This window comes from Panthera leo, chromosome C2, assembly GCF_018350215.1.
Source record: "Panthera leo isolate Ple1 chromosome C2, P.leo_Ple1_pat1.1, whole genome shotgun sequence".
In the NCBI taxonomy this organism is placed as follows: domain Eukaryota; kingdom Metazoa; phylum Chordata; class Mammalia; order Carnivora; family Felidae; genus Panthera; species Panthera leo.
The window spans coordinates 148,924,398-150,077,830 of record NC_056687.1 but is presented as its reverse complement, the minus strand read 5'-3'; the positions used below and the strand labels follow the sequence as shown (position 1 = coordinate 150,077,830).

Here is a 1,153,433-nt window from a genome sequence, read left to right as displayed (position 1 = left end):
AGGACAGATGAAAATGGCATCAACCAGCTTCCGAGTCTCTGGCATCATTCTCTGTGCTCTCATCAACCGGCAATTAAGCACCCCTCCTCTGTCTCCAGCCTCCGTTCGCTCCCCGCTTCTGCACTGTCTGTGAGCCAGCCTTCAGCCTGCCGGGCAGCACCTCCCTCCTGAATTTTATCTCAGACGGGGCTGTGTTTCCAAACCGCTCACTTCTGTGGGCCCTTTGGCTTGAACCTGTTCTGACCTTCTGGGGGAGGGTTTTGCCGAGCAATGGCCAGGTGCCAGCCTGCCCCAGGAACCCTCACGCAACCATGCTGCTGCAGAGGCACAGAGACTGTGGCCGGGTGCCAGCCCACCCCAGAAAAATTTCGTGCAATTGTGTAGCAGCAGCGGTTCAGGGACTGTGGTAAATTGCAACACACATCTGGTGCCAGGCTTCACCGCACTCCAGCGTCCTTGTTCCAACACCGGCAAACATGGCTGTTCTCCAGGGTCCACTGGGACCTTTGCCTGTGGGGCGGCTGCATGCCTCTACCAAAAGTCCTCCTGGCAGGGGAGCCGCCTCTCCCTTTGTGGCCTGAGGACCTCTGGGACCTTGCCGTCTACTCCTGGGGATTCACCCTTCCCACCAGAGCTCCACCAGGTATTGGGCTGTGGTGTTTCAGACTCTGTGCTCTCTTGTTGATAGAGTCGTAATGGTATTAAAACCTTCTCCTTTCTCCTTTCTCCTTTCTCCTTTCTCCTTTCTCCTTTCTCCTTTCTCCTTTCTCCCTTTCTTGTTCAGTCCCTTATAGGTGTTTCCACTCTTTCTCTCTCTCCAGCTGCTTTCGCAGGGAGCACTTGTCCTGTATTGTCCCCCTGTCTCTGTCCTATCTCCGAAGACAAAAATAGCTCCCTGCCCTCCGTGGTTTCTCTCTCCCCCAGTTCACCTCTCCATGCTGCGAACCTGCTGAGTTCTGTGGCTCAAGTTATACAGATTGTTGTCTTAGTCCTCAGATCAATTTTCTAGCTGCGCAAAATGGTTTGGTGCTGATCTAGCTGCATTTCAGGGACGAGAGGGGCAGAGAACTTCCATGCTGTTCTGTCATCTTGGCCCCCTCAAAAACTGATATTCTCTTTTTTCTTTTCTAATATAGGCATGTAAAACTATTTCATTTTAAGCACCACTTTCGCTGCATCCCATACATTTTCATATGTTGTGTTTTTATTTTCATTCAGATCAAAAGACTTCCTAATTTCTTCTTTAACCCATGGGTTATTTAGAAAAGTGTTCATTAATTTTAAAATATTTTTGCTTTTCCAAAATTCCGTCTTATTGTTGATTTCTAATTTAACTCCACTATGGTTGGGGAACAAACTCAGTATGATTTAAATGACATTAAATCCATTAAGACTTATTTTGTGACCAGCCATATGGTCCTTCATGGAGAATGTTTAAACAAGTGTGATTTATGCTTTTGTTGAGTGGACTGTTGGATAGACGTCTTTAGATCAACTTGGTTCATAGTGTTGTTCAGTTCTTGTATGTCTTGGCTAATTTTTTGTGTGTTTTTTTGTCAATTATTGAGACTGGAATATTGAAGTTTCCAGTGGTTATGGTTGAATTGTATCTTTTTCTTTCAGTTCTGTCAGTTTTAGTTTTGGGACTCTGTTATTAGGTACATATATATTTATAATTGTTATGTCTCTGCTGAATTAAGCTTTTTATGATGATAAAATATCTTTTTGTCACAAGTAACTTTTTTTTTTTGTCTAGAAGTCTATTCTGTCTGACATTCTAGAGCTACTTCAACTCTGTTCTTCTTTTATGTCATATAAATATTTTTTAGTGTACTGTTTACATTTCTTTGTTTTTTTAAACTATATATTTTGGAATTATTTTCTTCGTGGTTTATAATTAACATCTTCAAACAGCGTGGCCTATGCTTGTGCCTGCAGGAGTCCCTCCTAGGACACATGTCACACTCCATATCTTTCATCCCAAGGGAAAACCCCTCCAGAACCATCTATCTCCAGCTCCCTTGGGGGTTTGCTCAGGGAATTTGGGGCACATAGGTCCCAGACTCACTACCTGGGCCTGGGAAAATCACCCCTTGCTTGCAGTGTGCCTCAATTTATTCTAGGGCTCTGGGGTTGCTGTGTTAGTGTTATATTTGTTTTTTTCTTAATTTAATTTTTTCCAGTTTTGAGAAAAAATTGACATATATCACTTTATAAGTTTAAGGCATACAGCATGATGACTTTATATACATTGTGAAATGATGTTTTACACTAAGAAAAGGGTAGTTAATCCCCCTTTCCCAAAAAAGTTGTCTTGTAAAATGTCCCCCAGTGTTGATTTGCATGGTTACTTCCCCAGGGTATTAACCTTTTCCTTCCTTCTCTGTATTTCCTGTATCCTGGAAGTTTGTCTAGAGGTTTGATCAGGTTCTGGTAACATTTCTGGCAAAAACATTTCATGGTTGGGCACCTGGGTTCAGCATGCGACTCTTGAGCCCCATGTATGGTGTGGAGTTTACTTAAAACAACAACAACAAAAACAAAAACAAAACACTTCAGGGTGTTGTTATTATGTTTCATACTGTGTTCCAGGAGGCACTTAATGTCAAGATGATGCTAAGTTTGATCATTTGGTTAGGGTGGTGACTGTCAGATCTTTTTTATTGTAAAGGTACATTTTTCTCTTTGAAGTTACTTTGTAATTTATGGCATGATTCTTTAGCATCATGCTAATTTCTTACTCTCCAACAACTTTTGTTCTAATGGTTTTAGTGTCCATTAATGACTTTTGCCTGAATTGATCACTGGGGATTGCAAGAGAGTTCTTTTCCAATTCTATCATTTCGTCTGCATTTATTTTCTGGCATTCTCCGGTAAAGATCTTTTTATCTCCTTCCACTTTATCACTGTGGACTCACATCTTTAAAAAAGTATTACTCAGTGTGTTACAATCAATTTCAGTCCTTCTTCTTCTTATTAAATTGTCCCCCATTTGGCCACGGGGAGCCCTTTCAGCCTGGCTCCTGTGTCCTGTGGCCATGCCCCCCTTAGTCTTTGAACATTTTTGTGCTTTCTGGCCCAACATGATGTCCATGCTTACTTCCCAGCCCCAGCCTGGAAATCAACTATTTTCCAAGTAGTCTTAGTGTTGGGAATGGTATCTAGAAACCAAGAACTGGGAATTAGATGTTTTGTGTTATCTTGAACATGGATTGTGCAAAGTTGGCATTTGATATGTTTAGTCTAGTTCATGGGTGTGGGGTTGTTGGACTTTTATCTGGCTTTCAGACTTTCTCTTTGTGTGGAAACCCAAACTGATTGATGAGTAGATCTCTATGATCTTGGTGCTGAAAGATGGTGATCAAGAGGCATTGACTATTGGTTCTCATTTGAACTTACAGCCATCATGATGTTTTGTTGCTGTTACTGTTGTTTTTGGTATGAGAAAAGAGTAAACAGTCTCTGAGTAGCTGACATGTCTAATTCATACAATTCTCTTATTCCAAATGACTGACAGAGTGCCTCACGTGTTGAAGGCTTTCAATAAATAATTTTTGAATAAATAAATTACTAAAGCATCATTGTATAAATAGTTATTGCCTTCATCATAATTCAAGCTGTAGCTTAATGTCATCAGGAGACTAAGCAGTAAATATACAGAGATTCATGAGCTATAAATTATAAAACAGGCTTCACTACGTATTACAATACAGATAAATGATATCTACAGAGACTACTTTGTTTATAAATTGAACAAATGGGAATATTTCCATAATTATAGGATTACTTTAAGGACACAGAGCAAAAATTATCTTAAAACATTAAGGAAATATATATTGGTAGATAAATGTCATTAACAAAGGGAAAACGAATAATGTGAGAAGCAACCAGTTTATTCTTATCAGTGAGAAAAGGGGCAAAGTTAGGCATTGTTTTTTCTTTTTAATTTTATTTTAATCCAAGTTAGTTAACATACAGTATAGTATTGGTTTCAGGAGTAGAACCCAGTGATTCATCACTTACACATAATACCCAGTGCTCATCCCAATAAGTACTTTTCTTAATGCCCATCACGCACCTAGCCCATCCTCCCACCCACCTGCAACAACTCTCAGTTTTTTCTCTGTATTTAAGAGTCCCTTATGGTTTACCTCCCTCTCTGTTTTTATCTTATTTTTCCTTCTCGTCTGCTATGTTCATCTGTAAAATTGGGCACTGTTTACAACTTTATTTTACCTGCACTCAGAGGTATTGTCATGTGAGTACGACATTAGCTCTAGAAATAAAGGGCAAAAAAACAAAGATGATTTGAGTCATTTCAGTTCATCCAGCTGGACACATACAGACCAGAAAATAGTCTCATTTTGTTGTTGTCAGGATCACCTGAGAGGTCGTCTGACTTTTCTGGTATGCCAGTATCTAGAGAGGGGATTGAGTCCTGCTCAAATCTCCATTCTAATCTTTATTCTACTTGAAAAAAGATCCACAGAGATTCACCAATTATTAACAGTTTCCATATGTGGTTTATTATTCTCTCTCTCTCTCTCTCTCTCTCTCTCCCTCGATAGACATATGTGCACCCACAGTATTTTTTTTTCCTGAACCATTTGAGGGTAAGTTGCAGACATCATGTCCCTTCACCCCTAAATACTTCCATGAATATATCCAAGAGCAAGAACATATTCTTTTTTAAAAAAAAAAATTTTTTTTAACACTTATTCATTTTTGAAAGGCAGAGAGAGACAGAGCGTGAATGGGGGAGGGGCAGAGAGAGAGGGAGACACAGAAACAGAAGCAGGCTCCAGGCTCTGAGCTGTCAGCACAGAGCCCGACGCAGGGCTCGAACTCACGGACCATGAGATAATGACCTGAGCTGAAGTTGGCCGCTTAACCGACTGAGCGACCCAGGCGCCCCAAGAACGTTTTCTTAATGTAACCTCAACATAGTTGCCAAATTCAGGAAACCAAACATAGAGCCAATACTATTTTCTAACTTATTGTCTGCATTCCAATCTCACCAATTATTTCATTAGAGTTGTTTACAGATATTTTTATTTCTAGTCCAGGATCATACATTGCATTTGGTTTTCATATCGCCCTAGGGTTTTAAAATTTGGAACAATTCCTCAGCTTTTCTTTGTCTTTCATGACTTTGGCATTAACAGCTTGGCTTTCTCTGAAGTTTTCTCATTATTAGATTCAGATTATGCATTTTGGCCAGAATATCCCAGAAGTGATATTGTGTCCTTCTCACTGCACCTTATCATGAGGCATATAATGCGGGTTGATTTCATTTTTGATGAAACAAACATCAATCATTTGTTAAGGTGATTTCCATTGGATTTTTCCACTGTTAAAGTAGACTATTTTTCCTGTTGTAGTTGATCAGTACTTTTGTGGGAGATATTTTGGACTTATGTAAATATCCTGCTCCTTATCAAACTTGTACCTATTCTTGCTTGAATCATCACCCTGATTTTTAAATATAGATGCTATATACCTGTGTGTATAATCTGTGGAGCATAAGACAGGACTTTAATCAAGTTTTATAATTCTACTAAATTATCCTTGGGAGGTGAAATGGCTACAGAATGCCATTTCTGAAGCAAACTTCAGACTATTTATTCAGTAGACTGACAAGCCAATCAGGTGAAAGCTGCCAGATATTGCTAAAACAGAGCTGTAAACAACACTAGGGGAGGAAAGAATCAATTCTAGCTGAGACCGAAACCTCTTAAGCCCTCACGTGGCGATTTTCCTGCTGCTCAGAGCCAGGGACACCTTGACGAGGATGACCCTCCAGATGACCCGCCATTATTCTTGGGACAGGCAGGACCCTTTATCCCTCTGTTGATTTACTGAATGGTTATTTAAAAATATGCTTAGTTTCCAAGGCTGAGGTTCTTTCCTAGGGAGAAGTTTCATTTCTTCATGAAGAATCTTTAGACCTGTAAGGGATGTATGTTGATCACACCCACATTTGTATCCCTCCAGTGCCTGGCATCGAAGGGCAGAGAGGTCCCTCACTCACCGGGACAGCTAGGCTTGGGTTTTCTTTGGCTCACTGCATACAGAGCATTTACTCTTCTCTAATGAGAACGTTTGTTTTATTATTCATTGGTCATGTGTGGTATGGCTCTTTGATATACATCATATGCAAAAATGGTGATTCAGAAAGAAGATCCCAAATTGGGTGATTTGTCAGTGACAAAGTCCTGCTGGTTTTTTCTAAGTATCTGTGGCTCGAGGTTGGAATTATTCTCACAGCTAAATAACAGGACAGTTATTTTCATTCATTTCTTCACTGGCAAGGAGAATTAATGCCTGTGGGCTTGCACAAAGATTTACATACAAGGGGAGTCTCCATAGCATTAGTCATATAAAGAAAACTGAAGACCAGAATAAATGTTCCTCAGGCTAAAAAAATAGCTATTATGATGGCAAGAGATGAAACCTAGTTTTTTATTGAAATATAATTTGTATGCAATGAAATGCACATATCTTAAGCATTTGCTGAGTTTTGGCAATTGTATACATCTGTATTCCATCGCTAATCCAAGACCAAGAACATTTCAGTCATCCCAGAAAGTTCCCTCCTGTCCCTGCCCAGTGAATACCCAGAGGCAGCCACTATTCTGATTTTTATCACAACTTTTCCCTGCAAAGTATCCATTATTCTAACCTGTGTCTCAAAATGTTCATTTTGTCTGTTTTTGATCTTTATACAAATGGCATCATATAGCATATATTCTTTTGTGGTCTAGCTTCTTTTCTTTTTTTCTCTTTTCTTTTCTCTTCTTTCTTTCTATTGATAGAGAGAGGAGGGCACAAGTGAGTGAGGGCAGAGAGAGAGAGAGAGAGAGAGAGAGAGAGAGAGAAGCAGGGCTTGAGCTCACCCTAAGTGAGGCTCCAGGTGACCTGATGTGGGACTTGAACTCATGAACTATGTGATCATGTGTGGTCTAGTTTCTTGACTTAACATTGTCTGTGAGATTCATCCATCTAGTGGTAATTGTTTTTAATTGCTGTGTAGTATTTCCCAATGTTATTTTGAAGCAAATTCAAGATATCATATGATTCCATTCATAAATATCTCAGTTGGTAACTCTAAAAGGCAAGTAGTTTCAAAGGACCCTACATTATCATGTGTAAAAGAAATGGGCAAACATTCTCTGACATAATTTCTGATTCTCTGTCTGGCAGGAATGTTGAGGGTTTAGTCCAGGCTAGATCTGGAATATGGGGGGTTGGGAGCTTGCCTATGGCAGAGGGGTATGGAGTGGGAGGAAAGCATTTATGAACCCCTGGTGGGGTGCTGGGGAAGGGAAGGTCACACAGAAAAAGGGAGGAGGAGGATGATATAATCCTGTGGTCAGTTTGGGTCAGGAATGCTATGGGGCTGAGAGCTTGGTAAATGTATAGGGGGTAAATGAGTGATGACATCTGTGACCTTGGACAGCAAGACACCTGTTCTCTATTCCTTCTGTCTTTTATTTTTTGGATTTCCAGCTGCCAAACCATATACCATAAGAAGCATTTATTACCGCATGCCCCCCCCCCAAAAGAAGGATTTATTCCCTTTAAGTGTGTTTTTGTTAAATATAGCTTTATTATTTATGTTATAGCTTGCCTTAGGACACACTATCTCTCAACCCCAAATACCTTTGTTCCCCCTTTGTTTAAAATCAGTCTCATTCACACACCCACCCCCTCTTTTTTGTTGGAATTTAATTCGACTAGAAGAGATTGGTCTCTTCTCCCAGGTTATCGTGACTCTGCCCACATTCTGTCTTTTCTTGTTCATTAAAACAGGTTCTTGCCCATTTTAATTTTCTATTCCAAAAATGGTGTGTATCAGCCCAATCCAACATGCAAATCAGTAACAGCACATTTCATGTTCTTGATATATTTCCCCATGCTTGCCTCTGTTTCTGCTGCCCTCCTGCTGTTTTCCTGCCCGTGTGTTCTTTTATTCTGTTGATAGCTTTCATTTTGGCCTACCCTTCGCATCTGGCCCTGCAAGCTGGGCTGTGGTTCTGCACTGCGGTTGGACTGTTCAGCGATTGGACTCTTTCCAGCCCCCGCCAAATGCTGTCTCTTTCTGTAGCAGGAGGATGAGCTTAGGATGTCTTTTACGGTGCCTTGGCTGATATATTTTGCTTTGAGTGCAAAAGCCCATGCCAACTTGCAATGCTGTCTGTGCTCTGTATTTAATAATAATAATAACGATAGAAAAAGCCACATAATTTTCGGGCCATCTTTGAGCAGAGCCCTCTCCGGTGGCCATTATTTTGCAATAATATTCAAAAAGGTTTATCGATTATATTGCAAAATGTCTTCGTGAATTTTCTGTTCTCCTAACATTTTTTTCCACTTGCTATCATGTATCATTTTTCCCTCAGTAGAAGTGAAAATTTAAAACTGAGAATTGCAGCTGATGACCAGGGTTAGTGTTCTTCAAGCTAAAAAACAAAAACAAAAATACTATTTTATGTTGGTAAGAGACTAAATCTAGCTTTTATTGAAATATAATTAGTGCCCAATAAAATGCAGATATCCTAAGCATTTGATTAGTTTTGACAGTTACCTACTACCACCACCAAAACAAGATCGTGAACATTTCCGTCTGCTGGATTACTCCTGTCTGTCCCCTTCCGGTCAATTCCTGGCGCCCAGATGTAGCCACTGTCCCGATTTCTGTCACCATAGATTAGTTTTGCCTGTTGTTGACCATTGTGTAAATGCATTATGTGTCCTTTTGTGTCTCTCTTTTTCGTTTCTTTACTTAGCGTGTCTCTGCAATTCATTCATATTGTGTGTTATCTATAGCCCGTTCTCTTTAATGGCTGAATAGTAGTCTGTCGTATATTTACACAATGTTTTTCCATTCTCCTGTTGATGGGTCGTTGGGTGGTTGGGACTATTTTGGACAAAGTTGCTCTGAACATTCGTGAACGAGTCTTTGCAAGAGTGTGGTAGGCTCTAAGCTGGCTCTCAGTGATCCCTACCTCCCGGCATTCGCACTCTTACACAGGCTCCACCCCTCGGGTGTGGGCAGAACCTATGACTTGCTTCTAACCCGTAGAATGTGGCAAAGGGGATGGGATGCTGCTTCTGTGATTACCTTTCAAAAGATCGTATCTTCCATCTGGCTGGCAGACTCGATTGACTTTCTTGCTGGCTTTGATGAAGTATGTGCTCTATGAGGAGGCCCGCACGGCAGAGAACTGAGGGCAGCCTCTGGCCAATAACCAGCAAGAAAATTGAGGTCCTCGGCCGGGGGCCTGCAAGAAAGGAACTGCATCCTGCCGGCAACCACATGAACTCGCAAGTGGGTCTTTCCCCAGTCAAGCCTTACATGAGACCCCGGCCCTTGGAAGACACCTTGATGATAGTTTTGTGCTAGATGTTGAAGCAGAGGACCCAGCTGTGGCTGGACTCCTGACCCACAGAAACTGTGAGATAGTAACTCAGTGCTGTTTGAGCTGCTAAGTTGGTGCTAGGATTACACAGCAATAGATAGCTAACAGAGTGGGCTTATGTCCTTATTTCTCTCGGTTACATATCTGTAAGTGGAAGGCCTAGATCACATGGTGGGTGTACATTGAAACATTGAACTTGTGAAGAAACTGCACGCTGTTTTCAAGCGGTTGTGTCTCTGACACTCTCACGAGCTGGTGTGAGTCCTGCCTACTCCACAGCCTTGGCCACATTTTGTGTCACTGGCCTTGACTTTGCATTCTAGTGGGCTTGCAATTACACCTTCGTGTGGTTCGAGTTTGTATTAGTTGATGACCAGTGACAAATAAACCTGTTTTAACCAGTTGAGCCCCACATTCAAATTTTGTTCTTCTTGCAAGAGAAATGCATCTTGTTTGTCGACTCCATTTGTTGTTGTTATCTGAGATACACAGAGGAAAAGACAGGGTTCCTATCTTCAGGAAACTCATAATGAAAACATCAACATATAATTATGCATAAAATGTAATGGGGAATAGTGGATGTGAGGTATCTATCTGGTACAGGTAGAAAAATGAGTAATTCGGTATACTTGTTGCTGGGGAGGCAACCTGAACCAACATGTTCTAAGGCAGGTGCTCATACATTTCATTTTAAGATAAGCAGTTGGGCTTACAGACTGGTATCAGTTGAGATGGGCTCGGCTGTGCTGTAGAAACAAGCAGCCCACCATATTTCAGTGGCTTAAAATAATAAAGCCTTCTTTCTCTTAAAAAAAAAAAAATGTATTCATTGGGGCGCCTGGATGGCTCAGTAGGTTCAACGTCTGACTTCGGCTCAGGTCATGGTCTCGCGATTCATGAGTTCCAGCCCCACGCTGGGCTCTGTGCTGGCAGCTCAGAGCCTGGATCCTGCTGGGGATTCTGTGTCTCCCTCTCTCCCCTCCCCTGCTCACACTCTGTCTCTGTTTCTCTCTCAAAACTAAATAAACATTAAAAAAAAATTTTTTTAAAAACTTAAAAAAAATATCTACTCATTTTTTTTTATATGAAATTTGTTGTCAAATTCGTTTCCATACAACACCCAGGGCTCATCCCAACAGGTGCCCTCCTCAATGCCCATCATCCCCTTCCCACCCCCCCACCCCCCATCAACCCTCAGTTTGTTCTCAGTATTTAAGAGTCTCTTATGGTTTGGCTCCCTCCCTCTCTAACTTTTTTTTTTTCCTTCCCCTCCCCCATGGACTTTCTGTAAGTTTCTCAGGATCCACATAAGAGTGAAAACATATGGTATCTGTCTTTCTCTGTATGATTTATTTCACTTAGCATAACACTCTCCAGTTCCATCCACATTGCTACAAAAGGCCATATTTCATTCTTTCTCATTGCCACGTAGTATTCCATTGTGTATGTAAATCACAATTTCTTTATCCACTCATCAGTTGATGGACATTTAGGCTCTTTCCATAATTTGGCTATTGTTGAAAGTGCTGTTATAAACATTGGGGTACAAGTGCCCCCATACATCAGCACTCCTGTATCCCTTGGGTAAATTCCTAGCAGTGCTATTGCTGGGTCATAGGGTAGACCTATTTTTAATTTTTTGAGGAACCTTCACACTCTTTTCCAGAGTGGCTTGCATTCCAGTTTGCCTTCCCACCAGCAGTGCAGGAGGGTTCCCGTTTCTCCACATCCCCTCCAGCATCTGTAGTCTCCTAATTTGTTCATTTTAGCCACTCTGACCGGCGTGAGGTGGTATCTCAGTGTGGTTTTGATTTTATTTCCCTGATGAGGAGTGACACTGAGCATCGTTTCATGTGTCAGTTGGCCATCTGGATGTCTTCTTTAGAGAAGGGTCTATTCATGTCTTCTGCCCATTTCTGCACTGGATTATTTGGTTTTCAGGTGTGGAGTTTGGTGAGCTCTTTAGAGATTTTTGGATACTAGCCCTTTGATATGTCATTTGCAAATATCTTTTCCCAATCCGTCGGTTGCCTTTTAGTTTTGTTGATTGTTTCCTTGGCAGTGCAGAAGCTTTTTATCTTCATGAGGTCCCAATAGTTCATTTTTGCTTTAATTCCCTTGCCTTTGGGGATGTGTCAAGTAAGAAATTGCTGCGGCTGAGGTCAGAGAGGTTTTTTCCTGCTTTCTCCTCTAGGGTTTTGATGGTTTCCTGTCACTCATTTTTGAAAGAGAGAGCACGAGCAAGGGAGGGGCAGAGAAAGAGGGGGACAGAGGATCCAAAAGGGGCTCTGCGCTGACAGTGGTGGAGCCCGATGAGGGGCTCAAACCACGAACTGTGAGGTCATGACCTGAGCCAAAGTCAGATGCTGAACCGACGGAGCCACCCAGCCACCCAATAAAGGCTTATTTCTTGTTCATATGCACGTCCGTGGCGGGTTGCTCTGTGGCTCTGCTCTGCACCCTGGTTGTTTTCATTACAGAACTCTGGGTGACAAAGTGCCCGCCACCTGGGGTGTTGCCTGTCACCGAAAGCTCGACAAAGCTAGAACAAGTTCATTTTGTAACACATTCACACTTCTCTGTTTTTTTCGGACGAAGGAATGACTGGGAGGGCAGGGATGTATAATCTCATTATCCACAGGTTAAATTACCGGAAAGAGACAAATCTGGATTTAGGCCAGATCTTATGATTCTAGAGCTAACGCTCCTCCCCACCCCACCATGGTGTCCCAAGTGATCCTTGAAATACTATTGTTTCAGTTACTTACCTGCTCCATGGTTTTTTACTCTATTTCTGAGCCTTAAATAGTCCCTTATTTGTATCTCATCAGTATGGGTCAGATATCTCATGTAAGAAGAATTTATTTAGCCTGCCTGTTTATTTATATACAGATGAGTGTTTTCAATTTCCTCCTTCCCAGTTCAGAAAGCTCTGTTGGTAATGAATTTTCATTAAAGTAGTACAAGATTGGAAAATAAAATAAGCTTCAACACATTTTCCAAAATAATCAACACAAACCCGATGTGAGAACCAAACAATTATTACCTTCAGAATCAGCTCCAGATTATTAAAATGCAATTAGGTTTGGAAAAGTAACCCAGCAGGGGGCCATGTTTATATTTTCTCATTTTCACAATAAATTTTCTCAGTGTATAGGGGATGCCCCCCTCCGCACTCTCTTCCTAATATCTGAACAATACCCAGGACTCCAGGGTAAAATAATTGGTTTCTTCCTCTGTTGACTCCAAAGATACCAATCAGATAACGATCAGATACTCAATCAGATATGGTCAGGTGTGGCCTGTAGAAGTGTTGTATGTGGTTCACCTTATGTATAACTTAAAAAAATTAACCACCAATACTTAAACATCTCTTTAAAAAATCTTTTTTAAAGTGTATTTATTTTTGAGAGAGAGAGACAGAGAATGAGAGGGCTCCAGGGGAGGGGCAGAGAGAGAGGAAGACACAGAATCCAAAGCAGGCTCCAGGCTCTGAGCTGTCAGCACAGAGCCCGACACAGGGCTTGAACCCACGAACCATGAGATCATGACCTGAGTCGAAGCTGGACTCTCAACTGAACTGAGCCACCCAGGCGCCCCAATACTTAAACATCTTGCATACAAATTTGGATTTGCAGCTTCTGGAAAACTAGAAGAGCTGGCAGACCCCAGGCCCCACTCCCCTGTGGCAGCACGTGGCTGGGTGGTGGGTCCCCCTTTGGGAGGGCCATGTGTCAGATCCCTACTGTCCCCAGAGGCGGGCTTTGAGTTTCCTAACTGAGGGCAAAGAGGAACCGGGCCGTTTCTCAACATGTCTTTCTCCTGGATTCTCCTCATCTTTCCAGCCCCAGCTGTCAGAAGCCTCTGGATGCACGAGCTGCTTGGTAGGGAAGCTTCCCTAAGAGTTGCCTGCAGGGCTAAGAGCCAGACGCCAGAGCAGTGGGTAGCAGTGACTTCAGCTCAGGGCGGTGCCCACATTCCCTTCGTCCCTGTCATGGACTTCAGGCGGCGCCTGGCTTCCTCCTGACTTGTGCCCTGGCTTGCCTTCCTGCTTCTGTGCTTGTCACAGGGACAGTCCACCTCTTGTTGGGTCCCACGAGATGCACAGGCTCTCAGAGCTGGCTGTGCCTTTCCCTTCCCTGAGAGGGCTGTTCCGGATTCCCGCTCACCTGCAGCTCCCCGATGGCAGCCTCAGCCCACAGCCTGGCCACTTCCTCCGGCCCTGTTCACTGCTCAGGCTCTCGAGTGGGCGTGGCGCTGTTTGAAGTTCTCACTGGCTTGAATTTGGTTCTTTGTTTGCACAGAGTAAGTCTGGAACAGGGTCTTTGGCTCAGGAAGCTGGAAGATGAATTGACCAATGGAACAGAATAGAGAGTCAAGAAACTGACCCATGCATATACAGTCACCTGATTGATGACAAAGGTAACTCTGCAGTGTAGTGGGGACAGGATGGTCTATTTATTTATTTATTTACTTTTTTTTTTTTGAAAACTTATTTATTTATTTTGAGAGAGAGCATGCACAAGCTGGGGGAGGGGCAGAGAGAGAGAGAGAGAGAGAGAGAGAGAGGCAGAGAATCCCAAGCAGGCTCCATACTGTCAGCACGGAGCCTGACGTAGGGCTCGAACCCACGAACTGTGAGATCATGACCTGAGCTGAAATCAAGAGTTGGCAGCTCAACTGTGAGTCACCCCCGTGCCCCAGGGATGGTCTTTTTAATAAAACTGTTGGGTCAACTACATATGAATCTGGGGGGAAAAACGTCTCTCTTTACCTCTACCTCACACGTACACAACAATCCAGGTGGCTTTCAGAAGGTCTCTGAGAGAATACAGAGGAGAACACCCTTGTGACCTAGAGTCACATTTGTTTATTTAGTTCATTTGTTCTTAGTCATGCAACACAAAGCAGGATTGGGAGCACACTGTATACTGGACTCTGCTGGGCAGCAGGGATGCGAGAGTGAAAAGACCGAGTCCCTGCCCTCAAAGAACACAGTTTAGTCAGGGGGAGGAGAAAAGGCACAACGACAAAGTGTGACGAGAGCCGTAGCAGAGGGAGCCCAGAGCTGGGGGCCCCAGGTCAGCCCAGGGTGGGAGGAGAGCGAGCTGTCTGGAGTAGGGGAGGGGGTGTGTGAAGGAGGAGGTCGCCAGGGGGGCGGGGGTGGGGGGAAGAGCACGCCATGCAGAGAAACCAGCATCTACAGAGGCAGGGAACCGTATGGCACGAGGACTGCTATCCATTTCTTCGAAGAGCGGAGAAATTCTCTCGGCTTATCTGCCGGATTCTTGCAGAGAAATATCACTTGTTTGTTTGGCACATTCACCACGACGCGATGCAACATCCACGATGGGTCCGATCGTAGCTGTACAGATGGGGAACAGGTGGACCTGGCGCCCTCGGGTCGCTTGTTCAAGTCTAGTGCTCCCCTAGACGCCACCTAGAGCTCCAGCGAGGCTGGAGGAATTAGAACTCAGGTCTTTGGACGCCTAGTCCTGTATTCTTTCCGCTAGGCCAAGTGGTTGTCAGTTCAGCCCCGGCCAAGCCTTTGGGACGGCAGAGAGCCTTGTAGGTTTTGAGAACAAGAGGAAAGATGCTCCAAGCTGTCTTGGGTCAGGTTTATAATTAGGCAATCCGTGCCTTCTGGCTGCCTGGCATAGTTAAATCGAAGGGACTGGCACACAGCAGGTTGTACGGACAGGGTCACAGAGGACGAGGGCCACAAGTGCGCTGAGTGCATAGTGCCCCTTTTACGCTAAATGGCCAAACGTGAGAAGGTGGCTTTGGAAGGAAATGCTCACTTGGACGCCATGCCCAACACCGGCCACTAGGTGGCGCTCGGATGCAGGCGTAAACTGGAGGGTTTTGCAGCTTAGGGTAGGTGAATGTGCGGGTGTCTGTAACACAAACCAGAAGGAGGCCGGGAGACGGACACACACACAGGGTGACAACGTCCCCTTGCCGGCTTGCCAAAATCTGCCTTAGTTCATTCGCAAACCCCGGGCTGAATGTCCCTGCAGACCTCACGAGGTCTGTATACCCTGAAACCGGCGGGGGGCCGGCAGTAGGCGCAGTGGGCTCTCATCCTTGCCCTGTCTGGGCTCACCGAACCGCGAACAGCTGGACTCGTGTGTACGACACGTGCTTGGGTGCAAATCAGCAAGGACTATCCTTCTGGATTTTCTGATGGCGAAATTCCGAACGGCCCCAATCAGACCCATTCCGTGGCGTTCTGTTTTGTTATCCATTGGGAAATCTGTGTGGATGACAAGCGAGCCTCTTGAACACTTTGAGACCCCAGTTTTCTCACGTGTGATGTGGGGATAATCACGGCTTGTAGCTCCTAGGGCCGCTGTGAGCATCATATGAAAGAACCAAGAGAGCTTTGCAAACTGTAAAGTGCTCTATATGCTTACTGTAGTTCTCTACTCCTAGCACCGTATTTTTGTTTGCTATTTTCTCCTCTTCCTGCTCCTGGCTAGCATTTGTCACGTGCCAGGCAAGGCTCAAAGTGCTTCATCATTCGAACATCTCCCTGTGCCCCGTAAGGCAGTGCTTCTGTATCCCCGCCAGGCTAGTCAGTGGCAGAGGGGAACTTCAAACCCAGGCTATGGCTTCAAAACTTACCCCCTCACCACGGCCCCAGGTGGCCTGTCTTGATCAAAGACACATTGCTGCAATGGAAAACCATGTGCGTTATTTTCCATATTTTCATTTATTACCAGCTGGAGGCTTAAAAGTGCTTTCCCTGTGGTTCTCACCTCTGCTAGACACACCTGCAGCCTTGGGGCTCCTCTTTGGGCTTGGCTGTCCTTCACTCCCCATCTACTCCTCCCTCCTGGGATGTACTGGAAGAAGGGAGGAGGGCTGAGGGGAAAACTGGAGAAGCAGGATGGGGGTGCTCTGTTCTCTGGGTCCAGCAGGGGCCCTGAGGAGAGATCGGGTCAGAGAGGTGTGTGGGCCCCTTTAGAAGAGTCCGGAAAAGGAAGGAATGCCCAAGGGTGCACCACAGGGTCGTAAGTGCAGAGAACCAAATGCTCCCCAGAGCACCGGGCTGCTCCCTGTGACAGCAGGGAGCAGGCAGGCCAGGGGGCTGGGCTGTCCTGAGCCGTGGGGGCAGAGGTCCTGTCACACTAGATTAAACATGAATCACTTGGGGGCTCCTTGCCGCGCCTGGCCTCTTCTAAAGGTCGCCGATCCCAAGCGTCTGGCATTACGATTTGTACTGGCAGCCAAGCAAGTCGTCTCTGGTTAGGGGTCATCTCAGAGTGATTTTACACACTCAGTCCCCGTTTAAGGGGGTCACAGCCCAAGACGGCTACAACAGGGGACGAAATGCAGGGCCGTCAGGACACTCCTTGCTCTGCAAACCCGCCCTGAGCCCTGCCTGGGGTGTGGGAATTCGGGAGCCTCCCTCCAGCCTCTTGGCAGTTGTACCATCCTGGTCACTCCCAGCCTGAGGTCACAGGATGTGAAGACCCCCAGTTTGGCCCTGCGGGCTCACAGGCCCTTCCTTCTTGCTGGTCTGGTCTGGAAATACTATTCCATTTTCCCCGAGACAGGAATTGTGGCAATGGTGGCCACAGCACACAGGGCCACGGAAGGGGCACTGGGTATCTAACACTGATACTGAAGCAAGCAGGTGCATTCACTGGGCAAAGCACTCTGCCTCTTGGGACCTGTGATTTTTCATGTGTAGCAAGGGTCAAAGTCTCCACCTTGCAGGGTTAAAGATTGAATGAGACAGTTGTGTGTAACGCTGAGGCCCTGGCCAGCTCAGTCTTTCCAGCTGTGATCTGGCACGTCACAGTGGACCGTTCTCCTGCCACCCTGGGCCAGAGGGACAGAAAGCCTCCACCCACCGGCTGGCTGGCAGAGGCCCGGCCGAGCCCATGGACCCAGCCTTGGCTGGCGTCCCGGGAGCGCTGCAGCTCACGGCCTGCAGGGGGCAGCAGCGGGACGCGAAGGGGAGGCCAGCCCTCTCCCTGGCGGGCCAGCTGGCTTTCCCTGCAGTCTGGGATAGAAAGTTCTCCTTTGCATCAGTGAATGCAGCTTGGGTCGATTTGTTTTTAAATGGGTGATGTCTGAGATTCCTTTATGAAAGCGCTTCACATCTGGCATTCAAAGAAAATCATCAGTCTAGACTCTCCGGCCTGATAGGAGCTTGTATGAAATTTGGGCCCATCTTTCCAGTAAAAGTGCCTCCCTGCTCCAAGGCTTTGAGCCGCCCTCTCTCCCTCCTTCTCTTCTTGTGACCTTTTATCTCAGCGGGAGCCCTGACTAGAAAGAGGGTTCTGGAAATGTGGTGTGTTTCTCATTAAGTTTCTGCTGCATAAAAGTCACGTGATACAAGGCTCTTTTTTTTTCCCCCCTTTCCCTTCTTTCTTTACCCTGTGTATCTACAATAACTCCTACTGCTTAGGTTTTATTTAATTTGAGATGATTGAAGACCAAAATCTTGTTGATAGGAAGATGCTAAAAAATCTTGTTTCTAGGGTGCCAGTGGTATGTTTGGTTCACTTTTCCTTGGTGTTGAGATGGGCGAACAGAATCCCAAATAGGATCAGTTCTCTGCGAGACTCCAAATGCTCCCCTTTTCCTCCTGTTTCCAGATCTGAAATTTTCTTTCTTTAAAACTCGAAGCTTTGACTTGGAGATGTTAAGGTAGGAGGCTGCCGAGTGGGCCCTGAGGAACCCCTGGGGGTCTGCAGGGAATCTCGCGGCTCTGGGAAGGTCATTGCTGTGATCCGGCCGCTCCCGTCCCCGCATCTGCTGAGATGCTCTCATCTGAGCTCAGTGGTCTGTGGCAATGAAGGTGAGACAGAGGGGGAGACAGGGAGGAAGAGAGAGAAGAGACCACAGATCCTGGTAACTGCCAAGTCTCTGTTACCTTCCCCCGGAATTCGTGAGGCTCCAACCCTACCCTGTCCCTGTGAAATGTAAAGTGATGGGTCAGAGTTGGTGCAGCTGGTGTCTCAAAATAGGTCCGTGGCTTCCTGCCTAACGCAAAGGCCTGGGAGAGGGGGAAGCCAGGGACATGGGGGCAGGTGAGCATTCCAGTCAGGGTGGTGTGAATCCAGAGTTTCTCCTCACCCCTTGCTGTTCAGTGCTCGGCCAGTGGGACCTAGTCTTGGCAATGAGAGGGCCTGGCTTTCTTCTTCCTTTGAAGAACAAAGGGAGCCCGTGGCTCAGCATCACCGTCGTGGCCTTGTAGTGGTCCAGAGACTGGTCCAGGGACCCCGTGCCTCACGGGGCTGGCGCAGAGGCTGATCTACAGGCGGGAATGCTGTCGCCTGCCTCTGCTCCTGGCTTTCTGCCGGCATATGCCCTTCCCTTCTCCTCCTGGGGGTCATGTTACCCTCTATTCCCAACATTCACAGAAACCTTTGGGATTCAGCCCGGCCATGCGAGCCTCAGTTCTGAAAATGGAAAGGAAATGAGGAGTGGGGCATCTCTGCCACTAACTTCTTGTGGGATTGGGGCAAGTCCTTGGACAGCCCTCTGTGTCTGTCCTCATCTTTTTTTTTTTTTTTTTAATTTTTTAACGTTTGTTTTTGAGAGACAGAGACAGACCATAAGTGGGGGAGGGGCAGAGAGCGAGGGAGACACAGAATCCGAAGCAGGCTCCAGCCTCCGAGCTGTCAGCACAGAGCCCGATGAGGGGCTCGAACCCACGAACCGTGAGATCATGACCTGAGCGGAACTCAGATGCTTAACTGACAGAGCCACCCATGCACTCCTGTCCTCATCTTTGCAAACCGGGCTTGGATCTGAGGTTTGCTAAACTCCCAGCTCACAGAGCCGGTGGCAGCAACCAGCCCCTCAGTGGTCTGTTTTCTAAATAAAGTTTTATTGGCACACAGCCACACCTATTATTTACGTCCTGTCTGTGGCTGCTTTTGCACTGACACAGCAGAAGTGAGTAGTTGTGGGATCGCATCGCTTGTGAAGCCGAAGGTATTTACTATCTAGCCCTTTGCAGGAAAAATGTGCCAGCCTCTGGTCTGCGGCTTCAATATGATTTCATTTTCCCTGGAGTGAGGCAGCGCCGTTTCCAGAGCCATCGTGATTGTATTTCACGGTGACGGGTCACTTGAATGAGGCAGAGGCGACCGTTCCGCACCCCAGCCAGACAGCAGGTGAGGGAACCTGTATTAGTCAGCCTGGGATACCATAACAAAATGCCATAGATTGGCTGATTTAAACAACAGGTAAACAGCAGGTATTTATTTTCTCACGGGTCTGGAGGCTGAAAGTCCATGATCAAGATGCTGGCAAATTCAGTTTTATTCTGAGGCCTCCTCACCTGGCTTGCTGCTACCTTGCTGTGTCCTCACATGGCCTTTCCTCAGTGCACGGAGGGCGGACAGAGAGGGGGTGAGCTCTCTGGTGTCTCTTTTAATAAGGACACTAATCCCATTGGATCAGGGCTCCACTCATATGACCTCGTTTAAGGCTGATTACCTCTTCAGAGGCTCTGTCTCAAATACATTGGGGTTGGGATTCAACATAAGAATTTTTAAACATTTTTTTAAAATTTATTTTTATTTATTATGAGAGGGAGAGAGAAAGCATGAGCGCGGGAGGGGCAGAGAGAGAAGGAGAGAGAGAGAGAATCCCAAGCAGGCTCTGCACTGTCAGCACAGAGCCCGATGTGGGGCCCGAACCCACCGAACCATGAGATAGATCGTGACCTGAGCTGAAACCAAGAGTTGGGTACTTGACCGACTGAGTCACCCACGTGACCCTCAATGTAGGAATTTGGTGGTGTGGGGTGGGGGTGGGGGGGGGCACAATTCAGTCCATGACAAGATTCCAATCATCTTCTCAGGGGACTTTCTAATTATGCCAACCTGACAGATGAGGAGACTAAGGCCACGGGGAGGTTAGATGCTCATTCTGTGTCTTAGGTCAGGTCCCCCAGGACAAACCGGGGAGGACGACTGTGTGCAAGGGATGCTCTGAAGACGAGCCCCGCGGGGCACAGTGGTCAGGGCATCAGGGAGTCCACGAGGGGCAGGGCAGAGCTCAGGTGCAGCCCCCCAGGGGTGGCTTCCTCCTGGCCCCAGAGGGCAGCTGGGAGCCTGAGACACCGCACCTGTCAGCACTGGCTACGGGCTGCCTTGGGGCAATGTCAAGTCCCAGGCATTTCCAGTCTCTGCAGGTGTGGGCAAAGCAGCTCTGGTCACCTGAAGGCAGTCCTCCAGAAGCAAGATCACACAGAAGCCAGGGAGGGCCGCACAGCAAGCGTAAAAGCGATCACAGGGCACCTTGGCCAGGCATTGGCTGTGTGGCCTCATCCCAGAAGGGCAAATCTGAGTCAATAACAAAATGTATATCCAAGAGTACACGCGAACGATCTGGTAAAACAAAATTGGCACATCTGCCAGAACGTTCTATGCTTGGAAGAACTGAGAAGGTGACCGAACCTCGTGTGTGCTGACATTCCCAGACAGGGCACCCCAGTAGTCGCTCGGTTAGTTTTGAGGGCCACTTGCAGGGGGGCTGAGTGGGAGCTGGGCAAGGGGCCAGAGTGAGTGACAACAACCTGAGGTCAGGCTTTGAAGAGAGCCAGCCCTGTCCCGGGCCTCTCCTGGCAACCAGGACATCTGCCCTTGGCCGACAGTCTAGGCAGGCTTGGGGTCTGACCGTTTGCCCCAACGAAGGACTTTTCTGAGTCTGAGTTTCAAAGACGATCTTCACCACATGGGGGGTGGCCGTTCCCCAGGGGTGTTGAGGTAGAGGGCGCTGAAATGGTGGGGGAGGGTGGGTTGGAAACACAGGACTCATGCAGCACGAGTGGGATTTTGCTTCTGTCTTGATTTTTCACACGTCTCAGAACAAATAGAATGGTGGCCGATTTCACATGTTTTTGTCAGTTTTGTCACATCGCCTACTTTTTCCACCCCCCCCCCCCCAACCGCCCTTTGGGAGAATTGAACTGAGAAACTATTAGAAATAATGAGAGTTCAGTAAGGCAGCCAGTCACAAAATAAATGTACAAAAATCAATAGCTTTCCTATTTCCAACAGTAACCGCTTAGAAAAAATAATGGAAAAGAAAGATCTCGTTCACAATAGAAACAAAAGGTATTTATCACCTTGAAGCAAACTGATAGAAGACATATGGGCTGCCCTCTCCCCCCTCCGTCCCAGGCATCCCTCTGGGTTGCGGGGGGGGGGAGACTTGTGATGACTGTAGTTTGGATTCCGGGCCCCCACCCTTCAGACTCTGCCATGGGAGGGCTGGGGGCCGGAGTTTCCCCGACTCTCTGGGTGGGAGGCACACTGAAGACATAAGCTCATGACGGCTGCCCTGGGCAGCTGCCAAGGGGCCGCTGCGCCTGCTGACTCTGGAAGCCTTCAGGGCTGACCACGTCTGCCACTCCGTGGTGTCTCAGTGGCCGTGTCAGTGTGGGTGCAGGTCGTAAACGTTATCGCTGGTGAGAGTTCCTCCCGTAACCAAGGATGGCGTCACGTCTGGGATGGGGTTAGGTCAAGGACGGAATCCAGGACTACTCCATCCCAGGAACTTTCTAGGATAACCTTCTGTCTTGGGTGGAAGTAACACATATATTAGTCAGGATGTTTTTCCTTTGCAAACGGCAGGAAGCCTCGCTTAACCTCCCCCCCGACCCTGGTAACCCCAGCAAAAAAAGAAAATGAAAAGATACAAGAGAACTGTATCCCATTCGTTGCCCCTTGGTGCAGTGCACAGGTTTGCAGACTGCCAGCCCCCTGTGGCTGCCTCCGGGGTGGGGGCTGCTTTGTTTATCCTCGGGACAGATTGGAAGGGAAAGGTTATCAACTCCTCAAGGGAGTAGCCTGACATGGCCCTAGGCAGGACAGGTGGGTCAATACCCCAGCCCCCTTGCCCCTTGGGCAGGATGACTCTGAAACGTATGCTCCACAAAGTGTCTGGGAGTTCCTGAGTCGGACTGAGCCCAGGTTGGCCTTTAGCTGCTATCTGCTCAATAACGTGCCTTCTCTCCCCTGTCTTCTTTCCCCATTCCCCTGCTGGTGTTTTCTGGGCTTGCTTCTCAGATAAATTTTTATTGCAGATGAATGCTTATTTCAGGGTCTTCTTTAGGGGGAGCCTCCATTGAAAGAGGAAGGGGGGGCACTGTAGATATTCATTTAGCCTCATAGAACTGGAGTCCAGACATGGATTTGGCTTCGGGTAAAGTTAGACCCAGTAGACTCATACAATATCATTAGGACGTGGTCTCTCTCTTCCCATCACTCGGCTAGACTTTCTCCCCAGGCAGAATTTCTCAACACAGTGGCTCCCAACACATGTAGGCTAATATTCTCCCACCTGAACTACCTGAGCAGAAAGAAGAGAACTTATTTTTGTGAATCGTTCCAAGAAAGTCATAGAATGGCAAACCACTGGCCTGACTTGCCTACTCTCTGAGTCATCACTGAGGCCAGGTGGATGGAAGGGTCTGATTGACCAATCCTGAGTCACATGCCTGTGGTTTCCTTCAGGTTCTCTTCTGTGCCCCCCTTCCTATGTCTCCCACCCACTCCACTGCCTACACTGGAGAGACCAGGAGCAGAGACAAGGGCTTTGAGTTTCAGCAGTAGGTAAGGCAGACCCTTGCCTTTGTGCATGTGCTGGTGTCTGTTTATTTGTAAGAAGCAAGGAGCCTTGATTTATCTGCACTTCTAGAATCTGATCACCTGCTAACCATCAGATTGTATTGGTGAACATTTTCAGAGAATCTCTGGGTAGGCCAGACCACTCTTCCTCAAAGTTAGGAGATAAAAAGAAAATGAACACCCAGCTAAAGTACCACATGTCTACTTTTGATACTAATGACTTCTGCAAAGAAACGGATTTTTTTTTAATGTTTGTTTATTTTTGAGAGAGGGAGGGAGGGAGAGAGACAGAGAGAGAGAGAGAGAGAGAGAGAGAGAGAGGCAGAGTATGAACGGGGGAGGGGCAGAGAGTGAGGGAGACACAGAATCCAAAGCAGGCTCCAGGCTCTGAGCTGTCAGCACAGAGCCTGACGCGGGGCTCTAACTCACGAACTGAGAGATCGTGACCTGAGCCGAAGTTGGACGTTTAACCCACTGAGCTATCCAGATGCCCCAGGAAACTGATCTTTGACACGAAAAAAGAAGAGGGGAAAGGAACTAATATCTGGAGGTGGTTACTATGCAGCAGGCATCATCTGCACGGCTGTGATTCACTTCACATCAAAGCTGTGGTGTTCATCTTGCCGGTGGGCGCACTGAAGCCAGATGATGTTAAGTCAGGTGCGGAAAAAGCAAAACAAGGACGCTGAGTCAGCCCCATTACATTCCTGGGCCGCGTTCTAGAAGCCTTCCCTCAGAGAATGGTTTTGGGAGAGAGAGCTCTGCTGGCTCTGTGGGTAAGATGGACTCTCTTTGCACTGGTCTACAACGTCCTATGATGTTGGAAAGCAGAAACTTTAACCAAGTGGGGCCTGGTCGTACACGGTGTAAGAATTAGAAGCAATCCAGCAGTGCTTGTGAAGTCATAGGGAGCTTGGTAGCAAACAGTGAGCGGTTTGCTCCGATCCAGGCTGGAGAAACCTGTCTATGTCGTCCACAAGACAGGCAAGAGAAGCTGAAAACAGCTCAGCTCGGAAAGCAAGGAAACTGCCTGCAGCTGTTAGGACTTTCTCTGCACAGTTACTGGCGCACAGTGGGTGCGCGGCACATGTTTGGTGGTGGTCTTTTTTTTCTTTTAAGTTTGTTTATTTATTTTGAGAGAGAGAGAGAGAGAGAGCGAGCTCACGTGCAAGCAGGGGAGGGGCAGAGAGAGGGAGAGAGAGAATCCCAAGCAGGGTCCGCACTGTCAGCACAGAGCCTGATGTGGGGTTTGATCTCATAAACCGTGAGATCATGACCTGAGCCCAAATCAAGAGTCGTTCGCTTAACCAACTGAGCCACTCAGGCGCCCTGCCTTTTTTTTTTTTTTTTTTTTAACACTCTACCCGCTACTTTCCAAATGGCTTTCCATGATGACAGATAAATCATTTCTGATGGTTGCATAATACTTCCTGATCATTTAATTTATTTAACATTCTATTGAATTGACTGTTCAAAATCGTTGTTATTTAATTCCTTATTTTTGAATCGTCGGGTAGTTTTCCATTTTCTGGGGATATTAATGCTGTGAATGAATATTCTTGCACTTGCATTTTTGTAAATTTTTCAGATTAATTTCCCTAAGATATATGCAGAAAATAATTGCTTGGTTAAATAGCATGCACATTTTAAGGGTTGTCTACTTATTTATTTTTTGGATGCATGAAGCCAAACATATATCCATCTGTAATGAGGAAAAAAGCAATTTATTTGTAAAATTAAGCAAACAGGATTTGCCCTCGATACAGTCTTGGGCCAGACCGATCTGTCATATCTTGGCCCAAATTAGCACTCCAAAGCTAATTAAGTAATTTTTGTGAGCCACTGGATGAGATTTGAGCATCCTTTCCTTGCTTTCTGTTTCCATCACCCTGTTCTGTGAGTCTCTGGAGAGGATAAGCATTTTGTCTTTGGGGCTGTGATACCGTGTCTCCTGTAGCGAATATTCCACGTGGCTTCCTCTGCACCCCCCATAACCTCATTAGTGCCTCACACAGGATCCAGTTTCCAAAAATACTTGTGGAATTAAGTGTTGGCAAGAGTGTGGGAAACCCAGACTTGTGCACACTGTTGGTGGGAGTATCAGTTGGTACAGCCACTTTGAAGGCGAGTCGGCGGCACCTATTAAAATGTAAAATGGGCCTCCCGGGTGATTCAGCAATTACACTTCTCCACGTCTCCTCGAGAAAAACTTTTACACCTGTGCAGATGTTTACTGCAGCACTGATCCTGGCAGTGAAAACCTGGAATCAACTCAAATGTCTGTCAATAGGGCAATGATTAAAATGGAAAAGATTCTGTTCTGTGCGGTAGTAAAGGAGAATGAAATAGACAAGAGGCTAAAACGGCCCGGTAAATCCACTTCAGTCCGGCAGGTATATCTCCTTCTCTTTGCACAGTATTTTTGTCTTAGATAATCTCCAACTATTTCAGTAGGTTGGTTCTTGTTATTTGTTGTTTCTTCATGTTCTACATCATAAACATTGTGTCTTTATGTTCTATAAAGTCTCTGTGAACACTGAATTAGCAAATACTGAACTATTACTCACAGTGAAAAGAGGTTCCTGCGAACCTCTGGCCACATGTCATCAACCAATAGATACATAACCTTGTTTTACATGTGTTTTTGTTTAAAGACACTTTATTTAATATGCACTGTTGATTCACTGACATTGAACTCACGGCCCATAGCACTATACCTCAAGCCTGGATGAGGCTGTTCTAACAGTTGTATTTTCTCCATGAGGCACATCACAGCCTTTTTGCCCTTGGGAACACTGGATTGTTTTTCAGCACTTAACCATTTTAAACAGTGAGATTAACAACAACAACAGCAAAATCACAAAAATGTGACATTAAATAGACCACAGAAAGAATATGTGCTTACAGTAGGAGAACTGAAACAAGAAGGCAGAGCACACCCTTGTCCATCCTGACCCGGGAAGGTGCACGTCAGGGTGGCTCAAATTTTTTGCCGCTCTGTCCATGCCCATGAGTGACCGCAAAAAAGCTGAGAGTGTTGGTCTGGGGGTTACACATAAATTTTAGTGAGGAGGGGAATCCACAAATATAGAAACAGTGGATCATTAGGACTGACAGTATATACCTCTAAAACATAAGGACTCTTAAAAACATAACGTCCATTACCATTATTACCCATAAGTTCTTGAATATTATTGAACATCTAGTCAATGTTTGCATTCTTCCAATTGTCTTATTTAAAAAAAATGAACCCATGAATTTAAACATATTTGATGTTTTAATTTACCGCAATGATTACTAGCATTAATTTTATTATTATTTTTAAAGATTATTATTTTCAATTTTTAAAAAATATTTATTTTTGAGAGAGAGAGAGACAGAATGCAAGCAGGGGAGGGACAGGGAGAGAGGGAGATACGGAATCCAAAGCAAGGTTCCAGGCTCTGAGCTGTCAGCACAGAGCCTGACACGAGGCTCAAACCCACGAACCATGAGATCATGACCTGGGCCAAGGTCGGGTGCTTAACCGACTGAGCCACCCAGGCACCCCAAGATTATCATTATTATTATTGATGCTCAGATTGCCCCATCTTTGGCCAGTGGGAACTTTGGCAAGTTGAGATAACACCATCAGTCTTTGATAATTTTCTTGTTTTCTGATACAGTTGGTTGTTTCAGGCTCTTCATTTATTTCCTGAGCAGACCTGAGATTAGCTATTTCTCTAAGCAGATTTGGTCCCTTTTAGTGAGAAATGCTATCTAGAAATTGCAATATGAGCTCTAAGAGAACTCATTGCTATTGGCCTTGGCAATGGAACTAGGAAGTATGGGTAGTGTCTGTCTATCTATCTATCTATCCTCAATATCATCTACCTTTTCTTTCTTCCACCACCAATATTATTGAACAGTTATTTTTTGTAGTTGTTGTTTTTACAATTCTGTTTGTGCTTAGTAAATATTCCACTCAGAGTGTACAAACTGCTGTAGCTTCCAGTTTATTTTTAAATATTTATTTATTTTTGGGAGAGAACCGGCAGGGGAGGGGCAGAGAGAGGGAGACACAAAATCCAAAGCAGGCTCCAGGCTCCGAGCTGACAGCACAGAGCCCGATGCGGGGCTCGACCCCATGAACAGTGAGATCATGACCTGAGCTGAAGTTGGATGCTTGACCGACTGAGCCACCCAGGTGCCCCACTTCTGTGTTGCTTTGCCACCGCAATGGATGCACTGTTAGGTTCACTTATTTCCTTTTATTTTTTTCATATTTGGGGATTAATATTTTAAAATGTAATTGTGTCTTAAAATTATTTATAAAAATACATAGCATTAAAGATATATCTAAGAACCAAAATATATTCAAATAAGTCTAGCTTCTATTTCTGCCTCACCTACCCTATACTTTCCTTTCCCCTATAAAAACCCGTTTAAAATGTTTGTATGGCTTACTCTTCCATTGAAAAATTGAATCAATATGTATATATATTTTTGTATATATCTCCTCCTTTTTTACAGAAATAGAATATGGGGGCACGTAGGTGGCTCAGTCAAGTAAGCATCCGACTCTTGATCTCAGCTCAGGTCATGATCTCACGGTTTGTGACATCGAGCCCTATGTCAGTCTTTGTGCTGACAGCTCAGAGCCTGCTTGGGATTCTCTCTCTCTCAGAATAAATAAGTAAACATTAAAAAAAGAAATAGAATAAGATGCGCATTTTTCCGCACCTTGTTTTTTTTAAAAATCATTTTAGCAGTGTAACTTGAACTTACTCCATAGTAGAAGATGGAGATATTTCTCATTCCTTATTCTAGTTATAGACTATTCTGTCATATGGATGTATCATGATTTATTCAACCAGTCCCTGATTGTGGCATTTGGTTGTTTTCTGCCTTAGCTATTATAAGTGGTGCCACAATTAGCGGCCTCATGCATACATCTCTTTTGTAGTTTTGGCAGTATATGTTTGGGATAAATTCCGGAGAAGTATGATTATTGGATCAAAGGGTAAATGGATATGTAATTTTACTAAATATCTCCAAATTCTCCTCCATAGGGGTTAGAGCGCTTTGCTTTCCTTCTAGCAATATATGAAAGTGCCTGTTTTCCCAAAGCTTCCCCAACAGAGTATACTGTTGAACTTCCAGATTTTTGCTAATCTTTTGGATAGAAAGAGAAATTGCATCTCAGTTGAGGTTTAATTTGCATTTTTGTTACTCTTGCCCGGTTTTTTGAGGAAAAGAAAATGTATTGAAAACATATAAGATAATACGTTTCACACAAACACCTGAGTCTCCATCTCTCTTGAAACATTAATGCAATAGCACTGAATAGACATTTCCGCGTGGCATGACTGATTGAACTGAGTACCAGCTGTCCTCTTCGGATGGGCATTTATGTTCCAGTTTAATAGAGATTCCACTTTGCCTCTTTGCAGGACTATATTCCCTGCCTTTCCCTGTCAACATTTGAATTTGTCAGCCCATTCTTTGACTTGGAGAGTCAGTGTATCAGTTAGCTATTGCCACAGAAATGCTGCGTAACAATCACAAAATGGCGGTGACACATGACGCTGAGCATTTATTGCGATTGCTATTGTGCGGTGGTTGGCAAGTAGGCTCTACAATGTTAGCTGGGCTCATTCACGTGTCTGGGGTTTGGTTAGCTATCAGCTGATCTAGATACAGTTACAGAGCCATTGGAAAATGTGATCTGATATACATACAACTTAGTATGCATTGGATGGCATGCTTCTTGTCCAGCATGTCTAGCTCATGGCATAAGCCCTCACCTGAACAACAGGTTCAGGGTTGGGGCCTGTGTCCTACTGACACCCATACATCCTATTGTTCCTCTAATAGGACCTTTCTAATGCCGATTTCTTCCCCCTTCCCTCTACCACGTTTCCTGCACTCTAGTTTTGGGCATAGGCTCAGTATCAGTAAGGGTAGGTCCTTCAGCTCTGTCAAAGATGAGAATGTACTCTGGTTCTTCCTGAACGATGTGGTGGAAGTGAGAAATGTAAGTAACAATGTTGGCCTTAATAGAGAAAAGACTGAGCTTTCCAGGAGAAGGGGGAGTTCTGGGAAGTCACATATAGACTCGAATTGCAACTCTTCCCTGGGTCCCCAGCCTGCTGGCCTAACCCTGCAGATTTTGGACTTGCCAAGCCTCCACAATTGTGTGAACCAATTCCTTAAAGTCTCTCTCTCTCTCTCCCTCTCTCTCCCTCTCTCTCTCTCTCTCTCTCTCTGTTTACATACATACCTGTGACACACACACACACACACACACACACACACACACACACATTCTGTTGGTTCTGTTTCTATGGAGAACCCTGATACGGAATGTTGGCAGGGGAAGGGTTTCCAACCTGGGTTGTTGCTTGTTTTCTTCTAAACTAACAAAATTAAATATATCTCACCACTGTGAAAATTTATTTCCTTCAATGTTATAAAAAAAGATGACTATTGCCTACATACACAAAATTCTGACTTTACTCCTTGTCGATCATAACTTTATTCTTAGGGTTCAATTCCCTTCTGATCCTAAGTTGCACCATAAAGATTTCTGGTATTAATTGACATTGAAGGGTCCCAGCTCCAGATAAGTGTTCTGTAAGCTCTAGGTTTTTCTCCTGCAATGGTGGGTTATAGGGGTGGTGAAGGGGTAGAAGGACCAGGGTGAAAAGAAGTCTGCTCACCTGCCACAACCTTTAGAGAGTGTTTGTGGTTATGCACCCCTGCCCCCCCTCCTCCCCCCAAAGATTTAGACCTTCCCTCAGCACCACGTATTCTGGGAAACTGTTCTGGGCTCTGGGACTGGTTTGTTTCAGGCCAAACCTAGGAATGGGGATGATGTAGACACAAGAATATTTTGAGCCATTTTGTCTCATTTAATCTAGCAGAATTTACACTCAGTTTGGGACTCAGAAGTGGAAGATTCTGTGTGTCCTAGAGATGCCAAGTTTTGTACAAATGGCATCACTGACATATAGATCTTGACTCGCCCTTGAGGATCCCTGAGAGCCTGGAAGAAAGATGTCAGTAGCCAGACTTGGAAAAGGAGAGGAAGTGAGAGGGGAGATCAGCCTGCTGGTGTGTCAGGCAATCTAAACTCTGGTGTTTTCACAGCAGTCGAGGCTGGGATTTTCGTCTTCCTATCACATTATTTTACAAATATTCCATGGAGTGTTTGTTCTAAATATCCTTTGATTTGGCAGAGACACCTCTGCATCATGAGGAACTGGCAGCTGGAAGAACTGAAGGAACCCTGCAGCGGGGGGCTGATTTCTTCAATGCTCATAAATTCTGCATGCTGTGGAAACAACAAAATGCATAACAAACACACACTCTGAGAATCTTCTTAGGAACCCTTTTCAGTCTGTGCTTCCGCAGAGAACAGGGGCATCATCTGAAAGGTAAATAATCACCTGGTGTCCTAAACCCACAATGGGTGAATGAGAGACTGATGGGCTTGACTCTCCACATTTGGGTCTCACTCCCTGGATTCCACCGGCAAAAGCCAAGTGTGCAGGGGGGTGAATGGCGGCAGGAGAGAGAAGGAAGAAGAAAGTGGTAATGCCAGTCTCCCAGTGGAGCCGCTGCTCTTCTTTGGGAAAAGAAGCCGGCACAAGGAAGGTGACAGCCAAAGTGAGCCGCCGTGACACAGAGGCGTCTGAGCCGGCCCCTCCTTGGTTCGAGTCCGAGCCACGTGACTAGAGGTAGGTCATCTCATGCCTTGACCCTTAGTTTCCATAGTGTACGATGACAGCAATAACTACCTCAGAGTTGTGGGCAGGTCAAGATCGTGTATATGAAGAATATGGCACATACTAAGTCTTCATAAATGCTAGCTGTCGTTGCTTTTGTTTTTACCGTACGTATGGTTGCGGCACCAAGGAAAGCTGACGGGCAGCCACTTCTGCCTTCCATGAGGGTCCCTGAGTCAGTGGCAGGGTGGGGCTGAGAGCTGAATTGGTCCATGGTTCAGTCTAACTAAAGGGTCAGCTTCTTGAGGCACCTGGGTCGCTTAGTCGGTTAAGTGTCTGACTTCAGCTCAGGTCATGATCCCCCAGTTTGTCAGTTCAAGCCCCGCATCAGGCTCTGAGTGCAGAGCCTGCTTGGAATTCTCTCTCTCTCTCTCTCTCTCTCTCTCCCTCTCCCTCTCCCTCTCCCTCTCCCTCTCTCCACCCCTACCCCACAAAATAAATAAATAAATTTAAATAATAAATCTCTCAAAATAAATAAATAAACTTTAAAAAAATAATAAAGGGCCAGATTCTTGATAAACCATTGCCTGAATGATTGGAGAAACCAAACCTGCCCTGGGGACAGGTATGTATTTTCTTCTTTGACCCCTGGCCACCTTGCTCAGGAGAGGCAGCTGATCGCAGGACAGGCTTGTTTATCTGACCTCTGCTTATCTGGGCCATGGGTTTATCTGGACAGAGTCCTCACCTGGCTGTCTTCTGTCTTGTGTCACTCCTGCACTCCCTTCAGGACAGAGCACCGCACCCCTGGAGACGCTGCGTCTCCGTTTAGAGAGACTTCTCCGGCCTTCTTACGTCACATTTCTCTTAGGTTATTCAAGTGTGTGTGTGTGTGTGTGTGTGTGTGTGTGTGTGTTCCCTAAATCAGATTAATAGGAGGTCTGAAAAGTAAAAAATGAATCAAAGACAGTAATCACTTCACAAAGAGTCTCTTCTCTGTCTCTGTCTCTTTCTCTTTAATCTCTCTGTTGTTTTGATAAACTTGGTGCTGATTCCAGCTATGGCATCATGGAAAATCTTGGCCTTTCCATACTATCTGTGAGGTTTATATCAGGGCCATCTTTCCTCATAAGGTGGAGTTATGTTCAAGAAGTGAGCTACCCAATATGAGACAGCAACCTGGCATACCAGCAAAGCTAACATATTTGGGTACAGGTGGCCTGAGTTTGTGTCCTGGGCCTGGGATCTGGACTAAATTACTTACCTGCTCTGAGCCTTAGTTTCCTCATATGAGTTAGGTGATCTTGGTTTTCTTACTTTTTGTATATGCCTCAGTTTATTGTAATATTTGTGTTCTGGTTGAAATTAGAATTGTGATATGTTTTCAAAGTTTTTTTTAATGTTTATTTCTGAGAGAGAGAGAGAGAGAGAGAGAGAGAGAGAGGGAGGGACAGAGAGAGAGAGAGAGGGAGACACAGAATCTAAGCAAGCTCCAGGCAGCTGTCAGTACAGAGCCCAATGTGGGACTCGAACCCAAGAACTGCAAGATCATGACCTGAGCTGAGGTTGGACGCTTAACTGATTGAGCCACCCAGGTCCCCCAGAATTGTGATATATTTTGAAGGTGAGTAAGAACTGACCATCCACATTGAAATGTTAGGTGATTATTTATAACTGTGCCTTGGAACGTTCTGGGTCATGTCAGGGTGTTAAGAAAAAGGCCAAAATCTCATAAGGTTTTATATTGGGCAAGATTGAGAGGAACTGAAGACTTTAGATAAGGAAAGATAAATGAATGTTCCTTACCTTTGGTATCAAGAATCAGAGCATTGAAAGAATAAAGATCCCATGCTATGGGGAGCATACAGCATGGCAATAGGTCATTCCTGACAGTCCCCGAAATACCCATCTGACCGAGACCTGCTCTCTATGTTTGCCCTGCTCAAAAAGGGCAACACTGGGGGGAGCCTGGTTGGCTCTTGATCTAGGGGGTGTGAGTTCAAGCCCCATGTGGCATCTAGAGATTACCTAAATAAATGAAACTTTAAAAAAAGAGCAACAGTGGGGGCTACTGATGGCCAGGTACCTAGGATCAGTCTGCTGAGAGCTAAAGTGTCATCCAACCAGGCCGCCGTCCCTGTACCAGAGGTGACCTGAGGCTGGGGAGAGCCTGCTGTTGGAGAAGTCCTGTGTTGGGCGGTAGGATTGTGGGGCGACGGAGAGAGTTTCACAGCATTCCCTGTTGGATGGTGTCTCCCAATGACCACTTCTGCATTAAGACCCTATTGGATGGGCTGTTACTGAGAATGAAAGGGTGCTGGACATGAACTCTGAAGGGCTTGGGTTGAATCTATGGCAAAATGTACTGGATGAGAATTCTGAGTTTGGTGAATGCCAGTGACCCTCAAAGAGTCCGAGTTTCCCCATAGAACTCAGCATGTGTGATGAAGCTAAATTCAGAGAAGAAAAAAAAAAGCAGAGGATCTTGGATTCCAGGTGGCGTATTAAAAGCCTTCTTGGGGTGCCTAGGTGGCTCAGTCAGTTAGGCGTCCGAGTTTGGCTCAGGTCATGATCTCATGGTTCCTGAGTTCAAGCCTTGCATCTGGCTCTCTGCTGACAGCTTAGAGCCTGGAGCCTGCTTCGGATTCTGTGTCTCCTTCTCTCTCTCTCCCCTCCCCTGCTTATGCTCTGTCTCTCTCAAAAATAAACATTAAAAAAAAATTTTAAAGCCTTCTTAAAGAAGGCTTCATTGCCTTGTTGTTATGTGGGGGCTTCTGACCCTAGAGGAGGTACCCTAGTACTCCCAGGTATAGCTCCTTAACCCGGGGGTCCTTGGAGGATATATGTCAAAAGGGGCCCCAAATAAATACAAGAGAAGGACTTTGTAAACAATGCCCTTTATGCAAGTTTAAGCTGTTGTAACAATTATCATTACATTGATCTTCAATGGAGTGTTTTTGTTTGTCTCAAATGGACAGAAACTACCCTCTGACAGGTGCATGCAAGTTCTTATCACTGTTCTAAGAGGAAAATTCTCCCAGGAATGTACTGTATGGAACCTTTCCTGATGATGCCATTTTCCTCTAAGTGTTTACTGGTAAAGCCCCCAGAGCAATATTATCCCCAAGACACCTTAATTTGGATAATATCCAATCTCTTATTCCCTTTAGAAAGGCAAACAATCTTGGTGGTTTGCCTGCTGCATGGTGTGTGTCACACTTTATCATCTTTACTGAGCACTGTGAGTTTAGAACAAGATGAGATTTCTGTTCTAGCAAAACGGGAGATTACAAAATCTAAAACCCTTCCATTACAAACCACTAACGATGCTAGATAGAACATTAGAAACATAATTTTACTTTATTTTAAAGTTTATTTATTTTGAGAGAGAGTGAGTGAGTGCTGAAGGGGCAGAGAGAGAGAGAGAGGGAGAGAGAGAGTCCCAAGCAGGCTCCACACCATCATCAAGGAGCCCAATGTGGGGCTCGAACCCACCAACCCTGAGATCGTGACATGAGACAAAATTAAGAGTTGGACGCTCAACTGACTGAGCCACCCAGGTGCCCTGAAACATGATTTTAAATGCAAGATGACCTTGCAAGAAAATGAAGGAAGTCATTAGACACTAGGGACGAAGAGGTAGAGGGAATTCAGGAAAGTGAGTGAGCACTGATGTTTCTGGCCGTCTGGAGGCACCTTTAACCACAGACATGAACAGAAGCAAGACACTCCTCTTTCTACTCCATGTGAAGCTATGATCCACAAAGGTCTACCCTCTTAGTAAAAACATAAACCAGGAAAAACCCTCCTTGCAAAGGAATAATGCAAGGAAACTTGTCTGTCCCAGGTGAGTCTTGATTCCGAGTGGAGGGGAAAAGTATCCTCTGTGAATCTGTGGACCTGGGCTGGCCCTTGGGTGGGGTTGGTGCTTGAACGCCATTATTTGCAAGGTTGAAATAAACAACCTGAGCGTTTCTTTTCTTTTGAGATAGAGAGGGTGCAGGTGAGTGAGGGGCAGAAAGAGAGGGAGAGAGAAAATCCCACGAGGGGCAAGAGGGAGAGAGAGAGGAGAAGCAGGGCTCACCTGAAGTGGGGCTTGAACTCACACACCATGAGGTCATGACCTGAGCTGAAGTCCAATACTTAACCAACTGAGCTACCCAGGCGCCCCCGAGCTGAGAATTTTTAATTTAACGTAGGCTCAACACCTGAAAAAGCAAATGGAGATCCTCTCCAGGCTCAAATAATGCCCCCTGATGGAATTCCTGTGATTCTGGACTCACAATAAAAAAAAAAAAAATATATATATATATATGAAATTTACTGAGAAAGTCAGTAGAAACACCTGTATGGGAAAAACTCTTCTTCTGTTTCTCTGTACTCTTAGTGCCCCCAATACTTCACTTCTGGTCACCAAAGCTGTGAGGTTTTCCCCCATACCAAGCAACTCTCCAACACCAGTGGGGTGTCCTACAATTTAACTCAATTTGGACACTATCCACCCGGAGATAACGTCAGAGCCCACAGGTTAAGGAATCAGTCCCACAAGACTGCTCCCTGACCGAGACACTTCAGACGCCAACCACAAACCCAGGCTGTTACTTGTGCTTCTGACCAACCAACTATAAATTAGAGCTTCCTGTAACCCCCTTCTTGGGTTCAATAATTTGCTGGGGTGGCTCACGGAACTCAGGAAGACAGTGGGCTTCCTAGGTCACTGGTTCATTTATTGAAAAGGATAGAACTCAGGAACAGCCAGATGGGAGAGATGCATAGGGCAGAGCCTGGGGAAAGCTTCTTTCCAGTTCCATACCATTCTCCTGGCACCCCCACTTACTCTCCAACCCAGAAGCCCTCCTACCCTTTCTGTGAGGGGTTTTATTTTATTTTAATGTGTATTTATTTTTGACAGAGAGAGAGAGAACATGAGCAGGGGAGGGGCAGAGAGAGAGAGAGGGAGACCTAGAAATCAAAGCAGGCTCCAGGCTCCAAGCTGTCAGCACAGGGCCCCACGCGGGGCTTGAACCCATGGCCTACGAGATCATGACCTGAGCCAAAGTCTGACGCTTAACCGACTGAGCCACCCAGGTGCCCTTCAGCTCAGTTCTGCTCCTTAGACAGCCTTTGAATGCATATATCTATCACATACAACATTTGCTAAGCTGTCAACCACTCAAAGTGTGGTCCTTAGACCAGCACCACTGGCATGGTCCAAGTTTGTAAGGCAGATGGTTTCTCGGGCCCCACCCCAGACCTGCTAAAACAGAATCTGCATTGTAACAAGTTTTTCCCCAGATAATTTGCATGCATATTACAGTGTGAGAAACAATGATCTAAGCACATGAATTAATTTATTTAATCCTTAAAACAACTCTTTGATTCAGATCCTGACTCCAAAGCCCTCACTCCTTCTTGGAGTCCCAATAGCCAGCAAAAGATCTGGCTTGGGGTGTTGGTCCTGAATAAACATCCATTTTGCTTTCTTTCCCATCTGGAAGATGAGGAGATTGCTGCTGAGGGCAAAATAAGATCTGGGGAGGGTCTACCTTCCAGAGGGTTCATGGGAAGTTGAACCCTGAGTCCCCAGGCTTTATTGAATTCAGATTTATGGTGGAACAGAGTACGTATTTGGAGTTCCTAACCCCCAAACCCTGCAACCACCTGTAGTCCTGGTTTATTTACTCAGTTCTTGCAGAGGAAGGATTAAGAGTTAAAATAAAGAAATCACCAAGGTTCGGTGACCCAGTCCTTTTGATAGGCGGTTGTGTTTGTGACTGTAAAAGTAGGCACGGGCGCCCTGGATGCGGGGTACAGCCTTGAGAGCCAACGGCCAGGGAAGAGCCAGCATCATTTGCAAACTGGTGAATGGATCGCTCTGCCTGTGTTTCAGAAAGTCCTTGCTCCACTTGTGGGTGCCTCAGCACTTGCCCAGAGGGAATCATTAATCAGCTGGATCGCCTTAATTAAAGCTCTCCAATATTTCATTGGCGATTAATACCTATTTGCAAACAGCTGAAGTTTCAACCGTTCGATGCAATAAGCTCAAAACTCCGAGTCTGATGGAAATTCCATCAGCCCCTCCGGGGAAGAACAGTGCATAGGATGACTTGGAAAGCCTTCGGGGGACTTGATGTGCACGGAATAATTATTGCTACTAAATACCATCACTGTCGTCCTACTGCCGTTACTTGATGTTAGCAACTACTGCTGCTGTGCCCCAGGCACTGTGCAAACGTCCTTTCCTGCATTATCTCATTTAATCTTTGCAACCAACCTATGGGTTGGTCGGGGTAGGACTTCCTACCCCAATTTCACAGATGAGACAGTTGAAATTTCAAAAGGTTAAGTAACACGCCCAGTAGCAAAACTTGTGAATCATGTCATAGCTGGGATCTGAATACACTTTTAGTTCATGGCCTAAACCACTGCCTCCCAAGATTCTTGGGTTTTCTTATGCTTCTCTCACCTTTGGGGTTCCATGACATTCCCGTAGAGTCCTTCCCCACCCTTCAATTGGCAAAGGAATTACATCTATTGGAATGTTTCCTGCAGGGAATATCTGAGTATGTCTCTATGTGGCTTAAACTATCAGGAAATATGTCACCTCGCACTCCTGTGCAACGGTCCAGAGGAAGGTGGGCATCGGAGAGGAAGATGGGTCTCATGACAGTGGCTCTGGCACTCAGTGTGGGTGGGACCAAGAAAGCTGTCCCCAGACATGACACTTGAGCGGAACCTGAGGGTGAATGGGAATGAGCCAGGGGGAGGTGGTTAGAGACAGTGGGGACAGTCAGGGAGAAGATGATTAGTGCCGTCGAACTGGACCGCCTTCAGCCTGGTGGAGTGTGACCCTGGGCACAGGAGGGCAAGGAGAGGTGGCTGGTGGCAGATCACACAGGGTCTTGAATTCATCTGGAGTCCAAGCCCTTGGTGGTGGCATGGAAACCCACAATTACATTAGCTGCCTTGTAGACAGGCAGACTAGAGCATCAGGATAAGTAGGAGGCGTTTGTGGTAATTCAGGAAGCATTGGAGAGGGGGTGGGGGAAACAGAAATGAACACCCTCGGGTGTGATTCAGGAAATCTGATCGACAGGACTTGGTGATCGATGCCCAGAGGGATCCGAGGATGCCATCAGATCTCTGGCTTGAGTGAGGGCTTGGGGTCTTTCGGACAGATGGGACGGTAGGAGGAAGAGCCCACGAAAGGACCTCGCGCACCCAACGGGGGTCTAATGGCTCCAGAAGCCACTCAGGAAAATGCCCAAGGAGGCTTTCATGAAAATACGCATTTGAGGCTGGAGCACCCCTGCCGATCTGCATCTCTGCACTCCTCTCTGCGTCCTAGGTGAGGACGGCTTGGCAAGCAGGACAAAGCAAAACCGCACACACGTGCGCCAAGTGGACGGGTCCACAGATGCTGATAATTGGTATTCTATCAACCAACACGGTCAGCAGGGGGGCTTTTGTCTGTTTTTGTGGCATTTGCTTGGGGTGACTCAGAGCGATTTGAATGTCTCTGCCGCTTACAGATGTGGCCGCTTGGTAATGCATTCTTTTGTCTTGTCCAAATATTAATAAAAATACTTTGCATAGAGCTGTAGGCGCCCTTCTGGAAGGTCTAAGGGCTTTGAACAGGCTCTGGCTGAGGAAGAATTGATCTCTGCAGGGGAGGAAGCTATATCCCTGTGTCGCACATCAAGTCCCTCAGCTGAGGATTTCAGAGCTGTTGATGGTGAGGGGACTGCTTTTTCAGAGGTTATAGCATCTCCTGGGGCGGCTCAGCTGTGGTATCAGGACTGGGAGCCTCTGACTCCCAGGGAAGCTGAGCCTAGAAAGATCAAATGACACCCACCTAAAGTGGAGCTGGGCTTAACCCCAAGAAGCTTGGCTTCTTCCCACCTTCCTCACCTAGTGAGGGTTTCACCCCTCACCACTTCTGATTTTGGACAAGGGGGTCCTGGATGAAGAAGCGGAAAGAAATGAAGAGGGTGAGGTACAGACGCCAGGGAAGATGTGCACTTTTGCTCACCTCTTTTATGTTTAAAACAGCCCCCAGAGGCAGATGCTCTCATTCTCGCTTAGAGACAAGAGCTGGATGCCAAGAGAAGCTAAGGCCTTGCCCAAGACCACACATTGAGAGCTAGAGCTGTGACCTCACCCCAGGGCTGTCTGATCTTCCCTTCTATTTTTTTTGTTTTAAGTTTATTTATTTATTTCTCCGGGGGTGGGGGTGGAAAGTGTGAGTGGGGGAGGGGCAGAGAGTGACAAAGAGAATCCCAAGCAGGCTGTGTGCTGCCTGCAACTGGGACATTCGAACCCGCAAACCGTGAGCTCATGACCTGGTCTGAAGCCAGACCCTTAACCGACTCAGCCACCCAGGCGAACCGTCTGATCTTCCTCTCCTAATAAGATACAAAGAAGAGAGAGGCGAAGATCCACAGGGATCTGGAGTGACACTAGAGTTCTGCCTTGGGTAGAATGCACACAGCACCGCCGAGTTCTACCCGAACCCCAGGGAATCAGCAAGGCTCTGCCGAACTAATGGAAGCCATGAAAATGAATGACAGAGACAGGCCCAAAAGTGCCTCCAGGGACTAATAAAAGGCCAGGTCTCACCAGACGATCCGGAAAGTCAGAATCTTAAAAGTAATGTGCACTAGTCGTGCCCGTGGATTGCATACGTGTTTGGCACATACAACCTCGTTTAGTGAGCACTGTTATCCCATTTTATAGACAAGGGAACTGAAGTGTAGAGGTTAAGTAATTGGTCAAGATCATGCCGCTAGGAAAATGGGAGATCCAGGTCTAACTCAGGACCGGGCAGTCTGATCTAAAAGCCCAGCCTCTTGACCACCGTGTACTGTCACCTTCTGACAGCAGCTGGCTCGAAACCTTGCCTGTGTGGAGCATGCAATGTACCCCCATAGACATCAGGGAGGAAGTGATGCTGGCCGGTGCAGCTGTCCCTTAACAACTTGGAGAATAAACCGAGCAAAGGAATAAGGAGAATTAAGGCTGGGCTGATCATCACTCATAGGTGATATTATTATTAACTAAAAATACCCCAAGACATACAACTGACCAACTATTTACAGTAATAGAAGATTACAGTACGAGGGTCGTATTTTAAAATAGCAAAATCAATAGTTTTTCTATGTTAGCAATGATCACCTATAAATCTTTCTTTGAAAATCTTAATTCAAAACAGGAATACAAATGTAAAAGTCTTAGCGGACAAGAGATCTACAGAAACAATATGTAGACAGACAACAACATTCTTAGGGAGACACGCAAAAGAAGGCATGAATAATTTAAGAGGTGCACCTTCCCCGAGAGCGGGAAGACCCCTCACTTATGGGTGTCGATCATTCCCATATTAATTGTTGAGGTGCAATTCTATTAATTCTATGTCAATGCTTTGTGAAATCAAGATAATACATACACGTGGGATGACAGTCATCCCCAAATTAAGGGTTCCGTGCATTCCTCTTAACTTTACCTCTAAAGCTAGGTCTTTTAATTGAGGTGACACATGTTCTTGGTTGAAAAATCAAATTGTGCAAAAAGATTTATAAAGAGAAACAACCATTTCTTGCTTCATCCTTCCCAGCCTGGGCCCCACTCTTCGGAGACAGCCCTTGTAAACACATTTAGCTCTTTCTTTGGAAAGTTGCCTCTGTATTTTTCAGTAGGTTTTGCTGCAATTTATAGACTGATCAATTTTGGACACTAATTCTTGACCTCCTGCCATGACAGATGAAGACTTAATTCCCCTCCACAGCTTCTCCATCTCTCCCCAATGGCCCGGGATAATAATGTCGCTGTTTTTTTTCTCTGTGTTACATTTGTCACTTTTGGAGATCTGCTTGGACCTTATTTCTTTTTAGGCCAATAATAGCGACTTCCTCCTCTTCATCTCGTAAGGCGAGGTTTACATCCCTGCAGATCTCCTATCCCTTTCCACTCCATCGTCTGTACTCAAATGTCCACATTGTCAAGGCGGAGGATGTTTATATTGTGTTCTTTTATCCCGAAGTCTCCCGGTTTGGTTTTAGGTAAATTTTAGAAGTGGGAAGTCATTAACAGCGATTGCGTTGTCATGGCTACGTAAACAGGGCTCAGGCCAGAGCTAAACGGTGTGTTGTGGGGATGGTACCTTCCCCGCACAGGTTTGTTTTCATTTTCCCTGGGGTCAAAAAAGATCTTTCCTTTGATTTTTCCATTGTCTGCTTTCATTGCCTCCTGCACTTCAAATTCTCACGGAAAGCAGATCTCCCAAATCTTGCCCCAGGCCCCAGCCTTCCATCCTGTTCCTGTTGGGCTGGGGTGCCCATCTCTGCACGCCTTCTGCCCCACACCCTCTCCGTGGGCCCTCCTGTCTCCTGGGCACCATGTCTTATTGGGGGAGGTGGGGGCTCACATCCTATTGAATTCCTAAGGAAGGACAGATGGGAGCTAATTTTGCTCATTTCCACAACTAAAAATGACTTTATTTACCCTAAGTCCTAATGGCGTTAACTCTCATTGGTAATCCTTGTCTGAATCATTTACTTCAGTCTGGGCTGCAAACTGGTAGACTTTCCAGTTTTCTTCATTCCTGCCACATCCATTAGTTGGCATTCTTGTATAAAGGAGATTTTTATTTTTGTTCACCAACTAGTTGTAAACTGTTAGTCCTAAAAAGCAGAGAATTGCTTAGTTCTTCCCTCTCTCTCTCTTCTTAGAGATTTCATTTATTTATTTATTTTGAGAGAGAGAGAGAGATAGTGTGCAAGCAGGGGTGGGGGGCAGAGAGACAGGGAGAGAGAGAATCCCAAGCAAGCCCAGTTCAGGGCTTCACCTCACGAACAGGTCATGAGATGGTGACCTGTGCTGAAATCAAGAGTCGGACACACCTAACCAACTGAGCCACCCAGGCGCCCCACCTCTCTCTTTTTTAATGTCCATTGAATGCATCTGTGAGACAGAAAGCAAAAAAATGGGGTTGCCTTTCTATGGGATTGATCCATAAGTGATCCACTCTGATTTCTGGATTTCTTCCTGTTTGGGAATCAGAAGGACGGGGGAGTCCCGCACCAAATGGATTCAAGTCCCAATCCTTTGCCTCAGGACAGGTAGAGAAAGAGGATAAATCTTAACTCCTGGGAAAGCGCCTTGGCCTCTCCTATGGCACCGTGCAAAGAATATACCAGGCACCCGCTCGACCCACTGTAATTCCGGCGTTTTAAAATTTCATGCTCCAGATGTTTTTAGAATAATTGCTGCGCCTAGTGAAGCCTTGCCTGCCTTAGCAAAGGGGGCCTTCTCCCCGCTCTCCCAGCAAGCCCTGCCCTCTCAGGGGGGCATGTGGAAAGGAAAAAAATCCCAAATGACTCTCCAGTCCTATTTGCTTAATCTGTTGTGTTACAGTGAATACCCCTGGGTTTGGAGTTCATTGGAGCTTTGCCACAAAAGGAGAAAAGGAGGACATTTAAAATGTTTTGTAATCCTCTTGTCTCTTGGAGCAAAGATTGTAATTTCTGGTTCAAAGGAACTCTAGCACAGACAATCTGCCTTGTTTTGTTTGTCCCAGGGGAAAAAAACCACAACGCAACCCCCCCCCCCCCCCCCCGCCCCCACCGCGCCCCTTCCCCGTTCCTTTCCTGCCCTGTGTGCGCCTATCTACACATTCACCTACTCCTCCTTGGCTGTAGATTTCGCTCCCTTCTCAGCACAGGTGTGGGCTCTCCACTGCTGTTCTGGAGTTTGCGCTGGGCCCCGGGGGCTGTGGAGATGGGACACAGATGGTGTGGCCACATTCCGCCGTGGAGCGCCTTTTCCACGCACTCCTGGGACAGTTTCTGGAGGCAAGTCCTAACGGCTCACAAAGTTTCCCAATCAGGAAAATGGCAAGTCAGAACCGAGCAGAAGTCCTGTTTACGAAGTGTCCTGCACAGTGTGGGCATGGAACAGGTAGTGGATAAAGGTCCCCTCCACACCGGCCCTGCCCCGGACCAGGTAAACCTCTCCTAGATCTGCGGTCTATGCCTCCACGTGTAAATGGGACTCATACTGGAAGCCTTTCCTGCTTATCTTAGGGAACGAGGTCACCAGAAAGGCAGAGCTCGTGATTCACATGACTTTCAATTACTTTGCCATTTTTTTCTTTCAAAACGACTATATATATATATGTATATATATATATGTATATATATATATACACGCATATATATATTTGTATATACATATATATGTGTGTGTATATATATGCATTTTCCTTAATACTTGAATATGGCAAAAAAAAAAAAAAATCAAACACGAAAGAGAAAATTCAAATCCTCCCATCCCGTGTTGGGAACTTCTGTTAATGGCTGGGTGTACAGGTACTCAGACTTGTTAAACAACAAAATTCAACTGCGTAAAGTTTAAAGATCTTATTGGCTTTATTCAATGATTCATGAATCGGCAGCATCCAATCTAGCAGACAGAAAGCAGCTCCGAGGAGCTGTGCAAAACGAAAGCCTTTTATAGGCAAAAGGGAGCAGGAACAAGGAAGTTATACTAGGCAGAAAGGCAGGTCGGTTATTGCGAGGTCGCTTGCCTTTAGGGAGGGCAAGGGTCTGTCGCTGATCAGGTGACTCCTGCTTGACTGGGTTAAGATCCCATTTCTGGGAGACCCAAACTGTAATTAAGTGATGTCTTGCTTTGGGTGACATGAGGCTTAGCAGAAGGGATTTCATTTTGGGCCTGTTGGTCTTGTTTTGAACAGACCTAGAAAGTGAATATTAAAATATGTGAATAACTTCAAGTTTATGACATAAATGGAATCTCTTTGATTCTGTTCTCTCTCTGGCAACACACCTTATTTGTTTTCCCTCCTGTCTGGGTAACCCTGCATCAGTAGCATCTGCCAGAGCCTGCCCATCTTTGCGTGGACTTCTGGGGTCTGGAATTTTGGCTCCTCTTTCCTACTCCCGGCTGGTCTAAGGACCTCACATCACACACCTGCTGCGACTCCCCGTGGGGCTTCTGCCGACATCTTTCCCTCCACGCTTTCCCAGGAAGGAGGACTGGGGACTGGTGTATCTGTGTTTTAGCACCTTTTTCTCTCCATGAGCGCAAACTGCAGTGACATTCTGAGACAGTACGTGCCCCAGTGCAGGCGGGGGGCCCCCAAAGCACCAAGGCGCTGATCTGTGTTTTTGGATCCCCGCTCTTGATGAAGCACTTCCTCCCTTGTTTCTCAGAGAAGGCCAGTCTGTGAAGCTTTGAACCAGGTCCCTGTTCCTCTGCACCAGCCTCATTTTCTTTTCTTCCTGCTTTCACTTGCGATGGGAATATAGCGGAGGTGTTGCTAGGTGCCCCGACCTGATACTTACAATATCACTTAAATGGTGTAATCGTCACTATGCTCGCCGCCCAGGTCCGGGTCCTGGCCCCTCCGGCGCCCAGGTGCTTTCTCTTCCGGCCTCCTTTCCCTCTGCCCGCATTGTAGAAGCTCTCGTGGGCCACCGGTACCAGGAATCACTTAGCCCGGGGGCCACTGCATTTCCTACCCCGGACATCGCTTCCTCGACACCCCGCCCTCCCCACAACCTTTTCCAAAGAAGTCCGTCGCCCTGGAGGAACCAGCCTCTTGCCTCCAGCTTCTTGGTTCTTCCCGACTCCATTTTCCGGCATCCCCACCTCGGCCTGGGCCCGGATCCGGGCCCCGGAGTTCCCAGCGGCAACCGCCCCCCCTGCAGCCGTGACACAGTCCAGAAGGGGTTAAACTCAGGCGAGCACCAGCTCCAGCAGTTAATCCGGGATTCTCGGCACTGATCTCCGTGCCTGTCATTTGCATTTCTCTCCTTTGTGCAGGCTTTTCTTCCTCCCTTTCCCCGGGCCGGGCGCCCACATTAGCATAGCGCACTCGGCGCGCCGGCTGCGGGGCCCCCGCTGTGCGCCAGCCTGTGCAATCTGCAGGCGCCATCAATTTTTCAGCGCTTTGCTCATTTCTCATTACAGTCAGGCCCATGCGGCTCCCCACTCAACACCCTCCTCGGCCGTCCTGCCGGAGCCAGGCTCTGTCACGTCCCTCCCCGGCCCTCCCGAGCATGCACTTGCTTGTTGAGGCTCCCACCATAATTAATCACAGTATTAATCCTGGCCAAGCCTGTCTTCCTGAATAATTATGTCAACACGCTTGGGTGCCTGGGCCCGGCAGAAATGTTACCAACCTTGAGCACCGGACGATATCCTTGCAGCCGGGACGGCCGCGGCGGGGGTGGGGGGCTCCTTGCCTCCCCCTGCCACACGCTCACATGCACACGGGCCCGCTTGCACACACATGTGCACGCACACACTCACAAAGCTAAAGGCACCAGGGAGGAGTAGAAATGGTGGAGCTCACGGCAAACAGCTTTTCTTTTCAAACAAGGAAACATGGCCACACAATGAAGTTATCTTTAGGTAGCAAAGTGGGTGGTTGTCATAGCGATGCGTGCATTATTAAGAGAGTGTTGTTCATCCCGGCAGCTAATCTTATAATGAGGCTGGCTCATTATCACGGTGTGGCAAAGTTGGCTTTTGCTCTCTTTTCTGCTGCGGGCCTAGGGTCCGGCGGGTCCCCAGCTCCAAGCTGGATCCTGACTCCCAGCATGCAGCTTTTATTTCGTTACCCCATCCTCCTTCCCTGCTTTTCCCAGGGTGGGGGAGGGGGGGCGGATGCAGGAAGCTGGGGCTGGGCAGGGCTCCAGGTGCCTTTGCCTACTACGTGTCCCATAGTTGGTCCCTCTACAGTTTGTGACACACATCACAGCACCTGAGAACTGTGTTGGCCCGGGTATCTGGGGCCTGTGTGAATTAAAATTCTAGATGGGCTTGCACACAATCGGTTCCTCTACTTTTCTTCTACACCTGCTTCTCAGACTTCCCCTGTCCCGGGAAACCAATCTAATGGACCACATAATGCATCATGGCCACCATTTAATGGGGATTTCTTTATTTCCTAGCGGTCATTGCAATTTTACGAAGCCCCAGGATTTATTAAAAGTCCACTATCACCTCAAGTTTGGGTGTCTGGGACTCTCACTTTATGACCAGATATCCAGTTTATTTCAAATAGTTTTGGAGGTCGTTTGCCGTTGCCTTCTCTGGCAGTGTCTGTCTGGGTGTTTTGTAGATGGCTACAAAGGTCTATTGGGTTCAAGTTTATTTTCATGCTGCTTGTGATTTTCATCCTCCCCTTTCCTTTTCAATTAAGCTGCATCTGACTTTGCTCACCGTTCGGATTAGGGGGGGCATCCTCTACAAAGGGAGAGGAGACAGCAAAGTCACCTCCTGCCAAGAGTGCCATCGAGGGAGATGGTCGCCTTGGACTTGAGAGGTGAGCCAGGGAAAGGCCGTGGCTCGTACCTTCCTTTATTATCAAGTGTCACGCCACAGCGAGCACAGGTGCTGCCCTCCGAGGGACAGCCCTCAGTGGTGCACAGACATCCCCCGCACTGTCTCCAGCCCAGCAGATCCTCCGGGGGCTCCGCAGCCTGTGCCGTAGTGGGTGATGCGCTAGCATTTGTTGGCAGGTTTTCTCAGGGCACAGTCCACCGACATGAGAATCACCTGGGGACTGATTAGAAATGCACATTCTAGAATCTCCTGGCCAGTTGGAGCGGCCTTTTCAATAAGTTCTTCAGGTAGATATGGTGCACATAGAATACTTCTCATGAGCCTGTTTGTTAAATTTAATTCCCCCCCTTTTAAAAGTAATATAGAGATAGGGTGAGGCTGGTTCAAACAATGAAAAGGAGGAATAGTCCCTGGTCCCCAGGCTCCCTCTACAGGGACTCCTACATTTTTGTTTTTTTATGTTTCTTTCCAGAGATATTCTTGCATACATATGTGTATAAATCCCTTTAAGACCCACAAATGGTGGCATCCTAAATACACCGTTCTGTCATCTGCTTTCTTCACGATGCAATATATCTTGGCTATGGTTTCCTATCAACATATTGAAATCTTCCTCGTTTTTTAAAATGGCTGCGGAGTACATTTCGTATGGGATATAGAACGTTTTATGGGTTTTGGATAAAGCTGGTGTCTGCTCCTAATCAGGCACCTTTCTTTCCTCAGGCTTTAAGAATTCTGTCCCAGAGATCTGCAACAGCTCCTGGGAACGGGGAGACAGTTGATTTCTCGTAAGCCCTACTTCTGACCATAGAGGATCCTGTATCTTGGTTTGGGTTCCCCAAGGCAGACCCTCATTCCAGGATTCCTGTGTGGGTGGTTTATCTGGGGGGTGATCACAGGGGACGTCGGTGGGAGAAAGGGTGTATTTATACACTAACTTCTGGCAGCCACTGGTGACTGACCGGTTGTTTGTGGGAAGGCGGTGTGGGGGGGGGGGGGTTGTTAAATTCCCCTGCGCTTCTGGGCTGCCTCACTGGCAGATCTCAGGCAGAGATGCTAGAAGTTAGGCAGGTGTGTGCTGAAATAGGAAGGGCAAGGGGATGTGATTGGGGTACCAATAGTAGGTTGCTACCCAACTGGAGGTCAGAATTTCTAGACTAATCTTCATACTCAAAAACTGCAATTGAGGGGTGCCTGGGTGGCTCAGTTGGTTAAGGGTCCGACTTTGGCTCAGGTCGTGATCTCACAGTTTGTGGGTTCAAGCCTTATGTTGGGCTCTGTGCTGACAGCTCAGACCCTGGAGCCTGCTTCAGATTCTGTGTGTGTGTCTCTCTCTCTCTCGCTCTCACTTGCACTCTGCCCCTCCCCCGTTCATGCTTTGTCTCTCTCTCTCTCTCTCTCTCTCAAAAATAAATAAAACATTCACAAAAATTTTTTTAAAAAGTGCAATTGACATGGATGTGGTACCCGAAAAAGAGAATCTATTCCTAGTTCTGTTCCTACTGGTTGGTGACCTTGACTGAGTTCAGTCATTCAAGCTTTTGGAGCTTTACTTTCCCCATCTGGAAAATGGGGTTGGTAGTACCTACCTCTCAGGATAGCTTTGTGGATTGAATCGGATTTCTAGTTTTGGAAAAAGGGCTTCAGAGCTCTGCATGTGGGTGACTACTGTTATGGCCTAACATCTGACCCTCGGGGAAGGAACCCAGTTTGCCTCCTTCACAGCCTGCCTGAGATCACCGAATCACCCCCAGTCCCTGAAGTCACTCATGTTATTCTCTACAAATGCCAAAGTCAAATTCAGACCCACCCACGTGGCACCAAGATGGCAGCAAGAATAGGAACAAACTGGTTCCCAGGCAAATCCTCTCCATCGGGAGAGAAGCAAACCCTTTGATCCCATAGTAGCAAGACTACCTTGTTGGTTTTGCAAAAACAGCCTGGAATTTAGAGTCAGAAAGATTCTTAAGGTTGCATAGTTCATTGGCTTCGAGCATATGTAGCCTCTGAAACCCTTTCTGTAAAGAGAATGATGCTCAAAAGCTTTGTCAAATGAAAGCAGAGTGCTCTGCCAGTGGGATTTGGTGGGGGACCCAGGCCGTCCCTTGGGATCAGGTCATACCCACATCCTCCTTTGCTCACCTCCGACAGCCCCAGGCTCCCGTAGACTCAGCAGGGGCTGTTTATAAACAACTGGTCTGGTACATCCCTTTTCAATGAGGAAAGGAAGAGATGGGGCCCCTTGTTGTCCTGTGTTGGGGCTTCTTTTTTTTAAAAAATTTTTTTTAACATTTATTTATTTTTGAGACAGAGAGAGACAGAGCATGAACAGGAGAGGGGCAGAGAGAGAGGGAGATACAGAATCTGAAACAGGCTCCAGGCTCTGGGCGGTCAGCACAGAGCCCGACGTGGGGCTCGAACTCACGGACCGTGAGATCGTGACCTGAGCTGAAGTCGGACGCTTAACCGACCGAGCCACCCAGGCGCCCCGTGTTGGGGCTTCTTTAAATGGTCCAGGGAACCTGACTGAGGCACCCTGGGCTGTAAGACCCCAATCGTGGAGAAGATGGAAATGGCAGAGACCTCCATCCCTATGCTCTGATTCTGTGCTTTACGGATACATTCTCGAGTCCCTTTTCCTCCAGCCCCCTTTGATCCCACCTTGAAGCTCCCAACCTGGTCTCTGGTGCATCTTCAACTCATTTGCTGTCAAGCTCAGCACATTCCTTCCCCTGTTACCCTTTGCTCTCAAGCTTATAAACCTGAGATTCCTGCCTCCCCCTGCCCCCAGGGACTGGGCCCACCTCCTTGCCACCAAGCCTTCTGCTTAGGGGAGGGGGATGGGATGCCCAGAGAGATGAGCTGACTTGCCTAGAGTGGCCAAGTTAGCCCCTGGTGCACAGTGATTTTGATCCCGTGTGATTCCCAGTAGTTGCAAGGCCACTGTTTTCAGGCATCTTCTGGTTGGCCTTCTTCTTACCCAAATTAGCCCCCTCTAGGAGGGCTTGGCCCCTTTCCCAGAGTCAACTGAATGGCAAGGGGAAAAACAAAGTCTTAGCTACTGATGGGCACATCTCTTTCACCAGGGGAGGAAGAAAATGGCAGAGGGATTGCGTGTTGCCATATGGGTTGGCAAGAATAGCTCTGATATTTCTATTGTAATCATGCTTTCTGGCAAGCAGCACCCCCGTCCCCCCCGCCAAGCCTCCGTCGCCTCTTCTGTAGAATTGGGATTGTGATACCTTCTTCCTTGGCTTGCTGTGAAGACTACAGAGAATGGCATGTGGGAAAGGGCTTTGGAAAGAGGAAGGCCTTCCAAAATGGAAGAAATTTCTTTATTATTGTACCTTTCTGATGGCTGTGGAGGTGTAATTTCCATAAGGCTGAACATCAACCTCAGAGGGAGCCTGGCATGGAGGGCGGAACGTGCCTGCAGGGAATCTCACCCTGCCAAGAGGGAGCCATGCCCTCCAGATGCCCGTGACCAATGGGGACAGGAGTCAGCATAAATGCCCCAGTCTTTCACTTTTCCAGTGGGATGATTCTGAGGCACATCTTTCGTATCCCAGAGGGTCCCCAGCATGATTGAACCCCAGTACTGCTCACGAGTGCACCCTTCATTGGCTTTTCTCCTTTCCCCGTGTTGCCTTCCCATTTTCCTCTCACCCTTACTTTCTGGGGCTCCCCTCCCAAATAAACTACCCATACCCTGGTCTCTGTTTCAGGGATTGGTTTCGAGGGACCCCAATCTAAAACATGCAGCACTGGGCAGCAGTAGGAAGAGGGCTAGCAGATGTCAAGGATCAGAGAAGGTGAAGGCCTCCCATTGCTGGGAAGCTGATAAGAGGCAGGGAATAGAGGTCCTTGCTGATCGGCCCGGGGAAGGAGGCAGGGCCCTTGGAAGGTTGCCTGTGCTCTGTTGGCATGACCCCAAATGGAGCCTAAGGCTTCCAGCCCTGGGCTAATTTGTCCTCAGAGAGTTCTCTGCCCAAACCCAGCTGGGTTGGGGACAGAGCACACAGGTGTTCTGTGCCAGGGCAAAGGCTTGACGTCTCAATTCCGTGCATACCCCACTGAGCATTTGGGGCAGAATCTGCTGGGAATATGTACCCCAAAGCAGCGTGACAAAACTAAACAACAAAAGCATACCAACAGGGGCGGGGGAGCAGGAAACTTAGGAATGAACTTACTATGTGAACTTGGATACATTGAACTTTTCTGGGTCCCTGTTTCCCATCTGTAAAATCAAAGGAGGGAGGGGACTGAAAGATCTCCATGCGTTGTCCCAACCCTGAAATTCCTATCTGACTTTTCTTCACTGACCCTAGAACTAGATATACTTGGCGGGGATAAGTCAAGGCAGATTGGGGGTTAGCTCACGGCTCGTCCACACCATCTCTGGAGCATTACATTTTTACAGTTTCCCACCAGACCTGAGCCCCCTGCAAGGCTCTTCTACTATGGGGGGTCCTGTCCTGGACTCCTCCCCATCAAAGTCCTGTACCCCTCCATTAAGCTGGGATGCCACATCATGGAGCACTCTCAAACTGGACTTTGTTCCTTAACTTCTCTCTCCTACTCCACTTTGGAGGTTTATAGGTTTCTGGCCCTAAGTCAGGCTCAAGTTGGGGAAGGGGGAGAAACTTTAAAGTTTTGCCATTGAGCTGGACTGGACTTTCTTAACACTTAAATGTAAGATAAGGTACGGGCAAGGCCACACTCCCTCTGGAGGTTCTGGGGGAGCCCCTTCCTGGCATCTTCCAGCTTCAAGTGGCTCCAGGAGTTCCTAGACTTGCGGCCACATCCCTCCCGTCTCTGCCTCCATTTCCACATGGTCTTTTCCTCTGTGTCTTCACATGTCTTTCTTCTCTGTATCTGGGTCTCCTCCTCTTCTGACTCTTACAAGGAGACCTGCCACTGGACTTAGGGCTCACGTGGGTAACCCTGGATGATCTCATCTGGCTATTCCTAACTTGCTTACAGCTGCAAAGACCCTTTTTTATTATAATTTTTTAATGTCTATTGATTTTTGAGAGATAGAGAGAGACAAAGTGCAAACAGGGGAGGGGAGAGAGAGAGGGAGACACAGAATCCGAAGCAGGCTCCAGGCTCTGAGCTGTCAGCACAGAGCCCGATGTGGGGCTCGAACCCACGAACTGTGAGATCATGACCTGAAATTGGAAGCTCAACTGACTGAGCCACCCAGGCACCCCCGCGAAGACCCTTTTTTAAAATAAGCTCACAGTGACAGGTTTCAGGTGGATGTATCTTTTGAGGAGACGCCATTCAACCCATGACTTCTGGGATTTCTTGATGTCCCTGAATGTAAATGGTGGTGCTCCTGTGCTTGAGCATGCCTGTGGAGAGACAGGCTCTCTAGGACCCTGGTTCTCTTATTCCCCCGGCCACTTGGGATTGAGAATGACAGCGTGAGAGACAGTGGGAGAATGAACGGGAGCCAGTGGAGGGCAAGACCTAGCAATGGTGCCCAGTCTACAACCCTGGCTCTGACCAAGCATCTCCCCCTCTCTGCGGGGAGTGAAAGAACTAGGAGGGCAGTGAGTGGAGGAGAGACCTCCTCTCGTGGAGAGCAGGAGGCGGAGGGGTAGCGACGGTCCCAAGAAGGGCGTTTTAGCCCAACATAAGACTTTCATCGCTGGGCCTGGCCAGTGTTTTCATCTTTCCGGTCCAGGCCATCTGAAACAGATTACCTCAAAGGGCCGTCACTCCAGGTGGGCACAAAGAGCATCGCCTGGAGCAGAGGGACCCTGTTCCAAGGACCTGGTCATTGAGAGGGTAGAGGGGAATGAGCATGAAAGCTGAGTTAGTCTGAGAGATTTTTCATCCTGAGGAGCCTCAAGAGAAGAGACAAAGGGAGGGCCAACTTGGTGGGGACATTCCCTCAGCAGAGGGCACCCAAGTATTCCTGGAAGCCCTGGGGACTGTAACACCGGGAGCAGCAGCCCTTAGGGACTCTGTTACTATAGCATTGGCCGTGGCTTACCCCAGGGTTCCAAATCGAGGCTGGCAATTATACCATAAGAGCCTGGCTCGTGATGCTCTTTACAAGCGGTGATCTTTCCTCAGCCCCCAAACCAGAGTGAGGGAAAGGTTCTGAAAGGAGGAGAGTTTGAGCTGTACTTAAAAGCAGCAGCCACAAGCCACCCACCAGCCTTAACTGGGCTGCAAGGTCAGGGCACTGGAAGTGGCAGAGGCAATGTTTCCTCTTGACCAGGGAGCCTGCTTTCCAAGGCAGTCGAAGGCATGGGCCTCAGGTAGTCAGTGATTCTGTGAATTTGGAAACCATTTTCAGTAGGAACTGTGCCTCAGTTTCTCTCGAGAAGGGACGGAATTGTTATCTTCTTGGTCTGGACACGAGCGTGAAGAGTGAATGTGTTCGGGGACCAGTTGTGTGCTCCCCTGGGCTCGGGGACAGCTGCCACCGGAGCCAAAGGTACCCTTCCCACCACAGTGCCCACCCCCGAGGGACAGGAGATGGTTCTGGGGCAAGTAGCCGTCATCACAGTCATTTTACAGAAAGGCTGCTGGTTGTGGGGCGCCTGCGTGGCTCAGTTGGTTAAGTGTCCGACTCTTGACTTTGGCTCGGGTTATGATCTCACGGTTCGGGAGTTCAGCCCTGTATCGGGTGCTGTGCTGACCCCGTGGAGCCTGCTTGGGCTTCTCTCTCGCTCCTTCTCTCTCTGCCCCTCCCATGCTCTTTCTCTTTCTCTCAGTAAATAAATAAATAGATAGATATTTTTTTTAAAAAAAGGACTGTAGTTGGTTACCCCCGAAGTCAGAGTACGAACAGGATGGGCCCCTTGTCATAGTACAGATACCCCAACATCAGGAAATGAAGAAGCCAACCCAGGATGGTAGTGGACATGGGAAAGATCTGGAGGAAATGAGGGGGGTTTCCTCCAACCACTTGGTGAAGAAACGCGGGGGTTCCCTACCAGGACTGCACTGTACTATGGATTATTTGTCATGTGTCTCACAAATGTGGAAGAATGATATTGAAAAAAATGTCAGCTGAGGTTTATAGTGTCAGTTACCTCCTTTTTGCCACAGTGGTTCCCTCCTCCCCCACTTCCCATCTTTCAAGGAGCTAGGATACCATCCTGAGAGAACTCCCCAGAGCCCTCGAGCCCTCAGGGGATGGAGGGGACTCGGCATAGACAGAACACTCAGGGAACACAGCACAAGGGAGAGCAGAGTGTTGAGAGAGGGCTTCTCCCAGGCTTGGGGAAGAAGGGAGCCAGAGGGAAAGAGATGAGAGCACAGGTTCTGATGGTCCTAGAAAGAGGGATGGTCGTTCTGGTGCCTCAGGGGAGCACCTGGGAAGCAGCCAAAGCCAACACGGGCAGATGAGACCCAAGAATGCATGCTATGTTCTGTTTCTTGGGTAGAGCCCTGGGGAGGTGGGAATGGCTATGGGAATGGCTATGGGACAGTCCAGCAGAGGGATTCTGTCACCCCCACATGGTGTGGCATAGAAATAGGGAAGAGAAAAGCTGGGCCTGAGGCAGCCAGATGATGGGAACACGGGACAACTGAGCAGCCATCTGTGCAGCCTGGTGGCCAGGGATGGTAAGACGGGGATGGCTTAGCTGATTCCGAAGGGGCAGGTGACTTACAGATTCCTTGTTCCATCCCACTCTGCCCTTGCTATGCCGTGGCCCTGTGGAAGTTCCCAGGAACTCGGGCTTGTTGCATGTTAGTTTGAGTTCCCCGAGAGCAGAGCCTGAGACAAGGATTCATGTGCAAGTAGTTTATTTGGAAGGAGATCCCGGGAAGCAGAGGTGAGTGAGTGGGAGGAATGAGTCAGGGCAGGAGGAGCAGCCGATAAAGGGGGCATCAATGATCAGGTTGTGCCGCAAGCAGCTGGGGCTCTGTGTCTCAGGGGACCCTCTGAAGAACAGGCCTCAAAATTGTCTTCCCAGACGACTATTAAAAAACAAAATGTAACCGAGTAAATTTACAGATCTGACTTTATTCATTGATCCATGAATCGGGTGGCATCCCATCTAGCAACGGGGTGGGGGGGGGGGTCCAAGGAATTGTACAAAATGGAAGATTTTTATAGGAAGGAGGGTGGGGCAAGAAAGTTATTAGCAAAAGAGAAAGATTTTTCCGGGCAAGGTCACTTTCCCTTAGGGGGAAGGGCAGGGGATCTGATCCTACAGATCACCTCATCTTCCTTTGGGGGATGGAGAGGGCCCGTGTGACAGAGGACCTCATTGGCGCCAGTCAGAAAATTCCTGAGTGGTTAGGACTTAAATCTCTGGGGGAGGTTGGGACTGTAATTAGATTAGGGATTAAGCCCTGGTTTCATGACTTGGCCTAAGTGACGCCATTTTGGGCCCGTGGTTTTCTTTTAACAGGGCGAAGAGGCTTGTTACCTCCCCGCTGAGGCAGCAGAGAAGAGAGGCACGGTGGCCCGTGCCTGACTTGGGTACTGTCAGTGTGCATGGACTTATGTGGAGCTGTCCCCAACGACTGCCCAGGGGGACATGGTGCAGAGCATCCGAGAGCCTGCTGCACGACCCTGGGAAGGACAGGGCAAGAAGTTGGCTTGAGTTTAAGTTACCTCCCTGCTGCTGGAATGAGCTCGAAAGAGAAACTAAGTTGAATAATAGAGAACTAAAGAAAGTTATATTTGTTAGACACCTGTGTTTGTAGACTGAGATTCTATATCTGCTTTATGTAAAATATTAAGGTTAACTTATGTTAGTCTATATGATGGGAAGAATATAAATTCTGGAGTCAGACTAGCACTGGATTTGAATTCGGGTCCTGTCACTGAGTTGCTGGGTGACTGCGGGTTAATCACATCATCTCTCTGACCTCCCCGCCTGCATGTGTCAAACCACTTGCCCTAAAGAGTTGTTGAGGGATTTGCAATGATTCATGCGAAAGCCCCATCGTGGGTTTTCAGTATGCATTTTTTGGCTAAACTTTAATTTTCTTTATGTGGTGCTGATCTGCTTATTCTTTAAAAAAATTTTTTAATGTTTACTTATTTTAGAGAAAGAGAGAGAGAGACAGAGACAGAGTGCCAGCAGGGGAGGGGTGGAGAGAGGGGGAGACACAGAATCCAAAGCACGGTCCAGGCTCTGAGCTGTCAGCACAGAGCCCCATGTGGGGCTCGAACCCACAAACCGTGACATCATGACCTGAGCCGAAGTGGGACTGGTCCTCTTATCCTTAACAGCTTCCTTTGTTATTCAAAAAGTTCTTAGCAAAGATGTTTCTCCTGGGTACGGTTCTAAACGGACTTAAAGGAGGGTGAACCCAGATGTCACAGTTCTCCTGGGGTCTGGCACCGTCACACCTGGTAAGGGGGTCACTCGGAAGGTGGCCGTCTCCTGCCTCTTTCTGTCCAAGCACGGCACATGTTGGGCGAGGGCTTGTTTTCCAAACTGACCCTTGAGGATTAAGCATTTGACTTGGTCTTGTTTGGGGGCTGGAAGCAGCAAGTAAAGGAATTCCCTTCCTTTCTCCTTCCCAAAATCTCTGCCCACACGCTACTGAACCTGAATGTTCTTCAGCTGATTACCGCGAGTGGTGAGAAATGCGTCTGCGTTTGCAAAAGCCAGATAGACTGCAGTTGGGTAGAGCTGCGATCAAGGTCTGATAAACGTGTCGAGGTGGCGGCACTGTCTGGTGCACAGCCCTCCTTAAAACCTGGCCGACTCAGTGGAAAGCTTCCCGCAGGCAAAACGTGTGCCATGCTTGGAGGGGCAGCTCTCCACAAGGAAACCTAGGTGTGGGTGCTGGAGCAGACAGGCCCGCCCAGCGTGGTGGCCTTTGCTGCAGCGGTCGGGTGGCACTGGGTTTGGGGCCACCTAGATGGACATCACGGTACCTGGGCACACACAGAACTCCCGGCAGCCCCTTCTCCCTCACAACGGAAGCCTCGGGCATGCCACGGAAAGTCCTGGAAGCTCAGCTCCAGAGTCCGGCGAGGCATGACTTCTGACCTCTCTCTGGGCGCATTTGATCTCATCTGGTGTCCTCAAATTTCCTTTCCGGCCAGGGTCTGTGTCTCTGATCAGTTCTCTGGTAGGATATCAATTGGGCGTTCACATTTTCTGCTCACCCCTGGATGCCTCCTCTTAACTGGACGACTGAGGCTTCTTGCTTTGAGAGGAGAGTTTGTCCTCTTCCATGAATCGCCATGTGTATCAGTCAGGTTTTCTTGCATGATAAACAACACGCACGCATCTGTTGTTTTTGCATATCGATCTGTGGGGCAGTGAAGGTGGCTCTGTTTCAGACTGTGGGTCACCGTGGGATTCCTCGCTCTGGTACCAGAAGGAGCATGCCCTTCTCATAGCAGATGGCTGAGACTCAGGAGGCCAAGCCAGATGAAGCAAGTGCTTTGAAAGTCTCTCTGCTCACTTCACATCCATCCACATGCTACTGGGCAAAGCAGGTCCATGGCCAAGTCCACGGTGGGTGGGATGGAGATGTACATCCTGCCTCTTCCAATGGAGGGCAGTGCAGAGTCACATGCAAAGGGTGTGGATGTCAGTGCTAAGCCGGGGGTGGGGGGGGGGGGGGGGGGGTGGGGGGGTGGGGGGGGTGGGGGGGGTGGGGTGGGGGGGGTGGAGTAGCGAAGAGCTGGAAAGAGGAATCCAGTGCCCCGTGCTTTGGGTAGCTTTGGGAGATCCGGGAGAACCGAACATCTGACGGCCAAGGAGGTGCTAAGTCATCTCTCTGTGAATTACCAAAATGTGCCCCTTGTGGGCGGATGAGTTATCAAAGTCGCTTTGGGATAATGCAGCCCCCGGTCTGGGTGCTTGGCTTGGCAAGTGGAAGACAGTGTGGAATTCAGCCCCCACCCGCTCCCCGGGCGGGCACTTTGGTGCAGGGTCAAGCTGCAGGTCTAGGTGCTGCGACCCTGCACCCTCTCAAGGAGTGACTCACAAGGCCTGGGAGTGCATTTTGTTACCACCAGCTCCAAGCTCTTCAGGTGGGAGCCGTCTGGGGTAGTTTCTTGGTTTTGACCATCCAGGTCAAAAAGCTGGATTTGTCTGGACTCTACCTTCAGGAAAGAAGTATATATTTTTTCCTTCCCAGAAGCAGCCTTGCCAGCCAACCACACAGGCCAGAGTCAACGTGAAAGAAATGAGATGATTATGGAACGTTCCTGATTGCAGAGCAGCACATGTGTCTTTGAAGAAAGAGCTGCTTCTTTCCCCTCACAGTGTGACGTCAGAGGAAACGCCACGTCTCTCTGGACAGCAAGCAATGACAAGTTCTGACGATGTGGGCCCGTGAGCGCGGGGGTCTACCCCGACTAGTTCCGAAATGCAGATGGAATGGGTGTGTGCCCCATCGGCGTCCGCTGGTTTTCACGGTGGCCTGGTGTGTGAGCGTGTCACCCTCATCTTCATGCTTCCTCATTATCAGAAACAGAACCAATGGATCAGAATTCCAGAGTCTCTGTCAAGTCTCATGGCTTCACTTTGAGTTTGGAGGCAGGGCCCGGACCCCGGTGGATGGAATCGTTGTCTCTACACCCATCACTCTGCCTTCTGTCCTCACCCTTGCCACGGCCTCGCTGTGGGTGGAGTGTAACCCCTTGACTCTGGGTTCTGCCATGTGACATCCTTGGGCCAGTGACACATGGATGGAAGTGAGGGGTTGCCAGTCCCAAGCTCAAGTCTTGAGAGCCCTTGGATTTTCTGCTTTTTCCCTGTGTGTCAGAGAAGACCTTCTAGGTTTCTGGGCCCTGAGGTTTATACTTGGGGGGCAGAGATGAGCCAAGCCTCAGCGAGGGCCAAGATAAGCTACGCCCAAAGCTTGAGACGGGGCCTGAACCAACCAGCGTCCGGCTGACGTGCAGACCCACAGACCTGCAGGTGCATGGGTGACACGAGTGACGACTACTAAGATTTGGGGTGGTTTATTGTATAGCATGACTGCAGCAACCGTTAACCGATACACTTATTTCCTGATGGAAAGCCACAGTATGTTGACCTTGGACACCAGTCATGGCTGGGACACAGGAAGCACCCAAGCAGAGAGGCCACTCTTGCTCTGACTTGAGGGCTGGGATCTGCATGAAGGAGAAAGTGTGTGACTCAATTAAGATACAATTAAGATCCTCCTCCATGGTCTCCCTTTTATCTACTGTCCTCATTATCCTGCTTCCTTTTCTTCTCACCGTGGGACTGGTGCTGTTGTTGCATGCTGATGAGTTTGTCTGTGGCCCAACTTCTGAACTAGAGATATCTGGGTAATTAATTTGGATTTAAGCTCCTCTAGCCAGCCCTTGATAGGCCCACAACTGAGTGCTTTGGAATGCCTTGATTTCTCCCGGGCATTTTGGGGGGACTTAGAGGTCAAGAGTCATTTGGTACCTATCTATCTAAAGTCAGTCTCAAAGTGAGTTTTGAAAAGTGTATGAAAATGTACAGTTGTTTCAAGTGACTTAGCTTACTCCTGGGAGCTCCACTCCTCCCCCCGCAAGTGCTATGAAGTTTTCTCACATTTCGCCTCTACAATTTGGTTAGAGCAATTCTCCTTCATGAAAGTATGGGCTATTTGCTAGGCCTGAGGCCTGGCTGGAGCTCAGACAGGATATGGGCATCATGACACAAGGCCCCCCTTGAAATAAGGTGATGAGAAGATAGAAATAAAACTCCAACAGAAAATGGGGAATTAACTCAGGAAGTAACAACCCTAGTTTCACACGTCATTGTTTCTGGATGCACCATGCACTTTCCAGTTTTTCATGTTTCTTTGTCTTCTCTCTACCTCCACTGAATTCTCTAAGGTCTAGTCTTTCTAGATATCATCAGGGTTAAATGAACCACTTGTGCCCTGAAATTCTGTGGTGCTAACTACAATGGCTTTCAAAATTTTTGCTGTGTCTCACAGCAAGAAATAAATTTTGCATTAGTCCCTAACACACGCTCACACATAGGCACACACTTTTATAAAAAATTAAGAACATTTTTTTAATGTTCATTTATTGTTGAGAGACAGCGCGAGTGGGGGAGGGGCAGAGAGGGAGACACAAAATCCGAAGCAGGCTCCAAGCTCTGAGCTGTCAGCACAGAGCCCGACACGGGGCTTGAACCCACAAAACACAAGATCATGACCTGAGCCAAAGTTGGACGCCCAACGAACTGAGCCACCCAGGTGCCCCTATAAAAGTCTAATTTAATGTATCACTCTTTGTCTTAGTTGGGTTTGCCCCAGAATAGGCCCTGGAATAAGGATTCATGTGCAAGTGGTTTATTTGGGAGGCAATGTCAGGAAAGACCCGTAGGGGAATGGGGAAGTGAGCCAGGGAAGGAAGGAAGGCATTCAAAAGTACGTTATCAACAGATGCGTAACTTCAGTGGGAAACTCTGGAAACAGTTTTTGTGGGGGTTAGCCTTCAGGTCGGCTCGAGTGATCCTCACCTCCTGGTATTTGTGCCTTTATGTAATTCCCTCCCACACTGAACTATGCGTGTGGCCTGTGTGTCCAGTAGAATATGGCAGAAGTGATGCTATACCATGGAGAGCAGCCTCTGAGAGGGCCCCAATTCTCTCTACCTGCTGGTATTCGTGACCTCGCACAATCCACCCCCTTGAGTGTAGGCCATTTATAACCACATAAGAAGTGACTCAGTTCTAACCATAGAATATGACAAAAGTGATGGATGTCATTTCTGAGATTAGGTCAGAAAAAGATTCTGGCTTCTGCCTGGCTTATGTTCTCTTGCTCTTTCCTTCACTAGCTCTGAGAAAAAAGAAAACAGCCCCCATGTTGTGAGCTATGCTATGGAGAGGCCCACGTGGGGAAGAGGCTGGTGAGGAATTCTGAGTCAGAGGCACCAAGGGGCACCCAGCTAAGGTGTGCCAGATTCCTGACCAATAGGCATGGTGAGTTAATACATTTCTGAAAACTGCTAAGTCTCGGGGTAATTTGTCAGACAGCCATAGACAATTAACACAGTATCTGACTTTTAAGGTTGGGTCATAAAAGACTTTGCTGTTCTCACTTCGGTCTCTCATTCTCTTGGATTCCAGCCACAGATCACGAAGAAGTGTAAGTGGTGGCAGTCTAAGGCCTGCCAGCAGCCATCGATGTCAAGGAGCCAGCTTGGAAACAGACCATTCAGCCCCAGTCAGGCCTTCGACTGATTGCAACCCCGGCTGACATCTTGACTGCAAAATCATGAGCAACTTGGAGCCAGAAGCACCGATTCAAGCTTCCTCTGAATTCCTGACCAGCAGCAATTGTGAGGTAATACGTATTTGTTGTTGTTTAAGCTGCTAGGTCTGGGGGGTAAGTTGTTAGACAGCGATTGATAACTAATACAGTGTAGGACAAGTGACTCAGAGTTATTCTATCCAAATGAAGGAGCTGGGGTATTTATACATGGAAACCCACCTGTCAGTGGGTGAGGGCTGCTTCTGGGGGTGTCAATTCCCCAGCTCTTGTTTGTGAGCAGAGAGGGCTTCAGCGGCCAGAGAAAGGCTGTGGGCAAAGAGATGCAGATTCTGGCAGTCGGAAGTCAGGCCTGTGTGAACCCACAGGTAAAGATGAGGGTATGCGGATAGGGGTGTTTGCAGGGCCTCGTAACTCTCAGACGCCATTTAAATCTCATCTCCATGACCTCCCTCCTTCTAGGTAGCTTGGAGCATCTATCCCTCAGAGTCTAGCTCTTCCAGAATGGCCTCTCTGGTCAAAGGAAGAGGAAAAGGACAAGCCTCTCTTTACATAATTGTGCCCACCTCTGGTGCTCCCTTTGGTGGATGCTGGCGTTTCTTGGGCCAACACTGACCTGTCGTCGCTACTCTTTGTGACATGAGTCCAAAGGCTAGGCTTTCTTGCAGGGTGTGCGTCAGGGTCTTTGAAGGGCCCCGTGGGAAGTCCCTGATGGAGGCCGCCCTTTCCCAGCCCCTACTCGACTTTCACTGTAAGGTCTACCATACAGCCTCCTGCTCCTGCCTCCCTGTGCCTAGCGGGCAGCCCACCTGAGCCGAGTATAGGAAAAACAAGTCAAGTCCAGCCACGTTCTTGACCTTTAGGGGACTCATGTCATCAGCCTCACCAAATACTGAGGTACGGGCTATTCCAGGCTGTCCCCTTCTGCCCTGTGCCTCCCTGGGGCCAAACTCCCCATCTTGCAGGAATCCCAGATCTTTACCACTGACTCTCGAAGCCTTCTCACTTGGCTTTGAGATGGGAACAGCGTTCACACCCACCGGGAGGAAGCGTACTTCTTAGATCCAGCACCACCTTCCAGTTGGTGGCTCTGCTGTGAGTCTGGCTTCGGTTCCGGGATGGCAGGCAAAGTGTCGCCTAGTAACCTGTAATGCAAATGAAACACCTCACAGTGACAGGCGGTGGGTACTCCGCAGGCATTCGTTTCCTCCTTCTCAGTGTCAGTGATGGAACACGCACCAACCAGTGTGGCTGTTCTGAGGACGTGGGGTTTAATGCAAAACGGGCTCCCTGACACGGGGAAAGAAGAGTGTGCGTGCGTTCTTAGGGCAGGGCCTTGAGTCAAGTGAGTATTCTCTGAAAGAATGAAAGACGGGGCTGACACAGGAGTTTTTCCAACAGAAAGCAAATGCATAGAGATGCAGAGGTCCAGCATCAGTCTCCGGTGCGTGTGGGGGACTCAGCCTAGTGGCCTCAGCCTGGTCTTCAGTGGTCAACCCCCGCAAGCCAGGGAGTTCCTCTTCTGGAGCACTAGGTGTCTGCCACCTGACTTCTCTCTTTTCTGTGAAATGTGGTCAGACCCAAGATCCTCACCATCGGCCCTCCCTTTCAGAGGCTACCTGGGCTCCCTCCCTTCCCTTTCCTCCTTCCTTTCTTGTTCCATCCATATATTTTGGTATCTACTACAAAGGTCAGAAAAACAAATCAATGAAGAGAAGGACCCAATAATCCTGAGAACTGACTCAGGCATGGGAGGTGGGGAGCAAAGCCGCTCAATAAAATGAAAGAGAATTTAAAAATTCCCTGAACAAGGCACAGCATGGGGTCCCGATCAAAGGGCCAGGCAGCTTCGGCTTTGTGTGTGCAGAGGCTGGATGCTCTGGGGCTGAGGGAGAGGCAGCCCCCCTCCCTGCCTCCCTTTCAACACACACACACACACACACACACACACACACACACACACACGCACACACACGCACACACACTCCTTGGACCACCACCTGACTGCTGAAGAAAGATCTGATGACAGATTTCCAGAGTCTGGGAGGCAGACAGGAGAAGGCATTGGCAGGTCACTTATATCCTTGTAGTGACCCCATTTTCCCAAGCTGTCACAAGATCCCGATCTGCAGGAGAGAGTTTAAGTGCCCTTTGAGGACCAGACAAGCATAAGGATAGGGACGAGGTGAGGGATGTTACAAGTCCTACTTGGCTTTTTCTGAAACAACCTTGGGAAAAGGTGAGAATGTAAGAACCCACCAGTCTGCAAAGAGACGAATCAGGTTTTATCAGCCCTTTCCTTGTGAATGGCAGCTCTTCCGTGAGGTCCTTCCCGGCACCTCCCACCATCCCCCCAGTCCCTGGGGCTGACTGAGCACTCCCCTTGAAGCACCCACTGTCCCCCAGTAGTCTTCCACCAGAACACCTGAGATACAATATCGTTCTTCATCATTAGTCTGTCTCATTCTGTTCTATGAGGCCAGCTCAGGGGCAGACTGTCTGCGCTCAAATCAAGCCAGCACTGCTTATTGGCTGCGTGACCGCAGGCAAGTGACGTAACTTCCGTTTCCTCAAGTGGAAAATGGGTACAAAGCATGTATTTCTTCTTTTGCACAATGGCCCTTCAAATATTGAAGGGCGGGCTTTTCTCCTCCCAGGTTAATAGGCTCTGCTATTTTCACAATTCTTTATAGAACATCGTTTCCAAAGATCCAAAAATGTTTTGAGCGAGAACAGCATCGTGGGAAGAAGGATAGAAACTCTCCACTTTGGGGACCTCGCTGAGATGTATATGTTCTGCCATGTTTGCTCTCAAGCGACTCATTGGTTTATACTATGCTGATTGTACACAGATGTAGAAAACGTGAAGGCCGCCATGTACACGCAGGTGGGGAAGGCATCGCGCATGCATGTGTGTGTGTGAGTGCACGTGTGTGTGCACCTGATTATTTTCCCGCCTGTTTCCAGAGTTTTAAGGTGGTTTGCAGATTAAAACAGAATAAAAGATGAGGCAGTTAATAATAAAACAAAATCAATATTATGGGAAGGATCCAGCAGCGGATACTTTGAGATTTCTAAGTGAGCAGATTAACCGTGTGCCGGAAATTTGGCGGTTTCTTAAAGGTTGAGGCTCTAAGACCAACCCTTCTGGTCACCTTGTTTTTGTTTTGGCAAAAATGGTTTCATTTCAGGACTATTTCTTGCTTGCAGGTAGAAAAATGGCAGGTGGATCCAGAGGGATAAGTAGGTTTGGGAATTGGCGGCCAAGAGCATGTTGGTTTGTGACTTTTTTTTTTTCACTTACCTTTTCTTTGTCTTTTTCTTACTTATGTCGCAATAAAGCCAAAAATAAATCCTGTATTTGTAAGCCACTTTCCACATTATTCCTCTAATGATTCTGTGTGTGGCCTAAAATCATTCTTCCCCTAAACTGAAGCCCCAGAGAGTTAAGAGTCACATGTCCGTTGTGTGGACATATCACGGTTTATTTATCCATTCTCTTCGTGATGGACCTCCCGGCTGTTTCCACTTGGGGCTTTTATAAACAAAGCCATTGTGAACATTCTTGCAAAGGTCGTTTTGTGGTTTCATGTTTTCATTTCTCTTGAGTAAATACCTAGAGGTAGAATTTCTGGGTCATAGAAGAGAAGAGGTGTATGTTCAAGTTTATTAGAAAGCCAACCAGTTCTCCATAGTGATTTTTACCAGTGCCCTCTCCTACAAGCGGTATCCAAGAGTTCCAGATTCTACATATCCTCACCAACACTTGGTATGGTCAGTCTTTATTTTTAGCTGGTCCTTTGAAGGTGTAGAGGGATCTCATTGTTTGTCTTTGTATTTCCTTGATGGCTAATGACTTTGAACATCTTTTGGTGTGTGATTTGGCCATTTGAATATATGTCTCAGCACGAAAGGAGTGAGTTACTGCTACTCACAATAATGGACTAATTTGAAACACGTTATCGTGAGTTAAAGAAGCCAGACACAAAAGAGAACATACTATATGATTCCATTTTTATGAAAGAACAGACAAAACTGATCTATGTGATAGAGGTCTTAGTAGTGATTGCCAAAGAAGCTAGAGTTGGGGATGTTGATTGGAAAGGGGCAGGAGAGAAGTCTCTGTGGGTAATGGAAGTATTGTTTATCTTGATCTGGGTAAAGATGACATAGGATTTCTTTTCTCTGTCTCTTTGCCAGAACACCTCTATGTGTGCTCACCTAGGGCCACTGGCTAGCAAACCCCAATTCCAGCCTGAAAGGGGACTGGAGAAAAGAGTCTGCAAACCACTGAGCCACAGTCTGTCTCCTCCCAAGTAGTTAGCTTTTGCTTCCTCATACAACTAATCAGAGCCACTTAGTCCTGATGTTCATTTTGTGCACTGCACAGAAGTACCTCACAGAGGCAATGAACAGGCAATGAAAGGTGTGGGCTCTGGTGGCACCAGCCCAGAGCAGGTGCCTTTTCTTAATCACCCTCCAAGAGGGGATCATTTTCGTAATATTGTGGAGAGTTCTCCTTCAAGCTAACAGTGGCCTTGTGGCTAACATTGGGTCATGAAAAGCTGTTCATGATGAAAGCCTGCCTTGGTACTTGTTGAAATAGCAGCTTCTGATCATTTTGGTGACCAGACAGAATCCTAAAGATAGAAGCCCAACATGGGAGCATTTTTATGTTCATTCATTCATTTTTACTCCCTTTTACTCCCTTTCTTCCTTCCTTCCATCCATCCATCCACCCATCCTCCATCCAACCAATATTTTCTGTATACATTGGCTAGTGAATGCCATGTACTGGGAATTGTACTAGTTTCTGGAGATGAATTTTATTTTCTTTTAAGGTGGATACGCAATGGCATTTTTTTAACACTCCTGTCTCTGACTCCTCCTTTGAAACATCTCTGGCCAGGGTGTGAAAAATATCTTTGATTTTCTCGCTGAAGAGCACAGCTCTGCCTTTGGGTATCATATACAAACTGGAGACAGCTCTACAAAACAGTGTTTTCTCAGCTTGGCCATTAGTTCCTCTCTGTCTGTGGTTAAGGGGTCTTGCCTGTGTGGGCTCACTTGTGCCGCTGCCCTGTGTGGTCTATGGCACCAGAAAACTACTGGAGGATTTGGTGTAAAGTGTAGCCTATTCTTCTGATTTAGATTTAATTATAGGATAATCTTGCATTCTGAAACAGGAAAAAAAAAATGGGCGAGGTACTGTAATAATCAAAGTAATAATCCATTACATTTGCATAGTACTTGGCCTGCTTCCAAACCATTTTCACATGAAATATCTCTAACACCCAAAAATGGGAAGGTAGGAAATAGTTATTGTTATTATCCTTTTTTATTGCAGTAGAAAACATATAACGTGAAGTATACGCTCTTCACAAAATTTGAAGTATACAGACCACTATTGTTAACTCTTGGTACAATGTTGTACAGAAGGGCTCTAAAACTTTTTTGTCCTGCATAACTGGAACTCTGTGTCCATTGAACAGCCCTCTGATTTGCATCTCCTTGGCCCTGGCAACCACCATTCTACTCTCTGTTTCTACGACTTCGACTACTTTAGATACATCATATAATTGGAAACATGCAGTACATGTCCTTTTGTAACTGGATTAATTCACTTCGCATAACGTCTTTGAGGTTCATCGGTGTTGTAGCATGTGACAAGATTTCCTTCTTGTTTATGGATGAGTAATATTCCAATGTATGTATACACCACATTTTTCTTGTCCATTCATCCACTGATGGACATTTAGGTTGTTTCCACCTCTTGGCTATTGTAAATAATGCTGCAGTGAACATAGGAGTGCAAATATCTTCTCAAGATCTGGGTTTCAATTCTCTTGGATAAATACACAGAAGTGAGATTGTTGATCATATAGTAGTTCTAATTCCATTTTTTGAGGAACTTCCATACTGTTTTCCCTAGTGGTCACATCATTTAGGAGGTAGATATTGATGCACGTAGGAAACTCCCACTGGATTGACCAGCTAGACGTGTTACCCCATCACGTGCTAATCAGGGCTGAGTACTCATTTCTGACCTTCATGGAGTCTCAACAGATAAGGAATGTCAGTCAGTCATCTTAGAATTAGTCAGTTAGTCCCAGCACTCTCTTGAGATGGGGACATTCCTATTAACCCTTAGCATCCTGGTTCACCAGCACTTCTGGCTCTTTGGCCTGGGAGCTGGAAATCTAGAGAAGTTGGAGGCAGCTGGTGGCCCTCTTCCATAAGACATGGGGAGCAGACCAGGGTGACGAGGAATAAAAGTCCCAGTGAGATAAAGTGACTCACTTAATGCTTCTTGCTAAATTGATGGCAAGGCCAAGAATAAAATTTTAGTTATGATCAGATGGTGCAAATTTCTCTCACAGCAACTGTCCTCATGTTGCATTGTGGGATTTTTGTTTCAGAATAAAGATTTCAGTCATTTCTTACTAATATTTTTATTATTTATCATCTGGCAATGGATTTTCAGAAATGAGATGATGTCATGTGAGTCAAAGAGGACCAGGCTTGAGGAGAAATGGCCCTGATTCCTGGCTAGATATGTGTTGTTAATACCAGTTTGGCTTGGGGCAGGTGTTAGCAATGAAGGGTCTTGGCTGTAGGTGGAAAGTGGGAGTATGGGGGATTTACTGACGATTTCCCGCCACTTATACTGGGATTGCTCTTGGACACCTGGGTGGGCTGGAGCTGATGGGAACAGAATAGAGCTGGTGGTGTTTGGATTTAAAAACCAAGTTGATGTTTCCTACAACCGGAAGGAACCCTTGAACTGGGGCAGTGATAGAAACTGAGAATTTGCTGGAACACAAGAGGCGAATTGACAAGTGGCTGCCTGGAATAAAGGCAGACTTGAAGAAGACATTTGAAAGACCCTAAGACCCACATGGAAGAGAGAATCAGACTCAATTCTGAAGGACCCAACACAATGATTTATGTGTTGTAGGCCCTCAACATATATTAGTTCCCTGAAAGATGTTGGGTAGTAAAAATCAAATGAAGCCAAGTAACCACAGGGAAATCCTAGACCATTTGTACAGGGAGTAGAAGAATCTTTGCAATAAAGTGTCTAATGACTTGTTATAAAAAGTTGTGGACACCTTGGTTGAAGTAGAGGTGAGGGGCCCAGAGTTCTTCTCTGCATTGCTGTTTGGTATCTGATTTTCTCTTCAGTGAGCCCATGACTTACCTTCTTGAGACCTCAATGGTTCTATGTCACACAAGTTGAAAACTGGTAGATCAAATTACTTCTAAGGCCAATTCTCTTCTGAGAGTCAGTGATTTTTATTGTTAGCAAATTTATCTATAAATTATACCTTATTTTGTCATCCCTAAGTTCCCCTTGGTTTATTTTCACACCTATGATTTAGCTGTATATAGATAGATACTGGATTTGGATATCAGGGATTGTGGGGGCAGTTCCACGGCCTTTTCTAGTGGAAGGGTGTCCTTGGTCAGCAACTTGACTAAGAACTATTCCCAAGAAGGTCTAGAGATGGATGCAGACCAATGTTTTTTCCCTCAAAGGTTTCTGAACAGGGGCGCCTGGGTGGCTCAGTCGGTTGGGCGTCCGACTTGGGCTCAGGGTCATGATCTCGCGGTTTGTGGCTTCGAGCCCCGCGTCGGGCTCTGTGCTGATGGCTCAGAGCCTGGAGCCTAATTTGGATTCTGTGTCTCCCTCTCTCTCTGCCCCTCCCCCACTCAAGCTCTGTCTCTGTCTCTCTCAAAAATAAATAAACATTTAAAAAAATTTTTTTTTAAAAAAGGTCTCTGAACAGAGCTATGGTGGATGGTGAACATGGCCACGATTATTCCCTTCCCTGTAGTTATGTCCCTTTACAATGTGACCTTGCAGCTCCTCTCAGGAAGATGTAGTCTGTTTCCTTACTCTCTGAGTCCGAGAGGGTCATGTAGCTTAATTTGACCTAGAGAATGTGGTAGAAGGGACATTGTGCCTGCCCAGAGCATAACCAGCCATCCCGTGACATATTCAGACTAGCAAGATAGAGGATGGAGGCCATGTTGAGTAGAGATAGGTCATCTTGGCTGAGACCATCCTAGATCAGTTGGTTCCCAGATGGCCTGGCAGCTGACTGTGGAGGCATGAGTGAGTTGAGGTCCGAAGAGCCAGCCATCTGAGCCTGGCTCAAATTGTCAACCCACAGACTCAGGAGCTAAATACGTTGTTGTTTTAAGTCACTAAGTTTTGGGGGATTCGTCACATGGCAAAAGTTACCACATAAAACCCACAGAATGTACACCACCAAGAGTGAACCCTAAAGTAAGACGAGGACTTTGGGTGGTTATGATGCGTCAGCGTAGGTTGTGTGGGGGCAGGCTGTGTGTGGGGACCCTGTACCTCCCTCTCAGTTTTACTGTGAACCTAAAACGGCCTATGAAAATAAAATCTTTAAAAAAAAAAGTTAACGGATATAGTCCATTATGGAAATGACCAATAGACTCTCCAGAATCTTAGTGCAGTGGCCACGGAGGCCCGGCATGACCCTTTATGGCAGAGAAAAATGCTGTGTGTTCCACAGATCACTTAATCTTTATGACAATCCTGTTATCATTTCCACTTTAAAAACCAGAAACCTTTGGCAAAGAGAGCTTAAATGCTTCTCCGAGGGTCATACAGGTGTGAGCATTGTAGCCAGATGCAAATGCCGGTATCATTTATTCATGACGCCAGTTTGCTGGCTGTGGTTCACTCTCTCTGTGCGCCGTAAGGTCGGTCCTGTGGCTTTGAGTCTCTCCTCCTCAGTCAGAACGTCACTCCCCACCCCCCCCCCCCGCCCCGCCCTCTGACCAGTAGTGCCACACTGGGCTGAGGGCTGAGGGCTGAGGGCTGGGGTGGGGGACACAAGGAAGCCTGGCCCTGCCCTCTCCCCCTCCAACCTTCTTCCCTGGACTTGCTCGCATGGCTCAGAGCCTCTCTCAGTTCTGAACGTCAGCGATCTGTTATCACACATCATCAGCATCGGGTCTCCCTGGGACAGAGCGCTTGTTGGAATCCTCCAGAAGCCCACTTATCAAGCATCCCACACCAGAGAGATCCCGACTCTCCAGAAACAAGCCCCTTTCTGTCAGCCTGAGATGGAATTAACCTCCCGAAGGACCCCGTGCAGCCTTTATGAACCAATCACAATTGGCTCCACATTGAGAGTCCACGGGCTTTATTTTATTTTTCCTCCAAATCTCGTGGCTGTTGCATTAGGCACCAACTCCACAAGTTGCTTAGAAACTGCTTTGCGTCGGTGGGCTCATCCAGGTCCCCATGTGCAGGCAGAGTGATAAGCGCCACTATTTATTTTTTTTAAACACAGACATATAATTAAGGAAACTGTTCTGAGGTCTGCGAAGTCCCACTGGCAATGAACAGCCAACGAGAAAGGCCTGAAGGTGGAACAGAGCTGGGGATTTCAATGAGAAAACGAATAAATACGACCCCCATTCACTCCTGTCTCTGTGAACTTAGGGTCAGAGCCAATTTTAGGCGACTCACTTTTCTTCCCCCCAACTTGGTTCTTCTCAGGCCCTGCCCGATCCTTCAGAGCTAAAGATGTTTCTCAAGGGGGAGACACTTCCAACTCCACGTCTTAGTATTCTGAATAAGAGAAAGGAAGAGACAAGGCCGCAGATGGTGGGGGACATCTGCTGTGCGGTCAGCCCAGCCTCCATGTCTTCTGCTAACAGCACTTTGATTTTGCACTGGGGTGTCGCCTCTCCCGTATTCAAGGTCACAGAGTTTGTGGGGGCGACTCCCCCAGCGCCAGGGAGCAGACACACGACTCAGGCCCTGCCAGGGGGAACGATTTAGGGCTGGACACACGACCCAGGAGGCTCAGCTTTGGGACTTGGTTGGAACTCTGGGAAAGGTGACATTTTTTCCTGCTGGAATTGTAATTCTGGAAGGGCAGATGCCTGGTTCTGCTGGTGGCCATCTTTGTCACCATGTGGGCAAAAACCTGCTGAGAATGAAGTCGAAATAGAATAAAGGCAAGGGAGGGAGATCAAATTGTTGAAGCTACCAGATCCAGTCTGGTTTTCAGTGAAATGAGCCCATAGGTTCTTTTCTCCTTTGGTTTTGTTTTGGCTAATTTGACTTGGGCTTTTTGTAGCCAGAATAGTCCTGGAAGGCAGGTTAATCCCAAACTCCTTTTTTTAAAACTCTGCCTCCCACCTTCAGGCCAGGGCCAGGGCAGAAGGACTTTGCTCTGCGGTGGTCCCGTCAAGGTCTAGGTGCCTGCGGGTGCAGGTGTTTTTCATCCACGGGGAGAGGGGTTGGTGGGAAAGTTGGCACGTGCTCCACAGCACGGTGACAGGGACAGAAGTCTGTGACTCTGGAGTCAGTAGAAATGAGTATTGCAGCGCACCGATGTGGTGGCTGAAATGAAACATCAGCACGGGCTCTTCACCCCGGGAACTTGGGTTTAGAGCAGGGGTGACAGGATGCATGTATGGGCAAAGCTAAAAGTCCAAGGGCAGGCCCTGATGGGGGATCTGGTCGGTCAGAGGTGTGGGGGCTCATGGAGGGCCGTGAGGCTGGTAGAGAGGCAGGCTTCTTAAAGTGCTGGGTCAGGAAGTTAGAGTGGTCAGTGGAGGAGAAGGCAGAGGGATATGTCAGCAACCCTGTGACAGAACCGGTTCACATTTTTGAGACTAGAGACTGCCCAGGCCTTTCAAGCCAAGCCTCCACGTCTGGGTAGAGGGTCCTTCTATTGTCCTCCTGTCCCCTCTTTCCATATTGCTTCCTCTTCTGCTTCCCTTTCTCTGTCCCCGGAACTCTCAAGGGGCAAGGGACAGTGGGAGGGTGTGGTCACAGGGAATCACTTCTGTCTTCTCTTGCACCCCTGGGAGGCCAGCACAGGCTTTGAATTGCACTGGGGCGGAAGTACATTAGACTAAAGGAAGAACCAAGCAGGACTCCTAGAAGGGTTCCATCAGTTGCCAAGGCAACATGCTGACTCTTTCCCTGGAGGAATTTTAAAATAGGTCACACATTCCTTTTTATGGGAGGTTGGGAGTCCTGCCAGGAATGATGATGGGACCTGCAAAGGACTCAGCATGAGAGGTCAGAATCTGTGAAAGCCCAGATTTCATTTATAGAAATCTGTACAGAAGGACAACTCTCTCATTGGCTGGGCTGCTCCCATGGGCCACCCGTTTGCAAGGCCCCGGGCAGCAGATGTGGTGGTCCAAGGGATGAAGGGGCCTGTGTGGTTGTGGTCTCTGACTCGCTATCTGTGGGGGAATAAGCACCTGAGTGTCACCTGGGTGCATCCATCCGTCCTTCACAGCAGGTGCAGGTGCTGCCTCTCGGTGACTTTCCTTCCAGTGCTGAAACAGGGTCCCCCCTAAGCATCGCTACCTTCTGGTACTGGCTCGTTTGGGCTTTGGATCCAGGTTTGACTCCCTGGTCTGCCTTTTACTAAGCAGAAGGTGCAATCGGTCTACTGAAACTTTTGGAACCTTGGTTCTTAATCCGTGAAAGTTGAAGAGCAGGTCACCCACCTGGGAAGGGGAGCCCCGGGCAGGGCGGGAGAAGAAATAGCGCTGAGAAATGGCCCAGCCCTGTCTCTGGCACAGAGAAGACAGGTAGACTTTATCAGCTTCCTTTTTAAGTTGAGTGTTTTCATCTCTTTTAGGGGGAATTCCTGAAGTTTGGGTGGTCACACCTCTTGAGAACCTGGCCCCCACTGGGATGGTCCTTCAGGCAGAGATGCCGTTTTTTTGAAGCTCCTTCTTATGCAAATCTCACCTCATGCTCTCTCATGGCTTCCTTTATTCTCCTTTCTAATTTATACTTATGTATTTATTATCTTTTGATGATCTGCAGAGAGAACGGGAGGGCAGGGACCTTGTCTGCTGCATTCTCCACTGTGTCCCCAGCGCTTGGCACATGGTAGAGGTTCGGTAAATGTTTGTCGAGTGAACAAATGAATGATCAGAAACCCTGCATGGTAGTGGCACGTGTCTTTGCTTAATAAGACACGGGGGAAATGAGACCTTGCTATCTAATAAATGTAATTTCTCTAGGAGGAAAAATCTTTGCAAGCACAAGCCCACGTGATGTATATAAATAATTAAAACAGGCCCTTGGTGGTAAAAAAGTAATTCCTGGAGTTACATGGTCCGGATGAATTTTGCCTTTGTATGCTCTAGTTTAACGCGGCAGCTTTCAGAATCCGCATCTGTTGCTTTCACCTGCTGTATCCTGTGGACGAGATCACGTCTGTGTTGCTTTAGGCCCTTGGCAGAGGTATTTCAGCTCAAAATCGATCCCTAATTGTTGCCCCTTGGATACTTGTCCATGTGTCTCTCTCTTCCTTCCTACAAGGCTGGGGGAAGGTTAGGGCCTCGCACTATTCTTCTTGTGCTTCCTTTGGGGCTACATCACAGCCTCAGTGTGTGTACGTGTGTGCGCACAGGCATGCACATGTGTGCACATATGGACACACAAGTATAAGCACGTGTGAAGGCCCTGGGCAGACAGGGTTAGGAGGGTGATCTCCCGGGGAATAAATAAAGAAGCCGTGCCCGTGGAAATGAATGCTAGAATTGGAGTCAGGTGGGTCAAGAAGAGAACGCACTATTGGTCATTGAAAGGTCCTCTTGCCATAGATGATAACTGAACAGAGAAAGCGTACAAGGGAACAAGGAAACGTTGATGAGAGAATCAGTGATGGGTATTGGGAAAAGATAGTGATTCTGATCCCTGTGCTGGGCCATGTGGAGGCTCAGGGTAACTGAGGTCTTCAACCGGTTCCTGTGGCCCCCTTTTCATCATTCCAGTGGGAGCTAAGGTTCTTCATCTCCACAAACCACAAACCACATCACAGTATTCTTTAGGACTAACACACGGGTTCCTTCGAAGGGTTTGCTAGATGAATGATCCCTAGTAATCCTTCCAGAATTCCTTCAGTAATGGGGATAGAGGTGGTGTCAGAGACGGGTAACTGTCTACTCTCCCCTTCCATGGCAAATGGTGAGATGGAAAGAGGTTGCCCAGCTAGCGACTGCGTTCCTAGCCTGCCTTGTATTTGGCTGTAGTCACGTGAGTTGTTCTCACCAATGGAATATGAGAGGAAGTGCGGTGTGTCAGTTTTGGGCCAAGGCTTTTAATAAAAGGAGCATATGAGCATATGTGTCCTCCTGCACCTGTTCCCCTTCTGCCAGCCAGATATATGTGATATCGAGGCCCTAAAGAATGAGAGGGGTGGACACTAGATGGAAGGTTCCTGGTGGAGGGGAGTCGCCTGCCGACTCGAACCCCTTCCCAGGTACGTGAGCAAGGAGTCAACTTTTACCGTGTCAGACCATTATATGTTCGGATCTATTTCTCAAGGAGCTTGGTCTACTCTGAATGATACGGAGTACTCCAAGTATGAGCCCATGGAGTGGCAGGGTAGAGAAGACATTCCCAAGTCTGTGTATACATATTACAACACACACTCGTTCATGCCCAGACTCAGCAGCCTAGTCTCCATAGAGGTGCAAATGATCTTTAGTTGGGCTCAAGATGGTCGTACTTTTTTATTGTCAAAACTTTTTAAAGTTTATTTATTTATTTTGAGAGAGAGAGTGCGAGTGGGGGACGGGCAGGGGAGAGAGAGAGAGAGAGAGAGAGAGAGAATCCCAAGTAGTCTCCACCCTGTTAGCATGAGCCCTATGCGGAGCTCAATCTCATGAGCTGTGAGATCATGACCTGAGCTGAAATCAAGAGCTGGATGCTTAACCAGCTGAGTCACTTAGATGCCCCTGGTCATCCTTTTTGCACAATTTAAGAAGCAAATGTTATGAAAAGATACATAGAACTCACTCTCATCTCTGCCCCCTCCACACTATTTACTGTCCTCCCGTAACATGCAAAGGGATTGCAATCTTTATTAGCTTCTTGTGTGTTCTTTTAGAGTTCATTTAAATGTATCTAAACAAATTTATTGAATATATAAATATATAAATGTATGATTGTATATGTACATCATTTCTTACACAAAAAATAGCATACTAAGATGCTTTTCTGAATTTTATATTATTTAACAATAAATCTTAGACCCCTTTCTATATCAGTACATGGAAAACTTCACTCTTTTTCACAACTATGTAGTATTCCATTAAAAGGCTTTACCATAATTAATTTAACCAGTTCCCTCTTGATGGATGCTTGAGTTGTTTCCACTCTTGTTACAGATGGTGTGGCAAAGAATAATCTTTTCACGAGTGCAGGAATATCAGTAGAACACATTTCTAGAAGGGAGATCATCGAGTCAAGAGGTAAATGTATTTACAATGTGCATGGGTATTTGTTCCTCTCTTTTGAATCTGGTTTCTGGGAGGGTATAGGGCACATTCAGGCTGGCACTGGGCTTTCATTTCTCAAGTCTCCTGCCATCAGCCAAAGCATTCATTTGAGCTGAGAGAGTGTGACCAGACCCTGGTCTTGGTGTAGTATCTTAGAACATGCCAATGTAGGAGCTACGGTCCTTCCAAATTCCTCGAGTCTCTGCCAGCCATAGGTGGTGTATCTGTGCTCTGTTCTCTTGTAACCCATCAGAGCTATGGGTTTTGAGCTATAGTCTGCCATCTGTCAAATGGAGAATAGAGGCTGTCTGGCTGCCACAGGTTGGTGGTGACACACAAGTGATGTATATGACAGAGCTGAAATTGTGTGGTTCAGAGCTGGGGCTCTGGACTCATTATTTGTGTTGGATTCCTGGCTCCCTCTTTTCTTAACTTCGTAACCTCGGGCAGGTGTTTAAGTCCTCGAAAAGACCTGAGTTTCCTCTGCTCTAAAATGGAAAAGATAAAAACAGAATTATTGTGAGGATTCTAGAAGATTAGCTAAAACATTGAGCACAGTAGATGGCACACAGTAATCAATATGTGTTAAAGGATCTCGATGAGCAGCAAGCCTGATTTGCTCTTTCAATTACCAGCTCTTACAATTCTCTTCATGCAAATTGTAGTTAAATGATGTTTATAGGCCACCAGAAAGTTCCTAGTTCTTGTCACATCTACCCCTCTGATCAGCTCTTTGATAACAGACTGATCTAGGACAGTCTTGGTATATGTCAACTGAAGGCTTTTGGTTTGAGAGTCATCAGCTCAAACATGAAATAAACTTTTAATCCAAAAGAATGATAAATTCATAAGCAAATATCCCCTTCCTCTTTTAAGCTGCTTTTCAATTTGGCCAAACCAAGTGAAATACATGCTGTTAGTGCAGCACGAAGGAAGCTTAAGGGCAAAACAGTTTTTAACACATATGTTGACTTAGACACATGGGCCTTGTAGATTGGTATCCACGATGGGTGATCTGGTGCAATTATGGTTCTAAGGGCCATGTGGTTTTTCACAGAGTAGGCATAACCTTAGGTTCTAATTGAAGATCATCTTTTTGTCCTCAGAATTTAACTTTTAAGTGTGCTTGAAGCACAGGAGGTGCTCAATAAATATTTATTGAATGAATGAATGAATGAATGAATGAATGAATGAATATGCCAATGGAGAAATACTGTTAATAAGAAATAAAATGAAGGAATACACCCATGTATTTGGAGAGTATCAGCCTTCATTCTGTTGAGTGTACTTCATGCGTTATTATTTACTCTGCCACGAGTTGATTTTATTCAATAACCAGTATTTATTGTGTGAAGGCCTAGTGCAAGGGGCCGGTGGGTATACACGATCACCAACTCTCTGTGTTACTTAATTGATTTTAAATTAGAGGATCTTTTAGCCTGGCAGGAATTGAGATGTCATGGTTGTCTGACTCTGTAGCAACTTTGCTCCAGAATCTGTGCTGCCTTGAGGAAATGCATATTTTGCATTTTTGCATATTTTTTTGCATATTTGCAAAATATTTTTGCCTATTTTCTACCTATTATGATCCAGGTATGAAAATCATCACCAAAAGGCTGTCTGGGTGGCTCAGTCAGTTGAGCGTCTGGATCTTGATTTCAGCTCAGGTCATGATCTCACAATTCTTGAGTTTGAGCCCCACGTTGGGCTCTGCACCGACAGCGCAGAGCCTGCTTGGAATTCTCGCTCTCTCCCTCTCTCTCTGCTTCTCCCGCTCCTTTCTCTCAAAATAAATTAAAAAAACTTAAAAAAAAAAGAAAATCATCACCAAATAGGAATAGGAGTGAAACACAGGAAGTCCAACTAGTAATTCAGGCATTGAGTCTGAGCTCAAACATCTTACTGCCCTCAGACATCCTTCATCACTGTGAGGAGGGAGATAGAAAGGGAATGGACCAGCCTGGTGCTCCAGGGACTTACCCAGTTCCAGTGGCCTCTGCCCTGACCCTAAGCCTTAGCCCCACTTCCTGCTATTACGTTGTCAACAGTTAAATGCAACCCAGCTCAGTTCTTTTAAAGGCAGTGACCCACTCACCTTTTGAGAGAAGACATTACTGTGTTCTTAGCTGCCAACTGACTTCTGCCCTTGGCCACCCAGCAGGACCTGGCAAATTGGATCCGAGCACACATGATATGGTGTGACCTTCAGCAAATATGCCCTGAAGTGAACACCCTACCTTTATGTTTATAACGATTATGTTTTCTCTTTAAATGCAATGTGTTAGCTTATATTCTTTTATTTTTATTACTGGTTTGTTCTTACTGTCCTTAGGCTAGAAAGCACGCAAAACCAAATTTGTTGATTTGTAAAAACTCTGTTTTGGGGTAAAGATGACTAATTAAAGACCACCCCACTCCTCGATGCTTTCAGTAGTGGGCATTTTTCCTTAATAGCAGAGAAAGGAACAGGTGGAAAGCTGTGGTGAATTCTACCGATACCCACACGCAGAGAGGTCTCTGCTGCAAAGGGAAGTGAACAGCCATCTTCCATTGAGCATTGACTGTGCCAGCCACATGTGCTATGTTCTTTACCTCTCATATAAGCTTAGTTCTTACAAAATCCTGTGAGGGAGTCAATCTCTCATTTTTATGGATGAGGAAACCAAGACTCAGAGACACTGATGCATAACAGATCACCTAGCTGTGAGTGGTGAAGAGATGTTGATTCCTTCATGGGCTCCATCATCAGAGGCAGATACTGAAAACTCTGGGCCAGATCTGACTTGCTTGGTGTATGGTGCTTACAAATAATCGAAGTTAATTTACTACACTTAAAATCCAGGAAACTTCCTATAATCTAGACTTTGGGTTTCTCCTGAAGAACATCACTTGTATAGTGCTATTGGCTGAGTAGTGGCTCCTCTCTCCGGTGGGGAGAACCCTTCCTGGTCACCACAATCCCCATCTGGTCCATTTTATGAATTTATATCCTCTGCCTAGCCTTTCAGCCATTTGAGTCTGATACCTTTGATACAGATTTCTCTGTGAGTAATGGTAAGGTGTGTGGTAGGGGAGAGAAGTGGAGGAGAAGGTAGGGGTGTGAGGGATGAAGGGTGATGTGGCAGAGGACAGAGTGTAGAATATTCTGAAACCAGCTCAACATTTCCAAGCTGGGTTAGCCATTTGGATGTTGGACAGTGTGGGGTCAAATGAAAGGGCTGCACTAATTGAACTCTGAATTTCCATCTTCTATTGAGGTTTTATCTCACCTGCAAAAGCATATTCTTTCTTTGTCATGAGTGGATTTGTCATAATTGCTATGGAGAAGTGACTTCATTGCCAAGGTCACCGTTGAGCAGTAATCTTGGGCTGATGCTGACCAGCACCAATAAATTCACAATTCCAGGCTTTCTGCGGTATTCTACATAAATGGTGCCCTCTGGAGCTGTGCCACATGGCAGCCAGACCGGTGGCATGTGCCACTGTTCTAGATGGATAAGATAGTTAAGAGTCTTCCTTGGGGGCTGTTAAGTGTAGTACAATGATGTAGACTAGGAAAAGATATGTAGATAACTACAAAATGAGTTAGTCATTTATGGAGTTGCTGGAATAGCATCCATGAAAAAGTGTGTAAAGCAAGAATTGGTGTTTCAGATTTAGAAAGGAAGAGATTGAAAGCTGTCACATTGCTTCTCACTCTGGATAGTTGTCGTGAAAGAGGCCTATGCTTATGAGCTGACTCATGGTGAAAGGAAGCTGCTAGATGGGCTGATGTCAGAAATAGGAATGAAGGAAAAGAGGAAAGGCAATATTTTCAGGGAAAGAGACTTTTTCTAAGAATTTTTCCTTTCGTATTAAAAAAAAAAAGCTTTGGTGGAGCATTTCTTTTGGCATGAAGACAATTATTCCAAAAAACCAGATTGCTACCTCATCTTTAATGCCCCCGACTGATTTAAAAGTCTACACACTAGGGGGACATGCAAATCAAGACTACAATGAGATATCACCTCATACCCATCAGAATGGCACTAAAATCAAAAAGAGAAGTAACAAGTGTTGGCGAGGACGTGGAGGAAAAGGAAGCCATTCGGCACTGTTGGTGGGAATGCAAACTGGTGCAGCCACTGTGGGAAACAGTATGGGGGTTCCTCAAAAAGTTAAAAATAGAACCACCCCCATGATCCAGCAATTGCACTGCTGTGCATTTACCCAAAGAATACAAGAATACTAATTCAGAGGGATACATGCACCCCAATGTTCATAGCAGCATTATTTACAATAGCCAAGATATGGAAGCAGCCAAAGTCCATTGATTGATGAATAGATAAAGATGTCACACACACACACACACACACACACACACACACACACACACACACGGGAATATTATTCAACCATAAAAACGAATGAAATTTTGCCATTTGTAACAACATGGAAGAAGATAGAGGGTATAATGCTAAGTGAAATAAGCCAGTCAGAGAAAGACAAATACTGTGTAAGTTCACTCATATGTGGAATTTGAGAAACAAAACAAACAAAGAAAAAAAAGAGAAACTCTTAACTATAGAAAACAAACTGGTGGTTACTCGATAGGAGGTGAGGGAGGAGAATGGGTGAAATATGTGATGGGGATTAAAGACCGCTTACGATGAGCATTGAGTAATGTACAGAATTGTTGAGTCACTATATTGTACACCTAAAACTAATGTAACACTATATGTTAACAATATTGGAATTACAATAAAAATCTTAATAAGATATCTACACACTAGGAAGATTTTCATGTAATATTTACATGTATTTTGCGCTAGTCAAATTTTTCTTTTCCACCAGCTCAGGTAAAAACGACCTCCTCCTCTCCCTTTTTTTTTTAAAAAAAATTAATATATATCCAATTTCAAGTGTAAAAGAGAGCAACGTCAAGGACTTTATGAAGAAACAGGAAGCATTCAGCTTTCAGCCAATTTAATCAGTGTCTTAGGGCCCAGTTGACTCGTTGGGCCACCTTCAAAAATAAACAGACTGCTTAGGATATGGCACTGGAATGGGGGTTTTTAGATACTCAGACCCTGGGACGCTTGTGCGGGCTGTTGAATAGGCCCCCTTTAGGATTCTGCCAGACAGGTTTCTTCTGAAACATGACAGCAAGACACTCTATAACACACTCTTCCTTTCTCGTGGGTTCCTGATTATGCCATCTTCTGCTATAAAAGAATTAGCCTATCTTTTGCTCCATACACCAAGTTAAAAAGCACAGTCATGGAGAAGGATAATGAATCCCAAAGAAAACTCGAGTTTTATAGTTATCAGTGTCCCATCCTGTCCCCTCAGAATTTACCTCTGTAAGACAAAGGCTGCTGCTGTGACATCTGTAAATCTCTGCCCAACAGATTTTTATATGGCCCTGGGAGCACAAGCCTGTGGCAAGGCAAGCCAGAAGATCGGTGTCCCAGAAGCAGAACTCAACCAATCATTGTTAGTAGGTGGTGGATAAACACCCCAGATTCTCATGCCTTAGGAAAGACAACTCTGATGTTTGTGTCCTACACTAACTCCTGGAGGTCCCTCTAAAAACCCAAGCTGTAGCTGTCCCAGCAGGAACTTGTTGGATAACAAGTTGGCTGCCTTCCCTTCCTTGCCTCATTTTCCCACTCTGCTGGTGTTCCCCAGATCACCTCCAGAATCAACCATTTGTGTTAGAATCTTTGTGTCACGGGGTGCCTGGGTGACTCAGTCAGTTAAGCATTTGACTTCGGCTCAGGTCATGATCTTGCGGTTTTTGAGTTCAAACCCTGTGTCTGGCTCATTCTGTGTCTCCCTCTCTCTGCCCCTCCCCGACTCGCACTCTGTCTCTCACTCTCTCTCTCCCTCCCTCAAAAATAACTAACCATTAAAAAAATCAGAAAAAAGTGAAGAAGAATCTTCGTGACAGGACCTGATTTTGGGAACTCCAAACTAATACATATGTTAAAATGATGGAGAGGAAGCCCCAGAAAAGCAGGGCCAGATGACCACCATAGCTGTGAAAGAGAGACCAAAGTTTAAAGGGGCAACCACTGAACCCAGTGAGTTTAGGACTCTTCTAAGTTCTTTCTTTTTTCTCAGTTGCTCTGCTGAAAATGAGGCCTTCTATGTTTATTAGAAATTAGGAAGGCTGGGGCACCTGGGTGGCTCCGTTGGTTAGATGTCCGACTCTTGATTTCGGCTCAGGTCATGATCTCCTTGTTCATAGGATTGAGCCCTGCATTGCGGATTGGGATTCTCTGTCTCCCTTTCTCTCTGCCCCTCCCCCACTCTCATGCACGTGCACTCTCTCTCTCTCAAAACTAAATAAACATTAAAAAAAAAGATATTAGGAAGACCATAGTAAAATTGTTGACGTGTGATGTAGAGTACCTAACAGAGTGCCTGGCACATCATACATGCAGATAGTAGCTTCGAATTCATGAACATGGTCATGTCAGACATGTTTGTCAACAACCCCCCTCAGTCATTTCGTCGTACGTCGCTGTGACTTCTGTTCTCCACGTCCACCACTCATCTTGGGCTGTCTGGTTGATTTTCTTTCCGGTCCAGGTGTGTGTTTTATATTCACCCACATTGACCCTTTTCTTGTTCGATTTCCCTGTTTCTAGTTCCTGGAGTTCTGTTGGCCCCCAGTTCTTTCATCTCAGTCCTGCTGCTCTGCCCAGCTTCACACCCCCCACATTTTCCCTCAGGGCCTTCTCCCTGTCCTCATCCAAGGCACTGGTACAGCTCTTAACCAGGAGTGAAATTAAGAATCGGGGCCGGAAATCGCGTGGCCGGTGCCACCACTCCCCTTTATCTTGGGAGTTGCTGGATAGCAAGGAGAGAGAGTGGCTCAAAGTAGCATAAGAAAAGGAAGATTTCTTGTAAGCACTCCGAGACATTGCACGTACTCTTAGTTCACTCTGCCATCTGGATCCTCATGATTTCCGATTTCTGCTACAGCGAATGCTGCATCTGCCAGCCCGTGCAGACTTGGAGCTCTGCTCACTCACTGAGGCTCACAGTGAACGGTCATGGCTGCCCTCAAGGACTTCCCTAGACCCCGAGACCACTTGGATTTCCAGCTCGGCTCCATATGTTCGCATGCCTCTCAGACTGACCCGTTTTGGTGCAAGTATCCACATCTGTTTCAACCATCTGTGGCCAAAGGCAAAATCACATTGTATGATGAACTGCCCCTTAAAGATTCTGAGTGGGACAGTTTCTTCTTGTTGAAGTATGAAAGGGAAGAAAATGATTGCACGTACATCTTGAGTCCCTCCAAAGGCCGAAAATACCTCTAGAGTCAGGAGGGCATTCATGGGGTTGACTCTGGAGACAGCAGCATTTCAAGGCCTCACAACCTTCTAGGTAGGCGGGCTATGTGGTTTCCATAGAAGACATCTGAGTCAATACGAATGTCTATTGGGAGCCTACTTTTATTAGGAAGGCATTTATTTATTCATTACTGAGGAAACCCAACAATTTCCTATAGTTCCATTCTGATTTTAATTAGAATATTAATCAGCTATGCTCTGCACAGTTTTGGCTAAAAATCCACAATGCAATATACTAAAATTCCTAGGAACAGAGCCAATTTAATTTGTATTAGATATTTTGCCCCAGGTTAGCATTAGGAACTTATTATTGCATGTCTCGTGCAGCTATTATTATTATAAATGTGCGTATTGTGCAAATTAAAATCATATTTTATTCAGGGAAAAACCTCTCTGTTTGCTTGATTCCTAGTGACTGTGTTTCTGTTCCTGAGAGAATTCAGTACTTGTGACATCTCTCATGGTAGGTCTAGCAAGGAAATGCCTTTGGGATGTTCAGCCACTTACCACTTCTGGAAGGACATAGTTTACCCACCGCTTCAATGGCTGCACTGAGGACACAGAGGAGGACCAGATGATGGCAAGCACTGTGTCTTTGTTCAAGGAGCTTTCAGCATTTGTCATAATGTATGACAAATATAATGGGGAAGTACAGGATGCTATGATATACTCTGTGGGGGGCCTTAGCCTTGTTGAGGGAGTCAGGAAAGACCCTCCAAGAGGCTAGGATGTGCAATCCAATTACTTAACCTGACAATTAAGCAGAAGTTGGGAGGATGGGGTAGGGTATGAGAAGAGTGAACCGAAGTTCAGTGTGGCTGTATTATAGAGGGTGCAGTGAGGATTGGCAAGACCAGAACTGGAGAACTAGAGTGGGGTCAGGTAATGGAGAATGTTGAAGCCACGGCATGGAATTTACCATAAGGAGCAATGGGAAGTCAATGAGGCCCTTAGTAGAGAAGTAGTATGAGGAGGTCTGCATTTTAGTAGAATCCCTCTAGCTAAGAAGTGGAGCATGGGTTGGAAAGAAATAACAGTAGAAGCCAAGACATTAGTTAGGAAATCATTTCCATCATGCAGACAAAAGAAGATCGTGTCCTGGTCTATGGGAGTATCTGTGGAAATGGAGTGAAGTGGATGGATCATTCGGGAGGTGAAATTGGTAGGTGGTGACGATGACTTAGATAGGCAAGTGAGAAGAGTGATGGACCAAGGCAGAATTCCAGGTTTGCTTGAAACATCTTGGTGGATGATGGTGACAGTTACTGAGATGAGAAATATGGAAGGAAAAACATTTTTATTTTGGGGGGGCAGGTGCTGGGGAGAGGAAAGGTGATGAGTTCAAATTTGAACATGTTGAGTTTGAAGGCCTGGAAGATCCATAGGTGGTGCTGTCTTGGAGGTGAGTGGATACACGGGGCTGCTTTTCAGGAAAAGAGACCTGGAGGGAGATAAAGACTGAGAAATCTCAACACAGGGATGGTCTTTGAAGCTATGGATTTTGTTGGCGTATTCCAGGAAAGCATATCCCTTGAGAAAAGACGATGCAAGACCGAGCCTTGAGCAACAACCTGAGGGCAGGGAAAAGAAGAGCATGCAAAGGAGACTGAGAAGAAGGGTGAAGAGTGGGAGAGCTGAACTCAGTCCCATATGGCTACAACCTCAGAGTACAGTAGCCAAAGGTCTTAGCCCCCATTCACCCCTGCATACTTACATTCAACTTCTTGTCCTTCTCTCTTTTTGAGCTTACATCTATTTTCATAATGAAAAGAAACATATCCAGTATCAATAAATGTTCAGTGTAGTGAGTGGGTTTCCACTTGAACTCTTTGTCATTTTGCTTAGAAATCTTCATCTAGAGATATATAATCATTGCTTTTCTGTGCTCACTGTTTTCACCGTCACGTAAATGTTCATATTTATTTGGTAGCTGCATTAAAGTAGCTGTTCTCAGATGAGGTCCCTGGTACAAAATCAATAACCTCACCTGATGTGATAAGCAGAATTCCAAGACGGCCCCTACATTCCTGACTCCCCGGTGTACATGCTCTCTGTAATTCCCTCCCTTTGAGTGTGACTGGCACTTCTAAATATAATGAGATATCCCTTCCACGATTATGTTAATAAGAAAAAGGGATTTTTCAGATATAATTATGGTATCTAGTCAGTCAACTTTGAGTTGATCAGAAGGGAGATTATTTGGGTGGGCCCGACATAATCAATTAAGTCCTTTGGAGCATCTGGGTGGCTCAGTCTGTTAAGTGTCTGACTCTTGATTTCGGCTCAGGTCATGATCTCACGGTTCATGGGTTCGAGCCCCGTGTTGAGCTCTGTGCTGATGGTGTGGAGCCGCTTAGGATTCTGTCTCCCTCTCTCTGCCCACTCTCTCTCTCTCTCTCTCTCTCTCTCTCAAAATAAATAAACTTAAAAAAAATTAAGTCCTTAGAATTGAATTTTTCCTCAGGAAGGAAACCTCTGACAAAACAAATTCAACGCACAAAAGAAATTTCTCTTGTTGGCCTTGAAATGAAGAGAATTGTGGGAAGGGCCATGGCGAGGCTACGTGGCAAAGGACCTGAAGGTGACTTCCAGTCCCCGGATAACAGCCAGCAAGACAAGGGGCCCTTGACTCTACACCCACAAGGAGGTGTATTCTGCTGTCACCCACCACATGAGCTTGGAAGACGACTCTGAGTTCCAGAATGGAATGCAGTCCACTGACACCTTCATACCACTGTGCCAACGGCCAATGCCGTTGCGGGCTGTCCTTGCAGGTTGGGGCCCATAAGTCATGCCCCAGTGGGTTCTGGATGCAGAGAGTTCCCTGCCTTGCTCAGCCTCTGCTGTGCACATCTCCTTACTGTCCTCTCCCCCTACAGTCCCTGCCTGGATCCCTGGTGATCCCCCGTCACCAGCACAAGTGTAGCCAAGGTCCTAGTTTCCACCAAGAAGTCTGAAAAAAGAATCAAGTGGCCTCTGGTCATTCAGTACAGGCATGGGCCCTGAGGAAAATTAGCCGCAGCCATGAACAAAACCCACTGGAAGGAGGGAGGGACAGTGTAATTCATTTAACCCCTCCTGGCCTCAGTTCCCCCATGGAAAATGAGGGAACAAGAATGGTCCTTGATTTGGTGGGGGCTCACACCTGACTCTGTCCTTCCAGCTGTGACCCTTGGGCCAGCCCCTTCCCTGCTCTGAGCCTCACACCCCTCACCAGGTTCTGAGCGGTAAGGAAGGAGATGTAAACAAAAGGGCACGTGGAAGTTGCGGGCAAAGAGCCCTGTGGAGGTGGGTGGCTGTTCTTCCAGAATCTAATTTTATTTGACTCCCGTGGTTTCTCCAGCCACCGTGACATTTTGGCAACACGGCGGTTCAGGAGTGGGGCTCTGGGGCCAGACGGCTGTGTTGAATCCTGGCTCCGCTAATCCCCAGCAGGGGGATCTCAGCCAGTAGCTCAACCTGCATGCTCCCCGCTGTCCTCACCCGTAAGTGGGTCGGTAATAGAACCATCTCAGCGGTCACGATGAGGAGTCAGTGAGTTAGTACACGTAAAGGCTTCAGACTATTCCCAGTGATAATCCCTGCCCTCAGAAGATGCTACTCTTGTGGGGCGCAGGTGGGAATAATGACCAGGGAGGCATCTAGGGTGCAGGGAATAAGCTGTTTCCTGATCTGGGATGTAGCTTTACAGGTGTATTCTCTATATAAAAGCTCATCGACCCGTGTGTGGAAGATACGTGCACTTTCTCTATATCATGCCTCCAGAAAGGTGTTTTTTGTTTGTTTGTTTTAATTAGTGCTTGGGAATGAGCAAAATTCCTAGGAAAACTCCAGGCTTTCACAGGCTGTGGAACTGATGTGGTATAAGGCAGATCAAAAGGCTTGTAAAGGGCTTCCTAGGTTACAGGAACCCAGCTTGTCTGGGTTATAGGTTGAATAAATAGAGAATTACACTAAGGTATTGATGTGATGTGAAGACAGGACAAGGGTGGCAAGTAGGAAGTCCCAGAGAAGTTGGGAGACATCTAGAAGCTCAGGAGGTGGTGAGACCTCTTAGGCTCTGTGGTAGGGGTGGGGTCCCCTCCCCCACCCTTGGGTACCCTTTGTGACTAGTCACTCTGTGATGCAGGCGTGGAACACTCTAGAACAGAGCACACATCTCACTGCCCATTGCCTAAGACAGCAGTGTGCTTCAGGTGATGAAAAACTATCTCCTTTTTCTGGGGACAGTGAGACATGGGGCTTCAATTCCATTTTTTATTTTTAGGGTATGGTTGGGCTCCACCCCCTATCATTCTTCTTCCTAGAGGGCAGCCAATTGCTACCTGTCTTCAGAATAATGGAGACATTGGAAAGGTAAGGGAGTCAAGGCCCAGATCTATCGAGATCGACTTTTGATTTTCCTGCTCCTGTCTCCAAGTTTGCAGATAAATTCTGTTGGCACCAAGGGACATCTGACATGAGAACACTTAAGAGAGAATAAAACTATCATGTAGGAATGGTTTAGAATGCTGACTGAGGTTTCCAACTCATAGACCATCTTTCTTGGTCTGATTGAAGATTTTCTTGATAAAATTCCAAAAGCAGTGATTCAGTGACCATGGAATGGATTAAGGGAGCTCAGGACACATGATGAATAGTGTGCTCTAGGTTTTGCTCATCAGCTGCCTTCCTATCTTTGGTATCCCTGGAATAAGTGTTTCCTTTGTATTAGGGACAATCTCAAGAGCAATGTTGAGCTTCTGAAAGCCTCTGGAGAGATGTCAGAGCCCCCTCTCTATTAAGGGGCAGAATTCTGATGGAGCACCAAGCAATTGTAGGCCTGAGACTTTGTGCCCCTCTTCATCTGAGGATCACCAACTCAAATATCAATTGAGAGTCATGTTAAAAAAACTTTTCTTTGAGTTTTTCAAAAAGGAAAAAGAAGAATCCACTTTAAAGGTGAATGTCTTATTCCAGACAATATGATGCATTTCTCCCTCTGCTTTCTACTAAATACAGCTGCAAACTCTGGACACTGTAAACATATGAAGGCTCTGAAAGATATAGAGAAGGTTGTGGGTCAGCTGGAGACCTCATGAGTCGAGGAACAATGTGGCTGTAAGTTCTCTGGATTTTCTTTGCCTCATTATGTTCCAGATTGGCTGTAACCCTGTCCACTTGTCCAGAAGCTGGCAACTCAAAATGCCAATGGACACAGACAAAAATAGGCCCATGAAAAGCCTTCTCTATCTAGCCAAAGGACTAAAAGGTATGGTCTGGAAGGATGGAAAATGTTTTGATAGTTACCCTGAATCAGTTAAACAAAACATGCCTCTTCCTCACCCCCAGCAACCTAGCTTCTACCCTCATCCGGTTCTCCCACCACTCTTATTCAACATAGTGCTCAAGTCCTAGCCAGTGCATTAGGGCAAGAAAAGGAAATAAAAGGCATAAAGCTTAGAAAAGAACTCTCTTTTTGTAGATGACATGCTGGCTTATGTAGAAAATTCCCATAAATCTACATAAAAATTTCTAGAACGAATTCATGAGCCAAGTAAGGCCACAGGTAGATCAACATATAAAAGTAAATTGCATTTCTTTAAAAAAAATTTTTTTTAAATGTTTATTTATTTTTGAGAGAGAGAGAGAGAGATTGAGTTGTGGAAGGGGCAGAGAGAGAGGAAGACACAGAATCTGAAGCAGGCTCTGAGCTGTCAGCACAGAGCCCGACGCGGGCCTCAAACCCACGAACTGTGAGATCATGACCTGAGCCGAAGTCAGACACCCAACCAACTGAGCCACCCAGATGCCCCTTAAAGTAAATTGTATTTCTATATGTTGGCAATGAATGCACGGAAACTGCAGTAACATGCCATTTATGGTTACTTAAAAAAGGAAATCTTTAGGTATAAATCTAACAGAACTTGTAAAGACCCGATGCTGAAAGGTACAAAATGCTAATAAAAGAAATTGAAGATTTAAATAAATGGAGAGACATTTCATGCTCATGGATTGACAAAGTCAACATAGAAAAGATGTCACTTCTCCCCAAATTAATCTATAGGCCAACACAATTCCTATTAAAATCCCAGCAAGATTTATTTGTAGAAACAAGCAAACTTATTCTAAAATTTAAATAGAAAGGCAAAGGAACAAGAGTAGCTAAAAGAATTTTTAAAAAGAAGTGAGAAAAATCAGTCCACCTGATTTTAAAATGTACTATATGGCTATAATAATTATGGCAAGTGTTACTGGCACAGTTATGTAGAAATACAGATCAATAGAACAAAGTAGAAAACCTAGGAATAAACCACACTGAGTTTTGATAAAGATGCAAAAGTACCTCATGGAGGAAGGACCATCTTATTTATTTATTTATTTATTTATTTATTTATTTATAATTTTTTAACGTCTCCTTTTGACAGACAAAGAGAGACAGAGCGCGAGCAGGGGAGGGGCAGAGAGAGAGGGACACACAGAATCTAAAGCAGGCTCCAGGCTCTGAGCTGTCAGCACAGAGCCCAATGCAGGACTGCAGGGCTCCAACCCACCAACTGTGAGATCGTGACCTGAGCAGAAATTGGACACTTAACAGACTGAGCCACCCAGGTGTGCCCCAGGACCATCTTTTTAAACAAATGGTGTTGGAACATTTGCATATTCATAAGTCAAAACAAAAACAAAAACAAAAAAATCCCCAAACCAAACCTCAACCTAAACCTCACAACTTATATAAAATTTAACTTAAAATGGGTCATAGATTTAAATATAAAACATAAAGTTATAAAATTTTTAAGGACTCCTGGGTGGCTCAATGGGTTAAGCATTGGACTTTGGCTCAGGTCATGATCTCGTGGTTTGTGAGTTCGAACCCCCATCGGGCTGTCTGCACAGGGCCACTTTGGGTCCTCTGTGCCCCTTTCTCTGCCCCTTCTCCGCTTGTTCTCTCTCAAAATAAACATTTGGGGGAAAAAATCATAAAAATTTTAGAAGAATACATAGCAAAAATATTTGGGACCTATAGCTTCATAAAGAATTCTTAGACACAATATCTAAATCCATACAAGGAAAAAATGATAAATTGGACTCCATTGGGGCACCTGGGTGGCTCAGTCAGTTAGGCGTCCAACTCTTGATTTCAACTCAGGTCGTGATCTGATGGTTTGTGAGCTCAAGCCCTGCGTCAGGCTCGGTCAGAGTGGAGCCTGCTTGGGATTCTCTCTGCCTTTGCCCTGCTCACACTCTCTCTCGACTAAACAGGTGAACATTAAAAAAAATTGGACCCTCTCAAAATTTAAACTTTTGCTTTGTGAAAGACCTTGTTAAGAAGAAGAAAACACAAGCTACATGGAGAAAATATTTGCAAGCCACATAGATGTCAAGGGACACGTATCTAGAATATATAAAGAAATCTCAAAATTCAACAACTATCCAATTAGAAAATGGGCAAAGTCATGAAGTCAAAAGCCATGATCTCACTGAGAAGGATATACAGATGGCAAATAAGCACACGAAAGCATGTTGCATACCATTGGTCACTAGGAAAACACAAATAAGGGCCATGATGAGATATCACTATACGACAATTTGAACAGCCAAAATTAAAAACAAAATGCTATACCAAATGCTGGCAGGGATGCAGAGAAACCGGTTCTCACAAATTGCTGGTGGGAACGCAAAATGGTATTGCCACTCTGGAAAACGGTTTGACAATTTCTTAAAAAGGAAACATACACTTCTGGAATGACCCAAGAATCACACTCCTAGACATTTACTCCAGGGAAATTAAACTTAGGTCCATACAAAAACCAGAACATGAATGTTCTTAGCAGCTTTATTTGCAATAACCCCCAAAGAGGAAGAAACCAAAGTGTCTTTCAATGAGTGAAAGGTTCGGCAGGTCCATCCATACCATGGAATGAACACAATAAAAAGGAACAAACTATTGATACACCCAACTTGGATGGATCTCAAGGGCATTATGCTGAATGAAAACTGCCAGTCAAAGGGTCACATACTCTGTGATTCCGTTTATGTATGTCATTCTTGAAATGACAAAATTATAGATACGGAAACGGACTAGTGGTTGCCAGGGGTTAGGGATGATGAGTGGGAGGAAGTGTGTTAGGCAGGGTTAGTAGGAGGGAGATCTTTGCGGTCATAGAATAATTCAGTACCTTGATGGTCGTGGTAGTTCAAAAATCGAAACAAGTGGTAGAAAGGCATAGAACTGTATTCACACATTGTACCAATGTCAGTTTCCTGATTTTGGTAACGTACCATGTTATCTAACAAATAACCCCTAGGGGAAACTGGGGGAAGGGTTCATAGTGCCTCTATTTTCGCAACTTTCTATGAATCTATTATTATTTTAAAATAAAGGGTTAAGGGGTGCCTGAGTGGCTCAGTTGGTTAAGGGTCCGGCTCTTGATTTCGGCTCAGGCCATGATCTCATGGTTCTTGAGTTCAAGCCCCACATCTGGCTTTTTGCTCTCAGTGCAGAGCCAGCTTGGGATTTTCTCTCCCTCTGCCCCTCCTCTGCTCTCTCTCAAGAAATAAATAAACTATAAGCAAAATTAGAATTAACAGTTAAAAAATTAAACAGTAAAATGCCTTGTAAGTTTACATTGATACTGTCCTCAAATTTAGGATTACAGAGTAGATCTTGCTGACCTGACATAAAATGTCGCCTTCCCCTGCGCGGAAAAACATTCTCAGTGACGCCACCGTGACTGCCTGTTTTTTTTTTTTGTTTTTTTTTTTTTAACCCATCTAATAAAACCTGTTGGGTAATAATGTCAATGCTTCCTTGACAATGTAGTTACTGAAAGCAGGAATTTTGCAGTTATTTCTTTCTTTAAAGATAGACCCTGCTAGACATGTTCAGGCAATTACTTTAGAGTCATTTGGAATATTTTTTTCTTGGGATTGTTACCGAGGTGTATATATGTTCATTTGTTGTTTTGATTTTAAGGATTGCACTTTAAAATTTTAATTTCATTTTGAAATTATGTTAATTATTTGCGTGGTTCAAGTCAAGTCCTCAAAACTAGCTGTATTAAGAGAAGACTGAATTTTATTCCTTTTATTCTCCTCTGCTTATAGGTAACCATTGAAAAGGCTGTGTGTGGGCGTCTGGTTGGCTCAGTTGGTTAAGCTTCAGACTCTTGATTTCAGCTCAGGTCATGATCTCACGGTTCGTGGGTTCGAGCCCCACATTGGGCTCAGTGCAGAGCCTGCCTGGGATTCTCTGTCTCTACCCCTACCCTGCTTGCACTCTTTCTCTCTCAAAAATACATAAACTTTAAAAAATTTGTGTGGCTCATCCATCCATTTAAAAATATGCATTTGCATATATATGCATATTTTTATATCCACCACTTTTTAGGAGCCATGCAAACATCACCACATTAAAATTTTTTCTTAACTATTTATCCTAGCAACTACTTCCTTATACTATCTTTTGACAGGTGTATAACACTCCACTGTGTGGATATATTATATTTTACTCAACCACTTTTCTATTGATGGGCACTTACATTTTTTCCAATTTTCTGTTAATATATATGACACAGCAATAAAACCTCAGATGCACATATCTTTTCTTATTTTTGCCAGTGTATATTTTGGATAGATTTCTAGAAATGAGATTGCTGGATCAAACAATAATTTTTATAGATAACAGATAGCTTTTGATTTGCTAGAAAACAACAACAAAATGAAACACTCAGTGGAATGCAGAATGTCAATTCTGTGAGGATAACCATGAATTTTGCAGCGAGTTTTTTTCACTGCAGCGGGAGGCTCCATCACAGGAGTGGTCGCTGAGGAGATTTGGAAGGTGAGCCTTCTGCTTGTCCCACCCGCCCCTGCGTGGCCTTTGGGCAATGAGCTGAATCAGAAATGCGGGCAAATATCCGTGGTGGTGCCCAGAAGGGTACCAAGTTATTCCTGGGACTTCTCTGCCCTCCAGCCTGGAGAAGCCCAGGTACTACCTTTTGTGGCCACCATTATCCATTCCTTGACATAACGGGTCTCCCCTGTGTCACAGGCATCAGGATCATTCAATCCACCACCCTAGGAAAGCTGGATTATTGGCAAAGTTGAGAAAACTGAGATTCAGAAAAGACAGGTCTCTTTCTCAAAATGAGAAAGCTAATCAGCCGTGGGAGCTGGGTTCAAATCTTCGTTGGTAGAAATTCTGGAAGATACAGTAAAGATGTTTCTCTGATCTTTTTCTTTCCCCCAAATTATCCAAAATCAACAAGGAGAACAAGAAAAATGATGACACATTTGAAGCCCTGAATCACAAAACACCAAGTCAGAGAGAGGAGGGAAGAAAGGTTCACAGCTTAGTTGACAGGATGAAGCTTAAAACTGGTTGCCAGGTGTGCGAACGCGTGACTGTGAATAGGGGTGTGCGTGTGCGAGGGTGTGTACACACGCTTCGTTTGCTTGTGTCTGTCACGCAAAATGCAGGAAGGGCTCAGATATGGGGGTGACGCAGGAACTTTCCAATGCTGGGTGAGGTGCAGCATGGGAGACAGTGAATGGTTGTTTGAAAGCCGGTATAAGAAGCAGGTAGATATTAGAGTCTCATTCCATTTATGCAGGAGGCTTAGAATTTAATCTTTGGAGAAACTGACCCAGAGGACAGGATGCTGGACTGGGGAAGAGAGCTATGTCTTGATTTGCCTTAATAGGAAGTCAATAGGAGGCACCTAAAATTGATCAATCTGGAGATAAGAGCAAACGCATACCATTTGGAGACACGGTGGGTAAAGCCTGGAACAAAATAATCCAAAGTATTAAAAATGATTGCTGAGACAAAAGGGAAGAAATGGTGACTAGATAAAACGAGAATGCTCAAACGTTGGTGATCGCTGAAACTGGTGGGATGACAACCGCATGGAGATGTAGCAACCTCTCTGCTTTTGAGTATTTTTGAAAATTTCTGTAATTAAAAAGTAAAAATCAAGGGCCGCTGCTGTAGCTGTGCCGCTACTCTGATTATTAAAACACCACTTGACTTTTGAAGCCGTTTGCCAGGACTTAACCCTGATAGGAAGATAGCAACCAACCTGGTTTGTCCGCTCGCTCCCAAGCTCTCAAAACAATGAAGCAACACAGCTTGAGGTCACGGCAGAGCCCTGGTGTCTGGGGCAGCCTTGGAGGGCTGTGGGCAAGTTGTCCAGCCTCCCTGGGCTTCAGGTTCCCAATCTGTAAAATGAGGCGTCTGGACCAACTCCAAAGTCTGTAGTATCAGGATTTAGCAGGGCTGGTCTAGACTATGGGAACCGAACGGGACAAGGTGGGCAGCAGGGGAGTGTTTTAAAAATTCTCTGAGAAAATGAGGGTTAAAAAAAGAAAGCGAAGATTTGCTGCTGTCAAAGAATCTTAAATTAAGGATTGCTTCCACTCGTACTTATTTTCTTCTCCAGTGCTTTGTAATCCTCTCCAGCCAATTTAGAAAATGCCCCTCTATGTTCTGGGAGGATTATATTTCAATAGGAGCAACATTTGATTATATGGAGGAGCTTAGCAGGGACCGGTGAACCCCAGCATTGACAGTGACTAATGAAGGCAGGGCCAACAGTGTGTGAATGGGGACGGGAGCTGTGTGGCTGTACTTGCACCCTTAGTTAAATCGAAGGGTCCAATTTGGTCTGCTGAACAAACATTTATGGAGGTTTATTGAACACAAAATTAATTTAGGAGACATTAATCTAAAGCGAATGCGACTGACAGCCGCAGTGGCAGTGTTTAATGGAAGACAGAGTAAAAAAATGAGCCCTTCTTTTTGCTCAGAAAATACGAGCATCCCCGGGGCTTTCACAGACTCGAATCTCTTCTTTTGAACGGCACAGCCTCCAAATAGACCAAGCCAACAAAACAGAATCCTCAAGAACCCATAATCTAAGAGAGAAATGTCCTGAAGTCATGTTGGCTTCCGGATGAGGTGTCCTCTGTCCATTGGCACATCTTCTCCTCCTGCTTTTTGTTTTCTTTGTATGTGTGTTTGGCCTGGGTTTATGTTACATTAGACTGTAACCTGGCTTCTCACAGTGTGGTGCCCAGGCCAGCACTGTCAGCACTTCCTCGGAGCTTGTTGGAAACCCAGACACTCAGGTGCTGCCCCCGACCTGCTGAATTTGCATCTGCGTTTTAACCAGATTCCCAGGCAATTTGTAAGTACATTAGAATTGAGAAGCTCTGTTTCAGAAAATTCCCTCTTTCATGAGGGCAACATGAGAACAGACTAACCTTAGTCATCCAGAAAACTCTTCCCCTCCAAATGATAAAACTAAAGACCAGTGCAGAAAATTTGAAAACAAACAAACAAACAAAAACAAAAACAAAGATGTACAAAGGCAAAAAGTCATCTGCCATCTTGTGAAGCCAATATGACCACCAACGAACATTTTGGAATGTGTTCTATGGATATGGTGTATATTTTGAAATACAAAAGGCAGTCCCTCATTCATTCCTTAAGTCATTGAACAAACTCTATGGAACACCTAGTAGGCACTGGGTGCTGGGGATACAGTGATGAATGAGACTGATACAGTTAGGGTTAGGGTTAGGGTTAGGGTTAGGGTTAGGGTTAGGGTTAGGGTTAGGGTTATTAACATGAAACCACGGGAGCCTTAACTAATACCACACCAGGGATGGTAACCTGCTGTCTCCACTTACCCAGCCTCTGCCTTTTTGTCTCCCATGTCTGTGTGTCTGACCCTCAGCTCCAGAGAAACATTCTCCCCCCGATCTGCCCTCATTGGCCTTCCCTTATCCAGAAACTTCCCCTCTAATCTCCCTTCTCTTCCGGTCTTGTTAATTATAAGATTACTGACATTTACTAAGTGCTTACAAAATATTAGGCATTGTACTAAGTACTCTGCGTGAATTATCTTTTATCCTGGCGACAATCCTATCGGGTAGCTGCTATGATTATCATCCCCAATTTATGGTTCAGGACGTTGCCCTGGGTCACCGAGGTACTGAGTGGTGGTCAAACTCCAGGGCTATCGTTGAGTGGATACGTAGATTCATGCTAGAGTGTTAATGGGTAGTAACTAGCACGTGTCTCATCTGAGCATTTAATAGGGAACTTCCAGAGAGCAGACAAGATACCTTACCCAAAGGAATGAATCTCTAAGTGTAACATTTTAGGAAGAGGGGAAGATCAAGAGGGGTGGACAGACGTTAGAAGACGATCTTCCATGTATACCTTATTTCAGATCATTGAGTTTTTTAGTGATGTTGTGGCTTTGTTAGAGCTAATGGGAAAACACCAAAAAGAAGTTCCAGTTAGTGACTCTAAAAGCCCTTTTAGAAATTCGACCTACAACCTCGTCTATTTTAAATTCCCAGCAAGGCAAATGTACATGAGCCTGAAGTCTCCTCAGTCTTTAAGGCTCAACCAAAACTTAACGCTCTTGAAGTCTTTCCTGCGTTTCCCAGGCTGAGCTGACCCTTCCCTCCTTGCTGTAACATGATCTTTCTACCACCTAGTTATAGAACCTGGTCTCTCCAAGCTTTGGTCTCCTCATCTATAAGATGGGAATCATCACAGGGTCTACGTCACAGGACTGTGGCAAAAGGCTGCAGGAGGCCTGTTTACAGTTCAGTGGCCAGCCAGCATGTGGTAAATACTTAATGATGGTATTTATTGTTCTTTTCATAGTGCAGCTTTTTGTGCGTCTCTATCTCCTTTTTGACTTCCAAAGAGCAAGCACTGAATCTTACTCATTTTTTATACCTCAAGGAGCAGAGATAGACCCAGAATTGGGGTGCAGTGAGTACAAGTACTAGCAGAAAAGGAAAAGAATATTATATCAGGCAAGAAATGAAGAGCAGGATTTCATTTATGGTGATGCCTCATGCTCTGGAGCATAGATGTGGGAGAGGACCCGTGGTGTTTATGGACTGTTGAATAAATGTTTTGCATGTTTCCAAAGCATTGAAGAGAAATCCTGATGAAATATTTGGTGATCTTGCCTCTCCCTTTATATTGGTGGCTAAAGTGAATGATTTGAAATATTCTTCAGGGTCAGGTTTTGTAGTTACAGGTTTCAAGAGAACTTGTCATTGATTTAGGGGACATGCAAGCTGATAAGTGAATTGGAAAATGCCTAGAAAAAAAGGTTAAAGGGGGGTTCCTGGGTGGCTCAGTCGGTTGAGGGACCAACTTCGGTTCAGGTCATGATCTCACGGTTCATGGGTTCGAGCCCCGTGTAGGGCTCTGTGCTGACAGCTCAGAGCCTGGAGCCTGCTTTGGATTCTCTGTGTCCCTCTCTCTCTCTGCCCCTTCCATGCTCATGTTCTGTCTCTCTCTTTTTCTCAATAATAAATAAATGTTAAAAAAAATTAAAAAGAAAAGAAAAAAAGGTTAAAGAATCCAGTATTAGTTGATATTAGAAGAGAAAACCTTTCCAGTAACTCCACTACTGGGTATGTACCCAAAGAAAACAGAGCCACAAATTTGAAAAGATACCTGCACCCCAATGTTTATTGCAGCATTATTTACAATAGCCACTATATGAAAGCGACCCAAATGTCCACTGGTTAATGGATAAGGAAGTGGTATATAGATACAATGGAATGTACTGATTGCTCAGTCATAAGAATGAGATCTCGACATTTGTGACAACATGGGCAGATCTAGAGGGTATTGGGCTAAGTGAAATAAGTCCGACAGAGAAAGACAAATACCACATCATTCTACGTGTATGTAGAATCTAGAAAACACACCAAAAACCAGAGTCTTAAGTACAGAGAACAAACTGGTGGTTGCCAGAGAGGAGATGGATGGGGGGATGTGCAAAATTAGATGAAGGGGATTAAGAGGTACAAGCTTCCAGTTATAAAATAAATCAATCATGGGGATGAAAAGTACAGCATAGAGAACATAGTCAATAATATTGTAATAGCTCTGTGTGGTGATGGATGATGACTACACTTATCATGGTGAGTACAGAGTAATGTACAGAATTGTCAAGTCAGCATGTTATATGCCTGAAACAAATGTAACACTGTATGTCAATTATACTTCAATAATCAAAAAACAGACAAAAAGGAAAGTAAAAGAAATAGAGGAACAAAAAAGACTGAAGATGTATGGAAAGCAAATAGATGGCAGTCGTAAATCCAACTATATCAGTAATAACATTAAATATATATGGATTAAAAATCCAATCGAAAGTCAGAGATTTCCGGATTGAAAAAAGAAACAAAATCCAACTATGTTCTGTCTACAGGAGACACATTTTAGATTCGGAGATGCAAACAGATTGAAAAGAAAAGGATGAGAAAAGGTATAGCATGCAAACAGAAACCACAAAGAAGCTGGAATTTTAGCTATATTAATATCAGACAGATAGACTTTTACTTGTGTCACTAGAGTTAAAGGAAAAAAACTCTTTAGAATAAACTGATAACATTACTAAGATGCTAGGAAAATTGTGTATGTGTGTGTGTGCGTGTGTCTGTGTGTGTGGTGTATGTGTCTATATACATAAAGAATAGAGTTTTATGTCTCAAGTCATGTTTACATTGATTTGGGCATAGATTCCTTTTAATTCCAATAGTAGTAGTAGACAAAGTGAGAGAACGTTGGGGTAGTTGGGAGCTTTAGATCTACTCTAAGGGCTTTGTATTTGATATAAGGGATTTATAAGCAGGGGTCTTTTGAGACTATCCTAAGCTGTTACCTGCTTCCTAGGTATTGAGAAAGGTCTAGGGAGTAGCTTTTATCTGACTTTTTTGTTTTTAATATAAGAGCTCTTTTGCTATAACAAAAAAATCCTGGCTAATGAATTTCTTGGGGAATTTTATGCAGATAAAATATGAACAGAACACAACTACAAATTAATTCCACAAATGTCTTAGGTTATTATTAGCAGAGGAAGGTCTGTGTTTCTCGAAGGACTAATAATGGCCTAGGACAATTTTAAACCTCAAGATTAAATATTAGTAACACTATAATTATAATGTTAAATTTCTCTGAAAGGCTCAAGAACAATTCTCTCCCATCTTCTGGTTGCACTCTCTGGCTTCTTCTGACCGACAGCAGAGCTTGGAATGGGGAACTCTGTAGATGGTCACTTTGATATGGCATCTGAAGCTTTGGAAGGCTGGGGTCATGCCCATTCCTCCAGCTTCCTGTTCAAGAACAAAGTATTCTTGGCTTTCAGCTAAGCTGCAAACTTAAGTCTTGTTTCTCTTCAATTTATTTTTCCTCTCAGCACAACATTATGTTCTTTGTTGGCTGCAACCGTGAATGGCCAATGGGACATGAAGTACATTCAGAGTATCCTACCTGGGCCAGCTCCACCATGGCTGTCCCACTTGTCAGTCTAACCGAGGTTCTCCCTCAATGCTCAGAAGCCACTATTTCATGGCCCTAGGCCTCCCAAAGGGGAGATGGGAGGGAACCTCAGGCCAAGTCAACTGCAGAAAACGCATGGGTCCCTGATCATTGCTCTTGCAGAAGACTGTCCACTTGGCTTTCGTGTTTGGATTTCTGGTAGAATAAGAGAACAAAAGTCAATCATCAATTCATGCATGGAGCAGCAAATGGTGAGCTCCTATTTTGCTCTAGACTTCGATCCAGCTGTCAGTGATACAAATGTGCAGAGAGCCTTAATCCCTTCTGAGAAGGAGCCGAAGGTTGACATGTGAAAACAGACATGTAAAAATACATCTGGAACAATGTTATGATAATAGATGTATGTGACAGGAAAGCTCCCCAGTCTCCTCTATAAATGGAAAAGTGCCTTAGGCAAGTGGCCACACCATAGTTAGCCCACAAGTGTGCTCTCTGGGCTTTGGTTCCTGTTTTGGTCTAGTCTGAAAAGTAACGCCTTAATCATTTGTCTGTCATCATTCATTCATCATCCACTCACCGATTCATTCAACAAACATTAAATACCCACCAAGGGCCACACACCTTGAGTTTCTGTTTCCAGAGACCCCCTTAGCAGACAATGAGAAAGACCCTTAGTACCTAGTGTGACAAGTGCACTGTCAGCGGTGAGTTATATAGAAAGGCCTAGTGGTATAATCATTAAAGATTTCATGGGAGGTGATTAATCTACTGGGGCTATTGGGTGGAGTCCAGAACTCTGGACTTGTCCTTTGTTTAATGATGCTATTGGGTGAGAGGGTAGGCAGAGAGGGCAGTTTGAATGACTCTCAGTTGAATAACTTACCTAACATTCTCTGGTACAGAATGTATGGTTACAGAATTTTAAAACTGGTGCTTTTAATAAACTGTATGATATCATGGGAATTTTTTTTATTAGTTGTAGGGTTTTTTCAAAAAGGTTTTTATTTAAGTTCTAGCTAATTAATATACCGCGTTATATTGGTTTCAAGTGTGCAATGTGGTGATTCAACCCTTGCATACAATGTCCGGCACTCATCACAAGTGCACTCCTTAGTCGCCAACCCCTATTTCATTCATCCCTCCAGGCCCTCCTCTTTGGTGACCATCAGTTTGTTCTCTATAGGTAAGAGTCTGTTTCTTGCTCTCACTTTTTTCTCCCTTTGCTTCTTTGTTTTGTTTCTTAAATTCCTCACATGAGCCAAATTGTATGGTCTTTACCTTTCTCTGACTGACTTCTATTGTTTAGCATAATACTCTCCAGTTCCATCCGTGTCATTGCCAATGGTGAGATTCCATTCCTTTTTATGGCCAAGTAATATCCCATTGTATATACGACATCTTTATATGTTCATCCATTGATGGACACTTGGGCAGCTTCCATAATTTGACTCTTGAAGATAATGCTACTATAAACATTGGAGTACATGTCTCCCTTTGAATTAGTATTTTTGATTTCTTTGGGTAAGTAACTATTAGTGTGACTTCTGGATTGTATGGTAGCTCTATTTTTAACTTTTTGAGAAACTTCCATACTGTTTTCCAGAGTGGCTGCACCAGTTTGCATTCCCACCAACAGTGCACAAGGGTTCCTCTTCCTCCACACCCTTCCTAACACCTGTTGTTTCTTATGTTCTTGATTTTAGCCATTCTGAGAGGTGTGAGGTGATACCTCATTATAGTTTGGATTTACATTTCCCTGATGATAAGTGATGTTGAGCATTTTTTCATGTGTCCATTCTTTGGAAAAATGTCTATTCATGTCTTCTGCCCATTTTTAAATTGGATGATTTGTTTTGGGGGTGTTGAGTTGTATAAGTTCTTTACATATTTTGGATATTAACCTTTTATCGGATATGTCATTTGCAAACATCTGCTCCCATTTTCTAGGTTGCCTGTTAGTTTTGTTGATTATTTACTTCACTGTGCAGAAACTTTTTTATTTTGATGTAGTCCCAATAGTTAATTTTTGTTTTTGTTTCCCTTGCCACAGAATACATATTTAGAAAGGAGCTGATACAGCCAATGTCAAAGAAATTGCCCTCTGAGTTCTCTTCTAGGAGTTTTATGGCTTCAGGTCTCACATTTAGGTCTTTAATCCATTTTGAATTTATTTTTGTGTATGGTGTAAGTGACCCAATTTCTTTCTTTTGCATGTTGCTGTCCATTTTTCTCAATACCATTTGTTGAAGAGACAGTCTTTTTCCCGTTGGATATTCTTTCCTGCTCTGTTGATGATTAATCAACCATATAATTGTGGGTTCATTTCTTGGCTCTGTATTCTGTTCTATTGATCTATGTGTCTATTTTTGTGCCAGTACCATACTGTTTTGATTATTACAGTTTGTTATATAACTTGGAGCCTGGAAATGTGATGCCTGCAGGCTTGCTTTTTTTTTTTTTTTTTTTTTTTTGATATGAAATTTATTGTCAAATTGGTTTTCCTACACCACCCAGTGCTCATCCTAACAGGTGCCCTCCTCAATGCTCATCACCCACTTTCCCCTCCCTCCCACCCCCTATCAACCCTCAGTTTATTCTGTTTTTAAGAGTGTCTTATGGTTTGCCTCCTTCCCTCTCTCTAACTTTTTTTTCCCCCTTTCCCTCCCCCATGGTCTTCTGTTAAGTTTCTCAGGATCCACATAAGAGTGAAAACATATGGTATCTGTCTTTCTCTGTGTGACTTATTTCACTTAGCGTAACACTCTCCAGTTCCATCCACGTTGCTACAAATGGCCAGATTTCATTCTTTCTCATTGCCAAGTAGTATTCCATTTTTATATACAAACCACATCTTCTTTATCCATTCATCAACTGATGGACATTTAGGCTCTTTCCATAATTTGGCTATTGTTGAAAGTGCTGCTATAAACATTGGGGTACAAGTGCCCCTATGCCTCAGCACTCCTGTATCCCTTGGGTAAATTCCTAGCAGTGCTATTGCTGGGTCATAGGGTAGATCTATTTTTAATTTTTGGAGGAAACTCCACACTGTCTTCCAGAGTGGCTGCACCAGTTTGCATTCCTACCAACAGTGCAAGAGGGTTCCCATTTCTCCACATCCTCGCCAGCATCTATAATCTCCTGATTTGTTCATTTTAGCCACTCTGACTGGCATGAGGTGGTATCTCAGTGTGGTTTTGATTTGTATTTCCCTGATGAGGAGTGACGTTGAGCATCTTTTCATGTGCCTGTTGGCCATCTGGATGTCTTCTTTAGAGAAGTGTCTATTCATGTCTTCTGCCCATTTCTTCACTGGAGTATTTGTTTTTTGGGTGTGGAGTTTGGTGAGTTCTTTATAGATTTTGAATACTAACCCTTTGTTTGGTATGTCATCTGCAAATATCTTTTCCCATTCCATTGGTTGCCTTTTAGTTCTGTTGATTGTTTCCCTTGCTTGCTTTTCTTTTTTAAGATTGTTTTGGCTATCTGAGGTCTTTTGTGGTTCCATACAAATTTTAGGAGTTTGTTTTAGCTCTGTGAAAAATACTGTTGGTATTTTGACTGGGATTGCATTAAATGTGTAGATTGCTTTGGGTAGTAATCACATATCTAACAATATTTGCCTTTCCAGTCCATGATCATGGAATGTCTTTCCATTATTTGTGTCATTTTCAATTTCTTTCTTTAGTGTTTTATTGTTTTCAGAGTACAGGTCTTTCATCTCATTGGTTAGGTTTATTCCTGGGTATCTTATGGTTTTTGGTGCAATTGTAAATGGGATTTCTTCCTTAATTTCTCTTCCTGTTGCTTCATTATTGGTGTATAGGAATGCAATAAATTTCTGTGCCTTGATTTTGTATTCTGGGACTTTACTGAATTTGTTTATCAGTTCTAGCAGTTTTTTGGATTTTCTATATGTAGTATCATGTCACCCATAAATAGTGAAAGTTTACTTCTTCCTTCCCATTTTGGATGCCTTTTAGTTTTTTGTTTTTTGATGTTGTGGCTAGGACTTCCAGTACTATGTTAAATAGCAATTGTGAGAATGGACGTGCCTGTCTTGTCCCTGTGAAGGAAAAACTCTCAGTTTTTCCCCCTTTTAGGATATCAGCTGTGGGTTTTTCATATATAGCCTTTGTTATGTTGAGGTATATTCCCTCTCAACCTACTTTGAGGGTTTTTATTATGAATGGATGTGTATTTTGTCAAATGCTTTTTCTGCATCTATTGAAATGGTCGTATGGTTCTTAGCCTTTCTTTTATTATTGTGATATATCACATTGATTGATTTGTGAATATTGAACTACACTTGCAACCCAGGAATAAATTCCACTTGATTGTGGTGAATGATTATTCTAATGTATTGTTGGATTCGGTTTGCTAGTATTTTGTTGAGGTTTTCACATCAGAGATATTGGCCTGTAGTCCTCTTTTTAAATGGTGTCTTTATCTGGTTTTGGTATCAGGGTGAGGCTGGTCTCATAGAATGAATTTGGAAGTTTTTTTTTTTCTTTTTTCTTTTTATTCATTTTTCTTTCTTATTTATTTTTATTTATTTATTTTTAAATGTTTATTTAATTTTGAGAGAGAGAGAGACAGAGTGCAAGTGGGGGAGGGCAGAGAGAGAGGGAGACACAGAATCTGAAGCAGGCTCCAAGCTCTGAGCTGGGACTTGAACTCATGGGACTTGAACTCATGAACTGTGAGATCATGACCTGAGCTGAAGTCGGACACTCGACTGACTGAGCCACCCAGGCACCCTATTTTTTTGTAAATAATAATTTTTTTGATAAAAAATAGCTATTCACTCTTCTTTAAATGTTTGGTAGAATTCCCCTGTGAAGCCATCTGGTCCCAGACTTTTGTTGGGAGTTTTTGATAACTGCCTCATTGTTTTTGCTGGTTATGGGTCTGTTCAAGTTTTCTATTTCTTCCTGTTTTGGTTTTGGTAATTAAATATTTCTAGGAATTTATCTATTTCTTCCAGGTTGTCCAATTTGTTGACATATAGTTTTTCATAACATTCTCTTATAATTATATTTCTGTGGTGTTAGTTGTTATTTCTCTTCTCTCCTTTGTGATTTTGTTAGGTCCTTTCTCTCTCTCTCTTTTTGATAAGTCTGGCTAGAACTTTATCAATTATCTTTTCCTTCTGATAAATCTGGCTACAAGTTTATCAAGTTTATTAATTTTTTCAAAGAACCAGCTCCTGGTTTCATCAATCTGTTCTATTAGATTTTTTGTTTGTTTGTTTTTTGTTTTTGTTTTGTTTTGTTTTTAGTTCTATAACATTTATTTCTGCTCTAATCTTTATTATTTCTTTCCTTCTGCTGGCTTTAGGCTATTTTTGCTTTTCTTTTTCTAGCTCTTAGGTGTAAGGTTAGATTGTTTATTTGAGATTTTTCTTGCTTCTTGAGGTAGGCCTGTATTACTATACACTTACTCTCAGGACTGCTTTTGTTCTCAAAGGTTTTTTGTTGTTGTTGTTGTTGTTGTTGTTGTTGTTTGTTTGGGTTTTTTTGCTATATCGCAAAGGACGATTGTGTTTTCATTTTCATTTGTTTCCATGTATTTTTAAATTTCTTCTTTGATTTCCTGGTTGACCCATTCATTGTTTAGTGGTATATTATTTAACCTCCATGTATTTGTGGTCTTTCTAAAATTTTTCTTGTGGTTGACTTCTAGTTTCATAGCGTTATGGTCAGAAAAGGTGCATGTATAACTTCAATCTTCTTGTATTTGTTGCGGCATGTTTTGTGGCCTAACATGTGACATATTCTGGAGAATATTCCATGTGCACTTGAAACTAAGGTGTATTCTGCTGTTTTAGGATGGAATGCTCTGAATTTACCTGTTAGGTCCATCTGATCCAGCGTGTCATTCAAGGCCACTGTTTCCTTGTTGATTTTCTGTTTAGATGATTTGTCTATTGATGTAAGTGGACGGTTGTAGGGGTTTTTTAGGTAGCCGAACCTGTATACTTTTGGATATTTTTATCTGCAGTTATCTTGTGAATCTTGGGGCATTGTTTAAACAAAGACCTGCCTTTGTCCATGACATTCCACGATTACAGATATGACTCACTGGAATACACCTTCAGAAAGGGTATATTGGCTTCTGCCTTGAGCCCAATGAGAGACTAGGAAAGGAATGATTCACTAAAGGGGCTGGGGGAATTAGCTTTGGAGCCTCTCTGACCTGGTTTTTATTCTCAGATCTACCCCTTAAACTTGGGCATGTTTCTCAACTTTCATTTTCTTTATTTGTAAAACAGAATGACATCTATCTCATAGGTTTGTATTTGAGAATTAAAGCAATGCAGATGACACTGGGTTCTGACCAGTGCAGACTCTGAGCTGTGGCTTCATGTGAAAGTGATTTATGAGGAAGTGGACTTAGGAAAAATATTTTGTTTTTATGTGAGAAAAGCAGTCCATGCATTTATTTTCTTCATTGATTTGAAAGTCCACCCTTTAAACAAATGCCTTCTATATTGTTCCGTTGGTCAGGGTATTCGTTTTTCAATATTTAATAACTATAGATGTGCTATAGATTTATAGCACATTTAATATGATAAAATGAGTTCCCCTTAATATCCTTCTTTTTTGAATATTTTGACTATTCTTATACATTTCAAACTTGAAAATTTATCCAGAAATTTTGATTGACAGTGGCTTAATTTATAGATTTAGGAAGAAGTGACTTCGTTACATTTTTAATCTTTCTATACAAGAACATGGCATTCCTCTCCATAAGTTCCTGTGTTCTTTTCGATCCTTTAGTATAATTTTATGGTTTTAATCTTACAGGCAAGGTACATGTTTGTTGGATTTACTCAGATGAATCTTTTAGTAATGTGAGTGGGATCTGTTTGTATGTGTGTTTAGAGAGTTTTAATTATTTTGTTACACTTTATCCACTGGTTCTAGCCTTCCCTGTTAGAGAATTGGTCTTCAAAGTCGGTTGTGATTATCAGTGGGGAAACATGAGGACATTCCAGGCAGTACTAGAGTATGGTGAGTTTATGGGAGTCATTTTCTGAAATTTCAACTGCTATAGGTAGGTCTTATTAAAAGCTGACCTTCTCAAAGAGAGAGTGAGCTCTGTTTTTGCACTAATTTTTTTTAATTTTTTTTTTTTTAACATTTATTCAGTTTTGAAAGGCAGAGAGAGACAGAGCACAAATGGAGAAGGGGCAGAGAGAGAGGGAGACACAGAAACAGAAGCAGCCTCCAGGTTCTGAGCTATCAGCACAGAGCCTGACGCGGGGCTTGAACTCATGGACCACGAGATCATGACCTGAGCCGAAGTCGGCCACTTAACTGACTGAGCCACCCAGGCGCCCCTGCACTAATTTTTTTGAGTGCATTAGATTTTTATTCTTGGTGTATAAGAAACCTACTGGTATTCTGCATTTATTTTGTAACTGATCACTTTATTGAATTTGCTGGTTATTTCTGATAGTTTTCCAGTTGATTTTATTTGGGTTTTTGAGGAATGTCATGACAATATCTGCAAATATGGGAAACTTGCCCTGTCATTTAGAATATCAATGTACTTATTTTACTTTTTACTTTTCTAAGTTATTTTATTGTCAATATGTTTACGGTTGACTCTGGAACAGCAGAAGTTTGAATGACACATGTCCACTTACGAACAGATTTATTCTGAAAAATACAGTGCAGTCCCAAAAACGTATTTTCTCTTAAGATTTTCTTTTCTTTTCTTTTTTTTAAAAAATATTTATTTTGAGAGAGAGAGAGAGACAGAGTGAGAGCAGGGGAGGGGCAGAGAGAGAGGGAGACACAGAATCCGAAGAAGGCTCCAGGCTCTGAGCTGTCAGCACAGAGCCCGATGCAGGACTTGAACTACAGACTGCGAGATCATGACCTGGGCCGAAGTCGAATGCTTAACTGACTGAGCCACCCAGGCATCCTGAGATTTTCTTTAAAAAAAAAAAATGTTTATTTACTTTTGAGAGAGAGAGAGAGAGAGGGAATAAGCGGGGGAGGGGCAGAGAGAGAGACACACAGAATCCTTAGCAGGCTTCAGGCTCTGAGCTGTCAGCACAGAGCCCAACGCAGGGCTGGAACCCATGAACTGTGAGATCATGACCTGAGCCAAAGTCAGATGCTTAACTGAGAGCCACCCAGGTATCCCTAAGATTTTCTTAATCATATTTTCTTTTCTCTAGATTACCTTAAGAATATAGTATGTGATACATATTTAAAATATGTGTTAATCAACTGTTTGTTATAAGTAAGGCTTCTGCTCAACAGTAAGCTATTAGTCGTTAAGTTTTGGAGGGGTTAAAGTTATATGTGAATTTTCAATGCATAGAGTGTGAGCACTCCTAACCCCTGTGATGTTTGAAAGGTCGACTGTATACTGTTTGCAACTTTAATTGGAATATTTATGTTTTGCCATTAAGCAGAATATCAGCTGTTAGTTTTGTATATGTATATACTATTAATTTTATTGAGTTTCTAAAAAAATCGGGGTCTTATGCTTTTTGGAAATCTCTTGTGATCATCACATGATCTCTCCCTTTCATTCACTGTGGATCAAATATATTGAAGAAATATATTACTAAGATTTCCTAATTTTTAACTGTGCCTACCTTCCTGGAATAAATGCCACTGAACTAATTTTAAAATACCTTTAGATTCTATTGCTACTATATTTAGACATTTCATGTATATTTACAAATATTAGAGTGTTTTTTAAAAAATGTTAAGATTTATTTATTTATTTATTTATTTATTTATTTAGAGAGAACGAGCATGAGCAAGGGAGGGGCAGAAAGAGGGAGAGAGAGAGAGAGAGAGAGAGAGTCCCAAGCAGGCTCCAGGCTGTTGACACCGAGCCTGATGCAGGGCTCAAACTCACAAACCACAAGATCACGACCTGAGTTGAAATCGGGAATTGAATGCTTAACTGTCTGAGCCACGCAGGTGCCCCTGGAGTGGTTTTTAAAACAATTATCATGGATAAGATCTGGTATCGGCTCTATGTCAGTGTCTTTAAAAGAATGGAGATGTTTGCCTTCTTTTCTTATTCTCTGATATGTCCTAAATAGCATGTGATGAGTTTTGGTTTTGAAATAGCTCATCCTCAAAAACAATTTAAAACTGGCACTTTTTGATAAGTAGTCTCTGTTTCCCTAATTTTGATTTGGGGAGATAGGAGAAGATGAATTATTTTCAGCTTCCCTTATCAAATGGAGTTGTCAATGATCACTTCAGCCATTAACTGAACCTGGAATTGGCTTTTCTGAGGAGCGATTTCCTTTTTTTATGAGAGAACCCTCAGAGTGTCTATGGCCCTGCGAGCTGCCTCCAGGGGTTTGGGGTATGGGAACTGGGTGGACTGACTTCAGGGCTTGTCGTTTTCTTCACCATGTCAAGACTTCATTGAGAAAAGAAAGCAAAGCAGTAAGGAGGGCTGTGTTCTTAAATCCTGTCCCTGCTTTGCCCTTCCTGGCCTCCCCCCCACCCCCGCCCCGTTAGGAATTCTGTCGTGGGGTATGTCAAATATATATTAGCCCAGATGCCTTCCAATGCCTCCAAAACATCTCCTAATGAAAGTCTCAGAGGGGCGCCTGGGTGGCGCAGTCGGTTAAGCGTCCGACTTCAGCCAGGTCACGATCTCGCGGTCCGTGAGTTCGAGCCCCGCGTCAGGCTCTGGGCTGATGGCTCAGAGCCTGGAGCCTGTTTCCGATTCTGTGTCTCCCTCTCTCTGCCCCTCCCCCGTTCATGCTCTGTCTGTCTCTCTCTGTCCCCAAAAAAATAAATAAAAAACGTTGAAAAAAAAAAAAAAAAAAAAAAAGAAAGTCTCAGAGGCCCCACCTCACCTTGTCCTCCAAATGTCCTATCTTGGACATTTGTCTCCTTGTCCTCCAAATGTCCTATCCTTCTTTCTTCTCCATTCAGTGCTGGCACCTCGACACAACTTCCCAAGTTAAGAGTTGGAGTTTTGTCCATTATTATTCCTCCTCTCTTACCCATCCCATTTGATTTGTCCACAAGATCTCTGAAATCCATCGTTCTTTCCCTTTTTTTACCCATCGTTGTTGCCTCACTTGCCATTGTTACATCCGGGCTTCATTATCACGTGGGCTCTCTCGTGAGTCTCTGACTCTCCTCTTGCCCCTGGTATAATTCCACTCCCCCAAATCTCCTTCCACACTTCTGCCAGAGTAGCCTTTTCAAAAATGATTTTGATTTTTATCAAAGTGCTATACATGGTTAAAAATATCAAACACAAGATTACAGTCACTGCTTTGCATGTTTTTTAATCAAAAAAAGCTTTGAAAATTGAGTTTCGGGGGGTACCCTAGCACCAAAGCTCATTCTGGTGGCAAAACCTGACCTAAACTTAAAATCCTTTTGCAAAATTATTGTGTTAATTATGGGATGCTGTCCCTAATTATGTGCACATAATTGTGTGCTTATGATATAGTAAGTGAATATTATCTTTTAAAGATAGGAAAATATCTGAATTCTGAAATACATCTGTCTTTAAGGATTCAAGGTGGAGTGTGGGACCCTGCCTCAATCTTCTGAGGCAACTTTTTTTTAAATTATTTTTTTTAACATTTATTTATTTTTGAGAGACAGAGAGAGACAGAGCATGAGCAGGGGAGGGGCAGAGAGAGAGGGAGACACAGAATCTGAAGCAGGCTCCAGGCTCCGAGCTGGCAGCACAGAGCCTGATGCAGGACTTGAACCAACCACGAGCTGTCAGATCATGACCTGAGCCCAAGTCAGTGCTCAACCGACTGGGCCATTCAGGCGCCCCCCTCCCCTCCCCCCCTCCCGCCCCCCCAGCCCTCCCAGGCAACTCTTTAACCTCCTTTAGCTTTTAGTTTTTTTTTTTTAAGATTTTTTATTTATGTTTTAGAGACAGAGACCGAGCACGAGAAGGGGGTTGCTCAGAGAGACAGAATCTGAGTGGAAGTCGGAAGCCTAACCTCCTGGGGGGCTCAGTCAGGCTCAGGTCATGATCTCGTGGTTCCTGGGTTCGAGCCCTGCCCTGTGCTCAGTGCTAACAGTTCAGGGCCTGCTTCGGATTCTGTGTCACTGTCTCTCTCTGCCCCTCCCTCATTTGCGCTCTTTCTCAAACATAAAAATTAAAAAAAAAAAAAAAAAAAAAAATTCCAACATTGCCATCCAGCCTGAGGAAGACCCAGAAACTTCAGGACCACGTGAGCCATGGCTGCGTGGGCCATCACCCGAAGCACCCAGGGGGCTGGGGAAATGCTGGTGGCATGCATCACCACAGGATCAACTTCGGCAAATATCACCCAGGTTACTTTGGAAAAGTTGGAACGAGGCATCACCTCCTCAAGAGGAAGCAGAGCTTCTGCCCAACTGTCAACCTCAATAAACTGTGGACCCTGGTCAGTGAGCAGACATGGGCAAATGGTACCAGAACCGAGACTGGAGTCTCTCCCATCGTTGATGTGCTGTGATCTGGCTACTGCCAAATTTTGGGAAAGGAAAAGCTCCCCAAATAGCCTGTCATCGTGAAGGCCAAATTCTTCAGTAGAAGAGCTGAGAAGATTAAGGGTGTATGGGGGTCTATGTCTTGGTAGTTTGAAGCCACATGGAAGGAGGTCCATTAAAAGCTAGCAAGTACTTTAAAAAATATGTTTATATTCATGTTTTAAGCTTCTTGATTTATCAGTTTTGGATATTTTTGCACAATGACTTTCTATTATAATTTAGGAAGATTTGACTTACATGTTTCCCATCTGTCTTAATCTGCTAGGGCCACCATAACGAAGCACCACAGACTGGGAGGCTTGAACAACAGAAATTTATTTCCTCACAGTTCTGGAGGCTGGTAGTCCAAGATCATGGCATCAGTAAAGTTGGTTCCTCCTGATGCCTCTCTTCTGGGTTGGTAGACGCCCATTTTCTTCTGGTGTCTTCAAATGGTCTTCCCTTTGTACCCATCTGTGTCTTAATGTCCTTTTTTTTTTTAATAAAGACATATCATATTGGATTTAAAATTCTATCTCCAAATATAGTCACATTCTGAAGTACTGGGGATTAGGGCTTTGATATATGAATTTTGGATACCATTCAGCTTGTAACACCAACTACACCTATTTATTTATATGTTTGTAAACTTTGGGTTTATTCAATAGTCAGTTTGCATTCTTCATCATTAGCTTTCTACAAATACTGTTTATAACAGGGTACAGGAAGACACTATAATGATATTTCCTTTTTATTTATTTCTTCTTGGTGTTAATAATTGTTTCCTTTTTCAACTGATTACCTGTGTCCTGATCCTTAAATTTTTTTCTCAAATGCTTCATCAGATGAATCAGTGTATTAACATGATTTTTTAGGTAGTTAGAAGTGTATTTTAAAAAGCCCCAAACACTATTCTACGAGTTTACTTCTCCTGAAATGGTCACTCTTTAAGCCTACTATGTAGCTGTCATTCCTCCTTTGGGTTCTTTCTTTCTTGGGCTCCATGTTTTCCTTTCTCTTCATTTTCTTCCTTATTTTTTCTGGAACATGTCAGCAGTAGCTTTCTAAGAAAAGGCAGGAGATAAAAAGTTTTAGGTTTCCTGAATGCATTAAAATATATTTTAAACTCACACATGATTGACAGTTTGTGGGCATAGAATTCCAGGCTGGGAATAATTATTTGTTAGATGTTTGAAGGCATAGACCATAGACCAATCGTGTCTATGAGATTTCAATGTGGCTTTTGTATGTACCTAACTAAATTTTTTCTGGAAGCTTTGGAGTCTTTGCTTTGTTCTTGAGGTTCTGAAATTTTACAGATACACTTTTACTGAGTCTTTTCACTTGTCATTCTAGGTCATTGCAATTTTGAGGATTTCCTTATCTCATTGAAAATTTTTTCCTGTTTTCTGTGTTCTCTTTCTGTAACTTCTATCATTCAGATGTTGGAACTTCTGGTTTGTATGATTCTCTGATTTTTTTTTTTCTTTCCTATTGTCCATCTCCTATCTTCAGAGAGATTTTCCCTCTGACTTACAAAAATTGGTTGAAATGTGTGTCACCTTTAACGGTTTTGAGTAGCTTTTAAGGAGTCCAAGCTTCTTGGGGTACCTCGTGGCTCGGTTGATTGAGTATCCCAACTCTTGATTTGGGCTCAGGTCATGATTTCAGGGTCATAGGATGAAGCCCTATGTTGGGCTCTGTGCTGAGTGTGGAACCTGCTTAAGATTCTCTCTCCTGTCTTTCCCTCTGACCTTCTCCCCTGCTCATACTCTCCCTCTAAAAAAAAAAGTCCAAGCTTCCTTGATGATCAATGCTTGCCTGTACCTCTTCCCTTGTAGTTTGCACCCTTCGTTTGTTTTTCTGTGATCTTCTTTGAATGTCTCTCTCTATGCTTATCACATTGTATTGTTCTACTCAGTTATCTCTTTGTTTTTTTTAAGGGAGCCTCCTGAGGATTGGGTTTGGCTTCTGTGTGACTCTTCATCCCCAATGTAGGACCTGATACATTATAGGAGTTTAATAATGTTTGTTGAATAAATGGAAACAAAGCTATTATTCCTTCTCCTGTGCCCCTCCCCCCCTTTTAGGCGGGTCACCACAATGGAGGGTCTTGAGATGAAGATTGGTGTGTAGGTGGTTTGCTAAGGAAATGCTTCCAGTAGAATTTACTGAGGGAATGGGGAAGAAGGACAGGGATGGGAGAGGCAAGGATGTAATTTTAGGCAGAGTCAGAAACCTAAGCCTGATCTTCTAGGGAAAGTCTGGAGTATAAATCAGCCCTCAGAATTTGTCTTTGTTGAGGCAAGTGAGTTGGGTTTCACAACGTATCACCATCAGTCATTGGCTCTAGGGTAGGGCAGCCAACCCCTCTAGTTGGTCCAGGACTATCTTGGTTTTAGCAGTAAAAGTCTCATGTTCCGGAACCCCTCAGCCTGGGGCAAACCAGGACAGTTAGCAACAGGAACTTCTAGCTCTCTGTGCACTGGGGCAAAGTGGCTCCAGGAGCTGAAGGGAAGTCCTTGGAAAAGAAACTGTTGCATCCATTAGGTGTGGTGGGTGGAATAATGACCCCCAAAGAATTCCACATCCTAATCCCCAGAACCCGTGAATACTTTATCTTAGATAACAAAAGAGACTTTGCAGATATGACTAAAATAAGGATCTTGAGATGGAGAGATTATCCTGTATTATCCTGGGGTCCCAATGTCATCACCAGGATTCTTATAACTGAAAGAGGGAGGCGGGAGAGTCAGAGATGTGACGGCAGATGCCGAGTTCAGAATGATGCCACTGCTGGCTTTACACATGGAGGGGCCATGAGCCAATGAATGAAGGAAGCCTCTAGAAACCAGAAAAGGCAAGAAATGGGTTCTCCTCTAGAGCCTCTGGAAGAAATAGAGGCTTAAAATACTGATTTTAATCCCATGAGACCTATTTTGGCCTTCTGACTTCTAGAACTGCTAAGGAGGTAAATACATACTGTTTTAAACCACCAAATTTGTGGGACTTTGTTGCAAAACTTCTTGCAAATTTGTGGCAAATGAATTCAAAGGTAAAGGTGCATTGAAGCTGGGGGAGGGGAACATAGAAATGGTAAAAACATCTGAGGCGGATCCTGGTGGTGCCTCCACAATTTCTGCTCCGTCCCAATCAGGAAAGTAAATTAGATAGCTAAAACTTCAAATCAGTAGTCAACAAATTAGTTGACTATCAAATTAGGGAAGTGTTGCATAGTGATCAAGCCATGGGATCTGGAGTTTGATGCCCCCTGGTTAAATCCTGGCTTTGGGCACTTTTAAGCTCCGTAATTATGGCATGTTACATAAGCCTTTTGGATCCTTCAGTGCCTCATCTGTAAAATGGGAGGAAAAACCCCAAGAGCTATTCTAAGGACTAGAGGAATATGTACGTAAAGCACCTGGCATGCAGTAAAATCTCAATGGAGCCATGACTGGCAGCCGAGGGGTATCTTCTCTCTCTCTATTCAACTGCTATATTCTAAAGACAGCAAAGGGGAGAATCAAACTTGGTGAATATTAGGGGTTAAAATCCCTTTACTTGTCCAGAGGGTACAGTACACAGGGTTTTGTGTTTATAATCTTGTAACATGTACATATGAGACTTTCCTTGTCATCACAGTGGGAATTACATAATAAGGAGTCCGAGGGCAGAACATTTGTTTCAGTATTTAAAATTACTTAGAAGAGAGTTGTTGAATAGTGTATGGTGGCTCCTCTGTAGGTCTATGTTTTGGCACTTTTTAAATCTGTGGTTTATTTAAAGGATGGCTTTCACCTTCACTGGAGTTTGCTCTCCTCTGGAGATCTTTGTTTAGCCCAGCAAAGTCACCCATTATGGTTGTGCCTGTCTCTCTTCCCAAGGTTATCTGGGGCGTATTTCCCAAGCCTTTTGATATGCTAAGCAGCCATAACTGGGGAGAGTTTCATAAACAACCATTAAGCTGCTATTAGAAGTGTCAGGACTGGTAGAACTAGTAATTCGGTAATAATTTGTGAAGTTTAACTGTAACTATGCAGCCATTTAGTGTTTCAGATAGCTTCATCTGGATCTAGGAATGGGCCCTACAGACCCTTTCTGCTATCCAGGTAGGCAATTGCCTGGGGTCTTTTATTCACCTCTGTTAGGAAATAGCAGCTAAAAATTAAATCAGCTCCAGGCGCCTGGACTCAGTCGGTTATGTGTCCGACTTTGGCTCGGGTCAAGATCTCATGGTTCATGAGTTCCAGCCCCGCATCAGGCTCTGTGCTGACAGCTCAGGGCCTGGAGCCTGCTTTGGATTCTGTGTCTCCCTCTCTCTCTCTGCTCCTCCCCTGCTTGTGCTCACTCTTTCTCTCTCAAAAATAAATAAATGTTAAGAACAAAACAAAACAAAACTCCTCAAATCAGCTCATTTGGAGACCTTGAAACAGCTCTTCAAGGAAGCCAGAGCAATTGACGCATCCTGGGGGGGTAGGAGCCATCTAGAACTGGTATATGATCTGCTCTCTCCTGCCTTTCTCCCAGGTCACACAACTCAGGGCTAGCACTTTCTTCTGCATTCCAGGGCTGTCGCTGATTTGGGCTGAATCTCTTTTAACCTTGGTGCTCCCCTCCAACCACCCAGCCTCTCCCCTCCACCCCCGTGAATGGTGGCAGAGAAGGGGTGAAAGCCAGCGGAGGAGAGGAGGTCCTTGGCTGAGCTGTAGCCCAGGGTGCTGGCCTGTGCCCCGTGAGGAAGGGACTGGGTGTGGCAGAGCTTGCTTTGTTCTGAGGCCCTGCCAGCTCCTGGAAACTCAGGCAACCCTCCCTGAGGAGGACCAGTTCAAAGGACAACACAAGACATCAAATCAAGCTTATAGGGTTACTTTAAGCCAAAGGGAAAGTAGCTAACTGGAGAATAGAGGCAGGCAACAGCGGAAAGTCAACCGCTGCCTCCTTGTTTTTCAGCCACTCAGCCCTCCAACCACTATTTCCCCACTTCTATCCAGCGGCTCTGGAGCCTGGGCCTCCCCCTCGCCCTGTTCGCCATTTGAACTGCCCTGTCTGGGCCTTGCCTTAGGCGGGGCCTCTCAGGGATAGAGCCGTGTTTGTCTCCACTGTGTGTTGAACTTGGCAGGTGCAGGCGCACCTCATTCCAAGTCAAACTACCACCTTTCAAAAGAGAAGTCCAGGCCTGGAAGCCACGGCTTGGGGCGGGCCCTGTGCACCACCACCAATGGCTGGAAGTGAATGCTGTCCTTCTCTATCACCCATGCCAGGCCTGCCTCTGGTAATGACAGAGAAGGGAAAAAACAGGCAGTCGGGGCTGGAGGTAATAGGAATTCGGCCGGAGGGCTGTGGGCTGTGGGAATGAGGGCAGCTTCTCGGCTGGAGGTTCAATCAGCCCTGGAGAGTCAACTGTTGCTTTGGACAAATGAGCATTGGCCATGTTGAGGCCACCCGGGTGCATACCTGAGCGTGCAGAGCTAGCTCAAGAATGAGGTCCTGGTTTTCAAGAACCAGCCTCCTTCCAGAAAAGATCTGGAAAGACCTAGTACGTTCGGGAAGTTTCTCTCCCCGTTCCCGGCTGTCATGGAATCTATTGCTCCCACAGAGAATGTCTACCCTCCAAGGACCAGGAAGGGCCACCTGCAGATCAGAGGGGCAGAGAGACCTCCAGCCTCCGTGTCTCATTTGAGAATTGTTGCTGGAGAGTGAGATCCCTCGTCCACCTCATCAGTGTCCGTGAACTCCCTGATAGTTCCGAGTGGCTGTCTAGGTGCCATTGTCTGTTAGCTACGTGACCTGAGCTAGAGACGCAGCCTCAGCATACCATGGTTTTCTATTAGATGGAGATAATCGTCTACCCACTGAGTGCGGTGATGATTACAGAACATGTGGAAAAGTGCATACTTGGCTGCTATTCTCTCAGGCCTTGGGCAGATGTCGCAGTGTTTCTACAGATAGCTTCTCACTTAGCTTCGTAATAGCTCTGGGAGGTGGGGAGGGCGGCGGTGGGGTGAGAGTCATTCCACTGTCTTTGAAAGTTTGAAGGGCTTTGCCATTTGAATGATGGCCTTGGGAGCCCCGCGTCTGGCACCGAGTAAATGATCCCTGCACTTTGTCTGCCCGTGTTGGTTTTTCTTTCTTCTCTTTTCTGGTTGGTGACTTTGTTACCAAACAAAGAACTTCAAAGCGAGTAGACAACGTTGAACATTTTCCAAGATCCTGGAGGGGCCTGGTTGGGGATTTCTCGTTCAGGAAAATGCACATCGTCTTAACCAAGTCTGTCCAGTGGGAACTTCATGTGAGTCACTCATGGAATTTTATATTGTCTTAGAGCCACATTGGAACAGTTTTTAAAAGGTGAAATTAATTTTAGCGATACATATTTTTAACCCCTGTGTATTACATATATTACCACTTCAACACATAATCTAAAGATGATTAATGAAATACTTTCTATTCTTCAGACCCTGTCTTTGAAGCCCAGTGTGTATTTTACACTAACAGCACATCTTCATCCACTGCTAAAAACTCATTGGAAGCTCCTGATCCGTATTTCAATTTCAGAATGCGAGTTGGCCAGAATAGCTTTATACTCGTCATTTCAAGCATACGTAAGGAGTGCCTGCGTGGCTCCGTCGGTGAAGCATCCGACTTCAGCTCGGGTCTTGGAACTCACAGCTCGTGGGTTCGAGCCCCGCATTGGGCTCTGTGCTAACAGCTCGGAGCCTGGAGTCTGCTTCGGATTCTGTGTCTCCCTCTGTCTCTGCCCCTCCCCTGCTCGTCGTGCTCTGTCTCTCTCTCTCTCAAAATAAATAAACGTTAAAAAAAAAATTAAAAGTTTTCCAGTAATGGAATTGAGTACCAGGTTTTATTTATTTATTTTTTTGAGCCACAGATATCATATTTTTATTGGTGGGAAACTAGAGAGACTTCTTTTTTTTTTTTTCAATATATGAAGTCTATTGTCAAATTGGTTTCCATACAACACCCAGGGCTCATCCCAAAAGGTGCCCTCCTCAATACCCATCACCCACCCTCCCCTCCCTCCCACCCCCCATCAACCCTCAGCTTGTTCTCAGTTTTTAACAGTCTCTTATGCTTTGGCTCTCTCCCACTCTAACCTCTTTTTTTTTTTTTTTCCCCTCCCCCATGGGTTTCTGTTAAGTTTCTCAGGATCCACAGAGTACCAGGTTTTAAATACAAATTTAAATTAATTAAAATGAAATAAAATGTAAACTTCATTTCCTCGTTCACACTAAGCAATATTTCAAGTGCTCAATAGCCACGCAGAGCTTGTAGCTGTCACATAGGACAGTCCAAGAGAGGTTTCTGCTAGGACACTTTCTTGTTCACTTGTTATTTCCAGACTTAGAATTTTCTTTCTTTGCCTTCTTTTTTTTTTAATATTTTATTTTCAAGTCATTTCTACACCCAGCATGGGGCTTTGAGCTCACAACCCCAAGATCAAGAGTCACATGCTCTACTGACTAAGCCAGCCGGGTGCTCCCATATTTACAATTTTCCTCACTAACTCTCTTTGCAGTGATGTTTTAAGTGAGTACCTTGTTTTGTACTATTTTACAAGTATTTTAAACTATACAATACACTCTGTCTACCCATTGAACAGGCCGCATTGCAGGACACTGCAAACGATCGAATGGTTCTGCCGGTGACCTCCTCGCATTATGAAGGAATCTAACCACAGAGCCCCCGTGACACAGGGCTCTCCGAGGGAGGGCCCCAGTGTCAATCCACAGAGTCGGTAGTTTAAAATCATAATTTCTGCCCTTTTTTGTGTGTGTGGGGGGACAAAAATAAACAAAGATGAAAGATTTAACATTCTCTTCCAACACCCTTATGGATCACTTTTATGCATCATGCTTGGAACACCAGGCTCTGTGGACTCAGTGTTTCCCTAAGCTCCAATATAAGCTCTCGTCCTTGACTTTCAGGCAATGGGTGATGTTTATTCCAGGTCTTCTCCCTTCTGACTTCCCCTCCCTCTCCCAGAGTTCCTTGATCCTGTTTATTTTTTTTTTTTTTAGCATATATATTTACATCCATTCAAAGACTTGATTAAATATTACTTGGCCATCCAAATCAAAACCCCAAAACAACAGAGCATCTCCCACAGAAGTCCCAAAGAATTGGCCGAATCTTTAGAAGTCGACCTAATTTTGTTTTGGGGGGCTAAACTGTGCACTGGCTTTTCCCTCTTACTCAACTCTGGCTAAATATTTTGGCACGCTGCAATGGGACGACATCATGGAAACTTGTACTTACATTTCCAGGATTTTCAGTGCTAGGATTTTCTCCAACCTCATTATGTTCAGACGTAGAAGCGCCCTCCTATTTGTACGTGGATTATGTTTTGTTTGTTTGAGATTTCAGAGTCTAGGCTGTGTCTTTGCTTAGCCTAAGCCTCATCTTGACCGCGTTCTGGACGGTCCATTTCTTCTCCCGTTTTTCTAAGTATCCCTCCTTGCTCCTGCCACCTTTATTCTTCTTTATGCAACTCTTGTGTTACTTCAGTCATCTGAGGTGGAATTTTTGGAGTCCTTGGCTTTTTGTGGACACGAGTTTGACTCTTATGACCCGTGCAGGAGGAGTTGCATATTTGGTGCTTTTCGTCTCTCCTGCTTTCCTTGAGGAGGCTCCAGATAAAATTCTCTGAGGGAATGGAAGCATTTTTGGCAAACTGTGGGGACTTTCTTCCTCTCTTTTGTCTTGAATTGTATAAACAAAATATTCCAGAGCCCTGAAATGTTGTTTTCCACAAGAGCCTCACAAAGGATACATTCTACTGGAGGACGTCTAGAACGTTCCTATCCAAGTTCACCCGGGCTTCCAGCGTATAGGTGACCTGCGTATGGCTGTGTCGGGGCCTGCTCGGGGGTCGAGGCCCCTCTTGCTAGTTATCGTGGTCTCTAGAACATGTTTCCAGTTTCTTTGATCAGTTTTTTCCTCAAGAAATCCTGACATCGTTTTATAAGCCAGGAGGTAATTCATTATAGCTTTCCCATCTCAGTTCTTCAATTTCACATGTAACTATTTCTTTAGCATGAGCTCCAGCCCTTGTCTTCTCAGGGAAGAACCCCCAGCTGGGAGTGGCCGGGCCCCACTTGGCTCGTTTGGAAAGTCTCCCCTATAAACACTGGTGCGGGGTTGAGATTTGTACACATCTGTATGTATAAAGACGCGCTCTGGCTTGGCAGGTGACTCTGGGTTTCCTGTGACCTTCACCCGTCCTTCAGGAGTCCTGTTGCCAAGGGGTGGGACACTAACTGAACAGAAAGGTGGCAGTGAGGCCGGGGCCAGGGAGTGGAGCACCTGCGTTTCCATCAGCCATCCATCAACCTCCCAACTGCTTTGTGAATGGTTTTTATTAATGGTGTTAGTATTTTGAAACAGCTAGCTCTTTATTTTCAAATCAAGGCTGCTACTGATTTTTTGTTACTATTTTTCTAGCGTCTTGAATGCTTAGTTCACTCTTTTTTTTTTTTTTTTTTACTTTTGCACGTGTCCGTTTAAGAAATCTTCACTTACCCAAGATCGTAAATGTCATATGGAAAAGATAAATTGCTATGTTCCCTCTAGAATATTTATCATTGTTGCTTTCCTATTTGGGTCTGTGAACCATCTTAAAACACTTTTTAGTGCAATGTGAGTTAGGGGTTTTGTGGTTCACCAACTTATCCAGCAACATTTATTGGAAGGTAATTCTTTTCCCACTGAATGGAATGAATCACTCGATCATATGTGTGTAAGCCTGTTGCGAGACCCCTTCCCAGACAGTCTATTTTTAAATCTTTGTTCCAATACCTCGTTGTAACTTCACAATAGTGCTCCATATATGTTATTATACATTTTCCAGGTTCATTCTTTTTCAAAATTGCTTTGGCTATTCTTACTCCTTTGCATTTCCACATATGTTTAGGATCAGCATGTCAGTTTCTGTGGTGGGCGGAAAAATTGCCCCCAGGAGATATCTATGTCTCAATCTCTGTGATTAAGATCCAATGATTATTACTTTATCTGGAAAAAATTAAGGATCTTGAGATGGGGAAGTGATCCTGGATTATCCAGGTGGGTCCTAAATGCAGTCACATGTTTCCATATATGAGAGAGGCAGCGAGATTTGACTGCACAAAGGAAACGTGATGTGAAGAGGGATTTCAAGGGGGTAGCCTTCAAGATTGGTGTGGTGTGGCCACGAGCCAAGGAACACCGGTAGCCACCAGAAGCTGAGAAGCAAGGAACAGATTCTCCCCTTGAGCCTCTAACGGGAGAGAGATCCTGCCAACACCTTGGTTTGGGCCCAGTGATCCCGATTTCAGACTTCTGGCCTCTAGAACTGGGAGAGATTACCTTTTCGTTGTTTCAAGCCACCAGCTTTGTGGCGATTTGTTACAGCAGCCTTAGGAAACATCATTTCCGAAGAAAAACCTGCCAGAAGTTTGTTGAGATGGTATTGAATCTGCGGATCGCTTTGGGATTAAACTGACATTTTAACAGTATTGATTTTTTCCCCTTCAAGAACAAGGGATATATATTAACATAGGTCTTTATTGATTTCTGAAGAGTTTATTGTTTTGCCTGTGAGTGCTTGGTTAAGGGACAGCACTGGCTGGCTCAGGGAGAGGTTGGCACTATGTCCTTTTGCCCCTTGCCTTATTGCCATCTGTGTCCGGGTAACTTTGTGTGCATAGGTAGGGAGCAGACCAGAAGGAAAGAAGAACATGTAGGTTGTATTTCCACTTAAGAGGATGCACAGAAGGGTGAGGTCCTCTAAGGAGCAAGTAGTGAAAGTGTGGAAGGAAACAGGGATGCTCTCTCTGGGAGCTCCTGGATCCTTCTTACTGGTGGCATTGGGAGATCACCCGGATAGTTTTATTTATTTGTTTGTTTTTTGATTTATTTTTATTTTTATTTTTTTAATATGAAATTTATTGTCAAATTGGTTTCCATACAGCACCCAGGGCTCATCCCAACAGGTGCCCTCCTCAGTGCCCGTCACCCACCCTCCCCTCCCTCCCGCCCCCCATCCGCCCTCAGTTGCTTCTCAGTTTTTAAGAGGATAGTTTCAAAAAGTACCTGTACCCAGGCACGTGTAGAGTTTCTCATTTAATTAACGTGGCACGGAACTCAGGTCATTCAACTCTGAAGCTAGGGTTGAGGACCGGTGTGCCTCAACCCTATGCAAAGATTATCACAATGTATAGAAGACTCCTACAAATCAACCTATTACTACATTGAAGAAAAATGGAGGCTGGATGTAATGGGAAATTCAAAGAAATATGGTTAATAAAAATTGGGAGTCTCGACTTGGCCAGTGCACTGTGTGAGCTCTGAATCCACACTGCTCTACTGGTGAAGCCGGGGCTGGAATTCTGTGAACTGCGTTCCTCTACTAGCTGGCTCCCTGTTAGCTTCTGCCAGAAGCACTGGAAGGAGGAGGGTGGGGAGGGATCTTTTCTTTCTTTTACATCTCTTGTTTCTCCCAGTGGCATCCGAGGAACAGCACAGTTGGTTCCTTTTCCCAGATTCTTTCCTCCCTGAGCCAACCTCGTTGCACACCTTAGTCCCCCCCGGCATCCGGGCAAGGGTTTCTTCTCTGTGCTTACAGTCCATCGCTTGGAGGCCCTTTCTCCAAGCTCCTGAGATGTCCACACCACCTATGCAATGAGCCTTGCTCTGTAGTCTATGCCCTGTCCGTGTGACCTCCTTGCCCTTTGTGTCCCCAGCCTTGGGCCCGCAGTTGCTACTTTTGTCTTTCCTCTGACTTTTTCGGGCTTCCAATATGTTTACCCAATTATTTATGTCAAATTCTGTTAAGAGTGTTGTTTCTCTTTTCCCAAACGGACGATGACTAATACGACATCTAACGTGTGAAAAGGAAAAAAAAAAAAAATCTGTGTATCTACGTATCCATACCCTGACACTTATTCAGTTGGCAAAAATGGACAAGGTCTATAGTATTCATTCTTGGTGCTAATGTAGGAGGAAGGAAATTGAAAAAATAAGTATTTTATTTCACTTTTAATGTTTATTTATTCTGAGAGAGAGAGAGAGAGAGAGCGAGTGGGGAGGGGCAGAGAGAGAGGGAGAGGGAGAATCCCAAGCAGGCTCCACACGGTCGGTGCAGAGCCTGACAATGTGGGACTCGATCTCACAAACCATGGTATCATGACCTGAGCCGGGATCAAGAGTTAGACACTTAACTGACTGAGCCACCCAGGTGCCCTCAAAATATGTATTTTAAAACATAGGACAACTTTGCAGGTAAAATTGAAGAAACCATTGTAGATATATAATACTTTGGGCACAGAACTATGAGACCTTAGAAGCCAAGCTGAGGCAAAGGACCTGTCAATGGGATTGTCTTGAGGCTGACACTGTGGCTCTTTCTTTGAGCTTTAAGGGACCAGAAATCTGCTCTTTAAGGATATCTCTCAGTTATAGGAGACCTTAGACCATCCTGATCCATTTCACTTTGGGGAGTTTCCCAATTCACTGTCTCTGTGGTGGTCTACTGGTTTGGGCCAGGACGTGGGGACCCTTCAAACTTGACTATTTCCCTGAAATCTTCAACCCCTTAATAAGGGATTCCTAAAAGAATTTCCAGCATTCTTTTCTTAAGATGGAAACTTACCTTAGAGAAGATGCTCTATTTCTTTGGTGAGCTTCTTCCATTCGGACCTCTCTTCCCTCAGGACATTCTATTCCCTCTATTCTCTGCCTTGGGGGCCTTGCTATTCTGTGGCCAGAGGCTCAGGAAACAATTTGCCCTCATCTATTGGTAGGATGACCATCTCATCAGGGTTTGCCTCGGACTTTCCTGATCGTAGCACAGGAAGGCCAGTGTCCCGGGGAACCCCTCCCTCCTAGGCAAGCCGGGATGGTTTGGGCACCCCATCCCTTGGCTCATTTCCTGCCATCACTCCACCTATAAGTCAGTTCTGGGCTACATCCACAGCCTCACTGTGCCACATTGCTTCCATGTTGGGTGCGAGGGGCTGAAAGGTCTGTCTGCCATCTTCATCGGTCTGAGGGCCCAGTGTGAGCCCATCCGTGGTCACTATCAAAGAGGGATCTCAAGGTCCTCTGGACTTCCACACTCACTCACAGGTGCTAGGGCAGAGAGAGGACTCTTAAGCATGATGACTTTGTTTCCCTGGACTTCTTGGTAATCTTGACTGTGGAGCCCCACCCTGGAACACGGGTGCCTGGGGAGGGAAAAGTAAACAGGAGAGGCCAGGCTCGGCATCTCTCAGCTTAAATGCTTTAATGGATTCAAGGATCTTGAGAGGAGAACCTGGCCTCTGCCACAAAAAAACTTAAAATATGAGCATCTAAGACCTACTAAGCTCCTGAATGAGGAAGATGATAATCTAAGAGGTATTTAGGTTATGTGAAATGTGCCCAGTGGTTTCCAAGCCATATGGAACTTCCATATGGAACTTCCTGGGAGGGGCAATGCAATGTAGACTAGGCAGTCATCCAAGAACCACTCACAACTGACTCAGAAAGGACCCTGGCTGGCTGGCTCCGTCTTCCTGCCCAGTGTGCCTTTCAGACATTTTCTAGTTTTCTGGTCTCTCTTGGAACCTTTAATAAGCCATTTCCTGGTGGACTCACCAAATGGCTCTCAGCCTCCTCCTCAGTCAGCCCCTGGCTCCTCAGAAAGAAGATGGCCATCCAGCACCTGAGGCCGGAAGCTCACTGCTACCTCTGGCAATGCGCCCTGAGGTGTGTGCTGTGTTCCAGAGAGTTCCAAGCCTATGTCACAGAGCCATGGAACGGTCACAAAGGATTCCTGAGGGTGGGGGAGAAGAATCCACAGCCACACCCCTGCCATCCAGCCTAAGAGGTCCCACTGCCTTCCTGGCTGTCTGGATGCCACCCCCTTCTCTGCTTCCTATGTGCCAGCCCTGGCCTATCTTCACATCCCATCTATTCCTTAGTGCAGTTTTCTACTTATCCTACCTCTAACCCAGACATTACCTGGGTAGCAGTGGCTGGTATCTCCCTAGGACATGTGGCTTAGACCCCAGCAATTCCACAGACTTTGAAAGTCTGGAGTTTTCCTAGGAATTTTGCTCATTCCCAAGCATTAATGAAAACAAGACGCCTTCTTGAGCTGTGATACAGAGAAAGTGCGTGTATCTTCTGCACACGGGTTGACGAGCTTTTATATACAGAATACACCTGTGAAACTAGCACCCAAATCAGGAAACAGCCTATTCCCTGCACCCTAGATGCCTCCCTGGTCATTATTCCCGCCTGCGCCCCACAAGAGTAGCATCTTCTGAGGGCAGGGATTATCACTGGGAACAGTCTGAAGCCTTTACGTGTACTAACTCACTGACTCCTCATCGTGACCGCTGAGATGGTTCTATTACCGACCCACTTACGGGTGAGGACAGCGGGGAGCATGCAGGTTGAGCTACTGGCTGAGATCCCCCTGCTGGGGATTAGCGGAGCCAGGATTCAACACAGCCGTCTGGCCCCAGAGCCCCACTCCTGAACCGCCGTGTTGCCAAAATGTCACGGTGGCTGGAGAAACCACGGGAGTCAAATAAAATTAGATTCTGGAAGAACAGCCACCCACCTCCACAGGGCTCTTTGCCCGTAACTTCCACGTGCCCTTTGGTTTACATCTCCCTCCTTGCTGCTCAGAACCTGGTGAGGGGTGTGAGGCTCAGAGCAGGGAAGGGGCTGGCCCAAGGGTCACAGCTGGAAGGACAGAGTCAGGTTTGAGCCCCCACCAAATCAAGGACCATTCTTGTTCCCTCATTTTCCATGGGGGAACTGAGGCCAGGAGGGGTTAAATAGACTACATTGCCCCTCCTTCCAATTGTTTTTTTCATGGCTGGGGCTAATTTATCCTCAGTCAGGGCCCATGTCTGGATAGATCTATCAGGAGCCACTCGACTCATTTTTTTTTTTTTTTTTTTTTTTTGAAAGAGCGAGTGAGCAGGGGAGGGGCAGAAAGAGAGGGAGAGAGAGAATCTTAAGCAGGTTCCACAGCCACTGCAGAGCCCCATGTGGGGCTTCACCTCACGACTGTGAGATCACGACCTGAGCAGAAATCGAGAATTGGATGCTTAACCGACTGAGCCACCCAGGCACTCCCACTTGGCTCTTTGCGGACTCTTTGGTGGAACCTGGGACCTTGGCTGCACTTGTGCCGGTGACAGGTTGCCAGGGACCCTGACGGGTGTTATAGGAGGAGGAGAGGCCAATAAGGAGATGCATACTTCATAGGATGAGCAGGGCCGTGGCCTCTGTGCATTTGGGGTCTGCTAGGGAATAACCTGTGAGCTCCTGACCTGCAGGGACAGCCCCCAACAGCCTCGGCCAATGGCACAATGCTGTCCACTTTGTTCTTAGGTCTTGGGGTTGCCACGGGTACTCCTGAGTTTGAATCCCACCTGGTTGTGCACCCTGGATGGGTTGCTTAATTAAGCCATCAGTTCTGACTTTTGTCATTTGCCATCAGGGTTGATAGTAACACTGATCACACCAAACCACTGGGTGCATTTAGTAGAATAATATATTATTTATCTTACCTATGGCATATAATAGGTATGAGGACATTTTTGTTTCTCTTCCCTGTGACCTCTTTCCGCTCAACCCCGTTTACCTTCACGCGGGCTCTCCTTCTGGGCGTGAGGGCCACACTCACTGTCCCCCCCGGCTGTCTTCTCGCCATTTAAGTTCCGGTGGAATCATCCCATGGTCAGAGGCCTCCCCACTCCCTGAAGATGCACCCCTCCCAGCCGCCCTCCCTCCAGCCCCGTCCCGTCCTCTGCGCGTTCCTTGGTACCGGATATTGGTTTCCTTGTTGCCACATTTACTGTCCGTTGCCCCCCACCAAAACGTCAGCTATTTGAAGGCAGGGACGCGTCCTGCTTCTTCTCATCACTGATGTCCACGGCCTGAGACAGCACCTGGGACAGAGTTATCATTCTGTCTCCTGAACTTGCGTTTCCGGACGCCAGTCATCTGGGCTTTATCCTCACGAGGCTTGCCTTGTTTGTGTCACATCTGCACTAGGACTTAGTATTTTTCTTTAAACTGTCGCGCGTTCTAAACTGAGTACCTACGTTAGCCGAATCCCAAACAAATGAAGTTCTGGAATTTACATGTGAAGTTTTCTAAACGTGCATTAAAATAAACACGTACTGTTTTACTTTTTCTTAAAGTTTATTTATTTTGAGAGAGAGAGAGCATGGGGGAGAGGCAGAGAGAGGAGGAGGGAGGGAATCCCAAGGCAGCTTCACACTGTGGGCTGGGAGCCCGATGTGGGACTGGATCTCACAAACTGGGAGATCATGACCTGAGCTGAAATCAGGAGTCGGATGCTTAAGCGACTGAGCCGCCCAGGAGCCCCACATAATTATTTTACTTTTTAATCCTTGCTTCCTGAAAATCACGGTGTTCGCCTCCAGTGCGCACACACTTTTGGAAACACTGCGCCCCCCTTGCCCCCCACCCCCCAGCTTGCCCTCGGCCATTCCTCACACACCCCTCCCAGCCTGGCTGCTGTTCTCCACTCCCCTCCGGGCCCAGAGCTGGAGTTCAAGTTCATCACTGGGAACTGAAGTCCTGGGGCACTTGAGTGTTGGAATAGCTACCCTCTTTCCCTGTGGAACGCGTGGCCCTCCGGCCCCCTATGGGGCTGTCTGACTCTCCCCAAAGGCCAGGCCGACGTGTACAGCCCGGACCAGCTCGCCGACAGCACGACCATCCCCGGAGACCAGCTAGTCGGGCCGGAACCTTGGCGATCACAATTAATTTTCTTCTCAATTTGGCAGTAGCCTCGGGTCCTCCTCCACCAGCCGTGGCAGAAACATGAATTCCGGCCAAGCCAGTTGCTCAGAGGCTACTTTCAGCCTTAGCTGAGTCAGATGGAGGAAAGGAGGAGGTGGAAAATCCCCCCAACCTCAGCCGCCCTGCCTCCAGCTTCGGGCTCCTGGAAAATCCCCCGGGTCTGCCAGGCCGGCTTGGACCACTTGGCCAGCCGCTGGGATGTCTCCGCAAACAGGAGGTGTCATGATTTGGCGCGTGTCACTCCACCTTCCCTGTCTTCTCCTCGCGTTGTTTTCATCTCCTTTTTCTGAATATGAGGCATGGTTTCACCACTCAAGGGGCATTCTCCTTCATTCTCCTTGAGTCTGTTTCCTCTCCCTTCCTCCCTCCCTCCCTTCCTTTCCCACCCACGACCACCAGCCCAATGCACTCCCTTTACTCCTTTCAAGAGACGGCTTGCTGGAGACCTTCCCGTGGTTACTCAGCCACAGCCCTTCATTCCTCGCCCACCTACCTCTTTCCCTCTGAGCCTTTTGCACCTGCATCGTCCTTTCCCATCACCTCGGTAGCTCGCTGTTAATCATCCTTCAAGCCTCCTCTTACACATCACTTCCTCCTGAAGCCTTCCCGTCACAGGTTAGATGAAATGTATCTCCTATCTGCCCCCACAGCGTCTTGTGCCCCCTCTATTAAAACCACAGCGTTGCACAGGGACAGTATGTGCCAAGGGTGGCTTCCCTGGTGGTGGCAGGGGGCCTCATCTCCTTATAAGCACCCCTAGCCCACCCTCCAAACAATCAGAGAGCCCAAGTAAGAAATCTCAGAGCCCCTGCTGGAGCCCCTCTGGACCTTAACTTGGTGAGGGAGAAGCCCTGTCCCTGCTCATTACTGGGTCCTTGATGCTCAGCATAGGGCTGTGAAAAGTGCTCAACAAATATTCACGGAATCGGTGACTGCATGAATTGATTTTCTAGAGTGATTGAAACTAGCTGGGGTTTTATGACTCTAGCCGAATCATAGATACCAAGAGGAAAGAGCAAATATACTGGATACCCTGGTATAGCGGACAAAGTTTGAGCAGAAACAGGTCCTCACATAACCAGTTCATTCCCAGGTCAGGCTCTGGGCCAATGCCCTTCCCTCTTTCAGTAAAATATACTGGAGGGGGGCAGAGAGGAAGAGAAGGAGGGAGGGAAGGGGAAGGGAGGGGAGGGGGAGGCACAGAGGGAGAAGGAGCTGGGTTCCTGGGGAGGGAGTAGAGAGAGGAAGAGAGAATTTCATGCCTCTGCCCGCCTGGGTTTTACCTCTCAATCCCACTCTCCATCACCAGCAGTATGATAGTTGTAGACCTTTGCTTTCTTGGTGTCTGTCCCAGGTAGCTTTGGAGAAGGACTTTTTACTTCCAGAAGAGGCAAGCCCGAAGGTAGGAATAATGGCATGGAAATGTATAGTATAATTAAAAAAATAATTTTGAAAATGGCATCATAAAATCAGGATTTCTTTCCCGTTTGAAGGTTTAGAAAATCTAAAGAAAAGCAGAAGTAAAAATATTGCATATCATCATTTAAGCGACGTTGAGAGAAAAGTTCTCTCCTTAAATATGAGTAACGAGGAGAAAGAATTAAAGTAAAGGAATTAAGTATCTAACTTGGTTTGAAAAAAAAAAAAAAACAACAAAATAAACTAAGAAAAGTGGGAGGAAGAGATAATGCCAGAGGAGAGATTATGGATTATGAGGTAGAAAGTTACAAAATGAATTAAATGCATCCAAATTCTGATTCTCTGAGAACACTAATGAAAGAGTCAATGCATTAGCTATCTTCATCTAGAAAAAAGAGAGAGAGAGTGCAATAACACACAAAATTTTAAAAAAATGCTAAAGGAAAAATAAAAGTTATAGAGGAAATGAAAGAATCACGAGAGAGTGCTTTATTCAACTCTTTGTAGAGGTATCTGAACACTTAGATAAAATGGATTATGTTCTAGTACCCTTTACCAAAATTGACTTTGGAAGATAGAAAATCTTTTTTTTTTTTTATATAATTTTTTTTTTAACGTTTATTTATTTTTGAGACAGAGAGAGACAGAGCATGAACGGGGGAGGGTCAGAGAGAGGGAGACACAGAATCCGAAACAGAATCCAGGCTCCGAGCTGTCAGCACAGAGCCCGACGCGGGGCTCGAACTCACGGACCGCGAGATCGTGACCTGAGCCGAAGTCGGCCGCTTAACCGACTAAGCCACCCAGGCTCCCCAGGAGGATAGAAAATCTTAATACACTAGGTACTGTAAAATGGAGAAAGTTGTCAAAGAGCAGCCCAGGTTTGGATGGTTTCAAAAGAAATTCTCCTAAATCTTTCAAGAATAAATCATTCTACTGTCAACAAGTACCCTCCTTAATGCCCATCACCCATTTAGCCCATCCCCCCACCCCCAAACCCCTCCAGCAACGCTCAGTTGGTTCTCTTATTTAAGTCTCTTATGGTTTGTCCCCCTTCCTGTTTTAATATTATTTTTGCTTCCCTTCCCTTATGTTCATCTGGTTTGTATCGTAAATTCCTCGTGTGAGTGAAGTCATACGATATTTGTCTTTCTCTGGCTAATTTCACTTAGCATAATACCCTCCAGTTCCATCCATGTAGTTGCAAATGGCAAGATTTTATTCTTTTTGATTGCTGAGTAATATTCCATTATACATATTTATCTTCTTTATCCATTCATCAGGCGATGGACATTTGGGCTCTTTCTTTTTTTTTAATTTAAAAATCAAAGATGTTACATGAGAAAGTCAGAACTTCATTAAATCTCCTAACATGCATTCTGTTGCTTAATATCTTCAATTGAGATCTGTGACATCATAATGGTTTCGGGATTTAGGGCTTCTTGAAGGTGTTAGCTGGGTCTTCATTCAGTGAGAAGTTGGGTAGCTCTGCAGACTGGCTCTGTTGCATGGGGTTCCTGGGTTCTGCAGGTTGACATGGTTTAGAGACTGAGTGAGCCTAAGACTCAGTGTGTGAAACAGAAAGAGAGCTCCTCAAGGGGGCCCCTAGAGGCCACATCACCCCCCCCCCCCACCACTCCCTGCCCCCCCACAAGGAATAGCCAGAGCATTCATCAACCCACCATCAGAGAGGTTTGGATTGTCATGGAGCTCAGTGAAAAGTGTCCCTTGCCTCTTGGGGGGGGATCCTACAGGGACTGGTATTTATGCAATAGCAAAGGTTTCTTGTTTCTCAGATGTTTAAAATGGTAATATTTTTATTAAAAAATTTTTTTTAACGTTTTATTTATTTTTGAGACAGGGAGAGACAGAGCATGAACAGGGGAGGGTCAGAGAGAGGGAGACACAGAATCTGAAACAGGCTCCAGGCTCTGAGCTGTCAGCACAGAGCCCGACGTGGGGCTCGAACTCACGGACCGTGAGATCGTGACCTGAGCCGAAGTCGGCTGCTTAACTGACTGAGCCACCCAGGCGCCCCAAAAATGGTAATATTTTTAGATGCAAAGGGTGAAGTTGACCTTGAGATGGAGGAGGAGAGTTACCATGTTGGGGATGAGCATCATAGTGAATCATAGCAGTCACCGTGAGCTCAGTGATGGCCTAGAGCAGAATCAATAAGAAGTTTGCACCCATTTTGAACATTTCCCCTGACATTCCTACCCGTGTATGTGATAGATATCAGTGCACATTGACAGAGAGACAGAAAGGGAGAGAGTGGGGAGAGAGTGAGGCTCGCTTTATTTTTCAGAGAAGATCAATAATTAAGCATCAATACTTTCGACAACGAACCTGCTAGTTACCGGGTTCTGATTTGCAACAATAGCTGCTTCTTAACTAAGGTGATCGCCCTTGTGCTGGGCTGACTCCTCGCTCACAAAAGAGTTGGCCGGACAGAACACAGGTCGACTTAAAAATCTGGGGGGAGGCGGGGCTCATACTGTGTCATGTTCCCTCGGACAACTGGTCTTGTCCTGAATTCGATCATCGGCATTCCCACCCATCTGCTAGTGCTTTGAGGACAGTGTCCAATCCAGTTTCTACCTACAAGCGCACGATGCATTTACGGAGAAATAAGGCAAGTAAGGTCCTGGAGATTCTGCTTTTCTGGAATGTCTGTGCTGTTACGCCAGCTGTGTGGAACTCTAGCCCTGAGACACAGCACCGAAAACCCAGAGAAGCAGACGGGAGCGTAGCACTCAGCCCCAACCTCCCCTCCAGTCTAGAATTTTCATCATCCCTTCTCCAAGCATTGGTAGCCCGCTTCTCCTTAATCTCTTCTGGGGATGCAGTTTGTCACTGCAAAACCACAACCCCCCATTTTCTTTTTTCTTATAAGAGGCCCTCTTTCAGTGAAACGTCGCCCACTTTATCATTTAAAAAAACCTGTCAACTTTATAATTGAAAAGCGACATCGGGCCCGTTGCTTTGTTTTCTATTTCTCTGATATAGAGGCATTGAATGCTTTTATCATATGCTTATAATGGCCATTTATAGTCATTCTTTTGTGATTTAATTCTACACTTCTTTGCTCATTTTTTTCCCCCTACAGGTGTGACAGTGTTTTTAAAACTAACTTCTGAGAACTTTTTATGACTTGTGGCACCTGGGTAGCTCAGTCAGCTCAGGTCATTATCTCATGGTATGTAGGTTCGAACCCCACATCCGGCTCTGTCCTGACAACTCTGAGCCTGCTTCGGATCCTCTGTCACCCTTTCTCTTTGCTCCTCCCCCCGCCCCCCACACTCTGTGTGTGTGTGTGTCTCTCTCTCTCTCAAATATAAAATAAGCTTTAAAAATCGTTAAATATAAATACAGAGGGGCGCCTGGGTGGCTCAGTCGGTTAAGCGACCGACTTCGGCTCAGGTCACGATCTCGCGGTCTGTAAGTTCGAGCCCCGCGTCGGGCTCTGTGCTGACAGCTTGGAGCCTGGAGCCTGTTTCAGATTCCATGTCTCCCTCTTTCTCTCTCCTCCCCTGCTCATGCTCTGTCTCTCTCTTCTCAAAAATAAATAAACGTTAAAAAAATTTTTTTTTAAATAAAAAAAAATAAAGAACTTTTTATGACTTAAAATAATATTTATATTTTTATATTTATTTTTATATTTCTTTCCCAATTTATAATTTATCTTTTTGTTATTGTTGGTTTTAATGAATATTTTAAATTTTATGCAGTTGTGTCCCTCTAAAATATTTTGTTGTTTTTATTTGCAGGGACTCCTCTGTTCTGAAAAAATTTAAATATCTCTTATATTTTAATATATATTTTTACATTCTTTAAAAGATATTTAGTATGTATTTAACTCATCTGAAATTTTGTTCATTGTGAAGCCTGGACTGGAACTAATATTTATTCCCCTCTCAAAATTGGCCATTTTCGGGGCACCTGGCTGGCTCAGTCCATGGAGGTTGTGACTCTCGATCTCAGGGTTGTGGGTTCAAGCCCCATGTTGAGTGTAGAGATTATGTAGAAAAAAATGCGCAATTTCCCCTGACACCATTTGTTCAATAATCCATTTCTCCCTTTTGGTTTGCAACCGTCGTAATATGCAAAATTCCCAAGCACACTGGGCCCAGTTTTCTTGGAACAGCTTTTATTCTTATAAATTTCTTCCTAGTATTGAACTAGAAATTTGTTGCTCATTTGCTTCTTGAGCCTTCTGTCCCTGTAGCCCCCCACCACCCCCCCCCCAAATATGTTGGCTCTCATTGTCATTCTGTTCAAAATGTTGAGTAGCTCTGTGGAGGGCTGGCTCACCATTAGGGCACCTGCTAGGGCCAACTCTTGGCTTTTGTCTTCTTAGTGGAAGGAGCCGACCTGGAGGCCTCCAGGTCACCGTGTGGCTGGATTAGAAAGCTACCTTGGTACCTCTGAGGGCAGCTTTCACAGAAGGCCAGGTGTAGGGAAAGCCACCTCAGCTGTCAAGGAAGAAGCGTTTTTTCAAAATGTGTTGTTTTTTAAAGGCTTACAAACAAATCAGCTTTACCCCTTGGGAGTTGGATGGGTGGGTGGGGAAGGAGAAGAAATCAGGACAGTAGTTCCGAATCTTGAAGGGGATTAGCCACCCCAGAGCATGCCACTTTGGCATCGGAATTACTTTGAGTTCAAAGCTTTTGATTTCCTATAATCTCTTATCTGCCACGCTGAGCCTCTTCACAAAACCCATTTGTCATCAATACCCGCCCCCACCCCCCACAACCTTGTGAGCAGCTGGTACCACAACCAAGAAGTCATTGTCACCAAACTGTCATATTCCCATCTGTTCTAAGGGTCCGTTTCCCTTTCCAAAAAGTTGTTTGTTTTTCCGTGTCTTTTCTGTCCCCCCACCTCTTCTAAGAAGTCTTTTGTTCTCTCAAGATGCCCCTCTGGCCCTCATCTCCTATTGAGATGGTATGTAAGCCCCACATTCTGTGAGTCACATTTTTTCTCTGAACTCCCATGTGCATACGTGAATAAAAATGTCTTGCTAATCCGTCTTTTGTCGGTTTAATTTGCGGGTCCCCAGGTACAGAACATAAGAGGGTAGGGAAAAAGGCTTTTTTCTTTACGATAGTCTATAAGGTAGTAGGTGCTGGAATGAGTCCTGCCTGGGCACTCTTGAGGCCAGCTGACTCATTTCTACCTGCGGGAGAGACTATTCCTGGGCACGAGTGTCTGAGGATTGGTCTCTGTCTCAGCTTCAACAGCCAAAGTCCGTGGCAGTGAGAAAGAAATAGCTGTTGTCATGGGACCCAGATTCCAGTTCCGTCACCCGGCATTGGTCCAAGTTGTTTCCTTTGTGACTGAGTAACCCCCTGGGATTCTTGGATAATCCAGTTTGGATGAGTGGAAAACCTCAAGAGGGATACACTGAACCGACTCTAAATAAGGTTTATGTATACTCAAGTAATTAGTTAGAAAAAGCAAAGAGATTGGCATATATTTGTGAAGTGGTTCAAACCAGTTAAACCAGATAGCTACCAGCTATCCTTCCCAAATCTTGTTGGCTTCAGACTGAATTTTTCTATTAGTATAGCATTATCTTTAAAATGACGTCACTTCCTGGCACCCTTATCACCCTTATCTCGTTCCCTGCCAATGTGCCAATGTTGTCATTAAAGTATGATGTCTGGAATTTAACAGGCAATCCAATAGTTATCAGGTTGGCGATCACTCCTGCTCTGTATATGTTGTGTACGCAGTATAGGTTGGATATTTTCTGTCTGTCTCTTCATATCTGTTCTCCAACTTCTCCAACCTAGGCAGCACCTGGGATCCCTGCAGGCACGTGGCTGGCATGGGTGTGCCGATGGCTCCTTGCCCTCTGGCCAATGCAGGACACCAGTGAGAAATCCAGAGGTCCAGAGCAGAGTGAGGTCGAGGTGCTTATTCCCCTGGTTCCCTCCCCTGGCCCTCTACTCAAGACCATACCTCCTTTTAGGCATGATTCTTGAACAACTCCTCCCTCCTGGTTCCCTTCGCTTGAGCTGGGGATCTCCAGATGGCAACAGGTCCTACTCTTGTACCGTTGTTGGTCTGTTTAACCTTACCTCCACTTTGTGAATTGTTCCTTTATTAAACACTCCCTAATCATTCCATTGGACGGTATCATCTACTTCCTAGGAATATACATTTCACGAAACATTCCACGTGTTTCCCATGCACATTATATTTGAGAGTCATTGAGAAGTGTTGGGGAGGCTGAAAGGAATTCCCTCCAGCATTTTACATGACAGAGACAGTTATACATGTGTTATGAGACCCACCTCTTGCCCCCTTGTGAGAGGGCAGATCTGTGTGCCTTGTTGTCCTGATATCATTGTCCGGCTAGATATCTACACAGCCATCGATGAATAACTCCAGAGTGGATCACTTTACATGGGTAGGTCCCACCTGGAAATCAGAGGCTAGGTAAGGAGGAGGCTGAAACTTTGATAAGCCAGGGCTGGTGGAGTTAAGGAATCAGGAGTGGAGCAGTCTCGACAGAAGTGGTTACCTGACCTGTCTCTCTGCGGGGGCCTGGGGGCAGCAGTATCCCAGAGAGGAGCTGGCTGCCAGGGTCTCAGGGGTGACCAGTGGGCATGGAAGAGCCCGTGGCTGGCTGGACAACCGGGGACACTCGCCTTTTCAGAACATATACTACAAGACGTTACCCGGGAGGTTGGGGGGAAGGGGACATTTATTTATAGTTGCTTTCCCATTGCTTTGTTTTGCTTAAAGCAAAATTCTACTCCCAGTAAACTCAGAGCAAGCAGTCATAACTGTTGCCGGGGTTGGGGCAGAGGGCTACCCACTGGGCCCTCCACATTCACTCTCCTTCCTTCAGTTCATTCTCCCAGGGGCAGCCTTTTAAAGTCATCCTTTAAAATGCACGTCAGACCCCAAGCCCTCACTCCCCCCTTCCCTAATAAAGGTCAGGGCTGGTTTTCTCATGCGTTTAGGGGAAGCTCACAGAGATACGTGCCCAGAGTCCCCCTTCTAATATGTGCTTGTTTATCGGTTTATCTCCTTCACCTTCTGATTGGATGACCTAATCAGATGAGCAGATGAGAACAGCCGAGCTTCCGTGAACATGGTCAGTGTGATGCACATAAAGAATTGACCTCCTGGTGGTTCAATCCAACCCGGCCTGCGGAAGAGGCAGGACTGAACTGAGCAGGTGTGTACGTCTCAGGACGGCACTACTCAGTGGAAACATGATACAGGCTATTTATTTATTTATTTATTTATTGCAGATGGGGGGAGGGGCGGGAGAGAGAGAGAGAGAGAAAGAATCTTAAGCAGACTCCATACTCCGTGTGAGGCCAGACTTGGGGCCACACCCAATGACGCTGGGATCATGACCTGAGCTGAAATTGAGTCCCTCGCTCCACCGACCGAGCCGTCCAGGCACCCCAAGCCTGTTACATACATTTAAATTTTAAATGACAACAACCGAAACCATTTTACCATTGGGACCGTGGCCCACACAATTTTAAGAATGCTAGTAATACAGAACATGTAATAATATCAAATAAAGTTGTGTTCAGTGGAAAATAGTCTTATCTTGCTTCAGGTGTCCAGTTTTCATTTTAATTAAAATTAAATAATATTAAGAGTCAAGTTCTGTAGCAGGAGGACCATTTAAGCACTCACCGGCCACAGGAGGCTCCTAGCCGCAATCCTGTGCAATGCAGTCTTGAGGCTGCAAGGGTGGCCCTCACCCAAGCCGTGGAGGAGGCCACCTGGTCTCTGCTGTTCCTCGTCTCCCTTCAGGGGCTCTCGACACTACCCCCTCCCTCCTTTGACCCTGTGCACCCTCACTGTTGTCCCTCTTCAGTCCCCACTCCTTCCGGTTTTGCCCAAGCTCTCCTGGATGCCCTCCCCATCCCTCGCTTAGAATGTTAGGGGATGGATTAAAGGCATTTGCAGGGCAGTGTGAAGGAGGCTTCCGATGCAAATCTCCTTTTCCAAATTATCCTCCTCTAATTCCTGGGAGCAGGTGGGAGCCAATCATAATGAATTCTGCGGCAGAGCTTCACTTAATCCTGGAGTATAATATTCAAGGACTCAGCTTGGTGAGCACAAAGCTTCCCTACCCTTGCCGCAGCCGCTCCCTCACCCCTGCCAGCCGGGGCCTCAGTCAGTGCAGCTCCTGTTAGCAAATAATAAAATAGCCACCGAATGTGCAGAACGGATGATGCCGGGCCCCGTATTCCTGATGCCCGGAATCCCACAATACTCCTGCACGGGAGCTGTCAGTAGCCCCTTCCCATGGGCTCAGGGGGTCAGCCAGGATGGGAATGGGGGTCTGTCTGACCCCTAGACATGGGCTGCGTAGACGCTAGCCCCATCTCCCGGCCCTTTGCTTCCTGAAGTTGAGGGAAGATATCTGAGTGGCAAAATGGTGTAAAAAGAGGCTGCCTCATGATCTCCTGCAATGGTTTCCGTCCCCTACAATGGTGTGTTTTGTTTTGATAGCATGCCTCTCCTTTCATATGAGATATAATAAAACACGTATATCCTGATGGATTTCGACAGCTGCAAACACCCAATGTGACTACCACGCCAGTCAAGTGATGGCACGTTCTCATCACCCAGAAAGTGCCCTCCTGTCTCCTTCTCAGAGAAGGGCCCCCTGCAGGGGCAATGACTGTTGTCACCTCATCATTGCAGATCGGTTTGGCCTTTTCTTGAACTCTCTGAAAAATGAAACCACCTAGGATGTACTCTATGTCTGCCCTCTGCTTAGCACTGTGTCTGTGAGACCCTTCCTTGTTGTTGTCTGTATTGGTCCCGTATTCATTTTCATTGCCGAGTGGTGTTTCATCAGAAGACATACCTCGGTTTGTTTGATTTTCATTCTCCTGGCGATGGGCATTCGGGTAATTTCCAGTGTTTCTCTCTTACAACCCAAACCGCTCTGTCTTTTCGGGGACACATGCAGTCGTCTCGCTAGGGTACATGTCTGGGAGTGGAATGGCTGGTCCATAGGGTACGTGTGTGTTTAACCGTATTAGAAGCCATCGTACAGTTCCCCAAAGTAGCTGTATTGTGCCTACAGCAGCTTCTCACAAGTATTCTGGTTCCTGACCAGGCAGTCCACCTGGTCAACCAGCTCGTGGGAGCCTGAAGAGGTTGTCTGTGTATAACCTCCCTCTGGACGTGGGTCAACAGAACGCAAGAAGAGAGTCATTGTCTAATGGGGTCCGGCACGTCTGGAGCCAGGGGCCCTCCACCGTGCCCTTTCGGTCTCTGGGGTTGACCTTCTCCCAAATTGGCCTTATCCACATGGCTGAGCTATGGCTACTGACAGCCTGGGTCCTCTCCTGACAACTTGGCAAGCATTTGATATCTTCCAACCCAAAGATAAAAAATGCTGAAAATTAAAGCCACCTCAAATGCCATTTTTAACTTCTCAGATGGCCAATAATCTAAAAGTTTGATAGTGCTCTCTATTGATATGGCCACGGGGAAATGGGCAGTTTCGTATATCACAAGTGAGAGTAAAAACTGGCACAGCTTCTGTAGAGGGAGATTAGCCCACATACATCACAACAACCCCATCTCTAGGAACTTGTCACACTTATATTCTCAGACACGTAAAGCAATACATGTGCGAGGTTAGTCATTGCCATGTTGTTTGAAATAGCTAAGATAGGAAATAACCTAGGTGTCCAACCAAAGGGCATTAATTAAACAAAGTATGGTACATATATTCAATAGAATACCCTGCAGTTGTATTATTAAAAAATTACAGGCAAGAAAGCACCCCACATACTGGTATGGAAAGATCTCCACCAACATACAATTTGAAGAGGATAAAATCCAGGAGCAGAAAATGTGTCCTTTACACCCCCGCTTGTGTAACAAATGAAGGGTTGTGTAATAAAATGGTATTTGTTCATATATGCACTCAAAGAAGTACATGGTTATGGGAGGAGAATTAAGAAACAAGACTTTTTACTTGATACCTTATGCTTTTCTAGACTCTTTGATATTTGAACTATATAAATGTATTACCTAGTTAGGATATTAAATACTTTGACTTGTGGTTGTCACTGAAAATTCTAGCACCTAGTGAATGAAGGCAGTAGCCACTATGGGCCAGTGAAAGTTCCAAGGGCTACTGAACATAAGTTGTTTTAAGGGAATGATTTTCTTTCTTTCCTTCCTTCTTTCTTTCTTTCTTTCTTTCTTTCTTTCTTTCTTTCTTTCTCTTTCTTTCTTTCCTTTTTTTTTAACTTCATTTATTGAGAGAGAGAGGGAGAGAGAATATGCGTGCGAGTGGGGGAGGGGCAGAGAGAGAGGGAGACAGAGAGAGAATCTCAAGCAGGCTCTGCACTGTCAGCACAGAGCCTGATGCGGTGCTTGAACTCAGGAGCCATGAGATCACGACCTGAGCCGACACCGAGAGGCAGATTCTTGACTGACCGAGCCACACAGGCGCCTCTAAGGGAATGGTTTTCTTGATCCTTAATTTCCACACACACTTTTCGAGTTTTATTTGCATGAGAATATGTCTCATGTGTTACAAAATGTGTCCTCAATTTAATATATTTGTTTTGCCGAATAAAAAATGTGTACTTTATTCTTATGAAAAAAAAGGAAAAAGGCATAGCCTTCACCCCATCTGACTATGGTACATTGCCACCGAGTCTGAAAACCTCAAGGACTGGGGCATCTGAGTGACTCAGTTGGTTAAGCATCTGACTCTTTATTTTGGCTCAGGTCATGATCTCAGGGCAGGGGTGGGGGTCGTGAGATTGAGCCCTGTGTCGGGCTCTGTGCTGACAGCACGGAGCCTGCATGGGATTCTCTTTCTTCCTCTCTCTCTGCCCCTCCTCTGCTTATGTTTTCTCTCTCTCTTTCAAAATAAATAAATAAACTTAACAAAAGGAAAAGAAACCCTCAAGGGGAATGGGGAAGGATAGGGGAGGATTCCTTTATTGCTTAATCAGGATCCTGTTACCTCCTGGACTCTCATATTTCCTCATCGTATACATTTTACGTTCAGGGGAAAGAGGGTCTTGTGTTGGCCATGTGAGGATGCTCTGAAAATAGACATCCGGTAGTCTGTGTGGTGGGAGTCAAGATCATTGACCTTCTTGAAGGTGAGTCCAATGACAGCGAAGCAGAGAGACGGTCGGTCAGAAACACCGAATGCTAAAGAAGAAAGAACTCAGCTTTTAAACATGTATTTAACTATAAGCAATACTTTCCCACCACACTAAGTACTAATCCCGGGTCAAGTCTTCAGCTGAGAGAAAGAACACCACAGCATGGCCCCAGCATGTAGCTTTAGCGACTCTGACTCATTTAAATGTAGCCCGAAAGCCTCTCCAAGACATTCATAATTCTCAAGATATCTCAAATAAAACCCACAGCTAAAATTTTTAGATGATTTGTTTTGGATACCCTAGTCAGGAGGGCAATTTAAAATCCTTTTTATGAAATCGTATCATGAAATCATCCAGTGATAGCTAATGCTTATTTTATTTTACCGTATAAAATATTTAAACTTTTTACCTCCTATTAACAAGAATAATGTTATTCTAGCTTCCTGGCTGATTAATTTTCAACTGAATGTACCTTTCTCTTTCATTAAATGCATATGACAAGTTAGATCACATTTTATCTCATTAGGAGATACATTTCCAACTGTATTTAACTTTTTATCTTTAAAAATGATGAAAATTATAAAACTTTTTTGTAGTTTTTGTTGTTGTTGTTTTTAAAGTAGGCTTCACGCCCAGCCCAGAGCCCAACACAGGGCTTGAACTCAGGACCCTGAGATGAAGACCTGAGCTGAGATCAAGAGTTGGATGCTTAACCTACTGAGCCATGCAGGGGCCCCAACCTTTTTATAGTTTTGATCAGTTGTGTGATAATTCAATCCAGAACCATTTTTTTTTTAAACATAGAGAGACATACGGTCACAGGAATAAAATATTTTTTAATGTATTGAAAATATTTTAATACTTATATTTAACATTTTATATTAAATATCTTATTTATATTTAATATATTTTTTGAATTTATATATTCAATGTATTTTTATGTATGGTAGGGTAATCAATAAAAGGTTTTCAATTTTTAAACTATGCTAAATTATGTCAAAGATTTGTGAAGTAAGTAGATAAGAAATGTGAATTCAAGGAGAAAACTGATAGATGTAAAATTTCTCAACACTGAAGAAGAGCTTATTCATATATTTTAGCTTGGGTAGTTTGAGCGTGAAATTATTATGAGTTCCAGAATCCCTTTAATATTTTAAAAGACTGATAGGTTTATGTTTAAATGTCAATATTTGTAGTAAAAAGAAAATTATATCAAAACTTTTACATGAGAATCTAAAAATATGCTATGGGGTGCATTGCTTTTCTTTAAAAAATTTTTTTAAGTTTATTTATTTATTTTGAGAGAGAGAGAGAGAGTGAGCAGGGGAGGGGCAGAGAAAGAGGAAGAGAGAGAATCCCAAGCAGGCTTTGCATCATCAGCATGGAGCCTGACGTGGGGCTCGAACCCACAAACTGAGATCACGACCTGAGCCGAAACCCAGAGTCAGGCACTTGACTGACTGAGCCACCCAGGCACCCCTCAAACTTCATTTTGAGACGTGCATGCAAGCAAAACTTTGAAGACCTCTGAGCTAAGGAAAAGCCATAGTTACAAAGACAGAAGGTGCTGTTTCTCCTTCCTGATACCCCCCTCCACTTGCCCAGTCCATAGCCAACTTGACCTGGAACTCTGTGTCTGAGCAGCCTTCAGCTGGCCTTGCCCTCAGAACTTTCCCTTCGGCCATTGTCTGCTGAAAATAAAAATAAAAAATAAGAAACAACAAATGCGTCAGTTAGCTCTCGCGACAATTCTATTGTGTAAAAAACAACCAGGAAAACCTCAGTGGCCTACAACAATAAATAATTCTCTCAGTCCACGAATCTCTGGATTGGCTGGGCGGTTCTGCTAATCTTGCCCACGCTCTGTTGGGACCAGCTGGGCTCACTCGTGCATCTGCAGTCACTGGGACGGCTTGTCTTTCCTCCACGTGAAAGCTTATCCTCCAGGAGGCTGGTTTGGGTTTGTTTTCATGGCAACTGGGCAAGGTCCTAAGAGGGAGAGAGACCATTCGTACTATCTGAAGGCCTCACTCAGCACCCACACTCCGTCACTTCCATTGTGTCTTATTGACCAAAGCCAGTTACAAGCTGGCCCAGATTCCTCAGGAGGGAACGTTGTTTCCAGCTCTTGACGGGGGGAGAGGAGCTTCGGGGTCACACTGCAAAGGGTAGGGACATGACAAGAGGCAGGGAGTTGGGGCCAGTTTTGCAATGAACCTCTCGCAAATAATAACAGCTTTTATGGCTTAGGTCCTTGTCATGGGCCAGGTGCTGTGATTAGACGTTTCAAATGGGTGAGTGCATTTGTTCCCCAAAAGCGTGGAGAATCTCCCTGTCCTGATATTTTTTCCCCTGCTCCTCTCATAGGTATCTTGAAAACTTGTTTTCTTATAGGAACCCTGAAAAACACTTCTCCCCCTCATGAGGCAGAGACAAAGACTTAAGGAAGCTATGGACCACGGCGACCAACAGAAAAGTTAGGATACGTGCCACAGAATAGGGTTCTCTGCTCCCCCACACCAGTAAGGCTGGGGGGGCTGGTGGGCAGGGGAGGAGAAGGCAGACTAGGGAGGGAGGTATGAGCTGTGAATGCTCCGAGTGAGGGTAGAAGGACAAGGGATGGGATGGAGAGGAGCTGTAGCCGCTTCCCCTGAAATGTTCACTCCCACTGCTCTGTAGCTGGGACACAACCCACCAGAGCCCCTTGAAACCCATGTAAACTATGGTGTGGAGTTTGAACTAGTTTCACGGAATGTGCGGGAAAGGTAAACCTTATGCCTTGACCAAGATAGAAAGAATGGAACCGTGTAGTAATGTCCTTATGAGCCAGGACAGCTGTGGACAGACTGTCCTTGCATGGCTGGCTGCTGTTCTTTGAGCACATATTATGGGTCTGGTACTGTGCTAAGTGCTTTACCTGTGCTGTCTCATTTAAGCTCACAACTCAAGGCAGGGGAAATTTAGGCTGTAGGATGGCCAGTGGTCTCAGTCAGCTCAAAAGGCTTTCTCCTTGATGTTTGGAGAGAGGAAGGGGAGAAGAAGGAAGAGAAGGGGAGGTGGAGAAGGAAGGAGAGGGGGAGAGAGGGCGTCTTCGTTGCCAACAAACAAAAATCTTTCCCTTAGTTCTGATTGGTCCACCCCAGGTTATGTGCCCCTGGCTTGTCCAATAACTGTGTACCAAGGGAATGCTGGGTGCCAGTTAGCTTGGGCCTGGGCTGCTGAGTCCATCCTGGCAAGGATATGAGTTATTATTATTGGCTGAGACTAATCAGAGTCTCCGTCTGGAGTAGGCCTCCAGTTTTCAAACCACAGTGGCACTACGCAATGGCGTAAGGGTAGAATGGAATTCGGGAGGTCATCTACCGTGTCCACTATGGATGTGCTATTGTCACCCTCACACTGCAGAAGAAACTGAAGCTTAGGGAACAGGAGGGTAGTGACACAGAACCCTCTGTAGCCAGCAGACAGGTGGGTTCAAGCCCCGGTCCTTCTGATACTGACGGGGAACCTGGGCACCTCATTTCGCATCTCTGGTCTCCTGTCCCTCCCCTGCCTTCAGGTGTTTAATCTCTATAGTTCTTTCTGGTGTTTACGTTTTGGATTTAGACTCTACGACCTATTTGAGCTCACAAGGCCAGTAAGCAGAAGTGCCCTGAACCGGAATTTGGTCAAATGGCCACACCCAGCTCAAGGGGCCTGGGAAATGTAGCCTCCAGCTGTATGGTTAAACTCTGGGGGTGATTTTGTTCTAAAAGGAAGAGTGGATGTTGAGACACAATACTTTGACACAGCTCTTCTTTGAATAACATACGCCATCGTAGCACATCTGAATAGTTCAAATATTATCCCATTTTATTTACTTATTCTTGTGTTTCTCAAAAGGGCAACTAACAATTTTGTATTCCCAGATGCAACATGTGGAGGAATAATATTTTGAAATTTTAATTGAAGTTTCTTCTTTCTTGCTAATTTATTCTAATCTACAGTCCTTCCTCTGCTAAAATTAGACCGTGAGGCTGAGCCTTATCTCCTCAGGAGCGGACTGAAATGTGGAGATAGAAATGAGCCAGTGTTCAGCTTTGGGTTTTGAAACAGACTTTTGAAGCTCATGGCAGAGGCAGTAACTCTGAGAGATAAGACTTTTTAAATTCTAGACTGCTTGAATACCAGATGCCCCAAGTTTATTCCCTAAACAATAGTTTCTGAAGGAGTGCAAGATGACGGGAGAGCTTATTTTCCAACCCAGAAGGAAATAAGATCTGGAGGAGAGGTGAAGAGGGGAGAGTCAGAGAGCTGGAGAGAAGGGAACACTGGAAAAGGTCTGGGCTGGGATCTGAGCAGGGCTTTCCATCTCTTCCCGCAGCCAGGGTTGATCTCTGGTCTGGAGAGGACAGTGGGCAGCCAGGATTAGCAGACAGGGTGGTGGGGCCCGATCACTCAGCCGGCCTCCCAGTTTCACTGCCTTGTGATTTGGATAATTTCACGTCGGGCTCTGTGCTGACAGCTCAGAGCCTGGAACCTGCTTCCGATTCTGTGTCTCCCTCTCTCTCTGCCCCTGCCCCACTCACGCTCTCTCTCTCTCAAAAATAAATAAACATTAAAAAAAAAATCTCTTGTTCTTATTAACATCTGAGGGGAGAGGGATCTGTATAGAGTTTCATTTTGTCTCCAATGTTTCAATCTCTAACTACAGCATTTCTTCCATATATTGGTTTCAGTTACATATGATTCAGACGTTTCACACTTGAGAGTTTAAATATTCTATTGAGTAAATATTACCGTAAATGTGTAACACTCTTTAAGTACATAAATTACATTAGGTAATGAGGATGCAAAGATCCTTACAAACTCTGGGAGCATTGCACGGGATCGAAAATCTGTAAATAGTGTTGGATGATGCACCTTGTAGAAGTTGTAAACTTCATTTCAAAAAGGTTAAGTAAGGAAACATTCAGAGATGTATCCAATTCACAGCATACCTGTCACCTGCCAGTGTCAACATTTCCAAGTTGACCGGCATGGTGTCCGTCCACCTATGGATACCGGCAGGTGCGTCGGTTTGAGGGATTATCAGGCAACCGTACCCCAATAAAATTTGGTTGAAACACGTTTTGGGAGAAGATTTCCACGAGCCCAGAACCAACCTGGACAGTTTGGAAAGGACTGGCTTCACGCTGCCTCGAAATAGCGATTGTCCTTGAGTCCAGTTCCACTCGACTGGGAGCCAGAGACATGGCTTCTGGTACAATCCCAGGGTCTCACGTGCAGTGGTTGGGCCTCTCCCTCTTGGTAGTGACGTCCTCCCTTTCCTCTGTGCTCCACACACTCAACGTGCACACACAAACACACAACCGATGCTCCAGCAGGAAGCTCGGCTTTCCCCCTAATCACCTGCTCTGGTTGCCATGGCAACCCTTGTGGCCAAGTCCCCAGCTGAACAAGTTTTCCGAGACGCCAGAATATTTTCCCGCACTGCTCTCACTGGAGGGGCCGAGGCTGAATGGGGTGAAGACGGCTCAAAGAGTGACCTGTGGTGAGGGCAGTTGGAAAAGTCTCCTCAAAGACACCGGACCAACTCCAGGTAGAGCCACAGTGGGAGACCGGCCACGTATTTGGAGTGGCTCACCAGGCAAAGGTCGGATGGTATGCAGAAACTCCCCTCTGGACCCTGCAGGATGCGGGGCTCCAGGAGGCAGGAATGCCTCTGTGGAAGGCCTCAGCTGCTGGTACCCAAGAGCCCTGCACACATGGGCTCCCTCTCTACTCTATGGTGGCAGGGCTTGAGCTGGACACAAAACCTCCATCTCTCGCTTCTCGAAACATCCAACCAGAACAACCTCTAATCAAATTCGTGGTCAAAAATAGACCAGCGTTTCTTACTATCATGCTTCTTGCTGTCTGTTGCCGCTGTGGATAGAAACCAACGGGCAGCTCAGTTCCTACCACATTCCTTCTGTGAACCAGGCCCTGAGTGTGGGGACTGGGCACGGGGTCTAGAACAAGGTGACGGTAAAGGAGCTCACCTGAGAGGGTATGCTCGCGACGGCCTCCTGATGCCAGTGCAAGGGCCGGAAGTCTTTAAGGGACAAATGGTCAACATCCTCTAAGAAGGTGCAGGTTGGCACGGTAAGGAAAGTTCTTGAAGCTTCACGAAGTCTTTACCTTTAACAGTATCACACTGGAAACAGGTGATATGTTTGCAAGGCTAGGGGAGATCTTTTTGTGTCTGATGGAGAAACTGTATGAAGCTTGAGTGATATCTGAGGAAAACGTATACCTTTTATTAGAAAACTAAAAAAGATTTACAATTGGGGCGCCTGGGTGGCTCGGTAGGTTAAGCATCCGACTCTTGATTTCAACTCAGGTCATGATCTCACAGTCTGTGGGATCGAGCCCTGCACTGGACTCTGGGCTCACAGTGCAGAGCCTGTTTGGGATGCTCTCTCTCTGCCTCTCTCTCTGCCCCTCCCCCACTTGCTCTCTCTTAGATTTACAATAAAGGAACTAAGATTTCTACTCAAAAAGTTTGGGAAAAAATAGCAAGGTATACCCAAAGGTTTTAAGAAATAAGATTTAAATCATAAGGTAGAGCATGTACATATAATCCCATTGTTGTAAAAAAAAAACCAACATAGCATACATAGAAATATCTGTACAGATAGCTACCGATATATTAAAATCCATATCTATGGCATTATTTCTCAACTTTTTAAACACAACTCCCGTCCAGAGTCTCTTTAGACATTTCCCCCCAAATTTTGTTCCCTAACAAAAAAACTTTTGGGTTTATTTATTTGTTTTCAGAGAGAGAGAGCACAAGTGGTGGAGGAGAGGAGAGAGAGAGAGAGAGAGAGAGAGAGAGAGAGAGAGAGAGAGAGAATCCCAAGCAGGCTCCACACGGTCTGCACAGAACCTGATGCAGGGCTCAAACTCAAGAACTGCGAGATCATGACCTGAGCGGAAGACGGAGGCTTAGCTGACTGAGCCACCCAGATGCCCCGGTTCCCTAACAAAATTTTAGTACTACAGATATATTGTATACCTATTTATGTATGGTACGCATGTTTGTGCTTTATAAAAGAGTAGGCTTTTCTCTCCTTTAGGGCTGGTTTTTGTCCTCTTCGGGTCCTCGTATCTTACCCATTGGGAATGGATGGTTTATAGACAGCAGAAAAAAATGCAGATGTTTGTGTTTCTTTCATATTTTCCTTTACTTCTCCCCTTTATGTCTTGCTGTTCTCCTCCTTCTTCCTTTTCTCCTCCTCAGTGACATGCATTCCTTGTGTCATTTAAAATATCGTAGCGATTTTTTAAAAAATCAAGATGGGTGATAAACGTTACTGGACACTTCCAGACCAGACCCCTTCTTTAGGTATTAAAAGTTAATACAGGTTAAAGGCTCAGAGCATCCTGGAATCAAATGGCTTGAATTGCAATCAAGACAGCATCTCACATTTGTGACCGGGTGCGTGTTGCTTACTTTCTCGAAGCTTCAGCTTACTCATTTTCAAAACAGTGACACCTGCAATGTATCCCCCCCCCCCCCCCCAAAGTGGCTGGGATTAAATCGTCATCCACACCAAACTGGTGGGTGCATTAGCATTTCCATGGCAGGAAATGCACGTAGCTGACCCCCCTTCGCCTCCCCCCTTCCCGATAAAATGCCTTAACCCGAGGAAGCTGCTGGAAGGGAGAGAACTTTTGACACTACAGCAAAAAGGAGGCTTGCCTCCTCCCTTGGGCATCAAACCTCGAGGGCGTTTATTTGCCTACCCTCTTCCATCCTTCCTCAGCCTTAATTAAAAAACCTAATTTCTCTATTACCATAACAATGAATGAAACAACTGATTTGTTTCGCCAAATTAATTCTCCTTTGGGGAACCTGGGAGAACATTATTTATCGGAGCCACAGACAGAGATTTAAAAATGGAAACATCTTTCCAATACGTAAGCCGAATTCAGAAAATGATGGGGCTAATATTCCAACCTTTGAAGGCATCTTGGAGATTTGTTCACTGCAGTGTCCCCAGCATCCAGGACAATGCTGGCGGACAGAAGATACTCAAGAATGACTTGGCGAATGGGTGAGTGGAATCAATGTCACCAAGATCTCACTCTTGACGAGTTTTAGCTGCCGCTTACATGAAGTATATACAAGCAGGTGCAAGAATTTAATTTGTTTTGACATTCGATGGAATGTTTTGTCTATTTCTTCATGTTGGCCATTAAGAAAAGAACAGATTTACTTTTTCTTGTACAGTCAAAACGCACAAACTCCTCTCACACCATTCTCTTTGCCAGTGATGAAAGGTTTCCTGAGAATGAAAACACGAGATTATTTCCAACGTAGGCTCCAAAGTCGCATTTTCTAAACAAATAGGATGGTGTCATTGGAGACGACGGCACCTTAGGGTATTAACCTGTACGAGATGGTGAACTTTTTACACGTTAATGTAAATCCTTGGATAGTTTAGAGGACTCCCTCATACCTTCTTTCTCGAATTTATTTTTTTTTAAGAATCAAGAAAATTTGCCCGACCTCAAAATTGTATATCCAAAGAGGAAAGGGTTAGAAATACCTTTTCCAAGATACTTGTAATATATTACAATGTCATTTTCACTTATTTTGCATATCTTTGTATTTATTTAGGAATTTTTAAAACTATATTTATTGAATTTTTTAAATGTTTTAATGTTTATTATTCATTTTTCAGAGAGAGAGAGAGAGAGAGTGCAAGCAGGGGAGGGTTAAAGAGAGAGGGAGATGCAGAATCTGAGATGTCAGCACAGAGCCCGACACGGGGCTCGAATTCACAAACTGTGAGATCACGACCTGAGTCGAAGTCGGACGTTTAACCGTATGAGCCATCCAGGTGCCCCAAAATATATTTATTTATGTTGAGAGAGAGAGAGAGGGGGAGAGGGAGACAGAATGCACACAAGTGGGGGAGGGGCAGAGAGAAGGAGAGAGAATTCGCACCATCAGCTGGAGGTGGGGCTTGAACTCACGAACCGTGAGATCATGAACTGAGCCGACATCAAGAGTCAGATGCTTAACGGACTGAGCCACCCAGGCACCCCTTATTTTGTATATCTTAAGGTTTATTCTGAAGAATTCCTGAGTGGAAATAAAATGCAATTACGTATCATCCATTAACTAAAGTTTGCATCATGGGAACCAGCACCTACCCAATCTCTGTTATTAGCCAAGACCCGCAGAGCAGGAGACGGGGTAGGGACCGGGGTGGGAAAAAGAGCCCCAATGCCTGCCTTACTGTGCGTCATCTCTGCTGGGTAAGATTCAGTCATTCTTATATTTTTGTGACTAGATCTTTCTGAGCTGAAAATTTGCTGCCACGGGCTGTGGGCCTCAGCTTCAGCACTCCTAGGGTGTGATTTAGGAACTATTTCCAATCCTAATGGGATAATTTAGTATCCAGTCCCCAAACCATGTGGTCGGCATTCTGCGTGGAAGAATTATAGACTTTCAGAGCTAGGAGGTAAACAAAACCCAGACAAAAAAAAACAAAAAACAAAACAACACTCGAGAGGTACTGTGGTCCAGGGGCATCGAACCTTTTTCGAGCAACAGAACTTGCTCCGGTGCAAGTTTCTCTGGAAGTTCCGGCAGGTAATGTGGGTGCCCTTCTCCAGGTCCCCTTTCCATGCCTCAGGTGCACCTATGCTTGCATTGGCCGGTGCTGCCCCTGGACTGGCAGAGCCTGCTTTGCCCACGCTGGTGGAAAAGCAGGAGATTTATACCCTTCTGGAGTGGCCCTTACCAGTGGTTCCTCAGTCCAGGAAGATGAGAGCCTAGCTCCCTGGCCGCAGGGAGGCTCTGAGAGGTTACCTGACACTCCAGAGCTCGCTGTGGGGTCAAGGGGAGGCCCCTCTTCGAGTCCCACCTTTCCTTGGCTTTCCCCGCTGCCGGGTCTGGCTTCTCCAACTTCCTTAGGAGTTTCCCCTGGGAGCGTTTCCTTAATAAATCACTAGCACGCACGACTTTTCACCTCAGGACGTCTTCTGGGGAACCCCAGCCTGCGACAGAAGCCTGACGTCCACGAGTACGGGACGGAGGTTTACAGACCATTATTGGGCCAAACGTTTTGGGCTTTCTTCTTTCTCGATGTTTCGGTTTCTCAGAAAATTAAGGCCAGGGTGGTGGAAGGGAGCGTGGCGGGGGGGGGGGGGGGGGGACACTTGGTATGAGCAAGACTTCAGGTAGACTTAGAAGCCGATGGAAAACTTGGCTATTTCAGAACGTGTTTTGCTGGCAGCAGGTGCCGCCCGTTCTGAAGCCACCTCATTTCTGCCGCCCCGAAGGTCGTCTGTAGCTTCAGCTGACAGTTTCCGAACATCCCCCATGCCTTCCTCCCTCGAGCCCCTGCGCCTGTCTCTCTGCTTCTGGACTTTTCCGGCCACGGATGTTCCCGGCCGGCACACACAAAGGGCAGACGTGCTGGAGAGTTCATCCTCCCAAGAGCAAGCCTCAACCCAGGGCAGTTGGGAGTCAGTGACCGAATATCTCAGTCCCATCACCTCTCGCCGGGTCGGTTGTGACGTCTAAGTTCGGCACCGTCTCTCAGAGGGGTCTTGGCAGGATTGAGATCCAGATGCCTGCGGTCGTAACCTGTTCATTTATTTGCCCGACCGTGTTTACGGTTTCTTCCCCTCTTGCCTCCTTCCCTTACCGCCCCCCCCCCCCTTTACTATATTTCCTTGAATTATCTGCCAAATAAGCTACCGTTACCCAGGTCTTCAGCTCGGGGCTGGCTTTTGGTGGAAGCCAAAGCAAGACATTCAGTTTGGAGTAGACCCAGCCAGAGTCTGAAGTCAAGGTCCAGTCTCGAGGAAAGGCAGTTGCCAAGAGCCAGGGCTGTGAATGTGTCTGATGGGGATAGAGGTGGCCCAACCCTGAGCTCAATTCTGGCCTGGTGATGGGAGTACCTCAGGAAACAAAGGCAAAAAAGTGAGCTGTGGACTGGGAAGTCAAGGTTTTGGTCAGCGTAAGGTTACAGTTTGTAGACCTCAGGGCAGCAAGACTAAGTCCTGATGCCTTCAGCTGGCGCTCCGTGGTTTCTCGCACATCCCCGCCTTGATCAGGGCTCACCCTGGAGCCGGTGACGAGACCTCCCTGCCCTGTGCTGAGCAGAGCTGGGAACGGGTAGCACCCGGCACCCCTGGATGTTAGCTTTTCAAAAGGGCTGTCAGCTGGATAGATGGCTTCTCCAGAACAATGGCGCTAGGGTTGTGGGTTTGAGTCAAGAACAGAAGATGTGAGGAGGAGTCATAAAGATGCTGAGACACCTTCACCTGTGGAATTTGACTTTGTGACCCTATTGAGGGCAGATCATTCCTCTGTGCGTTTTATTTTATTTTTTTTAATAGGTCAATATTAAAATATTTAATTACCAGTGAGACACAGGCACTGCCCAGTCAAAACAGCCCTTGTGTGAGGGACCAGAAGACCCTCCTCTTAAGCACCAGTTCTGCTAAGGGTAGAGTGGGGTGAGTTTCCAAAGCAAGGTCATCCTCGCTTATGGGCAGGAGAAGAATTTAGGTGGGATAAAGGTTTCCAGGTACACAGGAAGTTGCCCCCTCCCCTTCCTATAAATTACGGGCATGATCGCAGGAACATGCCCCAAGTATCTGGAGTTGCCCTGTTTCTGAATCTCTCTCCTCGGACCCTCGGAGCATGGCAGGGGGAGGAGAAGGTCTAGCTTGGAATCTCCGGCATTGGCGTGCACACGCTGTGAGAGCCAGGGTCCTCACAGTTCTCCAGGCCTCGGTCTTCTCATCTGACGTGCGTGTGTGTGTGTGTGTGTGTGTGTAAGAGAGAGACAGAGACCGAGAGAGGTGGTGGTGGGACCCTCGTGCTCGAGCAATACTTACTGCCATCATTGCGCAGCATTATTTTCTTTTCTTACATTGTTTCCCTTAATCCTAACAGCCCTATGTGGTGAATGTTATTTCCATTTTATAGATATAAAATCCGAAGCTCAGCTAGAAAGAGATAGAAATGGGGTTTGAGCCTAGATCAGTCTGATGTCGGATTCTGAGCACTTGACCCACCAAAGCACACAGATCCACACTGTTCCAGTGATTCTCTGTGGATCCAAGTCCTCATGTAAGGTATCTGCCTCTCTTGAAGGATAACCAGAGCGCCAAAATATAAACTAACGTGACAGAGCCGTAAAGGGCGAACGACTGTATTTCCGAAGGATTCTCCAGTGTATCAAGTACCTCCCAGTATAGCAGGAGGCTGCCCTTGGGTACCAAGTTTGTCCAGAATTTGATGTGCAGTTCTGTTTCCATGGGATTTTATTTACACCTCCCCTATTACTCATTGAAAGCAACGAGGATGATTTATATTTTTGGATCTCCTCTGAGAAGCGTAGAATCCTTCACCATCTCTCCCACATCTCAAATCTTCCACACAGGGATTATAATCCCTCTTTCACAGGTGGGATAAGGAGAGGCACAGAGAGAGGAGTGGATCAGACCAAGGGCACTGAATGGGGGCAAATCTGGGCCTGGATTATACAGGCCCTGCACACCCGTGGCCTCTTGGTGGTGCCTCCACTAAGCTAAGGCTGGAGGAGGGCGACACTTCCCTTGAAAAATTCCTGCAGCCTCTGCATAGCTAGTGTGGAACAGCTGTCGGGTCTGAGTAAGCACCCCAAAGAGTGATTTTTCTGGTGCCCAAAGGGCAATTGTTTATTACACATTTCCGTGCAGCATTTTACCTACTCACATTTCCACGGAGCAGTATTTTCCATGCCTGTAGGAGAAATGGAGAGTCTAGGGACCCGCTGTCCTCTCATGCCTGGAGGAGGTTCCACAGGGGTTGTGCCCTCTTGGGTGGACAGTCACTTCCCAGAGCAATTCTTTGGAGGCCAACGTGGGGGTGGAGAGGTAGGGCATGATCCGTTTTCTGGTGCCCTGGCTTCATTCAAAGATGTCAAACCCTGAAGAGATTCTGGCTTGCTTCTGTCAATGTCTCTTGTTCTGATGGGCCCCAGGTTAGGCAGTGGCTGGCAGTAGGAGGTGGTGTTTCCTGAGAAAGGCAGTGTGGACGGGGCGTGGAGACTCAGAAACAGAAGGATTTTGAACAAGGTAGCAACAAGGAATGGGCTACTTTGTCTTCATTTCCAAGCCTAAAAATGCCACAGGCATTAAAGAGAGGAGGGTAGATCTCAGAAACCAACACAGAAACTGGAAGAAAAACCCTGGGACTGTGAAGGACCCCAGTAGGGTCTAGGCTGGGGTGACAGTGGCAGGGAAGGGGCCACAAGTGGCTTTCCAGAAGTGCCTTGAGAGGATGATTGCCCTCTGGGTCATATTTCACAGGGCAGGAGGAAGTCCCATCAGAGGAGGTCCAGATGGCAGAGGGAAGTGCAGATGGCACCGTGGGCAGGTGGTTTGGCTGTGTTCCTCCCCCAGCCCAACCCTAAGGGAAAAGCTTACCTCGGGGGTGAGCCTGGAGTGCTACCTAAAAGCTCTGCCCTGAGAGGTGCTCCTGGAGGAGCACAGTGGGAGCCCTTCATCTCCAACCAAGTGGACGTACTGGCTATGTCAGCCAACAATCCCAAGGGGTTGGGGTGAGCACTCTCGGGGGAAAATTATAAGACCTCTGAGAAGCACATTTGTTGGGTAAGAAACCCAACAAATGGTGCAACTTGTGCAGGAGGAGCAAAGCTAATGGAACAAATGGAACAAGAATTTAAAATAGGCATAACAAATATCCTCTGGGAGACCGGGAAGTAGGAATAAACATTTATGAAGAAAACTAATTAGAGATAATAGGCGTGAAAAATAGAATTGTTAAATGGGCGCACCCAATGGGTGGGTTGAGGGAAATTGTGGGTTCGGCTACAGAATGAGTCATGAGAGGGACATTTGGGTTACCCCTCTGACAGAAGGTGTCAGAGAGGGAGAGGGAGTTGGAAAGGACGAGAGGAAACAATGTGGAGGTCAGAGTTACAAGGGTCGATGTTAGTTTCTAAGACTACCACAAAGAGAGAAATGAGTAAATGAAGGGGAGAAAATAAGTCTTTGAGGAATGAATGACTGAGAATTTTCCAGATTTAATGGAAGAATTGAGCCCGAAAGATTGGATGGGCACATGGTGTGCCAAACAGGGTACATTTCATGCACACACATATTGAGACACATTATAATGAAATTTAAATACATCAAACACAGAGAAAAGTTTCCAGAGATAGAAAACAGATGTCTACAAATGAGTCTATTTCCAATAGACATCAAACCTCTCACCTGCCACGTGGGACGCAGAAGAATATAGAGCAACGTTTGTGGAGTGGGAGGAGAAAATATCTTCACCCCCAGAATTTTGTATACATCTAAATTACCATTCTAAAGCTTCTAAAGACGTTCTCTGAGATACACAGGCTCAGATGCATGCTATGTAGAGACACTTGAGATGGGAGTCTCCTGGCAGAGGCAACGAGGTGTGGGGACAGGAAGGTTGAACAAATAGCTGAGTCCAATTTATTGTCGCCTGCATAGATGACAAGTTAAAATGTGTATCCGTGACCTTGTAGAACTACAATGTGAGGCCACAGCAGCATTGCGGGGGTATTGATGGCGGGTGGAGAAAAGGGAGAGTGGAGGGAGGTCAAGGGGATGTGGGAGGGGGTCAAGGTCTGCCTTATTCAGATGGAAGGCACACACGTGGACGCGGACCTTCTGTTTTAGCACCCACGAGTTGCCGCCTTGCTCGGTGGCCACTCCCCACTCCCCGACCCCTCCCAAAGACACCTGAAGCAGAGTAGGCTTTCCTAACAAACATCAACCAGAACGACAGAGCATCCCTTCTCCTCAACAACAGCAGGAACAACCATTCTCAGTCTTGCCCTTTAAATAAGAAAAGCTTGGGGACAAATCCATCTCAGGAGGACCTAGGGCTGGGAAAATGCCACCTGACCAGGGGGACCAAGTTGCTCCTAGGTGAGAGCAGGACCTCCCCGACTTGTCACCTGCCTCACTTCCCAGGATGTGCGGAGCTAAGCTGTCTGTCCCGGCGCCATCCCTCCTTTGGCTTCCTCTTTCTGTGTTGTTATTTTCTCTCTCTGCCCTCTCCATCCTTCCCCTCTTCCTCCACTTCCCCAGCCTTTCTCTTGTATTTACTACTGGACCTTGCTGGGAGAAGCTGATCTTTGACGCCATTTTTGAAGGCTTTTCGTATGAGGCCAAGCTATATTGGTGTCTAGGTCTGCCTATGGTAAAGTCGTTAGGAGCTGGGTTCTGGAGCCCCCCATGCGCTACGTGTGTGAGCCCCAAGTGGGCACTCTGGGCTGCAGGTTCCTCATCTGTAAATGAGAGGCTACTCATGATTCTTTCCCCCGGGGTTGTTGTGGGGGACCGAGATCATCAAGGAAAGGGCTTCACGCAGTACCTGAAGTGTTCAATAAATGTTAGTGTTTTGGTCAATACTATATCCTTTTTCTGCCGTGTCTTTTATTTCTCCCCGGAATGACACAATAATCGCAAAATTATGACCATGTGTTACAGACAAGTGGCCACCTGAATGACTTGCTGTTGGAACTTTCTCTGAAAGATAGAAAGTGATCTGGTCCATATTTTTGAGAAATATATATACATACATATACAAAAACATATGCACACACACACACACATATATGTATGGAGATAGATAGACGATAGGTAGATGTATATAGAGAGATACAGAATGAGATAGAGACACAAAGAGAGATTACGAGCTCCATGATGGTTGGGTGTGGTGGGTACTTTGGCTTAGAGCCATCAACAGATTCAGTTCACAGCTGGAGTCGTTGCCATGCTTGAACCACCCAGAGACTATCTGGTTTTTGGGGGGAGTTTGTGGGTGCTCTGCAGGGACCTCCTTTCCAGCAGCTCGAAGCCTGACCCCTCTCGTTAGTATGATGTTGGCTTCAGGCCCCTTCCTTCCACTTCTCAAAACAAGCCCCCCCCCCCTTATTTAAGTTGATTTATTTATTTAGAGAACGCTCACAAGCAGGGGAGAGGCAGAGACAGGGAGAAAGAGAATCCCAAGCAGGCTCCACACTGTCAGCGTAGAGCCTGATGTGGGGCTCGAACCCATGAACCTCGAGATCATGATCTGAGCTGAAACCAAGAGCCAGGCGCTTAACCGAGTCACCCAGGCGCCCCGAAATATCCCCTTCCTTATTCCATGAACAGAAAGGACTTTGAGCTTGAAGAAGGAACATTAAACTGCCTGAGGTAATTTCCCCCTAGCTTCCCAGGGCTGGGGACCCAGTGCCCCTCCGCAGTGCCCCTCCTGCACTGCCCGCATGGGCCTCCTGGCAGGTGCCCAGATCTGGCCCCAGCTTCTTAGGCTCACCTCCTCCACTGCATACCATCCCCTCGTGGCTCTCCAGGGTGTCAAAGCTGATCCTGGGCTGGCCCGGTGTGAACACCTTGGCCTTTGGGAGAGGATCCCACAGAGGCAGGGCTGCAGGGATGAGCACAGATGCAAGTTAAAAGGTGAGGGGGAAGGCGAGTGGACTTTGAAGGGAAGGGACGGCCTGCCCAACAAATGTTCTCTCTCCACCTGCCAAGTGGAATTTGCTCAAACATATGGAGGCTACAGCTGGCTGCACAGCAGGCATCTTGGCCAGAAAATCCTGGAGACTGGGGCCAGACCCGCCTCCAAATTGTACCAGCGTGGCCACTGTATCTCTGCTTGAAGGTGCCACAGCCATTTCAAAAGCAAACCCGTGCCAGCCTGCGCCGCTCCAGCCCAGAGGACGCCTGCTGGCCGCTGACTGTTAGCTGTCCCTCGGGCAGGGTCTTCTGGAGCAGAGATCCCAGCTCTTCTTGAGAGGAGGGCCATAACCAGAATATCCGGTGTGATTTTTTGGACTAAGCCTCATGTTCCAATACCCAGAATAGTGCCTGGCAGGTAGCAAGTACCCAGTAGATTTAGTTGAATGAATCGGGAGGGCTTTTCAGAAACCTGGGTGTTGCTTCTGCTGTCGGCAAGCCTTTTCTGCATAGGGGTCTGAGAGAATTAATGTTTGCATTTCCGTGGGCACTCGTGGCTGTGGTTCACCCCTCCCCCAGCTGCTGTCAGTGGCTGATACAGCTCACAGCAGCCCTTTGGGGAAGAAACCTCGGAGCCCACCTTGCCCAGCAGGTGTGGATGTGCCCATTCAAAGCAGCCCGTAGAGACCGGCTTGCTGAGGGGTACAGTTCCCTGAGCTTCCTCAAAGGGGGCAACTCTGTCATAGGGTTTCTGCTCCGGAGCTCCCATTACTTTCAGGCGAAGGCTAAACTTACCTGAGACCAGATAGGTTTGCCACTGCCTTTCCTCGTGCTGTTTCCCTGCCTCCCCTGGACTGAATCCCTTCTCAGGCTCTGCTTCTAGGGAAACGCAGCTAATACATCCTCCAAGAGACTTCTGCTTCCACTCTGAGCTCAGAATTGTTGAGTTTGGAAGGGACCTTAGACCTCAAACTCCTTTATTTGGGAGACAAGGAAATCAAGGCTCAGAGTCAGGGAAGGACATAGGGCTAGGCTAGGAGTAAGGCCACACTGTTTTATTTGGCAACTGCCTGAGATGTTGGAATAGAAGGTTCTTGCTCTGTCCCATGAATCTATATGCTATGGTGTGTGTGTGGGGGGGGGGGGGGAATCTCCTCATCCCCTGATCTAACCTCATTTACTCCTCACCCCAGGATTTCCAGGGCTGGGGTTCCCAATATCTATACAGCTAGAGGGACTCTGTTCACAGGAAGGAGAAAGGCCATTGCTGCTGCTTTCCCAGCCATGAGGAAGAGATCAGGCCCACCTCTGGGTGACTGTCCTGGGCTCCCATGCTTGGAAATGGGGGCCACCTTGGAGCACTCCACCTTCTTTCTTTTTCTTCATCATTAACATCTATCTTCAAAGTATTTCCATTTACAAGCATGTTCATAGTGGCTTCCTTTCAAATGGGATGCTCTTGGTGGCCACAATCTGGCTGAGGTACCAAGGGCCCTGAAAGCTTCTAGGAGAGGCCCTGAAGGGGTTTGTTATGGTTGGATCGTATCCCCTGAAAAAAACGTTGAATTCCGAACCCCGGTACCTGTGAAGGTGATCTTCTTTAGGCCTAGGGTCTTTGCAAATGCACTTATATGCAAATTAAGGTAAGGACATGTTAGATGGGCACAGGCCCTTAGTCCACTATGAACAGGGTCCTTACAAGAAAGGAGAAGACAGACACGCAAGGAGAACACCGTGTGACGACAGAGGCAAAGGCTGGGATGATGCCCTGCAAAGCAGAGGAAGCCAGGGACTGATGGCCACCACCAGGAGCTGGAAGGGGCAGTGAAGGAGTCTGTCCGGTCTCAGGGAGCGTGGCTGGGCTGACACCTTGATTTCAGACTTGTACCCTCCAGAACTTTGGGAGAATTGGTTTCTACTGTTTTGAGTACCCCATTTGTGACACTTTGTCATGGCAACACCGGGAAATTAATACGGGACTATTTCTGGAAACCCAGACTACCATGTACCCTTCATGCTTTGGGGACCCAAATGCCTGAACAGGAACCAGCAGGGGAAAAGTAGTTAACTGGTGTCCCCACTTTGATCCTCCCCTGTCCCGATGGGGGTCCAGATTCCAACAATGGGAACCCAAGAAAGAATGAGTTCTTGCTTCTCCTCATGGAAGTGTCATGAGATTGTGAGGGGGAAAGGCTGTGGGGGAAAAGCAGGGAGCAGAGCTCTGCCTGGGAATGGGGCTGCCTGAGTTCCAATGTGGGTCCTATCCCCCAGGGATCGGATCGAACACTCCAGTCTACCTTGTTTTCTCTGGGACACAGCTGAGTTTGGGGATGGACTCAGCACCCGGTACCACATCTTTCCCAAGCCCAAGAAGGCCCAGCTCATATTTTCCAGTTCGGGTCTTAAAGCACTTCTGCCTTGGTCAGGCTCGACAGGTCCCAAGAGTGTTGAGTTTAGATTTTGGGCAGCCATCTTTCCCTCCCTGCAATCTGCTTCTGCCCCAGAAGCTCCCTTCAGACCTTCTGTCCATCCAGTCTGTGTTTGTGCCTCAATGGAAGACCCCCACAGGGACACCACAATGCCCACCAGGGTCCCTCATCTTGGCCTTCTTGTCTTTTGTTTTTAAAAAAAAAAAAAATCTCATGAGGAAGCTGTTGGTTCATTAGCTTGTTCCATGAATTTTATATAAAGACTTATGGGGAAATTTCCCTTATCATGCTTATTAAAAATGTTTTTCAATTCTTCCAAAATTACATTTTAGAAATTAACTCACTACAGGGGTGTTTGGGTGGCTTAGTCAGTTAAGCATCCAACTCTTGATTCTGGCTCAGGTCATGATCTCACGGTTCTTGAGATTGAGCCCTGGGTTGAGCTCTGACAGCACAGAGCCAGCTTGGGATTCTTTCTCTCCCCCTCTCTCTGTCCCTCCCCATCCCCCAAAATAAATAAATAAATATTTAAAAGATGAACTCACTACAACTAATGAATATGTATATACATACACATATACTATACATATATATAGATATATACACACATGTAACCGTTTCTACCTGTATGTCTCTCCAGTCTTTCCTTTCCTGATAACCTCACTTTCTCATCCTCAAATTAGCTATTGGAGACAGCTGAGGACTTCTGAGTATCCAATCTGCCTGCTCATCTCAATTTACCAAACCTCAGCTTTTAGGTATCACATTGCTTCCTAGCTAAAAGATTACATTTCCCAGCTTATTTTGCAACAGCAAGTGATCATGTTTCTAGATTCTGGTCAATGAGATATAAGTGGAATTGTCCTGTGAAGCATCTCAGAGGCCTCCTTTAAAAGCAAGCTTTTCTTTCCCCCTTTCCTTCCTCCTTCCTGCTCCCCTGAATGTGGCTGGAGCTCCCGCATTCATCTCGGACCACGAAGACAAGGGCCATATCATGGGACAGTGGAGGAGTGATCCAGAAGAAGCCTCTGCCTCTGGTGACTTTGTAGAGCTGTCATATTGGACTGCCTACCTCCAGGCTTCTTTTACACATGGGACGAATGAGCTTCTATCTTAAGTCACTTTGTTCCCTAGTCTCTGTTACTTGCAACGAAACCTAATTCTATCTGATTAGAAATATTGGCAAACTTGGTGTTTCTTTCCACATACTTCTCCAGGCCATACAAACACTTACAAATACATAAGTTTGTATGTGATTTTTAGTGCATCTTTTGTTTAAAAATGGAGTCGATAAATGTCTGTTGTTAGCTTTTCTTACTTGATAATATATTGTAGATATTTAAGTTTTGCTTATAGTGGTCCAAAAATAAAATAAAATAAAAACTAGAAACAATTTATAAAGGTTATTGACTTTGGTTGGTGGACACTCCTCCCAGCCCCAAGGCAATTGGGCTGGAAGAAAAGATAAGTAGAGATTTGATTACATTGGACCACTTCCATCAGGAAAGAGCTAGCATTTTGTCCTGACTGGTATAGACGTTTATTCTGGATACAAATTTACCTTCCTTGCGTTCAATGCTTCTGCCAAAACTACTACCCAGGGACTTACAGAATATCTTAATCCACCGTCATGGCATTCCATATAGCGTTGCTTCAGACCAAGGAAGCTCACTCCACAGCGAAAGCAGTGCAGCAATTGGTTCATGCTAATGGAATTCACTGGTCTTACCACCATCATGAGGCAGTTGGTTTGATAGAATGACGGGATGGCCCTTTGGAGACTCAGTTACAGTGACAGCGAGGTGACCGTACCTTGTGGGGCGGGAGCAAGGTTTTCCGGAAGGCTGCGTATACTCTGAATCGGCATCCGATATGTGGTGCTGTTTCTCCCATAGCCAGGATTCACGGGTCCAGGAATCAAGGGTTGGAAATGGAAATGGTACCACTCACCGTTATCCCTAGTGACATACCAGCAAAATTTTGCTTTCTGTTCCCATGACTTTATGCTGGCCTGGAGGTCTTAGCTCCTAAGGGAGGAATGGTGCCACCAGGAGACACGATGATTCCACTGAGCTGGAATTTGAGACTGCCACCTGGCCCCTTTGGGGTCCACATGCCCCTGAATCACGAGGCAAAGAAGGGAGTTCCTGTGTTGACTGGGGTGCTTGATCCGGACTACCAAGGAGAGATTGGAATGTTTTTCTACCATGCAGGAAGGAAGAGTACGTCTGGGATACAGGGGATCTCTCGGGGCATCTCTTGGTATCACCATGCCCTATGATTAAGGTCAATGGAAAACTCTAACAACCCAATCCAGACAGGACTCTTCAGAAATGAAGGATCGGGTCACCTCACCAGGTAAAGAAGCAGGACCAGCTGAGGCGCTGGCTGAAGGCGACGGAAATACAGAATGGATAGTTAGAAGAGGGTAGTTATAAATACCCAGCCGTGGCCGTGTGACCAGTTATGGAAACGAGGCTGTGATTGTCCTCAGTATTTCCTCCTTGTTTTAGGAATGTTTTTGTGTGTATATATACACATATATTAAGCAAATATCTTTGTTTTCTTTCCTCCCTTATTTTCTTATTATGTAACATAAGATACATTGTGTTTATATCACAGTATTTAAGTATTGCTAATTTTACATCATAGTATTTCAGGTACAGGATACCAAGGAGGAGGGTAACCTGCACTCCAGGAGTTTACCTCCGCTTCCAGGGAAAGGGTTAGTGTGTTTTTGGTTGTATGCGGAATGGTTGTATCATGTTAGATGGAATCACAAGCTTCTTATTGCCTTTATTCAGATACTAAGTATGGTTTAGAGAGACATGTATAATGCCCAATAGTGGTAGACTTGTGATGGTTAATTTTATGTATCAGTTTGACTGGCCTAAGAGATGCCCAGATGGCTGGGGATACATTACTTATGAATGTGTCTGTGAAGGTGTTTCTGGAAGAGAGTAGCATCTGACTCAGTAGACTGAGTGGACAGATTGGCTCTCACCAATGTGGGCAGCATCACCCAATCCACTGTGGGTCTGAAAGAACAAAAAGGCAGAGGAGGGGCAAATTCCTTTCTCTTTCTTGAGCTGGGACCTCCATCTTCTCCTGCCCTTGGACATCACAACACCTGGTTCTTGGGCCTTCAGACTTTGGGACTTACACCATTGGCTCCCCCGGTTGTCAGACCTTCAGACCCAGACTGAATTGTACCACGGGCTTTCCTCGTTGTCCAGCTTGCAGATGGCAGGTTGTAGGGCTTGTTGGTTTCCATAACTGCATGGGCAAATTCCTATAATAATTCTCTTCTATCTATCTATCTATCTATCTATCTATCTATCTATCAATCATCTATCTATCTATCTATCTATCTATCATCTATCTCTCTATCATCTATCATCTATCTATCATCTATCTATCGATTATCTATCATCTATCTATCTATTTATCATCTATCTATCATCTATCTATCTATCTATCTATCATCTACCTATCTATCATCTATCTCTCTATCATCTATCATCTATCTATCATCTATCTATCTATCTATCTATCTATCTATCTATCTATCTATCATCTATCTATCTATCATCTACCTATCTATCTATCATCTATCTATCTATCATCTATCTATCTATCTATCATCTACCTATCTATCATCTATCTCTCTATCATCTATCAATCATCTATCTATCTATCTATCTATCATCTATCTATCTATCATCTACCTATCTATCATCTATCTCTCTATCATCTATCATCTATCTATCGATTATCTATCTATCTATCTATCTATCTATCTATCTATCTCTCTATCCTATTGGTTCTATTTCTCTGGAGAATCTTGACTGCTACAAAGACCTCTTCTTGACCCTTTCATTGAAAAGTTGAAGCTTTTGATCAGGCCCTGGAAAAATAAGCAAAGGCTGGAAAGACAAAAGAAACATGTGTAATCATCCCTGCTACACATTTCTAAATTAAAAAAAATTATTTTTAGGAAGACCTATGTGTTTGGCCCCTGAAGAAAAGAACTTAATTGACAGATCTGCTCAAATGGAGGAAAATAAAGTATTGACGTGGAAGAAAGGCTGGTAGGCTGTTACCAATACTTGACAAGTTGGGTTGAAGTTTACTAGGGATCTAGTGTTAGCAGTTGCTAATATGGCATGTGACTCAGAGTAAACCGCTTTCCCTGTGGGCCTTAATTTGCACCCCAGATCAGATGAGGTCTCCTGGGATCCCTTTGGCTCAAAGACTGCTGTGCTGTGAGTAAGTGGGACCCATCTCAGGATGGAAGGCGTCCAGGCAAAGTTCCCAGGTCTGTGCACCAAGCCACCACTGCTTTCCTTTGGGTTGCTCTGCAGTGCAGGTGACTCCACAGACCTCGAGGCAAATCCCTAGCTGCCTCGAGGCCAGGCTCACAGAGAAAGTGTTGAAGGGCAGGTTGAAAGGATCGACATGGGGCAAGAAGCATCCTTCTTCTATCAGTCATCTGCTTGGGTGGTATTTGTGGCACAAAGCAATATAATGCAAAACAAAACAAAGCCCAGGCGGGTAAGTGCTCCTGGTTCCATGTGGTGTGAGATCCATCAGGGTGTGGTGGGTCCTCAGAGGAAATGCTTAGAATGCATGTACTGCCGTAGGAGAGATGGGGCCAGGCCATCAAGGGCTATGGCAGAAGCAGCTTTCAGTTGAGGGAGACAGGAGGAGAGAGCAGGTAGCAGGCTCATTATTAGGGTTCTTTCTTGCATGTGAATTGACTGGATGATGCAATCAGAGAAAACAAGTCACTAAAAGGATATTGGGCAGCTTGTGGTATCCCCAGGATGTCTAGAGAACGAGGTTTGGGGGTTGGAAGTGCACAGAGGGAGCTGCACTGCCCGAACCACAGCCAGTGTTATACCACAGATGCAGACTGGAGGAGACACCCCTGCTCAGTTGACTGCTGGACTCTGGATGCTGTGGTTACAGTGCCCCCATCAGCAGCAGGAAGAGTTCCCCTCTGTCCCTGCTTCTTTGAGTCACTAACTTCCAAGTGAAAGTTTGGGGGAGGTGGGAGGTGTGATTGACCTAGTTCCAAGCCTAGACCACCTGTTTTACCTGCATGGTGTCTTTGACTTCTACGATGGGAGGCAAGATTGATGGAGAAGACCCTAAACAGGAAAATGAGGCTGGAATACTGAGCAACCAAAAACAAGAGGGAGGAACATATCCCTGAATTGGAAAAATTAGTTTCACATGAACATATCAGATCTTTACCAGGCTTAGAGAAAAAAGACTGAAGGTCAAGTTACAAGATGGGAAAGTGGTTTTGAGGGTCCTTAAGTGTCCACATATTAGTTGCTCCTTAATTAGGATTTGAAGGAAATTAGAACTTGGATAAAAAGTAGGATCGAACCTGGTATCCATGAGTACTGCATGGGATTGGCTTGATTCATATTTGAAGAAGGAAATGTAGCCTGGGTGCCTTCCCCCACTCTTGCTTGAAAGGAAATGGACCAGGGTGACCTGGCTCTAACTTCGGTCATCATAAGACTCAGGAGACCCAAGACTGCTTGGTAGCAGATCAGGTGTCAGGCAAGGAGCTTTCAGCTGGTGGCAGCCAACATGAGCCTATAAACAATAGGCAATTTTATGAGAAGTGGGATTCCCATTTATTCCTCTTCCTTAACCTTGGGACTATGTGAGAATGACTTTGGGGGGCACCCTGCTCAGATCTCTTAGCAAGAGGAATCACACCCACGTATGTGCCTGTCTGAGTGCACACACATGCAGCCTCCCCTGGAATAAGGCAACTCTTCCTTGAGACCAAGGAAACAAAAATGGCGGCTGGGTCATGGGTGGCCAACCTAAGCCTCCTACTTACTCTCTGGACTCTTGAGGAAAAAGAAGAAGAGCTTCAGCAGAGGAAGCACCTGGCTGTGCCTGGGAGGGCCTACAGGGTCTTTAGAAAGGGGCCTGCCTAAGAGTGAACCTTGAAGGAAGGGAGGACATTGCTGATTGAGGGAGCAGGAGAGATAGTCCTTGCAGGGGGATGGGCATGGAAAAGTCCTTCAGTGCCCTGCTTTCCTCTTGCAAAGATGTCCAGTGAAGGTCTGAGCCTTCTAGTGATTCACTGAAATATTTTTTCAGGTCTTGCTACTGCTTGGGTCTTCAACCCCATGACTTGAAGCCAGGTCAAACAGTAACAGGTATTTAGGACAGCAAGAGATTTCATACCCAGGGACGCAAGGGGAACCTTGATGATAGAAGAGGTTGCTATGAGAGTTTCCTGAGCTACTCTGGGTTTCCAGGAGTCAAGCATGGTGACGATGTGGCCCTCTCAGAGATCGGGGCTGTACCAAGTAAATGTTTCACAGGCAGTGGTTGAGCATGGTGACTTACATCTAGTTGTCAAGTTACAGGGCTTTTCAGGATAGAGAATCGGGGAATTTTTAAGAGGTGGAGTCTTGGAAACCTTCCAGCTGGAGGCCCAGGGAGGGTGAAAGATTTGAGGTCACACAGCTATGAGTGCAAGAGCAGCTTGGCACTAACAATTTTTTGTGCCGCTACGTTTTAGTACTCCTTCTATCTAACTCAGGGAATTGTGAACACACCCAGAATCTTCGTCCTGGAAATTCCTCCTACTTGGAGCAGGAGATCCCTTAATGGACTGGCATCCTCACTCGTGACCATTGGACTGCTCCTCACTGGACCAGCTTGGTCAAATACACTGATTAGGCTCACCGGGGACCAGGGGGATCTTATCATCCCCAAACCACTGGGATGGAGAATGGGGAAGTGTCCATTTCCATGGAGAACTGGGTAGCTGATTCTGCTAAAAGGGCATCTGGCTTCCTGGAAGACACAAAAGCCGTAGACGTCCGCTCTGCTAGTCTATCTCAATCTCAGTGCTTCCTCTGCACCGGGTGCAGGTAACTTGAACTTCCCTGACACTGGAAAGCCCAGGCTCTGCTTCATAGCTCCCTGGGGAATCCCAGGCTTGCCTTTTATGCTCGGGTGCCCAGAAGGTTCAACCACCAGGCAGCGTCATCGCCAGGCTGCCGAGGGAAAGGGAGGGGAGCGGGGGAGCAACGGAGTCTACCGTAATACATCCTTCTACCCCAAATCAAAAGGGTAAACAGCTTATTGTTTTAACTGCACAACTCATTAAAAGAAAATGCATAGTTTTACAGTCATCTCTGATTGAGGTGAAGTCCTTATTAAGGCTTGACATGCCTGCCAAGGATGCGAAGGGAAGGCAGTGAGCTGGTGCCTGCGGACCAGGGGCCTGAAGGACCCACCCAGGATGCCCACCCTAGAGAGCCTGAGGGCTTGGGAGTGCATGCCTGGCGCTCTGGGGACAGCACTTGCTCGGGCAAAGGTGGCCTCCTCCGGGAAGGGTGGGCAGGGGCAACAGATCTAAATGCCCGTGCTTTCTCGGAGCTTTCTCAGGGCTCAATGTTTTCACAGGCTGTGGTTGAGTGAGGGGACTTGGATCCGGTGGTCAGAGAATCCAGGGATTTTGAGACAGGTAGAGCCTTGGAAATCTTCCAGCTGGGGGCCCAGAGAAGGTGAGAGATCTGTTCGAGGTCACACTGCTATGAATATAAAAGCAGCTCGGGCACTGACCCTTTTTTTTTTTTTTTATGCCACTATGTTGTAATACTCTTTCCATCTAACTCAGGGGACTATGATTTTACCGCAGAGGTACACCGTTCCTATGGGCGGTGCGGCTGGCCCTCTGGGTGCCCCGGCGCTCTGTTCCCCTACAACCTCATGGCTTCTTAGAGCAGGTGCCCATTACTCCTAGCCGGCAAGCCTTCTCTGGCTGCAGGGCCTGCCGGCTGGTACACAAGGTACCCGGCCGTTAACTGCCCCACGAGCGGCCTTCGGCAACAAGGGATGGGAATTGGTAAACACCCCAACTCGTCACCCCTGGCTCTTCGTTGTCACTCTCAGAGTATCGTGCCAGGACCGGCAGCACTGGCATCACCAGGGGACTTGATGGGACTGCAGATTCTCAGGCCCTGCCCACTTCAGACCTACTAAATCAGAAACTCCGAGCTGAGGGCCCAGCGATGTGTTTCAACAAGCCCCCTAGGTGATTCTGAAAGGCACCCAAGTCTGACAATCTATTCTACGGTCTCCTGGATCTTTCTCCCTCAGAGCCTCGGGAGGCTGCTTAATAACGTGCCTTGCTTGGTCGCCCCTCCCTTCTCTGCCTCACTCCCCACCCCCTACTGATGATCTCTGAGATGGGCTCCAAATGATGAGCTGCCCACACTTGAATTCTTGCTCCCTGCTTCCCTCAGAGCCCAGCAAAGACACTGGCACAAAGAGCCCTCGACACGTCTGATGTGTCTTCTGTCTTTCGTACGACCACAGTTGGCTCTGCAGGCAGCGTGGGGGGCTGCAAAGCCCTTAATAAATCCCGTCCCACATACCGACATGTAAACTGGCTGGTTCCCACACCAGCTCGTGGCTGCTCTTTCCACTTCCCCGTTCTAATCACGTGGAGGAGTAGCGTTGGCTATCATGCAGCACGAACTATAAACTCCACATTTGCTGGGGCGCCCGGGTAGCTCGGTTGGTTGAGAGTCGGACTTCGGCTCAGGTCACGATCTGTGTGCGGACGGCTCAGAGCCTGGAGCCTGCTTCAGATTCTGTGTCTCCCTCTCTGTCTTTGCCTCTCTCCAGCTCATACTCTGTCTGTCTGTCTGTCTCTCTCTCTCAAAAATAAACATTAAACTCCGCATTTGCAGCCCAGCAGGCCGCACTCTTTCTTAAAATACACCTCGCTGGAATCTCCCCCTCTTTTTCCTTTGTAGGCAAGCATTCGTGGCGGAACACCCGCTCACGTTGCTGTCAGCATGGTGGATGAGAACGCAGCTTTCTGGAAGGCTAGGATTGGTCCCGCCAGACTGGGGACGTGGGGAGGGTTTCTGCTGCAGCGGACTTAGCAGGTCCGAGTGGGAATCAAACTGCTAATTGCCTTGACTTGCTGAGCGCCAGGATGGGGTGTCGGTATCGTCCTACAGTGTTGCTGATTGTTACTACAGCCTCGTACGCTGCTGACTAGCCTCCCTATAAGGGGGGTGTAGAGGGGCTTCCAGGCCTCTAACCCTGCCATTTGTGACGGCTTGCGATGGGCCACCTCTGCGCTCACGTGTGTTCCTTCCGGTGCCGTCCAGCCTGTGGTCTCACAGTGAGGAGAACGAAACGAAGCAGATATTAACCGTGTTGCCAGTGGCTACTGTAGAGCAAGGTGGGTCCTTTTATTTTTTTCAAGCCAATAAATATAAGAAATAAACTGATGCTAATTGCTTCCAGATATGATTCGTAGAACAGACGATTCTTTCTCCGAATGTGAGTATTTTATCACTGTGGCTTTTTGTCGACAGCTTCATCGAGGTACATTTTGCATAACAATTCACCCATTTCGACTGTACAGTTCGATGCTTTTTAGGAAATTTCGAGTCGTGCCACCATCACCGTGACACAGCATCTGTACCCAACCGCTCCCCCACCAAAGATCTCTTATGTTAATTTGCAGTTCATCTCTGTTCCCACCCCAGCCCCAGGGAACCACTAGCTCACTTTCTTTCTCCATAAATTAGAATCTTGGCTGTTTTGCAGTGTTTCTCAGCCTCTGTGTTCTCATTTGTCCAGCCAGAGATTAGACAGGAGGCAACCCGGGGTGACGGAAAGTGGGTGGCCCAGGAGTCCAGTGAGGATCTGTACGTGGGGCTGCCGGTGTCTCCTCTTGGGGCTTGGTTTCTTCCTTGATAAAGCGAGCATCCCGAAACCAGCTTCGCCAAGTTGCTAGAGGTACGTGACGTGAAAACGCACTGGGAGCTAGCAAGGTGGCATTATCCTGACTCACAGAGGACGAAACCGAAGCTTAGCGGGCAAGGTGACGTTCTGGAACCACTCAGCTAGAAAGTGGTGGAGACGGGGTTTACGCTCAGTCTTTCTGGTCCCGAGGCTCAGGTGTTTTCTAGTATGCCTTATTTGTCCCCCAAAATGAGGAGCACGCAGGTACATTTTCAAGTCCTTGAGCTGCACAGAATAACACAATCCTCCACTGAGCCTACATATAATCGACTTTCACTGTGAACCAAGGGAAGAGCGGCTTCTTAAAAAATATGAGCTTAGTTGACACACACGTTACATTAGTTTCAGGAGTACAACTTAGGGATTTGACAAGTCTATATGCTGTGCTGTGCTCACCACGAGTGAGCCAGCATCTGTCACCATAGAGCACTATGACGGTGTCATTGACTCTATTCCCTATGCTGTGCCTTTTAATTTTTTAATGTTTATTTATTTTTGAAGGAGAGAGAGACAGAGCATAAGCGGGGGAGGGGCAGAGAGAGAAGGAGACAGAATCCGAAGCAGGCTCCAGGCTCAGAGCCATCAGCACAGAGCCCGACGCGGGGCTGAGCTCACAAACTGGAGATCATGACCTGAGCCGAGGTTGGACGCTCAACCGACTAAGCCACCCAGGTGCCCCTCTATACGCTGTGCCTTTTATTCCCATGACTTCTTCTCTCCATCACTGGAAGCCTGTACCTCCCACTCCTCTCCACCCATTTTGCCCATCCCCCTGCCCCTTCCCTTTCTTTGTTCTCTGTATTTGTAGGAGACTAGAAGCTTTTGCTGCCGGCCCCTACTGGAGATGCACACACCCAGCTAACAAGAACTTTGAATTTCTTCTAGATTCACACTTATGCTGTCTGTGGCTTGTCCGAGTTCCCACATGGCAGTTGGGGCCCAGGCAGCTCAGGTACCTCTCGTCCTGCAGGCTCCGTCCTGTCACTCAGCAATCCCATTTCAGACTGGTTCACAGCAAGTGTTCTTACTCAAGGAGGGTCATTGTTTGGCTCTCCAGCTCTGTCAGCCAAACGCTGGGGCTCATCCTCCCGCAAGCACAGGGCCACTCCCATGAGAGGCAGCCCACATTCTACAGCTCTGACCTCGGTGACCAGACTCTCAAGCCATTCCGCCATTAGTCATTTGCCGAAGAGTCAACCAAAAGGTTTTGTCCCAGGAAACAAAGAAGCCACAGCTCAAGTGATGTCTGGGACGTGAAATCTCCCAGATCGCTGCTCAGCTTAGTACATTTACCAAAATAATTACCTGGAAAAGAGTAAAAAGCCCGAGACGCAGAGCCTCCCTGAAATTCTGAACTTGCCCCTAAGGAGTAAGGTTAAGAGGGACTTAGGGACTTACTGGACACGACACTCGAGGCTGCTGTTGGCCTTGTGTGGGTCATGGCCTCCACTCTGAGACTCGGTTTACTCCTTTGCAAAACAAGTTTGATCAGTTGAGGGGGGTTTTAAAGTTATTTTCGACAGCACTCTCTCTCCGCCCCCTAGCCCACACATGTCTAGCTCTGTTTTCATTCACTTTATATATTGGAGGTTTATGTAAGATTTTATTAAAAGAAGAATTCCGCCGCTAAAAAGAATGGAAAAAGCCTGGGTTTGTTGCCTCCAGCCCTAACAAATAATTTAAGGCTCGGTAAAAGATTGCTTTCAAAATGGAGCTCTATCCCTGTGATTGACGTAAAGTAGTACTTGGCCAACAAGCATTCTCCGGCTTTCTTTACAGACAGCACTTTAGGAATTCACCAATGGGCGAGCCTTCAGAAGTCTTACTTGGAACAACAGATAAAGTAACAAATGCTATGCATGTCTGCCCGGCACCTGGCCGCCTTCACAATTGAGTATTTGCTCTGGTCCTAGCAGCCTACGTGTAGATTACTGACGGAGGGCTCAGTAACCTGAAGATCTCAAGAGAGCCCGGGGAAGAGACACGGCCCAAAAGAGTGGAAGGTGCTTCGGTAAAGCCACACTAACATTTTGGCCAAAGATCTGTTTCATCCTGCAGACCCAACTTTATATACTTTCAAAGGGTATGGAAAGGGCCCCCTTACTGACCCTCCTGGGGTTGTGAGCCTGCGTGTGAGTGTGCTTGGTGTGTGTGTGTGTGTGTGTGTGTGACAGAGACAGACAGGTCTTGGGAAGGAGGAAGAGAGAAAGGTACAGATAAAGGCACATGGAAAGAAAAATATTCACAGAAGTAAAGTTACACTGAAACAGACATACACAGACAGGCAGAAACCAAATTGGCAGACAGAAAAATAAATGTCAATTGAAGAAAAAGAGAAACAGAAAGACACAGAGAAACAGAACGAGATGTGGTCAGCCCGCAAATATTTGTTGACTGTAGTTTAAACAGGAGTTTAGAGAATTAAGACACATTACCAATCATGACCTCTGGGGTGTATTTAGATGCTGATTTAAGGAATTAATGTTAGCTTTTATGAGTGTGTTAGTGGGATCGTGATTATGGGTTTCACAGAGTCCTTACCATTTAGAGGCATCTGAAATATTGACGGGTGAGGTCTGATCTTGCTTCAAAATAATACGGGGGAGCAGTGGGTGCGAGGTCTGTGATTGTTGAAGCTGGGGGACGGGCACATGGGGGTTCCTTATATGATTCTGCTGCCTTTGTGTGCGAGTGAGATTTTACACAATATGAAGTTAAAAACTATTTGTTGAATGTCTAGAATGGGTCAGGCATTGCGTGGGACTGGGAGAATAAGACAGACGAGACAGAGAAGGATAGAGACAAAGACAGAGAGAGGGGAGAGAGAGAGAGAGGGAGAGAGGGAGAGGGAGAGAGAATGCTCAAGGCGTGCATCAAAAGCAGGTTTCATCCCTGCACCCCAGCACTCCTTGGGCATCCCAGGCTGGGTTAAAACCCAGATGACTTGGATGGTAGTCTCCCTACCACCAGCCAATGCAGGTCTTTAGCTCCTGCAAAGCCTCCTGTACTGTGGTTCTGGGAGTCTTCTGGGAGCCCAAGTCCACTCAGCCACCACATGGTGTCCCCAGGCTCCCAGCCTCTGGTGCTGGCCTTTGGCTTCTAATGCTGCCTCTGGGAGGCATCTCTGTCCTTCCGTCTCTCCGGGAACTGGGGTTTCTCTGGCCACCACTCCTGCGTGCATCCAGTGGGTAGTCTGATGCATTGTGGGCACCTCCATCCTTCCCTCCCGTGGGTCACCGCTGCCTGTCCCGGGCGCTGCCATGCCTGCTGGACATCTCCACCTTCTAGTCTGTGCTTCCGTCCCACACCGGAACCGGCCAGCCTAGACAAAGAAAATGCTAGAGCCTCCACGTGACCAAATGCACCGTGGAGGAGAGGAGGGTGTCTCTCACTAACTCACACGGTACCAAGGGGTGCTGGACCCGGGCTGCTCTGGCTCCAACACCTCCTAACTCTTCAGTCAACATCCCTTTCCCCTTCCACGGACGGTGTCCTGTCTTCCAGGACAGACCTGAGTCCACGGGACCGGGTGGGACAAATCCCGGGGAACGTCACCACGCTGTGCTCAGCGTAGCCCCCTTCTAACAACCGAGGGCAAGCCGACTGCCTTTCAGATGGCTCCAGTTTCTGTGTCCTCTAGAAGTCTTTCCCCTAATTCCCACCCCCAAATGTCTTGAGCCAGACAGAGATGGAGCTTGGCGGAAAGCGGGTCCCTCCTGCACGCACTTATCCGAGGGGGAACACTGCAGGCTCTGTGCTGTGATCACATTGCCGGGCATGGCTCTTCCTTAGCCCCATCCTCTCTCTAGCGTCTCCCTCTGCATTCAAACTCAAGGGGACCCTATAAGCCTGCTGGACGCTGAAGTCCACCCGGACTTAGTTCTCGGAGTCCTAAGAGAGGTAAAAACTTCCAGCAATGAACGAGTGATTCCTAAAACCATTCTCTGAGTGCAAGGATGTGTGCAAAGGGTGCTGGGATGCCTGGGGATGGTTTCACCTTAAGGTGGGATTCCTTCCTCCTTCCTCTGTTATTGAGGACAGAAGCAAGCTGGCAATGACTCGATAGCATTTGGTGCTGAGCCCTTCACTGGTGAGGTCTCGTTATGTAAGTGTTCCCTTCCCACGTCTACCTTGTCCCCTGATTCCTACAAGCAATACCTCTCCTGGAAAGCAGGCACACCGGCCGGCTGCACTTCTCCAGGGGGGCAATGTGCATTCCAAACCTTCTCTGCGCATCTGGCCCAAGAGACCTGACTCAGGGGTGGATGGAAACTGACTAAAAACTGGTGGATTACCCTAAAAAAGAAGAAAGGGGGCATAGAAGGAAAACGTACCCAACTTCTGCTAGATTTAGCAAGTGTTTATTGCATATCTAGTGTATGTGAAGCATCATGATAGGCGTTTTCATGTCCTAGGAGACGAATGGTCTTATTTTAATCATAACTATTATTATTATTATTATTATAACAGCAGCTAGCATTTCCTGAGCATGTACTATGTGCTTTCACACACACTATCTCATGTAGTTTTCACAATAATCCAGACAGGTAGATACTTTGGTTGCCCCATTTTACCCAAGGAAAGCCCCAGATCCCACCTGCATTGATGATACCTTATCGTTCCAGCCCTTCTGACTCAGGGGTTGAGCTAGGGAGTGCTTGGTTATTGTGGCTCAAAGGCTCTGGACGCTGTGTAGCTTGGGGAAAACTGCTAAGAGGCTCTGATGCTACTTTGACTTCCTAAGGCAACCTCTGACTCTGAAGGCAAAGAGGAACAGGCAGCGGGAGGCTTTCCCTGTTGTAGGTACAGCACGTGGTGCTCTCTGAGATGCCGAGACCCACAGCCAGGTAGACGCCTCTGCCTCATCCTCGTTGCTTAAGCAACCTGGGATCCCATCACTCCGTTCAGCCAGATGGTTTCTGATCATCCCAAACAGGGCTTATGTCACTCAGCCGTTGAGCCGAGAGTCCCCACCGTTAGCCTCAGGTGCGGAGCGGACGTGTAGGAGATGACCCCTGACCCTGCCATTTGTCTCACCCCAGCTGGGACAGTTGAGGCTTACCTGTGTATTCTACTCCACCCCAAATTCAGTCAGAGCCCCACTGCCTGTCAAATCTCTCCTCCTCTGAACAGATTTTCCAGATGCACGGATGTGGCTTCCAGCCTAGCGATCCCTTCCAGACCTAGTAGTCTGAACGTCTACTGACTTCCCCACCTCATCTCATTGCTCCTGTCCAGTCAACCAGGGAGAAGTGCAGGGTGTTAATAGAGACTTTGGAGTTCTCCTAAAGCGTGGCTACTGGAACTATGCTCTATGGATCAGGAGCTCCACAACCTGCTGAATCGGGGCTTACTTTTTTTTACAAGGTCCCAGGTGGGTCTTCTATGTGAGAGTTTGAGAGGGAATGCTAAACAGCGATTCTCAAACTTGGCGGCCCACTGGAACCACCACGCAGAGTTTTAAAAAAACACCAATGCCCGGCCCCACCTCCCAGTAGATGCTGATTTCCTAGGTCTGGGGGCCGTGGGGTAAGGGATTGTTAGGAGGTGCCCAGGTGACCCCAGTGGCTGAGAACCACTGCTTAGGGCATTGGCTCATTGCACTTTACACAACATTGATGGGATCCAGAGGAGTGGCCTACTAGCAAGGGCTCCATCACTCAGGGCACAGGCTGCACACTCCCAGGACTCAGACTCTGGGCGGCCCCTCCTCCTGGCTCCCCAGCAGGACGAGGCCGAGACCACCCCCTCCAGCAACTAACCCAGGGGGCTTCTTTCACTTTGTATCATGGGAAGGTGGGAGGTGGGGACCAGGAATTTCCCGCTGGGGTGCTTCCATTGTCCCGTGGTTAGGTGGCCACAGTCCTGGTCAGAAAGGAGGAGTTAACCGGTTAGTTCATCTAGAGGTCAAACGCCTGGCAGCGTCAGCGCCTTTCCTGAGGGACAGAAAAGTTCAGGCCGCTGCCTGCCTCACTCTAGCAGGAAAAACAGAAGTTTCGGTGGGAGGAGCAGGAGAAGCAGGGCCCCGATCGCCCTCCTGGCTTGCGGGCTCTGTGCAAGCTGCCCCGGGACTAGCGGCTGCAGCAGCGGCTGGTGAATTGCAGCTGAGCGCGGAGCCCCGCCCCTTGCAGCCCTCTCCAGAGAATTCGCCGCTGCTGCCCGGCCCCAGCTCTTGGCGGTTTCCTCCGCGTAGCTATTTTGGGAACAGGATGTTTGGGTGGAAGAGGGGGAGCCAAGGGCCTGGAGGCGACGGGTCAGAGGAGCCGGCCGGCCGATGGATGGCCGGGCGGGGTGACACAGAGCAGAGGCAGCCTCCCCTGGCCTCGCTGGGGCACAAAGGCGTGGTCACATGGCCAGCGGGACTGCCACTTGAAAGAGCTGCGATTGTCCAAGCCTCAGGTTTCAGGGAACCAGACGCAGGAAGGAGTTTTTGTTTTGCTTTAAAGCAACAGGGGCTAAGGCCAACTACATTTTCAGCTGCGGGAGATGGTGGTGGGGGGGGGGGGGGGTCTGCGCGTGCACATGAGCCCAACGGGGCATCTCCAAGTTTGTTTTTCTGACACATTGGAAACCACACGGTTCAGAGAAAATGCGTCTCACCTGCTGGGGCCTGCTTTTTTGTGATTTGCCAAGGGAAAAACACAGCCTGGACCACGGGGGATTGTGCACAGTTCAAAGGGAGGATGGACTTCCAATTAGACGAGGCGCTTCCCTGATTACACAGTTGTCACTGACCCTTCCAAAGGCCACCAGTGCATCCCCTCGGGTTCCCAGTTCCCAGACAGGGCTGCATCTGTGTGCTCGGCTGCTGACTGTCCCACTCTCAAGGCACCTGTGGGGAGGGGATGCAAGAAGGAGGGTTGAAGCTTGGGGTCGAGGATCCTTCTCGGATATGCTCTGTCAGGAGGCAGCTTCGCTCAAGAGGAAAGGTCTTTGGCCTCTTGGAGATGGGCCATGTGAGTCCCCAGGTGGCTACCTACTACTGTTTCTCTGCAGTGAGGATGTGAGTTTCCTCCTTTTGGAGATCTTCTAAGACACCGAGGCGGGAGGGGGTAAAGGATGGTGGAGGGGCTGACCACAGGGAGGGGACATCATAGGTGCTCACTGTATGCGGATTCTCCCTCACCACTTTGTCCTTGGAGGCTTCGTGGGTGGCTCAACTGTTCCTTCAGCTATAATTTGAGGCCATATCGTCTTCCTTTGCTTTAGGAGACAGCAGACAGCTGCCTCCTCCACTGAGAACATTCTGGATATAGAATTTCAGTCATGACAGCCCTCCAGACACCAAGTACGGCAAAAGAATTCCTTTTCTTTTCCCTCCATGGGATAAACCCCGGGTCCACTGGGCAGTAGAAGACTTCATCCGGTTCGTTGCAATGATACCAGTCATGTCTAGGGTCGACTCGGCATCTGTAGTTTGCAGTTTGGTCACAGTGCTGTCCAAAATGATTCTGGGGGGCTTCTTGCCCCTTCTGGTTCTGACTAAACCCACCCCCCCACCGGGAGTGGGTGGTGGGCCGGGTGTCTATGGCGACTGCCCTGTGTTCAGAGGGAGCAGCCATCTTGTTCTCTCCTGCCTTGGGTGTCTGCCTGGAGGGTGTGGCCAGCTGTTCTGTGCAGGTGGACAGGAGACAGCAGCCCTGCTGAGCCGTGTTGCTCATGTGATTCAAACTCTGGGTGTGGCCAGAGGGTCGTCTGGTCTCCAGAAAGCTCCCTTAGAACCAAACCAGCCGTGCCTGGCTTTGGCCCTCATCCTACAAGCCACAGGGGTGTATGTCTCCTTGAATTACCTCCTCCACGGGGAACATGCTAGCTCTTTCCACTGGAGGATATGGACCCATTGAAATCTTCTTCATACCACATCATGTCTGGGGAAAGTGCTGCCTGTCTCCTTCATCTCCACTACAACAACTCCCTTCCACTCTGCTGGCTCCAGCTAGCTAGCTGAGTGAGATCACCACCGTTGGAAACCTCCAGAAGAGAAACAATAGCCTTTCTCTTTTTCCCTCAGCTCTCCACAAACCTCACGGAGAATCCTCTCCTGTATCTTGTTCTTTACTCCGATGGCGATGATGATGATGATAGTGATGAGTGTGTGTATATACACAGTGGGATGCATGGCTTCTCATTCTGGATCTTTAAACTCTGCTGCCCTCTATTCAGGCACAAGGAGAACCTGAATTTGTCCCCTGGCACCTCTTTGCATCAGTATATCCAGTCCCAAACTGGGAGTCATGTTCTTCGGCAACTTTGGGGTCAGGGGTTTTGCTCCCGGTGCTGGGGGTATCTCTGCAACAATGGATGGTCTTGATTTTAGTTTCCAGTTGGTGGAGAGTCCCAACAAATAGTTATGGGAGGGGGGAGTCAAAACACATTTCCTCAATACTTCACATGAAAACCGGCCACAGTTACGTAATTTTGGAGTTACCTGGTTTCAGCTCACCTTGCAAGTTGTCCACTAGCCACTGGCAGTCAGTCATCTCACGGTGCGACCTTGGGCACCGCACTTCAAGTCGCTGAGTCTCGATTTCCCAAGGCTGGATCATCTCGAAGGCCCCTTCCAGCTCTGAAGTTCTAATGCGAATGTGTTTGGGATTCTGGACAAGCCGCCCTGTGCTGCGCCTTGACATCCATGTGAAATACAGAGAGTTCTCCTCGGACTCCAATTTCTCTAGCGATGGAGACGAGGCCTGGTATAGATTCAGCATAACCCACGGATAATCCAAAACCCCACGTTAGCCTTTGGTTTTGATCTCACGTATTAGAACAGCGGACAAGCTGCAAAATTGACCAATTCGAATTCTACCTGTCCCTTCCCCTTCTATCCTCTCAAAGACATGCTAATTTGATCTGTAATGTGGCCAAAGGGCAGACAGTAGAAGGGAGGAGAAGCCAGAGGCATGAAAAATCCCCAAACTGGATCATCCACCCCCTGGATAATGGGCAGTTGCCTGAACAGAATGCTCAATGAGCGCTCGTCCCTTTTTAAGCCGGCCCCTGTCCCCATGCCGAGATAGCTGTAATCTCCATGGCAAAATGCATTAAACTGTTGAGCTCCTTAGACAGATTCCACCATTCCTCACTCAATTCACAGGCAGGCTAGAGTTTTTGAAATTAGAAACTGGTATATTGCCATTCAGAAGTAGCAGAATTTAAAACACCTTACCAAAATTCTAGCCTGGGGGCCCAAGGACTTTCTGCTATCCAGACCAGTAAAAGCACACAGCAACCTGCATAAATGTTCATGCTTGCCTTCATAATGATAAATGTCTTTGAATGAATACCTTTTCACCCATGAATTTAGCTGACTTGTAAATATTACTGAAATCCCACTTGACTTCCACTGGTCTCTCTCTATATCATGATCTTTCTTTAAAAAGGGGACAGACCCTAACCACAATCTAGGTTGCTAACCACGATCTCTATGTATCTCAGTTCACATCTTTGAGAAGAAACTCTGATTGGATCAACCTAGGGATACACTGCCTTTGGGTCAGATGAGGTTGTGTTCATCGCTTGATTTACCCAGAGTCCCCACCTGGGAGAGGCTGCTCCATGTTCCTTAAAACCCTGACCACAGGTGCTTGGACTAGAAGTGGACATGGGGGCTGGTCAGTGCTTGCAAGCATCTTGGGCTCTATGGTAAGAGCCTGGACCAGTCATGCAGCAAGACTGTTCCCCACTATGGACCCTACGGTCTGCATGAGTCTCTGAAGGTCCCTCAAGCTCTCATGCTTTATGTCTTTCCTAAGCCTAAAGACTCCCACAGTGTTGCAGACCAGAGTCCAGCAGGGATGAGGACTCGCCAGGACAGAGTGCTTGCCCTTGGGGCAGGCCGGGGACCACGAAGTCCTATACCAGGACTGAGATGGGAGAGAGAGCTGGGAGTCCACAGAAATGCAGAAAAATCAGGGGCCAGGACTCTGTTGACCATGATCCCCAGGAAGGGAGGACAATCAAACCTCAAGGCTAAAACTGGTGTCACAAGGCATCCTGGTGGGGTTGGACAGCTGGATGCTTCTGGCATAGGGAGTCGAGTGGCCCCATCTCTACCCTCTGATTTACCTTGGGGCAGGAGAATTTCCAGTGAGGAAGACTCAAACCTTGCCCACAGTGGGAGTTATGCTCCTCATTTCATTTAACCTCCTGGTGCATCCAGCCCCCAGCTGCTATGGGTGTTGGCCACTACCGGCTCATAGTTCTTCCCTTCTCCAGAGGATTGCCCTGGACTGAACCTGAGGTTCTACATCTCACCCTCCAGAGGTAGCCCATGACTAACTGATACAGGGGTCCAAAAGGCAGGCTCCTGCCTTTAAAGTGGAACCAACTTTATGTTGCAATTAATCCTCCAGACTTTCAATGGGATCAGGCTGAGGCTTGTCTCCAGCAGGGACCACATCCAAGCTGGGTTTCTTCCTCCACCTGTTGCCTTCGTTCTCCTTCTCCCAAGACGCTCCTTCAAGAAATTGTGTCCCTTTGAATTCCTGTTTTGGGCTCAGCTTCTAGGGATACCCACCTAAGGGACATTCTGTTGAGTAACAGTTGGGAAGGGCCCACATTTTAGACATTCAATGAGGACTACCTTTTTTGCATCTGTTTCCTTCATGACTTTGGGATCTTTCATGCTGACAGGTAGGGCCCAACATGGATTTATTAAGACTCTTAGGGAATAATGTAACCACTGCTCTACAAGATTAATTCATTTGGAGTAGAGAGATAGTTTTCTTTGGGCTCAAGGGAGGTTTTCATCCATTATGCACTGATAAATGTTTGCACTTTAACAATCGAGTTGGGAAAACAGAAGCTATTTGTGTTATTTTGAATGGTTTCCCAAACACACAAATTAATAAAATTTTTTGAAGACCTACCACATTTCTATCCTTTATTGTTGTTTTCCTCTTAGCCCTTCTCCCCTCCCTCTTACCCTTCTTCCTCCTCTTTTTCTTCCACTCCCTCACATGCACTGTCACCTTCTTGCTGTGATGTTCATCTCAAGCATTCAGCTCCTCGAGTGACTCCAACGTGTATATCTTCTCAAAGGAGCTCTGGATTCAGTTCTTGTCCTTCAAACAATGATCTCAGGCATGGATCTGGGGGGTAATTTCTTATGGATAATAACTAAAATCTTTGAATTTGTGATTGACTTTTTGTTCCAAATTAGAATGGGTCCCCTTGTTATTCCTAAAACATCAGGGATCCTTACTGTGCATTCTGATGTGCTTTTCTCAAGAGCAGGGTTACAGCTAGAAGACTATGGGTTTCTTTTGTAATTAGTATAAAGAACAATAAAAGTTATAGTTTTATAATTATCCTAAGGCTGCAGAGGGCAAATCTCTTCCTTGTGGTCTTCAGGTGTTATGGATGAGGTCAGTTTCTAGGTTTGAGTGAAGGAAGTCAAGGAAGTTAAAATCAGATAGTTTTTTTTTGACTATTTATTTTTGAGAGAGACAGAGACAGCATGAGCAGGTGAGAGGCAGAGAGAGAGGGAGACACAGAATCCGAAGCAGGATCCAGGCTCTGAGCTGTCAGCACAAAGCCTGACGTGGGACTTGAACCCACAAACCATGGGATCATGACCTGAGCTGAAGTTGGACACTTAACCGACTGAGCCACCCAGGCACCCTAAGTCAGATAGTTTGAAGATTATTATTTATTAAAAAAAATTCTGCTTGGGGGAGAGGGGAAAGTGGGTGATGGGCATTGTGGAGGGCACTTGTTGGTATGAGCACTGGGTGTTGTATGGAAACCAGTTTGACAACAGATTATATTAATAAAATAAAATAAAATAAAAATTAATATCAATAAAAAATTCTGCTGAGAGAGGAACACCACTACCAGAGGTTCAAAAAAAAAGTATAAAACTACCAAATGACATTGACATTGGAAACTGGGGGTTTTGTCCCCCTATGACTCCAATCAGCATGATCATGTGCCTTGTAGTGGCAGAGAGCATGGATGGTTGGGTTTATTCAAGACAGGGGCTGGAGGATCAGGTAGATCAGAAGCATATTGAGGATGCTGTCAAGAGCATGCAATGAGCAATGAACCTCGGGTCTAGGCTGCACAGAGAAAGAAGGAAGTCAGGTCATGCCTGGGGTGAGAAAGAAAGGAGGGGCGGGGGTGAAGGTTTCAATACCAAAAAAGAACAGGTGTAATTCCAAGTGACTTCAAAACCTTGGAGGACAGATGTTGAAGTCAGAAATGGGTATGATCAAGTTTAAAACTCCTCAAGTCCTAAGCATGGACAGGGATTATGTTGTTAACTTGGATGTAAGTAAAGGTTGCTGAAATTATGGTTTGGAAACCCTATCAGTTAGCTTTGCTGTGTATCAAATGACCTCAAAACTTAGTGGCTTAAAACAACAATCAAAATATAGTAGAGCTGGGTATAATAGTGTCTCCTAGAAAGTACTGTGGGGGCAGGCAAGGCTTGGCTATTCAAACCACTGTTGCACGAACACTTCTAGCAATGTGGAAGGCCAAACACTACTTTCCAAAGGAAGCACTCCATTATGAGACAGCTTTAGATGCTAGAAAATCTTTCCTTAGGCCAAACTGAAACCTGCCTTCCTGCCATTTCCACCCATAGGTCCCGTTCTGTGCCCTGGGCTGGAGACAGTAGCAAACCTGTGTCCATGACACAATCAAGAAGACTGTGCTAAGGTGAGCAATCTTTTTCATCTTCTGGCTTACATCCCTTCACGTGCTTGAAGATCCTGATTGGATCTCTTCTCTGCCTTGCCACATGACCAACTGCACAAGTCCCCATTGTTCTAAGTTCCTGACTCAGTTAATGAAGTTAATTCTCCTCTGAGAGTAGAGGCAGAGAGTCACCAACCAGGAAGATGGAATTGATTTTAAATCCTCTGAGGGGTACCTGCAAAAGAGAGATTGTGGTAATTAGACAGGTTATCTAAGCATCCCTAAAGCCTAGAACAGCTAATTGGAGCAAAAGTCAATTTCCTGAGTCTAATTTATACACTTAATGTCATTTTTGTTTCACTACCACTTTATAAACACAGAACTAGTCAAAATAAAGATACAGCCTCGAGAGGTGAAAATAACTTATCAAGGGAATTTTTGACTACATCATTTTATTGAAACCTTTTAACAACCCTGCAAGGTAGACGGGATCGTTTCCATATTTAGGTGAGCAAATTGAGCCTCAGAGAGGTTAAGTGGTCAATCTCCCTTTACCAAGCCAGGCCAGCCTTTTTCTGGGCAAGTTGGAATATAGTCCCCACCTGCCACTTGTGGATGGGGATACAGGTAAAGACATGGGTCCGGGACATGGGTCCGGTTGGATGTGCATGTTTCTGGTTGACATGAGCTAGGCAAGAGCAGGATCCCAGAGGCCAGGAAGGGGGGTGCTTTGCGATCCCGTTCTGCTGAAGAGGCAGTGGTGCCTCCTGCCCTCAACACTTGCTGCAAGGCCCTGTAGGCAAAGACCACTGTATAACTGAATGGGGAGAGAGGAACGCAGGCCTGGAGTGATGGGGGCTCCTAAAACAGCGCAGCATTAAACACTGCTGGCTCCTGAGAAGACAGACTGCAGGAGAATTTGAATTATTGAAGACTGAGCAGGTTTTCAGCACTACTCCCTCCCTCTGCTGAGACTGCATGCCTCCCCTCCCCCAGCCTCTCACCTCTTTCTCTCCAAGCTGTACGACTCTGTGCTGGTTCCTGTTCATGCCGCTGCTGGGCTGGGAGCTGGGAAGGAATGTTCCCTTCTGTCTCTCTTTCTGCGAAAGGCACAAAGAGAAGGCTTTAGTTCTCCTCCTCGGGGACCTAATGCATGGATAGTGGTTCCACCTGTGCTCACCTGTGAGCCCTAGAAAGACAGGTGGGCAGAGCAGGAGGGGCCTGACCTGGCCCTGGATCAGTCTTCACTACGTTGTTTCCTGAAAAACTGTGCAGGTGCCCAGGCTCAGACAGTGGAGCCTCCCCCAGTGACTCATAAAGGCACAGGTAGCTGTGTCCACGGGCTTCCAGAATCTTGTGCTCCAATTTCAGAAGAGCTGGGCTATTATCCCGGGTCTGCAGGTAACTCACTTGTACTTTGAGAATTCGTTATCAAAACCAAGTGTCTGGACTCCACCATCTCTAAGGGTTTTCTTTTCTTTTCTTTTCTTTTCTTTTCTTTTCTTTTCTTTTCTTTTCTCTTCTTTTCCTTTTCTTTTCTTTTTTTCTTTTCTTTTCTTTTCTTTTCATCTCTGAACGTTTGTAAAGACAAGATTTAAATTAAAAATATGTTTTTCAGGTGGGAGGGAAATTGTCCATCTAGTAACGTGTAACTGAAACCCCCTTTCTGTGGCAAAGTCATTCATGTATCCTGCATTTCACATGGACCATGCAGAGTAAATGATGGCAATAGTTCCTGATTCAGAATGGTTGTTTGGGTCTTGGAATATCTGTGATAAGCAAAATAATGGCCCCCAAAGATATTCATGTCCTAATTCTCCGAATCTGCAAATACGATACCTTACGTGGCAAAGAGACTTTTGCAGATGTGATTAAGTTAAGGGTCTTGAGATGTAAAGATTGTCCTGGATTATCTGGATGGGCCCAATGTAACTACAAGGGTCCTTATGAAAACGAGGCAAGATCTTCAGAGAGAGAGAGAGAGAGAGATTTGAATATGTTTTGCTGATGGAAGAAGGGGCCCTGAGCCAAGGAATTCAGGCAACCTCTACAAGCTGGAAAAGGCAAGCAAATCGATTCCTTCCCTAGAGCCTCCAAAAGGAACATAGTCCTGCCAACAGTTTGTGTTTCGTTCAGTTCGATCTCAGACTTACAAAACTATAAGATAATAAATTTGCGTTGTTCTAAGCCAGTAAGTTTATGGCGATTTGTTACACCAGCAACAGGAAACTAACAGGGTCGACAACTGTTCAAGCTTGCTTGGTGTGCACCAAGGCCGATGTGAGGAGATGCCACATGTAGGGCCATATCTTTGATTGGGTTTCCCAGAAGCAGACGCTGAAACTGATTTGAATGCAAGTCATTGATTTGGAAATGTAGGAAAGCGGAGAAGTACAACAGGGAGACAAATAAAGTTTTTCTTTCTGAGCAAGTTACTGCTGCGGGCAGTCAAGGCTGAGTCTGTCTTGAGATCTTTGGAGAACGGTGTGGAGCCCTCAGAGATGTTCTATATGAGGAGCAGGGAAGCTGGGGTCTGTTGGTGGTCGATGGCTGTACTCGGGGGTTCCAAGAACTTCCAGTCTGTTGTCACATGGACTGATCAAAGTCCTCAGGGAGAGAGTTGCAGGCTCCCAGTAAGACGCCATCGATGTGTGGGGCAATGGTGAGTGCTGAGGCAATATGGTGGCCCCACAGGGTCTGCTAGGGGTGATTTAATGGGAGGTCTGCCAAAAAGACAGGCTGCCCCCATTCTGCAGATTCACGTGAGTCCTCTCAGAATTAATGCGGGCGGTGCCTTGGAGTGTGGTTATCTGCAGGGTTGGAGACTCAGCATTTTTGTTTCTGCTTTCACTGGTGGGCCTAAGGAATAAGTGGAGGGGGTGGAATGTGGACAGGTGGCTGCATATCAGCAAGGAGAAGGTTGTTTCTCCTGGACCGTGGCCTTTGATGGCAAGGTGGAGGGCTCCTGGCTAGGGACGGAAGGCAGTTCATGAAGAAAAGAAGGAAGGTTTCATGACAGCTTGCTTCCCTGATGAAGAGGGAACTTGATGAATCTTGACAGAGGGAGGGAAGAATAAAATCAAAGTCCCCAAACATTTTAACATGAAAAGGGAACAGCAGTCTCAAAGCACACTCGGGTCTGGTAAATAACTCATCTGAAATATACGCAGAAGGGTGCCACATTCAACAGAATCACACTGCAGGAGAGGGTGACCCAGAAACTCACGGATCCAAGTGGAGAAGCCAAGCCCCACGGAGAATATTCCGGTGAGGCTAGAAGCTGGGAAGTATGGTCTGTTTCGTGTCAGGGGTTTTAGTGATGGGGCTGGGCTGGAGTGTCAGCTCCCCAGATTTCTACAGCAGGACCCATTCTACTGAAAAACACATTCCTAATGTGCCCTGCTCACAACGTCAGCTCCTAGCAAGGCAGGGAAGGCTGCGAAGGGAGAAAAATTATTCTCGAATGGGCCTGACCACCACCGACAAACTAACTGGCAAAATGGAAGAGATAAAAGCTTTGTATAAGTGACTGTTGTAACTTGGGATTCATCAGTGAGGTGTTGGGGATGCTAAGAAAATGGATTCTAGACAAAAAACCAAACTGAACATTTATTGAATGCCTTCTATGTTCTAATCACTGTGCAAGCATATTCTCCTATTTGGTTTAACCTGCAGAAAGGCTGGTGGTTTACCAACAGACTCTGCCTAGAGCCGGGGTTTGGTTAACATTGCTTTGAATGGCCCTGATGTAGACCGCATAAAGCCAGGAGGCACACAGAAGGAATTCTGATAAATATTCAAGATTATTATGAGGAGTCAGACTTCACAGACAACCCGGTATCCACGCCCAGGTTGAGGGGCTCACTGAGAGAGTCTCTGGGAGCTTTGCAGTGGGGGCCGGCTAATCACAAACGTCGCAAGAGCTGGCAGCGTGTTGTGGCTGCTGGTGAGGGCCTGGTGGCCCGACTGTCGGCTCTGATCAACCCCACTCACATTCCGGGCAGGACCTGCCTGCCTGGTGGTGAGGGGGTGCCCGGGGCGCCCCACTGCAGGACCCCCTCCAGCTCCTGAAGCCTAGCACGTGGGTCCTCACTGCTGGGCTCCCTTCCCACCGTCACACTGTCTTCACTGCCCTTTCCTGTGCGATGTGACCCTCTCTGTTAACGTCGTTCATGAGTTTCTCATAGCTTTTTGTCCACCGAGGGCTCCTCTTCTTATTTTCGACAGTGTTTCTATAGATCCGTAATGTATTCTTACATTTTCCAGCATTTCTAGCTGAACACGATTTACGAAGGCTCTGTCTGAGAGCCATGGAAAGCAGAAACATTACGTCGTTTCCTTTTTAATTCCCCCTCAGAAAGCACAAAGAGCTGTTTTTGTTTGTTGCCCACGTGACAGCCATTTCCCTTTTCCCACACACCCACGCGGTTGCCTCCCCTGGTCAAAGACCAAAAAGGCAGTTACGATATTACTTCATCCAACACTTTTTTAGACTTGTGGCAACGTTTTCTTCCTGAAATCCCAGAACAAGCCTTGGAGTATCTCCCAGAACAATAATTGCTTATAAGGTAACCAGTGAAATTATAATAGCTGCAGGCTGTGAAAAATAATAATTTATTTGGTGATTACATAACGTTTCTATTTTTTTTTTTTTTTTCCACCATAGATTACTAGAGCCACAACGTTGCCATTATTTTCCGGCACACTTAATTTGAGCTTTCAAAATTCCTTCTGCTCGCCTCCTTACTCTTTTTTTTTCTTTTTGTCTTTGCAAGAAAAATATAAGAAAAGGGGAATTAAAGTGAGTCTTTTTATCTCATCTTATTATCAAGACTCTGTTCTACAAATTGAACATGAAATAATATCCAAATGTGGCTTAAAGTTAGAAGGACTAGTAAGATTCCCAGAGTCCAATTTATCCTTTGATGTAAATCTCAGGAGATTTTTTCAAAAGACAAAGCAAACTTGGAGAGCCAGATTCATCAGAATCAGCCATAAAAGACCTGTAAGAAAATCTGGATAATGCAGAGGAGGATCCAAACTCTTATTGAGTATACGAGGCTTTGAGAAAGTCGTAGAGTAGTGAGTCCCCAGGTTGTTTTCATTGGACTTAAGTTCTCCGTCACCCTCACCCTTCCTTTCCAGGCTTAATTCCTATTATTTTATTTCGTTCCCACTTTTCCTCATATGGTTCCTTTTTCTCTCCTTCCATACATGCTCGCTCATGTGCGTGCACACACACGCATACAATTCAGAGACCAGTCCTGAAAATTAGGACCATCTCTGCATCATGAGTATTAATATTCTGAGACTGTCATAATCTTGTTTCTTTCAGGGATCAGTGAAGTTCACCAGGTTCCCCAAGATAGTTTCTTTTTTTTAAAATTTATTTATTTATATTTTGAGAGTGAGAGAGAGCATAAGTGGGGAAGGGGTGGAGAGAGAGGGAGGGAGAGAATCCCAAGCAGGCTCCATATGGCTAGCATGGAGTCTGACACGGACTTAAACCCACGAACCATAAGATCATGACCTGAGCTGAAATTACGAGTTGGAGGCTTAAGCGACTGAGCCATACAGGTGCCCCAAAGGATCCCCAAGGTATTTTCATAGTTGGTGGTGAAGGCCAGAGTTGCCCATTAAGATGTTAAAATACAGGGTGCCCAGTTAAAATTGAATTTCAGATAAACAATGAATATGGATACCTTATCCTTAAGAAATTTTGTTATTTGTCTGAAATTCAATTTCAGCTGAGCATCCTGTATTTTCATCTTGTTAAATTTGGCAACCCTAATGAAGGTGGTACACCAGCCAGAGTCTTGTCAGAAAAAAGATGACATACTTAAATGGGAGGAATTTGAAACGAGTTTCAGAAAGATGTTATTTACAAAGGTGTGGACAGTCCCAGGAGACCACAAAGGATGATGGGGGAGGGGGAATCTGAAGTCAGAAAGAGTGGAGGACAGTTACCACCCATAAAGGAGCAAGGAGAGGGAGTGATTTCAGGACCCAGAGACAGGGAAGTTCTATGGGGAGGGCTGCCTGATGAACAACGACCGTCGTGCGAGAGGCTGAACCCAACTGGCGTCCTGGAGGAGAGAGAATCTGTCAATGTGGCTCACAGAGATCGGCTTCTTGGGGCTGGTGTAGAAAAGGAGGGCATTGGGTCTAAAGGGTCAAATGGAGACTATCCAGCACAGGACATCTTTGTGCCTCTGGGCCTCTGGGTGACGTGGACCTAGTACCGAATAGGCCACAGCACTCGGGGGTGCAAACACTTCACTGTCCAATGCCTACCTGGGAGGGTCTGTCTGCCCCGGCGCCAGCCTCAGTGTGTGAGCGTAGGCAGTTCAGGTACCGGCTCTAGAGAGACTCAAACGTCCCCTCTGTGGGTCTGTTTCTCTTGGGCTTATGTTTCCCTTCTCCCCAGCTGTGGGCCTGAGAGAAAGCTCAAGGAAACTTCTTGGCCTGTGTATTAGTCAGGGTTCTCCAGAGAAACAGAAACAATAGAATCTATCTATCTATCTATCATCTATCAATCATCTATCATCTATCTATCTATCTATCTATCATCTATCAATCATCTATCATCTATCTATCTATCTATCTATCTATCATCTATCAATCATCTATCATCTATCTATCTATCATCTATCAATCATCTATCTATCTATCATCTATCAATCATCTATCATCTATCTATCTATCTATCTATCATCTACCTATCTATCATCTATCAATCATCTGTCATCTATCTATCTATTATCTATCATCTATCAATCATCTATCATCTATCTATCATCTATCAATCATCTATCTATTATCTATCTATCATCTATCAATCATCTATCATCTATCTATCTATCATCTATCAATCATCTATCATCTATCTATCTATCTATCATCTATCAATCATCTATCGTCTATCAATCATCTATCAATCATCTGTCATCTATCTATTATCTATCTATCATCTATCAATCATCTATCTATCATCTATCAATCATCTATCATCTATCTATCTATCTATCAATCATCTATCATCTATCAATCATCTATCAATCATCAATCATCTATCTATCTATCTATCTATTATCTATCATCTATCAATCATCTATCATCTATCTATCTATCTATCTATCTATCATCTATGAGATGAAAGCACATGTTTACACCGTGTTCCTAAGGAGTGAATAATGAAAGCCACGCTGCCAGTCTCATGTTTTGCCATGAGAGCTTCCTCCGATATTTCCATGGCTAATTATTGGTTTACCTCATGACTAAGTGGGATCAATTAATACCATTTTCAAAACATGGTACTACCCCTGAATCCTAGATGGCAAGCTGTCTCCATAAAGTACTGGAGAAGCCCAAGGTTGCCAGAATTTCAAATGAAGAACTCCAAAGGTAGATTCTTGGGTTTGATTGTGTTTTTGCTGTAATATCATTAATAACCAGCTGTTGAGAAGCCTAGCAACGTCATGTTTTACAGAAGTTTTAGTTCCCGAACAAGATCAACAAGAGATTCACTGACTTCATTGAAAGTAACGCCTAAGTGTCTCAGGTGAATTCTTCTATTTTCAGTCTCCATAGAGTCTTACCTCACCCAGAGGTCTGAGTGTTGGGATAATGCTCATGTTACTAGTTCAAGGACATCTTGTTTGATTAGATGTTCAATCAATCTCTTATTCAAAGCAAGAGCTCCACTTATAGGTTTCAAGGGAATTGGGAAAATCGTTATTGAAGGCTCTAAGCGGAGTTCTGGCATGTTAGATTTGCGTTCTAGAAAGGTCTTTCTGACTGTGGTGTGGAAAAAGGGTTGGGGGGCATAAAGATTAGCAGCAAGGAGACCAGCTTGAGGGGCTGCTGCAATCCTCCACAGAATAGAAGGGTCCAGACAGGGCCAGCGATGGTAGGGTTGCTGAAAAGCCGTGTGTCTGGCCTCATGGATCTCCAATTACAGGGAACATAACTGGCCATGGGCCCTGCTGCAGGGTTCAGAGATCCATGCTTTTGTTGACCCATGTTTCCCATGGATTGCTCTCCACCAACTGTTGAGGGCAGCAGTGATACAAATGCAGGACTCTTCCTGGAGACCCTGAATGCCTCTGATGGCTGATTGTGGCTCAGGAACTCCCCAATGGCTTTGTGGAAACTTCCTTACCCTACAGAAGAGTGTGGGGGACTCTCTGATGGGGAGAGTCTCTGATGTCGGAATGTCCTCTCTTTGCCTTCCCTTACATCTAAAGTGGGTAAGTGTCGCTGTTCCCGGCTTCTTCCTTTCCTGAGGTGTGAGGCGTGTCATGGCAAGGGGTTTTTTTGTTTGTTTGTTTGTTTGTTTAATGTTTTCATTTATTTTTGAGAGAGAGAGAGACAGAGCATGAGCTGGTGAGAGGGAGAGGGAGACACAGAATCCCAAGCAGGCTCCAGGCTCCGAGCTGTCAGCACAGAGCCCCACGCGGGGATCAAACTCACAAACTGTGAGATCATGACCCAAGCCGAAGTCGGACGCTTAACCAACTGAGCCACCCAGACGCCCCGGGAAAGCACAGGGTTTCAAGTTGTGGGTCAGGCACTTAACCTCCAGCTTTGCTGTTGAGAGAGGCAGCTTTGGTGGCTCTGGAGAGGACAGCATGGGGGCAAACTTTGCTATATGAGCTGGGACATGTTCTTTTTCTTTCTTTTTTTTTTTTAAGTTTCTTTATTTACTCGGGGGGGGGCATGAGTGGGGGAGGGGCCGAGAGAGAGGGAGAGACTCCCAAGCAGACTCCGCTGTCAGTGCAGACCCTGACGTGGGGTCGGATCCCATGAACCGTGAGATCATGACCTGAGTCAAAATCAAGAGTCCGACTCTTAACGGACTGAGCCACCCAGGCGCCCCTTACGTACTTTTAAAACATTATCTCCCTGTCGGCTTTGACCGTAGACATTGTTATTCCCATTTTAAAGCCGAGGAAAGAGATTCGCAGAGGCTCAGTAACTCAGCAGCGAGTGGCAGAATTGGGCTGGCCACCTTGGCTGGCATCCAAAGACCACACTATTCATGCTATGTTGCCAGGGTCTTAAATGCTTGTCATTCCTCAAACTCCCGCGGGCTGACTGGTGCCGTAGTCCACCTCGAGGGGCCCCAAAGCCACCATGTTGTCCCCTTCCTGCTAATTGCCCCCCTCCCCACCCATCTCTTGCACCTGTGGTTGTCATTCCAGGCTGGCCTTCCCCTGCCGCATTCCGTGCACTAGATCTCTCCCTCCCCATCGGTACCTCCCGTGGCCCTAGAACCTTGCTAAACGGATACATTAGTGCTTCCAAAGGTGCTCGGTACTCCGAAGATTGCCTTTCCAGGACAGCGTTCCCCCTCAGGCTGTTGACGCCTTAAACCCAGCATGTGAGACCTTTGAGTGCAAGGCAGGCTGGAGGGGAGATAAACGGGGAACACAGAGATCCTTTGGTCCCCACCCTGAAGCGGATCTCAGACACTGCTACTTAGGCAAGAGCATCCGTTTCTTATTAGAGAGAGAGAGAGGAGTTGCTGGAAATGTGACACAAACCTGTTTGTGCTAAGCTCACTCCTGGGGGGATCTGTTAATAGAATCATAAATCTGTGAAGCCCCGGAGCCTGTCATTTCTCTGATCAGGCAACTGAAGCCCAGTGAGGTTAGTCACAATGACATATCCAAAGTGGCAGAGCCGAGGCCAGGAGGAAGGCACAACCCCAGGGCAGGGCCACTCGTGCATGGGCTCCCTCCCCCCCTTCTCTGGCTCGTGTGCACACACGTCCTTGTTGCTTTACCAAAGCCGGAGGGCTAAATCACAGCCACAGCTCGGAGAGGTCAGTTTCTGGGGAAGGCAGGTGCTGAGGTCACAGAGCTGCCTGGTGAATCACTCTGGAAGGTCACCTCAAACACATTCTCCCGTGGTCAGCTCCACGGGGTGCGACATTTGTCAACAGCCGCAGAGAAGCCTGGACAAGCCTTTCTGCATGATGAAACCCCTGTGAAGAGTTGTGACCGTGCTAACCAACCTTTGAGGATCTCTCTGTACTGTGGGTTTCTGCAGGAGATGCAAAGGCCCTTTAGCAACACCGTATAACCCCCAAAGTTGGGGGAATGAAACATGGACCTAAGTAGGGGAAAATGAACCTCTCCACGAAAGCACCATTACTTAGGAAATTAGAAATGACCAGAACTCAGGGCGCCTGGGTGCTCAGTTCACGATCTCACAGTTCGTGAGTTCGAGCCCGGCGTGGGGCTCTGGGCTGACAGCTCAGAGCCTGGAGCCTGCTTCAGATTCTGTGTCTCCCTCTCTCTCTCTGCCCCTCCCCTGCTCATGCTCTGTCTCTGTCTCAAAAATAAATAAAACATTAAAAAAAAAAAAAAAAGAAGTGGCCAGAATTGACTCAAAAAGTAGAAAACTTGGGGGTGCCTGAATGGCTCAGTCGGTCAAGCATCCGACTTCGGCTCAGGTCACGATCTCATGATTGGGTTTCTGGGTTCGAGCCCTGTGTTGGGCTCTGTGCTTCAGATTCTGTGTCTCCCTCTCTCTCTGCCCCTCCCCCACTCACGCTTTCTGTCTCTCAAAAATGAATAAACGTTAAAAACATTGTTTTTCAAGTAGAAAACGTATACAGATCAATAATTATAAAAGTCTCTGAGAAATTATCCAAGAATTGCTTGAAAGAAAACCTACCATTTCCTGATAGGAAATGATTAAATAATTAAAAAAAAAAAAAAACTTTCACCAAATACACAATTCCTTTGCTATGTAAATTATTCTAGAACTTAAAAATGTGAAAAGACCCTCTGATTCACTTCACAAGGCAAGCACAGCCCCGATACTAACCTATGACAATTGCCATTCAAAAAAGGAAATCGTAGACCAATCTCCTTTATCACACAGATAGAACAATTCTAAACAAAGAGGTTACTACTCAAAAGTATCATGAAAAGAATACACATCAAGGGTTCCGGGACTGTAAGAATGCTTTGAAATCAGGTAAACTATATGTAGAATTCATCACATGGGCAGACCACAGAGCATTCATGGAGTTGACATTTATTTCTGACGTTTAAATGGGAGTAGAATGATATTTACCTGAGGCGCTGGTTAGTCCCAGATTTTGCTACCAGATCTTCCTTTCTCCTCCCTTTCCTATCCTGGGTCCTTCCGTCACTCTACAGACTGTACCTCCTGGACTCCTGGGGACTCTGCTTTCGGATTGTGTTTAGTCATTGGGTGTCCACGGAAGACTGGACGACAGAGAGGAAAAGAGAGGTTAGAGTAATATTCTCTGCATTCCTGTCCACCTCCCTGTGGTTCTGGGAGTGGCTGTATTGCCCCCAACCCCAGTGATATTTTCCTCTGCCCTGTCACATTAGGCCTAGAGTAAGTAATGTATGCTGGTTCCCAGGTACCTGATCATCTGTCTTCGGTGGTTCCTTCAACCCAGCCTATACCTCCACGCTGAGTTTCCTCATTCGCTTCCATTCAGTTCATTTTTCAGTGTCCCATCTTCTTGTCACCAGGATCTTGACCAACACGTGTAGCAGAGTGGATAAAATTTATGACAAACCAATAAGCAGCAGCACGTTTATTAGTGTGATTCCATTATTTGATCACGTAATAACGTGGGAAAAAAACTGAATTGTCCTCTTAGATACTTTTGGGGTCAGTGAGAAAACTGAAGTTGAAAGGGCAAATTCGAGAAATTAGTAATTGCAAATTCGAGAAATTAGTAATAATAACGAACATGTAATATTATTACTTCAATAATAAAGTACAGCATTTCAAAATTCAGGGAAGACGGCCAAAGCTGATATCATAGGAAACATAAAGCTGTAGACATATATATTAGAAACTGTAAGTGAAAACATTTTTAAATAGCCATTCAGGAACTGAGGGGAAAAAAAGCAAAGGTAACAAATGGAAAGCAGAAATTAATAAATTACAAAGCAGGAGAAGGAATCAATACATTTAAAAATCTGTTTCTTTGACAAAACCACTTATATTAGAAATAAATATGGGGCGCCTGGGTGGCTCAGTCGGTTGAGCGTCCGGCTTCGGCTCAGGTCACGATCTCGTAGTCTGTGGGTTCGAGCCCTGCGTCGGGCTCTGTGCTGACAGCTTAGAGCCTGGGGCCTGCTTCGGGTTCTGTCTCCCTTTCTCTCTGCCCCTCCCCTGTTCACACTCTGTCTCTCTCAAAAATAAATAAACATTAAAAGAAAAAAAAGAAAGGAAGAAAGCTATTCTATTCCTGAAGCCAAGACTACACTGTATGTTGACTGAATTGAAAATTAATCAATCAATTGATTAATTTAAAAGATAAATAAATAAAGTTAAAAATTAGAAAGGAGAATTTAACAAGGGGTACAGAGGGTATTAAAAAGTTTCAGGGAACGGTTGGCAAATGTAGGTGCCAATCATTGAAACCCAGAAGAAATGATTCATTAGTAAGTGTAGAAATTACCAAAATTTACTCTAGAACAGATAAGAATTCTAAACAGACCAATAATCAGAGAGGAAATTGAGACTGCCATATCCCCTAATCACCAGGCCCAGGTGGTTCCTCAGGTAGATACATTCAAATGTTCAGGAAAGAGAAAACCAACGCTTAAATTGTCTCTGAGCACAGCAAGAGAAGTGCTTTCACGGGAGGCCAGAATAACATGGGTCCTGGAATCAGAGACAGCACAAGGAAGACACCCAAGTTCGTTTATGAATGTCGACGGCAAACGTTGTAATAAAAATTAGCAACCAGTACGGAGCAGTAATTAGCAAAATTATGGCTTTTTACAATTTATTTAAATCCAAGTTAGCTAACATACGGTGTAATAACGGTTTCAGGAATAGAACTGAGTGATTCATCACTTGCACGTAATACCCGGTGCTCATCCCAACAAGTGCCCTCCTTAATGCCCATTGCCCGCTTAGCCCATCCCCCCACCCAGCTTCCCTCCAGCCATCCTCAGTTTGGGTTAAATAATGGATGGGGGAGGGGAGGCAGGGACCCAGAAAAATCAACAGAAAAACTGTTAGCGATAATAAGAAAATTCAGTAGAGTGGTTAGAAAATATATAGTCATTAGCCTTTCTATTCACAAACCATGACTGATAATATTTAAAAGAAAAAAAGGCTCGTTCAAAAGAACAGCACAGATGATGAGATATCTTAGTGGTAAAAATTCCGCAGAACACTAGGGTTCAGGTCGTCCGGTTTGGTGCCCTCGCACAGAGCGTCACACAGAAAAGCAACATCTTTTTCCCCCTCGCTCATCTGCAGACTGAGTGATCCACCCCCCCTGGTTTGCCAGGGACTTTTGTAGTTTCACAAGCCACCCTTCCCTAAAACCCTTCCCTGATTTTGGAAATGGGTGCAAAGGTTGGAGGAAAAATACAAAATCCATACGGCAGCCCCCCAAACGGAGACTGACGGCAGCACCCTATTTAGTGTCAGGGAGATACACCCTGGGGACGCCTGGGTGGCTCAGTTAGTTAAGCGTTGCACTTGGGCTCAGGTCGTGGTCTTGTGGTTCATGAGTCCGAGCCCCACATCGGGCTCTCTGCTGTTAGCACAGAGCCCGCTTCAGATCCTCTGTGTCGTCCCCCCCTCTCTCTGCCCCTCCCCTGCTTGTGCTCTCTCTCTCTCCAAAATAAATAAATATTTAAAAAAAAAGGATACACCTTTCCATAGTTGCTCTTGGTAGTTTCTCCCGACTGCTGGTGTTGACAGCCATGATTTGCTGTTTCATTTGATTTATTGTTGCATTTCTCCCAGGGGAAGGGACTTCAGTGTGCAATTCAGGTGCACTGCAGGTGTAAGCATTCAGTTTGTCTTTAATTTGCCTGTGGGTTAACTCTCTGGGATTGGATTGTGATAGAGCTAGGTTTCTTTTAAACAACTTTATGGAGATATAATTTACCTACCATAAAATTGACCTGTTTAAAGTGTGCAATTCAGTGCTTTTTGGTATATTTATAGAATTGTGCAGCCATCGCCACAATCTAATTTGGGAACACTATCATCACGCCAGAGAAAACCCTTACTCATTAGCGGTCACTCTTCCCCCCCACCCCCCTGCACCATAGGCAACCGTGCATCTACTTCTTGTCTCCATGAATTTGCCTGTTTTGAGACTTCACATAAACACGATCGCACACTGTGTGACTTTCGCGATTGCCTTCGTTCACTTCGCATGCTGTTTTCAGAGTTCATCCATTTTCTAGCGTTTATCGATACTTCTTGTACTGAATAATATATCCCATTGTATGGACATACCACATTTTATTTCACCGTTCGTTAGTTGATGGACATTTGAGTTGTTTCCACTTTTTGGTTGTTGTGAATAACGTTGCCCTGAATGCTGCTATTTGGGTGCAAGTTTTTGTGTGGACGTGTATTTTCATTTCTCTTGGGTATACACCTATGAGGGGAATTACTGGGATTTTTACCTCTGGCTGGGAATGCCAGAATGTTTTTTGAAGTAGCTGTAACATTTTACGTCCCCATCAGTAAGTATGGGGGCTTCAATTTCTCCCCATCCTTGCCAACACGTGTTATTTGTTGACTTTTTGATTATAGCTGTCCCAGTGGATGAGGTGGTATCTAACTGTGTTTTGATTTGCATTTCCCTGATGGCTATGAAGCTGAGCGTCTTTTCGTGGGTTTATTCCCCATTTGTATATCTTTGCAGAAATGTCTATCTAGATCCTTTTCCTATTGTACAGTTGGCGTATTTGTCTTTTTGTTGCTGAATTGTAAACGTTCTTTATCTGTTTGGGATACAAATATCTTATCATATGTATGACTTGCAAATATTTTTTCTCAGTCCGTGGGTTGTCTTTTTTTATTTTCTCGATGGCATCCTTTGAACAAAGTTTTTAATATTGACGAAATCTGATGTATCTTTTGTTTTGTTGCTTTGCGATTTTGGTGTCATACTTACTAAACCATGGTCTAACTCAGGTCTTGAAGATTTCCTCCTAATTTTTCTTAGGAGAGCTTTATAGTTTAACTCTTATATTTAGGTCTATGATACATTTTGAGTTAATTTGGTGTATTGTGTAAGATAGAAGCTCCAATTTCATGTTTTGCGAGTGGATTCCAGTTGTCCCAGCACCATTTGTTGAAAAGACTATTCTTTCCCCGTTGAATTGTCTTGGCACTCATATTTGAAATCCATTGACTATAAACATAAGGTTTATTTATAGACCCTCAATTCTATTCCGTTGATTTATATGTCTATTCTTATACCAGTACCAGTATGTCTTAATTACTATAGCTTTGTGGTAAGCTCTGAAATCTAAGTGTGTGAGGTCTGCAACTTGGTTCTTTCTGCTCAAGATTGTTTCAGTTGTTATGAATCCATTGCATATAAATCCATTACATATAAACTTTAGGATTTTCTCGTCAATTCCTGCAAATAAGTCATCCGATATTTTGATAGGGATTACATTAAATCTGCAGATCGATTTGGGGAGTATTGCCATGGTAGCAATAGTAAGTCTTTTGACCCATGAATATGGGTGCATTTACATCTTTAATGTCTTTCGACAATGTTTTACAGCTTTCAGTGGACAAACTTTGCACTTGTTTTATTAAATTTAAACCAAAGTATTTTATTCATTTTGATGCTACTACAAATAAAATTGTACTCTTTTTAAAAAAAATTTTAGGGGCGCCTGGGTGGCTCAGTCGGTTAAGCATCCGACTTTGCCTTGGGTCATGATCTCACGGTTGGTGGGTTCGAGCCCCATGTCAGGCTCTGTGCTGACAGCTCAGAGCCTGGAGCTTGCTTCAGATTCTGTGTCTCCCCCTCTCTCTTCCCTTCCCCCCACTTGTGCTCTCTCTCTCTCTCTCTCCTTCAAAGAGTAAATAAACATTAAAAAATTTTTTTTAATAAAAAAATTTTAATGTTTATTTATTTTTGAGAGAGAGAGAGAGAGAGAGAGAGAGAGATACAGAGCGCAAGCAGGGGAAGGGACCCACGAACCCTGAGATCATGACCTGAGCCGAAACCAAAGCCAGACGCTTAACTCACTAAGCCCCCAGGTGTCCCCAAATAAAATTGTATTCTCAATTTCTTAATTTCGTTTTCAGATTTTTTTTATTGCAAGTGTATACCAATACAATTGATTTTTGTACATTGATCTTGTATCCTGCCACCTTGTTAAACTTATTTATTAGTACTAGTAATGTTTCTTTTTTTTAAATGGATTCCTTCCAATTTTCTAAATACAACATGATGTCATCTACAAATGGAAATGGCTTATTCCTTTCAAATCTAGATGCTATTTATTTCATTATTTTGCCTAATTGCCCAGCCGGTACTTCCAGTGTGATGTTGAATTGCAGCAGGAAGAGTGGACATCCTTGCCTTGTTCCTGATCTTAAGGGGAGATCATTCAGTCTTTTACCGTTACATATAATGTTAGTTGTGAGGTTTTATTTTTTTAATTAAAAAAATTTTTTGTAATGCTTGTTTATTTTTGAGAGAGCGAGCGCGCGGTGGGGTGGGGGGGAGGGGTGCAGAGAGGAAAAGGGAGACACAGAACCCGAAGCAGGTTCCACAGAGCCTGTTTCAGCCCAGAGCCCGATGCGGGGCTCGAACTCACAAACTGCGAGATCATGACCTGATCTGAAGTCGGACGCTTCACCGACTGAGCCAGTTTGTGGTTTGCTGAGTGCTTTAAAAAAAAAATTTTTTTTTTAAATTTTTAAATCACGAAGTGGTATTGGATTTTGTCAAATGCTTTTTTCTGTATTTATTGAAATTATCATACGGTTTTTGTTCTTCGTTCTGTTAGTGTATGCTTAATTGATTACATAGTTTGCTTTTTGGATATTAAAACAACTTTGTATTCCTGAGGTAAATTCCACTTGGTCACATTTACATGCTGCTGGATTCTGTTCTGCTAATTTTTTGAGAAGGTTTCATGTATTTTTATGAAGGATATTGGTCTGTAGGTCTATTTTCTTATGGAGTCTTTGCTTGGTTTTGGGGTTGATGGAATACTGTCCCATAGCATGACTTGGGAAGTATTCTCTCCTCTTATTTTTTTTTTTGGAAGAGTTTGTGAAACATTGGTATTAATTCTTTTTCAAATATTTGGTAGAATCCACCAGTAAAACAACCTGGATCTGGGCCTTTTTTGTGGAAAAATTTTAAATTCGTAATACGGTCTCTTTACTTAATATACATCTACTCAGATTTCATGTTTCTACTTGAGTCAGTTTTGGTAGTTTGTGTCTTTCTAGGAATTTGTCCAATGTTGCAAGCTTTGGTTAATCTACAGAGTTACGAAAGTTTTGATTTTAACTTTTTTTTTTTTTTTTTGCCATTGGTGTAATCATTTTCTGAGGATCAGATTTACTATGGAAGTCCTTACTCAGGCAGCCTGGAAGTCTCACTTTAATTTTTAACATTGTGAGTAGTATGTATGGCTATGTTTTCTAAGAGTTCAGACAATAAAATGGGGACAATTACAGTATAAATGCCAGTATAACTCAGACATCATCTGAAAAGAAGGATAGTTGACCGTGTAGTTTTAATGATAGATGTATAGACACATCTATCTGGATTAGGGAGGTAAAAAAAAAAATCTAAACATAGCATACTACCCAATATGTAGAAAGAATTTTGGACTGGGGCTTGGTGGAGAAGGGGATGTGAAAACACAAACGGAGACTGAATCTCCCAAGTATGGGATAAGACGGACAAGTGCTTCGAAACTCATCCAGTGTTTCTTCATCTCCAAACAATGCAATAAAGCCTCCTTGAAAAAGACACCTGCTGAATTGACTTGGGCATCCCACACAAACCAAAATGCATTATCATGCTGCTCCCTTGAGTGCTTGAGGAAATTGAATGAAGTTTCATTTCTTGGTTTGGAGACTGCAGTGAACATGCCCTCTAGGTGAACCAAAGGGGCATTTTTTAAACTGAAGCATAGCTGACCCACAATACCACGTTCGTTTGGGTGTATGACAGTGATTCGAGAGCTCTATACATTATGTTATGCTCACAAGTATAACTACCGTCTGTCACCATACAACGCTCTTACAGTACCCTTGACTGTATTCCTTATGCTGTACCTTGACTTATTCATTCTATACCTGGAAGTCTGTTCCTCCCACAACCCCTCACCCATTTTGCCCATCCCACGGGCAGACCGAGCCTACAGAGCAGAGAACTGAAATGAGATCCATTAAGAAAGGAGGCACTTCAAGAAATGTCAGTAGTTACACTCTTGCTTAATTATACAAAACTCTCAGATGGATCCCACAAAGAAAACCAAGCTATATGCTATCTTTGAGAAATGTATGTAAAAAAACCATGTACAAGAAAGAGGTTGAAATTAAAAGAATGCGCACATCTATGCCGTCCAAGTGCAAATGAAAAAATCAGGGTTCACATCGCTGAGCTCAGAAAACATATGATTGTAGATTAAAATACACTAAAAAGGACCAATAAGATAATTTAATCATGCAAGACACAGTCAAGATAAGATATATACAGTATCTAGGTATGTGTTTGTCTATCTGTCCTCTCCACAGTGGAAAAAATTTAGTGTCTCCTAGTCTTTGAAGGATTAGACAAATCATTCATTGTGATAGAGAGGACTTGAATAATAAATCGACAAAGTTTATTTAAAAAGTATCCAAGAAGGCCTCCTGGGTGACTCAGTTGGTTAAGCGTCTGACTTCGGCTCAAGTCATGATCTCCCAGTTCATGGGTTTGAGCCCCACGTCGGGCTCTGTGCTGACAGCTGGGAGCCTAGAGCCCACTTTGAGTTCTGTGTCTCTCCCTCTCTCTGCCCCTCCCCTGCCTCTTCTCACATTCTCTCTCTCTCGCTCAGAAATAAATAAACATTATAAAAATTAAAAAGTATCCAGGGAACTTTGTGTTCTTTCAATAGAAAAGATATATTGTTTTTTATTACCTGTAAAGAACACATACACACACACACACACACACACACACACACGCAATATTCCATACTCTTTGTTCACAATATCATGAAAGTTGAAAACAAAAACAAAAAAACCTTTAACACTTGGGAATTAAAACAAATGCTTTCCTAAATAACTCTCAAGTTGGAGAGAAAACCAAGTGTAATTATATAACGTTACAACACTTGTGGACTGGGTCCTGAAGCTTTGCCGAATGGGAAATCAATAGCCTTAAATTCTGTCATTAATAAACAGAATTAAAATAAACAAGTTCCTGATTCCATTCAATAAGTTATATAAAGAACATCAAATGGACAAAAGAAATTAATGATGATAAAATGCAGAAATTAATTAGTAAGCAGAAAAGCAGAACTGATAAATACCTCTGAAAGCTGCTTCTTAAAAAAAAGAAAAACAATAACATAGAAAATATTCCGACCACAAAGGCTGAAGACAGAAAACACAAATTCATGAAGTTACAAATTAATAAAGACGTGCCCCAAATGGTGTTTGACACAATGATTCTAAAGCTGGCTAGGACGACCTGTGGTTCTAAATTTGCTTGGCGATCTAGTTCATTCATCTTACTGCAGGATTCTTTTTTCCAGCATGTAAATATATCATAGTGTGTTTGTATGTTCTTCTATTGGTAGACATGTTGGTTGCTTTCTGTTTTTTGGCTACGACAAGTAACACTACAATGAACAGTGTCGTATGCAGACCTTACGCATATACGTGAGAGTTCTGCTAAAGCAGTAATTCTAAGAGTGTGGTCTCGGGAACAGCAGCAACAGTATCATGTAAGAAATAGTTAGCAGTGCAAATTCTCAGGTCCTGCTCCAGACCTACTACATCAGGAACTCTAAGGTTGGGTCCCAGCAATTGGTGTTCTAAGAAGCCTGTCAGCTGATTCTGATGGATGATCTAGTTTGGGAAGCACAGCTTTAGAAGCAGAATCCCTGGGTTGTAGTGTAAGTGCATTTTTTTCTTTTATTTTGGAAAGAGAGCGTGAGAGGGGAGGGGCAGAGGGAGAGAGAGGGAGAGGGAGAGAGAGAGAATCCCAAGCAGGCTCTACACCCGGCACAGAGTCCGAGGTGGGGCTTGATCCCACGACCCCGGGATTGTGACCTGAGCTAAAAATCAAGAGTGGGACGCTTAACTGACTGAGCCAGACACCCTGGTAAGCACACCTTTCTAAAAAAATATATAGGATATGACCAATATGCTCTCCTAAGGGTTCTGCCAATTTATACTTTCTTTATTGGTGTGAAAAATTTTCGCTGTATATAGTCTTGCAATCACTTGGTATTATAAACCTTTTTAAATGTCAAACGGATAAACATTTGTCAATGTCAAATGTCAAACGTGAAATAGTCCTTGTTTTAGTGTGCATTTCTTTAGTAACTAGTGAAGTTAAGCACTTTATCCTCGGCTTCTTGACCATTCAGTTTTCTTCTTCTGTGAATTGCTTGCTCATATCGTTTGTTTTCCTGTTGTGTAGACGATCTGTTTCTAAATGACAGGCGGAAGTTCTTTCCACATGTCAGGCATGTGTACTGTAAGTATCTTTTCCCTGTCTGTAGCTTATCTCTTCACTTAAATTATAGTGATTGTAATTGTATCATACAAAAGTTTACCTTTTATGCGGTAATAAAATTTATTGCCCTTTTTTCCCATTTTCCCCCTAGCTTGTGTTCATGTGGTATTTTTGGGGGGTGGGGGTCGAATCTTGTAGAATATAGCCTCCTTGACTATAAAGGTCTTTTTTCCTACTTTTCTCATAAGATGGGGACAACCCGAGCAAAGGTTAATAAACACTTACTATGAATATACTGTCTACTTCTGACTGAGATCTTGGCCATAATCCACTGGCCTCCTTGTGTGCTTCTCCACGAAGCAAGAAAAGTTCTCTTCTTTTTGTATGTTTATGTTCCATTCTATCTCTGCTGTCCCCACTTTGCTTCTAGTCCCACCTTTCCACGTCCAGGTGGAGGCTGCAAATCCCAGACGCTAACTGCGTATGTGATGGCTGAAGTGATGGTGGTGGTGAGAAGTCCATTGTGGAAATGATGTGATCAGCCCTGAGAGGTGTAATCCCCACCAGAGAACCACCATTGGCCATATGGAGAACAGAAAGTGGTAGAATTCCACACAGAGCATTGTAGTTTCTCATGTGGTATGTTATTTAGAACACAGGTAACAAGTTGGATAGGGCAGTGCGTGACAGATTCCCTAAAATTGGAAAATGCGATGGCTGGTGTTGATATGAACTTGTCCTTCAGACAGAGATTTGGAAAGACCTTTCAGAGAAATCAAAGAGGTCTATTCAGCCCCATCTAGTTTGGATCTACTCTGAGGATAAGAGAGCAGAATACCGATTTGTGGGCTTTTGGAAAAAATACTGAAGAATGAGAGAATGGGATTGTATCTAGAATGTTCAGAGGAGGAGCTCCCCTCCGAAAACGATCTATTATAGGATCCAGAAGAAAAAAGAAGAAGAAATTACTTAGCATACTTAATGGAGTGCTAAGTACAGAGTCTAGAACTCAGTAGCATAAAGTTATAAAGAGAACAGTCTAAGGTGGTAAAGCCACTGGAAGAGAAAAAAAGAAACAAAATAAAAGGGAAATGGACGTTAAGGTTCGCATGAAAGCCAAAATCTAAGTACCACTATATCTACAAGATAAATACAGACATAAATACAAAGATTATTCAATATCCTTAAGAATGTATAGAAATCCGGGGCGCTTGGGTGGCTCAGTCAGTTGGGTGTCTGACTTCGGCTGAGGTCATGATCTCACAGCTTGTAGGTTCAAGCTCCACGTCGGGCTCCATGCTGACAGCTCAGAGCCTGGAGCCTGCTTCGGATTCTGTGTCTCCCTCTCTCTCTGTCCCTCCCCCACTCGCACTCTGTTTCTCTCTCTTTCTCTCTCTCAAAAATAAACATTAAAAAAAAAAGAATGTAGGGGCGCCTGGGTGGCTCAGTCGGTTAAGCGTCCGACTTCGGCTCAGGTCACGATCTCGCGGTCCGCGGGTTCGAGCCCCGCGTCGGGCTCTGGGCTGATGGCTCAGAGCCTGGAGCCTGCTTCCGATTCTGTGTCTCCCTCTCTCTCTGCCCCTCCCCCGTTCATGCTGTGTCTCTCTCTGTCTGAAAAATAAATAAATGTTAAAAAAAAAAATTAAAAAAAAAAAAGAATGTATAAAAATCCTATAACAGGTCATGCAGAACAACAGCAACGAAAAACCCAGCAGATCTCATTTTTTTAGTGCTCAGGGTCAGAAAATTCTGGAGCACCAGGTGTAAGGCTTTGAAAAAAAGTGATCCCTGAATTTCATACCCGCGCAAAGTGCGTCTCGTGTGCAAAAGCACGTGACTTGACGAGATAAAGGGATCCTTCCAAATAGATCTAATCCAAGTATTCTTCTTGTAGAAACTATTATTTCAACTCAACAAGATGAAAAAGTGAGAGCTCCGCGTAAAACTAGAGGAAGCTAAATAATTGATGGGCACAAATTATAAAACTGAATGTCAATGGAGCTTTTGCAGAATGAAAAGGCAAGTGCCGTGCAGAGTAAGCACTCCTGGCAAGAGGGTGTGAGGCTTAGAGACCACGGACATTTTCTTTTTACTTCTTTGAGAGAAGTACATCTAACATTTTCAAAAGCATATGGTACAAATAACTTTAAAAAGATTGCCGTCCCGATTTATGCAAAACCTTCCCAATTCTGTAAGATGAAGGTGAATAGACCTAATAGAAAATTTCTCAAAAATGAAAAGATGAGTCAGAAAAGGAAGATTAGGAATATAATTAAAAATGCAAAATAAGAGGCACCTGGGTGGCTCAGTTGGTTGAGCGTCTGACTCTTGGCTTTGGCTCAGGTCGTGGTCTCACAGTTATGAGTTCGAGCCCCACATCGGGCTCTGTGCTGACAGGGCAGAGCCTGCTTGGGATTCTCTCTCTTCCTCTCTCTCTGCCCCTCCCCTGCACTCTCTCTCTCTCCTCTCTCGAAATAAATAAATCAACTTTAAAAAATGCAAAACAAAAAACCAAATTGATATTTTTATTTTAACCTACCCAAACGAAAAGAGCTAAAAAAAGAAAACGATACTATCTAGCCTTAGCAAGGGTAAGAGGAAACGTACAAGGCTTACGCAATGTTTATAGAAATGTAAATTGGAATGATTTTCCTGGAGGGCAATTTGGGGACAGACGTCCAATGCCTTACAAGTATGCATACTCTTTGACTCAATAATTCCACTTCTAGGAATTATTCCTTGTGCTTTGCCTTCATGGCACTTGCCTCTTTTAAAAATCAATTGTTAATTATATATTTATTTGTGTGATTATATGATTAGCGGTTAGTTGCATAAAAGCAGAGATTAGTCTGTTTGTGCTTATTACACCCTAGCACTCAGCATATCCTTGAAAGAATGAGCAAGAAAACATTTTTTTTGAGAAAATACACACATACATGCACATGTTGTAAAACAACTTTCAGCGGATTAGGGCCCAGGCAGCGTCACGCGGGAGCTGGCTCACCCCAGTTACTCTGAATCTTGATTGTAGTGATAGTTGCACAACGGTAGACGTGTGTTACAATTCACGAAACTGTTAATTTCATGGCGTGTCAAGTTTTGTAAGTTTACTTATTTATTTTGAGAGAGAGAGAAAGTGTGAGTCGGCGAGGGGCAGAGAGTAAGAATCCCAAGCAGGCTCCGGAGTGTCAAAGCTTTTTAAAAAAATAATAAAGAAGAGAAAAGGTATTATATACTTAAAATTCATCAGTTATTTTACTACATTTTATTATTTTTGCTGTTCTTGCAGTTATGTCTATTGTAGCTTATGGCGAAAATACTCTAGAAGCGTGTGTTCATGCGTATCTCTCCCCAACTCCGAGTGGAGCGATATCACCATGGTATCTTGAAACGGGCTGCCATGGGGCAAGGACATCACAGAAATTGACAAATGCAACAAATCAGGGTTTTTCTCCTTGGAGAGCGGTCGTTAAAAGCTTACCAGCTCACCCCTCGTTAGGAGCCCAGGCTTTCTAAGCAGATGTTCCTTGAGTATTTGGAGCTTGGACCCTGCTTGACAGGAAGGGGACGGGAGGGCAGGTGGGCAGAGCAGCTCCACCTGCTTCTCTGTTTGTACCCGTGAATATATGAGGGGAGGAGAGTTGCTGTCGGGGGAGATGTGACAGAGGCCTGGCGTCTTCCCTTTTCAGGCAAAGGTATTAAAATCTGTTGAGGACGGGGATCACTCTGCGGAGGCCACCTGCTATGAGAGAGTGCAATACCCCTGCGTGAGCACGGCTAACTCACCCTTTCCCAGCTGTTGAGTGTTGGCTGCTAAGGTCTCACAGCTGTCCCCTTCTTCAGAGGATTGCCCTGGGCTGACCAGAAGTTGCCTTGCCTAGAAGGTTATGCTCCCCACTCCTTCCCTGGGGTCAGCCCATAGCCGGTAGGCATCTGGCATGAGGTATAAAAGGCTGGACCCCTTTACCCCCAAGTGGGATAACTCAGTGGTACTATCCCTGCTCCAGAACTCCCTGTGGGATCAGGCAGAGACGGACCCGGCCGAGGCCACACCCTTGCTTAGCCCCTCCCCTGCCAGCTGCTGCTTCCTTCCCTTCTCCTAAGAGTGCTCCTCCATGAATCAATTGGCCAAGAACCCCCGATTTCAGGCTCCGTTTCTGGTTATCCTGACCTCAGATAGAGGCAGAGAGAGATTTTATCGGGAGGGCAGGTGACGACTTGCTCAGAGTCAGGGCATGTGTTGGCTTCTAGGTCTGCTCTGGTAATCCCAACATGGTCATTCTGGTGGGGCCTTGCTCTCAGGAAGCAGCCGTGTGAAGGAACCTAAGATCTGAAATTTGAAAGACCAGGTCACTTCCATCGCGGAGTACCCTTAATCTGAACAAAACCCTGAGGTGGGAGCATGCTTCCCACCCTGGAAAACTGGGCAGAGACCCAGAAGGTAGGCTCAGCAGGACTAGGATATCTGTGGGTTCCCTGGCATCAGTCAGCAGTGACAATATGCCTCAGGATTTATGGGGACTAGTGGAGGTCGGGTACAGAGACACCCAGAACTGGTGGCCAAGTTGGGATCTTGTCTCTGGACAGTGTCGGACTGTTAACAAGCCGTGGATGGGGCCCCCGGCATCACCAGGAGGCGAGGAGACAATACTGGGAGGAAGCTACAATAGTGTTGATGTGTGCACATTAAAAAAAAAAAAGAAAAAGAAAAAGAAAAAAGACTTCCATGCTTGCATGGGGGCCCAGTGGAGTTTCTGCTTCATGGAGTGAGAGGCACCAGGAATGAAGGAGGAGCCCTAAGGAGTTTTGCACCCGCTCATCAACAAATATTATCAAGCCAAGCGCATGTCAGGCGCTATTCCACATTATCGTCCGTTATGTTCCTTGGCCAGAGGCTCTGTGACAGCAGGTAGCCTGCAGCAGGTTTCCTGGGGAGCCTTCTTAGAAATAGCATCAGTAGAGGAGTTAAGGAGGCAGGAGTGGACAGAGGGAGGTGAACCGTGATGCAGCCAGTTCCACGGGGGCTCTGTAATTAGAATGGACCTTTGGAGTCATTCCAAGCTGGGGCAAGGGGGTTGGGCCTCAGTACCCCCCAAGCCTACAAGTCACTGGGGTGGGCTACTCTGTGGAGGAGACGTAACCTTGGAAGAGGCACCCCTTTGGCTGAAGGTTATTCCTGAAGAAGGGCTGATCTGTGAGCCAGCACTCCAGCTCCCAGCAGATTGGCTAATGAGAACCTTGGCCTTGAACTTGTGGTTTGGGCAGCAGACCGTGTCATTCACCGCATAGATCCCAGGGATGCAACAATGATCAAAAGAGACAAAATCCCCACTTCACGGAGATTATATTCCAATGACGGGAGACAGATCATAAATAAACAAGATGAACATGAATTTTTTTTTTTTTTTTATCACAGTGATCATCTCTGGGTCGTTGAGTTCATGAGTGATTTTAGTTTTTTTTTTTACTCTTGCTTATGTGCATTTCCCAAGCATTCGGTAATAAGCATGTATTACTTGGACAATTAAAAGACAAAAATTATTTAAAACATCTTTTGGAAGGATGTGTGGGTGAGAATAGTCAAGATTAATTTTGATTATGTAGACTCATTGGGGGATCTTGTCCTATCAAGATACTTAGTAGATGGTTAGATGCAGGACAGGACAGGCAGAACTATGAAGTTAAACAGCGATTGCATGAAAGGACCATGCCCCATGTGGCGGTTTGGTCTGTGATGTAGGTGGCATCATAGCAGAGTGTTTAAGATTCGGGAGCCAGAAAGTCGGGATCACTGGCTGTCTCCCTGCTCAACCTCTATGAGGTTCGGTTCCCAGATCCGCAGAGTGTGGTGAGGTGCACGGCAACTGACGTAGTAGGCTAGCTTGTGAGGAAGGATCTAGCACAAGTCTGAGTGGATAACAAGTACTGATAAATGGTAGCGGGGATGATTATTAATAAAATCACTAATATTCACTCTCAGTGGATCAGAGATACGTCAAAAAGGGAAAGTACATTCCAGGTGAATTACAGAATTACAGGTAAAAAATGTATCCGTGCATTTCCAATGAGTTTCATAATTTTGAAAACCCCCCACATTTATATTTAAACGCCCCCACATAAAAAATGCTAAGATTATAGCGTTACATGCCATTGAACACCAACCAAAAAAAGGTAAGAAATGGAATTTGGGTATCATTAGAAGTCTCCTCACGAAGGCCAGACTTTTCCCTTGCAGAATCACTTTGCTTCCCTTCATTCTGATAGAAGCAGGGGCTTTGCCTCTTGTTTGGAAATTCCTTCGAAATATCTGTTTAGAATTCTGCAGTTGCAGCCTGCTATTTCCCTCCGCCCCTGCCTCCTATTTTATAGCACCCAGAGCTTTCCTAATAGGCACCATATCCAGAGACATCATCTGACCTCCTCCGTCTGAGATCTAATAACTCGGAGAGTTTTACACCGCGATCCGAGGAAATATTTTACCGAGCAATTTACCAAGTTTCACAGAACCATTTTCCCAAACACTGACAGTGCTTTGTGAAGGAGAAGTAAGAGAACTCTAGAAAATTGCAGGGATGAACCAAACGTCCAGTGACTTCGCAGGTGGATCATTACCAGACCCTCGTGAAATCTTGTTTATCTTGTTAAAGATAAATTAGTTAGACCCGGGCAAAATGGTTTTGATAAAATAACTGTGTTTGGCATATGTCTGCTCTGACCTTGAAAAGCACTTCAAGTTATTCCTCTGTTTTCGTTTTCCGGTTTTCACTAGTTCCTCATGAACAAAAGAACATTAAAAAATACTTTCATGTATCACCATTGTTTTATTGATTATTATTCATCACTCTTTGGTTGTGTGAGTCGTATGTTAATGGAGAAATATGAAAATACGGAAAAGCAAAAAGGGGGGAAATCAATATGGATCTCATGGAACAGATATAACCATGACTAATATTTTAGGATATTTCTTCCATCTTGTTTGCCATGTACACAGATGCAACACAATTGGGATAACGCAGGGGCACTCGGGTGGCTCAGTTAAAACACGCGACTTTGGCTCAGGTCATGATCTCGCAGTTCGTGAGTTCGAGCCCTGCATCGGGCTGTCTGCTGTCAGCACAGAGCCCACTTTGGAACCTATCTCCCTCTCCCTCTGCTCCTCCTCCCACCTCAAAAATAAATAAACATTAAAAACGAAACAAAACAATTGGGATAACACTGCCCTTAAAAAGGCAATGTGCCTTTTTAAAATTTAAGATTCTACAGTAAACTTATTTCCTTAAATGATATTCAAGAACCTGGTTTCTAGAAACGAAGTGGACCCTTACATTGAATTATTGTGATTTATCCAAGCCATTCCTCACATTTGGACATGTAGGTGGTTTTCAATTTATTACTATTATGAGTAACTTCCTTGTATGTCTCCATCAATACATCTCTTAATTGTTGAATTTCTTATCATTTTCCCAAGGTAATTCCTAGCAATGGAATGACTGGTCGGAAGGCATGCATATTTTTAAGGTTTTTCATGTTAATTTCATCTCTCTGCACCTCGGTTTCCATATTGTAAGATGGGATAGTAATAATAATACCAACCTCACGTGATTGTCGAGAGCATCAAGTGAGGTAATTCATTGCAAGTTTAGAGTAAACTAGGAAGTAGTGTGCTGAGTTTATTATCATTAATCATTCCATTCCATCCCATTCCAATCCACACCAGTTGGTTCCCAGGCAGGCTAATTAGCCGCATCCTATCTCAAGCTTGCCGAACACAAAGGCAGAACATTAATAAGTTTCTGGGTAGCCAGCGGCTGCTGGGACGCAAAGCAGGCGTTTTATTCCCTTGGGAAGTTGCCAACGCTTTCGCTCAATTCCCCTCCGTGTATTCTATGCGACGGTGATGTTACGGGCTGGAACAGAGCAGCTCGCCTGTTTTCTGCCCTCCCAAACCCAAAAATTCAATCCAGCTCTGAGAAGTCTGCCAAGGCTTCCCTGCCCCACGGAATCAGGAAGAGTTATGAATAAATATGGTGTTTTGTTGTTTTTAATGGAGGCTTCAACTTCCCGAGTACTCTCAGAACACCTGTTTACGGGCACAGGCACACATGTACACGCACCGTACGCGTCCTTAACAAGATTGACATCCGTGTTGGGGAGAGGGTCTCAGGGCCAAGGCCAGCTCACCCGGGCTCAGTCCCAGGGGCAGCGGAGTCTACACGGGGGAGGTAAGGAAACAAAGCCAACAGCCGCTAGCAGAGTCCTTCTGAAGGCTATCTTGGGGATCGGAGCTCTCTGACCATAAACGGTCTAAGGGACAATTGGCTTCAAGTCACACAATGAAGCAAACTGGAAAAGAAATTCAGGCCAGTTAAATAAAGTCGAAGCGACTGGTGTGCTGGGGGCCAGCAATGGCTCACAAGGAGAATCTCGTTTCATCTCTGATTTGCATACGGAGAAGATTGATTTTCTACGGCTAATCCAAATTTATGACACATCAGGTGATATTTAAAGGACTCAATGGAGCATTTAATAGCCAAACATTTTTCCTGATTAGTACCCACTTGACCTGGTGACCCGGAGATGAACGCTGATCACCCTGCCCCCCTCCCCTCTTTCCAATGGCGGTGAGTAGAAGCGCAGCAGGAGAGCAGCAGATAAACAGACCAGCCCGTAGTGGGAAGAGCCAGCTCTTTAGACACCCGCCACTCTCGGGGGGGGGGCGGGGGGGGGCAGGGGGCGGGGGGCCAGCTGGCGGGTTTGTCTCTTTTTCAAAATTGCACACGTCAGGGACTTGATGGCTTTCATGCCCCTGGTCGTATTTATGCAGAATACATCTGCAGAGCATTCACTCATTATATGCCATCATCTTTCTTATACCTAATCTTAATAATCTCAATAGATAAGAGATTCTTCATCTCAATCGGCGGATGAGGAAACTAAGTCCCGGGGAAGTTAGGTAATTTGCCCAATCCCCTAGCTAGTGAGTGGTGGGGCCAGGATTAAAACTTGATTCGGGTGACCCCGAAGCTTCAACTCCTTCCAGCTTAAACCCTGCTCACCAAAGACTCATGGATGGTTGCCTTGGGTGGTAGCTGCGTCCGAGCAGAAACTCTCAGGGGTCTGGGTCAAGGCACGGGGGAGAGAATAGCCAGAGCCAGGCCAGAGTCTCTGCATGAACCGGGCAAGGGATGTTGGGAATGTTTGATCGTGACTTTTGTTCCTTCACAACATCCATCTGGGGAGCTGGGAAGGGGGTCACAGAGCCCGTGTCAATCACCCGGCATGAATAGCTGCATTGCTGTATCATTTGTGAGCCCATCAGCAGGGGGCCTCCCCAGGAATAAACCTGCCCACCCCTCAGGTTTCCTATCAGCAAAGGTGATTTGTCCCACCAAGATGGTGGCGGACTAGTTTGTTCTCGGGGAAACCTACGTGGCCCTTGTTAAAGATTTCGGGAGTGCATTCTTTATCTCTTGACGCATAGGAAACCACCCACACAATTTGGTGGTTTAATACAATAACCATTTTTCACTCATAATTCTGTAGGTCAACACGTTGGGCCGGGCTCAGTGAGGCAGTTGTATGGAGGTCTCTCAGAGGACACCCACATGATTGCTGTATCTGGCAGCTCGACGAGGACTAGGTGATCTCGTGTGACTCATTCACACGTCTGGCTACTGGTTATAGCTCTTGGCTGAGCCTCCCTCTCTACAGTTTTTTTCATCCTCCATCCAGCTGGCCGGGGCCCCTTCACACAGGGTCCTCGGGGTTCCAAGAAGGGGAAGGGAGAAGCTGCAAGGCCAACTCAAGGCCCAGACTTGGACCTCCAATGTCATCACTGCTATTGCAATCACTGTTAGTGTTCAAAGCAGGACACGAAGTGTCCAGATTCAAAGGGGTAGAAAAAGACTCTGCTTCTCTTTTTTTTTAAATAATTATTTCTTTTTCTTTTCTCTTCTTTTTACTTATGTTGAGAGAGAGAGCACGCACGCACATGAACATTGGGGAGGGGCAGAGAGAGAGAGGGGGAGAGAGAATCCCAAGCAGGCTCCGCGCCGTCAGCGCAGAGCCCGAGGTGGGGCTTGAATTCACAAACCGCGAGATCATGAGCTGAGCCGAAATCAAGAGTCCCACACTTAACCGCCTGAGCCACCCAGGCGCCCCCAAAGGCTTTGCCTCTCGATGGAGGAGCAAGGGGAGCTTGTGAACAGACGAGGGAGGAATCTGTGACCAGCTTTTACAGTCTGTCACAGTGAGAAATAGTCCCGCCCAAACAAGGGAGGAGCTCTGTCCGAGCGTTCTTCACACCATGGTATACGCATAAATCATCTGCAGGGCTTGTGACGATGCAGGTTTGATTCAGTAGGTCTAGGCGTGGGGCCCGAGTGTCGGTATTTCTAACAAATTCTCAAATGATGCTGGTGCCACTGGCTTGCACACTATGCTTGGAGCAGCGAGGTTCTAATCAACGATACAGCCCAGCTCTTTTTCCTGCCAAGCTGGGTTCGTGCTGGCCTGGCTGATACTGTACAGGCTCTTCCAAGAGTGGAGAGCCTCCCAGAGTCCCCCTCTGCCCCGCCTGTGCCTGGAGTCTGGAATACACAGTCAGTGCATGTGTCCATGTCCGTGGCTATATTTTCCATGCATGAATTTTATGATCCCGTTAGGAAAGATCACCCAATCTTAACATGAAAATGTTCACTCTAATTTCAAAAAATGCCATCGGTCTCTTTGATAGGATTTTTAAGAAGATTCTGAATAGTTTCATAGTTCAAGTATTATTAGAGTAGATTGGGGAGGCCAGCTGGATAATTCTCAGAACAGGTAAAGCTTGTCTGACTACATTCAGTGCCAATTTTCTTGCACGATAACCCCTCCTGGACAGGGCTGTTCATACCACTGTCTCAGTCAGGGTCCCCAAGTTCAGGGACAGAAGCTTGAGTAACAAAACCTGAGCTAAAGCCTAGGACTCTGGTCACTAGGAGCCCACACAGAGTATATATTCTCTTTTTGACATGAACAGACGATGTGATCTGTAACAAAAGCAAACGTTTTGAGCTCGTGCCTATGTTCTGGCTGATGTGGACGCAATCAGCCATTTATAAAAGAGTGATCAGTCATTGTGTTTGTTATTTTGCTTGTTTTCTTTTGTTTCTTTTTATTTTTTTTTAAAGATTTTTAACACGTTCTTTATTTATTTTGAGAGAGAGAGCACACATGTACATGCATGAGTGGGGGAGGGGGAGAGAGAGAGACAGAGAGAGAGAGAGAGAGAACCCCAAGCAAGGTCTGCACTGTCAGCACAGAGCCCATCGCCAGGCTCAAACTCACAAACCGTGAGATCATGACCTGAGCTGATATCAAGAGTCAGACACTTAACCCACTGAGCTACCCAGGTGCCCCAATTTTGTATTGTTCCTTGATGTCACCAAAGCCATTTTATTTTTGTCCTCCCATATGCTGGTCACCTGGGAGAAACTGAGGCAACGCATACAATTCTTCTCTGGATAGTGAGGGGCTACAAAATGAAAAAAGTGGTCAGAAACATGGACACAGATGATAGGCCGCTAATGTGCTTTTTTTCCTTCCTGGATAGCGAATAAAAGTCTAATCAAAGTCAGGCATCATGTCAACACCTAGAGGCAGTTGTTTATTTTCTGATGGTCGCCTAGGTTCCTTTCAAAGTGGAGGGTTGAAAGTACGATACAAAGGGGAGGAATAGATCCGGTTATAAATTAATGGAATACGAGTGTTGAAAGGGATATAAGGAGGACAATTACCGTGACCATTTTTGAAACAGACCCATTATATAGGTAGATATAGATATTTACTGAACACACATGGAGATAAAAGTTCCAACAGCACTTAAAGGTGTGACAATATTTCTATGATTTACCCGGCCCCCTCCATCATAATCCTATGCTCCAGAGGCAACCACTTTGAACTAATTCTTTGGGTAGTTTCTTCCATATTCCTGAGTTAGCTATTATACATCATTGGGCATCACAAGTTGAGTGGCCAAACCTAAATCCTAAATATCCACAACTTTCCCTCCTGCTTAGGTGGCCTAGGTCAGCTAAAAGAGTTAGTCCCCATTCAAATTCTATAGTTTCCAAAATTTTTCTTTTTTTGTTTTATTAAAAAAATTTTGTTTGATGTTTATTTATTTTTAAGAGAGACAGAGCACAAGGAGGGAAGGGGCAGAGAAAGAGGGAGGCAGAGAATCCAAAGCAGGCTCCAGGCTCCAAGCTGTCGGCACAGAGCCCCACGTGGGGCTCGAACTCACAAACTGCAAGATGACCTGAGCCGAAGTCAGATGTTTAACTGACTGAGCCACCCAGGGGCCCCTCAAAAATTTTCTTTAAAAAAAAAAATTTTTTTTTTAATGTTTATTTCTTTTGGAGAGAGAAAGAGAAAAAGCATGAGTGGGGCAGGGGCAGAGAGAGACAGAGACGCAGAATCCGAAGCAGGCTCCAGGCTCTGAGCTGTCAGCACAGAGCCCGACGTGGGGCTCGAACTCACAGACTGCACGATCGTGACCTGAGCTGAAGTCATACGCCCAACTGACTGAGCCACCCAGGCGTTCCCCAAAATTTTTCTGTCATATTTTACTTTTTGTTTTCATAGACTGTGTCTTTCAAAAAGCCCCTTTACTGCTTTTCATTAGGGTTTTGAGACCAAGAAGAAAATGTATTCATGTGGTTAATCTACTATCTCAACTTGGAAGTCCCATAATATTTCTATTGACTTATCAATTTTAAAAAATATTTGTTGACTCTCTACCTGAAAGGCAAGAATATTAGTTCATTTATATTATCTCTTCTACTCCCTTCTATTACTTTAGTTTTGGGTTGCTTATATTTATATTTTTATTTTATCTATTTTTGTCTGACTCTAGTAGAAGGGATACAACAATAACAAAATAGACAAAGTGTCTGTATTTCCAGGGTTTATGTTCTAGAGGGGCAAACTGAGTTTAAATGGTTTGTACATACATATGCATATAATTATTACAAGTATAAAATAATTATGTATAAAACTTTATACGTATAGATATATAAAATTTATGAACTCATTCTTGCTCCTTTTTATAGATACACGTTCTGTTTTAATGGATGCAGTAGCCACTCAGCTTTCTCTAGGGAGAAATTACATTTTCTCTACAGTTCTCTCCTTCAAAAGTTATTTCGGCCAGGGTTCCCTGTTCGTATTGGCCCAAATCCTTTGTTCTGCTTGTTTACTTCGACAGCTAGTGAATCTTAGTTATTCCATCTTATATATGAAAGAGTAACTATGGCAATGGCATATGACCCTTTTGAAGGTCCATTTTCTTTTTTTTTTTTTTTAATGTTTTGGTTTTATTTTTGAGAGAGCGAGCATGAGCGGGCGAGGGGCAGAAGGAGAGGGGGACAGAGGATCCGAAGTGCGCCCCTTGCTGACCGCAGGCAGCCAGACGTGGGGCTCAAACTCAGGAACTGTGAGATCACGACCTGAACCAAAGTTGGAAGCTCGACCGACTAAGCCACCGGGTGCCCCAGAAGGTCCATTTCCTTCATAGGCTGCCTATAGGCGCCGTATACGTGGACCAGACGGATGGACCCGCCAGCTTCGTTTTCGGAGGCCCGGCGGGTCCAACTGAGCACTTGGTGACCCTCAAAAGTCAGGACAGAAAGACTCCAGCCCAAAGCCATAGCCCCTTCATTAGGTGTCCAGGCGCGCTTTTCGTTTCTTTGGAATTCCTCTCCTAGGGTCAAACCCTGATAACCCTAGGGCCAGGAGTCATTGCAGTTTGGAGGCCTTTGCGGTTCCCACGCTTTTCACCCACCAACCAGAAGCCAGCATTTCCCCAAGCTCCTCCCCCTGGGTCCTCTGATCAGGACGCCCCCTGCTCTGGTTTATTCTTTCAAATCATCCCACCCTGCCCAGAGGTTCAGCAAGGTCTCTGGTCTTCTGCACCATTTTTCCTCCTTTATGAGCGTATGGTCTTCTGACCACTTTTCTGTCATTTAGTGGTAAATGTGTGAGGTCACTCTGCCATCTTGAACCAGCCAAAACAATCTGTATTTTAAGAGACTCCCCAGATAATTGAAAAAGGACAGCGAGGGTTGACAGTCACGGTTTGTGAAGCTCACAGGTCCTCTGGGCATCAGGGAAACTCTTGTTAATCTTTCTTTCAGCCCTTTAAGAAAACCTTATATTAGTGATGAAAGAACACACGGACCTAGTCACGGAGCGAGGCAATCCTAGTGTGGATTTCAAGACGTCATTGAATAGACAACAGGTGCTATCATGACACAATGGGTCTCAGGCTATGGTTCCTGACTGGCGAGTTGTGTACAATCTCGTGAGGGGCGTTGGTGCAGTATGACCGGGAGGAGAAAAGGTCCCACAAATGCTTCAGAGGGAAGCGTCCCTCCTGACTGGCTTGACTGTGGAAGCCATGAAGAACGTAGCGTCTCAGCCAGGCTCCCAGGCCAGGCTTATTAGTTAGAGGAATATTATGGTCGTGGAACAGGAAGCAAAACTCAAACTAGCTTAAACAACCAAGGTGATTTATTGACCCAAGTAACACAAGTCCCGAGTCAGGGCTGCCCTCAAGGTTGATGGATCAGGTGGCTCAGTCTTCCCACTAAGCAAATCCCTCTTCTCCCCACCTGCCTTCCACGGTGTTGTCGTTGTTCTAAGGCTGGCTGGTTGATGGCTGACAGCGGCAGATAGTGCCTTCACTTCCCCTTTTGCATCCAATTAGAGAGAGAGTGCTTCTGTCCCAACTTCTGCCCAGGAAAGAGACCTCAATTCCCTCTGAGGGAATGGCTTAGGTCGCATGTCCAATCCCGGACCAATGACCGAAGTCAAAGGAGATAGTGTCCCAGTTGGTCCGAACCAACCAGATCCCACCCCTCGTGCTGGCTGGGGCGGGGTCAGTTCCTGGAGAGAGAGAGCAGACAACTAAATAAAACTTAGGGCACTGAGGGATTACCTGACAGAGCAAGGATGCTGGAGAAGTAATCGGCAATAACCACCGCTGTAGAAAATGGCACGTTAGACGGGGCGTCAGTGGGAACGGAGACTGAGGAACAAGAGACTGAGACGTGTGTTTGGTTTTGGAGACTGGGAAGTATCCGAATGTGACTGCATAAAGAGGGAAGCAGCCCTTGCACCTGCCTCTGGGTCCTTGATTTTCTTTTCCACAAGGAAATAGGGATCTTCACGTTGAGGTCTTTGTATCCCCAAAGGTCCACTGGACACACTACAGGGCGGTCTAGAAACCTCATGCAATGATGTACAAAGTATTGGATGTATTGGATGTACTGGACATATTTGCCCATTTTTCTGGGGCGAGACACCTGAACGTTACTCAGATTTATAAAATGGCACATGATTCTGCACGAGTTAACATCATAAGCCCAAGTAAGAGCACCCATGCCTGGGAACAGTGCAGAAGGCTGGAAGTCTGTGCCCTTCATGCTGATCTTTATGATTTACCCTCATCACTGCCCAGCTGTATCCTAGACCCACGTGCACGCCTCGTTCTTCCTACTTCTGCAAATTTCCATGGAGTTGACCATTAGCTCACTTTCAAATCACTTTTAAACCAACAAAGAAAGGACAGATTGTTAATAAACCTGAAATATTTTGAAAAGAAAAGCCTTGTAATTTCTACATGAAAATAGATTCCATATGGTGTAAGGGAATAAATGTAAAAAATTTCACCAAGCCTATACCAGAAGACGTTACACTTGAATAACAACATAATTTTAAAGTATTAAAGGAATTCCTTAACGTAAGCTCAAGGGCAGTTATCTTAAAAGAAAATTACATAGGGATTAAAACCTCTGGACATCAAAAAGTAACAGAAAAGATTAAAGGCAAATAAACTAAGAACAAAATATATGAAACATGTGTGACCAAGAATTAATATAATTAATCTATAAAAAAAAACCTCGTAAATCAAGAACAAAAGATGAATTTTCCAAAAGACAAATGGGCCACGGACATGAGCAGTTAGCGTACAAACGATAAATTACAAAATGCTAATGCAAATGCGAGAAACTTTCATTTTACTTATAATAGAAGTAGTAAAATGAAGACAATGAGATTTTTCTTTAAGCTGTAACGATCAGTAAGAAAAAGCTATAAAGGGATGGAAACCTGGTACACCAGCCGATGGAGTTCGAATTAGCACCACATATTTAGAGAGTGACTTAATTGCTTTTAGTTGCTAACACAAGTCCTAAAAATGTGTGTGTGTCGATTTAGCAATTTCACCTTTGGAAACTTGGTCTAATAAAATAGTCACTCATGTAGGTAAAGATGTGGGTTCAAGGATGTTTATTACAACGCTTGTAATAGAACTGGAAACACTCTACTGTTTTACAATAGGATATCGGCTGAAGAAATTATGGCCCATGTTTACAATGGAACACCATGACTATTATGTATAACTTTGAAACCTATGTCTCTGGACATGGAAATATGCCAAGAGTATATTAATAAGTGAAGAATGTGGATTATGAAATGAAAAGTACCATGCTCTTGCTCTTACAATATATGTAAATGTACAGAGAGGTACAGAAACTGATTATCCGAGCAGCACCATCTAATAGAAATATAATGGAAGCCCCATATGTAATTTTACATCTTCTAGAGGCCACATTGCAAAAGATAGAAAGAAACGAATACAACTGATAATGTTTTATTTAACCCAGTATATTCACAATAGTTTAATTTCAACATGTAATCAACTTGAAAATTATTGAGATATTTTACAACTTTGTGGGTGTGTGTTAAATCTTTAAAATCTAATGTGTATTTCCCCTTACAACGCGTCTCCATTCAGGCTCGCCCCATTTCATGTGCTCACTAGCCAAGAGGGAATAGTGCCTACCGACGTAGACAGCACAAGTCTAGAATCATATTCGCCAAGCTTTTAATAGAAGTTGAAACAATTAGTGCCCTGTGCGCTCTTTATGTTTTTGTGTCTTCTGGAATATATGACTTTTTTTCATAGAAGAAATAACTCAAAGAAATGTTTTTATTTACTCAGAGAAAGGAGTCCAAAGAGTCATTTGAATATCGGATCAGGCAGACGGTGGAAAATAGCATGGAGTGTCCTCAAAAAATTAAAGGTAAAACTATCCTACGATCCAGGAATTCCACTACTGATTATTTGCCCAAAAAATACAAACACACTAGCTGAAAAGGATACATGCACGGCTATGTTTATTGCGGCATTACTTACATTAGCCATGATATGGAAGCAGTGTCCCTCGATAGATGACTGGGGAAAGAAGATGTGATATATATGATGGAATATTATTCAGCCATAAAAAGAATGGGATCTTGCCATTTGCAACAGCATAGATGGCTCTAGAGAGTATAATACCAAGAGAAATCAGAGAAAGACCAATACCATCCGATTTCACCCATATGTGGAATTTAAGAAACAAAACAAACAAAGAGAAAAGAGAGAAACAATAAAACAGCCTCTTAAATATAAAGAACAAGCTGATGATCACCAGCGTGGAGGTGGGTGGGGGATGGGTGAGAGAGAGCCCACTTCTCATCATGAGCGCTGAATAATGTATAGAAGTGTTGAATCACTATATTGCATCCCTGGAACTAATAGAACACGGTATGCTAATTATACTGAAATTTGAAAAAATAATAAGTTGAAGAAGCAGAAGGGAGAATCAAACACACTGACCACATACGCCTAGAAAATGGAACAGAATTTCTGAGCTCTCCATACACACGCTCCCAGGAACCCAGCGCACGAGGGTGCTTACTTGTTTTAAACAACACTGGAATTTCATTCAAGTAAAAATACTGATTAACAAAAAATAGCTATCTGGGGCTTTGGAAATCAGATAATTCCCTTTTAAAGATATTTCTGGAAATTCTATGGAGGTGTAATAAAACACACACACACACACACATATACACGAAACACTTATAGCTTTTCTTGCTGTGGATGTTGGCATTAAATGAAGAGTGTTTAGGGCAACATACCCTTCAATCAAGCCAGATTGATGGGTGGAAATGTTCCAGTAAGGATAACATAAAAATAGAATTGTTATTTAATCACAATTTAAATTGTTGGAATATTTCCACATCAGGCAGAACTTAAAGGAACAAATAGAAATAACTTAGTCGGGGCGCCTGGGTGGCTCAGTTGGTGGTTAAGCGTCCAACTTTGGCTCAAGTCATGACCCGTGGTTCATGAGTTCGAGCCCCGCATCAGGCTCTGTGCTGACCACTCCAAGCCTGGAGCCTGCTTTGGGTTCTGTGTCTCCTTCTCTCTCTGCCTCTCCCCTGCTCGCGCGCGCTCTCTCTCTCTCTCTCTCAAGTAAATAAACATTTAAAAAAAAAAAAAAAAGAAAGAGCTTAGTCTTATCATTAGGACACACATGTAACAGACATAGGGATGCACCCAAGGAGCCACAGGAAGAAAAAGGTAAGTTGCCCAACTAATATCATTCTTGTAAGTGAGCGTGTTTTGCCACGTTTGAACCTAACCATTAATTTTATTTAACTCTACTGCCAACCTGTACGTTCATGTCTTATTTGCTGGGGCTTCCTCAAGAACTCCCGTGGCACCTGCTACATGGTAGGTGCTTTTTACTACTTTGCTTAATAGCACTGTTTAGTGAGTGTCTATTACGTGCCAGACCCTGTTCTGCTTGTGGTCCGTCACAGAACAAGAGGCAAAAGCCCCCTAGCCTCATGAAGTTTCCATTCTTTTAAAAAAATTATTTTTTTTAACATTTATTCATTTTTGAGAGACAGAGACAGAGGGCGAGCATGGGAGGAGCAGAGAGAGAGGGGGACACAGAATGTGAAGCAGGCTCCAGGCTCTGAGCTGTCAGCACAGAGCCCGATGCAAGGCTCAAACCCACGAGCTCAGATCATGATCTGAGCCGAAGTTGGACGCTTAACCAACTGAGCCTCCCAGGCACCCCGACGTTTCCATTCTAATGAAGGGAAACAGATCATAAACAGTACACATACAAATGAGTAAATTTTATAATATTGTACATGGTGATAAATGCAGTGAAAAAAAACCAGAGGAGGGTACAAACCCACATTCACGACAGCACTATTCACAGTAACCTCCAGCTTGCATCAACCCAAGTGTCCATCGATGAATGGATAAACAAAATACGTTACATACGGACAGCCTTAAAAGGGAAAGAAATTCTAACGCGTGGTACCATGTGGATAAGTCTTGAAGAGATTAAGTTAACTGAAATGAAATAGTCATCAAAAGACACACACTGTGTAATTCCACTTATTTGAGGTATCTAAAATAGTCAAAGTCATAGAGACAGAAATAAAACGGTGGCTGACGGGGGTTGGGGGGTATGGGATGTTGTTGTTTAATGGGTACAGAATTTCAGTTTTGCAAGATGCAAAAGTTCTGGAGGCTGGTTGCACGATAAAAAATAATAAAAAAAAACTAGAGGAAGATAAAGTGGCTTAGGAGTGCTGAGGGCAAGGGTTCGGGGGTGCTCTCGATGTCCATGATGTGATTAGAATAGGTGTTTTAGCCTGAATGTTTGTGCTCACCCATTCACCTGTGGAAATCCCAACCCCCAGTGTGACAGCAGTAGAGGGTGGAGACTTTGGGAGATCGTGCGGGCGGAGCCACCACGATGGGATTTTAAGAAAGGAAGAGACACGAGATCTCTCTGCACCATGTTGAGGACAGCAAGATAGCCATCCGCAAACCAGGAAGGGGGCTCTCACCAGACACTGGGCCTGTCGACACCTTGATCTCGGACTTCCCAGCCTGCAGAACTACGGGAAATAAATGTTTGTTGTCTAAGCTGCCCGGTGGATAGTAATTTGTTCCAGCAGCCCAAACAGACTGAAACAATAGACTCGTCCTCACTGAGAAAGTAACGTTAGGGTAAGGATTGGAAGGAAGGAAGGGACTGGCCATCTGCATATCTGGAGGAAACTTGCATTCCAGGCAGAGAAAACAGCCAACACCAAGGAACAGGCCCGGCGTGTGTGAATAGCAATAAAGAGGCCAATGCAAGGGGAGTGGCGTAAGGGGGAAAGAGAGGGTGATGGGGACATTTGGGATGGTAGCCTGATCACTAAGGCCTTGGGCACCATTCTAGGACTCTGACTTTTGTCTGGGAGGGGAACCACTGAGGGTCCCGAACAGAGGAGTGATGTGACTTGGCACAGGCTTTGAGGAGATCACTCTCACTGTATGGAAACAGGGAGATCATTAGACGGTCCGAAGGTGTTGCCACAATAAAAAAAAAAATGAATGAAGAAACAAATGAATAAGTGGGAAAATTAAGATCTTTTCAAGCAGTGACATACTATCCCATAGTGACGAATTATCTTTACTCAAAGCAAATTCTGGCCTTTGCTCTTGGCTTCTGGAAGCTGATCTTTAGTTCCCTAGAATGTCGTGCCTGATAGGAATGTCTTTGTTTGCCTATGAGCTTTGACCACTGACACTCTCATAGCGTGATTCACGGCGGAGGCTCTGGAACATGCCATATCACTTCTGAACTCTGGAAGAACTGGAAGGCAAAGGTTTTAGGTTGACCCTTGGGAGGGGCGGGGAGCTAAAGCTCAGCCTCAGTGTGTGGGCAGTGTGTGACGGGGGGCCAGCGAAAGCTCTGGATCCTGACGCTGGGTTGGCAGGACTCCTATGAGCGCTGTCACATGTCATAGCCAGGAAGAGGAATGCAGTACAGGACTCCATGAGAGAAGACCACGAAAGCTTTATGTTTGCCCCCCTTCCCCACCCCGATCTTGCCTTGTGTGTCCCCTCCTTCAGCTGGTTCAGATTTAAACCCTTTTACTGTAATAAAACTTTAATTGCAAATATAGTACTTTCCTGAGCTCCATGAATAATTCTAGAAAAATTATCAAACAGGAGGGAGGCTATGAAAAGCTCCAAATCTGTCACCTAGTCAGAAGTGAGGGTGGCCCTGAGGACCCCTAGACTTGCAGCTGGTGTCTGAATCTTGGGCTGATAGGGTAGGTGTGTAGAGAACGGTGCCCTTGGCCTTGAGTTTGGCAACCAATTGCAATTACGTATTTCATTTACGGTCTCTATTCAAAGATATCGCACACATTCTTTTATGGATTGTTACTTCCTGGACCAGAAGTTTGCAGACACTAGCCCATGGGCCAGATCTGGCCCCCTGCTTATGTTTGTAAATAAAGTTTTATTGGAACACAGCCATGCTCGTTCCATTACATATCCTCCTTGGCTGCTTTCCTACTGTTACAGCCGAGTTGAGTAGCTGCAACAGAAACTGTATGGGCTGCAAAGCCTAAAATATTTACTCTCTAGCAAACTGTCTCGAACAGAAAAAGTTTGCCAGTTTCTGATCTGGACCTGAACTTGACCTGGGAATCGGGAGTATGGGCTCAGAGGGTCACTAAACGTGGGCTAATTATTATTACCTTTCACAGGACAACAGTTGGGCAGGACATACAGGACAAGGAAAGTGAATCGCAGTAATGAATTCAGCAAACGAAGTGCAAATTACCAGATAGGCGTGGCATTATTACGTGATAAATGTGAAATGATAAGCTTCCAGGTTGGCCCCCTAACCTCTTTGTCATCAAAATATATTCTATAGAGCAATTTTTATTTTGTCCCCATGACACATATTTCCAATTTTAGGCTAAGCAAGGGTGGTAATTTACATTAAAAACTCTACAGGGGCGCCTGGGTGGCTCAGTCGGTTGAGCGTCCGACTTCGGCTCAGGTCACGATCTCACGGTTTGTGAGTTCAAGCCCCGCGTCGGGCTCTGTGCTGACAGCTCGGAGCCTGGAGCCTGCTTTGGATTGTGTGTCTCCCCCTCTCTCTTCCCCTCCCCCACTCATGCTCTGTCTCTCTCTGTCTCAGAAATAAATAAACATTAAAAAAAATTAAAAAAACAACTCTACAAACCCATCACTTCTCAGCCTTTTGGCTAAGATCAAGTATAAAAACTACAAACCTTTCCAACCACTGAGATAATAGATGTTCAACTCTTAAAAAAAAAAAGCCAACTGGCATCATTCTGTCCAGAGATTAGATCAAATTCCATTCCGAATCTTGCAGAAAGTGAAATGCTGCCCTGAGATGTCTACAAGACCCCAGAGGCCACATTTGTGGGGCCGCCCCTCACACAGAGCTGCACCTCTGCGATGCTGGCTCTGTTCTCAGCATTTCCTCCCACCTGTGCCTGCTGTCACCACCCTGCCTCACTGAGTCGTCTTCGACACTCAGCCACATGTCAACACTTGCACACGTTCTCTTCCGGTGTTTCGGAACTTGCCGAACCTTGGGAGAGACAGGACAACATGGCAGTCCGCACTGGGAACTCAGAGTGAATGCTGTAGAACCCTGGTTCCCAAACTGTGTGCCAAGGCACCCTGGGGTGCTGCAGCCAACTCACAGCAGTGCTGGAAGATATTTTACGTTTTCGAAGGAAACAAAGGGACATTCAGTCGGGCACTGCACACGTTACTAACTCAAAGTAGTTCACTGTTTCAACAGCAGATTGCGCTACCCTCCTTTCAATGACACCTTTGTGACTCGTCGATGTTTGAGGTTACTGATGTTAGAAGCACGTCTAGAGAGAAACTCAACATGGAACAGGAAATGAGGGCGGAGGCATCTAATCCGATTCCAAAGTTGAGAGGTTCGCACCGCCCAAGATGCACGCATCTGATTGGTAAATCATTGTGATTACTTAACAATAAAATAAAATAAGTTTTCATTTAACTTTTCTTGCAAACTGCCGCTAAGTTGTTAGGCCATATTAAGCTGTTTGAGCTTACCACTTGATAAAAGAACCATTAGGTGGGGCGCCTGGGTGGCTCAGTCGGTTAAGCGTCCGACTTCAGCTCAGGACACGATCTCGCGGTCCGCGAGTTTGAGCCCCGCGTCGGGCTCTGGGCTGATGGCTCAGAGCCTGGAGCCTGCTTCCGATTCTGTGTCTCCCTCTCTCTCTGCCCCTCCCCCGTTCATGCTCTGTCTCTCTCTGTCTCAAAAATAAATAAACGTTAAAAAAAATTTTTTTTTAAAAGAACCATTAGGTAATTCGTTTGACCTAGGGGCCGCGGTGAAAAAAATCACAAACACTAAGGGTGCTATGAGCTGAGAAAGTTTTGGAACGGTTGTTGTAGAAGTTAAACCGTTGAAGAAAGTCAACGGGCCATTTCTTCCATCGTAGATGCCAGCTCCTGGCCAAGGGGTTCATCATTTCTCTCTCTCTCTCTCTCTCTCTCTCTATCTCTTTTAATTTATATTCAAGTTAGTTAATTTACCGTGTAGTTTTAGCTTCAGGAGTAGAACCCAGTGATTCATCTCTTACATACGACACCCAGTGCTCATCCCGAAAAGTGCCCTTAATGCCCATCACCCATTTAACCCATCCCGCCACCCGCCTCCCCTCCAGCAGCCCTTCTGTGCTGGGTCCCTATTTCTCAGCTCCCAATTGCCTCCAGTACAGAACACTTGAGTCCCCAGTGCTGACTTACCCCTCGTGTTCCCTTCCAACCTCCAGCAGCTTATCAAGGTATTTTCCACACAAAGACAGTTCCTCCCTCCACCCCCAAACAAATTCTTTTACTAGAAAATAAAAAAAATATTGGGGGGAGGGGTCTTCTAATATATACTGTTGTGATACCAGAGAAGAGGGTGTGCATGTCGAGAGCCCCGGGCACTCAGCAGGAGGGAGAAAGAAAGGTCAACTCAGAAGCAAGACTGGTGATGAAAAGGAGAGAAAGAGGTCCAAGAGAAGGTTGCCTGCCTCACAACGGCGCCCTGATCACACGCTGTGTTAGCAAACGTGTTTAAATGTGCCCAGCGACCTAACACAGAGCATGGAACACTTCCCTTCTCGTCCCTATCGCTACAAAGTTTAAATTTTGTCTACACTCAGAAGGCAGGCTTGTATAGCATGTCAGTTTCCTCCTGCAAGTAAATAACCCTGGTAAGCGGTGGGGGCCAAACCTGGTCATTTTATCCAGCAGCTATGTCTGTTTCCTCAAACGGTTTCTGCAAAATTAATGAAAGTTTTCTTAGCCATGTCATCCGTGGGCTTCGTTGGAGCACACACACCAGCCTCTCGCTTTAACCTTTATTCCGTTCTTATTTAAAAGAATGTTGTCCAGCTTTGCCAGTTTTGGGGCGGGGTGGCATGGAAAGAACAGAATCTTTCGCAAGAGCAGGTCTGACCTGCCGTTTAGGAAGGCTTTGCCTGCGCTGTTTGCTCTGAAGTCCGAGTACCGTGTTCCCTCTGCCTCCTCCATACCCATCACTGTCCAACGGCTGACAGAATGATGGACACACAAAATCATTCTTTCCCGGAGCAGAAATCTCTCGCCCCAAGGGGTTTTGGGTAGTTCCTCTGACACATCTTTGGCCATCAGTCTCCTTTAAAATGGGATCCATATTCCGCTCTGCATTGCAAGAACCACCTGTTCCCGTGTTTCTTTGCATTAATTTGCATTAATCCCCATGGCAAACAGGACCTCTGCATTGCTGACAACACTCTGAGGGGGCCGTTTCCGGGGCATAGATGTGATAAGTGAGGAGGAACATGGCATTCTTGAGGCTTTGGTTGGGAATGCCTGCTTAGAATTATTTCTTGTTCATCCATGCTAAGGAGCAAACATCTCCTGAAATTTCAGGTGGACAGTCCGTGTTTCATTTTCTCTGTACACAGAGAGATCTCAATCTAATCTCAACCGCGTCATTCCAAAAAAAAGAAAAATGACTCCTACTGTTCCAAGCACTGGACTAAGGGCTTAGAGTCGCTGGTCTCCATATGTGACTGCCATCAATTACTTCCCATGCCGCACGCACCCACTGTTTCTCACTTGAAGAGATGGAGTGCATTTCTGCTTCCTTTGAATCTGGGCTTGGCCCTTTGGTCTGCTCTGACCATCACAAGGTCGTGATAATGACACTGTGCCAGTTCTAGGCCTAACCTTTCGGAGGTCTGGGGGCTTCTGCTTCTTTTCTTTCTTGGGAGCCAACTGCCAAATGAGAAGTGCAACTATGCGGACACTTCCATGCTGGGAGGTGACCCAAGTGTCTGGATGGAGAGGCCACGGAGCCACACAGAGGGAGAGCGAGCACCGCTTGGACGGCCTCCAGCCATTCCCGCCGTGCCGAGTGAGGTGCGAGACGTGTGCGCGAAGAAGCCATCTTGGATGTTCCAGCCCAGAAGAACCACCAGCCGAGCACAGCCTCTAGGCAGAGTTGTGAGATCACAAACCGTCGTTGTAGGTCCCTAAGTTTTGGGTTGATGTGTTGGGTTGATTAACTATCCTTAATAAGTATTATTTCATTTAATGAACATAACCACCAACTTGGTGAGGTACAATCTGCCCAGCCCCCCCAAGAACCCCCCCACCCCATTTCACAAGGGAGGAAACTGAGGCTTGGAGAGCTACATGATCTGTCTGATGTCACACAGCTAACTGTGACATGGCTGAACCGGCACATGGTCCCAGGCCTGCCTGATTCCCAAAGCTCGGGGTGTCCTCTGTTCAAAAGAAATCTGTTAAAATGCTTGGATTAGCAGATGCTCATAGCTCCTGACTACCCTTCCCTTCATGTTTCCCTAAAAGAAACCCCCGTGTCAGACTTTTCACAAAGATGGACTGTGGCCATGTGAAGCACGTCTGGGAATGACAGCTGCTGACAGGGACGGAGAGGACAAGGGGACAGCTGGGGAAGGAGGTAGCGTTTGTCGAACAGCTACCATGTGCTTCTTGGGCATGATGGACTGACAGAATCCTCAGGCAAGCCGGCAAGTATGCATAACCACGTCTGCTTTACAGATGAGAAAACTGAGCACAGAAGTTGAGGAACTTGCCCAAAGCAACCTGCAAGCAAATCGCGAAGACAGCATTTGACCGCAAGCCTGTCCAGCTCCCAAGTCTGCAGTCTTTCTGATCTAATGAAAACCAAAGACCTGGCCCTATGTGCACAACTCTGAGATTTTTAACGTTGGAGGTGTGGGCATTTCCAGTTTTTACGTTTTACTTTGCAGTACCCTCATTTTGCTAAAGCCAAAAGGCAACCCGGGGACAGAAACAGAGGAAAAGAATGACACGTTTCAAAGAAAGACCCGCGAGAACTAACTGAAATGCAAACCTATTCAGGACAGCGAAACAAAATCGGGAAAACGCCTGGTGTGGGTGGAGGTGGCGGGAGGCCCAATGCGCAGGACCCATCCTAGCAGCCGGGTCTGGAGGCCTCCCTGCAAAACTCCTTCGGCAGGGCTACCAGTTGTTACGGTGGTTTCTAAGGAACTTTAGAATGTTTTGGGGAGTCACCCCTTTGTAAAAGTCACCCCTCTACCCGTCACGGCCCCTTTAAACGATAGCAGCAAAGATTCCAGCAAAGAACTTGTGGCCCCGTGGAATCGCCTGTAGTTCCTGTCCCTGCGTCCTGGGACAGTCTGCCTGCCCTTGTGAAGGTGTGGGCGTGCGTGCATGTGCGCGTGCGCACACACACACACACACACACACCGGTGCACACACCCTCACTCACGCACACATGCTCACTCGCACCTGGTGGACCTCACAGCACACTGACTCTATCAGCAAACCAAGCACTGTCCTAGTTTCCCTTGGGTCCCCTAGTTACTTAAGAGTCAACATGGATAGCGCTCTCTTTTTCAGAACAGAGGCTCTGGGGACCAGCCGAGTGCTGTCTGTGTTCCATGCAGTCTTCCCGGTCTGTCCCTGCATTCCTTTTTCCCCTGCCTGTGTCCCCAGCACGGAAGGGACACAGGCATCTTTGGAATTCTCCCCCTTCCTCAGACCCACGGCAGGTGCAGAGGCTCTGGAGGTCTGTGCTGCTCGCCGGCTTGCCTTGGGAGGGAAGGCAGGACTGGCTACTTCTGGGCATCCCCCTCTCCGGCCTCTGGTCTCCTCTCACTACAACCAGGAGTTCTACAGCAGAGCTCTTAAGGGATCCTCCTTCCTCTGACCTACCGGTACCAGAGAGTCTTTTCCGGTCCGCAGACTGCCATGCTGGGGAGGACCATTCTGTCCTTCGAGCTCTGAAAGCCTCAGCCCTGTCATGTCCGTGTGGGGGGCTCTCGTCAGGGTCCTCCCGGGAGGACTGATGCATGGGTGGGTCTGTGAGCACCTGTGGACTTTGCCCCCCGCCCCATACACAGGACCCTCTGGTTAGAAACACGCATGTGGGTCTGGCTTAGTAATTAGATATGTGACTGGTCCCCTCCTTTTTTTTTTTTTTTTTGCTGCCAAGTAATTGCAGCCCCTGGTTCACCCCAAGAATAACTCTCTTATTAAAAAGTAGAAGAGAGGAGAGGAAAGCCTTATTAATCCACCCACATGCGCTGGTAGAGCTCCTGGTGAAGTAGGCGAATTAACAGTCCCATTTTGTAATTCTGCTTAAAGCAAAGTAGCAAGAGGCAGCCCTGTTGCCACCCCTCTCCCCACCTCATAAATGCTTCTGGTGGCTTTGGACAACTGGAGCTTATGAGAGCCTGAGTGACAACATTTTCGTAGCTGTGGAGTCATCTGCTATACCATGGATCTTGGGCTCCAGGCTCTGTGACCATGTATGATACTGTATCTTACTTCCTCCTCTATCCAGAGCCGTAAGATGGTGTTTCTTGTCCTCTCCACAGCTGCCTGAAAATGATCCGTGAAACTGTCTGAAGAGACTCTTCCGTCATCGCTGCAAGGCAGGGCTCAGGCTACGTACGGCTGAGCAGGCACGTGTTCTCAAATAAGAAAGGTTATGTAGGAAAGAGAGAGGACAGATCAAAGATCGGGACAGTGACTTGGTCAAGTCATGAAATCCTTCCGAGCCTCAGTGTTCTCATCTGGAAAATGGGAATAAGAACACATGCATTTGCTGCACAGAGTTATTTTAAGGCTTAAACAAGGTGGAGGTCTCGATCGGGTAAGCTCAGAGTTAATCGCTTGAAGATCCTACGATCTTTCCCAAGGCCTAGGTTGATTTTATTTTCTTCATCTGTAAGGGGAGGAAATGCACACCTAGGGAGGTTCATAAAATTGCCAGGCCTGGGTTTATGACAGGCAGAGCAGGGGTGGGGGCACCTGGGAGCTCTGGCTGCTTTGGGGTGGTCCCCACGCAGCATCTTGGTGGTTCCATTTCTGTTAAGGAGGAAGACGCGTGGGTGTGGGTTTCTCCTCTCTGCAGTTCAAAGTCATTCTTCCTTTATGGCAACACATAATAGGCATTTGCTGAATTGATTTGATGAGACTCTAAACAGAGCAACACAAAATAAAATGGCCTTGGGAAAAGACGAGTGAAGTGACCAAGTTTTCGATGAAGACCAAGCAAATAGATGGGTTTCATAAGAAGTCCATGCATCACCGAGAGCAGAACTGCCTCAGTCGTAAGTATATGGGAGTCAAGGCTCCTAGAGTTGGAAGGTCTTTACAGATTCTCTTTCTTCAACTCTCGTCTCACAGGTAAGGAAAATAAGAGGAAGGGATTTGGCCAGAGTGACCCAGAAGACGAAAGGTGTTGCCAGGTCCTTCCTAATCACTATATTTCCAGTAAACCCAGGACCATAAGTGCATCAAAAAAGTGGCCAAAGTTCCAGACCCGTATTTGCAGTTCTTAATCCAGAATACCAAGCTATGGTGGGTTCATCAAGGCTCAGTCAGAGCCCCTTATCCAACCAGATCCCAGAGGCTGGCAGGGAGGAATGTTGAGACCTCTTAGGCACTAGAAATATATCACAAGGCTGACCATGACCCAGAAAGGCCCCCCAAAGATGCAACATGGAACCTGGATGGGACGTAAGAGGACGGTGTCCAGGCAGAGGATGGATGAATAGTTGTTGTTGTGTTGTGTTGTGTTGTTGTGTTGGCAGGAGGCTGAATGGGAGAAATAGGGGGAGACAGGAAGGTGTCAGAAAAGTGGCACAGGGTGGGTAAGAACAAGAAAGTTCCTGCACGAACTGAGGCAGGTGGGAGAAAGAACGCCAGGGCCAAACTTCTAGAACTGGAGTGTAACACATCTGCCTGGCTCCAAAAAGACAAAAACAAAGAAGAACAAAACAAAAAAATCCAAAGGGATGCCCAGGCACAAGGAATGGATGTAAAAGCAGCACAAGTCTAGTGTGGACGGAACGGAACAGCTGGCCTGGCGCCCCATTAACTATCTTAGGATCCAGAAAGAGGATTGTCTAGAGGTGGTAGTCGTAGTTCCAATTATGTTGGAAAGGCTACAGGGGGGAGAAGGCAGACGGGTCCCGTTCTGCAAACTGTACCCAGAACCCACTTCACCCAGAGGGAAAGGAAAGGAAACCAAAGGCAGAGGAGTTGATGCATAAAGGTTTCTAAAACATTTATTTCCAAAACACACTTTAAAAAAAAAAAGTTGAGAACTAGTGGCAATAAGATCTAAGGGCTGGGGTCCTTTTTTACTGAGCTGACATTTCTCAGTCCTACAGTGGACAACAAGGAAGGGAGGGCAGAGCTCTCTCCACAGAGCCCTGGGTCGTATCTGGAGGAAAACCAAAGCCTCGAGGTCTCCTCCCACTTCTGGTCTTCAGCATATTTTTGGAAATATATGGTACGGTTAACGTCCCATTCTCATAAAGATTTGAGCCTTGAAATCTCTGACTTTATTCACAGCTGGACCTGGGCCTATTGACCATTGCTTAAGTGATTCCATGCCTGGGGGAGCCTAAGTTGGGGCTTTCATGTTCAAAGGACACGGTCCATTGAAGACTTGGAATATGGACTTGCTCTGATGTTCTTAGTCTTTGGTTCTCATAGCCAAAATAAGGCTGATTTCAAAAAGGTGACTGTTATTATCTTCCTCTCTTCCCCCAGTTTCCATATTATCAACTGTTCAAGGGCAGAGGAGGATAATGCTACATAGGAGCGGAGGAGTGGCCGTGCCGGCAGAGTTTAACTCTTGGGCTCTCAGTGTTTCTTTCCAGTCGGCAAACATCTCCACGACACCCTTCTGTTATGAAAAGCACACCATGTCAGATGAGCCTTTCAGCTGCACTTTGAGGGTTGGACTTGAGATAAAAGAAGAAAGATTTTGAAATCTGTATTCAGCCAGCATTGTCTGAAATTCCAAATCGGCACAAATTTAAAGGAGGGTCCCCATTCTTTCCTTTCATTGGGAGCATAATGGGAATGTTAACTGTTGTCCCAGCTCAAGCCATCAAGACGGGCTGGTTTAGTTCAGCCCAGGAACAGGCTCCAACACTCAGGGGCGTCGAGCTGGGCGGGGGCGGGGTGTACCCCATGGTTGGGTCACGTGGTGCTGCAGCGTAGGGGGAGGGCACACACAGGAGCAATGGGCAAGCAACAGGTGAGAGCACTGCTTGTTGGCTTGTGATGAGACCACGCACGGGTCTGGGTGGGTGTTAGGAAAATACACTTGGTGCTGGGCCAGCCCGGGAGGTCCTGGGGAGGCATACCTGGCAGAGACTTGCGGTTCCCTCCCAGGGGAAGGGGGCAGTGCTTCCTGTGGGAGAAAATGTGATAGAGGTATGTGACTGGAGACACATTAAATACCCATCAGGAGCTAAATATCGCGTAGGCGTGTGGCATGTAGAGCTTTTCGTGTAGACGCACGAGCTCATTCATGGTTCCCTAATTTGCAGAGGTGGAAACTGGCAGCTCAGAGAGTTAAAGGGCTGTGAGAGCTGTTTTTCCTCCCCGTCCCAGCCTCGAGGGCCTAGAGCTCTGGGCTGGGGTGGCCAACCGGAAGCGTTTATAGGACCCTGCCTTGCTCTGGGGCACAGCACACACTGGCCGGCCTTTATCCCCCAGACCAAGAACTGCTGCTTTAACTGGGACAGAGAGTGACAGCTTCCCATCAGCACCAAGCACCATGCACTGTGGGAAGAGCTGGCCTAAGCTAACCTGCTCCACTGGACGGCAAGACGCTTGCTTCCAGGCTCCTGAGGGGAACTCACCTTGTGTCTCTCTCCCGCTTGACTTGGCTCAAAGAGATGTAACCATATGGGGGCACCTGGGTGGCTCAGTCGGTTAAGTGTCCGACTTCGGCTCAGATCATGATCTCATGGTTTATGAGTTCGAGCCCCGCGTCGGGCTCTGTGCTGACAGCGCGGAGCCTGGAGCCTGCTTCCGATTCTGTCTTCCTCTCTTTCTGCCCTTCCCTTGCTCATGCTCTCTCTCTCTCTCTCTCTCAAACATAATAAACACTAAAAAAAAAGAGAGAGAAAGAAATGTAACCATAGCCATGGAAGCCCAGAAAACAGAACCCATGCCGAGCAGTTCAATCGAGGGATTTTTAAAAGGGAACCTGGTTATAGAGGTTTTGGAAGAGCTGAAAAAGAGACAGAGGGGCAAATTGAAGATCAGAAAGATGTGACCACTCTTAGAGCTAGAGGGACAAAGGGCAGAGATAGTGGCACCAGAACATAAGAGCCAGGCCTGCCTAGGTGGAGCCGAACCTTGGAATTGGAAACATGGGGGTAGCGGCCCCTGGGATCTGGAAGCACTGGGAAGGGTGAGCACACCTGCTCTCAGTTTCCCATGGGCTCTTCCCATTGGTGAACCTCACAGGAAGCCAGTGGACAAGGAAGCCTGGGAAACGTAATTTTTAGGGGGCTGATGCCACATAGAGCAGAACAGAAGTGCAGAGACTAGATCTAAGGCCAAATGGGCAAATGACCAATATACTATAGGACGAGACTACAAGTAACACACATATTCACCTATGGTGAGTTACATGTCACCTACCCATCTGCCCTCCATAAGCCACTAGGGAAGCCATCAGCAGAGAGAGAAGGGAAAAGCCTCTGGGCTATTTCTTTTCTTCCTTCTTAATACATGTGTCAGCTTTGGATCCTTCTCTGTGGCCCCTGTTGGTTGATCCCGGGCTGGTCACTTCCGATAGCCTGATTGTTGGTATATTAATTGCAGAGAATTTCGTGGTCTCTTTTTCTCAAACGTCTCACTCTAGGATTTGCAGTAGAATATCTTCCTTGACTCTGTATCCACATTTCCTGTTGTCTTTACTCTTATTTGGTGCTGCACTATTCAGGGCAAATGTTGGAGTGGGGACTCGCCTCTAATTTTCTAAAGAGGATTGCAAACAGCTCAGGAATGCCACCTGGTCTCTGCATTATTATAGACCAATAGATTGATACATGTCCCAGTCTTTAGTGGGAAGGGGACATCCTCTATCTAATCTTGGTGCTGGTGGGAGACGTGTCCCCTTCCTCACTCATTGCTTTTACACATGCTCTGGGTCATTATCTGTGACTCTTATCACCCTCCCCCCACCCTGCCAGCCACTCAACTGTTGTGTTCGCTATTTTTGCCCTTTCATGTGTGGGTTGTAGGAGCAGAAATGAGTGGATTAATCACCATGTTTGCGCCTCAAGCCCCTCTTACGCCAGCTGGCAAAGCAATTCATGCCTCACCTTTCAGCTGACCTGTCTTCCTATATATGGAGACAGATACAGAGTCCTATTTTCCTATGTGCTCACCGTAAGACAGAGCCCAGGAGATCACCCCATTTCCTGGGCCCCAAGGACAGTTATGCATCTGACTCAGTAGCTGCCTTGCTGTGAGGCTCTCTGAGGTCATGCCTTGCATCCAGAGATGTGAATGTCTGTGCCAAGTTCTCCGACAAAGGTCCTTTAGGGACATCAAATATTTCACATGAGCCTCCTGGATTGCTTGCTTGGTTGACTTATTCATTCGTTCAACACATATTTACTGAGCATCTACAGTGGACCTGGCCCTAGGGATGTGTTGATGGATGCAGGTGAATAAAGGGCAGAGAATGCTGTAGCTTGATTGATCTGCCCTACAACACTAGCAAGATCAATAAATATGTTCATTCTCTCTTTCAAAAACATCCCGAGAGAGGACTGGGGGCTAGGCACACACTTAGTGATTAACATGGCAGGTGATATTATTTGCCTGGGTCTATTCCTGTTCTCTGCGTGGTGCAGCTTTTCCTCCCACTCCCCACTGACTCCGAGGCTGGACGTGGGATTCGCCCTGGCTGCTGCAATGTAAGCAGAGGGGACAGGGAGCCAGTTTGGAGCCGAGGCCTTATAGGAGGCATCGTGCACCGTTTCTTCGCCATCTTGGAGTTTCTATCCTTTGCCACAGGAAGAACCTTCTCCACAAAGCGGTTGGGCCTGCAGGCAGGGTCCTGAGATAACAGTATAGGCAACGTGAAGCCTGGAGCCGGAAGCCAAGCCCGCCTGAGTTGCACCTGACCTACAGACTCATGAGTAACAGATAAATGCGTATTGCCGAAGTCCGCTGAGAGTTTGGGATTGTTTCTTACACAACAACATTGCGATACAAACCTAGCTCTTAAGGCAAACTCTCCAAGTACAGCAGCCCCTACTTCTGGCCGGTCCCGGCTCCCTGGAGCTCCTGGCTGCAAGGGTTTCAAAGGAAATAGCACAGCGCCTGGCATACACAGTAAGTGCTTTGTAAACGGTGGCTGTAACATCATCATTCGTATTTTTTGAATGTTTGGTTTTATTTTGCAGAGAGAGAGAGAGAGAGTATGCATATGCATGTGCAAGTGGGCCAAGGCCAGTGAGGGAGGGGCACAGAGGATCCGAAGCGGGCTCCGTGCTGACAGCAGAGAGCCCGATGCAGGGCTCCAACTCACCAACTGTGAGATCATGACCGGAGCTGAAGTTGGACCCTTCACCGACTGAGTCACCCAGACTCCCCTCATCATCATTAGTATTAATACAACTAGGAGATTTATCCAGTGAGCCCTTTTCAATGGCAATGCTATTCATCCTCCGCAGTAGGTTCTAGAATAATCTACGGCCATGTTTTTATGAAGCCAGAGCTCCCATGATGCCTAAGTCAACTAGGCTCAGATCATAATTGCTCTCTAAGCTGACAACATTTTAACTTGAATTTCCTTTAATATAGCAAGTGAAGACTGTGTGAATTTCAGGTGCTAAAATCCATTACCAAATCACTCGGTCTGAGATCTGTGGGCCAAGGGAATACACTACCACAGTCCCTACACGTCATTAAAGAGCTGGTGTTCTCAAGAACATCAGGTGAGAAGAGTAATTTAATGAGAGTAATAAGAGGCCTCCAAATGAAACTTCAAGTTTGGAGAATTAGGTCATCCTAAATGGAACTCAGAAACCTAAGCCTAAAAATAGACTAATTCCATGCGGGGTAAGAGACAGAGGCAGAAAATGGGAACAGAGACCCTTGCACAAAGCCAGTATACTCAAATGCCCTGGTCTTATTAAACAATTTTCTGGTTAATTTTATATGTCAATGTGGTTGGGCCACAGGGCCCAGATATTTGGTCAAATATTATTCTGGATATTTCTGTGAAAGGTGTTCTTTTTGTTTTGTTTTTTGGTGAGAATAACTATTAAATCAGTGGAGATTGAGTAGCAAGCAGATTTTCTTCCATAATCTGGGTGGGCCTCATCCAATCAGTTGAAGGCCTTAATTTAAAGACAAAGATTGAGGGGCACCTGGGTGGCTTAGTCGGTTGAGTATCTGACTCTTGATTTTTGGCTCAGGTCATGATCCCAGGGCCGTGGGGTTTAGCTATGTGGCGGGCTCCATTCTGAGTGTGGAGCTTGTTTGGGATTTTCTCTCTCTCCCTCTGACCCTCTACCCCACGTACACTTGCTCTCTCTAAAAAAAATCAAAAACAAAACAAATGAACGAGGATTAACCCTCCTCAAGCAAGAGGGAATTCTGCCAGAAGACCACCTTTGAACTCAAACTGCAACTCTTTCCTGGGTCTCCAGCCTGCTGGGCTACCCTGAAGATTTTGGATTTACCAAGTCTCCATAATCATATGAGCCAATTCCTAAACTCTCTGTCTCTCTCTCTCTCTCTGTCTCTCTCTCTCTCTCTCTCTCTCATATGTACTTATAGATACATAGATGTGTATCTATATGCCCATTCTGGCAATTCCGTTTCTCTGGAGAATGCTGATACAAACAGTGAACTAAGGCAAGTCTATTCACCATCAAAGAAAAGTGACTAACAAGTTTGAATCTCTTTGAACCTTCCTCGCAGTGGAAAAGATTCTTCTTTGGGAATTTGCATCCAAGGGTTGCCTCATATAGGTTCTAGGTTCAAACCTATCCTAGCACACTCCAAACCTAGACATTAAGAAAGAGCAATCCTTGGGAGGCCACATCTTTGGGGCAACTGGAAAGAAACAAAAGTAAAATCCTTTGGGAGAGATTCCTCCCACTCAACCTGTCCACACAGGACACCCACAGATAGATCCCACCCCACATAAGCTTGCAAAACAAAATCCCATGAGCTGGGGTCAAGAGAGTCAACCAACAGAAGTCTTAGACTCCTAGGAACTTCAATGATAAAAGTATCGAATTCAGGATATAAAATAAATATATTTACAAGGATTAAATAGAAACGGTATAATATAGAGGTTAGCTTACTGTAAAATTCTGGGCAAATTACTTAATCTTTAGGTCTCAGTTTCCTTATCTGTCAGTGGTTCCCTGAAGTCTGCGTTTTTACCAGATCCTTAAGGGTTCGGATGAATGCTCTATGTCGAGCCCCACTGCCCCCGGTGATACTGGGTTAGGAACATCACAGGACAGAGATATTCTTCTGTCTTCAGGATGGACAGTCATCCTTTCTATTGGCCATCCCCCACTTCTCTCTCTGTACACAGGCGGTAACGCTTTCCCCCGATCAGAACAGCAATAGATACTCTGCATTGGTGCTTTTACAGCACGTTCGTTCAATCCCAACTGGAGTGACGTCATTAGGTTTGGCTGACAACCTTGCTTCCCAACCATCACTGCTTGAGGATAGGCAAAGGAGGTGAGCCACTGGATGAAGGGCCTAAGAGCCAAGTTACGGGAAGAGTATCAGTTATCTCAGGAAGAGCAGGGACCTGACTAAATTATGTTGCCCGGGGAGGGTGCCAGAAGCTACAGGAAGGGGACCAACTGAGGTACAAGATGGAGGACGGCATGCTAGGAACAGAATGGTCGTTACTGAAAATCTCTCTACAGTAAGACTTACCCTGCAATGAGTACGGGGAAAAAGTGGAGGAGGGCATGCTGAGGTGGCTCAGATTAGAAATAACCTGGTGAATTTTTTCCTGAGGGAGATGGTGGGAAAACTATCCTCAAATATGCAAAGTTCAAGAAAAGGCGGTTCACTTCGTGGGAGTGGGGATGAAGAGCACTTTCTTAGAAGCTGGGTCTGATGATGGACTCCCCAGGGATTATAGCAGCAAAGTCAAGGATGAGCCTGAGGAAGATAGACACAGCCACAGAGAGGTGTGGGTCAGGGAGCCAGGGAGGGAAAGATTTTCCCACAGCTTCATTTTATACCTGCATGATGTTGTTTGAGCCTTACGGCACACACAGGGATGGCCCAGAGGTGGACCAAACACAGAATAGTGAGGAAATCACGCCCTTGGAAACAAAGCACAAAGGAGGTGAGCAATTCACCCCGGGGGCCAGGCTAATGCACACACCCAGAGAAGCCAGAGTCCCTCCCACAGCGGTGGGTGGTGTATCTGCTGAATGAAAGGAAATCTGTCCTAGGGACACTGGGATGCACAAAGAGATCACTGGCGGGAGAAAATGTAGCAAGAACTGATCATTCAACCTGGTTATCCTTGTTGACAAAGGTTCCTCCTCCCTTTCCCTTGTCCCATTAGAGGGACACAATCCACTTCGGAAGGGGAGGGCACTTCGCGGCCACCAGGACGGAATGTGATCGTCTCCCCACTAGCTGGCAGGGTTTGAAAGCAAGCCGTCCCTGCCTCAAGGACAGGAGAACCAGTTTTTTGGTTGCTCAATGTTTGAGTTCTGGGTTTTAATGAGCCAAAGTTAATTGTGAAAGAAAAGAAAACAAGGCTTTTGTACAAAGAAACGGGAGTGTGTAGGTCAGAACCCAAAGGAAGCCTGTGGGAATAGGGAGCAACCAAGGGTCCTGGATGGGGCCCAGTAGCTCAGAATAGGCCCTTTGAACATCCTGAGGTGGGGTGGGAGGGAACTCAAGACCTGTAGCTTGTGACAGCGGCTCATGATGCCCTCTTTGTGGGACACTTCATGGAGTTAGTCTGAAAATCCCCAGACACTCATCTTACACCAGAAGAAGACACCTCATTAGCTATTCTAGAGTATGAGTAGCACGGCCATGACACCAGGGGAGACAATCTGTTCTTTCATAGCCCGTTGCTGACAACATCTGCTTCCAGCCTAGCAGGCACAGGCTTGCCTGGAGGAGTGCATCCAGACAAACCACAGACATTAAACTCACTTGTAACTTTACCTTTTTTAAAGGAAACAGCCCAGGAAAATAACACCCCGCCCCGTCAAACAGCAAGAAGCCGAGTAGAGTCCATTCGCAGGCAAACCACCTCAGGCTCCTTGCACTTGCTGCTTCCTGTGCCTAGAATGCAATACTCCGTCTCTCATTTCATCCCACTGTCTGCTGAAGCATCACCTCCTCCAAGAGACCTTCCATGGCCACCCTAGCTGAAACCACATCACCCTCAACTCTTTCTAACTCTACTTTTCTCCATAGCATATATTATTTCTGGCCTCATTCTGGACATCTGTTTATTTTCCGTTTCTACTAAGACGTGAGCTTCAAGAGGGCAGAGAATTTGTCTGCTTCATTCACTTTTGTATCCTCTTTATCTAGAACAATGCCAGGCACACGGTAGGCACAGTTGGGTGGATGAATGAACCATCAAGATAGAAAAATTAGTACTTCAGCTAAAACAGAGATGTATTTCAAAGGAGTTCTACTTCCAGTCAGTTAGATATCATCCCAGCCCACTATGACCCTTTGAGAGCTAAAGAAAACTAGCTTTCCTTACTGAACCCGTCTTCTATTAGAAAAGAAAAGTGGTCTGGGAGCCTGAATTACCTGTTGGACTGCTCCATCAATTGATTTCCGAGTCATTAATTTATCTTGGTGTAGTGGTAAGAGCTCAAGAACACCAGTCAGCTAATGCCTGTCACTGATCCACAGCAGAAAAGATACAGTCTGTCTTGTCACTTCTGTTCTTTATCGTTTTCCTTCCCTAATTTAAAACTAATTTTATTTCCTCTCAATTTAAAGAAATACAAGGAAGCATAAAATAAACTCAATGCAAAAGAGGACAGTGAAAAGCAAATGTGCTCTTGACCTCAAAGACCCTTGGTCTCCCTCATCAGAGATGCATTCATTGGTATCTCGTTGTGGTTGCAAATGTACACAGCCCTCACTACAATGAAATTAATCAGCTTTTCGTATATTTATGGCCATTTAGACACGTTGTTCCCTAAGTGATCTGTTTAAGTCCCTTGCCTATTTTTTCATTGCATTGTATACTTTTTTCTTTCTTTCTTTTTTTTCTTGTTAATGTTTTTAAATTTATTTTTGGGACAGAGAGAGACAGTGCATGAGCAGGGGAGGGGCAGAGAGAGGGAGACACAGAATCCAAAGCAGGCTCCAGGCTCCGAGCTGTCAGCACAGAGCCCAACGCGGGGCTCGAACCCACAGACTGTGAGATCATGACCTGAGCCGAAGTCGGACGCCGAACTGACTGAGCCACCCAGGCAGCCCTGTATACTTTTTTCTTATTGATTTGTAGTCTTTATATTCAAGATACAAGTTCTCTGTCAGTTATATGACTTCCAAATATTTTCTCCCACTCAGTGGCTTGCATTTTCATGCTCTTTTCATGCTTAAAGGTAATTTCAGGCTCTTAAAGGTGACTTTTGTTAAACAGAAATTCTTAATTTCGAGTCTGGTTTAGTAATCTTTCTTAACGTCCAGTCAGTGTTTCTTATGGTCTCGTTTAACCTAAGAAATGTGCAAAGGTTGCAAGAGAGGGGTTGGTCGGAGAGCCAGGGAGGCAAAGACTTTCTCACAACTTGATTTGGAGTTTTAAAATTTGACTATGGGGGTGCCTGGCTTAGGTCATGATCTCATGACTTGTGAGTTCAAGCCCTGCTTCAGGCTCTGTGCTGACAGCTCAGAGCCTGGAGCCTGCTTCGGATTCTGTGTCTCCCTGTCTCTCCGCCCCTCCCCCACTCACACTCTGTCTCCTTCAAAAATAAACATTAAAAAAAATTAAAAAGAAAAAAATAAAATTTGACTAGGAAGATAAGGATATATGCATCAAATTGTCACCATAAACAGTGCCATAAATGGAACCATTACCTCTAAAGGTGTCCTCCTTCCTTTTTTTCCATAAGAACACTTAACCTAAGATCTACCTTATTAACTAGTTTCTATTTCATTAATTACTATGTGTTTCCGTATTATTTCCTTCCTCTAAGATAATGAAGATATTTTCTAATCTTATCTTCTAAAGAATTTGCTGTTTTGCCTTTCACATTTAAAATCCACTTGGAATTGATTTTTGTGGATAGTATGAAGTAGGGATTCAGCATAACTGTATCTCTATATCTCAATATCTCTATCTCTATCTCTATCCATATCTGTACATCTATATCACTATCTCATTGTCCCAGCACCATTTACTGAAAAGTCTTTATTCTAATTCTCTGCAATGCCACCTTTGTCATAAATCAAGTATCTCTACCCCTATATATTTGTTTCTTGGCTCTCTTCTGTATCATTGGTGCATTCGTCTAGACTTTTACCTTAGTTAACCGTATCTCAGTTACTGGAACTTTAAAACAGTGATTCTTGTCTGGTAGAGCAAATCATCATGCTTTATGTTTCTTCTTCAAGAGTGTCTCGGTTTCTCTCAATTTTTACAGAAAGAAAACCCTATTCATAGTTTGTTTGGGGTATCAATTCAACAAGAATAGATGACTTTTACATAGAGTCTGCTAATCTATAAACATGGTATGCTTTTCCTGTACTGATGTGTGTGTGTGTGTGTGTGTGTGTGTGTGTGTCTGTGTGTGTATGCATCTCGTATGCATTGCACGTGTACCCTATACATTGCAGAATTGAAAGAATAACTGAAGAACCAGGTTTCAAAAATGGTAGAAGCTAGGGTACTCCAGGGATCTCTGAGGCAGGAAGTTTTGTAGTTTTTATATCACTCTCTTCAGAACTCAAATTCCAGGGAGTGATCATCTGATTTACGTCAGGTGCCCACCTCTTGGCCAGGGGCAGGTAGGGCAGACTGGTTCCTCAAAAACAAATATTTTATCAGAAGATTTGGGACTGGATGCTGAGCAGACAAAAATAACACGTATCCACTACTGATACAGATAGAGAAATATAGCAGGAGAGACACCAGAGCATGGAAGCAGAAGAGAAAAAAAAAAAGGAAAATGGAAAGAAATGAAAACAGAAGGGGTGGGGTACTTTGGATTAGTGTGAGCCATCTGAAATGGGAGAATAGGCCAATAATCAAAAATAAATAAATAAATAAATAAATAACTGAACTCCTCCTCAGGGATTCAGTATAACTTCTACGGGTTTTTATGAGTCCCTTTGTTCATTAAAAAAAAGGGTTTTTTTTAAATGCTATTTTATGACTGTGCTGGTATAAAGACAAATACCATCCAGGCTGGATTTATTTTTACATATTCATTATGATTATGTCCATTCTTTCTTCTGATCTTAAAAGAAACTAAAATTAAAATATTTTCATGGGCCCCAGATGTTGTGCCTAACGAAGGAGTCAGCTCGGCCTCTGCTCTTTTCTCCCCCTTTTCCTTGCTGCAGCCTGCTTTGGCACAAGCTGCAGGCTGCTTTGGCCTTTACCATTTCCATGCCTGTTGGCCCATCTATTCAGGGCTAGCACCTGGGGCACTTTGCCTGAAGCTGGAATTGTCAGGGATTTCCTTATCTAGCAGCTCTAAAATAGTATGTAATGGGAGATGGTGTGTAAATACCCTAGTTCCTCACTTCTCAGGCCAGAAACTCAGAGGCCCACGTTCTTCATTGACTCCCAGAGGACACAAGCAGGATTAACCTCTAGCCTCCCAAAGTGTAACTTTTTTGACAATGGACCTTTTATTGGCTGTCTTTCCTTCCCTTTCAATTCTTCACTCTCCCACGCATGTTTCCTGGGATCCTCTCTTGAATAAACCATTTACACTCAAATTCTTTTTTTTTTTTTTTAATGTGTATCTTTGAGAAGGGGGAGGGGGCAGTGAGACAGAGAGAGAGAGGGGATCTGAAGCAAGCTCTTCGCTGACAGCAGAGAGCCTGATGTATATCTTGAAAACACGAACCATGCGATCGTGACCTGAGCTGAAGTCAGATGTTCCACTGACTGAGCCACCCAGGGTCCCTTACACTCAAATTCTTGCCTCAGGGTCTGCTGCTGGGAGAACCCAAACTGAAGACCTACTCTTTGGGTTACCTTGTATCTTGGGACAAAGCTCTCAAATGTGCCACCTTGCAACCAAATGGGAGGGCTTGGTCCTTCACTCTGTAGAGGGGAGGAGAACAAAGGCCCACCAATTATTTTCTTACAGAGATGTTAGCTGGGAGGGGTAGGCTCTCTTGTTTTAATTTCATACGAAAACTTCAGCAATGGCCAACAACAACAACAAAATGGACTATTTAATTCAATCAAAGCCTGGTGGGATCTTTCTCCTTGATGTTTTGGCTGGCTGAATCACTTGGTTTACACAGACCAACACCAGAGGGGCAAAGCACTTTGATAATATAAAAGGTTATGGAAAGACTAATTTATATGAATCATCTGAGTTAGGTTTTCATTTGCTTTAATGTGGTGGACTTGGCCGTGGGGAGAGCAGGCCTCATGACTACTCCTCAGAATGAAATTTTAAAGGAACGCATAGTTTTGGAGAGCCATGTTTCTGTAACGCATCCCGAATTCTTACAAGGAGGTTTAGCTGGCAACACGTCCACGTGAAGAGCCGTTATTTACATTATGATCCACGGCAGAGTGCTTGGGAAACTCTGGAAGAAAAGAATTGAGAGGAATTATGCAAGTTTTCATGGCATATTTATGGGTGGAACTTGGGAACAAACGTGCTTTATTCTTTCTTTAAAATAGCTCTTACGGTTTTACCCACATTAATGTGTCTGCAGTACTCTTCTCCACCGTCCTCAAGGGGTCAGGTCACACACAACATAATGATTAACAGCATGATTTTCAAATTCAGAAAGATCTGGGCTGAAATCTTAGGTCTACCGCTTACGTGTGACCTCAGGCTAGGTACTTAACCTTAACAGCTGGGATTTGTTGAATGGGGATAATTATTCCTGGGTTCACAAACCCATGAACTTAGTGTTAGTAGAAAAGATCATGCACAACAGTGCTTAGCATGTACAAAATACATTACATACTAACTATTGTCCTTAGCCGATGTTCCCTTCACTTGAGTGTTTCCCTGCCCTTTGGTAAGTAACTTTTCTAGATCATTCACAATGTCCTCACAACTACAAAGCTGCTCTCACTCAAGGCCAGGTCAGTTCTCCGTGTGGACTCACCTTCTCACCTTTGTGAAGGGCAAGGTGGTTTGGAGAGAGAATGAGCAGAGGCCTGAAGTACAGGGAGGCAGGAAAAGTAAACTTCACTCGGGGCCAGGGAGGGTATAACTGACCTGCAACGATACTCAAAGCAATGAGGGAACACAAGGCAAAGACAGGGATAGACGGTGTTCAGGGTTATCCAAAATCCAAGAGTGGGATGACCATAATAGGTGAACTTGGGCATCTTACACAGTCAACCCAGATGACCCAGGAGCTAAAGGTAATAATCACAGAAGTAGTAACCCATTCTGTTGATCCTTCGTCTTCCAGCTTGCAGTGTATTTTCATTCATTCCTTGTAGAGAGCTCCCTGGAGGCTGCTCTGTGTCTCATTTACCAGCAGCCTTGTCTGTTTCCCGGGCAGAGACACTAGGGCAGAGCAAGCAGTTGGGAGCGAGGAGACCGGGGAGGGGGCCTCCGCTGTGGCCCTCCCATTTGTGAGCTGAGTTGCAAGGGCAAGCACACAGCCAACTGAATCTCCAAAGATTTACCCGTAAAGTAAGAACATAATAATGTCTACCACAGGGCTGTTGGGAGAACCAGATGAGGCCAGTTATGTGAGATGCTTTATGAACTTGACAGCACCGGCTACATAATAACGTGATTCAATTTGCGGCACTTAATCCGGGGCTTTGTACCTGTAACAAGGTGTTAATATTGAAGTTTCCACAGAGAGGAGGAGACACAATGGTGTGAAATTCCAAAGCCGGATCCCTCCTGTAAAATTTACAAAGAAAATTGTCAAGAACCAGTTTCATGGCTCCTGAATCTTCTCTCAGCCACTCAACTATACTCTGCACACAAAACATGCAAAAACGGTAGCGAGAGAGGAGAGGGAGAGAGAATTTTGCAGCGGGGTGTGTGTTATTTATGTACTTATTTATTGAGAAAGCACTTGCTCTGCCAAGGGGTTCCTCGTCCCATCTAGGGGAAATGGTAGAGTGCTACTTTGGCCTCAGATTTAGGGAGACGTGGCCATGGGACGCCTCAGAAACCTGTGACACGGGTAAAGCTGTACGAGAAGCGTGGAAGGAGAGATCAGTATCTTCCTTCCTGGCTGCAACAGACAAAGCGGTCCGTGGCCGCAAGGTTGAGGGGATCGAGCTGGATGCAGAGGGGAGCAGGGTGGGGTTTATTCATCTCTACGGAGACCCCAGGAGCTGACGGGAAGGCTGGACCTCTAGGGGCCGTGGAAAGAGCCCGAGCAACTCCTGGGACAGAGAGACCTCTGTCTGGATGGAGGGAAGGCCCAGTGAAGAGCCAGCAGGGAACACCCAAGGAGCCCACACAAGCTCCCCGAGAAAAGCCGCTCCAAACATCTGCCGGAGTAAGAGAGGACAGATCGGGGTCTGCTCTCAGTCAAGCAGGACTTTTTCCTGCCCCTCTTCCCCTCTATTCTCCCTGCTGACCATCCTGGGGCATCAGGAATTGGACGTCCGATGGCTTTATACTGGGAATACGCTCTCGCCGCGACACTGCCTAACTGGAGAACCCTGCTGCAGAGCCCGTGACCTTGGTGAAAGATGTCCCGGGGGAAGTTTCGCCTTTCCCCCTGCCTCTTGGCAGGCAACCCCAAACAACTCTTGCTGTGGGGTCCCAATCAGGACTGGCTGCATCAGGTGTGGGGCCAAAGACAAGATGAAAAGGCAGAGTTCATTGTTTACGAATTATTGAGAAATTTGAGGCACCAAGAGTAGGGCATTAAACCACCAAGCCTGAGGACCTTCCCAGTGGGAAGCCCGGTGTAACTGCATGAGGGGAACACACATAATCTTGGCCCTGACCCGAATTTATGCCCTCCGTTAGTAAGCACTAATGGAGGGTTCTGGAGTCCGGCCACCATTCAGGGAGACCTTCCTTAGGCTGCACCCTCAGACTGACTTGAACAAGCCTCAGTCTGCCAGCCTCCTCTTCCTTCTCCAGGTGGGAAACTGAGGCACAGAGGATGATTAGTGTTAGCTGGAGCTCTAGGAGAGCCCATAGACCCAGGAAAGTCTCCTCCCAGCAATGTGGCTGGGGACTCCGGGTGAAAAGAATTCTCTGACAGGACCCAGCCTCTGTGTAAGCCCAGGGATGACTGAGATGTTCACCTTCAGTCACAAGAGCTGCAGGGTGGCTCTCAGCCCACGATAGCATGGGGGGTCTTAAGCCGTGTTGGATTTTGTGGGACTGGTGTTGAAGTCATGGCCAGACTCTTCTAGGAGGCAGCCATATTCCCCCACAAGCTGAGCCTCTCCCAAGAGGCTGAAAAAACCAAGTTAAAAAATATATATAAAGGGGACCTGGGTGGCTCGGTTGGTTCAATGTTGGACTCTTGATTTCAGCTCGGGTCGTGATCTCACAGTCGTGAGAATGAGCCCTGCATAGGGCTCTGCACTGGGCAGGGAGCCTGCTTCAGATTCTCTCTCTCTCTCTCTCTCTCTCTCTTTTTCTCCCTCTGCCCCTCCCCGACTCCCTCCCTCCAAAAAAAAAAAAAAAAGTAAAATAATTAGGAGAAGGAAGTGTGAGCCACACCAAGGGGTCTCCTGCAGGGTTCCTGCCCCTTTAACTACATGGGCTCACCGGCGGCAGCCAGCTCAAGGGAGATGGTGAGACTGGTAATGCCATCTGGGCAGCTCCCAAGCAGAAGGTTCTGGTGGCCATGCTTCTTCCTAGACTCACTTGCACTCCTGCACCGTCTGGGAAATACGGCTTTGGAGGCAAACAATCCCACTACAGTGTGGAAGACCGCCCAGCCACCACGCGCCCAAACGGATGCGTGTAGCAGTCTAACATGCGCCTTTCCCCCTGGTTAACAAGCTCCGAGGGCACGGGCCACACCCATCCGGTTCCTTGTGTGCCTCAGTGAATGAAGCGGGCTTCAACGTATTTGTCGAATACCTGAATGGGCTGAGAAGAGAAAGGTGGGTGAAAGCTTTCACAGCGGGCTTGAGTCAGGCCTCCTTGTAAGGTCTGGCCACATCTCGCTTTGTCTTACGTTCCCTGCCCCACAGGCAGAGCCTGAGAAGGTGGCCAACTGCCTGTGGCTTACTGACAGAATGCTCCCAGGGGAAGGGAGGGAGGGAGGGGAGCCAGAGGGAGCAAGAGACAGAGCAAGGATGGGGTCTCAGCTGGAGACTGCTGGGGCTTGGACTGACCCCCTGGGCCGGGCTGGCCTTTCGTGCCCCCATTCCAGTCAGTCATGGGCTGCCTGCTGCCCCTGGATGGGGTGGGGGGTGGGGGGAAGGAGGTATAAGCCTCCCCAGGGCGATTCTCTGGAGAAGCAGCTGTGACCCCTTCACAGCCGACACTCATAGCAGCTGAAGGATCGGGGCACCCACCGGTCCCCATTTGACCACCCAACTCTCAGCCCCTCCCCCAGCAGGCACGCCTGAGCAGGTGGGCTCCCAGATTTAAATTCTCAGGATATGAGGAAGCTAGGCTTTGGTCGGCAAGCCTAAGCTATGTTCACGGCCTTAGGGGTATCTGGTGCTTTCCCAGTGATCACAAAAGGGATGCTTTGTTTTCCCTTTGGCTGCCAGTGCTCTTGAACACAGAAGACTCTGTCCAGGACCCTGGAGGGGAGATGCAGGGAGTTGGAGGAGGACCAAAACCTTGCCCTCGCTCTGTGCTAGACGCTGCCTGCGTGGAAAGCGAGAGGGGTTCATAGAGAGAGCAAAGTGACTCATCGCCACAGCGGAGAGTTGCCAGTAACGGGCATCAGCTCCCACAGCCCCTGCTAAAAACCGTCGCCTGGCTTTGAGTGACACTGGATGAAAATCCGGACTCTGAGCCCTATGTGCGAACCTTGCCTCACCTGGTCCCTGCGCACCTCTCTGGGCTCCCCGCCTCCTGTTCGCCCTCTTTCGTGTTCTGGCACCGTGGCATCTCCTCGGTTCCACAGGCAGGCAGATCTCACTGCTGCCTCGGGCTCTCCTGCTTCCTCTGGCCCCCACCCGGGGCGCTTTCTCCCGCATCATCTGCCTAGAGAAGCCAGTGTTGGTCACTCCGTCCAATGAGGTCTACACCTCTAACCCACTCCACCCTGAGCCCCCATCGCCTGGTGTTTCTCTTCTTTTGTCACCTGCTTTTTACATTCTCCCCCCCCCCCCCCCCCTTTGCAAATGCCAGCTCCACGAGAACACAGATCTTGACTAAGTCACTCGTGGCTGTAACTCCTGCGACCGCACATAGGAAAGTCAGGGAAGGGAGCTCTTTGAGAGTGAAGGGGGAAGAATCACGTATATTCGGTAGAAGTCGAGTTTGATGTTCTAGTAAAATATGTGGATGGAAATGCCCGGGAGACAGCTGGAGATGCCTGGCCAGACCCAAGGGAGAGTCTGAGCCTGGGATATATATGTTGGAGTCCTTCCCATAGAGCTAATAGCTGAAGTCCTGGGTGTGGATGAGAAACTAAGAACAGAGCCGTAGGCAACACCTACTTTCTGAATATTTGTTTTATCACTGCCCAGAAGGTTCTTCCACCTGCCATTAAACACCTCTCTCTCAAAACTAAAATTGCGGCTTAAGAATTCCTTTCCCCTTTTCCCGTGTTTATAGTTCCTGCCCTGTCGCGAACGTGGACCAGCAAGCACAGCCCTTCTGGAAGCAGCCCTCCCCCTCCTGGCAGCTGACAGGAGGCTCTCGGGCCAGGCCGGAGCTCCGCATATGGAAGTTCAATTACTGTCAACGGGAGGCCCATCTGCGGGGCGAGGGCAGAACGCACAGTGGAGATTGGTACACCAGATAGTAGCCTGGATCAAAGAGGAACCCAGAGTTTGTGAAGCCCTTTCATCCTCCCTGATGAAAGGTGATACACGAAGGCAAAATTATCATGATTATTTCATTGGGTTCCAATTGGAGATGGGCTGTACGGCTCACTAGCACGGACAATAGCTCGCAGGCTGCATGGACACTTCTATGATATGCACAGACGGGCTGTACACAATCAAATGTGTGTGTGTGTGTGTGTGTGTGTGTGTTCATCAATAACATCACCTGAGCACTCTATTGTCAAAGAAGCCCTAAAAAGAATCACAGACTTGAACTCACGGAGTCCTACAGATACTGACATACCATGAAATATACATATTTGGTAAATGTGTATAAAAAAGCCGTGAAGCAGGGGGTAAAGGAAACAGTAAGGACACTTGGATTTGTCAGCGTCTCTCCAGAGAGAGCCCTGAGGATATACCATTCTTAGAATAAAGCTTTCATTTCACAGTGCATCAGTGGGAAAATTAACAAGCTCCCTTCGTCCTGTTCCATAATGCATTCTCTTTGTTTTAGATATTGAGCTGAGCTGGTGACTTAAAGCCATGCAAAATAGCTTTTAAATACAGATCTGGGCCTGGCAGTTTTGCCTTGCCAGTGACGGAAGGCCAACTCGTCCCATCATTAGGGAGATGGACATCATGTCACTTTGTCATTCAAATTCCATTTCGATTTAACTTCACGTCCCTCACTGGTGTTGGCTGTGGCACTGCAGAGGATGTGGCTTCTGGGTTGAACACTTTCCTGCCATTCGAGACCGGTGCTGTGGCTGGATTTAGATAGAGGTCCTTAGCTTGGAGTGAGGATAAGACACAGTATACGTGGGGTGGGGGAGGGGAGACTTTCTTAGGCCCCGTGTTTACCTGACCTTGCACGTAGCTTCTTCTTCCTCAGGGAGAAGCCGACTGCTGTTTTGGCAGTTCTTCATGCCGAGGGAAAGCGAAAGGCCACAGGAAGGTGACAGCTGAGGCAAGGCTAGAACAGCAGGTCCCCAGGGTGGGTCATTCACTGGGCTGACAATCCAGTTGATGCTTGCTTGGGTTGGGGCCTCGCGCTAATCTGGGTGCTGACATCCTGGTGACAGGAGCAGAGGGAAAGCGAGCCGGAGAGCAGACATGGGAAACCTTGAAATGACTCCCCTAAATGACGGTTGACTTGTTTTGTGGCATCAGACCCCCGAGGCACAGGAATGCTGAAGTGTCAGCTAGGCAGGCTGGGTACGCTTCTATTCAGGACATGGAGGCAAACAGCGTCCTACAGAATCAGCCCAGTGGCTTCATCATACAGGGTTTTGTCCAGCTGGGTCCGGATGTCCGTGAGTCTAGGTTCCATCTTCCCTGCTCACGTTTTTACTCCGGCAGAAATGGAGGGCTTTCCTCCCTGCAGCCGAGCAGAAGACGTGCAACTCACAAGCAGGCCCTCTCAAAGGACATCGCAGGTTCTTGAAGAGAGCGTAGCAGGTCTAAGTGGATCAGATGCCATGACTCAACAGCTTCTCCTTGATTCTTTAATCTCACATCTTTAATCTCACATCCACCTGTTGCACATTTGCACACTCAGTTCGAGGCGCTGAGCATGATTCGTAAGTGTGAGCGATGTTTTAAAGATCGATCAAAATCATACCCGGAAAATTCTGTTCTGGACCAGGCCACTGCAAAGCCCCATGAAGGCCAAGAACCCTCAAGAAGAAAGGGCCACCTCTAAGTTAGTTGGAGTTGGAGAAGAGACAGAAGAATACTCTAGACCTTGGGCCAAGGAGCATGGGAGTGAGGTTTACCTCCATTTCCAGCAACTGCCACACACATAGTCCCTTTCAAAAATGCCAGTGGCCTCGAAGAAGAGACAGCTGCCTCCCCAGTCCCTCTCATTCATCACCTGCTTGTTGCCCTAGGACTGATAAGACAAATCCAGATCAAATTCCCTAGCAGCTGGGAGAGCTCTGAGACAGGGAAAGGGAACTTGGCAGGAGTCCAAGAGGGTAGCAAAGATCAAATTGTGTATTACATTTTCCAGGAACTAAAACCTTGCTCCCTCTGCAAACCTAGGGGAGGCACCTCAAATCAGTTAGCACCAAATGGGCTTTCTTGGAAGAAAACAATGCCTTCAGCTTCCACAAGAGGAATTAAGACAACAGAGAACTGATAGGCCAGTCTATTCTCACTGGGCCAGATAGTAGGAAAATAAAGTCAAAGGGCGGAGACGAACATTGTAGCAGAGGTGAAGGGCAAATGGGAGAAGCTTTGAGCAATACCGGACTGAGCGAGAGGCATAGGTTCTTGTTCTCTCTCTCTCTCTTTCCCTGTCTCTCTCTCTCTCTCTCCCTCTCTTCTTCTTTCTCTCTCCATCCCTCCCTCATTTTGAAAATGCACTCAAACCCCTCCGGGATTTAGGTTATTGTTTAATGTAGTGATCTCTTCAAGTTCAGATCCCTCCGGCTTAAAACTTTTAGAATTTCTTAAAACCAAAGTCTTCACAAGGCATTCCATCTGATGTCTAACTCTTTTGACTCATTTATCTTAGTGACACCTCAAGTTTGGGCTACAAAATAGCCCAGAGGTGTTGCTAAAGCTTTAACTTTTTTTCACTCAAACATACCAGTTTTTGGAGGAAGCTGCATCCAGACGTGAGGTCTCAAAATATCAGTGACCCGACGAATTCTGGGAGGAACTGCTCTGTGTCTTATTTGTCATTATACGAGTCCTTGCCGGTGTTAAAAAAAAATCATAGGATTATATACACCAAAAAAGGTAAATTTTACTGTTGGTAAATTTTAAAAATATGAACACAAAAATTGCCAGTGATGTCCCAGTATTAAATCAAGCAAACTTCCTAATCAGATGAGCTCTCTTCATTCATCCAAAAAGCAAAAAAAAAAAAAAGATAGTTGGTATGGTAGAGTGATCACATCCACGATCCTAGTTCCCCGCCCCTTCTTGTAGCCATGACCTCTGATGACCTCCTACTGTCTGTGCATCCAGCCATGTGACTTGCTTTATCCAATGGGATATTAGTGGGCGAGACACAAGCAGATGCTTGAAAGAGCACTTACATGTTTCCATGTGCATTTCTGTTCTTGTCTTCTGTCACCACCGAGACAACGTGCCCCAGCTGGTCTGCTGGAGGATGGGACACAAACGTGGGAGCAGAGTTGAATCATCAGCCATCCCAGCCAAGATGGCCAATAGTCAGACGATTACCAGATACGTGAGTGAGTTCTGAGACCAGAACTGCTTGGCCAATTCAGCCTAAACCGCCAGCACACAGACCCATAAACTAAGTAGATGTTTACTATTTTGGACTTTGAGACCGTCTGTTATGCAGCATTATTGTGACCACAGATAAGTGATACAAAAGTAAGGAATTAAGAACCATAGGAAAAAGCCATTTGAACCAAGGAATGAGTTAAGCTTGGAGAGGTGGGAAACTATAGGATCTGGGCACACATTCCTGAAATGCCCTTTTATTTATTTGTTTGTTTGTTTACAGAAAGGCCACCTGAATAATGCTGTACAGGGAGATGAAGGCAAGATCGGAGTGGAACCAGTCTGGGGATGTGTCACCTTGTGATCAGTTCCTGATAGTGAGGGTGTCTCCAGATCTTTGAATTCGAATCCATGGATTCAACCATACACAGCCTCAGATGAATGTAACCAAGTGATTGTAAAGGAAAAACAGAGCAGTGTTGTCATAGTCTTTCATGAATGCATGTATGTATTTTGTATATATATTATGCTTCTTTGCCTCCTTCCTGTCTGAAATCTCCACCAGACTCTAAGGTCTATGAGGATAGAGATCAATTCTGTCTTGTTCACCACTGTATGCCCCATGCCTAGCATGGTGCAAGGCATACGGTAATGGTTTAATAATCATTTACTGAATAAGTGAGATCTGGAAACAAGGCAGAGGAAGAGCAAGACAGAGCCCAGTTAAGGGAATCATCCTTCGGCCCCCACCTTGGGCGCCCCAGATGTAGTATGTGGGCCAGTGGGCAATTTCCCGTCACATTTACAGCCACTGTCTTTATGTGGCTCAGGGATGGGTCTGGGTCAGGTAGTCACGTTAGGGCTGCAGGAGACAGTGACACATGTCCTCTAAAGCTGCAAAGAGCTAAAAATATTAGTCTTCAAAGGCTAATTCACTCAGAAAGCATTACCTGAAACCCTCTGTGTATACAGCTCTAAGACATTACGGTTGGTTTTTCCCCTCCTCTAACCCAACTGTCCGGCCCAACATCTTGCCATCCAGACTCTAGCTAACAGCTGATAGAGAGAAGCTTCCCAGAAACTGCCCAGAATGTCCATTGCTGGGATTCTTGTTGTCTTATTTCTACGCCAGCTTCTAGGCTGCTAGCCCTTGTCCTTAGCTGCCATTTTGGCCTCTGCTCCTCCTCCTTGTGACCATGCTAAGAAGCTCCACCCTGAACTTGGTTACTCCCCGAGGGTGTCTTTGGCCTGGCTTCGGGGTCACACCGGCCTGGAGCTGCCAGTATTGTCCACCAAGGCTCAGAAGGCTTGGCTATGCTCTGGTGGATGCCGAAGACACCCAACTCCGCTCCTGCCAGCCCATGAACTCCAGAGGCTCTGGCTTGCCCTGCTACTGCTTTCCTTCTTGTCCCTTCCCTCTGTGGCCCTTCATGGTTCTGCCTTCTCTATCCTTTCTTCATTTAAAAAAATAAAAGTGGAAATTAATGGGAAACCTAAAGCTTTCCAACATATAGTGCTTTTGTTTTATTTGCTTGTTTTTTAAATGACATACTTTAAATTTTTTTAATGTTGATTTATTTTTGAGAGAGAGAGAGAGACAGACAAGAGAGACAGAGTCTGAGCAGCGGAGGGGCAGAGAGAGGGAGACAGGATCTGAAGCCAGCTCTGAACTGTCAGTACAGAGCCCGATGCGGGGCTCAAACCCACAAACTGTGAGATTGTGACCTGAGCCGAAGTTGGACGCTCACCCAACTGAGTCGCCCAGGCGCCCCATATTTGTTTGTTTGTTTTTACACACTTATCTGGAGGTAGGAGTAGCTTTGAAGTCTGGATTTTTCTCCCTGCGTTGATCCAAAACGCTGGGTTTGAAAGAACTGGGAGAAAACAAGACAGTACAAGTGACCTAGACTTAATTAAATGGAAATAATTAAACATCAGGCATTGGCAAAGCCCCACTTTGTGGTCAGAGGACAGTTGCCAGAACCAGAGGGGCATTCGATAGCGGGAGACCTAAAGTGACCACAGGGGAAAGGGCTTCGAGTCGTCAGAATCCTTTTGGCAACCAACAGCCCGGAGGATGTCCCCTAGCCTGCCCATCATCAAGGAGGTCCCACCCTCTCGCCCTGCCCCACCTCTGCAGGGCTGAGCACCGGCACTTGGTAGGAGGCCTTCAAAGCCACTTTTGCAAGAAGCAGTACCACAGAGTCTTTATATTTCAGGAGAAACGAGCTCCTGTTCCATGCAATCACGCATAGGTACCAAAATAACAGGACAGCAGAAATAGAACCGCTGAATTGTAAGCAAGACAGAAAGTCTCCATACTTTGAATACTGGACGTTGAAAAGCTTCCGCATTGAGCACGTCAGCTCAGACACTAGAAAATGGTCGATCCGATGTGGGTTTGTTTGGACCAATGGGGGAGGAAGGTCTTCACGGACTATTGAAGGAAGCGAGGAGAACACGGAACCAGGAGAGTATGAGAAGAAGGGTCCAGCTGGCACTTACCCTTAGCCTCCTCTCTGAAAAAGATGCAGCCATTTCTTAGGAAGGAGGGGTGGGAAGGAGCCACCAGACTTGCAGGGGGAGTTGAGCCTGTATATATGTTATGATTTGCCTCCGTGTATTTATCCAGTTTTAACTAGGGCGCGATTAGTTTAATAGGTGCATTTTAGTTTATTGTTTAATATGTGCTGTTTAAATAGAACTTCCTGGACGAGATGCTTTAGTGAGTCCCAATTAGCAGCTCCCGCTGTAGGCAGTTCAAGCACAGGGCGGGCAGTTCAGGGAGGTACTTTGGAAGTGGACGGGGTCTCCCAGCAGTCTTGGTACTACCTCAAGGTAGCAACTTTCTAGACCACTTCTGGGTATGGGCAGCTCGCTCAGAGTACTAACTATCACCAAGGGGATTGGTCCCCCCAAAATGCTCACCCCGTGTTCCAGGAAATTTGACCTTCTGTCGCAAAGGGTGCTAAGAAGGGGGCCCCGTGCCAGGGTGAGAGAGGCCTGAGTGCCAGGCATTTGCCTGAGGGGCAAGGTCTCTGGAGGCCACTGCACATTCCATAGGGCAGAGTCAGAGCCCTGGCTTGGGGAGGGGTCTGCAGGCCACGGCCTTTGCTAGAACTTGGACGCCCCACCCCCCATTCAGCTTGTGCCTTCCCCTCCCCCCATCTCTGAGTCACCAGGCATCTAGAAAAGCTCTCTCCTTGTTTTATCTGGCAGAACCTTGGGGACAATAATTGGACTGGGTTCAACTGGCCAGGAAACCAAAGCCCACAGAAAAATGCCTCATGACTCCTGCCAACCTCTGCTCCGTGCCAGTCCCGGTGCCGGACAAACAGCCCTGCCAGCGTTTGGATTTGAGAGGGGAAGTACATTCCGTATGTGGAAGCCACATAATAGAAGTTATGTACTTTTCGGGGACTGAACCGGCCAGCGCCACTGCGGCTCCCATTATGTGGCTCATGAAAGGGTTTCACCTCCTGGACTGGAAGGGAGTTGGTCTGTCTGCAACAAAGGCGTTTGCCTCTGTGGCTTTCTGAAAAAGAATGTGTGTGCTTGTCAAAACAGAACTTTCCTCCGTACTTGGAAGAGTAGGCCCGTCTGCCTGCCAGAAAGGAGCAAGGCCTCAGTCTGGTTAAAAAGGGAGAAAAATTCCACTGAGCAGGCCCGTTAGCCCCGGCCAGGACGGCCTGCCTCTCTCACAAAGACGTTTGTTCAGGGTGCATTGCCCCCTTCCCCAGCAATTTCCCGCCAGTGCAGTTGGATGCAGTCTGGAAGGGGGGGGGGGAGCTGACGAAGTCACTGGGGTGCATGTTTTCCTATCCTGGAAAGGTAAATAAAACTTTTCTCTGGGGCGGACGGGAGCCCCGAGGCTCACGGAATTGTGAGTGACGTGTCGGTAAACACTCTCACTTTGCTTTTCCAATCATCTTTTTCCTCTGAACTAGGCTGCTGTTTCCCCTGTGATAGTGCAAAAACAGAGACACAGAGATAACTTGCCCCCGGACCTGGAGGAGGGCTCTGAAAACCCGCTTGGGGATTAATCAACTGGTTATGATAGTGTGGCTCTCCTCCAGAAGTTTGCTCTGGAGTCGACCTCCCAATGCAGACCTGAGAAGGGGCTCAACCAAAGCAAAGTTCAGGGTCCAGATTGGGTTCGGCTCTACGAGTCCAATAAACACCACTGGTCTCTTCTGCAAGGATAATCTAACTTGGGTGTGATTGGCACATACTTCCTTCCAGTGCCCGACGGACCCATTCCCTGGAATGGCTCCAGATTCTCAAGGAAATCTTCATGAAAACTCAAAAGTTCGCTCGGAAGAGGGACCCCTCTCCCCTGTAAATGGATCATGTCTCCATAAGACAGATCTGCACAGTAGGCTCCTTGAGGCGATAGGTGGATTCGAAGCCCCTGATCGTGAAAACTGCATCATTTAATCTGAGCGGTGGGGTAACTTTCCCTAACAAATGAAAATTGCCTCCTTGGTTCCAAGGTAGGAAAGAAAGAATACAGGCAGAGCCTGGGTTAATCTCACGTTTGCCTTGTTCTCTGTGGTTGCAGAAGCAATTACGTTTTGAGACACCACAGCCCTCGAGTATCTGCCTGAATTTCTGGAGACACCACCAGAAGGCTTTGCAGCATGAAGGACATTTTTAGCTCCGGTTCCTAAAACCCTAGTTGTGAGCTCCAGGACGATAATAAAATATCACCGCAGAGCGTAGCTGTTGCTAATTTATGCAAGCTTGTTTAGATGACGCCGGGAATTTTTGTTAACTGATGCGTGCAAACTTACACATTGCTTATTGAAAACCCATAGCTCACATCTGTGGATGTGGTTGCTTTGTTATTAAGAACGTGCCTGACCCCCTGGGGCTCCGAGGATGAGTGTGTAACACAAGCACCTGGTTCGATGCCAGGCACTGTTCCATGCCAAGCAGAACTTCACCACGGTTCGAGAGGTTAAAAATCACCAGCCGGGTATAATGATAAGTGTGGACCACCAGTGAAACTTCAGAAGTAGTTTCCCTATTATTATTTCTAGGGATAATACACTGTGGATATACCTGCTGATCTCCAAGGGGTTCATCTGCTGGGTGTGTTCCAGGGTTCCTCGTGACTCTGGGCTAATACCTAAAGTCAACGGTAAGAAGTTACAAATGCTGTCCAATTGAGATTCAAGAAAAGTATACTAAGTTTAAGAGAAACGACACCGTGTATTTAATGAGGATGTGCGCTAGGAAGTTGCCATAAGCATGATGCGTCTCTTTATATGATACAATTGGAAGCACACAATATTCCCTAAGAAGTATTCTTGCCAGAAAGAATGAACCCGGGCTTTAATCAAGGATCTGGAGGTAACCACCGTGCACAGGAAGTTCGGGAGATAGAGGAATACACTAAACAACATTATGAGAAGGAAGGAAGCCAAGTCCAGGAGATGGGAAATTCTATAGGACAAAGGACTTGATTCCTTCAACATGGAAATGACTTTGAAAACATGGGACAGGAGAAACTGTTACAGATTAATGGAAACTTAGGAAATGTATGGAAAACAACAATGTGTGGACCCAGTTTGGACCCTGTTATCCAACCAGTTGTGAAAGTTTTTTTGAGATATTCTGGAAAATGTGAACAAAGGTTATTAGATAATCTGGGCTGGTGATAATACACTATGGATATGTTAAAAAACAAAAGTTCTTATTTGTATGTGTGTGTGTGTGTGTGTGTGTGTGTAGCTGAGATTTACTTTGAAACACCTTAGCAAAAAAAAAAAAAAACAAAAACAGATATAGATATGTAGACGAAACAAGATGAGCAAAATGTTGCTGAATGTTGATGCCCAGGTAATGCATCCCTAGGATTTCAGTATGCTATTCTCTCTGCTTTGATGGACAAGAAAAATTTCCAGAATATGGGGGCACCTGGGTGGCTCAGCCACTTAAGTGGCCAACCTTGGCTCAGATCATGATCTCACTCTTTGTGAGTTTGAGCCCTGCATCAGGCTCTGCACTGACAATGCACGGTCTGCTTGGGAGTCCCCCCAGCCACCTTCCAGGATATATCCGTGGAAAATATGGCAGCCACATGGTGCCGTGAGGAGGAGAGGGTGAGCAGTCTTCAGAGGATCTGGGGACTTCGGCCACAGACAGATGCTTGGGAGTGCTGGTCAGGTTGCCCCTCACAGTGGCCTTTCTGATTTGTCAGCCAGCAACCAGACCAAGGGCCCTGGTCTATGCTGCCTGGCACTCTGGCTTAGGGGGCCGATACTGGACTTCGATCACTGGCCCTGGGACCACATAATGTGGAACAGCCTCCGGGAGGTATATGCCACACGCATGCGGGACACTGTCGTTGGAAAAGTATTTGCATTGGCTCCTGGGAACAACCATTTGAAATCTCTTAACGCCGTGCCCCGTTCCCTCGCTGCCTTCTTTCCTGTCACCGACACGGACCCAGGCAACCCCATCCTTCACTTTGCCGCTCTTCCAAGGACCCGGGATCACCTGCATGCCCGCTAATTATTCTGTCTCCCTCCCTTCCTCCGCCCTTGTTTTGTTTGAAGAACTCCAAAGGATTGTCCGGGCTAATTGCAAAGGCTGTTTGAATGAGAACAAGTCTCTGGTGAAAGAAAAGCCACAGTTAGAGAATGCTGTGTTCAGAAGCAATCTCGTTTCTGGAAAGTATGCACGGTAACTCTTAACTGCTTATCAAACAGCTCCAAATGTAGGTCTCACCTTTTGAATTGCTGGCTTGTAAATGGGCCTCCCTGGCATCCCGGGTCTCTGCAGAGGTGCTTGAGGGGCCAGTGCCGGCCCTGAAAGAGGGATAAGATAGAAAAGGACATTTGAGCGTGCACGGTCCCACAGCCCACTTTTGCCTCAGAGAACTCCCCTTTCTTCTGCTTTGTCTAAGACTTAAAAAAAACTTCCCTGTCTAAAAAAGTAACTAAATAAAAAGAAAGCTGAAAACCAACGGCTTTAATAAGTAAATATTCCAGCTGATTATTGATTTACATATAGTCTTTGCTAAAGGGCTTGGGAAATGATTTCCTAAGATGTCTGAACACTCTACCTGCAATTTTGTTTCATCTGTTTGTTTTGCTGACAAACCTTTCTTTCACAGGAAGACAAACCAGCCCAGTCCCATGGGATTTTGTACAAATTTGCATAACGGGGGGATCCAAAGGTAATTGCATTCTCTATAGCTAATCTTTTTCCCAAGTGGAAGTTCAACGTTACCAATCAGCCAACATCCTATTTGTGGCTTGCTGCACCTGCCTAGATCCCATATCGACATTGAGAAGCCACCTGAACATGGCAGGGGCCGTGGGGGAAATAGTCTCTCACTGATCATGAAGCCTGACCCTTTTCCTGCCGGAAAACCAGACTGATAAATCCAGGTAGACTCAGATGTGCCCCTCTTCACCTTCCGACTCCCATAATTCCCACAGTGAAAGGCCAAGCGATGTTTGATGGTGACAGGAAAAGCGGCCACGCCATCGATCATGAAATCCCGGGGCGGCAGTTGAGAGTCAATCACTGCCTTCTTGTCACCATTTCCGATAAAAACAACGGCAAAGTTACTGCCTCATAACTACAAAGTACCTTCGTGTTTCAGAGCAGACACACAAATGGTGGGTGCCTCTAGCTCTTCCAAATCCCAGAGGAATGCATGGAACAGAGGCGAGGGAACAAGTCAGAGAGCAGAGAATGACATCGTGACAACTGTTGTGTCCCCAATAAGGAGTCAGACAACCGTATTCCCTGGCCGGCTGTGGGGGCATTCCACTTTATGCCAACGAATATTTGTGGAGCACACACTCCAAACGAAGCCCTATGATCACACCAAAGGGGCCACGAGGACGGTGAGAGGTGTCTTGTCCTCAAGCAGCTTGCGATCTGGTGACACAGCAAGGTTGTATTCGATGAGCCAGAAAGCGTAACGCGCAAGGGGTTAATGTCATGAGAGGACACAGCACAGGCAGCAAGGTCAAGGGGCTGGGAATGGCATACCACCCCGAGGCCTGGACTACAGGGTTCAACCAACCACCGTACCCTTGCACTTGACATGGACCATACTGCAGGGATGCCCCTCCTGACGCTGCACCCCTTTCCACGTAAGCAGCACATACGCAGGACGGAGGTCTCTCTGTGGTTACCGTGAGGACCCAGAGAGACTCCCTAGGAGCCGGATTATTGGCAGGAAGTGCAGACAAGGTGAATGCTGTGTATACAAAGGAAGGAGGGACAGTGGTCTACTTGGCCTGATTTCAAGACCAGAGTACTCTTAATTCCAAAATATCTCTCCAGTTTGCCTCTTTTGAAATACGACATTTGTCCTGTAACCAAGACCTTTGTGAGGAATAGCACACTGGTTTGATAACGGGCCGATGGCCCATTGACACGCACAGATGTTCAGAACTGGCAGGTTTGACAGAAGGAACGTCTTACCCAGTCACCCCACCCCTCTTGTTCCTCAACCTAGTTAGAAACTTCAGGTCCCTGATTTCTCCACTTTCTTGCTCTAAATCATCTTTTCCCTCGGGTCCCTCCCCATCCAACTAAAGAGGGGGGTGCTCACTCCAGGGAAAGTTATTATAAAGTTATAGAGAGGTCTTATTGAGTTCAACGATTGGAAACTAATCCAGGCCTGTGGGGATTGAAATCTCAGGAGTCAGGGCCACTCCAGCTCTCTCCATATCTTAGGTACTATTTTCTCACTGCGGCTTCTTTCTACCTACCTATTTCTTCTCAGTCTGCAGATCAACTTCTTTTACCATCCCCTTAACTTGTTCATGGCCCCCAAAGGGCCACTCTAGCCCCAGGTCTATTGGGATCCCCGCATTCAAACACAAACGACATCCACATACCCACGTGTTTTGCTTCAAATTCCCAAAGTAGAGGTTCTGATGACTCAACTCGCACACCACGGCTTGATGGTTGGCCTGTAGTCAGGGGTCAGTGGGGTCAGGTGCCCACCCTTGCCTCCCACCGACAGCCCAATGGGGGAGGTAAGACCGCATGAGCCAGTGCATAAAACAATACATACTTGCCATGTTTCAGTCTGCTAGGGCCAGGTGGCTTAAACAGAAATCGATTTTCTTGCGGTTCTGGAAGCTGGAGATCTGAGATCTAAGTGTTGACAGTTGGAGTTTCTTCTGAGGCCTCTTTCCTTGGTTTGCAGATGGCCACCTTCTTGCTTTGTCCTAACACGGTCAACCCTCCGTCTGTGTTGTCTGTGTCCTAATCTTCTCACGGGACATCTGCCATGTTAAATTAGGGCCCACCCTAACGACCCCATTTGAACTTAGTTCCCTCTTTAAAGGCCCTGTCTCCAAATACAGTCACATTCTGAGTCATACTGAGGGTTAGGGCTTCAGCCTATATGAATTGGGGGCCCACGTGGACCCATAACAACCAATGTGCCCACCAGAGGGGATGTGGGAGGGAAGAGAATGACTGATTTCTGTCATACCATGGTCTGTCACATTCTTGTCAGAATTGTCAGCTCCTGTGTCATTGTCTTTTCATCACACACCTGGGGGAAAAAAAACCCCAGCTTTATATCAGCCTCCGGGTCTCAGCCTATACTTAATGCTGAAGAGCACTTTTAAAGAAAACCACCCCTACCGTGCAAACCGGTGCCACAGCAAGTTCTCCGTCATCAGAGGGGCCCAGAGAGACCTCTGTGTGCCCTGAAACAGCCCTTTCCTCTTTTTTTTTTTTTTTTTTACAGCCCCTGTTTCAATCTCTTTCTACTCTCCTCAGACTTCTTCCCTCTTGGCAAGTATTCTTACTTGCTTCTCCCTACAGAAGATGGAATGCATCTGAGAGGGATTCCTTTGACTTCCTGTTACTGACACTACAAACATGCCTACATCTGCTTCTGTCTTCTCTCTCCTTCTAGTCAAAAGGAAGGAACCCCTCTCCTGCCTGCGACTGGTCCCAACCCCTGGGTTCTGGGTCTCTTCCCTTCCAGTCTCTGGGGTCTCCTCCTTCATTTACCCCTTCTCCATTCCACTGGTCCATTTCCATCAGTATTTGTACATAATCAAATTTCTTTCCTGTGAAAAAACCCTCCCGCAACCCATGTGCTCTCCAGCTAATCCTCAGGAGAAACATTTAAAAAGGCTTGACTATGAACGCTTTCTGCTTCCTCACCTCCCATTTGTTCCTTAGCTCCATCAGTGTGGCTTCTGTTCCCATCACTTTGGTAAATGTGCATCACTTCCCCTTGCCACGCCCTACCGTGCTCCTTAACTGAAGCTCACCAGTCTAAATATCACTTCTGGGAAGCCATCTCTGCCTTTAAGACTGGGTTATATACCTTTTATCTATGTTCTCATAACATTTGACTTTTCCTCTTATCATGAAACTCATCATGATGACTTCCAATGATCCATTTACTGCCTGATTATAAGTTCCTTGAACAGAAGGGCGATTTTTTGCTCACTAAGGCATCCTACTGCCTATGTCAGTTTCCAGAACAAACAAAAAAAAAGATGTTCAAGGTTATAGAGCTAATGATGGGGAGTGCCGTGACTCAAAGCGGAGTCAATGCCAAACCCTGTCTAGAATAGTCTCTGCATCTGATTATCAAAGAGATTTCTCTAGACCAGGGCTTCTCAAACTTCAATGTGGAATGCTCATCACCAGAGCATCTTGTTAAAGGTGAATTCTGATTCAGCAGGTGTAGGGTGGGGTCCAAGATCTGCATTTCTAACAAGTTTCCAGGTGATGCTGCTACTGTAGGTTCATGGGTCCTACCTAAAAGCAAGGGTCTAGCTGACATAAAAACAAAATACTTTTGTAGACTATATCAGAGAAAGAGAGTCTCCCTCACTCCGTGTAAGCTCAGATCCCAAACGCAATGGGGGAGGGACTGAGAAGGGGTTCCTCTGCCTTCTGTTCTCTTCTTTGTCTAGCCCCAGAGCACCTGCTCCCTGACAGCCAATGAGAAATGAAGTCAATGATTCCTTCCTGTGCAGTTATACATTTTAACTCACCCTGCAATTCTTGACTGCATTTCTTGCTCTAGGAAAGGTTCCAATTTGACAGGGGAGGATGAGATAAACCCTGAGTTATCAAATTGTATTTCCTGGATCTGTCCAAACAAATTCCCTCAAACCCTGCTGAGGAAATGGTTCTGCTGTTTCCCCAGTAATCTGGGTAGAGTTGATGTCATTCAAAACCCGGAGATAAGCCAGGGCTGTTCCCTTCTGTTTCTTTAAGGTGCCTCACCCAAAGGAACTCCACGCTTTAGAGATGCTTTCTCTGTAAGAAATTGAAGAGACAGTGCCTGTGAGCCAACCAAGCAAGGGATTGCCACTCCACAGCTGGGGACGGCAGTTGGAGGTCACAGAGGGATACAGTGTGCTGAGTGTCTAGGACACCGACCGCTGGTCACTTCTACTGAGCACCCATAGCTTTCTATCGCTTATTGAATTAGCATAAGTTCTTTTCAACTTTGTATGCACCATTACCTTACTTTACCATACCTACTCAACTTTCTTAATATTGCTTTAGTTTATCTATCTACGTCCAAGCAATATACAAAAAAGAGCACCGATGAGTTGAAAATTAAAAAAAACAAAAACAAACAAACACCCAAACACGTAGATAAAATGATGCAAATGGGAGCAACCAAAAAGTCATTATAACAATAGGAAATAAACAAAAGCTAAGACTCTAGGACCTTAGGAGACTTACGTTGCCAAATATATTATCAATTTTTTCTATTCCAAAGTTGTCTAGGAAAATCTAAACCATAGCCAGCTGTCTTGCAAAAATCTAAATTTGTACTCATGCTCAGAAAAGAGACAGGAAGAAATGCGAGGCTTAAACCCTCCCCTCTATCAAGAAAACCTTCCATGTGTGCTCTCCTGACGAAGGTGGGGTCAATGGCGATGTGTTTGTCACATGTGCTTGCTTTCCTTCCCAGCTAAGTTGTACATTTCTACACAAGGGTATCTGTCTCTCTTCTGAATACAAATGTCTTATTAAAACTTCAAATATTACCATCCCCCGTAGATCACCTTAGACTCCCATCTCAAGGAGCTCCACTGAGCCTTATGTATAAACTGTTGCAAAAAAAACAATCCACAATTACTTCCCTCTTCGTATCCACGTCCGTGTGCAATGTGACTTAGCTGCTCCTTCAGTCAAGAACTGGAAAAGTTCCCTACTCTTAAAAGCTGAGCTGGCCATGTGACTTTCTTTGACTAATCCAATGTGGCAGAAGTAATATGTGGGAGTTTCAAACCTAGATCCCAAGAGATCTTAGGGGCTTCCGCTTGCTCCCTGGGGTCCCCTGGCTTCTGCCATGGGAACAAGCCCAGGCTCGCCAACAGGAGAATGAGGGACAGCATGGGGCGGAGTGGGCTCAGTTATCCCAGCATAGTTTCCAGACATACAAGAGAGCACAGCCAAAGGAGCAAAGTCAGTTCCAAGCAATCCACCAGCTGACCGCAGGAACCCGAGTGAGCCCAGCCCAGATCACCCAAGTGTGGCCAAGATGAGAAGAAAAGCCCAGTTGAGGTTCACAGATATTTTGATAAAATTTCCGTGTTTCTATTTACCAAATCAGATTAACTCGTGGAACTAAAACGAAACAGATGCTGCCATTCCAGAAAGAGTTCCTGGATTGGTAAATAACATTAAATCACAAGTGTCCGTTTGAGAACCTTCATGAATGTCTGGCCAGGACTGGATGGCTCGCCTCCCTACCTCCCCACCCCTTCCGTGATAAGCCGTGTGCCTCACAGAGAGCTGAGCACACAGTAGGCCTTCAGCACAAGCAGGATGTCCTTCCTAGTCCCTGGGGGACAAATAAAGGTAGGAAAATTTCCATTTTTCTGGCCCAGTAAGCCAAGAGTTCTCAACTTTGTTTTGCTGCTCTAACACCTTGAGTGACACACACTCCCAAAGGGAAGCTCACTGCAGAACTGGGCAGGGCCCTTCTTCCCGAGGTGGGAGGTGGCGCTTATCAGAATAATAGTGTGCGTGTGCTGTTTGAGAAAGCTTTCCAGGGGCACTTGAGTGGCTCCGTCGGTTAAGGTGTCCAACTTTTGATTTGGGCCCCGGTGGTGATCTCCCGATTCACAGGACTGAGCTCTGCGTCAGGCTCTGCGCTGACAAGCAGCGAAACCTGCTTGGGATTCTCTCTCCCCCGTCTCTCTCTGCCCCTCCCTAGCTCATGCTCTCTTTCTCTCTCAAAATAAGTAAATAAACATTAAAAAAAAAAAAAAAAAAGCCTTCCAAGTAATTCCGATCTGCCCTTCTCCAGCTACACGGAGATTCACCAGGCCTAATATATCTCAGAGTGAACAATAATCTGTTTTCAAACCCTCCTTATTAAACGACAAGCTTCTAGTCCTCTGCTGTTCAATATGGCCTCTAGGCATATGGCTGCTCAAATTTAAATTAATTATAATTAAGTAACATCCAAAATTCAGTTCTCCGGTAACACATTTTAAGTGTTCCATGGCCACTGGTGAACGGGACAAGGCAGAGGACATTGCCATCACAGACCTGCCACGGGACAGCACTATTCTAGTCGGCCCATGAGCTCCCCATAGGCTCCTGCAACCTACCTGTCCCACCGTAAGACATCTCGTTGTCCAATCCTCAGTTTACCTGCTCTCTTTCCGTTTCCGTTCTACCTTTTCCACTGCTTGCCCTTCGTGCGCCTTCTCCCCTTCAGTTCATAGGACCCACCCTGAACACCTTCCCCCAGGTCCTGGATGTCCGTCGCTTCAGTATTTTTCTTTCTCCGGGAGCACATTGAAAACCCACATTTACATTTAAATGAAGGTCCTTCTTCAACCAGACAGAGGTATGCCTGGAAATAAATCCATACTTTTCAGGCAGGGGAGTTATCTTCATTCTTGTAATATAACTTGTCTGGACTCCATTGGAAATTATTACAAATCCGCCCTTCCCTGTGCCTTCAGGAACGGAGTGCCGATTTGGTCTGTCGGCTAGGAATCCAGGTTGCAAACCCTTGCTGAGGGCTGGCTCCACTCTTTCTTTGGCTGTGCTGTCTCTAAAATAACTGATAGCAGTTTAAAGCGTAGCAATAAGTCTTGCCGCTATAATTGGACATCGAGCAGAAAAAGACCTTGAGCTATAATGGGAGGTATGTTTGCTAAAGGCGGTCCATCTTTCTGTCTTTCAGGCATCTGCTCCTGCTGGCGATTTCCAATCTAAGAAGGATCATCTTGACCTCTTCCTACCTTTGGGTAACCTAGTTCATCTCTAAATAGGCAGCACAAAGCTGTCAATTCGGAATGCAGACCTTATTAATCTTGGAGGACTGGGGAGTGGGTGGGGGAGAGAAATTAATGATCTTGGAAATAAGAAGAACGAATGAGTATGTGTGCTGATGTTGGGTTCCTCGGGAAGCAGATCCTGAAACAAGGGTTTTAATACAAACAGTCTATAGGAGGTGATCCCAGGAAGCACCAGTATGGGGTGAGCAGGCGAGAGAGAATGGAAGGAAGCTAGTGTAGGAAGTATTGATTACATCTATAATCACACCAGGGTCCTCCAGGAAACAGTGTAGACCACGCTTTGGTGTCACTGAGATGGGGCTTTTATCTTCCAATTCCCAATTTGTCGATGGATGCTCCTGGGGACATTAACTACCTCCAGTGCCCATGAACAAGTCAAACACAATCCTGCGGTGAGAGCCCTGAGAACAATCGCAATTGCAGGGACTATCAACATGTATGGGAACAGTAACATCAAAGGGCTATGCACGGGGCACCAAGAGCTCTGCCAGACCCCTCTTCTTACTAGACGGTAGTTTCATCCATTTTCTTAAGCAAGCAGGAGGTTTGTTTTTACATCCCTGGGACCACTTAAAAAAATCATCCCCAGTCACGATGCACGGTGGGAACCGTATCGTGTCATTCCCTCCCCTAGAATATTAACGTCAACCCCGACTCTGAGAAGTTATAGTGGGTACAGGGGATTTGCTGCATTGGCTGCTCGGCTTGCTTTTTTCCATCCCGTATGCCTGTGATGGAAGGGTCTGTGGATCATAGAGACGGGCCTGTCTTCTGGCTGCAGAGGTGGACACACGGTCAGGGCCAGCCCTATCATAGCCCTCATACGGTGAATAAATGTTGAAGGGGCCCGCATGGGCCTCCAGCAGGGTCAATCAGAATGCTTTAGTGAGACTTCATATATCGATGCTGGGAGAGCAAACTTCTCAAGGGCCATGTAAGCCTCGAGCTGCCAAGGATCACCTTTCCATCCACAGGGAGAACATCTGGAAAATGAAGCCATACAGAGGAAAGTAGCACCAAGGAATTGGTAGACAGAGACTGAATTATGGAGAAAACGTGAATCCCTGCATCCAGCTTTGGCTGAATTCAGTCCACTCCTGACTTCCAAAACACGCGAGCCAACCAAGGCCGCTGTTCGCTGGGCTTCACTCACTTCATTGAAAGAATCCTGTCCAAACAATCTGTTCAAGAGTATTATGCTTTTTGTCTTTTTTTGAGGGCGGACTCTTCATCCATTAGACCATACAGAGAGAAGATCAGCCACTGCATTCACCATTGGGATACCATGGACACCTTTGTGTGCCCTGCCTTTGCTCCAAGGACCATTGAGGAAGGTTAACTTTGCCTAAGATTTACTTGTGTCGTGGACAATATAAATTGTATAACTGATCAGGTTCCCTCCTCCCACTGGCTGCTAGAAAGACCTGAGGGAAACGTGTTGTTTTTCATTCCCTTCATTGCCTAATTTCGTCACATCTTTTCGTTCATCTACGATGAGCTAATCCTTGCATTTAACAGTGACCCGGCTTACTGAGCTTCTGGGTTTTCCTGCCTTGGAGCTTCTCCAAAGCCACCAGAGCTTACTCAGGCCACACAAGCACAGCTCAGAGGGTTGGGGAGATTGACATCCCCAGGATAGACCCCCTATCAAAAGAGGTTGGCGATTGGTATAAAAATGCACCTCTTTTGAGGTGTATTCTACACAGTTCCATAGGGACCCCCCCCAGAACGACTGCTCAGGTGCCCACAGAAATTTTACTTGCTTTAAGAACTCACCACTTATTGGCTTGTCTTCTTCTCATCTCACTCTCCCCATTTCCTTATGTTACTTCCTGGAATCACCTTGCAAAAAACCGTAAGCACCCAAGTCCTGGTCTAGGGTTTGGTTTTTGGTAGAGCCCAAACCGAAAGAGAAATTAAATAAACACAAACAAATAAATGAGTAAACAACACCCCCCCAAATTAAGGAAACCCCATTGTAGGAAACGCCAAATGAAGCAGCATTGTGCAAAAAATAGAGCAAAGTCAATACGTTTGGTTGAAAATGGCATCGACAGTGTCTGAGGAGGTCCCCCAGCCAAGCTCAGGGATCATATTCCCTCCGTGGGGAGGGCTGTGATGAGGTCCTGGAGGGAAACCAAGCAATCACAAGGCGCAGTTGGACACATCGCGGCCTGCTGGTTGCAGAATAAAAGCAAAACCACCGAGGGGAGGATCTCCTTCTAGACTGCAGGCTGGCAGACACATTTATATGTACATACCATGCCATTATGCTAAAAAGAGTTACATTCAAATAAATGGAGCCCAAACAAATGCAAAACTTGAAACTTGAAAGAAAAATAAATTAGCTAATTATTCCACATCAAACTAACCATTTGGTACAAATGACTGGCAGGATGTAACATTCTCCCTCCTTTTTCTGTGAACAAAATTTCCACAGCTCTTGTTCCCAACTGTGTAATGTACTTCCTGTTGTGATTTGTGAGCTGTTCACACCAACCTGATGTTTCGCGTCAGTTAAAACTTCCCCTGACGCCAGGCAGGAGCGATTATGCCCTCTGGGATTGGATGGGATGGATGCCCAGTGGCCTGGGAGTGGGACTCCCCTGTTCTGAGACCCAAGTCCCTTCTCCCTTGTTTAGTCATATGGGACTTTGAGCTTCAGAAAATTCAGCCAACACCCTGAGGCCTACTCACCCTGGCACATTGGTGCTCAGGGGCGAAGGCTCTGCTCCTTCAGAAGTGCATAAAGTGGCTGTTGACAGGAGCAGGTCCTGAGAAGGACCAAGCCCAGAATTCTCCAGGATACACAGCCAGGGCAACTTTCCACATGAAGAAAACACAAATTAAATGTAGCCAATGGAGTCTGGCTCCACATCAGTCTCTTTACAAAACAATAAAATAATAACAGAAGGGAAACTGTGGCTGAGGGAAAGAGGAAGGAGATTGTGGGGAACAACCGTGGGCTTCCAGAAGGAACGCTCTGGCTAGTGGAGACCTGGGCTCTGTCCAGGCCGACGTATCTTCGCCTGTCACGACTCGGCTTTGCACCAGCTTCTTGGGGTCCTGAGGAGACCCCGCAGGCCCCAACATGTGGCGTTAGCTGAATCCAGGGTCACCAACGGGTCACGGTTCTTTGACTGTGGCCCCGGAAGGTCCCGGAATTGCCCCTCCCTGTCTCCAGGAAGCATGGAAGAGGCCTGGGTGACCACAGGCCCACAAGGAAGGGCCTCACGGGTGGCTCCGTCTGGCGAGCATCCCCCTGGATTCCCTTGGGGACAGTCTGACTCAGCAAGCTCCCAGGAGAGCCTTGCCTCGAAGAGGGCCAAAGCGAGGATTGTAAAAATAGAGCCAAGAGGCTGTGATTACAGAGGAACCGTTTCGATCCATCAAAGACCCAGGCTTTTAATGCCTCACATTGAGGCTCAGGCTTGTGTGGAAGGAGAACGGACCTGGCCTTTGTTCCTGCCCTCAGCTGCAGCCAGGCCAGTATCCCAGGAGGAGAACTCCAGCTGACTCCCAGTCTCTGGAGTGACAGCCATCTCTCTGGCTAAGGTGGTAATACACACTCTTAGCCAGGTTCAGGGGCTGGGGAGGGGTCTCAGCTCCAGGAGGGTCAGGGTGGCAGGCTCAAGGGCTGGAAAACACCCCCAACAGAGACACTTGCTAGGCCTTAAGAATCTGGAGCAGCTTGAAGGCAGGGCAGGGTAACAGGGAGGCCATCTGTGGGGTCATCCTGGTTCTGGGCAACGAGTCATGGTCGGGCTTGAGGTGCGTGGCCCCCCACGGAAGAAAGCCACACAGGGCTATTGGTTCACCTGGAAACAGGAAAGGGAGGTGTCAAAACCCCAGGGGTTACTGCTCGTCATGCTCTGTGACCTTAGGAAAGCTGGTCACCATTCCGGGCCCCTGAGATTCCTCACCTCCTGGCAAAGCTCAGTGAATGCTCCCGAAGAAAAGAAATGGCAATGGGACCACGTGACTGCCAGAGTGCAAAGGCTCAGGGAGCCTTCTGGTACCCCAAAGAGGCAGGACAGCTGGCATGAAGTGCAGGTGGCAGGAAGGCATGGCGACTCTTGCCACACACACACACACACACACACACACGCACGCACGCACACACACGCCTACCCTGCAGAAGCTCCCAGCCAGCAAAGGTCAACCCCGACCACAGTGCTCAGAGAGGGAGGAGCCCGCGCTGACGTGGGGCTAGCCCATGGGGAGGCTACACGGCCCAGCACTCCCAGGATCGGTTTCTCTCTCAGCAAACACTTGCCACCATTGCTTGTGGGCACTGGGTCTGCTCTCCTCTAGGACAACCAAGAAAGGAATCGGAGGAGGGACCATCCTGCCCAGGAAAGAATGGCCCATTTCCCTTTCCCTCCGGGGCAGCAGAGCTTGGTGCTTAAGAGCTTGGGTGCTGGGTTCAGGCCACAGCAGATTCAAGGTCGGGCTCTGAGATACTTTTCTTCCACCTCTTTGAGGCTTGTTGCCTGGTTTGTAGAATAAGAGGGATCAAAGGTAACAACCTCAGAGCTGTTAGTGGATGATGCAGGTATCTTGTTGGTCGTAGTCTAGCAAATAGCAATGGCTCAATAAACACTGGTTATTGTAACTACTGAGCTCTGAGCCAGTGTTGCCCAACACGTGAAAGAGGCTCCCTAAGTGAATCCTGGCGAAGGTGTCACCCTCCAGGGAGCTGGTGCCCTGAGGCCTTGACGAGGGGAAAAGAAAGGGGCTTATGCATGAAAATGCTCTGGCTTGACCTCCCACCAGTCACCTGGCTTCCATTGCGTCAGTCCCAGACTGACCAACCACATCGGCTCAGGGGAATGAAGAGATGGCCCTCCAGGACTGGAAAGGTCTCTGGCTGCAGATGGAAGAGGAAGGAAGGGGATTCTGAAGCCTTCAGAAGCCCATCTTTGAGGAATCATGACACCATCAAGGCTACGGGGTTGGAAACTTATATTCACATTTCGGTTCTGTCATTTCTATCTTGTGTAACCTTGAGAAATGGAGATACGCACCCCTAACTTGGGAATAACTGTAGGGATTAAATGAGATCATATATGTATAGCTCCCAAGAAATGTTTCTTTTTAATTCCCTTATTTTATTTTTTTTAAGTTTATTTATTTTTTATTTATTTTTAAATTTTTTAATGTTTTTTTTTTTAATTTATTTTTGAGACAGAGAGAGACAGAGCATGAGCAGGGGAGGGGCAGAGAGAGAGGGAGACACAGAATCCGAAGCAGGCTCCAGGCTCCGAGCTGGCAGCACAAAGTGGACGTGGGGCTCGAACTCACGGGCTGTGAGATCATGACCTGAGCTGAAGTCGGACGCTCAACCGACTGAGCCATCCAGATGCCCCAATTTTTTATTTTTTTTTAAGTTTATTAATTTTGAGGCAGAGAGAGAGAAAGAGAGAGAGAGAGCGAGCCTAGGGGAGGGGCAGAGACAGAAGGGGAGAGAGAGAATCCCAAGCAGGCTCTGCACCATCAGCCCAGAGCCTGAATGCAGGGCTCAAACCCACCAACCGTGAGATCATGACCTGAGTCAAAATGAAGAGTGGGCGCTTAACCGACTGAGCCCCCCAGGAGCCCTTTTTTTGTTGTTGTTTTTAGTAATTCTGTTTTTAGTAATTTCTACCCTCAACGTGGAACTCGAACTCACAACCCTGAGATCGAGAGTCGCATGCCCTTCTGATGGGAGCCAGCCTGGTGCCCCTCTAGGAGGTGTTTAATAAGTGTTAGCTTCCTGTTGTTTGAAGGACAGCTCCATGGAATCTCTGTCTCATCCTCTGTGGTGTCTTCATTTCACTCTGCACAGAATCAACTGCCAAGCTTCTAAAGCAAAGATCCCATTACCTTCTGGGTCAAGCTGTGCTCCACCCAAAATTGTGTGTGCATATGTGCATGCACACACACACACACACACACACACACACACGGCCCTTTTAAAAGGAAATTTACTTCTCTAGTCAGAGAAAGACAAATGCCATATGATTTCACTCATATGTGGAGTTTAAGAAACACGACCAATGAACACAGGGGAAGGGAATGAAATATAAGATAACAACAGAGAGGGAGCCAAGCCATAAGAGACCCTGAAAGACAGAGAACAAACTGAGGGCTGCTGGAGGGGAGGTGGGTGGGGGGAGGGGCTGAATGGGGGATGGGCATGAAGGGGGGGGCACTTGTCGGGATGAGCGCTGGGCGTTGTAGGTCAGAGATGAATCACTAAATGCTCCTCCTGAAACCAGAACCACACTGCGTATTCACTAACTTGAACTTAAATCAATAAATGATGTGCCCTAAAAAATAAAATTAAAAAGAATAAAAAATAAAAAGGTACAGTTACTCCTCAGACCCAATCACCTTCCAGCAGGAATGAAGGTCCCCGCCACCGTGATGGGAGCTGTGAATTCAACCCCAGTGTCCCCCTTGTCCTCTCCTCCCCCCCCAGGTACCTGAGCCCTTCAACTGCGTCCAGAGGCTTCCTGCCCAGCACGTGGACGGCAAAAGGATAAGTCACTCCTGGGGAGGCTGAAACTCTGCAGATGTCCCAGTCGGGCCCCACAGAAAACACCTAGGGCCACCGCCAGAGTCACAGGTTACCCCTGTGGGCTAGAAGATCAGCCTCAAACCCCAGGGATGACAGTTATTTGAACTTCTTGGCTCACACGTGGGACTCCGCGTGCCCGTCGCAAAAATCCACCCCGAGCTCCCATTTTGGGGAAAACCCGGCCCCAGCCTCTCAGATCAATACGCAGACAGCCCTGCTCGAGTCAGCCCCCTGTACACCCATCTGTCACTCACTCAACAAACAACTCGGGGAGCAGCTGCTCCTGCCGGACACCGGGCAAGGAGGCCCTGTCAGTCCTGTCCTGTCTCCTCTCCATCCCAGGGTTACTGCCCAGGCCCAGAACATCACTGTCTATCCGTGCACGGCAACAGCCTCCTAACACAGCACCTACTAATCCGCTGTCCCTCCAGGAACAGCCCATGTGACTGCTGGTCCGGTGCTGCTTCAGCCACGTGGCCGGGGTCCCCGTTCACACATGCTGCGTTTCAGTGAAACTAGCTTCCTGTGGTTCCCCATTTTCTCTGCCCAGAATGACCATCTGGCTTCCTTACCCTTCCCCCACCTGCCTGAGGAACTAGGATTTCCCGAAAGATTTACCTCAAGACTCTTCTCGCTTGGGAGCCCCCCCGCCCCGAAAACCCTGCCAGAATGAGTCATGCTGTCCTGCAGGCCGTTTGTTGTCCCTTGATCACGGTACCGGGTCAACAAATCCTGTCCGCCTTTGTTTCCCCACCTGACTCTGAGCTCCTCGAGGCCAGAAACTCTGCCTTAGTCGTCTTTGTGGACACGGTCCCTGGCAGTGAGGAAGGTTTGTGTCCTCCCCAAACCCATATGTTGATTCCTAACTTCCAGCGTGGTGGTATTTGGAGGAGGTAATTAGATCGTGAGGGCAGAGTCCTCATGAATGGGATTAGAGCCCTTATAAGAGACCCCAGAAAACTCTGGCACCCTTCCACCATGGGAGGACACGGTGGAAAGACAGCCATCCGTGAGCACGAAGCGGGCTCTCACCAGATACTGCGTCCTCAGGTGCCTTCACCTTAGACTTCCCAGTCACCAGGTCCGTGAGAAAGTAAATTTCTGTTGTTTATAAGCCACTCAGTCTATGATATTCTGTGACAGTAGCCTGAAGGGACTAACACAGGCTTAATAGAGTTTTATGGAATGTATTGTTTATCTAATGTTAGAAAACAAATCACTCCAAAACTTAGGGGCCTAAAACAATACCATCATGTATTAGGTCTCACGGTTCCTGTGGACCAGGAGTTTGGGAGTTGCTTAGCGGAGTGGTTCCGACTTGGGAATTTCTTCAGAAGTTTCCAGCCTCGATTGCGTCATCTGAAGGCTTGACTGGGGCCGGAGGATCCACTTCTAAGATGATTCGCTCACGGGGCGCCTGGATGGCTCAGCTGGTTAAGTGTCCGACTTCGGCTCAGGTCATGATCTCACGGTTCATAAGTTCGAGCCCCACGTGGGGTTCTCTGCTGACGGCTCACAGCCTGGAGCCTGCTTCAGATTCTGTGTCTCCCTCTCTCTCTCCCTCTCTCTGCCCCTCCCCTACTCATGCGCGCGCACTCTCTCTCTCTCTCTCTCAAACATAAATAAACATTAAAAAAAAATCTAACATGATTCACTCACGTGGCTTCCAACTGGGGACCATGCTGATGGGGACGGGGTCTTAGTTCATTTCCATGAGGTAGGGTTGTCAGATAAATACAAGACGGTGCATTAAATTTAAATTTCAGATAAACAAAAATTTTAGTATAGTTATGTACCAAATTATATCTATATCTATTTAACCTTTCTTTCTTTCTTTCTTTCTTCCTTCCTTCCTTTCTTTCTTTCTTTCTTTCTTTCTTTCTTTCTTTCTTTCATGAGAGTCATTACACTTGCACACAAGCAGGGGAGAAGCAGAGAGAGACTCCCAAGCAGCTTCCGTGCGACTCCTTGCAGGACCGCCCAGGAACCCTCACAACATGGGGGCCAGCTTCCCCTGGAGTGAGTGCTCCCAAAACAGAAACTGCAATACCTTTTGTGACCTAGCTTCAAAAGTCACATGCTGTACTTTCCCCATAGTCTTCTGGTCACATTGACCAGCCTTGAATCGGTAAGAGAGTAGCACACAGGGGCATGAACACCAGGAAATAAGACCCAGTGGAGCCATCTTGGAGGTTGGCTTTCATATGGAGCAGATTCTCCAATGGCTGAATTCAATTCCTAACATCTCTACTTATTTTCGGGATGTCGGTTGAAACATCCAGTTCCCCCATCTTTAAGGTGGAAGCATAGCCAGTCCTGCTGGGTGTTTTTCTTAGAACAGATCCTTAAAGATGTGAACCAGCCACTCTTAAATGCCTGCTTTAGTGGAAGGAGGCTGAAGACCGAGTAATCCCACAACCAAGTGGAGAATCTAAAAACCCTCAGCTTTTTATATTGGACTTGTAAACCTAAATGCATGCAACTTCCTTCTCAGCTCCTCTACCCCATGAATCCTTCCCTTATTCCAGACTCTTCCTTCTCCTGTCAGAAGCCACCATCACTCACCAAAGGAGAGCTGACTGTATTGAGATGTATTTCTACGTATTCAGACAATAGGATGTTCCTCGTCAGCTTCCAGAAAATATGATAATCCAGAATTGACTTTACCTCTGCAGCACATTTAAACTGAAGACTCATCTTTGATCCCACCTCAAGGCATTCAGACCTGCCATTACCTCTACCTGGAAAGTCTCCATGACACCCACTCCCCAAGAGTCTAGCTACCTCTTCTCATTATTCAGGGATCTGCTCAAATATCACCTCCTCTGATAGACCTGTCCTGACCAGCCTATGTAATATCAACCACCACTCTCCTACCCTGGTCAATTTCTATCCCTTTAACTTTCTTTGTTTTCTTCATATCACTTGCCATTCTATGGAATCTCACTTTTCACTGTTTATGTGTGTATGTCTGTTTCTTCCACTTAGAATGTAAGCTCCAAGAGGACAGGAGCTTTGGACCCAACAAATTGAACGGTTTCTGGTACATATGAGACAATATATATTTGCATAATGAATGAATGAATGAATGAATCCTAGCACATATGTTTTATACTAGACTTTTTTTCCTTCAAGTTCATTCATTAATTCACTCATTCATTGAACAAATATATATTGTGTGACAGGTTCTATTTTATTTACAGAGTAATCAGAATAGACAAGGTCATATTCGTAATCCTTTTCAAAATGAGTCTCTCACTATAGACTTAATCACTGCTATTTTGGGCATGTAATTTGCTGTGAGATATCACCCTGAAAATTCCTGGAAACGCTCCTGTCTAGCTGAGTGGACTTATCGGGAACTACCTTGATTCTCTCAGCATCTCACAACCACATCCTTGGTTTGATATTACCGTGATATTGTGTGTTAATTTGATCACCTTTTCCTCACTCCAGAGACTAGGGATGAGAAAGTTTTCATTTTTCAAATCAAGCATGGCTATATTCCCTCTAAAGTTGGCCTGCAAACCAGCCAGTTCTCTTCATGCGTTCATTTCTTCTTGTGGTATATTAGCATATATGGCGAGTAAGAGCCAGCTGACACTTTCAGTATTCTGCCTGGAGATCCTTTGGACATGTTCAAAATTCCATTTGGTACATTTTCTGTCTCCCACACGAGCACAGGCAACTGGCTGTTGGCTGATCAGGATGACCTTGGCTGACTCGACTTGCTTCTCTACCAACGACCCTTCAATCCCCAGCAGGCTAGCCAAGGCGTGTTCTCATGGCAATCAGAGACCAAAACAAAAACAAAACCAGGAATTTTTTAAATCACTTTTTTATACGGCTCGAAGCAATGGTTTGTCAATCCCTCTCGTAACTGTGTAGATGGGCTGGAAGCAGCTGGGCAGTTCTCACCTGGGCCCTCTCATGAAGTTGTGTCACATGATGGCTGGAGTTGAAGTCATCTGAACACTTGGCTGGGCTTCTATCCAAGGCGGCTTATTCACTCACATGCTCTGAGACTCGGCCAGGACAACTGGAAGAATGGGGTCCGCTCAGCCTCTTTCCATATGGCTAGGTTAAGCTTCACATAACAGTCTTAGAATAGCTGGAGTTCTTACACAGTAGCTGGCTTCTCCTGGAGTTCGCATTCTAAGAGCTATGTGTTGCTTTAAAAGCTTTCAAAATGACTTACACCTTTACTTCTCCACTGCATTTCTCATGTGGCAAGACACTGGCCATGAGTGGAGCGATGGGCTCGCCTGGCCATCTAAAGCAAAGGAGCAAGTCTACCCACTGGTGGGTAGCAATTATAGGGTAACCACTTAGGTGCCTCAGGGCATTGGAGTCGTCTCAGAATTGAGTGTGTCTTCTTTATTGATGAGCGTGGGGTTCTGAAGTTGGGGCCTCCTATTTTCAGAGTTTCTGGGACATTTGACTGGCATTCTCATATGACATTGGAACATTTGACACCTTCTGCCTTCCTCTGATGTCAAAACAAATCCACTTGCCTTCTATCTTATCAAAATGACCCAGTATTTCCGTCTTAGCTGGAGTTTCCCTGAAAGGAGAGCCTGCGATGAGAACTTGGGAACACTTATTTGAGAGGTGACCCGAAGAAGCAGAAGGGAGAGAGTGGGGACAGTGAGACTGGCGAGGAGGAAAAGCCAAGAAAGGGGCATGGAGTCACCACTGTGTGCAACTGTGCTCAGTTCCACTGGGACCTCCAGAGAGTCATAAGAAGTGTCTCCTAGAACTGTCCATCCAAAAGATGGATGTTCATCCAGCCAGGCATTTATCCACAAGCGTCCCCCTGCTTGGGGGGTGCCCCTGCAGGGCTAACCATGCACTCAAGTGCAGGCAGAGAGAGCCAGCTGGCCTGGGAGAAGCCTTGGGGGCAGAAAGCAGAAGGACCAATACTGTGTCAAGATGCTGTCCGCTCAAGCCAGTCTGAGCTTGCACAGAACTGTCTTCGGTCCTCTACCTTGAGTTACGCACACTGTTTTTGGGAAGGCATTTATAGCTGTATCACATTCTTCTCAGAGAAGGGTACGCGATGAACAAGGAAAGCCAAAGGAATGGCTCCACGTGCTCCCGGGAATGAGATTAAAACTCGCTCGCTCAGGGGTGTCTTTGTTACCTGAATCCCAGCTGGCATCTGGGGATCCTCTTCGCACCTGGAGGTCTGGGGGAAATTACTTCGAAACTGTCTTCCCATCTCCTCCAGGCCTATTCCACCAGCCGAAAGAGCCTACAACACTCTCCCAATGTTCTCCCACAGTTCTGCCAATTCTTGGGAACTTCTGTTCTCCCAGGTCAACTGCCTCACAGGCTCCAGCTTTGTGGGATGTTTTCTAACACGTCAATCCCAATGAGAAACTCGAGCTGGTGTTTCATTCCAGCAACAAACAATGGTTCGCAACCAGCATGTGTGGATTTGGTGAATTTGGGCATCCACACATGCCCTCGTGTGGATTTGGTGAATCCAGCCCCCTAAAGGCTGAGGAGAGCAGATCTCAAGAAGGGGGTCTCACCCCACTTCACACAGAATTCAAACACCTCCCTGCCTCCTTCTCTCTCCGCCTTCTATCTTTTATCATCACGAGTAACTTTAAGCACGGTCTGGGAATTTCAGAAACTTTCTGCTTCCGTTATGCTATTGTACTTCTCAGCAAACTCGTCTCCCAAACACTGCAGTTCGAGGGGCTTTCAAAAATGCTTCCCTGCGTCCTTTTGACAGTTTTGTTTTGTCCTGTTTTATTTATTCATTTTTATTTTTTAATTTTTTGAGACCGAGAGTGTGTGTGCCAGCAGGGGAGGGGCAGAGGGAAAGTCTTAAGCGGACTCTAGGCTCAGCGTGGAGCCCCCCGTGAGGCTTGATGTCACAACCATGAGATCATCACCTGTGCCAAAATCAAGAGTCCTACACTTAACCGACTGAGCCCCCCAGGCTTTTTAAAAACAAAGATAGTTCCCTAATTAAGAGAAGTTTGGTGCCTGCTACTAAGATAATATTGCCCTATTCATTTCATTAGTGATGGTCACCGATGCATTACTAGAAATTCTGAGCCACGCTCCCCACTTCCTTACTGGTTTATTTGCCAGCGCTCCCTCCAGGTACCCCCTTTGCCTCGCCATGGTAGGCCATCCACACCACTCACACCTTGGGTGTGACCTAGAGGCTGTGGAACGAGCAGAAGTAACGGAAACCATTAATCAATTAATTATGAGAATTTACTGGAAGAATGCTAAGGTGGCTTATGGACTCCCAGAAACCAGGGAAGCCCCTAGCTCCAGGAAGGCTGGGATTAGAGCTTCCCATAGCAGCATCAGCCTAGAGTTTCAGACCTATTTTTTTAAGTGTCTACCATTGATGTGACTCTGCTTGAAAGACCGCCAATCCATTTTTGTGTATGTTCCAGATTTCAGATTCCCAGGACAGAGATTCTGATTGGCTCAGCGTGGGTAAAACATCTACTTGTGGATCTATGAACGGTAGTTAAGGGCAGAAGAAAGTGAGGCTTGTGGTAGAGACAGGGCCCATTTCCACAGGTGGGATCAGGGAGGCGACCAGGAGAGGGTGAGACTATTGAACTAGGAAGCCCCCCTGCCCCAACCCTGCCAGAAGGTCTGATGTAGCCATTCATCGATAGTCTTTATTGCACTCAATTCGGTGGGTCCTCAGTTCTGATATCACCACCTTGGGGAGCCCAGACCTCAAGCCACTTGATAGTGATGGAATCGATTTAAAAAAAAATTTTTTTTTTGATGTTTATTTAATTTTGAGAGACACAGCATGAACAGGGGAGGAGCAGAGAGAGTGGGAGACACAGAATCTGAAACAAGCTCCAGGCTTCAAGCTGTCAGCACAGAGCCCGATGTGGGGCTTGCATACGCAAGCTGTGAGATCGTGACTTGAGCCAAAGTTGGATGCTTAACCAACTGAGCCACCCAGGCGCCCCATGGAATTGATTTTTTAAACAGAGCGTAAGCTGTGGACTCTGGGGAAGTCCTACGCTTTAAGGCTTTGAGGCCTGCGAAATACATTCCAACTTTTTCCACCACTGACAGGTAGGCCATGATATAACTTTTGGGGTTGTATTTCATGGCTCTTGTCATCTTTATCCTGTCTGTACTGCGAGGCCTGCTGCCCTCCACTTCTAAAACATGATCCTTCTATCTGTTGCTTTTCTGGTTTTTCCTGACTCTTCTTCCTCCTGTAGGCAGGGCCCCGCTCATATTATCCACCGTTCTGCTCTTTTCCCAGGGCCAGACAGACATTTATAAGGAAGTCTGGGAATTAAAACCAGTTAGCTTAAGCTCTGTAGGTATGACTTTTGCTGTATAGTTTTAATTATTTCCAAACAGAGCCTAGAAGTCTATTTCTTTAGAATTTTGCATTGTCATGGATTCTTTTGAGATTAAGCATCAGATTGTATGGTTAAGTTTCGTTGTTTAAATAAAACAAATTGGGGCGCCTGGGTGGCTCAGTCGGTTAAGCGTTCGACTTCGGCTCAGGTCAAGATCTCGCGGTCCGCGGGTTCGAGCCCCGCGTTGGGCTCTGGGCTGACGGCTCAGAGCCTGGAGCCTGCTTCCGATTCTGTGTCTCCCTCTCTCTCTGCCCCTCCCCCGTTCATGCTGTGTCTCTGTCTGAAAAATAAATAAACGTTAAAAAAAATTGTTAAATAAAACAAATTATTTCTGCTTTTAGTGGTTAAAAAAAGTAGAATAGAAAAACATGGAGATTCTCAGTCGATCCAACTGGTGATACTAGTCTTGCTTTGGGATCGTGACACTTCTGTTACCCACTGCAGAGTACCCCAGTTGCTGGCTGAACATGATGGTGTGTGATTAATAACTGTTGGTGGCATTTTTCAATTATTTTCTGTGCGGTAAGTACTCCGTTGACCCCTCTGCGTAGTGTATTAGCCTTCTTGGGCTGCCATAACTAATGGCCACAAACTTGGTGGTTTCAAACAATGAAATTCTATTCTCTTACAGTTCTGGAGGCCAGACATCCAAAATCAAGGTGTTGGCAGGGCCCCGATGCCACCAAAGGGTCTAGGGGAGGACCCATCCTTGACTGTTCCATCTTCTGATGGCTCCTGGCGTTCCTTTGCTGGTGGCAGCTTAACGCCAACCTCTGACCCCATCTTCACATAGGCTTCTTTCTGTCTCTCTGCCCTCTCCTCTTCTTAAAAGGTTATCAGTCATTGGATTCAGGGTCCACCTTAATCCAGTATGAGCTCATCCAGAGTGTTAACTAATAGATTTATATAGACCTTATTTCCAAATAAGATCACATTCTCAGGTTTTGAATGGACATGAATTTGGGAGGGGACAGTATTCGACCCACTACACAAAGGGTTTATTACATAACACTGTTTCCATATCATCACTGGGAAAGCTGAGATCTGGGAGGGAAAGCCACTTACCCTGTCACTCAACTGCCCACTGGCAGAGCTAAGTTGTCGTCTCAGACATGTCTGAGGCCAGTTCCATGCTTTTTCTGCTACACCATGCTGCTTCTAGAAAACCAGTCTGCAAATTTGAGCCTGGAAAGTAATGGAGCCAATGGTTGTCCAACAATTGGCCCCCACATCATATGACTGGAGGCAAAAGGGCAGAGGGGTCTGTGAGAATTTGGTTTTCATTTTAGGTATGGTGTTAAGATCTAAGAGGATGATGAGCTCATCACTGTTTCAAAAGTGGAAGCAGTCATTTCGTGTACTGCAATTCTGTCCAACCACAACGCAAGTATTCAACCGTCACACAACGGTAGGAATGTCAGGGACTACCCTTCTCTGGGCTCCCAGTTGTAAGTGGCCAAATGACCTCAAGAAGGTCACTTTTCCAGGTCTCTGTAACAGAAGGGCCTAGCATTGGACAATGCCTTCACTGCAGGTGTTTCCCAAGCCGTATCCAACAGATTTGTATAGTCACAGGAAGGTGTTCTTGCCCATATATGTTAATGTTTGCCGGAGTGTGGGCAGGGTAGTACAAAGAATGTACATTGACTTTTCACCTCGAAGTTAATAGTTAACTTTGTCTCCTTGTTTGACTGTGTTGCTTGTTAGCTTTGATCAGGAAAAAAAAAATCCTGAAACACGGGATGGAACTGTTTGAACATTTACCTTTCTTCACCTTTACTTGGTACAGTTTATTTTTGTCAAGTTGGGTCAAGATAGCTTTTCAAAAATGTATTTCAAAAATACAATATACCACTACGCTATTTACCATATAAATCTTGGAACAGATGTTAACTTTTCAAAATAGGAGAATTTTTTTTTTATAAGCTCGTGCTGTTTTTAAAGGTTAGAGACATCTATTGCAGCGATCTAGAAAAATCATTCTTTGTGGGTGGCTCAGTCAAGGCCTGTGGCAGCTCTGTGTGTGTGTGAACATCATGAATTTGGGGGTCACACAGCCCTAGGTTCAAATTCAAGTTCTGTGACCCACTAGCCATATGACCTGGGGAGAGTCACATAACCTCTGGATCTTGGTCCCCTCCCAGACTGCACCTTGAAATAATCCCTCTGTAAAATTATTGTGACTTTTTGAAAGTAACATATGTAAGAATCTTGCCTGTAGTAGGAGGTTAATAAATGTCACTCACCCTCTTCTTTCCCTAAGTCAGCTGTTCTGTTGGGTCAAGATCTGCCATTTTGAAAATGTGGTTAGGACCTTACAATTAGATTCTCTTCTCTTCCAAGTTTTCTAGTGAAATGGAAAAGGCTGATCTATTTTTCTCATTCTAATTAGGCCTTAGGGCAATATTCTGGAGGAAACCCAAACAGCTTGGAATGCTCCTTCCCCTTTCAGGGAAGTGTCTACGTCCAAATCTGTAAGTTCAATGTGCCATTTTGTCTCACCAATGGATTTTACCTATTGTGCCCCCAAAATGAAAGGAACACGGTAGGCCCAGCAGCGGGCTCACTTGATAAATCATTGTTGGAACTAGAGGGAGTTTTGCTGCTGAAGTGACAAGGGACCAGAGCCTGCTTTGGTGCCCAGCCCAGATAACATGTGGCCGAGACTCAGAATTGTTTACTGTTCAGTGCTGTGGCACATTTCCTGCTGGCCCTGCAAAGAAGTGGCAGATGCCCATGATCATGAACCGGGACTTGGTCTGCCAGGGGAGCTTGTGTAGAAGAAACTAGACTATGGAGGAAATGGGGATGAGGAGGAGTGGCTAAGTTTGCTGTGTGCAAAATCCTAGACAATGATGCCAGCGGCAGGGGAATGGGTCAGATCGCTTTGCCGGGCCCAACACCGAACAAGTAATAATCTCAGTGGGCTTCTCTCCTTTGTCAACCTTCCTCTGTGCCCCTAGCTGGAAGAATGAGGAGAAATGAGAAACCACTCCTGTCTTTGACATCCCCATTAAGTGCAGGAGAACGCCTGGTAACCATTCAGTGACTTTCAAAAGGAACATATGTAAAAATCTGGCCTGTAGTAGGTCAATAAACGTCACTCACTCTCTTCCTTCCTTAAGTCAGCTGTTCTGTTGGGTCAAGATCTGCCATTTTGAAAATGTGGTTAGGACCTTACAATTAGATTCTCTTCTCTTCCAAGTTTACTAGTGAAATGGAAAACAAGGCAGAGCAGTGGCCCTTCCTGCCCCTGGAAGGAGGATCACAGTTCAGAGCAGGGCCCCTGGAACCCAGCAGCCTGGGTTCAAATCCTGCCTGAGCCACTCCCTGTTGTGTTACCTTGGGCAAGTTACCTGACCTCACTGAGCCTCAGTGGCCTCATCTGATGATTACAGCACTTAACCTGGTGGGGTTTTTAGAGGATTAAAAGAATATTTTTTAAGCGGTTGGCACATCGCAGCACTTTGTTGCTAAATTGCATATAATCCTTAAGGAATCCTTTTCCATATGGGCTGGGGCACCTCCTTTTTCAATCTGAAAATTAAGGCACTGAATATATAAGCCGAGCTTTCCTGATTTATAAGCATACATTCATGAAAAGTCTAACAGAATGTGGCAACATTAAACATGTTTGTATTTAACAGGCCACCTTTTACAGAGAGCACCCAAGTGTTTGATATTAGCACAGTATCTGTTTTTGCCACTGATTCTTTCTAGCAAAGGCTTAAGGGGCTCTTTCTGTCCTGGGGAGAGCTGGAAGCAGCCCCACATCTTCAGTAAACCTCCTTCGTTGTCAGACTAGCGTAAGAAGGAACCGTGTGTGATGAATCTTGGGAACGAAATCGAAAGACTTCGTGAAGCAGAGAGAGCCAGCGGGGGCAGAAACAAGTGCTTTCCCAGGCTAGCTCTCTCCGTGTTAAGTCTGCTGTTTTCATTCTACTCATCCCCGATTCCCCACCATCAATGCAACATGCCCGGAGCGTGTATATGTGTGTGTGTACGAGCGTGCACATATGCTCTCTCTCTCTCTCTCTCTCTCTCTCTCTCTCTCTCTCTCTCTCACACACACACACACACACACGTGCATGCACCTGAGCACAGGCTTGTCTGGATTATTCTCCTAAGCTCTCCTGGCTCTGATGAAATGACACTGCTTCTGACTGGCTCTAAACAGGCCCCAGGAATACCATCCACCCAGGCCCAGAGGTCTGGGAACCAGCTGCGTCTCCCACACGCCGATGGTCTGCTGCCTGTCTTTCTTCTGACCTTTTCAGCACATCCTTGTTTCCAGCCCAATGCCCTCCTCTCTGACTTGGAGACACAACTTGGCCATCAGGCTCCATGGGACACAACCTGCCGTGCCCCCCTGGCATAATACTGGGAACCCGACCAAATCCGTTCCGGCCACTGGGACCTCACCCGGTGGAGACAGCCAGGTCTTGAGCACCTGTTCGGGTGAAGGGGTGTCAGTCACTATGTCCTTCTGCAGGTGCAGCCTCTTCTAATCCTCATCCTACCATTTTTCTCTGACCTACTTTGTATACGGCGCTTCTCCTACTCTGAGGAAGCATCCCGGCGGCATGTAGTGATGAGCAAATGGACCTTGACTCAAAGGCTCTTCTAGTTGTAACTTTTGGGGGGATTTGTGCACCTGGGACTTGGTTTCTCCCTCCCATATTTTAAGCATCCTGTGAAACTGCAGAGGTGGAAACCCTGTAAATTTCTAAGGGAAACTATCATTCCTCGCCCTTTCTGCTCTCAGACCTGCTCTCTTTCCACCCTCGTCCCTCACACCACCCTCTCCGTATTAGAAAGGGTATTTTCATTAATTGTCAGTTTCTTTGGCCACCTACTTCTGGCTACTGATTCCGGGTGATAGATACACATACACAATTAAAGACAGAGAACGTGGGGCGCCTGGGTGGCTCAGTCGGTTGAGCGTCCGACTTCGGCTCAGGTCACGTGAGCTCAGGTCTGCGAGTTCGAGCCCCGCGTCCGTCGGGCTCTGTGACAGCTCGGAGCCTGGAGCCTGCTTCGGATTCTGTGTCTCCTTCTCTCTCTCTGCCCCTCCCCTGCTCATGCTCTGTCTCTCTCTCTCTCTCTATCAAAAATTAAAATAAACAAAAAGAAATGAAAGACAGAGAACGTGAGGACTATCCGTTCCTCAAGAGCATGCATGACTGTCCCCAGCCCAGTGCCTGGTTGAATGAATGAATGAACAAATGAATACATGGCATGATGTGTTTGCTACTTAAGATGGAAAGATGCCTCATGCTCTCCGGACCAAAGGCTCCCTCTGGTAATGTGACTGCATGAAGATTAGCCCCACAGTGAAGACTAAAAGAGGTGACCACGGAAGTATCCCCGCTTCCGCACTGCTCATTCTGAACTCTCTGCCCCCACCCCAGCCAGGACCCTTCCCAGAGTTCACCATCAGAGCACCCACGTGCTCCCGTCAGAGCAGACCTGCAACACCTCTCTCTCTCTCCCGCCCGCCATCATTGAATCTCGCTCATCCCACACACCCAAATTTCTCTCTCTTGACTTCAACCACTGATCATCTCTTGCCTTGTTTACCGTAGAATTTTATTTTATTTTAAAAATGCTTATTTATTTTGAGATTGAGAAAGAGAGAGAGAGAGAGAGAGAGAGAGAGCAGGAGCAGGGGAGGGGCAGAGAGAGAGAGAGAGAGAGACGATCTCAAGCAGACTCTGTGCTTCCAGCACAGAGTCTGACTCAGGGCTCAATCCCATGAACCGTGAGGTCACGACCTGAGCCAAAATCTAGAGTCGGATGCTTAAGTGACTCAACCGCACAGGCGCTTCATCTTACAAAATTTTAGACCTCCTACTCTGCTCAGGCAGAGTAATCATTTTATAGTGAAAATCAGGTCATGTCATGTCCTTGCTTAAAATCCTTCAGCAAGTTTGCACCGCACTTAGAGCAAAATAGAATTCAAGATAAAATTTTGAGAATAAAATCAAAACTCCTTAGCACAACCTAGATGTTAGAACGATGCTAGCTGCTGGGACAAATGGAACAAAAGACATGTAGCGGTTGAAACACAATCAAAGGTCAATTCTCAGACACATAGGAGTTCAGGGTGAGTGCGCCTAGGCGGCCGGCAGCCGTCCTCTAGGATTTAGGGGCCAGACTTCCTTCTATATTACAATCCCACAGGTTTGGAGGGCCTCATTGACATCTGCTTCCAGCTGGAAGACTGGGAAAGGAAGGGTCTGGAGAAGGTAGACCTACTTCTTAAAGGTTTTAGCCTAGAAATGGCACATATCACCTTGATTTTCTAGCCCAAAGTGGCCTCTAGCCACATCTAAGTGCAAGGGGAGGGGTCCTGACTTGCCAAACACTTCTCAGAAACAACTCCGTTCTCTGGGAGGGGTAGCATGATTTTTGGTGGAAGCTGGTCATCTATGCAACATTTAACACCCAAGGCCAGCTGTGATCTGGCCTGCTTTTACTGCTTTGCTTGAGGCCACCGACATACCCTCACTCAGGGTGGCCGCTCTTCTCGTTCCTTACTGGAGCCCACTCTCCAGCTCCCTCAAAGCGGCCATGACACCCTTTCTTCAATCTTGAGTGAACCAAGCTCTTCCTGCTTCAGGGTCTTCACATATCCTGCTCTACTCCAGAGTTCTCCTCTTCCTCCTTCCCCACCATTGTGGTTTTTCTGGGCTATCTCTAACAATTCCTTCAGATTCAACTTAAATATATCTTCTTCAGAGAGGCTTTCCTGACCTCCACATACAAACTCATATCTGTCTAGTATGCTTTCTCATGGGGCCATGTTCTTTTTCTTCCTAATACACGTGTAACTAAAAATTCCTTATGTGTAGCTTTGTTGATGCCTAATTTCTCCTCTTAGACTCCATGAGGGCCGGGACCCAGCAGGTTTGCTCATCACCAGGGTTACTCTTGGCTTATACTCAGGGCCAGTTCAGCACCATAAATATTTGCTGAATAAATGGATGTATGGATGATGAATGAATGCCTTGTTAATGTCAGGAGACAAGGTAATCTTGCATTTATTTAACATTTGTTATATGTCATCGCCTGGCTAACACCTTTACACACGTTATCTGATTTTATCCTCAGTTTAACTTTTTAAGATAAATATTTTTATTTTCACTTTCTCTGTGAGGAATCTGAAGTTCCTAATTCTTAAGCATTTCACCACAGTTTGAATAGCCAGCACATGGCGAAGGCAACAGCCATACCCATTTGTACCTGCTCCCAAAGCACAGGGCTCACTAGGGTTTCACAGGGAGTGTTCTGCAAGAGAATTTGACCAGCAGGAAGTCTGGATCGAGCAAACTGCTCGAGGGCCAGAGTTTCCAGCCTGCTGCCTGCGTTTTCCTTTACGCTTTCTTTCTTTCTGTGTAGGCAGGTGTGTGGGGCATGTTTTCTCTTTTTTTCTTCATTTAAATAGGTTTTGGTAAAGCTTAAGTATTTCTCTATTCCCCTCCACTTCACTCACCAAAATTCTCCCCTCCGTATTTTTCATGTTCCAAGAAATACAAATTCTTGTAGGACCTTTTGCTATGAAATGTGTCCAATCAGAAGGGCAAGTGATCATGTACAGGTTTAGCCACTGAGGCCTGGGGGCTGCAAGGTCAAGCAAATCCAACTCTCCATCCGATTTCCCCAAGGCTCTGGCTGACGGGCAGAAAAATATTACCAAACCCAAAAAGGACCTGTGGCATAAAAGCAACGTAAATGGCTTCGAGAAAAAGTAATTTCACACTTGCACTGAGATCCGTCTTTGGAAATCTCTGTAAGGTCCTCTCCCAGGACCTCCCAGGTCCCTCCTTACCTCCCCGGACCCCCATCCAATTACAGGATTCATTTTGAGGCTAAAAGAGAAGGGCCAGGGGAGAGGAGGGGGGAGGGGAGAGGGTTCAATACGGAAATGCCATGGTCAGACCAGGCCACATCCTGTCCCTGTTAGGATGACCAATTGTTCTGGTTCGTCTGGGACTGATTTTAGTGCTAAAATCAGCAAAGTCCTGGACAAATGGTGACAAGTTGGTCACCCTCGTCCCCACTGACAACCCTGAGAGGTATGTGCTCATACTCCTGTGGCTAGTATTTTCTAACTCCCAACCACTAAAAGTTAAGACACACAGGTAACATATGTCAAGCAATTTTTTAGATGCATCATTCTATATTTTCGAACAAGAAAAATATAGTCTAATTTTACTGGTGCTTTAGAAAGATACACTGGAATAATTTGCAACCCAGAAATTGCTCAAAATTAAATATTAAAATAAAAACCAACATTCATCAAGTTAAACCCAGGATCTGTACATTTCTCTGTATGTGTTACATTTTAATACAAATTTTGTTTAAAAAAACAACAAAATTTCTGATTTTAGGAGATTCCCATTACTGTTTCACAAATAGCAACTGCCATGAATTCATAGGTTAGTGATCAGCAAGGAGTTTAAATTTTTAATTTGAATTCAGGTTATCTGTTTACATATAATTATACAATGTAAGAAAATGCAAGGAAACTTGTCATTTGAAAAATGATGGCATTTGGCAATAAAATAATTGAATACTTTAAATTTTAATGTTATACATTGCGATATTATCTTATAAAGCAAAAACTTCTATAATCTATTCAAATTCGAGTCAATGTATAAATGTCTACTCTCTTCTTTTGTTAACCTTTTTGAATCAAGGCCTTCATTTTAATGGAAAAGTGAGTATCAATCTGTAAAATAATAATATGAATTACATTTTATAAAGAAGCATTGATTGAAGGACCGAAAAGGAAAAAAGAAAAGAAAAGAATATAAGTGAGTCCCAGACTTAACGCACCTGGATGTTCTCAGTTGGCCCATGTGATGGGACTGTACTTAGAGACTTTCTGCTTTATTAAAAATGTCAGAAAAGGTAGTGTTGATTTATTTAGATCCTGGATAAATACAATTGGCTGACCTAAACGATTTTGCATATGTTGGTTCTAAGTAGGAAAGTTCAAGAAAACCCAGGAAAGAAAACACGTGGTTTATTTAGCATTATGATGTCTATATGCACGGCTTCATCGTGGATGGGAGAGAAGAGAGGGTATCTATGTTCTTTACCTTTTAACCCAAAGTGACCTCACGTGTTAGGGAACACAGCCGGGCTTGTGTGCTGTTCCTCTCTGGGGGAGGGCGGCGGAGCAAGAACAAAATGAGAGGGGACTCTCGAGGGGTATCGTCAATTGCAGCGAGCAAGGGGCTACTCGCTTGATGGTTCCAATGAGCTGTGACTTTGATTAAAAGAAAAGAAAATGGGGGCGCCTGGGTGGCTCCGCCGGTTAAGCGTCTGACTTCGGCTCAGGTCATGATCTCAAGGTTCCTTGGTTCGAGCCCCACATGGGGCTCTGTGCTGACGGCTCAGAGCCCGGAGCCTGCTTCAGATTCTGTGTCTCCCTCTCTCTCTGCCCCATCCCCACTGATGCTCTGTCTCTCTCTGTCTTAAAAATAAATAAAACATTAAAAATTTTTTTTAAAGAAAACATTTAAAACTGTGTATATGTGTGTATACATATGTATATATGTGTATGTATGTATGTATGTATGTATTTATTTATGCATCTGGGGCAGGGCTCAAAATGCCACACGATGTCCAACGAACAGAGACAAGAAGGGGTGCCCAGCAGGGAGTTGGTGAAGCATGCGACTCTTGATCTTGGAATGGGGAGTTTGAGCCCCATGTTGGGTGTAGAGATTACTCAAAAAAATAAAAAAATAAAAATATTTTTCAAAAATTTTAATGGAGACAAGAATAGAGATTGTAGACATTTCTTTCTAAGTGTCTACAAAACATAATGACTTCATTTACTCAGAGCTAGCTGTGAATCTATGAAAATAGAACATGAAATTTTAAAAAGCAAGAAATCAGCAAGATACTTATTTAGATGACCATCTGTCGTTCACATGCTGTCCCAGGTGTGAGGTTTATGTCCTTTTTTCTTCTTTATTTTATTTTTTTGAGTTTATTGATTTATTTTGGGAGAGAGCATGCTCAAGCAGGGAAGGGGCAGAGAGAGGGAGACAGAGCACCCGACTGGAGGCCCAGTCTCACAACTCTGAGATCACCACCTGAGCCAATGAGTGTTTTGTAGACACTTATCTGACAAGAGACAGATATTGGGGCACCTGGGTGGCTCAGTCGGTTGAGCGTCCGACTTCGGCTCAGGTCACGATCTCACGGTTCGCGAGTTTGAGCCCCGTGTCGGGCTCTGTGCTGACAGCTCAGAGCCTGGAGCCTCCTTCGGATTCTGTGTCTCCCTCTCTCTCTCTGCCCCTCCCCAGCTTGTACTCGGTCTTTCTCTCTCGCTCAAAAAGGAAGAAAATAAATTAAAAAAAAAAAGAAAAAAAAGAAAATGGGGCACTAAGACCCAGATCATGCTAGAATGTACACGTTTTTCCTTCTTATTCTCTCATGTATATCTCCTTCAGCCACTTCTCTTCAGGATGGCTGTTTTCTGTAAAGGGGACATATCTGTTGGAACATACACCTGTCTGGGGAGATCTTTGTCAGATAATATGGTTCATATTATGTGTCTGCTTGACCAGGCTGTGGGCCCAGGTGTTTAGTCAAACACCAGTCTAGATGTTGCTGTGATGGTATTTTCTAGATGTGATTAACATTAACAATCATTGTATTTTGAGTAAAGATTACCATTTAAATCAGTAGGCTTTGAGTAAAGCAGATTACCCTCCATAATGTGGGTAGGCCTTATCCAGTTAGTTGAAGGCCTTATGAGTAAAGACTGAGGTGTCCTGAGAAAAAAGGCATTCTGCTTAAGACTGCACAATATATAAATGCTGCCTGTTTCCAGTCTTTGGATTCAAGACTGCAACATTAACTCTTGCCTGAATTTCCAGACTGCCAGCCCGTCCTACAAACTTTGGACTTGCTAGGCCCCCATAATTACGTGAGACAATTCCCTAAAACAAATCTCTCCTCTCTTCTTCCCTTCCACCCCATGTATATATTCTGTTGGTTCTATTTCTCTGGAGAACCCGAATTAAAACAACATTCTTTCTGAAAAGTAGGCCTGGAAAGTCACAACCAACCTCTGTCACAAAAGGAGCCTAGACCTATCAAGCTGGCCAGAGTGAAGGCTTCTAACCTGTCTGGAAGGTCCTGGTGCAAATTCTAGCAAGTGGAGGAGGACGGCCGAGGGTCAGATCAGCTTTCTGAAGGTCCCTGTTTACCAGTTGGTTCTGCTGTAATTCAGTAGATCCTTTCCTAAGCACCCACACAATGGTTGCTTCTGTTGGGTGGGGGAGGGGGGCCCAGGCAAGAGTTTCAGCCACTCCACGGTAAAGTTCTATTTATCTGCAGGAATTGTGATCATGAGGATAAGTTGTAATAACTCTACTTGTTTGTCTGAAAATTGTCCCTGGGCAGGGGTGGATCACATCTACTTTTGGGGCTCAGGGGTTCAGGTCCTTCTCCGCTAGAAATTCCATTAGCTTAGGGCACAAAGCCACACCAACAAAGCAGCTTCTTCCTGAGTGTAGGCTCCAGAAAGCTGCTAGTTCATCCTTACCTGGCCAGTTTAACCAAAGATCTGTCACCTAAAGCAAATCTTGTTTCCTAAGCAACTCCCTCATACTCAATTAGCATCACAAAGCGCATCCTCCAGGGAAAAGGCTCTTACTTCAGGATGGGTCATCCTGGGGGCCACTTCTGGTTTAGGTTCTTCAGCAAAGAGCTATGGAGTAGCTGCGGAGATTTGAGCCCTCTCATCCTTTTGACTTTTAGTCAGGTCAGCAGCTGGAATTGAGGTTTGCAATGGTATGCCAACCTCAAGAATGCATGGTGTATTCCCTTAGAGAAGACAATTTAAAGCCAGAGACCCAACTGGATGCTCCTCTTGGTATCTGCCAAAGGTCTAAGGATTGCATTTTACAGATAATGGCTGGACACACAGGAGTGGACACACACGGGGCACACTTCACACGCGAGGAGTTGATGGTTTCTGGTGGCCCCATATGCCACCCATAGGGGAATGTGGATATATGCCAGAATTCATTTATTAGTCCACGAATGGGTATTGAGTGCTCATGATGTGCCCAACATGTCTCTGGGAGCTGGAATTTGATGCTTGGTTTCCCAGAAATCATAGCAAATGGTCTGGGTCCATCATCTCTCTCTTTTTTATATTATATACAATTTATTGTCAAATTGGCTTCCATACAACACCCAGTGCTCATCCCAACAGGTGCCCTCCTCAATGCCCATTACCCACTTTCCCCTCCCCCCCAACCCCCAGTCACCCTCAGTTTATTCTCAGTATTTAAGAGTCTCTTATGGTTTCCCTCTTTCCCTCTCTGTAACTTTTTCCCCCCCTTCTGCTCTGCCCTGGTCTTCTGTTAAGTTTCCCAGGATCCACATATGAGTGAAAACATACGGTACCTGTCTTTCTCTGCCTGACTTATTTCACTTAGCATAACACCCTCCAGTTCCATCCACGTTGCTACAAATGGCCGGATTTCATTCTTTCTCGTTGCCAAGTAGTATTCCATTGGATATATAAACCACATCTTCTTTATCCATTCATCAGTCTCTGGCCACAGGGGAGAGGTACACGGGACCTGAGCTTGGCCCTGGTACATGAGCATACTTGCAGCTACAGAGGGATAGAATATTCTTGATCGACCACGTTCCAGAAGATCTGTACCATGGGCCAGAAGCCAAATGTCTGATCACCCCCCTCGGTGTAAATTCCCCCAACTTCCTCTCCCACAACCTGCCTGATGAGGAATTTGAAAAGATGAAATAGCAAAGACAAAGGCGTGCCACCACCGGCCTTGAGAGGCCAAAGAGGCCACAACAGGCCCTGAGAGTTTTCACACTGGTTTTTTACCGTGAGATATAGTTTAATCAATGACTGGATTAAACAGTCCAGGAAAAAAAGGAGGGCACAACTGAGTGTAAGAAGGTTATTTTTGAGGGTGTGGAGAGGGTGGGAAGCCAATGGGATGGGTGAAGCGCTTGTGGCTAGTAACTGTGGGGTCCTGAGGTGGCGAAGGGAGACTGTCCAGCCCAATGGCTAATGAACCAACATCATCACAAAAGAAGGGGGCATCGTTGAGTTCTTGTGTCCAGGCACCATGCTAGGCACTGGGAAATGCATTCCCTATTTAACCCCCAGATAACATGATTGAGTCATGGGGTGAAGAGTCAGATCTGAGGGGCTCCTGGGTGGCTCAGTCAGTTGGGTGTCTGACTTCGGCTCAGGTCATGATCTCATGGTTTGTGAGTTCAAGCCCTGCATCGGGATCTGTGCTGACAGCTCGGAGGCTGGAGCCTTCTTCAGATTCTGTGTCTCCCTCTCTCTCTCTGCCCCTCCCCTGCTCACACACTCTCTCTCTCTCTCTCAAAAATAAATAAACATTTAAAAAAAAAAAAAAAAAAAAAAGAGAGATATCCAAACTCTTGGGGCTCCAGAAACGAAACCAGTGTTGTTTCCATGGGGGGGCAGGAACAAATATTCTTACCAAGCTATTTGGAAATAAAAGGAGCTTCAGAACAAAATATGGGGGGAGGGGGAGGGCACTATTAACCAAATAGGCTCCCCCCCGCCGTGTCCCCAGCCTAACCACTGGCCCGAGTTCTGGATTCTGGGCCCCAGTTCTGCCTCCAACAAATCAGACAACCTTCTGTATCCTGTCTCCCTGACGCTCTGTGAGATTTTGAACCCCCACCTACCTGCCTGCCTAAAGGAACGCTTGTTTCCAGAGGTTCAGCTCTGTTGACACAGAGTGAATGGGAATGAATTCCTCTTCCCTTCCCAGTGTGAAGTTTCTAAAATTATCCCGCTGTCATAGAACAAAATTAGGCAAAGCCCAAGTGAGCCATTAAATTAACACCCCATGAACTTAACTCTCCTTGCTTGATTCATAAGACAAGTTTACAATTTTAAACACCGTTCTTACCGAGGAAAAATGAACGGAGGGTTTGTCTGGAACTTTCTAGACTGCTTCCCGGGGCCACCCAACTGATTCTCCTACTGTGATGTTGTTAACACGTTGCCCTGTTCACTGACCCTCGTGCCAGCTCAGTCATTTGCGGTGGAGGTAAAGGTCACTTTCTGTAGCTGGAATCCCACAGTTACGTGTATGAGAATTTGGTAAACTGGTGAGAACTAGGTCGCCCCTGGCACCAGGTCTTTGAAGCAGTAAAAAAAGCTAGAACTCAAATTCAGAGAAAGAGAGAGAGAGCACTCACCTGCTCCCAGAGGCCACTAGCCTTGGGAGTTTACAACTTGTGTTAAGTGATCAGAATCCTATCCCTTGACCCACAGACTCGTTCTCGGGCGGGGGCTGCTGGTACTGAGCTCACCAGGTGACAACTCGTGAGCTAGACTGGCAGTGAGGAGGGAGCTCTGCTCCCGATCTGCTGTTTATCTAGTGTGTGGGATAGGGAAAGCCACTCCTGGTTTAAAAACTGGCAAACGTTGGGGCACCCGGGTGGCTCAGTTGGCTAAGTGCTGACTTCGGCTCGGGTCATGATCTCACGGTTCATGGGTTTGAGCCCCTCATCGGGCTCTGTTCTGACAGCTCAGGGCCTGGAGCTTGCTTCCGGTTCTGTGTCTCCCTCTCTCTCTCTCTGCCGCCCCCCCCTCGTGCTCTGCGTCTCTCAAAAATAAATAAACGTTACAAAACATCTTAAAAACCATCAACTGTTTCCCATTATTCTTCAGTGGGAGCCTGGCGTCCTATCTGGCTTAGCCAGACCTTGCTTGGCCCCACCTGCCACTGCCCTGCTCTATGCTGAGCACCTGACCGTGACCCTCAGAGCCCTCCCTGGCTCTGCTCTGTGCCACAGGTGCCCCCCACGCGAACCACGGGTCCTAGGACTTCTCCCCTCCCTCTTCCTCTTTGGGACATGTCTCTGGCCTTGGCTGCATTTTATTCGTGGGTCCAGCTCACATCTGGGCTCTGGCAACACCACCACTGTCTTCTTTGCTCCCCCCGGCCCAGGGTGGGAGCAGCTGCCCACTGCTGCGGATCTCAGGGTGGCCCCACTGTCCCCCAGGTGCCCTTTCAGCTTTTCTCTTACTTCTGATACCCTGCACCAACTTCCTGGCGTGGGCTCTGTCTTCCCGTCTGCTCCCTTCTCGTGCACTGGCTTTCTGTCTGTTACATAAACGGGCCATGCCATTTGCTCTTTCTCCCGTCCCCTGCAAAGATGCAAAACGCCCCTGCACTTGTCACAAGACATCGTCCCTTTCTGGGGCCTGGCCAGCCCGGAACAGCAGCCTCTGTTTTGGATTCCTAGACAGTGGTTCCTTTGCAAAGCAGGCCAGGCGCTGGAGCTGGGGCCCCAGTTGTATGCAGCTAACTCACTTCTACCTTCCCGAATTCTGAAAAAGCCCAGACGCACCAGCGCTGGCACAAAAGGTCACTGCTCATTTTAATCAAACCGCGTTGCTCTGCATGGCTGGGCTGTGGCCTTCAGTCGAGATTTCCTGCGTGGCAGATTTTCTCTCCTCTCGGAGAACAGTGATATTTGCTGCAAGCATCTAATAGAGCTTGAAATTACCGTGGCAAGTTGTTTACTCTTCTCCAGAGTGGCACTAGGCTCTGTGCAGTGTTTATCCAGCACCGTCGTTGTTTTTATTAAGTAAGCCCTTGCACATCCGAAGTGTGCCATAGGCTCTGTAAATATTTTATTAGCCTTTGTAATTAGTCGTTACGTCGCCCAGCCCTGCTGGGAAGTGGGTCAGTGTGACAGTCCCCATTTTACCACGGAGGTGAAAGACACCTTTCCCGGAGACGGGAAAAGGGCCTTGAGTCTGAGGCCGAGGGAACAGCTCCTCCTTCCAATGAAGGGCAGGGAGTTTGCTTGCTGGTGTTGATAGGGATCTGATAGTCCAAACAGGGAGCAGTGAAAATAACCGTCCATAACCCCCAACATGGTTGGTGATTCCTCTATAGGACCGTGCTGAGAACTGAATGAGAAAATGCGAGAAAAGCTGAGCAAACACAGCTGTGTCGGCAAGAGAGAGGCACTCAGTGACACCAGTTCCCGTTCCACCACTCCCGCCCCCACCTCTGCCCCTGCTCGGTACCACACTGGGGCTTCATGGATGCACCCCCCGAGTGTGGGAAGGGGAGGGACAAAAATGGCCACAGCGTATGAGGGGTGTGTTTCCAAATGAGATCTATGAACTCTCTTATTGGAGAGAGTCTGTTTTCTTGGAGGTGAAGTAGATGTTGATATTTGTTGGTTGGTTGGTTGGTTTAGAGAGAGAGAGAGGGTGCAAGTGGGTGAGGGGCAGAGAGAGAGAGAGAGAGAGAGAGAATCCCAGGAGGCAGAGAGGGAGAAGGGTGAACGAGAGAGAGAGGCAGGGGTCAAACTCACGAACCGTGAGATCATGACCTGAGCCGAAGTCAAGATGCTTAACGACTGAGCCACCCAGGCTCCCAAATGTTGATTGTTAAACATGCTTTCCAGGGTGGAAAGGATTTCGTACAGAGCTATTAGATGAACTTATTGGTTGTGATATTTAAATACTCCTTGGTATATACCAAATAAGGAAAGAGGTGCAATCAAATCTACCCCCAGAGTGATTTTGTCAAGCCCTCCTTAATTTCTGGGTGTTTTTGTTCTGCGCATTAAGAAAAAGGTTTTTTTAATTTAAAGAATTTATTTATTTTTAATGTTTATTATTTATTTTTGAAAGAGAGAGCACGAGCCAGGGAGGGACAGAGAGGGAGACCCAGAATCCGAAGCAGGCTCCAGGCTCCAAGCTGTCAGCACAGAGCCTGATGTGGGCTCGCATTCACGGACCATGAGATCATGACCTGAGCCGAAGTCGGACGCTTAACTGACTGAGCCCCCCAGGGGCCCCTGTTCTGTGTATTTTGCTGTCATGTTTTTCATTGCACAAAGGTCCATGTCTGTTTTCATCTTCCTCAAGGATTGTATCTATTATGAGAAAAACGTAATCTTTTTCTTCACTCGATGGTTCAGGCCTTGAATTATCTTTGCATTGAAATACCTCCTTTCTTGTTTTTTAATTATTCACATTTTCCTGGTGTAGCGTTGAGTATTAAAATCAACATTTCTTCATTAGTGTTTACTTTTAGAGGTGTCTCTTAGAAACTGCATGTAGATGAAAATTTCATTTTGAACCAACCTGAGGTTCTATTTATTTGATTTTATTTTTTTCAATTTGAGGGTCTATTTTTTAAAGGGAGATTTCAGCCCATTTATTGACTTAAGTGACAGATTTATTTTTAGTTCTTCTCTTCTTTTTTTAAACGTTTATTTATTTATTTTGAGACAGAGAGAGAGAGAGAGAGAGAGAGACAATGCGAGCAGGTGAAGGGCAGAGAGAGAGAGACAGAAAGAAAATCCCAAGCAGGCTCTGCACTGTCAGTGCAGAGCCCCATGTGGGGCTCAAACCCACGAACCCTGAGATCGTGACCTGGGCCGACACCAAGAGTCAGATGCTCAACCAACTGAGCCACCCAGGCGCCCCTAAAAACTTTTCAATAAAGGCCAAAGTAAATGAACATGAATCAAATAATCAGATTTTAAAAATAGATCTAAACGGAAAATGATAATGTAACAAAGAATTACAAAGTATAAATGTAGGATTTCGAAACCAAAGGTAAATACCTGAAGGGGAAAGCTGATGGGGTGACATTTATAATTATGGGCAGTCTCAGCAAAGTTCAAAGTTGAAGGAGGAAGGAAATAGCAAGTAAAAAAATAAAGTTTCCTTCACCATGAGAGTGAAGGGGGCTGAGCTGGCAAAGTGTTTTATGGGGACAGAATGACCATTATTTAATTTCATATACCAGTGGAAGACAGAGGGTTAGATATACTAATATTTACCCCTAATACTAATATTTCATAATGGAGAAGCGTGGTAACAGCTGTAAGTGGATGGCGGAGAGGGAGTATAGGAAGAAACCCCCAAAACTCGGCCAGGCCACATAGTAGGAAAAAATAGATAAATCGGGACCCACGATTATAACGAACAGAAAACATTTAGAAAACTGTTCTGTGATTCTGTGTCTCCCCCTCTCTGCCTCTCCCCTTCTCACACTCTGTCTCTCCCTCAAAAATCAATAAACATTAAAAAAAATTTTTTTTAACGTTTTTAATCAGTTTCGTTCTAACCTGGGTTTGCCAGAAAGCAAAGCCTAAGACCAAACAAGACAAACCGGGGATTTGCTCCAGGGGACGGGGAGTGATAGGAGGTGAAACAGGGAAGGAGGGAGAGCCGGTTCAAGGATTCACTGTTGCTGGTCATGACTGCGGGTGACTGGTTGCTCTATCGGGGGACAGCCTGGACAGCTGCGTGAACGTGTCCTAGCACTGTCTGTCCATTCCCGAGAAAGAGGGAGGGATGCCTCTGTCAGCTCAGGATTCTCCCCCTAAACCAGTTGGTCAAAGAGATGACTCAGGGGGTGTCGACTCGACTCTATTTCCAGGTGGAACGTACATCAGAAGGGAGGTGGCTCTTGCCTGGGTCTCCGGGAGAAGCCCAAGGGCAGGAAGTAAGAAGCATACGTGGGCCGGAGGCCAGATACTGTCAGGCTGCACCTGCAGGAGGCTGGCCAGATGCTGCACTGCAGCCGAGATTTGAGGAACCGGCAGGTGAGGCCAGGACAAGCTGAGGCATAAAGGGCTTTCGGCGTAAGCACAGTACCTGCAAATCATCACACAATCACGTCGTACCAGAAGATTTAGAAGAATTACCCTCCCACCCCCAACCCTTCCTCAAGCCTGCTCCCTTAGAAGCAATTTCTTTTTGCCTCCTTGAACTGTTCACTTCTGATATTAACCTGCAGGGTTTTTTTTTTTTTTAATGTTTATTTTTGAGAGAGAGAGAGAGAGAGACGGAGACAGAGAGTGTGAGCCAGTGCGGGAGGGGGGAGGAGAGCAGAGAGAGAGGGAGACACAGAATCTGAAGCAGCCTCCAGGCTCTGAGCTGTGAGCTCAGAGCCCAACGTGGGGCTCAAACTCACTAACTCTGACATCACGACCTGAGCCGGTGTTTGAGCCACCCAGTCGCCCCTAACCTGCAGCTTTCTAAATACTTTCATATCCCTAGTTTCTTATTCACTAGCTTTTAGAACTTATCCATTAACATCCTGTTCAACTGAGTCAAAATGTTGTCATAATGCCACCCAACACCCTCTCCCCTGCTCTCATCCTCCCAAAAACGTCTACAGAATTGTTTCTTGTTCGTTCACTAACGGTCAATGTTTACATGACTGTGGTTATGGAAATAATGTTCCTTGTGGTGGCAAGTAGAAGATTATATATTTTTTTCCTGTACAATTTGTTTTCGTTTTTCTGAAATTAACAGTTGCCTGGTTTTTACGTACCTGTATCTCACCCACACGTGGCATCTGATCGACCATATGCCAAGCAGTGTTTTCTTCCGGAGTACTCCTTCGTATCAGATCAGCTTGGGGTAAACAGTTCCCTTCATTCTCTTTGTCTCTCTCTTCCAGAGGCCCTGTTCTTCTCTAATCTGACTTCCTGGACCTTCTGCAAAGTCCTCAGCCAGAGATTTCCTTTTGTGTTATATATAATATATATTATGTTATATATATGATATATGTGTGTAATATATGCATGACATCCTCTTTATCCATTCATCTTTTGAAGGACATTTGGGTTGCTTCCATAGTTTGGCTATCGTAAATAATGCTGCAAAAACATGGGGGTGCATACATCCTTTTGAATTAGTGTTTCATATTCTTTGGGTAAATACTCAGTAGTGCGATTACTGGATCCTATGGTAGGTCCATTTTTAACTTTTTGAGGAAACATCATACAGTCTTTCTCAGCGTCTGCACCAGTTTGCATTTCCACCAACAGCGGAAGAGGGTTCCTTTCTCTCCACATCCTCTGTAACACTTGTGTTTTCAATTTTAGCCATTCTGACAGGTGTGAGGTGGTACCTCATTGTGGTTTTGATTTGCATTTTCCTGATGATGAGTGATACTGAACATCTCTTCATGTACCAGTTTGCCATCTGGATGGCTTTTTTGGAGAAATGTCTGTTCATGTCTTCTGCCCATTTTTTAATTGGATTATTTGTTGCTATTTAGTGTTGAGTTGTATAAATTCTTTATATATTTTGGATGCTAACCCTTTATCAGATGTATCATCTGCAAATATCTTCTTCTATTCGGTAGGTTGTATTTTAGCTTTGTTGATTGTTTCCTTTGCCGTGCAGAAGCTTTTTATTTCGATGCAGTCCCAGTAGTTCATCTTTGCCTTTGTTTTTCCTGCCTTAGGAAACATATCTAGAAAAATACTGCTATGGCCAAAGTCAGAGATGTTACTCCCTGTGCTTTCTTCTATAATTTTTATTGTTTCACATTTAGGTGCTTAATCCATTATGAGTTTATTTTTGTGTATGGTGAAAGAAAGTGGTCTAGTTTTATGCTTTTGCATGTAGTTGTCCAGTTTTCCCAACACCATTTGTAGAAGGGACTGTCTTTTTCCCATTACATATTCTTGCCTCCTTCGTCAAAGATTAATTAACCATACAAGTGTGGGTTTATTTCTGGACACTCTGTTCTGTTCCATTGATCTATGTGTATTTTTGTGCCAGTACCACACTGTTTTGACTATTTTAGCTTTGTAATATAACTTGAAGTCTGCAATTGTAATGCCTCCAGCTTTGTTTTTCTTTTTCAAGATTTCTTTGGCTATTTGAGGTCTTTTGAGGTTTCATACAAATTTTAGGATTCTTTGTTCTGGTTCTGTGAAAAATGCTGGTGGTTATTTTGATAGGGATTGCATTAATTCTGTAGATTGTTTTGAGTCATACAGACATTTTAATAATATTTGTTTTTCTAATCCATGAGCATAGAATGTCTTTGCATTTGTTCGTGTCGTCTTCAAATTCTTTCATCAACGTTTTATAGTTTTCAGAGTTCAATTTTTCACCTCCTTGGTTGAGTTCAACCCTAGATATCTTATCGTTTTCGGTGCAATTGTAAATGGGATTGTTTTCTTAATTTCTCTTTCTGCTGCTTCATCTTTAATGTATAGAAATGCAGTTGATTTCTGTATATTGATTTTATATCCTACGACTTCACTGAATTCATTTTACCAGATCTAGTAGTTTTTTAGTAGAATCGTCAGGGTTTTTGTATATATAGTATCATGCCATCTGCAAACTGAAAATTTTATTTCTTCCTTACTTTTTTGGATGCCTTTTACTCCTTTATGTTATCTGTTTGCTATGGCTAGGACTTCCAGTACTGGGTTGAATAAAAGTTGTGAGAATGGACATCCTTTAACAGACGTTTTAAATTTGAGTTCAAGGTTTTCATTTATAATTAGCCAAATTCTAACAGGACAAATACCAAAGACACCAAACACAAACTATTCCTTCTAACGAAAAAGATCAATACAAGGATTTTTATTCTCGGAAGTCTTTCCATCCTTAATTCTAAATCTTATTGTGGCTTAAAGATGCCTACCCACTAAAAGTCCAGCTTTGCTCCCAGGTTACCAAGGTTATTTCCTGTTAGAGATTTCTCCGGGACTTGAAACCTGGAGCTTCAGAAACCAGAACAATCCCTTTCTCCACCCATGCTGTCATACCGAGCCCCTCTTTAGTAGATTGAACCCTATGAAAACAGCATTTTTATAGCATCCCAGATATGTGTGTATCAGTTCCGCCTCGTGGAGACATTTATATCATGGTTGCAAAACACAGGGAAGCAATATTCTCATAGTCCTTTATGCTTAATTCTCCAGGCCACACATTTCTTGTATATATCAAAAATGACATTGGAGTGATTGTAAGCTATCTTCAGGAAGTCATTTTTAGGATGTCATTCTACCCTCCTCTCCCCTTGACCCAGGGTCAAACAGGACCTTCTAAATTTGGTAGGCGTTCAATTCTGTATTCTTTATTGGTACACTGAACAAATCAGTAATACCCATATGATAGCAGCGTGAGTAACGAGACCCAATAGCAATACATTCTATCCCACGTACCTTCGCGTTAACTTGTCAGTCTGGGGGTACTTATCCTCTCCAGTCTTTCTCTTGGGGAGTCCGTGCTTGACCGCCAGCCTCCTGAGGAAGGCTCTGGGGGAGGTTCTTGCAGGCAGGCTGCAAACTTTCACTGAATCCCTCTAGTGAAGCTTCAGGCATTATCTCCCACACTCCGCTGTGTCTGCTGTCCTCTGCACTGTAAGTCTTTCCAAGTCAAGCTCCCCGGGCTTCCTCCTGACACTGGGATGGAAGAGAGTACTGTTCAGGTGCAGATGGCTCTAACCAGTCTGCCTGGTTCCAGCTCCCAGTGCTGCCCCACCCTTTGCTGTCCCTGGTGCCTTTGAGTCCAGTTCTGCGGAGCGACTTGGCTCTACCTTGCCCCGCCCACCTTTTGATTGCCCAACATCCACTGAAACCTCTCGTCTGCCGCTGTTTCTTCTACTGTCTTTTGGACCTTGTGGGGTTTTTCCTTTTTAAAATTCACTTACAATCCTTTGAATGGGGTCACAGGAGAGAGAAGTATAAATGCGTGGTCAACTTTAACTGCCAGTCCATCCATTTAGATTTTACTCGATGCATTAGAAGTGAGAAGCCCGCTGCTATTTCTAGTCCCCTGCAGATCTTGGATCTCGTTTGATTTTCATCTGGGTTGCATTCTCCTGTCATGAATTCTCCTTAGATAGGACACCTGGGTAGTGTACTCTCTGAGACGTTGAGTGTTTCAAGGTGTATTTCTTTTGCCCTGACTTAGTAATGCTATCTTGCATGTGTCCAGCTTTTGCATTAGTGTCCCTGTCGCTCAATGGGGTTCCTTTGGGAGGTAGAACTATAGCTGTGATTCCCAGGGCTACAGATGAGAAGTCTGTTTCTAATCTGATTCTCTTTCTTTTTTTCTCTTTTTTTTAAATATGAAATTTATTGTCAGATTTGTTTCCATACAACACCCAGTGCTCATCCCAACAGATGCCCTCCTCAATGCCCATCACCCACCCTTCCCTCCCTCCCACCCCCCATCAACCCTCAGTTGATTCTCAGTTTTTAAGAGTCTCTTATGGTCTGGCTATCTCCCTCTCTTTTTTTTTTCCTTCCCCTCCCCCATGGTCTTCTGTTAAGTTTCTCAGGATCCACATAAGAGTGAAAACATATGTATCTGTCTTTCTCTCTATGACTTACTTCACTTAGCATAACACTCTCCAGTTCCATCCACGATGCTACAAAAGGCCAGATTTCATTCTTTCTCATTGCCAAGTAGTATTCCATTGTGTATATAAACCCAATTTCCTTATCCATTCATCAAATTATGGAAAGAGCCTAAATGCCCATCAACTAATGAATGATTCTCTTTCTTTTTTAAGGAAGTGTGGAAGATCCATTGTCCTTAGGATGGATACATTTAGGCACGTAGGGCTGGTTTTTGTTATTGTTTATACCGGTTTTGATATAAATTCTTACTAATTTTGCTTTTCATTAAGTGTTTAAAATCTGAAGATCGAGTCAACTCAGAGATGTTTTCTTCTATTATTTTCCTAATTATCATTATTCTCCTTCCACGTCGCTTCACATCTCCTCTTATGGAAATGTTAGATTTCCTGTACTCCCCCCCCCCCCCCCCCGGTGCCTTATGTTTTTCTTCCATCACTTCATTTCCCTGGTATTACTGCTCAGTGTGGTAAGATTATGTCTTCCTTTGGATCTTCAAAACCGGTGTCAGGCAATTCTCAGGGCTGGTGGTGTATTACGGGTCTCCATAACCAGACTGAGTGGCTTACATAACAGACACTTATTTTCTCACAGTTCTGGAGGTTAGAAGTCCAAGATTAAAGTGCCGGCAGAGTTGGTTTCTGGAGAGCCCTCTCTCCTCAGCTTGCCGATGCCACCTTTGACTCAGTAGGAACCACCTGTTGGTGACGGTCGACTTGGTGTCCCTCCCTTGAGTTCTGGAGCCCTCTAGGCTTGGGCATCACATATTTGCCACCCTTGCACGCGAGTCCCGTAAGCGGCCATCCAAGGTCAGGCTGAAGGCCCGCGGGAGGTGCAACACCACACGGTCACTTCAGCGGTTCAACGGGAAAAGAGCAAACAAAATCTCAGCGGTTTGCAACCATGCGGGGAAACATCTCTCTGTTCTCTGATTTCTAGCAGTACCAGCAGGTAGGCAAAAGTCACAACACATCTCAAAGCCTAGGAACACCTGAGCTCACTGGTGTAGCACCCCCACCCACCCACCCAGGGGCCCCGGGACGCACAAGCCTCCATGCCCACCATTAAGGGGCATAGACTCTCTTGGGAGAGTTGGTAGATGTGCTGGCCGGAGAGTGGTAACAACTCAAGTCCAGCGTGGCTCCTGCCCACTCCCCTAACGGAAGGTCTCCTCCTTCAGGGACAAGGGCCCACCGTCGTGGCCCATGTCGAAAGCTCTGTTCCCTTGCTCGTCGTCCGCCCTCTCGTCCCCACATATGCAGCGTCATCTGTCACTTCTATAGTAAACCTTGAAGAGCTATGAGAACCACATTTCCAGTCGCTAGCAAATGAGAAGGATTTTCTCCCTTCCTAGAGGACAGGGAGGGCTCCGCCATTGAACACTCCACTGAGGTGAAAGGAAATAGATTGCTTGATGACGTCTAGCATAGACTCTGAATCGTTGGAATATAGATGCACATTCTTAGTAAGAAGGGGGTAGAAAAGAAACGTGGAACTTTCCGTATTAGAAATATTAAGGATGCATAACCTGATGGAGTTGCCATACGCCTAACCTCCTCTCGTGATGTCTTGTCCAATGGCCCTGTGGCCGGGAGACCACAGCCCCGGAGAACTCACCACATAGCTGCAGGGCCTCTAGTCCCACGTAGTCAAAACTCACAGCTGTGGAATGGCGCGCAGAGGGACGGGCTTACCCGGGTGCACAAGGCACACCACGCACCGCTGTGTGAGTGAGTGTGGCAGCTGGGGGTTTAAATTGCTCTATGTGTCTATGGGTATCTTCCTAAAGAACTGTGGAAGCCCTTGAGAGTGGATACGTTGTTGCTCCTGCCAGGTGTCCCCCAAGATGCCCTGCATGATTTGGCGACCAGTAAATATTTTCCGAAATGAGTAAAAGTCAATAGAAAGGGAGCAGAAATAATGTGATGTTGTATAGCTGAAAAGTAAGGAGAGAGCATAAGGCCAAATTCTTACAATCCTAAAGATTGCGGGGGGGAACTAGAAAGGATCGTTACGGGTAAGGTCATCTTTTTAAAAAAAATTTATCTATTTATCCTGAGAGAGAGAGAGAGAACACAAGTAGGAGAGGGGCAGAGAGAGAGGGAGACAGAGAATCCCAAGCAGGCTCCACACTGCCATTACAGAGCCTGGCACGGAGCTCGAACTCAGGAAGCTATGAGATCATGACTTGAGCCGAAGCCAAGAGCCGGCCGCTTAACCGCCCCAGCCACCCCTCATCTTTCTCACATGAATCTTCAGCTACAGCACGCTGTGAGGAGTGATGGTCCATGCTGGACGTGAATATGGTGACCTTCTCCAGATTGCTCAGACGTAGGAGCCTGGACTTGAAATCCCTGACACACATCCAGAATGGTCCAAGCGTGACCAAATAAACCCAAAAGACTAGAGGAGCCTTTGTGTGAACGGAACGCTGTACAAAGAGGCACCGATAAACGCAGCCAAGTAAAACGTTTGCGTATCTCACGTTGTGGGATTCTGATCAGAAAACACTCGGGAAACTGCGATGCGGTCCCCACTCGACAGCGTTAAAGTGACGGTTGTCCCCACTTCGTTATATTCTGCTGGGACAGATGCAAACTCCTCAAGAGCAGTAGTTGGAAAAGCAGAGAGAGAGGTGCCGGCATGAGTAGGGAGGCGGGTCCCCATGTGAGATGCTGCTGGTGGGAACAGCGCCTGCGACAGAAGTAGGGTTGTCCCACTTTCATGTTCACTGTCATTCCTTGGTCCCCACAACACTCTGGAATCTGGAAACAAACCAGTGCCCAGGCCCCATCCTGACAAAGTCTGGGTTGGGGACTGGACAGCGATGGGTTTCAACCTTCCTGGGTAAATGCAGGCAAATGTAACGTGTGGTCAAGGTCGAGAACCACTAGTTGATGAGTTGTCATAATTGACCCACTGCCAGATTACAGGTCTGAGGACATTCAAGGAGCCTCCAAGGAAATAGGGGAATGAGATAGACAACAGCAAGTACTGTGGGATATGAGATCAGGGATACCTGGGCAAATGTGAGAAATGGTCTTGTGAGGTTCAAAAATGCCCTTTGGGGTTAGAGATGGGGTAAATCCCACTATTCCTACTTACAAAGAAGAGCTGTCCAGAATTCTGCTCTGCTGTCCCTTCAGGGCCCTCTCTCCCACCCCCAATCTAGCCCTACGAGCCAACACTGCAGAGAATCATATCCATGAGGTGGAAGCCATGTTTGGGAAGTGCTTTCGAGACACAAAGGTGCGGGGTGGGGGGGGGGGGGGCGTCTGGGGGGCTCAGTCGGTTGAGCGCCTGACTTCGGCTCAGGTCATGATCTCACGGTTGGTGGGTTCGAGCCCCGCGTCGGGCTCTGTGCGGAAGGCTCGGAGCCTGGAGCCTGCTTCGGATTCTGTGTCTCCCCCTCTCTTTGCCCCTCCCCCACTCCTGCTCTTTCTCTGTCTCAAAAATAAAATAAACATTAAAAAAAAAAACAACCAGGGGCGCCTGGGTGGCGCAGTCGGTTAAGCATCCGGCTTCAGCTCAGGTCACCATCTCACGGATCTCTCGGTCCATGAGTTTGAGCCCCGCGTCAGGCTCTGGGCTGATGGCTCAGAGCCTGGAGCCTGCTTCCGATTCTGTGTCTCCTTCTCTCTCTGCCCCTCCCCCCTTCATGCTCTGTCTCTCTCTGTCTCAAAAATAAATAAAAACGTTAAAAAAAAAAAAAAAAAAAAAAAAAAAAAACCTTAAAAAAAACCCACAGAGGTAAGGGAAGAGATAAATGATAAGAGAGGCAGTAGCTATCCAGGCTCCAGAACTGAAATCCAAGGTCAGAACTATTGCTTTCCCGGGGGGCAGAAAACCCAGGCAAAAATTAAGCTCCTAACTGGAGACAACTTTCCTGATTTCTCCTGATCTGAACACAGAGATTGAAAGAGCTTCCCAGGCCAACATTTTAAATAAATGAAAAAATAAATGAAAAGAGATCCATACCAATATGTGTTCTGTCAGTTTTATTGAGTTGCCCTGATGATGGAAAAAAAGTCTAACAAGCTCCTCCACACAAAATACAGGCCGTTCGATCCCCTCTTCATTTCAGGGCTCATCCGTAATGCTCAACAGCTCGTTCACACCGAACTTGCTGCCCCAGACACAGCATCTGTTTGCACACCTCTGTACCCCTGGGAATTCAGCTGCCTCAGCGTAGGGCCTCTCCCACCCCTCTTCTGAAATTCTCTTGGGTTCATTCATCCTTCAAGGCTCGGCTCAGACTGTATCCTCAGCCGCTCCCTCCCCATTCCGGATACTGGAGTGAGTCTCCTGCTGGCCTTGCTCCCCCACCACACCCCAATTCTGATTAGAGTTGTCTCCTGCCTCCTTGCTAGATGGGAGTCCCTCTGAAGGGCCAGAAGCACTGCCCGCCCCATACATATGCCCCCTCGCTCCCACCCGACCAAGCCTTGCTTGCTCCTTAGTTTGGCTTTTGACTCCCTTTGCGTCAGGTTTCTAGAGTAGGCCTCGGCTCCATTCTCCAGAGGACAATGAACTGTGGGTCATCCGTCGGTGAAATTGTGCCGGAAGTCACCGCCTGGACGGCCCGAGTGAATGGCTGCCCCATCTGGTGGGTGACTCCAACCTCCAACAGAGCCAGCCATCTAGGACCCATTTCTCTCAGGAAGGGACTCTCGCAAGAACTCTGTTGACTCCAGAGCTTTGGGCCTGCCTGAGCCCTCACGGCCACGATTTAGATTCGGTAACGGAGCACTGAGGCAAGTGTTACCATCCCCACTCTACAAGTGAGGAACCTGCAACTCAAGGAAGTGAAGTGCCCCACCCTGAGTCACATAGTCCCTTAGCACCCTCATTAGGATTGGCACTCAGAATCTGGGTCTCCACCATGCCAGGATGCTTCCAAGATGGACAAAAGGAAGCAGAAGGAGGGGTAGAGGTTTGCCCCATTCCCACACTTGTCTGTGGTGGCTCCTTGTTTCCAAAACACATAGACCACGATCTGTCCCCTCCCCTCCAGTTCATCACTGCACTGTTTACTCATGGGTAGAACACTGGTTGAGAGACATTGTCAGGCCTTGGACCAGCCGACTCAAGGACGAAAATTTAGAACTTGTTGCGATCCTCAACTTCAGAAGTTAAGACTGTCTAATCTGAGATTTAGCTTTTGACCTCTAACAAGGAGAGCAAATAAGCAAACCCAGACAACACAAGCATCGCACAGAATCACGGCAGCCCAGTCGGGCGTTTTAGCAATTAGAGGTACTTGTCCATAAAGCACTTAAAAATCCATTTAGACTGTCCAAGTCGGTTTAAACTCTTTAATCTTGGATAAAGTAAACAAGACTGTTTTTAAGTTGGGGTTTGTTTTTTTTTTTTCCTCTATTTTAAAACAAGAATATTGGGACAGAAAAAAAAATAAGACATTCAAGGCCAGACCTCTGTGCCTCGGTAATGTATAACAGCTGCAGAGGCCGGTCAGACATTCTGGTGGTATTTTCAGCCTGCCAACACCAGTTCACCCTTCTGTAGACGGAAAACAACACATCTCCTTGAAGTACACTTTTCTTTTCACTAGAGGCTTGGAAATTCCTTAAGGGCGGGCCCAAACCTTACTGGGCACCCCACTGGACCTGTAGCTCAGCCCGCGGGGTCTCAGCAAATGCTTGCTCACAGACTGACCACTGGAAGTATCAGGCGATGCCCCCTCCGCCGTTGTTGGTTGTCGGCAATGAACACATCTCACCACAGCCCGCAGGCACCCCACTCTCCAATCAGACCAGCTCGCTTCCAATTTTGCCAAGCTTTGAACCACTCCGTGACCTTTGCTTGGCACACGTTGGTTCCCACCCGGAGCACATTTCCATCCTGTATCCCCACCGCGTCTCCCAGCTGAAGGGACACCTCCAAGGGGCTTTTCCTGATCTCCGTGGCACTTGCCCGGTTTATGTTTCTGCTCCCGCTCTCTTGGCAGGAAGTTCCGGAAGGCATGGGCCGCTACATACTTCTCTGTGTTTGTTTGCTTCACGTCCGTTTTCCGTACCCAACCCCATGAAGGACAACAAGCGCTTTATTCCCTCCTGCATCCCAATGCCTAGCTCAGGGCCTGCCGGCACGGGGACTGAGTCGAGCTGATTAACACGGACATCAAGAGCACCAGGTACACAATTCTCGGTTTATTCTCCCTTTCAGTTAAAGGTCTTAAAGTATAGTGTGCCCTTTAACCAGCACGGCTCAGCCAACCGATGACTCACCTAAAGCCACACGACTCCAAGTTTACAGGCTGTGACTCTCCAAGGTGTAGCTTGCAGGGGCCTAAGGAGAAACACGATGCAGCTTATCTGAACCAGGTGCACCTAGGAGAGAATTCCCCCGAGTACAGGAGGTGGACTGCGGCCAGAGGCTGGAAAGCGGGGCTTATTCCCACTGGGAGACATTGTTCAATGAAGCAGCAGCCACACCCTCACTTTTTTCAATTCTTGTTCTCCTGGACATTGTTCCACTACACAAGGAATTGCCTAAACAGGAGGGTTCCGCAGGGGCCAGCCAGCCCGCCCCTGTGTGTGCAGACAGGTGTGGCTCCCTGAGCCAGTGGTAGGCTGAACTTCGGACCCCGCTGGAGACCAAACACTTCAAAGCCACTTGGAGTCTTAGGAACACAAACAAAGCATTTAATCTCGGGTCTCTGACACTTTCCCAAGGCGCCACACTCCATTGAGGTGGCAAACGTAGCACTCAGGCTCAGAATACCAGCCCCTTTAGATTTCTTTGAGCGTCGATTTCCTTTACGTTTGGGTGATCTCTCTGGCTCTCTCTCTCTCTCTCTTTTTTAACTTTTTATGCAATCCTTATGCATTTGTAGTCAGTTGCAAAGATAGTGCTGGAAGGTGCTGTGTACCCTTCACCCATTTTCTCCAAAGGCTACATTCTTATGTAATTGTAGGACATATCAAAACTGGGAAACTGACATGGGCACTTGTAGATTTCTGTAGCCACCACCAATCAAGATACAGAACTGTTACATCTTTGCAAAGATCTCCCTCCTACTACCCAGTATAATCATTCCCACCCTTCCCCCCCCGCCCCCCCCCCCCATTCTTTACGCCTGGAAACCACTCATCCGTTTTCCATCTCTATAATTCTGTCATTAGGGAATAATATATAAATGGAGTCATACAGTATGTAATATTGAGGTTGGCTTTTTTTTCATTCCGCATAATGCTCTTGAGATTTGTCCTGGTTGCCGTGTGTATTAATATTTTATCCCTTTTTATTGATGATGGGCTTGTTGTGGTTGTTTACCACAGTTAACTTTTCCTTGTTGAGGGGCATTTTGGTTGCTTCTGGTTTTTGACGACTGCAAATAAATAGCTATGCTGTGAACCGTCCTGTAGAGGATTTTGTTAGACATAAGCTATCATTTCTCCGGCAGTATAATCTCTAGTAGGTGTATGTTTAGTTTTTTTAAGACACTTTCAAACTCTTTTCCCGAGTGACCATTTTATAGAAGCCATGTGGGCAATCCAGCGTCTCCACATCTTTGCCAGCACCTGGTGTTGTCGGCTTTTTTTGTTTGTTTGTTTTACCTATTTCAACTTCTATGCAGTGATAAAACCTCATGTTCTCAATATGCATTTCTCTAACGATTAGTGATGTTGAATATCTTTTTGTGTGCTTTTTTTTTTTTTTTTTTTGAGAGAGAGAGGGTGCAAGTGAGTGAGGAGCAGAGAGAGGAGAGAGAGAGGGGAGAGAGAGGGAGAGAGAGAGAAGCGGTGCTGGTGCTCACCTGAAGTGGTGAGGGGCTCGAGATCGCCCGATGAGGGGCTCAAATTCACCAACCGTGAGATCATGACCTCAGCCAAAGTCAGATGCTTTAACCGACTGAGACACCCAGGCACCCCTTTGCATGCTTGTTTGCCACTGCATCTCCTCTTTGATGAGATGCCTGTGTCTTTTGCCCATTTGAAATAGGATTTATTTTATACGTGGCATGTTGATGTGTTGACATGCAAGAATTCTTTCTTCATCTTTTCTAGAATGTGAGTCCTATGTCAGCTATGTGGTTGCAAATATTTTCTCCCGGTTGGTAGCTGGTCTTTTTATCCTCTCAATGGAATATTTTGTAATATTTTGATTTTGATAAAGTCTAATTTACTGATTTTTTTTTCTTTTCTAGATCATGCGGCTGGTGTCGTGTCTGAGAACTCTTCACCAAGACCTGGGTCCTAAAGATTTTTTCCTGTATTATCTTCTATGAGTTTACGGCTTTAGGTTTTATTTGCATTTAAATCTATAATTGACTTTCAGTTAATTTTTGCCTAAAGTGTAAGGTTTAAGTCAAGGTTCATTTTTGTTGTTGTTTTTTGTTTGTTTGTTTGTCTGTGGATACCCAATGGTTACAGCACTATTTGCTGGGAAGGCTGTCTTTCCTCCATTGAATTGCTTTTGCCCCTTTGTCCAAAATCAGTTGCTCCTACTTGTGTGGGGTTCTTTCTAGCCTCTCTGTTTTGTTCTGTTCATCAGTCTATCCTTTCACTAATGCCACACAGTCTTAAATACTATACCTATATGACAAGTGTTGAAATTGGATGCGGTAATTCATCCCACTTTTTTCTTCTTTTTCAAAATTGTTTTAGCTGTCTCGTCCCTTCACCTTTCCATATAAAAGCTTAGAATAATTTTGTCAATATCTAGAAAAAAAGTCTCACTGGGATTTGGGAGTTAAACCTACATACCGATTAGGGAGAATTGGCATCTTTATTATGCTGAACCTCTCAATTAATGAACACAGTATGTCTTTTCATTTACTTGGATCTTCTTGAATATCTTCCTGGTGTTTGGTACTTTTTCAGCAAACCAGTCCTATGTATGTTTTGTTAGATTTACACCTAAGTATTCCCCTTTTCTTTTGAGCAACTTAAATAGCATTGTATTTTTAATTTCAGTTTCTATGTGTTCCTTACTAGTATACAAAAATACAATTGATTTTTGTATATTCTTATATCCTGTAACCTTACTGAACTCATGACTTCTGGAAGTTGTTTTTTGTTTTTTTGTGGTTTTTTAGTATTTATTTATTTATTTATTTATTTAGAGATTGAGAGAGAAAAAGCACAAACTGGGGAGGGGCAGAGAGAGAAGGAGAGAGAGAATCCCAAGCAGGCTCTGCATCAGAAGCACAGAGCCCGTTGGGAGGTTCAAGCTCACCAACAGTGGGCTCATGACCTGAGCCGAAACCAAGAGTCAGTTGATCAACTGACTGAGCCACCCAGATGCCCCAATTCTAGGAGTTTTCTTATAAATTCTGTGAGACTTTCAATGTGCATAATCCTATTCTCTGCAGATAGGGACAGTTTTACTTCCTTTCTCATTTCTGTGCCTTTTATTTCCTTTTCTTGACCGTTGTGCATGGTTAGAGCTTCTGGTATAGTGGTGAGAGTGAATATCCTTGTCTTATGCCTGATCTGAGAGGAGAAGCGTTCAGAATTTCATGATTAAGCATGATCTTAGCTTAGTAGTTTTAGTAGATATTCTTGATGAAGTTGAGGAAGTTCACTATTCGTTTTCTGAGAGTTTTTTATCACAATAGATGTTTAATTTTATCAAATGCCTTTTCTACATCAATTGATATGACCATGTGCTTCTTCAACTTTTTAATATGGTGGATTATATTGACTGATTTTCTGATATTAAGTTAGCCTGTCACCTCTGGAATAAACCTCACCTGGTCATGGTGTGTAATTCCATTTCTGTATTGTTGAATTCTATCCGCTACCATTTTGTTTAGAATTTTTGCATATATATTCATAAGGGATATTGGTCTGTATTTTTCTTCTTTTGGTATTGCCTTTCTTGTGGTTGCAGGTAGTGTTGGCTTTATGAATTGACGCTGGAAGAGAGTATTTCTATTTTCTGGAAGAGACTGTATAGACTCAGTGTTAATTCTTCTTGAGACATTTTGTGGAATTGTCCATTGAATCCACTTGGGCCTGGAGATTTCTTTTGGGGGCATTTTTAACGTATGAACAATTTTCATAATTGTTATGGACTATCCTAATAATCTATTTCATACTGAGTCTGTACTTTTTAAGGAAATGGTCCATTTCATCTAAGTTGTCAAATTTATTTGTATAGATGCGTTCACCATATCCCTTTGTCATTCTTTCATATCTCCAAGCTCTGTAGTGATGCCCCCAGTTTATTCCTGAAGTTAGTAATTTGTGTCTTCTCATTTTTTTTCTTTGTCATTCTTGTTAGAGGTTTGATCAATTTTATCGATCTTTTCAAAGAACCAGGGTTTTTTAAAATTGACTTTATTATTTTTCTGCTTTCAATTTCATTGATATCTGCTCTTACCTTTCTTTTTCCTTCTTTCTGCTACTTTTGGGTTTATTTTTCTCTTTTTCATTTCTTGTGATGGGGGTTGTAAATTATTGATTTGAGACTTTTTCTCTTATTTAATGTAAACATTTAGTGCTATGAATTTCCCTCTCAGCACAGCTTTAGCTGCAAATTTTAATACGTTGTATTTTCATTTGCATTCAGTTTAATGTATTTTAAAATTTCTCTCAATATTTCCTCTTTGATCCTAAACTGAAGTCTGGATCCATTGAGGCCAGAAAATATATTCTGTATTATTTCTAGTTTTAGAAGTTTGTTGAGGTTTACTTTTCATCCTTGTGACTTCTTTATTTTATAACTTTACAAAGTTTTTACCTTTTTTTTTTTTAAGTAGGCTTCACACCCAGCACACAGTCCAACGTGGGGCTTGAACTCACGACCCTGAGATCAAGACCTTAGCTGAGATCGAGAGTCAGACACTTAACCGACTGAGACACTCAGGCAGCCCAGAAGTTTGTACCTCTTAACCCCCTTCACCTATTTCACCCATCCCTCCACCCACCCCCTACCTTCTGGCAGCTACCAGTTTATTCTCTGTATTTCCAAGTCTGTTTCTGTTTTTTGTTTGCTTGTTTTGTTTTATAGATGCCACATACAAGTGAAATCTTATGGTATTTGTCTTTCTCTGCCTGACTTATTATTTCACTTAGCAAATACTAAGTCATCCCAAATGGCATGATCTCATGTTTGTTACATGGCCTGCAATATGATCTCTGTTGGTATAGGTTCCCTGAGCATAAAATGTGCATTCTGCTGTTGTTGGGTGAAGTGTTTTATACAGATCAATTAAATCCACTTGGTTGATGGCGCTGTTGAATTCTTCTATAGTCTACCTGATTTTATTTTTTTATCTTTATTTTTTTTTTAATTTATTTATTTTGAGAGACAGAGAGAGAGAGAGAGCACGCGAGATCCTGAGCAGGGGAGGGGCAGAGAGTGGCAGGGAGGGGGGAGGGGAGACAGACTCCCAAGCAGTCTCCACGCTGTCAACACAGAGCCTGATGCGGGGCTCAAATCCACGAACCATGAGATCGTGACCTGAGCCGAAATCGAGAGTCAGATGCTGAACTGCCCCAGGTGCCCCTATTTTTGCTGATTTTATGTGTGGTTTTGCTATCATTGTTGAGAGAGGGGTGTTCAAGTCTCCCACTAAAACTGTAGATTTGTCTATTTCCCCTTTCAATTCCATCAGTTTTTGTTTCACACATTTGGTAGTTCAGTTGTTGGCTGCATACACATTTCAAATGGGCATGCGTTCTTGGGAGATTGATTTATCATTCTGTAATGTCCTTCTTTATCTCTAATAATGATCTTTGCTTCGCATCTACTTTTTCTGATCTTTATATAACCACTCCTGATTTCTTTTGATTAATGTTTGTCTGGCATAGCTTTTCCCATCCTTTCAACAGACCTATCCCATCATATTTGAAGCGAGTTTCTTGAAGCGTATTAATTCAATAATTTTAAAAAAGCTACTCCACCAAATTCTGTCTTTTAACTGGTGGATACGTTCATTTACATTTAGTGTAACTATTAACATGCTAGGGCTTAAGTCTATCATTTTACTTTTTTGTTTTCTGTGTATTCTGTTTTCCTGTCGTTCTGTTTCATTTTTCTTGCCATCTTGAGGGATAATCGAGCGTTTCTTTAGAATTCCATTTTGACTTTTCTGTAATGTTTTTGAGCATATCTCTCTGCATACCTTTTTGGGCAATTGCTGTACGTATTACATTATGTGTCCGTAACTGTCACAGTCTGCTGATGTTAACTTTTTGCCAGTTCAAGTGAAGTGTATAAAATGTACTCCCCACTTTATATCTCTTTACCCTTTCTGATTTGTAATACAATTTCCTCAAATATTCCACCTCCATCCTTTGAGAACTACATTAGATGATGTTGTCATTTCTGCTTCAACCATCAAACATAATTTAGAAAAGTTAAGAGGAAAAGGAAAGCCTCTTTACTGACTTTTTTTATTATGTTATTCCTTCTCTCATGACATTCCAAGATTCCTTCTTTTATGGTTCTCTTTCTTTTCTTTTTTTTTTTTTTAATTTTTTTTTTCAACGTTTTTTATTTATTTTTGGGACAGAGAGAGAGAGAGCATGAACGGGGGAGGGGCAGAGAGAGAGGGAGACACAGAATCAGAAACAGGCTCCAGGCTCTGAGCCATCAGCCCAGAGCCTGACGCGGGGCTCGAACTCACGGACCGCGAGATCGTGACCTGGCTGAAGTCGGACGCTCAACCGACTGTGCCACCCAGGCGCCCCGGTTCTCTTTCTTTTTATGGAACTACATTTAGCCATTCTGGTAAAGTAGGTCCTCTGGTGACCAGTTCTCTCAGTTTTCCCTCATCTGAGAAGGTCTTGATTCCCCTTCATTGCTACAGGATATTTTCTCAGAATATAAAATTCAGTGGTTGCAGTCCTTTTTTTCTCAGCACCTGAAAAATACCTCGCCGCTTCCTTATGACCTCCACGGTTTCTGATGAGAAAGCCACTGTCATTTGGATTGTTTTCCCTACAGGTAACACCTCATTTGTCTCTGAATTCTTTCAAGATTTCTTTGTCTTGAGTTTTCGGAAATTGTGGCACAGATTTCTTTGGGTTTATCCTATTGGAGATTTGCCCAGCTTCTTGATATATAGGTTTATGTCTTTTGCTAAAGTTGGGAAATTTTCAGCTATTTTTTTTTTCCAAATATTTTTCCAGCTCCACTCCCATTCTCCCCTCCTTCTCGGGCTCCGATACCCCAAATTCTAGGTTTTTTGGTTGTTGTTGTTTTGTTTTGCTTTTTGTTTTGTTATAATCCTGGGGCTCTGTTCATTTTTAACCGGACTCCTCGGGATTTTCTGTATGTAAGATCATGTCCTTTGCAAATAAAACGGTTTTACCTCTTTCCTTTTATTTCTCATCCGTGTCTCATTGTCCTGACTGGAAGCTCCGGTACAGTATTGAATAGCAGTGGTAAGAACATTCTTGTCTCATTCTTGATTTTAGGAGGAAAGCATTCAATCTTTCACCATTAAGTGTGTTAGTTGTGGGCTTTTCATAGATGCCCTTTACCAGGTTGAGAAAGTTCCCTTCTATCCTTAGTTTGTTGAGTGTTTTTGTCATGAAGGGGTGTTGAATTCCTTCAGCCACTTTTTCTGCATTTGCTGAGATGATCACGCGGATTTTGTTCTTTATCAGTTTATTTTGTCCTCTGTGGTTCAGAGTCTTAATTTCTATTGTTTTACCTTTAGGGTTATTGATTCTTTTCTCTGTCCTCTCCATTCTGCCATTGAGCTTTTATTCTGGCTATTGTATATTTTAGTTCCAAAATTTTCATTTGGCTCTTTTTTATATCTTCTACTTGTTAGTTAGGTTTTTCTAAAGTTTAATTTGTTCAGGTAGGTTCATAGTTACTCATTTTAATGGGTTTATATCGGCTGGTTTTGAATTTTTGTCAGATAATTCCAATGTGTCATCTCGGTGTTGGTGTTGATATTTGTATTTGGTCCTTGGGCATAATCGTTGTGTATTGATGTCTTTTGTCATTCAAGTCGAAATCTTCTTGTTCTTGGTATGACTGCTGATTTTCAATTGAAACCTGGACATCTGGGGTACTATGAGATTCGAGATCTTTTTTAAATTTTACATTGTTAGAAGGATTCTTCTCACATTGCTCCCAAGGGAGACATCACTTCCTTACGGGGGGTGGGAGTCAACACAGGAGGAGGGAGGAAGCTTTTTTTGTGCTCCTGGGTGGGAATAGGAGTTCAGTCTCCCCCACTGGGTCTCTGCTGTTATTATCCTGGCTGAAGGGACAAGGGAGGCACTTGGTTACTGTTCCCGGTCATCTCCCAATGAGCTGGGTGAACTCATTACTGCTGAGCAGTGGCAGAAGTCCTGACTTTCCACCTGGTTTTCTCTGACACCCCCCAGTGAGGAGGGGAAGGGGTACCTCATTATCGCCTGGAGGTGCAAGTCCGTACCTCAGAGATGAAAGTCCCAACTCCCTACCTTTTGTGACACCACTCTGTCGGGGGGGACGTGCCTTGTCACAGCCTGTTGAGGTGGAAATCTAGATTCTCCACTTGGCCTTTGCTAGAACGAGTGGAGTAGGACTACAGTGCTCTCTGTGATGTTTGGCTGGAGGAGAGCAGTGGTCGCCTAAAGGTCTTCTGTCTTTAAGACTGCCCCTTTCCCGGTCCTTTGGCTAGAGAGAGCAGGCTTTTCCTGGGGCTTCCATTGGCATATCTGAGTTGCTGGCTTCCTTTGGTCTTCGTCTGGGATCTACGGGGCCCAAAGAACACCCAGGGAAACATCAGCTTGTCATTCCTGGGGTCCTGAGGTCCTCAGCCAAGGTCTACCTTTCAGAGTCTCCTTAATTTTTTTTTAAATTTTTTACGTTGTATTTTATTTTTGAGAGAGAGAGACAAAGTGTAAGTGGGGGAGGGCAGAGAGACAGACAGACAGATAGACACAGAATCGGAGGCCGGCTCCAGGCTCCAAGCTGTCAGCACAGAGCCCGACGCTGGGCTCGAACTCATGAACCGTGACACCCTTCCTTACGTTTCTTTTCTATGTAATGTCCAGAGGTTTTAGCTGGATTTAGCGGGAGAGATAACAGAGAGTACGTCTGTTCCATCTTTCCAGAAACCTCCTCCCATTGGATTTTAAAAACTGACATTGGCAGCCATCCTGGAACCCCCTTGTAAGTTGCTTCATGGTGCTGGAGCATGCGTGCATGATCAGTGCCTTGGGACGGGGATTCCAAGGGTCTAGGTTATAATGGGACACCGTGAACAAGCCCCAAGAGCTCCATTTACATCCTATCACACGCTTCAAGTGAGTTTAATAAATTGTCTGGCGGGGGGGGGGGGGGTCTGAAAAATTAGACCACATTTACTAATAATTTAGGCTGGGTTAGTTATTGGAAGTTATCGCAGTTGTACAGTTGGTGAACAAAGGTGATGAATCAGAAGTAAAATCAAATTTCAACTCCATTTATCTAACAAACTTGAATATAAAATGCCCCCAGGGGCGCCTGGGTGGCTCAGTCGGTTAAGTGTCCGACTTTGGCTTAGGTCATGATCTCGCGGTCTGTGAGTTCGAGCCCCGCATCGGGCTCTGTGCTGACAGCTCAGAGCCGGGAGCCTGCTTCACATTCTGTGTCTCTGTCCCTCTGCCCCTCCCCTGCTCACACTCTGTCTCTCTCTCTCTCTCTCTCTCAAAAATAAATAAATGTTAAAAAATGCCCCCAAATTAACGGGCTCTCAGGTGACTGGGAAGAGGAGTGAGCTCAGGAAGTCACCACGAAATCACCATATCTTTTTTAGGGGTTTGAGTCAACTGGCTCACACTCCCTTTGTAATCTTTGTGGGCTGACTAAGTCTCGGTTTCTTATAATCTCCAGGAGAAAGCAAACAAACAAGGAAAACCGAAACCTCATCCAGACTCCCTCTGTACGAGATCCAGCGGCTTCCTGAATAATTCTACAGGTGGAGAATTACAGACGTCACCTCTCAATCTCAACTGTTGCCAGCTTTGTCTTACTGCCTTCTGACTGTCCGCTCACTGCTCCTGCTGACTATTGTGTTTCCTTGGCATGGCTTTGCCCAGACGCTGACGTATCTGCTTTTTCCCCTCTAGTTTCCGAAGACACTGCTAATGCAGTGCTCCGTGGGTGATGGGATCCACTGAAGGTTTGAGAGTAACAAAGGGGAATGACTGCACAAGACAAAAAAAAACAAAAACAAAACACACAGTTGAAAACTGACCATCCCTGCCTTGGGCGTATCTTAACCGCTGGCACTCTAACTTCTGACTTGAGCTCACTGGGGAAACATTTTAAATCTCTTAATATTAAGCGATCCAAGCCGAGAAATTTCTCTTGTTGTCTTGACAAGAGCCAGGGAGCTTATTCATGACCAGTGAGCCGTCGGAGCATTTCCTTAAAGAAAAGAATTGTTTTCTCCCTGAGACAAATATGGCCTTCTCCAATGCAAAATTGATGGAAGTGGGCTTTTTAACAGCATGTATTCCAATATTTTTAGATGATCATGATTTTAACCCAAAGGCAAGTCATATGGCCTGGCAAGTCCCCGCCCCTTCCCCCCCCCCCTCCCCCCATGCATGAATATATCCACATGAAAAACCTTTCAAAGTTTTAAAACCAGGTCAGATCATACTGCATGCATAACAGAGCCTCAGCTCTCCTGTCTATAAAACTAGACGCTGTCATGTACCTTCAGGGCTATTGTGTTGTTAAGTGTCTCGTGAAACACGTGAATAACATAGAAATGTAACCTGGTCTCCGGCACACCAAGCACACTTTCCATGTGAGCTGGCCCTTTGATGAGCAGAGTAAAATTAAAAGAAATATTTGGATGGGAGTTACCACACCTCACCAAATACATGAGTCTGACTCCATCTGCGATGTATTTACTTTCTACAACAGAAAGAATTTCCATAGGGTATATGAAGATCAAAAGTAATTCAGAGGATAAAAGGAATCTTAAGAATGCCTCGTCCCCAAACCTTTCTCCTCCATACATCACTCCATCATTACCTCAGTCCAATATCTTGAGATTAAAGACGAGGAAAAGTAATCGTCTATTAACTTTTATTTCCAATTTTTTGAGGTTTAAATTTCAGTTATTTTCTTCATGGGCTTTTATGAATGTAAAAATATTTATAAGAGTTTTTAGGTTCACATACAACCTCCCTATCCCAATCTTTTCCCAGCCATTCATCCTTCTAGAACTGTGGGGTTTTAAAACATGTGGCCATTATGACTGAGGAAACAATATCCAGCAGCTTTCCCCTGGGTGAAACTACAATTTCTTGTCATGTGGTAAACTGAGTCCCCTGACCAATCCCCATACCAGGTCCTCTGAGCTTTCTATATCAATAAGTCCCTTTCACAGCCTACCTTGAAAACAGCCATTTCCTGTGGGTCAGAGGCGTTTCAAAGCCAGTGTTGGGACTCTCCTCCTCTCTGGTTTAGGTGTAAGTGACAATTCTGAAAGGTAAGAGATGGCATTCAGATCCTCAAGTTGTTAATAGCACTTCTCTCTTAGCTTGGGTTCCCCCAGAAGCAGAGCCTGAGACAGGACTCGTTCGTTTGGGAGGAGATCCCAGGAAGCAGGGGTAAAGGGAAAGGAAGTGAGCAAGCCCAGGAAGGAGGAAAAGTCACCCTCTGTGTATTATCGAGGTTGCTGGGCAACAGGGTCTCAATTCTAGAACCTCCGGCAAGTGTACAGAATTTCTTCCAGAACGTTCTGTCCAAAGGATGAGCTTTTTGTCTACTGGCTCTCATTCTCCCCTTGACGGTGGCTCCTGGGTGTGACCTTCCCACACTTCCGGGGTGTGCTTGTGGGAGAGCTGGGTGGGCTCCCAGCTTCAGAGATGAACTTACTGAACTTACCACCAGAGCCACAGCTGAAATCATAGGGGAGCTGAGGGGATGTGTCACAGGTACCAAAACCATTGTGTAAAAACATATTGTCCCTTCTGTACCTGCTGTTCCCCACTGTGCCCACGGGGGTGCTCCCCCACCAGGGCATCCAAAGGATCCCAACAACACTGAGGCGGAAAGGCACTGCTATCAGCTTCCCCCGAGGGGTGTGGGGACCCTAAGGACGGCCCTCCTCTGTCTTTCCTCCAACCTATACTTTTGTCCACACTCCCTCCTGCAGGGAACCGAAGAGTGGTGCAACCTCAGTGGGCCCCAAGGGTAGATGAAGGCTGCTGCCTAAGGGAACGTTTCACTTGACCGTGAAAGAGGGTGGCAAAGGATCGTCTGACCCTGCCCGGGATGTCTCCCCATGCGCGCCTCCCCTGGACTGCTCACACCTGGCCCTGTGCCCAGGACGATCTCCAGGCTGAGAGCTACGCCCTGTGCTGCCCCTTACCAGTGAACTTGTCCCGTCTGCTCTCATGTGTCTACGGGTCCGTCCCCCGTGTGCACCTGGAGCTTGTGGCCCAGCACATATGTCTTCATATCTCTCGTCCAGCCCCAGCGCAGCACCTGGGACACATGGGTTCTCTGCAAACATTTGCGGAGGAAAAGGGAGGGAGGAGGCAAGTCGGTTGCCGGGAGAGAAAATGATTTGCTTATATCGCACTTGCCAAAGAGGAGTCATCTGACATGTGGGGAGTTCCCAGAACTGACCATTTAAGAGCACCACTCGGATGAAATCCGTGGCAAAATGCAGTACTTACTGAGGCACTTGCTTTTGCCTCTATTATTTCTGAAGAGAGAGATGCTCCAAGAGCAGTGTGACTGATACTAACCAGGTGACTTGGCTGTGGCCTCCCGTGAGTCAGGCCTGCCAGACAGCCGAGGCCAGAGGTGAACAGGAAAGAGGCTGAGAAAAGCCAGAGAAACGGAGTCAACACAGACGTGGAGGAGGCTTCTGGAGGCTTCTACAACCCTCTCAGGCCAAAGGGCGCTCACAGCCGCAGACCCCCAGACACTCACGCTCAAGTGCATGCAGCTGACATCGCTTCGGCTTGAAACTCTCCTCGGGTAGCAGTCAAGATCCGGTCATAAAGGCCCTGGGGTTAGGACCACTTCGAGGGGCTTTTTCTTATTTATTTGTTGGGTTGAAAAAAAAAAAAAAAAAAACAAACCCAAACCCGAGATGTGAGTACTGACACTCTCCTAAACTGTGAATTTTCCCTCCCTCCTCTCTTCCCAGCACCCTCTCTCCCTACCCTGACATCCTGACCATCCTAAGATTTGCTCAGTACGCAGAAGAGACACCGGTTAACATCACTCTGTGAATCGAGAGCATAAACGAAAAGTTGCCCGCTTCTCCTTGAAAAGCACAAGACCCCACAGACGCGGGGCATCTTTGAACAGAAGCAGCCACAACCCCCACAACCCCTCACAGTCCCTAGCAGCGCCCTGGGCTTGTCTGGTCTAGTCCCTGGGGTGTTTACCATCCAAAGCGGGCAAAGCAGAAACGTAAGAGACTCTACACACATTGCTAAGCGTTGTGCACAGGACAGCACGCATTAATTACACTTTACAGGGTGCAAAGCACCTTCCCCGCGTTCCCCATAATCTAACAACAATCCTGAAATTATTATCAGTCCTTAAAGATGCAGAAACTGAGGCGCGGAGGGGTTGACCGACTCGCCCGACTTCAATCAAGCCGGGTAGATCCCGGGGCTGAACTCGGGCCGTCTGGGCCTAAACCACACTGTTTCCAAGCCCCCGCGGCAAACTCCTACCAGCTGGTCACCGCCAGCCTCCCCGGCCCTACCTCTGCCCCCCCGGGCGGAGATGGTCACCCCCCGCCCCCCAGTCCCAGCACGTGGATGACTACAGCAGATAACGGGCAACTTGGAGAAAAAACTAACTGCGCCCCAAAAGAGAGCTCGGTGCCGAGAGCTCTGTTTAACTGACATCTGCAAGAAAGAGAGAGAACGTTTCAGGTGAATGTTTAGACAGAACTTCGAAAGAGTGGAGTATTGCTCAGGGGTTGTTGAACACACAGGGCTGTACCTGGGCAAAGACAATCCACGGGGGAGATGAGGGCTCTTCTAGAGCTGGGAGGAGACAAGGAGAGGAGGTCAAGGATCTAGAAGGGGCAGGTGGGGGCGGGGCAGAAAATGGCCTGCGTGCCCGTGTGCCCCACGGGGCACTCTGCCCTCACACCCACCCGACTCCGCCCTTGCCTTTCCAGCCCTCAGTCCTCGTGGACAGTGTTCCGTGCCTAGGCACCTTTCTAAGACAAAAAGATGTCCCAGCTCAGGGCTCTGGTGCCAGCTGTGTTGGATGGCCCCTGCTCACCAAGACGTTTGTGGGACAGGGGCGGCTAGGGTTGCTCTAAGGCACCCCGCCCCGGGGTAGGCAGCGTGAAGGCGTGCTGGGGTCCTCAGGCAGCGGGCTGTACCAAGATTCGGGGCCAGTCAGCAGCACGAGAAGGGGAGCCTCAGGATGGGGCTGGGACACCGAGCCTGCCCAGGGTTTTAAACCTTATGCAAATGCCAGCAACTCTGAAATGTGTTCTTTCCAGCCCAGACCCCACTTGCTAGCTCTGAGCCATTCGTGGGTATCACACACTTGGACGTGTCCTTGAAATCTCAAGCTTGTTTGTGATGGAACTGGTAACCCGTCCCTCTCATGGGTTGCTCAAGCCAGCCTCCCGACATTGTCCCCGTGTCTCCTCCTCGCTCCATTTAGCCCATCACCTTGTGTGCTATCATGTCCCCAGATCCATCCACATCTTTTCGTCTCCGAGGCTGGCTCCCTGGTCCAAGTCCCCACCGCCTCCTACCAAATCATCAAATTCACACCCTCAGTGGCCTTCCCACTGAATCTCTGTCATCACAGACCAGCCAGAATGGCTTTGCAGGAGCATGAACCAGATCATCATTCCTGGGCTCAAAACCCTCCGGTGGCTTCAAAACTGAATCTGAACTCTCATGGTACCAGCTTGGCCTCAGAGCCCTCTTCCCCCGCCCCCCCCCCCCACTTCCCCCACTCCCTGTTCACTCGGATCCTCTGAGGAGGCAAATCCAGTCTCCCTTTAGGGTCTTGACAGCATGGTGTTCCTTCCGCCCAGAATTCCTCCCTCTTGCCCACCTTTGCAATGGCTGCCTCCTTCTTATACAGTCAATGGCAGAGTAAGTGTCACCTGAGACCTCCCAGAGCCCTTTCCGGACTCTCCATGAAAAGAAAGTCCTTCCTGTTATTCTCTCTCAGCATCCAGTCGCTTTCTTTCCTAGCAAGTATCATGACCTGCTGTTATGTACAGATGTGGTTTTACTTCTTTGATGCTTAGTCGTTTTGCTGGACTCTAAGCTTCGTGAGGACAGACATCCTGTCTATTCTGTTTTCTCCTGTGTCTTGAGAGCCCAGCCCTGTGTGGCTGGTGCATTAAAATGTGGTCATAAAGAGAGGCTGGATGAATGAATAAATACGTTTTAAAATGGAGCAGGCTAATTTGTTCTCTCACGAGAGTTTCTAGTCTTCTCCTTCCCTTCTACCTCTGACTGTCCCCCATCCACCATGCGGTCTGAGCGTGCAATTTAATGCCACATCAGGATATGCATGAGTCGTCCAGCAAATCCCTCCCCTGGGCCATGAGCCCTCTTCCGTCCTTTCCTCCTTTATTAATGTAGTAGATGAACCCATATGGAACAATCATAGTCTATGACATAATAATAATGATGTTTATGGAGCTTTTGCAGTTTGTTGGGCACGGTCCTTTATTTTCTCATTTAGTCCTCTGGACAAACCCAGGGTGCAGTTACTAGCATTTGCGTATTTTACAAAGAAGAAAATCAAGGCTGGATGAGTTAGTGACTTTCCCTAGCTCAGATGGTAGTCTGGACGGCTGTTGGATGCCATAACCATTAAGCAACACCGCCTCCCAAGGGTTCCCTGGTATTCAGTGCATTTGAGATTCAACCCATTCGTTACGTCCCCATGTATGAACCAAGCACTGTGCCCAGTGTTTCTATCCACGTTCATATTTGGCTCCTACAAGAACCTAGCGAGGTAGGTCTTTATTATTCTCATTTTTGCAGAAGGACGGCCGAGATCCCAGGAGTTGAAGCACCTTTACGTGGTTCATTGTGGAAGAGGCAGGATTGGATGTAGCGCCCTCCCTCCAAGGCCGCCGTTCCTTCCATTCCTGCAGTGCTTTGCTGCTCGGACCAAAGAGAAAGGAGCAGAGAGAACCAGGCCTGGGAGACGCCCATGCTCTGATCAGGGGGGTGTGGCCGGAGGGACAAGCCACCCCCTGGGCAGCCCCTGTAGTTCTTCCACCAGCAGAGAGGCTCTGGAAAGTCACGGGACAGGGGAGAGGTTGGGCTTTCGAGTGAGACTGATGTCCATTTAATTCGCAGCTCTGCCCTTCATAAGCTAGGTGGCCTTGTGCCATGCACTCCACTCTCTGAGCCTCTGGTACCACAAAGGGGGTTCTAGTATCAACCTCATGGAGCTTTTTGTGGGGATTAAATAAGACCACAGAAAGAAAGCCCTTAACACAGGGGTCAGTACATGGTAGGTCCCTGCTGGTGGGCTTGGTATTTCCAACTTCCTGCCCACTGGGTTCTCAGACCTCAGGGAGGAGGCACTATAATCGGGCTGTTCTGCTGTGGAAATGCCTCACAGCCTCGTGCCTCTCTCTCTCTTTGTTTTCCTTCCATTGTCTCTCCCTTCCTCTCCCACCCACAATTTGAAGCCGCCTGTTCTGTCTGCAGGAAATGTGTTAAACGAAACACTGTTTGTGTTCGCGTCTCCGTCCACGGGCTTTTCTGGCATGTTCCTCCGTTCTGGTCCTTGGGGAGCGTCTGAAATGTGATCAGGTAGACCCACGGACAGTCTGACAGGCATGACGCACACAATTACTAGAAGAGAAATGTTATTCACAGAAAGAACAGGAGAGTAATGTATTCAAATGGCCGTGGATTTTAGAGACCGGGTCTGGGTCCACATCCCAGCAACATTATTGACTTGTGAGCTTGGCGATGTGGCTCCTGTCTCCAGTGGTCAGTGTCCTTGTGCATAAAGTTTTCAGAATCTGATCAGAATAAGGAGAGGCAGGGTTTTGAAACATCTGGACAATGTCAGGCACTTTGTAGATGCTTCATAAATGAGAATGTCACATGATGCTTGGCATCTAAAACACCTGGTCACAGGACCAATCTAACCAACTTACCTGTGTTTACAAATAAAGTTTTATTGAGACACAGCCACGCCCATTCATTTACATATTATCTACAGCTGTTTTTTTTCCCTACAACTGCAATTCACTGTTAACTCCTTCCTCTTCTTCTAGAAACTAGAGGGCTGCTGTGGACTCCAGGGTATGAAGTACAAGGGCTACGGGGTCCTCCCAGTAGCTGCCCATTTAGTGTATCCGTTGGGATTAAATTCAGCTCCGTGAACAGAGAACCAAAATAAAAATGGCTTAAACGTGATAGAAGCTGACTTGCCTTTCATACAAAAATCTGCAGGTGGGCAAATCTAGGGCTGTTCTTGCCTCTAAAGCACTCAAGGACTCTGGTTCTTTCACCTTGCCACATTTTGTTCAGGATGAAGCCTTCATCTTCACAGACCAAGATGGTGGCTGAAGTTCCGGCCATCACATTCTCATTCCCGGTGCCTGGATAGAGAAAGGGATGAAGACAAAGGAGCTGTATGAACCAATTCTTGTCAAGGATGGCTCCCAACAGCTGCCACCTGACACATCTACCAATAACTCACCAGTCACATGGGCACACTTAGTTGTAGGGCAGGCTGGGACATGGCACATGAATCCAAGTGGCCAGATGCCTGGATGAAAATGGGGGAGGGGGTTTCTACTTACAAAGGAAGATGGAGAGTGCACATCTTGAGGGAAAACCAGTGGGTGTGTATCTCAGTGGTTTAGGCCACCGGGACATTCGTTCTTTAATCACGGAGAAATCCAGAGGCGGGTGGTCCAAGGCTAGCACCCACGCTTCCCCTCTGCCCTTATTTCCTCCGGCCGTGGTCTTCTGGTGGCAAGATAGATGCTTCGGCTTCGAGCAGCAGATCCCCACACCTGCTCCAAAAGTAGGACTGAGGACGTGGTGGCGGAGAGCTTCCTTTAAGTACTGCTCTTTTTTGTGTTCCCGCAGAAGTCCCTAGAAGCTTCTCCTTCCGTCTCCTTTGCCAGCCCTGGCTCCCCTGCCCAGCCCCAGCCCAGCAAAAGAGAATGGGATTGCCAAGACTGGCTTACGTGACCTGCTGCCTGAACAAAATTAGGGTTCTGTTAGCAAGGAAGAAAAGGAAAACAACCTGTGAGTGGAACGCAAGAGAAAAATCCACTCACTATTAACGGAGAGGGGCAGGCATAGTCGTCGTTTCCCCCAGGCTCGAGGAACAGGAGACTCAGATTCTTCTTCCTGGATAAAAGGCAAGGAGTGAACAGAACTGGGATCACATTCTCAGGTTTCTTGTGACTGCTATTTATTATCAATGTGTTTCGTATCATTACAAAACCTGGAATTAGAGGTACGGTCTGCTCCACAAATCTTTAGGCTTGAACTCTCAGTTCGGTACTCCGCACGGTGCTGTCTCCACAATGTTCAGAGCTATTTTCAGGTGGATGTTCTCGATCAAAAAAAAAAAAAAAAAAAAAAAAGCAGCTTCCTAAAAATAATTTTGCAGCGGCAATCCTACAACTCCTGGAAATGATGCCCCTTCATCTCGCTGATAGGGTCTGCAATCTGATGGCAGAGCCAGCAGCCATAACTTCACTGTCGGTGATAATGAGATGAAATCCCTTCCCACTGAAGACAGTCCTCATCTTCCAGCACAGCCCAACAGCACTCTGCAACTCTATCCAGCAAGCCTGATGTTGGAGAAGAGCGATGGGCGGCTCACATCTGGATTCACAACGCAGAGCTGGAAGGCTTAACGTAATAGGCAACTTGCCTCACTCAGATTTCATCCAGAGCTTTCCCCTAGAGGCGAGAAGAAGTCAAGTGGTGTTCCTGGGGTGTCTGCCATGTGGTAGGTGGTTTACATATATTCTTTATCAAAGCCCTTTTTCGTAAATTAAGATGGTCTTACTCCTGTCTGAAACCCCCTTACAGGCCCAACATGGATGGGATTCTGGGTTGGCTGAGTTTGGGGTTGGAGGCTGGAGGTCTTAGACTCTGAATTCAGATATCCGGAATTAGAAAGAACCAAAGGCAGGGTCTGGAGTCTGCTTCGGATTCTCTGTCTCCCCCTCTCTCTGCCCCTCCCCAGCAGTCTCTCCTCCTCTCTGTCTCTCAAAGATAAATAAAAACATTCAAAAAAGTTTCAAGAAAGAACCAAACGATGTACACAAGACAGATTCCCCAGCAGACGCCAAGGGTCCAAGTCTAATAACCCAACGATAGTGCAGAGAAAGAGGAGGAAAGGTTGTAAGAAGTCATGGAAAGATATGAGGGGTTTCCATAAATAAAGTTCAAGGGCACATACGGTGTACGAGTAGTGTTCAGGTTTTCAAATGTTGAATGATAGTGTTGAACAACAATGACAAGTGGGAGAAACGTCTTTCGGTTGTGATGTATGATCTTTTTTGTATGTTGCTAGATTCATTTTGATAGTTTTCTTTCGAGGGTTTTGCTAGTATGTCCATGAGGGATATTGGTTGGTAATTCTCTTTTCTTGAAAGTTTTTTTGGTCTCATTTTGGTTTTAGAGTATGCCTGGCTTCATCGAGTCTGTTGCAAAGTATTCCATTTTTTGCAGTTTTCTGAAAGAGGTTGTATAGAATTGGCACTGTTTCTTCCTTACATGTGAGGTAGATTCACTAATGAAAATCCATCTGGGTTAGGAGTTTTCTTTGGGGAATGTTTTCGACTATAAATTTAATTTCTTTAATATTTTTAAGGCTATTAAGATGATGTATTTCTTCCTGAGCAAGCTTTGGTTGTTTTATCCTTTGTCCCTTTCATATAAATTCTCAAATCTATTGGCATAAAGTTGATTATAATATTTATTTATTGCCCTTTAATAACTGTAGAATCTGAGGTGATGGTACATCCCTCATTCATACTCTTGGTAATTTAAACTAATGTCATTTAATTGATCTTCTCTATTTTTTTATGTGTTCTATTTCATAGCTTCTACCCCTGATCCATTATATTCAGTCCTATTTTCTTTTTTTATCCTATTTTCTTTTTGAGAGACAACCTGACTTTTTACTTATGATACCATTCTGATACAGACTATACTCCACATATGTTTTGTGTCTTGCCAGAATCCCAGACCCGATGTTTCCGGCACGTTTAAATTCTCGTATAACCCAAACCCCAGCAAGACTGAATTCTCTCTTCTGTATCCCTGATGGCTATTTGTTCAGACTATTCTTGAGTATCTGCAATGATAGAGAGCTTGCATACTCAAAGGTGCCATTTTCACTTGAGACAACTCTGGTTAACAAAACACGCTCTCTTATTTTGAGGGGAAAAGGATTTTCTCCCCTATGCGCCCCCCACCCCCAATCAATCTTAATGTAAGCTCTAAAATGACAACATCTCCAGTGCTTGAAATTAGAGGACTGCCAGTTGTATGGAGTTAGACCGTTGAATTAGGATTCCAGCTCCAACACTGGACCTACCACTCCGAGCCTCAGTTAACTCACCTGTAAATTAAGGATAATGAGAGCACTCACTTCAGAGGATCATGTGGAGATCACGTAAAATCATTCACACAGGATGCTTAGCACAACGCAATGACTGACACAGAGCGGGCACTCCAAAAAGTTAGCTCTTACTAAGTATCAAAGAGAAGGCATTTTGCATTGTACGATCTTCCTCCCCTTCTGAAGAGCTAAGCCCTTCTGGGTTCTGAAGGAGCCAGCGAATGGCTCCTTGATTTGGGGTGGGGTACTCTGGAAGCTTCCCTCAGGCCAAATGCTTGCTGGGAAGTGTCAAACACTGCGTTAATATTATTAAGATGGGAAGAGCAGGTGCCCTGAGGTGCCAAGGGGTTCAACTATGCCACGCTGGCACTGGAGCTTACAGCCAACCCAGCCATGCTCAGCGCGTCCGTCGCAAGCTCCCGTGATATTCGTAGCGGTGACGTAGCGGATGTCATCATACTTTTGTAGAACTCCACAGGTGTAACAAGAGTTGCATCTAAGCTGCTACTTCATCCCCATTGGGGCCTGGTGAGATTGGAATTAGCATTCCCATTTTACAAATGAGAAAACCAGAGTTCAGAAGAACGAAGGAACTTGACCAGGGTCCTCAAGGACAGAGTAGTTACCATCTATGGAATGGCAGTTCTGTGCTAGGTATTTTACCAGCTGATTTCGTATTTCGTACCAGCTGAGTTCAGAAGAACGAAGGAACTTGACCAGGGTCCTCAAGGACAGAGTAGTTACCATCTATGGAATGGCAGTTCTGTGCTAGGTATTTTACCAGCTGATTTCGTATTTCGTACCAGCTGAGTTCAGAAGAACGAAGGAACTTGACCAGGGTCCTCAAGGACAGAGTAGTTACCATCTATGGAATGGCAGTTCTGTGCTAGGTATTTTACCAGCTGATTTTCGTTATCTCATTTTATCAAAAAAATCCAACTTATCCATGAGTAGGTACTCATTTTTATTTCTTGTTCTTAAACGCTTATTTATTTATTTTGAGAGAGTGGCAGAGAGCAATTGCACGCGTGCACAAGGGGAGGGACGGGGAGAGAATCCCAAGCAGGCTCTGTGCTGTCAGCCTGAGCCTGATGCAGGGCTCGATCTCACAACCGTGAGATCATAAACCTGAGCCAACATCAGGAGTTGGAAGCTTAACCGACAGAGCCCCCCAGGTGCCCTGCTACTCATTTTTAAATAAAGAAACTGCGGTTCAGAAAGGTTAAGAAACTTCTCCGAAGTCACACAGCTCTAATAAATCCATTAGCAGCAAACTCCGTGTGCTTTTTACATTCCCCACATGGCCAAGGAGAATTACACAGAACGTTCTGAACAGCTTCAGGGGGAATGGAGACGACAAATGGTCACCTTGGCTTGGACCACATTTTCTCCCAGGGGTGTTATAAATCTTGCTCATGAAAGAGGTTCTCTCCTGCTCCTAATTTGGTTCCTCAGCATGGAGGAGTCACATTCCTCGAGGGGGAAAAGCTAAATTAATGAGTGTATCTGGGGATCCATCTGCAGAATTAGAAGCCAGTTCTCACCAGCCCTTTGGGTGTTCCTCAACAACACAGAACACCTTGGGAAAAACCACTCCTCCTGTTACCAAAAAATGGAAAATAACAGTTGAGACTCAGACCGTGCTCCTTCTACAGCGGTTACAAAGGTTTTGAACCTTGGCTGGGATATACAAGAGCGCTACTGGGGTCAGAATTAGCCAAGTTCCAAACGGTCAGCTTGATGGCTGGCTTAGAGATCGAGCCTTGGCGATCCCTTGTGTTTTCAAAGCAAAACACCCCTACCTCACACCATTCATAAACTCGACCACAAAAGAGGAGGAAGAAGTGGGACCTCATTCCACGGAGTATGGTGGTGGCATTGGCCACGGCCCCGGGAGCTAGTGTAGATGGGTGGTTCTCATCCAGGGGCGTTTTTTTTCTCCCGGGGAATATTTGGCTGAATGTCCGAGACGTTTTTGCTGTCACAACTTGAGGGGAGATGGGGGTGCTATTGGCATATGGTGGGTAGAGAACCAGGGATACTGCTAAACCTTGTAGAGTGCGTAGGACAGTCCCCCAAAACAAAGATTTATCTGTCTCAAAGAAGAGAAACCTGGAATCAGTGAGGAGGGACTCCCAACAGCTAACAGCCTCAATAGTATCTGTACAGGTCTTCATAAAGCTGGACGGGGACAGTCTTTAACAGGTCTTCTGAGAGCAAGGTGCCAAGGAGAGATCCCCCCCCCCCACCCCCGATGCTGGTGTTCATAGCCCAACTCACTCATTCCCTGTGTAAGAGAGTCTACACAGAACCGAGTCATGAGATTGCTTTCTGGCAGGAAGCCAAAGCGGAGGGAGGAGGTAAGGTGGCAGGAAAAGCCAGAACTGCATGAGGCAGGCACACCTGTTTTAGTTGGATTCCCCAGAAGTAGATCCTGAGATAAAAACCTGGCAAAGGAGTTGGGGGGGGTGCAAGAGCCAGGAGGGCAGGAAGCCAAGCAGAGGTTCCCACCAGAGACACTTTCAGACGGACGGCGGGCAACTCCGGGGTTTGAGTTTTGCTCTGGAGTACAAGTTACACCTGCAAGCAGGAAATGGCTTCGAATCCTCCTGCACCCATCAGTCATTGGCTATGGGCCGTGGCGGAGAAGGAAGCTCGCTCTCCAGAACTCTCTGCCTTTGCTATGGATGCACGTGGGGGGCTGCAGCAGCCCAAGGGCGTCCTCAGGAAATCGCTGCAGGCACTGGCTGTGGGCAGTGGGATCACAGAGAAGACACAGAAGTGGGAGAAGCCCACAGGGAGGGGTAGAAAAGGATCTGAGGATATCTGGGCCGAGCGCCTCACCTTTGGCTCTTTACTCCACCCTCCCTGGGGACAAACGTGATGGAGCTTTGCGATTGCGTTTGTTACATCCCCAGCCCTCAACTTACGCTCTGGTCTGGTCTGTGGGTTCCCCTGATCTCCACCGGAGTGCATTCAAGGGTGTCACCCCACCGTCGGGGGATCCGAGTCAGACCCGCAAACCTGTGCTCGGTGAAAACCCATCGAGGCCTCGTCAGTGTTGCTGCAAATGCTGGAGGGCCTCCTGCCGCTGGGGTTTGCTTCAAGTATCTCACCCTTCCGCCACTCAGGAGGAGATACGAGCTCCTTCACCCCTTTGCGTGAAAACCCAAGGGCGCCCGGGGTTCGGCAGGGGTTTGGGCTGACCCAACTGACCTTGCTTGGAGCACAGAGAGAGGGTAACAGTGCAGAGTGTGGCCCACTGGCAGCCTGCCGGTTCCTTCCTTTCTCCCTCTCCCCTGTGTCCGAGGATCACGAAGAACGCTCTGCAGGGTTGTGCACAACAGTTTAGTGAGCACCTTCGAGGCCTAAGCTGGCCCTGGGACTCCCCACAGCACCCCGGTGGCTCATCCATACATCTCTTCCACATAAATGTGATGCTGCTGCTCACAGGAACTACGGGAATAACGAGGCTTCCTTTCGCTGCCTTGTGTTTTGAACAGATGATTCTATTTGTGTGTCGCACCCCGGTGAATTTTTGTACTTTCATTTATATGTGTATTTCTTTGTTTGTTTCTTACTGACATTGTAATTTCTCTGCCTTTGTCTTAGATACGTTACTTAGGAGTAATCCCCACTTAGATCCAATCTGGGAATCTTTGCTTTTATTTGCTTCGAAGATCGGCGCGGTTGGTCTTGTCTCTTTCACTGTAGTTTCCGCAACCTGCTTGGGATTTTTATGCCTCTCTGTTTCCCATCTTTTGCCAAATGGCTTATTTGTTCTTTTCTTACTCAGGTGAGTGGAATGTTGTGAATTCTGTTTTTCCCGGGATAACGGTTACCCTTACGTTTCAAGAAATAGTCGATCCTGTCTTCTTTTTGTTGTTTGTCGTTCCAAGTTTTTATTTGAATTCAAGTTAGTTAATTTGGTATTTACCCAAAGGATACAAAAATGCAGTCTCAAAGGGTACATGCACCCCAATGTTTATAACAGCATTATCAACAAATAGCCAAACTATGGGGAGAGCCCAAATGTCCATTGACTGATGAATAAAGAAAATGTGGTGTATATATATATATATATATATATATATATATATATATATAATGGAATATTACTCAGCCATAAAAAGAATGAAATCTTGCCATTTGCCATGACGTGGTTGGAGCTAGAATGTATTATGCCAAGTGAAACAAGTCAATCACAGAAAGACAAACACCATATGATTTCATTCATATCTGGAATTTGAAAAACAAAACAGATAAATTCAAGTTAGCTAACATATAAGACAGTATTGTTTTCAAGAGTAGAACTAGTGACCCATCACTGACATATAACACCCAGTGCTCATCCCAAGGGCCTTCCTAATGCCCATCCCCCATTTAGCCCATCCCCCCACCAATCTCCCCTCAGGCAACCCTCAGTTCTCTATAGTTAAGAGCTTCAAAAATAAAATAAGATGAAAACAGAGAGGGCGGTAAACCATAAGATCCTATATTGTTTTATCAGTGTCCAGAATGAGACAGGATTAATTGGCCCTCTCCACAGTGGATGGTTTAGTACGCTTTTATTTTTTTCCCACCTATGCCCATGTCCGACTTCCCAGGGTTTTTGTTTTTTGGGGTCTTTTTTTGGTATAACCTTGGTTTTTAAATCCAAGTTAATATTATTGTTTAACTGTCCATCTTTTTCTGTTCATAGGTATTTTTACATTAGCATTGTTTCCTTACATAATTAAAAATTTAAAATTATTTAATGAGATATTTACATTAAAAAAATCTTTTTTAATGTTTATTTTATTTTAGAGAGAGAGACGGAGCATGAACAGGGGAGGGGCAGAGAGAGAGGGAGACACAGAATCCAAAGCAGGCTCCAGGCTCCGAGCTGTCAGCACAGACCCCGACATGGGGCTGGAACTCACAAACCATGAGATCGTGGCCTGAGCGGAAGTCGGTGCTTAACCGACTGAGCCACCCAGGGGCCCCATGATATTTACATTTTTAATCAATTACTTAGAGAATAATTTCACTTTACACTCTATCATTGCCCACCCCACTTCTTTCCTATTGTGTTTTCCTCATACCAGGGTTCCGTATTGTGATTTGTTGCTAAGATCACTGGACTACTTTTCTGGGAAAACAAAATTAAGAAGAGAGATGAGTTGTTGCATTTCCCCCGGAGACCTTGTTATCTGGGTCTTCCCTATTTTACTTGCCCCAAATTTGTTCAATTGCCATCTATAACATGGCCCCATTTCCTTCCGATCTTGAGAGTTGCAGAAAAAAAGTGAGCAGCACATTTGATCATTTTGTTTGTTTTATTTACACGGTTACTTGTAAGACCTTTCCCCTTATTCTTAAATTTAAAAATTTTTTTCCAGGGTATTTCTAAGTGTCTATTCTTTCTCTATATTAATTTCTCTGATACTTGGTAAGCCCTTTTAATCTGAAGATTTTAGTCTTTTCCGCTCTGGGAAATAGCTTTTATAATACCTCTGAATCAATTTTTCATGACTCTTATCTTTTGCTCATGATCTCAATCTTTTTACATTTATAGGAAATCTTTTTACATTTCTGAATAATCAGATAATTTATCAAACCATCCTTCAAAATCAATGAGTGTCTTTTCTGCCTTATCCACTGTGCTACTCATGCTGTCCAGGATGGTTTTCTAAATTAGGGAATTCATGTTTTCATCAGAAAGCAATCTATCCTGATTTCGAATTTCTCCCTTTTCATCAGTGCTGTGTCGTCTTGAATCTCGCTGAGAATACAAATTGGGGGGATTTGTCTCCTGTTCCCAGGTTGCTCCCAAGGTCATGACTTGCCCGGAAGCCACTCTCTGCAGCCTCTGCGGGAGGTGCTTGTGTTAATCAGGACTGCCATTGTCCACCGGAGACGGGGAGAACCCGCTGGGGAGAGAACAAGACCGTGCAAAGATTCCCTGCGAACTGAAAGCTTCTCCTCACACGTCAGTAACCCCAGTTTTCTGGAGCCCAGCAGTGCTTTCTTAGGACCACAGACAACTTTAGGCAGCCCCATTTAATTAACTGTGCTGACCGTGCCACACGCGGGCTGGTGGTGAACACCATCGCCATTCACTCCCTATGATGGTTCTAGTACAATTCATTCATTCATTCATTCATTCATTCATTCAACAAATATCTCTTGAGCACCTCTCTGTACCGAATCTGGTTCTACACATTGCAGATATGATGGCTCAGTTTGTCCTACCCCCATCACGTTTTTATTATGGTGGGGAGACTTGATATACTATCGAGGAATCACAAGTGCTATGAGGAAAAGCAAGTAAATCCAGGGTAGGAGACTAGAGGAAAAAAAAAAAAAAGCGCTATTTTCGTAAAAATGGTCTGCAAAGATCTTTCTTAAGGTCACTTGAGCAGACAACGGAATGGGGGGGGGGGTGAGCCAAGAGGATGTGTGGAGGAAAAGCAGTCCAAGTAGAGGGGAGAGCAAGGAGAAAGGCCCTGAGACAGGAAGGTGCTGGACTTCCTAAGGAAAAACAGAGACCAGTGTGGTTAAGGTTGCATGAGGGAGCAGCGCGGGGCAGGGACAAGTCCTGGGGCTAGCATCTTGTGCTGTGCTTGCTTTGTCAGACAGCCCTGTGTGCATCTGGGCCATACCTGGGCTTCTTATGGGAAGGCTGTACCATTCGAGATGCCAGGCCAACTCAGGGACCTAGCTTTTAGCAAACTGCCTCCCAGCAGCCCAACTCCAGCACGTGGGGCTGAGCCACAAGCCTAATACTTGCTGTGATGAGTTCTCAGGCCACCAAAGGGCCCCCTGCCTCCACTTCTCACTCATACCCATCGTGTTGGGCCAGCTTCCCACCTTCTCTCGTCCGCAAGCCTGGGGCTAAGCTCCAGTCTTCTTGGCCTGAGGCCTGAAGCTGCTGAGGGCCCACGGTACCCTCATTTCAGAGGGGAACCAGATGTCCCACTGTGGCGTTAGCAAAGCTACATCAATCTGGTTAGTGGACTCCTCCCCAAGTGGGCTCAGCCCTCTCCCTCTGAGAGGACCACCTACTGCCTCTGCTGGTTGGAACCCTCCTAACATTCGCCAAAGGCTGGTTGCCCTAGAAGCCTCTGCCCTAGAGTCCTGGACCTTCACCTCCGCCCTCATTCTTCCCATGCTTCCCTAGCCTTCTCCGTCCCCTACAAGCCTGTGTTTCTGAGGTCTCCGTATGCCCCACCCCAAGCCCGTCTGAACTTTTACAAGTGGGTACTAACCACCCTCACCCTGCTCTATATCCAAGCTGGGTGAGGTAAAGGGATGAAATCACATCCAGATTTTTAGAAGCAAAGAAACTTATCATTAAGGAAAAACAAAAGGTTATTTTTCAAAGGAGAGCTCGTGAGATGGAACAACCATCTGCTTCCCTCTGTCCCGGCTAGCCCACCCTTTCTGAAGGGTCTGAGTCTTTCTGAAAGTTTTGGTTTATGTAATACGGTCATCATACACACTGTTAAATTTTAGAGATCTAAATATTTGCTTGGGGGTACTGTTAACAATAACTTACATCCTTTCTCACACTAAATTGATATAACTTGACACATATATATATATCCATTAATATAAATAGATATAAATAGATATATATTGATTTGTATCAACATAAATTTATATCAAGAAATTCTTGCCTTGCACTCATTTTGCAGAAATCTATGTGGATGTCTCATTGGAATTTTTTGACCAGTCATGCTAGTTGTTAGGATGTATTCCAAATTACCTCGCAGTTATTATCAGATGGGCAATACTTGGGTGAGTTATAGGGTCCGCATATCACACACACAAAAATGCTTTCTTGGGACGCCTGGATGCCTCAGTCGGTTAAGCGTCTAGCTTCGGTTCAGGTCATGATCTCACAGTTCATTGGTTTGAGCCCCATGCTGTGCTCTGTGCTGACAGCTCAGAGTCTGTGTCTCCCTCTCTCTCTGCCCCTCCCCTGCTCACACTCTGTCTCTCTCTCTCACTCAAAAATAAATAAACATTTAAAAAAATTGTTTTAATCGTCTTCTATATCTTTCTGGAGAAAATATGTAGTTTCTACAGCTTATGAATAAACTGAATTGTAGAGACAAGTTTAATTACTTGCCACCCACAGACACCTATAAAGGCACTTGTCAATCAACACAGTCTATACTGTCTGGCTGCATCGTTAATGTAGTCTGTGTCTTGGAGAAAATAGCCCAGTGTAATACGGGACCGGCATGGCAAGTGACTCAATGACATTTGATCTAACATAAGCCAGTTGACGTCTACTGTGCCCTACGCTCTGATATTGCCAATAGTAATAATGCAGTACCCTTGCAGAGACTCAGAGTGTCTTCAAGGACAGTCTTGACCTTGTATCACCTTCCAGACAGTCTTCATAAGGAGTCCAGTTGGCTTGAACTGGTTCAACAATGGTTGCTATCCGTGAAAGAAAAAGATCTGAATCAAGCATCACCAGCTAGGCTCGAAACCTGTCTTTGGAGCCGGCCCACTGTGGATGACGAAAACTTAATCTTTGATGTTGTGAACAGCAGCTGCTTTGACCAGTTAGCTTTAGAAGATGAATTGACCCAGGATGTTCTAAAATTCACAACATACGCAGTCATTTCTCAAAACTCTTTCTTGGTAGTAGAAGGGGCACAAATTATTAATACCCAACTTAAACAGCAGTGGTTCACAGGCTACAGATTCCATCTGTGTAATTTAAATCTCTGGGCAGTGACTGATGGTGCTTGGGAAAAGGGCCTCTTCGGTAAGCCCACAAGTTCAGCTGTCCTAGTCTAATTTAAAGAAGGGCTGTGAGAAACTCTCCTACGGCATGTGTTTCTGTCCCACAGAGGACAATGTGAGCAAAGCAGGGGTCCTCCCCACAGTAATAATTTACATTTCAGTGACACAAGCCTATACCTCATGCAAAATCTACCCACCGTCTGCTCCTCCCACATGCGCTCATAAGCAGTCGTCCATTCCTTCTCTGGTCCCTTCCTTGGTGCTCACCAAATCAGAAAGCCGCCTAAGGGTGGTGCCCCCCACTGCCTCTCTTCCAGAGATGATGTTGCTGGGTCATATGGTATTTAACTTTTTCTTAAGTTTATATATTTATTTTGAGAGAGAGAGAGAGGAAGAGAGAGTGAGTGTGAGCAGGTGAGGAGCAGAGAGAAGGGGAGAGTGAGAATCCCAAGCCGACTTCACGCTGCCAGCACTGAGCCTGAAGCTTCTTGTTTGTTTGCATATGAATGTCCAACTGTTGAAAAGATTACCTTTACTCCAGTAAATTGCCTTGGCGATTTCGGTGAAAACCAATCGAGCATATATGTGGATCTATTTCTAGAGTTTCTATTCTGTCCCATTGATCTCTGTGTCTATCCTTTTACAAATAACATACTCTTTTTATCACTGTAGCTTTATAAAATTCTTGAAATCCAATAGCGTGAGTTCTCCAAACTTGTTTTTTTTTCAAAAATTGGTTTGGTTTTTCGACGTACATGTTAGAATCAGTTTGTCAGTGTCTAAAAAAATTCCTGGTGGGATTTTGGTTGGAATTACACTGAATCTATAAGTCAACGTGAAGATAATTGACACCTAAACTATATTCAGTCTTCCAATTCACAAACATGATATTACTATTTACTTAGGTCTTCTTTTATTTCTTTCATTAGCGTTTTGCACTTTGCAACACACTCATTCAGACTATATTTTATAAAATTTGTACCTACGTATTTCATACTTTTGGGTGCTTTTGACATGATACTTTTTTAAATTGCAAATTTCAATTCTTCATTGCTAGCCTATGGGAATAGCATTGATTTTTTTTAATGAGCTTTGTATTCTATAAAACTGCTAAGCTCACTATTTCCAGTAGTTTTTTGTAGATTATTTGGGGTATTTTATGTAGACAATCATGCCATCTGTCAGTGGAGAGAGTTTATCATTGTTATCATTTCTCCTTTCCAATAGAGATGCAATGGCTAGGATCTCCAATACAATAGTGAACGGGAGTGGTGAGAGAAGATATGTTTGTCTTGTTTCGATCTTAGGGGAAAATATTCAGTCTTTTCTAGTGAGTATACATTAGCTGAGAGGTTGGTTTTTTTTTTTTTTTTTTTTGCAGATGTCTTTGATCAGGTTGAGGTAATTCCTAGATTGCTGAGAGCTCTTGCCTGTGAATCAATACTGAATTTTGTTAAATGCTTGTCTTGCATCCATAGAGATTATCACATGGTAATGCTTCTTTAGTGTTTTGGCATGGTAAATTACAAAGATGGATTTTTAAATGTTGAACCAAACTTGCATTCCTAGGAAAAGGCTTGTTAGACATAATGTCTTATCATTTTATATATTCCTGGGTTTATTTTACTTGTATTTTGCCAAGGATTTTTGCATCTATGTTCATGAGGGATATTGGTCCCTAATGTTATTTTCTTATAAAATTTTTGTCCAGTTTGGTATCAGAATAATACTGGACTCCTAAAATAAATTGGGAAGTATTCCTTCTTCTTTTATGTTCTCTAAGCATTTGTGTATAGTTGATGTTATTTCTTCCTTAAATGTTTGTCGAATTCACCAGTGAGACATCTAGGCCTGGAGTTTTCTTTTTTGGGAGGCTTTTACTAATTCAATTTTTTAATAAAGTATTTTACAAATAAGGTAAAGGGCTATTTAGGTTATCTATTTCTTCTCGAGTGATATTTGGCAGTTTGTGTCTTTCAAAGAATTTGTTTATTTCATCAAAGTTGTCGAATTTATCGGCAGAAAGCTATTCATAGTATTCTCCTTACCCTTTGAATGTTTGTGGAGTCTTTAGCGATATCACCTCTTCTTTTCCTGATATTTGTAGTTTACATCTTCTGGATTTTTCTTGGTTAGTCTGGTTAAATGTTTATCAATGTTATTAAGCCTTTCAAAGAGCCAGATTTTTAGTTTCATTGACTTTTTTCTTTTGTTTTTCTGTTCTTAATTTCATTGATTTCTGTTTTGTCTTTACTACTTCTTTCCTTCTGCTTGTTTTGGATTTAGTTTGCTCTACTTTTTCAAGTTTCTCCAAGTGGAAACTTAGAACCTCACCGTCTTTGGCTCATCCTTCCTGTGTTTGAAGACATAACGAGTCCTCTGTCCTATTGTAGCCGTCAAGTGTTGCTTTCTCAGCCTCATTGTGTCTAAGCTGCTGGTATGGGCATAGGTTCTACCTATCGGACATATGCACTCAAGTCTTCAGAAGAGGGAAATAGGAAGAAACGGGTCAACATGAGATCCTTCTTTTGACAAGGTTTGTTGTGAAAGTGTTAGCTCTACAGGAGTTTCAGAGGCAGAGTTGCTGGTGTCCAGGGTCTAACATCACTGGTGCCAGTTGCAGAGTCTGGATCAAGGATGGGAAGCAGGGATATCTTAGCCAGAATGGCCCCCATAGTGTGATCTGGTGTTGTTCCAGCCCTGCATCCTACAATTTTATCTCTAGCCCTCCTAGAACTGCCACGAATTTCTTTCCTGCTTAAACTCTCTGGATTGAATTCTGTTGCCAACTAAGATCCACTACTGATGGGTCCATCTTTAAAATTTTTCCAATTCTATGTATGTCAAATGATAGCCCTTCTTTATTGTTTAATTATGACTGGAGTCTAGAGTGTTTTGATACATATTTGGCTATTTATATATCTGTGTCTGAAGCACCATTCATATCTCTTGTCTATTTTTCTATCGTAACAGCTTGTCTTATTGATTTGTAACACCCACACTCCATTCTAATAATCTCTTTGTATTAAATATATTGCGAATGTTTCTTCTGCATATAACTTTCCATCTAACTTTGTTTATGGTATTTTTTTTTATTGTTGCTCACACTTTTTTTCATTTTTATGAGATAAGATTTCTTAATTTTCCAGTTTTGTGACTTTTGGGGGTTTATTTGTTGTTTAACAGGAAGCCCACATCCAAACATTTAAAAAAAAAAAAAATGAACTATCCTAAGGTGCCTGGGTGGCTCAGTCAGTTAAGCATCTGACTTTAGCTCAGGTCATGGTCTCACAGTTGGTGAATTCGAGCCCCCTATCGGGCTCTGTGCTGACAGCTCAGAGCCTGGAGCCTGTTTCAGATTCTCTCTCTCTCTCTCTCTCTCTCTCTTTCCCCACCTGCTTGCACTCTCTCTCTCTCAAAAATAAATAAACATGAAAAAATAAAAAATAAAACAAAAATAAAATGACCTCTCCTGTGTTTTATCCTCATACCCTTATACTTTTATTGTTAACTTCTTAATGCTCTTTGAATATATTCCTGCGCACGGTATGGTGTAGAAGTGTATCACTTCTTTTTAACACCTTTTATTGAATGGTCCAATCACTTCTCCACTCTTCCGCAAATCCTATTGCAGAAAGATTCCAATACGAGTGTACATGGCACACAGCGAGCCCCTGAATGTGGAATATTCGCAAATTCTTCTGAAAATACACTCTCTATATAAACATTAAATATATGAATATGTAGCTAACACTGTGTGATTATTTCTTCATCTATTTCTCATCCTATTCCAGATAGGATTATGCATAGAGTTGTGCCATTCTTCCAGCGTTAGAAGCAACCAGTGGAATGTACCAGATGGACTGACTTTGCACTATCTTCATCTCCTTGGCAGAACTCTTGGGCATCAGACATTCTCAGAGGCCCTGCAGCGGTGGGACTTGAATTGGGCAGGCTCTCGCTACAAGAGTTTTCTGCTTGGGTTCCTAGCGTATTCAGTATATGCGTGGAGCACGCACACAGAAAGAGTCAAAAATGTGTCCTTGGCTGTCATTGGGTAAAGCAAGTAGGAGGAGAAGGAGGGGTGAGCAATTTTTTCTTTTCATTTCGCCACATAGAGCTTTAAGGGGGGAAAAAATGTCTCAGAGCATGTCACACTAATCCAGGAGGCAAAAAAAGGACAGCATGGTACTGGGCAGAGCCCCTCCCGGCTAAAGCGTGAAGAATGGTGAAGGAATGCTTTTCCAGCCTGGGGCCAGCTGCACCTGCTATATTTGGGGTCAGTCTCCTTGAGGCAATGCCTCTGCAGGAGTCACCCAGGGAATTCCTGGGAATTTCCACCCACTTCCTCCCCTCGAAAAGACAGCAAGTGGCTTTTCACTCTGACAGCATTTATGTTTGCATTTGGGTTTAGGATAAATTGTCAACTCGGGCAGGCTTCTTGGAGAATCCACGACAACCAACGTCTCTTTAGGAATGCAAATGAAATGTTCCTCTGTGTGCTTTTTTGTATGTATGCTATTTTCTTTGTTTATCATATCTTTAAAAAATACGATGCTGAATTTTTCAAAAAATATTTATTTATAGAGGTAATCTCGACACCCAACATGGGGCTCAAACCCATGACCCTGAGATCAGCTCTTCTAACTGAGCTATCCAGGCGCCCGTATGTTGAATATTTGAGGGCAATGTTTTCAGTACTAATTAAAGGCACACAGGAAAGGCAGAAATAGCCATGCAGACAAATGTATGTGAGAGACGAGACTGGCAGTTCTTTGGTGAGAGTGTGCCCTGTAGAGCTCAAAGGGTGGGGGGATGCCTTCAGTTTCACCTACGGGGGAGGATTGGGGGGTCAGGAAGATGTCTCTGCGGGTGATTTGGTCGTGGTTCTCACTTCCTCTCCCAGGGAAGGTGCTCAACTTCCATTTCCTGCCTTTCCTGTTAAATACCACCATTTGTCCCAAGACTCACAAGCACTCTTCCGTAGCCCTCTGGGACATCTGAACCAGCCTCCAGAGCTCCTACTCTCCTACACCTACTAGACAAAAGAGAGAGGTGGCTCTGCAAGAAGGAGGTGGTTCTGACCTTCCCTCACCCCTTTAAGGACCTTTGGCAACTATGGAGGAGCTCAAGCTATGGCCAGAGGCTGACCAGGAGCTGGGCAAGAGGGTCAGTAATATAGGTGGAAGGGAGGGACCCAGGAGGCTGCTATTGGGTAATCTCACCGGGTTAAATCTCACTGCATTAAAGACCACTCAGATGGCTGATTGCAAAACAAATCATAAGTGAGCGTGCAATCAAACCAGTGTGCTAGAAACTCTGTTAATTCCCTCAACACTCCCATGCAGCTTGCATTTTCATCCCCATTTTACAGATGGTGAAACAGGCGCAGAGAAGGTCGGTGGCCAGTCAGTTCTGAATTCAAACCCCTGTCTCCTCTCCACGAGCCCCTCCCACTCTACTGCCCTTGGCGATCCAGGGTTATATTTTAAACCAGAGGTTCTCAGCCGTCCCTCTGCCCCCACATTGTCCACATTCCAAGGCTTCCCCATCAGTAACTTCCCAGATTTCCCAAAGGGATTTTTTGCCAGGGAGGCAGAGAGGAGGCTGTATCTCCACCCCTGACCCTCTGCAGGGCAACCCATCCGATTCAGAGGACAAAGTGTGCCTGTTTTGAAAGAAGCTCCCCAGAAATTCTAAAACCACCCTCCAGGCCACTTGAGAATCACTGATTCAATTAAACTAACTAAACTTGGCCTTCGATAGAGGCCAAGGTCACATAATTTTCTTCCTGCCCACATAACTGCCGTTTCCATCCCCAGGGACGAGTTTGGATTAACATTTGATGCTCCCCTGTTAGCCTTTATTCCTTGTTTCTTTTTAATGTGGGAGCTTATCAAAGAATTACATTCTCCATCTAGAACACTCACATCCAGAACCGGTGTGGAGGTACGGATAGTGGGATCACAGCAGGTGCGGGCTCCAGGGCTGCCTGGGAACAGAGCGGAGAATTCAGGGACAGGAAAAGGGATGGGGACCAAGAGCTGGGGCAGCAGGAGAACAGGAAGGACCCAGCAGCATCCAGATGTGTCCCAGCCACATCCTCCCAGCCTCCCTGGAGGACTCCTTCTGCCGGCCGATGCCCGCACTGCTGATGGCTGCCTGTGTTTGTCAGCCGGAGGGGGGCATTCTCTGGCCGCAGGCACCTGTTGTGTCCACATACTGGTCAGGCTGGAAGCACTGGGGAGTGAAATGCCTCAGAAAGTCTCTCAGCCGTAGGGGGATGGGCGCTAGTGAGCAGACATTGTGGTTTCCTCTAACACCGGTGAGAAATTTTGAGATCTGTTCTTCGCTGGTTCTCGGAGACCCAGCGGGATCGAGTCCCAGGTGCCCATAGAGGTGCCATGCTCACAGACACCCCTCGAATTGTCTTCCTTTCCTCCACTTGCGCCCACGCCCTCTCTCAGGGTCTGCTGTGAAGACACCCAAACGAAGACAGATGCTTGATTTGCAATCAAGCTCTTTCTCCGGCTGCCTGACCACACACCAGTTGCCTGGAGGACCACCTCCATCACACCCGCACCGGACTCCGCATTTGAGTGTGAAACGTGCTCCTCCTCCCTCCTTTGCTTTCAGCTAATGGCACGGGGACTCTCTTCTTAAGATATCACCTCCCCTGGCCTCAGGGATTAATTCCAGTGGCCCAAGTGAGAGGAAATGAAAGCCAAGATCAAGCCTTCCGCTCACGTACTGGGGGAGAAAGAAAAAAACCTGTCCTTTTCCAGCCCCGAGAAATGGTTGTCCCTTGTGAGTGTCAAGGCGAAGAATGGAGATGAGACTGTGCTGTCAGGGCCCCACCATTATCCATGGGGCTTCTTCCCTGCGGGGCACAGCAGCTGGAAGGGACTGGGAATTACTAACTGCCTCTGAGCAGCTAGCCACCAGTGACTGGTGGGAGTCGTGACCCCAGCTTCCCCAGCCCTGGAGCAGGGAGCCCGGATGCTCTCGCTTCCATGGTTTCCCGGAGCTTCTGGGAGGCCTCGAGCTCCGGGCACAGAGACTTCCCAGCAGCCTTCCCTCCCTGACTCACTTCCCGACACCCCCACTGGTTCTTCCTGCATTTCCCAAATCGTAGTCCGATCCTTGCCTCCAGGTCCAGTTTGGGGGAACCCAGATTAAAAAGTGACAGCTCCAAGGACAAAAAAAAAAAAAAAAAGAGAAAAGGGGAAACCTATTCTCAGTCATCGTTTGAACCCGAGATGGAGCAACGCCTGAGGCAACATGTGGCTTATTTATTTTATTTTATATATAATGAACACCTCCCAACGGCCACCTACCCTGTCGTTCTAGACGCTGGGCCCACGGCCCCAGCCTGAGGTTCTCCAGCGCCCTCTCCCCGCCCTCCCCCATCTCCAAACACAGCCCAGACCGGGCCTCTTGCTGGTTGCCGAAACCTTCCAGTCCTTTTCTTATGCTCAAGGGATCCCCGCCACCCTGGCTCACCTACGCCTTTCTCTGTTTAACCTCACGCGCCCCCCCACCCCCACCCCCATCTTGCAAGGCCCAGTTCTGAAGCCTCTTTCTCTCTTTCCTGTGGGAACAAAGCACCCCCCATTTCCGGCAGGATACTGTTCCCCCTCCGTGGCACTTTCTCTGTCCCTCTCAGGCCTGCAAATACGAAGAAAACATTTGCTATTTAAATTACCACCTGTCTCAGAGGCCCCGAGATGGGGTGCTTTTGTTTTGTTTCCTGGTCTGCACACGGGTTCCCCAGGTGTGTTTTCTTTGTGCAAGTTTTTCAAATAGTAGGCTCCAATGTGTGCACTCTGCATGGAGGTAGTCTGCCAAGGAAAGAGTTTATTTAAGGATAAAGTATCAACTGGGTCTAAAGTCCTCGTGGCAAAGAGAGTTCTTTTTTTTTTTTTTTTTTTTTTTTTTTTTTCTGAGCACTGTGATGCATTTGGTTGTTCACCTTTGGAGTTCAGAGGTGGGTAAACAGGTCACCCTAAAAGAGGAAGAGAAACATTGGCGTTTCCCTGAGTGGCAAAGGGGTGTGGGGCAGAGGGACAGGGCTGGGGGCGGGGGCAGCTGTGTTCCCGCAACGCCTCCGCGACTCTCTGACTCGCTACGTGCGATCCAAGCTCACAAAACGCACCAGGAGGGTCTTTTTCTGGACTGCGGTGAAGTGGCTCAGTCCCACGTGTCCACTGGCACAGAATGAAATGTTGTTAGCACACTTGATTCAGGAGCTGGCAGTAAAGAGCCTCAGGAGAGGCTGAACTCTAGAATTGGCATTCATCCCTGAGAGGACATGAGACTTTATGGAGCCAAGAAATTGGGTGTTGAAGCAAGTTCAGTTTCTACCAAAGGGGCTTGGACATGATACAGTTTGTTCAGTGTGTTTTTCTCCTTTATTGGTCTGTAATTTTCTTCAGGCTGAAGGCAGCGATTGGACAGATAGACCGGTATGTGGATAGATGGATGGATGATTGGATGGATGGATGGATGGATGGGTGGGTAAATAGGATGGATGGATGGATGGATGGATGGATGGATGGATGGATAGATGGATGGGTGGGTGGGTAAATAGGATGGATGGATGGATGGATGGATGATTGGATGGATGGATGGATGGATGGATGGATAGATGGATGGATGGGTGGATAAACAGGATGGATGGATGGATGGATAGGACGGATGGATGGATGGGTGGGTGGATAAATAGGATGGATGGATGGATAGGACGGATGGATGGATGGATGGATGGATGAATAGGATGGATGGATGGATGGATGGATGAAAAGATGGATGGACAGATGGATGGATGGATGGATGGATGGATAGGATGGATGGATGGGTGGGTGGGTAAATAGGATGGATGGATGGATGGATGGATGGATAGATGGATGGGTGGGTAAATAGGATGGATGGATGGATGGATGGATGGATGGATGGATGGATGAATAGATGGATGGACAGATGGATGGATGGATGGATGGATAGGATGGATGGATGGATGAATGAATAGATGGTGGATGGATGGATAGATGAATGGATAGATGATAGATAGATAGATGTTATTCTTGTAGCTGCTCTCTTTCCTCAGCATAAAGAAAGTGCTCGATACATTTCTTTTTGCATGAATTAATGGAAAATGGAAAGAGATGAGGGACTTGGGGTTTCTTGGATAACCAAGGATTCTGTAGGAGGAGCCTAACAGCACATAAAGAACATAAATTTTCTAGTTGAAGAACCGGGTGGGAATCTCAATTTTACCACTTACTAGTTGCGCAACGTTGGGCAAGTCACAACCTCTTTGAACTGGAGCCTCATCACAAACAAAATAACTGCACGAGGGAAAAAGGACTTTTGTAAACTGTAAAGTGCTTTTCAGACTTCTATGTTGGGAGGGTCATTTTCAGGACCTGCGTTCTAAGACCGCAGAACTTACCCAAATGGTGTGACTTCTCTGCCCCCAGATGCCTCCCCCCCGACGTGTTCCTGGCCCGTACCTTGATAGCTGTGACAGTCGTTTAGACTAGAGAAATGCAAATGCTCATTGATTTAAATTCACCCAGAGCTCTAAGTGATTCCTGACAGACTCTCATTCGGAAAGAGCAGGGTTTTTTGGTAGGAGGATCCAGGGAATTTCAGTGGGTGGGGAGGGGACACAAGAGAAGGGACCGGGACCTGTGGTGGCTTTATCTCAAACCCCATCAGGAAAAGACAGTGATACCCCCCCCCCCTTGCTGTATCGTCACTGCTGTGAGCTTTCGTCACTTACGTTCTCGCCTTGTTAAAGGGGACACATGTTCTAGGAACTCTGGAAAGGCGTAAAGCAGGTGTGGAACGTGGCTTCTCGGAAGCTCCCTCTTCAAGCACCTCACGGTGAGGACGTGATGTTTGCCAGATGCACCCTCTCAGCATCCCTGCAGGGCTCTACCCCAGAGCGGCCCATTACAGTTTTCCTGTAGATCAGGCCTTCTGTCTGGTCTTAGGGTCAAGGATCCCCTGGCCGTCTTGTCCAAACGCAGATTCTACTTCAGATGATGCCGAGGCTGCGGGCCATGGCCCACACTTTGAGGAGCCGGGCTACATAAATCCTTGCTAAAGGAATGAACAAATGAATAATAAATCAATTTATTAAATTTCTGTTATATATATCATCGCCTCCAGCACTTTCATCTGCTAAGAGACTCTTACCTGTCTGCCCCTCCCAGGAAATTGCAGCCTGTTATTTACAGCCAGCTGTCTGACAGGAAGCCAGGGTCTATCTTCAGCCTACGGGGCCCCATCTCTGCTTTGAGCAGCCGCTGTCTGCCCTCACCCCCCGCCCCCCCACCCTCAGCCTGTGCCCTGTAACTCACCAGGTAGCACTTGATGTGAAGATGAAAGGACCAGCACACCTGGGTGTCGGCCCCGCTCTTCAAGCCCCGCTTCCTCCACATCAATCACTACAACCCTCTCATGGATCCAGATTAAAAGCTGGGCTCCCAAGTTCTTGCCGTAACAAATTCTGGTTCACGGCTGACCCCAAGGCCAGCTCCATCCAGCCCAAGAAGAGGTGGGTGGGGCCAGCCAGATGGTCACTTCCCTCGCTCAACCTCCGGTGACCAACTCGGTGTCCAGGTGACCGCCCTTCTCTTCCCGACCGCCCCCTCCCCGGGTGCTGGGTTGGCAATAGCTGGGAACTGGAGGTGGAGGCCCCTGCACATCTTCAGGGTGTGCCTAACAGCACGCAGCCTGCCAGGTGATCAGTCTGCTGACAGTGCATCATCTCTGTCCCCGCCATTCATGACTATTAGGCTCAGCAACGGTTGTGGTCCTTTCTGGACACCCAACCCCATTCCGAGCTCCCCTGGTGGAGCAGTAATTGCGAAAGGTGGGAAAGTAGTAGGCGTGGACTTATGGGCATTGGCATCGCGGAGGTCTCTAACGGCTTTTTTTTTCTTGCTTTTTTAGGAGAAGCTCTGAGGGAGATGAAAAGCCATAAAGCAGTGTTGTGGCACCCACACAAGGAAGAATGGAAGTCTTTCAAACTATGGAAGACTTATCTGAACTGTGGTTAAATCACTTGAGTGTTGATAAAAGAATTATTGAGGAAGATGGGGTTTCCTGGAATTCTTAACAACTTGCCTCCCTTTACAGACGCTTAAAACTGGAAGGAATGAGCAAGCCAGATTCTCTCACTTCAATGAAGAGGAAATGGAAGTCCAGCAAATGAAAGGAACTTGCCCCAAATAAAACAAATTGGTGTATTTTCGCCTAGTTTATTTCCAAAAGCAGAGCCTGGGACCAGGGCTTGCGTGCCTGTTGCACACTTTGGGAAATGATCCTAAGGAGCAGGAGAGGAGCGCTGGGAAAGGCAAAGTGGAGAAGAAGACGAAGCCAGCTTCTGTCCCTGATGGACTAAGGTTTCCCCATGGGACATCCTGGACGGTGGGTATCAGAATGGCTGAGCAGGTGCCCCAGGCTGACCCAGGGCAGACGGGAGAGATGCACAGTGCCACTGACGTGAGACGCTTCAGTGTCTTTCCACCACCCCTGGCCGTCCCTGACCGATGGGATGGCCGTGACCACTGCGTGTGTGCAAAGGGTGAAAGGCAGTTTCAAATATGGAATTCAAATTCACAAGTATTAACGCTTGCTGTGAAATATTGCCTTTCAAATAAAACTGCCAGAATTCCAGACTACTGAAAGATAAGGTATTCATTTAACAATAAATACGAAAATCAGAATGGACTGTATCACTGGTAACTCACCCAGTATGTCAGTGTCTATTCACTTCTGTTCACTTCCTGGGCATGCTGACCTTGGTTAACACTTCAGGTTCTAGAACAGATCAAACCTTTCTCATCCCTTGCATTGATTCACTCCGAGTAGGGGGCTAAGAGCCCAAGTGAGCTATAGCAGAGTCAAATGGGGATCCTTGAACTGGCTCTGCTCACAGCCCCCTTCATGGGCATAAAGGACAATTTCATCTATCACCTCAAGAAAATCCAAAGAGAATAAATGAGGATAAAAAGACTGTCTTTGAGAAGACACACGCCCTTCCCTCAAACAGCCACACTGTTATAGCTTCATGAAATTCTTTTTTTTTTTAATCTTCATGAAATTCTTAAACACTTTCAGAATTTGTCATCTTCAATTAATAGATGTATAATAGGAATGTCTGCAAGCTTTTTAGCACTGGTGGTAGCTTTTTGCTTCACAGCTGATGGAGACTAGGTTTTTGCCAACCAGAGGACACAGCTGATCACACCAATGTTCTTTTTTCTTTTTCTTTTTTTTTTTTTTTTTTTTTTTTTTGTGGTCTCCAGACCTAAAAAAACCCCCAACAAACAGTGTAAACCATTCCATCCTCGGCAGGTTTTGACTATGAGAAAATTTCTTTCTGTTACTGATCCCAACCCTCTGGCTTCTGCCTCTTGGGGCCACACAGAAAAAGTCTGGTCCTTCCCCCCTGTGGCAGTCATTTTCACATCTGAAGACGAACACCACACTCTTCGTCATCCTACAGGCTTATCTTCTGACAAAACAACAGACTTTGGTACGTACCCCTCCTCAAAAGTGAACACTAGGGTTGTTTCAAAGAAACATGAGGTTTAATGGAGGTGATCTTAAATACATTATAAATATGAATTCCTACATCCTTATTCCACCTCCCTCCTCCAGGGCCAGTGGAGACTTGGGATGTCATATGTTGACATTTTATGATAAGGTGTTTGATGACTTGTGGTCCTTTAAGGTACAGTTTTGAGTAATGCAGTTAATCCTAAACTATCATTAAAACAGCATGTTAGCTTCTGTGATAATGCAAAGTGACCTGGTCAGTTGTGGTAGCATAAAATCCTGAATGCAAGAAAAAAAAAAAAAAGAAAGAGCGTTTACTACCACAACCATGCAAGGGATCTGTATCAAAAACCCTTCTCTTTCTTCTGGAATTGCCAAATCTACTTATTTATGTACTTACCTGGGCCTTGCCCAATTACTAGAAAAAGTTTTGTAATCACACAAATATATACATGATTTCAAATAATGTCAGTGACTTGTAGGGATAAAGGGAAAAATTAGAATAAGTCAGAGGGTGGGTCAGTCCATACAATAAGAGTCAAAGGTTATATGCAAATTGCTCAAATTTGGATCCTAACACCTTGAGGTGAAAGGAAAGGGAATTGTAGTCATTCATTGGAAAATGTCACAGGTAGGAGTCCCTGGGTGGCTCAGTTGGTTAAGGGTCTGACTTCCGCTCAGGTCATGATCTCATGGTTCTTGGGTTCAAGCCCTATATCAGGCTTGTGAAGACTCCTGGAGTCTGGACCCTGCTTTGGATTCTGTGTGTCTCTGTCTGCCCCTCCCCTGCTCATGCTGTCTCTTTCTTTCTCTCTCAAGAATAAGTGAACATTAGAAAAAAAAATTGTTTTAAAGGAAAGAAAATGTCACAGTCATCCCTGAGAAAAAAATACCAAGCCAAGGGATAAGAAATTTCACATCGCGACCCAAGCTTGGCAACTTAGAAGCCTCCCAAGTCAGAGCACTATTTTCTGAAGCAAACTATTCTTATTTTCTAGGCTCATGATGCTTCTATAGAGTTATAAAGCATGAGAAGCAAAATTGCATATTGCTTAGGAATATATACACATTTAGAGTATAAAGACATAAAGACATGTGTGGAAATAACAATTACTAAATTAAAAAGGACAATAACATCCAGAGGGAGAGAGAGGGAGGGACTTCATGGAGACTTCAACTATATCAATAGTATTTTATTTCTTGTGTTGGATTATGGATATGCGGAAGTTTGTTATGTTATTCTTTGTACTTTTCTCTAGTTCTAAAATATTTCACCGTCTGTATTTTATTCTGTTATGGAGGCAAAATGAGGCAGTACGATCATTAAGGGGGCTATTAAAGTTGTACAGAGGAGGGAGGACTAAAATGAACACAGTGTATTTATAAAGGAAGTGGAAAATTTTGAGATATGGATTTTTAAACTGCATGTGGGGTGTGAGGGAAAGAGAGCTGAGATTAACCAAATTTGGGGCATCATAAACTGCATAAAGGGTGGTGACACATAGTAGTCTGGGGATGATCGAGAAGGGATAGTTGGGACTAGGACGAGGGAGGATGTAATAACCATTAGCTCTCTCCGAACGCATGAAGTTTGAGATGTTTGATAGGCAAACAAGTGAAGATGTTGAGTAGATGGTTGAACATACGAGTCTAAAACTCAGAAGAAAGATCTGGTCCGCTAATTAAAATTTAAGTCATCAACACATACATGTTTTTTTATACACCTGAGACTGTAGGAGACCACCCATAGAGTCTGGATAAAGAAGAGGGCCAAGGAAAGAGCTCTGGGCATTATAGCATTTCAAGATCTGAAACAGAAGCAGCAGCCAACTAAAGAGTCTGAGAAAGTGTGGGCAGTGGGGCAAGGTCAAAGAAGAAGAAGAAGAAGAAGAAGAAGAAGAAGAAGACGACGAAGAATGTGTTATCTCAGGATCATGTGCAGTAGTGTTTCAAAGACGGGAGGAGTCAATTGGATCAGTTGCCACTGAGAAGTCAGATGAGGACAGAAAATTGACCTTCAGCTTTGTCAGAGTATAGGTCAAAGGCAACCTTAGGAAAAGCCCTGTCCGTGTGGATTGAACGTGGCTGGAGGGAAAATGGGAGCCAAGGAATTTGAAAGGCTTGCTTGTGCTCAAATATTTTGATGAATTTAGCTATGACTAGGAACAAGGAAATGGGAAAGCCGGGAGGCCAGGGTGCTGGATCAAGAGGATTCCATTTAAGGTGGGAGATGTTAAGGTATATATATGTGGGATGACCTAGTTGAAAGGGGGAAAGTCGGAAAAGTTCAGATTAAGAGGTGAGAGCCTGAAGGATAAAAGAGAAGTAAAATAGCTGTTTGAGAGGTAGAAGGGTAAATGTATTGGGGAAGAGTAGTAGGAGTGTCTGAAAGCGTTGAGTGCCCATGTGAGATTAAGGTCACAAATTTGAAGTTATTTAATGTCATTTTCCTCAGTACTATTCAGCTTCTTGGGCACATAGAGTGAACAGAAAACCAGGGTTTAACTGGGTTGTTGTTCCAGGAGTAATTATGAAGGGAGAGAGGAGCAAAGGGTGTTTATAAGGAGACCATTATACTGTGTTGTCTGCATAACTTAAAGCAGGTAGGGAGGGAAATAGACAGTGAAGGATGGTGATAAAGATACAGTCAAAGATTCGGAAGTTTCAATAAAGTCGGATATCTCCTGCCATGAGAGAACCAGAGCGATGAGACAGAAGGAAAGACAATGATGGTCAGATAGTGGGATATTTAAAATGGAGAATTGGGTCCTGATTCATTTATTATGGTTGACAAAGTCTAGACTAGAAAATGACCATGTGAGTGAGGCCTGAGAGGCAGTGAAAAAAGAAGGGTAACAAAAAAAATCAACAAAATTCACAGCTACCTAAAAAGGCATTGATTATTTAACAAAGAAGTATAAAGATGAAGATTAAAGGTAAAATGCCAAATGACCTCAACATGGGAAGTTACTACAGCAGAGGGTAGGGAGGGAGAAGGTGGGGAGAGTAGAAAACTGTAAATATGCAAGGTTATGTTTTATTTGGAGAGGGGATATAATAAAAACTTATTAACTCTAAGTATGGATAGAAAAATGTGTGCATGCACAGTAAAACCTTGGACTGTGAGTAATTTGTTCTGCGAATGTTCCGTAAGATAAGCAGACATTTCTAGTAAATTTTAACTTGATAAACGAGTGATGTCTTGCGATACAAGTAATATGTGATGGCAAATGTTACATGATCACAACTGAGCCAATGGTTCTTGAAATTCTCTTTCACATACAAGTGGTTTGTATTACAAGCATGTTTCTGGAACAAATTATGCTTGCAAACCAAGGTTTTACTATATTTACTTAAAAATTAAAGGTAACTGCTAGAGGACAAGAAACAGTATCCAAATTCCTTTTTTTTTTTTTTTTTTTTTTTTTAGTTTATTTATTTATTTTGAGAGAGAGCACACGCCAGGGAGGGGCAGAGAGAGGAGGAGAGAGAAAATCTCAAGTGGGCTCCAAGCTGTCAGCACAGAGCCTGACATGGGGCTCGATCCCACGAACTATGAGATCATGACCTGAGTTGAAACCAAGAGTCAGACACTTAACCAACTGAGCCACCAGGCACCCCTTAATTCTCAAATCTTTAAAAGGGAAAGGGATTAAAGAAAATGCAATCAATTCACTAAAAAGCAACAGGGGTGGGGGGAAAGAACATAAAATATGGTAAATATAAAAGCAAAATGAGATGGCAGGAATAACTTTGCATTTGCATAAATAATTGCAATAAATGCAAATGGTGGAGGTGGGGGAGGGAAGACTTCTGAAATACCTGAGGGACAGGTCTAGAAAATCCTTGACCAAAAAGAAATGATAAAATGGAACCAAATTGTAATAAACCACCCTTTCGAGATTCTGGAGATTCAAAGCATACAACAAATCAGCTGTGCTTCTAAAAACAGAAGGAATCTAAGACATTTTAGTTTGCGGCAGCTTCCATATCCCCCAAGCCCACCCAGCTCTGCCGCATAGAGGTTCTGTCTCAGTGGGGCATGTCATGAGACTGGCAGCTCCCTGTTGGAAGGAATTGACATTATTTGGAGCAGAAAGCAAAGACTTCCATGCCCAGGATGTTGTTAACATTAAAAGGAAATATAAGGGAATATTATGAACACTTTTATGCTAACAAATTAGACAGCATAGATGAAATGGAAAAGTTCCTAGAAGGTAAAAATAATTACATTAATAAAATGACTCAAGAAGTATAAAGAAAGAATGAAAGAAACAAACAAACAGAAAGAAATGAATAGCTTTAAAGTACTAAAGACTTTGAATTAGTAATTGAAAATTTTCCATCAAGTTAAGGGACAGCCCAGATGGCTTCAATGGTGAATTCTACCCAACATTTAAAGAAGAATGAATACAAATCCTTCAAAAGCTCTTACAGGAAATAAAGGAGGAGAAAAAAAAAACTTTCTAATTCATTCTATCAGGCCAAGAGTACCCTGATACCAAAGACAATATCCTTTACGAATATATATGTAAAAAATTCCCAGGAAATTATTAACAAAATGAATCCAGCAACATATAAAAAAAATTACATAGCATGACCAAATGGGATTTATCCAATAATTCAAGGTTGGTTTGACGACCGCCCCCCCAAAACAATTAATGTAATACAGCATATCAATAGAACAAAAGACCAAAACTATCTGAACACTTCAACAGATGCAGGAAAACATTTGACAAAATCCAGCACCCATGAATGATAAAACTCTCAGCAAACTCAGAATAGAAAAAAACTTCCTCAACCTGATGAAGGGCATCTATGAAAAACCTACAGCCAATACCATACGTAATGATGAAAGACTATATCCTTTCCCCCTAAGATTGGGAAAAAAGCAAGGATGTCTGCTTTCACCACATTTATTCAACCTTGTACTGTAGGTTTTATCTAGTGCAATCAGATAAGAAAAAATGAAATGAAAAGCATCTATTTTCTATTAGAAAAGAGAAGTGAAACTGTTTTTACTCATAGATAACATAATCTTACACATAGAAAATCAAAATACTAGAACTAATAAACAAGTTCAGCAACTAGTAACAGCTATAGCAATGATTACATACTACATACTAGCGACGAATGATCCAAAAATAAGATTAAGAAAACAATTTCATGTGCAATAACATCAAAAAGCATTACAAACTTAGAAATAAAGTTAGCCAAAGAAGTACAAGATTTGTGCATGGAAAATTACAAAACATTGTTCAGAGAACCTAAAAAAATCTAACTAAATAAATATTTATGTTTTATTCATGGACTGAAAGACTCACACATGATGGTAAGTCTCCCCAAATTAACTTATAGATTCAATGCAATACCTGTCAAAATTTTAGATGGATTTTTTTTTCCAGAGATTGTCAAGGGGCACCTGGGTGGCTCAGTTGGTTAAGCGTCCAACTTTGACTCAGGTAATCATCTCATGGTTCGTGAATTCAGGCTCTATCCTGACAGCTTAGAGTCGAGCCTGTTTCAGATTCTGTGTCTCCCTCTTTCTCTGCTCCTTCCGCACTTGCACTCTGTCTCTCTCTCTCTCAAAAATAAATAAACATTAAAAAGTTAAAAAAAAAAGAAATTGTCAAGATGATCCTAAAATTTATATGAAAACGCAAATTACTCAGAACAACTAAAGAAGTCTTGAAAAAGAAGAATAAATTTGAAGGGATTTCAAGCCCTAATTAAAAAAAAATTTTTTTTAATGTTTATTTATTTTTGACAGAGAGAGACAGAGCATGAGCAGGGGAGGGGCAGAAAGAGAGGGAGACACAGAATCCGAAGCAGGCTCCAGGCTCCGAGCTGTCAGCACAGAGCCCGATGAGGGGCTTAAACTCACAGACCTTGAGATCATGACCTGAGCCGAGGTCAGATGCTCAACCAACTGAGCCAGCCAGGCGCCCCTCTAATCTTAAAACTTACTATAAAGCTATAGTAACTAAGACGGTATAGTACAAACATAAAGGCAGACATAAACAGAATTAAGCATACAAGAATAAATCCTGACATTTATGGTCAATTGATATTTGAATAATGTGTCAAAGTGATGAATAGTTTTTTAAACATATGACTCTGGGACAATTGGACATCCATATGCAAAAAAATTATTTTAGACCCTAATCCCAAACCTTAAACAAAAATTAACACTACAGAAGTCATTGACCTAAATGTAAGAGCTAAAACTATAAAACTTTCAGAAAAAGCCTAGGAAAAAATATTTGTGACTTTAGGTTAAGCAAAGATTACTTAGATAAGACACCAAAAGAACTATCCATTTCTTTAAATTTTAAATTAGACTCCATCAACATGAAAAATGTTTGCACTTCAAAGGCACCATTAAAAAAAAAAAAAAAACGAAGACAAGCCATAGATTGGGAGATGTTGCCAAATCATATATCTGATAAAAGACTTTTATCCAGAACACTAAAGAACACTTACAACTCAATAGTAAAAGACAGACAACTCAATTTTAATTATTTCAACAATATTGTATAGTTTAAAATTTCATCTTAACGTCATTTTAAATGGAGTTGTTTTCTTAATTTTATTTTTGGATTGTTCATTTCAAGTATATAAGAATACAATCCATTTTTAAAATCTTGAGCTTGCACCTGCAACCTTGTTCAACTTGTTTATTTCTTCTAATAGTTTCCGCTCCCCCACCCCCGCCCCCAGTGGATTCCTTAGGATTCTACATACAAGATCAAGTCATCTGCAAAGAAAGGCAGTTTTACTTCCTATCTAGATGCCTTCCCTGCTCCCCCATATTCTTGCCTAATTGCCCACCAAAAGCTCTAGTACTATGTTGAATATAAGGGGCAAGACATCCTTGTCTTGTTCTTGATCCTAGAGGAAAAGCTTTCAGTCCTTCACCACTAGGTATTGTTAGTTGTGGGTTTTTCACAGATGCCCTTTATCAGCTTGAGAAAGTTCCCTTCTATTCCTACGTTGGCAATTTTTATTGTTGCTGTTACAAAAGTGTATTGAATTTTATCAAATACTGTTTCCACATCTGTTGAGATGATTATGTGGCTTATGTCCTACATTCTGTCTATATGGTGTGTTACATTAATAGATTTTTGCATGTTGAACCTATCTTGCATTCCCAGGATAAATCCTACTTAGTCATGGTGTATAATTCCTTTGATATGTTGCTGGAGTCAATTTGCTAGTATTTTATTGAGGATTTTTGTGTCTGTATTCCTAAGAGATATTGATGTATAGTTTTATTTTTCTTGTGATGTTTTTGTCTGCTTTGGGTATCTGGGGAATACTGACCTAACAGAAGGAGTTAGAAAGTGTTCAATCCAATTTGAAAATGGGCAAAATACTTAATTATTGCCATCTTACTACAGGTAGTTATACACCAATAAACTGATTACAAGAAATGGATAAATTCATAGAAATGTACAACTTAGCAAGACTGAATCATGAAGAAATAGAAAATCCAAACAGACCAATAACAAGTGAAGAGATTGAATTGGTAATCAAAACCTTCACAATGCGGAAAAGCCCAGAACCAGATGACTTCCCTGGTGAATTTCTACCAAATATTTAAAGAATTAATGCCAATCCTTCTCAAACTCTCCCAAAAAAAAAAAAATTGAAAAGGAGGGAACCCTCTCGAATTCATTTTATAAGACCGGTATTACCCTGAATCCAAACCCGAAGGAAGACACTACAAGGAAAGAAAACTACAGACCAATATCCCTGATGAGTATAGGTGCAAAAATTCTCAACACAATGTTAGCAAACCAAATCCAAAGTGCGTTACAAGTATCATACGCCATGATTAAGTGGCATTTATTCCTGAGATGCTGTGGAGCATCACCTCCCAGGGGCCTGGACTGTTGCTGCCTCCGTCCCGGTGCCAGCCCGGCCTTCCTATGTTGCAGATATTTTTCAATCAATATACCTGTAATACCGTAAGTGCATTTCCTCTCCTTATGATTTCCTTAAAAACATCTTCTTTTTATAGCTTACTTTATTGTAAGACTACAGTATGGGGGTGCCTGGGTGGCTTAGTCGGTTAAGCATCCGACTTTGGCTCTGATCATGATCTCATGGTTTATGAGTTTGAGCCCCCGTGTCAGGTTCCGTGCTGACAGCTCGGAGCCCGGAGCCTGCTTCGGATTCTGTGTCTCCCTCTCTCTCTGCTCCTCCCCTGCTTGCACGCTGTCTGTCTTTCTCTCAAAAATAAACATTAAAAATTAAAAAAAAAAAATAATGCAGTGTGTAATAACAAATATACAAAATATGTGTTAATGTTGTTATCAGTAAGATTTCTGGTCAGCCATAAACTCCTAGTAGTTAAGTTTTGGGGTAGTCAGGTTATACATGGATTTTCAACTGCATGGGGCTTGGTGCCCATAACCCCCACCTTGGTCAACAGTCACCTGTAAGCAGAACTTCATCACACTTCTGCACAGCAAAAGACATGATGAACAAAATGAAAAGGCAACTTGTGGAATGGGAAAAATATTTGCAAGTGATGTATCTGGCAAAGAGTTCATGTCCAAAATATATAAAGAACTTACACAACTGAATAGCAAAACACCCAAACAATCCTTAAAAACAGGCAAAGGACTTGAACAGACATTTCCCCAAAGAAGATACACGAATGGCCGACAAGTACAAGACAAGAGATAACACGTGTGGGCAAGGATGTAGAATATAGGGAATCCTGGTGCACTGTCGGTGGGGATGTAAGTTGCACAGCCAGTATGGAAAATAGTATGAAGTGTCCTCAAAAGAATTAAAAATAGAGCCACCATATGATCCAACAATCCCACCACTGGGTATATATCCACAAGAAATGAAAACAATCTCAAAGAGATATCTGCACCCTCACATTCACTGCAGCATTATTCACAACAGCCAAGGCATGGGAACGACCTAAGTGTCAATGGAGGCATAGATAAAGAAGATGCAATATATAATAGAATAGTACTCGGCCGTGAGAAAGAAGGAAGTCCTGCCATTTGCAACGACTGGGATGAAACTTGAGGGCATGATGCTCAGTGAGATGAATTATATGGAGAAAGATGAATACCGTATCATCTCATTTGTATGTGGAAGCTAAAACAGTCAAACCCATAGAAACACAAAGCAGAATGATAATTACCATGGATGGGAGGTGGGGGAAATGGGGAGAGATTGGCCAAAGGGTACAAACTTGCAGCTGTAAAATTAACAAGTTCTGGGGATCTAATGTACAGCATGGTGATTATGGCTAATAATACTGTACTATAGACTTGAAAGTTGCTAAGAGACTAGATCTTAAATATTCTCATCATAAAAAATGTAATTATGTGACATGATGGCGGGGTTAGCTGATGCTATGATGGTAATCATTTTGCAATATATAAGTGTATCAAGTATGTAAGTGTATCGAATCAAATCATAATATCAAATGAAATCATACACCTTGAATTTATACAATACTATGGCAATATATCTCAGTAAAGTTTAAGGAGGGGTGGGAAAGAAGGGAAGATTTGTTTCTCTCTCTCATTAAATAACCAAGACCTTAAAGACAGGGACTTTGAATACCATAATAATAATAAACTTGATGAGAAAGAGAAAGAGAGAATAGCATTCTTCTCAAACCAACATGAAATTTCCACAAAACTTACCATCTATTAAGCCACTCACACAAATACACACACACCACAAATAAAATCTATAAAACAATTTCCCTGAAGCAGAAATCATACAGGCTATATTCTCAGACCACTGCCATAAATTTAAAAGCCAGCCTCAGGGGCGCCTGGATGGCTCAGTTGGTTAGGCGGCCGACTTCGGCTCAGGTCATGATCTCGCGGTCTGTGAGTTCGAGCCCCACGTCGGGCTCTGTGCTGACAGCTCGGAGCCTGGAGTCTGTTTCAGATTCTGTGTCTGCCTCTCTCTGACACTCCCCCATTCATGCTCTGTCTCTCTCTGTCTCAAAAATAAATAAACGTTAAAAAAAAATAAAAAAAAATAAAAGCCAGCCTCAAAAGGATAGCCAAAAAGAGTCTACTGCTTAGGAATATTAAAATATTTCTAAACATAAGAAAAACAAATACCATATGATTTCACTCATATGTGGAATTTAAGAAACAAAATAAACAAGCAAATGGGAAAAAAAGACAGCAAGACAAAGCAAGAGACAAACTCTTAGCTACAGAGAACAAACTGACGGTTACCAGAGGGGAAGGGTGTGTGGGATGGTTTAAATGGGTGGTTGGGATTAAGGAAGGCACTTGTGATGAGCACTGGGTGTTTTATGGAAGTGTTGAATCACTATATTGTACACCAGAAGCTAGTATTACACTGCATGTTACCTGGGATTTAAATAAAAACTTAATATGTTTTTCAAATATAAGTTTTGGATACAAAAGAAAAATAGAAATTATTGCTATTTAAGAGTGAACAGAAATGAGAATGCAATACATTGAAAGCAATTCTCAAGGGAAAAGGTTCAACTTTAAATGCACATATTAGAAAGCTAAACATCTTTAAACGAATTAAACATACTACTAGAAAAATTACACAAAAGCTCTACAGAATCGTTCTAAAGATGTGTAGGGGAATTTAATAGCGATGAAAGAAGAAACGAATAGGCTACAAAACCAAAGAGAAAATAGTCAATAAGAATTAAACTCACCCTTTGAAAAGACCAACAAACAGATAAACCTCTGGCAAATCTGATCAAGAAAAAATACAGACACAAACAATATTAATGACAAAAAGGGGTGTGGGTCAAAGAGAAGATTGTTATAAATTTTAAAAGACTAAATAGAAATAGAAAGCATAATTATCGGCAGATGTGAACACTTAAATGTAATAGATGATTTCCTGGGGCAAAAAATAAATTTTCAGAACTTACTAAAGAAGACACAAAACCTGAGTAGACCAATATCAATTGGAAAAGAAATGGAAAGGTAATTGAATAACTTCCCTAGAGCAAGCAGCAAGTGGAGATGGTTTAAAAGCCAGTTACGCCATACCTGAGAAATGCTTGCACCCTCTGTTCTCGCAATTCCATTTCTAGGGATGCCCCCCAAAGAAATACTCACATATGCTCAAAGAGTTGTGCACAAAAGTATTTCTTGCTTTGGGGTTCATACCAGCCAAAGAAGTGGAAGCAATCTACATTTCCCAACATATTCCATATGACAGAATACTACACGGCCTTTAAAAAATGAATTTGACCTCCATACTTGATCTCCGAGCAAAAAGATCTCCAAAGCAAACCGGTCAGTGAGAAAAACAAATTTAAAAACGTTGGGTTTGGCATGATCCCATAAGGTAGCAATAGGAAAGTAGATCCACCAATATATGTCCATTTTTGTAGGAATGTAAACAGATAGAGAGGGGTCAGGAGGATGCCAACAATGGCTGCCTTTGCAAGGGTGGGTAAGGGCACCATGGCATGAAGAGGCAATGTTGCTCTTGTATGACTACTTTCCAAGGCGAATATATTCGGGTTTTGCCTGTGTCCATAAAAACATAACTATAAAAACACAATGAGGCGTTCAAGTGGAGGACAGAGGTTTCTCACAAGACAACCTTTTACGTATTTATTTATTTTGAAAGACAGAGAGAGAGTGCAAGCTGGGGAGGGGTAAAGAGAGAGGGAGAGAGAATCCCAAGCTCTCAGGGCAGAGCTCAACATGGAGCTGGACCTCAAGAACCGTGAGATCATGACCCGAGCCCAAATCAGGACTTGGATATTTAACTGACTGAGCCATCCAGGCACCCCGCAAGACAACCTTTAAGACCCCTTGCAGATGTAAAATTCCATCACTAACCCCTGTCGTGGAGCCATTCAGACCAGACCCTTACAAAGCAACAGCTGTTTGCCTTTGCCATTCTGTGCCCTGGCTGGGCCAGAGCAAATTCCTACTTCTCATGGGGTGCCCTTCAGAGCTAGAGGGCATTGGAAACTCTGAATAGGTTCTCTCCAAAGACACTTTTCTTCCCTCTCTTATAGTTCCCACTTGGCCCCTAAACTCCATAAGTTGAGCACCCCTGTGGTAAGACTCAGCAGCTGTCTTATAAAATGTTAAGTTCCTTTTGGACGGAAAAAACAAAACCCTGCTTGTTGTTTTGCCCAGAATGGGAGTCAAGGGGCTGTGTATCTGTCCCTGCAAGAAAATGAGGAGCTTTGCAGGCACACCCATAGCTGCCCGTGGGCTCCACTCAGCTCGGAACTCACTGGTGACACCCGTCCACTCATCCATCCTCCCCAGTCCTCTTGTTGGGTGACCTATGATCTAGAAACCTGGCCCCATTCTCTGTTGTTTTGCGTGTTTATTTATCACCCCCACATCCTTGTCTGTTGAGCTGTGCATGAAGGTCAGGAGCAGGAACACTACTCACCCACTCCTGCCCATAACCCAGTTTTACTGCTAAGCAAACTCTTCCCAAACCTAGGGGCTTAAAACAAGGGTCATGCTTGGCTGGGCAGTTATGCTGGTCTCAGCTGGACTCCCTCATGGTCCTGCAGACAATCCGTCTTACCTGTGGTTCTGCTTTGCAGGATGGGCTTGCGATCAGCTGGGTGGCAGGGATGGCTGGGACACGTGTCTTTCAACCTGCAGCTGGCTAGCCCGGGCATGTTCACGTGGCGGGGGCATCTGTACAAAATGGTTAACAGGCCATTTCCAGGCATTAAATTCTCAAGGAAGAGAAAGAAGAAACCCCACCCTATAATTACCGTCCTGTGCAATGTCTCCAGACAAGCTTATGGTTCTTAGAGGTTGTCACATGTACCATGGATTCCTAGCTCCTCGGAATCATCTAGCCCAACTCCCCTTTTCCTCTTTGTCGCCAATGAAGGAACTCACCCCTGAAAGGGGAAGGGTCTTGTCCAAAGGGACACAGATTTCCCGAGGGGCTTACTGATCTTGCTCAGACAGATCCTCTGCAATATGGTACACAGATTTTGGATGTTCTGACTCACCTCTATTCCCAGGCCCCAATAACTATCTGGAATTCTGTCCCTTTGGGAGACCAGGAGAGCATGGAGAAACCAGAAAATGACTTCCATCCAAGCCCAGTTAATAACAGCACAGCATGTCCTGCCGGTCAGAGACAGATGCTCTCAGTTATTCACATGTGACCAGGATCCTCCTTCCTAAGAGAGTTCAACATCAGGGGTCCTTTGAAAGAGATGGAAGAAATAGAACCAAAAACTTGAGCTGTCAAATATAGAGGCCGCCTACAAATACTGGCTACTAACATTCAGGCCTACCTTCATGGATGCTGACCTTGACTCCTCAGCTAAATCCAAAGACCTGCAGGTTTTGAGATAACTAGTGTGGCAAAACACACAAATGCCCATCGAATGTATCACTGCATCCCTTTCTTCTTTCCAGACACCATTCCCATGATTCTCAATAGTGCCTGAGCCCCTTCTCAGAAGGTAGGCAGAGGGAAAGGCACAGAAGAATGCCCTTTGCTGGTATCTCTGGTCTTAAGCCCAAAGTGTCACTTACAATTGGGTTTTGGAATTGTATGATCTACCTCTGACTCCAAGAATTGATCGTTCATTTAAAGGATGGGTATGGAGAAAAAAAATTTTTTGAGTTACACCCTAGCCATGCCAATCCCTGCACTGGCACTGGCATCACAAAAATAAAGGGGCAAAATCTTTGACCTCTGGAAACTCATCGTCTAGTAGAGAGTACAGATAGATATTCTAGTATTTGTAATGCAACAAGATAACTTCTATAATGAAGTATGCCAAAGTAGGAGCAATGGGGAGAAGGACCAATCATGAAGGAGGAAAGAGAGACTAGGGGTAAAGATCCAGAGGTGAGAATGAATCAACAAATGAAAAGGCAACCTACGGAATGGTAGAAAATATTTGCAAACCTTATAAGGAGTTAATATCCAAAATATATGAGAAACTCCTAAAACTCAATAGCAAAAACATAAATAGTCTGATTAAAAAATGAGCAGAGGACCCAAACAGACATTTTTCCAAAGGAGACCTACAGAGAGCCAACAGACACATGAAAAGATGCTCAACATCACTCATCATGAGGGAAATACAAGTCCAAACCGCAATGAGATGTCACCCCACACCTGTTCGGATGGCTAACACGTGTGGTAAAAGACGAGCTAGAAAGTGTTGGTGAGGATGTGGAGAAAAGAGAATCCTGCTCTCTTTACACTGTTGGTGAGGACGTAAACTGATGCAGCCACTCTAGAAAACAGTATGGAATTTCCTCAAATGTTAGAAATAGAAATACCATATGATCCAGCTATCCCACTTCTAAGTAATTATCCAAAGGAATTGAAATCAGGAGCCCCAGAAAATACCTGCATGCCTATATTCTTTGAAGAATTATGCACAATAGCCAAGATAGGGAAACAACTTCAATGTCCACCAGCAGATAAATAGATAAAGAAAATCATGTATATACACACAACGGAATAGTACTCAGCCCAGAGAAAGGAAGAAATCTTGCCATTTGCAACAGCACAGTTGGGCGCACAGAGCACCACACTAAATGAAGTAAGTCAAATGCAGAAGACAAATACTGTATAATCTCACTTACATGTGGCATCTAAAATAGTCAAACTCACAGAACCAGAAAGTAGAATGGTGATGACCAGGGGCCGGAGGTAGAGGAGATGGGAAGACATTGGTCAAAGGGTACAAAGTCTCAGTTATGCAAGATGAGTAAGTTCTGGAGATCTCACATACAGTATGGTGTCTATAGGTAACAACACTGTATGGTATACTCAAAATTTGCTAACAGAATAGGCCCAAAGTGTTCTCATCCGTGTGTGTGTGTGTGTGTGTGTGTGTGTGTGTGTGTGTCTCTCTCACACACACACACACACAGTAACTATGTGAGGTGTTGATGGATATGTTAATTCGCTTGACTGTAATGCATTTAGCAACCTACAATTATCACGTTGTACACCTTAAATATATGTAATTCTTTTAAGTTAAAAAAAATGGCTCAGAGGTGAGGGAGAGCTTGGCTGATTCCTTGGGGGACACTTGGCTCGGCATTGTTGGGGCAACCTCGATGAAGACAGAAGGGAAGAAAAACAGACGTGGGAGAAGCCTGGCACAAACAATAAATGTGATTTGGTGGCTGGAAGAGAAAGGAAGGAGTCAGAACTCTCAAAGACGTGTTTGCTTGGGTCTCAGGGCAGGTGATGGTGTCGCTGGCCAAGTTAGGGAGCGCAAGAGGAGGAGCAGGGGCTGGGATGGGTTTGGATGGAGGCAGCAAGTGGGTAGGTCCCATCCAATGCTGAGTGTGGCCCCTGTGGGGTGGGGAGGGGAACAAGCTCTGGTCATATGGTGCGGGGCAGCAGGGGGAAAAGGCCTGGGCTGCAGAGAGGGACCTTTAGAGAAGCTGAGACAGAGAATGCTGGAAAGAAGGCCTGAAGGAAAAAAAGGAGGAGCAGAGAATGGAGCCCTGGGGAACACAGTTTACAGGGTCAGAGGAAATGGGAGCTGGAAAGGGAGGAGTCAGGGGGAGCGGCCCTCAGTGTCATCTGCCACTAAGAAACTGGGGCGATAAAGCATGAAAGCGGGCACTGTACTGGCCTCATGGAGGTCACTGGTGACGTCAGTCGGAGCTTTGACAGTAGACAGGGCTCAGTTCCAGTGTCGTAGGAATGAGAGAGAGGTCAGAGTGTGCAGGCAGCTGGTGCAGATGGCACTTTGAACATAATGAGAGAGCGCAACGGCTTCAGGTGGCAGAGAATACAGCGTCTAGGAAGGGTGATGCTGTAAATAAAGGAGACTATATTTAAATGTCATCTGGAAAGTGGGATAATAATAGCGCCCTCATAGGCCTATTATAAGGATTAAACTAGAGCATGCATGTAAGGTGGTTAGCAAAGTGCCTGGAACTTAGTAAGTATCCGGTAAATAGTCACTATAATATTAACATTATTAATAGTGACAATAATGGCAGTAGAATGCAAAACACCATGGGGAAGCAGGTTGAAGACGCACACAGAGAATGAGCTATTGATAGCTTGTGGTGGCAGGCAGAGAAAAGATCCAGAATGCAGGCGAATGGGTTAATTTTCGTACGGCAAAGGGATTCATTCATTCAACACGCAACAAGCACCTACTATGTGTTAGGCACTCTGCCAAGTATTGGGAACATAAAGAAGAAAAGGAAGACACTATTTCTGTCCCCCCTCCCTCCCCCCAGAGCTCACAGTCTAGAAGGCAAGATGAACAGTGACTCAATCGCTCCAGTATGGGGTAATGGAGTGAAAATCAGAGCTGTGCAGAAACCCCAGAAGGGACCCTCACCTCGTGTTGGCCGGCAGGGGTGGGAGGATCCAAGAAAGACTTCCTGGAGGAAATGATGTCTAGTCTTGGCCTTGGTTTCTGCAGACAGAAGATAGAAACCAGGCTGGTAGAAGTGGGAGAAGGAGGAGACCAGCTGCAGGAAATTGGGCAGGGAGTGGAAGAGTTCACACCAGGGTTCTTCCTTCTGTGCCAGCATAGTCTACCCAAGGCTTGAGAATGGGTTTGGAACAGCTGCAAAAGGAGGGCATAAGGAACCGGGGATGTCACAGAGATGCTGAGTGGTGCTGAGGGCACAGGTTAACAGAGCTGTGCAATTGTCCCCTGGCAGCATTCATAGGCTCGACAAAAATCCTCCCCTTAATCAAACTCTAGTCAAGCTCCTCTAAGCCTGCTTCTCAACCTTCAACCTTGGCCTCCATCCTTGTTGCGTTGGCACAGCCCAGTTTTGGTAAGAAGTCTGCTAAGTCAGTTTAGAGAGAATCCCCACCCCTGGTATCTGATCAAATTCCTCCTCTCCCACCATACCACCCGTGACACCTGATTGCCCTGGCCTGCCTTCAGCAAGAATCCTGTTAGGTCAGTTTTGCAAGAATTCTCCCTACCCTTGATGCCTTCTCTAGTAGAATTTTTCATGCATCAACCCTCCCAAACTGCTCCTCGCTGTGAATTCTCACGAGTTCTTGCTTTGTTCAGAACTGAACCCGGTTCTATACTGAGGCCTCTTTTCCTCTATTACAATAGTTCCTGAACAAAGTCTGTTTTTCCTGCTTTAACCTCAGTCTGGCCCAGTTCTCTTTAACAGGCCAGACAGGTGTAGAAAGGGTGGATGTGGTTTTTAGAGTATGGAGCAGGCTGAGGACAGGGGAACTAGCCAAAGAGAGATGATGCCCTCTGAAATTAGGGGAGCCTAGAGAGGACACATAGAAAAAAAGGCACAAGGAGTCCAAGAGTGGATGTGGTAGTAATTGGGGATCAGGAAGCCTGGGTGGACAAGAGGCTGAACTCAGAGAGGGAGACACAGAGTGGCCAGGAGCTCCAGGTTGGTAAAGTCCAGCAGGTGCCATCCATGGAGGAGAGGGGGCGGTCTGAGCAGATCAATGAGATATGGGGTGCCAGGATGATCACCCTGGAAGAATTAGGATGATGGCCGGAATGGGTAATTGTCCCATCTCTGTCACCTTGATCAATGTAGGGGTAGGACCAGGGTTGGGGCTGAGAGCTCTGGGGCTATTAGCTTAGGCATGGCCTGCCTGACTATAAGGGCACCCCATTCTGGATTTACAACCATTCCCTCCCATTGCTCTCATAAGTACTTGGGAGAGTTGGTGCCCCGGCTTTCTTTTTCTTTTTTTTTTTTTTTTAATTTAAAAATACAGTCTATGAGTATGAAGAGTGACCTATTTTCTCCCATCTGCAAATTATATTCTGATGTTCACCCTGGGGCTGTTCCTTTGTTGCCAAGTAGGCAAGACCAGCAAGTACAAATTTACCACTTGATTAAGGCACCATGATTTGCTTTTAAATATTATTATTCGATGACTTCAAACCCTCAGACCTAGAGGTTTTCATTCAACCTCATCAACGAGACAAGTAAAAGGCAATTACAAAATAGTGTGTGAAATGATGTAGTAGGAGTCTGCAGGAACACCCTGGAGGGGCCTAGGCCAGTCTTGAGGTGGTCAGGAAAGGCTTTTTGTGCCCCAAGGTAATACCTGCCCTACCCCTGCCCCTCCCCACCTGGCCCAACCAGAAGTAAACACAAGACGTTAACCATGTAAAAGCCAAGCAGAAGCTGAGAGTGGAGGGCAAGCTATTTTCTATTATGCTCTTTGGAACAGTGGGGATAGGGAAAGGACACGGCCTTAATCTGGATTCGTCGAAGAAACTATTAATCAAGGTTTGAAAGACACATCCCTAAGGGGACGCTGTTCCTCCCTCTCAGAAAAAGGATCCCAGGCACCATCTCTCTTTAACTTGGGCCCACTTGGCTCCTCAGTCTCCTGGCCCCATGTTTCCAAGACAACAAAGTCCCAGATAAGTCAAACACTGCCGGTGAGTTGGACTTTCCAGAAATAAACCAACACAGAAGAGAGAGGTGGCTAAGGGCCCAAGCAGACAGTTGTCTGGATCCAAAAAGGTCATTGGTGGATGAGCCCCACTGTACATGTGAAAAAGCTGACTGAAGATTAGCCAAAGACAAGAGGCATCTTCCTGGGAAAGAACAGAGGCCTATGGGAGAGACTGTCAGGATGAGGAGAACTTGAGAGAAGGATTCAGGCACAGGCAATTAATTAAGGACTTGCTCACAGTTGAGACTGGTATGGGAGGGAGAGAAGCAGTACAGAGAAGGGGAGAAAGTCAAGCAAGGTTGTGATTTCAGGTGAAGCCCTTCCAAGGGCAGCTTCTACCTGGTCCCAGAGGTAAGCTCTCTCCTATCACATCTCACAATTGGCCTTCCCTCAGGTAAGGTAGCTGGGCTCTCCTGTTCCTTTGCCAGCCAGTCATTGGTCATGGGCTGGCTGCCCTTGGAGGTGTAAACTCTCTAACACCCCAAGATCTTCATCAGCAAATGGGGTCCCAGAGCTGGAGGGCCATTCACTGGAGAAGAGCAGAAGTTAATAGTTGTTGTAAGCAAAAATTCACCAAAGCCAAGGAAAGACACAGATACGGTAAAAGGGACCTGCATGGATCTGGGCAGAGTACAATACCCACTCCGGTTACTAATATCTGTGAAGGTGAAGGAATGATCAAAAGAAACACCCTGGACTTGAATGCCCTTTTCCTTCGTGGAACTTCAGAGTTCTGAGGAATTTTTAAGGGGCCACCGCAACTGGGAGGAGAGGGAGGGTGGGGCTGCACATGCCAGGATCTCCAAGGAGAGTAGCTCATCCTTCCTTCCTCTTCCATATACAATGCCATTTAAAGAAAGGCTTCTACTAAACAGAAATCTGAAAATCGTCCAACAATGGCTCTTCAACCCTTCCATGTGCAAAGAGAACAGAGTAAATCAAGATGATAATTAAGCATGGCGCCCATGGAAGAAGTCATCCACCCTATACTGGGATAGCAGTAATCTTAGCCTTTGCTGTATACCCTCCCTCCTGCCCTCTGTGCACCCTACCAAACTGAAAACCCTAAGCTCTCAACAGCTCTGGCTACACTGTCACAGAATTCTGTGGAAAACCCTAAGAATCAATATGCATAAAACAGACTTTACCTTTCAGTGTATAGCAATGAGATGGTGCCCAGATATAAACCAAGGACAGAACTAAAAGAAGGGAGCTTTGGCAGTGGGTAAATAAAGCTCTTGGAAATGAAAAATGCAACCCCCTAGATACAAAGAAGAGGCCCAGAGGGAGATTTGTGGTCCCAGAGAAGTCTTGCTCTCCATCTGGTTAAACAGGTTCCTGAAAAATAGCTTTAATTTCATTCCAAGAGAAGAAAGATACAAACTAAAAGAGTTGCTGGGGGAAAGAAGTGCCTGGATTCCTAACTTAGCAATCCTTCAGCAAATATTATGTGCCAAGCAGCCTACTGGATCACCTGCCCTTGTGGAAAGGTGGAGGAGGGGAGAGGTAGGAAGAAAGACCATAATTAACAGAAGCCAAGCAGGACCCCAGGAGAAATAAAACCTGGGAACCCAAAGGAGAAGGTGTTTCATGCAGGCCACTGAAATCCCACAGTGTCCAAAATTGCCACTTAAATGTTACCAACCATTGAAGCTACTACCTGCTTTAGAGAGAAAGACACCATCAGCTCTCAAGTGACATAGCTAGTTATGGAGAAACTTTGCAGAGGCATAAACTGGCTGGCCACTTTCATTTGAGTTAGTGGCCAAAGTCATAAAATTGAGAGGTTTTACATAAAAGTCCCAACTTCTGTTTTTGTTTCTCTGAAAATTGAATTTGACAATGCTGTGCCCAAGATCCTGAAAGGTAATGGTGGGTGGTAGCTGGGTGGTGCTGTTTAGATGGGGACACTTTCACATTTCTTTATGGGACGTGTCCTCATGGCATGAAGAACAGGACGTGCATACCTATATAGACATCATGATGCAGATGGACAGGAAAGCCATCGCTGCTATTGATGATCCCGTTTCTTTGCTTGTGCCACCTCTGTCCCCTTCAGGACTCCATTTCTTTGCACCAGGTCCTGGTCCTGTAATCATACACTTAACTGAATACAAGTCGGACCTGATTGCATTAGTCAGATTGTATCAATCGTGTCCTGATTGATGGGTGTGCCAGGTCCTCACTCAACTAGGAGGTGCAAGTGAACAGGGTCTAAGAATGTCCATTTCTGGGGAGGTGATTTTGTTAATCCCACTTGCTGAGCGTGGCTCTAAATTCTTGGCCCATGGTACCTCCTTTAATCCTCACGACAGCCCTGTGAGGTAGGTCACATTGCCAACTACATTTTATGGATGAAGGAGCCAAGGATCTCAAGTTGTAGGATCAAGGTGTGAACTATTGGGGTTTTGTTATATTTGGGAATCAATAGACTCAACACAAACTAGGATTTGAAAAAAAAGGGGGGGTTGACATTCCTATGTGTTCATTCCACTATGTCGCACTCTAGGACACAACAGGTGTTACATCTAGGAGGATGGAAAAGTGTTCATGGTCTGAGCTGGAAAGCTGAAGTCAGGAAAAGGGAAGCCTAGGCTGGGAGTAGCCCAGCTCAGGGGAAAAAAAATGGTGTGAGCGTGTTTCCCAGACCAAAACATAAGTGGGTCCAGGTTTTCGGGAGTCTGTTTGCAAGGGCAGGCCACTTGGGAAATGAGAATCAGGATCAGAAAACTGGCTTTATGATTGTCAGGGGGCCGAGATCCAGGCCACGTGGTCAGATAATCACAAAAGATAATATTTATTGAGTTGGCAGGCAGGGTGCTGAATAGTCCGCATGTGCTAACTCATTTCATGTCAACAGCTGTATGAAACAGGTACTATTATTATCCTCATCATATAGATGAGGAAACTGAGGTACAAAGAGAGGTTCAGAAACCTGTCTGGCATCACAGTTAGAAACTGGTGGAGCCTAGATTGAAGTTCATCAGTTGTTTTCAGAGTCTGTAATCATAAACCCTACATTCGCCACCTCAGATGGCCAAAGGCCATCAATGCAAAGAGGACAAGGGTTTAGGTGAAGGGATCTCCCGAGGACACATCAGCAGGTGTCAGGAGGCAAAGTCTGGACAAACAAGGTCAGGGGCCCAACACAGGGAGGCCAACCTCAGTGGTGAAAATCTAATATCAAACTCAGATGTCTTGGGGGCGTGGGAAAATACAGGTTCTCCCATATTGCAGGGGATCATATAGGGCCCACTGAGCAGGGAATTTGCCTGAATCTATGAGTTAATAATGGATATCCTTAGAGTCAGAAGTCCTCTTCTCCATATTTACCCAGAGAAGTCCTCATCAGGTTCCTGCTGTGGATGGAGTGCTGTTCAAGGATGGTGATTGCCACACTATTCATAACAGCAAAGAGGGGACCAACCTTAGTGTCCATCAAGAGGGGAACAGTTAAATCAATTGTAAATCAACTCATACTGGGGAACACTTTCCAACAAAAAGCATACGTATCCCTCATGAAAAGATTCTAAGACCAATGAGGCCGCTGTGGGGCTACTGTACTCTTGGAGCTCCCTTCAAGAGAGGACTTGCCAGTGGTTACAAGGAGTGCAACGAGCTGATGGCCTCCAGCAGCAAAGTTTTGGGGATTTGCTGCAGCATTTGAGTCAAGGCCATGATTTTCCTGGGTGCCCCCTAGCCAATGACAGAGCATGGTGGGGTTCTGAGGCCTAGCCACTCCTGCCAAGTGAGGAGCTCCTCTAGGAGGCAGTCTCTGAGCTCCCTGAAAGCTGGCCAAGACCCTGTGAGATCCACATCTCTGTCCTGTCCCTGCCCCCGCTTGGCCCCCGTATCTTTCCCAGGTATTACCCTCAATTAATCTCCTACACTTCTAACTGCTTCTGTGTCTGCCTCCGAGAAAACCCCAAAGTGACATACTCATTGATGGATGAAAACAGCAAATTGCAGGACAATGCGTGCACTGAGATATCATTTATGTAAGTAAATAAACACATACATATCTACATGAATAAAATATTTTTTTAAAGACAGAGAAAGAGAAAAAGAAAAATCAAGAAAGGAAGGAGGGAAACTCTCACACACAAAAACATATTTTTCTAAGCATTCATGTATATGGATAGATATGCATTGGAAAGTTCTAGAAAACGTCCACTCAAATGGCATCAGTAGTTATTGCTTGGGGTGGAGGGAGGAAGTTTGGAAGTAATCTGTGAACAGGACTTCAGATTATGGATATTGCTGTAATTTTCGTTTTATAAGGAGAGCACATTCAGATATTACTTATGTAATTAAAAATTTTTAAGACATATGCCAGCCATTGGGAACCCAGGTCCCTTGGATCGAGATAGAGTTTTCTTAAAGGGTATCCCCAGCCTCTCAGTTGGAATCAAAGCCTTTAGAGCGGGGCCCATGACTACACAGTAATGTTCCCTTCCGCAGGGGTCAGCCACCCCTGCCCTGCTCCCATTCCCTGCCTCTGTTGGAATAGCTAATGGCCCAGTGATACATCGGAAAGGTGTCCAGAAAGATCTATGGAGTGTTTTAAATTGCATGAGACTTTCCTGGCCTCCCTGGCTGCACTGTACAGAGATGCCATAACTCCCCAGTACAGCTTCTCCGAGAATTGCACTTGTAAATCTTCCCCCCTACCTCATGTGGCATGGAGTGCGTCAGAGAATGATCCTGGGCGATGCTAAATCTAATCAGCAGCATAGATGGTTCATGCAGGAGGAGACCACATTTGTTACTTATCCGCCAGAACTATCTCTTTCACCTTTAAGCTGTCAGAGTCGTCTTTCTCTCTCTTTTGCTCTTCCCCTTCCTGCCTCCCCTTCCCCCCCTTTTCTCCTTCTTTCCCCAGAGCCCTTACCAGGGTTGAAGGAGCAGCTGGGAAGGGAAGAGTCCCAGCCTGGAGACTGTGCCCTGGGCACAGGCTGGAAGCGTCCTTCTTGGATTGCTGGCCTGCGTCCTCTCCTCGGCCTCACTGACACTGACAGGCTGGTGACGGGTCAGAGGTCTGCAATCTGAACGTGGTGTGAATGGTTTTCACAGCATGCCTGGAGGAAGAGAGAGCAAGCTGGCTGGGTCAAGCTATTACCGTTTAGGAAATTACTATTATTTTTATTTTTAGACACCAATAAAAATGACATCTGGGACCAGGGCAGATGAATGTTCCATTTATAGAGAACCAGAAGCCTGAGTTATGGCTGGGGGTGCCCAGCCGGGGCGTGGTAGGGTGGAAAATGGGTTAGGCAGAAGTTTGAGAGGTCCCAACTCCCAGTGCCTGACCAAAGGGTGTGTTAAGTAGAGTACCATCTCCCAGGTGTCGAGTTCTACTGTGCCCCTGAATCTATATTCACCAAATGTTCACTGTAGCTTTTTGAAGAGGGCACTGTCACCACCACTCCACTTATGAGAAGAAAAAATAAGGAGCACCTGGGTGGTGCAGTCAGTTAAGCATCCAACTCTTGATCTTGACTCAGGTCATGATGTCGTGGTTCATGAGTTTGAGCCCTGAGTCAGGCTCTGCACTGACAGCGTGGAGCCTGCTTGGGGTTCTCTCTCCCTCACCCTCTGCCCCTCCCCAGCTCGTGTGCATGCTCTCTCAAAATAAATAAATAAACTTAAAAAAAAAAAAAAAAGGTAACACACCTAAGGTCACACAGCCGATGGGTGTCAAGGCTGGGTTTGGTGTCTGGTTCAGTTGAAATGATCATGCTTTCCTTCTACCAGCCCTCGATGCCATCACAGGCCATCACACCAGCCAGATCGTCAAGGGGAGCCTATCCTGGAAAATGAGCAGGGGAGGGAATGGGACACTTGCTGGGCTAATGTCAATCCTTGTAAACATATCCATCATGAACCTTAGGAATGAGATGTTGACACTGAGGTGACCGAATGCTGATGTCCCACCCACCCCCCTGCCCCCCCGTGTGCTGAAGGGAAGCTAGATTCCTGCTCTATCACCTTTTTTTTTTTTTTTTAACTTAACTAATGTTTAGATTTACCTGATGTTCCTTTTCTGTCCCAGGATCCCATCTGGGATACCACATTATATTGAGTTGCCTTGTCTCTTAAGTTCCCCTTGGCCCTGACAGTTTCTCAGACTCTCCTTGATATTTTTTTTAAGAGAGAGAGAGAGATAGAGGACACACAAGCAGGGGAGAAGGCCAGAGGGAGGGAGGGAGAGAGAGAGAGAGAGAGAGAGAGAGAGAGAGAGAGAGTCTCAAGCAGGCTCCACACTCAGCACAGAGCCTGATGTGGGGCTTGATCCCACAACCCTGAGATCATGACCTGACCTGAAATCAAGAGTCAGACACTCAGGTGACTGAGCCACCCAGATGCCCCCAGACTCTTCCTGTTTTTGATGACTTTGACGTTTCTTAAGTCTATTTTGCAGACTCTCCCGCAGCCTCACCACTTGGTACCTACAAAATCCTACCGTGAGGCAGGATTCGTGCAACTTCCACAGGCATCTATGAACTTTACAACCAGAGAATAACTGAGATGTTAGGACGAAGGCCTTTAAAATTCATTCATTCACTCACTCACTTATTCATTCATTCTACAATCACTGAGCCCTCCATATATGCAAAGAAAGCACTGGAGGAGGCACAGAGGAGGGTTCCAGAGAAGCTAGAGATGAGCAAGATTTGAATGCCAGAAGCACGCAACTCTCCAGCCAGTAGTCCTGCCAGCCGGCTCCCTCTGGCTTGCAACTCTCATCTGTGGAGGAAGGGTGGCAGCCGACCAGTGTTTCTCAGAGTAACAAATAGGGCCTCCTGCATTACAGATCCAGAGGTTCTTGTTAAAAATGAAAGTTCTCAACCTCACTTCAGATTCACTGAATCAAATGCTCCGGTCAGGAATCCACTTGGAGGAAGAAAAAAAAAAAGAAGAAGAAGAAGAAGAAGACCGTAGTTGATTCTGAGGCTCAGACAAATTTGAGGATGCCATGAAACATAACACTGAATGGTCTACCTGCCCTGATGGGATATGTACAAGCCCAAGTGGATAGAGTGCAGACAGATGAAAGTAGGTAGGTGACATTACACACGGGCATTGCACTGGGTTGCAGAAGAAACAGAGCAGACAAGGAGGGATGGGGATCCAGGGAAAGAGTCTGATCTAGATGGTTCTGCGTGGTGTCAGGGGACAGAACAAGCACTATACCTGGTCTTGGGGTTGGCTAGAACCATGTAGGCATAGAATGGAGAATCTGGAATCCAAGGTCACTTGTAGATGTCAACATATAGGGAATCTATAAGGCAGAGGCATAGAAGAAAATGAAGGAAAGCTGAGTTTGGTTCTAAACATGTTGTGTTAAAGGCCTTGATGAAATATATAAGCAGACACGGCCTCTAGGCAGTTGGGGGTCCTGACCTGGCATTCGTGTGGGTGGGAGGTGCCCTAGACACTCATGGGCTTTAGTATCATCACAGAGCTGGGTTTGAGCTGCCTACTCTCATCACCCTCCAACCGAGTGGACTTCAGCCAGGTCAATGGATTCCTCTCAACTTCAAAGTGGGTGCAGCATTGACCTTTAAGGGTTATGTTGAGGATTTAATGAGATACCCTATGTAAAGTCCCCAGAGCGCTCTTGGAAAGATCAATATGAATTCACATTCAGGATCAAAGTTAACACTGAAACTGTGAGCCAGACCGTGAAGGAAAGAGTATGTGGTAAGAAGAAGAGATCAAGGCCTGAGTCTTGGGGAAAACAACAGTTAGGGGACAGCAGAAGGAGCAAAAGCTGAAACAAAAGCGAGATCCTTCAGGTCCGAGGAAAGACAACAGCATCCTGCAAACGGAGGTAGCACTGACCTGGGGACTTTGGCAGTCAGGTTCCCCACACCAGGGTGCGAGTCCTTGCTGTTCCCTTTACTAGCTGGGAACAGAGACTTGCCAAAACTGTTTCCTCGAATGTAAATCTGGGGTGACAGTACTCACCATGTCTGCCTATGGTGAGAAACAGTCAAGATGCTCCACGTAAATCTTTCACATCCCAGAGGAGGAGCTTCCAGAATGCTAATCAGCATCATAATTATTATACAGGCAAGGCCAGCAAATGTTTTGAAGAAGAGCAGTAAATGGTGCCCAATGCCGCCGTGAGATTAAGAAAAATGGGGACTTGAAGGAAAAAAATCCTGGATTTGTGATTTCCCTGAGCAGAGACAGGTAGAAGCCAGTTGGCAGGGCTTCAGGAATAGGCTCGAGATAATTAGGACAGTTGATATGGACTGCTGTCTGAGGGCGGCCTGACCTTTCACAAATCATGGCACACGCAGACAATTATTATACTTACACAACGCACTGAGACAAACCATTGAGGTCGCTCAAATTCACAGAAGACCTGTGCTATCCCCTGTCCAGCTGCCCCAAGGGCTGAGGAGATTAACATGCCAGCTTTCTGGCACCAAACTATCAAGGCACCAAAGCATACCAGGTGGGCACCTGTCCCCACTGGCTGAGAAAGCCAAGAAGACAGCAACAAGAGACTTACAATGATTACTGAAATCATTTTTCCATGACCCACTTGCTTTAAACAGGGGTCAGCAAATTTCTTCTATAACTGGCCGGCAATTGTAGGCTTGTGGGCAATGCAGTCTCTGTTACAACTGTTCAGCGTGGCTACGTAAGCACGTAAGTAGTCATAGACATACACAAATGAATGAGCATGGTTGTGTTTCAAGAAAACTTTATTTACAGAAACAGACAGTGGGCTGGATTTGACATGCAGGTGATAGTTACCAACCTCTGAGTTTGAGCTTCAAAATCTGGCAATATGCTTGCACCAGAATCACCAAACGCACAAGGCTGACAAAAACGAAAAGAACTGACATTACCAAATGTTGGTGAAAGTGTGGAGAAACTGGAACTTTCACATATCGCGAATGGGGTTATAAAGGAGTATAGTCACTTTGGAAAGCATTGACAGTCTCCACTACAGCTAAATCTGCACACCCTACAAGCTAGCAATTCCACTTTTGGATATAAACCCAAGTAAAACAAATGTGTATACCCACCCAAACACACGTATAAGGATGTTTATAGTGGCTTTATTCATAATAGCCACAAGCTGGAAAATGCTCAAATGTCCAACAACAGTAAAATGAATAAATAAATTCTGATACATTCGGTACGATGGAATACTATACAGGAATGGGAAAGAATACACTCTGCTACCTGCAACTATCTGGGTGCATCTCACAGCCATAATATTGAACGAGAGGAGCTGTAGTATTCCATGAATGCAAAGTTCTCGAACGGGCAAAGGCAGTCTATAGTGATAAAAATGAAAAGTGATTGCGTTTGCAGGAAGATATGGATGAGGATTCCTTCCTCTAGGTGGGAGTCACAAGTGTGTGTATATACAAAGATTCGTCAAAGTGTGCATTTAAGATTTCTGTACTTTATGTTACACCCCAATTTAAAAAAATTTAGTGAGTAACACCAAAAAAAAATGCAGAAAATTCGGAATCCAATATGTCTCTCTCCTGGGGGGCCAACAATAGCATATTTCCCCTACAGAGCCCATAGGACTGAGCCAGTCTTTGGGCACACCACACTTCCAGCCTTGATAAAATTGGGAGTTTTTAGTAAGTTTTTTTTTCCCTTACCATGCTGGACATGGATATTTCACTGGCTTGGGTCAATGAAATAGCTTCTGGGTGGTGACTGAATTGGAGGCAGAGGGGAGGTGGGGGTTTAATAAAGGGAGGGTGGGGTTAGGTGACAACAGATGACAATGAACAAGATTTATAGGAAAAACAGCTATGCTCCCACTCACTCAATGAAAGATCCCATCTCCTTCAGCCCACGATTCCTTCTGAAGGCCACTCTGTGATATGACGTTTTCTGCCAAGATGGGAGATACAGTAGTCACACAGCATGGAACATACCACCTAATGTTTAGGTGTTTTGTAGATATCAGCCCTCAGAAGACCAGGGATCTTAGGAAACCGTTACCATACTCACTGGGCTATTAAATCATCTGGCAGTGTTCTGGTAAGTCTGGCAAGTTCTGGTAAATCTGTGCATCAACATCTAATCTTGTCCACATGCATACATTGGGAAGAACCAGCTTTTTCTTGAGTTTCCAACAACACAGGGTCCTGTGTTCCTACCTAGTTACCAGGTAACTAGGTAGGAACAAAGTTCAAACAGTGTTATTGCCAACATCCATTTGGGCCAGCCCCTTAAATTCGGTTCTCTTTCCAACCTTTGGCCCTCTTCACCCTCAAAATGAACACCTCGCGCTCTCGTCACTATCTTCTCAGAAGCTGGTGACTGAATGAGTTTTCAGAGAGATGTGGAGGGGGTGTGGGGGACACAGGAAGAGAAGCCAACATCCATGGAGCCCTACTAGTTTCTAGATGCCATGCCAGATGATTTTATAGATCTGTGCTATACAATACAGTAGCCACTAGCCACACGTAACTACTTTCATGTCTAATTTTAATTAATTAAAATTATTTCAAATTGAAAATTTATTTCTTCAGTGGCTCTGGTCACATTTCAGATGCTGAACAGCCATGTGGCTAGTGGCTACTGTATTGAAAAGTGTAGATATAGAACGTTTCCACCATCACAGAAATTTTCACTGGACATCCCTGTATAGACTCTTTTCCCCTTAATCCTTGCTACAGTTCCTTGAAACGTTTATCAATTAGAATGTGTTGGACTGCCTGTAACAGAAAACCTAGTCTCGAAATGACTTCAAATATAAATAACAATCTTAAAATAAATAATAAATTTATTTCTACTCAGAGACAAGAAGAAGGGTGTTTCTAGGCACACCCCAATGAATCAATGAGGTTGTCAGTACCCAGGGTCCTTCTGTCTCAATGCTTTGCCATTCTCACTACTGTCTTCACATCAAGCCTAATCCCTCATCAGGCTACAAGATGGCAACCAGTGGCCTTTGGGGAAAATGTCCTTCTTTGCTCACACACACCAAGAGGAAGGTAGAATGCCTCTCCTCCAATCTGATTGGACCAGGAGGAACCATGTACCCTTCCCCGGACCAATAGCATATGCCAGGGAGGGACTGCATTATACTGCTCGGGATAAATCAAGATTCCTCTGTGGCGTTAGAGGTGGGGAATCCTGAACAAAATCGGGGTTCTGTCGGAAAGGAGGAGGAAGGGAAATGGATAATGAAAAAAATAACCAATATTAAATTCTACAGTGATTATTGCCATGCCCATTCACAAACAAGGAAACTGAGGCTCAAAGGCATTAAGCGAATCGCTCAAGGTCACAGAACACACATGCAATAGGACTGAGAGGACCAGTCTAGGGTCTGTGCCACTGCCAGCATACCACCTGCCACACAACACTGGATATATTTTGTCATTCAGGAGTACAGTGCCACTCGAGGGGTTATCACCTCACTTTTGATTAGTAGCGGCGTGATGATTAGCTAATAAGGCAAAGCAGTAACGAACTTGCTCTGATCATCTTTCTGTGTTAGCAACTTCTGGTTATCTGTTGAACAGGACACATTATGCTGCTTGCCTCTCCCAACCTTTCCTTTTATGTTAAATATATGATTTTTATCCTCAGAAGGGGGATTATCTCAGAGCAGAATTGGCAAGGTTAAACACTATCTATAAAACACATTCAGCTGTGCCATGAAATGAATTACATAATATATCAGTCATCTACCTGGCTTTCAAAAACCTGCAAATGCATTTCTGTTCAGTATGGGTGAGTATTTTATATTTTGCCTCCCTTCCCATGAAGGTAAAAATGACCTTGGTTCTTAGGAAGTGAAGATATATTGAACGGGTTAGGATCAACACAGTTCCATTTCATTTAGTCTCCACTAAAATTGCGAGGAGTGAAAATGGAGCTGGAATTTATTTTACTATATATTGCCTCATTTGAACTTCAGTAAGGCATTAGCTTCTAAGGAAAACCCTCCCCCTTCCATAATCTCTTATTGATGGCATGTTAAGGAAATTGCCTTGACTTTATTGATTCTGAGCTATGAGGTACAATGTACCCAGTGGTGTGTTAAGCTGAGAAAAGTATGCAGGGCTGGCTACCGCTGCAGAGATGGACCTAGCTGACAGCCGGCACCCATGGCCATTCTCCCCAAAGAGCAGATTAACAAGATGCTGCCTGCGTTGGAGCCTTCCCGCCATGACCTTGCTTTAAAAGAACGAGGCCTGGAAGGAGAGAAACGGAGTATCCAGCTTTCTGGAGGTGGGGGGAGGTGGCAGGAACTAGGTGGCCCTGAAGGTGCCAGGATGCTCAACTTTTGGGAATCTCGGAGTTTTGAACTCTAAAGTGGTCTTGGCAGGGTGAAACGAGTTGCTGGTTTGGAGGGCAGCAGCATCCCCTTCCTACGTTTGTTTGAGAAACTACCGTGATTGGACCACTTTGGGTGAGGGAGAGGCACGTGGAGAAGAGTCTAGAAGCAGACCGTGAAAGAGCTGACATGCTGTGCACTAAGAAGCTCCCAGAAGTGTGTGGGGCTGGGAGAGAATCGGGCGAGCAGGCAGAGATGGGAAATGGAGACAGGAAGAGGAAGTTGAGGGGCTGGATGAAGATAGGGTCGTTACAGTCGGGAATATCCAGTGTCATTTTAAGTCGTTTGTAATAAAAAAACCATCCGCCGCTACCAAACTTTGATCAAGTCTGCCCCTCACACAAGTAGTGGTTCGGGGTAGAATAGACCAGAGAGCAGGCCTGGGCCGAGGAGGAAGGTCAGCAGGGCGCAGAGGGAGGAAGCAGCTCTGGAAGGCAGATCGGGTCGAAACAGATCAGAAGGGACCATCTGCATCCCAGCCCGGAACCTCACAGGGATCTCAGAGCCCAGCCCAGCGATGGACACAGAGAAGACTGCCAAGTGTCCCAGGCCATCCCAGCTGCTGAATGAGCTTGTTCACCTCTGATGGCCCCCAAGCCGTAGCTAAAAACCTTCCCACCCTAACAGAAGGGCAGTGTCCCTTCTTTTCTGACTATGATACTAAGTTTATTTTCTTACCAGTGGGGTCAGAGAATAGTATGGGCAAAAAAAAAAAGAGACCTTTTTTCTTTTTTAATTCATATTAACTGACTTACATGGCTGTACTCTGGATATTGTGCTAACCACGGCTTTCCTTTTTTCCCCATCTTAACAAAAGGTGCAGGTAGGTTAGAATGGTGGTGGGAGTGGGAGGCAATGATCAGGGTCAGGGAGAAGAGGTTAGGAGGACAGCAGAAACCCCATCCTACCGCGTAAGTGGTCAACAAACACATGTGGAATGAATTTCACCCCCAAGATGGCACTAGACATTATACAGGTCACGGGCCAATAGCTCAGATGCCTCCAGACGGAAATGAGTGAGGCCGCCAGCGTGATGCGTAATGAGGGGCCGCTGCTCCCCGAAAGGCTAGGGGCCTTTCTAAGAGCACTAGCCTCTTCTCAGCTCCAGACGATTATTGCCAAGCAGGTGTGAGGGTCCCCTGTGGCTGGATCTTCTGCTATTTTTTTCCCCCAAGAAAAGCCAGAAACATGGATTTTCCTATAAAAATACCCATTTGGGAACACCGGAAACCAGTTCAAACCATTTCAAACGCTACACCAGTCAATACAAATGCATCTGCAGGCTGGACCTAACAAGGTCCCCGTGTGAGATGTAGAACAGTGGTTCCCAAACAGGAGTAGGCATCACAGTCGGCCACAGACCATAGTAAAACAGGTTTTAGTGGGCTCCACCCCCAGAGTCTCTGAGCCAGCGGTGATGGGGTGGAGGCCAGACAGATGCCTGTCTAACAACTTCCCAGAGATGCTGACACAGCTGGCCCTGGACGACACTTGGAAATCCACTGCGGCTGTTGACCACCGGGATCTCCAGCCTCTTTCTGCCCCGCATCAGACTGCTGACAGCGGTGAAAGGGGTCTGCCCTCTCCTCCAGCGTCTCCTGCGAATAAAGTTCTGTGTGTGCCTGCTCTCTGTTTAAAGCCTGCCTTTGGGGCACGTTTTTAAAATAGAAGCACAAGGCTCTAATTCTTGGGCCCTTTCATTTTCTGATAATATTTTCCTGGCAAGGTCTGGGCCCCAAGCATCGCGTTGTCTTCGGCGAGTCCCAAACCAGAAGATTCTCTCCTGGAGAATCAGGTGCCCCGGTGCTCAACTGCATTTGATCATGTTAATATTAGAAAAAAAAAAATCCAATATAAATCCCCTTGGTGTCAGGGGTTCTGCAAGGTTGCTCTAATTGCCTGAAGCTTAAAATGCATTTTTAGCCTCTTCTGCCTTCAGAGTCAGTTCTGACAAGGCCAGGGGAGAGGTCTACACCCTTGGGGTTCTCATTAGGGCTGGAGGGCACACAGTTCTGGTAACTAAGGGGGGTCAGAAGAGGAAGCACATGTTTATTGTTCCAACAGGACTATGCTCACCCAGGATTTCCTCTGTGACTTGCGTCCTTTCAAACGCAGAATCACAGAGCTGGCCAGGCCTTCTCCCTTAACACAGGCCCCGACTATAAAGCAGCAGACTTTCCAATTTCCACAGAGAATGGTGCAGAGATTGCTAAAGCCCATGTCTGTAGGGTGGCCCAAAAAGCTAGAAGTACAGGGATCTGGTGGTCCTAAAAGACTCATCGCTAGGACCCCCGGGTGAGCACTCACACATCCCTGCCATGACAACAGATTCAAGAACTTAATCCCAAAAGTCCGCAGTGCTTCCTCTCACCCCAAACGCCTGCCTGCCCTGGCCTTGAAATCTCCCAACACTTCCTCCCCGACCAGCTATAAAGCTAGCAGGCAAGTCTTAAGGTAACCATTCCTACCGCTGTCCGGCATCTGGGAAAGGATGTCACAGGGCAAGTGAGCTCCGGCATCCATAAGCAAGACGGTCACAAGGGCAGGACTCCGAGTCTCCGTGGGTTCCGCCGGGGAAGATTCCAGCTCGGACATCTCCTCTGGCTAGAGGGGAGCGAGGTTCTGGGCCGGGACCTTCCAGGTGAAATCTAGCCTGGGAAGCTTGCCAAGATCCTGCTCTCGGAAGCCTGCCACCGGAGCTTCCCAAATCAGTCATCTCCCACCGTCCTCCAGTGTCTCTGGGCTGGGGTCTTTATCCCCTTTGACGGGGGTTCCGGGGCTGTGTCTCTGCCATTGTTTACTGCCCTGAGTGCCCCCTGCTGTAGCTCACACCCACCTCCCCCCATCTGAAATCAGGAATCCTGGGCTCGGTAGACCCATGAAGCATCCGGAGCCCCATCTGTAAAATGTGTGTGGGGATAACCGCAGACCAAGTTGGACCGTGGCTTCAAAGTTCTTGGCAACCGTGAGCACCTACGCATCAGGGACTCTCTCTTCATCTGGTTTCGCCCAAGAGCTCTGGTTCCCTTCAGAGTATGCAGCAAAAGGGAGGCATGGCTCCCTCCAGCAAGGATGTGCCCAGGGAAGAATTAGAAGGGAGAAAATGTAATTTGGATAAAAGAACCTGGGTGAGGGTGAAAACATACATTCTTGAAGGGAATCAGCTCTGAGTGCGAGAATCAGTTTGGAGGCAACGTCCCCACCCCCAACCTCACCCCCTGTCCCTGCTCCCTTGGGCCTTCTCGGAGCCCACACAGCTTTACCGGTACGGACTGCCCAAGGGCAGGGCCACAGAGAAGCCCAGCTCCAAAGGCTCCCGCCGTGTCCTAGTTATACCGAGGCCTCACTGGAAGGCACCAGCAAAAAGTCAAAGAGAGAATATAAAGAGGCACTGACAGTGGCCCGAGGGAAAAAGCACACGAGCACACACCCAGATGCCAGTCCTGGCCTTACTCTGACCAGCTACGTGTATTCGGCCAGTGAATTCTCTCTGAGCCTCAGTGTGTTCATCTGTCAAGTTGGGATAAATCACCCATCACACGCTGTCTTTGTGAGGGCAGCAGGATCCGCCTGCATGAACTTCTGCCTTAGACGAAGTTCCCCAGAGGCAGAGGCAGAGCCTGAGACAGGGATTTGGATACATGTGGTTTATTAGAGGAATGCCTTCAGGAGCCGAGGAACAAGGGAAACAGGATGGGATAGGGGATTTTTACTAAGCAAAGAGGGGGTCCTAGTCTTGGCTTTATCCCATGGGGAGTTCTGGAGCATTAATTGCACCACAGACTTGGCCCCTCCTAGAGGCCATGGGCAAGGGGCCTTTGTACCTTCATCAGTCAATCATTGTCCACAGGCTTTCCATAAGTAGAGAGGGAAGAGAAGCATACTAGGGTCGCCTTCTGGGAGAGTCAGCTCCCATTCTGCTGAGGGCAATCCTCTGCAGAAGGCAGCTGTGAGCTCCTTGGAAACAGTATGGATAGCTGGGCATGGGCACGCCCTTGGTGAAGGAGATTCAGGTAGGGCACCAGCAGCCTCCACCATAGCTACTTTACTTCTTTTTAGTGCTTCCAGCAATAAGCCACCTTGCACAGATGGCTCAGAGGCACACCTGCCTCATCCTGAATTTGATGTCATCCTGAGCCACATCACGGCAAGACTCTAACGGGTGCCCCGTCTCTACTGGCTCACAACAGTGCCACGTGTGTACCTGGCCCCCTCTCCTGACCTCACAGGACGACAAACGGGCAGCGGGCAGGGTTGCTCTGCCAGGGACAGTGGTGGCTTCGCATGGGGCAGCCACACCCCTGCCTTCCCACGCTTCCTCTCGAGTGGCTCTTCTCGAAAGGCCGAGACCGTGGGACAGAGCCTTGCTTCCCAAAGCGTGGCAGGCGGAGCTGTAGCTTGGGCATTCATTGCCTGGGCACTTCTTTGGAATGCAGACCCCGGAGCCCTGCCCCAGAGCTGTTGACCTAGAGCCCAGTCTGGCAAGCCCCCCAGGTGACCCCTGTGCACACGGAAACACGAGATCGCTGGGGTAGATGCTTCCCTTCTCTCTCCTCCCACTGCCCCCTCTGCTCACCTCCGCCGGAATGCTTAGCACCTTTGCTACAATTTTCACACTTGACTTTTTATGTCCAAAAAAACCAGTGGGAGGATGAAGTCAACAAGGAATCTGGAGACCTACATACTGGGGGTGGAAACCAGCTTCGTCACTGGCTAGCAAGGTGGCCTTAGGCAAGTCGCTCACCACTCTTGAGCCTTTATTTCTCCCCAGGTAAAAATGGAGAGGATGATGTCGACCTCACAAGGCTGTTGCGAGCCAAAGGAGCGAAAGCATCTAACTCTGTCCCAAGCACACAGTAGGCATGACGAGACGTCCCCCAGGCCTGGCTTAGCGCTTCTCACGTGGTGATATTAAGGAAATTTAATTGAAGCGAACTGAGTTGAAGCAGGCTGGCTTTCAGCCTCCAACGAAACACAATGTCTGCAAGGGGGGTGGAGGTGGGGAGGGTTTCACCCCTTTGATCCCCCTGCTTGCTTTCGGTTCTCTTGCCCTTGATGGTTTTTACATCGTGCCTTCAGCTGTTGACACGCGGAAGTATGTGTCCCAGCCTTGCAGTACTCAAGAGGATGGATGGAGATTCACGGGGACAGAGAACAGGGCAAGAGGCCAGGTGGCCTTAACATTTGGAGCTCACAGGCCGACCTCCTGACTTCAAAGCAAATGTAGCAAACTGATGGCTACGCCAAATTCAACCCTGGCTTCTCTTTTGTTTGGCCGATAGAGGTTTTAACTTTTTGTTAACTACTTGAAGACGTTTAAAAATCAAAAGAATTTAGGGGAAAAAAAACTCATCTGGCTCCCTGGCTTTTCTTCTAAGACGTCCTGGCATCACTCCACCCCCACTGCCTGGCAACCCCTGGCTGGAGCTGACAGCACCTGCTGTTTTTGTCAGAGCCTCCCCTCTGTGACTTTGTCACAGTCCACACCTTACCCTCTTGTCACCTGTCACCACACATGTTCCCTGTTTGGCCTCAACCCACCTGTCCTTCTGGCCCCTCCTTGACCGACACTTGGAAAAAGCAGAAGACCCCAGGGAATTTGAGGAAGACTTTGGCCTTCTATAATCCATGGAATGAGGCTTTGGATGAATTGTGTCATCCTTTTAAGCATCAGAGAGGCCCTCACGAACCAACATTTTATGTCTCTCACTCTCTGAGCACTTAGGGTACGCCAAGCTTTTTGTAGGACTCTCATATTTTATCCTTACGATGGTTCTGTGAGCTGTGTCCCATTTTATGGATGAGAAGAGAAATGCCACGAGAGGTAAATATGTGGCCCCCAATCACACAGAACCAGGACTTAAGTCTGGATCTGGAAGACCCCAGGGTCCCTAAGGTTTTGAACACAGCCTTAGCTTCATATATGTGCATATACAGGGTTGTAAGAAGATAAAACCCCATGAAATAAGAAAAAAAAAAAAAAAGAACCAACTAATTCCACCATCGATTATTTATAAGCTTTGAAATCAGTTGAAAAGAAAGGGAAAAATCAATCAGTAACAAGTGTTGGTGGATGCCTACTCTTGCACATGCCCTTTAATGTGCAATCAACTCTCTCTCGAGCACTCTCTTCTTGACCTGTATGCTGAGGTAAGAACAGGCCCCTTCTAGGGTCTTCCGCATATCTGTCAGCGAGCCAAGAGTTGACTGGGGCCTTGAGCTGCCCGAACCTTCACTCGGGTCTTGCTGCTGGTGACCAGCTTCCCCCCACCTAGTCCTACGTGCCCCCCCCCCCCCGGTCACCCAACTCAGATGCCACCTTGTCATTCTCTTGATTGATCCAGAATTCCTCCCCTAACTCCCCCCGCCTAGAATATTCCAGGATTGTGGAGTAACAGGGACCAACTAGGCCCCAAATCGTCTCTTCAGTCATAATCTTATTGCAGCATCACCCTCAGATTGTGGAGCCTCTTAAAGAAACACTTCTCAGCTTTCCATCTGCTGTGGGGTCTTGCTGCCTTCACACCCTGACAGAATGTTAACGGTGGAAAGGTTCTATTTCTGCATTCATATAGACCCATCTCCTCCCACGGGGATTCCTTCTTCAGTACCCCTGACAGAATGATGCTGCAGCCCAGCCTTACACTTTTGGAAATATGAAACACATTACCTCAGGGGGGCATTCTGTTCTCTATTTCAGAGCTCCGAGTTCTATAAGCCCTCTGTAAGCCTCCCTGAAATCCACCTGATTCTTATATCATTCATCCCTCAGCAAACCTGTGTTAGCACAGATTCATTTTGTATGACATGATTTTTTTTAAGCCTATGTGTTTATTTTGAGAGCGAGAGAGCACGCCAGCGGAGGAGGGCAGAGAGAGGGGGAGAGAGAGAATCCCAAGCAAGGTCCACACTGTGAGCACAGAGCTCGATGCAGGACTCAGTCTCACAAACCGTGAGATCATGGGCTGAGCTGAAATCAAGAGTTGGATGCTCAACCGACTGAGGCACCCAGGTGCCCCTGTATGACGTAATTTTACAAGTGACAGAAAGCCCAATAAAATTGACCTACCTTGAAAAAGGCCTTTTAAAAAACAGTTTCGTGTGAGGCTTATCCTGGAGTTTAGAAATGCCACAAAGGACCTGGTGGTGCTCCCATTCCAATTTGTCTGCCATGTCGTTACCCCATGTCCCCTCAAGCAATCCCGGTAGCTCCTGGGTTATCCTTCGCATTAGCAAAATGGTTGGTGTGGTTCCAGGCCTCTTATCTGATCTTCTAGAAAAACCAGAAGCAACTCTTTTGTTAGCTTTCTCAAAGCCTTAAGACTCACTCCTATTGGCTCAAATTGAGTCATGTATGGATGTTAACTAGATTTATTGTGGTGATCATTTCACAATGTACGCAAATATTGAATCACTATGTTATATACCTGAAACTAATATAATGTTATATGTCATGTCAGTTATACCTGAATAAAAAAAAAATTTAATTGAGACATCTATCCATCTCCTGGGCCAATCACAGCAGCCAGAGGGATGACATATGGAGCTGGGGTGGGAAAGGGCTATTGTCTATCCCACCCAAACCAAAAAACCTGAAATGAGGGAGGAGCCAATTCTCTAAAAGAAAGTATGGATGCTGTTAGCAGGAGAGGGGGTAATGGATCTTGGGGAGGAAGCCACAAGTGTCTCCCACAAGCCTCTGCTTTGTGACAGCCACCATGTTGTTTATTAAGGATAGCAAGTTGAATAAAACCCAATCCCTGCCTAAAGAAGCTAATAGCTTGGTGGGGTCCCTCATTGTGACTTACAGAATACTCACCAGGGCCGCATTCTGGAGTGGGGGCCACATATCCTCCTTTTATGAGGCACCTTCTGGGCATTTGAAGACACCTTGCCCACGTCTTCAAAATCTTCCCCGAGTTAAACAGCCCCACTTTGTCCGGTTGTAAACCCTCTGGCTGGGTGTGCAAGACTCAGATCATGACAGTCCCCTCCTGTTGGTGACGTGAACACAGGGTGCAGAATTGGACCTGAGCTCTGGATGTGATGGAACTGCCTTAGCTGGAACCCCCCACCCCTTGCAGCAGTAGATTCTGAAAATATGACTAGAGCGCATGGAGTTTACTTGGGAGGTGGTCCCAAGAGATATCAGTGGGAATGTAGGGGAGACAGCCAATGCAGAGTGGCCAGTGAGCCAGTTATCACCTTGGGCAACCAAAAAACCCAACCCTCCCAGGGAATTCTGGAAAACTACACAAGGCATGCTGTCATCGGCCCCTCAACAACAGAGACTGGAAAGTTATCCCCCAACTCCCATTTGTCATTGGTCAAGGCCTCTCCGAGGGTCCTCTTCGAAAGTGTCAAGGTCTTGAAAAACAAGACTGAGAAACTGTCACAGATTGGAGAAAACAAGACTGAGAAACTGTCACAGATTGGAGAAAACTAAGGACACAGGACATCTAGATTCTAGATAGTATTCTAGATTAGATCTTGAAGAGAAAAAGAGCCTTAGTGGAAAAATGGTAAAATTTGAATGAAGTGGAGAGTTTAATGAATAAGATTGTATGGATGCTGATTGGTTTCTTAGCTTTGATAAATCTGCCATGGTTATATAGGATGTTAACATCCAGGGAAGTTTCTGTGAACGGTATAGTGGAACTCTTTGCACTCTCTTTGCAGCTTTTCTGTAAGTCTAGACTTATTTCAAAATAAAAAGTTTTAAAAACTTTTTCCAGTGCAATAGAGATCTACAATAGCATTTGTAATGACCGCCTCACATTTCATTGTATACAAATGCCAAATTTTACTGAATCAATACCTAGTTTCCCGCTCCCCCCCTCCATTTTTCTGCTTTAACCACATTGAAATAATTCCCTTAAATTCATTTTTGTGCTCTTGCCTTAGGATACATTTCAAAAGGTAGAATCTCTGGGTGCATTTTAAATGGCCTTTTCCAGTGTCTGAGGGTTCCGGCACCATTATTTCCAGAAGAACTTCTGTCCAGTGCAGTTCCTTGGACCACACCCTGACACACTGAACTCAGATCTCAAGGAGTATAGGCCTAGGAATCTGCATTTTCACAAACAGCCCAGTGACATTTGAGAAGGTTGGTCTGGTCTTGGCTTGAAATAAGGAAAGAAAGAACTTACACGGAGTTGTAGGTCCCTCGGTTGGCCCACACCCTCTACAAGGCCTGAACCGACACCCCATATGTCAACTTAGTTTTTTTGTAGCTAAAGAGGCTACCACCCCAAGGGTGATGACCCCACTCAATCAGTAATTCGTTTTGGGGTGCAGACAGCAGAATATTCTGGAGGAAACATGGTCTTGCAGCCAGGGAGGTGGAGCTTTGTTCTTTTCTAATCTAAGAGCAGAGCTAAGTGTGAGAACAAGGGAGAAGCTGAACAGCCCTCACCTCAGACTGCCTCTTGCCTCTGCAAACCCAGGAGCTGTGAATGGACATCACCTCCTCCATCTTGCCTTGAAGAGAGGAGAGCAATATTTCCCCTGCCAGAAAAGCTGTCTTTCTTGCTTTCTAGGGTGACCAATTCATCCTGATTTGCCAGGACGTTTCCAGTTTTCAAACTGAAAGTCCAACGTCCTGGGAAACCCCTCAGTCCTGACAAACTTGAATGGTTAGTCATCCCAAGTGGCCTAGAGAGAACCCTGGGCCCTAACTCAGACACCTCCCTCCCCAACCATGTGGCCAGAACAAGTTCCAGACTCTGAGGTGTTAGAGGAGGAATCCAAGATGCCCCCTGAGCTCTTGATCTGACTTCTCTTCCATAACACCTCTCTTCCTGCTCCCAGCCCCTTTTTCCACCTGGGAAGCCTGCCTCAGCCCCCACCCCCCACCTCCAGCTGCCTTCTAGGTACCAGCCAACTCTTATTCAAATATCAGAATTCAGTGCCACTATCACCTTCTCCAGGTAACCCTCCTGCCTCTCCATAGGCTGGTTGAGATGACAATACCCCATGTTCCCTGTGTCAGGGCACTCAATCCCTCACCAGGACAGTCAGTTTGACATGAAGGTTACAGACGGGCCCCATGCCCACTTAGCAGCCATGTGACTGTGGGCAAGTAACCTAACCTCCTTAAGCCTTCTTTTCTCCATCTGTAAAATGGGTTTAATAATGCTGCCTGCCTCATCAAGGGAGTATTGAATTAGATTAAGTGAGAAAAAGTTCATATAATTCACCACATAGTAGATGTTCACTCAGTATTCTTTGGATGAATGAATGCGTGACTACAAAGTTGAAAAATTCAACTCCGAACCAAAAGCTAGCCATCTAGGTAATGATTCGTTCTTCTTCTCCTTATCCCATCTACTACCCTATCTCTATATTCGCAACATCCTTTGCCATAGGTATTCTTAATCTTCCTAGTGCTGTGGGGCCCTCTGGCAGCCCTGTCCCATAGACCCCTTCTCAGAATAATGTGTATTTTTTAAATTAAAATTTAGTTAACATGCACTGTGATATTGGTTTCAGGAATAGAAATCAGTGATTCATCTCTTACATAAAACACCCAGTGCTCATCACAACAAGGGTCCTCCTTAACGCCCATCACCCATCTAAACCATCCCCACCCTCCTCCCTCCATCAACCCATAGTTTGTCCTCTGTTGTTAAGAGTCTATTCTCTTCTCTTCTCTTTCTCCCCCCATTCCCATGTGTTCGACTGTTTTGTTTCTTAAATTCCACATATGAGTGAAATCATATGGTGTTTGTCTTTCTCGGATTGACTTATTTCACATAGCGTAAGATATTGTAGCTCCATCCACATCATGGCAAATGGCAAGATTTCATTGTTTTGGACGGTTGAGTAATATTCCATTGTATATGTAAATACCACATCTTCTTAAACCATTCATGAGTCAATGGACGTTTGGGCTCTCTCCATAGTTAGGCTATTGTTGATTATGCTGCTATAAACATTTAGGTGTATGTGCCCCTTCAAATCTGTATTTTTATATCCTCTGGCTAAATACTTAACAGTGCCATTGCTGGATCGTAGGATAGTTCTATTTTTAACTTTTTGCGAAACATCCGTACATTTCCTCGAATGGGTGCACCACTTTGCATTCCCTCCAACAGTGCAAGAGGACTCCCCTTTCTCCACATCCTTACTGACACCTGTTGTTTCTTGTGTTGTTTATTTTAGCCATTCTGACAGGTGTGAGGTGATCAGAATAATGTTTTTAAGTAAATTCAGTAAAATAATAGAGGGGCGCCAGGGTGACTCAGTCCGTTGAGCATCTGACTCTTGGTATTGGCAAAGGTCACAATCTCATGGTTTGTGAGATCTAGCCCTGCGTCTGGCTCTGCACTGGCAGAGCTTGGGATTCTCTCTCTCTCCCTCTCTCTCTCTCTCTCTCTCTGCCCCTCCCATGCTCTGTCTCTCTCAAAATAAATAAATAAACTTAAAACATGTTTTTTTAAAAAAATAAACAAAATAAAAGAAAATAATAGATTATAAAGAAATCTAATGATATTGAAATCATTATTTAAATATAAAATATAATTTGCGACGCAGCAATGGATAGCTTCCACATTAACGCATTCAATAAAGACTAGCAGCAGATCTAATAACGACTATTAACTTAATGATATCTTAAGATAACCTCAAAAACACTAATGGGATAGACAAACATTGATTTTTCTTGGTGACGGTCCTAATACTATACTTCACTGCCTATGTTTATAATTGACAGAAATGCCAAACTTTGCCTAAAGTTAGTAGAAATAAAGACGTAATGGTATAAGCTAGCCAAGTTCCCAGTCCCACTGACTTCTACCCTTGAGCCTTCTAGGGGAGATGTCTGCGGAGCCCAGGTTAAGCACCCCTGCTGTCCGTGCCAGCAAAATTTGGGACACAACCCTGACAGCTGCTTCCCTCCGGCCTGGGGTACAGTTGGATGTTGGGGGAATGTCCCACGTTCCCCCTGCTCCTAGAACACGGGATTGTTCTCATTCTAGCCTTCGGGTACATTTCTTAATACATTAGGATCATTGCCATCCAGGCATCTCCCGGGCTCAAGGGGGAATGTCCGTGGGGATGGTCTGTCACATGGTCTTTCCATGGCTAGAGTGGCCACCAGAGGCCACAGCCAATGGCGGCTCTGTGTTCCCAGAAAGATTCCTCTGCAAAATTCACGGTGGAGGGATGTAGCCAGTGCCCCATTCTGGTGGGTTCTGCTGTCCCAGGGCCACCAGTCAGAGCAGACTCCTGTGCTGTGGGGCCTAAGGCTCACACAACTCAGGGACCTCTCTTTCGGAAATAACACAAAATTACTAATACATAATTAGGCATAACAACGAACACCTAGAATGAGAAAAGAAATGACAACAAATTAAAAATATTGAAAAGCTGACAACACAAACATCACAAAATCCGGAGAAACAGCATATTATTTTTATTACATAACTGCTTGACTTCCTTCTAAACTGTTTTTCCCCTGTGTTTATCTGTCTGCATTCTCTTTGATTGCTTCATGACACGACAACAGTTTTATAATATTTTCTACAGAGCCAATAGAAAGATAATTAAGTTTTTTCTCTAGCATGGTTGATCAGTTCTTTTTTAATTATGGACTATAGTTTATGAAGTTTCTTATAGCTTCACAATCCATTACTGTTAAGGTTATAGACATTTTCAAGGTTATTGTCAAACTTGGGGAATCTTCTCCAAGCTGGGAAGTTCCCAGGACGTTTCAGGTTTCCTTATGCAGTGGCTCATCTTTATGCTTTGAGTTGGAGATGCCCATTAAAGAATCTGTCAACCACACCACCACCACAGCGCCCTACCGGGAGGCTGATGCCCTCACATCTGACCCAAGAACTTGGTGAGGTCTTGGTGAGGTGCTGCAGAGAACTGAGTCCTTCACTTACATATCCTGCAAGTGGGAGGAATTTCCCCAGCCTACATTTCAAATCTTCTTTTTCCTCTGCCTTCCGTGTGGTTCTGGGCTGCGTACCATGGTCAGTGTATCACATCATGTGACCGTCTGCAGCCCTGCACCTTTGAGACCCAGTGCCCGGTGAGTCAGCTCTGTGGGTGGTAAGAGAATTCTTGGAAGTCGTTCCCACATGGAATCATCCAGTGTGACTTAAGCTAAACCCCAAGTGACCGTGAACCATGTCCCTCCACACCCAGCTGAATGAGCGACCAACTCATCTGTCCCCGGGCCGGATTCTCAAGTTGCCTTTGGCTGCCTCCGCTGCACCCAACCCCAGGGCAGTGTGACAGAGTGAAAAGAGGTCGGAGTGGAAAGAGGTGTGTTTTGATGGACTGTGGTTAAATAACCTTGCCTTTGCAAATTTTACAAAAACATGTTTTGCTGGAAATACTTTGTGAGGCCCTCCCAGGGCCTGGTAAGGGACCTGTGTACGTAAAACAACCTTAATACACGTAAGGCTTACGGTTCTTCAGCCTACAGAGATCAGCCCTGCTTCCAACTGCAGGTAACAGAAAACCCAGGTCAAAGCAGCCCCCCAAACAAGGACTTCCTGATGCATGTACCGGAAGTCAGAAGTGGGCAGTTTGAGGGCTTGAGCCAGCAGTTCCCCAGGGACCCAAGCGCTCTCTGTCTTTCCTCTCTGCCCTCTACAGAGTCAGATTCCTCTTATACCTGCATTCTCTCTGTTATTTAGACGGCTGTCAGAGGCCACTGGCCATCTGCCTCTTCCAAGAATGTTTTTGGAACCTCCAGCCACTCTCCCCTTGAGTCTTACTGGCCCAAAATGGGGTGCCCACTGGCCCTAAGCCAATCACAGGCCAGGCCATTGGAATGACTTTCTGCCCACTTGAGTCTGCCTTGGAGCTGAGGTCAAGGCCCCAACCTCATTGCTGCCTCTCCGTGAGGGTAGAGGAGCCAGTCTGTTGCAGTCCCCCAGGGGTCAGAGGTCAGCCCTGGTCCGTGGTCTACTGGGAACACAGAGTCATTTTCAACATTGTTTCTGTAGAAAGATGCCTTCAGACCTCCAAGCCATCCATTCATTCTTTCGTTTATTCAATAGGTTTGCAAAGGTGCCTACCGGGACCAGGCCTGGGCTAGAACATGGGGATTTGGAAGGGACTCCCACACTGTCCTCATGCTCCGGTGCTCGGGCCCGTTGATGAGAAATGGAAGGGAGCAGACAACAAAAACAAACGATAAGATGACCTTAAAGACAGGAGGAGCCAGGACAGTCCTGGAGGCAGGACCTGACGGTCAGGTTCATCCTCAAGGGGGAACGGAAGGGAGGGACTGGTGCAGAGGGAATGACCCAAGGGTGCAGAGGCCCCAGCCAGGGGAGGGGCAGGTGTCTCTAAGTGGCTGGAGAACAGGAAGCCCTGGGCCAGGACTGCCTCGGCTCTGCTGGCAGGCATTGGATGCCTCTCCAGGTCCTCATGCCGGCTTCCGGCCTGAGCTGCACCCCGAGGCGGTAATGCAGGCTGCTGAGAGAGAGCGACGTGGTTCAATTCCGGTTTAGAAAAGACTGCTTTTTTAAGTAGGCGTGGAGCAGTGAGGGAGGGATGCCAGCAGCAGTTGAACAGAAATTATTCCAAATCCTTGTCGCTGGCTCGCATGCGTTCCCTCTGAAACAGCCCCGGACGCCCACATAGAGCTTTACCAGCGACTCCCGAGAAGGCCCAGAAGGCACCACAACCGGCTTGTGTCCCAGTTTGGGGCCATTGTCAGTCGTCTCAGACTGCTTGTGTGTGTGCATGCTCATGTGAGTTCATGTGTGTGCTCATGTGTGTGTGTGTTCATGCGTATTTGTGTTCGTGTGCACATTATGTACGTGTGTGCATGTGTGCAATATGTGTGTATATATGTGTTTGTGTGTGCTCGTGTATGTGTTGTGTGTTCATGTGTGTTTGTGTGTTTGTGTGCACATGTTATATACGTCTGTGTACATGTGTGTATATGTGTTTGTGTGTTTGTGTATGTGTTTGTGTGTTCGCGTGCACATGTTATGTATATGTGTGTATATGTGTTTGTGTATGTGTGTGTGTTCGTGTATGTGTTTTGTGTTCGTGTGCACATGTTATGTATATGTGTGTATATGTGTTTGTGTATGTGTGTGTGTTCGTGTATGTTTTTGTGTTTGTGTGTACATGTTATGTATATGTGTGTATATGTGTTTGTGTATATGTGTGTGTATTCATGTATGTATTTGTGTGTTCATGCGCACATGTTATTTATATATGTGTATATGTGTTTGTGTATGTGTGTGTGTTCGTGTATGTTTTTGTGTTTGTGTGCACATGTTATGTATATGTGTGTATATGTGTTTGTGTATATATGTGTGTGTTCATGTATATGTTTGCGTGTTTGTGTGCACATTATGTATATGCATGTATATGTGTTTGTGTATATGTGTGTGTGTTTGTGTATGTGTTTGTGTGTTCGTGTGCACGTTATTTATATGTGTGTATATGTGTTTGTGTGTTTGTGTATGTGTTTGTGTGTTCGCGTGCACATGTTATGTATATGTGTGTATATGTGTTTGTGTATGTGTGTGTGTTCGTGTATGTGTTTTGTGTTTGTGTGCACATGTTATGTATATGTGTGTATATGTGTTTGTGTATGTGTGTGTGTTCGTGTATGTGTTTGTGTGTTCGCGTGCACATGTTATGTATATGTGTGTATATGTGTTTGTGTATGTGTGTGTGTTCGTGTATGTGTTTTGTGTTCGTGTGCACATGTTATGTATATGTGTGTATATGTGTTTGTGTATATGTGTGTGTATTCGTGTATGTATTTGTGTGTTCGTGCGCACATGTTATTTATATGTGTGTATATGTGTTTGTGTATGTGTGTGTGTTCGTGTATGTGTTTGTGTGTTTGTGTGCACGTTATTTATATGTGTGTATATGTGTTTGTGTGTTTGTGTATGTGTTTGTATGTTCGCGTGCACGTGTTATGTATATGTGTGTATATGTGTTTGTGTATGTGTGTGTTCGTGTATGTGTTTTGTGTTTGTGTGCACATGTTATGTATATGTGTGTATATGTGTTTGTGTATATATGTGTGTGTTCGTGTATATGTTTGCGTGTTTGTGTGCACATTAGGTATATGCGTGTATATGTGTTTGTGTATATGTGTGTGTTCGTGTATGTGTTTGCGTGTTTGTGCGCACATGTTATATACATCTGTGTACACGTGTGTATATGTGTTTGTGTATGTGTGTTTGTGTGCTCATGTATGTGTTTGTGTGTTTGTGTGCACATGTTATTTATATGTGTATATATGTGTTTGTGTATGTGTGTGTGTTCGTGTATGTGTTTGTGTGTTCGTGCGCACGTTTATATGTGTGTATATGTGTTTGTGTATGTGTTTGTGTGTTTGCGTGCACATGTTATTTATATGTGTGTATATGTGTTTGTGTATGTGTGTGTGTGTTCGTGTATGTGTTTGTGTGTTCGTGTGCACATGTTATGTATATGTGTGTATATGTGTTTGTGTATATATGTGTGTATTCATGTATATGTTTGCGTGTTCGTGTGCACATTATGTATATGCATGTTTATGTGTTTGTGTATATGTGTGTGTTCGTGTGTTTGCGTGTTCGTGCACACACGTTATTTATATGTGTATATGTGTTTGTGTATATGTGTGTCTGTTTGTGTGCACGTTATTTATATGTGTGTGTATGTGTTTGTGTATGTGTGTTCGTGTATGTGTTTGTATGTTCGTGTACACATGTTATGTATATGTGTATATGTGTTTGTGTATGTGTGTGTTCATGTATGTGTTTGTGTGTTCGTGCGCACATGTTATTTATATGTGTGTATATGTGTTTGTGTATATGTTTGCGTGTTTGTGTGCACATTACGTATATGTGTGTATATGTGTTTGTGTATATGTGTGTGTGTTCGTGTACGTGTTTGTGTGTTCGTGTGCACATGTTATGTATATGGGTGTATGTGTGTTTGTGTGTGCTCACATATGTATGTGTGCTTGTGTGTGTGTTGGGAGTGGGGGCTGGTCGGCCACGAGTTTTCCCCCTCTCCTCCACTTGATGCTCACTTTGCAGACATCCAGAGTCACGGATGAAAGAGAAACCTGAGCTCAGTCTCCGAGAAACCCCTCTTGCCTTGAAAAGCCTGAAACAGAGAAGGGGGTACGCCTTCTGAGGCGCCTTCAGAGAAGCCAAAAGCCTGAAACGGAGGCGGAGAGACCCGTTCTGCGCTGTCAGGAGATGATCTTGGGCACAGGTTCTATGTTCCCAGGTTCTCCATCTCCTCCCGTGGAAAATGGGGGAGAGAATTCCCAGTTCTGCCTACTTCCCGGGATGCTATCACGGAACGGACGGCATACATTTGGGGAACCTGGAGTTAAGAGTTCCTTCTAGGATCACCTGCGTGGAACGGTGTTACCACACCGGGCCGTCAGCTGGTAAAGACTTAGTAGTCTGGCGAGCAGTGCTCCCAGGTTCAGACTGGAATGGCACACACCTTCCCCACACTCTGGGGCAAGACAAGAGGTCCCCAAGCATCACAGACATATTTGGAGGAAATGGAGACTTAGCAGGATCGGACTTTGGAAGATTAAGAGTAACTTCCAAACAGAAAAACATATTCTTATCTTCAGGTAATTGCTGGAGTGAAGAACAGGAAGCGGAGGGCACAGGCAATGCCCACGTCACTCTGAGGACCACAAAACAGGACGATGAGGCGATTGCCAAGTTTATTGGGGGAACATATGCAAACAGACCCAGATCAACCTTAGGTAAGTAATCAATCAGTAAACATTTACTGCATACTTAACTATACGCCGAGACGAATACTATTCCACCAGCGGGTTTCCCACTATGGTTGAATTTAAACAGCATGAATAATGCCATTTTAACCATTTTTACGCATACAGTTCCGTGGCATTAAATACATTCACACTGTTGTGCAGCCATCACCACCATCCATCTCCAGATACCTTTTCATCCTCCCCAGCTGAAACTCCGTCCCCATTAAACATGAATTCCATATATAAGAGGACCTATAATAGTCAAATTCACCAGTTCCTTTAAGTAGATGCCATTTTTTTACATTTCACTTCTTTTTAAAATTTAATTTAATTCAATTTAATTTTTAATGTTTATTTTAGAGAGAGAGAGAGAGAGAGACGAAGTGTAAGAAAGGGAGAGGCAGAGAGAGAGTGAGACACAGAATCTGAAGCAGGCTCCAGGCTCTGAGCTGTCAGCACAGAGCCCGACGCGGGGCTCGAACTCACGGACCGGGAGATCATGACCTGAGCCAAAGTCGGACGCTTAACTGACTGAGCCACCCAGGCGCCCCATCACTTCTTTCACTTCTTTTTTTTAAAGTTTATTTATTTATTTATTTTGAGTGAGAGAGAGAGAGAGAGAGAGAGAGAGAGGATGATTGGGGGAGGGGCAAGGGGGACAGGAGGGACAGAGGATCCAGAGCGGGCTCTGTGCTGGTCAGCCCAGAGCCCGATGTGAGGCTCAAACCCATGAACCATGAGATCATGACCTGAGCCAAAGTCAAGACGCTTCATCGACTGGCAGCCCACATGTCACTTCTTAAATAATAGGGACATGGGTACAGAATTGACCCTGGGATTCACTGATTCACTCAGGTATTCAGTCGAGCTAGCATGCCTAAGTGGGAACCACGGAATAGTTGCCCTCTGTCGCTTGATATGAACCATAGAGAGACAGGAAAAACATAAAAACGCCTCAGTAACTTCTGAGCCGCATTTTTCAGAGGGCTGTGGGAGAGCTGGCAACAAGGAGAAAGGATGTATTTTTGAAAGGATAAAGCCCCCTTATTATAGCATTACACAAAATTCCTGCTGCTACAGTTTCCTTCAGGAAAACTCCAGGCGCGGCCAGTACCGGTGTGTGTAAAACAATGAAGACATTCTGAAGCTCTGTTTTCAAAGCCAAGAACAGGCTTCAGGAGTGCAAGGAAATGTCACCGCAAAAGTCTGGGGAGATGGAAGCACCCTGCAGACCACGGTGATTCAGCTTTTCTCTGCACTGTTGTTCCATGGCACGGCCTGTCTTGCTCTCCCTGAGTGTGGAAGGGGCAGCCTTGCAAGGGGAGAGCCTTTTGCTGGTCACTTCTTCAGCTCCAAGGGCTGCTTGACTCTATGTAACTGACAGCATTAAGAGTCAGGAATGTATATTACACGTTTCCAGTGTGTGTGTGTGTGTGTGTGTGTGTGTGTGTGTGTGTGTGTGTGCGCGCGCGCGCGCGGGTGAAGCAGAGAAGCCCACGCCCGTCCTCCAGTGTTCTCCCAAGGAAGGTGGAGCTTTGTGGGTTGCCCAGCTTAAAGCTTTCTCCACCTCTGCACTGCTCACATTTGGGGCCAGATAATTCTTTCTTGTGGGGGGCTGTCGTGTGTCATGGAGAAAGTTCAACACCCTCCCTGGTCTCTACTCACGAGAGCCTAGTAGCACTGACCCCCGGCCACACGGGTTGTAGTTACGACCACCCAAACTGCCTCCAATCATTGCAAGATGCCCTCTGGGAATAGGTTTGCCAGATTTAGAAAATTAAAAATTAAAAAGATGCCTAGTTACATTTGAATTTCAGATAAGCAAGGAATCAGTGTATTATATTTGAGATATACTTATACCAAGAAAATATTCATTTTGGGGGGTAAAATCACCCCCAGTTGAGAACCAGTGATCTAGGGTAACCAAGCATCCCAGTTTGCCCAGAACTATCCTGGTGTTAGTGCTAAAAGTCCAGCATCCCAAGTGTACTGGGACGGTTGGCCATTCTAGAAAGATCTACCCTTAATCCTTCATGCTGGGTTTAGCTTTTGGGCTCCCCACTGGCCCCCCACAGCTCTTGGGAGGTGCTGGCACTTTCAATGGATGGAGAGGCTTCATTGCAAGATTGATGGATAGGGCCCTCCATGGGAACTACTAAATGGTCCTATTTTTTGCTGAATTGATTTGCAAACACAACCAAAACATTACCAATAATGGCTTGAGTCAGCCTTCAAAGTGGCCTATTGATTTCGAAGGCCTCAGAGTAGATTATTCTTCCTAGAAAAAAACATCCATATCCCAGATATTTCAACTTAAATAATCCAATAACCAGAGCTAATGGGACTTCCCTACCAACAATGAGACTATAAGTATGCTTTGGTCTTCCTATAAATCCTCAAGATGGATTTTTTTTTTTTTTTGTGGGTTGTTGTTGCCTTAATTCAGAATTGTATTGAACTGGTCTCCCCCTGCATTCTGGGCTGTTACTAGGCAACAGAGGTGGGGTTTTTTTCCCCTGTCATTTTATATTGGGCAGAACAGCAAAGTGAGGTGGAATGGGGGGTGGGGGTTCCAGAAGCTTCTTCTGTACTAATGCTGCTATTGCTGCCCATGGTGTTAGTCCATCACAGACCCTGTACCCAACTCTTGACATTTTTTTTCCCCATAGAACTTGATTCTCGGCAACATGAAAAGGAAATCTATCTTGGGCTTCTTGAGCCCATCAAGTTCCCAGTCACTTAATGGCCACCTTAAGCCTGTATTAGTTGGTAGCATAGGGGGTTAAAAATAAAATGTTCTCCAAGAACTTGGAAGTGAGGCCTTTCCCTAGGAATTGACATGCAGCGGCTGTGACAAGTTTGATAAATGTGCTGCTGAGATGTCTGGGGACACTACTCAACTCCCTTAGGGCATCTGGACCTTATCACAGAGAAATGCTAGAGCCTGCCCACACCTGCTCTGTGTGCCACTGTGCACAGCTCTTTCCACTGGTAGCTTGAAATCAGCCTTGGTGGGTATATATTTATACCATGGAGCTTGGCAAATACTATAAATCAAGGTGCTTTTTTTCTCCAGAGAGAAAGCAGTTACTAGCCCACCACTGAGCAGAAGTATAATTGATAGGGAGAGGTCTGGCCAGTTGAGTTTGACCATATCTGGAAAAGGACTGTATAAACAGCCTGGCATTTTGAAACAGGAGCCCTGAGACTTGGCCATTCTCTTATCATAGCTAGACAGAGAGACAAGCCCCAGCCCTTGCAGACGTGTGACCCCATCCGGGTATCAGGGGTAGATTGATCTCTGCTGTCCGTTGATCTGCTTCAGGCTCCCTCAGGGGTCTTCCGAATATAACGTGGCTTCCCAAATTTTGGATTACAATGCTGGTCAGTTCTATTTCTCATTATGCGTGAGTAAATCAACATTCCAGGCTTCCATAGCCACCTTGGGAGCATGACTGTGGTAGTTGCTGGCTCAGGTATTGGAAGGAGTCGCACCCCAGGGTTGAGCCTCAGCTCTAATTTCCAGCAGCGTGATCTGGAGGACGTTGCTGTTCGTGTCCTCACCTTCGTCCTTCTCCCTGATCGAGACCCAGCTCAGCCCTCCCCATCTCCTACTTTTACCTACTCTAGCATGCACTGATCGTGTCTTTCTCTAAACCATTTATTTTGCTTTATTTCGAGTCTTGCCTCCACCAACTAAATTTTATGATGCTTGAAGACAAGGACGGTACTTTATGTGACTCCTTTATTCCCAGGAAGACCTGTCCCTGTGCAGCCCATGTGGCAGGTGCCTGATACAAGCTCGTCGAGAGTTAATTCGTTAATACAGATCCTGGGGGATGTTCCAGGTGGAGTGCAAGGTGTGTTTCACACCAACCTATCAAAAGTGTCAAGGCCCCCCACTGTCCTCTGTGCGCTCTTCCCTTATTTCTCATCTTAGAGGGTGCTTTTGTCTCAAGGACATGACATCACCTATATCGGTGAGGACGCTTTGGGGGACAAAGAACAGAGGGCTACAACTCACAGTTGGCATCAACAATACACAAGAGAGGCAATATAACCTGAGGGTGGATAGGGTTCGATATAGCCAGGTGGTACTGTCCTTGGAGACCTAGGAACTTTCCATTCTACCGCTCACCCATCCTTCGATGCTGGCCTGTCCTATGGATGATGGCAAGATGACACATCAACACCAGGCACTCATGGCAAAGTCCACAGGAAGAAGTAACCATCTCTCTCTGAGTCTCCTTCTTAGGACAGCGTAAGCCTTCCTGGCCCTCCCCCCTCCTCCACTGCACACGGGCTTTCCCTCATGTCTCACTGGCCACATACCAGTGTGGACACATACCCTTCCCTTAACCGATCACTGGGCTCGAACGACCCCACCACCAAGCATCATTACCGCTCTTCCAGGCTCTGCTGGAGGAATAACTTCTCCCTCTTCTGTAAATCTGATAAAGTAGTACAAAAATTCCTCTAGACGTTTAGGGGAAAGAATGGCAGCGGAGGCGGTCAGTTCCCTGCCAGTATTTTTTGGACTTCATTATTACAGCATGCAACAACCACCTTCAAACCCAAGTGTTTGTATCTCTGAGCTCGAGGCCTCTATCCTGAAGGCTTATGGGAAGGCTGCCCTGTCCTCAAGAGCAGGCCAGAAGTACCAGGGCATCATCATCCCGGACCCCCAGAAGTCCTCGTCCCATGGTTCTCAGGAGCTGGTATATAAACACCTCAGCTCCCTCACACCTGGGGTGGGGTTGGGGAGTAGGGGGAGGGTGAGTGGATAACTCTCAGGTGTGCGTTCTACACCGTTTCCCAGATTTTCCCCCATGTTTAAGCTCCAGGCACCCCCTGGCTCACTTCTCCACCTCCCTACCTCGCCAGAGTCCCCTCGCCTCCCAGAAGCCTTATCTTAGGGCTGCTTCTGGAAGAACATAGGCTACGACTTCCAGTTAAACTTACAGCCCTGTCTCCCCCTTGTAGCCCAGACATGAGGGGACTAAACAGTCTGGAAGAGAGACACCAAGTTTGTGTCCCAAACATCCTCTCTGCCCACTCCACGCGGAAGTGCCCAGTGCTTAGTAGACGCTTCACGTGCACTGGCTCCTTCTCCTTCCTGTCCCCAGAACCACATTCCCAGTCCAAGCAGAACTGGAAACAGAGCAAGGTGACCTCTCATGTGTAGTTCAGACTTTGAATTTCCCTTTGATTACCTTATTGTCATGTAATTGAGGGGAGCTGCTCTCTTACAAACGGAGGGGGTAAAGTTCAGAGGTGGGGCAAAGAGGGACAAGAGAAGACAAAGACCCCAAAATATGATCTACAAAAGGTCCTGGTCTTTCTGAGGGGGTTTCAGCCATTGAACCATGCTGCACTCATGGGTGTAGATTACAGAAGGCAAGATTTTTCTATCTTTTTAAGGGAGGGGGTTGTCACTGTGTCCTTAAGAAGTCGTGACACTGTAATTCTACCAAAGAATTGAGTGATGTTTATCACGGGCTGCAGCTAACCCTGTTTCCTGCATGGTCACCTCTCCCAGGTCATAGCCTTAGCTGGGACAATCCTGACAAGGGCCTCGGTCCCTTGTCCTAAACCTTTGGGCCAAGCATGATTCAAAATGTAGAGTGTATTTTAGAAAGGTGGTTTGGTGCACAAACCACATCTTACACAACACCCTCAGGGGGCTTTGGGACATCTCCTGGTCAATGGCATTAATATTTTTGCAGCGGCATGTATATATATATTCACACCAAGTGAGATCAATAAGGTCTATAAATAGCCTCCCCTTATAGTGCAGGTCAGATATTTCTGGCAAATGAGATAAGTCAGATCAGATTTTGCTGCTATTTAGATTACAACTAACTTTTGGTTTGCAGCACTTTTCTGGATCTTGGGATTGTGGATAAGGGATTAAGAAACAATAGAGGCAGGTTTTCATACCAATATATTACCATTTCAAAAAGTAAGTGAATTCTGGCTCTTATCCTAGGTGAGACCTCACCAGTACCCATTTGTGAGAGCCCAGGAAGGGCTAGAGAAGGCCCCAGGCCCCCAGTGACCACTTAGGTTATATATCATAGAGTTAAGGAGAAGAAGATCCCCTGTGAAGCTAGAAACTCCTGGAACCCAAGGAGCCAGACAGCCAGAAGGTGGGCAAGGCAGTCTCCAAAAAGCCGTATTAAGTGTCACATTTTAGGGACAGGTATGGGGACAGCGTAAGTCAAGGCTTAGGCTGGCAAGAAGGCAGGAGGATGAGGACCAGACACTCCTGCCAGGACCAGACACTGGCATAGGCACTGGAGGCCGGTCAGCTGCCTTGGACCGATAAACAATGGCTGAGCTAGACTCACCTCCAGAAGGATTCAGTGAAAAGGTGCACTCATTGCCTGGACACAGAGACTCTAGTCCTCCCCCATGTGAAAAGATTAGGTCATCAGATGAGTGAGGGAAGGTCAGGCATCAGGGGATGGCAGAGCGGTTTCTTTTCTCTGAACCACTTAGTGGCATATCTGGAAGGTGTTTTGCCCATGCTACAATCTATTATCCATCAATTATTAAAAATCTAAGTGACTGTGGTCTCTAGCAGTCTTCTCTTCCCAGAAGGCTATAATTCAGAAGGAGGACAACTTGAGTTTGATGGTTTCACATCTAGGACTCAAACCTTAGCTCTCAAATCTTTGTTAGGATCCTGAACAGCAGGGCACACGGGGAAAGCTTCTATAATGGAACGGAGATACGGATAAGGTTAACAGGCAGGCGGGGCCACGTCATCTGCCCATCCTCAAACCCATTTACATGGGGGTCAAGAACCTCCGGGCAAAAGGACTGGAACAATGTCAGTAATCAGAGTTCTGACACATAAACAAGGCATGTTTTGTGAACTGAAAGTTAGTCCCTTGAGGACATACCCACAGGGCCCAGAGAAGCACCAGGCACGTACCTTCACAAATAATAACAGCAAACACACACACAACCTTACAGGGCCAGGCATTATTCCCGGCGTTTTACATAAAGTAGCTCATGTAATCATAACAACATCACGGGGAAGCATAGCTTATGTTTTGGGTCCCACGTCATGGCCCCTCATCTCATCCTTATTTCAATCCAGCTGCGATGGGACCTTCCTCCCTGGACAGGGTCCCCAGACATACCCCCATGGCTTGCTTCTTGACCTCACAGCTGATGCTGCAGAAGCCAACTCAGTCCTCTGAAGGGCAGAGGGCAGCGTAGGCAACCCCTGGGGCCTGGCCCCCACTCCAGGCGGCTCTCTATCATGCAGAGCTGGGAGCTGTGGATAAATGCTCCTGTCCCCTTCCTTCGCGAGGACAATCCTGGGGGTCTCTGCACACTTCTTAGAGGTTCAAGCGCAACTGGGATCTCAGTGCAGCAGAAGTGACCTTCCTTCCCTCCGGTGCTGGTATGTCCTTCCTTCCCTCTCCCTGCCCTCTCACTTCTGCTTCTTGGGGTCACTTTCCAAATATCCAACCTGAACTCAAGTCCTTGTCCCAACTCTGCTTGCCAGAGACCCAAGACAGACAGATACTATTATTATATAGATCTTTATATTTTACAGATAACCAGGCACCAGTGAATATTTGTTATTGACTGAGTAAATTAATGAATGTGAGGTTAGGGTGGGAGAATGGTTTGGCCCAAATATTAAAAAGGAAAAATCACACACACATGCACACACACACACCCAAATATCAAAAAGGAAGGTGGGGTTGTCAGTGGGGGGCAGCAGAGGGAAGATGTCATACCAGCTGGTTTGTGCCCTTGGGGCTGAGGGTGTCCTCACATTGCTGTGCAGACAGCTGTGCTGATCCCAAGGCAGAAGTGAGTGTGGCTTGTTGAAGCAACTGAACCGGCCTTCTACTGAAATCGGAGGCTCCTGGGCACCAAGTAGCCTTGCCGAACTTGCCCCATCACAGATGCAGCCAAGAGGAGCTCATCCTCTTCTGCCCTCACAGGCACCCCCACGGCTGAGAGTTCCAGTGTCCATAGTGAGCTGCAGAGATCTGCTCCTGAAGTCATCACCTGGGTGAGAGCCAGCAGTCCCAGAGGGTCTCGGGCTTGATGGACAGTTATGGCAGACTAGAGGGACGTGTAGCAGCAGGTGGCTCAGTCTGGAAGGCGGAGGAAGAGTTGGGAGGACCCCCAGTGCCGCCAAGTGGGGCTGAGGAAGAGGGTCTGCCCACCAGCACCAGATAGAGCTGGAGTTTCTCAGCAAGGCCGGCTGTCCCCCCCACAGCAAGCCTAGCCTGGGGCAGAGGATGGTGACAATACAGTGGCCACCAAAAACCTGCTCTGGCTCAGAAGCCCACATAAGCTCTTCTTGGAGACTCCCAGAAGTACTTTGAGATGGGGCTTACAAAAGACGGGAGTTCCCATGAACAATTAACGTGGCATAATTTGTCCCTATGAATGGTGAGGCTTAGAGACAGCTGGTTCCAATGCTCTAGTTTAGAGAAATATTTCTAGAGCTCCTCACCCAGCCTCCGTCATGGAAGTGTGACCACGGTTTCTTTTTTTTTCAACGTTTTTTTTTTTTTTTTTTTTTTTTTTTTTTTATTTATTTTTGGGACAGAGAGAGACAGAGCATGAACGGGGGAGGGGCAGAGAGAGAGGGAGACACAGAATCGGAAACAGGCTCCAGGCTCCGAGCCATCAGCCCAGAGCCTGACGCGGGGCTCGAACCCACGGACCGCGAGATCGTGACCTGGCTGAAGTCGGACGCTTAACCGACTGCGCCACCCAGGCGCCCCTGACCACGGTTTCTTAGACAGGACGTCTAAGCTAGAATCTCAGCGTGGACACCTACTAGCTGTGTGCCTAGGACGTGTCTATATTACATTTGCCTTTTTGGTGAAATGGGTACAATATTAGTAATTGCCAGGGGATCTGTCAGGAGGATTAAATGAGATTCTGTCTTTACAACACATGGAGTAATTGCTCAAAACCCATTAAAGAACATTATTACCACCAGTACCTCGACCCTGCCCACAACTTCCCAATTCTCAACTAAGGCTACTACTGTGAATATTGATCATTTTATTTGGCCACCCAAGTATCTGAATCCCATTATATTTGGAGAGCTCCCCACTCTATGAGCCTTCATGGTCTTTGGCATCAACCTGCCATCGTAGATGCTGACGATAGCAGAAACTGGCACTCCCAGCATCCTCTGCAGCCAGAGCACAGGCCATCTCCAGGACCCATCAACACTGTGCCCATGTCAGATTTTGACACAGAAGCCGGAAGAAGGGCTGGTGGAGTTCTTTCTCTCCCTCTGCTGCAGGTTCGAGTTTTGGGCACAGAGGTGGTAGCAACGTCATGGAGGGTTCAATGGCCACAAGAGTAAAAGTTTCTCCAGACCCCTCTGCCACGTGACTTTGAGTGTTACTCCAGGCTGCTATCCTCCAGCTCCATCATCTGCCTCTCTACTGATTCTCTAGGTGCCCAGCATCCTTTCCCTCATACTCTCTTCTGCCTCAATCAGCAGAGGTTGGTTTCCAATGCCTGTAACTAAGAGCAATGACTGGTATGACCACATTGCAATGGAACCAAGCCACAGCCTGGAGCTCACAGGGCCTCTCCCTCTGAATGTCTCCTAGAGCCACCCTGCAGTCCTGTATTTCTAAATCTGAGGCCAGTGCAAGCCATGACTCATGAGGTCCTCATGGCTTCATGCCTGCATTACTGTGATGCCTCCCTCTAGTCCAGGCTCCGTGGTAGTCAAAGCAACACTGGCAGAATACACATCAGATCTGCTACCCCCTCCTTCACTGATAACTCAGTCTTCAAAGCACCAGGGGCATGCAATACATCTATGCTATGTTCTGACGGCTTCTCAGCTGCATCTCCTTTCCCCACCCAGCTTCTGTCACCAACTCATAAACACCCACTGTACAGACACACCATGTCCCATTACTTGTAGCTCACAAGACATGCCAAGCACTAGGGTCTACTGATCCTTTGTCCACTGAGACTTAGTTCAGAGGTCACACCCTCCAAGGAACCGCCCCTTCCTCACAAGGATTAGGTTTTAGAGCCCCCTGGGCATGCATCTATTGTTAAATATTTCTAACTCCTTGATAATGGCCTATGTCTTTGTAAGCCTACACTGTGATTCCCTGATGACAAGGATGTGTCTTTTATATCTATTTCCTCAGCAACTAGAGAGGGGTTAGAGTTTGGTCAATGTCTGCTGAATTACTGAAGGAGCAGTTGTTGTGTTGATCCCCTTCCTCCCTCGGGTCCCGTCAGTCCTCTGTTTAGACCTCTTTCTGAGTCTTTAGGCTGTTCTGCAGTACCCAGTGGTTACTGGTGAGCACGTCTTGTCCATCTCGGGCATTACAGCCTAGGATCATGTACCCAGTGTTTGTGAATTTGGTCTAATCTGAGTCAACAAAGTGAGGTGAGATCCTGTGTAAGCTCATGCTTACCACACAGCAGAGTTGTTGAAAGCCTATACAACCCCCTTTAGAGATTCTCCTACTCCTTTTCTTCCCCAGGGTAAGTGGACCCTATCAGCCCCTACCCACAAAGTCTCCTCAAGTACACGAGCCTGGGACTATCTGACCATCTTCAGAGTAAGAGAGAGTGGGACCAAACCACTGGAATGGCCAAGAGAGGCCAAGTGTATGACGGGCTGGATGGGACAGGTAGAGACAGGTGGCCTTGGACCAGAGACCCAGAGCTCTCGACCCTCTCCCAAACTGATAGGATCTAGGCTACTCAGCTTTTATTATTTATTATTTATTATTTATTTATTACTTATTTATTATCTATTTGTTATTACCTTCTTAGAGACATATCCAGCTTTGCCATCCCGAAGGAAATTAGGTAAAGAAGATACCAAAGAACTCCACATAGCAACCTACAAGTGATATGCGTATAGAAGGGGTGTAGGTATGTGTAGACTCATTGATGTCTGTTCTCCAGGGACTGTGTTTTAAAGGAACTTAGGACAAAACTACCTACTCCTCTCATTACCCCTCCTCCCCACCCATTGTATCTTGAGTCACCTAGAGTACAGCCTGGGAGGTTCCTGAAACATTGTTCCCAGGCTCCAATTTATTTCGCCCCAAAAGCTGTTCTATTTTCTATCCCCTACTGTCTCCCCTTTTCCTTCTAGCCTCTTACGTAGGCAGTGAAGTATGGCCGACTTGGGTCCCCCACATCACTTCCCTCAACTTCAACTTATTCATCTGCAAAATGGGACCAATAATACCTATTTTGAAAAGTTGGTAATGAGAGAACCATGCTAGTACTCTAAAAGACATCCCATAAATGTCGGTACTATTCTTTTTTTTTTAATTTTTAATAGTTATTTATTTTTGAGAGAGAGAGGGACAGAGTGTGAGTGGGGGAGGGCGGGGAGACAAGGAGACACAGAATCCAAAGCAGGCTCCAGGCCCCAAGCTGTCAGCGCAGAGCCCGACGCAGGGCTTGAACTCACAGACCGCAAGATCATGACCTGAGCCGAAGTCGGACGCTTAATCGACTGAGCCACCCAGGTGCCCCATATTGGTCCTATTCTTGACTCTCACCCTGGCATCCCAGCAGCCTAAGGCTCACGGTATTCACAGCCACACCTGGCTGTAGCCTAGGAAGAGGCAGCTCTGTACATAAGAGAGGAGGGAGGGAGGAGCCAGTGGACTGGTGAGGATGCCAGGGATGAGAAATAATTGAGCTGTTTCACAGCAGTAGCTGATGCCCCCAGGCGTGGAGGAATGGTCTCTGGGCTACACCTGTCATAAAGCATCAGGAAACATCCAACAGTCAATTCCTTAGTCTCTGAGTGTTTAAATCATGGACACAATCAATACTGAGTTCCGAATGTTGCAGCAGTCCTTCATCCTGAGGTTACTGGGGGACCACAAACAAAACAGGTTGCCAGCTAACTCCTGCAGATGGGCCACGCTATTTACTCCTCGAGTCGTCCAGCTGCATTCTGGGTGTCAAGGGCCAAAACTATGCACCCGCTAGTGACCTCTCCATCTCCATAATGATTTTGCATAACAGGGTAGCAGAGTCTAACAGAGCCACGTGACTCCATGCACACGCGGAACCGGATTTCCACCTTCTGAGGTCGGACTCCCTAGGAGCGGAACCTGCCAGCTCCCTAGATACGCCCGTACCCTCAATAATGCTGTCCGTTTCTAAAATGCTTATTATTTGTGAAGGTTTGGGCATGCAACATCTCCTCTAAATCCTACAGAATTATCACATGAGGTGGGTAGAACAAGAATGCTTTTCCTCATTTGAAAAAGTTAGAGAACAAGTCTTAGAGCCAGTGGCATTTAGCTAGTCACCCTCAGGGCTGCGGCCCCGGCCCCGGGCTCAGTAAGACTCTAAGACCAGGTCTCTCCATTCTCTCGGCTCATAGTCAGTGCTTCAAATTTCCACCACTAGGTCTCTTCCTCTCTTGAACACTTAAATAGTCCTGCTTCTCTAATAACATGCACATAGAGTTCTCAGAGCATGCAGTCCACTTGCTTATCAGCCCCACCACCTAGACTAAGACCTTATCTTGCTCATCTTTATAGCTCCAGGTATCTAGCATCGTCCTGCTTTCCACATGAACTCCATCACCTACAAGCAATGGTAAATGCAGCTGGAGAATGAACCAAAACAGGCCCTATGTGGCCTTGAACGCCAGAGGAAACTACATGTAATCCTAGACTGGAGATACAGTAGTGCTTACGGCTGTAGCATAATCCGATTTGCGTAACAGAATCAGCATGGGTCTCTGCGGAACACCGCAGGAAGGGGTCTCCCATCACTATTTTAAAACATGACAATACCTTAAGTATGAGAGAGTTTTCACTGAGGAAACTGTATTATTGTAGAGGAGCTTGCAGCAGGGGGAGGGGGCTAGATCCAGAATTCTCCAATTTGAATTCATGACCATCCATGAATGATCATTCTCCCATCCCCTCCAACCACACGTAGCCTGCTTTCTGTTTTGCACTCCAGTCATTTCAAGCTACTGACAGTTCCTGAGAAGGCCATGCCTATTCCAGATAACCACACTTTTGTCCATGCTGTGTTCTCTGCCTGCAATGCCTTCCATTCTCGTCTCCTTGGGAAATCCCTATCCGGTGTATTAGAGCAAATTCTAGGCCTCTTTCTGTCACTCAGTCCACTCCCTAACCAACCGCTGATGAGGCTGCATCAGTTTTGAGGACATTTCTTGGGACTAAAGGTCAAGCTTTTGGTGTAACCCAGGAAGGCCAAAGCGCTAAGCCTTAGAAGCCCAGAATGACCAGCTGCTTCACGTCTCCAGAGTTTAATTGGAGATTGTTTAGCACAGGGGGGAAAAAAAAAAGAAAAGATGAAATGGAGGGTTTTGCAAGTTTCTCCGGAAGTTAGACTATGAGACAGATACCCAGGTAACTCATGTCTCCTCAGTCCTTATTCCCTCAGGTGGGAGCTGGGCACCTTCTTGAGAGGCAGAGAAAGAGATTGTGCCAAGCCACACTTGCATCAGCCGTGTCGGAGAGCAGCCGGTGCTCTGTATCCTTGCCAACCTTTGTGGTTTGGGGATTTTGTGTGAGTGTTTTGCTTGCTCCTTGGACACCTTATCACTTCTACATCTCCATCCCTGGAGCATGTATGGACTGTCAGCCCTGCAGGAACTTTGGGAACTGCAGCTTTCTCCATTATGTTACACTTCAGTGGTGGTTTAGTGTCTTAGCACCCTCTGTAGGCTGGCATTCTTGCCCAATGTGCCCAATGGGCCACTCCTTCCTTATCTAGCTCTAGAAAACACTCATAGATGTAGCCAGATTACATTCCTATTGGGATAGCTCTAATTCTCTCCTTTCCTCTGCATCTCAAGAAAGCATACCAGTGCAAGTAACAGTGGGGTTTTCATAGGAATTATATCTGTCCTACTTTTTTAGTAAAGAATTTATAAGCTTCACTTAATAATTACCAGTAGCCACTTTCTTGGCCACACCCCACTGACACCACAGGTTTGCCAATAACCCGCTGTGTGATTCTAAACAATTTCCTTCCCCTAGCACCACACTCAGATCTGGGCAAGTAAGCGGAGCCCCTACTCCAATCCCTGTGTCTCAGAACCCAAATCCCCTCCCTTGCTTTGGAATATCTTCCTCAAAGCATTCCTACAAACACTTAGGTACCTGGAACCAGCCAGGGACAACACTACTATTTCAGCAGGGTATCCTGAGCCCAGACTGGGATCCATGCAGGCCCCAATCCCCATTTCTCCCTTTCAGAATGCTCTCTGACCTTCTAGCCCATGGATAGTGGTGACTAAATGCCATGAAGAGCTTCAGGACTCATGCTTATGAGGTTGTCCTAGGGTGACCTGACAAAAAGACTGCCCCTACTGGCTGACGTGGTATTTCTGTTAAGGGACTGCACAAGATTGGGCTGCCAGAATGGTGCTGATAATGCTGATTTGAGGTGACTCTCACTCACATAAAACACAGGATGAGGTCAGGGTTCTGGACTTACAATAGTTCACCATCAACTCTTAGCGCTGGGTCTCGTGCAGGTACCTCTGGGTTAGCTTTCACTCAGTGGTGTTCTGACCACAGTGCCATCACCCGTCTATAGCTCCTGATGGCCGCAGGGATATTTTACCCTGTAAACCCTCTGCTGTGGGCATGCAGGGCAGTCACCACCCCCAACCCCCGCAGGCTCTGCTGCCTCTAGAGTTGGCTGCACCCATGTCTTCCAAGAGTTTTCAAGACGATTACTCCACAAAGGCAACGGGCCTGTTGGATCAACCTCCCCTCTTCCCATAAATCAATGTAGTGACATGGTGTCTTTTCAGGTCAATGTTAAGTGATGCTGAACAACAGATGGTTTTGTGCTATTGGCTCCATGCATGGGCCTTAGCCTGTCTTCCAGTATGGAAAGCAGGGGTGTAATCAACATTGGTAGCAATCACAGTTTAGACATGCAGTGATTATAGCCTAAAAAAATTCAGTAGAATATATGGTTGGAAGACACGTTGTTCTACATTTACACTACAAAATTCTAAATAGTACATTTAACATGACCAAAAAATGAAGCATCGTTCATATTTTCCAGAATATTCTAGGTAAGCCTTGCATTTGTGGTTGTAATGGTCAGCTTTTCGTGTCCTCTTGAGTAGCCTATAGTCCCACATTATTCAAACAAATACTAATCTAAGTAGATATGATAAACATCTATAAACACTTTACAGATGTTACATGATGTTACACTTCATGTAAAGAAGATTATCCTGGAAATGGTCCTCATCCAATCAGTTGAAAGGCATTAAAAGCAGAACTGAGGCTTTCCCAAAAAAGAGGAAATCCTGCCTGTGAAGAGCAGTGTTAGCTCATGCCTGAGGCTACCTTCCCAACAGCCTGCCCTACGGATTTCGGACTTGCCCAGCCAGCTCTCACAATTGCATAAGCCAATTCCTTACAATACATTTCGTAATATATACATATCCTACTGATTCTGTTTCTCCGGCTGACCCTGACTGATACAGTGGTCATCATCCATGAAGCACAGTAACAATCTTGGAGAAAGTCACTGAAGCCATTATTCACAAGTGGCACAGAACATGATACAGCACCATGAGTAATGGTAAGTCCGGCATTAAATAGATGGCATTAGGGAACTGCAGAGGCAAGAGGATCTATTTTGTTTCAATACCAAGATGTTCCAAGGAGCCATGGCCCTATGAGTGTTGCTATCTTTTTCTCAGAGTGGGAGATATGAAATTACCCAGGTGTATTTCACGGTAAAGAACATGAAGAGATGGTTGATGGACCTAAAAAGGGAGACACAACGCCTAGAGTCCACAAAGAATATTCGCATGCACTGATAGGACAATAAACAATTCATACATGCCCCTTCTTTACTCATTATTCTAAATCTTCACTGATAAATTACTATGCCTTACATGGGCCCATGAATTTTATAATACGCTTGTTAGAAAGTTATTATTTTCTAATTATAATTTTATTATTATCATCATCATTATTATATCTATTACATTATTTTAAGACCATAATTTCTTATTATTGTTTCAAATTGTTTATACTGACAGAGACCCTGCAAAAACTATTTTCCCACCATTCACACGCTCTAAGAGTGATCACGCCTTCTCCTCCTGCACCTGTTTCCCCATTGGTAATGAGGGATTTGCCTGGTTCTTCTTCAGAGTTCCTTCCAGCTCTAATATTCTGATTCGTTTCCCAAGGAATTCAAAGCACCTTTCATCTAGAGTTAGGACAAATTTCAGCCTTTGGGCTGTGGTGTGGGGTTTTAAATTTGGCTTAAAGAAAATTCTTTCTTCACTTGTCCACTCAGAGCCTCTTGCTCCATTCAGAGAGAGGACTCCCCTGCTCCATTCTCAGACCAAGGACATCCTCCTTGGGACATCTCCCACCTGGACTCCCGCAGCAGATGAGTAGTCCGAGCCAAGTGGGGGTTGTGTTAGAGCACCAGTCCCCATCTTCACTCCCTCATACAATGGCACTTAGCCAGGAGGCCTCACAAGCCAATTCTGATGGTTTTCCTCTGTTGACTGGACACAGTCGTACCACCTAGACTTGGCCTTAAAGCAGTGCAAACCACTGCTTCAAGCATTTCCACTCATGGTGCTCTGACTCCTTAGGCATGGATGAGTCTGTACTGAAAGGGATGCTGGGATAGGAGTTAGGGGCCCAAGTCTCGCTCTCCCAGTTACATGAAACTGAGAAGACTCTCTCTGGACTTCAGTTTCTTTATCTAGAAAATGGAGGAGTTAGATTAAGGCACTAAGATTGCAGAGCGCCTGAGTGGCTCAGTCGGTTAAGCATCTGACATCAGCTCAGGTCATGATCTCTTGGTTCGTGGGTTCGAGCCCTGAGTCGGGCTCTGCACTGACAGTTCAGATCCTGGAACCTGCTTCAGGTTCTGTGTCTCCCTCTCTCTCTGCCCACCCCCCCAACTCATGTTCTGTCTGTCTCTCAAAAATAAAATAAACATTAAAAAAATTTTTAAAGCACTAAGGTTGCTTTCAGTTCTCCCACACTGCGTTTTCTTTTAATATGTAATAGGAATTTGAAGGGAAAGTACAAATAATAATATAACACTCATCATACTCCTTCCACTCGATGTGTGTGTGTATGTGTGTGTATGGGTATGTATGTATATATCTGTACATACCCATACACACACACATTCATATGTCTGCATGTGTGCATATGTCACATTTAACTTGTGTAGGTGATATATTTATTCTCCATTTTTTAAAAAAATGAAGAAATCAAATATTACACATGCCTTTGACACTTGGAGGGATGTCCGAATTAGCAGCCCTAAAATGGCAGCCCTTGGTCCTGGTTGGTTCACAGTTATGTTTGGTTTGGCCAACAATGTTTTTAAAAATGTGAATGCTGATGTCTTCCGATGGGACATGCTTTCCTTGGTTTCATTATAGCTCTGTCCCCCACCAACTCCCTATTCACCACACTCACTCACATTTACATATCCCACCAGGCCATCAAAGGCATTTGAGTTTGTGAACATCAATTGATTATGCTTACCTGAGAACAGAAATAACAGGAGTGTTTCCTGTCCTGTCCCACTTCACTTCCGCTATTATCTCCCAAGAGATATTACACGTGCAGCTAGGCCACTAAGAAGTCTGTTCTTTCTGCTGTGAATTAATTGTATCCTGATACAACACAGGAAGAACTTGGGCTTGGAATGAACAGGCATGGGCCCGGATTTCAGCTCCACCCTTGGCTTCTTTATCCAGAGCTTTCAATTCCTCATTTGCCTGCCAGAGATTTTGTGGCGTTCAGCAAAAGCATCTGGCACAGAAGCGCACACAGCAGGAGCTCAATAAATGCTAATTCCCTCTCTCATCCTGTTGCAGAGTCAGCATGAAACTCTCTCCAATTGCTTCTCCAGGGACAAGGTCTCTTGGGCCTACCCAAGCCGGGTTGTGGCGTGCATCTCCTCATTAAGAGATGTGAAGAGTCTGGAAATCGAAAAGCTAGAGGAGAGGACAGAGTGGGGCTGCCTGTTTTGTTTCTTTTGCAATTGCACGTGACCATAGGGAACAGCATCATGAACAGGGCAAATGTGACAGTGGCATAGGTCAAACGCACCTGCCCTTCCCCAAATGCCTAAGGCAGCACAGCTTCTGACAGCTCCTTTTTTTTCTAATCACGGCCAAGATTGCTCAAAAAAAAAAGAAATCACATAGGAAAGAAAGCCAAAGGAATGTTGCTCCCTGTCCCTAGAAGCCACATATATCTATTTTTGGTTCCCAGTAAAGCCCAGTACACTGTAATTAGCATAATAACATGCTCTCCTCCATAAAGACAGATGACACAGTTGACCCCGGTCCCCATCTGGGCACAGGACGTGTGCTGTGGGTTGTTTTGTCAGCTGCGGCCTTGGATTATTTGTCAGTACCCTCTCATCTAGTTTGGGCTGGAACCAGGCATTTGCAGGAAGATGGGGTCAACTCAGCCTCTGAGGGAAGAACGGGCAGATGTGGAGTGTAGGGACATTGGGGGTGAGATTAGTATGGAATGTGGCTCCGGGAGTCACTTCTATAAAGATCAACTGGTTCCCAGCCCCTTTGGGAATCAAACCCTTCACCCTGACCTCACCTGAGGCTCAGTGCACTCAGTGCAGGTCCCTTCCCTGACCACTTCCAGTCTTCAGAGTTGACTTGCCCTTGGGGATACCTTCCAATACCCTCCAAAGTCCAGCCTCCTGGTAAGGTGTCGAATGTATACTCTCAAGCCAGCCTCCCCGAATACAGCAAAACCCAATTACCCGTAAGTATGCAGCCATGGAACACTGTACATTGTCTATGGAAAGAAAAGTGAGGACACATGAAGAAGAAACAACGTCAGGTTGGCTCAGGTAGAAAGCTTTCTGAATCCTCTGCCTTACAGATAGCACTGTCCAGCTCCCTGCAAATGTCCCTTTTTTCTCTCCCTGCCGTCATTATTGTCTCTCTGGTTCCAGTCTGCTCCTCTCCCAATCTGGACTGGGTTCCTCCCGCAGATGACCCAAACTTTCTAACGTTACATCTACATGTTACAATTCTCTTGGTCCCTGCCTACCCTTGAGTCATTAGTCCAAATGCCCATATGTCATTTTGCTGCCCCTGGGGAAAGTACAAAGAAATCTCTCACCGAGCTCCATTGTCTTTGTTTGTACAATGTGGCCATCTCGTAGGCCCCTTCCAGTCCAGAAATCCTAACCCCAAGAATAGCTTGTTCAACTGTGAGCAACCTGATATAAGCCTATCAACATTGGATATACGTGTGTGTGTGTGTGTGTGTGTGGTATATAGACACGTAAAACAGGTATGTATAGATACGTAACAGCCAACTTTTATAAAAGCCATCACAGCCTACAATTATAAAGACCTTAGTCATGCAGATTGTAGCATTCAATCTTTATAATAAACCTAATATAGGTAGGGTAGGTGTTGCTGCTCACATCCAGATTTGCTGACTCTGCAGCAGTACTATCTCTGTGACCCCTCACTGCATTCCTGGTAAGCGGAGGGGCTGAGAATGCTCAGAAAGAACTGGTAAATGGGGCACTCTTGCCCCGAGGTCTCCGAGCCAGGAAAACACTCTGACACTCAGTGGCTGTGTACTATTTCTTTTTTCTTTTTTTTAATGTTTATTCATTTTTGAGAGAGAGAGATACAGAGTGTGAGCAGGGGAGGGGCAGAGAGAGAAGGAGACATAGAATCTGAAGCAGGCTCCAGGCTCTGAGCTGTCAGCACAGAGCCCGGCACGGGGCTCGAACTCATGGACCGTGAGTTCATGACCTGAGCCAAAGTCGGACGCTTAAACGACTGAGACACCCACGCGCCCCACTGGCTGTGTACTCTTGATCAAGTTACCTAACTTCTCTGAGCCTCCATTCTACCCTGGAGGGGATTCATGTATCACAGTATAGCTATGAAGATTAAATGAGGTTGTCCGTGAAAGTGCTTAGCATAGATCTGGCCCGTGGAAACCAATAAATAATATTATTATTTGGATTAATATTGATATTAACGTGTAAACGATCCCCAAAATGTTTCTTACACATATGTTCAGAGTTGTTTTAATTTTTAAAATCCAGTAGTAATACATCATTCCTAATGAAAAGCATGAATCCAAAGTGAGGTTAGATGAGCAAGTTCCAAGAGGACATTTGAGAAACCTGATGGAAAGAAAGGCTCCACCTCTTGTAAAATTCTGTGGTCTTCCAGACTGTAGTAATGCCCATGATTCATGCATAAACCAACGCAGAGCAAATCATGTGTCGATAAACAGAGCTGCCCACAAAGAAGAGCTGACAGGTCTCTTTAAAGGATCACCAATCCCATAAAAGGCCATAAATAAGAACGAACAATAGCAAGAACCTTGGCTTTCAACGCAAGACACATTTCCTGCATGGGGCCGGCACTAAACGCTTAAGGATCCAGCTGGAAACAGCATCAGGCAGAAGCAGGGTCTGCAGCCAGGTCAATGCCAGCTACCTTCCATGCTGAGAGACCAGCTCCCTCGCGGTCAGGAAGTTTGGAGTGAATTCTCTTCCACATCCCGGACAACCAGCTGCTCCCAGGCATGGCTCCTAGGGAAAACCTCTCCTGAGCCCTCGAGTGAGTAAAGAATGTGTCCTCTCATGAGGGGGTCGACTAAAAAGTTTCCAAAGTCAAACACAATGGAACCCACCTCTCGAACCAGCCCACAGAAGAGCTTTACTCCACCGTGATTGTTTTGTATGTGACTATTGAACATGCATCCTGAAGCCTTTGGGAGCCTTCTGTCTGAGACAGCTGGTCCTTCTGAACCGATTCCATCTTTTAGATGTAAATGGGAGTGGAGGTTTAAGCATCTTAGGAAGAAATCCAGGGAGAGACAGAATGGATGCAGGTGATGAGCTCTAGCCCAAGACTTGGGAGCCCTGCATTCTGGCTCTGTCTCTGGCCCAAGTGATCTCTGTGACCCGTGGCTGGGGGTTCCAAGCAAAGCGGACTCTCCACCTGTAGATGGGCTCAGAGGAAACGCAAGCTTCCAAGGTGGGGAGAGCAAGAGACCCCAAAGCCCTTGATGCAGTACTTATATTCTCACGAATGTTAATACCACATGTACAGCCTGTCTCACTGTTTGGGGTTCCACATGTGGATAAAAGAGGTTGTCCCTCCATATAAAGTTCCAAGTCTTCTTGAATCCGAGGGGCTACCAGCCATCCTGTTTCTCCAGCCTAGCTCTGGTCTTAGGCCAATTCTCTACTCACTTAAAAAAAAAAAAAAATTCAGCCCTTGTCACTGAATGCCCTGATGTTCCGCCCTGGGACAGGGAGTAGGATCTGTCTGTGGCACCGCCCAGTGGAAGCCATCCACCATGGGACACGTGGGTGAAGTCTGGGAAGACACACAAAGGACATTTAGCATGCCTAGTGCCTCCTGCCCAGATCTCCGACAAGTCTAACTATTTCTGAAGTAGGGCCTTATACTTGGGGTGACCAAATGGGTTATCATCCAAACAAGGACATTTCTGAGAGGAAAGGAGTGCTATTAATAAGTACATCTGGGGGCGCCTGGGTGGCTCAGTCGGTTAAGCGGCCGACTTCGGCTCAGGTCATGATCTCATGGTCCGTGGGTTCGAGCCCCGCGTCGGGCTCTGTGCTGACAGCTCAGAGCCTGGAGCCTGTTTCGGATTCTGTGTCTCCCTCTCTCTGACCCGCCCCCATTCATGCTCTGTCTCTCTCTGTCTCAAAAATAAATAAACGTTAAAAAAAAATTAAAAAAGAAAAAGTACATCTGGACCACAGGAGTGCCTGGGACTGCCCCCAGGTAAACTAGGATGTGTGATCTCCATACTCAAACATATGTATGAAAGAGAGTCGATAATGATCTTATCATTAGCCCAGGATGTGAGCAGATGGCCCAGTTTGGCCACACATGGGGTCAGTTTGGATTGCCACTTTGACTCAGGGGCACTCCTGGCCTTGAATCGGTGGGAGTCAGGGATGCTAAGTGTCCTGCAATGTCCAAAATAGTCCCAGAAAACAAGGAATTTTCTGGCCCCCAATGCCAATTACTACTGAGAGATAGTGACTGATACGGTGGGATACTAATAATCATAAATAATGATATAAAACTTGGGATGGCCAATCTCAAACACCCCCCAGGGCCAGTCAGGGATAGAAGCGTACATACCCCTTCCTAAGACATTCAGATTCAGCTCTTTGGAAGATACTCTCAAACCAGACGCTCCCATGGTAACAGGTTGTCATCCCTTACTGAAGGTTTACTGATCGAAAAAGATGCTTATGCTGTATTAAGTGAAAACAAGAGGCCACTAATCAGTGTGATCCCGTTTTACATATATCCATGTATGCATGCATGTACACACAAGCATACATGTATTGTCTCTTTATATGTGTATGCACACATGTAATTGGAGATATACATATATGTATATATGCATGTGAATCCGTGTACGTGTGTGTGTGTGGGCACAAAAGTTCTGGAAGACTAGGCAATGAGATGGGGTGGCAAAAAGAGATGACCCAAAGCTTAAGTGTTTTCTCCTTTAAAGTTTTCTAGGGCTGGGGCCCCTGGGTGGCTCAGTCAGTCAAGCGTCCAACTCTTGATTTCAGCTCAAGTCGTGATCTCATGGTTCACCGGATCTAGCCCCACATGGGGCTCTGTGCTGACAGTGAAGAGCCTGCTTAGGAGTCTCTCTCCCTCTCTCTGCCCCCTGCCTCTCTCTTTTTTAACTCTCTCTCTCTCAAATTAAAAAAAAAAAAAAACCTTAAAAAAATTAAGTTTTCTAGGGTTATGGGGAAGTAGGAAGCTTTTTAGCAGATATTAGCAACTGCTTAAGACAGAAGGCTCCTGGGAAAAGTCTGTGAAAAGAAACAGCAGCTACAACCTTAGGGTCTGGGCCTCTGATTGTCATCACATTTCAAATGAGTCTTGCTAACCCTCAAACAAACCTCTCATGGACATAAATCCACATCCCTGGGCCCAGCCTGTGGAACCACAGGAATTGGAACAGGGCTGAGGGGTGGAGGGCAGACTGGGAGCAGGGGGGCGGGGGGTGGGGGGAGCAGGAGGGAACTGGCTGCAAATGAGCAAACCATTCCCACTCCCATGTTCTGTGAGGAAAACACGTGCCCTGGCCACCGACGCAATCGTTTCTGGGCTCTAAAAACAGGAAGAAATTCACTAAACACTACATCCCTAGCACAAAGAGCAGAGAAGTTTTGCCAAGAGTACAGCCCTGTCCTGACCAGGGAGTCAGCTAAGTTGTTAAAGGCAGGACCACGATTTCTGAGGCAAAGGGGAAACCCCCCCTGCCCCCGGGGCCTCCTCTGATGGCTCTGAGATAACCGTAAATTAGGCCTGCGACAGAGCACCGGGACTGTCGCCTCATTCATGTGGGGGAAGACTTCTTTTCCAAGCTGTTATGCCAGGCCCCACCCCTGCACGATTCCCTCCACTCTTGCCATCCAATCCTACGATGCGATAGGCCCCGCACATGTACCCGTTCATTTCGTCCTAACAGTGACCCTAGGAGGCAAGCATTACTGTCCCCCTTTTACTGATGCAGAAACTGAGGCTCCAGTAGTTTAGGTCCCACAGCTAGTCAGTACCAGGTTTCAAGTGCAGACTTGTCGGTGCTACAGTCTTTATGTTCTCGTGCCTGCCCATCACGGCACACCTCTAGGGAGCAGCCGCAGGAGCTGACATAGTTTTTTTGCGGGTGGTGTAGCCCTTGCTACTGGCTTTCCTTGGGGATCATGTCCAAAGATGCAAAGGGTTCTGAAACCGGACCTTTGCGGACAGGATGTAGACTGACTGATTGATTGATCGGCTGTGCCACGGACCTAGACATCAGCCAGAAATCTTCCCCTATAACTCCTAGGAGGGTCAAGTGTAAAAAAATCACGGCATTTGTTTGCAGTGAGTGTGGGGAAGGGGACCCACACCGCTTTCTCTGACTCTCAGATCCCCTCCAACTTTGTTAAATGATGTATTATTTATTCCTGCACCGCAAACAACCCCAAACTAAGTGGCTAAAACCATACCGTTAATCCAGATCACGATACGGCGTCCTGGCAGAGGTTCTGGGCTCTGCTGGTGGGTCCTTCTGTTCTTGGCTTGGCTCCCTCATGCACCTGCAGTCAGGCGCACGTCAGCCGTCAGTTGGCTTTGCCGACATCCTCCGTCTCACATTTCTGAGGCCTGCCCGGACAGCTGGGCTGACACAGGCCCTCTGCTGCACTTGGCCTGTCATCATCCAACAGGCTGGCCTGGACTTGCTCACGTGGCAGTACGGGTTGTCAAGGCAGAAAAGCCCACAAAGCCTTTGGAGTCCTAAGCTCGGAACCGGAACAGTGTCACTTTTCTGCCACTTCCTATTGGCTAAAGGAAGTCGTAAGGCCGACTCAGACTTACGTAGAGAAATAGACTTCGCCTCCTGACGGGAAGGCCTGCAAAGTCATATTGCAAAGAGGCCTAGTCAGAGGGAGAGCAATAATTTATCACAACAAAAATATGCCACAGCTGGTTTAACATAAGTCCTATTAAGTGTCAGTTTCATCCTTCCCCAAAATGGTCCTTGCTCTTGTCCCACCTTCTTCAATTCAGTTTACTCTGAAGAACCCCCACTAGGTAGATGTCGACACCCATTTTTTACCCCATTTTCTGCACCTTTTATCTAATAGGACCTTCAATTCTTCTAGAAACTTTTGCCTAAGGAGATAGACCCCTACATACACACCCAACTAATGAGGGTGGAACAGCCCATTGCCTCTTCTTTGGGGGGACCTAACCTCAGTTGGATCCCAATCCATTTCCCCACGCACCCATTCTTTTAAAAAAGTATTTTTTGGGTATCCGTGATATGTCTATCATGTTCTAGCATCTAGCAATATAAGGAAAGAGCTAGAGCCAGTTCTTGCCCTCATGGTGTTCAGAGTGGGATAAATAGACACAACGAGCTGGGGATTGAGTTAGCTGATCCATGACATATGGCAATCACTCAGGAAATGTTAGGTATTATTCTTTAAATGTTTATTGATTTTGAGAGAGAGGAAAGACAGAGAGAGAGCACAAGCAGGAGAGGGGAAGAGAGAGAGAGAGAGAGAGAGAGAGAGAGAGAGAGAATTCCAAGCAGGGTTCACAGTGTTAGCACAGAGCCCAGTGCAGGGCTCAAAGTCACAAGCTGTGAGATCATGACCTGAGCTGAGATCTAGAGTCAGCAACCTAACTCACTGAGCCACCCAGATGCCCCAAATGTTAGGTATTACTAATTCAGGAGGTGTTATAAGGATTACCTGAAATATATAAATACAAGGCTTAGCTCAATGTCTAGGACATGAGAGCATTGGTAACTGTTTGCTATTGTTAATTAAAGTCATTGATTATCTCCCAAACTACCAAGTCAGTTGGACATTTTTTTCCAGCCTTCATCTTACTGCAATGCATTGGAAACTTTTGGTCACTCCCATAATCTTGAGTGTCCTGTTCTCTAGGTATCCATTGACACTGAGGTCCCCACACGGCACGGACAGGATTTCTGCCCGAGAAGACCCACTTCACAGCCCCTGTGTTTATTAACCCCCATGCTGGGTGTTGATAACACGAACAGCCTCTGCAGGGTAGGGGACCAAAAGCCACACCATGGAAGACATAGACCTATTTGGGGATATTTGGGGGGTGAGGAATGGGACCATAGGACTGTGTCCTCAGAGTGACAAAGTGTGGAAGACACAGAGAGAAGGGAAGTGGGCAGAGCTCTTCCAGCTGTAGCCATCCACGGGGCTATGGAGGGCGTGGAAGCCCAGTCCCTCCAGCAAAACTTAGGCTCACAGGTGCCTGGAGTATTGGGGCATGGCTCCTTCCCTCCTGCCAAAAATGTTGACCTGGCCTCCAGAGTGGTCTTCAAGGGAAACTTTGCTGCTTCCCCCAAGGGCCAGGCAACCCCAGCTCCTTAAAGAGAGTAAGGAGGTGTGTGTGGGCTCTCAGGAAGTGTTCACCCAGTGCACCAATTTATCTTCATTGTGATTCGGCAGTTATTTACTGCATTCCCACGGGGGCAGCACCAGCTGGAGCCAAACTTGGTAATCGTTTCCTGACTTATCCTCAGCCATTGTGTATTACATTCCAGCTGATGCTACATACACCGATATAAATTGTTCACCAATAAACACGTCTCTTAAGAGCCTTATTTATCTTTGGGAAGCTTCATGAAATAATCATACAGATTCATCATGCCATATTCTGTCCTTAGACTTTATAGGAGATTCCCCATTAACTTTAATGTGGAAGGTTGTTAGGTGTCTGTTTCCCCCTCCCTTGGCATAGATCAAGGTTAGTGCATGGCCAATAAAAGACATATTTTTCAAAAGACCTACTGGATCATTCCTACCCACCTCCTCAGTGACTGCAAGAGTGCCTCGTCCCAGGATGATTTCTCATGCTTTGCCTTCTTCACAACAGAACAACTTCCCCTGTGCGTTTTTGACTTCAGCCCTCACTTCCCAGTACCCATTGGTCTCATGCTGGGAAAGTCTTCCCGCCTAAAAATGCCAGCATTCTTTCCTCTCCTTCACTCGGTGTCTCTCTCCTCACTGTTCCCAGTGTAAATCTATTCACACTATTCCCACCAACATCGTGGCCAGCCTTCCGTAGGCGTTCCCAGCAGCTCCTGGATGGCCCTCTGCCCTTGGTCTTCCTCTATTTTACACTCATCTAAAGGGTCTGATTCTTCAGGCTTCATTCATCAGCTGAAATATGTCACTTTCAGCTTTCTGATTTTTCCATTGGTTGATTGGTTTGTTTCGGACTTGGCTCTTATATCAGTTAGGGTAAAGGTTAAGCTGCCATATTGAAAATACCTCCAAGAAACTATGACTTTGAAAAGACTGTGTTCTCGCTCTCTCACATAACAGCACTGGGGGAAGTAGGGGGCAGCAGCTCTGCTCTTCATGGGTCACCACAGAATTTCAGTTTTCTCTATCCTATGACTCCACGGTTCTTGGTTCCATGGTCAAAGCCAAGTCATTAGCACATTTGGCATCCGTGTTTGAGTTTATGAGCTCAAAAGAGGAAAAATGTCCTCTTTTGTGTGTGTGGGGGGGGGACCACCTGGAATTGACACTCCCACTCACCTGGCCTTGGCCCCCACTTGGTCCCAGAGATGCATCTAGGTGCTTCATGCCCAACGTCAGTTCTGCTACCGTGTATGCGAAAGGAAGAGAATGGATTTTTGTGGACCTCTAGCACTCTCCCCGCAGTTGTGCTTAGTTGACTGACTTAGGACTGGACTGCACAAAATCAAGCATAGTTAAAAGGAAATCTTTCCTGAGAATAAAATTTGTGTAGGAGAAAGAAATAAAAACCAAAGAGCTAAGTGGTAGACTGCCACCATGCCTCAAATCTTCCTAAACTAAAACATTTTCTGTCAAGTTAATATAAGAAAAGGCCTTAACAGAAAGAGGTTATCCTTGGCTTCTTTCCCACACACGGCATATCTAAGATCCGGTGGCAAACATTATGGGTTTTTCCTTGACTGTGTATTCAGACTCTAACCATTTCTTCACCTCCCCTACCAATCAAAACAACCATCAGCTCTCTCCTGCATTATTTCAATAGTCTGCTAAGGATTAGAATTCTTCCCTCCTTCAGTTCTATGACCAACACAGCAGCCAGAGTGATCCTTTAAAACATGAATCAGAACATGTCAATTCTTAGCTCAAAATCCGCCAGTGACATCCATCTCAAATCAGGAGTAAAAGCCAAAATGCCTATAGTAACCTACAAGGCCTACATCTGACCTTATCTCCTACCAGTCTCCCCCTTGTGCCCCATCTTATCACTTACCACCCTTCTATTCCCCACTCCCTCCAAATCTGCTTCAGTTGCACTGGCCTCCTTGCCGTTTCTAAGATACGCCAACCACACCTGGCCTCAGGACTTTGCACCGGCTGTTCCCTCTGTCTGAAATGCTCTTCCCCCCAAAACCCATATGGCTCCCTCCCTCATCTCCTCCAGGTCAAATGCCACCTTCTCAGTGAGGTCTTCCCCGACTAACCCACACAAAATGGCAACCCCATATCCAGTTGTTGTGCTGATAAACGTTTAAAAACCAGCTGCCCCTGAATTGTAGCATTTTATGTGTGTGATGTAAATACTTCCATGAGCAATTTCCAGCTGCAAACATGAGGTCACTGGACACAGGCTGGGAGGCACACACAGAGCTGGTGCAAGGTAGCTGGAGGGCACCATTGCCCACATTTCCCTAGCATTCTCTATCCCTTTTCCCCATTTGGTTTTTTGTCTCTTCCGCATGATAAATTATTCGTCCAGTCACTTGCTTATTAATAGTGTGTATGTGCCCCGGTAAAACTTGAGCTGGATGAAAGCCGAGACTCTACCTTCACTGTCACACCTCAACCATCCAGAATATCTTAGACACTCAGTAACATTTGTGGCAACAAATAAATAAATGAATGGAATGGTGAGTCCCTAATCGAAACAACCGGAGGAGTTGGCCAGACAGAGAACGTACACACCTACAAGAACCTGGAAGACAATCAAACCTGGCAGGAGCCAGGGGCAGGCAGGGAGATTCTCCCTGGATTTAAGGAATCAGTGAAAGCGGGGGCGTCTGGGTGGCTCCGTTGGTTAAGCATCTGACTCTTGATCTCAGCTCAGGTCTTGATCTCAGGGTTGTGAGTTCAAGCCCCGATACTGAGCTCTGCACTGATCTTGAAGCCTACTTGAAAAAAAAAGAATCAGTGAGAACAGATTCAGGATTAACTTGGGGGCTAAAGGGATGTGGTAGAAGGTTAAGGCCAGCAGGGTAGGACAGATGAGTAGATCTTCCTAGACAAAAGGGTCAGACACAGGGAAGATAGGAAGAACTTAAGAAATGCAATTAAAGCAGACATGGGATACAATGTCTCAGCTATGAAAATTAATAATACAAATTTTAATGGCAACAGGCAATGTGAGAGGAGTTGAAAAGAAAGCGGTGGCATCATATACAGCTGAAAACATCGCAAATCGGTTCACTCCTTTTGGAGGATAATATGTATTAAGAAGAAGAAGAAATGTCATACCTCTCAATCCAGGAAGCCCATTACTTACATTTTATCCAAAGGAAGAACTTAAGAGAAAAACCCAGCTGTCAATACAAAGATATTCTCACAACAGTCACCATCATAGCCAAAGTCAAAAATGATCTAAATGTTTATTAATTGGGAATGACTAAATAAATGATGGCCCAGTAACTCAGCAGTATATTTGTCATCAAGTTCTATGGAATAATCATGAAATCATATAGCAACACTAATGATGCTTATGACATAATGTTAAGTGAAGCCCGGACTACATGTGGTAGACTGTTGGTTGCAAAAACTGGAACTATCTTCGCAACATGGCTAAGTCTGAAGGAAAAACGTTGCAAAAGCAATGATGTTGGTGGAAAGGGGATTTTGTTTCTTGTTCTAAAGTTGGTTTTATGGAATTACTAAAGTTTTAATATTAGTAAGCTTTTGATAGAGACTGTTATTATTATGATTATGATTATTATTATAGAGAGAGAGAACATGTGTGTGAGCCAGGGAGGGGCAGAGGGGGAGAGAGAGAGAGAGAGAGAGAGAGAGAGTCTTAAAGCAGGCTTCACGCCCAGCGCAGAGCCCCATAAGGGGCTCGATCTCATGACCCTGAGATCATGACCTGAGCGGAAATCAAGAGGCAGACTGAGCCACCCAGGCACCCCAATAGATAGTTATTTTTACACAAAAGTGGAGGGCTGAAGTGTGGAGAAAAGGCACCCCTTTCCTTGGTGGCGAGCCCTCTGCCCAGAGTGCCACCCAGCCTGGCCACAGTGAGCACTCCGTCTGTCCTACCTACCAGGTCCGGGGCCGAAAATCTCTGTGACACGGGGTTTGAACAGACTCTTGGGGCTTCAGCAGTCAGAGCACATTTCCTGCCTATCACCAAGGAGAACAACTTGAGACAAGGAACTTCATGGGGACACTTCCTGCCTCCCAGGCTAAGCAGTGAGCAGCAGCCCCAGGCTCCCTGGCCAAGGAAGACCCAGCCTTCCTTAGTTAACAGCTGAGGAACCTTCTGCCCTGGAGCCTCTTCTGCCCGAGGGGAGCTGGGGGCTTCTAGCAATTATTCAATTAAGTCTCTGAGCCGCCAGTTCCTTGCTCTCAGAGCCACCCGAGTGCAAGAGTCAAAGGGGCATAATTTTGTTTTCCTTTTGCAACGTGTCTTTGTTAATAGCTCACTTTTCCCGACTCCTCCACGCTGCACGATGGGAGCCACATAATCTCGCAGAGACAATCCTTGTCCGGCTCAGATTATCTATTCCCCTGACTCTGGGCAAAGCTACATTTTAAATCCCCCATAAAAAACAGTTGTCAGCCTTAGCCTGAATCTTCTCCAGAGAAAAACAGTCTTCACCCTCCCGTGATGATGCTCATTTGAAAGGCAAAGCAGTGTCCCGCAGCTCGGCCGTCTGAAAGCACCACTCATCTAACCTCTCCTACGGCACCGTGCGTCTAACCACTCAAATTTCCTTGCTCCTTGTCAACCGAAGCAGAAAGTAGCTGCACATCAGAATTACCAGCACCGGCAGCACGGCACCCACCGGGCCCTTACCTTGTGCAAGGCACAGCTCTAAACGTCATTCACTTGAATCTTCACGAGTTGATGTCGTAGCTACTGTTATTATCCCCATTGTTAGAGATGAGGAAACGGAGACACAGCAAAGCTAAGTAACTTGGCCAAGGTCACACAGAAAGTGGCAGGACCAGACTTCGAGCTACTTTGGTTTGGATCCAGGACCCGCCCACCTCCACAGCGTTCCCTGCCTTCCCGTACATATAACACTGACACTAAAGAAGAAAGCACAGGGGCGCCTTGGGTGGCTCAGTTGGTTAAGCATCGGGCTCTTGATTTTGGCTCAGGTCATGATCTTAACGGTCTTTGGATGAAGCCCCGCTTCGCTTCGGGCTCCACGCTGGGTGTGGAGCCTGCTTGGGGTTCTCTCTCTCCCTCTCTCTCTCTCTGCCTCTCCCCACCACACACTCTCTCTTTCTCAAAATAAATAAATAAACAAACATTTTTTTTGTTGTTGTTTTTAAACGAGAAGTACAGCATCTGCAACAGAAAGGCTTCCAAAATTCAGTTTGCCTTCTAAAATATGTCTGAGTTGCTGGGAATTCACTTAAACCCAACCATAAACTTACACTGATGACCAGCCTCAGGGGAGGCTGGAAAGCTTCCAGCAGCAAAAGCCCAAACGAGCAAGGGTTTTTTTTTTTTTTCAAAAGTAAGCATCAAATCCAGCCCCGTGCTCTGGGAAGAAAGTGGTGGGTCTCAAAGTAAAAAAGAAGTTTGATTGTAAGCCTTAATCTTCTCTAAAAATAATAATAAAGTCTTAATTAAAAAAAAGAAGAAGAGAAAAATAAGATAAAAACAGAGAGGGAGGCAAACCATAAGAGACTTAAATACGGAGAACAAACCGAGGGTTGCTAGAGGGGAGATGGGTGGGGGGAAAGGGCTAAATGGGGGATGGGCATTAATGGGCACGAAGGAGGGCATTTTCGGGATGAGCACTGGGTGTTATATGTTAAGTGATGAATCACTGGGCTCTACTCCTGAAGCCAAGACTGCACTGTATGTTAACTAACTTGAATTTGAATAAAAAAAGAAGGTTGACAAAAATCCTGGGATACTCCTGGGCCTAGGTAACCCTGCCTTGGGGCGCTGTGACAGGACAGAACACAGCGGAGAAGGAATATTCCCCAGGCAGGGAGGCCACCTTCAACCCAGGGCTGGGAGCCGGGCGGTGGCCTGGCAGCAACAGATCGGACAGCTGGAATAGGGTCCTTTGGTTCCGCAGTGGGGAGGGGAGTATGAAATGATGGGAGCACAACCTGGATCTCACTGTCACGTCATTTGTACCCACAAGCCGATAAGGAAGGAAGATGACCCCGTTCTAATCCTAAAAAGCAAAGCTAATCACAAAACTTCCGGTTCAAAGCCCTCTGCTTTTTCCCCCAATAGCCTACAGGACAGAGCTCTCCTCTTGCACGTGGCGTACAAGACCCTTTGCTGTCTATCCCACCGCTGCCTCCCTCCACAGCGTTGGCTCCTGGATTGCAACACACCCCCCCAGGGCCATGGTGCTCCGTTCTCCCTCTGACACCCCATGGCTTGTCCACCTCTGCCCCTGTGCCCTTCTGCGCCCTCCCCAGGAAGCCCGCCTTTCCCTTCCCCTTCCCTACTATTGACTTTACGACACCTGCCGAGCTGCTGCAACCCCACAACTCACCTCTCCTTAGCCCCCTCCTGCCTCCTGCTCCCCAGTTAGTCCTCCTTAACTTTGGGTGCGAAACGCACGGTGTTCGGCTTTCTTTAAACACTTACCGCGTGGTATTGTAATTGTCGCCTGCCCTCCCTGTCTCCCTTGCTCTGCCACCGTCAACCAGAAGACAGCCACACCCCTCTCACCTTTATCTCTCCCACCCATTCCTATCTGCTTCTTATGAGGCTCCTGAGCCAAACTCTGCTAATAAATGGAGGGGCTTCTCAAGTCAGTGGGCACGGCGATCCTGTGTCCAAATCAACAAGAGAAGTCTTTTAGCAGTCTAGATAGCAATAGATTCTTGTTGGAAGGCAAGGCCTGGAGGGTTGTGTGCTAAGTGACTCAAGGACGGGGGACCAGGGAAACCAACCTCTGTGATGGTGCCGGGATGCAGTGCACACCCTGTGACTCTCAGTGGAAGCCAGGCTCTCCACGGGCCCTGGCGTCTTGGGTCCCTGCGTGCAAGAGTGGGTATGCACGTGCCATGCCTTCCCCACGAGACCATAACTGTCAGAATTTCCAACTGTTCGTGGGAAAACTCTTTTGTAACATGAAGACCGTTTTTGTTTTGTTTTGTTTTGTTTTGTCTTGTCTTGTCTTGTTTCATTCAAAAGACTGGGAGAATCGGAACATACTAACTGGCCGGTTGTCTCCTCTCGCCATGCCCCCATCCTTGCCTGGGTCACTGCCACCCTTCCGCTGTCCCTCCCTCCCAGGCTCCCAGAGCACCTCCCCCTGCTCCTCCTCCCTGTCTGCTGCCAGGATCATTTACTAGGCCGGGTGGTTCAAGCTCCTTGGCCACATGATAAAGGACAGTGTGCACAGCATGAGCAGTTTCTATGAGGCAGGTCACTTTACCGAGGCATCTGTCACTGTGTCACCCAACACACCGCTTTCTGAGCACCTGCTCCAAAAAATGTCTCTGGCTATTCATATTCCTAAAAGGCTCCTCTTGTGGATGGACTTTAGGGTAGAGACGGGATGACCTGGCCTTCTGGCTGAAGAATCCTCTCCACATTTTAACAGGGTTTGACACTGAAGCCTCAAAAATGGAGATAGGATTTGGCTTTTTCCATCTGCCCCCGAAGATTGGCCAGTGTCAAAGGAATCCATCCTTGGCCAAGGAGGCAGGCCTTCTGAGGAATGCTGATTGCCAAGGATGTAGTAGGACTGCCTGACGATGTAGTAGGACTGCCTGACGATGAGGGCTGGGGGCCCGCCTGTGGGAAGACTGAGCTCAGGTCTACACTGTCAGGCACCGAGAACCTCCAGCCACTACAACTCAGACTCCAGCACAGCTCAAGGTGCTTCCTGCACAAGTCCCACTTGGGAGAGAGAAAAAGTTGGGGCAGATACAGAGCTTTCCCCCTTCCCTGGTCTGGCTGTAGGACACCACTCACCTCAGGAACCAGCTGCATGCTGGTCCACAGATGGGCATGGTCCAGGGCATCAGAGCACGCCCAGGGCTGCGCGCCTTTGACCGTGGTCCTCAGATCCACTGATACTGAGTCCAGACTATACTACCTTCCCAGGGTTCCTGTAATCACCTGGGCTGTCTGTGGACACCTGGGGTTTGAGCAGACCCTCCAAGATCTGGTCTGCTCCCTGGAGTGGAACACAGAGCCAAGGATGCTTCCCTACCATTACCCACAGCCATGCCCAGTTCCACGCCTGACTCTTTTCTAATTTCTAGAAGTCAGTTGCTCCTGCACAGAATTCCCTGGAATAAAACCTGGCTGTAATCTAGTACTCTGGTGTAGGAAGGGAGTTAGCTCTCTGTTGTACCCCAGGATCCAGCCAGGCATAGAGCTGCGTGCTAAACTGAGCTTCTTCTGGGAGGGCTCCAGAGCCATCTGCCAACAGCTGTGGCTGGGGAGAGGGGGGTGCCTGGCAGAAGGTGTCAGCAGGGGCAATGAAAAGCAACTGGGTAAGGCGATAGGGAGACAGCCAGGGCACGAGGGAAGCAAGACAGCCCGGGAGATGGCTGGGGCCCTGCTAAGCAAGCCTGGAGTCAGGAGCCGAGCCCCTGGCTCCGAATCCGCTTCTGAGAACAGATAGCATTATCTGGGACAGGGGAAGGGGCAGACGAGGGCAAGGATGATGCTGAGCTCCTCTGTAAGGCCAGGGCACGGGCAGGGTCCCTGAGCTTCTAGAATGAAAGAATGACCAGAGGTGGGGACTGGGCAGGAGCTTCTTAATTCCCTCTAGCCCAAGGACAGAATTGGCCTGGAAACCTCCTGGGCCTACAGATGATTGACAAAGGTCCTCCACCAAAAAAAAAAAAAAAAAAAAAAAAAGACAAGGGTTTCACATGGTATCAGCTAGGAGGGGAAAGTGTGCATGGGACAGAGGGACATTCCTTCCTGTGCCCACATAAGTCCCCTGAGACCAAACCAGCCATGAGGTGTTTGAGTTCTCAAGGGCACCTTCATGGGAAGGGGCCCTCTTATCCTCAGGAAGAGGGACAGCACCTCAGAGACCCTCCTTAACAACCTTCTGGCTTTGGGGCGCATGGATGGCTCCGTCGGTTGAGCGTCCGACTTCGGCTCAGGTCATGATCTCAAGGTCTGTGAGTTCAAGCCCCTCATCGGGCTCTGCACTGACAGCTCGGAGCCTGGAGCCTGCTTCGGGTTCTGTGTCTCCCCCTCTCTCTGCCCGTCCCCTGCTAGAGCTTTGTCTCTCTCTCAAAAAGAAAATTAAAAAAAAAATTACAATAAAACACCTTCTGGTTTTTTAAGGGCTAAAATTGCCTGAGACCCTCAGGACTGCAGGACAAATAGCACCCCAAGTGTGAAATTATACAGACTGGATTATAAAGGAGAAAGGCTTTCTTGTTTTCAAGGTTGTAGAACTTCTACACCCAAAGGAACTCTGCCTTCCAAAGCATCACTCTGGAAAACCATAAGCATCTTATGCCTTGTGGATGCCATTGCTGGAGGTGTTTTGAAACACCTCCTGCTGTGACCTTCTGAGACCATTTACAAGGCATCAAAGAGAAGCAGTATCATCACCATAAAACCACGCCTTGTTTTTGTCCAAGAATGATATTACCTAGTATATTAGTCAAGACCTTTAAATGACTAGGATCAGAAATCTAACTCCAACTAGCTTTCTTCTGTTTTTTTTTCTACTTTTATAAGCTTTATAGTTTTACATTTCATATTTAAGTTTGTGATCCATTTTTCAGTTAATTTTTGTACAAAGTGTGAGACTTACGTTAAGGGGTGTGTGTGTGTGTGTGTGTGTGTTGTTTGTTTGTTTGTTGCCTATGGATGTCCAATTTCGCCAACACAATTTGTTGTAAAGGCTATCTATCCTCCATGGGATCATTTTTGCACCTCTATCAAAAATCAGTTAGGCATGTTTGTGTGGGTCCCTTTTGGATTCTCTGTTCTGTTCCACTGATCTTTGTGTCTATCGCTCCGCTATTCCCATGCAGGCTTGATTGGTATAGCTACTTGATAAATCTTGAAATTTGGTAGACTTATGCCTAACACGTTATTCTTCTTTTTTGAAAATTATTTTAGCTAACTTATTTGCCTTTCCATAAAAATTTTAGAATAATCTTCTATGTCTAAAAATCTAATCCTCCTGGGATTTTTATTGGAAACATGTTAAAATCATAGATTAATTTGTAGAGAATTGACAGTTATTGTGTTGAGACTTCCAATCCATGAACCTGGTATGTCTTTCCATTTATTTAGATTCACTTTGATTTATTTCATTAGTGTTTTATAGTTTTCAGCATATAAGTCCTGTACACGTTTTGTTAGATGTACACTTAAGTATTTCATTTTTTTAATGAGTGATCATAAATGATACTGTATTTTTAATTTAAATAGTATACAAAAATATAGCTGTTTTTCCATATGTTCATCTCGTATCCTATTTCTTAACTCACTGACGACTTTTAGGACATTTTTGTTGTTGTTCGATTCCTTGGGATTTTCTATATAGATAATTAGGTCATCTGCAAATAGGAGCGGCTTTATTTCTTCCTTATCAACATGTATGCCTTTTATTTCCTTTACTTGTTTTATTGTGCTGACTAGCATTCTAGCACAGTGTTGTTTGAGAGTGGTAAAACAGACATCTTGCCTTGCTTCTGAGCTTAGGGATAAAGCATTCAGACTTTCACCAATAAGTATAAGGTTAGTTGGAGAGTTCTTGTAGATACTCCTTACCAAATTGAGAAGGTTTTTGCATCTGTACACATGAGCTATATTGGTCTGTATCTCTATAATTGGTCTATAATGTTTTCATTTTGTATCAGGATAATACTAGCTTCATAGAATGAATTGAGAAATGTTTCCTCCTTTTCTATTTTCTGGAAGAAATTTGTGTAGAATTGATTTAAATTCTGAGTAGAATTCTCCAGTGAGACCATCTGGGCCTGGAGATTTCTTTTGGGGAAGTTTTCAAATTAGAAATTCAATAGTTAAAAGGCTGTACAAAATTATCTATTTCATATTGAGTGAGGTGTGATCGTTTGTCTTTTTCAACAAGGCAATCCATTTCCCCCAAGTTGTCAAATTTATACATGGAACATTGCTTACAGTGTTCCCTTATTATCTTTTTCATGCCTTTGGGGTTCGTAGATAGCTCCCCGTTCACTCCTGATATCAGTAATTGGTATCTCTTCTCTTTTTCCTTTTGTCAGTCTTGCTAGAGGTTTATCAACTTTATTGATTTTTTTTCAAAGGCCCATCTCTTTGTTTCATTGATTTTCTCTATTGTTTCTATTTTCAATTTTCATCGATTTCTGCTCTTATCTTTATTATTTCCTTCCTGCTGTTGGCATTGGATTTATTTTGCTCTTCCTTTTCAAGATTCTTACAGTGGGAGCTGTATTATTGACTTGAGACTTTTCCACTTTTCCAGCATATCTACATAGTGCTACACATTTCCTGTTAGCACTGCTGTAGCTGTGTCCCACAGTTGTGAAATATTGTATTTTCATTTTCATTCAGTCGAATGTATGATTTTATTTCCCCGGATACTTCCTTTTTAACCCATGGATTATTTTCAAATGTGTTGTTTAGTTTTCAAGTATTTGGAGATCTTTCAGTTGTCTTTCTGTTACCGATTTCTAATTTGATTTCACTGTGGTTAGAGAACACACTATGAAGGACTTCTATCATCTTCAATTTGTTGAGGTTTGTTTTACTGGCCCAGGATATAGTCTATCTTTGTATGTATGCCATGGGTACTTGAAAAGAATGTGTATTCTGTTGTTTGGGTGAAGTGTTCCATAAATGTCTATTAGATTCTCTTGGCTGACTGTGTTATCATCTCTTGATTATCTTTTGTTTGGTTGGTTGGTTGAGATTTGCCTGGTTCTTGGTATTATAAGTGATCTTCTATTGAAACCGGGACATACTCATTTTAGAAGTCTGATTCTTATTTAAGCCTTCTGTTACAGCTGGCTTAGGGGAGAGGGGGCCTCGTGACTGGCCTGGGGGAATGAAAGTCCTGGCTGCGTAAATGGCCTTCTCAGACTTCACGCCTATGGGGGCTTGTTACAGCCTTGGGAGGGTGGAGGTTTAGGCTCCCAACTGGCCTTTACTGGCATGCGTAGAGGTGAGCCACACTTTTTTGTGTGGTGTTTGGATGAAGCAGAGCAGTCATTGTCTAAAAGTGTTCTGTCTTGTTAGTCTGCCTCTTTTCTGGTCCTTTGGACCAAAAGAACAGGCTTTTGTTGGAGCTTTTTATTTTTTAAGTTTACTTACTTATTTTGAATGAGAGAGAGAGAGAGAAAGAGAGAGGGAGAAAGAGAGAGAGGCAGAGGGGCAGAGAGAGAGGGAAAGGGAGAACCCCAAGCAGGCTCCATGCTGTCATCACAGAGCCTGATGTGGGGCTCAAACCAACGAAACATGAGATCATGACTTGAACCGAAATCAAGAGTTGGATGCCTAACCAACTGAGCCACCCAGGGTACCCCTGTTGGAACTTCTTAAATCTGTACCCATTGGTGTTTGGGGACCGCTGGCTTCTTCAGCTCCAAGTTTGGTGTAGAGTTAATGTGTCGTTCCTTTGGTCCTAAAGTTCCCAGCCGCTTTTCTCCAACTTTGAGAATCCTTATGTTTGTTTCACCTATACTGTCCAGAGTTTTTAGTTGAACGTAGAAGTAGATGAAACAGAAGTATGTCCAGTCCATCTCCCCAGAAACAGAATTCTAATGGAATTCTATCTTTTCCTATGCATTTGAAACTTGAGAATTTTCTGTACGCAAAAAAGTTTTGCTTTTTAAAACTTGGCATTATGCTGTAAATATGACTTTCATGGATATGGAATATTCCATGACACTGATATTATGCAATTTCTTAGCCACTTCCTTTTTAACCATCTGAATTGTTTCCAATATTTTATTGTGGCATTACTTTAGCTCTTGTCTTAATGAATGTGTGACTTGTTTCCAAGGGCCATCTAGTGTAAGCACCACTAGAATTAACATTTTTGTGCATACAGGATTATTTCTTTATTTGGGGGTGGCTTTTTTGGGGATAAATACCTAGAAATGAGGTTACTGAGCTAAAAAGAGAAGAATATTGTACACAGTGTATTTTTACTTTAAAAGCATTTTTTTAATGTTTATTTTTGAGAGAGAGAAAGAGAGAGAGAGAGAGAGAGGAGGGGCAGAGAGAGAGAGAGAGACAGAATCTGAAGCAAGCTCCAGGCTGAGCTGTCAGCACAGATCCCAACATGGGGCTTGAACTCATGAACTGCAAGATCATGACCTGAGCCGGAGACAGATGTTTAACTGACTGAGCCACCCAGGTGCCCCATAGCATATTTTCAAAGCACAGCTTAGAATGCATTTATAAGAAACATCTGTAAAGACTTGCCTGTAGTATTTGGGTTCAAAAGGACCCAAGTGTCTTCACTCCCATTTCGGTGTGAGGCTGAGAAGATCATCAGCTTAACTTAAGAAGACAGACGTGACCATCCTGATCAGGAATCAGTTACTAGTGTTTGTGTCTTGGGTACGTCACCTCCAAGGAATGATCAACGAACCCTTTACTACCCACTACCATGATTATTAGCTTCATTAGGATGTATATTTTAACAACAAGTTGTTTTAGAGCATTTGCATGCGCTATGGTTAAAGTTTTTATAGCAGCCACGAGTCACTACAACATTAGGGCTACATGTATACGGTTCAGATCAGTAGCCACTTGCCATGCGTAGCCCCCTAAATTCAAATCAGTTAAAGTTAAAAGTTCAACAACAACAAAAAATTCGAGTTCTCATTCGCAGTCACCACTCTTCGGGGCTCAGTAGCCACATGTGGCCCCTGGCTATTATGTTGAACTGTGCGGATTACAGAAATGTCCTGTAATTACAGAAAGTTCTATTAGATCGTGCTGGCTAAGCACTTCTTCTTCAGACCGAGTTGTCACAGAGGACCTTTGTTTCATATTGCCGTTCTCCAAAACAATTCAGATTTAGAATGAAGTATGTCTTCCTACTTACTGAAGGCACCAAGGAGCATCCCACCGAAAGAGGCCGGCAGTAATAATAATCATGAACAGCAGCTAAGGATTTACGAGGTCCCAGGCACTCGGCTACACACCGTTACTTCCCCACAACCCCAAGGCGTGGGTCCTATTTTGAACTATTTTAAATAATGAGAAATTCTGGTGAAAAAAAAAAATGTTCTCCCGTTCATTAAAAGCAATTTGTTGGGAAGAAATGCTTTAATATGCTGCTCAGGGTAGAGGGTGAGACTCCAAGATTGTGCCCAAGGAATAAAAGGGCGCTGATCAAATTACTCTGTGATAATTTGTTTTTCTCCGGGGAAAGCTGGCAGAGGACAGAAAAACGTAGTGCCAGGAGGGGAGAAGCATGAAGAGCACAAGAAGCTCCTAAAACTCTTTGAAAACCCTCCTGTGATGCGGGAAGGACCCTCACAGGCAGGCCTGGGGGCAGCTGTGCAAGGAGAAAGGCAAGGCGGTGTGGTCTGGTGTCTCCCAGAAAGTCAGAAAGACGTCCGCTTAATGCTGGACTTGACCTCTTGCTGGCTAGGAGAGCTTGCTCAAGCCTCAGGGGGCTGGTCTGCAGCCTGAGCCGGTGCCCCCTAAGATGGGCACGTGCTTGAAGCCTGCACTGAAGAGACTCAGGTGCTTTTCCAGGGCCACGTCCCAGGTTACCCCCCGGCTGCACGCCTTTGTGGCCTGACTGAGATGAGCCACCAAGAAGGCCAACGGGCACACAGCCGTCCAGCACTGACCAGGGGCTTGCCTGTGCTCTTCCAAGAAAGAAAGGGTGGCTTCCCCCAAATCTCAGAGGGCTGGGGCTGGTGGCTCACCAGGGCTGCTGGGAGGGGGGACAGGATGAAGTCAGCCCTTTGGCTGCTCCCAGGACCTTGCCCCCAGCACCCCCGCACAGAGGAGATTCTTGGTGCCTCCAGGAAGCAGCAAAGTGCATCCTTGCAATTCGGGACACCGCAGAGTGGGAGCCCCAGCACTCCCTGAGATACGGGGCTGTAAACCTGTCACAGTAAATAGTCAGGAATTAATACACCAACTCCCCAACCCTGGCAGTGCAATTTGCCATCTAAATTGTTACCTACCGCAGGACGGTACATAAACAAAAGAGCAGGCTGCGGAGACTTCTCAGCAGCCCTGTGCTCATGGGGAACTACGTTCTTCCCCAAGAAGAGGGAGGAGAAGTCGTCAAGGAAGGGAGTAGGCATTTCACAAATTCCTGCTGGGAGCCAAGCAGGGGGCTAGGCGCCCAGCAGCACGGCCTCTTTTTATCTTTACAACCGCCCTATGAGAAAGGAATTACCATTCCCCATTCCCGTGGTGCCAATGAGGAACGGGAAGGTCAGAATCATTGGCTCAAGGTCACGAAGCTGGTGAGTTAAGGAGCTGCCTTCAGCCTCGGTGGTGGTGCTGGCCCAAGCTGCATTCTGCACCGGACTGGCTCTTCCAACAGCTCCTGGGGGAGGGAGCCAACACAGGGCATGCGGGCAGCCAGCCCCCAGAACATTCCTTTTGCCCTCTCTGTGCACTCCCGCCCCAGGGGCTGTGTCCCTCTGCTGCTAACAGCCACCCTGGCCTCTCCCTCAGGAGGACTGTCCAAGGGCTCCCGCGGCACTCTACTCACATGAGCAAAACGCTGGCGGTGCCTAGAAGTTTCTGAACGCCCAGGTGGCCCTTAGTTAACGACTGACTGTTTAGGGGCTATGAAAGCCTCGAGTCAGGACAGCCCCGAAGGTGGAATGTGCTCCAGAGCATCTGGTGGGACCCTGTGGAGGCTGAGACCCTGCCTGAGCTCGCAGCATGGCTTGGCTTCCACCCTGCCCCGCTCCCCCATCCCTTCACCATTTCCTTTGGTTTCCCACGGATCCCTGTCTCAGGGCTTGCTTCCAAGAACCCCCCTAAGACCGCGCATTTCCTCACTGAAGGCAGCCAACTTGCGTCTGGGACACAGCTGACTGAATGACTGGTCTCTTGTCCTCTGTTAATAAATTACTGGGAGCCAATGCCTCTCTTCCCACGTCCACCAGAACGCCTGGCACATAAGTCTTTGCCCTGTTGATGAGTACGGACTGATAAAACGTGTGTGTGTTCGGATACACAGTGAGTCAAGATTTCAACCCAAATCCCAAAGTGCAGACTTGTAAAGTCTCGCTCAAAAAAGCTGTCCACTCTCCCCAAAGAGCTCTCAAGCTGGTTGGTACAAACCAGTCGTATTTCTTGTACGACTGGTATTTCTTCGACAAACCAGACGTATTTCTTGTACGATGATTTCTTCAATCATCCACTCCACCCTTCCCACCTTAACTAGAAGAAGATTCCTTCTTTGGGCCTTCTTTACCTTCCCCTCCCAACCCTCCCAGGCCTTGCCCAGACTGAAGAGGTCAGTTCTGCTTTTAACTGAGAGAGCACAGCCCTCTGCTCAGTCCCACCCCTGCTGTGGCACCTGTTGCCGAGTCGCACACAGGGCCACTGTTGAAAACCGGTCCTGCAAATGGGATGGATGCTGCTGCGCTGAGGTCAGAGCCAAAGGGCAGAGCCATGCGGGCTGCAGGCCCGCTCACCGGTGCTATTCCCACCCACAGCCACGTGACACGAGAGGCAAGCCTCCAAGCGGCCTGCTGGGGCTCCAGGGTTGCAGTCTTCTAGATCTGGTTCACGTGCTCAGCGGGGTCCACAGGTACAGTCAGAGGAACGTCCAGCTCCTGGCTCTCCTCCCCACCTGACCCTCCCCTCCCCCCATTCCTCAAATGCACACACGCCAGCTCTAGACTCTGCCGGTGAACCTGGGTCACCAACCCGGACCTCCCTTCCTCCTTGGCAACCTCACCACGTGCTCTCTTGATGTCCTCTGCTCAGAGTGCCTCGGTCAGGATGACCCAGTGCACCAGGGAGGTCCTGACGTCTCTGAACGTCAGCAGCTTAGGGGACACTGGTCACTTCCCCTCTGTTCTCTGCTGGCCCAGCTCCAAACCTTCTTACCTGTCCTCCCAGGAGGCCGGTTAGGGGCTGAAGTGTGTCGTCCTCAAAATTCACATGCTGAAATCCTAACCCCCAGTACCTCAGGATGTGACCGTATCTGGAGATGGGGTCTTTAGGGTAAGATGAGGTCACTGAGTGGCTCCTGCCCCAGTATGACTGGCATACTCATGAGACGATTAGAACACAGGCTCGCACAGAAGAAAGACCACGTGAAGACACAGGGGGAAGGCAACCCTCTACAAGCCAAGGAGAGGGGGGCACCTGGGTGGCTTAGTCGGTTAAGCAGCAGGCTCTCGGCTTTGGCTCGGTCATGATCTCATGGTGCATGAGATCAAGCCCCACGTCAGGCTCTGTGCTGCCCGTGCAGAGCCTGCTTGGGATTCTTTCTCTCTCCCTCTCTCTCTCTGCCTACCCCCCATCCCCCCACTTTTCTCTAAATTAATTAATCAACCAATTAATTGGAGCTAAGGAGAGAGCCCTAGGAGGAAGGCAACCCTGCCAACACCTTCATCCCGGACTTTTGGCCTCTAGAACCACGAGGAAATACATTCTACTGTTTAAGCTGCCCAGCCTGTGGTATTTTGCGGCGGCGAAAGAACAGAAAGCTGCTTGCAAACTTCCCCACCATCTTCCCGCCTGCCAGCTCCGCCTCCCAAGGGGTATCGGGCAGAGCCAGCCTCGCTCCCCTAGGACAGCTAGGACAGCGGAGGGAGACCTCTGTATCTTACACTTGTGCGACAAAGAGGAACCCTCCTGGAGTTGACGGTGGCCTCTTGGCGTCTCCCAGCCAGAGAAGGGGCCGGCAGCGTCTTTCACTACCATGTTTCGTCACCATAATCAAAGCTACTCAGCTACCCCCACCAGCAACCCATGCCCCAGCTTGGGTGGAAGAGCTCTTGCTCCTGCCCTGTGCCGTGAAGCAGGCGTCGGTCCTCCCCAGGCCGTCGCTCGGTGACGGCACTGCTGACTTGTCTGTGTCACGCTCCAGAATTGGAGAGGGAAGCTACAGAATGTTATTTTTCGAAAAATGTTAGCTGCCTGGAAGGAAGTCACTGCTCTCACACAAGGAAAAGCAACGTGAATATAATCTCCCTTGCGTGTAGAGCCACCTTGAACGCCTGAGGGACTTCCCCAGAGAGATCCAAAGCCACACCGGACCCCAGAGATGGGAGTCACTGCTAATTTGGGTCCCTGGGTCACAGAGAAATGGAAGGAGGCGGCACAGGAAGAGGGAGGCTGGAATTTTCTTTCCGCTCACAGGGCTGCAGTATACTTTACATTTCCCAAAGGCCATAATTATTTCCCGGAGAAGAAATTCAAATGACCCAGATAGTTAATTCAGTGAGATTGGCCCAAAAAGTATTTACCTAAAAGGCAGTTTTGTCAAAAAGAACATCACAACATAGGCAGGGTCTGCTCTCGTTGCCTGAAAAATGCAGGCGCCAGATCCAAGGCTGAAGCCTAATATAATTAGAGAGGGCAGGAGGTTTGGGAGTTTGGGAGGCAGAGAGAGAGAAGGAGGCTTGCAGAGTAGGAGGGAGGGAGGGAGGGAGAGAGAGAGAGCGGGAGAGAGAAAAAGAAGAGGGGATTCTCATGAGCCATCCAATGCAATGACCAGGGTGGGGCTGTCCATGAACCCCTGGATCCCAGGAATTCCCTGTTCATGGAAAAAGGCGGAAGTGCAGGAGCAGCTTATCTTTGGCCACCCCCATCTTCCTTTCCACGTTCATCTCTGACTGGCTAGGACCAGCTTTCCCCTCTTCCAGGGCCCCGGGTTCTCCCCACCCCCATGACAGAGACTCCGCACCACAATCACCGCCCTCTGCTTCTCCCAATCCAAACACCCACTCGCTTAGCACAGGGAGCTCAGCCCTGAGTGGAGAGGGAACTCGCTAGTGGAATGAATCCACACCAACCGCCACTGTGTGCCCAGCACCTTGCCCAAGGCCTTTGACCAGGTGAAGCCATCAATGGACAAAGAAGAAAGCATTCTGCAAGAGCATGATGATGTCAGCGTAAGGTACCTCATTTGCTATAATAAAAGTAAATATCCCTTAAACAGTTATATGTGCCAGAGACTGTGCTAAACCCTGTGTTATAAATTATTTTACATAATCCATAAAAACAATAAGCACTATCTCTATTTTGCAGATAAGGAAATTAGGAAGAGAGCCAGGGCTGACTCCAAGAAGCCATGCCCTTGGTCACCATATTACTAAGCCTCTCCATGTAGGAAAATGTTGTAACAGACTCTCACGGTCCCTCTCTCCACCCTCTTTTCCCTGTCCAAAGAACCACCCCCAGGTAGCTACCAGTAGGGTGGCCTTCAACCCCTGACCTCATGATATGTCTCCAAGACAGCCAGAGTTGAGTGATATGGGGCTAGAAAGGGTGTCCTTACAGAGAGGGACCCCACCATGTGCGTAGCTATGGTATGGTTTGCACTGTTGAGTAGGAGATTTACCCACTTACTAACCCTGACCTTTCCCCACACTGCACTCTCCCCAAATCTGACTGGTGAGGTTGAAAGAAGCAACCAGAAGTTCTTTCCTCTTGGGGCTCTGGTTGTCTACAGGAAACTTGCATTCTTCCTTGCTCCCCGGTGTGAGGTCAGGCCCCAACATGGGGACAACTGGAATGTGCTGGGAGGTCAGTCTGTCCTACTGGGGGTTCATTATTTTGAGATCCACAGCGGCCACGATGCTCTCTGCCATCGGCCTGGCTAGCGAGGAAGTTGATACTTCATTGTCAACCCAGGGGTTCCTGCATCTGCCTCAGCGGCTCGGCTGTTCGGGTGAGAAGAGACATACTGTTTATTGGGCCCCTTCAAATCTCAACGTGAGACGTTGCTCCCTACAGAGAATGGGCTGAGCTGAGCTAAGGGTGGGCCTCAAAGAGTTAGACCAGTTTTAGGTGCTTAGCAAGGGTTAGTCACTCTGTCTGGCCAATGAGGTTTCAATGACTCAGGGCAAAATGAAAAAACACGTCCTAGTGATCCATCATTTGAGACCTTCTATCTCCATGCATAGGAAAGTGTGTATAAGTGTTTACCCAAATGGGAACCTATGGCAGGTCGGTAGGAGGTAGAGTCTGTTTAAATGACATTTAAAGGAGTCTGCTCCTAGGGACCAACATTTTGGCAAGCCGAAGAATAGATCTGGGTCTGCCAGCATCATCTTTTCCACACAAAACCAGTCCTACCCCTTCTATGGGGACCCTGAGAGTCAGGGACCGCACAGGACAGAAGCTTCACTCTCTGTGTGAACCTGGGCATGTCCGCCCCTCAGCCTCAGTTTCCTCCTCTGCAAGGTGGAAACAGCAGGACCACCCTTACCGGGTATTTGCAAGGGCCAATGGATAACAAGCAAACATTTTGCGGATGTTTACGTGCTTCGTGTGAAGGGGTAACACTTACGTGGGACTGAAGATGGGCAGGGTGGGGGGCAAAAAGACTGGTGGGAGTAAGGAAGGGGGCCGGAGTCCACGAGGGGACCCATCTGAGGAGTAAAGGCAGTTAGCGGGGCTCGGAGGAGAGCCCACGGGCAAAACAACAACGGCTCCACGGCCTCCTCCGGATTCCGACAGCCAAGTCACCGGGAGGAGGACCGGCGCCCGCCTGCGGATTGAGTCTGCGCCTTCCCACACATCCAAGCATCAACGCGTGGCTCGGGGGTCAGCAGGGACCCCCCGGTTTCCCGTGTGTCCGCCTGGCTTCTCGGTCACAACATAAGCTCCTTGCGCCACACAGGGCGCCTCTCTGTGCCCTGCAGACCCGGGCACAGGGCTGGTCCGGGGCAGACCCTCAATAAATATCTGCGGATGGTCTGCCAGGAACGAAGCCTGACTTAGGCCAGCTGCCTCACACACCTTCGGCCACCCCTCAGCCTGCGGCCGCCTTTCACACCTTGACACTGCGGAGGGACTGCGACTTCCACCAGCTGTGGATGCAAGAAGCTTTTCCTTGGTACTCTCAGGGGAGGAAAAGCCACGGTGGAGCTCCAGAAAGCTGCAGGGCCGGCCTCAAGAGGCCCCGTAGAAACATCCCCCGCTTGGCCTTTCTGGTGACACAGGGAAAGGTCGGGGCAAAGCTGGCTTTCCTTGCCGGTGGGGCACCGTCACCTGGGGTGTTCACAGCAGGGCCCGCGGGAGAAAGAGCGGATGCGAGGGCAGGAAATCCCAGCAGAGCCCTCACACTCTGCAGTGACGCGAGGGCCTGGCCACGCCCGGCCACCCTGCAGCTCTAGCGGGGAAACAGCTTCCTTTTGTGGTCTGACCCTGGCTGGCCGCCAGGGCTTCAACAAGAGCCTTGTGATGTGCACTTTTGAAATGTGTTGGTGGCGCGGAATGGCATGTCTAACTCGTGTTTAATGCCCGTCAGCGTTTACGTCTCTTTCCCACGCCCACGGATGCAGGCTGGCTGGTGAGGGGGCTGTGGTGTCCAGCCATCTCAGTGCCTGGCCGTGTGGCCGGGGCTCTCTCAGGACACGCTTCCTTTTGTCCTCAGCCTGCCCTCCGTCAGGCCAAGGATGTGGCTCCCTTGGCGGAGGACAAAGAGAAGGCCAACGGGAACTGTCCCTAATGTCAGCCGCTGGACGTGCGTTATGTTTTCCGCGAGGTGTCGCGTGTGGCCCCTGGTTTGCAGCTGGGGAAACTGAGGCTCAGAGACGTTAAATCTTTTGCTGAGGGTAACACAGCTAGACCGTGTGCAGCAGACGCGACACCTCACCCTGTCTCCTCCGGGATTCAGAGTCCTCCTTCGTACCCCCAGCCCCTCTCCCAGGAGGATCATTCTCCCCTGGATCATTCCTTAAGGACAGGGCAACGGCAGCCACATCCCGCATTGCTACTGCCTACACCCACCTCACAGATGACCACCGACAACCAGGATTTGCGAAGGGCCAAGAGAGGGCCAGGTCAGCTCACTCCAAGCACATGGCTTGCTCCAAGAACATTCGATTTGATTTGCGTTGCTCATTCCCACAGTATGCCTATCAAAGTTCAGAAGTTGCTGTGCTCATTGTTTTTTCCACGATTTTCTCGTTTCTCTGTTGTTTCTTCATTAAGGCGGCTTCTGCCTGAGAGGGCTTGTAGAGGCACACTTGGGCTCCAGCGAGTTCCTGGGTGGTCTCCGGGAAACCCGGACAAGAATCACGTGCTGCTTTGTGCTGTGGAGACACAGCCCTTTACATTCCCACAGCCCACAGGAGCTGGGGAGAAGCTGCTGTCACCACACAGCCCCTGTCCTGAGAGGGCCAACTCGGAAAGCTCCAGACCAGTAGCAAGCCGCAGGAGATGGGGAAGGAAAGAAAGACGAGACACGGGGAGTCACTGAGTGGGTCACCTCTGGGGGCACCTGGGGCTCTCTGGGAAACTGTAGGACATGACTCAGAGTTTGTGCTAAGGAAGGTGGGGTATGTACCGGCCAGCTGTTGGTTTAGGCCCACCCCAGACAAGCCAACACCGGGGCCAGAGTCCTCAGGCAGAGAAAGACACCGCATCAGAGGCCGATAGCGGGCACGGGAATGGTGGGCATCACAGGATATGGGCGGGGTGTCCCTCATCGTGGTGTGGTGTCAGATACCATCATTGTAAGACAGAACTCGTTCCCTCTCTCCCCTCTTCCTCCTTATGGGCTGTGATTTGGGAGATCCTACAGCAAGGACTCTAGCTCACTTGGTCCATCTGCGTGCACACCTTCTCGTGCGTCTCAGGCAGCGAAGGAGGATCTGGGGGTCACTTCCCAGTTTGGGGGAGTCTGATGGGATGCAGACAAGGTCCTGGGGCTTGGCGTCAATCCAAGGCAAACGTTCCAGAGAGGACAGAGGGCAGACCCAGAGGTCCCTGAATGCACCAGGCACAGAAGCTAAGGCATCGGATGACCGTAAAACAAAATCAATCATGGCTCCTCTTAATTTTTTTTTTTTTTTTTTTTTTTTTTTTTTTTGAGAGAGAGCACAAGAGAGTGCAAGCAGGGGAAGGGGCAGGTGGAGAAGAGAGAATCTTAAGCAGGCCCCTCGCTCAGCAAGAAGCTCAACTCAGAGCTTGATCCACAGCCCTGGGATCACGACCGGAGCCAAAATCAAGAGTCTGACGCTCAGCTGACTGAGCCACCCGGGCGCCCCAATCTTGGCTCCTCTTGTAAACTCAGAGAAGGGCTGGGCATAGGAAGAATGGATCATTTGCAGCCTGGGGGACGATGCTGTGTCCCCTTCCTTCTCATTATCCAGCAAGGAACTCACTGCTTCCTTTCCCTGCCGTGGTGGATCCCCCTCCTTTCTTCTGTCTCTGCTTCTCTGCTTCCTCCTGTGGGCTCCTGTCCCCATTTGGCTTTCTCTCTCTCTCTCTCTCTCTCTCTCTCTCTCTCTCTCATTCCCTCCCTCCCCCTCAGTACCACTGGGTCTCCAAGGTGCTCATCAACTCCTGTCAGACGTCTCTCTTCATTCTCTCCGCACCTCTCCCCTTCTCCCTGGCCTCCCCCAGAGCTCCTTCCCGTCCTCCGTAGACACTTGCAGGCCCCTCTGGGCAGGTTTGGAGTTTCGGTGACAGGGGGCTGCACAGATCACCAGGGATGGGCACAGGGTGTGCGTATCCCCATGGCGTGCTGCCTGTGCAGACGGAGGCTTGACAGCCTCGTCCATTGCCAAGGACTGCTCCCAGCATCAGCCACCAGCGGCCCTCCATTCACCCGCCTCCTCTTAGCCGCGATCAACATTTCAAAAGCAAACGCACAAGGCCTAGTGTGGGTTCCTATAATTCACCCAAGGGTTGCGCCTGCCTGCCTGCCTGCCTGCTTCGAGACAAGCCGCATTCTTCCCTCTGAGTGAGCTATTTTTAAGAAGGCTACCCCCCCCTCGTTTCCAGTTCCCATTTCAGCCCAAGCGCTGAATTAGATTCTTTCTTCATTTTGTAGGCTCCCCCTCTCTGTTATTATATAAAACCATTTCAGCCCTTAAGGAGTTGGCATCTGACATCTACAGCTTCTGAATCCCCAGAACAGAGAAGGGAAGGAATAAACAGAAGGGAGGGAAAGAAATGTTCTGTTTCTGCTCCAGGAACATGAATCGGCAGAGAGTTAAATACAACAAAGTATTTGGTGTTAATCTTTAATATTCTCAGGAACTTCAATCCCAGAGCTGCCATTCTCCAAGTGACTCTGGCGCCTCTCTCAAGATATCACACCTTCTATTATGCTCTAAAAAAAGTACCCACCGGAGGGGAGTTCTTAGTGATTAAACTGGAGGGAAAAAAAAAGAAAAAGAAAAAAAAAGCCAAGGTGCTCGTTGCTATTTACAGGGAAATGACTGAAAAGGATGAGCCATGAATTCCTCTGCCATCGGTCTTGCCTGTTTTAAGCAGACCCTGCCTGAGCTCATCCTGTGATGTGATCTCTACCTTCCTTGTCTCCGAGTCAGGGAGGGGCGTTTGACAGATATCAAGGGCCTCAGGCGGCATCAGGAAGTGGAGGCGGGGAGAGGTAGGGTGCCCCCGCCCTGGCTGACTGTGCCCTACCTCAGATGAGGCGAGTCAGGACGTCAGCACAGATGACAAGACTCTTCCTGTGTGGCCCTGCTATCCCAACGTAGACTCCCCCCAGGCAGAGCCAGGACTCCCGTGGGGGCAGTTTAGCTGGGAGGGGATCCCTGGAAACACTTGTAGGGAAGTCAGAGGTGAGACGGGAGGGCAGATAGCCAATATGACCGTGATAGCAAGCAAGTGACTACTGGGGGCACCTGGGGCTTAATCCCCGCCCCCCCCCGGACAACTCCGGGAGACGGCATAGATCACGCATCTCAGAGTTGCTACACCTGGAGGTGAGGGTTTGTCTACCTGCTCCTGCCAGTCCTTGGTCGCAGGTTACAGGAAGGAGGGTGTTACTTCTCCGGTACTTTGAGCTCGTGCACCGGCTGCAGAGGACGTCGCCAGCAAAGAGACACAGGTGCTGATGGCTGGAAGGACATCGCAACGGTAAGCTAGACGGCGAGCACCCACGGCAAGTATCAGTGACCCGTATCGTTCAAGTTTGGGGCTGTAGCTTCAAAATAAAGAGTGGGAATTGAAATCTAGCAGATAAACATTGCCTTCAGCCTGCCACACCTCTTCTCATTGGGTGCCTCCTGGGTTTCCAGGCCACGAGTGACACTGGGTTGAGGAATCTTTGCCCCACCATCACAGTCATAAATGTTTCTCCCAGGGGAAACATTTCTCCTCATTGTACAGGAAGAGTTGCCTGGACATGAAGTCCCGTCCTAACCCCAGATTGCCTGCAGGACTTTCTGGAGCTGAAGAATTCTTTCTCCTTTCCTCTGGCACCTGTGGATCTACAGTTGTGTCCAAGCAAAGCGGAGCAGTAAGGAGGAAGGCGATGATGAGTCCCTCCCTCCCTGCCTCCCCATCAGTGCTCCCCTCTCATCAGAGACTCTTCCCAAAGCACATGGCTTTTGGAGAAACACTTACTGTTACATGGTTTATCTGCTGACACCCTCCCTCCCTGCTGGTTCCATGTGAACCAGGCCTGAGCGTCTCTCAGAACCGCCAGCAGCAGGATCTAGGTGACAGATCATCAATAAGCTTTTCTTCAATGAAAGACTAAACGAGTATCCTCATTGAAAATTCTTTGAAGAAGAATACGATCGAGTCTAAACCCCCTCGTATAATTAATTATTCAAGGCCTTTTACAATTTTCTACCCTGATTTCCTACCCGGGTTTCATGCCCTGTCATTCCTCTACGTGGGCTATTGACCATTTGGCCAAAAGGTCACCATTCTTCACTCTGTTGTGCTTTGCATGTGCTCTTTCCTCTGCCTGGAATACTCTTCCCCCTTCCTCTTCCTGTTAAAGGGCTGCCCGTAACCCTTAAGGACCCACCTTCAATGTCCCCTCCTCCACGAAGTCCTCTCCAACTCCTCTAAGAGGTGGAAGATGATCAAATAGGCAGATCCAGCATGTATTCAGGGCACTAGCAACAGAGACAACCAATAGCTCTTTTTAATCAATTTCAATACTTCTAAAAAGCCAAGTCAGCTAAGTAGATAATATGCAAAATACTCTGATCTGGTTTGGCCTTCCTTCTGTGTTTTATTTTTGGTTTTTGTTTTGTTTTGTTTTGACTAATCAAGCTTGGAGGAAGTCGCCATCAACCTTTTGGAGCTTGGGCCGCTAGAGATCTTAGTATTGCCTGTACTTACAGGCATTAAAATCATTCATTCATTCATTCATTCATTCACTCATTTGGCACACTGCAATGCCTGTGGCCTGGGAGATGCCAGTCACACACTCTGGGAGAAGTAACCAGCACGTTACAAATCATTCAGACACTGTGAGGCTCCTGGCCACTTGCAAGGGTCTGCCCTGGCAAAATAATAATGACAGCAGTGGATTGTAACATAAACTACATATTCAAGAGTCTACACTCATATAAATAAACATGTGAATAAATACTTAAATGGCAGAGAAGGGACAGCTCTTTCTCACACTAGAATTCTAATTAATAAATGCCCAAGGGGGGATGGAAATGGAAAATCATCATTTAGCAACTACCACGTTGATACTGGCGGTAGGCAAGATTCAAACGCTAATACTAAAGTTAGTGGACAACTGTGTGCCTGAGAAACAGGGCATTTGCATAGTCTCAAAGTGTCTCCTTACAAGGAATACTTTAATTACAAAGGGAAGAAGAGCAACTTTGTAGGGGAGACACCTGGCAGACATCACCTTAACCGAGTGATCAAAGTTCATATCACCAATGATAAGACAAGGTGACATCATGCGCCTCCTGATACGATGCACTAAGGAGGGCACAACATCACTTCTGTGCTCTTGCTGCCAAAAATGCATAATTTCAATCTAATCATGAGAAGATACCAGACAAACCCCATTCTACAAAATAACTGGCTAGCATTCTTCACAAGTGCAACACTCATGAAAGGCAAAGAAAGACTGAGGAAGTATCCCAGATTAGAAGAGGCTTAGGAGACAGGACAGCTAAATATGGGCAGACGGTGCAGGTTCCCGAATTGAAAAAGGATATTAGCGGGGCTATTGGTAAAATATGAATAAAGCCTATAGATTGGTTAATAGAGCTACATCAGTGTTAATTCCTTGGCTTTGATCACTGTACTAGGTGACGTGAGATGCTAACACTAAGGGAAGCTAAGTGAAAAATAGAATCTCTGTGTACTATTTTGGCAACTTTTTTCTAAGTCTGAAATTATTTCAAAACAATGTCAAAAATATATGGGGAAAAAATCCTGCTCTATTTCCTCACCTCATCTTATCACAGCACCTAGGGGATTGTTTTGGAATATCTGTTTTATTTATTTCCATCCCCACAAGCCTGTAAGCCTCTCCAGGGACTGTCTAATTCATTCCAAGATCCCTGTGGTGCCAGTGCTCCAAGATTTCATATCATCCCCTCCTGCAACACCCACTCCATGTACCACAGGGACCATTGTTTGGAGGTACAAAGGGAACTGTAGAAAAATTCTGGACTTACACGGTGCTGCTTAAATATCACCAGGCCTTTTATGAAGAGAAAAGGCAACGCGTAAATAGTGTGATAGGTAGATTGTTTCTACTCTTCTCCTATCCATGTCCCTTGGTACTGAAACTTTTCAGATCCTATTTCCTGCCCTGAATCATGGTCGGCCTCGTACTTGCTCTGACCAACAGGCAGCAGAAGAGACACTGAGCTAGTTTTGAGCCAAGCCAAAAGAGGCCTTGCATGTCTCTGCTCATTGTCCTGGGACCCTGCCCACTCACCAGGTGAAGAAGCCCAACCTAGCTGCTGGAAGATGACAGGTCCCGTGGTACAGAAACAAGCCAATAGCCAGCCAACCACCAGACATGTGAGTGTAGCAATATTTGAGCAGTGGGCTTGCCAGCTGACCACAGACTCATGAGTGAGCCTAACTCAACCAGAAGAACCACCCAACCGAGCCTCACCCAGATTCCTGACTCACAGCACCGTGAGCTAAACAAATGGTTGTTGTTTCAAACCACCAAGTCTTGGCATTGTTTATTACACAGCACTGGATAACTGATACAGGTAACAGTATATACATGATTTATCTCCACATCCTATATCCTCACAGCTCTAAGTTTGGGGACTGGTAGTATTACCCTCTCTTTGCCTCAGATAGGCAAATGCAAAGACATGGATCCTCGTTTTAAACAAAGCAAGCCCCAGCTGAAATAATACCAGAGAGATCTCCTCTCCCAAGAAAGATAATTTGGATGCCTCCCTCCCTCCCCCTCAAAAAAGGAATCCTTGCAAAGGAGTCTTACTGGGTGAGGAAGTAAAGCACAGGCAAGGTCAGCTAGGCAACTTCTCAGTGCACTGGGGGCTGCTGGGGTAAGGAAAGCAGAGGGGCTGGTGGTGGAGGGAGGTGCTTAAATAACCTGCCTCCACAAACTTTGTCCACACCTCTCCCTGAGGGACAACCAGTGTAGTCTCTGGAGGCTTGGGTGGCAGGGTAAAAGCCTCCCTGGGCTGCAGCAGAGAATTGCATCCCAAAGGGCTTTCAGAGAGAAGAGGAGGGGGACACGGGCTGCCAAAGGGCCAGCAAGGGTGAGGCAGGAGGGTAAGGCAGGAGTCCAGGAAGAGTACTTCCAGGACTGCTGGAAGTAGGCATGGCAGGCTGGGCAGGCACCAGCCATGGGGTCCCCATAACTGGTGGGGACCCCCAGAAGCTGGGAACGGGTGGGCAAGACTCCCAGGAGATGGGATAAGTAGCTAAAATTCCACATTAAACGCCAGCAGGAGTGCTTTGGTTGAACACCGCACCAACCATCTCATGTGCCTGGGGCCCAGCATGGCAGAGTGCAAGGACAAGGCTGGGGGGAGTGGGTAAGCACAGTGCAAGGCGGGGAGGGGGGAGGTTTGAGTTTCTGGTTAGAGTCAGGGTGTGTATATTCATAGACACGTTGACTGTTGTGTGCTATAACCGTGCTATCAAATGAGAGGCTTGGTCACTGCTTCTGTCAAGATAACTTTCGAGGCCCAAGATAGAGCGTCTCTTGCCTGGGGTGCCATATCAGCAAGCCAAAACTCAGAGACCCCATGTCCCTGCAAATGCTCTGCTTGACCAGAAATGCAGTCTGTCCAGTCAGCCGATCCCCAAACGCCAAGCCAACTCTGGGCCTTCTCACCCCAAACAAGGTTGACCACGTGGCCTCAGCCCATCAGATATTTTCTATTTTTCTCTTCCTTGTTCTTTATTCTTTATCCTATGCAAGTGTCCTGCCCTCCGCCTCATTTTGCAGTTCTCTGAGACTGTCCACCTCATGAAGTGTTAGATAAAGCTTGTATCCCCTAAATCGTCTTTCTTTAATCATTTTTTAACACTTCAAAGGTCTCCCCTATCCTGGACACGATGGGAGAAAAGCTGGATATTTACTCCTTCCTGTCTCCTTGGTCAGGATTCAGCACTGGTCACTGAATGGAACACCCTGTCTTTACCTGCTGGGACACAGGCATACTTCCCAAGGTGACAGCTTGTCTTCGCTTTGGGGAAGTGGCTTCTTGCCCTCAGCACAAAGGAAATGACTTCCAGTGTCCCTTTTCCAGCTCTGCCCCTCACAGCATGCGGACCCTGAGTTTTTCCCAAGAACCGGCAGTCAGAGCTGAGGACAACACAGCCCAGCTGTACAGATCACAAGAAAACAGTGCTCATCAAATGTCAGACTGTCCCAGTATTCGAACTGAGGAACCACTGGTGATGTGTTCTGCTGGTAGGAAGGTGCAGGAATAGAGGGGAGAAAGAAGGAGCAAAATAGTCAAAAGATATGTGTTAGTCAGATGGGTTTTTTTTTTTTTTTGAAAGCTTTTTATTTTGGGGAGAGAGAGCATGAGTGGGGGGAAGGGTAGAGAGAGAGGGGGACAGAGGATCTGGAGCAGCTCTGTGCTGACAGCAGAGAGCCCAACGCGGGGCTCAAACTAAAAAACCATGAGATTATGACCTGAGTTGAAGTCCGATGCGCAACTGACTGGGTCACGTGGGTGGCCCGCCCCTACCCCTTACCTGAGACTCCTTCCTGTACCATCCCGGGCCTCCCCTGTGCTGCCCACCAGAATGCCACAGGCTACACTTGGCTCAAAGCTAAGCTTGGATGGAGTCCAGCACAGCTCAACTCTTTCTGTTTTCCCCTTCAAGATGTAAGACAGTTATTAAAATAACTAGCTGTTAACTCCCATGATTAACCTTGAAGGGCCAATAAAGTATAACCCTGTGATCAATTATACAATGATGACCTCCCACCCCTGCCCCTGAGCTGTCCTACTCTTTGAGGCCACTGTGAAGGGCCCAGCATGAGCTGGAAGGTCAAGGGCTGCAGCTCTTGGGAGGCCCATATGCTTTCAGGGGCTTGCCAGTGGACAGTTGGGCATGAGGGGTGCCAAGGCTGATCCCTGACAGAAGGCAAAAATGCTCTCGGATGGCTCCAATCTGTGCCAAGCTTCATCATCACTTGGAATAAGGCCTTTCTTCACATGGGCCAGGCCTCACATGTCTGTGGGAGAAGCTGTCACCTGTACCTGCCCACACGAGAACATATCTTGTCTTTGATCAGAAATACCCATGCAGCAGAACCAAAGCTGACACTTATTCCCTCCTACAAGGCAGGACCAAACTTTTCCCAGGGAGACAGAGTTTTCTCAAGCCACCATTTATAATGTAAGTCCACCCAAGAAGCTCAGAAGCATCACCTAGTAATTATATCAGAAGTGTGTTCCCCAAGAAGCAGCCCCTGAGACAAGGATTCAAATGCAAGTCATTTATTTTGGAATAAAAGAGACTGAGGAAGTTAGGAAATAAATGGTGCCGTATCGACTAGCTGGCTACGGGTCACTAGAGTTTAACCCCCTGGGAAAACTGGGAGCTCGCGTAGATTATCCACAAATTAGCTGGGGCACTTTTACACTAACTTCTGCAGTCTAGAGCTAAAGATGAGCCAGTTGGAGATGGAGGGAGGAGAAAGGGGGGTGTTAATTCCCAGCATGTCCGACCTTTCATGTGGATCCATCACACAGACTTTGGTGGCCAGATGAAGCCTTCAAGAAAGGAAACAGCCTCTGGCAGGTGGGAATCAGGCCAGCAGGCCCTGGAGTACAGGAGTACAGCTGGGATTCCCTGCGTCCACACGGACCCCTTGATGTGAACAGGACAACAGCAATGATTATAGATAACACTGGTATATCGCCCAAGAGTCAGAACCTACACAGGCAGGTGACGATGGAGTCCACCATTTCCTCGTGAGGAAATAGAGGCTCTGGGAGGTCCTGTGACTTGTCTACAACCACATGGTTGGTGAACTGCTCACACTCTCTGACCCCAAACTCCAAATGTTTGCTACTTGACCATATGGGCAGAATGAGGAAACCAGGAACAAAAGGCTGGGCCCTCAGATGGACAGGGAAACCTTTGAGGACAGATATCAACCACCATTTATTGAGCAGTTATTATCTGCTTGGTCTTGTTCTCAGTGTTTTACATGAATTTTCTCATCTCTTCTTCACAGGAACCTCATGAGGTTGAGACCACTATTTCGCCCACCTACAGATGAGGAAACGGAGGCACAGAAAGGTTAAGAAATTGGCCCACACCATGCAGCTAGGAAGGGACAGACCTGGAGTGCCAACCTAGACAATCTGGCTCCAGAGTCTCTATCTGTAAGAGCTGTGCCTTGAAGGTTACTGAGCTCTCCTTGGCCAATGCATAATTCCTACAATTTTTTGACATCAGCAAAGAGGCCAAGGCTGGGTGAGGAAGAAGCCAGGAACTCCTAAACCATCTAGCTGTGCACCTCCGCAGAGGCAGCAAGGCACATGGGCAGATCCGGCTCTGGAGTCTACAGCCCTAAATTGAATTCTGAGCTCTCCATTCGGGCATCTCAGTAAGACTTTGAGGGGCAGCCATGTGCCAAACACTGTACTAGGCTCCAGGGTCACAAAGGTGAGAATCATGAGAACATCCAACTGATTCTATATCCAGACAAATAGTCAATCAAGGATGAGAGTAGAATGAAGACATGGTCACATACGAGAACTCGAAAGAATGATCGGCTATGTATCCTTTCTTAGGAAGCTCCTGGAGGATGTGTTTTGGCAAAATGAAAACAAAAACCCAAAAAGAGAAGGAACAGCAGGTTAATCAGAGCAGAGAGTGACAGGACATGCCAGGGTAAATGATCTTTACCGTCCTAGAAACCAATTAGTACAGAGTGGGGGACACAGGGAGGACAGCGGCAGTGTGGACTTGGGAGGGGAATGACAGGTTATTTGATGGATTTGTGAGAAACATTGATGAGTCTGACAGATCTGTAGATGTACTGGGCACAGATTGGGGGTGGAGGAATTGCCTTGGATAGAGAGACAATCAAGCAAAGGGAAAAAAATGGAACACTTTTTCAAACATTGAAACGTGACCATATCACCCTACTTGATCCATCAATGGGTGATCGATAGCCTTAATGTAAACGAGGATTTGATTAACCAAAAGTTGCGATAGAGAGATGGAGGGGGAGGGTCAGGACAAGTAGTGGTAGGATATTAAGTTCTCAACTGTCATAAGAGAAGTTAATAAACAGCATACAAACTTACATGTCAAGATATAGTATAATATGTGGTCAAATATACAAAAGGATATAGTATAATATGTGGTCAAGATATAGTATAATATGTGGTCAAATATACAAAAGGAAGTCAAAAGGCACAAACTTCCAGTTACAAGAAAAATAAGTCCCGGGGATGTCATGTATAGCCTCGTGCCTATACAGCCCTACTGTGTTGTATATTTGAAGGTTGCTAAGAAAATAGATCTTAAAAGTTTTCATCACAAAACATTTCGTTAACTCTGTACGGTGATGGGTGTTAACTAGACTTGGTGTGCTAATCATGTCCTCAATACATACATATATCAAATCATTGTTCTACACCTAAAACGAATGTTGTATGTCAATTATATCTTAGTTTTAAAAAGGAAAAACTAAAATTTTTACAAAATAAATAGTACACTAACTTAATACAAATAATATATATATATTATTTATAATTATATATATATATTATTTATTATATATATATATATATATATATATAATTTGTGGGGGGCAAACAAGAGGTAGAAACCTTTGGGTATTTGGTGTCCTGGAAGGGCAGGGGGGCCAAGGAGGGAATTTCTGTTTTATATTTTAGAGAGAGAGAGAGAACACTAGCAGAGGTGGGGGGCAGAGGGCCAGAGAGAGAGAGAGAGAGAGAGAGAGAGAGAGAGAATCTTAAGCAGGCTCCATGCTCAGTGCGAAGCCCGATGCCAGGCTCCATCCCGTGACGCTGGGATCATGGCCTGGGCTAAAATCAAGTTTGACACTCAACTCATGAGTCATGAGCCCACAGTTTGTGAGATACAGCCCCACATCGAGCTCTGCAATAACAGAGTGGAGCCTGCTTGGGATTCTCTCTCTCCCCTCTCTCTCTGTCCCTACCCCACTTGTGCACTCTCTCTCTCTCTCTCAAAATAAATAAACTTAAAAAAAAATTTTTTTTTTAAGGAAACTAGTCTAAAAGGTAGCTAAGTGGACTAGTCAGGCCAGAGCACCCATAGCCACGTTCGACTTTGGCCAGGAAAAGCTAGTTTTGCCTAAAGACAGAGAAGGCAGAATTAGGAATTGGCATTATGAAGAATAGTGGCTCCTCCTTGGGGACAAGGTGCAGCCCCCTACCAGCTCACCCATGGCACTTCCAGGACTCCCCAGAGCCCTCCTCCCCTAAGATGTGCTGTGGCTGACGGGGACCCATGGCTAGCTTGGGACGTGTCCATGTTGATGGGAGCACGTCTCCCAAATCGGCCCAGGCCAAGAGGAAGAGATTATTTCAGAGGTGTTGATGCTTCTGTCAAACCTGATTAAAGGAGAAAAACCTCCCCCAAAGTTATTTAAAAGACAAACACAATATTCTCACCCCTGGGAAAATGCAAATAATCGTTCCAGGTCGAGAGATGTCGCTCTCCAGTATTTTCATACGTGATAAAGATGGGATGTTTTCTTCGATGAAATGGGGCAGATTCTATGGAAGCAAAGAGGCCCTTAAAACGGCTTCTTTCTCTTCTCAGGTATTTAGGTTACCATCGGGACCCCAGGTCGACAAACCTCGTATCCGTGACTCAGCCTCCCCCTGCTCTGACCCGGTGTGCAGACAAGCCTACGGTCCATCTTACAGGCCTCCCTGACTTCCCAGGGCAAATGTTGCCATGAAAACTGTAATTCTCACCTCAGGAACTCAGCACCTTGTACCACGAGACCAACGCTCACAGCGGAAAAGGCTGATCCAAAACAGCTTTGCAGCAGCTGGAGCCAACGAAGGGTGAAGTGAATTCAGAAAGGCCCAGAGCTGAAGGCCCCCTCGCTCCCGATTTTGGAAATAGCAGCCCTGCCCCTCGGTTTTTCCTTTCCTTTTGCTTGGCTGAATTTCAGAACTAGAGTAAAATCTGCATGTGCCTCGGCCAAGTATTACCCTTAATCATGCCTCTGCTACAACACATAGTGATACTTGGTAGGACTGTATTGCCGTACAAATCCCTCTCATGCACATCAACTCACTTGACCCTTGAAACTGCCCCGTGAATTTGGCAGGGCGTTTTACAGAAAATTGAGGTGCAGAGAATCTGAATGTCTTTCCTGAGAACACCCAGCTAATAGTGATCAGGAGAGAGTCATGTTATTTCTAGCCAGCTTTTTTCTACAAAGGGAATGACGATGGCAACAGTAAATGCATATAATAAAATAGTGCAATACGGAACAGAAACAGGAAAGCATAGGATTTAGAACAGGAAATAAGGGCTGAGAAGAAAAAGGTCTCAACAAACTCCTGCACCGTTGGTATACTTCAAGATATCCTGGCAGGCTAAGTGAAAAAGGAAACAAGATCAGCCACATAGTTTTAATTGTAAATCGTGTGCCAAAACTAAGATCCAGAATTACAGAGAAGGCTTAGATTCGTTTCGCATCCCAAGAAATATGCTATTCAAATCAGCACCGAGGTCCATCAGCTAAGGGCTTCCCCCCTTGAAATATACAATCCTGTCACTGATTAGCACAAGTTCTGAGAACCGTGGCAAGGCTCCAAATAAAAATCTCCCTATTCAGGGGCACCTGGGTGGCTCAGTCAGTTAAGCATCCGATTCTTGATTTCAGCTCAGGTCACGATCTCACGGTTTGTGAGATCGAGGCCCACTTATCTGCAGATAAGAAATGATCCCTCCACCTGGGACTCCTAAAACAAGCCAACAGGGAATAATTTCGGTTGTACCCGAGGAGATCCTCACAAAATGTAGTAACACTTAACTGTTCACACCTTCCCAGCATCTCTCCTTTCTCCCTGCTAATAGAACGCAGTTTTTCTTCCAGGGTCCTGATAGGTCAAAAAGCCCTACCGCCCCGTTGGGCCAAGAGATAGGAGTAGGCTCGATGAGATTACTGAGATTCTTCTGGAAATTGGAATTTTAAGTGGAGAGACACAGAACTGAGACATCTGATGGAAAGACCCCAAACAAGATAGCTCCCCAGTGTTGTGTTTGACTAAGATTTTCATGGCTCTCCTTGTTTCCCTAGCCTGCTTGCTCAGCTTTTTCTGTGATTCTGTCAACTACCCAACATCCTTCCAGTAAATTAGTTTTTAACTAAACTAATAAATACTAGTTTCTGTTGCTTACTATAAAGAAACCTAACAGATCCCTAGAGAAACGGTGCAGGCGAGTAGGCAAACCTTTTTTTGACATCTCTTAACTACAGGCCAATGCAATATAAACAGGCAATGTTTATCAGAAACACCCACAGGCTTCCAAACGACTCAGAAATGCATTTTTAAAAAACCGCCTGGTGATGCTGATGCCAATACATGATTAATAATCCCTCCTCCGATGGATGAGAGCAAAAAACCTGAGCTCTCATCCTGGACACATTCTGCGTGAGACCGGGGGCCAGCCTTTAACCTCTTAGCCTTTGTTTCTCTATAAAGTGAAGGGGATGGTAACTGTGAGCAAGAAAGTGGGTGGGGGTAATTCTGGAGAAATACCCCCCTAAAGTGAGGGGCCAACCCTCACCCTAGTAAATTGTGACCATTAGGGAAAGAAGGTCTGGGCTTGCCAGACCTTTCCGCTTTCCGAGAGAAGTCGGAATTCAGGATCATTTGCCATAGATGGACGGTCATCACAAAAAAGTATCTACAAGGAAAACAACACTACGAAATTCCATCTGGAAATGTTGCCTGTGTCAGGCTCTAAGCCGAAGGCCTACGGCCTCTTTACTGCAAAGGGAGATTAGAAAGAGAGAGCAAAGTTTGCCAATGTCTGATAAAGACTCTTTCCTTCACATAACAGGGGGAGCGTTGATGAGGACGTAACTATCATAAGGTGATTCAGTGTTATTCAGTACTGGATCTGTGGACCCCACGTACAACTGTCCACCACCTTGGCCACTCACTCAGGAGCCTTTGAACCTCCCTTCATGCCCAAGCTGGATTCCACACTCCTTGATGAGATTTTTCTGCTGCTTCTGACACAGCCAACGTGGAAGACATGTTTAGGCCGTCTACCCTGGAAGTCATCTTGAGCCAGTATTTTCTTTTTTCTTTTTTTTTCTTAATATTTATTTATTTTTGAGAGAGAGACAGACAGACAGGGCGCGAGTGGGGAAGGGGCAGAGAGAGAGGGAGACACAGAATCCAAAGCAGGCTCCAGGCTCTGAGCTGCCAGCACAGAGCCTGATGCAGAGCTTGAATTCATGAACCGTGAGATCATGACCTGAGCCGACGTCAGACGTTCAACTGACTGAGCCACCCAGGTGCCCTGAGCACCTACAGAATTTTCTACATCATTCCTCACTCTCCATCTCTGTATTTCTTCTGCTTCCTTATGGATCCCTCCACACATCCCATGCAGGGCCCAGTATCTTCGTATTTGCCCCAAAGAGGGGAGAAGCAAAGTGCCCAGCCATGACTGCAGAGACCAGGGCGGGTCCTGTCATCTCCTCATGGGACAGATGGGCTACTCAAAGGGACCAAGTGACTTGCCTGAGATCATACAGTACACAATCAGCAGACCTAAGGAGCATTCTCTCACTGATTTCATCCAATATGCTTTGAGGACCTCTATTATATTCTAAGCACTGTTCTCAGGGTTAGAGATAGAGACAGAGCAAAGTCTCTGCCCTCCACAGACAAAGAGATACTCTCTGGAGGTGAAAAATGCTACGATATAAGCCCAGCGGGGGTGGAGGTGGAGAGTGCTAGGACAGTGTTTTGGACCAGGTAGAGAAAGGGCCTCTCCGAGGGGCTGATATTTGAGCACAGGGCCAGAATAAAGAGTGCGATGCAGACACCTGTGGGAAGAGCATTCTGGGTTGAAGGGAAAAAGCCCCAAGAAATAAACACACTTGGTGTATTTGAAAAGCAGCAAGAAGGCCAGTGTGGCTGGAGCAGAGTAAGTGAGGGGACAAGACTAGGGATGAAAACAAGCCAGGTCATGGGGTGCTATTAGGGACTTTCTCTAAGAAGCTGTTGAGTAGAAGAATAGCACGATTAGGGTGGCTTTCAGGGATATTAGAAACCATCTTCTAGGCCCCGGCTCAGTGGTATTTACAGAAGTCTAAACTGCCTCCTTTTCCACCAGGGTCACTAAGCACAGCTGCACAAGTTGTGCACTGCCCAACTACAGTTCACATAAGCTATTATAATACCCCTGAGTTGTGAAGTATAATGACTACATCGCCTCATACCCATGCCTAATCTCTTCCTGGTATGTGTAAACAAAGCTAACAACTTCTGACTCCAGTCCTCACTTTCCTTACTAGGTTGTGACAAGGTTGGTCTGGGGGTTGAAAGGCGCATTGATGGAGGACCACCAGCATTTCCACCAGAATGAACCGGAAGTGGATTCTGATCTACAAATCTCCTCACTCATTATCTTCTTCCCAAAGCCTGTAATTTCAGAAGCCAGAGGACAAGGCATGAGCCAGAATGGCCTCTACCAGTGACAAATCTGACTCCTTGGCTCCTTGGACTGGGCAGAGAAACAATGAGCCTGCAATTCTCCTCCCCTCACCTCCCGGCCTCTGGCATAGGTCTTGCCTTTAACAAGCGTGAGAGAGTAAGAGAGCTTCTTTTTTGTTACACTTTCCTTTCCTTACTTCTTATTGTTTTGCTTACACACCCACCCCCCCCCCACCCCCCGCAAACACACACACATACTGGAGATGAGTCAGGTCAAGTGAGTCATCTTCCTTGGTCCCCAAAACCTCACTTTGCATCTCTCTCATACCCACCCACTCCTTCCAGAACCCCACGGGCCTACTCTCCGATCAGATCTTTGAGTACACTATAGACAGCAATTGAAAACTTAGCTCACTTTACATCAACCCAGGAGACAGGCAGACAGACAGCGGCTTGAGCAGGTGGCTTGTGCAGATTGGTTGTCCAGCACAGCTAACAGCACCTCGTTTGGGGGGGATGTTTGTCTTCACATCATTGGGGTTTGGGCCTGAGATTGGCATAAAGTGCCAGCACCTCGCAGAAAGCCAATAAAACTCCCGAACGGGGAAGTGTCATTTTCACGGGCCCATTTTTAGAAGGCAAGCAGTTAATCAGACATAGCTGCTAATTAGGTGAGCTGTGGAAGGAACAACACATAAACATCTTGCTGGAAGACTCAGCAGAGAGAAACATACAAGGAATACAATAGCTCACTCCCCAGTCCTTTCTGCAGGAGGTAAACACTAGACCAGGGCCCATCCTACCTGCAAATTACAACATCCCTGAGATTAGCTGGCAGTTTTGCCACCACCTTTCACCCACGGAAAGCTGCCCTGAGAATGTTCTTCTTAGCACATGGGGGCAGGTGTGCACATCTCGGCTCCCCGTTATGTCCTCTGGGAGAATCCCCTTACAATTGGAGTCTTTAGTCCAATTCCTGTTATAGGTTATCTACTGCTGTGAAACAAACATCCAAAAACAGAATGGCTTAAAGCAATTTGTTATGATCTCTTATGAGTCTGGGTTAGCTGGGCTCAGTCGGGCAGCTCTCACTTGGTGTCCATCATGGAGTGAGAGTCAGATGGCAGCTGAAGCTGTCTGAAGGCTCAACTGGGCTGGACGTCCGAGATATCTCCCTCGTGGCTGGTGGCCAACAGTGGCTACAGGTTGGAAGCTCAACCTCTCCGTGTGGCTTGGGTTTTCACAGCATGGTGGCTGGCGTCCAAGAGGAAGCAAGAGACCCAGGTGGCAGCTGCTTGGCTCCTTCTGACCTGGCCTCAGCACTCTCAAAACATCCTTCTGCTGCTTTCCACCAGACGAGCAGCTCGCCACGTCCTGCCCAGATTCAGGGAAGGAATATTAGAAGCCACCTCTTCATGCAAGGAGCGACACGCATGCGCGGTGAAGGAAGGAACGGGTGGAGGCCATTTTCGGAGACGACACGGTTCCCCCAAAGCAGACCTTGAGTGGATGATTCGTGTGCAGGCGACTGAAGGAAGACATGTTCCCGGGGAGAAATGGTAAGAGATTAGGGAAGCATGCCAGGGGACAGGAAGAAGCCAAGCAGGGGTGGTTTGGGGCAAAGCTCTAGCCTCACCCTGAATGCAGAGATGAGTGCTGGAGTTTACGCCTGAAAGTTTGATCCAACTTGAGAGAAGGAACGGAGCCTTTCATATTTCTACACCCGTGAGTAACTGGCTGGTGCCTACAGGGAGACACAGGGGGTGTGAACACCCAGACACTTCCCTCTCTGGACATGGCACAAAGTGGCTCCAGTAGCCTGAGGGCAGTCCTCTGAAGAGGCACCTGAGCTGCCGGGAAAAGTGAGGAACACAGATGTTGGGGAAGGGGTGCACGGAACTGTAAAAGAGGCTCAAAGGGGCCTGAGCAGAGGACCAGATCTGTCTGCTATAACTGACTCAGTTTGGGGAGAAGACGGGGAAGTAAGGATTTGTCGTTAGAACATCCGCATGCACCATTTTGCCCTCAGCTCTTCCACGAGGTGGGGCCTGAAATCCCCATTTATACAGAGAAAAGTCACACTCAGATGGATTGGGTAACGTACCCACAGAGCAGGACCTGAGCCCAGAACCATACGGCCCTGAAGGCCGTGCTCTGTCCTTAAACCACACTAAAGTCACAGAAGAGCAGGGAACGTCAGCTAACAGCTGCCTCTCACCACAATAGGCACGGATGGCCTCGGGGTAAAAAGCCCGGGTTTCCCTCCGGCATCTGACAAAACCACACCATTTGCAGAACGCTCCGCACCACCACCACGGTAGACGTGGCAAAGTTCTCTGCCATTTAAGTCCTGTTATTCTCAGAGAGGTGCTGAGCGGTTTGTCCTCCATTTAAGGCAGTGGTTCTCAACGTGGGTGGGAGCGGGGTTGCTCCTCAGGGGACATTTAGCAATGTCTAGAGACATTTTTGTCACAGGGATGGGAGGTGGGGACGTTGCTATAGGCATCTAACAAGTAGAGGCCAGGGACGCTGCTGAAAATCCTACAATGCGCAGGACAGCCCGCTCTAATAATTATCCAACCCGAAATGTCAACAGTGCTGAGCTTGAGAAATCTCGATTTAAAGGGATAAGAGTCAGGGTTGCTAGGTGCCTCCGTAGGTTGAGCATCCAACTCTTGATTTCAGCTCAGGTCACGATCCCAGAGTCGTGGGATCGAGCCCCACAGCAGGCTCCCTGCTGAGCATGGAGCCTGCTTAAGATTCTCTCTCTCTCTCTCTCTCTCTCTCTCTCTCTCTCCCTCCGCCCCTCTCCCTAGTTTGTGTGCTCTCTCTCTCTAGAATAAATAAAATGAAAAAATAATTTTTTAAGAAAATAAAGGAATAAGAGTCTCCAACCAAGCTGAATGCCCAAGAGAATGGAGGCTGGAGGACTAGGGACTCTGCCTACTTTCATGTGACCCAAAGGCCAATTAACAGTGAAAACTGAATTTTAGGTGACTTTCGGTCTCTATGAACCTGGCTACTTTAGATATCCCATATAAGTGGAATCATGCAGCATCTGTCCTTTTGTTGACTATTTCACTTAGAATAATGTCCCCAATGTTTACCTATGTTGTAGTATGTGTCATAATTTCCCCCACTTTATTCCATTGTCTGTATCTATCACATTTTGTTTATCCATTCATCTATCAATTGGCAGTTGGGTTTATTTTCTATCTTTTGACTATTGTGAATCATGCCGCTATGAACATGGTGTACAAATATCTCTTTGAGTTCCTGCTTTCAATTCCTTTGAGTCTGTACTCAGAAGTGAAATTGCTGCATCATAGGGTAGCTCTATTTTTAATTTTCTGAGGAAACCCCAGACTGTTTTCCACAATGGCTGTACCAGTTTGCATTCCCGCCAACAGCGTACAAGGATTCCAAATTCTCAACATCTTCACCAACACTTGTCATTTCCCATTGTTGTTATTGTTGTTGTTTTTTAAACTCGCCATCCTAATGGGTTTAAGGTGGTATCTCATTATGGCTATGCATTTATTTTTAACCAATCTGCCATTGTTGAAAGTATTTTTGGACTTCAGCCTTTAGAAATGCATTCCAGTGAAGCTTAGAGCAACAAAAGAAAAAAAAAAAAAAAAACTGATTACTTCAGAGTCATATACCTTATTTATAATCCAAAACAGCCTTTCTCACTTTGAAACACTACCAGAATTTGCCAGACTTATCTCTGAGCAGATCTGGGTCATGTCTACACATCAAATCCACTCTCAAAGAACCAAAGTTTACAAGATATTATCTTTAAAACCCAGCTTTATAATGGATTTAGGTTACGGTTGAGAATAAGATTATGCCCAAGGTTAAAGTAAGACTTGAAATATTCACTGTTCAATTCGGTCATAAACAATGTGCTCAATAGCCAGCATCTGACTTAAGCTAAGCTTTGGGTAACCTTGATATTAAATAGATATTTGTATTCTGATACCATTTGTGTTTCTAGTATTGAGTCGCCAAATGTGGCATGCCCTTTACTGGCTGATGAGAATATAAAAATAAACCCAACAGTCCTTGCCAGAAGGCACACAATCTAGTAAAAGAGACAGACATGTGGGCAGATGATTACAATCAAGGGGCGATATTCACAGTATTTTACAACCAATGGGGCACAGACCTCTGACAAATCGGAGCGGAGCAGGGACCTGCCTGGCCAGGAATTAACCCTGTAGATGCTAGATTATGGGACCATCCAGAGGTCTCAGGAAAAGCTAAGAGCTGGCATGGGGTTGGGGACATGGGGTCCTTAGTTCCGTGTTTGGACACCTGAAGAGAGTACCACCACTGGTACAGTGCGGTGTGGTTGGTGTAAGCCAGGTGTGGGCCCAGAAGAGGGGGTTATTAGCTGGGCAGATGCTTGGGCACCCTGCCATGTCCCTTTATCCCATCTATGACTTCAACCACAGCTACACTGGCTAATTCCAGAAGCTGACAGTGTTCTACCTCAAGCACCACTGTCTTTCCATTTTTTGCCCCAGAGCTGTCAACATGCTGTAGCTCAACCCAGAAGGGGAGGGCACCACACTCCCTGAGTCAATCCTCAACCAGCAGTGGGGGAGGGAGGAATCATGCTAGAGAGATACCTTCCTCCTCTCCTTTAGTGAATGGTTCTGGGAGGCCTTTTGGCCTTCTCCACAGTCCTGGGAGCAAGACCTTCATAAAGCATTTGTATATCAGCTTCTCCTCCTCCCTGCCCCTCATTCTTGCTTCCAGGAGTCACTCCCTGAGCCCTCATCTCAGGCTTTGCTTTTGGGTGAACACAAACCAAGACAGGAGGAATTAGGAAAGTTACCACCAAGAAGACAAAGTTCAAGCTGCACGTTGCTTCAGAATAAATTAGGGCACAGAGACCTCAGAAACCAAAGTAATCTTGGAGTAACTGACCTGATCTGTGGTGAAGGCATTTGGAAACACAAGGCCCAGCTCCTTTTAAAGGCCTCTCCCATTTAGACTAACTAGTGTTGACTTTCCCTAAACCTGTGTCAGCCCCCAGGTAGATGTGGGTAATGGGCAGAAAAATTGGGTGAGCACGTAGAGTTCTAGGACATTGTTTACAAACTGTTTCAACATCTTTTTATGTATTTTCTTAAATTTTTGTTGTCCTATAAACATATTCTCATTTCATCTTTTCCCTTCTCTCTTATCTATGTCACTCATCTTTTCAGTTATCTCTTTGCCCCTATTCCTGATATTTTTGCTTGCTCGTCCTTCTTAGGACCAACTTTATCACCAATTCGAAGCCCTTTGATTTCTCCTTCCCTACTGTCTCTCACACCCACCCGTACCTTCTCTTCTTCCCACACTGTCACCCTCAGTGGAAACCCCATTACCACATGCCTCAGTGATTGCCAGCAGTCTCCTGCCCCTTGCCACCACACTCCATCCCCAGCTTAGCTCCAGGAATATCATCTACCTGACACAAGATGGGATTATAACTGACATGTGGACAGGGAACCCAGAAATGCCAAATCCTACCTTCTCCCAGGGAGCTTCTAAGATAAGTTTACCACTGTACGAAAGGAGCAAGTGAGTAACAAGGTGTTGTTTTGTTATTTGCAGACTTAAAATCCTAATGTAGGACTTTTTAGAAAACAAAAGACTGGAGAGCATGTCTGAATACCAAGGACAAGGAAGATGTCCACCCCTCAGCTCAAGACAAAACTCCACAGCCTGGCACCCAAGACTGAGGGCAGGATGGTGTCCACATTCACATGACTGAAGATTAGAGAAATGTGTCCCGTTACTCTTCCAGATGCCAGAAAACAAGAGGAAGAGAGCTTTCTTCCAAACAGGATGTTGGAGAGAATAATGAGGAGGAAGAAGATGACCATAAAATGCATCTGTATGCTTGGGTTAAAAAGGGATTTGTGAAACAAGTAGACAATGATCTGAGGTGAAATGGGCTGGCACCAAAAAGACACGACCACAGTGACAAAGACAATTAAAAAATAGGTAATTTAGTTGAACATCAGTGGCATCTCTAAAGAAAAATGGAAGGTTTAAGTCCAGTCCATGCGGTTTGGATCACAGAAGCTTAACGTGGTCTGTACAGACCTCGAAAGAAAATCATCTATCAAGTTGTCACCAAGCAAGGACTGCACAGACACTAAACAAGGTACCCTGGGAAGTCAAACTTCTCCCTATATTATCATCATATGGTGGTGCCGGGAAGGGAACACACAGGTCTAGTTTGAACCTAGAAGTGGGACTATCCAGAGTGGCACGGCTACTCAGTGGAGTCAAGAGGAAGCAAGGAAATCACTGTCCACCCATCCAGGTAGGCTGGCATTTCCCCCTCCGGGAAGGAATGAAAATGGGTGAAAGATGAGGCCACGAGTATATTTCTCCCTTTAGAAGCCTTCCTGTGCTTTTTGCTTTTGCTAAGCATCAGGCTCAGTTGTTGGGTCTATTGTCAGTCAAACCTGAACTATCTGACTCGGGGGAGAAAATCCACAGAATGTCAGGGATACCTCTTCCTTCATTCTTGTGGCCCTTCTTCTAATATTTTTACCCATAAGCAGTGCCTCATTTGCATTGCCCTCAGAAATTTCTGAAATGGGTCAAGAAAGGCCACTCGTTTAACTCCAAAGTCTACTACCTAAGAATTTGCCCCATTCTGTATCCCAGCTACATCATCCAACCTGGCTCCTCAAAGAAGGTCATGCAAGGCGCTCAGCCCCAAACCGGCAAGGTAAGAATGAAATTAAGACCATTATGAAGTTTCCACGCAAAAGTTCTATTTCCAACAATGCCATCACCCTTCTGGTGTTGTCTCAGAGACAGTAGAGTCCTAAAATCAAATCTCCCCCACTTTACCACTTAAAAAAATCAAAGTAGCACAACATCCTTTGCAGAGTTTTGTTGTTTCATGTAGCCCTAATCTGAGAGATGGCTCTTCCGAACCTGGATGGAATCTTCAGGAGCTACAGTGTGGGCTTGCTCCTTGCTTGGAATGGTGTAGCCCTTCCAATGTCTTCCAGGTAAGATTTATCCAATGCTAAGTCTCCCAGGGGTCCCACTTTCTGAAATTCCAAACTCATGGGTCACATCAGAATATCTCAGTCCCAATCTCACCCCATAAAATATCACCATTCACTCCAAACGCTTATCATGTAAACACTACTTTCTTTATCCCTAAGAGAAGGCTGGGGGGAGGAATGGTGCGGAGAAGTACGGCTTTAATCACATTACTTCTACTCAAAACCTGAAATGGTTCACCGATGTTTAGACAATGAAGCACTACTATATGCTTCTCCTAGTATTCAAGGTTTTCCCATATCTAGCCAAAACTGGGCCTCCCACATCCGCATGCTCTATCTGCTGTTTTCCCCTTCTCTCTCTCTCTCTTCCTTCCTGCCTCCTTTCCTCCTTCCTCCCTCCTCTCTAGACTCAACTCATTAATTAAGTTCCATTCAGATTCCATCTTTTCTATGAGACTTCCCTGGCCATCTACACACAGTGCTATCTCCTCCCCATCCCTCCCCTGCCCCCACCGCCACACCCACCCATCCCTGAACTCAGGGACCATCACTTGTGCTCTTCATGTGCCACTGAACACTCCTGTCCTTGGCTACCCAGTGACAAGGCAAAGACCAAAACTGTTCCCTCTGTATACAAAAGGTGATCACATCCTGCGCAGAAATTGGTTTTAATGGTCAGAAAAATCTCACTCTACAAGGACCTGATTTTATATCACTTAGTGTTCTATCCAAAGAATAGAAGCTATTCTAGCCAGGTTATGCAGGAATGAATTATTATAGGGTACTCACAGCTTACAAGATCACTGGAAGTACTCAACAAACAGGTTGAGCTTTCCCAAATGACTCTCAAAACCACAGAAATAACTGGGCCACCGAAAGAGCTACTGCATCTCTCACAGTCAGGAAGCTATTGGCTACATCATCAGTCTCACAATCAAGAGACCACCACACCTGCCATGATCCACACCACTGGAAGCATGCCCCACCTGCCCCCTGCCTTTTGACACCCTCAAAGACAGTGACTGGACCCCGAGACCAATACATATGGCTCCGTAAGTGTGCCTGACAACAGAAAGAGCATAAGCTAGTCAACTGCTCACTTCAGCCCCCATACGTTCATGTAAGTGCGTCTGACAGGCAAAGTCTAAATCCTACCTAGAACTTGACCTGTGAGGGAGTCTGGGAAATATAGTTCTTAGCTTTCCAGCCTCTACAAGAAGAGAAGGCCCTAGAAAAAGGGTGAAATGGCTGCTGAGGGTCAACCCATCATATCTGCCAGAAATTGATAGATATGCTAACCTTGCCTCTGATCTGCCCCTCAAATTCACACACGGTTGAATTGTCTGCAGTCCCTGATATTTTTTAATTCATTTTGGCGACCACCACTCCCCCAACTGTGTCAAACTCTGAATAGTCTATAATCTGCATATGAACATTTCAGTACACTAAGGCAATAGTTCTCAAATTTTAATGGGAAAATTATTACAGACCCCCCAGTGTTTGTCAGAATTATTTTTATTACAACGTTATTTAAAATGTAGAAACATGAAAACAGTTACAAAATCCTCATGGTTACAAAATCTAAAAAAAAAATAACTATAAAAACCAATTTGCAAATTAAACACAAGCAAAACTCTAAAATGAATGAAATGGAAACTAACCACATTTCTTTAGCATGATTAATGATGTTGTTTTGTTCAAAGTAAATCACCAACCCTTGGACCCAACAGTGGGAAAATTCATTTGCACATCTCACATTTCACATGTTAATGGCTTGATTCTTTTGATTTTGAGCAGGATGGCCCATTGTTTCAGTCACTGTCAGTATCAATACCATTATTTTTCCGTTTTAACAATGAACTCATTTTCAACCACTGATTTTTAATGGGCCAATCAATTTAATGGTGCATTCCCAAACAGAGTGCTGAAAATTTTAAAGCACCATTTAATGAAAACTTCTTCAGTGCACAATTACTAATACCCTTATTGTTAATGAACTGTTGAAGGTTGGTTTGTACAAAGAGGTGGCCCGTATAGCACAGCCCTGTGCCGTGAGCATGGTACTAATGGCCACAGTGCAGGCTCTTGGGGCTGGTGCACTCAGTGCTACCCGGGATGGGGAAATGACTCATTCCCCCCACCTCCTTTCTTCGTAGGAACTACTATGAGTCCTGGCTCCTATAGTTTGTTTGAGCTTTACCAACAGGCTCATAAACATAAATGTAAACAGGGACAGTATTTGGTTATGATAGTTCCCATAACAAAAGGAACACCTACCTTCAAATCTGTGAGAACAAGACAGGAAATCCAATAGGGAAAAATGTGCAAAAAATGTGAACAGTCAATTCAAGGAAGTGGAAGGTGAATGGCCGCCAAGCATGAGAATTGATGTTCCCACTGACACAATGAACTGAATCAGTGATTCGGCTTACTTAACTGTTTAACAGTCTAATTAACTGAATTAAAATAATTAGGAGATACCACTTTATATCCGTGAAATTGGCAAAATTAAAAAGTCAGGCAGTACCAATATTGTGAGCATAATGGGCAAATATCTGGGGGAAGGAACATTTATGCCTTCAAGGTGGAGAAGAAGACCAAGTGCAGCCGTACTGGAAAGCAATCTAACGTGACTTCAGTCTGCTTATAGCCTGTGACCCAGAAATCCCACTCAGGTGCACATCCAAGAAGAGCTCACACCCAGGTCTGCGAAGAAATGTATGTGAGGATTTTTTTTTTTTTTGCAACACATTTTTTTTTTTCCAGCAGGGGTTTGGTGATAAGGGAGGCATACATCATTGGGGGAAAGGATAAGCAAAATATAATGTCAACTCAATATGGAACACACAGAAGCAATAGACATAATGAACTAGAGGTTCATACAGTAACATAGATAAATCTTAGAGAGCTTTGTGTTGGTTACAAGAGTTAGAATAAGATCTCTATTATAAACCAAAACATGTGCATACACAAATGCTATGTATTTTTCAAAGATATATATCTATTCCAAGCTACATACCAAATACATCAGAATGGGTGCCCACAGGGAGAAAGGATATAGGATAAGTATGTGAACAAACATGTGACAGATCTTGAAAATAGAATCAAAGGGATTTGGTGATGGATTGGAAATGAAGGTGAGAAAAAAGTAGGTATTAAAATAAACAGCAACATCCTGATAATATAGAAATTCAGCCTACGTGATGCTGATAGAAAAGGAGAATATTGGAGAAGGACATTATGGGAAAAAGGGAGTGAAAACTAAGTATTCAGTTGTGATTGAGGGCCCAAGGTCATCCATGTAGAAATGTGGAGACGAATTTGGCTAAGTGGGTCAGGACCTCAGAAGTGAAGTCTGGTCTAGTTTATTACTTAATTAACAAGCTAACCTGATATAACATAACAAAGCTGCAAATACAGATGTTCAATAAAATAAAATCTTAGTGTGGTATTACTCTGCTCCATGAGGTAATTCAGGGGCTCAGGCTCTTCCATCCACCCCCGAAGTGTGTCTTCACTGGGACTGACAAAGCTAGGTTACTGCTGTCTGTATCACATCCTGTGGGAAGGAGAGAAGAGGGGAGGTCCAAGGCAAGCGGCTTGTTTTCAAAGTGGAATTAACCAAAAGTTGCCACCACTTCTGCTCGCCACCAATTGGCTCAAACTTGGCCACACCTCAAAGTTGGCCACAGCTAGCCACAAGAAAGGCAGAGAATGTTGGGTCTAGCAAGGAAGCCCAGGGCCTGGTTGCAAGTGAATTAATACGGAAGAAAGGAGAACAGATCTGGGAGCGACTAGTGGCCTTCCCAAGCCAGCAATTACAGTCATGAGTGGACAGGTGGAAGGAAAGCCAAGGAAGCCAATAAGATAGTATAAGATGGCGGTGCAGATAACTAAGGAAACAGGGAGACCAAAATTAAGGGAAGTCTACATTTAATGATGGATGCAGTAGGAGGATCCCAAGAAGTAGACTGAAAACCAATGGAGATGTAGCACAGCAGTGTGTCACAGAAACCAAAAACTGACCCCAGGAAACAACCCCCCATAGCAAGAGCAAGAGTTTATGTATAAACATCCCATCTTCTTCCCTCCACCCAGGAACAGTCTCTCAAGGACCCCTGTGGACTGAACCCCAGCATGCCCACAGAGGAGACCTGCTTGCTAATTCACACGGATCTACTTCCTTTCCTTCCCTGTCTCACTTCCCTAAACCTATACAGCTTCCTGAGACTCCTTTGGGGGGGTACCCAAACTCCACCAAGGCCTCAAAATGCACTCTGCAAGTGTTATTGTGATGCTGCTTTTATGATTCCACACTTGTTCAGAGCAGGCTAGGGCTGGAGCCCTCCCTGAGGGCCCCAGCTGCAGACTAAAGAATTTATAACAAAGCTCATAAGCCTGTATCTCTGGGCCACATCATCCACACTCCTACCAGCTACGACTATGACAGATCAGACTGCTCCCTAAATTTAATGCCCTGCTGAGCTACAACAACAACAACAACCAAAGAAAGGGGGGGTTGGCCAAGTGACCCCACCAGACACTTCACTCCCAAGAAAATAAATAAACTCTCTATCTCCGATGGCAACGTGGGAGATATTTTATTTTCACACATTTGCTCTGCACCTTCCAGGCTGGGCTCATGAATCCTCAGTTTTTATCTTGGCGCTATATTAAATGGGAATTCAACTGAATGATAGTGGTCACGTCTCACAGGAGGCTCAGCCCACACTGGGACAGAGCAGTTGGCAATGATGGGCAAACGGCCCACAAGGCAGGGAAGCAACTCTCTCAGGGGCCCTAGGGACAGTGCTTCTTGTCCCTGGTACAAGTCCTCCTCAGCACCTTCTTGCCTCAATTGCTCTCCGTGGAAAGTGGAGCCCCACAGGGAACCTGGCCTTTTACTCATCACTCTGCCCAGCACTTAGAGGAAGCTCTGTGCATTGCAGCTGCCTTCCTGGGGACAAACAGCTCTGAGAGAAGAGACTGCTTTGAGGTTGAACTTTAGATTTCAGATGTTGCCTAAATCTAGATTTGAAAGTTTGGTTTAACATTTTAAGGCTGTGTCTGTGTTCTAGAAAGATAAAGCAGGGCAGAGAGAATGACGAAGGGCTAAAGAATAAAGCCTCCTCCATCCTACTCCCCCTTTGTGCCGAGAAAACTTATAATGATTCTTAACCTTTTTTGGGTCAAGTACTCCTGAGACACTGATGAACACACTGGAGATTGCCCCCAGGAACATACACATGCACCCAAATACCAGAGATGCTGCCTTCCCTTCCCCTGGCCCTCAGAAGAAGGACTTCTGCTAAATAAGGAGGAAGAAAAAGATTGAAAATAAGAAAGAACAGCAAGAAGAACAAAGAGAGGCAAAAGCAGGAGATATGCTTGGACGGTACTTTATAGATTAAAATCACCTTCACATATGTTAACTCGTGAAAGGTACAGAACGATACCGTGGAAGGCATACAAGGGACCCCTAATCCCACGTGGGAGTCAAATGACTCCAAGGCATCTTGGAAGAGGTGCTTCCAAGGGAGACCCCTGAAAGAGGAGTAGGAATCCACCAACAGGGAGGGGAAGAAGAGGGTTCAAGGCCAAGAGGAAAGCAAAGGTCTACAGGTAAGAGAAAGTGTGGGTGTGCATGGTAGGTAATCCTCCATCTAAGAATTGTTAGACCACATCTCTTCTGTACTCATACCCTCCAAAGGCTTTCCCTCTCACTCTGAGTAAAATCCTAAGCCTTACAATGGCCTAGAGAGTTCTGCATCACCTGCTCCCATCCCCCCAACCCCAGGGGCCTCTTGGATTTCACTTTCTATTTGCTTCCACCAAGGCAACCACACTGACTTTGCTGTTGTACCCCAAATGCATTAGCCCCACTAAATGCTCAGGACCTTTGCACCTCCCGTGCCCTCAAGCCTAGGAAGCTCTTCCCCCAACTATCTGCAGGGTTGTCTCCCTCACCTCTGCCCTTGCTTTACTCAGATACCTCTTCTCAGTGAGGTCTTCTCTGACAACCTTCTCCAAAATTATAATTCCACACTCCTCTTCTCAGCTTTTTCTCCTTATCATTTATCACCATCTGACATTTACTTTACTTGTTTATTCTTTATCTTTCCCCATCGGACTATATGGAGAGGACAGATACCTTTGTCTCTTTTGTTCACTATGATTAGAAAGTTGCCTGGACATAGTAAATGCTCAACAAATAGTTGTTCTAAAAATGAATGAATGTAGAAACCCTTAGCAGGGACAGTCTTGAGAGCCAAAGTTCTCCATCGTAAGAACTAGAGGAAAAAAATTCTGAGTTCTCAAAACGTATGAGCCCTGAAATAGAGGGAGTAAATTTATGCCATAGGTTAGAAGGAAATAGCTTTCTTATGCCCAAATGGAGAGAATTCAGAGCTAGTGGTAGGAGAATGAGAGGAGACAAAACCATAGCTAGCTGCTACCTGACCCCTGGTTGAAATGCTGAGAATGGGGGGGTGGGGGGTAGGTAATGGATTCCTCAAATAGGAAGAGGGCACTCGAGGGGCAGGTGGGACTGACTTTTGGCCTTCTAAGTATAACCCAGGGTGGCTGGAAGAGTTCTGCAGAAAATCCAAGTGCCCCAAGAGAGAGGCAATGATGATTCAGGCACTTGGGACCTACACCTGGGAGTGAGGCTAGGGGGTGAGGAACGGGTGTGCATCTGGAGCTCCTGGGGCTGGGGGCAGTCTTCAGAAGGGCTGAGAGGGCCAGTGGATTGGTGAGGTCCATGTGGACACATGAATGGTATGTGGCCCGGTCAACCAGTAGCCACAGCAGGACCAAGGACATGACCCACAGACAATGTTCATGCCAACGGAGTAGCAAGGACGTGAATCTCCCTTGACACCTGGAAACGTAAATCACCCCGGAGAGAGGGGAGTTGCCAAGTAGTAACCAAAACACTGAGTATTAACCAGTGCTATTCATAGAGACAGGAAGTGAAATGGCGGTTATCAGACACTGGGGGCAGGGAGAGTTATTTGATGGGTATAGAGGTTCTGTTTGGGATAATGAAAAAGTTCTAAAGACGGGTAATATTGATGGCTGTACAATGATGGGAACAGCGTAATGCCACTGCACACTTAAAACTGATTAAAATGGTACATTTTATGTTATGTATATTTTGTCACAGTAAAAAAAGTATTTAAAAAAGGCAGCATTAGTCAAGTTACCTTGAATTGGCAGGATTACTTTTTTCTACTCCTGAGCGGAAAAGGAGCCATGTAATCATTTGAGTTCAGTTACAGAAAAATAAAGTTTCATTGCTCTCACAGCTGAGCTCGGCGACTATGTAAATGCCCATCCCCTATGTATTTTTGCGGAAGTGTAAGTGGTCCATGCCACTGGGGTGTAATAAGGCCATGGGAGAGGCAGGAAGAGGGAAGAGGGAGACACAGCCGGGGAGATATCAGTGGCCAGATGACAAAGTCCTTGTAAGTTATGTTAAGGAGTTGGAGAGAATGAGGGAGCCATCGAAGGGGTTTAAAACAGCAGAATGACATGATCAGCTTTATATTCTAGGAAGAGTATACTCATTTGGCTGCCATGTGAACAAGGGGTTGCTGGAAAGGGTGGAGGGTAAAAATAAGGGTAGCAGGACAGACAGGAAGCAATTCCAAGCAAGCGATGAACTAGGGTCGTGACCATGGACTTGGAGAGCTGGGTGTGGGTTAGGGGCCATTTGGGTATCAGTGACTGGGGCAAGGCAGGGTAGGAGGGAAAAAGAAGCATCAGTGTTGAGACCCAGGCCCTTCTTGGTCAACAGAGGGGAGGATGGTCACTGGGATAAGCAAAAGAGGAGAAGAAAAGCAAATTTGGTTGGGGGCAAGGGTGCTTCCTTCTGCCTATTGGCAGTCAGATATATTTATGAAAGACTCGGCCCTTCTAGCCATAAAACCATGACCAGCTGGCCTGGAAGCAACTTCAAAGAGCACGGAGACCAATATCTTCATGTCACCTGAGCTAAGCCTTGAAAGGGGAGCACATTTCCATCCACACGGAATCAAGTTGCAGCGATCGGGATGAGCCAGGTTGTGGAGGGAATGATCTACATCAAGACTCTAGAATTTTATCCTAGCAGTGCTGTGCTGGATGGACTGGTGGGGAAAGACTGAAGAAAAGAGGCAGGGAATTTCAGATTGCGGTAAGAATGATTTTCCTTTAAGCCTCAGGAGCCAGACGAACCTGAATCTCTCAGCATGGCTTTCAGCTGGCACCTCACCACTATGGAACCCGGCTACCGCTTGCAAATGAGGAGCTCTTGACATTGATCTCGGGGCTTAAATGAAATAGCATCTCAGTGCCTGGCACACAGTAGCTGCTTCATAAATACTTGTTTCTTTGTGTTTTCCCCAGTCAGTCCCACTGCCCAGTTACCCACCTTTCAAAGATGCTCATATTGAACGAGTAACACTATCATGGTTTTCCCAGCTCATTACGAAAGCCAACCCTCTCCAGTCACCCAGAACCTCTCCTCGCCCCATGATTTCCTCCTCGGGCTGGTCTATCCCAGAAGCGTATAAATGCATGCGGCTGGAGACAACGACGGGATTGTCAGACTGGACGTTTCGGGTGGACATGTAGGAGCCTGCGTGGTTCTGCCTCCCATCCCATTTTATGAGAACACATTGGCTCAGATCTGTTGGAAAGCCTCTTCTCACGTATTAATTATGCCCCCACTAATTACACAGAAGGATTCAGGCAGCATTATGGGAAGGGATGGGCACTGAGCAACCCAGGAGAGAGATGATGAGCTTGGCTTTTGCTTTGCACTTGAGTCCAGTCTGAATTTCAGAACAATTTTGACTGCCTTTCCTTCATTCTCTGTGTACAAGGAGCAGGATTGTAGCCCCTGATCTGGTGGGCCAGCAGAGCTGCATGGGGCTGGATGTGAAGGGGAATATAAAGGGGCCATGTATGTTCCCTGACTCCGGTACCCCACCAACTGTAGGATGCCACACCCCCTATTTAATAATAGGCTCCAGAAAGAGCCAGGGGGAGGGACACTCCCACACTCGATGTCCACCTGCCACTGCAGGAGCACTACAGTGTAAAAGAAAAGTGGGTATCTGAACAACGAGAAAATGTGCTGTCTATTTTGCAAGCACAAGAAGACAAGGGCTGGAGGGTTTGGGTCCAGGATGAGGACCCATTCTGCTTTCTGTCCCCCCAAAACATACCCCTGTGGAGCCAGCAGCCTCCTGCACCTCCAGGAGATCCATCAGGCCCAAGTTCCAGAGAGGCCACCCCACCTCCTAGGAGGCCATCAGCCCCCGTGATCAGCAACAGAGCCTTCTCCGGACTGGTCAGCGACCACCGACAGCCAAGGAAAGGTCTTTGGGCCACCAGACAGTCTGTGAAAAGTGGAAATCCAGGGCCACCCAAGGACAATCCACCCCCCCCCCCCACTGTCCCCTTGAGGTTTGGCAACTGCAACCACCTCCCCTGATTCCTGTCTGCTACCCTGGACCAGATACTCCCGGGGGGGAAGGAATCTGTAAAAACTATGTGACCCAAAAATATGCGGTATTTATTTACAAGGTGGTGCTAGTGAATAGCTCATTTATCCTGAGGGGGAAAAAAAATGGTCCAAATGAGTGCCTTCAGGCTATGAGAAACAGTCTAATGGAATCTTTTAATATGTGAATATCTTTAATGATCGAAATAGCACATGTTCATTGCAGAAAAACGAAAACTAAGAACGCTTCTACATAAACGCACGCACATGTCCACAAAAGCACACATACAAGAACATTCTTTGCGATATTATTTGCGATGGTCAATGACTAGAAAGTGCTTAAATGTCCAACGAGGTGGAAAGGGTTGCGTAAAGTCCAACCTTGCAGGATGAAAGGCACAGCACAGGGAATACAGTCAGTGGTATTGTAACAGTGCTGTATGGTGACAGACAGAAGCTACGCTTGTGGTGGGCACAGCATAAAGTATAGAGTTCTTGAATCACTATGCTGTAAACCTGAAACGAATGTAACGTTGCGTGCCCACTCCACTTCGATAAAAGAGAAACGCACATCCTTGCAGCATGGAAAGAGGTTAATGATAGAGTCAAGTGAAAGATGAAGGCAGAGACCAATAGACAAGGTATAACTCCATGGATGGAAGAGTTACTTTAAAAGTTTTTATGCATTTACAGAGAAAAGGTCCTGGAAAGATACCCACCCATGGATATGGGTTATTTCCAAGGCGATAGGAAAGGGTGAAAGGAGCAGAAGTCTGGTTTTACAGCTTAGATACATCTGAATTCTGCAAGTTTGGAAGTATTGCTTTCCTAACTCAGAATTGAGAAATGAGAGAATTCACATTACCAATAAATAAATAAAAACCATACAAAACCCTGGAGATAACCCTGCCAGGGGGGGTGTCTACTCTTGCAGGTTTTGTTACGCAAATAAGACTGTACTCATAGCTGAAATTTGTCTCTAAATAATATATCGTGCACATCTTTCCAAGTCAACAAGCAAACATTACAGTTTTAAGGACCATCTCCTATTCCATTGCATGGATGTACTATATTTACTTAAACAATCTCGTGTTGGTAGACATTTAGATTGTTTCTCATTTTCTTTCATTCTTTTTCAAACAAAAACAATGCAGTAATGAACATCCTTATTGCTGGATTTTTGCTTGTAATCATGATCATTTCCTTAGAACTAAGTCCTAGAAGTAAAACTGTTGGGTGAAAGGTCGTGTATATTTTAAGATTCTTAACACATATTGTCAACGTGCCTTGCAAAGAGGTCGCAAGGTCTCTAATCCCTTATCCACAAAGCCCTGAAAACTGAGAACACTTTACAAGTTTAACATCTCAATTCATTTGTTGTCAGACCCTGACCTGAATGGACACAAGGCTATTTACAGTCTTTATTTATCCCACTGAGTATGAATATTTGTACATTTCAGGCAGACACATAAATGTGTGTATTGCCCTGATTCCTACAGGGGGTGTTATATAATATACAGTTTATACATCATATTGTTTTTCAAAAATCTGAGAAATTCAACATCCCAACACGTTTCTGGCCCCATGGGTTTCCAGTAAAGGACGGTGGACCAGTGCTAACTCATGCTGCCCCAAGCAAAGTATGAGAGTGCCGTTTTCATAAGAGCTTTCACCTTTGCTAATTGAATTTTGAAAATCCTAAATTAGGTGGGGCACTTTTCTCCAGTTATCTGGCCATTTGAATGCCCCCTGGAATAGCCTATCAGCTGCCGTCTGAGCGCCTTGGTCCTGGCTCCCCTTGGTGAGGCCATGGGTCTCTGGGCTCTGACGCTTTCCTGCTGTCGATCATGTCTTCACATCCCCGTCAGGGACCACTGGCCCAAACTCTCACATCAGCACTTCCTCCACTGTCTGTGGGAGCTTCTCGCCCTCTGCTTCCTCCTCTCTGGTTCCCACTTCCCACAGTGGGGGGACACCATTCTTTTCTAACCCATCCAGGTACTGGATGGAGAGAAGGAGGAGCGGGGTCCCACAGAGACACAGGACCCCTGGTAATACTCGTACTTTAGGAAATCTTCTTGTTTCCAGGAGGCCTGGGACTCTGATGGGGGTGCTGGGTCAGTGTAGATTCTAGGGAAGACTCACACCAACCATAACCCACACCTCTGCCCTGGAGGCCAACCCACCCTGCCAGAGCCACCCTCCGTGTAGGCTTTTTTCTACCACTGTCATTTACAGCAGTCAAAACGACCATGAAATTATAGATATAGCCGCTCAGGGAGACTGACCCTAGCAGTCTGGCCCCAGTGCACCACTTGGAATCACTGGGGTCAAGAAGGCTGCAGGAAACCCAGGCTGACTCAAGGGAGCCAGCACCTAGCGGGGGAGATACCCAGGGGTGAGATATACCAACAGGAACATAACACTGATGTCCAGGGACGATGCACCATCACAGCTGCCCCAGGTATCTGGAAGTTGGTGGCTATGCCTGACTCACAGATGCGACTTTGAAGCAGAGGGTCAGCCCTGGCTGATGCACATAATTTCCTCCCTTCAGCCCAGGCCCGGGGCATGTCACAGAAACACGCAAAGGCTAGGCGAAGGGATCAGGAACACAACTGGGGAGGCTACAATCAGAAATGCATCTCAGAGAGTGCTGCTAGGGCCTGGGGAGGGGATGTCTGAATCCCAATAAAGCATGACCCTGAGACCGCACAAGAACAGCTGCAGCCAGTGTAGACAGTAACAACCAAAAGAAGGGTCCAGATGCAGAGCCTTTAAGAGCACATATGTGACAACTCACATCCTCAAGACAAACAGTGTTTCGGTAACAGTATCTGAATGTCCAAGACCACTTGAGCAGGCTTTGGGAAGGGGGCCTACAGGATATGCAGATATTTCCACACACAAGATATTCCCATGGCTCTTAATCTGGGATATTAACAGGGCTCACACATTGGTTCTAGCATTTTAGTAAGTTACTCAAATTTTCTGTGCCTAATTTTTTCTCATCTGTACAGTAGGGATTGTCATCAGGGTCAAAAGAGGTCATATCTGTAAAGCACATGGAATCGTACCTGGTACGTAAACATGGACTAATATTGTTTTATTTTGATTCTGAGTATTATTAGTATTATACAAGAAGAGCCAAAGGTCTTTGTCATGAGCCTGGACAGCGTGTTGTGGAAAGCAGGAGATAAGAGAACAATAAACAAAGAAGGCGCCATTATCAAGGGTCGAGTTCTGAGTCCTGAACCACAGGGAATCCTTAATTTCATCCGGTTAATAAAACGTATGTGAGAAGACACAGTGGAAATGGTCGAATCCCAAGACAATGCAAAAGGACTGAGAGGACAGCAACTGAGAGGACTTCAAGGAAAACTGCTCGAACCCTGGTGGCCGGGCGGTGAGCCCTCAAGCTGCAGATAGAGCCCCTGTACAGTCCTGGGGACATGCAGGGAAAGGGGCAAGCCACCAAGAGGGGGATGAGCATATGCAAAATGAGTGGGTTCAGAAAGAGAATTTCCTCTCCACAGCTGCAAAAGTTAAGGACACTTAGAGAAAGTCAGAAAACTGCAGGAGATTAAAAGAAGGGTTTTGCCCCCGTGCACTGAAATAGTCTCCAGTGGCTGAAGCCTGTCCCCAAGAGAAACATGGAAGCCGAGATAAAATGGATTCGGTACATCAGTGGAATGTCACAAGTCTCCATGAGCTTTGGCTCTCATGGCCAACCCAGAGCCCCACCCAGAATTGGGCTGGGTTGGGAAGGTGGATTCTGTGGGAGAAGCTTCCCCCCAGGATAGAGAGGCAGTGAGGCTGGAACATAGTAGAGGGGGCTCAGGGAAGAGGGAGGTGGTGGTGGGAGAAGTGCAGGGGTGTCAAATGAACAAACACCCGCGTGGTCATTTTCAGGTGTTCACGCTCCACTCTAGGCAGCAGGGCCGGGCTCTGTGTGGACATCCTAGCCCTGCATCCATGTTGCATGAAACCCACAGAGGCAGAGAAAAGCTGTCTGCGGCCCCCTTGCCATTTCTAAAAGCTGAGGGACTTGACTTGTTACTTGACAGACGTCAGTTACGTCTACCCTTGGTGAATTAGGTAAGAAACAGAACACCACAAAAGGGAGGAGACTCTGATTCTGAACAGATACCAAAACTAGCTTCAGCCTAGCACTTTTGGGGAAAGAAAGACCTTCTTGGAGTTAAGGGCATATCATCAAAGAGTTGGGAAGGATTATTTCGGGATAATAAGATCCTTTCGGGCATTTCTAAACTGGAATTCTAAAATAAGGTGGCAAGAGGGAGAGAAGTACAAAACATGACCATTTATTTTGTGTGTGTATTTATACATGTATATATATAACAAAAATTCATATATATATATATATACATATACATATATTTATCATGCATGTTTCATATGTATATATTTATATATGTACACACATATGCAAATACCAAAAAGGGAATATTTACTGACCATTAATGCAATTTATCACTATATATGTGAACAAAATATGTAAACGAAAGAGAGGGCGCAAATATACCCAAAATGTCAATGATGAGATTCTGCGTGGGAGGATTACAGCCCATCATTTTCAATTTTGGGTTTTTCTCTGTTTTTCAAATTTCCAATGTTTTGGGGTTTGGTGTGGTTTCTTAGAGAAGGTGTTAGACCGCCATGCCCTGTGTCCCAGGGAACTCGTTGAGCCTCGTACAAATGTGGCCAGTTTGTCCCCAGCAGCTTCACAAGAGGCATATATGGAAGGGTACAGTAGCTAAGCCCCAAAAAGTCCAGCTATATCTTTTTCCACTCTGCGCACAAAACAAAAACGAATTTTTCCACGGCAACCTACAACCTCCTCCCTTAGACACAGAGGCCACTGTCAGCTTTTAAATAGCAGCGTCATGTCTCGTTCCTCTTCATATTTACAACTTGAGAAAAAAAAAAAAAAGAACAGTACAGAAAAGACATTCTAAATTGTTATGACTGACGTGTCAGTTCAAACTGACTGTGGTTATCTGGGTGGTGAGAGCAAATAGGATTATTATTCTATTTCTTTATACTACTGCTATAATATGAATTAAAAAAAATTTTTTTTACACTTTTATTTATTTTTGAGAGAGAGAATACAAGCGGAGGAAGGGCAGAGAGAGAATGAGACGCAGAATCCGAAGCAGGCTCCAGGCTCCGAGCCCTCAGCACAGAGTCTGATGTGGGGCTCGAACTCACGAGCTGTGAGATCATGACCTGAGCTGAAGTCGGACGCTCAACCAACTGAACCAGCCAGGTGCCTCTGAATTTTTGAAAATAATAAGATATGAAGGTTACATTGCCATACCCCTCAAATAAATGGTTTGAAGAAGAAAAGGTAAAATCTCTTTGCCTCTCCATGCCCTCAGGAGAAAATTAAGTCTCTTGACATAACTCATAAGGCCCCACATGATCTTGTCCCTAACTATTTAGTGACATTTGAAGCATTTGGTTGAACTATATGAAGTTATTGCTTTTCTTAGTCAAGAATGGTCAAGTACTGGCAACTTTATATGGTTGAACCTACCCAAGGCCCTCTTCCACAACTGTGTGCTGCTCCATTGGCCTGCAAGCCCCAACCCCTTCTCAATCCCTGTCCTTCCCCTCCCTACCCCTACCCCCACTGTCTCTCCTTGCTCACCTCTACCCTTTGAAGCCTTTCAGCCTCTTGTCACTTCTTTCAAGCAGCCTTGGATATGGGATTACGGCCCCCTCCTAGGGGATTCCCAGACATCCCATCTGTATTCATTCATTCAACAAATCATTATTAAGCACCAAGTGAATATATATATGCTTATATATGTATACACACACATAAATACCAAAGAGTGAATATTTGCTGACCATTAACCCAATATGATTTATCACTATATACATATACATGTTTGTGAACACAATATATAAAGAATACATATCGCAATCTAGCCAAAATCTAAACAGTGGGGGTACAGTAATGAAAAAGGGAAAGTCAGTGACCCCTAGTCATACTATATGATAGTCTGCTCTGGTTCTTACTTCTAATCTCCACTGAACCGTGCCCCCCTTCTAGGTCACACTCTTTGTCTAGTGCCCCATTACACGGCCACAGCTCCACGTACCGGTCATGAGATTCACATGCTCGTCAGAATGAAAAATAAGCGAATGCTCCAATTTCATCCAAGTATCTGTGACTTACTTTCTCTCCTGTTCCAGTTTTTTAAAGGTTATTACTCACAATTTATCTTATGACAAAAGGAAACAGCTGATTAAAGAAGCCCTCTTTTGTTCTGGATTTCCTGGCCAAGTTGAGCAAGTCCTGTTTGCTTTGACCGCCTCTGGAGTGCTTGCTGGATGAGGTCAGGGAAGGGAAGGGAAGGAGAACACCGCCCGCCTGTTGTTGGAGTGGCAGGAAGCCAGCTGCAAGCTCCCACTGTATGGTGAGGGGCAGGGGGGATGGAAGGGGTAGCAGGATAGTGACCAGCCTGGACAAACCCCGACCCGAGGAGAAATGTGTACTGAACCCCTATGCCAGCCTCAGGATCTGACCAGCAAAAGCAGCCCATATGTATTCGGGTCACAGAACTCGAGGGCACCCAGGGACAAATAGGGAAACCAAGCCACCAAGCAGATGCAGCACTTGCCAAGATCACAGAGCCAGGCAGCAGCAAAGCTGAGAGTCAGACTGTGGCTTGCTACCCCGGAGTCCTTGCATTTTCCTGGAGAGGCAGTGGTGGGCTGGGGGGAGGGGCCGTCTAAAAGTCCTAGCTCCTGGCTTCCACTCAGCTATGAGGACTTTGGGTAATTAACCTGCCCACAGTTGTTTACTGAGCATCTATTATGTTCTAGCACCTGTCTAGGTAGGCAGTAGTGGGGGCGGGAAGTTCCCACCCTTGAAAATCCCCACAACGAGAGTGATGTGATCTGTGGTACCCATAAAGTTGTGCAACTCACCTGGGTGAATCAGAGGTTGTGGCTCGGGAAACCTTTGGAGGGGGAGGTGGCCTCTTCAGTCTGCCCCTCCCAGGGGCATAGACTCTGCTCCCTGAGTCCTGCCTCCTCAAGGTGGAAACTTTTACTTGTCTGAAGCAGGCAGGAATTCTGAGAACCAAGATGATGCAGGGAAGGGAATTGGAATCTACAGTGGGCCAGGCCCTATGCAAGGCATTTACACTCTACGACTTTTGATCCTCAAAACGATCCTTTACAAACTAAGACACTGAAGCATCAAAGAAAAGATCAAGAAGACTGAGTTCTGGAGTATTTGCTGCAAAGTCCCCAGCACTGTATTCCTTCCTCCAAGGCACTTGGAGTCCAATATTATATTGGACAGCACAGATCTTGCAGAACTTTTCTATCATCGCCAACAATTCTACTAAATAATGCTGGACGAAACCATGAGAGCTCATAAAAGCACTTTCCACTACCTTACATCTTCCACTCTCACTCCTTCCAAAAGTGACCAAGGAGCAGGGGACATTGTAGGTACTCAATAAATATTTGTTGAATGAATGAGAGAGGTGTGGCCGGAAGAACAAGAAGGAGGTGGCTATAGAGGTGAAAATAGAACTGATTTATCTGAGAAACTTAACAGAAGACCATGGGGGAGGGGAAGGGGAAAAAAAAAGAGAGGGATAGAGCCAAACCATAAGAGACTCTTAAAAACTGAGAATAAACTGAGGGTTGATGGGGGGGGTGGGAGGGAGGAGAGGGTGGGTGATGGGTATTGAGGAGGGCACCTGTTGGGATGAGCACTGGGTGTTGTATGGAAACCAATTTGACAATAAATTTCATTTTAAAAAATAAATAAAATAAAACAAAACAAAGTAAAAAAATAAATGCACTCTCTTACGTTAAAAAAACAAAAAAAAACAAATAAATAATAAATAAATAAATAAATGTTTCTATACAAAATTAAAAAAAAAAAAAAGAAATGTTCACTACCTGGTTGAGGGCGTGTACAGAACGAAAGGTTCTTTCTCCATCACCCATCCCCATCCATGAAAACACAGAAATGAATGGCAATACAAATTATTAGAGCAATAAAATACATATCTACCTGTTATCTTCTCAAATGATTCATGTCTGACTGTGTGCACTCACAGTAAAGCATTTCAGCTGGACCAAACAGTGGTTAACTCCGATGGGGGCAAGAGTGCCTTTTCAAAGTGAAATTTTTTAGCCCCATTCAGGCCAGAATTTGAGAGCTAGGACACTGGAGTTCCTGTAACCCACTTCCTTTGTGGTGCAGATGGGGAAACTGAGGCCCAGGCAAGCAGCTGGCCCATGATCACACAGCTAGGTTGAGGCAGACCCGTTGTGCCCATTTGCCACCTGGAATTCAGGCCAGAATGAGACACATGCTCCTTGTCAGAGTAGATGGACCAAGGAGCAGGAAGCTCAGGTGGCCAGAGAACGAAGATTGAAATCAAGCTGATGAAGAAGCTCGGGGCAAAATAAAACAACAGATTCAGAACAACCCCCGAGCAGTAGGGTTGAGTAGATGCACATTAAGAAGGAGAAAAAAATTAGGAAATATCCAAGTCTGGCAGCACCGAATGTTGGGGAGGATGAAGGAAGCGGGCAGTCTTGTGCACCGTCCGTGGGACTGCATATCTGTGGGGCCCTTCAGAGGACAAGTTAGCGTTGTCTCATAGAATTTAAAATGTGCATCCCTATGACTCAGAAATCCCAACACTTCTCTAGAGAAACAGTCCCACGTGTGCACACAGGGACATACACAAGATTGTTAGTGGCAGCGTCGCCCACAATCAGGAGAAATTAGAAACAAACTAAATGTCTAACCATGGGGAGGGGTACGTAAAACGCCATCTATCCACTCTATGGAATACCACTAAGAAATTAAATAGAGCCTAGAAGACCCACCCAGGGCCACCACATCACACACCGTATCTTTGTATGAATTAGAGAAAGATAGCCCCCTCTGGGTAAACCAGTTAGAAAAAAGCAACCCTCCCTTTGGGCTAAGTTAGCACAGATGGGCTGAGTTTCAGCCTCCCTCATGCCCCCCCTGTTCTGTGACCAGAGAGGTGGCTTCTGAGTTCAGTCCTACCAAACTGAAGGACCATGTCAAATGGAAAAATAAGTCGCAGTATAGTCTATAAAATATTATGTCTTTAATATATTTAAACACGCATTCTTTATATGTTCTGTAGAGATATAAATATATGATGTGCATGTTAACAAACAGAAAAAAGACAAGAGGGGTATACATCTTCCTGCAATGGCTGTTACCTCTCTGGGGAGGGGGGCACTGTGGGTCAAAGTGGCCTTTAATCTTATCCAAAGGGTTTTGATTTAATTTTTCACAAGGAGGACTCATTTCTCTATCATCTGTAGAATTATTTTTAAAATTAAAAGCTGAGAATCAGGAAGTTGGGCCTTTGGGGCAGAAGGAGGGATTTGTGTCATCCTAGGTTACACCCACCACCACTACCGCCAACACCAGATTTAAAGGCACCCTGTACCGTGTGGGCCAAAAACCCACACAAGTCCATTCCAGACCTCTGTTTTGATCTCATTTTCTGGGGTAGAAAGTGACAAGAGATCTCAGATGCGATGAAAGACCTTTTTAAAATCAGAGAACAGTAAGCCTAGTGAGACCCCCCCCCCCCGCCCCGGGTATGCCTGCAGATAACCTTGGTGACTTCAACCCCAAGAACCCCAGCTCTGTCTCCAGGCTGGAAAACAAGAGAAATGGGGGAAGGGAGTGGAGCTTCTCATCTCCCCATCCTCTCCCAGAGGCAGCATTTCCCCAAAGCAAGGAACACCCGTATGTCCCAGTGGAAAGTGATGAGAAAGCCAACACACCAACTTAAGCAAGATCAAAGGAACCATCCAGGGACTTTGGGGGGCTTTATCACAGTGAAAATGTGAGGGAAGTTGACCGGACTTGAAATTGTTTTTTAATGGTTTGATTTCACGGTCTTCTTGTTACTTAAGTACCATTCATCTTCCTCCAAATCTCTAGCGGGAACTTCATATGGCTTGGCAGCTCAATTTCCTCTCGGCCCACTGGATGAGACAAAGGTCCAGCGGTCACTTATCTAGGGAAAGCACACTGGGGGCCCCGAGAACCTCCAGCACCAGATCTCAGTATCCCCCTCTTTGCAAGATTTACAGCCGTCCTGGGAATGGATTTATACCTCAAAACGCTGGCTACTCTTGTCCCGCCTATTCAGAAGCAACCTTTCTATTGATCGTCCCTGCTTTGGGTACTGTTTAATGACCTCTCAGACAATTGGCCGCTCAGACAAGGAGACTTCACTGAAATGACAATGATGTCTGATGTGAATGTGCGACTCCAAAGGAACAAATAGTCCCACACCTATTTCCCCCATTTCCTGTGCCGATCTTTCTTCCCTTTGCCTAGACCACCCACTAGTGGTACCCGCCAACTAGCTAGTACCTGCTCTGTGCTACCAGCTGGCATTTCTATGTTAGACACTCTCTGCTCAGAGAGCAGCCCCAGTGATACTTCCCAAGGCCCACTCCACACAAGAGAGATTGGCTCTCACAGCAGGGGTAGCATTTCTCTTCCAATGACTGACAGAGGAGGAAAAATCTGGAATGAAAGGGCAGCAAACAGAATGCTGAAAAACCAGAAGTCTAAGTCAGCATCTAAAAGCTGTGGCTGAGGACGGAGGAAATGCTGGCTCCAAACTGATGCTCTATGCGCTTGTCAGCATAATCTCGCTGCTATTAAATCTGATGTGTAGACACATCTCACAGTCGAGCTGCAGCCCAGCCACAGTTGTAGCTCTTGCCCTGATGCCTCCATCTCCGCCGCTTGCAGGGTGCAGTCCAGCCCCCTTTGTCCACGTTCCTGCTGCTTCGGGGACCGTGACTGCCCTTAGACGGTTCTCCCAACGCTGGCCTTTGGGAATTGTTTGGGAAGTGACCTCAGGAAACAACTGAAGCGAAGTGAGGAAGTGAGGCAGGGAAGGAAAGAAAGTTCATAAAGAATGTGTTATCAGGCCGACCGCTGTGGATGAGAGAGACCCGGACGCCTTGGAGACTTGAAGCAAACAGCATGAAGCACACCTCCAAGTCGTCCCACCTGAGGGGCAAAGAAGTTGGGGTCTCTTTCCTCCAACGCCCACCCACCATTGGCTGAGGGCTGCTCCTTTAGGCACCTGCTCACCGGCACTTCCGGCCTGCCTAGCGCACTTCCGGCCTGCCTAGCGCACTTCCGGGAGAAAGCCTCAGGCCAAGGGCTGTATGTGCAGGAAGCAGCTGGTACCAGATCCCGGACAGTGGACTGAGGGACATGGGCCGCGCCCCTGCAGACACTGCTACTCCTCTTAATCCCCATTTGGCTTGGCGGACTCAGTTATCTTTCAAGATCCAGGAGAAATGTGACCTCTTCTGAGATATCACCTCCTTCCTCACTGTCTCTCCACAGAGTAGAAATGAATAGCTTTCTCTCCCAAGTCCCATTAGCACTTTACACACCCTTCAATTAAGCCAGCGACCACGTTTTCTTCTGTTTTGTTGGACTATTCTTCTTCCCAAACGGTGCAATATCAATGAAGAGATCAAGTTTGAACCATCCAGGTACCCTATAGTACATTCACTCGTTTATATTTTGTATTTAGTAAGCACCTACTCTGTGGCAAACACTGTTCCATGTACTGGGGACACAGAAGTAAAAAAAAAAAAAAAAAAAATACCAGGCCCCTGTTTTCCTAATTTTAACAGTTGTGTGTGTGTGTGTGTGTCAAAAGATGACAAATAAAAACAAACAAACATATAATATGTCAGTGGTGATAGATGTAATGAAGAAAGATAGAGCCAGGTATGGAATAGAAACTAATGTGTTGAGAGTAGTCTTCTACATGGGATGTAAAGGTCTACTCTATTAAATAGCATTTGAACGTGGATGTCGGATAGTGAGGGAGTGATCCATAAGGATGTTTGGAGAAAAGTAATCTCGGAAAAAAAAAAAATCAAATGTTCAAAGGCTCTGTGGTCAAAGCATGCTGAGTGTGTTCAGAAAACAGCGGGAAGCGCGTAGTATACACCCAGCTCATGATTGATTTAACAGTGAGATTCACCCACAATCCCTTCTGAGTTGGCCAAGCCACCCCTCATCCCGTGCACATCTCTAGCACTGCGTTTACCATATGATACTACAATTATTTGCAAAGTTGTCAAGGGTAAGGACGGTGTCTTTTGATCATTTTTGTGTCCCTGGTGCCACTCAGTACTTGATCTGTTGTCTGTGCTCAGTATTGTTCCTTAAACTAAAGTCATCATTATTCTCCATCTCAAACTTGGGAAAACACAGATCCAATCACAGAAAGGTTTCATTCAAAGGGCGCATTTGCTTGCAAATTAAAATGCATATGGATATTGGGGAATAGCTTCAGATTTTTTTTTTTACGTTTTAATTTCTCATTTCTTCAACATGTACTCTGTTGAGGTTCACCAGCAACATATCCTCTACCCATCCTGAGCTTGACGATTTCTTTTTTTTAAAAATTACATACAGCACTGTGTACGTTTAAGGTATACAGCTTGATGGCTTGGTTTACATATGTCATGAAACGATTACAGCAATACGTGTAGTTAATGTCCGTCATCTCAAATAGAATATTCAGAATTATTAATGGGAGAAGCCATTCTTGGGTGAAACTAGGCCCTCTTTGGGGGAGTTACAACCCTAAGATGTATAGCTTTCCCCCCCAAAGGCACAAATGGTTGAAGGTATTTTACAGACTGACCAGAGTGATTTTTTGGTGCTTAAAAAACAATGATGTATTACAACCTTCATGGATGAACACGGCCTTCAGTCCTCTAGAAACCACCAATGATGTATGTCTCTTCCTAGGGAAAAGGCAGCAGAGGCTCAGGTGTTGACTCAGATATGGGTCTGAGTGATTGCATGTTAAAGTACTAATAGATGACAGCATGTTCCATTAAAAATGTGTCATGAGCCTTCCCATTAGTAAGGACATTGGGGTCACAAGGACATCAGTGCCTCATCTGTCCAGCACTCTGTACCTTTCCTATGGGAAGTTTACCTTTCCTATCTCAAACATACAATTGGAGGGAGGGGGACTTGGTTACAGGCTCAGTGGCCCCAAGAGGGAGGTACTATTAATATTCCCATTCTATGAATGAATAACCTGAAGTTCAGCAAGATGAAGTTTGTGCCCAGATTCACCCAGCTAGAAAATAATAGGGCCAGGGTTCAGACCCAGTTCTTTGTGATTCTAAGATCCCTGTTCTTCATTGGAAATGACAGGGAACAAAACAGCAGTAGAGTAGAGGTGCTGCAGACAGGGACGGGAAGCTGCCATTGAGGCCACATTGTCCCCGTAAGCTTAGGCCCCAGAGCTCAGCCAAGAGATGAGGTAAAGGAACCAAGCATTTCCATAGGGTGGAGCCGGCTAAAGGAGCTTCAAGGACCCCAGATGGACTTTTAAGAATTAGAATTTCTCATAAAGTATCTAACCTAGGGGGTCAAGGTGTCATCTACATATTTTCCCATCCCAAGACCAATCACTGGTGTCAGGAGCTGAAGCACTATGATTGACCCCATCGAGTCAAGAATGTGATTTCCTAGGAATGGCAGCCTTTACTAAAACCTCACGCAGCTTTAGGCGTCATTCCCTGAGGAGAATGGGGATATAGCAAGGACATAACTTACGGTCACTGCTGGAACCTGGGCAGCTACACCAGAAGTATCTACATCAGCTCCAAGATATGTCCCCATCACCAGTCCAACTCCCATACCTCTTGGTAGGAACAATCTACTAAACTTACTCATTTTGAGAAGGAAAGCAGGGATGTCATCTTTGTTACAGGGAATAGGAACGGAAACAAGACTGATATTTCCTGCTTACTGGACTCAGGATACATCTCTAATCCACATAGCAAGGTCAATAGTAGTGCCCCGCCTTGCAGATGAGGAAAATGAGGTTTCAGAGAAGCAAAAGTGATTGCCTTGGGTCACATAGGTAGTAAATGGAGATAGCAGGCATCTTTTCATACTGGTAGCAGTTTACAGGTGAGGATATGTCTTCCAACCTATGGAATCTCTCTCCAAGAATACTTGTACACTGGCCTCAAGGTAAGGTACAAATCCTATTCAGCATTTTTCAGGCTTCTCCTCCAGCCCACCTAGGGATATCTGCATAGACTGTATGCAGTCTATATCCATAGCCATAGCCTGTCTGAAATCCAAACCCAGCAGAAAAAATGACCCAAGCCATTGAGTGATGTACTCTTCTTTGTGTCTTTTGGTTTAGAGGTGGAAAGACCCTTTACAAATGATTGTAACATACTCTGACCGGGCCTCCTTGTCTACATGGAATTGACAACTGGGACCCTTGGTGCTAATAACCTCCACATTTGAAAAAGATGGCATCTCCTGCCGGGCTTACTAAGAGGGAGCAGCAGTGTCCGTTCTGCTATCAATCCCCAACCCTGTCCCTGGATGGTACTTCTAAAGACAGCAGTGAGGAGAAGAAAGGAAGTGGAGATGAGTGGAGGGTTCTGTGTGGCTTTTCGGTGAGCACAGGGTTCCTGGCAAGAGTCAATTCCATACCTCTCCATTAATGATGGGGAGATAAGAGGGATTTCTCCTCTTCACACCATGGGCAGAAAGGATCAGGAAAATCACTCATGGATGTTTGGGACATCTACAAGAAGAGAAGATTTCATGTCCCTCCGGCTTTCTCTAGTGCTGGCAACAGTCAGGGAGGAACATGTTTGGAGAGTGGCTGGGAAATTTGTAAATGTCTCCTGAAGGTGAAGGACATATGTGGACATCCTCTTCTTACCTGGAGAAAAAACTCATAAAGGTGCCCAGGAAGAAATAGAGAGAGGCACCTCCACCTCGACAGAAGGAACGCAGAGGTAGAGGGGGAGGCAGGAAGTGTGGGGCTGCCCAGCTGTGCCCCAGCCAAGAGAGGAGACACCGCCTCAGAAAGGGTGCTGGAAACTGAACTGCCTGTGGGGAGACACGGCCACCTCTAACAAATCTTTAACAATAGGAAGACGTGGAACAAAACTGCCCCAGGAAAACTGTGTACACAGTGATGGCCACATCCAAAATGACCTCAAGTTTCAAACAGAACCAGATCGAACCAGAGAGAAATCAAGACCACTTCACCACATAAGAGTCATGTAAGTTGATCCCTTCTTCCCATCCCTCCCCCACTGCCTCAGTGTAGACAAGCTAGAAACAAGAGGGAGGGGGAATAAGGGAAAGGAAGACCGTGTTTTTCCCGTATACATGTCCTCTGAGTCACAAGTCTAGACAGCAGCGGCAGAGGAGAAATCATGGCATTGGACAGAAGATTGGTGCTTCTAATGGGACCTGGCTATGTTCAATCATTGGAGGTGGCCAGAAAGTTATGAAATCTGCCAAGCACAATTAAAAATCAAAAAAAAAAGGCATATATTGCAAAAAACAGCAATGAGTAGGAAAAAAATCTTGTGTTTATATCTGTACCACACTGAAAGTTCTCAGTGAACCACCTACATTTAGCTTCTCTTAACTGACATATTTTCCCTAATCCTGTTGAGCCATTCAGAGCTCATTTTTATGTGCCCTCTTAGGGGTGAGAAATAAGACCAGAGCTCTCTCTTTCTCTTTTCTTTGCTTATATCTGCTTGGCTTATGTTCTCCTACAGCAGACATGCTTTCTCTGGGCGACTAGGAACAAGGCCACCATTCTCCAACTTCAAGCTCCTTCCTGATCCATAATCCCAGGGACAGGGCCCTTCTCCAACACCAACTGAAAAATCTGAGAGGGACCCTGATTGGCCTTACTTGGGTCACATGACTCCCGGGAAGGGATCAGAGTCTTGTGACTGCCCACCCCCACCCATCATGCTTGAAGTTGGGGGCGCACAGCTCCCCAGTGCAAGGAAGGAGCATGTTGGAACAGACAAAATACTACTGATGGGCCATGTAACACAAACATGACTCTTCAGGAAGTAGGGGCTCTTTCAGTCTTCTGACATCTTGGAATTCTTGTCTCTCTAGACATTTCTGAAAGATAGTTTAATTCATGAGGGGTTTTTAAAAACTCTTTTTAACAGACTCAAGTAATTATGAAAGAGAATAAAAATGAATGATAGCAATTTCCATATTTCAGTTTCCTCTTCCTTAAAAGTTATAAAGGCCCATTTGTAAGGAAAAAAAAAAAAAAAAAGAAAGAAAGAAAAATCTCTTTGACAATCCCTTTTCTTTGGACAACAACCAGGGCTTAGAAAAAACTTTTCAATGGGATATAGTCTATTTATTCATATTTTGAGATATTTGGAAAAAAACAGAAGCAATATCCAAATATCTAAGCAGGACATTAAAAAGAATCAATTGCTCTTCAATCCACCCCCCATCCCCAGAAACCCCCAGTTTGGTCTTTAGTTCAAGGTACCAAAGATTAACTACTAGAACTTCAGGAAGGTGTTAAAGATGCACAGAATAGCATATGGCTAAATATTTCTCTTGCTGTTTTGCAAGACTGATCACAAAAACTATGTCCTCTCTGACTAGCCACCCACCCAAACCTAAGTGTAACTGACCATGCCCCCTTTTATGTTCCTACTATTATTCTGAAGTCTATTTTTTTTGTAATGTTTATTTATATTTGAGAGAGAAAGAGAGAGAGAGAGACAGAATGTGAATGGGGAAGGGGCAGAGAGAGAGGGAGACACAGAATCGGAAGCAGGCTCCAGGGTCTGGGTTGTCAGCACAGAGCCCAAAGCATGGCTCGAACCCACAAACTGTGAGATCATGCCCTGAGCTGAAGTCTGATGCTTAACTGACTAAGCCACCCAGGCACCCCTGTTCTGAAGTCTATTAATCATACCCAGAAGGATATAATGTTGGAGGTAATGGTGGCCATGTTTGTTTATCTGTCTCCCTCCTCCAGGCTGTGGATTTCTTAAGGGTAGCGTTCATGTCCGATTCACCTTTGTATTCTCAACACACATCTGAGAGTATGGGACAAGTGGCAATCTCTGGGATGAGTGGATGGATGGATGGATGGATGGATAATGTCAAGAGTGTAGGTGTTCCACGAGTGTGAAAGCCCAAAGATTTGCTAGTGATCCAGGCCAGGGAAAGTCTCTATCTAGACCTGTACTGTCTGGTTTTGGTAGCCACTCTTTGTGGTTTTTTAAATTTAAATGGATTAAAGGTAGACAAAGTTAGAAAATTCATTTCCTCAGTCATATTAGCCATGTTTCAAGTGCTCGCCAGCCACATGTGGCTAGTGATTACTGTATGGATGGCACAGATTATAGAGCATTTCCATCACTGTAAGACATTCTATTGGGCAGTTTAATAGAGGCCAAAAGCACAAGCTTCCTGAACCAAGAGGATGTTAGTAATCAAAGTAAGGCAAATAAGAAGCAGAAAGGACCAAACACCAGAGGGCAAGGTCAGCCAGCAGAGATCAGTATTCCTACAGAAACTTCTGGGGGACAAAAGAAGTAACAGTTTTGGGGATCGAACTTTAGTTCCTGCAGGGCTGGCTGCCTTTCCCCAGGCAAGAACAAAGTCCAGCCAGTAGAAGGAGGTAAACAGGAATAGCTAGCTGAAGTGAGGAGTATAGCAGCTGAGAACAAGCACAGACTCACCCTACACATTCCCTTTTCCAGGGGAACCCTCACAATTTTGGATCCAAATTTGTCAAGGGAGAAGCAGAGATAAAGAAAAGCAAAGCCACTTAAGCTATTCTTTCTGGCAAGCCCTTAATCTTTTTTTCTCTCCCTTTATGAAACCTCTGATCAGGATGAAGCCCAGAATAAAGATCTCGAAGGATTTCAACTTGAACCTCCAACCCAGAATACTCCTGTGTATACATGTCCCAGAATTCAACCATTCTGGATGAGGCACAGTGAGTTTGTCCTATTATCTTTGCTTACCCAGACCCTGGCACAATATATCTGACCCAGGTATTCAGAAAATGTTGTTAAATTACTTAATTAATTGGTCCCCTTTCAGTGATATAAGGAAACAGTCTAGTTGCCCAGGAAAATGTTCATCCGTGACATGTGGGCAAAAAGGGGAAAGATACATCATTTAAGCCAGTGGCTACTGCAGAACAACAACAAAAGTCTTGGTCCCAACATTGGGTTGAGCTCTGCCAGTAACTAACCATGCTCCTTGGGCCTCAGTTCCCTTATCTGTAAAACGGAGGGACTTGTCCTGATGTGCTTCATGGCCTGCCCAGCTTGGTGACAACTGACCATTGCTTCTTTGATCTAGAACACATGTGTTTGCTTTTCCTAAAAGTGCATGAAAAATATTTCTGCTTTCCTTTTGGTGGGGATAAGGGCTTTTATTAAAGGATTTAATGAATCCCTCTCCCTCCTCAAAGGTGAATTTTGGAGCATCCCCAGTCCAGCCAGGGCCAGCTTAAGTGACCTGTAATTAAGTTGTAAATCTGTTCATGATTAAGCAAATGTTTGTTAGAGACCACAGGGTGGGGAGAAGTCTTCCCTAACCACAAAGAAAAACTGGAAGCCTGCCTGGGTGATGTATTTCTGGAGGGAGAAGGGAGAAGAATGTGGAACTCTGAGAATGGGCTAATGCGGGAGGTCATAGAATTACAGGCAAGACATTTAAAAAAAAAGAAAAAGAAAAGAAAAACCAAGGAAACAGCCACCTCTGGTAGGTGAGCAAAAAAATGGGGCAGGGAATAATATGTAAAACTACTTACGTGCCTTGTACATGACACATTTATTTTGTTTTTGAAAAAAGACAATAACAAAAACATATGCTAGTGAGTTCAAGATCATCAGGTTCGCTTTACAGATGAGGAACCTAAGGTCAGGAGGGGTCTGCTTTGATTCATCCACATTGCTGAGAGCCTACCGTGTGCCAGGCACAGGTTACATGGTAGTGAACATGTCACACATTTTCTCAGCCTTCATGAAACTTAGTCCAGTGCGCTCTCAGATACTGAAAAAAATGATTACCCCAATAATTATGTACAGTTGACCCTTGAACGACACAGGGGTTAGGGGCACCAACCTTCTGCACGGTCAAAAATCTGCGTATAATTTTTGACTCCCCCCAAAACTAACCTGTTGACAGGAAGCCTTACTGATAACATAAATAGTTGATTAACACAGATTTTGTGTGTTATATGTATCACATACTGTATGCCTACCAGGAAGTAAGCTAGAGGAAAAAGTTATTAAGAAGATCCTAAGACAGAGAAAGTACATTTACAGGACTATATTGTAAAAAAAAAAAAAAAAAAAAAAAATCCACATACAAATGGACCCATGCAGTTCAAACCCATGTTATTCAAGGGTCAGCTGTAGTTATAATGAGGTGACATTGTAGAAAAGGAAAAGTCTAGGGTGTTCTCTAGGGTACAGGCTAACAGCAGGTATACTATCTAACTGGACGCGGGCATCTGAGAAAGGCTCTTGGGAAATAAGTGGGGACCCGAAGGGTATAGGAGAGGGGCCAGGTGAGGAGAGGAGGGGTGAGAGGAGAGACTCCCAGCTGAGTGGTCTCAGAAAGCTCCCCCTAATCGCCCAGACAGTTCCGGGAACCTTGGTAGCACCTTACAGCATTGTTCTCTTTCCAGCCCTCTGCACGTTGGCAGTTACATACTTACTTTGGGGATTTGTAGATGAATGTCTTCCGTCTGCTGTTAAGCACCTCTACAGCACAGATTTTGGTCACTACAGTATGCTGAGCACCAAAGCCAGGACTAGGACAGAGAAGATGCCCAATAACCATTTACTGAGTGAGTAAATGAAGAAAGCTAGCACACATGGGAAATGTGCTAATTCAAGAGAAATGGGGTACCAGTTGATAATAACACCCTGACCTTTGGTTTGTATAGGGTCTTTAGTGCATTGCCTGACACGTAGAGTTTATGCTTTAAATGGCAGCTATTAAAAAATAACTGTAAGATAATTGTAAGTAACCTAGAGCTATATGAATACTTGAAGCTCGTGAACTATCACTACCAAACTTTGGAAATCTCCATCCCCCCTTCTCAGTTTTGATCTGTATCATCTGGATGATTATTCGCTTAATATTTTTCTTTAAATCAACCCAGTGGATTCCTTTGGTAAATTAAATGGGGGAAAATGATCACTTTCTTATTTATTTATTTATTTATTTAACGTTTATTTATTTTTGAGACAGAGAGAGACAAAGCATGAACGGGGGAGGGTCAGAGAGAGGGAGACACAGAATCTGAAACAGGCTCCAGGCTCTGAGCTGTCAGCACAGAACCCGACGCGGGGCTCGAACTCATGGACCGCGAGATCATGACCTGGGCTGAAGTCGGCCGCTTAACCGACTGAGCCACCCAGGCGCCCCGATCACTTTTTTAAAATATCAGAGAACTCCAATAAACACGCGGAAACAAAAACTGGTTTGACTAAATTCAGATGTTAATGTCTGAGTAATGTTCTTCGCCTGAGGTCTGCTCTCCCTGTGTTTAAAAGAGAAGAAATGCTTAAGAGGCTTCTTCATGCGGAAGGAAACTAATTCCAGACAGAAGGAAGGAAGTACAGGAAGAAAGGTAGTGCACCTAAAAAATATAAAAAACTACGGGCTGTTTAGACCAAGAGTAATAGCAACATATGACATGTGTGGAAGTAAAATATATGACAATGAGAGCAAAAAGGCAGGGGAGAGATACATGGTTCAAACTGTTGTTGGGGCACCCGGGTGACTCATTCGGCTAAGCATCTGACTTTTGATTTCGGCTCAGGTCATGATCCCGCGGTTCATGGGTCCGAGCCCCACATCAGGCTCTGTGCTGGCAGTGTGGAGCCTGCTTGGGATTCTCCCTCTCTCTCTCTCTCTCTCTCTCTCTTCCTCCCCCTTTCAAAAAAAAAAAAAAAACTGTCATAAGGGTCTTTCATTGTTCAGGATGGGGTAAAAGTACTGATTTAAGATAGACTGCAATAAATTAAAGATGCCTTTTGTAATGTCTAGAGTAACAATCAAAAGAATGATACTATGAAGCATAGTAGAAAAGCTAGTCCTTTGAGATAAAATGGGAGAAAAAAAGAAAAATAGCAAAGGCATATTATTGAGATAAGAAAGAGGCTAGCACCAACCTGAGATTTTGGTAGGGTTGAAAGAAACAAGTTTTGTGCTCTTGATTCAACATTTTCTTTCTTTCTTTTTTTTAAGTCAATTTTCTTTTGAGAGAGAGCACACCTGAGCAAGGCAGCGGGAGAGAGAGAGAGAGAGAGAGTGAGTGAGAGAGAGAATCCCAAGCAGCCTCTGTGCTGTCAGCACAGAGCCTGACGTAGGGCTCCCTCCATCTCGTAAACTGTGAGATCATGACCTGAGCAGAAATCAAGAGTCAGATGCCTAACTGAGTCACCCAGGTGCCCCTGGTTCAATATTTTCTAACACTGCATCTGTGATCCACCCGAAATCCCATCCTTTGTCCCCAGTGAGCAGAATACCAGGGTTCAAAATCTGGCTCACCCAATGCATGTGATAAGGAGGCTATCCCATGATGAAGAATGATGTTTAGAGTCATGTGTTCACATCCTCTTTGCTTCTCTCATGGCACAAATATATTAAACAGCCAGAGACCACTTCTAACCAGAAACCCTCCTTCCGAACCGTAATTTCCAAGTAAGCGTGATTTTGCCCAGCCAGATGTATTTGGCGATGTCTGGAGACATTTTTTTGTTGTCACAACTCGAGGCACCGCTACTGTGGCCTCTGGAGGCCAGGGATGTTGCTAAATCCTACAACGCACAGGACATCCCCGAACGACAAACGATTATCAGACCCCAAGATGTCCATAATACCCAGGCTGAGAAACTCTGCTTTAGGGCAAAATTAATCACAACACCAAACCTGAGGCTTGAGTTGAAGCCACGAGGAAAGGAGTTAGCAACACGGATAGCCCCTGCCCTCCGTTCCACACCAGAAGAAAACATTTCAGCCCCACTTCCGCAGGCTAGAATCAGATGCCTCCTTAACACTGAGGCTCTTCTCAAGAGACTTTGGTCACTGGGTCTAGAACACAGAAAAAGCTCTAATATCACATAGGCCAAGTCCTGGGAATTAGGAGAAGCCTATTCCTGACATCAAACCGCCGAGGGTCAGCACTGTGGAACTCGAAAATGCGGTCAAGAGATGCTCTTTTGACAGGGTGCGTCCACAAGATCTATGATAAGTAAATAAACAGCATCCCTAACTACAGGGGACCCAGGGGTCAATTTGGGGCTTCAGGCAGGTTCTCAGGGTGACTGAGTCGCTTTATCCGTCTTTGCTTTACTTGGTTCTGTGGGGCACGGCCTGGTGTGTTTCTTTCTTTCCTTGGCAGCTATGGCTTGCGCCTTTCATCACTCACCTGTGAAGCGCCACCGGGCACCGGTGCCACTCTCGCGTCCTCCTCTGCCGGAGTGGAGGCTCCGGGAGCCAACGCGCGTCCTCAAACCTCTGGGATTAGGCCCTCCTGTTTCCTGCTGACAGCTAGGCCTTTGCAGAGCCTCAGAGGCAAGAAAGCAAAGGTCCCCAGAGTCCCAGTGCTCCCTGGCAGGCATCCCCAGGGATCCAGGGTAGATGGAGAATTCTCCCAGGGGCAGGCTTTTCCTCCCACTCGGTGGTGGCGCGTGCAGCCTGACGCAAGGCCGGGGGACCAGAGGGGAGGGCTAACCCTCCTCTGGGACTGCGTGTCTCCCCAGCCTCTGGCCCTGCAGGGAGTCTCCCTATTGCTTCCCCTCCAAGTTCTCCAGAGGCGGCGGCCTCGGGAGGTGTAGCCTGCACGCCTTGGGGTAGACGGCGGCGGCTGCGTGCGGCTGCGCGGAGGTCGCGCTGATTGGCTACTCGGCTGGGGGCGGGGCTGACCCTAAAGCTGTTGCTGTGCTTCTGGTCAGTTTCACCCACCGAGCTCCGGGCCTGCATCTGCGGGGAGCCCCCTGGACCTCCCCCAATGACCCGGAACGCAACAAGTCTGCACGCTCATCTTTCCCCAAAGCTGCCCTGCATCCCGCCCCAGGCAATGCGTCCAGGCTGGAAACTTGACAGCCGGGTTCCACCCTCCCCCGGCCCTGCACCCACCCACCCACTCGCCACACCCCGCTAAGTCTACCCCTTGCTCTCGCTCGCTCGTGTCCGTTCTCTCCTCACTCCCCTCTCTCTATTCCCACTGCCCCGTCTTTGTCTACATGGGTCATCTCTCACTTGAGTGACGTGGGGAGTCCCCACCTGATGTCCCTCACGTCCTACCTCCTACCTGCATGCATGGCCTTCTGTGGACACTTGTGGGGGTGCAGCATCTTCCCTCGTAGCTTTTTGCAGAACCGTAATTCTGACCCTACCACCGCCTTGCTTAAAATACTTGGAAGGCTTGCTCTAGTTTCCAGAAAACTCTAAATTCCTTTGTGCCGGACAGAAGTCCTATTGGAATCTGGCCCCTTTTCTTCTCTTGAGCTCATCTCTGGCCGGTCGAACCCCAGGGAGTGATAAGTAGACAAGTCAATCACAGAAAGCGTACAATTTTCTGGCCTCAGGGCTTGCCCATTTTAAAGGTCATCCAGGCAGAGGCAGCCATCCAGACCACGGAGGCCAGAGTTGAAGGCTCTGATTCAGACTCTACAGAGCAACAGCATCCACTGCTGGCCCCAAGCCCCTGGTCCTGCTCCTGTGCCCCTCAAGAGAGCATCTTTCTCTATTCCGGACTCCCGTCAGGCCATGCGCCTCCAATCACAGCCAAGGGCCAGGTAATGATCGATGTTCACTGAGCTCCTACTGTGTGTTCCAGGTACCATGCTGAGTCCGCCACCTGCCCGTCTCATTAATCTTCACAGCATTCCTGTGAGGCGCTACAATTATTACCCCCATTTTGCGGATGACCAACTTGAGACCCAGAGGTCAAGTCGTTTGCCCAAGATCCCACAGATGGAAAGTGGCAGAGCCGGGGTGCATGACCGTAGGCACGCCCCACACCACTTAGGCTGTACTGTTTTTGAGGAAGCCGGGGTGGCTTCAGAGTCCAGAATGGGGAGGGCACTCTACAGCACATTGTTTATTTTTGTGTGTGGTTCCTCCAGCATGAGCTGGCACCTCTTCTGAAAGTATGTTTTTGCCACCTTTGAGAATTTCTGCATCCTTCTTAATAGGAAGGATTCAGAAGTACCCTGGTGGTGAGTTGCCGCTTGGCCAACCAATCCTGGAAGAACTTTTCTTGGCCAACTTTGGGGGGAAAGAGCAGGAAGCTCTACGTGGCCACTCTGATCCCAGGGGCTGTAGGCAGGGAATCTCAGTTCAGGAGGCGACGTCCCACCCCAAAAGGCCCCGGAATGAGTTTGATGATGAACTTAGACTCACAGTAAGGGCCCCACTAGGGATGGGAGAGAGGGTGCTCAGGTTATCTCAGAAATGATAGCTGAGTCATGTGGGTTCTGTGTCTCCCCTCCAATGTGGAGAAAGCCTTGCCACCTCCCGCGGGTCACAGGAGGTGAGACCACAGCCCCAAAGATGCCAGACAGGGAGGGCCTCAGGCAGAATTGCATAAGAAGAGTCGTATCAGACGTGAAGACCTGTACTTGGGAGTAGGGATGAGACTTCCCAGATGTGATGGATTCCTTAAAAAGTGAAGGCTCAACCTGCCTTTCTCATCCTTGTGGCTGTTTTTCATCTATTCTGTTTTGGTTTCAAGGTCCGTGAACACAGACAGCACAGGTTATTCAGGAACTAGCTCATGTGGCAGCTTCCTTCCAAGAGGTAACACGGAATTCGACGCGGGTTACCCACGCTTCCCGCGCAGTACACGGGAACCACGCTTGAGAGGGATCTGGAGGTAACTGCATGGAGGGACGTCCGCTGGGTGCCTATGTACTCCTGCCGTTCAGGAGACCACTGCTCCCTTAAGATTTATGACTTTATTTTATGCTTTCTGCCAAAATTCCAAGATGCTGTAGTGACTAATGGGAAGCAAGGAAAGGGAAGGAATACTTCAGGTAGTGGGAATACCAGAGATGATGGTTTCATGTTTTTTTTAAATGTTTATTTTTCAGAGAGAGAGACAGATAGATAGAGTGTGAGCGGGGGAGGGACAGAGAGAGAGGGACACACAGAACCCGAAGCAGGCTCCAGGCTCTGAGCTGTCAGCACAGAGCCCGGCACAGGGCTTGACCTCACGAACCACGAGATCACGACCTGAGACAAAGTCGGACGCTTAACCAACCAAGCCACCCAGAGATGAAAGTGTACAAGTTAGCAAATGTTTACTGAGCACCTATTACACACCGCTGGCTGATTCCAGATACACAGAGTTCAGGGCCACGCCACCCCTTAAGACACTCTGAAGGATCCTGCAATGCCCAGACTCTCTGGGAGAATGAAGGCCTGTGGTCAATTCTTCCAGCCATGGGACAGAGAATGGCACCTCAGAGGGGGCCCAGTTCATGCCAACCCTCCCCAACCAGCTGTACAAGCTCTGAAAAAGAGTCCACGAACGGACCCAGGGCAGAGGTACAGAGGTACAAAGTTTCTCAGTGCTAAATCCTGTACGTCCTCAAGCCCCCGGCGCAGTGACACTCCCATCAGACGTGAATCTGGCCCTGCTGATGTCTGCCCAACCTCACCTCTCTGACACCAATGCATTCTCGCCCCAGACCGTCTAGAGCCTCTTGCAAAACAGCCAGGAAGCCCAACCTTGAGGAGCATGGTGTCCACAGCAGCCCCTCTGCCCATTTCTGTACTCCAAACACTTGAAATAAATGTAGTCGGTACAAAGGTACAAAACGGATGAAAGTTGTTTTCAAATGCTGATTTCATGCCCCTCCCGAAGGCGCTCTTTTGTTCTTCTATTTAATTTTTACATCAGATTGGTGAGAAAAAACGCTAGGGCTGATTCATCAAAGGAAGCTGATAATTACTAACTGTACATTTTATTTTGTTCATGATTTTGTTAACACCTGATTCCAAAAAAAAATATTCCTTCTGAACAGGCTGGAAGCTGGCATAAAAATTATTAGCAATGAAGAGATCTTTTTGCATAGAAATAGATTTAATACCTGCCAGCTGCAGTAAGTGTGTGGGACTTGCTTTGTGGCAGCCAGCAAAATCTGGCAGGCACCTTTCCGTCTGCCTCCAGGTAAGCGAACACCTTGTTAACCTAAGGGCTGGTTTGGGGTCATATTTTGCCTTGCAGAAACGTACCCATCTTGTCCTGGTTGTGATTCCAGGTGGGCGGATAATAGCAGATCACCAGGGAGGTGGGGTCAAAAACTGGACCCAGGGCAGCCCCTAAAAGGGCAAGAAGGGAGGGGTAGGATCTCCTAAGAATCGGTTGGGGTTGCACCCTGGGAGACCCCAGAATCACCGAGAGAAGCAGAAAATGTGTGCATCCATCATATATGGAGAGTAAAGCCTTGGATTGAGAGTAACTTGTTCTGTGAGTGTTCCACGAGACGAGCAAACATTTCTAATAAATTTTAACTTGAGAAACGAGCAATGTCTTGCAATACGAGTAGTAGGTGACGCCGAATGTCACGTGATCAAGACTGAGCCAATGGTTCTTGAAATTTGCTTGGATATACAAGTGCTTTGGCTTACAAGCATGTTTCCGGAACGAATCACACTCGCAAAACAAGGTTTTACTGTACTTCCTATGTGCACAGTCCTCAGCAAAAGTCAGATGTATGTAAGTAGAGGGTATTGGATGATCCCGGCGTCTTTAAATCCCTTTCTTATTTTGAGGGCAATTCCCTGGTTTATGACCCCATGCCTCCTCAAGATAGAAGCTGGGATTTCTCTGCCTCCACTGCTCTTGCCCCTAAGGTACGGGCAGCAGATTTGGGCTTCACCGATCTGACACACCCCCACGAGACTCTGACTGGGAGGCTAGGGCCCTGAGGGATGTGGGGGCACACAGAGTCCATGCTGCTGAATAGAGCAGCAGAGTCTGCAGCTTCCGGCGACAGAGGTCCCAAGTAGCTCTCAAGCACCAGGGCCAGGGGCACAGACATGCTATCTGTGCTGAGGGGTATATTCTGTTCGTGATAGAATCTGGCCGTGGTTATCGTGGGCCTTTAGGTTTGTTCCTCTAGACCTCTCAGAGATTCTGTGAGTTACCTGATGCTCTTGAACAAATTCTTTTCCTGCTTAAACTGGCTAGAATGACTTTCTGACATTTGCAAGTGGGAGCCCAGACTGTGACCATAGCTCTATAAGCTGCCAATGACAGAAGCCCACAGGAAATTTGCTGGGTTGCCAAATTGAAATAATTCAGGAGAATGTAGCTTCAGGTATTGTTGGATCCAGGGACCATGGTCAGCTACACAATTTGCAGGGCTCAGCACAAAACGAAAGTACAGGGACCTTTTTCAAAACTTATTGAGAATTTCAAGATAACAATGATGACAATGTAAGAGCATTCAACTACATACAGGGTCCCTCTAAGCCCAGAGCCCTATGGGACAGCACAGACTGCATGCCCATAGCGCTGGCCCTGCCACAGGGGCTCAAACAATGTCACCAGGCCCCTGGTGTCTTTCTCCTTTAGCTCTTGGTTCCAAGTCCCACCTGATCCCATGCCTCCACTCACACTCCAACGTTCTGGAGCGAAAGACCTGTCCGGATTCACACAAACAGCCAATTGAGACTCTGAGGCCAGTTGTACCCACAGCATGCCAGGGCGTGCCTACCGCAAGTACACTGATTAGCCTGGAGGTTGACAGGCTTAGGTCAGGCCCCCAGAAGCAGCTTCTGAGAAAAGAATTGCCGTGCGGGTGATTTGTAAAGGAAGTGATGCAGGGGAATCCTGGAAAGAAACAGGGAAGTAGAACAGCTAAGCCAAGCGCGTGATCGCAGGCAGGGGATTTCACCTGATCCCATGAGGAACTCTGGAGTATAAGCTGCATCTCACAGTTATCTTGGCCTGAGACAAGGAAGCTGGCATTTCAACAATCCCCATCTGTATCCCTTAGCCATTGATGAAAGCTGCTCCCTATGTACACAGGCACCTAAATTCCCAAGTGCTCCTGGCTCTCTGTGCAGGTAGACAATCTGTGCCCCCGTAGACCGAGGACAGTCTTTAAAAAGAAATGCAGATGTTACCTCTTCGAGATGAACACCAGAGTGTGGAGGGACGGGTCCCCAAACGGTACAGCCTTTCTGAGATGTGGGCAGAGCATAGACCCTGGTTCTGTGACATCCTAGCATACCGGCTCTCCCCGCAGCAGCTCTCATAAAATGCTGGAGAACAAGAACCTGTAGTTCCACTGGGAACGTTCTTGTGCAGCCAATGAATCAGGAAGCACGAGGTGACAGGCGCGTAGCGACGGTAAGGTGGTATCTATGGCAAAGCTTTTATTTACCTACCATTTTAAAAATTAATCTTAGGCTATCTAAGCATATAAAACAAAGCTCGTGTTCCCTGTTTGGAACCGAGTGAATTGCATGACAATGTTTGCACGAGCTGTAGGAGCTGCTGAGTCTGTCACAGGAACAAACTTTGTACAAGGTCTGCTCATATCTTTTGACGCCTGCACTTAGTCATGGGTGACGACATGTTGCTCTTGAGAGATGCATATCATTAGCTTCATTAAGGATAGGATCCTAGAAGACTAGGTCAATTATTAACAGTAAGATATATGAAGACATGTTCATTACAGTTCTGTTGAAGTATAATTCACGCACCGTACAATTTCCCTAGTGAGACTGCACATTTCATTGTTTTTTGGGATAGTCAACAAAGCAGTGCACCCATCCCGACAGTCCATTTTAGGAGATTTTCATCACTCCAAAAAGACACCCCACACCCATTAGCAATCATTCCTGATCCCCACCTCAAGCCCCTAGTGCTAAGCAAAAGAGTAGACGGGTGGACCATCCCTCTTGTTCCTAATCTCAGGAACCATCCAGAAAGTCCTATGGGAAAGAATTAGCTCTGGAAAGTCCCCCAGTATCTACACATGCTTGGGGGTCAAGAGTTTAGAGTGCCTTTCTGATCCCCAGGCTCAGCGACTGGCAAATCAAGAAAGAAAAGGAGAGGCCATACCAATTCAATCGAGCCAAGCTAATGAATCTGGCCCGGTGTCACAGTCCAAGAGAAATGTGAGCGTTTGCCTACGCAGCTATCCTGAGGGCAGCAGTGGCCTCGGGCACACGAGGCAGAGGTGTGGCCTATTTCCTTCCTGAACACCAAGGCGATGTCAGGTCACTCCTTACACGGGCCCTGTTTCTCCAAATTCAAGAGTGCGGAAAACAGAGCATTCCCTACATGGGAAGCTGGCGATGCTGGTTGAACCAATTTATACACCTTCTGTAAAAAAAAGCCACCTTACCTTTCAGGAGAAGAGAAAGGCAAGGGAACACCCAGCTAAGCATGTTAGAAAATCCTTTAGAAATACATTGACAACACTACTAAGAGATTTCTGTCTGACCAAACATTTTTTTTTATTCTTCCACCTGAGGTTTCGAAAAAATCATCTACAAGACCCAAGGTCATTAAATCAATTAAACATATATGCCTGCGTAACTTTGCCGTATAAAAATCTTGGCTACAGTGTGGTGTTATTGAGTTAGGTACATTAAGTAAACACTCATTTGAAGACCTTTTCCACTGGAACGTGAGAATAAGTCAGTGAAAAGAATACATTTTCTGAACATCACATCGGCCCCATTAGGAGAGCTCTGTGATCACATTATTATGTGCTTTGTCTTCAAACAGAGACTTCCCTGTCTTTTTCACCCATAAGCAGAAAAAGTCCTTTCCATGCTCATTATCAGGCTCCCAGAGCCCGTTCTCTCTGATGTGCCTCCCTCCCTCACTTTGGAGCTCTACTTCCTTGAGATCTGTCATTGTCACCTTTATTATAATGGAGTCTTACAATCCCACAGCTAGTGACACTCAGGGGAGGAGTATTCTGATGAGGAGGGTGGGGGTGCCCGGGGAAGATGTCTGTGATGGAAGTTTCCACAGAGGCTACACTGAAAACTCGCAGAGAGAATGGAGGACTGGTAGGGAGATGGGCCTTTCACTACCCAGTTCCCCTCCCCTGGTCTCCTACAAGAAAAGTCAAAAAGGCCCAGAGTATCCACGAAAGGGGATCTTGTGTTATCCTAGTTGCATTATTCTCTCCCCAGGTAAACAAGCAGAATCGTACACAGTTGAGTAAACAGGTCGAGGTGATGTATTTTCTTTGTATCATACGTGAGCAAAGGGAGCTTAACACACCCATGGGAGGAAGGAATGAAAGCTGGTTTCCTTTTCTCACATTCCAGAGAGTGTCTGACTCAATGGTAGGACAGTTAACCAGACCAATAGGACATGATGAGTTTCTTTCATTCTAAGAAGAGAATGTGCCTCCATGGGTGTTACTCAACCAAAAGAAGGTCCAGGAGATCAGGGTGTATGATTCACCCACATTTGGAGGGTAGAATTAGCCTGCAATATCAAAAAAGGCATCAGAAGTGCAAGAGCAATATTTTTAGAAATACACCTAAGAAACGGCCAAACAGGTAGGGCAGCAATAAATCAGAAAAGGTTTAATTCTTCCGGTTTGTCTGCTTTGGCCAAAACAACAGAATTCAATCAAGTTCATGTGCAGATATGATTTGCATGACTTGTTTAGCATTCTACAGATGAATACAGATCAGGTCTATTCATCTATCTATCTGTCCATCTGGGGTTTTTTTGTTTGTTTTTTGTGTTGTTTTTGTTGTTGTTGTTTGTTTGTTTTGTTTTGTTTGTATTTTTCTCCCTAAGAGCGAACTGCCAAGACAAACTAATTTTAAATGTACACCACAATGTACTGAGTTGCAGAAGGATCCTGCAGATTTAGAAAACTGTTAGTGGCCCTCTCAATCTTTTTCATTATTTTTTTGAACTTGCAATTAAAATCATGCTGCAATCTTAGGAGAGATGGGATCCAATGGCATATGAAAATGGCACATGAGTTGCTCTGCAATTTTGAACAGAACTAAAGAAAAACTGCGGAGTTGTGGGAAAGGAAGAAAATATGTGCTTTTTGCAGACATAAAATACGGGCTCAGGAAAATGAAAGATACAGGAAGGCTATTCCAGACAGAGAAATACTGCAGCGGGAAACTCTTCTGCTAATAAGGGTAGTAAAGGCCAAGTGAAGAGGAAAGACAAGAGACCCATAATCATCTGCAAGAGGAAATAGGTTGGGGCAGTGAAATATGACACTTTGCTCAAAGTAACCCAAGGGCAGTTTCAGAGCAGTAGGTGATCCCGGGAGAGATCAGAGTGCAGAAAAGCACAACAAAGGTAAAAGTTGATGAACGTTCACTAGGATAAATTCCAAATGGATTAAAGATATAATTAAAACTAAAACAACGTGTAAGTGTTATTAGAAAACATGGAATTCTTCCTCTATAATTTAAGATGGAGGAAAGCATTTTACCATGACCAAAGATTCAGTAGACACAAAATAAAGAGTGATTAATTTGTCTACATAAAAATAAAAACTTCTGAATGGCAAAAGAAGAAGAAGAAGAAGAAGAAGAAGAAGAAGAAGAAGAAGAAGAAGAGAAGGAAGAGGAAGAGAGAAGAAAAAAAAAAACACCAAACATTTTACAAACCCCATAAAGACAAACAACAAACTGCAAAAACTATTCACACCACAGACAAAGAACTAACCTTCCTATCGATTTTATAGAAATTGAAGAGACCAATAGGCAAAAGATATGACCATCAGTTCATAGAAGTAGAAATAAAAACAGCTCAGATGTATGAAAATATGATCAACTTCATGTACAAGAGAAAAATGCAAATTCACATTACACTGAGATATCATTTCTAAAATTCCAAATGTTTGATGACCAGTTGTGAGATGGGGTTTTCCCAGAGAGAGATTTTGAGACAAATAGTTTAATGTAAGTAGTTTACTTGGGAGGTGATTGCAGGAAATGTCAGCAGGGAAGTGAGGAGAAGGGAAAGAAGATAGGATAGGGTGTGTTATTAGGCCAATTACCGGGATGGGTATCTGGACCTCAGCTGGGAAACTGTGGGAGACAGTGCAGAACGCACTTCAGAGCTATCCCCTCAATAAGTGACAAAGCTGGGGTGTTTCTCCACCAACTGCCTGGCCACCATTTTTGATGGTGGCTTGTGGGGAATGAACTCTCAGGCATTTCTGCCTTGTCTCCCACACTCACACGGGGGCCAAGCTGGCTTCCTGAAGCCAGAAAAAAGCCCTGGGGCAGAGAGTTGCAGCTGTAGAATAGAGGTGACGGTCTAGAAGGCACGGATGGGGCACAGTAGCATCCTCCTCCTTTGATGCTGCTGCTAGGGAACAGGCACTCTTGTACGTTGCTGGTGAGAATGGAAATTGTTACAACACCTATGGTAACTGACAGTGCCAGTGAGTTGTTGGCCGCCTGGCAATACCTAATACTGATTCTTGTCTCTTGGTGCATGTACCCTTTGACTCAGCAGTCCCACTTCCGGGAATTTATCCTACAGCTAAGACTTGCACATGAAGCGAATAACATACATAGAAGATTATTCATGCGGCACTATTTGCAATGACAAACTCTTGGAAACCACTTAATGTCCATCAGTGGGAAGGGGCTAGTTAACTAAATTAAGGTGCCATGGAATGCCACACAGCTATAAAAACAAATGAGGCAGGTGGCTCTGTTGGTTAAGCATCTGAGTCTTGATCTCAGCCAGGTCTTGATCTCAGGGTTGTTGAGTTCAAGTCCCGTGTTGGGCTCCACGCTGGGCATGAAGCCTACTTAAAAAAAAAAAAAAAAAAAAAATGAGGCAGTACTCTGAGTACTGATGTGGTGAGATTTCCAAGATAGGTTGGGAAGTAGCAAAAGTAAAGGGCAAGAAGATTATACTCTCTTTTCTGTAAGAAGGGAGGTGAAGGGTAAGTAAGCCAAACTCATATTGATTTATATATGCACAGAGAAACTGGCTGGATACAGAAGAAATTAATAACAATGCAAAGGTGAGGGTTGTGGTGGTGGTAACTGGTGAATAGGGTGAAATAGAGATAAAACTGTGAATACATTATTTCATTTGAAAATTAAATTAGAAGTGCCTCTGGATGTGGGTATCTGGGGGATATGGAATTATGTGGCACTTTTTCATCCTATGTTCTATATTTCTGATTTCTTTCCATGTTCTATACGGTGTGTGCATTACTTGGCAATATGAAAAAATAGCAGAGATATAATGACTATGTACAAACTAGGGAGATGGACAAAGGTCAAAAATACAATGGAAAAATTTATTGGACTAGGTAAAGAAAAGTTGACTGGCTGTGGCTAAAGGAGGAAAACAATTTACTGGAAGGGTGTGGGATATTTCATAGAATCACCAGGAAGGTAGAAGCAACAGATTCAAAATAAAAGCAGAACCATCAGAGGAACAGACTGTGGCCATGCCCCCACTGGACTGGGTTCCCTCTGCCATCCTTAGGGGAACAGGAAGTCAGACCAGAGGTTTCAACTGAGGCACCAAGATATGACAGCTTGTAGATGTCAGAGCAAGGCATGAGGCAGGTCACCAGGCAGAAATGCCAAAGCAGATGGCCCAGAACTGGACACAGTGAGGACGTCAAAGGGAGGAGAGACTGAGATCAGAGGCAGACTCTTGAAGAGGACCCTAAGGTTGTGGAGTCCCACTATGCCCAAGAGAGTGATAGAGCATTCTGGTGGGAGAGCTGTCAACAAACCCACAAAAACGCCCATAACAGTGTCACCTTGAAACACTGGCCAGACCCGGACAACAAAAGCCAGTTCATGACAGTAACCTGTCTATGAGGAGATGCCACATTCCTCTTAGCCCTAACACCAGAAGGGTCAAAATAAGCAGCTAGGCTGTGGGGAGGACGTGATGGGGAGAGGAACAAGTCAACCTATTCTCTTCATAGTCCTACCTGGGATAGGGAGGATAATTTTTACCTTCCACTGAAGGTAGAAGTATGGACAAACTGAGATTGTGTTTTGCAAGTTAGTGACCGTAGGACTCTGCTGCCTGGAGAAGTCCTAGAAGGTCATGGGCATTCATTTCATGTGCCGTTGAGTGATAATGGCAAAACCACTCCCAAGGAAGAGACTTAAGGGGGTGTTGGGTGGGGTGGACAGCAATAGAATTGCTTATAGGAGTGCCTGCCCCTGCAGTGACAGTAGTGTAGAAAACAGTAAATCTTCTGTAGCTACATTCACCTGCTCCCATTTCAAAGTCCCAAGCAGAAGTATCTGATTGGCTGAGACCTTGTGCACATGCTCCAGCTGCCATGTTGCTCAGAATACTCTACCCAATGAATTGGACAAATTTAGGAAAGGTGGATGGGGTTGATATACGTGCACTCTAATGGGAGGTTCTGCATTCACTTTTGATGGGTATTACACCCTGCTAAGTGCCAGAGGAGGAGGGAGGACGGGATTCCAAGAAGAGTAAAAGAGACCCTTCCCTCAGTGGAGTCCCACTACATTATAGCAACTACGACACAAAAGTATCTCCCTTTCATCTAGAACCTTACGGTTTAAGAAGCGCTTTAATGTGTGTTGCATTTGTTCTTGACAACACAATGAGAAAACTCTCTAAGGCCCAATGTGGTGGTGCCTGGCAAGTGGTAAGTATTCGGTAAATGTTTGTTAAATGAATGAGCAAAGGAATGAGTTGGGCAAGGAAGAGTTAAATCCAGTGGTAAAAGTACAGGCTTTGCAGTTGGTCAGTCTAGTTCAGCCCCGTCCAATGGAACTTACCATGGATGTGGCTCTTTCTGCTGTGCAATATGGTAGCCAGATACGCTTACTGAGCGCTCGAAATGTGCCAATGAGACCGGGGAATTGAATGTTAATTGTCTTTAATTATAATTTAGTTCAACGTCAATTAAAATGGCCACAGGCATCTAATGGCTACTGTACCAGACAACACGGGTCTAGAGTTCTAATTCCAGTTCTGTTTATCTCGCTTGTAATCTGAGCAAACTCTTTAGTTTCCCTAAATCACAGTTTCTCCAAATGTGAAACCGGGAAAAGAGTGGTCCCCTACTTAACCATTCGTGATGGTTAAAAGAAGTCTTATATGTGAAAAGGTGAAGTTCACTAGGCTGCAAAAGGCAAAGCTTCATAGCCGGCAGCAACTCAACAAATGGAAGCCACCATTTAGATTCCTGACTGCCACCGCAGAGGAGATGCCAAGACTCAGGGGGATTAGGGAGCTTTGTTCAGGTTACATGGCAAATTCGCCGCAGACTAGGGTTTGCGTCTCCTGTTTTCCCTACCACGGTGGCTTCCTCACTACCAGCTTAAACGAGAGCCCCAAAACCCGTTTGGGCAGTAAGAATTGTCTGTGTGTTCAAAAATGTCTTCCCTATAGGTTTGTGATTAGTATTCACATTCACGTCGATCCCGCCGGGATTAATAAAACAGAAATTTGTTTGAAAGCATTACTGACTTTATAGGAGTGTCTTGTCATTGTGCAGAGTCTCAATCAACACATACTAAAAGTACAGCTATTATCATGTGAGCTACATCAGGATCTTTGGACATGGAAAAGGCATCCTCATCCTCTTTGTTGCAAAGGTTAACACCTTGTTAAAACAAGAGTTAAAGAATGGAAAGATACAGGAGACGCGCACACAAAAGAGTTAAGTATCAAGAGAAAAGGGTGATGCAAGAGATTCCGTCAACCAGTATATATTCCCGGTACTTGTGCTAGAAACATGAATGGCAGTTTTTACCAAAGAGGGTTTATTTAAAGTCAGTTAATAGAAAAGATCAATGAGTAATTCCCTAAAGGACTCTGCAATCATCAGCAACTATAATAAATAAAGCTCTGAGTTTAGTTTTCAAAAATGAATTGCACCCATTCAAGTGGGGTGAAATAATGCTTTAAAGCCGATTATGGGAAAGATTTCAGACTTTTAATGACTGGTCCTGAGTGGATGAATATAACCCAGAAGGTGCACATGAGGACCCATTGGGATGAAAAAATAAAATACTTCAACTTCTATATTTACTTTCTTTCTTAAAAAAAAAAAAAAAAGAAGCCAAGTTTCACTGATATTTCATGCAAGCATTGAGAGCAGTACATATGTATAATTTAAATAAATACACATCTAGAGGGTGCATACTCTAAATTATTTTACTAAGAAGACTACACAATGCAAAATCTTTCAAAATGTTTGTTTTAGAAGACAATCAGCTCAGGATCACGCTAGTTAATCAATACTGATGATCAATTACTGATGGGTAAAAACAAGTCAAAAACCGAATCTTAGCTATATTAGTTAGCTTTTCCTATGTAACAAAATACCCCAAAACGAGTTGGCTTTCAGCAACAACCATTTTTTTATTGTTCTGAACCTGCAGAGTCTCACTTGCACTGCAATCTAAGAATACGGGTTCCAAAAACTAAGAGTCCTGTGAGGAAGGGCTGGAAGACCAGGGATTATTATGCTGTGAAAAATGAACATGAATAGGAAAGAGAAATATGTGTGTTAGACATTTACTATCTTGGTTTCTTATGGCTTAGATTTGAATACAACTTATAGTGGAAAGAAAAATATTTTGAATGGACAACTGGTTGAAGCAACAGAAATTAAAGCATTTTTTTTCCTTTTCCCTAATTGATTTCAAGATGACGATTTTATAGAACTACATGATTTCAGAGAGTTACATTTGTGTGAACGACACAGTCAGCTGACATCAAAATAACTGGAAAATCCTGGAGGAGATGTATACATTACACACTTGTCGACTTTTCTCATTTGTACCAAGAAATTGGCCATTTCCTGCTCCTCATTTTTAAAGAGGACCAATGGTCTTTGTTTCTTTTTCTTTCCCCCTACCAACTCAAATTCTCCAATTGTAAATTCAAAATACGAGCAGATTTGAAGATGGATTATGAAGAATGAAGCCTTGGTATAAACAAAAGAAAGATGGAGTAAAACGCACGTCCGTCACCGCATGAGAAATGGTATGACAAATGTGCGGTACCTCTGCATCAGATGTTAGTGACAAGTACCACTTGTCCACCCGAAAGAAATATAGGAAATAAAATCCATTTTGAAGAAAACTTGTGCATGTGTACAGTCCCTTCTGGGTACAGCTGAAACAGTGTTCTGTTAGAATAATTTCGTATCTTATCCTAGAACTAAAATGTCTGCAAGGTTAAATCAAAATGCTGTAGAATGCTATGCGATATTTAAGAAATAATCTCATTTGTAATAGGATTTAGAATTGAAATTTAACACAATACATTTTAATAACCAATAACCTTGGGTATTTAGACCACGATAAAATGTATACTTTTAACAAACAACGAACCGAGGCTACAGTGAAAACAAGAATGTCATTTTATTCAGTGGCATAACTGGAAGAAAAGTCAGAAAGGACTATAGCCTTACTCAAAGAGAATTTTTTTAGTCAGGTAGTTAAAAAAAAAAAAAAATCAATCTCTCTGTTCCTCCACTTTTCGAGGCCCAAAGTTATTTTTTGCTGAGTGGTGCAAAACAGAAAATGGACATTTGCTTCTGGCATTGTGACCTTCTCCAGGCCCCTGTCCGAGCTGCCCCGATGCAGTGTATTTCTGGCATATACTTGTGATATAATCTGCCACCATTCTCCATAAATGTTCAACTTGACAGCAAGTGAGAGGGAAAAAAAAGGGTCTCTTTTGCATCAGTGAAGAGTGTTACACTACTACAAACACATTTCTCTCTTTTAAAAGATATATGATTTTTTAGAAAGATTAATTCGGATGGGCAACTCCTCAACACAGTTATTTTTCTTCTGGCTATACACATTAATCCATCTAATTTTTGTTTTAAAACCAATAGGGCTCTTAAATATTATAAACGATCTCTAATTCTTAAAAAGAAATGTATAGCCGGTCCATACGTTTTCCAACTAAGACACAGCATAAAACCTCCATCTCTGTACATAGACACTAATACACGTACACACCCGATCCAACTCCACACTTATCCACTGATGACTAAACCATCTGAGATGGCTTGATGGGGGACAGGGGGGGAAGAGGCTGGAGAGGATTTTATTTTTTACAATAGGCATGCAAAATATTTACTGAACAAGACATTTTGCTCTGTCTTTTGCTTTAGTGTGTGGGGGGAATCATAATTGTATTTAGACTTTATATGGCATGGGTTACTCAGTTCACAGCAGAGGCACCTGCAGCAAATTAATTTGTTGTAGCACATTAATTATCTCATAGCTTCTATTTAGGCTGCAGCTGTTGCTATTATGTTAATAATATTTTTTATCACCACTGTATACAACAGGTTATGGAAATAATAGAAATATCTCTCTTTTTGGCTTCCCCCCCTGTCGTTTCCATTTTTCTATGTCAGAAGGAAAGACTGAAAGAAATTTAGGCAAATTAAGCCCCAAAGCGCACTATAATTTTCTATTTCTGAACCGATTTGTAAGAGAATGGGTAACTGAAATTAGCAAAGAATCACCCCACACAAAGATGGCGCGTGCAGAATTTGTGAAAGCGAAAAAGAAGACGAAGGAGAAGCAAAAGAGGGACGGAACACTGCAGTGCTGGGGTGGTGAGTGTTTGGATGGGGGCGGGGAAAATGCTGCAGTTTTCATGAAATAATAAGGTGGGGGAAAAGAGGCATACAAAGAGTAGGTTTTTCATTGTTTGTAAAATATAAACACAGATGAATTCTGTCTTTGGTTTGTTCATGCTTTTCACTCTGCACAGCAGGGATGTTCTTAAGAAGTTGCCCTCTGCGAAATTTCACTAAATGGGAACCGTGGACCCTGCATGATGGGATTATAATCACACCAGCCACTCCTTTTACATAATTTTTTGTTTAAGATCCAGTAAGACTCCCTGTTTTTAATATATATAAAGCAATAGACACGTATGTGTCGATAAACTGAGAGTTTGCGTCCCCAATAGCCCAGTGCAGGCTAAAACAAAAAAAAAAAACGGTGATATCACATCTACAAATCTCAATGGATTCAAAAACAATATGAAAATTTTTAGCTGACAAGAACATGTCTGCTGCCTGCAGTCCCTGCAATAGCTCACCATGTTGCCTACTAACCGAAAGATCAAAAATTATCGATTTCATGGCGCTGCGTGCTCTGGAAAGAAAAGCTACTTTAAAATTTGCATTGTTTAAGAAATGAGTTAAAAGAAAAGAATCATTTTTTCCTGAACACTTTGGAATGTGAAAATGGCTTATTTTAATCTTATCCATGATTTACTATAATTCTATTATTTTTAGCAGCTGGAGTCCAGAAATGATTTTTTTCGATGAATTTAGGATTTTGCCGCAGTATACATCTGCAGTCCCAGAATCCTCTGGTAAGTTAATCCTTCTTGCGATGGGAAACGCCTTTAACCTTCTTGTGAATGAAATATCTGCAACCGTTTTGAAATTTTTAATACAGAAGTGTGTGTGTGTGTGTGTGTGTGTGTGTGTGTGTGTCTGTGTCTGTCTATGTTGGGGGGGGGGGGGTATGTCTCCAAAGCGTGATTTCTTTGCAGCGCAGCGGTAGGTATTTGTCTTAATTCTTAGAAACATACACCTTTGTGTTCTTTGAATATCACGGATGATATCTCCATTGCTTTTCCTTCACACTTTCTATGGTAGCCATTAAATGTATGTACTTCCTTAGTATGGCAAGGACTGTTGTGTCAAACCAAGGAAGGCCTCGAGAACGCTAACTCCAAGCAGGAACCGTGTTCCTGGCATCACTGAAGCCGCCATGATCGTAGCTACCACTGCTGCTGCCACGGCCACCACCATGGCCACCGCCTCCCACCACCTTCACAGCCCCCTCCCTCATCCCGCAGCGCACCAGATGCAAGCTTTCCACGGTGGCTCTCCGCCGAATTTGCCCAGTGGGTTCCTAGATTACTTCTGTGTGCGAGAATAGCCAACCATGTAGCCTGACAAGAGGTATTTACAACTACTTAGCCTGTTCAGCTGGAAAGAAATCAAAAGATAACACTGAACCCTGAGATGATGTATTGCGAATCAAAAGTCCCAATCCATAAATAGCGCACTTGATGAGCTGCTAAATGAAAACCTGATCTGATTATTGCCCAACGTTTTCACGTTGTTCAGAAAGAAATATTTTTAACACACCTTCTTAGAGAATTGGGACTGTTTATAAATGCAGGGAATATTATTTAGTCTTACCTTTCTGCTGGGAGAGGTTTCTTCTCAAGGAGGTTCGGATATAGAGTCCAGAGGAGACCACACCCTCGTTACACAGTTCTTATTTTCTACGGTTTCTGCTTACTTGTAAGTAGGACTGATTAACAGCTATAATTATACATTAATTTAAGGGACCTAATCAAAAGAAGCCGACCACTCATTTCCCTCTCTCTAAAGGAAACTCATTGTCATAGTGCTCAATAAATGTTTAATTAATGGATTTGATAGTTAACTATCCAAAAAGTGAATGGGCCTTCTTTACAGTGCTGCCTTGATTAATGTTTCTGTTGGAAGTGCACAAACACGCGGGGAATTTCTTTCTTTGCCTAAGGTGATTCAGAATCATGTGTTTTAGTGAAGGGATGCTTTCCATTCAGAATCCATGTAATCACCGCTTGATGTGCCAATGGTCTAATATCATGACAAGTAATACTTCCTCTGTTAAACCAGCTGGAGACACTTGGTTTCTAGGCACAGAGCCTGAAATTTGGAACCATTTGTCTTTTGCAGCTTTTTTTTTTTTTTTTTTTCTGTTTAATGCAGTCTTTTGCATTAAAATGGATTAATTCATGTCAAACCCAAATGGCTGGCTCTAGAAGAAGGTGTAAAAAGATAACCAAATGTTTTTTTATGAAACATATTGCCCAAGGCCCATTTTGAAAAATCATTTTTACAAAAGCACTTATCTCACCAACTCATCAGGTATTTTGATGCTTGTATTTCTTATTGGTTTAATGGTAGCATTTGTCTTTATTGCAGAGAAGTTATTCATCTCATATGTTTGGTGAGACAAGTGGAACAATTTCTGTTTTTTGAGAGAAGAAAATAAAAATTCTGAGCAATCTGTTAAATTCAACTAATATTTTTAAATGCTAGTCACACAGTAATTCTTCAGTACACTTAAATTTGATAGGAAACACAGTTTACTGCATTGTTGCAAATTTTACATTTCCTTTAATGACATGGTGTTTACCTAAAATATTAGCAGGGATTTAAAAATCTTAATTCCAAATTTGGATTAAGATATCTAAATTATAGAAAATGTTTCAATTATTTTTGTATCTGAATAAAGAAATACAAACATAGAAGAGTTTTTATCCTTTAGAGGTTCTAATGGTGCAAATATCTCTAAACCAGTTTTAACAGAATGCCTTATTGAGGAAAAAAACAAAACAAAACCAGTCCCCCTCCACAGGGAATATACAAAAAGGAAACATCCATGAAAAATTGCTCAAATATTGATTAATCAGTCATCTGATTTTAAATGTATGACTCTAATCGAATCAACTGTATATTCTTTAATAGTTTTTATGAGGATTAAAATTGGGGGTCAGTGCCTGGAAACGCTATTTACACTCTGAGTTTACATGAGAAACACTGCTTTGATGAAATACCTTTTTTAGTTTAATTTGTTCGAATTCTGACTGGCCGAGTTAATCACCACCATCGGCTATATTTAATTCTATAGAATTACTTGCGCAGATAAAAATGAGAAAGTAATTCTAGACAATGGATCTCACCGAACATCGTCTCAGTGTGTGTACTTTTTCCACTGGTATGGTCATAGCAGTTAAACGTTACCGCTGTATGTAGTAAAATACCTTTAAGACGGGGGGGAAAAAAGAATTATTTAAAGAACATGTTGGCCCTGAGCATTAGCTTGCCTAAAACTACATATCCTACTCCATGAGTGAATAAGTAGGTTTCCTGCCCATACCTATGTATAAAGACCTATTGTTTGCATTCATTAATTACAGGGGTAAAAGACCCAAGACAACTTTCACTGTTGCTTTTTGCACTCTCCATTGTTTTGGAGGAAAAATAAGCATAAAATAATAGACCAGAGAAACTGAATCAATCATGATTGTTTCAGCTTTGATAAACAAATGCCTATCTTGCTGGGTGACAATCGAGACATTTCCAAGGGAAAGGACGACCCAATTTTAGCCTGCTGATACGAATTAGAAAATGTTTTTGAGGAATCGAAAATTAGTTTTCAAAAATCACAAGCTGCCTAATTGATTACTCCTTCCATAAACATTACTTGATTTCTCAAAAAAGTAATACCTTAGAAATGTATTTCCTCCAAAGAAACATGCTCACAAATAAATCTATCGATAGTAGTACTGTGGAACCAGATAAAAATGGAATCCATCAGAATTAACCTAATTGACAGGGTTCTAGAGCTAATCCATTTCCATCAGTCATTTGTTCACAGCGCTTACTCCTAAAGACTTGTTGAATTGCGGACTGGGCGCCCATCCTGAGTTCACAGCCTTCGGGAGGAGGGATCGCAGGCGGCCCGGCCCGGTGTTTCACTTCCAAATTCAGGCTGAGCAACCGGTCGGGACGCGGGATCCGCGACCCGGACAGTGGGGGGGGGGGGGGGGGGCTTTGGGGCGATGTGCGGCTCGCAGACGAGCCGAGTCCTGCGGGGAGAATGAGGCCCAGACCGCAAAGACCACGGAAGCCCTAAACCGCTGGAGTTCCTCGACTCGACAGCGGGGCGGCTGCGGCGGCGGCCGGCAGCTCCGGGAGCTGGCGGGCCGCGACCTCAGGGCCCGCGCCGCCACCCGCCCCCCACCCCCCCCCGAGGGCCGGAGCCCAGAGGCCGCCTTCCGCGGGCAGCGGGAAGCTTGCGGCAAGCCCGCGTCGGCTCTCCCGGTCGGGGCCCGAGCGGGGGCGGGGGCGCCGGGCTCCGGACGGTAGAGGCTCCGGGTGCCGCCCTCCCTCCATCCCCGGGCCTCCCCGCCTCGGACCACAGCGCCCTAGCGAGCCGCCCCCCAGGCCCGCACCGCGGGCCAGCCTCGGGTCCCTCTCCGGGGAGCGGCCGGGGAGTGCGCGGGCGCCCCGCCCCGGCCCCGGGCGGTCGGACGACGGCGGGCGCCGGGCGGCGCGGGGACTACTTTCCGCCGCTCTCTCGCGCCCCGCCCCTTGTCCTCGCGCGGCGGAACGCTCCGCGCTGCGCCGGTGGCGGCAGGATACAGCGGCCACTGCGCGACTTATAAGAGCTCCTTGTGCGGCGCCATTTTAAGCCTCTCGGTCTGTGGCAGCCGCGCTAGCCCGGCCCTAGGAACGGAGAGCGAGGGGAGGCGGAGACGGAGGAAGGTCCGAGGAGCAGCTCCGGTCCCCGCCGAGCCGCAACAGCAGGCCGAGGACGGTCGGACTCCAGCGGCGGGAGGAGCCTGTTCCCCTGAGGTGCTTGGGCGCTCCTTTCCTTACCCTTCCGGGGCTGCTCCCGCTCCGTCTTCGGAGCCAAACTTCGTCGCGGGCGCGCGGTCCCGGCGGCGGCTGGGAACCGGGCCCGGCGCGGCGCGGAGGCCCGGGGTGGGGAGCGGGGGGCGCGGGCTGGGGGCGCCGAGGAGGCGGCGGGGGCGGGCCGCGCCCGGGGGGCGGAGGGCGGCGGCCGGGCCCGGGTTCCGGTAGCGCTGCTCCTCGGGGGGCCCCCGGGGCGCCGCTGGAGGGGAGGGGGCGACGCGAGGGCGCGTCCGGGAGCTCGATGGCCGGCGGGGGCGGGCGGGGGGGAGGCTGTGGTTTCCGTCCGGGGCTCCGGCCGCGGCCGAGTTTGGGGGAGGGACCCTGCGCCTCGGGATGCTCCGGGCCGGGGTGGGGGGCGGGGTGGGGACGGAGGGTGGGGGTGCTCCGCCTTCCCAGCCCCAGCGGGGAGTTGGGGTACGGGTGCTGGGCCTGGGACGCCACCCTGGGTCCCATCTGCCGGGCCGATAGGGCCAGGAGACTTTCTGTTCAGATTCCCTCTTTCCGTTTCTCGAGAACGAATTAAGAGGATCCTTAAAGAGAATTGTTAGTATTTTTTTTTTTTTTTTTTTTTTTAATGCCCTGCTTCTGTGAGTTTGGCACTGGTTCTTGTTTAGATCCGAGCAACTTTAAACCTTAGAGGAACCAACCTACTAGTGCAGGCGGTGCGATGCGTCAGTAGGGCTTGCACAAATAAACCCATGTCCTGCACCTACATTTTCTTGTACCGTGCAGGTGAGTGGAAACGGCGTGCAATGTGCTGAGGGTCTTGGATTTACGGCGGTGGGTGTGAGACCCTTGTAAAAATAGGGGCGGGGGCCAGGGCGACTGGCTTTTACCGTTTCTTATCAAGCGAGCCGCGGGATTCAGCTTCTGACTGCTTGGAGGAGGATCTTGGTAGAAATGATGTGTTCAAATACTTTTATGGCAGCTAAACGTGATTTTTGGAGCACGTTTTCTTTTCAGCGGAGGGAATTTTTCCCTCGCTACAAAATTGGCCAAATGAAATTCAGAGTGTTGCAACTGCTTTCAGTGTTTTGTCTCGGGAGAGGATTTTGAACAGAGACTTTCTCGAAGTTGTCGAAGCCAGCTTCTGAATCCGCGAAACTTGAAAGCTTTGGCAGTTGGGTGTAGTTGTTGCCTTGGTTTTCTGTTCCCTTTCGGAGGGAGCATTGTCTCCATACTTTGTATCTTCCAGACATCTGTGGTCTCCCCTCCCCCCTGAGTTTGTGAGTGGTGAATGAAGAGAGACTGGCCTGCTGGTATGCAGAGGTCGGCAAAAGGAAATCGAGGAGTGGTTTTAGTGAAATGAGAGCTTTGTGTCGTGAATAGTGGTGGCTTAGACTAGACATCAACTTGAAGAGACGGCTATCCTTTGATAAAGTCTAGGCTGCTGTTTCTCAGATCGTTGGAGTTATAAAGCATTCTGTGTGGAATTTAGGAAGCCATTTCATTACTGTGAGTTGCTGAACATTCAGTACCTTCAGATATTCTTCATGTGAACTTGTCTTCGTCCTACCAAATAGTCGACATGCCTTGAAATGTATTTACATAATGCTACTGTTAAGTATCCCGCTTAGATTAGTGACCTAAACTACTTTGGAGGCTTTGTTTTGGCTCTAAACAGGCTGCTGCAGTATTTATTTTACATTCGCAGTTAAACCCACAGAAATCTCTGGATTTAAAAAAAAAGTACCATTATGGTTACTTGAGAATATCATTTCACAAAATTTGCTCAATTTGCACCAGTATTCATTACTTTGACCTAGTCTTTGTTCTGAAGGCCATGTACAAGGACAAGGCCCTAAAGTGATTGCAACAGTAACTTGAAAAACTTGCAGAAGACTGTTCTGTAGGATTAAAGGAATGCTGAGACTATTCAAGTCTGAAGTCCTTGAGGGGGAAATGAAATGCACTAGGAAGTTTAGTATAGCATGCAACTTAGAGTCCTTGTGGAGCCCTAGGCTTGAGATTCTTCTCCCAGAGGTTGGGGAACAGTCGTTTTAAAGAGTTTCCAGGGAAAATGAAGTTTTAAGAATAAGGTGGTTAATGAAAAAGTAAAACCACTGTTTTTTACCACTGTGCAAGTGTCAAGAAGCATTCAAAAGTTTTCTTTTTTTGAACCAATTGTTGTTATCTGACTACTGTCTTTGCCAAGAGTATTATGTAGAGTGTAGAGTAAGTATTACACTTCTCAAACTGAATTGAGCTTCCTATTATTACTAGTCAGGCCTAGAGTAAAAATTCTTCATATAAATAAAGTCTTGTGTGCTTGTTTTCAGAGAGATACTTCCCAAAGGGAAGGGAAGACATGAATGAAGTAGGCCAATTTCTCTAAGGGTATTTGAAGGTGTAGCACTTAGGAAAACTGTCTGCAGATACCCGTCTTTATTGTTTGGAGGGTGGGAAGAAGAGCGTAAATATTGAAACTGGGGAGGTGGGTAATTCAGAAGTTTGAGTATCTTTTTTATAGTTTTAACAAGCGGTGAAATTAAAACTCCAGAAATGGACTAAGTATATTTAGCCAAGTGAAACTTTTGTGTTATTGAAATGAAAGAATGTATCTGTTCAGTTACAACAAGATTTTGTTTCTCTTTCATGGTTTACTAGTTGCTGATAATCAGGAATTGCAGATGAGTAGGTGGTGAATTTTAAGTTTGTACTTAGAGCTTGGTGGGAAGTGTGCTTGATCGCTAACCCAGGAGGGAAGGGGTGAATGCCTTTTAGAGTAGGACACACTTTTTCAGTACCCGCAACTGTTGTGTAGTGCATATAGACTTGTGACATTGTTTTTGAAAACATGAGTTGTATTAACTTTGTTTTCTTGTAACTCTCTTTTTGTTGGGAATGTGATCTCTTCTGTTGAAATAGCTTGACTGAAAACATTTTTATACCATAAAAGTAAATAGTAAACAAAGACTAGGGACTGCTTCTGAGGATTCCAGAGCATGTAGCTACTGCCTCCAGTACCCTAATATAGAGGATACTGATTTGCAGAATCAGTTCTCATTTTTCAACAGACCATTGTTAATGTGATGCTGTTCTAATTGTGTGATTAGATAACTGGCTAATAGGCTAAAATAAGTATATACTTCTCAGGTTCCACAAAGGGAAAATGTGTGATTTATGTTGCTTGAAAATGAGTAGGAATTAACTCAATGGCTTTTCATCATTTAAACTCAGGAGAAGGTTATTTCTTCTGTTGACTTAAGAATGCTGCTTTTGTGTTTCATGCAAGACTGAGCTTGACTCAATTGGAAACCTAGACCCATCTGTTGAGGCTTGAACCCTGCTGTCCTTAAAAGTATGTATAAAACCTACTTTCTCTGAAGAAAAAGATGCTCTTAACAGAGAAAAGTAAGTTAAATTAGGAACCCTGTTTTAGAGTTTAACTGCCTTTTTAAAATTTAATTGTGGACATCTCTTAAGAGACATTCCCACCCCCAGAGTCTCCCTCAAACCTGATGCTGCAGCAGAGTGAGAGTAGTGTTAGGGCATGTTTTCATTGCATACTTTGGTCATGTTGAGTGCCCTCCAGTGGATATAATGTAATGCTTCTGATTTTTTTTCTTTTCTTTTTTTTTTTTTTACCCCCAGCAAGTTTGTATGGAATCTATTTTTGGATAATTCTGATGAGAAAGCATCAATCGGGAAACCTTTTGAATTCTAGAATAATTTATTCATATTAATATTTCTGATTAAAAGACTGGCTTGAGAAAATGTCATTTCAACCAATATTTATAGGAGAAAGATCAAAGTTAAAATAGGGATCACGTATTTAAGTCACTTTAAGTAGGTTAAGTATATCGTAATGGTAAAACCAAAAACTGATAATTTGGGGGTAAAAGATCAGGTGTTTAGCCATCTTAATGAGTTACAGAAACTAAAATGGTCAGCAAAAGTTAATTGAATCACTCAATTTGTCTAAATCCATTACATGATAAAACATGAGTAAGTGCTCAACTCACTTATATTATTAAGGAATATGTCTGTGTTAGGATCTAGATAAAAACAAAGCTAGCTGAGTCAGTGTATGTGAACTCTGGACCATAGTTACTATAGGCTCTCATTGTGTAGAGTTGTGGGTGGTGATACACTAATTTTTTGCCCTTTAAGTTTTTCAGTAAAAACCTTTCTCCATGCTCCTGTATTAAAGTTCTTATGTTTCTGTTAGTAACACTTTTTTTTATGAATATACTTGTTTCAAATAGGATTATTAGTAACAAGAATAAAGTGTATTCTCAATTACCTTTTGGAAGTCAGATGTTAATTTTACGGAAAACTCATCGGTTTAGAAAAAATTTTAGATGTCTTTTTCATAATGGGTGGTTGAAATGAAATTGAAAAGTTGACGTAGGGAAGGGAAATGACAGTATTTTTGCTCTTGGAATTCAGCATAATGTGGAAACGTTAATGATTTTTTGACTGTTTGGGAAATGTATTATAGTTAGGAGTTTTTTTTTTTCTTTAAGCACGGCAAGAATGCCTCAATTGTTTTATGTAAGTGGTTATTCCAGAATGGATTGTATTCCTTCATAAAGAATCATTTTTGGAATTAGATGTCCAAGTTACTTCTTAGTATTTGCAGCATTTATTGATGTCCAAGTTACTTCTTAGTATTTGCAGCATTTATTATCTCTAAGGTCAAATAGCTTCTGTCCCAATTTTCCAAGATTTTTATAAGAGATGAGAGTAGATTTGAAAGTTCCTTTAAAAATCATGTACATACAGTTTACTGAAAAAGTCTACCTATTAGGGACTTAATTTATCTCTTGAAATTGGCTGACCTACAACATGTTGGCATTCAAGATAAGTGACTAAAGTAAGATTGCTTTCAAAAGCCATATAGGTTTGGTCTTCTGTTATAGTGGGAATGGCCTCTCAGTGTTTCTAGGACCAGACAGCATGGGGTGTCTGAGACCGTGGACTGCAAGAAATTGGAGAGTACAAGTTCCATCTAAGCAGCCAGTCTTCGGTTCCAGCCATTGTGTTGGTATCATCTGATTGTTTTTTTCTGAGAGAAGAAAGATCAGATTAATGTGTATCCTTTGATTTGCACATGTTGGTGAATGAAATTCATGTTTAAAGACACTGTTCAGGACAAATAAAATACACCTATTAGCAGGATACTGCTAGTTTGTAACATCTGCAGTACTTCCATTTAGAGTACAGTTTTTAATGATTCTAAAATGAAGATAATATGAATCTGTGGGTTTGTATAACTTAGGAAATAGATTGTTAAACTATTAGGGTTCTGTTTTGGCACTTGGAAAATGCCTTCTATCAATTGATTATACACAGGAACTTAACATTTTCATGTGATTGTGAAATCTGGAAGACTCAATTAAGTTTAGGAATTATAAGATGGTTTGGGTCAAGGAAAAGGAAAAATAACAACTTGATCATCTTAATTATAGCTTTTTAAAGTATTTTTAAAAGAGATCTCAAAACTTAATCTGTGAAGGTATTAAAAATGCTGGAGATACTGTGACTGCATGTGCATAATCATGTCAGCCTAAAATTTTATTAATGCCTTTAAATCATGTTCTCCTGGTTTTTATCTGAAGTCTACACTTTTTTTAAAAAATTTAATTTTTTTAATGTTTATTTATTTTTGACAGATAGAGACAGAGCATGAGTGGGGGAGGAGCAGAGAGAGAGGGAGACACAGAATCCAAAGCAGGCTCCAGACTCTGAGCTGTCAGCACAGAGCCCAACGCGGGGCTCGAACCCACGAACCGTGAGGTCATGACCCGAGCCAAAGTTGGACGCTTACAACAGAGCCACCCAGGCGCCCCTAAAAAAAAATTTTAATGTTTATTTTTGAGGCCGAAAGCATGAGTGGGGGAGGGGCAGAGAGAGAGGGAGACACAGAATCTGAAGCCAACTCCAGGCCCGATGTGGGGCCGAACCCACGAACTAAATCTTGAGATCATGACCTGAGCTGAAATTGGATGGTGAACCAACTGAGCCACCCAAGTACCCCTGAAGTCTACACTTTTAAGATAAACTATTATCAGACCAAATCCAAAACTTAACAACCAAGTTTAGATAATTAAAAATATATTGAACGTAAGTTTTATTTAAATTAATGGCATTCTATTATTTGGTCAGAATAAATTTATAAAGGCAGTTAGATTTTGGTTAAATCTTTTTTTGCTAGGGTAAAAATTTTCATTTCCGGAGTTGGAAAAGTTGGCAAACTACATGTTTAATTACATGTTTAACCTGCAGACTACATGTTTAAATGACAAGCAAGCTATGTCTGGACTGAAAGTGCAATGCATAGGACAACATTGGTTATAAAAAGCAGTATCTGAGAATAGTGCTACAAATGTATTTGATATGATATGGTATAGAATACAAACTAAACTGATCAGTGGACTTTTACAAAACATTGGTCTCAGAGGTACTAACTCCCTGGCTATCCTCCTATCCCTGTGTAACTTTACCAAGCCACTGTAAAGTTTCCCTTACAATATTCCAGAAATTTCCGGCCTTTGATTTCTTTTGAACTTGTTGGAAAGGCTCCCCCTCATGCCCAGCAGTTTGAATAGTGTGAACAGCTGGATGATGCTGGGGTGAAAACGCTCCATAGCACTTCCCGTTTTCTCTCCTGTTTTTTCCCTCTCTTAATTTCTTCACTAATGTTCCCACAGTTTTACTTGTGATTTCGTCATTCACATGTTGTTATGCTGGTAGTTTCCTTTCAAGATTCGTTACAGGTATGTTAAACAACTAGTTTAAAAAATTGGGCAGGGGGAGAGATTTTTAACCTGTCTACGTTCTTTCAAGTTCATAAATCCTTGTGGCATACAAACCATATCTGTGATTAATAAGTCTTATCTTAAATGCTGGTAGTTGATTTGACTTGGAAGTAAAAGATGTGCAAAGGCCGAAGGGCTAGTTTAATAAGCTTCTTTTATTAAAGGGGTTTTATGATAGCTTAAATAATTGTGATAGGTGTATGTATATATACCCATTTTATTATACATTGTCCATATAAAAATGACTGCAGAATTTCTTGGAAATACAATTTGAAGGTGATCTTAAATGATTGTAGTAATTTGCACCGAGGGGTGGTTGTTGTAAACTACTCTATTTTTTAAGTATAATTAAGTGGTTTGGGGGTAAGAGTGTAGGGAGCAAGTCTTTGAAGTTTTCCACATGCTAGATGAGTGCCGTATGTGTAAAGCAGGAACCAGAGTTTCTTAGAAATATTTTTCAGTCTAACTGTGGAGGTTTCCAAGTCGAGTTCCATTCCACTGTGTAGAAAGTGCTGGCTGAGACAACTAAATTATTTTCTGAGCTACTGAAAGAATGCAGTGGTGTCAGACCTATATCTCCCTAATAGTTCATAGATGCAGAAGTGGACACCAAATGTTACAGGACACCTAGTATGCGTGGACATAGAACTCTTTAGATAGCTTAGTAAGTTTAGTCTGTTTTCTTGCATTTTGCTTGATTTTAAAGTTTGGTTTTTTAGGCTCAGCTAATTGGATTTTTTTTTGTAAGAATACGTACTGATCTGCTTGAAGAATACCCTGACTATATGCTAAAGGACTTCGCGTTTCTCCCTTTGCCATTATATCCCAGATACTATGTTTCTCTAGAAAGCTCCAAGACAGGAAGACTATTTAACCTTCTCTGCTTTTCAGATGAGTCCCCTCTCGTCCATCAGAAGCTAAGCAGGAACTCCTTCAACACCCTGCCAGTCTGCATCGAGTGTCCATCTTTAAAATGGAGGAGGGACACCTGGGTGGCTCAGTTGGTTAAGCGTCTTGACTTCTGATTTCGGCTCAGGTCATGATCTCACACTTCACAGAGAGATCAAGTCCTGAGTTGGGCTCTGCTCTGAGAGCCTCCTTGGGATTCTCTCCCTCTCTGTGCCTCTTCCCCGCTTTCATGTGTGCTTTCTCTCAAAATAAATAAATAAACTTAAAAAAATAAAATAAAATGGAGGAAATAGTATATTCTGGTCAGAGGCCAGTCCTGACCCATGTGGTTTCAAGGACTTTGTTCTTTTAGTTCTACCTAACTCTTCTGTATTGGCCTTATCCCTTCCTCCAGATTCTAATCCCGTTACTTTTTAAGTCTCCATCTCCCACCTTTTATCACTCACTGTACCTTATGGAACTCCTAGAATTCCTTTTATTTTCAGTGTATTCTGGGAATGTTCCCTTCTCTCTCTTACTCCAACTGTAACCTAGTCTGTCCCCTGATAATGCTACTTCCTTGCAGCTCTCTCAGTGGTAAATGTTTTCCCTTTTTGCACACATTTTACTACTAAACTGAGAGGCAGAGAAAGTGTCTTTGTTTTTCATTCACTTCTTAACCGTTATTTTCCAGAACTTCGATCTTTGACTCTCATGCCATCAAATTATACTACCCGCTACCCCTCTTTATTTCAGTCATCTACTGACTTCCTGGGGAGGTGTTGGGATATTTGAGAAGAGAAGAAAAAGTAAGGAGGGTCATCTCCCTCCTTCCTTGAACACTTTATTAGCTTGGCTCAGTGTCCTCTTTTATTTCTGTCATAATTCTTGGAGATATCAGTGTCCGTGTAGAGCAGTGCTACTCAAAATGTCGTCTGGTCAGAACTGTTTGTTACTAGTGAGGATTATGATAAGGGGTTTGTGCCAGAATATAAATCACCTCTGTCACTAAATTCACTGTTTAGTCCAGCTGACTTTTTTTGCAGCAAGTCTTCTTTGATAAAGGAAGCAGCATGTTGATTTATAATCTGGCACAGGCTCCTCATGGTGTCGTGGTCTGGCTCTTTGAGGAACGCTGGTATAAAAGATGTTCTGGCCTATTCCTTTCTTTCTTTTCCTCCAGTGATCTCATTTTTCACTCTAATTCAACCACATGGTCCCATTGTCATATCCTAGAATGCTTCGTCTTATACTAATTACTACCCCCTCCCCAATCTCATTTCTTTTTTTTTTTTTTTTTTTAAGTTTATTCTGAGAGAGAGCAGGGGAGGGGCAGAGAGAGAGAGAGAGAGAGAGAGAGAGAGAATCCCAAGCAGGCTTAGTGCTACCAGCACAGATCTGGATGTGGGGCCAAACTCTCTGAACCGTGAGATCATGACCTGAGCTAAAATCAAGAGTCAAGACACTTAACTGACTGGGCCAGGTGCCCCTCTCCAGTCTCATTTCAAGTGCCCCACTGCCTTACTCCTCTAGGAAATACTTGAATTCCAGCAGCCCTTCAGCCCCACCAGAACCTATAATCTGTATCCATCTAACCTTTTTAGGGTCCCTCACCCTCACTTACACCCACCTGAGATTTCGTATTGAATCATAATCACTTTCTTATATACACTTTCAACAACTTTGTCTCTCCCTGGCTTCATCCCCAGTGGTCCCCAGTCTGTTAGTTCGCTCTCTTTTATGATTGCATCTTTCTTTTCCTCTAACATTCCAACACCTTCTCCCCTATTCTTCCTCATCTAATACCCTTGCTTTCTATCTCACTAAGCATATTGAATGATTTAAAAAATTCCTGCATGCTCCCGTATCTGTGACTGTGCGCTTTACCTTCTCCATCACTGGATGAACCGTAGTGTTCCAAGACAACGAGTTCATTTGTATACTAGATCTCGTTCCCTTCTTGGTCTCAAGAATATTATTACTCTTGTCAGTCTCCCTTCTCCTGCATCATTGGTTTTTCCTTCTGTGCTGGCTCTTCCCATGAGCACACAAACATGATATTGCTTATCTCATTTTAAAACAATTTTTTCTTCCTGTCTCCCCTTTTACCCATCACCCACACAAAATAGCTTGAAACAATTGCTTTTATTCACTCTCCCTTTCTTTTGAACCCATACCAGGAAATCACCATGTTATAAATTAACAGTCCTCATCTCATTTAATCTATGAGTAGCATTTGGCACAGTTGCTTGAAACACTTTTTTCTTTGGCTTCTAGGCTACGATGTCTGCTAGCAGGTTTTCTTCCTGCCTTGCTGGTGGTTCCTTCTTAGTCTCCTTTGGGTTTTCTGTTCTCTCTCTGATCTCTTTATTGATGTGACTGAGAGTTTAGTCTTAAGACTTATTTTTTGTTGTTTAAATACACTCTCTAGTCTCATAGCTTTAAACAGATGGCATTTAATCTGTTTGCTTCTGACTTCCAAATTTATATCCCTAGCTTGGGTTTCTCTCCTAAATTTTAGATTCTAATACCCAGCTATTTTGAAAAAAAATTTTGGGGTGTCTAAGAAGTATCACAGACTTCACTTTTCTAGAAATGAGCTCTCAATTTCCCCTAATGGCTGCTTCTCTTAGTTGTTTCTGAATGGAACTGTATCTTTCCAGTTAACTCAGGCTTTTCTTTTTTTTTAAATTTTTTTAATATGTATATATATATATTTGAGAAAGCATGCACGCACAAGCAGGGGAGGGGCAGAAAGAGGGAGATACAGAATCCGAAGCAGGCAGGTTCCAGGCTCTGAGCTGTCAGCACAGATCCTGATGTGGGGCTCAAACTCACAAACTGAGATCATGACCTGAGCTATAGTTGGATGCTCAACCGACTGAGCCACCCAGGCGACCCCCGCCCCCCACTTCTTTAAAAAAGATTTTTTAATGTTTATTTTTATTTTTGAGAGAGAGAGAGAGCGCCAGGTACTCAGACTTCTAATCATATTGTTCTTTTTCGTTTTTTGGTGTTTGTTTATTTTGAGAGAGAGACAGAGACAGAGAACTGCCAGCAGGCTCCATGCCGTCAAAGCAGAGTGCAACACAGGGCTCGAACCCATGAATGGTGAGGTCATGATGTGAGCGGAAATCAGGAGTCGCACGCCTAACTGACTGAGCCTCCCAGGCAGCCCTAACCATATTGTTCTTGACTCCTGTTTCTCTAACACTCAGTATGGAAACCCTGTCTGTAAATCCTGTCTTTTCTCCCTTTAACAATATCCAAAATCTAACCATTTCTTACCATAGCAGTACCGTTGTAATCATTTGCCTGGGTTACTGCAAAGGCTTCCTAACTGGTCTCCCTACTTACACCTTTGTTCTTCTAAAATATATCTTCAACACAGCAGCCAGAGGTAACCCTTACAAAGCAGTAGATATGTAACTTTTCTGTTCAGAAACCTCCAGGTGCTTACCATCTCATTCAGTAAAAGCACAAATCCCTCTGTGTCTATACTCTCTTTATCACTTACTACTTTTGTCTTCTTTATCTGTGCAGGCTGTTATGTTTTTCCTCCAACTGGTCAAGCATGATCCCATATCATGGCTCACTTCCTGATCTCCTTCAGGCTTTTTCTTGCTATGCTGTGTAAAATCACAGTCCTTCCCCATCTTCCTATCTCCTTTCTTGCTTTATGTTTCTCCATAGCCCTTGTCACTCTCTAACATAATATTTTGGTTTTTTTGATTGTTTGTTTTCTTTTTTCTTAGCCTACTAGAATGTAAACTCCAGAAAGACAGGGATTTTTGTCTGTGTCCTTCACTGCTTTCTTCCTCCCAGTGCCTAGAGTCATACTACATAATAGATGATCAGTAAATATGTGTTGAGTGAATCTTATCATCTCATTTAGATCATTCCCAGTAGCATACAGGTATATTCCAGACATTTGCAGAGATGGTTCCTTCTTGTCATTTATGGCTCATGTTTAGATACCACTTCTACATTGAGGTCTTTTCTGTTCGCTCATTTTAATTTTCTCATATTCTATTCTTTTATTTGGTTTGGGCACTTAATTATACTCTGAAATAACATTGTTTGCTTGTTTGTTCTTTCTTCCTCTCCTGATCTTGTCCTGATTTTATATCTCTGGTACTCAGAAGAATGTCTAGAAGTTACTGGTGCACAGGAAAGGTGTGTTGGCTGCGTGAATATTCTAGAAATGACACCCTTTGTTTTCCTCCGGCTAATGCCCCATTTATTTCTCTGCTCTATTTCATGGTGTGTCCATACCCTATGGACATGTCTGCACTTTTCATCTCCCATTCCAGTTCATGCTCTGCTTTCATTATTCCAGCGAATATGCTCTGCTGAGGTCCTATTGGACCTTCATGTTGACCAACCATGTGGATACTTTTTAGCTTTAGTCTTGCCGGACCACCTAGCATTTGGTATTATGTATGTATTTCTTTCTTCCTTCTGTAACACCTTCCTTCTACTCACCAGTAGAATTTTCTGTGGTGGTGGAAATGGTCTACATCTATGTTGCCCGGTGTGGTAGCCACCAGCTACATGTGGCTCTAGAGCATTTGAATATGGCAATATGAAAAACTAAATTTTTTATGAAAGTAAATGTAAATGTAAATAACCGCATGTAACAAGTGGCTACCATATTGGACAGTGCAGTTCTAGAAACATTCTCCTCTTTTTTCCTACATTGCACTAAACTTAGTATCACAACTTAATTGCTCAACCCAAATATGTAGGACTCTTCTTTTTTTTTTTTTAATTTTTTTTTTTTTTTAACGTTTATTTTTGAGACAGAGAGAGACAGAGCATGAACAGGGGAGGGTCAGAGAGAGAGGGAGACACAGAATCTGAAACAGGTTCCAGGCTCCGAGCTGTCAGCACAGAGCCCGACGCGGGGCTCGAACTCACCGCGAGATGGTGACCTGAGCTGAAGTCGGCCGCCCAACCGACTGAGCCACCCAGGCGCCCCTGTAGGACTCTTCTTTAATTCCACTTATCCTACTTTAATTCCTCTCATTTATTAGAACTAGTCCATCAACAGTCTGTTGTTTCTACCTCCAAAGTATTTCTCCAGTGTAGCTATTTTTGTGCTTAGTGCTACGATCTGAGCTTAAGCTGCCACCATCTATTACCTGGACTATTTGCTATGGTTTCTTTACAGGTTCCCTTTTTTATTTCTTGTTCTCTTTCAGTTGTTTTCCCATATAACCAAAACCAGCTTTAAAAACTCCATGAGATCTTGTTATTAACCAGCTTATGACCTTTCGTGGACTTTCAGTGGCACTTAGGAAAAAGAAATGCATTCCTTAACCGAAGGCTAGACAGCCCTACACAGTCTGGCTATTTTCAGCCTCATCTCATTGCATCCACTCTTTCCCACTATAATTGAACCACTCTGGTCTCAAGGTTTAGTTCTTAAAGTGATCGGGTCTTCATGACTCTGGGCTTCTGTACATGTTATTTCTTGTTTCTGGAATGTTTCTGCTCTGTTCCTTACATGCTGGCTCTTTTGCATCCTTCTTCAAGTCTCAGCTTGAAAATTACCTTCAAGAAGGCTTTGTCCACTCTAAAACCTTCCATTTGTCCTTGTGTCATTCTACTCCCTTCTTCCACTTGTGACTTAGTTATATACACTTCTCACTCTTTGTAATTGTTCATTCACTTATTGTCTCCCTTCCGGTCAAGGATGCAAGGACCATATCTGCTTTAATTGCCACTGTATACCCAGAATCTATTACACGTCCTCGCGAGTAGCAGTTACATAAAAATTTGTTGAATAAATTTGTTGAATAAATCTTTTTTTTTAATACGAAATTTTTTGTCAAATTGGTTTCCATATAACACCCAGTGCTCATCCCAACAGGTGCCCTCCTCAATGCCCATCACCCACCCTTCTCTCCCTCCCACCACCCATCAACCCTCAGTTCTCAGTTTTTAAGAGTCTCTTATGTTTTGGCTCCCTCCCTCTCTAACTTTTTTTTTTTTTTTTTTTTTTTTTTTCCTTCCCCTCACCCATGGTCTTCTGTTAAGTTTCTCAGGATCCACATAAGAGTAAAAACATGTGGTATCTGTCTTTCTCTGTATGACTTATTTCACTTAGCATAACACTCTCCATTTCCATCCACGTTGCTACAAAAGGCCATATTTCATTTCTCATTGCCACGTAGTATTTCATTGTGCATATAAACCACAATTTCTTTATCCATTCATCAGTTGATGGACATTAAGTCTCTTTCCATAATTTGGCTATTGTTGAGAGTGCTGCTATAAACATTGGGGTACAAGTGCCCCTATGCATCCAGCACTCAATAAATGAAATCTATGCATACGTTGTATTCACGCCCTTGGTATTGCTATGTCCTTGAACTGTTGAGTAAATGAAGGAATTGTGGGAAAACTTGTGAAACAAAATGTTGATTAACAAATTGGCAAATTGAGAAAACAAAAAACAATATGCCAATGAGACATTGATATATACCTCCAGGTTATGACTCATTTACTGGTGTATTTTTGGACTTCGAACAGATTTAGAGCTATTATTCCTTGAAGGTTTTTTGTATTGAGATAATGAAAGTAGTCACATTTTGAAAATAAAAGCTTTCTAGCTCACTCTACCTTTTGTAATATTCTGCTATTCTTTCTAAATATAAGAGAGCCTCATGATTATGAAACTTTTTACTATGGTAAAGCTGTCAAAGGCAGCAAAAATGTCCTTCTGTTTGAGAGAGTAACATAAACTTAACATGTATGGTGGGGTCTTGAAGGTTGCTAAAAGATTAAGTAATTAGAATCTGTAGTGTCTTAATGAATAGATGCTTCTTTAAGAGCTGGTCCTGGGGTTACTCTGTGGAGTCACATTTGTTTTAATTTAATTTGAGTTACTGACTAATGTTATATATATAAAACATTATACATATAACATTGTTATGCATGTAACAGCATGTTATATATAATAGAATTGGATCATATTATTTGTCTATAGCTGTAACCCTTCTTTGGGGGTATCAGTGTCAGCAACATGTATGACGCTTTAAACAAATTAAAAATTGCAATGCCAGGGTTCTATCCCAGTTCTACTGGGATAGAGAACCATGGGGATGGAGCAGAGTCCTCTTGTTTTTTAAATTTCCAGGTAAGAACCATTGGAAGGATCTGGTAGTCAGTTTAAAGGGTCCTTCAAACAAAGTTGGAGATCTTTATAGTAAAAAAAGATTTTTAAAGGTATGCATATATTGAGGCTTAATTCTGGTTTAGTCCATACCCAGTCTTAATGGCCTGAATTGGTTTTCCCAAATAAATGGTCTTGTTGTGGCTTTCATATGTCATTTGGTCCAGTTTTGTTTTTTACACAACCTGTTTCTGAAGATACAGGCAAAAACTGTGTGTGACCTCTCAAGTAACCTGTTAACTCACTTAAAAACCCTTTCTGTTATGGGTCTTCACATTTAGGTTTAATGTACTTAATTAAAATGTAAACTCACTTGCCTTTGGTTTGTTGCCAGTGAAAGTAGGTAATAAATAAATGAGGGGATGGTCAACTTCTGTCCTCCACCTGTTTCTGTATGGCCTGAGAACTAAGAATACGTTTTATATTTTTTAATGACTGATTAAAAAGTCAAGGATAAGATCTCTTGACATGTGAAATTATGGGAAATAGCAAATTTGCAATTTCCAGGAGTAAAGTTTTATTGAAGTACAGCCATGCTTGTTCATGTGTATATTGTCTGTGGTTGCTTTCACACTACAAGAGAATTGAGTAGCTGTGACAAAGTTTTTTATTTTAATTTTTATTGTTGTTGACACACAGTGTTGTATTAATTTCATGTGTACCACGTAGTGATTTCACTGCTCATCGTGATAAACAGTTGCCACTTATCACTGTACAACGCTATTACAATATTATTGACTGTGTTCCCAATGTCATACTTTTCATCTCTGTGACGTATTTGTCTTATGACTGGGAGTTTGTACCTCTGAATCCCCTTCACCTATTTCACCCATTCCCCCACCTCTTCACTGTGGCAACCACTAGTTCTCTGTATTTATGAGTCTTTCTGGCTTTTTGTTCTTATTTTTTTTTTTAGATTCCACATACAAGTGCAATCATATGGTATTTATTTTTCTTTATCTGACTTCGCTTAACATAATAATACCCTCTAGGGCCATCCATGTTGTCATGAATGGCAAGATTCCTTTTTTTTTTTTTTTTTTTTGTGGCTGAGTGGTATCCCATTGTGTATATGTATACCACGTCTTCTTTATCCATTCATCTGTGGATGAACATTTAGGTTGCTTCCGTATCTTGGCTATTATAAATAATGCTGCAGTAAACATGGGGTGCATATATCTTTTCCAATTAGTGTTTTTGGTTTTTTTTGGGTACACACCTAGTTGTGGAGTTACTGGATCATATAGTATTTCTATTTTTCATTTTTTGAGGAACCTCCATACTGTTTTTCTACAGTGGTTCCACCAATTTCCACTCTCACTGACAGTGCACAAGGATTTTCTTTTCTTCACATCCTTGCTAGCTCTTGTTACTTCTTGTCATTTTGATATTAGCCATTCTGAGTTGTGTGAGGTGATATCACATTGTGGTTTTGATTTGCATTTCCCTGATGATTAGTGGTGTTGAGCATCTTTTCATGTGTCTTTTGGCCATCTATAGGTCTTCTTTTGAAAAATGTTTATTCAGGTCCTCTGTCCAGTTTTAATTGGATTGTTTGGGTGTTTTGGTGTTGAGTTGTATAAGATGCTAACCCTTTATCAGTATATCATTTGCAGGTAGGTACCTTCTTCCATTCATTATGTTGCCTTTTCATTTTGTTGATGGTTTCCTTTGCTGTGCAAAGCTTTTTATTTTGGTGTACTCCCATCTTATGGCCCACAAAGCCTAAAGTAATTACTGTCTGGCCCTTTACAGAACAAGTTTGTTGACCTCTGTTTCAGATGAGATATGTTCTTTCATAAATGAATATTTCATGTTTCTAAAGGAATTTAAGAAGTCTCCTAGGTTATACATAATTGTTTGTTGGCTATCTAAGCCTTTGTATTACATTTTATTCTACTGTCTAGTTTTTGAACATCTTTCTTATTGGCACATTTAGTCTGCCAAATACCTAAAAGCTTATTACATGCTAAGCACTTTGGATACAGTGTGAAACTAAAGGGCCCCAGCCCTCACAGGGTTCACACATTGAACTTTTTTTCTTATTTTTTAAAGGTCTGTGTGCTGGTATGGTGGAAAAGGGAGACTCCTACAAGTGAAAAAGAGGAAGGTTATTGCTGAGGGCTAGAAAGCATTGCATTAAATAAATTACTCCTAGAAGTCATTGACTTCCTGCCATTAATTCTTCCTATAGTCAGAGCCTAGAGATCAACATGTAGAAACTCTCTCGAAATAACTCTTCCATCTCCTTGGCATGATATACTCGTGTGTTTGATTGCATTTTCTTGTCAGCAGTAGTGCTGTCTGGCTAGGCACATAGTCAAAGTATGAAGTATATAGTGATTCACATCTTAGATTGATCTTTTTCTGTAGTCACTGTTCAAAGAATATAGTTCTTTTTGTTAACCTTTCTCTTGAATTGATCTGTAACATTGTTAAATACTAATTGTCTTTAACTTTGGGGTGCGAGTGGGATATGTGATTTGATTAAAAGGGCACATGACTCTGAGCTTAAATGTAAGACCTGGATTTCAATTTTAACGGAGCAACTATACTCATATTAATGGCTGCTAGTCAGACTTTTAATCTAATAATTTGGGGAATGTTGTCTACTTACAAGGTTGCTGGGAAAATTCAATGAAATAACATTAGGCTCAGAACTAAAGTTACTAAGCATTTAATGATGGTACATTGTTAAATACATGAAGGGCAAAATTAGATGTTTACCTGATATTACGAGGCTGCATCCTCAAATTATGCTGTAAAATGTATTATTTAAAATAAGTCCACTAAACTTGGCACATTATGTTGTGATGCAGTTGATTCTTAGAATAGTACCACTTTAGTAGAACAAGAAATGAATGAAAATCTCTATGAAATTACTAAAAAATAGGAAAACTATTGATATAATTAAATAAAACGTTATTTGTCTAAGTATTTAAAAACTGCAGTGAGTTTGATCTCCTTGCGTTTGGAAAACATTATTATCCAAAGAATATGTCCTTTTTTTTTTTTTAAAGCAATTTGTTCTTGCCTTGAGGTACTAAATGGTTGCTGAGAAGTTACCATCTTTCCTTTGCAGAAAGTCTATTTTATGGGCCACTTAGCTTTTATGCTTAGAAACATTTCCTTAATGCTGTGTATCACTGGTTAACACACATTGGGGCTAAATGATTTATTTTCTTGGAGACGTATAATTATTTTAAAGCTTATTTATTTTGAAAGAGAGAGAGTACGTGTGCGCGCACGTGCACGGGAGCAGAGGAGGGACAGAGAGGGAGGGAGGGAGGGAGAGTCCGTGAAGAGCCTGATTCAGGGCTCCATCTCACAAAATCCATGAGCTGAAATAGGACGCTCAACCGGCTGAGTCACCCAGGCACTGTGGAAAAGTATCATTTCTAATACTAATGTATTTAAAAAAATTTTTTTAATGTTTATTTTTGAGAGAGAGACAGTATGAGCGGGGAAGACAGAGAGAGAGAGAGAGAGAGAGAGAGAGAGAGAGAATCTGAAGCAGGCTCCAGGCTCTGAGCCCATGCGGGACTCAAACTCACAAGCTGTGAGATCATGACCTATGTGGAAGTCAGATGCTTAACTGACTGAGCTACCCAGGTGCCCCAGATACGAATGTATTTTTTACATGCATTTAATTCTGGGAATGTATGCAAAAATGTCGTAAAATGTGCAAATGCTTTGCATATTAGATATGTGGGGGTTTTTTCTGTGTCTTTTTTCATTCATTTTAAAGGCTACATAGTTATCCACTACTGCATTTCACCTGGATGATTTACCACTTACAGTAGCTTCCTTATTGGTGTCCCTGCTTTTCTTTTGGCCTCTCACCATCTTTTTTTCCATACACACACTTAGAATGAACTCTGAAAAGACTACATCATAGTACATGTGTACCTCTAGTGGCTTCCTAGTGCACTTTGGATTTTATTCTATATCCTTGTTGATCTGGTCCTTTCTCTTTTCATAGTTCCCTGATTTCTTGTTACACTGGTGACTTTTTAGTACCTTTACCAAACAGCTCATACCTTCCTTTCCACTTTTTTTCTGCATGAAGTGTTCTGCCCCATCTTAAGCTGGCTGGTTCCTCCTCCTCTGCTCAAAGGTTCCTGTCATCCCATGCTTACCTAGAATAGCCCTTCTCCACCATTCACTCTCTTCTCACCTTGTTTATTTCTTTCACAGAAGTTCTCTTTAAATTGTTTTGTTTTTATTGCTTAACTTTCTAGTAGCAGAATCCAAGCTTTACTGGATGTACGAGCTTGAGTCTCAGACTCTGGTATTCACTCTTACTGCAATGCCAGTAACATGAAAGGTGTTACATGTTTGTTCGGCGAGTGTATAAATTATTGTTCATTCATTGCCTTGTTGAGCATTTGGGTAATTTCCAGTTTTTTTCTATGAATGCTTCATTGTGCAGACCTCTTGGCATTCTTCTGTGAATATTGCTACAAATTATGTTTCTATTATAAAAATGGAATTTTAAAGTCAGAGGGTATTTACACATATTTAATGGGTAGTGCCAACCTACCCTCCAAAAAGTTTCTGGTAGTTTAACTACAGTTGATTCTTGAATAATGTGGGGATTAGGGGCACCAGTTCCCATGTAGTCCAAAGTCTGCATAAAACTTTGACTCCTCCAAAACTTAATGGCTAGTAGCCTACTGTTGATAGAGAAAAAAGCCTTAGCAATAGCATAAACAGGATTAAAACATTTTTGTGTGTGTGTTGTATGTATTAAGTACTGTATCCTTACCATAAAGTAAGCTAGAGAAAAGAAAATGTTAAAATCATAAGGGAAAATACATTTGTTATAGTACTGTACTATAAAAAAACAAAACCAAATGTATACAAGAAACAAGTGTTGACCAGGATGTGGAGAAAAAGGAACCCTCTTACACTGTTGGTGGGAATGCAAATTGGTGCAGCCACTGTGGGAAACAGTATGGAGGTTTCTCAAAAAATTTGAAGTAGAATTACCCTGTGATCCAGTAATTCCACTACTGGATCTGTACCCAAAGAATACAGAAACACTAATTTGAAAAGATACATGCACCCTTACGTTTATTGCAGCATTATTTACAATACCTAAAGTATGGAAGCAGCCTAAGTGTCCATCGATAGATGAATGGATAAAGAAGAGATAGTGGGTTGTGCGTATGTATCTATACCTATACCTATACCTATACATCTATATTTATGTCAGATCCATAAGGATATAGAATAAAATCCAAAGTGCACTAGGAAGCCACTATAGGTGCATGTACTATGATTTAGGCTTTTCAGAGTTCACTCTAGTGTGTGTTTGGAAAAAAAAAGATGGTGAGGGGGCCAAAAGTATACACACACACACACACACACACACACACACACACACACAGTGGAATATTATTTAACCATAACAAGGAATGAAGTCTTGCCATTTGCAACAACATGAACAGAGCTAGACAGCATGATGTTAAGTGAAATAAATCTGTCGAAGACAAGTAACATATGATTCCACTCATATGGAATTTAAAAAGCAAAACATGAGCAAAGGAAAAAAGAGAGGCAAAACAAGAAACACTCTTAACTGAGAACAAACTGAGGGTTGAATGGGAGGTGGGGGAGAGGAGAAAGTGGGTGATGGGCATTGAGGAGGGCACTTGTTGGGATCAGCACTGGGTGTTGTATGGAAACCAATTTGACAATAAATTATATTAAAACAAGAAAAAGAAACAGACTCAACTATAAAGAACAAACTGATGGCTACCAAAGGGAGGTGCGTGCGTGGGGTTGAAATTAGGGATGGGGATTAAAGAGTATACTTAATCATGATGAAAAAAAAATCACGTACAAGTGCAGCCGCGCATTTCGAATCCTTGTTCAAGGGTCAACTGTATCGTCTTAGCAGTCGATATTATTAATCTTTTAAATCTGCTGGGCTGATATGCAAAAAATAAATGAGTTTAAATTCTTTTGTGTGTATTTATTGCTTACTTTGTATTTTTCCTTTGAAATGATGGTTTCTGCCCTTTCCCTGATGTTTTTTTTATTGATTTGTCTTTAGTTCTCTGTGTACCAAGGATATTAGCTAGCCTTAACTAAGAGAAAACCAACAATATCTTTATATAGTACAAAACGATTTTCCAGCCAAGAAAAAAATAATTACATTTAATCTTGTATGTACTTTGTTTTTATTGTTGCTTTTATGCATGAGATCTTTTTGTGATTATGATTTTCTAACCTATTTGTACATAGGAAAGTAGTTTGTACATAATGGTCACTTTTTATTAACAATTCAGTTTAACCGTGAACTGTTTTCTGTGCAGTATTATCACTGTGTAACTTAAAAGAGTTGTAAAAGTGTCTCTAGAATGTTAACAAAGAATGTCCTCGGTTTAAAAGGATTTCGCTAATCATCATTTTATGAACTTAAGAGGAACAGGATTTTCAGTTTCAAGATGTAGTGGAAACAGATCCTCCCACATAGCTGCAGTCTCTAGCCTCTGAAATAGATTTGTGGCCTGTTGAGCTACTGTGACTGCTGCCTCTTCAAGGAGACGGGAGTATTTTATCCTCACTTTTGGTACTTGAGTTGTAAGGTTTAGCTGGTTTGACAGAAGTGTACATGAAATATTTGTGTCTTTTATGGATAGTTCCATTTTAATTGTTTGAAAAGGTACAAAGATTTTCTTATATTTTAAAATCACATTTGGGGTTTAAATTACTTTACCTGAGATGCTGATATAGAACTATTTCCTTATTTTCGGTCAATTATTCTTGCTACGCACAGTATAGAGAATAATGTAACAAACAGCCATGCACTCATGGGTGGCCTAGATATTAAGAGGTGTATGTAATTTTGCTGTATTTATTTTATCTTAAAAAAATGCCAAAGAGATGAAGCCATCTTTAATACCCTTCTTTCTTGATTCCCTTTGTGCCCAGGTGTTTAGAAGCTGGCATGTAATCTTTGTACTTTTACCACATAAACAGTATTAAACATTTTGTTTAACTTAGCTAGCATAAAATTATATTTGGAAATTATAAAAACGTGCCTGTGTAGATAGATAAAGCCTGTTTATTGTGTACTTTGAAATAACTGTGTTTTAAAATATCAGTGTTTTCAGTTGCTTAGAGTACTGTAGGCTGAAGAAAAATCATCTGCTTTTTGTAGTGACTTGATCTTAGAGTGAATAAAGTAAAAGTTTGTTTTAAAACATTCTTTTTTTTTTTCTCTGGAGTATCAAGACTATTTTAGGATTATGTTACTGACCAGAGATGATGTATGAAGGTACTCATTGGTGACAGTAAGGATATATCATAAGTGTAAAGGATATTACCATTATCACATTATTTTAAGTAGTGAAATCATATTCTCAGACACACATGATAGGCCTAAATATGCTGTATCAGTGATTATTCAAGGAACTTCTTATATATAACATATACATGTACCCTATGAAAATATAAAAGGACTACCTCTAGAATCTGGCAAGGGGCACATGAGTGGCTCAGTTGACTGAGCATCTAACTCTTGATTTTGGTTCAGGTCATAGTCTTGTGGTTTGTGAGTTTGAGGCCTGCATTGGACTCTGTGCTGACAGTGTGGAGCATGCTTGGGATTCTCTATCTCTCTCTCTCTCTCTCTCTGTCTCTCTCTGTCTCTCTCTGTCTCTCTCTCTCTCTCTCTCTCTCTCAAAATTAAAAAAAAATTTTTAAAGAATCTGGCAAGCCAAGAAGGCTGTACACGTGGCAAAAAAAGGTTTTTTTTGAGTATTTAATCTCAGAATTTCGAGAAACTTACAGGGTGGGGTAATGTGTATATTACATGGGAGGACATAGCTGCTACAGGATGTCCTGAGGTAACAGTTGATGCTGCTCCACCGGTAGGCTGGCCTGGCCTCTCATACGGGGCCTTCTCTGAAAATTGTATCAGTTTGTGCTCCATCAGTCTTTTGGAGCTGTGTATCAGAGGCCCTAAAAGTTTTTACCCTTTTAGCAGTCCTCATGTGGAAGGGAAGTGGAAGAAGCTAAAGAGAATTATTTATATGCAAACGTGTTTGTTCAGCATTGTTTGAGCAGCAAACTAAATGGGGGAGGACAAACTATTCAAGAATGGGAGATTTGGCTAATTATAGTACAGATATATGATACAAATGAAAACACTTTTAGGCATCTACAATAAAGAATAAGGAGTTGATTTCTATATATACATGCATATGTATACATACACAGTGTCTACAGTAAGGAATAAGAAATTGATTTATATGTGTGTGTGTGTGTGTGTGTGTGTGTGTGTGTATACCTTTTTAAAGTTTATGGGGGGCAGGAGGAAGGGGAAGAGAGGGAGAGAGAATCTCACACAGATTCTGCTCTGTCAACACAGAGCCCGGTGCGTGGGGCTCGATCCCATGAACCGTGAGATAATGACCTGAGCTGAAATCAAGAATCAGATGCTTAACTGACTGAGCCACCCACACGCTTCTGATATTTATATTTTTATAATAAAAGCATACTTAATAGTAAATTTAATAAAATACTGAATATACCAAAATGTCATTAATTGTGGGAACGACAAAGAAAAATATTTTACACTAAGCATATATTACTTTATAGGTAGGGTAGAAGATAGAGAAGACCATAAAATGAAGGAAGGAAAGCAATCATTTGGGAAGTGTCCTAATTTTTCCCAGTTCATATTTCTTCCAATAGCCATTTTACACCTATGTATTTAAAGTAATAGCAAGGGCATCAATATTAGGAATTTTGGAGGAGCAAAAGTGTCACTAGGTATTTATATTTTATTGACCAGTGTAGGAAGACTCCTCTCAGAATATACACAGACACAGCTGAGGAGTAAAAGTAGAAAAGTAACTAGATTGAGTTGTGATTTAAAACTGTTAGTGATAAGGGGCGCCTGGGTGGCTCAGTGGGTTAAGTGTCCAACTTCAGCTCTGGTCATGATCTCAACCGCTTGTGGGTTCAAGCCCTGCGCCGGGCTGTGTGCTGACAGCTCAGAGCCTGGAACCTGCTTCAGATTCTGTGTCTCCCTCTCTCGGCCCCTCTCCTGCTCACGCTCTCTTTCTGTCAAAAATAAATAAATGTTAAAAAAAAAAAAAACAAAAAAACAAACAAACTAGTGATAAATGAAAAGTGCCTAAACAGAAGATTTGAGGAGAGTATAAATTTTGTGAATGGCAAGATATTAGTAGTGACAAGAAAAATGCGTATGTATGTGCTTTTGGATTTACAAAACACATTTTACTTAGAAATGGTTTTAATCCTTGAGGATTTTTTTTAATAAGTTTATCATGCTCCTGAAATAGAGTTGGGTTTTCTTACTTTAAAACAGAGTAAGTGACTGGTTTTTGTTCTTTTAGTACAGGTTATTGGAAAGTGAATTGTTAGCATGAATGGCCAGTATAAAACTGGTTTTATAATAGATCTGCTTTATTTTTATATAGCAAAGTTACTCCTAGTTAGTAATACTCAAATTTTATGAACTCTAGGGTAATTAAGATAATTTGTCCTAATAGGAACTGGAGAAGTAAACTTCGGCGTGAGACCTAGATCATGTCCAGAATTCTCACATCGACTTTGACAGAAGGCCATTAAAGTGCACAGGGTGAAGTAGAGGCTCCAGTTCACTCATTGTGAACTGGAGTAGCAGCCAGTAAGGCTAATCTTCTATAGTAATGTTTTGGTGTGCAAGAAAATATCCTTACTTTTCATAGCCACCTGATGAACTACTACTAGTAATAATAATGTATATAGTTTACTTTAAAATTATTCTGTGGGTGGGCACAAATACTGCCTGATGTTAACAGTCGTTAAGTATAGGTAATGTGGGTGTTCATCATACGGTTGTGTCTACTTGCCTGCATATTTGGAAATTTTCCTAAGAAAAAAGAAAAACCTAGAATGCTTAAGTAGTCCTATTAAAAAAGTTGAAGGAAAAATTACTCATAGTAACACTTTGGATAAGATATGGATCAGAATGAACTTTTCACCTAGATAGAAATTATTGTATATAAAGAGTGTGTATTTTTTTCTAAATCTTTACAGATTTTAAATCAGAAGTAGCAAGATAAATTTTGAGGTATTCTTTACAAATTATATAACTGGAAAGAATATATGTTTAACAAAAAGAAAAAATAAAAGGGTGCATGCGTCCATTACCTCACTAAACTGGATAAATTGGCGATCCTGGCAACCCTCTTTCTTTGTCAAGGTACCACTCGGTGGGGATGAAGCTGGCAGGACGCAGAGCATCCTAATGTATTCTGTAGTTTGTGATCACTGCATTTGGGACTTCTAGTACTTCGTAACTTGTTAGCATTATCCTCCCTTTATCTTGAGTTGGTATTAATGGGCTTTTCCCCATTTTTGTTTCTCCTAATTCTTTTTGAAATGCCTATTAGTTGGCGCTCTGATCCCCTAGATGATCATCTTGTTTCTTCTATTTTGTATTTTGAATATCTTTCTCCTTTATGTTCTAGGAGTTTTTCTCAACTTTGGTTACCTAGTGAGCTTTTAATTTACTATCTCCAATCTTTATGAGGGTAGTAAATTGAAACATTCTGTTTCCTTCTCCCCACCCTTACCCCTATTTTAAAATCCTGTGTTTCTCTGGAGTCCGCGTTTTTTCTGTTACTTCTTTCTTGAACTTTTTCCTTTGCTCTTGAAGGCTTTCCAGATGTGTTTGGTAAGCTTTGGTTGATTGGGAGCTTTAGGATTGGACCCCTAATGATTGACAGGGTGTAGTGGAGGGAGCCAATCCTTGGGCTGAAAGTTCTGTCCAGAGGAAGAATGAGGAAGGCTTTCCTTTTGGGCAGGACTCTGGCCTAGATCTCTTTGGACAGTATATTCAGTTTCTTTAGTGAATAGTTCTCATAGTTTTGGTAAATTTGGATTCGTCTGCAGTGTAATGTAGGAGGCGAGTTGATATATACTGTTGCTTATGTAGATCCCCATTTTCATTCCTGTTTTTTACTTCTCAACCTGCTGGATTGATACTTGGCCTCCTTTACGACGTAGGATTGTAGACTCACTGTTACGTATGCTGCATAAATTTTAAAGTATATAAAAATAATAGTATTGAGGAATCCTCAACATACAAATAGATATTGTAAGTTTGGAGTATGAACTTGCTTTGTCCATAAAATCATTATAAATTGTGGTCAAACTACAGGTCATCCCATATAAACAGATTTTACACAATAACATGGCTAAATATTTTGCCTTTGCATCAACAACAAGGAAACAATACTGTAAATATTTTTTTCCTTGAAGCCATGTACACTTGAACGTTGAACAACACCGACCCCCTACACAGTCAAAAATCTGTGAATAACTTTTGACTTGCCAAAAACTTAACTACTGGTAGTAGCTTTTTGTTGGACCAGAAGCCTTACCAGTAACTATACAGCTGATTTACACATATTTTGTATGTGTATTATAGTGACTAGTTGGTTTCTGAGCCGTGTGGCATTGGCCAAAGGAAGAGCCCAATGTAGAACTTGTTTTAAGTTGCCTTTCCCGGAAATAAACTGGAAACTGGAGTGGAGAACTCAGTTTCCAGAGAGATGGGAAAATGTAAGCTAAAACACAGCATCAGTGAACAGAAACCTTGGGTATTTCTCAGTGTGGTCTGTAGATCGCTTGTGCATCCTAGAATATTCATTAAAAATTCAGGTTTCTATGCCCCACTCTAGTCCTATTGAATCAAAACATTGAACACACATAATCCTGCTTAGTATCTTAAAAGATTTCGTATTGACAGGAATCACCTTCATTTTCTGTCCTTCATTTTGCCTTGTACAAAGATTGTCAGTTGTTTCTACCGTGAAACTAAAACAGTTGTATCCACAGCTCTTGTCATCTTTACGTGTCAAGTGACCTTTGTGGTTATAAAAATCTAGTACTGGAAGAGCAATTTTAGGAATAATTAACACATGCTTCCTTTACATAGAGCAAATAGGACTTTAGACTGTAGTTTCCAACTTTCAATTAAACATATTTAAACTCTGTTTTACGGTGATAGAATACACAGTTCACACGTAAATATTTTAGTCCATATCTTTACGTGTTGGTAAACCATTATGTCAATTTGTAGTGCAAGATAAACTTGTTTAGGGGAATACTGTGTAATAAAGGAAGTTTTGTTATTAGGAATATCTAGTGGCCATGAGCCTTCAAACGGTTCTCATTTGCAATTCGTTTCCTATGTGATTCAGTGTTTTCCTGAATGTTACACAGTAAAGCCAAAATACAAAGATGCTAAGATTTTTATGTATATGATTAAGTTTTTCATACTGATAAAACATTACTCCAGTGAGTAATACTTCTGTTTATAATACATCATTGCTATAAATTTGAACTAGAAAAAATATACTAAAAAGATTCTTTTTGTGTTGCAAACTTTCATTTGAAAAGTAATTTTACTTCTTAGTAAAAGATCTACAATCCAGTGTTCTGATCCATTTGCTTTATAAAGGTATTTTATATGGCATTGTATTGTATCAGTAAAGAAAAACCATTTAATGAAAATTTGGTCTTTTTTAAAACCACTGTCCAAAAAGACCTATGAGTTTTTCAGCGAAAGAAGTTAAAAAGGGAGAACGCTTTTGGGAACTCAAGGAGGAATTGATTTTGAATACTTTTTTTTCCCCCACCTTGGCTTTCACTATAAATTTTCTTCATCCGCATCAATAATTGTGCTTTTTGACATCCTGAATAACTATAATTTGTATTCCTACTTAAAAAGAGGTGCTTGTTAAAGAGGAGTTTTTACTTGGAGTTTTCAACAATGATGGAGCTGTGGTTGAGGTGTATAGAGGAGACCGTGGGGTTTGGGTTTCACGATCACATGGTAAAAGGGGTTGCGGCTATTTATGGATGTGGTCCGTAATATTTATCAGCCCATCGTAGTGGCTTAAAAATGTTAAAAACAAGCAAATTTTAAATCCTAATGACTTGATTAACTCTTTTAGGGTATCTGAAGCACACCATACACCGGTTTTGAAAATCCTGTGTGGGCAATGGCTACCCAAGGTTTGTATCACAAGTCTTTAGTTACTGATTTGGGGCTCTGCTTCATTGCCATTAACCCAGTCTGGCTCAGATCCCCCTGCTTTACTCTCTCCCTGCTTACTTGTCAGGCTACCTTTTGCTCCATTTTCTGCTCACTCCTCCTAATGGCTTGGTGAAATAGCAAACAAGCCACCAGCAGGAATCTAGTCTGGATGACTGCTTCTGGAGCCTGGATGCAGTACCATTCTTCCACTAATTCAGTGAGTAACTGTTAGGTGGTTCCCTAAGAGTGTAGATATTTCCTCACTGAGCTAATCCTGGCTATCATTGTTATTCTTGGCTGTCTTCCACATTTGACTGTTTCTAACAATATTTCAGTGGGATGTATCCCAGATCTTTTAATGAAGATAACATTTCCTTGGCAGTAATGCGAATGCTGTTGGATTTTTCTAGCTGATCTGATGGAACTGGACATGGCCATGGAGCCAGACAGAAAAGCAGCTGTCAGTCACTGGCAGCAACAGTCTTACCTGGACTCTGGAATCCATTCTGGCGCCACCACCACAGCCCCTTCTCTGAGTGGTAAAGGCAATCCTGAGGAAGAGGATGTGGATACCACCCAAGTCCTGTACGAGTGGGAACAGGGGTTTTCTCAGTCCTTCACTCAAGAACAAGTGGCTGGTAAGGGTGTTACATTACTGCCTTACTGAAAGTCAGAATGCAGTTTTGAGAATTCTTCTTACAGACGTTGGTGTGTAACAGTTTAAGTGGTGTCAAGAAAGGGGGGTGGTGGCAGTGTTACCTTTAGGTAACGTTTCGGTAATACATTTGGTGTAGCACGTGTTCAGCACAATGCTGAATTGGGAATAACGGGTGTTGAATTTACCTTTTCCAGATATCGATGGTCAGTATGCGATGACGCGAGCTCAGAGAGTGCGAGCTGCTATGTTCCCTGAGACTTTAGACGAGGGCATGCAGATCCCATCCACACAATTCGATGCTGCTCACCCTACTAACGTCCAGCGTTTGGCTGAACCATCACAGATGCTGAAACACGCAGTTGTAAATTTGATTAACTATCAAGATGATGCCGAACTTGCCACACGTGCAATCCCCGAACTGACAAAACTGCTAAACGATGAGGACCAGGTCAGTAATGACAAGGCTGGCTCGCGATCTGCTTTGAAGGAAACTCTCCAGGAAGGAGCCTCAAAATAGCCATCCAGTATCAGTATTGAAAACCAATGACGTCTCTTAATTCCCGTACGTTATAGGTGGTGGTTAATAAGGCTGCAGTTATGGTCCATCAGCTTTCGAAAAAGGAAGCTTCCAGACACGCCATCATGCGTTCTCCTCAGATGGTGTCTGCCATCGTACGCACCATGCAGAATACGAACGACGTGGAGACAGCTCGCTGTACTGCTGGCACCTTGCACAATCTTTCTCATCATCGTGAGGGCTTGCTGGCCATCTTTAAGTCTGGGGGCATTCCCGCCCTGGTGAAGATGCTTGGGTAAGAAAACATGGTCAGAAGGCTCACAGCTAAGAAGGAGAAGAGTGCCATCACTGCATTTCTGATGTGGCTTTTTTCTTCTTCCCAGGTCACCAGTGGATTCTGTATTATTTTATGCCATTACAACTCTCCACAACCTTTTATTGCATCAAGAAGGAGCTAAAATGGCAGTGCGTTTAGCTGGTGGGCTGCAGAAAATGGTTGCCTTGCTCAACAAAACAAATGTTAAATTCTTGGCTATTACGACAGACTGCCTTCAGATTTTAGCTTACGGCAACCAAGAAAGCAAGGTAAAAGAATTTTTCTGAATGTGGTTGTCATGGAGCATTGGGAACCCCAATGTCATGTCCTTCTGTGGACTCTAGCAAATTCTTTGTATGCCTCACCCTTTGTGTGTATCCTTAAAAAAAGTTGGACATCTTTTTTTCTATAAACGTTTGTATGTATCAAGCTAGGTGTTGGGGATATAGTGGGCAAACTCCTCTCAGAACTTTCATTCTTAGGTGGGAGATAGGCACTGAAATGATATAATTACTATTTAAGAGGAGCAATGAGAGCATATATGTGAACCAAACCCTGTTTTGAAAGTTCAGGGAGACCTGTTGGAGGAAGTGATAGGTTGTGTTCAGGTCTTAAGGGTGAGGAGAGATCGACTAGGTGAAGATTAGAGGAAATGGCACCTTTGAAAGCCCTACAGAGGGAGAAAAGTGATGAGTTTGGGAAATTCAAGAGATACAAAGAATAAAGAAGGGGTACCCAAGTGGCTCAGTTGGTTAAGCGTCTGAGTCTAGATTTCATCTCAGGTCATGATCTCCTAGTTCGTGAGATTGAGCCCCGAGTTGGGCTCTGTGCTGACAGCGCGGGGCCTGCTTGGGATTGTCTCTCTCTCTCTGCCCATCTCCCAGTTGAATGTGCTCGCTCTCTTCTCTGTCCCTTAAAATAAATAAACTTAGAAACAATAGTAAAGAAGAGGAAAGGTTTGAGTTGAGATTATTGAGCTCAGCAGGGCAGGTCCTGCAGGACCTTGTAGAATATGTTAAAAGAGTAATGACTAAATGCAGTCAGTTTTAGCAAGGTATGAGCTGATGAGATTTGTGTTTAGAAAATCAGGATAGTTTGGAGGTGGGAATACGGAGGGAAGTAAAGGGCAAGAAGGAATGCTTATTTGATGAGACCTCATTTTAAGGTGAAAACAGCCAAGAGCCAAAAGATTAGGAGTTTTAAGTGCCCATTCTGGTTCACATTTTTAACAACTCCGCTTTGATACAACAATAATATCTGGGCATTACTGTCGCACACCAGCGTGGTTTCTGTTGTTTTGTTTTGTTCTGATCAGTGTGGGAGGAAGAAAATTGGGGCAGAGTTGATCTATTCTTGGGAGTATTGGGATACCTGAATTTGAGTGGAATCCTGTAGAAGGAGGGGGTAAATGGGGCCCCAGTGTGGGGATCTGGATAATGGGGTCTGGGAATACATTTAGATCAGTGGCAAAGCTGGCTGACATGCTTGTATAATAAAAATACGTTGGTTGTTTTCTTGGGCATATGATGACAATTTTGTGATTAACAGTATATACATGTCTTTCTAGCTGATCATTCTGGCTAGTGGTGGACCTCAAGCTTTAGTAAATATAATGAGGACCTACACTTACGAGAAACTACTGTGGACCACAAGCCGAGTACTGAAGGTGCTGTCTGTCTGCTCTAGTAATAAACCAGCTATTGTAGAAGCCGGTAAGCATTCTCAGTCTCGTGTGCAACATCTGGCAGTTCTAATTTGATTACTTGTTTTAGGAAAAGGGTGATACAACTTGATCTTAATGGTTTTGGAAATGGGCTGAAACTAGACGGTTCTGTTGCTTAACACCTGCACGGGTGCTGGTTAAGCCTAGGCCAGTTTAGGCAGAGTTGTTATTACCCATCGAAAATGATGGCTAATACTCGGTAGTTTCTGTTGTGCGTGTTGGTAGCAAAGGAGAGGAATTGGTGGACCAGCCACAGCCTTTTGTTTTTTTATCATGAGGATACAGTTACTCTGCAACTACCCAGCATCAGTTCTTTCTGTAACTCACTTAGCAGTATCTACCTGGACTCTCAAACCAAGTTTCATATCAAAACTGGAAGGGGGAAAATATGAAAGCATTTAATAGAAGAAAATACCTGGAATGAAGTGTAGGGTTAGTAACACCTCTTTTATTTGTTGAGAGTAGTTTTATTTGAGAATTTGTGGGAGAAAGGGGCATTATGGTTGCCCAGGATAGCTGGCTGGCACTGAGACAGACAGGTGTGGCTGGATTCATCTAGAATAAGGGGATGAAATTCTGGCCCAGCTGTTCCAGAAATATGAGTACTTGAGGAAAATGCAGAGTTTTGGACTTAATCAGAATCCTTGGAGTGGAATGACAAGGTCATTATTTTTAAAAGTTAGCCAGGTTATTCTGATGTCCATTTGTGCGTTCTGAAAACATTCAGCACCTATGTCTTAAGCACTGGAATAAGCACGTGGTATATACTGGATAACTAAGCAGATATGGTCCCTATATTTATTCTTCCATTCTGTTGAGGGTGACAAAAATATGCAAAAAATGGGGGCATTAACAGCTTAGAATGAGTATCAGAGAAGAAAGGAACAGTAAGTAGTGATCAGAATTAAAGGGGAGAGAGGAGCTTCTCTGAGAAAGGGATGTAAAATGAGATTGCAGGACGAGAAGGTACCTATTAGCCATATGAGAAGTGGGGATTAGATGTTTTCCGGGCAGAGAAAAGAACCCTATGCTATGTCCTGATGGTAAGAAAGAGATTGTTGAGTTCTAAGTGCTAAAGAGGAAGTGTAACTTGAATTTAATGAATAACGGATGAGTAGCCCAGGACCCAGGATGAGGTTGATGGGCTAGGCAAGGACCATGTATTGCAAGACATTTCTAGGCCCCTGTCACATGTATGTTTATTCATGGTTTGTTTTTTTCCTAGCTTTAGAACCACAGATGTAGAATAGGTCAGTTTGCAGTGCTAGGTGGGATCCAGATTCTAAAGGGTTCCTTAAGGTTATGCTAAAGAATTTGGCCTTTGTCTTAGAGATAATGAGAAGTTATTAGTGGTTGTTAAGCAGTGGCATCGCATCACAGTGAGGTGTTTGGATTATTAACAATGTATGACAGTTTGAGCAAAAGCAAGCAGTTCAGGCCACCGAGCTGTGTTACAAACTTCTGTTTTGGTATGAAAAATAGAAAGGGTGACTGTTTTGAGGCTTCTGATAGCGCCCATAAAATGTAATAACTTGGGGGCTAAAGGGCAACCGGAAGTGATTTGTGGTGGGGAGAACATCCTAAATGGAGCTACCAGAATGAATTGGTTAATTTTTGGAACAAGGTAATTTAAGAAGCTGAGATAGAGTGACTAAAAGGCCAGTAGGTAGCTGGATTATGTATGGCACAGAGATGCAGGGGGAGACGGGGCTAGAGATTTGGGAGTTGACCTCTCAGTGTAGGGGGGGGAGAGGGGACATGCCTTAAAGTCATCTGCGTGGACTCTTAGCTGAGACCTGCCGAATGAGCAGGTCTACGTGTTTTTGAAGTCTACGGGGTATTCTGATGAGACATTTGGGGTCAAATCCACCCTGTTCGTGTGAATAGTAAAGGGAGGGAATGAAATCTGTGAAGGAGAGAAGGTAGAGGAGGGGGGTCTAGGCATGGAGCAGATCTTGAGCATCAGCCGTGTGCAGGTCTCTGTTAGTAGCTGGAGCTGCTAGGAGGAAGCAGCCAGATAGGGATGATGCTTGTCTCCTAGGGGAGGTAGACTTAATTTTTGAGAGAGACACGAAAAGAGCATGCGACTCTTGATCTCCAGGTCATGAGTTCAGGCCCCACACTGGGTGTGGAGCCTACCTAAAATGAAAAATAAAACAGACCTGAAGAGATGAACAAGGAGACAAGGGAAAGTAGCTCACTACATTCGGAAGGGATTTCAGTAGGAGAGAGATGGGTGAAGTTAAGCCAGTGAGTGAGGAATTGAGCGTCCGTTTACCCTCCACCGCCCGTACAAATGCTCTTCCTTAGGGTCCTGAATGGCAGAAGGTTATGAACCGTTGGGTCACACGGTTTGGAGTCAGTCATTTTCATACGGTTCCTGGTAATAAACTGGAGTTCCAGTACCTTTTAGGATTGGTCCTCCTCCATATTTTTGCGCAGATGTCACCTTCACGCTGAGGTGACCTAATTACCCTACTTGAAATTGTAGGGCACCCCCCCCCCCACACTTGTGGGGTTCTCTTCCTGATAGCACTTGGCACCGTCTGACACACGGTGTAGTTTCAGCTTATTAATTGTATATTTGTTTATATTGTCTGCCTCCAGCTAGACCATGAATGAGCTCTATGAGGGAAGGGGCCATGCAATATTTTGCTCATTGGTCCAGCTCCAGCTCACAATGGTCTGATTTTATTTAGGTGGATATTTTTGAGATGATTGAATGGACGAAAGTAAAATTACGTAAGGAGGAGAGTGGAGACGGAGAAGGCTTTTTCCACATTGGGTATTTGACAGAAGTTACACTAGTTGAGGTGAATGGGAGAAGAAGGGGAAACTGAGCACCATCCTAGCAAATGAAAATAAAGGACTTAGAGGGGATAAGTTTTGGCAGTGAAGAGGCACACCCTCTAAGACTAGAAAAGACACTTAGTGCTGATAGGAATTGCCAGCTAATGGCCATTGCCTTAGATCTTTTTTCATATTCTAGGTGGCATGCAAGCTTTAGGGCTTCACCTGACAGATCCAAGTCAACGTCTCGTTCAGAACTGTCTTTGGACTCTTAGGAATCTATCAGATGCTGCGACTAAACAGGTAAATTTTGAATATGCCAGTGCCTTGGTGATAGAATTAAGATGAATATGTACTGAGCATTTGTTTTTATGTCCATAGGAAGGGATGGAAGGTCTTCTTGGGACCCTTGTTCAGCTTCTGGGCTCAGATGATATAAATGTGGTCACCTGTGCAGCTGGAATTCTTTCTAATCTCACTTGCAATAATTATAAGAATAAGATGATGGTCTGCCAAGTGGGTGGTATAGAGGCACTTGTGCGTACTGTCCTTCGTGCTGGTGACAGGGAGGACATCACCGAGCCTGCCATCTGTGCTCTTCGTCATCTGACCAGTCGACACCAGGAAGCAGAGATGGCCCAGAATGCTGTTCGTCTTCACTATGGACTACCGGTTGTGGTTAAACTCCTGCACCCACCATCCCATTGGCCTCTGATAAAGGTAAACTGTCTGTCACAATAGTAGGTTGCAGAATTGGACATGAACCACCTCTAGCTATTGGATGGTTGTCTAGGCATAAGGGGTTAACAAGTACGAATCCTGTTCCTTAGTAAATAGGAAGTGTGGCCGGAGTGGGCTTCCGAAGTGTTTGTGAAGTCTGTGCTACTTTCAGGTGATACCGATAGATTTAGTGTGGTGGGAATTTTAGGCTAAGAAGATGATTTTATTGAGTTACATGCCCGCTCTTTATTCTTCTTATCTACAGGCCACCGTTGGATTGATTCGAAATCTTGCCCTTTGTCCAGCAAATCACGCACCTCTCCGTGAACAGGGTGCCATTCCGCGACTAGTTCAGTTGCTGGTTCGTGCCCATCAAGATACCCAGCGCCGCACATCTATGGGCGGAACGCAGCAGCAGTTTGTGGTAGGTAAATCTTAGTAGTGACACCCGGCTATTTAAAAGGAATGCATAAATTCATGGGATCCTGAACTTCTTTGGTCATTGGTTCCCTTGATCTTCTAGCCTGAGGGGCTGTTTGCTAATGATTTAAAAAAACTGTGACCTGTCCCTGGCTGCAGAGAAGATCAGGAATAATGTGGCCCCTAGTGCTGTTGCCTTTGACCTCTCCTTGCATCGGCAGTCTTCCAAAGAGAGCAGGGTGTGGTGTGCTGCTGTGGGGTCAGGTGCTTCTTGCAGTGTTTTCGTTTAATGCATACAAAGGGTCACCTTCTTAGGAAGTAGCAGAACCATAGTTTGAATCCAGGTCCATCTGATTTCAGAGCCTCTTCTTCCCCATTATAACATGCGTTTTGCCTGTAAACATTTAACATACCTTTTACTGTCTCTTCCAGGGATGGTTTAAACTGTTTTCACAGACCTAAGAATACTAAGAAATTTCAAGAAGTAGTAGTAGCATTTACCCATAAGCTCAACCTAAAGCTTTCCATGTCAGGTTTGCAGTCTTTAAAAACTAGCTTTGTTACAAGTATCTGAAGACACTGTAGAATTTATTCCTCAGAATTTAAGATTCAAGCCTTCAAAGAGCTTTCTCTTATTTAATTAGGTCACTTTAGAAAACAAGAGCCTACCGGCACAGATTTTGGGAATCTCTTATTGGTAGTTATTATGTGTATGCACTCATTACTGGGCTTCGGCTTTCTCCATTCATTACTTTTGGTATTGGCCTGTCTCCATGAGGTGGCTTAAAAGAATGCAAAAGGTACCTTTTATTTTACATCTTTTCTCTAGGAAGAAAGGAGTATCTTGTGTTTTTATAAAAATCAAGTTGTTTATAAAAGCCGAATTCTAACCTTTTTTAAAACTCAGAAACAGGGAAACAGTACTTAACATTTTGCAAAAGCTAACTTCCTTCTTCTGTAAGACTACCAGTCAGATAGTCTTAGAGGTGGTGAGGAGTGGATTTTCCACTTGACAGCTCAATAGAATTTTAGCAGTTGGTGATAAAACTTTGCTAGGTTTTCATGAAATACACATAGATATACAAAAATAGAGGGAGCATGTGGAAGAAAAGCATTTGTCAGTCTGCACATTACTTTCCCATCTTTGTGTATCTTTATGTGTTCCCTTTACCTAAAGTTGGTGTCTTGACGGTCGGAGTCCATCGAAGCTGTAATTCCTGTGTGTTGTATGTGTTTGCGGGGAGGGGTACAACTTGGAATTAGTGCCATCAGGAACCCCCTCCCCCCCAGTGACGTTCAGCTTCTTGGAATCCTCCTTCATTCCTAGACTAATTGCAAATTCTGGGGAACTTTGGGTGTATACTGTGAATAATCAGCTTAGGAATTGTGACTCAGAACAGAAAGCCTTTGAAGTTTATAAACTTTAGAGATGAGAATGCCCTATTTGTTAACCATGTTTCTTTTGGTAGGAGGGAGTCCGTATGGAAGAAATTGTTGAAGGTTGTACCGGAGCCCTTCATATCCTAGCTCGGGATGTTCACAACCGAATCGTAATCAGAGGACTAAATACCATTCCATTGTTTGTGCAGGTATGTTGGTTTTATGTGAGGCAGTCTAGATTTTATGTGTCCATAAAATTTCGGAAAATTAGGGACCAAGTTAGGGGCAGTTTTTCCTCTACTGTCTCCAGTTACAAAATGACAACGCTCTGTTCGTGCCCCTTGCCAGAGCATGACAATTGGAATCTCAGTGTGTCGTGTCCTTTCGGTTGAGTGCATTTTATTTTATTAAAAGTCCCTTTGTTTTTCTTGGGTAGTAGGGGAAACACTGGGACTAGAGCCTGAAGAAGAGAGAGACTTCATACTCCACTTCAGGGCTGCTGAGGTTTGGAGGGAGGAGAGCCGGTCACGGTTGCCAGAGCACAGGCGTCCAGCTACCTCCTGGATCGCCCAATCCAGGAGTTTGGAGAAGAGAGTTTGAGGCTGAAATTGCTCTAGAAAACCAGTGCTCCGGAGCATCAACCAGCTGCCTGAGGACAGGAAGTTAGAGAATAGGATTTAACACCAATAGCGCAAAGGCCATCTTCTCTCTGAATCGGGAATACTCGCGCCCCGGTGGGGTGCCTGCCGTGTTTTTTCTTTAGATTTAATTCGGATTTGTTTGTGCTTTTCTCCCCAGCTGCTTTATTCTCCCATTGAAAATATCCAAAGAGTAGCCGCAGGGGTCCTCTGTGAACTTGCTCAGGACAAGGAGGCTGCGGAAGCCATTGAAGCGGAGGGAGCCACGGCTCCTCTGACAGAGCTCCTTCACTCCAGAAACGAAGGTGTGGGTAAGTCGAAACGGAACCAGAACCTTTAGCCGGTGCACACCAGAAAGCCTCAGCTTTTCCTCAGGGGCCTTTTTTCCTCTCCCAGCAACATACGCAGCTGCTGTTTTGTTCCGAATGTCTGAGGACAAGCCCCAGGACTACAAGAAGCGGCTTTCGGTGGAGCTGACCAGTTCTCTCTTCAGAACGGAGCCAATGGCTTGGAATGAGGTAGGCCGTGTGGACGCGTTTCTTCGGTAGCGTGTGGCTTCCCCTCCAAATACTTGTACACGTTTATTTGCCTTGACTGTGTCCTTGGCTTGGATATTCGTTCTCTCCGCTGCCTTAGCAGCTGCTGTGAGGAAGAACCACAGCTTGAAACGGCCTGTTCAGAACAAACAAGTCACACTGCTTATTAACATTAGAATTCGTGAGGGAGACGGATGAAAAAGTTATCGGCTAAAGTATCTTTTTCAAAAGGGAATTTTTTCCTTTTAAGGAAAGAGGAACCCTCTTAAATACTGTAGTTGGAGGTTAATTTATTGATTCTCTTTCTGTGAATTTGTCTTCAGCATTCGGCCTCATTACAGAGGTGTTCTTAAAACATTAGAACCACCCTGGAAGTTCATTCAGTGATGTTACATAGTTGTACAGTGGATTATAAGAATGGAAAGAGAGCCTATAGATTGTTAGGTTACAAAAAAAAAGAAAAGAGAAGAAAAAAGCAGATTGCCAAACAGTGAGTAATTTGTCAGTTGGGCTTTTAATGGGCAGTCTTAACGTGTTCCAACTTGAGCTCTGAACTTCCCCAAGCCTGTTCCTCTCATAGTCTCCTTCCAGCTGTTCAAGCTAAAAATCTTCTTTCATGTAGAATATTCTGTTTGTCAGCAACTCCTGTTGGGGGCAGACACTTTGACGATTGTGTTTACGGTTATATTTGCTTGAAAGAATAAATTAGTGACTGTTTTTAATGCTGTGTGCAATGACAAAACATGCTGCTTTAGGTGTCGGTAGTTAATCTTTGAGGGTAGAGTTTCAAGTATTTCTGTGCGTTCTTCGTTCCTTCTATAATGTGAAAATAAGTGTGTTCTCAAAATATTAGTATACCTAAGTTCAGAATTTTCATTTTGCTTCCTTGCCTTGTACCTGTTTATCTAGACTGCTGATCTTGGACTTGATATTGGTGCCCAGGGAGAGCCCCTTGGATATCGTCAGGATGGTATGTGTCTCTTATTTCCCGATTGACTCCAGGTCAAGTTAAGGTTCAAGTTAAGCTTTATCAGAAAAGCTGGTTTGCTCATCTGGGAAACCAGCGTTGGCAGGAAAGTAGTGGCAGCAGTTAAAGGCACTTCTGAAATTCCAGAGTCGGCAGCGGTATCTTTCTCGGAGCCTGGGGAATTTTGAGCCCCACAACGAGCAGACGACATTAACAAATAGCCTGTACTGCAGACGCCCAGTACTAGTGACACATATCACAGGTTGCCTTTGTACGTGCTTTTTTGGTCAGAGAATCTATACATCCATACAGCCCACCCAGGAAGCGAGAGTAGAGGGAACTTTGGCCCCAGGTTCAGATCTGGGGTGGGTCTACATCATTCTAGTATGGGGGTTTTCCAAAAAACTCATTCAGATCTGGGTAACGGAGATGGAGTGTGGCAGACACCGCGAGTAAATACAGCTCTTCACCTTGTATTTATTATCTCATCTGGCTTTTCCCAATTATTAGACCACTAAAGCTCGTAGGCATCTTCTGTTGACAGATCGGTACTGTCAACCCTTAATGTAAAAGTTTCACTGGAAACAACAGCTTGAGTTTTCACAGTACTTCTGTTTCACTGGACTTTTCACCAGGTAGATTACATCCGCCAGACCTCCTGGCTTTTGCTTTCATCTCTTGCCTGTGACTTCTTGATACTGGGCGGTCACATGCGCAGTAGTAGACTGCTGGCTGTCCCCCTCAGGGGTTTTATGTCTCCGCCTAGGCAAACACGGAATGTTCCGTGGTAAGCTGATGGTGTGGTTAGAACTTGCTGGTCTGCCTCTGGTGGAAACAGACTTTATAGCCCCGTGGGTGGCCTGGCACTGAGTAATTACTTGGTTGGAGAAGCTGAAGAGGCTAGAAAGGCCTGCTTTCTGACCAGCTCGCGGACATCGAAGGCCCAGGCTTCAGTGTTAACGTTAATGTCTGTCTCCTCTTTCTCTGTGTCCCTTGCCCCTTTTGTTGCCACCCCCCACCCCGCCTCCTGTAGATCCCAGCTACCGTTCCTTTCACTCTGGTGGATATGGCCAGGATGCCTTGGGTATGGACCCCATGATGGAGCATGAGATGGGTGGCCACCACCCTGGTGCTGACTATCCAGTTGATGGGCTGCCAGATCTGGGGCACGCCCAGGACCTCATGGATGGGCTGCCTCCAGGCGACAGCAATCAGCTGGCCTGGTTTGATACTGACCTGTAAATCATCCTTTAGGTAAGAAGTTAAAAAAAGCCAGTTTGGGTAAAATACTTTTACTCTGCCTACAGAACTTCAGAGAGACTTGGTTGGTAGGGTGGGAGTGGTTTAGGCCTATTTGTAAATCTGCCACAGAAACAGATACGTACTTTGAAAGGAGATGTCTTGGAACATTTGAATGTTCTCAGATTTCTGGTTGTTAAGTGGTCATGTGTGGAAGTTATTAACTTTAATGTTTTTTGCCACAGCTTTGCAACTTAATACTCAAATGAGTAACATTTGCTGTTTTAAACATTAATAGCAGCCTTTCTCTCTTTATACAGCTGTATTGTCTGAACTTGCATTGTGATTGGCCTGTAGAGTTGCTGAGAGGGCTCGAGGGGTGGGCTGGTATCTCAGAAAGTGCCTGACACACTAACCAAGCTGAGTTTCCTATGGGAACAATTGAAGTAAACTTTTTGTTCTGGTCCTTTTTGGTCGAGGAGTAACAATACAAATGGATTTTGGGAGTGACTCAAGAAGTGAAGAATGCACAAGAATGGATCACAAGATATGGAATTTATCAAACTCTAGCCTTGCTTGTTAAATTTTTTTTTTTTTAAATATCTGTAATGGTACTGACTTTGCTTGCTTTGAAGTAGCTCTTTAATTTTTTTTTGCAGTAACTGTTAGTTTTTTAAGTCTCTCGTAGTGTTAAGTTATAGTGAATACTGCTACAGCAATTTCTAATTTTTAAGAATTGAGTAATGGTGTAGAACACTAATTCATAATCACTCTAATTGTAATCTGAATAAAGTGTAACATTGTGTAGCCTTTTTGTATAAAATAGACAAATAGAAATGGTCCAATTAGTTTCCTTTTTAATATGCTTAAAATAAGCAGGTGGATCTATTTCATGTTTTTGATCAAAAACTTTATTTGGGATATGTATGGGTAGGGTAAATCAGTAAGAGGTGTTATTTGGAACCTTGTTTTGGACAGTTTACCATTTGCCTTTTATCCCAAAGTTGTTGTAACCTGCTGTGATACAATGCTTCAAGAGAAAATGCGGTTATAAAAATGGTTCAGAATTAAACTTTTAATTCATTCGACTGTGTCAGCCTTTTTTTCCTCGTCATTGAATGGTTTGTGAGGATATTTAGTAGCTTATTCAGCTTCATCCTGAGGAGAACACACATGGTGAAATAATTTTAAGTTTTAGTGAAATAGAGCGCCTTACCTCCAGATGGGATCATGTGCCAGGTTGCTTTGGTCCTGGGTTAAACTGCACCAGAAACCTCCGTTCAGAGGCATGTGATGTAGTCTGGGCTACACACAACAAAACTGAACGCCAGATAAGCTAGGCTTCCCCCACTCCAGTTACCATCAAATGGTTCCTTCCCATGAAGGTAATGAATTAACTACCTGGATTTGGATTTCAAGCACCTTCACGGCATTGTGACTCATGGGGAGAGGGGAATTCCTTCAACTCCACTTTGAACTGAAAAATGAAGGTGGTTTAAGTGTTGATGTTTATCTAAACATAATCGGAGAGACCAGAATGAGCCTTCTTTCAGCTGTCTGCCAGGGAATCCTGTCATCCTGGCGGTAGGTCTGACGAGCTTAGTTCATCCTTCAGGGCGGAGCCTGTAGACCTGTAAAGACTTGTGTTTTGGTCTTTAAAAAGAGTGAAAGTGTTTTGTGCTCAGGGAGAGCTGTTTCTGAGTTACCGCGCGTTTTTATTTAAGATCATGGCTGGTAGATAAACATTTCACTTCCTCTTTGTTGAAGTTCTGTGAAAGCCACTGTGGTCTAAAACGCGATTGGGATTGGAGAGGAAATCCCATACCTGGTGAGGTGGTTGGTTTCAGGTTCCTTCCGGTTCGTGACAGAATCGGGCCAGTATTGCTAGCAGCTTAACATAAGGTACCACAGCAGGGGGTTTCACTTACAGAAATTCTTAAAATCAGAAAACGTTTTCAGAGCTTTGACTGACATCATTACGGTTTTGAAGTTGTGCTTAAAAAATGTGAAGTTAATCTGATTCAGCCACGTGGTTCTGCAATGTATTTAGAAGTACAAAGGGCCAAAAACAGCCAAGACACAGGTGAAGAGTGAGAGGGAAGACTCGCTGTGTCCGCGGTCACGGCCTAAGTGTAAGGGTGGAGACAGGGATCACGAGCTGGCACAGAGGCAGACAGAATACGGGACAAGTGTGATAGGTAGACCACGAACCGTACTTCAGAGGTAGCGCCGGAGGTCCGTGTGAAAAGGAGGGACTGATAGCCATTTGGAAGAATCGAAAATACGGGGGTGGGAGATGCATGACCGACAAAATGCCAAGATTTTAGAGACGAGTAGGATCAGTATTGATGAGGTTTCTGTCGCCCCGCGCCATCGTGGCTTGGCAGAGCGCTGCGTGGCAGGCAGCCGTGTGTCCCGTGGTCGCTTGTTCACACACGAGAACGGCCTCGCTGCAGCCTCACGGCAGTAGGTGTGCGTTGCCAGCACGATCGCGAGAAGCAAGTCACAGATGCTGCGCGGCTTCGTTGGCGGAACGAAAGGGCAGACTGTTCCGAGGAAGTCACGCGTGGATGGATGGTAAAAACAAGAGCAAGGAAGTGATTGGATTACTGCAAAAATCAGAATAGCGGTTACCTGGGGGACAGGGATGCCTCAGACACGTGGTCCCATTGCGGTGACCGCCACTAAGCTGAAGAAGGAAGCTCTTCCACGTCGGAGATGTCCTAGGTTCTCATCTGGTTATCTGAGTTCTTGACAGTGAAAGGTCTTACAAATATGCTCTTCAATTTTTGTTTTGATTTCTGCAATAAAAACGGAAGGTCTGAACTGTGCTGTTTGGTTTATAAAGTGGATCGCGCCCTGTAGCTGGCCGTTGTCCCCACGGGTGGGAATTGAACTGCCTTCCCTCGCCTGGAGGGGATTACGAAGGTGTGGGGCGGGGCTGAGAAGCCATGTCTGGCTTTTCCTCCTCTTCCTCCTCCATCGGTGGCCTGGCCGCGGGGAGTCCTCGCCCCTCCCTCCCGCCCCCAGCACCACCTGTGCAGCCAGGGGCCCGAAGTGGCATTTAAGGGACCAGTCCTCCTTCCAGGCCTCGTCGGGACTCCACACCGCCCCGGTCCTCCTCCTGGGCCGTGGCTTCTTGCTGCTTGTCCCTGCACTTCCCCCTCCTCAGCCCCCCGGAAGCCTGAGACTTTTGGGGCCTCCTAAACTTTGGTCCCCGGCCCTCTTCCCTGCCACTCCTTCCTGAAGCTTCTGCCTCAGCCCCTGCACACACATATACACACACACATATATACGTACACACATGTACGTACATACGTACATGGATCTTGCCACCGTACTTTGCTGTCGGCAGGGGAGGGAGAAGAGGAATCCTGATTTGTGCTGAGACCGGAGAGGCCCAGTTCCTCTCTCACCCCAGAGCCCCCGGTTTCTGAGCGGCGTCACAGGGACGGAGCCTGTCTGCAGTCACAGAATTGACCCGAGAACCTCATGGGGCGACCCGAAAAGCCTCACGGTAACGTGGGAAACACGAGCTAGGAGATGAGGCGAGTGTGCAGACCGGTGCGAGGAGATTCTATTGCTGCGTCCTCGAGAACCCCCGAGGACTGTTCCTCTCTGGACCCCAGTGGCCAGAGCACGCCCTTCGCAGAGGGACGGCCCCCGGCACCTACTCTCAGGCCGAAAGTTAAGGCAGGGTCTCGAAGCCCCGGCCCTGCCGGTAACGGAGGGAAAGTCAGCCCCTTCCCCGTGCAACCTGGTCCCCCTCCCCTCCCTAATTTGTTGCTCGCTGGCCGGCCGTTCACCTCTGCAACTGCGGTGACACCACCTGCCCCTGAGGGGGCTCAAGTGGCGGTTGTAGCCACTTCGAAAGCAGAAGCACGAAGGCAGCGGGAAGGAGGACCAGTAGGTGCCCGCGTCCGGGCCCCTTGCCGTTGCAGGAACCCCGAGAGCTCTGATGGGCCCGCAGCCAGGGGCCTTCTCTTCCCTTAGAACTGGAGCCAGCCTGCCGAGCCGAATGTGAGCGTGGGGGCCTCGCACGGGGAGGGCAGGGAGGGACGAGGCCTCCTGCCCGCCCAGCCGAGCCTGTTCGCGTCCCCTACGCCCGAGCTCGGTGGGACCAGGGCCGCTGCTTTCCAGTTGGCACCTTGATGAGGATGATAGGATCCCCCCGATTCCAGGGTGGCGGCCTCCCATCGGTGTGAAGCCCGGCGTGGGCTCGCTCTAGTGCCCCGGCACCCCGGGCCGAGTGCCCTCGGCAGAGCGGGAGCCCCGCTCTCCTGAAAAACGCAATGCCGAGAGGCTCCGGGCCAACGACGCTCCACAAACCATTCTGGAACGTTACAACTTTGTTTTACCTTAAACAGCAAAGACTCCTCCCTGCTCAACTAGAAAGGGTAAAGAAGAATCTTCCGGTGCCCCGAATTAACCTTCTGGGAAGACTCCAGGCACACAACTCCAGGGCCGTTCCCCCGAGAACCGAACCAAGGGACAGAACAGATTTATTTCCTGGCAAAATAGGGAGACCTGCGCCCGTTCCCTGGACCCGGCAGGCCAGGCCGCTGGAGACAAGGCCGGGCCTCTGGCTGCACCGCGGGCTGCTCCCCCGCCCAGGAGCACAGGCAAAACGAGCGGGGCCAGGGCCACGTGGGCACACAGCCTGAAGTTGGGCACATCGCCTGGGGCCGCCTCCCCACGGGCAGTAAGTAGGCTGGGAGAGATGGAGGGCGACCGCCTGCTCCTGGGGTGCTCTTGCACCCCAAGTACTCACAGCTCTAGCTCTGGGTTACCCCAGTGGGGGGCACGGAGGCTGTGCAGTCAGGGTCCTGAATTAAACCAGACCCTGGGGCCTCGGACAAGTGGACCGGCTCCCCCGAGCCTGTTTTCTCTCAGTTACGAGATGAAGCCGAGGCGGCCACCTTTGTAGGTGGTGGTGGCGATTCAACAAGGTAACAGACATACGCTTTTGATGGAAGTTGGGTCCCAAGCTGTCGTTTTCACTACCAAGCCAAGTGGAAGCTTGGCCAACCACCCAGATCACTGTGGCAAAGCGCGGCCGTTGGCGACCGCGTGGCCAGCTTCCCGTGATGCGGTAGATGGGGCCGCCTGTGTGCCCACGTGGCTACCATTTGTGCTTGTCCCGCCCATTCGGCCTGCGTGCTGGTTGCCGTCTGGGACAGACTCCCTCCCGTCTGGGCTCGGGACAGTGTCTAGTAGTGAAGCGAATCCCCTCTAAGAAGCACAGACATGGAAGCTGGGGGCGGGGGGGGCGGTGGGGAGCAGCTATTGGTCTCGTCTAGACTCGCCCTTTCATTTTGCAGCTGGGGAAGCAGGCCCCAGAGAGGCCAAGGGAGGGCCTCGACTTGCTCACCTGCTTCGGGCTGCCCAGGACCCACCCCGACCTTCCGGTCCAGACCCAAGAGGAAGCCTTCCTCAGTACCACAGCCCCAGCAGCTTTCTGCACTGTCCACCAAACATTTTCACGGGCTGGATTCTCACCTAGGAGCTTTAAGGGCCTCTGTGTGGGAACATAGGAAGCTGGAAAGGTTCCAAGGATAACGCGGGGGGAGCGGGGGGGGGGGTAATCAGTAGGAGTTGGAATCAAAATAGAATCATCCCCCCTGTCATGACATCCAGACGGGCAGACCTTCAAAGAGGCCAGGGTTCCTCGAGTTTTTTGCACCCTCTACGCAAACTTTCACTGCCTGCCCGTTGGCGGAGCCTTGCCCGGTCCTCCCCAGGATTCTGTAAAAGCGGGAGGATGACAAGAGGCTAAAACTAGCTTCCAAAAAGGCCTGCTCTGGAGCTGTGGCTGGGAGAACCTTCATGCCTAGTCCTGTCTTTTAAATCTTCTCCGGAGGAGAGAGATGCTCACAGGTGCCGGAGGCTGAGGACCATGGCTTCTCATCTACTTGAGGAGCGTGGGCTGTAGAGGAGGCCTGTCCAGGCCGCACAGAGGGGAAAGAACAATCTCGAATAGCTAGCAAACCCGGGGTTCCCAGACGCATCCCACTAGAATGGAGGAACCGCTCCGTTCTGAGAGGGTGTCCGAGGGCCCAGAGTCCACGAGAACACCTCGGCCGCAAGGGTAGGGTTCGGCTGACTTTATTAGGTCCAAAGAGAGCCACGGGTGGCGGTGGGGCCAGCGTGTGTAGCCGAGGGCTGGTGCTAAGTGCCTTCTCGCCTGGTGTCCAACAGCTGGAGGATTTCCAGGGCCAACGAAGCCACCACACTGTCAGCAGACGAACTGTGGGAAAAACCAAGGTGGAAACACTTAGCCGTCTCCGGGGGAAAAGAGCCCCTCTTCCAAAGGGGCTGGCCTCTCTCGTACCTGAGTATCTGCTGGACCAGCTACTTCGTAAAACTGCCCTCGTGCATCATTTTGAGCGGAAACAGGAAAGTCCGTCTCCGGGGCCTCAGCCCACGGTCCCAGAGGGGCTCGGAACTGGCCGCGCCGACACCCCTAAGCCAGGCCCGAGCGCCCGGCCCCGCCATCCTTACCCCTTAGGCCGCGTGCGCGGACACGGAGCCTTGGGGGCGAGTCAGACGGCAGCCCGACCCTGCCTAGCCCGGATCCTGCAACGGGCCTGCCCACGGCCGGCCTGCAGCTGACTCGCGCGCCCGGGCCCAGATCCCAGACCCGCTCCAGACGCTGGTTCTCCCTGCTCCTTTTCGCCACTTCCTGGCCGATCAGCCGGGAGGCTTTGGGTTTCTCACCCTCATCCGTGTGGATGTGCCGTTCAGAGCTTAAAATGGCAAGTCTGTTGAATGAGACACATTTAAACCTGCGCCTTAACAACGGTTAGGGAGGAAAAGAATGACCTGTAGCACCGCCCTGAAGGATAAAACTAGTTCGTGGCAGACCCTCGCCTACACAGAAATAGGGCTGTTGCCAAGTAACCGGGGGCGGGCGTGCTGCATGAGCGGTGGGTCGCCGCGGCCGGGGCCGTGGTCAGGGGACGGTGCCACGCGTTCCTGCTCCGCGCATCAAAGGTCCCAAGGGATGGCAAGAATGCGTTTGAACTCAGCCTGATCCCGGCTGAGTCAAGGCCAGTCTGGCAGAGTCCTGCCGTCCACCCTGCCCACCAGAGCAGCCCAGGGGGGACCCGGGGACTGGCAAGGAGGGGACACCGACCTCTGACAGAGCCACGTCAGGACCGGGAACACGGCCATCCACTCGTTCTCGGTCAACATGAGAAGGCCTTTTCTGGTTGGCCATCTGGACGAAGCCCAAATAAGACGCCTTCGTGGCAGCAACCTCCCTAACCCAAGATCGAGGTCTGCCTGGTGTAGACATTTCAGTTGCCGGAGTGCCGGGAGGGGGGGGGGGGGTTGGGTACAGAAGAGGCGACTCGCTTCGTGGTGCACTGAGCCGTGTTTTGACACATTTGGTCCAAATTTGGGTCCAGCTCTGAGGCCGTGCTGGCCTTGGCCTAAAGGCACGGAGTCCCCTGCTGGATGAGGAGTCCCGCAGAGGCAGGCACTGGAGAGACGGGCTCTCGGGGGCTCTCCGCTCAACTCCTGTCCACCCGGTGGCTCTCCCGGGCCCTCCGTGGCACACGTCTGTTCGGAGTGGCTTCCTGACACACGAGGCCAGGTCCCCGGGGACACATGCCACGTGCTCCTCACCGCAGTCTTGCAGGAGGCCTGCGGCCCAGCCCGGGGAGTCACTGTCCACGTCTCACGCCACAGGGTCCCAGCAGGGCGAGGAGGCTCCCCACCCCCGGCCGAGCTAGCCGGTCCTTCCCCCTCACCTCACAGAAACCACGCACAGCCTCCCTCTTTGGCTTAAACCCGAGAGCAGGACCCGGGTAGTCTAGGAGACGGCGTCCCTTGTCCACAGACCGCCTCTCAGCAACACCCCAGCCGTGCATTTTTCTTCAAATTAACACCGAGCCCGGAACACCAGGAAGCAGAATTCAGAGAACCCTGTGGTTGTGAAAACCAACCACCGGGGGACGCCGGCACCCGTTCCCCGTCTCACGTGCCTAGTGAAGGCCGGGTGCCCCCTAGGAGGTGGATCCCTCTCCCCAGGCCCGGGAGAGCGGCTGAAGCTCAGGGGACTGTGGCCCCCCGCAACCTCAGGCCACCTCCCTCAGCTCTGGGGACGAGGGCCGGACCCCACGCCAGGCTCTGGCACGGTCACGCGCAGTGAGCGGGTAACACAGGCCCGATGAAGGATGGATGCCTGGGGGCAGCTTTCCTCTTATTCCCATGTCGTTCTTCTTTGGTCAGTTGGCATCAACAGCTCAGATCAGAGGAACGACTCGTAAGCACGCCCCTTCCTCCGCCCCCACCTCTCAAGTTCAGGGTGTGTGTGTGCGTGTGTGTGTGTGTGTGTGTGTGTGTGTGGTGTCATTGTGGGATGAACCCTCCCTGTGGCCCTTACTCTACCACTCTTACAGGTGGAGGAGGCCACCTGTGCACAAGGGGTGACTGCCTTCCTCGCGAGGTTCATCCCATCCCCCTGGGCGTCCCTTCCCAGCTCTCTTCCCTATAGATGGGAATATTCCCTCCCCCCGGCAGGGCTAAGACATTCTCCTTTCCTCCCTCCCCCTGCTGATTTCCCCACCCCCCCCCCACCTGCCAGTGGGGGATACCCGGGGGGGGGGGTGCAGGGGCACGGCAGCCCCTCCCACACTGGCAATGACAGGCTGGAAGGTATGGGCCCTGGTCCTCGGTCTACTTACCCGCCAGCGGCAGCCTGCCCCTCCAGAGCCCGCAGGAGGCTGCCTGCGTCCTTGAGGTTCTCCAGATGCTTCTCATTGGATGTGACCTTCGAGGGAGGGAGAAGAAAGTGGTTGGCCGGCCCATCCCTGCCTCAGGCCCCACTGGATAGGCACCCTGAGCCTCAGGCTACTGGTGGCATCAGGGAGCAGGCCCTGAGTCCCCACCCCCCAGGGCACTGCTGAGCGGGGCACTAGAGGCAGACAGTTGTGGCACCTGGGGGTGAGCATGACAGAGCCTGTCGGGGCTGGAGACATGCCGGGTCGGGGTAGGGTGCCTTCCATTGGGTCCCTCAGGAGTGTTTGTGTTCTGGAAGCCTGAACTTCCCAGTTAGAGTAAGTGATGACGAAGGAACTTTTCCAGTCGTCAGGGCCAGGACTCCTTGGGACCTTGAGTCCAACACGACCTTGTTCATATGGACAGAAGAATCACAATTCTGGTTGCCTGGAGACCTGGGGGGCCTGCGGGGGGAAGGACTAATAACCAAACCTGGGTACACACCCCTTCCCAAGTACCCTAAGGAATGGGCCCTTGCTCATTGCCACGGTCCTGGGAAGAACAGGAAAAACATGTGGGGATCTCTGACTCTCTGGTGCCTAGGAGCCGAATCATACACAACCTAGGCTTCCAGAGACTTCCTCTGAAAGCCCTCCAGAAGAGTGCATGTCCTCAACAGAAGAAGAGGCTTCAGGAATGAACCTCGATCCTAGTATTAGACTTGCTCCTCTTAATTCAACGTTCGTGTCCTATTGTTGTTTAAAAATATTTTATAAACACCTGCATGGTGCTTTACCTTTCAGAAGGCTCTCCCGTCTCCCGTCCACTCTCTCATCTATTCTTTTTATTTATTCACCTTGCAACGCAAGCACACGGCATGCTTTATAGATGAGGTAATGGAGGCTGGGCGAGGTACACCTGGAGCCTGATCCTAATCCCGCCATGAAGCTGGAACCAGGCTGGCCTCCGCTGCCCCCCGCTGCTCAAGTGCTCCTGTCTTTCCACTTGATCACAGTGACCAGGGCCAGATGATCCTCTCCCCAGTTCGCAAGAAGAGGTCAAACATTTCTTAATCACTCATGGTGACAGGAAGGTCGCGGGGGTAATTAGACCTTAACACGGACTCCAAATTACGTGTGCATGAATTTGCACCTCCACGGAGATCCGTTCCCACCCGCTGGGTATGCCAGCTACCAGCAGCCAGCTCAGTTGCATCAGGTGTGGTTTCTGCAGAGGTTTGCATCTTAAAAGAGCCGCATGTAAATTTGTTCTGAAATTACACCCACCTTGATGCGTTCAAAGGCTGCTATTTGAAAACGTCAGCTGTAGTTCAATTCTGTCTGAAGTAAGCATAAACTTGTACTAAAGGGGTCTTCAGTGAGGCTTCCCACCTGGTTTTTCTCAAAGTTGCCACATACAGCTCAGTTGAACTATATCCAGAATCGCTGCCTTATCTGTACTGTGGGCCCGTGTGCAGAGGCCCCACAAGCTGCAAAGAAATTACAAGACTACCTCTGCACACGAGGCTCACAAGGTGAGTTAGAAGGTGCAAATAGAAAACTACAGTGAGAATTAGGTGATCAAAGGAAAAGATCAAAATAGCATCATGTGCAGCCGACATAAATGTAGCCATAAACAAATCCAAAAGAATTAACTGAAAACTATGTGATTGGGCCACTTCATTGAACTCTTTCTTACTAACAACATCAGTTGTCCTGTATATAAAGCTGAGTTAATTAGAAAATAAGGGTTTTCAATAATATCAATCGGAGGTTCTAGTTCTGGCTGGGTAAGATGGGAAAAACACATGCCACCCTTTCTCTCCCTCTACATGTAATTATAAAGCCCAAACTATAAAACGCACAGCACAGTGATTTGGGACACTGAAAAGTAAATAGCAGCAGGCAGATTGGGGAAAGGCACTGGACTCAAAACACCACTCAGCTGGTGGTGAGTTTACCACTTCTTTCCCTCCAGTACAGCCTGGATTGAAGTCAGCAAACCCAAACCATGGAAGTGAGCACTGTGGGTCAGAAGAGAGAGCTCTGGGGCAAGCCAGGCTTGAGAAGTGGGAAAGGAAACTCCCAGACGCTCACAGAGAGCAGATGAAACCTTCCAGGTTCTTTTCCTTTCCTTTCCCTCAGTTCTCTTGTCCCAGGTCCCAGGAAACTCTGCAGTGGCAGTGGCAGCAGCAACAACAGCCAGAGACAGGAGCCCCAGGCGGCCCCTCTCCCCCTAAACGTGACAGTTGTGGAAGTGAGCAGTTTATGGCCAGAGAATGGGAGATGCAAGGAACCAGAAAAGTACTGGGGAGATAATGAATCAGGAAGACCTCAAGAAACAAATCCCATCAAATTGTCTATAAACTCCTAGGCTCACCCTCAACCTGTGCATGCATGGAACTGATCCAAATGGCATACCAAAAACTTAAGGAACTGAGCTAATAAACCGCTGTCCAGATCCCAGACTGACTCCTAAAGGGCAGACACATAAGATAGGTCCAAAGAGCATTGCAAATGCTTTGAAACTAACCTGGCATTGAAATTACTATTCCAGCCTTCAACCTGATCCTAATCACCATTCTGTATAGAGTTCCAACTAGATACAGCGTCTCATAATATTTAAAATAGCCAAGATAAAATCCAAAATTGTTCAGCATACAAATAACCATGAAAATCTCAACTCACATGAGAAAAGACAACAAAAGACAATAAGTAACAAGATGACACAGATATTGGAATTATCTGACAAAGACTTAAAAGTGTTATAAAAATGCTGAAACAAGTAATCACTAATGCTCTTGAAACAAATATTAAAGTAGAATGTAACACTCTTAAAACAAGTATTAAAGTAAAGCAGTATTGGAATAGGATGTAAAAAAATTAGAAGATATAAAAAATAAGCAAATGAAAATCTAGAAAAATAGAACCCAAAATTTTCAAAAGCCATACCAAATGGATTCATTAGCATAATGGAAAGAGGCAGTGAATTTGAAGACAGATCAATAGAAATGGTCCAATCTGAGCAACGAGACAGAAAAACATTTGAAAACACAAATGGACAGAGTCTCAGGAATCTGTGGGATAATAACAAAAGGTGTGTAGCACTGGAGTTCTGGAATAAGAGGGCAGAGCATGAAGGGATGAAAATTATTTGAAGAAATTGTAGCTAAAACTGTTCCAAGTGTGACGAAACACCTAAATCTACAGATTCAAAAAAGTGAAAGACTCTCAAACAAGATAACTCCAAAGAATCCTCATCCAAAAACATCCACAGTCAACTTGGTTGAAGACAAAGAACTGTGAACTCAGGCAGAAAATAATACATTACTTATAGGAGAACACTGATTTGAATTATGGTGGACTTCTCATCACACTGAGATCAGAAGAGAGTGACACAACATTTTTAAAGTGCTAAAAAAGAAAAGAAGTATCAAACTAGAATTCTATGTCTAGCAAGAATATCATTCAGGAATTAAGGTGAAACAAAGATATTCTCCAATGAAGGAAAAATAATAGAAGCAGAATTTCTTTAAAAGAATCACTAAAGGAAACTCTTCAGGGGTGCATGGCTGGCTCATTAGGAAGAGCATGTGACTCTTGATCTCAGAGTCATGAGTTTGAGCCCCACGTGGGAGGTAGAGATTACTTAAAAACAAATAAATAAATAAACTTAAAAAAAGGGTGGTGGTGTTGGGGGGTGGGGGGTGGAACTCTTCAGAGAGAAAGGAAATAACACCAGAAGGAAACTTGGAACCTTAGGAAAAAAAGGAAGAGCAACAGAAATGGTAAATATCTGAGAAAAGTAAAACACACTATTCCTTTATTTAAAATACACTTGGTGGCAGAAAAGCAAAACATACAATATTATCTGATAGGGTTTTCAACATATGTAGATATAAGAAAATTGGAACATAAAGGGGGAAGGGTAGAGGAATCTATAATGTGGTAATGTTTGTATATTATAATTGAAGTGGTAAAATACTGATTATAAATAGATTATGAAAAGTAAAGTCTTTCATAGTCCCAAAAGCAACAACTAAAAAAACTTAGTAAAAAATACAACAGACAAACTGTACTACTAAAAAATGTTCAATAGCTTAAAAGAAGTTAGGAAGAAAAAAAAAACAAGAAAATGAAAACAGAAGGGATAAGTATAAATCAAGTAAAAAGGTAGACTGTATCCTATCATATCAAGAATTACATTAAATGTAAATGATCCAAATGCAGCAAATAAGAATTTTTGTACAATGACCAAAAAAAAAAAAAAAAAAAAAAAAAAGACCCAACACAATACTATTTACAAGAATCTTAACTCAAATAGAGAGAGATAGGTTGGTTAAAAGTAAAAGGAGGAAAATCATGCAAATATGAATCAAAACAAAGCTAGAGTAGCTATATTAATATCAGACAAAGAAGACTTCAGAATGAAAAAAAATTACCAAAGATAAAAAGGTTTTGTCATCAAAAAGATAGAACAACAAGTGTGTACCCATTTAGCAATAGAAAATAAACATACACAAAGCAGGGGTACTGAGGTGGCTCATTCAGTTAAGCATCTGACTCTTAATTTCGGCTCAGAGCATGAGCTCATGGTTCATGAGTTTGAGCCCCACATTGAGCTTTGTGATGACAGCATGCAGAGCCTGCTTGACATTCTCTCTCTGCTCTCTCTCTGCCCCTCCCCCAACTCACACTTGCACATGTGCTTTCTCCCTCGCTCAAAATAAATAAACTTAAAAAAATACACAAAGCAAAAACTGATACAACTGAAAGGAAAAACAAACAAATGTGCAACTGTAGTTGGAGGTTTCAAAACTACTCTCATAGTAATAGAATGAGTAGGTAAAAATCAGCAAGGACATAAAAGAGTTGAACCACATCATCAACTAACTAGATCTCATTGGCATTTGTGGAGCACTAAACCCATCAATAACAGAATATATATATTTTCCCCAAGAAATCAGGAACGCTTGCTAATGTATATAATATTCTGGACCATAAAACAAATCTTAACTAATATAAAAGAACTGAAACCATATATATTATATTTGTAATCATAAACTATAAGTCAATAAAGGTAACAGGGATATCTCACATCCCTTGGAAATTAAACACCTTACTCCTAAATCATCCAAAGATCAAAGAGGACATCCCAGGGAAAATCAGAAAATATTTTAACTTAAAAATTGACTATACAATATATCAAAATCTGTGGAATTCTGCTAGAGCAGTGCTTAAAGATAAATTTATGGTACTAAATACATTAAAAAAGAAGAAAAGTTTAAGTGAATAATCCAAGCTTTCATGTTAAGAAACCAGAAGAAGAGTAAGACAAACCAAAACTCAAAGAGGGAAGAAAAAAGGAGCAGAAATCAAAGGTAATGTGGTAGATGTAAATCCAAATGTTATCAATACCTACCTTAAGTGTGCATTTAACAAACGCACTACAAGTAAAAGACTAAGATTTTGAGACTAGATATAAACAAAATAAAATACAACACAACTACATGCTGCTTACAAGAAACATTTCTTTTTTCCCCCTTTTAAATGTTTATTTATTTACTTTGAGAGAGAGAGAGAGTGTGTGCACAAGCAGGGGAGGGGCACAGAGAGAGGGAGAGAGAGAATCCCAAGCAGACTCTGCACTGTCAGTGCAGAGCCTGACACAGGCCTTGATCCCATGAACTCTGGGATCATAATCTGGGCTGAAATCAGGAGCCGGATGTTTAACTGACTGAGCTACCCAGGTGCCCCCAAACATACCTTTTTAAATATAAGGGCACAGACCAAATGAAGGTTAAAGAATGAAAACAGATGCCACATAAACAGTAACCAGACAAAGCTGGGGTAGCTACTATCAGACAAGGTAGACTGGAAGCCAATAATTGTAACTAGAGGTAAAGAGTTATTTATTTATAGAGGTAAAGAGTTATGTATTTATAGAAAGATCAATTGACCAGTAATATATACCAAGACTAAATTTTTTTTTAAATTTTTTAATGTTATTTTTGAGACAGACAGGGACAGAGGTGAGCGGAAGAGGGGCTGAGAGAGAGGGAGACCAGAATCCGAAGCAGGCTCCAGGCTCTGAGCTGTTAGCACAGAGCCCAACACTGGGCTTGAACTCATAAATCATAAGATCATAACCTGAGCTGAAGTTGGAAGCCCAACTGACTGAGCCACCCAAGTGCCCCTACCAAGTCTAAATTCTAAACGTACTTAATAACAGTCTAAAAATAAATTTAAAAAAAATGATGAAACCAAAGGGAGAATTAGACACCAAAATTATGGTGGGATTACTTTTCAATCTCTCCCAGTAACATGCATACAAACATCAGAAGGACACAGAAGTTTTACACAAGATTAGCAAACCTGACCTAATTGACGTATGTAGAAAATTCATCTAACAACTTCAGAATATATATTCTTTTCAAGGGTACATGGGAAGTTTTCAAGATATGTCATATGTTGAGTTATAAAACAAGTTCTGACAAATTCCAAAGATATTAATCCAACAAAATATATCAGGATCTGTATGCTAAAAACTACACAATGCTGATGAAAGAAAAAACACCTAAACAAATGGATATACTATGTTCATGAATTGGAAGACTCAATGAAGATATTAATTCTCCCCAAATTTAGGTTTAATGCATTTCCTATCAAAATCCCAGAAGGATTTTACGTAGATATAGAACAGCGGATCCTAATTTGTATGGGAGGGCAAAGGAACTAGAATAGCTAAAACAATTCTGAAAAAAGAATAAAGTTGGAGGAACCACACTATACAGTTTTAAGATTTACTATATAGCTACGGTAACCATGACGGTACGGTATTGGCAGATATACAGATCAATCAAATAGAATTGTTAGCCCACACACAGTCACACACAAATACTATCAACATTTTGACAAATGTGACAAGGTAATTGAATGGGGGGAAGACAGCCTTTTGAACAAACAGTGCTACGACAAAGGATGTCCATATGCAAAAAAACAAAAACAAAAAACAAAAAAAACCCAAACATGAACCTGGACACGTATCTTACTCCTTAAATAAAACATAACTCAAAGTGAATCGTGGATCTGAATGTGTAAAATCTAAAACTATAAAACTTCTAGAAGACAATGTAAGAGAGAATCTATGTGACCTTAGCTTTGTTGATGAATTTTTAGATACAATACGAAACCACAACCCCTGAAAGAAAAAAACCGACAAATTGGATTTTACCAATATTAAAAACTTGGCTCTTCGTAAAACATCGATAAGAGAGTAAGATTGGCACAGACTGGGAGAAACAAATGCAAATCACGTATCTGATAAATGGCGTTTATCTAGAACACATAAAGAACTCTTAAAATTCAACAGGAGAACAACCAACGCAATTTTTTAAATGGGCAGACAATCTGAACAGACACTTGACCAAAGAAAGTATTATGGGTGGCAAATGAGCACGTGAAGAGATACTCAATACCATTTTTCATCAGAGAAATACAAACTAAAAGTGCAATGCCATGCCGCTACGTACCTATTAGAATGGCTAAAATTCCTAAAACTAACAATGGCAAACGCTGGCCGGGAAGCAGAGTAGCAGAAACTCTCATTCGTTGCTGGTTGGAATGCAAAATTCCAGCACTTCAGAGGACAGTGAGCCGCTTTCTTATAAAATTAAACACAGTCTTACCATATGGCTCAGCAACTGCACTCTTAGGTACTCACCCAAGTACACTGAAAACTTACGTTCGCACACGAGCCTGTCGGCAAAGGTCTATAGCAGCTTTATTCACAGTCACTGAAAAGCGAAAGGAACGAAGATGTCCTTCCACAGGGAAATGAAAAAACAGGGAACGCATTCATGCATTATTTGGTGTATAGGTCTGACTGGGCTTTCAAAATGACAGATCAGTAAAGTCTGGATGATTTTTGAAAAGATACGAGTTTTAATTTACCTTGCTGAATTATTTTGTCCTGTGATACCAATTTTCTATAATTAGTCAAGCTGGTAAATTAGGACTTCCAGTAGCTTTGAAATGATCCTTAGGAGTGAATCACTCCTTTCTCCCAGAGTGTGGACTCCTCCAGGCCACTGAAGGTTATAAATTAAGATGGGAACCAACCTTATTTTAGAAACATTCCCCTGTGCCTACCAATGTGGCCTTGGACCTTCTATTTTCTCGGTACTTAAAACTTTGTTGAGAACCAAATTATGGGTCTGCTCAAAAGCCATCCTACCTATCCTCTTCTGTGCTATCAAAACACAGAACGTTTCGTGCACACCGAAAAATCTCAATGACGTAGAAGTGACACTTGTCCATTACGGCAGTGAGTTTCTGGTTCAGCAACTGTTGGAGAACTTCTCATGTCCGTGAGTAGAGAAGTCAAGAAAGGGCAGGGACTCTTTAATAAATCATGTAAGAGGAGCCTGGCAAAGGGTGTAAACACAATACTTCTTCCTGCAATCACTATTTTCATTACTAGCACTCAGTGAGTTCCCAGAAGCCAAAACAAACAAACTCAATTTTATTTTCTAATAACGTACTACAGCAGAGGTTCCTGGACCTCTAAGAGTCTATGAGTGGATTTCATTATTTCAGAACGCCCCTTTCCTGCGAACAGAGTCATGCCTGCCTCACATTCCTCCTCTTTATAATAAAAATGCATCGGCTGAATACGAGTGCCTGTCATTATCTCACACTGAGACATCCGACTGGTAGCTGTGCGGCTAAAGTCAATCAAAATGAAAATAGGAATTATACTAAGTATGTGCAGTGCGCATGGTAGACAGGATCATTCAAAACAGGGGGTGTTTAAGAAAAAGGCCAGAAAAAAGTTGGAAGTTTGAACTTAGAATTAAGATCCACCTGGGAGGACTATCCCTCCACTTCTGTTTGATTGAGGATATATAAAAAACTGATAATGTACTTCGGGCAAATACACGACTTATTCAACTGGCTACGGTCACTTGAACACGGCGTGTGTCAATCAGCACTCACGCATCACTGGGAATAACCAAAACACCGAAAGGAGACACGTGCGTCCTACAGAATCAACCTTCACGTTCCCCAGCAGGCTCACGAACTGTAAGGTAGTGGCTTTACACACACCGTAAAGGACAGAACTGGGGTTGGCTCCTTTCTGGAATTCAGCTTCCCAAAGGCAAACTGACAAAAAAATGTCCCACTGTCCCCCATAGTGGCAGGACACTGAATTTGGCCAGCCCCCTCGGTTTGCAGGTGAGGCTGTGACGAGAGGACAGCGGCTGGCCCAGGGTCACGGTGGCCTCTGAGGGGCAAAGCCAGGCCTGGCGCCCGCATTCTTTATCCAAGGTCATAACAAATGTGTGAATAAGAACTTTGATTTTCGATCGCTGTGGTGTACCGTGATTTCATGCTCATAAACGTGACTCACAGCATCGTCCTCGTGAAGCTCATAAAACGCTCCAGGACCAGCTTCTCTATTAGAAACGGTTTCGGGAATCGGGACTTAACGTGGCTGCAGCCGAGTCAGGCATGGGCAGACCGTGGGGGTTGTTTATGAGGGTACAATGACATACGCCTGTGTCTTCGGTGATCCTCAATGCGTGTGGCGAAGCGAAGCCAAGTTAGCTTTAGTTTTCTAACCAGAGAGGCCTCCGGACAGGCCCAGGCAACACTGAGAAACTAGAAAAAAACCTGGAGATGAAACAGGCAACAGTGAGCCAGGCCAGGTGCTCCCCGGTGCTTGTTATTACAGACACACACTTCACACAGGGGAGGACTGTCTTAATTCTGTGGCCTTCAGATCTCACCAACACAAGTCGAAACAGGCAGGGAGCTATGACAACTCTACTTCAAAGAGTTGAAATTTCAAAAATAAACCCGTACACAGAGCCCCTTTATTTAGTTCTCTTAACATATGCTTTGTCTTCTCTCGGCTGAGGTTTTTAGGTTACTTCAAAGCCGTTCTTACCAAACGCATATGGAGACAGGCTCTCTCCACTTGTTATCAGACGCCAGGATGGAATCCGGGGAAGAACTTCCGGAAGGTGTAATGGGGTCTGGCAGTTCCTCCCCCAGGCTCTATCTGGCGTTGCAGTGCTCGTTGGGGGCCTCTCCAGAAACTTCTTGAGCTGCCGCCAGGGTCTGGCCTCCCACATTCACATTACAGCAAGACTGTATTAACACACGACATGGTGCATCCGGGCCCCTGTGCTCATTATGCCTTCCCATGATGCTGAGCGCATCTGGGGTAAAATGGAGTAATTCTCGCGCAGCTTTCCGTAGCCTCATGGCCTCCATGCCTTCCCTGGAGTCCACTTAAAAACTTTATGTTCCTCAGTGAAAGCAAGGGAGGTCCCTTCTGACCAGGACTAATAAGCAGGGCGATGACTGGAAGGAAATCCGGAGGTATCCCTGATTCCTGTGAGCGGATCTGCTGGTCACGGAGGGGTGAGGGGTTCCAGCTAGAACCTACTCTGGGGCGTCTTCGGGGAAGAGACAGGACTTACCGATGAGGCAGCCCTAGTCACCAAGACTTGCTCATCTAGATTTGGCCCAGACTCCCACGAACTCAGGCTCTCTGGAGAGGGACAGAGATGCTATACTAAGCCTGGATGGTCCCGGGGCACACGCAGACTGACCGCAATGGAGGCATTCTTCTATGCTCTTCCGGAAGCACCAGTTGGCTTTGATTTGCGGTTGAGCGGCACTGAGGCCCGGAGAAATGGTGGCAGCTGGAACATATTGATTCCTCAAGTTGAAGAAGTCCGGGCGAGAAGAAGAAGAAAATGGCTCTTATTCAAGAGCACCCACGAGTTTCCACGTTGAGGACGTAAGAACTGGGGCGGCGAGGGACTGTGCCCAGGGCATTAGCAGGTGTGCACGGGCAAGGCTAACAAAACCTAGGTTTCAGGTAGGAACTGATGGGGTTCACCTCGGTCTATAAGACTATTTGCGCTAAAAGGCCTAGGAGTACAAAGGCCCTGGAATTTGGGTCAGGAAAGGAAACGAACACGTGTGTGGTACTACATTCACGAACAGAATTAAGTGCTTTCAACACATGACTTTCTTTCGGACAGCCTTGCAAAATAAATCTTAGCATGCTCACTTCCCAGAAGAGGAAATGGAGGCTGGCAGGGCTTCCGTGACTTGCCGCAGGTCACCTGGCCAGCAAGCACTGGCACGGAGATAGGACCCCGTCTACCCAAGTTCAAGACCCCGGCTCTTTCCGAGAGACTGCTGCATCCTCACATCTGCTGAACACCCAGCACAGCTGCTGGCTGACTGGATAACGAAAGCAAGTGACGGACTGGCGAAGTGTGGTGTCACCTCGAGCGCCTCCACCTACAATGCTGGTGATCTGGTGTAAAGGCTTGCCCGGTCCGTGCTGCTATGCACGCGGCCCCTTGCAAATCACACAGCACCCTCTGCTCCCCGCCATTGTTGTCGTTGACTCTCATCACTTTCACTGGGAGCGGGGAACCACACACTCTCTCTTGTAGACCGAACTGGGCTTCCAGGTGTAGACCGAAGGACTCTGCGGGTCACATGTACTGTCCGCTAAACGGTTCCCGATGTGGCGACCGCCACTCGTTTGGCGATTTCTCTCAGTGCCTGGCTACCAGAAGGCTTTACGCATCCCTCCTTGCATCCGGGGTGGGACGTCTGTCCTTGCTGCTGATGGGAAGTGAGTTACGAGTTTTCTGGGTTGCCATTGTGGACTAGTATTTCCTAGTCTCTTCACAATAACCATACGAGGAAGGTCTTCTATGATCCTCTGGTTAGAGATGAAGCGACAGCGGGATCCCCCACTACTGGCCAGCAGTGGAGCTGGGATGGAGACCAGGTCCGGCTGACTCTCTCCAATGCCCCCCTTGCCCTAATCGCCATGCTGTCCTCTGCCTTCTCCCCCGTCAGGGTCTGGCTGCAGAAGCACTCAACACAGAGACAGGGCCGGTGTCGGAGTGGGGAGGGTAGGAGCGGACGTTACCCATGAGTAATGAGAAGGCTGACATTCCGGAGTGGGGGGAGTCAGGCCGAGCCTGCAGGAGCCGGGGTCCCTGGAGGAAAGGCTGGGCCTGCAGCGTTTGCGGCCACAGCCTCTAGAGCGAGGGTCAAAGCTCACTCTTTCAACTGGTATTTCCACATTTGGAAGGGGAAGCTGACTTTAGTGAGAACACACCAGTGTGGGAGGATTTTCTTTTTTCTCTTGACCTTTCTTTCCTCCTCCTGGGGTCTGTATGCTTCCCAGTCTAGCCCGACACCTCCGTTCTCCTCTCCTGCCCAAAACTGCTGCCTGTACGTCTGGGCACCTGCTAAATCCAGGGGCCGTGGAAGTGATATGCTCAGGATTTGAATGTTTTTCCTTTTCATCCCATAAGACATGATTATTTTCTAGAAGAAAATTATCCATATCTGCCTCCTTCATTTCAGGCCAGCCAGTTCTCTCATCTCTCTGCAGGGCAGTAAAAATGCCCTTATTGCTTAAAACTGTCCGTAATTATATCAGTTTCTGGCCATTAAATCTAGTAAGTTTAAAATGTTGAATATAATATAGCTGGTTTGGGAAATCTTTTAGGCCTGATCCAACTGACTAGTTACAACAGCCAGGTCCTAAATATGTTAGGAAAAAGCAGTTTTAACTGGCAAAGAATGATGATTGTGGACCTTGTGTGCATATAAGGATAAACTAGAGGGTGGCCCAAAGAAAGTTCCGGTGAAATATAGGATCAGACCGTGCCATTCTCCCCAGAGGGCCTGATCCAAGTGCTGAGAAGGGCAAACATGAGGGAAAGGACTTCCAAGGCAGGGGTATGGGGGTGCCAACTATGGGATGTGGCTGCAATCATTGCCTCACAAGAGAAGATACTCAAGGTAGCAGCCATCATGTGATTAGGTAAGCGTGAGAACTTGGGTCACAGGAAGTGAGGAGTTGTATGGGTAGTCGGAATTTGACCTTGACCCAAGAAAGTTCCGGCTCATCCTTAGGAACGCTATATGGTCATACTTAGGTGTCTATTTGACACTGGGATCCCTAATTTGTGGTGTGGGGCGCAGGTGGGAAAGCAGCAGATAGGAGAAGTGGCTTAATAGTATCAATTTCCAGCTCTTTCTCTGACCCTCCTATCGAATGGGGAGACAAAGTAGGGTCATGTCGGTGTCAGGTCAACAAAGCTTCCTTCTTTCCTCAGTTCCTCACTCCCCTAAGTAAGGACCCTGTCAGCCACTATGCCACTGGGCTGTGATTCAGCCATCATAAATAAGAACAGTCGGGAAAATGCTTGCAGTGTAGAGTAAAAAACAAAATCTAAACACATGTGGAACATGAGTACAAGTATATAAAATGGGTATGGGTACCTTCTAAGCCTGAAGCCTCCAGTGTGATAAGAAAATTACACACCTAACCCTCGCTCCCAAGGCCCTCAGTTTAGTGACAGGTGGGCAGAAAAGAAGCCACAACGGTACACGGAGGGCACGTGAAAAGCCCTTTTGGCGATCGTAAAGGGTCCTACAAACCCTTTCTTTATGCTCGAGATGAAAGGGTGTACTGAGCACCTACTATGTGCCAGACTCTGTTTGGACTCAGGGAATACAGCGTGTGCAGGGGTGTGAGCGCAGAGCTGTGGCTGTGAGAAACACAACGAGAAAGTAAACGTGTACTTTGCGATAGCAGTCGGGGAAAGTAGCACAGGAGGAGAGGGGAAACGGTGTGCGGCTGGGTGGCCGGGACAGTCCCCCGGTGGGCGCAATGATGAGCGTGCCAGCCATGAGGACAGCCTGGGAACCCGCATTCTGCAGAGGGGCAAGGACAGCAGCCACGGTCCCGAGGTGGGGACGACGCCGTGGCGCCTGGTGGCCTGAAGAAGCAGGGAGCCAGCTGGGAGGGACTGCAAAAAGGGTCCAGGTGGTGGTGACGGGGACCGGGGCACCGTATCCAAGAGCTCGCCTGCCGGCCCGGGATCCCCAAGCACGCTGACTTGATCCCTCCTGACCTTCCCTCCCACTGAGCCTTCGGTTAAGCAAAGACGAGACGCTGCCTGGACCTTAGTCCTCCGTGGCAGAGACGGAGGCGTGAGACAGCAGGTGACCAGGGGGATGAATGTGCCAAACGAGTCAACCCTTTACGGTGGGCCAAGCGTCTACACAGTCCCTTTGGAGGGAACGCGAGAAAAGTCTGCATCCTAGACTTCGTGACGTGGAAACGGAACCCTTGAGATTTCTATCCGGAAAAGGTGGACGTAGTATACATTTGAAACGGGTGACATGATCACACAGGAATTGTGAGTGGAGGGGAGATAAACTCACCCACAATTACTAGTAATTTTTTTAAACAGACTTATTAGATGAGCATTTTGTTTCTGGGTGACGAAACTGTTAGCTAAGCGAACAAAGTCTTCGACAGACCCCTGCGATACATGTCATGACGGGAGGGAAAAGTCAGTTGCTTACGGCCACCACGAATTCTGCTTATGACAACATGCTCCACGAGCAGAAGCACCTTAGCTGTTGTGAAGCCACTGAATTTGCAAGTACAAGGGGGAGGCAACGTGGGGGTGGGGCCTATCAACCTGCCCCCACAGACCCTCAGGGAAACATGACTTCAAAGGCATCAGGTTGGGATCTGTAAGTCTGGATAGAGGGCCTCAGGGAAGAGGGACATGCGAGGTTCAGGTGGCCCTGGCCGGGCCTGCAGGCCGAGCCAGCACCCCAGAATCCTCCAGTCTGGGCTGGGCCCTGGGCCTCCAGTCAGGAAGGCAGGTGAGGGGCCACTTTAGGGCTGGTGGGCAGACCCGCAGCCACAGGCACCACAGCCACCAACAGCGTGGATGCAGGGGGTGGCCTGCATGCTTTCCTGGGGTTCAGAGGCAGGTGGCTTCCACGAGGCTCGCTATCACCTCAGCAGCGTCTTCCACATGTGTCAGAAGGAGGCTGGACACGGGCAGGCAGAGCTGATGGGGATACCTGAGCCAAGGGTCCACTCATTTCTTTTCCTGCCTTGCACTGTCCTCCAAACTTCACCTTGTACTTCCGGGACTCTCTAAGGGAACATCGGGGCTGGCTGAGATTTCCTCAGATTGCTAAAATTTGGAAGAAAATGAAATGGAAAGAAAAATTAGAGCACATGTGGTTTACATGATTAAAGCCGTCAGGCACCTTTTAGTCAAAATTCAGGCCAGACAGCTGAAAATTCCCACGGTGGCTGTTGTTTTTGTTGAGGGACTTAATCAAATGCTGAAAGACTCCATTTGGGAGCATTTTAATAACGACCATTTTGAGAAAATGAGTAGCCCCTGTGAGCGTCTCATCCTCCCTCCCTCAGGCAGACCACAGCACGAGGACATTCTTTGTGAGGCCTTGAGAAAAGCTGCCTCCAGAAGCAGGGAGGGGAGCTGTAAAGTCTTTGGATCCCACCTCAGACGCAGGTCGGCTGTCAGCTGACCCTGAAGCATCCATCACGCCCAGCTAGGTGGTGACAAGGAGCGTGGTGTGTGGTGGGGGTGGGTGGGCTTGGAAAACTCCCACGAGAGGCCTGCTCTGCTCCGGGGCAAACCTGGTGACCCACACAGCACTAAGCAGAATTGGGATCTACAGGAAACAACTTCCTGGACCAGGGTCAAACTGGCCGTGGGATAGGATTAACTGAAGCAAAGTCTCAGAGGCTTTGAGAACAACGTCAAAGAGCCTGGATCTTCCTCTGCAAAAGGCTTTGATGGGCTGAGTTGACCCACCTCCACAAGCCTCTACCCCTCATTCTTCGTGGGTACTTCGTGGGGCCAGGGCCGGGGAGGGGGCTGGTGTTGGTGACTAGACAGGGGTTGGAATCAAGGGAATTGGGGCCACCATGTGGCAATCACTCATGGCCTCCTTCTGGGCCACTGGGGGCACTTTAATAGGGAAGCCAGAGCTTTGGTTTAAGTCAGCCTCTAATGGGTGGCTCAGAGTCTCTAGAAAAGCATCAGGTTGGCTGCTCACACATCTTTGTAGGCCAGAACGGGACACCAAGAGGGCCTTGCAGAGCCGAGGTCCCAGAGCTGTGAGACCCACAGGGACACTCCCTCTGAACCCAGGCCAGGCACCATGGGGGAAATTCCCAGAAATAGGTGGTTTGGCCACAAACAGGCTAGACCATTTTCTTCACCCTGTCCTCAACGGCTCCCAGTACAAGGGCAAGCCTCTTGGAAGCCTAAGAACATTATCCAAGAGGAAAAGCTTTTTAGGGCTTTCAGATGAGGTGGCACAGACAGGACTTCCACGAACTTTAGGAGCCCCAGCTCAAATGCCAAAGTATCCGCAGAAGGTTTTCACTGAACAGAGGCAGGAAAATGGATGGAGAAAAGGATTTCCCGGGCCGGGACAAGGAGCTCTCCTACTCCTCCTTCTAACGGAAGTGTCGCCACTGTACCTTCCCTCAAACAGCTTCCTCTTAATAATCCCTTAGTCCCTCAAAACCAAAAAACACTCTGCTCGGGACTGACACAGAACCAAGCCAATGCTAACGGGATGGTAGGGCTGCCTGACATCTTTTAGGTAGAGAAGGTGGCTGTGTGTGTGCGTGTGTGTGTGTGTATGAGTAAATGTGCTGGGAGGGGGCGTTTTAAGGCTTTAAAACACTTTCCTTAGATACACTCGCTTATCCTGAAATGAGGAACCCAGTGGATGGCAAAGAGGGGGAAATCCTACATACACTGTAACTTCCGCAGGATTTTGGGTCTTAACCTGACAACACCTGTAGTGAATATTCCTTCGTGTGCGTTACCCCAACCGACCTCTGAGTGAGCGGGGTCCTGTTGCTGTTCTCGTCTCCCAGAGGAGGAAACTGCCGCCTCAAGAGCCAAAGTGGCCAACCAAGGTCTTCTCGACTGAGAACATCTGGGCTCGGTCATCAAGCGCCACGCTCCAAGTCGGGAGGAGCGTGAGCTGTGATGTCTGTGAGATCCAGATGGCCTGCCAAACAGGCCTCAAGGTGTGAGGGGGCTTGATCTGCCGGCTTCGTGACAGCCTCTTGCCCCATATTGGTGCTTCTCAAATGGGGGTGGTTTGTTCCCCAGAGGACATTTGGCCGTGTCTGGAGACGGTTTTGGTTGTCACAACTGGGGATTCCTGGAGGTGCTACTGGCTTCTGGCATCTAGTGGGTAGAGGCCAGGGATGCTACTACACGTCCTACATGCCCAGGACAGCCCCACGATAAAGAATGATGAGTCCAATGTCAATAGCGCTGAGGTTGACAATCCCTGGGTTCGACACCAGATCCTTGCTCAGGCAGGTTGGGTCACCTTCTCGTGCAATACTAGGACGTGTGAGGAAGTCTAGAAGGCTAGCTCCCCTGCCCTGTTTTGTTTTCTCCTATGGGAGGCTGCCTTGGACTAGCTTTTGTTCGATACGCAATACCCTTCCTTGTGTGGTATGTGGGTCTGTGACCATCATGGGATGTATCCCACCCATCTAGGGGCCTTCTGAGCTTCCCCAGGCTGAGGTGTCCTGGAGCAGCCTTGCAGGCTCCCACATTCTGCCGTCCCACAGGAGGCCCCAGAAAGTAAAGGCTTTGCATATCCAGACCAAACTGGCATTCAATTGTCAGCTGGTTCTTTTTTCCCCATAGGACCCACTTGAGTGAACATTTCAAGCAAGCTTTATTCACTCCTCTGAAATTAGTTCTGTATGAATTTTAGAACAGATCAGCACTCTGGAAAAAATGAAAGTGGGATGAGCACGACATCCTTATTTTGTATTTAGAATATAATTACTCCTTCATCATTCCAAGATATTCCTTGGAAATGGGTAATTTCATCCCCCTCCATTAGCTTCACTAATAATTTCAATGCAAATCCATGAAAAGAATGAAGGCCACAGCCTGCAATATTACCTATTACCCAACATGTCCTTTTATACAAAATCCTAGAAACAGACATCGGGCCTAGGATAGATAAATGAGTTCTAGGAATTGATGGTCAAATGCAGTCTTTTCAGCATATGGATGAGGTGGCTTCTGGAGAATGTAACGTGATCTGAAAGCTCCCTTAATTACAGACATTAGGAGGCTTCAATCCATTTCACCCCATGACAAAAAGGCACCATGATTCAGTTGCTACCTTGATGCGATGCCTTGGTTCATGATAATGAAACGTTGAGTTGAGATCATAGGAATTCTGGCACTATTTTAATGAAACGCAACTTTATGAAAAACAAATTCTTATGCAGATTATCTACTTAATGGACCTTCATGGGGTTCCTTTAAATAGTATAATCTCCATGTCTCTTAAAGTTACTCAAATGATAATACATTTCATTTTACAGGTTCCTATAAAATTAAATTACTTAATAAAAGAGAAGTGTACAATAAAGTATTTGAACATAACCGCAGTTGCAAGGGTACTGGGGAAAAGTCCTTGACTCTGGCAGCTCACTTTTTTTTCCACCCTCCATACTTTTTGATGACTCAACCTTTAGTTTGAAGGTACAATGAAAATACTATTTATTACTATGAACTGTTATGTGTGAAAATTACAGACTGTTTTCTGTTTAAGATAGAATGTATATATTAGAACAAACACACATACACACATCACGTAAACATCCCAGGACAATGGCAGACAAGGCTGTTAGTCCAAGGTGGAGAACAAGAGGATCATCACTCAGAGAAAAAAATGATCCGTAATATACAATAAAAACTACCTGCTCGAATAGGGGGCCCGGAGTTCAGAGATAAGAGGTATGGATGAACACAGTCAGACAGGGGAGGATACAGATGCCTAACCAAGAAAGGGTCTGAGGGCCAGGCCTAGACATCCAGGGAAAGTACTCACTCCACCCAGCTGGGGGGCCATGACCTTGTAACAGGTTCCATGTGCATATCCGTCTGCCCAGGAAGACTCAAAGATTTGCTCTGCACTGCTGTAGGGTCTCCGTCTCAGAGTTAGGAAGCGCAAACAAAGATCTTAAGTCCCTTTCCCTTCCTCTAGATCTGGTTTTTTCTGTTTGTTTTGTTTTTAGCTTTTGTTGTTTTTTCTCCGAGTGTATGGAGTTGGGGCGGACTCAATACGACTCCAAAGTTCAACCTCTGCCTTTCATTCTTGGATCCAAGGTAGTTGTGAGGCAGCCTTATATTAGCAGCTGGTCCTGCTAACATGTACCGAATGCCGTGTGCCAGGTACTGTTTGAAGCACTTAGAGAGGAATTAGCTCATCTGAGCTCCTAAGAGTTAAACGTTGTTAATGTTCCCATTTCACATATGAAGAGACCGGGGCACAGAAAGGGTACATTCCTAAGGAAGCTATTAAAAAGCTCAAATAGAGACAATGAAATTCAAATCCATAAAATGACAAAACCTGAGAAAAAGTGCATTTTTGTCTTCTATTCACTTTTTTGTATTAGGACAAGTGGCAAAGATTACTACAGTAACTCTTCTTTTTCTAAACATGACATCTTCCTAAATTATTTCTTTTTAACCATCTGTGTCACGTAGTTTTTAGCTAGTTGATACAGGGCTTCTAAAATTAGGTCTTTTACGTTTTTCTATGTCCTTTTTCTATTTCCTTCTCACTTTCATTATGTCTTCATGTATTAATTTTTAACAGTTTTATCAAGGTTTCATTGACGTGATAAAGGACACAAACAGAAGTTAAATGGTACGTATGCTAAATGGTACTAAATGGTACGTATGCGTACAATTGTACACATCCATGAAACCAACACTATAATCCAGATGGTGAACATATTCACCATCCCCAAAGTCTCCTGACACCTATTTGTAATCTCTCCCTTCTTCTCTCTGCTCCCACCTCCATTTCCAGGCAACCATTGATCTGCCTTCTGTCACTATTTTGCATTTCATAAAATTTTATGTAGGTGGAATCAGACAGTATATAGTCTCTGGCTAGCTACTTTCACTCGATACAATTATGTTGAGACTCATCCATGCTGTAGAATGTATCAAGAATTCATTCCTTGTTATAGCTGAGAAGTACTCCATTGTACAGATGGACATACCAGTTTGTTAATCTGATCACTTAATGATTGGCATTTGGGCTGTCTCCAGCTTTGGGGTATTACAAATGGAACTATCGTGAACTTTCATACGCTGCTGATGGGAATGTCATTGCCACTTCTGATGACCTTCATTTCTTTGTGTTGATACAGCTTTCAATCTGGTGTCCTCTTCCTTCCAACTGAAGGGCTTCTTGTAGTGTGGGTCTGCTGTTAATGAATTCTTTCCACTTCCACATATAAGAACATTTTTTTTTTTTTTTGTCTTCAGTTTTGAAAGATACTTTTGCTGGATATAGAATTTGAAGCTGACAATGTCTCCATTCACTACTTCAAAGGTGTCGTTTCACTGTCTCCTCTCTTGCATCGTTTCTAAAGAGAAATGGGCTGTCATCTTCATTTTTGTTTCTCCGTATGTAATGTTTCTTTTTCCCCTGGCTACCTGAGGACTTTTCTCTTTATCACTGGTTTTGAGCAATTTGACTGTAATGTGCCTTTCGTTTTCACGTTTCTTGTGTTTGGGGTTCACGGAACATATTGGATCTGTGGGTTTATAACTTTCACCAAATTTAGAAAAATTCCAACTACTGTTTCTTCAAATATGTTTGCTGGCCTCCTCTCTTCCAGGATCTCTAATGACATATATGTTAAGCTACTTGAAGTTATCCAAAAGTTCCTTGATGCTCTTTATCTTTTTATTATTCTGTGTCCCATTTTGGATAGTGCCCATAATTATGTATTCAAGCTTCGTTTTTCTTCTGCAAGGTCTGATCCACTGTAGATTTCTTTCCATGTGTATTTCATCTCTAAGAGCTCTATTTAGGTCTTCTTAAAAGATATATATTCATGTCTCTGCTAAAGGTTTTAAGTGTATGGAATATGGTTATGATAACTTTTAACGTCCTTATCTGCTAATTCTAACATCTGTGTCAGTTCCGGATTTGTTTTGATGGATTGTGTTTTTCTGCTTCTTTGTATACCTTGTAATCTTTGACGCCAGATATGATGCAATTTGCCCTGATGCTTGATATTTTTGTATCCTCATAAACATTCTTGGTTTTTGTTTCGGGATGCAGTTGAATTACCAGAAACATTTTTATGATTTTGGGTCTTTCCTTTTTGATGTGTTAGGAGGGTCTGGAGCCCTGCTCAATTTGGGGCTAACTGTCCCCTGCTACTGAGGCAAGCAAGACCTTTCTGTGTATTCTACCCTATGCCTCGTGAATTATGAAATTTTCCAGTTAGGCTGGTGGGAACACTATTCCTGGCTCTTTATGAGCACCAGGCTCTGTTCCCTTTAATCCCTTTGGATAGATCTTTCCCTGGCCTCACAGGTATTGATCAGTACTCTGTGGAGTATTCAAGGGGAACCAGCTGTGGGTGTCTGAGGTTCCTCTGCATGCACACCTGACCTCTCCTCTCTGAGGCTGTGTCCTGAGAACTCCAGCTGCCTTGGTCTCTCTGGACTCACTGCCCCTCCCATAGGCCGTAGCCTCCAAACTCTCAAGCTGGGGCAACCACGAGATTCATCTCCCTGTGAACTATCTCTCAGGGACCACTATTTTTCACTGCTTGATGGCCAGTGTCTTAAAAACCTTTGTTTTATAAGTAAATAATATATATTTATAAAATTATTTTAATATTTTCTTGTTTGGTTGTTATTTTTGTTTCAGGTTGGAGGGTAAATCTGTGCCCTCTTACTCCATTTTGCCCTGAAGTGAAGTTCTCATGTATTAAGTGTAATGCTTTCATGTTCAAAGTTTATCCAACCTTTTCTCTATTCTTGGGTACCTGGGATGTTTCTAGCTTTTCCCTTTTTGTGCACACGCATGAGTCTGCAGTATACTTTAAGATTGTACAGCTACACAGATAGCCAACGATACACTGATATTTAGTCACAGTGGTGGTATTTTTCCTTAGAAAGCAGAGATTAATTGTATTAAGAAGAATAAAAGGCCTAGGTACTGACTCATGGATTTAAAGATGGGTGGCAACCACAGAACCTCAAGTTCTTATTTGTAAGAATATCTGGGCACCGATATAGCCCAATTCGTTATAGGCCTTGGCAAAGAAACATGCCTATAACTGTATTGAGCCAGAAGACAAATTCTGCCAGGCTTGATTCATGGTAGGTTCCCGAAACCTCAACAGGCAGGGCCATCCATTGCGTCCTAAGGCGCTGTGCTCCAGTCCGCTGGCGTTTCTCTGCATCGTGTATCTCACAGCCTCATGTGCCTAGGATTTCTATCTACGTGGTGGCAGGGAAGGCAAAGGGTGAGGGGAAACGATGCCACCATCATAGCTACCCAACTCTGGCAACCCGGATGCGGTGCCCGATGCACTGATAGGTGTATGAGAACACCAGAGATGCCTGTGCCCTGTACCACCCACAGGCTAAGCGGTCCATAGTCCAACGGGGCCAAAGCAGAGTGAGCCGGGTTGTCCCACAGCCCTCGTGAAAAAGACACAGACAATCAATCACCGTAAGGCCTGTGGTCTTAGTGAACGTCCCCGAAGATCCAACTCATCTATTACTTCCTATAAAGAATAGTAGGCCAGTGATGAGACAGAGCAGAGCTACTGATACGTATTTGCTATTTGGGCTTTGAAGATCATGAGGCTGGTGATTCCCTGTCACAGAGGAGACCTGGGAAGTCCTCCTCTTCACTCCCTGCCCAGTTAGAATCAACGTGCTGGTTGCAAAGGACAATTTAACAGCACTTTGTTAGGGGTTACAATAAAGCATCGGTATGGGTTTTGCTTTTGAAAGTATTTGTCTTATTTGACCTGATATTTAGGTGATTTTGAAGCAAACCATTAAGTGCACAGAAACAAAACATTAGATCAAAAGATCAAACTTAAAAAGAATGCCTTCAAGATCAAAGCCTCTTGTTCATCCCCTTGCTCCAGGAGTGTCTAGCAGAGGGAGAAAACATTTCTTTTGAGAAATATTCTTTTCAAAGAAAGATTAGAATCCAACTTCCAGAGAATGGCCAAAGGGTGGAGAGATGATAAAGGGTGGGGAAAAATCAGTAACGGCATTCAGAGCAAACCTCTCAGCTACCAGTCCAGACAAGCTGGTGCATCCACGGGATGTCTGAATACTCATGAGGGAACAACCCAGCTGCTGGTGAACTTGCCCAGAACCTTTCCAACCATCCACAGGGGCCAGGGGCCAGGGGCCAGGGGCTAGGGTGATGGCACGTATCCAGGAAATGAGGCTCTCTGATCAAGACTGACCCAGCTGCTGCTGCCACCGGCCTCCCACGCAGAGCAGGTGGCCGTGAACTGTCCTCACCGCACATGGGTTTTGCCATAGTGTTTTACGGAGGGGACGTCAATGCAGAAGGGACTGAGAACCAGTTCCTTTCCCAGCCTAGTTCTAGGATTCCACAATGACACAATATGTACCGGATGGGACTACTATTGATCTACAAGGGCCTGGCTTATTGTCCTAGGGGAGAAAATGAGCTGGAGGAGGTGTGTCCATGAATGACAGACACCTGTCTAGTGGCTGACCTCAAAATGTGTGGGTTCAATTCATTGACTAGGCTAATTCTCTCATTTCCCTGTAGTTGCCAGACGACAAGATGTGTAGAACAGGCTTGGCATCCTTAACCCAACTGCAACTTAACAAAAGACTCCTTTCCCAGAGCTCTGAGGATTCCTGTTCTGGTCACCCAGACCCTCCAGGCTGCTCTCCAGGGCAGGCCCTTCATTTGAGATCTAATCTGTGTCCTTGATTTGCCCCAAGACTCAACGTTTTGGACTGTCCCTTGCTTCTTTGGACCACCCCAGTCAAAGCCCCAGCCCTTGGACCCTCGGCTGAGATGGGAGGTCAGAGGATAACAACAGGTGACAGAAAAAGAATAAAGGCTCAAGACAGACTCACTGAGAGGCAGCCCTCAGAGCTGATCAGCCCTCCTGATCTTCATTCATTCTTTCCATGGTATATGACAGAAGTGTGACTGCAGAAGATCACAGTCTGCATGGAAACCAATTCAAGTGGAATCAAGAGGTAAACCATATGCTGGGAAAAGAGCTGTAACAAGGATCACAGAGGGCTCGCTTCCCTAGTAAAGAGCTACAAACCAGTAAGTATAAGATCAACTGAACAACAACAACAAAAAACCCTAAAGGGCAAAGCAGGAAAATCGAGCTCACAAGAAAAGAAACTCACGTGGTTTGTGGCCAGGAAATTGCACTTAATCCCACTTACAGTAAGTAAAACACAAATGACAGACACAGCAAAATATCATTTCCACCTCCTGATTGGCAAAGACGAAACCACCAAGGAGGGAGTGTGAAAGCTGCAGTCTGTAGTAGGGCGCCTGGGTGGCTCAGCGGGTTAAGCACCCGACTCTTCATTTCGGCTCAGGTCACAATCTCATGGTTTGTGAGTTCGAGCCCCACCTCGGGGTCGGCACCGACAGTGCTGAGCCTGCTTGGGATTCTCCCTCTTTCTCTGCCCTTCCCCTGCTTGTGCTCTCCCTCTCTCAAAAGAAATAAAACAGGAAGGAAGGAAGGAAGGAAGGAAGGAAGGAAGGAAGGAAGCTGCCATTTGTGTAAAGGGGGAGAGGGAGAGTGGCCGTCGAACCCTTTCTTGTATATGCACAAGGCACCCGTGGACGGATACACAGAAAATGATAGAGCTGGACGCCTCCTGAGAAGAGAATCTGGTGGCTAGAGAAAGGGGTTGGGGGAGAGCTTTTTCCCTCTATATTCCTTTATTGACTGAAATTTGAACGGGCCATTGCTTTAGAGCTGCACTCATTTTGTCAATATCGAGGGAAAGAAGGTCCTTTCTGGAACCTCGTTCTGGTGCGTGTGCTGCTGTGGCATGCTGAACGAGAGGCTCCGTATCTTCAGAGATTGATAATATACTAATTTCCATTAAAAAGACAATAGATTGGGGGCGCCTGCGTGGCTCTGTCGGTTAAGTGTCCGACTTCGGCTCAGGTCATGATCTCACGTTTCTTGAGTTGGGGACCCACATCGGGCTCTGTGCCGACAGCTCAGAGCCTGGAGTCTGCTTTGGTTTCTGTATCTCCCTTTCTCTCTGCCTCTCTCTCTCTCTCTCAAAAATGTATATACATTAAAAAAAATTTTTTAAAGACAATAGATTGGTGAATGATGGTCTGTGAAGGTCTTTCATATATCATGCTCTTGAATCCTTGTAATAAGCCTCTGAGGTGGGCATTATTTTTATCTCTGTTTTTCCGGGGGTTGGTGGGGGGGGGGCATGGGGAGTGAGACCCAGGCTCCTTTCTTGAGCCACAGAGTCAAGTTCCAGAGCCTGGATTTGGCACGTAGTTATTCTGGTGGTCACCCAAGGCTGCATTTTTGGATCTGCCCAACCCAAAGCTCAGAGGCTATGAAGCTGCCAGAAGCCGTGTGGGAAAGCAGACAAGGGAGTAAGGGCAGCTGGAAGGCTGAGGCTGTGACAAGTGTTAGAGGGTCCACCTGGGTGCAATCCCGAGGCCTGTCCAGACCTTCAGGAGGAGGAGGCAGGGCACATGGGAGAGGGAAGGAGAGAATCTTCTCCAGGGCCCAGGCAATACCTCAGGCTGTGGCCATAGCCCTGCCTAGGAGGGAAGGGAGCTAGGGCTGGGCAAAGAAAGACGGTTCCACGTATATGCTCAGGAGTGGCACAGGAGTACAGATTTGGGCCAGGCTTCCCGCCAAAACTGCAGAACGCCTCCTTTCTCTTCCATGCTCGGGCCTTCTCACACCCAGGGCCTTCTCTCTCCGCTCCATCCCTCCCTGCCTCTTGCCTTCAGTCTCTGTACAAAACCTTCCCCCTGGGAGTGACAGTTATCCCGGAGGCAGAGACCTCCTTGCTCCCCAGGGACACCCATCATCTCCCCAGCTGGGCTTCTCCAGGGCCCCGAGGCCCAGTCTGTGTCTTTCTCCATGGTAGGACACTGCAGATCTGTCTTATAACTGCTCTTTGTGCAAACCACTGGAGAGAGTCCATGCAGGAGGCATGAGAGCTCCCTGCTGGCGCCCCGGGCACATCAGAGGGCCTGGTGCAATTCTAAGAGCTCAAGGCAGACCCGGTCAAAGTCTCCATGATCAATGGCAAGGTCAGGGTGGGGACTGAATCTTGGGGCCATGCAGAGGGTGCACAAGAGCCAAGGTGAGGCAGGCCGCCGAGCAAAGGAGGCTGGAGGTCGAGGAAGGCTGAGCAAAGGGCCAGGGACGGATGTGTTTCTTCTAACAAGCAGGAGGAGAGAAAGTTGCTCCCGTTTAACTCAGTGGAAGGAAGGACAAGAGGACCGAGCAGCAGAGAGTGGGATACGGTTTCCTGCTGGCTCAAGAACTGAAACGATGTGAGGAGAAAAACAAGGCAGCTTCCTCTTTCTGCCCTTGGGATAGGCGTTTCGGCTGTGAGTGGAATAGGATGCTTATCTTTAGATTGATTTTTCTTGGTCCAAATTTCAAAAGCAAAGTCAGATCAAACGGGGGCCCTGTGGGGTGAAATCTGGTTGTGTAATTTCGCTCTGCAGAGGACAGGACACAGAGCTGGGACGGACGGAGGGCACATTTTAGCTTCTCCTTTCACCCCTGAGACACGGAAACTCTCCGGGGGGTTTGAGCACTCTTCAAATGCTGTCTAACTAGAGATTCGGGCCTGTGGAAGCATCACTCTTCTCTGGACAAAATTGAGGGAAGAGCCTCAAACCCGCCTAGGATGACAACATTCGCCAGAGTCCAAATACAGGAACTAGAGTCATTCTGGAAAGTACTGCACTGAGTCTGAAGTTACGTCTGTTCATAAGGTGTAGCCTGGTGAATCTTATTATTGGCCAGGGATGCACATTTGAAGACAGGGTCTACATAGCTGGTTTTCTTAAACCAGAGTTGAAACTTCTTTTGGAACTGATCCCATGAGGCTGTGTGTAAATACAAGGTGACTGGGTTAAATGTCTTCACAGTTGCTTCCAGATCTCTTAAGTCTAAGGTGTGTGTGAGCAGACCCAAAGGGAAACAGTGATTTCTTTGATGAGGAGAATTATCCCAAGATTCAGTTTGCTTCTATCTATCGTTTGTATGTAAGTTTTGCGGGAAAACCAAACTTCAATAATTTCACAAACAGAACATGAAATCTCCGTGGCCATAAACCTTCCATCTCCCACTTTTTGCTTCGTAACTGAATCCCAGGTATGCACTTCTCCGCATGGCTTGCCTAGGGAAGCTGGACCCACCCGAGCCCCAGAGGTTGTGTCCAACCAGCCTGAGCTCATCCCAGCCGAGGCACTGACCCTAAGCTGGTCAAGGAGACTTTAGAGAAAGTCTGTGGGGAGCTTCTTTGGAAGGTCCCTTCTCCAAGACCTCGGCAGAGCCCAGAGAAGCTCTGGAGGGCCTGTCTTGGTGTGATATCTCGAACTGCCACCAGTGGCCTGCTACAGTCCAACCAAGCAGCTCATGTGACAAGGAGGGCAATTCGAGAGTGAGGGGCAGGGAGAGCCTTGGGCCCTCCTGTATCTCTGACTCCCTTCTAGAAGGTGTAACATGCTTACTCTCTGCTTAAACCAGTCGGACTCAGAGTTTTTGTAATTTACTGGTGACATAAGAGAGTAACTACCCCATGCTCCTACCAATGCTTCAAGGGACCTTATTATGCCCCCAAAGTATAAGCAGCCAAAGAGCTGCCAAACCCACTCATGGACATGCCCGCTGGCTGTTTACTCAGACAAGAAACCCTTCTGGAAGTAATCTGAATGGCCAGTTTCCAGCCTAGTCTTGAAAGGTGATGGTCAAAGATGGAGAACCTTCGGGTCCCTCCGGTTTCCATTCACAGCAAGGCAGGCACTCCCATCTGACCGTCAGGGTCCATAGCACCAAGCACACTGGGTGTGGAGGGGGCTCCGTGTCTGAGAGTGCTGCTGGGGGAACATCTGAAGCAGGTGGGCAACTCCTGAGGCTTTCCAGCTTTTTCTATTATAGCTGTATGTCCCATACATTACTTTTTTTTTTAGTTAACCTTCTTAAGTTGTCTTAGTATTGCTGTTGTTGTGGCAATTATATACCACGGCCTTAAAATGTTTCTAATTCTGGAATATCGTGCCATCATCTGAGGGCAGCGACCATTTCAAAATCATGGCTACTACTTACTGAGTTTATAGTTTCAGGTATTAGAGGGAGAAGGCCCAGTGCGCGAAAATGACTGAAATAAATGCTGAAATAGCCCCAAGGGTGACTCTAGCCTCTGAATTTTTGATTAGATTTTACAGTCACCTGGCCCCCAACGCCCACTAAAAACAATCATAAATACTCTCACAAAACTCCCTCAGAGATTCAGCGTTACTGAAAACACCCACAAAATACAAAGTGAGCTTAATATGATTTTGGTGCCTGAACCCACACATTTTATGTTGACAAAAGGCCAAGGCTGAGGGGAACTTTCACAGGACGAAATCGTGAGCGGTACCCTCTGACATCCCGCAGAACCTCAGGCTGATGAAGGCTGCGGAGTCCAAGGTCATCAGAGCAGGAGGAATCCTGGGGCATATTCACCCCACCTCTCCTCGTTGTACAGAAGAAACAAGAGCGCAGGGCTAGAGAGAAGCCCCAGGAAGGGGAGAGTGAGTTGGTCTCACCAGAGCTGCCCCTCATCATCTCCATTAGAGCAACCTTATTTTGGTCTAAGATCTGGTAAGGTCCCCGCCCTATGACATCACAGAGATAGCGATGATGACGACAGCTAAGTTCACTGAAGATTTACTATGTGCCATCACTCTGCAGGGATTCGCTCATTTAATCATACAAAGACTGGACGAGGAAGGTGCTGTTACTACCTCCATTTAACAGATGGGGAAACTGAGACAGAGGTTAAGTGCCTTTCACCCAGCTGGAGAGCGGAAGAGCTAGGATCTAAACCCTCCCCGTCTGGCTTCGGAGGCTTTTCTCTTACTCTTACTGCTTCCCTTCCGGGCTTCTGTCATCTTCAGCGGGCTTCCACTCCTCAGTGAGCCCTCTCTAGCTCTGCGGTGGTATTAGTGATCAGCGGGTTTGCACTGGGAAGGAGTGGAGGGAGACCCAAGTAACTGGACTGAGTTTTATTCCTGAGGTGCCAGATCCCTGGGGGCAGCATGACAAAGCATATTCCAGGTGCTTCCCGGAATTATTCGCACTCTCCAGGCCATGAGTCCCCCACGGACAAGGGCTGTGGCACACGTATGCTGATTATCGTCTCTCGATACTAAGGACCATTGCTACCCTTCTAAGCTCCTGCCTGTAGGAAGGAACCCTGGAAACGACAATTCCCAGACTCCTTTGCCAGCGGGTGCCACCTGAGATTCTGCTGGTGAGATCAGTCACGTGAACTAGGGCAGGCAGGCAAAGAGAGGTCAATATTCACCGGAGGCCCTGAAGACAGCAGCCTGGGGATTTGCACACGGCAGGTGTGAGGTAGGCTTCTCGGTGGAGGTGATATTCTACCCGCACCTCAAAGGATTAGATGCAGTTTACAAAGCGGACTGAAGGCAGAATGACTCCCTGTAGAGAGGGCTTGGTGGGAACCAAGGCATGAAGGACGCGGTGGGTCCAGGACCCAGGGACGGGAGCGGCGTCGGTGTCACTGGAGGGCGCGGAGATGCGGTGGGAGAGCGTATGGGGCCAGCTGTGATGGGATTTGTGGGTCATGCTAAGGAGCTCGTACTTTATGCTGTCAGTAGAAAAAATCATGAGAGTTTTTATAGGAATGGAAGTGATCAGATTTGTTTTGTAATGATAATGTGACTTCAGGACAATATGAATAGTGACAGTGATGTGACAAGTCCCCCTCCCCCGCCCCTTCATCCAAACACATGGAAATGCTGGGCAGCACACAACCCAAATGACAAGGAAACACATAACTCAGTCTGAGAGAAAGGGAAGGGATCCCTAGAGAGCAGTGGGAAGCGGGGCAGGAAGCCAAAGCCTCTGGGGATCTTGACCAGGGTGGCCCTCAGGGGGACAGGCTGCGGCGCCAGCCCGGTGCATGCTGGAGGCCACAGGCCCCACACTTGCCACACCAGAGCCGAGCTTCCCGGCTGAGGCCGGGGGTCAGGCAGGCCCGTCCTGTCTGTGGTGCAGGCCTGGGAAACTGTCCACCAGCTGGGGACCGTGTCGGGAGGCTGCCATGTCTCAGAGCCGCTGATAGAGAAAGAATTATCACTGAGACGTCAGAGGTCTTTGGTGAGGGGTGACGTTTGTGCTGAGGCCTAAACTAGAAAGAGGAGCCTGAGGAAGAGCAGAGGACGGTGAGCAGAGGGAACCCCAAGCCCGAGGACCACACACCAAGGGGCCTGAGTGAGGGGCTCCGTCTCTGTGGCGGGAAGTTGGTGGGGGAGGAGGAGGGGCCAGGCCACCTAGGACATTTCAGACCTCTGCAAACAGAGCCCCAGGTGCTGTGATGGGCCACTCCTGGGCCAGGAATGTGCCCCCTCAGAGCCCATCCATCCTTTAAAAAAGTTTTTTAATGTTTATTTTGAGAGAGAGAGTGTGTGAGGGGGGGAGGGACAGAGAGAGAGGGCGTCACAGAACCCAAAGCAAGATCCGGGCCCTGAGCTGTCAGCACAGAGCCTGACATGGGACTCGAACCCATGAACTGGGAAATCATGACCTGAGCTGAAGTCGGACGCTTAACTGACTGAGCCACCCAGGCGTCCCCCCATCCATCCTTTAGGGACCAAAAGTCTCCTGAAATTTCTCTCCCTCCCATGGCCTCTATGAGTGCCTGCTGTGCTTACGGTCAGCACTTATTTGCTGTTTAATTTTCCTGCATAGAAGCTCTGTGATCCTGAATTCCTTCTGGAACCCTAACTCCTGCCTCTCTTCAATCACCGATGCCTGGCATCTGCCTGGTGTGAGGGGCGGGGGATGGGGGAGAGGGGGAGCCTTCCTGCTACAAACACTGAAAACAGAACAGAAGGAGAGCCTCAGCCTTTTGATTCCGAGACTGATGCCACACCGTACGAAGGGCCACAGGAAGGTTTTCAGCATACCACAGTGGTGAAGTAGGAGCCACAAGGATGTGGACATTGAACGCCGTTTAAAGGACTGGCAGACCTTTCTTCTTCGGAACACAGACCCAATCCGAGGGGTCTCAGCCCCAGAGCTTTGGAACACAGAGATTTCCAGGCCCCTCTAGACCCAGTAAGTCAGAATCCCCGGGGGCGAGGGGTGAGCACTCTTCAAGTTCCACAGGCGGAGAGCCACTGAAATCAACTGAAGCCAAAGAAAAATTCACACTATTGACAGATTGATTTCTGTTCTCTCCAATGGGCCACAGTGACACTTGCCAAAGCAAACTGCCTTGCTGAGCTCCAGCCTCTCTCGCCGTAAGAGGCTAAGGACGATGAGATCGTCAAGAGCCCTTGGATGGGCTAGTACAATATCACACTGCAGAAGCGCGTACCCGTCGGCTCAGTATCCCAGGTGACAGAGGAAATGAATGATGTCCTCCTGCCTGGCGACGTTACGCCCACACTTTTCGCCCCTATAGGTCACAGGCCTAACACAAATCGACACGTTCGCAGTCGACAACTGACTAGGCAGCACTTGGCCTTATGAGTTGACAGTAGGTGAAAAATTGTGTACCTCCTGGCGATGCTACATCTATCATTTGATTCTGCTAATGAATGGGAGACTCAGGCACCCAAATAATACCATAGACCACGTTTAGCAACTGACATTCAGTTTCAGATGCAAGGGAGGGAAAATAATATTTGGCTTACAAGGCTAAGGCATAAACTCAAGCCAGAAAGCTACCAGAAAACTTTGAAAAATTGCCTTTTGGGGTTCCTGATGGATACATTATTGCAGGTTTTCTGTCGGTAAGGAGAGATAATATTGAGACCCTATGGACAAAAGTATGGGCCTTTTCTAAGAGTTTATGGCTCACTATTCAATCCCACACTGGCCAGTCCCCAAAGTGAGTTGTCATTTCCACACTATGCCATTAAACATCCCTGTGCACTCATGTTTTTTTTCTGTTTTTAAAAGAAACAAATTAACCAGAATTGGTACTGTTTAAAGGTATTTAGACCTTCCTGTTCTCAGGTTTTTTCCTTTAAATCAAAAAACAAGATTCTGATCTAAAAATAAGTAAGGGTCCCAACTACCATAATTACGTCTTCTGTTTTTGAAGATTGAATCCTTTAAGAGTTAAGTTCACCTCCTCTAAACTGTGTATCAGAAGGGTGATAACCCTGAAAAGGTGGTAAACATTTGTGCAGGTTGGGGGGCCTCCAATCAGGGAAGGTCAAACAGAAGAGACCGTCAAAATACTTAAGAATCGGCATGGTGTGGGACCGAGCAGCCAGAATGGGCACCTGACCAATCCCAGGTGGTACCCACTGGGGCATTCGGGATGGATCTCAGCCTGGGGTAAAATAGCAGGTCTAGGTATTCAGGAATACCTGAACTCTTTAGAACATCGCTAAGGAACCTCAACGATTCGGTGAGAACAATTCAGTGAGTTGGGAGGGTAGAACGTTTGCAAAAATGGCTGCAGTTATTCTCTGCTTAGTATTCGCACCTTTGACCATGTGACCTTGCAGTTCCTCCTATCAGGAAGTGGACTCTTTTCCCACTTTTAAATCTGGGCTGGTCTTGGGACTTGGGGTGGCCAACAGGATGCGATGGAAGTGATGTACCAGTCCCAAGCCTAGGATTCACGGGGCTCTGCACACTTCCATTCTCCCTCTTGGACCCAGCCTGGGCTAGCTGGGTTCTCCCTTGAGAACCAGCCTGGGCTAGCCTGCTGGAGAACGAGAGGCCACATGGGGCAGAAATGGCCCAGCCACGATCCCAGGCACCTGAGACGGCCCAGCAGACTTGCATAGCCTCCTACCTGACCTGCAGCTGACCAAGGATGCATGAGATAGCCCAGTCAAGACCAGTAAAAGAATGGCCAGAAACTCCCAGCTTCAGTGGCTGAACAGAATCATGAGCCATTAAAGTGGCTCTTGTCTTAAGTCAGTAAATTTCAGAGTGGTCAGTGTAGCAATATTTAATTGATATAAATAGAGGTCTTTGAGACATTTGGATGGGGAGATTATGTTCTGTGGTCCTTGGCTCAAGAGCAGTAATTTAGAAACCTAGTGAACATACTATTTTTGTGTTGCTTTACTTCCAATCATAATAGCCCATATATTTTTCCACATTGCTAATTTGTATTACAATAATTTCTAATGACCACAAAATATTCCACCGAAGGAGTAAAGTATAATTTACCTGATCGTGCCCATGTTGGTGGATTTTTAGATTGACTACAATTTCTGAACTATAAATAATTTTGTACATACAACATATCCCATGTTTCTGATGATTTCTTTACGATAAACTTAGGCACAAAATTACTGAGTCAAGGTTATTTGTAATACTATGGTTCTTGAAACACGACAGCAGATACTTTCGATAGGGGCTAAATGTTCACTGACACCAGAGGGGATGGACATGGGTTTCATCACACACTTGCCAGCACTGGATTTATTTTGGGGAGGCACAAATTTAGTGGATGAAAAATTGAAAAATGAGAGTTGTGCTCACATTTCTTTGGATGAAAGCCTGGGGCAATCATGGAGCCATCTAATGGATATACCACTAGATGAATGAGGCTGGCATAAAATTTTGAAAATGTAGAGAACGAAGGAAGAGGTAAATGTTGCTCAGATATTTATTTCTGGAACATTTACAGCAGCTCTAAATTGTGAAAACTGGTAGGTATTTATCTGATTTTCTAAAGAAAACGAGCTTTCAGAGGAGGAAACTTGATTACTACAGATAACCGCATTTGACTATGTGTCACTTACCTCTAAATGTGTGTCTATAACAGGCATTATTTAACACAATCATATCGAGGGATTAATACTAAATTGACAACAAATAAACTCTACAGGATTTCACAGTAAGTTTTCACTGATTTCTGGATTATTCTCTGGTTGCAGAAGACTTCCCAGATAATACGTGCATGCCTGGGACAAGCTTTATCTTAATCAAGGCCTAACGATGCACGCACACAGCCCCACGTCGGCCTGGAGAGGTTCCTGTACCCCTCCATAAACCACTCAGGTGTAGTGAGAAGCACCACGTAGGTTCAGCCAGGAGAACCCACAGTGACACCCTCCCGGTAATGATACAAGTGATGTGTAGCTAACAGCAGTTAAAGCATTAAAGTTTATAAAACAGTTAATTTTCTCTCCTTAGGAAACAAGTTCGAGACTGACTCAAGGTTACCATCTAGAAACATTATGCTCACTTTCTTGCATTCTGGTAGGCTTTGCATAGCAAATGAAAGTGTAGAGTTATATAGCTAATGCCAGCAACTGGGCCTAATGTTCAGCATATCACATCCATGCAATAGCAAGGAAATTCCAGAAGCTTCTGAGCCCTTGTGCAAGCCTAGCCAAGACTAGGTCAATCCCAAGACTTGAAGGAAAAGTCAGATTATGCCTGTGGGACATCTACTTGTATATCTAGTAAGCATCTCAAATCAACATACCCTAAATTGAACAGAACAATTCAACACCAATCTTGTCCTCAAAATCGACTTTTCCTAGTTATTCTTGGTTCCCTTATCTCTCTCATGCCCCATATCCAATATGTCAGGAATATCTGTTAGGTCTGTCTCCACAGTGATCTAAAATGTGACCTCTTCTCACCACCTACACTGCGACCACCCTGGGCCAAGTCACAGTTATCTTTGTCCCTGGTATTGCAGTAAGGGACCTGACTTCACCTTCCACTGTTTCCACCCTCCCTCCAGTCTCTCCATACTGGCCCTGTCACTATTCCTTGAATCTGCTACACCTGGCTGTTCTTAAAGTAAGTTAGGAACATTCCTACCGCAGGGCCTTTGCACCTGCTCTTTCCTCTGCCTGGAACGTTCTTGTCCTAAACACTTACAGGGATCATTCCCCACCTCCTTCAAGTCTTTACACAAATGTCACCTCTCAACTGCAGCCAGAATCCTTCATACCTTGTCTGCCTATTCCTTTGTTAATTTACCCCAGGCACTTATTACTTTCTGACATACTAGATCATTCCCTTATTAACTGTCTATGCCCTCCACCCAAGAATGAAAAGTCCATGAGGACAGAGATTTATGTCTGTTTCACCTCACTGACTTATCCCCAGATCTAGGGACAAAGTCTGATACACAGTAGGTAAGTGTTTGTTGATTTTTTTTTCTCCTCTTCATTGTAGAATTTGAGATCAGAGATAAGAAAGAGTACAATTATGAAATCCGAAACTCCAGAAAAGGTCATAAAAAATAAGACAAAATGTTACTAACATTGCTGCAACCCAGTGCTTTGCACAGGCTGGCGTTCCTGCCTCAGTTAGACCATAGGGAAGCTTCGAAGCACCAGGATACTTTAAACAAACATCAGTCCCCAGGAAGGTTCATGAGCTCAGATCCCACAATACACACTGAACACTTTCTGAACCTAATAAACTTAAACCTTGATTTATATATATATATGTCTGATCTAGAATAATCAGGACCCGAAGTCCTGAATCCAGATTGAGAAGGAGGGTCACGAAAGGGTGTCTGGTGTGACAGAATTCCTCAAACTCAGGGACTTAACCAAGACTGTGCAGCCGCATGGATGGAATAGACCCAGAAAGGGTCAGAGAAGGCTACTGTATTTCACTCCAAAATGAAAAGGTATGATTTCTGAATCATTTATTGCCTGGGGATCATCCACACTGCCTGCTGCCTTCATTAGTCAAGACTGAGGGCTGAGTAAGATGGGAAGAAATCAATACCCTGTAGAGGTGGTGCCACTGAGGCAAAGAATATTATATTAACCACTTTTTTTCTCTTTTAACCAGCTGGCATTTTATTTCATGTTTAAATGAAATGCTATTCAATCTTTTAAGATGAGGGGAAATGTTCATTTCAATGTAACAATGTTGAATACAATGGACTGAGTCTTCCCAGGACTCAAGATAACTTCTAATTAGCTCTAAGTTATACACCAGGAATGGATGTAACGAGTGAGCGAGCGCTAACTTATTTAATGGTATACAGCCAGCTGAAAAGATTTCAACCAATCTTGATTTACTTAACTTTCCATTAGTTAACAGCTTAAGCACTGGGTGGGAATGGTTGGTCAGTCACTGTTTTCTACAGAAACAGGCTATGTTTACAGTGTTGCAACAGAATACATTTGAGTAAATGCATCTTTATTTTAAGTATCTATTAATACAAATGAAGAAACACGAGAAAACACACACACACACAAAGTAAGAATTTGGCTGGCATTGAATGCATATTGTCACAGATGTCATTGTTAAAAGATTTCACAGCCTGGGTGGCTCAGTCAGTTAAGCATCTGACTTCAGCTCAGGTCATGATCTCACGGTTCGAGACTTCGAGCCCCTGAGTCGGGCTCTGTGCTGACAGCTCAGAGCCTGGAGCCTGCTTCGGATTCTGTGTCTTGCTCTCTCTCTCTGCCTCTACCTGGTCACCTCTACTTGGGTGACGAAAGTGGGCATTTCGTTCCTCACAGGAAACTACAGTAAAACCTTGGACTGCGAGTAACGTGTTCTGCGAGTGTTCCGCAAGACGAGCACACATTTCTAATAAATTTAACTGGAAAAACGAGCGATGTCTTGCAATACCAGTATTACGTGATGCCGAACGTCACGTGATCACAACTGAGCCAATGGTTCTTGAAATTTGCTTGGAAATAGAAGTGCTTTGGTTTACAAGCATGTTTCCGGAACAAATTATGCTCACAAACCAAGGTTTTACTTGTACTTTTGTAAATCTAAGCACTGTCAAGAATGTCTGACTAATGGAGACTTATCCATAGTTAAAAGGTTCCGCTACCAGTTTTCGATGTGCTTGACTTTTCTCTCAGAGATAAATGGAGTTGTCTTCAACTCATTGCTGAGTGGGAACAAAGCAGTATTTGAATCAAGACTTACTGAAATTGTTTAAGCAAGTCAGTAAATAGAGCTTCTCATATGTCTGGGATCCAGAAGGAGAGAGGATGCGGATGACGGGGAGCCTAACGCCACCATCTTGGCTCTTATACGCCTGGTGGCCTTCGGAAGGCAGAACACAAAAGGACGGAAGGCTGACGGGAACAGAGCCGTGAAAGATTATTCTTTGGACACTCAAGTCTGTGATCAAGAGAGGCAGTCTTATGAAAACTCAGCATGCTGTTAGAAGCCATTTCTTTCAACTATTTTCAAAGTACTTGAAATATTTAGAATATTGCCCAGTTGCAGCCATGGTTTATTTACTCCCAATTATTCTCTCTCCAAAAAGTTCAGATTCCAAGTTGGAAAACGGTCCTTATTTAAAGTGAACAGATCGTTTTAAAATGAGAGAAAATGATAAAAAGCTCTGATTCCAAATAAAAAATTCACAGCGAATGTCTGTCGGGGGGAGTATGGGTAATTACAAACATTTCCAAGTGATCTATGTTAGCAGAGAAGTTATCTTTGGCTCCATATCTGTCAAATTTAGATACACAAGTATGGTTAAATATTTAAAAATTGAAATAATTTATTCCCTGACTAGTGGGATGTGGACACAAGAACATTTTCACAATATTAAAGAATAGGCAAAGTTTTTCTTAAAATTAAATATATTACAACAGTCTGCAGCAAAAGAACGTTAGACAGAATCATGTGTTTCTGTCAGGATGAAATCAGTATCACATTCAAAATTCATAAAACATCAAACATTCAAATACAAATGAACAGATATTATAATTGTTATTTAGCCATTATGATTTTTTAAAATTATAGCGCTGCCTCTGATAATAATTATTTGGCTCTGTCTTCTTCCCAGGGTTTGGAGGAAATGAATTTCCTCTTCTTGAGGTGCATCTACAGAGCTGCCAGCTCGGGAACCTACGCTGATATTTCACTCTGTCTAAATCAAGATGACATCACTGAAGGGGTCATAGCAAGAAGTAACTCTAGGGAGGCTATTAACAATTTAGCATTTGTAGTTCAGGCTGGAATGTTAATTCCACTTCCCAAAGAAAGCGAGAGAAATGGTATTCATTAAAATTAAGATCTTGTGACTGCAAAAATGTGCTACCACATTTCTATTAGAGTACATTCAGAATAACATGCAAATGTCTCTGCAAAGCCAAGGAGGTTAGTGGAGCCTCAGCATGATTGACTTCTCCCGAATTTACTTCTTCACACAGTAAAACACAGACAACTGACTTCTGATTATTCAACAAACGTAAGTGAGCCTGCATACATGTCTAGCAGTGTTCTCCGAGATAAGGGGTTTTCTAGGCCAGGCAATGTGATCTTTAAGAACGCAGCTGTAGGGGCGCCTGGGTGGCTCAGTCAGTTAAAGCATCCGACTTCAGCTCAGGTCATGATCTCACAGTTCGTGGGTTGGAGCCCCGCTTCAGGCTCTATGCTGACAGCTCAGCCTGGGGCCTGCTTCAGATTCTGTGTGTGTTCTCTCTCTGCTCCCCCCTCTCTAGTGTTCTGTCTCTCTCAAATTGTAAATCTGTCTTCTGCACTGTCATTCTCTTCTGGCCTGCTTGAGTCTATAACTCAGGGTAGTCTGGGCTAGCACCCCCTGTGGATATGCCTGCGCTCTAAGGTAAGCTGTGCCGGGAAGGGCAGCCGCCTGCAGACGTGCCCAGGATGAAGTCTGGGAGACACGTGGTCCAGCACACAGTCAGAGGCATTCAAAGATCCCCTGGGAAAGGACTGGAGAGCCCATAGTCAGGCCAAATGAGTGTTCCCGCTTATATATGGATACTAAAAGAAGGGACACATTTGAAGGTCTGGAAAGTGGGGGCAGGGAAGGTACTCAGCATCGTGCACACAATGGTAAGCCATCTGCCAGGACCTGCCTTCTTCAAGAGAACAGACTTACTGGCTCAGTAGAATCAGAAACTTAACACAGATAAATGGAACTTGGGCTCTTGCTTTTTAATAGCAAGGTGCAGAGATCAACCCTGAACCATCTAAGCAGAGAAAGATACGGGGGGCTCACAACTTTGAGGGGAGCTAAAAAATTGAGGCTGAACTTCCAGGGACAAAGCCCACACCAATCACTGCCTCTGCTACAAGGTACTCCAGCTTGCCACAGGGCCACTTCTGACTGGGAAGGCCATCAGAATGCAGTCATGACGGGCAGAAGCCCTGCTTCTGCTCCCACGTGCCAGGAAGTCAATCGGCAAAGGGGGATCCCATCACTTCTTCAGAGAACAAACTCACCATCCTTTGCTTATACCACTAGCTCCTGGGTCAACATATGCAATGAAGGGGTCTGACAGGAAGAGCTGAAATCACCTGCCTGTGGCTCAGCTGCAAGGGAGCCCAGAATAGCTAGTACGTAGTATTATCATTAGAGACAGTCTTTGTTTCCTGCCAAGAGCTGTAAGGCAGAAAACATTCCCATTTTATGGAGAGAGGTGCACACACTGGGCCGTCAAAATGACAGCCAGGCCTGGAGGGGGAAGATTTACACTCTGGGAAAGGAAACTCAAACGCTTTCTAAAGGTGACTGCTTTGTTGTCTTTTAAATGAAGATATATCAATATTGTTTCTGATGGATAACAATGCATTGTGAGACACTTCCATTTCCAACCATATAAGGTTAAGGCCTGGATAGGCTAGAAATTCTCACACTATAAGAGCCTACATAAGCTGATAAAAAAATAACACACATTCCCTAAAATATATAGCCGAGCCTGCGAGGAAATCAGGAAAATCCCAAGCAGGAGAACACACGGAAGAAATTAAAACCTGGGGCTATGTTTGCTGATGTGGCTGCCTCAGAACATGCTCATTTTGGTACCCCAAAACTTGAGTTTCCACTTCCTTTCTCATTTATCCAAGGTCTCACTTTCTGTTCTTATGTGCTGTGGAAACTCAGTCTAAATACTAATGTCATTGTGAACCACTATAAAAAAACTCTTGGCCTGTGGTCTACACTTCGAGCAGCATTGCTTTTAGACTTTGTTAAATCAATTGTATCTGCTAACTTTTCAAAGATAATTGCTAAATAAAAGAGAAAGAACATATCCCTTTCAAACCAGCAGAATATGAAAAAAGGTATGTATTTATTTATATTACTATCAATTTCTCAGAAGCCACAAAAAAACAGAAGAGGAATAACTCAGGAATACACAAAATGGTAGAAAACACTAACTCCACATAGGATCACAATAAACACAAATGGAAAAAACGGACCAGTTAAAAGGCGGAGACTGTCAGATCAGATAAAAACGATAACAAAATCGAACTTGATGCTATTTACATGAAACTTACCTAAAGCATAAAAACAGAGAATGGCTAAGAATAAAAAGATGGAAAATGAAATAACGAGTATGACAATTTATGTTTCAACTTGGCTAGGCCATAGTACCCAGATATTTTACCAAACATTATACCAGATGTTTCTGAGAAAGCATTTTTTGGAGGACATGAACATTTAAATCAGTAGACTTTGAGCAAAGTAGCTTACCATCCATAATGCAGGTGGGCCTCATCCAATCAGTTGAAGGCCTCAATAGAAATAGGCTGACCCTCCCCCTCCAACTCCCCAGAAGGGAAATCTGCCAGAAGACTGTCTTTGGATTTGAACTGCAACTTTGCCCTGGATCTCCAGCCCGCCACCAACTTTGCAGATTTTGGGCTCACCAAACCTTCAACAATTATGTGATCCAATTCCTTAAAATCAATCTTTCTCCATATGCATATATATGGAAATCTGGCATAACTCCCTCTCCATACACACATGTGCATGCACGTGCGCGCGTGTGCACACACACACACACACACACACACACACACACACACACACTGTTGGTTCTGTTTCTCCAGAGAACCCTGACTAATACAACAAGCAAAAGTAAGGTAAAACAGATCTAACAGATCTTAAGGCAAAAAACACTATTTAGAAATGAAGATGAAGAAGGCCTGCATACAGTGATAAAAGATGAGTTCTCTAGAAGTTTGCCAGGAAACTAACAATTCTGATGTTGTATACACACAAATACCACAACCCTAAAATATACAAGGTAGAAATTAGCAAATTATTAGGAAATACTGAAATCTATAATCGTAGTCAGAGATGTTAACACATCTCTCATTGATTAGTCTATCAAGCAGCCCAAAACATCAGGAAGATCACAAAGATAGGAATGTAACACAACTGGTAAGATTAACATAATGGCTATACATGGAATCCTGTACTTTAAAATTAAAGTACACATTTTTTTCCAAATGTGAAAAATTGCAAAAACTGATCACATATTATGATACAATAGTCTCAATGAATAGCTAAGAATTGGTATCATAATAGACGGTGTTTTCTGACCTATGATGCAATTAAAATTAAAAAAATGTTTTTTTAAAAAACCTCATCAACTTAAAATATCGAAAACATACTTCTAACGACACGAGAGTGGACAAATGGAGCACAGAATATATTTAAGGGAGCTTAGAACCTATTTAGAACTGAAAAGAATAAAAGAGCTACATATTGAAATTTCTACTTTTTAACTGAAGGGCCACTGCAAGGATAAAGTCTTGAGTTCTTTTATTAGAAAATAAAAGAAATGTTATATTATTATTATTATTATTATTATTATTATTATTATCAATGGTTATTCATTTTTGAGAGAGAAAGGGGAGGGGCAGAGAAGGAGACACAGAATCTGAAGCAGGCTCCAGGCTCTGAGCTGTCAGCACAGAACCCGATGTGGGACTCAAACTCACAAACCCTAAGATCATGACCTAAGCCTAAGTCAGACGCTTAACCAACTGGGCCACCCAAGGTGCCCCAAATAAATTTTAAAGTTATAAAGGCACGAGAATGATTATCATGCTAGCGAGGAGCGGTTACAGTTAGGAGGACAGCAGAATGTCGTAGGGGAGGGAAACACAAGCAAGGGCTGCCAAGGGACTGGCAATTCTGTGTCCTCAACTGCAGCACAGTTACCCAGCTATCTGCATTATAATTGTCCTTTAAATTACGCAAATGGTTTACATAGCCTCCTGTAGGAAAGATGTCTTACAATGAAAGAGAACTGAGAAATCAATGGAGTCAAAACAAAACAAAATCCAGCTCTGTGCTCTTTATAAGAGACACTTTGAAAGCAAAAGACATAGAAAGGTTGAAAGGAAAAATATGGAAAAAGATCAACCAGGAAAGTCATACTCAAAGAAATCAGGCATAACTATATTAATCTAAAAAATAGACCTTAAGGGCACCTGGTGGCTTAATCGGTTAAGAATCCAACTCTTGGTATCAGCTCAAGTCATGATCTCACAGTTCAGGACTGAGCTGCGTGTCAGACTCTGTGCTGAGAGTGTGGGGCCTGCTTGGGATTCTCTCCACCTCTCTCTCTGTTCCTCTCCCCTTCAAAGTAAACAAATAAAATTTTTAAAAAATATAAAAATAAGAAATGAAAAATAGACCTTAAGATAAAAACCATTATTAGGGATAGAGAAAATTACTACATAATATTAAAAGTTTCAAATCACTGGGGCATCTGGGAGGCTCAGCTGGTTAAGCATCCGACTTCAGCTCAGGTCACAATCTCACGGTCCATGAGTTCGAGCCCTGCATCCGGCTCTCTGCTGACAGCTCAGAGCCTGGAACCTGACTGGGATTCTGTGTCTCCCTCTCTCTCTGCTCCTCCCCCACTCACAGTCTGTCTGTCTGTCTGTCTCTCTCTCTCAAAAATAAACATCAAAAATTTTTTAAAAATAAATAAAAAATAAGAAGTGATAAAATATTAGGCCATAAAGCAAGTACTCAAAACATTTTAAGGACTAGAATCTATAGAGGTCATGTTTCCTGACCATAGCGCCATTCAATTAGAAGTCAATTGCAACAAAACAACCAATACATTTGGCAATCTAAAACCACACTTCTAAATAACTCATGATCCAAAGAGCGGATGATGAAATTGTTTTCAAAAGTTAGATATGAGTGATAATAAAAAACACTATATATCAAAAACTTGTGGAATGGAGTGCAAATGGCCCTGTGTGTGTGTGTGTGTGTTGGGGGGGGGGGTACTTATAGCCCTAAATGCTTGTATTAGAAAAGAAGAAAGGCTAAAAAGTAATAAGCTAATCATGCAAGTTAATTAGAAAAAGCAGAATAAATCTAAAGGAAATAGAACTAATTATAGGAACAAAGGTAAAGCGAACAGGAACAAACACTCAAAAAAATCAACTAAGATGAACATAGAGGAAGGGAAAGAAAAATAAGATAAAAACAGAAGCAAACCATAAGAGACACTTAAATACAGAGAACAAACTGAGGGTTGCTAGAGAGGTGGGGGGGGGTGGAGGATGGGCTAAACAGGTGACAGGCACAAGGAGGACACTTGTTGGAATGAGCACTGGGTGTTATATGTAAGTGATGAATCACTGGGCTCTACTCCTGAAACCAATACCACACTGTATGTTAACTAACCTGGATTTAAATAAATAAATTTAACACGAAAAAAATCAACCAAGCCAAGGGATGGTTCTTGAAGACCAAGAGTAGACAAACCTCTAGAAAGGTTGCTCAAGAAGAGGGCACCTAAAACACCATTAGGAACAAAAACAGGGACATAAACACAGAGGCAACAAAGATGGAAAGCGAGGGGGCGCTTAGCGGCTATGTGTCCCACGGGCAGATTATTTAACCTTTACTATGCTGCATTATCACCATCTGTAAATTAGGGTTATCTAACGGGCCAATCTCATTTAATTGTTGGGAAAATTAAGCTGCTTAATGTAATATACCTAGATGAGTCCTTGGCAATAAACATTTAGTGCTCACTGAATGTTGGCTATTGCTCCTATTGTCGGTGCATTATTACTTGTTTTTCTCCTTAGCCAGTTGGACTATTTTATCAGTATTTTATCAGATCGCCTTTCGGTTTTGCTGATCTTCTCATTTATTGCATTGTTTTCTACTTCATTAATTTCTACTCTTATATCTAGCATTTCTTCCTTCTGCTTTCTTGGGGTTTAATCTGTTATTCTTTCACAAGCTTCTTTGAGTTGAACAATCAACCTATTTAGTTTCAACCTTCCTTGCTTTTAAAATTTGTTTTTAATGTTAAAAATTGCCCTCTAAAGTACTAACGAGCTGCCTAAGTTAAACTATGTAATTTTATTGCTTCAAGCCTATAGTGGTTTTAAAACATCCCCAGGGGTTCTTTGACAATCCTCCAATCAAAAGATGGAGTCTAATTTCCTGCTTCCCTCAGCCTAATGACTTGAACTGGAGCAGAGAAAAGTGATGCTGAGTGGCTTCTGAAGCTGGGTCATAAAAGGCAGTATAGCTTCTGGAAGGCTCTCTAGAGATGGTCATCCTTAGAACAAGCCACCATGTTCTGGGAAGCCCAGGCTACATGAAGAAGCCATGTAAAGAGATAACATCAATTGCCAGACGTAAGACTAAAGTCTCCAGATGATTCTAGCTCCCAGCCTTTGAGATGTGCCTGCTGATGCCCCACAGTGCAGAAGAGCTGAAACAGGCTGACTTTGACTTAGTCCAAGCCAAACTATAGATCTATCAGCAAATAAATTTTTTTTAGGCCATTAAGTTTCAGTGTGGTCTGTTTTATGGCAATAGATAACCAGAAAAGTTCTGAATATTTTCAGTTTTAACATCATCAAATTCTTCTAGAGCCATGAATTATTTAAGAGTGTATGTATGCCAGAGTTCCCAAACAAATAATGGTAGTGGTGGTGATGGTGATAGTGATGGGATGGCTTATTATTCATTTCTAATTTAATGTGACTACGGTTAGAGATGTGATCTGAGTGTATAATTTATCTTAAATGTGTTAAGAAGCATTGTGAGAATCTATAAGGGTAATTGTTCCATGTGTCTTTGTAAAGAATATATCTTTGTTCAGTGCAGGCTTTCCTATATATATGTATATGTGTGCCTATGTAAACACACAAAAACACCTAACGGACATTATATATGAGTCTCCTTCAGATGAGTGGTTTTCAAACTTTTTATTCTCAGAACCCTTTACATTAGTAAAAAGTTGAAGACCTTGGAGATTTTTTTGTTTATGTGGGGAGTATTTATCAATATTTGCTGCATTAGAAACCAAAACTGAGATATTTAAAAATTAATTCATTTAAAAATAATAATAAAACCATGCATATTAGCAAATGTTTTTCCTTAAAAAATATTTCTCCCTAAGCAAGAAACTTTAGGAGTAAGAGTGTAATTGTCTTACATTTTTGCAAATTCTCAAATGTCTGATTATTAAAAGATAGCTGGATTCTCATATTTGCTTCTGCAGTCAATCTACTGGGATATATTGTTTTGGTTGAAATTTCAGCCTTATGCAGATATGTAATTGGAAATGGAGAAATATAATAGTCTTTTTGTATGATTGTGAATATTCTTTTGTGATGCTACACCAAAATTCAACAAGTGGAAGTTTCTTAAGGATTAACTGAGACACAGAATGGAAAACCATATCATTAAACTTTCCATGCCCTTATTACATGGAAATCCATTGGTTTATCTTGCACTTAGAATAGGTCTTTTACATTACAGAAGTTTGTAATCTCATATGTTTTTGTCATCTCAAAAGTATTGGTCTACTGAGTTATAAAGATCTGCCCAAATGTTGACACATTTCGTTATCTAATACAAAAAACTATATTTGTTAATATCACCACTGATCTCGCCAGGGAAGCCTTTACATATTGGGACACTGTCAAACTCTCAGTGGTGGTTACGCATTCCTAAAATTCTAATATTTGCTTGAAAACTCGGGAGTATGGCAACAACTGCTGTCAGTTGTGTTTCTTAAAGCGGTAGACTTTATATCTTGAGAAAATGCTTGCCAAATGCTTGAATTCAGCCAGTAGTTGTTCTTTTGCGTAAAAATGGTTTTAGACTTCTGGAATGGCATCGTGAGGAGCTCCACAGACTCACGTCTCAGCAAAACAAGCATAACTGGTAGAAATTATTATTACTTTTAAGATTTTTTATTTTTGTTTGAGAGAGAGCACGAGCAGTGGGGAGGGGCAGAGAGACAGAATCTCAAGCAGGCTCCATGCGCAGCATGGAGCCCGATGTGGGGTGCAATTCCACGACCCTGGGAACATTACCTGAGCTGAAATCAAGAGTTGGATGTGCAACCGACTGAGCCATCCAGGCACCCCCAAATTATTTTTTTAATGGTGTCTAAAATTGTCTTAAGGCCATACGGCAAATGGAGGAATTTTTACTCAAGAAAATCCACTAACATGCTCAGTAAGAACCATGAAAGTCTGTGGCACGTCAGCCACTATCCTCTCCATTCCTTCCTCTTTCCAACTCAGTACAGTGGAAACTCCACTCTAGGCTGGTGTAGCCAAGAATAATGGGCTCCCTTTCCTGCCAGTTCCCAGTTAAGGGCTCTGATACACCCCTAGGAGGGGCAAGACACCAACATTTCCCATTTTGCCCAACTATGTGGTGTAGAAACGAAATTCCATGCAAGTACGTCTGAGAAATCGGAGGCGTCCTTCCTTCACCCAGTTCCCATTCGGAGAGTAGATGTTCCCTGACAGGTGTGGCACACTGGGAACAGTGGCGCCCTGACGGCCCCTGCCCCAGTTTGCTCATAGGGCAGAGGTTCCATGCTGGAAGAGGTAAGGTGAGAAGGCCAGAGGCTGCCAACGCTATCCTACTCCACTCATAAAGCAGGGATGTCGCTCTGAGAGAAACTGCCCACGGTCCCCTCCCCAGCTCCAGGGTTGTGGCTCAGGGATATTGCCCAGGGCAGAGGCAAGCCATAAGAACAAAGAACTCCAAACTTTCCCCAAAGGAACTGACTTTATTTGGAACAGAGTATGAGGAAGTTCAAGCTTAAGGATGCTCTTAAGGGCAAAGACAAAGAAGCTTTTGGTGGTAAGCAAATAAGGGAAGGCTAGCAGTCTCGTAGCTGCAAGCTATACTGTAGGCCAGCTTCTTTATCAGAGAGAACTGAAAAAAGAGCCCAAAAGAGAGCCCTCCTGGGGTCAGAAGAAACCTTGAAGACTGGCCTCAAAAAATTCTCCTGCAAAGGACCTAAACTTATTTGGATCAGACTGCAGAGCGATTTTTGCCCTACAGCATTCCTAAAAACAAATACAGCAATCAGTGATTAATAGAAGCTCACGACAGACAACTTAACAGAGAGTTCAGGGAAAGGGGCAGAGAGCCTGGTAAAACCATGATCATCCCAGGGCGACTGTGCACACCCTCAAGGATAAACTCCTGAGAAAGTGTCATGAAAGGCTCTATGCTGTGGGGAGGGTGGAAAGAAATAGACTCCACCTATAATAGCATTACCAGTCATGGAACAAATAAACAAAGAACAATAACGAGCTCTGGGAGGAGGGGAACCAGTAACCAGAACTGCCACAATATATTATCTAAATTGTCTAGTTTCTGAGCCAGAAAAGACCCCAAATAGCCAAGCAACCTTGAAAAAGAAAACCAAAGTAGGAGGCACCACAATCCCGGACTTCAAGCTATATACTACAAAGCTGTAATCATCAAGACACTATGGTTCTGGCACAAAAAAAGGCACATAGATCAATGGAACAGAATAGAGAACCCAGAAATGGAACCACATAACTAATCTTTGACAAAGCAGGAAAGAATAGCCAATATCCAGCAAATGGTGCTGGGAAAACTGGACAGCGACACGCAGAAGAATGAACCTGGACCATTTTCTTACACCATACACAAAAAATAAACTCGAAATGGATGAAAGACCTAAACATACGACAGGAAGCCCTCAAAATCCTCGAGGAGAAAGCAGGCAAAAACCTCTCTGACCTCGGCTGCAACAAGTTCTTACTCGATACGTCTCTAGAGGCAAGGGAAACAAAAACAAAAATGAACTATGGGGACCTCATCAAGATAAAAAAAATTCTACACAGAGAAGGAAACAATCAGCAAAGCTAAGGCAACTGAAGGAATGGGAGAAGATATTTCCAAATGACATATCAGATAAAGGGTTAGTATCCAAAATCTATAAAGAACTTATCAAATGCAACACCTAGAAATCCAGTAAAGAAATAGGCAAAAGACAAATAGACACTTTTCCAAAGAAGACATCCAGATGGCCAACTGACACATGAAAAGATGCTCAACATCACTCATCAGCAGGGAAATACAGATCGAAACCACGAGATACCACCTCACACCTGTCAGAATGGCTTAAATTAACAACTCAGGCAACAACAGATGTTGGCGAGGATGCGGAGAAAGAGGATCTCTTTTGCACTGCTGGTGGGAATGCAAGCTGGTGCAGCCACTCTGCAAAACAGTATGGAGGTTCCTCAAAAAACTAAAAATAGAGCTACCCTACCACCCAGCAACTGCAATCCTAGGTATTTATCCAAGGAATACAGGTGTGCTGTTTCAAAGGGGCACACGCACCCCAATGTTTATAGCAGTGCTATTGACAATAGCCAAAGTAGCAATGTCCATTGACAGATGAATGGATAAAGAAGATGTGGTATATATACACGATGGAGTATTAGTCAGCAATCAAAACGAATGAAATCTTGCCATTGCAACTACATGGATGGAACTAGAGAGTATTATGGGAAGCAAAATTAGTCCAAGAAAGACAAATATGATATGACTTCACTCATATGTGGAATTTAAGATCCAAAACAGATGAGCCGAAGGGAATTTATTATTTTTAAATCATGTAAAAACAGGGAGGGGGACAAAACAGAAGAGCCTCTTAAATACAGAGAACAAACTGAGGGTTGCTGGAGGGGTTGTGGGTGGGGGATGGGCAAAACGGGTAAGGGGCATTAAGGAAGACACTTGTTGGGATGAGCACTGGATGTTCTACGTTGGGGATGAATGACTGCAATCTACTCCTGAAATCATTATTGCACCAAATGCTAACTAATTACTGGATGTAAATTAAAAAACTAAAAAATTAAAAATAAATAAAAATAAAATGCCTAGTTTCCAAAAAGAAGTTATGAATATAAAATAGCACCCATACAGGAAAAAAAAAAAAAAGCAAGCAACAACTGTGATAGGACTCAGATGTTGGATTTAACAGATGTGAATTTCTAGGCAGTTTTCTTAATGGAAATCATGTTTGAAGAAGTACGATGACAATTTTCATCAGAGAATACTGATAAAGAGAAAAATTTTTTAAAAATGAATTCTGATGTTGGAAAGTATAATAAATGAAATGGTAAGTTCACTCGAGACTCCCAATAGTAGATATGAAGAGTCAGAAAAACCCCCACCATATTTAAGATTTATCAGTAGAGATTATGCAATCTGAAGAACAGAGAGACAACGATGATGAAGAAAAATGAAGAGAGCCTTAGAGAAACGTGAGACACCATTAAGTGTATCAGCACGTGTATAATGGGAGTACCAGGAGGGGAAAGACAGGAGCAGAAAAATACATTCAAAGAAATAATAGCTGTGAAGTTTCCAAATTTGATGGAAACCAATCTACGCACCCAAGAAGCTCTCCCACTTAACACTGACAAAGTAGAATTCTTCTCTGAAATTGTTTCTCACCTCAGCTGGTGGTCATCAACCCACCAACAACCCAGGCAAAATCTAGTGGTCCTATTTCCTGGTTCCCTCACACCCTGCATCCAACACAAGAGCTAGTCCTGAAGGCACTACCTTGAAAGCACAACTCAAGTCCTATTATAGCAGTCCATCGTCACCATCATCTGTATCTGTATTTAGTACAGTAACCTCCTAATGAGTACGCTGCTTCAACTCTTGCTTACTCTAATCCTCTGTTCCCACAGCAGCCGTAATTCAGAATCGTTTCATGTCCTGATTAAGACTCTCCAAGCGTTGCCTATTGCAATTAAAATACAAACCGTGCCAAACTAACACCTATTCTAGTGTCCGGTCACCTCTCCTTCATCTGTCCCCTCTCACCCTATGTGTTTTGGCCTCACTGGCCTATCTATTCCTTGAACAAACCAAGTTCATTCACCATAAGTGCACCTGGTGGTCTATAGGTCCAGAATAATCTCCCCTACATGACCAGCTCCTACTCAGCATTCAGGCCTTGGCTATCAGAGAGGGCCTCCCTGACCATGCCTTCCCCAGTTTCTCTCGACTGAAAAATGGGCCAGGGTGCCTGGGTGGCTCAGTCAGTTAAGTGTCCAACTGTTGGTTTCAGCTCAGGTCATGATCTCGTAGTTTGTGAAATGGAGCCCCCATCAGGCTCTGCTTGGGATTCTGTCTCTCCCTCTCTCTCCCCACCCCTCATCCGTTCACACTCTGTCTCTCAAAATAAATAAACATCTTTTTTTTTTTTAATGGGCCAAGTATTGAAGAAACATCTGCCAAAGAAGATATCCAAATGGCCAATAAGCACATGAAAAGATGTATAGTATCATTAGCCATCAGGAAAATGCAAATCAAAGCCACACTGAGATATCACTTCACATCCACTAGGATGGCTTTACCCGAAAAGACAAATATTAGCAAGTGACGACAATGATAAGGATGTGGAGAAACCAGAATTCTCAGACACCACTGATGAGGATATAAAATGATGCAGCCATTTTGGAAGAGACTGCGGGAATTCCTCAAACGATTAAACACAGATTTACCGCGCGACCCGGCAATCCCATACCCAAGAGAAACAAAACCTTAAGCCTACATGAAAATTTGTATGTGAAGGTTCCTGGCAGTAGTATTTATAATAGCAAAAGGTAGAGAAAACTCCAGTGACCACCAACGGATGAATGGATACACATAATGTGGTATACCCATACAACGGAATATTATTGGGCAGATAAAAGGGATGAAATACTGACACGTACCACAACACAGATGAACTTCGAAAGCACTCTACTAGGTGAAAAAAGTCAGAACGAGGTGCTGAAGGTAGGAACCTTTCTGATCCAGTCCACCGCGTACTATCAGCATCTTGCGTCTTGCACGTAATTGGCACTCAAATCTTTGTTAAGTAAATGAGTTAATACGTTGGAATATCTTTTGTTCTTAGCCCATGTATTTCCCTATGCAGTTTTCTACATTAATATTGTATCAGTCATTCTCTGAAAACATTAATTCTCTCCTTAAACATTTTCATTTTTGAATGACTAAATATTTTCATGTAAAATCGACAGTTACATCTCTTTTCTCAGCCATTCAAATTCATTTCTTCTGATTTTGAAACACTGCCAATTTACTTCTTAATAACTTTTTAGTCCCCGCACAGCCGATTATTTATAAAGGTAAAATATCCAACATAAGGATTTGTGAAGCTTCTATGACAGAACAGAACACAGCCCAGATCCAGCCTGTCAGCCCCCTTCCTGCACACATAGATTTACCAAAACACAACCATTTTTTTTCTCGGTCAAATATACATCCCATCAATTTTAATATAGGGGGAACCTTACCATAAATGGCTGATGCTGACCAGAATTGTAATTCTGATGGAGAAATTTACCGGAATACTCTACAGAGCTCTGACTTATTCCGCAACGCTGCCTAAACCACAAACCAGGGCTCTGGCACCCTCCAGAATAACTTCCTGTGATTACAGACAGGAAAGATTTACTTTCAGGTCCCCAGGTTGGGAAAGTTGCTGCCAACCGCTTTTGATACCTGTTTACTGTTAACTCACAGGTGCTGCAGGGAATCTATCACCTGACCTCCTTCCTCCTGTGGATGCAGTTTTATTGACCCTTTAACTAATGGGTGTATCCGACGCTGTTGTCCCAGGGCTTAAGGGAAAATATTAATGAGTTTAAAGGAAAAAAATTGCTCTCAACCCTTTATCTTACCTCTCGAGAAAACCCTAATGGGGCAAATATAGGTTAAAAAAAAAAAACAAGACAGAAAAAAATCTCCTTGTTTTAGTTCTTCCATTTCATGACTGGTAAATAATAATTGGTGGAATTTTCTCTGGCACAGAGAATGGAGACGATACTTTTAGAATACAGGTCTCAAGTAGAATTTCACTTTGTAGAACAAGTTTGGTATTCTAATTTAAGAAGTCCACACAGGTTTGAACTGGGTGTGTTAGGCTAGTTGTTAAAGAATGGTTGCTTGTGTATTTTAATAAAAATGGGTATTTGGGTTTGGTTTTAAATCCAGTAAGCAGGCATAGTTTAAAACTTTAGTTTCTTAAATATAAACGTAATAGTACTTACAGGCAAACAAGAGAGGTGGAAGAAATGCTACACACAAAGCTTTTGTTCTGGATCATAGCTAACACTATCCTTAAACAATTTATCCAGAGTCTTCTACGTAGTAAGGGTACTATGCAGAGCGTTGGTAGGAAGAGAAAAGTCCAGGGCTTGTAGCGTGCCCTGAGGGAAATCCTGATGTACAGGGTCAGCCAGTCACTCGAGACACCTGAGAGTGACAGCAGCAGACAATCAGCAGTGTCCTCTGTGAGGGGAGAGCAGATCTAGAACAGCAACTTGGACACCATGTGTCCAATCATGACTTACAGAGAAAACGGGTGGCATTTGGAATGAAGTGGTCTTAACCAGTGATGTCACCGTAACTGGCAGAAGATGACAGATCCATTAAAAACATTTACTCCCAGCGTGTTAATTTCGTCCTAAACAGAACAATGGAGGAGTCTGTACCACTGATTGTCTGATGGTGGAGTTTGAGGCATAAAGGATTATGTCTGAAAAGGTATCATTAGCTGTGACAGGTCTGTGAACATGAGTTAAGGTATTTCTTGCATCCTTTCTAGGATGGGGTTCTCATTTGACTTAAGTGCAATAGAAAAGCTAGTACGAGATGGCCCCGGAGATGACTTTAAATGGCTGTGCGGAGACTGGGGTAGCCTTGAGGAAGGCCCTGCCGGCTGTGTTTCTCTCTTTGGTCTGAGGGCATCTCCTCTGCGGAGGGGGTGCTGTGGGCTAGTGCAAGGAAGGGTTCATGACTGCAATTTATTCCGCCAACCAGATGGTCTCCATCATAAGAACTGCAGGCCACCTCATTTCCACGGAGATCTCAATGGCTCGAAAGACCTAACAGCAATTTTTGTGCCACACGTGCACGGTTACCCTAACTCATCAGAATGAGCAAGGTGTTTAACTGTTGTCAGTTTTGGGAGAGGCCAGATCAAAAGGGAGAACCTGCAGGTCTGGCTCTCTCAAAATCTAGGTTCTAGAAAATAAGAAGAAGTCTTTGCATGTATCGTTTTATTAGCCTAAATACATCCTGGTACATGGTCAAAATAAGTACATCTCCAATCTCCCATGGCAAATGCCATCATATCACCATATTTATTTTTTAAATTATTTTTTTTCAGTTTACTTATTTTTGAGAGGGAAAGAGAGCACGAGTGGGGCAGGGCAGAGACAGAGGGAGACACAGAATCTGAAGTAGGCTCCACGCTCTGAGCTGTCACCACAGAGCCCAATGTGGTGCTGGAACTCATGAACCATGAGATCATGACCTGAGCTGAAGTCGGATACTTAACCGACTAAGCCACCCAGGTGCCCCACCATATTTATTTTTTAAACATCTACCATTTATTGGTGTTTCCCATGTACCTGATGCCCTTCAAACCTTTTATATGTATTACATCATATAAGCCTCCCAAGAACTACATGAAATAGGCATTGCCACTTTGCCCAATTAATAGATCTGGAAACTGAAGATAGGTTAGATAACTCTCTTAAAATCACGGAATCGGGAACTGAAAGGGCTGGAGTCGTTGAATAATACACGTAGAGCCCAAGCTTTCATGCACCGAATCCATAGTGGTTTCTCTGTCTAGACAGATACAAAAGTTTCTCATAACTTAATACAACTCAGAAGTGATATAAATATGCTATATTTTAAACGTTCATGGGTTAAAACAAATATAAACTTGTATTTTCCTTAAATCACTGAACACACTGCACATGACTAGAGAATCTGCTACTTGAATTGTGAGTCCAGATGCTGCTTACTGGTTACGTGACACGTTTGAGTGGTTTGAGCCTTTGTCTCCCCAACTATAGAAGCATGGATTTCTTGAGGGGGATTCAGGGTAATGTACGTAAAGCATCCATCTCATTGTGGACATGGGACAAAAAGCAGCCATTATTATTATGAGATAATCTAGGGGAAAGTCCTGTGTAAACCAAGCTATAGGAATCCAGAGGGTATCACTATCACTACCTTTGTAAGGATGATGAACGTGTTAATACAAGGCAGCCGAGAGAATCCCAGCACGTTCTCCAAGAACAAGGAGAGTGGCTGGGTCCCCGGCAACCTCACACACATAGTATAAATTCCTCCAGTGTCTGTGGGACCAAGGGAACCATCCACTAACCTTGCCCACTCCCGCAAACCAGGCTGAGCACTGGGCACAACTTCTGCCTGCCTCTGCCCTGGACAAGAATCCTTCTCAATCGTGAACGTGCTCCTGAATCGATCCTGAGACGTCCAGCCTTTAAATAAGCCATGGAGGCTGCTTTGGAACAAGTTTTAAGCTCAGTAATTTAATGCAATTATAGCTTACTGCCATTTTTTAAAGCCTGGAAACTGTCCATGGGTCTTAATTGCCAGACCTTTCTGGTTCTTACTTTTCTCCCTTTATAATACAGCAAACTGGGACCCTGGGAAGGTGCTTTCTCCCAAGATCTCACATTTCCATTACTACTTCAGGGGGCACCTTTAAAAGAAGAGGAGAGGTGTTAATGAGGGTGGTAATGGTCTCTAAAAAACCGTTTCTAGTCTCCAGTGCCCTTTAGAAAGTCAGCATTAGTGTGAAAAGAGCTAGGGGTATAAAAAATTCAACAACTCCTAGGGATAGAAGCTTTGCTTCCTGCAGCCAGTGACACCCCTACTCCACAAAGACTGGACTGGTGTTGCAGGGAAATTTTCCATTGCTGTCCCTTTGCTCAAAGTCCTGTATTTGGATTGTTGCGGCTGTTATTTCTTAAAGTAATGTACCTGCCCCAACTGGACCCACTGAAAGGTAGTACCCCCGAGTGCTAGCCATAGAGCACCTGCATGGGAACCATCTCAAACTGGATGAAAAGCAGATTCCAGAGCCCCACCCCAGACCTAATGAACTTACGGTAGTTGGCAGGGATCAAGAATCTGCCTCTCTGCAAAGCTCCAAAGTTTGAGAACATAAACACCAAAGTTTGAGAACAACCGGAAAAAGAAATGATGGACGCCTACTTCCGGCCAAATGATCCAAAATGCTCAGCAGGTACTGCTTACTAGACTACGTCACAAACACATGAAATCTGTACTCAGGATCTGTGCTTGACTCAACGTTAAAGGAACCGAAATAAATGTGTGCCAGAGACTTATTGGGTGACATTTCGAAAATGAAGGTGAAAAGAACACACTGTAGGAGGTTATCTTTATGACCAGGGATTAGAGGAAGCCTTCTCGAGCCAAGCTCTCAAGGTACAAACCAAAGACAAACAGCTGATATTTTTCTGGTCAGCGAAGGACAGGACAGGCAAAGTCAACAAACATGCCAGGCGTGGAGATACTATTTGGCATCTTTCGATCCACATATAAATACCTAGACTATCGACAAATCAGCCAGGAATACCAACAGGAGAATGGGCAAAGGATATGAACAGAAAATTCACAGAAGCGCTTGTGTGCAGAGAAACGCAAAACGAATTCACAGGGAAACATGACCTTGCACCCACCAGAGTGGATATGAGTGCCTGGAAAACAGAAAGGTAGATTACACTGAACGTTGACAAGGATACACAGGAGCCAAGGACCCTCCGGAACCATTGTGGGGGATTAACCCCGCACAGCCACTCTGTCAAAACAATCTGCAAGGACTTATTGAAATAAAGTTATGCCCACGTATGGTCTATGTTCTAGATGCAAAGAACTACGCGTACATAAAGTAACATGAACGGGGCTTTCAAGTACAGTGTTGGGTGAAAAAAGAAATGTTAAAAAAAGAGAGAGAACATGATCACATTTCACAAGAACAGTATCACTTGTGTAAAGTAAACACACACACCAAACATAAAAGAGCTCTCTGTGCATGAGTGGAGAGTAGAGAGGGAGAAGACAAACAACGACAAATAGCTTAGCTTATAGTTGAATTAAAACAGCAAAAAACAGTGGGCACGGTGCATCTATCTAGAGAAAGAAACTTTAACTTCAGCCACAAGACAAAAAACGAACACTTTCCTTAAGTAGGATTTACAGGATCGACTAAAAACCGTAGTGGTCTCACACTGCCGTATTACAGGAGATGAAGTCTTCCCCGGCAAGCCAGGAGCTCACCTCTGAGAAGCCCGCGCCCAGGCACGTGACTCTGCCGATGGCCCAGGGGGGCCAGGCTGGTGGCGAGGACGCCTGTGAGGTTGCTGGGAGGGCCCCTCTCCTCCCCCAGTCCCATCCCACTTGCAGACGGTGTGTCAAAGGCGGAGGGGTACCCCGGCCTGGGCTCGGGGTACTGAGATTGCGGGTCCTCTGCAGCACGAAGAAGGCAGCCCGCTCTCTGCCTTTCAACTCAGGGGACAGGTTCTGAGACTCTCTGGTGAGCCCGCCCTGTGTTAGGGCCGCAAGGAGGCGCAAAGAAGATGCAGGCCTGGCCCCTGGGAAGGAGTCTTCAGGCTAGTGTCACTATACTCCCTATCATTCAATAGTCCTTAATCAATCCTCCGCTGAATACGACAGCTACGCTGAACGAAGGGACGGGTGAGTATCTGTGCCATGTATGAGATCCTGTATTAAAGTCAATGCATTTATCGAGGGCCTGCTCCATGCAAGAGCTATACAAAGGCATGTAAGAAAACATCCCTGCCTTAATTTGGCAGGGAGAGTAGACAGGAAAAGGTTAATAGGAACTCAAGAATCACAGAAGACAGGCTCAGGAACGCTATTAGGTACAGAGGATTAAGAGCCCGTTAGGGGAGTGTCCACTCCTTCAGCAGACAGAGGGCTGACAGAGACAGGGGGAAACTGGGAAAGTGGAAAGAACAATGGGGGAAGACACAACCAAAAGCCAAGGTTGAAGGCGAAGGGCCCCTCTCTCTCTGGGACTCTCCCTGCCAGTATTTTTCTCTTTCTCTCCTGGAGGGCCATATAAAGGCATTTTCCTCTTTCATCTTGTACATTATGATCCTAGGAGGGGTCTCCTCGGCTTCTCTTGTTTTCCAACTACCATCGCATGGCAAACGACGCGTGTTTCACTCTTGCGTGGAGAAGTCTTGTACCAAAATATTAGGTTGGAAAAAAAAAAATTAGCACCACAAGAGGAAAAACAAATGATCACCTTTCCAAAGGAGATAATTACCCAGCCAAATGAGATCATCTGCACTGGGAGGGACCAGTCGGGCTTGTTGGGGTGGGAGAATGCCCCTCATTTCTTCCTGGCACAACCTACAATTGTCTGATGGTTTGGGTGATACGCTTTTCATTCAAGTACGGCTTCACACTGTTCTCTCAGTCCCCGGTGACCATGAGATGAGTGCGATGGCGATATTTTCCCGAGAAGCCCCAAGGTAAATCCCTCTTTTCAAAAAGTGACAGTATCAGTTAGGTCACTCAGAAAAGTGAGGACGTCTGAAAGTCCGGGAGGTGGGGGTGTCCCGGGGACCTTGAAGAATTAAGACGAAGTACAAGTTAGACAGACTAGGGGCTGAGCCAACTTTTCAAAAAATACTTATATTTAAATATAAATTATTAATTGGTTTCCTAGAAGAAAGAGAAGAGTTAAACTCTAACTAAATATAAGGAAGAAATCAGATTTTACATTATTATGCAAAGCAGACACTTTCAATGCAAATACTTATCCATTCAGTAAGTTCTAGAATTTATGTTATTGTCTTGGTTGAAAATGGTTTTCAGGACACAGAAATTGCATGTGAGAAGCCCCTGGCACTAAAAGAGCTGTTTTTAATGAAAGAATGGATTTTATAATATGTATGTATATAAAAAATGGATATTAGGGGCTCTCGGGTGGCTCAGTCAGTTGGGTGTCTGACTTCAGCTCAGGTCATGATCTCGGGGTTCGTGAGTTCGAGTCCCGCATCGGGCTCTGTGCTGACAGCTCAGAGCCTGGAGTGTGCTTCAGATTCCGTGTCTCCCTCTGTCTCTGCCCTTCTCCTGCTTGCACTCTGCCTCTCTCTCTCTCAAAAATAAGTAAACATTAAAAAAAATTTTTTAATGGACAATATATATTGTATGTATACATAACTCTGTATATACATGTACACATGTGTATATGCATATATCTGTATAAACATAAAGTAATGCATTTATATATGTAATAAAATAAAGCCAGGTCTTAGTCATGGCCCAGTGAAAATCAGTGGACAGATGACTGAGCTCCGCCCCCCGCCCCTCCCCTCCCCCCCCCCCCCCCCAAGAGTACAGCATGGGCTCCCTGAGGACAGACTGCTCTGATCTGTTCTCCCATTCTCTCTGCAGGCTGCCAATCCCCAGCCTTCTGACCGTGAGAAGTACCAGTCCCCTTCACAAATCAACATGGACAACTCTTCAAATTCGATTCTCGGGTACAAGTTCACCGCTAATTCCTGCAAGAATTTCATTATTAACTGAAGCATAATTTAGAATCTGTGACTGAAATGCCTGCCTGCTACAATCCCCAGCTTTCCTCTTCAACTAGATTACCCTACGGTTGTTGGGAAATGTATTAAGCGCAAGCTAAATAAAGTTACATTTACATGCTTGGATATACACAAGACTACACATGTAGTAGAATGGTATTATATGCTATCTCCCGTTTGAAAAGGGGAAAAAGAAAAACATTAGGTCAATGGCAGACGGAATGCAATAGAAGCTTACAGTCAATAGGATACATGCTTGGGGGCTTTGGAATAAAAGGAAAAGCTCACACAAAATGTGTATTTTGATGGTCATATGCAAAGTCTGTTTTCCAGATGTTTTGAGCTGTTTGTAATGAAGTTTCTCTTCTCTCTCCCTAAGTCATGTTACCCTGATTGGTGAGAATGGACAGTTTAACTATGTCAAGGCCTATTAGAAATGGTCCTCTTTGACAGTGTCTGGTGCTTTGGGAGGGACATAGAAAACGGGGGTGCCATTCACCAGACTATCAACCAGAGGGACCACTGACCCAGAGGCCAGCCCCTTCTCAGCCCATCAAGAGCAGGGTCCCTAGAACATGGTGGCAAATACTTTATGTAAGGGCTCTGAATTGAATGCAGTCTCTTGACCAAGTAGTTTAGGAGTAGTTCTATAAAACAGGTCAGTGGGGCGCCTGGGTGGCTCAGTCGCTTGAGCGTCCAACTTCAACTCAGGTCATGATCTCATGGTTTATGAGTTCAAGACCTGCGTCAGCCTCTGTGCTGACAGCTCAGAGCCTGAAGCCTGCTTCAGATTCCGTGTCTCCTCTTTCTCTGCCCCTCCCCTGCTCATGCACGCTCTCTCAAAAATAAATAAACATTAAAAAACAAATAAAAATAATCAGCAAAACTAAAAGGCAACCAACAGAATTGGAGAAGATATTTGCAGACGACATATCAGATAAAGGGTTAGTATCCAAAATCTATAAAGAACTTATCAAACTCAACACCCAAAAAACAAATAATCCAGTGAAGAAATGGGCAAAAGACATGAATAGACACTTCTCCAGAGAAGACATCCAGATGGCCAACTGACAATGAAAAAATGCTCAACATCACTCATCATCAGGGAAATACAAATCAAAACCACAATGAGATACCACCCCACACCTGTCAGAATGGCTCAGAAGAACAACTCAGGCAACAATAGATGTTGCCAACAATGTGGAGAAAGAGATCTCTTTGCACTGCTGGTGGGAATGCAAACTGGTGCAGCCACTCTGGAAAACAGTATGGAGCTTCCTCAAAAAACTAAAAACAGAACTACCCTACAACCCAGCAATTGCACTACTAGGCATTTGTCCAAGGGATACAGGTGTGCTGTTTCAAAGGGACACATGCACCCCTATGTTTATAGCAGCACTATCCACAATAGCCAAAGTATGGAAAGAGCCCAAATGTCCATCGATGGATGAATGGATAAAGAACATGTGGTGTGTGTGTGTATACACACACACACACACGCATACACACACACACACACACACACACACACACACACACACACACAATGGAGTATTACTCAGCAATCAAAAAGAATGAAATCTTGCCATTTGCAACTATGTGGATGGAACTAGAGGGTATTATGTGAAGTGAAATCAGAGAAAGACAAATATCATATGACTTCACTCATATGAGGACTTTAAGACACAAAACAGATGAACATAAGGGAAGGGAAGAAAAATAATATAAAAATAGGGAGGGGGACAAAACATAAGAGACTCTTAAATATGGAGAACAAACAGCGGGTTACTGGAGGGGTTGTGGGAGGGGGGATGGGCTAAATGGGTAAGGAGCACTAAGGAATCTACTCCTGAAATCATTGTTGGACGATTTGCTAACTTGGATATAAATTTAAAAAATTAAAATCAATCAGTTAGTTAGTTAATTAAAAAAAGCAGGTCCCTGTTTGATAACATTGCATTTATATGTTAGGATCTCCGTCTTGGTGTTTCCAACCTCTGGATAAGGTAGACCGGCACACTGCTTCGGGATGAGTTATTTAATTTAGTTTTTGGTGAAATGAGGGGGAAAAAAAGAGGTCTGGAAACAAACAAAGAAGAGGGCTTCTAGGAGGGAAAGAATAGGGATGATCCAGCGGTCGCCGCATTTACCCTCCCATTTTTAGCAATGTTTAAGAAGGTATCTTGATGGACAAAGGCCACACAACACTTTGTTCGGAAGCAAACTGCGCCAAATCCCTGGTCTCTTTAACTTAGCTCATTATATCAAGTGTGCTTTCTAGTCAGGCCCAAAAATCGCCTCAATGACCATTTATAATCCGCTTTCCCTTTACACATTTTTCTCACGTTTCTTTGTCGAGTCTGTACTTCCCTTCACGGCCATTTGCTGTTGCAGCGGCACCAGGCCACTGGCTACCCGTCTCCTCTGTCGTCGCTGTAACCCACACCCCTCCGGGACTCACTAAGAGAAGCTGCTTCACAATTCCCAATTATGAACGTAATTAACACCTTTTCATTCTAGAACAGGCCAGTAGTCACCTTGCAAGTGCGGCAATTATGGAAATAAGACGTCCAGATGTGTCGGAATTTCACAACTCCACACCCGTGAAGAGCCAGAGAAGGCCTGGAGGTTTCAGACCCACTGAAGTATGCAATGATGCCAATTAGGAAGATAACTTGTGTTTACGCGGCGCCGTCCTGCCCCACCAGCCCAAAGCAGCGTATCCAGGCCTACAATTACCAGTCACATATAAAGAGTGACAATATTGGGAACACAAGAGAATCTTTTCAGAAAGGAACATGGGCAGAGGAAACCTCAAGGGCACGTTGGCCTTTCTTTTCCTGTGGAACCGGCCCTCCCAGTGAATCACAGGTGATGGGGCAGAAATGGAGCTGAGGCATCTCCCTTCTTCAAGTCTTTCAGCAAGAGGGACGACGCTGACAAGAGATGGAGGCTGGGCATGTCTGAGCCTGAGGCTGGCAAGGACAGTGGGTGTGCCAGATGGTAGAACCCTGGAGGGTCCTGGATAGTTTGGGATGCTCACCCTAGGAAGACATACCTGAACGGGATACACGTGCAATTCTGAAGCACCTGCTCGTGACTATGATGGGCGGGACGAGGCTCCACGGCAGCAGGTGTGAAAAGATGGTGTTTGCACACTTTGAGTCCACAGAGGGATATGGCTTCGAGAAATGGCCATGTGACCAGCGGTGCCATTGACCGAAAGCCTGTGTTAGGATCAGCGGGAGAGCCGGCCGGCTCCGTCCTCCCCTGCCAGACCACAGACAGAGGAGCACATCCACTTCTGCCCGATGCATTTACGGACAAAAGAGACCAGAAAGCTGGAGGGTCTCACAAGCGGGACGTAGCAGATGGAAGACCCTCAGAGAGTAGAGATGTGACTGCAATAAACAGATGCTTCTGGATTGGCCTTATTTTATTGCCAGAGAGCAACATGAGATTCCCTTGGTGGAAGCTGGAGGGCCGAAGTTCCATAGAAGGCATACAGGTAAATCCAAGATAAAGTCGTGAAAGGCACTGAGCTTCCCGATATGGGATTTGCTCGAACACAAACGGGACCATCCCTCACAGTTGTCAGGTGGAGGGACTGGTGCCCTGGGCACACAGGTGAGGGTGAGGCCTGTGTCTGAGACTCAGCCAAGGACAGCAGGCCCTGCAGAGAAGCAAATATACGGTGCTAACAATTGCAAGACCATGGCCAAGTTCTTCCGTGGGGTCAGACACACAATCCTCCTCGGTTCCCTGTTCCTTTATTTTACCGCTCAAGAAAACCTGTTTTAATTAACATGGAGTGAAATGGACTTTTCTGTGGTTTGTCCTACGAATTCTGGCATGAAAATTACATGTTCACCCCTGCCACCATCCCGATCCAGAACGGTTCCATCGCCAGAGATGATCCCCCTCTGCTGTCCTCTTTCCCAAACCCTGGTAACCCGTGATCTCTCTCTGCTGTCCCTACAGGGAGGGTGTTCTGAGAGTGTCAGGTAAATGGAATCATACTGTATGTAACTTCCTGACACTGGCCTCTTTCATTCAGCACAATGTTTCTGAGATCCACCCAAGCTGCTGTGTATCAACAGTCCAAATTTCTTTTTTTTTTTTTAATTTTTTTAATGCTTATTTATTTTTGAGAGAGACAGATAGAGGGTGAGAGGGGGAGGGGCAGAGAGAGAGGGAGACACAGAATCCAAAGCAGGCTCCAGGCTCCGAGCTGTCAGCACACAGCCCGGCACGGGGCCTCACCTCACGAACCACCAGACCATGACCCGAGCCGTAGTCGGAGGCTCAGCCGACTGAGCCACTCAGGTGCCCCGCAACAGTCCAAATTTTTAAACAGAGGGTAAGGAGGGACTTCAATGGGCTACGATGGCTCCTTTGAAATCTCTGTTTCTTCAGATGTTCTAAACTTTTTTGGCTCTATCTGGGAAGCAGTGAATCCAGTTTAAGGAAATCATAGGAGTTAGTGCCTTTAGTGATCTTTTTCTTTCCACTGGTGTTTAAACGAAATATGAAGTCTAAAAAAAAAAAACCAAAGTCCATGCTCACTATAAAAAACCCAATGCTAGGCATGAACACATACAAGCATGGCTAAGAAAATGGAATCTTCCCTCTATAGCTCTCACCTTTCCAGGGATACACTATTAATGGTCTGATGCCTATTCCTTATAGACTTGTTTCTAAACTTAGTCGTATCTATTCAGTATTCACAAAAATGGGATATTATTATAAACACAGTTGTGTAACCTGGTACCATAAACATCTTCTCCCATCAATACGATATGGTTCTACCACAACATTTTTAAGAACTGCATAGTATTCTATTATACAGATGGACCAACATTTACATAATAACATTTAGATGATGGATGAACATTTAGATTATTTCCAAGTTTTCACTAACATAATATACCAATAAGTGCCTTTATTTATATATATGTTAGGGTTTTGAACCATTTGGATGAAAAAATAGAGCTCTTCACAAAAAAAGGGTATTCACTGTAAGAGCATATTAGATTTGACAGATGGTATTGCATTAGGGAACAAAAATATAGAAACATACTGGATTATTAAAATATAAGCACCAGAATTCAAGTTCCCTAATTTGTGTGAGCATGAAGATGTTTCAGATTAATATCACATTAACTGGCCCTACCTCCACAGGCCCCGTGTTTCCTCTTTGGACAGTTAAATGTGTTTCTCCCCTGAAGCTAAGAGCTGTTTCCTGCCACAGATTTCACAATCCTGCTGTCGCTGAGCTTTCTGGACTCAGTGTACTGGAGTCAATGTCAGAGATCAGAACTGGCCAGTACGAGGACGTTCTGCATCTCTAATCCCTACATGCCTGTTTCCCCCTTGTTCCATTCAATCAACTTCTGCCAGCTTCTCTCTACCCCAAAGCATCTTGATTTTGCTTTCCGAGGGAAACTGACCCTATACTGACTTCTTTTTATGAGTTTTATAAATTATCTGATGATTGGAGCACATTTGGACATTTCCCAAGGCTGGCCACTGCTCACAAGCTATCCTGATTGCTCAGGCAATGCTTACCTAGGCAGTTCTCACAGGCAAAACCACTAAGGTTCGGTGTAACTCTTCTCCTACTGTTCTATACACCCATCCAGGAATGAGGCTTCAGAGACCAGAGCTGGGCAGGGACAAGCAACGATTCTGTTAAGAGGCAGGTGATTATCAAGGTAAAGAGTGCGGAGTGAGAGGCCCAGAGCCAAGCCACAGACTAAGACGTCTGTTCACCCCCAAGTCACCTAAAAGCTCCAAAGAACCCTCTGCCCCCAGAATTCCATGGCTTAAAGGACTTTTATGCCCACAATTTCCCTTCAGCAGTTCCGGTCCACCCATGGCCATGGAAGGAGTCTGGGGTTCTGGACTTTTGCTAAGCCCTGCTGTTATGCTCACAGTGGCTACAGAGGTCAGAAAGAAAGGAGGAGTGAGGAGGCTAAAGGGATACCAGGAGGAGTGGCCCATCTCTGCCAGTCTGGGAGTGGGGGGGATGGGGGCCGAGGGGGCAGTGTCCCTGAGCTCTGGAGCCCAGCACCTGCCATGTCAGTTTCCCAAAGACTAAAGGGTCTACTCATGTAACATGCGTACACACACACACACACACACACACACACACACACCTCCCACAAAAACACTGAACCAGCCTCAGGTCCCTGCTCTTGGGCTATCACCCTTTCAGGCACAGCAGCCATTTGGGTGAAAGAAGGGAGTTACCCTCAGACTGCCTGAGGTATCGGTTAGCTCTGCCGGTCAGGCCTACAACCATTCATTAAGGGTAAAAGACCCAGTTAGTTCCAAATGCATCAGGCAGGGCTGTCTCCCTGGGGGTGGGCAGCTGCTTTGGGCCAACAATTGAGGAAGTGGCAGGGCAATGATGCACGTAAGGGACTCGTCAAGAGAGCAGCACCATTTGGGCAAATCAATTCAAACTGGGCATGTGTCCCCAGATTCTTGACAGCTAATCTACTCTAATTATCGAAAGAAAATGGAGTGTTCTTGGGTTAATAATGTCTGCAATTATAGAATAAAACCTGATCCTTAAAAAAAAAATAGTAAAAACATGAAGGAAAATGTCTACCTAAGGTTATTCTTAGGCTTTTTGTCTTCTGTCCACATCTCCAACCCCAGGGTAACAAAAGTGTCACAAAGTCATTGAGGATCCCTCAGTTTCTCCTTTTTCTATATTTACCTACACATTTTCTTAAGCATTTTACAGATTCAAAGTAAAAATGAACATTTTCTCTGCATTCCACCTTCCTCTTCACTCACAACATTGGTGCCAAATTTGCAACTTCGGAAGTTGTTGGAGACAAATTTCTTAACACTTTGTTTTCCCCATTTGGATTTAATGAGAGTTCCCCAATAATTGCACTCATCTCTGTTTGACTCTCAATAACTTCAGATTGTTCCTTAGTGCCTTATAAGGGATAACTGATCAATAAATACTCAGTAATACAGAATGAGTAGACATATGATTAAAGAAGAAAATGCACCAAAATTATAGCCAACAATTTATCTGGGATTACGGTATAGTTTTTCTTTCCTCTTAAATGTCTTTCCAAGTTTTCTATCAGTTAAAATAAATAGCTTTTAAAAATAAAATAAAATAAAATAAAACATAAAGATGTACCTACATTTCCATTTCAAAGCTGATCTATCCCAAAAGCCATCCATTACAAACCCGAGCTGGGGCCATATCAACATTTGTCAATTCCAATCAATCGTTCACATGATTTAAAAAAAAAATTCTCGAAGATAGTCAAGTCCCAGCAAGAATTAACTTGATTGCATCACGGATAATGACACCAGTGGTACAAAAGGACAGTATTTAGAACATCCCATCTTCCCAATGACAGTCTTGGTTGGAAGCCAGGACTAAGCCTGCACTACGCTGCTTGGATGGCCAGATGGTATGGCAGGCAAGAGAGTTTAAGATCCTTTCTTTAACAAGGTTGGCACCAACCTTTAACTTTATAATCAATCTTTAAACATACTTTCTAGTCATCTCATCTGGAATTTCTGAAACATTTTTCAAGCACAGCGTTGTGCACGGAGATCCAGGAGGCAGGTGGATAACACACTTCTGAAAAACTTAAGCACAGCCGTGACAAATCCAGGCAACGTGAGAAAGAATCTTTCTAGAAGGTTCCATTTCAGACATCAGAGAGATGTCATCGCCCTCTGTCACTGCTGCAGTCTGGAAGGGCCTGTGTGGAGGAGGGGGCCCCTCAGCTCCCCCTGATATTAAGTTAGCTTAAGACCATCCAGAGATATTTTGGATCGATTCACTGAATGGAATCATACAGACAAATGTAAGCTGGATAATTTCAAACTGCAAACTGATCTCCAGTGGGATCCACAGAAGTTGATGCTACAACAGCAAAGCCCGACGGTACACACGGCCTCAACAGACACTCATTCGCAGAGGGGAATCGGTGCTCCGTGGTTCCTGCTCATTTCTGTGACCGTGAGACTCTCCACATCCTTTTCAATGGGGATGCACCAAAAATCCCAGAAAATTTGGTGCAGAGAAGTTAGATACACAATCCGAACGGGGGGGCTCTATGTGGGGCATGTGCTTGGGGAAAGAGCTGAACTCAGTAGGTGTTGCCACCAGCCTTGGCCTGCGTTCCTCTTTCTTTGTCTTGGTGTCTGGGATTTTTTTTTTCTTCTAATTCTGAAATCTTTCCTATCTTACCTAAGGGTAACTGAGAATAGTGCCGTCTTATGATGATCTTTATTTTGGTCTAAAACGGTTCTTGCAGCTCCCTTCTGTCATCCATGCAGGGTTAGATATGAGCTGTTTCACTTTCCATCTGTTTGCTACACAGGACACGGAGACAGGGTTGGGATGCTGGCTATTCAGGACAGGAACGGTGTGAAATAAACCAGGATTGGCAAACCTTGTGGCTCCTGAGTAGGCAGCATTAAGGATTCCGGCTCCTGGGCACCATGACTGAAGACTGTGATTCGGCCGTTCTGGGGCCTTCAGGACTCCGTAGCAGCTGGGCCACGGACCGGCACTTGGAAATTCCTGATCAAAATGGAATGCTTCGTGCTGTGTTACTAATGCTTCCAGGCCTGGCTTTCTCATTTTAGTGACCAGGGGCTATTTATTATAAGATGTTACGATCTTGAGAGGAGAATACAAGTTCGCAGGACAGGACAACTATGGAAAAACCCCACACGCGCTGGCAAAACTGAGGGTAGGGAAAGGTCACGTTTGCAAAATTGCTTCTTCCCCTCTCCTCCTTTATTAGAAGCGTGTTGCCATGGTGATGTGAAGAGGGCTGAACATGGAGGTCCGTGAAAGGCGCTGCAAATTGGAGAAGGCTTAACCTATAGGAACCGTTGCTAAAATTATTTTTGTGAATGGAGTCGAGAGGCCGCCCCATCTACTCTCACGCGGAGGCCTGTTGAATCTCTTGAGGTTCCTTCCACTGGCCACTTGGCTCTTTGTTTCCCTCTGTCGTGCTGAGGGGGTCCCAAGCCTTGGCACCACAGAAAGAGCGTCTCATCTGATATCCTGCGTTCCTTCCAGCTGTACATTTCTGGACCTCTACAATGACTTCGGGGCATTTTTTAGGGGTTCTTTTTCTGTTTAGGGCATGAAAATGTAGAAATATAAACTCATATATAGAGAGATATATTTTTCAAATCAGTGCACCTGCTCTAAGCGTCTTTAGAGGTTTCCTGCTTGTCCATGAAGACACAGAACAGTGAGCCGTGGGGAGCAACCCGGATACAGCTCTGAAGGTGCTTGTCGCTCAGCCCTCCTCCGCTGCCACCCCTCCACTTCCACGCACGCTCCACGGAAGTCCCCTTGTGTGGCCACGTATCATCTAAACAAAGAACCAATTCTGGGTCTTTGAAGTTTACTGCCTAAAGATAGATATCTGCGATGTATGTATTAATAACGAGAATGGATTTGAAGGTTTACGGAAAAGAATTAACTACATATAGTAGAAAAAAAAAAGAAAGAAAAGAAAAAGTTTCATGTTTAATTAACTTTTGTTTTAACTCATCCTTTGAAGGGGGTGCAAATAAAGAAGACTCAGACAGGGGCGCCTGGGTGGCTCAGTCGGTTAAGCGTCTGACTTCAGCTCAGGTCACGATCTCGCCGTCCGTGAGTTCGAGCCCCGCATCGGGCTCTGGGCTGATGGCTCAGAACCTGGAGCCTGCTTCTGATTCTGTGTCTCCCTCTCTCTCTGCCCCTCCCCCGTTCATGCTCTGTCTCTCTCTGTCTCAAAAATAAATAAACGTTAAAAAAAAAAATTAAAAAAAAAAAAAAAAGAAGACTCAGACAAAGAGGGAAGGAAAAACCGAACAGGAAAAAACGACCGGGACTCTGGAATGTCATGGCTAGAGGGGAAAGGGACAGTCAACATGATGGCTCATTTCCATGGGACCAAGAAGTTAAGGCAGGATGAAAAAATGTTTTTGAAGTTTACTTATTTATTTAGAGAAAGAGAGTCGGGGAGGGGCAGAGAGAGAGAGAGAGAGAGAGAGAGAGAGAGAATCCCAAGCAGGCTCCATGCTGTCAGCACAGAACCGGATGCGGGGCTTGAACCCACAAAGCTGTAAGTTCTTCACCTGAGCTGAAATCAAGAGTCAGACGCTTAACTGACTAAGTCACCCAGGTGCCCCCAGGGTGAAAAGTTCTAACGTAGAAGGTGAAAGAAAGGGCAACAAAGGTAAACTGATATTTATATGAAACTGGTTATACAAGTGAGAGAAACAAAACCTGGACAATTCTAAATGGATTTTTAAAAGGTGCTTTTTTTTTAAATGATAGCACCCGATTATTTCTTCATAATAATGTTCTTATGCAAGACAAGTAGAGCGGATAATTAAATCACGAAACAACAGTATTACATAGAGTCATTAAGAGTGGAGTTTTAAGTTAGCTTAATTTGAGTCAGGAGCTAAGGCACAGGTCTTTAACGCTGGTTAACTTCACAGGAAGACGACCTGTGTGTAAAGAATCACATTTCCCAACTGGGGACTGAAAACCTGGTGTCAAAAGTAATCAGCAACTTTGAATATTTATCAAAATCCATATTTTCATGTATTTAATGGATCCCTAACAAGTAAGGTAAGAATATCTTCATCTTTGCATCATCAAGTTTAATGAGATTGGAAATTATTAAAATAGGTCTTGGTGGTAGCTGATGCTTCTTGGGAACACCCTAAAAATGTAAGAGATCGTAAGACAAAATGAAAGTCTTTTGCCCTTTGCAAAAAAAAAAAAAAAAATCACACCGCTAATGACGCAAAGGCATAAGAAAACTGGGGCCTGTGCTGAATGTAAGCAAAGAACTATTTTGTTGAAGAGCGCTGTGCATAATGTTAACCTACACCATGGAATTGGCTACTGCAAGACGGGTGTGTCCCAAAGGCATAACACTTAAGGGAGTCGGGCGTCAGAAGTGCGAGGGCACAAAGAATGTAGTGGCCTTTGAGCCTCACGGACTCTGTCATCTGAAATCATTTCTTATTTTAGATATTTAAAAACGGCCCATCCCAAGGCTCTAAGGAAATATGCAAAGGGTGGAAAGGAACACATCGACATGAGGTCACCCAATACATGCTTGTAAACAAATACTTCATCGGAAAACAGGAAACACAGCGAACCTCTTCCAGAACACGGCTTGCTGGCAGAGAGGGATGCCCGAGGGGCTGGGGGGCGGGGCCGGAAGCACCAGCTACGTCAGCTGACTGCGTATAGCACCCGATTCACGCAGAACACGAGCGCAGCTTCCACCCAGACTCTCTCGGCTCCTCCCGGAGACCAGGCGGACTGTTCGCGGGAAAACCACCACGGTATCGAAATTGCCGCTGGAGGAAAACACTCTCTGCACAAGACAGAACAACCGGCAAGAGCTCTAGGAAAACGGAATGCACCGAAGGCTCCTCCATATGAAGTCCAAAGCCAGGAAAGGATGGTGTGGTCGAACTTCAGCCCCTTCTGAAACTTCCTCCAATGTTACTGGGGTCCAGCTTAGGAAAGCGAGTGGTGAGAGGGGCGTGCCTTGGACTTCTGTCCCGCGTACCTTGTGCACTCGCGCGGACATTCACTTCTCCTCCCCAGCTTTCGAGATCAAGGAGTCAATGCAGGAGAGAACTTGCTGGGAGAGGCAGGCGCCGGGCTGACTCAAAGGTGCAGGAGAAATTTCAGGGCAGTCGACATCCACTCCCCTTTACAAACGCCCACGGTCAATCCCTCCTTTGACGGCTCCGCTAACCCCCTCAGGTAGGTCTCCAGCACCGGCACTTACAGAGCCCGGCACTGGCTGGTACCCGGCAGGACTAGGCTCCGGGAGGCAGGAGAGGCCATCCACCCCGGCGTCCGCACATGGGATGCACTGCACCGGAAGCCATGGGTTGCAGCCGCACTGCCAGTAACTGCCGGTAGCGCCGTGGAGCTGTCTGAACCAACCTGGAGCTCTGCTTCCTCATTCTGGGAACAGGGAAAGGGCTGCACTGTGGCTCCAAACCAACATACTGAGGAGGCCGATGATATGAACTTTGTACGAGGAGTGCTCTGCAAACCAATATACTAAGGGCGCTGATGATATTAACTCTGTATGATATTAACTTTGTACGAGGAGTGCTCTGCAAACCAACATACTAAGAGCGCTGATGATATTAGTTCTGTACAAAGAGTGCTCTGCAAACCAATATACTAAGAGCACCGATGATATGAACTTTGTACAAGGAGTGCTCTGCAAACCAATATACCATGGGCATTGATGATATTAGCTCTATACAAAGAGTGCTCTGCAAACCAACATACTGAGGACGCCAATGATATGAACTTTGTACAAGGAGTGCTCTGCAAACCAACATACTAAGAGCGCTGCTGATATTAGCTCTGTACAAAGAGTGCTCTGCAAACCAGTACACTAAGGACACCGATGATCTTAACTCTGTATGATATTAACTCTGTACGAGGAGTGCTCTGCAAACCAAACTACTAAGGACGTCAATATGAATTCTGTATGAGGAGTGCTCTGCAAACCAACATACTGAGGACGCCGATGATGTGAACTTTGTATGAGGAGTGCTCTGCAAACCAACATACTGAGGATGCTGATGATATGAACTTTGTACGAGGAGTGCTCTGCAAACCAACATACTAAGAGCGCTGATGATATTAGCTCTGTACAAAGAGTGCTCTGCAAACCAATATACTAAGGGCACCAATGATATGAACTTTGTACAAGGAGTGCTCTACAAACCAATATACCAAGGGCACCGATGATATGAACTTTGTACAAGGAGTGCTCTGCAAACCAATATACCATGGGCACTGATGATATTAGCTCTATACAAAGCGTGCTCTGCAAACCAACATACTAAGGATGCCGATGATATGAACTTTGCATGAGGAGTGCTCTGCAAACCAACATACTGAGGACCCCGATGATATGAACTTTGTACGAGGAGTGCTCTGCAAACCAATATACTAAGGGCACCGATGATATGAACTTTGTACAAGGAGTGCTCTGCAAACCAATATACCATGGGCATTGATATTAGCTCTATACAAAGAGTGCTCTGCAAACCAACATACTGAGGACGCCAATGATATGAACTTTGTACGAGGAGTGCTCTGCAAACCAACATACTAAGAGCGCTGCTGATATTAGCTCTGTACAAAGAGTGCTCTGCAAACCAATATACTAAGGGCACCGATGATATGAACTTTGTACAAGGAGTGCTCTGCAAACCAATATACCATGGGCACTGATGATATTAGCTCTATACAAAGAGTGCTCTGCAAACCAACATACTGAGGACGCCGATGATATGAACTCTGAACGAGGAGTGCTCTGCAGCCCATGCTCGTCAAATCTCTTACTGCACCATCACACCATCTTTCTACCTGTTTCTCAGTCCTGTTTTCTTGATGGGGAAACTGAGGCTTAGAGAGAATGCATGTACATCATGAGTCAACTGCAAATCCACATCTTACTCAAAACCCCGATGAGGACTCCATTTTTATTTCGAATTTTACATTTCTGGGCTCTGAAAGTGCTACTATACGGTATATCTTTCTCATGTTTATTTAAAAATAGACAGAGGCACCTGAATGGCTCGGGCATGAAGTGCCTGGCTCTGGATTTTGGCTCAGGTCATGATCTCACGGTTCCTGGGACGGAGCCCTGTCTTGGGCTCTGCACTTAACAGCTCATGGAGCCTGCTTAGGATTCATTCTCTCTCTCTGTCCCCCTCTCTCTCTCAAAACAAACAAACAACCTTAAAAAAGACCATTTTGGTAAAATAAAATGGATGCGGTTTTGACAGGCTCCTTGCATGGCTGGGGGCGGGAAGGAGTTCAGGAGCAGGAGTCACCGCCATCCCCCTCGGTCACTGCTGCAGGCTGGCCTGTGTGGAGGAGGGGGCTCCTCAGCTCCCCCGTCCCGCAAAGTGGGATGAGGGAAGGGCTGACCACCTGTGGGGCAGGTCACCACTAACTGCCCTCTGCCAGATGGGGACAAAGCGCACGCACACACACGCACACACACAGTATCCCGGGGTCCTACGACCCACAGTTCACCATCGTCATCGCCACCAACCGAACCTGCTTGACACTTTACAGCTTACAACGCACCCTTTCCGTGGAGAGCTGAGATGCTGCGTCCTCATTTCGAAAGGTGGGATTTTCAAAGCCACGCAGCGGCCGAATCAGCCTCAACCACAGACAGTTCCTCTCCCGCTGCGTGGGCCCTGGGCTCAGCCCTCTGGGTCTGCCCTCCTGATAGGGGTCCCAGAATCTCGGGCAGCTCTGCGATGAGGGCACAGAGAGCGCCCTGGGGAGAGTGCGTGAGCACCTCCTGGAAGCCGGAGGGGAAGATGATGGGCTAATCAAGTTCTCCGAGCCCCACGCTCTCTCTTCTCTCAAAGGCAGAGAGCTTTCTCAAACGGAGCAAAGCAATTTCTTTGCCAAGAGAGCTTTCATGTTCACCTTCAGAACAGCATTTCTGCTCTGCAGAGAGCCAAAAAGAGGAACACCTTCCCTGAAAGAAAATAAATAAGGAGAGAGAAAGTATCTAGGGCCCCAATTTTCCCCCAATAGGATCTGAGTGCCTGGCACCTGGGATGCAGTTTCCCCCACCTCTCCCCCCACCCTCGGCCCCCCAAACAATGACACAGGTGTGGGGAGGCTGCTGCAGAGGCCGACAACGTGGTGCGCTCCCTCTCTAGCACCCCCAGGAGAGCCCCGGGTGCTGGAGAAGAAATGCCACCCCTTAGTTTCTGGGTTACGTGGGGGCCTTAGGAGCCGGCCTTGCCCGTGAGTAGCTCTCTTGATGGGAACACGTTCCACAGACTGCCCACCCCCCTCCTAAGACTCTGCAGACTGCCACTAAAATGCCAGTGTGATCAGACAGAATAAAAACCATTATGAGGGGCGCCTGGGGGGCTCCATCGGTTGAGCGTCCGACTTCGGCTTGGGTCGTGATCTCACAGTTCGTGGGTTCGAGCCCCGCGTCGGGCTCCGTGCTGCCAGCTCGGAGCCTGGAGCCTGCTTCGGATTCTGGGTCTCCTCCTCTCTCTGCCCCTCCCCTGCTTGTGCTCTCTGTCTCTCGATAATAAATAAACGTTAAAAAAATTTTAAAAAACCATTATGAAAAAAATCCCAGTCGCCTGGACGTAATGTACCAGGAAGCCATCGAGTGCCCGAGGGGGACTCCAGGGAAGAGACACCATGTACTTTGGGAAAAGAGCAGCGAGGTAGGGGTGCCCTCCGTGAGCAGGGACCCGGGGTAAGGTTCCGGTGGACACAGCCAGTCCTCTGCCCAGTGCCCTCAGGGCTCTGTGCGCCCATCCACGGGCCTGCCCCAGCGGCTCCCATCAGGGGTCTGCCTTCTACCTTTCCCGGGGAGCCGCAAGTGCCTCGGGGTGGCTTGGGCCCATCTCTGAGTCGGAGGGCACGTATGAAAGCCCAGTCCCCTGGTCTCAGGTGGGGACAAATGCTGAGGTGAAACTTATGTCCAGGGGCCCCATGGAATCAGAATGAAGGCAGCCTCCATGGGACTCTGCCTGAGGTGCCACTCTTGTTGGGCTTTCGCCCCTTCCACGCCCCACACCTCCACCACCCTCCTTACGAGCTTCCCCTGGGAGCACTTCCTCAATAAACTACTGGTACCCAAATCCTCCCCTCCAGGTGGGCTTCCCCAGGACCTCCCCACCCCTCACCACCAGGGAATGGGGCTCCCCTGATGAGGCAGGGGCGAGACAGTTCTACATCCACTCTTCAATTTTCACTTCCGGCCTCCTGTAGAACAAAGCCGGGAATTATAGCTTAGAATCTAGAATTGTCCGTGCAGCTGGAGGAAAACGGCCCTTTCTGACACAGCAGCTTTGCTTACTTGTGGATTTAATCAAATTCATGGCTAAGGACTCATCTGGTGCCGTTGCCTAACACGTGTGGGCAGAAGGGCTGGAAACGGCTGCTCTTTTTCTCCACAGTGATTAGTATTATTTGCATAAATCTGCAGAGGCACTTACCACAAAGAAATAGAGTATCCACCTAAGCGGCGCATGAAAATCAGCATAATATCAACCAAAAGAGGAGATGAGAAAGGAAAGTGTCGCCAGAAATTCTAGCTTATCCATCTTCATTCTTCCCCTTTAACACTGTTTATATCACATTTGCATAATTAAATCGCTGGGAGCTTGTGTTTCAATTTGGATGCAAAGTGTGTATTATTTCGACTGTGTAAAAAAAATATTTGAAGTCTGATTGAGTTTTTGATGCTCACTCTACAAATTACCAAAGATAGAGAAATAGTTTGGTTTTTCCATTCCCTTCCCCCCCGCCCTGCCCCAACCTATTTGACCATGAGGAGTGTAGATATTACTAGAAGGTTATGGGTAGAAAAGTAAGGCCAAACTAGCACACACAGATTTGGGCCTTGAAGGGGCCGTGGGGCGTAGGGGACGCGCCCCGGTCAGCCCGCCCGCGTCCCAGGGTCTTACTTTGGCTTTGCCACCAGTTTGCTGTGTGATGTTGGGTGGGGGCCATTTCTCTCTTTCTCGTTCAGTTCGAGAAATATCTATTGATGTCTCCTCTGGGCCAGTAAGGGACTGACTAGATCTACACCGTCCAATACGGTAGTGACTAGCCTCATGGGGCTATTTAAATATAAAACTAAATTAATTAAAATTACATAAAATTAACATTCAGTTCCACAGCTCCACTAGACACGTTTGAAGAGCTCAGCAGCCACCTACAACGACGGCTGCTCTATTGGACAGATCTACAACATTTCCAAGTGGAGAAAGTTCCATTGGACAGTGCTGAGCTAGATGGTCTCTAAGGGTCTTCGTCTCTAATGTGCTATGATTAAAATGATACAAAAATGGGCCCAAGTTCACACTGGGCTTTGCAGCGCAAAGCTGAAGCTTCTGCCATTTGATGGGTGTTCCCCGGGAGGCCTTTACAGACTGGGTGGGGCTGAGGGGCAATCACAGGGGACAGAGGGACAGGTTTCTCCAAATTAGGGCCTCCCAGGAGGAGACAGCCATATGCACAAACAGTTCACTGGCGTGGGGGCTAAGAATGGTTCCCAATCTGAGTACAGGATCGGCCGCCTCAAATTTCCAAACGGAAGCCCGTCTGTTAGGTCATCCCACTGCTGGGAGTGGCCCAGGCCGCCGTCATAACTGCTGTGCCGTCTAGATCACGTTCTTTAGCACGTGAGTTAATTCTCTCACCAGTGCTGTAGTTACACCATCAAGGTGTTAACACAGGCAGGGCTATGTTTCAGCGTAGACAGCAAGAGAAGAACAGGAAGACTGAAATGGGGTTTACCTTATATGGCCGGCCCCTGGGATGGTGTGAGAGTTTATGTTATTTTTCAACAAATATTCACTTGGGTTTTGCCATGTGGCTTGAGTCGGCCTCACAGGGTAGAGATGTGTCCCATCTCCTTGATCTTGGGCCTGAGCATGTGACTTGATTTGGCCAACGGGGCGTCAGTGGATGAGACACAGGCAGAAGCCTGGAATGTAGTCGCATGATCGGTTTGGACTTCTGTGCTTCACTAGCATGAAAGGACCCACTTCTGGCTGGTTCACTGGCCTTGAGGAGTGGAGCTGAGCTGGATCCACCCTGTGGGCGGGCCGAGCCTACCTGAGCCTAGCCTAGATCGGTGGAACCCAGATAACCAGCAATCACATGATCAAGAAATAAATGCTTATTGGTGCAACACGACAAAGCTCAGGGTGGTTGGTTATGTTACTGTTATGTTATTACGTTATCGTGTTATGTTATTGTGGCAACAGCTGACTGTGACCCATGATGCGAGAAGGGAGGGCCAGGCCTGGTGTGGGGAAAGGACATGGTCTGAGGCTGTGATTTTGGGAAGTAACTGAGCTCTCCTGAGGAGCTGGTCTGGCAGCACCATATTAAGCACGGTGAAGACAGACCAGGTAAGTTATGACAACCACAGACCCACATGGACCGGCAGAAGCCTGCTCAGACCAGAACAGCAACTCAAAAAGGGAAACATGGATGTTGAAACCATCTCTGTCACTGGATTATAACTTTGCTTTCTTTATTTAAATGTTTGTTTATTTTGAGAGAGAAAGAGGGAGAAAGAAGGGGAGGGTTAGAGAGGGGGGAGAGAGAGAGAATCCCAAGCAGGCTGTCAATGCAGAGCCCAAGGCAGGGCTTGATCTCACGAATCGTGAGATCATGACCTGAGCTGAAATCAAGAGTGGGACTCCTAACTGACTGAGCCACCCAGGCGCCCCCAGAGCTTTGGTTTCATGAAAGACATACGTGCCCCAGCAACCCTCGTCAGGCATATTATTTGCCTCTGTTGTAAATCTGTTGTAACTGTAAGGGAAAGGGGAAGCTGAAACTAACCTCCTTCCTCAAAATCTTCGTTTTGTGATCACCAGAGACCCCTGGGCACAAAAGCACCGGCTTGTCGCAGTGTCTACTGTAGGACAGACCCACAAAGCCACACGGGAGTGGCAGCCATGAGCTGGGACAGACGACACCACAGCCATCCTGCAGGCTCTGTGGGAGGAAACACTGCTAAGTGGCCCCACATGTCACTGTCCCGCGAAGGATGAGGTTTGTCTCTCAGAGGATCAACACGGGTAACTAGACGAATGGCGGCAAGGTACTTGAGGGTTTGCTTATGCTCTCTTAGAAATGAAACAGACCCTGAAACCTCTGTAGAACTGTCTCCCACAGCAGAACGTTCCCTGAACTGTTCCTAAACAAATTTTGCCATATTAAAAGCCAAACAAGCACAAAATTGTAGCTGATGTGCTTCACTGGGGTGATTTGGGGGGAAAACAAGTTTGAATACGGTTTGTGCTAAGATGATGGTTTCATAAAGTTTCTCTCCCCCCCCCCCCCCCCCCCCCCCCGTTTGAGGGCTGGGTCAGCGGTGAGTACGGAAACGTATGGGGAGCGCGCATTAATGAGCTGAGTCAGGCCGAGGATCAAATTTCCCTACTTGAGCTGTCGTGCAAGGGGACAGGCTAATGCGCCCAGTCATATCCGAAATGCACAGCCACGGGCTCCTTCACGGCCATGGGCAAGCGTGCACGAGAGACAGGAAGAGGCCTGCCCGCCAAGCCGCTAGACTTGTGCTACAATCTAATGCTTCCATGCCGCGTCTCTGTGGAGCCCGAGGTTTCTACTAGACTTCCCTTGTCTACGTTGCAATCAAAGCTGATTTAGGGGCTCCTAATAATTAGGATGTCGCTACTGTTATTAGAGCTAACGTCATACAAGAAATACGCAAGCAGCCACTGCCTAATAAAGAGCCAAATGAACAAAAAAGTAAACCACCGAAGGGCTGTGGTCTTGTTTTAATGTGAATCCTCACAGGTTCCCATGGCATTGTAATCGTGTAGAACAATGAATAAGCCTGTGTCACCGTGGAAGCTTCTCCTACAGCCTAACGCTCATTAGCTTTTTCTTTCCCAGCCCAGCCAGTGAGGAGACTACTGGGGACAGAATGGGAGTGGGGAGCCACAGCAGGGCTGGTGTGCTCTTCTCTGGGCTTTTACACAGCTCACAGGAAGGACAGCTACTCACCTGGACAGCACTTGGGGCATCTGATATTAGCCTTTGGTGTTTAAACACTTTAAAAAAAGATAACACCTGTTGATGCCCGAGTTCGTGAAGTTCGTATAGATTTGCCTGTAGTGTTCTTTCCTCTCACAGCATCACAGCACTGTTGGGAGCTGGGCCGGCTCTGGGGAGAAGGCGAACCTTCTGGCCTCCAGCAACTCATCAGAACCACGCTAAAGCTGGAAGCCCCTCCACGTTCTGGCAAGAGGCAGGGCCCGTAGGAATCAAGGGGCAGTTTCCCTCCACGCTTCCCCGTGATTTGGGGCATGTAAGCCCAGAGATCATCAGTGTCCCTACACAAAGCACAGATTTTTAAAAAAATTTTTTTCAATGTTTATTCATTTTTGAATAAAGGACAGAGAGAGACAGAGCACAAGCAGGGGTGGGGCAGAGAGAGAGGGGGAGACACAATCTGAAGCAGGCTCCAGGCTTTGAGCTGTCAGCACAGAGCCCGGCGCAGGGCTCGAACCCATGAACCGCGAGATTATGACCTGAGCCGAAGTCAGATGCTTAACCAACTGAGCCCCCCAGGCGCCCCGACAAAGCACAGGTCTTTATCCAGGTCCCTCAAGAGGAAGCAAGGAGGGTCCTGTGGGCACCTGGGACTGCACATGGCAACCTTGATGGCCAGCCTTCTACCCAGGGCCATCTCCTCACCCGACCTCCTGGGCCCACTAGCCTGAGATCTGTAAGGTCTCATTCATGCTCAGGAACTACCCTGTGGGGTCCGGGATGCTTGTGTGCACCACTGTCATATGCCCTCTCACGCCGCATTTGTAATAATTTAGCACAAGTCTCTCTTCCCCATGAGGCTTCGAGCTCCTTGTGGGCAAGGGGACTTTACCCAAACTTTACTTCCAGTGCCTGGCTCAATCCCCTGCAGGATTTCAGTTCTTTCTCCTCCTCCTCCTTTCCCCTGTCCTTCCTCCCTCTGGATGGTTGGATGTCCTCTATGTGTGCTCTATGCACTCTGCCATAGACCGTGCAGTCTACACGGAGGAACTAAACAGAACAATGCCATGAAATGCTACAATGGGGTAGGCATAAGATGTTACCCCACGCTAGTCGGAAAAGGCTGTCAGCTGAGACCTACAGAGAGAGCAGGGATGTGCCGTGGGAAGGAGGGGAGGACAGGAGGTGGGGCAGGGACGGAACGTGGCTCCAGGTGGAGGGGACAGCTGGAAGGCAAGCAAAAGCACGGCCAGTGAGGGTAACTGTTGGTGGCCACAGTGGCCGCGGTGAGAGCACAAAGAGAAGCTATGGAGACTCGCCCACGGGCTTAAGCCAGGCAGTCTGGTGCCTTCCCCAGAGGCTCTTTCCTGCCACCTCCTACATGACCCGCTGCTCTCTAGCAGACACATCATGACAGGATTTCATTGTACCTGCCTCTCCAAAGTTCCCAGTGTCGTATTCATGCCTCACAAGGCATGCTAGGCTTCTTTGTAAAGAGCACGAACCCTACCCTTTTCCTGCGTATTGAGGTCCTTGGTTCTCTTTCTCTGCACAAGGTGAGCTCAGCAAACACTGGCTCTTTTCTTTCTTTTTTTTATTCGAGAGAGAGAGAAAAAGAGAGAGAGAGTGCGCACGCAAGCAGGGGAGAGGGGCAGTGGGAGAGAGAGGGAATCTTAAGCAGGCTCCACGCTCGGCATGCAGCCCGACACGGGGCTAGATCCCACGACCCTGGGATCGTGACCTGAGCCAAAACCAAGAGTCGGACGCTCAAATCGACTGAGCCACCCAGGTGCCCCTGGATGTTCATTTTCATGGTTGGTGACTTTCCGTAACAACTACAAGATGAATAAGAAGTATTCTTTCGTGTGTGCTGTGGAAAATAAATCTGAAGTAAAATAATTGAAAAACACGCCAGCAAGTAGAGCTCCTATATCCTTGAGTTCTCTTGCTCTAAAATAACTCATTTAAAAAACCATTTGCCAAGTAGTTTTAAGTATACATCATTGAACATGACAAAAGAATGCGAGCCAATCATCTGGATTTGAGGGCTCTGTCACATACAGACTCCTTGCTTTTTCTGATGAGCTTCCAACTTTTCTAATGGCTTAAAAATAACCTATAATACATGAGTCATTACTCAGGATTTATCTTCAAAGAACTCCAATTACAGAATTCAGTCACTAGAATCCCCCCTTTTAAACACAGGAACAAGTATTCAGGGAAAAAAAAAATCACAGAGTTCACAAGTAAAGATTTCCATTTTTTTTCTGAACAGAACAGGCATTAAATACAAATGCCATCATTGCGGCTCTGGGTTCAAAGGCACAGTGCATCGGCTTTAAGGTTCATCCCAGTAGGAGACTCAGTCCAAAGTCACACACGTGCTAAGTAGGACTGTCATGTGTATATACTGCTTTCAAGTGTTTAGTATGCAAGATGTCCTTTCGTTTTTGGGTGGATCATAAAATAAAGAACTCTTATTTTGACCATTTCCAGTATAGGGTTCCTAGTCCACAAACAGCTCAAAACACCGGAGGGAACACGCAAGATGGCTACTTCCCCAACTCTGAAAAATCAAGAGACGGCCAAGCTCCTTCCAGACCAGGCTCTGACTGATCTTGCCAACTCCATTGCTCCCCCCTCCTCTCTTTCGTGCATTTAACACTCCGTTTGAGATTGACTTTCTTTCTCTACACGTGGCTCTTCCTTTCCTGCCTCCGTACTCTTGCTCATGCCATTCCTGCCTCCGGAATTCTCTTTCTTCCACATCTGTATATCCAAATCATACACACGGATCACACGTGTGTCAAACTCATCTCAGATGCGACCTTATCTAAGAACCTTGCCCCGGTATGCAGAAAAAAGGAGACGTTCACCCCAGTGGAATCACTGAACCACATATTGCTGGTTTGTGCCATCGACTCTAGGCTCATTAAGGGCAAAGTAAACTCCAGGTGACCCCTAGTGCATAGCTTGATTTACAACAGCCATCAATACCTGCTCCCTACGTGAGCAGTAAGGTATGAGGAAGCCATCAACAGGCGTATTTGCTGATTTAACGATAAGTTAAAGTAAATGGATGGGAGTACTGAATCTTAACCCCACTGAACCCCACTGAATCTTAACCGGCATCCCTACGTTTATTGCAGCATTATTTACAATAGCCAAATAAGGAAGCACCCAGTGTCCATTCCACTGAGAGATGAATGGATAAAGAAGGTGGACTTTTATGGACTATTACTCAGCCATATACAAGCCATTTGCAAGAACATGGACGGATCTAGAGAATATACTGCTAAGCAAAATAAGTAAAGTCAGAGAAGGACAAATACTATATGATGTCACTCATATGAGAATTTAAGAAACAACACAAATGACAAAGGAAAGAAAAAAAAGAGAGAGACAAACCAAGAAACAGCCTCTTATCTTCCGAGAACAAACGAATGGTTACCAGAGGGGAGATGGGGTGGCAGGATGGGTGAAACCGGTGGCGGGGATTAAGGGGGTGCACGTGTGATGAGCACCAGGTGTGTGGGATTGTGGACTCACTAAATGGTACACCTGAAACCAATATTACTGTATGTTAACTATACTGGATTTAAAATGAAGAACTTATCGAGCCCCGCGTCGGGCTCTGTGCTGACTGCTCAGAGCCTGGAGCCTGTTTCGGATTCTGTGTCTCCCTCTCTCTGACCCTCCCCCATTCATGCTCTGTCTCTCTCTGTCTCAAAAATAAATAAATGTTAAAATGAAGAACTTACCGAGCCCCGCGTCGGGCTCTGTGCTGACAGCTCAGAGCCTGGAGCCTGTTTCGGATTCTGTGTCTCCCTCTCTCTCTGACCCTCCCCCATTCATGCTCTGTCTCTGTGTCAAAAATAAATAAACGTTAAAAAAAATAAAAAAATAAAAAAAAAAATAAAATAAAATGAAGAACTTAAGGGGCACTTGGGTGGCTCAGGTGGTTAAGCGTCCAGCTCTTGATTTCGGCTCAGGTCATGAGCTCACAGTTTGTGAGTTTGAGACCTGAGTCGAGCTCTGTGCTGACAGAGTGGAGCCTGCTCGGGATTCTCTCTCTGTCTCCCTGCCCTTCCCCCACTCGTGCGTGCACGTGCATGCTTCCTCAAAATAAATTCAAAAACTTAAAAAAAAAAATAAAGAGCTTCATAAGAAAAGTAAATGCATGGAGGAAAAGTGGGGGAAAAAAGGTCTCAGATGTGAAGAAAGCTTTGGCACAGCAGTAGTGTTCACAACTGAGCATTTCGGGGTCCCTACACAAGGTGAAAAGCTGCCCATTGAGTGTGTGAGCCAAATGCCAGAGGGTTTGCGCAGGTGCCTTACTTACACTGTTTTATTTATTTCTCAAAGTAATTCTAGAATTGTTTTATGATCAACAAAAAATATCAATGAAAAATAAATTATCAATTGTATTATTATCCCTGCTTTCCAGAGTAGGAACGGAGTAGGGTGGGGGGGTCAAAGAGGCTAAGTGAGCTCAGAGAGGCCCAAACAGCTAAAATTCCTTCCGTCTCTATGTCCCATTTTTTATGCTGCCGCAAGAACACGATAAATCTAAGAGAAAGAACTAGAACTGCACACACACTCCAAGCCCCAGGAAAACCCGGCGAAATGTACATGTGAAATCCTTTTGGAGCGCTGGTAGTTCTACAGTTTTTTGAAAAATCAAAAGAAGTCAACAGTCGCACGGGCACAACGCGTCGTACTTCTCAGAGAGCATCCACGTCCACATCCACGAATCTGCTCACCTGTTAGATTCTGCATACTCCCGATCAGTAAGGCATGGACAGGCAGGGTGCACCTGTGCTTTGCCAGACAGCCCCAGAGTCCTGAGTTCTCCACTTCCACAAGATTCCAGAGAAGCGAATGCCTTCTGCAAGCCTACCCAGGACCAAGAGACCTGAGGAAGTGAAAACCTCACGAAGGTGTGATCCGAGGGGTTCATACTTCCTCGAATCGCTCTCCGACACAGGTCCCATCAGAGACTGGGTGGTGGAAATCCGGTCAAGGGCTGCAGTCCAGCACATCTAGAAGCCCAGAGGGTCTCCAGGGCTAAGACCATAGTAACGGTCACATGAGATGGGAAGGCTGAGCCCCTACTGAATCCACGCACCCTTGTACCCAACGTATCATTTCTAGAGCGGAGTCTTCCCGTAATGACCAAAATCCCCCTCCTTCCCTCCCTCCATATGTAGCATACCTCCTAGAAGGCAGCCACGGACCCTTGCGATTTGACCAGGGGCCAAAGAGGCACCTCCTGCACAATGTATGCTCGCCAACAGCAGATCTCTGGGGTTATCCCAAGGAAGCGTGATTATCTAGGTTCGCTGTTGACAGTTCACCACCAAGTGCATTCCACGCGGGGTGACCCGAGCCAGACTCCTCCACCTCTGGCCCCTGCATCTGAGTCCTGCTCAGAGCCCAGCATGGAACTGCCCCGCTCAGCAACACCCAGCATTTCATGGGCGTACGGATGAGAGGGACAGGTAGGTGTAGTAACTGTAGCAATGCTAATACAATTACTACTGATAGTAATAAGCAGCAGCAGAGGCTTCTCAAGTCCCGCCCCTCCTGTAGAACTGACTCTAGGAAAGGCCAGGTCAGGCTTCAGAAGGGCAAAACTGGAATCTTTTCCATCCTCACCCTATTCATCAAACATAAACATAAAACTGATGTTCCCATGAAGCCCTGGGCACACATATAAGGCACGTAGGTTTCTCCTCGGCAGGTGTCTCACTATGGAACGTGGCGCCCAGGGTTCCTCCTTCCCACTTTCAATGCAATAGCATCATTTTTATGTCATTTTCTCCCCTCTGTAAAGTGAAGGAAATATCGCCATGGCACCACTGTTAAGGCCACACATGCCTTTGTGAAACGTAAGACGTAGATTATTGTGTCCGTCTTGCCATTATTAATATGGGCATAAATCCCTTTGGTATTTTGTGGGTATATTTCCAGGCACCTGGTAGACATTTTATAATTTAACAGTACATTATGATAAACATGATTTGTGGAAGTCATTTCTTAACAAACACAGAGCTTTTCCTATCCATCATATTTAGCATTCCCATATTTAACCTAGGAAGATAATAAAAGTGTAAGTTGAAGGAATCATTTTTTACTGTTCTCACTCGGCTGTCTCTGTCTCCCCTACGGAGAGGCAACATGTTCTTGATCTTTTGTTTTTGGTTGTTTTTCTAGGGTTTTGTTCCAAGCCATGGGCCTGAGGAATGAAACTTATAGAGCCCTTCTCCAGAAAAATATGCATGAGTAGAAACAAAGTTTTCTTATAACTAATTATAGGTCATTGGAGGTTTATTTCCTTAACATAAACACAATATGGAAATAATCTTTTACAAAGAATGATGTATCTTTCACTTTTTTATGTGCTTATTGAGCATATAAGCCAACAAGTGATCCCGCTTAAGAACAAACTTCAGGGGCACTTGGGTGGCTCAGCTGGTTGAGCATCGACTCTTGATTTCGGCTCAGGTCACAATCCCAGGGTTAGGATCGAGCTCTGCATCAGGCACATCGAGACTGGAGCCTGCCTAAGATATTCATATTCTCTCTCTCTCTCTCTCTCTCTCTCCTTTACTCCCTCCCTCTCTCCCACTCCCCGCCCCCCACTCCTCCCCAGCTCGCTTGTGTGCTCTCTCTCACAAAAATAAAAAAAAAAAATTAAAAATTATATCACAAAAAAGAACAAACTTCAATTTAAAGGCTTTCTATGTTATTTAGCTTCAGTAAGGAGCTAAAACTCCGGCAGTGGTGTTTGACAGCCAGGTGTGCAGGTGTGGGGGTCTTTTAACAGTATAGCCAAAGCTAAGCTTGCATCAACTAACTCCAGAATTGTCTTGTCTTCTTTGTGACGGATTCATGGTTCTTCACTAAGTCTTTCAAGAAGTATCCTTGTGTTTGGCAAGGTCCGCCTCGCTGGGGCTGCCTCAGTCATCACAGAAAAGAGGCAGAAATCCAGATTTCCATTCTAAAGTCGGGGCGGGAAGAGCCTTCAGGGGTGTTGGCTGGTGTTGCCAGATGTGTGCCGATTTCCCCTTGCAGAGAAGTCAGTGAGGCTTTGGCCTTCCGGGGCCACTCAGCCACAGGGGCCTCTTCCTCTAGCACCCTGGCAAGACATCTGCCTGCACCCTTCTCTTTCCGAACGGAAGTTCAGCCAGAGGCGCTCAGGATTTCTCAGGAGCTGTAGGACCCGGTCATGAACGACCTTCTTCATTCGGGTGGCCCAAATCAAAACACAACTTCCGCAAGTGTTCCATGATCCACTCCTCCCTTTCGGCTCTTCTCAGATGCATTTCGCCCCACACAGGAGCACTGGGGACTGCCAACGGGCCAAGCCGCCCGAGTCGTCCTCTGGAAAGCCGGCAAACTCTGGGCGGTATATGGGCACTTTACACCCCACGTCGCCATTAGACCAAAGCCTTCAGAAGCTGGTGAGTCAAGACCTCGGCTCTGCCAAAAGACAGCTTAGCTCGGTGGGAAATACTTTTGCAGGATTGCCGGGGGAAGGCCTGGTCTCAGGGTATGAGGAGGTACAGACTGATTCCCTTCTTTCTTCACAAAAGGGAGTCAAACCAGGAGCTCTTTGGCTGAAACAACACGTATCTGATGGACAAAGCTACGGCCTAGTTTCTGGAAATACGCCAGGAACTTCACCCAGTTTCAGCTGATGAAAAGTGGCGTAAGTGCCAATGCCTCCAGGATGTATTTGGAAACAGTTAGAAATGAGAAGCACTAGGCATTCTAGCGTACTATCTGACAGGGCAGCGCTCCATCCTTTCTCTTCTTACTCCAGCTACAAGCTGCACCTGTGCCCCTGCCCCCAGCGCCTCACCCCTCGCCACTGTTACAAGAGTAAGGGTGGCTTAGACATAAAGCTTTCCCTTTGAGACAAACCCAGGTTTCTGCCTTTTCAAATACATCTTCCCTACCACCAGGTCCGTCTCCACACTGGACAGGCACTCCTTTCAGTGCGTTGTGTCCAGTATCAGTCACCCAAGTGACTGCTTGGGTCATTCCCATCCACGGTGTAAAGGACCTGACGTTCTCTCCTTTCCGGGTCACCTTCTAGGATGTGCATTCTCAACGGGGTGATACTGATCCCAAAGAGGTGGGGGCGGGACTAACTCTTGGATATTACAGTGATTTGTGGCTCTCCCAAGGACCACCAGATAGAAAGTCTGTGGTGTTAAAATTTTATAGGGAGAGGTAATTAGAAAAACAGATCTTAAAAGGTTCCCTTGGGTGCATAATCATGATAATGATAATAATAATAATAAAGATGGACAAACACTGCTCCAGTGTATTTGAAGAAGGCGGTTGCCGTGTCTCTGGACTGTTATGCTATCTGGCTGTGGTCCTGCATTCTTTACTTGGCTGCAGGCATCTCTGCAAGGCTCCTGGTTACCACCTAGATTTGAGGACCAGTGACTCCTTCCCCATACATGCTCTAATTATCATTGTGGCCACCGAGGGATGGTGAGGGTCACACCCCACACTGCTCCCCCCTTCCTTTATCTTTCAAGGCACCACTGACTCGGCTGTATTTGGAAGGGTTTAGACTGTTTCAGAAGGGCTCTGCCATTTAAAAAAGAAGACTTAAAACTCTATATCAAGTTTTGGTGTTCCTCTAGAGGGCTTCACCAGTCCCGCTGCTGGGGTCCCTTTTAACCACTGCTTTCCCTGCCACCTCCATATTTCCGGGGCCCCTCTGTTTCAAGTATAAGCTCATTCTCCCCATGCCCTCGTCCCAGGGTCAGGACCCTCTGACCACCAAGAAGAAGTCCAAAATAGTTAACACCCTAGTAACTTCCCCTTCCCCGGCAGAAGAGCTTAGCAACTCTTGGTTTAACCTCCTCCTGTAGACTAGGCTCCCAGCCACATCTCTGCAGAGCCCAAAACCCAAACAGGAAGCACGGAGGCATGGAGGAAGGCAGATGACTCAAGGGACCTAACCTAAGGTACTAGTTAACAGGGAAATGTGTGAGTCTTTGAGGTCACACAAGGGCAACTCACAAGAAAGTAGGGCATATGCATTTTCAAATCTCGAGAACAATAGATCAATAGCATCTTCCACCCACTGGGTGTCAGAATGGTGCTCATGGAACTAGGAATCTGCCTCCTGCCCTGCTTTCTCAAGCTTTTAACTCTGCTGGACTTGTTTTCAATGCCAGCAGTATATGGCAACCTTCCTCTTTGGGCTTAGGAATCAAAGAAACAACCTGACTTTGACCTCTCCCAGGGATACTGCCTCCTGCTTACTCTGTGAAATTCTCAGCTTGGTGTTCATTGCTCCTGGGTCTTCCTCTCTTAGAGCCCTCTCTGGACATCAAGTTCCCACTGATTAGGACACGCTGGGCTTTCTCCACTAAGCAATGACCTACCTCATTGAGTACAGAGCAGATTATGTTCACTCAAAGGGCTGGGGAAATAGGCACACATTTGTACTGATGTATTGGATGAACAATTTGGTGTAACTGGACAGACGAGAAGTCAATAAGAACGAAAGCAAAACAAGGAGAGGCTGTGTTACAACTTTCCAACTTCCTTCCTTCCATAGGTTAACCTACTACATTAGTTAAAAGGATGCTAGATGAAATAACAGTCCCCCACCACTCCCTCCACCGAAATCTCAGGGGCCTAGAAGTTTACCTTTGTCTCCTTTGACAGTTCAGCACAAGCTTCAAAGGGGCCCTATTACCTGCTGCCTCAGACACACATGCTCCTTCTATCTTGTGGCTCCACTGTCCAGCTGGCAGATGGGCAAGGAGAGAGCGGAAAAGGAACTTCTGCCTGAGGAACCTCAACCCAGAAGCTCACATACATGTGTTCCTGCACCTGGCTAGAACCTGACTGTAAGGGATGCTGGGGTATGCAGTCCAGTGTGGGCACCATGCTCGTGGTCCCTCCTTCTCCCATTAGTCCATGGTGGCTGAGCAGAGGCCGCGCTGGAATCGTGATTTCATAGGGAGGGCCTTATGCGACCATGAGGACTCCTCTCCTTTCACTAAAAGGCTTGAGTGACTTGGCAGGGGCTTCTCATTTCCTGAGCATTACTGGCCACCATTTTCATAAATTGCATCCATTATGAATCAAGCTTCTTTGGCTTGTTCAGAGATTTCCACAGAGAATGGTTTTCAACTCTCAGTTTATCTCATCCATAGACCACATTTACAGGTAGTTTTCATTTCTGTGGAAGTTTCTGATTTCACCTTCTAATTACAAACACGGTGTGAAAACATGCCTCTTGCACATTAGGAGTGGGAGCTCTCTGAGGTCAAGATACAATACAGTAAGTATTCTTTATTGTACTTTCTGCTTTTAAGTTAGGAACCGGGCAAAAGTTTGACAGAGGCCAGCTTATACAAGGGTCTTAGAAGCTCAGGAAATGAGGGCCCTACTCTGAGGTATATCTGCCAGCCCACCAAAGCAACTGTGTTCACTAAAGAACTATAAGTTCTTTTCCAAATCCACTTTCATTACAGGCACACGTAATTGTCGACAAGAACTACTGTGCAGTCTTCTCCAGGTAAACACTTGCCCTCTATTTTACCGCGGAAATCCAGAATGGCCTGCTGACCCCACTTTTACCTTGTGGATCCCCCTTCCCCAGCGATCGGGGTCACTGTCTTTCCCTTCCCCCAGTACCTGTATCAAGACACTGAGGTGTTCCTAGTGTGTTCTTCATTCTTGAAGGAATCGCTCTCAGCTTTCTACCACGTTGAAAAGCAGCTAGAAAACTCTTATTTTCCAACCAACTGTGCTCAGGGCAAAAACCTCACCTTTCCAAGAGCGCCTTCCTATTAACGAGAGCTTGTTCCCCCAAAGAGAGATCTCCAGTGGTGGAATTTTAGAAACCGATGATGACTTTCAGCGAGGACAGAGATACTCGGAGGTGGAAAGGCATTCCTAGTACTCTACAATCACGTCGAGAAATGGTGGCTTTTGGTCTACCCACATCTAAGACTCACCCTGGGAGGAGGGATTCAATGCTATAGGTTGAATCCCAACCTCTAAAGCCAATGCCCTTGGGCTCAGCAAAAGCTCTGCAGAACCTAACTTCTGCTTACAGCTCATTACTGCACCCATCCTGGACTCAGTGATGTGTTTTAGCGTCGTCGTCTCTATGGATACAATTTTAATGGAGATTTGGGGGTAGAAAGTCTTCAGGGAAGTATTCATAATCAATCAGCACTTCCTTATTGTAAGAGAGCTGATTGTCAAGATTGTTGTTTGGGAAAAATATTGTCGGAGGTCTCAAATCAAACTGTATAATCAGCACTTGTGTTTTATGCAAATGGAAGACATAGTCTTATGCTGCATCAGAGACGCTAATCATCCCGGCACCATCGCTCAGAGAAAGCATCTGCCATCTGAAATTTAGAACAATAATTCACAGTCCATGGAACAGCGCGTCACCACAGATTAGACTTGTTATAAATTTATAATGATTTCATATAAAAACATTACACTTTAATAGTTTCAAGAAATGACAGGGTAGGGCTGGTATAAATGTTTAACTAGCACTGCCTCATATTCACACTTTGTTTATTTCATTACTGGGTATGCTAAAATGAAACAGCGAGCTTAAAAATGTCATCAAATTCAAAACAGAAGACTTAGGGACAGATACTCTATGCAAACCAGATTGCTAGCCCCAAGGATATCCCACAGCCACTTTTAGATAAACACTTGGATATTTCACTTGGCAATCAAGTAATTTTCCTTCACAGGTAATTTCAATTGTTTATCATTCTTACCTTGGTGAGATAAAAAATAGGTCATGGCCCTCATCACTGAATGTCTGTTCATATTTGAAGGCCACGATGGAGGGGCCCCATCCCCCTGTGTTCTACGTGCCCAAATGCTCACTGGCTCTACTGTGACTTTCCATGTTTTTCCATAAAGGAAAGAGCATCACTCAAAGAATATCAGGTCCTATGAATAGGAGATTGAGATGTGACAGTCACTGGGATGTGTCAGACACACAGACGAGGCCTGAAGCTGCCTGGCAGGAACACATTTGATTTGTTATCGTCAGATGTGTATCATCTAGTGTCCTGTCTCTTGCTTGTTCTTTTTTCTCTGAATTTTCAGTGATTCTGACCATTCTTTTCTGATATGATCACTCACAGAGGTCTGAGGATATGGTGGTATTCTAAATCATAACATCAGAAACTATACCCTTTCAAACCCCACTATTTATTGATTGTAGATTAACCAGACTCACAACTCCCTGCCATTCAAGCCTGTGCGAAAGGGCAGCTGTGGGACAGTGTATGTCGTAGGATTCCCTTTCTCTGGGATTGTTCATTTCCTCAATCATTTCTGTAACGCTTGAATTGTTAGGACTAAATGTCATATATTACCTGTACAATCAGAAAATAAAAATAAAGATTTAATTTCGCTACCTAAGGGGGGGGCGGGCGGGGAAAACATTCCTTGGGTCTAGGTGGTCCACAAGGAAGACAGGATCGGGGTGGAAGGTAAGGTGAAAGCAGGCAAAGCCTGTGAGAGCCAGGGGCCTGGGGAGCAGGTTCGAGCAGCAGGGGCAAGTCCTGGGTAGGAGCCACAGACGAGGGAGCAGGAGCTAAGAGAAGGGGGCAGCTGGGAAGTGGGGTGCAAGGTAGAATGAGGCCTAACAGTTCAGACAGCAGGTGGAAAATGCCCCCTCCCCATCCTTGGGGAGGCGCAATGCTGAGGGATGAGCTGAGAAGACTCAGCAAAGCAGGGAGAGAAAAGACAGGAACGGCAAAAGGTCTGATGGTGAGTAGCAAGCAGGGATCTGAGGTGCAAGCGACCAACAGAATCTAAGCCCCTCCTACTTCTCAGGCATTCTCTGCAACCATGGGGACGGGGTGCCAGACCCTAGGGAATAGAGATTCCTTTATTTGGAGGTTAGAGGAAATGGTGACCCCCAAAGCCTGAAATATGTGAGGACGTTTGGGAAAACCTCTGATCTGCCTAGGAACCTACAGAGCAGATGGTGAAATTTCTCGTTTTATTGGCCACGGTTTCCCAGTGTAGAGCAGAAACTTAGACCTACACCTGAAATGGAAAGCTTCCTCCCCGTGAACGCGATCTTGGAAGGAAAAAGCAGCAGCTTGCAGCCATCTCCGAGAATGTGTCGGTGCTGTGGGGGGCACATCCTGCCCCCCGAGTGCTGGAGCACTGAGCTGGCAGGGAGGCCATAGCAGCCCGGGTGCGTGGGAGCCAGTGAGATGAAATTACTGACTGCATTTGGTCCACTTCCCTCACTGCCAGCTCCTCTGGGTGGGACAGTAAGATCCCATAGCTACATAAGCGGGGCAGAGAGCTCCTGAGACGAGAGACTGGCCTGTGTTTGCTCATCACTCTGCCCAAGGCCCGGCACCGAGCCTGGCACAAAGTAGGGCTCAGCACGTCTCCTGTAGGCAGACACAAATCGGGAATAGATCTGCTGCCTGGCCAGCCAACACTTCACCTACTCTCCCTTCGGCTGTCTCCCCAACAGGAGACAAGGGTTTGACGAATGACACTTGATTCAGACTACTGTGGCAGGTGTCACGGCAGATCCAAAGATAAACAAAAACAACGGCGCTGACACAAAGACAGTACCTGCCACGGGTTGGGCACCGTTCTGCTTTTGCAGAGGTAACTCGTCTGATCCTCCCGATAACCCCGTACTAGGAGAGAACTATTAGAATTCCATTTTACAGAGGAGGGCCCTGGGGCACAGACAGGTTGAGTAACCTAAGGTCACAGTTCTGGTAAGGAGAGCCGGGTTTTAATCCCAGCTCTTCGGGCTCCAGAGCCGATGCTCTGTTCACCATTATGCACAGAGCATCTTGCATGTTTTCTAGCCACAGAGCACTTGTGGGCAAACACACGCTGCAGGAGTGCGCTCTACAGGACAGCTCGGGACTTCAGTCCATCCAGTGGGGAGCAGGCCCCAAAACCATTCATGTATTTAAACAAATCATATATGCCCAGTACAAGTCCAGGTGCTGTGGAGACAGAAATGATGCTAAGAGCGGACAAATTCCTTGTCCTCACAAGTGTTTGTACCCTAGTGAGGAAGAGGTATGATAGAAAATAAGTCAACAGGCAAAACACCACAACGAGGAGTGTGATGAAGAGGAAGGAAGCCGGTCAGTAGGCAGAGGCAGGGAAAGGGAGCCTCGTTCAGGGAGGCTCGCAAGGAAGGCCTCTCTGTCCTAGCCACACTTGAGTAAAGACCTGAAAGAAGGGGGTGGAGCTTTGTGGGCGTGGGGAGGAATCTCCTAGAAAGAGGGTACAGCACAGACACAGGATTTGAGGTCCAAACATGCCCGGAAAGTCTGAGGAGGGGGACGTGTGTCTGGACTGACGTAAGCGAGAAGAAAAGCAGTAGGACAGATGATGAGATGGGCTGGGGTGGAGGCCCCCTTGCTACAGCCTTGTGGATTTTGCTCTGAGGAGGACAGCAATGATCTCACTTCAGGTCTAAAGGGATTACCCTGGCTGCCATGTTGAGAACAGACTGTGAGGCAGGGTGGGGACCGGGAAGTCTGAGGAAGGATGGTCAGCCAAGTGCTGGTATGGAGCAGGCCGGATGGCATCAGACTACAGCTCAGGGGCTTGAAGGAGCAAATACGGAGGTGCCAGGAGAGGCACCCTGAGGAGCATATGTAGGTGGAACAGGACAATGTGGCGCCCTGGGAGTCCAGGGAGGAGAGAGTGTCGCAGAGGTGAGAGCCACCGCTGTGCCACTTGGTGAGGTCAGATGAAAGGCAGGCTGGGGACGGACGGGTCACCAGGTGCTTCAAAAGGACAACTGATGGGAGTGAAAGCCTCACCAGCTGGGTCCCAAGGGGTTTTGTTGGGAAAGGGAACAGAGAAATGGGGCAGCTAGGCAGGAATGCAGGTCAAGAGAAGGTGTTTTCTCCTTTGTAAATGTGGGTGATGTAACAGCATGCTGTGCTCTGAAAGGAAGGACCCAGCTAAGGGGACCGTGACGATGTAGGGGAGAGAAAGGAGAAATGTCAGAGCAACATCCTCAAGCAAGAGGGAAGACATGGGTCTGGGGCAGGAGCAGAGGGCCTGGCCCCCCAAGGAAGCAGAGGGCAGGAGGTGAGTGGCACAGACACAGGGAGGTGGCCATGTTGGGGCAGGGGCTCGAGGCAGTTAAATCCTGACGGCCCCTATTTCCTTAGAGGAATATGAAGGAGTCATGAGCTGAGAGAGAAAATGGGGGAAACTGATGGGTTTGGATGCCTTTTAAAAGATTTTAAACAGAAAACAGTGAACTTAGACTTGTTTGAGAGACAACTGATTCGAGGAGATAAAATTCAGGACAAATATGCAAAATGACAGAAGCGTTCATGTCGTATCTTGCCGTTTGCCAAGTGCTCTCTAACACAAACTTCTCTCTTTCCGGGGTCAGGACTGACACGGGCCATTCCCTGCGGAGGTAAAAGACTGAATCCACCAGAATGGGCTGCACATCCTCCATAAAAACCGCTTACAAGCTCAAAAGCTCTACTGTTGAAAATGCATCATTATTTGGGCATTATTTTATATCACAACATTTACTGTAAGTTTTTATAACCTAGCGTGACTCACTAGGACACCTTTTCAAAGCAGCACCTTATTGGGTGTGGTTACATGAGTGTGTATTATTTTGTTCGCTGCACGTTTCTGTGAATGTGTAATGTAAATCATGCTAATAAAATGCACACCCTTACTCAAATTTTGGTATAATGGATGCGCGTTAAGTGCAAGTTTCTGCCGTAAAATCTTTAAAGATAGATTCTAGGGGCGCCTGGGTGGCTCAGTCGGTTAAGTGTCCGACTTCGGCTCAGGTCATGATCAGGTTTGTGAGTTCGAGCCCCGCATCAGGCCCTGTGCTGACAGTTCGGAGCCTGGAGCCTGCTTTGGATTCTGTGTCTCCTTCTCTCTCTGCCCCTCCCCAACTTGTGCTCTATCTCTCTATGTCTCTCAAAAAATAAATAAATGTAAAGATAGATTCTAACACCTTGGTGCTGTTTCTTAGGAAGGTGGCTGTTTTGTGGATTTACGTCATGATGAAGTAAGAACTTCAGGAACACTTGTAAAGCGACAACAACAAAATAATCGAAGAAGCCTACGCTTGGTGGTCTGCATTCATGATATCACACGGGTCACTGAATATTCAGAAAGGAGTTCGTAACAGGCAAGCAAAGACTAATTTGTGTTTAGAAGAGTTCTGCTGATAAGCAGGTCTGACAGCAGTCTAGTTTCCTGGGACGCCTTTAATTAGATGCCTCCATTAACCAGGATAAGCCACTTCTCAGCCGTATCACACAGCAGAGGGTTAAGAAAGATGGCTGGGGCTAGCAAACCCATTTCAGGGGTGACATGAAAACTGGAACAGACGTGTGGATTGACCAACATGAGAAGTGCAAACCCTAACAGTACTGCCCACGTGTATACCGAAAGTGCCTAGGTATGGCGACACCAAATTATTTCCGGATTTTTGTTGTTGTTGTTGAGAAAAGACAATGTGAAGGGAAAAGACAGAATTTATAATTGAATTAGAGAGTCACACATTCGGGCTACTGAAAGCACAGGTCAGTTAGGAACATTCAAATGTGCAACACATTTGTAAAAGTAGACCCTGGAAGATTCTGCCGATTCTTCCTTTGTCCCAGTTTTTTTAAAAAATTGGGATAAGATACATAAAAAATGTAGCATCTTAACATTTTAGGTGCACGATTTCCTCCTTAATTGGGGTAAACAGGATACGACGTATACTATTCATGATGACGATCGTTAAAGACGGTAAGGTAAAATACGTGGGTTCAAATCTCAGATGTACCACTTACTCACCTGGCCCCCCATGCATGCCTCAGTGTCCTCAACTGGGAAAAATGGGGACATTAATATCTGCCCCCATAGGGCTGCTCTAATATTGTCCAGGTCAATGACTCACCTTGGTGGCCAGCCCAGAGTAAGCACTCCTCAACACATGTTGGCATTTATATCATCATTAAGAGACTGGTCACAATTGCAACTTTGAGGAAAACTGCTTCCCAGTCATTAGAGTCACCTCTGATCGGTTGTCATCTGATGAACAGTTGGCGACAATAACCGGAATTCTCTGCACTTAGCAGCAGAGAACATTCCAGGTTCACGATGGCTCAGAAGCTCAGGAGATCCAGGCACCCTACCCCGCATGCACTGTTCCTGGAAAGTTTTTGTGTGGTGGCACATGCTCCAGCCATGGCCCTGACGTGCCGTCTGGCCACCCTCCTGCCTTCGGAGTGGTTGAGGAGGCAGGAAGCCTGTGCACCACCACACTGCGGACTCTCTGAGCCATGCTGCCCATCCTCACGATGCCCCGGGGCCACTGAGGAGGCTCAGACTACAGGCTCCAGCTCTCGGTGGCCATGCAATTAAGCCTAACAAGGAGCAAGGAGCTCTTGGGGAGGCACGCGGAGATGCCCACAGTAATTGGCAACAGGCCTCTGGTTCCCCAGGGGCTAAGGATTCTGTGTTGGCAGCAGAGAAGGGCCAAGGGAGGGTCAAGACCTTGAAGGAGGCCAGCTGGGATCACCTGGCTTCATGCATAAGTCATGAGCAGCTCTGTTGACGGCTCCGAGCGCCCCTGAGCGAGACACAGCGAGGCCAATCCCTGGTTGGGGGAAACAGACAACAGAGGCGTTGTCTGTGCCGTGAGACTGCTGCTGGCCCGGGGTTGCTTTGCCACATCTGACTGTGACTGCAATAAAACTGACTTCAGAGCTCTGGGCCCTTGCAGAAGCGAGCAGTAAAACTATATGCATTATGCAGTGTGCGTTCCAGTTCGGCCGTCACTGACGCCCTCAGCAGAAGGTGTGCATCACAGACAGGAAGGATGTGTGTTCTCAAACAGCAGCAGCAACGTTAACTGAGAAAATCAGCAGGATGAAAGTCTACAGCCTGGCAGGGACAGATACCGGGTCCTGGGTATTTGTGAAGATGCTCGCCGTTTCCTGTGCACCCGCATGGATGTCTCTTATTGATGGCTTTGTCTGTGCCATGATAGACCATGTACTGCACTATGATAAAGCCCTTTGCGTAACTAATCTCCTGTAATCCTTACAGAAGGGCTCCACCAGGTATGTACTCAGATTTGAGACATTAAATGACTTGTCCAAGGACACACAGCAGGTAAGGGACAGCAGGTAAGGGACCTGCCTATCTATGTCCAAGTGTCTTCTCCCAATCCAGTCACTAGTGACAACTAAAAGGGCTCACTCAATACTCCTCTCCCCATCTCCACTGCCTGGCCTCTGCCCCCGAACTGATCGATCGGCAACAATGTCGGCTTCTTGCCCTCCACCGGACCCTGAGCTGGGCCCTTTGTCCATGTTACTGCATTATTAATGCATTAGTAGGTGGATTTTATCATTTCAGCAGATAAGAAAACTCTTGTGCTTTCTGGTAGCCCGTTTCACGGGTTTATTTAATCAATATTCTCTCCCTGGTATTTCTCTTCTAGTGCTGTTCAAAATTCCTCCCCTTGTGAATTCCTTACTCATTAAACTAGCTTTTAGAAACAGAATCCATAAACAGTTATGTCAACTTTGAATGTTATGATCATGTTCAAATGTGAGAAAAATGAGAGATAAGAAATAAAAAGCTTACCAAAAGTAGGTGTTAGCAGAAATAAAAGGACAGACACAAATTAGGGTCCCAGGCGTCTTCCTTGAAAACACAGCTGGAAGCGTATGGAACTCGCTCGAGAGAGACTGGATTCTGAAAAGGGAACCTCGCAGACCCACATCTTTTGTATGGCGTCAGTAACCACCCACTCTGGATTTTCAGGCGCAGCCTCTCTGGAGTAGCGTTTTTCTTTACTGTTTTCTTTTTTAAGGAGTTTATTCAAAGAGTGTGCACACGAACCCCCCGGGGGACCATGCTGATCTGCAGATTCTGATTCAGCAGGCACAGGGTGGGACCCGGGACGCTGCATTTCAAATGCACCACCGCGTCCTAAAGCTGCTGCGGGTCTGGGACCCCATTTTGAGTGGCAAGGGGCTGGAAGTCCTGTTAGCTCAGGACACCATCAAACCAGCCCTGGGTGAGAACACGCTATTTCAGCATGTTTCACTACACTCGGGATTCAGAATCCAGAAGTGCTCTTTGCTGGATAATCTCAACATCTGGTCTAGAAATCTAGCTGTCCTTACTGGGGTGTGTCATGGGCGAGCGCCTCTTCAATGTCACAGTAAACAGTAACACTTGCCTCATTTAAGAGACAGAAGAAAGGAATAAATTTGACAATACACGGCACCGGCCCTCACGACCTTGAACTCTGAGCCTATGAAAGTTCGATGAAGCAAATTCAAAATACTCTCAAAGAGCCTGACAGTCTTCCCGTCCTGATGCTTTTACAATTATGTGAGCAAAACATAACACGTACTTGGGAAAGAAGACAACTAAGTAGTTTGAAGCCTAGAAATTAACATAATATAGGAATAAAAATGATGATGGGGATGTTGACCATAATGATAAGAGAATAGTTACCATTTCTATGGTATGTTCCGTGCTCAGCGTGCTGCTTACGCTATCTCAGTCGTCACAATGTTATGATAGAAACATTATTTCTATTTTTTATAATAGAAAACGGAGATCAGCGAAGATAAATTGCTCGTCCAATTTTTACCAAATAAAAGTGACACTTGAATCCAAGCCTGCCCAAACCCCAAGCCTCTTCACCATTCTGCTGACTGAACCCTCTTCCAATGGAAATGCAGAATAAGCACCTTTTCAGAGTTCAGACTTCACCCACCTCAGTGTAAAGAACACTACATCCCAAAGCTACCTCAAATAAAGACTCCTTAAAAATAAGATTAGGACAACTGATATTCTTGATTGAAGACACAAAGTGGTTTAAATCAAATGACCCATATTGCAAAGTGAATCATTCAGGAACCATCTGGATAGACTCACTGTGTCAACAAAAGGTGATGCTCATCGCCCAACTGAAGGGCTGCCCAGGTTAGATCTGCTCATCTAGAAAAGAGGACAGTCTCACAGCGGCACCATTGCAAAGGCCAGACATGCTCTCCAAGCAAACAGCAAGCAGCATTTGAGTGCTAAAGGCAACCCACGAGAGAGCCCCTGGGACCAGAAAAGGAATCCCAATCAAATGCCACATAGAGAGCCCTTGGGACCAGAAAAGGAATCCCAATCAAATGCCACATAGAGAGCCCTTGGGACCAGAAAAGGAATCCCAATCAAATGGATCCTTGGCTTCAATACGAGTTCAATTCTTTTCTCCCATTCCCCCCGCCCCCCTCGCTCTCTCAAGAGAGCACATGCATGAGCAGGGGAAGGGCAGAGGGAGAGAGAATGTTAAACTCCAGTGTGGAGCCAGACATGGGGCTCAATCTCACGACTGTGAGATCATGACCTGAGCTGAAATCAAGAGTCAAATGCTCAATGGACTGAGCCACCCAGGTGCCCCCTCATTCCATTCTTGAAACCCTATTAAGACTTACTTCAATGGAAACACAAGGAACCTGGGGCTAATGAAGTTGCTGGCAGTTCCCATTAGCTCAGCAAACAAAGAGGAGTAACTATTTAAATACAAAGGAAAGAGGGTGGGATGGCCTTTTATTTGTATATTATAGTTTTGTAACTGTATGATAATTCCCTAGAAAATATGTACGTCCTGGAATAATCTTATACATCCTATGTTTTAAACAGTACAAAACAATACGCATCTAGTCCAATAGATAAATGAAATGCCCAAAACACCTATCTTTAGAAAATATGCCTCACCTACATACACACATATATATATATATACATACACATACTCATTGTGTGTATATATACCTCCACAGGAGCACAATTCGCAAACAAATATACAGTAAGTACACATACACACATATGCATATACCCTGTAAGTAAATTGTTCTCCTGTGGAAGATGTGGGGGAAATGACCATGTACCACAGTCGAGTGTTTGGCCGCTTTTCCCTATGCCAAGAGGGTAATTGATTTGGGGGGATCGCCAGATCTATGGTGCTAACGTACCGTTCCCCTGAAAGGCTGCTGGATTTCTGGATCCATCTGCCACAATCCTTAACATTTCTCTCACTCTGTGTTCAGAAAGAACTCTTTAAGTTGGTTTTATAAATAATTCAGTTGGCTTTTGTCAGAGTTTATTCTGTTACTCAACCTCTCTACTGGGTTTTAAAATTCGAAAGTCATGTTTTGTTTTATGGATGCAATAATCTTTCAAAGCTTTAGGAGGATACTAATTAGAATTTTTTTAAAGAGTCTTATTTCTTAGCAGTTTTCTTCTGGAACCACTGGCTTTTCTGGTTTACCCATTCTTTGGCTACAGACTTTCCTCAAATGTCTGGTGATTCTTCCTTGTCTGTTCATATTCATAAATGGAGATCTATGTGAGTGAGTACTGGTAGCCCCATAAGCCACCTCAGAATGTGTAAGATCTCACTTTCCTGACAGCAGTGGGCAGCCTTGCCCTGGGAGAAATGAAGGAGAAATGAGTAGACTTACATTCAAAGGAGGAACAGGGTCAGAGGTTGAACATCCACCTTGATGGAGGGCAGTGGCTCTGGGGGGCCGGGGCAGCCCAGCCCAGAATTCAGTTACCCTTGTGCCCACCACAGGGCACCTTGGGGAAGTTCCATGCTAAGCAGGTGCAAGGATGGGCCAGGGCCTAGGCTCTGTCCGCCCTCTAATCTCCTGCTGTCCCTGAGCCTGGGATTCTTCCAGAGCTTCTCAGTAAACCTTTTTTGCCTGCAGTGGCCTGAGGTCTCTTAAATTCTGAATATCCTTTCTGTTGAACTAATTGGTGTCTTCTAGAAATTTCTCAAATTAGGCATCTATTACTGATACTTTTCCTGGTTTTCATGAGATTGTGCACTTTTGCTTATTTAAAAAATTTTATCATTTTTAATTTTACTTGCTTTTATACTTATATCAACCATTTTGATGGAATTTGTGGAGGCAATCAAGGTAAATACATGAATTTTTTTTACCATGATTTAAAATCTCAAATCACTTAAGAATGTCAATACATGTCTGTGTGTTTGTGTGCGTATGCATACATGTAGGTCCTGTGTGTCCAGAATGAAATAAAATATTAACCATGATAATTATAGGGGTTCTAAGTTTAATAAAGGATGATGCTATTTTCTTTTCGCTTTTTTTTTAAATTTTTAATGTTTTTTTATTTTTGAGAGAGAGGGAGAGAGACACAGAGTGTGAGCAGGGGAGGAGCAGAGAGAGGGGGAGACACAGAATCCAAAGCAGACTCCAGGTTCTGAGCTGTCAGAACAGAGCCCAACATGGGGCTCGAACCCACAAACTGCGAGATCATGACCTGAGCCGAAGTTGGGTGCTTAACCAACTGAGCCACCCAGGTACCCCTTGTTTGTTTGTTTTTAAGTTTATTTATTTTGAGAGACAGAAAGAGAGAGAGAGAGAGAGAGGGAGGGAGCAGGGGAGGGGCCGAGAGAGAAGGTGAGAGAGAATCCCAAGCAGGATCTGTGCTGATAGAACCACGAGATCACGACCTGAGCCGAAATCAAAAGTTGACCGCTCAGGGCCATCTTGTATTTCCCTAAGTTTCTACAATGGCTGTATATTCCCATTTTGCTCTTTTTGTTATTGTTCTGTGTTTTTTTTTGGATGCTATAAATCTTTTTTATAAAAAGCTCACTTAACGTAAAATTCATCACTTTAAGAGCGTACAATTCAGGGGTTTTTAGTATATTCACAAAAGTGTATAACCATCATCACAATCAGTGTTGGACCACCTTCATCACCAATCAGTGTGTGGACCACCCCCCAAAATCCTGTATCTGTTAGCAGCCAGTCTCATTCCCCTCTCTTCACGCCCCCATCAACCACTAATCCTTCCGTCTCTATCGGTTTGTCCGTTCCAGGGACATAAATGGGATCATCCGCTATGTGGCACCGTGTGTCTGACTTCCTTCACTTAGCACAGTGCTCTCCAGGGTCGTCCTTGTACCATGCGTCAGTACTTCATTCCCTTTCATGACTGGATAATATGCCACTGCATGGATATACCACACTTTACTCATCCACTCATCAGTTGATGGACATTTAAGTTGTTTCTACTTTTTGGTTCTCATCCGCAATCCTGCTATGAACCTCGAACACAAACTTCTATTCTTTAATGATATAAACAATACTGCTTTAGAAAAATGACAAAATATCCTTTCAAAGACTGTCGATAAATCAAACTTCCCCCCTTAAACATATGGTTTTACTATACTCTGAAAGCCTCATACCTGCAAATACCTGGACAGAATAAATTAACTAGTAATAAACAGACATCCTTGCATTAACTGGAAGTCAACTAATGAGCCTGATCTTCTCAACACAGTGAAGGTACACACGTATGTTAATAACGTATATGGAATTTACAACCCTTATTTCAGAACAGATCTTCCTTTTAAGAATAACACCGTAGAATCTATTTCATTCTGTCACATGCAACATTCAGAAAACAATACTTGTGCACTGAATTAAAACCTGCCCGTATCAGGAGAAGAGAAAAAAAAAATTCTGTTTTGCTGCCCACTCACAGAGTGCAACCTTTAGAAAGGGATTATTTCCCTTACATTTTCATCAGGGACTGGCAAAGAAAAGTATATCATGTTATTACAGAGCCTGGAAATGTAATGACTTCCAGGTTGCTAAGCAACGGTGCAATGTTAAAGGCCCCAGTATCTGTGATCTCTAGAGACACTCTCAAATTTCATTAAAACCTGCTCATAACCATTACACAAAAGGTCCATGTGGAGTTTATAAACAGGTTTAGTTCCTTGACATAATAATGAAAGAATAAAAAAAAAAAAAAAAAAGCAAGTGGCATCCAAACTTCTGTGGCACTTAAAACTAAATCTTTTGGACACCCAGCTAATGAAATCTATAATGTTTCTAGGAGCATTCATAGAAAGCAAATACTATCAGTTTATGGTAAATAAAAGCAGTTAACATCTTAAGAAATGACACTGTGTAGAACTTTGAGTCTATGAGGAAAGGATAAAAATACATCTTAGGTGTGAATCAGGAAGGGAGGCAAGGATAATTTGAAATGAGACTCCCAATCATCATTTGCTTCAAGGAGGGTCATGAGAGTGGCAACAAGAAAGCGAGATGCCACAGGAAATAATTCTCGGGAACGCTTTCAAAACATTTCCTTTGGCAGTGGTGTTGGCAAAGCCAACCCTGAAAACAGAAAAAGTTATGGCAGGTCTCAGCAACAGTCCCACGGGTACCCCTGGGATGCTTGTGTGGGATGCTGGCTGAACACCCTAAGATGCTAATGAGACTTGATCTCTCTGTACCACACATGTGGGCCACTAACCTCCTCAACCATCTCCCGAGCTTCTAGGGAGAAAGAGCGGAAGGAGACTGTGTCGTTTGCGTAGCCTTACTCATCAACCCTGCAAATCGACGTATTAAAATATCAGAATAAATGTCTATTGACATAGATCAGGAGGGTCACTTATTACGATGGTGGACTTTAAAGGCAAATTCTTTAATGCAAACTATGACTGTAGGTGGGATCATCAAATTTCCTAAGTTAAAAGGGTCGTTACAGGGTGGCAGAGGGTTCTGATTACCTGAATATTTATTTTCAAAACCCCTGTCCCCAGGCACTCTGAATGAGCTGGGAAGCACACAACCTTGGGACAGGAATAAGTTCACCGCACGTACCGAAGTGCTCCGCTGGGCCTGGGCAAAATGTTTTTTCCTAGTCAGTATATTTGCAGTACACAAATCAATTGCAAAATGAAAATTCACATCTTGCGAAAGATACGCGATTTCATTAAGTTTCATTCATGATTTCGTTAAATCATTGCCAGCGATGGTGGAAGAATCACACCCAAAGCCTTTGAAGAGTGAAGGTTTGACAGCTAGAAAGCCTGGATGAGCACCAGCTGAGGAAGGGGAAAATATCTTCAGGTGTGATGACAGGACAGGCATTTCAAAAGGGAACACTAATTTGAATCGCGACGGAAAATTGATGAAGGCCCTAAACAGACCTTAAACCAGTCAAAGACGGTGCTGAGAAGGTTGAACGTGAAGACTATTATAACGTGTCATCACTCAGGTGTGATGATGTGAAAGATGGCACACAAAAAAAGGCCACAATCACTGGTAGAGCCCCACGTGATGGAGGGAAGGGCCAGGCTTCAGGCCACCCTGGCAGGGCTCGGGTGGGAATTGCAAACTCAGAAGCAACGTCAGCCCTCTGCTGTCATGGGTGGAATGCTCTCGGTGGGGTCACCTCTGTCCTGGCTGGAGTCAGGGGGACGCAGGCGCTCTCTCTCAGCCTCACCCATCATGTCTGCCTGGGACAGTCGGGACAAACGTCCTCATGCCCTTCATTCTAGTTCACATTGGTCACTATGCAAAGCCCGGTCTCCCCCTTCCCCTGGACCGTCATACACAAAAGGCTCCGCACAGACCTTTCTTGGGCTCCCTGCCCACTCCTCCTCTTGAACTTTGCGCACTGTGCCCTTTGGATAGTCGCCAGCAAAATCTCTTGTATCTCCAGTCTCTTCCCAGGATATTCTTTTCACTTTGTTGCTCTAACTGAAACTGGGCTTTTCCCTCAGGAGGCTGCTTCCTCTGAAGGTGTCTCTCACACCCCTTGAACCACTGGGCTTGGAGGTGGCTCCTTGGGTCTCACCAACACTTGCCGACCATTCTCCATCCCTCCTCCGTTCCCCCATTCTCCAGCTTTAAATCCACTGTCACCAGAGAATGCCATTGGCTGCTCTTCCCTGTTGCAATTACTGTGGATCTCTTGGTCCTCGGCTCTCTGTCCTTGTCCTCAACACCATTCCTGTCACAGCACTTGGCAGCATCAATGTCCAAAGAGAGGATCCCTCGAGCACCGCTCAGTTCTTTGGCTTTCTGCCCAATGACCTTGGACCCCTTCGCCCTTCAGACACTCACTCCTGTGGTTTTACCCTAGACCTGGTCATTACCATTAGCTGTGGCCCTCCAGAATCCACATGTAAACATCCCATGCTCTGGTCACCACCTCCCACCATTCTTCTCTCCAGTCTAGACCTCTCTTACTTGGAACTCCAGACCTATGGATACAAGAGCCAACTAGACACTCCCACCTGGATGGCTGACAGGCAGCTCACATGTAAAATATCCAAAACTGAGCTTTTGATTTCCCCTCTTTCCCCAAACCAGCTCCCCCTGAGTTCTGGCCGTCTAGAGCCTGGCGTAGACCAAAACTGGAACCATCTTCGGCTATTCTCTTTGTCTTGGCCTATATCCAATCTGTTGGCAAACACTCTTGGTTCCACTTTCAAGACTTGTCTAAAATATAAATATAATTTGTCTAAAATATCATGCAAGCCATGATCAGGACTCCCCTGGACTGCAGTAAGGTCCCGACACCTCTTACCTTCAATCTTTATGACTATTCTCAACGCAGCAACCGGGGCATCCCAGCTCTCTGCTCAAAACCCTCAGGATAAAGGCCAGTCTCTCCAAAGGCTTAAAGGGCCTCAAGGACTTCCTCCCTCCACCACACCCCCTCCCTGTTATCCCCCCTCACATCTTACATGTCTCCTTTTCACTCAGATGTCACCTCAGGAAGACATTCCCTGCGCACATCAAGTTGCAAATGTCCCGTTCTACTTATTTCTTTACTGCCATATTTTTCTTCTTAGTGCTTTCACTACCTAAAATATAATATAGCTGTATTTATAGCTACATGGTTATCATCTCCTTCTCCCAGGAAGCTCCAGCAGAGCAGGGATTTTTGTCTGTGTTGTTCCCTGCTGCGTCCTCAAGCCTTTAGAACTCTGTCTGCCACAGAGTAGGCACTTAATACCTACTTCTTGAGTGGTTACTCTTAGTGAAGACCTTTCCTGCATAGTGTTGCAAAACACTAGGTAGTAACTCTTTATCAGAATGCCTTATAATGTTGGGGTGCCTGGGTGGCTCAGTTGGTTAAGCGCCCAACTTTGGCTCAGGTCGTGGTCTTGCGGTTTGTGAGTTTGAGCCCCCCATCGGGCTCTGTGCCGACAGCTCAGAGCCTGGAGCCTGCTTCGGATTCTGTGTCTCCCTCTCTCTCTGCCCCTCCCCCACTCAAACTCTGTCTCTCTCTCCTTCAAAAATAAACAAACATTAAAAAAAAAAAGAATGCCTTATAATGTTGTCAAAAGACAATTCACTTTAATAAATTTTATTTTTTTGAGATCAATCCCAATCACACATCCTATCATTATTTCCCACAATTGTTAGGTGACTCATTTACATGACTTTACATTAAGTGCGTATTTTTCCAATATCACTTATTCTGGAATAAAAAGGAACTCCTGTGTTACAAAATAATATGCCTAAACTTGGTCAAGTACTTCTGTTGATCAATTACTTCAAAAAAAAAAAAAAAAAAAAAAGGAGGTCATAATATACCTTTAAACTCAAGTTATCCAAAAGCTTTTTAAAATACTCTCTTGGATATTTAAAATAGCAGCTGAAAAACATGTTTTTAATCTTTAGCTTTTTCTATGATTATTTAAAAACTGAAAACCTGAAACCAAATTCTGGTTCGTTCTATCTACCTACCTACCTACCTGAGATACAGAGATAGAATGAGCGGCTGGGGGGGGGGGGGTGAGGAGAGAGAGAGGAGAGAGAGAGAGAGAGAGAGAGAGGCAGGCTCCGCACTGTCGGCATGGAGCCTGATGCAAAGCTTGAACTCATGAACCGTGAGATCATGACCTGAACTGAAACCAAGAGTGGGACACTTAACCAACTAAGCCATCCAGGCGCCCCTCTGGTTCTTTGTTATATACAGTGAATCACCTTGAAAACCATCTTTTTTTTTAAGGAAAGAAACATATTCCTATGAATATGTTCAAATATGAACCGGATATTACCAATATTCCTATGAATATAATGTAGATATTAACTACTGTTTCCTTCAATGGATGCAATTCATTTCTTAAAATTAATATAGATCATATAAAGGAATATTATATGTAAAATATTTTAAAAATAAAAAATTTTGAAATATTTAATGTAGGCGTCCAGAAGGGAAGGGTCCAGAACGATGTTCTTTGTTGTCCACATCCACAAGGAAGTATTTTTCAAACATATCCATCCTAATACTTAACACACTTTGAGTGCTCGTTATTTTGAGATGGTTTCGTTAAAAGCATGTCATTAAGGAAATCCCACCAAGAGTCTGCAGCATTTTGCACACAGCAACAGCTTCACAGTGGGGTTGATGATGGTCAGAATGAACACTAAAAATCAGGAAAATGCCAGGGTGAGTCATAATCACTATAATTTGAACCAGAGAATAAGTCCCTATAAATGGGAATATTCTAGGTTTGAATTAATAAATCATCCCTCAGAGTAAGCTCCTTTATTTTTTGTTTCTTTTTCCTTATCCCCCCACCCCCCCTCCAACCTTGGTTGTTAGGAGGCAGAACATAAAACAATTCCAAAGGCCCTTAGCTTTTTATTTACCATTTATACCGGGTGCATTGTCCGGGAATTAATATTGGGAAGAAAGCAGCATTTCTGACAGGTCTTCCCTCATTTTGAGGGATATTCTACCTGTTGCCAAGGATGGCACTTTGGTCCTTCCCATGCTTCATATGTTCCCTCTCTCATGCTTACAAATCACCTATTTCCTTTGCTCTGTGAACATTATCCCATTTACACAGTTTTTACTCTTTGGTTTAAACAGCTGTGAGGACTACAGATATTCACACAGTGCCAACGTCTCTCTCCGAGGATTACTTTGTACCATACCTGCAAGACGGAGAGATGTGGCGGACAGCCCTTTAACCAAGCAGTCAAACTCAGCCCACAAGTGGGGCAGCCTGGCATCATGTACTTCTTATGGGATACATCATGAGGGACCACTGCCAGTGAGATATTCCAACCAAAAATGTCGTGAGGAAACAATCACATGTTCCAGAATGTTGGACATTCTACCAGACGACAGACTCCAGCGCTTTAAAAAGTCAATTTCATAGGGGGAGAAAAACAAAAAGCAGAAGACTCTTCCAGAAAAAAAAAAAAAGAGACTAAAGGGTGCCTGGCCGGCTCCGTTAGAAGAGCACGTGACTCTTGATCTCAGGGTTGCGAGTTTGAGCGCCATGTTGAGGGTGGAGATTACTTGGAAAAAAAAAGGGAGAGAGAGAGAGAAAGAGAGACTAAGAACACAATTAAATTCAGTATGTGAGCCTTGACTAGAATATGGTTCTGAAAAAGAGGTACAAAAGCCATTGTTTTACACCTAGGAAAATCAAATATGAACTGGACATTACTAATATTAACAAGTTGTTATTTTCGTGGGTGTGATAATGTTGTAGCTAGGGGCCAAGTGTCATGATGCTTTCATATTTGCATAATTCAGAAAACACAGACACACAGAAATAGAAAGGATGGTAAAATGGTAACAATTCTGATAATTCTTGATTACATGAGTTCTTTTATCTTTTCTGTGGTTTTGAAACTTTTGTAATAAAAAGGTGGGTAGAAGTATTGTCAATGGCAATCTCTTTAGAGAAAGTAAGGAACAATTCTTTTTTTTTTTTTTTTCCTTTCTCTCTAGAAGAATCTGAGGAAGTGAGTAGGGGTGCTGGACCTCTTGAAGAAAAGTCAAAACAGAAGGAAAATTATGGTGCCCAGGGGCCACACACATCAGACTGGGAAAGAAGCCGGGAAGGTGACCAGCTTAGTCCTGAGGAGCCTCTACATGGGAAGGGAAGGAGGGAGCAGGTGCATGTAGGAAACGTGGGACAAGATGAGTCATGTTCAAAGTGGATTTTAAGACCAGACACCGGATACACTGGCACCTTGATCTTGGACTTCCCTCTCTTCAGAAGTATGAGAAATGTTTGTTGTTTAAGACACCCTGTCTATGAACATTTGTTGTAGTAATCTGAACTAAGACAGAATATATAATACACATATTTACAGGAACAGCAGTCAAACCTGTTTCATCCATCCATGTGTCCCTGTGTTTATTCATCCATCCATCCGTCTACCATTCCATTCATTCCTTCAAGTAAATATGGATTGAAGTCAAAGCAAATAAAAACAAATTTTGTTTATATACCAAAAAAAAAAAAAAAACAAACAAAAAAAAAAAAACAAAGTGGATTTTAAGGAAGCTTCCTGTGTTACGTGCACATCCTGAAGAAATCTATGGCAAAGAGCCACATGTCCCCTCAGCAAGACAGATGTCTCCACCCTGAGAGGGACTGGCTATCGAGGACTCTATTCCACTGGCCACTTGCTTCCTGGGTCCGTCTTTCTTAAAAGTTCAGGAAGGCTTCCTCAGGGAATTAAGTAAAAATTCTAGGCGTGGTGCCTGGGTAGCTGAGTCGGTTAAATGTCGATTCTTGATTTCGGCTCAGGTCGTGACCTCAAGGTTTGTGAGTTCGAGACCCATGTTGGGCTCCACAGTGACAGTGCAGAGTCTGCTTGGGATTCTTTCTCTCTGTCCCTCAACTCCTCCCCACCTCAAAAATAAATAAATAAACTTAAAAAAAATTCTAGGCAAGACATTTCTTTTCTTTGTTGGAAACAGAAAATTCAGTCATTCATAGAGTTCCCAATTACTTTGCAACCATATGGCGATCACTGGTGGAGAATGCTTTATCCAGTGTAACTACAAATGGATGTGTGTGAATTCAGAGAAAGATCCCCCTTGGAAGAGCCTCTCTCAGAGTTTCAGAACAACCTTCTTAAGTGACCAGATTTCACAAAAAAATGATTACATTTACTTTCTACTCATTTGGGTGCATTGTGTTTCTCTTGAAAATTTCATTGGTTTCACACCAATCTCCCTTTTTCCTTAAAGAAAATAAGGCAAGAACAGAAGATCTTATCATGAGAAAAATAAGCTAGGAGGGAGACAGGAATCATTTTGCCTTTTTGTTATACCTCAAGAAGCATTTCTTTACTTTTCTAATAGAAATTAGGTCCCTCTTTGGGGCACCTGGGTGGCTGAGTTGGTTGAGCAACTGACTCTTGGTTTTGGCTCAGGTCATGATTTCGCAGTTTTTGAGTTTGAGCCCCTCATCCAGCTCTGCGCTATTAGCTTGGGACTCTCTCTCTCTCTCTCTCTCTCTCTCTTCCCCTTCCCCCACTGTCTGTTTCTCTTTCTCTCAAAATAAATAAATAAACTTAAAAAAAAAATGAGGTCCTTTCTGATCCTAAATCTCCAGCTCATCCTACTCCTACAATAGAAAAAGAATGGCTGCAGAATTTCCAGTTTCCTATGTGCTCTCCTCGAAGCCTTAAAGCCTCTGCACATGAAGAAATGTGGTCACGCTGATTTTTGGTGACAGAGCAGCTCTCTTCTCAGGGCGGAATGAAAGGACCAGGGGACATGCATGAGAATCTGGAAGGAAAATGATAGCATAGGGAGGTTTTCTGAAAGCTGTAGGGTAAAAGGGGCTCCAAGGCGTAGATATTTGTAATAATCTTTAACACTAAGCATCTTCATAGAGCACTCCCAAGTTGCACTCCTGTCACCTCTGCCACACCAGGTAGACAGGTAGGCAGGTGACAGGAGTCAGATACATCAAGCAGGTCTCAATCACCCTCCAACGGATCACTTCTCTGCTTTCATAAAGTAGTCGTCTACCCTTAAGCCAGTTTTATAGAACAAGTCTGTGGCAGTTTATGAGTAGTCAATATTTTGGGTGTTGAAATAAGCTAGCTTTAATTAAGAGACAAGTCGCTAATCTATAATCATTACCCTGGGAAAACTCCCATTGATATCACGTTTAAGGGGTAGGTAAACATGGGAGTGGCTTGAAGGAGTCCATCATATTTTTAAAGCTAAAACACAAAGTATAATTACGACACCTCCCAACTTTCTGGTAAATTGCAATAGATAATTAAATTCTTAGGTTTATTCAACATCTTCTGGATGTTCTAAATACAGCCTAAATAAGGAAGAGCACCCCAGGGGCAGAACATATCCCAACTCCATTAGCACGAATTAAACATTCTCTATCTTGAATGGGTTACTGAAAATTGTGGTTTTAGGAAGTAATTGTCCCAGGCTTGGGACCATAAACAGATATTTCAAGAACTCAGGCCTTTTGTGTGACTCATTGGGAAGAAAGTGGCACATTATTCCCCAGGACAGCTCTCTGAAGACCGTGGTTTACTGGTCGCAGACATGCTCCTTCCCTGGTCTTGTGAACTATGCGGCCACATGTATTTTGGAGGCCACCCTCTCCGGATGAAACCAGCAAGGTCACCTGGCTTCAGAGAAGAGAGGGTACTCCTCTGTCATGCCGTGGTAGCCCCACGGCACAGGGAAGTGTTCCTAGAGGGAGTGTGCCTTAGTGAATGTCCTTGGAGGAAGGTCCTAGGGAGCTTCTTTTCCCTCTTAACTTCTTACAGTCAGGAGGCTACACCAGTCAGGCCTCCTTAATCCAAATACTGACACCAGGTAGTAAGCCTAGAATGATCCCTGCTTCTCTGTCAAATCTGGTTCCTTCAGTATTGTGAGCTGAGGTGAGCCTGAGACACTGGCCTCCATAAAGCCACAAGGAATCTTTGCTTACAATCCTCTATCTTTTGAGTTCCTGTCCTCTACGCGTCCGTCTATACAACCTCATCCACTCCTCAGAAACTTGGCAGGGATACCATGGAGGAGACTGGAACATCAGACTCTGGGCTAACTAAATGCCTTCTGAGGTCCCTCTCAGTCTGACCCATGCACCTATAAAGCACTAAAATGAGCTCACAATACACACTGAACAGCAAAAGCTAAAATCTGCCAATAACAAAGGCAGAGATTTTATAGACATTTCTTACTCGGCTCAGTGGATACTTACTTATTAAATATCTATTATATGCCAGCTACTATGATAAAGCTTTATTTCCCAGTTCAGATCACTGTAATTCAATTAGATGCTGTCAGTGCCCTTTTGTTTCAGAGGCCAGAATTTCCTACTTCCAACAAATAGTGTCTAAACTCCAAATTCTACTAAAATTGCTCCTGGAACTGTCTGGTCTTTCCTGGCCCTTTTCTTATGTCTCCCATTCTAACTTCATAAATTTCAGATTCTGTGCTCAGGATGTGCTTCTTTCTTTCCATGTGTGGATGACGAACACATTCCTCTACATTCAGCTCGAACATCATGTCCTTGCCAACTTCATCCCTAAAGGGATGGTCCCTGTGGAACTTTGCTGCCCTCTCCACTGCAGCGCTGACTGCATTGCAATGAAGCTGGGTGTTTTTCTATCTCTCTAGTTAGAGACCCTTGAGAATAGGGAGCAGGAAAATGTTTTACTATCTTAGTATCCTCGGTGCCCTGCTTGCACGTAGGAAGAATTTTATTACTTATTGTTCTATGAATGAAAGCATAAATCTCTCAGGTGCTTTCTAGATCAAAATTTGGTCAAAGTCAGCTTGACGAACGCCCACAGAGTCCATGCCAGTACTGGGCAGAGCAGTGGCAGGGAGGCTTGGAAAGGGCACGGGCAAGGAGCAATCCAACTGGGGCTGATGGGAGCTCGGCCATCTCCTAGTTGGTGGCCATGGGGACATTATTACTCAAGTTCTCTGAGTCTTAGTTTTTAACGTGTAAAACGGGAGTGATCCCTGGGGCTGGTTTCTAGGGCTTCTGTTAAATGAGACAATGTACCAAAAGTTCTTAACACAGGGACGAGTACAGAACTATAAACATCTGCTGAGAATCCTTTACGGGTCAGGCACTATAACACGATGAAGATACAATGGTATCTTCACGCACAAAAATAAACTCAAAATGGATCATAGACCTACATGTGAGACCTGAAACCATTAAAATCTTAGAAGAGAGCACAGGTAATAATGTCTCTGACATCAGCCATGGAAATCTTTTTCTAGATATGTCTCCTCAGGCAAGGGAAACAAAAGCAAAAATAAACTATTAGGACTACGTCAAACTAAAAAGCTTCTGCACAGCAAAGGAAACAATCAACAAAAAACATAAAGAGAATCTACCAAAAGACAGAAGATATTTGGAAATGATATATTCCATAAGAGGTTAATAACCAAAATACATAAAGACCTCATACAACTCAAACAATTGGATTAAAAAATGGGCAAAGGACCTGAACGGACATTTTCCCAAGGAAGACATACAGATGGCCAATAGACATATGGAAAGATGCTCTACATCACTACTCGGCAGGAAAATGCAAGTCAAATCACAATGAAAGATCATCTCACATCTGTCACAATGGCTAGAATCAAAAAGAAAATAACAAGTTTTGGTGAGGATGAAGAGAAAAGGAAACCCTTGTGCTCTACTGGTGTGGATGTAAATTGGTGCAGCCACTATGGAAAACAGTGTAGAGGTCTGGTAATTCCTGGGGAAGGTAATTCCAGGTAATTCCACTGCTGGGTATTTAACCAAAGAAAATGAAAACACTTATTTGAAAAAGATACATGCACCCCTATGTTTATTGCAGCATTATTTATAATAGCCAAGATATGGAAGCAACCTAAGTATCCATTGACAGATGAATAGATAAAGGAGAAATGTGTGTGTGTGTGTATGTATGTGTGTGTGTATGTGTGTGGGTATGCCTGTGCATGTGTCTTTGTGTGTGCATATACATGTATATACACTATATATATCTACAATGAAATATATATAATATATACACATAATGGAATATTATTCCACCATAAAAAAGAATGAAATCTTGCCATTTACAACAGCATGGATGGACCTAGAGAGTATTATGTTAAGCAAAGTAAGTCAGACAGAGAAAGAAGAATACCACATGATTTTACTTATATGTGGAATCTATGACACAAAACAAACAAAAACAGAAACAGACTCATCAACACAGGGAACAACCCGGTGGTTGCCTGAGGGAAGGGGATGGTGGATGGGCGCGATAGGTAAAGATAATCAAGACGGACCAACTTCCATTTATAAAATAAATACGTCTGTCTTTCTCTGCACCAGAAATGAAGTGGATACGTTGCAAAAAAATAAAAATAAAAATAAAAAAATCAAATAAATAAATAAATAAATAAAAATACGTCACAGAAATGAAAAGTACAGCACAGGGAATATAGCCAATAATACTATAATAACTTTGTATGGTGACAGATAACTACACTTATCCTGGTGAACCATGTGTGATGCAGAGAATTGTTGAGTCACCCACTGTGCTGCACGCCTGAAAGTAATAACATTGTCCATCGATGCTTCAATTAAAAAAAAAAAAGAATACATATGTTACTACAAAAAAAAAAAAATGAAAGTGCTCAAAAAAAGTGATGGGGGCTTGTCGAAAGGCACAGCAGACATCCAGAAGAGGTTCCCACTGGCCAGATCATAGGAAGCAGATTACAACAAACTGAATAAAAGAAAAATCCATGAGTCTATCTTGATAATAGAAAAAGGCAAGAAATAAATGGGGCAGAAAAGGTGGAAACAACCCACATGTCCATCAACAGATGAAAAGATAAACAAAATGGGGTCTATATACAAAACAGAACATTACTCAGCTTTAAAAAGGAAGGAAATTCTGACGCAGGCTACAACGTGGACGAACCCTGAGGACATTACACACGAAGTGAAATGAGCCAGACATCAAAGGGCAAACACTGTAGGATTTTGCTCGTATCATATAAGGGACCTGGAATAGACAGAGACAGAAACTGGGATGCACATTACACCACTGAACGGTGCAACCGAACTGGTTGAGATGGTGAATTTTATGTTTTATAGATACATATGTATCACATATATTTACCACAATTAAAAAAGAAAAAGTAAGAACAGCACCAGAAATGACTTCTGTTTTCACATACATGGTCAAAGTCACTCAGATTCCACTTTTCTTCCACAGACGGAATCTAACTGGCCGTGTCAGAAACGGTAAAGAAATAATCTTAGGGTAAATGTCTACCTCCCTTCTAATCTGTCACCCATAACGTGCCCTGCAGATTCGGCTGGGTCATTCACTACAGCTACCTATCGAATGGCACAGAAGTTGTCTTGAACCTAAGTCTCTGTAGCATCCACAGACTTCACTCCCAATGGACCCCTCAAGATAAGTGGGTCTAGAGGTGAACACAGATTGACAAGCCAGAACATGACACAGATGAAGAAGGCCTCCACTCCATCCTTAATTTCAACAAGAGCTACTATATATAACGGCTTTCCCAACCAGCAGAATATTTACCGTAAAAAGAAAAGGAGTCAGTCGTCAAAAGTATTTCCAAACAAACATCAGCTATATACACTTGTAAAATAGAAAACAAAACAAATGGGGCAAAAAGGAAATTTTTCCTTAAGGTAGAATACCAGGAGTTAGAAATGCTGGATGTTAGAAAATCCCCATCTTAAACCTTTACATTAAAAATAATGGCTACCATTGACTAAACCCAGTGACCAAAATCAGCATCACCAGTGAAGGGGCAAATAGAGATCATGAGCCTTGAGATGGGGGGAAATGAGAAAGGCACGATAACCCTTCTGGGGTTTTCCTGAATCTAGTCATCGGAAAACATCACACAGACCCAAACTGGATAAGTCTACAAAATACCCAGCCTATACTCTTCAAAAATGTCACACAGGGGCCCCCGGGTGGCTCCGTTAGTTAAGCATCCAGCTTGTGATTTTGGCTCAGGTCATGATCTCATGGTTCATGGGTTCAAGTCCCACATCGGGCTCCACGCTGACAGTGCAGAGCCTGCTTTGGATTCTCTCTCTCTCCCTTTATCTCTGCCTCTCCCCATCTTGTGCTTTCTCTCTCTCTCAAAATAAAAAAATAAAGTTAAAAAAATGTCATGGAACATAAAGAAAGGCTGCGGGTCTATTCCAGATTAAAGACAAATGTCTACCGACATATGTGATTCTGGACTGGATCTTATGCCAGGAAAAAAAAAAAAAGCTATATAAAAGGCATTATTGGGGCAACTGACAAGAATTGGAATATGGACAGTACAACAGTAAAAGAACTGTATCAATGTTAAATTTCTTGATTTTGAGTACCGTGGTTAAAAGAACATTCATTTTGTTAGAAAATGTGTATTTAATGCCTTAAGGGGGGAGAAGGCACAACGTCTCTAACTCATTCTTATCAATAGTTCAGAAAACAATATATATATGTATGCAGATAGACAGGCAGAATGTGATCAACGTTGACAAGAGGTGACCGCAGAGAAAGGTAAGTGGGAATTCTTTTACTGACATCAGGTCCAGGAAAATGACCACTGTCTGCATCAGATGCCACTGCAGCCATCAACCCCGGCCCCAGTTTCTGTGTGGACTCACCATTCTTCGGAGAATCTTCAACAGAAGCTTCCGCTCTTTTGGGTCCTCCTTAGACGTCAGTACATCAGCAAAGTTCTCTGCATTTTCAGGACACAGGCTGTCTGGGTTTTCCCCTCCATAGAGCTGAACCAGCATAGACAGACACTTGGATGAAACTTCAAAAATTTCAGGATCCTCGCTTGGAAGCTGCAAATTAACCAACAGGACTCTGTCAGTTAATCAAAGTCAGTTGGTATTCCTCAAGAAACACAGGAAAATTTGGCTTCATTGGGAGAACATCAGTCTGAGTGAGTGTACAGATTGACTAATTGAATTTTTTTTTTTTTTTTAGTGTCTTTTTCTAAATGCATACAGTAACTCAAGGCTAATAGCACCAAATCAGAAGAAAGTCTCACGGTCCTCTCTTTAAACCGTAATAAAGACTGCCAGTAACAAGCAGAGGACCAACAAAAATTTAAATGCACTCCTAATATGTGAGTATATACATACAGCGTTGTGTGTCTTCAGAAATGGAGACAGCTTGGGTTTTCAGAAGCACTGCCCACACACTGTTGTTTGTTTACCAACTTGTTTAGGAAAAATCTACTTCCTAGAAGATATTTAGGAACATTCTGAATTTGTCTGTGTCTGAATTATTGACTGAACAGGTGGGACAGAAAGCACTGTTTCTGTTATGCATTGAAAGGCATAATATGAAATAACAATCATACTCCAAAGAAGTATAACCTTTTCATTTTTAAAGTTTTATTTTATTTGTGAGAGCTTGAGATATAATTCCCGGGCCGTGTAGTTCATTTAACATGTACAATCCAGGGATTTTTAGTATATTGTGCCACCATCACCATAGTCAACTTTAGAATTTTTCCATTACCCCCAAAATAAACCCTATACCATGTGGCAGTCACCCCGCCCTCCTCTCCTCCTCCCCACTGCCTAGTGCCCCTGCGCAGTGCTAATCCGCTTTCTGTCTCTCCGGATTTATCTCCTCTGAACATTTCAGATACATGAAATCGCACAGAATGTGATCCTTTGTGACTGGCTTCTCTCACCTACTGTAATGTTTTCAAGATTCATCCCTGCTGCAGCATGTATCAGAATTGCATTTCTTTTTATTTATAAAAATATCCTGTTGCGTGGATGTACCCCATTTTGTTTATCCATTCATCAGTTGATGGACATTTGAGTTGTTTTCACTTTCTGGCTGTTATGAAGAATACTGTTGTGAACATTTGCGTGTAAGTTTTTACGCAGACACAGGGTTTTCATTTCTCTTGGGTGAATACCTAGAAGTGACTGCGGGGTCATAGGAGAACTCCATGCTTAAACCTTTCGGGGAACTTCCAGACTGTTTTCTGAAGCTGCCATGAGCACCAGCAATGCAGGAGTGTTCCAGTTTCGCTACGTCCTCACCAACACTTGCTATTATCTGTATTTTTAATATCAGCCTTCCCCGTAGGTGTAGAGTGGTAACCCATTGCGGTTTTCACTTGTACTTCCTTAATGACTAATGATGTGGAGCATCTTTTCATGGGCTTATTGGCCATTCGTACATCTTCTCTGGAGAAATATCTGTTCAGATCCTTTTCCCATCTTTGACATGGGATCTGCCATTTTATGATAGAGACTAAGTATATATATTTTAAATACAACTCCTTTAGATTAAACAATGTTTTTCCTATTCTGTGGGTTGTCTTTTCATCTTCTTGATAGTATCCTTTAGAGCACAAAATATTTTTTTTTAATTTTGATGAATCCAAATTCATCTATTTTTTTATTCTTTGTGATTTTGGCATCATACCTAAGAAACCATTACTTATTCCAATGTCCTGAGAAATGCATCTAACAATTTTTATAGTTGTAGCTCTTACATTTATTTTTTCTTGTAAGAATATTATAGTTTTAACTTTTACATTTAGGTCTTTGATCCATTTTGAGTGAATTTTGTATATGGTGTTATCGGGGGTTCAACTTCATTCTTTTGCATGGGAATTAATCCTTTATTTTGAGAGATTTGTAGGTTCGTATGCAGCTGTAAGAAAAAATACAGAGAGATTTCATACATATTTCAACCAATTTCCCAGTTTGTAGCTTGTCTTTTCATGCACCTCACTCATTTGCAGAAAGAAAATTTTAATTTTGATTCCTCCAACTTGTGGTTTTATTTCCTTGAGATTGTGCTTTTTGTGTCAATTACTTGAAAAACTCTTTGTCTAGCCCTCAGTCCTGAAGATTTTCTCCTGAAAGGTTTGAAATCTACATTTAAATTAATTTTTTGTATAAACTATGAGGTTTAGGTAGAGGTTCTTCCATTCATTCATTCATTCATTCATTCATTCATTCATTCATGCATTCATTGTTGCCACCAACTGTACAACTGCTCCAGCATCGTTCTTAAAGATTTGTTCCTCCATTGAATTGTTTTCACATCTTTTGTTAAAAAGTCAGCTGGGCATATTTGTGTGAGCTTATCTCTGAGTTCTTTATTCTGTTCCATTGATCTAGGTGTCTATCTCTCCCCCAATAACACACTGTCTTGTTACTGTAGCTAAATAATACATCAACACCAGGTAGAGTGTTTTCTCTAACTCCAATTTTTTTTCAAATTATTTTTGCTATCCTACGGCTTATTGTTTTTCTATATACATTTTACTTTTTTTTTTTTTAATTTTGAGAGAGAGAGAGAGAGAGAGAGCGAGCAGGGGAGGAGCAGAGAAGGAGAGAGAAAGAGAGAGAACCCTGAGCAGCCTCCCCACTGTCAGTGTGGAGCCCGATGTGGGGCTTGAACTGATGAACCATGAGATCATGACCTGAGACAAAACCAAGAGTTGGACACTCAACCTGGATGAATGGCCACCCAGGCACCCCATGTTTTTCTATATAAATTTTAGAATAGGCTTGTCTATTTATTAAAAACTTCACTGCAATTTTAGCAGGAATTGCCTTAAAATGCTCCAAAAAATGAGGGAGAATTGACATTTTTAGTCTGTTGAGTCTTCCAATGCAGGTATATGTGGTATCTCCCCATTTATGCATGTCTTCTTTGATTTCTTTCACAACAATTTTGTAATGTTGAGGATATACATGTTTTGTCATATTTATATGTCAGCATTTAATTTTTTTTTTGCAAACTATAAATAGTGATTTTAATATTTCCACATGTTCATTACCAGTATAGAAATACAACTGAATTTGTTTGTTGATCTTGGATTCTACAACCTTGCTGAACTCACTTATTAATTCTAAGAGTGTTTTTATAGATCCCTTTGAATTTTCTACATTGTGTCACGTGCAAATAGGATAGTTTTAGCTCCTCCCTTCCCAATAGTATGCTTTTATTTATTTATTTTTCTTGTCCTAGTGCACTGGCTAGAACTTCCAGCACTATGGTGAATAAAAATAGGGGGAGCAGACTGACACCCTAGCTTTGTTATCAATTGTAGGGAAAAAGGATTCCGTCTTTCACCATTAAGTATGATGATAGCTGTAGGTTGAGGAAGTTCCCCCTCTAATTCTAGTTTGATGAGAACTTTGATCATGGGTACTGGATTTTGCCAAATACCTTTTTTTTGTAATAATTGATACGATCATGTGATATTTCTTCTTTAGCTTGTTTATATGGTAGAATACACTGATTTCTGAACATGGAATAACCTTTGTAAATGCAATAAATCTTGCTTGGTCATAGTATTAATTCTTTTTATAAATTGGTACATCCAGTTTGCTAATATTTTGTTGAAACTGGTTATACCTAAGATTAAAAGAGATATAATAAGTTTGGGTTATTTTTTGTTTTTATGGTTTCATTTTGTTTTTGTAGGTTTTTTTTTTTTTTAGTTTAGTGTCAAGGTAACATAATCTTCATAAAACTCCTCTTAAAATTGGGATTAAAAATTCTTTAAATGTTTGATAGAATTCGCCAGTGAAATCATCTAGGCCAGGAGATTGCTTCTTAGGAAGTTTTAAATTACAAATTCAATTTCTTTAGTGATTATAGGACTATTAAGGGGTTTATCTTAGTTAAGTTTCAGTACATTTTAGACAATCTGTCCATTTCTTCTAGTTATTGAATTTATGAGCATAAAATTATTCAGAATATTCTGCTATTATCCTTTTAATGGCTGTGGATCTATACTAATATTTCCTGTTTCATTCCTCATATAGGTAATTTTGTCTTTTTTTAATTTTTGTCAGTTTGCTAAAGATTTTTCAATTTTGTTGATTTTATTTTAAGTGTCAGGTTTTTGTTTCATTGATTTTTTTTTTTTTGTATTGTTTTCGTGCTTTTAACTTTACTACTTTCTGGTTTAATCCTTATTATTTCTTCCTTTTTGCTTGCTTTCAGTTCATTATGCTGTTCTTTTCCTAGTTTCTGGAGGTACAAACTCAGATTGTTGACTTAAGATCTTTCTCCTTTTCTAATGTAAGCTTTTGTTACTATAAATTTTCCTCTCAGTGGGGCTTTAGCTGCATCCTACATATTTTGAAAGCTTTTCTTTTTCATTCAGTTCTATGCATTTAAAAAATTTCCCTTGCAACCTCCTTTTAGACCCATGAATTATTTAAAGTGTATTTTCTTTTCAAGTGTTGGAAATTTTCCTATGGTCTTTTAATTATGGACTTCTAGTTTGATTACACTGTGGCCAGAGAACCCATTCTGTGTTAGCTTAATTTATTTTACATTTGTTTAGGTTTATTTTATGGCCCAGGGTCTGTGAGTGTTCCATGGGTACTTGTAAAAACGATGTATTCTGCTGTTGTTGGGTAGGGTGTTCTATATGTGCCAATCATATCCTGTTGGTTGATTGTGTTGTTCCATTTTTCTGTATTCTTGATGATTTCCTGTCTAGTTCCTCCATTAATTGCTGGAGACTGGAGTTTTGAAATCCACTACAGTCTTGAATCAATGTATTCTTTTATTATCTTAAGCTCTATTATTTTTCTGCTTCATGTATTTTGAGGTCCTATTTTATACACATTTAAAATGGTTGTCACCTCAGTGGGACTGCCCTTTTTCTCATTATGCAATATCCCTGTCTCTAGTAATTTTTCTTTTTTAAAATGTTTGTTTGTTTGTTTGTTTGTTTTGAAAGAGAGAGAGAGAGCTCAAATGGGGGAGAGGTAGAGAGAGAGAAGGGAAGAGAGAGAATTCCAAGCAGGCTCCACTTCAGCATGGAGTCTGATGTGGGGCTTGATCCCACAGCCATGAGATCATGGCCTGGACCAAAATCAAGTCAGATGCTTAACCAATTGAGCCACCCAGGCGTCCTTCTAGTAATTTTTCTTACTCAGAAGTCTACTTTATTTGATATTAAGACAGCCAGTCCTGCTTTTTTTAAATTAATATTTACATGGTACATACTTCTCAAACTTTTACTTTTAACCTGCCTATATTATATTTGAAGTGAGTTTTTTATAGGCAACATATTGTCAGATTATGTTTTGTTATGCATTCTAGCTCTCTTTGTCTTTTAATTGGTGCACTTAGACCATTTATATTTAAGGTAAATATTAAGATATTAGGGTTTAAGTGTAATATGTGATTTTATTATTTGTCTTCTGTATATTTCTTATTTCTTGTTATTCTTGATTTGCTTCTTTTTAAAAACCTTTTTGTGGGTTACTTTAACATTCATTTTATGGGAGTAAAAGAGAACTTCAATTCCCAGTAGTTTTCTAAGGGACCATAACAAAGTACCACAAACAGGTGGCATAAACAATGGAAATTTGTTGTCTCACAGTTCTGGAAGCTAGAGGTCTGAAAGCAAAGGTCAGGGCCATGCTCACTCTGAAACCTCTAGCAGAATGTGCCCTTGCTTCTTCATACCTTCTGGCCATCATTGGTATTCCTTCACTTGTAGCTACATAATTCCAATCTCTGCCTTTGTCATCATGTGACATTCTCCCAGCGTGTCTGTCTTCACATAGTTGTCTTCTTATAAGGACACCAGCCATATTGGATTAGGGGCCCAGTCCACTTGAGAATGACCTTATCTTAGCTAATTATATCTGGAACAACACTATTTCCAAATAAGGCAAATTCTCGGGTACCAAGAGTTGGGACTTCAACATATTATTTTTGTGGGGAACACAATTCAACATAACACTTCCTATCAACTTTGTTCCTTCTGTGCTGTTTATTTACCTTGTTTTTTCTGCTCCTTGCTGTTACGCTTCCCCAAATGTCTAGCAGTCTTTGGTTTTCTATTTTATGAATGAAAGATCGGGCAGATTATTATAGGCACATGGTATGGATTTCCTCTGCATTTGTGTATATCTGTTTCTTCAACTGGCTTCCCCTGTCTGTGTTCTATGGTTTCCTCAAATTCTACAATGCTTCTTCCTAGGCCCTAACCCCATAGTAGAAATCACCTCAGATAGACAGTTCATCCTCTTTATAATGCAGTTCTTGACTTATTATGCTGGAATAAAGCAGAGCAAAATGGATGAGGTGGGGAGACTGATTGGTCTGCCTGTTCTAAATGTTAATCTTCAATTAGCCTGGGAAATGCCTTAGGGCCTCTATCAGTTTTTCACCTCACTCTGAGTTTATAGAGCTTCTGCATCTGTTCCTACCTTCTGGTTAGTTTTCTCCTATGTATGTTGTGGGTAATAGGTTTCTTAACTATTTCAATTCATTCCCATCTGCTTTCTATCATCTAGTAATTGCACAAGATTTCTTTTCCATTAACAGCATCTCTTTCTTTTCTCCCCAAATTTTAAGATATATTTAATCTTTTTTCTCTTTTCATAGGTTGTGCGTAGTTGGTGAGATAGGCACAGGTGTTCAGACTTCTATTTCAATCCACTTTAACGTTTCTTCATTTTCCAGCTAATTTTGCTTCATTGTTCAAGTAACTGGAGACTGTTTATAAGCAACATTTTCGAGACGGCTTCTTTCTTGGATAATTGTAAATCTCATAATGTTTGTGGGGTATTTTCGGTGCCCCCCCACACACACAAAGATTGAAGGTATACAAATCCTCTCATCTTTCCTAGAATAACAGGGAAAGGATATACCCGACTGCCTACAATAACAAACTAGAAGACAGATACATGAAACAATGGTCTTTAAGACACAAGACATCAGACAAAGCAGGAAAGTGATGCCCAAAGGATGGAAAACAAGTGAGGGGAGCTCCACTCTTGTCACAGGTTAGAGACCTAAAAGGTTTCCAGGCCTAAGCACAGGGAGGGCAACTGAAGTGGATACCAGTAGATTCCTTAAGTTGAGGGGACATTATAAATAAAAATCTCACAAATCCAAAGCAACTAGAGCTCATAGGACAAAATAACCTTGATAGCAGTTTGTCCATTAGATGAAATGAATTTATGGTTAAGGACCTTCTGACAAAGAAAACTCCAGGCCCAAATGGCTTTACTGGTCAACCTACCAAACATTCAAGAAAGAAGTACTACCAGTTCTACACCAACACTTCCAGAACGCTAAGGAAAAAGTGACACCTCCGTACTCCTTCTATGTGACTGGTATTATCTGGATTCCAAAACCAGACAGAGATACTTCTCCTAGAAAGCAAACTACAAACCATGAATAGAGGTGAAAAAAGCTTCCACAAAATGTTAGCAGGCTGTATCCAGCGATGTATTAAAAGGATTACAGGGATGCCTGGCCACCTCAGTTGGTAGAACATGTGACTCCTGCTCTTGGAGTCATGAGTTCATACCCCAGATTGGGTAGAGCGCTTAATTTAAAAAAAAAAAAAGAACAAAAAAAACCGATTTGGGTATGTCGATTTTATCTCAATAAAACTGAAAAAAAAAAAAGACATAAGAAAAAGCAAAAGGATTAAACACCATGACCTAGCAGAATTTATCCTAGGAATGCAAGGCTAGTTTAACATTTGAAAGTCAATGTTATGTGCAACACTAATAGGTTAAAAGACAAAAATTACACAATCCTCTCAACAATCACAGAATAGACATCTGACAAAATCAAACCCTATTTAATAATAAAAACGCTCAACAGATTAGGAATAAAAGGGAACTTTCTCAAAATGACATAGGATATTTAGGAAAAATCTACAGCTAACACCATACTTAAGTAAAAAGGGAATTCCTTCCCTCTAAGATCATGAACAAGACAGAGATGTCTGTTCTCGCCATTTCTATTCACCATTATATTGGAAGTTCTAGCTAGGGGAATTGGGCAGGGAAAAGAAATAAAAATCATTTAGAAAGTAAAACCCTATTTGCAGATGACACGATACACAGAAAATCCTGAGGAATTCAGCAAAGAACTATTGGAATAAACAAATTCAGTAAGGCTGTAGAATATAAAATCAATAACCAAAAATCCATTGTATCCACACTGCTGGTGTGTAGAATCTGAAAAGGATATTAAGAAAACAATTCCATTTATGAGAGCATCAAAAAGAACAGAATTTTTTGGAACTAAAGTTAGAAGAAGTACATGATTTGTACACCAAAAACTATGAAACATTGTTGAAAAAAGTTAAGGAAAGTCTGCATAAATAGAAAGACATTCCATGTTGTAGGGTCAGAGGAGTCAATATTGCTCAGAAGAAATATGTCCCTAATTGATCTACAGATTGAAAGCAAAGCTGCAGCTGGCTTTTTTTTTTTTCTTTTGCCAGAAATTGATAAACCAATCCTACAATTCATACAGAAATGCAAGGGACCATGAATGGCCAAAAAAATCTTTAAAAAGAACAAATTCTGAGGGTTCACATTACTCAGTTTCAAATTTTGCTAAAAAGCTGTAATAATTCGTCTAATGTGGAAGTGGCATAAGAATATACATAGAGATTAATGGAAAAGATTTGACAGCCCAGAAGTAAACCCTTATGTTTACGGTAAATTGGTTTTCTGCCAGAGAGCTGAGATAATTCAATGGAGAAAAAAGTCTTATCAATAGATGCTAAGAAAACTAAATATCCACATGCAAAGGAATGAAGTTGGACCCCTACCTCACACCGTATATGAAAACGATCTCAGAGTGGATCAAATATCTAAACATATACAACTTTTAGGAGAAAATATAAGAGTAAATCTCTGTGACCCCGGGGTAGGCAATGTTTCCTAGGTCTGACACCAAAGGCACAGGCAACAAAAGCAAGACATAAATTGGATTTCACCAAAATTAAAAAATGCTGTGCTGCAAATAATACCATCAAGAAAGTGAAAAGTGCTCCCCCAAATCTAACGATCTGACAAGGGACTTGTATATACAAAATATACAAAGACTCTGACAGTTCAATCAGAGAAAGACGAAAATCTTCTTTTTAAAAGGGGTAAAGAAAATAGACATTCCTTCATAAAGGTATAGAGATCATCAATAAGCACGGGAAAAGATGCTCAACACCACTAGTCCTCAGGGAAATACACATCAAAACCACCATGAGATACCACTTCACACACACTAGGACAGCTATAATTAAAAACACAGATAATAACAAGTGTTGGTGTGGACGTGGGGAAACGGGAACTCTCACACGTTGCTGGTGGGGAAAAAAAATGGTACAAGAATTATTGTTGAAAGCTCCACACTACACAAAACAATCTACACATTCAATGCAGTCCCTACCAAAACACCGACAGTATTTTCCACAGAACTGGACTGACTCTAAAATTTGTGTGGAATTATAAAGACCCCGAAGAGCCAAAGGAATATTGAGAAAGAAGAGCGAAGCCAGGGGCATCCTGCTCCCTGATGTCGTAACGATAGTAATCAAAACAGTGTGGTACCAGTACGAAAACAGACACATAGATGAAAGGAACAGGACAGAGGGCCCAGAAATAAACCCATGCTTATACGGTCAATTAATCCAAAACAGAGGGGGCAGAGGTATACAATGGGGAAAAAGAGTCTAATAAATGGTGTGGGGAAACTGGACAGCTACGTACAAAAAAATGAACATGGACTATTCTTTTATACCATGCACAAAAATGAACTTAAAATGGTTCAGTCAGTTAAGCGTTCAACTTTGGCTCAGGTCATGATCTCATGGTTTGTGGGTTCGAGCCCCGCATCAGGCTCTGTGCTGACGGCTCAGAGCCTGGAGCCGACTCTGGATTCTGTGTCTCCCTCTCTCTCTCCCCCTCGCCCACGCACGCTCTGTCCCTCTCTCAAAGATAAATAAAATTTTTAAAAAATGGATGGAAGACCTAAATGTGAGACCTGAAAGCCTAAAACTCTTAACTAAAAGAAAACTCTTAGAGACATTGGCTTTAGCAGTATTTTCTGAATGTGTCTCTTCCAGGCAAGGGAAACAACAACAAAGTATTAGGACTACATTAAACTAAAAACTTCTGCACAGTAACAGAAACCATCAACAAAAAGGCAAGTTACTGAACGGGGGAAGCTATATGCAATTGATATATTTGACAAAGGATTAATAACTAAAATATATGAAGAACTTGTAAATTTTTTTTAACATTTATTTTTGAGACAGAGAGAGACAGAGCATGAACAGGGGAGGGTCAGAGAGAGAGGGAGACACAGAATCTGAAACAGGCTCCAGGCTCTGAGCGGTCAGCACAGAGCCCAATGTGGGGCTCGAACTCACGGACTGTAAGATCATGACCTGAGCTGAAGTCGGACGCCCAACCGACTGAGCCACCCAGGTGCCCCATATGAAGAACTTCTAAAACTCAACAGTAAAAACACAAACAATTCAATTAAAACATGGGCAGAGGACCTGAACAGATTTTTTTTCCAAAGAAAATCCATAGATGGCCAACAGACACATGAAAAGATACTCAGCATCACTAATCATCAGGGAAATACAAATCAATACCACAATGAGATACCACCTCACACCAGTCAGAATGGCCAGTAATACAAAGATAAGAAATAAGTTTTGGTGAGAATGTGGAGAAAAGGGAACCCTTGTGCACTGTTGGTGGGAATATAAATCAGCGCAGCCACTATGAAAACATTATTGAGATTCCTCAAAAAATTAAAAATAAAAATACCATACAATCCAGTAATATCACTGTTTTGGTATTTACCAAAAATAAAAACACTAATTTTAAAAGATGTGTGCGCCCCTATATTTATTGCAGTATTATTTACGATAGCCAAGATAGTTTAGCAACCTGGGTGTCCATCAATGGATAAATGGAGAAAGAAGATGCGGGACATATACACGATGGCACATTACTCAGTCATAAAAGTGGATTAAAATCTTGCCATTGAAGAAAACATGGATGGATCTAGAGGGTATTATGCTACGTGAAATGAGTCATACTGAGAAAGACAAATATCATGATTTCAAAAACAAAATGAACAAACAACAAAACAACAAAAAAGAAACAGACTCCTAAAAACGGAGAACTGGTAGTTGCCAGAGGGGAGAGATGGTAAGGGGATGGGTGAATAGGTTGAGGGGATTAAGAGGTACAAACTTCCAGTTGTAAAATAACTACGTCACAGGGCTGAAAAACACAGCATACAGAATACAGTTGTAACACTGTACTTTGTAGGGTGACAGATGTTAACCACTGTTACTGTCCTATTTCATGTTTCTAGTTGTTGAATCACAATGTCGTACACCTGAAACTTATATTGTATGTCAACTATAATCAAAAATAAAGAAAAAAGGTATAAAAAAGTAAAATACAAAACAATTTCCTCATGAACACAGATGCACAAATTCTGAACCAAACCATAGCAAGTCAAACTGCACAAAATATTAAGGGAATAACAATAAAGATAATGCACCCTGACTAAATAGGGTGTATCCTAGGAATGCAGGGTCAGTTTAATGTTCCAAACAATCGATCAAGTAATATATCATCGGTATTAATTTCCTAGGGCTGTCATCATAAAGGACTACCAAGTGGGTGATTAAAACAACAAAGGTTTATTCTCTCACAGTTCCAGAGGCTAGAAGTCTAAAATCAATGTGTTGGCAGGGCCATGTTCCCCAGAAGCCTCCGGGATGAACCCTCTCTTGCCTCCACCAGCTTCTGGTGGCCCCACATGTTCCTTGGCTTGTGGCAGATGCCCACTTGCTGCCTCTCACGTCACACTGTGTTCTCCCACGTGCCCCCGGCTCCGTGTGGCCATCTTACTATAAAGACTGCAGTCATATTTGATGAGAGAGCCCAAACTACTCCAGTATGACCTCATCTTTAAAAATTACAACCGCAATGGTCTTATTTCCATAGAAGGTCACGCTTGGAGGTACTGGGAGTTAGAACTTGATCTTATCTTTTTTGAGGGATACAGTCAACCCACGACATCGTATTAATTAGTAAAAAAGAAAAGCCATACGATCATCCCAATGGGAAGAATATTTATCAATATTCAACATCTATTTCTAACAAAACTTCAGCCAACTAAGATGGAAGGAAACTTCCTCAACCTGATAAAAGGCATGCTTCACCCTGAGATTGGACAACGACAGGATGTCTGCTCTCACCACTTCCATTCACCACTGAATGGGAGGTGCTGGCCAGAGCAGTCAGGCCCAAAAACGGGGCATCCAGATTGTGAAGTGACCACAACTCCTGATTGGCAGAAAGCATAATCCTCTCTATAGAAAACTACTTGAGCCCATTAATGAGTTTACCACAGTTACAGGATTCAAGTGCAACATACAAATCAACTAAATTTTTCTATGTTAGCAACAATCAAAAATTAGAATGAAACGACGCCACCTACAATAACACCTAAAAAATTGAAATACCTAAGGATAAATGTGATAAAGGATGAAAGACTCGTATATGGGAAAATACAAAATACTGCTGAGAGAAATTAAAAAGGACCAAAACAAAGGGAAGGATATGCCTTGCTCATGAGTCAGAAGACTCACCGTTGTTAAAATGGACATTCTCTCCAAATTCGTCTACAGTCAATGCAATCCCATTCAAAATTTCAATAGTTTTGGGGTTTGGGGATATTTTTTGTGGGTTTTTTTTTGGGGGGGGGGAGACACTCACAAGCTGATTCTCATTTTCATATGGAAATGCGAAGGACACAGGATGGCCAAAACAAATTTGAAAGAGAACAAAAGCTCAAAGACTAACATCACCAGCTTGCAAGACTTATTATAAAGCTAAATAGAACAGTGCTATTGGCATAAAGTCAGAGACCCAGAAATAGACCTGCACAAATACAGTCAACTGATTTTTCAGAAAAGTGCAACGGCAATATGGTCAAACAATATGCCAAACATAAACTTCAATCCATAGCTTTCACCTTGTACCAAAATTAACTCAAAATGGTTGACAACATAGGTCAATTCTAGTGCTAAGGTGGCCCAGGATCACTGGGGAGCATCCACACTCAATGAAAGAAAACTAGGTCCTCAGCAATCTCTGAAACTCATTTCATTCTTAAAAAAAAAAAAAGCGATTCATAGACCTAAATACAAGACTTAAAACTATAAAACTTCGAAGACAAAGCTGGGAGAAGCCTTCTCGACCTTGGGTATGACTGCAAAGGCATAGTTTACAAAAAGAAAAAAGAAAGGTACAATGGACCTCATCTAAATAAAAAAAGTCTCTTTGAAAGACACTGTCTACCTCATAAAATGTTTAATAAAAGGTAAATATCACCACTCCTACCCCCATCAGAAAGTGTCCTTCCCTTTAAAGGAGACTCATTTAGAAGGGTTTCTTCAGACCCAAAGAACAGAAAATGTTTCCTCCCCTCAAAGAACTGTCCCCGCCACCCACCCCCTGCAACCTGTCCCACTTTCTGAGTAACGTACATCTCATAAATAGTTATATTTCCATTTCTGTGTGGCAACCAGGATCCTTGAGGCCAAAACCATGGGCCAACTTTAGGAATTATGTTAGACCTCATACTTGTATAGAAACTTCCCTCTATCTCATCTTTGTTATTTATGTTTTCCACTTTATTTAGAATTGCCAGCCTTAAAAACAAAAAAGAGCATACCCAATTAAGTTTGAATTTCAGATGAACAATGAATTTTTTAAAATGTTTATTTATTTATTTGACAGAGGGAGAGAGTGTGTGTGTGAGCAGGGGAGGGGTAGAGGGGGAGGGCGAGAGAGAACCCCAAGTAGGCTCCGTGCCGTTGGCTAGATCCCACAAACTGTGAGATCATGACTTTAGCTGAAATCAAGAGTCAGACATTTAACCGACTGAGCCACCCAGGCACCCCAAAAATGAATCTTTTTTGGTGTATGTCCATCTGGCATCTTGTATTTTATCTGTCAACACTGAATTTATTGCAAACATTCTTCTTGGCCAACTCATATGCTTTATGGGAGAGGTAACAAATACATATATACACATGCATAATTCAGAAATAAAGTAAACTTACACTTGACTGCCTAATACTGTTTTAAAACAATTAAAAATTACAGTTGTGCTTCCCTTTATTCAATCTACACAATATAATGCCTTTGAAAATTGTTCTCACTTTATATTGTATTTAAAAAACTACTGCCTGGCATACTATTTGTCAAACATATGTGGGAATATTTATTTTCACAGAACAAATTAACTAAAAAAAACAAAAACCACTTATAATGCAATGTTTTCTATTTTTGTGCTGTCTAAAAGCACCTGGAGAAAAGACTCCCTCTGTATTGTTAGGACGTCTTTAACAAGGTTTCACACTAGGCCATCAGTCCCTGTTCTTCTTCATTTTAATGTATTACTCCTGCCCAAATTCAGCTAAAGAGGTAGCAGGAAATATCATGAAGCTGATAAATGGTGTTAATTCCAGACGACATCGCCCAAGGAAACACTATGGCCCACACAGCCCTGCCGTTGCCCCCTTACTCTTGAGAAGTAAGGATACTCTTTAGTCTCATTGACCCCTGGCAAATTAGACTTTTAACGTGAAAATTTAAAGGGAAGAAAACCTGTCACTACCATTATTGATTTAGTTGTAAGTCTATATATCACAGACCAGAGTGCCAGGGTTAAAGAAAGAAAGAAAGAAAGAAAGAAAGAAAGAAAGAAAGAAAGAAAGAAAGAAAGAAAAGATCCAAAAACAAGTTTAAAGTCATTGGGAGGTCAAGTGGGTCTTGTCTTCTGGGGCTCCTGGGCCATCCTGACTTTTGTAACAAAACTTCACATTTTCCTTGTTAATAACTACAGAGTAGGGAAACATCGCTTGTGTAAATAGCCATAACTTGGGGGTGCCTGGGTGGCTCAGTGGATTAAACAACTGACTTCGGCTCAGGTCATGAGCTCGCAGTTTGTGGGTTCGCGCCCCACGTCGGGCTCTGTGCTGACAGCTCGGAGCCCGGAGCCTGCTTCGGATTCTGTGTCTCCCTCTCGCTCTCTCTCTCTCTCTCTCCCTCCCTCCCTCAAAATAAATACACATTAAAAAAATTTTTAAGCAACCATAACCAGTCAATATAGGAGATTTAAATGATTCCACTGAAGCAGCAAACTGGCAGAGACCATAGAGGGATTCAGGTAGGTTTCATCGCCATTGGATGAGAGAAACGTGCGAGATAGCCACTCAAGAAGTAGGCAAACGTTCCCTCACGCTGCCCTCTGTGCTTCTGGCAGTCGGTTTCCCACACGGAAGCCACAGCGGTTGTTTAAACTTTAGTCGGATCACATCACTCTTCTGCTCGGGGCCTCCGATGACATCTCCCTGCATTCAGAATACAGTCCAAATGCCTCGCGCTGATCCACAAGGCCCTGAGCAACGAGACGGCGTGACTGGAGTCAAGTGCAAGAAGCCAGGCCAACGCAGTCACAGGGGACAGCAAGAGGACACAGAGCCCACAAAACGTCAGTTGGGTCCTCGTTCGCGGCCGGAACCACTGCTGGCGGGGACGTTCTTATGGAGCTGTTGCAGGCGGTCGCAGCCCAGGGTATTCAAGTGTGGGGCTCAAGGGGCAGGTCACGGCTAAAGGTACGGATTCGGGTGGCAGACCATCCCTCCACCAGAGCAGGGAAGCTCTGCTTTCGGGGAGCACAGCATCACTTCCACTGCCACTCCCCGTCAGAAAATTAAGGAAGGCTGTTCTCGGTGGTCCTGGTTAATTTCTTCTCAGCTTCCACTTCTTTAGGGAAAAGTCCTGGCACCGTTTTGGAGGGCAAATACTAGCCTACTTAGTCTCCAGCATGTGAAAGCTGGAGAAGGGCATACAAAGGATCAAATCGGAGCTGTTGGTCATACTCCCCTATTTTCATCCCCTCCCCTAAAACCAGATGTGCTGTGGGGTTTGGGTGGGAAGACCAACGCCCCCCCCCCCACCAGGCTGGCGCGTTTTGGAGCCAGGTTTTTCCTGCCCCAGTTTAATTTTTCTACGGGTTTCCTTCTGTCCTCCGGAAATATACTGAAATCCTTACCTGCTACTGACTCCCATGTCCCCCCCTTCTCTTCATTGTTAGAAGTGACTCCTTTTTGAGTCCCTGCACTTTTCCTTCAAAGGCATCTTGTGAGAGACAGGAGGTGAGTGTATGGAGGAAAAAAAAAAAAAAAACGTTGGAAAGAGGCCATCCTGGTGAAGATTTTCATGGCAAATCTCACATTTATTTCATAGGATCGTTTCCATGAACTAAAAAAGTGTGGATGGAATTCCGATAAAAACTAAATTTGTGTAAGATTTTGGGAGAGTCTCTATTTTTAAGTCTCACAACCAGGTACCCAGCATGCCTCTCCATGAATTTAAGTCACATATTATGTCTTTTAAAATGTTCTACAGTTATCACATGACTTGCATTTTCTTGTTGGCTTTTATTACTGGGTGGTTTTAGTCACTGCTGTAAAAGGGATTCCCCCCCCCCATTTCTATTTCTGTCAGATTAACGTCAGCAGAAAGAAAAGCTGCTTGTTTTTGTGCATTACGTTATGATACGCCAGCTTACTGAACTTCATTTTTTAGTTCCAACAGGTTTTTTATTTCAGTATTTTCCTAGGTATAAAAATCTTACCAACTTAAGTAATAATCCTTTTTTCAACTCAATATTTATTTATTTTATCTCACAGCATTATCTACAATATCCCACCTCTCATCCATCATTGCTGACCATTACTGGTAGTAGAAGGCATTCCTCTTTTTCCAATTTTAATGAAAATACCTTCGGTGTTTGGTTTTTTTAATGTTTACTATTAATTTCTAGGAAATAACTTTCAATATGTTTAGAAGCTTCACTCTATCTTAAATGGAGTTTTAAAAAATGAAAAATGGCTAGTTACTCTTTCTAGTATTATGACCATGTTTTTAATCTCCTTCAATTTCTGAAAACATTAAATTATGTCTTTCTAGTGCTTCTTTCTGGAGTTTCTGGATCAAACCCTATTTAGTTATATTGGTCCTTTAACATATTGCTAGATCTGATTTACTTTTTTAATTTTCTTAGCTATATTCATAAATAAAAGTGATTTACAGCTGTTCTGTATTATTTTAAAGTAGGTTATGGCATTAAACTTATTCTCGTTTTTTGAAAATGAATCAGAAAGCTTTCCATATTTTCCTGTACTCTAAATTAAACAGCACAGAACTTGTCTATTCCTTGAAATTTAGAACTCACATGTAAAGCCACCTAGACTTGCAATATTTTAATGATAACCTTGTAGATGCATAATATTGCATTACCACAATCCAGTTGTCTGTTTTCTCTCTCTCTCTCTCTTTTTTTAATCTTGTAAGTTTTTTCTTTTGGTAAATAATTAATGGAATTCTAGTATTTACCCTTCTAACAGCTTGTGAAAGAAATCTAAGCAGGATATAAAGAGAAAAATGTTCCCTCTTTCCTTTTAGCCGAAGAGCAGGTTATATTCTGTATCATAAAGGAGCCCTTGAAAATATCATTTCTAATAAACAAGTCTCGTAAGACATCTAGAAGACAAAAAAGGGTGATTGTATCCTGTGATCAATGTTTAACTTTTAAAACATAAATAACTCAGGGGCGCCTGGCTGGCTTGGTCGGTTAAGCGTCCGACTTCGGCTCAGGTCATGATCTCACGGTCCGTGAGTTCGAGCCCCGCGTCGGGCTCTGTGCTGACAGCTCAGAGCCTGGAGCCTGTTTCAGATTCTGTGTCTCCCTCTCTCTCTGCCCCTCCCCTGTTCATGCTCTGTCTCTGTCTCAAAAATAAATTAAAAAAATAAATAAATAAAATAAAACACAAATAACTCCGATTGGTCATCCTACCCAACAGTATTTGTTCTGGTGATAATACTTAAACTGACATCTTTGAATTTCTACACAGTGTATCTGCTAAAAGTAAGCCACTCGGACGAGGTGATGCTGGTGATGATGTAGCAAAATTAGTACATTTCCACGCCTTTAATTGAATATAAACTGCTAAAAAATTTGGGAATTTACATGGTAATTAATACAAATTGAAATTTAAAAGCACTTTTCCACCTACCCATCTCATTTCTGGGTGCTTCCAATTAAAGGAAATGCAGAAGCACCTCAAATTTTACAAAGATGTGTACTGTGTGATGATTATAATAGCAAATAAGTGACAACAATGTGGATGGCCATCCATTGGGAGACGACTGAGGTGGAGAGAGAGTAATACATTCATACTATGAAATACCGTAAAATTGTTAAAAAGAATGAGATTGATAAGTAAAGTACTGACTTGGAAAGATGCCCATAATACTGAGATAAGTAAAAAGTTACAAAACATCTACATATGCTATGAACCTATTTTTAGGAATGAGAGCTACAACAAAACAAGAAACAAAATCAATGATACAAGCGCATGTGATTGGAAAAGATTGGAAAAGAATGCAAGAATACGTATCAAACGTGAACAGTGGCTACACGGGGCCGGGGTGGGGGTAGTTTAGTTTTCCTGTAGGTGGAGACTTTAGTTCTTCGTACTTTAACCATTTCTATATTGTGGCAGGTGTTATAATGTGCTTATGGCACCTTTCGTAACTTAAAAATCTGAAACAGTGTCAACTACGCACATCCACAGATACATAAATATAAGTATCTGGGATAAATCTGCCTTCCCTTCCCCTAAGATCTAAGAGAGGGTAAATCTCCTGGGCACCCTCTGTAATGACCCTCAGGTACTGACATGAGGCAAATACAAGACTTGCTATAACCAAATATAATGGCTGGAGAAAATGTGAAGGGCAGGGGTGTCTGGGTGGCTCAGTTGGTTAAGCGTCCGACTTCAGCTCAGGTCATGATCTCGTGGTCCATGAGTTCAAGCCCTGTGGTGGGCTCTGGGCCGACAGCTCGGAGCCTGGAACCTGCTTCAGATTCTGTGTCTACCCTCTCTCTCTATTCTTACCCTGCTCGCGCTCTCTCTGTGTCTCTCAAAAATAAATAAACGTGAAAGAAAGGAAGGAAGGAAGGAAGGAAGGAAGGAAGGAAGGAAAGGAAGAAAGAAAGAAAGGAAGAAACTAGCTCCAATAACAGACTAGCAGTTCGCATGACTGTCAATTCATGACACAGAAACTTGGAAATGTTACTTTTTGGTTATAAGATTCAAAAATGTATTACAGAATTATATAATTTAGAAGCCTGTTAAAATTACAGTTCACTGACAAATACCTGAAGTCCTCTTCACACTAAAAGAATTCCTTTCTGAAGAGCTCACCTCTAAATAATACAGGCTTGAGGTAGAGAATGTACCCCAAAGGAAAAAGAATAAAAGAGAAAACATTTATCCCTAAAAAAGGTTTTTATTCCCATTCAAGAATGGCTATTTTAGAATAAAAGTGCAAGGCTAATAAAATTTAAAAAACCACTTCCTAATAGTAAAAACTTATAAAACCAGGCAATTTTTACAACTGGAAGAAGAAAATTCTCCACAGGAAATCAGTTAAACATAGTTATGGCTTTATTATATAGACGTTTAGCACGAATTCCATAAGGTAAAGTCTCGGTTTTATAAACTAATGGTTCATTTATTCAAAGAGACTGATCCAGAATTAAAACTAACATGAGAGTGTTTGTCTAAAGTTTTATGCTGTAGGACTTTGTTGCCCCCAAAGCACCTTTACTGGGAGCTCTGCCCCACGCACCCTTCGTGATCAGCAAGGCACTGCAGAAGACTCGATCAGCGGGGCTGAAGCAGCAGTTTCCCCACCAATAGAGCTGTTAGGGCAGCTAATTTTAGAGCTACAATGAAATTGCTGGAAATACCCCCGGGTCCATTATTTCAGCACATTAATGAGGCTGTTCACAAAAAGAGTTTATTACAATGAGATAGATGTTTATTAGATCAGTAATATGATTACAGAACATGCTGTATGGGAAGGGCCTCTGGGAGCCGTAGGCAGGATAATTTTGCAGGCATTAAACAAAACAAAAAAGCCAAACATCATTATCAAAACTGCTAACTTCGCTGTATCACGGTTACGGGTAAATATCCACACTATTAAGTATCCACATTATTTTCTTGCTTCAAGAAGAATGATGCATAGGCACGCTTTCTGAGTTTACAAAAAATCAAAGACGTTTTTGGCGGTAGCAAAAATGAAACGAAGCCAACTCAAGAGTGTTTACTGCTCATTTTAAATACGGCCCACTTCTAAAGACACCCAGGAATTATATTTCAAGGCTGTAGCCATAATGTGTTTTCCACTGCATGTTATTGTACTACTGAGTAATAAAGATCATACCACCATCCACAACGATACAACAAAGATAAAAACAGGGGGGTATTTACTATGTGCCAATAAGTACTATGCTAGCAGCTCTTCACCCATTGCTTCTTTGTCCTCCCAACAACCCCGTGCGATGTTATTACTATGTCCTCCTTTTATTTGATGCAGGAATGGAGACTTACTAACTCCCCCATGGTCATTCAGCTGGTGACCCACAAACCGAACTTAACCACAGGTAAATGAGTGGGTGTTCAGAGATGACCCAACTGAATCATGGAAATGCCACTGTGTCTTGCCAAAGGGCCTCCCGTGCAATGTCAAATGGATTGGATGACATTGCTTTGTATTCCCTTTATAACGATGCGATCATTTCTCTTGTTGTTACTCTTGCCTGGACACGGACAGCTCCATGCATGCTATCAGGCTATTAACCCTACTGGCAACAAAGCAAAAGCAGTTTCCACGGTTTAAAAATCTAGCACACGTTTTAGGGGGCCGAGATGTTAAAGACCAGACTGACAAAGTAAAATGCAATTGGGATGACCTTGAAGTAGGTCAGGTTTCATATAGATAGATACAAGGACACATGCTATAGAGATATCTGTAGACACATAAAATGCATGGCAAATTACCCGTTATCCATCGTTGGAGTTTTAAATGGAGTTTTCTGCATCACCCCAAAAGAAACAGCGTAACGTGTCTTGAGTCTGACTATTTCTCTCTGATGAACCAATGAAGAAAAGATGTCTTTCCACGGGGGAAACCAGTTCTGAAAATGCTACTTTCTCTGGAGGATCACATAACGTAAAAGGGAGGCTCTGCCGTGTAACACTTGGGGAATACGCCAGAAGACTGGAGGCCACTTCTCATCTCCATTTCTGTGGTGTAAAAGAATATCTATGGTTTTATCCCCTTTTGTTTACTGTTAGTAGGAAGACATCAAATTAGGTTAAAGAGATGAGGTTATCATCGGCTACGCTTCGCTACCGTCTCCTAGCAAAGCTCCTACTACTAGTCCCAAATATCGAATTTTGTGGTGCAAAGAATAAACATAAGCAATTGTATTCAAAGAAATGGTATTTTCATAGGAAATCTAAGTGCTACTCCCACTTATCTACTCATTCTACTGTAAAAGATAAATAGAACCGATTAAGTAAAATCTTAATAGTACACGATGTCTGTAATCTTTTACAAATATGTCACCACATGGACATCCACCTTACTCCTTATAACACAATCATCCCGAATAAATCAAATATCTAAATGTAAAACAAACAAAACATGAAAGCACTAGAAGAAAATATGGGTGAATATAGTTATAACCTTGAAATACGAAGACCTTTAAAACACGACATAGAACTCAAAAGTCAGGGGTGCCTGGGTGCCTCAGTGGGTTAAGTGTGACCTTTTGCTCAGGTCATGATCTTGCGGTTCGTGGGTTCAAGCCCCGTGTCGGGCTCTGGGCTGACAGCTCAGAGCCTGGAGCCTGCTTCGGATTCTGTGTCTCTCTCTGCCCCTCCCCCGTTCATGCTCTGTCGCTCTCTCTCTCTCAAAAATAAACAAACATTAAATTAAAAAAAAAAAAAAAAAAAACAAAACAAGGGGCGCCTGGGTGGCTCAGTCGGTTAAGCGTCTGACTTCAGCTCAAGTCACGATCTCGCGGTCCGTGAGTTCGAGCCCCGCGTCAGGCTCTGGGCTGATGGCTCAGAGCCTGGAGCCTGCTTCCGATTCTGTGTCTCCCTCTCTCTCTGTCCCTCCCCCATTCATGTTCTGTCTCTCTCTGTCTCAAAAATAAATAAACGTTAAAAAAATTTTTTTTAAATAAAAAAAAAACACCTCAAAAGTCAAGAAGGAAAATACTAAAGAAATTTCACTACTAAATGGAAACTACTTTTATGGCTAAAATAACAGTAAAAATTAGAAATACAAAGATAAAATGAAAGCTAGTATTTGTTGTAACAAAATAAGCTTAATATACAAAAAGCTTTAAAAAAACCAACAGAAAAAGGTAAGCTAAGTAGAAATAAATGGACAAAGACTACACTAAACCAATTTATAGAAAAAAAACACACAAATGGTTAACTAACTCATAAAAGAGGATAAACTTCATTCACAATGAAGTGAATACAAGACATCAAAAACCTACAATGTTTCACGTGTCAGAAAGGCAAAATGTTAGCAAAAAAACCCCCCTCAGTATCAGCAAGGCTGTGGGGGAACAGGCAGTTTCTCTTTCAGTGAGAATGAAAATTGGAATTCTACCTTTTGAGGAGGACAATTCGGCAATAAATATCAAAATTAAAAATTTATAACCCTTCCACTTAGCATATTAGACAGGATTCTCCAGAACACAGAGCCAGCAGGAGATATACACGTATGCAGAAGACAGGTTTATTATGAAGGACTGGCTCACATGATTATGGAGGCTGACAAGTTCTACATCCTGCCACACCCACAGGCTGAGGGAAGCTGAAGCTGATGGTCTAGTTCCCATCTAAACCCAAAGGCCAGAAATCCGGGGTTGCCAGGGCAGGGGCGGGGTGGGGGGGGGGGGCAATGGGGTAAAACCTTCTCTGAGTCTGAAGAGCCCAGAACCAGGAGCTCCAACGTATGGGGGCAGGAGAATTTAAAGGTTCCAGCTCAAGCACAGAGCAAACTCACCCTTCTTTTCCTTCTCTGTCCTATTTAGACCCTCAAGGGACTGGATGAGGCCCAGTCACGCTGGCGAGGACAATCGGCCTCACTGAGCCTACCATTTGAAATGCCACTCGCTTCCAGAAACACCCTCACAGACACACCCAGAAAAATGTTTCACTCGAAGTCATGCACATTCACTAGAAACTCAGAAGGGAGCTATTCTGCCCATACGTCAGGATGACTGCCTACTTTTTCCTTTTTTGTTTGTGCTTTGTGGTATCATGTATGTGAGACCCTGGCATGGAAATACCTTACTTTACAATTATTGTGTGTGTCGGTATTTTGTATTTGCTCAGTATTAATGCTCAAAGTGTTTTCAACTAATTATTAAACAATAACTGCTACACAAAAAGGAGTTCAGTTCTTCAATACTCAATTTATGTTTCAGTGATAAATTAAGAGAAACTGATCACTGGGTTAAACATTGAATTTTCTGTATTTGCAGTGTTTCTGCATGATGGATTTTGTAATTATCTTGGTCTCCGCATTCCAAACAGCTTTGAGGTCTCATTTACATGAAATGTGAGTTTCCTGTTTTTTTGCCTCAAGTCTATCTTTAATTATGTGCTAAACCATAATTACAAAATAAGTTATGAGTTGAAAGTTTTACCCTTCAATTCACACTGACAAAAAGAAAGCTGGAAATAGCTTCACCGCACAACGTACACTTAAATTTACTTCTCTGTAAAATGAGAGGTTGTCTGCTCCATTTGAAAATGTGCAGGCCCACAGGCATGCCCCTGATGGTGGAATGATCACAGCCAATGAGCTCTGCATGCCATGTTTTCAGAGGTGTCACACTACTGTTCCTAAAGACGGCTTCATCCCAAGGACAAGCCAACTACAGAAAACCTCCTAGAGACTGCAGGGAATCCAGTCAAAGTGAAAATAAAAGTACCCACTAGAAGATACATCCGTGTGTTTATAATGCAAAGGAATGATAAACTGACGTCTAAGAAGTACGCTAATGAGGTCAAATCCAACGAGGTCGGTGTTACCCAATTATTTCACCAGATCATGCAGGCATGGCCTAAAGGAAGTCGCAGGTTGCTCAATAAAATTCTAGAGAAGAATAAATTGTAACTTTGATCTAAATAAGAGGACAATTACTTGTTGGCCCAAGGGATGCTCTATTTTTATTTTACTTGCTTTATTATTTGGGCACAATTGACACGATGCTACATTAGTTGCCTGTGGACAACATTCAACCTCTCTACACGTGGTGCAATGCTCACAACTGTAGGTACCATCTGTCACGCCACAATGCTACTGCAATATCATGGTCTATATTCCCTAGGCTGTGTTTTTTATGCCCCTCACTTATTCATTCCATAACCGGAAACCTGCACTTCCCACTCCTTGTCACCCATCTCGCTCATTCATCCTCCCGCCCCCTTCCCTCTGGCAACCATCAGTTTGTTCTCTGTATTTATAGGTCTGATTCTGTTTTTTGTTTCCGAGATCTCACACATGCCTGAAATCATATAACATTTGTCTTTCTTAGTTTGACTTATTTCACTTAGCATAATACCCTCTAGGCCCATCCATGTTGTCATAAATGGTGACATCTCATCCTTTTTAACGGCTGAATAATATTCGTGTGTGTGTGTGTGTGTGTGTGTGTGTGTGTGTGTACACACATCTTCTTGCATTCACTTACTGATGGGACTTTTAGATTGCTCCCATATTTTCGCTATTGTAAATAATGCTGCAATACACACAGGGGTGCATATATCTTTTTAAATTAGTGTTTTCATTTTCTTTGGGTAAAAACTCAGCAGTGGAGTTACTGGATCATTTAGTAGTTCTATTTTTAAGTTTTTGAGGAACCTCCATACTGTTTTCCACAGTGGCTGGACCAACTTACATTCCCGCCAACAATACACAAGGGGTCTTTTTTCTCAACATTCTCATCAATACTTGTTATTTCTTGTCTTCTTGATTTTAGCCTTTCTGACAGGTGGGAGGTAAGATGTCATCGTGGTGTTGATTGGTAGTTCCCTGATGATGAGTGAAATTGAACATCTTTTCACGTGTGTGTTGTCTTTTTTGGAAAAATTCCTATTCAGGTCTTCTCCCCATTTTTTAATCAAAAAAAATTTTTTTTGTGCAGAGTCCTAGAAGTTCTTCATGTATTTTGGATATTAACCTACTATTAGATACACCATCTGCAAATGCCTTCTCCCATTCAGTAGATTACCTTTTTGTTTTGTTGACGGTTTCCTTTGCTGTGCAAAAGCTTTTTGTTTTGATGTATTCCTAGTAGCTTATTTTTGTTTTTGTTTCCCTTACCTTAGCAGACATATTTAGAAAAATGCTGTTATGGCCAGTTTCAGAGAAAACACCGTCTTTGTGCACTTCTAGAATTTTTATGGTTTCAGTTTTCACATTTAGGTCTTTAATCCTATTTTTGTGTATGGTGTTAAAAAGTGGTCCAGTTTCATTCTTTTGCATATAGCTGTCCAGTTTTCCTAGCACCATTTATTGAAGAGACAGTCTCTTCCTTGTGGTATATTGTTACCCACTTTTTCATAGATTAATTATCCATGTAAGCATGGGTTTATTTCTAGGCTCTCTATTCTGTTCCATTGATCTGTTTTTGTGCCAGTACCATACTGTTTTGATTACTACAGTTTCATAGTCTATCTTGAAATCTGGAATTAGGTTACTTCCAGCTTTGTTCTGCTTTCTCAGAATTGCTTTGGCTATTCAGCGTCTTTTGTGGTTCCATACACATTTTAGTATTATTTGTTCTAGTTCTGTGAAAAATTCTGTTGGTAATTTGGTAGGGATTGCACTGAATCTGTAGATTGGTTTGGGTGGTATGAACATTTTAACAATATTAATTCCTCCAGTCCATGAGCATGAAATACCTTTCCGTTTGTTTGTGTTATCGTCAATATTTTTAATCAATGTTTTATAGTTTTCAAAATGCAGGTCTTTTACCTCCTTTCAAGTTTATTCCGAGGTATTTTATTATTTTGGCACAACTGAAAATGGAATTATTTTCTTAATTTCTCTTTTCTTTATTCTTACTTCATTATTAGTGTATAAAAATGCTACCAATTTCTGGGTATTAATTTTGTATCCTACAACTTTCCTGAATTCATTTATTACTTCTAAATTTTTTTCACTGCAGTCTTTAGGGTTTTTTTTATGTAGAGAATGATGTCATCTGCAAACAGTGACTGTTTAACTCCTTCCTTACCAATATGGATGCCTCTTATTTCTTTTTCTTGTCTGATTGCTGTGGCTAGGACTTCCCAACAGATTCTCTAAAAGTAGGAAAATGGAACTGCATATAACCAATATTTTTAAAGAATATTTCTGGTTGATATGTTTTAAAAACACTATGCCATTTCAAACTGATATTAGGTATTTATCATTATCTCAGGTGAATCTTAAAATCATAGAGTTTGAAGAGGCCCACAGAGCTCTTCTTATCCAACCACTAGCCTGGTGGCAGGAAATGGTCATTTTACCTCCTGGTCAAGCTTTCAGATGAACTGGATGATAATGCTGCCTTTACACACTGTGTCAACTGGTTGCACGGGGTCACTGGATAAGGTATGGGCTACCTGCCCCAAACAGTCTGCTTGGGAAGAGACTGCTGGTGATGTCCTCTGCAGCGAAGGGACACAATCCAGCTCCCTCAGGAAAGTCCTCAAACATCAATTACAATTAGCAATCATCACAAGTGATACAGATCCAAAAACCTCGTCTTCTTTTTTCTAAAGTCACTAATCTAGTCATTTCATGGGTATAGCACAGACTCCAAGACATGGAACTGAGTCAGAAAGTAGAAGGACAACATTTTAACGTTCAACCTAGAGTTTTATGCTAAGTCATATCTAGTACTTATTTTGGAGACCCAATATATATGTGTGTGTGTATCACAGCACTTACAGAGCTTATTTACCGCCACAGGAAAGCCAACCAAATTGTTCTCAGTTTCCACTCAACAGAACAGTATGTTGACCTTTACTGGCAGAGCTGGAGTGAATTCTGTTGATAGCAGCTACTGTGAGGATTGCAGAACTGGTAAATATTTATGAAGTTTTCCTACTGTGCTGGCCACTGGCAAAAAGACTAGGAGGGATGTGTGCTTCTGAGTCACCCAAGAAGCTGGGAGGTACCTATCAGATTTGAGTCTGGCATTTCAAATCCTAGATTTAGGAAAAAATTCACTGTTCACTAAAAATGATAAGGTGTATCTGGAAAAATGCTCAAGATGCTGAAGCTAAAGTACACTCCAGATATTTCTCTCCATCTGATGGAGAGACTGTCAGGTATCTTTAGAGGGAAAAGAGCTAGCAGTAAGATGCTGCCTTGCTTGGTTTCTGTGTCTTAATACGCTACACTCTGGGCAGACCAAACAGCCCCCACGGCTCCCACTGACACAGGTAAGGGGTGCCTCTGAGGTTAGGTTCTGGCCACTCTTGGAACGGAGAAAGGTTTCTGAGGCCTAGGTTGAAGGTCAACTGTCCTGTGCGCTCTTAGGAGCATCCCTGCCCCACCTCATGAACACCAAGGCTTTCTGTTTTACCACCTACACCCCAAATGAAAATGGAAACAATCTGAATGCCATCATTGACTTGCTAGAAATGCACGTACATTGATTTGTTAACTCTCCCAAGGAGGAAATCCAAGCCTGATATTTTGATTTCAATGAAAGGAATTTTAAGCAGTGTCAAGCAAATGGAATGACTTCTTGAAGGGATGTGAGGAAGAGATTCTATTTATTTTTTTAAGCCCTTTCGGTCCTTACGTTTTCTTTCAACCTGTTCTATCAAATATCAGGAGAGGGGTAGTGAAATCTCTGACTAAAATTGCATTTATCTTTTCATCCTTGTACTTCCAACACGATTTTGTTTCATGTGGTTTATTTAGGACTATTATGCCTACTTGATTAACTGATCACTTTATCATGAGCAAACAACCTTCCTGGGCGCCTGGGTGGTTCAGTCAGTCAAGCATCTGACTCTTGATTTCAACTCGGGTCATGATCTCAGTTTGTGAATTCAAGCCCCACACTGGGCTCCACGCTGACAGCACTGAGCATGCGGGGTACTCTCTTTCTCAAAAATAAACATTAAAAAAAGAAAGAAAGAAAATGACCTTCTATATCCCTAGTAATATTCTTTGATCTGAAATCCACTTTGTCTCATATTAAAATAGTCACTCCAGCTTTCTCTTGACTCGTAGTAGTAGGGCACATCTTCTTCCACTCTTTTTCTTTTAACCTACTCATGTCATTATGTTTACAGTAAGTTTCTTTTAGGCAGTATATAGTTGGCTCTTGGTTCTTGACCCAATATGACAATTACTGACTTTCATTTGAGGTGCTTAGACTGGTTACATTTTTTGTGATTGTTCATACTGTTAGGTTTAAGTCTATCTTTTTGCCATTTGTTTTCTATTTGTTCCAGAAGTTTCTGTTCTCGTTTTTCTCTCTCTTTTTTTTGTCTTCTTTTTAATAAAATATTTTTTATTATTCATCTCCTTGGTTGATTAGAGTTATGACTCTCTTGTGCAGTGGCTGCTTTAGGGTTTAATAGTATCATCTTTAACATAACAAAGTCGACCTCTGAAGTCGTATTACAGAATTTCACATTAGTGGAAGAAACGTTCAGTAGCAGACTTTCACTTTTTCCCTCCCAGATTTTGCATTTTACATACACACATGCTTTTATAAAGCTCACGACACACATAGCTATTCCTGTAGTTTAAATGGTCAATTATCCTTGGGAGAGATGCTACACACTGTGAATTTAACCCTGTTGAGTGCTTGATATATGCGTATTCCTAAAAATACTTGTGAGATTTGTTTTCCCCTTGGAGGCAGTTCTGTTAATTAGAAACAGTTCGATCCCTTCAGATCTTGTTTTTATGATGTGTTAGGTGGGTGTGGAGGAGCAGCATTCAGCCTAGGACTAATTATTCCCCACCGCTGGGCCAAGATCTTCCTGAGTAGCTTTTCCAATGTTCCATGAATTAAGAATTTTTTCCAGTCTGTCTGATGGGAAAAAGAACTATTTTTGCCCATGTGTGCGTAACTGACACTACTCTCTAATCCTTATGGGTGTTTTGGTCCCTGGCCTTGGGTTGCTGCCTCACACACACATACCCTGCAGAATATCTAAGAGAAACCCTCTGTAGATCTCTGAGGTTCTCTCCTTGTGCAATTTTCTTTTTTTTTTTTTAAGACATTTTTTAATGTTTATTTATTTTTGAGAGAGAGAGAGAGAGAGAGAGAGGGAAAAGGGGAGGGGCAGAGAGAGAGGAAAACACAGAATCTGAAGCAGGCTCCAGGCTCTGAGCCATCAGCACATAGCCCGATGCGGGGCTTGAACGCATGACCTGGGCTGAGGTCAGATGCCCAACCGACTGAGCCACCCAGGTGCCCCTCCTCGTGCAACTTTCTGTCCTGGGCACCCTGGTCACCTCGTTCTGTTCCTCCTCTCAGCTTCATCGCAACTCAGTACTCAGGCTGAAGCAAAAAATCTGATAGCACGCTCCTGCTTAAAATTCTTCCAAAAATGCACCATTATTGCCCCAGAATGAGACTAAACACAGCTATGTTGGATGATCCACATTAGAAAAAATGATGCCTCAGTTTCCCGTAGATTCTTCAAAATAAACTGAGAGCTGGCTCTCTGTGACATAAAAGCTTGAAGAACTGTGAGACAGGAAGTGGCCAAACTACAAGATGGGCTCACAACTGGGAAACAAGGGGCAGGCCACACAGGGCAGGTTTCAGAAGGGACTATCAGGAGGCAGTGCCTAAGAGCTAGGGACACTGAACTCCAAGCACCACACTCTTGGGAAACAAGATAACCTTCAAGAATTTTACGGCAGAAAGTCAATTCAGCAAGAAGGGCTTTTGTAGTAAAAAAAAAAAAAAAAAAAAAAAAAAGGGATGGCATATGGGAGCCAGATTTCTTCCTTTCTCGAAGTCCTTAATTTTTAATTTTTTATTCTGATACCGTTTGGGACTTAAATGAGCTACGACAAATAGGAAAAATGAGTGCACTTTACTGCCCTAAATAGTAACATCTTATGGAACCATAGTACAGTTACCACAAACAAGAATTGAACATGGAGACATTATTATTAACGAATTTATAGACCTTACTCAAGTTTCGCCAGTTTTTCCACTAATGTCCAGGATCCAAGCCGGATTCAGATAGGATTTAGCTGCTGTGCCTCCTTAGTCTCCTCCAACTTGTGATGGTCCGTCTAGTCTTTCTTGGATTTTACTGACCTCCACACTTCTGAAGACGAGTGGCCAGTTAGTGTGGAAGATACTTTGATTTGTCTGATGTTTTCTCGTGATTAAATCTTGGTAATGCTTTTTTTTTTTTTCCAGGAATACCAGAGAAGTGATGTTGTACATTTTTTAGTGCATTCTATACCAGTAGGTACAGGATGTCCATAAAGCTTATCACTGGTGATACTAACTTTGATCGCTTGCTTAGAGTGGTGACAGTTCTGTGCACTGTAACAATCAAAAGTGTTTCTTTTGTATCTTGTGGAGAAGTAACTTGAGATTTTATTTCTTATTTCTCATTATACGTTTACCCACTAATTTCAGCATCCATTGAGAATGCCAGGTTTCATCTGACTTAAAAAAAATAAAGTGATAATGGTTATTTAATTAAGATTTATACTTAGTAAAAAGGCTTACATATTTTTTTCGCTATCTGTCCCCGACAACTTTGCAAAGTGCATTTCTTTAGAACACCCTGAGTTCCAACCCTACCGTTACCTTCAGAGCCTCAAACTTCCAATGATAATTTATGCCGATTAGTATGTCCTCTACCTGGGATGCACAATCCTTCGGTCCTTCACCCATCCTCAACCCACATGCGGTTGGCACATTGTCAACCATTCTTCCAACAAAATTAAAAAAGCCCTGGAGGATCTGGGTAAGAGTAAAAGGCAGCAGGAATCTGTCTCCCCACTTAGACAACAATTGCAGTAGCAGAATCTGTCCGATGCAACTACTCTGGAATTCTGGAACCTACTGAAGGCTTACAACGACAGAAGAAGGCTTGGACAGTAAATTGAGGTTAATTTTGTTCAATTCCAGCTCTCAGCACAGTGGTAGTTACCCATTCCCCACCCCAAGCCCCATGGCAGACAGTCATTCATGTGTTTTGGGGGCAGCTTATAGACGCTAGGGTAGACAAAAAGGATTCAGTCCTCCAAATATCAGGAATCTGTTCTTTAATCACTGACTACTACTGCTTCTGATCACAGAGGTGCAGGCAAAAAGGCAGCCACTCTTATTATATACCTCCCTCACTGTGGCAAGTTCCTCTCCCTCTAGGTAGAGTGACTTCCATATTTAAAAGACAGCATCCTTCTCCCTCACCTCTCCTCACAACGTACCCCCACCTCATTTTTCTGTTTTTCCTCTTTTGAAAACCAGACGATAAAAAGCAACTACACATACTGAGAAAATCAGAAAGTCACCACTTGTGCCCGGGGAAAGGCACACACTCAGAAAAGACCTGAAAAGACCCTGTATTCACACAGCAAACTGATCCTTAGCATCCAGACAGCCTACAGCAACCACAAACATAAGTAAATGAACAACAAGAAAAAAATAGCAAACCCTGGGGAAGTTGGAAAATCTAATTGACGGAGTTATCATTATTAGATTCAAATGTCCGGCTCTCACAAATTTTTTTAAGACAGCATGGCATACGAAGAAATAGGTGAACACGGCACATTCAAAAGAGAAAAGTAAATAAACAGCAACTGTCCCTGAAAAAACCCTAATGGCAAATGTACTAGACAAAGGCTTTAAAGCAACAATCTTAAATATGCTCTAAAAGTACTAAAGGAAATTGTATGGAAAACTCAAGGAAACAGTGTATGAACAAGATGTAAACATAAATAAAAAGAAAAATCTAAAAAAGAAACAAAAAAATTATGCAGGTGAGAAGTACAATAAATGAACTGGAAAATACACCATAGAGATTCAAAGGCAGATTTGAGCAGGAGGAAAGAATTAGTGAACATTAAGATAGGAAAATGAATATTATCGAGGCTGGGGAACAGAAAGAAATAGATTGAAGAAACGTGAACAGAGCCTAACAGACCTATAGAGCACCATCAAGTAGACCAATATGCATACTGCGGAAGTGTGAGAAGAAGGAGAGAGAAAGGGGTAGACAGAATATTTGAAGAAAGATTGGTTGAAAATTTTCCACATTTGATGAAAGATATGAATATAAACATCCAAGAAGTTCAATCAATTCCAAGTAAAATGAACTAAAAACAAACAAAAAAACCAGAGACACACTATACTTATAATTTCAAAGGCCAAAGACAAAGAGAATCTTGGAAGCATGAAAAGAGAAGTGACCTAACTCTCAATAGATTTAAAAAGATAGATGGGGTGCCTGGGTGGCTCAGGTGGTTGAGCATCCAACTCCTCAGGTCATAATCTCACAGTTTCATGTGTTCGAGCCAGGCATCAGCTCTGTATTGATGGTGCAGAGTCTGCTTGGGATTTTCTCTCTCTCTCTCTCTCTCTCTCTGCCTCTCCCCTGCTCATTCACTCTCTCTCTTTCTCTCAAAATAAATACATAAATAAAAATTAAAAAAAAAATAGGTATCATACAAATGATCTTGTCCAAAAACAACAGGATGAAGTTAGAAAACAGTGATAAAACAAAAACTAAAAAATTCCCAAATTTATGGAAATTAAATGACACATTCATACACAACCAATGGATCAAAGAAGAAATCATAAGGCAAGGTAGAAACTACTTAGAGATGAAGGAAAATGAAAACACAACATACCAAAATTTATGAGACATAGCAAAATCAATGCTAAGGGGGAAATTTATAGCTATGAATGCTTATATTAAAAAAGATATTTCAAATCAACAACCTAACTTTACAACTCAAGAAACTAGGGGGAAAGAAAAAGAAAAAACTCAACCCAAAGCTAGGAGAAGGGATAAAACAAAAAACATTAGAGCAGAGATAAGTGAAATAAAGAACAGAAGACTAGTGAAAAGTCAATGAAACCAAAAGCTGGTTCTTTTAAAAGATTAACAGAATGGACACACCTTAGCCAGATGGACAGAAAAAAAAGAGAGAAAAGACTCGAATTACTGAAACCAAAAATTAAAATGGGAATATTATAGCCAATTATGCAGAATTAAAAAGGATTAGAAGACCGTACTAAGAACAACTGTAAGCCAACAAATTGGATAACCTAGAAGAAATGGACAAATTCCTGGACAAATACAGAACCTACCAAAAACTAAATCACAAATAAATAGAGAGTGTGAATAGAAGTACAACTAGTAAAGACTTTCAATCAATAATCGAAAATCTCGTGACAAAGAAAAGCCCTGGACCTGATGGCTTCACTGGTGAATTCTATCAAACATTAAAAAAAAAAAAAAAAAAAAAAAAAAAAAAAAAAAAAGGCACGAATACTAATTTGTCTCAAAATTTTCCCCAAAATTGAAGGAAACATTTCTCAACTTGTTTTGAGACACCAGGATCATCCTGATGCCAAAGTCAGACAAGGACACTACAAGAAAACTACAGATTAAAATCCCTGATAAACACTGATGCAAAAATCCTCTAAAAAAACAAACAAACAAACAAACAAAACTGTAGCAAACCTAATTCAGCAACAGCATATTAAAAGTACTAGATGTCATGAACAAGTGGGATTTATTCCTGGGATGCAAGAATGACTCTACATATAAAAAGGGATCAATGTAATACACTATAATCTACCCAAAGCAACCTACAGAGTCAGTGCAATCCCTATCAAAATCCCAACGATGTTTTCTCTAGATCTAGAAAAACCCCTCTACAAATTCATATGGAATCTCAAATGGCTCCAAATAGCCAAGACAATCTTGAAAAAGAACAACAAAACTAGATGATTCAGACTTCTTGATTTTAAAGCTTACTATAAAACTACAGTAATTAGGGCCGCCTGGGTGGCTCAGCCAGTTGAGTGTCTGATTCTTGATTTAGACTCAGGTCATGATCCCAGGGTTGTGGGATTGAGGCCCTTATTAGGCTGAGCATGGAGCCTGCTTAAGATACTCTCTTTCCCTGTGCCCCTCTCCCCTGCTAGCACACTCTCTAAAACAAACAAACAAACAAAAAAACCCCAAAACGATAGTACTTCAATCATTGTAGTCCTGGCATACAGACTGACATAGAGACCAACAGAACATAGAATAGAGAGTCCAGAAATAAATCCTTACACACACACACACACACACACACACACACACACGGTCAAATCCTTATACACACACACACACACAGTCAAATCCTTACACACACACACACACACACACACACACACACACACACACACGTTTTTGACAAGGTGCCAAGAACATCCAATGGGAAAAGGACAGTCTTTCCAATAAATGATGCTGAGAAAACTGGTACCCACTTTCAAATGAATGAAGGTAGACCTAACACCATATACAGAAATTAAATCAAAATGGATCAAAGACTGAAATCTAATACCTAAAACTATGAAATTCTTAGAAGAAACGTTGGGCAAAAGCTTCATGACACTGGATTTGGCAACAATTTCTTGGATATAACAACAAAGGCACAGGCAACAAATGAAAAGTTTTCACAGGCACACTGGACTTCATGAAAATTTGGGGCATCAAAAGATACTATCAACATTTTTTTTAAGTTTATCTATTCATTTTGAGAGAGAGAGAGAGGGAGAGAGAATCCCAAGCAGGCTCTGCATCATCAGCACAGAGCCCAAGACAGGGCTTGAACCCGCAAAATTGGAACATCATGACCTGAGCTGAAACCAAGAGTTGGACACTTAACCAAGTGAGCCACCCAGGCACCCCTGTCAACATAATTTTTAAAAATCAACTGGGGTGCCTAGGTGGCTTAGTCGGTCAAGCATCCAACTTCAGCTCAGGTCATGATCTTGCGGTTCATGGGTTGGAGCCCCGCGTCAGGCTCTGCGCTGACAGCTCGGAGCCTGGACCCTGTTTCAGATTCTGTGTCTCTCTCTCCGCTCCTCCCCTGCTCGCACTCTGTCTCTCTCTCTCTCTCTCAAAGATAAACATTTCAAAAAATTAAAAATCAGTCTACAGAATGGAAGAAAATGTTTTCAAATAACATATTTAAAATGGATTAATATCCAGAATATATAGGGAGTTCTTAAAAATCAACAACAAAAAGTCAACCAGATTAAAAAATGGGCAAAAACCTTGAATAGAAATTTCTACAAAGAAGATATTCAAGTGACAATACGCACATGAAAAGAAGCTCAATATTACTAATAATTAGGGAAATGCAAGTCAAAACTATAATGAGATATCATCTCCCATCCATTAGGATGCCTACTATCAACAAGACAGAAAACGACAAGCTGGTTTGTTTGGATATAGAGAAATGTGTACTCTCGCATACTATTGATGGGAATGCAAAACGGAATGGCTGCCACGGAAAACAGAATAGCGGTTCTTCAAAAAATTAAAGGCAGCATTATCACAGGATCTGGCAATTCTGTTTCCGGGTATATATTCCAAAGAACTGAAGGCAGAGTCTGAAAAGACATTTGTACATCCGAGTTCAAAGCAGCGTTATCCACAACAGCTAGGAGTGGGAAGGAACCTAAGCATCCATCAGCAGATGAATGAATAAGCAAAATGCAGGACACGCACACGTGGGAATATTATTTAGCCTCAAAAAGCAAGGGAATTCTAACACATGGATGAACCCTGAGGACATTATGCTGAAAGACGCCAGTCACAAAACGACAAATACTGTATGACTCCGTTATGCGAAGTACTTAGAGTAGTCAAATCATAGAAACAGGAAATAGAATGGTGGCTGCCAGGGGCTGGGGTAAAAAGGAATGGGAGGGTCTTGCTTAATGGGTATAGACTATCAGTTTCACGAGATAAAAAGAGATGTCGAGATGGACAGTAGATGACTGTACAACATTATGAATATATTTAGTAACAGTGAACTGCATACGCAAAAATGGTTCACATGGTAAATTTTATGTGTATTTTACAAGAAAAAAAGTTGGAAAAAAATTCAACCAGCCCTTCGTCCTTGGCCCAGCTCACGTAGTTAGTTGTTCCCTCCACGGGCCCGAGGGCACCTGTAAGCCTATTAGAGGCTTTGCTATCTTTTGTTGTGTGATGAATTGGCTAGTCTGCGGCCGTTCCTTGATCTTACGCATAATGCTTATGAAGATATATTGGAGATCCCGTACGTTTTCGGAGGAGTATACTCTGGATCTCTGTAACTCAAGAATCTATTGTCAGGAAGCTGCAAGTCTCTGGCTGAAACTGCTGCTCCACACTTCACTGAAAGAAAAGTTGTCCTGAGGACACCGTGGAAGACGAAGTGGAAGGCGACTTCGCGCTGTAACAACAACAACAACAAAGACCAGCTGTTGGCTGACGGCAAAGGGAGGTCTCTCATTCACGAGAGGGTAGTAGGAAGCTGGGAAAGGGCACAGAAGATAGAAATTCGATAGTATAAATTGTTTTCTGCTGAGTAAGATGGGATTATATAAGGTAGAAAGGAGGACTTAAAACCTTTTATGATTATGAAGGTAACAAATGTTCAATTTATAAAAGCTGAAAGCTACAGATGGTACTAAAAAAAAAACAGAAATCACATGTCCTCCTACCACCCAGAGTTAACCACTGCAGAGTACGTCTGTCTTGACTACCTACTCTGCGTGGTCAGAGGGGACCGTAAGAATGACCAGGCAAATTTTAACCATGCAAAATGATCTTAATGAGTGGGGAAGTTACAACTGTGCCACGACCTTTAAAGTTTATCAAAACATTAAAAACTTTCAATATCAAGATTAAGTGTGTGTGTGTCTTATAAACGTGCAGAAGAATACATAAACAGCAAACCTGATATTGACTGCTGTAATCCAAAACATTACAAACAGTGAGAATTAAGGGTTTGTTTTTGTTTTTGTTGTTCTGAGAAAATACTTATCGAGAGTAGTTTGCATGGTGCTTGCTGCTTTTCTGTCATGTAACTCACCATACAGAGAGAGCATTTTTTCTATGCCTTGGGCAACTGTCATGCTCCTTTCTAACTCTGGCTCACCTCCCAACATTTTATCCTTTATGCTTTCACTGTTGGAAAATATCTCCCAGGATTCTCGTAATGTGAAGGTTTTCTTGTTTTTGTTTTTGCCTTTTTTTTTTCTTTTTGCCTGCCTTGCTCCCTCTGAGGCTCCCTTCTTTTCTTCAAAATCACTTTCTTCATTTATGTAGATGACTTCACTTCCACTAAGTTCCTCTGGCTGCCTATCTAGAACCTCTTAACCATTGTCAACATTCCTGACGTCTGCTGTTCCTCCTGCAACTCCGGTTACATTAGTTTTAAATTTCCCTTGCATCATTAATTGCTTTTAGCTTCTTTGCTGCCCTTCTGTCTTTGTTGCACAATTCTCTCAATTATCCGCTTTTGTAAAATGCTTCATGGGTTTATCATTGGAAGACAAGGAGGCAACGTAACTACATGCTTTGCTGCGTGTGAACTAAACAATACATGTACCGTGACCAATCGTTGGCAGATTTTCACGTAAGTGCACGACTGGTCACTGATGATGACGCACATCAATTATGTACACAGGGATTTGTTCACTGAAGAGCTAGCAGCAAAGTCTGTACTTCACGCAATTACTCAGAGTGAATCCAACAAAGTAACTGAAAACCGAACGATCTTGCGGAGGACTGATGTTATCTGGCTGAAATGTGCACATATTAAAGCCCCGTGAAAGTAAGGATTGCCGGGGCGCCTGGGTGGTTGAGTCGCTTGGGCGTCCGACTTTGGCTCAGGTCACGATCTCACGGTTCGTGGGTTTGAGTCCCACATCGGGCTCTGTGCTGACAGCTCAGAGCCTGAAGCCTGCTTCAGATTATGTGTCTCCCTTTCTCTCGGCCCCCTCCCCGCTCATACTTGGTCTCTCCCACTCTCTCAAAAATAAATAAACATTAAAAAAAAAAAAGTAAGGATTGCCTCTGTGAGCATCATGACATATAGTAATTATAAAATGATGCTAATTTAAAATATATACACATTTTGAATACATGTGAATTTTTTATGATACATACTTAAAAATTTATTACATTTTACATTAGCATCCTACAATTAATATATATTCTGATATTTTCCTTACCCTTATGTTACAAATACTTCCCCATGCTGTTAAATATGCTTGGGAAATATATTTAATAGCATAACAGCATTCTATCCTAAGAATGGAAATTATTTAATTTCTAACTGAGCAACACAGAGGTTATTACCAAAGCGTTTGATACCAAAGATAAAGCTGTGAAAATACCTGTTTACACAAGTCATTCAGTATTTCTCTATTTTCTGTGCATAAATTTTCTAGAAGTGGAATGACTACATTAAAGAATATAAATAATTTTAAGGCTTTTGATATGGACCTATGTATATTTTTATTTACCTCTTTTTGTCCCCAAAGTAAGCTTCTAACTTTGAAGCCTGTATTGCATTTTTAAAAATTAATTTTCTGGGGTGCCTGGGTGGCTCAGTCAGTTATGCATCTGACTTTGGCTCAGGTCATGATCTCACGGTTCGTGGGTTTGAATCTCACGTCGGGCTCCGTGCTGACACTGTGGAGCCTGCTCGGCGTTCTCTCTCTCTTTCTCTCTGCTCCTCCCCCATTCACACTTTTTCTTTCTCTCAAAATCAATCAATAAACTTAAAAAAATTTAATTTTCTGTTATTCATAGTGTGCTTAAATGCATTCAGTGAAATTAACATTGGATATTTGCACTTTTGTTGTTGTGAATTGTCCACTCCAATCTTCTGCCCGCTTTTCTTCTGGGATATTCCTAGGTAATTTAAGGGGCCTCTTCCTAAACATCACCTCTTTACAGACACCGCTTCAAAAATGGACAAGTGTGGAACTTCAAAAACTGCAGGCTGTTATTGCCTTCTGGTCATTTGTTACATAAGTGAGATGTGCAAATATAAAACCAAACAATTCTGATGTGTTTGTGGCTAATTCTAATAACGTTTGGAGCCAGTTGTAAGAGTCCAATTAGTAACGCTCACTTTTCTCACGGAGGCACATAAAACACTCAACCATTAATTATTAAGTCAAGACAAGCGTGCTGGGAACAGAGAATAAAGTACACCCCAAACACCTTTATTAACTGGACTTTGATTCTGGCATGACCCACGTTTCACAGTTCCACATTCAGTTCTGTTTCTGTCCCTCAAACTTCCTCTTTTTCTTCCATTGGTCTGCCCTGCTGCCCCGATCTTCTTTTGTGAAACACGTGACACGCTTTCATGTTCAAGCATCACTATTTGAAAGAAGGCTTGAAAAGAGGGCAATGAGGATACAGGAGTTTGGGTAATCAATGGGAGAGAACGATCTTTAGAGGGGTTGCTTTCTGGCACCCCCACCGCATAACTGAATGCTCGCCTACTCAACCTCACGCCGGAGGCTCTGGCCAACAACAAAATGCCATTAAAAAAACCTACCACTATACTGCAACCTCTTCAAGAAAAGGTATAGGAAGTCATGGCGGGAAACACACCTGCAGCTTGGGGACGTTTCTTTCCTACAGCTCCCCAGGTCCAAACGCTGAATGTCAGAATTCTGCATTGGGGGTCGGGGCGGGGGGGGGGGCAGTCTCCTTTCAGAGAAAGTAATGATACTGAAGCTTCTATTTTGATGGCTCAGAGGATTTTATGCTCACTGCTGCTGTGGTGATTCCAGGGCTGGGTTTTTATATTTTGCAGTTACTATAAGTATAGCAATTTTCCAGAAACAGAAGTCCTTGGGCAATGCTACCTGCCCTTTTGTATCCTTTCCTGTCAGTCTAAGGTAGGATATGGGTTATTTCAGGAATATAGGCTTCCCGCTGAAGGTCAGGGCAACTCCTGCCAAGAAAGAGGTCAACCTCTAGGGAGAAATCCAGATGATGCAATTTTAAAGCAAACAAGCTCGCGAGGCATCATCATTACCAGTCCTAGGAGGGGCTGGCTTAGCGAGGGCAGGAGAGCAAGGGTGCAGATGAACTTTCTGGATAAATTTGTACTTGAATCTATGTCCTACCAAACGTGGTCTATTCTTGGTTATACTGAGGAAAGGTAGAAAATACACTGCATTTGTCAGCAATTAGCTTGCTCTCCTACACAAATGTTTATCAAATCCCTCCTGTGCACCAGACCCAAGAGCCAAGCTGGAAAGAAGAGCCATCTAAGCCCAAGAGCTGAAAGCTGAGGGAGAGTCGGCCAAGTAGGAGGAGGAAGAGCATGTTCTGGGCAGAGACAAGGAAATGGAGGAACATTTAAAGAAATGAAAAGAGTTGGGGTGCAGAACACAGAGCAGGGCAAAGAGAATCAAGGGATGATGCTAGAAACTAACTGCCAGATCATACATGGTTTTGTAAACCTGTTAAGGAGTCGGAATTTATCCACGAAGAGTGGGGGATCATTGAAAGGTTTTAAGTCAATGAGTGAGAAGGCGAGTTTGCAGGAGTCTTTCTCTGAAGAGAAAGCACGCCGCCTCCACTGAGGAAGACGGTGGGCAGGGCGAGAGCAGGCAAAGATCCCAGGGAGAAGGCCGCCGTGGCCCTGCACGCACAACAAGATGGTGGTGGCCTTTACGACACCGCCCATGGGAATGAAGAGGGATGGCAGTCAGTTTTGGTGGCTTGACGGAATGGGGCGGGATGGCAAAGGGAAAGAGGCCAAGATGATGCCTGTGTTCTCGGCTTGGGCCGCTGGGGGGAAGTGAATGTCATTCACTGACACAGGACACAAGAGAAACGGTTTCAAGGAGGCGATTGTGGATTGGTTTTAACCCTGCTGAAGCTGAGGTGTTTATGGTGCATCCAATGGAGATGCCCAGTGGCGAACTGGAAACAGAGATAGCCCTATCAATGGAGGAAGTAACTCCTTAGAGCCGCTGCTTACTAGAGAGCTAACACGAGGCCCGATCTCTTGGCTTTGACTCGCAAATTGATGACTCGGGACCCCCAGCCTCCATCACCATAAAACCATCTCCTGTATTTCAGGCCACTGGTGAGGCAGGCAGCACGCAAAAGAAACAACGGACAAGCCCATTACTATTTAAAGAGAAAAACCTATTTGGTTACTTCTTAAGAGAAAGAAATTAGAAAATGAAAAAAAAGAAATTGCTTTTTCTCTCCTATGCTTTGTGGGGCACAATTTTTTAAATCGCACAGTGACGTCAGAAACACAAATTGGTAAGTATCTCGTGGCTATAGGCTAAAATGTTGTTCCTGGGAGAATCGTTAACTGCTTGGGAGACGGCGCAGGACAGGAAGCTTATGTTCTCATGCTCAGTAAGGACCCCACTCTGACCACACTGCAGGGGGCCATCTTCTCAATGGCCAAGGAATGCATGGTTATGGCGAAACATATAAACCAGGCTGCATACTGGCATCTCGAATGTAGGCTAAGGTAAAAAAATTGAAAGCAATTATCTCTTGTAGTTTTGAAAATACCTAATTGAGGAAGAAGGAGGCCGTAACATAATTTCTTACAGCAATTAGTTATCTAGTTAGTTATAAACCTCATGTAGGATGTATAGCCTAGCTTTCCATTTTCTCTTCTTAAATAAAATATTACAGTCAAACAATTACGTCGTGCTATCATTTCTTCAGGGGTCATGGTCAATTGGTTCTACCTTTTCTTAGCCAGATCTTATACCATGGCTCCAATTGAGGGTTCAAAGATCCCACTAAAAATTGTGACCTGTGTGCAGAACTTTGCACATAAGTGAATCTATGCATTTTTCAGGGAAGAGGGTCTAGGACCCTCAGATTCTCAAAGCAGTTTAACAGTCAAAACAGACTAAAAATCCCTGTCTCCTATCTACCTTCCACTATGACTCTCCTACAGTGTATAGTAAAAATATGGGGCATAAATTAGGGGATGACAGGTTTTCTCTTCTCTTAAGGATATGTTCACTTTAATAGGACCATTATCTGGAAAGAACGTCAAAAGCCAACAAGTTCATCCACCTGCCTTTAGGCGAAATACCTCCAAAATTATCCACGTCAGATGAAAACTGAGAGCCTGTTTATTTCTCCCCATGGGAAAGCAATTCCAGCACCTCATTCTGTAACCTATTACATTTTTTAACAACCACTGTAAAATTTATCTTTGGTCTGTATGTGCTCTAGTTTAGGTCCTCAATTGCCTTAGTACTATTTTTCTTCACTTTATACACAGCTATAAATGTGTGTTAATCTTTTCCAGAGAAGATATATTGCAATGTTCTTGTCACAGGCCATTTTTAAAAGCAATGACTCTGGTGATCAATGGGTATACACACAACACAGCTCACACACATTAGGCAGACGTCCGGCCATATACTAGAACATAAGGGTGATCAAGTTGCTAGGAGTAAGAGTTCGGAGTCTCAAAGAGCCGGGGAAAAATCTCTGAGATGACACATCCCAGGAAGAGGACGCTCTCCTGCTGTGTCTGCCAGTCGGAAGCGTGAATGGGAGGCATCTGGTGGAGATCCAATCTAACCATGGTCCAGAATGGGTGGTCCCTCAGCAACCCTCAGCTGTAGTCTGACCTGTGATGATGGTCCCGTCGCCCTCCCCAAGGGAACCTGTGTGTCCCAGGCTTCCCACGGACACTGGCCACCCGACTCCCCCCGCTCGCCTGCCACTCGCATAGCTTTGTTTCCTGTGGTCCTCTCTACACAAATTCTGGGTACCTCAGGCCTCCCAACAGTGGCACCCCGTCCCTCTGACGCCTGCCCCCTGGCTAGGGTTCATCTGCATCCTCAAGGGTTGCTTCTTGCTTTCCCAGGAATGGTAAACCTTCTCTGGCCTGGACAACCCAGCAGACTTGTCCACTGTTCTATGGGCTGCAAGCGTTTCCCAATAAGGTCTGACCCACAGCCTCAGTGTAGGGGTGTCCCTGGTCAAGGCTGTCGTTCCTTGACTACTCTCACTCAGTTTTAGGATACCTTATAGAGTTCTTTTTGAATCTTATGGTTACTCTTTTCTCATAGCTACTAATGTTTCATATTAAAATTCTCCTATTTAATGCCAATAAAATGGGCAATCTGGAAGAAATGGACAAATTCCTAGAAACATATACACTACCAAACTGAAACAGGAAAAAATAGAAAATTGGAACAGACCCATAACCAGTAAGGAAATCGAATTAGTAATCAAAAATCTCCCAAAACACAAGAGTCCAGGGCCAGATGGCTTTCCAGGGGAATTCTACCAAACATTTAAGGAAGAATTAACACCTATTCCCTTGAAGCTGTTCCAAAAAATAGAAATGGAAGGAAAACTTCCAAACTCTTTCTATGAAGCCAGCATTACCTTAATTCCAAAACCAGACAGAGACCCCACTAAAAAGGAGAACTAGAGACCAATTTCCCTGATGAACATGGATGCAAAAATCCTCAACGAGATATTAGCCAACCGGATCCAACAATACATTAAAAAAAGTATTCACCACGACCAAGTGGGATTTAAACCTGGCATGCAGGGCTGGTTCAGTATCTGCAAAACTGTCAATGTGATTCATCACATCAATAAAAGAAAGGACAAGAACCACATGATCCTCTCCATAGATGCAGAGAAAGCATTTGACAAAATACAGCATCCTTTCTTGATAAAAACCCTCAAGAAAGTAGGGATAGAAGGAGCAGACCTCGAGATCATAAAAGCCATCAATGAAGGACCCCATGCTGATATCATCCTCAATGGGGAAAAGCTGAGAGCTTTCCCCCTGAGGTCAGGAACAAGACAGGGATGTCCACTCTCACCACCGTTATTCAACATAGTATTGGAAGTCTTAGCCTCAGCAATCAGACAACACAAAGAAATAAAAGGCATCCAAATCGGCCAGGAGGAGGTCAAACTTGCACTCTTCGCAGATGACATGATACTCTATATGGAAAACCCAAACGGTTCCACCAAAAAACTCCTAGAATTGATTCATGAATTCAGCAAAGTTGCAGGATATAAAATCAACGCACAGAAATCGGGTACATTCCTATACACCAACAATGAAGCAACAGAGAGAGAAATCAAGGAATCGGTCCCATTTACAGTTGCACAAAAAACCATAAAATACCTAGGAATAAATCTAACCAAAGAGGTGAAAAATCTATATGCTGAAAACTATAGAAAGCTTATGAAAGAAACGGAAGAAGACACAAAAAAATGGAAGAAGATTCCATGCTCCTGGATACGAAGAACAAATATTGTTAAAATGTCGCTACTACCCAAAGCAATCTCCATATTCAATGCAATCCCTATCAAAAGAACACCAGCCTTCTTCACAGAGCTAGAACAAATAATCCTACAATTTGTATGGAACCACAAAAGACCCCGAATAGCCAAAGCAATCTTGAAAAAGAAAACCAAAGCAGGAGGCATCACAATCCCAGACTTCAAGCTATACTACAAAGCTGTAATCATCAAGACAGTACGGTACTGGCACAAGAAGAGACACTCACATCAATGGAACAGAGAACCTGGAAATGGACCCACAAACATATGGCCAACTCATCTTTCACAAAGCAGGAAAGAATATCCAATGGAATAAAGACAGTCTCTTCAGCAAGTGGTGCTGGGAAAACTGGACAGTGACATGCATAAGAATGAACCTGGATCACTTTCTTACATCATACACAAAAATAAACTCAAAATGGATGAAAGACCTCAATGTAAGACAGGAAGCCATCAAAACCCTCGAGGAGAAAGCAGGCAAAAACCTCTTTGATCTTGGCCGCAGCAACTTCTTACTCAACATGTCTCCAGAGGCAAGGGAAACCAAAGCAAAAATGAACTACTGGGACCTCATCAAAATAAAAACCTTCTGCACAGTGAAGGAAACAATCAGCAAAACTAAAAGGCAACCGACAGAATGGGAGAAGATATTTGCAAATGACATAGCAGATAAAGGGTTAGTATCCAAAATCTATAAAGAACTTATCAAACTCAACACCCAAAAAACAAATAATCCAGTGAAGAAATGGGCAAAAGACATGAAAAGACACTTCTCCAAAGAAGACATCCATATGGCTAACCAACACATGAAAAAATGCTCAACATCACTCATCATCCGAGAAATACAAATCAAAACCACCATGAGATACCACCTTACACCTGTCAGAATGGCTCACATTAACAACGCAGGCAACAACAGATGTTGGCGAGGATGTGGAGAAAGAGGATCTCTTTTGCATTGTTGGTGGCAATGCAAGCTGGTGTGACCACTCTGGAAAATAGTACGGAGGTTCTTCAAAAAACTAAAAATAGAACTACCCTACGACCCAGCAATTGCACTACTAGGCATTTATCCACGGGATCCAGGTGTGCTGTTTCGAAGGGGCACATGCACCCCCATGTTTATAGCAGCACTATCCACAATAGCAAAAGTATGGAAAGAGCTCAAATGTCCATTGATGGATGAATGGATAAAGAAGATGTGGTATATATATACAATGGAGTACTACTTGGCAATCAAAAAGAATGAAATCTTGCCATTTGCAACTACGTGGATGGAACTGGAGGGTATTATGCTCAGTGAAATTAGTCAGAGAAAGACACAAATCCTATGACTTCACTCATATGAGCTCTTTAAGAGACAAAACAGATGAACATAAGGGAAGGGAAGCAAAAATAATATAAAAACAGGAAGGGGCACAAAACAGAAGAGACTCATAAATATGGAGAACAAATAGAGGGTTACTGGAGGGGTTGTGGGAGGGGGGATGGTCTAAATGGGTAAGGGGCACTAAGGAATCTACTCCCGAAATCATTGTTGCACTATATGCTAACTAATTTGGATGTAAATTTTAAAATATAAAAAAGAAAAAGAAAAAAAAAGATGTAGTACATATACACAATGGAATAATGCTCAGCCATCAAAAAGAATGAAATCTTGCCATTGGCAATGACATGGATGGAGCTGGACTGTATTATGCTAAGTGAAATAAGTCAGCCACAGATAGACAAATACCATATTATTTCACTCATGGAATTTAAGAAACAAAACAGATAAACATATAGGAAACAAGCCACAAGAGACTCTTAATGACAGAGAACAAACTGAGGGTTGAGAAAGAGGTGGATGGGAGATGGGCTAGATGGGTGATGGGTACTAAGGACAGCACTTGTTATGATGAGCATGGGTGTTGTATTTAAGTGATGAATCACTGAATTCTACTCTAAAACCAATATTGCACTATACGTTAACTACCTAAAGTTTAAATTCAAAATGGGAAAAGAAGAAGCAAAGAATAAAGAAACTGAAAAGATTAACAAAAGAAAAAAAAAGAAGTATATTATCTAAAAAAAAAAAAAAAAAAAAGATAAAATTCTCCTATTTAAATCACTGTATGGTTTCTGCCTTTTGATTGGACCCAGACTGATACAATCACAATGGTTTATTCTTTTTTTTTAATGTTTATTTATTTTTGAGACAGAGAGAGACAGAGTATGAATGGGGGAGGGTCAGAGAGAGAGGGAGACACAGAATCTGAAACAGACTCCAGGCTCTGAGCGGTCAGCACAGAGCCCGACGCGGGGCTCGAAGTCACGGACCGTGAGATCATGACCCGAGCCAAAGTCAGACACTTAACTGACTGAGCCACCCAGGTGCCCCACAATGGTTTATTCTTTACGCTCACAGATAGTATTTGCTAACAGTGCATCTTCTATTCTTGTTTTTCCTTCCAGTTTAATTGCATTATGGTTGAAGAATGTGGTCTATACAATTCCTCCTTATTGGAATTTATTGATATGCTTTTAATATAACGCAAGACCAACTTTTCAAGATGTGTCTGGCAAACTGAACAGAAGGTACAGTTTCTGTTTTCAAGGTACAGGGACGGATATATTTCTCTTAGCTCCATTTTATTAAAATGTTTATACTCATTATACAGGCATAAACAAACTTCTTCTGGGAAGGGCCAGATAGTAAATAACATAGGCTTGTGAGCTATAAGGTCTCTACTGTAACTCCTCAACACTTACGAAGGTGCAAAAGCAGCCACAGACAATATGTAAACAAAAGGTCTATGTGGCTCTGTTCAACAAAACTTTATTTACAAAAATAGGCAGTGGGCCAGAGTTAGCCTGCAGGCCATGGCTTATCAACTCCTACTCTACATCATTATATTTATGCACTTGGTCTGTCAGGCGATGAGAAAGAGAAGTTAAATCTCTTGATCCTACAGTGTTTTTTGGATTTCCTCTGGTGTATTTTTGTTCCTTTCTTTACACAGTCCTATGCTCTCATATCGGACACCAAAAAGTTCATAGTTGGTATATACTCCTGTGGATTTTATTCCAGATCTTTGTAGCTTTTTTTTGTTCTGTTAAAGACTTTTTTATACATTAAGCCTTATGTTAACGTTTAAACAAATTTAGAAAGAAAATATAAAATAAGACAATAAAGTTAAGATCAAAGACAAGTTTAACAATATATCTAACTGGAATACATTCGCCTGTTAAAAGAAAGCAAATCTGAGGATGTAGCAAATACCAAAACTTGGGTCTGTAAGATACATGTGAAAAAGAGTGTTCTAGAAGTTTTGCCTATAATGGATTCTGCATTTCTTTCTTAAGATAGATCTTCTTCGGGGCGCCTGGGTGGCTCAGTCGGTTGGGCGTCCGACTTCAGCTCAGGTCACGATCTCGCGGTTCGCGAGTTCGAGCCCCGCGTCGGGCTCTGGGCTGATGGCTCAGAGCCTGGAGCCTGCTTCTGATTCTGTGTCTCCCTCTCTCTCTGCCCCTCCCCCGTTCATGCTCTGTCTCTCTCTGTCTCAAAAATAAACGTTAAAAAAAAATTAAAAAGATAGATCTTCTTCATCTGTCTTGTTTAATCTTTATTCTCTATAAATATAATTATCTATCACATATTGCATCAGTTTATACGTATGTGTATATACACACATATATATTTTTTTAATTTCATGCTGTTTTGAATCTCTTATATAAAAGAGAGTCTGGTTTGTGTTAGTCTTTCCTCTGTTTTTGGGAGCCTCATCTGTTTCCTGCCCTTGGCCGAAGAGAGAGCTGGCTGCCAGAGTTCAGTCCCCATACTCTGAGCTGAGCAGTGAGTGTTCTATTTTCCATGTAGCTTCACACAAAAGATCTTCTACACTAAAGATCCTCCCACCGTTGGGCTTGAGGATGTTCCCTGGGGTTTGGGGCTATTCCCACACTTCATTATGAGCCCACCGACACCTTTTTTTTGTGACTGCTTTACTCCACACATGCCATTATTTGATATAACCCAGAACTGACTGATTTCCCCACTTTTTTTACTCCATTGAACCAAACGTACATTTGTTGAACACAATTAAGTCTACAGAATTATTCATCCAAACTACATTTGCCTTCCTTTGAAAGCCACTGAGCAGAAAAGGACAAATCCTAGCAGTTCTGAGAGAAATGAAGGTCTGTCTCCACCTTCACTCGGTGGAGAGTGGAGGCCACAAGAGGTTAAGTTCCCTGGGGCTACAGGGGCCCCAGTCCTTGGCTCCCCAAATCTGCAGAGGCTTTCAGGAGTCTTCACGGAATGTCACCAACCCACCCTCTGACTGAATGCTTTGTAGAAGTCATGTGTCTGGACACTGGGTCCTCTTTAAGTTTGGTTAAAACTGTTTAGTTGGTCCAAACTCCAAGTTCCTGCTGGGCTCTTTTCATATATTCAGTGGTCTTGTGTAGTCTTACTTGTTTGCGTTGAACCTCACTTATATCCCACATCTGTGAAAATTTAGGGAAGTATTATCTAGGTCAGCGTGCATGCTCCTATTTTAAGTGTGTTTATTTTGAGAGAGAGCAAAAGCAGGGAGGGGCAGAAAGAGACAGAGACTCCCAAGCAGGCTCCACATTGCACAGAGCCCGGCACGAGGCTTGAACTCACGAACCGTGAGATCATGACCTGAGCCGAAATCAACAATCAGACACTTAACTGACCGAGCTACCCAGGGGCCCCTGTGTGCATCCTACTGTACCCCTGCAGAGTCCTGCATGCCAAGTTCTACTGTAAAATATCTTTTTGAGAAATACTGATAATAGTGATTTCTTTTTCCTTCTTGGAATTCATTTCTCGAATTTTTGACCTCACGCTCATCAAGATGGATTTGAGAAATTCTGCCTTAAATACCTATTGAAATGAATAAGCCATCTAGTTTTAAAATAAAGTCAAAATTTAGTGTTTCTAGGCCAAATAATCTTCTGAAATTTCTTTTGGTTCTAGCTTTGAAAAGAATTAAAGTAGCATAAAAAAATCACGGCATCGTGAAATTGAAATAAAATTACTACCACCTCAGGAGTGCTCTGAAAGACACACGAACAGGTGAGCTCTTACCAGCGGAATGAGCAGGCTGATGAGGTCTGTCAGAGGTTTGCTCAGCAGAAGCAGGTCCTCCGCGGCTTGGGTGTCCCCTCCTGAGCCAGACTTCTGTGCCTTGAGCAAGAGAAGGGAAAGGGGTTCTTGGAAATTAGTCAGTTTGGCCAGAGGAGACAGATCCACTCAGTGTAGGAGAGGAAGGGGGCTGAGGAAGCAATCCCCCATGGCACCCTGAGAAGTTATGCTGTGTTATAACGTGACAAAGAGTACTCTCAGTGCCACTGCCACCAGCTCAGGCTGCAGAGACAGACCCAGATGGCCCACAGATAAAGCAAGACCAAGGCCGTCGTTGACAGAATGATGTTTACATTCATGTACTGTGGATGGGACTTTATCTTTCCAACCATGCTGAGATGAGGTGCCTTTATGCACATTTTTCAGGTGAGAAAACTTAAGTTCAGAGAAGTTAAGTAATTTGTCGAAAGCCCCAAAGACAACGAGTGACAAAGCCGGAATCCAAATCACGAGTGCTCATTTCTCGTGAGCATGATTATACACAGTATACGATGCACGCCATCATCGTATAATTCTGGTATGCTTTCCTTCCCTGCGTGCACATGCTTGAATAACATCTAGAAGAGCTGTCCAATGTCCCAGTGCAATGTATTAGACATAGGTCTACACTGCTTAGGAGGGACGGCCTTAAACTGCAATGGAAAAAGGCAATGAGAAGGGAGGGGCTCTAAGGTGTGTCTGTTCTCAGGAGTTTTACAGAACTGCCCGATCTCCATTACAGAGGTGAATAATTTTATGTTGAAAAAAGGCACTGACTATTTATTGTGTTTGCTGCAGTATGTGCACAATTCATTCACACATTTCTTGTTTTTAATTTCACTCAGAGGAAATACAACTACTTGTAAGTAATGACCTCTGCCAGGGCCTTCAGAGAAGGCTGTATAGACTGCCTGTCTCAGGTTATTAGCCTGGACTCCCAGACTCTTTTCATGGAGGCCCAGGTCCTTCCAGACTTCAGGCCTATGGGTAGAATTTTTTTTTCATTTTTTTTTTCATTTTATATATGTATATATTTATTTATTTTAAATACAATTTATTGTTAAATTGGCTAACATACAGTGTGTAAAGTGTGCTCTTGGTTTTTAGGGTAGATTCCCATGGTTCATTGCTTACAACACCCAGTGCTCATCCCAACAAGTGCCCTCCTCAATGCCCATCACCCATTTTCCCCTCTCCCCTGCCCCCTACCCACATCAACCCTTAGTTCGCTCTATTTGAGAATCTCTTATGGTTTGCCCCCCTTCCTCTCTGTTTGTAATTTTTTCCCCTTCTCTACCCCCACGGGCTTCTGTTCAGTTTCTCAAGATCCACATATGAGTAAAAAAATACGATATCTGTCTTTCTCTAACTGACTTATTTCACTTAGCATAATACCCTCCAGTTCCATCCATGTTGTTGCAAATGGCATGATTTCATTCTTTCTCATTGCCAAGTAGTATTCCATTGTATATATAAACCACATCTTCTTTCCATTCATTAGTTGATGGACATTTAAGCTCCTTCCATAATTTGGCTATTGTTGAAAGTCCGGCTATGAACATTGGGGTACAAGTGCCCCTATGCATCAGCACTCCTGTATCCCTTGGGTAAATTCCTAGCAGTGCTATTGCTGGGTCATAGGGTAGATCTATTGTTAATTTTTGGAGGAACCTCCACACTGTTTTCCAGAGCAGCTGCACCAGTTTGCATTCCCACCAACAGTGCAAGAGGGTTCCCGTTTCTCCACATCCTCCCCAGCATCTGTAGTCTCCTGATTTGTTCATTTTAGCCACTCTGACTGGCGTGAGGTGGTATCTCAGTGTGGTTTTGATTTGTATTTCCCTGATGAGGAGCGATGTTGAGCATCTTTTCATGTGTCGGTTGGCCACCTGGATGTCTTCTTTGGAGAAGTGTCTATTCACATCTGCCCATCTCTTCACTGGATTATTTGGTTTTTTTGGTGTTGAGTTTGATAAGTTCTTTATAGATTTTGGATACTAACCCTTTATCCGATACGTCATTTGCAAATATCTTCTCCCATTCTGTCGGTTCCCTTTTAGTTTGTTGATCATTTACTTTGCAGTGCAGAAGCTTTTTATCTTGATGAGGTTCAATGGTTCATTTCTGCTTTTAAATCCCTTGCCTTTGGAGATGCGTGGAGCAAGAAATTTCTGCGGCTTAGGTCAAAGAAGTTGTTGCCTGCTTTCTCCTCTAGGGTTTTGATGGTTTCCTGTCTCCCATTTAGATCTTTCATCTATTTTGAGTTTATTTTTGTGTATGGTGTAAGACAGTGGTCTAGTTTCATTCTTCTGCATGCTGCTGTCCAGTTCTCCCAGCACCATTTGAAATCAACCACAGGAGAAAGTTTGGAAAACCTCCAAATGCACGGAGGTTAAAGAATGAATGGGTCAACCAGGCAATTAAAGAAGAAATTTAAAGATATATGGAAACAAATGAAGATGAAAACACAACAGTCCAAACCCTTGGGGATGCAGCAAAGGCAGTGCTAAGAGGAAAATACACTGCAATCCAGGCCTATCTCAAGAAACAAGAAAAATCCCAAATACAGAGTCTAACAGCACACCTAAAGGAACTAGAAGCAGAACAACAAAGAAACCCAGCAGAAGAAGAGAAATCGTAAAGATCAGAGCAGAAACAAACAATATAAATAAAAAAAAAAAAAAACAGATCAATGAAACTAAGAGCTGGTTTTTTGAAAAAATAAACAAAACTGATAAACCCCTAACCAGACTTCTCAAAAAGAAAAGAGAGGACCCAAATAGATAACATCATGAATGAAAATGGATTTATCACAACCAATCTGTCAGAAGTACAAGCAATTATCAGGGAATACTATGAAAAATTATATGCCAACAAACTGAACATCCTGGAAGAAATGGACAAATTCCTAGACACTTACACACTACCAAAACACAACCCGGAAGAAAGAGAAAATTTGAACAGACCCATAACTGTGGGCAGAATTTGAGCCGTCTGCTTTCTCTGGCTCACAGGGGCTCAAGTGAAAAGCAGACCCCTGCCTTTTAACCTCTCTGTTCTCAAGGGGAACCAAGGTAATCGTAGCATGGAGCTTCCTTCTCTTCTCCCCACCCCCACACCTCCCGCTTTCCCAACTGACTTTACCAGAAAGGTAGAATTTCCTTCCAGAAAACAAATGTGCAGCATCACCCTGGAGGTCTGAACTCTTCTGATTCTTGGCTGTTGATCCCCGTCTTCTGAAGCACAGTGTGAGACAGAATCATGGCCTTTCCTCACTAACATGTTACCCTGTAGAGCAAACGGATTCTCTCTTGGGAAAGATAAGGCAGTCTTGCAGACCAGCACCTAGGCCGTGCGGGGGCGCGATGCCACTGCTTCCTTTCCGAACACACGGGAGCAAGCAGATGGGGCCACAAGAACAAGTACACACTGTGGGACTCTTCCCACCGGGACATCCAATAGTCCTCCACAGCCTCTGGGATCTACATGGTCATTAGTTACTGTTACCGAGAAACATCTAGACTCTCCCCACCAGTACTCAGGTACCACCTCCCTACAAAGCTGCCAAGGGTTGTGGGGGAATGCTGCCTGTCTGCACAACAGAGAAGTTCATACCAGGACTACAATACAAACTCGTCTCCTTGCAAAAATGTGGCACTGCCACGGAAGCTCTGTGCACATGGGAATCCCAGCAGGGATGCAGGAGGAAAAAAAAGAAAAACAAATCCTGAATAACAATCTCAGGGGCCCAGGCCCACCTCTCCTTTCAGTCTGTCTCCAGGTCCTTAACACCACACTCCCTAAAGGCAGCCTCTAGATGGCCTGGGTCTGTGGCCCACTGTGTGCATTTTGTAAGGGGCCCTTTCCGCAGCAAGAATATTCTCTCTCTGCTATGACATCGCTATTACGCTCTCCATCTAGGTCCTCTGCCTTTGCCTCTGGCCCATAACTCTCTTGCCCCTGTCACTGCCACACAGTACCTTACCCCCCTCCCAGCCATCCAATGTTCTTGGCCCGCCCAGCTACAGCCTAAGTAAGGAAGGACAGTAGACTGAACTGGGGCAGTAGGGGTTGAGAGAAGTGGTTGGACGTATTAGGTATTTAAGGTAAAGTCTACATTATCTGGTGACAGATTAGATGTGGAGTATGAAAAGGAGAGAGAGTTTACGAATGACTCCCAGGTTGCTCGTTTGCACAGCAGGATGGGGGTGGCAGGCCTTGGGGCAGCAGGGTGATCGGGGGAGGCAAATCCCAGGGTTAGCTTTGAACAATGTTGAATTTGAGGTGAGGATGCGTTGTGTTGGCGATCATTTTGAGAAAGCTGCTGGATTTCTAAGGATGCATTTCATGGGAGAACTCTGGACAGAAACACAAACTTAAGAGTCTTAAACGTATAAAACCTGGGAACGCCAACTTATGAGCCATCTTTAACATTAAATGACAACACAGCACTGTCCAAAATGAGGTAAAGGAGTACAGCTTAAAAAAACAAAAGTCAACAAAAGGCCAGGGAAACACAATTCTTTTTTTTTTTTTTAATTTACTTATTTAAGCTCAAGTTAGTTTACATACAGTGTGGTACTGGTTTCAGGAGTAGAATTTAGTGATTCATCTCTGACCTACAACACCGAGCGCTCATCCCAACAAGTGCCCCCCCATGCCCATCCCCCATTCAGCCCCTCCCCCCACTCTCCTCCCCTCCAGCAGCCCTCAGTTTGTTCTCTGTCTTTCAGAGTCTCTTATGGCCTGGCTCCCTCTCTGTTTTTATCTTACTTTTCCTTATATCTAACCCAGCCCTGCTCCAGGCTAATGCGTACAAAAAACAAACCACAAATTACTTCACAAGCCTGCTAGGAGTCAGTTTAGTCAGGAAACATGGCCCGAGTACCCTCCCATGTGCCAGGACACAGACAGGAGGAAGTCATGGGCCACAGGAAGCCTTGTGTAAACAGGAATGTGAGGCATGCACCTTTCTTCTTCTTGCTGTTAATGAGACAGCAACCATTTACTGCTCACCTTCCCTAAGCCGGGTATATACAAGGCACCTCATATTTACATATATTCGCATACATTTTCGTCTCTCAGTAGTCTCGGGACAACCCTGCACAGCAGTTTTACCTTTTTTTTTTTTTTTCCTAAACATTTATTTATTTATTTTTGAGAGACAGAGAAAGACAGAACGCAAGCAGGGGAGGGGCAGAGAGAAAAGGAGACACATAATCCAAAGCAGGCTCCAGGCTCTGAGCCATCAGCACAGAGCCCGACACGGGGCTTCAACTCATGACCTGAGCCAAAGTCGGTGGTGCGACCGACTGAGCCAGCCAGGTGCCCCCAGTTTTACCATTTCTACTCTGCAGATGAGGAAACCGAACTAAGCAGGTGAAGAAACTTGCCCAGGGTCATATAGGTAGAAAGTGGTGTGGCTGGGACTTGTATCCAAGGCATTTCAGCCTGCGAGGCCCATACCACAGCAGCCAATCTGGAGCATGTATTTGTCTCTGCTTCCACATCTCTCCCACACAACCCTCCAGAGGTTAAACTAGGACCGATTTAGAATCACAAGGCATGTTGGAGGCAGGGACTGAACTCCTGATGGAGATTTGAACACCCGCCTTCCCATGGTCCCTGCCTCCCTGGTATATATTCCTGCATCAATCATATCACTCTCCTCCCTGAAAAGAAAAGCTAGGCACCTATCATTTTAAAGGCTGGCAACCCTCAATTCTTCTCCTTTACAGTTGTTCCTATTAGAAGTAGATCAGGTTTTGAATGCAAAAGAATCTCCAGCGGGGAGCATGTTTATAAATGGAAGAGGTGACTGAAGGTTTGGAAAGTACATACAGCCTGTGTTCAAGGAGGATGGGCCTTTGATACACATGCCATTTCTTTTCCCAGCCCTTTCCCCAAATTCAGTCTCAAAGACTCTACCTCTGTCAGACTGACACCAGGTATTATGAAGATCAAAGTCGGTGGTCAAGGCCAAAAGCAATACATGGCAGATGCTATGGGGGAGGATTTAGAAAGATGTTAGCTGTAAAATATACAGTGGTGGGGAAGAAATTTAAAAAGTAGACACAATGATCTATCGGTACAATAGAATATAAAAAAAAAAACGAATTAGAAAATATTTTGTACTAAGGAGTTTTCTTTTAAAAATCCTTGAAAATCTATCCTTTGTAATAAAATGATTTCTAATGTTGTGGAATTTTTAAACGTCTGATCCTTTTTATCTACAATCTACAAAACATAATCTGTTACAGATTGATATCATCAAAGCATCTTGCAAGAGTACCTATTGACTGCACCTTGAAGAATTACCTAAAATCACTACAAAAACTGAAATTAGAGAGGTGCCTGGGTGGCTCAGTCAGTTAAGCATCCGACTTCAGCTCAGGTCATGAGCTCACAGTCCGTGAGTTCGAGCCCCGCGTCAGGCTCTGTGCTGACTGGAGCCCGCTTTGGATTCTGTGTCTGGCTCTCTCTCTGCCCCTCCCCTGTGCGTGCTCCATCTCTCTCTGTCTCAAAAATAAATAAAAGCATTAAAAAAAAACTGGAATAAGAAACAACATTCTCCAAAAAAACTCTAGAAAAGAGAGGACAAGCTAAGAGAAATCCATAATTTGGGATTTCCTAAGTACTTAACGGTGCTGTTATCATTAAAGATGAGCAAATAAAAACAACCAGGTAGTGTGAAGGCCATTTCCATCTACCGGCTTTTCAAGATTGGGTTAAACACGGGCTATCATGTTTACTGAGGGGATCTTGGAATTATTTATTAAACCACACTAGACAAGCTAAACACTTGACCAGCTCAACTGGGGATAAACGATAGCATTTATCAGAGTGATGAATAACAGAGGTTAACCAGGGTCTGGGGAATCCTTCTTGGCTCCACTGCTAGGACTCCTGGCAAAGAATCAAAACAGCTTGCTTTCAACTCCAGCTTCTGCACCCACCCAAGGCGGGATGCGGCTACCACCTGATGCACATCTTTTGTAATTTTACCAGGATTTAAAATACAGCCATGGATTCATACTGGCTGTGTGCTTTCACATAATCTAAGTATCAGCAGACTCGGTTGGTTAGAGAAATAGGCATGTGCAGGCACTTAACATCCAACACAGAAAGTACTCAATAAACCCGCATCCCTGGCCTTCCTTATAGCACGATGCTAAGTAAATCCAGGTTATAGTTTGGGGTGAATTGTCTTTTCCACAGGCGCTGAACACACGTCTAGTCCTCAAAGTCCTAGTTATTGCTCATAATAAGGCAAATGATCCCCTCCATCGGGGGACTTCCCCAGCCAGAGCTTGGTTAGGTCTTTCCACAGGCCTCTCCTGCTTTCCTTTCAGATTCCGTGATCACACTATCCGTCCTTGACCTTGGTCGCCCAAAGATGGCTTACCTGGTAGTCTTTCTCTACAGCATCATACGTTCTTTTTCCAACATAAAGACACGACAGAGGAAGCTTAGGTAGGAGACGATGAAAGGGAAGAAGCACCACATGGTGCGGTGCTCCAGACATGGGAGGGGAGGTCCCATACCTGCAGAGCCAGCCGTACGACACAGGCCGTATAGGTCAGCATGCCGTGCAGAATATCGAGCAGGGAGAAGAGCAGGGTGGCGGCCGTCTCACTGTGGTTCTTATTGTCCACATCCAAGCACAGCGTGGCAGTTTCAGTGAACAGGTCACAGACATGACGGACCAATCCTGAGGGTAAAAAGAAGGGCGAAACATGCCTCATAAATGCCAACATAGGGGCACCTGGATGGCTCGGTTGGTTGAGCATCCGACTCTCGATTTCGGCTCAGGTCATGATCCCAGGTTCACAGGATCAAGCGCTGAGTCGGGCTCCATGCTGAGTGTGGAGACTGATTAAGATTCTCTCCCACTCTCCCTCTCTCCCGTGCACTCGCTCGCGCTCTCTCAATAGATAAATAAATAAATAAATAAAGTGTCACAAAAACCCAACAGAAAAGGCGTATGTATTCTATGTTGTATAAACTCTAAGCAGTCCTTCAACTGTACTCATACCAGATACCCTTGGGAAAGTTTTAAAAATGCAGGTTTCCAGGCCTCACAGAGTCTGCTCAGAAGCCTGCGACAGGGCCTAGGAATATACGTCTTAAATAAGCTCCCCAGGTGATATGATGCAAAGGTTCCCCAAATTACACTTTGAGAAACTATCCTATGGCCAACAGGCACATGAAAAGATGTTCAACGTCGCTCCTTATCAGGGAAATACAAATCAAAACCACACTCAGATATCACCTCATGCCAGTCAGAGTGGCCAAAATGAACAAATCAGGAGACTATAGATGCTGGAGAGGATGTGGAGAAACGGGAACCCTCTTGCACTGTTGGTGGGAATGCAAATTGGTGCAGCCGCTCTGGAAAGCAGTGTGGAGGTTCCTCAGAAAATTAAAAATAGACCTACCCTATGACCCAGCAATAGCACTGCTAGGAATTTATCCAAGGGATACAGGAGTACTGATGCATAGGGGCACCTGTACCCCAATGTTTATAGCAGCACTCTCAACAATAGCCAAATTATGGAAAGAGCCTAAATGTCCATCAACTGATGAATGGATAAAGAAATTGTGGTTTATATACACAATGGAATACTACGTGGCAATGAGAAAGAATGAAATATGGCCTTTTGTAGCAACGTGGATGGAACTGGAGAGTGTGATGCTAAGCAAAATAAGCCATACAGAGAAAGACAGATACCATATGGTTTCACTCTTATGTGGATCCTGAGAAACGTAACAGAAACCCATGGGGGAGGGGAAGGAAAAAAAAAAAAAAAAAAAAAAAAGAGGTTAGAGTGGGAGAGAGCCAAAGCATAAGAGACTGTTAAAAACTAAGAACAAACTGAGGGTTGATGGGGGGTGGGAGGGAGGGGAGGGTGGGGGATGGGTATTGAGGAGGGCACCTTTTGGGAGGAGCACTGGGTGTTGTATGGAAACCAATTTGACAGTAAATTTCATATATTAAATAAATAAATAAATAAATAAATAAATAAATAAATAAATAAAAGAGAAACTACCCTACATGAACAGGCTTCACAAGGACAGAGGGCTGCCTGATGCCGGAAGATCCCATGCTGCATATGAACGTCCTGCTCCCAGGTTCTCTGAAAATACAGTTCTTCACAGTGTAGGTCAGGGACGACAGGTGGACCCAGGGGACATAAGGATCTACAAGTAATCGGGTCATTCCAAGAGGATAAACCAATGAAACATTTTTTTTTTGCATGCATTCCAAAAATATATTGAAATATAAGATCAACTATGATTTTAAGAAATTGGGAATTTAAAAACTTCCAGGTTCTATTGTTGTGTCTCTGCAGACCTCATATTAAATCAACAGTGCGGGTGGTCTGCAACTTTCAGTTTGATGTAGTCTGTCACAAAAAATACATTTTCACAAGTAGGGGCCATTACTGTTTACACTTAATTTGGCATTTTTATTGATACTATTATGTAGCATTAGCCTTTGAATTAAAAAAAAAAACAATTCAGATGTAAATGCGGTGAAAATACAGCACGCCGTGTTACAAACCTAAAATGGTGAACAGGACCTTTAGCATCAGGAGATCATCCAAATGTTCTAGGAAAAGTGAATCTTCGAAAATGTGTATTTTACACAGCAGTTGGTGGGAGGAGCATGGTAAGGAGCTGTACCATAAGCTGGCTTTCATTGGTCCTGCAATCCATTTGTCCCTAGTTCCCAGATGATCAATTGGATGGGAACTCTGCCAAGCACAGCCATCTAAGCTTTACTATCTTTTCCAAGCACTGCCATTGTCGTTTCCAGTAAAGCAATTCAGGTCTCCCAGACAAGTAAACAGAGTAAATCTTGGACTTTGAAAGTAATTAATTTTGTCACTAACGGCAGAGAGGAACCAAAACTACAAAGGCCTCATTCAAAGTTGTAGTGCTCATGGCAAAGACCGGTACAAGTCACAAAGCTGAAGGTAAATACACTTGAAGGGAAGGTAGAATGAATTATTGGCAAAGTTTCTTTATCAATGACAAGGTGTGATCACACGTATCACCAATGACACACAGTATAGCAAAGCGATCGTTATGGCATGTCCATGACCAGGGGCTCTTGTCTGAGTCAGGCAGCATCGCTAACACACATGCCATGAATCAGCACTTGGCCTTCATGGGCTGCAGATAGGGCAGAAGGGCTCTGAAACACAGGACGTGGTAAATGCACGCTGTAAGACGTTTTCCTCTGGGGGGTCGTGATCACTTTGTGACCACCATGTAGATGGTCCGAGGTGCAGAGGGGTGAGTACTGGTGAAGTCTCACTCTGTGAACAGCAGAGAAGGACGTGGCTCCTCAGAAGGTGGCAGTGGACCCGTGGACACCCATCTCCAGGCTGCTTCAGACTAAACAGCTGGTGGGCAACAGGGAGCGATCTACCCGACCTCACTCGGTCTTCAAGGAAAGAGGGCAAACAACGAATGCAATCGTGTCCCTGCTGGGATGGAAAGTCTTCCCAGCCTGCTGTGTGAAAAAGCAGGCAACAAATGCCAAGCTCTGACTTGACACGCCGAAGTCACCAGCTGTCGGGGAAGGTGCTCACAGGAGATTAGAAATGAAGCAGGACACAAAATATTTCTTCACAGCAGTGATAATGCCAGCAAGCTCATTAGTACGATGTCAAGTGGTCTATTCCCAGCCATATATCCAAAGTTCTTCATCTCCAGAACATTCACTTCAGGGTCAAAGCACACATGTTTCTCATTTAAACTTTTTATTATGAAAACAAAGAAAGTCACAAGACAGGTCTTCGATGATTATCAGCATTTTTGCTCATCTTGTTTAATCTATCCTCATCTTTTTCAGGAATTTAAGGCAAATACCAGACATCATCTTATTTCTCCTGTAAACACTTCTGTACGGTCTACAGAGAAAGGTTCTTTTCTTTAGCATTATTACCACCCAATAAAACGAAACCTACTTAATATAGGCAATACACAGCCTACGTCCAAAACTCAACTGTCTCAAAACCGTCTTCTGTAGGATTTTGTTGAAATCAGGATATAAACCAGGCCCACACATTCCATTTGGTTGCAGACCTTAAGTCTCCTTTAATGTCTAACAGTCTTTCTTCTGCTTGCAGTTTTCATGCCTTTTATTTCTGGAAAAGTTAGAACACTTGTCCTGTAGATTTTCTTGTCGTGGGATTCCTCTATGCCTGTATTTCCTATAAAATGGTAATTATACTGACTGGAGACTCCATTTAATTCAGGTTCAATTATTTTGGCAATAATACTTGGGGCTGGAACTCTGCATGTTGCATTGCATCATATCTGGAAGGATACACCGTCTGGCTATTCCACACTTAACAATGTTAAAATTGCTCCAGGCCAGGGGTTGTTAGCCTAACCCAATCATTATAAAATTCCCCATCAACTGTTACCTACTAACGACCACTGTCTAGTCCCATCATTTCATTAGAGGTGGCAATATAGTAAGTTTCAAATTCTATCGTTCTGTTTGTACTTTTTTTCAGCTCATTTTGCTCTGTAAGGGATCTTCATTTAACTATTTGGTTATCATAAAATATGGTTTGTAAAGGAAAGGCAACAGAGATGTTTGATAACTGTTTCTTTGTTGCCATTTACCAGTTTTCAGACCAATGATTTTGGAGTATCAGCAATTAGCAAATGTGACTAATGGAGGAATGGGTGGGGGAGCAAGAAACTACCAGCAGTTACTAATGAATTCATTTTGCAGCATCATTGTGAATACAGTGGATGTTGAAAGAATACGTTTTATGGATGTCAACTGATTCAATCATTTTTTTAAAAAAACGTTCAACTTGTTTCCAGTTTTGGCTACTGATGGCCCCTTGAAAGTGTCCGGACTTCTGCTATAATAGGTCCCAAGTTCATCTTAAGAACTCCCGCCTCAAAGACACGAATAGACACTTCTCCAAAGAAGACATCCAGATGGCCAACCGACACATGAAAAGATGCTCGACATCACTCATCATCAGGGAACTACAAATCAAAACCACAATGAGATACCACCTCACACCTGTCAGAATGGCTAACATGAACAACTCAGGCAACAACAGATGTTGGTGAGGATGTGGAGAGAGAGGATCTCTTTTGCACTGTTGGTGGCAAGGCAAGCTGGTGCAGCCACTCTGGAAAACAGTATGGAGGTTCCTCGAAAAACTAAAAATAGAAGTACCTATGACCCAGCAATGGCACTATTAGGCATTTATCCACGGGATGCAGGTGTGCTGTTTCGAAGGGGCACATGCACCCCCATGTTTATAGCAGCACTATCAGCAATAGCCAAAGTATGGAAAGAGCCCAAATGTCCATCGATGGATGAACGGATAAAGAAAATGTGGTATATATATACAATGGAGTATTACTCGGCAATCAAAAAGAATGAAATCTTGCCATTTGCAACTACGTGGATGGAACTGGAGGGTATTATGCTCAGTGAAATTAGTCAGAGAAAGACACAAATCCTATGACTTCACTCATATGAGCTCTTTAAGAGACAAAACAGATGAACATAAGGGAAGAGAAATAAAAATAATATAAAAACTGGGAGGGGGACAAAACAGAAGAGACTCATAAACATGGAGAATAGAGAGTTACTGGAGGGGTTACGGGAGGGGAGAATGGGCTAAATGGGTAAGGGGCATTAAAGAATCTACTCCTGAAATCATTGTTGCACTATATGCTAACTAATTTGGATGTGAATTAAAAAAAAAATTAAATTAAATTAAAATAAATAAATAAATAAAAAGAATTCCTGGCTCAAAGATATTAAATAAAATAGATTAAAATAAAAGGCTTTATGAAGGGTTTCAAAAAATAAGAAATTCCTGCCTCAGATTGAGCATTAGCTACTTCTCCAAGAATCCCTAGTTTCTTTCAAGAAGAAACTGTATTTAGAAACCAAGGTCTGAGCACCAGTGACTCTGCTACTGAGTCACTGATTAAGTAGATAGAGATAAGAAGTATACACCTATTAGAGAAAAATAATGACGTCATGCAAATATTTTCAGTATCAGTGTCCACAGAAATGGACCCATACATATATGGTCACAAACATTTCAACAAGTAAATTCTTTACAAAAAATTCTTTTCAACAAAAAGGGATAGAAAAACTGAGTACCCATATTAAGAAAGGAATCCTTGACCACTACATCATATACTATGCAAAATTACTTTCACACGAATCACAGATCTACACATAAAAGCTAAAACTGTGAAGGTTCTAGAATAAAATGTAAGAGAAGATCTTTGTAACTAGGAGGCAGACAAGATTTCTAAGGTCTCAAAAAGCATGGATCATTTAAAAATGAGTAAATTAAACTTCATCACAAAATTAAATATTTACAACATAGATATCTAATAAAGAACTTAAATCCAGAATACATAACCAGTTCCTACAACTCAATAATAAAAAGACAATCAATTTTAAAGATGGGTATAAGACTTAACCAGTCAGTTCACAAAAGATATGTCAATAAGCACATGAAAAATGTTCATCATTAGTCATGAGAAAAATGCAAATTAAAATTACGACGAGATGCCACACACAAACAGAAATAATTATAATGAAAAAAGCAGACAACAGCAAATGTTGGTAAGGATGTGGAGTGACCACATCCTTTTGTCACATTTACTAATGGAAAACAGTTGCAGTTTTCATTTATAATTTGTTTAAACATGTATTTATTTTCAAGAGACAGAGAAAGACACAGCATGAGTGGGGGAGGGGCAGAGACAGAGGGAGACACAGAGTCTGAAGCAGGCTCCAGACTCTGAGCTGTCAGCACAGAGCCCGATGCAGGGCTTGAACCCACAAAAAGTGAGATCATGACCTGAGCTGAAGTCAGATGCTTAACCCAGGCACCTCCAGTTACAATTTCTACGAATTTAAACATACAGTTAGTATATTACCTAGAAATTCCACTCCTAGGTATTTTTCCAAGTAAAATGAAAACATGTATCCACAAAAAGTCTCATTAGACCTTTATTCGAAATAGCCCCAAGCTAGAGATAGCCTAGGTGTCCATCACTAGGAAAATGGATGAATAGATTAAGATATACTCATACAATGGAACCCTAGTCAGCAATAAAAAGAGATGAGCCACTGAATCCCACAACAACATGAATGAATCCCAAAAAGGAGGCTGATAGACACCAGAAACAGGTGTATAAACTCAGTGGTATAAATACACTTACCTAAGGTTCTGAAAAAAAGTGTCCATGTGGATTGAGATCAGAATGGTAGTCGCTTAGTCTAAGGAAGGGACAGGATGGAACCTTCTATGATGATGGAAATCTTCCATACTTTGAAGATGCAGTCTGTGCTGGGATGGCAGCAGCATTTGCTGAGCACTTGCTCTGTGTCTGGCAATAGGCCTTTACTTGGCTCTTACACTTACTACCTCACCTGACTTCTGTAACAGCTGTGTGAGGCAGATGCTGAGATCTCCATTTCATACATGCAAAAACAAAAACTCAAGTAACAAGTACTCAAGTAAAGTGTTCAAGGTCACAGAGTTAAGCACAAGTCACAGAAGTGATTGGATCCCATGTTTAACTCCCAAGTCCATGTACTTTTATAAATATTATGGAGTCCCTCGGGACCCACCAGTGGGGAACTGAGACCAGAAGACCAAGGAGTAGGTTGCTGTGGTCATGCAATAATCAAGTGGGGCGGGGGGAACAAGGAGGAAGGCAGATACATCACTAAAGAAGCGTGATTTGCAACCTGACCGCAATAGTGGGTAGGGCCATAAAGGATCAATAAAGAATAGGAGAACTATATCGTAACTGGAAGAAATGGGGAGTATTCTAGAAATCATAAGTGAGCTTTTAAGACATGGTAAGTTTGAGATAATACACAAAAGCCAAAGCCCAAAAGCAACTGGAGATTAAAACCTAGAAAGCAGGTGGCAGTCAAGACTGGGAAAGGCTGAAGTCAAAGATGAGCAGGGAAAGTGGAAAAGTTCCCAAACAAGTAGTCAAGACAGACAAGCAAGACAAGGAGCATTGAGAAAACCCCAGACAGGGCAGGGGTTATAGAGGAAAGAAAAGGTACTAAAAAAGGAATAATCATGACAATAGAATCATGCTATAGGTAAAAAGGAACGACTAGAATTTAAAAAGAAAAAGGTGTCAAGGGTGTTTAATTGCCACAGTTCCAAGCCTGAGGCAAGTTCACCAGTTGGGTCATCTCCAGGCCCCTGACGCTAGCCACTGGTAATCCTGTGGCCCAAAGTCAAACTTCAAGACGCCAATCTTTCTTGGTGCACTTTCCCCATAAACCCGTAGGTTCGGACATATCTGCTCCCACACTGTGTCCAGAATTTCCCCCTAGAGGGAGTTAGGAAATACCATTTTTCTTAAAGTTTTACTTATTTATTTTGAGAGAGAGAGAGAGAGAGTCAGGCAGTCAGTCCGGGAGGGGCAAAGAGAGAGAGAGGAAGAGAGAGAATCCCAAGCAGGCTCCACACAGTCAGCAAGGAGCCCAATGTGGGACTCTAACGTGAGATCATGACCTGAGCCGAAGTCTGAAGTTCAAATGACTGAGCCACCCAGGCGTCCCAGGAAATATTGCTTCTTAGAAGGGCGGGCTTGAACGTGCATTTGCACAAGGCTGACAACACCAGCTGCCGACAGCCATAATGGAGCAAAGCGAGATACTGCTCTTTGTCCCCTCACCTTATGCCAAGGGACTCAAGGATTAGATAGCTAATACTGGCAAAGTTCCGTGAATGAGATAAAACACGATGCATCTTACTAAAGTGGAGGAAAAAAATCTAAGGAGGCGGCAAAGGGAGGGAAAGGGAGTTAACATTCTCCCACTTCTGTTCTTTCATTCTTCTCCACAGAGAAGTGCTAATCAAGAGAAAGATACTCCACCTCCAAAGAAAGTGAAGTTCAAGGATATTTCCAGGGCTGTATTCTCCAGAGTGAAAATTTTCCAAGTGATTTGACTGTCAGTGGACATGCACATATGGCTCTTTCCACTCTCTTCTTCCACTAAGAAGGCTGGTATACAGCATAGCCAGAGGCCTCCACTCATTGGAAAGGCCTGGACATTCTTTTGTTGTTTTGAGGATTTTTTTTTTCTTCCTCTCCTCTCTCATCCAGACCCAGTGTGAGATTTAGTAGCTATCAGTGGCTTAGGTCAGCTCTGCTCCAGACCCCTGGGCAAGTGCACAGCCCCTTGCTGTGTCTCTTGCCTCTCTCCATCCGTGCTAGCTGGTATGTATCTGTGTGAAGGGAAAAGGGAGACCCTCCTTCATGGGTGGTGAGCTACAAGACTGATGTTTCAACCCTGAGGCAAACACCCAGGGAAAGCCATAGGCAACTCTGTTTCTGGTCTGGCAGGTGGACCTAAGGTAGGAAGTAAAGCTAAAAGCAGCCCTCTAGGTAGACCAGCACAAGAAGGTTTGTGCCTTGCTTGTGCATAAGCTTCCAGAGAGATGCTGTACAAAGGCATCTGACATGGTGCTCCCTCTACCATTTCCCAGCCCTCTGCTCCAATGCCATCGTAAGAACTTCTTAATACTCCACTCTAACACTTCCAAAAGAAATCAAAACTCATTAAGCCACGGAACCCAAGCATTATTTTGCATTAATTACAACCAACTCATCAAAAAAAAAAAAAAATCTAAGAATTATTTTGTATTAATTATAAGCAAATCTCTAAAGGAGTCATCCCCATAAGTTATTTTCAAGTGTTTAATGTTCTGGGAATATTAATGTGCATGAGCTGTTCCCAGCTCCGGTCATTGTGTCCTGATTACAGTATTACTTTTTCAAAATCTGTTGGAGAGATAATATGAGAGTATTACTTTGAAATCCCAAGCTTTTGAAAGCAACTTATATTTCTATCATTTATGATTTGAATACCACGTTCTAAATTCAAATGTAACCTCCCCCAATTGAGGCTTCCTTGTGGATAATTTTGTATTTGCATCATGCAACCATGTGGCCATTTCCCTAGGATTCATTAAAGTCGACCTGAGCAGACAATCTGGAAGAGGAGTATAAAGGCATCCGTGAAATCTGATGTGGGAAAATCGTTCTTTCCCAAATTGATCAGTGCTGTACCACCAAATGCAGAATCACAACAAACCAGCTGAGTTAAAAGTCTGCTTTAAAAACAGAAAAACACAGAAGTTGAAAGTGGCAAGGCCCATCCTGGGCACACCAGCAAGGTGAACGGAGGCATCTGTGGACTGCGAACCTGAGCCACAGCGCCCAGGCACACGACACCTGTTCTGGTTGAGGGCTAATGAGCAGCCACCCCCGCACAGACATGACCCCAAATGAAAATATGTCCCATCTCTCGGGCTATAAACTTAGGAACTATCTTAGTGCAGGTTTCTGCCCGTTATGCCGGCCCCTTCCTAAGAGATCCTGGGTGTCCATACCGCGCCCTGGCCTGAACTCTCCCCATGTATTTGTGCCCCCCAGCTCACCCCCTGCCTTGGAGCGTTGGTTTCCACTCTGCATCGCAAGACTTCCCCCTCACACCCTGCCCAAACACCAGGGCCCATGGGAGTCCGGCTTTCCCCACTTTGGAGAGGGACACTGGACAAGTTTCACTTGACACAAATGACTGGACAACGGACAACCGTGTATTCTACTGAAATAAAGTGATCTATCAAACCTGTATACTGGAATTACTTCATGGTCAGAGGCTGGGCCTTCTCAACTATGACAGAGGCTAATGTTTTAATCAAAAAATTTCCCCCCAGGGGCACCTGTATGGCTCATTCGGTTGAGCATCTGACTTCATTCAGCTCAGGGCGTGATCTCACGGTTCAGGAGATCAAGGCCCCCATCAGGCTCGCTGCTGTCAGTGGGGAGCCGGCTTCAAATTCTCTGTACCCCTCTCTCTCTCTGCACCTCCCCCACGCACGGTGTCACTCTCAAGAGTAAATAAACCTTGGGAGGAGCCAAGATGGCGGAACAGCATGGAAGTTTTTTGTGTGTCTCGCGTCCATGACATGGAGCCAGACCAACACTAAACCATCCTACACACCTAGAAAACTGATTGGAGGATGAACACAACAATCTGCACAACCTGAACGACTGAATTCGGTAGGAATTCACCCCAAAAGAAAGAGCACGAAGAAACAACAGGCACGGATTTAACCAACACAGATACAAGCAAGATGTCTGAATCAGAATCTAGAATCACAATAATAACAATACTAGCTGGAGTCGAAAATAGATTAGAATCCCTTTCTGCAGAGATAATAGAAGTAAAAACTAGTCAGAATGAAATTAAAAATGCTATAACTGAGCTGCAATCACGGATGGATGCCGTGGTGGCAAGGATGAATGAGGCAGACCAGCGAATCAGCAATACAGAGGACAAACTTATAGAGAAAAATGAAGCAGAAAAAAAGAGGGAGATGAAGGCAAAAGAGCACGATTTAAGAATTAGAGAAATCAGTGACTCATTAAAAAGGAACATCAGAATCACAGGGCGCCCAGAAGAGGAAGAGAGACAAATAGGGGTAGAAGGGTTACATGAGCAAATCATAGCAGAAAACTTTCCTAACCTGGGGAAAGACACAGACATCAAGATCCAGGAAGCACAGAGGACTCGCATTAGATTCAACAAAAACCAACCATCAACAAGGCATATCATAGTCAAATTCACCAAAACACTCAGGCAAGGAGAGAATCATGAAAGCAGCAAGGGGAAAAAAGCCCCTAACCTACAAGGGAAGACAGATCAGGTTTGCAGCAGACCTATCCACAGAAATTGGCAGGCCAGAAAGGAGTGGCAGGATATATTCACTGTGCTGAATTAGAAAAATATTCAGCCAAGATTTCATTATCCAGCAAGGCTGTCATTCAAAACAGAAGGACAGATAAAAAGTTTCCCAAACAAAAATTAAGAGTTTGTGACCACTAAACCAGCCTTGCAAGAAATTTTAAGGGGGACTCTCTGAGGGGAGAAAAGATGGGAGAAAAAAAAAAAATATATATATATATATATATATATATAATATTTATAAAACTTATAAATATAAACAATAAATTATTATATATATAATACCAAAAGCAACAAAGATTAGAAAGGACCAGAGAACACCACCAGAAACTCCAACTCTATAGGCAACATAATGGCAATAAATTCATATTTTTCTTAATGTTTACTTTTGAGAGAGTGAGAGAGAGAGAGAGAGAGAGAGAGAGCATGAGTGTAGGAGGGGTACAGAGAGAGAGGGAGACACAGAATCTGAAGCAGGCTCCGTCTGAGCTGTCAGCACACAGCCAGATGCAGGGCTCAAACTCATGAGCTGGGAAATCATGACCTGGGCAGAAGTCAGCCACCCAACTGACTGAGCCACCCAGGTGCCCCAAATTCATAATTTTCAGTATTCACTCTAAATGTCAATGGGCTCAATGCTCCAAGCAAAAGACCCAGGGTAAAAGAATGGATAAGAAAACAAAATCCATCTATATGCTGTTACAAGAGACCCACTTTAGACCTAAAGACACCTTCAGATTGAAAATAAGGGGATGGAGGGGCGCCTGGGTGGCTCAGTCGGTTAAGCGCCCGACTTAGGCTCGGGTCATGATCTCATGGTCTGTAAGTTCGAGCCCCGTGTCAGGCTCTGCGCTGACAGCTCAGAGCCTGGAGCCTGCTTCAGATTCTGTGTCTCCCTCTTTCTCTCTCCTCCCCCACTTATGCTCTCTCTCTTCTCAAAAATAAATAAATGTTAAAAAAAATTAGAAAAAAAAAAAAAGAAAAGAAGGGGATGTAGAACCATCTATCATGCTAATGGTCAACAAAAGAAAGCCAGAGAAGCCACACTTATATCAGACAATCTAGACTTTAAAATAAAGACTGTATCAAGAGATGCAGAAGGGCATTATATCATAATCAAGGGGTCTATCCACCAAGAAGACCTAACAATTGTAAACATTTATGCGCCAAATGTGGAACGCCCAAATATATAAACCAGTTAATCACAAACATAAAGAAACTCCATAATACCATAATAGTAGGAGACTTCAACACCCAATCACAGCAATGGACAGATCTTCTAATCAAAAAATCAACAAGGAAACAATGGTTTGGAATGACACACTGGACCAGATGGACTTAACAGATATATTCAGAACATTTCATCCTAAAGCAGCAGAATATACATTCTTATCCAGTACACATGGAACGTTCTACAGAATAGACCATACACTGGGTCTGTCAGTCCTAAGTAAGTACAAAAAGATCGAGATCAAACCGTGCATATTTTCAGACCACAACGCTATGAAACTTGAAATCAACCAGAAGAAAAAATTTGGAAAGGTAACAAATACTTGGAGACTGAAGAACATCCTACTAAAGAATAAATGGGCTAACCAAGAAGTTAAACAGGAAATTAAAAAGTATATGGAAGTCAATGAAAATGATAATACCACAACTCAAAACCTCTGGGATCCAGCAAAGGTGGTCATAAGAGGAAAGTATATAGCAACCTAGGCCTTCCTAAAGAAGGAAGAAAGATCTCAGATACACAACCTAACCTTATGCCTTAAGTAAGAGCTGGAAAACGAACAGCAAATAAAATGCAAAACCAGCAGAAAACAGGAAATAATAAAGATTAGAGCAGAAATTAATGCTATCAAAACCAAAAAAAACAGTAGAACAGATCAATGAAACCAGGAGCTGGTTCTTTGAAAGAATTAACAAAATTGATACACCACTAACCAATTTGATCAAAAAGAAGGAAAGGACCCAAATAAATAAAATCAAGAATGAAACAGGAAAAAAAAAAAGAATGAAACAGGAGAGATCACAATACAGCAGAAATAAAAACAATAATAAGAGAATATTATGAGCAATTATATGCCAATAAAATGGGCAATCTGGAAGAAATGGACAAATTCCTAGAAACATATACACTACCAAAACTGAAACAGGAAGAAATAGAAAATTGGAACAGACCCATAACCAGTAAGGAAATTGAATTAGTAATCAAAAACCTCCCAAAAAACAAGAGTCCAGGGCCAGATGGCTTTCCAGGGGAATTCTACCAAACATTTAAGGAAGAATTAACACCTATTCTCTTGAAGCTGTTCCAAAAAATAGAAATGGAAGGAAAACTTCCAAACTCTTTCTGTGAAGCCAGCATTACCTTGATTCCAAAACCAGACAGAGACCCCACTAAAAAGGAGAACTAGAGACCAATTTCCCTGATGAACATGGATGCAAAAATCCTCAACGAGATATTAGCCAACCGGATCCAACAATACATTAAAAAAAGTATTCACCACGACCAAGTGGGATTTAAACCTGGCATGCAGGGCTGGTTCAGTATCTGCAAAACTGTCAATGTGATTCATCACATCAATAAAAGAAAGGACAAGAACCACATGATCCTCTCCATAGATGCAGAGAAAGCATTTGACAAAATACAGCATCCTTTCTTGATAAAAACCCTCAAGAAAGTAGGGATAGAAGGAGCATACCTCGAGATCATAAAAGCCATCAATGAAGGACCCCATGCTGATATCATCCTCAATGGGGAAAAGCTGAGAGCTTTCCCTGAGGTCAGGAACAAGACAGGGATGTCCACTCTCACCACCATTATTCAACATAGTATTGGAAGTCTTAGCCTCAGCAATCAGACAACACAAAGAAATAAAAGGCATCCAAATCGGCCAGGAGGAGGTCAAACTTGCACTCTTCGCAGATGACATGATACTCTATATGGAAAACCCAAACGGTTCCACCAAAAAACTCCTAGAATTGATTCATGAATTCAGCAAAGTTGCAGGATATAAAATCAACGCACAGAAATCGGGTACATTCCTATACACCAACAATGAAGCAACAGAGAGAGAAATCAAGGAATCGGTCCCATTTACAGTTGCACAAAAAACCATAAAATACCTAGGAATAAATCTAACCAAAGAGGTGAAAAATCTATACGCTGAAAACTATAGAAAGCTTATGAAAGAAACTGAAGAAGACACAAAAAAATGGAAGAAGATTCCATGCTCCTGGATACGAAGAACAAATATTGTTAAAATGTCGCTACTACCCGAAGCAATCTCCATATTCAATGCAATCCCTATCAAAAGAACACCAGCCTTCTTCACAGAGCTAGAACAAATAATCCTACAATTTGTATGGAACCACAAAAGACCCCGAATAGCCAAAGCAATCTTGAAAAAGAAAACCAAAGCAGGAGGCATCACAATCCCAGACTTCAAGCTATACTACAAAGCTGTAATCATCAAGACAGTACGGTACTGGCACAAGAAGAGACACTCACATCAATGGAACAGAACAGAGAACCCGGAAATGGACCCACAAACATATGGCCAGCTCATCTTTCACAAAGCAGGAAAGAATATCCAATGGAATAAAGACAGTCTCTTCAGCAAGGGGTGCTGGGAAAACTGGACAGTGACATGCAGAAAAATGTAACTGGAACACTTTCTTACACCATCACAAAAATAAACTCAAAATGGATGAAAGACCTCAATGTAAGACAGGAAGCCATCAAAACCCTTGAGGAGAAAGCAGGCAAAAACCTCTTTGATCTTGGCCGCAGCAACTTCTTATTCAACACGTCTCCAGAGGCAAGGGAAACCAAAGCAAAAATGAACTACTGGGACATCATCAAAATAAAAACCTTCTGCACAGTGAAGGAAACAATCAGCAAAACTAAAAGGCAACCGACAGAATGGGAGAAGATATTTGCAAATGACATAGCAGATAAAGGGTTAGTATCCAAAATCTATAAAGAACTTATCAAACTCAACACCCAAAAAACAAATAATCCAGTGAAGAAATGGTCAAAAAACATGAAAAGACACTTCTCCAAAGAAGACATCCAGATGGCCAACCGACACATGAAAAAATGCTCAACATCACTATCATCAGAGAAATAAAATCAAAACCACAATGAGCTATCACCTTACACCTATCAGAATGGCTAACTCAGGCAACAACAGATGTTGGCAAGGATGTGGAGAAAGAGGATCTCTTTTGCATTGTTGGTGGAATACAAGCTGGTGCAGCCACTCTGGAAAACAGTATGGAGGTTCCTCAAAAAACTAAAAATAGAACTACCCTATGACCCAGCAATTGCACTACTAGGCATTTATCCACGGGATCCAGGTGTGCTGTTTCGAAGGGACACATGCACCCCCATGTTTATAGCAGCACTATCACAAAAGCCAAAGTATGGAAAGAGCCCAAATGTCCATTGATGGATGAATGGATAAAGAAGATGTATATATATACAATGGAGTATGACTCGGCAATCAAAAAGAATGAAATCTTGCCATTTGCAACTACGTGGATGGAACTGCTCAATGAAATTAGTCAGAGAAAGACAAAAACCATATGACTTCAGTCATATGAGGACCTTAAGAGACAAAACAGATGAACATAAGGGAAGGGAAGGAAAAATAATATAAAAACAGGGAGCGGGACAAAACATAAGAGACTCTTCAATGTGGAGAACAAACAGAGGGTAACCGGAGGGGTTGTGGGAGAGGGGATGGGCTAAATGGGTAAGGGGCACTAAGGAACCTACTCCTGAAATCATTGCTGCACTATATGCTAAATTGGATGTAAATTGAAAAAAATAAAAAATAAAATTTAAAAGAAAACAAAAGCAACAAGAAGTTAATAACCCTTAAAAGAAATTTTGCCCCCAAACCTGAAGGGACTCTGCATATGAGAGTATCTTACAAACACACTTGCCGCAGCTCTTCCAAACCCAGAGTGGTCCAAAGACCCCCATGATTAGCACTGGCAGAACTGGGCTGGCACTTGGCTCCCAGAGGAGAACACTGTAGTGAATTATTTCAAGTATACGATTTATTCCGGTCACCTGTCCCAGGAGACTGCAATGCCCTTTTCGGTTTTAAGCAGAGATGCTGCATTTCAGCAACATGTAAGCCCACTTCTCTGTGTCCCCTGCCCCCTCATGCAGACGTGAGAGAGAAAAATTTTGGATAGAATAAGCTCCATGACAAAGTCATGGAAAAGAGAGGTTTAAAACTTGAGCGATTTATGCACTGAAGATATATACTCCATCCGATTACTCGGATAGCTAAAGTAGCTTAGAACTGATTTCCACAAACATGTCTGGAGCCATTTTTGAAAGGGAGAACACAAAAAGTAGAAGCGGATGCTAATTTCATATCCCGAACTTCAGATACATTATTTATGACTAATTCAACGAGTAAATTTTATGAACTCAAAGGGGCGTAAACTTCCTAGTTTCTACCAGGAAATGAAAGAACAACAAATGACTGATCATACATGCGCAATGCCCACAAAGTGCTGGAAGAGAGTGGGGAGGAACAGGAAAGGACACCTTCTCAGGAGGGAGTGTGACCTCGCTGAGCAGCAACACAGCCCAGGGTCTGCCCCGAAAGCGTGAAAGCTTTTTCGAACAGGATTCTGACGTCAGCGCAGCACTTGCTGGCTTAAGTATGAAGTGGCTCTTACGAGCTGGGCCCTGGGCTGGAGCACATCCTCTTGAGTTCCACACGCCAGACCTTCTGTCCCCCCCTTTGTCCTTCCCTGTGATCTCTGAGACGGCAGGTAAACATTCAAGAGAAAACAGGCACCATTCATTCAGCCCCTGGTTATATGCAATATGCTGAGCATTTGTAATATAAATTTTACAGTGCTCGACAATAAAGGAGCAAGGGGAAAAAACTCAAGACGTGGCCCTTTTCCTTCAGGGCCCATAAAAAAGATATCCATGTGTGAAACAGATCACGGAATAAAATGCCCACGTGGTGCTGTCAGGCAGAGGGAGTAATGATCCAGTTCACTCTTGTCATTTTTTTCTTATACTCTGTAAAAGTTCAATTAATACAAATACATGTATTTGTATGTAAAAAGTACAACACAGACAATACAAAGTTCCCCGACATCCCGTATCCTCGAAACTGACCATACATAAGGGTTCGCTCTAGGGGGGCCTGTGAAACATACACAACACACATATAAATATGCATGGAAGACAGTCTATACCTTGCTAGTTTTCACTGAAGAATATATCAGAGACTTATATGTCTTACCATGTTATATATATAGATACGGTGCTAACTAGTTCTTTTAAGTAACTGTACAGCCTCTCTTTGTAAAATCAAATTCCAGGGGCGCCTTGGGGGGCTCCGTCAGTTGAGCATCTGACTTTGGCTCAGGCTATGATCTTGTAGTTCACGAGTTCGAGCTCCACATCAGGCTCTGTGCTGACGGCTCGGAGCCTGGAGCCTGCTTCGGATTCTGTGTCTCCCTCTGTCTCTGTCCCTCCCCTGCTCACATTCTGTGTGTGTGTGTGTGTGTGTGTGTGTGTGTGTGCGCGTAAATAGATAGATAGATAGATAGATAGATAGATAAATCTCTATCACACAGTTAACAATCCCAGGAAGAAAGGGTGAGGTTCATGTGCCACCTGGTTGCTCTGTAGCAACCACTCTACACAAAGTGACCATCCCTAGCCACAGCCAACTGTCTCCTTCCCCTACAGCTCCAGAAAAGGGGCGGCAAAGGCAAGAGTTCCTCTCTAAGGAACACATTTCGACATTTGAAACGGAGAGTGGCAGTGGCGATGTCTCATCTCAACGACCAAGGAGCAAACAACACTAGGCGGCAGTGAGGACGGCAAGGAAAATGATGGGGAAACCTGGCAGGGCAGGGGCTCCGAGGGTCACATTTGGGCCTCTGGGCCTCTGGCTCTAGCTGCTTCTGGGCCCAAGAGCGATTCTTGGCTTGCGTTCCACCAGATATGCACTCACTGGTAAGACATCTGCTCTTTTCGTGTGGCTAATCTAAGTTTCTGATGTACGTAGGTAAGAGTCCTAACCAGCACAGTGGACTGGGAGTTAGAACCGGTTTTTCAAATCTTCTCTTAGTGGGACAGAGTAGCAGTCTCTCCGGCGCTAAATTTCATGTTACGTAGTCGTCTTCAAAAGCATGCTTTCTGGACTCCATGCCCTATCCATACCCCTCACCTTCCTTTTCTTTCAATCTATATGTGTTGTTTAATTTTTTATTTTTTTCAGAGTCAAAAGTCTTACTGCAATCCCAGGTCACTCTCTTCTCCCCAGAGGCAACTGAGTTTCCCTTGTTTTAACTACTTATTATTGACCTCTATTTCTCTAAATGATACACACTTGGCATTGTTTGGGTTGCAGGCATCTGTTCACTTCCTCCCATGCGGTAAGGAAGCTGTGGCTCTTTCCCCACCCCCTACTCACATGCAAACAACTCTCCCTCCTCGTCCCCCCACTATAGTTATCTCTTACTTTCAATCAGATTGATGGTCAGTGACTACATTGCTATGACCGTATATAAACATTATTCCCAATTAAGTCGCACGGAAAACTGTAATTATTTTTCCCTTCCTGGGCAACTTCATGTTTTCTCTAGAGTTAATCAGTTCGAAGACTTGACTCCCATTTTACTGGTGTTTTCGGAGTGTGGTAGGATGAACAGTGCCCCCTCCCCCACAGATATCCATATCCTAATCACAGGAAACTGTGACTGTCACCTTATATGGCAAAGGGAACTTTGCAAATGTGATTTGGTTAAGGACTTGGAGACAGACTATCCTGGATAACACAAACGGGTTCATTGTAATCCCAAGGGTTCCTATAGGAGGGAAGCAGGAGATGAGAGTGAACAGGAAATGTGAAGACAGAAGCACGAGGCTGCAGTGATGCAAGAAGGGCCAAGAGACAAGGAACGCAGGCGGCAGCTAGAAGCTTTTCGCCTTGGGTTTTCAAGGCAAAGAAACAGAAGCCCCCAAAAGGGATGAAGCCTGCCAACAACTTGACTTTAGACTTCTGACCTCTAGAACTGTAGGAGAATACGGTTTTGGGTTGTTTTATTATTTTTTATTTATTTTTTTTTAGTTTTGGGTTGTTTTAAGCACCTAAGCTTGTGGCTTTGTTACAACAGCCACAGCCATAGGAAACCGATACAAGGAGAGAGCAAGAGTAATTCCCTTGGCAGAGTCTGCAGTCTTTACCTGGAAGTCCTCAGCCACTTCCTCCCGATAAGATGTACTTCTGAGTCTGTACCAGCTGATGAACAGGAACTCTGAGAACCTGGGGTGGATAAATATCGGAGACACTCTACGTTCACTGTATCGTTTTAGGGGAGACGTTTTATGAACCGGCTCATTTGTGGCTGGCCAAAAATAGGGAAAATGTATCATTCAGACTAGAGCACAGGAAGCTCGCTGGACTGGGAGCCCCACATGCTGGTCTCAGCACTATCAGGACCTAACAGAGGGACTGACTGCGGTCACCTCGCTCCATTTTCCTGAGCCTTAATTTCCTCGTTAGAAGTTAAAGAAGGAGCGCTCTGTGATACTGGCAGTTTCTCCTGGCTCTAATACTTTGTAAGTCAGAATGTGGCAAATGAATATTAAATAATATTCATTGACTTCAAACGTATTAAAACTCCGCAGGGAAAATTATTTCCATACAATCCATAAAGACACAGGGCAACAAACTGGTACTATTATTTATAAATCAATACTCCAAAGCTGAAACTCGGGTATCAGGATAAGTCATGCAGAGAAACAATGACACTAACAGACACCCATACGTCTCTTACCAGGTGGCAAGTACCATTCTAAGTGCTTTAACAGATATCCAGCCCCACAGCCCCTTAACTCCACTTTACAGATGATGAAACTGAGGCTTGGAAAGGTTGAGTAACTTTGTCACGGCCATCTGGCTCCACGGTCTATGCTAACGCTCACTCTGCAAGACTGCATTTCTATAGCTGAAATGACTGAAAATAGAAAAGGAAGAAAATAAGGACTATCTATGAAGTTTACTGTGTGAGCACAGAACAAAACGCAAAAAACAACCGGCTTAAAAAGATGTAATTAGGAACAGGTAAGGATGATAAAGGGGAGGGGGAGGGCGGCGTGTTCCAAGTTGAATCTCTGCCACCGCTAGAGAAATACAAAGGGCGGGAAAATAAGCAAACAAAAAGAAAGGACAGAAAATTGCCACACCGTGCCTTGACAACAGAACCGCCTCGTTAAGATCTTATTTTGCAAAAGTTATTTTAGCATTTGTACACAGCAGGCCTGTTATCCCGTGACGATCTTCTACTTCAGTGACATCTTTCTGCATTAGTTAATTAACAGGTACCACTCACAGAGCGAGCCCATCTCGCTTATGCTGCAGGAGACGCAGAGCACTATTAGATATTCAACACCCGTGCTGTCAAGTAAATGACAACAATCAGCAGGGAATGCATTTCCAGTTTTCTGGCAGAGAAAACGAATATTAGTTAGGAAGAATTCGATAGGCACCTTCTATGCATCAAATTCCTGAAAATTTCGAAGTCACATTGGGAAGCAATTCAAGCTATAAAAGAACTTGTAAATGCTCACTTAAATATGAATGTAAAAAAAAAAATGAAGCCTGCAGAAAAAACTGTAGAGGAAAATAAATGAGGAAACGTGGTTAAAAAAAAAAACGTAAGAGCACAATACTCATTCTTTACCTCCTTGCACTTGACTACCTGATGGCTCTTGTCACATCTGATCTTTTAGAAGTGCTTCTCTTGGCTTACAGGACACCCCACTCCTCTGGGTTTCCTCCCTGCCCATTCCTTCTCAGTTTCCTGGAGCTCTTTTCTCCAAAACCCCACAATCAAGTATGTGCACTTATCTGCTGAATGTCTGTATTCCTTACCAGGCCATAAATTCTACAAGAGCAGAAAACATGTCTATTTGGGTTCTTCCTATCTTATTTAAGCCTAGCACAGACCTTGGCTCCTAGCAGGTTCTCCAGAAACAGGTGTTGAGTAACTAACGTTACATGACCAAAGAAGGACACATTCCAGAAATTTAGCTGATTAATCATTAGAAAACCCACCAGTGGAAATTATACTTAACAGTGTATGGAAATAAACAAAGATCACCCAAAAGAGAACAAGCAGAGGCTATTCAGAGCTTGCTAGACTAGCAAGGGGGTCAGCCACTACCGCTCGCATCTGGCAGAGACTCAAAGGCAAGGCAGGGGAGTGGGAAAGCTTTAGAGTAAAAAGATGGGAAGGGGCGCCTGGGGGGCTCAGTCAGTTGAGTGTCCGACTTTGGCTCAGGTCATGATTTCGTGGTTTGTGGGTTCAGGCCCCGTGTCGGGCTCTGTGCTGACAGCTCAGAGACTGGAGCCTGCTTCCCATTCTGTGTCTCCCTCTCTCTCTGCACCGCCCCCTCACCCCCACACTCACACTCTGTCTCTCTCTCCTTCAAAAAAATAAATAAACATTAAAAAATTAAAAAAAAAAAAGATGGGAAGGCTTTGGGTGTGCACTGATTGGAGGTTGTTGGTACAGGGAAGGTGGAATCAGGTTAACTAGAAGGAGGACATGTTATGCTATTGGTTTGGGAAGCATATTTGCTTTTCTGCTGTTGATCCTGAGTTGGAAGGAGGGGCAAAATTTAAGGAAGCTGACGGCTGCTGACCAAGTCCTGGCCAATTTGTGCCAATTGCTACAGAGGTGGTGGTGTGGCATCCTTGAGTGGTTGCTGCAGAGGTTGTAGTTTGGCTTTCTGGGCTAAGTGCTGCAGAGGTTGGGAGTCAGGGCGTCATCTTCATATATGAGCTGGCCACTGGCCACATATATACAGCCTCTCAATAGTAGAGGCATCCCCATTCAGGTCCGCAACCGGAAAAGGATGCCCACTCACAATTTTCATTCAAAATTCTGTTGGCTAGTCTGGCCAAGGCAATGATAATAATAGTTAACGACTCTGATAGTTAATAGGCTTCTCTAAAAGCCTATTTAGGGAGGGGATCAATGAGATTTGAAAGCATTAAACAAGGTGAAGCAGAACTACGCACGCTGCCGTAGACATAGATCACATAAAACATGGAAAACCAAGTTAAAAAACAATACACCTAGAATAACAGCGTATATAGGAGGCATTTAAGAGTCATTTACTGAACACGTCCTATTTTTCAAGCACTTTTTTTTTTCTGTTAGTATCATCACCAGGTGGTTGGTGATACCGTTTTACACGAGATATCTTTACACACATTATCTCATCCACTTCTCCATGCAGATAAGAGGGTGGGGACCCTCCAGAGAACTGGAGAGGCGGCAAGGCCCCCCACCTTGATTCTTCCTCACCACCTACACTGCTTGGTAAGCCTTACACACAAGGGGAACCCAGCTCATCAACTCAGGGGAGCTCACTTTTGAACCTCATACCCTTCTGCGTTAGTGAATACGTTTATATTGAATACCCGTTGCTTTTATGATGAGAAAGGTTACAGATATTTTACATCTTTAAAAGTTAAAGATAAGAGGAGCGCCTGGGTGGCTCAGTCGGTTAAGCATCCGACTTCGGCTCAGGTCATGATCTCGCGGTTCGTGAGTTCGAGGCCCGCGTCGGGCTCTGTGCTGACAGCTCAGAGCCTGGAGGCTGTTTCAGATTCTGTGTCTCCCTCTCTCTCTCTGACCCTCCCCTGTTCATGCTCTCTCTCTGTCTCAAAAATAAATAAACATTAAAAAAATTAAAAAAAATTAAAGACAAGAATGAATGATAGTACTTTAAACGCTTTCAGACCTGAGAATAAAGGCTACTGTTCAAGGTCCAGACGGAATCCCTGTACCACTATGGACTATTAGTCCATCCTGACGCCTTTGTGAGGCTTGTTCCATCTCGAGGAAAGTCTCAAGTGTCTCAGTCCTGAGAAGCTTGATACCAAGAAAAGAAATACTACTTAGCCTCTTGGGGGACATCCGAGTGCTGGCTTGGCCTGTCTAATTGGGACGGCTTTAGCACAGGGGCAGAGCACGAAAATCAAGGAGCTGAAAAAATGACCGCCTCTCATCATCCTCCCTGGAGGTCTCTAGGCAAAAGCAGGCCTCATCCCTGTTAAGGACCCACTCCTCATTCGGAAGCTCCACCCCAGTCCCTTCTGCCTTCTCCAAACCTTCCACCCCAGGCCTTGCCGTCCAAATCACTCACCTCATGTAACTTTCCCTCATCTCTCCCCTCACCTGTGTCTCCACTAAGCCAATTTCTCAGTTCCAAAGGGAAACCATCAACTGGCCTTGCTGCCTCCTGAAAATATCATCCAATCCCTCTTTCTTTTGCTGACAATGTAAACAAATCTATTTCCTTTCTATTTTTTTTCTGTTAGTATCGTCACCATTAGATTTTTCAACAGGTACTTAACCACACTCACTTCATCTCTTCTCACTGTCCTGCTGGATTTTCTGTCCCTCATCACCAGGTGGTTGGTGACAGAATACTTGGCTGGGCACAATGGGACGGTAACAGGATCTTTGTGACGACCAGAGCGTCCAGGGGGCAGGTGTATTGTGCTTCTGATCTCCAGCTTGGCCCAACGCCCGGCGATCGACAGGTGCGCCTCCTCTGATAAAGGAGCCAAATGCTACTAACAACTTGATGAGACAAAGAGCAACACCATCGCCCTTCCTGGCACAATCCTTTCTGCCCTTACCCCACTTGGGTAGCAGTGGACTCTTTCCCCCGAACCTTCATCTCCCCTGGGACTATCTGCAAAGTTCTTTCCAGCGTAAGAAACGTGCCTGCTGTATGCTCAAGGCGGTCAGCACTAGCACACCCTGAGAGCCAGTAAGCAAGCCCTACTGTGGATCACTCACCTGATCCCACTCAAGAAAGACAATGTCTCAGAGGTCAGTCTCCACCCCTCCTGGCTAGCAAAAATTCTAGTTGCTAGACTCTAATTATAAAGCGTAGGGGTGCCCGGGGGGCTCAGTCGGTTGAGCGCCGGACTCTCGAGTTTTGGCTCAGGTCATGATCCCAGGGTGGTGGGACAGAGTCCCACGGTGGGCTCCATGCTGAGCACGGAGCCTGCTTGGGATTCTCTTTCTCCCTCCCCCTGCCCCTCTCATTCTCAAAATAAAAATTAAAAAAAAAAAAAATCCCAAAACATAGGATATTAACACATGGGCTAGGACTGGAATTAGCCTCACAAATGAATTCTTTCACTTTCCCAACTTATTAGCCCAGTTCAGAGGACAGGGCTCCCAAAATGACATCTTCAGGGAGCGGCCAAAGGCGTGATGAGTTTTCACATCGCTGAGATCTGAAACCTTGTCGGCGACAAGGTTTGTCGCCTTGTTTGTCCTCTCAACCCAAACGCCCGAGAGTCCCCGCTGTGCCCCTTTTGCTCCGTCTCTGTGCGCTACACCAGCTCCTTTCCTGTTCTGGGGTTGACTTGGATCCCACACACCTACGATCACTGTTTTCGCCTCCCACGGTTCGGCTTCCCATCTCCATCCTACCAGCAGGGCAGCCTCATCTCGTTGGGCGTCCCCGATGGAATGTCCCCGCACCGCTCAGGGAGCCTGAGCACCGGCCCCACCACCCCTGACCCGACCCCACATTCAAGGCCCTCCACACTCTGGCTCCAGCCAGGCCTGCGAGCACAGGCCCACTCCTCCAGCCAGGATCCACGGGCCCCGCCCCTGCGCCTTGCCCTTTACCCCTGCCTCTGCTCTGTTCCCTCCGCTCTTTCCGGGTAAGGTGGCCTCTCCTCCTCATGTTGCCTACAGCCTCCACCTTCCTCAAGGTCCACTTTCACTCACCACTTTCTCCTCGGAAAGCTTCTGCTTACACCATCCATTTTTGCAATATCATCTTGCATTGCTACTTATGTTTCACCTAAAGTGTTCCTCCCCAGTAGGACTACAAGCTCCTCAAAGAAAGGAACTACAATGGAACAAAAAACACATTTTAGAAATATTGAATTTGAAATATTTGAATTGCACAAAGTGCTTTTTGTAAGTTTTACAGTGTCTATCATGGTGTTTTGAATGGAGAATGTATTCAGTAAATACTTTCTGAATGAACAAATAAATGACTAATTTAGACCACTGGCACCTGAGGGTAGGAATGTATCTTGTGCATCGTCCCACCCAGAGCCCATCTCACTGGACTAAATGTCTGTGTGAATGACAGTGAGAAAAGCAGACAGAGGAAGGGGACGACATTTACCTGAAGGTTATGAATATCACAGTTTAGAATTTGTTGCAAAAAGAAAAACATTTAGTGGAAGAGTAATAGTCACTTAGAAGACAGAAGACCCCATTTACAATAGCAACAAAAGAAGATGAGACACTTAAGAATAAATGTATCAAGGACCCTACAAGGTCTACATGAGGAAACAAACATTACTAAGGGATAAAGAATCAGACAAATGGAGACTCATACCATATTTGGGGCTAGAAAAGCTCAAAATATATTTCTATATTTTGAGAATATTTTCTAAGGCTAGAAAATAATAAACCTGTTGATTCTTCCTAAATTAATCTATGAATTTAAAGTAACTGCAAAATAAATTAGGAGTCAACATGTTTTGTTTTAGGAAGAAAAAGAGCATGAGAAGGGGCCAGGGGAAGATGGGGGAGGGAGGGGAGGAGGGGAGGGAGGGGAGGAGGGGAGGGAGGGGAGGAGGGGAGGAGGGGAGGGGGGAGGAGGGGAGGGGGGAGGAGGGGAGGGGGGAGGAGGGGAGGGGGGAGGGGGGAGGAGGGGAGGGGGGAGGGGGGGGGGGAGGAGGGAGGGGGGGGGAGGAGGGGAGGGGGGGAGGGGGGAGGGGGAGGGGGAGGGGGGAGGGGGAGGGGGGAGGGGGAGGGGGGAGGGGGAGGGGGGAGGGGGGAGGGAGGGGGAGGGAGAGAGAGACAGAGAGAGAGACAGAGAGAGAGAGAGAGACAGAGAATCCCAAGTAGGCTCCATGCTCAGCCCAACATGGGGCTTAATCCCACAATCCAGGGATCATGACCTGAGCTGAATTCAAGAGTCAGGTGCTCAACTGACTGAGCCACCCAGGAGCCCCGAGTCAACATGGTTTTTGAAACTAGACAAATTACAAAGTTGTTGTGGCAAAAAAATTCAAAAAGCAAAATAGCAAGGAAACTCCTAAAATAGGTAAAGTAACTAGAAGTGAGAACTACCCCAAATGAATGTCTAATGACATAACAATGCCACAAAAATTAAAGAGTTTGGCACTGACATGTGAGTAAACAAAATCAAAGGGGAAAATGTAAAGGCTGAAAATCTGTTCAAAAATGTACAGAAATTTAACACAATGGCATTTCAGACTGATGGAGAAAAGGTGGAACATTCACTTAATGGTATTGGTACTACTGAGGCATCATAAAATAATAAATCCTACTCTCAACACTTAAAACCAAATAAATTCCAGGGAGATCAATGACTTAATAATCAAAACTGAATCCATACTAGCAGAAAAAAATTAAGGAGAATTTAGAGTTAAGAAAGCATTCCTAATAGAACACAAAACCCAGAAGCTATAAGAGATTTATAAATAATATTTACTAAGAATCTCCTAATTTCTGTGGCAAAATACAACATGATAAATGCAAAACGACAAAATGGTAAATATCTGCATACCATTTCACAGGAATCAATTTTCACTTACTTGTAAAGAACACTGACAAACTGATAAGAAAACACTAAAAACACAGGAGAAAAGCGGTCAAACAAAATGAACAGAGAAATGTGTCCAAGAGAAGGAAATACAAATGGCTTCTGAATAAAGGAAGAGATGCTCATAATAAGTAAACTTCAAAATAAAAACAGACTGAGAGAGGCCTGTGACATCCGGGCATGACGGTATAAATGGTACCAAACTGCTCCTTCTATATAAATAAAATTAAACGTAGACAAAACATACAACACAACCCTTTTCAGACGTTAGACAACAAATAGCACAGGACTCTGATTCCAGAGAGAGAGAGAGAGAGAGAGAGAGAGAGAGAGAGAACGCATGAAGTAAACCCTATAATCACCCTGATATTTTTTCTGTCTTTCCCGGCATTCCTCATGTTGAGGTACTTTCCAGACTAAGGCGTGTGGTTGTGAGATTCAGACAGAGCACAGCAGCCTCACTTTGCTGAGCAGCAGGAGACTGGAGCTAAGGTTTGCTGAGGCAGCTCAAGTTTACCAGGTAGACCAATGAAGAGCATGCACCTGCTCAGAAAAGCAGCTTGGGAAATCTGCATAGCAATACCCTCAAGTCTTTGGTCACGTCCTAAGAGGTACGTTGGGTAAGGTTCCAGGGCATGTGATAGACAACAGCCCCCTGGAAGCTAAGAGCTGAAGGGAGGTTCTGACAACAGCACAGAGCTGGGAGACAAAGAGTTCTGGGAATCCACAGACAACCAATCTTGGTAAACACTCTTGAGTCCTCAGAAAAGCCTTATTAATAGTCCCATGGTAACAAAAATTAAAAACAAGGCTTGAAAGGATCAAGCTGAACTACCAATAAATCAAATGATGGCCAGAAAAACACTCAACAGTTTCTAAAGAAAGACACCAAAATGCAGACTCCCTATTGTGCTTTCAGAATGGTCACTGTGCAATCAAAAATTATTAAACATTGCAAAAAGTCAGGGAATGAGAAAATGTAACCCATAACCAAGAAAAAAAAAAAAAGCATTAAATGGAGATAACAAGATGACCCGGGCTTTAAAAGCAGCCAATGAAAACATATAGAAAGACATAGAAGAAAATATGGTCATAATGAATGAACAGATCAGAACTCTTTAAGAAATGAAAACAATAAACCAAATGGAAATTCTAAAACTAAAAAGTATACTACCTGAAATGAAGTTTTCACTGGTTGAGATCAAGAGGAGACAAAGATGGCAGGAAAAAGGTCTGTAAACTAAAACATCTACAGAAATTATCCAGTATGAAGAAAAGAAAAATACGTTAAGTTTTTAAAAATAGAGACCATGATACATCTAAATAGACTAATGCATATACACGCATATGTAGTATATACATAACAACTGGAGTTCTAGAGGAAAAAGAGAAATAATGGGGGCAGGGGGGAAGAAATATTTGGAAAAATAATAGCTCACAGTTTGCCAAATTCGATAAAACAAAACATACACTTGCAAATTCAAGGAGTTCGGCAAACCACAAGCAGGAAAATTACAATTAAAAGCATAGGGCGCCTGGGTGGCTCAGTCGGTTGAGCGTCCGACTTCGGCTCAGGTCGGTGTCTCACAATTTGTGAGTTGGAGCCCCGCGCTGGGCTCTGTGCTGACAGCTCAGAGCCTGGAGCCTGTTTGGGATTCTGTACCTCCCTCTCTCTGCCCCTCCGCCACTCGTGTGCTCGCCCACCCGCCCGCCCTCTCTCTCTCTCTCTCTGAAAAATAAGCAAACATTAAAAAAAAGTTTAAAAACCATACCAAAGTACATTAGTAGTCAAACTTATGAAAATCAAATATATTGTACCAGAAGTAAAAAGGAATAGAAGGGTGAAATTGTCAGGAAGACCTGACAATCATAAATGTTAAGAGCGCTTAGAAACAAAGTTTCAAAATACATCAAACGAAAACTGGTACAACTAAATGAAAATCGACAGATCCAGTCATAACAGGAGATTTTTAATACTTCTCTCAGTGATTAACCACTTTAAGAAAATCATTATATAGAAAATGAGCTTAAAAAATCTGAACAGCTCTTCACAAGCACCTGATGCCTACCATTTTTATAGGCTACTATACGCAACAACTATCACAGAATCCACATTCTTTACTGGTACACATGAAACCTTCAAAGACAGACCACATGCAGGGCCAAAATGATAAGCCTCAAAAATTTCAAAAACTTGAAATCTTACAGAGTGTGTTCTTTTAACACAGCAGCGTTATTGACAAAAGCCATGACACGGAAGCAACTTGAGGGTCCACTGATACATGAATGCATAAAGAGGATATGTGTATATAAACATACATATGTATACACACATACACACACGATGAAATATTATTCAGCCATAAAAAAGGAAGGAAATCTTGCCATTGGTGACAAGATGGGATTATGCTAGTGAAGTAAGTCACAGAGAAAGACAAATACCATATGATTTCATTTATACACGAAATCTAAAAAAGAAAACAAAACAAAACAACACAAACAGACTAAACTACAGAGAATTAGTCACTGCCAGAGGGGATAGGGTGGAGGGATGGGTGAAGTAGGTGAAGGGGTTAATAGGTACACATTTCCAGTTATAAAATAATTAAGTTGTGGGGGGCGGGGGATGAAAAGTACAGCGTAGGGAATATAGTCAATAACTATAATGACAGATGGTGATGACACTTATCCTGGTGGACACTTCATAATGTATATAAATGTTAAATCTCTAAGTTGAAATTTATTCACTTAAATTCAATTAAATTAAAAATAGGAGCGCCTGGGTGGCTCAGTCAGTTGAGGAACCAACCGACACTCGATTTTGGCTCAGGTCATGATCCCAGGGTCGTGGGATTGAGTCCCTCATCGGGGGCTCCACGCTGAGCACGGAGCCGGCTTGGGATTCTCGCTCTCTCCCTCGGCCCCTCTCCCCAACTTGCGTGTGCTCTCTCTCTAAAAGATAAAAATAAATTTAAAAACATGTCATCACCACCACCACCACCACCACCAAAAAAGCAAGGATCTGAAAAGAGAAGTCAGAACTAGAAGCCCCGAATTCCAGAACTTCAACATTCAAAACTAGTCATTTGAATCAGTGCTTTGATTTCAGCAACAGTAAGGGCCATTTGGGTTATGTCCAAAAATATAAAACCAAAGCAAAGAAAAAAAAAAACAACAAACACACTCCATAGAAATATTTAAAACATTTTTATTTTGGGTGGTTTTTTTTTTTCAATTGGAAGTGTAAGTAACATACAGGGTTATATTAGTTGCAGGTGCACAATATAGTGATCCAATACTCTACATTACCCAGTGCTCATCATGAGAACTGTGCTCTTAGCTCCCTTCGCCTCTTTCACCCATCCCCCTCCTCGCCTTCCCTCTGGTAATCACCAGTTTGTTCTCTGTATGTAAGGGTCTGTGTTTTTGTCTCCTTTGCTTTGCTTTATTTCTTAAATTTCAGCACAGATGATTTGATTTTGAATTAAGACGAGGGTGTGTTGAGTTGGTCAGGCAGACGATGTGTGTCCTTACACACTGGTAAGATTCTTCACATCTCTGCTCAAATGCCATCTTGAAAGACAGGCCTTCCTCGGTCACCCTGTGCATAACCCCCATGTCACATGTCCTGCCCCCTTATCAGTCATGTCATGATCTAACATATATTTGACACACAGATCGTATTCTGGGGGAGAGAAACCATAAAGAATCACTGTGAAGACACAAGCCTTTCTTTTATCCACTACCCAGTGGCCAGAATAGTGGCTGGACTCAGTCAGTTCTTGACAAGTACTGAAATAAATGAATATGCTAATGACTAAGTGGATGGAAATAAAAACCATTGCCATTATTTTAGACTATAAAATGGCTCAGGTCTTGAGACTGATGTATGCAAATATGGAAATGTAGAGCATAACTTTGAATTTCATTTTCCATCAATGTCTGATTACCTACTGATTAAATGTGACAAGTTGCAAAGGGAGAAAGATAATTATTAGATCCCAACATATCATCTATAACCACCTAAATGTAACTAATGATACATTTTATTATACATAACAGCTTTTAGAGGGGAAAAAATATATATGGCCATACTGTCACTGTAAAAAAATTTCAATGAACTTTGCTCTATACTTGAACATATAGCCACATAAACGCAGGGTTATACTTGATTTATAAATGTGAACTGTAAACATATTTAAAGTTTCATTTGTAGATACATCATTTTGAATATAATCATGAACTGTAATTTAAAATTCACTGCTCTCTATCACAGGTATATTATGTGTATATACACATACATAAATGCACACGGTGTCCCTTAAAGGGAAGGAAATGAGCTTTTTTCTCAATGACATCTACACACCATATTAAATTCTCAATATAACTAAATAATGACGATATTATCCACCTTACAGATGATAAAGTAGTTCACGTATGTGCTGGCTGGGTGCACGAGGCCACACAGCTATTACGTATCGCTATCACATGACAATCCAATCTGACTGAATGAACCTAAGGTATCTATATACCCAATGTTAAGCTACTACTATCCGCATATATAAGAGTACTAGATTTTTTTAGAAAACGTTTTTACTGATGTGCAGTAGACATACGAAAAGGTATAAACACCCAAACACAGAGTTAGATGAATTTTCCCTAAACTCAATATATGTAAGCAGCCCACAGCTAAAGAAGAACGTCCCTAGCACCCAGATTCCTCTTGCGCTCCCTCTAGACATTATCTCCCTCTCCAAAAGTCATTACTACCCTGACTTCTAACATCAAGAATTAGCTGCTCATTTTGTATTTTGTATAATGAGAATCACAACTTATGTTCATGAGGTCCACCCGTGCTACGCTAACAGTAGAGTATTGCTGTGTATTGTGACTACACCACTGTGTATTTAAATATCTTAATGTCGATGGGGATTTGAATAATCTACGGTTTCTTGTCGTTATGTTATGAACACCCTTGTACATGTCTCTCAATGTTTTATAGCTTTGAGTATGTAAGTTTTGCCCATTAGATTTATTCCTAAGTATTTGATTTTTTGGATACTACCATATTTAAGGAATCATCCTTAAATTTTTTGTTTATTGTTAGTAAAAACCTGTTTTTTATATTGATCTTATATTGATATTTTATAGTGGCCTTATACCTGGTGACCTTGACAGATCTGCATATTAATTTCATAGTGCATGGATTCTTTTGAATTTTCCAGGTTCACATTCACGTCATCTGAAAATAATGTTAGTTTTATTTCTTTCATTCCAATTCTTATGCATTTATTTCTCTTTATTTCTCCATATTTGTTTTATTTTAAAAAGCAGTTAAAAAATTTTTTTATTCTTAAATATAATTGTCAAATTGTTTTCCATGTAACACCCGGTGCTCATCCCAGCAAGTGCCCTCCTCAATGCCCATCACCCACTTTCCCTTCTCCCCCACCCCCATCAACCCTCAGTTTGTTCTCCATATTTAAGAGTCTCTTATGGTTTGCCTCTCTCCCTCTCTGTAACTTTTTTCCCCCTTCCCTTCCCCCATGGTTCTGTTAAGTTTCTCAGGATCCACATATGAGTGAAAACATACGGTATCTGTCTTTCTCTAACTTATTTCACTTAGCATAACACCCTCCAGTTCCATCCACATTACTGCAAATGGCCAGATTTCATTCTTTCTCATTGCCAAGTAGTATTCCATTGTATATATAAACCACATCAAATGACAAATGGATAAAGAAGATACTTTTAGGGGCGCCTGGGTGGCTCGGTCAGTTAAGTGTCCGACTTCGGCTCAGGTCATGATCTCACGGTCCGTGAGTTCGAGCCCCGCGTCGGGCTCTGTGCTGACAGCTCAGAGCCTGGAGCCTGTTTCAGATTCTGTGTCTCCCTCTCTCTCTGCTCCCCCCCCCCCCGTTCATGCTCTGTCTCTCTCTGTCTCAAAAATAAATAAATGTTAAAAAAAAATTAAAAAAAAAAAAGAAGATACTTTTAATTTTTTGAGGAACCTCCACAATGTTTTCCAGACCAGTTGCACCAGTTTGCATTCCCACCAGCAGTGCAAGAGCATTCCCATTTCTCCACATCCTCTCCAACATCTCTGAGTTGTTCCTGAGTTGTTCATTTTAGCCACTCTGACTGGCGTGAGGTGGTATCTGAGTGTGGTTTTGATTCGTATTTCCCTGATGATGAGTGACATTGAGCATCTTTTCATGTGTCTGTTGGCCATCTGGATGTTTTCTTTGGAAAAGTGTCTATTCATGTCTTCTGCCCATTTCTTCACTGGATTATTTGTTTTTTGGGTGTTGAGTCTGGTAAGTTCTTTATAGATTTTTGGATACTAGCCCTTTATCCGATATTTCATTTGCAAATATCTTCTCCCATTCCATCGGTTGCCTTTTAGTCTTGTTGACTGCTTCCTTTGCAGTGCAGAAACTTTCTATCTTGATGAGATCCCAAGAGTTCATTTTTGCTTTTATTTCCCTTGCCTTTGGAAACATGTTGAGTAAGAAGTTGCTGCAGCTGAGGTCAAAGAGGTTGTTGCCTGTTTTCTCCTCTAGGGTTTTGATGGTTTCCTGTCTCCCATTTAGATCTTTCATTCATTTTGAGTTTATTTTTGTGAATGGTGTAAGAAAGTGGTGCAGTTTCATTCTTCTGCATGTTGCTGCCCAGTTCTCCCAGCACCATTTGCTTAAAGAGACTTTTTTCCATTGGATACTCTTTCCTGCTTTGTCAAAGATCAGGTGGCCATACATTGGTGGGCCCAATTCTGGGTTTTCTATTCTACTTCTTTGGTCTGTGTGTCTGTTTTTGTGCCAATACCACACTGTTTTAACGATTACAGCTTTGCAGTCGAGGCTGAAGTCCAGGACTTTGATGGCTCCCACTGTGGCTATTCAGGGTCTTTTGTGGTTCCACACAAATTTTAGGATTGTTTGTTCTAGCTCTGAGAAGGAAGCCAGTGCAATTTTGATTGGAATTGCATTGGATGTGTAGATGGCTTTGGGTAGTATTGACATTTCATGCATCTATTTCTTTTTTCCACCTATTGCACTGGGCAGGGCCTCGAATACAATGTTTAAAAGTAGTGATGGTGGGCATCTCTCATTTGCTCCAATGTCAGGGTGAAATTGTTCATATTCTGATATTACAATATTGAATATGACCTCTGCTTTTTTGGAGGTATCATCAAAGCAAGGTAATTCTCTTCTAAGCTTAGCCAACAGTTTTAAAATTATAAATAGGTGTCGCATTTTGTCAAATGTATTTTTTGCAGTGTTATTCTTTAATTGTCTATATAGCAAGAAAAACCAAGCTAGAAATGCCTATCTCACGTAACCAGTACACAAATGGATGCCATCGTCTTAAAAAGTGGATTACAGAGTTCATTAACATGTCTCATCTACATTATAGCTCCTTCATCCTACCTTGCTGGTACTAATTTCATTTTTGTGGAGGCAGGAAGCCGGGTGAGAATCTCAGGGCTCCAGGCCACAGAAAGAGAAGCACAAGACTAAGAGAAGGCGCTTGGGTAGCTACACATGCCTTTCTTCTCATCTTCTGGCACCGGAGAGAAACAATTATTCCAGAAATCCAAACAATCTGAGAGCATGGTTAGATGTGTGTCCCAAGTGTGGATACAGTGAATACTGGAGGGAAAAGAGTGGAAGCTGACAATGACTGATGTAACATTCTTTCCAAGTTTTGAGACAAGAAGCAAGAGAATTGCAGAAATTCTGGATCCCAGTCTTTTTTTTTTTTTTTTTTTTCCTTGCTGCTGCTTTTTCTTCTTCTTTTTTCTTCTTCCTTTTTTGAATTCTTCTTTCTTCCACGGTTTTTCTTTACCTTTCCACCAAGTTTTCATCACCTGCTCCGTTAATTTTTTCTCTCAGATCTCTTTTCTTGCCTTCCAAACTTCAGTCCTTCATTAACAAATCAGTTCCCTGTTCTCTAGCACTTAAGCAAGTGTTTTGTTGTTTTAAACCAGAGGTCTCCAAAGTGATCAATTGGAGTGTGTTTAAAAAAAAATATTAGAACTCGTCAGGGGGCCTGGGTGGCTCAGTCGGGTAAGCGTCCATCTCTTGACTTCAGCTCAGGTCGTGATCTTGCAGTTCATGAGATAGAGTCCCATATCAGGCTCTGTGCTGACAGTGAGAAGCCTGCTTCGATTCTCTCCCACTCCTCTCTTTCTCCGCCCCTCCCCACTCATGATCTCTCTTTCAAAATAAACACTATAAAAATATTAGAACTTATATATTATTTATATATTTTATATACGTGTATATATATATATATATATATATATATATATATATGTGTGTGTGTGTGTGTATGTATATATATAGCGCCATTTATTTTTACCAAACAAACAAGAAAACCCACCAACAACTGGTCTTTTCACTGAATGTATCATTCTTCTGCACAAAGCCAGGGGTACCTGGGTATCCAGGTGAAAGGCTGGGGGCAACAAGACTCGGGGAGGCAGAGTGGGCAAGGAGTTACTGCAAAATTTCACCACACAGGGACATAATAGCAGTTCACGTACCTCTGCTTAAATGGACGTACCAATTCTATGATCTCATTTTGACTAAATTAATTTAATAATTAACAAATTAAACAGTAGAGAAGTCCTTGTAATGCTACCTGCAGCAAACCCACAAGTGGAGCTGAAGGGAATACTAATAACACGAGCACAAGAAAAGACTCAGAGCGACTCTGCTCCCTACAGTTCTCCTCGACCACATTAGGATGTTAACAACAATGACAAGGTAATGGGATCTGAAAAGCTTAAAAAATGGAAATTCTGACAACTACCTACTGTTACGAGGAGTTTGCTGTGTATTCTGTCTTGATACTTTAGCTAGAAATATGGATCTGTCATAATTAGCATGAAAATGTAAAACTAAGCACCTGAATAGAAAAACGTCTTTATTTCAGGTGATCTTCAGTCTAGTATCTCTCAACATTTTATGAAACTTAATGATCAATATACAGAAGCTCCTATGAGGCTTCACACTTTACAGTAAAAGTCAGAAAAAGCATAAACCATCTGGCAACACTTTTCTTCTCATGGTAAAAATGGCTGGAACAATATCCTCCCCCCTCAAAAGAAAAAAACAGAACCTGGAATTTAATCCTTATCAATAAATACTGCTGGCAATATTTTTAAAATACTGCTGAAAACCTGAAGGAGCAAGAACAAATTATATATTACAAGAGGCTGGATCACAATATAGCTACTTCAAAATTGATTCTACGTTCGTACCCAAAATACAGTCAAAGAATTACTTTTTCTATGAGTCACTGAAGAAAAGATGTTCTGGAAGAGATATATTCTTGACAGTAAATAATTTATTTACTAGAGATGTTTTTATTAAAAATGGTATAAGTGAAATCACTTACAGAATATCTGCTTTGATATCAATTTTTTATAAAATTATTCTCAGGGTAAGGTTACAAAGATAACTCCACAAGTAAAATTTGTTTCTAGATCATTCCCTGACAAACTGCTGCAGTAGGGTTACTGAATGGCAAACTACACAATGTGCTAGAGGAAAAAATCACAAAATTAAACAAACACCCATACATACCTGACTATATGCATATAAAACATTTATGGAATATTAACTTTGTGCAAGACAACATTCTGACTTCTTTATATTCATTTTTATGTAGTATTTGCACCAATCCCTTATACTGGATATTATAATTAAAACTATTCTTACAGGTGAGGCCATTGAACCACAGACAAGGTTAAGAATTGCCTAAGGTCATAGTGACTCTAAGTTGTACAACCAGGACTCAAACTCAGGCAACCTGGGTTAAGAGTGCCCCTCCCCAAACATTAGGCCACTCATGTGGTTAGTTTTATAAAAACAGAATCCTGGGGCACCTGGGTGGCTTAGTCCGTTGAGCGTCCCATTTCGGCTTAGGTCATGATCTCATGGTTCACGGGTTTGAGACCCGCATCGGGCTCTGTGCTGACAGCTCCGAGCCTGGAGCCTGTTTCAGATTCTGTGTCTGCCTCTCTCTCTGCCCCTCCCCCACTTGTGCTCTGTCTCTATCAAAAGTAAATAAATGTAAAAATAATAATAAATTAAAAATAAGATCTTCACAATGGGCAAATCTTTATAACATTTTTTACATTAAAAAAATTTTTTTAATGTTTAAAAAAACATTTTTAACACCCCCCCTCCGATGTGGGGCTCGAACCCACAAACCATGAGATCATGACCAGAGTCAAAGTTGAACGCTTAGCTGACTGAACCACACAAGCACCCCATAACATTTTTTAATGAGATGTAGAGTGATCAGAAAAACACATGGATTCACTGCTTATCTCATGGCTAAGACCTTAAAAGAGTTGCTAAACTTGATGATTTATGCAGTTTTTTCTTTACAAAAAGGTACTTGCTAAGACTTGGTGATAACAAACAAGTTGTCGGCATGCTATATAGCTGATACTTACACACACACGCACACTCTTTTCCTTAACATATACATTTCACCCATTCCTTCAAGGTAAAGAAGTTTAAACACTGCGTGAAAAACATTAACTACTACAGAGATCATCCAAACAAAGATATTTGATGAAGTTTCTACAATCATCTGACTGGGTGGCTGAAATTACTGTAAGACTGCTCCCTAAAGACCTCAAATTATACCATAAGGAAAATCAGACAAAAAGACTTTAAATACACAGTGCCACAGATTAAAAAAAAAAAAAAGAGCCATGACCATTATATCCTACTATACATAGAAATTAATTTGAGACGTTTCATAGATCTACATATGAGAGGTAAATGATAAAGCTTCTAGAAAAAAGCATAGGAGAGTATCTTTGTGACTTTGGCAAAATTTCTTAAACATGCCTCATTAAAACATTAACCCTAAAAAATGTAAGATTTCTTTAAATTATGAACATCTGCTCATTAAGTTTGCTGTTGAGGAGCATAAAGAACACCACAGAACTGAAGGAAGTTATTTGCAATATACATATCCAACCAAGGAATCTTACCTAGAAACATAAGGAATCCTATAAATCGATTAGACACCTAACAAGCCAATTTTAGAAATGAGTGAAACATATTCACAGGCACAAAAGTAGATATCCAAGTGGCCAGTCTACATGTGAAAATGTTACAAATTAGAAACATAACAAGATACTACTACACGCTAACAGAAAGACGAAAATTCAAAAAAACAAGTACCACATACATAGAGCAACTGCAATTCTCTGACATCGCTGGTAGACACGCAAATTAAATTAGCACAACACTTTAGAAAACTGTTTGGCAAAATCTACCGAAGACTAACGTACATCTTTCCTAAGACTCAGCAACTCCACTCGTAGGCGTACATATGTGTGTGTGTGCACGTGCATGCGTGTGGTTCTGTATGCATCCAAGACAAATGAGGGAATATGGCCACAAAAAGACGTGCACAAGAATATCAAAAGCAGCTTCATCCATAATAGCCACCAAGTGAAAACAAGCCAAATGCCCAACAATGGGAAAAGAGAAACCTGCAATATAATCATACAATGGGATGCTGTATAGCAATTTTTTAAATGAAAAAACCCTTATGAAAAGGAACCATGTGAATTACTTTCACAGCAATTATGCTCTGAAAGTAGCCAGACACAGAAGCGGGTGTATTTTGTATATCTTTTATAAGAAGTTCAAGAACAGGCAAACTAATCAATTGTTCTAGAAATCAGAATACTGATTAGCTCTGGGTAAAGCATGGACTGGGAATGAATTTGAAGGAACTTTCTATTGTAGTAAAAATGTTCTTTCTCTGGATCTAGACGTAGGTTTTACATATGTTTTACATATGTTCATACATATGTAAAAAATCATTAAGCTGCACGCTTAAAACTGGTCTACTTTGTTACTGCCTGTTAGAGCTCAATAAAAAGTAAATAAAATATGACCCAAAAAATTGAAAGCTGTTTTCACACCCATTTAAATGTTTTCCAAGTAAATCTCAGTAGGTCTTGAATCTATATAAGAATGCAAAATGTTCCAATTAGTTTGTAAGAATAGGCAACGTTCTGGGAAAATGATATTTTGCTAAATAATTAACAAATCTTTGCATAACCGGTTTATGGGCTTGAAAATAAGTATAACTGAGCAAGGAGAGTCAATGGTGAACCTTTTCTACACAGATCTACGCACTGTTAGGAAGATTTTTCCACCGATAACCACCATTAAAACCAAGTACCAAAATTAACTAAACCAGAAGAAAATAAAAAGAGCACAGATGGGAGCAAATATTTACAAAACATGTATCCGAAAAAGGACCTGTAGCCAAAATATACCAAGAATCCTTAAAGCTCAACAATAAGAAACAATCCGGTTAAACCTCCCACCCCCACCCCGCAGAAGATCTGAACACAAACTTCAACAAAGAAGATACACAGATGGCGAAGAAGCATATGAAAAGGTGTCCCACATGGTGTTAGGGAATTGAAAATCAAACAAGATACCACCACAACTTAATAGAAGAGTGAGAGTTCAAAACACTGACACCAAATGCTGGTGAGGATGTGGGGCAAGAACTCTCGATCATTTCTGGAGGGAACGCAAAATGGTTCAGTGACTTTGGAAGATGGTTTGGCGTTTTTTTGTTTGTTTGTTTGTTTTAATGTTTACTTACTGATTTTTGAGAGACAGCACGAGCAAGGGAGGGGCAAAAAGAGAGAGAGGGGGAGAGGGAATCCCAAGTAGGCTCTGCGCTGTCAGTGCAGAGCCCCTTGCAGGGCTCGAACACATAAACCATGAGACATGACCCGAACCAAAATCAAGAGTCGGATGCTCAACCGACAGAGTCACCCAGGTGTCCCTTGGAGCTTTCCTGCAAAACTAAACATAAGATTGCCATACAGTCCAGCAACTGTGCCCTTTGGTATTCATACGGGCTTTGGTACTCATATGGGCTGAAAACTTAAGTCCACACAAAAATCTGCACACAGATGTTTACTGCAGCTTTATTCGTAATTGCCAAAACTTGAGAGCAACCAAGAGTCTTTCAGTGGGTAAGTGGATGCACAAACTGTGATAACCCAATGGAATGTAGATCGTAAATACAATGGAATATTATTCAGCAATAAAAAGAAATGAGCCATGAAGCCACAAAAAGACATGGAGAAATGTCCTAAATGCATATTGTTGGCAAAGAAGCCAATATGAAAAGGCTTCACACTGTATGATTCCAAATATATGATATCTGGAAAAGGTAAAACTATAGAAATGTTAAAAAGATCAGGGGTTTGGAGTGGGAGGGAGAAAAGGATGAACACATGGAACACTGGGGATTTGGGGAGTAGAGCCATTTAATATGCTACCGTACTGGTAGATACAAGACAACATGCATTTGGTAAAACCCACAGAATTAAACAATACAAAGAGTGAACTCTAAAGTAAACTATGGATCTGACAGAATACTAATGAATCAATACTGGCTCACCGAGTATTGATGAGCACACTACTGTGTGCTCCAGGAAGAGAATCTGTGCTGGGGGCTGGAGGAAGGAAACAGGTGGGGGGCTTCTCTGTACTTTCTGTGCAACTTCTCTGTAAACCTAAAACTGCTCTTAAAAAAAAAAAAAAAAAAGTCTACTAATTAAGAAAAAATAAACCAAATCTGCAAACTGCTCTATCATAAAATGCTAAGTCATATTTTCAAAAATAATGAAGCGTATTTGATTAAAAACTAAAAGGTCATTTCATGCCATTAGAGTAAATAAAATCAGTTACAAACTGTTTATTTCATTTATATTTCATCCTAATGGGATCCAAGGAACCCCTGTCCCCACAAGAACATGCAAAGCACTGCTGTAGATCCAGACTCTGCTTCAGGGAGGACAGAGGAATGGATTTTGAACAGACTGTAAACAGACTTAAAATCGGGCGATTTGCAACCAGAAAAGGATTAGACACATTTAACTGGGAAGTTCACGTTTGGGAGAAAAATTAAAGTTTTGGTTTTTTTTTTTTAATTTGGGTTTTGCTATGAAGTTGAGATGGGGCTTGTGAAAGAAAATGTTTTCCTTTACACGTAACATTTTTGCCCCTCAACAGTATGAGTCTGTAATATCATTAACAACATACTTTGGACATGTCACCTTAGTAAAATAACCCACAAGGCCGAAACCAGGTTTCACCCATGCTGCCATTGTCAAGGCCCTCTGGGGGCTCTCTGGATTTGGGTGGCTGGTTTTCCTCAAAAGACGACCACCCTGCCTGGTGGACAACTGGGCTCAGAAGCAAACCCAGTTAACATTGTTCGATGCTAGATAGCCGTATCTTTGAAAACCAAATGCCATTTGGGGCCCCACTCCTTATTGTCACTGTTGTTGCTATTATTATTATTACAGGAACTGTTGTTCTCTCCTTGTCTGATTGACTCACAAGTACATACCTTATGCCATCATCTTTAATTAATATAATTTTCAAATTCATTCATTCTTTCACTAAGTCATTTAATAAATATTTATCAAGCAAAAATGGCATGCCTGATGTAGTCCCAGAAAAATCTAGATGAGCATCCCTTTATCCAATCACAAATACCTGATTAGGCCATCTTAGTAAAACCCTGAGGACTGGCCATTCTGTCAAGATATGATCAGGAGGACTGAGCAGCACTGAAAGGTCTTACCACCCATCTGCTTACCGCTTTAATTTCATAAAATAGACATGTGCCCAAATGATTGTCCTTTCTTTTTTATTGTCAGAGCCCTAAGGTCACTGCCATTTCCAGCTGGAATGCGGTTGGTAGAAGCCCAGGATTAAAGAATACATGTTCTTATTCTCTAGGCAGAGATGCCATTTCTAAACACTGGCCAGAAGTCTCAAAAAGGAAGAAAATGCATACCACTGGTCACCAAGGACATCAAGAGAGATGATGAACCTGGTCTATAAAGGAGGGCCCTCAGGTTACCAGTAATATCTGCCTCAAAGAGGGAGGGCAGTGTTCCAGTCCGTTTCACCGACAGCACACGAAACTAAAGCAAACTCTTGGTTCCAAAGGAGAGGCAGAGAAGAATACTGAGTGGCTGTTACCAAGTAGCTGGTATCAAATACTTGGTGTTCCGGAGGCAGAGGTGAGCCAGCCCTTGCTGAAGGCACAGTGAGCGAAGGGGGCTCAAGTTTAGAACCTCTGCATCTCAGGGTCATCCCAGATGCTTTTCCTCTGGGAGCCCCACCCCCAAGGCAAGTCTCTGCACCTGTTGGGCCTCGCTTTCATCATTCACATAATGAGGGGTTTGAATAAGTGACTTTTAGGAATATTCCAACTCTGGACACTGTGAGTTGAAAAAAAACGGTTATTGAATGAAATTGGAACGAAATAAAATCCAAATCAGACAACCGTCCCCAACAGGAAAGGAAATCTGGACACGGGGCAGTAAAAGACAGCCGTTAGGAAGGAGGTAAGGACAAACTATAATGCCCACACAGACTCAATCGTGGTACAAGTTGTTAGCAGAATGAGAGATAAATGGACTGATTTATTCAGCCACTTATAGCTAATATCCACGAGACACCTAGAGAAAAGGACTGGATTCAATCCAAAGTTTGGTGCTTATATAGACAAAAGATCATTTTATTGTTTGCCAATCGCTCATTTATGTATCTGTAACTGGAAAGAGCTGATACCTTACATTTTATTAAAAATGTTAATGCTAGATGATTGCTCTTTGGGGACTCATTTTTTAAGCATGCAAAATTCTACCTGCTTTAACAATAAGATGCACATACTGATGTTTGAAATCTAAGTAATCTCTTGACATTTGACTAAAAGTCAAAGCAGTGGACCACAGGACAAATAGAACACTTCACCCATGAAGGGTGACTATTAGCTTTGTTTCATGGTCTGTAAATGAGTTATTAAACTCCTCTATAAAGTTTTATTACTGTTCTAATCCCATTAATAACTGTCCTCAGTTTAAATGGCCTACTGTTTGCTGAATATGCCAGCAAAGTACTGCAATAATTGCTGCCCGACATTAGATTTTTTTCCTTCTAAAACTAAGGATAGAAAAGAGCAGGCGTCAGAGACACTATGCAACACTGATTATACCCTTTAAAGGAAAAAAGGAAAGAGCCAGATGTTAGCGGTCTCTCTTTGTATGGGGATAACCTGCTTGATTCCACATTTCCATCTTTAGTTCCCAAGTGTTTGCAGCCTAGACAGAAGGGAATAAAAATGAATGTATGTTTCAGCACATCTCGAAAGCACTTATGGGGGAAAACAATTTACATCTTAATAGCTTCCTTTCATTACATTAACTCCTCCTCTGCTTTTCATCTTGGAGACTGCAGGAATGTTTGCAAACATTGGCAAGTGCAGGCAAGAATCACAGACTCTCCAGAGCTGCTAAAAGCTCTAGAGGCCACAAGCCGGCTTCCCACGGGCGCTGGAATCGCTTCTCCGTCCGGTCTGCCTTCCAGGCTTGTGTCACTCACTTTGCCCAGAAGCTGAGCTCTCCACACCCGAGTCTTCAAACTGCTGGAAAGATCTTTCTCATGTTGAACAGGAAGTGGTTGCCCTGGAACCTTCACTAGGGCTCCAGGTCCTGCCTTCTAGAGCGACTCACCGCACGAACCTCCTCCCATTTCACAGGAGAGGTGGACACCTATCTGAAGACAGTGCTGGGGGCGCATCTGGCCCTCGAGCCGACGTCCCGGCATCTTCCGCCGTTTCTTAAGAGGCCTGGCTTCCATCCATTCCGTCCTCACCATCTTGGATGCCTTAAGCTAAGCAGCCTCTAGTGTCACCTGCGGTGTTTCTTCCATGTTTCACCCAGAAGTAAACTCAACATTCTTCCTCAAAGCAAGGAGACATCTGAAGCCCCACGGCTGGGACAACAGAAGGTACACCCCTTCTGAAATGCAGTGTGGGACAGAATTTGAGTTTCAAGTATATAGGAACATGGGGGGAAAACAGGGACAGGAGAAGCGAAGTCAATTCACGAACGCCTTACTAAGACACGGAGCACACATTACTAGAAGAAACATTTTAGTCATTATAAACATTTAATGCACTTAAAATTAGTAAGATGGGGGGCGCCTGGGTGGCGCAGTCGGTTAAGCGTCCGACTTCAGCCAGGTCATGATCTCGCGGTCCGTGGGTTCGAGCCCCGCGTCGGGCTCTGGGCTGATGGCTCGGAGCCTGTTTCTGATTCTGTGTCTCCCTCTCTCTCTGCCCCTCCCCCGTTCATGCTCTGTCTCTCTCTGTCCCAAAAATAAATAAAAACGTTGAAAAAAAAAATTCTTTTAAAAAATTAGTAAGATGGGAACCTTAATATTTCTTTTACTCAGTTCATGTTTGATAAGAAGTTTTCAGGGTCTTTTGCTTCTACAGTTTCAAGAGGTTGCCTTCTAAACTGGATTTATACGATCTTGCAACGTACACACATACTAAAAACCATTTTAAAACTTGATCTCTGTGTCTAAAATAGCTGGCTGCTCACAAAATATTCACGCTTCTTTCCAAACTGTGCCATCATTGCTGGGAAGAGGCTGTTCGATCATGCACTCCGCTGCTCAAACTCTCTGCAACCTGAAATGGCCATACCACCCACGGAACGTGAGCAAAGGAAATATGTGTCATTTCTAGCTGAGTTTCTCCCTCAGTTGCGGTAAAATATACACCACATAAAATTTACCATCTTAGCCAAAAAGTCTACAATTCGGTGGTAGTAAATACGTCCTCAATGCTGTAGAACCATTGCCACTGTATCCAGACCACTTTCATCCTCCTAAATAGATTTCGTACCCATGAAACAGTAACTCCCCACCCGCCTCCTCCCCGCCCCTGGCAACTGCCATTCCACTTTCTGTCTCTATGAATTTGTCTATTCTAGGTCCTCATATAAGTGAAATCATACAGTATGTGTCCTTTTGTGTCTGGCTCCTTTCACGGGGGTAATGTTTACAAAGGTCACCCATGTTGTGGTATATATCAGAATTTCATTCCTTTTTATGACTGAATAATATTCCACTCCACATATATTTGTTACGGACACCACACTGTTCATCCATTTATCTGTTGACGGACACGTGGGCTGTTCCCACCTTTTGGCTTTTGTGAATAACACCGCAACCGACATTTGTGTTTGAGTACCGGATTCCTCGTTTTCAATTCTTTTGGGCATACACCTCAAAGGGGGATTGCTAGATCATATGGTAATTCTGTGTTTGATTTTTCTGAGGAATCACCGTACTGTTTTCAATAGTAGCTGTACCATTTTAAACTGCCATCAGCAATGCATAAAGGTTCCAATTTCTCCACACCCCTTCCAACATTTATTTCCCTTAAAAAAAAAAAAATCAATGGTCATCCTAACCGGTATGAAGTAGTATCTCATTATGGTTTTGATTTGCATTTCCCTAATAACAAATTACGCTGGGCATCTTTTCATGTGCTTACTGGCTATTCGTATGTCTTCTTTTGAGAAATGTCTATTCAAGTCCTTTGTCCATTTTTGAATTAGGTTGTTTGGGTTTTTGTTGTTGAGTTGTAGGTGTTCTTTATATATTATGGAAATTAACCCCTTATCAGATAAATGATTTTCAAGTATTTTCACCTTTAGCTGGGGTTCTTAATAAGCAGGCCTGCCCTCTCCACTATTTTACTATTCTGCCTGCTGGATGTGAAGGATGCTAAGACCCAGGGGAGTAACAGAGCCACGAAACGGAAAGAGATGGGCACCGCATGGAAGAAAGCCACCCGCTAACCAAGAAGGCCACATAGTTTACTATTACATAACTGATAAACTTCTTTTGTATTAATCTACTGAAATTTTGTTCCTTTTCTCCATAAGCTACCGTTACCCAACCGAACAGTTCTCTTTCCAGATGTTCACAGTCTTTCTTAATTGTATGACCTGGGGGTTCATGATTTCCATCCTCTAGATCACATCTCCATTAGTGCCTCTTTTTTTTTCCTTCAATGTCTACTCATTTGAGAGAGAGAGAGAGAGAGAGAGCGCACACACATGCCAGCGGGGCAGGGGCAGAGAGAGAGAATCCCAAGCAGGTTCCACACTCTCAGCACAGAGCCCCACACAGTGCTCAGTCCCATGAAGCATGAGATCATGATCTGAGCCGAAACCAAGAGTCAGATGCTTAACCAAGTGCGCCACCAGGTACCCCCCATTAATGCCTCTTAGTTAAGGTCTTGGGCGTTCCCCGATCAACCTTCTTTTTCTCAATTATCACAAACTAACAGCATCATCATTTTAAGACAGCCTTACCTAGAGTTCTGAAGTCCTTCTCAAGTCCTTCCCTCCTTTTGTAAATGGATCTTAGGGAACGCTATTTCTCTGTAACTTCTTAAGAACAATGACTGAGTAAAAACTTTCAGTTATAAGATGAATCAGGTCCAGGGCTCTCACGTACAGCATGGTGATTATGGTTAACAGTCCTATATTGTACACTTGCAAGTTGCTAAAAGAGTAGTAGTACTTAAGTGTTCCCACCACAAAAAAGGTAATTATGTAACACGGTATAACTCTGCCCTGTATGTGTACCAAATCAACACATTACACACCTTACAAACATATCACTGTTACATGTCAAGTATATCTCAGAAAGAAGGAAAGAGAAAGGATCTCACAAATAAATATCTAATTATAAAAAAAGAACAATGGCTCAGAGACCGTATTTGGGGATTTTTCAGCACATTGCATTACAACCTATTTGAAGTGGTAAAGTTTAACTCATTTTAAATGGCTGGCAGGGTCTTAGAATCGAATGACTTATCTCGGGCTTCACTTCCAATGATCTGCTTACACGGTCCCATATGAGGACCACTCAGCTGTTTTTAGTACTTACTTTGAAATACTTACACTAATTTTATTAATTACACATGAAAATTTTATATGTATTATAACGTAATGCTCGAAACCAACACATGAAATAGGTACCATTATCCTAAAGAGATCAGGACCCGAAGTATCTCACAGGTAACTTGTAGACTTAGGATTCAAACTCAGCTACTCCAATTGCCAAACCGTGTGCCCCTCTTTCACTTCCATGCTGACTCCTCCAAATCCTTCCCTAAATGATGGGTCTGTATCTTTTTTCTTAAAGCAAGTTTTGAAAACCTTTCTCAGGAGCTCTTTGAAATATTTCGAGGAGGCACAACTCATTCGATGCTATTCCCTGACACTAATATATAGATTCACACCTTCTGTTATATATCCCTTCCTCCTATGTAACATGTTTTTAATCTGATTTAATAAAAAAGCTTGTTAAGTGTCTTTTTTTCCTTCTACTGAAAAAACTTTGGTAAGGGATAACATGGCTTTGCTATTTCTGAATATTCCTGCCATTAAGAAGCCTAGCTGAGGGCTGGTGAGGACGTTCTTGGGAAGGGGAAGAACGGTGCACGGGCCCTTCTGTCTCAATGAAACATTAAAGAAAGATAAGTGGACAGTGCCCTTTAACACCCAGCTCTCCTTATTTTAAAATTAAATACAATAAAAGATGCAAGATGAGATCACTGCAAGTTTTTAGCTCCCCGAAATCGCTCTGCTAAATCCAAGGTGATGGTCTCAGCTTCTGACAGTGATCTTCAGTGTGTTCTCAAAGCATCGGATCTGCCCGTAGGAGATCAGCCAGCTGGATCCCAAAAGTGAGGAACTAGGTGAGAGGTGAGGAAAAATCAGTAGGATGCTCAAATTTCATCCGATTCAGTGGCCTTAAAAGAATCTAGCACACGATGTCTTATGTAAATATGGGGCGGGAAGAAAGAGACAAAGCCTATCACTACAGAGGAGGCCAGCAGTTGGACGACACACGTGGCCAGGGCATTCTGTGGCTGAAACTGTGAACAGAGGGCAGAGACTCAAAGCACTTATTCTAGAAACGGAACATAAATACTACACTGGGTAATCCACTATCATTCATCCCATCAGTGCAAATTTACTGAGCAAATACCATGCACCAGGAACTACGCAGGGGAGACCATCGTGAATGGAACAGGCAGGCTCTGAACTTCATAGGGATTTCGCTCTGACAGAGGACTTGGACGTTAAGCAATTAACCGACTAATTTGTATTTTCATTAAAGCTGTGATAAGCACAATGGAGGAGAACATGGGGTATCAACAAAGGCTTCCTTGAGAAAATGGTGTTTGAACTGAACTCTGAAGGCAGTAACGAGGCAAGAAGGATGGGGGATGGTACACGGGAAGGTGTGGGGTGGAAAGAACATGACATCAGTTGAGATAAAGTGAATGAGGCCAAAGCACCGACAGCAGAGGGAAAAGTGGCTTGAGATGAAGTAGGAATAGGGGCTGTATGCTATGTTAATGATTCCATTCTTGCTCCTAGAGACAGTAGAGAGTTAGTACAGGGGGCAATAGAAGATTTGCCCCTGAAATGATCATTCTGGCTATTGCTACACGAAAAACAGGACACAAAAAATAGGCTATTTGCTACCTGATGGTACTTTCAGTTGTACTGACTTGGTGTTTTGCAGTGTCTGGTGTGGCTTTCACATCTGTGACACAGAGCATCCAGGATCACAATAGAAGGTTCTCCTCTTCCGTTTCTTCCCAAGCTCTTCCAGTTTGCAGTTCCTCTCCTCCTCTGTCTCGTGCCTCCTCTGAGCCCCCACGTCTCTCCTTGCTCCTTCTTCTGGAGCGAGCCTGTGTAAATCTCTCAGACTTAAAAAACGTGGATTCTGTTTCTCTCGAAATGTCTGTCCTTTCTCAACCTCTCACTTAGGTTCCTTTCTTCCATTTTTTATGGATGGTTCCTTCCTGACAATTATTCATCTTTGAAAAATAACAGGTACCTGCTGAACAAACACGGGGAGGGACAGGGCCAGCATGAGTGGGATCAGTCCGCAGCCTCCACGTGTATCTCTTCAACATTCAACAGACCAGTGGCTAAGCCACTTTGGACATAAGTTCCAGCCAAAGGCCCTCCGTTGCTGCCTTCGCCTCGAAGGCAAGTTCAGAGATGACAAAAATGGCACATGAGCATGGTCTCCCTTGCAGCCCCCCATTTCCCGTGGGTTTCCTAATGTCCCTGTGGTTCTGAACAGTTATCACTATAGGGAGATCACCACGTGGCTGGCCTGTGTCTTGTCATTCCAGTCAAGGACTTATGAGATATGTCTTTCAAGGCTGTGGCATTTACCTGGAGAAAATATACACCTTGATCAAAGTCTCATCAATCACTCATCTTTGTACAGAATTCACAGTATCTGGCAGGTGTACCTCAAAGGTTTTGGCTTGAAGTTTTGCAGGTTCTGGTGTGTTTTCTTCACTGAAGATGGAGTTGGGCTTCTGTTCTATTTGGACTTGGGGATGTGGGAGTAAAATGAAGTGGCTTTTTTCCCCTGTTACATACAAAAGGCCCTAAAAAAATAAAATCTGTCGTTCACCTAGCAATTAGTTATTACTTACCAAGCACGACACCAAAACGGTAGTAATAAAAATAGCTACTATTTGTTGGGGCTCCGTTATTTGCCAAGTGCTTTACACACATGATCTCATTTAAATCTTACCAACCCTGCAAAGAAGATTTAAGCTCTACTTTATCAACGAGAAAACCAATTTCATGGTCCCACTGTGAGGACAGAATAGGGTGTTGGAACTCCAGATCTCTAGATTTTTCATTTCATGGAAGAAAAACTCAAGTAACGCACTCCATCTCAGAGTCGGACATATAAATAACGTGATAAGACAGGAGACTGGCCACAGCTCATAGGCAGACATGCCCTCAAGAAGCACAGTCCAAGCTAATAACTCCTATATCCTGAAACCACTTTCTCCAAAACCCTGCCTTCACAGGCTTCAATATTTTTTATGGTTTTCTGTTAGAACCTAAGTCTAATTGTATGCTTGGATTTGTTAATGGAAACTTATAGATACAGACATTTATATATATAAAGAATCCATTTTATAGCTTTCTTGTTAGGGAGTGTTTTGTTAATTACAGCATCCTTTCTGAGGGGTTTCAAAGTCTGCAACGATTCATTCATCTGCAGAGTACCTAGATAAATATTACAGCAACTTTGCAAGTAGGAAACCAAGAAAATGGGGGAAAGAGGAGAATACTGGCTTTTCTGCTGATTCATTAAGTAAACTATTGGCTAGTGTGAGTGGCAAGCCAAGAAAACACACACTTTGGAATCTTATGACGTACCGCACGATTCCACCAAAGAAAAATACTGACCTGTAGAGATTGAGCTCAACTAAAGATTTTCCAGACACTTAGTTTTATCTCATCCCCACATGCGGCTTTGAAAACTAAGCCTGCGGTGTGTTCTTGTCCAAGAAAAAGATATAGCCTAACATTTAAGCTGGGATCCTTGTTGTCTCCAAGTTTTATTACAAGTCTGTCTTTATCCAAATACTAGCTTGACAAAGAAGAGAGGTGAACGCATCTTTGAACAAAGAAAAGCCCATCTGGCGTCCACCTTATACTACTCTTAGAAAAGGTTTGGTAACAGTATCCTCACAAATAATTTCATGTCAATTTAAGCAAGGCCCATTCTAACAACATGAGAATAATTTCTTACGGAGGAAAGCTACTGAATTAAACTTGCTTTTCACATGGGAATTTACTTCAGATTTAGGTAGACATGTTTAAACACTCTTTGAAGCAAATGGGGGCAATTTTGTTAATGCAAAGTTTCAGTGATATCAAGATAGTAAGAAGAAAGAAAAATTCAAATACGTAACGAAATTGTTATTTAAATATATATAAGTTTCTTGGGTAACAATATTTTAAACTCGATTATTTGTGCCTTTTTTAAACATTAAAATTTATACACTATGTTAAGGGAAAGAAATCAAACAAAGGCCACATATCATATTGTGTGATTCCATTTATATAAAATGTCCAGAAGAAGCAAATCCATAAAGAGAGCAGATTGGTTGTTTCCATGGGATTGGGAGAAGAAGTAAAAGGGAACAAATGGAAGGGATACACGGGTTTTGGTCTGTTTTTTGTTTTGTTTTGTTTTGTTCTGTTTTTTGGAAGTCATGACAATGTTCTGGAATTATACAGTGGAAATAGTTACACAGCCTTGTGACAATACTGAAACCAATGAATTAGGAACTTAAACATGTTGAATTTTGTGGCGTAGGAATTCGATCTCAATTTTTAAAACTACAGTTTAAACAACCGAAATTTCACTAAATATGAAAAAGTATTTTCTATAATTGTCTTGAGAAACTTTAAAATATCAATCCTTAAAATCAGTCTTTCCTCCCACATGATGGAGTCTGTAGTCATGAGGGCACAGAAACTGCTGTTAGGTACAAAAGGGCATTTAGAAAGATGGGGGTTCAGAAAACTGAGGTGAAATCCTTGGGGCCACTAAGGAAATTAGGCCACGGCAGTCAGTGGGTCACCCTGGGACCTCTGTGTCCTGAAAGACTAATAGGTTTATTTTTGTGGCATTGACTATGGCCATTAATGCACTGGTCAGCTGGACTGTGTCCAGAACTAAAGAGAACCATACAAGAGCCCATCGGGGTCCATTAGAGTTGATGCTACTTAGGCAATCTGTTCATGCAAAGTTTTCACAGCTTAGCCTAGAGCTGGGCCCCAGTCAGCTTAGAGACACGAGTCAAAATAATAGGATTTTTGTTTTAGTTCACTGATTTATGGGGTGGTTTGTAAACCGACAACAGCCAACAGAACTTGAAAATAAACACCGTTTAGGATAAATTGGTATAACTGAATAAATTCTCAGCTGATGAAGTAAAATGAATGTCGAAATCAAGGAGCACTACGTATTTTGAAAGAGATGTTAACAAGGGATGCTATTAACAGAGGGCAGCAGAGAAATAAATATGTCTCTTAACAGCTGAAAAAAATCAACGAAATACCTCTGGCATCTTAAACGATAAGATATTATAAAACACAAATTGTGATATCACTATAGTCTAAACTCTACTCGCACACTCAACAGGGTGAGGTACTTTATTCCCCCTGCAGGTAACTAAAATAACAAATGTTGTCTAAGTAGCTCCAAAGGGGGAAACAAGAATCAAGTAGGGTAGAAATTAAGAGAGAAGCCAGTTTCAGCTCAATATAAAGAAACACTTTCTAATAATTAGGATTTTCTCAAAGATGGAGTATGCTGCTTTGTGAAAAAAAAAAAAAAAAAAAAAGAGGTTTTCTAATGCCAGAGGCATTCATGCAGTAATCTCTCAAGGTGACAGCCAATAAGAGATCCCAACCCTGGGCAGGAGCTGAGTCACTGAAGGATTTTTTTTAACCTGAATTATCATTAGCTTCACCCAAACCAATGGTCTTTAGTCAAGGTAGGTAGGTAGGGTAGTCTACCAACCAATTACCCAAGCCTCCATTAAAACTGAATTGCAGTCTACCACAAGTTTCCAGATGATTTTAAAGCTTTCAATAGCTTTTGACAAAAATAATAACCTCGTGCACCCTGAACGTACCAACCAGTTCTGATGTTTCCCACTGTGCTCACCAGCCTTCCCAGGACTGCAGCCACTCGGCCTCCTGCTGTTCGTCTGACATGCCAGGCACGCGCCCTCTTCGTGTCCAGTCTGCCCAGCGCCCCCCCGCCCCAGGGATCTGCTTCTTCAGTTCTTTCACATCCTCACTTAACAATCACCCTCAAAGTGAGGCTTTTGGCTACCCAAGGTAGGGTTTTCTATCCCACATCCATCCAGACATTTCCTAATCCCTTAGTCCTTTTACTTTTTCCTCGGTATTCGTCACCCTGTAACATCTAATGCTATCTAACATCACCCTCTTGTTCGTTTATTTGGTTTGCTGTTCATTTCCTCCACTGGAACCTAAGTTCCACGAGGGCAGAGATTTCTGTCGGTTTTGTTCATTGCTGTGCTCCTCACACTTGAACAATGCCTGGCACCAGGACTGAAGGAACCAGATCAGGGCTTCAAATTCTCTGTTTTTGTAAATAAGTTTTTACTGAAATACACTCACACTCATTCCTTTATGTATGGCCTACGGTTGTTTTGGAGCTCCAAGAGCGGAGCTGAGTAGCTGCCCGAGTCTGTGGCCACCAAGCCTAAGGTATGTGCTGTCTGGCTCTTCGCAGAACAGTCTGCCGACCCCTAGTGCACCAGTTGTGGGGCCATGTGAAGTTCTGCTTCTAAATGTCTAGGTAACTGAACTGGGTTAAAGATGGCCAAGGACTCTTTGCAGCTCCTGTTATCAAGAGGCGGAGTCTCTTTTCTCAGCTCTTGAACCAGCCTGGCTTCGTGATTTCCCTCCACCAACAGCGCGTGATGGAAGGGGCACGACATTTCCGAGGGGCCTCGCAGCTCTCATACGGGCTCTTCTTGAAGGTGGCTACCGTGTGAAGAAGACCAAGGGAGCCCCCCTGGAGGATGAGAGGCCCCACTGAGGATCCAGGCAGACAAGTGAGCCCAGCCCATGCTGCCAACCCACAGAATGGTGAGAAAATAAGTGGCTTATTTTAAGTGACTTAGCCTGGGGGTGGTTTATTATCTAGCAACGGCTAATTGACACAATGAGATTTATTAATTATCATTTTTAGATTAAACCCTTTAGGCAAATTTCTGCTCTTCCTCATGTATCTTCATACCGCTATAAAGGCAGCAGGCTCTTCCTGCACATATGAATTTATATGCAACTTCCTGTTATTTCTTTGTTGTTATTTCCTAACTTGAATCAAGATTTAATAACTAACTTTCACAAATATGTTGACTTGTAAAAACTTAAGAGTACTTTTGATATAGGTTGAGTTAGTTACTGTATAACAGAGGTTGGAAAACCATGGCCAGTGGGCTGGCCACCTCATTTTGGAAATAAAATTTCACTGAAGCAAGGTCATGTTCATTCATTCATGGACTGACAAAGACCATACGGCCTACAGGCCTACCACATTTGCTGTCTGGTCCTTTGCAGATGTTTGCCAACCTCTACTGTACAGCCTAATTTTGAATCTCATTCATAAAAGTAAAAGAATCTAAGATAGCTTCCAAGTACCCGTGCAAAGCCCAAGCAACTCTCAGTGACTTCCCGGTCTCTTCAGTTAAACGCCAATTCAGGGAGTTTTATAATAACCCTGGGAAGAAAGGAGTATTTTGAGTTCTGACATGAGCACAAACCAGCAGAGACAAACCTAACTTCTCCAAATGTTTCTTTCAGAGGCGCTACAGTTTTCTGGCTGCGGCAGTGTGTCGCGTAAATACATTTTCCTGACATTTCTCTGCTGGTAAAACTGAGCTGGAATTAATATCCATTATTGAAAGGTCATCGCACAGGGACAGGCCAGCAGCCACGTTTAAAATGTTAATAACTCTGATATTTTTCAAATGTAAACACAAGGTCTTCCTTTGTTTTATAATTCTCGCCCTAAATGGTTCGTTTAAAACTGAAAGCGGTTAAGCAAAAAAACCTGAATTGCGTAATGCGGGTGCATGCTGGTGGGATGGCGACTCTCTTTACCAGTCTGTGCGCTTTTCGGCCTGAGAGGCGGTGGGCACCGTACTGAAGCCTTCCCATATACCACCTCCCGTACCTCGTTGAGTCTGAGATGCCACGGATCGGAAGGAACAGCATTATTTCACATAAGCACGAAGAAAGAAAAAGTGCTGCGGGCTGCATTGCGTCGCACGCTTTATCACTAAAAACCCTATCCTACCCTCAATGCAAGGGCTGAGACTTCGGATATGGAGTCACTCGCTGACTGCCTTTCTATGTACATAAAAAAGGAACATGTAAATGAAATTAATTGGTTTAGTTTTTCTAAACAGTTCTTCCCCTTTGGAGGCCAACTCTGCTCGCTCTTCAACTCAGAATCATCAATGTCCATGTCGTTCCACATGCTTGATCCGTCAGAGCACTTGATACAGGAGAGCAGGGGGGGAGCAGACCCTCCAGAGACCTCTCAGCGCTGTTAGCGCATGGTCTGAGGCTGAAACTCAGTTTACGCCGGCCTAACACAGCACTGGTATGAAGCACTCGAAGGCAAGAATACTCATTTCCTCCTCTACCTTACAGTTCACTTATATGCAGGTGACTTTTCAAGTATCAACGTTGGAAATAGCTCTCTGTTTGGAAGAGGGAACTGAATTCTGTGGGAACTGTAATGAATATATAAATGAGTGATTGAGCCAGAATTTATCCAAAATAAAGATTAACAGGAAGACCTAATTCAAACCAACCACTTACATTCAAGGCCACAGAGTGGCAGGTCACCAATGACTCTTCGCGCGGCCACACTCCGGTGAATCTTAATACGCTCTGGGTTTGCAAACATGCGTCAGATCTTACCCAGCTTTGGAAAAATCAGTCTGCACAGTCAGTAACCAAGGGGTCTGAGAAGCGGCAGAGCATGAAGGAAAATCAGACCTTGCGCTCATCTCTAGAGACTGGAAGCAGACTGTTCTGCAGGCCGCAGGAGCCTCCCCGCCTCTCTTCCCTTCTACCCTCTAATAGAAGGGGCCGGCAAGGAGTTCCCAAACCCTGTACTCTTGGAACCCACCACCTTTCCTCACCCCGCCATCCTTGCGGCCTGGCCACGCTCCTCAGCCTTAAGACCACGTGGACCCACCTCGCCCACTATCTCTACCTCATCTGCCACCGCAGCTTATGACCACAGCCGTTCACCCACCGTCTCCTGCAGTCAAAACAGAAAGACGATTTTGCACGTCATCCTTCAGAGGCAACGGTCTACCATTTTCAACCGGAGCCCCTTCCACTGTGACACGTGGAACTCACAGTCGTTAGCAAAAGCCCTCAAATTGTCCACTTCCTTCTACACATTTCTAGGTGGTGCTGTCTTGTTCCGTACAGCTGCTTCTAGACCGAAGGTTGGCAAAGCTTTTTCTTAAAAGGCCATAATAGTAAATGTTTCAGGCTTTATGGGTCACACAGTCTGTGTCTCAACTACTCGACAGTGCCATTATAAAACAAATCTAGCCAAAGATACATGTAAATGAAGGGACGTGTCTATGTGCCAACAAAACTTTATTTGTAAAAGCAAGCAGACAGCTGGTGGGCAACAGTTTACTAATCTCAGATCAACAGTCTCCACCGCCTGCTTCTTCTCTCCCAACTGCCATCACCCTCAGACCACTTATTCACTTCCGCTCATTCCCTGAGCACAGTATTAACACTAACATCACTAATATTATTAGCATTAACTAACACTACTCTCGCCACGATTACTTTTGTGATTTCCAGTTCACTCCACAAAGCCTGGAATGGGGCCAGGAATCAGGAGAACTGAAGCTTCCATGGTTGCGGCTGGGGACAGACTAGAAGAGGAAAACATTACGAATGTAAAACAGCCCCTCTGTAACAGAGGGCCCTTGACACGTCAGCGTCACTAGCTTCCTGGCAAATCTGCCTGGGCTTCTTCGGGTGCTCTGGCTCTAACAGTCCGCCGCATGCAGTATCCCTGTAGCCACAGAGGTCACCTCATAACCAACCCTTCCATACCTGATCTCTCAGTTCCCTAAGTGCCTCTCCTCGAGCATTTTGTCCTTCATCTCGCCTCAGCCACATAACTCCACATTTTTACGAGCCAGGACCTACAGTCTCTCTATTCTCAAATTCAGACATCTGACTCCTTACCGACTCTCTCAACCAGCCAACAGGGCTGCTAAGAATCTTACCAGCACTATTTTGTAGTCTCCTAATTCTCGGTCCAAAGTTAGAATGTTCTGAAGGGATTCGTGGGTGGGCTTTTTGTTCAACGAAACAAATATCAGTAAGATTTACAGGAAACCAAGTGACGTCACCAAGACGGTGATAGAGACGGTTCCTGACTTTACTCCCTTCACGACAAGAAACAACTATTCAAGAACGAGACACCACTGAGAGAATCCTTGAACACAGACGTAAGGCTGAAGTCCACCCCTATTACCACAGAGAACGAGACGGACCACATTAGAAGAGTAAGAGAAACAGCCACGTGGTGACCATATTGCCCCTCCCCCAGGCCATGGCAGCACCCCAGGGAAAGGTCTCTTCAATTCCGCTAATGGGAAAATGAACCCACAGGGACAAACAGCAACCCCCTCAAAGTTTTGAGTTGCTTTGCAGGAGACCCTCGTCTGATCTTGCACCACGGGGATTGCAGGGGGGAATCTGCGGGGCTCAATCACTGGACATCTGACTACCGGTGAAGCAGGGAAGGGCTTCTAACACCCAGCACAGGGACCTGGGCAGACTGAGTTTGTATCTGCGATGCCCAAGCAGTAATATCAATGAACAGCTTTACTCATCTGTACATTCCAGTTGGGGGTGCACCGTGATCAGGGAACTCACTGCACAGTGCGGATCTGTCTGATTTGGATCTTCAAACAAGTTTTGCCATCCCTAGAGCCCAGTTCGCCCATGCCCAGGCAAGGGGCTGAATCACGGCCTTACCTGCTATGGGGAGTAACTTCCAGCACAATCTGACTAGAAGGGCTGGTGACAAGTGGAAGCAGTGCGACCCAGTGACACTTGAGCCAAAGGCAGTTGAGGAAGCAGAGCTGATCCCCTGCAGAGCAAAGCCAGTACCGGGCATGGAGTATTCCTGTGCTACATACAAGTGGAGGATTCATTCGCCACCAAGGCTGAGGGTAACTCTTGGCTCCTCTCAACTAAGGGGGCTACTTGGGAAACTGAGGGTAACATGGAGTGGCGCCTTTATATCTTGTCCAGGCAAGGGAGCAGCAACGTAGCTCCACGCACTGTGCAGGGTGTTATTTGGCCCCATTGGACCAGATGGGCTGGGGACACATCCTCGAAGCTGTGAGCCCAGTAGCACTTGATCCAAGAGGTGGGCAAGCAGAGCCAACAGTTTGCAGACCAAGCCCAGTGGCCCTGTTCAGTCAGAGAACTCAGGGTGCAAGCTGGCTTGACTTAGGTCAACAAAGAGCTTTGGCAGCTTGAGGGTTGTTTCTCCTAATGTTCTCAGGCAGGCAGTGTCATTCGTAGCCCTGCTGGTTGCTGAATTATGGCCTTCAGCCAATCTAACCCGAACACACAGGCAACGGTAGAGCCCATTCCATAACCCAAAGTACAGTGGCACATAAACACCGAGCACAGCCCATGGCTTTGCCCATCTGCAGAGCAAAACTGGCAGCCTCACCTGACAAGGGAATTCAGTACACTCTCACCTGATTCAGATCCCCAAATAATGAACTCTACAGGTGCTGGATACCATCCTGCTGTCCTGCTAGGGCAGGGAAGCTAATTCATAGCCTCAATCTCCTACTGAATAAAGTACCCAGTCTTGACCATCTAGAAAGCCTAATCGGAGAATCCAACCAACCATGGAGCCCATCCCACAGCCTCACTCAGATAGGGAACAGAGCCTGAAATCCTATCCAACTGTTCCACGCCAGTGGCACATCTCTTCCATCCCTGAGGACAAATAGTTGCCTCACCTCCAAAACAGACAAAAACAGCCCATCCCACTTGCCCAAGGACATTTCCAGCAAACACACCCAGAAACCCAAGCTGAGCTGACTGGTGAAGAGCCATCTCTGCCAAAGGAAACTTGCAAAGTCTGGAAGAGGATCTTGATTACTCAAATGCGTGGATATTAACCCAAGGAATAAGGATCATAAAAAGTCTGGTAAATATGACACCATCAAAGGAAACTAACAAAGCTCCAATAACTGGCCGCCCCCCAAAATTGAGATCTATGCACTGTCAAGACAAAGAATTCAGGAAAATCTTTTAAAGAAGCTCAGTGAACAAGAAAACACAGCAAGGAAATGAATTAGAAAAACAATGCATAAAAAAAAAACAAGAAATTCAATAAGGAAATAGCAACCATCAAAAAACAAACAAACAAATCCCCGAGTTGAAAAGTAACTAAATTGATGAATTCAATAGTGCTTTCAGAGTAGACTCAGCAATAAAGAAGAAGGAACCAATGACCTGGAGGAAAGGTGATTATACAGTCAAAGAAGCAAAAAGAAAAAGCGATGAAAGACTAAAGAAAGCCTACAGGAATTATGGGGACACAATAAAAGAAAAAATATTCACATTATGGAGATTCCAGAATGAGAAGAGAAAGGATATTTAATGTAATAATTGCTGAAAACTTCCAGAAACTGGGGAGAGGAATGGACATCTAGATGCATGAGGTCCAAAGGACCCTAAAGAGGTTGAACCTGAACAGAGTTACACTGAGACACATTATAATCAAGTTGTCAGAAGTAATAAACAAAGAAAGAATTTTAAAAGCAGCAAGAGAAAAGAAAGAAGGTTACATACATGGAAACCCCCACAAAATTCCTGCCAAATTTCTAAACAGAAACTTTCAGACAAGAAGAGAATGGGATGGCATATTTAAAATGTTGAAAGAGATTAACTATAAACCAAGAGTTCTATACCCAGTGAAACTGTCTTTTAGAAATGAAGGAGGAACAAAGACTTTCCTAAATAAACAAAAGAAGTTCATTACCATCAGAAATGCATTATAACAAATGCTAAAGGAAGTTCTTTGAGTGGAAGTAAAAGAATACCAAATACCATCATAAAAATACAAAAAGATCCTGTAAATCTCACTGGTAAGGGTAAGTATACAGTCAGAGCTAGATTCTACAATACATAACAGTGGTGAATAATACTCTAGTTTACAAGTTTTAAGACAACAAAGGTATTCAAAGTAACCATAATTACAATAATCTGTTCTTAATTACACAATTAAAAAAAACCATCTAAATTGTAACAGCAATAACCTAAAATGTAAGAGAGAGAGGTACAAGTGTCAAGTTTAAAAACTCAGCTGAAGTTGTTATCAGCTTAAAATAGGGGTGTTACAAGCTTAAAATATTTTACATAAGCCTCAATGTAACAAAAAGAAAAAATCCCATAGTAATTACATAAATAACATGCCAAAAAAGTCAAAACATATGGTATCAGGACATCAAAACTCAAAAAAAAAAACAAAAACAAAACAAAACAAAAAACAAAAACAGGTTAAAGAACAATGAATCTATAATACAACCAGAAACGATCAACAAAATGGCAACAGTAAGTCCCTACCTATCAATAATTTCTTTAAGCAAACAAATTAAATTCTCTAATGAAAGGGCACAGAAGGGCTAAATGAATTAAAAAACAAAACAAAACAAGATCCAGCAATATGTGAAGAGTCTTCACTGAGAGTGAGGGGATGAAAGAAACATTTCAAGAAAATGGTAACCAAAAAAAAAAGCAGGGGTAGATATGCTTATGTCAAACAAAATGGACTTTCAGCTAAAAATGACCAGAGACAAAAGATCATTATATGATAATAAAGAGGTCAGTACATGAAAATATACCAATTATAAATATTTATGTGCTGAACATTGGAGTTCCTAAATATATAAGCAAAGACTAACTGATGTAAAAGGAGAAATAACAGTTATACAGTAATAGTTGGGGAGTTTAATACTCTACTCTCAACAAAGGATAAATCAACCAGACAGACAATCTACAAGGAAACAGCAGATGTGAACAACACTAGAGACCAAATGGAGCTAACAGACATACATAGAGAATTCTACCCAACAACGGCAGGATACACATTCTTTTTAGTCACTTTATTTTTGAAGTTTATTCATGTATCTTGAGAGTGTGTGTGCGTGCATGTGCAAGAGCAGGGGAGGGGCAGAGAGAGAGAGAGAAAGAGAGAATCCCAAGCAGGCTCCACATTGTCAGTGCAGAGCCTGATGTGGGGCTTGAACTCATGAACCATGAGATCATGACCCAAGCCCAAACCAAGAGTCGGACGCTTGAGCCACCCAGGCACCCCCACATTCTTTTCTAGTGCACACTGAACATGTTCTAAGACAGACCATACATTAGGCCACAAAACAAGTCTTAGCAAATTTTAAAAGGCTGAAATCATATTAAGTATCTTCTCTGACACAATGGCATGAAACTAGAAATCAGTACCAATAGGAAAACTGGAAAACTCACAAATACATGGAAATTAAACACTCTCATGAACAACATAGGTTAAAGAAGACATTAAGCATGAGATTAAAACAAAGTTTGGGGCGCCTGGGTGGCTCAGTCGGTTAAGCAGCTGACTCTTGGTTTCGGCTCGTGTCATGATTTCACAGTTCACGGGATCAAGCCACACAACAGGTTCCATGGTATGAGCACGGAGCCTGCTTGGGATTCCCTCTCCCCTTCTCTCTCTGCCCCTCCCCTGCTGTGTGTGCTCTCTCTCAAAATAAATAAGTAAACTTTTAAAAAATAAATAAAACAAAGCTTAAGACAAATGGAAATGGAAACAGAGCATATCAGAACTTGAAGGATGCAGCAAAAGTAGTTCTAAGAGGGAAGTTCAGAGCAATAATGCCTACATTAAGAAGAGCCCAAATGAACACCCTGAATCTACACCTGAAGGAGCTAGAAAAAGACAAACCAACTGTAATGCAATGACATTGTATGATGACAGATCGTAGCTACACTTGCGGTGAGCACAGCATAACGTACAGACTTAGCGAATCACTATGTTGTACATCTGAAACGCAACTGTGCTTCAATTTTAAGAAAAAGAACTGAGCCCAAAGTTAACAGAAAGATCAGAACATAAATAAATGAAACAGAAAACAGAAAAAGAATAGAAAAGATTAATCAAACTAAGAGTTGGTTCTTTGAACAGGTAAACAAAACTGACAAACCCTCACTAGGTTAATCAGAGAGAGAGAGAGAGAAAGGTCTCAAATCAACAAAATTATAAATGAAAAAGGAAACATTACAATGGACACCACAGAAATTCAAAACATGATTAAGAGGCTACTATAAACAACTACACACCAACAAATTGGACAACTTATAAGAAATGAAAAAATTCCTAGAAATGTACAACTTACCAAGACTGACTCAAGCAAAAAATAGAAAATCTGAACAGACAGATTACTAGTAAGAAGATTGAATCAGTAAGCAAAAACTTCCCAACAAAGAAAAGCCCAGGACGAGATGGCTTCACTGGTGACTTTTACCAAACATTTAAATAAGAATACCAACTATTCTCAAACTCTTCCAAAAAAATTTAAGAGTAGGAAACATTCTTGAACTCATTTTTACAAAGCCAGCATTTATCCTGTTACTAAAAACCACAAAAGGACACTATTAAGAAAGAAAACTGCAGGCCAATATCCCTGATGAATATAGATGCAAAAATTATCAACAAAACATTAGCAACCCAAAGTCAGCAGCACAGCAAAGGATCATTCACCACAAATAAGTGGGATTTATCCCTGGGATTCAAGAATGCTTCAACATATGCAAAATCAATGTGATAGGTCACATTAATAGAAAGAAAGGAAAGAATCATATGATCATCTTACTAGACACAGAAAAAGCATTTGATAAAATTCAATGTCCATTCATGATAAAATCTAAAAATTAGGCATAAAGAACATACCCTAACATAATAAAGGCCAAATATGACAAGTCTACACTTTAACATTAGCCTCAATTGCGAAAGACTAAATCTTTTCCTCTAAGGTCAGGAAAAAAAAGGCTACTCTCAATATTTCTGTTCAACATAGTACAAGAAGTCCTCGCCAGAACAATCAGGCACGAAAAAGAAATAAAAGTCTTTATAAAGGCACGTAAAAGGAATTGTAAACAAAGAAGCAAAACTGTCTTTTTGTAGATGATGTCATTTTATTTTTTTTAATATGAAATTTATTGTCAAATTGGTTTCCATACAACACCCAGCGCTCATCCCAACAGGTGCCCGCCTTAATGCTCATCACCTACTTTCCCCTCTCTCCCCCCATCAACCCTCAGTTTACTCTCAATTTTTAAGAGTCTCTTATGGTTTGCCTCCCTCCCTTTTTTTTCCCCCTTCCCCTCCCCCTTGGTCTTCTGTTAAGTTTCTCAGGATCCACATAAGAGTGAAAACATATGGTATCTGTCTTTCTCTGTATGACTTATTGCACTTAGCATCACACTCTCCAGTTCCATCCACGTTGCTACAAAAGGCCAGATTTCATTCTTTCTCATTGCCAAGTAGTATTCCATTGTATATATAAACCACAACTTCTTTACCCATTCATCAGCTGATGGACATTTAGGCTCTTTCCATAATCTGGCTATTGTGGAAAGGGCTGCTACAAACACCAGGGTACAAGTAGCCCTATGAGATGATGTCATTTTAAATAAAGAAACTCTAAAGACTCAACCAAAAATGGTTAGATCTAATCAGTAAAGTCAGTGAAGTCGCAGGATACAAAATTAACAAAAAAATCAATAGCATTTCTATATGCTAACAATGAATTTTCTGAAAAACGAAGAAATCAATCCCAGTTCCAACAGCATCAAACACAACAAAATCTTAGGAATAAACGTAAGTAAAGAAGTGAAGGATGTCTATTCTGAAAAATACAACACACTAATGAAAGAAATCAAAGAAGAAAGGAAGAAATGGGAAAGTATGATATGTCCATAGATTGGAAGAAGATTGCTAAAATGTCAAAAATACCAAAAGCCATCTAGATATTCAATGGAATCCGTATCAAGATGACAATGACGTTTTTTACAGAAGTAGAAAAAAACACTCCTAAAACCCAGATGGACCCACAAAAGACCCCGAATACCCAAAGAAATCCTGAGAAAGAAGAAAAAAGCAGGAGGCATCACAGTTCCTACTTGCAATCTAGAGTATAAATTTATGGTCATCAAAACACTATGGTGCTGGCACAAACACAAAGAGACCAATGGAACAGAATCAGAAGCCCAGAAATAAATCCAAGCACATACAGTCAACTAATATTTGACAAGGGAACTAAGAACACTGAGTGGAGAACAGATAGAATGAAATTGGACCTATATTTTACACCACTCATGAAAATTAATTCAAAATGGATTAGATACTTAAATTTAAGACTTGAAACCATGAAAGCCCTAGAAAAAAAATATAGGAGTAAAACTTCTTGACATGCATCTTGATAATGACTTTTTGGATGTGATGCTTAAAACACAGGCAACGAACAGAAAAATAAACAAGTGGGATGACATCCAACTAAAAACCTTCTGTACACCAAAGAACCCATCAAGAAAGTAAAAAAACAACCTATGGAGTGAGAAAAAGTATTTGCAAACCATGTATCTGACCAGGGGCTAAAATCCAAAATACACAAAGAAATCATACGGTTGGGATGAGCACTGGGTATTATATGTATGTGATGAATCACTCAATTCTACTTCTGAAACCAATATTACACTACATGTTAATTAATTAACTTGGATCTACATAAAATTTTAAAAAAAGACATCATATGACGCAGTAGCAAAAAAAAGTAACCCAATTAAAAAATGGGTAAAGGACCTACCTGAACACACGCTTCTCCAAAGAACATACACAAAAGGCCAACTGGTACATGAAAAGATGCCTAACATCACGAGTCATTAGAAAAATGCAAATTAAAACCACAATGCAGTATCACCTTATGCCTGCTAGAACGGCCACCACTGATAAGGCCAACGATAACAGACGCTGGCATGGATGAGGAAAAGGACCCTTGCGCACTGTTGGCAGGGATGTAAATTGGTGCAGCCTTCCCATACTATGGAAAACAGTATGGAGGATCCTCAAAACAAGCAGACAAACAGAACAAACAAACAAAAAACAAAGAGCTATCATAGGATCCAGTAATTCCACTTCTGGGAATACACCCAAAGGAAACAAAAACACTAACTCAGAAAGCTACCTGCACCTGCATGTTCACAGCAGCATTATTTGCAGTAGCCAGACATGAAAACAAACTAAGTGTCCATCAAGCAGTCAATGGATAAAGAAGGAAGGGTGTGTATGTATACACATAATGGAATATTATTCGGCCATAGAAAAGGAAAACCTACCATTGGTAACAACATGGTTAAACCCCCAAAGCGTTATGCTTTGTGAAATAAGTCAGAAACAGAAAGACAAATATTGTACGATCTCACTTATATGTGGAATCTAAACTATCACCACCGAACTCACAGAAAAACAGATCAGACTTGTGGTTACCAGAAGCAGAGGAAAAGGAGAAAGGTGGTCAAAAGGTACAAGCCCCCAGTTGTAAAAATAAGTAAGTTCTAGGGCTGTAATATACAACATAAGATGACGGTTAGCATTGCTACATGATATACAGGAAAAGTGTTAAGAGCAAATCCTAACAGTTCTCATTATAAGGAAAAACCATTCCCAGTTTTTCTTTCTTTTCTTTGTATTGTATCTATAGGAGAAGATGGACGTTAGCTAAACCTATCGTGGTAATCACTGCACGATATATGTAAACCGAATCATCACACCATACTGCTTAAACCTATACAGTGATGTTGTATCAATTATTTCTCAATGAAACCAGAAAAAAATTTACAAGAAACTAACAAAGTTTTTGCTAGACTCACATTGAAAGAAGCACCACTGGTTTGGACTGAGGAGACCAGGGATAATTCCTTTTACAATGAAAAACAGTTGTAGGGTCCCAAACTTCTACAGGGAAGAATCAGGCTTAGAGTCTTACTCAGCTACAAGTATGGGCCACTCTTATGGGAAAAGAACAACGATTCAGAAGTTAGAGGCAAGAGCCACACAGAACCATTCCCAGGGCAAACTATTCTCAAAGCACGGGAGTATTTTTTTCCTTTGGGAACAATGAGGGCTGAGGAAACGTGTCCCCCAAGATTTCAACATTGTCATGGATCGGTGACTGTTATCTACCTTTACTTTGCCCTTTTAAATGAGAGTTCCTCTGATGGTCCTTCTTGCTACGTCTCCTCGTTACAGTCTAGAAATGTGGCAGAGCAGTAACGTGTGTCCTTAGCTCACAGGTCTTCAAGTTCGAGAGGACCAAAATTCAAGGAGCCGCACCTGACAAAAATGTACCCCAGGGGTTGCATACATATCTAGACTTAACATATTTTATTTATTTAGAGAGGGAGAGCAAACATGCCAGTAGGGGAGAGGGGCAGAGGGAAAGAAAGCGAGAGAGAATCTTAAGCACGCTCCACACTCAGCACGGAGCCCGACGTGGGGCTCAATCACACGACCGTGATATCATGACCCGAGGCGAACTCAGATGCTTAACCAACTGAGCCACTCAGCCGCCCCTGATTCATCAACTTTAAACAGCACTTCTTGACTCCCTGCTACGTATGATGAGGAAAATAACAAATAGGCAAAAAAAACAAGAGTCTCAAAAGGAATTCTAAGAAGCATTTACCTTGTTCATAAAGTAGCTTCATATTTGAATCTTTGCAGGCCACCAGATTGTTGAGCAACGCAATCACACTTTGCATGGTGTGACCCAGAATGTTCTCCTGATGTTCCTGCAATAGATCACAAATGTCATCATAACTATACAGAATTACAATTACACCACGATAGAGACAAATGATCGGGTGACCTCTGTCCCTTCATCCTTTGCATGAGGCTAAATGGTCAACTTTCTGCACCTAACGAAGCAGATCCTTCCGCATTGAGACACTCCCCCCATCCGCGTGTTCAGTTAGCTGGGAGGCAGCATGAGTCATTCAGAGCACAGTGCGGCTGCATGTGGCCTCCAACCCAGGAGCTGAGTGACAGCCACACAGCTGTCTCTGCTTCAGATGGGTGACGCAGGAGTCAGAGTGACCAGAAGTTAACTACGTGGACCTGGGGAGACCGCACCTGAAAGTGACCGAGGTCACAAAATGAAACTGCCAGGTCTTGGAGGGACAACACACGGCAGAGCGACCAGGAGACCCTTGATGGACACGTGGTTTCCAAGGCTTACGAGAACACCCACGCTGCATCTGGCTCTGAGGCTGCCGTGTCACCGGATGTGGGTCTCTCAGCAATGACAGCCCCTTGGCGTCATGCGCCTCGCCATCTGTGTCTTCGCTTGATGTAAGACAAGGGCTTTGCTTGCCAAATACCGATGCCCCCGAATTTCTAACTTTCTTTAGAAACACACACTGAAGAGTAAATGGTAACGCTTGAATGTTCCACTGACACGGGCTCAAGAAGATGAATAGGGAAGCGATGGTCCGCCACCAATTTCATCTAATTATTCGTACAGTTGGTTGCGAGGAAAGGGTGATTAATAGGCACAAGATGACACGACACGTTATTCATGATAAAGTAACTAACGATACATAGGAAACCTATTCTAGTCAAGAAAAGAGGAGCTAATCAATCTTTTCAGGGTTTTTTTTTTTTTTTTTTTTTTGGTCCCATTCAGTAAAATAACACATTCCACTGCTTATTCAAAGACCAGCGTGTCAGCAAATATAGGTCCTTTTCACTGGAGATAAATCCATTGTTCCTTTGATCTACACATTTTTATGATTGAATGTATCTTTTCTACGATGCTCTTGGTGATATTTTTGCCTCTTTGTGAAGCCAGTACTTCAATTTTCCCTTGTGCTGATGGGGTGAGGCCGCTTGTTGATACAGGCATTTCCTTTAGTACAAAAACCAACTATCCAAACCTCCATGACCCCTGAACACTAAGAACCCAGGACTGTACCCTGGCCAACCAGGTTCTCGGACTCCTGCCCTGGAGTTTGCAGACTCCCTGCAGAATGAAGGCCTCTGCCAGCCGCACTACTCAGCCTGCAGAGGGGCGTGAGGCGAAGGTGCACTCTGATTATTAGCAGCCCCCACCAACCTTATCCCTGGGGGTCCTCGGGACCAAATATTTGATGCAGGAAATAAAAAAGAGACCCATAATCCTGCAACCAGACTGAGAGAAATGGTTCCTTTTCTAGCCATTATTAAATTTTTTTTTTATTTTTTTAATGTTTGTTTATTTTTGAGAAAGAGAGAGAGAGAGAGAGAGAGAGAGAGGGAGAGAGGCAGAAAGAGAGGGAGACACAGAATCCGAAGCAGGCTCCAGGCTCCAAGCTGCCAGCACAGAGCCGGATGCAGGGCTCGAACTCACAAACTACAAGACGATGACCTGAGCTGAAGTCGGACGCTTAACCAACTGAGCCATCCAAGTGTCCCAAAACATTGTTGTTTTTAGGTTTCTTTTTTGTTGGTTTTCAAACAATTCATACACTGTGACCTTTGTTTAATATAAAGTGAGGGCTTTATGAAGAGCATAGTAGAGAATTCTATAGAGTTACTCTTCTCTCTTGCAGGTATATGTGCTTCCTACATGGTGTGGGGGAGAAAACAGCATGGAACAGAATCATTGTCCCTGCTCAAGATGATGTTGTGGTTCCCCAGGGGAACTAAGATAGCGATTGCTGTGGCCTAGATTATCATTTCCCCCAGAAAGAATTAAATACATGCGAAGAGCAGTTGAGAAGGTGTAAATATGAATTAAACACACTTCCATTAACTTCTATCAAGCTGAGTTATTTCATTTCTCTTAGCAACGTTAATAAGATTTGTTCTTGCTGTTCACAACCATATTAGCCTACAGGGGATAAATTATCTATTAAAAAACATCATAGTCGCTTCTTAAAGTCAGAGTAGAGGATTTCTAAGAAGGGAGAAAACAGTAGGGTAAGTATGTGGGGCCAGAGTTAGTCTTGGGCACTTCGCAAGCCTCATGCAAAGAGAAAAGGGAAACTCGAGTTTGGTTCAAAGGCCACGGGCCAGAGTTGGAAGGGAGGGATGATCCCGATGGAAGACTGGGTCCCATCGGATGCTCCTCTAGGGCACCCCATCCCCCAGCACACTATGCCTGAGCCCCAGGGTGAAAAGACTATAACGGAAGGCTAGGTAAAGACCTGATTTTTTTTTTTTTTTTTTTTTTTTTTTTTTTTTTTAATTCCCATGGCTCATGAATAAAGCAAGCAGTCTACACCACGGGCACCTCAACGCACACAAGTAAAGCCCTCTAAGGAGAGACAGAGCAGGTTATGACTGTGGCACAAGAGGGCCTGTGGCACAGGGTCAGGGGCCCAGCCACCAGCGGCCTCGGCGCTGATCTTGGCCCAGGGTGGCAGACACCCATGTGGGCCTGAACAGGGACAAAGCGTGGCTGACAGTTTTGCTGATGCGGCACTACGTGCCGGGGCCTGTATCCCAAGCATGTAACCTGCATTATCATCTCATTTAATCCTCACACATACACCCAAGTGGCTCCGGTTCTCCCCTTTTTACAGATAAGGACATGGAGGGTAGCGAGGGGAGGTGGGACTTGCCAAGAATCACCCAGCTCTTCAGTGGCGAGGCTGGGATTCGGTCTGGGCGATGGCAGAAGCCATGCCCCTCATCACCACGCGGCATCGCCTGGGGACCACAGGAACGGGGGCGGCGGGGGGGGGGGGGGGGGGGGGGGGGGTTGGAGCCACCAGCCCGTCAGCACATCCCAGCTTAACCAATACCACCTGAGGAGCCACGGGGTGAGGCGGGAGGAACTTAAAGGGCCTGGAGTAGGAGGTGGAAAGAAGCAGCCAAGTACTGAATTGGGGAAGTGCTGCAGTGCTGCCCTCCCTGTGCCACCATCACTGGCACCTGCTGGCCTCATAAAAGCCCTCACTGTGCATCACGATGCTGTAAGACACACAACCCGGGAAGCGAGATGGAGGTGCTGGTCACAACTAAAGGAAAGGAAAGAATAAGCATATTACCCGAAAGACTGAAGATACATACTCGAGCCCCCCCATCCGCAGCACCATTGCTCAGACATAGCATTAGCCTCGGCTGCTGGGTAAGAAAGGCAGCCGAGCTCATCAGAGAAGCCATCACTGACGACCCACGCAGCCACGGAAGGCAATCCTACTGCATTTTAAGATCATGACGAAAACATTTAACTCCTTTATCCATAACCCATCAATAAGCACAGCTGACCTAATTTGTGTGCCTAATGGCATAGTGTATGGACATTTAATAAACAGAGCACTTGAGAGCTCTAATAAAACACAGCATTTGCCAGTAGAGATAATTAGAATGGAAACAGCAAAATTCTGGTGTTTGGCAACATAGATGAAACAACTTCATTAAAATGTACAGCTTCAGCAAATGAAAGGCAGGGGAGCACTGGACCCTGAAGAATCAGCCTTCTCAAAACTAATTGCTTCAGTGCTTAAAGAGGACAGCTCTGAAATACCAAGGGCACAGCAAGGAAACACTACTGAAAAATGATCAGCCATCCCAAAGCAGTTTCACTGTAAACAAAGTGTTAGACTTCGTTCTAATATCTGAGGACGTAAACGGCACTAAAAGCCTTCAGATGGCCAGATCCAAGAGTTTGGCAGGGGTCTGAATAGTCAAGGCAGGAAATGCCTTTAGCGATGAAGAGTAACAGTGAACCACGGTCACTCTCTGCTGCCCTTGGTGTGGGGTCAGATCTCAAAAGACAGCAAACCGAAAGGCACCCACCAGTCCCGATGGAGGTTAGAAGCCAAGGGGAGGCTAGAAGGCAGAAGCACACACACAAGTGTTGTGAACATGGAATCTGATCTCCTGGAAATAAACACAGGACACGCCCTATTCAACACACAGTGAGATCATATTTCAGGGGAAACCCACACGTTGCACCGCAGGATGCTACTCTGCGGTGCACAAGCCTGCCCGCAGTACAAAGGTGCAGCTCTAGGACAGAGCGGGGTGTCCACTCACTGTCCCTTTTACACCTTCTCCCACACGGCTGGGTTCCTAGACAGCTGGAGCCCACAGAAGGCTCTTCAGAGCGTCCCGATGTGACAACCGTATCTGAGGGGACGAGGACACTTTTGCAGATTGCTGATTTTTCACAAGGCTGTGCCACACACCGCTCAAACTCCATGGGATCTAAACTGAACTCATCCTGTCCTTTCTCCTCACACATCCTCCTTTTGTCTGCCCACCATGCAGCCAAAGATCCTGGAATTACCCAGGGGCCAACTGCCTCGCCAACTTCCCACATCCAATCAGCAATCAAGTCCCCCTGATTCTCCCCGGGGCCCCTCTAGGAGCTCTCCTCTGCCACAGGCGGTTGCCATCTTTGGCTGGGGCTGCCACGAGCCCCCTAGTGGAGCCTCTACTTCCAGCCTTCTCTCCTCCACTGCAGACCAGGCTCCTCTTTCTCAAGTAGCAAGGCTCATCCCCATTCCTAGGGCTTAAAAGTGGGACCCGCAGGCCCAGGGAGCACATGAGAGCCCACCGTAGGCCCAAGGTGGAGGGCCATTGCTTCCCACCATCCAGATTGTCCAGAGCCCCAGGGGAATCAAAGGCCTGAAGGGAGGGGAGGCCACAAGAACCACGGGTGGCAGAAGCAAGGGCATTGTGGTTCCCGTGCTTTTGATCCCAGAGCAGCATCACGTTATGATTTTGGAAATATTCTCAGGATTTCCTGAGCCAAATCCTGACCCCCGGGGGTAAGGAACAGGGAAGGGAACAAGCTGAAGGGGCACAAATTTAAGATCAATTTCACAGGGCGCGTGGGTGGCTCAGTTGGTTAAGCGTCCAACTCTTGATCTCGGTTCCAGGTCATGATCTCATGGTTCATGGGTTCGAGCCCCACATCGGGCCCTGTGCTACTTGGGATTCTCTGTCTCCCTCCCTCTCTCTGCCCGCCCTCCTCTCTCTCTCAAAAGGGAAGAACACTAAAAAATAAATAAATAAAATGAATTTCACCCATTTACCTCATAAATGCATACAGGATTTCCTGGGAAGCAAGGCAAGGATATATGGACATCCAGAGTGGGAATGTTTGAGGCATGACGAAGTTGGGGCTGGGGTGACTATTACTGGGCATTTGCTCTGCCAGCTGCCAAACAGTCAAACAGCTCCTGGGCCCTGTGGTCAGGGCTGCTGGGGGCTTAGCGGGCTCTGAGGAGGCACTCTTCCCCGTAGGTAGCCAGACACATAGGATGCTCTCACCCTAAAAGCCTGGAGGTACAGAACGAAGTCCCTTCTTTTATTTGGGTCATCATCTTTCTGATTCAAGACATGCGAGAAAAGAATTTAAATTTTTGAATCTGACTGACAGATATTGTCGAGGCCCTCAAGCAGCAGCAAATACAAGTTCTTATTAGCAATACATTCCAGCTGGCACAGAAAGGAGGCTGTGGACCAAATGGTACCGTTTGCCAATCATATGCCGAGCTCAGCTGGAGAACTCCAGCCCTCGCTCCACACCAATGGCCGAGTGCTGCGGATGCCCCCCTGGCAGGTGAACTGTGCCGCTTGGCTTGCTCAGCCCTCCTGCCCTTTCACACCATTTAAGCTTCTAGCAGCAAGCTGCCCTCCCCCTGGCTCCCGACAGGGCGCTACGCCTCGAGACAGGCACAGCGGGTCAGAACCAGTGCCGGTCGGGCCGGAGAAACCTGGCAATGGAGACAGAGGGGAGCAGTGGGGACCAGCGTCCCCAGACGCGGGCTGCACCCCTCCCACGTGTCTGCCTGGGATGCCGATGGACGGGCTGATCTGCCCCACAACACCCTGTGTGAGCTAAACACAGGCCCGAAGGGGACAGATGAGCAAATACAGGTGTGTGTCCAGACACACAAGTCCCTCTGCCTTCCCGTTACACCCCTGCCACTGCCCAAAATAATAATCACAATGTTACCAAAATAAGGCCTTGACAAACTACCATCCCCTCTTAAAGATTCAGGCCAGGTGTCATTGGCAGCAGCTGGGGGCCGTGGGGAAGGCGGTCCTTCCCGTTGGACAGCACGGTCATCGCCTTCCCGTGCCTGACTGCATCGTAGCACCTACCGTATACGTAACGGTTGGTTCCTTCATTCCTCACCTGATCTCGAGCCCTTTGAGGGCAGAGCTGGGACTTTCGATCAAGTCCCCAGTGCCAGGAGCGGCGCCTGGTAAGCAGAGGCCTCTGGTGTATTAACGAAAAACCAATCTTGCTCGAAGTCGCTTGGGTCAATACAGCTGGGGAAGGGACAGATAGCTCATGAGAGTCTCCGTCAAGGAATGAACTTGTCACTGACCAGAAACTGCCTGCAATTAAATAACTGATAAATACTTATTGAGCAATAAAAATGACCGTCCTCCAAACGTTTAATAGGTACATACTCGCTTTTGGATATTTGCAATGAATGACAAATTCAGACCTTTTTCCTTTAACCAAAATACATCAAATCTCTCACGTGTGAAATAGTTGTCAAGGACTCACGAAGCATGTGCATCGGCATGGAAGATATACACTCCACAATTCCTGACAGACGCAGACACGGTTTTAATGGGGCTCTCCGTTAAAAAGGATCGCTCACAAATATAAAGAAGTGTCCCATTTTAAAGAAAGAAAATATTGCGTTCGGGGACTGGAAAGATCGATACATTCAACTATCACGAGACAGTTTTCAATTACGGCTTTTACTGTGGGAGTTTGCCCACGCTGGGGAGTTCACCAAGTGTGGTGCTCGCGGCTCCTGTCTCAAAGGAGTACTGGCCACGTCTGCCGGAGAAGACCGTGCCGGGAGCTGGCGAGTTTACGTGAACCTAGGGTTTCAGAGAGCAGAGAGAGATGGCGCTAGGCAGAAAGGAATCCGGGCTGAGGAAAGTCAGGGCTCCTTGGCTTGCCCCAAACCAGCAGGCAAACCTGGAGCGAAGTGAGAATCAAAGTCTCAGACTTTGGAAGAAGCTGAGAAAACTTTCTAGTTCAATCTTTTGATTTTAAAGATAAAACAACTGAGGCCCCAGAAGAGAAAAGAAGGAGCAGGAGAAGGTGTCTTCCTTCTCCACCACCTCACTCTGTCCTCACACTTCTAAAAATCACATCAGGGCATGCAGAGTCAAGTAGGCAGCTTTACAAACGTTGTTATTGTTTTGCAAACACTGGAATAATAATATAGACACCGGTCCCTGGAGCTACAGATTCAGTTGACCTTAATTAACACCTCTCCACTAGGTCAGCAAGTGGTAGGTGGGCTATTCCTGAGGACATGATGCCTACTGACCCCCCCCCCACCCCAAAAGCACACGCTGTCTGGATCCCATTGGGTTTTTCAACCAGTTTTTGTTACACAGGGCTGCCTCTAAAGTGGCAGTGAGAGCCTAGCCATCTCACGGTCTGAATTGAAATTTTAAACAAGGAGCACCGTTTTCCAATAAGTTATTCTGAGCAAGGAACAAATCAGACAGCAGGGAAACTGCAAACACACACACTGGATGTTTACCAACGAGCAGCACAACGCGGCCCGGATCTTTGTCACTCACCCTGGAATTTGGTGCACTCGGTATTTTAGGCATGATCACACTTCTGTTCTCAATCTCCATTAACAGAGGGCAATCAGCTTTCCTTTTCTTAAACTCTACTTAGATAGTAACAGTTATATTTGTATAATCACTTTGGAACATTCAATATGCTCATTTTTGGCCGCACAATGATAGAAAATATACGATCCTGGAGAATAAATTGGTTGTGACGGGATAAAAATCATCTGAGGAATTTTTCATCTATTAGATAATACAAAATGCCAGCAAAGACCCAACATAACAACTAGAACTTGAAGACACTCTAATAAATGCATAAACTGGGTAAAAACATAGAAGTGTTAACGTGGCTCATGCTGGACAACCGTGGGCAGGGTCAAGGGGTCTCGTGCTGGGAAAAGGTTTGAGAGAAGGGATCAAGAAACGCACAGACGCTGAGCAGAGACCAGGGTATATCTTGGAAACACAAGAAGAATAAGGAGATTCCAGAGGAGTAAGGAGACTGACCAACTTGACCAAGAAAGAATGTGACCATATATTGGCTGGTCTCATTTCTGAAACCTAGAAGGGGACTGTGGACTATGGAGAGCTCAAATTAATTTCTTAGGTCAAGCCAGGCTGGGCATCTCCTAAGGACCTTCAGATGTCAGCTGACACCTGATCCCCCTCTTTAACATCTATTCTGGGACAAACCCCTATGGGAGTCTTGGCTGTGTGCTGGACAATCAAGGCTCTATTCATGCAGTGCCCATCTGCTCACACCCACTGCTTCTGGATCAAAGCAACAGTCCCAACAGTGCCTGGGAAGTGCCTTGAGCTTAGGATGAAAGAGAAGGGAGGAGAGGAAAGGGAAGGATACCGGGTTTTCATATTTTTAATTCTTGTACCCCAATAAACGGGCTTCAGCTTTAAGAAATTACATATCGAGATGGCGTCATTAAGTTTTCTTCACGCAGGTCAGAGAGAAAACCAGTAATCAGAATGAGTGCTAAGAATGAAGAGAGGGACAAAGGTTAGAAGGGAGAGAGACCGGAGAGGATGGGAAGGAAGAAAGGAGGGACTAATGGATTTCCTCAAGATGGAAAAGCGAGCCCAGAAAAGACAAGCTCAGGGTGCAACCCCAAGTCTACAGGTGCTAAAACGAAAAGTCTCTGTATCGCAAAGCAGCGGGTCACCTGAATTAGGAACAAAAAGTCAGTCAGCCGACACAGTCCATGTCCGGCCACTGGGTGCCTCCAAATAAAAGCTGACCAACATTTCATCGGGAGCTGCACAGAGACAACTGCTCAGGTCACTGCCTTTAGCACCGCCTGGCGTCAGCCTGGTGACACATGCCATTCTCACCAGACAGGGAGCAGAGGAGCAACTGATTCTCTTTAATGCCCAGCACTTCAAGCTCTCTCTCAATTCATGCAGCACATGGGCTGGGATCGTTTTCTTGCTATCACACTCTCACCTGGCCACCCCGCTGTGAGTTTACAGAGAAGTGGTGTCACAGCCGCTTCTGCATGTGAATTCTGATGAGCTGCAAATGAAAATATGTGTGGTCCCCTCGGCACACTGATTGACATGCGTCCTCCCTTCTGCTGGCGTGCATGACAACGGATGGGCACAGGTAGGTGAATGCTGGTGAGCCTGTGTCTGTGGGAGTTGTGCAGAGAAGGGGTGCTGATCTTTAGAAGATGCCCCTGAGCTTCTGTGACACGCATACACCATCCATAGAAGACTGGAGTTTGTCACCAATCTTAGAACCTCCCCTCTCAGGGCATGAGTAACACAGTAAACAACCAAAACAAACACACAGGTTTACACACACAAAAACCTACAGTGGAAGCTGTTGGGTACAGTCATCATAAAGACGTGACTGCCGGTTGACCCCGGTGACTGAAGGCTCCTCACCCTTGCCCTGTCCTTGGAATGTGGGTTCTGCTCGCCTTCCCCGCTCCCAGAGGCTGCTCCAAGGACACAGCCATGAGATGGCGATGGGCTGCGAACACCCGAGCGGCCAACGTGGCCGTACCCAGTTAGGGCCTCTTTCTAAACAAACTTCTAAGGTTTGGCAGGTGGCTGCACAGATCCAGTCTTGCTGCTGCCCGCCCAGGACAAGCCTCGTCCTTATGTGGGTTCCCTCTGCTTATTGAACTGCCACCTACCGAGCTGGAGTGGCCGGCCTCCTCCTTCACCTCTCCCTGCCCTTCCAGTACCAGGGTCAGTTTCAGATTTCACCCAGGAAGCTCCCTAGAGAGTTGTGAACCAAATGCAGGAGAAACAACCAACAGAACTTCAACCATGTCATCATGCTCTGAAGTGCCACAGAACGTAGGCTCCACGGGAACGACTCCAACAGCAACGGCTCTGAGCATACAAGTCTCTGTCACCAGATCCACCAAGGGCAGGGGAAGAGGCCAAAACCTCAGACAGCTAGAAACGTCCTTTCAATCCATACAGAGGACAGGGAGCCCATCCCCTCTTGTCCAGGGGGATGGAGCACCCGGCTCATCATTTCGCGTCAGCTGCCCCTTGCAGGTGCAAGAGCCGGGAGCTCCACTGGAAGCAAGCAGAAGGGAAAGCCCTGCCCCTGACACGTGCACAAGCGGGCAACCTTGTGACCTGCTGGAGGTTCAGGCCCACCTCCGAGGTCCCCTTCTGCTCCAACATCCTTTCATGCTAAACCCAAGGCTGTATCTTCCGGCAATGGAGAGAATAAAATGGAATAGGCATTGCTAAGAGAGTTATTTAAAATGAAGCCAGGAGGACATCGAGAGAGTGGGGCTCATACACATCTTCTTTCTCAAACTCTCAGATTGGTTTTTTGTTGTTTTTTTTTTGGTTGAACTCAGGTAAAAGTCAAGGCATCTACTTATGTTTTAATGCACATAGGTGGACTTTCTGTATAACATCAGCCCAGCTACCAATCACATACAGATTAACATAACTGTAGATATACCAGCACCAATGCGTCTTTTCTTCAAAACAACTTATGGAAATCTTCTCTTTCCTTTTAAAACCTCCAACCTCCTCTGTCTCCCCAGAGCACGTTTTCTATTTCAAAGCTGTATCTCCCGGATTGCAATCTCTAAGACTCCAAGTGTAAGTGCACAGTTTATTTCATAGCTTGAAGTTTTGTCTTTGTTTGACACTTCTCAAATGTTTATTTGAAAGCAAGGTAAATAATATCAAATTATGTCAAGTATCAAATGTCTATGCTTTACTGGAGTCAAACAAGACAGTTCTGCACAGTCTCAAATATTTACTTGTGGATTATAGCAAAGATCAGTCCAATGTAAGTTTTAGCACAAGACAGGCATCCCTCATCCATGCCTTCCCAATGTGCATCTGACCAATAGGTTGTGGGGTGAAACAATGTCCTCAGAGTCCTGCTTTCTTCAGCCCCCTAAAAGAATCCTAAATACTAGAAGCCACCCCAGTTACCAGAAGTCCAACGTCATCACATATATATTGGAAGAGGGGGGAGAAGAGGTATCATTACAATTTTTTAATTTTTTTTAATGCATATCCACATTAGTTAGCATATAGTGCAACAATGATTTCAGGAGATTCCTTAGTGCCCTTACCCATTTAGCCCATTCCCCCTTCCCATAACCCCTCCAGTAACCCTCTGTTTGTTCTCCGTATTTATGAGTCTCTTCTGTTTTGTCCCCCTCCCTGTTTTTATATGATTTTTGTTTCCCTTCCCTTATGTTTATCTGTTTTGTTTCTTAAAGTCCTCATGTGAGTGAAGTCATATGATGTCTGTCTTTCTCTGACTAATTTCACCGAGCATAATACTCTCCAGTTCCGTCCACGTAGTTGCAAATGACAAGACTTCATCCTTTTCGATTGCCAAGTAATACTCCATTGTATGTATATACCACACCTTTTTTGTCCATTCATCCATCGATGGACATTTGGGCTCTTTCCATACTTTGGCTATCGTGGATAGTGCTGCTATCAACACGGGGGGGGGGGGGGGGGGGGGGGGGTGCATACAGTCTTTTTAATTAGAGGTTTAACAATACAGAAAACAGAACTGACTTGGACAGAATGAATGCGAGCTCCCATATTTAAAAACAAAAAGAGGGGTTTTTTTTTTAATTTTTTTTTCAACGTTTTTTTTATCTATTTTTGGGACAGAGAGAGACAGAGCATGAACGGGGGAGGGGCAGAGAGAGAGGGAGACACAGAATCGGAAACAGGCTCCAGGCTCCGAGCCATCAGCCCAGAGCCTGACGCGGGGCTCGAACTCACGGACCGCGAGATCGTGACCTGGCTGAAGTCGGACGCTTAACCGACTGCGCCACCCAGGCGCCCCACAAAAAGAGGTTTTAATGTGAATTTGTATAAATTTGAAAATACACGCAAACACCCACGTACACAAACACATCCGGAAATCTTTACAAATACAGTAACGGTTTATTGATTATTCGTTATTTGGGGTGGTCTTCCCCGCTGATGTCCTCCTGCGTTACAGAAAACAGCCTACCCTATTTTGGAGGTACCACCCGAATCCTCTCCCCTGCACTCATTTGAACGCCATCCCTTCACCGAGCTGCCCCGAACACCAGCCGCGCCAGGCCCGCCTAGACGCCGATGCCACGTTGCGCTCCGGCAGGCACCTGCCGTCACGGGGCTTCCCACCCACTTCCCACGCAGCGGGCGCGCGGGGAGACAGACGGGGCCCAGGGGAGTACGGCCCGCCGATCAAGTCAAGCCGTGCTCCCGCACACCAGGGAGCGGGGCGCTGCTGAGCTGGCGAGACCAGGAAAGTTTGTAGGCAGGGCAGGGGCGTGGGGCCGGCCAGGGAGGACCAGCAGGCTTGAAAAGGGTCTAGGACCCGAGGAAAGACGCAAACCCAGGGACCCGGGAACCCGAGGTTGAGAGAAATGGGACATTACGAAGGCGCGCTGAGGCTGACTACTCTGAACACGTGGATGACACCTGCGGAATGCATACTAAATCTCGGCTAATGATAAGTGACTAGGTTAGTCATTTCTCTTGGATTCACTGGAGTTGAACACAAACCAGATATACTCCAACTTAAAAGAAAAAGCAACAGCAGCAACTAGAAATACGCCGTGGCTGTTCCAGACATACATCGGTTACAGGGCCACGGCACGGACTGGGCCGGGCGACCGGACATCATCCTCCTGGTTAGCTCCACGGGGCCCGCGGCCTGCTGGCTTCTCTGAACTCCTCACCTCACCTGGGACCCGTCTTCATGACCTCACCTTAGCAACTTGCTGGCACTCAGGCCCGTGGCACGGACCTCACGCTGAACCCGAAGTACCCAGAGTCTACCTCTGGCTGCAAAGGCCAGCACCCTCTCCTTCGTGACATCACGCAGAGGGCACAATGTTTTCTAGAGATGTGCCAGCTGTATGGATTCTTACCTACCCCTACCTACGAAGTTCTACCACCTGTGAAGAGCTCATACCGTTACTGATTCTGTTACCATCTACAGCTAGGATTTAGCTGTGGAAGAGCCCGAGGCTCAATCGTTTCCCCCTCGTCGGGGCATCTGCTGGTTCCGGATGAGGCAATGTGAAGATACTCGAAGCCAAAGGATAACCAGAGCAATTCTTAAAACTCCTCAGAACCTCTGCACTTGAGGGACATTCATCAGCGAGTCGCGGTTTTGTTTTCAACTCCAGAATCGAACTTCTTTTGCATGAAAGCTCTTAGATAATGACACTTATGACTTTTAAGAGATCAGGTTAGGAAGAGAATACAAGGGACTCTGGATGTGAGACGCCGATGTCAAACAGCAAAAATGAAAGAATAGCGTATCATTAGCTGTTTTTGGTTTTTAATGGAACTCACGGGCCTCCATGTGCTCCCCACGAACGCCTCAGAGCCTCCATGTGGCTGGAAACCTAAATGAAGTCTCGGAGAAGATAATGGAGCTTTAATGATGGAAACAGTAAGAAAATTAAATCTAATCATGTTCCATTAAGCATGCTCTTAGCTCCCATTTTTACTAAATTATTTTAGTATGATTTTGCCTCTGTCTATTGAAATAACCTTTTATGGCCATTTGATTTGCAAGCACAAATAAGTCTCATTTATTTTCCACTATGAAACCCTGTGGGGCTTATAAGAAGAAATGGATCATCTAAAATCTTACCCCCTGGGGGCACCTGGGTGGCTCAGTCGGTTGGGCATCCGACTTCGGCTCGGGTGATGGGCTCGCGGTCCATGAGTTCAAGCCCCGCATCGGGATCAGTGCTGACAGCTCAGAGCCTGAGGCCTGTTTCAGATTCTGTGTCTCCCTCTCTCTCTCTCTGCCCCTCCCCCACTCACGCTCTGTCTCTCTGTCTCTGAGAAATGAATAAAACCTTAAAAAAAAAATTTTTTTTAAATCTTACCCCCTCCACAATCAGGAAGTGACCAGGCAGGTGAGTACTTTGAGATTTTATATGTGTATCTGTGAGGAGAGCATTACACTAGGATTAGGATCTCATTCAGCAATAACGTATCACCTGCGAGAGAGACCATCTTCAACCAGCCACAGCTGCCATACCAGCCTTGAAGGGGAGCCACGATCGTCCCCACTTCCTGTGCTGGTGGTCACCTCACCTCCTCTGACCTTAGTCCTCATGCTCGTCCTCCTCCTCCCACTCTTGGATGGACTTTTATCATGTTTGGAGTGCTTTGTTACTACTGGCCAAAACCGCTGGAGCATTTGCTTCCAGGAGATGCTCCTACATGGCCACTTAGGTATGAGTTCTAGAATACACAGCAGCGAGTTGCAAGCAATCATGCACTCAGCCCAGGGGCACACAGACATGGAACACGGCGAAGGACGGCGGGGGTGGCTGTTCGCCCTGGGCTCTGCAGAGAACAGAATCGCCTGTCAGAATACTGCAGGTGTGGTTTTAAATATTCTTTCCAAAGCACGTTTACTTCCAACATGTGTAATGATGAAAAAGCTAGGTATAACTGGAATCACAACTTGCTAAATAGAGGGGTCTCTGGTTCAAATCCTGATCACGCCTGTCAAGAATTAGAGGACTGAGGCGATGCCTGGGTGGCTCCATCAGTTAAGTATCTGACTTCAGCTCAGGTCATGATCTCGTGGTTCGTGAGGTTGAGCCCCACGTCGGGATCTGGGCTGACAGCTCAGAGCCTGGAGCCTGCTTCGGATTCTGTGTCCCCCTCTCTCTCTCTGCCCCTCCCCTGCTCACTCTGTCTCTCTTTGTCTCTCAAAAATAAATAAATGCTAAAAAATTAAAAAAAAAAAAAGAATTAGAGGATTTAGGAGGAAAAATTCGCATTCAGCAGGAATGATAACTATGGGAAAAGAGGCTGCAAAAACGCCACCCAAGGACCAGACAGGAGTCCAAACCCATTGTTTATTCTAATTCTATTTTAAGGACTGAAAAGAAGATCAAAAAACATGACAAAGAACAAATTTATTAAACAAATGTCAACTATAGACCATAAAGTTAAATAAGGATGTAATAATTATTGACATCTGCACCGAGTATGAGAGGAATTCCCAAACCAGGAGAAGGAGAAATACACAGAAACGCACTAATAATGGGGCACTATATTCACTTCCCTCAATCTAAGATTAAGGAAAAAATCAGTAAGGTATATCTTTTACATATATGATATAGCTTATAGATATAGAGCTTACAGATAAATGCCAAATTCTGAACCCTACAGAGAATAAGAGAACAGTTTTCAAATGTTGAGAGAATTCAAGAAATGTACCACAGCATATACAAAGAAACATCAATAAATCTCCCCCAAATGGAAATTTATTCATTGGACTAATACTATAAATATAAAAAACCAAACAAGTTTTTATTAAGTGCAATTTTAAAATTCTTGAGGGAAATACAAATCAAAATTGAAAATGTTTACAAAAATAAAGATAATGAAAACGTTACATATTAGAATGCAGGAGACACTGCTAAAGCAGTTTATAAAATAAAAACATATAGCATTAAACACCACAATAAAAATGCTAAAACACAGGAAGTATTCAATTTTTAAAAGCTACAAAAAGATGAAGCTAGTGAAAGCAAGCAACAGGATGAAATTTAAAAAGATAAAAGAAGAATTTAATCGATTAGAAGATTTTTGCCTCTACTAAGATATATTAAGTCACAAAGGCCAATACTGCCTTATAATAACCAGAAAACTCCAGACAAATTATAAAATCATATTTGTAGAGACATCAGAGAGCTGTGGAAGCACCAAGAAGGAGGTAAACTAAAATTCTAGATAGTAGAGAAATTTTCCAAGGTCAACTGATAATTCCATTTCTTCTTCCAGGGTCATCTGGATGACCTCAGTACATACAGGAGGCTCCAATGTGAGAAACTCTCAAAGGTTTTAACACTCGGATGGGGCTGGAAGGATGAACAGGAAATGTAAGAGGCCTCATACCAAAGCAGCATCCCTCAAACATTTGATGGGTGCTACAGGAGGTTGATAAGATGAACAGAAAATCTGTAAAAGGTGGAGTAGAATCTCCCACAGTTGGTAGTACCTAAGAAATAATAACCATTCAGTCACCGTATGTCTTTTGATTGGAGCATTTAGTCCATTTACATTTAAAGTAATTATTGATAGGTATGAACTTACTTCCATTTTGCTCCTTGTTTCCTGGTTGTTTTCGTAGTACCTCTCTGTTCCTTTCTTCTTCTCTTGCTCTCTTCCCTTATGGTTTGATGACTTTCTTGAGTAGTATGCTTAGATTCTTTCATCTTTTTGGTATGGATACCACTAGGCTCAGATATAACATCTTGTGCATACAGCAGTCTATATTAAGTTGATGGGTGCTTAAGTTGAAACCTATTCTAAAAGTGCTAAATTGTTACACCCACTCCCTATTTTTTTAAGTTTATCTATTTTGAGAAAATTGGGGGCAGGGTCAGGGAGGGAGGGATAGAGAATCCCAAGCAGGTTCCTTGCTGTCAGTGCAGAGCAGATGTGGGGCTCAATCTCACGAACTGTGAGATCATGACCTGAACCAAAATCAAGAGTCTGGACGTTCAACCTACTGAGCCACCCAGGCACCCCTCTCCCACTCCCCATTTTACATATATGGTGTGATAATTTACATCCTTTTATTTTGTGAATCCCTTGACTGATTTTTGTAAACATAACTGATCTTACTGCTTTTGTGCTTTAACCTCCATAGTGATGTTAATCTATGCAATTTTATGGATGCACAATAAGTAATTAATCTACAACTTTTATGTGTTTGCATTTATCTGTGAAATTCTTCTCTTTCATAATCTTTTTTTTTTTACTCCTAATTATAGCATTTCTTTCCACTCAAAGAATTCCCTTTAATGTTTCTTATAAGTTTGGTTTAGTGGTGATGAACTCCTTTGTTTGTCTAGGAAACTCTTTCTCTCTCCTTCTAGTGTGTGCCTTGCTGGGTAGGGTATTCTTGCTTGTAGGTTTTTACTTTCAGTACTTCGAATATGGCATGCCACCTCCTCTGGCCTGCAAAGTTCCCACTGAAAAATCAGCTAACATACTTAAGGGGTTTCCCTTGTATGTAATGGTTTTCTTCTCTCTTCCTGCTTTTAGAATGTCTTCATTGCTACTTTTTGCCTTTTAATTATTATGTGACTTTGTGTGGACCTCCCGGAGTTGATTTTGTTGGCGGGGTGGGGGGGGGGGGGGATCTCTGTGTCTCTTGGATCTGATGTCTGTTTCCTTACCCAGATGAGGGAAATTTTCAGCTAATATTTCTTCAAATAAATTTTCTGCCCCCATCTGTCTCTTTTCAATGAGATCCCTGCAATGCGAGTGTTATTATGCGTGATGATGTCACAAAGTTCCCTTAATCTATTCTCATTTTTTGTTATTCTTTTTTCTTTTTGCTGTTCAGTTTGGTTGCTTTCCATTACTCTGTCTTCCAGCTCACTGCTGTGTTCTTCTGTATCCTCTATTCCACTACTGATTCTCTCTAGTGTATTTCTTTTATTTTGGTCACCGAGTTCTTCATCTCCAACTGGTTCTTTTTTACATTTTCTATCTCTTTGTTGAAGGTCTCAGTGAGATCCTCCACTGTTTTCTCAAGTCCAATAAGTATCTTTGGAACTATGACTTGGAATTCTCTATTAGGCATATTGCTTATTTCATTTCAGGCTTTTGCTGCGGTTTTGTTCTCTTCTTTCATTTGGAACATACTCCTCTGCCCCCTCCTTTAGTCTAACTCTCCATGTTTGTTATTGTTACTAGGAAGGTCAGCTCTGCCTCCTCATCTTGAAAGTAGTGGCCTTATGAAGAAGCGGCCCTGTGGTGCTCTGTCACAGAATGCCCTCTGCTCACCAGAATCAGGCATTCCAGGGATGTCTCCTTAGAGAGACTGCATGCACCTTACTTCCGTGGCTGAGCTGTGTTTGTCTTCAGTCCAGTCAGCTGCAATGACCCACTCTGCCTGCTTTCGGTGCACTGGGCAGGGTTTGGTCCCGGTGCTATTAAGGGCCTGTCTGGAACCTTGGGGCCCAGACTTGCAGTTGGGTGGGAGAGGCACTCAGAACAGACACCCTCAGTCCATGTGCTGGGGCTGCAGGTGCACAGAGTTCCAGGGTGCGCTCCCTGCACTGTACCGAAAGGCTTTAATTCATCTACAACAAAGGAGGCAATGTGTACAATGAGGAAAACACGTACCTCCAACAAATGGTGTTGGCAGAACTAGACAGCTACATGCAAAAGAATGAAACTGGACCACTGTCTTACAGCACACACAAAAATAAACTCAAGATGAAGACTTAAATGTGAGACATGACCATAAAACTCCTAGAAGGAAACATAGCCAGTAATTGCTTTGACATCAGCCTTAGCAACATTTTTCTAGATGTGTCTTCTGAGGCAAGGGAAACAAAAGTGAAAATAAGGTATTAAAAATGCACCAAATAAAAAGTTTTACATGGCAAGGGAAACCATCAAAAAAAAAAAAAAATTTGGAGATAGATAGATAGATATAGATATAGATATAGATATAAATATAGATATAGATATATATATATATATATATATATATATATATATATATATATATATATATATATCCAAGAAGGTAACCTACCGAATGGGAGAAGATACTTGTGATGATATATCCAATGAGTGGTTAATATCCAAACCATTAAAAAAAAAAAATCAAAAATTTTTCATTTTAAAAAATGGGCAGAAGACCTGAACAGACATTTTTCCAAAGAGGACATACACATGGAGGGCAGACAAACGAAAAGATGCTCAACATCACTCCTCATCAGGGAAATGCAAATCAAAACCACGATAAGCTACTGCCTCACATATGTCAGAATGGCTAAAATCAAAACGACAAGAAATAGCAAGTGATGAGAAGGACGTAGAGAAAAAGGAAGCCTCGTGCACTGGTGGCAGGAATGCAAATTGGTGCAGCCATTATAGAAAACAGTATGAAGGTTCCTCAAAAAGTTAAAAATTGAATTACCATATGATCCACTAATTCCAGTACTGGGAATTTACCCAGAGGAAACAAACGAACAATTCAAAAGATATGTGCACCCCTATGTTTACTGCAGCATTATTTACAATAGCCAAGATATGAAAGCAACCCAAATATCTATCTATAGATGAGTGAATAAAGAAAATATGGTACATTCCACATACAAGTGAAATTATATGGTATTTCTCTTTCTCTGACTTATTTCATTTAGTATAATACTCTCTGGCTCCATCCACATTATTGAAAATGGCAAGATTTCATTCTTTTTTATGGCTGAGTAATATTCCAGTGTGTGTGTGTGTGTGTGTGTGTGTGTGTGTGTATACACACACCACTTCTTTATCCATTCATTAGTTGGTGGACACTTGGGCTGTTTCCACACTTTGGCTACTGTAGATAATGCTGCTATAGATATCAGAATACTTGTATGTCTTTGAATTAGTACTCTTTTGTACTCTTTGGGAAAATACCTAGTAAATCAACTGCTGGATTATAGGGTAGGTTTTTTTTTTGTTTTTGTTTTTGTTTTTTTGCTTTATAAGGAATCTCCATACTGTTTTCCAGAGTGGCTGCACCAGTTTGCATTCCCACCAATAGTGTGAGAGGGTTCCCCTTTCTTCACATCCTCGCGAACACCTGTAATTTCTTGTGTTGTTTATTTTAGCCATTCTGACAGGTATGAGGTTATGTCTCATTGTAGTTTGGGTTTTTACGTGAACTTAAGTAACAAAATAAATGAGCAAGGGGGGAATAAAAAGAAATAGAGAGGCAAACCAGAAAACAGACTCTTAACTACGGAGAACAAAATGATGGTTCCCAGAGGGGAGGGCGGTGAGGGGATGGGTGAGAAAGATGATAGGGATTAAGGAGGCACTTCCTGTGATGAGCACCAGGTATTGTATGGAAGTGTTGACTCACTGCATTGTACACTTTAACCTAATACTCCACGGTATGTTAACTACCTGGGATTTAAGTAAAAACTTAAGAATTGGCAGTATTTCTGAAAATGGGTATGAAGACAGAGATAAAACAGAAGACCGAGTGAATATCTATTTAAAGGATATTTAGAGCCAATCGCCTCCCTGACTCGGCTCAGTGGATGGCAGCCATGTCTATACATTCCCAAGCAGAAGTCTGGGGTTTTATTCTCTGGAAAGGTCTCTGAACTGCAGGATTGCAGGCGCGGGCCCTAACGTGAACCCTAAACATAGCCCCAGCCCTAACCCCTACCCCTAACCGCTGGAGAGGTCTCTGAACTCCAGGTGCCAGGCACAAACTTTTACCCTAACCCTACCTCTAGATTTGAGAAAATGGGTTCCTGAACACACAATAAGGAAAGCTGAGAAGCAGCCTAGTTATTCTGGAGAAGACCCAAACATTTAAGAATTGGTAATACTTCTGAAAATGGGTGTGAAGGTAGAGATTAAAAACAGAAGGAATAACTGAATATTTAGAGTATTTAGAGCCCCAAGCCCCTCCTTGTGTCAGCTCGGTAGATGACCGCCACTCTATTCTCCCCCCAGCAGATGTCTGAGGTTTTATTCTTTAGAGAGGTCTCTGAACTGCAAGATACCAGGCACATACCTTTACCTTGGCCCTAACTCTAACCCTCACTCTCACCCTGGCCCTAACCCTACGTCTGAAAAAAAAAAAAAAAAAAAAAAAAAAAAAAAAAAAGATGTGGTATACATATACAATGGAGTATTACTCACCCATGGCAGGGAGGGGGAAGAAATCTTGCTATTTGCAAAAACATGGATGGAGCCAGACAGTTTTATGGTAAGCAAAATAAGTCAGAGAAAAACAAATACCATATGATTTCACTCATATGTGGAATTTAAGAAACGCAACAAAGGAGCAAAGGGGGAACAAAAGAGAGAAGCAAACCAAGAAACAGACTCTTAACTATAGAGAACACACTGATGCTTGCCAGAGGGGAAGGGGGTAGGCAGATGGGTGAAATAGGTGATGGGGATTAAGGAGGGCACTTGTCATGATGAACACTGGGTTGTCTGTAAGTGCTCTTTGTTTTTTAACGTTTATTTATTTTTGAGAGAGAAAGAGAGTCAGAGCATGAGTGGGGGAGGGGCACAGAGAGAGGGACACACAGAATCCGAAGCAGGCTCCAGGCTCCAAGCTGTCAGCACAGAGCCCGATGTGGGGGCTCCAACTCATGAACCTCGAGATCATGACCTGAGCCAAAGTGACGCTTAACCAACTGAGTACCCAGGCGCCCTGTATGTAAGTGTTGATTCACTATATTGTACAAGTGAAACTAATATTACACTGTTAACTGGAATTTAAATAAAAACTTTAAAAAAAAAAAGCACATTTATCTTGCTAAGCAAGTGAGTAATGTGTAAAATTTTTGAATCACTATATTGCACACCTGAAACTAATATAACGCTGTATATTAATTACATTTCAAAAGTACATTTGAAGAAAGAAAAGAAAAGAAAAGAGAAAAGAAAAAAGGAAACAGAAAGAAACAAACAAACCAACTGTGACTAGTCAGGAAAAGGACTCCATCCAAGCATTCACATGGGCTCCCCCTTAAGGTATTTGTCAGATTCTGAAAGTAGATGAGCATTAAGTTTGAGAACGAGGCTGGGACATCCTGAAAGATAGAGTTGATTCCCCCTGTCTTGCAGGACTGAGGGGACCGACAACTACCACGTGTTAATCAAAAGTCCAGGAAAGCCAAGCCAAAAGAACTGAACTATACCAGAATTAATTTTTTTTTAACGTTTATTTATTTTTGAGACAGAGAGAGACACAGCATGAACGGGGGAGGGGCAGAGAGAGAGGGAGACACAGAATCGGAAGCAGGCTCCAGGCTCTGAGCCATCAGCCCAGAGCCCAACGCGGGCTCGAACTCACGGACCGCGAGATCGTGACCTGAGCTGAAGTCGGACGCTTAACCGACTGAGCCACCCAGGCGCCCCTGGACTGTACCAGAATTAGAACCAAATCTTAACAGCCCTGACCCAGCTTACTCTCTAATTGGACTAAGTTGATCAGACTCTACCCCTAAACGTCTAAGAAAAAAGAGGTGGGGTCTCTCTCTGATAGAAGATATAATATCATCAGTCATCTCTATAGTGTTTACCTAAGATAGTATACAACAAAACATTGCTGGACATGTGGAGGCGCCTGGGAGGCTCGGTGGGTTGAGCGTCCGACTCTTGATTTTTGGCTCAGGTCACGATCCCAGGGTGGTGGGAAGGGCTCTGTGCTAAGCATAGGGCTCCGTGCTGAGCATACAACCAAGCTTTAGATTTTCTCTCTTCCTCGGCCCCTCTCCCCTACTTGTGCATGTGCTTTAAAAAAGAAAAAAAAAAAAAAAAAAAAAAGCTAGACATGCAAACAGGCAAGAAAATTTGACCAATATTAAGAGGGAAGAAAATGCTGGAATTACCACAGAAGGATTTCAAAATAATTATGAATAATGAAGAAAACAGTGGCAAAACAGATGGAATAAAGGGAGATTCACAGAAAGCTGTAATCTGTTTAAAAAATCAAACGGACACCCTGGAATTGAACAATTAAAAATATCTATATTAACAACATCATGGATGGGCTTGAAACGTAATTTAGATACAACTAAATCCATGCTTTGTCTTCTAGAAGATAGGTTAAAAAATAACTAAACAGAAAGGGAAAGAAATGATGGAAACAATGTTTAAGACTGTAAGTGAACATGTGGGACACTCAAAAGATCTAACAGGTAATATTTGAGCCCAGAATGAAAAGGGAATGAGCAACAATGAAGGAACAAAGCAGAAGAAATACTGAAAGAGGTAACAGCCAAGTACTTTCTGCAACTGATTAAAAAAGTATTTTAAATTAGCAAAAAAAAAAAAACCTTAACCCACAGATTCAAGAAGCTCAGTTAATCCAAAACAGGTTAAAAATAAAACACAGAAGCAGATCATAGCAAAACTGAAGAAAACCAAAGGCCAAGTGAAAATCTTAAAAGCAAAATGTCAAGGTCAAAAGAGCAAAAGTGGGGCGCCAGGGTGGCTCAGTCGGTCAAGCATCCAACTTTAGCTCAGGTCAGGATCTCACTGTTCGTGGGTTTGAGCCCCACATCAGGCTCTGTGCTGACAGCTCAGAGCCTGGAGCCTGCTTCAAATTTGTGTCTCTGTCTCTCTCTGCCCCTCCCCCACTCGCGCGCACGCTCACGCACGCGCTCTCTCTCTCTCTCTCAAAAATAAACATTAAAAAAAATTTTTTTAAAAAGGACAAAACATTACCCAACAGTATTCTTTCTATCCCCCTGCTCATCCTGGTTTTCAATTACTAGCGCTTGATATAATGGATGCTTCCGTCCCCATCAGAAGTGAGTTCATTATAGTCAAAGGATCATCCAAGCCAGTGAGTATGGTTAGTGATCATTAAGAACTCTTATAACAATGGGTTTGCCTTAATTTTCAAGTACATGATGTAAGTGATGTATACATTCTCTTAAATGTAAACATATTTCATTTAGCTAAAATGATCAAAACTAGGGATTAGAGAACAAAAATCTAATGAATTGATTTCCTGTTTCAGATCTGTCAATCTCTCACCTGTAGTAACAGGGTTCTGGGGGATAAAACAGACAATTGCATTAAATTTAGCTTTATTTTCTCCAGATTATCATAACCAATGTCATTACTGCAAGATATTTTAGTTGAATAAACAAATATGTCAGGAAGGGAAGGAGGGAGGGAGAGAGGAAGGGGAATGGGTTTGTATTGTTGGGCTGTTTTCAAGTAGTCCCTAATCACCTTGGCTCCCAGGAGGAAAGTTCTGTGAAAATAAACCCTCTGAAAGTCCTTGTAGAGAGGCCAGAGGTCTTGGCACCTCTCTTGAGCCATCCCAATAGTGATGGTAACAGCAAGGGAGGAGGAAAGGTTAACACTGGAAAGGTCAGCATCTTCCTCTCCCCCAACAGAAACCGGCCCAGGTAAGGGGAGGGATTTCAAAGCCTCATCTCACTTGACTAAAATCATTAGTGCTTGCTAAGTACACAAGTCTGACAGAGAGGATACAAATGAAAATCAGGGGGAAAAAAATGTGGAAACCGACACATTATCCTCCTAAGTTTATAACATACATTTACTAAGCATCTACTCTGTCCCCAGCATTGTGCTCCCGTCCACTCCACAGTCTCACATACCCAATGAGGACTTGACCTACAGTGGCCTGCAGAGCCGTGTCATCGCACTGGGAAAAATTCCTCGTAACGACGAAGTCTATACATTATTCCTCACAATAAATCAAGTAATTTATGGAAACGAAACAAACCTTAATAGAGAAGACCGAGGTCTTCACTTTTCTAGAAGTAGGGTTCTGGTCAAAATGTGCAGAAGTACTAAAACATCTAAAGAAGAAGAATGAGGAAAAGCTGAAATGAAAAACATTATTTAGAAGTGTGGGTGGAAATTTCACCAGAATAGACGTTAAATCAACCAAGCAGGCAAGGAAGCTAGCTTCGGAAGAGACCTAAACATGTATATGCTTTCGCATCATTTTTAAAAAATGTTTTAATGTTTGTGTATTTTTGAGAGAGTCAGAGAGAAAGTGAGCTGGGGAGGGGCGAGAGGGAGACACACAATCCGAAGCAGTCTCCTGGCTCTGAGCTGTCAGCACAGAGCCTGATGTGGGGCTTGAACTCACAAACCGAGAGATCATGACCTGAGCCGAAGTCGGATGCTCACCGACTGAGCCACCCAGGCGCCCCGACGTCACATCATTTTAAAAGTGCTTTTTCCGAACAGTGGGAACGGACGGGCCCTTTACAGAACTGTGCAGAGCGGAGTATTTAACAAGAGTAAAGGTAGTAGACCACAGTGGTTAACAGTATAGACTCTGGGTCAAGATACTACCAACTCTTACCAGCCTTGACCTTGGCAAGTTACTAACCTCCCCATGCCTCTGCATGCTTCATCTGTAAAACGGGAAAGGAGGGGAGAAGGAAAACTACCTCATAAGGTTGCTATGAAGATCACAAGTTAGCACCGAGAATAGCGACTGGTATATACTAAACACCCTATGTGTATTTTAAATAAATTAAATATTAGGGAAAACCAAATTTAGATATTTACTTCAAAGCACAATCCACAGCAAATTTTAAGTAGATTGGAAAGTTCAGTGTTAAAAAATAAAACCACAACCATAAGAAAAAGAGGTACTTTTCAAATGAGGAGTAGGAAAAGCATTTTATACACTAACATCAGGGGCACCTGGGTAACTCAGTCAGTTAAGCGCCCGACTTCGCCTCAGGTCATGATCTCACAGTTCTTGAGTTCGAGCCCCGCGTCGGGCTCTGGGCTGACAGCCCAGAGCCTGGAGCCTGCTTCAGATTCTGTGTCTCCCTCTCTCTCTGCCCCTCCCCTACTCACACCCTGTCTCTCTCTCTCTCTCATAAAAATAAATAAACATTAAAAAAAATTTAAAAAGAAGACTAACATCAAAGACCAAATATTAAAGAATGCATATAGGAATTAAAAATTAATAAAAATGTCTCAAATCAACATAAATGTAGCAAAAAATCAAATGACAAACTAAGAAAATATTGCTGGGGTGCCTGGATGGCTCAGTCGGTTAAGCATGCGACGTTGGCTCAAGTCATGATCTCACACTTCATGGGTTCAAGCCCCGCATCGAACTCTGTGCTGACAGCTCAGAGCCTCGAGTCTGCTTCAGATGCTCTGTCCCCCTCTCTCTGTGCCCCTTCCCGACTCACGCTCTGCCTCTCTCTCTCAAAAATAAATGTTAAGAAAAAAAACAAAATATTGGAATCATATACGGTAAGTTTGATATGTAAAGAGTTCTATAAGTCAGTGAGAAAATGACAAACATGTGCACAAAATAATGGCCATAAATAGGCAATTGACAGAAGAGTAAATAAAATTTCTAGTAAACGTCTTCACAGAAAACTTTATTGGTATTCAGAGAATTGCAAATGGCAATGATGAGAAGATCTGCCTGTAAAATATGGACGTACGCAGCAAAGACTTATATATGCATGTGGGGGCATTCATTATGACTATTGGCATGAATCTAGAAAACAGGCGATTTTATAAATTGTTCTAAGGAATATAAATTGATATACCTCTTTTGGAAATTCTACCTTCAGAAATTTCTCCTGAAGATTAAGAATATGCATAAAGATAGAAATATGTGAATGTTTTTAATCAATAGCTGCCTACAAAAATAAAATTCACTCATTCCAAGAATACGGGTATTTATTTTATGCTATATTGAGATAAGGTCTGTGAATCTAGTAGTTACACAGGTATGTCCTCACCTGTTACACATGTCCTCACAAAGTTTACCAATTAGCGGAAATGAGAACAAAACCAACAAGCTAAATGTCCTAGGGTTGCTTAAAAGCAATGAAACAGAATCACGTTTATGAGAAAGCAAAGGATATGTGTGATAAATGCAAATTAGAAAACAGTATTAATACTTCTACACAGGAACATATGCAAGGTTGGAAGGCAATATACCTAAGCATTAACGGGATTATGCCTAGGTAGTTGGGGAGAGTTGGTTTTTATTTCCTTCTTTCACATTTTAGCATCTAACACTTTGTTCTATAATGAAAATTTTGAAACCAGAAAAATATATGTATCTGAGAAGTAAATGCCTCAACGTGGGTTCATTCTTTCATTCCTTCAGTAAGTATTTAACACTACTGATGTGCCCCTCACTGTTCCAGGTGCTGCTTTACCCTCGCGAAGCTGAAATTACAGTGAGCAGAGACACGAAGTGGACAAATAAACAAGAAAAATATCAGAGTGTTAAGGGCCACATTAAGGCATAAAACTGGATGTTCTGACCGCAAGTAAAGGCTTTAGTTGGAGTGGGGGCCGGAGGAGGCCCCCCCCCAGAGGAGGTAAGATTCCGACTTCAATGACAAGAGGGACCTGCCACACCAAGGAGAGGGACGAGCTTTCCAGGCAAGGGAAACCGTGTGAAGTCCCAAGTGGAAACCAGTTGACAAGCCGGACTAACAGGACGCCGCTGTGCCCGGACTACGCAGGAGAAGGGGCCTGTGGGAGGAGATGGGGGCAGCGAGGTGCAGGGGGCAGATGGGCTGGGCCGCTGGAAGTCCGGGTGAAGAGGTTTGGGTTTATTTTCCACGGGATGTTACCCCAAGGAAGGTGTTCAACTGGAGAGCGGGAAACCACACATGAAGCACGTGTGGACTCCCAGCACAGATTTCCAGTTGAGATACAGTCAGTTAATTGAAAGAGAAACCAGTTGGGGGGTGCCTGGGCGGTTCAGTCGGTTGAGCGTCCGACTTCGGCTCGGGTCATCATCTCACGGTTCATGGGTTCGAGCCCCGCGTCGGGCTCTGTGTTGACAGCTCGGAGCCTGGAGCCTGCTTCCCATTTTGTGTCTTCCTCTCTTTCTGCCCCTCCCTCCCTCCCTCTCTCTCTCTCTCTCAAAAATAAACAAACATGAACAATTAAAAAAAAAATATACAGAGAAACCAGTTGGTATAACTGTATGTTTTCCTCCAGGAGATTTTAATTTATCAGGTGCCGGTGAAGAACAAGAGGACAGCTGGGCTTCAAGAAAGCGGTAGGTCTGACGGGGGAGTAAGGGACAGGGAAGGGGGTGAGGGAATCTGGGTGCTTTCAAAGGCAGCAGATGGAGCTGAGGAAGGGAAGGGACGACACAGAGAGGCTGGCAGATAGGGAGGCTGGCTGGACCAGTAGCCTAGACATCTGAGAACTTCTGAGGTAACTACTATGGCTAAGGTGGAAAATCAGTGAGGGGGCGGCTCGGAGCCAGGCCGTGAAGACAGTGCACTTATAAGGGAGACAAGGCTGGAAACGTGTCCACCCACATCGGGTGTGTGTAGGGACGGAACGGAACAGAAGACGGGTGAGGTGCCGAATGGCCGTCCACACGAACACTGAAGTCACCAAGAACGAGGACAGCAGTAGTCAGAAATCTGGAAGAAAGCGAGCCGGACTCCAGAGCGACGTGGCCGCTACTGACTTTGTTGTGGCGGCCGTCCTGTGCGCCGTAGGCTACTTAGCACATCCCTAACCTCTACCTTCCAGACAGAAGTAGCAGCCCACCGGAGTCTAATTTCCCGAGGTTGGTGCCCAGGCTGGAGAACAGGCTGACTCTGCAGACTCTTTGCTCAGGAGGCAAAGTCCACTGAGAACCTCGATCTCATGCAGCGTGGAGGTGACTGAGAAGGGTCCCACCCACAGCAGATACTCAGCTACTCTGCCGTCTTCCCATTCCACGTGGGGCATAATGTAAAAATCTCAAGGTAAGGCCCATGTGCCACCCACAGGCAAACCAAAAGCTAAGTCTTACTTGTTCTCGTGAAGCAGGGCGATGCCAGCGGATTCTTGGGGAAACTGAACCAGGTCCAAAGAGCTTTTCTGTGTAGACCAAGGAAAATACACAGGGGCTTTCCGTCTTCAGGCTCAAAACATGTAGGGCTTTGCACTCATCAGGACATGGCAAGTTGTCCATATAGCTTTTATATCTTAAGGAAAATTTGGCTTTTCCTATCCCTCCCCCCAGAGCATGTTCCAGCTTGAATGTTTTAGGCAGATAGTCCAGGGTCCTGCGCAATCAAGTCCCTGGTGACACCAAACAATGAATTCAGCGTAGAACCACCTTATGTTGTTGTCTGGGTTCCTGCCCGGGCCGTGGGGCGGGGGTAATGCAGGTACTTATGGGGTGGGGGGTAGGGGGGCAGGGGACAGGTTTCTGGGCAGGTCCTAAGGAGGTAACAACACCCACATTCAGAGAGGTAATCCTGATCGCCATCCTGAGACAGCAGAGTTACCATTGGGGGGAAAAAAATTAAGGCCAAAAAAGAGATATGCTCCTCAAAACACAAACTTAGAGATGTGGGGCGGGGGCAGCTCTGCACAGCAGAAGAGCCCAAAGGTAAAACGTACACCTCATCACGCGCCACACGGCGGAAAGGGGAGACCCAAACAAAACTCCTAAATGCCACAGCTGCGCCACATTCTCCGAACGTGGCGTTTCCCGAAATTAAAACAGTAACAACTTTCTTAAAAACTCGTTTCTAAGCATGCCTTTCATTAGTGGCAGTCCCCGACTTCCCAAAGGACTCAAGCTAATAAACTTTAAGAGTTCTCAGGCCCCCTGGAGATGGGGGGACCCGCTGAACATCACAAGAATCTCCTAAAAGCAAAGCTGACCAACGCGGAGACGTCCCAGTTGGACCCAACCAGTCCCTCCCCTGCCCCCCCCCCCCAGCAGCCTCCACCGCAAGACTGGAAGCAGCTGACCCTGCTCCAGCCTGCTACCCCTGCCATCCATCTAAACTGCTTTACAACACGGCATACTCTCTAACTAAACCCTCTAAAATGTTAATTGCTAAAAAGTGGCTCAACTGGAGCTATGGAAAACTATCGAACGTTTTATAGTGAAATAAAAATAAAAATCCAGTGCTTCAACAGACACAGAGCATCTCAGGAGAGCAGACACAGACAGAGAGACATATGTGAGCAATCTCCCAGAGCACATGAGTAATAGATTTCAAAGCAAAACCTGCCACGGAGAGCAAAATGAATTATTTTTACAACGAAACCTACAAACTGCCATGGTTATTTGGCACAGCAGGAATTATTCACATGTGAATCATGTGGGGGCAGCATCAGAATAAAAAAAGAAGATTATTTCTGCTTTGACCAATTTAGATCAAGAAACACTAATGTGAATTTTAATCTAAAAAAGCAGCCAATATATGTGGACACTTTTATCACCCATCAAATACACAAACACAAAAAGACCCAAGCAGAATTTCATAGTTAATCTCAGTTGCTGCTTCTACAAAGACTCCTTTGTATTCTTTCTCATGATTGCTTACACGGTAGGCTTATTATAAAACACAGTTAAAGTGGTTTTCTGTTAGTATCCCATTATGGCTGTGACAAATTACCACAAACTTAGTGGCTTAAAACAACGCAAATTTATTACCTCCTAGTTCTGGAGGTCAGAAGTCCAAGCTGGGTCTCACTGAACTAAAAATCAAGATGTTGGTGAGGCCGCATTCCTTCCTGGAGGCCAGTCTTTTCCAGCTTCCAGAGGCTCCTGGCAGTCCTTGGCCTGTGGCACCCTTCCAGAGTCAAAGCTAGCCAGGGCCAGTTGAGTCTGTCTTGCATTTCATGCTGTCACTTTTAGAGCCCCTTCTGTCTCCTCCTTCCATATTTAAGGATGCTTATGATTACTCTGGGCCCACCTGGATAATCCAGGATAATCTCCCTAAAGTCAACTGATTAACAACCTTAATCCCGCCTGCGACCTTAATTTCCCCTTTGCCAAGCAACCTAAAATACACAGGTTTCAGGGATTAAGATAGGGACATCTGGTAGGTGGAGGCAATATTCCACTTACCACAGGTGAAAACTCTAAAAACCATTCCTAAGCACAGCATAGGAAAGAATCTACATAAACGTATTAAAAGACTGCCTATAAAAGGCATTTCCAAAATGGGAGTGTTGTGAACAGTAACTACTGGTTAATATCTACAAAATTAAGAAACACCTACTGGTTAACACTGCCCGACACACATGTCCTAAATCATGCTTGTCACATAAATGGTTCCAAGGAGATCTTTCTAGATTAAATGTAATCATGTGAAATCCTTGCTTAATGTTCTTCCAAGGCTCACCAGAGGACACGAGGCAGAGTCCAAACCCTTTGGCATGGACATAAGGGACTTCAGAGTTTGAACCCAATGCACCTGGCATCGACCACTGCTCATTCAATGAAGGCCTTTGCTGAGAACCTATGATGTGCCATTCCCCGATTTGGGTGCAGGGATAGAACGGTGACAAAATAGGACAGTTTCTGCTGTCTGAAGTCAATGGTGCAGTGACAGACCCTAATCAACTCATCACATGAAACTGCATCTGTGACAAACGGTGTTCAGAAGCACAGGGTGCTGTGAGCACCTGTGACAAAGGCATCCCACCTGGTCACAAGAGCCCAGATGATCCTTCAGAAGAGACAGCCAAAAAGGCACAAGAGGCACTGCCCGAAGTTACTCTTGCCAGGAGAGCAGGAGCCACACAGGCAACGGCACAGGTGGGGGCCCGTGCCCTTTGGGAAAGAGGACTGAGCAAGTACACACTTTGGTGGAGCCCGACACGGTCCATCGTGCAAACTGCACGACTTCGGGCTCAGCACAAACGTGCCCCGGCTCTAATCACCCAGCACCCGAGAGCTGGCCCGCTGTTATCTGTTATCACTTACACAACGTTGCACTGAACTGCTGATTTATGTTGGCCTCCACAGTAAACCGGGAGCTCACCGAGGCCAAGCCCCCAGTAGTGCCCGACGAACCACCCGACTGAATGACAGTGACTGCCCCAAGTCGCACACAAACTTCCACATGTAACACTTTCCACTTGTATCCCTGACACTCTCAGGAGACAGGGGTAGCTCTGGTTGGCGCCCATTACTTCTCACAAGGAAAATCGATGAGAGGATAACAGCCCTGAAATCCAGGAATAAGGAAAAGAACAAAAAAATTCTAATAAAAGAGAAAGGAATGGTTAGTGATGTTTTTAAAGGGAATTAACGTAATGGGATAAAATTGGTAGAACCGGTAAATATCCGAGAGCTAGTGATTTGAGGGGGAAGAAATCATGAAACACTAGCTATTCTAGTGCAAACAAAACAGAAGTCACAAATACAACAAACTAGGAAGAAAAGTGAGTAAATAACCATATATGTTTAAATAAATATTTATACAGTGCCACTCTGATAACTGATGGATTTGGATGATATTTTAGAAATATTCTAATTTCTAAAATACAGAAAAAATCTTTAAGGGGCAATAATTAGGGAAGCAATTTTAAAAGTTGTCAAACGATAAAAAAAAAAAAAATGAAGAGATAAATCTCCCATAGAGAAAACTTCCAAATAATGTATGTAGATACTGTGCCCTCAAGTAGACAGAGCTGAATTCGGCATCCTTCCAGCGCTGGACGAGCTTCCTGACCTCCTTTCCAAAGAGTGAAGTACAGAAATAGGGAGAAAGGAACATTATACAAGAGAAACCTGATAAACCTCAGCTACACAGGCAAGGTCAATGCTCAGTGACAGAGCATGTTGATTGCTCTTCATAGGTCTTAATATGATGTAATGCAAATGGCACTTCACCTCTCTGGTGTTCCTCCCTCAAACCCATGACTATCTTACCATGAATAAAAAACAAAAAACAAAAACACAGGGCACTCTCGGATGACAGGCCATTTGTCAAAACACCAGGGCTACTCAAAACCAGCAAGGTCATCAAAAACAAGGCAAGTCTGAGGAGAAGATTGAGGAGACATGATGACTAAATGTCATAATGATGCCAAGAAAAGAAAAAGGAGCTATGGACAAGTAGAAAATCTGAGTCAAGTATTGGATTGCCAACTGTGACAAATGTAGCACAGTAATGTAAGATCTTAACAAGAAAACTGGGTAAGAGTACAGAGGAACTCTGTACTGTCTATACAATCTTTCTGCAAATCTGAAACTACACTAAGACGAAAGGCTTTTAAATGGTCAGAGAGCTAGAATCTCCTTAAAAAGAACCATGACCAGAGAGAAGCCAAGATGGCAGAGCAGTAGGAGGACCCTAACTTTGTCTCATCCCTCGAGCACAGCTTGATAAATATTAAACCATTCTGAATACTCAAAAAATCAATCTGAGGCCTAGGACAAACTGCCTAACTAGAGGGAGAGAAAAGGCCACATCATGGAAGGTAGGAGGGATGGAGACATGATTTGAGGGAGAAACGGACAGTGGGTGCTGCAGAGTGGAGGGATCCCTGGTCACAGAAAGAGGCAATAGAGAGAGAGGGAGACAGAGAGAGAGGGAGACAGAGGGCGAGGGAGACAGAGGGCGAGGGGGAGAGAGAGGGAGAGAGGGAGAGAGAGAGAGAGGGAGAGGGAGAGAGGGAGGGAGGGGGCACATGGGGATCACACAAGGAAAACAATTCTCCAAAGACACTGACTGGGAAAATGAGAGGGGCTGATTTTCCTGAGTTTTTACAACCAGTGGGACTCAAAGATGGAAGTTTTAGAGGTCTGCGGCATGACCGGTGTGGAACCCAGTGAGCACTGCTGTGCTCCTGTGGAGAAGGAGAGTAGATAGCCTGGGAGCAGATGGCACAATCTGAGGATTCCCTGGGATGCACTCGAAGAGACAGAACTCCCTTCTTGGAGTGTAACTGGAAGAAGTGGCCTCTCCAGGGACCAAAGAGCCAGAGGTGCCATTACCCTTCCCCGCCTCTCAGCATAAGTGCAGAGACACCTGCTGAGGGTAGGTAACTTGAACATTGGCTCTTCGCCGTGCTTTACTCCAAACTCCGTACCCCTCACTTTGGTGCGACTGCCCTTCTTGGACAAAACTGCATTAGTCTCAGTGCAGTGAGACCATCCCCCTGGGACCAACATGGATCCGAGCCACAGCAAGTCCCTGAAGTTTGGAGTTTTAAAACTCAGGTGGCCTAGCTGGGATAGAACACAGGTGTACCACAGACAGCCCAGACACAGACGAGGCGAAGCAAAGATCTGAGGGACACCTAAGACACAAAAGGGGAGATTGTTCACTCTTCTAGAAGGGCTTCCTGGACAATTGCAGGTGTGAACTCCCCTCCCTGGAGACAAGAGGAATGGAGACGTGATTTGAGGGAGAAACGGACTGTGGTGCTGCAGAGGGGAGGGATCCCTGGTCACAGAGAGAGGCGAGAGAGAGAGAGGGAGACAGAGGGCGAGGGGGAGAGGGACAGAGAGCCATTTCTCTCTCCTGCACCTCAACATAAACTAACCTCAGTAAGAAGCAGAGCGCCAACAGTGGCAGCCTAAACCACTTGTACCAAGGCCTCCCCCCCGCCCCCCCATGCTCTGCAGGTGCTGCTTTTCTGGGCAGTGGGCCTGAGAAACAGAGCAGCAGGCCACTCCCCCAGAAGACCAGCACAACCCCCCTGCATGCACACTGATGGACTACAGAGTTATACAAAGCTTCAGCTCTAGTGGAAATAGCATGAGGTCTCGGTTAACAAACAGACCAGAGCACACCGAGTTAAACTCACCACATTCTGGACAAGGTCCCAACTCTCTCCACTGCAGGCAAGGAGAAACTCTTCAAAGAAATGACCCAAGATAAAGGGCAGCCAAAACGCAGCAGCAGAGTGCACACAGCATACACCAGAGACACTTCCTGAAGTGCCAGGCCCTGGACAGTATATGACCTCTTCTTCATAAAGCCATTAGTCTCAGCAGCAGAAAACATAATAGGCTTTCCTAACACACAGAAGAAGATAGAAACCTGGACATAATGCCAGGATGAAGGAATCCATCCCTAAAGAAAGAACAAGAAAAGGTCATGACCAGGGATCTAATCAAAACAGATGTAAGTAAAGTGCCTGGTCCAGAATTTAAAGCAACAATCATAAGAATACTAACTGGGCTCGAGAAAAGCATAGAAGACACAGGGAGTCCCTTACAGCAGAGATAAATTAAAACTAGTCAGAACAAAATGAAAAATGCCATAACCAAGATGTGAAACCGACTGAATGCAATGACAACAAGGATGGAGGCAATAAAGGAATGAATAAACGATATAGAAGATAAAAATTATGTTAAATAATGAAACTGAAAACAAATGGAAGAACAATATGGGATCATGAATACAGACTTAGGGAATTCAGTGACTTCATAAGGCATAATAACATTTGTTTGATAGGAGTTCCCGAGGAAGAGAGGGAAAAAGGGGCAAAAGGTTTATCTGAGGAAATTAAAGCTGAGAACTTCCCTAATCTGGGGAAGGAAACAGACATCCAAATCCAAGAGGCACAGAGAATTCCCATCCAAATCAACAAAAGCTAGCCGACACTAAGGCATATCATAGTAAAATATGGAAAATACAGAGATAAGGAAAGAATCCTGAAAGCAACAAGGGAAAAGAAATCCTAACCTAGAAGGGAAGACAAACCAGGTTAGCAGCAAATATCTCCACAGAAACTTGACAGTCCAGAAGGGACTGACATGATACATTCAATGTGCTGAATGGCAAAAATATGCAGCCAAGAGTATTCTATCCAGCAAAGATGTCATTCGCAATAGAAGGAAAGATGAGGAGTTTCTCAGACAAACAAAAATGAAAGGAGTTTGTGACCACCAAGCCAGCCCATCAAGAAATATAAAGGAGACTCTTTGAGTGGAAAAGGAGTACCAAAAGGGACAAAGACTAGAAAGGAACAAAGAAAATCTCCACAGACAACAACAAAACAAATAATAAAATGGCACTAAATTCACATCTATCAATAATCACTCTGAATGTAAATGGACTAAATGATCTAATCAAAAGACACAGTGTATCAGAATGGATAAAAAAGAACAAGATGCATCATATGTTGCCTACAAGAGACACATTTTAGATGTAAAGCCACCTGCAGATTGAACGTGAGGGGATGGAGAACCATCTATCATGCCAATGACCATCACAAGAACACCAGAGTAGCAATACTGAATATCAGACAAACTAGACTTTAAACCAAAGACTGTAACAAGACATGAAGAAGGACAAGGTATCATATCCAACAAGAAGACCTAACAATTGTAAATATTTATGCCCCCACCTTGAAGCACCAATATATGAAAACAATAGCAAACAAAAAGAACTCAGTGATAATAAATGTTAATAGTAGGGAACTTTAAACCCAACTTATGGCAATGGACAGATTATCTAAGCAGAAATTCAACAAGGAAACAATAGCTTTGAATGACACACTGGACCAGATGGACTTAACAGATATATTCAGAACATCTCTTCCTAAAGCAGCAGAATACACATTCTTTTCAAGTGCACATGGGACATCCTCCAGAACAGATTATAAATCAGGACTCAACAAGTACAAAAAGATTGAGATCATACCATGTAAATTTTCAGACCAAAATACTACGAAACTTGAAGTCAACCAGAAGAAAAAATTTGGAAAGACCACAAATACACAGAGGTTAAAGAACATCCTACTAAAGAATGATGGGTCAAGCAGGAAATTAAAAACGAAAATTTTAAAAGCACATAACAACAAACGATAATGAAAACACAATGGTGCTGGGAGAAGTGGACAGCAACATGCAGAAGAATGAAACTAGACCACTTTCTTACACCATTCACAACAATAAAACCAAAATGGATAAAGGACCTGAATGTGAGACAGGAAACCATCAAAACCCTAGAGGAGAAAGCAGGAAAAACCTCTCTGACCTCAGCCACAGCAATTTCTTACTTGACACATCCCCAAAGGAAAGGGAATTAAAAGCAAAAATGAACTATTGGGACCTCATGAAGATAAAAAGCTTCTGCACTGCAAAGGAAACAATCAACAAAACTAAAAGGCAACCAACAGAATGGGAAAAGATATTTGCAAATGACATATCAGACAAAGGGCTAGTATCCAAAATCTATAAAGAACCCACCAAACTCCAGACCCAAAAAACAAATAATCCAGTGAAGAAATGGGCAGAAGACACAAATAGACACTTTTCTAAAGAAGACATCCAGATGGCCAACAGGCACATGAAAAGATGCTCAATGTCACTCCTCATCAGGGAAATACAAATCAAAACCACACTGAGACACCACCTCATGCCGGTCAGAGTGGCTAAAGTGAACAAATCAGCAGACAGATGCTGGAGAGGATTTGGAGAAACGGGAACCCTCTTGCACTGTTGGTGGGAATGCAAACTGGTGCAGCTGCTCTGGAAAACAGTGTGGAGGTTCTTCAAAAAATTAAAACTAGAATTACTCTATGACCCAGCAATAGCACTGCTAGGAATTTACCCAAGGGATACGGGAGTGCTGATGCATAGGGGCACTTGTACCCCAATGTTTAGAGCAGCACTTTCAACAATAGCCAAATTATGAGAAGAGCCTAAATGTCCATCAAATGATGAATGGATAAAGAAATTGTGGTTTATATACACAATGGAATTCTATGTGGCAATGAGAAGGAATGAAATATGGTCTTTGTAGCAACGTGGATGGAACTGGAGAGTGTTATGCTAAGTAAAATAAGTCATACAGAGAAAGACAGTTACCATATGCTTTCACTCTTATGTGGATCCTGAGAAACTTGACAGAAAACCATGGGGGGAGGGGAAGAAAAAAAAGTTAGAGAGGGAGGGAGCCAAACCATAAGAGACTCTTAAAAACTGAGAACTGAGGGTTGATGGGGGGGTAGGAGGGAGGGGAAGGAGAGGAGGGAGGGTGATGGGTATTGAGGAGGGCACCTGTTGGGATGAGCACTCGGTGTTGTATGGAAACCAATTTGACAATAAATTTCATGAAAAAAAGAAAAAAAAAAAAAAGAAACCACAATGGTCCAAAACCTTTGGGATGCAACAACAGTGGTCATAAGTGGGAAGTATATAGCAATACAGGCCTAGTCAAGAAGGAATACACAACCTAACACTACACCTAAAGAAGCTAGAAAAGGAACAGCAAATGAAGCCTGAAGCCAGCAGAAGGTGGGAAATATAGATATGAGAATAGAAATAAATGATTTAGAAACACACAAACATAAACAGTAGAACAGATCAATAAAACCAGGGCTGGTTCTTGGAAAGAGTTAATAAATCTGATAAACGCCTAGCAAGACTTACCCAAAAGGAAACAGAAAGGACCCAAATAAGTAAAATCACAAATGAGAGAAGAGAAACCACAACCAACATCAAAGAAATAAAAACAATTATAAGAGAATATCATGAAAAAAATATATGCCAACAAATGGGGCAATCTGGAAGGAATGGATAAATCCTGAGAAACATACAAACTACCAGAACTGAAACAGGAATAGAAAAGTTGGGTAGACCAATAACCAGCAAAGAAAGTGAATTAGTAATCAAAAATATCCCAACAAACAAAAGTCCAAGGCCAGAGGGCTTCCCAGGGAAATTCTACCAAACATTTAAAGAAGAGTTAATACCTATTCTTCTCAAACTTTTCCAAAAATAGTAATGGAAGGAAAACTTCCAAACTGATTCTAAGAGGCCAGCATTACTTTGATTCCAAAACCAGACAAAGACCCCACTAAAAAGAACTACAGGCCAATATTCCTGATGAACATGGATGCAAAATTCTCAACAGAACGCTAACAAATCGAATCCAACAGTCCATTAAAAGAATCAATCACCACATTCAAGTGAGATTTTTCCAGGGGTGGCTCGATACTCACAAATCAATCAACATGATACACCACATTAATAAAAGAAAGGATAAGAACCATATGATCCTGTCAATAGATGCAGAAGAAGCATTTAACAAAGTACAGCATCATTCTTGATAAAAATCTTCAACAAAGTACGGACAGAGGGAACATATCCCAACATCATAAAGGCTATATATGAAAGACCCACAATAATATCATCCTCAACGGGGAACAACTGAGAGCTTTTCCTCTATGCTCAGGAACAAAAAAGGAATGTCCACTCTCAACAATATTATTTAACATAGTACTGGAAGGCCTTGCCATAGCAATCCAACAACAAAAAGAAATAAAAGGCTTCTAAATCAGCAAAGAAGTAGTCAAACTTTCACTCTTTACAGACGACATCTGTGTAAAACTTTCACTCACCACAGACTCTATGTGGAAACCCTGAAAGACTTCACCAAAAAAATTGCTAGAACTGATACATGAATTCAACAAAGTAACAGGATATAAAATCAACATACAGACATCTGTTGCATTTCTGTACAGCAATAATGAAACAGCAGAAAGAGAAATCAAGGAGTCCATCCCATTTACAATTGCACCAAAAACCGTAAGATATCTAGAAAAAACCTAACCAAAGAGGTAAAAGAACTGTATTCTAAAAACTATAGAACACTTATGAAAGCAGCTGAAGATGACACAAAGAAATGGAAAAACATTCCAGGGCACCTGCGTGGCTCAGTCGGTTGACCTGACTTCGGCTCAGGTCATGATCTCACGGTTTGTGAGTTTGAGCCCCACATTGGGCTCGCTGCTGTCAGCTTGTCAGCGCACAGCCTGCTTCAGATCTTCTGTCCCCCTCTCTGACCCTCCCCTGCTTGCGCTCTCCCAAAAATAACTTAAAAAAAGAAATGGAAAAACATTCCATGCTCATGAAGAAGAGCAAATATTGTTAAAATGTCTCTACTACCTAAAGCAATCTATACATTTAATGCAATCCCTATGAAATACAACCAGAAGTTTTTACAGAGCTAGAACAAACAATCTTGAAATTTACATGGAACTACAAAAGACCCCAAAAAGCCAAAGCAATCCTGAAGAAGAAAAGGAAAGCCGGACGCATCACATTTCTGGATTTCAAGTTATATTACAAAGCTGTAGTGATCAAGACAGTCTGGTTCTGGAACAAAAACAAACACATAGATCAAAAGAACAGAACAGAAAACCCAGAAATGCACCCACAACTATATGGTCAGCCAATCTTTGACAAAGTAGGAAAGAATAACCAGTGGAAAAAAGACAGTCTCGTCAACAAACGGTGTTGGGAAAACTGAATGGTGACACAGAGAAGAATGAAACTGGACCACTTTCTTAACACTATACACAAAAATAAATTCAAAATTGATGAAAGACCTAAATGTCAGACAGGAAACCATCAAAATCCTAAAGGAGAACACAGGCGGCAACCTCTTTGATATTGGCCACAGCAACTTCTTACTAGATACATCTCTAGAGACAAGGGAAACTAAAGCAAAAATGAACTACTGGGACCTCATTAAGATAAAAAGCTTCTGCACAGCAGAGGAAACAATCAACAAAACTAAAAGGCGACGTTGGAACAGGAGAAGACATTTCCAAATGACATATCTGCTAAAGGGTTAGTATCCAAAATCTATAAAGAAGTTATCAAACTCAACACTGAAAAACAAATTAATTCAGTTAAGAAATGGACAGAAAACATGAACATTTTTCCAAAGAAGACATCCAGATGGCCAACATACACATGAAAAAATCCTCAACGACACTCACCATCAGGGAAATACAAATCACAACTACAATGAGATACCACCTCACACCTGTCAGAATGGCTAAAATCAACAACACCGGAAAGAGATGTTGGCGAGCATGTAGAGGAAGAGGAACCTTCTTACACTGTTGGTGGGATTGCCAAGAGGTGTGGACCCTCTGGAAAACAGTATGGAAGGTCCTCAAAAAGTTAAAAATAGAACTACTTTGAGCTAGCAATTACACCACTACGTATTTACCCAAAGGATACAAAAATACAGCTTTGAAGGGGCATATGCACCCCGATGTTTACAGCAGCATTATCAACAATAGGCAAACTAAGGAAAGATCCACCAACTGATGAATGGATAAAGAGGTTGTGGTTTATATACACAATGGAATACTACGTGGCAATGAGAAAGAATGAATTATGGTCTTTTGTAGCAACCTGGATGGAACTGGAGAGTGTTATGCTAAGTGAAATTAGTCATACCGAGAAAGACAGATACCATATGTTTTCACTCTTATGTGGATCCTGAGAAACTTAACAGAAGACCAAGGGGGAGGGGAAGAAAAAAAAAAAGTTAGAGAGGGAGACAGCCAAAGCATAAGAGACTCTTAAAAACTGAGAATCAACTGAGGGTTGATGGGGGGTAGGAGGGAGGGGAAAGTGGGTGATGGGCACTGAGGAGGGCACCTGTTGGGATGAGCACTGGGTGTTGTATGGGAACCAATTTGACAATAAAAAAAAAAAAAAAAGAAGTTGTGGTATATATAGTAGTAAATTCACTAAATTCTTAGTGAAATAAGTCCATCTGAGAAAGACAAATACCATATGACTTCACTCCTATGTTCAATTTAAAAAACGAAACAGATGAATATAGAAAAAAAAAAGGACAGGCAAACCATAAAACAGACTCTTAACCACAGAGAACAAACTGAGGGTTGCTGGAGGCGAGGTGGGCAGGAGGATGGGCTAAATGGGTGATGGGTATTAAGAACGGTACTTGTGATGAGCAGTGGGTGTTATATATATGTGATGAATCACTACACTGTATTCCGCAAACTAATATTACGTATGTTAACTAAATGGAATTCAAACAAAAACTTAGAAAAAGAAAAAAAACAAAAAACAAAAAACAAAAAAACATGACCTGACAGCTTCAGAGCTGAATTTTATAAACAGAAGAACTTCCTGTGAAGGGAGATAAAGTTTCCATGCTTTATTCTAACTGGCAAAAAATAGGACAGTATTAGAAGATCATTATAACTTATGTGCATGTTTATAAATTATGATACCAAGAATAACAACTAACAAACCTATAACAAAGAGATACACTCAAAAATGCTATAGACAAATCAAAATGGAATTCTAAGAAAATGTCCGAGTAATCCACAGAATGGCAGGAAAAAGAAAACAGAGGATCAACAACAAAAAAAGGGGGAAACTAGAAATAAAATGGCAAACTTACTAACATAACGTATCAATAATTATATTAAATACATAACATATAAATACATCACTGAAAAGCCAGACTTGCAGAGTGGATTAAGGTGGGGGGGGGGGGGGGGAGAGAAAGGACCCAAATATATGCTGTCTACAAGTAACTCATTTAAAATATAGAGATAAGGGCGCCCGGGTGGCTCAGTCAGTTAAGCGTCCGACTTCAGTTCAGGTCACGATCTCACGGTCCGTGAGTTCGAGCCCCGCGTCAGGCTCCGGGCTGATGGCCCAGAGCCTAGAGCCTGCTTCCGATTCTGTGTCTCCCTCTCTCTCTGCCCCTCCCCCGTTCATGCTCTGTCTCTCTCTGTCTCAAAAATAAATAAATGTTAAAAAAAAATAAATAAAAATAAAAATAAAATAAAATATAGAGATAAAGGTGGCTTCAACAGTAAGAGGATGGAAAAAGATATGCCATGCAAACATGAATCAAAAGAAAGCAGGTGTGGCTGTACTGATATTAGAAAAAACAGACTACAGAGGAAAGAAAATTAGAAGGAACACAGACATTAGCTAAAAATAAAATAACCACAAATAAATAATAAATAATGATAAGATTACATAATCGTGCCAATCATCAACAAGATATGAACATCCTTGGTTTGTATGAATATGAAACAACACAGCTGCAAAACACCGAAGAACCAAGTGGGAGATAAGGAGAAGTCACCGAGCCACAATTACAGCTGAAGACTTCCACGCCCATCTCTCCACAGTTGACAGAATAACTAGACAGGAAACCAGCAAGGATACGGAAGGACTCAACACCACCATCAGCCAACAGGATCTCATCCACTCCAAGAAATGCGAGAATACACATTCCTTTCAAAGGTCCACAGAAACTAAACCAAGGCAGGCCCCATCCTGATCCATAAAACAAATGTCACCAAATGCACATCAAGCGAACTCTGCAGTTCCAATGTAGACTTTCTGGTCATGATACCGTACTAGAGTTACAGAAGACAGAACCACGGTGGGAAACTACACGAGGAACACAGGACCTCTCTGTCCTACTTTTGCAATTATTGGTGAAACCAGAAATATTTCAAAACACAAAGTTAAAAAGAAAAAAACACAGTCATGGATTCAACACCGAAACCACGGACCAATTTTGTTGATACATACTTGTACAAAAATCTTAAAAAAATCGTTCGCATGTTAAGCCCAGCAGTGCACTGAGAATGATAATGCGCTCTACCCCCACCTATCCAACAGATATTTAATGTGGGGCTACTTACTACCTAAGGCTACTTCCTGGCAGATGGTAGGTGAAGCTAGAGACACAGCTACCGCCCCTTATTCTCACAGACTATTTCAGACAAGAGGAAAAACAAGTATCTCTGGAATCTGCAGGATGGAATGAACTCTGCCATGCGAAGAGATGGGAGAAGAACATTCTGGGAGAGACTAGGAGAAGCAAAGGTCCTGAGGTAGGAGAAAAGCAGCCCTAAGCACAGCCTATTCAGTGAATGGAGAGGTCAGGACGGTGAAAGCACAGGAAGGGAAAGAGAAGTAAGGCATGTGGCCGGGGAGGTAATCACCACATGCCACAGAGGGCTCTGCAGGAGTTCAATCTTGTGACAGATGGAATGGGAAGTCACTAAGAAGAGAAGAACGCTGCTGTGAGGGCCTCACATAAGACATCAGGTGACATAAAGTACGTTTCTCTATCACTTGAGGGTATTTCATTCTGACGCAGAAACAAGGAAGAAAAAAAGGGACGCTTCAAGTCGATGACACGGACGTGTAGAACAGAAGCGTGCTGAGCATGAATGGAGATGGAGGAGAGGACCAAAGGATTCACAAGTCATTAAACATGCACGAGACCTCAGACCCTAAACATTCGTGATATACTAAATATTAAACTAAATCTAAAACCACGAAGCACCAAATATTCAGTATAACATGCAGACAGAGTTAAGCCACACGCCGATGACATCTGTTCAGGTCCGGCGTGTTCTTTGCCGAAGAAACACATAAAATCCACGGATGTTCGGCAAGCACACGGTCGAAGCTGCAGCCAGGGCCACCTGCGCACGTCTCAGTGTCTCTCGCAGACAGCAAATACGTATTGCTGGCCTGAGACATTTTCTGTTGGTGGGCCCTCTTCCTCACGTTTCAACGCTGAGGAGGGCTGATGCAGCAGGCAGGGGTGAGAGACGACTACCCCGTCCCCCAGGATTTGGGGCCTGTGCATGCCAGCTTGCCTGCACCCTCCTTAAAACGTGTTAATTTACCTTAATCCCTGCTTCTCACTGTGTGTGCTTAATTGATTCAGCGAATTGTGCGATGTGAGAATTTTTCTATTTGACCTGTGATCTTTTGTGTCCAATCAACTCTTGGCTACTTTGTCTAGCAGTATATTTGCAGGTAACCATTATGTAAGGTAATAACTTATACGACAGTTATGACAGGTAACAGTGGGTTACACAAAGATGTGTATTTTTTTAAACAATTTTTTAAAGTTGTTTTAACTTCCTTTTTTTTTAAAGTTCACTTATTTATTTTGAGAGACAGCATGAGCGGGGTAGGGGCAGAGATGGGGGGTGGGGAGAGAGACAGAGACAGAGACAGAGACAGAGAGAGAGAGAGAGAGAGAGAGAGAGAATTCCAAGCAGGCTCTGCACTGTCAGTGCACAACTCTTGAACCATGAGATCCTGACTTGAGCTGAGATCAAGAGTTGGACACTCAACCAACTGAGCCACCCAGGTGCCCCCAAAGATGCGTACTGTAAACCCTACACCAATCGCTAAAAAGGACAACACTCAACTGATCCAAAAGATGGCTCAAAAAGACAGAAAGAAGAGAGAAAGAACAGAAGGAACAATAGAAAACTGGTAGTAAGATCGTAGATTTAAATATACTAACAATGATAATTACATTTAATGAAAATGTTCTAAACACCTCAAATAGAAAACTAATATTATTGGATTGGATAAAAAGGCAAGCCCCAACTACATCTGTCTTCAAGAAAATGTCTTTGAATGTAGAGGCATAGACAGCTTAAAAGTTAAGCAAAGGAAAAGGATACATCCTTTACTAACACTAATTATGGAAAGCTACGGTCGTAATGGTAACATCAGACAAAATAGATTTCAGGATAAAAGTAGTTTCCAGGCAAAAAGAGGGGTACGTCATAATGATAAAGAGTTCCATTCCTCAAGACAACATATAATCCTAAATTTAATTTTTACATAGAACAAGAGCTTCAAAACAGAAAACAGAACTTATATAACCAAAATCAACTAACTAAAGCCACAAGATACTCTCTTACTTCTCTCTCAACAAGTAACAGACAAGTATCCAGAAAACCAGTAAAGATATAAAAGACTGAACAACACTAACAACAAACTTGACCTAACTGACATTCATAGAACATTCCAACCAACAAAAGCAGAATACACATTCTTTACAAGTGTTCAAGGACCATTTACCAAAATAGACCATATACTGGGTCATAAAACAAGTGTGAAGAAATTATATAGCATGCAAATCATACAATGTATGTTCTCTAACTACAATCTAATTAAATTGAAATCAATAAAGAATATATTTAGTAGGCCTAAAATACTGGCAAGCTATATAAGACACTTCTAAATAACCCATGAATCAAAGAAGAAATCACAAAGGAAATTAGAAATTACATTAAACTAAATGAAAATGGAAACAAAACATATCAAAATTTGTGGAATGGAACTATGGCAGTGCTTAGAAGGAAATTTATAGTACCAAATGATTATATTAGAAAAACAGAGGGGTGCCTGGGTGGCTCAGTCAGTTAAGCAACAACACTTGATTTCAGCTTGGGTCATGATCTCACGCTCGTGAAACTGAGCCCCATGTCAGGCTCCACACTGTCCATGGAGCCTGCTTAATATTTTCTCTCTCCCCCTCTCCCCCCTGTCTATCCCTTGCTCTCTCTAGCTCTTTCGAAAGAAAGAAAGAAAGAAAGAAAGAAAGAAAGAAAGAAAGAAAGAAAGAAAGAAAGAAAGAAAGAAAGAAAGGTCACAAATCATTGACCTCAGCCTCTACCTTTAAAAATTAGCGTTAAGAGCAAAAAAATAAAACCCAAAAGAAATAGGAGGATGTAAAAGCAGAAATTAATGAAATAGAAAAAAAGAAAAAAGAAAGAAAATCAATAAAACTGAAAGCTAGTTCTTTGAGCAAGCAAAGTAATTAAAACTTCAGTCAAGTGAATTAAGAAAAAAAAGAGGGGTGCCTGGGTGGCTCAGTTGGTTGGGTGTCCAACTCTTGATTTCAGCTCAGGTCATGGTCTTGGCGGGTCATGGGATTCAGCCCTGCACTGGGCTGCACACTGACAGCACAGAGACTGCTTGGGATTCTCTTCTCTCTCTGCCCCTCCCTTGCTCTCACATTCTCTCTCAAAATAAATAAATCAACTTAACAAAAAAATAATAATAATAATTGAAGCACCTGGGTGGCTCAGTTGGTTAAGCACCTGATTCTGAATTTTGGCTCAGGTCATAATCTCATGGTTCATAAGACAGAGCCCCACATCTGGCTCTGTGCTGACAGCATGGAGCTTGCTTGGGATTCTCTGTCCTTCTTTCTCTGTCTCTCCTCTACTCATTCATGCACACTCTCTCTCAAAAACAAAACAAACAAACAAAAAACATTTAAAAAAGAATTCAGGGGCGCCTGGGTGGCTCAGTCAGTTAAGCGTCTGACTTTGGTTCAGGTCATGATCTCATGGTTCATGAGTTTGAGCCCCACATCAGCTCAGAGCCTGGAGTCTGCTTTGGATTCTGTGTCTCCCTCTCTCTCTGCCCCTCCTCTGCTCGTGGTCTGTCTCTGTCTCTCAAAAATAAATTTTAAAAGTTAAAAATAATAATAATAAAATAGAAGAATTAAATTTCTCATTGCTATGCAAATAAGCAATATCAGAAATGGTAAGGAGGCATTGCCACAGATTTTTAGACACTAAAAAAGAGAATATCATAAACAACTTCATGCTAAAAAATGTGACAACTTAAATGAAATATACAAATTTCTTGAAAGATATCAAAAAGAAATAAACTGAATAACGCTATGTCCATTAGTGAAAACAAATTGATACTTTATACCCATGCCACAAAGATAACTCTAGGCCCAAATGGTTTCACTGGTGATTTTTACAAAACATTTAAGGAGAGTATAGCACCAATTCTAAAAAAATAAAATAAAATAAAATCTATTCCAAAAAAAACTGAAGAGAACTTGTTCCACTTCATTCCTTGGGTCCAACATTTCTGATCAGAAATCAGAAAATCAGAAAATCAGAAAATCAAAATCAGAAAATGATTACAAGAAAATTTCAGATCAGTATCCTCCATGGACATAATCACAAAAATTCTTAAAATTTTCACTAAATCAAATCCAACATTATATAAAAGAAATAATAGAGCATACTCACATGCGGTTTAGCTCCAAGCAGCAAGCAATCAATAAGTTTACAATGAAACTTTTTTTAAAGAACTATATGATCATTTCAATAGACATGGGGGAAAAAAATCCATCACAGTGACATCTTGGCATACTAGGAATGAAAGGAAACTTCTCAGCCTGCTAAAGGACTCTACAAAAATGTACAGCCCATATGAGAGACGATCCTCTCTCTCTAGGATCTGGAAAGAGTCGAGGATGTCCGCCTTCACCACTCTATACAGCACTGCACTGGAGGTCTGAGCCGGTGCAAAAAGGGAAGGAAAACAAAAGGCATGTAGATGGTAAAAGAAAAAGTAATAGTTTTATTTACAGAGGTTATGATCATCTATGTAGAAAATTCCTAAAGATTCTATTATAAAGCTATTAGAAATAAAAAGTAAGTTTGGCTAGGTTGCAGGATACAAGTTTGGTACACAGAAATCAATTGTATTTTTATATGCTAGCAATGAACAACCAGAAACCGAAGTTAAAGAATGCCACTTACAACAGCATCAATAATATTAAATACTTAAATGGGGAAAGTTGTGTATACACCCTTCCTATGCAATGAAAACTACAAAACAATGCTGACAAGATATCAAAGAATATCCAAATAAATGGAGATATACCAAGCTAATGGATCAAAAGACACAGTGTTATTCAGATGTCATTTCACCCCCCAAATCATGAATAGAGTCCACAAAATCCCCATAAATATTCCAACAGACATTCTGGAAGAGAAATTGACAAGCATATACTAAAACCTATATGAAAACGCAGAGGACCTAGACATGTAAAACAACAGAGCAGAAGACAGAGTCCAGAAATAAACTCACACATAAACGATCAATTAATTTTTGACCAAAGGTGTCAAAGTTATTCAACACAGAAAGGATAATTTTTTCAGGGAACAGTGCTGGAACAATTGAATACCCTCAAGAAAGAAAATAAACCCCAACTCTCCCTTCACACCATATACTCAAACATATGTCAGATCTCAGTGTAAGAACTAAAACTATTATGCCTCTAAAAGAAAACACAGGAGCAAATTTTGTGAACTTGGTTTTGGCAAGTATTTCTTAAGTAGGATACAAAAAGTATCTAGTATTAAAAAATATATATTTGGACTTTACCAAAATTGAAAACTTTCAGACTTCAGAAACCTTAGTATTCAGAACACTACTACGGAAATAAAAAAACAAACCACACACTGCCATAAAAATATTCAGAATATACATCTGACAAACTACTGGTAGGGAGACATAAAAAAGAACTCTTACGACTCAATAACAAGAAAACAAACAATAAAAAATGGGCAGGAGATTTATATAGATACCTTCTATATATAAAAGATACATAGACACACACAGATGGCATATGGGCCCAACAATAGTAGTAATTAGGGAGATACAAATTAAGCCACACTGATGTGCTACTATAAATCCATTAGAATGTCTAAAACGAAAAAGATTAATCATACCAAGTGTTAATGAAATTGTGGAATAACTGAAACTCTCATCCACAGTTAATGGGGATCTAAAATAATAGAGCCATGTTCCAAGATAGTTTTGCAGTTTCTTAAAAGGTTAAACATACACTTATTCTACATGCCACCCATTCCATTCCTAGGCATTTAGTGAAAAGTAAAGTAGGTCCACACAAAAGTTTATACACAAATGTTCACAGCGTTATGCGTAACAGCCCCAAAGTGGAAACGGCCCAAACGACCATCGACAGATGAACAGATAAGGAAACCGTGGCGTATCCACACAATGGACAGTTCTGGCAATAAAAACAAATGAACCTACAGTTGTTAGGGTTAGGGTTAGGGTTAGGGTTAGGGTTAGGGTTAGATACAGACAACAGCAACTACTATGAACTCAAAATACATCCGCTGAGTGGAAGAAGCCAGGAGTCCATAAAAAAAAAAAAAAAAAAAGTCCATATCTTATTACTCATTTACATAAAATTCCATATGCCAACTATCATGTGAAAACAAATCTACAGTGATTGAAAGCAAATTAATAGTTGCCTGGGACAGGAAGGGGCTATAGAGGGATGGATTACACACAAGAGCAGGAACTTTTAGGGGATAACGGATATGTTCATTACCTTGATTGAACAGACATATGCAAAACCTCACCAAATTACCTATGTTAAATATATACAGCTTATAATATGCCAATACAGACAACAGACAGTATGTGGAGATCCAGTGAATGAATGATGAATATAATATTTCAAGTCACCATAATGACGAACTGCATCAACAAACACTGTCGCAACAACCACTCAGAGATGGAGAAAGGGGAGTAGGGAAGAGAAAAGCTGGATTTGTACCCATTCCTTACAACAAAGTTATTTCAGAGCAAAGATTTAAATCATGACACTACAACTGTACAGAATAAAATGCAGATTGACATTATATAAACTTGTTGAGGGAAGTCCTTGCCCAAGCATGCTGTAAAACACTGAAGACACATATATACTTAAAAGCAAACAGGTCAAAACATAAACAACTGATAATAATACTCAGTGTGAGTGTGTCACAGGTGGTAGTGTGTAAAAAATTTTATATGAACATTTCTGAGGGGCGCCTGGGTGGCTCAGTCGGTTGAGCGCCAACTTCGGCTCAGGTCATGATCTCACAGCTCGTGGGGTCAAGCCCCACGTCGGGTTCTGTGCTGACAGCTTGGAGCCTTGGATCCTGCTTCAGATTCTGTGTCTCCCTCTCTGCTCCTCCCCCCTGCTCACACTCTATCTCCCTATCTCTCTCTCTCTCAAAGATAGATAAACGTTAACAAAATTTTTTTAACATTTTTGAGAGGAATATTAAAACACAAAGATACATATACTTTGGCATAACGGTTCAACTTTAAAGAACTTACAAAAACTCACAGATGTGCAAAGTTATTTTGTTCAGTGTTGTTTATGTTAGCAAAAAAGGGAAGGGAAAAATTGTAAGTGTCCGTCAGTGGGGACTGGCTAGATAAATTATGCCACTACAATGAAATATTATATGGCCATGAAATAGAATAAATAGTACCCATGTGCATGCGGACACACACACAAATACACACACACACACACACACACACACACACACACACACCGCGCTGGCATGGACATTATACACTAAGGCAGATACAAAATAAAATATTTAGTTTGTTCCGCTTTTTATTAAAACAACAAAGAGAGAGAGGCGCCTGGGTGGCTTAATCAGCTAAGCATCTGACTCTTGATTTTGGCTCGGGTCATCACTTCACAGTTCGTGGGTTTGAGCCCATGGGCTGCCAGGCTACCACGTTGATAGTGCAGATTCTCTGTCTCCCTCTCTCTCTGCTACTCCCCAGCTCATGCTCTCTCTCTCTCAAAAATATTTGTACTTATTTTTGAGAGAGACAGAGTGCAAGCTGGGGAGGGGCAGAGAGAGAAGGAGACACAGAATGCGAAACAGGCTCCAGACTCTGAGCTGTCAGCACAGAGCTGGACACGGGGCTCGAACCCACAAACCGCAAGATCATGACCCGAGCACAAGTCGGACGCTCAACTGCCTGAGTCACCCAGGCACCCCAAAATAAATAAACTTTTTTAAAGAAAGAGATATAACACATGTGTAGAAATAATACAGAAATATGATTTAAGCTGTGCGGTATGATATTATGGAAGATCTTCACATTCTACATTAGATACTGCTGTGCTGTTTGGATGCTTTACAAGTAGGTGCTGATTTTGTTACCAGAAAAAAATGAACCTAAAAATCCTATGTAATAATTTGCCCTCACTGGCTTCTCATCACAGTCTTTCTCCAATTTGGTACCTCTAATAAATCCAAAATGCAATTTCACTTGCTAGTGCTATTTAAAAAGCTCTCCTTTTCCCATAAATCTGTAAACTGCTTTAGTCCGTCAGATTTCCTGGCTCAGTCTGAAAATCCTTTGCAGCTCTGGGTAAGCGCATAAATTCTGCTTTTTTTGCTCATCCAAGAAAACAAACGCCAAGAGCATCAAAAGCAAATGCTAATAGATGTTTGTGGCTTTAATCGAAACTAGTAACTTTCTGCTGACATTTCCACTTTCTTTAAAAGTGGGTATTCTCAACCGTTTTGATCACAAAGAAACTATTGAATCCTACATTACTGGAGAAGTTTATGCGGAAGTAACATTCAGAGGTTACATCCTGAGAATGGGCGATCACTGATTTTACACTAGGCCCTCCAGGAATTCTTTACATTTACCACAAATTATTCTACTCCGTTCCCATCTACCCAAGGGGCCTAAACACAAGAGTTTTGGAGTCAGGGGACTAGGCAATGCCTGATGACCACAGTAGGCATTTTATTTTTTAACACCAACCTGAACCCAAAGGTGGCCAATGGCCAATGGCCAATGGCCAATGACTGGGCATCTCCAGACAGTCCCGAGTCAGAAGTAAAATCAAATGGTGTCACCAGCCATGGCCGAACTACCTTTTGCAAGTATATCACCTTGGAGAACACTAGCCCGTCTTTCTATTTCATCTTCCCACCCATCACCAAGGGGAGAAAGATCGGCTGGTGACCACAGCCTAGGATGGATGGATCTAAGTGTAACAGCCCTGCCTCACCTCTCTCATGTGTTCATGAATGAATCAACACATACTGAAAGGCAAAAAGCGGGAGGGCAACGTGCTGGGAGCAAACGAGGTTGTATCCAGCATGGTTTCTTCCCTAAGTGAAACTCACAACGTAACTGAGGATATGAGACTTAGGAAATCACCTACCACGGTACTAACCGACAGAAATAGAATGCAAACCACACGTTTTAAATGCTCTGGAAGCTGCCATAAACAAATAAAAAGAGATACATGAAACTAATAATATTTCACTTAGCCCAATATATCCAAACTATTATTTTAACATATCATATTAGAAAATTAATCAGCTACTTAACGCTTTTTTTTTTAATCTGATATTTGACACTTAGAGCACATTTCTATTCAAACTAGCTATGTTTCAGGGCTCAGCAGGCCCTATGTGGCTACTAGCTCCCCTGTGAGAAGTGCAGGTCTCTGGGGGAAATGTAATCAACACACGGGCACTGAGATGAGTGAAGGCAGAGACTCCCATAAACACCCAAGATTCACAGACATCCAGACAAGAAAACTGTCTCTTCAGTAGAATACTATCTTTTCACTTCTTTAAAATTTAATCCGGTGGTTTGGTTTCTCTGCTCTTCCCTCATCCCACTGTACCGGACTCCCTTCACTTGTCTGCTGCTCATTTTTACTGAGGTTTCACTCATTTCTTTACAAGTCTAATTCCACAACCAACCAAGAGTAAAAACCAAAAAATGCAAAAGCTACATTCCTGGGAAGTACAGATCACTTGTCTACTTCTGTGCTCTTTAACTACACTGTTTCCTTAGAGAGAAGGAAGAAGGAATACTATTTCCTCAAAGTGGGGCCCAGGATCTGGAGCAGAACTAACTAGACATGGGATGATAAAAAAACTCAGGATTCCACTGGCTCTGGAGAAGCCATATGTAACACACTCCCAATGTGTGCCCTATGATTGGCCAAAGATAGCCTAAGCTCTATTTTAGCATTTTTTTTCCAGTGGACACAATATGTGGTATTTATCTTAATAAAGTCCATCTTCTTTCAAACCAGTTGGGCTACTTATGCAGAAACCAGTGACGCTTCAAGCCAAGTTTGCTGATATAAGTTTATTTTCCTTAGCTTCCACCCATTTATTCTGGCTAACCGGCTATCAGGATACTGATCTGATTAGAGTGTTCAGTTGGTATATGGACAACTTCTCTTCATTCAATCCAGGGCCGAGAGATTACACCCTTGCCCTAGAGGGCTATTTTGCAAATACAAATTGATGACACAAGCTACCAAGAACAGATCCGTGCATATCCATTTCCTCCCCTTCACACACACACAAAAACACAACCAAGTACATACTTTTATGACAGTGCATGAGCAGTGTGTAAAGTCATCTCGTATACAACAGCTGGTTTTAGAGTTCCATTCTGCAATCTATAGAAACCCTGAATAGGGACCCATGCAAGTTTGAAGAAACAGATTTATCTCCTACATCCAGTAAGCACTCTTTGTGTAACTTTGAAAGTACCTTCCTAAGTCAAGCATTTTGAAATTTTAATCAAATCTTGTTTTCTACTTTAGAAATTCATGCCCATGTGCACAGCAGAATCGTATTAACAGCATATTGGACACAAGTGTGCAGAGTCTTAACCTCATAAGGAACCTGTCATTTTAACATACCCTGAAAGAACCAATTCACATCAGGTGGGTTGCAAGTAGAAAAGAGCCAAGTAATTTTAAAAGCCTGATGAATGCGCAGGACTGAAAACATTTCTTAAAAGTAATGTGGTTGCCAGTCTATACTACACTGGTGTCTCCATGATTAAATCCTCGCGGCTCCAAGGGTCCATAAAGAGACTCTTTCCTAAAGATACCATTGACTTGAAAGATTTACTCAAGCTTGCTTCAGCTGCTATCCTCAAGATTGCTAAAACAATATAATTGTCAAACTATCGCATTGCTAATCCCATTTTTATTGTTAACATTTGCCACTGAAATTGCTCTTTAATTGTTTGTTTTGGAACAGACACATAAAACATCATGACAGCGATATTTTGGCACATATTGGAAAATCTGCTATGAATAAAGATTTTTTCCCCAATAAAATACAGTTTGCCTATATTACTTGGTATCAAAATGATTTACTGAAGTAGGCCAAAACATAAACCACTGAAATAAAGTGAGGTGAGATTAGAGTTACAGCAAAATCCACAGGCTGATTCATTCAAATTCATACTTAAGACACATTTAAAAGCAACTTCTACTCTTTGGAAAAGGGCAGAAGGGGAAAGAAGAACGCCTTCCATCCCGCTCAGCCAGCAAGGCGGCCCTCGGATCCAAGCCACTGGGTCCTTCCGATGGTTCACATTCTTAAGAACCCACATTTGTTACACAGATCCAGACTGCCTTAGCATGCGAGGCCCTGAAGGCTGAACAGGAAGCCATTTAGCTTAATCCAACGCAGCCTGCCTGAGTCTCCAGCCCCTACTCAACACAGCTGCCTCCCAAGGCCAAGGAAAAGGCAGGTCCCCCACCCAGGTGGGCCCCGCCAGGGAAGCAGTGCCCAGCTGCTGTGACAGCTCCTTTGTTGTAAGCCATCGCTATCTGGCTTTCCCCACCACTTGGCCTGTCCAGAGCCGGGAAACTTGCAGCTGGACCCCAGGATTAAAACCACTCTGCCCTGCTCTCTGCCCTGAATGTGGTGTTGGAACTCCTTAGATCAAACCTCTGAAACCGACCTTTGTGTCTTCTGTCTCCTTCCCCACTTTCAAAAGCCTTGCTGATGGAGATTCCAGCCCTCGACCAGTCTCCAAGTTTCCAGTATTATCCCATAACCCTAAGCCTGATTCTCTCCAAGGCCCAACCTCTATCTGAGCAGTCTACCTTCTCAGTGCACACAGTCCCTGCAGCTAGAGGCTCTAAACGATCTTTTTTTTCTTTAACTAGAGGATACCACCTGATTTTGAAAAGCATAAATTATGTGCGAAGTCAAGCAAATACGAAACAACCACAGTATAAAGCCTGCAGGATCTGGCTCCCCCTCCAGACTCCCTGCCTACACTTCTCCATGGTCTCTGGTCCAGGTGCATCCAAGTACTCACCTTCTCCTCATGGCAACTCCCTCTCAAGGCCACATTCAAAGGTTACTACTTCTGCCAGACTCCTCTCCCTGCAATGAACACAAGATCCTCCCCTGGGATCCAGAGCATTCTCTCGCTCCCCATATAAAGCTCCTACACTGCTCCTGCCCAATTATGTGCTCGCACATCGCTCTTCCTGCATTATGAATCCAGAGGGCCCAGATGTTTAGCTATCCAGACAGGAGGGAGCACTGTGCCTCCTGAGGAGACAGTTACAACTGGAAATGGCTTTTTTTTTTTCCTTCAAAATAATGAAGACTACTTTCACATGGTTATGTGCTTCACCAATTTTTCTATTTACTATAATTGACAATGTTACGTTAGTTTCAGGTGCACAGCACAGTGATTTGACTCAGTCTCTACATTATCCCATGCTGTTCGCCATATGACACTATTACAATACCGCTGACGATATTCTTTACACTCTCTGTGCTTTTTATTCCCATGACTTATTCATTCCATAACCGCAAGCCTATACCTGCCACTCTCCTTCACCCATTCTGCCCATCCCCCACACCCCTGGCAACCATCAGTTTGTTCTCTGTATTTATAGGTCTGATTCTGCTTTTTGTTGATTCATTTATGTGGTTTTTTTAGATTCCGCAAAGCAGTGAAATCATATATTTGTCTTTCTCTGACTTATTTCACTTAGCATAATATTGTCTATGTTCAACCATGTTGTTGCGAATGGCAAGACCTTTATAGGGTTGAGTAATATTCCTGTGTGTGTGTGTGTGTGTGTGTGTGTGTGTGTGTTTACTCCCCACATCTTCATTATCCATTCATCTACCAATTGACACTTGGGTTGCTTCCATAGTTTGGCTACTGTAAATAATGCTGCAATTAACACAGGGGTGCATGTATGCTTTCAAAGTGTTTTCTTTTTCCTTGGGGAAATACCAATTAGCAGGGTCATATGGTATTCCTGGATCATATGGTATTTCTACTGTTAATTTTTTGAGGACTCTCTATACTGTCTTCTACAGTGGCTGCCCCAGTTTGCATTCCCACCAACAGTGCATGCAGTTTCCTTTTTCTCCACATCCTTGCCAACAATTGTTATTTCTTTTCCTTCTAGCTGTTCTGACAGGTGTGAGCGGACATCTCATTGTGGTTTTGATTTGCATTTCCCTGATGATTAATGATATTGAGCATCTTTTCATGTGTCTATTGGTCATCTGTGTGTCTTCTTTGGAGAAAGGTCTTTAGGTTCTCTGCCTATTTTTTTATTATTTTTTTTAATATGAAATTGATGGTCAAATTGGTTTCCATACAACATCCAGTGCTCATCCCAACAGGTATTTTTTTAATCAGACTGGGGTTTTTTTGGTGTTGAGTTCTGTGAGTTCTTTATACATTTCGAGTGTTCACCCCTTACTAGATAATAATCATTTGCAAGTATCTTCTCCCATTCAGTAGGTTGTCTTTCTGGTTTGTTTATTGTTTCCTTTGCCGTGCAGAAGATTTTTATTCTGGTGTAGCCCCAGTAGTTTATTTTTTCTGTTGTTTGGCTTGCCTGAGAAGACAGTTCTAGAAAAACGTTGCTACGGCTGATGCCAAAGAAATTGTTGCCTCTGTTCTCTTCTCAGAGTTTTGTGGTTTCAGGCCTCACACTTAGGTTTCTAATCTATTTTGAGTTTACTTTTGCGTATGGTGTAACAAAGTAGACTTTCATACTCTGGCATGTGGCCGGCCAGTTTTCCCAGCACCATTGGATGAAGAGACTCATTTTCCCTATTGTATGTTCTTCCCCCTTTCGTCGCAGATTGACCATAAAAGCACGGATTTATTCCTGAGCTCTCTATTCTGTTCCAAAGATCTTTTTTGTGACAGTGCCGTACTGTTTTGATTACTACAGCTTTGCACTGTATCTTCACCAGCGTGGCCCATACTTAAAGCTCTTTGTTCTATCTGCCTACAATCTGTACATGGCTATCTGACACGGACAGGACATCAAATTCACAACGCTGCTCCCTTCATCTTCACTCCCCTCTAGGCCTACAGGAAAGACACAGAAGCTGCCTGCAATTCCTGCCCATAAGACAAACATTTGCTCTCTTAATGAGAAACATCTAGGAGAGGACGCATGGCTGGTAAGAACACACTGTATGAGGAACTCAAGAAAAGAAGGAAGTTACAAAGCCTGTATCAGACTGCAAGTACATCAAACAGAAGATGGACGACAGTTATGAGCTGAGAGTAGAGAAAAAAGTCATCAAGAGGTCACTGCGGACCACCAGCCTTTTCTACCGTAATGGGGGTGGCACCAGCCTTTTCTATCGTAATGGGGGTGGGGGGCTAGAAGACACAAGGAGTGTCCAACACACAGGACCCTGCACCATCTTCCACGGTGTCTCTTCTGATCAAACTGTTGCCGAGAAGCTGCTACACGTATGCAGGGCACCACACTGGCCGGGGGGCTTAGACCCAAACTTAACGCAAGAATATACTGTGTTTCTGTGAAACCAGGAATCCCTCAGTTCTAAGATGCACCCATCATTTTACCAAGCACTAAGAAAGCAAAATGTTGCCAATTAAACTATGACATGGTTTCTCATTACTTAGAAAGTTCCTTTTATTTTTATTGAAAGAGCCCTTTTAGACATATTCGGACATATATTTTTATAATGCATCACTCTTGGGCACTTAGAAAAAGAAAAAGAAAAATGAGATGAATTAGTTAAGGCAATGACAACCAGGTCTCCTGGCTGAAAGCAATCGCAAAATGCCACTGATTTGGAAAGTACATCCCAGTTTCAGAAATGTTAAATCTGTTAAATGTTAAAATCTGTTATTAAAAAAATGCATCATAGAATCACTAAAATGCTATGTCATGTCTTGCTCGGTGATAACAGTTTAGAAAGGACAAGACAACTGTTCACAGGATAACTGCTATGAGGACATCTCACAGATTAAAAAATGTAATTATAGGGGCACCTGGGTGGCGCAGTCGGTTAAGCGTCCGACTTCAGCCAGGTCACGATCTCGCGGTCCGTGAGTTCGAGCCCCGCGTCAGGCTCTGGGCTGATGGCTCGGAGCCTGGAGCCTGTTTCCGATTCTGTGTCTCCCTCTCTCTCTGCCCCTCCCCCATTCATGCTCTGTCTCTCTCTGTCCCAAAAATAAAATTAAAAACGTTGAAAAAAAAAAATTAAAAAAAAAAAAAAAAAGTAATTATATAGAGGGAAAAACCTGAGATTATGCAACTCAAGAAAGACAAAAAAAAGAAAAGGGATTTAATAATTTAATAATGTTCTTCACAGACATCAAAGTCCTGTCCCCAAAAGCAGTGATTCCCAAATGTTGGGGGTTTTTTTTGTTGTTTTTTTGTTTTTACTTTTTAACAACAGGACCTCTTTTTAAAATATGATCCTCCAAGAAACCTGAGTATGGAGCTGTTCCGGTTAGGGGAAAGTATCATCCCAGACATGCCTGGGAGATCAGGACTCAGGGCTCAGGACTCAGGACTGGCTGAGATCCTCACCTGGAGAGTGGAGGTCACCTCTACCCACTCTCTACGACATGACAAAGGTCTAAACCATGGCATTAAGCAATTGACCATCTACCACGGTAAGATATGAAGCCTTGCTAGGTGCTCATTATACAAAGATTAATCAAGCACAGAGGAACTTTGGTAACCTTCCAGAAGGAATTTCCTAAGTGTGGATTTTAGACCTTGAGGGGACTGGATAGGATGAGAACTTTTCATCAGTCACAAAAGGAGCTGCACTGACCTAAACAGGTCAGAAACACTCCTACCACAGCAAGGGGATGAGACACATCCCCACTTGAGGCCCACGGTAGCTCTAGAGCGCTCTCCATAGGTCTTCGACACCAGTCTCTTCAGACGCAAGCCCGATACGGCTGGGTTTGGACAGCTTTGGCTCTTGCCCATACCCAACCCACCTCAAACCGGGCAGCTGACTGCACCCGCTGCCCTCCAAAACAAATCCGATGCCGCAACAAATCAGCAAGTCACGTATGTACCCTACTGAAGGTGGAGACACACACCGGCCACTTGGCGAAGCTTAACGTCCCCATTAGACGGCTCTCCGTCTCCATGTTTCTTCCTCCCATTTTTCTCCATTTTTTTCTCCGGACACTGCTTGTAAAATCTCCTTACTATTCAAAGCGATTCATTCCAGCATCTCACTTTGCACATCCCCCTCGCACGGCGGCTCTGCGTCATCTCATCGTCACCTGAGCGCGCTTTGGAAATACCACCCACTCTCACCCCTTGTCCCCATCCAATCACATGGCTCAGCAAACCCAACCCACTCTCCTGAAAGGAAAAGGTTCATCTGGAGCTAAGAAAAGCAATGTTTTCACCATTTAGCCATTATCGACACACAAACAACTTACAGGCTAACAGTTTGGGATTAAAGAAAGCTGATTTCCATGGGTACAGTTAGCAGACTATCACGGCTACTGCTCCATTAAAGACCAAGGGAGGTTAGTCCAGTGTGGCTGGGGACGTGTCTCCTCCTTTGTCCTTTCTGCTGTCAGTCAGCTTTGTAGGGCAAGTTTTTGGTAAAGGGGGATAACCCACTAGGTACAAGAGAACAGAGTGCTAAGGGCACTGTGTGACTATGGATTTCCAGCTACTTCTCCAACCTGCCTTTAGTAATAAATAGGGATTTATCCGAAATGGGAAGTCAACTCTGCAATCCCATTTCATTCTCTACACATAGGAACCATAGGTGAAATGTTTTCTTTAACAGATGGTTTTCAATTGAGTAGCATTCTGTGAAGAGAAAAAAAGGTGTCTGGAGCTGTTCTACATCCTGAAGAACATAACTCTCTGGCCATAGGCCCAAAACTGCTGATCTGACTCAGGACTACAACGTCAGAGGGATTCACAGCGAGCATCAGAAAATTCATACTGAAGCGTAGTGGTCATCCCTCTGCCCTTCCTCCGCGAACCAACCTCAGATGAAGGACTTGTGACACGAGCGCAGGTGGTTTAAACAGTGTCCCTACACAATTTCAGAGCTGGACAGGAGCTCAGGCAAGGAAACTGAGGCCCGATAAGGTGAAGTGAGACAACGAAGGGCACAGAATCCTTCCGGACAGAGTCAGGGTTAGAACCCAACCACACAACGTGGTCAAAACCTTAACATTCTTGGGGCGCCTGGGTGGCGCAGTCGGTTAAGCGTCCGACTTCAGCCAGGTCACGATCTTGCGGTCCGTGAGTTCGAGCCCCGCGTCAGGCTCTGGGCTGATGGCTCGGAGCCTGGAGCCTGTTTCCGATTCTGTGTCTCCCTCTCTCTCTGCCCCTCCCCCATTCATGCTCTGTCTCTCTCTGTCCCAAAAATAAATAAAAAACATTGAAAAAAAAAAATTAAAAAAAAAAAAAAAAAAACCTTAACATTCTTAAAATTTCACTTGAATTTCAGGTACACGTTTCCCTTCTTACCAGAATTACTTCAAAAATGAGTGGGATCAGTTTGCTCTCTTCCACAAGTCTGTTAAAAAAAAAATAAAAATAAAAAGATAAGCACACATTAGATAACTCGTATTTAAACTGCTGCCCTGATAAAGATTACCACAGCCCCCGCTTTCATTGCTTAAGTTCTGTGCCCGAAAAACAGATGATTATATTCATTTTTAATACACTGAACTACCCCTATTAAATACAAGAAATATGGGGCTTCTTTGCAAGTGACTATTAGCTTAGCCTTACTGGTCTGTAGCAAGTAAAATCTCAAATAGACTGACATTTATAAATGTAAGAATTAATTAAAATTCACAACTCTCATTAAGGCTATGAAAATAGGCAATGCTAGCCGAAATAATGTAACCAGCCCTCACCGCACAGTTAAATTGTAAGTGTGCTACACTGTAATCTTTCATATATGCCTCATTAGCTATCTTCTCAGCACTAATGAATTAATGTATAATGATTTTTAATCTTTTACTTAAAAAAAAAAAGTAGACCCTAATCAAGACTTTGGGACCTTTCCCTCATCAAAACTAGTTAATTATTATCTATTGTAACAAAAGATTTTTTTCATGCGATTTAAGAGAAAATAGCCTCAATTCAAAAGTAACAGTTCTTATTAAAACAACACTTCAGTCTCTAAATATTCCTTTGGTCTGTGGCAGTAAACGTTTCTCTGTAAAGGGTCAGATGGCAAAGATTGTAGGCTTTGGTCGGCCACACAGTCTCTACAGCAACCACTTAACTCGGTCACTATAATGTACAAGTCATCATAAATAATACATAAATGAATAGGCATGGTTGTGTTCCAATAAAATTTTATTTACAAAAACAGGTATGTGCCATATTTGGCCCATAAGCTATAATCTGTTGATCCCTCCTCATTCAGTTTTAAAAATAAATCAGATGCCTTCATCTTATTAGCATTTACTTTGGATGATAAACCACAGCACTGAAGACAAGCATGTTGCCTTCATTGTGGGTGTGTGCGGTTTGTCTGTTTCACAGAAATTGCCCGGTAGATAGGAAGGGAATTTATCATCTGGCCTCCCTCGAGCTTGTTTGTCTATGATAACACACTGCTAAAAGAGAAGCCTATGAGACACGCCAAAAAAAAAAGGTCGGGGTGTTTTTAATATGTGTTATGAGAAAGTGAGATACAGAAAGAAGTCCCAAAGACTGGAGCGCTTAGAAAGCCCCCAGTGTCTAGCAGAAGTAAATGCGATTACTTTTGCAGTTCCAATATACTAGGGGATAAGATTTTGACTACAGATATCAAACTCATGTACAGTCTCTCACTTTCCTGGGCAACTGAAGGCTCAGATGTGAGGCCAAAGCTCCCCACCTAATGCCTGGGCAGGACGGGAAATGCACGGACTCGAGACCACACACAGCCTCAGGCCGGCACGTTCCCAGTCTACTTCCTCAGCTCCTGAGATGGTGACCATCCCTCTTCCTAAACTGTGCTTTAAAAACGTTTATGGGCGCCTGGGTGGCGCAGTCGGTTAAGCGTCCGACTTCAGCCAGGTCACGATCTCGCGGTCCGTGAGTTCGAGCCCCGCGTCAGGCTCTGGGCCGATGGCTCGGAGCCTGGAGCCTGTTTCCGATTCTGTGTCTCCCTCTCTCTCTGCCCCTCCCCCGTTCATGCTCTGTCTCTCTCTGTCCCAAAAATAAATAAATAAATAAATAAATAAATAAATAAATAAATAAATAACATTGGAAAAAATAAATAAATAAAAACGTTTATGATCTTTGAAGAAAAAATAAATAAATAAATAAATAAAGGGGGGGGCACATGGGTGGTTCAGTCGGTTAAGCGTCAGACTTTGGCTCAGGTCATGATCTCATGGTTCGTGGGTTCAAGCCCCACGTCGGGCTCTGAGCTGACGGCTCAGAGCCTGGAGCCTGCTTCGGATTCTGTGTCTCCCTCTCTCTCTGTCCCTCCCCTGCTCGTGCTCTGTCTCTCTCAAAAATAAATAAACATTAAAAATTTTTTTTCTAAATGTTTACGATCTATACTCTTATTAGGCCCAGGCTGAAACAGCTAAGCGTATTTCTCAGAGCTGCCCTGGCACCCAAACCCACAAAGTCCCGGGGACACGGGCCCCACTTCTTCTCCAATGGAACCTATAGGTGACAGCTGCTTCTTCTACCCTCTCCCCCAACATTCAGGTCCAGGAACATCTGCTCACAATACCGGCACCCTCCTGACGGTATTTTTTTTTTTTAATGTTTATTTATTTTTGAGGGGGAGGAGAGGCAGAGAGAGAGGGAGACACAGAATCCAAAGCTGACTGTCAGCACAGAGCCTGATATGGGGCTCGAACCCACAACCATGAGATCGTGATGACCTGGGCTGAAGTCAGACACGCTTAACCGACTGAGCCACCCAGGTGCCCCTCCTGACAGTATTTTTAAATATATGCCACTACTAGGATCCATAACCCATTCTTATGGATTACAACTAGTCCTTCTCTGGGCTTTTGCACGATGAGCAGGCTGGCCGGGACTACTACTCCAGCCCCCTTCAACTAACTATCGGTTCTAACACGCCAGGCCCTCACATTTTTCTGAATACCACCAACCACAACAATTGTCGTTCTCTGATCGGGCTGACATAATTCAGAGCCACGTCTGGTAAATAAAAAGGGAGCTCAAGCTAAATAAAAGCACTTTTCGTTTTTAAAAAACACAACACTTCTATGACATTTTCCATGACTCATGAACTAAACCGCAAGTGTAAATTCCCAAAAACAACTTAGCCAGTCCGGAGCAAGGAGGGCTGCAAATGTTTACGAAGATCTAAGGCAGTGTCTTTTCCAGACTGTGGGCAGTGGGCAATAAGTGGGCAATAGGAGGAGTTCGCTGGCTATTGACTAGCATTTTCTTGATTAAACATAATAACATAGAGACTACCCAAAGCTGTCACATAGGGTGTCGTTCGATGACATTTCTGTTTCGGTTACAGGTCTACAGGCGTGTATACTGGATGGTGATGCAAAATGCATTTCTCTTATGTGGGTCGTAGTTAAGCATCTGAAATCCACAGATTTTAGACAACTTCGGACACAATATTCACTTGCCTTCAATATGCTCTTACACTTTGATTTTTAAAAATCTGTCTCTTCATTTTAACCACCTCCTCTCATACCACCATAGGCCCAATTAGTGGCTTGGGTCTCAAATGATCAAACCCTCAGTATGCTGCAAGTAACGAAGCAAACTACTCAGAGCTTTCTTCCTTTAATTTGTACTCTGGAGAGCAGCCCCAGCGCTCAGGCCTCTGCAGACCAGGGAGGATGAGGCTTACCTCCAAAGAAAGCTGATGTGGCTGAATCCCCGGGAATTATTCAGGCAGCAAATCTTAAGTCATCATAATAGACTTCTGCAAAAGTCTATCTCAGTTGGGGGATCTGTTCAGCAGTCAGTCACCATGATTTTAAATCACGAGTAGCGGGGCACCTGTAGGGAGGGTCTCCGTCGGTGAAGCGTCCGACTTCGGCTCAGGCCATAATCTCATGGTTCCCGAGTTCGGGCCCCTCATGGGGCTCTGTGCTGCCCGTTCAGAGCTGGAGGCTGCTTTGGATACTGTGTCTCCCTCTCTCTCTGTCCCTCCCCCACTTGCATCTGTGTCCTTCTCTCTCTCTCAAAACTAAACACTAAAAAAAAAGGTTTTTTAACATTTTAAATCACCAGTATCATTTTACTACATGAGCCTGTTACATCCCTACATTCTAAAATAATAAAACTTCTATGGTCTATGGACAACCTGAAGGACAGGAAATAAAAAGATTTATCTAGATTTTTTTTAAAACCAAAAACAAACAAAAAGAGATCTTTCTGAAATTATCCCTAATCTTCAAAGGACTATGAAGATATTAACTACATCACAGCATACTTTTCTTTCTTTATGTTAGCCCTCTTAAGCACACTGATTTTAAGTAATTCCAGATGAAAACTGAAATAAACTGCCCTCCCCAAAAGTAGTTCACTGGACCACTGGAAACAGTTTTTTGGGGTTTTTTTTTTGGTTTTTGTTTTTTCTTTTTTGGCAGGGACAGGGGGAGGGTTCAGGGACAGGCCTTCTTTGTTTTCTTTCTTCCCCTTAACAGTACAATTTAATAATAGGTGGGATGTGCTTAAAGAGTTTTCCTTACAAAATTTTGACTCAGCAGATTCACCGGGATTTTGTATATCTGTTCATATTATTAACCAAGAGGGTGCTGTTTGAATTAGCAAATTTTGAATACACTTAGGAAAACCTTTAGGATACATTGTTTGACATTCTGACTCCCTCCTGTACCTAAAGTAAGTGTTGGTTGCCCTTGGCATTGGGAAACTTCTTAAAAGTTTTATTTACTGATGCTTGACAGTTCAGGCTAAATATAAAATAAATTAGCGATGGTTAGATATAAATGACTAGGTGCAATTTAGGTAGGAAAAGTAGAAATAGGGAGATGCCTCTGCTTCTGTTCAGAGAGCTACAGAAGTGAGTTGGGCTGAATTTCATCCTTTTTTAAAAATATAATTCATAGTCAAATTGGCTAACATACAGTGTGTAAAGTGTGCTCTTGGTTTTGGGGGTAGATTCCCGTGGTTCATCGCTTCCATACAATACCCAGTGCTCATCCCAGCAAGTGCCCTCCTCAATGCCCATCACCCACCTTCCCCCACTCCCCTAGCCCCCATCCACCCTCAGATTGTTCTCTGTATTTAAGAGTCTCTTATGGTTTGCCTCCCTCCCTCTCTGTTTGTAACTATTTTTCCCCTTCCCTTCCCCCATGGTCTTCTGCTAAGTTTCTCAAGATCCACTTATGAGTGAAAACATACGATGACTGTCCTTCTCTGACTTATTTCACTCAGCATAGTCCCTTCCAGTTCATCCACGTTGCTGCAAAAGCTTTGTTAACATTTTTCAACTTTCCTTTAAAACATAGAGACTATGTAGGGATGAACCAGGAACAAGAATTAAAAGGACCTGAAGTCCCCCGACCTACCCCACCATACTTCTAAGTATTCAGAGAAAAGAGGAGCCAGAAGGAGGGGAAGGAAAGGATCTCTGTCTGTTCTGGCTCATGTTGCAAAACAAAGCAAGTAGCCCCGACAGTGATTCGATGGGTCTGGGAGACACCAGGGTCGGTCTGTGGACCTGCACTGTCAGGTTCGCTCTCTGGCTTGCAGTTTTTACCTACCCACGTGGGTAAAGACAATACACACGAAGCAAGGACCAGAAGTCAAGACTCTCCATCTCCATGGTTGGCCGTATCCATTAGGAACACTATCCATCCCCCCCCTGCCCCCCGCCGCCCCCGGAGGGTTTCTCCATCTACTGTCCCTGCATTTTAACAATCCACGTTGTGATACAGACTTTACTTAGTGCTAGAGATTTTTTTTTTCCCTGAAAACTATCTCAGTACTCAATTATGACTAACACCATTGAGCATGTGCCATGGGCAAATCTTATACACTCAAAATCTGTGCCTTCAAACTCAGAGTCAAATGGCTTAGAGACACAAACAGAATTAACTTCTATCATGGATGTGTACACAGGTGACAAGAGAATGGACCTGGGGAAAACCCAGCGAGCCCAGACTGGTGAAAAGAGGTGTTTATGAGCCTTGAAAGAACTGGCCGATTCAACTGAAGTGTACCTACGTGGAAAGGGGGAGCAGGAGGGACGGGGCAGTCTAAGTAGTGACAGGACAATGTGCAAGATAGAGCAGAATGATGCAGCCTTGAATGTCATGCCAAGAACTCTGGGTTTTATCTGGGTTTTATCTGTAACCACTGGTTACAGGAAGTTTATGAAGGATTTTAAGCAGGAGAATGACACAGTACGATCTGCTGTTCAAACTCCAATCTGACAGTAATGGGGGAAAATGACTGGGGGGAAGGAGTGCAGTCTAGAACATTCCTACTCAAAGAATGGTCTGCAGACCAGAGCCGGCCTACAGACCATCACAGGTCTGGGACAAGACAACTAGTGAAATTTGAAAGACTGAGTTTCTGTGTGTTGGGATAAGAACTTTGCAGCAGTATACAAAGTGACCCCACCAAAATAGGATGAAAACCAGGATATTTGCATAGCCTCAAAATCGTTCCCCACAAAGACATTTACGTTGGAGAAACCTGGCAGGCACCACCTTAACGAAGGGAGCACATTTCACGTCACTAGAAATGAGACAATGACATCACGTATGCCCTGATACCGTGCACTGAGGAGGACACACCATCGCTTCTCGGGTACATTTGCCAAGACTACAAACCTCAATGTAATCATGAAAAGTGCCACGCCCAAATTGAGTGGCATCCTACAAAGTTACTAGCCAGTGCACTTCAAAAGTGTTAAAGCCATAAAAGACAAGAGTGAGGAGCTGTCCCCAACTGGGGGGACTCCTACCAGAGAGGAGAAGCCTAAATGCAATGTGGGACCCTACATGACACCCGGAACTAGAAAATGGACATTAGTGAGAAAACTGGTAACACTGGAATAAGATATGCAGATAGTCAATACTATTATATTAATGTTAATTTCCTGGTTTTGATAACTGCTACAGTTCCATAAGATGCCAACATCAGTGGAAACTGGGTGAAAGGCATAAGGAAATTCTTTGTACTACTTTTATAACTTTTCCGTGAGTCTAAAAGTATTTCAATATTAAAAGTTTTTTTGTGTTTGTTTTGTTTAGTTTTTGTTTTATGGCTCCCAAGTGCTCTGACTCTCCTCTCTTGAGAAGTGGGATCCGTGTCCTCTCCCCCTGAATCTGGGCAGGTTTGGAACTGCTTTGACCGATAGTGCAGCATGGAAGTGACACTGTATGACTTCTGCTTATATTCTGAGTGCCTTTGTTAGATTTCACTTTCATCATATTTTCTGAAAATATTTATTCTGGTTATCTGTTGCCGCATAAGAAACGATCCCAAACTTAGCGTCATAAAGCAGTAATTACTTTAAGATGCTAGAGAATCGATGGGTCGTGGATCTGGACAGGGCACACTGAGATGACCTATCCTTGTTCCCTGATGTCAGCTGGGAAGACACAAAGGCTCGGGTGACGAGAACAGCTGGGGGGGCCGTAGGCATCTCGAAGCCTTCTTCGCTCACACGCCACATGAGGTGACTCAAGGAAGGCTCGGCTAATTCTGCCCACTGGATCACCTACTGCTCTCCTCTCCAAGTGGCTTGGCCTCTCACAGCATGGCAGCCGGGTGCCGAGAGGGAGCACTGCTAAACAACCGTGTGGAAGCTGTCTGGGCTTTTCTCCCTGGTATCATCACTTGCACTGCATTCTCAATGGTTACAAGCCCGTCATTAAGCTCAGCCCAGCCTCAAGTGGAGGAGAAACACAGACAACTCCCGATGGGAGAGTGAAGGAAGAGCATGTGGGATGGGAGAGACTTCTGTAGCCATCTTTGTAAGACTCAAGCCGCCACTGCACTGGCCTGTAACACACTGAAATTTTAAAAACGGTTTCTTCACCACAGACAGCGTGAGTAACATTAGTTTAGAACCAGAGAGAACAGTTGATAGGCTACTACAGCAATCCAAAGGATCGTAACAGGAGCCTCGGGAGCCTCGTATTTGTTTTCTATTGCTGAATAACAAATTAGCACAAACTTAGTGGCTTAAAGCAACACCCATTCATTAATTCAAAGTCCCGTAGTCAGAAGCCTAGCTCAGCATGGCTGGGTTATCTGCTCAGAGCACAGGGATCTGGAACTGACTTCCCCTTTGGAGGCCGGGGGACGAGGGGATATGTTTTCAACCACAGTCTTGTGGACAGAATTCAGTTCCTGGTAGGCCTGAAGTCCCTCTTTCCACGCTGGCTACCAGACACAGGTCCCTCTCATATCCTACAGGCCACTCAACATCCCTTGGCACATGGACTCCCCCAACTGTAAAACCAGCAAAAGAGGACTCTCCTCCATGTCAAATACTTCTCGAGCTTCAAATCTCTTTGACTTCCCAGTCTCTGTCCTCCAGGCTGGATTTAAACGACTCCTGCAATTAGTAGAGCCTAGCTGGATGACCTCCAGACTCTACGGCCAACTAGTTTTGGCCCTTAATTACATCTGCAATATTCCATCACAGCGGCATTGAATTACTGTTTAGCTGAGTAACCGGGAGGAGGTGTGTATATACCTTCTGGGAATCTTGAAGGCCGTCTGAAAATTCCGACCACCCCAATTTCACCTCATCCTTGCCTCCTTTTTAAAAGCATAATTCAGGAGTGCCTGGGTGGCTCAGTCGGTTAAGCACCTGACTCTTGATTTCAGCTCAGGTCACGATCTCACGGTTTGTGAGATCAAGCCCCACGTCAGGCTCTGCGCAGACAGCGTGGAGCCTGCTTGGAATTCTCGCTTTCCCTATTTCTCTGCCCCTCCTCCACTCATGTTCGTTCTCTCAGAGTAAACACATATTTTTTTTTTAATTTTTTTTTTTTACTGTTTTTATTTATTTTTGAGACCGAGAGAGACAGAGCATGAACGGGGCAGGGGCAGAGAGAGAGGGAGACACAGAATCGGAAGCAGGCTCCAGGCTCTGAGCCATCAGCCCAGAGCCCGATGTGGGGCTCGAACTCACGGACCACGAGGTCGTGACCTGAGCTGAAGTCGGACGCTTAAGCGACTGAGACACCCAGGTGCCCCTTAAACACATATTTTTAGAAAATGAATAAAAAATAAAAGAATAATTCATATTTAGTTCCTTGAATGAGCTGCTTTTGGTCAACTTATATAGAAACCCCAAATAGATGCTGAACTTTTTAAAACTTCAACAATGCTGGTTAAGAGTTTTAGAGTTACTTTTTGTTTATAACTGAGCACTAGACAACAAACAAAGCTTTTTCATTTCTTATGACATACGTAATTTGCCAGTCTAGTGTACCAACAGCCATTTTAAATTCAAAACAAAAAAAAAAATCTCTAACATCACGCTGAATTTCAAATTATTGGCCCAGTGAATCAGCTCCAAAAAGAAATGGTTTTATAATGTGTAGCTTTGGTATGATATTAAGTCTAGCCTGAGAGCAAGCTATTTCTAATGTTTCTCCTTGAAATGTTTGCCCTTGTCTGCAATGCTCACTAATCCTCTTGCACAGAATTGCAGAATACCAATTATTTATTTACCAATAAAGGTACACATCTAAGGAGATATTTTGTACAAGAAAAGGGCAGGGCTGAAATTTCAGCAGCTCTAGCACAGGACATGTTTAGATCTGGTCATTTTATAAAGATCTACAGAGTCCTTCATATGGGTAAGCATTGTATCTTTTCCTTGAAGAAGTTTATACCCCAGTGGGCAAAAAATATATATACACGACATAAAAATTAACTGAATTCAACTTATAAAGCCGACTGCTTCATTGGCTGAGAAAGTCTTAGAATTGTTGGACTACAAGGCTATTCCAGAACGTACCTCCCACGTACAGAATCTCCCATTGCCTCAAAGAGCATGAAAACGATAGGAGTTTTAGTAAGAAACTATGGTTAAGCAAAAAGCAAGTGTTTTCCAATAGAAAGGAGATTCATACAGAAATTTTAAAAGTATATTACATTAGCGACTTTGCAAAAAGCTTTTGTACCCATTACCTCAACAGATACCCAACACAGGCCTGTGATGACCCACATCTGTTGAACGAAACGAGGCCCGAGATTGTTTCTATCATACAAAGTACAGAAGGTGAGACAGAACAGCTATACCCAGAGGATCTCCACACGGTACACAGCACTCATGTACAAAAAATCCCTGACTCTAGGGTGCCTAGGTGGTTCAGTCGGTTAAGTGTCTGACTTTGGCTCGAGTCACGATCTCCCGGTTCATAGGTTTGAGCCCCGCATCGGGCTCTGTGCTGACAGCTCAGAGCCTGGAGCCTGCTTCCGATTCTGTGTCTCCCTCTCTCTCTGCCTCTCTGCCTTTCTCTCTCTCTCTCTCTCTCTCAAGAATAAACATTTAAAAAAAAATTTTTTTTTAAATATCACTGACTCCCAGATGCTACAAGGTGCCTGAAAGTCACATTCTGCCCAGGGATTTACACTAACTGTCCCTACACAGGCAACATTTTTGTTAACCAGCCAAGGGCTTTGGCCCCACATTCCCACATCTTTTCTGTCTGCCTGGGTCCTGAGCCCTCACCCTTTGCCTTTCTGAACCTATGGCTCTATGGCTGCTCTCTTATCTCCAATACTGCTTTGAATCCTTGGCACTCTCCCCAAGACATGATTCTGTACTGGTCACAAAGCTCTACATTCATACCACCAAGAAGCACACTGCTTCTTGCACCAAAGCAAGGAGGGGACTGAACCAAAAGCAGCACTATTAGTAAGACAAGTAAGATAAAGGACTGGCAGGGGCACAAACCAGAGACAAATCTCTAGGAGAACAACCAGTTTTCACATGTGGCCAGCATCTCTTGTCCCTACAGACATGAGCCCAACACTAAAAAAGAGCCATTGTATAAGAGCTAATTCTGAAATTCTTTTCAATTTAATGAAACTATTTATTTTCTATGGTCTCTTTTTGTCCTGTTACTTAATGAAATGTAAGAGATTTTTTTTTTTTTAATTTACTTGAAGTCAGGCTAAGATATGTCTCTTTTTTTTTTCACTCATTCGTTATTTATTAACATTACTGTACCCATTAGGTGCCATGCATTGAGCTAAGTTAGAGGCATATCAAGTATTCTAAGTGCTAGGACAGATGTCTAAACAGGGAGAGAAGGGGAGCACCTGATGGCTCAGCTAGAATAATTGGCTCTTGATCTTGGGGTTGTAAGTTCGAGCCCCACGTTAGGAGTAGAGATTACTTAAAAATAAAATCTTAAAAAAAAAAAAAAAAAGAGTACAGATGGGACAACAGAAAATACAGTTGACCCTTGAGTAACACAGGATGTGTGGGCACTGACCCCCTGCATAGTTGAAAAATCCATGTGTAACTTCTGACTCCCCCAAAATGTAACTACCAATAGCCTACTGTTGATCTGAAGCCTCATAACATAAACAGCCCATTAACACATGTTTTGTATGTTTTATGTATTATATACCGTATTCGTACAATAAAGCAAGCTAGAGAAAAAACTGTTAAGGAAATCATAAGGAAGAGAAAACACGTTTCCAACACTGTACCGTATTTATTGGAAAATATCCACATATGAGCAGACCTGCACAGTTCAAACCCATGTTGTCCAACCGTCAGCTGTAGTCTTTTCTGGCTGAGAAGCATAACAGAGGCTTCAATGTGAAACCAATGATGACAACAGTGGTAAACACAGATCACACAGTTAATAAGTAGACCATAGTCCCAGGGCTGTGCATGTGGTAACTCAATGGAGTTGAACAAAGAAAAAGAAAATCTTAGCAATCAGGTAATATGATGATGATGATAATGACGATGATTGTTTTGTTTCACATAAGAAACTGAGATATGAGGAAGTAAATCGGTCAAGTGCCAAGGAGGGGGCTGAGATATAAACCCAGGCAGCTTGGATCACACCCCATGGGGCAGGTACCACTTGAGTTGAACCTCGAAAGAGGAGGAGGTTATTGACAGGCAGTCAGTGGATGAAGGGGGAGGAGGACAGGCAGGGATGAAGTATGTCCTGGACAAGGGAAAGAGCATGACCAAGAGCAAAAACGGGATGAGCTCATTACAGGCAGCGACAAGCAGGTGAACAGGCATATTTGTGGCCACGAGCATTTCTATGGCCCACAAGCTATGAATGGTTGTTACGTTTCTAGATGCTTGGGAGCTGGAGGGGGGGGGGGGGAATCAAAGAATATTTTATCACGTATGAAACAGCATGAAATTCAAATTTCAGTTTTTATAAGTTTTATTGAAACACAACCATTCTCATTCATTTACACGCGGTCTCTGGCTGCTTTTACGCTGCAATGGCAGAGCTGAGTAGCTGCAACAGGGTCCATATGGCCAGCAATGCCTAAAATATTTACTATCTGGCCTTTTATAGAAAGTTTGCCAAGCGTTGCTCTAGGTGACTGGGTGCTACTAAGGGGCTGATTAGGCAAAATGATGTCATTACCAGCTTTCTGTTTTTACAATGTTTATTCGGGTTACAGTGAAGAGGATGGGCTGGAAACAAAAAGGAGGATCAGTTAGCTGATAATGACGACTCTCAAAATATGAGGCGATCAACACGAAGCAGGAGTAAATGGGAAAAGGAAAAGGAGAAATATCAGTGAGTTATATCCGTAGGATTTCAAAATCTACTGGATCCAGGGGAGAAAGAGAAGAAATACACAATGACACCAGGTACTTGATGTGTCCTACCTGGAGGCTACCACCATGACCACGACCAGAAAAATGCACATCACAGCGAGCAACCTCACTCATAGAGCACTGCCCACCCGTGCACTCGATGTAGTGAGTGCTTTACCTCTCACTTACCATGGTGGTCATGATTAAGGTGAGGTAGGAATGAGTAACCTTGTTCTAAAGAGAAGAAAACTAACATTGAACTTTATCCAAGGTAACACAGCACATTAGTTTCCAAGTTCATGATGTGAACTGCTCTAAGATACTATAATACACAGAGGGAAAAGCTACTCTGGATAAGAAAATGAATTACATTCTGAAAGAAGAGCGACAAGTAGAATGAGGGCAGAAACCCCAAGGCACACCATCATTTCAAGATGTGGCAGGAAGGAAACATCTCAGTGGTGTCCATCTTCAAAGAATGTAGGAAGCAAGGAGATCAATGGGGTGGAATGGAAGAGAGTCAAAAAGAACAGTTTAATACCCTGTTCAGATCTTAGGGTCAGTCCCAGTTTCCAAAAATTATACTGTATTATACTGAATAACTCCCCACACTCATTTCAGGAAGCTGTTTCTTTTTTTTTTTTTTAATTTAATTTAATTTAAATTTTAGTTAACATACAGCACAATATTGGTTTCAGGAGTAGAATTCAGTGATTCATCACTTACATACAACACCCAGTGATCATCACAAGTGTCCCTCTTAATGCTCAACGCCCATCTAGCCCATCTCCCACCCATCTCCCTCCATCAACCCTCAGTTTGTTCTCTATCATTAAAAGTCTCTTGTGGTTTGTTTCCCTTTCTCCTTTTTTTCCCTCTTCCTGTACGTTCACATGTTTTGTTTCTTAAATTTCTTAAATTCTTAAATTCCACAAATGAGTGAAATCATATGGTATTTTTCTTTCTCTGATGGACTTATTTCACTTAGCATAATACTTTCCACCTAACAAACAAACAAACAAACAGAGTAATGATCAACTTGAAGCCACTGAACCAAAGGCTACCTTGCTGACCTTGAAAACCACAAGATAGGTTATGGATTGCCATTAATGTTAATGTTTTATTTATTTATTTGAGAGAGAGACAGAGACAGAGACAGAGAAAGCGTGCAAACAGGGAAGGGGCAGAGAGAGAGGGAGACAGAGAATCCCAAGCAGGCTCTGCACTGTCAACACAGAGCCCGATGCAGGGCTCCAACCCATGAACCATGAGACCATGACCTGAACCTAAATCAAGAGTCCGATGCTCAATCAAATGAGCCCTCCCAGGTGTCCCAACATTAATGTTTAATAAGAACCACCAGCCTATATGAGTATGTGTGTTAAACAAATAGGTGGTTTTTCCTGATTATAGAAAATAATTATTAAAAATCATATTAGAGCCACCTAAGTGGCTCAGTCGATTTAGTGTCCAACTCTTGATTTTGGTTCTGGCCATGATCCCAGGGTTGTGGGATTGAGCCCCTCCATCAGGCTCCGTGCTTAGCATGGATTAGATTCTCTTAAGATTCTCTTTCTCTCCCTCTTTCCCTCTCCTCCACTTGCAGACTAAAAAAAAGAGAAAAAAAAAAAAAAAACACCAACGTATAAATAGTTTAAAAATCGTATTAAGGGGCACCTGGATGGCTCGGTGAGTTAAGCGTCCAACTCTTGGTTTCAGCTCATGATCTCATGGTTTGTGGGTTTGAGTTCCATGTCAGGTTCTACACTCACAGCACAGAGCCTGCTTGGGATTCTCCGTTTCCCTCTCTCTCTGCCCCTTCCCCTCTCGTACTCTCTCTCTCTCAAAAATAAATAAAACAAACATTAAAAAAAAAAAACCCGGACTATCATAGGATCCAGCAATTCCACTTCTGGGTATTTATTCAAAGAAAACGAAAACACTCATTTGAAGATATCTGCACCCTCATGTTCAACACAGCACTCTTTACAATAGCCAAGATACAAAAGCACAAGTGTTCATTGAGAGATAAATGGATAAAGATGTGGTGTATACACACACACACACACACACACACACACACACACACACACACACATAGACATACGGTGGAATATTTAAAAGTTCAGCCATTAAAAAAGAAATAAAGATCTTGCCACTTCTGACAATATGGATGGACCTTGAGGGCATTATGGTAACTAAAATAAGTCAGACAAAGGTGATTTCTATATGATCTCACTTAAATTTAGAACCTAAACAAAACAAACAAAACACACAAAACCAAGCTCACGGACACAGAGAAAAGATTGGTGGTTGCCAGAGGTGAGGGTCGGGCAGGTATAGGAGAAATGTGTGAACTGTTTTGAGTTTTTTATAGTTTAAATAAATTGAATATAAGCAAACAAATGGAAAAAGAACAAGGTAGGAGGATCTACTCTACCAGTTAAAGTTTATTATAAAACTTCAATATAACATAGTATTGGTATTAGCTTATAAAACCTCCTACAGGGGCGCCTGGGTGGCGCAGTCGGTTAAGCGTCCGACTTCAGCCAGGTCACGATCTCGCGGTCCGTGAGTTCGAGCCCCGCGTCAGGCTCTGGGCTGATGGCTCGGAGCCTGGAGCCTGTTTCCGATTCTGTGTCTCCCTCTCTCTCTGCCCCTCCCCCGTTCATGCTCTGTCTCTCTCTGTCCCAAAAATAAAATAAAAAACGTTGAAAAAAAAAAAAAAAAAATTTAAAAAAAAAAATAAATAAATAAAAAAAAAAAAAAAAAAATAAAACCTCCTACAAATCAAATTGTAGGAAAATCTTAATTTTACATAGCTATTTATATAAAATTATTTATGTGAAATACAGAAATAGAGGAGCATAAAATATAGTATTTTATTGAATGTTACCTTTGGGAAAAATAGAAAATTATATTACATTACAACGAAAATATTGCAATCGCAGTGCTATAAAAAAAATCATTAATAAGGGGCGCCTGGAGAGCTCAGTCGGTTAAGCGTCCAACTCTGGATCGGCTCAGGTTATGATCTCATGCTTCATGAGTTCGAGCCTGGCATCGGGCTCTGCCCTGGCAGTGTGGAGCCTGATTGGGATTCTCTCTCTCTCTCTCTCTCTCTCTCTCTCCCCCTCTCTGTCCCTCCCCACTGCGCTCCTGCGCTCTCTTTCAAAGTAATAAACTTAAAAAACTCATTAGTAAGTTCTGATGTATTAGTTGCTTTTTTTTTTTTCTATTCATATAAGGCATAGGATCAACCTCATCTGGAAAATAACAGCTACCATTTCTTGTGCATGTACTCCGTCCCTTGCAGTCACACCTCATTTAATGCCTAAGGACACTTACAGAGGGAGACACTGAAACACAGGTTGGTGAAGCAATTTTCTGACAGCCACTCTCAAAGCCCATAATGGATCTGGCATCAGAACTGGCATCTGCCTAATTTAAGATATATTACAGCAGAATAGAGGGTGGGAAGAAATGGTCAACTCATACCACACACACTGCGGCTCACTAAGAACATCTCCCCACATCATTAAATACTCACTGAAGATATGAACTCTTGGACCTTCATAGTTTTCTAACCTACAATGTATTGAGCTCATCCTATATTGATGGATCCTATAACAAGGACCCACTTTCTACTAGTATGCACTAGGGGCGGAAAAAAAAAAAACAAATGTAGTGGTTAAGGGATCACTTCAAAGGAGTTCAAATCTCACTCAATTGTCCTAGCTCTGGGATCCTGGATAAGTACATCAACTCCAAGCTTTACTTTCTTTGTACGTTATATCACTGCCTACCTACCTCATTTCATGAGGGTGAGGAGTAAATGTGAAGCATCCAGCCCTGTCTGGAACATAAAAAGCTCTTTGAACACAGATACTAGCTATCTTTATTTTCACTGTGGTTTTAAATAATGTGTCAGTGGGCATTCTTATATATAAATATTTGTGCATATCTTTTACTGTTTTCTTAATATATGTTCCTAGAAGTGGAATCAAAGGATATTTAAGGTTTAATACATATTGACAGTTTGCATGTCACAAAAGATGTACTAATTTATGAAAGAGTACATTTCACTAGACTCGCAACAAGTGCTATTAAAAAAAATTGAGGGCATCTGGGTGGCTCAGTCAGTTAAGTGTCCGACTCTTGATCTCAGCTCGAGTCATGATCTCACGATATGGGAGTTCGAGCCCTGCAGCAGCACAGAGCCTGCTTGGGAATCTCTCTCCGCCCCTCCCCCACACATCAAAAATAAACATTAAAAAAAAAACTCTACCAATATCATCTTTTTATTATCTTAATGGAATTGTCTTGAATACTAATTAGGGTTACTTTTTTTCATATGTACTGTCAGGAATGCCCTCTTCATACCCTTTGTCCATTTTCCCCTTGGGCTACCTGACTTCAGAATTTCAAGATAACTAATGAAGTCTGTCCCTAAAAGCTGACCATGTTGTTTACTTTGTAAACAGTTGCATTAAGCTGGATTTATGACTCCAAGCAGACAGAAAAAAATGCACACACAAAAAACTGGTACATTTTGAGGGTATGAGGTGTCTCAGAGGCATTTACCTCATTGAAAAGCCACAGTTAGTCTCCTTCACTGCCTGGGGTTTTTTCCTACGTAACACTCTATGGCAAAGAATCCTAAGTGATAACACATGTTCGAGATGGCAATAGAACTGTGCCAAGAAAGTCACAGAACATTTGAAACTCAGACCACTGTTTAGTCTGGCAGCTCTCACACTCTTTAATTCCATCACAAAGGCCCCTTCTGTACAGCAAACACTGCAATATATTCTGACCAATAACTGTCATCACATAAAATCAAAAGACTTGATAAGGAGGAGGACTCGGGTGTTGAGACACGAGAAATAAACTGGGAGTCTGTGCTTTATGCCTCATGTTACATTCCATGCATCCCGGCTTCACGTCGTTCTCTGGAGTTGACAGTGACGGGGTACACAATACATTCACAGAGAGCACGGCTTTATCAAGAGTAGATAAACAACAACAAAAATGAGCCTGTACTGCAAGTACTGTGTTATTTCTGAACTGGTAAATTACCTTAGTAAATCGCCACAGCAGTGAAAACACTAAAACGGAACTCTGATGCGAATATCTGCCAAATGTTACCAAGGGATTGATTCCTTCAGACTTTAGAAGGTACAGTGATCCTACCAAGAGACTTGGTTTAGCTATTATTTCTACGCGGATGGTTTTTCTGGCTGTAAAAACCAAATAATAAGGGCTTGCAAATTAACCGTATGATTCATAAAGAGACCCAATAACCATATAAACACGCAATATAAGGGCGCCATAGAAATGCTTTATAGCAAGACGGCACTATCTTCCCCCTTTGCCACTGTGTTCAGTGCTGCACATTTTAACACCATCAGAAACAAAATAAATGTGTTTTACAAGGACAAAAGAGCCAGAAGGCATTAAGTGGTAAGTCAAAAATCAAAGAAGCCAATCAGGAGTTGGAAACTCCCACCAAGCAAAGACAAATAAGTATCTATCAGCCAAAATACACCTATCTGACATTAATATTCTAGTCCAAGGCAACTGGTTCAACTGTCATCTCTACACATCCCTTAACGAACCAATCAAATAAAGATGTTAATCTGATGTGAAACAGACAAGTAATTTAAAGACTATGCCTTTTAAATCCTGAAGATAATGACGCCTATGATGGCTGGATGGAGAACTGGAAACCTGTTTATCATGGCAGAAAATAAAGCCGAATGCTTTGATGCCACACCCGATGTGTACGTGAGAAGCCAAGTATTGCACTGAAGGGTATCAATGTTTAGACGGCTGATGGCCTTGAAGGCTTGCGAAGGACAGGTCTGCCCGGTGCCACCGTAACAGCCATCTACTCGTGGGCACTGCCTCTCCCACCCCGCACTATGAAGTGGCACACAGGCCACTTCAAGCTTTCACCTCCCCACTGAACAAGCTGCAAAAGCTCACTGTACACTCACACACACACAACTGTTTACAAAAACCCCACAGAAAGCTTGCTCTCTACGACTCAGTCATTTCTCTTAGAATTCCTACTCAATCGAAGAGCCTGCGGCGGAACCAAGCCCAAAGCTCTACTGCTCAGGTTTGTAATCTCGCCCCGGAATTTACATCACGCTCTGACAGCCCAGGTTAGACCTCCCGCAGTCAAGTAACGATTTGAGTACCATGACTTTCACACTGCTTCCGTGTCACCTCCACAATGACCCCAGAGTTTGCGGAACAGTCTCTGGCCCTGTCTAGAGGTCCAACAAGCCTAGGGCTGTTGACAGTGAGGAAGTGAGGAGAAGATAATTAGGGATGTGTGGGCTGCCGGCACTGCCCACTCCTCCAGGGCTCGGCCAAGCTTCGCTAGGAAACACACGGACAGTCACAGCCCCAAAGTCTGGCCCCAGATGCGTAAGTCTGAGCAAATAATGAGCCGATGATAAAATATGGCCAAGGGCACAGTACAACTGAGCTCTAATGCACATGCTAGGTTTGTATGTAGCAAGCGAACTAGATGACACTCACTTTAAGCAGGAATCCAGGGACAATGTGTAGGAATGCCCCAATAACATATACAACCCTTAATGCATAAAAAACACTGCCCCTGAAGCCCAGAAAACCAAGGCTACAACCCACTTCTCGAAGAAGGGTTCCAGAGAAGACTGAGATCCCCAAACAGGTGAGTCCCTCTGTCCTGAGAGGGCTAAAAATAAACAATAATTCCAAACACACTTAAATAGTTTATTAAGGAAAATGTATAACACTTTTTTCCACAGGGAAAGTAATTATTACTCAATCGTTTTAAAGGCAAGAGTGAAGAGAGGAACTCATAAAAATAATGGTCACCACAAAAAAATTTTTCAGTGGCCACAGTCCCATTTTTACTATCTATCTTAAAGTAGGAAACAATAGTAACAGATGACAACAGCCCCAAACAGAAATATATAAACAAGTCTTCAAGTACGATATTAGTATTGTTTTCAGAAATATTCTCAAAACGGGAACATATAACATAGTTTCCAGTTATCCAAATAGAGATCCAATTCCTTGACCTCATCGCTTCCAAACACTTTTCTTATCCTGCCCTCACACACCCGGTTTCTACAGGTTTAGGAGACTACTGACGGCAAACACCTCAAAAGTCTCACTCGCAAGCCTCCCAAAAGCAGAAGGCCACTTCCTAACTCCCCCGCTCAATGACCCCTCCAGGCTTGCAGGGGTTCCATTACTTCTCCCTTAGCAAATACCGCAGGGGACACCCCCTAGGGGCAAGGACGTCTGTGGAGTAATCCACTACTTACCCTCTTGCTTCATCGTTTTTACCCTTCTCCAGAGATCAAGAGTCAGGCCAACTTCTCCAGGAAAGGGACTGAAGTGAAGTACTTGTGGCTCTGCAGGCCACGTGGGCTCTTTCAAAACTGCTCAGCTGTGCCACCGTAACGCAGAAGCAGCCACAGACAATAAACAAGGCCCAGTGGCTGTGTTCTGATATTATATTTACAAAAGCAGGTGGGCTGGATTTGGCCCATAAACTGTAGTCAACCAGCCTCTGCACTAGCTCATTCTCGTCCACACAGGAATGTCTCTAAAAGATGGCTCATCTTAAAAAGAGCAAGTTCCTTAAAAACAAGAAGTTCCTGGGACCCCACATCTCCTTCCAGCTCCCCATTTTTCAGCTCCCCTTAATAGCAAAACTCTCTCTAGAACTACTGAGGCTCCCCGTCTCGCCTTCATCATCCCCTCCTCGAGGAACTCCGCCAGGCTTTTGCCCCACATGCCACTGAAAATGACCCCGAGGAAGCTACTCCTGTGGCCTCTATAATGGTCCCTTCTCCATCCTCATCTGACTGACACTCTCGGGAGCATGTGACACTGGGGAGTTTTCCCTTCCTCTGAAAGTCTCCGGAAATCCGAGGCCTGTTTCTCTACTAATGAAGGTAGCATTAACACAGCCAGGCACCTCCCTTCCCTGGGAAGGGAAGCTCTGAGCACCGTCTCGAAAACAGCGGGCCCCAACCCATCACCCCCATTCTCTAACCCTGCTTTCTGCTCTTTATGCCATTTGTATCACTAGCTGAAATTATGATTTTTTTTTATCGATCTCCTTGTTTATCGTCTGTGATCCCCATGGAATCATCAGCTTCATGAAAACTAGGACCGTGTCTGTTCTACCTCAGTGAACACAACTATTTGTGAGATGACTCAAGGAATCAATGAATATTAAATTTCATGCAGAAAGAAAAATATCAAAGCTTACTCTGCCCTGAAATTCCCTAATGTTATGATGGAAATAAACTGCAAAACGTTAGGGTCACCTGGGTGATTCAGCTGGTAGAGCATCCGACTCTTGGTTTCAGCTCAGGTCACGATCTCACACTTTGAGGGATCGAGCCCTGTGTCAGGCTTCATGCTGACAGTACTCAGCCTGCTTGGGATCTTCTCTCTCTCTCTCTCCCTCCCTCTCCCCCTCCTCTGCTCATGCTCTCTCTCAAAATAAATAAATAAACTTAAAAAAAAAAAAAAACCTGCAAAACTTCAAGAGATTCTGTGGAGAACCAAAAAAGAAGCAAATGGATTTTCCTGTGGGCAAGTAAGGAAATATTTCAAGGAAAAATGTTAGGTGTTGTTGTGTTAAAGACGATGAGATCTCTGAACATCTATTTAAATCCAGAAGGGAGGAACTGTGAATTATCGTTGATTGTAGCCCCCAAAATACCAGGGGCCGCCGTGACTAAACACTTCAACTTCTGACACGACATGCAGTGAGTGGCTCAATTCTGGGTGCCATGTGGCCAGAGACATCAGCACGTGGGACTCTCAGCCAGGCGCTGCCTGCGTCTCTATAAGGAAAGCTGTCACTGAGCCCGTGCAAGTCGGACAGGAAAACTGGAATGAAGAAGTCTCCAGCATATGGGCTGCTGGGAGAATATTCAAAAGACCAAGTTGTTTCTAACAAAAGAGCCGAACTGTCCCAGTGGACCCAACTGAACCTCACACAATAAGGATAAGCAATGAAATATTTACCAACTCGCCATGAACTTAGGATAAAGCTCTGTGGTCGTAAGCAAGATAATGGAAGAAAATAAGCAGAAGTACATACTTCCACCTGTAGCAGACAAAAAATCACTCAAGAGTTTCTTTCTTTCTGAAAACATAACGTCCAAACAGATTTTGACTACGGTTGATTTTCCTCACACATCACCAAGGAAAAGAGAATGCCTTGGGTAAGCTCCTAAGGTTTTAGGTTGGTGTTCTTCCCTAATTCTATCAAAAACAGAATGCTGGGGTGGGACGAGAGAAGTAATTTCATGGTGACTCCATGCGTGCTAACAAAGACTTAACATTTGTACAGGGGATATGGTGATGACTTATAGCATGATTCACATAATAAGGAGGGGTTTCAACCCAGTCAGTATGGTTTAAGTCACCAGCACAGGAGGGTTCCAAACCTCGGAGAATGAGGAAAGGAAGAGGTTCAACAGAACCAGGAACCAGGATCATATTATTAACCAGAATTGTGCCAGGAGCTGCCACGGTAATAAAAATCAGAGGCGTGCCAGAACCTGGTGACCACGGCAGAGGGAAACAAAGGAGAATGATGCATTTGTGATTAACAGACCCACGTGACAGTGAGGGCGACTGTGTTGAGCAGCTGGACCACTCTCGTAAGTAAACGTGATACGGTGAAACTTAACGCGGTAGGACTCCAAAGCCCACTGTGATATCCGCTTGAGTCTGTTCTTAAAAGTGGCTCTGCTGGGGACTATAGACAGCAATGGCCCAGGAAGTCGGATCCAAAACCTGATCTTCTTCAAACTGTCTTGGGGTTTGGGGCATACAAATTCCCTCTGGGACCTCATTTCCCCCACGTGTAAAATGGGCATATTAGCCCAGTACACTAATCATGTCTTTTTATTCCGTATTTTTGTTTCTTTCGCATCTTGAGGCCTTGCTAACTCCAGAGGGAATGCCTCTCCCAGGGCCAACTACTTCTCAGAGACAGCAAACAAGAGAGCTTGCCTTTCCGCTGACTTTGAACTTGCCCTTCCTATTCAAACCAGCCAATCCAGAGTGAAGCAGCACTAACCACCTCCTTTAAGGCTCTCTTCCACTCCGGGCCTATACTCCCAGGTACTGGACCAGAGCTGGGCCCCCTTCACTCCAGGGCCAGGAACCTGATGACGAGAGGTAGCCCCTACACCCCTAAGGCCTGGTGAAATTATTCAAACTAGTCCATCCTAAACCTGCTCAGCCCTTCCTTCATTTGTAAACTATAAGAAGGGCTCTTTGTCCCCATTTTCTTCTAACTTCCTCTGCCCCTTGACTGACCCCGTTGCATCCAAAGGTGACCACCTTCAGCGTGGTGTGCCCCCACCTTTGGATCTGTGACGATAACAAGCTATCTTTTCAAGGGCAGTTTTCTCCTAATCTGTGGACCTCACCACACCTGAATAAGAAAAATATACATATACATTTTAAAACACCCAGATCATCTCCAAATTCCCATAACATCCCTGAAATTCTAGTATTTCTATATTCATTTGAATAAAGACCCTCCCCCAAAAAAGTTTTATTCCTTTAGATCAGGGGTCAGGAAATATTGTGTGAAAAGGGCTAGAAAGTATCCAAGGCTTTGCCCGACACCAGGACTCCGTCTCATACGCACCTGTGTTTGTATGTACGTTTCACAAATCTTTACAAACATCAACACCACTCTTACCTCACAGGCCGCGCAAAAACAGGCTGCAAGCTGACTGGCGCTGTGGACCACACTTGGCCAATCTCTGCGTGAGGTGACAAGGGTAAGTCAACAGACCTAAGGACATCTTGTGAAACACAAAAGGCTGTATTGAAACCCCCTCAGATTGAACCCTGCTCTGCAATACACAACGGGGAGCGGGGGGGTCGCTATTCGCAAAAGTGTACAATAAACTCCAACTGGCTTCCTTCAATGTAAATGTCACACCAAAAAAGTAAACTGAAACCACCCACTTTAGATTGCAAGGTGCTATTCTACTATCAGTTTTCAAAGACCGCTAACAACCACTAGCAGGTGGAAGAAAAAGCACCTTCCCGGAAAATATAAAATGCCAAACTTTCTAAGCGCAAAACAAAATTTTATGCTTGTAACTGTTAAAAGGATAATCTCAGTGGAAGTACACAAAATACCCCATCAAAGTTGATCACTGGGACAAATTTAATTTCCGAATTCTTTTCAACTCATATTTAAGTACCAGTAATATACACGCTGAACGAGTGTGCAACACAATAATCCCAAATCAAGGCAGAGAGAATGGAAAACAAAAAAATAAAGCTCTTGATTCAAGAAACCGATGAAAGGAGCCAACTCAAAATCGCTCAGTATTTTATTTTAAATCTTCTGAGCTTGCTTTAACCCCTGAAATGACTGTACTTTAGTAAGAAGTGTTGATATGTCCTCAAGTTGAACAAGTGGATGGGAACACTAGGACATGGGCTATGTCCACAAAAGAGGCAAGAGACCATGAAAATGGACGCTCAAAGGCTCAGAGCCTGTTGGAGAGACCCCGGGTTTTATTCTGTGGGTGCTAGTAAAGAATAAATGGGAAAGCCACAGAAGAGTGACCCTAGGATGGAAACGGGAGGCGCACAGACTCAGAGATTGACTTACTTCTCACGGTCAGGCTTTCTGACATCCATAGGCAACCCGAGAAGCAGGAAATTATTTCTGGGGAAATCAATTCATTCTAAGGTTAACAATAAAGTTTCACTGTATTACATCGTTATTTCACTTGCTGATATTTCATGAGAGGAAATATTTAGCTGTGTAAATTCAGCTATTTGACGGGGCAACAAACACCCAACTGGCTTATTTTAACAACATGGAAACCTCTCAAACATCCCTGACGCTTCTGATGATTCGGGCTTTTAGTTTTACCAGGCTATAAAATTTAAATGATGATGGATCAGAATATGGCAAAAACAAATGTCATTAAGAAGATAAATTAGGTGGGGCGCCTGGGTGGCGCAGTCGGTTAAGCGTCCGACTTCAGCCAGGTCACGATCTCACGGCCCGTGAGTTCGAGCCCCGCGTCAGGCTCTGGGCTGATGGCTCGGAGCCTGGAGCCTGTTTCCGATTCTGTGTCTCCCTCTCTCTCTGCCCCTCCCCCGTTCATGCTCTGTCTCTCTCTGTCCCAAAAATAAATAAAAAAAAACGTTGAAAAAAAAAAATTAAAAAAAAAAAAAGAAGATAAATTAGGGGCTCCTGGGTGTCTCAGTCAGTAAAGTGTTCAACTCTAGAATATGGTTCAGGTCAAGATCTCACGGTTTGTGGGCTGGAGCCTCACATCAGCCTCTGTGCTGACAAGGAACCCACTTGGGATTCTCTCTCTCCCTCCCTCTCTGCTCCTCTCCCTCTCATATACACTCTCTCAATCGCTCTCACTCTCTCTCGAACACATAAACTTAAATGTGTGTGTGTGTGTGTGTGTGTGTGTGTGTGTGTGTGTGTGTATATATATAAATTAAAAGGCAAATACATATGGATATGGAAGCCATCTAGTACCAGGGGACATCCTCTGTGGCTTTGACAGTTCTGTTATGTAATGTCAAACTAATAAGACTGCCCCAGTCAGTCTCTCTTACCAAAAAACTCTTTTTCTTCCTATTCTTTGTAGGGTGTTGGAGCTCTGGTTTCAATTGGTGTCACCAAACATTTCACTCTACTGTCAAAGGGGATTCTTTTCTTTAGGAGTACTTCCTTCGCTATACCTACCTCTAATCATATGAAAAGGAGGAGGAGTAAGGAGAAAGAGGGGGAGGGAGAAGAAAAGAGGGAACTCTTAACACAGCATTTTCTGTGGACCAGATGCTAATATTACCCCTATTTTCCAGATGAGGGAACTTAGGAACAAACAGGTTAAGAAATTTGGCCAAAATCATACAACTACTTGGGTTAAATTCCTTTTTTTTTTTAACGTTTATTTATTTTTGAGAAGAGAGAGACAGAGCATGAGCAGGGGAGGAGAAGGAGACACAGAATCTGAAACAGGCTCCAGGCTCTGAGCTGTCAGCACAGAGCCCAGATGCGGGGCTTGAACTCACGGACCGTGAGCCAAAGTTGGATGCTTAACCGACTGAGCCACCCAGGCGCCCCAACTTGGGTTAAATTCTTTTAGAAGCTCCCATAACCTTCTGGACATGACTGTACCTTTGAAATCATTACACTGTTTTATAAAAGCCTACTGATAAATGGCTCCTCCACTAAATCCTTAGCACCTTGAAGGTGAGAACTTTACCTCTTATCTTTGCATCATTCAATAGTTGCCGAATCAATTTTTGATGAACGAACGAATGAACAAATGAACCAAAAACCAGTGAGGGAAGTCCCCTGAAGCTCAATGACTGTAAAGGCAGAAGAATTTTTCACTGAAGGCTATACTGTGGATTCACTGTGAATTTCATTTAAGAGATCACAAAATTTCCATTCTTCTAAAGGCATTTTTGTGAATCTTGCCATAAAAGAAACAGCTCTAACATTTTTTGAGCTAACTAAAATGACAGTTCTTAGATACAGAGCATAAACAACTTTTTGCAATTCAGGATAAGAGCTCAATATTGTTCCAAAAGAACTCAAGAAGTTAAAATTCAATTTGTTTGCTAAGGAAGATTTGCTGCAAGCTAATTAGCTCTTAATGGAAACAAGCTCCTGGGGTATAGCTCTCCCTGAGACCAATGGTTTGGGGCAACCTACCATAACATTAAGGAGAGAGAAAAGGGCAGAGCTCAGGGGAGTTAACATATTCCTTCTGATAGCAAAATTGGACCAACATGGTAAACAATTTACCTTTCTCCTATAAACCCAGGAACAAACTAGATTTACAGGCCAATGGTATTAAAAAAAAAAAAAAAAAAAGTCAGGGTCAGGTACAACGCAGCTTTGATCATGCTCTTGTCCCTTATTTGAAGGAACAATAAATTCTCAATTGTACTCTGACTAAGCCTTTGAAGACCTCTTTATCCACTAAGAATCCTACAAAATAAGAATAAACACAATAAAAGAATGTTGCGCTTGACATAGGATGAGTTAATGTTCCAATAGTTATTATTTGGAACTCCCAACTCTTAATACAGTTGACCCTTGAACAATACGGGTTTGAACTGCATGGGTCTGCTTATATATGTTCACACACACACACACACACACACACACACAGTAGGGTACTATAATTGTAGTTTCTTCTCCTTATGATTTTAACATTTCCTTTTCTCTAGCTTACTTTTTGTATGTATATAACACATGTAACATATAAAATATGTGTTCATCGACTATTTATGCTCTAAGGCCTCAGGTCAATACTAGGCTATGAGTACTTAAGTTTGGGGGGAGTCAAAAGTTATACAAAGTTCTGACTGTGCCCCCAACCCCGGCATCATTCAAGGGTTGATTGTATATACAGGCTAAACTGACAATATTTCAAAGAACATGGTGTAGATGGATCCAATAAATAAGTTAAATTTACAATAAATGGTTTGTGTTTATTTTATATTACTAGAAATCTATCTGCACATAAAAATTAAGGCATTCTGGAGGCACCTGGGTGGCTCAGTCAATTAAGCGTCCAACTTCAGCTCAGGTCATGATCTCACGGTTTGTGACTTTGAGCCCAGTGTCAGGCTCTGTGCTGACAGCTCAGAGCCTGGAGCGGCTTCGGATTCTGTGTCTCCCTCTCTTTCTTCCCCTCCCTCCCTCATACTCTGTCTTTCTCTGTCTCTCAAAAATAAATATTTAAAAAAAAATTTTTTTTAATTAAGGCATTCTGGGGGCACCTGGGTGGCTCAGTCAGTTGAGTGTCTGACTTCAGCTCAGGTCATGATCTCATGGTTTGTGAGTTCAAGCCCGGCATTGGGCTCACTGCTGTCAGCTCAGAGCCCGCTTCGGATCCTCTGGCCCTCTCTTATTCTGCCCCACCCCTGCTTGCGCTTTCTCTCAAAAAATAAATAAATAACCATTAAAAAAAATTAAGGCATTCTACTCTTGATATGCAGTTATAATCAGCATTTTCCCTAAAAGTCACTGCTAGCAAGTGACTGGGGACGATCTCCTAGATTAAAGAGCTACCATTTCTGACGCTGGCCAAAGTTAAGGAAGGGTGACACTCTTTTCAAGGTTACCCCTAACTTTGTTTTACTTACAGTAAGCAACTAAACATGAAACATTCACAAAAACAGCTTATACCACAAACAAAATCAAATAAAAATCAGCAACAAATATATGATCTGATCACAATGCAGTAAAACTAGAAATTAATAACAAAGAGGCGATATTCACCTACCACAATGGCAAAGGTCAAACACATATATACACTAACGTGGTAAAGGTCTGGCAAAAGTAGACATTCTCTTACGCTGCTGGTGGAGCGAAAACTGGCCAGCCCAGATTGGGGGCAATCTGGCACAACTTTTCAAACTACAAAGGCTTAGCCCAGTACTTCCCAAGCCTGTCCGCACATTCACTTGTGGAGAATCAACAGTTACTGATGTCTGTGTCCAGCCCTACAGATTTTGATCCAGTTGCCCTGGGTATGGCCCAGGTGACACTAATGCACAGACAAGTTTCGGCACTGCTGGCTGTGGACGCTTCCATGAAGTAATTCCACTCTTCGTGATTTATCCTACATGTATATATCCACACGTGTGATGAACGGCCTATGTCATTAGTTGTAGCTTTTATAACACCAAAAGATTAAAAAAAACATAAACGTCACCAAAAGGGAATTTGTAAATAAATATGGAGTATTCATAAAATGCAATGCTTACGTATCTGCTAAAAACAAGTACAGATGGTATGTGACTTATATCCCAATAAAGCTGTTGTATTTATTTTCAAAAAGGAGTGCAGAATGGTGCATACAGCGTACAACCATCTATGTGAAAAACCACACACACACACACACACACACACACACACACACACAGAAGAGTGGCTTTCTCCTTGGGTGAAAATACACTTCTTTCTGTATACTCTTTCAAATACTTAAATTTGCAGTGTGTTATGTATTAACTCTAAAAAATAAATTTTAAAAATGAAAATGAAAATATGAAAGCAATCTGGTCATATCATCCTGCAAGCACACAGAAATTGTATACGGTAATATTCAAAGGGGCATGAGAGGGCATTTTGGAGCGATGGAAATATTCTATCTTGATGGAGGTGGTGACTGCACAATTTCACACGTTTCTCAAAATTCAGAAAAACTGTATACCTAAAATGAGTGAGATGTATCCCATGTAAATTGTCCCTCAGTAAACGTGTCTCAAAAAAATTTTTTTCTTAAGCTTATATGGCAACCTGGGCGCCTGGGTGGCTCAGTCGGTTAAGCGTCCCACTTCTGCTCAGGTCATGATCTCACGGTTCACAAGTTCGAGCCCCGCGTCGGACTCTGTGCTAACAGCTCAGAGCCTGGAACCTGCTTCCGGTTCTGTGTCTCCCTCTCTCTCTCTGCCCCTCCCCTGCTTATATTCGGTGTCTCTCTCTCTCTCTCTCTCTCTCTCAAAAATAAATAAACATTTTAAAAAATTAAAAAAGAAAAAGCTTATATGACAACCAAACCTCTAGAACAATGCCAGTAGCAATGCAAATCAGTACAACAAACTGGGAAACTGCTCAGCAGTTATCTACTCGACCTGGGCGAGCACAAGCTCTGTGAGTCAGTGTTTCCACTCCAGCACGGGTGCTCAGTGGAGACACGTGCGTGGATTCACCACGGAGCATGCAAAGGAAAACTCATTGGCCGCACTCTTCATGACAGCCAAAAAAATAATAATAATAATAAGGCAAGCTGTTCAAAGTCAAATGGATTAGCAGGCTCTGCTATATCTGTGCAAATGGAAAGCCAGGCAGGAGGTGATTCGGTCTGAGGAGTGTCATTGCCAAGACCCAACTGATGGCAAACAGAATGAGCAAAAAACCCACGAAAGCCCCTAACTATAAAGAGAGATACTCAACCTCACTCATGACTAATGGAAACTAAAATCACACTGAAATAATCTATCTCATCAGGCCGGACCAATTTCAAAGCTTAGCAACAAATTCTGAGGCAAAGCTACAGGGAAACAGGCATCCTCAAACACGTCCCCGGGAGATGCAAAATGGGAAAATCCCCACGGAGGAAAACGCGGCCGTGTTTTTTTAAAAAAAAAAGCTTTCAAATGGATTTATCCTTTGAAACCTAAATACCACTTAGGAATTTACCCCATAAGGTGTACAAGCATACGTACAAAATGATATATAGATTATTGTTTGCAGTATCGCAAGATTAGAACTCAAGTCCATCCATCAGACACTAATTAGATTTTATATCCATACAATGGAAGATTCTATAACTGTAAAACTTAACAGAGAAACTCTCTGTATATTGCTATAGAAACAAATATTGGGGATATACCATTAGGTGAAAAAAAGAAGGGGCAGAAGACCATACATCATATGCAACTTGTGTGTAAAAGAGAGAAATGAGAAAATACATATTCACATTAGCTTAAAATAAATAAAGGTAGTTACCCATCTGTGATAAAAGAGAGGTGAAGAAAAAGCAGAATGGACAGAGGAAGGAACAGGACTTCTCAGTATCTATCTCTGGATATATATATATTTTTTAAGTTTATTGATTTATTTTGAAAGAGAGAGAGAAAGAACACACGGGGGAGGGGCAGGTAGGTCAGACAGAATCCCAAGCAGGCCCCCCACTGCCAGCACAGAACCTAATGTGCCACCCAGGCACCCCTACACTTTTTTAAAACTCCAGTTAGGGAAATAAAAACAAACTCTGAAGTCTAATTACATATTACTTTTCCTTCCCGATCCTTTCCGTCAAGATGTGTGAGTAGACTTTGCCAACTGCACATAGATTGTTAAAGTCTGTGGGCGTGGGGCCTCCCTTTAAAGGGGTGGGGTGGGGAGAGGGCAGGCAGATGGCAATAGGCCTTTAATGCTTTCTCTTGACCTCTGGAGCCTCAGCCAAAATAGCCTGCCTCTTCAGAAGAAAGACAAACACACAATAAGTGAATCCAGAAAGAGACCTTACATAGAGCAAAAGCAGTATTTAAATGGGTGCTGGAGGGTCATAAGTGGTCTCAGTTAACAAAATTATTTGGATATCTTTGTATTCAAATTTATCTTGCCCATTCAAACTGTTACACTGTATATTTTATGGCTGTATGAGAATTCAAAGATTATTTTTCTTAAAGTTTTTTTTTAACATTTATTTATTTTTGAGAGAGAGAGAGAGAGAGACAGAGCATGAGTGGGGGAGGAACAGAGAGAGAGGGAGAAACAGAATCCGAAGCAGATTCCAGACTCTGAGCTGTCAGCACAGAGCCCAACATGGGGCTCGAACCCACGAACTGCGAGATCATGACCTGAGCCGAAGTCGGATGCTTAACCGACTGAGCCACCCAGGCGCCCCTATTTGTCTCATTTTAAAAATTATTTGCCTAGGTGGAAATCTTTGCATATATAGGAGTTTTTCTCTACAAGAGATACTTTGAAGGAGAACTGAAGGTTATGTACCTGTTACGATTTAAGTAAATAAGTATTAAGACGTTCAATGTTATCATTACACAATGTAAAATAATATCCCATTCTTATCCATTAGTTTGGCAAAGATATCACCAAGAGTATAAATAAGTACTAATGTAAAAACTCTCCCAATAATTTTGATACGTAAAAAAGCAAATTTTAGAAAAATACATACACAGTGATACTATCTATGATTTTCTTTAAATCAACAACCCGAAAGCAAAGCCATTTATTTCAGTATATGACTATTAGATCTAAACAGCCTCAAAAGATTCAGGACAGACATCACCAAAATAATACAAATTATTACCCCTGGCAGAGACCTGTGTATGGAAGTGTGGGAGGGAAATGAGGACACCTAGGGACGTATTGATTTTACTGTTGGACTTTGATACACACACAATACACACAATATACACAGATCTTATTTGTGCAATGAAAGCAAAGAAAAACATTTATAAAAATTAATCCACTGAAATCTGCTTGTAAACTTCAAAAAGAAAAGAATAAAATGTCTTCCAAATGTAGTCATTTTTAAAATAAAAAGATTGTATATGGGTCATCTACTGCACTAGGTTCTTCCTCTCAGTGTGAGGAAACTCAGAAGAATTGAATAGAGACTTGGCAAGAAGAGGAATTGCCTGGAAAGCATGCCACGTGAAAGAGTCAGCATTAAAAAAAGTAAATGCGGGGCGCCTGGGTGGCGCAGTCGGTTAAGCGTCCGACTTCAGCCAGGTCACGATCTCGCGGTCCGTGAGTTCGAGCCCCGCGTCAGGCTCTGGGCTGATGGCTCGGAGCCTGGAGCCTGTTTCCGATTCTGTGTCTCCCTCTCTCTCTGCCCCTCCCCCGTTCATGCTCTGTCTCTCTCTGTCCCAAAAATAAAAATAAAAAAACGTTGAAAAAAAAAAAAAAAAAGTAAATGCAATCTGCCCGAGCCAATCAAAACAGGCAATTAGGATACAGTATTAGCACCTGGTACCAAAGCTCCAGGAAAGAAATAACTGTCCAAATTGTTATTTAACTTTTAATACAGGTACACTCTTTACAATTAAATTTCTTCTGTAGGAAAAGAGAACAGTGCCTTTGGATTTACAATTGACAAGGATAAGTGCTCCCCAAATTTGTTTGCAACGTGGCACAGAGAGTACAGGGTGGTATTTATAGGTCACTCTCTGGAAATGAATGAGTTCGCTCACAGCAGAAGGAAGTGGGCCTGAAGTCTACACCAGCCTCAACACCGCAAATGACACAAAGACGCCTCGGCACCCCTGCGACTCAGTCGCGGCATACCTCTGTGCCTTGGCTCGCACGCTAGAAACGTTTCCGTTCAGCCTCTCACTCTGAATGGATGGTCTACAGTCTTTCCTGTTCACTAGGAGCACTGCTGGTGGCTCGTCACTATTCACTATCTTCTGTGGTGGAACAAGAGACCAGATGAAATCAAGGTGGTTGGGGCTGTGTGACTCAGTTCCTTGTTAAAGACCAACCGGCGACTATAGAAGTCAGTGCACCTGCAGACGGTGTCCAAACGCAAAGGTCCCCAGATGTCACCTAACAACCAAAACTAGCTTTCTTGATTGAAAGCAAGGAGGGCTTCCGCTTCACCCCTTCTATGTACCTGGGGGCTCTCCTGTGCAAGACTGAAAGCAGTTGCCACTATCCTAGCAACGAGTTTTGTAAAATTTGCACCACACGTAGTATCTTCAACAGAGGCACTATTAGGAAGTGCTTAAGAGGGGCGCCTGGGTGGCTCAGTCGGTTAAGCGTCCGACTTCAGCTCAGGTCACGATCTCGCAGTCCGTGAGTTCGAGCCCCGCGTCGGGCTCTGGGCTGATGGCTCAGAGCCTGGAGCCTGCTTCCGATTCTGTGTCTCCCTCTCTCTCTGCCCCTCCCCCGTTCATGCTCTGTCTCTCTCTGTCTCAAAAATAAACATTAAAAAAAAAAATTTTTTTTAAAAAAGAAGTGCTTAAAAGAAGTATGCCAACTAAGCAAAATGGTAGAGTCCAAAACTACAGATTTAATAAACTGCTCAGTATAATAGGAGGCACCAATCGACATTTTTAAAAGTATATGTTAGTTTCTTTCTCGTCAAAGAATTTATCATTTTAAAGCACTGTGAACTCCACAGTTGACTTTCCACAGAAAGTCCAATAAGGGGATAAAAACATGAGAACAGGACCCAAAACAGCATCAATGAGAGACACCACAACCATCAAACGTGAGAAATGACCGCTTCGGTTAACTCAAACGTTAGCCTTTCAGAATCTCATCATCTGTGACATTGTTAGAACACACAAAATCCATTTTAAATCTGGGGTTACAGTACCTGGTGAAGGTTGGGTTGTGTTCAGTCAGGGCAACGAGCAGTTTCAGAGCATAAGCTGGTACTGGGTCAGGCTCCGCGAGGATGTGCTCGTACCTGAGATGACAAAGTGATGAAAAAAATACTCAGTGGTTTTCCTCACTTAACCTCCCCTCTGGACAACGGAAGCAATAAACCATAAGGTGCCAACATCTGGGGAAAAAAGAAGCCAATGTGTGAGCTGAAGGACCGGCACAGGGCACTTAACTTCATGAACCTTCAAACAGCTTCACTTGCCAGTGGTGATGAGGGCACCCACCCGCCGCACAGAGGTCTGTTTTGGGGACGCTGCAATGAGACGACCCGTGTAAAAGGATCGGCGTGAGGCTACACACAGAGTAAGAGACTGATAAACATCAGGCACCTGTGGCAGGGACCCCAAGACCACCCTCAAGTGCAGAGATTTGCTCACGGTGGAGTCATGGTGGACATTCGTTCAGTAGAGCTTTGTGGCCAGGGCACGCAGATGAGTCATCAGGGAGAAGGACGCAGGAGGAGCCAGGAGGATTCTGTGCACAGGCTTCCTTATGCTATCTCCTTCAGTAAGAGGTCAGAGACAGCACAGTCTTTCCTCCGGCAATAAAAACGTGGCACACGCGTGTGGTCTTTCTGCCCATCAGAGACTCAAGTGACCCAGGTTTTTACTGGGCGCTGGACGCTTACGCAACCTCTAACAAGTATCAAAATCCATCCCAGGAGGAAAGCAGGCGTTCGGCATAAAGCATGCTGGCTGCACAATGGCCTGGCCACCCTGAACTCCCCCCATCAGTCAAATGGTGACTGGCAACACTCAGAGAGCCAAGTTCGAAGATGCCAGCCAGCCAAGGGCCGGCCTTTCTAAGGACAGCAGTCTCAGACCTGCCGTGTTAACTCGTTTCTGCACAGCACTTTTCTCATTACCACTTGAACATGTGAAATGTAAATGATTGCCAGAGAGAATAAAACTAAAAAGATAAATAAACAGCAGGCCTTTATTAAAAATTCCCACAACACGGCTCAGACTTTGCTCCCATGTTCTTTGTCAGGCACAGGCTGGTTAACATACTGTGTCCTCCCCTTTTCAGGCTCAGCTATTTGGTATACGGTACCATGTAGGTGCTCCATAAATAAGTGGCAGGTGAAGGGATGGACAGTTGGATAAATGGATGGACACATGGACAGATGAACAAACCAACCAATCAATTTTATGAGCCAACTCCCTGGAACAACCAATAACTAAAAGGGAGTTAAAACACCTCCCAAAACCCAAAATGTATATTTAAAAGTCCATGACATGAAGCGGATGCTTTTCATCTAGAGGATAAGGCCCCAGGCTCTTATCAGAGCCTATTTACTCTCATTTTGGAAATCATTATATAACAAGCTTAATTATGCAGTCTCTAATCCCACAGCCATTAAAATAGGAGCCAAGTAAAGGGAGGAGAGGGACTATTACAGAAAGAACTGGGACTTGAAGGCATAGGAAACACACAAAAAAGCTAATCCAAGAACTCCAAACAGAGAGAAGTCTGGGGAGCATTTAACGTAGAAGAAACAGCTGCTCGTACCTCGATGGGACCACAGGGCCCATTATACACCATCATGTTCAAAACGGGGGTAGTGAGTCAAGAAAATGTTAAATTGGGTAGAGTGCTCTGTTTAAGGAGACAGGAAGTATCACCTTTCAGAATTTTAGAAGTTTCTTATAAAATATTTTTAAATTCTAGTAATTAAAAGTTTTGCCCAGGTATGTCAAAGATAAAAATCTAAATATCAATCATTCATAAGAAAATCATAAATGTTAATAAATCAAAGAAAAGGGGCGCCTGGGTGGCTCAGTCAGTTAAGCATTCAACTTTGGCCCAGGTCATGATCTCACAGTTCATGGGTTCAAACCCCGTGTTGGGCTCTGTGCTGACAGCTCAGAGCCTGGAGCCTGCTTCGGATTCTGTGTCTCCCTCTCTCTCTGTCCCTCCCCCACTCATGCTCTCTCTACATCTCTCCAAAATGAATAAACGCTTAAAAAAATTTTTTTAATAAATCAAAGAAAACAACATGTCAAAAAAATACAGCACAACCGAGCGTAAGTACTTTTAGGATTGAAAATAATCAAATTTAGGAAAATGCTACATTTTATCATATGAAGAAAACAAACATCGCAGAAACACCTTTAGAGGTGTTAAAAAATGTATTCATAACATTTAACATCCAGTTTGAAAAAAAAAAAAAGGAACAACTCCACATATTAGAGAGAAATCATTATTCCTTTCTTGTAAAATAAAAAGCTCTTACATCCTAAGTTGGGGGTACCCAAGACAACCTTCCAGTTTAATGATTTACTAGAAAGACTCACAGAAGAGCTGTTACACTACCGATCACAGTTTGTTACGGTGAAAACCAGCAAAGATGAAAGATGCACAGGGCAGAGTCCAGGAGGGACCGGTTATGAGCCTCCAGTTGCCCTTTCCCAGCGGAGGTGTGTGGACAGTTTATCATCCCAGCAACAGTGTGGACAACAAGGATGAAAGACTACCAGCCAGGGAAGCTCACTAGAGCACCGGTGTCCAGGGTTTCATCAGGCGTCAGTCACACGGGCATGGAGTGTCTGCGTGGCTAACCTTAGTGCTTAGGGCTCCAGCCCCTCCAGGGGTCAACAAGCTGATTTGGTATTGCCCAAGGCCCCCACCCAGATTCACATCGTTAGCATAAAGGGTCTGGCATGGCTCAAGGCTTCATGTACACAGAGACTCTTTATCTGGCAGGATATTCTGAAGGCTCAGAAGTTATCTCCCAGCCCATCAAGGGCCAGTTTCTTTGTCATTAATGTGAAGGGCTTGAGCACCCCACACTTGTTAAGTTATTAGCTCTTTAGGGCACACATCCTGAAGAGGGGAACTGAGGCTTTACTGAGTTTAAAGTGATGTATGCAAGTCAGGTAAGAGGAGAATGCACTCGTCAGCTGCTTACCAGTATTTGGGAATTGTCAGCCAGAGAATTTCAAATGAAGGGGGGATGGGAGATTTCTGATGCGTCAGTCCAATTCTCACCCTGGACAACCGGCTCCCCTTGCCCTCATTCCCAGACTTAGCTGAATCACTGAGGAAAGGGCCATTAACCTAGGAGTTTTAAAACGCTTCCCACGTGATCTTCCGTACTTTTCTTGTGGAAAACACAACAGAAGATATGGACAATTGGTTAGAAATGTAATAGACAATCTCAATAAGACTGAGAAAATATAAAATATTTTAAAATGGAGTTAACAAGAATATACAGAATCTACATTTATAAAGAACACACGGATGAAGCTTGACTGCCTGAAATTCAAATGTCTTAGGTTGTTTGAGGTTATCTGACCTTGAAACAGGAGGGAAAGATGAAGCCTGTACTGGCCTGTGCATGAGAGTTTTCCCAAAGAATATTATGTTTCTCTCCCCTTGGAAAAGAAGGGTAAGATTCATAATAGATATGTTTGGAATACAAATACCGAATATATTGAATATACTTCCATTTCATCAAAGATAGGTTTATAATGGTCAGCAAGAACTAGCCAAGAGAATGCTGTGATTTATTAAGCTTGTCTTCCTAACGGAGATAAAGCAGCTGAGCTGATAGTAATTGGATCTCACACTCCTCTGAATGTGACTTGGCAGGGGGGAAAAAAACAGTGATAAGCCTAGACTTCTGAAAAGGCTTGGAAGGAAAGTGACCGGGGAAGAACTGGCCCATTCCAATGGGCACGGGCTGGAGAGGAGCACTCTGAATGCACTGAGCCTGGCCACAGACTGAGATCACTAGCAACATAAGCCTCCACACTCTTTTACTTCTAGAATCCTCCCTTATAAATAAGGGCTCTTTTCCAGGTCCCCAACAGCTAGGACCCAAGCAAGAAAAGCCATTCATACTAAATCCACATCTATCCCAAAGAAGAGAAAACCACTAAAAATCACCTATTCAGGAATCCAAGGGGTGGTCTCTTCCCTATCTGGTCAAGTGCCTGGTGAAACTGATGCCCAATTAAGTAAGCTGGCAGGAAGTAGAAACAGGCTATCAAAAGAACTCTGCATTATTGGGAGAAGTCACTCTGGGGAAGTGGCCAAAGAATTGGCCAAGTGGAAAGAGTAGAAATTCTGTTGAGGGTAAGGGGAGGTCCATATCTTAAAGAGGTCCACTCTGCCAATCTGGGGGGGGAAGAATTCCAGGATATCCAAGGAACTTCAGAGAGAAGTACAGTGAGGAAGATCCTGCTAAACGAAAAGCTGAATTACTTTACAAACCCATAATAATAATTTTTTAAGTTTATTTATTTTGAGAGAGAGCAAGCACATGAGTGGGGGAGGGGCAGAGAGAGAGGGAGACACAGAATCCAAAGCGGGCCCCATGCTATCAGCACAGAGCCTGATATGGGGCTCCATCCCACTAACTGTGAGATTATGACCTGAGCCCAAATCAACAGTCAGACACTTAAGCAACTGAGCCACCCAGGTGTCCCCAAAACCACGATGATTGTTAAGTATTGGGTGGGACCAAGAAAATACATACACACACACACAAATTAAAAGGAAAGAAAGGTGACACAATATTGGACAAGAAAGAGTGATCTTAGAAAGGAGTTAGAATGGTCAGGACATAGCTTATGAAAATATATTGTCAAGTAATTAAAATTTAAGTAAAAAAATTTAACTTCCATTAAAAGACTGAAATGAGTATTCACATAATCACAAAGCCCTCTGTAGCATGACAATAAGAAATGAATCAAAAAACTTTATAGCTTTAAAGTTTTTAAGTAATATTTCTCAATGGCAAAACCACCATAAACAAATCAAATGAAGGAAAAAGTTGCAGAATGTTGGTAGAAAACAGTAAATATTCTAATATATAAAGAGCTATTGCAAACCAATAAACATCCAAAAAAAAAAAAAAAAAAAACCGAACAAAATCTACCTAAGAAGAATGTAAATGGCCAAGAAGCATGGGACCAGCAGGGAGGGGTGGGGGGGGGGGGGATTGCCAACTTCACTAATATCTGAAGGAATTCAAGTAAGAGATAACAAGGGTACGATAAAATAGGTTCATAAATGGAAACTGGTCACATAAACTCTTCATCACCTCTGAAAAAAATCTGCCAACACATACCCAACAAATGCCCTTACAAGCATAGGTCAGTTTATGATTCCAACCCTAGAGATTCAACAAAGAGAAATAGTACACACCCAAAGATGTAGCCCTGAAAGTGGTTCTTTGTAGCAGTAGATATAATTGTGAAATACTGGGAAAATCCTAGATACTCAGCAACTGGAAATTATTTAAATGATTTATAGTACATTTAGAAATGTAGGTGTAGAGGGGCACCTGGGTGGCTTAGTCAATTAAGCGTTTGACTCTTGGTTTCAGCTCAGGTCATGATCTCATGGTTCAGGAGTTCGAGCCTCGTGTTGGGTTCTGTGCTGACAGCATTGGAGCCTGCTTGGGATTCTCTCTCTTCCTCTCTCTCTACCTCTCCCCCACTCTCTTTCTCAAATAATAATAATAATAATAATAATAATAATAATAATAATAAAGAAATGTAGGTGTAGATAAGTAAATTACAAGACAGTCAATAAAACAGGATTATATTAGAATAGATACAGACATCATAGTCTGGTGTGTGAGAACTGACAGAACAGACAGGTTCCCAGGAGTAAATTTCAACAAGTACTAAGCAAATCTCACTAGAATGGAGAGATCATATAGAGGCACGGGCAGGTATTAACATAAAATGGTTGCCAAAAGGCAAAACTCGAGAGCCTTGAATGGCTGGGTAAGCGGTGTTAATATTACTTTCTACAATGTAAAGGGTTTTTGAGCAAGGGAAAGATATGAGGAAAACAGTGTGTTAAAAGGCATATCTAACAGAAAGCAAGATGGATTCAACACTTAGGGCTTAGAGGAAAGAGAGGTGTAAGGTTACCTTAAGAGAAGGCTACCAAACAGCAAAGGCATGGAGGTGAAATCTGCCTTTCGAGCGGTTTGAAGACCTCCCCTCAGACCTCTGTGAGCAAAGAGTAGATAATCTACTCTTCGGCATTTTCTGTATAGTTTCATCCAAAATTTGACTAGGTGATATCCTGAGTCAATTTCAAAATTTTATGAACTAAGAGAGGGTATACACCAAATAAAGAGTGGATATCTTGAGAACTTTTCAGTCTTGTGATTTTTACGTGACCTAAATTCTACATGATATTCCATTGTCTTGCATGGATGCATAGATACTTAAGTCTATCAGAAGTTAAATGGATAAATAAGTGGATGGAGAAACAAATGGCATATATACACATATATTTATATATATATATGTATGTATGTATATATATATATATATATATATACACACATATATTTTTCTTTAAGTGAAAGAAAAACAGGTATGACCTCAAAGAAAATGTTACAATATAATTTCAGATAGTAAACCCTAATCTCGTCTGGATTTCTTCAATAAAATCAACAGCAAATTTTTATTACAAACACCTGAAAGGCAAAAAAAAAAAAAAAAAGAAAAAAAAGACTTCAATAAAGCAACAAACAAAATATTATCCAAAAACCTGGAGTATTAGAATTATCCCAAGTCAGAAGGATACAAGAATATTTGCCCTTACTTTAATTCCAAAATTATCCCAATTTAGATTCCTATAGGTTGTGTCCCGGGGGCAGAGGGCGGGCGGGAATCACTCTACAGAGCTAAATGCACTGATTAGGTACACACTCAAAACAGCAAAAGGCTTAGGTAAAAGGAACAAAGTAGAAATTTATGATGCTTCTATCTGCTGCAAAAACATCTGTGATTTAAACTTTATCTGCAAAATAAAATTAAGGAAAAGCTAAAATTGAAATACTCGACCTACTCTGATTCCCACCAGAAATGGCCAAGTTCATGTCTATTTTAACATAGAATACTTGTGGTTAAGGGAGACAAATACGCAATACAGAACCATCTGGATGTTCTTTAAGCAAACAACATATAAACCACGTAGTCAAACTCATGACTTTTACTGGATATTATTTCAAAGCCCGATAAACAGCTCTATGGTGTATTGCCACTAATGGAACCCACTTATAAATTCCAATTTCTAAAAGAAAATACAATTCTAATTTGTAAAGAATATAGTCCTTTCTGAGATTCTAAAAACAAAGCCTTAATAATTTATAAAGTCATTATGGCCCTGGTGATTGTACAAGTCACAAGAGAATTATAAAGAAGAAAGGCAGTACTCATTTTCCCCAGGAGAGAAATGCTGAATGCCATATTGTCATAAAAACACTCTAAGCACATTTATATCAGCATGATCTCTTTTCAAAACACACAAAGCTAAAAGAAAATACGAAAACTAAAGTACACGTTAGCAAAGTAGTTCCAGTCTAGCCAAGGCAAATTCCAGAGATTTTCGCCATGGCTTGCTGCCTTACGTAAAGCCTATCCTGACTATCCTACCTGAAACAACCCCTTCTTCATTCCCTTTACTATCCTTCTCTATCTTCTGACACTGTTTTATGTTTCATTTTTCTGTACAATGCTCACAATTAACTGGAGTGATCTTACGTATTTATTTGTTTACTTCTTTGTCTCATCCACCAGAATGTAATTGCACTGAGGGGCAGGGATTCAATCTTGCCCACCATAGCATTCTCCATGCCCAGCACATCGAAGTCACTCAATACATATTTATTGAATGAATTAACTAAGAAAGAAAGAGAGAGAAAAAAAGGAGGGAGGATGAAAGGAAAGGCTTTCACCCTTGTATGCACAATCACACAATATAGTACAAATGACATTATTTACCTCTGTATGAATATTAAAACTTCTTCTTCCCCAAGAAGAGCAATGGTGTCTTACCTGAGTTAAGGATCTAGCCCCATTTGTGGTTAAATGTTGAAGGAGAAATGCCCACACCTTATGCAACAAGTCTCAGACAAAAACCAGTCAGGAGAAGATTACTTTCAATACTATGAGTTCACTGGATATTAAGCTGGAGAGAGGTGCCGATTTTAATGGATAAAGTCATTCTGGACTTAAGTTCCATTAAATATTGCCTCTTCTGCATGACACTTTCAGATTAAACCTTGTCTTTCAGCTGAAGGAAATCACAGTAATTTTCCAAGTATATACAGTTATTTTTCTTCCCAGAAAAAAACTTTTTCTCATGAATCACACAGAAAACTCAAGTTACATCAGCAGCATTCCAGCTATCTTGAAGGAGGGGAAACTGAAGGAAGAAAGAAGAGGGGCAAGAAGTGAGGGCATAGACACCAAGTGTGGCAGGGCCAAGATTTGTCTCTAAGTATATTCTAATCACGAGACCCAGACTACCAAAGGCCAACATCACCTACCTTAGCACACAGAGTTTTCTCAAGGTGGTTGCAGAAGAGGAGCTCAGAGAGGTTGCACACATGAGGGAGGTTTGACAAGTGTTGCTGAGTTAAAGATGGAGAGACCCGGGGAAAAGAAATGTGGGCACCTAAGGGAAGGGAAGGACTTTGGTCCTACAACTGTGCACCAGGGTGAATAATGGTCCCAAACAATATGCCCAAGTCCTAACGCCCAGGACCTGTGAAATCGACCTTCTTTGGAAGGGGCTTATGGGGCGCCTGGGTGGCTGAGTCATTTAGGTGTCCAACTCTTCATTTCAGTTCAGATCATGATCTCGTAGTTCGTGGGTTCAAGCCCTGCATCAGGCTCTGTGCCGATGGCGCAGATCCTGCTTGGGATTCTTCCTGTCTCTCTGCCCCTCCCCTGCTTGCTCTGTCTCTCAAACCAAATACTAAAAAAAAAAAACCATAATGACAGGTGTCCTTATACGAGAAAAGCAGAGGCAAATTCAAGGCAGACACAGGGAAGAAGGCCATGAGAAGACAGGCAGAGACTGCAGTGGATGCTGCTATAAACCCAGGATTGCTGGCAGCCATCACGGGCCAGGAGAGAGGCATGGTTTCTCCCTCAGAGCCTCCAAAAGGAACCAATACTGCCAAGACTTTGACCGTGAACTTCTGACCTCCTAACCTGTCAAAGAAGAAATTTCTGGTGTTTTGAGCCAGTCAGCGTGTGGTATGAAACTAATGCAAACTGCAAGAAACCTAATTCTGCCAACGACCTCAACAAGCCGGTTTCTCCCCTAGTCTTCAGGCAAGGACACCCGCAGATGCCGGACTTCGGGGGCATGAGATCCGGAGCAGAGGACCCAGTCACACCATGTCAGACTTCCAACCTACAGGGCTGAGTAGATGCTGATTAAAGCCACTAAGTGTGTGGTGATTTGTTATGCATCAATACGAATCTAGTAGGATATCAGAGTTTAATATTCCTGTATCATCACGTTAGTTAATACTCATGATGAAAAGCTACATAAAAGTTTTGATGGTAAGCATCTTTTTCTTGTTCTTGATCTTAATGGAAATGCCCTTGAGTAGGATTTCAAAACTGTGATCAAAGGAGTTCTCGGGAGATGTTAACAGATAAGCCATCAGAAATAGTGTCTTAAGGTCATAAAACGTTGAGAAACACTGAGCTTTAGACAGTTAAATGGGTAAATTGTGCAATTCAAAAGCTAAGGGGTAGTAAACGCACAGAGCATTTCGGAAAGAACCTGTACTCTGTGGCAGGTTCGTGAATACTACACAGGCTCAGTGTTGAAGGAAGCGGGCTTCGGTATTTAAGTTATACTTATGTAAACACTTCTTTTGCAGAGCTTACAGACTTCTTTAGTTAAAAAATATTAATTTCCAAAATATTTGGCTCTGGCAGACTGTCCATGTTCCATAAAAGCTGTGCCTATCTCGGTCATCTCAACTACAGCAACATCTACAGTAAAACGTCCTCAATTGGTACCGGTGAATAGATAAGCTGATTAAGAGAAAAATATTCCCTCCCTGGCTCACATCATGCAACGATCACATGCAGATATCTGCTGGAAAGCAGCTGGCCTGTGTACTTCTCACTACTCTGCCTCTTCCATGCCTTTGCTTACCCTATTCTTGACCAGAAGACCTACTCCTCTTCCTATGCAATCCTATCTAGATTACGCCTTCTCTATGCAATCCTATCTAGATTTCAAAGTCTAAATGAAACACCATCTCGCCAGCCAGGGTATGATAACTGTCCAGAGAAAAGGCACCGAACAAATACAACTTAAGTTCAACTCTTCAGAAAGCAAAGCACATACGCTGTGAAGATGTAACAATTCTTTTCTCTTAATTCATTAATTTATATAGGAAAGCAATTCAGCCTTGTTATTTACGATAGATGAAGCGATGGGTGATTTTATCTGTTAACTTGACTGGGCCATGAGCACAGAGATACTTGGCCCAGCGTTATTCTGGGTCTGTCTGGATAAGATTAATATTTGAGTCAGTAAACTAAGTAAGCAGACTGCCCTGCCCAACATGGGTGGGCCTCATTCAATCCGTTCAAGGCCTGAGTAAAACAAAAATGCTGAGTGAAAGGGAATTCCTCTGTTCTACTGCCTTGAGCTGGGATACTGTTCTTTTGCTGCCTTTGGACTTGAAACATTATCTCTTCCTTTTTAAGTTTTTTTTTAATGTTCATTGATTTTTGAGAGAGGGAGAGACAGGGCACAGGTCAGGGAGGGGCAGAGAGACAGGGAGACACAGAATCCACAGCTGAGCTGTCAGCACAGAGCCTGACGTGGGCCTCGAACTCACAAACTGCAAGATCATGACCTGAGACAAAGTTGGGCACTTAACAGACTGAGTCACCCTGGAACCCTGAAACATCAGCTCTTCTTGAATCTTCAGCCTATCAGTTTCCAGACTGATACGTACCCCCAATCAGCTCTCCTCATTCTCAGGCCTTCAGACTCAAAACAGACTACACCATCAGCTGGGTCTGATGGGTCTCCAGCTTGCCGACTGCTGATCTCAGGATTTCTCAGCCTCCACAGTCATGTGAGCAAATTCCTTATTGTAACTCTCTATATATACACATGCCTCCTATTGGTTCTATTTCTCTGAGATAACCATAACTAATATTTAATAAGATATTTATTCTTACAACTGAGTTTTCATTTATATCACACAGTCGTTCTGATAAGCACCTGGAACACAGGAATCACATGGTATTTAACAAGATTAAATTATTGTCCTCCCTGAACATTTTGCTAAAGCTATGACAAAAGACACCCACTCTTTCCCTAGGATCACCGCCCAGGAGCCATTTAACCACCAAGTAGAAAGAGCCTCTATGAGAACAAAGTCACGTAACTGTAGGCAGAGCACAGAGACGGTGAGAAAGACACAAACACACAGGACTGTAGACATCACTCAAAGCCCCGAATCCAGCTAGAGTAGATGTCAGCACAAGCTCCTAATGTGAGCACACAATTATTTTCCAAATTAGTGTGAGTGTTACTATTTACAAATAAAACAGTCTTAATACGACACTTTTGAGTGAAAACTGGGAAGCCTACTGCCTATGTGCAAGAAAAGCCCAGCATCTTGACTTTAGCACGAGTATTATTTAAGACCAAAGACGGATTAAAACCTTAACAAAATTAAAAGTATCAACACTAAGGGGCGCCTGGGTGACTCAGTCGGTTAAGCATCTGACTCTTGATTTCGGTTCAGGTCATGATCTCACAGTTGGTGAGTTTGAGCCCCGTGTCGGGCTCTGTGCTGACAGCGCGGCACCTGCTTGGGAGACTCTGTCTCCCTCTCTCTCTGCCCCTTCCCCACTCATACTCTCTCTAAACAAATAAATAAATAAACATTTAAAATATATTAGAAGTATCGATGTTAATATGTGTATTTGCCAAACCAAAACAGATGTAGGTCACTCTTACAAACTCTAGAAACTTCACAATTCTTTTTTTAAAGTACAAGTGAGATACAATATTTTATTAGTTTCAGTCATACATCATGGAAATTCAATATTTTTACACACTACAAAATGATCCCTGTCTAGTTATCACCATCTGTCACCTCCCCAACTTCCTCAGGTAACCAACAGTTTATTTCCTATGCGTCTGTTTTTGTCTTCCTTGTTCATGTGTTTATGTTTTTTTGATTTCACATATTAAGTGAAACCAAATGTTGTCTTTCTCAAGTCTGCCTTGTTTCACTTAACGTAAAATCCTCTAGGACCCTTCATGCTGTCACAAATGGCAAGATTTAAGCCATATATTTGCCTACTCATGAAGAACACAAATTTTCTATTATTAGCATCTCTAAACTTCTAATTACCAAGAGTTATCATCAAAGCCCAAACTCCTTGCCAAGACTTCTAGGTTTCCAAAGTCAAAGTAAATAAACGTATTACTTGTATTTCACTTTTTAAGTTTTTACATAACATTTACTGAGGATTTACATATATTCCAGGGAGGCACAATCAGCAATATTTATTTCAATAGCCACTTCACAGGTCTGAAGTAGGTACTGTTATCACTATGACCGTATTATTACAATCTTCATTTTAAAGGTTACTAGGAGAGATAATACCGTACCTAACAGTCGTGCTGCTGTTGCCAAGGGCGTACTATGCCCCACACACCGTACTAAGTGTCTTACAAGAGGTATCCCATTTAATTCCCGCAAGTATCTTCTGAGTTAGGTACCATGGTCTCTATTCTACCGATGAGAAGACTGAGGCTGAGAGCGTGAATTGCAAAGCCAAGATCCACGTTTCACATCAGAATCAGTCCACAAGCCGTGAAAACATCCTACTCCATGTCCCAACCAACTCCCTATCATTATTATCCAAAGTGGATTTCAAATTGCTTAATAAAAACCTGAACTCGTCTACATTGCTTTTGTTCTTCAACTGCCATGTGGTTTCATTTGTATTTTTCTCTGCAACCCCTCATCTCTGGAAAACATAAAGATACGTGTTACGAGAAAGACGTATTATTTAATCCAGCTCAGATGAGTAAAACAAAAGCACAGGATTATAGAGTTAACACTTTTTATTTTATAAACTGTTCCAAAAGTGGACAGACTTCAAGATATGAAGAAATTTCATTTCAAATCTGCATGAGCGTTCACCAGCTATCACTAAACTGTGAAGTCCTGCTAAAGAAAACCCTGTCCCTATGGTGGGGGCACATATCAGGCCCTAAAAAATGCTTCTGTATAAACCGTTAGATAGCAGATATCCAAAGTAAATCACACTTTGCACAAATATATTTTTATACATAGGTGTACACCTAGGTATACATAGGTATACATAGGTATAAAAATATATTTATATTTTCTTGTCAGAAATATGCATGTAATTACATACAGATCAGAAGTGTAAAATGGCACTAAAAGCATGAATTAATCCCATGAGAGAGTATTCTAATCTCATATTTACCCATGGAAGTACAAACATACACACTCCGAGATAACATATGCAACCAAAAATACTTTCATTGATAGCTTCTTAATGAGAAAGCTCCACCGAACAAAGTTTTAAATTTTTTTTTCATATACATAACCACTTTTTTACTTTGGGTATCAAAAGTATTCTTTTTTAATTTCTCATTTTAAGGCTGATGTTTGATTTTGCTGTGTATGGGTTTGTCTTCTTTTGATTTTCTTTGTTTTTGTTTTGGTACGTGTATGCTGTGTTTCCTTAAATACAGAATGTGCTTTGGTTACACAAGTTCAGTATTGATACAATAGTTCCAGTCTTTCATGATGTTATTGATATTTATTGTAAACGGGCCTGTACCTTCTTAATAAACATTGGTTCTTGCAGAAAAGGACATTAAAAAAATTAAAATAAAATAAAATAAATAAAATTTTTCTAATATCTATTTGTTTTTGAAAGAGAGAGAGTGCTAGCATGAGCGGGGGAGGCACCGAGAGAGAGGGAGACACAGAATCCAAATTAGGCTCCAGGCTCTGAGCTGCCAGCACAGACCCCGACGCGGGGCTCAAACTCACGGGTTGCGAGATCATGACCTGAGCCGAAGTCAGACGCTCAACCGACTGAACCACACAGTAAGAAAAGTATTCTTACAGTATATATTCATTATCAGGAGTCTCCCTGAGACCAAGTACAGCAGTGCAGGAATAAAAGAAACAAGAGTCTGGCTTGATAAACGAAAGCCATTACAGATTCAACTCCAACCTGTCAAGACAGGCCCCCTCAGCCAGGAGGCGGCTCAGACACATTGGCCACAGGCTTCACAAATGTACCTTCCTAAACCAACGACGAGGGCTTGAATGCTTCAAAATATAATCAGACCAGGTTTCTATACATCGTGGAAGTTAGTTTTTTCCTCAATGAGAACCAGAGATCTGGAGAAGTTGAACAAACTGAGGGGAGCATTTGGTGAAAAGTGCTGTTCCTGAAAACCTGTTGACCTCAGACTGCAGCTCGGGCCCCCGAGGACACCAGGATCAAGCAGGCCCATCAACGCATGACGTGCAACTTTGAATTCTGTAAAACTTTCCTTAACAGTGATATCTGGCATGTGTTTTTCAACTTTAACTCCAGGCATACTTTGGAGATATAGTGGGTTCCAACCCAGGCCCCCAAAGTAAAGTAAATGCAGCAATAAAAAAGGTCAAACGAACTTTTTGGTTTCCCACCACGTATAAAAGTTAGTTTGCACTATGCTATAGTCTATTAAGTGTACAATAGCATTATGTCTAAAAAAAAAAAAAATTCACATACTTTTTAAAAACTTTACTGCTAAAAAGCGCTAACCATCACCCGAGTTTTCAGCGAGTCATAATCACTGATCACAGATGGAAACAAATACACTAATAAAAAAGTTGGAACCACGGTGAGAATTACCAAAAGGTAGCCCAGGGACATGAAGCGAGCAGATGCTGTGGGAAAACTGGAGACTTGCTCAACACTGGGATGCCACAGACCTTCAACTGTGAAAGGTGCAACGTGTGTGAAGCACAATAAAGCAAAGCATAATAAAACGAGGTAACCCTGTACTTTTGATAAGACTCATAGTGTGGGAGAAAAAAAAATTCAGTGTGCCTCAATTACAAGGTGTCATTTTAGAGTTTCACGTGTTTGCACTGGGTCCTCTTGGTAGTCACCCTACCGTGTCTGCTACCTGAGCAATGGAGTAGAAGAAAAACGTAACCCCATTCTGTTAACTAATCATTACTTGTTCTAGCACCACCAACCACCCCCCTGCAGCCCTGCTGAAATATCCTATTTGTAACTAAACTTAATTTCCGTTCCAAGAGTTTGGAGTGAAGGAAGATTTCCGTCCATCTCTTTGATTTCTGAGTAGGGTCAGAGAAACATCCCGATTCCACGTTCCAGTAGTCTTGTAATGTTGATCTTGAATAATAAACCTTACCTTCTGGCCATTAACACCTTTAAATCTGCGTAACCTCAGAGTCATGTGCCTTATGGAAAACAGCTAAGGCTCTAAATGGATTCTCCTGGGTTCTAGGCAGTGTAGTAGTCTGTAGTGCCTCTGTTACCAAATTTCTTTTTTGCGAGCACGTAAGCATATGTACAAAAACATAAGAACATCAAGACCCCAACCCCATCATTAGAACTAGTCTGACAGAAGCTTCCAGACATCTTGCACTTCTCTGCGCGAATGCAGCACGTGGGACTTACTGGGGAAGTAAGACATCTCTAATGAGAGCCAGTAGATTGCTGTCAGAGTCAACATTCGCCTCCTTCTTGCCATCCCCGACCTCCTGGTTCACGAGTAGAGATGTGGTTTCTGAGAGCAACCGCAAGCTGAAGAGTCTCCACTCCACTTGAAAGAAAAATGCCAAGAATGTGAGTCCATGGCGATAGAATGAAAACAGAATGTGCACCTACTGGCATTCTCAGTGACGGGGTCACACTTACCATTTTGGCTCTGAACCAACGAGACCAAGGGTGGCAGGATATAATCAACAACCTTAAAGAAAAGATGTAAAAGACTTGGTTCAAATGTTTATAATCACAAAACTGGTATTAACCACTATCTGTGCTTTTTGCACTGACAGAATCACTAATCAAAAGAGGGGGAAAATCAACAGCTAAATTTATCCTGGATTTAAACTCTACATAAAGCACCAGGCTCATTTAACTCTGAAAAAGTCCTCAGGTCAAAATGACATTCTGATCATCAAAACAGTAATTTATCAAAACCTTCAGAGTCTATGAAAGGAACCTTAGTATATAATCCAAAATCCGGTTGGCGTGGGTTGACATTAAACCACCAAATGAATATATATAAGCTAGTGATCATTATTCAAGATTAAACTACACAACCAAAATATTGGGGGGAAAGGAGACACCCAATCTTTGTGTTTTATTAAATACATCAAAGAGCTATGACAAGTTAATCTTGGTTATTTTTAGAAACATATTCAAAAGATATAAATCCGCTATACAAACCACCTCTAGGATTTCCTAGTTATTGAGGGTACAATCAAATGTGGTTTGAAACCAACTCCAAAATAACAAATCGATTCCCCCTGATGAAAATGAACAATGAAGAAAGGACAAATCATTTCTGCAGTCTAATTTGGAAACCAACTACTCTCTCCTTTGATGAACGATTTTGGTGACAAGAAACAAAATTCCCGTTGTTTACAACTGAATGTATTCCTGGTCCTAAGACAAGCATTTGTTCTCCCTACACTGATAAAAGGGCAGAAGAAACTGTTCCCGGCCCCACAATACCATCCTGCTATCCAGACCAATGAGATGAAGCCCTGCACAGGTAAAGATCTCTACACATGGGCAGTAACCCACCAGTGTTAACCTATTCTAGTTTAAAAAAAGGTTTTTAATGTTTATTTATTTTTGAGAGAGAGAGAGGCAGAGCACGAGAGGGGGAGGGGCAGAGAGAGAGGGAGACACAGAATCTGAAGCAGGCTCCAGGCTCTGAGCTGTCAGCACAGAGCCCGACACGGGGCTCGAACCCACGAACCTACGAACCATGAGATCATGACCTGAGCCGAGGTCAGATGCTTAACCGACTGAGCCACCCATGCACCCCCTTGTAAGTTCACATATAATATTCTATCCAGATATTGGTACAAGGATCCTAAGACCCAGAGATGTTTTGATCACCCTCTTCCATTAAGTGATATCACATTGCTCAAAGCATAGATGTCACGCTCCATTAAGGAATTTTGATTCCTCTGAACTGCCAGTTGTGTCAAAAGCAAAAACCATGCAAAGGAAACAAACATAGCCCACTATTAACACCCATCAACATGGTCAACGCCTACCTTAAAGATTTAAGAGGATACATCAAAAGAGGAGTGGGACTGAAGTAAATGACAGGTGTCCAACTCACATTTGAAAAACAACTAAGCATGGTCAAAAAGCAAGATCATCAGACAGAAGATGAACAGACAAAAATCAACAGTATTCCTACATGCCTACAATAACCAACTAAATGACATAATTAAGCTAAAACCTATAGAAGCAATCAAATTCTAAGGTATCTACAGTATCCTTTTACAGAAAAAAAACGTAGAAAATATTTACAGGTACAATGGCCATTGACACGCTTCTGCAAAAAGCTTGAAAGCTGTCACAACCATCCTTACAACAAGGAAAATGCGAAACAAACAAAATCAACAACTCTTCTCAGACACCTCCAAGAACTGAAGTCACAGAACAAACCGCTCCCCTGAAGAGACAGGCAAACAGAATCACAGCTTAACGGGAGAAGTAAGGCCAGTGGAGTCAGCAGCTGGTACAAAACCTGAAGGCTAACTGAGGAACTGTTGGGAGCCTGAGCTTGGGGGACAAAAGCTCCTGGTGCCCAGCCTTACTGGAGCACCCACACGCCCAGGAGTTTACTTCCCCGAGTCCCCACTGGACTCTCAGAGTGAAGATCAGAGAAAAACCCCTCATGCTTCCAGCAGAGGGAAGGAAAATGAGCCATTTTGAAACACGCTCAGAACATTCTTTTCTTCTCGACAAAGGCCTGGACACAAAGGACACTATCTTACCAGAGCCTATAGTAAGGTTTCAGTAGAACCTAACCAACCTGGGAAAGACAATCCCAACTCCAGCACCCTCCGAGCCTTCCTGTCTCCCCCGGGCACAGGCGCAGGGACAACTGACAAACACCTGTGAATGTCAGAGACCAGACGCAGAGGCTCACAAAAAGAATCCTAACCACGGGACCGTGGGACGTATCCCCTCCGGCCATGCCTTACCCAACATCAACTGGGCTCCTGTATAACGACATGGATTACCACGGAGAGAGTTGCAAGACACGGGTTTTATGTGAGAAGGAGTTATTAGGGAAACCCAAAGCAACAGGAGAGACAAAAACTAGGACCCCGGAGGGAATTTTAGCCTCTGAAAAACCACAGGTAGAGCAAACGGGGAACGCAACCTGGCTTCAAGCCACATACACATCAAATCTCACACTAATGACGTGCTTATCTCAATTCATTTTACCTGATGGGTCACACTGGCATGAAATATTCCAAGTGTTAAGAGAAAAAAAAACACCAACCTAGAATTCTGAGTGAAATTATCCCTCAAAAGTAAAAGGAGAAATAAAGATTTTTCTCACACAAACAAAAACGGAAAACATTTTCTGCCAGTAGACCTGCCTTGCAAGAAATGTTTTCAAAAGTTCTTCAGAAGGAAGAAAAATGATATAGGTCAGAAACTCAGATCTATGTATCAGAGAAGGAATAAACAAAGGGAACACATGGTCATTGATGAACAGACTCCGAGAGGTCAACTCTCTGCAAATTAACCGATCATTCCAGTGTAATACAAATAAATAGTCCAAGAAGGTTTGCATTACCTCCTCATATTGATTCCGTAATGTATTTGGAAAATAGTGACAATGCTATAGAAACATAAAGATGGGTGGAAATGAAGACGGGCACACTGGTGCCTTCAGCAAGGCTGGACCCTGACTAAGTTCTTCCCTTCCTCATTCTTGAAGCCTCTCCCTTCCCCTCATACGTTTTTCTGCAGAATGCTTTGTTCCGGGAACTCGGTATCGACGTTGACATCTCGCTGACCTCAACGTACACTTAATAATGAGACTCGGACGGCTGTGCCAACACTAGACATGAGACCACCTAGGAAGACATGACGAAGGCGGCTGGCAGCACATACCTATACATTCCTATCGAAACCACCCAGATCCTGTATTTTCCTAGGAAACCCCTCAGCCTTTTCCTAGGACAGGCTTGCCACTCTTAGAGACACTAGCCTCCTGCAGCCTCCTCTGCCGGGCAGAATAATCAACTATCTTCCTTCTTTGTACCCAAACTCTGTCTTCATATTATGTTTTAGCTCCAGAGCACAGAGGTCGATTTCAACAGCAGCAGAGAATCAAGAATAATACAAGATTTTCAAGAATTTGTGGGGCAGAGATGGTTTACCCTACCAAGTTTCCAGGCTTCCTATAAGGGAAACCAAGTGGTGTAAATGTAGAGCTAGACAAAGAAATTCATGGAATATAACCGAGAGCCTAGAAACAGACACATATGGGAACTCAGCAAGGGGCAGTGATAGTATTATTAGCAACAGTGGAAAAACATGTAGACTATTCATTTAAGGGAGAGCTACAATTAGCTATCTACTTGGTAAAAAATACCAGAGAACACTGAAAAAATAATTACAGGAGGCTTAAAGGTTGAATAGTTAAAAAGAAAGGCTTTTAAAGGAAAATAGAGCATAGTTTTGTGGCATTAAAATAGGAAAGGACTTCTTTTTTTTCATTCTTTTAATGTTTATTTTTTAGAGAGAGTGCAAGCGGGGCAGGGCGAGGGGCAGAGGATCTGAAGTAGGCTCCGCCCCGACAGCAGCAAGCCCAAGGCGGGGCTCGAACTCATGGACCATGAGATCACAACCTGAGCTAAAGTGAGACACCCAACCGACTGAGCCACCCAGGTGCCCTGGAAGGAGTTCTTAAGTAGCATCTAAAAAGCACAAACTAAAAGAGAAACATTAATAAGTTTGACTACATTAAAACAAAAAATATTTATATAGGATGAGTCCCTAGAAACAAAATGCAAAGAAAAGCCATTGGCTAGGAGAAAGTTCTGCAATCCCCAAATCTGACAAATGGATTCATATGCAGAATGCAAGAGAAAAATCAATGAGAAAAAGACGAACAGCCCCCAAAACTGGACAAAAGGCAGAAATGATGGTTTTCAAAAGAGAATACCCACAGAGTCAACAAACATATGAAAACTATTCAAACCCACCATCAGAGAAATGAAAATTAGAACACTGAGATACCAATTTACACAGATCCAGTTAAGAAATTACCTTAGTACCAAGAGCTTGAAAAACTTAGGGGAAATGGGTACTACATACCACAGTAAACCAATAAAGTGGTACAAGAACTTGGAAGAAGAATTTCATAACAGCAACCAAAGTTTCCAGTAACACATTCAAAGCTATTCACTGAAGATCTGATTATAAGAGTTCAAAAATAGAATGGATAAATCTCACATCAATGTATTTAATGAAAACAAGCAACCTGCAAAAAGGCACAGACGGTATCTCACTATGTAGCCCAAAACAATACCTATAAACTTAAATACACACCAAACGTAAATTTCTGGATTAAAAATATATGTAATCAGTTTTAAAAGAAGAAATCTAGTTCATTATAATATCATTTAATTTTTTAATTAACACTTGTCCTCTGAATGACTGAAGGCAATTAGAATTGTATCCCAGACGATAGAAATTTAATCCTTCCAACTGAGAATGATCCTTTAGAAGAAGAAACAGGTAGAGGATGGTAATGGAGAAATAACGTGCTTACTATAATATGCAAATGCAGATTACAAGACAAATTAGATTATTTGACTATTCACCTTTAATTCATATTTTTCCCGAGCAATGACAGTTGATTACATTACCAAAAGAAAGCTGCCCATAACTCACAGAGAAATAAAAATAAAATAAAATTACTCTGAAAATGTCCAGATGCTTAGCAAGTCGAACAAGGCAAGGGAAATAAACACTGAAAAACAGTTTCATCCATTTTATTTATATTCTATGCAATAACTACATAAATCAAAGTAATAAATGGTTTTTCAGAAAAGATCACTGGTTGTAAAATCCTAAAATGAAAAACACCACATACCTTTGCAAAACGTTCACTTAACCAATGATTCTAGCAAAACAGAACAGATGAAAGTTAAAGTTTTAAAACGCTAGTTACTTTGGAGCATAGAGCAGAGAAACAATGGAGTCAAATTTTAATAGAAAATATAAAGAAAATATAACAAAAGAAATATAGAAAAATAAAACATTTCAATATACTCCTATACAAATCAGAAGGGTTACTATATCTACTCTCACAAAATACAAGAAAAAGATTTGTAGGAGTGATACATCTCAACATTTACACAAATATTAAGTGTAAGTATCACAAAAGTAGATTACACACACACACACACACACACACACACACACACACATAACGTCAATGAGCTCGCAGTATGTAGGTACAGGGATTTTATTACCACCACTATCAAAACTTAATAGCTACTAAGGTGTAGAATGGAAATGAACACAAACATGAAATAACTAACATTACATAAATTGGGATGTGTGGATGCGCCAGAGTTTCTTGGCAGAGAAGAAGGTGTTTTTGTCATTGCCACTGTCCTTGAAATAAATAGCCGCTAAAAGTTAGATTTAAAGGCCTAGAGGTCCATCCAGATGATGACTTGGGCCTTGTTTCTTTTTCCTTTTGGAGATATTTAGAGTAGTTTACTCTGAATTTGTTTTAAAAACATCCAGATGAACCTTAAAACAATTACCTGGATATATAACCTAGAAGATACCAATCAGAGATGAGAAAGCAACTCTAAATTGAGAGAGCAGATTGGCACACGGTGACACACTGAACAAAATTCTAGCCTCTGGGCCCAAATCCCTGGAGGTCACACAGTAACTCACACAAAGAGGGGGGCAGCTATAAAATATAAGACCACAGTTCCAAGGGTGCTCAAAGTGACACAGAAGGGCATGGCAGTGGGGGAGAGGGACCCAGAAACTGGCTCTTGAAAACAGCAACGATGATTGCTTGGGCCCAGAAGCAGAGCAAATTTGTTATTCCTTAAAAATACCTTGAATCTGTATTTCGGTACAAATCGTTTCCTGTATATCCCTGTGCACATTACTTTCCCTGATGCATTTAAAAATGTCTTTCCAAGAATGAGTTCACAGACCTCACCAGACTGCCAAAGGCTTCCAATGTACAAAATGCAGAAACAAATCAGAATCCGATGCCAAGAATACCAATCCACGGGGCTCACTGGAAACTTGTACCCTTCCGAGGGTGGGCCACTTGCCCAAGATTTCCAGCCAATCCACGTATCTTTAAAAATGGACTCATCTCACCAAAGAAAATAATCTTTCTAACAAAAGGGTCACCAAGATAAAGACACTTCACAGCTGTGAACTTCAGATTAGAGTTTTCCAGGGCTCACCAACCACCTGAGGGAGTACTCCCTCAAGAATACGGCACACTTCAAGAATATGGCGAGAGTATGGCATCCTTCACATACAAACTAACCTTTCCGAGGGCAGACATTAAAACCAACTCATGCATATCATTTTACACCTCTACGGCGAAGTATTTTCAAGTAAATTACTCTAAGTGTCTCAAAATAATACCAAGAGAAACCTTAAAATGGCTCATGAAAACATTTCACGCTTCTCTCCCTTGGCATACAGGATTCCATCGCCTGAAACACCCACCCCTCACCCAGGAGGCCACTCAGGAGTTAATCCCTACCTATGTCCAAGACCTAGTTCAAGAATAAAATCATCTCCTCTAAAAAGCATCTCCAGACCCTGTCAGACTGAAAGGGCTCTTGGCATACCCCAAGCAAACCACCAATACAGCACTCTTCAAACCATGGTCCAATCTTTCTTTTTCATCTTGGTCCCTTCCTCCCAACCAACACTTAACCTATTCAGAGCAGGATCTGATTCTAGCTCACTAGTGTATCTTCCTCAACATTCATTGATTTTTTTTATTAAGTTTTTCATTTTAATTCCAGTATAATTAAATCTTTTAAAGAGGTCGTTTACAGGGGCTCCTGGATAGCTCAGTCGGTTGAGCCCCTGAGTCGATTTCGGCTCAGGTGATGATACCAGGGTCGTAGTATCGAGCCCCACATCAGACACTGCATTGGATGTGGAGCCTGCTTAAGAGCCCCCCTCTCTCTCTCCCTCTGCCCCTCCCCCCAGTTCACTCTCTAAGATAAAAATAAAAAATATTAAAAAAATAAAGAGGTGGTTTAAAAAGGCACTTACTATAAATATGCGAGTGATAAATACGTAAGTAAACCAAAACCTTAAACCTTTTTTGGGGGTCTACTTATCACATCACTGCTTTAACTCTATTCATATTAATTCATCCTATTACTATGAAAAGGACGTTTCAAAAGTTTTGAAACCTAAAAGTACTTGTTCTACACATGGTAATTTTGAAAGAAAGAAAGAAAGAGAAAAGAAAAGAAAAGAAAAGGGATTTGCTTTTGTATCCTGGTTGCAAGCTGAGGCGAGCCCAACTTTGAATTTTAAATAAAATGCTCAGGCCTGCGTGCTGTAATTAATCTCAAGTCCTCTCTCAGATTTCTCAGAACATGCAATGGCTTATTTCCTTCTCCATGGTTCACTGCCAACTCTTGAGTTTTCACTTACTCTAGTATTTTATTTGCTTTTTCCCTTCTCCTGCTGTTTGCTTCTGAGACCGACTATCCAAATGAAAGGCGGTCAGACCAGACATGACAATGAGGACTCTGTCCCAGGTCCTCCGCGGGAAGCAGGCACAGAAGCCAGCTCACAACACCTGCTGCAATGAGCTCAGGACGCTCAGGACTTGGAGGACGAATGCCAGCTCCACGGCTTGTTGTAGCCTGCCTCCCACTCACGACCAGCCAGACAAAGTCACATTTGCTCCCCTAATCCATCCCATAGGAGGCCCTGTTTCTCATTAGTCTGCCTCCAGCTCCCCCCATGCCGACCAAGATACACCTTAAGCCTTCCCTTTTTTTGCCCTAAAGTTTTTACACCCTCTGCCGAATACAAGTGAGGGTGATGATGTCCCTACTGCCGCAAGCTCCCAATCAGCAGCCTCTGTGTGTCATCATTCAGGTGGTCTTCCCTCATCTCCACCTTGCTCACGGTACCACATGATCCCTTTGTAAGGACTGAATTTAAAATCTCCCAAGTTCTCCATATATACACCAGACTCTACTGATGGTTCCGAGGGATGCAGCTTTGTAATGGCAACACCCACAATTTGCAATTGAATATGAAACCTCCTGCTTTTAGTCATCTTTGAATCACCTGCACCTTTGATTTTTTTTTCCCCACTAACCTTGTCTCCCCGCCCCCCCCCCCCCCCACACACACACACAGCTCAGCTCTGAGGCTCCTGCCCTGTTGCCTGTCTCTTCTAGGCCCCCTCTTCGTTCCTTTCTTCCTCTTCATTCTCCACCCAATGCCAGCTCCTTATTTATACAGACAACATGTACTTCCCCTGCCACCCCCACCCTTTTGTTCATCCAAGCTTCAAGGCCGCTCCTGGATCCCTACCTACAAAGGAAATGGAAGTTCAATACAGACCCGTCTGTGGCCTAATGGTTGTAAGAAGGCCAGGAAGATATTTCAAGGTGACAGCTTTTCTCTGTCTTCCGCAGGTAGGCCGTACTGCCCTACACACACAGAGGAGGTCCCCCTGCACGTAATCCAAGACCCGCACCCCTCAGAGATCTCTGTCCATTCCCTCTTCCAAATACACTTTGAAACAGCATTCACTTGTTATTTTCTTAACACCCAATGATGTGTTGTTAAATTTTTAATTTTAGTTCCAGTGTAAGTAACATACAGTGTTATATCCGTTTCATGTGTATGATATAGTGATTCAACAATTCTATACATTAATAGATTTTTACCTAAAACGGGGCTAAGTTCCCTTAGAGCCTGAGACATTCAAATCCCGTATCATGCCAAAACAAAGACGACTACTCATTAGTCATGTTATAAAACATTTCTTGATTTAAAAATAATATGTGGGGAGTGCAGTGTGGCTCATGACAAAACTCCATCCGCATTTTGAGAGGCCACATTACAATGCTTTCAAGACAACCCAATGCCAGATGGCAACGAAGCAGCGTAATAACAAAGAAAACAGGACAAAAACCTAAAAAGCCTCTTTACTGAATCGCTTTCAAGTCACAGCGAGGAAACCATGACAACAAAATCCAACACTGTGGATGACAAACCTTCAATTGTCATGGCTTTACCCACTGGTACTGCGTCGACCTGTTAACAAACAAGAGACTAAATCACCTGAGACAAGACACAGCGAGTAACCGCTGCTGCGAAGTAGATGGTTTGTTCAACAGTGCTTTCCTCTTCTAGAACCTTCCACAGAATTTACAAACAACAGATAAACCATTTAAGTCAATACCACTGCAACTCTAATCAGGCTCCCCTACACTAATGTCTTCTACCATAAAATTCCATGATTTGTTACTTATTTTAGTTGTAGAGCTAATACACCTATGTATAGAACAATCCGAGGAGCTTTAATACTTAATGCTTGTGACAATTACTTTCTTAAAGGCATTCGTCTGTGGTAAAAGGTCATTTAAGGACATGTCCTAAAAACAGGGTCATCGTTTACTAAAAACAAAAATACAGGTTCCCAGGTCTAGGGACTTTTCATTTCTTTGCTCAAACCACCCCCCCAACTATGTGTGCATATATATGCACGTGAGTTGCTGCCAGTGATCCTCAATGTCCCAAAAGAAATGAATGTCTGTGACCTAGGGATGCTGACAGCTCTGGGACACTTAAACTACACAATCACAATGACGCCAAAATATGTAAATAATGCTCAGATGGCTAAAGTTTACTTCACTTGTTCTTAAAGCCTTGGATGCCCAAAACGGTGATTTATCATGTAACAAACTTATGTTCCATTTTAAGAAATGACGAACATGAGATACTAGAGTTCAGCAGCTTTAACCCATAAATAGCCACATAACCATATTCAAATTTTCTTTTTTCACAAAGAAAAAAGGCAACACTGTAACCTATGGAAAGTGTATTTCTGAAACAATCATTTGTTGAAAGTATGCTTTATACTATTATTTTTGTAGTGGGGTGTTTTTTTTATTTTACAGATGAAAGTACATCATTTGAAAACTGAAGTTTACTATTCCAAGCACTCAATTGAAATTCTTATCCTACATTTGAAAATTAACCACCACTTCCTTACAGCAAGCCTTGGAAAATCTGGTACATCGGACAGCACAATAATTAACATGTCGCATCAACTACCAGTCCCCTTTCCTCCAAAGTCATATCGGCCATACAGGGGAAACATGCCTACGCCATGAATCCTACCTCCACTAATGGCAGAGTGGGCCACGCAGAATACCCCTTTTGAGGAGAACAACTACCAAAACTAGACACGGCATTGTTTAACTCTTCCTTACAATATTAAATACCTAAAAAAGATGTTAAGGAATTCCCAAGGCACAAAAGATTGGCAAAATTTCAGAAGACTGGCATTTGCTATTGGCAAGACTGGACTGGGGAGAACCAGACACTCATATATTACTAGGGGGAAGCAAAATAGTAACCCCTATGTAATTATCCTTCAATCCCACAATCACCACTCTGGAAACGTGCCCTGAAGTTACACCTCCAACAATAGGAAACTGCATGTGCATGGGCTATTTGTTTGTAACTGAAAAATATTAGACACTACCTAAACGTCCCAACATAAGAGATGGGTTGAATAACCCTATGATACATACACACAGAATAGAGTACTATACTGCTCCAATGAAGAGTGAGGAAGAGCTCTACGAACTGATATGGAGTGGCCCTGCTCTGAATACATCTTTTTCTACAGCTTTGACTTTTGGAAGCATGTTAACCTTACGTGTACTCAAAAGATAAAAGGATAGGAAGGGGAAAAAGAAACCCAACAATTGAAAGCGAACTGAAAACTAACCAACTGTGTTTCAGATGAGTATTATAACCACACTAAAAGAGGAGGAAGGGGACCAATCCAAGTATCTTATGAACACAGCATAGAGTAGATAGAAGGAACCATATGGACAGGGACTGGGTTTGAAGTTATTAGCGTGAACTTATGATTTCAAAATATGTGTGTGTGTGTGTGTGTGTACCAATATACGCAAGCATGCATACGTGTGTTGTGTGTGCTCATACATGTATATACATGTATCCATTTCCCAGCTCTATTTTATGTATATATTTCAGAAGCGGAGACATCCCAGGAAAGAGAGGCACACTTAGGGCCCTACACCGTGGTTTCTAATGCCACCTCCCATGAAAAGGAGCCAGAACTCCTCTGAGAATTGACTGGGAAATGACTAGGCCAGGCTAGAGAAGCTAGAAGCCAAAGCAAGAATATCTTGCTGTGCCAGCAAGTTAAAAAATCACTCCGAAAATGATGGAGTATGTCACAAGGACACAGGAATCAATTCGAAAGACTTTATACTGGCCACATCTGTTTTGAGCACCAAAATAATTTCAGTCATGAAGCCCTGGATAAAAACCGGAATCTGTGGTACACAGGACGATGGTAGAAAGAAAGACGTCCACCATCCTCATCCCGAGAACCTGATAATTTGTTATCATACACAACAAAAGGGATTTTATAGATGTGATTAAGTCAAGGATCTTGAGATGTTTATGCTGGATTAGACAGATGGGCTCAATAGAATAACAAGACCTCCTCATAAAGAGAGGAGAAAAGAGGAGAAAAAGGAGAAAAGAGGGTCAGAGTCAGAGGAGGAGATGTGTCAACAGAAGGAGAGGTCAGAGAGATTTGAAGATGCTACGCTGCCACCTTTGAAGATGGAATAAGAGGTCACGCATGAGCCAAGGAACACAGGCAGCCCCAGGAAGCCAGGAAAGGAGAGGGAAAAGACTTTTCCCCTTACTTCTCCCAAAAGGAACACAGGTGTACTTGACACCTTGACACAGGTGTACTGACACCTTGATTTTAACCCCAAAGACCAATTTTGTACTTCTCACCTCCCAAATCATAACATAATAAACTTGTGTTAAGTCCCTAAAGTTTTGATAATTTTTTACAGAAGCAATAGGAAATTAATACAGGATACAAGTCCACACCAATGATTAATAGATATGCTAATTCTTATCAGTTACTTTGCAAAAAAGTTACATTTACCAAGATCTATACACTTTTACTTATTTATGAGAAATATATTTTTTGAAATTTCAGAATATTTTGACAAAAATCTTTATTAACGAGTATAAAATAACCTAATTATTTTATATTCAAAAGACTAATTCCAATTTTACTTTTTGTGTACATTATTCATGTAACAATCTACAGTAAAGGATTAATATGCCCTCATATGTATGCCTTTAGGCATTCACAAATGTATAAATACACAAATAGAAATGAATTTAAAGTATTGAACTGTAGCTTTAAAATTAAGTCTATTAAATAAAACAAAATGGGTATCAAATTAAATTTACTCTCTGAATAAACTATTCTAGTTTTCTTAATAAACAGAAAATCATATTATCTTCTACACATATTTATATTTCTTTGTATTAACTATTTAGTTATCATCTTTAACCAAAGTAATCAACCTTTTTAATCAAGCATAAGAAAAGTTAGAGAGAAAATAAAGAATAATTTAGATATTTTTCTGTCTACTAGCATTTATGCCATACAATTTAAACAATTTTAAAGTATAGTTGAAAGGTATAATTCAAAAGCATTTACAAATTTTGTTCATCTACTGCCCTTGTAAAAAATAAAGTAAAAACTTTACTTAATGATCACTGTTTTGTAACTGTTTCTTATTTAGAACTGTTTAGGCATCCAAAGATTATTTATTAATTAACTATTGCTCTAAGGTCTTAATGTTACTTAAGGATTTATAATTATAAATTAATTTATGAAAAGTATTTTTATATTTACGTACACTTAATTCAACAACATACATACATAAAGGTATACTAATCCTCAGGCATATGTCTCGGTTAACTTTCACAAGATGAACACACTCCTGTACCCAGCACCCAGATCAAAAAAAGACTTTACCGGAACATCGCAAAGGCCCCTCGTAGCTCCCTCTAGTCACCACCTGCCCTAGGAATGACCACTATCCTGACTGGTAACAGCTTTGTCTGTTTTCCAATTTAATGCAACTGGATCCTGATATTTTGTATCTTCCGTCTTTATCTCAGCATTAACTTTGTGAGATTTATCCAAGTTCTGAAGCATAATGATGTATCATTCATTTTCTCTGCTACGAGGTATTCTATCATGTGACTAAACCATAATTTATCCATTAGATTGCTGAGATGGACATTTGGACGGTTTCCTGTTTGGAGTTATGAGCATCTTTCTATATGTATTTTGGTGAACATAAGCCCATATTTCTACCGAATGTATATTTAGAGGTGAAATTGCTGAATCAATGGCATATACTATGTCTGGCTTCAATAGCTACTACCATTTTTCTGAAGTATTTGTACCAACTTACATTCCCAGTAGAAGTTTCTCAGAGTTCCACATTCTAAAACCTCACCAGCTCTTAAGATTAATTCAAAAATCTGGATTAATTAACGATAAATTACTCAATATTTATTAGCCTCTAGCCTTTAGTTTAAAAACTTACAAAGGGACAGGTTTTCATTTAAAAAAAAAGGCATTATAACTTAGCTTAGTTTTTTAAATTAAAGAAACTGAAATATATTTTAGGTGATGTATGTATATTATTGCCAGGATTTTCTAACAAAGAATCACCTTTGTTCACCGTTATTTTTCTCTTCGCTACTGGTTACGTGTTCTTGAAACCACCGTGAATGGGAGCAAGTTGTCTACACAATCCAAATCACCGTGTACTGCTGACTGCTGTGTAGGCCACACTGTTGATTTCCAACTCTGAGCAATTAATGTGGTCTAAACTCTGGAAAAAAAGCTGAGTTAAGCAATTGTGCTCATCAAGAATTAAATGCATGTAATCACTTCCACATAAAGTATTGATCAGCAGCCTTGAACACAGTTTGCGCTAACATTTCCAACAATGTTATGCTCCTTAGAGTGCTAGGTCTTCCATTTCATGTATTCCAGTCATGCTCAAGAAGAGGTAATTAGAAGATTTCCCATAGGTTACAGCATTAAAAAATATTTCTTATGAAACCCATGAGTTGCAAATGAGACCTTTCCTATCGTAATACTATGGGCTGTAGTTTCAACGATTATTACGATGGCATTTCGTGTTTACCAAATAAACTAAATGTTTATATACATCTAGGTACAGATGTTTATAAACAGTGGATCTTAACAAATTATCCATGGGGTATCGTTCACCAGGGTAAAGAATCAATAAGCAATACTGGGGCAATACTCAGAAATCATTGCCATAAGAAACAGAGTTTCTGGTAATAGTGGGTATGGTTATCTGGATTAAATTAAATCACTGAAAACAATGATAAAGGCCAGATAAAATATAAAAGAACAAGACCTTAAAAGTATTCAAACTCTGAAAAGACAGTGGAGGAACTTCTAGACCAATTCTGAATGGAAGTCTTAACTGGAGAGTGGAGTAGAAGACATGAGCACAGACTTGACTGTACCCTGGCAGTGCCTACCACTAACCCAAGCACAGGCTCTAGTGGGGGTTGCAAGGGCCAGAAAGGTCGGAGTCCAGGTCTTCCCAGCACATGCACTTTTGTGAATCTCCTACCCTGAGCGGGGCACTGAGGAGGGGGGATTACACTCTCTTAACAGTGATGGAGAAATTAGATCTATTCTCCAACCCCTCCACACACGTTCACACTCCTGGGAAGTGCTGCAGAGGCTGCCCTGGGACGTTATGATCTCAGACCTAGAGCCTCAGAGATTTGCACACTAGGTGCAAATGACCTTGGTCTGAGGTAGCCCTGATTGGCAGGGCCCCAAAGCAAACACAAAGCCTCTTAGAGGAGGGAGCATCCACAATAGGCTTCAGGAAATACCCACAGATTTCAAGGCCAACAACCAACAAGCAGTAAACGTAAGTTCTCCAAGAAAACAAGATGAGTTGTACACGGAAAAGATTGTATAACAGACACTATCTCACATCACAGTCTCTTAATATTGGAATTATCAGACATGGTGTAAAACAGCCACATCTAACAAATGAGAATAAATAAACCACAACTGGAAGATAACTATAGGGAATAGGAAATTATAAAAAATACAGTAGGCTGAAAAAACAGATAAGCAGAATTTCTAGTGGCAAAAGAAGTTCTACACATGGAAAATAACCATAATTAAAAAGTCAATGGCAATGTTTGGCATGAGACTGGACACAGAAGATAGAAATTAACCAAACAGAAAATGACACTGAGAGAGAAAAATATGGAATATGTAGAAAGACAGCAAATATAGAAAGTACACCGACAAAGTTTAATGTATATGTGGCCTGAGTTGCTGACGGAGACAGAGCAAAGGAGAGAGAGAATGAACAGAGATGATGGCTAAGAATTTTCCATAATTGATGAAAAAGGACAATCCACAGATTCAAGAAGCACAGAGAATCCTAAGCAGAATATAAAGAAGTACCCAGTTAGTTACATCATAGTGAGTCTACAGAAAACCAAAGACCCTCCTTCTCTTCCCAAAAAAATAGTCTTAAATGGAGACAAGGGACAAAGAGACAGATTATCTTCACAGGAAAAACAGACTTCAAGAAAATTCAGAACATAAGATAGTGAAATAACATCTTCACAGTACTAAACAAGAACAAAAATAACTGCCAACCTAGAATTTAATACTCAGAAAAAAATCTCCTTCAAAAAACAATGACTTAACAGACAAAGAGCAGGCCACAAGCACTCCCAAGCTAAGGAAACCTGCGAAGGATATACTGCAGTCATGAAGAAGTGGGGCCAGATGGAGGGAGGGAGAACTAAGAAAGAAAAACAAAAACAAACAACAACCAAAAAAGCAGTATATACGTGGGCAAATGTAATTGAACGCTATATTACAGTAATAATGAGTATTATATTATTACTTAATAATAAAAGAGAGTTAAAGAGAAAGAAACAGAACAAGATAGACTATAAAGTATCAGGCAAAAGTAATATACATCACAGGGGCGCTGAATGGAGTTGTTGGCTAAGGTCTGTATTTTACTTATGAGATAGCTTCTTTTTTAAGTTCAGCTTTTAATAAGTTAATGTGCATGATGTAAATTTTAGGGTAAGCAGTAAAATAATAAAGGGAGAATCTAAACACCAACCTTCTGTAGAGAAAATAATTAGTGCAAAAGAAAGTAAATCACTATACAAGAGAAGAAATTAGAGGTGGGAAAAGAGAAAAAGTCTGAAAGAAAATGGTACAATGAATCCAAATATACTAGGAACTACACTAAACGTAAATGGAGTACATGCTCCAGTGAAAAGTTAAGTACTGCTCAAATTAGATTTTTTTAAATACTATGATATTTACAGGACACAGATCTACAATATAAAAATAGAGAGATGTTGGAACAAAAAAATGAAAGAAGGTATGTCAGCAAATATTAAGCAAAAGAAAGTTTTGTGATTATATTAAAATGAGCCAAAAACAAGCCTCTAGGCAAAAAGCATTACTAGAAATTAAGGTCACTTCACAATGAAACAAAGCCAATAAACACTTGAAAACAACAGCCTCATTAGTAGTCTTGATCTTACTATTTAAAACCATGGTGAAATATCACTATATACCCATTCATTAAAAAACCTGAAATAACAAGAGTTGAGAAGGCGGTGGGGATCCGATACTGCACTGGTAGTGTGAATATAAACTAGTACGACCTCTCTGGAAAACACTACGGCATTTTCTAGACAAAATGAGTTTGCATGTATTCTACAACCACTCATTCCATTCCTAAGTATGTATCCTAGAAATACTGCATGCTTATGTGGTGCAAAATACATAAAGGAATCTCCGTTGCAATATTTTGAAAATGCCAAAAGCTGGAAAGAGCCTAGTGTCTATCAAGAATAAATAAGTAAACTGTGATATCTGCATATACTCAAAATCAACATTGGGCTACAATATGCCGGTGAAAAATTAAACCATATAGATACTTAACAAGAATGTCCCACAAACACTAAGCCAAAAAAGCAGTCACAAATAAATACATACCGTATTGACACAAAGCACAAAAGCAGGCAAAACCAATCTATATGGTTTAGGAATGCACACACAGGCCTCCAGAGGAAAGCATGGGGATCATCACTATGGAAGTCGGGATAGTGGCCCCCTCTCCAGGGAGGAAAGGAATCGTGACTGGGGGAATTCAGGGCTGTGGTCATGGTTTTTTTAACTGACTGGCAATTTCTGGAGCACTGGTTTTACAGTATTAAACTACACATTTTTTTAATGCACTTTTAGAGAGGAGGAGGAGGTGGAGGAGGAAACAACCATGAAGAATTGATAGACATTTTCTACACTCAAAAAATCATGATTCCTTCTCTTGAAACACATGTCCTGAGAGTGCCCAGACGCCATGTAAGAGGTGAGGCCACCCCCGAAGTCACTCTACTGGAGAGACCACATAGAGGATGGAGAAGATGTCCCAAGAGTCCCAGCTGGAGGCAGACACGGGAGTGAATGAGGCTTCAGATGATTCCAGCCCCAGGCACCGCTGACCGCAAACACTTGAAAGACGCCAAGTTAGAACTGCCTTGCTGAGTTCGGTCAACCCCTAGAACCATTAGAGAGAATGGGAAAATGATAACAAGGGTTCTCATCTTACCTGGCTTTTTTATATTTGTTTATTTATTTATGAGTATAATTTATTGTCAGACTGGCTTACATACAACACCCAGTGCTCATCCCATCTGGCTTCTTTTCTTGAGGCTTTCTGCGGGTGAGAATGAGATCACAAAGCCTTTCCTCCCTCCTCTAAAGTCAGTGCTCCACTCACCTAAGCATCAGCGTAAGGCAGAGGTTCTGAAATGGGGGCAATTTCTCTGCCCAGAAGACCTCTGGCAATGTGTAAAGGCCTTTCTATTTATCACTGAAGGGGGAAGGAGTGAGTGCTACCTACATCTAGTGAGTAGAAGCCAGGGACGCTGCTAAACATCCCTCGATGCCCAGGACAACTACTATAACGAGGAACTGTCCATCTCCAAATGCCCATAGTGCCAAGGTTGAGAAACTCTGCTCTAAGAGTTTATGCAGTTGGGTACCACAAATAACCAGGAAAGAAGAAGAAGGAAGCTGGGCATAAGGTGTGGACCAGAAGAGAAAGACAATAATGAGCAATGAAAATTCCAGAGAAGTCAACAAGGAAGGAAGGGAGTTCTTAATGTGCATCTTGTGAGGGCAGCGGCTTTTCTGAGTGGTTATTTCATGTGAGAATAGATAGGAATCGAGCATATGTAAACTAGTCTCTTTACATACAGAGTTACCAAGTAAACAAAACAGTATCTTTCTCACAAGCTGGCAGAACTGACCGTAGAGCGATAGTCTTTCAACAAAACAGGATATTGTATTATTGCTTCAAAAGCCGACAACGTGATCTTGATAAATTCTTCCGATGCCATCAGTCCTAGGAATACAGTTAATTATTACAGGTGTTTATTTTCATGTTCAAAATCACTATATCAAAGTACTTCAGACAAAGATGTCAAATGCCCCATGGTCTACTCACCTACGGCTCCATCTATGTTAGTTTCTCCTGAGTCTATAGATTTAATATGACTCTGTAAAAAATGAAAATAAGATTTCAAAATAACTCTGAAAGGAAATACAACTAATCTTTCTCCCAAAACTGCACTTATCATTCTTAATGAAGTAATTCCTCGAAAGCATTAAATACTATACACATAAATACCATACATACAATCACAATTTTAAAATATGATCATATGAATAGTATATACATATGTGTGTGTGTGTGTGTATATATATATATATATATAATAAACTATAATCATTTTTATTTTTTTAATTTTTTTTTAACGTTTATTTATTTTTGAGACAGAGAGAGACAGAGCATGAACCGGGGAGGGTCAGAGAGAGAGGGAGACACAGAATCTGAAACAGGCTCCAGGCTCTGAGCGGTCAGCACAGAGCCCGACGCGGGGCTCAAACTCATGGACCGCGAGATCATGACCTGAGCCGAAGTCGGACGCTTAACCGACTGAGCCACCCAGGCGCCCCTATAATCGTTTTTAAACATACAGTTCACTATCCATGAGATGTAATGTCAGAATAAACTCATTGGCAATAGAAGCACAGAAATGTCAACCTATAAATACTGAGGACAATCCAACCGATACATAACCATTTCCAGTATGCCACACTTGTTCCCTTACTACCTCGGAAGTAAGGATGCACGTAATCAGGTGAAACAGTCCTCTCCAAGGAAGGTCAAGCCTTAGCTACCCTGTGTGCAAACTGCATCGAGATGTAGCAGTTCAAGGCTTGCCTTCATGGTTAACTAGTGTTGTTGGTCCCTCATATATATTCTATCTAAACCCCAACCCTGTGCCTCCATGCAGAATGACCCCCAATACTGTTCTGGAGGCAGGCCTGAGCAGCTTGGCTATGAGCTCCCTGGGTGAGTTTTCCAGTCCCCAGCTGAACGCCCCACACAGAAGAGTTACTCCGTGAACATGATCTAAACAAAACAGAAGGGCGCCTGGGTGGCTCAGTCGGTCGAGTGTCCCACTTCGGCTCAGGTCATGATCTTGTGGTTCGTGAGTTTGAGCCCCGCATCAGGCTCTGTGCGGACAGCTCTGTGCTTCTGATTCTGTGTCTTCCCCTCTCTCTGCCCTGCCCCACCCCTACTTGTGCGCTCTCTCTCTCAATGTCAATAAACATTAAAAAAAATTAATTTAATAAGCAAAACAGTATAAACAGGCAGTGCCACCATACTAGTGACGTGCGGAAGCCCTGCAACTTAGTTCTGTCCCCTGGCGCAAAAAATAATACATATATGGTATTTTATATGTAATAACAAGTAGCAAACAAAATATAAGATTACCTTGGAATAAAAAACATAAGCAATTAGTCTGGAGGGAAAATGAAGCTACGATGATCCAATGGTTCTTCTTAAAATATTTGGTAAATAGAAATGACTATATATAACATATACATAAGAACATATGTGTAGGTTTGGGGGTTATCAAGAATAAATAAAATCCTTAACACATATATTTGAGTTAGGAACTAAAATGTTCCCAATTCTCTGCATGAGCTTCCCACACCTCATTCATTCATTTGGAGATAATGACTGTCATGAATTTATCATTTCCTTGGCATGTTTTCATAGTTTTACTAGATATACATGTGTCCCTAAATAGTGTACTGTTTGTTTGGGTATTTTTGAACTTCACTGAAATGGCAGAAAACTGTATACAGTTTATACAAATGGGAGAGCATATAGCCAATAATTGTGGGGGGGAAAAGAAATTTTTAAAGCTGTAGGAAAATACTTATGAGTCAAAGTTAAATAGAAACAAGACAATACAAACACACACAGCATCATCTGAACCACATACAGTGTAACTCATATGTATGTTAGACGGTTTTCTACACACAAGTGCATATATGCAAATTGAAAACACTCTGAGTAAACAATATGTTAACAATGGTGGTCTCTCGGAGTGGTGGAGTTATGGGTGATTTTTTTCCTTCAAATCTCACTGTAATTTTCTACATATTCTTTAACAAGCATATATTTTATAATTTAAATAAGCACAAATTGCCTTTAAGAGAAAATCTTAAAAGACCTATGCTCTTTAAAAGCTAAACATATAAGACACTTTAAATTGGTTTTTTCAATCTATGATTACAAAAACCAAAAAGACCACAAAAAAATAACATAATACATAATAAAAAAAAAAAAAAGTAGCTTGTCATGATAATTTGGTTGAAATAATTTCACAAAGTTCCAAAAGGGGCACATAACTTTTGCTGAGTAAATACAGAATTGACGTTGAATAAAATATTCAGAGAAAGATGTCTTTTGACTTACATAAATCTATTTAGAGGTCTATGGATTACTAAGTAAAGAAAGAAAGCCCCATGCAGTGTTTGTACTCTGATCTTTCCTGTACATATATTTTAAAATATAGATAATACACAAACACAGATGAGGACAAAAGTTTCCAAGGAAGAAATCACAGGGAACCACAAGCAGAGGTTTCCTTTAGGAAGACAGATGCCGGCCTGGGAGGTGTGTGTGCTTTCACATTCCATTCTCTGCCTTCCACACTATTGGAATTTTCTAGTCATATTACGTGTATTAATTTTTTTCTTTTCTAATGTCAAGGAGGGTCATCTCGATAGTGGAATTATGGGCTTCCTTCAACTTACTTTGTTCCCCTGCTTAATTAAAAAAAAAATCCCTACTGAATGTTTCATTGATTTACCAACGTTGATGTCTTTTGATATATTTCTTTTTCTAGTAAGCATGAAGGCATATAAATTAGGAAAAGAAACCAGGCGCACCAGTCTGCAGAGAGGGCTCACCTGAGATGAGCCATCGTGAATTTAAAGTGAGACTAGTTATAAAAAAATAAATAAAAATAAAATAAAATGAGACCAGTTATTTTGTTGTTTTTCTCTAGCCGTATCTAGACACTCAAAGCCAGAGGTGGAGAATTAACTGGGACCAGAATTAAGGTCGGCCAGAGGAGGGTACTGGAAGAAGAAAGCAAGGGGCGTTACAGGTTTGCATAAGGCAGTAATGGGGACTGAACAAGGGACTCGAAGCTGAGTGAAAAGTGAAGTCATTGGCCCTCGGGAGGGCAGGACAGTTAGCGGAAAGGGCTAAGATGAAATGAAGTCTCAGTTTAACCGAAAGGCTGCTGGAGATGGGGAACAGAGGAAGGGGGCTGAAAATCAGGGGTGGTGGCCAGCCAGTGTGACACTGGAAATGAGGTCATGGATGCTGGCAGCTGAGAGAAGGAAGATAAGTTCCTGAGGAAAGAGGGGGCAGAGAGGCTGAGGTGTTGGAAGGATGGTCCGAAGGGATGTCTGGTTTCCCAAGAACGTGGACAGGCACAGCATGGAGAAACAGACAGTGAGCTCCACGCTAGAAGATTCCGAGGAACGAGCAGCCATGACCCAGGAATCTGTAGGAACACAGCACAGGGCGTAACACAGGCCATCCCCGGAGGGTGCCAGCTTCAAAGCTGGGAGTTTTAGCAGAGGAGCAAAAAAAGCATGGATGCCTACCCCACAGCCAGGCTCACTGCGGAGAGGAGTGGGGGGCAGAAAATGACCCCCTCCAGAGAGGAAAGCTGCACCTCAAGGGCAGGCCAGCGCTCTGCAATATTAGTCAGTACCTCAAAGAAGCTGGAAATGAGCTCCTGTAGCAAACTATGTATGTGAATTAATCCACGGTTCATAAAAGGGAGGAGGGAGACTCAGAATAACATTTGTGTGGCAGAGAATAAACACATTTATCATATTTTTAAAAACGTAAGAGTGCACTCTCTCTGCTCTACCCACTGCAACTGAAGTCAATACCAACAAAACAATATTCACTTAAAACAAAACTCTGCAAAAGACAGGAAGCATGTCTTTTCTTAAACAATTATCTCAACGCCCAGGATAAGTGAAGATCTTTTAATAATGGAGATTATAATTATATTTTTGTATTAAAATCTACCAGAATAATTTTATCACTTCTTGTGCTTGAAAATTAGAATTGTGATGGTTTTTTTGTAGGAAATTATAACCGCCACACAATCACTGCACTTTTAAAAACTAACAAGGCCAGAACGTAAGAAAAAAATACAAGAAAATCCTCTTCGTCAGCTCATTAATCACCAGCATTTTCAAAAGGACACAAGAAACACAGTGAACATTAGGATAACATACATCATGAGTTCCCGAGCGTATTTCCTTAATGTCCCTACTTCCTATTTTCCAGCCCAATTCAATGGAGGCCCAAAAGAACGATGGTATTCACCACAGGATTTCCCCATAGCACTTCCCCAGATGTTTTACTGCTCACACTGTCCCTACTTTTTTTTTTTTTTTAACTAGAGAGGGAGGCGGGTATGATGACACACTGTTTCTGTTAATAAGAAGGGAAAATAGCAATTATCAGCTTTTGCCTGGACCCTTTGAAAGCTTAATAATGGTTTTAAAGGTGCCCTGCTAAATTGTTTCCAAATACTTCCCTCTTTAAAACATAAAGCGACCAAAACTTCATTATCGTTGGGAAAAAATGTTTACAAAATGTTAATTCCTATACTCACGTGTCCGTGTATAAGAAGTATCCTGAATTTTTTTTTACCAAAAAAAAAAAAAAAAAAAAAAAAAAAAAAAAAAAAAAAGATGTCTATGAGCCAAATAGGCAAACGATGCCTGGTGCCAGCATGAAAACTGAAGCTAACGCGAGGTACAGTCCCACCGCTCCCTCCACCCGGCGGGCCCCTCCTAACGAGCGACCATCACCCCAGCCTGACTGCCGTCTCCACACCCACCGACGGCAGGCCTGCAGCTCCTAGACAGCTGCTTCGGGGGAAGCCCAGAAAGTTCTGGGTGCCAAGCCACTGCCACTGGGCACAATTACTAAAGACGAACCACACTTGATACCTCAGATTAAGGCAGATCAAGCTACTCTCCCAGATACATTGTGAAAAATACTAAAAATACTTATTTCCATATGGAACAATAAGGCTTTCAAAATACAGTCCTAAACACATACACATGAATGAACTGCTCCCTCAGGCCACCAGGACAGAAGATGCACTGTGCTGTGGACAGTTTCACAAAGCCATGCTGTGGACTGCTCTACAGGACACTTAGAGCTGTGCAGCCCCTTTGCTCCCCACAAAACAAACAAACAAACAAACAAACAAACAAAACTCTCAAATAAGTCCAGGAAACCGCTACCTGAGCAAAAATTAAAAGAATTATTTCAAAGCACAAAACCCAAGAGGTTTTAATATGCTAATCTGCACTGTGAATTTCCAAGGAGCTGTAGGATGTCGGATAAGTTCCCTTTGCCTGGTGGCATCAGTAGGGCACTGTCACCTCTGTCATACCTTTGGCATCTTCTGGACAGATTATGAATCAATTCACAGAAGCAACCACCAACTCTCCACAGTGCATAATAACATCCACAAGAACTCTGTACATAACTAAATTTGGGTCCTTCATTTTAGTCGGTACTCCTTTCCCTTCACTAGTTTTTCATCAAAGCCATCAACACTAAGTATAAGAACAATAAAACACAGCTAAGGCCAAATAACAAATGCGATGAGAAAAATAACGGAAAGATTCTGGGCCCAGCCATGATTCGAACTAGGAAAACAGCCCAAAGAAAGCCAAATGACCTTTTCCATTTTATTTGCCTAAGCTCACTCTACCTAAGTGCCATTATCAAGGAAAAAAAAATACCGCCAAAGATTTTCCAATATCCTAATTATCTTTCGACCAGGCACACTATTATCTATTCCCAAAAGGGCCTATATTAAGAAAACCCTACAGAATACCTCCCAACCTGCACAGAGTTCACCCATTCTTGGGAGAAATGAGGAGATCCCTCCTTGGTGTGGCCTCCACCCTTGTATGGAGCATAGATAGCATTACACAGAGCAGATGTGTTCTCTCAAAAATACACACACACCGTTCCTGAATGTCCATGAAGACTTTTAGTTGGACACATTTGCTTGTTCCTTGAAAACCTAAAGCGTACTCAGCTAACGTAGGCAGAGAAAAGTGTTCCGCATGAGAACAAAAATAAGAGAAGAGACAAGGACAATTATCCCCATCCCAAATAAACACTGTGCCAAAAGATTCCAAGATGGCTGCAGGGGCAAAATCACCATTGCCAGGCATCAATATGTCGGTGCAGTGAATTACAGAAGTATAGTCGTGCCAAAAGGATACCTATACAGTACTTAAAAACAGATTAAAAAGCAAATTAAAAGAAATTAAAAGCAAACATAAAAGAAGGTGGTAAGTGAAATTCTAATAATTTGCAAATTCATGAATGTACAACCACAATTCTGTACTTTACAGAAATTAGGATTCAACGCACTTAGGATGATAAAGGTTTGAAATTGGGGACAAAAGGACCCTACCGCATCCCCTGAACACACTTCTTAAAAAAATCAGTGACCTCCACTCAACATTTGTACTTCAAAACTTCATACTTTATGATGAACCTTCTAGAAAACTACAGTCTCATTTGGGGATGACAATCATTTTTGTTTTTTAATTTCAAACCTACAATAAAGTGGAGATGTTCACTTCATCTTAACTAGAAACCTCAATGGCATTTTGAAAATCTCAGTTGTTTGTTATTAACATCAAATAAGACCGGAGATACCGTGTGACAAACGTCAGCTTTCTCTTTGTGTATCTCCCCATTTTATCAATGACATATACTGTATTCCAAGCTAGGAAAAAAAATAACATCATTCATGAGCCATAACTGAACAGAAAGACTACTTTTTGTGGGCAAAAACTGCAATAAAAGATAGGACAATGATTTTTCATTGCTACCCTTCTCACCAAAATTAAAGAAAAAGTAAAGTTGAGCTTAACTTAGAGAAATGCCATCCTCAAAAGAGATACTGTGCATAACTGGGCAACATAAGTAAATCACGATGATAATACATTCCCAGCATTCCATTCTTGCCAGGTTAAATTTCTTCATGACGTTTAATACTAAAATCTATTGAGGTGTTTTCTACAGACATATTTACCCTGCTTGGGCGCTATCTGAACAAAATACATTATCAAGAGAGAATGTATTTTTCTCCAAATGTCAAATTTTATTACAGTCAACAGATAAAAATATAAAAAGGTCACTTCCCTAGAGACAAATAAATACCACAAGGATTTTAAAATTACTTCATCCTGACACCAAATTCCACAAACAGTAGAGACAGCCACATTTTTATTAGGAACGTGAAAAATTCAGTGTTACTCACAAGAATAGTTCCATAACTGAAAAGGAACTCTTCTGTTACAACTTGAGGTCGAAACACCTGCGTGATGAGAGTTTCCACAGATTAAATCCTGAAAGCCACGTGTAAGAAACCAAAAATGAAAATATTTTGTCTGAGTTGATATTTCTAGGCTCCAGCTTACCTAGACAGGAGTCACATTTCTATTATTTTTTTCCTAATAAAATAGTACCTGAGAAGTTACGAGGTGAAGCACTATAGGCATCAGGGGGAGACACGTCTTCAGCTGTTTCGCTTGGACTGTTGATGGGTGTTTACGACCAGAAACATTGGCCAAGGCGTTAAGAATGTCACCTGCAAAGCACATCCGGGATCATTCATGAAGGTTACAGACCATAAATACTTAGGGACCACCGGTCACAGCTGGAACACTAATGGGATTACTACAGTAATTAATCTCTAAATAAAAGAAATGGGTAGGGGCTGTGCTGTTTTCTTCACACATATTGAGATTATAACAGAAAACTGTAGCCTCAGGGGACAGAATGGATATAAGCTTCCTCTTTCATCTAGCAATTCTAAGTAAAATTTATATAGTATTGGTTTTATATATGATTTTTCTTCCCTTTTTTTTTTTTGTCTTTTCTAAATTTTAACCATGAGCACTTCTTACTTCTGTAAACAGGGAAAGGGTATTTAAAAAATTATATATGAACACGGGCGCATGGGTGGCTCGGTAGAGTGAGTGTCCAACTTCAGTTTAGGTCATGATCTCGCAGTTCGTGAGTTTGAGCCCCATGTCAAGCTCTGTGCTGATAGCTCAGAGCCTAGAGCCTGCTTCAAATTCTGTGTCTCCTTCTCTCTCTGCCTCTCCTCTGCTCATGCTCTGTGTCTCTCTCTTTAAAAAAAAAATAAACATTAAAAAAATCTTTTTAATTATAAGTGAGCAGATTATAGCTTGCAATTTTAAATAATAAAATAGGATGGAAGTAAAAAAGATCAATTCCTAAAACTTCTCATTGGGTGAAAAGTCCAATAATAAAACTTACACTGTGGACATCTGAATCTTAGCATCACACCCTAAAACAGGATGAGTCTGGCACTAAGCAAGTCAACTACCAATCGACCAGACTGTAGCCTTCGGGTTAAACTTTAAGAGGTTATAATCCAAAAAATATTTGAAATGTTCTATTTTCAGTCATTAACAACCAAAAAAAATCTCTCAAAGTATTAGTAAGGAGCAAAAAGATACCATTAACCAGCCATAAAGGTATTTTCATTATTCTGATTTAATACTCTGAATTTCTGAGTATATTTTACCATAAGGAACTGGATCAAATTTAACATTTTAAACATTTCTGGTTTATAGCTACATCTGCTGGAAAAGCATGGAATGAAATTTAAGCTAAATGTACACATTCCTTAGATCACTTTAATTTCTCCAAATAACAATGAAATAACAGATCAGCCAGGAAAAAAAAAAAAAAAATCTTTTGCAAATTAGTATTTTTATTTAAACCAAAGAAATTTTCAAACTTTGAATTTTAATATCACAATTCTTTAATATTAAATGCTAATCCTTATGCTTTTTTAAATTCTCTTAAGGGTAAATAAATGTGTGGCTGTAACCCGAAAGAAAAGAATCTTTTCTTCAGAATTAGGCAGAAGGAAATCTTGAGAAAGTCACCTAAAACAAAAGGCCCAAACCCAATTTTAAGCTCTGACAATCTTTTTCTCGTGTTTATTTTCTAAAATTGCCAGTTTACCACAGATGACACCTCAACATAACCTTTAGCCTGCTCGTTGCCTCAGTCATGTCGCTGATGTAAAATAATTGTAAAAACAGATAAAGCAAATCCTGAGTTCAAATCTTGAAACTACACATTCAAGAAACGGTGTCACTGCGCTTTCCTGTGTTAAGTGAGAAACAAGAAGAAAAAAGAGGCGAGGCCTAAAAGCCCAAGCGCGGGAAGGGAAGCGTCAAGGGGCCTGAGGAGAATTTACCCAGGATCCGCGGCAGCTCGTGCACAATGTGACGGATGAGAAGGTCCAGGCACTTGGACAGGTATTCATTGCCGCTTTGCAGGTCCTTGCCTGGAGTGGTCTTTCTGCTGTCTCTCTCGATGTACATCACCAGTCTACACACAGGGAAGTGCAAAAGATTACCTCTCATGATAAAACAGTTGATAGCATCTGTCTGAAAACGTCGCCAAGGCAAATGTTTCCAGGGGGCACAGTCCCCGTCATGCTGACGTTTAGATTTTAGCAATTTGTCAGGCACCGTCTGTTTTTTGCCTTAGAAAAATCTACACGTTTATGAGGAAAGAAAACAAGGCAACTCTGAATATATCTGCCAATGTATTACCAAACAATGCCCTCATTTCATTTAGCCTTGGCCCATGAGAAAGAAACCACATTCTCCAGATGACGGATGAAAGGCGTCTGGGCAGAAGAACGCTCTTGGAGTTTCAAAGGTTCAAAGGAGAACCACAAGTTGTCTGCGCTCGTGTTGGTCATTAGTACTAAACTTGCTTGGGACCTCAGGCAAGTCACATGAATTCCAGCTCCTTCACTAAATTGTGTACATGAATCCAAAGAAAGATTTTCATCTCAACACTGGGTGATACAGAGAACAGACACTACATCTAAACATCTGGCTTTCACATGTCCCTTTGTCCCCTAGTTTTAGGATATCTAAAACGAGACTTCTGCAACCCACTGGCATTCAGTAGACATCAATCTCTGACCAACTGTGCCCAGCCCAGACCCACGAAACATATTGGGCCATCACTCTAGATATTGAGGGTGTGGTTAGAAACTTATAGGCTCATGTTTCATCCCGTTTGCTGGACCCACCAGGCACCTTCCCAAGTGCCCATTCCCCTCAACTCTCAAAAGGGCGGCGAGTTCACAGGCTGCATCATATGAAAGCCTCTTTACATCTCCCGATGCCAACATCCCTCTTCCCAGCTCCGCTGTCCCTACCCTCTCACCCAACTTCTACTTCCCAGAGAAAACTTCCTACCAACTCTTACTGTCAACTGGGAAGAAGTGGTTTTGCACAAAACGCTTAAAAGTATACTGACATCTTAACGCTTAGCATTTACGTGGCCCTCTTTGTAGATTTAGTCATGCTTTTGTCTTTCTGCTATTATCTGGAGCGGCACCAAATCACAAGTTTATTTCCATCCGCCAGTTAGTATCCTCTGCTCGAGTCACTGATTACACTGCCGGCCATACTCTAACAAATAGATGGCATTAGCCAAAACGAAGGAAAAATACTGTTAAGTCAGCAAAAATGTATCAATACTGCTTAAAGAATTCAGAGCACATAACTGCTCGATGATGAGTAAACCACAGAAACGAGAGGTTAAGTGGAAGCTAAGAGCTTCACAACATGTGACACGATGACTTGGGGCAGCCCGTCAGCCAGCCAGGAGCTCCCAGCGACAGGCAGCACAACACATTATCACTGGGGCCGGGCGCTTCCAAGACGAGAGCAGCAACTCCAAGAACCTCTTGATTAGTCGGCGCTACTCCCTCAGCCCAATCTAGGAAGCAGGACCTGAAAATACTAGACACACAGAAACTCATCTTCCTTTTCTGCTTTCCGAGATGGGTTGCCTGACAGACACCTCCCTGCCCAGCCTCACCATCTGTCGAACAGCTTTTCCCAAGTGAAAGAGTATAGCGTCTCCTCCAAGATGAGTACTTCAAACACACCCTCTAACCATTATCTGCTCTTGATCCTACTTGCGTGTTCTTCCACTGTGATGGTTCCTCGACTTCGGGGAAACTTCTCTTAATTGACTCCATGGCATCTTCTCCCGATCCATCAGCCTTTTCTTTTCTTCTCTTACTTCCTGCTTTATTATCTCCCATCATCTACCATTTCATTACACCCTTGCCCCTTTTCTTCTCTTTGCACCCATCTAGCCAAGGGAAGTCTGCATGAATCCAGTGATTTGCTTTCTGGATGCCTGCAGAGAAGGCTGCTAAAACTCAACACCACCATAAACGTGTGACACCAAGAATGAACGGCCCAGAGCAGTACCAAAATCTGACTGTATTTCATCAGTCAATGTATTCCCAGTCTGTTTTCAAAAGTTTCTTCTCTTCAAACCCCCAAGTGCCCACCCTCTCATGAGAGCAAACAGAAAGCATCATGAAGGAACTCTCCTTCCAAATTCTCAACATGCACACCTGTTATGTATCTGCCCTCGACACATTTCCTTCCGTCACAGCGGTGGACCAGTAACTCCTTCCCTTCCACCTTCTCAGAATCTTATAACGGGCAATTACTCGTTTTCCCTTTTATATATTTACTCTCTCCCATTTAACAAAACACTGTTCGTGTTCTTCTAGCAAATTCCTCATTGTCTCTCTCCTTCTCATCTCATCAAACCTCTTAAAAGAGGGGTGCCTGGGTGGCTCAGTTAGGTATACAACTCTTGATTTCACCTCGGGCTCTGTGCTGGGCTTGGAGCCTGCTTAAGTCTCTTGTTCTCTCCCTCTGCCCCTCACCCACTCACATCTGTGCACACATAAGAGAAAGAAAGAAAGAAAGAAAGAAAGAAAGAAAGAAAGAAAGAAAGAAAGAAAGAAAGAAAGAAAGAAAGAAAAGAAAGAAAAGAAAGAAGAAAGAAAGAAACAAGTCCTGAAAGAGAAATCTATACCTAGCACCCTCCACAGTTCCTCCTACTTGCTCAACCCACCCCAGTCTGACTCATACCTATCACTCACTTCAAGGCCACTGACAACCTCCATGACATCGAATCCAGCAGGTACCGGTCAGCAACGTTCAATACTGTTGCCATGCCTCTTACTCCTCTGTATGACACCATACATTTCTAGTTTTCTTCTTCAGCTTCTTTAGTTGGTCCCTCTCTGTGGCTTTTGTCCTAAATACTCAAGTTTATCAAGACTCAGTTCTAGGACCACTGCTCTTTCCTTCCTACCATTTGACCCATGCCATCTCATCTCCACCAATGATTTGACTTCCCACTATATACACAGATGTTTCCCAATTATGTATCTGCAGTCCAAATCTGGTCTCCAAGCTACAGATCTATATATTCCACTGCTGACTCGACATCTACTTTTGTCTGTCTCAAAGGTACTTCAAAATCTACACATCCCAGCAAAACACAATTATCCCAACAAACATGGTTGTCTTTCAGAGTATAATATCCCATTATACAATATCACTCCCAATGCTATCAAACCAGAAACCTTAGACTCATCCTTACACATCACCTCCCTTTCTCTTACTTCTCACACGAAGTCAATCATTAAATGCTCCCCAAATCAAGTGCAAGCTTCCATACTCCCTTCTCCTCAACTACAACAGCCTCCAAGCTAGTGTACGTCCTACTCTTGTCATTCTAGCCCTTACACACCCTGTATCTATGTGGATCTTGTCCACTGAGTTGTCCCTGTGCTTAAAATCTCCATGTCTTTAACATGTAAGTTCTTAAAACTCCCCATCAAGACCTTCAAGGCCTCCAGAGTCTGGCCCCCAACTACACCTCCTGCTTTGGCTTGCTATCTTCCCCTCCAGTTAAACTTCCCGCGCCCCTTCCCTAGCAACAAGATATCATGTCTCTAACTACAGGACGCTTCTCTTCATTCCTTGCCAGTCAACTCCTACACATATTTCATCATTCACTGTAGTGATGACCTTCTTAAATTCAACCTCTCAATGATACAGTCTCATAGAACAGAATACATTAAAGCCCTTACCCAAGAGCAATTTTATAATCTATTTTTGATTATCCTTTTTCTTTTAATATTATTTATTGTCAAGTTGGCCAACATATAGTGTATACAGTCTCTTGGTTTTGGGGAGTAGATTCCCATGATTCATCACTTACATATGATACCCAGTGCTCATCCCAACAAATGCCCTCCTCAATGCCCATCACCCATTTTCCCCTCTTTCCCGCACCACCACCCCCCCACCCCGCATCGACCCTCAGTTTGTTCTCTGTATTTAAAGAGTCTCTTCTGGTTTTTGCTTCCCTCCCTCTCTGTTTGTAACTATTTTTTTTCCCATTCCCTTCCCCTATGGTCTTCTGTTAAGTTTCTCAAGTACCACATCCCATGAGTGAAAACATAGGATATCTGTTTTTCTCTGACTGCTTTACTTCACTTAGCATTACACCCTCCAGTTCCATCCACGTTGCTACAAATGGCAAGATTTCATTCTTTCTCATTGCCAAGTAGTATTCCATTGTATATATAAACCACATCTTCTTTATCCATTCATCAGTCAATGGACATTCAGGCTCTTTCCATAATTTGGCTATTGTTGAAAGGGCTGCTATAAACATTGGGGTGCATGTGCCCCTATGAATCAGCACTCCTGTATCCTTTGGATAAACTCCTAGTAGTGCTATTACTGGGTCATACGGTAGTTCTATTTTTAATTTTTTGAGGAACCTCCACACTGTTTTCCAGAGAAGCTGCACCGGTTTGCATTCCTACCAACAGCGCAAGAGGATTCCAGTTTTTCCACATCCTTGCCAGCATCTGTTGTTTCCTGAGTTGTTCTTTTTGGCCACTCTGACAAGCATGAGGTGGTATCTCAATACGGTTTTCATTTGTATTTCCCTGATGATGACTGATGTTGAGCATCTTTTCATGTGTCTGTTGGCCATCTGGAGGTCTTCTCTGGAAAAGGGTCTAGTCATGTCTTCGGATTATCTGATAATATTTGTCATTCAGGAAATTTAAGAGTACCTAAGAGCAAAAACTATGTCTGATTTTGCTCACCATATCTTTCGACTCATGAGCACAGTTCCTGACGTGAAATAAGTGTTGAATAAATATTAGCTCGCTAGACGTATATTGCTTTGAAACTGCTGTGAATGCTTCTGCGATGGTCTCCCAAGGTACAGGTCCAAGAGCTGCTGAGTCACACACATAAGAGTGGAACCACGAACATTCCACTATCGCGTCACTGCCCAACTGCTTCCTAACGTATTCCCAACAACCAGGTAGCAGTTCCTTCCAAGTTACAAGCTCATTGGTATCTACCAGTATCAGGTTTCATCTTTACTCATCTACATCTTGTGGTCTTCATTTGAATTTTCACCATTGTTAATACGGTAAGCATATTTTTTTTTGTTTGTTCATATTCCTCTTTCATGAAATAGCTGGTTCAGTTTGGGTTTTGTTTTTTGGTTTTTTTTCGGTTTTCGATCTTTTGTTAGTGACTCATAGGCATTATTTATGTGGTCTAGATCTTTCCTTTTCCCCTTCTTTTTGTCTTTCACATTGAAGTCCTCAATTCATTGGAAATTGACTATTATATGGATTGGGAAGGAATCCAAATCCATTATTCTTCCAGGTAGATAACCACTTGCCTGGTACTATGGACTAAAAAGGTACTTCCAAAACTAAGTGTGAAAGAGGAAGGGTAAAAGAACAAATATACGGCAAAATCTGATTAAAAAGCAGTTGATCCCTAGATTACCTCCTCTTCCCAGTGAATCTAGGTGACTGCCACTGAACTTGCATCCAGGCAGACATTGAAGTCTGGAGATTTATTCTCTAGAGAAAGTAAAACAGAAAGTTTCTAGACTGGGAGAAAGAAACCACCATCAAAGTGCAAATAGGGGGAAACTAAGTGAATCCCACCAGGGCTTCCAGCCCCCTTTCCCAGCAGGCCCCCAGGATCCTGGCAGCCAGGTTCCTGGCCTCCAGCCGACGACTAGAATGCCCTTTAGCAAAACTGGCCCAAGACAAACATACTGGAGACATTAATGTTAAAGTTCACGTTAAAAATGCCTGTACAGATGACCTTAGGATGAAACTCAAAGTCAACAAAATTCATCCATGCACTGAGAAATTCTAGAACAGGTTGTCATTCCTTCAACTCTTAATCGTAACCAGACCAAACATTACCACTTATCCACAGGCATGGTTTTGCTTGACATTATATTTGGTGATATTCATCCATGTTCTTTTTCAGTGCTGTATAGTATCCCAGTGTATGGGTATACCACAATGTATTCATTACTGATGGATGCTGAGGCTGTTTCCATTTATGAATAATGCTAAGCATACCTTATGCTTGGTACATGTAAACATTTCTGTTTGGTATGTACTTGCCAGTGAAATTACTGGATCACAAAGCATTCTTAGATTTAGTTTAGTAGGCACTACTGATGATCAGTTTTCCAAAGTGATTATTAAGACAATTTACATTCCAACAGGCAGATATAAAAATCCCAATTGCTCTACATTTTTGCTAAAATCTGCATTATCAGGCTTTTTCATTACATATACCCAGGTGGGTATCCAATGGTATGTTATCACAATCAAATGGAATTTTCCTGATGACTAATAAGGCTATGCATCTTTTTGTGTGTTAAATGGCCGCTTGGAGAGAACTTTGTCAACTGCCTGTTCAAGTCTCGTGCTCATCTTTCTACTGAGTTATCAGCTTTCAGTTCTTTAGATGTTCTAATTAAAAGCCCACTGTTGATTATCTGTGTGACAAATACCTTCCTGTATTATCTCATTACTCTCTTAATGACGCCTTTTGATGAACAGAAGTTCCTAATTTTAAGGGGATCCAATATATCAATATTTTCCTTTATGATAGTGCTTTTGTGTCCTGTTAAAAAAAAATCTTGGTCTACTCCAAGGTCATGAAGATATTTTTATTTGTTACCTACTAGAAGCTTTATTGTTCAAATAATATTTTTTATATTTAAACATGCAATCAATCTACCTGAACTGACTTTTTGTACAGTGTAACTTACTACAATTTCTCTATACTGATATCCAAAATGATCCAGCACCACCTACTGTAAAAACCACCATATCCCACTTGTCCTCCCATCTCTTCTGCTCTTCTCCATGTTTTCCAACCTCATATCTCTCTATCCTGATCCCACCTCACTTCAGAAGATTCTCTATTCAGCTGTGTCTAATCTGCCCTTAACCCAATCCACTGAGCTCCCACCTTCAGTTACTGTATTTTTCAGCTGTGGAATTTCTATTTGGCTTGTTTTCATAGATATAGCTCTCTCTGAAAATTTTCCATCTTTCAAATTCCTTGAATATACTGATCTACTTATTTTAATGTCAACATGTGATAAGTCCATTGTCTGTGTCCTCTATGGATACTGATATCTTGTTTATTTTTATTTTTGTCATATCATCTTTTCTCCTCATAGTTATGATTACTTTCTATTAAGTGTTAGGCTCTATACAGGAAAACTGATAGAATTTTCTGAGACCTAATAAGGTTAGACTTCTCCAGACAGGGTTTACATTTGCTTCTGGAAGGCAGGTGGGGTAGCAATCAGCTGGAATCACCTGAATCCAATGAGAGACTGAGATGATTCAAAAGTGGGCTTCTTTCCTTGTTCCAGGAAATCCTTTATGTAAATAACAGGTATTCCAGAAACAGAGAATGGAGAAAATAGAAATGTTTGCCTATTGGAAATCAGGAGACCCAAAAGAAATCCTGCCAAAATTCACAGAGTATAAAAAGAGCAAATTACCACTTGTCTATAAGGAATTGATTTTCCCTTAGAATTTAAATTATCCGTTACAAAATTTAATAATGTGCTACCTAATTACCATCAGTTGAAATGTCTTTTTTTAAGGCAAAAACTACTCAAATAGTCTCCGCACACTAGCACAGACTTTTAACACATAAGAAAATGTCCATTATCTCTGTTGGGAGAAATAAAAGACTGATGGGATCCATAACAATATCAGACTAACTCTAGAATGATGCTCCATTTCTCTGTGCTCCCCCCAGAGCCTTCCCATTACAGGATGTGTTTACATAGGCTATACTAGGACAGCCAGCCTTTACTGACAAGGGAGTATTAGCTCCTAAAAGAATTCTCATTCTATGAAGAGAATAAAATGTGGAAACATTTGAGTGCAGTGTCCATAAACACTTTACATTTGCTGCACAAAACTGCAAATGATATTTCTTAGCATTCTACAAAGATAACAACTTTAAAAGGTCAACAATCTGAACTGTAATCCAAGTAAACCACAAATGAGATCCACTCCTCTTCCCCTCCCCCATTACCTTTAATACAACTATTCCTCTTTTTTTGTTTTTAAATATAATCTTAAAATTTTTTTAATGCTTATTTATTTTTGAGAGAGAGAGCACGCGCAAGAGTAGCCGGGGCAGAGAGAGGGGGAAACGCAGAATCCGAAGCAGGCTCCAGGCTCTGAGCTGTCAGCACAGAGCCTTTCACAGGGCTCAAACCCATAAACCACTATCATGACCTGGCCCGAAATCAGACAGTTGACCAACTGAGCCACCCAGGTGCCCCTAACAGCATTATTTCTGCCCAGGATATGTCTGTTTCCCAATCTACCACCTGTCCCCCCCACCCCATTTATCTCTGTGATTCATTCCCACTAATCTGACCACAATTTTCTTAATCCCATCTCAACAGGAATTCTTTTGCTCATTCCACACACATCCACCATTATGCTTCCCTCATCTGCCTTCTGTTAGACCTCCGGCCATAGTGCCATGCTTCTGTGGCCAAACTTGCCATGTCCTAAACTTTTTTATATCTCCTGTACTTACATCAGTGCAATGCCTTTGGTAAAAATGAACTTGATGATTACAAGGATGATGATACTCATTTATTCATTCAATACTTACAGTGTCTGCTACGTGCTAAACATTCTTCTAGTTGACGGGGATACACCTCATGGAATGTACATTAAAGTGGGAAGAAGACAGATAATTAAGAAATAAATAACTACAAAAATAGTTTAGGTGGTAATAAAATCCTATACAGAATGTTAAAGAAAAATAAGACAGCCGCTTGTCAGAGAAGGCATCTCTGACAGGATGACATTTAAGCAGAGAGGTAAGGTCTAGGCTGATGACATTAATCTGACAGTGATCATGCACATATGGTATGCGAGGCCATTAAACTAAATGAGATCACCTCGGGAGGGCCTGTCCAAAGAGTGAGCCATGGGACTACCACAGAGACTGCATCATAAGGAAGGACCAGCAAAGGAAACTGAGCAAGAGTTGACTAGTGAAGGATGAAGAAAACCAAAAAAACGTATCCTGGATGCCAAGTAGAAAGCACTTCAAGGAAGAAGACAGTGGGGCCACCTGGATGGCTCAGTCAGTTAAGTGGCCAACTTTGGCTCAGGTCATGATCTCATAGTTCATGGGTTTGAGCACCATGCTGGACTCTGTGCTGACATCTCAGAGGCCAGAGCCTGCTTCGGATTCTGTGTCTCCCTCTCTCTCTGCCTCTCCTCTGCTTGTACTCTCTCTAAAATAAATAAATAAACAGAAAAGAAAAAAGAAAAGAAAGGAAAAGAGAAAAGAGAAGAGAGAAGAGAAAAGAGACAAGAAAAGAAAAGAAAAAAGAAAAAAGAAAAGAAAAGAACAATGGACTTCTGGTTTCCAGTAAAGTCAAGTTAGGTTATTCAGACAAACTTTCCCACTATAAGCAAATCAAAAAAAAAAAAAAAAACAAAAAAAAACAGGTTGAATAAAATATATATCCACTTAATAATCACACCAAACTACAGAGTACAAATAAGCACAGGAAAAATTCTTAAGCAATCATCTACTGTTATACAAGAACAGTGTGGTTTGTACAGAACTGTCATTGACAACATCATACTTTGGTGCAAAAAGCACTGTCTCTACAACAATTTAAATGGCAGAGAAGATGATACTCTTTGGAATACTGTGTCAGATGATGCAGAAGAAATTCAAGGAACTGATGTCAAACATGCTGTGGTGACACTTCTATAAAGCAGTTTAAGAAGATGCATGTTGAATGCAGAAGAATGAAACAAGACCACTTTCTTACGCCATTCACAAAAATAAACTCAAAATGGATAAAGGACCTGAATGTGAGACAGGAAACCATCAAAACCCTAGAGGAGAAAGCAGGAAAAACCTCTCTGACCTCAGCCACAGCAATTTCTTACTTGACACATCCCCAAAGGCAAGGGAATTAAAAGCAAAAATGAACTATTGGGACCTCATGAAGATAAAAAGCTTCTGCACTGCAAAGGAAACAATCAACAAAACTAAAAGGCAACCAACAGAATGGGAAAAGATATTTGCAAATGACATATCAAAGGGCTAGTATCCAAAATCTATAAAGAACTCACCAAACTCCAGACCCGAAAAACAAATAATCCAGTGAAGAAATGGGCAGAAGACACAAATAGACACTTTTCTAAAGAAGACATCCAGATGGCCAACAGGCACATGAAAAGATGCTCAATGTCACTCCTCATCAGGGAAATACAAATCAAAACCACACTGAGACACCACCTCATGCCGGTCAGAGTGGCTAAAGTGAACAAATCAGCAGACAGATGCTGGCGAGGATGTGGAGAAACGGGAACCCTCTTGCACTGTTGGTGGGAATGCAAACTGGTGCAGCTGCTCTGGAAAACAGTGTGGAGGTTCCTCAAAAAATTAAAACTAGAATTACTCTATGACCCTGCAATAGCACTGCTAGGAATTTACCCAAGGGATACAGGAGTGCTGATGCATAGGGGCACTTGTACCCCAATGTTTATAGCAGTGCTTTCAACAATAGCCAAAGTATGGAAAGAGCTCAAATGTCCATCGATGGATGAATGAATGTGTATACACACACGCACACAACAGAGTATTATTTGGCAATCAAAAAGAATGAAATCTTGCCATTTGCAACTACGTGGATGGAACTGGAGGGTATTATGCTAAGTGAAATTAGAGAAAGACAAAAATCATATGACTTCACTCATATGAGGACTTAAAGAGACAAAACAGATGAACATAAGGGAAGGGAAGCAAAAATAATATAAAAACAGGGAGGGGGACAAAACAGAAGAGACTCATAAATATGGAGAACAAACTGGGGGTTGCTGGAGGGGTTGTGGGAGGGGGGATTGGCTAAATGGGTAAGGGGCATTAAGGAATCTACTCCTGAAATCATTGTTGCACTATATGCTAACTAATTTGGATGTAAATTTTAAGAAATAAAAAATAAAATTAAAAAAAATTAAGAATAGATCTACCCTATGACCCAGCAATAGCACTGCTAGAAATTTACCCAAGGGATGGCAGGAGTGCTGATGCATAGGGGCACTTGTACCCCAATGTTTATAGCAGCGCTTTCAACAATAGCCAAATTATGAAAAGATCCTAAATGTCCATCAACTGATGAATGGATAAAGAAATTGTGGTTTATATACACAATGGAATACTACATGGCAATGAGAAAGAATGAAATATGGCCTTTTGTAGCAACATGGATGGAACTGGAGAGTGTTATGCTAAGTGAAATAAGTCATACAGAGAAAGACAGATACCATATGCTTTCACTCTTATGTGGATCCTGAGAAACTTAACAGAAGACCATGGGGGAGGGGAAGGAAAAAAAAAAGTTAGAGAGGGAGGGAGCCAAACCATAAAAGACTCTTAAAAACTAAGAACAAACTGAGGGTTGATGGGGGGGGAAGGAGGGGAGAGTGGGTGAGGGGTATTGAGGAGGGCATCCGTTGGGATGAGCACTGGGTGTTGCATGGAAACCCATTTGACAATTTCATATTAAAAAAATTAAATTAAAATATAAAAAGAGAACATATGAAAAAAAAGAAGATGCATGTTGAGTGTTGAAATAAATTTTATGAAATGTTGAGAATGAAAAAAATTCCTAAATCAGTATATTATTTTATACATGCAACTGTAAGCACATACATGTAAGCACATATTTAAGTACAAGTTAAATACTTAGAGTTATAGGTAAATATTTGTCTATTTCATCAAATTCTTAAAACATATATACACACACATACAAACGTACACACACATATATATATTCACCACAGTCTCAACAAGCCTTTTTGAGCCTACCATCAAAAAACTGGGCTTTTGTGTTATAATCAGAATTGCTTTGAATTCAACTCCCCCCGAGATGTTTTCATCAGATTATTCTAGCTTTTGTATGAAAAATAAATTATGGAGGGTGGGGGGGTGGATGCAAGACCAGAAGCAGGCGGACACGTGAGCAGGCTAGCGTCACAGGCAAGGAGAGATGCCGCTGGCTTGCACTGGGGTACGGGTGGTCTTGATGCAAAGAAGCAGATAAATGAGAAGGTAAACACCTTCCGGAGGAAGAATCAATATGATTTGCTGATGAAATGCACGGAGTGATAAGAACAACAACAACAAAAATGGGTTACTAAGAGGTTTGGGACCAAACGACCAGATGAAGAATACTACTGAGCGTTTTGGGCGTTATTGTGGTGATGGGAGCCTAGGAGTTGAGACGGAGTCAGAAAGCAGATCTGGTTGGTCTATGTTAACTTGAAGATTCCTCTTGGGCATGACATTGAACATGTGGAGATCATATAAGCCTGGAGTGGGAAGAAGTCATACAGGTACATATCCGCAGATCGATGGTCTTGAAGCCACCGGATTAGACGAAATCACATCAGAACGATACTGATCAGGAAACAAGGAAGGCCCAGCATGAAGCAGAAGAAACCAGCTAAGGGACTAAGGTGGAAAGAAAGCAAGGACTGTATGTTAAGTTCCACTATGAGCCCTATACATACAAAGGTAAATTCTGGGTCCAGTTGGCAAGGTGAACCCAAGCATCCTATTTCCTATTTTTGCCAGGAAACCCTCATTAGCCCTAAATTAGGAAAGTGTACCGTTCACAGCCAGAACCTTCAGAGAATTTCCTGAAGATGATGGTGCAGATATACATGCCCTGAGGGAAGGCCCAAGTCCACAGGATGGAAAACCCTGCCTGGGAAGTAGGCAGAACCCCAGCAGCACACTAAGCTCTAAATGGCAGGGGAACAACACAGGTTTATAAATTTAGGAGCTGAACAGAAGAGGTAAGTTTCTCAACCCTATGAATAACTCTTTAAAGGAAATATATACCAGCAGAACTGACACAAAGGCCATGCTAACTGAAAGGAGAAGGGGCACAAGGGGATTGCAGGAAGGAGATTTTTTTTTTCATTGTAAGTATACTCTTTAATCCCCATCACCTATTTCCCCCATCCCTCCACTCACCTCCCCTCCGGTAACTACCGTTTGTTCGCTATGGTTAAGAGTCTATTTCTTGGTTTATCTCTCGTTTTTCTTTGCTCCTTTATGTTGTTGTTTAAATTCCACATGAGTGAGATCATATGGTATTTGTCTTTCTGTGGCTGACTTATTTGGCTCAGCGTTATACCTTCTAGCTCTATTTTCGCTGTTGCAAATGGCAAGATTTCATTTTTTACAGCAAAAGATTACACTGTGTGTGTGTGTGTGTGTGTGTGTGTGTGTGTGTGTGTGTGTGTATCACCTCTTCTTTATCCATCATCTGTCAATGGACACTTGGGCTGCTTCCATAATTTGGCTAATGTAAATAATCCTGCAGTAAGTATAGGGGTGCATGTACCCCTCTGAATTAACGTTTTTGTATTCCTTGGGTAAATACCCAGTAGTGTGATTATTCAATTATATAGTAGTTCAACTGTTAATTTTTAATTGTTTTTTATGTTTGTTTATTTTTGACAGAGAGAGAGAGAGAGAGAGAGAGAGAGAGAGAGAGAGAGAGGGAGGGAGGGAGGGAGAGGGGCAGAGACAGAGAGGGAGACACAGAATCTGAAGCAGACTCCAGGCTCCGAGCTGTCAGCACAGAGCCCAATGCGGGGCTTGAACCCACGAACTGCGAGATCATGACCTGAGCCAAAGTCGGACGCTCAACCAACTGAGCCACCCAGGCGCCCCTCAATTGTTAATTTTTTGAGGAACCTCCTTACTGTTCCACAGTAGCTGCACCAGTTTTCATTTCTACCAACTTTTTCTGCACAAACTCGCCAGCATCTGTGGTTTGATTTTGGCCATTCTGACATGAGGGAGGAGACGGTTCATTATAATTTTTTTGCTTGTTTTTGTTCATTGTAGTTTCAATTTGCATTTCCCTGATGACGAATGATGTTGAGCATCTTTTCATGAGTCTGTTGGCCATCTGGAGGTGGTCTTTGTAAAAATGTCTGTTCATGTCTTCTATCCATTTCTTTAACTGGATTATTTGTTTTTTGGGCATTGAATTGTACACCAGTTCTTTATATACTTTGGATACTAACCCTTTACCAGATCTGTCCTGTGACCAATTCCTAAAGTAACCACACACCAGCAAACCTGACACAAAGGTCATGCTAACTAAAAGGAGAGGGAACACAAGAGAATTGCAGGAAGGAAATTTCTTAAAACAAAGGAATGACTTGATGAAAAGCGGCATATGAAGGAATATTAACCTGGAGGGGCACAAAAGACGAGAAAGGGAGTAAGCCAGACGGGCGAATGGCAGTTACATGCGAAGAGGACAGTCACACAGGTGAAGAGGAGAAACAGAAAGGAACTCGAGAAATGAAAAACAGACTGCCTGGAAATGGTGTAAACGCAATTCCCCTAGTCTATAATCAAGAAAACGGCACATGCACACGGTGGGAAGGCAATTTCACTGGCTTTAAAAATAGAGAAGCCACGCTCTTTGCTGTAACTTATTCCGTGCCCTTTCCTGAAAATGCCCTCACCGCTGCCCCCCGGCGACCCCCACTCCAGGACATCTTCAGTCCCTTCGTGTTCTGCTGAGCTCACTGTGGACTATAAATGGACTATTCCAACTGTTTCTGCAGATCTTCCCACACTACTGCAATATGATGCAAACTGGGGACATTCATCCCGTTTGGATTCATCCTAGACAACTTCCCAAATGCTTCCTTGCTGTGACTATATGCTATTTCCAGAGAACCAAAACACCACACTTTTCTTTGCTTCGCTACATACAAAGCCCGTTTTTATCTACCTACTGCACATTCTTTAACTTATAACTGTTGTTTTCCCCCATACAGCAGAAATTTGTACTTTAAATAGGAGATGCACTTCTCTTCCATCTCGTTGTCAGAATCCTCAGAAAATTAATCATCCAATTTAAAAGTTCTGTAATTAAAGCCATTCTCTCTCAGCTTAGGGTAGTCAGGTGATAAATGGAATGTTGGCCCAAATTCAAATTGCATTCACTAAGCATATCTACAAACTTACTGAGTGACTGTTTCTTCAGTTCCTACATTTGTAACTGGAATAGACATACTTAGCAACCAGCAGAATCCATTCACTAGCTATCTGTTCTGTACAGTGAGGGCTCTTACGATCAGAAGGGATAAATGGCAGTATCTGGCATGTCCCCTCACAAGATAGTAACCCATACCGACAGAAAACCAAATCACAGAAATTGTACCAATAACAAAAAAATGGAAAGGTTGCAGGGGTGATAAAATCTACAATCTCCCCATTTAAACTGTCTACCTACCTGTGCAAAATCTTAGAAAATGACTGATCTTGGGGCACCTGGGTGGCTCAGTCAGTTAAGCGACTCAGGTCATGATCTCAGCATTTGTGAGATCGAGCCCCATGTGGGGCTCTGAGCTGACAGCGTGGAGTCTGCTTGGGATTCTCTCTTTCCCTCTGTCTCTGCCCCTCCCCCACTCACATATGATCACTCTCTCTCAAAATAAACAAAACATTTAAAAAAAAAAAAAAAGAAAGAAAGAAAGAGAAGAAAATGATAGATCTTAAATGACTGTATGTTATCCAAAACACGAGCAGGCTGTGACTCTAACTACATCTGTGATTTAAGATTTAGTATCCCTACTGGAGCAAATCAACACAGCCCTGGCATCATGGTTGCTATTGACCTGACAAAGGCTTTTTTACTCTGTATCATTCTGGAAGAACCACCAGCATGTCTTTGCTTTTACTCATGAGGGTACACAGTAATTGTTCACAGCCTTGCCTACGAGTTATGCCAACGATCCTGCTCTCGGCCAGAGAACAGTGTGCAAAGACCTAGATCATCTTAACCTCCCACCCAACACCACATTTGTATGCTACTTAGTGACATTAAGCTGATTGGACCTGAGGAACACTTAGTAGTAAGTACTTCAGTTGACTTAGTAAGACCTAGGAGAAATGGATAAATCCCATAAAAATCCATGGGCCCACTAGTCCTCAGCAAAGTTTCTGGGGCTGAACGGTCTACAGCATGTTGGGACATCCCTCCAGGTCAAAAACAAGCTATTGCATTTTCTACTAGGACCAAAAGTGGGCTTTTGTGAACTTAGGAAACAATATATAGCACCTTTAAAGGTGCTCCTTTTGACTCATTTTCTGAGGAACCCATTTAAAAACTTGCCGGTTTTGAATGGAGTTGGAGTGAAGACAGGCTTTGCTGCCGTTCCAGTGTACAGCATAAGGCTCCTCTGCCCCTCGGGCCTTAGGACCTAGCAGAGCTAGTGATCCTCTGGGTGTCTGTGGCAAACAGGAGTGATAGAGGGAGCCCCAGGGAAGCACCAATAAGCGAGTCACAACACAGACCTTCGGGGCTCCTACGGTCTGAAGACTGGTGCTCGCCCCCAAATTCACATGCTGGAATCCTAACACGCAATGTGATGGTGCTAGAAAGTCATTAAGTCGCCTGTGGGAGGGCTCTGCCTTCATGAATGGAATTAGTACCCTTATAAAAGAGATCCCACAGAGCTCCCTGGTTCCTGCTCCATGTGAGAAGATACAAGGAAAAGTCTGCAACTGTAAGAGGGCCTTCATCCACACTGCTGGCACTGTGATGTCAGACTTCCAGCCTCTGGAACCGTGTTTCGATAGTTTATTAGCTACCAATCTTCGGTATCTTGTTAGAGCAGCCCCAACAGACCGAGATAGGGGTTTTAGAGCAAAGCCACATGCTCATCTGCAGACCACTTTTCTTTCGAGAAAAAGTTCTTGTTAGAATGAACGTGCGACCACTGACATCAAATTATCACAACGTCTGAGCTACCTGTCATTACCTGAATCAGTAACCTGACACACCAAGTCACTAGACTGGGCACGCAGAGCAGTAACCCAACAAGCAGATTAATATAAGAGACTGAGCCGGAACAGGCCCAGAACATCTTAGTAAGTTGCATAAGTCGGTGGCTGAGATTCCCTTGATACTCACTCTTCCGCACTGCCTCCCCTCTCTTGATCCTGATTAAGATTTATGACCAACTGACCAAAGAGGAAAAGCACTGAGCCCAGTTACTCAATGGTTCAGTGCAAAATGCTGGCACCAAGTCGAAGTGCACTGCTGCAGTTGACAAACCCGATCCAAGAGTTCTTGAAAAGGAAACGTCCCAGTTGGCAGAGCTTCAAATACATTTCGTTGTACCCTATGTTTAAACTGAGATGTAGCCAGAAGCACAGATGCATGCTGCTTCACAGGCATTGGCTAACAGCTTAGGAGGGACATAGAAAGAACAAGATATGAAGACTGATGGTAAGAAACCCTGGGAAGGGAGCATGTAGGTAAACCTCTCTGGACGGGCACAAAGCAAGAAGGCATTTCTGGACCATATGAAGGACCCTTAGTGGGTGGGTATCCACGTCAGAGGAGGCTCTCAATACCTGGGTAGACAAGATGACAAGTTGTGCAAATGTCAGTCACCTCTCTCTCCAGCCACCCCAGGACTCGCGCAGTGGCCCCACATGCCAAGTGGCCAAGGTGAATAATGGAGGCTATGCATGGGCTCAGCAACAGGAATGCTCATCAGCCACGACCATTACCACTTCAGCCAACAGGAGAATTCAGTGCTGAGCCCCCACTGTGGCCCCATTTCCTGGAGAGACCAGCCAGTCATCTAGCAACAAGTCGGTTTATGGAAGAGGCTGTAAACTCTCCTCAGCGAAATAGTTACAAATCCTGGATACAGATTTGCTTTCCGTGCCCATAAGCGCCTGCCAGTTCCACTAAGCATGGATTTAAGAACTGCCTTATTTATCATCATGGTAATCAATATAATACTGTATCTGACCCAGGAACTTAGTAACATCCAAAAAGTGTGGAAATGTGCTCATGCCCATGAAATTCACTCATCTCAGCAAGCACTCCTCTACCCAGGAGCAGCTGGTTTGAAAGAAAGGAGGAATGGCCTACTGAAAACTCAGTCATGGGCCACCCGGGAAGCAACACAATGAAAAATTGTGTTCTATCGCACAGCACTCACAGGATTTTTACTTCCATTCTCCATGACCGGAAGGCTCTGCTAGATTGGTTCCAAGGAAGGAAAGTTCCCCCCAGAGGACAGAACAACAATTCCGTTTGGGTAATAAAGAGGGTTACTCTACTGGTTAAGAGTGAGTGGTCATGATTACGCGTGGACAGGGGCAACTAGAAATGGGATTCTGTAAAGAGCCTCTGGGTACTTCCGTAATAGCCGAAGTTAATGAAAATCTCAGCAACCGAGAAAAGGCGGGCTCACTGAGGAATTGTATCTTTCAGGTACTTGACATGCTCAGAAAAGTCCAAACCTGCGATTCAAGTTTATTTTTAACAGTGGAACTATACTGATTCATAGGGATTCCTGATACACATTTTTAAATGCCCTTAAAAAGGTAGCTTCACCAACTGGTTAAAAGGTGTCCTTTGGGCTATACTCTGGATCTAAGAGAGTGGTAGGGGTTTTTTTCCCCTTAACATGACATTATGATGGGTAGAAATAGTATCATTTTAATTTCTATTTCTTTGATTATTTGAGGCCAAATATCTGCTCGTATCTTTATGAATCTCTTTACAGTATACGGGTTAAAACTCTTTGTTACATACGAAGCTGTAAAAATTTACAGGTTTTGTAAGCATGAAATCTTATTTATAATCTTGGGGAATATAAAAGTTTCTACCCTATATATAGCCAAACCATCAGTATTTCCTTTTATGGTTTCTTTCATAGCCTTTCTACTCTGAAAAGCTTTTGCTGCCCATGTTTAAACATATTTTCTTCCAGCTGTTTACAGTTTCTTTTTAGTATATAATTCTTTAATCCATCTGGAGTTGACTTTTGTATGGTGTAAGCTGAGAAAATTTTTTCCCACACAGTTAACCAATTATACAGAATAAATGTTTCTTTTAAAAAAAATCCTTCATGATCAAAGTAGACTTTTTCTTTATTTTTCCGATTACCATATTAACAGCAATGCTATAGGGAAGGGGGAAAAAAAGCCTTGATGAAAATGGCATCCATCATTTCAGGATCACAGAACAAACCTATACAATGAGCTTACAAGACTCTTCATCCTCTGAAAGGGTTATCATTTACTAGAGACACGTGATCACCTGTCATATTCAACAGGAATATGAAACCATTTGGAGAAATAGGTGGACATTGTGGGGCTATCATGTAATTTTTATCTGACCCTGACAACTCGATTTCACTGCCTGTCATGCTAGATAGATTTGAAAGCTGACATCATAGAAAATGTGCTGATATTTAATCTATAAAAGGCCAATGGTGATGACAGTAAGCAGGAAGAAAGGTCTACATGATGTAGCCGAGGTTATCATAGGGTCTCGATGTGAGATTGCAAGTTCTTGGGCGGATGGACAGCATCCTGGGTAGCTCGGAATTCTAGCCACTAGTGGAGTTCTAAGGGACAGGTAAGGAAGGAGAAACAATTTCCCATATGAACCCATCAAAGAGAATGTTACTATCTCTCTAAAGGCTGCCTTCCTTTTGCACACTTTGATATTCAACCCTGCATTTTAAATGCACTGAACATCGTACCTGGGCTGCAAACCATGGAGTAACAAATACCAACCATTTTCCATCATCTGGACTGGGCACCTATGTGTTTGTGAGAGTATCATGTTCCTAAATGTGATCTACAAAATCTAAACAAATCTGACCTTTGACCGCCTTAAGGATTCCCTTAATCCTTCAAAATCACCTGGTGCCCATTGCTAACATTCTTTTTCTTCATTAGATTTTTAATTACAGGAGTGAAATGATTACAATAAGGCCAAAATAAAAATGAATAAAAATAACAATCTCCTATCCTACCCTCCTCAGATAACCAACTTGGTATTCTCCTTCAATGCCTTTTTTTTTTAATAAATTTTATACAAATAGAAGAGTTTGTGCCATTTTTATTTGTTTGATAAAAATAACTTCCTAATATGAAGCTCTGCCCTTTCACTTTGTCACATATATATATACATAGCGAATATATCTCCAAGTTAATGAAATGAAGCACTCAACTTATATTACAGCTATATCATCATTTCAATATCAATGGATCGTAACTGTATTTCCAGATATTAACCACTAGAAACAAGGCTACATTGGACCCCCACATGCACACATCCTGAATAATTCATACTTCTATTTCTAACACCAAATGCAAGTCTGTTAGAACCAAAGCGATGTGTATTGTTAACAGTCATACATGTTTTTAAATTACTTTCCGAAAAGTTGCACAGATTTGTATTTCCACGAGCAGTACTTGAAAGTGACTTTGGATTTCCAATTATGGCAAGATGGAATTAGGCCCCACTGCTCCCAGATTTTCCCTCTTGTGACTAAAAATGCCTGGATGTAATACAGAGAACAGGCGTAAGATGGAAAAGAAAATGGGGAGCTGCCTGGACAACAAGGGCCTTGAGCAACAACGCAGCCGTGAGGCTCCTCCGTTTCTTCTCCCTACTCATGGATTCAGAAAAGGATGCAGCGGAAGTGGTGAACCCAAAGCCACCCCCGAAAGAGAAAAGGCCTGTCTCCCTCCACCAAAGAACCAGTAAAAAGATGGCCTAAGGGGAAACTTTGAGAATATGTGCCTTACTTTGGCAAGACACCAAGAGAAAATAGCACCGACCCTCTCCTCTATACTTTCAGTGGAACCAGGCAGCAGGCCAGCCCCAGAAGAAGGCGGCCCACTCCGATTCCCCAGCTGGCAGGTGTGAGCAAGGCCAACAGCAAGCTCATCTTCCACCCTGGTGGAAGCAGATGATCTGACCCCACCGCCTACCGCTCCCACTCCAGGGGGTGGGGGGTAGCACCCATGAGAAAAGCAGGCAGCAGACCCTCGAACTCCCCGACCAACCAAACCAGCCGCTCTACAATTTCCCTGAGGGGACCGTGTTGGCATATTTGAGCAAGTAGCACAAGCAAGCAGCAATCTGATTCCCCATCAGGTTAGTGTCAATGGGGTCCAGTGAGGAGCTGGACCCACATTTCTTCCCAAGCAACAAGACTTCCAGACAAAGAGTAAGGTGAAGACAGAGTCTCCTAAGGTAACAGGCAAAATGTCCAAGATACAACCAAGCATCATGAATTGTAGCAAGAACCAGGAATATCACAACTAGAATCAAAAAAAGACAGTCAACAGATGCTAACACCAATATGAATCATGCTAGAATGATCTCCTAAGAATTTTAAAGCCACTGTAACGAAAACGTTTTCACACTCTCTTAAAACCAATGAAAGAACTGAAAATTTCAGGAAAAATAAAGGTTATAAAAAATGTAAAATATAGAGCTGAAAGATACAATAACCAATATTAAAAAACTCACTGGATGAGCTCGATAACAGAATGCAGGCTGGAGACTACATAATCAGTGAACTTACAGACAGATTCATTGTATTTACAAAATATGAAAAACTGATTTTAAAAAAGGCTTTAAAAAAAACAGTCTCATAACCTGTAGAACAATCACAAAATACTTTATACAGGGATACTTCATTTTATTGAGCTTTGCAGATATTGTCTTTTTTACAAACTGAAGGTTTGTGTGGATCAAGTCTATCGGTGCCATTTTTCCAACAGCATTTGCTCACTTATGCCTCCATCGCATTTTGGTAATTCTCACAATATTTTAAACTTTTGCCTATTATTATATTTGAAATGCTGCACTCTCATACAACTTTAATGAATGAGGAGAGGAGTTGCTTCTTATGGATGAGCAAACAAAGCAATTTCTTGAGATGAAATCTACCCCTGGTGAAGATGTTGTGAAGACTGTTGAAATGACAACAAAGCATTTAGAATATTACAGAAACTTATGTTGATAAAACAGTGACAAGGTTTGAGAAAACAGACTTCAGTTTTGAAAGAAACTCCACACGGGTAAAAGGCTAACAAACAGCATCACATGCTACAGACAAACCATACATGAAAGGAAGAGTTAATCAACACGGCCAACTTCATTGATGGATTATTTTAAGAAACTGCTATAGCAACCCCAACCTTCAGCAACTACGACCATCCTGATCATTCAGTGGCCATCATCATTGAGGTAAGATCCTCTACCGGCAAAAAGACTATAGCTTACTGAAAGCTCAGATGATGGTTAGCAATTTTTTTTTTTTTTTGCAAAAAGATATTTTTTAAACCTGTTTTTAAGTTTATTTATTTTGAGAGACAGAGAGAGACAGAGACAGAGCATGAAGCAGGGGAGAGGAAGACAGAGAGAAGCCCAAGCAGGCTCTGCACTGTCCACAAAGAGCCCAATGCAGGGCTTGAACTCACAAACTGTAAGATCATGACCTGAGCCAAAATCAAGACTCGGATGCTTAACCAACTCAGTCACCCCAGGAGCCCCTACAATAAGGTATTTTTTAATTAAGATATGCACACTATTTAGACATAATGCAACTGTATACTTAATAGACTACAGCACAGTTTAAACAACTTTTATATGCGCTGAGAAATAAAAAAATTCACTTGACTCACTTTATTACAATATTCACTTTATTGTGGTGGTCTGGAACTAAACCCGCAACATGTCTAAGGTATACCTGTGTGTGTATCTTCAGAGTCCAAAGAAGGAAAGGAAAGGAAAAATAGAACTGAAAAAGTATTTTAAGAAATATTGCCTGGAAAATACCCACATTTAGCAGAAGAAATAAATACACAGGTATAAGGAACTGAACAAACTCAAGGAGAAAGCCAAAGAAATTCACACCAAAGATAAATTATAATTAAACATCTAAATCCTAAAGACAAAGAAAATATCTTTAAAACAACCAGAGAGAAATGGCCCATCACTAACAAAGAACACCAACTGCAATCAAAGATTTTTCATATGAAACTACAGGGAACAGAAGAAAGTGGAATCTTTTTTGAGACTTAACAAAAAACAAACAAAAAAAAAGTCAACCAAAGTTTTAACTGCAGTGAAATATGCTTCAAGAATGCAGGAGAAATAGAGATTTCTCAGAAAAAGGAAAAGTAGTGATTCTTTTAAAACAAACCTATCTTTAAAGAATGGCTTAAGAAAGTTTTCTAAACATAAAGGGAACTATAACATCAAGCTAACAGTATCAAAAAAAGTAAAGAAGGACATGAGAATCCATAAAATTAGGGGTATGTATATCTACCTCTAACATACTTCTCATCATTGAAGCAAAAATTGTAACTCCATCTGATGAAATAATCAGTGTATATAGAGAATATATAGGAGATTTAAAAACAAGGAAAATTTTTATACAGTCATGATTTTTGGAAAAAGTCAGGTTTAAGCCCTAAAACATCAATAATCACCTTAAATGTAAATGGTCCATATGCACTAATTAAAAGACAGAAACTGGCAAGACAGATACAAAATTATGAGTCAGCAATACACTGTCTGTAAGGAACTTACTTCATATGCAATGATACAGGTAGGTTTAAAGGAAAAAGGTGAAAACAGATATAAAATGCAAACAATTTAAGGCAAATTGGCTTTAAGGCAAATAAAGGCAAAGTGGCTACATCGACAGCAAATGAAGTGGCTACATTGACACTAAATCAAAGAAAACCTTTCAGAGACAAAGAGGAGCCCAAATAATGATAAAAAACATCCAACGACCAGGAAGACATAATAACCTTAAATATGTACACACTAAACAATGGAGCCTCCAAATACGTGAAGTAAAAATTTTTAGAGCTGAAAAGAGAAATAAACAAATCCACAATTGTAATTGTAGACTTCATTATCCTTTTAGTAATTGCTAGAAATAAAAACAAAGTACAAAGTATCTAAACAACACAATGAAACAAGACAATCTAACTTACACAAAAAGAACACTCCGCCCAACAAGCAGCAGAATTCACATCTTTTTCAAGCACCCACGGTACATTCACGAAGATCAGTCGGCTCAGGTAATCAGTTCAGGGTCACGGGATCGAGCCGAACCTCAGGCTCCATGCTGACTGTGGAGCCTACTTAAGATATATATTCTCTCTCTCTCTCTCTCTCTCTCTCAATCTCTCTCCGCCCCTCCCCCCCACCCCCCACTCTGCCCTTGCACACATGTTCAAAGACTGGATGACATCCGAGTAAATATATCACTCTCCCTAAACTGATACATTGGTTTAATGCAACTCCTATCACAATGTCACCAAGGTTTTGACAGACATAAAAAAGCTTATTCTAAAACATATGCAAAGGCATACAGGCCCTGGAGAAGCTAAAACAGTACTGGCAAAGAAGAAAAAATGGGAGGAATCACTTTACCAATATTAAGATTCACCATAAAAGCTACAGTAATCAAAACACTATGGTACTGGTAGAAAGACACACACAAATCAATGGACCAGAATAGAGAACCCAAAATGAGAGTCACCCAAAACAAATGTGCCCAACTGATTTTGTGACAAGGAACAAAAGCAATTCAATGTAGAAAAGACAAGTTTTTTTAACAAATGGTGCCAGAGCAATTAAATATTCACAAGCAAAAAAACAAACAAAAAACAGAAACAAAAAAACCAACACGTATCTAAACTTCACACTTCATATAGATATTAACTCAAAATGGACGATAAATGAATGGCATACAAACAAACATCTGGGGGGGGGGGGCGGAGTGGGGAGAAAATCGGTGGGATCTACCTAGACTTCTGAGACTTGATATTGAGAGCAAAAAAGGAAAATTGGTCAAGTGGACCTCATCGAAATTAGAAACTTTTGCTCTGAGAAAGACTCTGTGAAGACACTAAAAAGACAGGGGTGCCCAGGTGGCTCAGTCATTTAAGCATCCAACTTCGGCTCAGGTCATGATCTCATGGTTATTAAGTTCGAGCCCTGGGTTCGGTTCTGTGCTGACAGCTAGGACCCGGGAGCCTGCATTGGATTCTAGTCTCCCTCTCTCTCTGCCCCTCCCCGACTCATTCTCTGTCTCAGTCTCTCAAAAATAAATAAACATTGAAAAAAAGATTTTTATAAAGGGGATAAAAAGACAAGCTACACACTGGGAGAAAATATCTGCAAAGCATATATCTGACAATGGACTCATCTCTAAAATATATAAAGAAGACTCAAAAACTCAAGAGCGAAAACAATTTGAAATTATGCAAAAGACATGAACAAACATTTCACTGAGGAGGCCAGAGAGAAGGAAAACAAGCACACAAAACCACACTCAACATCATTAGCATTTGAAACGCAAATTAAAATCACAATGAGGTATTACCACACCCTTGAGAATGACTCAAGTTAAACATGGCAACAGCACAAGCTACCGAGGAGACAGAGAAACCCCATCACTCCTACACTGCTGGTGGGAATGTAAAACAGGGCAGCCGTTCTGGAAAACAGTTCGCTGGTTTCTGAAAACATAAAACGAAGAGCCATCATATCAACAGTGTGGGGAGAAAATGCGCTCCATGGTTCTCACGTATCTCTGCGTGTCAGATGAAGACACACTAAAGCATTTGTTCCCAACTCCAGCTATGTTTAGGTTTGTATGGCAAACAGCTTTGGAAAATACAATGTCTCCCCCCAGGAAGAGAGCAGATTTGTTTCCCAATCAGGATAATGGAGATAATGTCTCCTTCTGGGGGTAAAAGTTGGGCAGGTCTGCCGGCACTCCTCATAAAATGAGGGGCTTCTAATCACCGAGGCCCTCAGCAGTGACACAAACCACCTCACCGTGTGCACAGCACCCACCTGGGCCTGCCTGCACATTGCTCCCTCCACAAAGGGACCTGGGTGTCAAGGGGAACCAATTCAAACGGACCCTCGTGCTGTCCACTGTGTCCTGGGTGATGAAGGCCCATCTCTGACCCAGGAGTCTATGTCTTTTGCCTGCATCTATTAAAACCAGCAGGTTCACTTGTTAGCTTATAAGTAGGATGAAACCTTCCAGCTCTTCAAAGCTATTTATTGCTAAGTAGTAATTGCAAAGTAAGGATTCCCTTGTAAAAATGGACCACAATTTATCCATCTACATTTGGACATCTCTACTCTTTGAAAGGCACTCTTAAGAGAATAAACAGACAAAGTCACTAAGAGAAAATATTTGCAAGCCACAGATGTGATAAATAACTTATATCATAAATATGTATTTTTAAACCCTCAAAATTCACTAAGAAAACCACTTTTATAAGGGAAAAGATATGCATAGGTTGTTCAACAAGGAAGATACAGGGATGACAAATAAGCACATGAAAAGATGATCAAAATCATAAATCGTGAGGGAAATTCAATTAAAACCAGTGAGCTAGAACTGCACACCTGGTAGAAGGGTTAAAGTTTACAAAAAAAAAAAAAAAAGACTAGCCATGGGGAGTCGGCAAGGATGCTGCAGAAAAACCGGAATTCTCATACACTGGGGGTGGGAAGGAATGTCAAATGGTACAACTACCTTGGAAAATCGTTTGTCTGTTTCTTAAAAACATTAAGACCTACCATAAGACCAAGCAATTTCACTTCTAGAAAGTTACCCATGAGAAGTGTTAAAGCATATATCCAAAGATTTATCCAAAATGCTCATTTTTTAAAATGAATCCCTTTATGACTTGAAGGACTGCGAAACAGAGATTTCCTAACCACATCATTTCTCCTGTTTTTCTTAGTTATGAAACTTCTATAAAGAAAAACTTTGCCAAATCAACTACTGGATTATTCCGAACTAAAGTCAGTTAAATGCTGGGTAAGTGCTGATTTGGGCCCCTGATTGAACAATATTCAGGCTAATGGTCACCTGTCCTCCTAAGGGTTGTTTACTATAATCATGACCTCGAAAATTCTTTACCCTGCTATTTTAATATACTGTAGTCATTATTGCTTTTAGTGCTCAAAATTCCATCCTGGGCAAGTAGAAGATCCTTCAAGTTGGATCTTACGTTCTTTTGACAGGACCTTAGCAGTTTCTGGTAATTTCCCTTGCTTTCAGGAATGAAAACATGTCCTGGGCTCTATAGCTTATCTCCTGCATGAATGTCTGGCTTTGCCCAAGACAGTGGCCATTTGCACAAAACGCCTTTTAGTGGAAAACAGCACTTAGGGATTAAAATCTGTGCTGGATTTTGAGTAGCTCAAATTATAAAGTAAGTAAGTTCTTTAAAAAGAGACAAAATAAAATAAAGAGTAAGTCATGAGTTCATTCTGATAATTTTGATTTAAATTATGGATGATAGGATTTTACTTTTTATTTCATAATTGTTTATTTTCTTCCATGTTAGAAAACCTTGGTTCCTACTTCAATTGGCATAATTATTAGCTTTCTCTTCCTGTAACACACATATACGTATATACGATAGTTTCAAGTCAGCAATACGATTATTAACATTAACAACAAAAACAAAAGGAAGGTGAAGTTTCCTTATTGGGGTTTTTTGGTCCCTAAAACACATCCCAATAGAAATATACTATCAAGTACTGGGTGTCTGGTTGACTCAGGTTGGTTGAGCGTCCAGCTGTTGATTTTGGCTTAAGTCCTGATCTACAGGTTCATGGGTTCAAGCCCCGCATCAGGCTCCATACTGGCGGTGCAGAGCCTGCTTGGGATTCTCTTTCTCTGTGCCTCCCCACTCTCTCTTTCCCTCTCAGAATAAATAAACTTAAAAAAAAAGAAAAGAAAAGAAATATACTGCCAAGTACTGTGATTTAAAAACACATTCCGATCTCTTCTTTGGAGAGTTATACCACAAAGTTGACATCAGGTTATTTTTCAATTTTTACAGACTGTTTTCTTTTTAACCTTTTTTATTTAATTTTATTTTTCATCATGTACAACATGTACATGGTTCTTTAACCTAGATCATAAAACAGTTACATTAAGAGAAGTATAGCTTTCATCCCTATTCCTACTCCCTATTCCCTTTCTCTCCCTATTTGCTTCCTCTCCCTATAAATTGCCATTTTTTGGTAATTTTTCATGTATGCTTCCCTTCTCTTTTTGAAAATACTAGTAAATGCATCTATCCTTTCTGTTTTCACTCCCTTTCTTATACAGAAGGTCGCCTACCATAAATATTGTTCTGCACCTTGCATTATTTCAGGATAATAATGTATCCTGGAGACCATTCACTCCATGACTGTGTAAAGAGATCTTCCTTGACCCTTTCCACAGTTGCCAAGTCCTCCATTATGGGGACTGTGGTTGGCAGAATTCTAATAATCTCTCAAGATTCCCACCTCTCTGGCATCAAACACCAATCTAGGTATACAGTGAAGAGAATTTGAAGAAGTCAAGTCCCAATTCAATTAACCCCAAAGTATGTAGATTATCTGCATGAACCCATCCCAGTCAGGTGAAGCCCGTAAAAGCAGAGTTTTCTGTGGCTGGTGGCAAAAGAGGGAGGTCAAAGACATTTGAGGGGGGTGGAGGGGATTCAAGGAATACGCAAGCAGGACTCCTACTGGCCTCCAAGAAGAAAGCAAACTGCTTGGCTATGAACTGCCAATGGAGAGAAAGGTCGGCCTTTGGAAGCTGAGAGAAAGCCCCCGCCAAGAGCCAGCAAGGAAATGGGGACTTCAGACCTACTGCTGCAAGGAAATAAATTCTGCCAACAATTAGTGACCTTGGAAGAGGCCCCCGAGCCTTGGATGTAGACTACGGAAGCAGCTACCACTTCCACTTCAAGCAGACGGTCCCACTACACAGAACCCTGACTCCTGACCCATGGGAACTGTCAGATTAAAATGTGCCGGTTTGGGGTTTTTTTGGTTTTCGGTTTTTTTGGAGTAATTTGTTATGGCAGGGACAGAAAACTAACATGCCCACAGTTCTCTAGCCAGTCTCCTGCTCATGGATATTTACACTGTTTAGTCTTTTTGCCATAACAAACAATGCCTAGTAAATGTGTCATTTCTCCTCTTTGCTAATAAAGGATCTTTGGACCCTCTGTCCTAGAAGTGAGATGGCTGGGCCAAAGGGTGAAATATGTAATTTTTCTAGATATCGTCAAATTCCTCTTCCTAGTAGCTTCCACATTTTACATTCCCACAGGCAATGTAGGAGAGGCCCGGTTTCTCGACAGCCTCATCAATACATTTGCAGACCCTGCTAGTGCACTGTGAAATCCTATCTCTGCTGGTTTCTCTTAGAATGAGGAATAACGATGTGCATTCCTCTTACAACGAGGAAACTTGTGCATATATTGGTAGGTTTAAGGGTCCCTCATTCGTTTCTCCGTGAACTGTCTCTTCATAACTCTAATCTCTGCTTCTGCCATATCACTCTACCTGTTGACGAGTTTTGGCTTCTGCACCCCATGTGAGAGGCTTCTCTTAAATATCTAGTGATTCTTTTTTATATACATTTTGTGTTTTTATTTTGAGAGACAGAGAGAGAAAGGGCGCGTGTGCAAGCAGGGGAGGGGAAGAGAGAGACAGAGAGGGAGAAACCCAAGCAGGCTTCCCACTGTCTGCACTGAGTCTGATGCAGGGCTCAATCCCACGAACTGTGAGATCATGACCTAAGCTGAAATCAAGAGTTGAACACTTAACCCACTGAGCCACCCATGCGCCCCAAATACCTGCTGATTCTTGATTGTCCATTTATGTTTTTAAATGATGCACTGAAGTGTTGTTGGGAGGTGTATGTGCAGGAGCAGGACTTAACACGGATGGGCTCCATTCCGAGAAAGGGGGGACGGTTTCACTGGATGCAGAAGGGGCCATCCAAACACAAAGGCAGCCCCTGTGGGGGCTCTTACTGGGATTTGGCCACCTTCCCAGAGATGAATCTCCAAATTCTGGCCAATAGTGCATAAGCCAGGCTGCCAACAGTCTGCAATCGCAGTAAAATAGGGGGTGGAAGGCCTCACCCTTCCGAGTAATCAGACGTTCATACAATCCTCAGACTTCTCACAAGGCACCTCATCTCCCTCTTACCTATATGTGAAAATACCCAGATTGGCACTATCCAGAATGTATCTCAAGTCTCCTGCTGTGGCAGAAGAGGCAGAGTCTCCTGGACGTTTGGGGGGGGAGGGGGGCGCTGGGAATCCACTCTCCAAGCAGATCCCCCATCATTCCTGTCTTGAGTCTCCCCGCCCCTCACCACGGCCAAAGGTAGCAGCACCTCTCATTTCCAACCTTTCCAGAGTTCTGACATAGTCATCGGTGTCCTCACGGCTTTCGTCTTGCAGACAAAAAAGGATGTCAGCAATCTCCATTCTGCTAAATTAGCAAGCATCCATCTGTCAGCTTTCCGGCGTCCAAACTACAAAGGTGAGGTGACAATGCTCATCGGCTTTAGCCATCTTTCCCTTTGCCCTTATGGTTCTGTGACTTTCTCCTTCCCCCACCTGCAGGAGAGAGCACGTTCCAGCAGAAGACGGCTGCTAACACCTCTCCAATTAGAAATCCTCCATCGGTTCCCTCCTGCCCCCGGCAATGCGGGCAACGAGGTCTCCCGGAACTCTGCTCTGTCTCTCCTACTGTCCTCGCGGACCCGTCCGGGTCTCTGCCATCGGCTCTGTGTGCTTCGGCCTGTTCTTTCACACTGCCTTTCAAAGCACGAAAAGCATCCCCAGCAGAGGCCACGCTCTTTCAGCTCCTCTGCCGCACTTGCACAAACTGCCTCTCCACAGAGTTTCCATTACTCGTTTGCTGAGATTCCGTCTGTCCCGTTCGTTCTGCCCCAGTAAGAGCTGCCTGTTCTTGCTCTGTCTCCTCCAAGTACAGCGTCTCTCTCAATGGACTCCGACAGATCTGCTTCCTCGTGACTTCTTCACCTACTCGGCACCTGACCAGGACAGCGCGTGGCCAAGAAGCAGGTGGTGAGAGGGAGCTGTTCTCTTTAGGAGCGAGGAAATGACATCATCGGCCTGCAGCCTCACTGACGGGGGCAGACTGGCCCCCATTCAGTCCTGCTCCAGATCTCCTGGGAACAGGCACGCCCGGCCCCCACAACCACGCACAGAAGGCGTCTGCGTTTTGCACCTGCCGACGCCGAAGCCCCAAGGTCTCCCGTTCACCGAGGTTTAGAGGATACCGAGCCATCTCTGCCACACAGCACGGGAAGAACGGAGCCCGTCCTCACCTCTCCAGCAAAGCCAAGCCTCATCTTCCAGGCTCCTTCTCTACACGCATCCTGCTCACCGTGTTGCTCCAGAGAGAGCAGACACACACAAATCACAGCAATTTTCTGAGAGGACCGAACGGTTCACGCCCTGGCTATGACGGTCAGAATGGTTTAGTCGTTTCCAGTTAAAGAGTTTCTGCAGTTGGGGTTAAGAGTATTTGAGACAGAGAGATCGGAGTCGCTGTCAGAAGAGATTCTTAAAGTGACCAGAAGGCTGAATAATCGGAGGAAGCCAGCCATGAAAACATCTGGGGGAAGAGCATTATGGGCACAAGGAACAGCACCAGGGAAAGGCCCTGCGGTGAGCACAGTAGGCTTACTGTGTTCAAAAAGCAACAAGAAACACCATGTAACTGGAATGGAGTGAGAGCCAAGGAAAGTCAAAGACGACACAGGCTAAGAAGCGGGCAGGGATTAGAGGAAGGAGGGCAGAGGAGGCCATGGTAAAGAGCAGGGCTATCATCTCAGGATGACAGGATATTATCAGAAGAGTCTGAGCAGGGAAGAAACAAAAGCTGATTCACACTGTCTACAAGATTCTCTAGTCACTATATGGAGATCAGACTGTGAATCCGAGAAACGATGTAAGAACATCTGTTGAGAATCTATGTTATCTATCCTGGGGAAGATGATGGCAGACACACAGAGAAGAGGAAGCAAAGCCAGCAGAAAGAAACCCTTACAAATAGACAAGAACAACTACTACCTTCGGCTCTAGTGGACTAAGGATGCATGCTCCCATTTAAAACAACTACAAGGGGCGCCTGGGAGGCTTGGTCGGTTAAGCATCCGACTTCGGCTCAGGTCATGATCTCACAGTCTGTGAGTTCGAGCCCCGGGTCGGGCTCTGTGCTGACAGCTCAGAGCCTGGAGCCTGCTTCAGATTCTGTGTCTCCCTCTCTCTCTCTGCCCCTCCCCTGTTCATGCTCTGTCTCAAAAATAAATAAACGTTAAATAAATAAATAAATAAATAAATAAATAAATAAATAAATAAATAAAACAACTACAAAATAGACACAATACACGGAACATCGGTTTTCAAGACGCTGGACATGAAACAAAGCTGGACAGTGATCTCTGAGACACAGAAAGAAAGAAGCCTCTGTAGGAGCCTCTATATCCCCTCCACTTAGACCTGATTAACCTGCAACCTAAGGACATACTAAACGGCAAATACCAAGGAAGAATCTTGCCTTCCAAGTGATGGATGCTCAATTAAAATTACATGCTCATAAATTAGCACTGGTATGTGACTACTAGTATCTATCTACAGGAAAAGGAATTTTCAAAGATCAGGTACATAAAATTGCACTAGCAATCAGCACTAACGTACACATTTTGCAATCACCGCTAACGTTGACATTTACAACTGATTTGATGAGGAGGACGCTAACTTTGACCCCTAATTAAGCAAAATGTTATCTATCCCTCAGAAAAAGAATTGTGTTCTTCTCATTTGTAGACCTGTATTACCAAAAAAAAAAAAAAAAAAGCTATATTCCTTTGTTAGTATATTCTTTACTATGTCAATTTAAAAATCTGTGGATATTTGTTTTCTCTCATTATAAAAGTACATTCATCAACAAAAAAATTGTGGAAATTTGTTTTCTCTTCTTACATAAATACAGCTATAATAGCCACAATTTTGGATCTTACCCCATAAATCCTAACATAGTTAATCTCTATAGGAAAAAGTTTTCTAATCTCTAATCTAGATCAATCCCAGCAATGCTAGGGTCTCCTGAGTATTCTACAATAAGGAGAAAGCTAGATCAAGAAACAGACATTCCATATGGTATTCTTCAAAAATCCATGTGTTCAAGGTTCCTCTGAGGTGTAATGGAGCATGAACCAGTCCAGAAGACGTTAATCAGGAAGCATCAGAGCATGAAGGGAATCTCAGGAGCATCAGGACAACTTCTCCTTTTAGAGGAAGGAAGTGGAACCTAGGGAGACTGAGGATCTGCCCAGCAAAGGACCACTCCAGAAATCCTCCTGACTCTGCCTCCTGCCCCACTTCTGTAGACTGTCTGGGCTTCAGTGGCTCACTCCTGAATCTTACAAAAATGAAAAATGACCAAACCACCAGTCAAGAATGCCTCTCAAAGATGCAAACAAGAACCAATTTTAACACCCTGCCTTGGATTATCCTCACATCTAGGAAACTCCAGGTATTTCCCACCAACCAGCTTCAGTTCCACAGGTCTTCTCTGCATCGTTGGTGTTTCCCAGATGATGGTGTTAAGTGAAAAATTAAACCCTTAGAAAAGTCTAGGGGAAAAAAAAATCAATATCAAGTATATAGAGGCCAAGAAATACTACGACTAAAACTAATAAATCCCACCTGATCGTGGTAAATAATTCTTCTAATATATTGTTGGATCTGGTTGGCTAGTATCTTTTTGAGGATTTCTGCATCCCTGTTCATCAGGGAAATTGGTCTTTAGTTCTCCTTTTTAGTGGGGTCTTTGTCTGGTCTTGGAATCAAGGTAATGCTGGCCTCAAAGAATGAGTTTGGAAGTATTCCTTCCATTTCTATTTTTTGGAACAATTCAAGAGAATAGGTGTTAACTCTTCTTTAAATGTTTGGTAGAATTCCCCTGGAAAGCCATCTGGCCTTGGACTCCAGCTTTTTGGGAGATTTTTGATTACTAATTCAATTTATTTACTGGTTATGGGTCTGTTCCAATTTTCTATTTCTTCCTGTTTCCGTTTTGGTAGTTTATATGTTTCCAGGAATTTATCTATTTCTTCCAGATTGCCCAATTTATTGGCATATAATCGCTCATAATATTCTCTTATTATTATTTGTATTTCTGCAGTGTTTGTTGTGATTCTCTTCTTTCACTCTTGATTTTACTTATTTGGGTCCTTTCCTTTTTTCTTTTTGATCAAACTGGCTAGGGATTTATCAATTTTGTTAATTCTTTCAAAGAACCAGCTTGTGGTTTCATTGATCTGTTCTACTACTGTTTTTTTATTTCGACAGCATTGATGATTTCTGCTCTAATCTTTATTATTTCCTGTCTTCTGCTGGTTTGGGGTTTTATTTGCTATTATTTTTCCAGCTGTTTAAGGTATAAGGTTAGGTTGTGTATCTGAGACCTTTCTTCCTTCTTTAGCAAGGCCTGGATTGCTATATACTTCCCTCTTATGACTGCTTATGCTGCATCCCAGAGATTTAGGACTGTCATGTTATCATTTTCATTGTCTTCCATGAACTTTTTATTTCCTCTTTAACTTCATGGTTACCTGTTCATTCTGTAGTAGATGCTCCTTAATCTCCCAGTATTCGTGGTCTTTACAAATTTTTTCTTGTGATTGATTTCGAGTTTCAGAGCATTGTGGTCTAAAAATGTACATGGTATGATCTCGATATTTTTGTACTTGTTGAGGGCTGATTTTGTGGCCCAGTATGTGATCTATTCTGGAGAATATTCCATGTGCACTTGAGAAGAATGTGTATTCCTCTGCTTTAGGATGAAATGTTCTGAATATATCTGTTAAATCCATTCGGTCCAGTGTGTCATTCAAAGCTATTGTGTCCTTGTTGATTTTCTGCTTATATGATCTGTCCATTGCTGTAAGTAGAGTGTTGAAGTCCCCTACTATTATGGTGTTGTTATCAATGAGGTTTTTTATGTTTGTGATTTATAGATTTATATATTTGAGTGCTTCCACATTGGGGGCATAAATGTACAGAATTGTTAGATCCTCTTGGTGGATATACCCCTTAATTATGATATAATGCCCTTCTTCATCTCTTGCTATAGTCTTTATTTTAAAATTTAGATTGTCTCATATAAGCATGGCTACTCTGGCTTTCTTTGGGCGACCATTAGCATGATAGATGGTTCTCCATACCCTTACTTTCAATCTGAAGGTGTCTTTAGGTCTAAAATGGGTCTCTTGTAAACAGCATACAGATGGATCTTGTTTTCTTATACATTCTGTTACCCTGTGTCTTTTGACTGAAGCATTTAGTCCGTTGACATTTAGAGTGAGTACTGAAAGAGAGGAATTTATTGCCATTGTATTGCCTGTAGAGTTGGGAGTTTCTGGTGGTGTTCTCTGGTCCTTTCTAGTCTTTGTTGCCCTTGGTCTTTTTTAGTTTGTTTCATCTTTTCTCCCATCAGAGAGGCCCCCTTAAAATTTCTCGCAGGGCTGGTTTAGTGGCCATGAACTCGTTTAGTTTTTGTCTGGGAAACTCTTTATCTCTCCTTTTATTCTGAATGACAGCCTTGCTGGATCAAAAATTCTTAGCTGCATATTTTTCTGAGTCATCACGTTGAATATATCCTTTCTGGCCTGCCAAGTTTCTGTGGATAAGTCTGCTGTGAACCTGATCTGTCTTCCCTTATAGGTTAAGGAATTTTTTTCCCTTGTTGTTTTCATAATTCTTTCCTTCTTTGTGTATTTTGTGAATTTGACTAGGATATGCCTTGTTGGTGGTGGTTTTTTGTTGAATCTAATGGGAATTTTCTGTGCTTCTTGGGTTTTGATGTCTGTGTCTTTCCCCAGGTTAGGAAAGTTTTCTACTATGATTTGTTCACATAAACCTTCTACCCCTTTTTCTCACTCTTAATCTTCTGGGACTCCTATCATTCAGATGTTGTTTCTTTTTAATAAGCCACTGAGTTCTATAATTCTTATATTGTGGTCTCTTGCCTTAGTTTCCCTCTTTTTTTTTTCTGCTTCATTATTCTCCATAATTTTGTTTTCAATATCACTGATTCACTTCTCTGCTTCATCCATCCTTGCCACCATGGCATCTAAACAATCCTAAAATTTGTATGGAACCAGAAAAGACCCAAAAGGCCAAAGCAATCCTGAAAAAGAAAACCAAAGCTGGAGGCATCACAATCCCAGACTTCAAGATGTATTACAAAGCTGTAATCAAGACAGCATGGTACTGGCACAGAGACCCACAAACAGATGGCCAACTAATCTTTGACAAAGCAGGAAAGAATATCCAAAGGAAAAAAGATAGTCTCTTCAGCAAATGGTGTCGGGAAAACTGGACAGCGACATGCAGAAGAAAACCTAGACCACATTCTTACACCATACACAAAATAAACTCAAAGTAGATCAAAGACCTAAACATAAGACAGGAAGCCATCAAAATCCTAGAGGAGAAAGCAGGCAACAACCTCTTTGACCTTAGCAACTTCTTACTCAACAGGTCTCCAGAGGCAAGGGAAACAAGCAAAAATGAACTATCAGGACCTCATCAAGATAAAAAGCTTCTGCACAGCAAAGGAAAAAATCAGCCAAACTAAAAGGCAACCAATGGAATGGGAGAAGATATTTGCAAATGACATATCAGATAAAGGGCTAGTATCCAAAATCTATAAAGAACTTATCAAACTCAACACCCAAAAAGATTAATCCAGTGAAGAAATGGGCAGAAGACATGAATAGACACTTCTCCAAAGAAGACATCCAGATGGCTAACAGACACATGAAAATATGCTCAACATCCACTCATCATCAGGGAAATACAAATCAAAACCACAATGAGATACCACCTCACACCAGTCAGAATGGCTAAAATTAGTAACTCAGGCAACAACAGATGTTGGCAAGGATGCGGAGAAAGGGGAACCCTCTTTTACTGCTGGTGGGAATGAAAACTGGTGCAGCCACCCCAGAAAACAGTATGAAGTTTCCTTAAAAAATCAAAAACAGAACTACCCTATGACCCAGCAATTGCACTAGTAGGTATTTAGCCAAAGGATACAGATGTGCTGTTTCAAAGGGGCACATGACCCCAATGTTTATAACAGCACTATTGACAATTGCCAAAGTATATAAAAAGCCTAAATGTCCACCAACAGATGAATGAAGAAGATATATGTATAAATATACATATACATACACACACACACTCATAATGGAGTATTACTTGGCAATCACTATATACACATATACACCACACACACACATGCACACACACACAAAATGGAATATTATTTGGCAACCAAAAGAATGAAGTCTTGCCATTTGCAACAACATGGATGGAACTAGAGTGTATTCTGCTAAGCGAAATTAGAGAAAGACAAATACCATATGACTTCACTCATATGTGGAATTTAAGATACAAAACAGATGAACAGAAGGGAAGGGGAGCAAAAACAATATAAAAACAGGGAGGGGGACAAAACACAAGAGACTCCTGAATACAGAGAACATACTGAGGGTTGCTGGAGGGGTCATGGGTGTGAGGATGGGCTAAATGGGTAAGCGGCATTAAGGAAGACACTCACTGGGATGAGCACTGGGAATTATGTGTAGAGGATGAATCAATGGATTCTATTCCTGAAATCATTGCACTACGTGCTACCTTGGATATAAATAAAAAGTAAATAAAAATAAATAAATAAAACAAGTTGCAAATTGAAACCATCAGAGAAAATCATACCTTGCTTGGCAGCCGAGCAGCAGCATCTCATGGTTATGAATCAAAATATATAAAAGAACGAGGAAGGCTTTTGCTCTAATCGAAGTTGATGGGCTGTCAAGTAAACGGATAATTGTAGAAACAAAATCCTGTGGAAGATATTAAAATATTTTGTGAGAAAACATGAAATAAATAGAGCAGTCAACTATCAGGGTCAAGAGTTTACAATAAATAAACAGATGGCAGAAAATAAAATAATTTCAACTATTGTTATTGCATTCTTAATTTGTGCGGGAGTCTAACCAAAATTTTAATATGTATTATCTCATTTAAACCTGGAAAGTAGCCATAACAAGGTGACAGTATTATTCTTAAAGAGAAAAATGAACCTTGAAAAGGTAACCAATGCACAAAGTTGGATTGAAATCAAGGCCAATAGGACAACAAAGCCCATCCATCTCTTTATCAATCAACCGCCCAACAGTAAGGGTGGCAATAAGTAATGAGAACAACTGGAAGTCACAACTGCACGTACCCATGAACCTCTGCACAAACCTGCATGTACAGAAAGCACATCTCTAGTCTACGCATCCAGTCTACACACCTGAAGTCCTACAGACATAAAATACTCAATACAGGACACAGAAGAAAAACCTGTATTCCTATAACATTCTTTAACAAAAGGCATAATACAACACAGAGGAATAAATACTAACATTAGCATTATTTTCACTTTGTTTCAGGTGCCTAATGACAGGCAAAAAGGAAATGCAGGCACACACACAGAGTTAATGAATACAAGCAGGCAGGAATACAGAATTATTAGCGAGATGGCCACACAGAGCAAGAGTGAAAGTTCCCCACAGTCCTTAAGAGAAGTAAGCACCTAGCAGTAACACCATTATGTCCAAGGTAAATGTAAGCAGCTCTTTTGCTATGCCACTGTCCTTTTACATTGGGTGCTACATTGCCAAACAAGAAGAATTTACAGCCAGGCATATGCTTTTATTTAAGGATGGAGATATACCTACGTATCTGTATCCATGCATGAATCTCACCTAATTCCTGAACCAAATAATCAAGCTAAGTCATCACCTGGGTAAAATAAAACCATAAACACCAAGGAACCTTTGAGTCATCTGTTTCCACCCCCCACACAAACACATAATTCCAAAACCACTCAAAGATCCACTAGTCTTAGACTGAAAAACTGTTCCAATTACAGAAGACTTCAAAGACATGATAACTGACTGCAATTCAAGATCTGGCAATTTTGTTTCACATCAAAGAACACAACTGGGATGATCGTGACATCTGAAAAAGTCATGTAGATGAGTTAATGTTAAATAAATGTTAACTTCTTTTTAAATTCATTGCCTGATTTTAGGGAATATTCAGTAAACTGATTACAAGTAAAGGAGCATCAGGTCTGCAACCTCTTCTCAAACTGGTCACACATGTACTTGCACGCACAAGGTAAAAGACAAAAAGAGGAACTATAAAGCAAACATGGTAAAATGCTAACATTTTCTGAATGTGGATGAAGGGTATATTGCAATCCTTTGAACTCCACATCCAAAACTAAGCTCAGAACCTATCCTAAACATGATTCTCCCCCTCTGAGGATCATCAGCTCAAGATCATGCTTGAAAAACCTGACCATCTTCCTTGACTCCTCATTCCTCCCATGTACAATTGATCCCCTGTTACTATGAGAATGATACCCCCACTGATGTTGCCTTATATTGCAATACACCATACTTTTCGATTACTAGAACATGTTTTATCTCACTTTGTTTTCTTCCATCTATCCTAGAAATCTTAGCCACAGTGATCTTCTCCCACAGCAAATATGAGTACATTATTCACCTATAAAATATTCTCCATAGTTCCTGCAACTCCTAAGATGAAGCCAAAATCCCTTATCATGGCATACAAGGCTCTTCATGATCTGGTTTTTTATTACCTTCCCCAAATCACTTAATATACCACCATTCCTCTATATAACCCCCAACACTCACCCTAGGGAAATAAACCAAGAAAAGAGTATATTGAACACAGGAAAGAGGCAAAGGGAATCCCCAGATGATTTCCAGGGTGATAGCTATAAATGGGCACAGAGAGCACCCTACCCATATTGGAGTTGGTCAGAAGACTCCAGGAGAGATCTCCTTAAGGAGAAAAAAATGGACAGAATACCCAATGTATGGGAATGCAATCTGAAATTTAAAAGTGATGTAATAACATTCTGCTGAATGTTGAGCTAACCAAAATTAACAGAATGAGTGCATGTATGTGGCAGGCAGGGCCGAATGTCAGACTTGAAAACAAACTCCAAATGAATATAATATTTAAAAAATAACAAAAAAGGATGAAAAGATCTAGAAGAGGCTACAGGAGATAAACACATTAGATGTGTGTATCTAACTACTTACACACACACACTTACATACTTATACAAGCATTTATAGACATGAAAAAGGTCCAAACAGTTAATTATACAAGAAAACAAGTACAGACAATATACCTCAGGAACACAGAGGCAAAAATCCTCTACAAATATCAACAAGTTGAGTCCAACAATACATCAAAAGTATAAATTAAAAAATCACAAACAAGTCGAGGTTATCTCAGAAATGCAAGACTGGTTCAATATTTGAAAATCAATCAGTGTAATTCATCAGACGAAATAAGAAAAACCACATGATCTTATCAGTGGATGATGAAAAAGCATTTGACAAAATTCAACATGCATTCATGATAAAAACTCACCCAACTAGAACAGAAGGGAACTTCCTCAATCTGTAAAAGGGAATCTAGAGAAAAATTATAACTAACATCAAAATTAAAGGGGAAACACTTGATGCTTCCCCACCAAGACTGGGAATTAAACAACCATGTGCATTCCCATCACTCAGTGTTTTACTGAAACTCACTGCCAGTGTGATAAGGAAAGAAAAATAAATGTCATTCACACTGGAATCAAAGAAATATTCTCAGAGGTTGTGATTAGCTATGTAGAAAATCCCAAAGAATCTATAAAAAGGCTTCTACAACTAATAAATTTAGCAAGATCTGGTGTATTTCTATACACCAATGATGAACAATTAAACAGCAAATTTTTAAAGTATCATTTTTCAATAACTCTAACAATAACAACAAAAAGAAATACAGGTATAAAACTAACAAGAAAGGTAGAGAATTGTTAAACTGCTAACTCTAAAAAATTAAGAAAGAAAAAATGTTAAAGGCATAAATAAGAGACATTCCATGTTCATCTATTCAAAAAAAAAAAACCTCCAAGTTAATATGCCAATTTTCCCCCAAAGGGACCCATAGATTTATTGCAATTCTAGTCAAAATAATCCCAACAGGATTTTCTGTAGATATAGACAAGCTAATTGTAAAATTTATATGGAAAGGCAAAGGAACTCACAAGCAGAACAATTTGGGGAAAAAAAATACATAATCACACAATGATTTTAAGACATTAAAAAAAAAAAAAACCCTACGGTAATCAAAACAATGTGGTATTGACAAAAATGACAGGTTACACAGACCAAAGAAACAGAAATAAAGTCAATGATCTTAAGACAAAAGTAGAATTATTTCATTTAATTCCCACAATTCCCTAAGGTAAATTATTACCTTTTATCAGGCGAGAAAATGGTTAGAGGTGAAGAACAATGCACAAGGACTAGTTGTCGGACACTCACAATACTGCCATTCTTTCTCCAAATATTTTCTCAATTGCTAACAAGTAGGAAGTCTAACCTGAGTTTCACTGAATTTCATGTTTACTTCCCTCCTGTCCAGGGCTTGTTGGGGAAATGTTAACACGCAACAAGAACAAGAGTAGATAATTAATAATCTAAGATAACTAAGCCATAGCAATACTATTATAATTATACTGAAGCTTATTTACATATCCTTTGTTTTACATCAAGGTTGAGGTCTTCTGGAGGAAAAACGTGGTTTTAATTAAATGTAAAATGGGTAGTTAAACCTCTATATTATATTTAACTGACTGTTTTCTAACCTTAAAGCATTGATTTCTTGAACCTAGAAAAGGAAACTTTCTAAGTAATTGCGTTAGAAACTTCTATAATTAATGTAATCAATCATAACCAAAGAATGTCATAATGTTTTAAAAATTAGAAGCCTTTACCATTGAAAATATTTGTTATTACAGTTTTACACTCTATGGGGTGCCTGGGTGGCTCAGTCAGTTGGGCATCTGACTTCGGCTCAGGTCATGATCTCACGGTCCGTGAATGCGAGCCCCACATCAGACTCTGTGCTGACAGCTTGGAGCCTGGAGCCTGCTTCGGATTCTGGGTCTCCCTCTCTCTCTGTCCCTCCCCTGCTCAAGCTCTGTCTCTCTCAAATATAAACATTAATAAGTTTTTTTTTTTTTAAATAAGTAAGGCACTTCATATTGGCTTCTGAATTTGCTGGGTCTTGCTTACAACAAAATGAATTACTCTGAGTTTATCCTGGATGAGTCTCAAAGCAAGAGATTGGACTTTATTATTGGTTTCAGTCCTAATTTTAGAGATCTGGAGATAGAAAAGTTCTTAATCTAGAGACATTTAAAATGACTTTGTGGTTTTCTTCAGAAAGGAAATAGGCTGGCCAACTGTAGGACTATCACAGCACCCTTTAAAAATATCCTATTTTGTACAAAATGTTTACATTCCGTATCTTATCATGCACAAAATAACAGTGCCACTGACATCGATGGAACTTCAATGGAATGAATTACTAAGCCTTGTCAAAATAGGCATTTTCCATCTCCTTTAAAATGTTGCAAATTGTCCAACTGTAACTAAAAGAATGCAGGTTTTTGCCTTGTGTTACTTTCAGACTCACTACTGTCTAATAAAGCACAAATTTCATGGACCAAAAAAAAACAAAGGTGAAAAGGGAATTTTGGATAAAGGACAGTCTTTTCAGGGGCACCTGGGTGGCTCAGTTGGTTAAGCCTCTGACTTCAGCTCAGGTCATGATCTCAGTTCGTGCGTTCAAGCCCCGCGTCGGGCTCTGAGCTGACAGCTCAGAGCCTGGAGCCTGCTTCGGATTCTGTGTCTCCCTCTCTCTCTGCCCCTCCCCCTCACCCCCCCCCCCCCGCTCTGTCTCAAAAATAAATATGCATTTTTAAAAATATATTTTTTTCAAAGGACAGTTTTTTCAATAAATAGTACTGGAACAACTGGATAGCTACATGCAAAAGAAAAAAAAATTACTTCAATCCATTCCGTGCACCATATACCAAAATGACGATCATACAAAATAAGTCATACGCTGCATAAAAAGTGTAAAACTATAAAATTCTTAAAAGAAAACAAACCAGAAAATCTCCATGACCTTAGGCTAGGAAGAGTTTTCAGATATGACACCAAAAGCACAAACCATAAAAGAACTAACTGATAAACTGAATTTCATGAATATTAAAACCTCTCCTCTGTGGAAGACCCTGTAAGAAAAGACAAGCCAGATACTGGCATAAAATATTTGTAACCAGAATATACGAAGAACTCTCAAAACTCAATATTAAGCAAAAACATTTTTAATGGGCAAAATATTTAAACAGACATTTCACCAAAGAACCTATGCAGATATTCAAATAAATACAAGAGGATGCTTAATGTCCGTTACAATAATGCAAATTAAGATCACAATGAGACACTCGGCAATTATTAGAATGACCAAATGAAAAATGACTAGGTTGTTGAGCAACTAGAATTCTATATACATTGCTGATAGGCCTGCAAAATGGTACGGTCACCCTAGAAAATAGCTTGGCACTCGGGGTGCCTGGGTGGCTCAGTCGGTTGAGCGTCCGACTTTGGCTCAGGTCATGATCTCACAGCTCGTGAATTCGAGCCCCGCGTCGTGCTCTGTGCTGACAGCTCAGAGCCTGGAGCCTGCTTCAGATTCTGTGTCTCCCTGTCTCTGCCCCTAACCCACTCGCATTCTGTCTCTGTCTCTCTCAAAAATAAATAAACATTTAAAAAAAAAATTTTTTTTAAACAAAAAAGAAAATAGCTTGGCACTTTGATAAAAAATTGTTAAACACCCACCTACCATATATAATACAGCATTCCACTTCTAAGTATTACTCTAGTTGAATAAAAACATATGTTCACAGAAAAACCTGCACACAAAGTTGACAACAAGAGTTTTCTTAATAGTCAAAAAATGGAAACAAGCCATCTGTCCTTGAATGGGTATGTGGATAAAGTGTGGTATATCTAGATAATGGAATATTACACAGCAATAAAAAAACAAACTATTGATATGCACAACATGGATGAATCTCAACTACATTTAAAAAAACAAGTCTCAAAGATTACATACAGTATAGTTCCATTTACATAACATTTTAGAACAAGTAAACCTCTGGAGCAGAGAAGACATCAGTAATTACCAGGGATTGGGATGGGAAGTGGTCTTCCTAAAAAGGGAGGAGCAAAGTGTCATCCTTTGGGATGCCATAATCATTCTGTGTCCTTCTTGTGGTAGTAACGACAGGGTCTAAGCATATGTTAATTCTCACAGAATTGTATTCCAAAAGGTGATTGACACTGTACATAAATGTTAGAAGTGATAAAAGTGATAAATATAACACAGAGAGAATATAATACAGATGTAGATACCTCTTGATATATATATACACACATATATATACACACACACACACACATACATACATACACTAGGCAAACTCAACAAGAATACAAAGCAGGAATTGTGTTTGTGTACCTAATATACAAAGAGTTACATAATGATTCTTCCTCCTATACAAGGCAGAATTTAGGCCAAAAAGAAGTAAACAAGACAAGGAACATCTTTAATGCTAAAGGCCACCATTCAAAACAAACACTTAACAGTAATGAATACAGCGATGAATGCTATGCCTTAAATAAATAGCACTGGGGCACCTGGGTGGCTCAGTCACTTAAGCGTCCAACTTCGGCTCAGGTCATGGTCTCAAGGTTGGCGGGATCTAGCCCTGTGTCGGGCTCTGTGTTGACAGCTTGGAGCCTGGAGCCTTTTTTTGGATTCTCTCTCTCTCTCTCTCTCTCTCTCTGCCTTTGCCCTGTTCACACTCTCAAAAAAATAAAGATTTAAAAAAAATAGCATAGCAACCCCTTCTATACACTGGAAACTATAGAAGATGTAAGGAGCAATAGACTTTATCACACCATTCTCAGTCCAAGACTGTCAAGAGAACAAAAATAAGTAAGGATATAAAAGACTAAATAACATAAACAACAAATTAGATGTTATGGGTATATATCAAACTTTATACTTAGATAACAGAAAATGTACCTTTTCTTAAACACACACACAGTGTTCCTTTAAAATGACCATATAAAAGGTCACAAAGAAAACCTTAATATAACCCATAAAATTAAAAATATTTTTTTTAGATTTCACCCATCCCCCCACTCACCTCCTCTCGGGCAACCACCATTTGTTCTCTGCATTTAAAACTATCTTTTGTTTCAGGGCGCCTGGGTGGCTCAATCGGTTAAGTATTCAACTCTTCATTTTGGCTCAGGTCATGATCTCACAGTTCGTGAGTTCAAGCCCCACATCAGGCTCCAGTCTAACAGTGTGCAGCCTGCTTGGGGTTCTCTTTCCCCTTCTCTCTCTCTGCCCCTCCCCCACTCACTCTGTCCCTCTTAAAATGAATAAATAAACTTTAAGAAAGTATCTTTTGTCTCTTGTTTCACTTGTTTTCTTAAATTCCACATGAGTGAAACCATATGGTATTTGTCTTTCTCTGACTTATTTCGCTTAGCATTATACCAGCTAAAGCCCATCCACGTTGCTGCAAATGGCAAGATCTCATTCCTTTTAATGGCTAAGCAATCCTTGTGTGTGTGTGTGTGTGTGTGTGTGTGTGTGTGTGTGTGTGAGAGTGAGAGAGAGAGAGAGAGAGAGAGAGAGAGAGAGAGAGAGACACATCTTTATCCATTCATCTATCAATGGATGTTTGGGTTGCTTCCATATCTCAACTATAGTAAATAATGTTGCAATAAACAAAGATGCATTATCCTTTTGAATTATTCATATTCTTTGGGTAAATACCGAATTTTGAAATTGCTAGATCATATGGTCGTTCTATTTTTCAATTTTTTTGAGGACTCTAAAATGGTTTCCACAGTGGCTGCTCCAATTTTCATTCCCACCAACAGTGCACGAGGATTCCTTTTTTTTTTTGTTTTTCACATCCCCACCTCTTGTCTTTTTGATTCTAGTCATTGTGACAGGTGTGAGATATTTCACTGTGGTTTTCACTTCCATTTCCCTGATGTTGAGTGATGCTGCGCCATCGTATCATGGGTCAGTTAGCCATCTGTAGGTCTTCTCTGGAAAAGTGTCTTCTTAGGTCCTCTGTCCATTTTTTTAATTGGGTTATTTGGGGGTTTTCTGGTGTTGAGTTCTAGAAATTCTTTATATATTTTAGCTATTAAGCCCTTATTGAATAGGTCATTTGCAACTATCTTCTCTCATTCAGTAGGCTGCCTTTTTGTTTTGTTGATGGTGTGCTTTGCTGTGCGAAAGCTTTTTATTTTAGTGTAGTCCCAATAATTTATTTTGATTTTGTTTCCCTTGCCTGAGGAGACATATATAAAACAATGTTTCTAGGGCCAACATCATAGAAATTACTGTCTATGTTTCCTTCTAGGAATTTTATGGTTTCAGGTCTCCCAGTTAGGTCCTTAATCCATTTTGAGTTTATTTTCATGTATGGTGTAAGGAAGTGGTCCAGATTAAACTTTTAAAATGGGGGTGGGGGGGTGGGGGGTGTGCCTGGGTGGCTCAGTCAGTTAAGCATTCAACTCTTCTGATTTCAGCTCAGGTCATGATCTATGGCTCACAGGTTTGAGCCCTGCATCAGGCTCTGCACCGACAGTGTGGAGGCTGGTTGGGATTCTCTTTCTGCCCTTCCCCTACTCTCTTTCAAAAAATAATAAATTAATAAATAATAAAAAGTGATTCAGTTTCCCAGCACTATTTGTTGAAGAGACTGTCTTTTCCCCATTGTATATTTTTTGGATCCTTTGTAGTAGATTAATTGACCATAAAAGCACAAGTTTATTTCTGGGCTCTTCATTCTGTTCCATTGATCTGTGTGTCTATTTTCGTGCCAGTACCATACTATTTTGATTACTACAGCTTTATAGTGTATTTTGAAATCTGGGATTGTGATACCTCCAGCTTTGTTCTTCTTTTTCAAGATTGCTTTAGGCTTTTGGGGTCTTCTGTGGTTCTATATGAATTTTAGGATTGTTTGTTCTAGTTCTGTGAAAAATGTTGGTATTTTGATACATATTACATTAAATCTGTAGATTGCTTTGGGTAGCATGGACATTTTAACAATATTAATTCTTCTAATTCATGAGCATGAAATGTCTTTCCATTTCTTTGTGTTTTATAGTTTAGAGTATAAGTCCTTAGTTTATTCCTAGGTATTTTAATTTTGGTGCACCTGAAAATGGAATTTTCTTAATTTCTCTTTCTGGACTATGGACTATGTATTGATTTTGTATCCAATGACCTTTCTGAATTAATTTATCAGTTCCAGTAGTTTTTTAGTGGAGTCTTTAGGGTTTTCTATATATAGTATCATGTCACTGCAAATAGTGAAAGTTTTATTTCTTCCTTACTAATTTGGATGTCTTTTCTTTTACTTATCTGATTGCTGCGGCTAGGATTTCCAATTCTATGTTAAATAAAAGTAGAGACAGGAACAGCCTCTTGTTCTTAATCTTAGCGGAAAAGCTCTCACCTTTTCACCATGGAGTATGATGCTAGAAATGGGTTTTTTATATATGGCCTTTATTATGTTGAGCTATGTTCCCTCTAAACCTACTTTGTTGAGGATTTTTAATCATGAATGAATATTGTACTTTGCCTAATGTTTTTTCTGCATCTATTGAGATGATCATATGGTTTTATCCTTCCTCTTGCTGACGTGATGTATCATGTTGATTGATTTGTGAATAATAAACCACCCTTGCGTCCCTGGAGTAAATCCCACTTGGTCATGTTGAATAATTTTTTTTAGTGTATTGTTGGATTCAGTTTGCTAATATTTTGTTGAGGATTTTTACATCTATGTTCATCAGATACACTGGTCTGCAGTTATTTTTGTAATGTCTTTATCTGGTTTGGGTATCAGGGTAATGTTGAAACTCACAGAATGAATTTGGCAGCTTTCCTTTCTCTTCTATTTTTGGGAATAGTTTGAGAAGTGAAATATTATTATTAGCACAATGAAATAAAACTAAAAATTAATAAAACACCAATCCCAAAGATCCTTGTATCTGGAAATTTTTAAAACACTATTTTAAAAAGCCCTGAAGGTAACAGAAAAATACAAGCCAAAATTGAAAAACTTAAAAATACAGTAAAACCTTGGTTTGCAAGCATAATTCATTCTGGAAACATGCTTGTAATCCAAAGCAGTCGTATATCAAAGTGAATTTCAAGAACGATTGGCTCAGTTATGATCATGCGTCATTCAGCATCACATACTACTTGTACATCACTCGTTTGTCAAGTTACAATTTGTTAGAAACATTTAGTCATTTTGTGGAACACTCACAGAACAAGTTACTCACAATCCAAGGCTTTCCTGTATAGTAAAAGCACTATTTATCAGAATCTATGGGATGCATTTAGAACAGTCAGAAGAAAATACAACCTGTAAAAAACACCTTAAATGAAAGTAAAAGAAGAAAAAATATATGAACTAAATTCCCAACACAAAAAGCCAAAAGCTAAAAATAAGACAAATCAAAGAAAATCAATATGTAAGCAGAAGGTAATGAAATAGAAAATAGAAAAAATGGGTAAAGGATAAATAGGTCAAAATGCAGGCTTTTTTGAAAAATATCAACAAAATAGATAAAGCACTAAATCAATCAAGAGAAAGGGAGGGGCGCCTGGGTGGCTCAGTGGGTTGAGCGTCTGACTTCAGCTCAGGTCATGATCTCACAGTTTGTGGGTTTGAGCCCCACATCAGGCTCTGTGCTGACAGCTCGGAGCCTGGAGGCTGCTTCGGATTCTGTGTCTCCCTCGCTCTCTAACCCTCCCCCACTCATGCTCTGTCTCTGTCTCTAAAAAACGAGTAAACTTTTAAAAAAAATTTTTTTAAAAGGGGGAGACAGCAAAGATATACAAAAAACAAAACAAAAAAAAAAGGAAGTCAAAAAAATTCCCCTTGCCTGGCTTCAATATAATGGCCTGAAAGTCAGCTGTGTTATGCGTAGAAGCCGTGCATATTTCACTGTTGTAAAATGTTCTAGGTGAAAACAGAAAACTCTACGAGTCCACTCTTGAACATCTGGGTCACTTGGAGTTTGGGACTGTTATTAGGAAAGTCGCTATGGACATTCTCCCACATGTCTTCTTGTGAACAAATAACATATGTATCCACTTGTTTTGAGTATGTACCCGAGAGCAGAATTGCTAGGTCAAGGAGTAGTCCTCTCTTTGGCTTCAACAGAGCTTGTCAAATGATTTTCCAAAGTGGTTGTACCAATTTATTCTCTACTAATATATGAGAGTTGCATTGGCTCCACATTCTTGCCAACACTTGTTGTTATTCATTTTTTCATTTTATTTAAATTTCTAACTATGAGCTCCGAGCAAATAAAATGAACACAAACGACAGTCACTTTAGAAGGAGAACCTTTGTGGGGCGCCTGGGTGGCGCAGTCGGTTGGGCGTCCGACTTCAGCCAGGTCACGATCTCGCGGTCCGTGAGTTCGAGCCCCGCGTCAGGCTCTGGGCTGATGGCTCGGAGCCTGGAGCCTGTTTCCGATTCTGTGTCTCCCTCTCTCTCTGCCCCTCCCCCGTTCATGCTCTGTCTCTCTCTGTCCCAAAAATAAATAAAAAAAAAACGTTGAAAAAAAAAAAATTTAAAAAAAAAAAAAAAAAGGAGAACCTTTGTGACAAGTCTAGTATTACTTTAAAGCTTTCCAAAGTTTTATAAACAAGGTAACGCATTCCTTTTTTTTTTTTTTTTCTGAGAGAGAGAGCAAGCGAGCGAGCTAGTGGGGCAGAGGGAGAGATGGGGGGGGAGGGGGAGAGAGAGACAGAGACAGAGACAGAGACAGAGAGACAGAGAATATCTTTAGCAGGCTCCACACTCAGCATGGAGCCCAATGCAGGGTTCACTCCCATGACCCTGGGATCAGAATCTGAGCTGAAATCAAGAGCCAGATGCTCAACCTACTTAGCCACCCAGGCACCCCAACACACCCCTTATTCTAACTTACAAAGAACATAATTCATGGCAATTAACAAAGCAAATCTATATTTAAACAGATTTACCTCCCTGACAAAGAATGCAACATAAGACTTTAGCATAAGAAATCAAGAAAATGAAAATGTGTATTAACTCCAAGAAAACAATCTTATAAGTGATGAATACTCTTCATAAGGGTTTATGTACATTAAAATGCATTTTATTACATTCTAAGCATTTAAATTTCTCAAATATTCACGGATGTAGCGTTTATGAACTCAACTCCAAAAGCATTATGCCAAAAACAGAATCGGTGCTCTTTCTTTTCCAAGTGCCTAGTAAAGTGGCTAGGTAAAACTAAAAACTCCACAGTTTTCACTATAGGAGGTCAAGAAAAAATCAACCCCTGTAATCAAGAACAAAAACACAAACCAGTTAAAAGAAAACTTGAGAGAGGTGGAGGACTTAAAAGCACAGCTCTTGGCTGAGTGATAAGACAACCCCTGAAAACTGGGAGTGGCAGCTTCAAGTGCTAGGAAAGCACCTGGGATCTGAAGCCAAGCAAACCTGACTACAAATGCCACGTTCCTTGCCAAAATCTCCTCACCAGGATTCCGTTTCCTCAACTTTAAAATGAAACGGAGACGATGATGCTCACCACCTTTTAATAAGCTTGATATGGTGACTGAAGGCTAAAAAATACTACAATAACTAAAAATACTAAACACCGTATTTTATATACAATTATTAAAACATCATAAAAGTTCTGCAAGAACTAAATTTTTGACATTTGTATGGAAAACATGAACAATAGAAAGAGGAAAACAATCAGAAGCATATTTAAGACTTCAGCAAATAAAGAACAGACTGTTCATTTACTGGGATCCTTACTTTTCTACTCACACCAGAAAGACTACAAATATGCCATTAAGAATTTAAATTTAAATAAGGGGGAAACAGCCGTACGATACTATACATCTGCCAACATAAATACATAATCTTGGAAAAAGTATTTGAAATGTGTATAAATCACTTTTACCAATAGGAAGTTTAGGAACACTCCAGTTAAAAAACACATGACCTTGGGGCGCCTGGGTGGCGCAGTCGGTTAAGCGTCCGACTTCAGCCAGGTCACGATCTCGCGGTCCGTGAGTTCGAGCCCCGCGTCAGGCTCTGGGCTGATGGCTCGGAGCCTGGAGCCTGTTTCCGATTCTGTGTCTCCCTCTCTCTCTGCCCCTCCCCCCTTCATGCTCTGTCTCTCTCTGTCCCAAAAATAAATAAAAAACGTTGAAAAAAAAAATTAAAAAAAAAAAAAAACACATGACCTAGCAAACAACGGATGAAAGAATTTTAAACTGCCTAACAAGCAAATAAATCCTCTGCCCTCACTAGTAGGCAAAGAAATGCAAACTTCAGGATAAGATTTCATTTCATTGCAAAGCAGACCAGCAAAGATGAAAACGGATGACAGCCAATGTTGGCACAGTCACGGGTAAATGGATAAATCTTAAATACAGCTCATATGAAAATAAGTGTTCAACCTTTCCTCCAACTGGGAGGAAAGTGACTTATTTCTTAAAGGCCTTAAAAATGTTATTTTCTCCTGACTCAGCTGTTACAGCTCAAGGAACGTATCCTAACAAAGTGATGAACCAAAGGGACTTGAAGTACAAGAATCCTCATGGTGGTACCGTTCACGTACCAGAAGCAACAACAGGCAGCCAGCCATCTTAACATCCCCAAAGAGAGGATCTGTGAAGTCAATCATAACCGTAGCACAGACTGCGTCTACCCCACATCCAGTTTCGACGTGTTCTTCCGTGGCAAACTCTGGGACGATGCACTCGGGGGGGTGGAGGTGGTAAACGTGAACTACAGGACCTGCGGAGTCAGGTCAGAAAAGGCCACGTAGTCTCTGCCTGGTTCTCTGAGGGCTCTCTTGGAACCTGACCACCCTGCCGTGAGAAAGCCCAAGTAACCTTCAGAGGCCCACGTGCAAAGCAAACGAGGCTCCCAGTCCACACTCCCAGTTGGGTGCCCCCCGAAGGGCAAGCACCAACTTGCCGGTCCTATGAGCGAACCACGGAGAAAATTCATGCCCCATCCCACTCCATCTTCCCAGCGAACACGGCCTTGCCCCAATTACAGCTTGGGGAGCGAAATAAAACACTGCTCTTATGCAAGCCACTATGTTTTGAAGGAGTCTGCTACATAGGAAAGATGAATGAAATACACAGCTTAAGTATATAATGAAAGATGAAAACTTTCCAGGCATTAAAAAAAAAAAATTTCATATAGCAATACATGTAATTTTAAAACATAGAAATGCCCACAAGTAAGTGATGAGGTCTACTGTATTTCTCCCTGATGTAGTGGATGCAGCCATCACTAACCATCTGGCAAAACTAAAATAATTTATGATTTTGATTGGGGGAAAAAAACCTAGACAAACTATAACACACACCAAAAATAAATTATATACTAGATTTGTAACGCAGGAACCCTGAGTCCCTTGAAAAGATGGAGTATATTACAGATGACAGTCTTGATGTAGGCTTAAATGTATCCTGTGCCCTGAATAATTTCTCATGACTAAATGAGAAGAAATGGTCTCATGACTAAATGGTCACTTCTGAAGAAATGGCCAGTCTGACTGACTGACTCCCGACAACTAACTGCCCAGGACTCCGTAATTAATTGTAAGCAACATGCACCACACATCTAGAACAGTATTAGTCTCACAACACTTAGAGGGTGAAGGCTACAGGTGCAGGCCAAGACTCAGTGCCAAGGCTGAATAATCAAAACTACCTGTAGAGAACCGAAACTGACCTCGGGTCCCTTCAGTTTGCAGCCCACTATGTACTCAGCTTTGAAGGAAATTCACCTTGCCATTCAGCTCAACACACCGAAATGTTCCATGTGGAGGGGGAAACAAAAAACAAAAAACCAGACGCCACGTAGGTCTATAAGCAAACCACAGCATGATCAGTTTACATCCAACAATCCACCGGTACTCAGCAGTGATTTCGGAGAGCACACGTCTACCTAACAAAGATGCCAGGAGGAAATATCCAGGATGCTAGGAATTGGTATATGAAGCATCCATAACAAACAAAGTAATACCTTCGTCAAAATTAAGCAGAAGGATAAAATATCCCTCTGACACATGTCACAAAGACAAAACTAGGAGATGAATAAAAATAATGATGAGGCCGAGAACTTCAACATTATCGTCTGCAAATCTCAAGAGGGAAAACTGACCTGCTTCCATCACCTGTCACAGATAAAAATCGAAGAGGACAGCCCAGCCGTCAACTGATAATAGCCTCAAGGGAAAAATGTGGATAACTACATGGACATAATTTTTTCCTGCTTAATACTGATGGAAATAAAACAGGTACTGATTAAATCTACAATTGTTTTTGGGTTACGCTTTCCTTAAAGAAGTTTAGCCAAGTATCTGACTAAAATATCTCAAAGAATACATTTATTAATAGAGATGGACTAAAAATATCACAATAGCAACTCAAGGTCTGATGAATATGCATAAATTACCACATTTTAAATGTTTAATTAGCGACCATTGAGTCAGTATGCCTAGTGACTCTGAGAAGAAAAAGAAAACCTGAGTAAACTTGGCATTCAAATGTTTCTAAATTTTACATGCACAAAATTTCTCAGTGCTCTTTCTCGGTACTTCCAAATAACAGAGGTCTACGGCTTCTGGTTCATTATTAATCGCTACTGGGCTACTTGGTCAAAACTCAAAACGTGAAGCAGCAACTTCAGTCAAACTAGACTGCTAAATAAAAATGGACAGCAGCTATTGTCAAAATTAATCAGCAAGGCCAAAAATTTCAGAAGGCAGTATTTCTAGCCAAGAACACTCAGAAGGAAGCCGTTCTTACCAGGGAGCATGAACAAACTCACCTGTGAAATAGGATATGCCTTTAAAAATTCATGTTTAAATCTTTAAGCCCCAAAGCATATAAAGTCCAAAGGATGCCTTACTGATTACCCAGCTACCAAGTACGTTCGAGGTCACTTATCTTAGGAAAAACATAACCGAGGCAGATGTTGGAATCTAGGTAACTTAAACAAGTTGATGTGAGTTTTCGAAGTTCAGTTAACTGAAATACAGCAGAGTGGAGTTTCAGGAGTGTTATACGCTTTCAATCTGGTAACATCAACAATCAGGCACTGAGTTTTTACGGCAAGCCCTTTGCTAGAGTCGCTCCAGTGATGAACTCACAAAGCAGTTGACGAGTGCAGCGTAACTTCCATATCCTTACCCCTTTGCCCTGTACGCATCGATATACACAAGTGTGTGTGTACACATGCACGTGTGCTCTTGGATGGATGGAGACAGTCACTGCGGGTTTAGAATGACGCACTATTCTGTCGCCCTGAACATCGTTACTCGGCCTCAGCTTCTTCAAACGCTGTTTGGTTGTCTGCGGTTCATTCTCTGATGGAGGCCTCGGGAAGAGCTCTTGTTCACACACGTACCTGTGGTGTTTACAACAAAGACTCAATGTGACTGAATGTAATACACTTGGCGAACATCTTCTTTTCTTCAAAAATTTAAACACCTTACTCCATTGAGTTCTGACATCAAGGATCACTGCGGCACAATGTCCGATGCCAGCGTAACTGCCGTTCCCTCTAAGTGACTTGCTAAGATGTAAGGTCCTTTTGCTTTGATGCTCAAAGGACTTTTCTCTACAATGTCATAGTACTGCTATTGTAGAATGATTCTCCTAGATACGCCGTGTGTCCTTTTGATTTGTGCATTCAAATACTCATTTTATTCAGGAAAATATTGTCTGGATTGTAGTTGCTAGTATTTGTTCTGTTTCAATAACTTTGTTTTCTTCGTCTTCTATAGCTAAGACTTTCACCGGGATGCTTTTCGCCTTTTCCTTCATTTCTTTTTTCATTTTTCCGTTATTATCCTTACAAGACGAAAGTGTCAGTGCCCACTGCCTTTTGTGTGCCTTTATAAAACTGTCTTCGTTTCTGTTTTTCCTCTTATTTTGGAATCTTTCCTGAAATAAGTTCTTGTACTTTCCTGCAGCCCGCTTCTATCTGATCCACCCTTCCATTTCTGATTTGAACAGTTCTTCCCATAGCTTCCACTCCAAATTTCCTAATTCATCTTAGTTTTTTTAAATATTACGTTTTCATGTGCTTTGGGGCCATGTGTTTTCTTTCAATAATCCTTCATTGTCCAGTGGCATGTTATTCAGAACCACTTATTCTTGCACTCTTTCATACTATCCTTTCATGGATTTTTGACCACACCCTTTTGCTTTGTTGGTGTCTGAATGAAATGGATTTTCTCGTACTTTTAGGAAGGAGGTTCTACTGTAGACAGTAAGGACAGGCCAGGATAACTTCTTGGTCATTTTTGTGATTTGAAGGCTTCCTGTGTTGTGACTCTGAAATAGTCACAGATAGGGCCTCCTGGAGCCAAGTCGGCAGCACATTCCCAGAGCTGCCTTACCGACGTCCTCTACACCTTTCCTCTCAGGGTTCCCACCGTATTTAATGTGCACCTACTTAATGGTTTGTCCAGCGTGGAGTGTTATCCTCCTACAAGAGAGTTTTTCCTTGACTATTTCTGAAAATCTTGAAGGCCTTCAGTTACTCTTGCCCGCTCTGGTCTCCCCAGTCTTTCTGTACTCAGCCACACACCCCAACCTGTAAAGTCTCCCCGACATTCAATGACTCATCTAAGAACCACATGCCAGGTTTTCCACTCTGAGTGGGGAATTTTCTGATAGAGATTGAGCCCTTGCTGGAAATTCCTGGATTGCTCAGTTTCTGGGACTGTCAGAATTCACTCTCTCCTCTCCTCCGCAACCTCCCCAACAGCTGCGGACCCCGCGCTGTCCTTCCCAAGTTCACCACACCAAATCCTATTCTGGTGTTTGGGGAATAACTTGACACCTGTATAAGGAGGTTTGAGAAATTGAAAAAATTCTATGCAAGCAACAGCATTCTTCCTCCCCACATCTACCCCAACAGGAACACACTTATTATATAATGTTTACCCTTAAATCTTTCTCAGTTTTAACAAAATTCATAAGCAAGGGGCTATGATGTTGATGATATCTGAATAATCCTGTAAGATATTATAATCTAAAATCAATTACAGAGCGGCAATCTCAAATATGGAATATGTGAACAAACCGACGACCATATAAATATTTTTAAGTAAGTATCTTAAGCATCTATGTGTATCCTACTCAAAATCCACTCACTGCAACCAGGTTGGCACTATTCTGAACAAGTACAAAATGACTAGCAAACTCATGAACTGTTTAATACCACTAAATAAAAGCACCAAAGCCCTCCTGAACATCAATCCAAAACATGGACCACCGCCCAAAATACCAAAACAAAAAGCCAAGAAGGCATACACAGAAGCTGTGGTCAACCCCCAATCTCATGAATATACCACAGGATCCGGTGTTAAGTTCCTCAAATACTCCATGTACAAACACTATACCTCTTCCCTCAGAGCACTCTTTCCATCACAGAATAATTTTCCCAATGCTATAGGCTGCAACGATGTCACTGAAAGCCATGCAATTCCTATGTGAATTTAACAGAATGACACTTTCTGAATCACAAGGCAGAGGGATATCCGGTAGGCTTTTAGATGGCAAATACTATCTTTGAAAACTAAACGTCTTTAAAGAAATGTTTTTTTTAATTAGCTTGGAATTCTCCCCTTAACTAAATAAGTATGCCTAAAGTCATCTATGAAGACCTGCAAAAATGAAAAGAAGATGACTAATCTTGTGATTTTTAGGACAGAGTAAAAAGGATAAGACACTTTCTTACATCCAACGTAAGCAATATTCCAACTAGTAACACAGCCTGTCCCGATGAAACACACTCCTTCCAAGCTCCCCTGAAGTCCTTCATCACATTCCATCTTTGTCTATCATAAAGTACCACATTATCAACCTGCCAGAATATTTCCCTTCAACATATGTTCAAAGGTAGTTGGTTTAATAACTCATACTATTTTCCGTGAGGGATAGAGTTCCTAAAACCCTACATATTCTGAGACTTTCTGTAAGCTTGAAGAACAAATAGGAAAAAAAATACATATTACAGTGTTTCAACCTTCAGTACATTTCTTTTCTTTAATATTTTTTAATGTTTATTTATTTTTGAGACAGAGAGAGACACAGCATGAGCGGGGCAGGGGCAGAGAGAGAGGGAGACACAGAATCCGAAGCAGGCTCCGGGCTCCGAGCTATCAGCACAGAGCCTGACGTGGGGCTCAAACTCGTCAACCGCGAGATCATGACCTGCGCCGAAGTCAGACGCTCAACCGACTGAGCCACCCAGGCGCCCCCAGTACATTTCTGAACAACAAAGAGGGAAGCTTAGGATCACAAGATAACCAAAACTCAATAAACGTAAACTAAATGTATATATTTCATTAGTAGTCATATTGTGAGTCAACACCAGAATTTTTGAAGAATTCCGGCACCTCAAAAACCAAATTCATCAATGAATATCTAGGAGAGGTTACGATGCTCTTCCTTCTAGACCACGCTGCATATGAGTAAAAACTACCCGTGTGGTAGCCACACTAGCATACCTAACACCACGGCCACATTCACCACACATACCGTCTCAAGGAGAAAACTACTGAACGTTCCCTAGAGATCATCAGAAACTTTCCAAAAGTGAAGAAAAATGTAAATTGTAACTTCAGGGCTATAACATGAATCCTTTTATTCAAATTATGAAACATTTCAAGGACACAGAAAAAGGTGAAGTGATTTTAACAATCCATTCAACTTTACCAAATCTTGGCATTTAAAAAAAAAAAAAAAAAAACAAATTCCTTTTTCTTTTCTTTTTTTTTTTAAAGAAACAACATATTACAGAGACACAGCTGAAGCTGCTGCCCTCCCTCTATTATGAAAGGTAAAAAGCACTCTCAAACTCTGCTGGTTATGACACATTTTTACACCCGTTAAAAATACAGATAATTATTTTTGCCTATTTAAAAAATATTTAAGTTTATTGATTTTTGAGAGAGACAGAGTGTGAGTGGGGGAAGGGCAAAGAGAGACGGAGACACAGAATCTGAAACAGGCTCCAGGCTCTGAGCTGTCAGCTCAGAGCCAACTGTGGGGCTCGAACTCACAAACCGTGAGATCGTGACCTGAGCCCAAGTCAGACGCTTAACCGACTGAGCCACCCAGGCGCCTCTATGTTTGCCTAGTTTAAACTTTGTGTATGTTATTGTATTGTCCATATACTTTTTCAGCTTACCTTTTTCAGTTTTATTTATGAGATTTATCCACATCTTTCTTTCATTTGTTTATTTAAATTCAAGTTAGTTAACATACAATGTAGTATTGGTCTCAGGACTAGAACCCAGTGAGTGATTCATCACTTCTATACAACACCCAGCACGCGTCCCAACAAGTGCCCCCCTTAATGTCTGTCACCCATTTAACCCATCCCCCTACAAATCTCCCCTTCAGCAACCCTCAGTTTGTTCTGTGTATTTAAGAGTATGGGACTCTTAAAAGAACCAATACATTTTCAACCTAGTTCAGTCGTTTTTACTTACTGTATATTGTTCCACCCTATGGACATGTTACAATTTAATTTTCCAATCTCTTGTTGACTTTTAGGTTTCTTGCCACCGTAGGACACTGGAAAAGGCTGTGAGACAAACAACCCTGTTTCTGTGTACGACCGTACAAGGATACACTCCTCATGAAAAGATTTATTGCTGTGCTATGTACATCTTCAGCTTCACTGGACAGTACGAAATTGCACTCCCAAGTGATTACACCACTTCACCCAGGAGGGTTCCTGCTGGCCCCTATCTTCACCAACAACTCTTACTGGCAGACTTACATTTTTGCCAACCTGAAGTATATGAAACTGACTCATTTTAACCTTCATTCTATTCATCAACATTCAGTGTGAGCATCTTTTCCCGAGATTACGGACCCTTCTAGTTTCTTCTTCTGTGAAGTAACTCTGCATAGACTACATCCATTTTGTCTTGTCTTTTCCTTTTTATGTGTAGTCTATTTTTCATAAGCTGGATGCTAAGCCTTAAGAAAGCTTTCCCTATAGCAAGGTCGCAAAGACAGCCACTTACATTTTCTTTAAAAATTTGTTCAAGTTTCCCTTTTCGTATTTTAGTCTTATGATGTAAGAAAAGAGACCTAACGTCCAAATATCTTCCGAGAGGGGAATGGTTGAATAAAATGCAGCGCATACACTATGAAGCACTGTTTTAAAAGTGAGGTGGGGGCAGGGGGACAAAGAGCCTATCTATAAATGACGATGAAGTGATCTCTGAGATATATTACAACACACACACACACACACACACACACACACACACACGGTACAAATGGGCTTCGGCTATCCTTTAGTCTCAAGAAGGGAGAGAATATTTCAATGTCCACCAGAGGTCATTTTAGAGTCAATGCAACATACCGACGCAAAGGACAACCGTACATCACATTTTCAGCCAGTCTGCTCAGGACCAGGGCTTGCTGGAAAGGCCGCATCCCATGTTGCTCTCGCCACAGCCCCAGCAGCACGGCCCAGGCGCAGGGAGAAAAGAGTCACCCTGGATGGGCGTGGAAGCCACCTTGGCTTAGAAGCTTGTAGCCCACAGCCACCAATCTCTCTTGTAACAACTCCATAGATGACAGGTTAGTCGTAGGTTTCCAGAAACACAAAGCTAGAAAGTTTACTGAAAGTCAAATTCTCACACAAAACAGGAAAGGGTTTTCTCAACCCTTTACCCACAGGTAAATACGGGACCACTGGAGGGTAGGGGGCAGGTAGATGAAATGAGATGAAGAGATACAAGTATCTATAAAATAAATAGCACATAATACAAACGTTACACAAATAGAGATAGAGAGATAAATACACAGATATCATCTGTAGAGTAGACTGAACTGAAGCCACTGTTCACTCTTCGTAGCACAAAAGGAACAGCTGGGTCATTAGTGTGTGTCTTCCATTATGAAAACCACCACCAATGAAATGTCTTCAAAAGAAAAAGAAATCTAACTCAAATCTGATCAAACCTTTAAGCCTATACAAGAAACACAGGAGCAACATTTTAAAGGACGCCACACTGTCTATGTTGTTTGCTAGATTCAATCAACAAAATCCAAATGTGGAAAGGCCTGTGAACCGTGACTGTTGTCCTTAACAGATTCATTTCAAGGACTAAAAAAATAAATACAAAAAAAAAAAAAAAGAGCGAGAGAATCTATAGATTTAAAGAGGATTAAGAGAGACAAATCAACATGAAATAGAAAGGAGATACACACACCTTGATCTGATCCCGATTCAAACAATCTAGAAAATAATAATTTATGAGTCAGTGTAGGGATCTCTGATATATGACTGTATTAAAAACTTATTAATTGGTAGGTGTTAAATGATACTGGGAATGTATCTATTTTAAAAGGTTGCTTATCTTCTACAGATATAGATGAGTTACAAACAATACAATGTCCGCGTTTTGCTTCAAAATAACTCAGAGGCAGGAGTGTGTATAAATGAAGTACAAGTGAGAAGGGAGCAGAGATGAGACGACATTCACATGTACTGAAAATTGACGACGCGGATGTGGGCCAATTACATTATTCTCTCAGTGGTTTTCAGGCTTCACACTTCTTATTGAACACACACTCAGACCCACACACAATTATAATACACCCCCATGCACGCACACACACACCCACGCATACCTCCACCCCCATACACACCACATACGCACCCACACACACCCTGCACGCACACACAACCCCACCCCTCACCCAACACCCCCCACACACAAACCCTGTGCACGCACACACACACACAAACACTCACTCTGTGCACACCACAGACACACACACTCCAGTCCCCCTCTAAGACTCTAAGAACCCAGGCTACAGCCCCATCACACTCACAGTAGCCCTTCAGATTTTCGTTTCATCTTCAGGGTTAGCTTCTGGATGTTTCTGTGACATTCCCAAAAAACTCAGTTTTGTCTTTGTAAGGACTATCGAGCATTTTTAAGTTTTTTATAGTGAGAGGGTTTGTGGGGTATCTACTCAGCCATACTAGTATACACAGATACCTTTTAAGATTCTGTTCTTGTTCTGTTCATATTTTCTTAATTCCGCAACCAGTCAGCTTCTACTAGACACCAGGACATCACAAGACACAGATTTTGTAACTGGCATGATTTCTGGACCAAAGTAACAGAGCCACAGCTTTCAACAACCCACAAATAACTTACTGTGGTTCCACGAATTTAAAAGATTATGAAAAGAAGAAAATAAGAATCTGCATGTGGCCTCTAAGTATCCTGGCTGAAATTTTTAGATAGAAAAGTAAACCAAAAGGCATGATGGGACTGCAACCACGCACTTAATACTGCTTGAAACCAAAATATTTTGGCAAATATGAGAGACACATCATCTGGATGCAATGTTACCACACTTTTTACCGGCACTGAGTCTATTTCCAAACATACGTACAACCACAGTGTCTTTTCTATGTAATCTATGAAGGAAAAAGAACTTTTTAAAAATGAGACTAACCTAGTAATTTTACTTAAAAGTTCTCCTCAGGGACTAATTAAGGAAGGCCATGCAAATGGCTTTAGCCATGAGCATGTTCTCCCTGGGAAAATAATGGCAAAAATAATTCTTAGAGGGACAAGAGTGAGCTGCTGGGATAAATGGGGATACCTTAATGTGACAGAATGCGATTACCCTTTAAAAATAATATTGAAGTTATACTCACTTTGACACACATTCCTAACATGTCATTGGAAAGAAAAAATACAGATTACCAACAGTATGGAGTTAGTCCAATTTCTACGAGAAGATTCTAACAGTATGTGTGTGTGGCAGCAGAGAGGAAGGAATATGTGAATGCATGTGTACACACGTGTATGCATGTGCATGTATCCAGGCACAAGTATGAATTTGAAAGGGATAAAAGATCAGAATTTTTACAGAGTTTAGCTCAGGGAGGTAAGCACTCCAGTCCTCCATATGCTATACATTCTGATTTTTCTATGCTAAACATATAAACCCCAACATTCATAAAAGTTATAAATATAACCTGATAAAAATAAATTAGGATAGCATTACCTACTTTAAGTTTCTTGATATTACAATTAAGGGAAATTGCAATGACCTCACCCAACATCTTTATCCCCAGTAAAACAGCAGGAAATACATTTATGAACTCCCAAACTCCTCCAGCCCCTGATCTGGAAGATTTACAGGATACATTAACAGCCTGGAAGAACCAGAAAAATAACATTAAAACAGCAACGACAAACAAAAAAGCTTAATAAGGCAAAGATGAATACCTAACCTACGTGGTTTGTCTTACATCCAACCAGTCACACCTTCCAGAAGTCTCTTGTTCACAGCCACTCACCCATCTGAACTGTGAAAAAGTTATCAACTCCCTAAGTCTACCAATGATGTAAGAGTTACACACGAAGTACCATTTACCAATGGTTCAAAAAGCGTCCTCACATATTTGGGGAGAAAAAAAATGGAAAAACCATTTATCATTTTTTGTTTTGCTCAATTTCTCCAGTTACTGGAATATTCATAACACCTGATTTGTGATTCAAGGGAGTCCCCTGTCACCATGGCTGCGATCACTCACTTTTCACATCACAGTGTATGGAACTAACACTTGTTTTGGATAAAGGAATATTCTGCCATTTAGCACATTTATCGGAAAGCCAATCCTGTTGAAGACGATGACACAAAATAAAAAAACAGTGAATCCACGTGGCTGCTGGATAATGGTCGTGTAAAGACAATGATACGCAAGCAGCTAATGCTGGCGACAGGGAAACTGAACAAATTCCTTCAGCATACTGACACCCACTTGAGAACACGAGCATGATTCCGAAGGGGATAATAAGCTGGTTAGTTTAGCTTACGATGAGAACTTGGCTACAGGTGCATAATCCAAATGGAGAGTCAGGTTAATTGCTAACTGCAAATAACTATGAAAACACGCAGAATGCTAATAATCCCAAACTCCACGTTTTATTAGAAGAAAAACATAGCATGGCTCTATTGGCTGCTGGTTAAACTGTAAGTGATTAGTACCGCCATCATCTACCTTTCTAGAGAATAGTCTAGCACTGTCTACGCAGGGCCTTCTAAATGTGGCTAATACCTGTGGTTATGTATTATCGGTGAACACAAAGATGGATAGAACAGGATGTTCACTACATCGTAGACAGTGGAAACCAACAATGAGAGGCAAATGGTTCAACAGTGGGAAAGAATTAAACTGTTGGAAAGCCATGAGATGAAAACTATACAATGTTTTTTAATGTTCTTGGAGAATATTTAATGACAATGTACTATCAAGATAAATCTACACATTTTGATCATAATTTTATAAATGTGTACATAAAACACATAGACACACAGACAAAAGACTAAAGAGACAGACCAGGCTGCTAACAGTAATTATCTCTGGGCAGTGAAATTACAGCTGATTTTGTGTCATTCTCTAGTTTCTTCTAAATTTGCTACCCTAAACAGTAATTTCTTGCAATTAAAAGGAATAGCACGAATGCCTTTGGGGACTGATTTTCAACTTTAAAGAGATAATGATACACAGGCGATGGCCCCCAAAAAGAGCATGTGCGGTTGTCCTCCTGTTCAACCGGAAGGAACCCACCCAGTATGTGTTCCCAGGTCCCCTCCTCGTCCACTCATTCTAACCGGTCAACGAGCAAACGCTCAGGACAGAAACTCAACTTAGCAATAGGAAGGTTGGTAAATCTGCCCCTGAGACACACATGTATATTTCTTTAATGCACTTTTCAGTAAAAACACAACTATGGCCACTCTGTCAAAATCTGTGAAGAAGGCTCGTGTCACAACCCTACATGAGCGAGGTCTCCTGCCTGTCCCAGCCTCTTCCCACTGGCCTCCCTTCTCCCCAGCCCCTCCCCCCCCCCCAGGTAATGATATCTGGCTCCACTCCCTGCACACCGCCTGTTGCAGACACCCTATGTTCTTAAGAGCATTAACACTATCCAAAATTGCCCCACGTCCTTGTTTGTCTGGCATGAGCATTAGCTCTGGCACTTATGCCCTCTATGAACCTGACAAAATTACCCAGCACGCTCAGTTTCCTCCGCAAACACCCCAGGACTGCAAGTCACTAAGTGACCCGTGGTAAATGTTCAATAAATGGTAATTCTTTTCAATTAATAAAAAAAAGAGCGTTATATTTTAAATGAGAATTCACTGCATATTACTGACCTGCCATAGAACCATTTTAAGAATGAAAGGTCGAGAGAGAGAAGATGCACTTTTTCCTATTCTCCACACTAAGGACAACTAAAAATCCTGGACATCGTATATAAAACAAATGTGAGGTGCCTCTGAAAGAGAGAGGAGACAGGTCCTGAGGATCAACATGGCAATGAGTTCACTGGGTTTTCTCTTTGCCTCAGATATCCCAGATTGGGTGCTAGGTAACCCAGGAGCCCAGAAACACCAACAGGCACAAGACACAAGAAAGGCCAGCTCTCTCAAGCCAAAGGATCAAGAAAGGGGCAGCCCAGAAAGATCTAAAACTTTCAAACAACAGCTACTCCACTCCAGCCAAACACCATGGGAAACCACGGCCCCGCCCCTATCAGCAAAGTGAGGAGCCTGGACTCCAACCCCGCGCAGAGCCAACACGCTCCCCGCCAGGGCAATTCCAGAAGAGAGCAAGTAGAGAGCTGGCGCTAACATCCCAACCTGGCAGTAACAGCAGCCATTCGCCCCAACCCTGGCGTCAGTACAGATCACGTGGGGAGCCTGGGCCTCCACCCATCAGTAGCAGTAAGGAGGTGCCCTTCCCTCCCCCTGCCGAGACGGCATCAGAGAAGGGAGCGGGAAGCCTGTACCTTGGCACCTGCCACCACGGATGGGACTCACACCCCCCACCCACAGTGCCAGGGGAGACAGGCCTGAGGAGCACCCCCCACTCCCGCCAGGGGGCCATCAGGGGAGGCCTCGTGGAAAGTGTGGACTCCCACAGCCCAGCAGTAAGGAGGGGCCCTCCATGCCCTGAGGGTGCAACAGAATTCTCCCCGAGAACCTGGATTTCCACCCCAATACGGCAGGCACGAGACACAGCCCTCCTTCCTCTGCCAGTTCCGCGTCAGAGGAGGCCTACTCCCACAGATTTAAACAAAATCCAGTCTTCAAACACAACAACCTAAATGTTTCACGGGCAGAGTTTCAGTTTTCCGAGATGAAAATGTTTCAGAGTGAATATACTCACCACTACTGTGAACTTAAAGATGGTGAAGAGGGTAAATTCTGTATCATGTGATTTCCACCACAATAAATTTTTTCAGTACCAATACTAACGAAAATCAGAAGATTACTTATCAGTCAATACATTTCATCGTTCAACCATTTATTTTGTTATAATATGCGGAATATTAGTTGTGTGTCATAAAAACAATGATAAAAATCATATTCGTCGATGCATACTATTTTATTACCTTTGGAAATATCATACTTGAAATGAAATCAATCCATGTTTGTGCTCAAGGTGGGGAAAAAAACCCAATCGCTAAAACTCTCGGCCACTCTTATCACAGTTTACACGGTAAAACTACTCAAGCGGTGCTTTTCCTAATAATGTAACAATACTTAATGACTTGGAAAATTTAATAGCAAAAATTAGATACACAGACTGTTAGAAACAAATATGTGTCTCTGAGGCTCCAGCTCCTTAGCAGAATCTGAAGGAGACTGATCAGAGTAAAGGTAAGAGGGAGTTTACTCTCCATCTTGACTTTGACAGATCGAGTTTACTACGTCAATCAATGATTCTTACTTACTGACATTTCCACTTACGTTACAAAAACCAGAATTTAACGTGCAGACCTCAACACAGAAGAACTAAGGCAAAGAGTATATGTAAGTGGTTCCCCTCTATACTTGTTAGTGCCATTACCCTGACTGTGTTCTCAAAACTCCAATATGACCAGTATCTCCCCTCTAAAAAAGGATGATTAGTCCAGTAAGTTTCAAGAACGCCACACACTACATTCCCCCTGTGAAGATTCATAAAACACATGAGCATATAAAATCCTGGGAAAGGCTGTACAATTATAAAAATATCTTTTGCTTTGACTCAAGCTTTCCAAACACGTCTATACCACCACGGTCCGCTTTTCCTACCTGGTAACACCTCACTCAACACTAACTTTCTAGGACAGGGCTTCTCAAATCATAAAGTTCAAACAAACCACCTAGAGATCTCATTAAAATGTAGATTCAGATTCAGCAGGCCCGAGATGGGGCCCGAGGGGCTGCGTATCCAACCCCCTCCCAGCTGATACCCAGGCTTCTGGTTCGCAGATCACTCTGTAGCAGGCACCAAGAGAAGACACATTGAGGAAGGCTACAGAAGAGACTTCTTTAGAGCCCTGCGGCTTTGTGATCGGAACTGAATATTTAAAAACTCTACCGTATATAAAATAAAGGAATATCAAAGGATTAGAAGGAAACGAAGTTAAAACAGGAGACAAGGAGCTGTCCAGGTGCTTTGTATTAGCCGAGTGTTAGGCAAGTCCAAGTAAGCAGAGAACATAGAGGGACTCTCCCCACAGAAGGCAAAGCACATGGGGAAAGAGACGGGGGCTGAGGAGAAGGAGGCATAAAAAATATTAGCATAGAAGAAAGACTCATAAATTTTCTAACTTTCCATTACGAAAATGGGATACGCGGGCAGAGCCATTTACTGTATTTCTACTTTAATCACTAAAAGACTCTTACAATATCTTCAGATAAATGGCCTGTGGTACAGAGGTTTGGCAAAGTTCAAAAAGGTCCCCTGAGATGAAAAATAAATTCTACAGAGATGATATTACTTGTTTTCTCCTGCCATCGTAATGGTTCAACAACAATTTGTAAAGTATAGTAATAGGTGAAGTCTAAGTCAAACCTTTTCTTGGATTAACCTCTGAAGATGAATCCCACAAGACAACATTGAAGTGAATAAGGTCAACATGTACTGCTGAACTTTGCAGATGGCTGAGGCCAGGGAGTTTATTACTGCATTCAGTCCCACCTTCTCAATAACATTCTGGAAGGCAGTGGGAGAATGGCGAGTGATTCTACACAAGGCCTGCAAAGACAAGAGAACAGATCTGTCAGACAACTCCAAGTGCATTAACCAGGCCTCGGGACGATAACACGCTTCTGTACCAAGGAGCAGAGGCTGCTTACCTTGCTCCTTTACTACTTATTTTGGCCTAACAAAGTCAGAAAATTTCAGCATATTTAAACACGAAACAGTAATCCAGACACCCATAAAAGATTATCTCAGACTATCTGAATACTATCACATTTAATTCTCCCAATAACATAAGAAAGGTATTACTGTTTACCTATTTTATAGACAATGGAACTAAGGCATAGAATATTTAAGTTACTTGCCCAAAGGCATATAGCTGGTCAGAGGCAAAGCTGGAATTCAAACCAAGATAATCAGACATCTGAGCTTTTCCTAACTCACTCACGAACTATTAGAGATGAGACATATTTATAAACTAATAGAATTTAATGAGCACCATAACAGAAGTGAGCTCACTGAATTCGTTTGGAAAAGAAGGTAAAGCAGTAAATAACGGCTACGTAGAAAGATGATCTCGAGCCAGTTTTTGAAGGGTAGGGGGGAAGTGGACCAGGTGGAAAAGTAAGCAAATTCTAGCCAGGACCTAACTGTGAGACCTAAAACTATAAAAACCCTTGAAGAAAACACAGGCAGTAATTTCTCCGATATCAGACATAGCAACATTTTTCTAGATAGGTCTCCTGAGGCAAAGGAAACAAAAGGAAAAATAAACTGTTGGGACTAACATCGAAATATAAAGTTTCTGCACAGCAAAGGAAACAATCAACAAAACAAAAAGACAACCTACAGAATGGGAAAAGATACTTGCCAATGACCTCTCTGATTAAGGGTTAGTATCCAAAACATATAAAAAACTTACACAGCTCAACACCAAAAAAAAAAAAAACTAAAAAACGGTCAGAAGACACGAACAGATCTATCTCTAAAGGAGACATCCAGATTGCCAACAGACACATAAGATGCTCAACTTCACTGCTCATCAGGGAAATGCAGATCAAAACCACAATGAGGTATCACCTCACCCGTGTCAGAATGGCTAAAATCAAAGATATGAGAAAAAACAGGAGTTGGCAAGGACGTGGAGAAAAAAGGAACCCTCTTGCAATGTTGGTTGGAATGCAAATTGGTGCAGCCACTGTGGGAAAACTGTACGAAGGTGCCTCAGAAAGCTAAAAATAGAACTACTTTATGATCTAGTAATCACACTATTGGGTATTTACGCAAAGAATACAAAAACACTAATTCAAAGGGATACATGCACCCCTATGTTGACTGTAGCATTATTTACGACAGGCAAGATATGGAAGCAGCCCAAGTGTCCACTGACTGATGGATGGATAAAGATTTGGTATACACACACACACACACACACAGGAATATTATTCAGTCACAAAAAAAGAATGAAATCTTGCCATTTGCAATGACATGGATGGAGCTAGAGTATAATCCTAAGTAAAATAAGCCAGTTAGAGAAAGACAAATACCATACGATGTCACTCATATGCAGAATTTAAGAAACAAATCAGCAAAGGGGGGGGGGGGAAAGGAAAGAGAGACAACCAAGAAACAGACTCTTAACTATAGAGAACACACTGATGGCTGCCAGAGGGGAAGGGGGTGGAGGAATGGGGATTAAAGAATACACTTACCATAATGAGCACTGAGTAATATATAGTTGAGTCACTACATTGTACACCTGAAACTAACACAACAGCATATGTGAACTATATGTATACTGGAATTCTTAAATATTAACTTAAAAATAAATTCTAGCCAGAGAGAAGAGAACACGTGTTCACATGGAGACACAGGGAAGCAGAGCATGTTTGAAGAAGGGGAAGTTGATGCTTTGATAACATACTTCAGGTGAAGAAGGAAAAGCAATCAGTAGGAAAGGGGAAAATGTGATGATTCATCTAGAAAAGCAGGATGGAGCCAGAGATGCTCTACCAAACTAGGACTTATGAATTTTGTGCCATAAGCAATCCATGGGAAGACCTCAAAAGTTTTGAAGCAAAGAGGATGGTCATATTCTGGGCGACTCCAAAGAGAAATAAACTTAAGCCAGAAACAGTTTCACAAAAGCATTCATTGTAATTAATGTCCTATAACCTCCTTCTTTCTGATTTATATGTTAAACAGATCTATATAACCTTGATCAATGAAAAGATCAAATATGAGATGAATGGTTACAAATATGTCAAAAGAAAAGCAAAGGGGAAGGGAAAAGATAAAGACTTCAAAAATATTTTCGACTTCTTGAAAATCTCAGGGAAATGGTGGCTACCAGGGGCCGAGGGGAGCGGAAGATGGGAAAATGTCGGTCAACAAGTACAAACTTCCAGTTTCATGAGTAAGTTCTGGGAATCTAATGTACATCATGGTGATTACAGTTAATAATATTGTTGTATATATGTGAAAGTTGTTAAGAGAATAAATCGTAAATGTCCTCACCACAAAAAAGAAATGGTAATCGTGTGATGTGATGCAGGGGTTAGCTAACACTATGGCGGTAAACATTTTGCAATATATACATGTATCAAATCAACACGTGATACATCTTAAGCTTACACAGTGTTATGTCGATGACATTTCAATGAAGCTAGAAAACAATAATCACTGACTCTATTTCAAACATATACCAAGGATCTGTAATCATTTACAGATAGCCATATCAGAATGAAATACCCAGAAAAAGAAAATCAATCTCTACTTTGGACACCTTTCAAATTGTATTTCATTCTCTCCTCGTCCTTCCATGGGAGTTACAGATGGCTAAGTTAGACATGATGGTTTGGAAACCATTAAAGTACAGTTCTTGAAGTCTAAAGCCCAAATCGTGTATGTTTCAGAAAAGTAGACACTAATATCTGAAAACAGGACTACAAAAAATAAATTCACTAAAAACAAAGCTAGCTCTGATTCCAGAACATGAAAGTTTTTAAGACTCATTTAAGGGCTCCTGGGTGGCTTAGTGGGTTAAGCATCTAACTCTTGATTTCAGCTCAGGTCATGATCTCAAGGTGGTCATGGGATCCAGCCCCATGTCGGGCTACACACTCATAGTGCAGAACCTTCTTGAAATTCCCTCTCTCCCTCTCTCTCTCCATCTCTCTCTGCCCCTCCCCTGCTTGTACAGGTGCATGCATGCACTCTGTCACAAAATAAATAAACCTAAAATAAAACTCATTTATAAGGTATGTAAGAAGATTGCTGTATATAAAATCAAAACAGAATTATTTCATTACTTAATCCAAGACTTAAAAAAAAAACATTTTTGAAGTTTATTTATTGAGAGAGAGACAGAGAGAACCTGAGCAGGTTCCATGTTGTCAGCGTGGACAGCGACATGGGGCTCTGTCTCACAAACTGTGAGATCATGACCTGAGCCAAAATCAAGAGTTGGGACAGTTAACCAACTGAGCCACCCAGGTGCCCCAAAAGAGCATTTTAAATGGAGTCCCTAAAGGTCATGCTACCATCAGAACTTTTGAGCAAGATTAAGGGTTCTCCCAACAGAGACCTCAAGACACAAAAGACTAAGTGTCACTGGCATTTTAAAAACCGTTAGAGCAGCTCGCACAGCAAAACTGACTTTCTGTCAGTACAAAATCCCACCTGATCATAATGAGGATATTTCTTGGTAAAAGATTTGTCCAGACTACTTCTAAATGTATTCAAACCAATATGAGGGCAACTAGAGTGTCTCATCTTCAGAATGCGGCTCAGAAGCCTAACAGACTTTCCATTTTAAAAAGCTCATGCAGAAAATAACCTTTAACCCTCCACTTCTGGATATCAAACACAGTTGAGAGCTTCATGGAGGCTCAGTAGCACATCAGTGCTTGTATTTTCTGAATCAAAAAAATCAAATCTCAACTCTGATCTTCAGTGTTCTGGTTCTGAAATACTTACTTATTAAAACAGTGCTTGAGACTACATTTCAAGACTGGGAAAAAAAAAAACACTTCTAGTCCAAAATTCACTTCAAAACATGCCTCAAAAAGAACACTGTGTTACCTCCAGAATTCTTGACAGTCCGCATCATGAAAGCAATTTCTAAGAAATAGACTAAGTCAAAAGTGGAGGCCATACCTCTATTACAAACTTGGACAGAATCACCATGGAATAAAAACTTTAAAAAACGATTTCTAGTTTGCCTTTTGAATGTTGTTTTTTTTTAACGTCCTATCAAAATTACCTTGGGAGCTTTTCTAAACTACACACATTCTCATCTGATTCCTAAAGAGATCTTATGATATATCACAATAGGGGCAAGGAGTGTATAAAGTGGAGGAAGTTGTCAGTGTTGCTTGAAAAGCTCCCCGCCAACCCCAGGGAAAACCACCATGCTATAGGATTCTTCACTTTTTACCCCCTTCATCTCAGCCCATTAGTAATTATGTTTACTCCAGTTATCTCTCTCATAGTCTCCATCTTACTCGATCTAACTCTACGGGCTTCTCTGGTTCCCACTATGGTTAACAGAGAGAGAGAGATTCCCTATAACCCTAATTCTAGTGATCGTTTTTATCCAATCAATACATTTCCTAAGTCAGGTCCACTCCACCCAATAACCAATCCCTAAGCCAAGGAGGCATTCCTGAGTGGGAAGGTATAAGGGAAGCTCTGGGACCAAGAGATGACCAGGAGAACTGGGTGAGAAATGGGTAAGAAAATCAGTGACAAAGGCAGCAGACACAGACTGTTATAAGAGGACAAGAAGCAGACTGGCGCCCCAACAGTGAGTACCTTTCTTCTCCAGCCAGAGCTCATGCATTCCTCTGGTTAATAGAGACCTACCAAGTACCCATCACATGTGCTGACGAAGGGCACAAGAGGGAAAGGGCTCCTACCTTCCAGGAGTAACACTAATGGGGAAAAATCGTGCTTATATACATTACATAAATACAGCTATAGTCATTGCTATGAGCAAAACTAAAGAGATTCGAGGGGCCAGGAGATGTGCTACCAGAGGGACGCCTGGGTGGCTCAGTCAGTAAAGCACCCAACTTCAGCCCAGGTCATCGTCTCATGATTCATGAGTTCAAGCCCCTCGTTGGGCTCTGTGCTGACTGCTCAGATAGCTAAGGTAACTAATTTATGTAGCAAGATGTGTTACCTGCTTAAATAACAAATATTGCCCTGAAAGTGAAAGCACTCACCAATTCTGAACTTCTGTTTGTGCCAATCCTTTAAGAAAAATGGTGGAAAGCTGTTGAAAAGTTGCAGCAGAGGAGAGAGAGGAGACGTGTTTTCATGAAGTGCGCTCTGTGTGGACAGTGATGTCGGTGGGGCAAACTGACCATGGGAAGCCAGTGAGGAGGCCACTCCAGTGGGCCAGGAGAAAGATGGTGGGGCCTGGACTATGGCGGCAGCAACAGAGTTGCAGGGAGAGGTAGACGGGGCCAGACGGAGACTCAGGAATGAGCATCCCAGGACAGGTTAAGCAGCTGCATGTGAGCACGGAAGCAGAAGGAGTTAAGAGAAGAGACCCTTCGTTTTCCCTAATCCACCTCCTCTACCTTCCCCTCCCAAGGTTCAATATGTCAGAGTCTGAGGAGAGGGGGCAGTGAGGGGAAAGGGGCAACGCTGCACCAGTGGCAGTGACAAAGAAGACAGAGGATGACACAGCGGAGGTAGCCAGAGGGGATGGGCCTGTTCACAGAATAAATTCACTCACTGAGTGAACGAATCAGTATAGATACTGAGAATCACAGAAACCAGGTTTGTCTCTGAGAAAGGATTTACAAACATGTAAAATGAGAAGGCCAGAAAGAATCTTAAGGTATTGGATTAAAATCGGAAGTGTCGATGTGAAAGCATGAGTTTTGTTCCACATACGTACAATGGTACACACACACACACACACACGCATTTATAAATGCATGTTTATGTATGGATATATTTTTTCCAAGTCTGAATTTTCAGAAGGCCTAGAAACAAAGACACCTCATAGCAGTAAGCACAAAGAGCACTCAGATCCTGTCCTCTAAATACCAAAGGTTGCCCGAAGAAATGATTGATTCCAGAGCTAGCGGAGAGCAAGTACAAATTAAGCCAGAACATTGTGTGGTGTCAGAAGATAATGAAGAGCTCAAACAATGATAGAAGTAGGTCCACAGGACACAGAAGCCAGCTTGAAGGGATGACACTGGCCAGATCTAGGATGACTTCAGCATCCAAACAAACAATCCAAATAACAGAAGCAGGAGTGTCACATTAAGACCCACTGAAGTTATTCATCACAATAATGGCAGAAATGCATACATACACACGTGTGGGAGAACGGAAAGAGCTTCCTCACAATAGAGTACCAAAAAATACCAAAGGCCTGTGTTTCCACAGCTCATGAGGTAGGATTTTCACATTTTCAAAGAGGTGTAGAAAACAAAACAGAAAGAATGTGTAACAGAGACTGTACGTGGCCTACAAAGCCCAAGATATTTATTATCTGATCCTTTTACAGAACGTGTTCACCAACCTCTGACAGAGAAGGAATAATATACACAGATGATCCTCGCACAGCAGCCCTCCTCAACGTTGCTGGGGGGGCTTCATGAGGAAGCGGCACACAGACCCGGCTGGAGCCTCCCCTACAAAACCAAAGCCCCATATTCTTTAAAACTGTCAAGGACACGAAGTACAAAAAAAAAGACTGAGGAACTGTTTCGTACTGGAGGAGGTTCAAGAGATAGAAAAACAATACACAACACAGGATACTGAATAAGAGCCTGGAGCTAAGGTAAGTGAGAATTTTGGGGGACGACTTGAAAAATTTCACTGAAAAATTAATGACTCAGAAAAGTGCTAGAACAAAATATAAGAGGGGTGGCTGGCTCAGTTGATTAAGCATCCAGCTCTGGATTTCGGCTCGGGTTATGATCTCACGGTTTGTGGGACAGAGCCCCCACATGGGCTCTGCACCGACAGCACAGAGCCTGCTTGGGATTCTCTCTCTCCCTCTCTCTGCCCCTCTCCCACCGTGTGCTCTCTCTCAAAAAGTAAGTAAGTAGACCTATTTTTAAGTTAAAAAAATATATATGTATATACCCCAAAACGAACGTGTGAAATTTAATAGCTCAGGTAAAGAAAGGGCTAGAAGGCACACAACTTGGGCGGGAACTGGAAAAAAACTTAACCAAGAAAAGAAACCACGCTCAAGTATAAAGATGAAAATGACATAAACCCAACAGGGGCGCCTGTCAGTTAAGCGTCCAGCTCTGGATTTCGGCTTAGGTCATGATCTCGCGGTTCATGAGTTTGAGCCCTTCACCAGGTTCTGTGCTGACAGCTCGAGGCCTGGAGCCTTCTACGGATTCTGTATCACCCTCTCTCTCTGCCCTGCCCCCACTCATGCTCCTTCTCAAAAATAAACATTCAAAAATAATAATAAAAGAAAATAACATAAACCCAATCAAAGGAAGACTTTTTTCTAAGGGCCAGGATTATAACAGATGTTCTAAGATACCCAGAGGCGTCACGGAAGTTCCCTGATATACTTTGTAAGCTCCTTCTGACAGTCTTTCTGTAAATACTAATACGATAATTAGGGTTCTTTTCTATCATTTTGAAATTATATGGCTCCAGAAGCACATGTGTGTGTATATGTGAAAGAAAGACAGACAGATGCTCCATATCCTTTGCTTAATGACATTCAGTAAGCAGACTGTTAGCCCTTAATCTTCAGAATTACTTTGGTCAATTTAAGATAAGAACTGGAAAATATCCACAAATACCCTCAGGATTTAGCAACATGAAAGCCAGTGGAGATCTCAGCAAGATCAGCCTCAGTGGCATTTTAGGACAGATACCACATTGGGTTAAAGAGGAAACGGGCCAGAAAGGAGGAATAGTTGGTAACAATAACTCTTTTTATTACTTTATTTTTTAATGGTTGTTTTTGAAGGAGACAGAGATGGAGCGTGATTGGGGGAGGGGCAGAGAGAGAGGGAGACCCAGAATCCGAAGCAGGCTCCAGGCTCCGAGCTGTCCGCACAGAGCCTCACAGGAGCTTGAACTCACGGGCTGTGAGGTCATGACCTGAGCCGAAATCGGATGCTTAACCGACTGAGCCACCCAGGCACCCCTATAGCAGTAACTCTTTAAAGAAGTATGGCCATGAAGGGAGATATGCAGCCCAGAGACACTTTGATATGTTTGTATATGTGCTTTTTTTTTTTTTTTTAATGGGGTAAAGAATACACGAATGCTGATTAGAAGGATCTAGTAGAGAAGAGGGTTAAAGATTTAGGAAAGAGGGGTGCCCGGGTAGCTCAGTCAGTAAAGCGTCTGACTTTGACTCAGGTCATTATCTCACACACGGTTCATGAGTTCAAGCCCCACATAGGGCTCTGTGCTGATAGCTCAGAGCCTGGAGCCTGCTTCGGATTCTGTGTCTCTCCCTCGCTCTCTGGCCCTCCCCCACTCACGCTCTCTCTCTCTCTCCCTCAAAAATGAACAAACATGAAAAAAATTATAAAAATAAAAATCAAAGGACTTAAGAGAGGAAAAAATAAGCATTTCAATGAGATTCCCAAGGAGCGAACAGGAAGAAGACATGAAGAAACATGGGAGAGATCTGTCTCTGCAGAAGAAGGGACAGTTCATCAATCGTAACAGGAGGGAAAGACAGCTCAGGTGTGGATGTAAACAGGTCTACAGACGTGGCAGACAGACACTGGGACAATTACCACTGGAGGTTGATTTTCTCTGCCAAGTATGGGGGAAAGTCATTTATGGAGGATGCAGGAGAAAAATGTGGGTTGGAGGTTTAAGGAAAGAAAACAAGGCACCAAAGGGAGAGGTGCAACAATGGGCAGGCAACAGAAAGATGAGACCGGTGATCAAAAAGAGTGTTTTCATAAATCATATGAGCAAGGGTTGTATTTGTTTAACAGACTGTTAAATTGATATAACCATGTTAACACATCTTCATACATAATTATCTTCTACACCAAGTCACTACAACCATGTGAGCAAAGAAGTAGACAACCAATCAAAATATAAAAGCTGCAAAACCACAGACGCCTGAACACTAACATGAATTCACTCTATAATTAATTCATGATAAATGCATTTAGCAGAAAATCTGAAAGAGGGAGCTCAGGAAAAGTCAGGGAACACTAAATGTAAACCAAAACAAATGCTGTACCCCACCCACTAGCACCCACTAGCACTTCCAAATGATTTTTAAAACCATTTCCCAACAGTCCCAAGGTTTTCCAGCCCCAGTTTTGAAAATTTTACTTTAGGAGAAAATTATTGTTCTCACCAAATATATTACTCTGATATTTCTGTGTCCTACTTATCCGGTGAGATTTACTCTGTTTGTGGCACAATTCTTCAAATTCGGTGTTTAAGTATACCCAGATATATCCCTAAAAGATGCTCCGCTTACCGATATTGCTGTTATCCTGAGAGAATCAACAGTGGAATGTCTGAATAAGAACCATAAAACGGGTCCAATTTCTCCTGTAATAAAGCCCTGGGCCTGAGCAGAAAAGGTAGTGCAGACATTTTCAATAATCTTTGCTGCCATGTGATTCACAACACGTTCTTCCTAGAGAAGGAAAGAGAGAAGAATAAAAGGGAGTTATTTAGGGGTGCCTGAGTAGCTGAGTCGATTAAGCATCCAACTTCGGCTCAGGTCATGATCTCACGGTTCATGAGTTCGGGTCCTGTGTCGGGCTCTGTGCTGTCAGCTCAGAGCCTGGAGCCTGCTTCGGATTCTGTGTCTCCCTCTCTCTGCCCCTCCCCCACTCATGCTCTGTTTCTCTCTCTCTCTCTCTCAAAAATAAACATTAAAAAATATTTTTTAAAAAGGGGGGGAGTTATTTACCAAAAGATATATACATACATGTCATTGCTACATAACCACTGCAGATAAAGGCCTGATAACAAGAGTGTTTCATCTGACCCTGCGTGTTTTATGTACTTCAGTAGGTGTAATCGTTCCTTTAGGCTATTATGAAATTACTATAATTTAATCACTAAACCAGTTTAATCATTTCATCACTAAAATCTAGCATAACATAATTTTAATAGATTTTAATAAAAAGACTGACTGGAAAACCATATGGAGATTCCTCAGAAAGTTAAAAACAGAACTACCTATGATCCAGCAATTGCCCTACTAGGTATCTACCTCAAAGACACAAAAACAGTGATTCAAAGGAAGACATGCACCCCCATGTTTCAGGCAGCACTATCAACAGTAGCCAAAGTATGGAAAGAGCCCAACTGTCCATTGACTGATGAATGGATAAAGAAGATGCGGTATACACACACACACACACACACACACACACACACACACACACAAATTACCCATCAAAAAGAATGAAATCTCGCCATGTGCAATGATGTGGATGGAGCTAGAGAGTAATGCTAAGCTAAATAAGTCAGTCAGAGAAAGACAAATACCATATGATTTCACTCCTATGTGGAATTTAAGAAACAAAACAGACGAACATGGCAGGGTTAGGGGTGGGGGGTTAAACCATGAGACAGACTTTTAATTATAGGGAACTGAGGATTACCAGAGGGGAGGTGGTCAGGGAGACAGGTAGAACAGGGTGATGAGGACTAAGGAGGGCACCCGGGATGAGCACTAGGTGTTGCACGTAAGTGATGACTCACTAAATTCTACACCTGAAACGACTATTACGCTGTATGGTAACTAACTGGAATTGAAATGAAAACTTAAGGAAAAAAAATTTTAAAGGCTGAAACCATCTGAAACGTATGCAGTACGAGCACAATATAAAAATGGGAGAGAATTTTAAAATCTGAAGGACTAAGCAAAACAAGCTTCAGGAATCACTCAGGGCTGGGAGTATGAGTGTAGCAATCAGCCAAAGAGCATTTAAAATACAAGGCAATGTCTTAGGAAAGGTATTGCCTGTGTGGCGTGATACCAGACTAAAGGCTACTCCAGACTGTCGTAACAATGCTTAAAAGCTAGCCTCAAAAAGGATCAAACTGCTTCCATGTCACTTGGATGAGTTCAAGAAAAAGCACAAAAGCACTTTAAAAAAAAAAAAAAAAAAAACACTTTTTTTTAAAATAAAATCTTTAAAAAAGAATACAAACACTCCAGCACCTAACAATATAAAAAGCACAATGTCCAACATCGGCTTAATATGGCCACACATGCGAAGCAGCAGAAAAACAGGACTCCTAGGAAGAAAACTCAATCAGGAAAATGACACAGGTGATAGACTCAGAAGAAAAATTTATTAAAATGGATAGTATAGTTTATACACTCAAGAAAGAAGAAGAAAGCATAGCATAAGCATGATAAAAAAGTGAAATAAGGGCGCCTGGGTGGCTCAGTCGGTTAAGCATCCAACCTCGGATTTTGGCTCAGGTCATGATTCCAGGGTTGTGGGATCAAGCCCACATCAGGCTTCGCACTGACCGTGCTTGGGATTCTCTCTCTTCCATTCTCTCTGCCCCTCCCCCTGTGCATGCACACGCTCTCTCAAAATAAACTTTTAAGAAAGTGAAACAGAAGATACAAAAATGGCCTGAAAGGCTAGAAATTAGTTTTATAATGAAAAATATGCTTAGTTGGATTAACAGATTAGACTCTGCAGATCCAATGATTAATGAACTTGAAGGCATGGCAATTAGCAATAAAAACTATCCAAAATAAACACAGAATGAAAATTGGGGGGGGACAATGGAACAGAGCATCTTAGCATCAGTGAACCATATAGGACAACTTCAAACAACCTAATGTACGTGCAGTGAAAATCCCAAAGGTGACAGGAGTGGGGGAAGGTTGAAATACTGGCTGAAAAGTTTTAAATTCATAAAAACTGGTAACTGTCAATTTAAGAAATTCAATGAACCTCAAGAGGGAAGGAACAACAACAACAACAACAACAACAAAATCACACCAAGGCACATCATAAACTGCTAAAAAGCAGTACTAAAGAGAAATACTTAAAAGCAGCTAGAGTAAAAAGACACATTATGTAGAGAGGAAGAACAATAAGGTTGATGGGACACTTTTCATCAGAAAAGTAGATTCCAAAAGAAAGAAGATTCCAGAGCAAAGAGTATCTCCAAGGGATAAAGGTCATTTCACAAGAGATAAAAAAGTCATTCAACAAGAGAATATAACAATCCTAATTATTTATGCCCCTTAATAATGGACCTTCAAAATACCTGAAGCAAAACCTGATAAAACTGAGAGAATAAAAAAATCCACAATTTTAGCTGGGAAATTCAATACCTTCTACTCGGTAACTGACAGAACAAGTAGCCAGAAAGTCAGTAAAGATACAGAAAGATAACACTATCAACCAACTTCGACACTGATAGAATACTCAACAAAGGTAAAACACAATGTTTTTTTTCAAGATCACACAAAACATTACCATGTTACAGTATACACTGAACCATAAAACATCCCAGGAAACTCTGACTCATGAGTTAACTGGAGATGAGTCACAGACTTAAATGGGAAAGCTGAAACAAAAAAGCTTCTAGAAAAGATCATAAAGAGTATCTTAGCTATTTTGAGGTAGGCAAAACTTTGTTAGGAAAAAGGCACTAAGCATAAAAGAAAAAATTGTTAAATTAACACTCATAAAAGTTGTAAATTTATCCTCATGACACCATTATTGCCTCATTGTGTCTTAGACTAGGAGAAAATATTTACAATACACACATACTGAATATATATTTTATGTAAGTTCTATGTCAACTGAAATATTGACAATTACATTAAAAATTGTATGTAGAAAAAAAATTGTATGTAGAATATAATCCCATGTTTGTTTAACAAGAACATATGCATATGTAAATATCTAAGTAAAAAAAAAAGAGCATAGAAAGAGATACAATACCTATTAACAATGAGTACAATAGGTGTGAGTTGTGGGGTCCAAGAGTTCTACTTTAGACATTGCTTAAATTGTTACAGTACATATGTAAATTTTTTCAATCAAAAAATTATGTATTTCTCATGAAAATGCAAAAAAAAGTAGGAAGATACTGAGTTATATATCTAGGTTCAAACCATTCTACCAACTGCATATCCTTGGGCATTTTCACCTCTGTGCTTTAGCTTCTTCATCTATAAAAATAAGACACAAAGCAGTTTGGAAATTACATAACATACCCGGATACTTAACCTAGGTCATAAAAAAATAGCATATTTTTTAAGTAATATATTTTTAACATGTTAGCTTCGCTTCCAATTATTAGTATCACAAAGTATGAATTATAAGGCTGCTAGAAAAAGTTTTAACGTTACCTGAACTTCTTCAATGCTTCCTCCCCATTCCTGATGTTTCCTCCCTTGTGGCTAGACTTAATATAACCTTTTCATCCTCTCTCTGTTCCTTTATTCATTATACCCAAGAGAAAAGAAAATGCTTCACCTAGTTGGTAAATTTGAAAACAATAAACAGCATGCCTAACCACTCAGCTCAACTCCTGCCCCTTTTTCCTTGAACCCAGGCCCATCCACACAGAGTCGTTTTCTCATATTCCCCATCTCAAGTCTTACCTAGAGAGGTACTCCACTTGGAAAGTGCATCTGTACCTGAGGGGTGCAAAGATTCCCTGAGGTGGGAGCGCAACATAAGGAAACCTACTTGCCCACAGATACCAAGCTATGTCCTCCACCCTCCCTAGCTCTCAGTACATACATGTATGACACTTTGGTCTTTTATGCCTTGCTCTGTGTCTTCTCATCAGGTTCTGAAACCTTTGCCCTGTGATGTAGAGGTGGGGAGCAAAGTGCTATCTGGGGGGAAGAACTTTCTCAAATACCTTAACATGTGCTTTCCATCACAACCATCAGCCAAATCCTAGAGGACTCATTCCTATTACTTGAAAACCACCACTATTTTAGCACTCAGGTTGGAAAGGAGCCATGTGTCGTCCCAGTGCTCTATAAACTCACTGAGGCTGTCAGGTCAATTCAACTTGCTACTACCTGAAACGAGCTATCCTAGTCCCTCTGAAATCCCCTGTGGGATGCAATACAAGCAATAAGATTGGTGTTATTTTCTGCCTAATTAACTCTTCAGAAGGGATAACTGAACTAATATCCATCACTTAAATCAAAGACCTATTTCATCATACTATGAGGATAAAAGTTATGATGATTAGGAAATGATCCTATGAAAATAAGCCTATGATGATTATGCTTATTAATGAAGAGTTATACTCATTTTTAATAATGGTAAGTAGATCTAATAATGTATTGTGGGCAGTCTTAAAAAAAATTTCACTGCCAATGTTATTTTAGTCTACATGCCTACTTCTTCAAAAAGGAGTATCAAAATTAACATCTAAAATATTGACATTAGGGGTGCGTGGGTGGCTCAGCCCATTAAACACCTGACTCTTGATTTTAGCTCAGGTCATGATCTCACGGTTACGAGATCAAGCCCCACATCAGGGTCTGCGCTGGGCTTGGAGCCTGCTTAAGATTTCCTCTCTGTCCCTCTGCCTCTCCCCTCCTCAAAAAAATACTGACATTATTTTCACATTTGTTGGTTTAGCAAAACTATGATCTTTCTTCTAAAGACTCCAAGGTATCTGGAGTTTATTTTCCCTGGTTTACTGTTTTAGTAACTCATTAAATCAAGAAAACAGGATTTCTATTTCTTACAATATAGTGGGCTAGAGATCTGGACAACTCTATCCCTCCAAAAGCAATCCAAATGCTAAATTTAAGATAAGAAAATAAACAAACCTTTTTAAAAGCATCAGTGAACTAGGACCAAATTGTTAGGCCAGTGACTGTATAGGCAAGAACTCTGAGAGATACCCTCAGAGATATCCAGAGCACTTAAGCTGATGTTTACCCTGAGAGCACTTGTCTAACAAGGTGAACAAAAGGAATGAGAAGGCAGGCGAGTACCCACACAAGTTGGAAGTTAGATGAAGAACCAGCACCAAGTAAAGCTAGAGCTCCCAGTGGCCACAACCAAATATAATAGAGATGAACAAAAAGTAACTTTTCCATCTTCCCGACTCCCCACTGATCTGAGTTGGGGGCTGCAGGTGTATGTTAGGGAAAGGAGATTGCAGGGAAAAAAGCCCAAAAGCTAAAAGTATAAGTAGGCCCTCACTTGAATTACAGAGTATCTCCTTCAAAAGAGCCACAGTTGGTCTAACAGCTAATTTCTTAACAGCGACAAGTGTAGTCAGAAGACACTAAAACAATACCTTTAATTGTTAAAAATACTGTCAACCCACAATTGTATTCAAAGAAAAAAATGTATTTTAACAAGAGCAACAGAATAGCCATTAAAAGAATAAAAATAATCATTAAAAAAGCAAACCAAAAGGATATGAAGAAAAAATAAACATAAAACAGAATAAACAAAAGCAGAAAATAAGATGCCAGCTATAAATACAACTATACCAACAACTACAATAAACATAAATGGACTAAATACTAAAGAAAAACTATAAAGCAGAAATTTTGTTAAACACTGTACGAAGAGACACATCAAAAATAAATTCATTTGGGGACACCTGGGTGGCTCAGTCGGTTAAGCATCCGTCTTCAGCTCAGGTCATGATCTCATGGTTTGTGAGTTCGAGTCCCACATCGGGCTCTGTGCTGACAGCTCAGAGCCTGGAACCTGCTTCAAATTCTGTGTCTCCCTCCCTCTGCCCCTCTCCCACTTGTGTTATGTCTCTCTCTTTCAAAAGTAAATAAAAACATTAAAATTTTTTTTTAATTTATTCAACTAGAAAGGCTAAAAATAAGAGAATGAAAAAAGAAATATCAGTCATATCTAATCCAACAAAGGATGGTATAAGCAAATTACTATCAAAGAGCATAAGCTTTGGACAAAAAGCATTACCATTGATTTTTTAAGGTAACAACATAATGATAAAAATGTCAGTAAACCAAGGGAAATATACTCTAAAATTTTATGTATCTAATTACCAATATTCAAAATACATAAAAGCAAAATACAACAAAACTGCAATCCTACCAAGGAAAGTATTTAAAAACATGTCTCAGTAGCTGATGAAATAGAGAAAAAGCAATCAGCATAGATACAGAAGACTTCTATCCCTATCAATCAGATTAACAAGCCTGACCTAATGGGCAGAAAAAAACTTTATCCAACAATGGCAGAATTCACCATTTTTTCCCTGAATATACACACATACTGAGTCCTGAAAGAAGTCTCAACAAATTCTAAATGACTGAAATCATACATACACCATTTCCTCTAAACATGATTCCATAAGTTAAAAATAATAATAAAAAGATAAATAGAAAAACTATAAGGATAGGTATGAAATGAGAAAGAAAAGAGCTACAGGATTATTAAGAGTACAAAGCACGTAATGGGATAAAAATAAGTCAAAAGAATGTGAAAATTTAAACAGAAATCCAACCAATATAAATCCTTGAAAGGTATTATCATTGACGTTTCACCAGTTTTTACATACTGACTGCAGCAGAGCCAAACTCTGAAACCTCCTCTGTGAAGTCACCTGCCACAGGAGGAGAGGATACGCAACCTCACCCTTGCATGTAAAATGCAATGCTGTGTGCTTCTTACCTTACACCACCTCTCTGGAAGCTGATCTATCTCACTTGGTGCTAAGGGTCCCTTCCTCATGCCATTCTCAACGGTTCACTTCAAGACACATCAGGTAACTCCATCCTTAATAAGCCCTTTTGCCTCCTACTGAATAGGGTCCAAAACATTTCGGATGGTGGCTCTCTGGTCCTCCCCATTCGGCAGACAACCACGACTTCTGGTGCGGTGCCAGTCACGTCCCCAAGACACGATGGTGAAGGTCAGAGTGAATGAATTCGGCTGTATCGGGCACCTGGTAACCAGGGCTGCTTTTCACTCTGGCAAAATGTATATTGTCAGCATCAACGACCCCTTCGTTGACCCCAACTACATAATCTACGTGTTCCAGGATGATTCCACCCACAGCAAATTCAACGGCACAATCAAGGCTGAGAACTGAAACCTTGTCGTCAACGGAAAGCCTCTCTCCCGTCAGCATCAAACGGGGCGAGGCTAGTGCTGAGCGTGTTGCTGAGTCCACCGGGGTCTTTTCCACCATGGAGAACGCTGGGGCTCAGTTGAACGGTGGCGCGCAGAGGATCATCCTCTCTCCCCCTGTTGCTGATGCCCCCGTGGTTGTGATGGGCATGAACAATGAGAAGACTGTCAGCAACGCTTCCTGCTTCCCCAACTACTTGGCCCCTCTGGCCAACACCATCCATGACGATCCCAGCACCGTGGAGAGAATCACGATTCGTGACTCCGTGCCATCACTGCCACCCACAAGACGGTGGACAGTCCCTCTGGGAAGCTGTGGCACGACAGCCCAGAGGCTTCCTATAACGTCATCCCTGCTTCTACTGGCACCACCGTGGCTATAGGCAAGATCGTCCCTGAGCTGAACGGAAAGCTCACTCGCATGGCCTTCCATGTCCCCACCTCCAACCTGTCAGTCACGGATCTGACCTGATGCCTGGAGAAAGCTGCCAACAGGATGACATCAAGAAGGTGGCAAAGCAGGCATGGAAAGGCCCCCTCAAGTGCATCCCGGGCTACCCTGAGGACTGGGCCATCTCTTGCAACTTTAACAGTGACACCCACTCTTCCACCTTCAATACTAAGGCTGGCATTGCTCACTGGTAAAGTGGTCAAGCTCATTTCCTGGCAATAAATTTGGCTACAGTAACCAGGTGGCGGACATTATGGTCCACATGGCCTCCGAAGAGTAAGAGCCCCCTGAGCCACCAGCCTCAGCAAGAGGCAGAGAGATGCCCTCAGGTGCTGGATGTCCATGCCCCAACTCAAGCCCCAATATACTGTGAATCTCTTAACTGCTACACAGTTTCCATCCCAGGTCCCCTGAAGAAGGGGGGAGGCTCGGGAGCCCTTCCTTGTCACATACCATCAATAAAGTATACTGTACCCAGCCAAAAAGAAAAATTATGGCTAGTTTAATAAAGAAAACACTGGATCATTCATAGTCCACATACACGTTGCCAACTCTCACTGCAGAAACACCAACAGAGTGGTGAGGACCCAGAAAGAACCTGATGTTGAGGCACACACATTTATCAGAACATTAAACTGTGACAGGAACAAAATCAGAAAATCTAACTCTACATTTTCACTTTTATCAAAAGCCAAGAATTTTCAACTAATTTTTCCCTGTGTTTTAGGCCTAAAACATTTCAAAGATAATACATTTAATGCCTAACATCTCCTTTCTAATTTGAGCCTGGTCTTTTCTAATTAAACACAAAAGCAACCTTAACACTAGTTTTCATTTTTAAAAAAAGAGAGAGAACTCTAATTTCAAAATGCAAATAAATGTCCTCTTAAAATAAGTGTTACTTCAAAATTATCTAATAAGCTGTTACTCAGAAAAAAAACAAAGCCAATGGTTTATATGTTTTTTGGACCTCATATTTTTAACTACAACCTATGCATTGTGAGTTCAGCACCTAAAATCACACAGACTATTATGCAGGTTATCAAAACAGATGTGGTTGATTAGATACAAACATACAAATAATCTTCTCCCGTAAATATGTGGAAATTCCCTAGGAGCTGCTTCTGGCTTGTCACTGGAGAATAATAGGCTACTACCTACCCAGATAAAAATAAACACTTCAGGGGTACCTGGGTGGCTCAGTCGGTTAAGTGTCCAACTTGGGCTCAGGCCATGATCTCATGGTTTGTGGGTCCGAGCCCCGCATCAGGTTCTGTGCTGACACCTCAGAGCCCGGACCCTGCTTCGGATCCTGCGTCTCCCTCTCTCTCTGCCCCTCCCCTGCTCGCGCTCTCTCAAAAATGAGTAAACGTTAACAAAAAAATTTTTAATATAAAAATAAACACTTCAAAGAAAGGTCAGCTTTCTCACCCTCCTTATCCCACGCACATATAAACATACATCACGTAAGCTCATTGCCAAATATTCCTGAGATCAATACAGCAATGACCCCAAGGGGGCAACTGCTCCTTAGTACTGTATACAACATTAAGGTCAAAGCAATGGAAGGGAAAGTTGTCAGACTCAGAGGGGGCCCAAGTCAGAAGCTCATGGAAGGTCATGAAGCACAAGTACCCTCCTATACAGGAAACACCACCAGGTGGGTCACCTAGACCTTGGCCGACACCAAACCACTGAAGAGTAGCAAGTGTAGGATTGAAATCCACATCCTCTGACTCTCAGCTGAAGGTCTTTGAAATGCCAACCCCAACTCTGAAACTGATTCAGTATCCTCATAGATACCTTTTCTTCCACACTGCCACCCTCCTTTTTCGGCAGTCACATAAGATCTTCCGAACTGCTTGTGTGACCCACCATATGTCTCTTACTCTCTGATTACTTCTCTTCTCTCCCTCTAAGCACTGACCTCTGTCACAAGGACAAAAACACCTGACTCGTACCTCTATCACCATTGTTAAAGTTACAGAAATCGTGTTCAGAAAGTAGGCTGTTTGGAAAACACCATCATAATATCTTAGGGAACTTTAAAAAGAGAAAACCTACTGAAAATGATCTTAAACTCCTGACACTCTCAGTGTAAGCCCACAGCTTCCTCTCCCACAGTGCATCACACAACATGCCATAGGATAGGGTAGGTCTGTGGGCAAATTACTTTGAAAATGCTGTATATTCTCCCAAGAAGTTCATAATTACAAGCTCTGAAAAGTACTAACAACAAATCAAACTGCTCAACCTTGTTTAATCTGGTGTCTCTAAGTATTTGACTAGAAAATGCTTTATTCTTCTGATACCTATAAATATCCCAGGCAAAGCTAATTTTCTATGCATTATGAACAAAGAAGTTTATAACTTAAAACTGCAATTGACGTCTAAAAAGTCTACGTATCAAATTAAGATGAAGTAAAATTTCTCAAAAAAATGAAGTAAAAATTCTATACTGCTTTCTCCCCAATACAGAAATTAAAGAAAAGGGATAAAAATCGAATCAATTTGGCCCATATTCAACAAGACACATTACAAAGTTTTGATGTGGAAAAAAAATCAGTAATTGAGGCAAAAGAACATCTCAATATATTTAAAACAATAGAAACAGCACAACAATGTGAACGTACTCAATACCACAGAACTATATACTTAGTGGTCAAAGTGGTTTAGTTTTATGTTACCGTGTGTTTTACCACAATTTTTTTAATCCAAAGAGAAACAGGACAAACCACTTTCTTGACAATAAGGTAATGCAACTTTGTTACTTTAACAAAGAAAAAAAAAAAAGGCAATAAAATCCCACCCACATGAAAAAGTTTTAACCACCTCATAAACAACCCTGGATCAAGGACAAATTTAAAACTAGAACTAGGGACTATCAATAAAATAGCAATAATGGAAACACTACATGTCCAAACTAGTGAGATACAGCTAGCATGGAACGAAAAGTTAATAGCCTGAAATGTCTTACTGAGTACACAAGAAAGAAACCAAAGCAAATGAAGTTACCAAAACAACAATAAAAGGCTGGTGTACAGAACTAAGGATAAAAAAAAAATTTCTTTCCTGAAAACTGAAGGCAGGGCAGCATCTTAATTTACCTTTACCTTTCCTGCACCTAGCGGTACATAATAGATGTTTCATAAATGTTATCTGTAAAGAATGGGACCTACATCTGAGAGGTAGCTTAAGCAATAAATTAAATACATCGGCTGAATCTCATCAAGAATTCAAAGCAACTTCAATCAGTTATCTTCAGGTTTTTTTTAATCAAATGTGTCATTCTCCTATTATTGGTCTTCTCATTGAGTATGCATTCCATTTACTACTAATATCAACCGATTTTTCTCAAATTCATTTGCAGATGTGTTCTTAACATCCAAACAGGTGAACCTGAAAAGGTGAATCTAAAAACTACACGAAAGTGAAAGGAACAAAATTAACTGAGAAACTATTGAAAAAGATTATGTTAGTAGGGGAAAACTCCCCATATCCTTAGTATTAAATAATAGAAAGTATTAATTTAGATAGTATGACACAGAGACAGATAATAGACCAACAGAACCAAACAGAGCCCAGGAAAAGACACTGATGAGACAAGGGGACACTGCAGAGCAGTGGGAAGAGGGTGACTTTCTCATTAAAAAATCCTGGGAGAACTCATTACATACATATATATATACATATATATACATATACATATATATACATATACATATATATACATATACATATATATACATATACATATATATACATATACATATATATACATATATATATATATATACATATATATATATATATATATATATTTTTTTTTTTTTTTTTTTAAGATAAAACTACCCAGGGCGACTCAGCTGATTTCAGCTCAGATCTTGATCTCGTGGTTTGTGAGTTCAAGCCCTGTGTCAGGCTCTGTGCTGACAGTGCGGAGCCTGAGATTCTCTCTCTCCTTCTCTCTGCCCCTCCCCTGCCCACGCACTCTTTCAAAAATAAAAACATTTTTAAAAAGATAAAACTACCCATACACAGCAGCGCACACACAGAACAATTACAAATAAAGTTCTAAATAAAGGAAAAATAAAACTTGTATTTTTTTTTTAATTTTTTTTTTAACGTTTATTTACCTTTGAGACAGAGAGAGACAGAGCATGAACAGGGGAGGGTCAGAGAGAGAGAGGGAGACACAGAATCTGAAACAGGCTCCAGGCTCTGAGCTGTCAGCACAGAGCCCGACGCGGGGCTCGAACTCACGAACCGCGAGATCATGACCTGAGCCGAAGTCGGACGCTTAGCCGACTGAGCCACCCAGGCGCCCCAAACTAAAACTTTTAGAAGAAAATGGAATAGACCATCTATTGATGGTGAAGTAGAGAAGCATATGAGACACAAAAAGCTAATCATAACAGAAAAAAATTGATAAATTTAGCTACATTAAAATGAGGAACTTCTGCTTATCATCGGATATTGTAAGAAAATGAAAAGCCCTTGGGGCACCTGGGTGGCTCAGTTGGTTAAGAAAATGAAAAGCCCAACCACCATCAGAAAGGATCTAGTAACACATATAAACCAAAGATTAGTATCCAGAATACACAAACATTCCAATGGATGAAGTGCCAATGGCATCTGCGTTTTTTTTCAAACAGTTCAGAAAACAAATGAATATAAATAAATGAATAAATGCATGTACATATGAATATATACATACACACCTATATTACAACAAAGCAAGGAGAGCAAAATGTTAAAAACTGTTGACACTAAGTGATGGAAATAAAGGTCATTATAGTCTTCTTTCCTTTTCTAGTTATTTCAAACATTTTATAACAGCAGGCTTGTGGTAAGGGAGGCAGTGTAGAGAATTCCTACAAAGCAACATAAATCCCCCCCCCAAACAAAACAAGATAAATAAAAAAGGATGGTGACCATATTAGTAACCACAAAAATGCATATTAAAGCTATTATGAGAAAACATTTAATGCCCAGAAGATTGACAAAAATTTAAAGTCTGACTAGATCAAATGTTCAAGACATGGGTTCAAGGGTACTCCTATACCCTACTGGTGGGAATACAAACTGATACACACGTGTGTCTGAGTGTATTGAGGCACATTCCAACAACATACAATGCAGTAGTATAAATGAACTATAGTTTACACAATTGGCATGTATCAACTTCAACCTAATTTTGAGCAAAATAAAGTCTCCACAGGATTTGGTGCCATTTATTTATATAAAGTTCAGCCTTAAGAACCAATCAAAGATGGAAACGTGATAAAGAAATACTTGGGAATGTTTATCATAAGGTAAGAATAGTGGCTACTCCTTGAAAGAAAAGAGCAAGCTGCAATCCCGGAAGGACAGAGAAGAAATCTGTTACCAGTTTTTTTGGGTTTTGTTTGTTTGTTTTTAAAGAGAGTGGGTGTTGGGAATGCAAACTGGTGCAGCCACTCTGGAAAACAGTATGGAGGTTCCTCAAAGAACTAAAAATAGAACTACCCTAAGACCCAGCAACTGCACTACTAGGCATTTACCCAAGGGATACAGGTGTGCTGTTTCGAAGGGACACATGCACCCCCATGCTGATAGCAGCACTATCAACAATAGCCAAAGTATGGAAAGAGCCCAAATGTCCATCGATGGGTGAATGGATAAAGATGTGGTGTGTGTATATATACACACACACACACACACACACACACACACAAAATGGAGTATTACTCGACAATCAAAAAGAATGAAATCTTGCCATTTGCAACTATGTGGATGGAACTAGAGGGTCTTATGCTAAGTGAAATTAGTCAGAAAATCAAATATCACATGAGTTCACTCATATGGGGACTTTAAGACACAACAGATGAACACAAGGGAAGGGAAGCAAAAATAATATAAAAACAGGGAGGGGGAACATAAGAGACTCAAATATGGAGAACAAACAGAGGATTACTGGAGGGGTTGTGGGAGGGGGGATGGGCTAAATGGGTAAGGGGCACTAAGGAATCTACTCCTGAAATCATTGTTGCACTATATCCTAACTAATTTGGATGTAAATTGAAAAAAATAAAAAATTAAATTAAATAAAAATAAAAATAAAGAGAGTGGGTGTATCAGTGTGCTTTTAAACATACACATAAATTTCACATACTCTTTTGTTTATATGTTTCACACACACACACCCCTACATCAGGAAATACCAGTAGGTGCTGGGGAAAGTTTTTCTACATGGAACAAATTAATTGTTGAAAATAAGAGGCTTAGAAATTATTCACCTTCGACTACGTCCTAAATACATTAGATACATGCTAAAGAACTGCTACAATTCAGTTATTTTTGTAAACAAATCTTTTTTTAGGGGGGATAATCAACCCCTAATCGATCTGTGTTACAGAGACAATGTTCAAGTTTAGGTTTCTCCCACTATCCAAAAGTACCCTGTTCCTATGAAACCTTTAGTAAACCCAAATGGTGTAAAACCAAGAGCTATCACCATAATCTAAATAGAAAAGGTTTTGAGTATTCCCAGACCCCAAAAATAACGTCTCTCAGGCTTCTCTGATACCTTAGGACACATCTTGTTAATGGATGCAGAAAATACATCAACACAAGGCACAGACGCTTGAAGGCACGGTGGGCTCAGTGGCTTGATGCTGAGATGCCGAACGTAGTTCCTGGGGAAGGAAGGACCTTGGCGGGCCACTCTCCCTGCTTCTCGGCACAGGCCGAGGCCTGCCTGTGTAACAACTGGCTGCAAAACAAACCCTGAATGCTGTTTGTGTTTTTTGCCTTTTTTCGTGGGAGCTGAAACCCTCTTCGTATTTCTTTCAATGAGAGAAAACAAGTACTAATGTGGGTCTTCTGTAAAAGTTAAGTGGCGCAACGTGTACTTTCGAAAAGTGAGAGACACCTGCATGTGCTGTCCAAGCACATATTTAACTGCTTTTCTAACGTACAATAAAATTTTTGTATAGAGGCCTGGACTTCCCTCCCTCTTTATGGAAAATACACAAGACCTGTCATATATACCAAGACAATAAAAGGCACATTTGCTACTAAAATACGAAGTATCATAATGATTAAAAATAATTGTTTAATAATACACACGGATATCAGGCATTATTCTTCATCTTACACATACAATGAAAAACACGGAAGGGTGTGGGAGAAAATACTCGATTAAGGATACAACCTCATGAACTAGAATTAGTAACCTTTTACTGCCCCTTAGTCTTATTATGGAAACTGGTCTGGATCACCCGGCAGAAGAACCAAGCGGCACTCGGAGATCTTGGAAGGAAGGAGATTTATTTTACACGGGTGGGCTCAGAGGAGAGCATTCTCCAGAGATCTGAGTGCCGAATGCAGGTGGGAAGGGTAATTTATAGCGTCATCTTCCGCATTCCTGATGGCTTTCGGGCACGCTGCAAACAGGGCAGGAAGAACCCAGAAGAGGAGTCTCTAAGCTGGGAATTAGAGCTTGTCTTAGTCCCATAGGCCATCTTATGGTGCAGAACTTTACTTATTTTCCCAACAGTAGTAATTTGGCACCTGAGGCAAGCAGGGTGGGAACAAGAATCTGGAAGGGAAGTCGTCAGGCAGGGACTGAAATTCCCTAATCAGTCCTGTTGGCCGTCAAATAACAGATTTTTCCCTAACAATCTTAGTTTTAAAAATTAAGATACAAAGTTTGCAAAATTTCTTTACGCTGTGAAAAAAGTTCCTAGAAGGCTCCCTCTCTCCTTTGAGTTCCCATAGTTCTGTGCTTCCACATTTATACAGTTGACATAATCCACTTTGTTTTTATCTGATCTCCCCCAATAGGTCAGATCACTGTGCGTGAAGAGTATTCACCTTCTTCATCTGTGTGTCCCCAAGTGTGCCTAGCTTGAGGTCTTGAGTGATAAACTGAAACACGTCTTTTGACTACAGAGAAACATGACTTAATTCTCGTATCTTTGGTAAAGCACAGTTTACTGGCTTTATTCATACCCCATAATGACAGCTGACATCTCCAACCCTACAGGCTAGGAAGTTTTCAAACTTCCTTTCTGGATCACTAGGGCAAGACCATGCAGAGCGCTCCTGCACCTGGAACCCTTACCATTCAATGACGGAGGAAGTAATGAACTCAAAAGGAACATGTTTACTGTGACGTGGTTTTTTCATTCCTGAAGGAATGTCTTTAGCCTATGGCTCTGCCTTGGGTGAAACAATGTCAAATGGTTTAAAGCAAACAGAAAACGTGACCCTTTTAGGTCAGCTACTCAATTCTTTACAAAGTCACACACACGAGCTCCCTATGCCAGTCGGTTAGTTGGCCAGCTGGCTGGTTTGCAGCCACCACCAACGGCATGAGAAGGACCGTGAATGAATTGAAAAAAAAGAATCACATGATAAATACCACTTAATATTAAAATCAGTGGATACTGGCGGAAGGTTCCTGTTTCTGAACTGCACAATGGCAAGCCGACAAGATAATCACGGGGCTTTTGAGGCCCCCAGCGAGGTCTCTGCATACACCCTGCTTGCTAAACTGGTGTGTCAGGGAGTTTAAGAGCAGGGGAGTACTGAGGATAGGTTATGAAAAAGCTGCTTACGCTGCTTGTGTTTGCTATCGTGTTTTAAAAAGGCGAGACGCTTCAAAAAGTGAATGAGCGAGCTGAATGACCATAGGTCACTTGCTCACAGCGGCTTGTCGGGATTATTTAAATTCAGGAGCGAGACTCGGCTGACAAGCTCCCGGCACGGCTGCAGGCTACACTCCTCACACAGCGCCTGAAGGGTTATTACGATGGCGGGTGTCTACAGAGGACCACAAAGGAGTCTTACCCCTTCCCGAAGGCACCTCATTAGCACTGTGTACGAAGCCAAGGGAACGGCCCAGCATTCTCTAGGGTTCTTTTTTTTTTCTTCCTAAAAAAAAAAGTGGAAGGAAAAGCAGTGAAGCTAACAGCACAAAAGAGATTAACCCGTTCGAGAAAAAGGCCGTTTCAAACATACAAACTCTCTGAGGCTTCTTAATATCCTATTGAAAAGTATCACTACCTGGCAATTCTGACCCAGTGAGGGGGTCTTTGACCACGTTGCACATACAAGGTGTTTCTCCTTTCTCCTCATGTTCTATATGATGTTCATCAGACCCCTTCATCAGAAGCCAGGCAGGAAGAAGAAAAAAAGAAAACGAAGAAAGGACAATACGATCCACCTGGCAGAGAAACTACTCTACTGACAATCGTAGGTGAGACTACAGATATTCCTACCTGAAAGGTATTCCACTAGTTGAAAGGATTTGAAAGCACAGAATACACAGCTCTGAGGAGGATCTCAGGAAAACCCACAAGCATAAGTAAAAGGCAGTATGTTGCCCGGTAAGACAAGGTGCTAAATAAAAATAAGCAAGTGTGACTGGTGGGTTCGCTGATTTTAATGACATCGGCAAGGATTCGCTCACAGAAGAACCAAGTTAGGGTAACAACCACAGAAACACGACTGTAATTTCTCAAATAAAATCTAATTATAAATTAGGTACCACACAGAAAGATTGGGGGGGCAATTAATCCCTTTAAGGCAATGAATCTCTTTAGGTTCTGTTTGGAGAAAATATTTAAGACCATCCAAATTTTAGAACTAGTACCTTATGGTCCAGATGCTTTTTATACGTATGCTGAGAATCATGACCCATTAAAACCGTATCCTTGCTCCATCACAGAATCCCACACAGGTCAGAGGCTAGACATTATCATCCCAGGCTGCTGCAGCTTGAAAATCACTATCGAAAATCACAAAAATTCAGTACCCAATTTCACGTCCAAACGTGACTTTCTTCCCTTCCAGCTCACTTGTTCAGACCGTCTACCGCACCCTTTCTGTACTCTATCGCCTACCCTCCCCCAGCCACTTAGATCCCCTGGTCTGCCGTTTAATCCCTCCTGCCAAAGGCCAAAACCCTTCCCGCATGTCCTTTTCCCTTCTCTGGGGAAACCAACCCCCGAGGGAGCCGGCGGCCTGCTTCCCCAGGCCTGCGCTCAGGCAGCCGGGCTCTGAGAGGGGTGACCCCAGAACACAGAGCCCATGGATGACGTGGGATCAGCAAGCCCAGGGAGCTTCGTTCTCACTCTGCAGCATCCGGTTCTCCGACCAATTCCCTCTCACTCTGCAGCATCCGGTTCTCCCACTCCCTCCGACTCCCTCTCAGAAAGGGCCACTTCACAGCCGTGATCCTCTGGCCACCGCACCGACTTTCCTCCGCCACAGAGATCACGGAAGTCGTGAGTGAGAAAGCAGCTCCCGGCGTTCCTACCCCTGAAGCCGTCTGCTACCTACACCCAGCGGTTACAACGGGACAGGCTCCTCCACCCCTTCCACGTGGGCCCAGCATCCCATTCCCATCCTGCCTCCTCCAGGGTCATTACCTTGCTACCTACCCCATACTGCTAAATTTTCCAAGCCCTGTCCACGGGGTCCTTTCCATTTCCACTACAATAACCTCACCGTCCCCATCTTCCAAACGGGGCTCCCTTCGGCCTCGGCCCCTCCATTCCTTTTCACACCTATTCTCGATTCACATTGCTGGTCCCAGCTTCCTCACCTCCTGCTAGAGGCTCAGCGCGCTCCAGGATGCTTTCTTCCAACTCCCTCGCTTGAAGTCAAGTAAGTAAACATATAAAACAGCTCCTGTTGAGTTTCTGGTGACTTTCACGCCACTCGATCCAGCAGGCTCTTTTCAGAACTTTTCATGGACCGTCAGCTACCGCAGCCCTACTGGCTTTCTCTTTCCTGAAACACCCTCTTCGCACGCCTAACTTCACTCCTACTTCGCTTACTCTCATTTCAGCTCAGAATCTTTTCTTACCATTCTCCCACCTATTCTCCTCCTTTAAGCCAGAGTCATCCCTCTGGCACTGAAATCAGATGACACCATTACCCTTCTTTAAAACCCTAGTGACTTCCCCTTGCTCACAGGCTTAAGACGACGACTTCGGACTCATCCAGATTCCTTCCTGAACATGCTGGCCAGTCTCTCCAGCCCTGCCTCCTTGCTCACTCCCTCCTGTCCCGTTGGTCTTGGTGTGGGGCGCGCCTTATAGAAGCACTTACGAAGTGCCAGGAATTCTTCTAAATGATGGTCACACAGCCGTGAACAGGACTGATAAATTTTCTGTCTTAATAGTATTTAGTGGGGAAAGAAGACGAAGAAGAGAAAGAAGGAAGAAGTAGGTGGAGGAGGAGAAAACAAGACAAGTCAGTCAAGATGCTGGGGCTGCTACAAAGAAAACCAGAGCAGGGTACGGAGCGAGAGGAAGACCGTAGGTAGGGTGGCCCCATCTCCTACCACGCAAGACCACACAAGGAGAAGACCCTCTGAAGGGATCCGAACCGAGAAAACGCAAGTATCTCAGGGAGAATCACTGCCAGCAGGATGAACAAGTGCAAAGGTGTTGAGGCAGGAGCGTGGCATGGCGGGTTCAAAGAGCCATGGGGAGGTCAGTGTGGCGGGAGGAGGAAGGCAGTAGGACAGCAGGGAGAGAGGAGGTCACACAGGTACCGGGAAGGCGGCCCCCCAGGGCCTACAAGGTCAGTGGCAGGATTTGGCTGTGACGGGAAGAAGCGCTGGAGGGCTCTGAGGAGTGAAAGACACTGTAGACGCCCGTGGTTTTCACAGGCTCCGTCTGGCTAACAGAGGGTAACAGGCACAGAGCAAAGCAAGGAGGTCATCTAAGAGTTCTTGCAACAGGGCAGGTGAGAGATCATTATCAGCTGGACAAAAAGGTGACACAACAGGAACGCCCAGGCTCAAGGTGGGAGGTACCCCTGATAAAAGAAAATACACACAAACAATAAGCAAACTGCCTCATCATGTTGTTGGCCGATTCTGCTCTGCTCTTCCCTTCTCAAGCCTGTCACCTTGGGGTGCTTCCAGAGAGCCAACAGGACAGGGCTTAGGTCTCTGTATTGTACACAATACACACTATCACATCGGGTCAGTCTTACTACACCAGCACTGAGCGGAGATTTGAAGGTTCACATATATTCAGAGTGACCGTTCCAGAAAAGCCCTCATCTCGTGAAAAGTTAATGATTTTTATGGATCCAGGGACCTAACTTCCGTTTCCAGTTTGCTAACCTAAGTTGAAGTCAAATGCCACAGAACCACCCCTTTATTAAAATAGCCTAGCTTATACCCAATTAAAGTATGTACCAAAGAAGGGGATTCTTTACATCTACTTCTCAAAGCAAATAGAAATAGCATTCTATATGAGTCCAAAAGATTCTAGAAAATGCAAACTAGTCTGTGTGACAGAAAGTAAATGAGTGGATGCGGGCAGCAGTAGGAAGGGCAGGAGGAAGGTATTATTGCAAAAAGTGTGGAGAGTCTTTTGGAAATGACAGGTATGTTCATTATCTGAACTGTGGTGATGCTTTCACAGGTGTGTGTGTGTGTGTGTGTGTGTGTATAAATTGATCAAATTGTAATCATTAAACATGTACAGTTGGCTGCATGCCAATTATATCTCAATTAAGCTGGAGGGAATAATAATAATTCAAAAAAAGAAAAGAAAAGAAACAACAAAAAGAATTACACTACACTCTCATCCCTGATCAGACGGCCAACTAGGCACCTGACCACTCTTCTAATGAAAGCAACTCTTTTTATTCTGACATCCTCACAATGCATCAGAGATCTGACAGGGAAACAAAGAATCAAACTGCAAGCATGAAGGCTAAGCTGAGCACCGAAAGTCTGCTTTTACTCTGGGGGCCTGCAAAACTTGGTCATGACCCCCGGCTCATGGCATCAAGCCTCATGTCAGGCTCTGCAATGACCACTGACCATGGAGCCTGCCTGGGATTCTCTCTCTCTCTCCTCCTCTGCCCCTCTCCCCCCCACTCATGCTCACTCTCTCGCTCTCTAAAATAAAAACATTAAAAAAAAAAAAAAAGACACATTCAGTACAATTCCAAATACACAGCAGAAGACTCAAAATTATCAAGATAACAGTACTTCCCAAATTGATCTGCGCAATGTAATTTTTTTTTTTTTTTTAATGATTTGCAGAACTGGACAAGCTGATTCCAACATGCAATGCTCTAAGGGGCGAAACCAAAACAACTTTTATAGGATATTAACGCTTGTTAGCCAGGATATGTCAGAACATGTCAAATAGCAATAGAGGTAATCAGAAGGTCTCACCTGGGTGGCTACAAGGTAGATCAGCTCCCCAAGGGTTGGTAAGAGGCACTGTTTTAATTTGCTATTTCTGAAGTTTTCCCTAATTAACTCAGTTAAGACAGTAATTGCCTGAAAAGGGGGGGAAAGAAAGAGAGAGATTAGTTCATATGTATCTCTTAGTTCTTTAACCTACAGGTAAAAGACAAGACACTCAACAAAATTCACTCTCCATTTTTAAGAACTAGTTTCCAAATTATTTTCAAAACATGGGTCTTATTCCTGAGAAAGCAGTAAGTGTCCCAGAGAAAGGTAAAAATGTATCTAGTGAAAGAAAGGCACATACATACAGCACTTGTCAGTTACTAAGATCTTGCACTCCATGGCTGATCCTGCAAGGCCTCTGTTACTCAGTCTCTAAACACAAGGAACGGAGGCTTCAAAGAGGGCAGCAGGTCTCCATCCAGTTCACTCAGACACCAGAACTGAACACAGATGGCAGGACAGAGCCTACCATGCCCCAGCACCTCCAACTTCGAAAAAACTCTTACACTGCCTTAAACTTTTAAATGACTCCTCCCAAAATCTCAGAGTAGTAAATGTTATTCCGAAGTGTCAATATAATCCACTTAAAAATTCAGTAGGCTATTTTATCAAATCCAGTTAATTTCCTAGGTGTCATGCTAAGAAAATTACATACACTCATTGCCGGAATTCATACACCAGAACACACGTCAATGAAATCACAGTGTGACCCATAAAGTAAGATAGAGTAGGTTCAGGATGCTACATATAGAGGGGCCCAATTCTGAAACAAACAAACAAAATACGTAGTGTGGAAGCACTGCTCTAAAACAGCGTAATTCAGGGGCTCCTGGGTGGCTCAGCTGGTTAAGCATAAAACCTCGGCTCAGGTCTGGATCTCGCAATTTGTGAGTTCCAGCCCCAAAACGGGCTCTGTGCTGACAGCTCAGAGCTTGGAGCCTGCTTCAGAGAGGGAGCTTGTCTCCCTCTCTCTCTCTCTCTCTGTCTCTCTCTGCCACTCCCTCCTTCCTCCCTCCCTCTCTCTTTCTCTCTCTCACAAATAAATGAGCATTAAAAAAAAATGCTATTTGCAATCACTAAAAATATCAAATACTTAAATATAAACCGAACAAGGGGTGCTGGGTAGCTCAGTCAGTTAAGGGTCCGACTTCAGCTCAGGTCATGATCTTGCCATTCCCTAGTTCGAGCCCCAAGTCAGGCTCTGTGCTAACATCTCATAATGTTAGCTCAGAATCTGGAGCCTGTTTCAGATTCTGTGTCTCCCTCTCCCTCCCTGTCCCTCCCTCAGTTGCACTCTGTCTCTCTCTCAAAAACAAACATTAAAAAAAAATTTAATAAAACAAAATTTATGTGTAAAGGTAAAATAATTAGAATAGCCAAAACAATTTGGGGGAAAAAGTGCTGAAATTAATCTGATCTCAACACTCAGTATATACATAATGTAATCAAAACTGTGAGGCACTGCCAGAGACAGATATATCAATCAATGGAACACAGAATCCAAAAATAGCTCCACAAGAATGGCCTGCTGATTTCTGAGAAAAGTGCAAAGGCAATCCAAAGGAGGAAAGTCAGCCTTTTCAACAAATGATGCTGGAGCGACGGGACCATCCAAAGGACGAACAAAAAGCAAGCCTCAACCTAAGTCTAACGCTTTATACAACATACGAACTTAAAATGGATCACAGAGTTAAATGTAAAACATGAAACTATAAAATTAGGGGAGGGGAGAATGGGGTAAACTCTTCAGAGTCTAGGTAGAAAGTAGACTGGGCACCAAAAGCACAGACACTGTATCAAAGAAGATATACAGTTGACAAATAAGCACATGAAAACATGTTCAACATCATTAGCAGTTAAGGAAATACAAATTACAACCACAATGAGAGAACACTACACACCTATCAGAATGGCAAAAATAAAAAAATAAAAACATGACAACACCAATTGCTGCTAAGGAGGGAGAAAAACTAGACCACTCAGAAATTGCTGGTAGGATACAAAATGGTACAGCTACTCTAGAAAACTGCAGCAGTGTCTGGAAAAAAAAAACAAAAACCAAAAAACACTCAACATGCATATACCAAAGGACCCAGCAAACTGTACCCCTAAGCATATATCCCAGAGAAACTGTGATTTGGTGGCAAGTCCACTCTTTCCTGAACCCCAAATCTCAAGCATTTTTCCCAGAGAAATGAAGACTTTCATCCACACAAAGACCTGTACGTCAGTGTTTGTAAGAGCTTTACTCATAACTGTCAAACCTGGGAATGACACTGGTGTCTTGCAACAGGGGGATGGTTAAACGAACTGTGGTACAACTGATACCATGGAGTCCCATTAAGCAATAAAAAGGAACCAACTACTGACACGTGGAACAACCTGGATGAATCTCCAAAGAATGACACCAAAGTCTAAAAGCCAGTCCCGAAAGGCTACACGATATGACTGCACTCACGCGCCATTCTCAAAATCATACAAGTATAGAAATGGAGAATAGATGAGTGGCTGCCAGCGGCTGGAGTGGGGGTGAGACAAATGATAAACAGCAACACGAACTATTCTTGGTGATGAAACGCCTCCGTACCTTAACTCTCTCAGTGTCAGCATCCTGGCTGTAATATCATACCGTAGGACTCCCAAGATGTTACCATTGTGAAAAACTGGATCAAGAACACACAGTATCTCTGTACTAGTTCTCACGACGGCATATGATCTACAATTATCTCCAAGTAAAAGGCCTAATTCTTTTAAAGACTCAACCTCATACTACATTGGAAACCTAGATCCTACTTTCTGCTTCACCAAGTTAGGGGCAGGGATTTACAATATTTCCCCATTGTCGAATCCACTGGCGTTTTGAATCCGTCAACGTCACTTGAAATTAAAAACACTTTAATGCTGAAGATCTTTAAAGAGATAAAACTGTCTGAACCGCCTGCAGCTTAACAGAAATTGCTTTGGAGCTTAGTGTCTTGTAAACAGATACACATCATATAATCCAAGCTAGTAACACCACAGCCAGCGGACAGCTCACTTGCAAAACAGTTTAACTTTGGATAGCACTAAACGGTACACAACACAATGCTTGTCTGCAATGTTATTTGCATAGATTTTCCACTTGTTTTTTTCTTTAATGTTTATTTTTTGAGAGAGAGAGACAGAGACAGAGTGCAAGCAGGCAAAGAGACAGGGAGACACGGAACCCGCAGCAGGCTCCGGGCTCTGAGCTGTCAGCACAGAGCCCAGCGTGTGTGGCTCAAACTCAACAAGCCATGAGATCATGACCTGAGCCAAAGTCGGACACGAAACCAACTGAGCCGCCCAGGGGCCCCTTCACTTGTCATTTTTAAAGAAATTTTAATATTGAAAAGCACAACCGTAAGAATAATAAACAACCATTCCACATGAGGGACAAATAACCAAAGAGAAAAACAAGTTTTCGTTGACCTGTGTACAATGACATTTGAAAATGCCAATACTAAACAGAACAAAAGGTTAAAAATAGATTTGTTTAGTCCTTCTTCAAACTCAAAAATATGAGTAATTCGAAGGTACTGTTCTTATGTATGTTTTCCTGTATTCTGTGAAAATTCACCTGGCCTTCTAACACTGAAACTGAGGGGGAGGCGGGGGGGGGGGGGGGGGGGGGGGGAACCAGGGCAGATATTCAAGCATTATGCTAGTATTGTGTGCCATTTTTTGAAAAACCTAAGTAAAGGAAAATGAGGGGGTGGGAGAGGGCTTATTTCTAGCATCACTGTGCTTTGAGGCAAATATACACCGTCATTAATGGAGACCATCCTTCTGCAACTAAAGCCATGATTGGTCGATTGGCCACTACACATAATAATTTAAGATTGTAGTATTTCTTAAACTGCTTTGAAATCCAAACCCATTTTATCACAACTCTGACAAGGTGGAATGAGGCCTCTTCTGGCTTTATACGAAGGCATCAGATTGAACTAAATGGTCACATGTGCACCAATCTCACGTAGCCTGGACTGAGTCTCTCAGGTCAAAGGCAAAAAGACAGGAAGATGGCGAACTAAGAAGTATGAATACCAAAGCTTGGAAGTTCCGCAGTTATAAAACTAATGCTTGGACACTTGCACAGATATCATTTGCTTGCTCTTGACCCTCAAAATAGTTCTTAAGTGTCCATGTTCACAGGTATACAATGAACAGCTACAAACAGAAACTGAACTAAACTCCAGATCCAGGAAGTAGCTGGCATTTCCTAGTCAGTGTTTTTACCCCACAGGGACATTTTTAAAGCCCTACCTAACTACTCCCAATAGGAGACACAGCAGCAGTCATCGTAAGAGCTAGAACATAACCTTTTAAATTAGATGTTGCTCAGTATTCTCCCCTAACCTCTGAAATAAGAGGTATTCCATCCACAAACTCAAGTAAACCAAAAATTCCAACGGACAGCACTCTGCCCAGGCTTTTTCTTTCTTAGAACCCCACTTTCAATGTCCCAAACATAGTGAGGGCATATAAAATAAGAACACTGTGAGCCTCACAGTCCTTGCCTGAATTTTATTTGTACTGAATCTTACATTCCTTTGGGTCCTGCGTTTCTGATTAAGCCTTCACAAGTAAAATCACACCTGTGGACTTGAAACTTAAACCCTCCTTTTCACAAGTGCTGGTTAAAAAGTGAGGCAGAGAAGGAAGTCTTGACACATAAAGACAGGTCAATGATGCAGAAGACAGATGGCAAACTTGTTTGACGGGAATAGAATTCTGTTCTGTATTTAATAACCAAAAATATTATTGCAACGAAGCAGCGTAGTCTGCATGAACCTCTCCTGGTGACATCTTGACGTCAAAGTTTTAACATTATCGCCGTGGACGTAACCTTTAATTATCTCAGTATCGGTTGGCATCTAACTCCTAAAATCAGGTAATGGGGAACCTCAAGTAAGGACTGCTAACTTGTCACTTCCCTGTTGAGGCCTAAATATAAACAAATAACCTATAATCGGTGGATTCCTTCTCTCAAAAATAACAAACTGTCGGGGCGCCTGGGTGGCTTAGTTCCTTGGGCATCCAACACTTGATTTCAGCTCAGATCATGATCTCATGTTTGTGGGTTCCAACCCCGCACAGTGCAAAGCCTGCTTGGGATTCTCCATCTCGCTCTTCCTCTGCCTCTTTCCCAGTTGTGCATCCAAGGTCTCTCTCTCTCTCAAAAATAAATAAACATTTAAAAAAAAAAAAAAAGGAAAACTGTCAGGAAAAGCAAATAAAACACCTAAGCAGATTTCTTATGCCGTCTTTTACAGTCATATAGAAAGTTTGGAAGCACTCAGTATACCAACTCTATCAACTTCATAGCCTCTTGTTTTGTTTTTAAATTAGGTGTCAACAAATTTCAACTGCAAAAGAAACCGGTCACTTTTTGGTCACCGGTCATCCAGTCCCTCTTCCTAACACTCCTCAACCTCTTTTGTACCTTTCCTGTACTGGGTTTAGTTTGTGGGATGACAAAACAGGCATTCTGCACCCTAAATATGGAACCTGAAAGGGTCCCCAACTCCCCTCAGAACCTCTTTCCTCCCACAGTGTGGTGCAGTCAAGAGAAGGCCACAATCGAAACTCAGCCAGCGGGGCTCTTGCTCGGAAATATGAACCCTGGGGCACCTGCGTGGCTCAGCTGGTTAAGTGTCCAACGTCAGCTCAGGTCTGGATCTCACGGTTCCTGAGCTCAGCACAGAGCTTACTTCAGATCCTCTGTCTCCCGCTCTCTGTCCCTCCCCCACTCATGCTCACACTCTCCCAAAAATCAACATTTAAAAGAAACAGAGAGAGAGAGAGAGAGAGAGAGAGAGAGAGAGAAAGAGAAAGAGAGAGAGAGAGAGAGAGAGAAAGAGAAAGAGAAAGAGAAAGAGAAAGAGAAAGAGAAAGAGAAAGAGAAAGAGAGAGAGAGAGAGAGAAAGAGAGAGAGAGAGAGAGAAAGAGAGAAAGAAAGAGAGAGAGAGAAAGAGAGAAAGAGAAAGAGAGAAAGAAAGATGAACCTTGAGTGGAGTGACCCACAGTAACGGCATAGCTGACCTTCACTCACTCATTCTGGCAGCGGCCGCAAGCAAGACTCCAAGAGGGTCCTGCTCCAGAGGCCTTCCAGAGCCGCCAGGTCCTCACTGCTCCAAAGCAGTCTCTTGGAGCCTTTGACCTTGCTCATCCCCTAATAAATACCCGTTAGGCTACACTTAGGCAGAGTCAACCCAGAAAAGTGGCCAACAGTTCCCCTCCTTTCCTGGACACACAAAAAGATTTCCCAGCCCCCTTGGTGTGACTAGTTCCAGCCTACTGAACATGGAAACGATGTCCATACACCCACGTGCAATTTTCCCGCCTCTCTTCCCTGCCCCAGGAAACGTTCAAGCACGACACTGGATGGAGATGGAAATGTGGAAACAGCCGGGAATGCTGAGGTCAGCTGCCCTTGGAGCCACCTAGGCCCGCAGGATCAAAGGTGAGCCCGAGACGTCCAAGGTCTTCGTTACCACAACGTAAACTAGCCAGTCAGGAGACTGATCCCTCATTCAATTCAAGGAGACCATCCTAGTTATACACAGAAATAAAGGAGTTTTCATAATTCAAATAATCACTAATAAAACAGGAAACTATGGCACACACATCTAAGGAGGAAAGATGATCATTTGTATGGCAGCTAAAATCTGCCATCAACATTTATGTCATGGATCTGCCACCATGAATGCAAGGCACCAACTACTAGAAAAGCAGTGTATTAAAAGTATCTGGATAGATCTTGCTATGCAGATTAAGAAATCAGAGGTCAGACTGCAATAAATCTGTAGTGTGAAACCTGAGTAACCGTTAAAATTCTTTTGTACATTCTGATGGGTGGTAGACAAAATATCCTGAATACGCCTCCCACTGAAAATAACAAAAAATGCTGGAAAAAATCTTTTTAAATAGCTTTATAAAATGCATAGTTGAACCGGCAAGAAATTAAGGAAACCTCAAAGACCAAAAGTAGAGAGAAAAGAGGAAAACAGAGAAATAAGTAAACCCTCTAGATACTTTAACCCTGGCGGCATGTGCTAAATCTTGGTGATCTTGAAACAACCTTCTGAAACGGAACAAGAGACACACCTCAGGGCCTGCCCATAGTGTGGCATCAAATATAGGAGACCATTCACATTCAGATGAAACCCCAAGGATGGATCAGGAGACTACAGATGCTGGCAAGGACGTGGAGAAACGGGAACCCTCTTGCACTGTTGGTGGGAATGCAAACTGGTGCAGCCGCTCTGGAAAACAGTGTGGAGGTTCCTCCAAAAATTAAAAATAGATCTACCCTATGACCCAGCAATAGCACTGCTAGGAATTTACCCAAGGGATACAGGAGTACTGATGCATGGGGGCACATGTCCCCTATAGTTTATAGCAGCACTTTCAACAATAGCCAAATTATGGAAAGAGTCTAAATGTCCATCAACTGACGAATAAATAAAGAAAACGTGGTTCATATATACAATGGAATACTACTTGACAATGAGAAAGAATGAAATCCGGTCATTTGCTGCAACATGGATGGAACTGGAGAGTGTTATGCTAAGTGAAATAAGCCAGGCAGAGAAAGACAGATACCCTATGTTTTCACTCATATGTGGATCTTGAGAAACTTAACAGAAAACCACGGGGGAGGAGAAGGGGGGGGTGGAGTTACAGAGAGGGAGGAAGGCAAACCATAAGAGACTCTTAAGGACTAAGAGCAAACCAAGGATAGATGGGGGGTGGGGGAGAGGGGAAAGTGGGTAATGAGCAGAGAGAAGGGCACTTGTTGGGATGAGCACTGGGTGTTGCATGGAAACCAATTTGACAATAAACCATATTTAAAAAAGAAAAGAAAAGAAAAGAAGAGAAAAGAAAAGAAACCCCAAGGATATATGAATAAAAAGTGAACCAGCCTACAAAAGAGGATGGTAAGGAATCTTGAGATCTTGGTACTGAATAAAACAGTGGGAGGCAGGGAGGAAATCTTCCCTAAGAATTGAACCAGGTCTGAAAAGCAAGTCTGCAGATCACATTCACATTGCCTCTCACCTGGGAGACCAGAGATTCAAGCACCTGGGACTTTGCCAGGCTGACCAGCAGCAACCTGACCTTAATGATGGTCTACAGTTAATGAGGTCAAAATGCTAGGATTCCCCGAGACTGTAGAGCAGTGGTTCTCAATTTTATTGTGCTTCATAATCACCGAAGAATTTGTAAAGATACACTGCTGAACTCCACCCCCAGAGATTCTCATTCAGTAGGTCTGGGGTGGGGGGCCTGAGAATCTGTACTAGATGTCTAACAAGTTGCCCAGTGACGCTTAAGGTCTAGGACAACATTGAAATCACTACTGTGGAATTCAATATTGCCTGCGTATTGGAATCATTTGCAAAGCTTTAAAAACTATAGATACCTGCATCTAGCCCCAGAGACTCTGGTTTAGTCGGTCCAGGGCATAGCCTGGACATCCGAATTACAGAAAACAGAGTCTGAAAGCTCAGGGAACTGAAAATGTTGACGTGGTTCTACAAAATGCAACCTGCCCAGCCACCCCCTAAACCATCCCTCCAAGGTGGGCCTGAAAAGCATGCCTTAGTGAGAGGGACACCAGCATCTTTGAGAAGCTCTGAGGTGGCTATCCTTGACAGGCCAGAAGGGACAGTGGAGCAAACTGACAGTGGAATTGGGTTCTCTGGTCACAATGGGAATAATGGGATGGGATCCAGCAAGGGTAGAAGCCCATGCAGCACTTAACTGTAGGCACAAGTGCCACCGTGAGTCACATGCTATCTGTGATCACAGATTCTGATGCCCTGGAGTCCAGGACAAGGACGGCCTCTCATCCAGACCCCAGGCCCAAGCTGCTTCACAGACCCAGAGCTCCTCCATTAAGCTAACGGTCCCCTCCGAAGAGATCCCTACAAAATGGCCACAGAGCGAATGCTGGGGATGTTCCCCACCACCTTCCTTCCCCAGACTGTCCTCAGACATTTACCATGGGACTGAGCACTGGGAAAAGGGAAATGCCCAGACCCTCTGGCTCTGAACTTGGGCTGATCTCTGGAGACCTAAGAAACCACTGTACTGCGGTAGTCAGATCAAGAAAGAGCTTATCAAGGCCATGTGCCACATGGGATCTTACTAAACCCATCTCACATCTGTCCAGTGGGCCCATGGAGCTATCCTCAGTTATTTTCCTAAGTCTAGAACATACAATGAGAAAAGATACACTCAGCAACTAGCAGGATCCCCACAATGGATTCCCAACGAGTGGACTGAGGTCTATTCAGAGTACCAAGAGACAAAGTAGAAGGTCCTGGAACTACAACACCTTCCCTGCCTGCCCACCCAATGACAGGAAACCGAAAGCAGGTCATATCCGGCCAGGTCAATTATTAGGACTCAATGGCACCAAATACTTGAGAGGTACAGGGATGGTGATTTCTACCACGACCCCGTTTAACTTGCCTGTCAGGCCAGTACAGAAGCCACATGGGTTACAGAGCAGGACTACAGATTACTGCAAATTTAATCAGCTGACGATGCCTATTAGAGCTGCAGTTCAGCCGTGCTAGCTTTACTGAACCAAATTAACATAGCCCCTGGCACTCCTTATGCTCTCTTTCCCAGTCCGATCAGTAAATAAAATCAGAGGCAGTTTTAACTTACTAAATTGCCCCCATGTCAAGTCTCCTGCTCTGTCATAATATAGTCCAGAGGAACCCCCATCACCTTGATAATCTGCAGGATATCCTACTGTTTCGTTATACTGGTGACATGCTAACTGCACCTGGTAGGTAGCACCCTAGCTTGTATGCCAGAGGGTAGGAGATAAATCCTGCAAAAGCCCTTGGTCTATTACACTGGTGAAGTACCTAGGAATCCAGCGGTCTCGGGGCATGTAATCAATAATACTCCTTCTAAATTAAGAGAGGGGTGCCTGGGTGGCTCTGTCAGTTGAGCGTCCGACTCTTGATTTCGGCTCATGTTCTCATGGTTCATGGGATTGAGCTCCGCACACGGCCCTGTGCTGACAGCAGGGAACCTGCTTGAGATTCTCTCTCTCACTCTGCTCACCCCCCCCCACCAAAAATAAATTAACTTTAAAAAATAATAATGAGGTAAAAGAGAAGCTGCTGCACCTCGCATTACCCACCTAGATAAGGAGGTTCAATAGTGGGGGAGTCTGTTTGGGTTTTATAGGCTCCAATCCATTTCCTAATCATGGATAAGGCTGCCGGTTTTGAGAGGGGCCCAAGAAAGGGTTCTGCAGCAGGTCCAAGCCAAAGCACAAGCTTCTCTGCCAGCTGGGTCTTAAGACTCAGCAGGCTTAATGCTATTGTATGTGACTGTGGCCAACAGCAATGCTATACAAAGCCTATGGCAAGCCATAGCAGCAGATTCCTAGCACAGACCTCAAGGATTCTGGAACAAGGCCCTGTCCTGCCCTCTGTCAACAACTGTCCTTCATCTCAAAAGCAGCTCCTGGCTTGCTGCGGAACCCTGGAATAATATGGGGCCTGCCCTGCCCATCATGAACTGGATGTTACCCGTAACATGGGTTACACACAGCAGCATTTTACTTTTCAATTAAAATGGTAACAATGGGCCCGGGCCAAGCAGATTCACGCACTCCATATGTATAGGTGACTCAGACTCCCATGATTATCTGCTCCCACTGCTCAGCTGCCTCCCTGTTCCTCGGCCTATACTCATGATTGCCCAGAATGTTCTAGATTTCCTCCCTCTCGGGAGAAAAATAGCATAAACCCGGTTTGCATATGGATCTGCATGTTATGTCTGAATCAGCAGAAGTGATGGCCACGTCACTGCAACCCCATTCAATCTGGTCCACAAAGACAATGGTGAGAGGAAGCGCTCCAAGTAGGCAAAATTGTGGGTGGTACTTCTCTAAACGAGAGAGATGGACCAAAGGATGGATCTATACCAACTCAGAGGCAGTAGCTAACTAGAAAGAACCAAATTATACATCCCCCCCCCCCCAAAAAAAAAGTGTGGGGAAAGAAGTATAGACGGAGGCCTCTCGAATGGGAACAGAGTGTAAATACATTCATAACCCACCCTGCAAATGCCCACCAGAGGGGATCAAGTCAGCTGGAAAAGCAGAACCACCTGTGGGTGCCAGTCAACAGTCTTCACCAGTCACCCTGGTGCTTGCTCAAGGAGCCCATGTACAACCAAAACAGCATGGAGGCCAGACTGGGGACTATGCACGGGCCCCACAACATGGAATTGTGCTCACAAAGGACGACTTGGCCACTGCCACTGCCGAGTTCCCAGCCTGCCATGAACAGAGACCAACACTGAGTCTTGACGTAACTCTGTTCCCTAGAGGACCCAGGTGGTCACACAGTGGCAGGCTGATTACACTGGAACTCTCTGATCATGAAGGGAACAACATTTTGTCCTCACAGGGGCAGATGCCTATTCCAGGTATCGATTAACCATCCCTGTCCCTGCACTTGAGCCATCTCTAACATCCACGGTACTGCCCCTTTCAATCAGCCTCCCACTGCAACTCCCAAATGTTGTTCCAGAAATGGCATCCACCCCACCCCCCTTCTTCTCTTTGGACCAAGAAGTAAGGGCAACTCCACTATTCCTAACCCTGGATAACGGCACTATCCCCTTCGTAAATGGACCATCAGATAATTATCCCAATTTGAGTATACCGTGTGTTCGGAACCATGAATGACAGAATTCCCTTTGAAAGCCCCACTTTCCAATTTTTCCCGCAGTTGTTTCTGAAACCAATTAACATTGGAAATGACAGTGCCCCTGACCCCCACTCGTAGGTGCATTCATGTTTTCCTTCTTGAAAAAAAATCACACCAACATCATACGCTTAGACTGACCAACGAGTAAGCTGTCACGTTTCATTTTGAGTGATAGCCTCTGAAGCCTTCACAAACTACTCATTTTATAATTCTGAGTTCATTTTACCCAAATTAAAATTAAAAGAAAAAAAAAAAGGAACTGGGGGTGCGTGGGTGGCTCAGTCGCTTAAGTGTCTGATTTTGGCTCAGGTCGTGATCTCGCGGTCCGTGAGTTGGAGCCCCGTGTCGGGCTCTGTGCTGACAGCTCGGAGCCTGGAGCCTGCTTCCGATTCTGGGTCTCGCTCGCTCTCTCTGCCCCTCCCCTGCTCATGCTCGCTCTCTATCAAAAATAAATAAAACGTTAAAAAAAATTTTTTAAAAAACAAAGGAACTGTTGGAATTCCCAAGGACACTGGATTCATACATCATCTTGGTATGTGAAGATTAGCCCCTGAATTCTGCTTCTTGGCTACTCACCAAGCAACAATGGTCGCCAACGGCAACTGTGTAGCAGTGGCTAAGAGAGGGTGGTACAAAGTTAAGACACTGGCGGCAGTCCGCAGAGACCTCAATCTAGAATCTGCCTTCAACGATGAAGAAAGCCATGCTGTTCTAACAAGGTACTGCAGCCAGGACTCTGAGCAGCTCCCCTAGAAAGAGACGCATATCCTACATTTCCACCCTTCTCTGCCTCCCCTGGCAACCACAACCAGACCTGACCAACAGGGAGAGAGAAGCCATTCCAGACAGGAAAACAAAGGCAAACACATATTCCAGGTACTGCCATGCTGTCCTGCTAGACCCTTTCTTCTGTGTCTAATGAAGGAGCAACTGGGGGCGGGGGGGGGGGGGGGGGGGGGGGTTAGATGATACATGATACACCTACATATCTTTATTGAGGATTAAATGACATTTTTATTTGGGAATCAGCAGAACACAACCACACCAGCTATGTAAATGTTTTCTGAAGAAACCAAGTTAGGGGCACCGGGGTGGCTCAGTCAGTTAAGCGTCTGACTCTTGATTCTGGCTCAGGTCATGATCTCACAGTTTGTGGGTTCGTGTCCCCGTCAGGCTCTGCACTGACCGCAAGGAGCCTGCTTGGGAATCTTGCTGGCTCTCTCTGCCCCTCCCCCACCCGCATTCTCCCCCTCTCTAACTAAACACCAATTTTTTAAAGAAACAAAGGTACCATTGTACTTCATTAATATTGAGTCTTTTAGGGCCTGGAATATTTAAAAGCTATGGCACAAAGAACATAACCTCAATACTGTGGTTTTGAGCTTGCTATATACATATCTACTATTACTCACTTGTTACTATGTTCTTAATAGTCGGCCCACCAACACTCCCCAAATAGTAGAAATACAAAGGAAGCTCATTTTAAATTGCAGTTTTCTGCCTCAGGGATCAGCTCTGATTAGTTCTGTTTTGTGCAATTCTCTCCATCACCACTTCTCTTTCCAGGTTTCTTTCATCTAATAGAAAATTAAATGTGATGCTCTGCTAGGTTCCCAAGAATTACTAAATTATATCACATTCAAATATATAAGCCTCACAACTGCTGCTCAAAAAATATTATAACAAAGGCATGTGCATAGCCCAGGTAAAATGAGCATAAAAACTGGAGCAGAAACACAGAAGCTAAAAATTATTCTATAAGACATCAGGTAAGAAATTAAATGAATTCTACCATTATAGGAAATTAGGAAACATGCCTTTTAAGAATTCTTTGATGTGAGAGATTTAATTTGTATGCAAAAGTGACTCAAACACGGCAATTCCCCCAAATGATACGTACTTCTGCATCACGGCTTAATACAACAAATCCAGAACGTTTCCCTTCATTCTACACAAAGACCTGAATACTATTCAACCGTTGCTTTATTGTTTTCAAAAAATTTCTCTCGTGCTGTCCAACAAGTAACAGAAAAACAAGTTTGTTTTGCAGGAGGTACAAGGGCAGAGTCACTGAAACTAACAACGTGGGGGATTAGGATTGATAACAGGCTCAGCTCAGGGCTACAAACAAGCCGGAAATGGTTTCACAGTATCTGATGTAAAAGATGGCATCTCTCAGCCCCTCAACACAAAAACTCCTGAGGAGACTACATCCACGCTGGAGTGGGGTACAAAGCACTGTGACACTATGTAACAGTTACAAAAGGCTGGGGGAGGGGGGGCGGGGGGGACATAAACCCAACAAGGTACAAGTCTTTTTTTCAGGAAAAGATCTAGCGCCATTTTTACAAATTGCCGTCAGCCAGAAGATCCTGCTCAAATGTAGGTTTCAGAAAGCAAAGTATTACCAGAAACATGGCTAGTTTTTCAGAAGTTCTTCCCACAGGCTACATTTTAGCAAGTGCTTTGTCTTGAGTTGCGACACACGGGCAACACACGACACTGTTGTCAACGGAGTCCTGATGATGGGCCAATTTTAAACAGCCCCTTTCCAAAGAGAGAAATCATTTTCTCTGAGATTCTGGTTGAAAACCTAGCTCTCTTTTTATGGTTCCTGTTGCCCTGTCAAACAGCAAAGGTAATAACGAGCCTAACTCAAAGTGTATTTGGAGGTCAGACAAGGCTGATGTCCTTCTCACTCCTGGTAACGTTCCCAAACCTTCCATCGTGACAAAGGACCCACGATTCAGTCTTGCATCATCATATTACACTAGCCTCCCTGGTGCCCTGGGCCACGGACTCCCCAGTCCCTCCTCCTCGCCACTGAGGACGCTGGCTCCTTGCTCCTCACCTTCCTTCCCACCTGTACTCCTGTCCACACCTTCATCCAAGCGGACATCCACACCCAGCACCCTGACCACACGGTTCCTTGGCCTCATCACTCAGCTCCTCGGCCTGTTCCTCCACCCCAACTCAGCCGCTCACCACACAGTCCCATCCCAGACCCTGAGTATACCTGCAGTACTTCTCAAATACAAATACTCTCTAATCTCCACTCCCATCTTTTTAAGATCCTTTTTCAAAGCCCTTCCACAATAGTTGCTAAAACTCGACCGTACCATCCAGGCCAATGAGCACGCTCGCTTCTCACGGACTTGCTTTCCTACAAGCACTGGGCTCTGGGGCCTAAAACTCAACACCATAGGGCCTTACGTGAAAGGGTGTAGAAGTGGCCTCTCGCCCTCCAATGGACTCAACCACTCCTGTGACTGAAAGCCAACTGTCTTCTGCAGAGTATCCTACAACTAGGCAGATTGGTTCCTTTCACCTTAAGTTCTTTACAACAAGCTTGGTCTACGGAACCCTATTTTCTTTTCCTGGTGAGCCAGCTTTCCCATTCAGGAAGAGGACAGCTTCGTGGCTTCTCCTCTACTTCAGATACGCTGGACACCCACTCCCCTCTTTCTCATGCTGACCTTGATGTACTTCCATTGCCAGAAGCCAGTAGATGAAGACCCTGCATGTTTTCACCACCAAATCATACCCCCCTACCCCGCTCCACCTACCGTCATTAATCCTCTCTTCCTCGTTATAGTGGATACAGTGCCCCTTCTCCGACCTAAGGCCCATCACCCTACTCAGTCATTCCCTCCCACCCATGTGAAGGATTATATGCTTTCAGCTAGCCCCTCACTAGCCTCTGTCTTCAGTGCCTCCCTCTGGAGTCAGTCTCTTCCACTGGCATGGACATGTGCCTCGTCCTCACAGGTAAACTGCTTTATCTAGATACATACCTACCACTTGCTCACCTCTGGTTTTCTACACCATCATTCCCAACCGTTACATGCTTCTTACCACACAAACGATACTTACAAAAGGTCACTAATAAACATCCCTCTGGCCACGTCCAAGAGAAAGGTCTGTTTTCAACTTAACCTAAATCTAAGAAGCAATAAAAAGGACGAGCATTTTCTCATTGGCACATGGTTGTCCCTTCCCTTCTACTAAAGTAACCATCCTGAGCTGCTTTTTGCTTCCCCACGGTTCCTTCGTAGGCTCCATTAGGACTTCCTCTTTAATACCCTTTGTCCTTTATAAAGCTCCGCGAGGACAGGGACAACGTCTTTTTTGTTTATCGTTCTGTCTCCAGAACTTTGCCCAAAGAAAGTGCTCGTTGAGTATCTGATGATGAGAGGCCAAAAATAAATAAATAAATAAACCTTGATCCGTACCTAATATCCCATACAAAATTAACTCAAAACACATCATAGGCCCAAATAGAAAATCCAAAACTTAAGCTTCCCTCTCAGCGCAGCCAGCAGCATGTGGGTCTCATAAAATCCCAAACTGCAAATATTTACAAAGAAACATAGGAAAAATGTTTTGTGGTCTTGGGAGAGACAAAGTTTGGGGGTTTTTTTTGTTTTGTTTCTTGTTTTGTTTTTTACATTAGATATGAAAAGCGTGATCTTTTCATAAACAGAACAGAAGAAGGCTGAAACTTAAAATTGACTTTTGGATTACAATATAAAGAGAAGAAACTGACAAGCCACAGACTGGAAGAAAACACGGAATGTATAAAGCACTCTCAGATACAGACATTTAGATACACGGACAGCTAAATATTGAGAGTTGGTAAACGGATGGACGATACACGAAGACCGATAACTCAGCAATAGACGGCTCAGTGACAAGAAAACAACTTTAAGGAACTCTGGAGATGACGATTTCCCCAAAATGGGTTGCTCTATACCCATCCGGTGTCACCTCTTTCAACCACATGCCTCCCAACTGCAAAGTGGCTCGGAGCATCACTAGTCACACCTACGTGAGGACACCTCTACTATGCTGTTGTCACTCATGCTATGTTGCCTGTCTCGTATTTTCTCATAAGGCTAAATTAACTTGATGCTGAATAAAAATGAGGGTAAATATAAACATACATTAATGCACACACCATTACATATGTACATCCTGCTATACATACAGGGACTGAATTCACCAGAAGTCATCTAAGCCCAGAGCTGTTTTGGCGGGAAGGTTTTCAACAACGTATTAACAGACATAGGGCTCTCCAAATTTCTCTTTCTGATTAGGGCAATCCCAGAAAGTTGTGTCATTCAGGCAACTTGCCCATTTCGTTTCAACTGCAAGTATGCAGACCTAAAGTCATTCAGATTATTCCCTTAAGACCTTTTTTTTTTTTTTTTAATTTTTTTTTTTTTAAGGTTTTATTTATTTTTGAGGCAGAGAGAGACAGAGCATGAACGGGGGAGGGGCAGAGAGAGGGAGACACAGAATCGGAAGCAGGCTCCAGGCTCCGAGCTGTCAGCCCAGAGCCCGACGCGGGGCTCGAACTCACGGACCGCGAGATCGTGACCTGAGCTGAAGTCGGACGCTTAACCGACTGAGCCACCCAGGCGCCCCCCCCTTAAGACCTTTTAAAGGACGTTGGATTTATACTGCTCTCTCCCTTTTAGTTCTGACATTGGTAACTTCTATCTTCTCTGTTTTTTAATCAATCTGGCTAGAAGTTCACTAATTTTAAGTTACTGAAGTATGAACAACTGGTTTCACTGGTTTTTACCTATTACTACTTCCCTGATTCAATGATTCCGGGTCTTATTTTTAGTATACCTTTATTGTCATTGCATTGGGTTTAAGTTGCTCCCCTCTTTCTAGCTCCTCCTTTTGGAACTTAAAAGTTACTTTCTAATATGGTGGTTCTCTATAGCCCCTGAACCAGCAGCATCAAAAATCACCCAGGAACTTTATTAGAAATGCAAATTACCATGCCCCACTCCAGACCTACTGAATGAGAAATGATGGGGGGGCGGGGGGAGAGCCAACAATCTGCACCTTAACAAACCTCCCAGGTAATTCCAACGCACACTAGAGTCTTTGGAACTCCCGTTGTAATAGGGGCATTTCACGCTATGGCTATTTCCCTCTTGATTCCACGTTAAAATTAATCCCCCAAATTTTTGCTGTATCAGGTGTCCATTACCGTTTACTTTACAGTATTATTTAAATCCTCTTGAGCGTTCTTTATTGGCACATGACTTGCTTAGAAGTGTTTTATTTCCAAACATTTGGGAGATTTTCCAGACTTCCTCCTGTTATCTATTTCTAACTTCATTTCACTGTAGTCAGAGAATTTAGTCTAAATTTTAATTAACGTCATTAATCCAATTTATTTTAATCCTTTGTTAAGATACATTTTTTTGTGGCTGAAAATGTCATCTTAGGGAACATTCAGTGTGTACTTCAGGTGAATGTGTTTTACAGTTGTTGGAGTTAGTGTTCTATAAATGTCAAACTAGTTCATTTTCATCTGTATCATTCAAATCTTACATGTTCTTTCTGACTCCTTGTTTAAAACCTATCCAACAATCCGAACGGATTTGCCTACTTTTACTTGTAGTTCTAGCAAAGTTTTCTTCATCTATTTGAAAGCACTATTGGGGCGCCTGGGTGGCGCAGTCGGTTAAGCGTCCGACTTCAGCCAGGTCACGATCTCGTGGTCTTTGAGTTCGAGCCCCGCGTCAGGCTCTGGGCTGATGGCTCAGAGCCTGGAGCCTGTTTCCGATTCTGTGTCTCCCTCTCTCTCTGCCCCTCCCCCGTTCATGCTCTGTCTCTCTCTGTCCCAAAAATAAATTAAAAACGTTGAAAAAAAAAAATTTTTAAGAAAGCACTATTGACACATACAGATTAAGGACTGTTCATACTTCCTAATGAATTGAAACTTTCATTATAAAATACTCAGCCTCATCTCTGATAATGCTCCCTTAATGTCTACACAAGTTTTCTTGTTATTAGTGTTTCCATGGTATATCCTTTTTGCATGTTTTTTAGCTTATCTTTCTCTTTAAAGTAGATCTCATTTAAAGTGTACATAGCTAGGTTTCTCTCCTTTATCCAGTAGGACCATCTCTCCCCTTTTGAATAGACTACTTAAGCCACTAACACGGACTGTAACTACTAATGTGGGGAGGTTTAAATCCATCATCTTGCTATATGGCTTTCCCTTTGTCCCATTTGCTCTTTCTTCCTTTCTTTCTACTTTGCTGACTTATTTTGAATTGAGCATTCATTTAGTATTCTATTTAATCCCCGCTATTGACTATGTAGCTATAGCTATTTAATTTTTTACTAGATACTCTGCAGATTATAAGAGCATCTGTAAATTATCACAATTCACTTGAAATCATTATAATATTTCATACACAATGTAACACAAATATGTTTATGCTACACATGAAATATAAAATGAGACGGAAGAAATATTCGGCAAGATAATTGTCGCAATTTTTCCAAAATTCATCATAGGTATCAGCTCACAGTGCCAAGAATCTTGTTGAACCTGGCCCAAGATATACCTACAAAGAGGACACTAGGTAGATGCTACTCAAACTGCTGAAAATATCAAAACTAAAGAGACAATCTTGAAAGCGATTAGAGAAGTGCTATATATTACACACTGGGAAACAAGGACATGAATGAATGCAGACTTCTTATCAGAAACCATCCACGCCATAAGACACTAAAACTATATTTTTAAAGTGTTGAAAGAAAAAAAAAAAGTGCTATCTCAGAATTCTGTCATCTATGAAAACACTCTCAAAAATAAGGAAGAAATAAAGAGAAAATGGGTAAATTCATCTCCAGACAGAATTTAACGTGAAATGTTAAAGTAGATCTTTCAGGTTAAAGGGAAAGACGCCTAGATACGAACCTGGGTTTTTCTAAGATATTTTAGGAATATCTTAGAAATATCTTAGAAAACATACTTTTTCTTAATCACAGACTCACAGGGAGCCACAAGAGTCGTACAGAGAGATCCCATGTTCTCTTCTTCCAGTTTCCCACAACGGTAACATCTTGCACAGTTACAGTACGATATCGACAACCAAAACTGTGGCATTGGTACAGCATGTATGTAGAGCTCCGCATCATTTTATCACATGCGTAGATTCACGCAATCACAACACGGAACTACTCCGTGATCGCCAAGACCTCCCTCGTGCTGTCCCTTTGCAGTGAAACTCTCCCTCTTCTCTCAGTGTCCCTAAGCCCTAGCAACCACTCGTCTGTTTTCCAGCTCTGTAATCTTGTAGTTTCAAGAATAATATATTAACACGGTCTCTCACTCAGCACAACACCCCTGGAACCCACCCAAACTACTGTGCATATCAATAGTTCCTTCCTCTTTCCTGTTAAGTAATACTCCACGGTAAGGATTGTGCCAAGGTTTATATGACTCACAAATTGAAGGATGGGTTTGGGCTATTATCAATAAAGCTGGCATGAATCGCCAAATACAGACTTTTATATGAACGGAAGATTTCATTTCTCTGAAACAGAGCCCAGGAGCAAAACTGCTGAGTCATCTGGTAAACGTAGGTTTCGTTTTTTAGAAAACTGCCAAAATGTCTTTTACGCTCCCACCAGCAGTGGACAAAGGTCCAGTTCGCAGCATCTTTGCCAGCACTTGGTACTGTCGTTATTCATTAAATCGTTTTACTACACATGTAGACGCAGTCTTAGTTTGCATTTCTGTAACGAGTAACAATGCTAAATACTTTTTCATGTACTTATTTCCCAGGCATATATCCTCTTTGGTGAAATCTCTCTCCCGTCTATTGGCCATTTTCTAATTTTTTCATTCATTTGTTTGTTTACCAATGAGTTTTGAGAGTTCTTTACTATTGTAAACATGAGTTCTTTGTCAGACATGTCGTTTGCAAACATCTTCTCCCATGTGTAGTTTGTCTTTTCATCATCTTAACAGGGCCTCTGCCACAGCAAAGTTTCTCACTTTGATGAAATCCAATCTGCTGGGTTTGTTTTGTTTTGTTTTGTGGGCTTTTTGGGGGTGGGGGTGCAGGAGGGGCTTTTATGGATCATGCTTCTGGTGTCAAGTCTAAGAAATCTCTGAGCATCATGAAGAGTTTCTCCTCTGAACCCTGTGGATAATCTTATTTTCTTGCAAAGAGTGTGGAGTTTTGTTGTCAAGCAGTTAAAATACCAGTCAATCACCTCAATCCTACAAAGGCTTGGTTTTCCTTTAGTCCTGAGGCATAGTTCTTAGACCTAAAGGGCAGCCCTTCTGGAATTTCAGTGGAAAGCCCCAAGTGTTTATCAAGTCCCTCTCAACTTGGTTGGACCTGACCCCAAAGCCTACCTCCCCAGCACTGGGCAACTGCTGAAATTTCTGCTCAACTCTTCAACCTGCCAGCTGCTGCTTTCTGCCTGGTTCCATGCACTATCATTCAGCTCCGGAACAGCTTCCGAGTTAGCCAAGGACTGCAGAGGAATTGGCACACACATTTTGTGGGTCTTCTCTTGAAAGATTCCCCCCCTACTCTTTTTCTACTCTGTCCCGCAATGACAAATGCCAGCCTCGGTTCCTCGGCCCAGCAAAACTGTCGTGTTCTACCTGAACTCTGCTTCCCTGCGTGAACTCGACCTCCTGCAGGTAAGAAGCCAACTAAAAGTACATCTCCCATAGCCTGCTTCCCTCCTTTGAATGGTGTGTCCTCACCAGCTTCCACAGAATTGCTTTCATATTCTGTCCAGATTCATCCAACCCAGGTCTGATCTTTATGTTAATTTTTCATTTTGGAAGAAGTACACATTTATACCCCAAACATGATGAAACTCCGAAAACTGGTTCCAAATTTATATGGAAGACACTTTCTCCTTTTCTAGAATTGAAGATAAAAATCAACAAAACTTGTTATCTCTGTTTGGATAGGTGGGTTGCTCTTCCCCACCCACTTCTAAATGCCCCGTTCACTAGTAGGGGTAGCTCATCTAGGGTCCTATCTCCAACTAATTGCTTCAGGAGAGGTTCAGGAGAACCTCAGGCTGCATCTTCTATCCTTAAATTGTACCCAAACTCAAAACCTGCCAGGAATAACCCACCAACGCGCTTATTCTAAACAGTCTTAATGTCTTAATATTTCAGATTTCAGCTTTCCTGTTTCTGCCTTTTGAGAATTTCCCTTATTTTCTTGTGCATTCGGCTATTTTAAAGTCTCTTTGTTAAAGACTTTATCCCCGCATTTCTAGTTGTTTGTTTTTTGGGTGTTTTGTTTTGCTACTGAAGTACTTTCAGGTTATCTAAGTAGCTAAACTGTGATAATTAGAAGACCAGATGTTATTTTTATAATGAGAAAAAAATAGTAAATGTTGCACGGAAAAGGTGGGGGAAAACAATGTTGTGTATGTATGTAAAATACACTTAAAAATACAGCCAAAAAGTGCAACAAGAATCCTTTGTTCTTCAAAGAAGTTTTAAGTTGAATAACTAGGGTTGTGGGAAATTAGGACCATGACAGAACAGACTGTGCATAGCTGTGCAGCAAGAAAATGCTCCAGGACTCAAGCCACCAGGGACAGCAGAGGAAGTGGTGCAATCATCTACGCTCAACTCTGAACAAGGGCTCCAAGTCAACACTCTATACCACAACCTCTAAAATACACGTGGGATCGGTCTCTAAATGCAGTTCATCGCATCCTGTGCTCAGAGTTCCAAAAGCACACACTGTTCAGAGAGAACTAGGTAAGTTAAATAATGCTTCCAATCACCAGATATCCACTGCTTAATAGAAAATTTAATTGTAAAACCAATTCAGTAGAAGGGTGAATATCACAGTGTTGATAATCTTAAGTCAAGAATTCTTGGGAGATATCATTCTGTTGAGCAATGAAATCACAAAATGTGATTATCCTACCAAAAAAAAAAAAAAAAAAAAAAAAAAAGACATAAAAAACAAAATACAGGAGCCTGGCTGGCTCAGTCAGTGGAGCATGAGACTCTTGACCTTGGAGTTATATGTTCGAGCCCCACGTTGGGTGTACAGATTACTTAAAAATAAAATCTTAAAAAATAAGTAAATAAATTTTGAAAATTAGATTCATTTCAAAGTAATGACAATAATAGTGTTGCATAGCATACTGAACTTAGTAAATTAATCTGTTGAAAAGAAAAAGAAAATAGCAATCAATGACAGCTAATACATTAACCCATCATAAACTAAAATTGTGCATTTCAATTTAGAAAAAGGTTAAAACAGTTATAACCCATATAATTTATTTCTTACTGTATATTTAACATGGCAGTTAAAGTGACGCTGCAAAGGGAAAAGATGCACCCCAGAATGCATAGATTTGGCCTCACCTCTTTAATCAAGTGATCAAAGTACAACTAATCGTGGACACCTGACACTATCTGCTTCCTGGTATGATGAAATCTGAAACACCCAACATCACCTATGATAAATTTTTACCCAAAAACAAAGTTTAATCTGAGTCTAATCAAGCCTCTCAACCTAACTTACAGTTTATAGGAACTTTAGGGACTAGATGACCCAGAAAAAACAGACAGATGAATCCAGAATGTAGAACATTCTACAAGACAAGTAGCTTGGATTCTTCAAGAATTCAAAGCCATGGGGGATAAAAACGGGACGACAAATCTGTAAGAAATATTAGCACACCCTCCCCCCCTTAAAACCAACAGCGGATTGTAAAAACAAACAAAAACTCCACAAGCCAAGTGGAGTTTCATCTAAAAACACAAAGGTGGTTTAATTTTAGGAATGCCAATAATTCCTGTTAATAGAGACAGAAAAACTATGCCATCACCTCTATAGATGTCCTATAATCAAATTCAACACTCATTCACGCTAAAAATAAAAACCTGGTAGAGCCTTATTTAACGAGATTTTATACGAAAACCAAGTATTAATGAGAATACAGAACACTAGAAATTCTTTCATTTTCGTTTTATACAACTTTTTAAGAAAATCATTTCGACTATCCTCTAATGTTGAACATATATGCATACCCTATGACAAGCAATTCTAACTCCTAGGTTTACCCAACATAAAGTTCACACAACTATATCAAAATGAGTGTCCAAGAATTACTTACAACAGCCAAATATGGAAAACTACCCAAAGGTTCACCTCCAGTGGTGTGATATATCCAATTGAAGAAAATGAACTACAGGTTCCTAAAACAAGGATTCCCCAAACATAATATGGAACAAAAAAAGCTAGATACCAAAGAAAACATGTCACATGATATACTTTAAATATAATTCAAAAGCAGACAAAATAATCGTAGTATTAGATATTATGGTAGTAATCACCCATAGAACAAAGGGAGAGACTAATGATTGGTAAAGGGTGTAAGGAATCGCCTGTTGTTCTGGTAATGTTCTATTTCTTAACCCAGTCTGAGTTTCCTGGGTTTTCATTTTGTGACAATTTACTGAGCATGATATATACGTTTTGTACCTATTTCTGTATACCTGTAACTCTTCAATTAAATAAAAAGCATTATAATTTATAAACCAAGCAAGCAAGCACAAAGTAATCCCTAAATCCCTAATCCCTAAATATGTAACACAAATTGAAAACAATACATGATTATATATCATGTCGGTAACAAAGAATTATTTCAGTCAACCTGAAACTCAGTATTTTAGCTGTATACATCATCCAGTGAATTATATCCCAAGGACCAAAACGAAAAACAAAACCAAACAAAATGCTACAAAAATACTTTAAACTGTACTTCGCATTTTTATTGTTAGCAACAATATTGGATTGGTATTGTTTTTAAACTATTCTAAACCATAGGTTGAAGCAAATAATTATGTTAATGTCATTAGCAGCCAAGATTTTCAGCTTAAAAGAAAAATAAAAATTTTAAAGAGGTAAAAACTCAAATTTAAATTGGAAATTGGAAAGATCAGTATGAATGGACTTATTTTTCATTTTAAGAAATAGTATTTCCTAATTCTAACCCTTGGAAAGTTCTAGAAGAAATGATAATCCAGGTAGCAAAGAACACTCATACCCAGACTTTATTCTCTAAGTACCATTTCCAACCAAAATTAAACAAAGTTCCTTAGAAAACTGATGTCAAAACTAGGGCTTAGTTATTCCCAAGCTAAGCCTGTGAAATCTTGTTGACAGAATGCAGGCAACTTATCAGAGATAGCAGAGTCATGTTGAAAAGTAAGAAGCAAACTCAAAAGGGTTCCCATTGGACTTACTACAATTAAAGCATCAAAAAGACTAGTAATGCAAAAGACTGAAATACATAAACATACATATATTAATCCATAGTGCTTAATAATACAAAGAAAATCTCATTGGCCACATCAAGATTACCAACGCACCAACTCATTGTTCTGAAAAATAGTCTATAAAGGAAACAATCACTTATCCCGCCTTTGCTAAACAAACTAGATTTTAGGATAATAATGTAGTTGATATGGGCAAGTTCACCTCTAAGAAAAACTCCCGACTGTAAATAAGTGAAAATCATCATTTTTGCAACCCTAAAGGACTAAGGCATTTAAGCGACGATCAATGGATGCTAAGAACTATGAAGTAAAAGAGAGAGGGGCAACCCTGCAACAAGGCTGACAAAACCTGTCACCAGTGAGCAATCCTAACATCACCAACGATGAGGCAGCCAGACACTGGCTGCCTCTCCCTGTGAGGCAACAGGAAATACACAGAACCAAGTGTGAGGAATTCCAATCGCCGTCTCATAAAACTGAACTTGAATCTAATCAAGGCTATACATCCAAAATGGCAGTTCACAGGAAATGCAGGTGATTAGGGACCATGTTAAATGACACCAAAAGGGTGGAACAAGATTTCCACTATTCCAGCTTTGGCTAAAACAAATGGCAATTTGCCTTTAGTGGATGATAGTAAAAAAAAAAAAAAAAAAACAATAGGGAAATGTTTGAAATTAAGACTTAAGAGTCTACATTATCTACATGCAACGCAAGACCCTATTTCAACCCTCGACCAATGAAAAGTTACAAAATGAATGTAGGAGACCGTCAAGAAAATCTGGAGAGTGGCTCTGATCCCATGGCTCCCTGGGAGTAACTAGTGTGGCTGCAGGAGACAAAGGAGGGCCTGTCCTCTAGGCACCACGAAACTCAGGGCACCACCAGCACAAGGTTCCCACCCCCAAAGGCCAGGACACCTCCACTCACAGCAAGGAGCAATTAATGTGGGATTGAGCAGAAGCCCCAGAGCCCAAAAGATGACCCATAACCACTATAAACCTCATTGCTGATAACCTGTCCCTGTGCATGAAGGACCTTAATGGTCCTAGGCCTGATTTGGTGCACGTTCCAAACTCACTCTGTAATCAAACCCTCTAGTTGGACTCAGATAAAGGAGACTGGATTCCTATGTATAATGACAGATTTAAAATTAGACAATGACAATGATACCTATGATTACACTGTCCAGGAAATGACGTTCAATGAAAACTCTGTAGGTCAATGGAATGCCTCCATCATCCCATTACAAGCTAAACCAAATGCAGAGGAATGTTTTCTGTTCCTATCCACATGTAAACCACAGCCATTCAAGATGGACATGTGCTGATGCCTACAAACCAAAGAGTAACCATGACGTCCACATTGTCCCTGACCTGTGGGTTCTGGGATCCACATTCCGGCTTTCTTAGCAATAGCGGGTTATTCATTCTCTGTGGTAATAAGATATACAAAGGTTTCCATCCAAATGGTCTGGACACTGTATGTTAGGATGTCCTGAAGCTAAAATGACTAAACAGGAATCCCTGGATGCCAGCCAGATCTAAGCTATGATCATTTGTCCATCAAGTGAGTCCTCATAGGCGAGCGTCCCCATAAGCTTTCAAATCCCATTATTCAAAAAAGCTCTGGTTTCCATACATTTGTCAGAATGCTCTTCCTTCAACAAGGAGTTAATGAATTAGAAAAAAAAAAAATCACTTATTAGTTTTTCTGCAATTACTGGAAAAAGGTTTCAACGATACCCTAAATGCTCTTCAAGGAGTACACGCTAAATAAACGGTTTATCTCCAACGGTACACCAAGATGGGACAGTCCTTGAGGCCCTGACTGCCCAACAAGGAGCTGCATGTCCTGTAGTTGGTGAAATATTGTTTCCATTGTTGACAAATCAGGAATTGTGACCCAAAATCTAAAGGATCCTAAAGAGCAGATAAAATTTTTCATCAAGTAAGTGACACCTCTCCCACAGACCCATTTTGTTGATTAAGCCTTGGCTCCTAGGAATCCCCGCTCTGGGGGATTTTTCAGTCCTTGGCTACTGTTCTCCTTACAACCATCAGATGAACCTCCCTAGTGGGTTGCATGCTCTCCAGGGTTTCAAATGCCTATTGACAGCCACATGCGCACCAAATGGCATCCTTAAGCATCAGGACACGGGAGAACATCAACAACAACCACAGAAGTGATGAAGACGGAGACGACGTGGCTTTCCAGCCTGACAACTCCTAACGGAAATCAGCGAATGCGGGACTCTCTGGCCTGCTGAGAGCACGACAAAAAAGAGGGAATCGTTAAAATCCAACACGGAGACCACACTCGACAATTTCCTGAGCAGACAAAACCCGTCAGTCATATAAGCAAAGCTTCATTTAACTCATCTTGCAAAACCAGCACGGATGACCTCACCTCGGTCGCTTCTTGCTTATTCGTCGGGGTATCAGAGGTGAAACATAAACATTCCCCCAAGTTGATAGGAGGATAACCACTAAGCAACTCCCTTTAAGAAGACCCCAACGTTATCACCAAGCACTTTAAAGAACCCACACACACTGCCTTCCCAGTCTAAAAGCTGCTTTACAAGAGCATAACTCTGAGCCTCATTCCGTGTTTTGAGTGTTCCCAGTTCACAAACTTAGTATGTGCACAATAAAATTTTACTAATCACTACTTCAAAAAAAAAAAAAAAATAGAAAAAAGAAAACAATCTGAATATTGACTGGATACTAGATGTCTCTGACTTCTGCTCAGGTCATGATCTTGCAGTTTGTGACTTTGAGCCCCACATGGGGCTCTGTGCTGACAGCTCAGAGCCTGGAGCCTGCTTCAGATTCTGTCTCTCTCTCTCTGCCCCTCCTCCACTCATGCTCTGTCTCTCTCTCTGCCCCTCCTCCACTCACACACACTCTCTCTCTCTCTGCCCTGCCTCCATTCACTCTCTCTCTCTCTGCCCCCTCCTCCACTCACACTCTCTCTCTCTGCCCCTCCTCCACTCACACTCTGTCTCTCTCTCTCTCTGCCCCTCCTCCACTCACACTCTGTCTCTCTCTCTCTCTGCCCCTCCTCCACTCACACTCTGTCTCTCTCTCTCTCTCTCTGCCCCTCCTCCACTCACACTCTCTCTCTCTGCCCCTCCTCCACTCACACTCTGTCTCTCTCTCTCTCTCTCTGCCCCTTCTCCACTCACGCTGTCTCTCTCCCCTTTGGAAATAAACATTAAAAAAAAAAAATTTTTAAAAAACCACTTGATTTGGTTGGGTGTGATACTGGTATTACAATATTTTTAAAAATCCTTTTCTGTTAGATATATATACTGAAATACTTAGTTAAATAGGATATCTGGGATTTTTTTTAAACAAACATGACCATAAACGGGAGGGGAAGGAGAGGGAATGAGACTGGGAGGGAGAGAAGAGACAGATGACAAACAACATTGGCCAAGTGCTGATAATTATCGGAAGTGAGCGGTAAATCCTTATGCTAGTCTCTCTACTTTGATGTACGCTCAAAGTTTCCACTATAAAAATGTTTGATGAAGGGGTCAAACTAGAAAGGCTGTTAACTTTCCTTCCAGTTCCAAATTTCAGGGTTCTATATTCAACTTTTTCCGTAACATATCCACTGCATGCTTAAGACTAAATCTATGCACGATACCAGGAATATTTCCTGAAAAATATTACACGTAAGCAGCACAATGATTACGGGGTGGTAAGCGTGTCATCTGGAAGGAGAGGCTTAAGAAGTTGCCTGTCTCTGGAGAAAAGAAAAAGAACGGAATAAACGCTTCTAAAAACACACAAGAGACCACGACCAGCTCTTCTCTGTAGCCATCGGTGAAAGCGCAAGACGAAAGAGACTTCCATTACACCACAAGGACAGTAAAGCAGCTATTTGTCCGTATCTTGCCTCTACCCAATGATGCTGCCATACTTCCCTACTATTCTTTCAAGGACTTGTTAAATCCTCCAGCGCTGACTCGGTCCCTCAGACACTCGTTGCTCTGCTGGCCAGGCGCTGCAGATTACTAGGTTATAAAATGAGGTTCTATACTTTCTAAATGCCTAGAAGATCTTCAACCACAATTCTTTTTTTTGGGGGGGGGGGGGGGGAGGGGGGGTCCACCAGTAGTAAACCTACTAGCCAAGTCAGTATCTCACACCCAAAATTTTATTTGTGAAACCAGGAACACCCACAACTGTGACTGTTACAGAAGCCCGGTCTCAAGAGTCCTGAAGCTAAGCTTCATCGATGGGCTCCACGGGGCTCTCAAACCCCCTGGAATGACTGCACTTTCCTGGAGAGGCTGCCATGGCATTCATCTCAAACAGCAATAATCACTAATGGAATAAAACCACACGCCCTGCAGCAAGAACCCGAAAAAACAGGGAAAGATGAAACATCGCCTTGCATACCCGTTAAGCCAGCTTCTTGAGGCTAAGAGATAAACTCTTAAACTTCTGAAACTTGGTTTCTAGTGTTCGAGTGCCCTCTAGTGGCTGCTTCAATTGTGACAACCAACGGCTCAGAGCAGGAACGAATACAGAATGAAAAAGTTTAAGTAACAGCATACAGGAGTACCTGGCACAATTCCAAGGTACTCTGTGCACTTCTCATTATCCAGAAGAACTTGGCTCACAACATAATATGCATAACTAGGAAGTTTCCCACATATATCATGACCCACGATTACATTTTTTTTCGTAAGTATAATCTTCCCCAAGGTCCATTTCAAATTAATAAAACATCAGCAGCCCCCAGAAAAGAACAGTACACCAAGGAAAGACGCGAGAACCTCAGGAATTAACACCCATCCCCTCCCGTCAATGGAGGCAGCATCAAGAATGCAATGGTATCTGATAAGGGACGGCCACCAGGAGTCGGGGGACACAAGGTTTCCGGTCCCTGAGGAGGGACCGGCCAACGTGCTGGCCAATGAACACCCTGAGTCCACACAGAGACAAGTTCAAGAACCGCCCGATCCGACGGTCTCGGTGACAGCACCGACGGCAACTGCCAGCGGGAACAGGCCACGGGCCTGGGGCCAGGGTGTGAGCTGAGCACATCGCCCAGGGTGACTGACAGGTCCCTGGTCGCCGCAGAGGCCTTCTGCCCAGACCGACGGGAATTCCTACGGCAGAACATACTTCCTGTAATCATGGCCACCTGGAGCCCCGAGCACAAAGATGCCAGCCGGGCGTGGGCAACCTCTCAGCACTAGCCTTGGCCTCCAGCCGGTCTTCCCAGACTCTGCCCCAAGGCACCCCCTCACCTGCACACCTTCCGTGACGGCTACCTACACACACACCTCTCCTTCAGGGTGTCCACAACCAAGGCAGAACTGACCCTCTAAACAAGAACCTTCTCACCCTCAGGACGTTTCTGAGTCTACAGATCGGTCTTTCCCAGAAAACATCCTACTGATATCTGGGACAACTGTCTATGCCTAGGAGATTCATTCAGGCTTGCCACCCAATGCTGTGGCTCACTATTCACAACGCTATTTAGTATTCCGCTCTGTGAGGGTGACACGCTTTGTTCTACTGTTGACAGACACGGGAATTATTTCAAATTTAGGGCTATTACAAATCATGCCGGTCATACACATTCTCGTGTGTCATTTGGTACCCTGGGTGACAAAGGAGGAGACGCTGGCTTACAGAGGAAAGATGTGCTCAATTTTTTTTTTAATTTTTTTTTAATCTTTATCTTTGAGAGAAAGAGAGAGACAGAGCACAAACAAGGGAAGGGAAGACAGAGGAGGAGACACAGAATCCCAAGCAGGCTCCAGGCTCTGAACTACCGGCACAGAACTCGATGTGGGACTCAAACCCACGGGCTGTGAGATCATGACCTGAGCCGAAGTGAGACGCTTGACTGACTGAGCCACCCAGGTGCCCTGAGATGTACTCAGTTCTTGAAGAGGATCACCCAGCAGTCTTCCAGAGTGGCTGTGCCCATTTACATCCCTACCAGCAGCACAGAAGCCCTCCTTCTGCTCAGTACTTTCGCCAACATTTAGGACTGAGGCTTTTTAATTTTTGCCAATCTGGTGACTGTCTTGATATTTCACGTTGGTTTTGACTTGCAATTCTCTGATGCCTCAGTATTTCGAAATCTCAAAAGACAGCACATATCCAGATTGAGATCATTTTTTTTTACAGCATCTACCACTATGAACCTAGTCCATCCAAGTCACCATCACCATCTGAACTACTACATAGCACAGGCTCTTAAAGCGCTTTCTCCGATTCGACCTTGCCCCTGTCCTTGTAACAGACAGAGTGATTCTCTTCAGATACAAGCTACATGGAGGCTCTCTGCTCAAATCCTCCAGTGGCTTCCCATCTCATTCCGAATCAAGTCCCAAATCTGAGCAGGGCTTACGACAAGGCTTGGGACGACCTCGCCCCTGGCGACTTCACTAACCCCATCTCCTGCCAGGAGTCTTCCTCTTGCTCAGTTCCAGCTACATCACCTCCATGCTGTTCCTCGAAACATGCCAACCGCTCCTCTGATCTCCAGTCCTTTGCACCTGCGGCTCACCCAGCCGAGGGACGTGCTCCCTCAAACCCTTCAGGTCTCTTCCTGGATGTTCCTACCCCAGGCTTTCTCTGGCCAACCCATCTGAAATAGTGTCACCACCACCTCATCCTTCCCAGACCCCACTACCCTCCTTTAGCTTTTCCGCTGCATCTATTAGCACCTAAACTAGATATCTGCTCTCTCTCTCCTCACACTAGAACACACACTCCATCGAAACAGATTTTTATTTCTCTTGCTCAGCACTATACCCTGGTACCTAGACTGTACTTTGTTCACAGACACCAACAAATATCTGTTAAACAAGGAATAAAAGAGTATCAATACAAGGAATAAAAGAGTATCTATCAGGGACGCCTGGGTGGCTCAGTCGGTTAAGCGTCCGACTCTTGGTTTCAGCTTAGGTCACGATCTCACGATTCTTTAGATCGAGTCCTGCGCTGGGCAATGTGCTGGCAGTGAGGAGCCTGCTTGGGATTCTCTCGCCCTCTCTGTCCTTCCCCACTCATGCTCTCTAAAATAAATAAATACAAAATAGTATTTACATAGTAAATATTTATAGTTAAAATAAATCAATACAAAATAAATAGAAAATAGTAGCTGAATTTCTTCTAGAAGAACGTGCCTGGAATAATGGTCTTCCTGCACATAACACACCACCACACCCATAGCAGACACTCAATAAATGTTCAAATAGTAAAAGAACAACGAATTTGCCTTTTTCTTTCCTATTCCCTTCTCCTCTACCCTTCCAGATCTTCTAAAGCAATGTAGAATTTACTTCCATACTACTATTCATTTTTTAACATATATATATATACACATGTATACATATATATATATGTTAAAATATATATATATACACGTATACATGTATACATATATACATGTATACACGTATACACGTATATATATACACGTATACATATATACGTGTATACGCGTATACACGTATATATATACACGTATACATATATACGTGTATACGCGTATACACGTATATATATACACGTATACATATATACGTGTATACGCGTATACACGTATATATATACACGTATACATATATACGTGTATACGCGTATACACGTATATATATACACGTATACATATATACGTGTATACGCGTATACACGTATATATATACACGTATACATATATACGTGTATACGCGTATACACGTATATATATACACGTATACATATATACGTGTATACGCGTATACACGTATATATATACACGTATACATATATACGTGTATACGCGTATACACGTATATATATACACGTATACATATATACATGTATACGCGTATACACGTATATATATACACGTATACATATATATATATACGTGTATATATATATGTACACGTATACATATATATATACGTGTATACGTGTATATATATATATATACGTGTATATATATATATACACGTGTATATATATATATATACGTGTATACACACACACACACACACACACACACACACACACACATATTCTTTCTGAAGAATCCATTCTCTCCAGGTCACAGGTCACAACATTAACAGCTACTATTTGGACTTGGATGCTAATGGAGTCCCTGTCTATATTTGCTGCTTCTTTCTGTTACCTTAAGATTTGTTTTCAGACAGCTACTCAAGCAGCTTGCTCGAGTACAATTTTTTAGAAATGTGGGTGAAATTAAGATGGAGTCTCTGAATTACTGAAAAAGTCTTTTGTCCTCAAAATCAAACAATAGGATGGCTGTACTGAGAAATTTAAGGTCACACGATCCCGTAAGTGTTGTTCTTTTTCTACCGCTTTCTTAGTGTTGGTCTAATTCCACTGCGATCTTCGGCTGAAATAGTGTTACAAATAAATTATATGCAAGTCTGATTCGCTTTTGTTTACAACCTGAGTTTTGGTTTTCTTTTACTCTTCATAATTACAAATTTCACCAGGATAGGCCTAATTATGGGTCTTTTTTCAGTATCTTGCCTGACATTTGGTGAAACCTTTCATCTAAAGATTGAGTCTTTTTTCAGCTCAGGGTGAAATTTTCTTCTATTATTTCTTTCATGAATGTTTGCTTTGATCTCTTCTTCTGGTAATCCCATTATGCTTATCTTTGACAAGTGCTGTCCAACAGGAATACAATTCAAGCCACAAAGGTGATTTAAAATTTTCTAGGAGCCATATCAAAAAAGAAAAAAGTGAAATTAACTATAATAATTTATCCATCCAAATGTATCCAAAAATATTATCTGCATAAAAATACATTATCAAAAATAACCAAATAATATTTTTATCCAAATAATATTCAATCATTTGAAAATGTAGTCTATAAAAAATGTACAGGTGAGATGCTTTTTTCTTTTTCATATGGAGTCTTCAACATCTGGTATGTGTTCTCTACTTGAAGTTCATCTCAATTCAGATTACTTTTTTTTTTTTTAATATTTATTTTTGAGAGAGAGAGAAAGAGTGTCTGTCTGTGTGTGTGTCAACAGTGAGAGCAAGAGAGGCAGAGAGAAAGGGAGACACAGAATCTGAAGCAGGCTCCAGGCTCTGAGCTGTCCGCGCAGAGCCTGATATGGGGCTCGAACCCACAAACCATGAGATCATGACCTAAGCTGAAGTCAGACACCAGTTTGAACCGACTGAGCCACCCAGGTGCCCCCAGACCACCTGCTTTTCTTTTTTTTTTTTTAATTTTTTAATGTTTATTTATTTTTGAGACAGAGAGAGACAGAGCATGAACGGGGGAGGGGCAGAGAGAGAGGGAGACACAGAATCGGAAGCAGGCTCCAGGCTCCGAGCCATCAGCCCAGAGCCCGACGCGGGGCTCGAACTCACGGACCGCGAGATCATGACCTGAGCTGAAGTCGGACGCTCAACCGACTGAGCCACCCAGGTGCCCCGACCACCTGCTTTTCAAAGGCTAGTGCCTGCCATACTGGACAGACCAGATCTTCCAGAACTGTCTTTCATGCTTTAAGTTCATAATTTTTAACCTTTCTTTTTTTCTTCTGAATCCTAAGAGAATTCTTCCAGCTGATCTTCAGAGTTTGTTTATTTTTGAGAGAGAAACAGAGCAAGTGGAGGAGGGGCAGAGAGAAAGGGAGAGCAAGAGAATCCTAAACAGGCTCTGCACTGTCAGCGAGGAGCCTGACGCAGGGCTCGAACTCACGAACCGTAAGATCATGACCTGAGCCAAAACCAAGAGTTGGACGCCTCCTTGACTGAGCCACCCAGGCGCCTCCCTGATCTTCAAATCCACTCACTCCACTTCTAAGATACTCATCCTACTTATTACAGCACCTATATGACAGTCAGATTTTATATCTTCGGGGCTCACTCTTCATGGCACGCTGCTCCTGAGCACTGACTGCCAATTTTGATTGCCCAGTCTTCTAGAATGTCACGATTAGGTCTTAGAATTTTCCTTTAACTTCTCTTTCAACTCCTACAGCCACTCTATTTCATTGGAAACCCTTGTTCTGAGTCATGAGAAGCCACCCTCCAACTTTTGAGCTATTAAGCCTCTGTGATGAGTGATATTGCCCTAGCTGCTTGGTATTTTAGATTGAAAGTCTAGTTTATTCCTCTCTGATAACCAAGGTGGGTACCATCAGGGGTCACACTGGTCCCAGAAAATAAGAAAAAAGGTTAGACTTAGTACCATTTCCTTTAGTAGCTCAGAGATCTCACAATTTGCAGAAAACGGGGATGGAATTGAAGCAAAGGAAATCCAGTGACCTTAAATGAACCGTCCATTCGTATCTACTCAGAAGAGGGCTAAGTGGGATGCCATCCCAGCAACTGGCTGAGGTACCAGACAGCACAGGTACAGAACATTTTTCATCGCTACAGGAAGTTCTATTGGACAATACTTGGCTAAACAATTCCTCTTAAAGTCTCAAATACCACACCACCAGGTTCTGACTCTACAAAATCCCCTCTCCTTCACACTTTCTCTTTCCTTCAGGAGTTCTTAACCTTGCCCCTAAAAGCCTTGGTTCTTTTCACCTATTTCAACTCTTGACACTCCCCAATCCAAGGGGAAACGGACACTCAAAAAGGCAGTGCAACAGATTTCACTTAGTGGGACTTGAATTTACTGATTAACTAAGAGATGCTTCCCAGTATCAGTACTTGAAAGAAATGGTATACACTTCAAAATATCTTCCAAGCATGTGCGTCCATTAAATACTGGAATCACAGTCAGAAACAACTGACAACTGATGAGGATGAAAATACTAACTTCAGGGTAAAAAGGAGTTTAATCTGAATTACGAGCTGTGCTTCACTAGGAAATAAATTAGGTATAATAAGATGTTAGAGAGACTACAAGGAAACTAGCAATGAAATAAACCTTATCCAAAAATTACTGAAATAATAATGAAGAGAGCCTATAAGCATTTTAACTCTGCCATATCACCTGTAATAACAGAACAGGTTGCAAACGTGTGGCTGTGTTTAAGCCTAAGAGCCTACTGAGCCTATTTTACGAATGCCACAACCCCACAAAGAAAAACTTACGTGAAGGTCAACGAAAGTTGCATGTTCTAAATCACAAAATCAGAAATGATCTTTTTTTTTTTTTTTTGCCATTCATAACATTTCAGTAATAAAAGAGAATTACCTCAGTAACAGGTGTATTTTCCTGGAGCTCAGTTGTGTGTGAGGCCAGTAAACCAATCACCCGAGCAACCTTGGCCCGTCTGTAAATGGAGAAAAATAAGGTCTGAGGAGAACTAGGAAACCAAGTAACATCACACAATTATGAGCACTAACATAAAATAAAAATGGGATGTGCTGGGGTAGGCATGTACTCCCCCATGAATATGGCCCCAAGAAACGCACGCTCATGCACAGGAGACATGAACAGCAACGCCCTCTGCAGAACCGGTCGTGATGTGACTAAAGCTGAACAAGTTGTGCTTTAAGAGAAAATGCAAAATAAAAATTTTGAAAGGCCTTAACCAGAGAGGAGAAGGAAAATGTAATTAACCATTTTATTTCTGAGTAGAGCAGTATTTGGCTGAAGGTTATGTTCTACTTGTTAGGCCAATGATTGTAGACATAAGAGATAAAATATCAGAACAGTTAAACATTTATATATCCACTTTTACAGTAATTTTTATAATCATGGATCTTATAAATATTGTTCCAAAAACTACTAGTTTTAGTGAAGTTTCTGTTTCGTTATCCAACAGAAAATAAGGTGATAAATTATTAAATATCATTTTCAGGTGGGAAATTTTATTTCATGGAGAAAATTAGTCATAAGATTTTTTTTAATTCGAAAAAAAATGGTTGAATGTGTGAGTTGATAAGAACCGTATTCTTTTTCCTTTTTTTTTTTTTTTTTTGAGAACCATATTATTGATGCTTTTGCACATTCTCTGGGCTAATCAGTGTTCATGTCAGCCAGAGAACCTCTGCTTTTCTGGTTCTTAAGCTACACAGGACCCAGGAGGGAAACAAATCACACTGAGAGAAGAACCATAGGAAAGTGTTCATGTTGTCAGAACTCTAACATACAGACATAATTCTAACAGATTTCAACACTTCTTGAATTAGCCATTCACATCTCTTAACCATATACAAACTGAAAAAGTCCTAGGTTATTTGTATGATTAGTATTCTGCCTCTAAATAAAAAGAGTATACTGTTTTTTAAATTTTAATTCCTCAGTCAACGTTATGGAAGTTTCAGGTACACAACAGTGACTCAACAATTCCATAAATCACCCAGTGCCCATCATGACAAGTGCACTCCTTAATCCCCATCCACTATCTCACCCATCTCCCCACCCAACTCCCCACTCAACTAACCATCAATTTGTTCTCTACAGTTTAAGAATCTGTTTCTTGGTGTGTCTTTTTTCTTTGCTCATTTGTTTCTTAAAATTCTACATATAAGTGAAATCATATGATATTTACCTCTCTCTGGCTTATTTCCCTAGCATTATACTCTAGCTCCATCCATGCTGTTGCAAATGGCAAGATTTCGTTCTTTTTATGGCTGAGTAATATGCCATTGTGAACATATACCACATCTTTTTTACCCATTCACCTATGTATGGACACTTGGGCTGCCTCCATAATTCAGCTATTGCAAATAATGCTGCTATGAACACAGGGGTGCGCGTATCCCTCTGAATTAGTGTTATTCTTTGCATAAATACCCACTAGTGTGATTACTGGATCGTGGGGTAGTCCTATTTTTAATTTTTGAGGAACCTCCATACTGTTTTCCACAGTGGCTGCACCAGTTTGCATTCCCAACAGTGTACAGCGGTTCCTTTTTCTCCACATCCTCGTCAATACCTGTTGTTTCTTGTGTTTTTTATTTTAAGCCATTCTGATAGGTGTGAGTTGATATCTCATAGTTTTGATTTGCATTTCCCTGATGATGAGTGATGTTGAGCATCTTTTCATAGGTCTGTTGGCCATGTGGATGTCTTCTCTGGAGCAATGTCTGTTCGTGTCTTCTGCCCACAAATAATTGGATTATTTGTTTTCTGGGTGTTGAGTTGTAGAAGTTCTTTATATATTTTGGATACTGATACTGATACGTCATTTGCAAATATCTTCTATCCATTCCACAGGTTGCCTTTTATTTTGATGTAGTCCCAACAGTTTATTTTTGCTTCTGTTTCCCTTGCCTCAGGAGACAGATCTAGAAAAATGATGCTTTCCCCGACGTCAGAGACATCACTGCCTGCGCGCTCTTCTAGGATTTTGACGGTTTCGGTTCTCACATTTAGACCATTCACCCATTTTGAATTTATTTTTGTGTATGGTGTAAGAAAGTGGTCCAGTTTCATTCTTTTCCATGTAGCTATCCGGTTTTCCCAACACCATGTGTTGAGGAGATTGTCTTAAATTATACTTTAAAAGTGATCAATTTGAAAGAAAAAAAAAAAACTGGTAGGACATTGGACCAGAAGTTACAAGGAAAAGCATCTAGTCAGTGATCTGCCACCGACCCATTTTGTGACCAAGGCCAAGTCAATTATGCTTCAATTTCCAAACATGTAAAATTTCAAGGGAGAGATGGATTAACTTCTGAATTTTTTTTTTTACAATGAAAACACAAATGCTTATTATCAGAAACTGACTAATGAATTAGAGGACGCAGAGCAAAAACTTACTTTATCTTAGTTCAAAGACAAGCCCAAATTATGAAACACTAAATTGTTTTTTCATTCTACAAAATTAAATAATGCCTACAAGATTTATTCAAGTGAAAGAAAAATGTATTACAATGTGCTAAGTAAATGTTTCCACCAATCTCACCAGAAACCACTCTATCAGAAAAAGAAAAAAAACAGACTATCTTAAAACCCTTATAGTTTTAAACTATCAACTATTTAAAGTAACAAAACATTCCTTAGTCTATACCAAATACTTACATACAGCTATATCTACATATGATGCCCTCAAAAAGCTGGCTTCTTCACATAATCAGCCCCTTGTTTAAATATCACCATTTCAGGCACCCCTGGAGTCCCAATACCCTGTACCTCACAAGTGTCCCCATCCTCAGGACAGCATCCGCACTGACCAATAACCTTTCTGCAGTGACAGGCACGTTCCCTATCCACACTGTTCAATACAGTATCCATCACATACATGTGACTAGTGAGCACTTAAAATATGGCTGGTACAAGTAAAAAAATTTTTAAATTACTTTTAAATGTAAACTTTAATAACCACATACAGCTAGTTGTTACCACATTAGAGCAGATCCAAAATGCTCTAGTTCTTGGGTTTACTTATTATCTGTGTCCCCTACCAGCCTAGAAGGTCCACAAATGCAAGACTTTGTCTTGCCCAACCCCACAAGCCCCAAGACAGTACACCTCGCATCAAGTAGGCCCCAATAAACGTTTGCTGAATGAACAGGACAGTGACATCAACAAAGGTAACTAAAGACGTTAGTGGAAAAGGAGTGGATAAATATAGGACTGTACATGGTAAACAAAAGTGAAACAGGGTTTCCAACATAAATCTCAAAAAGAAAAAAAATTAAGGCTAACATCATCCCTTGTAAAAAAAAAAAAAAAAAAAAAAAAGATCCCTTGTAAGAAAAAGCAGTACAACCTACAAAGGGCATCGTTATACACCATGTAACAAAGAATTAAAAGTTAATCCAAGAATAGTGGGGGAAATTCAACCTGCTTCTCTTCCAAGCACAGCAAGAAGGCCACATGAATACATACATACATACAAGCATCCATAATAAAACTATGAAGGTCAAAGTAACAAATGTATATACCAAACTTACTACAATCTACCAACAGTGACCAAACTTATACAATGAGAAGCAGTATAGGGTGGTGTTTATCACCCTGAAATGAAATGTGCTGGGCCTAGCCTTGACCCCACCATGAGGAAGAAGGGAGGACAGTTCCTTGGGTTACTGACTCATCCTTCATGTCCCTGGTTACTTTGATGGACTGACTACAATATGTACCTAATCAAGGTGCTCAGAGAATCAAAGGAGATAATCCTTGCCAAGAAATTACCATGTCGTCTGACATGTAATATGTGCTGTGTGGGTTAGCTATTATTACCACTACACATTAATAACATTTTTAAGAATGATTTTATATTAGACCACAAAGATAAATCCACAGAATCCCCAAAGGCAGAAATTATACCGAACATAACTATGTTATAAAAGTGCAACAAGAAATATAAAGCAAAAAAACCTCAATACTCGTAAACTCAGAAGCACTTCTGTATGTCTGATGTGTCAAATGAAAATTGAAAACACCGATCATTCATAATCATCATCGACAGAAATAAAAGTGAAACTAAGGAGACATTTTGCTGCTTTATGTAGCAGACTGGACACTGACACGCACCTTTCTGTTCTCTCAAGGGTCTGATAAATGAAAACCAAATTTATAATTAAATGATAACCAGCAGTGCCTGGGTGGCTCAGTCACTTGGGCATCCAACTTCAGCTCCGGTCATGATGTCACGGTCCGTGAGTTCAGGCCCCGCATCAGGCTCTGTGCTGACAGCTCAGAGCCTGGAACCTGCTTCATGTTCTGTGTCTCCCTCTCCTCTGTGCCTCCCTCTCCCTCCCTCCCTCCCTCTGTCTCTCTCAAAAATAAACAATGTTTTTAAAAATTTATAATTAAATCTTCTGTAAACAGAAAGAAGGACTGAAAATGGACCAAAACGTACAAGGAAATCCCAGGTGACGAGCACAGATGAAATCATATTGACAGAAGATGAATAGAAGAACTCCCTAAGAACCACAGATAAAGACAGATCTTCCCAAGGAAGCCCCAGAGACTGAGTCAACTGAAAGAGAAGGCAAGGACGAGCCACCGGACAGTCACCAGATTGCACACCTGCACAATGAACGAGTGAGCCAACCAGGTCCTGCTGCCTTCCCATCTCCCTCCTTGGTAACACAGAATAAACCCTGCAGCCCTGGTCTCCAGGACAAAAATGGAAAATTATTCCTACGGTAAAGCAATCTACCCTGAGGTGGAAACAGATGTAGATATGGGGACCAGAGACCGCTGTCCTCTACACCAGATAGTAGAGCAGAAAAGGGGGTTAATGCAGAAAAGCCAGCTCCGTCCCCAAGAAAAACCCATCCTCGCAACTCCTCAAGAGGCCCACGGCTTCCCTGCCTGCTCTCCAGCCAGCTGGGCTCCCAACATACAAGTCCATCAGTCAACAGGCATCACCACTCACGTGTCAGCTCTCCCTTTAAAGAAGCTGCTGCCAATTCCACTACTAGATATTTACCCAAAGGATACGAGAATACAGATCCGAAGGGGCACACGCACCCTAACATCTATAGCAGCATTATCAACAATATGCAAACTAGGGAAAGAGCCCAAATGTCTAACAACTGATGATTGGGTACAGAAGTGGTATATATGCACAATGGAAGATTACACAGCCATCAAAAAGAATGAAATGTTGCCATGTGCAACAATGTGGATGAAGTGAGAGTGTATCACGCTAAGCGAAATAAGTCGGTCAAAGACAAATACCATATGATTTCACTCATACGTGGAGTTTAAAAAACAGATGAACATACAGGAAGGAAAGAAAGAAAGAGGGAAGCAAACCAGAAGAGACTCTTGACTACAGAGAACAAACTGAGGGCTGATGGGGGGAGACGGGTTGGCGGGGGGGGGGGGGGGGGGGGGGGGGGGGGGGGTGCTAAATCAAGGGTGGGTATCAAGGAGGGCACTGATGATGGGCATGGAGCGTTATACATAAATGAGGAACTGCCAAATTCTACTCCTGAGACCAGTATTACACTCTATGTTAACTAGTTAGAATTTAAATAAAAATTGGAAAAAAAAAAAAGTTGCTGGAGAAACAGACTTAGAGAAGCACAGAGAAAACTGGTATCGCCAACTTCTATCCCGATCAGTTTAACCGTTTACTCATACAACAAACTCAGTCCCGAAGACCACTAAGGATCTGAGGAACGAGCAACATTAAAAAGCAAGACCTTGATGAAAAATAAGACCCGACCTACAGGCCGAGGAGATAAGAATCTAACTTGTATAATCCTAATGTTTAACCCTGAATATTTGTTATTATACTTAACCCTATATTCTGTTCCAAAACAGAATTTTTATAATCCTACAATTTATCCTCAAATTCAAAAGTACACAAATAGGCCAAATACAAGCAGTTAGAGAAAAGGGTCAACCAGAACATGAAAGTGAAAACCAAAATGTAGTATGAGTGTTGAAATACAATAGAGATTCTCCAGAATAAGATGAGCAGGGATAAACATCAAACTTGAAAACTCAAAGATAAAACCAAGGAAGAACACTGAAAGAGTCTGGAAGTTCTTCAAAAGCTTGAAGACTTACCACAGGACCCAACAATTCCACTACTAGGTATACATCCAAGAGACGTGAAAAAAATATGTCCACATAAAACCTTGTGTGAAAATGTTCACAGCAGCATCATTCTCAACAGCCAAATTTGGAAACAACCTAAGTGTTCATCAAGAATGGATAATCAAGGGGCGCCTGGGTGGCCCAGTCGGTTGGGCGCCCGACTTCAGCTCAGGTCACGATCTCGCGGTCCGTGAGTTCGAGCCCCGCGTCGGGCTCTGGGCTGATGGCTCAGAGCCTGGAGCCTGCTTCCGATTCTGTGTCTCCCTCTCTCTCTGCCCCTCCCCCCTTCATGCTCTGTCTCTGTCTCAAAAATAAATAAAACGTTAAAAAAAATTAAAAAAAAAAAAAAAAAAAAGAATGGATAATCAAGGTGTTGTATTATCTGTACAATGGAATACTATCCAGTCATAGAAAGACTGATGTAGTGGGCGCTTAGGCGGCTCAGTCAGTTAAGCGTCCGACTTTGGAGCCCCACATCTGGGCTCTGAGCTGACAGCACAGAGCCCAGAACTGGCTTTGGATTCTGTCTCCCTCTCTCTCTGCCCTCCCTGGCTCCAGCATGCGTGCTCTCTCTCTCTCTCATAAATGAATAAATGTTAAAAGAAAAAAAAAAAAAAAAAAACTGAAGTACAGGGGCACCTGGGTGGCTCAGTCAGTTAAGCGCTCAACTTTGCCTCAGGTCATGATTTCATGGTTCATGGTTCAAGCCCCGCATCTGACTCTGTGCTGACAGCTCAGAGCCTGGAGCTTGCTTTGGATTCTGTGTCTCCTTCTCACTGCCTCTGCCTCTCTCTCTCTAACACTGAAAGAAATGAAGTACTGACAAACCATATGCTAAGTCAAAGAGGACAGACACACACACATCACATTTTGTGCATTTCACTTATACAAAATATTTGGAATGAGTAAAGCTACAGACAGAAAGTAGATTAGTGGTTTGCAGGGACCAAGGGAAAAGGGGCAATGGACATGGGGTTTCACTGGGTGATGAAAATATTCTGAAATTAGATAGTGGTGTGGTCACACAACTTTGTGAATATGCTAAAAACCATTTAACATCGGGTTTTCAAAAAACAATTGTCATCACATCTACAAACTAAAAAAACACAGAATCTAAGAGATGAAGAAAAAGCATTTGACAAAGATATAACACCCGTTTATGTTAAAAAGCTTTCAGTAAACTAGAAATAGAGGGGGAATTTTTTCAACTTGGTAAAGACTATCTACAAAAAACCTAGAGTCAACATCCTACTTAAATCTGGGAAACTCAAGATTTTCCCACTAAAATCAAGGCTGTTGCCTCTCACCACCATTCCTCAATGTCATACTAAACGCTCTAGCTAATGTAGTAGGACAAGAAATAAAAGGTAGACAGATTAAGAAGGAAGAAATAAAGTTCTTTGTTCACATAAGATGTGACTATAGAAAATCTTAAAGAACTGATGACCCCCCATCCCACTCCCAAGCCAAAAAAACAAACAAAAAAAAAAAAAAAAAAACTATAGGAACTACGGATTATGACAAGGTGCAGGATACAAGGTTAACATCTAGAAGTCAATCACTTCCCTATATACTAGCAATTAACAAGTGGAGTTTGAAATAAAAAACAGGGTGCCTGGGTGGCTCAGTCAGTTAAGCGGCCGACTTCAGCTCAAGTCATGATCTCACAGTTCGTGGGTTCAAGCCCCGCATCGGGCTCTGTGCTGATAGCTCAGAGCCTGCAGCCTGCTTCAGATTCTGTGTCTCCCTCTCCCTCTGTCCCTCCCCAGCTCGCACTCCGTCTCTGTGTCTCTCAAAAATAAAACAAAAAACGTTAAAAAATATGTATTTGAAATACAAAACACAATACCATTTACATCAACACCCAAAAATGAAATCCTTGTGAATCTAACAATATATGTACAAGATCTATATGATTAAGTACAAAACTATGATTAATGAAATCCAAGAACTAAGAAAAGAAAGGTATTACATGTTCACGTATCAAAAGACTCAATATTATCCCGATGTGAGTTCTTCCCAACATGATCTCGAGATTCGATATACTTCCAAAGTCCTACCAAGTTAAGGAAGGAAAACCTCCAAACTCATTCTATGAGGCCAGCATTACCTTGATGCCAAAACCAGACAGACCCCAATAAAAAGAACTACAGGCCTATATCCCTGATGAACGTAGATGCAAAACTCCTCAAAAAGCTACTAGCCAAAAGGATCCAACAATACCCTAAAAGAACGACCAAGTGGGATTTATTCACCATGATCAAGTGGAATTTATTCCTGGGCTGTAGGGCTGGTTCAATGTCCACAAATCAATGTGATACACATTAGTGAAAGAAAGGATAAGAACCACGAGATCCTCTCAATAGATACAGAAAAGGTGTATGACAAAATACAGCATCCTTTGATAAAAAACCCTCAAGAAAGTAGGAATAAAAGAAACATACCTCAAGATCATAAAGGCCATATACAAAAGACCCACAACTAATATCCTCAGTGGGGAAAAACTAAGAGCTTTCCCCACTGAGGTTAGGAACACGACAGGGATGTCCACTCTTACCACTGTTATTCTACACAGTATTGGCAGCCCTACCCTCAGCAATCAGACAACAAAATGAAATAAAAGGCATCTAAATTGGCAAGGAAGAAGTCAAAGTTTCACTCTCTGCAGATGCCATGATATTCCTCATGGAAAACCCAAAAGACTCCATCAAAAAAACTACTAGAACTGATATGTGAATTCAGCAAAGTCACAGGACATAAAACGAACACAGAAATTGGTTGCATTTCTATAGACCATTAATGAAGCAGCAGAAAGAGAAATCAAAGAATCATTCCCATTTACAAATGCACCGAAACCATTAGATTACCTAGGAATAAATCTACCAAAGATGTAAAACATCTGTAAGCTGAAAACTATAGAAAGCTTATGAAAGAAATTGAAGAGGACACGAAGAAATGGAAAAAACATTCTGTGCTCACAAACTGTCAGAAGAAATACTGTGAAAATGTCAATACTACACAAAGCAATCTATACATTCAATGTAATCCCTACTGAAATAACACCAGCATTCTTCACGCAACTAGAACAATTCTAAAATTTGTATGGAACCAGAAAAGACCCCGAATAGCTAAAGTAATGTTGAAAAAGAAAATCAAAGCTGGAGGCATCACAATTCTGGATTTCAAGCTGTATTACAAAGCTGTAATTATCAAGACAGTATGGTACTGGCACAAAAACAGACACACGTAGACCTATGAACAGAGAGCCCAGATGGACCCACAAATGTATGGCCAACTAATCTTCGACAAAGTAGGAAAGAGTATCCAATGGAATAAAGACAGTGTCTTTGGCAAATAGTGCTGGGAGAATGGACAATGACATGCCAAAGAATGAATCTGGACCCCTTTCTTACACCATACACAAAAATAAATTCAAAATGGATGAAAGACCTAAATGTAAGACAGGAAACCATCAGAATCCCAGGGGAGAAAGCAGGCAACCACCTCCTTGACCCTGGCCACAGCAACTTCTTACTTGACATGTCTCCTGAGGCAAAGGAAACAAAAGCAAAAATGAATTTTTTATCAAGGTAAAAAGCTTCTGCACACCAAAGGAAACAATCAACAAAACTAAAAGGCAACAGAATGGGAGAAAATATTTGCAAATGACGTATCAGACAAAGGGTTAGTATACAAAATCTATAAAGAACTTACCAAACTCAACACCAGAAAAACAAATAACCCAGTATAGAAATGGGCAAAAGACACAAACGCTTTTCCAAAGAAGACATCCAGATGGCTAACAGACACATGAAAAGATACTCAACATCACTCAGCATCAAGGAAATACAAATCAAAACCACAATGAGACACCGCCTCACACCTATCAGAATGGCTCAAGTTAACAACTCAGACAACAACAGATGTTGGTGAGGATGCAAAGGGGAACCTTTTAGCACTGCTTGTGGGAATGCAAACTGGTGCAGTAACTCTGGAAAACAGTATGGAGCTTCCTCAAAAAATTAAAAATACAGCTACCCTATGACCCAGCAATTGCACTACTAGGTGTTTATTCAAAGGATACAAAAATGCTGATTCGGGTGCACCTGGGTGGCTCAGCTGGTTAAGCATCCAACTTCGGCTCAGGTCATGATCTCACAGTTCATGGGATCGAGCCCCGTGTCGGGCTCTGTGCTGACAGCTCAGAGCCTGAAGCCTGCTTCAGATTCCGTGTCCCCCTCTCCTTCTACCTCTCCCCACTCATGCCCTATCTCTGTCTCAAAAATAAATAAGACATTAAAAAAAATTTTTAATGCTGATTCAAAGGGGCACATTCACCTCAATGTTTACAGCAGCGTTATCAACAACGGCCAAAGTATGGAAAGAGCCCAAGTGTCCATCAAGTGATGAACTGATAAAGAAGATATGGTATATACATACAACAGAATATTACTCGGCCATCAAAAACAATGAAATCTTGCCATTCACAATAACTTGGATGGAACCAGAGTATATTATGCTAAGCAAAATAAGTCAGAGAATGGTAAATACCTTAGGTTTTCGCTCATATGTGAAATTTAACAACAAAACAGATGAACACAGGGGAAGAGAAGGAAAAAAGAGATAAAAAGAGAGAGGGAGGCAAACTATAAGAGACTCTTAAATACAGAGAACTGAGGATTGTTGGAAGGGTGGTGGGTTGGAGATGGGCCAAATGGGTGATGGGCATCAAGGAGGGCACTTGTTGGGATGAGGACTGGGTGTTATATTTAAGTGATGAATCACTAAATTATCTTCCTGAAACAGAAAAAACAAAAAACAAAAAGAGAATGTACTCAAGGAAGTGCAACTAGTAATAAAATGTTCATGTCAATAAAAAATAAAAAAGAATCCCAGCAAGTTATTTTGTGGATACTGACAAACTGATTCTAAGGTTTATACAGAGAGGCGTAAGATCCAAAACAGCTCACACAACACTTTAGAAGAACAAAGTTGGAGGACTGATAACCCTTGACTTCCAGATTCACTATAAAGCTACAGTTAATCAAGACAGCGTAATATTAACAAAAGAATAAACAAAAAGGTCAATGAAAGAATACAGAAGAAATAGACTCACATAAATAGAATCAAAGGATCTATGACAAAGGAGCAAAGGCAGTACAATGGAGCAATGATGGTCTTTTCAACAAATGGTGGTAGCATAATTGCACAACATGAAAAAAAAAAAAAGAATCTAGACACAGATCTTATTCACTTCACAAAAATTCAAAACAGATCAACTTAAGTGTAAAATGCCAAAGTATAAAACTACTAGACGTGGGGTGTCTGGGTGGCTCAGTCGGTTGGGCATTCGACTTCAGCTCAGGTCATGATCTCGCAGTCTGTGGGTTTGAGAGTCCTGCGTCGGGCTCGGTGCTGACCGCTCAGAGCCTAGAGCCTGCTTTGGATTCTGCATCTCCCTGTCTCTGCCCCTCCCCGGCTCACACTCTCTCTCTTTCTCTCAAGAATAAACATTAAAAAAAACTTTAATAGAAAAAAATTTTAAACTACTATAAGCTAACACAGGAAAAAACCTACATAACTTTAGGTATGGCAATGACCTTTTAGATACAACCATCAAAAGCACAGTCCATGAAAGAAATAATTAATAAGCTGGACTTTATTTAAAATAAAAATTTCTAGGGGCACCTGGGTGGCTCAGTCAGTTAAGCATCCAACTTCAGCTCAGGTCATGATCTCACAGTTTGTGGGGTCGAGCCCTGCATCCAGCTCTGTGCTGACAGCTCGGAGCCTGGAGCCTGCTTCAGATTCTGTGTCTTCCCCCCGCCCCCTCACTCACTCACTCACTCTCTCTGCCCCTCCCCCACTCACACTGTGTCTCTCTCTCTCTCAAAAATAAACGTTAAAAAAATGTTTAATAAAAATTTCTATTCTGCAAAAGATAACGTCAAGAGAATGAGAAGATAAGCCAGGACTGGAAGAAATTATTTGCAAAAGACATACTTGGTAAAAGACTGTCTTTCAAAATGCACAAAGACCTTTTAAAACTCAACAATAAGAGGGGCGCCCGGGTGGCTCAGTCAGCGGAGCGTCCGACCTCGGCCTAGGTCATGATCTTGCTGTTCCCGAGTCTGAGCCCCATGTCGGGCTCTGTGCTGACAGCTCCTGCTTTGGATTCTGTGTCTCCCTGTCTCTGCTCCTCCCACACTCACACTCTGTCTCTCTCAAAAATAAACATTAAAAATTCAACAATAAGAAAACAACCCAATGAAGAAACAAGCCAAAGATCTTAACAACACCTCAACAGAGAAGATAAACAGATGGCAAATAAACCTGAGAAAATGCTCCACATCATAGGTCATCAGGGAAATGCCAATTAAAACAACATGCCACTACACACCAAGAAGAATGGCCAAAATCCAAAACACTGGCAAAGACCAAACGTTAGCAAAGCTATGGAGCAACAGGAACTCTCATTTGTCGTCAGTGGGAATACGAAATGGTAGAGCCACTTTGGAAGAGGAAGACAATTTGGGAGTTTCTCACAAAACTAAACCTACTCTTAACACACAGTTCAGGAGTCCTGCTCCTTGGTACTTTGGTACTTAGCCGCAGGGGTTGAAAGCCTATGTCCACACGGTGTTAACAGCAGCTTTATTCACATATTACGCTAAACCTGGAAGCACCCAGGATGTCCTTAGTATGTGAATAAACACACTGTGGTACATGCAGACGATGTGCTATCTGGCACTAAAAAGAAAGGAGCTGTCAAGCCATGAAAAGAGATGGAGAAATCTTAGAAAAGCCCATCTGAAGTCCACATAGTGTAGGGTACCAACATCGTAGGATTCCATGTAGGGATTCTGGAGAAAAGACAAGACTATGGACAAAGTAAAAAGTTGAGCGACGGTCAGAGGGATGAATAGGTGGAACACAGATTTTTAGGGCAATGAAAACACTCTGTATGATGCCATAATGACAATACATGTCATCATGCATTTGTCCAAATCCATGGGAGGTATAAAACCAAGAAGGAAGTATAAACTATGAATTTGGGGTGATTGTAACATGCCAGCGCAGGTTTAACAATGTAGTTGTAGCAAATGTACCACTCTAGAAGGGGGTGTTGATAATGGGGAAGGCTACGCATGTGTGGAGGCAGGAAGTATAGATCTCTGTACCTTCTTCTAAATGTTGCTGCGAGCCTAAAACTGCTCTAGAAAATAAACTCTTAATAAAAACAGAAAAAAAATAAATAAATAAAAATAAAAACAAACAGAAAAGGTGAATTTTACAGTATGTGAACGATCTCAACAAAAGGGAGCAAGAAAAGCAAAAGAAAATGAAGAGTCAAGAGACAGGAAATCCCACACCCATCCTACAGGAGATTCAGGAGCAGAAAAAGGATGAAACACAGACGAAGAAATCATAAAGAAATAGGGAAGCTAAAGAAAGGCTGAAGCACTTAAAAAATTGTCAAAGCAAATTAGTAAAATGCAATACGTAGGCACATTCCAGTAAAGTTTTGCAGGCCTGGGATCAAAAGAAAAATGCAGACACTGAAAAACAAAATCAAACTACTCCCATGGAAGCAGAGGAAGAAGGCTGGCATCCGAGTCTTAGGGGGTGTGCTGACAGGAGACAGCGAAAAAAACTCTGAAGCCCGGCATAGGGGTGAGCAAGGCCTGGGGGCACAAGAAGGTCTCATTCAGCCCCCTCTTCCTGAGCCCTAACACTGGACAGAAAGTTCTGAGGAGGCAACGACTACAGAAGCAGAGCCTCTGAGACATCTTAAAAAAAAAAAAAAAAAAAAAAAAAAAAAAAAAAAAAAGACTAATGAAAACAAATGAAATCCAATCAGCCAAAAGGTAAAGTAGGGCCAAGAATTCACAAATGAAGAAACGGTATTTAAAAAATTGATGATGACAATTTACTTTATTCAAGTGCCAAACTTAGGCCAAAAATTAGAAAAGTCCTTCCTAAAATTCAAAAGGGTCCCAAAGGACCCCAAACAGGCAAAATAATCTTGAAAAAGAAGAACAAAGTTAGAGGTCTCACGCTTCCTGACCGCACAATTTACTACAAAACTGTGGCAATCAAGACACGGTGGTCCTGGCATAAAGACTGATATATAGACTAATGGGATGGAACAGACAGCCCTGAAATAAACCCTCACATATTTCGTCAAAGGATTACCGACAAGGATGCCCATACCATTCAATGGGGGAAAAGTAGCCCTTTCAACAAATGGTGCTAGGAAAACTGGATATACACGTGCAAAAGAATGAAGTTAGACCCTTACCTAACACTATATACAAAAATTAACTCAAAATGGATCAAAAACCTAAATATAAAAGCTAAAACTATAAAACTCTGAGAAGAAATAAAAAGCTTTAAGACCCTGAATCTGGCAATGATTTCTTGCATATGACATTAAGAGCACAGGCAACAAAAGAAAAAATGGGAAATCTGGATTTCATCAAAATTTAACTTTTATGCATCAAAGGACACTACCAAGAGTAAAAAAGGCAACCACAGAATGGTAGAAAAAAATTTGCAAGTCATATAATCTGATAAGGGGTTAATATCCAGAATATATAAAGAACTCTTATTAATCAACAACACACAACAACCCAATTAGAAAATAGGCAAAGGAGGGGCACCAGAGTGGCTCAGTCAGTTAAGCATCCGTCTCTGCATTTTGGTTCAGGTCATGATCTCATGGCTTGTGAGTTCGAGCCTGCACTGGGCTCCGTGCTATGATCCTCTCTCCCCTCCCTCCCTCCCTCCCTCCCTCTCTCTCTCTCTCTGCCCCTCCCCCCGCTCACAGATGTGCTCTTTCTCTCAGAATAAGCTTAAAAAAAAAAAAAAAAAAGAAAAAGAAAATAGGCAAAGGACATGAACAGACTTTTCTCCAAAGAAAACAAACAAATGGCCAATAAGTACGTGAAAAGATGCCCAACATTACTAGTCATTAACAAAATGCAAATCAAAACTATAATGACAGCTTCACACTCATTAGGATAGCTACTATTAAAAAAAAAAAATGATAAAAGGACGTGGAGAAAACTGAACCCTTGTGCACCGCTGGAGGGAATGTAAATTAGTACAGCTGCTGTGGAAAACAATATGATATTTACTCAATAAATGAAAAGACAGAATTACCAAATAATCCAATAATTCCATTCCTAGGTATATACCCAAAATAACTGAAAGCAGGGACTCTAACAGATTATTTGTACCCCAGTGTTCACAGCAGCATTATTTGCAATAGTACAAGGTAGAAGCAACCCAAATATCCATCAACAGATGCAAACAAACAAAATGTGGCATATACATATATTGGATGCTAATCAACATTAAAAAGGAATGGCATTCTGACACGTGCTACAACATGGTTGAACTCCAAAAACGTTAAGCTAAGGGAATTAAGCCAGGAACAAAGACACAATAGAAGATCCCACTTCTATTACACACAGAACAGGCAAATTCATAAAGAGTATTAGAGAGGTTACCAGAACTAGGAGGGGAGAGGGGAGTTACTGTTCGATGAGTAATGGCTTCCGTTTGGGATGATGAAAAAGTTCTGGGAATAGTGGTGATAGTCGCACAACGTTGTAAATGTACTTAATACCACTGAATTGCACACTAAAGATACACTAAAATGGTAAATTTCACATTACGTACATTATGCATATTCCCACAGTTAATCTAGTTTCTTAATTACAATATTATGTATTATTATGTGTGTATCATATACCTTGGTAAAGTTTATTGGCAAAGGATACAAAATTTCATAATTATCCACTGTTGAAAGTTAAATTTTTTTTATTTAAGTTTATTTATTTTGAGTAAGAGTACGCAGAGCAGGGGGAGAGTGAGTGAGGGAGAGAGAGAGAGAGAGAGAGAGAGAGAGAGAGAAAATCCCAAGCAGGCTCCACACTGTCTGTGCAGAGCCCGATGCACGGCCTGAACTCATGAACCACAAGTACACAACCTGAGCCAAAACCAAGAGTCGGACACTTAAACAGAGACACTCAGGCACCCCTCCGCTTTTGAAAAGTTCTAACAGAAGAGCATTTTTATACACACCAAGTGGGAATGCATGTCGATACGGTTTTTGCAAAGAATGTTTTAGCAATTTATCAGAAGTCACAAAACTATTTATTGCCTTCTACTCATTCCTGCTAAGAATCTGCCGTAAGGGGAAAAAGAGAAAACAAACGTGCACCAACAGTTAAGCACAAAAACGTTCATCAGCATATTATTTGCAGTGTTATAATATCATCCAAAAATAGGGAACAGGGTAAATTAAATGATTAGGCACTCATAGCAGACAAGAAAAGGCATACCTTGAAAAAAAAAAAAAAAAATCTTAAATATTTAATGACATTAAAACATATTATGTCAAAAGGGGAAGAGAAACAAAATTCTGTGTTATTCTGTTTTGTTTTCCTATATGCTAACAAAAGCCAAGGAATAAACATACCCGTTTCAACAGTGATGGTCAATCCCCCAGCTAAGGACCCTACATGCTCTTTTTTTTTTTTTTTTTTTTCAACGTTTATTTATTTTTGGGACAGAGAGAGACAGAGCATGAACGGGGGAGGGACAGAGAGAGAGGGAGACACAGAATCAGAAACAGGCTCCAGGCTCTGAGCCATCAGCCCAGAGCCTGACGCGGGGCTCGAACTCACGGACCGTGAGATCGTGACCTGGCTGAAGTCGGACGCTTAACCGACTGCGCCACCCAGGCGCCCCCCTACATGCTCTTAAGGTGATACGACCTGGGTCAGAGAAGGCCTCACTGAAGGAACTGGCGTCTGAATGGACAAAGACAATAAACGAAGGTTCCAAGCAGAGGATGTGTCCACCTTAGTTTTTATCATTTTCCTCAAACACAAGCTGTTTTACAATTAAGCTTCAAGCTAAAAAAATAGGGGGAAACAACAGTACTTGGAAAAGATTAAAAAAGGTTTGTTTCCCCCCACCAACACACGCAAGTCAGCAGGGGGCGCCCCAGTCAAGAATGTAAGTTGTAGCTAAAGTGCTCGGTTTTGTTGGCTTTTCAGTGAGCACACCGCAAACCTTCTCAAAGTTTTACACACTCAAAAAAGCCTAAAAATCCTAGTTGCAATGCCAGGTTTTACCCTGGGAAAGTGACCCTAGAAGATGCATAACAAAAATTATCCAAAAAAGCATTTTGTGAATACCTCGTTTCCCACAAATTTTGCCAGCAAAGGATAATTGCTATCTTACCATCATTACCACGTTGCACAAAACCTTTCACCTTCATGTGCTTCTCTAACAGGAAGATAAACAGGCTTGATAACATCAAATACAACCACTGCAGCCTCCACACTCCAACATTTACTACCTACCCAGGAAGAATCAGGCACTATGCAAGGCATTTCATATATTTATCTCATTCCGTTTTTTTAAGCTTCTTTATTTTGAGAGACAGAGACAGAGAGAGACAGAATCCCAAACAGGCTCCACACTCAGTGTGTAGCCCGACGGGGGACATGATCCCATGATCCATGAGATCATGACCTGAGCTGAAATCAAGATGCTTAACCCACTCAGCCACCCAGGCACCCCTCAAAATTCAGTTAACAAGAATCTATGAGGTAGATATGCTACACCCATTTTACAGTTGAGGAAACTGAGGCTCAGCACTTATGGCAATTGCCCAGGGGGCAGATCTGTGATCCACACCCAGGTCTGTGAATCGGAAACCCATGCGATTTCATCACCCCACACAGACTCTTCGCGAAGTAGAGACTCAGGAAAAAGTAATCATCTGGCCAGGTCTCCCTGGCAACTGGAAACCAGAGCCTTCCCACACTTTACCTAATGGTATGCTGTCTGCATACTAAACAAGTATATCATACACTTCTATCAGGGGTTTACAGAGCATAACACCATTAGATTTTAAATAATATCATAAGGGAGTCAGGCATTACCCCAGAGAAAGATGCAGTGGAAAGGGAAAACTCCGCAGCAAGAACTAAAACAGGGATCAAAAGTAAAGTATCTGATCAAGAATACTCCAAAGAGTAACAGTACCAAAGTTTCCAGGTATAGTTTATAGAATCCTAGGATTGGAGTGTAAGGCCTATTCCGAAATCTTTTTAAATTTACAGTTGGGCTGCCTATAGAAATTGCCAAGGATTCACAGTAATGATTACTTCAGTACGAAAGTACTTAGGACCATGTGCTTTTGATAAACATGTATGTTGTAATGACTTACAATAACGAAGAATAATTTACTTAAATATAAATGTTACTTACATATCCCAGTTTGGAGCTATTCGCAAATGCTGGATTAGTAAATGGAACTAGAATAAAAGAATAAAACAAGATGTACATTTCCTTCATGAAATAACACAGAAAGTGACTGCTAAGTTAACAAATCAGACCTGTATACAATTGAAATGTGAATCCTGGATTAGGAGATAATCAATTACTCAGGAAGATGCAAAAAAAGCACTGAACACACAAGATAAAAATAAACACTAAGAACATTACTTTGTTTCTCCTACCCAATTACATTCCATAAACGTGCCCCCACACCCGCCTTGCTCCCAAACACACACCAAGCACCAAACAAGTAACCTCAATACTATCTTGGAAGCAAACAAATTTAAATTTTTTCAAGCCAGTTCCCCAATGAGCACCTAACTATGAAAAATGCCCCAGACCACTGTAACCCCTTTCTGAGGAAGACTTCAAAAGCTCTACCAAATTCCTGTGGTTTTACCGATGGCCAAGACAGTCCAAGAAAATATTTGCAGGGGAAAAAGAAAGAAAAGCCTGAGAGACTCTGGGTCTCCTATCAGAGTGGTATCAGAAATCTCGGGAGTTTGCCAGGTCAACCCAGGAAAGCAGGCCTTGTTCCACATGGGCAGCTCATTCTGGCAGCTGATGACAAGGTCTAATGTCTTAAGATTTCAGATATGAAAAATATCTTACAATTATTACAAGTTAAAAGAAAACGCAAGCCAGAGTATAACAAAAGAAAAAGTTCAAGATCACTGTCTACTCAACTTCTTTCGGATCTAACGACTGGACAAAATTCTGGCAAACCTATAATCTTGATAAATCTTTTTTTTTTTTTTTTCACTGCACCTAAATCAAATGAGTTATTTTAGCACTGATGTTTTAATCTTAATAGAAATACGAAAGCTACACGCAAAAGGCTTGCCAGGACCACGAAAGGAGGCTTCACAACTGAACTACCCACCAGAGGTGAATGGAGGAGGCGCGTGGCCACCTCCCGGTGTCCAGTCACGACACACAAATAGCAAAGGAGGTTCAGCTTGGCTCGCGAGGCCCCCGTGCTCTTCTCAGTGGAGTCGATCTGTGAGCACACCTGCTGCAAAAAGGCGTTCCAGTCTTGGTCTTTTAGAAATGCTAATTTATCCACTGGAGAGGAAAGAACAGATTAAAAGTGGGTATCAGGTAAAAAAAAAAAAAATTGCTGAAAACACTACAAGAGAAATAAAAAACGGAACGCAAAATTTCAGCAGCTGAGGACAAAGACAATCATAAATTTACAATGTCAAAACCATAAAGTCCTCCAAAGAGGACACTACTTTTATTTATTCTTCTAGATTCCTCTCCTTTTCTACCCATGGACCCTTTTTCTCTATGTGAATGGAAAACCACCTTTAAAAGATGCCTAAAGGAGAATCATCCTGCAACCGAGATTTTAACAAAATACTCAAGAAAGTTGTATTACAAAAAAGCAAGTGATAGCCTTCGTATAAATAAAGCGATCTAGCCGTAAAATGTTGGAAAAGCTAAGAATTGTGCAGTTGTTAAAAAGTTCCAATGAAATGACTGTTAAACGTAACAGGTTAATACAGTAGTTGAAATCCTCTGGGAGATCCAAGCCCAAACCATATACAAACAGAAAACAAAAATGGGCAATAAGATGCCATCCAAAATGACCAGTTTTGGCTAATTTCCATCTCTGAATAAAATAAGCGGTAATAATAATTTCCTAAAATAACCCAGAGTAAAGAGGAAAAGGGAAGGAATATTATTTTGAAATAATACTGCTCTAAGGTTGGCTCTATTTGGCACTGTATATTTAAATTCAAATGTTTTATTTTGAATTTACTTTGATTTGATATGAAATCCTGGATTATACTCCAGCGATGATGAAGAATGTTTTTCTAGATCTAGTTTACCAGCTTAAAATAGATTTTATCATACAAAATACATCAAAGTTTAAGGTGTAAACAAATTTCTGATGCTCACCCCACATAAGACTTCCCATTAGGTGAAAGGAAACCGAACCCATCTTCTTTGAGTATCTTCATTCCCAAACCCTCTCCACAAAAGCAAACCATCTGACCCCATTGTCAACTCCCTAGAGTAGAGTCTCAATTCTTCGTTGTGGTCTCCGACCCTCTGTACCCACAAGAATACCATAAATGTTGGAAATCCAATGGGCTCTACAAGAGGGAAGGGCAAGAGAAGGCCCGCACAGCTTTACGGGAACGTTCACTTCCACAGGGGTACAGGGCAGTCCAGACTCAGCTGGGCACGGTCAAAGGATGGCACAAATGGATTACAGGTTGTTTGCAATGCACACAGCACTACCCCAAGAATATAGCCAGTTGGCCAGAAAACTGGAATGTAGCTATTCATAAATAAATAAAATCTTCCATTTGCTTTAAAAAAGCAGGCGGGGGGGGGGGGGGGCGGGAAAGAGGTGCTGAGTGGCTCTGACTCTTGGGTTTCAGCTCAGGTCATGATCTCACGGTTTGTGCATTCAAGCCCCACATTGGGCTTCTCAATGATGGTACAGAGCCTGCTTGGGATTCTCTCTCTCTCCTGTCTCTCTCTCTCTGCCCCTCCCCTGTTCACATACTCTGTCTCTGAATAAACTTAAAAAAAAACTCCATTTGCTGTTAGAGGTCTTATTTACATCTGTCTGCCAAGAGTCTATGTGTTTGACAAGCGCTTTGTAATCCTACCTGAATATGCTGGTAGATGCAGTATCTTTGGATCAAATTTAATTGGTGGTTGTTTCATTATCTGTGGTTGGAAAAAAGAAAAAAAACCTTTTAAAGATGCCTTTTGAGACATATCGGTCTCCTGACATAACTCCAATTATCAGGTTATAAATCAAGGAAGACAGAAAAGAACACTACAAAACCTGTCACCAAAAAGAAAAAGAATTCAACAGTGCCCTTTCTAATTAAAATATGCAAACACCAACACACAAAACACCATAAGCACTTGTTTATAAAAACAAGATCATTTTGAGGCACCTGGCTGACTCAGTCAGTAGACCATGAGACTTTTGATCTTGAGATCAGGAGTTCCAGCCCCACAATGAGGGCAGAGTTTACTTTAAATAAACAAAGTTTTGTGGAAAAAGAAGCACTTTATCTTGGCTTACTCTTAAGTTAAATCAACCTCTAGGTAGAAATTTAGTCATTCAGGGGCACCTGGGTGGGTGGCTCAGTCGGTTAAGCATCCGACTCTCGGTTTTGGCTCAGGTCATGATCTCACGGTTTCCTGAGTTCAAGCCCTACGTGGAGCTCTGCGCTGACAGTGTGGAGCCTGCTTGGAGGTCTCTCTCTCCCCCCTCTCTCTCTGCCCCTCCCTGCTCATGCGGTCTTGGTCTCTCTCAAAATAAATTAACTTAAAAAAAAAAAAAAAGAAAGAAAGAAATTTAGTCATTCAACAAATATTTACTGGGTACCTATAAGGGTGAGGCACTATGCTAAGTGCTAAGGGGGATACAAATATATAAAAGACATGATCCTACAGTCAGAGAGCTGACACTCTGGTTGGGAAGATAAACATGTTAAATGCCAAAAAAAAAAAAAAATTCAACAACGCAAAATGGGCAGGACGTAATTATAGACAGAACATTTCACAGGAATTTTTCTAACAAATTTAGAGAATGCAGCAAGCACTTTAGACTGACAAGGCTTATGGAAGAACCAGAAGGAGGGCTCAGGTTTTAAAGAATAAGAATTTCATGGTTGAATTCGAGAACACACTATTCCAGGAAGATGTAATCAGCATGAATAGGAAAGTACGCAATTTTTTTTAAGAAACTGGAAAAATGGGTAGTTAGATCCATGAGTTTGGAACAGCCAGGGTACTTTCACCTTGACAGTTTTAATTTAAAAAGTCAACCGTCTTTTTTTTTTTTTTTTAATTTTTTTTTAACGTTTTTTTATTTATTTTTGAGACACAGACAGAGCATGAACAGGGGAGGGGCAGAGAGAGAGAGGGAGACACAGAATCGGAAGCAGGCTCCAGGCTCTGGGCCATCAGCCCAGAGCCCGACGCGGGGCTCGAACTCACGGACCGCGAGATCGTGACCTGAGCTGAAGTCGGAGGCTCAACCGACTGAGCCACCCAGGCGCCCCTCAACCGTCATTTCTATATCTAACATCTCCAAAACCTCTCTATAGAGCATTTTAAAAAGCTTTGCTGGTGGTTTTCTTGCCAAAAATGCATAACCTCCTCCATGTTAATCATGAGAAACAGTTGGAAAAACCCAGGTTGAGGGACATCCTACAAGATACCTGGTAAGTACTCTTCAAATATGAAAGCCACGAAGGCCAAGGAAAAACTAAGAAATTACAAGGCCATGAAAGACAAGGACAGAAGGTAACAGAAAAAGGCCTAACAGCAAAGTAGAACAAGAGACCCTAGAAGAGAAAAAGGACATCAGTGGTACAAGTGGTAAAATTCAAATAAATTCGGTAATTTAGTTAACACCATACCAATGTTAGTTCCCGGCTTTGCTAACCATACTATGGTCCCGTGAGATGCTAACATCAGAGAAAGTTGGGTAAAAAGTACACGAGAACTCTGTTTTTGAACCTTTTCTGTATATCTAAAATTAGAAGTTTAAAGAAAAATTTTGACTAAGGCTGCCCCAAAACAAGTAAGTATGGTTAGAAAAAGAAATAAAGAAACAGAACCTTGTCAAAACACATTACAAACTGTTCTTAGAAGGTCCACTGGGAAAATGACCCATTTCACATTAAATCTGGCATGATATACAGTTACTCTGTCAGATAGCTGAACTCATAAAAAGAATTAGCTCCATTATGAAAAATAGCTGGGTAATCTGTATTAAATGTTGTCTACCTAGTAGATAAATATGCATCCATTACCCATTTGTTCTTATTTTTGAGAGAGAGAGAGAGAGAGAGAGAGAGAGAGAGAGAGAGAAAATGCGAGTGGGGGAGGGAGAGAGAGTGAGGGAAACACAGAATCCAAAGCAGGTTCCAGACTCCCAGCTGTCAGCACAGAGCCCAACACAGGACTCGAACTCACGAACCATAAGATCATGCATGCCCTGAGCCGAAGTTGGCCACTTACCAATTGAGCCACCCGGGCACCCCAGAACCCATTTGTTCTACATTACAGTAATGTTCCCCAAAGAAATGGGGGGAAATGGTCATAAATCAAAACAGAAAAAGACATTTTAAAAAGAAAATTAAAATACAGAATAGGTAATACAGAGGGACTGAGAAGTTGATTTTTTTTCTTAAGAATACTCATCATCCCCTGGCGATACAGAGGTATATTCCAAGAGACGTGAAGCAACAAAAATCACGCCGGGTATGAAGTGCACCGTGAACCATGACTCCCCAAGCCCCCAGTGTCTCCCCGCCATCTGGCCTGCAGTCCTGAGCACCCGCTAGTCTCTTTGTGACCTGCCCACCCACCCCAGCAGGGGGAGCAGTGCTCACTCACATCTGCCTTCCTAACACATCCAAGACTAGAGTGGTTGGAGAAATTCATTCGAGAATGTAGAGAGAAACAAAAGGAATGAGGACTAAGGTCTGAGGTCTAGAAGCCCATGGACTGAGGGGAGGCGGAGCCGATGCAGAAGAGGAAGAAATTCAGCACTCAGTGAAGGGTCAAGTAACACAGGAAGAGGAGAGGGTCACGCACAGGGTGGGCATCAGAAGTGCAGACGTGTGGCACACATGAAATAAAAGAGACATGAGGAACAGCAAAGAAAAGAAAGCCAACAGTATCTGGAATGAAGATATCACCAGGATTTCGGCCCTCTAAATAAAGTCTAAATAAAGCTCAGCCCTCAGCTGTTAGGGCATCTTTCCCCACCTTTGGGTTGTCGATAATTGGGGTGATGACAAGATCAGAGTCTGTGTAGATAAGCTCTCTCATCTGGGATTCCAGGTCCTGCTGACTCAGGGGTTCACTTGCAATCTGAAATAAGAACAAAAATGAGGCTTTGTTTCTGTGACTTACTGCGGAGCTTCTAAGAACCGGGCTAATAAGACCCTGAGTAAGACACCACTGGAAGGGCCACCCGTATCTATGGACCTCAGGTTGCTATTCAAAACACTTCCAGAGACCGTCTTATTTGATCTTCACAAAAATCCTCAGTTCTGTGCATCATCATTCTCATGGTCACAGAAGGAAAAAACAAAGGTCAAAGTAACCGATTTGTTCACATTTACCACAAAGGCTGGCTAGTTAGAACCAGAAAACAGATCTTCTATAGTTTGATGTTTCAGCTACAAGGAGGCAAACTTGTTTTTCAATTACCAGGGTGGTTTTTATCGTTCATCCACTCGACACTCACCAATTTATTCTGCTTTACAAAATACTCAGTATGAAGCTAAAATTACAGCATAAAGGAATTTCAAGGTCAAATACTAACCCTCTACCTAAGCATTAAACACCTCTATCTTTATAAAAGCTAAAGTGGACAGGGGCGCCTGGGTGGCTCAGTCAGTTGAGCGTCCAGCTTCAGCTCAGATCATGACCTCACGGTTCCTGAGTTTGAGTCCTGCATCGGGCTCTGTGCTGACAGCTTGGAGCCTGGAGCCTGGAGCCTGAAGCCTGCTTCAGATTCTGTGTCTCTCTCTCTCGGCCCCGCCCATGCTCACACTCTCTCTCTCTCAAATATAAACATTAAAAAAAAAATGTTTTAAATAATAATAAAAGCTAAAGTAGAGTTAACACATAATGAAAATGAGTAACCGTATTTGAGATTTTTCTTTGTGTTCTACTTAAACATAACTCTCATTCCTAGTGTGATGCCACCTGAGGACTTCACATCAGACCAAAAAAAAAAAAAAAAAAAAAAAAAAAAAAGTGGATTTATGCTTTAACAACTTCCACTGAGGCAGCTCTTCCTGCCCATGGAGCCTATCCCCATGCTTTAATAAAAACACCTCTTTGCATGGGTAGCGGGGCGGGGGGGGACTTCCACTGAAACACTGACCAACAAACAGAACAAAACAGAAAAAACAAAACAGTGAAGTGAAAAATGAGGAAATTCTCCAAAACTGAGGCAAGAGCATGACTAAAGGAATAATTAGCTAACTAGGTTCTTGGAAACAAGACCACCCCTTTGCAACTTAGAAAACAGACTTATCAAAAAACACATGAAGAATAAGGAGGAACTTTGTAAAACAAAGAATTTAATGTTTAAAAGCATGGACATTTAAGACAGAAAGACTTCAAAGAAATGTCAACATGAATGAACTAAAAACATATTAAGAATTAGTAAGGTAGACCAATTAGAAATGTATTTATAAAAATTAATTTCCTATAGGGGCGCCTGGGTGGCGCAGTCGGTTAAGCGTCCGACTTCAGCCAGGTCACGATCTCACGGTCCGTGAGTTCGAGCCCCGCGTCAGGCTCTGGGCTGATGGCTCAGAGCCTGGAGCCTGTTTCCGATTCTGTGTCTCCCTCTCTCTCTGTCCCTCCCCCGTTCATGCTCTGTCTCTCTCTGTCCCAAAAATAAATAAACGTTGAAAAAAAAAAAAATTTAAAAAAAAAAAAAAAAAAAATTAATTTCCTATATATAAATGAAACATATGCACAGTTAACAGTCTAAAAATGAAATACCCACTCACAACAGCAAAATAAAATAGAATTCTCAGGAATAAAGTGATCAAACACTGCAATCATAAAATTATGTTCCCTTGTTTGAAAATGAACACGTATGTATAGACTCAGAGATAGAAATATCAAAATATAACCAGTGGTTACCCTGGATAATAAAGTTACAAGTAGTTTTCCTTTGTCCTCCTGTACATTTTCCAAGTTTTCTACAGTTATAAAGATTTTGTAATTGAATAAAAAAAATCACTTAAAAAATTATACAAGATAAACTCTCATATACTACATATACAATTACTGCTTGACTATTCTCAATAAAACGATTAAGTGCACTCCTCTACAATAACCATGGCCAGAAGAGACTCAACATCTGTTACATTTCAAAATGCATTTTTGGGGGCACCCGGGTGGTTCAGCTGGTTAAGCATCCAACTCTTGGTAACAGCTCAGGTCATGATCCCAGGTCGCGGGATCAAGCTCTGGGTTGGACTCAGCACTGAGCATGGGGTCTGCTTAGGATTCGCTCCCTCTTCTTCCTCCACCACTTCCCTACTCACACTCTCGCTCTAAAACTAAATAAAATAAAATGCATTTTTACTGTTACACAATTTTCCCTCACATATAACTAACATACAAACTGATCCTAAAATTCACATGGAAATGCAAGGGACCCAGAGTAGCCAAAACAACCTTGAAAAAGGACAAAATTGGAAGAATCATACCTCCTAACTTCAAAACTTACTAAAAAGCTACAGTGATCAAGAGTAGCCAGTTAGTTACTATGCGACCAGCATGAAGAAAGATGCAGAGATCAACAGAACAGAGTCCAGAAATAAACCTCACCTTTACGGCCAATTGATAGTCAACAAGAACGCCAGGACAATGAACTGGGAAAGAACAGTCTTTTCAACAAATGGTGCCGAGACAAATGGAAATCCACACGCAAAACAATGAAGCTGAACCCTCTACCTCATGCCGTGTACAAAAATTAACTCAAATGGATTTAAGACCTAAAGAGCTAAGCGCAGACATAAACTTTTGTGACCTTGGAGTAGGCAATGGTTTCTAAATTATGACACCAGAAGCCTAAGCAACAACACACACACAAAAAAAATAATTTGAACTACATCAAAATTAAGAACTTCTGTGCTTCGGGTGCCAGGATGGCTTAGTCAGTTGAGCAGCCGACCCTTATTTCATGTCAGGTAATGATGCCAAAGTCATCCCACAGCCTCCATGCTGAGTTATGGAGCCTGCTTGGAGTTCTCTCTCTCCCTCTGCCCCTCTCCCCCACGTGTACGTGCTCTTGCTCTCCCTCTCTCTCTCAAAAAATAAATAAATAAAAATAAACACTTCCGTGCCTCAAAGGACACCATTGAAAAACACAATCCACAGGGTGGAAGATTTATAAATCACATACCTAGGATACATAAAGAATTCCTTACAACTCAATAAATGAGCCAAGATTTGAAAAGACATTCTTTCAGGGGCGCCTGGGTGGCTCAGTCGGTTGAGCATCCGACTTCAGCTCAGGTCACGATCTCACAGTTTGTGGGTTCCAGCCCCGCATCGGGCTCTGTGCCGACTGCTTGCTCAGAGCCTGGAGCCTGCTTCAGATTCTGTGTCTCCTTCTCTCTCTGCCCTTCCCCTGCTCACACTTTGTTTCACTCTGTTTCTCAAAAATAAATAAAATGTAAAAAAAAAAAAAAAAAAAAAAAAAAAGACATTCTTTCAAAGGAGATATACAAATGGCCCATAAGCACATGAAAAGATGCTCAATAAAATCAGCCATCAGAAATGCAAATCAAAACTAGGTATAATTTCACACCTCCTCGTCTGGCTATAATGCAGCATTATCCACAATGGCCCAAAGGCTGAAGCAACCCGAGTGGCCAAAGGTGGATGCGTGGATAAACACAATGTGGTACCTACACACAACGAAGTATTACTCAGCCTGAAAAGGGAATGGAATTCTGACACACGCTAGACCTTGAACACATCATGCTAAGTGCAACAGGCCAGACACAAAAGGGCTAATTTTGTACGGTTCCACTTATAGGAGATTAGCGGGCACAGAGGCAGAAGATAGAACAGCGGCTGCCACGGCTGGGAGGAAAGGAGGTGGGGAGCTGTTGTTTAGTGGGCACAGCGTCTCAATTTGGGGTGATCAAACAGTCCTGGAGACGGAGAGTGAGGACAGTGGCACAAAAATGGGAATGTACTTAACATCACAGAACCGTACGACTAAAAAATAGTTAAATGGTAAGTTCTATGCAACATGTATTTTACCACAATTAGGAAAAAAGACAGTAACTAGTTTTGTTAGAGATGGGTAAAAACCGGAAGCCTCACACGCTGCTAGTGAGAATGTAAAACGGCCCAGCTGCCTTGAAAACCAGTCTGGCAGTTCTTTGGAAGGTTTAACACAGTCAGCACACGATGCCACAATTACACTCCTGCAGGTATAAGGCGAAATTCAACGCAGGCCCGCTCAAAACGCTGTACGCAAACATTCACAGCAGCATTGTTCACGACAGCCAAAAGGTGGAAACACAACCCAAATGTCCACCAACTGATGAATGGAAAAATGTGGTACATACAACCAATTATTTGGCAATAAAAAGGAACACAGTACTGATACACTGTGTTATGTGAAAAAAGCCAGTCACAAAAACGGACCTATTGTGTTACTTCATTCATTTGCAACGTCCAGAAGAGACAAATTTATCAAGAGAGCAAGATTAGTGGCTGCCTAGGGTGAGAGGGAAGAGAAACGGAGGGGATGGGAGTGATGGCTAATAGGTATAGCATTTCCCTGTGGGAGGCGAGTGTTCTCAGAATGACTGTGGTGGTGGCTACGTGACTGGGAATATGCACAAAGCCCCCGAACCATACACTCTATCTAAGTGGTGAGTTAAATGGGATGTCAATCAGATGTTACTGAGGCTGTTACCAAAAAAATAACTATGAAACAATGCTCTCGTAGGAGTACTTACCAGAAAAAGAGAGTGATAAAGAAAGTGACTTAACTGCAAATTTTGTCATTACGATCATAGTTTGGACATCAACTCAGAACTATTCTTCCGAGTCTCCATACCTTATGCTAAGAAAGAAGGAAAGAAAAGCAAGAAAGGAAAAGGAAAGAAAGATTCCATCCCTGCTCACCTTGGTCAAAGGAGAAGCCTTCTGTGGTGAATGTTGAGTCCTATCCTCACCAGGACTTAGTCCGACCGCACTGCTAGTTCTCGGAGTCGGGCGAGAACTGGAAAATACATACCGGTCAACATTATTCAGAGTGCAGAAACTCTATCCTGTTTACTATTATCTGGGAAAAAACACATCTCATGATAAAATGGCAGAATGTCAAGATTCTGGGTGATCTCATAAATTTAAACTCTAATTTCTGTTTATACAACACCTTTTTTGCAAATATTTCTAGTTTCCTGGCTAATTTATTATTTATTTATAGCACCTATGCTATATACAGTATTTTCTATTTTAACCAGAGACCTTAAAACATTGATTTTTTTTTTTTTTTTTTTTTTTTTTTAAGGAGGCCCCATGCCCAGCACAGAGCCCAATGCAGGGCCTGAACTCACGACCCCAAGATCAAGACCGGAGCTGAGATGAAGAATCAGATGCCCAACTGACTAAGCTACTCAGACACTCTTGATTTTATTTTTTAAATGTCTGCTCGTATCAGCAGGATTAACATAGTAATATAGATCAGACAGTCCACAAAGGATGGAAAATATTTACAATTCTATTTCAGAAAATGTTTGATATGGAAAATCATCTTGGTATCTATTTAAGATAAGGAACAAGTTATAATCTGTATCTATGTTTAATGATTCCTCCTATACTTAAAAATGCTGGTCAGGGGCACCTGGGTGGCTCAGTCGGTTAAGAATCTGACTTCAGTTCAGGTCATGATCTCACAGTTCGTAAGTTCAAGCCCCGCATCCAGATCTGTGCTGATGGCTCAGGGCCTAGAGCCTGCTTCAGATTCTGTGTCTCCCTCTCTCTGCCCCTCTCCTGCTCACACTCTGCGTATGTGCCTCTTTCTCTCAAAAATAAATGAACATTAAGAAATTAAAGAATGCTGGTCATACTCTGTGGGTAACTCCATTACTCCTGGGTCTCTGGAGTTTTTCACATATTAAGAAATTTTTCCACTGAGATCATTAGGGTCTTTTTTTATGTTTATATTTATGTTTGTTTTTTTTTTTTTTTACATTTATGTCTCTTTCACTCATCTGTTTTTAGTCATTCATTAAACAAGTAGTTTAACTCACGAAATATGCCAAAGATTGTACAAAGTTTTTTAAAAAACTGAATTAATGACTAGAATGTATATAGATAAATTCAATATCCTTTATATTTTCATAGGGTAAAACAAGTCAGGAAATTTTAGTTCATTGTTATAACCCCTTTGTCACTAAATAAAACTCTTTATGTATAGGACCAAAGCTATAAATACAACACTTGACGTTTACATGTTAAAATTTTAAATACATTGCTCTTAATTATATTAAAATGCCATCCTGTTCTCTTTAAAATTACTTCAATGATTACAGTATTAAAAAACATTATTTAAATCTCCACATAAAACAACATTTAACATGGCATGCCTGGGTGGCTCAATCGATTAAGCATCCAACTTCGGCTTAGGTCACAATCTCATGGTTTGTGAGTTTGAGCCCCACATCGGGCTCTCTGCTGTCAGCACAGAACTGCTTCAGATCCTCTGCTCCCCTCTTTTGTCTCTCGAAAATAAATTTTTTTTATATAAAAATTTTTTAGAAAAATGTTTAACAAAAACACAACCTGTTCTTTCCTCAAAGTATTCAATAAAGAAGCTTGACTGCTAAAATTTCACATTCAATTCTATTTGAAGGGCAAGTAAAAATGAGGAGGTTTTAACCCTTATAAATAGGAAAGACAGGTGGTTCAGTTAAAAACTTTTTTAAATTTTTTTTTAACGTTTATTATTTTTGAGAGACAGACAAAGCACGAGCCGGCAAAGGAACAGAGAGAGAGGGAGACACAGAATCCCAAGCAGGCTCCAGGCCCTGAGCTGTCAGCACAGAGCCCGACGCGAGGCTCGAACCCACAAACTCTGAGATCATGACCTGAGCCTAAGTCAGTCGCTTAACCAATTGAGCCACCCAGGCGCCCCTGGTTTGGTTCTAAACGTTTAAAACTGCACAGCCACATCAACATTCCATTGGCCAGCACTTAACACGAACTTCAAAAGCAGACTGATACGGAATTCGGCATCCACATCTCTGCGCTTCATCTCTGGGGAACATGGTTTGCCAGCAGGACAACAGATGCTTTAAGAAGACCTGACTGTCATCACGCAGGGATTCCTTGCTGCTGTCATCTTACATACCTCAGAAGAAACATGGACTCATTCGGTTGACCCCCAACCACACTTCTAGGCCGCAACTCAGCTGGATTTTCTGTGGCAGGACAGAAAAAACATTACGTGCAAAGAACCAAAAATACCAGGAGCAGGGCATGATGCAAGCAGAAATTTAAAGAAAATGGTAGCAAAAACTAGAATTTCTCAGAAACGGCACACTCAGCAGCAAGAACATGCTCCAGCGAAAGCTCACCTAGTCTGAAAGACTGACTCAGTCGCTGACCACTCTTGTCCCCCTTGGCTTGTCCACTTGGCTTCAAAACCTCCTTGGAATCCTGAGTCCCAGAATGCTCCATCACTTTTCCGCTGCTCAACAGGAGAAAGCCAACACAATCAAACTTATTTTTGAGCTTTCTATAGTATTCTGTGTAGAACAAGAGGTTGGAAAAGTTCATGAAATTACACGTACCATCTGGCAAAGCCATGGAGTTAGAGAAGCATGGTCACTGAGTAGCTAAACTGAGCACTTACTATACGCAAGGCTTTGTACTGTCTATAAATCTTATCAGTGGGAAATAAGTGGCAGATCGGGCAAGTAAACCAGAGCCCCTAAGTTTGTAAGTACCAGTAACCTGGCAGTGAACTTCCCTCTTATTTTTCCCCTTCCAGTATTGCCTGGCACTGAGTACAGACAAAAGAGCCTCTAAGAGAAGCCTTCTATTTCTGTTCTAAGAAACAGGAAAGGGGACCCCTTATAGGTCAGGACAGAGGAAATGCCATGGTTTAACTTTTTTTTTCCTTTTTCCGTTTTACTCTATCCCTGCTACCAGGTAACCCTGCAGCAGCTAGCTGGGAACAGCAGCAGCTCCTGGCCAGTGGCTCGAACTCACAGAGGGGCATCTTCTGTAGCCAGAGAGTTATGATCTGAAGAACAGGAGGCAAATCCCTGCCGTCCTGTTCTTTTTCCTCCTCTCTCGCTGTCCTCCTGCCACTTGGCCCCAAACATCCAGCAAGACACAAAACCTGTAACACACCACGACTAAGTGGGGCTTATTGTGGGACTGCAAGGCTGGCTCAGTATTTGAAAACCACAGTCTAAAGAAGAAAAACCACATGATCTTATCAACCGATACAAAAAGGCATCTGACGAAATTCAAAAATCGAATTCAGATTCGAACTGAAGAAGGGCAGCTACACGAACCTCCAACTCATCGTACTTAATGGTGAAAGGCTGAGTGCTTTCATCTCAAAAGGCAGAAACCAGGCCAAGAGGTTCATTTTCATCACTCCTGATTCAGTGCCTTACTGAAAAAGTCCTAGCAAGCGCTATAAGGCAAGAAAAGAAACCAAAGGCATAGAGATTAACAAGGAAGAGGACACACTAAGGTCAGAGGTCTTCTGTGCCTTGCAGACACTGGAGGACCACGACCAGAGCCCCGCTTTCTATTAGTCCCCACAGAGCGAAACACAATGGTAGGAGCGTGGTTGAGTCTCACTGGACCAGAGAAACCCACGTTTGAGAGAGACCTTAAATAGAATATTTAGGAGAGACCTTCTCTATCCAACACGCTGAATTTGCCAAGATGAGAACCAAGAATCACACAACCATTCATCACTGAATAAGCTGACGGGGGCAGTGGGGGGGGGGGGGGGTCAATTGTCGGCCCTGATTCGACCACTCCTCACCTTGTTCTTCATACCATCCCTTTTTTAAGTGTCCTGGGCTAAGAAGATTTTATAATAAAAACGAGGTATATTAGTCAGAATGAGACAGGAGGTAGGTTATGCTGTGGTAACCTGCAACCCACAAATCTTTGTGGCTTAGAATGTCCTGTCTCCCTCATGCACACAGCCACTAAAGGCCGGCAAGGAAGCTATGCCCATCACAGTCACTAAAGACCCAGCCCGACAGCAACTCCATTTGGACACTGTCTTCCCAATTACCTCATGAGGAGGAAGCAGTGTGGCCAACCTCATACTGGCTCTTCAAGCGTCTATGCAGAACGAACACACATCACTTCTGTTCCCATTTCATTAACCAAAGCAAGTCACGTGACCATGCCTGACTCAAGAGGGGGCTAGGAGATCCCACCATGTGCTTGCAAGGTGGGAAGTGAGTTATAGTTGATGAACAGAACTAATGACCACCATACTCAATCACTGACTGGAGAAGAAACAACTGATCGGAAAAATGAGCAAAATCGCGAACACATAAGGTCATGACTAAACTCTTCAAGCACGCTTGAACAAATGCTTGATTTTCTCCTAGTACGAAAACAGACAAATTTACGTCATTGACGCTGCATTATTAGAACAGTAATCAGTATGGTCACCTGATAACCACGTCCCCCCACACAAAGGTAAGCTTATACACTACCTGACGATGGAATCCTCAGTGCTCGATTCATGATCTCTCCTAGCGAAAGCATCCTTCCAAAATGAATGCTGCAATAGGCCTGCCCAAGTTAATCTAGATAAAACATAAACGTTAAAATTCTTTTCACATGATTTACCATGCATAGTTCCCAAGTCATGTCCCAATTACATGTATCAGATTTTATAGTTTATAAATTTCTCCATTCAAATGTACCTCCGCAATTCATATTTTACTTGCATTTTAGTATACAATTAACCTCTTAGCAACACGCAAAAAATAATTCTGAAGCCTTAAATGGTACAGAATGAAAGAGTCTAAAAACTCAGTATTGGTTCATATTGCATGGAGCCTAATGAAAACATTTTGGGTTCTCAAAAGAGTCTATGAAAGGAGCCTATAATTAGCTTAAAATTTTATTTACCATTTTTTAAATTATAGTTACTGTTCCTTTTTTTTTTCCCCCGAGTGAGAGTGTGATCAGAGGAGAGAGACAGAGAGAGAGAGACAGGGGAACAGAAGATCCACAGAGGGCTTCTGCGCTGACAACAGCAAGCAACAGGGCTCAAACTCAAACCTTGAGGTCACGACCCGCGCCCAAGTCAGACGCTCAACGAAGTGAGCCACCTAGGTGCCCCATTAGCTTAACATTCTTAAGGAAATATAACAGATATTATCAATCTATAATTCTATCATCCTTTATTCTACCTACCCTACCTGTTTCATGACTTTCATTTTTGGGACTTCACTTTTAGAATTTCATTAAGAAATAAACAAGAAAATCAACCTCACAATTTTACACAGTCACGCGTCTGTGTAGGAATCAAATGTTATCCAGCTACTTTGTCCACGTTAAAATGACCTGACGCTGGCTGGGGTGCCTGGGTGGTGCAGTCAGCTGGGCATCTGACTCCTGATATCAGCTCAAGTCACGATCCCAGGGTCATGGGATCAGGTCCCACGTCTGGTTCCACGTCAGGATCCACAAGGAGCATGGAGCCTGCTTGGGATTCTCCTTCTCTGCCCCCTCACCACCCCCAGCCTCTGCCCTTTCCCCCCACTGGTGCAGTGCACTCTCTCTAAAATAAAAAATTTTTTAAAGACTTTAGGCTGTACCTAAAAGCCAGACTCACTTGCAAAGCATTAATTTTTACTATTAATAGAGTAGGCTTCTAGTTATAATCATCGGACTCAGAATGGCTAAGCCTGACTAAAATTTCAAAATAAAGAAAACTGGACTGTTCAAAATGCCTATTGAAATAAAAATTACTTTGATCAAAATTGAAACAGAAGGTATCTGTAATCACATACAATATCCCTTTTTCACAAAGGGCTCCTAAAAAACACGAACAGAGAAATAAAAATTGCCAATGAAGCAAAATTTTTTTGTCAGCTTAGCAAAAACGTAGAAGGTCAACAAAGTCTGATGTAGGTAATACTGGGAGGGAAGGGGCTCTCTGGAGGTGCTACGCCAGCACACATTCCAAGCAGGTAACAAATGCACCAAATTGTTTCATGTTCTAAGCCTCTGGCCACCAACCCCACTGTCAGAAAACTCCAAGGAGGTGACTGCCTAAAGGAACAATAACAAATACACAAAAGGGTATTTACTGTACCAGTGTACGTGATATTCCAAGTCAAGAAGTACTCTAGGGGCGCCTGGGTGGCTCAGTCAGTTAAGCGTCCCACTCTTGATATCAGCTCAAGTCATGATCTCAGAGTTTGTGAGTTCGAGCCCCTCATCAGGCTCTGTACTGACAATGTGGAGTCTGCTTGATATTCTCTCTCTCCGTCTCTCTCTACCCCTCCCCTGCTCACTCGCTCACAAAAATAAACACACATTTAAAAAAAAAAAATAAAAACCAAAAGGAAGTACTCTCAGGGTGCCTGGGTGGCTCAATCACTCAGTCAGCTAACCTTCTGACTCTTGATTTGGGCTCAGGTCATGATCTCATGGTTCTTGAGTTTGAGCCCCACGACGGGCTCTGCACTGACACCACTGAGCCTGCCTGGGATTCTCTCTCCTCTTTCTGCCCCTCCCCTGTTTGTGCTTGTGTGCTCTCTCTCGCTGTCAAAAAGTAAATAAAAGGGACAGAAGTGGACAGAACTAGGTTATAGAGCAGTATCATTTATGCAAACAAGTATATACAATATAGGGATATAAATATGTGGGCATGTGGATACCCATCGCAAATCAAGTAGATGTGTACCCTATCAAAAGGCATCTGGAAGACTAGAGCAAAATAACGCTAATCCTGAGAGTATTCCATTGTAAGCACAAGGGGAATTAGCAATTCCTTCTGCGCTTTTTTTCTATATTTAACGAAGCTGGAGAATGGGTGATTTCCTATGTTACATTAAATTGACTCTTCGTTTTACACCCTGACGCAGAGACCCAAAACACTTGCCTAAACCACCCCTACGCCCCAGATACCTAGTGACAATCTGAGCTAGAAACCAATGGTTCTTGTCTGCTAACCCAGGGAGACCCGCTCCGGACTCCTCACCTGCCTTCTACAACCCCATGCCACAGTGGCTTCTCATTTGCTGCCATTACTGCAACCCAGAAAATTCAAGCTGTGCCTATTGGCCTCTCACTCGGCACTCTCATTGTGACAGGATTATCATAAAAACACATCATATTAAAATACCACTCAGCAGTTATTAGAGTAACTGTATCTTGACAGTATCATCCCTAGTTCAAGAGTGTAAGACAGACTTAGCCTGAAATCGACAATGAAAAACAATGCCCTTCTTGGACTTAAGAAGTTACAAGGAAATCTGTCAACCAATTAGGCAACTATTTAATACATTGAAGGAGAAATGGACTTTAAACCTTCCTCATGATTAAAAATCCCTGCAAACAGAGATAGAGAGACAAACCAGGTTCTTAACTACAGAACACACACTGATGGTTACGAGAGGAGAGCTCGGTTAACTAGGCGATGGGGACTGAGGATGGCACCTGTCGTGATGAGCACCAGGTGACGTACGGAAGTGTTGAATCACTCTACTGTACACTTAACATTACACTAGATGTTAACTAACTGCAATGAATTTTTTTTAAATTTTTTAATGTTTGTTTTTGAGAGAGAGAGAGAACACAAGCAAGGGAGGGGCAGAGAGAGAAGGAGACACAGAATCCGAAGCAGGCTCCAGGCTCTGAGCTGTCAGCACAGAGCCCAACGTGGGGCTCGAACCCACGAAGCGCGAGATCGTGACCTGAGCTGAAGTCGGACGCTTAACCAACCGAGACACCCAGGGGCCCCTAAATTTTTTTTTTCAGACAGAGCAAAAGCACAAGTTGGGGGGGGGCGGGGAGGGACGGAGGGAGAGAAGAGGAGAGGGGGAGGGAGGGAGAGAGGGGGAATTCAAACAGGATCCACGCTCGGCACAGACCTTGACACAGGGCTAATCCCATAACCCCAGGATCGTGACCCGAGCCGAAATAAACAGTTGGACACTCAACCGACTAAGCCACCCAGGCAGCCCTAAAATAAGAACTTAAAAAAAAAAACCTGCAAATAGAAAACACTCTTAATGTAAATTCATATTTTTTTAAAGAGGTAATTTTAAAAGTTCTGTGTATATTAAGAACAGTACTATTTTAGAAGTACATGAAAGGAGAAAAAGATTCTTCTCATTCATATCAAAATACTATCCATACATACCTTTTCTGAGGATCTTTTTGAAGTAAACCATCAAGCAAATTAATAAAATCTGAAGAAGCTTTAGGAAGAGAAGAATCTATACACAAATTGATACCCAAAAAGAAAAAAAAAAGTGGTAAGTACATGAATATATGCCGTGCATAAACTTTAGAGTGATAGTATCTGAGCACACATTTAAGAGAACACTGAATCCATTAACAATTATATCCTCCATTTAATGGGGGTGAGGAATGGGCATAAAAATAAAAAACATTTTTTCCTAGACCATAAAAAACATGAATCTCAAAAACTAAATTTGGACTAACCTCTACACTTTCTCTTTACTGAATAAGCCTGGCCAGGATCACCAGGCTGACAAATTCACATCCTTGTCTCAACTTTTAATTATGCCTCATTTTCTGAGGCATTCTTAATTTGACCAACTTGGCTTTATAATGTATGGTGATAAGAATACTTGCAATCCCTCTTTTCTCCCCCTCTCTCTTTTAAAGATTTTTAACAGGAAAATAATGTCACAATATTATGACACTGTCCAATTCCAATAGTCTGTAAATGTTAGCTCTTTTTAAATTAGAATATACCACAAATTATCAGTCTGTGGATACAAGTGGCCCCGAAGACAGTGGACAAAGACATCCAACAGAGGGCACTATTGGGCACGATAGCCACAGTCTGATGAAGATCCCTAATTAAGTGTGGGCCACCAGACGTATCCTGACCAGATCTTTGACACCTGTATTTTCAGATTTCTGTTCCCTGCCTAAAAATCTTTAAATGACAAAACAATAATCAATACTTCTAGTATTCAAAACAAAAACAATAATCCAAAGTCATCATTACAGGAAATAGATTTTATAGAAATCAACCATTCTTAAGTTAAAGAAAAAGTAAGCAGTTTTATTTTAAGAAGTATAGACTATTTTCAAAGTAACATTTTGGCTTTTTCATTTAGGATGACCCTTGAAATCTTGAAAGAATTCTGTATTCCCAGTTTTTCCATTAATTAGTTCTAAAAAGTTTTCCTCATCAAGTTCTGTTTTCATTTGTGTATCTTAAGATTCACTTTTCTTGTGGTATATACTAAAGTGTTTTCCTATGCTATGTTTGGGCCTTTTGGTTTTTTTTCTTTGTCTTGCCTTAAAATTGTTAGTGGTGGATTGTTATATCAAAATCCATTTGATTAAAGTTCCAATCATTTTAAGACACTACAACTATATCTAGTTTAAAGTCTTTAAAAACTTGTCAGGGGCATCCTGATTCATCGAGGAAAGAGCTGACAAATGCCTGACTTATCCCTACTCGAACACTAAACAGAAATAAATACAAGGAACATGAGTACAAAGTAAGTAAATAGTACATTCACAAGAAACACAAAAGTTTGAGTTTTTAAAATCTTTATACCAGACTTCTGTTGATATAGGAGCACAAAATATTTAAATGAAGAAACCTATTAGTAGTGCTTTTTTTCATTATCTTAAGAAGGCAAAGGGAATGCTAACATTTCTAAAAATATCAACTTGGGACTATTTATAAAATGTAAATTTGGGGGTTAGGAATCAAAAACAGACTTTGGGTAACAGTGTACATTTATAGTGTCAGATGTAAACTAACTGCATTTATAATAAAAAAAAAAAAAAACCCTACGTTTTGGTTTGTTTTTTTAAATGTTTATTTTTGAGAGAGCATGCACACAAGCAGGGAAGAGGCATAGAGAGAGGGAGACAAAGAATTCAAAGCAGGCTCCAGACTCTGAGCTGTCAGCACAGAGTCCAATGTGGGGCTCAAACCAACGAACCATAAGGTCATGATCTGAGCCAAAGTTGGACACTTAACCAATTGGGTCACCCAGGTGCCCAAAACTCCTACCTTTTGGAAAAGGTGGCAAAGGATCTGCATAAAAAATCTTTTCAATTAATTCTGAAAAACTTTCTGAGAAGAATGGAGGTCTTCCTGAAATTACATGAAAAATTGTAAAATTAAACAATAGTTTGCTATTACCAACCTATAATTCTAAATAAATCTCAACTATAGTTTAGGACTACACAACTTACAGGAAAAAAATATATATAGCAATAACTACTTATTGAATGCCTGGTACAGACGAGGCACACTGTCTGTATATTTTCCTATTTCTGTAATTCAAAACGTATCATCCTAACCAAGATGCTAATTATGTGTGGACCATTATCTAAGGGCTGTATGGGCCAATGGACACATCTGAATAATTCACAGGCACAGGTACCTTTACAAGAATTTCTACTAATAATCAGTTTTTAATAAGTAGGCACATGTTAACATTCCAAATGATTATCATGAAAAATACCTGTATGTCAACAGTTCCTTGACATAGATATCAAAGGTTCTAGACATATGCCTAGACACCAAGCATACAGGAGGAATACAGAGGGAAGCAAGCCAAAACCAGTATATATAAAAATTTAGAAAAGTTAGTTTTCATGTCTTCCAGGATAAATACTCACAAACTACAGATTTAATCTTTTTGTGTGTGCCCAGCTCTGATTTAAACTGTACCAGAAAGTAATCACCTGAAAACATTTCATAAAGCAGACAGCCCAAAGACCAGAGGTCACTGGTGATGGAGAAGTCAGTACCCCTTAAAATTTCAGGTGCTGTATATGTAAGAGATCCTGAAAGTATAAAGAACAACTTTGTTAGGCATTTTTAACAATCCCCAAAACAAACCTGCCTACAAAAGACCAAAAGACCTGGTAAGGCCAAAAAAAACAAAAAACAGGAAGAAAACACACCTTCATGTACATTTCACCTTTTTTAAAGTTTTCTGATTTTAAGGTTTCATTTACAAGGATACGTAAGAATACAAACAGGTTTGGGAAATCCACTTGAGTTAGAGGTGTGGCACAATTCTGTATGTTCTTTTAAGTTAACAACTTAATCAAAAGAACCTCTGATTATAATATTTTGACTAGAATAGGGTTATACAGCATTAACATCCCAAATTCCCACTGGCTTACCAACAAATGTTTATTTATTACTCAAACTACACGTCAACCACGGGTCAGCCCCTGGGCTCAGACCCTCACAGTCACTCAAAGAGCCAGGCTGCATCTCAAGACATGCCACCTCCATCACCAAGACAGGGAAAGAATGCACACTGCACACGGGCTCTGAAAACTCCCACCTCCAAGAAACTCATCACTCCTGCTCACATTTCCTTAGCTTTGGCAGGGAGAAGATACAATCCTACCACGGATCCAAAGAACAGGAAATATTTCATGATTAGCACTAAGGTGTGCCACATACACTTTACCCTAAGTTTAGTACAAGATGGAAATTACAGATTCTTAGGGCACTGGGTGGCTCAGTCAGTTGAGCGTCTGACTCTTGATTTCGGCTCAGGTTAAGATCTCGCGGTTCGTGAGTTCAAGCCCCACTTCAGGCTCTGCACTGACAGCGAGGACCCTGATGGGGATTTTCTCTCTCTCTCTCTCTCTCTCTCTCTCTCTCTCTCTTTCTTTCTTCCCCCCCCCCCAAATAAATTGTAAAAAGTAAAATATGTAGCAAATTCTCGAGCTAGCAAGTTCCCTTATTTGCTGATGAGAGAAATCAAAAGCTTAGAGGGTCCCCTAACATCTCCCAAGTCACACAGCAGGCCACTTGCAGAACACCCACCAAAACTCTACCTAAAACCCTCCCATCTTCCAGTGAGAATGTTCTTTCCATGAAGCGAGCAATCATCAACCATCTGGAAAATAAAATTCTACCGAGGTAAGCCTTCCAGCAAATACTATCTCAAGGGCCCACTGCGGCCACAGCAGCAGCCTCATGTGTCCTCAGGTTTTAAAGTTCTCCTATGTGACATTTTGGCTAGACAATCACATTTCATGCATACATTCATCTCATTCACCAAACACGTACAGAAGACCTATTTGCCTTTACTTTTGCCAGATCCTGAGAAAGCAAATCTAAGCAAGACCCCCAATATGCCCGAGTACCCCGCCCAACACTTAACTGGTGCATCATTAATATGTGTTAACTGTGAACATCTGTCTCTCTTCCTCACCTAGAAATGCAAGTTCAGTTAGGCCAGGGATTTTTACCTTTGTTCACATTCGTATTTCCAGTATCTAGAACATGCCTAAATTTTTGTTGATTTATGCAATGTGTTTCACACGAATCAATGGATGTACTAATGAACAAATGAATACGAAGTCCCTACCTTCATAAGCGAATGTAAAAAGACAATGTAGAAAAATGATTAACATGTTAAGTTCGACAACAGATTTACATAGAGAACATTACGAAAGAATTACTGTTTCACACGATCTCTCCTCAAGCACCGGGATTCCCAGATCCCATGTCACTGCAAAAATCACCACCCAAGAATTCACCCTAAAAATCTTCCCTAATTTCAGAATATCAGCTACTCAACAATGTTGAAAAACTATCTGTTGAGCCACTAGTGTATGCCAGGCACCGTTCTAAGTGCTGAGAATACAGAAGAAAGCAGGAAAACGTGGCCATCCTTATGTTCTAATGAGCGGTCAGGGACCTAGGAAGCCAAGGATAGGATGCAGGTTTGTTCGAGGTTCCCTGTACCTCACATGGTACTGGATCTATGCAAAACCCATTAGGCCATGAGCAAAGCCATCCCCGTATCCAGACTTCTCCTCCTCACTATTATTTTCAATATATTATTTGACTGTCAAAAATGGCAAAAATATATTATTTTGACTGGACAGCATCTCCTAAACACACGACTTGGGCAGCCCACAACTAGGGTTCCGATCTGTAAGCTTCCCACATACCTTTGACTCGACCTTTTATGGTTTTCTTCAGTGCATTTTCCCCACTATCACCTCCTCCTTCTTCTGCTGCCACCAAAGCAAAGAACTCTTCCAAATTTTCACCTTCCACTTTGGCCAAGCCAAAGTTACTGAACTTCAATGTGCCAGGCCCTTCCAAGAGTATCTATGAAGATTAAAAAATGTGTTCAGAATCCAATTCCATTTGTACTTCCTTCAGGACCTCCCCTAATCTCACTGAAGAACTGAGCATGGGCTTTCTGGCTTCATCCCAACTCAAAAAATTAAACGCATACAATTTTACAAGCCAAAAAAAAAAAAAACAACATCCAACATTTTAACAATAGAATTAAACACTAAACTGCCCATTCTCAGATGTATACAATGAACACATGATAACCATAGTGGGGAAAACCACACGCTTTGGGGAAAGATGAAGAACAATGTATGTGGAACAATCGAGACTCACCGATCCTCAGTGACTGCTGGAGGAGGATGTGAAGACCCACCTGTCCGTGTTATTTACTCAAGGGTTCAAAACTAGGGTTGCAAAGGTAAAGATCTAGGCCTAGATCCACCATTTACTGGCAGCCTGAGCTGGACAACTTATTACCCTTTGAAATCTCAGTCTCTTTACCTGTATAATGGGAAAAAGACTACTGCCCTTCAGATTGTTTTAAGGATTAACTAAGGTTATACGTACGGAGGGGTTTTTTTTTGTTTTGTTTTGTTTTGTTTTTTAACAACGACTGGCATGTGATAAGTGCTCAAACGTGCTCACACAATTTGTGATGAGAAGTTACCAGCTGAATGGTGAAACCACACCAGTGCCTATTACTTGTATCTTGTCCCCCAGAGCCATTAAAACTATTTCTGGGTAGTCACGACAGGTCAGGTGGATCTTTGTTTTTAAAAGCAATTTAAGGTCTACCCTTAATTTTTGGTCACAAATACTAAGGATGTCTGGTAGTCTACAACAGTGGCTTTTAAATTTTTTTGAGCACCAAATCCCCTGTAGGTCCTGTTAAGATAAAGTGCTAGTCCCTACCCCCAGTTTCTGATTCAGTAGGTCTGGGTGGGGCCCAAGAACCCGCATTTCGAGTGAGTCCCAAGTAATGCGGATACTGCTGGTCTGGGGAGCACACTTTGAGAACCCCCAGCAGGGGTCAGCACTTTGCAATTTTTTTTTTTTTTTAATAAATATTTTAGACTTTGCAGGCCATAAGATCTCTGTCCTGACTACTCAACTCTGCAGCCAACTGACAATACTTAAATAAAAAGATGGGTTCCAATAAAACTTCATTTACAGAATTGGTCGTGCTGCCCGACCCTGCCAACCCCTGCTCAAAAGAAAAGGTTATGTTACAAAGCAGAGTGAATTTCCTAGATTACATAGAACACTAGACTTCATTAAAACAACTCCCTCACAGGGAGCTGTACAGCCACTGGGCCAAAGCCCAGCCAGGACTTGTTTTTATATATGCATGAGCTAAGAGTGGTCTTTAAATTTCTAAGTGGTTGCCAAACATCAAAATAAGATAAGTTTCCTGATATGTGTAAATTATATGTAACTGACATGTCAGTGTCCATAAAGTTTTATTGAAACAAAGCTATACCTTTTCATTTAAGTATTGTCTACAGCTGCTTTCAGGGCTAGGACCACAGTTAAGTGGTTGAAGACTTGAGGCACGTATACAGATATTTCAAACGAGAACTTCTCATTATAAAGTTTTCATGGAATTTTTTATGTTATCTTACAGAGGATCTATAATAACGTTTAACAAGGAAATATTCAACTTTTTATTTCATCATGTACATTTTAACAAAGGAAAAGTAGCAACTCAAACCAGTAACAAGTACCATCTCTAAGAATATGTACTTATAAATAATAGATGCCATTGAACGAAAGCACCAGAAAACGTCCTAAAAGTTTAACCTAAATGTAGTACATAATCCGTCTTCATATCAAAGACAAAGAAGTTACTAGGGCAGAGAGAGAGATAAAGGGTAACTTGCCCAAGTTCACACAACTTCTAAACGTTAGGGTCAACTGTGACTCTGAAACTAAGCAGGTTTCATGACTCCACTACACTAAAGCACACTTAGTTACAGATCATTAGTTTTACCAGAAAAAAAGCTATTTGACCCATAATACCAGTAATCAAGCAAAGCCAAAAATGCCATTATCAAACTACAATAGTGGCTCATAATCAGATACCACAATTTAAGAGCTAAGCATCTTATTTTATAGACATACTGAGCTCATCAGTCACAATATACCTCAGCAGCAATAATAATTACTCAAAGGACTCTGAAGGGAGGGGAGAATTTGCATTCTAAAAGCTACTTCAACAGCTAAAAAGGTAGCTAAAATATGGCACTATGCTTTTTAAAAATAGTAAGTCAATTTCAAGATGTTCTACATTTTATCTAAATTCTGTCTAAAATTAAAAACACCTTTGAGAAAGCACTGTAACTTAAGACAGAGCAGTTAGGAAATCAAAACTTCCATGAATTACCTTGCCTGGAGAAAGGTCACAAAAGAGAATGCCAAGTTGATGAAGATGATGTAATCCAGCAATGAGGTCAACCCCAAATTCTCTCACAACATCTTCTGGGAGGTTTTCATCTTGAGCAATCACCATTTCTAGGGAACCACCTGCAAGTTGATTAAAACCACCAATTTTAACCCACCAGCATGACACAATGCCCCCAGGAGGTTCCATGCTAGGGAGATACTGAGCTTTAAAAACTGATCAAATCAGTATACCTGGACAGACTGGCAGGGGAAATATACATGTGAATGAACACAGTGGACCAAGCACCCTAAGAGGAATCTGTATCCACTCTCCAGAGTCAGCTTCCAGAGAATGACTGCTTGGGCTGGGAGAATGGTCCACCCGTAAGCAGGCGGGATGAAGGGAGAATCCCTCTAATGCTGTGACTGCTAACTCCAGATCCCACAGGAGTTGAACAGCTGCAAAAATTAGTGGTCAATACTAACCCAAATTGTGCATTTAAAGCACATTACGCAAAGCATAGCCACATTTACTCTTGTGCAAAGGTGGATCGCATTCTACAAAGTACCGCCTGGCAGAAAAGATGCCTTTCCTTAACAGATAATCAACACCTTCAGTGTACATCACTGAGGAAATTAAACGTCAAAGGCAAACACATTGTGAAAACCATCTCTATACTCTTCTAAGATCCCGGTCACATTTCTACCATCTATGTGCCGGAAACAAACTTTTTTTTTTTTTTTTTTTTTTTTTTAAAGCATCAAGATTCCAAGAGGAGCCAAGTTCAGAGAAACCTATACAATCCTGCACATGATATTCCTTCCCCAGAGCACTCTTTGTGAAGACTGTATATCCCAGGCAGCTGTCCTAACTTAGGTTCAAATAAAATGCTTTTCCTTTCTCTTTAAAAAAAAAAAAAAAAAAAAAAAAGTCTTGGGTCACCTGGGTGGCTCAGTTGGTTAAGCATCCCACTCTTGATTTCAGCTCAGGTCATGATCTCACGGTGGTGAGATGGAACCCCATATCGGGCTCTGTGCTGGGCATGGAACCTGCTTAAGTCTCTCTGTCTCTGTCTTCCCTTTGTCTCGCCCCCCCCGACTCGCACATGCACACCTACGTCCTCTCTCTCAAATAAATAAATAAAACTCTTTTAAAAACATAAAAAGGAAAAGTCTTAGCTGGCATCTGAAAGTTCAATCAGAACGGTGATTAAGGTAGGAGGTATTTGGGGGGTTATTTTGTTTTGGTGGGTAAGGAACCACTCCAAACACAGGCATCCATCAGTAAGGCTGTAACAATGGTGGGGGAGAAGAACAGCTGAGGCAAAAAGTAACACAGGGAAAGTTCCCTGATCACCTCTACAGTGCATACAGCTGTGAAAGTAATTAAACCGTAGTCCTTTCCTATTGATTCAGAAAAAAATAAAATCCAAATAAGTTCTTATTCCAAATAACCCATTTGATGGTTCAGTGTTATAAATTATAAGTGCCAAAAGACTCAAAGCCAGAAATTACAATACACCTTAATATTTAATGATCCTTTTTTATTACTCAATATATAAATAGAAGACACTAACAGTGGTACCGTTTCCCTGAAAACACTGAAACTAAAAGCCCAGATAACAGTGATATATTTATTCATTCTTCTCCCTAAACATAGCCCTAGAAAGTTGTATCAGGCAAGAGCTGTAGCAAGTTATCTCTATTGTTTAGGAGGTGGTATTTGTGGAGTCATCTTTGTACTTTTTCACATTGCCTAAGTTTTTATAAACACGAAGTACTCTTTTCATAAAAATAAAAAGATGATCACTTTATACACTAATTAGCTGATAGCTACTTGACCTAAAATACTTGATTTTTATTCATCGGGAAAACTTGTTTGATAAGTTAATCACTAAAAAATATTTCTAAATTTTTATGTGGGTGACTTAGTAGTATTTTATTCCAAAGTAAACCCCAAATTGAATTTTACTTGTCTTCCTCTTACCAAACATCTTTGCTCTATACCCTACCCTAATATCCAAACAATGTATGTGTAAGTCAACTGAGTCAAGAGTATCAAGTGCTTATATTTGTAATACAAAAGGAAAATAAAACCTACATGTTTTTTCAAAGCTACCTAAGATGGATGTATTTGTAACATGTCTTATACACACTCACCTGTGCAGAGTTCCACCACGAGCCAGAGATGATTGCTGGTTTCATACCATTCATGAAAAGTTACGATATTCTTGTGTTTAATTTCATGGGTGAGACGGACCTATAAAAACAGCATTCATTCACACACACACACTCACAAGTTGTTAAAATCTGCACCTATTCAGAAAACCTAAACACACAATTGGGAAGTGGTTAATAGTGGAATTTAGTGGAATTCTATACAGATATTACAAATGATGGTTATGGAGGCTGGTGACACCCAAAAATGGTAATATACAATCTTTAAAAAAAAAAAACCTCATGCAATACAGTTTTGTGTATTTGTGTAAACATAACATTACAAAAGAAATATTCATAGCAAAATGACTAAAAGTTAAAAATAGCCGAAACTGCTGGTGATTTTAATTTTTTCTACTTTTCTACTTTCTAATAGTGAGCACACGATACTTTCATAATCATGAAATAAATCATTTTCAAGGAGAAAAAAAAACCTTACCAAGTAAAAATAATTCAAAGGCTCAATGATAGTTAAATTATATATCAACTGACAAGATATTAGCCCAACATGAAAACAATTTTAAACATAAAAATTGATAGTATAATGTTAAGTGAAAAAGGCAAGAAACAAAATTATGTAATACCATGACTTTAAAATTGAAACAGGACTCATAGTAAAAAAGACTAGAATGAAAAAAAAACAGGACAGGACTGTCTCACTGGATGGAACTATGCTGCCCTTTTTTCTTCTACCCATTCTTCTATATTGTACAAATTTTCTATAATGATGCTGTATTACTTTTACAATATTTAAAGGAACTCTCAGAGGGTTCTACAATTTTCTTTTTAAATATATCCTTCGTGGGGGTGACTGCCTGGCTCAGTCAGTAGAGCATCCAACTCTTGACCTCAGGTCGTGGGTTCAAGCCCCACACTGGGCATGGAGCCTACTGATGTATATCATATATAATATATATCCATCCTTAGTGAATCCTAGTATCAATTCCCTCAGGCTATTAAAAGAAGAATCATTGCAGTGAATATACTGATCTTAAAATGTACATTTCCATTAGATCATGAGAATACCTGTGCACCAGAACAAGAGTGAATTCCAAACTCAATAATAAAGATGCAAGGGTGCCTGGGTGGCTCAGCTGGTTAAGAGTCTGACTTAGGTAGGGGCGCCTGGGTGGCTCAGTCGGTTGAGCGTCCGACTTCGGCTCAGGTCATGATCTCACAGTTCGTGAGTTCGAGCCCCACGTCAGGCTCTGTGTTGACAGCTCGGAGCCTGGAGCCTGCTTCAGATCCTGTGTCTCCCTCTCTTTCTCTGCCCCTCCCCTGCTCATGCTCTGTCTCTCTCTGTCTCAAAAATAAATAAAAACAGGGGCGCCTGGGTGGCTCAGTCGGTTGAGCGCCGACTTCGGCTCAGGTCACGATCTCACGGTCCGTGAGTTCGAGCCCCGCATCGGGCCCCTGTGCTGACAGCTCAGAGCCCGGAGCCTGCTTCAATTCTGTGTCTCCCTCTCTCTGACCCTCCCGCATTCATGCTCTGTCTCTCTCTGTCTCAAAAATAAATAAACATTAAAAATAAATAAAAACATTTAAAAAAAAATTTTTTTTTTTTTTTTAAAAAAAGAGTCTGACTTAGGCTCAGGTCGTGATCTCACAATTCAGGAGTTCTAGCCACACAGCGCAGTGCCTGCTTCAGATCTTCTGTTTCCCTCTCTGCCCCTCCCCAGGGTACGCTCTAGCTCGCGCTCGCTCTCTCTCTCTCTCTCTCTCAGAAATAAATATTTAAGAATAAAATAAAGACGCAAGAACCTGTCAAAAACATACTCAGTTGCCTCACGGGGGTTTTGCTTTCTCCTTTCAAGACCCCATTAAAAATGGAAACTTGAATCACAAAAACGTGTGCTTTATTAGCAAACCATCCAGACTCACAATTGGTGACAACTACCCAAGTGCTTTGGATCCTTGTTTTCTGACTCTTTTACACACACACACACACACACACACACACACACACACACAATCACTCACACACAACACCGGCTAATCGGCCCATAATCTATAGAAATACAGAAGTCCCTATTTAAAAAATGGAATGTGGTACATACACTCTAGGAACAACTCAGTGGGTTCATATTCTAACACAAAGAAAGGGAAATGAATCCACATAATTTAGAAAACATAATTGAGATGGGGAGGAAAAAAAAAGAGTGGCCAAGAGAATCTGAGGAGCACCTTGTAATAAACTCCCAATAAATTCTGTCCCAGTAGAGACTAGGGAGGGCATAGGGTGAGCCTGTCTAAATGATTCCCACTGACTCGGCCACCGGAAGGGGAAGGTCCTAATGGAAAACAAACGTGTGGAAACTCCCACAGAAATCAGGCCACAGTCCAGCCTCGGATGCTCACTACCACTCACTATATGCCAAGTACCCACTCTGCCAGACGCCTCCACTCTCTCCATCTCGCCCTCCACCACCCGTCTGTTGATTAAATATACTACGAAAACTAATCTCCTTTCCGTGTGGCTACTATGAACTTTAAAGTCAGATTTGTAGCCCCCATTATACTTCGGTTGACCAGCATTGTTAGATTTTTACTAATAACCGTATCATCTCCAAAATCTGGCACACATCCTAGCTCGTGACCACTGCTCCTTCGCTTACCAACTCACGGTCTCTACTACTCACTTCTGGTTCAGTTCAAACCTCCACACTCCGCATATGAGCGAGCAACCGAGGCAGACGCCAGCCATGCTGACTGATGAGACTTCCGTTTGGAATCCCCAATCTTCAATGGCCCCAGCTAGTCTGTCCACCAAGCGACTATTCACGCTTTTGTTTTCCTTCTGCCTAGAACCCAGCCTTCCCCTCCCCCACCTAATTGAGGACTTAGCTTCTCATCTCAGAGAAAACCTCATCAGAAGAAAAACGCCTTATGTTCCTAGCATCGAATCTACAGACGAGCCCGCATCTTGTCTCGTACACCTGTCTTTCTTCAACTACCCACACTCCTTACAAAAGCCCACACCACCTCACACCCATGAGAATAGCGATCTTCAAAACGAAACAAAAAACAGAAATAACAAGAGTTGCCGAAGATGTGGAGAAACGGAATCCCTTGTACACTGTTGGTGGGAGTGTAAACTGGTACAGCCTCTGTGGAAAACAGTACGGCAATTCCTTAAAAAAAAAAAGTTAAACTAAAATAGTCCACTTCTGGGTATATCCAAAGGATTGAAAGCACAGTATGTCCCCAAGACATACGTGTGCACCCGTGTTTGCCTACTCACAATAGCCAAAAGGCGGAAGCAACCTAACTGTCCAATGACAGGTAAATGGATAAGCAAAATGTGGTATATACATACGATGGAATATTCTACATTCTCAAAAATGAAAGAAAGTGACACATGCTACAACATGGACGAACTCTGAGGACATCATGCTAAGTGAAATCAGTCAGTCATAAAAAGACAAATGATGTATGATTCCACTTACATGAAGTACCATTCAGAGACAAAGTAGAATGGCAGGTGGCTGGGGATGGAGAAATGTGGAATCGTTGTTTAACGTGTACAGAGTTTTAGTTTTGCAAGATGACCAGAGTTCTGGACAATTCAGCAATCGTACTTTGGGTATTTATTCAAACGAGTTGAAAACAGGTCCACACAAAAACCTGTTCACACATATTGCAGCTTTATTCTCAATTAAAAACAATCAAGATGCCCTTCCATCGGCAAATGAATTTTTTTTTAATTTTTTTTTTTTAACGTTTATTTATTTTTGAGACAGAGAGAGAGCATGAACGGGGGAGGGTCAGAGAGAGCGGGAGACACAGAATCGGAAGCAGGCTCCAGGCTCCGAGCCATCAGCCCAGAGCCCGACGCGGGGCTCGAACTCACGGACTGCGAGATCGTGACCTGAGCCGAAGTCGGCCGCCCAACCGACTGAGCCACCCAGGCGCCCCGTCAAATGAATTTAAAAAACTGGTACACTGGGGCGCCTGGGTGGCTCTGTCGGTTGAGTATCTGACTTCGGCCTAGGTCATGATCTCGTAGTTCATGAGTTTGAGCCCCGCATCGGGCTCTGTGCTGACAGCTCAGAGCCTGGAGCTTGCTTCGGATTCTGTGTCTCCCTCTCTCTGCCCTCCCCTATTTGCACTGTCTCTCAAAAATAAATAAACATTAAAAAATAAAAACTGGCACATATGCAACAGAATATTGTCCATCAATAAAAAGAAATGAGCTCTCAGCCACAAAGAAACAAGAGAAAACTTAAACGCATATTGCTAAGATATCAACCTGAAAAGGCTACATACTGTGTAATTCCAAGTCTATCACATTCTGGAAAAGGCAAAACTATGAACACAATAGAAAGATCAACGGTTGCCCAGGGTTGGGAGGAAGGGGGAGGGGTGAATAGGTGGAGCACAGATGATTTTTAGGGCAGTGAAACTCTTCCGTATGATTCTATAGTGACGGATCCATAGCATCACGCATTTGTCCAAAACTATGGAACGTGTAACACCAAGAGTGCACCCCGAGGTAAACTAAGGATTTGGGATGATGATGTGCCAATGTGGGGTCGTCCGTTGTAATAGATGTACCCCTCTGGTAGGGATGTTGACCATGGGGAACACTATACATGTGTGGGGACAGGGAATATAGGGGAGATCCCTACACTTTCTTCTTGGTTTTACTGTAAATCTGAAACTGTTCTTGGGGCGCCTGGGTGGCCCAGTCGGTTAAGCATCTGACTCTTGATTTGGGCTCAGGTCTTGATCCCACAGTTGCTAGATGGAGCCCGGCCTGGGTTCCACAAGGAGCGTAGAGACTGCTTAAGATTCTCTGCCTCTCTCCCTCTGCCCTCCCCTGCTTGCACAGGTGTGCTATCAAACTGCTCTTAAAAAATTAACTTTAATTTTTTTTTTTTTAACGTTTATTTATTTTTGAGACAGAGAGAGAGACAGAGCATGAACGGCGGAGGGGCAGAGAGAGAGAGGGAGACACAGAATCGGAAGCAGGCTCCAGGCTCCAAGCCATCAGCCCAGAGCCCCACGCGGGGCTCGAACTACGGACCGTGAGATCAGGACCTGAGCCGAAGTCGGACGTTTAACCGACTGAGCCACCCAGGCGCCCCTAAAAAAATTTTCTTTAAGAGAGAGACAGACAGAGCATGAGCAGGAAAGGGGCAGACAGAGAGGGAGACACAGAATCCAAAGCAGGTTCCAGGCTCTGAGCCGTCAGCACAGAGCCCGAGGCGGGGCCCGAACTCACGCGAGATGACGCGAGATCATGACCTGAGCCGAAGTCGGACGCTCAACCGAGGGAGCCACCACCCAGGCGCCCCAAAAAATTAACTTTAAAAAAAAAGTGGAGTTCTGGAGATGGTGATGGTTGTACAGCAACATTCATGTACTTAATATCACCGACTGTACACTTAAAAGTGCTTAAGATAGCAGGCGCCTGGATGGCTCCGTCGGTTGAGCGTCCGACTTCAGCTCAGGTCATGATCTCGCTGTTCATGAGTTCGAGCCCCACATGGGGCTCTGTGCTGACAGCTCACAGCCTGGAGCCTGCTTCAGATTCTGGGTCTCCCTCTCTCTCTGCCCCTCCCCCTCCCTCCCTCCCTCCTTCAAAAATAAACATAAAAAAAATTTTTTTTTAATAAAAATTTTTAAAAAGTGGTTAAGATGGTAAACTTTTTGTTATGTGTATTTTACCACAATGGGGGGGGGGGGGGCGGGGGAAGCTAAGTTTGGTCCAGGATATAAATTTCAAACTCAAGTCACTCTCACCCAAAGTCCTTTCTTTGGCAAGCTTCATAAATCACATACTAAATTTAAAAGTAAATGATCTAGGGGCACCTGGCTGGCTCAGTCGGACTCCTGACCTTGGGGGGTAAATTCAAGCCCCACAGGGAATGTAGAGATTATTTAAACTTTAAAACTTTGAAAATAATTTAAAAGTTAATGATCTAATATAGACTATATTTTTCCCAAAAACACCACTAAGTTGCTAATTACTTAGGGATGTTTATTAGTCACTCTTCACAATTGGGGTGGCACTAAACAGACAGAAGGTCACCCGTTCCAGATTGAAAAGGTGGCATCTGTTATAGCGAATTCAACAGCTTCTGTTTATATGCTACTTGTTCTCCTTGATCGTAGGTAGCTCTGTGTTTTCCCAAAGGGAGGAAAACATACTCCACTTACCCAGTTGGTTATTTCAGGCCTTTTGCACTTATCAGTACAAAGAATAGCTACAAAATTGATTGTTCCCTTCTGACGCCCTTTATAAACAACAGTCTTGCTTCCTCTGCCAATCTCCTCATACAGAATGAAGTTTTCCATCTCCCGGCCAACTTCTCACATTGGATAAAACAACAGCCTAATAGCATCTCTAGTTCCTAAAAGGCAAACAAAAATAAAACTTACAAATGCAAGCTAGTTGCATGATTAATTAGCCTAGGATAGTATGTAAATCTAATAATTCTATAAACTCAGGAAATTCACCTACAAGTGTTGTATACCAGTGTCTTTTTGTAGGGGAAAATAAAACTAAAAAACTAATACTCAACTTCCTTCAACAAGGTCTTAAAAAATGATGAAAATGACAGCTATTTCTAACACATGTAACAAAATGAGGGATGAATGAGATTCCAATGTATCTCCACACTTTTGTTACCAAGGAAGGCACGTTGTGTCAATATCTGTATAGAATGGGGCAACATATGACCCACCTAAACCTCAAACAGAGAAGCAAAAGAGACAATGTATGTTAAAATACTTTATAAACAAATATGGAATGCTAATATTTCCATCTAATCCAGAGATATTCTAAGAAATCAATCCAAATATTAAAGTCAGCTGTTACCAAACTCCTGGTTCCTGGGCCAAACCCTGCTGCTTTTGTAAAATTTAACTGTATCATAGCCACACCCATTCACTTCTATATTGTCTAAGGCTCCTTTTAGACTACAATTGCAGAGTTGTTATAACCAGAGCGATGGCTTCAACACTTTCTAAAATACTTACTATCTGGCCCTTTACCAAAAAGAGTTTGCGAACTCCTGTTTTAAGTTAAAAAAAAAAAAAAAATTTTAACCAACCATTTCATCACCTAGGATATAACCAGGTAAGAGTTCATTTTCTTGGCCAACAGAATGCCCTAATTTGCATGCATGAATACGAGTTGATGCAGTCTTTCATCAGTTAGATTTTATTTAGAATTGAAGTACAGTAGTGAATTCAGAATTTTAAACAACATATTTATAATACATCAAAGTAGTTAATTTGCAAAATATAGTTTAAATTGGCATCTCATAGATGGAAGGATTTTACATAACTATAGAAAATTTCCCAGAAATCATCCAGTAAGCAGTAAATATACTCTTTGAAAGCAGCTCATGTTTCTATATGGTATCCAGTAAGTCAGAAACTATACCGAAAACTCTTTGAAACAGAGAATGTAAAACTGAAGTTAATGGGTATGGTGTTTCTTTTGGGGCAAAATGAAAATGTTCTGAATTAGTACTGATGATTGTACAACTTTGTGAATACACTAAAAATCACTGAATTGTATGTTTTAAAGGGGTAAACGATATAGTATGTGAATATCACAACTTTTATCGATATAATTGACATGTACATTAAGTTTAAAGTGTACAGTGTGTTGATTTCAAACATTTATAGATCATAATCTGATTACTATCATACATTAGTTAACACCTCTACATGTCACATAATTACCACTTTTTTGTGGTTAAGAACATTTAAGATTTAGTCTCATAGCAACTTTGAAGTACATGGTACATTATTGTTTAGTGTAATCACTATGATATACATTAAATCTCTGGAACTTATTTTCTGTATGGGCCATACAAACACTGGCTGAGGGACATATTTGGCCAAGAGGCAGCAGTCTGTCCTGTCTTGGCTTATGGAACCAGTAATCCAAGAATCTAACAACTAATTCTAGGATTCCATCTTCCAATGACATTAAAATTTACTGCAAAAAGCGAAATAATCTACTATAAAGATGTATAGCCTAGTAGTTACATTTAGTTATTTAGATTACAAACCTGGTCTCTACACCAAACCAGAAGAACCCAGACTATTGACAGCAAAATTCTTTAAACTCTAAGCAGAAAGGATGTGGGGAAAATCTGAATTTAAATCAAAGGAAACCCAGGACACCTGGGTGGCTCAGTTGGTTGGGCGACCAACTTTGGCTCAGGTCATGATCTCATGGTTCATGGGTTCAAGCCCCGCATTGGGCTCTGTGCTGACAGCTAAGAGCCTGGAGCCTGCTTTGGATTCTGTGTCTCCCTCTCTCTGTCCTTCTCCTGCTCATGGTTTCCCTTTCTTTCAACTATAAATATTTTTAAAATTTTTTAATAAATGGAAACCCAAAAATGGCACAGATAGTAAAAGGGTTCATTAAAAAAATAAATTCTAAGTTCCCTATACTCTCTCCACTCTAAAACCCACTCTTTAAAAAGAGCCAATCCTGACTCCTGACCCACCAAAATGCAGCCTAGACACGAGTAATTTTGTGGCAACAATACATAGTATGTAATATAACCAAAGAAAGATTAAATTGGGAGTATGTTAAGATGGAAAAGCTATTTAGCCAGGAAAAAACCAGACCTTTAATTACATGTTCACAACTTGGCTCTATTAGGATACCCAAGGATAAGGTGTTGAAATAGTCTCCTGACTTTTTATATAAGACAGAGAGTTGATTCCTTCAGGGTTGACTGGGTGGCTCAGGTGGCTAAGCATCCAACTCTTAGTTGTGGCTCAGGTCATGACCTCACAGTTGTGAAATCAAGTCCCTTGTCAGGCTCTGTGTTGGGCCTGCTTAAGATTCTCTCTCTCCCTCTCTGTCCCTCCTCTGCTCACCCTCCCTCTTTCTCTCCCTCCCTCTCTAATAAATAAATACATAATTGATTCCTTGAGAATATGGTTTTAAGCCACAAGAAAAAAAATTAAATCTTTACATTTTCAATTTGATTCAAGCCAAATAAATTTTCTGAAATCTTTTACTGAGTAGGGGCGTCTGAGCAGAACAGGCAGTCTGAAATTAACAAAATGCATCAGTTACAAAGTCAGCTAAGGTTGGTTTACTATTGAAGCACTTCCCCTCTCTGGGGCTCAATTTCCTTAGAGTAAAATAAGAATTGGATCAGATAATCTTGTAAATTACCTTTTCAAATTGGAAATTCCACAACTTATTTAAGATTCTTTTCGACTCCAAGGGCATCCTCACCTTATACTTCCTAATATTTAATGTGTAAGCTCTTATATTATAAAATAAAACACAAATACAGAAAACCCCCCAAAAATAAATGTATAGTTTAATGAATTATTATAAACGGGACTGACCGTTGGGGAGTTCAAGCCCCACATCACATTCACAGCGTGGAGCCTGTTTGGGATTCTCTTCCTCACTCTCTACTCCTGTCCCACACTCTCAAAATAAATAAGTAAACTTAAAAAAATAAATAAACACGAGGGCTAACCTTGTGATCACCACCCACTTGGCCTGCCACTCCAGAAGTCCCTTCCTGAGCCTATGGCAATGACAAGTCCTCTTTGCCAAAAGTAATCTCTCTCCTGACTTTCAGTTATCACTTTTCTGGCGTATCTTTAACGTTTTCTCACCGAGTGTGCATTCCCAGACACCACAGGTTAGTCTTCCACGTTTTCTAAAGGCGTGGCACGTCTTTTAAGGATCTTTTAAATCTACAAGTTAACCTAGGTATTATCAGAGAAGCCAGAAGTCAGAGCAAGTCACGCTTAGGAATAAATAAGGCATTTAAGATACGGGGGCTTAGAACCTACATTCAACAAACTCTTCGAAACTGACCAGGTGATAGAGGCAGGAAGATAAAACCCTCCCTTCATTTCTCTCTACCTTCAGATCATTAACTCCTCCACCAGCAGCAGCCACCGCCGCCCCAGCCCAGGCCTACTGAATAAGAAATTCTGGAAGCGGAGCCCAGCAATCTGTGGTTCAACTCCCTCCCGCCCGCCCCCCCCCCCAGACGCACACTCAACTTTGCTACCCACAGGCCAAAACAACCTTTTTCGAGGGCATAAAAGGTGGTAAGCACTGCGCTTTGCATTCAACAGGTGCTTCTCCTCGAAACACTTTACAGACCAAATTAACTGCAGGCTTTGAGTGTAGTCTGACCTGGAAAGTGCAGGCTCGGGGTCGCTAGGTCAACACCCCCCACTCCAAGCAGCTCGTGACCAGCGAACTGGAGGCTTTCACTGCCTCTCTACGTCCACGGACATCTGCCAGCACCGCCGGCTTAGAGCTCGGGACGCGTTGCTGGGGTGTTTAGGGGAAGAACTCCGAATCGAGGGCGTCCATAAAGCGCATCTCCCGAACCCTACAGCCACGAATCCTCCCTGCACCCAAGTCCTTGAAGAGGTATCCCGTGTTCCCTGAACCAAAGCCTCGAGAGAATTGTCTAAGGTGTTTAGTTTAACCCGGTAACAAAGCAGAGCCCTGAGAGAGGAAGACGCGAGGGGCACAGGATCCACGGAGGGAGGGCAGGTGAGTGGCGCCCCTCCAGGCCCGTACTGTCCTCCGCGCTCGCTCATGGAGACCCGAACCCAAACTCGTGGACCCTAAAACTACCACCGCTACTCACCTGAACGCTTAAGGCGGAGAAGCAGCCGACCCAGCGGACTGCTCCCGCAAAGGCGCCGGTCTCAGCTTCTACCCCTTCGGGACCGGTCCACTTGCCAAGGCCAGGGGTGAAGCAATGGCGTACGGCGGAACGCGCAGGCGCAGTTCAAAGCTGTGTGGTCCAGCACCCCTCTGCATTTGGATTCGCCCATGCCGTCTCCAGGGCAGCACGCAGAACGCCGGAAGGAGCGCGGGGCGCTGACTGGCTGAGCCGTTTGGGTTCTCATTGGCTGAGGCCCGGAAGTGCGGGACCTGGGCAAAGCGTTTGTCCAACCTAACTGGGTGTGGGGGCCGGGTTCTTGGGCAGATTGGGGACCTATGAGCAGTGGGGGGCTGTGAAAGCCTAGGCCGTTGTCATTTCTTCTCCCCCTACACTGTCTTCTGTTTCCTCCCATCCGTTTTTTGACGCTTGCCAGAGCTCAAAGACGTGGCGACATAGGCTGAGTAATAGCGGAGAATGAAGCCGGCTTCTCGTGTTCCTCACTCTTTAGAAAAGCGAAGACTGTGGACAACCTTGCTTCTTGCACATGAGAAAACAGACCAGATTCTCCGTCTGTTTATGGTTTTCAAAGCTCCACGTCCTCAAATTCCAGACGCCAGACGTCAACACCAGCTCCCCTCTTCCTTCCATTCAAGTTAGCTCAGTGGTTCTCAAATTTCAGCATCCGAATCACCTGGATGCTGTTGAAACACATTTCTGGGTCCCACCCACAGAACTTCTGATTCTGTGCATCTGGATGAGGCCCAAAAGTTTTCAGTTCCATCATGTTACCAAGTGATGTGGATGTTACTAATCAGCGGCCATGCTTTGCTTTATATAGAAGGGCTGTGCCTCTCTTTAATCTCAGGTGAATCACATCTATTCTTTGACTTCTAACCCTTCCTACGTTCTCAGGAATCTTAGTGGTTTCTGCTTGCAGGATAAACCTGGAAATACTTTCCAAATGACACAAGCAAAAGGCCAAGAGTAGTGGAGAATGGAGAATGCCTTCTGAACCCTGAAGTTTTTTCTGCCCAGAATAGTGCCAGCAGCTAATGTTCTAATCTTTGGTGAAAAAAATTGGAAGGTTCCCTGTTGGGGAAAGAGATTTGCCTAATACCTGGCAGAAGGGAAGGTCTCCCATTGAAAGAGCTCAGTGCCTTATCTCAACTAAAGGAAGTTCAGTAATCAATAACCTTCCCCAAATGTGTGACAAACACTGAATAAGCCTTTTAGTACCTTACTCTGGCATATGAATACTCTGGCATATGAACACACAGAAATATCAAGATATGTGAGGAAAGATTCTAACATGAAAGAGATTAAAATAAGCTAACCAATGCAAGTAACTCAGAGGAAACAAATACAATGCAGAAGCCAGGCTAAAACTTCAAAATTATTAATATTCTAGATGTGAAAATGCATAGCATCTATAGTTTGTATTTTTTTTTCCTTTAATCCAAAAGATATTTAAGAGCAGTTTTTATTTGTTTGCTTTTAATTAGTTAGATGTTGTTGTTCGACTGTGTGTATTTGGTTTGGGGAAGCTATTGAAACTTCCTTTGTTATAATAAATGATTAATATTTTTCAATGTTCCACAGGAGTTTGGAATGAAGATCTCTTATTTGTTGGCTTCAAAATTTCATATGCATACTTTCAAGTTTATTAACTGACATGTTTGAATCTTCCAGACCTTCTTTTTATGTTGCTTCGTCCTGATTGCTCTGCCAGTTCTTGAGAAAGGTGTTTTGAAGTTACTCGTTATGGTCGTGGATTTGCCAATTATTTGTTTCTGGGTTTAGTTCAAGGTCAGCGAGCTTAGAAAAACAACAGCAGGGGCGCCTGGGTGGCTCAGTCGGTTAAGCGGCCGACTTCCGCTCGGGTCACGATCTCACGGTCCGTGGGTTCGAGCCCCGCGTCGGGCTCTGTGCTGACAGCTCAGAGCCTGGAGCCTGGTTCAAATTCTGTGTCTCCCTCTCTCTCTGCCCCTCCCCTGTTCATGCTCTGTCTCTCTCTGTCTCAAAAATAAATAAACGTTAAAAAAAAAAATTTTTTTTTAAAAGAAAAACAACAAAATGACCCCAGTGAAAATAGGAGGAAAACATTAATAAAGTTAAAACAAGAAATGAATGAAACTGAAAGGGAAAAAAAAAATCCAACCAGGAGTATAAATTCAGAGGGCAGGAGATTGTTTCCATGATTCTCTTCTGAGCTATAATTTCCCCAGAGAACTAGACACAGAAGCTGACCATGGTGCCCTGGGGGCTCCAGCTTTTCCTAAGATATGATGTGCTCTATGCCCAGGTTACCAGCTCAGGGAATGGACTGTCCTGGAGACAGAAGCTGGAGTCTGGGAGCCTCAAGACAAATGCACCCCATCTCTCTGGAAAGTCTGGGAGAGGACACGATCATTCTAGCACCAGTTTACAAGTGTAAATGCACTGAAAGAGCCAGATGCCATCTCCCTCTTGGATGGGAGGTTTTCAACCTTATAATACTAACCCATAGCTTTTAAAATTACTGGCCTCCTGGGAGGTCTTTTCCCTTTAATAACAAAATTAATCACTCTTAACATCCTTTACACATACTGTGGCAACTCCAGGATGGACTAGATTTTCAGAGAAATTACTTTTTGGGGTCATTACTTGCAACAAATTCCTTAATGACTGGTCCCTTCTCACCGTCTCCTCCTCAGCACGTCCTATGCACCTCTGACCCCGCTTCCCCCTCATGCACCTGATGGTGCTTTCTTCTTCTTCCTTCCCAAAGCCCATGTTACTGTGCAAAACATATTTTACTGATAGTGTGGTAATAACAGAGGTTACAACACAGAAAAGAAAGAACTTAAAAGTGAATGTTAGACATGGTCACGGCAAGGGTGTTAGGAAGCAGGCATTTGCACACTGCCAGGGAGAGAGCAGTTTGGCAATACGTATCGAAATACCAAATGCACATCCCCATTGACCAAGCAGTTCTTCTAAAAATTTATCATACGTATGTGTGTGTGTGTGTACTTACATTTGAAAAATGGCATATGCACAAAAGTATTCAATGCAGATGAGGCATTTTAAGAAACTGGTAACAGGGGCGCCTGGGTGGCTCAGTCGGTTAAGCATCCAACTTCAGCTCAGGTCATGGTCTCGCAGTTTGTGGGTTCAAGCCCCACGTCGGGCTCTGTGCTGACAGCTCAGAGCCTGGAGCCTGCTTTGGATTCTATGTCTCCTCCTCTCTCTGCACCTCCCATGCTCATGCTCTATCTCTCACTGTCTCTCAATAATAAACAAACGTTTAAAAAAATTTTAAAAAACTGATAACTCAAGTTTATATCCGCAAGAGACTGATTAAATTAGAAATGAATTTTTCTCTTTGTGTGCTGATATAAAAATATACCCAAGGCTAGCTGTTAAGGGGGAAAAGCAAGGTGCATAACACTGAGCATAATATACTACCATTTGTAAAAAGAAAAAAAGAGGAACAAGAATACATGTAGATATTGGCTCACATAGGCAAAGAATAGCTCCAACATCTCCTGAGGGAAGGACAAGAAACCAGTTAACGGTTGATTGTTGCAGGGGACCTGAGTGGGTGCAGGGCTGGGTATAAGAGATGACAATGTGTACATCTCAAATTTGAAACCACATAACGGCACTACCTATTCTACGGTATGTCACGTAATTTAAGTGAATATATATATGTTTTAATTATATATTACACACATATATGGAATGTAGCTTGTCTACATTCTGCAAGCCTTCCCGCCACGCACCATGCTCCTCCTTCAGACTCTCCCTAGAGCTCCATTTTCCCTTCTTACCTCTTCTACCCAGTCCAAGGCTGACACCCCTCCTTCTTTGTCTTCAGGGAAATATTGTCTCAGTCCCCTCATCTTATCTGATGGAGCACCTGAACTTCCAGTCCACTAACGACCTCCTCTAGACAGACCTGATCTAATCTTGCATCCGCAGGAAGGTCGTTAAGGAGTTTCCGTAAACAAATGTTGCCCGCTCCTAATTGTTACCTTTAGAAATGCAAAGAGTCTGTAGATTATTTGAATTTCGAGTTTTCTCTTAACACATCTCAAGCTGAATTATTAAGCCACATTCCCTGTCCCTGAAAGGGAAGGGCCCTTTCCCTTTCCTCCTTCCTGGTACACGGTTAACACTGAAATGAGTGTTCTTATCCATCCATCTCGCAAGCAGCTCTGATTTGCTGCCTGAGGGTAAATTTGCATGTGATAGGATGGTGTCGCATGTGATAGGTTTAACATTTGCTTTGTGATTTGTAAAAAATACTATTTTTAAGCATAGGAAGGCATTTCCCATGTGGAGATCAGCTATTCACCTAGTTTTCTGCTTTCATTGTTTCAGTGTTCACACTGGATTATTCAGCCCATCTGGAATTTATTTTGGTGGACATTGGGAAATTAGGTTCTAACTTTATATGCCTCAGAATAATTAACCAGTTATCCCAGCACTAACCTTCTCCCTTTCCTCAGGCAATTGTGACGCCTCCTTCACTGTAGACCAGTTTTTTAATATGCACATTAAGGTCTGTTTCTAGCTTATTAATTTTGATCTGTGGAGCTATTTGTGAAGTAAAGATGATCCTTAATGATGTGGGCTTTAAATTCTTATAACATGGAAGAAAGAAAAATTACCTGCAGAGAATGAAGGGGCAGGATGACAGGAGAAAATGGAGGGGAGGGAATGATTAAGACAAGGCAGTGCGTGATATGTGATGGGGCGTCATTTAGAGTAGAAGAACTAAGATACACTAACAGCCCACCTGTGGCTGCAGAACGTCAAATTATGAGAGAAAAGGTCTGGCACGGTGACCCTCTGGAGTTTGCTGCAGTCTAGGAGCAGGATCAGAGGAATCATATGTATTCAAATGCATTCATTCAACAAATATATACTCACGGCTGCTGTATGTCAGGCAAGGCATTCTCTCCTGAGTCTAAAGCAGTGAACAAAAAGATAGGAGTCTATTAGAAGTGGAGAGAGAAATACTGTCCCAGGAGTAGAATACATAGTGGGGCTTATACATCTGGGTTTTCTTTTAGGACGAGCATTGTGGATGATTGTCAATTATTGGCAGTGCAGAACATGAATCTCTTTCTTCTGTTTGGGTTAGGTTGAGTTGCTTACTATCTTAGGTTGAGTTGGCCAGAAGCGGAACCTGAGAAAGAGATTTTTATGCATGTGATTTATCGGCAAGTGTTGCTAGGAAGAGGAGAATGAGGAAAATAGGACAGGGCATGGGAATGGCTAAGAATGAGTGTGGTCTATTTGGAGACAAGATTTGGCCCAAATCCACTGGTAGCTCTGAACCATAAATTGCAGCCTAGAGTTGGTTCCACTTTAAAGCTGAGGTGTCACTTTCAAATGCTAATGTAGCAGTCAAATATCAGGCTACTAGGGATGGGCAGCCTAATTTCCAAGGTTGAGGTGGTTACTGGTCAGATAAGAGTAAATTTCAGCAGAAGGCAGTACGTGGAGGATGGGTATACTAGCCAGGTACAGAAAACCTGGGTAAGAAATCGGGAGCATGAACTACATTGAACAAATGAGCCTTACACCAGCCTTAACCCTAATTCTAACTATAGCACTGGAGGTAACCCCAGCTGTAGTCCTATGGCTTTCTTTGTCCTAAGGTTGGAGGTAACCCCAGCTGTAGTCCTATGGCTTTCTTTGTCCTAAGGTTGGCAAAGCCAAAGCCATAACCCTAAATCTACTTTGTTTCAACACTAGACCTATGTAAGCCCTAACTCTAATCCAAGCCCCAACTGTAACCCTGACTTTAGCCATATCCCAAACATAGCTCTGCCACTAGGTTAGCCTGAGCCCTAGTCCTTGCTCCAATCTAAGCCCTGATCCTAACCTTAACCTAAACTCACGTCATAGCTTGGACCCTAGCCCTTGTCCTAGTCCTGTGGTTCTCTTTATTCTTTCTTGAGGTTTTTTTGTTTTTTTTGTTTTTTTGGCCCAACTCCCAGCCTTCCCAATACACCTGTGAACCTCCCAGTATCTTACCAATATATCCCCTTTAATCAAAGTCCATTTCTGTTGCTTCCAGTTAAGAGTCCTGAAAAATGTAGAAATTGATCCCAAGAGTAGATGCAGGCTAAAGAAAGACCTTAAAAATTCAGAGCAAACACGGGGTGGATATCAGGTCTATCTGGGGAGCAAGACAATGAAATCTAGTTCATCTTAAGGGATGGGAATTTGGCAACCTGTAGCAGAATGAGGGAAAATAATAATTGAAATTATTATCTGCATTCACTTGGGATGGATACCCATTTGAAAAAAGACTTCAGAGTAAAAAGTAATTGCTACAGGGGACACACACACACACACACACACACACACACACAAAAGAATTTAAGATCCAGGACTTGAGATAGTTTCTTCTAATGGGGTTGGACAGTATTAAGTTCCTAAATTCTTAGTTTGAAGCATGGACTAAAATCTCAGGAATCTGTATGGCTGTGATGAAACAATCTCTTATTTCAAAGCTACATCATTTAAATTGAAAACAAGAAATGTAATCCTTTGGATTACAAATACGTCGGCTGAATTTATAGTCATCACTATTTTCTTAGTTGAATAAAACTGGTCTCAACAGTGGTCTGTTGTGTTTTAATACCAAAGCTCCAAGATATAAAATATAAATCAAAAGTTCTTGGAATTTTTGGTCTCGGGCTGTCTTTCCACTACTGTTTCTTTCACTTTTTTAAAATGATTTACTTTTTAATTTACATCCAAGTTAGTTAGTATATAGTGCAACAATGATTTCAGGAGTAGATTCCTTAATACTCCTTACCCATTTAGCCCATCCCCCCTCCCACAACTCCTCCAGCAGCCCTCTGTTTGTTCTCTATATTTAAGAGTCTCTTATGTTTTGTCTCCCTCCCTGTTTTTAAAATACTTTTGCTTCCCTTTCCTTATGCTAATCTGTTTTGTGCCTTAAGTGAGTGAAGTCATATGATAGTTGTCTTTCTCTGACTAATTTCGCTTAATATAATATCCACTAGTTCCATCGATATAGTTGCAAATGGCAAGATTTCATTATTTTTGATTGCTGAGTAATACTCCATTGTATTTATATACCACATCTTCTTTATCCATTCAGTAGTTGATGGACATTTGGGCTCTTTCCATACTTTGGCTATTGATAATGCTGCTATAAACATTGGGGTACATGTGCCCCTTCAAATCTGTATTTTTGTATCCTTTGGATAAATACCTAGTAGTGCAATTGCTGGGTCATAGGGTAGTTCTATTTTTAATATTTTGAGGAACCTCCATCCTGTTTTCCAGAGTGGCCGCACCAGTTTGCATTCCCACCAGCAGTGCAAAAGACATCCTCCTTCTCCACATCCTCGCCTACTTCTGTTGTTGCCTGAGTTGTTCTGTTGAGCCATTCTAATGGATGTGATGTGGCATTTCATTGTGGTTTTGATTTGTATTTCCCTGATGATGAGTGATATTGAGCATTTTTGTGTGTGTTGGCTGGCCGTCTGGATGTCTTTGGAGAAGTGTCTATTCATGTCTTTTGCCCGTTTCTTCACTGGATTAATTGCTTTTTGGGTGTTGAGTTTAATAAGTTCTTTATAAATTTTGGATACTAACCCTTTATCTGATAAGTCGTTTGCTAACATCTTCTCCCATTCTTTCACTTGCCTTTTAGTTTTGCTGATTGTTTCCTTCGCTGTGCAGAAGATTTTCATCTTGATGAGGTCCCAATGGTTCATTATCACTTTTGTTTCCCTTGTCTCTGGAGACGTGTTGAGTAAGAACTTGCTGCAGCCAAGATCAAAGAGGTTTTAGCCTGCTTTCTCCTCAAGGATTTTGATGGCTTCCGGTCTTATATTTAGGTCTTTCACCCATTTTGAGTTTATTTTTGTGTATGGTGTAAGAAAGTGCTCCAGATTCATTTTTCTTCATGTTGCTGTCTGGTTTTCCCAGCACCACTTGCTGAAGAGACTGTCTTTATTCCATTGGATATTCTTTCCTGCTTTGTCAAAGATTAGTTGGCCATATGTTTGTGGATCCATTTCTGGGTTCTCTATTCTATTCCATTGATCTGAGTGTCTGTTTTTTTGCCAGTACCATATGGTCTTGATGTTTATAGCTTTGAAATACAGCTTGAAGTTGGGGATTGTGATGCCTCCAGCTTTGGTTTTCATTTTCAAGATCGTTTTGGCTATTCGGGATCTTTTCTGGTTCCATACAAATTTTAGGATTGCTTGTTCTAGCTCTGTGAAGAATGCTGGTGTTATTTTGATTGGGATTGTGTTGAATATGTGGATTGCTTTGGGTAGTATTGATGTTTTAACAATATTTGTTCTTCCTATCCGGGAGTATGAAATATTTTTCCATTGTGTGTGTGTGTGTGTGTGTGTGTGTGTGTGTGTGTGTCTTCTTCAATTTCTTTCACAAGCTTTCTATAGTTTTCAGTGTATAGTTTTTTTTTGTTTTTTTTTTTTTACCTCTTTGGTTAGATTTATTCCTAGGTATTTTATGGTATTGATGCAATTGTAAATGAGATTGGCTCCTTGATTTCTCCTTCTGTTGCATCATTATTGGCGTATAGAAATGCAACTGACTTCTGTGAATTGATATTTGTATCCTGCGACTTTGCTGAATGCATGGATCAGTTCTAGCAGTTTTTTGGTGGAATCTTTTGGGTTTTCCATATAGACTATCATGTCATCTGCGAAGAGTGAAAGTTTGACCTCCTCCTGGCCTATTTGGATGCCTTTTATTTCTTTGTGTTGTCTGATTGCTCAGGCTAAGACTTCCAAAACTATGTTGAATAACAGTGGTGAGAGTGGACATCCCTGTGTTGTTCCTGACCTTAGGGGGAAAGCTCTCAGCTTTTCCCCATTGAGGATGAGATTAGCGTTGGGTCTTTCATATATGGCTTTTATGATCTCGAGGTATGATCCTTCTATCCCTACTTTCTTGAGGGCTTTTATCAAGAAACGATGCTGTATTTTGTCAAATGCTTTCTCTGCATCTATTGAGAGGATCATGTGGTTCTTGTCCTTTCTTTTTTTGATGTGATGAATCACATTGACAGTTTTGCAGGTATTGAACCAGCCCTGCAACCCAGGTTTAAATCCCACTTGGTTGTGGTGAATAATTTTTTTAATGTATTGTTGGATCCGGTTGGCTAGTATCTTTTTGAGGATTTCTGCATCCATGTTCATCAGGGAAATTGGTCTCTAGTTCTCCTTTTTAGTGGGGTCCTTGTCTGGTCTTGGAATCAAGGTAATGCTGGCCTCAAAGAATGAGTTTGGAAGTATTCCTTCCATTTCTATTTTTTGGAACAGCTATAAGAGAATAGGTGTTAACTCTTCTTTAAATGTTTGGTAGAATTCCCCTGGAAAGTCATCTGGCCCTGGAATCTTGTTTTTGGGGGGATTTTTGATTACTAATTCAATTTCTTTACTGGTTATTGGTCTGTTCAAATTTTCTATTTCTTCCTGTTTCAGTTTTGGTAGTTTATATGTCTCTAGGAATTTGTCCATTTCTTCCAAATTGCCCATTTTATTGGCATATGACTGCTCATAATATTCTCTTATTATTGTTTGTATTTTTGCTATGTTGATTGTGATCTCTCCTGTTTCATTCTTGATTTTATTTATTTGGGTCCTTTCCTTTTTCTTTTTGATCAAACTGGCTAGTGGTTTATCAATTTTGTTAATTCTTTCGAAGAATCAGTTTCTGGTTTCATTGATCTGTTCTACTTTTTTTTTTTTCAATAGCACTGATTTCTGCTCTAATCTTTATTATTTCCTGTCTTCTGCTGGTTTTGGGTTTTATTTGCTGTTCTTTTTCCAGCTCTTTAAGATGTAAGGTTAGTTGTGTATCTAAGACCTTTCTTCCTTCTTTAGGAAAGGCTGGATTGCTACATACTTCCCTCTTATGACTGCCTTTGCTGTGTCCCAGAGGTTTGGAGCTGTGGTGTTGTCATTTTCATTGGCTTCCATGTACTTTTTAATTTCCTCTTTAACTTCTTGGTTAGCCCATTCATTCATTAGTAGGATGTTATTTAGTCTCCAAGTATTTGTTATCTTTCCACATTTTTTCTTGTGGTTCATTCCGAGTTTCATAGTGTTGTGGTCTGAAAATATGCACAGTATGATCTCAATCATTTTGTACTTTTTGAGGGCTGATTTGTGTCCCAGTATATGATCTATTCTGGAGAATGTTCCATGTGCCCTGGAGAAGAATGTGTATTCCACTGCTTTGGGATGAAATGTTCTGAATATATCTGTCAAGTCCATCTGATCCAGTGTGTCATTCAAAGCCATTGTTTCCTTGTTGATTGCTGTTAGTGGGGTGTTGAAGTCCCCTGCTATTATGGTCTGATTATCAATGAGTTTCTTTATGTTTGCGACTAATTGCTTTAAATATTTGGGTGCTTCACATTTGGAGCATAAATGTTTACAAATGTTAGGTCTTCTTGGTGGATAAACCCCTTAATTATGATATAATGCCCTTCTTCATCTTTTATTACAGTCTTTTAAAATCGACATTGTCTGATATAAGTATGACTACTCCAGTTTTCTTTTGTCAACCATTAGCATGATAGATGGTTCGCCATCCCCTCACTTTCAATCTGAAGGTGTCTTTCGGGCTAAAGTGTGTCTCTTGTAAACAGCATATAGATGGATCTTGTTTTCTTATCCGTTCTGTTACCCTGTGTCTTTTGATTGGAGCACCTAGCCCATTGACGTTTAGAGTGAGTACTGAAAGATATGAATTTATTGCCATTATGTTGCCTATAGAATTGGAATTTTTGGTGGTGTTCTTTCTAGTCTTTGTTGCCTTTGGTCTTTTTTTTTTTTTTTTTGTCTTGTCTCCCCTCAGAGAGTCCCCCTTAAAATTTCTGGCAGGGCTGAGAGGTTCGGAAGATGGTGGCATAGGGGGATGCTGGGCTCACCTCGTCCAGCTGATCGCTTAGATTCCACCCACACCTGCCTAAATAACCCAGAAAACCGCCAGAGGATTAGCAGAACGGAGTCTCCGGAGCCAAGCGCAGGCAAGAGGCCCACGGAAGAGGGTAGGAAGGGAGGAGAGGCGGTGCGCGCTACACGGACTGGCGGGAGAAGCCGGGGCAGTGGAGGGGCCGCCCGCCAGGCAAGGCGGAATCCCCGAGTCTGGCTTGCAAAAGTGGAGGGGCCGGACAGAGTGTGTTCCGACAGCCAGCAGGACGTAACATCTGGAATGTTATAAGTCAACAGCTCTGCTCGGAGAGCGGGAGGGCGAGAGGACACCGAGAGGGAGAGGTGCTGAGTCCCAGAGGACAGAGCTCAGCTCAGCGGGGAACAAAGGTGCTGGGAAGTGCCATCTCCCTTGCCCATCCCCAGCCAAAATCCCAAAGGGAACCAGTTCCCGTCACGGAACTTGCTTGCACCGGGCAAACACCGAACGGGGTGCTTCTGTAGATCCGTCCCTCCGACGGGTTGGCCTCCCTCCCACAGGGGACCACCGAGGGCAAAGCAGGCTAAGCCTGCCCCTCCCGCCCCTGTGCACCTTGCGGATCCACCCCGGCTAATACGCCAGATCCCATCGAAGAAGCACCACAAGCCTGGCAGTGTGCAAGCAGCCCAGACAGGGACCACACCGCTCCACAGTGAGTCCTGCCCCTGGGAGAGGGGAACATAAGGTACACACACCAGTCTGACTGTGGCCCCAGCGGTGGGCTGGGGCAGACATCGGGTCTGACTGCGGCCCCGCCCACCAATACAAGTTACTCGGACAGCACAGGGGAAGAGCCCTGCGGTTTGGAGCCACCTCAGGGACTACCCAAAATGACGAAACGGAAGAATTCTCCTCAAAAGAAACTCCAGGAAGTAGATCAAAAACGATTTCAGCAATATAACGGAACAAGAAGGTAGAATAATAGTCATAAAATTAATTGCTGGGCTTGAAAAAAGTATAGAGGACAGAAGAGAATCTATTGCTGCAGAGATCAAGGGACTAAGAAATAGTCGTGAGGAGCTAAACGATGCTATAAATGAGGTGCAAAATAAAATGGAGGCGGCCATAGCACGGATTGAAGAGGCAGAGGAGAGAATAGGTGAATTAGAAGATAAAATTATGGAAAAAGAGGAAGCTGAGAAAAAGAAAGGTAAAAATATCCAGGAGTATGAGGGGAGAATTAGAAAACTAAGTGATGCGATGAAACGTAATAATATCCATATAATAGGGATTCCGGAGGAGGAAGAGAGAGAGGGGCTGAAGGTGTACTTGAACAAAACATAGCTGAGAATTTCCCTGATCTGGGGAAAGAAAAAGGCATTGAAATCCAAGAGGCACAGAGAACTCCCTTCAGACGTAACTTGAATCGATCTTCTGCACGACATATCATAGTGAAACTGGCAAACTACAAGGATAAAGAGAAAATTCTGAAAGCAGCTAGGGACAAACACGCTCTAACATATAAAGGGACACCCATAAGACTAGTGGCAGACTTATCTACTGAAACTTGGCAGGCCAGAAAGGAATGGCAAGAAATCTTCAATGTGATGAACAGAAAAAAAATATGCAGCCGAGTATCCTTTATCCAGCAAGTCTGTCATTCAGAATAGAAGGAGAGATAAAGGTCTCCCCAAACAAACAAAAACTGAAGCAATTCATCACCACTAAACCAGCCCTACAAGAGATCCTAAGGGGGATTCTGTGAGTGATATGTTGCAAGACATCGCAATGACTCTAAACCCATATCTTTCAATAATAACTCTGAATGTAAATGGACTAAATGCGCTAACCAAAAGACATAGGGTATCAGAATGGATAAAAAAACAAGACCCATCTATTTGCTGCCTACAAGAGACTCATTTTAGACCTGAGGACACCTCACCTTTAGATTGAAAGTGAGGGGATGGAGAACTATCTATCATGCTACCAGAAGTCAAAAGAAAGCTGGAGTAGCCATACTTATATCAGACAAACTAGACTTTAAATTAAAGGTGGTAACAAGAGATGAAGAAGGGCATTATATAATAATTACAGGGTCTATCCATCAGGAAGAGCTAACAATTATAAATGTCTATGCACTGAATACGGGAGCCCCCAAATATATAAAACAATTAATCACAAACATAAGCAACCTTATTGATAAGAATGTGGTAATTGCAGGGGACTTTAATACTCCACTTACAACATGGATAGATCATCTAGACACATGGTCAATAAAGAAACAAGGGCCCTGAATGATACATTGGATCAGATGGACTGACAGATAATATCTAGAACTCTGCATCCCAAAGCAACAGAATATACTTTCTTCCCGAGTGCACATGGAACATTCTCCAAGATAGATCACATACTGGGTCACAAAACAGCCCCTCATAAGTATAAAAGAATTGAGATGATACCACACACACTTTCAGACCACAATGCTATGAAGCTTGAAATCAACCACAGGAAAAAGTCTGGAAAACCTCCAAAAGCATGGAGGTTGAAGAACACCCTACTAAAGAATGAATGGGTCAACCAGGCAATTAGAGAAGAAATTTAAAAATATACAGAAACAAACGAAAATGAAAATACAACAATCCAAACTCTTTGGGATGCAGCTAGGCAGTCCTGAAAGGAAAATACATTGCAATCCAGGCCTATCTCAAGAAACAAGAAAAATCCCAAATACAAAATCTAACAGCACACCTAAAGGAACTAGAAGCAGAACAGCAAAGACACCCCAAACCCAGCAGAAGAAGAGAAATAATAAGATCAGAGCAGAAATAAACAATATAGAATCTAAAAAAAAAAAAAAAACTGTAGAGCAAATCAATGAAACCGAGAGTTGGTTTTTTGAAAAAATAAACAAAATTGATAAACCTCTAGCCAGCCTTCTCAAAAAGAAAAGGGAGATGACCCAAATAGATAAAATCATGAATGAAAATGGAATTATTACAACCAATCCCTCAGAGATACAAACAATCATCAGGGAATACTATGAAAAATTATATGCCAACAAACTGGACAACCTGGAAGAAATGGACAAATTCCTAAGCACCCACACACTTCCAAAACTCAACAGGAAGAAATAGAAAACTTGAACAGACCCATAACCATCAAATAAATTGAATCAGTTATCAAAAATCTCCCAACAAATAAGAGTCCAGGACCAGATGGCTTCCCAGGGGAATTCTACCAGACATTTAAAGCAGAGATAATACCTATCCTTCTCAAGCTGTTCCAAAAAATAGAAAGGGAAGGAAAACTTCCAGACTCATTCTATGAAGCCAGCATTACTTTGACTCCTAAACCAGACAGAGACCCAGAAAAAAAAGAGAACTACAGGCCGATATCCCTGATGAATATGGATGCAAAAATTCTCAATAAGATACTAGCAAATCAAATTCAACAGCATATAAAAAGAATTATTCACCATGATCAAGTGGGATTCATTCCTGGGATGCAGGGCTGGTT

At 43.7% G+C, this 1,153,433-nt stretch overlaps 2 protein-coding genes, 4 long non-coding RNA genes and 1 pseudogene across 23 annotated transcripts; 4 read left to right on the top strand and 3 right to left on the bottom strand.

Annotated features, from left to right (window-relative positions):
* The first annotated feature begins 109,420 nt into the window (after positions 1–109,420).
* Positions 109,421–109,877, top strand: LOC122198611 (annotated as a pseudogene).
* A 118,861-nt stretch (positions 109,878–228,738) lies between these two features.
* LOC122198679 lies at positions 228,739–231,048 on the top strand. Its single transcript, XR_006193095.1, has 3 exons — positions 228,739–228,918; positions 229,217–229,378; positions 230,829–231,048. It is a non-coding gene; the product is annotated as an uncharacterized LOC122198679 (long non-coding RNA).
* Positions 231,049–256,440: 25,392 nt separating this feature from the next.
* Positions 256,441–260,617, bottom strand: LOC122198680. The gene is made up of 3 exons (XR_006193096.1): positions 260,432–260,617; positions 258,118–258,197; positions 256,441–256,513 (listed from the first exon to the last, which is right to left on the bottom strand). It is a non-coding gene; the product is annotated as an uncharacterized LOC122198680 (long non-coding RNA).
* A 37,156-nt stretch (positions 260,618–297,773) lies between these two features.
* Positions 297,774–320,394, bottom strand: LOC122198358. Its single transcript, XR_006192951.1, has 3 exons — positions 320,142–320,394; positions 301,629–301,868; positions 297,774–298,305 (listed from the first exon to the last, which is right to left on the bottom strand). It is a non-coding gene; the product is annotated as an uncharacterized LOC122198358 (long non-coding RNA).
* Positions 320,395–522,603: 202,209 nt separating this feature from the next.
* Positions 522,604–563,758, top strand: CTNNB1 (catenin beta 1). 3 transcript variants are annotated; one of them, XM_042954428.1, is made up of 16 exons: positions 522,604–522,805; positions 550,687–550,747; positions 551,180–551,407; positions 551,622–551,875; positions 552,001–552,239; positions 552,328–552,529; positions 553,828–553,972; positions 556,973–557,076; positions 557,155–557,493; positions 557,759–557,917; positions 559,383–559,502; positions 560,092–560,242; positions 560,328–560,449; positions 561,377–561,437; positions 562,468–562,688; positions 563,153–563,758. In XM_042954428.1, exons 2-15 carry the CDS (start codon positions 550,735–550,737, stop codon positions 562,674–562,676), a joined length of 2,346 nt encoding a protein of 781 aa, XP_042810362.1. In that variant the 5' UTR covers positions 522,604–522,805; positions 550,687–550,734; the 3' UTR covers positions 562,677–562,688; positions 563,153–563,758. The 3 variants fall into 3 exon arrangements, with proteins under 3 accessions (XP_042810362.1, XP_042810361.1, XP_042810360.1); XM_042954427.1 differs by having other exon boundaries at positions 562,994–563,758; XM_042954426.1 differs by having other exon boundaries at positions 562,468–563,758.
* A 5,006-nt stretch (positions 563,759–568,764) lies between these two features.
* ULK4 (unc-51 like kinase 4) lies at positions 568,765–1,139,037 on the bottom strand. Of its 16 annotated transcripts, none has more exons than XM_042954274.1 (37): positions 1,138,965–1,139,037; positions 1,134,514–1,134,707; positions 1,128,295–1,128,394; positions 1,126,136–1,126,275; positions 1,123,620–1,123,782; positions 1,121,379–1,121,480; positions 1,120,699–1,120,782; positions 1,118,833–1,118,908; positions 1,115,165–1,115,257; positions 1,113,041–1,113,156; positions 1,112,815–1,112,884; positions 1,110,585–1,110,681; positions 1,105,668–1,105,772; positions 1,102,538–1,102,598; positions 1,100,794–1,100,975; positions 1,099,842–1,099,888; positions 1,081,287–1,081,365; positions 1,045,218–1,045,325; positions 1,040,855–1,040,938; positions 1,023,951–1,024,112; positions 1,014,359–1,014,541; positions 985,081–985,208; positions 947,526–947,659; positions 945,754–945,875; positions 945,546–945,602; positions 938,291–938,342; positions 938,094–938,188; positions 919,461–919,512; positions 919,221–919,365; positions 903,641–903,733; positions 870,491–870,539; positions 810,091–810,196; positions 743,971–744,137; positions 736,391–736,489; positions 686,789–686,974; positions 571,364–571,449; positions 568,765–568,920 (listed from the first exon to the last, which is right to left on the bottom strand). In XM_042954274.1, exons 2-37 carry the CDS (start codon positions 1,134,649–1,134,651, stop codon positions 568,842–568,844), a joined length of 3,840 nt encoding a protein of 1,279 aa, XP_042810208.1. In that variant the 5' UTR covers positions 1,134,652–1,134,707; positions 1,138,965–1,139,037; the 3' UTR covers positions 568,765–568,841. The 16 variants fall into 16 exon arrangements, 13 of the variants coding, with proteins under 13 accessions (XP_042810208.1, XP_042810210.1, XP_042810209.1 ...); XM_042954276.1 differs by having other exon boundaries at positions 1,113,041–1,113,153; XM_042954275.1 differs by lacking the exon at positions 1,138,965–1,139,037 and adding an exon at positions 1,137,967–1,138,059.
* Positions 599,955–609,398, top strand: LOC122229188. The gene is made up of 3 exons (XR_006206965.1): positions 599,955–600,776; positions 606,846–607,020; positions 609,163–609,398. It is a non-coding gene; the product is annotated as an uncharacterized LOC122229188 (long non-coding RNA).
* Positions 1,139,038–1,153,433: the final 14,396 nt, after the last annotated feature.

Excerpts from the sequence above, each read along its gene's own strand:
- CTNNB1 (XM_042954428.1), top strand. Across the intron at positions 551,408-551,621 it reads CACTCAAGAACAAGTGGCTG|ATATCGATGGTCAGTATGCG; the intron begins GTAAGGGTGTTA and ends TACCTTTTCCAG. Across the intron at positions 561,438-562,467 it reads CCTTGGATATCGTCAGGATG|ATCCCAGCTACCGTTCCTTT; the intron begins GTATGTGTCTCT and ends CGCCTCCTGTAG.
- ULK4 (XM_042954274.1), bottom strand. The coding sequence starts at position 1,134,651 with ATGGAAAACTTCATTCTGTATGAGGAGATTGGCAGAGGAAGCAAGACT. Across the intron at positions 1,123,783-1,126,135 it reads GTGACCTTTCTCCAGGCAAG|ATACTCTTGGAAGGGCCTGG; the intron begins GTAATTCATGGA and ends TAATCTTCATAG. Across the intron at positions 1,115,258-1,118,832 it reads CAAAAAGATCCTCAGAAAAG|ATTAACTTGGGCAGGCCTAT; the intron begins GTATGTATGGAT and ends TGTTTTATCTAG.